The 1,138,266-nt window shown below is 43.7% G+C and overlaps 2 protein-coding genes, 1 non-coding gene and 1 pseudogene across 7 annotated transcripts; 3 read left to right on the plus strand and 1 right to left on the minus strand.

Annotated features, from left to right (window-relative positions):
• The first annotated feature begins 160,441 nt into the window (after nt 1-160,441).
• On the plus strand, nt 160,442-161,266 carry LOC126199712 (integumentary mucin C.1-like). Its single transcript, XM_049936639.1, has one exon. The coding sequence runs from the start codon at nt 160,442-160,444 to the stop codon at nt 161,264-161,266; it is 825 nt and encodes a 274-aa protein (XP_049792596.1).
• Nucleotides 161,267-463,938: 302,672 nt separating this feature from the next.
• Nucleotides 463,939-974,660, plus strand: LOC126198482 (transducin-like enhancer protein 4). Of its 5 annotated transcripts, none has more exons than XM_049934844.1 (18): nt 463,939-464,413; nt 575,138-575,235; nt 584,647-584,710; nt 592,130-592,174; nt 704,700-704,762; nt 728,749-728,823; nt 780,786-780,815; nt 795,951-796,149; nt 822,105-822,154; nt 953,206-953,304; nt 953,596-953,649; nt 953,886-953,977; nt 956,332-956,700; nt 957,879-958,128; nt 959,008-959,187; nt 961,759-962,043; nt 965,462-965,620; nt 971,173-974,660. In XM_049934844.1, the coding sequence occupies exons 1-18, from the start codon at nt 464,363-464,365 to the stop codon at nt 971,278-971,280; spliced, it is 2,271 nt and encodes a 756-aa protein (XP_049790801.1). In that variant the 5' UTR covers nt 463,939-464,362; the 3' UTR covers nt 971,281-974,660. The 5 variants fall into 5 exon arrangements, with proteins under 5 accessions (XP_049790801.1, XP_049790802.1, XP_049790803.1 ...); XM_049934845.1 differs by having other exon boundaries at nt 795,954-796,149; XM_049934846.1 differs by lacking the exon at nt 780,786-780,815.
• Nucleotides 485,152-485,269, plus strand: LOC126200071 (5S ribosomal RNA; annotated as a pseudogene).
• Trnat-agu (transfer RNA threonine (anticodon AGU)) lies at nt 744,822-744,894 on the minus strand. The gene has a single exon. It is a non-coding gene; the product is annotated as a tRNA-Thr (tRNA).
• Nucleotides 974,661-1,138,266: the final 163,606 nt, after the last annotated feature.

The raw sequence follows: 1,138,266 nt of genomic DNA on the forward strand, positions 1-1,138,266 counted from the left end.
GTGGGTGTAGCAGGCAATAGTCTTGATAGGGACGGGAATATGATGAAGGTGGTGATCTGGTAAAGATAGCTACTGAAACTGGTGGCACTAATGTGCATTTCGTCCAACTGTTTCAGCGTCATGATCGGCCTCATCTTAATGCGGCTGTTTGGTGCGTTAACATGGGGCTGGAGAGGGCGCTGATGCCAGAGGGCATAGGTCACATTTCAGTGGCACCAGATGGGTCTATCAGTAGATCGGATTTCACTAGGCATGGCCTGCACCTCAGTAGGTATGGGAATGGGAGGCTGGCTAAGCTTATGGGTGACAGTGTAGTGGGTGGTGATGGGATCACTCATGGAAAAATTCCTGTAATAGTTGGTGTTAGCGCTGCACCTTTTCTAGATTGAAGTCAGCTGATAGGTATACCTGCTTAAAGGAAGTCCCTCTAACTAAGGGGAGGAGATCAGACAGCGAGGTCATCGGTCTCATCGGATTAGGGAAGGACGGGGAAGGAAGTCGGCCGTGCCCTTTCAGAGGAACCACCCCGGCCTTTGCCTGGAACGATTTAGGGAAATCACGGAAAACCTAAATCAGGATGGCCGGACGCGGGATCTAACTAAGGGATCACCTTCAGAGGATGTTATGTTTCCAAGCAGAGAAGGAATTAGCACAGTCCATTAAAATATAATAGGTATTAAAGTTAGTGAACTGCTTATAGATGTTGACTCTGAAATTATTGGTATGTCAGAGCACCACTTAAATAATTTGACAATTCAGAGGCTTTCTTTAGCAGGATACAGGTTAGCTGCCTGTTCTTCAAGGAGTTCCTTGCGGGGTGGGGGAGTGGCTTTGTGCATAAAAAACAGTATTCCATTTGAGTCCATAGACGCATCACGGCACTGCACTAACAGATATTTGAATGCTGTGCAGGGGCCGTTGAATTTAGCGAAACTAAACTTCTAATGGTTGTTGTTTATGGGTCCCCCAACTCTGACTTCAGAGCATTTCTGCTCAAGCTAAAGAGGGTTCTTGAGTCACTTTGTAGCAAGCACCAGAAATTAGTTATATGTGGTATGGCACTGTTGGCTGGGAGGCCCCATTCGGGGGAGTTCGCCGCCGTATTGCAAGTCCTTTTTAGGTGAAGCCACATCGGCGACTTACTAGTCAATGGTGATGAAAATGATGATGAAGGACTCACAGCACCCAGTCCCCTGCCGGGCCCTCTGTGTGGTAGACGGTAATGCTACTGCTATGCTACAGAGGCGGACAGTTATATATAGGTGGTGACTTCAATATAAATTTTGCGAATGATGGTGCAAGAAAAAGGATGTTGGTAGATCTCCTAAATTCATATTATCTGATGCAGAATGTGGTTTTTCCAACTAGGGTGCAGGGAAACAGTAGCACAGCCATAGACAATATTTTTCATTCTTCAGTACTAGATGGGCATTCTGTTAGTAAAAGGGTGAATGGCCTTTAAGACCACGATGCACAAATTTTAACACTAAAAGGCTTTTGTACTCAAACAAACGTCACATAAATAACAAATTATGTAGGAAAGTTAATGCAACAGCAGTAGAGAGTTTGCGAGATGCCGGGGCTAGCAGTGTATTTAACACTAAATTCTTCGAGAATCTTCATATATAAATGATGCTCTAAGCCCCCCCCCCCCCCTATTCTAACTCCGACTTTTGCTGTTGCACATGGATTAAAAAGATACGCGCACCGACTGTAATTGACCCTGCAAGTGGAGTAGAAAAGAGTTTGGCACCTGCAATAATTTAGTTTGATAGACATTAATTAAATAAAGGAAAGTTTCAGTAACGTAGTGAGAAATGAAACGGTCGCTCTGCCGATTAACAGAAAGAAAGTTCTGTCCAAAATAACAATATGATTTACTATGATTAAACTCAAAATAATAAACAAAACACATGAAACATTTAAAATACATCAAATTGGCTCAAATTGGATATTCAAATAAATGCTGTGAAGGTGAAGTTGTCCCTAAACTGGATTGTGACATTTATGACGTAGTGCTATGTGGAGCCAATTCCTTGCAACTCAAATCTTAAGAGAAAACACACAGCCAACCCAACATTAATTGCTGCTACCCAAGACAGAACAAACTTAGAAAAAGACGAACAGGCACGCTCTGCTGAGCTCTGATTATCACCTAGGAAAATCCCTATCTGCCGGTGCTGCGGACATACATTACCAAACTGTCTTCTTAACTGCCAGAACACGATCTGGCGTACCGGAGGCGATGGCTGGTTGCTTCGACGTCCCATCGTGGTGATGATAATGTCGCGAGTATAGCCCGAAACAAATTATCCTGGTTTGGTTGTTCCAGACTAAAGACTTCCTAGCAATACAAATGCGCCTCTGAGGGAGGCGAAGAAGGCTCGCCACACAATCACTGACGGTACAGTGATTGATTGTAACAAGCGAAGTCACACTGTAACTCCGATACAGTCAACTTTAGCCAAAACTGCTCAAGACAGACAACATAGGCCGCTTGTATGCAGAACGCTCAATTGCCAACTGTACTTGGAAAGTTACGTTGAAGTCGAAACTTCAGCAACTTCGTCAAACAGTTACAATTAAATAAAACTATATAAGACAGCCAACGGAAGGCAGGCTGTCCAGACCAGCGAGAGCTCAGTCTTGAAACCTACCCCGACCGAAAGGCGAGAGCCGACTACCCCACAAGAGCACCCGTACAAACCGAACACAGAACATTCCCGCCCCCGCGACAGTGGCCGTGGTTAACCGTTTCAATCAGCAACTCGAAAACCGGCGGAAAATTTCACTCTATTGCCAATGGAGATTCTTGGCGCCAATTTCTGCGCTGATTTTGCTACGTCACGGAGCTATGCCCTGAGCAAGCCAATCACAGCTACGATTTTGCAGAAAGCGCGGGAATTTGCCCGCCACAACTGCCTGGGTACACAAGTCATTCCCACGCCTCGCTGGTAGCCCGCCAGAAAGTGTTTTCGCTAAGTTTCTGCGAAGTAATGGAACCTGTAACGCCGGAAATGCATATCCTCCTATTTCCATCTATTGTACTATAAATTTGTTTTCCTTATTACTGTTACCTGAATATATAACATTTCTGTGTCTTCGTATATTGTAACTGTTTTACTATATATATATATATATATATATATATATATATATATATATATATATAAAACTGCTATCGAACGATTACATCGATAGGTCGTGTGAAGAATCAAAGTGTGTAGGATCTTTGGTAGTGTTAACTCTGCCGCGTGGGGCGCGGGCAGGGCAGTTGGAGTCTGGCTGGAGTAGCGAGTGGAGCAGGTGTGTGGTGTGACGCTCCCGCGAGTTGCCGCGCTTTCGGGGGTTAGCAGCATGTAATTGCGATCGACTTGCGATGATAGTTTCTGACATGGTGTCGCGGACGGGAAGCATTAGCTGGCGCACATCAAGAGCCCGTTTCGTCTGGTGACCGTGTTGAGAAGAACGCGCGCCAACATCCAGCTTCTGCAACAGCGACGGCCGACAATGAGTGACTGTCGCCACCTCCTCGATCGACGGCTTCAAACCTTCAATCAACTAACAAGGAAGACCAAAAGCACGTAAAGTTTCAGAACTGTATGGCAGACCTCAGCTTTTCACATTGTTCCATTTGCCTCGCAAAATTACAGCAACTTAGCATGAACCTTTGTTGCTCATTGTCCCAATTGCATTACCAAGCAGGGTCCCTTCCTTTTCCGAAATGAAACCGAGTGTCGTTGAAATTCAGACGCCAGCATTAAAGTACTATCATTGCATTTCATTACTTTAGTTTCCAAGTGCAGTTAAAGCATAGCTGGCTACAATAGTTAGATTACACAAGCACAAATTAAGAGTGCGAGTTTTGTTAGCATATTTTAGCTTACCTGTGACTGCAGCTCAGCTTGGTACGTACTAAATTTTATTATTGTTAATTATTCAGAATCATTTAATTCAAGTTCAAAGTTAAATCTCTTGTTTCTAAATTGCGTAGAGTCAAGTTGCTTTTGAAATGATTGTTGAGGTAGTCCAAGGCTAACCGTATGCTGCTGGATTTCGATGTGCTTCAGAAAGAAAGCTCACTATTAACTTCAGTCACTAAATTAATTTTCGATTTTCCGGATTTATTAATTCTTTTGCTAAATTAAGTCAGAGTGTAGCGAAATTTATTACTTCTGACAAACTTTCAGTTTTCACACTACACGTGTCAACCTTCAGTTGCCACGCTTCTAGTGCTAATTATATGTGTAATAACCTTTCTTTTTCAGTTACTATAGTAATTGTCCTTAGGACTGGCGACCGTGATTTCCCCCAAATCTCAAATATCTAATTACCGCTAGTTAATTGTTGACGTAACGGCCGCACATTTACTTTCTTTATTAACTTTACCCCTTTTCAAAATTAATTTCCACCAGTTTCATTTGCATTTTTCCTTTCATTTAGATATAACCCTTTCCTCCCTCTTTACCGACAGATTAACTTCGGTGACGATTGCTTTTCCAAAATTCCCATTAGGTACACGCGGTTTAATTTTTCACTGTCATTAAGGTCGATAAGTGAGGACGAGGGGGTTACACGTGGCGACCGTGACAGGACAATCTTCAAATTTGAGGTTGTTCTGGACACAAATTTTGCATTGTGCAAATCTCATAACAAAGTACTGGTTACGAAATGGTCGATACATCAGCGAGAATATTAGTCTGAGGAATCCTAATTAGATTTGAGATTTGTTATTTATATTGAAAATTATTAAAATGAGTGAAGGCAACAATTACCAAAATTTGGTAGACTTGGGTACGGAACAATCGGTCGAACAGTGGGAAACACGCACCGCGGTACCCATTGTTCAGGGGCAGGCGGCTAGCATGAAAGACGCGACCGCCGAGACGCAACAAAGAGCAGAAATGGAATTCCAAACATTAGAAAATGTTTCGGAATCGGAAGTGAAAATCAAATCGGAATCCCTTGATGACGAATACGGGGAGACAATTAAAGAGAAAGCCGCTACGGAAGTAAAACCGGTAGTTTCCGGGAATTTAACTGATTTATTGAATGTTTTGATTAACGAAATCAAGGCTCAGTCTAGCAAGATAGAAACTCAATCGGCAGAAATTAAAGCTCAGTCTGAAAAAATTGACAGGAAGCTAGACAATCAGAACAAAGCTATTAATGTTGTTAACAACAATGTTGGAGTTGTTAACACAAAAGTTGATAAAATCAAAGAAGATATTGTTGTGATTAATACCGAAATCGGTAATCTTAAACAGGAAATGATAGGCGTTCAGGCGGAAATTGCGAGCATAAATACTCGTTTTAATTCCGAAATTAGCAGAATCGAGAAAAGTGTAGGAGACGCAGTTGCTCCGATCATCGAGAATAAGGTGACGGAACAAATTCAATTAGTGAGAAAAGACGATCAACAGGAGGTGGAAACTTTAAAGGTTGTAGTATCCGAAGTAGATACCAAAGTGAGGAAGCAGGCTAATAGCTGCGAAGAGAAAAAGAGGGAAGTGGAAACGCTTGCGACAACCACTTGCCAAGTGATTACGAGAGTGTCGGAATTAGAAAAGAAACTTGAAGAAAAACAGAGCTATGTGCCAATCTGTGCACATAGTTCGGAATTGTTGACGAAAGAGGAGCGGTTCGACCCCTTGAAAAAAGGCGGTATACACGCGACGGATTTCATTAAAAACTGTGAAAGAGTTTTACCCAGATCATGGACTAATGAGAGAAAAATTAATGCGGTTATTGATGTGTTGGCTGGTGATGCCAAGCGTTGGGGCTTAAACCTCAACATTACGAACCTGACCTTTGACGAGTTTAAAAATTTGTTTCTGGCTGAATACTGGTCAGAGCAAAAACAGCAAAGTGTCTGGCGCGAATTTGTCGTATCGAGGCCTTTCGATGCGAATTCGCGCGGCTCGATGAAGGAGTTTTGTAAGGGCTGGATCCGCAAGTTGGAATATTTGCGTGATCGCCGCACGGAATCCGAAATAGTCTGGGAACTCTACAAGAAGCTTCCAGATGATACAAAACGCTACGTAGGAAGCAATTACAGGACAATCAATGATTTCCTGGAAAGAGTTGAGGACGAGGACAATTGGCGCAATAATGGCGATACTGGTGGAGGCCGTGGTAACAACAACGGGTACCACAGCAACCACAACAATCATAACTATGGGAATAATGCATACCGCAATCTTGGCAGCAATAACAATAGTGGTTCGGGCCGTAATGACAATTGATACACTGCAAATAATAACAGGAATGACGGAAACCAGTATCATACTAGCGTGATACGGGCTTCGCAGAATAGTAATAACGCCAGAGTGTGTGATCAGCCGCCTCAGCAGCATCCGGGGAGCGTATCTGCTGGGACGAGACAGGGAAACCATTAGCCGCGCCGGTGAGGGGCCGACCGGGCGTGGAGAAATTTTGGCGGCCCAATAACAGTAGAAAACCCAGGTGTCGTCGTTATGAAAATTCCGTGTGGAATAATCAACGGCGGGAGAGTGTGCCAGTGTTAGGAGAAAGGAGTGCGCCCACAGGTAGTAAATCAGCTGTATACACGGCAGTAGGAAGTACATTCACTGTCAGTGAGAACAATTTAAGTAGTGTTCCGGAAATCGATTACAAAGTGGTAGCTGTAATACCCACAGCGGAACTGGAGATTGAGTTTAAGAATGATTCGCAAGTGTTGAGAGAAGATCAGATGTCGGATAAAACGTCCGTCATCGAGCGAGGGGATGCAGAGAGGGATGAGGTCTGGTTAAGGCAGTTCGGTCGCTTATACGACGAACTAAGAGATTATAGGGGTCTGTATGGGAGAAGCGTTTATGGGGAGCGCGGGCAGGATTTGCCGCGTTTCGTCCCACAGGAAGATAGTATTTGTGAAGTGATAGGAAGTTCTGGCCCTAACCGGCAGACTTTACTAGAAATAGTTGATGTTAATGGGGAGCACGAGCAAGATTCGTCGTGTTTCGTCCCGCAGGAGTTGGCTGTTGAAGTAGTAACGGGAAGTTCTGGCCCTAACCGGCAGACTTTACCGAGAGTTACAGTGGTAGAAGTAGCCGACCCATCCGACGCAAAACTCCAGTTTAAACATTGCGAAAGTATTGAGGAGAAAGATTACGAAAATTTTAGTGATAGCCGGACACGATTGGTAGAAAAGCATGTGGATTACAGCGTGTATGAGGTTAGAGCTGACATTATACGGTCAGACGATAGCAGTGTGGGTTGCGCAGATCTAGCGGAAGTAATTGCAGAGACTACTGGGCACATTCCTCCAGGTAGATTGGCGGATGATATCAATCTGGCCAAAGTGGAATCAACGAAGGTGACAATTAGTGAAATGATAGCAGGGCAACACTCACTAGTTGACGAGTTAGAGGAAAAGGTTTCGGTATTGGAGGCGAACCTACAGACTAAGCCTCAGGACAAACGTGTTGAAATTAAGACTGTATGTGAACAGAGGCTGAAAAAGCCGCCAGATAAACCGGATTTAGGATCAAAGCCGGATGGTTTTTTCTGGAATGACCTGGATATAGACGAGGATTTACTGTGGGAAAATAAAGAAACAGTCGAGGACAAGTGTAGACAGATAGTAGTGTCTGCTAATATGCACGACCTACAACTAAACGTGTTGATTGACACCGGTGCAGAATTGAGTGCTGTATCTGGGAAAATATTTGAGTTACTGAAAGACAGACCTGGTATCGTAGTTATGCCAGTAACAGGAGTGAAAATTATCGGTGCTACTGGGAAGGCCAGTAAACCGGTCACAAAACAGATTTTTGTCAACTTCGAGATATGTGGGGCACGATTTGAGCAAGAGTTTGTCGTCGTGCCAGACTTAACTACGGAAGTAATTATCGGGTTAGATTGGCAATTAAAGTACCGTGCAGTGATTAATTGCGAAAGCAAAACTTTGACATGTACGTCACAAGATAAAACAATAGTAGTTAGCTTTGACGAGGCAGGAGACGGTGTGCATAGGCAATACCAGCCTATACACATTGTTAACTGGCCGAATGATATTGATGTAGGTATGAATTTGAACTACTGTAATGTGAGGAATCTCGGCATTGACAATAGTGTAGAAACTGCATTGGAAAGTATTGTAGACGGTGTGTCAAACGTAACACACGAACAAAGACGAGGCCTGTATGAAGTGATAATGAGGAATAAGAGTGTGTTTTCAGACAAACCGGGACTTGTGGAAGGGTATAAATGCAAGTTGCATGTAATTCCGCACGAACCATTCTTCGTGAGACCGTATGCTATACCGCTGCCCAAAAAGGAAGCAGTGCAACGGGAGATAGATAAGATGATCGAATGGGGAGTGATTGAAAGAAGTACGAGTCCATACAATAACGGTTTGGTCATTGTAGCAAAACGGGATGGTAGTGTGCGTATTGTGATTGACGCACGCACGTTGAATAGGGTCGTTCAACGTGAAACAGACAGACCAGAGAGTATGGAGGAGATTTTGCAACGTTTTCATGACGTTAAGTTCATGACTAGCCTCGATCTGACGGCTAGTTACTGGCAAATAGAACTCGAAGAAGAATCTAGGCCATACACTGCCTTCTTGTTTGCGGGCAGGTGTTATCAGTATAGAGTACTGCCGTTTGGACTTAATATATCTGTGTCCGTATTCATCAGGGCCCTAGATAAAGTGCTAGGATCGGCTTTGAGTTCAAGGTTAACTGTATATGTTGACGACCTATTGTTGGCCAATGCCACTTGGCATGACCATTGTGACCTGTTAGATGAAGTTTTTAGAGCATTGCGCCGTGGCGGAATGACTCTAAAGCTAAAGAAATGCGAATTTGTAAAGCAGGAACTGAAATTTTTAGGGTATGTAATTACCACTGCTGGTATTACGACGGACCCAGAGAAACTAGAGGCAATAAGGAATTGTCCTCCACCCAAGTCTAGGAAACAGTTAAAAAGTTTTCTAGGGCTCACAGGATTTTACCGTAAATTCGTAAAAGGACAAGTGTTTAATGATGAAAATTTGAATAACCTCTTACGCAAAAATGTTCCGTTTGTGTGGACTGACGGGTGTCAGGCCGCTTTCGAGAAATTAAAAGACGAGTTGTTAAGATCTAACATACTATTTCATCCTGATTTATCGCTACCCTTCCATCTGGGAACGGATTCGTCGAATTACGGGGTGGGGGTAGAACTGTTCCAAGAAGTTGGTAAAGGAGAGGATAAGGAACACCGGACGATAGCGTTCGCGAGTCGAACTTTATCAAAAAGTGAGCGAAACTACACGATTTCTGAGAAAGAGTGTCTCGCTATCGTGTGGGGATTCAAGAAGTTCAAGGGTTACCTATGGGACCATAAGGTGATTATTCATACGGACCATAAGGCGCTCACTTATCTGAAGGATTGTAAACTCCTTCACGAAAGACTGACTAGGTGGTCGCTGTATTTACAGCAATTTAACTATGACATCTGTTACGTAAAAGGGACCGACGATTGCGTTGCGGATGCGCTGTCGCGGTTGCCCGAGTCTAATCAAGATGTATTGAAAGAGGAGTCAGATGGAGTGGTCAAATTATACTATTTTAAAGAAGTTGAGGGACGCAAATTAATAGTGAACATCTGTAAGAATCTACGTCGTCATCAGAACGAGGATGGTTGTTTAAATATGGTGAAAACCCGATATGACGAAAGGAGTCCAGAAGGAGAGAAATTAAGGAAGTATTACAAGATATACGATCATATCTTGTACATACGTAAGGGTGAAGATAGTAATATTTGGCGGGTATGCTGGCCCACCAAATTCGTCACGGAAATAATAGACTACTACCATTTGGCGTATGGTCACTGTGGACCGAAGAAATGTACGGAAAAGCTGTATGAAGTAGTGCACTTTAACATGTTAAAACGCGTTACTGACAGAGTGAAAACTTGCGATTTATGTCAGAAGGTGAAGGTTACCAACTGTACGAGTCGTGGTCCTATGCAAAGTATAAGGCCTAACGACACCTTTGAAATACTGTGCGTGGACTTGTACGGACCTTTGCCCAAGTCATCAGGAAACTTTGCCTACATTTTAGTAGTGCTAGAAGCTTTTTCCAAGTTCATCAAGCTATACCCGATTAGGAAAGCTACAGCCAATGCGGTCTATAGCAAGCTTGTGAACGATTATTTTGTTCATATTGGTAAGTCCAAGGCGATTCTATCAGACAATGGGGCACAATTTACTTCTAAGTTGTGGAATGAAGGCATGGAAAGTAATGGGGTCGAGGTGATCCATATTTCAGCTTATTGTCCGGCTGGGAATCCCGCTGAGAGGTATATGCGCGAGCTAGGCCGACTTTGCCGTACCTATTGCCATCACAACCATAGGGCATGGGGCAAATATGTAGCAGTATTTGAGAGAATTATGAACACCTTGAGACATGAATCTACGGGATTTTCTCCAGAGGAAATCCTGTTGGATGACAGAAGTAAAAGTTTAGTGGAAGAGATAATCAAATTCCCTCCACGGATTGACATTAGTATTGGTGTGAAAAAAAGATCGTTTGCGAGAAGTAATGAAGCTAAAAGCTGATGCTCGCATACGTCGTCATGACGCTAAAGCGCGTTTTGCTAAGTTTGCAATCGGAGACTTAGTTCTTGTAAAAGCTCACGAGAAATCGAGCGAGATAATGAAATCTCTAAATTTAAGTTTGTGTATAATGGACCATATAAAGTCATTGGTATACCTCACACAAATGCTTATTGCTTAGAGTATCCAAGCTCTGGAAAACGATTAGGTATACGGAATATTGTAGACTTGAAATTGTACCAGCCTAGGATTGATTAATACCACAGAATGGGTAATTTGTACAGTATGTAATATAGAGTGTAAGATTTAAGGATGTGCCATGTTGCGATGCTTTTGCCTGACCTAGAGGTCATTAAAGAACTTGTAATTAACAAGTAATTAATTTTTGATTAGACGTTTTAACCAATTGAAAAATCCAAGCTGCTAGTTTAAGTTTTCAGCTGAGTCACAGTAGATTAAGGAATGTAAATATGCTTTTGTAACTAGCTGTCAGATTTCATAAATGTGTGTTTTACTAGTCATTGCCGATGTACTTAGACGCTGTTTTAAGTTTCAGGCTAGTACATGCGTGTGATGATGGACAGTGTTGAGTTATCCACTGTGATAGTATTAAGGGACTCCTTGAGATTACTCGGGAGTGAGTTTTCCTAAAGAATTCAGTGAAACGGACGTTCTGGAAATGCCGCTACACAGGCGAGTGAGATCAAGCGTGCCGCACAGGCGGGCGCAACAATACTGGCAAGGTGGAGCCGCTGTCGGCTCTTGGGTCGCTGTCGGCTCTTGTGCCGCTGTCGGCATTCTTTGTACTTGCGAGTACGGTAGGCGGAGTTGTTTTTCTTCCCGGACAGCTGATGTGAAAGAATTCTGCTGTCAATATTTATGTTTTTGTCGATCTACTGTATATTATTTTCTTGTTTAGCGTTAAGTGGACTCTCATGACGAGATAATAATTATGAAAAGGTTATATAAAATGTGTATTCTATGTAATTAATAATTAATTTGCGTATTTTGATCTACCTGTTTTATGACCATGTACTCTAATTAATTTTGTAAATAGTATTCCATTTCTTATAGTGTTACGAATTTTAATGATTTTGGAATAGCTAAACCATTTTCGATGCTTTCTATGAATTTTAATATGTTGTCAACCTGTTTTATTTTGTGCAAGATGACAGAGTGGAATAAGATTAGGACTGTCTCCACTCAATTTTTATGGTCTAAAAAATTGATTTATGCTTAATTAGACGAATGCTAAATTTTGTTGATGTTTTGAGCATATGCATTTCCGCTGTTTCTTTTTTGGGACATTTTCTGAGTCTGTTTAGGTTACACGAACATCCTCAGACAATGTGGGGCACGTGTAACGCAGGAAATGCATATCCTCCTATTTCCATCTATTGTACTATAAATTTGTTTTCCTTATTTCTGTTACCTGAATATATAACATTTCTGTGTCTTCGTATATTGTAACTGTTTTACTATATATATATATATATATATATATATATATATATATATATTATATATATATATATATATATATATATATATATATATATATATATATATGCATTTATGTCGATGTATAATTGGTTTGTTTCGTAAATATTATTTGTATTTTACGCTGGGTCTTGCCTAGGGAAAACTGCTATCGAACGATTACATCGATAGGTCGTGTGAAGAATCAAAGTGTGTAGGATCTTTGGTAGTGTTAACTCTGCCGCGTGGAGCGCGGGCAGGGCAGTTGGAGTCTGGCTGGAGTAGCGAGTGGAGCAGGTGTGTGGTGTGACGCTCCCGCGAGTTGCCGCGCTTTCGGGGGTTAGCAGCATGTAATTGCGATCGACTTGCGATGATAGTTTCTGACATGGTGTCGCGGACGGGAAGCATTAGCTGGCGCACATCAAGAGCCCGTTTCGTCTGGTGACCGTGTTGAGAAGAACGCGCGCCAACATCCAGCTTCTGCAACAGCGACGGCCGACAATGAGTGACTGTCGCCACCTCCTCGATCGACGGCTTCAAACCTTCAATCAACTAACAAGGAAGACCAAAAGCACGTAAAGTTTCAGAACTGTATGGCAGACCTCAGCTTTTCACATTGTTCCATTTGCCTCGCAAAATTACAGCAACTTAGCATGAACCTTTGTTGCTCATTGTCCCAATTGCATTACCAAGCAGGGTCCCTTCCTTTTCCGAAATGAAACCGAGTGTCGTTGAAATTCAGACGCCAGCATTAAAGTACTATCATTGCATTTCATTACTTTAGTTTCCAAGTGCAGTTAAAGCATAGCTGGCTACAATAGTTAGATTACACAAGCACAAATTAAGAGTGCGAGTTTTGTTAGCATATTTTAGCTTACCTGTGACTGCAGCTCAGCTTGGTACGTACTAAATTTTATTATTGTTAATTATTCAGAATCATTTAATTCAAGTTCAAAGTTAAATCTCTTGTTTCTAAATTGCGTAGAGTCAAGTTGCTTTTGAAATGATTGTTGAGGTAGTCCAAGGCTAACCGTATGCTGCTGGATTTCGATGTGCTTCAGAAAGAAAGCTCACTATTAACTTCAGTCACTAAATTAATTTTCGATTTTCCGGATTTATTAATTCTTTTGCTAAATTAAGTCAGAGTGTAGCGAAATTTATTACTTCTGACAAACTTTCAGTTTTCACACATCACGTGTCAACCTTCAGTTGCCACGCTTCTAGTGCTAATTATATGTGTAATAACCTTTCTTTTTCAGTTATTATAGTAATTGTCCTTAGGACTGGCGACCGTGATTTCCCCCAAATCTCAAATATCTAATTACCGCTAGTTAATTGTTGACGTAACGGCCGCACATTTACTTTCTTTATTAACTTTACCCCTTTTCAAAATTAATTTCCACCAGTTTCATTTGCATTTTTCCTTTCATTTAGATGTAACCCTTTCCTCCCTCTTTACCGACAGATTAACTTCGGTGACGATTGCTTTTCCAAAATTCCCATTAGGTACACACGGTTTAATTTTTCACTGTCATTAAGGTCGATAAGTGAGGACGAGGAGGTTACAAACCTCTAGCCCAGCCGCTACTTCAGGCCCCTCCGGGCGTGTCTTTTGACAATGTCGGCGTCTGGAAAGCATTCACTCAACTCCCTCACACCCGTCGGCTTACCCTTTCAAGATCAGCAGAGCCCGCCTGTCACCGGACCACCTGGGTGACGAGAGACGCTGCGTGGGAAGTCCGCGTGTGAAGGAATAGCAACTTTTCACCGCATGCAATTAGAGAGGAAAATCGTAAGACAGAAATATGAGAGGGGGCTCATGCCACCTCTCAAGTTTTTTAAACCTTGTCAAGGAACAAGAGTGGCAGGATGTTTACAGTTCCGATAACATAGATGACAAATATAATGCTTTCCTTAACACATTTCTCATGCTCTTTGACAGTTGCTTTCCATTAGAATGTTCTAAATGGGGTACTAGCAGTAATAGGCAGCCTGGGTGACTGACTTGTGGGACAAGGATATCATGTAGAACAAAGCGAGAATTATATCAAAATGTTAGAAGTAGTCACAATCAAGATACAGTAGCCCATTACAAACAGTATTGTAAAGTGCTTAAAAATGTTGTTAGGATGGCAAAGAGTATGTGGGTATGCAAATAGAATAGTTAATTTACAGGATAAAATTAAAAACATATGATCAGCTATGAAGGAAGTGTCTTGGCAGCAGCACAAGGTTGACGATATAAAGTCAGTTCGTAGCAAAAATATTTCTGTTACTGATAAATCAGTTATATGTACAGTATTTAAAAATCATTTTCCAAGTATTTCTGGTAACTTAAATGAAACTCAAGTTTCTACAGGGAATCGTATAACTTTCTTGGCAAATGCCTTTCCGAAACTGATGTCTGAAATACGCCTCTGCGATACAGACAAGGGGAGATTGAGTCAATAATTAAATCACTAAAAACTAAGGACTCTCATGGATATGATGGAGTGCCTAGTATAATATTAAAGTACTGTGCTCCAAATGTTAGCCATGTATTTGGCAATATTTGTAATTTTTCCTTTAGGACTGGTCAGTTTCCTGAACGATTAAAGAACTCATTAGTAAAGCCGCTTTATAAAAAGGGAGAATGGGATAATATAGACCATGTTAGACCTATTTCTATACCATCAGTGTTTGCTAAAGTTATTAAGAAGGCTGTGTATGTAAGGATAATTATTTTGTATTACACGATTTGCTATAAAATGTGCAGATCGGCTTTAGAAGTCGTTTAACAAATGAAAATGCTATATTCTCTTTTCTATGTGAGGTAATGGATGGGTTAAACAAAAGGTTTCGAACGCTAGACATTTTTTTATTTAACTAAGGCTTTTGATTGTGTTGATCACAAAATATTGCTCCAGAAGTTGGTCCATTACGGAATACAGCGAGTTGGTTCACCTCTTACTTTAGCAACAGATGACAAAAGGACATTATTCTCAATGTTGAGACTGGCTGTAATGTGGGGTCTGAGTGGGGTAGTCAAGTGGCGGGGTGGGGGGGGGTGCCCCAGGGGTCAGTGTTGGGGCCACTTCTATTTATATAAATGATATGCCGTCTAATATTATGGGTAACTCTAAAATACTTCTGTTTGCTGATGACACTAGCTTGGTAGTAACAGATGTTGTGTGCAACACTGGCTCGAGTTCAAATAGTGTAGTTCATGACCTAAGTTCATGGATTGTAGAAAATAAAGGTAAATGACAGTAAGACTCAGATTTTACAGTTTCTAACACACAATTCAACAAAACCTGAGGTTTTAATTTCACAGAAAGGGTGTATGATTAGGGAAAGTGAGCATTTCAAATTTCTGGGTGTCCAGATAGATGGTAAACTGCCGTGTAAAGCCCACATTCAGGATCTTGTTCAAAGACTAAATGCTGTCATTTTTACTATTCGAACGGTATCTGAAGTAAGTGATCGTTCGACACGAAAATTAGTCTACTTTGCTTATTTTCATTCGCTAATGTCGTATGGTATTATATTTTGGGGTAGCTCTTTCCATTCTAAAAGGATATTTTTGGCTCAGTAGTGTAAGTTCACGAACCTCTTGTTATCCCTGTTCACGAGTCTGGGTCGAATTCAAAAATCTTACCGCTTTCAAATCTAAACTGAAGAGTTTCCTCATGGGCCACTCCTCTTATTCTATAGACGAGTTCCTTTTGAAAAATTAAGCTGATTCTTGTTGTATTGTTGACTGCATTTACTTAACTTATGGACTGACTTTTTTCGGGTTCATAAACATTTTATTTTTGTCTGTTATTACTTTTATGTTGCAATTTCATGCACAGACACGACCTATGACCTTGGAGATTTGTTCCTCAGTTTGATTCTACGGAACTTGGCGCGTAAATAATATAAAATAAAAATACACTGAATCAACCAATTTTCCTTGATCCATACTTTTAAGGTCGTGCGACAGCAGTGCGAGGTGAGTTTCGAATGACAGTGAGAACGCACTTTTCCGCGACGTCATTGCTGTACAAAGCATTCTCGCTTTTCCTGCTTCCGACGATCGCCACCATTAACTTCGTAGGAAGAGGAATTCCGCATTATGCAAGACACCTTTTTAAGTTTGTTTTACCCATACATATTTCAGGACTTTTAGTGCTATCTTCAGTGGGTTATTTTTTATTTCCTCACTATAAAATTGTTGTTATGTATTAATATTTAGCGAAACTTTTGGTACATAATATTCACAATTGTGAGGGAATAATGCTTGCAAAATAGTATAATCATTTGTTCATAGTACACAGTTGAGATATGTATTAACGACCAGATGCACTGTGTGTTGTTTATATCATTATGTCTAAAATTCTAGTTATAGCTTAATTGGCAAAAGAGTGGATGTATGCACTAGTTTACGTACCTTACATTATGCTATTGGACATTTGTCTTGGTAGCTTGCCTGCTACTCAATCCACAACTTCTCTTAACATGTCTGGGTAAAACAAAACTAAAAAGGCGTCTTGCATAAGGCGGAATTCCTCGTCCTATTTTCATAGCAAGCACGGACATACGAAGAAGAACTGCAACACCACAAGATGATTACCATTATCTTCGTCCAGAACAACTAACTGTCGCTGATGCTGAGGTGGTGGTCCTTTTTAACACACTTTATTGGTCGGCATACGTCATCATTACGTCACGCTGCTTCATATCGTGTAAAAGTCTGCTCTGGAACGTGAAAACTTAATCTGTTTGGCGGGTTTTTCGACGCTGGGAATATGTCGAGGCCAAGGGGTCTGTGCGAAACTTTCGTACTTATATAGTTTAGTCTTTGGGATAAGGATAGATGTGGAAATGAACAGAAAACATCTTTAAAAATGAACCGAACGACGTGAAATAATAATCGTGAATTTATGATATAACCTTGTATAAACATTTACATGTTTCCAAAAATGTATATTGCATTCGAAATGCTTCTCGGCTTATAGGACGGGCAGAGATCAGGGACTGTCAGCAGGGCCACAAACTTATAACTTTAACTCGACAATATTTTCAGTTACAGTAAGCATGTTAGGCTGCAGAAGCAATGGGTAAATCACAATTCAAGGCGACAACGACAAATACGTTTGTCTTTTCGGAAGGTACGTTGGTTTACAAAAGTCAACTTGTACGACAGGCAGAGATAATGAACTACGTCAATGCTGTGTACAAATTATCCAGTTAATAAGTACTTTAAAACAAATAAAATGGTATTTATAATAATACGATATGAAAAGGGAGTGTGTCATTCGTTTTTAATAAGATAGCGTCGTAAAATATAGGTATGAAGCTGGACATCCATAATTCCCTTTTGCCTATGGTAACTGAAAGTCTCTTTTATGTTAAAATTTTCCACAAATAGTAAGTTTTAGCGGAAAATCGGTATGCAATGTCAGAAGCCGGTTAAAAAACATGTCTGACACGTCATTCATCCCTATACAATTAGTGAGAGCTGAGAAAAAGGGACGCTGACTTGAAAAATTATATACAATGATATAGCCGCGTGGTCTGGGGCACCTTGTCACGGTTCGCGCGACTGACCAGTCGGAGGTTCGAGTCCGCCCTTGGCCATGGGTGTGTGTGTTGTCCTTAGCGGAAGTTAGTTTAAATTAGATTAAGTAGTGTGTAAGCCTATGGATCGATGACCTCAGCAGTTTGGTACCATAGGAACTTACCACAAATTTCCTGTAATGATATACACGGAACTGTTTATGATCCTGTGACAGGGCTGGCGCCACCAGCGCCGATCTTGAAACAATGACGCGGTGATGTACACTGGCCAATTGCGAGCAGTCTATGGGATAAAAAAGCCACCACTGCAGCAACAGAAGCAACAGTCAGTCGATTCCGGCATAGACGACGGAGGTAATCGCCTAAAATTTGAGGTTCCAACCAGAATTTGCGGTACGAAAACTTAGCATGTTCGAATGACAGTGGTTTTGAAAACCTTGCAGGTTCTTACGCCGGAAAAAATTCTGTTCTGGCTCGTGTAGGCACCAGGAGAATAAATTAGGATCAGTGATTTTTCATTCGTTTCGAACGCGAATGAGATACCATAGTAAAGCCGCCGTTACAAGGACCGTGCATTCGAACGTCGACGTTGAGTGTGCCTGGTTTCCGATGTCATAACGTGAAGAAAGCACGCTGGGGAATATTTCTGAACGTGCAGACCAATATCAAGTATGATAGACGTTCTGAACGGCCCTTTGAACGTAGATCAATGAAATGGAACAACGCCACCTGAGTCGCACGCATGCCATATCTTTTCAGTACAGATTAAGGAGGCGCCATATTGGCTTTCGGTTGAATCTCATAACTGGTGGTTTTTATATCATAACACGCGCCCTACGAATACCTGCCGTTTCAGAGCACCAGCAAATCGAGGATCTTACAACAACCTGGACGACTGGACCGATTTTGTACGATTTATTTCAATAAAATGACGGGAAACGTTGTATTGGTCGTTAAAGAATTTTCTAACTGTAACTTACGTGTTATGAAAGTATGCCGTTTCAAGACAAAGGCACATTGATCTGTCATTAAAAACTCATTGTTCTTGGTACGATTTGTTCCAATTAAACAGCACTTGATAACAGATTTGCGACTGAAACCCTCAGAATTAGACAACATACAAAATAATGTAGTGTATTATAGAAGCTCAGCGTAGTGCAGTGTACAGAGACGTAGAGTTACGGAGCGGTATCTGATGTGTAGGTGGTTTGCGTCCCATTATATCCAAGTTTTTCAGTCATCTTGACGTTCTGTAATATATTCTGAGACTCTCTTAGTAATTTAATAGAAGTATACTCCATGTTATGTAAATATAAATGTGAGCTTTCTGACCAGAGTGTCTGCTCGATTGGTTTTATCTACATGAGAGTTGGTACTACTTGCAATAAAAAAATTTGTACGTTGTTGTTTCTGGTCTTTTACTTCACATGTTCGAAAGAGTCTCATATTGAACAGAAACAACGATCAAGTAAGGATCCCGTTACTAAAAGATGAAACAATTTTTGTCTTATGGAGAAGGCTATTGTAAATTTGAGGCACTGAGAACTTAAAGTACACAGTCATCAGTTTTGAGATTTTAGCATGTGTATATACTCCTGACATTTGTTGATCTTATAGTGAACCAGCTTTAACTAGACTTCTACTCCCACATTGTCTTGGGAACTTTTACGAAGAGCTGTCTCACCGATTTCTCAGATGTTCATTTCCATATGGGCCCTAAGTCCAAAGCATAATTTTGTTGCTTGGCGCTGGTTCTTTGTGCTCTAGGGTTGCCAACACAATGTGTACGTGTTGTACATAGTGAGAGGCACCCACATGCCTTGCTCATACTGTGGCATCAAGCAGTCAGGCCTGCAAGATGAGTGGTCTGCCAAGCGAGTGGATTCATTCTTAATTTATCGAGTAACATGAACTCTCGTATCTTACTATTTAGTTACAAATTATCCTCCTGTATGAATAATACGCAACGGAAACACGCATCTGACTATCAGTAATTTACAGAACTCTGGCTGTACACTACGCACTGGCAATACCACATTTACTTTTTGTCTTTTATTTAACGGCTTTCGTCAACACGTGGCCACCGCACTGAATATGAATGGCGCACACATTATAAATTCGGGACATCATGACAACATACAATTCGAAGGAAAAGTCCACCAATCTTTTTCTTTTCACTATCTTATTTATTCCGATAAATTCTCTAACCTAAACACACAAATTATATAACCTACAACAATATCACATGAGAAATTCCGCCCAGTGGGCATGGCTTTACATTAGTGAATCTCTCTATTATGGTCTCGTAATTATTTAACGCTACAGTGCACTTTCTGGATAGGATGGTGGATCTTTTATTATATCTCACACTTCGACTCTCACAATCATCATCACGAAACTTTCCTCCAGACCGAGCGGTACCGAAGGAACATGCATAACCCGCTAATCTTTTGAAACTACCTTGCTACTCTCCCATGCAAACCACACATACCCAAATTACATGACATACACCACACAACAATATGAAATACTACACAGAGAATGGTTACAACATTATCACTTTCAGCTTTCCCACTTCAATTAATATTTATCCCAGTTTCACACGACACTGCCCCACTTTGTAATTCTACTTTCCTACTGTGAACTCTGGAGATATATGCACGTCTTCCTGTGCAATGCAAGCCAAGTGGCGTTGCTGGATAGACGGCCGACTCACCTTGATTCTCTCTCAGAGTTTAAATCTAGCGTCACACGGAATCATATCACGCAATTTAACATTAAGAACATAATAATCACACACGCGAGTCCTCAACTGATACCATGGACGAGTACTTCTCTTTATCCTTTGTCTCATACACAGATTGAGACTCACACAGTACTCACCACGTGGAAGTACTCGTCTCTAATTTCAAGTCCTGCACACGCCATTTCTTAAATATTTCAGCTTATGGTACACACGATATTTCTTAACTATTTCAACTTATTGTACACACGATAGTAATTCAGCTTAACTTAAGCACACGGAAGTATTTCAACTTATTGCTACACGTGGTTTCATTGTGACCGTTGGTCACTTCTGAAGATTACTACAATCTCATTAATATTACTTGCCTGACATTTAATTCTCCCCACAAAAGTTCCTGAGATAGAGAAATTATTATTTCAAACTACTTTTAAATATTCCACATGCATACCATGTCTCCACTCCTTCGTCATTACGGAGCACAACTAAAACAGGTCTTAACAGCACAAGATCCAGTGGCAGAGTGCTGAAACATGGCCGTTCTCCAGGTCATCTCGCACCTCTGTCGAGGTGGGGGAAGCACCTTGCTATCGTATTGGTCAGCCACATTTCAGGCGCTCAAAGCTCTGGTAAATTTCATCTCTTTGGTCCCACCAAAGGTGGCCAGAGGATCGACTCAAAGATGATCATATATTCACATTCACTATCTGCGGTTAGCAGACGACCATACATTCATTCATTCCACAGATCTCACCAGACTGGATGTAGGGATTTACTTTGTGGGAGTGTACATGTGATCAATTAAATAAATAAATTGTCATTCTTTCCCACACTGGTATCCGGCTTCGCTGTATTAATTGAAATTGAGTTATTTTACAAAAAAAAATGTGTTGTTCTGACAAAAATAATGAAGTATGTTGTACCTATTTTCAATGTCGGGCGGTACTGTACCCTTTCACCACCGGCTACCCATGCAGAAAAAAATGGCACGGTACTATCCTTGCAATGCGAGGGTAGTTCCGAACATTTTTTTAAGAAAGCTGTATTAGAACAAACTTAGCAAGTCATCAAAATAACCAGGAGGAGACCTTAGCCCCTGGTGACCTCAAATTGACGACCAAATGTTGTTACTTTACCAAATTATTGACACAGTTGTTGCATTATTGTACTCTCCACAATGCGGAGTAACGTACACATACAAATTTACAACAATCCACATGACAAATAAAACATTACATCATACAAATAAAAAATAATGGTGAGATAAAAAATTGCTTAGTTACCGGGATCTCCGTTACTTTTATGAGTAATCCAAACTTCACTAATTCTATGACAAATAAAAGAAAATACTAATTGTACTCATGAAATTTCAAATAGCTCACCGTCCAAACACAGAACAAGTAATCTGACATTCATAAATTGCGTTGTAATAATCTTTACACGGCAATGTCTAAATACAAAACAAAATCAACAAAAGAAAAAAAATTGGGTACACTAGTCACACGTAGAAGTCAGGCTCCATATCAATACACGCAATAAATAGTTAGCAATAAGTGCTTGAATCCACCAGTAGCTCTCGTATCTTACTCTACTGCTCATTTCTCTGTTGTCACACATTTAGACGACAAGAACTTGCATTTCGACTAGCCTTCGTGACACTTTAATTTGAAATATCACCACTGCGATAATGAAAATAAGTGACTTCAGTCAACACACCAACAAGATCATTACTGTCCACGACATTAAAATGCATCAGTTAATTCCGATATTTGTTGTGCAATGCAAACTCTTGTCCCCCGTGACAATCTTACTGATCAATGCTACAAGGGCCGCTACGTTAGTATTACGCCACTGGCTAATAATTAAAGCATCATTGTACCAAATATTCTAATAAACATGCTACGTGAACTTGATAACCCAGAACAAACAAAAAAAAACACTAACTATTCTAAACACAAATGTTAATAAAATACAATTACACTTGCTGTCCCTTCAGGAATGAAACACATAAAAAAAAACATTTACACAATTACAAATACATTATTCCCTATCTTGCGAGTCACACGGAATCATTTCATTCTGTGATTTTCTTGGGGTCAAAAAGTTGCTGATAGTTTTCCTAGAAACACTGTCTCGGTGTCAAAGCTCTCCCATGGTTACCCGGACGAGAGTCTTTAAGTCACTTAAATCGGCATTTTGAACACGCACTGAACAGTAAACTGTATCTCACATTAAACACAAATGTCATAGTCACTCTCAGCGCCACAATCCACACGAATCTGGTCGTCCAGAAATGGCCCTACAAGTACTATTACCCACGGTTCTGTCCTTTCAGTTCAAGGTGTAATTAAAAGTCGTAAGTTCCAACAAACAGCACTTATCCCCACACCAATTAAAGAAATGTCTCCTACTACAGACGCAAATGTCAATGTCCCACTCTAGTTTCTTGCGTTCATACAATAATTAGTCACCAAACAACAACTGTTCTCTTCAAGAATACCAAGCGTCACACATGCAATACACAAAGCACATTTAACAAGTCACTGCCAAAAGCTTATGGATCCCACCGTTCAGTGGTCAAGACAAAACAAAACGATTGTCCTGTCTGCTAAAGACAAAATCTTCTCCACCACTCACAATGTGGAAACACCAGTCCTTCACTTTCCACCTTATGGAGACGTAACGAGCAGTCATCTTGTTTCGCAGCTCCACAGTCCAGTACTAGTTAATAGTTGCTGGTAACAAATGCCCGCCGGACTCTACCACGCATCGTCCATTCTGCCGTGGCTCCGCTGCGCGCGCCGTTGAGCAGAAGAAACCACCCGCTCTTGCCTCCGCGGGATACTTTCCCCAGTCGTAAGGGTGGCGGAACTTATGAATGGCCAGTGGTACGTGCGTGTCGCCCCAGGCCGTTGACCTGCTGTAGCGGGCGCGTGGAGTGTACCCCGACCGGCAGTGGAGTGGGGAGTGCCGCAGCTCTGTCGCCCGTCGCCATGGCGACGTCAGCTCGGCCCACTAGCGGTATGGGTGTTACGGCACCCAATCAGCCAGACCCTTCCGTGCATCTCGCAACATTACAGACAAAAGGATAGTCTTACAGTATTTAAATACTCATTGATTACATGCATGATCTATTAGATACATTGGTAATAAAAGAATCTTAGTTCTAAAAAACATAAAATTATACACCCTAGTTTTCTACACATACAACATCAACATTTATCCCTTTTCTATATACAGCCCACACTTGTGCTATTCATTGTACCTGTCGTCCCTCATACAAAACATGAAAGTGTAAAAAAAAAACAAAAGGAATAATAAGCAATTATACTGCTCATAATTACAATGTCAAATAGTAGGCTACTCTAATATCCTATCACAGTGAAAATATTAGAAACTGTTTATTCTAAAACTACAATATACAGTGAACCTTTGTGCTTGTGACAGACTGAAATTAATACCCCTTGAAAGTGTTCTAACAAAAAAAATAAGAAATAATCTACACAGCTCACAATTACCTACCACATGTTATTAAATAGTAAACTACTTTAACATCCTAACACAATAAACATTTTAGAAACTGGTGACTCTAAATCTACAACATACAATGCACCTTTGTGCTTGTGACAGACTGAAATTAGTATCTCTTTACACATTTTACATTTTATTATATATAACAACCTTTCTAGGACATGTATGAACCATTCACATGATGTCAGATCCTGACCTGCCATCGAGGTTCATCCAAATCAAACAATAACACAATAGTGTTTTAGTTATGGATCGGTAGCATCCCTTTACAGGAGTGTGCGCATTGATCACACTAAATTCTACGACTCTCACTCACCAGACATCACATTTTCCTTCTCATTCAGTCCATTAATACGCTAACAGAATAGGTCTAGAAGTCAGCTAACCTTAAAACCACCACACTCACGACAACATACCATACCTTTGCTCCCTTATACTCATAACACCACCACACTCACGACAACATACCATACCATTCCTCCCTTATACTCAACCACATAACACATGAAGCTGTTTCGGAGATAGCTTTCCAGTCTCCGAATTCGTCCTTTCACTCTGGCACCTCTCTCCATCGTCTTACCTCTGCATTCACTTTATGCTAAATATCAACTTAGAATTGCGACATTTCATCTAAGAACAAAAAATACACAAATTATTCATCCTAAAAAATAACTGTACACTTTCTTGGTACCGTTTTGATTAGTTATACTGGTACCAGGCTTCAACAACAACAAAAAATATTATTTTCGCCAAATTGCATATTTTATGGTAAGAATTCGATTTTACATTTATATTACATCCTACGTCAGTATTCCACAACGTTCACCAACTGGATCTCATACTCCCTTTATGTCCTTTCACATTGTGCAGTTGTCCTCATCTCCTCATTCGTATTTCGGCTCTCCGTCCGTCCATTACTCCATCATTTCCTGGTCTTCCTTCGCCATTGGCATCAATCTCTATTGCAGCATACACAGGCCTCTCTGTAACATACATCTAAGACATCTCCACATTATTAATTCTACTCACCTTTATTTACCACTGTTTCATCACGTCGAATCTCTCTTTATTAATCACACTGCTTCACGTCGCTTCTTTCCTTAAATATCACCTTTATCCGCTACTATTTATCACGTCGCTTCTCTATCTGCCATCTTTACCCACTCATTAATCGGCACGTCGTTTCTGCTTGATCCTTATTCATATGACAAAAAATACGTATATACACCACTCTGTCGACTCCTGTTCAGGATTCATTCGACCAGTCTATTCCGTCATACTTCCTGACATCCCGCCTGAAAATTCTTATGTTCGATTAGACCCTGCACAACGTTACACACCACAAATAAATACACTGACTATCTACCATAAATTGCCTACTTTCGATCTATCCGTAACTTTCCCATAATTTGATGTTAGAAATGTGATGAAGCCCACACGATTGTTTTCCCTTGATCGTCTCAATCAGTACAGCATTTTCATGGACAATCCGCCTCACTCTGAATGGTCCACTATACACAGTAAAGAATTTGCTAGTTAGGAATCTAAGCTTACATGAAAATTAAGTGTGTGCGGAGAATATACAAGCTGGGAGAAATGGGCAGCCCAAGTGTTAGAAACTTTGGTGCTAGTGGCCTCTTTCCCTAACACCAGATTCCGAACAACCATACACAGCACCTCATTATAACTGTCACCACGACAATGACATACTATATATCAGATAGCGTCTGATTTAAATACTTCGATCACATTACTGATGTTACCTGTAACAGCAGTATAAACGTACCCTATTCCATACAGATCACAATGTAACGTTTTAGCTTTTTTTTTGGTATGCTGCAACCGTTACTGCTAGCCAATAGATAATGAAAACGGGTTACAAGCCGTGAGCTGTCTGGGGAGAAGTTAATCTTGCATTACTAAGCAACTGTTTCACGACTGGGTTTCTTGTCTAGGTTTACCACATTACCAATCAGACTAAACATTAATTATAATATTTTAATAGTCATACAACAACCGGTAATATATATTTATAAAAGGGAGAATTTAAATAAAAAGAAAGAATTCAGTTTATATTTGCAAATTTATTTTAAAGATTGTTCATTGAAATTTCAGCATATTATACGTGAGTTATAACTGAGCTGGTGCCTTATTTACGATTGTGAAAATGTGAGATTGGAATCTTACTGAACAGATAAAATATGGAGTCAAGATTGGGAGACTGGATACAACACTGCATTCATAAAACAACACACAAAGAACATTGAAACACATGCAAGAGAAAGTTTTTACGTTCGTAGCACAATCCTGTCCGTCATGTAATTACCACACACTGGTATACTAAATTCATATTAACTCTTTGTGAAATCTTCGCGAAAAGAATAGCTGAGGGCTACTTTGATGATTACACCACATGCTTCACGTGGTCAACTTGGTTTACACAAAGCGTATAACTCCACAGTAATTTTGATAATAAAATAAATTAGCTCGAAAAGCAATTGACAAAAGAAAAACCTTTAACTGGTTACTAACGTCTTACTATTAACCTGATGGGTCACACAGTTACATAAGCACGTGGTACTGGTCTCACAAAGTACACGCCCCGTGGGTTGAACATAAAGAAAAGTTGCTATATTCAAAATATTATCAAGACCAGACGTTATAATCACACAAGCATTTGCATTTAAGATTGATCTTACTTCGAGTTACTGATCAACACGTGGTTCCACTTTACTCACAAAGTAGTAACAAAGCAACTCCCGGAAAATAATATGAACCTCACACGAGAATTACACTACGCTGCAATTTAAGATAACCTTAGATATCTTAGAGCTAAACCCGAAATAAAAGTGATTAAATCCTCAGTTAGGCTGAACTTAACAAATCCATTGTCCTACGGACTCAGCAGACACGCGCTTAGCCGGAGATCTTACCATTTCAGACGCTCGCTACCGCCAGACTGCCACTGCCTACCGCCAGACTGCTACTCTCCAACTACCAGACTGCAACTGCTACTGCCACACTGCAACTCCCCAACTGCCTAGCGTGCTCCCCACAGAGTGGCTCACCAAGACAAACGGAAGGGGCCAGAGGGGCAGCTTCCTATACCAACATGACAAGGGACGGACCGGACCATACTAAAAATAGAAACCTCTCTGCTTTTAGGAACCGTAGCTACCTGTTCCGACGTTGGTCCTACTGTTCTCTAGCAGACAGCCTTGTCTGCTACCCTCAAGCATGCAACTACAAACACATTTGATCATTCATCCTCTCACACAGAAGGGAAGGGGGATGACAGTATCTTATCATATACAGTATATAACAGAAAGCGGATGTAGGTTCCGTATGAGACTGTGTGACATGAATTACATATAAGAATTACATATAAACTGTGCTTTAAAGTGTAGTAGTGTGACAGATCGTTCTTGTTTACGCGTAAAAGTAACACGTTCCACTACTCAGTCTCCTCCCAGATAGTCAGAAACGCCACAGTAAATTTAGAAGAGGAATTTATTCCATAAAAGACAACAAATTTGAGAAATTAAACATGAAAGGAATCCAACAGAGACCTTTCATAACCCCAACGCTCCGGGAAAAGACTGTGCAGGGAATTTTCTGGCCATGCTAGGACATTCCCAAGCAGGCTTGTCACACCCTACTTAAACCAAAAGTGTAAAGAAAAGGCAAAAGGTCACCAGCTACTTGCTAAAACACAATAATTTCAAACATCTTTACAATCTACCAATTTCAAAGAGAAAAAAAAACACACAATCTGTGACACCTATTTAAAAGATCGTGTAGACCTAAATCGGTCAGCAAGTAAAAACAATGGTTCCTGTGTCATTAATATGAAAACAATTTCTGGTTGTTACCCTTATGGAGTTCACCAGTATTTGCTCATTGCAAGAGCCAACTGATCACAGGCAAATTTATGACTGTTTATTAACAAGCAAAATTTATGAAAATAGCAAAGGTGCCACAGCAATTAAAAAAAGAACATGAAATAAAATCAGTATTATAAAGCAGAACATTACAATGCACAATCCGCAAAAGCAAAAAAAAAATATAAGAGAAAGAACATGTTCTACAAAGTGGTTATCGCAAAAAAATTCTATATCTTATAAAACTAATAATTTGTAGAATTAAAATAACTATGTGGCACTAATTTAATCACTCTACTATATTTCAATTAGCTAGCAAACAATGATCACTGTGTCGTTATACTGAAACTATATATGTGATTGTTACCCTTAAGGGGTTCCTCACTATAAATATGCCCCATGCAAAGGCTAATCGATCACAGTCCAATGAGAATGAAAAGCTATCTGACTGATAAAGGAAGCAGTGTCACAGCAATGAATTTACTAAACAAAATAACACAAATCTAATACATCACACAAGAACAAACATTGATCAAGAAAACAGTACAATAGTCAACATCTAAAAAAAAAAAACACCAATGAATAAAACACCTGCAAAATACAAGAGTCAAAGTTTAAAAAAATATAGAACACCTGCAAAATACAAGAGTCAGAGTTTAATAAACACCAATAAATCGTGTCCCTGCAAAACACACGAGTCAAAGTTTCTGTGACAGAAACACACGTATATGCATTGAACTAAGAACCGTATAATCACTGTTCACTGATACACTCACTAGTTCCACTGTTCCGTGGCACAATATAAGGGGAGGGGAAGGGGGTTCGTCGCCGCAGCTGTCAGTAGGGATTTTTGTCCATCTGTTGCGTGCAATCCCGCCGTCTCTGCCCTCTCATGAAGTTTCTTTTGGTGGTCTGTGTCACGTACATCTCGATTTTGTTCCATGTTTGTATTGTCAAATTCGTGCGGTATCCTCGATTGATACGCCAGGTTGATATTCTTGGGCAAGGATGACACTTAATGGCTCTTCTTTGAGTCACCCTTAGCGACCAGAGAACATCGAACCATGATTTACTGTCGCTTGACAGTAGGCATCCGTCAGGAAATGTCGATAGGCGTCGTTGACGTCTGCAAGTTTCTTTGGACAGTACCTGTCAAAAGGCTCCACGCCCTTTGTGTTGTTACACCGCGGCCGTCTCTTCACGGTCGCGTGCGTGAGGTGCGTTGCCAGGAGATGGCTTTCCGCGCGGTGGACCGCTCGCCCATCTCAGGTCATCGCCTCGAGGAAAGGGTCGCCCGGGGCGGCCGCCCATTAGCAGCAGGTACAAGGGAAAGTGTTTGCGGCGACCCTTCTTTTGTGGTTGACCGCGCTTCCGAAGGGGCCTGGCTGACAGCGTCTCCTGCTGGGAACCCCGCCAGTTTACAAATAGTCCGGCTGCTCCCGCTGTCTCTTAAGAGTTTTGCCGGTTCGCTTTCACGTTCTCAACTGCATTCACAGAAATTTTTTTATCATCCTTATGTGATTACACAATGTCATACATAATACCACTTAGTATTGTCTTTCACAAATTTTAAGAACAGAGTGAGACTTAATAAATTTTTTTAATAAAAATAATTAGATGAATCGACAATATAAAATAAAATTTAAATGACTTGACAATGTAAAAATAAAAGTGAAATGACTTGACAGTGTAAAATAAAAATTTAAATGGACTGACAATATCATATTTAAATCCACATCACTAATGTGGTTCACTTACGTTTTAATACATCAAGTGCTACTTATTAATTCACTAAAATGAATAGGGTTATGCCTTGCGCAAGTATAGGTCAGGACAGCATAGGGTTCGCATGTTATTTACACACACACACATGCACACCTGTTGTCTATTCTACAAACTAACTACCCATACACATGCATTACTCATAATTCTACTTCTATCCACTACTAATTAATCCCACAAGCCACTTCAATGCTACTTCAACAAAGTGTTTACACCATTACAGCAATGTTCTAATTCGCCCTCTTCTTGACGCTCGCGGCATACGTCTTGTCACATGATAAATGGAGAAACTTTCCTTAAACATACACAGTAAAAAGAACAATGGTTATTTACACGCAAAAACATTTATATCAGTTCACACACCTGAAAAGAGACTCGCAATTATACATTTATCATACTCATAGATTCACACATAGAACAGTAAGAAAATTTCATCTAAAAATTACATTATCACAAGAATTAATCACACAGATGGCTCTGAGAAGGTTAAATTATTTGCATTCTACAGGTTATACTACTTTTCTTACCCATTTTTCTTCGATTTCGTTCCTTCTTTACGTTACCTTTCGCTTCCAAATCAGTTATTTCGCCTGTGGTGGTTATTCTGGATTCATTTCTCATGAATGGCAAAATTGTGGTCACCTCTGTTCTGTAAAACAGTATCATCTTAACATATTGAACTTACAACAGACACAAAAGATCCGAATCCTCCTGTAGTTTAAATGACAAATGTTTTGCTTCATCCTTATTACCTTAAACCAAGCTTTCCTTCGTTCCCATAATCAAAATTATTTAATCATCCTCTACCTTCAAGAGGGAAACTTCCTCAGTACAAATCATATAGGCTGCAGTGCATCCCGCACCAGCGAAAACAGTAGGCTGTAATGCTCACAGCATCAGCAAAACACATAAACGTCGCTTTTCTAGGACAAGTATTAACGCAGAATAATTTTTTTTTTAGGCTTTGGCTCAACATCAGTGAAGACTACAAAAAAGGATCCATATTTCCGTTCCATTCTCCATTTGCTGGAAAACTGCTCGTATTTGACTACCACAATAATATTTCAGGGCCACGTAAATTACACAAACCACAATTCTTCTTTCACCTTGAAGGGAATCAATCTACTTACGCAATCCACAGACAGCACTTTATGTACTCAGCTATAAAGAACAAAAAAGACATATATCATCAATATTAACATATCATCGCATATTGGGAAGCCAATGGTTAAACAATCGTATTATCGCATCCTGTTTTCAAGATTCCAAACTTACTCATTCCTTTCTCAGAGTTCTCCTATCTTAAAATATTCATACAGCACGCATACTCTAGTAAGAGATCCTCATTTATACCGACAGATATAGAATAGTAATAGATAGATAGTAGCACTGAAAGCAGAAAATCGGAAACAAGGCTACAAACAGCTGGGGACCTGGGTTTGCCAGACCCATAATATCCACAGATCGGATATTCCCCTGAGTTTTTGCACTAATTCAGCAACGATCTTGCTTCTCTCAGGAGCGACTCCATTCAATTTACACACAAAATATATAAACAGCATTTCACTCGTTCACAAAGAAACCTTTTATCTTCTTATTTGGAACCAACCTAAATCCTAATTGCACAAGGAAAGAAAAAAAAACTAAAACATCACTTCAATCCATCACATAGAAATATCTTTATCACTATTTTTACCAACGTATTATTCAAAATGCATACATCACAAATTTAAACTAATCAATTGTTTCTCTTCACCGTCCTCTCTATTCCTCACTGTCCTTTCTACTCATTTGCCATGTCGCTCTCATTTGTTCCGATTGGCGCCTTCTGGGCTGATCATTTGTCATTGCCGGTTTCGTTCATTCCCATTTACTGGATTATGTCTAGGGTTGGCCGGCCGAATTTCAACATCATGTGGGGCTCCGCCTACAATCCTACTCCCACCGTGTTCATCGTAGTAACGATGCTGGTTGCCGTACCTGTTGCGTTCACGATCTTGTCCCCATCCTCTATCATTTCTGTTGTTCCACCTGTGTTCGCGACTGTTACCCCAGTTTCTATACGGCCTGTCCCGATTATTGTTCCGTTCGCGTCGCGACGACCAGTCACGCCGTTGATTAGTACGACGGCCACGACTGCGATCGCGCTGCTGTGCCCCGTAATAACTTTGTGCCTGATTAGGCGGGCATTCTGCTCTATTGTATTCCAACTCTTGGAGAAGTGTTTTAAACGTTTCCACGTCCTCTTTGCATCGTCCCGCAAGAATGACGTGCCGCAAGTGCATCGGCAATTTGGTGATGCATATCCTAATTAGTTCCGCAGGCCCGTATGGGTCGTATACAAATTGATTTTCCTGCAGCATGTGATCGAATAGGCGTGCAGGGCTGCCGAAACCAGGCTGGTTCAGCTCGTGAATCGCTAAACTGTTGTCCGCTATTGTGTTGCTAATGACCGTGGGACAATGCGTTTCCGCCTCCTGGACCCTTGAGAGTACCTGCTGGTGATCTCTTTGGCATTCTTCTCTCAGCGGTTGGAAATTCCTAAGTAGCCGTTCTTCGCTTTCTTTAGATTCGGCCTCGCGACTCAGCTTGCTCTGTTCTACGGCTTGCAGACGGTCATCGATTTGTTCAAATGTACGGCCTAATTCTTGGATCGATTTTTCTGATTTCTGCATCATTTGTTCGCCTGGCTCTCGGATCGATTTTTCAAATGTATGCGTCATTTGTTCGCCTAGCTCGCGGATCGATTTTTCAAATGTATGCGTCATTTGTTCACCTAGCTCGCGGATCGATTTTTCAAATGATTCTTCTTGTTCTCAGAAAGATTTTTCTAATTTTTGCGTCATTTGTTCGCCTAGCTCGCGAATCGATTTTTCAAATTTCTGTGCGTTTTCTTTACTTTGTTGCATAAAGGCTTTCATGAATTCTGCCAAATCAATTTGGTTAGTTGGGGGCAAACTAATTTCTGGCTCTGATGTGAGCCCGTTCGTGCTGTTTTGCATTTCGTCTGAAGTATTTTCCATTGTATTTTCGGAACCGCCCGACGCATTAACATTCGAAATCAAATTATCCCCTTGGTCCATGTTGCTTAAGTTGTCGGACCGCTTACTTTTAGTATCGTTACGTGTCAGCATTAGTGCAATTTACACCCAGTACGCAACACACTAATCACAATAAATGTATCCCCCAAAAATTTCGACAGTTACACGAAAGGTACCCAACCTAGTACTCACTTTTCACACGCAAAACAAATTTTTATCTTTGATCGAAACAGTGGAATTTACAAGCGAGAGAAAAAAAACACATATATAGAACAAACAAATATAGAAAACAAAACAAACAACACAACGCCGCTCAACAACGCCGTGAATCTTTAGAAAGTCTCCTCAGAAACAACGCAGAAGTTGTTTGAGCGCTGTAGGGAAAAAAAATTAAGATTATACAACGCTTGCAATCTAACGTATCAGAGATTCCAGAGTCTAGCGGAATCACAGAACAGGGTCGCCATGTGTAACGTTTTAGCTTTAATTTTGGTATGCTGGAAGCGTTACTGCTAGCCAATAGATAATGAAAACGGGTTACAAGCCGTGAGCTGTCTGGGGAGAAGTTAATCTTGCATTACTAAGCAACTGTTTCACGACTGGGTTTCTTGTCTAGGTTTACCACATTACCAATCAGACTAAACATTAATTATAATATTTTAATAGTCATACAACAACCGGTAATATATATTTATAAAAGGGAGAATTTAAATAAAAAGAAAGAATTCAGTTTATATTTGCAAATTTATTTTAAACATTGTTCATTGAAATTTCAGCATATTATACGTGAGTTATAACTGAGCTGGTGCCTTATTTACGATTGTGAAAATGTGAGATTGGAATCTTACTGAACAGATAAAATATGGAGTCAAGACTGGGAGACTGGATACAACACTTCATTCATAAAACAACACACAAAGAACATTGAAACACATGCAAGAGAAAGTTTTTACGTTCGTAGCACAATCCTGTCCGTCATGTAATTACCACACACTGGTATACTAAATTCATATTAACTCTTTGTGAAATCTTCGCGAAAAGAATAGCTGAGGGCTACTTTGATGATTACACCACATGCTTCACGTGGTCAACTTGGTTTACACAAAGCGTATAACTCCACAGTAATTTTGATAATAAAATAAATTAGCTCGAAAAGCAATTGACAAAAGAAAAACCTTTAACTGGTTACTAACGTCTTACTATTAACCTGATGGGTCACACAGTTATATAAGCACGTGGTACTGGTCTCACAAAGTACACGCCACGTGGGTTGAACATAAAGAAAAGTTGCTGTATTCAAAATATTATCAAGACCAGACGTTATAATCACACAAGCATTTGCATTTAAGATTGATCTTACTTCGAGTTACTGATCAACACGTGGTTCCACTTTACTCACAAAGTAGTAACAAAGCAACTCCCGGAAAATAATATGAACCTCACACGAGAATTACACTACGCTGCAATTTAAGATAACCTTAGATATCTTAGAGCTAAACCCGAAATAAAAGTGATTAAATCCTCAGTTAGGCTGAACTTAAGAAATCCATTGTCCTACGGACTCAGCAGACACGCGCTTAGCCGGAGATCTTACCATTTCAGACGCTCGCTACCGCCAGACTGCCACTGCCTACCGCCAGACTGCTACTCTCCAACTACCAGACTGCAACTGCTACTGCCACACTGCAACTCCCCAACTGCCTAGCGTGCTCCCCACAGAATGGCTCACAAAGACAAACGGAAGGGGCCAGAGGGGCAGCTTCCTATACCAACATGACAAGGGACGGACCGGACCATACTAAAAATAGAAACCTCTCTGCTTTTAGGAACTGTAGCTACCTGTTCCGACGTTGGTCCTACTGTTCTCTAGCAGACAGCCTTGTCTGCTACCCTCAAGCATGCAACTACAAACACATTTGATCATTCATCCTCTCACACAGAAGGGAAGGGGGATGACAGTATCTTATCATATACAGTATATAACAGAAAGCGGATGTAGGTTCCGTATGAGACTGTGTGACATGAATTACATATAAGAATTACATATAAACTGTGCTTTAAAGTGTAGTAGTGTGACAGATCGTTCTTGTTTACGCGTAAAAGTAACACGTTCCACTACTCAGTCTCCTCCCAGATAGTCAGAAACGCCACAGTAAATTTAGAAGAGGAATTTATTCCATAAAAGACAACAAATTTGAGAAATTAAACATGAAAGGAATCCAACAGAGACCTTTCAACAATGTTTACTTTTTTTTTTTTACATTACGTGTTAAGTACCTGCAATAGTCAAATCACACTAATTAAACTGGACTCATTGGCATTATTACATAACATTTTAGCAACTGGTTTCTTTGAGGAAACAGTCCTTTTACTTTACTGTTCGAAATAAAAATTTGCAAATTTTGCTCTGAGAGACCAGCCTAACAGATTCCATTACTGGTGTTTTATTCTCTGATCAGAAATATGGTATTTGCAATCCTACTTATTAGTAGAGTTTGTCTGCTACATAGACAATTTTCAGTGCCAGCTGCATGTGGATTTAAGGCAAGATGCTAAGGTCTGATATGTTGGATTAGTTTCTCCTATCCTTCAATCCATTATGACAAGAATCAAATGCCAGGATTCCATGCTCTCCTGTCATTCTGATAGTTTCTGCCGTTCCTATCCTCGACACTAACTGACCTATGAGTGGCGTTTCCGTTCACAATATTGCTTTCATTACCCAGTTCCTGTAAGAAGTGCTGAAATGCAGAATCGTCTAAGCCTCTGCCTGCTATCGCTATATCTCTGCACAATTTCACTGTAAACTTCGTTATACAGATCCTAATGCACTCCCCAGGTTCGTATGTCACATCCAAATACCTGTTTCGTCTGAACATTTCCTGATAGCACGACACTGAATCCCTTATACCACATTCGTTACAATTTGGCATCATCAATATGCTTTGCTTAAGCTGGTCCTGCTTACTTTTCGACCAGAATTCATTTAAATAGCTACTACAGTCTTTAAGGTCTTCCTGCATTTCCGCTCTAGCCTCGTCCCTCAAATGGTTATACACAAACTTCGTTTTGAGGAGCAGTCCCCACGATGAAGGTAATGAATCTTGAAATTGAGACAGCCTTGGACTATACCTAGTTGGGTTTGCCACCTGTTTTATCCGACACAACCGTTCTTCTGACTCTGTGAATTCGTCTTCCTCTTTCTGCCTATTTTCGTTTTTTGAATTTATCTCACTCTCCCTCTGCAGTCTACCTGGTGGTGTTTCACCTTCGCTTCTGCACGCTAATTGCAACTGTGCTAGTTCTTCCCTATGTTTCCCATTTGTTTCTAATTGTGCCTCTTTAAACTGTAATGGTGGTTGTATCTCCTCCTGGTCGGCATAAACCTCTCGCTGCGTACTGTCAGAACCTGTCTGGCCTCTTGTACTGATCTTTTCTGCATCTGCACTAATCGTATTCATTCTGACCACTACCTCTTTGATTCGCTCATCCGGCAACACGTCCCTACGCTCAGTAGTATCACTCTCTATTGCAAATACTTGTACCTCCAAATTATTAGCTTTTTCTTTCACGGCGTCACATACTTCCTTCAATGCACCCAGATTCTTCTCCCCCTCATCTAACCGATTATTAACTGCGGGCAGACACTCATCGATAACTGTGTGTAGCTTTCTCATTGCCTCTTTATTTCCCTTATCCATTGCCTCCAATCTTTCCTTATTTGCTTCCAATCTTTCCTTAGTCTCCCTATCTCTCTCCTTATTATCTCTATCCATCGCTTCTAATCTTTCGTTAGTTGCTTCAAATCTTTCCTTATTCTCCCTATCTCTCTCCTTATTATCTCTATCCATCCTCTGTAAAAACTGTAGTATCACATTGTCATTTGCTACTTTCGACGCACTCACCTCGTTTGCCTGAGAAACCGTAGCCTCGCTAAGGGTAGCTGCAGTTTCACTGCATACCTGACCTAGTCCCGGCTCTCCTGCGTCGTCGGGAAAAGCCCGCGTTTGTGGACAAAGCCCGCCGCATAAAGGATCACCCAGCAGCGGTCCACTGAACAATTCACCCCCTTCCGGGTGTTTGTCTTTCTCGCTCATTAACTCATGGTCAACAGCTACTTCCTGCTGCACTGCTACATTCACCCCAGAATCACTATTCTCCATGGTGACTACACTTTTCGACTGCGACCTAGTTACTATGGACATTACGCAAAAAAAATTATGCAACTATCTTCCAGCCTCAGACAATATAGCAATAATTACATAAAAAAAATAAAAGAGCCTCACCAATCCAGAAAGAAATTGCAAAGAGAAAAAATTTTACTTCTTAGCGCTATCACAATATATTCCATCAAAAATAAAAAAAAAGTCTTAACAGCAAACCCTAACAGCAAAATATCCTGCAAAAATATCCCGGCAAAAAAATATATCATGGCCAAATTATCCTGGCAACAAAATATCCTGGCAAAAAATATCCTGACAACAAAATATCCTGGCAAAATATCCTGGCAGAAAACAATCCTGGCAGGGTCGAAATTATGAGAGGCACCCACATGCCTTGCTCATACTGTGGCATCAAGCAGTCAGGCCTGCAAGATGAGTGGTCTGCCAAGAGAGTGGATTCATTCTTAATTTATCGAGTAACATGAACTCTCGTATCTTACTATTTAGTTACAAATTATCCTCCTGTATGAATAATACGCAACGGAAACACACATCTGACTATCAGTAATTTACAGAACTCTGGCTGTACACTACGCACTAGCAATACCACATTTACTTTTTGTCTTTTATTTAACGGCTTTTGTCAACACGTGGCCACCGCACTGAATATGAATAGCGCACACATTATAAATTCGGGACATTATCACAACATACAATTCGAAGGAAAAGTCCACCAATCTTTTTCTTTTCACTATCTTATTTATTCCGATAAATTCTCTAACCTAAACACACAAATTCTATAACCTACAACAATATCACATGAGAAATTCCGCCCAGTGGGCATGGCTTTACATTAGTGAATCTCTCTATTATGGTCTCATAATTATTTAACGCTACAGTGCACTTTCTGGATAGGATGGTGGACCTTTTATTATACCTCACACTACGACTCTCACAATCATCATCACGAAACTTTCCTCCAGACTGAGCGGTACCGAAGGAACATGCATAACCCGCTAATCTTTTGAAACTACCTTGCTACTCTCCCATGCAAACCACACATACCCAAATTACATGACATACACCACACAACAATATGAAATACTACACAGAGAATGGTTACAACATTATCACTTTCAGCTTTCCCACTTCAATTAATATTTATCCCTGTTTCACACGACACTGCCCCACTTTGTAATTCTACTTTCCTACTGTGAACTCTGGAGATATATGCACGTCTTCCTGTGCAATGCAAGCCAAGTGGCGTTGCTGGATAGACGGCCGACTCACCTTGATTCTCTCTCAGAGTTTAAATCTAGCATCACACGGAATCATATCACGCAATTTAACATTAAGAACATAATCATCACACACGCGAGTCCTCAACTGATACCATGGACGAGTACTTCTCTTTATCCTTTGTCTCATACACAGATTGAGACTCACACAGTACTCACCACGTGGAAGTACTCGTCTCTAATTTCAAGTCCTGCACACGCCATTTCTTAAATATTTCAGCTTATGGTACACACGATATTTCTTAAATATTTCAACTTATTGTACACACGATAGTAATTCAGCTTAACTTAAGCACACGGAAGTATTTCAACTTATTGCTACATGTGGTTTCATTGTGACCGTTGGTCACTTCTGAAGATTACTACAATCTCATTAATATTACTTGCCTGACATTTAATTCTCCCCACAAAAGTTCCTGAGATAGAGAAATTATTATTTCAAACTACTCTTAAATATTCCACATGCATACCATGTCTCCACTCTTTCGTCATTACAGAGCACAACTAAAACAGGTCTTAACAGCACAAGATCCAGTGGCAGAGTGCTGAAACATGGCCGTTCTCCAGGTCCTCTCCCATCTCTGTCGAGGTGGGGGAAGCACCTTGCTATCGTATTGGTCAGCCACATTTCAGGCGCTCAAAGCTCTGGTAAATTTCATCTCTTTGGTCCCACCAAAGGTGGCCAAAGGATCGACTCAAAGATGATCATATATTCACATTCACTATCTGCGGTTAGCAGACGACCATACATTCATTCATTCCACAGATCTCACCAGACTGGATGTAGGGATTTACTTTGTGGGAGTGCACATGTGATCAATTAAATAAATTGTCATTCTTTCCCACACTGGTATCCGGCTTTGCTGTATTAATTGAAATTGAGTTATTTTACAAAAAAAATGTGTTGTTCTGACAAAAATAATGAAGTATGTTGTACCTATTTTCAATTTCGGGCGGTACTGTACCCTTTCAATAGTAGTAGTATTTCGTAATCAGAAGCCTATCTGCAATTTTATCTGAATTTCAAGTCACAGAATGGGCTTCATAACAATGAAGATAACGAGGATCGTGAAGTGTTGGATTAGGTCATAACTGTGTGTGTGGTGCATTTGTCTTCTATTCTGTATGTTCTGATTCTAGTTTGACGTTAATCATAAACTGTACGACTGTCAAAGTACACTACTCTCACTAGGTTATTTATGGAAATTTTGTGGATTAAGTTTAGTAATAAATATAATCCTAAATATTGATTAATATTTCGTAACATAAAGCGGGTCCATTATTTTTTCATAGGAGGTATAGGATATTCAGATCTGGTTAAAGCACTGTTTAGACCTATTGAAACGTCCCATTTTGAAAAATTATATACGTGACTGGGCTTAAACTGACACACAATATTTTTAGCGCAACGCAATCTGACTTTCGAAAATCCCTACAAAAGAATGGCCCTGACTATAACATTAACCTATACCTTTCACAAATCACTTACCTCACAAAAATCTTCGTTACTCGAACTACTGCAATACAGCGTGCGCCACTACTGCCAGCTAAATAAAAGATTCAAATTACGGAAGGAACTAACTACTGATAGGCATAGTTAGCAAATGAAAGATTTTGATAGAGAACAAACAATGTATTTACCTTAATAGTCATCAAAAGTCATAATATATATAGGCGTTCATAACATCCATTCTTACAAATATCAAAACTCCGCCATTTCTCTCCCCACATCCACCACTGCTGGCGGCTCACCTCTAACTGCGCAACCCTTCGCGCTTTTCACATCCATCTGCCCAACACTACAATGGCAGACAACAATGCAAACTAGCCACAGACTGAACACAGCACAGCCAGTGATTTTCATACAGAGCGCTACGGAATGTTGCCAATAAGAAAACATAAACAGCCTACTTACATAGCCCCCACGCTCCCCACAAAAAATTTTACAAATTGTTTTGGGCAGTGGCCAATAATGATTTGATAAAATTTTTCATAATTACAATAACAAAGATATCAAATGCACACACTTATTGACACAATGTTGGTCAACAGCCAAAATTTTCTCACAGTCCATAAAGACAGTCCTGATCGTCCATCACAGTAAAATAGCAGTGTTTTTCTCAAAGTCTCAGCAGTAAAAGAAAATCACACAGGAGTAGCGGATTTCCAAGCAGTCTTGAAGAAGTAGTGTTGTCCTTCCAACGGAAAGACAGTGCTGACTCTTGACATGCAGACAGGTATTGGTCCACAACAGAGCAAACCCACAGCAGAGTCAGTCGAAATTTTGAAGAGAATTGATAGGTAGGTCATCACAGAGCAGACCCACTGCAGTCCTTGTAGAGATTGTGGTATTGGTGGGCCACCAGAGGTGCAGACCCACTGTAGTCCTTGTAGAGATGGCCAGCAGCCATCTGTTGTGACTGTGCAGGTGCACAATCACCATTGAAGAGTCTTGCGGATAATATAGCAAGTCCATAACCACCACTTGTGCACTCACAAAGTTTTTGGAATTGTCCTTAGAACCAGCAATGCTGTTATCCAGTCCCTTGCTGAATTATTAACACAGGTGCAAACACTAACAGTCCCTACTTCTCACATATTGTCCATATACTATGACCAACAGAAACGTGTGCAGTGAAATGGAACTTACAAGTTAATAATAAGATGAACTGGTGTCAATTACAATTTTATAACATAAGAATACAATTACAAAGGTACAAAATACATCATTATAGAACATAACAATACAGATAACATTTGTAGTACAGGCTTTACAAAAGAATCGAAAGAACATATACATCAGTGTTACAGGAATTACGACATGAGTACATACATAAAAGATCAGAATAACTTTCGAAACATCAACTTCACACATGAGCATTAAAACAAAACAGAACAAATAATGTTTAAACATCTTTACAAAGTAAATAAGATAGTATTAGAAAAATTCTACAACATAACAACATCAGCTAAACACATAACGACAGGAAAAACTCAAATATACAAGGGAACACAAACACATAGTGGGATAACACAAGGAAAGGACAGGGTTTCTTTTACTGCATTGTTTTAAAAACAAAACTTTCTTTACTTCTCGGAGATCTCCCTTCGTTCTTCATTATTTTCAAAAAGTCCTATCTATACCTGCTTTCTGTAATTTTTTCGTATGACTTCTCAATGCGTTTCTTCCAATACATCGCAACTCATTCTTTTATATAGTCTACCCCCTCTTAAGCTAACTTAAATCTACTGAGCTCAGATGCTAAACTAAGGGACGATGCAATGCAGCAGCACAAAACAATTAACACAAACAGCATTGACAAAAAAATTGGAAATTGACAAATCAAGCAGCAGCAAATGCAATAACTTATATCTAAACATGACAAAGCTCAAGCAGAAAAATTATTACAGTAAAAATGGCCATGTTTAATACCTATGTCACATCTTAACACTAGAGTGATGCATCACGAGAACTTACACTAGCAGATAAGTTACCAAATCGTAAAAAAATTATTTATGCAATTCCTGTGAAGTGAAATATCTATTTATGTGCCCTCGTTTTCTTGGAAGCAGATCATAAATTTCTTATTGACTGGATCTGTAGGCATAAAATAACTATATTAGTACATCTATTAAATTTTATTTTAACCAATGCTGCAGTGCAGCTAGAAACTAGATATTAAACAAAATGAATAAATACATACATAAAGCAAGCCAATGGCATTTCCCTCAACCAGCAAGACAATGGCTGTGAAATGTTTCTCATCGTTTCATTATGCATTTTAGTAAATATCATAAATTAAGAGCTCCACAATGTAATCATATGTTTTCAAGTTTGGGAGTGTCGTATTTGCGATGCTTTCTACAAAGAAATGTCAATAGCGACGATAATGGCCTCTTTTTTTTCTCTACCTGTGCCTCTGAAAGGCACACACTAATAGCTTTTTTCCAGGCGACTGTCCCGCAGCTGGGTGCTTACAGTGACGTACCGAAATATTTACGACTTCAGTTTCCACTACAGTGACAGTTGGATACAAATAAAATTTCACAGGTCGAAATATTTGCGTTACAAATCTGTAGAAACAAAAAATCTTGTAAATATAACAGTGTCCAAAAAATTTTCGTCGGCATTGTGGTACATTCACGCATTTACACACATTTCATAACTCTTAAAGTACGATTCTTGGTTTCCAACATCCTTTTTCACAAGTCAGAGTCCCTAACCACTATTCATTACTCCTTACCTTATTACACATATAAATATTCGTCGACACTTCTTCAATATTTAATCATAACAGATACGTAGCATAATCAAATTCCTCATATAGCATCAGCTTATTGACCATAAACATACCTCAGCAGCATAATACACACCGTCGTTGTAAAAATAACATCATAACACCTCAGTCAAATCGCAAAAACGTCGTAGCTTTCTGCAATAACTTCAAAACCTAAAAAAATTCTCTGCTCATTTAAATAGTGTCATACACCTCAAATGTACTTTAAATATCATGACCCATACCAAACACATCATTCAAAGCTCTGATAGTATCACAATGATTCTGAAAAAATATGAAGAGTTCACAAAGTACATACAAAATACAATTTCATAAATGTGAAGTTACCCAGCTGTGTAATTGCGTAAACATGTGTCACTGATGTAGTAAAAAAAATGTTTATCTCTCAGTTAAATGATCAGATAGCTGTGTAATTTGTGTGTTAGAGAAATATGGTACCGATGAGTAAAGTTGTATAAGCAAATACCATATTAGCTAGGGCTCCTTGTGCTTGCCAAACACATGATACACAAAGTAAGTGTGTACCCCCCCTGAGGATTAATGTAATTCTACCCTCAGGTGTTACAGATTACAGCAATGGAATGAAATGTATCACGGAAAACCCTTGTATCATTGTACTTCAAATATCTTAAAAAAATAAATGTTTTAAGTGCGAAATTAATCACTCAAATACGTGTACTGTAGCGCTAAACTGAGCGTCATGTTGTAAGATAACCTCTGTGGAAGTCTCGTAGTTATCGTCCTCTGAAAGCTAAGTTCTGCAGAAGTCAAAGTACTTACTTCATGATAAACAAAAGTGAAATGCTTTGCGTATAGATATCGTAGTTATTACGCTTATTGTTGTGATGACGAAAGTACTGTACTGTAACGTATTGTTGTGCTACGGAAAAGGCTGTCTCATTGTAGCTATACCACAAAAGTTACTACTAAAACATGTTTTACTTTCCAGAATAAAACAGAAAACTGTGCAGATATAAAACAGAAACACTGCAAAAGCAACATAGTAAATTGTCACTCATTAGTAGCGTCGTGATAAAATCGTGTAGCTGTCACATAAACTAACCACTATGCCATCTGGTATCTCACAGAAAGTACTTTAAATCCAGAATGTATTTTCAAGTAAACCAAAATGTTGCATTAAAATCTCATTAGCAGTACCAGTATGTGTCCTAAGTATGTAAGCCTGATAGTCGTTACGTAATCGTGCAACTAACAAACAAGAATGTACAAATACAACTCTGTGTCATCTGCTCACTATAACAATGCATTCGTAATTTCTGTTTAAAAATGTTCCCTAGGTTCTAGGCTGGATAGTTAACTTCAAAACGTTGTTGCATGTTAACAGTTTCTTAAGTCTGACAAAGCATACTAGAAATGTGAAGTGAAAAGTTTTATGGCAAAGACTTAGTTAAAAAGCAGATTATCTTTCAATAAACGGTTCTACATGTGAAATGTGGTGTAAACCTTTACTCTACCTAGTACGTAGAGTTTCAAATTCAACGCAATTACCATGTGGTATACGTCGGATTCTGTAAGGTCCATTGTAAACTAGAAAGAATTTGTGACTCAAGTGTTTCTTCTTATGTGACAATGAATGAGCTTTAATGAGAACTTTCTGACCAATATATAATTTCTTTGCATTTGCTTTACCGTGTAGTTTTCTCCTTTTGTCTGCTGCAGATTTTATATTTATAACAGCCAAATCAATTATGTCTTTGTGTCGAAGTTTACGTGTATTCGGGAAAGGTACAAGCTCTCTGATTCTGTTCGGTGGTTCTTCCTTCTGCAGTACAAGAGTAGGTGGTAAACCAGTGGAGTCATGTGGCATTTCATTCAGCACATTTTGAAATAAGTGTAAATATGTGTCCCAATGCTGATGCTTTCTGTGACAATAAAGTCTGCAAAGCTTATTGATGTCTTTCATGATCCGTTCAGACGGGTTACAATGTGGTGAGTACAATGAAATAAAAACAGGTTTGATTTTATGATTCTGAAGCGTGCGTGACCAAACAGCAGATCTGAATTGCAGTCCGTTATCTGAAATGACTTTACTAACGTGTCCAACTTCACGTAAGAAATGTTTAACAAAGGCTTTGGATACAGACCGTCCAGTGGCTTTACGTAACGGAGTGAAAGAAACAAATTTTGAAGTAAGTTCAACAGTGACTAGAACGTACGTAAATCCATTAGATGTTCTGACAAGGGGTCCCAAGAGATCAACAGCAGCAAATTCTTTTAATTTAGAAGGAATAATAGGAAACAACGGAGCACGATGTGAGATAGTAGATGGTTTCGCCTTTTGACAAAGTTTACAAATAGAGAAGACTCTTCGAATTCTCTTTTCCATATTGTTAAAATAACAAGTCGTTCGAAGAATATGATAACATTTTCGTGGACCAAAATGTGCGTAGCTGAAATGAATGTACCAAATGAGCTTATTAACAAATTCGTCTGGAATGCAAAGTACCCATAGCTTGTCATCAACAGTGCAGCGTTTGAAGAGTATGTTGTTTCTAACCAGGTAATAATGCCGAATCTGTATGTGTGTCTTTTCATGCCATTTGCTCTTGATGTCTTTCCAAATCGGATCTTTATCTTGTTCATGAGCAATGTCCTTTAAAGATGTGGTGATGAAGTTTTCAAAGGAGACTTTCTGAATGTAAAGAATACTGAAATTTTTCTCGTCGTTGCCCTCTGTGTTACTTTTCTCAAGCCCAGCCGTTGCGCGTGACAGTGCGTCCGCAACAATGTTCTCCTTGCCGGGAATGTAGACTATTGTGAAGCGGAATTCTTGCAGAAACAATGCCCAACGTTTTAACCTGTCATGATTTAATTTTGAAGACATAAGAAATTGTAATGCACGATAATCACTGTATACTTTTACGTGCTTACCAGAAAGAAAGAAACGGAATTTGTTAAATGCCCAAACGATAGCTAAAGCTTCTAATTCAGTAACGGAATAATTTTTTTCAGATTTTGTTGGTACTCGGCTAGCAAAAGCAATGGTTTTCTGAACAGTAGTGTCATTTTCTAGGGTTTCTTGATATAAATGGGCACCAAGACCGACTTTAGAAGAATCCGTGCTAAGGCAGAAATCTTGTGACAGATCTGGATGAGCTAGTATTGGCGCGTTAAGTAGCGATTCTTTCAAAGAATTGAATTCCAACTGTGCTTGTTCGTCCCAGTTCCAAATAGTATTTTTTCCAGTGAGAGAACAAAGCTTTGGTGTAACTAGAATTTGCATATTCAGAAAACGACGGTAAAAATTTACAAGACCTAGAAAACTGCGGACTTGTTTTTTTGTGGATGGAACTGGAATGGCTCTGATTGCTTCTAACTTTTCAGGATCCGGCTGAATGCTTTCAGAAGAAATAATATGTCACAAAAACTTCACCTTTGTCCTACCAAATTCAGACTTTTCCAAGTTAACTGTAATTCCAGATTCTGCAAAAATACGTAACACGCTGTTGAGGATGCGATTATGTTGTTCCCATGAGGCTTCTGCTATCAGAATATCGTCCACATATAAGGTGATGTGACGTTTTAAGAACTCAGGTAATATGGAATTTAGCCCGCGAATGAATGCTGCCGAAGAAATGTTCAAACCAAAAGGAAGTTTCCGAAACTGATAACAAACGCCGAAACAAAGGAAAGCTGTGTATTTTCTACATTCTGGATGAAGTTCGATCTGATAAAAGCTGGATCTGAGATCAACAGAAGACAACACTTTTGCGCCATTAAAATTTTCAAGAAGTTCTTCCATCGTTTGCGGCCTGTCTGTTTCAGGAATGATGATAGTATTGATTTATCTCGAATCTAAGACAAGTCTGATCGGTCCATTTTTCTTCTCAACAACATGTAATGGATTGTTGTATGAGCTTACTGCAGGCTCAATAATGCCCTCATTAAGCATAGATTGTATTTCTGTTCCAACACGGTCTCTATAATGTGCTGGTATTACGTATGGTCTAACACAAAATTTAGTATGCTCACGAACACGAAATTGGTATTGAAATCCCTTGATTGTTCCTGTTTTGTGAGTAAAAACTGTGGAATGTGCTTGTAAAATCTCAAAAAGATCTTGCCTATCAGTGTCATTACAATTCTCAATTGTTCGAATTTTATTCTGAATTAACTCATTAGTATCAAATATGTCGTCGATATCATCACTGTCAGTACTTGCAGAGTGATTGTTAGTGTCTAGTTCCATAGAAAATTCCGAACTGTTGTCTAACAGAAGGTAAAGCCGATTAATTTCCTCGTCATGGTTTCAGCGCCAATCTTCAAATTTCAAAACTATTGACTTACCTTCTTTCTCTAAACTTATTTCAGCATTGTGAAAGTTTAAGATTGCTTTGTATTCATTCAAAAAGTCTACTCCCAATATAATTTCCGTCGACAATAATGGAACAATGAGAAAGTTCATAGAGAAGCTGTGGCTTTCACAAAAGAATTCCAAGTTGGTTTGTTGGCGTACATCTACACTTTTTCCAAAGATTGCACCTTGTAATTTAATCTTACGTAACGGAAGTGTGGGGCAATCGTTCGATTTGTTACATTTGCTAAAGGCTGTTTCACTAATTACTGAAATGGGACTGCCAGAGTCAAGTACTGCCGTAAGTTTTACGTCAATATACTGTAATGTGAATCACAGGATATGCAATGTTGTTATGTTTTACGTCGTGTTCCTGGAGTAAGATGTCCCTAATGTCTTCCATTTTTACGTAATTACTAGCTACGGCAGCTGCGTCGTCAGTTTCATAAGTACGTTTTGTGGCTACTAGCGGTATGAGTCATTGCCTATTGTCTCTTTGTTGGCGCGCGTCGTTATTGGGATTTGGAAACCTAACTTCTACAAATTCACCTTGTCGAGAGGGCCCTGCTCTGTTTGAATCCCGCCAGTTCTGATGCAATTCAGGTCTGTCGTTACGATCATATCGTGTGTCGTCATGTCGGTAGATTCCATAGTTACTTTCTTGTCGGTCACGTGGTGGAGAACTTCTCCCTGAATCGTAACTGCGCGCTGGTCCGTTGCATCTAAAGTTAATCTGTCTCCCTTGATAATTTTTATTTTGGTTCCCATATTGTCTGTTTGTCTGATTGTCTCTGTGATAGTCATTACCGCGGAGAGGTGATCTTTCCCTGTAGTTATTACTACTCTGCCAACGGTTGTCATATGGGTGGTGTCTGTTTTGGTCATGATTTGTGTTGTGAGAATAGCCTTGTCGTGTCCAGTTATTACTTCTTTCATCGCGGAATTGCGACGGATGTGACCTGTAATTGTTGTGTTCCTGTTTTCGCGTTTTGTCATACGGGTGGTGTCCGTTTTGGTCACGATTTGTGTTGTGAGAATAGCCTTGTCGTGTCCAGTTATTACTTCTTTCATCGCGGAATTGCGACGGATGTGACCTGTAATTGTTGTGTTCCTGTTTTCGCGTTTTGTCATATTGGTGGTGTCTGTTTTGGTCACGATTTGTGTTGTGAGAATAGCCTTGTCGTGTCCAGTTATTACTTCTTTCATCGCGGAATTGCGACGGATGTGACCTGTAATTGTTGTGTTCCTGTTTTCGCGTTTTGTCATACGGGTGGTGTCTGTTTTGGTCACGATTTGTGTTGTGAGAATAGCCTTGTCGTGTCCAGTTATTACTTCTTTCATCGCGGAATTGCGACGGATGTGACCTGTAATTGTTGTGTTCCTGTTTTCGCGTTTTGTCATACGGGTGGTGTCTGTTTTGGTCACGATTTGTGTTGTGAGAATAGCCTTGTCGTGTCCAGTTATTACTTCTTTCATCGCGGAATTGCGACGGATGTGACCTGTAATTGTAGTGTTCCTGTTTTGTCAGTGTCAATTTCTAATTCTTGTAAGAGTCCCTGAAATGCTTCAATGTCGTCTTTCCAACGTCTTGCCAAAATAATATGTCGTAAATGTTCAGGCAGTTTGATTAAGCAAATGCGGATGAGTTCTGAGGGGCTGTATGGGTTTGATAGGTACTGATTCTTGTGCAACATGTCTTCAAAATATTTCATAAGACTGGAAAATTCAGATTGTTCGAAATGTTTCATCATTATGATGCTATGTTTTACTCGGTCTTGTGTGGCTTGAGACCATTATGCTGAGAGGAAGGCATGGTAAAATTCTCCTTCACTGTGACAATCGTGAATGACCGATCGCATTCTTACAGCTGGTTCATTCTCTAAGTAGCCACACATAAATTCTAATCTGTGTTCTAATGACCAGTTGGGAGGAAAACAATGAGAGAATTGATGAAGCCACGCTTGTGGATGAATGTCGTTGCCGGAATTCTTAAATGTTTTGAATTTACGTGTAGTAATGAACAGCTTATAGTCAAAATCATCATGTCGGCGAGTCGCATGTCGGTCATTATTACGTCGTTTCGGCGGTTCCATCTCAAAATTCGGTGTGCCTTGCCAATTTCTTTCACAATTTCCGAAGTGTCCTGTGTTATTATTTTGTGGTTGTTCCGTATTTCTAAGTCCCTCTTCCCGTATTGGAGCGCGAGTGGCCTCTGAAATACGTAATTCTTACCTTCGTAGATAAGTTAGTGAACTGATCCGAAAGTTCGGCTACTTTCTCCGATAGTGAACACATTTCCTCAGTGTGTTTTTCTGAACCAAGTTTCAGAGTGTCCATTTGTGTTGAAATCGAATCTACTGTGTCCTTTAAGTTTTCTTGAGTTTTTGCAAGTTGCGTAACCGAATCGGTAGATGCAAGTGAGTCAATTTTAGCCCACAAGGTCTCATGATTTTCATGAACAATGGTTTGCAGTTCTTTTATGGCTGCTTCGTGATTCTGTAAAGCATTTTCATGCCGCGAGAAAATAGGTTGAAAATGCTCACAAATTTGTGTTTTTACGTCGTTACAGACTTTTTTACATTTCGATTCGATTTTATGTAACTCAGTAGTTAAATCTTCACGTGTTTGTTCAAGCGTGGTGGGAAGATTTTGTTCCATTGCGTCTAACTGTTGCTGTGTTTGTCTCTGGTGTTGTTCCATTGTGTCTAACTTTTGAAGCTTTTGCTGTGTTTGTCTCTGGTGTTGTTCCATTGTGTCTAACTTTTGAAGCTTTTGCTGTGTTTGTCTCTGATTTTGTTCCATTTGTTGCATTAGATGTAATAACAATGCATTAGTGTCTGGAATCTGTTCCTCTACGCTTTTCGGCAGTGCATTTGCACCGGCAACATTCACATTTTGACAAGCAGAAAATGTGTCTTGACTTATTTGAGAAAATGGTGAGGACGCAAAACCTGAATCTACAGTATTTGCAAAATTGTGTCCTCTCATTTCGGATTCCTCAACGAGCTATTGCCGACCGATCGATCGATAATGCTTCCCTGTTCACTAATTGTTTCACTGCCTACGCCATTGTTTGCCGCCCACTCCATTTCCCTATGCACAATTACCAAATTACTATGTTGAACATTAGTTAATTCATTACTCGGTGGCGCCAACACACTGCTTTCGTCTCACTGTCATTTCTCAGTTTACTTTGGAGCCTAGTATTACGTTTTTCACACGCCATTATTGTCACAATATTTCACACGACAACACAGAAAAACACAATTTGAAGAGCAAAAATAAGAGAACACATTAACATAGCACTGAAAATGATATCTAGTTAATTGCAAGCGCAGCTGCAAAATACTTGGTGCAAATCTACATGCATGCCACACCTGTTTTACTGTACAACAATGAAAGACTGCAACTACAAAGGAGGTTCTCTCTACAATTACGCGCTAGCAATAAACAAAATCTACACTAATTACACAAACTACAAGAAAAAATCAGAAGATTCCAGTGAGGTATCCTCGGCTAAGGGTCGACATATGAAACGTCCCCTTTTGAAAAATTATATACGTGACTGGGCTTAAACTGACACACAATATTTTTAGCGCAACGCAATCTGACTTTCAAAAATCCCTACAAAAGAATGGCCCTGACTATAACATTAACCTATACCTTTCACAAATCACTTACCTCACAAAAATCTTCATTACTCGAACTACTGTAATACAGCGAGCGCCACTACTGCCAGCTAAATAAAAGATTCAAACTACGGAAGGCACTAACTACTGATAAGCATAGTTAGGAAATGAAAGATTTTGATAGAGAACAAACAATGTATTTACCTTAATAGTCATCAAAAGTCATAATATATATAGAAGTTCATAACATCCATTCTTACAAATATCAAAACTCCGCCATTTCTCTCCCCACATCCACCACTGCTGGCGGCTCACCTCCAACTGCGCAACGCTATGTGCTGTTCATATCCGGCTGCCCAACACTACAATGGCAGACAACAATGCAAACTAGCCACAGACTGCACACAGCACAGCCAGTGATTTTCATACAGAGCGCTACGTAACGTTGCCAATAAGAAAATATAAACAGCCTACTCACACTATGACACTGATGGTTTGTCTATAAATTTGGTTTTGACAAATATATATTCTTCTTAACAATTTGTATCTGTGCTTTGGGCCCTTATGGTTTTCAGTGCTTCATTTGTATCACAAGATCTGTAAGCTGATGTCCTTTCTGACTTGACACTGAAGTCTCCTTTTTGCCTTGTAACATGTTCACAGCAGCTGAAGTCTTTATGTATGTTACAAACTGAACAACATGCCTAGCGTATGAACAAGTATGGATATGTCCTCTTAGGCCAGTATTACACTAACAAATTTCTTTGTCCAATAGCTTTGTCAAAGAAATTTGATGGTGTAATAGGGAACTTTGTCAGATGTCGTCAAATATTTGATCAAATCTAGGGCCTCGATGTAGATTTGATCAAAGAAGTTCAAATGGTTCAAATGGCTCTGAGCACTATGGGACTTAACATCCATGGTCATCAGTCCCCTAGAACTTAGAACTACTTAAACCTAACTAACCTAAGGACAGCACACAACAGCCAGTCATCACGAGGCAGAGAAAATCCCTGACCCCGCCGGGAATCGAACCCAGGAGCCCGGGCGCGGGAAGCGAGAACGAGCTGCGGACTATCAAAGAAGTCGCTTGTCTCCTGTTCACTGCAATGTGACACGTTACCACGTGGACCGCTAGCATCAGAGCAGCGTTCTGACATCTGTAGTGTTTTTATAAACATTGCCGGTAAATACAATTGATGTGAACCGACAACTACAAAATTAATGGAAATGTTTGAAGCTGATGAGGCGCTTTACAAACTGAGGCACCCTGAATATAAAAAATAGATTAAGTAGATTGGAGACCTGACTTAACCTAACCTAACCTAACTCTCTCCTGTAGCAAGAAATCGGAGCGTTACAGTGAGCCTGCTTTCTGTAGATATTGCAGTTCTTGAGTGAGTATTGTGATTTGTGATAGTAGGATACACTTCACTGAGCACATACAGAAATGTATGCTCATCCATTCTTAAGTAATTGATGTGCGACTTGACGTCATCCACTATAAGCTCACGTAACAAGTTTTGTTGAATGCTGTCATCGTGTCGTCGTAAAACCCACGGCTTCAACCAGATACGTTTCCTTCCCTCCCCCCCCCCCCCCCTTCTCTTCCGCATGTGCACACAGTGCAATTGTGGTACGTGCAACTGCTGCTGTTAATAACAAGTTGTTGTTGTCAGCCATCTTGAACTTTGACGAAAAATATGATGACAGTGTAATACTCCCTTTTAGCGCCACGTCAAAGATCTTTGTCAAATACATTTGACGAATATTTGATTACATCTTTGACAAAGAAATTTGATAGTGTAATAACAGCCTTACTACAGTAAACGTAGTAATTTCAAGCCTGTCCATTCCACAAACAGACATTGCGATTTCCGAACCAGAACTGCCGCTAAGGGTATACAACGTTGAGGCACAAGTCCTGCCTGAGCTTTCAGTAGCAAGGTGAAGACCAAGTCAACGCGTCGCATGTTGAATGCCACACCCCATGTGACGATGGCTTCAGTGACGGCGGTTACTTGAAATACTTGCCGCGCGCACTGCGCAGCTGCCCCGCCGTGCATACTGGTGCAGCGGCCAGGGAGCGGCGCGGCGCGGCGCGGCGGTATGCAGGGGCAGGTAGACAGGCGGGCCGGCCGCTACCTGCGCCTGACAATGGCGCGACCGCAGAGAGGCTGTCCGGGGAATCCCTGTCCCCAGTCGCCAGGGAGCGCCGCCACGGTGTCGCGACTCCAGATCGTCCACGCCTCCTCCGGCTGCGCGTCCTCTGCTGAAGGCAGGAGGACAACAAAAGGACGAAGGCCAGTGGGCCATTGAGAGGACTCGACGAGGGAGCGAAACGGCGGGTCACGTGTGGTAACCCGACGCCAGCAGCCAGCGACAATGCGGGCCGGCAGCGGGATGACGCGTCATGGTAATAAGGCAGGAGGCGAGCAGGGGGGACAGACGTAAACAAAGGACTTCTTCTGTCACTTATCTTCATCTATACCTGTACTCCACTGTGTGTGTGTGGGGCGAAAGGCTCTCTGGTTCCTCCATAGGCCCTTCCCACCCCACCCCGCCCACACACACACACACACACATACATGCCGTTTTCTCCTGTCCTTTCCGCAAGTAGAGCTTGGGAAGGACGACTGTCATTAACACGCCTTATGAGCTGCTTATGGTGATTACTTGAGTCTGTCAGTTGTATTGAAGGCGGTCTCTTCTAATTACAGCAGTTTATTCGCCCATATCGCACAGAAGTACACAGTGGTTACTAGTTTCAACGAAATTATATCGCCTTCTTCAGATCATTTCTATTGAAAAAATTGTTACAGGGCCAATTCATTTCATCGCCTGTTCACATTAATTGGACACAACTTATAGAGGTCACATTCCATAGTACCGTCTCTCGTCATTCAGTAACAGAATAACTGTGAGAACAGTGCATAGTAGTTCCAAATAAAAAACGTAAGACGTGTATAAAATGTTTTCGTGTAGTGTCCTTGTTGACTTTCCTACCATATTTTCAACATGAAAGTATTTTATACACGTCTTACGTTTTTTATTTGTAAGTACTGTTCGCACAGCTATTCTCTTATTGTACGACGCGAAACGGCACTACTGGATGTCGACTTTATAAGGTGTGTCCAGTTAATGGGAACAGTTGACCAAATGGACTGACTGACCCTGTAAAAGAATTTTCTGTATATATGATCGGAAGACGGCGACGTAATTTCGATGAAATTAGTAATCACGGTGTATTTTTGTGCGATCTGGGAAATAAACTTCTGTAATAAAAATAACAGTCATGTTTATGAGCTCTTGTTTGTCCTCGTCATCATTTCGCGAGACATGTGAACCGTGACGAAGTCAGATATTGTAAGTCTCAAATTTCGCATTTCACATCTTCGGCTCTAAACAGTGGCACGGGACTGTCGATGAGAGACAGAGATATGGTATCTAAAACATGGTGCGTGCTCTCCTTGTAGCCGTCGGCACACGGACCGTGCTCGCGAATGTCAACGTCGAGCTAGCAGAGGTCAGCCTGCTGCTATGATAACCGTGCCTCGACGTGGCAGCGTCCAGCGGCAGTTGTCGGTTGTGTCTGGCTCACGAAACACACAGTTTCTTTGCGAAAAGGACGGGCGTAAAATTACTGCGTTAGCTCTATTAAAACGCGCATTTCCGCCCTTGTCCACATACTAGTCACGTTGTTCTGTCTGTAGTATACAAAAATAAAATCTTCAGTGTCCATGAACGTATTATAAGGGAGAAGCGAAGGTACCATCCCCAGTCAGTAAGGACATCGGCTTATAAAAGTTCCATTACAAATAGTGTGATGCAAATTTACAATAGATCTCCACGTAAGATAAAATTATTTCATCATTCTCACTGTTTACTAATACCCTTTGCTCACTCTTATTTGACCACAACTGCTATTCAGTTGCAGATTCTTTGCAACGCGCGAAATACAGTACTTGGAACAAGAAGTGGAAAAAAGGATTACTGCAAGTAGAGCGAGCTGTCTTTTTAGATAAAGCCAATCAAACAAACATACTCCTAAGAAAGATAGCGCCTACATTTACACAACACTGAAAAAAATGGTTCAAATGGCTCTGAGCACTATGGGACTTAACATCTGAGGTCATCAGTCCCCTAGAACTTAGAACTACTTAAACCTAACTAACCTAAGGACAGCACACAACACCCATGCCCGAGGCAGTATTCGAACCTGCGACCGTAGCGGTCGCGAGGTTCCAGACTGTAGCGCCTAGAACCGCTTGACCACATAACACTGAATATTAGAAAGTATGCTTCTATTTAGAAAGTAACAGAACCTATTAGAAACGCGAAGTTTACTAAAAAAACTATTCTGAGATCCAGTGAGGCGCAAACCAGCAACACATCAATTGACACCTTACAATTCTATAGCGCTGTTCATTATGCTATACCGACCATGAGTAATGGACTCAAATGAGTCGTTGGACGTCCCCTGCAGAAATATCGAGCCGTGCTGCCTCTGCAAGCGTGCGTAATTGCGAAAGTGTTGCCAGTGCAGGATTTTATGCACGAACTGACCCCTCGATGGTGTCACGTAAATGTTCAATGGAATTCGTGTAGGGCGATCTGGGTGGCCAGACCATTCACTGCATTCTTCAGAATGTTCTTCAAACTGACCGTGAAAATTGTGGGCCTATGGCATGGCACACTGTCATCCAAAAAAATTCCGTCGTTATTTGTGAACATGACATTAGTGGACCAAAGCCGCCACGAGTACATTATGTTAGTGCAGGATGCCCACATCAAGGCCAGGTATGCACTCAGGGACAAACCTATTGTTCTCCTTTGATTGACAGGTACCTAACTTACTGTTCTCCTTTGATTAACAGGTCATTAACTTATTGTTCTTCTTTGATTGACAGATCCTCAGTCTATAGTTCTACTGAAAAAATCCTTCCTTTTGACTGACAGGCCCCCACTCCCCCTCTCCCCCGACCCTCAGGAAACCTCACTCTCGATGCTACAGGTGCACTTTCAGGTCTGAGTTTTTGGAACAGCCCTCTCACTCTTATCAATTTGATTCACTACTTAATTAAATTGATCAAATAATTAACCTCTCCCCCTCTGGTAAACCCCCTCCCCTCTCACCCTTCCTCGTAGAAATTGGTGGGAAAAAGACTCAGTTGATCGGTCATTTGGAAGGAATTCCATTGTAGTGTATGGAATATTGTTTAAACAATTTGGAAAACGTATAGAATATTGTTATTTATGGCAGTGTATAGAATATACTTTCTTTATTTAGTTAAGGATTTTGTCCGGAAATCGATTTCTATGTATGGAATGTTGTTTAAACCATCTAGATAATGTGTGGAATATTTTTTATTTAAACAATTTAGGGGATTCAAGGCAGTGTATGGAATATAGTCTATTTACTTATTTAAAGAATTTTTCAGGACATGGATCACCACCACCGCCACACAATCGACGCCCCCCTCTCCCTGGCCCCTCTACCACGAAACTGGCAGCTCCACGGTGTAGATATATAAAAAAAACGGTTTGTGGGACCTGGATTTCACTTGCTCATCATACTCTGCTGTTTGGAAAGGTGTAGGTCTTGTGGGAAGTAATTACATCGTTCGCATTTCTTTTTTATTCTGATTGCAGAAGGAATACCGTCAGGAGACACACATCACACATAATTACACGCAGTTAAAAAGTTTTCAGTCACGAAGCATTCACTACCCGCCGTACCCTGTCCACGGGGCCACACATGACACTACTGCACACACTCCCAGGAATCAGGAGGCGTCAGCGGCCACTGAGAAGTGATGATGCGGCCGTCAGCTGCAGAACCACGTGAAAGTGTCTGTTTGGAACCTACAAGGATGAGGTGGTGGTATCCCCTTGATACATCAAACCTGACAAATACTGTCGAAATATGTGTACAACTCGGCACAGTTGCTGGTGACATGATGCCAAGCTATCTGGCTACTCTGGCCGAGCGATTCTAGGTGCTTCAGTCTGGAACTGCGCTGCTGCTACGGTCGCAGGTTCGAATCCTGATCGGGTTTGGATGCGTGTGATATCCTCGGGATAGTCAGGATTAAGTAGTTCTAAGTCTAGGGGACTGATGACCTCAGAGGTTAAGTCCCATAGTGCTCAGAGCACTTTGAACCATTTTTTGGATGCTGAGCTGCGGGTCCAGTGCTATAGAAATCTGTTCCAATTCTTCCCAGAATAGCTCAGGATGCGTTTTTTCTAGCGATCCTAATGGGACATGTGAGCTGCATCTGGCCATTCATGCGAGTTTACCTGCCCAGCATGGCTGATACATAGCCTCAAAATGTTAGCACAGTGACTCACCATCGTAGGTGCATCTAAAAGGTCCTCAGTCTTGTACTGGTGTCACAGGTCATACTATCGAAATCTGTTCCCATGCCTCCCAGAATACCACAGGGTGCATTGCTCCTATCAGTCCTAACAGAACATGAGAGATGCCTCCCACCACACATGTATTTGTTGTGACTGACATCTCCCTGCAAGTCCATTGTCATGCACAAACCGTATGCTTAGTGGCTCAACCGCACAGGCACATCTAAAAGGTTCTCAATGCTATACTGTCATGACATGGCTATGTAAATAAGAGCCATGTCGACCTCTCGAAAACTGTAAAATGTCACGGACATAGTTAACAGTCGCTTTTGTAGGAGCATTCGTGATGCCTCAGGTTTTCCGCAAGGAAATTCTTGTCCTAACAGAACCTGTCTACGAAAATAGCCCAGAATAACGCCTAATGTATTCCTCCTAATTCATTCCACCTGATGGCCCCAACGTGGCACCCCGTCCATCATGTGTCACCCTTCCTGGAAATCGTTAAGTCCTGCTTTCAACAAACATCTCCAAAATTCAAATGTTCTCACCGATAGATAAAGGCTCCTACGCCCCGGCACAAAGGATGTCTTGAGAATGAATGGAGCATTATGATCGGCTCTATGAATTTACCCACCAAATTAATGGTTTGCACTGTTGTTGCCTATTGTAGTGTTGGGCTGTTGGATGTTAACAGCGCATAGCGTTGCGCAGTTGGAGGTGAGCCGCCAGCAGTGGTGGATGTGGGGAGAGAGATGGCGGAATTTTGAGAGCGGATGATCTGGACGTGTGTCCATCAGAGACAGTACATTTGTAAGACTAGATGTCATGAACTGCTGTATATATTATGACTTTTGAACACTATTGAGGTAAATACATTGTTTGTTCTCTATTAAAATCTTTCATTTGCTAACTATGCCTATCGGTAGTTAGTGCCTTCAGTAGTTTGAATCTTTTATTTAGCGGGCAGTAGTGGCGCTCGCTGTATTGCAGTAGTTCGAGTAACGAAGATTTTTGTGAGCTAAGTGATTTGTGAAAGGTATAGGTTAATGTTAGTCAGGGCCATTCTTTTGTAGGGATTAGTGAAAGTCAGACTGCGTTACGCTAAAAATATTGTGTGTCAGTTTAGCGATGATCAGAATAAGTAAAGAGACAAATGTCTGAGTACGTTCAGTTTTGCTCAGCTCTTTGAAAATCAAATAACGTAAGGGGTTTACCAGCACAGCAATTCACTAATTTTTCTAAGGGGACGTTTCATATGTCGACCCTTAGACGAGGATACCTCACTGGAATCTGCTGATTTTTTCTTGTAGTTTGTGTAATTACTGTAGCTATTGTTTATTGCTAGCGCGTAATTATAGAGAGAATTTCCTTTGTAGTTGTAGTTTTTCATTGTTGTACAGTAAAACAGTTGTGGTATGCATGTAGATATGCACCAAGTATTTCGCAGCTGCACTAGCAATTAACGAGATATTATTTTCAGTGCTATGTAAACGTGTTTTTTTTATTTTCCTTTTCAAGTTGTGCTTTTCTGTGTTATCGTGTGAAACACTGCAACAATAATGGCGTGTGAAAAACGTAATACTAGGCTCCAAAGTAAACTGAGAAATGACAGTGAAGACGAAATCAGTGTGTTAGCGCCACCGAGTAATGAATGAACTAATGTTCAAAGTAGTAATTCGGCAATTGTACATAGGGAAATGGAGCGGGCGGCAAATAATGGTGTAGACGGTGAAACAAGTAGTGAACAGGGAAGCATTATCGATCGATCGGTCGGAAACAGCTCGCCTCAGGAATCCGAAATGACAGAACACAATATTGCAAATACTGTAGACTCAGGTTTTGGGTCCTCACCGTTTTCTCAAATGAGTCAAGACACATTTTCTGCTTGTCAAAATGTGAATGTTGCCGGTGAAAATGCACTGCCAAAAAGCATAGAGAAACAGATTCCAGAGACTAATACATTATTATTGCAATTAATGCAACAAATGGAACAAAATCAGAGACAAACACAGCAAAAGCTTCAAAAGTTAGACACAATGGAACAAAATCAGAGACAAACACAGCAAAAGTTAGACACAATGGAACAAAATCAGAGACAAACACAGCAACAGCTTCAAAAGTTAGACTCAATGGAACAAACGCTTGAACAAATACGTGAAGGTTTAACTGCTGAGTTACTTAAAATCGAATGGAAATGTAAAAAAGTCTGTAATGACGTAAAAACACAAATTTGTGAGCATTTTCAACCTATTTTTTCGTGGCATGAAAATGCATTACAGAATCACGAAGCAGCCATAAAAGAACTGCAAACTATTGTTCATGAAAATCATGAGACCTTGCAAGCTAAAATTGACTCAGTTGCATCTACCTATTCAGTTACGCAACTTGCAAAAACTCAGGAAAACTTAAAGGACACAGTAGATACTCTGAAAATTGGTTCAGAAAGACACATGGAGGAAATTAGTTCATTATAAGAGAAAGTAGTTGAACTTTCGGATCAGCTAAATAATTTATCTACGAAGGTAGATGATAATCTGAATGACACAAAACCGGTAGCCTTTAATGACACAGAAGAGTGCGAACAAATTAGAAAATTCAAACAAAATCAGAATCAAATTAATACGCAACACCAAAGAGCAATCTGGGAAGTACAAGATCAGCTGACACAGGTAACACAACAATTACGTATTTCAGAGGACACTCGCGCTCCAATACGGGAAGAGGGACTTAGAAATACGGAACAGCCACATAATAATAACACGGGGTACTTCGGAAATTATGAAAGAAATTGGCAAGGTACACCGAATTTTGAGATGGAACCGCCGAAACGAAGTAACAATGACCGATATGCGACTCGCCGACATGATGATTTTGACTTAAACTGTTTATTACTACACGTAAATTCAAAACATTTAAGAATTCTGGCAACGACATTCATCCACAAGCGTGGCTTCATCAATTCTCTCATTGTTTTCCTCCCAACTGGTCATTAGAACACAGATTAGAATTTATGTGTGGCTATTTAGAGAATGGAACAGCTGTAAGAATGCGATCTGTCATTCACGATTGTCACAGTGAAGGAGAATTTTATCATACCTTCCTCTCAGCATATTGGTCTCAAGCTACACAAGACCGAGTAAAACATAGCATCATAATGATGAAACATTTCGAACAATCTGAATTTTCCAGTCTTGTGAAATATTTTGAAGACATGTTGCACAAGAATCAGTACCTATAAAACCCATACAGCCCCTCAGAACTCATCCGCATTTGATTAGTCAAATTACCTAAACATTCACGACATATTATTGTGGCATGACGTTGCAAAGACGACATTGAAGCTTTTCAGAGACTCTTACAAGAATTAGAAATTGACACTGACAACCGCGGAATGCGAAAACAGGAACACAACAATTACAGGTCACATCCGTCGCAATTCCGCGATGAAAGAAATAATAAATGGACACGACAAGTCTATTCTCACAACTCAAATCGTGACCAAAACAGACACCACCCGTATGACAACTGCTGGCAGAGTAGTAATAATTACAGGGAAAGATAACCTCTCCGCGGTAGTGACTATCACAGAGACAATCAGACAAACAGACAATATGGGAACCAAAATAATTGTTATCAAGGGAGACAGAATAACTTTAGACGCAACGGTCCAGCGCGCAGTTACGCTTCATGGAGGAATTCTCCACTACGTGACCGACAAGAAAGAAACTATGGAATCTACCGACATGACGACAGACGATATGATCGTAACGACAGGCCTGAATTGCATCAGAACTGGCGGGATTGAAACAGGGCAGGGCCCTCTCGACAACGTGAATTTGTAGAAGTTAGGTTTCCAAATCCCAATAACGACGCACGCCAACAAAGACACAATAGGCAATGACTCATACCGCTGGCAGCCACAAAACGTATTTATGAAACTGACAACGCAGCTGCCGTAGCTAGTAATTACATAAAAATGGAAGACATTAGGGACATCTTACTCCAGGGACACGGCGTAAAACATAACAACATTGCATATTCTGTGATTCACATTACAGTATATTGACGTAAAATTTACGGCAGTACTTGACTCTGGCAGTCCCATTTCAGTAATTAGTGAAACAGCCTTTAGCAAATGTAACAAATCGAACGATTGCTCCACACTTCCGTCAGGTAAGATTTAATTACAAGGTGCAATCTTTGGAAAAAGTGTAGATGTACGCCAACAAACCAACTTAGAATTCTTTTGTGAAAGCCACAGCTTCTCTATGAACTTTCTTATTGTTCCATTATTGTCGACGGAAATTATATTGGGAGTAGACTTTTTGAATGAATACAAAGCAATCTTAAACTTTCACAATGCTGAAATAAGTTTAGGAAAGAAGGTAAGTCAATAGCTTTGAAATTTGAAGATTGGCTCTCAAACCCTGACGAGGAAATTAATCGGCTTTACCTTCTGTTAGACAACAGTTCGGAATTTTCTACGGAACTAGACACTAACAATCACCCTGCAAGTACTGACAGGGATGATATCGACGGCGTATTTGATACTAATGAGTTAATTCAGATTAAAATTCAAACAATTAAGAATTGTAATTACACTGATAGGCAAGACATTTTTGAGATTTTACAAGCACATTCCACAGTTTTTACTCACAAAACAGGAACAATCAAGGGATTTCAATACCAATTTCGTGTTCGTGAGGATACTAAATTTTGTGTTAGACCATACGTAATACCAGCTCATTATAGGGACCGTGTTAGAACAGAAATACAATCTATGCTTGACGAGGGCATTATTGAGCCTGCAGTAAGCTCATACAACAATCCATTACATGTCGTTGAGAAGAAAAATGGATCGATCAGACTTGTCTTAGTTCCGAGAAAAGTCAATACTATCATCATTCCTGAAACAGACACGCTGCAAACTTTAGAAGAACTTCTTCAAAATTTTAATGGTGTAAAAGTGTTGTCTTCTATTGATCTCAGATCCAGCTTTTATCAGATCGAATTTCATCCAGAATGTAGAAAATACACAGCTTTCCTTTGTTTCGGCGTTTGTTATCAGTTTCGGAAACTTCCTTTTGGTTTGAACATTTCTTCGGCAGCATTCATTCGCGGGCTAAATTCTACATTACCTGAGTTCTTAAAACGTCACATCACCTTATATGTGGACGAATTTCTGATAGCAGAAGCCTCATGGGAACAACATAATCACATCCTCAACAGCGTGTTACGTATTTTTGCAGAATCTGGAATTACAGTTAACTTGGAAAAGTCTGAATTCGGTAGGACAAAGGTGAAGTTTTTGGGACATATTATTTCTTCTGAAGGCAATTAGCCGGATCCTGAAAAGTTAGAAGCAATCAGAGCCATTCCAGTTCCATCCACAAAAAAACAAGTCCGCAGTTTTCTAGGTCTCGTAAATTTTTACCGTCGTTTTCTGAATATGCAAATTCTAGCTACACCAAAACTTTGTCCTCTCACTGGAAAAAATACTATTTGGAACTGGGACGAACAAGCACAGTTGGAATTCAATTCTTTGAAAGAATCGCTACTTAACGCGCCAATACTAGCTCATCCAGATCTGTCACAAGATTTCTGCCTTAGCACAAATTCTTCTAAAGTCGGTCTTGGTGCCCATTTATTTCAACAAGCCACAGAAAATGACACTACTGTTCAGAAAATCATTGCTTTTGCTAGCCGAGTGCTAACAAAATCCGAAAAAAATTATTCCGTTACTGAATTAGAAGCTTTAGCTATCGTTTGGGCATTTAACGAATTCCGTTTCTTTCTTTCTGGTAAGCACGTAAAAGTATACAGTGATCATCGTGCATTACAATTTCTTATGTCTTCAAAATTAAATCATGACAGGTTATAACGTTGGGCATTGTTTCTGCAAGAAATCCACTTCACTATAGTCTATATTCCCGGCAAGGAGAACATTGTTGCGGACGCACTGTCACGCGCACCGGCTGGGCTTGAGAAAAGTAACACAGAAGGCAACCTCGAGAGAAATTTCAGTATTCCTTACATTCAGAAAGTCGCCTTTGAAAACTTCATCACCTCATCTTTAAAGGACATTGCTCATGAACAAGATAAAGATCCGATTTGGAAAGACATCAAGAGCAAATGGCATGAAAAGACACACACACAGATTCGGCATTATTACCTGGTTAGAAACAACATACTCTTCAAACGCTGCACTGTTGATGACAAGCTATGGGTACTTTGCATTCCAGACGAATTTGTTAATAAGCTCATTTGGTACATTCATTTCAGCTACGCACATTTTGGTCCACGAAAATGTTATCATATTCTTCGAACGACTTGTTATTTTAACAATATGGGAAAGAGAATTCGAAGAGTCTTCTCTATTTGTAAACTTTGTCAAAAGTCGAAACCATCTACTGTCTCACATCGTGCTCCGTTGTTTCTTATCATTCCTTCTAAATTAAAAGAATTTGCTGCTGTTGATCTCTTGGGACCCCTTGTCAGAACATCTAATGGATTTACGTACGTTCTAGTCGCTGTTGAACTTCTTCAAAACTTGTTTCTTTCACCCCGTTACGTAAAACCACTGGACGGTCTGTATCCAACGCATTTGTTAAAAATTTCTTACGTGAAGTTGGCCACGTTGCTAAAGTCATTTCAGCTAACGGACCGCTATTCAGACCTGCTGTTTGGTCACGCATGCTTCGGAATCATAAAATCAAACCTGTTTTTATTTCATTGTACTCACCACATTGTAACGCCTCTGAACGGATTATGAAAGAAATCAATAAGCTTTGCAGACTTTATTGTCGCAGAAAGCATCAGCATTGGGACACATATTTACACTTATTTCAAAATGTGCTGAATGAAATGCCTCATGACTCCACTGCTTTACCACCTACTCTTGTACTGCAGAATGAAGAACCACCAAACAGAATCAGAGAGCTTGTACCTTTCCCGAATACACGTAAACTTCGACACAAAGACATAATTGATTTGGCTATTAAAAATATAAAATCTGCACCAGATAAAAGGAGAAAACTACACGGTAAATCAAATGCAAAGAAATTACATATTGGTCAGAAAGTTCTCATTAAAGCTCATTCATTGTCACATAAGAAGAAACACTTGAGTCACAAATTCTTTCTAGTTTACAATGGACTTTACAGAATCCGACGTATACCACATGATAATTGCGTTGAATTTGAAACTCTGCGTACTAGGAACAGTAAAGGTTTACACAACATTTCACATGGAAAACCGTTTATTGAAAGATAATCTGCTTTTTAACTTAGTCTTTACCATAAAATTTTTCACTTCACACTACTAGTACAATTTGTCACACTGAGAAACTGTTAACATGTAACAATGTTTTGAAGTTAACCATCCAGTCTAGAACCTAGAGAACATATTTAGACAATATTTACGAATGCATTGTTATTGTGAAGAGACGACACAGGGTTATTGTGTGTGTACATTCTTGCTTGTTAGTTGCACGATTACGTAACGACTATAAGGCTTACATACTTAGAACATACTCTGGTACTGCTAATGAGATTTTAATGCAACATGTTGGTTTACTTGAAAATACATTCTGGATTTAAAGTTCTTTCTGTGAGATACCATATGGCACAGTGGTTAGTTTATGTGACAGCTACACGATTTTATCACGATACTATTAATGAGTGACAATTTACATTGTTGCTTTTGCACTGTATCTGTTTTATATCTGCACAGTTTTTCTGTATTATTCTGGACAGTAAAACATGTTTTAGTAGTAACTTTTGTGGTATAGCTACAATGAGACAGCCTTTTTTGTAGCACAACAATACTTTACAGTATAGCGCTTTCTTGAACACAGAGATGTACATAATAACTACGATCTCTATACGCATAGCAATTCACTTTGTTTATTACGAGGTAAGTACATTGACTTCCACATAACTTTGCTTATGGACGACGATAATTACGACACTTGGCACATTTTTTACCCTCAAGTAATGACAGAGATTATCTTACAACAAGACGCACAGTTTAGCGCGGCAGTACACGTATTTGAGTGATCAATCTTGTACTTAAAACATTTATTTTTAAAGATTTTTGAATTACAAAGAAAGTTTTCTGTGATACATTTCATTCCATTGCTGTAATCTGTAACACCTGAGGGTATAATTACATTAATCCTCAGGGGGTACACGCCTGCTTTGTGTACCATGTGTCTGGCAAGCACAAGGAGCCCTAGCTAATATGGTATTTGCTTATACAACTTTACACATCGGTACCATATTCCTCTAAAACAGAATTAAACAGCTATCTGATTATTTGACAGAGAAACAAACATCTTTTTACTACATCAGTGACACATGTTTACACAATTACAGAGTTGGATAACTTCACACTTATGAAACTGTATTTTGTCTGTACTTTGTGAACTGTTCATATATTTTTCAGAACCATCGTGATACTATGAGAGCTTTGAATGATGAATTTGGTAAGGGAGCATGATTTTTAAATTACATTGGAGGTAGATGACACTATTGAAATGTGCAGAGAATTTTTTTCGGTTTTGACATTATTGCAGAAAGCTACGACGTTTTTGAGATTTTACTGAGGTTTTATGATGTTATTTTTACGACGACGATGTGTATTATGCTGTTGAGGTATGTTTATGATCAATAAGCTAATGCTATATGAGGAATTTGATTATGCTACATATTTATTATGATGAAATATTGAAGAATTGTCGACGAATATGTATATGTGTAATAAAGTAAGCAATAATGAGTAGTGGTTAGGGACTCTGACTTGTGAAAAAGTATGTTGGAAACCAAGAATCGTACTTTAAAAGTTATGAAATGTGTGTAAATGCGTGAATGTATCACAATGCCGAAGAAAATTTTTTGGACACTGTTATATTTATAGAATTTTGTTTCTATAGATCTGAAACGCAAATATTTCGACCTGTGAAATTTTATTTGTATCAAACTGTCACTGTAGTGGAAACTAATGTCGTAAATATTTCGGTAAGGAAGGTAGGTCACTGTAAGCACCCAGCTGCGCGACAGTCGCCTGGAAAAAAGCCAGTAGTGTGTGCCTTTCAGAGGCACAGGTGGAGAAAAAAGGAGAGGCCATTAACCTCGCTATTGACATTCCTTTATAGAAAGCATCGCAAATACGACACACTCATTACTTGGAAAGATATTTACATCTGCCCACCTGATTATGACAAGCGTCTTTCTACGGGAGTTGAGAGAATTTCTACTAACTTATGAAATGCCACATGACTATTGAATGATATTTTTAGGCTTTACTTTGTACATAGTTGCTTATTTCATTTGATATCTGGTTTCAAGCTGTCTTGCAACATTGGTTTCATAAAATAAAATTAAATGCATTTGCTAATGTGAACACTTTCTGTCAACATATCTATTAAATAATAATTTTATGATCCACATTCTTCGAAAAAGGAGCACTTGGAAAGGAAAGAACAATAAGAAGGGATTAATAACAGTTACTGCATACATAATTTTCTTTACAACTACTTGGTAATTTTTTTGGTAGAATAACTTCTTGTGGTGCACCACGTTAATGACATAGACATTAAAATGTGAATAGACATTTTCCTTATCTGCATTGTTGTCTTTAGTGTACTATTTTTTCTGCATGTGGGTTTGTCATGATTAGATATAAGTTACTGCATTTGCTGCTGCTGTTAGCCAGGTTTGTGCTACTGAATTTCACTTTGTATTACTCTGTTAAGCCAGTTTTACTACCAATTTATTTTTCTTTTTGCTGCACATTGCCTTATATTAGTTGTAATATTGCATTTGATTTGCTAATTTATATATATTGCTGCTTGCTTTGCCAATTTGCATTTTTTGTCATTGCTGTTTATGTTAATTGTTTTGTATTGCTGCATTTCCTCATCCCTTAGTTTAGTATCTTAGCTCAGTAGATTTAAGTTAGCTTAAGAGAGGGGATACTATATGAGAAACTAACTATGAAGAACAGGGAAAGAATGCATTGAGAAGTTATATGAAAAAGATTTGGGCAAAAGTGAGTATTGTGCACTGAGAAATAATTATTTTGAAAGAAATATGAATAGAATACAGAAAGCAGGTATAGATAGGACTTTTGGGAATAATGATGGATGAAGGGAGATCTTCAAGAAGTAAAGAAAGTTTTGTTTGCAAAATACTGCAGTAAAACAAACCCTGTCGTTTCCTTTTGTATTATTCCGCTATGTGTCTGTGTACCTTGTGTATTTATGTTCTTCCTGTCTTTATATGTTTATCTGATAAGACTCATGTTGTAGAATTTTTATAATACTCAGCTACATTAACTATGATGAGGAATACTGTTATCCTCAAATATAATTTGCATTAATAATATGTTATTTACTTTGTAAAGATGTTAGACATTATTAATTCTGTTCTGTTTTAAAGCTCATATGTGAAATTAATGTTTCAAAAACTATTCTCATTATTTTATATATTTACTTCTGTCATAATTCCTGTAACACTGATGTATATGTCTATTTCTATTCTTTTGTAAAGCCTGTATTACTACAAATGTTATCTGTATTATTATGTTTTTAATGATGTTTTCTGTATCTTTGTAATTGTATTCTCATGTTATAAAATTGTAATGGAAGCCAGTTCAGCAAATTAAGTAACTTGTAAGCATTCATTTCACTGCACACATTTCTGTTGGTCATAGTATATGCACAATATGTGAGAAGTTGGGACTGTTAGTGTTTGCATGTGTGTTAATAATTTAGCAAGGGACTGGTTAAGAGCATTGCTGGTTCTAAGGACAATTCCAAAAACTTTGTGAGTGCACAAGTGGTGGTTTATGGACTTGCTATATTGTCCGCAAGACTCTTTGATGGTGATTGTGCACCTGCACAGTCGCCACAGATGGCTGCTGGCCGTCTCGACAAGGACTACAGTGGTTCTCCATCTTTGATGGCCCACCAATGCCATTATTTCTACAACAACTGCAGTGGGTCTGCACCTTTGATGACCCACCAATACCATTATTTCTACAACAACTGCAGTGGGTCTGCACCTTTGATGACCCACCAATACCATTATTTCTACGACGACTGCAGTGGGTCTGCACCTTTGATGGCCCACCAATACCGTAATCTATGGACTGTGAGAAAATCTTTGCTTTTGACCAACAATGTATCAATAACTGTGGGCATTTCAATTCTTTGTCATTGTAATTATGAAAATTTTTTTCAAATCTGTATTGGCCACTGCCCAAAACAATTTGTAAAATTTTTTGTGGGGAGCATGGGGGCTATGTAAGTAGGCTGTTTAGGTTTTTTTATTGGTAACGCCACGTAGTGCTCTATATGAAAATTACTGGCTGTGCTGGGTGCAGTCTGTGGCTGGTTTGCATTGTTGTTGCCTATTGTAGTCTTGGGCTGTTGGATGTGAACGGCACGTAGCGTTGCGCAGTTAGAGGTGAGCCACCAGCAGTGGTGGATGTGGGGAGAGAGATGGCTGAATTTTGAGAGTGGATAATCTGGACGTGTGTCCATCAGAGACAGTACATTTGTAAGACTGGATGTCAGGAACTGCTATATATATTATGACTTTTGAACACTATTAAGGTAAATACATTGTTTGTTCTCAATCAAAATCTTTCATTTGCTAACTATGCCTATCAGTAGTTAGTGCCTTCAGTAGTTTGAATCTTTTATTTAGCTGGCAGTAGTGGCACTCGCTGTATTGCAGTAGTTCGAGTAACGAAGATTTTTGTGAGGTAAGTGATTTGTGAAAGGTATAGGTTAATATTAGTCAGGGCCATTCTTTTGTAGGGATTATTGAAAGTCAGATTGCGTTGCGCTGAAAATATTGTGTGTCAGTTTAAGCACAGTTATGTATAATTTTTCTAAGGGGACGTTTCAAAGAATTTCTGCGGCAAACTATTTTGTACAGATCGCCATATTGCACTGACAGTTAAACCATGCAAAAGTGACCTACAGATCATCAAATACGGAAAGACTCAAACTCAATTACACTCCTCTGCCACTGAGGATGGAAGCTTAAATATTAGAGCATGAAACTGATCTCCAACAGATGCTTCTTTTGCATCATACATATACCTATCGACCACTAGACACTCGTACATATACCGCAAAGACAGACAGCACCATATATACTCCTCACAGCACTAGATATTTCCTGCGAGGTTGACCAGTTGCAAGTCACCTGCTCCCAATGCATGACCAGAGTGCCCTCAGCGGACCGAAGTCACTCTCAGAACTGTTGTACAAGGACGTGCTTGTAGCTCCTGAGCCCAAAGATGTTACAGTTTCTGGCCATGACCTGACAGCTTTCTTGCATTCTACACCAATCTCCGGACTCTGGGATTACTAGAACATATGTAATTACACATTATTTGCCAGAATATCATACCACTTACGTGATACTTCTCGATATCAAGCACACAGCAATTTCACTTTCATAGAAGTAGTATCAGCTGCAAAGTATAATTCTGAAGATATGGACTGGAAATTATTTCTCTAGAAACCCAAAATTTTAGCGAGGTGTAGCATGCTATAAACCACTGAGTAACTAGAAACTTATCCCGCCTCTGAAGACATTTACGTGAGAACTCGAAAAAATATGGAGAAAACTGATATTTCCACTCGCGAATACTGATGTCAGTGATGTAACAGATTCCAAATCATTTTTATAATTTACAACGTCAACTAAGGTATTTCTCATGTCTAGAGAACCAGGAAACGTGACTTACACCTGTCTTTCACCTGCTAGATGCTCACACCAAAATCGATATTCTCCCAACTAAATAAAGGCGCGTACTGTACAGGAGCAGTCAATCAGACAATTTACATGGGAGGGAATAACAGTCTAGTGCAAACACACGTGCATTTTGACTCTTCTCAAATTTCCATGCGATCACGAAAGTTGTCCAACGCATACTAGGTATTAGTTTGCTGATTTGCCGTCTAGAGGACGAGATCGTTAAATCAGCTAGACTCCTGCATTCCAACAGGCCTGTCCATTTGGAAAGCTCCTACCGTTAGTTGGAAACGTGAATCATTCCCACCACATGCCAGAGGCGCCACACACCAAGAACGCATAGACATAATCATCCTAGAAAACCAGCCACATATATGTTTTATCACTGTACTTACTATTAAATATTACGATCCTGGTCTCGATTGGACGACATTCGACAATGAGCGAAGTATCGGAAATTCACCCTGCTTATGGCTGTGGCACTGGAAATAGAAATATCTCTACCTTTCTTCTGACTTGACATTCTGTTCCCTTTGCTGTCAGAGTATTCCATGTCAAATCCATACCCTCCTTACGGCTGCACACAATCATTTCTTTTGCACATGTCGGAACACACACACATATAAAATGGTTCAAATGGCTCTGAGCACTATGGGACTTAACTTCTGAGGTCATCAGTCCTCTAGAACTTAAAACTACTTAAACCTAACTAACCTAAGGACATCACACACATCCATGCCCGAGGCAGGATTCGAACCTGCGACCGTAACAGTCACACGGTTCCAGACTGAAGCACCTAGCACCGCTCGGTCACACTGGCCGGCCACACACATATAGTTCATAAGCCTGATGCTCAAGGTGAACCTGTCACACATCTCTTACTACTAAGTATAATACTTGGCCAATAACTGATTGCTGGTGATACGAAATAATACTGACCGAAAATCCGTGATGGGTGGACATGTCTAATAATATTTTCTTGCAAGTGGTACCACTGTGTTTTAGAAAGAATAGCGTAATTGTCTTACAAACCGCCAGATAAAAACCACGATCGCAACAACCATACTACTATCACAACTGGTCTTGCTTCTACAGGTGCACACAAGTATCCATGTTAAAAGCTATACCAGCTTTATAAATCGAAGTATGGCATTACCTCCGAATGATGTGGTGTCTGCAGACAAACACCACAACACTGAATATAGACAGTGATCTCCGGAGTGTATTGTATCAGACCAACAGTGCAGTTACATGTAGCCGACAGTGCAAACTCATGATAAAATCTTCGAATTTAGGAAGTGACTGGGCTAAGGAATGTGGTATGAAACTGGTATTTGCACCACCCCTACGCCGGCCCTAGATATTTCTCCAGTATTTGTAACACATTCGGTCTCGTTGCCACCTCAGAGGTTCGGTGATGTATCGACTGGTTTATAGGTGATGGTTGATTGAGAAGGATCACAAACAGTAGACGGTGTGCTGATTGAGGTCGTAAGAGATGTACACTAGCTTTTCACATCTGAGTGCTCTGCTTTCCGGTAGAAATGATGCCCATTATTTGGAATCAAGTCTTTCAATTCAACCACATACCTGCATCGTATCTATGGAGACATCCTCTACTGATTACAGCCACTAGTTTATGTTATTTCTGGCACTCTCCTATCCCGCAATGGGTCACTTTTTTCGATCCTATCTGCTACAGTAAAATTCAGATAGCTCCTATACCTGTTGCAACTGCTACCATTTCTGCACGTTTGCTCGTGTAATCATTCCAGTTTAAGTCAGAACTGAGCGGAAGTCAGAGAGAGCTATATCCACCACCTTCTGCAAACTGTGTAGAAACAGAGTGCCATGAGCTAGTGCGACAGGTTCATGTTTTGACCATTTGGGGGAAATTGGAACAAGTTGTCATAGATCCGCCAACAGTGTACGTTGTGTAAGGTCAGTGCCAAACAAAATCTGCTCCTGCAACACAAAAAATGAAATGATCGTATGGCATTTTTTGTTGGGCTATCCCCTTCAGGGTTCGGCTACCGTATTGCAAGTGTTTTTAGTTGATGCCACTTCAGCAACTTGAGTGTCAATGATGATGAAAATGATGATGGACACACAACCACCAGTTACCTGCCACATATCGAACCTGGATCCCCTTGCGTGATAGGCAGTACTAGTACTCCTGCACTACAGACTCAGTCTCCGGCAACATGAGATAGTTTAAAAGAATGTACGGGAACTGGGAGAAGGATGAGGATTTTGCTACAGCATTGTCGTGTGTCCCCAAACCAAAGCATATCTGTGTCACTCAGAGCCCATTCACGTCCATCACCCCAACATGCTACCATCATTATTCTGTACCATAGGACAAAGCAAAATTATGAACTATAAAACCTGAACTAACTTCATGTGATAGAGAAATCCATAAGACTTTGACTGCATCTCTCTCCTCCCATACATCGAAAACAAATACTGTCTGTGTGCAGGCATCGAGCATATGTGATGATCCTATTAAACATGCAGGTATTGATCCATTGCAGAGACCAGTGTAATGTTCCATCGCCTGTACTGCAGGAGGGTGACCGTATCCGACTATGCTGTAAGCCGCAAGAGACGCTCCCTGTGACCCTGTGTCGTTCTTTGAAACATTCGTTTTTCTGCTGACTTCGAGATCTGTGTCAGATTCTAAACTGACATTAACACGTTCTGACCCATTGCTTCTCACAGAAAACTAGACATTGCATGGTGTAAATCATGTTGTTGCTGCTGCTACCATAACACACTAAACACATGGTAAGATTTTAAATAAAAGATAGTTAAAACATAAGGAAACTGAAACAGTTTGACAGAATTGTGAAGCGTTTTGACGACCTCTACATTTAAACTCATTTCCCACAGTGATGGAGTAGCTGATAGCTCTATGTTCCACTTCGACTGATTCCTCATATTGTAGGCAAGTATGCCATCACTGTTTCAGCGCTAGCTTTTCCCAGGAGATGTTGCCCTACACCAAAACTCTTTCTCCAACTAAACAAGCGAAGTCAGTCAGTCATTATTTGGTAACCAACAGCGTGCCAGTTGATAGATGGGAAGGAAAAAGAAACCGTCGGTGTACTCTAATAATAAGCATCACAATTGATAGTGCAAACAATTTTAGCAATTTTACAGTAATTTCAACACTGACAAATGATGTGAGTGCATGTTTCCCAATTTCAGTACCATCACTAAACCGCCCCTTCTCTACTTTGCGAGTATCACTGTGAATGTAGATAAATGACTCTGTAGTACATACATTCACTGTTAATTCTCGAACATACACATCATGGAAATATACCCAACAGCACTTTACATATTTCTAGCACCTTGAGCACAGTGCTTCATTAACGATCCACCTATATGCAGATGGAAGTCACAGAAAGTTCTCGAGTCTTAGGATAAAATAAGAGACTGAAAGACCCCCTCGCACTGTCCTTGACCAACCCAGCCTGGGTCACCTTTACTGATTTAATCTGCGGCCCACCAGAAGTAGACTGCTACAGTCCACATCTCATGTATGAATGGAGGTTGATGAGTTCTCACCCATCCAATTGCACGAGATTTCTCCAGATGCACCCATGTCGAGGAGGTTAGCACTCCTTATCGGTGTATAGTAAAGATTTGAAAACGTTGTGATATAATAGCAAACGGTTAAGAAGAACAAGAAGCAGGTGATTTTTATGCATGATTGAGCTCCAGACAGATGGATTTCGAAGTATTTTATGTAAATCAGGTACGCTATCGATTTTAAAGCATTGTTGTAGTTTCTGTAATCAGGATCAGGAGGAAATTAGTAAGAAAGAACATAAACACACACTCTCCTAAGGCTACACAGTTCTGCAAATAAAACAGGGTATAATGTTCAATCGCTTGTGTTTCTGACCTATCGGTTGTGAGAATTGCAGCGCTGTTAATATTACAATGTAAGAGATACATCTCCAGCGAATTACGTACATTCTTCTTGTAGGTTTCTCTATGATGAACTATTGCAAGAAACTGTAAAACGACAAACCTACTTCATTAAAACATCGGTTCTGTGTGATACGTGCACAATATAGCTTTCCAGAGATATATAGCGTCCACTGTTCACATCTGATCATGGTTCAGAAATTATACTATGCCCACATCAGTCCTACATAAAATGATCGTTAGTAATGGAGAATACCTCTTACAAGGAAACAGATAAGTGTTTAGCATATGCTCTGCATATGTGGTATATGTGGGGTGGAGGCGACTCTATGAAATCGGGTACAGTGCTGTACTATGCCTCCTGACTAGAAAAGCAGCACATTTGCGCTAGGTGTTGGCAGCTGTACTACATTTACAAGCAATTTTAGAACACAGAACGAGAGGTTATGTCATGATCACATGGGTAGAACTGACATAAAATCGATAGAATTGCAAAAAATGGTGGCAGAAACATATAAATTGAGGAAATATAAACCAAAATGCGGGGAAATTGAGGAAGTGCTTGCATGTCTTCTGGTTTGTGTGGAACAATTTGTACATGAGAACAAGTATGCAACAGCAAGAGATCCGAGAAATTGTAGACATGGAAGTGGAGGGAACCAGGGAAACAGTCACATTTTTTCCCATCGAGGCAGTAACAGTAGCAGTGATACACACAAGTTGACTACCGTACTTGACACTTTTCAATAAAACAGAGAACCACCTGCCTCTCAATTTACATGCGTCTATGTTATAGGATAACAGAGAGAGGATGGGGTGATTAATTGAGATGGAGCTGTAATGAGGAACGATTTAATGACACACTGATGATGCATTCTAGAGAGGGAGATGTTGTTGCAGGTAATTTGACCATTTTTCCGCTGGTCTGTCAGGACACTTCAGCCGCGTGACATAGCCTGTGTTCGACTCTTATACAACCATGTGTTCTGTATGTGGTTGGTTGGTTGGTTTGGGGAAGGAGACCAGACTGCGTGGTCATCGGTCTCATCGGATTAGGGAAGGATGGGGAAGGAAGTCGGCCGTGCCCTTTCAGAGGAACCATCCCGGCATTTGCCTGGACTGATTTAGGGAAATCACGGAAAACCTAAATCAGGATGGCCGGACGCGGGATTGAACCGTCGTCCTCCCGAATGCGAGTCCAGTGTCTAACCACTGCGCCACCTCGCTCGGTTGTTCTGTATGTGATTTAGAGCACTATCTACTTGCGGTCTTTAATGGCAAACCTCTCAATCATCAAGGGACTTCAATCTCATGTGTGATAAAACGTCACCATCTTGTTTAGGCACACTCCTCTAAATGAACAAATAACTGTGTGATGTACTCCACCCCCTGTCGCATCTATTGGGTAAAATCGAGATTTCAGCTTCATAACTAAGTTGATACCAAGTTAGCAGCAGGTGTTTGTGAGACACTACTGCAATCACCATCTATAAATCTGCTTGACAGATGTGCTGTTTACAGAATTAGTGGTGGCATGACTTGTAATTTCACATGTCGGTCAGTTATCTGTTTCCTTATAAGAGGTATTCTATGTTACTAATGATCATTTTATATAGGACTGATGTGGGCATAGTGTAATTTCTGAACCATAATCTGATGTGAACAGTGAATGCTATATATCTCTGGAAAGCTACATTGTGCATGTATCACACCGAACTAATGTTTTAATGAAGGAGTTTTTTCGTTCTACAGTTTGTTGCCGTAGTTTATTGCAGAGAAACCTGCAAGAAGAATGTATGTCATGCACTGGAAATACATTTCTTACATTGTAATATTAACAGCACTGCATTTCACACGACTGCTAGGTCGGAAACTCAAGCAATCTAACATTATAGCCTGTTTTAAGTGTAGAACTGTGTAGCCTTAGGAGAGTTTGTGTTTATGGTCTCTCTTACCAATAACCTCCTGGTATTTATCCCAAACACTAGAACAATACTTTAAAATCGATAGCGTACTTGATTTACATACTAAGATGCTTCGAACTCCATCCATCTGGAGCTCCATAATGCATAAAAATCACGTGTTTCTTGTTCTTCTTGACTGTTTGCTATTATATCACAACACTTTCAAATCTTTTACTATACACCAATAAGGAATGCTAACCTCCTCGACATGGGCGTATCTGGTGGAATCTTGTGCACTTGGATGGGCGAGGACTTGGCAAGCTGCATTTATTCACGAGATGCAGAATGTAGCGGTCTACTTCTGGTCGGCGGCAGATTAAATCGGTAACGGTGCTGCGGGGCGGGTTGGTCAGACAGTGTGAGGGGATCTTTCAGTCTCTAATTTTACCCTACGACAGCAAGAGTGCTCTGTGACTCCCATCCACATAGAGGTTGATTGTAAATTAAGCAATATGCTCAGGATTCTAGAAATATGTAGAGCACTGTTGGGTACAATTTCATTATGTATATTTTCCACAATTAACAATGAATTAATGTACTGCACAGTCATCTATCTAATTCATAATGATACTCGCAAAGTAGAGAAGGGGCGGTTTAGCGATGTTACTGAAAGTGGGAAACATCCACTCATCATTGGTCGGTGTTGAAATTACAGCAAAATTGCTAAAATTGTCCCACTATCAAGTGTGATGCTTATTATTACAGTACATCGGCGGTGTCTTTCTATCCAGTCTGTCAGCTGGATGCTGCTGGTTACCACGTAATGATTGGCTCACATCGTTTGTTTGAGTTGGAGAAAGATTTCTGGTGGTGGGGCAACACCTCCTGGGAATGGCTAGCACCGAAACAGTGATCATATACATGCCGCAATATGAGGAATCAGTCGAAACACAATGCAGAGCCAGCAGCTGTTACGTCACTGTGAGAGATGAGTTTAAATGTAGAGGTCGTCAATCACATTTGGACTGCAGTTTGGAAACGCTCCAGAACGCAGCCAAACTCTTCCAGTTTCCTTATGTTGTAGCTATCTTTTATTTAAATTCTTCCAGTGTGTGTGGTGTGATATGGTTGCAGCAGTAACATCATGTTTCACACAATGCAACGTCTAGTTTCCTGTGAGAAGCAATGGATCGGAACATGTTGGTGTCAGTTTACAACCTCACACAGATCTCGAAGTCGTGACATGAAAAAAAAATGTTACAGGAGAGAAAACAATGTTTCAAACAACGACACAGGGTCACAGGAAGCGTCTCTTGCGACTTACAGTATAGTTTGTGGGATACGACCATCCTTCTACAGAACAGGCAAAGCTACTTAACAGTGGATCAATACCTGTATATTTAGTAGGGTCGTCACATCTGCTTGATTCCTGAATGCAGACAGTATTTGTTTTCGATATATGCGAGGAGAGAGATGCAAGAAAAATCTTATAGAGTTCTCTGTCAGATGAAGTTAGTGGAGCTTTTATAGTTCGTAACTTTTTTTTCTCTGTTGGATTATGCAGAATAATGATGATAGCATGTTGGGGTGATAGACGTGAATGGGCCCAGAGCAATGCGGATCTATTTCAGATTGCAGTATGTAATTTGGGGTTGCAATGCAATGGAGCAGTAAAATTTTCATCCTTCTCCTAGTCGCAGTAGCCATCCAATGATCAAAACACAGTCCTGTCACACTAACTCATTACACTCTGTTTTTACACAGGTTGCAGAAGGTGGTGGATATAGCTCTCTCCGAATTCTGCTCAGTTCTGACTTAAATTGGAATGATCACTTGCGCAAAGCTGCAGAAATGGTAGCAGTTGCAAGAGGTATAGGGGCTATCTGAAATTTTACTGTAGCAGATAAGTTCAGAAAAGGGGAGTGCCAGAAGTATGATTCACTAGTTGCTGTAATCATTACAGGATACAACACAGATATGTGGTTGAATGGAAAGACTTGATTCCGAACCATAGACATAATTTCTACCAGAAAGTGGAGCACTAGAGATCTGAAAAGATAATGTACATTACTTACAACCTCTATCAGAACAACATCTACTGTTTGTGATCCTTCTCAATCAACCATCGCCTATAACCCAGTCGATACTTAATCAATCTTCTGAAGTTGCATGAAAACGTTACAAAAACTGGAGAAAAATCTAGCGCCGGCGAGAGGAGGTTCCAAATACCAGTTTCGTACCATGTTCCTTAGCCAAATCACTTTCTAAAATCAGTGATTTTATCACGAGGTTGCACCATCAGTTACGTGTAACCATTTTGTGGTCTGATAAGATACACTCTGGAAGTCACCATACATAGTCAATGTCGTGATATTTGTCTGGAAAAACCACTTCATTTTGAGGTAATCCCATACCTCGATTTATAAAGTTCATATAGCTTTTGACGTGGATACTTGTGTGCACCTATAGAAGCAAGACCAATTGTGATAGTAATATGGTCGTTGCGATCGTGGTTTTTTAACATCTGGTGGTTTGTAAGACGATTACGCCTTTCTTTCTAAGACACAGTCGTACCACATGCAAGAAACACTAATGAGTCATGTCCTCCCATCGTTGATTTTCAGTCAGTATTATTTCGTCTCGCCAGCAGTCTGTTATTGGACCAGTATTAGACTTAGTAGTAGGGGTGTGTGATAGGTTACCCTTGAGCATCAGGCTTATAAAGTATATGTGTGTATGTTCCGACATGTGCAAAGGCAATGATTGTAGAGTCGTAAGGAAGGTATCGATTTGATGTGGAATAATGTGATAGCAAAGGGGAGAGTATGTCAAGTCATAAGAATGGTACAGATATTTTTATTTCCAGAGCCATATTCATCAACAGGGTGAATTTCCGATACTTCGCTCAGTGTCGAATGTCGTCTAATCGAGACCGCGATCGTAATATTTAATAGTAAGTATAGTGATAAAATATATATGTGACCTGTTTCCTAGAATGATTCTGACTGGGGGTGCCAGCCACACAGCGCCTGTGGCATGTGGTGGGAACAATTCATGTTTACAGCTAACGGTAGGAGCTGTCCAAATGGACAGACCTGTTGGGATGCAGGAATCTAGCTGATTTAACCGTTTCGCCCTCTAGACGGCCGAACAGCGAACTAATACCTAGTATGTGTTGGACAACTTTCGTGATCTCATGGAAATTCGAGAAGATTCAATGTGGATGTGTATTTGCACTGGACCATTATTCCCTCATATGTAAATTGTCCGATTGACTGCTTCTGCACATTTCGCGCTTTTACTTAGTTGAGAATATACCGATGTGGTGTGCACATGAAGCAGGTGAAAGACAGGTGGAAGACGCATTCGCTGGTTCTCTAGACAAATGAAACACCTTAGTTGACTTTGTAAGTTCTAGGCATGATTTGGAACCTGTTACATCACCGACATCGGTATTTGCGAGTGGAAATATCACTTTCCTCTATTTTTTCTGAGTTTTCACATAAATGTCTTTGCAGACAGTATAAGTTTCTAGTTACTCAGTGGTTTACTGCATGCTCCACCTCATTTAAGTTTTAGATTTATAGAGAAATACTTTCCAGTCTATATCTTTGGAATTATGTTGCATGAGCGATATTGCTATGCAAGCAATATTGCAATGTGCTTGATATCAAGAAGTATCGTGTAAATGGTGTAATTTTCTGGCAAACCATGTGAAAATACATGTGTTCTTGTAATCCCAGAGTCTGGAGATTGGTATAGAAAAAAGGCAAGCAGGCTGGTATGGGACCAGAGATGGTGACGCCTTTGTGCCAAGGGAAACTGACCCAACCTTTGTACAACAGTCTTTATGGTATATGTACGAGTGTCTGGCAGTTGATAGCTATCCGCATGTTACAAAAGGTACGATTTTGTATCACACAGGATACGAATTATATATTTATTACATCGACACAGTAGGTGGTGATATATTGTTGCACTGAAGATCGGTTGCACGCTCTAATATTCAAGCTTCCGTCCTCAGTGGCAGAGCAGTGTAACTGAGTTAGAGTCTTTCCATATTTGACGATCTGTATGTCACTTTTGCATGGTTTAATTGTCAGTGCAATATGGCGATCTGTACGAAGTAGTTTTGCTGCAGAAGTTCTCGTCTACAGAAAGAAAAAGGTGGACAGTGCTTCCACATTGGCAGGCGGGTAAATTTATAGAGCTGATCATAATGCTCCATTCATTCACAAGACATCCTTTGTGCTGGGATGCAGGAACCTCAACACATCAGTGAGAACATTTGCATTTTGGAGATGTTTGTTGAAAGAAGGAGACCACAATTTCCAGGAATGGTAGGTAACACATGATGGATGGGGTGCCACATTAGGACCATCAAGAGGATTGCATTTGACATTATTCTGGGCTATTTTCGTAAACAGTTTCTGTTAGAACAAGAATTTCCATGTGGGCAATATGAGACATGATCATGAAAGCTCCTACAAAACCGACTGTTAACTATTTCTGTGACACTTTAGAGTTTCGAAGAGGTCGACTTAGTCATGTGATGTCAGTACACTGAGAACCTTTTAGATGCACCTGCACAGGTGAGCCACTATGCAGACATCTCTCACTTGACACTGGAATTGCATGCAAACGTCAGTTACAGTAAACACATGTGTGTCGAAGGCATCTCACTTGTCCCATTAGGATCGCTAGGAACAATGCACCCTGTGCTGTTCTGGGAAGCATTGGAACAGATTTCTATACCACGACCTGTGACATCAGTACAGCATTGAGAATCTTTTAGATGCACCTACAATAGTGAGTCACTACACTAACATTTCATGGCAATGCATCAGTCACACTGGGCAGGTAAACACGCATGCACGGCTAGACACAGCTCACATGTCCCTTTAGGATTGCTAGGCACAATGCAACCTGAGCTCTTCTGGGAAGAATGGGAACAGATTCCCGTAGTGCTGGACCCGCAGCCTAGCATCATCACACCAGCAACGATGCCTAGGTAAACATCTATTTTGACAAGTATTTCTCAGATGTCATGTATCAAAGGGATGCCGCCGCTGCATCTTTGTGGGGCCTGAACTGACACCTTCATATGGTTCGGCAGCTGATGGCTGCGTCGTCACTTCGCGGGGGCCGCCGATGCTTCCTGACTCCTGGGAGCATGTGCGGTAGCATCCTGTGTGGTCCAGTGGATAGGGCAAGGTGGGTGGTTCGTGCTTTGCGAATGAAAGATTCTTAACTGTGTGTAATTACATGTGATGAGTGTTTCTGGACGGTATTCCTTCTGAAATGAGAATAAAAAGAGAAATACGATCAATGTAATTACTTCTCATAGGACCCGCATCTTTCCAAACAGCAGAGAATGAAGAGCAAGTGAAATCCAAGCCCTGAAAACCGATTTTTTTTACATAAAAGCAATATACCCCTGAATTTCCCTTCGTGAGGTCCTTCCTCTCCACTGCAGGGTCGCCAGTTTCCAGGTAGAGCAGGGGAAGGGGAGAAGGGAAGCGGTGAGGCTGGTGAGGATGGGATGACAGTGGTGGTGATCTATTTCCTGAAAAACACTTTTAATAAATGAATAAACTATATTCTATACACTGCCTTGACTCCCCTACATTGTTTAAATAAACAAAATTCCTCACATTGTCTAGATTTTTATACAATATTCCATACGCAGCAGTCGATTTCCAGACAAATTCCTTAACTAAATAAATAAAATATTTCCATACACTGCCATAGATAACTGAACTATATTCTATACATTGTCTAAATTGTTTGAACAATATTCCATGAACTACAATCGAATTCCATCCAATTTCTGGTAGGAAGGGTGGGAGAGGAGGGGGGTTACCAGAGGGGGAGAGGTTAATTAATTGATCAATTTAATTAAGTAGTGAATCAAACTGATAAGAGTGAGAGGGACTATACCAATAACTCAGACCTGAAAGTGTACCTCTAGCATCGAGGGTTGAGGTTTCCTGAGGGGCGGAGGGAAGGTGGAGTTGGTGGGAGAACAATAAGTTACAGACCTGTCAATCCAAAGGAGTGATCCTTTTAGCAATTCTATAGGTTAAGGACCTGTCAATCAAAGAAGAACAATAGGTTAATGACCTGTCAATCAAAGGAAAACAATAGGTTAAGTACCTGTAAATCAAAGGGGAAGAATAGGTTTTCCCCTGAGTGCATACCTGGCGCTGATGTAGGCAACCCTCACTAACAAGTTGGGCTCGTTTCAGCTTTGGTCCAGTACTCAAGACGTCCGCGAATGGCACTAAATGGTCTCCAAATAGCCAAACATAACCATTTCCAGTCAGTAGTCGGTTCAGTTGGACAAGAGGGTCCATTCCATTCCAAGTAAACACAGGCCACACCATTATGGAGCCACCACCAGCTTGCACGGTGCCTTGTTGACAATTTGGATCCACGGCTTCGTGAGGTCTGCGCCACAGTCGAACCCTACTATCAGCCCCCCTCGGAGTCCTCTATCGGGCACGTGTGTGTTTGTTGTCCTTAGCGTAAGTTAGTTTATGGTAGATTAAGCCTAGGGACCGATGACGTCAGCAGTTTGGTCCCTTAGGAAGTTACCACAGACTTCCAAATTTTCCTACCATCAGCTCTTACTAACTGAAATTGGGACTCACCTGACTAGGCCACGGTTTTCCAGTCGTCTAGGGTCCAACCCACATGGTCACGATCCCAGGAGGGGGGGGGGGCTGATGGCGATGTCGTGCTGCTGGCAGAGGCACTCACGTCGGTCGTCTGCTGCCACAGAGCACTAACGCCAAAGGTTGTCGCACTGTCCTAGCAGATACGTTTGCCGCACCTCCCACGTTGACTTCTTCGATTATTTCACACAGGGTTGCTCGTCTGTTAACACTGGCAACTCTACGGAAACGCCGCCGCTTTCCACCGTGAAATGATGACTTTCGGCCACTGTGTCGTCCTCAGTGAGAGGTGGTGCCCGAAATGTGATATTCTCGGCACACTCTTGACACTGTGGATCTCGGAATACTGAACTGCCCAACGATTTCCGTCGTGGAATGCTCCATGCATCTAACTCCAAATACTATTCCCTGCTCAGAGCCTGGTAATTCCCGTCGCGCAGCCATGATCACGTCGGAAACCATTTCACATGAATCTCCTGACTACAGATGACAGCTCCGCCAATGTACTGCTGTTTTATACCCTTTGTAGGTGATGCTACTGTCGTCTGTGTATGTGAATCCTGCTATCCCATGACCTTCGTCCCCTCAGTGTACTTCGCCGCACCAGTATCGGCGCCTAACTGCACGTCCCGACGCTAACACTGCTGACAACGAAAATCTTGCAGCGCAAAGCCTAAACAGTATTGCCCATACGGTAAATAGCTTTCCGTCTACACTCGCTCAAGGAGCGTAACTTTAATTATAACCACCGCATATATCGAAATCCTACAGACTAGCACCGGGAAAGAAATTATTTCTGCGAGACGATAATTACAATTTCGTTACGAATACCATTGTCCACGACCGCACAAATCATAGCAATAAACGCCTTTTGTCGCACAGCTCCGGCACGACGACAATCTGCTGTGACGTAAAAGGGGACTCGTCTGGTTGGTCAGACTGAGGAGCCAGGTAAGGTACTGAAGCTGAGCGCCCTGTCAGGCCCTTTGTGACGCTGGCCGCCACTCCCGAGACGTCGCGTGACGTATAACGTATGCGTTCGCCCGCTCACGCCCGACGTCGCGCGTCGCCTCAATAGCAACGCGGCGCGACGCATTGTTTCCGGGCGGCCGTGCCGTGAAGTCATACAGGGACGTGCGCATTCCGTCTGCCGACTGACAGCAGCCATTAAAATTCTCCGCTGGAGAGGCGGCTCTGCTGCCTCCTCGGTCTCACACTTCTCAGCGTGGAGCGGGACAATGCGAGGTGTCACGCGTCCACTAGTACTCAGCTTCAATCGCTCACTAGACTCCGTGAAACCTGGCAACAGGGTCGCGAGCACTCCTTCAGTTGTGCACGGTTTAAGCAGCCTTTGCACAAGCGCAACTCGCGTAACGTTATTGTCTTACGGGCCAAATACTTACGGATTTAATAAACAACCCGCACAGACCACTATGTGCACAGCTAGCGCTTGCCACTCAACTAGAAGATTACGTCACCGCCACCAGTTGGCAGCACACTATGGCACGCTTTTATTCCCGTTCACTCGGCATAAATCAAGCTACACTACTGGCCATTAAAATTGCTACACCATGAATAGGACGTGCTACAGACGCGAAATTTAACCGACAGGAAGAAGATGCTGTGATATGCAAATGATTAGCATTTCAGAACATTCACACAAGGTTGGCGCCGGTGACGACACCTACAACGTGCTGACATGAGCAAAGTTTCCAACTGATTTCTCATACACAAACAGCTGTTGACCGGCGTTGCCTGGTGAAACGTTGTTGTGATGCCTCGTGTAAGGAGGAGAAATGCGTTCCATCACGTTTCCCACTTCGATAAAGGTCGGATTGTAGCCTACCGCGATTGCGGTTTATCGTATCGCGACATTGCTGCTCGCGTTGGTCGAGATCCAATAACTCTTAGCAGAATATAAAATCGGAGGATTCAGGGGGGGGGGGGGGTACTACGGAACGCCGTGCTGGATCCCAACGGCCTCGTATCACCAGCAGTCGAGATGACAGGCATCTTATCCGCATGGCTGTAACGGATCGTTCTGCCACGTCTCGATCCCTGAGTCAACATATGGGGACGTTTACAAGACAACAACCATCTGCACGAACAGTTCGACGACGTTTGCAGCAGCATGGACTATCAGCTCGAAGACCATGGCTGCGGTTACCCTTGACGCTGCATCACAGACAGGAGCGCCTGCGTGGTATACTCATCGACGAACCTGGGTGAAGGAATGGCAAAACGTCATATTTTCGGATGAATCCAGGTTCTGTTTACAGCATCATGATGGTCGCATCCGTGTTTCACGACATCGCAGTAAACGCATACTGGAAGCGTGTATTCGTCATCGCCATACTGGCGTATCACCCGGTGTGATGGTATGGGGTGCCATTGGTTACACGTCTCGGTCACCACTTGTTCGCACTGACGGCACTTTGAACAGTGGACGTTACATTTCCGATGTATTACGACCCGTGGCTCTACCCTTCATTCGATCCCTGCGAAACCGTACATTTCAGCAGGATAATGCACGACCGCATGCTGCAGGTCCTGTACGGGCCTTTCTGGATACAGAAAATGTTCGACTGCTGCCCTGGCCAGCAGATTCTCCAGATCTCTCAGAAATTGAAAACGTCTAGTCAATGGTGGGGCTCGTCACAATACGCCAGTCACTACTCTTGATGAAATGTGGTATCGTGTTGAAGCTGCCTGGGCAGCTGTACCTGTACACGCCATCCAAGCTCTGACTCAATGTCCAGGCGTATTACGGCCGTTATTACGGCCAGAGGTGGTTGTTCTGGGTACTGATTTCTCAGGTCCTATGCACCCACATTGCGTGAAAATGTTATCACATGGCAGTTCTAGTATGATATATTTGTCCAATGAATACCCGTTTATCATCTGCATTTATTCTTGGTGTAGCAATTTTAATGGCCAGTAGTGTAGATGATAGCACACTCCTCAGATTTACTAATTCACTCACTACATACTGAAGTGAAATTAGATCAGACGTCAGTATATGTTAAAGTTGTACTGACGGTTAACTTATTTCGTAGGTTTCTGAATGAGTTATAGTATATTAAGTTACGAATTTTATCATACAGTAATATATCTAATCTGAGAATCATAAAAACCTAAAGCACATCACCGTCGGGTGTGAGATTGTAGCATTTATTCATGCTTCTGAAATATGTTGAGCTTATCATGAGTCAAGTTTATCTGTGCTATAGGCCCACATTGCATATATAAAAATTCACGAAAAGCTGTATCACTGGTTTCTCTGAGATTCACTTAAATGTGGCATCGACGGCGGTGTGCTTTAGTACTCTAGTCAACTGGGCATGTTGGTAGACATTACTACATGAGTTTAATTATTTCCACAAACGGCACTTTGTGCATGGAACTGGTGGTTTACTCTGCAGGAATCGGCTTTCTGTGCATGAACTATTCTGAATCTATTTTAAAATGCTAACAGAAAAGTAAAGCTATGAGAATGGGTCGTGAGGTGCTTCGGTAGCTCAGTCGGTAGTGCATTTTCCGTGAAAGGCAAAGGTCCCGAGCTCGAGTCCCGACACAGCTTTAATCTATCAGGAAGCTACGTATCAGCGCACCCTCCACTGCAGAACGAAAATCTCATTCTGGGAACAGAAAAGTAAATTACCAGGAAAATTTAGCCGTGAAGGAACTAGGCCTCTGAGAACAGATCCTTTGATTGAGTGAGTGACGGAATGAAATAAGCGTGACTACAGGAAGTCTTCAGTTCGCACAAGTTTTTTTGTGGGTGCAGAGTAACAATATCTGATTTTCAGCCTGGAACTAAATTCGTGAACTAATAAATCTGTTACGGATCTTGTACATTTGTCCGAAAAAATGGAAAAGCACGAAAACCCACTCACACAATAATGCGAAATGGAGAGTTGCGAAAGCTTACACATTACTTCGTTATTGCCCTAAATTGTACTTAATTATGTGCAAAACAACAAAATTGCACAAAATAGTTCTTCTTTTGTTAGATAAGTTATGCATCTTATTATTGTTATTATTATTATTGTTGTTATTGTTATTGGCAATAGCTGTAGTTGTATAAAATTTATGGTAAGCATAACTGTCATACAGCAGACGATAATAATTTCACACCCAGATTTATCTGAATCTAAAAATTTGTGAATACCCGGAATGTATACTCACGAGCCGCCACTGGACATGTAAGTCCTAAATCTCACCCCTAAACTGCTGATGAAGTTCATGGGAGTGGGAATGGAACATTGAGCAGTTTCATGTGTTGCCGTGTACAGGTACGGTCTACCGCGAAAATCTTATATTAAAATGTAGTTGGAACAGTACTGCACAAATGCTGCATAGGTCACTTAGTAAAATGTCGTCGGCTGATGAATGAATGACTTCAGTACTATGCGTTTCGGGATAACTCATCTTCAGATACCTCTGAAACACAGTGTGTACATCATCATGTAATCAAAGCAACGACTTGGCGCTTCACAAAAATATCAATAATTCACAAGTAAAAGTCACGTACCAGATGCGTCAGGTTGTACAGATAAACTGAAGTTATATATTACATACATAACTGTCAGAGGCAGGCTGATGGTTCCACAGTTGATAACTGTATCGCGAAACAAAATTCTATCACGCGGCCGTGGATATATTTATCGTAAGTGGCGTTATACAGAATCAGGTGACGAAGTGTTAGTTTGTCATATGCACAGAACCAAGAGGAAATAAGGAAAAGAAGACTTACCTTATGGGTATCTAAAGGAAATTTGGGAGGGGGGAGGGAGATAGCAAATGGGTGGAAAGCACACTAACAAATACGTCATCTTTTTTGTACGATGATGAGACCAAGCATCTATGGTCAGCAGTCTCTTATTTCCGAAATGTTTCATAGTGTGCGTATGAGGTCTGAGGCAAGCCTTGGGCACCAGCCCGGCATTCACCTGGTAGGATGTTGCCTAAAAACTACATCCAGGCTGGCTGGCTGGCTCAGCAGCTCTCGTCGTTAAACACAGGCGAATTTGATCCGCGCCAGGCTCTCCTCCCTGTCCCGCAAGCTACACTACGTGATCAAAAGTATCCGGACACTCCCCAAAACAAACTTTTTCCATATTAGGTGCATTGTGCTGCCTTCTACTGTCAGGTACTACATATCAGCGACCTCAGTAGTCGCTAGACATCGTCAGAGAGCACAATGGGCGCTCTGCGGAACTCACCGACTTCAGGCGTGCTCAAGTGATTGCGTGTCGCTTGTGTCATACGTCTGTTCGCGAGATTTACTCACTCTTAAACATCCTTAGGGCCTCTGTTTCTGATGTGATAGTGAAGTGGAAACGTGAAGGGACACGTACAGCAGAAAAGCGTACAGGCCGACCTCGTCTGTTGACTGACAGAGACCGCCGACAGTTGAAGAGGGTCGTAATGTGTAATAGGCAGATATCTATCCAGACCATCACACAGGAATTCCAAACTGCATCAGGAACCACAGAAAGTATTACGACAGTTATGCGGGAGGTGAGAAAACTTGGATTTCATGGTCGAGCTGCTGCTACCAAGCCACACATCACACCGGTTAATGCCAAACGACGCCTCCCTTGGTGTAAGGAGCGTAAACATTGGACGATTGAACAGTGGAAAAACGTTGTGTGTAGCGACTAATCACGGTAGAGAACGTGGCGATCCTATAGCAGGGTGTGGTCATGGCGAATGCCCGGTAAACGTCATCTGCCAGCGTGTGTAGTGCCAACAGTAAAATTCGGAGGCGATAGCGTTATGGTGTGGTCGTGTTTTTCATGGAGGGGGCTTGCACCCCTTGTTTTGCGTGGCACTATCACAGCACAGCCCTACATTGATGTTTTAAGCACCTTCTTGCTTCCCACTGTTGAAGAGCAATTCGGGGATGGCGATTGCATCTTTCAACACGATCGAGCCTGTGGCGGAGTGGTTACACGATAGTTAACATCCTTGTAATGGACTGGCCTGCACAGATTCCTGACCATAATCCTATATAACTCCTTTGGGATGTTTTGGAACGCCGACTACGTGTCAGGCTTCACCGACCGACATCGATACCTCTCCTCAGTGCAGCACTCAGCGAAGAATGGGCTGCCATTCCCCAAGAAACCTTCCAGCACCTGTTGATCGTATGCCTGCGAGAGTGGGAGAGTGGAAGCTGTCACCAAGGCTAAGGGTGGACCAACGGCATATTGAATTCCAGCATTACCGATGGAGGACGCCACGAACTTCTAAGTCATTTTCAACCAGGTTTAAGGATATTTTTGATCACATAGTGTACATCTTAGCTCGCTCGGCTATCTGGCCGGTGTTCGTTATATGTGTATTGCTGGTATACAGTAAAGAGCATCATGCGTCCTAAAGGCTATAATAAAATAATGTAAAATAGACTGTAGTACTGTATGGAAATTATGTGTCGGAGCATTAAATAATATCTCGAACGAATTATGGTTTTACAAATACAAGAGCTGAGCTTAGCTTACCTTTATTTGAAAAAATGGGTGGAACGCAATTCCTTTTCCGTCTCTCTCTCTCTCTCTCTCTCTCTCTTTTAACAAGGAATGATACAGTTACTAAGTTTGTTGAAATAAAATTCAAGACCATTCGTATGAATAAATTTTGCAAAACAGCGGAAGCCATCGGAAACAAGTAACCGAGTGTGAAAGGTGAGTATTGGTCGCGCTACGTGCCGACTCTGGTATCCCCGTGACTCGGCACCCAGATGATGTTGCCAGAACCAGCAAACAGACCAGAGTTCTCTTCCTACTGGCCGTGTGTTTGCTGGGCACACACTGTGAAGATGGGTCCAACACAGCTTTGCCACAGTGTAGTGGTGTCACATCAAAGGCTTAGTACGTCAGAGTTTCGTATGAGAAAGCCCAAAGACGAACGGACCGTCAAACCAAAATGTACACCGATGAGGCAAAACATTATGGCGTCTGATCACCGCGACTCTGAATGCCGCCAGGTGGCGTGCAGGCGCGGAACGTGCCTAGGGAGATATTCGTATGTAAGAGAAGCACAGACGATAGGTGCCGCAAACGGCGAAATCCACTGACACGAGACACTTTGACACACGACAGGTTGTAATGGCGCGGCGCCTGGGAGCCAGCACCTGGGAAACAATGTAGCCGCTCGGCTTGTAACTCCGAAAATGCAGATAAAATACGAGATTCTGCACCATACAAAATTTTCCGCCGTGTAATATCTGTTCATAACTTGTGATACACTGCTATTGCTGAATCTGTAAGCTTTATTACCGAAAGTATATTTACTACGTAATGTATGTAACAGTGTAGTTATTTGCGTATGTATATAATTGATTGTAATTGTGAAAGGGTACAGTACCGCCCGACATTGAAAATAGGTACAACATACTTCATTATTTTTGTCAGAACAACACATTTTTTTTGTAAAATAACTCAATTTCAATTAATACAGCGAAGCCGGATACCAGTGTGGGAAAGAATGACAATTTATTTATTTAATTGATCACATGTGCACTCCCACAAAGTAAATCCCTACATCCAGTTTGGTGAGATCTGTGAAATGAATGAATGTATGGTCGTCTGCTAACCGCAGATAGTGAATGGGAATATATGATCATCTTTGAGACGATCCTTTGGCCACCTTTGGTGGGACCAAAGAGATGAAATTTATCTGAGCTTTGAGCGCCTGAAATGTGGCTGACCAATACGGTAGTAAGGTGCTCCCCCACTTCAGCAGAGGTGCGAGAGGACCTGAAGAACGGCCATGTTTCAGCACTCTGCCGCTGGATCTTGTGTTGCTAAGACCTGTCTTAGGTGTGCTCCGTAAAGACAAAAGAGTGGAGACATGGTATGCATGTGGAATATTTAAGAGTAGTTTGAAACAATAATTTCTCTATTTCAGGAACTTTTGTGGGGAGAATTAAATGTCAGGCAGGTAATATTAATGGGATCGTAGTAATCTTCGGAAGTGACCAACGGTCACAATGAAACCACGTGTAGCAATAAGTTGAAATACTTCCGTGTGCTTAAGTTAAGCTGAATTACTAGCGTGTGTACAATAAGTTGAAATATTTAAGAAATAGCGTGTGTACCATAAGTTGAAATATTTAACAAATGGCGTGTGCAGGACTTGAAATTAGAGACGAGTACTTCCACGTGGTGAGTACTGTGTGAGTCTCAATCTGTGTATGAGTCAAAGGATAAAGAGAAGTACTCGTCCATGGTATCAGTTGAGGACTCGCGTGTGTGATGAATGTGTTCTTAATATTACTTTGCGTGATATGATTCCGTGTGACGCTAGATTCAAACTCTGAGAGAGGAGCAAGGTGAGTCGGCCGTCTATCCAGCAATGCCACTTGGCTTGCATTGCACAAGAAGACGTGCATATATCTCCAGAGTTCATAGTAGGAAAGTAGAATTACAAAGTGGAGCAGTGTCATGTGAAACTGGGATAAATACTAATTGAAGTGGGAAAGCTGAAAGTGACAGTGCTGTGACTATTTGTTGTATTGTATTCCATGTTGTAGTGTGGTGTATGTCATGTGATTTGGGTATGTGTGGTTTGCATGGGAGAGTAGCAAGGTAGTTTCAAAAGATTAGTGGGTTATGCTTGTTCCTTCTGTACCGCTCGATCTGGACGAACGTTTCGTGATGATGATTGTGAGAGTTGTGTGAGAAATAATAAAAGATCCACCATCCTATCCAGAAAGTGCACTGTAGCGTTCAATAATTACGGGACCATAATATAGAAATTCACCAATGTAAAGCCATGCCCACTGGGCTGAATTTCTCATGTGTTATTGACAAACTGCCTATTGGCTTCTGTCTCGGGTTCTTCGGCCGACGTTCATGTAATGATTTTTCTGACGTTTCGCCAGCACGAGTGGCTGGCATTGTCAAAGCTTCACCCTCCATTGCCGGTGGTGAACTGGAGCCGAGCTCGCGGGCGCAGACTATATGTACCTGGCGCGCCAACGTCCGAGGGCTTCTCCGCGGTCATTTCCGGTGCGGTTCTCCTCTTGCTACCTGCGACGGTCGTTCGCTGCAGTACGGGAAGCCAGGATCCGTTGACCTTAAGGCTTTCCTCTTTCTTGTTCAAACTATTCGCGTGTTTTTGTATTTCTACAGCTTCTCTGAACAAGCGCGTGTGATAGTGGTTCTCTACAGCCAGTACTTCCGTGTCGGCGAATTTTATTACGTGGTCGGTCTCATTCAGTGCGTGTTCTGCCACGGCCGATTTCTCCACCTGCCCCAACCTGCAATGTCGCTTATGCTCCTTGATCCTGGTGTTAATGGATCGTCCAGTCATCCCGACATAAACTTTTCCGCATGTGCATGGTATGCGGTATATTCCCGACATTGAAAGTGGGTCTCTTTTCTCCTTCGCCGATCTAAGACACTCTTTGATCTTCCTTGTCGGTTTGAAGATCGTCTTTACGCCATGTTTGCGCAATATACGGCCGATTCTGTCCGTCACTCTGGGAATGTATGGCAGAAAGGCCGTACCCGACATTTCTTTTTCTGGTTCCTTACTTCGCCGAGTGTTTGGCTCAGTTACACTTCTAATATAATTTGTGGAGTACCCATTGCTCCTCAGGACTGTTTCCAGGTGTTGCATTTCTCGTTTGAGGTGTTGCGGCTCACATATTCGTCCTGCTCTCGTTACGAGCGTACTAATCATGCCCCTTTTCTGGCTCGGGTGGTGGTTTGACAGTTTGTGCAGGTATCGGTCCGTGTGAGTCGGTTTTCGATACACGCTGTGTCCCAGGTTTTCGCCGTCCCTTGTGACCAGCACATCTAGTGGCAGAACACGCACTGAATGAGACCGACCACGTAATAAAATTCGCCGACACGGAAGTTCTGGCTGTAGAGAACCACTATCACACGTGCTTGTTCAGAGAAGCTGTAGAAATACAAAAACACGCGAACAGTTTGAACAAGAAAGAGGAAAGCCTTAAGGTCAACGGATCCTGGCTTCCCGTACTGCAGCGAACGACCGTCGCAGGTAGCAAGAGGAGAACCGCACCGGAAATGACCGCGGAGAAGCCCTCGGACGTTGGCGCGCCAGGTACATATAGTCTGCGCCCGCGAGCTCGGCTCCAGTTCACCACCGGCAATGGAGGGTGAAGCTTTGACAATGCCAGCCACTCGTGCTGGCGAAACGTCAGAAAAATCATTACATGAACGTCGGCCGAAGAACCCGAGACAGAAGCCAATAGGCAGTTTGTCAACAAGTGGCCACGAAAGCCTCAACAATCATGTGTTATTGTTGTAGGTTATAGAATTTGTGTGTTTAGGTTACAGAATTTATCGGAATAAACAAGATAGTGAAAAGGAAAAGATTGGTGGCCTTTTCCTTCGAATTGTATGTTGTCAAGATATCCAGAAATTATAATGTGTGCGCCACTCATATTCAGTGCGATGGCCACGTGTTGATAAAGCCGTTAAATAAAAAAAAGACAAAAAGAAAATGTGAAGTCAGAGATCTGTAAATTAGTGATAGTCAGATGCGTGTTTCCTTTGCGTATTATTCATACAGGAGGATAATTTGTAACTTGGCAGACCACTCATCTTGCAGGCCTGACTGCTTGATGCCATAGTATGAGCAAGGCATGTGGGTGCCTCTCATAATTTCGACCCTGCCAGGATTTTTTTTTGCCAGGATATTTTGCTGTTAGGGTTTGCTGTTAAGATTTTTTTTGATGGAATATATTGTGATAGCGCTAAGAAGTAAATTTTTTTTGTTTGCAGTTTCTTTCTGGATTGGTGAGGGTCTTTTATTTTTTTTTATGTAATTAATTGCTGTATCGTCCAAGACTGGAAGATCGTTGCATAATTTTTTTTGCATAATGTCCATAGTAACTAGGTGGCAGTCGAAAAGTGTAGTCACCATGGAGAATAGTGATTCTGGGGAGAACGTAGCAGTGCAGCAGGAAGTAGCTGTCGACCATGGGTTAATGAGCGAGAACGGCAAACACTCTGAAGGGGTTGAATTGTTCAGCGGACCGCGGCTAGGTGATCCTTTATGCGGCGGGCTTTGTCCACAAACGGGGGCTTTTCCCGACGACGCGGGCGAGCTGGGACTAGGTCAGGTATGCAGTGAAAGTGAAGCTACCCTTGGCGAAGCTACAGTTTCTCAGGCGAACGAGGTGAGCGCAACGAAAGTAGCAAATGACAATGTGCTACTGCAGTTTTTACAGAGGATGGATAGGGATAATAAGGAAAGAGGTAGGGAGTATAAGGAAAGATTGGAAGCGATTCAGAAAGATAATAAGGAAAGATGGGAAGCGTATAAGGAAAGATTGGAGGCGATGGATAAGATAAAAAGGAAAGATTGGAAGCGGTGGATAAAGATAATAAGGAAAGATTGGAGGCAGTGGATAAGGGAAATAAAGAGGCAATGAGGAAGCTGCGTCTGTCCGCAGTTAATAATTGGTTAGATGAGGTGGAGAAGAATCTGGGTGCGTTGAAGCAAGTACGGGATGCTGTGAAAGAAAAAGCCAATAATTTGGAGGTACGAATAATTGCAATAGAGAGTGATATTACAGAACGTAGGGACGTGTTGCCGGATGAGCGAATCAAAGAGATAGTGGAGGACTTACTTGCAGATAAACAAGGGGCATTAGACAGCGTGGAAGCTCAAGTCACCCGGCAGGAAGTGGCGCTAAATAAACACATGGATGAAGTTGCAGAGGTAGTGGTCAGAATGAATACGATTAGCGCAGATGTAGAAAAGATCAGTATAAGAGGCGAGACAGGCTCTGACAGTACGCAGCGAGAGGTTTATGCCAACCAGGGAGAGATACAATCACTATTTCAACTTAAAGAGGCGCAGTTAGAAATAAGTAGGAAACGTAGGGAAGAACTAGCACAGTTGCAATTAGCGTGCAGTAGCGAAGGTGACACACCACCAGGTAGATTGCAGAGGGAGAGTGAGATAAATTAAAAAAACGAAAATGGGCAGAAAACGGAAGACGAACTCAGAGAGTTAGAAGAACGGTTGTGTCGGATAAAACAGGTGGCAAACCCAACTGGGTATAGTCCAAGGCTGTCTCAATTTCAAGATTCATTACCTTCATCGTGGGGACCGCTCCTCAAAATGAAGTTTGTGTGTAACCATTTGAGGGACGAGGCTAGAGCGAAAATGCAGAAAGTTACTAAAGACTGTAGTAGCTACAAGAAAATTTGGTGAAGGTGGTATAATAGATCCAGTGGTGTGCTATCAGGAAATGCTGAGACAAAATAGGTACTTGGATGTGCCATACGAACCTGGGGAGTTCATTAGGATCTGTATAACGAAGTTGCCAGTGAGATTGCCCAGAGATATAGTGATAGCAGGCAGAGGCTTAGACGATTCCGCATCATTTCAGCACTTGTTACAGGAACTGGGTAATGAGAGCAACATCGTGAACGGAGACACGACTCATAGGTCAGACGGTGTCGAGGATAGGAATGGCAGAAACTATCAGAATGACAGGAGAGCATGGAATCCTGGCATTCATTCTTGTCATAATGGATTGAAGGATAGGAGAAACTAATCCAACATATCAGCCCTTAGCATCTTGCCTTAAAACACATGCCGCTGGCACTGAAAATTGTCTATGTAACAGAAATACTCTACTGATATGTAGGAATGCCAATACCATACTTCTGATAAGAGAATAAAACACCAGTAATGGCATCTGTTAGGCTGGTCTCTCACAGCAAAATTCGCAAATTTTTATTTCGAACACTATTTAAAAGGACTGTTTCCTCAAAACAAACCAGTTGCAAAAAAAAAAAATGTTATGTAATAATGCCAATGAGTCCAGTTTAATTAGTGTGATTTGACTATTGTAGGTACATAACACGTAATGTAAAAAGTAAACATTGTGATCTGTATGGAATAGGGTACGTTTATACTGCTGTTACAGGTGACATCAGTAATGTGGTCGAAGTTTTTAAATCAGATGCCATCTGATCTATAGTATGTCACTGTCCTGGTGACAGTTATAATGAGGTGCTGTGTATGGTTGTCCGGAATCTGGTGTTAGGGAAAGAGGCCACTAGCACCTAAGTTTCTAACACTTGGGCTGCCCATTTCTCCCAGCTTGTATTCTCTGCACACATTTAATTTTCATGTAAGCTTAAATTCCTAACTAGCAAATTCTTTACTGTGTATAGTGGACCATTCAGAGTGAGGCGTATTGTCCATGAAAATGCTGTACTGATTGAGACAATCAAGGGAAAACAATCGTGTGGGCTTCATCACATTTGTAACATCAAATTATGGAAAAGTTAAGGATAGATCGAAAGTAGGCAATTTATGGTAGATAGTCAGTGTATTTATTTGTGGTGTGTAACGTTGTGCGGGGGCAAATCGAACATAAGAATTTTCAGGTGGGATGTCAGGAAGTATGATGGAATAGACTGGTCGAATGAGTCATGAACAGGAGTCGACAGAGTGGTGTATGTACGTATTTTTTGTCATATGAATAAGGATCAAGCAGAAACGACGTGATGATTAATGAGTGGATAAAGATGGTAGATAGAGAAGCGATGTGATAAATAGTAGTGGATAAAGGTGATATTTAAGGAAAGAAGCGACGTGAAGCAGTGTTATTAATAAAGAGAGATTCGACGTGATGAAACAGTGGTAAATAAAGGTGAGTAGAACTAATAATGTGGAGATGTCTTAGAGGTATGTTACAGAGAGGCCTGTGTATGCTGCAATCGAGATTGATGCGAATGGCGAAGGAAGACCAGGAAATGATGGAGTAATCGACGGACGGAGAGCCGAAATACGAATGAGGAGATGAGGACAACTGCACAACGTGAAGAGACATAAAGGGAGTATGAGATCCAGATGGTGAACGTTGTGGAATACTGACGTAAGATGTAATATAATTGAAAATCTAATTCTTACCATAACATTTGCTATATGAAAAAAAATAATATTTGTTGTTGTTGTTGTTGTTGAAGCCTGGTACCAGTATAACTAATCAAAACGGTACCAAGAATGTGTACCGTTATTTTGCAGGATGAATAATTTGTGTATTTTTTGTTCTTAGATGAAATGTCGCAATTCTAAGTTGATATTTAGCAGGATGAATAATCGGTAAAGTGAATGGAGAGGTAAGCCGATGGAGAGAGGTGCCAGAGTGAAAGGACGAATTCGGAGACTGGAAAGCTATCTCCGAAACAGCTTCATGTGTTATGTGGTTGAGTAAAAGGGAGCAAAGGTATGGTATGTTGTCGTAAGTGTGGTGGTGTTAAGGTTAGCTGACTTCTAGACCTATTCTGTTAGTGTATTAATGGGTTGAATGAGAAGGAAAATGTGATGTCTGGTGAGTGAGAGTCGTAGAGTAGTGTGATCAATGCGCACACTCCTGTAAAGGGGATGCTACCGATCCATAACTAAAACATTATTGTGTTTTATTGTTTGATTGGGATGAACCTCGATGGCGGGTCAGGATCGGACATGTGGATGGTACATACGTGTCCTAGAAATGTTGTTATATATAATAAAATGTAAAATATATAAAGAGATACTAATTTCAGTCTGTCACAAGCACAAAGGTTCACTGTATATTGTAGTTTTAGAATAAACAGTTTCTAATATTTTCACTGTGATAGGATGTTAGAGTAATCTACTATTTGATATTGTAATTATGAGCTGTAAAGATTGTTTCTTATTCCTTTTTTTTTTACACGTTCATGTTTTGTATGAGGGACGACAGGTACAATCAATAACACAAGTGTGGCTGTATATAGAAAAGGAATAAATGTTGATGTTGTATGTGTAGAAAACTAGGGTGTATGATTTTATGTTTTTTAGAACAAAGATTCTTTTATTACCAATGTATCTAATAGATCATACATGTAATCAATGAGTATTTAAATACTGTAAGAATATCCTTTTGTCAGTAATGTTGCAAGATGCACGGACGGGTCTGACTGATTGGGTGTCGTAGCGCTGAGGTGCTCATGCAGAACGCGCCCATACCTGCATAAGAAGGCAGGAGGCCGAGTGACGTCGCCATGGGAGAGGCGACAGAACCGCGGCACTCCCCACTCCACTGCCGGTTGGGGTACACTCCACGCGTCCACTACAGCAGGTCAACGGCCTGGGGCGACACGCACGTACCACTGGCCATTCGTAAGTTCCGCCACCCTTACGACTGGGGAAAGTATCCCGCGGAGGCAACAGCGGGTGGTTTCTTCTGCTCAACGGCTCGCGCGGCGGCGCCACGGCAGAATGAACGACGCGGGGCAGAGTCCGGCGGGCATTTGTTACCAACAACTATTAACTAGTACTGGACTGTGGAGCCGTGAAGCAAGATGACTGCTCGTATGTCTCCATAAGGTGGAAAGTGAAGGACTGGTGTTTCCACGTTTTGAGTGGTGGAAAAGATTTTGTCTTTAGCAGACGGGACGATTGTTTTGTTTTGTCTTGACCTCTGAACGGTGGGATCCATAAACTTTTGGCAGTGACTTGTTAAGTGTGCTTTGTGAATTGCATGTGGGACGCTTGGTATACTTAAAGAGGACAGTTGTCGTTTGGTGACTAATTATTGTATGAACGCAAGAAACTAAAGTGGGACATTGACATTTGCATTTGTAGTAGGAGACATTTCTTTAATTGGTGCGGGAATAAGTGCTGTTTGTTGGAACTTACGACTTTTAATTACACCATGAACTGAAAGGACAGAACCGTGGGTAATAGTAGTTGTAGGGCCATTTTTGGACGACCAGATTCGTGTGGATGATACTCTGAGAGTGACTATGACATTTGTGTTCAATGTGAGATACAGTTTACTGTTCAGTGCATGTTCAAAATGCCGATTTGAGTGACTTAAAGACTTTCGTCTGGGTAACCATGGGAGAGCTTTGACACCGAGACAGTGTTTCTGGGGAACCTGTCAGCAACTTTTTTGACCCAAAGAAAATCACAGAATGAAATGATTCCGTGTGACTCACAAGATAGGGAAAATGTATTTGTACTTGTAATTGTGTAATTTTTTTATATATGTTTCATTCCTGAAGGGACAGCCAGTGTAATTGTATTTCATTAACATTTGTGTTTAGAATAGTTAGTGTTTTTTTTTTGTTTGTTCTGGGCTACCAGTTCACATAGCATGTTTATTAGAAAATTTGGTACAATGCTGCTTTAATTATTAGCCAGTGGCGTAATACTAACATAGTGGCTCTTGTTGCATAGGTCAGTAAGGTTGTCACAGGGGACAAGAGTTTGCATTGCACAACAAATATCGGAATTAATTGATGCATTTTGAAGTCGTGGACAGTAATGATCTTGTTGGTGTGTTGACTGAAGCCACTTATTTTCATTATCACAGTGGTGATATTTCACATTAAAGTGTAACGAAGGCTAGTCGAAATGCAAGTTCTTGTCGTCCAAATGTGTAACAACAGAGAAGTGAGCAGTAGAGTAAGATACGAGAGCTACTGGTGGATTCAAGCACTTATTGCTAAACTATTTACTGCATGTATTGATCAAAGTTGATGGACTGACTGGCTCAGCAGCAGGTATTTGTACTGGTGGACAAGGATAAGGTTAAACTCACAGTCGAGTAGTGGTGGCAATTGCTTAAGTGATGATAGTTAACGAGGTATGACATCATGTCTTAGGTTGACTATATTACGTAACCAGTATGTAACTTGTGGTATATTTAATTGTTTTTCTTCTCAGTTTTATTTCTCTGTGGGTTTGATGTATATTTTGGAGTACTGATATGGAGCCTGACTTCTACGTGTAACTAGTGTACGCAATTTTTTTCTTTTGTTGATTTTGTTTGTAGTTAGACATTGCCGTGTATAGATTATTAGAACGCAATTTATGAATGTCAGATTACTTGTTTTGTGCTTGGAGGGTGAGCTGTTTAAAATTTCATGACTACAATTAGTATTTTTTTTATTTGTCATAGAATTAGTGAAGTTTGGATTACTCATAAAAATATCGAAGATCCCAGTAACTTAGCAAATTTTTATCTCAACATTACTTTTTATTTGTATGATGTAATGTTTTATTTGTCATATGGATTGTTGTAAATTTGTATGTGTACGTTACTCCGGATTGTGGAGAGTACAATAATGGAACAATTGTGTCAATAATTTGCTAAAGTAACAGCATTTGGTCGTCTATTTGAGGTCACCAGGGGCTAAGGTCTCCTCCTGGTTATTTTGATGACTTGCTACGTTTGTTCTAATACAGTTTTCTTAAAAAAATGTTCCGAACTACCCTCGCATTGCAAGGATAGTACCGTGCCATTTTTTTCTGCATGGGTAGCCGGTGGTGAAAGGGTACAGTACCGCCCGACATTGAAAATAGGTACAACATACTTCATTATTTTTGTCAGAACAACACATTTTTTTTTGTAAAATAACTCAGTTTCAATTAATACAGCGAAGCCGGATACCAGTGTGGGAAAGAATGACAATTTATTTATTTAATTGATCACATGTGCACTTCCACAAAGTAAATCCCTACATCCAGTTTGGTGAGATCTGTGAAATGAATGAATGTATGGTCGTCTGCTAACCGCAGATAGTGAATGGGAATATATGATCATCTTTGAGACGATCCTTTGGCCACCTTTGGTGGGACCAAAGAGATGAAATTTACCTGAGCTTTGAGCGCCTGAAATGTGGTTGACCAATACGGCAGCAAGGTGCTCCCCCACTTCAGCAGAGGTGCGAGAGGACCTGAAGAATGGCCATGTTTCAGCACTCTGCCGCTGGATTTTGTGTTGTTAAGACCTGTCTTAGGTGTGCTCCGTAAAGACAAAAGAGTGGAGACATGGTATGCATGTGGAATATTTAAGAGTAGTTTGAAACAATAATTTCTCTATTTCAGGAACTTTTGTGGGGAGAATTAAATGTCAGGCAGGTAATATTAATGGGATCGTAGTAATCTTCGGAAGTGACCAACGGTCACAATGAAACCACGTGTAGCAATAAGTTGAAATACTTCCGTGTGCTTAAGTTAAGCTGAATTACTAGCGTGTGTACAATAAGTTGAAATATTTAAGAAATAGCGTGTGTACCATAAGTTGAAATATTTAACAAATGGCGTGTGCAGGACTTGAAATTAGAGACGAGTACTTCCACGTGGTGAGTACTGTGTGAGTCTCAATCTGTGTATGAGACAAAGGATAAAGAGAAGTACTCGTCCATGGTATCAGTTGAGGACTCGCGTGTGTGATGATTATGTTCTTAATGTTAAATTGCGTGATATGATTCCGTGTGACGCTAGATTTAAACTCTGAGAGAGAATCAAGGCGAGTGGGCCGTCTATCCAGCAACGCCACTTGGCTTGCATTGCACAGGAAGACGTGCATATACCTCCAGAGTTCATAGTAGGAAAGTAGAATTACAAAGTGGAGCAGTGTCGTGTGAAACTGGGATAAATACTAATTGAAGTGGGAAAGCTAAAAGTGATAGTGTTGTGACTATTCATTGTATTGTATTCCATGTTGTAGTGTGGTGTATGTAATGTGATTTGGGTATGTGTGGTTTGCATGGGAGAGTAGCAAGGTAGTTTCAAAAGATTAGCGGGTTATGCATGTTCCTTCGGTACCGCTCGGTCTGGAGGAACGTTTCGTGATGATGATTGTGAGAGTCGAAGTGTGAGAAATAATAAAAGATCCACCATCATATCCAGAAAGTGCACTGTAGCGTTAAATAATTACGAGACCATAATATAGAGATTCACCAATGTAAAGCCATGCCCACTGGGCTGAATTTCTCATGTGTTATTGTTGTAGGTTCTAGAATTTCTGTGTTTAGGTTATAGAATTTATCGGAATAAACAAGATAGTGAAAAGAAAAAAAGATTGGTGGCCTTTTCCTTCGAATTGTATGTTGTCAAGATATCCAGAAATTATAATGTGTGCGCCACTCATATTCAGTGCGATGGCCACGTGTTGATAAAGCCGTTAAATAAAAAAAAGACAAAAAGAAAATGTGGTATTGCCAGTGCGTAGTGAACAGTCAGAGATCTGTAAATTAGTGATAGTCAGATGCGTGTTTCCTTTGCATATTATTCATACAGGAGGATAATTTGTAACTTAATTGTGAGTACGAGAGTTCATGTTACTCGATAAATAAGAATGAATCCACTCGCTTGGCAGACCACTCATCTTGCAGGGCTAACTGCTAGATGCCACAGTATGAGCAAGGCATGTGGGTGCCTCTCAATTGTAACGTAAATATTGTAAATTGCTGGTAATCGCCCAGCGAATTTTGTTTAAATGTATCGATAGCAACCACGAAATTGCAGTAGCTGTGCCATTGTTTACCTTTGCATATGGAGAGTCTCTGTCGCGCTGCGAGCAGAGGGAAGACAGCAGCTTGAGTCTTGAAAGAGTGCGGGAGTGTTTGTGGGGCGCTCCCGCAGACGAGGTGCGCGGTGAAGGTCACGCCGATGTAGGCGCACCTATTTTATTAACCGTCGAGTATCAACAGTACGGTCGGAGTGGACAGGCGGACGACCTGCAGCTCCAACTGTCGCCAGACCCACAATTCTCCGTGGCTCTGGAGACGACTCGGGGTTTTCATCCACCAGCAGCAGCAACAGCGGCAGATCAGTATTGTCGTCGGCTACATTCGTCGTTGCCCGCACAGCTACAACATCGTAAGACTGTAAACTGACAGAGTATAACTAACATTGTACAGGCTTTACCCAGTGGCATTTCTTTAAAAAAAAACTTTAATTACTAACTTTCTTGAATAATAACCTGCAATAGTTAAATACTTCTAGGGCCCCTGCGTCGTCATTGTCCTCAGACATTACTGCCAAGCAGGTTCCCTTTCTCCATGCAGTCACCGAGTGTCGTAAAAAAAAATAGTTAACTACTTACTGCCGTTGTAAGATGGCAAGAACTGTGCCCCTTAGATGAAGTCATTAAAGATCACCTAACTCACGTTGGGCGAACAGTAAGGCTGAACAAAAATGACTGACAAGGCACAATGCATCTTTTAGAGCGTATAGTATGGACGTATTGGAATAATTAATGTCGGGTGATGGTTTTAAAGTAATTCACATGACATGAAAACTTTGTGGAAACGAGTCGATTTACTGGAAGCTAGTTTACCCCAGGGAAGCATTTAGAGTTGACCGTGGCCGGCCGGGGGAGTGGCTAAGGCAAACGACAATAGGCAGCTTAGGGTGGCTCAAGCTCTGAGAAAGCAGTAACGGTGTGCGGCCTCCAGCCGCCTTAAGATTGACTGTGAGTGGGTGCTTGACCCCGACTCCATGCTGGTGTACCAGGAAACAGACGGAGAACTTGTACGCCTGTTGATAAATATCCATCATCCCGTTTTCTGTGAAACATGCGAGAAAGCCGCGCAAAGCTACGGTGGAGCGGTCAACAGAGGTCAAAATATGCGTGTTCGTGACTATAGCAACTTCACGCTGAATTTATGGTCCGCAGAGCCTGAAGTAAATCAGGTGAAGAGCGACAGCATGAAATACGCCGGCCTCCGATGGGAATGTAGGACCGAGGAATATGAAGTACTCTCCTGGGAGTCAGAACTCCAGAAAAATTGGTGTTTGTGCAGACGCTAACCTTGATGGTTGGCCTGGGGGGAGCTAAATAGAAGAAGTTGAGAGGAAGGGAAACTTTGTGGGAATTTGTTCACTTCCCAGAGCAGGCATTGGTCGGTGCTGGGAAGCGACGCATAATTAACACGACTTGCGCTGCAATTGGCGTAAGTGATTTTGCTGGAGGGGAAACCGAGGTGAAGAGCGGACTGTGAGAAGTCTCCGTAGAGGTCTTCCATTCCCACCTTGCCTAGAGTGTGGACGTGGCGTTCTTTACTCAGCTTGCCTGAGAAAGAGTGAGCATCTCTGCAGTTTAGAACTTAACAAACGGAACGATTGAACTTGGAGATAGGAAGTTTTGGTTCAGCTATGTACTGAGCAAGATAGCTAGGAGTGAATAGACGAGCGCAGCCTTGCAGCACCACGAGGTCGGCCGACGTCCGCACAACGACACCATCCGGCCATCCTGATTTAGGTTTTCCGTGATTTCCCTAAATCGTTTCAGGCAAATGCCGGGATGGTTCCTTTGAAAGGGCACGGCCGATTTCCTTCCATATCCTTCCGTAACCCGAGCTTGCGCTCCGTCTCTAATGACCTCGTTGTCGACGGGACGTTAAACACTAATCACCACCACCACAACGACACCGCTCCGCCACGCTGTATTCGGTGATATTGCGCCCGCTCCAGCCACTGATTAATTTGCTGGATCACGTCGGCAAAGTTTCCACGAGGGTTTCATGGGCCGTGTATCGTAGAGTTCTTCTAGCACTTCGCATTACGCCTGGGTCAGTCGATAGGAATTACTTTTGATTTATCGCGCTTTACTCCATGCAAACGCAGTTTATTACCACTGCCTGATAGGAGAGTCATGTAATGTGATGATTGAAGGTAGTGAGTAAAAATAAATCTGTGCTAATCGACTGCATCTGTTTTCAATCAAGTAGTTGAAATCCCAAGTCACTTACTTAATTAATTTTATGTTCAACATTTGCATCTGTGTTCAATAGCTGAATATAACATCAATGTGCACCCCTTTTTAATTAAAACGGATCAATTCTGACCCAATTAATGTCAACACTGCCACTGCAGTTCAATCAGGAGTCACAGGGCCTTATTACTTTCTTTGCGTTATCCCACATTGCGGCAGTTTTGCACTCTCTGTTGATCTGTTAGTCAATTACCTGAGGTGAACACACACCAAAACCAGATAAGTGACGGGTGGGGTGTTACACCGTTTTTGTTAGTTTGCTAATGACCAGTTTCAGTCTAAATTTTGCTGCCTCAGTGGCTGTTCATCTTGTATTGCATAAAATAGTCTTAACTAATTTGCAATTTTGAGTATTAACTTCACTCACTTAAAGTAACGTAAAATTTCAGTGGCTGAAGTAATAACTAAAGATATAGAGTGCACAATTTCATTTATTCTGTATTTTGCTTAGCTAGTCATTTCTGCTGGCTTGGCATGTGTTTTATTGTTCTTATGTTAAAAGTAAATCAGCTGCTCATTTGCTTACAGTACATTCTGTTCAATCTTTCAATAATTAAATTGCTTGCCTTGCGCTGAGGTTACTCAAAGTCTTTTGTTTTACGTAAGGAAGTTCCACTAACAGTCATTCATTTAATCACAAACTTCTTTTAACTTTGCTTTCAAAATTTAGTATTTAAGAATAAGTAGCTGCAATCTCAGCCCTTTTTGATTCATTTATTTTCTCGTGAACTATTGTGTTGTGAAAAAGTGTGACAACCTTCTGTTGCTACGCCAATGATTATATGCTTAATTATCTTTGCCATCACCTTTCTTAGGATTTTGGATATTCATTTTTCTACTGTGCTGGCGACCGTTTAATACCGTTTAATATTTCTTTTTTTTGTGCTCAGTATTTGTTGTATTAAATCCTGCGTGGTATCCTTCACCCCCCTGTGTGGTTCGTCAGCAATTGCACGGAATTCCACCCATTCCAAAATTGTTATCAGTATTTAGATGAGGTTTAGAATACATTCTAGCCGACGGCCTTGCCGCAGTGGTAACACCGGTTCCCGTCAGATCACCGAAGTTAAGCGCTGTCGGGCTGCGCTAGCACATGGATGGGTGACCGTCCGGTCTGCCGAGCGCTGTTGCCAAGCGGGGTGCACTCAGCCCTTGTGAGGCAAACTGAGGAGCTACTTGATTGAGAAGTAGCGGCTCCGGTCTCGTAAACTGACATACGGCTGGGAGAGCGGTGTTCTGACCACATGCCCCTCCATATCCGCATCAGGTAATGCCTGTGGGCTGAGGATGACATGGCGGTCGGTCGGTACCGTTCGGCTTTCATGGCGTGTTCGGGAGGAGTTTTGGTTAGTTTTTTAGAATACATTCTTCCTTCGTAATGGTCTGTTTTACACTTTCCACCCACTATCATTGTCGTCAAGTACATTGCCCTTGGATACACCCTCTATATACTCCTTCCACATTTCTACTTTCCCTTCTTTGCTAAGAACTGGGTTTCCATCTGAGCTCTTGATATTCATACAAGTGGTTCTCTTTTCTCCAAAGGTCTATTTAATTTTCCTGTAGGCAGTATCTATCTTACCCCTAGTGAGATAAGCCTCTACATCCTTACATCTGCCCTCTAGCCAACCCTGCTTAGCCATTTTGCACTTCCTGTCGATCTCATTTTTGAGACGTTTGTATTCCTTTTTGCCTGCTTCATTTACTGCATTTTTATAATTTCTCCTTTCGTCAATCAAATTCAATATTTCTTCTGTTACCCAAGCATTTCTACTAGCCCTCGTCTTTTACCTACTTGATCCTCTGCTGCCTTCACTATTTCATCCCTCAAAGCTACCCATTCTTCTTCTACTGTATTTCTTTCCCCCATTCCTGTCAATTGTTCCCTTATGCTCTCCCTGAAACTCTGTACAACCTCTGGTTTAGTCAGTTTATCCAGGTCCCATCTCCTTAAATTCCCACCTTTTTGCAGTTTCTTCAGTTTTAATCTACAGTTAATAACTAATAGATTGTGGTCAGAGTCCACATCTGCCCCTGGAAATGTCTTACAATTTAAAACCTGGTTCCAAAATCTCTGTCTTACCATTATATAATCTATCTGAAACCTGTCAGTATCTCCAGGCTTCTTCCGTGTATACAACCTTCTTTTATGATTCTTGAACCAAGTGTTAGCTATGATTAAGTTGTGCTCTGTGCAAAATTCTACCAGGCGGCTTCCTCTTTCATTTCTTACCCACAATCCATATTCACCTACTACGTTTCCTTCTCTCCCTTTTCCTACCACCGAATTCCAGTCACCCATGACTATTAAATTTTCGTCTCCCTTCACTATCTGAATAATTTCTTTTATTTCCTCATACATTTCTTCAATTTCTTCGTCATCTGCAGACCTATTTGGCATAACTTGTACTACTGTAGTAGGCGTGGGCTTCGTGTCTATCTTGGCCACAATAATGCGTTCACTATGCTGTTTGTAGTAGCTTACCCGCATTCCTATTTTTTTTATTCATTATTAAACCTACTCCTGCATTACCCCTATTTGACTTTGTATTTATAAACATGTATTTGCCTGACCAAAAGTCTTGTTCCTCCTGCCACCGAACTTCACTAATTCCCACTATATCTAAATTTAACCTATCCATTTCCCTTTTTAAATTTTCTAACCTACCTGCCCGATTAAGGGATCTGACATTCCACGCTCCGATCCGTAGAATGCCAGTTTTCTTTCTCCTGATAGCGACGTCCTCTTGAGTAGTCCCTACCCGGAGATCCGAATGGGGGACTATTTTACCTCCGGAATATTTTACCCAAGAGGACGCCATCAACATTATCCATACAGTAAAGCTGCATGCCCTCAGGAAAAATTACGGCTGTAGTTTCCCTTGCTTTCAACCGTTCGCAGTACCAGCACAGCAAGGCCGTTTTGGTTAGTGTTACAAGGCCAGATCAGTCAGTCATCCAGACTGTTGCCCCTGCAACTACTGAAAAGGCTGCTGCCCCTCTTCAGGAACCACACGTTTGTCTGGCCTCTCAACAGATACCCCTCCGTTGTGGTTGCACCTACGGTACGGCTATCTGTATCGCTGAGGCACGCAAGCCTCCCCACCAACGGCGAAGTCCATGGTTCATGGGGGGCAACTTAAATTATGTAAATCAATTGTGGGCCTTCAGCCGTTTAAAAAACTTGGAAATGTTTACCTACAGCTGTAAATACTGTGTTCTACTTACAGTATATCACTACTTGAAGTGCGACTCGACAACGAACACTGCTACTTATCATGTAGTTAACAGAAACTTTCACCCTCGAATCATCCTATTTGGGTAATTCGTGGGAAGCGTGGATAATGAGGCACGATATTCATTTTCTTTAGAAATGTTTGAGATTCCCAGTTTGTTATTTTATGTTATACGGGAGTTCACTTAATACATTTACACCAAAATACATTACTCCAGTCTCGAACCGCGCGACAGCTACGGTCGCAGGTTCGAATCCTGCCTCGGGCATGGATGTGTGTGATGTCCTTAGGTTAGTTATGTTTAAGTAGTTCTGAGTTCTAGGGGACTGATGACCTCAGAAGTTGTGTCCCATAGTGCTCAGAGCCATTTGAACCATAAGAAGTGAAAATACGGAAACAAGCCAAATTTTTGTCTTAGGTCAACACATTGATAGATGTTCCTAAGGGCAAAAAATACTGAAATTAGCTTGTTATTAGTTTATCATCGTGTTGACTCCAGTCCAGTTTATTACCCAACTATACGCAGAGAAATTTTGCACAGAGTGTTTCATTTAGGGTATGACCACATTGTCTAATTCTGGTCCTAGTATGTCATATTTAGTTCACTGAAATTCTGTGACATGAGTCTGTCTGAGAATCAGATTTGAACTGTTCGCTGTGTATCTGTTGCTGACCAGATGTGCTATCATCTAAACTATGTCCGATAAGATTAAATTCGGACTCTCGACTAGAAAGCTTGTGTCACTAGCAAACATTTTACTGCTTCAAACACCATTTAAAGTGTGATTATTTCTGTATGTTAAGAACAGAAGTGGACCTAGTAGCATTCACTTTAGGCCCTCGTACATTAAGTTCCTCTATTCCGACTTTAGTCTTATGCCTATGCCTGGAACGATACGCTTGCAAGATGGATGTCTTTAATGTCATAACACTTGAGTTTGCCAAGCAAATTTTGTGATCTACAGAATGAGAAGCTTTCACAAGGAGAATATTTTGTTGTTGTTATGATTTTCAGTCCGAAATCTGTTTTGATACAGCTCTCCATGCTACTGTATCGTGCAGACATCTTCATCGCTGAGCAACGACAACAACCTACGTCCGTTTGAACGAGCTTACTGTTTTCTTTCCTAGTTTGCCCTCTACAATTTACTCCCCCCACTCTTCCTTCCATTACGAAATTGACCATTCCTTGGTGCCTTTGGATGTATCTCATCAACCGATCCTTTCTTTCAGTCAAGTTTTATCACAAATTAGTTTTTCCCTCAGTTCGATTCAGCACCTGTTCATTAGCTACGTGATCTATCCATCTAGTCTTCAACGTTCTTTTGTAGCACCACATTTAAAAGGCGTCTGTTCTCTTCTTGTCTGAATTGGTTATTGTCCACGTTTCACTTTCTTACAAGGTTAGACTGCAGATGAATACCTTCATAAAAGTTTTTTCAATATTGGAACTTACGTTAGATGTTTGCAAATTCCTCTTTTCCAGACATTCGCCACTCCCCGTTTTTCATACTTTCTGCTTCGGCCAACATCAGTTCTTTTGCTGCCCGACCAGCAAAACTGCTCTACTATCCTACTATCCTAATCTATTTCCTTCAGAATCACCTGATTTAATTCGTTACATCCCGTTACACTTGTTTTACTTTTGTTGATGTACACCTTATAACCTGTTTTCAATCCACTGCGTTGAAGTGCTCTTATAATCCTTCTACCGTAATCAACAGTATTACAGTGTCATCAACAAACTTCAAAGTTTTCACATCTTTTCCCTGAACTTCAATTTTCCTCCCAAATGTCTCCTGGGGTTCCCTCATGTACCTCTAGGTACCATCGGGAAAGGGCTAAAACCCTGTAGCAATCCGTTCTCAGTCACTATCCACGTTTCGTCTCCTTCGACTCTTGGGCCTGCAGTCTAGTGTCTGTACAAGTTGCAAATACCCTTCCAGTCCCTGTATTGTACCGTTGTTACCTTGCAAAGAATGTACACCACTCAACACTGTCAAAAGCTTTCTCTAGATCTACAAATACCATAAACGTGAGATTGCCTTTCTTTAACATATGTCCTTAGGTAAATCGGAGAGCCAGTACCCGCTCGCGTGTTCCTAGATTTATCTGGAACCCAAGATCGGCTTGAACCACTTTATTTCAAACCTCCATAAATAATTCGTGTCACTATTTTGCGAACAAGACTTGTTAAGGTGATGATTCGATAGTACTCGTATTCAGACATGTGAGTTGTTATCTTCTCTGGAATTGTAAGTATTACTGTCTTCTCGAGGTTTTACCAACAAGATAATTTTCTAGTTTAGCTGTGCCAGGACTTCATTTCTGAGTTTCCGCATTTCTCATAAGCGTATGGTTTTGATTGGGCACAGAAGAATCACAAATACTCTATAAAACAATTAAAAATTGCGGAAGCAATTTGTTGAGAGTTGAAGCACAAGAGATGTAAGCCTACGTCGAAAACACAACTGAAAGCTCTGGGGTTCGAAGTAAGACGTTAATAATACGAGCACGTATGATTTGTGTTCGAGGAACGAGGAAGGCGATTTCATAGGTCGGGTACATTCGGCGAACTTCACGTCCTAGGGCCTAGGCATATGCGCTGGCGCCCACTGATCACATCGCTATAATAATATACGTTCCAGTGTCGAGACGCGAACATGTGTGTGAGGTGAGCTCGCCTCGTTTGTTTTTGACAGATGCAGCTCTGGTTAATGAACGTGTGGCTAGTCGTGCTTTTCCAGTTGCTCTTTTCGAATCGCACCGCAGCCTCGCAGATATCGTAAGCAGGGAGCGGAGTCGCCGCGGACGGCCTCCGAGCCGCGTAAAAGATGGCGCTGCGGCCGGACGGAGCCCCTTATTCGTGCAGCCGTCATAAATCCCGGCCGCCTCGAGCAACGGCGCGCCGCTCTGGCCGTAAGTAATTCCGTCCGTTACTGCGCGCTCGCCGGCACACACTCAACACATCCACGTCCCGGTAATTGAGGCCCGAGCCACAGCGCGAAGAGTTACAGCAGTGCTTGCTTCCCTGGGAGGTGCGGCCCCGACCACACGGTTGTAACAGGTTGGCTGCCGTTGTCAGAAACTCGTCGGCATTGCTCTTACTGCATCCACTTGCTGTGTCTCTTCATAAACATGCAAATACTTCGTTACTGAAAATTAATCTTATTGCTTATTAATTACATCGTATTTTGTGTTTTACTGGAGGAAAATACACTGGTAAACCAAAACATTATGACTGCTGGCCACCTCAACGTTAGGTGCTCTGCGGGCAGCTGACGCGGCAACAAGAGTGTGTAAGCGAAACAGACGCGGACAGGGGATGACACTAGCGGAGATACGGGCTGAAAATGGGGTAGTTCAGTCAGATAACTGATGGTTGGTTCAAATGGCTCTGAGCACTATGCGACTTAACTTCTGAGGTCATCAGTCGCCTAGAACTTACAACTAATTAAACCTAACTAACCTAAGGAGATCACACACATCCACTCCCGAAGCAGGATTCGAACCTGCGACCGTAGCGGTCGCTCGGCTCCAGACTGCAGCGCCTAGAACCGCACGGCCACTCCGGCCGGCTGAGATAAGTGACTTGGACAGATTATTATCGCACAGAGCCTGTATCTCGAAAACGGCGAAGCTGGTTCACGTGCACTGTCAAGCACATCTACGGAAAGAGGTGGGCATAACCACTTAAGGCTAGCTAATATACACCAACAAGCGACAAACGTCGGCAAGCCCGTGCATATCAGCAACGTTGACTGTATATACCAGCAGCTATTAAAGCCGACCGACAGGCTACAACAGGGAACCCGACGAGCTCGCCCACTGACGCACGAGCAAACAGCCAACATCACCCTACACTGCGCATCCGATGTCTGACCTTTCGGACACAAAACAGTGGTGAACCTGTTACAGGTATGCCGACGCTGACCGAGAGATCGACTCCGGCAGCCAGCAGCAGCCGCCGAGTAACAGCACCGCACAACGTCAAAGGTATCGACATGCATGATGCGCACTACTAACAAAGTCTAACCTTGCATGACCTGTCGCAGGTAGCAAGACATCCGCTACTGCTCTTACTACCCGACCTAACTTTCTCAGAGGTTTATTTTTTCCCTTGGCTCTTGCCTTGGCACTTTTTTTCCTCTGCCCTTCAAGCCGCCACCCTTCGTTCGACTTTCGACCCAATCTATCTCCAGGTAAGCGCGTATTAATAGCTAACCTTAACCAGACGTACGCAAACATCGCAGTACCCACATCATGCGACACCTCAATTTAGTGAACACTAATCCTTATGGCAGTAGACATGCCGGTGGGGGCGTGGAGGGGCTCCACCTCTTTGGGAAAGGTCCACCACGGTTTAACAGCCGTGTCAGAAAAGCGCTACGTAAACAAAGAGCACTTCATCTCAGATTCAAGACAAGTAAAAAACCTAGCTGACAAACAAAAGCTGAACGAAGCGAAAATGAGCGCAAGGAGAGCAATGAGAGAAGCGTTCAATGAGTTTGAAAGTAAGACGTTGTCAACCGATCTGACGAAAAATTCTAAGAGATTTTGGTCGTATGTAAAATGAGTAAGTGGGTCAAAGTCACCCATTCATTGTCTCAGCGACCACGCCGGTACTGAAACGGAAGATAACAGAGAGGAGGCCGAAATAGTGAATTCGGTCTTCCGAAGTTGTTTCACCGCGGAAGATCGTAACACTGTCTCTCCTTTCAATCGTTGTGCGAACGTCGAAATCGCAGATATTGAGATAACCGACCGCGGAATTAAAAAGTAGCTACACTCGCTTAGTAGTGGAAAGGCGTCAGTACCAGATGAGATAACTATAAGATTCTATAAAGATTATGCGAAAGAACTTGCTCCCCTTCTGGCAGTAATTTATCGTAGATCGCTTGAGCAACGATAAGTACCTAACGACGCAAAAAGTGCAGGTCATTCCAGTTTTTAAGAAAGGCCGTAAGACAGATCCACACAATTATAGATCTATATCGTTGACGTCAATCTGTTGTACAATTATGGAACGTGTTTTATGCTCAATAATTACGACATTTTTGGAAAATGAACATCTCATCTATAGAAATCAACATGGATTCCGCAAACACAGATCCTGCGAAACTCAGCTCTCTCTGTTCCTCCATGAGATCCACAGCGCAGTGGACAACGGCGGTCAGGTTGATGCCGTGTTCCTTTAATTTCAGTGAGGCATCTGACACTGTCGCGCACTGCCGTTTAATGAAAAATTACGAGCTTACGGAGTTTCGGAGCAGATCTGCGATTGGATTCAAGACTTTCTTGCAGGCAGAACTAAACACGCCGTTCTTACCAGAACAAAATCGACAGATGTAAAGGTAATATCTGGAGTACCACAGGGAAGTGTGACAGGACCGTTGCTGTTCACAATGTGTATAAATGATCTAGCAGAAAGCGTCGGATGCTCTTTAAGGCTATTCGCAGATGATGCAGTTGTCCATAGCAAAGCAGCAACTCCAGAAGATAGTAAGACTTTGCAGAATGACCTGCAGAGAATTGATGAATGGTTCAGACTCTGGCAAGTGACCCTGATCGTAAATAAATGTAACACACTGCTCATACACAGGAAAAGAAATCCACTACTGTACAGCTACACTGTTGATGACAAACAGCTGGAGACAGCGTCTGCCATATAATATTTAGGCATAACCGTCCAGAGCGACCTTTAGTGGAATGACCATATAAAACAGATAGAGGGAAAAGCACATACCAGACTCAAATTCATCGGAAGAATCTTAAATAAATGTAACTCATTGACGAAAGAAGTGGCTTATAAGGCGCTTGTTCGACCGATTCTTGAGTATTGTTCATCTACCTGGGATCCCTATCAGGTAGAACTGATAGAGGAGATAGAGACGATCCAACGAAGAGCGGCGCGTTTCGTTACGGGATCGTTTAGCTGTCGAGACAGCGTTACGGAGATGCTAAACAAACTCCACCGGCAGACGTTACAAGAGGGGTGTTGGCTATCACGGAGAGACGCACTATTGAAGTTTCGGGACAGCACTTTGTAGGAGGAGTCGGACAACACATTACTTCCCCCCACATACATCTCGCGTATTGATCACGGGGAGAAAATTCGAGAAATTAGAGCCAATACAGAGGCTTATCGACAATCATTCTTCCCACGCACTATTCGCGAGTGGAACAGGGTTGTAGGGATCAGATAGTGGTACCGAGGGTACTCTCCGCCACGCACCATTAGGTGACTTGCGGAGTATGATGTAGATGTAGAAGATTAATTACTCTTCCTGACTGTGAGTTTTAAAAAAACTCTCTAACGTCTCCTAACAATTGTTCTGCAATGGTCGTGCGCGCAACACACACCTCACCACGTCTTGCCGCTGCAGCTGCGTGACCAGCAACACGCAAAAATATTTCAAAAGCAATAGTGCGATCCATGCAGAATGCAATGCATGGACTAATTCCAACAACTACTGCCATATTTTTATACATAGAAATTGAATGATCAGGACGGGTTTGGTCAACTAGCCTTAAATGATGTAAAGAAAAATGAAAGAAGTCGGTAAAGAATATAGTGTATTATATTTGCAATTTATTATTTAAACACTGACAAACTTTACACAGACTTTAATTATTCCACGATGTCTATACTCAATAAAAACGTTTCTGGCCACAACAAAGATATGAATATTACTCTCAATAAAAAGCTTGTTTCCGTGGACATTCGCCGCAGAAAGCACATAAATATGTGTTTTGTAAATAAAACCGCATTTTCTTGCTGCAAATTAATTTGTTTTTCACAGACGCGCGTCTTCTTTTTATTGCTGCAAGGCATTTTCAGTGAGATCTATAACGGTAATTTTTTTATTTTTTAGATTATCAAACAGTTCACGTCGCGTTTTTTTATGTAAATAAGTGATTACTGCCGGCCGCTGTGACAGAGCGGTTCTAGGCGCTTCAGTCCGGAACCGCGCTGCTGCTACGGTCGCAGGTTCGAATCCTGCCTCGGGTATGGATGTGTGTGATGTCCTTAGGTTAGTTAGGTTTAAGTAGTTCTAAGTTCTAGGGGACTGATGACCACAGAAGTTAAGTCCCATAGTGCTCAGAGCCATTTGAACCATTTAAGTAATTACTTACAGTTTGCTGTGATCCGCGTTTCCTCTCATCTGGTCTGGAGGTCGCACTACCCCCTTAATTTCTGTCAAAGTTCGGAATACAAAATTGCACTTATGTTTCGGAAACAGACCTCCGGACCAGATAAGAGAAACCCACAATAAGAGGAAACGCAGATCACAGCAAACTGTAAGTAATAACCTATTTACGTAAAAAAAAACGCGACGTGCACTGTTTGATAACCTAAAAATAACAAAACTGTATTGTTATAGATCCCACTGAAGATGCCTTAGAGCAAGCAAAAAGCGAAACGCATCTGGGAAAAATAAATTAATTTGCAGCAAGAACTTTTTTTTCTTTTTTTTAAAAAAACAAGTATTATTCTCAAATCTGACCAAATCCCTCCAGTGCGCAAGCAACGAACAACTACGTGCAGCAAAAGGGCAAATTATCAAAAATTCTCAATTAATACCAAGGTCTCATCCAGCGCTACTAGCACGATCAGTGTCATGTCGCGCGACTTCTGTCTACGGCACGCTTCGTCCGACCACTTCCGACTCCTCACAACAACTGTTCGCTCGCTAGTAAACGCAATACTAATATCTCAGACTCAGTCTGTGTATGCACACAGCAGAGTCATAGACGTCCATCTTTCACCGTGTCTGCCGTGGGTGTCACAATACGGCTTTTCCTCGGGTAGGTACTTTCGCTTGTCTAATCATCTATTGAGTGTTGCTTCATTCACTTGCAACGTTCATTTGAGAAGGAGCCGTAAAATGAGTACTGGTGGCGTTGTTGAACCGCTTGAGTGCCTGTTGAAATCGACGCTAACCCCAGCTGCAACCGGCTACTCACGTGGCACGTCCTCGACGCTTTGGGATAGCGACGGCAGTCATTTATGCGTCAGCGTGTGTGTTTGTGGCCTTCCCGCGCACAGAGGTCAGCGGCGGTCGCGGCCACACAGGGGCGCTAGTATTCGGGCGACACGGTCCGCGGAAGTGCGTCGTGAGGGTCGGGCACCTCCTTGTACGGAGGGGGCGAGTAATGTTTCCGGTTTTACGTCCCGCGTTTATCGCCGCTGGCGTATCTGGCCGACCATCTCGGCCGCGGCCCGACCCGACCAGCGCTGCGAGACCACCGCCGAAGGCCGCCCCTTTTATTGTTTCCGAGGCGGACGAGTCTTTTAAGGCTGGCCGGGCACTTTCTGGTCCTATCATTCCGCCCCTTATCTGCGCTTCGCGCTCGTATCCGGCCGACCGTGACCGCACGCGTTAAGCAGCGCTGATTAATTCCTGCAGAGGGGAGCCCCCACAGCACAGTGGGCACCTGCTGTCAGCCGCTACCACACCACCTGCTGGCAGCCCGTTCAACACACTCTCACACTGACAGGCGGGGTGTACAAATGTAAAAAAAAAAAAGCTCCATTCAGAACGTATGATTAGTATTAGACGGAGTGTACGTATGTAAAAAAAGTTCCATTTCGATACTTATGAATATTATTGGTAGGAACACAAAACAATTTAACATAACAGCTATGTGGATGGACAGTAGTTCTTCAATAAAAAACTTGAATAAGGCGTTCGCCATACTGAGAAGACTAGTAAAATACAGAGCCAGACGAGCAGTTTACGTAAATCTCGTGAGTTTGTTTGTTTGTGTGTCTGTGTGCGCGTGTGCGTGCGTGCGCGTGCGCGTGTGTGCGCGTGCGGACGCGTGCGTGTCTGCGTATGTCTGCGTGTACGTGTATGTGTGTGTGTGTTCTGAAAACAATCCATTCCATTTTTACGTACACTATGTGATCAAAAGTATCTGACACCTGGCTGAAAATGACTTACAAGTTCGTGACGCCGTCCATCGGCAATGCTGGAATTCAATATAGAGTTGGCCCACCCTTCGCCTTGATGTCAGCTTCCACTCTCGCAGGCATACGTTCAATCAGGTGCTGGAAGGTTTCTTGGGGAATGGCAGCCCATTCTTCGCGGAATTCTGCACTGAGATATAGTCGTCGGTCGGTGAAGGCTCGCACGAAGTCGGCGTTCCCAAACATCCCAGAGGTGTTCTATAGGATTCACGTCAGGACTCTGTGCAGGCCAGTGCATTACAGGGATCTTATTGCCTTGTAACCACTCCGCCACAGGCCGTGCCTTGTGAACAGGCGCTCGATCGTGTTGAAAAATGCAGTCGTCAACCCCAAATTGCCTGTGCTGATGAAAGGCTCCTGTAGCCACCTTTAATTAGTCCGGTAGCCCATTTTCACTAGCATTTCTCTTTCTTTTCCTTGTTTCTCTTTTCTCATAACTCTCGTGGTGTGATTGAATGAATGTGGTTGTGTGTCACGTTGGTAGACGGTGGCGTAGTCTGCTGCAGAATGTCTGCGATAGTCGTACAGATCCAGCAGCAGTTGTACAGAATAGCCAACTCTCGTAGTGGTCAAGTAGGCAAAGAGGTTTGCGCTACTTGTGAGAAATCCACCTGCGTTAGGTTGGTGGCGGAAATGGCATCTTTGGGTTTTCCGGGCCACGCGGAGCGTGGAGGAGGCTGGAGATGAAAAAGGGAGGCAGTCTGCCGCCGGTACGGGAAGCATGGCGCGCTGTTACTTGGCGAGGGGAGAGCTGTTAGCTTTTGGTCTCGCTTTTCAACTCTGAAAGATTGCTTTGCCTTTTCGCAGCAAGGAAGGCAAAACTGTGGCAGATTTTTCTTTTAGTAAATTTCTATAGCAGATTTGGATCCGCCGGAAGAGCGCCACACAAAGGTGTCGATAAGAAGTGAGCACTCGCTTCTGTATGAATGTCTGTTTGCCTTCAGCTGTGCCTGTATAAGCTTTTATTTTCCTAAATATCAATAGCTTTGCCTTCTCGTAAATTTTCCTTGCTTTATGCGTCTTTCGTCCGTGGGGAGCCGACCACGTGGTTGAACATTAGAGTTTGTTGGGCTACCGTCATCACTAACTGTCCGATCTCATGTTTGTTTTAAAGAACGTTAACTGTTCATGATTGTGTGATGTGATATTGTTGCACCTTGGCCACGATACCTAGAAATTGCGTCCCCACAAACCACGTGGTCATGCGGGTGTACTGCGAAATGTGTACCGTTTCACGAGTTATTGCGATCAGTTATCAGGCAACAGCAGTTATATAAATGATCACACCAATGATTTTAGGTGTAGATTATAACGGTGAATGTATCGGTGCTTTTCTTTAATGTTTTAGGATTTAATGTTATCAGGAATTGTGTACATGCCTCACATCCATGTCTTAGGAATAAATGATTTATCTACAATTTTTTCTTGTGTTCCGAGGTTACGTTTTTGCACCTAAGCAACTCACCTCGTAGCTTTCCCGTTAGCACATCCAACGCGTTTCCTTATGCACAGGTCCAGTGATTAGTTTCCCCTTTTATTTTAAAACAAATGCTTTAGATCAAGTCTTATTTTCAGGTGTGTTGCTGGGAGCTGATCTTCTGCACAGTGTTCATGCATGTTCTATTTTATTTTAAATGTTTGATTCTCGTGAACAGTCCATGGGCAATACTATTAATTACATCGTATCCCTTATGAGACCTTTGATTAGTTGTGTGGTTAGAGTCGCTGGCGACCCTAATCTTCTCACGTTAATTTCACAGGCAGTAAGTATTTCCATTCCTAACCTTAACGTAATAACCCGTAGTAACAGGTTAGTTACACTGTGATAGTGCCACGCAAAACAACAACAGGTGTAAGCCTCCTCCAACAAAAACACGACCACACCATAACACCACTGCCTCCGAAATTTACTGTTGGCACTACACATGCTGGCAGACGACGTTCACTGGGCATTCCCCATACCCACTCCATGCCATCGGATTGCCACGTTGTGTACCGTGATTTCTCACTCCACACAATGTTTTTCCACTGTTCGACCCTCCAATGTTTACGCTCCTTGCACCAAGTGTGGCGTCGTTTGGCATTTACCAGCATGATGTGTGGCTTATGAAAGTATTGGTCCAAGGGAGGCTCCATGCCCAAGTACCGTTATCCAACATGGCGGCGACGACTTCATTCAAGATGGCGGCGACTACGTCATCCAAGATGTTGGATTTTAGCAGGAAGTTTAAATTTTGGTGGGAAGATAGGTCACTTGGGCTACCTCCACTAACCTAAGTCATCCGACTGCCACCTCTTCCTAGGAACCTGGTGCCAACTTTGAATTTTGGCAGTAAAGATAGGTCAATTCGTGTACCTCTACTAACCTAAGAAAATCGTGGGAAGATAGGTCACTTGGGCTACCCCCACTAACCCAAGTCACCCGACCGCCACCTCCTCCTAGTAGGGATTCGGAGGTAAAGGACTCGACCGTTGCTGGACATAAGTCTTTATTTAAGCAATTTGATGCAATACAGCCATCCATTGTGATCGCCATGAGGTCCAAACTGACCTAGTACACAGTACTGCAGCCAGTGCTCTCATCCGTGACATAATCCAAGATGGTGGGGGAAAATGGCGACAGACAGTGTCGCCACCAATACACATTGAGTCCCACTCACCTTGTACACAGTACCGCCTCCAGAGGGTGCTGTCATCTGTAGCATGCTACAACCCAAGATGGCGGCTAGGGTGGGGGAAATGGCGGGAAAAAGACTCTGTCTGTGCTGGTCGTGAGTCTTTATTTTGCAGGCAGTCTCTCCACCACGAGATCTCGAGTCCAACTGACCTAGTACACAGTACTGCCACTAGAGGATGCTTTAATCCCTCCTGTGACGTAATCCAAGATGGTGGTCTGGATGGGGAAAATGGCACGAAAATGACGCAGCCTGCACTGGGCTGCTAGGGGAGTAAGGAAGGAGTGTACTCTATTTATTTTGGAACATTTTATTTAGGGATGGAGTATATTTATCACACTGTCACAAAACATTCGCCCTGATGTGCTTGGGGTCACAATACACAGTCTGCAGACCTGTAAACTACTTCTAAATAACGCTCTCCAGATACACAAACAACTCATAATTTATCGAAATAATTTCAGCCCCGACATGCAAACACCTCCTGAATAATGCAGTACACTGATGTGCAGACACGAAATCGTAAACTCTCCAAATAATGCGTAGCACAGCCTACAGACCTGCTTGCAAAATAATGCAACAGACCCACAATCAACTCCTGCAAGTACCCTCCGCCACCCACTGTCCACTGGACTGCACAGGAGGCTAGCAGCAGTCCCAGCAAAGTGACGCAGACATCAGCTGTCAAACAACACGCAGGTGTCCTCGGGCATGAGGCAGCAACATCCCTTTCATACTAGGTACCAGAGAAATTCCTGTTACATTACATGATCACTTAGGCGCCACTGATGAATCTACTGGCTGGGAGCGAAGACCTACTTACAGAATGCAAACACTACAAGGTGGGCAGTGTGCACGTGAGTTCACCGCTACCCTCCCTCTACCTGCACTCCGACGAAGAGCTTATTGCTGAGAGATGGTGAAGAAATCCGTTCCACAATAGCACAAGCTGCTTTGTCCCTAGTGATTCTAATGGACCATGCGTGATGTGAGACTGACACATCACCGCGCATAGCTACATACCATCGCAAGTGCATCTAGCAATGTTCTCAATGTTATACCGAAGGCACATGGCTATCTAAGATAATAACCAAGTCGAACTCTAGTAAATTGCATAGTGTTCCACAAATACTTAACGTGTGCTCTTGTAGGAGTTTTCGTGATGTTTCAGCTTGTATGCACGGAAAATTTTGCCCTAACTGAACCTGTTTACGAAAATAGTGCAGAATAACATCGAATGCACTCTTTCCAGCAGTCCTAACGTGATACCCTCCGCATCACGTGTTACCATTCCTGCTTTCAACACACACAAACGTTCCCACCACTATGTGGAGACTCCTATATCCCAGCTCAAAGGATGTCTTGCGTATGAATCGAGCATTATGATTGGCTCTCTGCAATTTACCCGCCGAATTACTGATGCTGCCGGTATCGAAACACCATCCACCTTTTCTTTCTTTCTGCAGATGATACTTTCAGCGGCAAAATTATTTTGCGCAGATCGCTAAATTGCATTGACAGTTAAACCCGCAAAGTTGTCTACAGATCATCAAATACATATGAGACTCACAAGAACACTGGAAGCCAGGAACATATTTACCAGTGTTGTTGTTGTTGTGGTCTTCAGCCCTGAGACTGGTTTGATGCAGCTCTCCATGCTACTCTATCCTGTGCAAGCTTCTTCATCTCCCAGTACCTACTGCAACCTACATCCTTCTGAATCTGCTTAGTGTATTCATCTCTTGGTCTCCCCCTACGATTTTTACCCTCCACGCTGCCCTCCAATACTAAATTGGTGATCCCTTGATGCCTCAGAACATGTCCTACCAACCGATCCCTTCTTCTGGTCAAGTTGTGCCACAAACTTCTCTTCTCCCCAATCCTATTCAATACTTCCTCATTAGTTATGTGATCCACCCATCTAATCTTCAGCATTCTTCTGTAGCACCACATTTCGAAAGCTTCTATTCTCTTCTTGTCCAAACTATTTATCGTCCATGTTTCACTTCCATACATGGCTACACTCCATACAAATACTTTCAGAAATGACTTCCTGACACTTAAATCTATACTCGATGTTAACAAATTTCTCTTCTTCAGAAACGCTTTCCTTGCCATTGCCAGTCTACATTTTATATCCTCTCTACTTCGACCATCATCAGTTATTTTGCTCCCCAAATAGCAAAACTCCTTTGCTACTTTAAGTGTCTCATTTCCTAATCTAATACCCTCAACATCACCCGACTTAATTCGACTACATTCCATTATCCTCGTTTTGTTTTTGTTGATATTCATCTTATATCCTCCTTTCAAGACACCATCCATTCCGTTCAACTGCTCTTCCAAGTCCTTTGCTGTCTCTGACAGAATTACAATGTCATCGGCGAACCTCAACGTTTTTATTTCTTCTCCATGGATTTTAATACCTACTCCGAATTTTTCTTTTGTTTCCTTTACTGCTTGCTAAATATACAGATTGAATAACATCGGGGAGAGGCTACAACCCTGTCTTACTCCCTTCCCAACCACTGCTTCCCTTTCATGTCCCTCGACTCTTATAACTGCCATCTGGTTTCTGTACAAATTGTAAATAGCCTTTCGCTCCTTGTATTTTACCCCTGCCACCTTTAGAATTTGAAAGAGAGTATTCCAGTCAACATTGTCAAAAGCTTTCTCTAAGTCTACAAATGCTAGAAACGTAGGTTTGCCTTTCCTTAATCTTTCTTCTAAGATAAGTCGTAAGGTCAGTATTGCCTCACGTGTTCCAGTATTTCTACGGAATCCAAACTGATCTTCCCCGAGGTCGGCTTCTACTAGTTTTTCCATTCGTCTATAAAGAATTCGCGTTAGTATTTTGCAGCTGTGGCTTATTAAATTGATTGTTCGGTAATTTTCATATCTGTCAACACCTGCTTTCTTTGGGATTGGAATTATTATATTCTTCTTAAAGTCTGTGGGTATTTCGCCTGTCTCATACATCTTGCTCACCAGATGGTAGAGTTTTGTCATGACTGGCTCTCCCAAGGCCATCAGTAGTTCTAATGGAATGTTGTCTACTCCCGGGGCCTTGTTTCGACTCAGGTCTTTCAGTGCTCTGTCAAACTCTTCACGCAGTATCGTATCTCCCATTTCATCTTCATCTACATCCTCTTCCATTTCCATAATATTGTCCTCAAGTGCATCGCCCTTGTATAGACCCTCTATATACTCCTTCCACCTTTCTGCTTTCCCTTCTTTGCTTAGAACTGGGTTTCCATCTTGATGTTCATACAAGTGGTTCTCTTATCTCCAAAGGTCTCTTTAATTTTCCTGTGGGCAGTATCTATCTTACCCCTACTGAGATAAGCCTCTTTATCCTTACATTTGTCCTCTAGCCATCCCTGCTTAGCCATTTTGCACTTCCTGTCGATCTCATTTTTGAGACGTTTGTATTCCTTTTTGCCTGCTTCATTTACTGCATTTTTATATTTTCTCCTTTCATCAATTAAATTCAATATTTCTTCTGTTACCCAAGGATATCTACTAGCCCTCGTCTTTTTACCTACTTGATCCTCTGCTGCCTTCACTACTTCATCCCTCAAAGCTACCCATTCTTCTTCTACTGTATTTCTTTCCCCCATTCCTGTCAATTGTTCCCTTATGCTCTCCCTGAAACTCTGTGTTACCAGTGTAACTACAATTAAATATTTCGATTACTGCTTCAGTCTGAACCAGATCGATGTACAGGTAATGTCTCCTCGTGACGGCTGTGCTTGTGGAACGAATCTGAGTATCTATAGCGCACATAATTTTCCACGTAAAAAATCTCTCTCATACCCTCGCGGTTATTGATCTGCTGAATCTATACATCCCTCACGATAGGACATACAGTCATCTTCTCTTGTCATGCCTCAACATAAACCACAGTAACTTTACAACGCAATATATACACATTTTACACAACACAAGCCACAGTAATACTAACCTGCATGAGCATGACAATTTATTTATCCACAGAAACTAGTTTTGAGTGTTCAGAGCTAGGAGATCGTGCAGGCTATGCTGGATGCAGCCGGCAGCAGCGAGTGTGAGTATGTGGGGAGGGGGGGGGGGAGCGGTCTACATCAGCGCATTTAATAGCCACCATCTACAGCGACCTCAACAGCTGCTGGTCATACCGCCTATTCCTCTGGCGAGTGCAGCCCCAAGAACAGCCTCTTCCTGCCATAAGATGTAGCTGAGGGCCTTAACATGCTGTTGGCAGTTCTTCTTCTGGAAAGTTGTCACTGACAAATAGTCAAGTATTTCACTACTGTTGCGGGGGTTGTCATTTAATAGAAATATGTTTGGTTTTTTGCAGATCTGAAACAGTATATCATTGTCAGCCAACACACAACACCGTGGTGAGATCTTTTGGGGTCTGTTTTTGTGGTGGTTGTGTTATTACAGTGTTCAAAAAATGGTTCAAATGGCTCTGAGCACTATGGGACTTAACTTCTGAGGTCATCAGTCCCCTAGAACTTAGAACTACTTAAACCTACCTAACCTAAGGACATCACACACATCCATGCCCGAGGCAGGATTCGAACCTGCGACCGTAGCGGTCGCGCGCCTCCAGACTGTAGCGCCTAGAACCGCTCGGCCACTCCGGCCGGCACAGTATTACAGTGTTCTTTCTGAATTTCCAGTGTGTGTGTTGAATTATAATATGTTGTTTACGAGTGGTGGTTTTATCATGACAATTTCGATATACAATTAGAGCAGGGAAGCATTTTGTGTCAGTTGTGGTAGCCTGTATTGACCCTCCTACACTTCAGTGATAGTTTGCTGCCTTTTTCCTTCTTATCATGTATGTAAGTGTGTGTGTGTGTGTGTGTGTGTGTGTGTGTGTGTGTGTGTGTGTGTGTGTGTGTGTGTGTGTGTACAAGTTCCTCAGCAGCTATACACTTGTAGATTAGTAGGAAACTACTTTTCCTACACTTCAGTGATAGGTTACTGTTCTATCCCTTTCTAGCACATATGTATGTGTGAGTACAAGTCCCTTAGCAACAATTTCACTTGTAGATTGGTTCAAAACTGGCAGGATTCGAAACTGCGACCGTAGCGGTCACGCGGTTCCAAACTGAAGCGCCTAGAACCGCACGGCCACGCCGGCCGTCTGTAGATTGGTAGGAGGCAGTTCTACCAGCAGTGGTTGTAGGACAGTTCTCCCCCAACTTCGGTTGTTGTTGTGGACTAGGAGCACCGCAAAGTGAACATACACACACAAGCGATCGGGAAAGCGAAGAAAACCCGTTTCAACCGTCCTCAGTCGAGCCCCATACATTAGGGTGAGCATCTCTGGTTCATTCAGTGTGGGGTAATGAAATAGGACTGTGGATTGACCGACCACTTAAAACAAACACAGATAGTATTCTCTAAGAGTTGTGAAATGCATCCTCACACCATCATATTGCATCACCATTATTAATGACAAGTATTCCCCCTATGCTCATCCATTGTCATCTCCTTCCATTCCTGCTGTAAGAGGGTATGGATGCAGCCCTTACACGTAATGCACTTATTAAACTCCTCTCTGCCTAACACCAGTACCTCATCAGTTGAACATATTTCCCACCAAAAATAAATAAATAAGTATATACTTTATATCCTTCCTCTCCAGCCTCTCAGCATAGACTGAGTCTTTTTACTGCCAATTTTAAGCAGTTGTGTTTATATGAATTTCAGACAGCTACGCTGTAGGGTACTGAACAGTTCAGTTTCTCTGCCAAACTTTATAAAATTCTTCCAGCAGGATTATATGCAAATACATAAATGAACACAATTCCCAAGACAGTATCTTACATCCTTCCTCTCCAGCAGCTCAAGTGGTGATGGGGAGGGGGAAGTGGGGGAGATAAAGGAATAGAGGTGATAACATCAACAATGTGATGCTGGCACATCTACCCCAATGGAAAGGTGGTTGGGAGAGGCGCTATCTTGAATAAATTTGGCAACAACACGGACTACCCCAGCTTTGGCTTTATTCCACCACATCTGTTGCTTGGTTCTTCCCCGTTCCTCCTCGAAACCCTGCCTTCATGTGACTTTCCTGGCTGCATCTCGATACTGTGAAACTGGTGATTCTCCTTAAGCTCTCTGTAGTCAACTGCATGTTTCCAGGAACTGGATTCTTTCCACATGCACTGTAACTGCAGTTTTGTAAAGTGGCCTGAATATTTTCGCAATGGTGTTTCGGTGACATATTGCATCTTTTATCCGTGTTGCAAATATCTTACTCATAATTCAACGTTCTTTTACTTCTTCTTGCTGTTGCAATGTTTTGTGTTGCAGAGAGTCTCTGTTGCGTTGAGCGTTTCCAGTTTAGTCCCTGCAATGTAATATTGTATTTCACGGTACCAGAAAATAATTTTCTGTTATAAATTTTTTTAAAAACTGAAATGAGGGGTCTATCTTTTGATGATTGGATTCTATGAGCTTCTTCCATTATACAGACATACACAAATTTTACGGTCTTCACATTTTTTTGATAGATAATGTAGCACGTACATTATTTTATTCGTCGGTCTGTTCGAATAAGTGGTCAAGACTAAAGACTGAATTTAGCTCAGCACCCGCTTTGTAAAATTGTAAAATTATGGTCTTAAATTGCGCTAGCCTCTCTGGAAGCTTTTCCTTCGTTTCAGTGTTCCATCTCAGGTCATTCATGCATAATTTCTTTAGCTTTACTGATTTTTATGTGGGAACGGGGTCCTGTGATCCATGTTCTGGCATAAGTGTATAGCGACAATAATGGTGTATTTGTAGTCAACAGCATGCTTTCAGCCGTGTACTGTGATCCCAATGCCTCAATCTGTCCATAACAGTAGGCTTTTTCTCGCATTTCACACACATTTTGTTAATGAGAGGCAAATTCAGACAGATTACATCCAGTGAGTAAATTTCTGAGGTCTGATTACGAGAGGAACTCAAACACGTGCACGTTTCAGCGTGTAATTGAAATAAAAAAGAGGAAAGGAAAAAAGAACACCACGAGCGAAGGTCAGCGTTTGTCGTTACGTCAACGACGAGAGCATCAGAGGTAAAACACAAGTTGTGAATGACCAAGGATGTGGATGGATATCGGACATGTCTTTTCCAAAGGAAACAAGCTTAAATTGAAGCTTCCTGGCAAATTAAAACTGTGTGCCGGACCGAGACTCGAGCTCGGCCCCGACACACAGTTTTAATTTGCCAGGAAATTTCATATTAGCGCACACTTCGCTGCAGAGTGAAAGTCTCATTCTGGAAACATCCCCCAGGCTGTGGCCAAGCCATGTCTCCGCAATATCCTTTCTTCCAGGAGTGCTAGTTCTGCAAGGTATGCAGAAGAGCTTCTGTGAAGTTTGGAAGGTAGGAGACGAGGTACTGGCAGAATTGAAGCTGTGAGGACGGGTCGTGAGTCGTGCTTGGGCAGCTCAGATGGTAGAGCACGTGCCCGCGAAAGGCAAAGGTCCCGAGTTCGAGTCTCGGTCGGACACACAGTTTTAATTTGCCAGGAAGTTTCATATCAGCTCACACTCCGCTGAAGAGTGAAAATCTCATTCTGGAAGCTTAAATTGTCTTAAACGTTTTGGGGAAGCTACGGGGAAACTAGATCTGACTAGATGGGCGGACGGCCATTTGAAACCTGCTCGTTTCCAGTGCTGGTCCAGTTCGCTACCAACAGCGCCACATTTCTCGAAGGCAAAGGTCGAGGAAGACAAATGCATGCTACGCGGTGGAAAAATAAACAGTAATGTTGAAACAAAGAGGAAACTTACTAGTCTATGCTGGAAAAGAAGTCTGAATAAACAACCTGCTTTTGTTGAAACCCAGCCGGCTGTTGTTTCTGGTGCGAAACTATCGCCTTCTCCACTAAGCGGGATGGAAAAACGGCGCATGCCGTTAGATGTGTACTGCCGCAATTGCGGAACAGTTTCACTCGTTGGCGTGGATGGAATGCCTGATTATGGTTGATGAAACTATCGTCAGATATTGCATCAGAAAAAAATTCGTGACCGTTAGCAGTCACGCCAACTGCTAGCCGATAGTAGGTAGCTGTCCCAGCTTTCACTAAAAAAAAATCCTGAGTTCTGCTGCTTCCACCTCACTGTCAAGCTGCTTCCCAAAAATTTAATGAACTTACTTCGCGTTGAATTCGAAATTTCCTTCCCGAAAACTCTGAAATTTTTCTTTTTGCGACGAAATGCATTGTAATACACCGAGGTGACAAAAGTCATGCGACAACACCTAATATGGCGCATCGTCATCCATAAAAATTCCATCATTATTTGGTAACATGAAGTCCACGAATGCTCTACAACTAGCCGAACAAAGTCATTTCCCGTCAATGATCTATTCAGCTGGACGAGAAGGCCGTCTCCATTGCTTGTAAATCCTGCCCACACCATTATAGAGCCACAATCACCTTGGTCAGCGCCTCGTTGACAGCTCGGGTCTATAGCCTCGTGGGATCTGCACCCTACCATCATCTCTTACCAACTGAAACCGGGACTGACCTGAACATGACGTGGTTTTCCAGTCGTCTGAGGTCGAACCGACACGGTTACTAGCGGTATCGTGCTGTCAGCAAAGACACTCGTGTCGGTCGTCTGCTGCCATAGCTGATTAACGCCAAATTTCGCCGCTCTCTCCTAACGGGTGTGTTTGTCGTACGTTGTACATTGATTTACGCGGTAACTTCACGCAGCGTTGCTTGTCCGTTAAGAGCGACAACTCTACGCGACATCAACTGCTCTCCGTCGGTAAGTGAGTGCCTGAAATTTGATATTCGCGGGACATCTTGACACGGTGAATCTTGGAATACTGAATTCCCTAACGATTTCCGAAATAGAATGTCCCATGTGTCGAGCTCCAACTGTCACTCCGCATTCAGAGTCAGTTAATTTCCATCGTGCGGTCATAATCACCTCGGAAACCTCTTCACATGAATCACCAGAGTACAAACGGTAGCTCCGCCAGTACACACTGACCTTTTATACCTTTACGCGATACTATGCCCATCTTTTATCACCTACGTCAGAGACAGAACCATTAGGCTTCCCACACAATTTGTCTCACTGTAATGAATTAATATCTTCTTTCGATTTTCGATTATATTGTTTTCCTTCAAGAAAAAGCGAAGTACAATAAGACTTCTGCTTGTTGCCGTCAATGCGAACAAGAGGTGACCGAGACGTGTAACCAATGCCACCCCATACCATCACGCCGGGTGATACGCCAGTATGGCGATGACGAATACACGCTTCCAATGTGCGTTCACCGCAATGTCACCAAACACAGGTGCGACCATCGTGATGCTGTAAACAGAACCTGGGTTCATCCGAAAATATGACGTTTTGCCATTCGTGCACCCAGGTTCGTCGTTGAGTACACCATCGCAGGCGCTCCTGTCTGTGATACAGCGTCAAGGGTAACCGCAGCCATGGTCTTCCAGCTGATAGTCCATGCTGTTGCAAACGTCGTCGAACTGTTCGTGCAGATGGTTGTTGTCTTGCAAACGTCCCCATCTCTTGACTCAGGGATCGAGACGTGGCTGCACGATCCGTTACAGCCGTGCGGATAAGATGCCTCTCATCTCGACTGCTAGTGATACGAGGCCGTTGGGATCCAGCACGGAGTTCCGTATTACCCTTCTGAACCCACCGATTCCATATTCTGCTAACAGTCATTGGATCTCGACGAACGCGAGCAGTAATGTCGCGATACGATAAACCGCAATCGCGATAGGCTACAATCCGACCTTTATCAAAGTCGGAAACGTGATGGAATGCATTTCTCCTCCTTACACGAGGCATCACAACAACGTTTCACCAGGCAACGCCGGTCAACTGCTGTTTGTGTATGAGAAATCGTTTGGAAACTTTCCCCACGTCAGCACGTTGTAGGTGTGGCCACCGGCGCCAACCTTGTGTGAATGCTCTGAAAAGCTAATCATTTGCAGTAGCACGTCATCTTCGTGGTGTAGCAATTTTAATGGCCAGTAGTGTACGTTTTTGTACTCTGGTAATGTCATCGATCCTTTTTACTAATATTGTAAAAAGCTTGTGTTAACATTTCAATCCGTTAAATTCGATAGAAGTGTATGGTTCGGTGACGCCATTAGCGCGCTTTCGTCTATGCGTTTTCATTTCCACAAGTCGAGCCTGCAATAGAACGTTCTTTACGAAGTCCGATTATCACTACTATTATCATTCTAAGCATTTCCTTGGCTCTGAGCACTATGGGACTCAACATCTTAGGTCATAAGTCCCCTAGAACTTAGAACTACTTAAACCTAACTAACCTAAGGACATCACACACACCCATGCCCGAGGCAGGATTCGAACCTGCGACCGTAGCAGCCCCGCGGTTCCGGACAGCAGCGCCAGAACCGCACGGCCACCGCGGCCGGCTAAGCATTTCCTTACACTGAAGTTAGAGATTAACATGGTCTTGCGTCATGAAACTTTTCCGCCCTCCAACAGTGTCTTCTAGGTCTGCTGGGACATTTACATGAGGGTAGCAGGTACTTAATCAATTGAAGGGCATACACGGAGCAAGTAGACTTGATTCTAGTTGTTAATTCTAAAAGAAGGCTTTCCATGGCTTCAGTATTCTCTAGCTGTCGCCAGTGTGGTGCGGTCTTGCTTTACCCATACTTTCAAACACCCTTAAAAAAGTCCACACTGGTCGAAACAAAGCCAGTATTACAAGCTGCACCTTTAGCCAAGTCCAGACTTAACTTCCACTGCGGAATTATTTACCTTCCCACTACTTTAATATTGCTCAGAGTATTCCAGAGTGTATGCAGTTTTCTTTTGTTCTGATTCTGGTGTATTGTGGAATTGTGCACCACGTGGTCCGTTACAAAACAAATGTAATTTTGTTGTTTGCTACAGCCTACTGAGTCATTTATTAATAATCCGGAGTTACACTAATGCCATTTCGATTTACTTTCGTCCCACAGTCGTTTATGAAATTTGCACGATTTTCCAACTGTACACACATGACCTCATGTTTTTAGGTCAGAAAGTATTTTATCTGAGAATAACTTATAACATGCATTCTGTTTTCAGCTGAATTATTAGTCAAAAGAGATCTGCCATCAGCAGAAATAGATAAGTCAGTGTAAGACTTGGAGACTCTGCACTTCTCCAGGTTTTGTTTCAAGTGACTGTTATATTGATGCTGTTTCGTGGATAGGAGGTAGGCGTCCAGAGTGAGGTTCACAGCCTCATTACACGTTACCTGCCATGAAGTTACAAGTTGTAATCGTACTCTCGGATAGGTTCAAATATTCTTTCAAACTTCCACTTTTCTTCTTCACTGATCAAGGGAAGCACTTCCTACTTGCGAACATTTCAGTTAAACAGTGTTCAGATAGCGTTAGCACTTATTCGCGGGGCAAAATTTTGTCAGGGTAATTTACTGAAGTCACATATCTTACGTATACAGCTTAGTTCAAGGAGAAAAGTGTAGGACGCGTTCAGTATATTCCAAAGAACAACATATTCGAAGTAATATTCTGTATCTGGAGCTGTCTTTCCCTTTATTGTGTCGTGCGCTTCGCCACGTAAGTTTTTGAGTTGTCGTTATTTTGTAGTTTCTCTGCCGTTTATGCAAACTGATGCACATTTATCTTTCTACTTTATAGATTCTATAATTCCACTCGCTTAACTCGTTTTTCCTCGCAGACTTTCATGTTCAGCTCCGCGCCGTTATAAAACTAATGTGTCTCGTGTTCGAACAGCGAAAGCTGTTAATTTCATTAACGTCGCTGGCTCGAGGTTCGTGTATAATGCATGTGCTAATGAAATGTTACGAGCGAGGGAACGTGGTAACTTTTTTGCAGACGCGGCGCCCTAATTACTAAAGTGAATATTTCCAGTACCGGTACTTGAAGACATGGTCATTTTATTGTTCGTCTGCTGTCGCCCGTAAAGCGCGCGGCTCTCAGACGTTCTAATGGAGGACAGAGATGGAGTTCATCTAGAATAGCTCGCCGTCATAGTCTACAGTACCGCCACTCATTTGATATACGACTCGCTCTTTGAGAACTCAAGAGACCAAGCAGACACAGGGCAGTGTTTCCTTGCAACTGTGACTACAAATAAAGTAGTTTCTCAGAGAATTGTTTTGGTTCTCTCTCATGAACGTATAATCCATTAATATCTCGTGATGCATCCCCCTACCCAGTTTGGTCCCTATGATAGAGGCCATTTACTTTGCTAATTGCCGCACTATAGCTTCTCTTCAAACGGGATCTGTTTCGCCTCGTGACACTACAAGAACCTCGACTTACTACAGGCCGCAGCTCGTCTTCTAGTGGCTAGCGTTGCTGCCTCTGGGTCACGGGGTCCCGCGTTCGATTCCCCGCCGGGTTGGGAATTTTCTCTGCCCGGGGACTGGATGTTTGTGTTGTGCTCATCATTTCATCAATATCATTCGTGACAGTGACTAAACTGGATTGAGTTGAGAGCCCCACGAACCAAATATCGCCGACTTACTACAGTAAGAAACAGACACACTTCCACACAAACCGTCAAACTGATTCTTGAATATATGTCCGTAGAAATTTGTCCAAGTATGCAGATAACTGAAAACCTGTCTGTTTTCATATAAATGATTATCTGAGTTTGAAAACGTGTCGTGTCTTTAGAACGAAATTTGAGAAGAAACACATCAAACTTTCTGTATCTCAAATATAGTTATCTGCATAGTATTTTTAAGGTATATTACTTTGGAACCCAAACATATTTCAATAATAAATGCAAAGCACATATTTTGTTTTGTTAATAATTATGGATGGGACCACGTGATTCAGTGATCTCCATTCACATCCTCGTATCATTAAATCCAGGGTATCCATTGAGTTGTAAAGCTGAAAAGCGGCAAGCCATTTAGAATGTGCCCTTCACGGGAAGAATGGCTACAAGGAGGGGCATACTGGGATAGACCTACATCCTACACCCTCTGTGCAGTCGCTGGGACCAGAAAAAGGTTCTCAGGAGGACGCGGCCGTTGCGTTCATTCCTTTTTGTGGCCCGTTATCCGCCAAGACAGGACGAATTCTTCGGAAACACCAAGTGAAGACAGTCTTGCGCCTACCCGTCAAAACACAGCCTCTACTCGGTAGCGCGGAAGATGACCTTGGACTACGGAAATCTGTGGCCTGTCATATACTCTGCCAATGTGGTAACACTTACATAGGTCAGACGGTGCGTACTGTCGAAGATCGTTGCCGAGAACACCAAAAATGCAGCATCCTTACAAGTCGGCAGTCGCACAGCACTGACTGACGGAATTGCACGCAGTGGACTGTAACCACCCCGTGGTTCTGACATAGACGTCCAAATCCCAGGACTGTGTCATTAAGGAATCAATTGAGATTCGAGTAAGGAAAATTGCTGATAAAGCGTGATAGCGGGTACGTACTTAACAATGCATGGGACCCCACTACTAGAACGGCCGAGAAGAGGAATGAGATACTACACGAAGAACTGACTTTGGGGCAGGCAGAGGAAGAGCAGTGTCCGCGCAGCTGGCAGCGAACCGAGGGTGGAATACTGGGTGAGCGGCAGCAGTGGGGTAGGTGTGCTGGGCGCGGACGTTGGATGGGGGGGGGGGGGGGGAGGAGAGGAGAGCGCGAAGCCGGCTCCCCATCAGCGCACCTGGTGACGGCGTCGCGGTCGCCTGCCGTAGTACTGTGCCCGTCGGACACCGGCATCCGGCAGTACACCTGTGAACTATTTCGACACGTCCTATTTCATTTAGTAGGACAAGTCCGCCTCCGTAGCGTAGCGGTAGCGTTATCACCTACCACGCAGGGGGCACGGGTTCGATTCCCGGCAGGGGGCTGGGTATTGTGTGTCCACCATTTTCATCATCGACTCGCAAGTCGGCGAAGTGGCGTCAACTAAAAAGGACTTGCAATACGGCAGCCGAACTCCCCGGAATGGGACCTCTCAGCCAACAATGAAATACGATCATTTCCGATTTTTTTTTTTTTTTTTTTGTTTTGTTTTGTATAAGAATTACACTCTGTTGACACCCAAACTTCCAGAGATGTCAGACACTCAGTTCAGTACCAAATGTTGTATGTTGATAGAGTATCAACGAAAACACCGATTCAGTTGATGCTATGTGCTGCCGTCCAGTAGAACGGGTGTAAACGTTAATTAAAAGTAACACCAGAACTAAGGAGCACAGGAGAAGCATTACTGTGAATAATGTATAACTTCCGTGGGGGAGTTGGTAGCGCGTTAGATCGTCGTACCAAAGGTCCTGGGTTCGTTTTTTTTTGTTTTTTTTTTTCTTTTTTTTTTACTGTATCATACGTGAAAGTGTTATATGGGACTATTAACACTTCCGCACATGTGATGCAATTGTTTCTTTACCCTACTGTTCTGACTGTTTATGTTTATTCTGTGAAACTACAAATGCACTAGCTGCTTCATGACGAGTGCTGTCTGTTCTGCCACCCATGTCCGACTAAACACCATACCTATTTATCCAAATGTACTCTACAGTGTTTGCTACTTTCAACTAACGAAGCGAAGTCAGGCCGCCAAAAGAACATTGCTACAAACTCTGAAAAATCCTTTTACATATCAGCAAAATGTTCTCAAATATAACTGTTTCACGAGCAAACAGTTAAAAAAATTGTAATCACCGGGGTTTGAACGCCGGACCTTGGTACAACTCACATTCTATCAACTCACCCAGGAGAGATCTGCAAAACTGCCCCTCGCAGATACACCTTTCATGGGTGAAACGCCCGCTAAACCCGCTGGGCAGAACAGCTGATTAGCATTGTGGAAAGGGCCAAATAAGGTGTCCGTCAGTTTCACTTCAAAATTGTAATTTATTGTAATTTAATAACACATTTAAACCAAAACGGCACATAGCCGAACCTTTACAACTACGAGTTTCAAAATCCAAATCTTTCACGTCTGAAGGCCTCCAAACAAGAAATCTTAAAAATCAACAAGATAAACTTCAAGTGACTGACGACACACAGTTAAAATTGCAAATAAAATAATTATCACAGCTAGGCTGAAAGCCTCAAGACAAAAGTGGATAGAACAAACATAAACAAGGGGCAATACAAACGTATAAAGGCCACAATTAAATTTCAAAATTTTAAAATATATTAGCATAATCTTTTAAGGCAGAAGGCCGCAACGTTTTCGCTTAAGGGGAAATTTTAAGAATAAGGCTTTAAGCGGCTGAGGCCCACAGCTAATCTTCCAGAAATTCAAAAATACCTTAAACCTTTAAGTTTTAAGTGGCCAAAAGCACACTACGAGGTGCATTCAAGTTCTAAGGCCTCCGATTTTTTTTCTAATTAACTACTCACCCGAAATCCATGAAACTGGCGTCACTTCTCGACGTAATCGCCCTGCAGACGTACACATTTTTCACAACGCTGACGCCATGATTCCATGGCAGCGGCGAAGGCTTCTTTAGGAGTCTGTTTTGACCACTGGAAAATCACTGAGGCAATAGCAGCACGGCTGGTGAATGTGCGGCCACGGAGAGTGTCTTTCATTATTGGAAAAAGCCAAAAGTCACTAGGAACCAGGTCAGGTGAGTAGGGAGCATGAGGAATCGCTTCAAAGTTGTTATCACGAAGAAACTGTTGAGTAACGTTAGCTCGATGTGCGGGTGCGTTGTCTCGGTGAAACAGCACACGCGCAGCCCTTCCCGGTCGTTTTTGTTGCAGTGCAGGAAGGAATTTGTTCTTCAAAACATTTTCGTAGGATGCACCTGTTACCGTAGTGCCCTTTGGGACGCGATGGGTAAGGATTACGCCCTCGCTGTCCCAGAACATGGACACCATCATTTTTTCAGCACTGGCGGTTACCCGAAATTTTTTTGGTGGCGGTGAATCTGTGTGCTTCCATTGAGCTGACTGGCGCTTTGTTTCTGGATTGAAAAATGGCATCCACGTCTCATCCATTGTCACAACCGACGAAAAGAAAGTCCAATTCGTGCTGTCGTTGCGCGTCAACATTGCTTGGCAACATGCCACACGGGCAGCCATGTGGTCGTCCGTCAGCATTCGTGGCACCCACCTGGATGGCACTTTTCGCATTTTCAGGTCGTCATGCAGGATTATGTGCACAGAACCCACAGAAATGCCAACTCTGGAGGCGATCTGTTCAACAGCCATTCGGCGATCCCCCAAAACAATTCTCTCCACTTTCTCGATCGTGTCGTCAGACCGGCTTGTGCGAGCCCGAGGTTGTTTCGGTTTGTTGTCACACGATGTTCTGCCTTCATTAAACTGTTGCACCCACGAACGCACTTTCGACACATCCATAACTCCATCACCACATGTCTCCTTCAACTGTCGATGAATTTCAATTGGTTTCACACCACGCAAATTCAGAAAAGGAATGATTGCACGCTGTTCAAGTAAGGAAAACGTCGCCATTTTAAGTATTTAAAACAGTTCTCATTCTCGCCGCTGGCGGTAAAATTCCATCTGCCGTACGGTGCTGCCATCTCTGGGACGTATTGACAATGAACGCGGCCTCATTTTAAAACAATGCGCATGTTTCTATCTCTTTCCAGTCTGGAGAAAAAAAATCGGAGGCCTTAGAACTTGAATGCACCTCGTAAATGAAAAAGCAACGCAACGACAATAACTAAATTTAAGAACAACGTTTTAAGCAGCTGAAGGCCCACAATTGATTTTCGAAAATTTCAAAATACCTTAAACCTTTAAGTTTTAAGTGGCTGACAGCGCACTAAATGAAAGGATAGCACAACAACAGTAACTTTCAGCAAAATATCCACTTGCCAGAATTCAATCTTACTTATACGGGCCTAAGGCCCTTGATTTATATAAAACACAATAATTTTTTTGAAAGCATTCGTTATAATAGATAACCAACAGACCATTAAACACCCATGAAAAGGACAGTATAGAAAACGGTACTCAGATGTCTCCAGGCAGAGGGGGGGGGGGGGGGTAGAGCCAACTACAATTGGTCTGTCGGTAACCCAACCGAGAGACAGTCACGGCCGACCCCACAAACGACTTGCTAACCACCAGTCGGTACATGAAAATTCAAAGTCCAAACTGTTACGGACATGATTAACCACAATGAAATATGTATTAAGCTGTCAAACGTACACACCGTGTTGGACAGGTGAGGAAAGGACACTGCCTGAAATCACGTTAGTGGCCAGGACAAGTAACCGGAACACTAACGGCCACAAGGCAGAAAATTCCGCTGGTACCCTTGAATTTCAAATAAGGTAATGTAGTTAACTCCACCAAAAAAGAACACTGGCCAGGGCAGGTAACCAGAATACTAACGACCACAAGGCCGAAAATTCCGCTGGTGCATTTGAATTGTAGTAAACCAATATAGTTAATTCCACCGCACGGCAGCTCGATTTCACCACTGCAACCACACGGTGTTGCTCACAGGAAAAGCTCCCCAACAGCGAACCACCGAAACGAACGACACAACATGAACGGACGTGGCTTGAGTACTTGAAGACACCACTCAATTTGGACGTCCTGGGTCGCTGAACCACGAAGCTCGTAAAGATCGGACAGCTCCACACACGCTCCTACACTGAGCAGGGGCTGCCAGCAGCCCCAGCCGACTGCGCCGCACGGAGATTCCCCTGGTCCGCACCAACCGACCGACTGCCCGCACACGCCTAGCCGGAAACTATATGGAAAAGACCAAAGATGATACACGGTGCAAATATCGATACACATAGCTGCTGCCACACGTGGAAGGAGGAAGAACCGTGGCATAACCGCAACAACGGCGGGAAACCAAACGCAGACAGACATTCGAGTTAAAGGAAACGCATAGGTCGGAGTGAGCACGGCTTAATGTGCTCCGTAGTTCTGGTATTACTTTTAATTACCGTTTATGCATGTTCTACTGTACGACAGCACACAGTACGAACTAAATCGGTGTTTTGATTGGTACTGGTTCAAATGGCTCTGAGCACTATTGGACTTAACTTCTGAGATCATCAGTCCCCTAGTACTTAGAACTACTTAAACCTAACTAACCTAAGGACAGCACACACATCCATGCCCGAGGCAGGATTCGAACCTGCGACCGTAGCGGTCGCGCGGTTCCAGACTGAAGCGCGTAGAATCGCTCGGCCACCTCGGGCGGCTTTCATTGGAACTCTGTCTACGTACAGCGTTTGGTACCGATCTGAGATCAGAGATGTAGAGGTTTCGGTGTAAGAGGCTAATGAGGATTACAGTAATGATCTATAAAAGCGAATTTGGCTGCAGTGGCTGTACTTAATGTTCTTTGACTAACGTCATATCTTGATTAAACATAGTGCAGGTCTTGCTTTTTTCGGTTTCTAAGAGTGCTTGGGAACAGGCTGCACGCTGTTTCTGGAGCAGGCAGTGCAGCGTCGGACGTAACGGAAAAGCGTGCCCGAGCAGCCAGCAGGGACTCAGGGCAGGCAGCAGCAGGTGACCAGTGGTGTTGTTCATTAACGACTGTCTTCAGCCTAGTGGCCGAGTAGTGCCGAGCGGAGGAAGTTTTATCAGTGGGAGACCGGCGCTCTGCCGTGCTCTGAAGGCTGCCTTCAGAAGATAACAACTTGATGCTTTCCTAAAGAGACACGGCATGCCGCAAAACAAGAACCTAGCCTTGACTGCGGTTTTTTATTCTCGGATCACCTCTGATGTGAGGCTAGCTAGTGGGTGTCAAAACGCGCAACCGATAAAAATGCTTGTAACATCAGGAAGATGGATCAAACGGAGAAGTTTTTTGGAAAAAGAGGATGGAAAAGTCATTGGGATTTAAACGCAGTGCATTTTCCTTGGCAGGATTATTTTTGTGGAAGAAGAAATCACATAATTGGTGGGCTGAGTTTTCTCACACACAGGCTGTCCGTCAGGTCTTGTTTCGCAGGAAGGAAAGAGCAGGCTGTACAATTCAGCCAGGAAACTGAGAGTTTGTGTGGGGATGGAGAAGAGTGTACACCCTGGAGTTGGGCAGGGTGAGGGCGCGATACGGATCTCTGTGAGCTACTGTCTCCACTTGAGCAGGCGATCGGGGGTGCAGAGTTTGTATCAGCGGAAGAGACAGCCGCAGCGACATCACTCTGAACCCCTCGTGCTCATCATTTGTGGTGAGCATTATTTGCAGCACCGGTGTCTCAGGACAGCGCTTGGTCAGAGTTTAGTCAGAAGCGTTTCATGTTTGCGTTTCAATTTACTAAATTAATGTGTTCAATTGAGACTTGTTTTTAGTAACACTCTATATTAATCTCATTTTAAATATTATGTCACTATTTTAATATTATGTCACTATCACACCAAACAAACTCCATCACAATACTGATAAGAAAACCCCATAACGATCACAATTATGAAAGGGCAGCAGTCGAAATGGACCTGACGTCTTTCAACTTTCCTGAGCACATACTGAAGTGAACTCTCGTTCATTCACAAGTAATTTTCATATGACTTCACGTCCTCAACTTGCAACCCCATTGCCAAATTTTGTTGAATGCTTTTATTACGCCGCCATGAAACGCAAGGCTTCACGTAAGTATGGTTTCGTGTTTTCTGATCCTGTTTCCTACATGCTATTGTAGTACAGCAGCTCACAGCCAACTAACAAGTCGTCATAGGCCATTGTGAAGGAACTATGATGAAATATTTGACAACAGTGTAAGACCACTTTTGTGGCACATCAAAGATCTTCGTGAAAGAAATATGATGCATGTTTGATCAAATTTTTTTGTCAAAGAAATATATAGTTTAATACTGGCCCAAAGTGCCAGTCTTCTCCTCGCAGTCGGCGTTAAATCTCCAGTTTAATGGAGTCACAGACAATGTTTGCAGGAAATTCGAGAGAACTCTGGAATGAACAAAAAGATTTGTACAAACTTTACTAGTGGAGACAAGTGCCCCTCTCGCCTGTCACTGCAGACACCTGTGGATACCATAAGGGGCAGTCAAATGAATACGAGACAGACAGAGAAAAGTGAGGAAACTGTTCATTAATTCAAACGTAATTTTCATAACTCTTAATAAATTTATCTCACTCTGAGTCAAGGTGGTCAATGCCATCATGGACAATTGTTTACTGTTGCCAACAGAACCATGATTTACCTAGGGGGTCACTTCGTCTGGAGAAAATCTATGACCATGAATACCTTCCTTCAGGGTTCTCAAAATAAGGAAATCGCATGGGGAGAAATCAGGATTGTCTACATTATTATACTTCTCGTGGACGAGGGTAAACTGTGTTCTTTTGCACTATAGTAATTTATAAATGTTAAATTCTACATTAATATAATCTAATGTTAAATTCTACATTAGAAGTAACTCATAACATTGTTATCATAATATGCAAAACGTCTGGTTAGGCTTAAAAGAGCACCTGACAACACTAATCTTGTCACATTAAATAAATCTGTTATATATGTAAAGCCGAGTGTATGTTTGTATGTCTGCAGTCTCCTCCCAAAACCCAGGATTGATTTCAACCAAATTTGACACAAAAATATCAGGCCTCATAAGTATCAGTACTGTAGGGATTATAAACTCTTAGCTCCAAAAGGAGTGGATATATGAACAAAAACGTATTTTTCCCAGCCCCTGGCGTACTGGCTACCCTGCATCAAAGGTGTTTTGTGTGGAACAGTATCAGCCTGCCAAATCAACCTGCTTTGCAGGGCAGCCTATATGCTAGGGGCAAGAAATGGTTTTTCTGAGCCCTGGTATGTAAGCTGCTCTGCATGACAGGTGTCTTATGGGAGTAGTATCAGCCTACGTTATTGTACTGTATTGTATTGTACTGTATTACACATGCTGATGAGCATGGCTGTGGCAGAGATGGATAGAGGAGGGAATGGACATAGTTAAGGAGGAGGAGGAAATGGACAAAGAGATGAGAGGAGGGGGTGATACATGAGGTAGTGGAATATGTAGAGGAGTAGTGAGGAAGTGGAAAAGAAAGAGAGAAGGTGGAGATAGAAAAAGAGAGGGGAGGAGGAATGTTCAGAAGGAGGGAAAAGGAAGATATGTCAGAGAGAAGCGACTGAGGAAATGGACAAAGAGGCAGGAAGGAGGATATGAAGGCACAGAGACAGTTTGGAAGAAGAGACAGATTGAGATGGACAGAGGAATAAATAGGTGGACACATAGAGGAGGAGGACCAGCTCTGTTCACTATATATGTATGGAATGCGTATGTGGCTGAAGCCACAGGGAAAACCTGGAAAACAAATAAATCAACCTCACCATCCGAAAACTATGACAACATAAAAATATGCAAGATGTATCAGAATTGACAGCGAAATAAGTTCATTATACCTGTGATGTTCGATTCTCTGATCATATATCACCATCACATGCACAGTTATCCTGGCAATGTTCAGATAAGCACAAAGATTTCAGTACTCTGTCGTCTCCACCACCTGAACAGCATACACTGCTCTCATATCTACAAACCCTAATCCTCATGTCTGAACATGGCAGAAACACCTGTTCAATCAGAACAAAATCCCTTCTGTCCCACTGCATTCTTCAACCACTTTCTCAAAGTCTTTCTCAATAGCAGGAACCCTCGATTAACATCCGATATTGTTTTAGGGAACTGAATAACATCTCCAATTTCAGAAGACAGCTAATGACATACCTAATGAAGCAATAATAATGACTAGCATTGCTCTCTGTTACCCCTGTACATCCTTCTTTCAACTAGATCTTCCTCATTTCCCAGATTTTTGAGCTGGTACACTCCCCTTAAATTTCCCTTTCCCAGTACTCTCTGCATCAGAAAACATCTACTTTGTACACATATAAATTCTTTTTATGTCTGCAACTATCATTATTATTATTTCTTTCCTTTCTCAGACGTTATGTCTGGTTAAAATTGGAAAGTGATGCCGACCTTGATCAAGCGTAACTTCCTTTTAACTGTACGCTATATGTTACATTGCATTTAGGAACTTTCGGGTAATGGAACATGTATCAATAATTACAGATTTCTGTAGTTGTATATATACTTTGGATGTAGCTGTATTGCGTTGATGTACTGGTGGATATTGTGTGGTATGACTCCCATAGTTGATAGTATAATTGGTATACTGTCAACTTTATCCTGATGCTACATGTCCTTGACTTCCTCAGCCAGTTTGATGTATTTTTCAATTTTTTCTCCTGTTTTCTTCTGTATGTTTGTTGTGTTGGCTATGGATATTTCGATTAGTTGTGTTAATTTCTTCTTTTTATTGGTGAGCATGATGTCAGGTTTGTTATGTGGTATTGTTTTATCTGTTATAATGGTTCTGTTCCAGTATAATTTGAATTCATCATTCTCCAGTACATTTTGTGGTGCATACTTGTATGTGGGAACGTGTTGTTTTATTAGTTTATGTTGTATGGCAAGTTGTTGATGTATTATTTTTGCTACATTGTCATGTCTTCTGGGGTATTCTGTATTTGCTTGTATTGTACATCCGCTTGTGATGTGATCTACTGTTTCTATTTGTTGTTTGCAAAGTCTGCATTTATCTGTTGTGGTATTGGGATCTTTAATAATATGCTTGCTGTAATACCTGGTGTTTATTGTTTGATCCTGTATTGCGATCATGAATCCTTCCGTCTCACTGTATATATTGCCTTTTCTTAGCCATATGTTTGATGCATCTTGATCGATGTGTGGCTGTGTTAGATGATACGGGTGCTTGCCATGCAGTGTTTTCTTTTTCCAATTTACTTTCTTCGTATCTGTTGATGTTATGTGATCCAAAGGGTTGTAGAAGTGGTTATGAAATTGCAGTGGTGTAGCAGATGTATTTATATGAGTGATTGCTTTGTGCATTTTGCTAGTTTCTGCTCGTTCTATAAAGAATTTTCTTAAATTGTCTACCTGTCCATAATGTAGGTTTTTTATGTCGATAAATCCCCTTCATCCTTACTTTCTGCTTAATGTGAATCTTTCTGTTGTTGAATATATGTGATGTATTCTATATTTGTGGCATTGTGATCGTGTAAGTGTATTGAGTGCTTCTAGGTCTGTGTTACTCCATTTCACTACTCCAAATGAGTAGGTCAATATTGGTATAGCATAAGTATTTATAACTTTTGTCTTGTTTCTTGCTGTCAATTCTGTTTTCAGTATTTTTGTTAGTCTTTGACTATATTTTTCTTTTAGTTCTTCTTTAATATTTTTATTATCTATTCCTATTTTTTGTCTGTATCCTAGATATTTATAGGCGTTTTTTCCATCGCTTCTATGCAGTCGCTGTGGTTATCCAATATGTAATCTTCTTGTTTAGTGTGTTTTCCCTCGACTATGCTATTTTTCTTACATTTGTCTGTTCCAAAAGCCATATTTATATCATTGCTGAATACTTCTGTTATCTTTTACTAAAGATAACAGAAGTATTCAGCAATGATATAAATATGGCTTTTGGAACAGACAAATGTAAGAAAAATAGCATAGTCGAGGGAAAACACACTAAACAAGAAGATTACATATTGGATAACCACAGCGACTGCGACTGAGTAGAATTAATTGCTAGGGTGACTTCATGTTGCAAAATTATCACTTCAGGCATTTGTGGTATCATCTTCTATATGTCTGTTTCTGCTTGTATCCACCGTGCATGCCTGTTATGTTGTACTGGGTTTGACCATATGTTGCTCCAGAAGTGTTCCATGTCTGTTATTTTTGGTGGATTGTCTATTTTAATGTGTGTGTTATCTACTGTCTGGTAAAATTTCTTTTGGTTTGTGTTGAATGTTTGGTTTTGTTTCCTTCTATTTTCACTTTTTTTGTATCTTCTAAGTCGTTTGGCCAATGCTTGTAATTTCTGCTTCTTTTCATCTAATCGCTCTATCGCTTCTTGTAGTGGGATTTTACCTAACCTTTTTCGTTTTTTGTCTGATATTTCATTTCTTATAAATTGTGTTAGCTGTCCGATGTCTTTCCTCAGTTTTTCTATTCTGATCTGTAGCCTGTGTTGCCATGCTGGTTTTGTGGGTTTCTTCTGTGTGTTGGTTGGTTGTGATCTCTGCCTAGTGTGTATATTTAGTGTAGTGAGTGCTCCTATATAAACCAGTGGTTGTAACTCTTCCATAGTTGTATTTTCATTTATTTTGTTGTGTATGATTGTGTTGATAGTTGTTATTGTTGTTTCGACTTGTGGGTTATTTGGGAGTCTATGCAAGAATGGTCTAACGTCTGTATTTGTGTCTATGTATTCTATAGATGTCAGCTGAAATTTTTCTTCTATATCTAACATGTTTGTCACCTCGTGTTCTATTTGTGCTTGTTCTGGTGGCTGTCTTAAGATTTCGTTTTCCTCTTATTGTTTAATTGATGCGTTTTGTTCTTTGTTTGTTTGCTCTGGGATGTTTGAGTCCATTACTGTATTTTCTTCTTCTTCTTCTGATTGCACATTATTTTGTTCTAGTATTTGTTGTACTTGTTGTTTGATGTTTTCTAATTCTGACTGGGGTATCCTGTTATTTTTTTATTATTACATGGATCTGATAAGCTAGTCGTTGTTCTGTTAAAAATTTTAATTCTGGGTATCTGGTAATAAATGTTGTGTATACTTGTGATCTGTATCCAGTTGTGTTGGTTCCTAAGTTTGTTGCTTGGTAATAACGGAACATGAGGTGTCGGTTAACTTCATCTGACCATCTCATCCTCTGTCTTTGTTTTCCTCCTAGAGTGGTTGCGGGAAGCAAATACTGCAAAACACCTCTATTTGGATTTAAATCATTTTCCGTGTGGCTAGCAGTGTCGTTACCATTGAGGACGGGCATAGGGTTCAAGCGTCGTCCCCGACCATGACAGCACTTGTCCAAGGCTTCATTAGTTCTGTCCTGAACCAATTAATCACACTAAAAGGGGGTTAGCCCTATTAATGGTTTGTTCTTTTCGTCGGCTTTTACGACTGGCAGAACATAGCGGAGGCCTATTCTTTTCCTGGGCCTTATTATTATTATTATTATTATTATCATTATTAGTGTCAGCTTCAGAAGTAGTAGAAGTACTGCCAGTATTAACTTAAATAGTTTGTAGTCAATATTATTTACTCAAATTGTCTCTATAGACACTCAAATAATTTTAATATCGTTTGTCATATTAAAATTGTTATTTCTTAGGTAATATGATGTTATAAATGTCAGGTGTAAGAGAGCGCCTAATGACCCTATAAGGTCAGGTTAAACCAATAAATAAAATAAGATTGATACAGTTGAAAGAATCTGGTAATGAAAGTAAAACCGCTCCAATTCATAAGCGTCACACATTTGTGATTCTACCTCTAATATTTGACTACAAATGGCCACTGACTTCAGGATAAAATATTGTCCTAGTTTATACAGATGTATCTGAAAAGCAAACTTTTCAGATAAGTCCCCATCTAATTGCTCTCAAATTTCACTGAGAACGCAGGGTCAGAGAGTGTGGTAGATGCGTGTTGGGGTAGTGGTACATTTTGCTACTGATACAAGACAACATATAACACATCAACATGCTCGAAGATCACCTATCCTCAGTCTTCTGTAGTTTTCTGTCTAGTGTTATCTCCAAAGTGAAGTTTACAGTACTTCATTTAATATGGCTGAAGAAGTCAAACAATGAACTACACTGTCTTGTCAATATTTACAAGATAATATGTGGGTGTTTCAAAAAATCCATTTGAACTCAGTGAAGACTCTTAACCACACATTCCCAATTATCTTGTAAAAGAGCTCGTTTCCAGTCCCATGTTTACTGGATTCAATTTGCTTCTACTGTTGTTTACTTTCGTCCATGTCAGTAACTGCTGTTAATTACGATACTCTCTGTAACAGTGCTGAAAGTAGTACTGTGAGTGAGTGAATGAATGTAACTGAGGAAGCACGGACGCCACAATTACTTCCTACATAGAAGACGACCTGGAGCAGTGGCTACGTGGCAAATGAAGTGGCAGCTATGGCAGAACAGGCAAAATGAATGGCAACCGACTGGTGCGTTATGAAGGTCTCACAGCAAGAGCAGGCTATGGGAGTTGATGTGGTGAATCCTTTCTATTCTACTGGTTGTCTCCACTGAGACTGCGGACTATGACACTAGTTCACCTGTGACCCCGTCTCAGGGTTGATGTGTAGTGGGTTAGCAATTGTTTGGGGACGGTATGGGATTCCTTGAACTCCAGTTCTAGAGATTTCGCGTGCTGCCCCAACAGTTGTAGAGTCACACAGAAATAAGAAACGGTAGCAAGAGTCATGGATGTATACTTTGCTAGGTGGCACTTTACGTTCAAATTGTCACGCATTCTATTTTATGGTGTAATATCCCCACCACAGTAGAAAGAGTGATCGATCCTTTAACGCTGCATGACAACTACAGACAATATTCACTACTGCCACCAACTGCACAGTTAATTATTTCTTCTTCGCCCTTCCTATTTATTACGGTGTGATTCACCTGTTATTGTGTGCAGTATTGGGAGCTTTCTTTAGCTGACTCGTGACTGTTAAGTTAACTTAGAAGGACCAGAGTGTCAAACTTATTCAGCTCTGAAAGCTGACCCCAACAGGTATAAAAAGAGAAGTTGCAGTGTCCCATCTCCACATGAGAGACGTGTAGGAGGGCAGCCTGCATTCCATAAAAAGTGCCATGTACGAGGTGTTAGAAGGAATCCATTTTTGGCGAGATAAGATCTGGAAGGCAGGTGAAGAACACGGAGACTGGGACTATGGCGCTGGCAGTCGATCATCGTGTGCCATGCAGGAATGTTCATTATACGAGTAAGGCAGACCGTTTTGTGTCCAAAAAACTAAACTGAAGAGCTAAAGAAACTGGTACACCTGCCTAATATCGTGTGGGTCCCCGCAAGCATGCAGAAGCGCCGCAGCATGACGTGGCATGAACTCTGCTAACGTCTCAAGTAGTGTTGGAGGGAACTGATACCCTGAACTCTGCAAATCCTACGAGGCGGTGGAGATCTCAACAGCACGTTGAAAGGCATCCCACATATGAGGAGTCTGGTGGCCAGCGGAAGTGTTCCAGCTCAGAAGAGAGTTCCAGGAGCAACTCTCTGGACGAGTAGGTTGTCTCAAGTCCGTCGGAATGCACAATGGACATGAATGGATGCAGGTGATTACACAGGGTGCTTACGTACGTGTCACCTGTGTCAGCCGTATCTAGACTTATCAGGGGTCCTTTATCACTACAACTGCACACGCCCCACACCATTACAGAGCCTCCAGCAGACTGAAGAGTCCACTGCTGACATGCAGAGTCCATCGATTCACGAAGTTGTCTCCATACCCGTACACGTGCGTCCGCTCGACACAATTTGAAACGAGACCCTTCCGACCAGGCAACATGTTTCCGGTCGTCAACAATCCAATGTCGGTGTTGACGGACCCAGGGGAGGCGTACAGCTTTGTGTGGTGCAGTGATCAAGGGTGCACGAGTGGGCCTTCGGCTTCGAAAGCCCATACCGATGATGCTTCGTTGAATGGTTCGCACGCTGACACTTGTTGATGGCCCAACACTGAAATCTGCAGCAATTTGCGGAGTGGTTGCACTTTGAACGATTCTCTTCATCGTCGTTGGTCCCGTTGCTGCAGAAACTTTTTCTATCCGCAGCAATGTCGGAGATTTGATGTTTTTCCGGCTTCCTGACATTCACGGTACACTCGTGACATGGCCGTACTGGAAAATCCGCACTTCACCGCCACCTCGGTGATGCTGTGTCCCATCGCTCGTGCGCCGCCTATAACACCACGTCCAAACTCACTTAAATCTTGATAACCTGCCACTGTAGCAGCAGTGACCAGTCCATCAACTGCGCCAGACACTTGTCTAATATAGGCGCTGCCGACTGCAGAGCCGTATTCTGCCTGTTTACATCTCTCTGTATTTGAATACGCATGCCTATACCAGTTTCTTTGTCCCTTCAGTGTATATCAGCATATAGTCAATGTGGACAGGGATCTGAGTAAAAACCCTAGAAAAGTACTATGAACACAATATATTTGCCAAAGAGTATGAAGGGTGCAACTAGCTGGCTGCGAATGTTTGGACTCTGCAATTAAACCCTGGTACAATTTACTAATTTTGCACCCACTTCGGCTTGCTGATTGCATCAATGGCTCATGCTTACCACTCTTAAACGGTGTCGGTGGAAGATGGCTGCAGTGACTTATGGAAGTTCTGAGTCCAGCTTCATCTCTGTACTCTTCTCTAAGCTAGAGATATCCCTCTGCAATGGACTGTAGCAAGTATTCCCTTCGACGTCTCTATTGCAAATGTGTTCTCATCGATCTATCTAAAGCATGTGTTTCCTCACCTTACTCTCTAAAACTTAGCTGCTGCTGCCATCGTAGGAGTCTCACTAGCCAACTGTAGCGGATCTCGTGAGCTCCGACCAATAATAATTGTATAACCAAGATTGCAGTTTGTACTGCCACAGATTTTTTCATAGTTAACCACTAATGGTGTGACACATTAAGGGAGGCAGAAAATCTCTCTCACTATATCACAGTTTCCCAACTCTGGCCAACCAATACCCTTTCACATAGACACGTCCGGGAAAACGTGCTGTTTATTGAAATACACTAAAGCGCCAAAGAAACTGGTATTGGCATGCATATTCAAATACAGAGATATGTAAACAGGCAGAATACGGCGCTACGGTCGGCTACGCCTATATGAGGCAACAAGTGTCTGGCACAGTTGTTAGATCAGTTACTGCTGCTACAATGGCAGGTTATCACGATTTAAGTGAGTTTGAACGTGGTGCTGTAGTCGGCAAACAAGCGATGGGACACATCTCCGATGTAGCGAGGGTATTTTCCCGTACGACCGTTTCACGAGTGTACTGTGGACGCGAGGAATCCGGTACAACATCATATCTCCGACATCGATGCGGCTGGAAAACGTTCCTGCAACAGCGGGACCAACGACGACTGAAAATAATCGTTCAACGTGGCAAAAGTGCAACCCTTCCGCATATTGGAGCAGATTTGGGTGCTGGGCCATCAACAAGTGTCAGCGTGAGGACCATTCAACGTAGTTTCATGTTATGCTTTCACGTGCCCACCCACCTTTGCCAAGGCTATTGTTCATCATAACAACCTTTTGATCATTTATTAAATTTTTACACCCTTGATTCAGTGGATAAATCATTTGTTTGATATGGTAATAAAGTAAATTGTTGTAATGATCACTAGTTTCCTTTTTTATTTAAATAAGCCCCTTCATTAACATATCCATGTGAGGTGTGGTGCCCATATTCTGAAGATTAATTGGACGAGCCCGAGTAACTTTCATTCAACAAGGTATATGTTGTACAACATTATTTCTCTTAAATTTGCATGATCTTATGGGGAGCTCCCCTCTCTGTAGTCACTCGAGATCTCAGTTACTGGTATGCTAAGCAGCTCAATGAACACCGCAGAAGTTGCACGCCAAGGGTTTCGAGAAGAATATATCTTCCTTAACCCTTATGTTTCCCAGTAGATAAGAGTAGAAACTGGCAGTTACCCATCTGCGATGGTTCTTTAGATGATTAACAAATGTACACCGCACAACAGAATGGAAGGATCACTTTTTCAGACCCTGTAACTACCTCCCATAGAGACACATACGTATGAAACTTGGCTCACAGGTGCCTAGAACGTTCCGCTGTAATGTTAGTAAAGCAGGGTGCGCTGCGAGATTACGGTTCATCGACACTTCAAACAGCAAGGGGTCGACACATCCAACAAAAGACCACAGCTCAGAAGTTCACGTGAGCTGCAAAGTGGGGTTACTAGTGCCACGTTGGCACCAAATGGGACCACACTTTTACCCAGCCCCTCTTATGCACATTTCACCATTTCTTTTGACGCTTCTGCGATGCAGCTCAGAATTGCAGCATCCAGCGTTTAAATAAAGTGGTTTTCATACGATTGGCCGAGGAAAATGTTTTACACACACCGGCGCTCAGAATCGACAAAATGCCGCAAAGAGGCGGCGTGAAGGGCGTCAATGAAAACGAAAGTTGGATGGCTGTCTGAAAGATGATGTTTATACAAATTTCACGCCAGTCACAAAAAAGTGGCGCTAGTAGCGTCGCCATGTGGATGCAAATCAGGTTTGCTTTGAGACTGGAAGTGGTGAGTTCATGTGGGTCAAGAACGCCTTTAAGACGATAAAGATGTCATTATTCACACCTCCCTGTGTTTGAACGAGGTCGTCTAAAGGGCTAGGAGAAACTGGATACTCCTTCTGCGATATTTCAGAAAGACTTGGAAGGAATGTAGCCCCTTTACATGAATACTGCCGGCAGTGGTCTCGAGAACGTAGGACGGCCATGTGGCAATACCGAGGGGGGAGACCGTCAGGGTTGACGTATGCCTTCGGCGCTTCATGCTGCATCTACAGCAGCAGTCTGAGCAGCGGCTGGACCGCAGTCGCACAGAGACCTGCAGCAGTTGGCAACACAGCGGAACAGAGACCTGCAGCGGCTGGCACCACAGTGGCACAGAGACTTCCAGCAGCTGCACCACAGTGGCACAGAGACCTGCAGCGGCTGGCACCACAGTGGCACAGAGACCTGCAATGGCTCGCACCGCAGTGGCACAGAGACCTGCAGCGGCTGGCACCAAAGTGGCACAGAGACCTGCAGCAGCTGGCACCACAGTGGCACAGAGACCTGCAATGGCTGGCACCACAGTGGCACAGAGACCTGATGCGGCTGGTACCACAGTGGCACAGAAACCTGCAACGGCTGGCACCACAGTGGCACAGAGACCTGCAGCGGCTGGCTTCACAGTGGCACAGAGACCTGCAACGGCCGGCACCACAGTGGTACAGAGACCTGCAGCGGCTGGCACCACAGTGACACAGAGTCCTGCTGTGGCTGGCACTACAGTGGCACAGAGACCAGCAGCGGCTGGCATCACAGTGGCACAGAGACCTGCAACGGCCGGCACCACGGTGGCACAGAGACCTCCAGCGGCTGGCACCACAGTGGCACAGAGACCTGCAGCAGCTGGCACCACAGTGGCACAGAGACCTGCAACGGCTGGAACCACAGTGGCACAGAGACGTGCAGCGGCTGGCACCACACTGGCACAGAGACCTCCAGCAGCTGGCACCACAGTGGCAAAGAGACATGCAGCGGCTGGCACCAAAGTGGCCAGGAGACCTGCAGTGGCTGGCACCACAGTGGCACAGAGACCAGCAGCGGCTGGCACCACAGTGGCACAGTGACCTGCAGTGGCTGGCACCACAGTGGCACAGAGACCTCCAGCAGCTGGCACCACAGTAGCACAGAGACATGCAGCGGCTGGCACCACAGTGGCACAGAGACCTGCAGTGGCTGGCACCACAGTGGCACAAGGACCTCCAGCAGCTGGCACCACAGTGGCACAGAGACATGCAGCGGCTAGCACCACAGTGGCACAGAGACATGCGGCGGCTGGCACCACAGTGACTCAGAGACCTGAGGCGGCTGGCACCACAGTGGCACAGAGACCTGCAGTGGCTGGCACCACAGTGGCACTGAGACCTCCAGCAGGTGGCACCACAGTAGCACAGAGACATGCAGCGGCTGGCACCACAGTGGCACAGCGACTTACATCAGCTGGCAACCACAGTGGCACAGAGACCTGCAACGGCTGACACCACAGTGGCACAGAGACCTGCAGCGGCTGGCACCACATTGGCACAGAGACCTCCAGCAGCTGGCACCACAGTGGCAAAGAGACATGCAGCGGCTGGCACCAAAGTGGCAAGGAGACCTGCTGCGGCTGGCACCACAGTCGCACAGAGACATGCAGCGGCTAGCACCACAGTGGCACAGAGACATGCAGCGGCTGGCACCACAGTGACACAGAGACCTGAGGCGGCTGGCACCACAGTGGCACAGAGACCTGCGGCGGCTGGCACCACACTGGCATGGACACCTCTAGCAGCTGGCACCACAGTGGCACAGAGACCTGCAACGGCTGGCACCACAGTGGCACAGAGACCAGCAGTGGCTTCACCACAGTGGCACAGAGACCTGCACCTGCTAGCACCACAGTGGCACAGAGACCTCCAGCAGCTGGCACCACAGTGGCACAGAGACATGCAGCAGCTGGCACCACAGTAGCACAGAGACCTCCAGCAGCTGGCACCACAGTGGCACAGAGACCTGCAACGGCTGGGACAACAGTGGCACAGAGACCTGCACTGGTGGGCACCACAGTGGCACAGAGACCTGCAGCTGCTGCCACCACAGTGGCACAAAGACATGCAGCGGCTGGCAACACAGTGGCACATAGACCTGCAGAGGCTGGCACCACAGTGGCAAAGAGACCTGCAGCGGCTGGTACCGCTGTGGAACAGAGATCTGCAGCAGCTGGCACCACAGTGTCACAGAGACCTGCAGCGGGTGGCACCATGGTGGAACAGAGACCTCCAGCGGCTGGACCACTGTGGCACAGAGACCTGCAGCAGCTGGCACCACAGTGGCACAGAGACCTGGAGAGGCTGGCACCACAGTGGCACAGTGACCATCAGTGGCTTACACCACAGTGGCACAGAGACCTGCAGCTGCTGCCACCACAGTGGCACAGAGACCTGCAGCGGCTGGCACCAAAGAGGCACAGACCTGCAGCGTTCAGCACCACAGTGGCACAGAGACCTGCAGCGGCTGGCACCACAGTGGCACAAAGATCTGCAGTGGCTGGCACCACAGTGGCACAGAGACCTGCAGTGGCTTGCACCACAGTGGCACAGAGAGCTGCAGCAGCTGGACCACAGTGGAACAGAGACCTGCACCGGCTGGCACCACAGTGGCACAGAGACCTGCAGCGGCCGGCAGCACAGTGGCACAGAGACCTGCAGCGGCCGGCACCACTGTGGCACAGAGACGTGCAGCGGCTGGCACCACAGTGGCACAGACACCAGCAGCGGCTGGCACCACAGTGGCACAGAGACCTCCAACACCTGGCACTACAGTGGCACAGAGACCTGCAGTGGCTGGCACCACAGTGTCACAGAGACCTGCAGCGGCTGGCACCACAGTGGCACAGACACCTGCAGAGGCTGGCACCACAGTGGCACAGAGACCTGCAGCGGCTGGCACCACAGTGGCACAGAGACCTCCAGCAACTGGCACCACAGTGGCACAGAGCCCTGCTACGGCTGGCACCACAGTGGCACAGAGTCCTGCAGCGGCTGACACCACAGTGGCACAGAGACGGGCAGCAGCTGGCACCACAGTGGCACAGAGACCTGCAGCGGCTGGCACCAAAGTGGCACAGAGACCTGCAATGGCTGGCACCACAGTGGCACAGAGACCTGCAGGGGCTGGTACCACAGTGGCACAGAGACCTGCAGCAACTGGCACCACAGTGGTACAGAGACCTCCAGCATCTGGCACCACAGTGGCAAAGAGACCTGCAGCGGCTGGCACCACAGTGGCACACAGACTTGCAGCGGCTGGCACCACAGTGGCACTGAGACCTGCAGTGGCTGACACCACAGTGGCACAGAGACCTCCAGCAGCAGGCACCACAGTGGCACAGAGACATGCAATGGCTGGCACCACAGTGCCACAGAGACCTCCTGGGGCTGGCACCATGGTGGCACAGTGACCTGCAGCTGCTGGCAACACAGTGGCACATAGACCTGCAGAGGCTGGCACCACAGTGGCAAAGAGACCTGCAGCGGCTGGTACCGCTGTGGAACAGAGATCTGCAGTGGCTGGCACCACAGTGTCACAGAGATCTGCAGCGGGTGGCACCATGGTGGAACAGAGGCCTCCAGCGGCTGGGCCACTGTGGCACAGAGACCTGCAGTGGTGGGCACCACAGTGGCACAGAGACCTGCGGCGGGTGCCACCAAAGTGGCACAGAGATCTTTAGTGGCTGGCACAACTGTGGCAAAGAGAATTGCAGTAGCTTGCACCACAGTGGCACAGAGAGCTGCAGGAGCTGGACCACAGTGGAACAGAGACCTGCACCGGCTGGCACCACAGTGGCACAGAGACCTGCAGCGGCCGGCACCACAGTGCCACAGAGACCTGCAGCAGCCAGCACCACGGTGGAACAGGGACCTGCAGTGGCTTGCACCACATTGGCACAGAGAGCTGCAGCAGCTGGACCACAGTGGAACAGGGACTGGCAGCGGCTGGCACCACTGTGGCACAGAGACCTGCAGCGGCTGGCACCACAGTGGCACAGAAACATGCAGCGGCTGGCACCAAGGTGGCACAGCGATCTGCAGCAGCTGGCACCACAGTGGCACAGAGACCTGCAGCGGCTGGCACTGCAGTGGCACAGATGCCTGCTGCTGCTGGCACCACAGTGGCACAGTGTCCTGCAGCGGCTGGCACCACATTGGCACAAAGACCTGCACCGGCTGGCACCACAGTGGCACAGAGACCTGCAACGGCTGGCACCATGGTGGCACAGAGACCTGCAGCGGTTGGTACCACAGTGGCACAGAGACCTGCAGTGGCTGGCACCACAGTGGCACAGAGACCTGCAGTGGCTTGCACCACAGTGGTACACAGACCTGCAGCAGCTGGACCACAGTGTAACAGAGACCTGCACCAGCCGGCGCCACGGTGGCACAGAGACTTGCAGCGGCTGGCACCAGTATGGCACAGAGACCTGCAGGGGAAGGCACCATGGTGGCACAGAGAACTATAGCGCTTGGCACCACAGTGGCAAAGAGACCTGCAGCAGCTGGCACCACAGTGGCATGGAGACCTGCAGCGACTGGCACCACAGTAGCACAGAGACCTGCAGCAGCTGGCACCACAGTGGCACAGAGACTTGCAGCGGCTCGCACCAGTATGGCACAGAGACCTGCAGGGGAAGGCACCATGGTGGCACAGAGAACTATAGCGCTTGGCACCACAGTGGCAATGAGACTTGCAGCAGCTGGCACCACAGTGGCATGGAGACCTGCAGCGGCTGGCACCACAGTGGCACAGAGACCTGCAGGGGCTGTCTTCATGGTGGCACAGAGACCTGCAGTGGCTTGCACCACAGTGGCACAGAGACTTGCTGCAGCTGGCACCACAGTGGCACAGAGACTTCCAGCAGCTGGCACCACAGTGGCACAGAGACCTGTAACGTCTGGCACCACAGTGGCACAGAGACCTGCAGCGGCTGTCAACACAGTGGCATAGAGACCTTCACCAGCTGGCACCACAGTGGCACAGAGACCTGCTGCGGCTGGCACCACAGTGGCACATAGACCTCAAGCAGCTGGCACCACAGTGACACAGAGACCTGCAACAGCTGGCACCACAGTGGCACAGAGACCTGCAATGGCTGGCAACACAGTGGCACAGAGACATGCAGCGGCTGGCACCACAGTGGCACAGAGACCTGCAGTGGCTGGCACCATGGTGGCATGGACACCTCTAGCTGCTGGCACCACAGTGGCACAGAGACCTGCAACGGCTGGCACCACAGTGGCACAGAGACCAGCAGTGGCTGACACCACAGTGGCACAGAGACATCCAACAGCTGGCACTACAGTGGCACAGAGACCTGCAGTGGCTGGCACCACAGTGGCACAGAGACCTGCAGTGGCTGGCACCACAGTGGCACAGAGACCTGCAGAGGCTGGCACCACAGTGGCACAGAGACATGCAGCGGCTGGCACCACAGTGGCACAGAGACCTCCAGCAGCTGGCACCACAGTGGCACAGCGACCTGCAATTGCTGGCACCACAGTGGCACAGAGACCTGCAGCGGCTGGCACCACAGTGGCACAGATACATCCAGCAGCTGCCACTACAGTGGCACAGACGCATGCAGTGGCTGGCAACACAGTGGCACAGAGACCTGCAGCGGCTAGCACCACAATGGCAAAGAAACCTGCAGCGGCTGGCACCACAGTGGAACAGAGACATCCAGCAACTGGCACCACAGTGGCACAGAGCCCTGCAACGGCTGGCACCACAGTAGCACAGAGTCCTGCAGCAGCTGACACCGCAGTGGCACAGAGACCTGCAGCAGCTGGCGCCGCAGTGGCACAGGGACCTGCAGCGGCTGGCACCACAGTGGCACAGAGACCTGCAATGGCTGGCACCACAGTGGGACAGAGACCTGCAGCGGCTGGCACCAAAGTGGCACAGACCTGCAGCGGCTGGCACCACAGTGGCACAGAGACCTGCAGCAGCTGGCACCACAGTGGAATAGAGACCTGCAGCAGCTGGCACCACAGTGTAACAGAGACCTGCTGCAGCTGGCACCACAGTGTCACAGAGACCTGGAGCAGCTGGCGCCACAGTGGCACGGAGACCTGCAGCGGCTGGCACCACAGTGGCACAGAGACATACAGCGGCTGGCACCAAGGTGGCACAGCGATCTGCTGCAGCTGGCACCACAGTGGCACAGAGACCTGCAGCGGCTGGCACCACAGTAGCTCAGACACCTGCAGCTGCTGGCACCACAGTGGCACAGAGACTTGCAGCGGCTGGCACCACATTGGCACAAAGACCTGCACTGGCTGGCACCACAGTGGGACAGAGACCTGCAATGGCTGGAACCATGGTGGCACAGGGACCTGCAGCGGCTGCTACCACAGTGGCACAGAGACCTGCAGTGGCTGGCACCACGGTGGCACAGAGACCTGCAGTGGCTCGCACCACAGTAGCACAGAGACCTTCAGCGGCTGGCACCACAGTGGCACTGAGACCTGCAGGGGCTGTCTTCATGGTGGCACAGAGACCTGCAGTGGCTTGCACCACAGTGGCACAGAGACCTGCAGTGGCTGCCACCACAGTGGCACACAGACTTGCAGCAGCTGGCACCACAGTGGCACAGAGCCCTGCAGTGGCTTGCACCACAGTGGCACATAAACTTGCAGCAGCTGTCACCACAGTGGCACAGAGACCTGCAATGGCTTGCACCACAGTGGCACAGAGACCTGCAGCAGCTGGCACCACAGTGGCATAGAGACTTGCAGGGGCTGGTACCACAGTGTCACAGAGACCTGCAGCAACTGGCACCACAATGGCACAGACACCTGCAGTGGTTGGCACCACAGTGGCACAAATACCTGGAGCAGCTGGCACCACAGTGGCACAGAGACCTGCAGCAGCTGGCACCACAGTGGCACCGGGACATGCAGCGGCTGGCACCAAGCTGGCACAGGGATCTGCAGTGGCTGGCACCACAGCGGCACAGAGACCTGCAGCGGCTGGCACCGCTGTGGCACAGACGCCTTCAGTGGCTGGCACCACATTGGCACAGAGACCTGCAGCGGCTGGCACCGCTGTGGCACAGACGCCTTCAGTGGCTGGCACCACATTGGCACAGAGACCTGCAGCGGCTGGCACCACAGTGGCACAGATTCCTGCTGCAGCTGGCACCATGGTGGCACAGAGACCTGCAGTGACTGGCACCACAGTGGCACAGAGACCTGCAGTGGCTGGCACCACAGGGGCAAAGAGACCTGCATCGGCAGGTACCGCTGTGGAACAGAGATCTGCAGTGGCTGGCACCACAGTGTCACAGAGACCTGCAGCGGGTGGCACCATGGTGGAACAGAGACCTCCAGCGGCTGGACCACTGTGGCACAGAGACCTGCAGCGGCTGGCACCACAGTGGCACAGAGAACTGCAGCGGCTGGCACCACAGTGGCACCGGGACATGCAGCGGCTGGCACCAAGCTGGCACAGGGATCTGCAGTGGCTGGCACCACAGCGGCACAGAGACCTGCAGCGGCTGGCACCGCTGTGGCACAGACGCCTTCAGTGGCTGGCACCACATTGGCACAGAGACCTGCAGCGGCTGGCACCACAGTGGCACAGATTCCTGCTGCAGCTGGCACCATGGTGGCACAGAGACCTGCAGCGGCTGGCACCACAGTGGCACAGAGAATTGCAATGGCTTGCACCACAGTGGCACAGAGACCTGCAGCAAATGGCACCACAGTGGCGTAGAGACCTGCAGCGGCTGATACCACAGTGTCACAGTGATCTGCAGCAGCTGGCACCACAGTGGCACAGAGACCTGCAGTGGCTGGCACCACAGTGGCACAGATACCTGGATCAGCTGGCACCACTGTGGCACAGAGACCTGCAGCAGCTGGCACCACGGTGCCACAGAAACCTGCAGCGACTGGCACCACAGTGGCACAGAGACATGCAGCAGCTGGCACCAAGGTGGCACAGGGATCGGCAGCGGCTGGCACCACAGTGGCACAGAGACCTGCAGCGGCTGGCACCGCAGTGGCACAGATGCCTGCAGTGGCTGGCACCACCTTGGCACAGAGACCTGCTGCGGCTGGCACCACAGTGGCACAGAGACCTGCAATGGCTGGCACCACAGTGGGACAGAGACCTGCAGCGGCTGGCACCAAAGTGGCACAGACCTGCAGCGGCTGGCACCACAGTGGCACAGAGACCTGCAGCAGCTGGCACCACAGTGGAATAGAGACCTGCAGCAGCTGGCACCACAGTGTAACAGAGACCTGCTGCAGCTGGCACCACAGTGTCACAGAGACCTGGGCAGCTGGCGCCACAGTGGCACGGAGACCTGCAGCGGCTGGCACCACAGTGGCACAGAGACATACAGCGGCTGGCACCAAGGTGGCACAGCGATCTGCTGCAGCTGGCACCACAGTGGCACAGAGACCTGCAGCGGCTGGCACCACAGTGGCTCAGACACCTGCAGCTGCTGGCACCACAGTGGCACAGAGACTTGCAGCGGCTGGCACCACATTGGCACAAAGACCTGCACTGGCTGGCACCACAGTGGGACAGAGACCTGCAATGGCTGGAACCATGGTGGCACAGGGACCTGCAGCGGCTGCTACCACAGTGGCACAGAGACCTGCAGTGGCTGGCACCACGGTGGCACAGAGACCTGCAGTGGCTCGCACCACAGTAGCACAGAGACCTTCAGCGGCTGGCACCACAGTGGCACTGAGACCTGCAGGGGCTGTCTTCATGGTGGCACAGAGACCTGCAGTGGCTTGCACCACAGTGGCACAGAGACCTGCAGTGGCTGCCACCACAGTGGCACACAGACTTGCAGCAGCTGGCACCACAGTGGCACAGAGCCCTGCAGTGGCTTGCACCACAGTGGCACATAAACTTGCAGCAGCTGTCACCACAGTGGCACAGAGACCTGCAATGGCTTGCACCACAGTGGCACAGAGACCTGCAGCAGCTGGCACCACAGTGGCATAGAGACTTGCAGGGGCTGGTACCACAGTGTCACAGAGACCTGCAGCAACTGGCACCACAATGGCACAGACACCTGCAGTGGTTGGCACCACAGTGGCACAAATACCTGGAGCAGCTGGCACCACAGTGGCACAGAGACCTGCAGCAGCTGGCACCACAGTGGCACCGGGACATGCAGCGGCTGGCACCAAGCTGGCACAGGGATCTGCAGTGGCTGGCACCACAGCGGCACAGAGACCTGCAGCGGCTGGCACCGCTGTGGCACAGACGCCTTCAGTGGCTGGCACCACATTGGCACAGAGACCTGCAGCGGCTGGCACCACAGTGGCACAGATTCCTGCTGCAGCTGGCACCATGGTGGCACAGAGACCTGCAGTGACTGGCACCACAGTGGCACAGAGACCTGCAGTGGCTGGCACCACAGGGGCAAAGAGACCTGCATCGGCAGGTACCGCTGTGGAACAGAGATCTGCAGTGGCTGGCACCACAGTGTCACAGAGACCTGCAGCGGGTGGCACCATGGTGGAACAGAGACCTCCAGCGGCTGGACCACTGTGGCACAGAGACCTGCAGCGGCTGGCACCACAGTGGCACAGAGAACTGCAGCGGCTGGCAACACGGTGGCACAGAGACCTGCAGCGGCTGGCACCACAGTGGCACAGAGAATTGCAATGGCTTGCACCACAGTGGCACAGAGACCTGCAGCAAATGGCACCACAGTGGCGTAGAGACCTGCAGCGGCTGATACCACAGTGTCACAGTGATCTGCAGCAGCTGGCACCACAGTGGCACAGAGACCTGCAGTGGCTGGCACCACAGTGGCACAGATACCTGGATCAGCTGGCACCACTGTGGCACAGAGACCTGCAGCGGCTGGCACCACAGTGGCACAGAGAACTGCAGCGGCTGGCAACACGGTGGCACAGAGACCTGCAGCGGCTGGCACCACAGTGGCACAGAGACATGCAGCAGCTGGCACCAAGGTGGCACAGGGATCGGCAGCGGCTGGCACCACAGTGGCACAGAGACCTGCAGCGGCTGGCACCGCAGTGGCACAGATGCCTGCAGTGGCTGGCACCACCTTGGCACAGAGACCTGCTGCGGCTGGCACCACAGTGGCACAGAGACCTGCAATGGCTAGCACCACAGTGGCACAGAGACCTGCAGTGTCTTGCACCACAGTGGCACAGAGACCTGCAGCGGCTGGCACCACAGTGGCACAGAGAGCTGCAGCAGCAGGCGCCAAGACTGCACAGAGACCTGCAGAGGCAGGCACCACAGTGGCACAGAGACCTGCTATGGCTTGCACCACAGTGGCACAGAGACTTGCAGCAGCTGGACCACAGTGGAACAGATGCCTGCACCGGCTGTCACTACGGTGGCACAGAGACCACCAGTGGCTTGGACCACAGTGGCACAGAGGCCTGCAGCAGCTGGCACCACAGTGGCATAGAGACCTGCAGCCGCTGGCACCACAGTTGCACAGAGACCTGCAGGAGCTGTCTTCATGGTGGCACAGAGACCTGCAGTGGCTTGCACAACAGTGGCACAGAGGCCCGCAGCAGATGGCACCACAGTGGCACAGAGACTTGCAGCAGCTGGCACCACAGTGGCACAGAGACCTTCAGGGGCTGTCTCCGCTGTGGCACAGAGACCTGCTGTGGCTTGCACCACAGTGGCACAGAGACCTGCAGCAGCTGGACCACAGTGGGACAGATGCCTGCACCCGATGTCACCACGGTGGCACAGAGACCTGCAGTGGCTTGCACAACAGTGGCATTGAGACCTGCAGCAGCTGGAACCACAGTAGCACAGAGGCCTGCTGCAGCTGGCACCACAGTGGCACAGAGACCTGAAGGTTCTGGTACCATGGTGGCACAGAGACCTGCAGCGGCTGGCACCACAGTGGCACAGAGACCTGCAGCTGCTTGCACCACAGTGGCAGAGACCTGCAGCGGCTGGCACCACAGTGGCACATTGACACGCAGCGGCTGGCACCAAGGTGGCACAGGGGTCTGCAGCAGCTGGCACCACAGTGGCACAGAGACCTGCAGCGGCTGGCACCGCAGTGGCACAGATGCCTGCAGTGGCTGCCAGCACATTGGCACAGAGACCTGCAGCGGCTGGCACCACAGTGGCACAGGGACCTGCAGCGGCTGGCACCACAGTGGCACAGAGAGCTGCCGCGGCAGGCACCACGGTGGCACGGAGACCTGCTGCGGCTAGCACCACAGTGGCACAGAGACCTGCAATGGCTTGCACCACATTGGCACAGAGAGCTGTAGCAGCTGGACCACAGTGGAACAGGGACTGGCAGCATCTGGCACCACTGTGGCACAGAGACCTGCAGTGGCCGGCACCACGGTGGCACAGGGACCTGCTGTGACTGGCACCACAGTGGCACAGAGACCTGCAGTGGCTGGCACAACAGTGGCACAGAGACCTGCAGTGGCTGGCACCACAGTGGCACAGAGACCTGCAGCGGCTGGTACAACAGTGGCACAGAGACCTCCAGCAGCTGTCGTCACAGTGGCACGGAGACCAGCAGCGGCTGGCACCACAGTGGCACAGAGACTTCCAGCGGCTGGCACCACAGTGGCACAGAGTCATGCAGCAGCTGGCACCACAGTGGCATAGAGACTTGCAGCGGCGGGCACCACAGTGTCACAGAGACCGGCAGCAGCTGGCACCATAGTGGCACAGACACCTGCAGTGGCTGGCACCACAGTGACACAGAGACCTGCAGCAGTTGGCACCGCAGTGGCACAGACGCCTGCAGCGGCTGGCACCACAGTGGAATAGAGACCTGCAGCAGCTGGCACCACAGTGTAACAGTGACCTGCAGCAGCTGGCACCACAGTGTCACAGAGACATGGAGCAGCTGGCACCACAGTGTCACAGAGACCAGAAACGCGCCTGGCACCACAATGGCACAGAAACATGCAGCGGCTGGCACCAAGGTGGCACAGCGATCTGCAGCAGCTGGCACCACAGTGGCACAGAGACCTGCAGCGGCTGGCACTGCAGTGGCACAGACGCCTGCTGCTGCTGGCACCACAGTGGCACAGTGTCCTGCAGCGGCTGGCACCACATTGGCACAAAGACCTGCACCGGCTGGCACCACAGTGGCACAGAGACCTGCAGTGGCTTGCACCACAGTGGTACAGAGACCTGCACCAGCTGGCACCATGGTGGCACAGAGACCTGCAGCGACTGGCACCACAGTAGCACAGAGACCTACAGCAGCTGGCAGCACAGTGGCACAGAGACTTGCAGCGGCTGGCACCAGTATGGCACAGAGACCTGCAGGGGGTGGCACCACAGTGGCACTGAGCTGCAGCAGCTGGCACCACGGTGGCACAGAGACCTGCAGCAGCTGGCAACACAGTGGCACAGAGACCTGCAGCGGCTGGCACCACATTGGCACAGAGACCTGCAATGCCTTGCACCACAGTGGCACAGAGACCTGCAGCAGCTGGACCACAGTGGAACAGATGCCTGCACCGGCTGTCACCACGGTGGCACAGAGACCTGCAGTGGCTTGCACCACAGTGGCACTGAGACCTGCAGCGGCTGGCACCACAGTGGCACAGAGACCTGCAGTGGCTGGCACCACAGTGGCACAGAGACCTGCACTGGCTTGCACCACAGTGGTACAGAGACCTGCAGCAGCTGGAGCACAGTGTAACAGAGACCTGCACCAGCTGGCACCACGCTGGCACAGAGACCTGCAGCAGCTGGAACCACAGTAGCACAGAGACCTGCAGCAGCTGGCACCACAGTGGCACAGAGACTTGCAGCGGGTGGCACCACTGTGGCACAGAGACCTGCAGGGGCTGGCACCATGGTGGCACAGAGACCTGCAGCGGCTGGCACCACAGTGGCACAGAGACCTGCAGCGGCTGGCACCACAGTGGCACCGACCTGCAGCGGCTGGCACCACGGTGGTACAGAGACCTGCAGTGGCTGGCACCACAGTGGCACAGAGTCCTGCAGCGGCTGGCACCACAGTGGTACAGAGACCTGCAATGGCTTGCACTACAGTGGCACAGTGACCTGCAGCAGCTGGACCACAGTGGAACAGATGCCTGCACCGGCTGTCACCTTGGTGGCACAGAGACCTGCAGTGGCTTGCACCACAGTGGCACAGAGACCTGCAGCAGCTGGCACCAGAGTGGCACAGAGACTTGCAGCAGCTGGCACCACTGTGGCACAGAGACCTGCAGGGGCTGTCTCCACGGTGGCACAGAGACCTGCAGCGGCTGGCACCACAGTGGCACAGAGACCTGCTGCGGCTGGTACCACAGTGGCACAGAGACCTGCGCCAGCTGGCACCACAGTGGCACAGAGACCTGCAGCGGCTGGCACGACAGTGGCGCAGAAACCTGTTGCCAAGCAGTTTCTTCTAGCACAGCAGCGAGTGCGATGCCCTGCAGCGTGCATTCCACTGTCCCCAAACCACCGCTATTTTCGACTTTGGTGGTGATAAGTGAGAGTTTGTGGTGGTCTGTTGTGTTTTTCCTGATGTAAGCTTTGTCTGCCTCTGGGTCAGTGATGGTCTTGTACTGGCTAGAAAGTGTTCGGTGTATGACACCAGGTTGCAAGCTTGCGCCAAGTATAACACTATGCTCACAAACTAGCGTTACCCTCTGGGAGGAATTAGATGCTTGACCGTGTTTTTACTTAATGGATAGTGTGTGTCGGACAGCAATTTTGTACCACTGGCAATTAAGAGAAGGTTGACTATCCTTGACCCGAAAAAAGCATGTTCTTTGAGAATTTTTTACTCGGGATGTGTTATAGACATCAAATCAAATTTCGTCAAAATGTTTATTGACATTTCCTCGACAAACTGGAATTTTTTCGACCGGAAAATTCGAAGAGCAAAGGCGGAAGTGCTATCGGAACGAAACAAAATTTCGATGTAGACCTCCACGCGCGGTACGTCACAGGTCAGCCGGCTGGTCCGAAATCAAAATTGAGTTGACGTTCGGGAATTATATAATCTTCTTTAGGAGTTGTACCTCGCTTAAGGAAACAAAATGGCGTCCATTTGAAAAAAAATATGGGTTTTTTCATCGATTTTTCGACTTCGTTCGCCAAGTAAAAATATTTGTAGTTGATGGATCGGAATAAAAGCTATATAACTCCTAGACAATTTAGTTAGCTTCGTCGGAAACCAAGAATCATGCCAATCGGTTGAGTAGATTTGAAGTTACCATACCGAGCGATAAAAGAAAATCATTTAGAGAAAAACGTGTTTGAAGTTCTGACTACATACTATGCAACGTACGTTCAATCTTCTGTTCCGGATCCATAAACTAGTCCTTCCTCTTCCTCATAGAGGGCCTTCTGCTCTATCCGGGCCATCCTGCGCTGTTCCAGAGCCGCTCGTACGGCCGGTGACAAGCGATTTTCGGTCGCTCGAATCCGGTGGTCGTCCGAATGCTTGGCAAACTGCGTCGAATAGAGTCCCAGGGTAATGTCCATCGTTGTCATGGTCTTCAGAATTGTTGAATACCCTTCGCTGAAGCTGCTCACTGCCAGGAAAGTCGCAATCTCCGCAGCCTTCGCACCAGAATGCAAATGCTTGGGGGCTAACTTCCAAACACACGCGTTCAACCTTTCATTTGAATTTTGTGTGCTTCCTCGCAAGCACCGGTACAATAACTCGTCCTCCGAACGAAAAAAACTGGTGCGTGAAAAAGGCCGACTTCAGGCAGGTGCATCTTTTTGTTCAGCCGCGAATAACAAATATTTATGTCCCGTATTCGGAAAAACCGTTTCAGGGGTGGATTCTAAACACTTTTATGGATCCAAAAATGCAATATTAAAAAATCTGTTTTTTGAACCAAAAGATAGCAAACCTTCCCTTAGTAGAAAACTTAACAGGCTTTAATTTGGGGTTAATGAAAGTAGAAAAGTGCCTACAAATGAAATAACAAACGGTCGCCAGCCTAATTAGGCATAATAATTTGAAACATTATGTTCAAGGAAATTGAACATGAGTAGCTAAAGTAACTTTCACTAACACTCCCTTTGAATAGTGCATTCGATGCACACGAATAGAGGACGATCCAAGTTGTGGGTAGCAATAGTTACTATTAATGCACCAGCTAGTAATCACAGAAAGCAAGATATTGCCTCAGTCCTCATAGTGATAGTTGTAATCACAATCATTACGTAACACAATATTAAGATGAAACTGCATTGGACACTGAACTAAATTTGGGCATGGAAAGAGTTCTGACTTAACTGGCCTAGAAATAAAATTAAATAATACCACATGTATACTTTTTATATATATTAACACTCACACAAATATACTGGTCCATGCTATAACACATATCTGTGTTCCTGAAGTTGGCGGAATAGTTGTGGCAAGCAATGTGGCGGCTGACTGGTCCCACGCTCTTGAAGTTAAATGCTCTTTACCAGTTCTTCTAGGCGACGCATTTCTTCTCGTTTTAGAGGAATTCCGTAATACCGAGAGCACCATGCGACAACCGAATCCACATCCGAGGCAAGTTTTCAATATAGATTAGCTTCCAAATGTCTCACTTGGCACCCTCGATGTTAACCGTACAATGGTTAGCCACTGACTGCGTAGCGTGCTCACCCAGTAGCCGCAAAGACAGACCGCCAAAACCACTTTCGACTGTGCGCCAGGCCACTTCCGTAGCGGAGGGGGTTCCCTACATCTTTTATACTAAACAATACAAATTCCTTAAGCATGAACCAGCATTCAAAGTACAGTTTCTCTTTTTTTACAATAGTTATATTAAAAACTTCAACTTTCCCTCTCAAAATTCAATGACCTACATTAGTAAAGAACAACCACTTCATAGTTACAGACACACAGTGGCATAGTATAACCTACTTACAATCGATATTGGTGGAGGGCCTGCTGCCACCTGTCTGCGTGCTAGACGCTCTGGACCTACACCTGGAGTTGCGGCCGGGGGTGCGATTTCGTATGACAGCAGGAGCGCCCCCGTGGCTACCCCACGCACACTGACTGCAAACCTCTACATGAGTCTGTTGACTCGACCTGTTGTGCTGTCATTCACGAACAGTATTCCAAAGAGTGTGCTCCAAAGGATAACGCTCCCCCATACACCGCTGTTGTAAGCCGGCGTGCTCTGCAGAGAGTCGACACATTGACTTGGCCTGCTCGATGACAGTCGAGCACGCATGGGACAGAATCGGACGACAAGTGCAGCGTCATCCACAAACAGCATCGACTGTCCCTGCATTTATTGACCAAGTGCAACAGGCATGGAACGCCATACCACAAACTAACATACGGCACCTGTACAACGCTTGCATGCTTACATTCGTTATTGTTGCGGTTACACCGGTTTTTAATGTACCACCATTTCACATTTGCAACGGCTTGTTTCGCTTTTACATTAACCTGTGACCTTGCAATGTTAATCATGTAAATATGTTGTAAGGAGGCTATGATTTCTCACCTTAGAAGCACTCATCCACATACTTTGCCGTCATCTACAACCACATTAGGTATCATTTGATAGGTTGTACATCGTATATATGAATATTTAAAGGAGACTGACATTGTCACATACACCCTGTAAATAATTGTTAACGCTTAGTACATGAAAGGTGATGGAGTGGCTTTATTATAAAAATGGTGTAATGATTGACTGCCTGTACTAGTAGAGGTTGGAACGCCAGTGGAGATGAAACGGCAGGCAGAACTCAAGCTCTGGCTGGAAGGTCCACACAGGTGTTGGTCCTGCTTAAACACAGGAAATAGCAAGATAGACGTCGCAGCACCTAAGCGCTGGAGCACAATACAGTCGCGACCGGCCGGTTTGTAGCCGAACCGGAAGGATTCCACTTCGGAAACTACGAAAACCTTGGACGCACGTGAGAAGAACGAAGAAGCAGCATCTCGGAAACCACGCAGGCTGGGTTATTTCCAAGGATTTTCACTCCGAGGCGTACCATTGTACGAGTATAGGTTTCTCCTCGCAAACTTTCCGCGCTGGACGACAAAAGACTAAAATATGGTTGGTCGGCGTTCGGAAGAATCTGTAGAGAGGGAGAATATTCCGTGGTTTCGGGAAGATGATTCGTTTTCGGAATTACGATGGTGGGGAGCTGAGCCTTGCTGGGAAGCCAGCGCTGGAGAGACGAGGTCTTCCGTTGTCAGCGCCCGTGTGGATGGTCGTTAGATATCAGCTTTTGTTGGTACAGACGGACTTGGTGTCTTTGCTCTCAGGAGAGTTTATAGTTAGAACAGTTAGGCACTGCACTGTTACGAACCTATACGATTCTGGAATTCACCTCCAGGTTGGAAGTCGTCGTTGAGTACGCAGCGTTCAGTGATTGAGAGCACTTCCGCTGCCTATACTTACCTTGAGACGTTATCTGAACTCCGTCCTTGTGGCTGGGAGTTCGCGTTTCTCGTCTGTAGAACACAGAGAGGATAAGACAGTATTAGAGTGTATTAGAGGACCGCCTTCTGCCGTCCGAGTGTTTGAAGGAGTTTTTATTTTTGTGGCTGGAGTTCTTCCATCGACGCACACGTGTACGAGAACCAGCACGCCGGCGCACCAGAGGCAGTACATACGGTGGTGTCGCAAACTGCTTCGGCTTATTAGGGCTATAAAGCGAAACAGCTGTGATCACGTTAGTTTATTTCCACCACTGTAGATCATCTTTGAAAGTAGTGTCTCTAGTGTTTGGTACGTAGATGATGTCACTCATTTCGCGTTATTGATATTACATCGCGCAGTCATAATAAGGGGCAGAGTTGGGCACATGATTAGTAGTTTTACTTACGAAATGTAAACTTTGTAATATAAGGTTTCTTTATCTACGATAAATATATAAGCAGGAACAACATTTATCAATTAGTAGGATTAGTTGCCTTCATCTTTCATTTATGCTTAGATTGTAATTTATAGAATTAAGATATCCTAAGATCTGCTTCAGGGGGGTAGTCAGACAGGGCCAAATCTTCATTTCAGCGTTTATTATTTTCCGTTGCGCACATTCATTTTATACCTGCCTGGAGTAGCATCATGGAATGTTACCTAGACAAATGTATTCCCAAAATTTCATTACTCTGCATTAATTATCCTTTGCTGTTGCGATATTTCCCGTCAGTATATTTGTTTAGTGGTATTGTGATTGTGGCCCGCAAAAAGAAATGTGTGGGAAGAAAGAGAAGCACAAAATGTATTTAAGAGAGTGTTGCGTCAGTGTTTGGTATGGTGTGAATATTGTAAGTACTCGTTAGATGTCTTAAATACCCTTATACGAGAAGATGAAGAAAAAATTAAATTAAGGCGAAAGTGCTGGTCACTCATCGCGGTTTGCTCGATTTGTCCAGAGTACCACACACTTGTCAGTATGCGCACGATAATATCTTCCCAGACACAAACACGTATTCGGCTGAAAAGTCGAAGGTTTTGAAAACAATGACCACATGGAAGTTTGAGGATATTTTACTAAGTTTAACTCAGTGGTTTGCATTTTCCTTTCAGACTCGATGCTAGCATGGTTAATATTTTTACATTGAGCCCCGTTGCTGCTTATCGTGTCCATATTTGTTCATCCTCCCCTCTTACTGCTGCGCGCTGATACAATAAACGTTTTTCCCTACGTACACTTGGCGCGCACGCACACATACACACACACACACACACACACACAAGGGCTACGTTTTGAATGAAATCAGTGAATGTATCGACAAAAAATACTTTGATGTTTTGACTTGCACATAAATATTGAGATCCATGGTGAGATGGCGACTTTAGCCGTGCTTCGTTTGTGAAGTCTACGCTTGTGACCCATTTGTTTAAACTTGCTTGCTACGGTATTTTTCTTCCGATCCTTACCACCCTTTGTTACTCTTTCCGCACGTATAGCGTTACATTTGAACACTCAAATTAAATAACGTTGGCCGCTTTCTCGTTCCGTGGCTTTAAACTGAAGTTTACATTTAGCCCAGTGTCTCCTCTACATTGTTCTTTCCGCAGGTGAGAGGCTGCTTTCGCGCATACGTCTCATCTACTGAGTGAACGGGTCATCTGCATAACTTTGGAATATAGAGACAGCTGTGTACACTGTGTTGTAGTACTTATTTTCTCGTTCCATAGCTGCCGATATTTACGCACCGCTTTCGACAGCTGCGAAGAGTACTTAACAGACTGGCTTTCATTGGAAAGCTGAATCTGAGAGCTGCTGAAGTCTGAGAAATGTCACGAACTTCTAATTGCTTTTCGTTACGGACGTACACATGCTCATCAGCAGGTGTATTTTGCAGTCATCGTCGTAGACGGATGAAATTCAGATCCACCCAGCCATGAATTATGCGCCAAACAACTGTGGAACAAATTACTGAGTATGCTGTGTCTGATCCAAAAACGCAGTGCACTCAGGCTGAAGTTAAAACTTCTGTTGTTATCACTGCCGTAGCTTCCCTGTTGTCGGACCCCAACTGCCTTCATCCCGTCAAACGGCGGACCAGTGTCCCTGTAACGTGGTCAACACTTACCAACTTCTGATACAGCAACCTATTGTTGGTGCTTTTTTTACCGAAAAAAAGAAGTTCAAATGTGTGTGAAATCTTATGGGACTTAACTGCTAAGGTCATCAGTCCCTAAGCTTACACACTACTTAACCTAAATTATCCTAAGGACAAACACACACATCCATGCCCGAGGGAGGACTCGAACCTCCGCCGGGACCAGCCGCACAGCTCGTGACTGCAGCGCCTTAGACAGAGCGTGAACCATTAATTTAAACTGTATCTTAATAATCATTCTTGAGCTTTAAAGAAACTGATTCACCCTGTTATTTGATCCTAATCATATACCTATATAGGGTTCATTCCTGGTGTTTGATTAATCCGAGTATCCTGTTTGACACACTCACGAAGTCCCAAGTTAATATAAAGAGGCACCATTTAAATTGTTTTTGTGTAAATAATGAGACAGTTTTGTTAACTTTTGCAAAATGTTAGAGTAAAACATTGCTTACGTAAAATTCAGTCAGGTGAAGCAAAGTTACTATAATCCGTTAAATGACTATACAGAGTTAGTTCCAAGAATAATAGCTGCAGAAAGTAAATTCCAGTAAGAAAGCGGTTTTCTTTAAGTGAAATTTTCAGTATAAAAAGTGTGTGCTACAGTATCTAAACATTTTAGTATTTAAGTTTGTTGATTAAGGAAAGTGGTTTTCTAAAGGTCCCCCGTGGCCAAATTTTTTTAGCTTCCTTGATGCTATCTTCTGGGCATTTTCTCTTTTAAAAACGAAATGTATAAGGGCGTAGACCAACATTGTTCAAGTGGGGTACTATTTATTTGAAAAAGCAACTTAAACAGTAGCAAGAAAATAGGCAAAATTCATAGTTCTGATTTTCCAGTATTTCACTGTTTCACTGCCTGGATACGCTAGTGATCGTTAGTACATATTTTAAACCACTAAATGAACTTGGAACTGAGTTGTCCTAGCTACAATATAATCCTGTTCGTATTGCGTTTCTTTCTAACCGCTGGGTAAGATCTCAGGAAAAGAAGTGAATAGTCTGACTTACTTATCCAATAGACACAACACCCGGTCAAATCCTGTAAAAAGGGTAACTGTATTGATTAGCTTTTCCCACTAACAGAGCTATCCTCCCATAGTGTACTAAACTATATTTCAGTAAGAGGGTTATACGTGGCGACATAGAGACAGGGTTTCTGTTATTTAGGTAAAAGCTTACGAAATTACAATAGTAGTGGTAGGGTTATACGGTATATAAGACAAACAAGCAGAAATTTCAGAACGAGGTACACAGAGCAAATGAGAGCTCTAAAGAGTGACAGCACACATTCAACTTTCGCAAAACACCTAACGAATAAGAACCCTAATCCCACTAATATCGAGAGCGATCTACAACCCTAAAAAATAGCAACAGTCTATATCGACAACAAACAACAGAATCAAATTACTACATGGAAAAGGCTATAGTGGAAGGGAAAGATGTAATAAAAGGAAACACAACACTTTGCAACAACACACACTTCACCGCTCTGAGGGAACTGACACAGGACAAAGAACAGAAAACACAGACACGTGAAAGAACCCTCGCTCGTCACACACAGGGACACAAGAACACAAGTCGTCAGAACTCCCGCTAGAATTTTCATAGCCTTCTCGCAACATGCGATACATTTCTCGCGACACGCGGTAGCAGCAAGATGGTGTAATGTTTTGGATCACGAACGAGTGCAAAATCTATGGTTTTCTGTGTCAAAAAGTAACTGAAAGTCGTCCAATGAACGTGAGTACTACGTAACAACCTAGTACAAACCAAAACTCTAATCATAACACTACCGCGATCCCAACTGTATAACGCTGACATACATAAGTTCACGTTTTTGTATTTGTTTACTAACAGCCTCTTACACAATTCCAGATGACACGATGTATGCCGAGAAAAACAGTAACGGAAAAACACAGAAAATATGATGTAAACAGCGACAGAAATGTTAAGACCATGCTATGAAAGAATTGACAGAAAACAACATTTAAAAAACAAAAAGTACACATGTAATAATTTTTTCAACTGTGCCATTTCTGCATGTTTCAGATTTACAGAATCCACTGACGATGTCGATACTTGTCGCTGAAACTAGTTTGGGGAATAAATAAATAAGAGAAGTGTTTTGCATCAAGACGGACCCACAATTGCCGTGTGGTTGTTTTTGTATGCAAACACGGACCAATGGAAGAGTTGCAGGACCAAATTACTGCTTGTAACCCACACATTTCTGCAGTCGGTGCCAAGCGACGCGTGTCGGGACATGAAAGGGAGCGAGCGGGTAAGTACTGTAGGAGGGAAGGATTCCTGGCAGAATTGTAGAAAAGGGCGGGTGGTGTGTGAAAGAGGTCTCCTGGATTTCTGGTGTAGACCAAATGCCTGGCATGGCGTTAATACCAAGTTTGTTTGCGTGGCCATCCTCCGCAGCAAGCGCAGAATGGTACACAATGACACAGAAACACAAAGTCACACATAAAATCACCAGTATTTTCAAAAGACAGGGAATAAACAGAGCATACAAAAGAGACAGTTCTATGCAAAAATGCACCCCAAAACTGACAAAAAAACGGAAACCAGAAAGCAGATGTATAACAAATAACGACTGTGATGGCAGATACACAGAACAAAGAGGCAGAACATTTGATATCAGGTACAAAGAACAGTTGAGCGTCTGAAAGTATGAGACAAACCATTCCTTATTTGCAAAACACTTAAGAGAACATAATTACGAACCAACCACTAGAGAATAAGACATGAAAATATTTAGAATCTACAATAAAAACAGGTCCTTACCCTGCAAGAAAATTACCACATACAGAAAACCAAAGCAGGGAAGAAAACCCTGTTGAATGAGGAAGTACACATGCCAATCAATTCATTGTTCATACTTGCAGATAACATAACAGAATAATACTCCAAAAGAGGATAATAATAATAATAATAATAATAATACCATCCAACATCTCTTCACTCACTTGTCCATGAACCACTCCACAGAAAATTTAAACCAAAACTCAGATCAGCTGATCAACAAAGCTTTCAACCACTCTCTGACAGCTATTACATTCGTATTCAACACTCTATAACTCAAACAAATTACCAGCACCCCCCACCCCGCATGCACACACACACACACACACACACACACACACACACAGATATATAAACATCACGCACAGACGTTAGTTTTCAACATATGCTTCTTTAGGCTGGCAACATGTAGGTACACAAACCAAACTGAAGGGCATGCATAGTGAACTCATAACATTTATGTCTTTAAAAGCAGTTTTCGAGTAAATATCTATGCGACCTCCTGATCAGATGAGAGGAAACGCAGATACCAACAAACTGTAAGTAAATGCTTATTTACACAAAAAGGTTCAAATGGCTCTAAGCACTATGGGACTAGCCGGCCGCGGTGGCCGAGTGATTCTAGGCGCTTCAGTCCGAAACCGCGCGACTGCTACGGTCGCAGGTTCGAATCCTGCCTCGGGCATGGATGTGTGTGATGTCCTTACGTTAGTTAGGTTTAAGTAGTTCTAAGTTCTAGGGGACTGATGACCTCAGATGTTACGTCCCATAGCACTCAGAGCCATTTGAACCATTTTTGAACTATGGGACATAGCATCTGAGGTCATCAGTCCCCTGGACTTAGAACTACTTAAAACTAACTAACGTAAGGACATCACACGCATCCATATCCGAGGCAGGACTCGAACCTGCGTCCGTAGCAGCCGCGTGGTTGACTCGGCCACACCGAACAAACATTTCATGAACAAATGTAAATATTTTGTAGCAAATGTTTTCTCTAAATGTTAACATGTAATAACAATGATACAGAAAGAAAATAAAGTAACCCACTGAAGATAGCACAAACATACTGAAATATCTCTAGACAAAACAAAACTCCAAAGGTCTGTTGTGTAAGGCAGAATTCCTCATCCAAGAGTTTAATATACGTGGCATACTTCCGCATTTAGTGTTTTCTTAAGAACAATAGGGGGACAACACAGTGACCAGAAAATCACCCCCGTGCTGTAACACAACCTCCTCGCTACCTCGCTGTCCACACTACACATGGTTACAGGTACCTTTCTCCAGACACTCTGCGAGTTGCCGGGGCTAGCAGTGTATTTAACACTAAATTCTTCTAGAATCTACATATGTAAATGATGCTCTAAGCCCCCCCTATTCTAACTCCGACTTTTGCTGTTGCACATGGATTACAAAGAAACGCGAACTGACTGTGATCGACCCTGCAAGTGGAGTAGAAAAGAGTTTGGCACCTGCAATAATTTAGTTTGATAGACATTAATTAAAAAAAAGGAAAGTTACAGTAACGTAGGGAGAAATGAAAGGGTTGCTCTACCGATTAACAGAATGAAAGTTCTGTCCAAAATAACAATATGATTTATTAAGACTAAACACAAAATAATAAACAAAAACACATGAAACATTTACAATACATCAGATTGGCTCAAATTGGATACTCAAACAAACGCTGTGAATGTGAAGTTGTCCCTAAACTAGATTGTGAGGATTATGACGAAGTGGTATGTGGAGCCAATTCCTTGCAACTCAAATCTTAAGAGAAAACACACAGCCAACCCAACATTAATTGCTGCTACCCAAGACAGAACAAAGTTAGAAAAAGACGAACAGGCGCGCTCTGCTGAGCTCTGATTATCACCTAGGAAAATCCCTGTCTGCCGGTGCTGCGGACATACATTACCAATCTGTCTTCTTAACTGCAAGAACACGATCTGGCGTACCGGAGGCGATGGCTGGTTGCTTCGACGTCCTCGACCGAAAGGCGAGAGTCGACTGCACTAGAGCACCCATACAGGCCGAACACACAACACTCCCGCCCCCACGACAGTGGCCGTGGTCAAATGTTCCAATCAGCGACTCGAAAACCGGCGGAAAATTCCACTCCATTGCCGGAGTGTGCTGGAGCATCTGCAGTACTCTGTTGAGATTGCAGCAAGACCCACGCATATGATAACGGCAGTACGTTAGGAAGACATAGTGATAGGCTCTCCTCATGTCGATTAAATGTCTCTGAGGTCTACTTAGTTGGGATGCATCACTAGTTCAGATCTCTTTCCCTGGACAGTACTTTACGTTTCCCAATATTGCAGTTCGACGAGGGATGATGGTACGTGGAGTGACTCCACAAGTGTGTGAGGTCATCCATACAGGATCGAACTAGGAGCGACGATTGCTACAACTGCTCTCTAATAGAGAGGAGAAGTTAGAAATGAGACCATTCATTTGTTAGTGTGGCACGATACTGTTTTCTGTATGCAGATCGGCCAATGCTAGTGAGTTGTAAAACCCCAAACAGGTGAGTGTATAGCGTCCCTTTCTGTCTTGAGGCACATGAGGCGCAGGTTCTGACACGATATGTGATCTTCTTCGTGTACTCAAGACAACGTGGTCTGCCGCAGGGAATCCCTCCAAATGGCTGCCGCGTCTGGAGGGCTAGCAGGCTGTCGCGTGTGGGTCACGTGTCAGTGTCAATGGCCAGCCTCACTTTCGCTTGTGGCCCGTCGAGGATCCCGCCTAATCCCTCAGGTATACGGCCCGGTGACTGACAGCTTGTAGGACCGGATGCTCTCGCACCCTTCACGTCAGGTGGTGCGCTGACGCTCCCCTTCTTGCAGGTTGCCGATGACCTCTTGTTTTTGCTCCGCCTGACCTCTGCATTGCCACGATTCCCGTCATCTGAACAGTTCTGACAAAAATCTTATGCCTAACTTTTTCCCATGACCTTCTATGTTATAATAAATTTACATAACGATACATTGATGGTCTGTCATTTCAGACACTCTTATTTTAATTTTATAGTTATCAATCTATGGCTATCACTATAACCAAATCTTGGTGATCTAAGCTAGACATGGAAATAATCTATCTTGATATTTGTGTAGAGACAGATCTCACTACTGCACATGGTGTGTGACGCTATACTGGATGAACAGCTAAATGTGCGGGCCCGCACTTATATTACTATTACTTATATAGAGCAACAGCAGACATGCTCAAGAGTTAACTACCAACTGCCAACGATCTACATTCTATGTCTTTTGAATAAATTAGGTGATTATGCAGGTGGAAGTTTTACTGAGTTATAAAGAACATGCAACTATTCTACATTCGCTCGCCCGTCGTCCCTCCACTTGGGGTCTGTGGTTTGGTGACCTGAAAAATAGCATCCCAACAGGCGCGCGCCAAACACTTATGGTAGAAAACCCCCACAATAGTAAGGATCTAGCTATTGTTAAATCCTAAAGTTTAACTTATACTAGTATATAGTACTCTCCTTTTTTTCTATTTTTATTGATTTATTGATTTATTTATTTATTTGTTTACCTTCTACAATAGTCTTACATAATTCCTGTTACGTTGAGATGTCTCGCTGCTCGCCGCTGTTGACGACAGTGATGTGCGCGCCGTACGACATGACCTCCGAGTTTTCATTACGTCTCACTGAAACTCCGGAGACTGGGTTAGCCATGGCTATTCAAGACAATAAATTTATAGTTGAACTTAATTTTGTATGTGATGCAGTTTTAGCAATGAAAGAGCACCTTTCCAGAGGCAATGTAATATGACCAAGCCAGGACTGGTTCCTGCTGAGGATTCCGTCGCCCACCACACACCAGCTACACAGTATGTCACCAATCTCCAAGTATAATTCCTTGGTTATTCATCTGTGACAGTCACAAGCAGCACGCTAAATCCCCAACCTGCACATTGGCATGGTAGGCTTTACGACCGCATTTCTACCGTCCAGGGCACCATTGGAGTCAAACGCTCACAGGTTCACCCCGACTTGCAAGACAACGATGCTGGCGCATCTCTGTAAAAAATATACTGCCCATATTCATCCTCTAAATCACGCAATATACCACAATCTTGCAGTGCACTGACGCGTGCCTGCAAGCATTGTTATGAACGTCTCACGAACTGGTTGTGGCCGCTATAGAGCGTATCACGACTTCTCAGAACGCTTCTAGGAGCACGTTCTTGTATGCGCCCGTTTGTGCGACATCTCCTCACTCATCATTATCCCTCAACATGGACACCAGACAGGAAAGGACAGAAACATTGCTCATGGAATGGTAGTGTCTCCTACTCCATCGACACTGGAAGTCGCGAACATATACAAAAAAAAAAAAAAGAAGACTAGCAGCAGTAAATTCTTTTACAAGCCAACGCAGCGTGTTAATACTTTAACAATCTTAATCTATTAAAGCAACGATTATTGTTCCCCGAAGAACGGTTCATATATTTGCATATTCTACTATGCACATTATTTAAACTACTATTATTCCATGAACTTCTTTGTGTGAGAGATGTGGTGGAGTCCTATGGACTAGCGCCAATCCCTTGTCAGACTCCCCCTCCTCTGACGTGCCTTAGGATTTGCAGGTCTAATTTCAATCTCCTGGTTCTCCTGTGGTCCTTGATTTCGCTCTCTCCAGTTACGGTCGCTTTGCCGTTCGTTATTCCTCCTGTCCCAGATTCCTTGTCTAGCATGATCCCGTTCCCTGACGTTCTGGTTTCCGTGTCTCTGGTTTTCAAAACCGTGAAGAGCGTAACCTTGATTTCCGTAACCCTGGTTTCCTAACTGACCAGTGCGATTATGCGATCTGTTGTCTTCCCTTGCTGGCCCGTAGTATTTGTTATTTTGCGCCTTCTTCCTGTCCTTTGCGTCTTGTTTATCAAAGACTACTTCGAGCTCGCGCAATAGACTCTTGAATGCTTCTATGTCAGATCCACACTTCCCGACAAGTGTCTGTTGATACCTAACTGGCAATTTGGAAAAATTAAATTTAATGATTTCTCCGTTGCTATACGGACTATCTAAAAACTGATTCTTCTTGAGTAAATCATCAAAAAATTTGGTTGCGCTCCTATGCCCAGACACTTCCAGTTCAGGACAAAATATTATTTCCTCTTTAATCCTGTCTTGCGTTTCCTTTGACTAGTAGGTCCGCAGGAATGCACCAACAAATTCCTGATAAGTCCGACACGTCGCTGCCACACCCCGCATCTTTTCCGCGGCTTGGCCTTCGGTGTGTCCACACATGAATTCTAATTTTGCCTGGGTTGGCCATGACGACGGTAATGAATTTGTAAACTGCATCACCCAGCTCTTGGGATGCATCGACCCTCCATTATCTCTGAACTTTTGGAATTTTAGTATCGACAGGAAGAGATTGTGATCAAAATCCTGTCCGATCCTCGCACTGGTGTTGTCACTCGTTTCCGATACTTGCACGTCTGCTGAGTGTCCTGCTCTATCTTGCTGATAACTATGATGTGCTACCTCTGTATCACACTGGGAGTTGCATTCAGCATTCACTCTTCTAAGTGGGCTGCAATTATTGGAGCTATCACTCGCTGTTTCTGCGTGTGCCTTGTTAGTTCCGCACGCTGTCACTGGGCTAGAGCACGGCGGGCTTTTCCTCGGAGACACAATTCTGTGTACTCCATCATTGGTATCCGAAAGCGCAGTGCTCGTGTACCCGTTTCGCTCTAGATTTGCTATTCGACTCTCTACTTCTTTCATTCGTTTCGTGATGTTCGTAACCGCGACATTACCTTGAGTATTTAAGAACGCTAGGGATTTTGAGTGGGCTTGTGTCGCACGTCGCAAGCGACCTGCGAGTTGAGAAGTTACTTTTGCGATTTTCATTGCCCCTGTTGCTACCGTTTTGGCTAGGCCTGCTACTTTTTGTGCTACCAATGACATTTGTTTTGCTTCTCCACATTCTTTCTTTATTGTTAGTAATTCCCCAGGAATTTTCCCTATATGCGAAATTATTGCCTGAGTGTCCTTCTTACGCTGTTCGTCCGCTTCTTCCTTCTCCTTCTTACGTTGTTCGTCAGCTTCTTCTTTCATTGCCGGCCGAAGTGGCCGTGTGGTTAAAGGCGCTGCAGTCTGGAACCGCAAGACCGCTACGGTCGCAGGTTCGAATCCTGCCTCGGGCATGGATGTTTGTGATGTCCTTAGGTTAGTTAGGTTTAACTAGTTCTAAGTTCTAGGGGACTAATGACCTCAGCAGTTGAGTCCCATAGTGCTCAGAGCCATTTCTTCTTTCATTGATCGTAGGAAGCTTAGTATTGGGTTAATGTCATCATTTTGATCCTCGTAACACATGTGTGATGTAACTCTGGACACCTGGGCGCTAGAGCTCTGACGTGACCGAGCTGGCCTCTGTCTGCACTCGTTCGTTTGACTATAAACTTCTGCTACCGTCTCGACCTGTGTGCCTGTCTCTGTTCCATCCTCCACTTCACTATCATAATCACGGTCGCGACGTTGCTCTAAGATCGCGTCCAAATCACCTTCCTCATCAATGACCCTGTCGTCCTGTGCTGCTAAAAATGTGCCCATCTCACCTCCGAACCTATCCTCGTCAGTAACCTGCCTCTTATCCATTATGCTATCCTCTTTTGTTTTAGTTTCGCTCGATAATAGTCGTGCCTTACTTCTCGTGATCATTCATGAAAAAATAAATTTATCTAAAATTCACAATAAAAATCATCTACTGCCAACTTTTTGCACATAGACATAAAATTTCAACAACGCCGTTCCAACGCTGTAACTACAAGCACGATTTGTTGTGGTACAGAAACTGCACACAAACCCGACAAAGTGTGATGAAGTACGGACACCACATCAAAGAAACACAAAAAAAACAATGAACACACAAAAAATATATACACTGAAAACAAAAACTGTAATCATGCGCCGCTAATAAAAACTAATCGCGGAACTACAAGAAAAAGAACTTGGGTACTAATCATAAAAATAGTAGAGAAAAAAAAAATTGAATGTTTCTACTAAGACTACTGTTTGTTAATCAGTGATTCACAGGAAAGATCCGAGGCTAAGGGTCGCCATTTTATGCGAGGTGCCGGGGCCAGCAGTGTATTTAACACTAAATTCTTCTAGAATCTACATATGTAAATGATGCTCTAAGCCCCCCCTATTCTAACTCCGACTTTTGCTGTTGCACATGGATTAAAAAAAATACGCGAACTGACTCTAATCAACCCTGCCAGTGGAGTAGAAAAGAGTTTGGCACCTGCAATAATTTAATTTGATAAATAAGTTAAATAAACGAAGGTTTCATTAACGTAGTGAGAAATGATACGGTTGCTCTTCCGATTAACAGAATGAAAGTTCTGTCCAAAATAACAATATGATTTATTAAGACTAAACACAAAATAATAAACAAAAACACATGAAACATTTACAATACATCAAATTGGCTCAAATTGGATACTCAAACAAACGCTGTGAAGGTGAAGTTGTCCCTAAACTAGATTGTGGGGATTATGACGAAGTGGTATGTGGAGCCAATTCCTTGCCACTCAAATCTTAAGAGAGACACACAGCTAACACAACATTAATTGCTGCTACATTAGTGAGAACTCAGACGATGAACACCCAAGATAGAACAAAGTTGGGAAAGACGAACAGGCGCGCTCTGCTGAGCTTTGATTATCGCCTAGCAAAAATGCCTGCTTTGCCAGTGCTGCAGATGTACATTACCCAGCTGTCTTCTTAGCTGCAAGGGCACGATCTGGCGTACTGGAAGCGATGGTTGGTTGTGAAACGTCCCCTTTTAATAATTTTACAGGACTGTGCTTATACTGACACACAATATTTTGTTAGCGCAACGCAATCTGACTTTCAAAATTCCCTACAAAAGAATGGCCCTGACTAACATTAAACTATACCTTTCACAAATCACTTACCTCACAAAAATCTTCGCTGCTCAAGCTACTGCAATACAGCGAGCGCCACTACTGCCAGCTAAATAAAAGATTCAAACTATGGAAGGCACTAACTACTGATAGGGATAGTTAGCAAATGAAAGATATTAATAGAGAACAAACAATGTATTTACCTTGATATCATCACACCGCACAGCCAGTGATTTTCTATACAGAGGTGGCGTTACCAATAAAAAAACCTAAACAGCCTACTTACAGTTGCTTCGACATCCCGTCGTGGTGATGATAATGTCGCGAGTATAACCCGAAACAAATTATCCTGACCTGGTTGTTCCAGACTGAAGACTTCCTAGCAGTACAAATGCGCCTCTGAGGGAGACGAAGAAGGCTCGCCACACAATCACTGACGGTACAGTGATTGATTTTAACAAGCGAAGTCACCCAGTAACTCCGATACAGTCAACATTAGCCAAAACTGCTCAAGACAGACAACATAGGCCTCTTGTACACAGAACGCTCAATTGCCAACTGTACTCGGAAAGTTACGTTGAAGTCGAAACTTCAGCAACTTCGTCAAACAGTTACAATAAAATAAAAGTATATTAGACAGCCAACGGAAGCCAGGCTGACCCGAGCAGCGAGAGCTCAGTCTTGTAACCTACTTCGACCGAAAGGCGAGAGCCGACCCCCTACAGGAGCACCCGTACAAACCGAACACAGAACATTCCCGCCCCCACGACAGTGGCCGTGGTTAAACGTTTCAATCAGCAACTCGAAAACCCGCGGAAAATTCCACTCTATTGCCGGAGCACTACCATTCCACCAATGGAGATTCTTGGCGCCAATTTCTGCGCCGATTTTGCTACGTCACGGAGCTATGCCCTGAGCAAGCCAATCACAGTTACTATACGGCAGAAAACGCGGGAATTTGCGCGCCAAGGCTGCTTGGGAACACAAGTCATTCCCACGCCTCGCTGGTAGCCCGCCAGAAAGTGTTTTCGCTAAGTTTCTGCGAAGTAACGGAACCTCTAGCCCAGCCGCTACTTCAGGCCCCTCCGGACGTGTCTTTTGACAATGTCGGCGTCTTGAAGGCATTCACTCGACTCCCTCACACTCGTCGGCTTACCCTTTCAAGATAAGCAGAGCCCGCCTGTCATCGGACCACCTGGGTGACGAGAGACGCTGCATGGGAAGTCCTCATGTGAAGGAAAAGCAACTTTTCACCGCATGCAATTAGAGAGGAAAATCGTAAGACAGAAATATGAGAGGGGGGTCATGCCACCCCTCATAGCCCCTACGCCATTTTAGATTGTAATTGGTGAGCGGTTGGCTCACTTAGGAGCAAGGTAGTGAGTCAATCGCCCAAGAACAATCTCGCAAACTGACTCCACATGACGCACTCTATAAAGAAAATCACTGCAACTGAAAAATGCAGCTCATAGAGGGAGGATTATTTATGATGTAGCGTACTTCACCTTCTTAATATGGAACTCTAACACTCACATCACACATCCATACCCAGGGAGCCCCTTCCAAACACCGATTCACACAGACATTCACTCTCTAAACATGGCCCGGGCATGTGAGCCAAATATGGAGCAGTTTATTCTTTGCAATCAGAGTTGGAGTGCTCCGCAATTAAATGCCCAAGATGTTACAACAATCTGAATCATTAAACTAACCTGAACTCACTCACACATGATACCATTTAAGTTAACAATCTCTTTGTGAGCTTTCAGAATGTAATTACAACCTCCGATTCATTCTGTCTCCCTGCAGCAAGAATAACCTTTACAAAATGTTCCCTGAACTGATGGTCCATTCACAATGACAGTGGTGGTATCTGCTTCAGTATATGGGGATTTCAGGCACACTGTTTGCATACACACAACAATAAAAACAAAATACAAACAAAAAACATGGTGTGGAGAACAATACAATAATTTGTAATTTGTGCGCCGTACCGTAGGTGCAACCACAACGGAGGGGTATCTGTTGAGAAACCAGACAAACGTGTGGTTCCTGAAGAGGGGCAGCAGCCTTTTCAGTAGTTGCAAGGGCAACAGTCTGGATGATTGACTGATCTGGCCTTGTAACAATAACCAAAACGGCCTTGCTGTGCTGGTACTGCGAACGGCCGAAAGCAAGGGGAAACTACGGCCGTAATTTTTCCCGAGGACATGCAGCTTTACCGTATGATTAAATGATGATGGCGTCCTCTTGGGTAAAATATTCCGGAGGTAAAATAGTCCCCCATTCGGATCTCCGGGCGGGGACTACTCAAGAGGATGTCGTTATCAGGAGAATGAAAACTGGCGTTCTACGGGTCGGAGTGTGGATTGTCAGATCCCTTAATCGGGCAGGTAGGTTAGAAAATTTAGAAAGGGAAATGGATAGGTTAAAGTTAGATATAGTGGGAATTAGTGAAGTTCAGTGGCAGGAGGAACAAGACTTTTGGTCAGGTGAATACAGGGTTATAAATACAAAATCAAATAGGGGTAATGCAGGAGTAGGTTTAATAATGAATAAAAAAATAGGAGTGTGGGTTAGCTACTACAAACAGCATAGTGAACGCATTATTGTGGCCAAGATAGACACAAAGCCCATGCCTACTACAGTAGTACAAGTTTATATGCCAACTAGGTCTGCAGATGATGAAGAAATAGATGAAATGTATGGCGAGATAAAAGAAATTATTCAGGTAGTGAAGGGAGACGAAAATTTAAAAGTCATGGGTGACTGGAATTCGTCAGTAGGAAAAGGGAGTGAAGGAAACATAGTAGGTGAATATGGATTGTGGGTAAGAAATGAAAGAGGAAGCCGCCTTATAGAATTTTGCACAGAGCACAACTTAATCATAGCTAACACTTGGTTTAAGAATCATGAAAGAAGGTTGTATACATGGAAGAACCCTGGAGATACTAAAAGGTATCAGATAGATTATATAATGGTAAGACAGAGATTTAGGAACCAGGTTTTAAATTGTAAGACATTTCCAGGGGCAGATGTGGACTCTGACCACAATCTATTGGTTATGACCTGTAGACTAAAACTGAAGAAACTGCAAAAAGGTGGGAATTTAAGGAGATGGGACCTGGATAAACTGAAAGAACCAGAGGCTGTACAGAGTTTCAGGGAGAGCATAAGGGAACAATTGACAGGAATGGGGGAAAGAAATACAGTAGAAGAAGAATGGGTAGCTTTGAGGGATGAAGTAGTGAAGGCAGCAGAGGATCAAGTAGGTAAAAAGACGAGGTCTAGTAGAAATCCTTGGGTAACAGAAGAAATATTGAATTTAATTGATGAAAGGAGAAAATATAAAAATGCAGTAAATGAAGCAGGCAAAAAGGAATACAAACGTCTCAAAAATGAGATCGACAGGAAGTGCAAAATGGCTAAGCAGGGATGGCTAGAGGACAAATGTAAGGATGTAGAGGCTTATCTCACTAGTGGTAAGATAGATACTGCCTACAGGAAAATTAAAGAGACCTTTGGAGATAAGAGAACGACTTGTATGAATATTAAGAGCTCAGATGGGAACCTAGTTCTAAGCAAGGAATAGAAAGCAGAAAGGTGGAAGGAGTATATAGAGGGTCTATATAAGGGCGATGTACTTGAGGACAATATTATGGAAATGGAAGAGGATGTAGATGAAGATGAAATGGGAGATACGACACTGCGTGAAGAGTTTGACAGAGCACTGAAAGACCTGAGTCGGAACAAGGCCCCCGGAGTAGACAACATTCCATTGGAACTACTGACTGCCTTGGGAGAGCCAGTCCTGACAAAACTCTACCATCTGGTGAGCAAGATGTATGAAACAGGCGAAATACCCTCAGACTTCAAGAAGAATATAATAATTCCAATCCCAAAGAAAGCAGGTGTTGACAGATGTGAAAATTACCGAACCATCAGTTTAATAAGTCACAGCTGCAAAATACTAACACGAATTATTTACAGACGAATGGAAAAACTAATAGAAGCCAACCTCGGGGAAGATCAGTTTGGATTCCGTAGAAACACTGGAACACGTGAGGCAATACTGACCTTACGACTTATCTTAGAAGAAAGATTAAGAAAAGGCAAACCTACGTTTCTAGCATTTGTAGACTTAGAGAAAGCTTTTGACAATGTTGACTGGAATACTCTCTTTCAAATTCTAAAGGTGGCAGGGGTAAAATGCAGGGAGCGAAAGGCTATTTACAATTTGTACAGAAACCAGATGGCAGTTATATGAGTCGAGGGACATGAAAGGGAAGCAGTGGTTGGGAAGGGAGTAAGACAGGGTTGTAGCATCTCCCCGATGTTATTCTATCTGTATATTGAGCAAGCAGTAAAGGAAACAAAAGAAAAATTCGGAGTAGGTATTAAAATCCATGGAGAAGAAATAAAAAGTTTGAGGTTCGCCGATGACATTGTAATTCTGTCAGAGACAGCAAAGGACTTGGAAGAGCAGTTGAATGCAATGGACAGTGTCTTGAAAGGAGGATATAAGATGAACATCAACAAAAGCAAAACGAGGATAATGGAATGTAGTCGAATTAAGTCGGGTGATGCTGAGGGAATTAGATTAGGAAATGAGACACTTAAAGGAGTAAAGGAGTTTTGCTATTTGGGGAGCAAAATTACTGATGATGGTCGAAGTAGAGAGGATATAAAATGTAGACTGGCAATGGCAAGGAAAGCGTTTCTGAAGAAGAGAAATTTGTTAACATCGAGTATAGATTTAAGTGTCAGGAAGTCATTTCTGAAAGTATTTGTATGGAGTGTAGCCATGTATGGAAGTGAAACAAGGACGGTAAATAGTTTGGACAAGAAGAGAATAGAAGCTTTCGAAATGTGGTGCTACAGAAGAATGCTGAAGATTAGATGGGTAGATCACATAATTAATGAGGAAGTACTGAATAGGATTGGGGAGAAGAGAAGTTTGTGGCACAACTTGACCAGAAGACGGGATCGGTTGGTAGGACATGTTCTGAGGCATCAAGGGATCACCAATTTAGTATTGGAGGGCAGCGTGGAGGGTAAAAATCGTAGAGGGAGACCAAGAGATGAATACACTAAGCAGATTCAAAAGGTTGTAGGTTGCATTAGGTACTGGGAGATGAAGAAGCTTGCACAGGATAGAGTAGCATGGAGAGCTGCATCAAACCAGTCTCAGGACTGAAGACCACAACAACAACAACAACTCTATCACTTACATAAGAATTACAGTGTTAAACACAAACACATACAAGGTGTAACATACATTACAAAAACAACATTAGAGAAAGAAATTTAAGAAAAAAAACAAGGTTCATGGAGTGTCAAGTTGTGCTTCCACATTGCACAATGTTCACGACTGTGCTGAGAATGAGGCACTAAATCACATTGCTGGAACTATTCGAAGCACTTCACAAATTCGTTAAATTCTCTGAGGGGGTTGGTATGTTGAGTCATATGCATTGATGCACGTGGTTCCATGTCTTGAGCATCGGATGGGCTTTTGGGATGGGACCACAGTACTGACATCACATAGGGCCAAACGTCGGGTGTTGTTGCTACGTTGTTGCAACAGCAATAGAGTGTGCTGGAGCATCTGCAGTACTCGGTTGAGATTGCAGCAAGACCCACGCATATGATAACGGCAGTACGTTAGCAAGACATAGTGATAGGCTCTCCTCATGTCGATTAAATGTCTCTGAGGTCTACTTAGTTGGGATGCATCACTAGTTCAGATCTCTTTCCCTGGACAGTACTTTACGTTTCCCAATATTGCAGTTCGACGAGGGATGATGGTACGTGGAGTGACTCCACAAGTGTGTGAGGTCATCCATACAGGATCGAACTAGGAGCGACGATTGCTACAACTGCTCTCTAATAGAGAGGAGATGTTAGAAATGAGACAATTCATTTGTTAGTGTGGCACGATACTGTTTTCTGTATGCAGATCAGCCAATGCTAGTGAGTTGTAAAACCCCAAACAGGTGAGTGTATAGCGTCCCTTTCTGTCCTGAGGCACATGAGGCGCAGGTTCTGACACGATATGTGATCTTCTTCGTGTACTCACGACAACGTGGTCTGCCGCAGGGAATTCCTCCAAATGGCTGCCGCGTCTGGAGGGCTAGCAGGCTGTCGCGTGTGGGTCGCGTGTCAGTGTCAATGGCCAGCCTCACTTTCGCTTGTGGCCCGTCGAGGATCCCGCCTAATCCCTCAGGTATACGGCCCGGTGACTGACAGCTTGTAGGACCGGATGCTCTCGCACCCTTCACGTCAGGTGGTGCGCTGACGCTCCCCTTCTTGCAGGTTGCCGATGACCTCTTGTTTTTGCTCCGCCTGACCTCTGCATTGCCACGATTCCCGTCATCTGAACAGTTCTGACAAAAATCTTATGCCTAACTTTTTCCCATGACCTTCTATGTTATAATAAATTTACATAACGATACATTGATGGTCTGTCATTTCAGACACTCTTATTTTAATTTTATAGTTATCAATCTATGGCTATCACTATAACCAAATCTTGGTGATCTAAGCTAGACATGGAAATAATCTATCTTGATATTTGTGTAGAGACAGATCTCACTACTGCACATGGTGTGTGACGCTATACTGGATGAACAGCTAAATGTGCGGGCCCGCACTTATATTACTATTACTTATATAGAGCAACAGCAGACATGCTCAAGAGTTAACTACCAACTGCCAACGATCTACATTCTATGTCTTTTGAATAAATTAGGTGATTATGCAGGTGGAAGTTTTACTGAGTTATAAAGAACATGCAACTATTCTACATTCGCTCGCCCGTCGTCCCTCCACTTGGGGTCTGTGGTTTGGTGACCTGAAAAATAGCATCCCAACAGGCGCGCGCCAAACACTTATGGTAGAAAACCCCCACAATAGTAAGGATCTAGCTATTGTTAAATCCTAAAGTTTAACTTATACTAGTATATAGTACTCTCCTTTTTTTCTATTTTTATTGATTTATTTATTTATTTATTTATTTGTTTACCTTCTACAATAGTCTTACATAATTCCTGTTACGTTGAGATGTCTCGCTGCTCGCCGCTATTGACGACAGTGATGTGCGCGCCGTACGACATGACCTCCGAGTTTTCATTACGCCTCACTGAAACTCCGGAGACTGGGTTAGCCATGGCTATTCAAGACAATAAATTTATAGTTGAACTTAATTTTGTATGTGATGCAGTTTTAGCAATGAAAGAGCACCTTTCCAGAGGCAATGTAATATGACCAAGCCAGGACTGGTTCCTGCTGAGGATTCCGTCGCCCACCACACACCAGCTACACAGTATGTCACCAATCTCCAAGTATAATTCCTTGGTTATTCATCTGTGACAGTCACAAGCAGCACGCTAAATCCCCAACCTGCACATTGGCATGGTAGGCTTTACGACCGCATTTCTACCGTCCAGGGTACCATTGGAGTCAAACGCTCACAGGTTCACCCCGACTTGCAAGACAACGATGCTGGCGCATCTCTGTAAAAACTATACTGCCCATATTCATCCTCTAAATCACGCAATATACCACAATCTTGCAGTGCACTGACGCGTGCCTGCAAGCATTGTTATGAACGTCTCACGAACTGGTTGTGGCCGCTATAGAGCGTATCACGACTTCTCAGAACGCTTCTAGGAGCACGTTCTTGTATGCGCCCGTTTGTGCGACATCTCCTCACTCATCATTATCCCTCAACATGGACACCAGACAGGAAAGGACAGAAACATTGCTCATGGAATGGTAGTGTCTCCTACTCCATCGACACTGGAAGTCGCGAACATATACAAAAAAAAAAAGAAGACTAGGAGCAGTAAATTCTTTTACAAGCCAACGCAGCGTGTTAATACTTTAACAATCTTAATCTATTAAAGCAACGATTATTGTTCCCCGAAGAACGGTTCATATATTTGCATATTCTACTATGCACATTATTTAAACTACTATTATTCCATGAACTTCTTTGTGTGAGAGATGTGGTGGAGTCCTATGTTGTTGTTGTTGTGGTCTTCAGTCCTGAGACTGGTTTGATGCAGCTCTCCATGCTACTCTATCCTGTGCAAGCTTCTTCATCTCCCAGTACCTACTGCAACCTACATCCTTCTGAATCTGCTTAGTGTATGCATCTCTTGGTCTCCCCCTACGATTTTTACCCTCCACGCTGCCCTCCAATACTAAATTGGTGATCCCTTGATGCCTCAGAACATGTCCTACCAACCGATCCCTTCTTCTGGTCAAGTTGTGCCACAAACTCCTCTTCTCCCCAATCCTATTCAGTACCTCCTCATTAGTTATGTGATCTACCCACCTAATCTTCAGCATTCTTCTGTAGCACCACATTTCGAAAGCTTCTATTCTCTTCTTGTCCAAACTATTTATCGTCCATGTTTCACTTCCATACATGGCTACACTCCATACAAATACTTTCAGAAAAGACTTCCTGACACTTAAATCTATACTCGATGTTAACAAATTTCTCTTCTTCAGAAACGCTTTCCTTGCCATTGCCAGTCTACATTTTATATCCTCTCTACTTCGACCATCATCAGTTATTTTGCTCCCCAAATAGCAAAACTCCTTTACTACTTTAAGTGTCTCATTTCCTAATCTAATACCCTCAACATCACCCGACTTAATTCGACTACATTCCATTATCCTCGTTTTGCTTTTGTTGATGTTCATCTTATATCCTCCCTTCAAGACACCATCCATTCCATTCAACTGCTCTTCCAAGTCCTTTGCTGTCTCTGACAGAATTACAATGTCATCGGCGAACCTCAAAGTTTTTATTTCTTCTCCATGGATTTTAATACCTACTCCGAATTTTTCTTTTGTTTCCTTTACTGCTTGCTCAATATACAGATTGAATAACATCGGGGAGAGGCTACAACCCTGTCTTACTCCCTTCCCAACCACTGCTTCCCTTTCATGTCCCTCGACTCTTATAACTGCCATCTGGTTTCTGTACAAATTGTAAATAGCCTTTCGCTCCCTGTATTTTACCCCTGCCACCTTTAGAATTTGAAAGAGAGTATTCCAGTCAACATTGTCAAAAGCTTTCTCTAAGTCTACAAATGCTAGAAACGTAGGTTTGCCTTTCCTTAATCTTTCTTCTAAGATAGTCCTATGGACTAGCGCCAATCCCTTGTCAGACTCCCCCTCCTCTGACGTGCCTTAGGATTTGCAGGTCTAATTTCAATCTCCTGGTTCTCCTGTGGTCCTTGATTTCGCTCTCTCCAGTTACGGTCGCTTTGCCGTTCGTTATTCCTCCTGTCCCAGATTCCTTGTCTAGCATGATCCCGTTCCCTGACGTTCTGGTTTCCGTGTCTCTGGTTTTCAAAACCGTGAAGAGCGTAACCTTGATTTCCGTAACCCTGGTTTCCTAACTGACCAGTGCGATTATGCGATCTGTTGTCTTCCCTTGCTGGCCCGTAGTATTTGTTATTTTGCGCCTTCTTCCTGTCCTTTGCGTCTTGTTTATCAAAGACTACTTCGAGCTCGCGCAATAGACTCTTGAATGCTTCTATGTCAGATCCACACTTCCCGACAAGTGTCTGTTGATACCTAACTGGCAATTTGGAAAAATTAAATTTAATGATTTCTCCGTTGCTATACGGACTATCTAAAAACTGATTCTTCTTGAGTAAATCATCAAAAAATTTGGTTGCGCTCCTATGCCCAGACACTTCCAGTTCAGGACAAAATATTATTTCCTCTTTAATCCTGTCTTGCGTTTCCTTTGACCAGTAGGTCCGCAGGAATGCACCAACAAATTCCTGATAAGTCCGACACGTCGCTGCCACACCCCGCATCTTTTCCGCGGCTTGGCCTTCGGTGTGTCCACACATGAATTCTAATTTTGCCTGGGTTGGCCATGACGACGGTAATGAATTTGTAAACTGCATCACCCAGCTCTTGGGATGCATCGACCCTCCATTATCTCTGAACTTTTGGAATTTTAGTATCGACAGGAAGAGATTGTGATCAAAATCCTGTCCGATCCTCGCACTGGTGTTGTCACTCGTTTCCGATACTTGCACGTCTGCTGAGTGTCCTGCTCTATCTTGCTGATAACTATGATGTGCTACCTCTGTATCACACTGGGAGTTGCATTCAGCATTCATTCTTCTAAGTGGGCTGCAATTATTGGAGCTATCACTCGCTGTTTCTGCGTGTGCCTTGTTAGTTCCGCACGCTGTCACTGGGCTAGAGCACGGCGGGCTTTTCCTCGGAGACACAATTCTGTGTACTCCATCATTGGTATCCGAAAGCGCAGTGCTCGTGTACCCGTTTCGCTCTAGATTTGCTATTCGACTCTCTACTTCTTTCATTCGTTTCGTGATGTTCGTAACCGCGACATTACCTTGAGTATTTAAGAACGCTAGGGATTTTGAGTGGGCTTGTGTCGCACGTCGCAAGCGACCTGCGAGTTGAGAAGTTACTTTTGCGATTTTCATTGCCCCTGTTGCTACCGTTTTGGCTAGGCCTGCTACTTTTTGTGCTACCAATGACATTTGTTTTGCTTCTCCACATTCTTTCTTTATTGTTAGTAATTCCCCAGGAATTTTCCCTATATGCGAAATTATTGCCTGAGTGTCCTTCTTACGCTGTTCGTCCGCTTCTTCCTTCTTCTTACGCTGTTCGTCAGCTTCTTCTTTCATTGATCGTAGGAAGCTTAGTATTGGGTTAATGTCATCATTTTGATCCTCGTAACACATGCGTGATGTAACTCTGGACACCTGGGCGCTAGAGCTCTGACGTGACCGAGCTGGCCTCTGTCTGCACTCGTTCGTTTGACTATAAACTTCTGCTACCGTCTCGACCTGTGTGCCTGTCTCTGTTCCATCCTCCACTTCACTATCATAATCACGGTCGCGACGTTGCTCTAAGATCGCGTCCAAATCACCTTCCTCATCAATGACCCTGTCGTCCTGTGCTGCTAAAAATGTGCCCATCTCACCTCCGAACCTATCCTCGTCAGTAACCTGCCTCTTATCCATTATGCTATCCTCTTTTGTTTTAGTTTCGCTCGATAATAGTCGTGCCTTACTTCTCGTGATCATTCATGAAAAAATAAATTTATCTAAAATTCACAATAAAAATCATCTACTGCCAACTTTTTGCACATAGACATAAAATTTCAACAACGCCGTTCCAACGCTGTAACTACAAGCACGATTTGTTGTGGTACAGAAACTGCACACAAACCCGACAAAGTGTGATGAAGTACGGACACCACATCAAAGAAACACAAAAAAAACAATGAACACACAAAAAATATATACACTGAAAACAAAAACTGTAATCATGCGCCGCTAATAAAAACTAATCGCGGAACTACAAGAAAAAGAACTTGGGTACTAATCATAAAAATAGTAGAGAAAAAAAAAATTGAATGTTTCTACTAAGACTACTGTTTGTTAATCAGTGATTCACAGGAAAGATCCGAGGCTAAGGGTCGCCATTTTATGCGAGGTGCCGGGGCCAGCAGTGTATTTAACACTAAATTCTTCTAGAATCTACATATGTAAATGATGCTCTAAGCCCCCCCTATTCTAACTCCGACTTTTGCTGTTGCACATGGATTAAAAAAAATACGCGAACTGACTCTAATCAACCCTGCCAGTGGAGTAGAAAAGAGTTTGGCACCTGCAATAATTTAATTTGATAAATAAGTTAAATAAACGAAGGTTTCATTAACGTAGTGAGAAATGATACGGTTGCTCTTCCGATTAACAGAATGAAAGTTCTGTCCAAAATAACAATATGATTTATTAAGACTAAACACAAAATAATAAACAAAAACACATGAAACATTTACAATACATCAAATTGGCTCAAATTGGATACTCAAACAAACGCTGTGAAGGTGAAGTTGTCCCTAAACTAGATTGTGGGGATTATGACGAAGTGGTATGTGGAGCCAATTCCTTGCCACTCAAATCTTAAGAGAGACACACAGCTAACACAACATTAATTGCTGCTACATTAGTGAGAACTCAGACGATGAACACCCAAGATAGAACAAAGTTGGGAAAGACGAACAGGCGCGCTCTGCTGAGCTTTGATTATCGCCTAGCAAAAATGCCTGCTTTGCCAGTGCTGCAGATGTACATTACCCAGCTGTCTTCTTAGCTGCAAGGGCACGATCTGGCGTACTGGAAGCGATGGTTGGTTGTGAAACGTCCCCTTTTAATAATTTTACAGGACTGTGCTTATACTGACACACAATATTTTGTTAGCGCAACGCAATCTGACTTTCAAAATTCCCTACAAAAGAATGGCCCTGACTAACATTAAACTATACCTTTCACAAATCACTTACCTCACAAAAATCTTCGCTGCTCAAGCTACTGCAATACAGCGAGCGCCACTACTGCCAGCTAAATAAAAGATTCAAACTATGGAAGGCACTAACTACTGATAGGGATAGTTAGCAAATGAAAGATATTAATAGAGAACAAACAATGTATTTACGTTGATATCATCATATATATAGCAGTTCATGACAAATTACAAAACTCCGCCATCTCTCTCCCCACATCCACCACTGCTGGCGGCTCACCTCCAACTACGCAACGCTACGCGCTGTTCACAGCCAGCTGCCTAGCACTACAATGGCGAGTATTACAACAATGCAAAGCAGCCACAGACTGCACACCGCACAGCCAGTGATTTTCTATACAGAGGTGGCGTTACCAATAAAAAAACCTAAACAGCCTACTTACATAGCCCCCATGCTCCCCACAAAAATTTTTACAAATTGGTTTGGGCAGTGGCCAATACAGATTTGAAAAAATTTTTCATAATTACAATAACAAAGAAATCAAATGCACACACTTATTGATACAATGTTGGTCAAAAGCTAAAATTTTCTCACAGTCCATAAAGACAGTCCTAATCGTTCATCACAGTAAAATATCAGTCTTTTTCTCAAAGTCTGAGCAGTAAAAGAAAATGCACACGGAAGTAGTGGAGTTCCATGCAGTATTGAAGAAGTATTGTTGTCCTTCCAACGAAAAGACAGTGCTGACTCTACATGCAGACAGGTAATGGGCCACAACAGAGTAAACCCACAGCGGAGTCAGTCGAAATTTTGAAGAGTATTGGTGGGTAGGTCATCACAGAGCAGACCCACTGTAGTCCTGGTAGAGATTACGGTATTGGTGGGCCACCAGAGGCGCAGACCCACTGCAGTCCTTGAAGAAATAATGGTACTGGTGAGTCAGCAAAGACGCAGACCCACTGTAGTCCTTGTAGAGATTACGGTACTGGTGGGCCACCAGAGGTGCAGACCCACTGCAGTCCTTGTAGAGATGGCCAGCAGCCATCTGTTGTGACTGTGCAGGTGCACAATCACCATTGACGAGTCTTGCGGATAATATAGCAAGTCCATAACCACCACTTGTGCACTCACAAAGTTTTTGGAATTGTCCTTAGAACCAGCAATGCTGTTATCCAGTCCCTTGCTGAATTATTAACACACGTGCAAACACTATCAGTCCCTACTTCTCACATATTGTCCATATACTATGACCAACAAAAACGTGTGCAGTGAAATGTAACTTACAAGTTGCTTAATTTGATGAACTGGTGTCAATTACAATTTTATAACATAAGAACACAATAACAAAGGTACAAAACACATCAGTAAAGAACATAACAATACAGATAACATTTGTGGTAATAGGGGCTTTACAAAAGAATAGAAATAGACATATACGTCAGTGTTACAGGAATTATGACATGAGTACATACATAAAAGATCAGAATAACTTTCGAAACATCAACTTCACACATGAGCATTAAAATAAAACAAAATAAATAATGTCTAAGCATATTTACAAGGTAAATAACATATTATTAATGCCAATTATATTTGAGGATAACAGTATTCCTCATCATAGTGAATGTAGCTTAGTATTAGAAGAAGAAAAAATTCTATGAAACTACACAGAGACAGGAAGAAAACAAATACACAAGGGTACACAAACACATAGTGGGATAACACAAAAGGAAAGGACAGGGTTTGTTTTACTGCAGTATTTTGCATGGAGATCTCCCTTCGTTCATCATTATTCCCAAAAGTCCTATCTAAGCCTGTTTTCTGTATTCTGTTCACATCCTCTGTCAAAAATAGTTTTTCTCCACTGTACAGCATCCTTTTTTTTTTTTGCCAAACCATTTTCTGATAGCTTCTCAATGCATTTCTTATAAATTCATCATAGTTAGTTTCTTATATAGTCTACCCCCTCTTAAGCTAACTTAAATCTACTGAGCTCAGATATATATACCAAGGGACAAGGCAATGCAGCATCACATAAAACAATTAATATAAACAGCAATGAAAAAAAACGCAGATTTGCGAAGCAAGCAGCATTAAGAAATTAGCAAAGCAATTGTAATATTACAACTAATCTAAGGCAATGTGCAGCAAACAATAAAAATAAATCATTAGTAAAACTGGCTTAACAGAATAATACAAAGTCAAATTCAATAACACTATGCCTGGCAAACAGCAGCAACTTATACCTAAACATGACATAGCTCAAGCAGAAAAAATATTACACTAAAAATGGCCATGTCTAATACCTATGTCACATCTTAACACTAGAGTGATGCATCACGAGAACTTACACTAGCAGATAATACAAAATTGTTAAGGCTTTCGTGGCCACTTGTTGACAAACTGCCTATTGGCTTCTGTCTCGGGTTCTTCGGCCGACGTTCATCTAATGATTTTTCTGACGTTTCGCCAGCACGAGTGGCTGGCATTGTCAAAGCTTCACCCTCCATTGCCGGTGGTGAACTGGAGGCGAGCTCGCGGCCGCAGACTATATGTACCTGGCGCGCCAACGTCCGAGGGCTTCTCCGCGGTCATTTCCGGTGCGGTTCTCCTCTTGCTACCTGCGACGGTCGTTCGCTGCAGTACGGGAAGCCAGGATCCGTTTACCTTAAGGCTTTCCTCTTTCTTGTTGAAACTGTTCGCGTGTTTTTGGATTTCTACAGCTTCTCTGAACAAGCGCGTGTGATAGTGCTTCTCTACAGCCAGAACTTCCGTGTCGGCGAATTTTATTACGTGGTCGGTCTCATTCAGTGCGTGCTCTGCCACGGCCGATTTCTCCACCTGCCCCAACCTGCAATGTCGCTTATGCTCTTTGATCCTGGTGTTAAGAAAAGAGGCATGATTAGTACGCTCGTAACGAGAGCAGGACGAATATGTGAGCCTCAACACCTCAAACGAGAGATGCAACACCTGGAAACTGTTCTGAGGAGCAATGGGTACTCGACAAATTACATTAGAAGTGTAACAGAGCTAAACACTCGGCGAAGTAAGGAACCAGAGAAAGAAATGTCGGGTACGGCCTTTCTGCCATACATTCCCAGAGTGACGGACAGAATCGGCCGTATATTGCGCAAACACGGCGTAAAGACGATTTTCAAACCGACAAGGAAGATCAAACAGTGTCTTAGATCGGCGAAGGAGAAAAGAGACCCACTTGCAATGTCGGGAATATACCGTATACCTTGCACATGCGGAAAAGTTTATGTCGGAATGACTGGACGATCCATTAACACCAGGATCAAAGAGCATAAGCGACATTGCAGGTTGGGGCAGGTGGAGAAATCGGCCGTGGCAGAGCACGCACTGAATGAGACCGACCACGTAATAAAATTCGCCGACACGGAAGTTCTGGCTGTAGAGAAGCACTATCACACGCGCTTGTTCAGAGAAGCTGTAGAAATCCAAAAACACGCGAACAGTTTCAACAAGAAAGAGGAAAGCCTTAAGGTAAACGGATCCTGGCTTCCCGTACTGCAGCGAACGACCGTCGCAGGTAGCAAGAGGAGAACCGCACCGGAAATGACCGCGGAGAAGCCCTCGGACGTTGGCGCGCCAGGTACATATAGTCTGCGGCCGCGAGCTCGCCTCCAGTTCACCACCGGCAATGGAGGGTGAAGCTTTGACAATGCCAGCCACTCGTGCTGGCGAAACGTCAGAAAAATCATTAGATGAACGTCGGCCGAAGAACCCGAGACAGAAGCCAATAGGCAGTTTGTCAACAAGTGGCCACGAAAGCCTTAACAATTTTGTATTACGCCTCTACGGGGAGGAGATTTGCAGATTGTACCGACGCCTTGACCAACGACGGAAGAAGAAAGCGCGACTGATGTCCTCTCTCGCCTTTCTGTCACGGTGCCGAGATGAATGTGCTACACCGAAGTTCTTGAGATGCAAGCGCCTATTCACCACCGCCCAAGCACATCGTATCTACGACAGAATGGAACGAGCTTTTCTTCGTGAGCGAATACATACAACACGGAGAGACTTGGCAAGAACGGATCAGGAACTTCTGGACATTTTCTATCAACTAAGTAGCAGAATGCATCGAGACGACTGGGACAAGATCGACAGCATCACTCACAGGAGCATGCAGAACGAACTCGAGCGCTGCACCGAGCGGCAAAAGAAAAAGTTTGAAAGATGCCGGAAGCAGACCGACAAGGCGATTCCCGACATGTCACACACAGTGGTCAACCTCACTGAACGACAATTGACCGAAGAGGAAGTGTCAGTCCTTCAAAAAGGAGGGAATTTCGCTATCATCCCGAGAACTATACCTATGGAGGACATCATTGCTAACACCGAAGCAGCCATTCGGACCCTTCCTTGTGAAAGGGCAGAGGAAATACGCACTGAAACAGCCAGGCTACTGCGCCGAGCAAAACCACCAGCTTGCAACCTGAAGAAAGAAGAGGTACAAGCCATTAAGAATCTCAACGCCAACAAGAGTATATTGGTACTGCCTGCCGATAAGGGGAATGCGACCGTCGTAATGAAGACCGAAGATTATGAGCAAAAGATCCGAGACCTATTAGATCCGACGACGTACCGAAAACTAAGCGCAGATCCGACGCAGCGTATCACTCGGAATACGAATCGATTAATCAAGGCGTCTTCTCTGCCGGCGGACATACAGAGAAACCTGCGCAACACAGAAGCCCTACCACCTCGGCTGTATGGATTACCCAAGATCCATAAGAACAACGTTCCACTGAGACCGATCGTTAGCGCTCCTGGCTCACCAACGTATAAACTGGCGAAACACTTGGCCTCTCTGCTCCAGCCACACGTGGGAAAGACCGACACATACATTAAGGACTCAGGACATTTCATTGAGAAGCTGAAGAAATTGAAACTTGCGCCAAACGACATCCTGGTCAGTTTTGATGTTGTTTCGTTATTTACGAAAGTGCCACTCAGCGACGCTCTGGAGCACATCGGTTCCATGTTCCCGCAAGACATCAAAAAGCTCTTCCATGCATGTCTCACCACGAGATATTTCACGTGGAATGGCGATTTCTACGAACAGCTGGAAGGCGTCGCCATGGGTAGTCCTCTCAGTCCAGTGGTGGCCAACTTCTTCATGGAACAATTCGAAGCACAGGCACTGGACTCGGCGACTTGCAAACCTAAGGTGTGGTACAGGTACGTCGATGATACTTTCGTGGTGTGGAGCCATGGTGAAGAACAGCTCGGTGAATTCCTGAGACACTTGAACAGCCTCCATGCCAACATAACATTTACCATGGAGGTAGAAAAGGACAGGAAACTGCCATTTCTAGATGTGCTGGTCACAAGGGACGGCGAAAACTTGGGACACAGCGTGTATCGAAAACCGACACACACGGACCGATACCTGCACAAACTGTCAAACCACCACCCGAGCCAGAAAAGAGGCATGATTAGTACGCTCGTAACGAGAGCAGGACGAATATGTGAGCCTCAACACCTCAAACGAGAGATGCAACACCTGGAAACTGTTCTGAGGAGCAATGGGTACTCGACAAATTACATTAGAAGTGTAACAGAGCTAAACACTCGGCGAAGTAAGGAACCAGAGAAAGAAATGTCGGGTACGGCCTTTCTGCCATACATTCCCAGAGTGACGGACAGAATCGGCCGTATATTGCGCAAACACGGCGTAAAGACGATTTTCAAACCGACAAGGAAGATCAAACAGTGTCTTAGATCGGCGAAGGAGAAAAGAGACCCACTTGCAATGTCGGGAATATACCGTATACCTTGCACATGCGGAAAAGTTTATGTCGGAATGACTGGACGATCCATTAACACCAGGATCAAAGAGCATAAGCGACATTGCAGGTTGGGGCAGGTGGAGAAATCGGCCGTGGCAGAGCACGCACTGAATGAGACCGACCACGTAATAAAATTCGCCGACACGGAAGTTCTGGCTGTAGAGAAGCACTATCACACGCGCTTGTTCAGAGAAGCTGTAGAAATCCAAAAACACGCGAACAGTTTCAACAAGAAAGAGGAAAGCCTTAAGGTAAACGGATCCTGGCTTCCCGTACTGCAGCGAACGACCGTCGCAGGTAGCAAGAGGAGAACCGCACCGGAAATGACCGCGGAGAAGCCCTCGGACGTTGGCGCGCCAGGTACATATAGTCTGCGGCCGCGAGCTCGCCTCCAGTTCACCACCGGCAATGGAGGGTGAAGCTTTGACAATGCCAGCCACTCGTGCTGGCGAAACGTCAGAAAAATCATTAGATGAACGTCGGCCGAAGAACCCGAGACAGAAGCCAATAGGCAGTTTGTCAACTAGCAGATAAGTTACCAAATCGTAAAGAAATTGTTTATGCAATTCCTGTGAAGGCTAATGTCTTTTTATGCTCCCTCATTTTTTGGAAATATATCACAAAACTATTATTTACTGGATCTGGAGACAGAAAATATTTATATTAGTACATCTATAAAATTTTATTTTAACCAGTGCTGCAGTGCAGCTAGAAACTAGATATTAAACAAAATGAGTAAATAAATACATAAAGCAAGCCATATGGCATTTCTCTCAATTCTCGTAGATAGACACTTGTCCTAATCAGGTGTGCAGATGTAAGAATGATTCCAAGCTATTATTAGCGTGTCGTATTTACGATGCTTTCTACAAACGAATGTCAATAGCGAGGATAATGGCCTCCCCCTTTTTTTTTTTTTAGAGAACAAACAATGTATTTACCTTGATATCATCATATATATAGCAGTTCATGACAAATTACAAAACTCCGCCATCTCTCTCCCCACATCCACCACTGCTGGCGGCTCACCTCCAACTGCGCAACGCTACGCGCTGTTCACAGCCAGCTGCCTAGCACTACAATGGCGAGTATTACAACAATGCAAAGCAGCCACAGACTGCACACCGCACAGCCAGTGATTTTCTATACAGAGGTGGCGTTACCAATAAAAAAACCTAAACAGCCTACTTACAGTTGCTTCGACATCCCGTCGTGGTGATGATAATGTCGCGAGTATAGCCCGAAACAAATTATCCTGACCTGGTTGTTCCAGACTGAAGACTTCCTAGCAGTACAAATGCGCCTCTGAGGGAGACGAAGAAGGCTCGCCACACAATCACTGACGGTACAGTGATTGATTTTAACAAGCGAAGTCACCCAGTAACTCCGATACAGTCAACATTAGCCAAAACTGCTCAAGACAGACAACATAGGCCTCTTGTACACAGAACGCTCAATTGCCAACTGTACTCGGAAAGTTACGTTGAAGTCGAAACTTCAGCAACTTCGTCAAACAGTTACAATAAAATAAAAGTATATTAGACAGCCAACGGAAGCCAGGCTGACCCGAGCAGCGAGAGCTCAGTCTTGTAACCTACTTCGACCGAAAGGCGAGAGCCGACCCCCTACAGGAGCACCCGTACAAACCGAACACAGAACATTCCCGCCCCCACGACAGTGGCCGTGGTTAAACGTTTCAATCAGCAACTCGAAAACCCGCGGAAAATTCCACTCTATTGCCGGAGCACTACCATTCCACCAATGGAGATTCTTGGCGCCAATTTCTGCGCCGATTTTGCTACGTCACGGAGCTATGCCCTGAGCAAGCCAATCACAGTTACTATACGGCAGAAAACGCGGGAATTTGCGCGCCAAGGCTGCTTGGGAACACAAGTCATTCCCACGCCTCGCTGGTAGCCCGCCAGAAAGTGTTTTCGCTAAGTTTCTGCGAAGTAACGGAACCTCTAGCCCAGCCGCTACTTCAGGCCCCTCCGGACGTGTCTTTTGACAATGTCGGCGTCTTGAAGGCATTCACTCGACTCCCTCACACTCGTCGGCTTACCCTTTCAAGATAAGCAGAGCCCGCCTGTCACCGGACCACCTGGGTGACGAGAGACGCTGCATGGGAAGTCCGCATGTGAAGGAACAGCAACTTTTCACCGCATGCAATTAGAGAGGAAAATCGTAAGATAGAAATATGAGAGGGGGCTCATGCCACCCCTCAACTCACAAAACGCAAACACTTCCATCGGATAGCCACATGCTACAGTGTCATTCATCTCTCCAGATCACTCGATTCCAGCCATTGACTGTACAGTGGTGTCGCTCTTCATCTACATAAATACGTGGTGGAGGGTACATTGTACTATTACTAATCATTCCTTTTCCTGTTCCGCTCGCAAACAGAGCGAGGGAAAAACGGCAATCTAGATGCCTCTGTGCGGGCCCTAATTGTTCTATCTTACCTTTGTGGTCCTTACGCGAATGTACGTTGGCGGCAGGAGAATGGTTCTGTAGTGAATTTAAAATGCCGGTTCTCTAAATTTTTAAAAAGTAGCTTTCCTCGAAAAGGAGAGCCATTTGAACTATTTTTTGAAATATTTGTTGTCAAATATTATACATGGTTTGTTTACAATTCAGAGATGGGCTGATGCATTCTATGTTGTTTATTACATACGTCTAAAGTTCTGCGGAAGAGTGGATGCATGCATTAACTTACGTACCTTATATGAAACTATTGGATATCTGTGTTGGTAGCTGTGAGTATGCTACACAATCTACGACTTGTCATCTGCAAACAGCAAAACATAATTTTTGTTTTTGTTTATAAGGCATAATAAAGAGAAACAAAAATTACGTTATGCATAATAATGCTGATTGCAGGTGACAGATGGTAGATTATGTAGCAGACTGACAGCTACCAACATAAACGTCCAATAGCTTCATGTAAGGTACGTAAGCTAATGCAAACATCCACTCTTTTTCCATATAAGCTATAAAACCAGAACTTTAGACATATTGCAATAAACAACATACAATGCATCAGCCCAACTGTGAATTGTAAGCAAACATATATAATATTTGACAACAAACACTTCATTCACAAATGTGAATATTTTGCAGCATTTGTTTTCTTTAAATGTTGATATGTAATAACAATTTTACATAAAGGAAATAAAGTAACCCACTGAAGATAGTACAAAAGTACTGAAATATGTTTGGGTAAAACAAAACTCCAAAGGTCTCTTGTATAAGGCGGAATACCTCATTCACTTTTCTTAGTAAACAAGGAAACGAGAAGAGCTGCAAGACCAGAAGATGATTATATTAATCTAGTTGTGTACTGTGTGTGCCAGGGGAACAGTTCGGAAATGATGACTGTTTGTATCAGCATGACAATATACCCTGTCATACAGCAGCGTCTATGAGATAATGGCTCGTGGACACATTCATGAAATAAACTAGTTTGCCCAGAGTCCGACCTGAACGCAAAGAAAGACCTTTCGGGCTGAGCTGCAACGGCGAATTCGCTGCAAGTCCCAGCGTCCAACGTCACCACCACGTCTGTTGTCGGCCCCTGAGGAAGAACGTCCTGCCATTCCTCTACAGACATTCAACCACCTCAGCGAGTGTCATAGAAGCGAAGTGTGGGCACACCCCACATTAACGCCGAGCAATTTTTATCAGGCAGTGTGCAAAACTGAGCATTTGCACTACAAGGCGCCAGACATGAAGCCACTGAATAAGGCGCGTTTTTGGCCTGTTGTCGCTTAAGATGTCCTCTCATGGGACGTGGAAACGCACACGGACAGGAGCGGTGACGTCACAGCGTGGAATTCCACGCTCCACCACACTACGAAGCGTGAAATGAAGAATGCGGCGTGTCAGATTTTCGCCTCGCGCAGAGGAACGTGGCCAGGGACGTGCGTCGCAAGCGAAACGGAGGCACTATATTGTGTCGAGCTAAGATACGTATCTGGTGGTTTTTCTTTGTCATATACTCATACGTGGTATGAGCATAAGCTGTTTCAAAGCATCAGCAAATTGAGGATTTCTCCGAAACGCGTCATTCCAGCTACGATGCCAGATAAATTCTTCCTGTTTTTGATGTTTTTAGTGTTATGAGTTGGTCGTGCGGTAGCGTTCTCGCTTCCCACGCCCGGGTTCCCGGGTTCGATTCCCGGCGGGGTCAGGGATTTTCTCTGCCCCGTGATGGCTGGGTGTTGTGTGCTGTCCTTAGGTTAGTTAGGTTTAAGTAGTTCTAAGTTCTAGGGGACTTATGACCACAGCAGTTGAGTCCCATAGTGCTCAGAGCCATTTGAACCATTTGTTATGAGTTGTGTGCTAAGATGATCTATCCAATAATGGCATTCGTAGAAATAGACTTTAGAGGTCTGGCTGCCATGGTCAGGTGATCGTGTCGTTAGCTTTGAAGAGAAACGTCAACAGGTTCGCGTCCACCTCCCTCACATTTTTTTCACCCTTCGTTTTCTAAAAGATACTATGTCTATCTTATTAATTTAATAGAAGTATTAGCTGTAGTAGTTGATGTTCTTTATTATAAATAATCTATTTGCTGCAAAGGCGAACGGCTAGGAAGCTTCCAAGTTGGCCCGAGATCTTAACCCCCTACTGCACGACTTTTTTTCAGGAAACCTATTTCAGTGGCAAAAATATCTTGGGGTAGGGTCTGACGTATAAAATACTGTTTAAGAGGTTGAACATAGGAATTTTGATTTATTTAGGTTTATTGCCGTATGGCAATAAACTGAAAATATTGATTAATTATTAATCATTCATCAGAGACATAGAAACATAATCTGTAATTAAGCCTCATTTTACATACCTTAAAAATCTAAGTAGACGTGATTTAAGAGGCAGAAATAACTCACTCTTTCAGCTGGTTTCGCGCATGGTTACGCACACTCGACCTTCAGCAAACATGATCGATTTTGAACTGTTTCTGCCAACATAATTATTCTAAACACAGTCTAACGCAGTCCATCCAGACTGTTTATGTTGCCAAACGCCAGCATGACGCTCATATGGGTCGTTTCTTTAACATTACACGTACATTTAGGGTTTGTTGCGAAATGGCAGTGCCATGCAATAGAGGGTTAACGTAAATGCAATTGTATGTCAGAAGATAAACACAATTTACAGAATGGAAGTTTTTGCTGTTATGGAACTTCATGTAAAATATACAGGATGTTTCAGAAGTAATGGTCAATAATTCACACATGGAAAATACAGGCCAAAAGTAGGTAAAAAGCTCGAATAAACGTGCGTCCGGGAGTAAACAGTTGCCGAAATCTCGGCGAGGAGCAGTTTGGCTTTAGACGGAATACGGGCACCAGAGATGCAATAGGGCTCCTACGAATCTTGGGAGAAAGGTTTATTGAAAAAGGAAGAGACATACTATATATGTGCTTCATCGATTTAGAAAAGGCAATTGACAATGTTGTTTGGGACAAGCTGGCGATTATTATGAGGGAAAAGAGAGTGGACTGGAAAACCAGAAGACTTATAAACTCATTATACCTTAATCAAAAAGTTTCAGTTAAAGTGAGAGGAGAAAGTACAAACTGGATCAGACTAGAGAAAGGAGTAGGACAAGGATGCTGTTTATCACCTACTCTTTTCAACCTGTACTTGGAAAATATGATTGACCAATGCTCATTAGATGACAAAGGCGTAGAAATTGGAGGAAGAAGAGTAGGGTGCTTGAGATTTGCTGATGACATGGTCCTTCTAGCCACAGGGGAAAAAGAATTACAGGATTTGGTGGACATCATTGCAACTAACGGGAAAAAATATGGAATGAAAATTAACACAAATAAAACAAAGGTATTGGCAATAGGAGGAAATAAGGAAATAAAAATTGTGCTGAATGGAGAAACACTAGAACAGGTGCAAAATTTTAAGTATCTTGGAAGCAGGATAGACACCGACTGGAAGTGCACCACTGAAATTAAAACAAGGATAGCAATGGCAAAAGAGGCGTTTTATAAGAAAAGGAGAATCTTCTGCAGCGATCTGGACAGAGAACTCAGAAAGAGACTCATAAAATGTCTTGTATGGAGTGTTCTTCTATATGGCGCTGAAACATGGACTATGAGGCTTTTGAGATCTGGACATGGCGGAAGATGGAAAGAATAAGTTGGATGGACAGAGTAAAAAATGAAGAGGTACTGAGAAGAGTGGGAGAGAAAAGACAGTTACTAGATGTAATAAAGAGAAGAAAAAGAAATTGGATTGGGCATATATTAAGAAAGAATGACGGACTGATAAAAACAGTTTTAGAAGGTTATGTAGAAGGAAAAAGGAAGCGAGGAAGGAAGAGATTCCAGATACTGGATGACATGATGGACGGTACAACATACAGCAGCCTTAAGAAGGAAGCAATGGATCGCAGAAAATGGAGAGGCAAAGGACCTGCTAATATATCAGATAACTGATGATGTGAACGCGTCTGGATATCGCGGTATTTATGTTGATATCTCAAGGATTGGAATCGTATATCTGTTTCTTTACGCATGCGCAACAACTTCCCTTTCCCCCTCCGTGCGCTGTACCGTACTAGGCTCACATCAGTTACGAACGTGAAGGCACCATGAACAGAGCTTACACCACTGAAGAGTACGCTGACACGCACTTCATGTATGGCAAACCCAACGGCAGCGCCCTTGAGGCTGCTCGTTTGTATGAAGAAGCTTTTCCTCTCCGTAGGCAGACCGACAGGCGTACATTTAACCGGTTACATCAGCGCCTTAGAGAAACCGGGAGTTTCGCACACCATGTACGAGAAGGTCGACCCAGTTCCATAACACTCGATGTTGTGGAAAAGGTGTTTAGCAATGTACACGCACTTTCGAGTACTTCGACAAGAAGGATTGCTACCCAAGAGCGTGTCCTGAGTCATAGCAGTGCGTGACGGAATTTACATCGGCAAGTACTCCATCCATATCATCTCCAGCGAGTGCAAGCCATCAAAGATGCAGACTTTCCTCCTAGGAAGAATTTGTGCCAGTGGGTGCAACAACAGAGTAGCCTGAATCCCCTGTTTGTGAGCAGTATTCTGTTCACGAATGAAGTTGGATTTACCCATGACGGTGTTTTTTACTACCGTAACTGTCACGTCTGGGCCGATGTCAATCCTAATTTAACACAAGTATCAGGACATCAGCAGCGTTATTCATTGAACGTGTAGGCAGGACTGCTCGGCACCGCATAATTGGACCATAGTTCCTATCACAGAGACTAACCGGGTAGCAGCACATGCGTTTTCTGCGCACTGTACTTCCAGATGTACATGATGGTGTCCCAATGAACCAGCGCCTGAACGTGTGGTTCATGCATCTCTTCATCTACATCTACATGGGTACTCTGCAAATCACATTTAAGAGCCTAGCAGAGGGCTCATCAAACCATATTCACAATTCTCTATTATTCCAATCTCGTACAGCGCGCGAAAACAACGTTTAAGGTGGCTATAATTTCGCACCTTTGCCGTGATTTACAATCGGAATTACGTATCAAAAAGTTCAAATGGCTCTGAGCACTATGCGACTTAACTTCTGAGGTTCATCAGTCGCCTAGAACTTAGAACTAATTAAACCTAACTTACCTAAGAACATCACACACATCCATGCCCGAGGCAGGATTCGAACCTGCTACCGTAGCGGTCGCTCGGTTCCAGACTGTAGCGCCTAGAGCCGCACAGCCACTCCGGTCGGCAAATTAGGTATCATTTGACAGGTTGTACATCGTATATATAAATATTTAAAGAAGACTGACATTGTAACGTACACCTTGTAAATAGTTGTTAACAATTATTGCATGAAAGGTCTTTATTAGCAAACGGCGTAGTGAATGATTGCTTATACTAGCAGACGTTGGAACGCCAGAGGAAAAGAAACGGCAGGCGTAGCTCAGACCCTGGGTGGAAAAGGCCGCGCAAGTGCGCCGGTCCAGCTTAACACAGTTTGGATGACAGAAAATGGCCGGTTTGAGATCCTGGCTGCGTAACACAGGAAGTAGCCCAAGGCGGGCGGTCGGTTCAGCTGAGCGCTGAAGTACAATACAGCGGTGGCCGGCCGGTTTTGTAGCGAAAATTAACGGGAGCAGGTATTCCCGCGCTGGACGACACAAGACCAAAATGTGATTGGTCGGCGTTCGGAAGAATCTGTACAGATGGAGAATATTTCGTGGTTTCGAGAATTGGTTCGCCTTCTGCAGTTACGGGGGAGGGGAGCCGAGCTTTGCTGGGAAGCCAGCGGTGGAGAGAAAGATGTCTTCCGGTTAGGCACTGTACTGCTGCGAACTTATACGATTCCGGATTTCGCCTCCGGGCAGGGAGTCGTCGTTATGTATGCAGCGTTCAGTGATTGAGAGCACTTCTTCTGTCTAGACTCACGTTGAGACATCTGAATTCCGTCCTTGTGGCTGGGAGTTCGCGTTTCTTGTCTGTAGAACACAGAGAGGAGAAGACAGTATTAGGTTATACTACTCAGAGGAGCGCCTTCAGTGTTTGAATTGTGGCTGGAGTTCTTCTGTCGTCGCAGACGCGTACGAGAACCGTTACTCCGGCGCACGGGATGCAGTACATGCGGTGATATTGCTAATCGCTTCGGCTTATTAGAGCTATAAAGCTAAACAGCTGCTACCACGTAACTTTCTTTCCACTGAGGTTGCACACCACTGTACATCATCTTTGAAAGTAGGGTCTCTTAGTGTTCGGTACCTAGATGGTGCCAGTCATCTCGCGTTATTTCATTAGATCGCGTATTCATAAAAAGGACAGATTTGGGTAGTTGATCGGTAATATTAGTTAGGAAATTCATTTGTATCTCTTTATGTCCATTGGACAGTGACATATAAACGTTGGTGATATATAAAGGGGGTTTTAATCTATAATAAATGTATCAACTGAAACAACATTTATCATTTTGTAGTTACTAGTTCCCTTAATCATTCGTTTTATGTTGTAATTTATATGTTAAAGAGTAAGGAGGAGGAGATAATATCAGCATTAAGAGATCCTAAGATCTGCTTCAGGCGGTAGTCAGGCAGGGCAAAATCTTCATTTTCGCGTGCAGTGTTTTCCATTGCGCACATTCGTTTTACACCCGCCTGGAGTAGCATCTTGGAAACGAGCACCTATATCTCTCCATGCGAGCTCTGATCTCCCTTATTTTGTCATGGTGATCGTTTCTCCCTATGTAGGTCGGCGTCAAAAAAATATTTTCGCATTCGGAGGAGAAAGTTGGTGAGTGGAATTTCGTGAGAAGGTTCCGCCGCAACGAGAAACGCCTTTGTTTTAATGATGTCATGACAGTGCTCCACCACATTTTCATTTACGAGTGCACCCGCTTCTAACTCGGACATATGGTCAAGATTGGATAGGTAGAGGAGGGCCTATGCCATGGCCTCCAAGGTCGCCGGATTTAAAGCCCGTGGATTTCTGTGTGTGGGGTCATGTCAAAAGCTTGGTCCACGCTACTGAGGTCAATTTTCGTGAGAAATTATGCTTGCAGGTTGAAGCAGTTTTCCAGCATTTCCAGAATTCCCCAGGACTGCTTGAGAGAATTCGTAACTCATTTCAGAGATGAGTTCAATGATACATTCAGACGCATGGACAACATTTCGAACACTTACTTTAGGGTTTGGAGATTCCATGTGTTCCTAGACGCTGATAAACCTCAACAGAAAATGTATTGTATCTCGACAACGGTTGATTTGTGCAGCCATATTTATTGGAGCTTTTTAGCTACTTTTGGCCCATACTTCTCATGTGTGAATTATTGACAATCACTTCTGAAACACCCTGTATATACCTTTCTCTTGGTCTACATCTTGTCGGTAAATATCTTTTTCAATGATGGTGTGCAATTTTGGTATGAAATATCCTTTCCCACCTTGAAGGGTATGTGATGAAGCCCGTTACTTCAGAGTGATGGTAATCAATGCAACATCGAGAATATAAATATTATGTGTGCACAAACTAACATTAGACAGTACGCTTTTTTTTCTTTATTGTTATTTTAACACCTTATACAAAGGTAGGCCGGCAGCGGCAAATATTACGCCGCTCTTCGGCCACAGATAATACAAATAGAAACAAGGAAGAAATAGAAAAACAAAGCACAATGATCGATAAAAAACAGTAGACACATGAGTAAAAAACACGGAGTCGTGCACAGGCGTAGTATAATAAAAAACGTTCAGCATTTGTACACGAACACTGATGACTGAAATGACACATGTGAATGATGCAGCGTGGGCGATGAAACACTGAACCACTAACACGACGGCACACACAAAGAACCGATGGCGATGATCTACGGCGCGCGAATGTTCACAGGACGTGTGCGAGTCCGTACGTGTGCGAGTCCGGGGACCTGCCAAAGGTGAAAAAGGTGGGCGAGAAGGGAGGAGGGAGGGAGGGCGCCCGAGGGAAAAGACATGGGGTGTGGAAGGGGAAGATCAAAGCTGGTACGAGGGGTAAATGGAGGGGGTGAGGGAATCATCAGGGAGGGGCAGTTGGCGGAAGCCACCTGGGGCGAGGGTAAGGAGAGTGGAGAGATGGGGAGCAGGTGGGAAGTGGGAATACAGGCGCAGCAGAGGACAGGGGTGGGAGAGGATGGGAGGGACAAGTGGTTGAGGGGGATCACGTTTATGGGAGGTGTAGAGGATCCCTATCCATTCGAGAAAACGGAGGAGTTGTGGGAACAGAATGAGGTCATACAGGATCCGTGTGGGGGAGAGGAGGCAGATGCGATAGGTGAGGTGGAGAGCATGGAATTCTAGGATTTGAAGGGATTTGTAAAATGTAGGAGGGGCGGAGATCCAGGCGGGATGGGCGTAGCACAGGATAGGGTGGATGAGGGATTTATACGCTTTATCTTGAAATGTCCCCTTAGAAAAATTATACAAAACTGTGCTTAAACTGACACACAATATATTTTGGCGCAACACAGTCTGACTTTCAAAAATCCCTACAAAAGAATGGCCCTGACTAACATTAACCTATACGTTTCACAAATTACTTACATCACAAAAATCTTCGTTACTCGAACTACTGCAATACAGCGAGCGCCACTACTGCCAGCTAAATAAAAGATTCAAACTACTGAAGGCACTAACTACTCATAGGCATAGTTAGCAAATGAAAGATTTTGATAGAGAACAAACAATGTATTTACCTCAATAGTGTTCAAAAGTCATAATATATATAGCAGTTCATGACATCCATTCTTATAAATGTACTGTTTCTGATGGACACACGTCCAGATCATCCGCTCTCAAAAATCCGCCATCTCACTTCCCCACATCCACCACTGCTGGCGGCTCACCTCCAACTGCGCAACGCTACACGCTGTCAACATCCAGCTGCCCAACACTACAATAGCGAACAACAATGCAAACCAGCCACAGACTGCGCACAGCACAGACAGTGATTTTCATACAGAGCGCTACGTGGCGTTACCAATAAGAAAACCTAAACAGCCTACTTACATAGTCCCGATGCTCCCCACAAAAAATTTTACAAATTGTTTTGGGCACTGGCCAATACATATTTGTTAAAATTTTTTCAGAATCACAATAACAAAGAAATCAAATGCACACACTTATTGATACAATGTTGGTCAAAAGATAAAATTTTCTCACAGTCCATAAAGACAGTCCTGATCGTCCATCACAGTAAAATAGCAGTGTTTTTCTCAAAGTCTCAGCAGTAAAAGAAAATCACACAGGAGTAGCGGATTTCCAAGCAGTCTTGAAGAAGTAGTGGTGTCCTTCCAATGGAAAGACAGTGGTGACTCTCGACATGCAGACAGGTAATGGGCCATAACAGAGCAAACCCACTGCAGCGTCAGTCGAAGTTTTGAAGAATATTGGTAGGTAGGTCATCACAGAGCAGACCCACTGTAGTCCTGGTAGAGAGTATGGTATTGGTGGGCCACCAGAGGTGCAGACCCACTGCAGTCCTTGTAGAAATAATGGTATTGGTGGGCCATTAAAGATGCAGACCCACTGTAGTACTTGTAGAGACGGCCAGCAGCCATCTATTGCAACTGTGCAGGTGCACAATCACCATCGAAGAGTCTTGCGGACAACATAGCAAGTCCATAACCCACCACTTGTGCACTCACAAAGTTTTTGGAATTGTCCTTAGAACCAGCAATGCTGTTAATCAGTCACTTGCTGAATTATTAACACACATGGAAGCACTATCAGTCCTTTTTTTTCGCATATTATGCATGTACTATGACCAACAGAAATGTATGCATTGAAATGAATGCTTACAAGTTGCTTAATTTGCTGAACTGGTGTCAATGACAATATTATAACATGAGAATACAATAACAAAGGTACAAAATATATCATTAAAGAACTTAACAATACAGATAACATTTGTGGTAATACTGGCTTTACAAAAGAATCAAACTAACATATACATCAGTGTTACAGGAATTATGACATAAGTAAATACATAAAAGATCAGAATAACTTTTGAAACATCAACTTTACACATGAGTATTAAAACAAAACAGAATAAATAATGTCTAAGCATATTTACAAGGTAAATAACATATTATCAGAAAAATTCTACAACATAAATCTTATTAGCTAGACACATACAGACAGGAAAAACAGAAATTCACTTAGTGTAATAACACAAAGGTACAGTACAGGGTTTGTTTTCATTGTGACATTTGGTACTGCAGTCCAACCCAAAACTTCGTTCTGTAGATCTTTCCTCTTATTTCGACATTTGTTTCCACCAAAAAAATCCTACCCAAGCATGCTTTCTGTATTCTGTACACATCCTCTTTCAAAAATAGTTTTTCTCCACTGTACACTACTTTTTTGGCTAAACCATTTTCTTATAGCTTCTCAATGCATTTCTTCCAGTTCATCATAGCTAGTTTCTTATATAGTCTACCCCCTCTTAAGCTAACTTAAATCCACTGAGCTCAGATATATATACCAAGGGATGAGGCAATGCAGCAGCACATAACAAATTAACACAAACAGCAAGGACAAAAAAATGCAAATTGGCAAAGCAAGCAGCAGTAAACCTAAATTAGCAGAGAAATTGCAATATTACAACTAATATGGGCCAATGTGCAGCAACAAGAAAAATAAATCAGTAGTAAATTTGGGTTTAACAGAATAATACAAACTGAAATTTAGTAGCACTATGCCTGGCAAACAGCAGCAGCAAATGCAATAACTTATACCGAAACATGACATAGCTCAAGCAGAAAAGATATTACAGTAAAAATGGCCATGTTTAATACCTATCTCACATCTTAACACTAGAGTGATGCATCACTTACTCTACCAAAAAAATTACCAAGTAATTGAAAAGAAAATTATGTATGCAGTTACTGTTATTAATCCCTTCTTATTGTTCTTTCCATTCCAAGTGCTCCTTTTTCGAAGAATGTGGATCATAAAATTATTATTTAATAGATCTGTAGGCAGAAAGTGTTCACATTAGCAAATGCATTTAATTTTATTTTATAAAACCAATGTTGCAAAACAGCTGGAAACCAGATATCAAATGAAATAAGCAACTATGTACAAAGTAAAGCATAAAAATATCATTGAAGAGTCATGTGGCATTTCATAAGTAGAAATTCTCTCAACTATCGTAGAAAGAGGCTTGTCATAATCAGGTGTGCAGATGTAAGAATATTTCCCATCAGTTTATAAGCATTTCAGTAAGTAGCACAAAGTACGCGCTCCACAATATAATCATATGTTTCCAAGTAATGAGCGTGTCGTATATGCGATGCTTTCTACAAAGGAATGTCAATAGTGAGGTTAATGGTCTCTCTTTTTTTCACCTAATGGCTTTTTCTCCAAGCAGGTCACTTAACATTCTTGCCGAAATATTTACGACAGCAGTGTCAGTGTCATATAAAAAAAATTCACAGGTCGAGAATTTGCGTTACGAATGTGTAGAAACAAAATCCTATAAATATAACAGTGTCCAAAAAATTTTCGCCTGCACTGTGATGCATTCACGCATTTACACACATTTCATAACTCTTAAAGTACGATTCTCACCTAATTGATCATAAACATACCTCAACAGCATAATACACATCGTCATTGTAATAATAATATCATAACACCTCAGTCAAATCTCAAAAACGTCGTAGCTTTCTGCAATAATTTCAAAACCTTAAAAAAATTCTCTGCTCATTTAAATAGTGTCATCTACCTCAAATGTACTTAAAAAATCGTGATCCCATACCAAATATGTCATTCAAAGCCCTCATAGTATCACAATGGTTCTGAAAAAATATGAACAGTTCACAAAGTACAGACAAAATACAATTTCATAAGTGTGAAGTTATCCATCTGTGTAATTGCGTAAACATGTGTCACTGATGTAGTAAAAAAATGTTTGTTGCTCTGTTAAATAATCAGATAGCTGTGTAATTTATGTGTTAGAGAAGTATGGTACCGATGTGTAAAGTTGTATAAACAAAAACCATATTAGCTAGGGCTCCTTGTGCTTGCCAAACACATGGTACACAAAGTAGGCGTGTACCCCCCTGAGGATTAATGTAATTATACCCTCAGGTGTTGCGAGGTGCCGGGGCTAGCAGTGTATTTAACACTAAATTCTTCGACAATCTTCATATATAAATGATGCTCTAAGCCCCCCCTATTCTAACTCCGACTTTTGCTGTTGCACATGGATTACAAAGAAACGCGAACTGACTGTGATCGACCCTGCAAGTGGAGTAGAAAAGAGTTTGGCACCTGCAATAATTTAGTTTGATAGACATTAATTAAAAAAAAGGAAAGTTACAGTAACGTAGGGAGAAATGAAAGGGTTGCTCTACCGATTAACAGAATGAAAGTTCTGTCCAAAATAACAATATGATTTATTATGACTAAACTCAAAATAATAAACAAAACACATGAAACATTTACAATACATCAAATTGGCTTAAATTGGATACTCAAATAAATGCTGTGAAGGTGAAGTTGTCCCTAAACTAGATTGTGACATTTATGACGAAGTGGTATGTGGAGCCAATTCCTTGCAACTCAAATCTTAAGAGAAAACACACAGCCAACCCAACATTGATTGCTGCTACCCAAGACAGAACAAAGTTAGAAAAAGATGAACAGGCACGCTCTGCTGAGCTCTGACTATCACCTAGGGAAATCCCTATCTGCCGGTGCTGCGGACGTACTTTACCAAACTGTCTTCTTAACTGCCAGAACACGATCTGGCGTACCGGACTCGATGGCTGGTTGCTTCGACGTCCTGTCGTGGTGATGATAATGTCGCGAGTATATCCCGAAACAAATTGTCCTGGTCTGGTTGTTCCCGACTAAAGATTTTCTATCAATACAAATGCGCCTCTGAGGGAGACGAAGATGGCTCGACACACAATCACTGACGGTACAGTGATTGATTTTAACAAGCGAAGTCACACTGTAACTCCGATACAGTCAACTTTAGCCAAAACTGCTCAAGACAGACAATATAGGCCGCTTGTACGCAGAACGGTCAATTGCCAACTGTACTCGGAAAGTTACGTTGCAGTCGAAACTTCAGCAACTTCGTTAAACAGTTACAATCAAATAAAAGTATATTAGACAGCCAATGGAAGGCCGGCTGACCAGAGCAGCGAGAGCTCAGTCTTGAAACCTACTTCGACGGAAAGGCGAGAGCCGACTACCCACAAGAGCACCCGTACAAACCGAACACAGAACATTCCCGCCCCCACGACAGTGGCCGTGCTTAACCGTTCCAATCAGCAACTCGAAAACACGCGGAAAATTCCACTCCATTGCCGGAGCACTACCATTCCACCAATGGAGATTCTTGGAGCCAATTTCTGCGCCGCTTTTGCTACGTCACGGAGCTATGCCGTGAGCAAGCCAATCACAGTTACGATTTTGCAGAAAGCGCGGGAATTTGCCCGCCACAGCTGCCTGGGTACACAAGTCATTCCCACGCCTCGCTGGTAGCCCGCCAGAAAGTGTTTTCGCTAAGTTTCTGCGAAGTAACGGAACCTCTAACCCAGCCGCTACTTCAGTCCGCTGCGAGCGTGTCTCCGCAGCTATTCTACAATGTCGGCGTCTGGAAAGCATTCACTCGACTCCCTGACACCCGTCAGCTTACCCTTTCAAGATCAGCAGAGCCCGCCTGTCACCGGACCACCCGGGTGACGACAGACGCTGCGTGGGAAGTCCGCGTGTGAAGGAATAGCATCTTTTCACCGCATGCAATTAGAGAGGAAAGTCGCAAGATAGAAATATGAAAGGGGGCTCATTGTACTTCAAATATCTTTAAAAATAAATATTTTAAGTACAAAATTAATCAGTCAAATACGTCTACTGTAGCGCTAAACTGTGCGTCTTGTTGTAAGATAATCTCTGTGGAAGTGTCGTAGTTATCGTCCTCCGAAAGCTAAGTTCTGCAGAAGTCAATGTACTTACCTCATGATAAACAAAAGTGAAATGCCTTGCGTATCGATATCTTAGTTATTACGCTCATTGCCGTGATGAAGAAAGTACTGAGCTGTAACGTATTGTTGTGCTACGAAAAAGGCTGTCTCATTGTAGCTATACCACAAAAGTTACTACTAAAACATGTTTTACTTTCCAGAAGAATTCAGAAAAACTGTGCAGACATAAAACAGAAACACCGCAAAAGCAACATTGTAAATGGTCACTCATTAGTAGCGTCGTGATAAAATCGTGTAGCTGTCACATAAACTAACCACTGTGTCATCTGGTATCTCACAGAAAGTACTTTAAATCCAGAATGTATTTTCAAGTAAACCAAAATGTTGCATTAAAATCTCATTAGCAGTGCCAGTATATGTTCTAAGAATGTAAGCCTGATAGTCGTTACGTAATCGTGCAAACAACAAGCAAGAATATACAAATAACAACACTGTGTCGTCTGTTCACTATAACAATGCATTCGTAATTTCTGTTTAAAAATGTTCCCTAGGTTCTAGGCTGGATAGTTAACTTCAAAACGTTGTTGCATTTAACAGTTTCTCAGTGTGACAAATTGTACTAGTAGCGTGAAGTGAAAAGTTTTATGCCAAAGACTAAGTTAAAAAACAGATTATCTTTCAATAAACGGTTTTACATGAGAAATGTGGTGTAAACCTTTAATCTTCCTAGTACGCAGAGTTTCAACTTCAACGCAATTATCATGTGGTATACGTCGGATTCTGTAAGGTCCATTGTAAATCAGAAAGAATTTGTGCCTCAAGTGTGTCTTCTTATGTGACAATGAATGAGCTTTAATGAGAACTTTCTGACCAATATATAATTTCTTTGCATTTGCTTTACCGTGTAGTTTTGTCCTTTTGTCTGCTGCAGATTTTATATTTTTAATAGCCAAATCAATTATGTCTTTGTGTCGAAGTTTACGTGTATTCGGGAAAGGTAAAAGCTCTCTGATTCTGTTTGGTGGTTCTACATTCTTCAGTACAAGAGTAGGTGGTAAAGCCGTGGAGTCATGAGGCATTTCATTCGGCACGTTTTGAAATAAGTGTAAATATCTGTCCCAATGCTGATGCTTTCTGTGACAATAAAGTCTGCAAAGCTTATTGATTTCTTTCATAATCCGTTCAGACGCATTACAATGTGGTGAGTACAATGAAATAAAAACAGGTTTGATTTTATGATTCCGAAGTATGCGTCACCAAACAGAAGACCTGAACTGCGGTGCGTTATCTGAAATGACCTTAGCAACGTGGCCAACTTCACATAAGAAATTTTTAACAAAGGTGTTAGATACAGACCGTCCAGTGGCTTTACGTAACGGAGTGAAAGAAACAAATTTTGAAGTAAGTTCAACAGCGACTAGAACGTACGAAAATCCATTCGATGATCTGACAAGGGGTCCCAAGAGATCAACAGCAGCAAATTCTTTTAATTTTGAAGGAATTATAGGAAACAACGGAGCACGATGTGAGACAGTAGATGGTTTAGCCTTTTGACAAAGTTTACAAATAAACAAGACTCTTCGAATTCTCTTTTCCATATTGTTAAAATAACAACTCGTTCGAAGAATATGATAACATTTTCGTGGACCAAAATGTGCGTAGCTGAAATGAATGTACCAAATGAGCTTATTAACGAAATCGTTCTGGAATGCAAAGTACTCATAGCTTGTCGTCGACAGTGCAGCGTTTGAAGAGTATGTTGTTTCTAACCAGATAATAATGCCAAATCACAGTGTGTGTCTTTTCATGCCATTTACTTTCGATGTCTTTCCAAATCGGATCTTTATCTTGTTCATGAGCAATGTCCTTTAAAGATGTGGTGATGAAGTTTTCAGTGGCGACTTTCTGAATGTAAAGAATACTGAAATTTTTCTCGAGGTTGCCTTCTGTGTTACTTTTCTCAAGCCCAGCCGGTGCGCGTGACAGTGCGTCCGCAACAATGTTCTTCTTGCCGGGAATGTAGACTATTGTGAAGTGGAATTCTTGCAGAAACAATGCCCAACGTTTTAACCTGTCATGATTTAATTTTGAAGACATAAGAAATTGTAATGCACGATGATCACTGTATACTTTTACGTGCTTGCCAGAAAGAAAGAAATAGAATTTGTTAAATGCCCAAACAATAGCTAAAGCTTCTAATTCAATAACGGAATAATTTTTTTCAGATTTTGTTAGCACTCGGCTAGCAAAAGCAATGGTTTTCTGAACGGTAGTGTCATTGTCTATGGCTTCTTGAAATAAATGGGCACCAAGACCGACTTTAGAAGATTCCGTGCTAAGGCAGAAATCTTGTGACAGATCTGAATGAGCTAGTATTGGCGCGTTAAGTAACGCTGAAAGGTCTCTGTTGGATTCCTTTCATGTTAATTTCTTAAATATGTTGTCATTTACGGCATAAATTCCTCTTCTAAATTTACTGTGGTGTTTCTGACTATCCGGGAGGAGACTGAGCAGTGAAACGTGTTAATTTTACACATAAACAAGAACGATCTGTCACACTACTACACTTCAAAACGCAGTTTATATGTAATTCATGTCACACAGTCTCATACGGAACCTACATCCGCTTTCTTTTATATACTGTATATGATAAGATACTGTCATCCCCCTTCCCTTCTGTGTGAGAGGATGCATGAGCAAATGTATTTCTAGTTGCATGCTGGATGGTAGCAGACAAGCCTGTCTGCTAGAGAACAGTAGACCAACGTCGGAATAGGTAGCTACGCTTTCTAAAAGCAAAGAGGTTTCTATCCTTAGTATGGTTCTGTCCGTCCCTTTTCATGTTGGTATAGGAAGCTGTCTCTCTGGTCACTTCCGTTTGTATTTGTGAGGCACCCCTCAGGTAGGAGCCCAGGTCAGTCTGTCCGCGGCGAGCGTCTGAAGTGGTAAGATCTCCGGCTAAGCGCGTGTCTGCTAAGTCCGCAGGACAATGGATTTCTTAAGTTCAGCCTAACTGAAAATTTAATCACCTTTATTTCAGGTTTAGCTCTAAAATATCTAATGTTATCTTAAATTGCAACACAGTGTAATTCGCATGTGAAGTTCAGAATATCTTCCGGTAGTTGCTTTGTCACAACTTTGTGAGTAAAGTGGAACCACATGTTGATCAGTAACTCTAACTAAGATCATCAATCTTAAATGCGAATGCTCGTGTGATTATAACGTCTCGTCTTGACAATATTTTTCAATATAGCAACTTTTCTTTATGTTCAAACCATGTGGGGCGTACTTTGTGAGACCAGTACCATGTGCTTATACAACTGTTTGACCCATCAGGTTAATAGTAAGACGATAGTAACCAGTTCGAGGTTTTTCTTTTGTAAATTGCTTTTCGATCTAATTTATTTTAATTATCAAAATTATTGTGGAGTTACACTCTTTGTGTAAACCAAGTTGACCACGTGAAGCATGTGGTGTAATCATCAAAGTAGCCCTCAGCTATTCTTTTCGGGAAGATTTCACAGAGAGTTAGTATGAATTTAGTATACCAGTGTGTGGTAATTACATGACGGACAGCATTGTGCTACGAATGTAATTTCTTTGGGTGGAAATTGAATCGGTTTGTTGTGGTTAATTTCCTCTTGCATATGTTTCAACGATCTTTGTGTGACATTTTATGAATACAGTGTTGTATGCAGTCTCCCAATATTGGCTCCATATTTGATGTGTTGCGTAAGATTACAAACTCACATTTTTACAATCCTAAATAAGGCACCAGGTTAGTTATGAATCAAGTTTAATATGCTGAAATTTCAATGATCAATGGTAAAATAAATTTCCAAATATAAACTGATTTATTTCTTTTTAAATAAATTCTCTTTTTTATATGTATATTTCTGGTTATCGTATGACTAGTAAAAGATTATTATTAATGTTAGTCTGGTTGGGAATTTGGTAAGCTAGAATGGATACCTGGTGAAACAGTTGCGCAGTAATGCAAGGTTAACTTCCCCAGACAGCTCACAGCTTTTAACCCGCTTTTATTGAATATCAGAACCGCTTTCAGAAGAAAATAAAGCAACAATATTACACATGGCGACCCTGTTCTGTGATTCCGCTAGACTCTGGAATCTCTGAAACGTTTGATTGCGAGCGTTGTATATTCTTAATTTTTTTTTCCCTGCAGCACTCAAACAACTTGTGCGTTGTTTCTGAGCAGACTTTCAAAAGATTCACTGCGTTGTTGAGCGACGTTGTGGTGTTTGTCTTTTTTTGTTTTCTATATTTGTGTGTTTTATATGTATGTGTTTTTATTTTCTCGCTTGTAAATTGCACTGACTTCGATCAAAGATATAAATTTGTTTTGCGTGTGAAAAAGTACGCACTAGGTTGGGTAACATTCGTGTGACTGTCGTAATTTTTGGGGGATACATGTATTTTGATTAGTGTGTCGCGTACCGGGTATAAATTGAACTAATGCAGACACGTAACCAAGCTAAAAGTATGCGGTCCAACAACTTAAGCAACATGGACCAAGGGGATAATTTGCTTTCGAATATTAACCTGACGGACGGTTCCGAAAATGCATTGGGGAATACTTCAGAGGAAATGCAAAACAGGACGAACGGGCTCACATCAGAGCCAGAAATTAATTTGCCTCCAACTAACCAAATTGATTTGGCAGAACTCATGAAAGCCTTATTGCAACAAAATAAAACGCAGAGAAATCTGAAAAATCGATCCGAGAGCTAGGCGATCAAATGACGCAAAAATCTGAAAAATCGATCCGAGAGCTAGGCGATCAAATGTCGCAAAAATCTGAAAAATCGATACGAGAACTAGGCGAACAAATGACGCAGAAATCTGAAAAATCGATCCGAGAGCTAGGCGAACAAATGACGCAGAAATCTGAAAAATAGATCCGAGAGCTAGGCAAACAAATGACGCAGAAATCTGAAAAAAAGATCCGCGGGCTAGGCAAACAAATGACGAAGAAATCTGAAAAATCGATCCGCGAGCTAGGCAAAAAATTACGCAAAAATCTGAAAAATCGATCCGCGAGCTAGGTGAACAAATAGACGAAAAACTAATCCAGCAGACAAATAAAGTGACAAGTCGATGCAGAGAGTGTCCGATGATATCTCACAAAGAATAAACAATCTGGCAAGTGAAATAAAAAGTGATATTATGAAAGAATTAGGCCGTACATTTGAACAAATCGATGATCGTCTGCAAACCTTAGAACAGGGCAAGCAGTCGCGATGCGGAATCGAAAGAGAGCGAAGAACTGCTACTTAGGAATTTCCAAGCGCTGAGAGAAGAATGCCAAAGGGAACGCCAGCAGGTACTCTCGAGGGTCCATGAGGCGGAAACGCATTGTCCCACATCCGTTAGCAACACAGTAGCGGACAACAGTCAAGCAATTCACGCACTCGAACAGCAAGTAGAACAATTGAAGCAGACTGGGGCGGAGGACAACAGACAAATACATGATAAGATTGCGGCATTAGCGGACATCGTAGGCACGATGAAGGTGACGGAGAGCGATAACAATACTACACAGGTAGCGGTCGCAGAGACCGAAGAAGTGCGTTCGCTTCTTAGATTTCAGAAGGGACAGTCCGAAGTGAACAGGCGGCACAAAGCTGTAACAGGCGAATTACAAGAACGCGTGGCGCATCTGGAAAGCCGCATTGGGTGTGATTCCGAACTCGCCAATAGCACTAAAAATATCCGTACGAACAGTGCAGAGAGGGACTCCGGCCACGAGGGAGATTTTGACGACAGGGAAGTATGTATTTTGAGGGGCAGACATGAGAAAAATAGAAACATTCAAGGGCCTCGCCGGAAGGAAATATGGGGATTTGATTTCAAACATTTCCTTATGGTGAGAAAGTTTGAGATATTTCGAAATTCGCAAAAAGGAATACATCCACGAGCATGGCACGAGCAATTTGAGTTTTGTCTTCCCCCCGACTGGGCAAGTTCACATAAGATAGAATATATGTGTGGCTATTTGGAAGGCGAACCGGCGATTCGCAAGAGGTCGGCAGCGCGTCACTGCAACTCCACTCGGGGAGTTTCGACAAGCCTTTCTCTCCGCCTATTGGTCGGAAGCGGCACAAGATAGGGTCAAGCATGGCATAATTATGCTGCCAAATTTGAACCAGTCTGGTTTCGGCAGCCCAGCACGCCTATTCGACCACATGCTGCAGTCAAATCAATTTCTATACGACCCATACGGGCCTGCGGACCTAATGAGGATATGCATCACCAAATTGCCGATGCACTTGCGCCACGTCATTCTTGCGGGACGATGCAAAGAGGACGTGGAAACGTTTAAGACACTTCTCCAAGAGTTGGAATATAATACAGCAGAATGCCCGCCTAATCAGGCACAAAGTTATTACGGGGCACAGCAGCGCGATCGCAGTCGTGGCCGTCGTACTAACCAACGGCGTGACTGGTCGCCGCGACGCGAACGGAACAATAATCGGGACCGGCCGTATAGAAACTGGGGCAACAGTCGCGAACACAGGTGGAACAACGGAAATGATCGAGGACGTTTACAAGATCGTGAACGCTACGGGTACGGCAACCAGAATCGATACTACGATGAACACGGTGGGAATAGGATCGTAGGTGGAACACCACATGATGTTGAAATTCGGCCGGCGAACCCTAGACGTAATCCAGCAAATGGAAATGAACAAAAGCGGCAATGACAAATGATCAGCGCAGAAGGCGCCCAATCGGAACAAATGAGCGACATGGCAAATGAGTACATAGGGTACATAGAAAGAACAGTGAGGAGTAGAGAGGACGGGGAAGAGAAACAATTGATTATTTTACATTTGTGATAAATGCATTTTGAATAATATGTTGGTAACAATAATGATGAAGATGATTCTATGCGATTGATTGAAGTGATGTTTTTAGTTTTTTTTTTTTCTTTCCTTGTGCAATTAGGATTTAGGATGGTTCAAATGTGAAGATAAAAGGTTTCTTTGTGAACGAGTGAAATGCTGTTTATGGTTTTTTTGTGTAAATTGAAAAGAGTCGCTCCTGAGAGAAGCAAGATCTGTGTTGAATTAATGCAAAACCCAGGGGAATATCCGATCTGTGGGTATTATGGGTCTGGCAAACCCAGGTCCCCAGCTGTTAGTAGCCTTGTTTCCGATTTTCTGCTTTCAGTGCTACTATCTATCTATAACTATTCTATATCTGTCAGTATAAATGAGGATCTCTTACTATAGTATGCGTGCTGTATGAATATTTTAAGATAGGAGAACTCTGAGAAAGGAATGAGTAAGTTTAGAATCTTGAAAACAGGATGCGATAATACGATTGTTTAAACATTGGCTTCCCAATATGCGATGATATGTTAATATTGATGATATATGTCTTTTTTGTTCTTTACAGCTGAGTACGTAAAGTGCTGTCTGTGGATTTCATCAGTTTATTGATTCCCTTCAAGGTGAATGAAGAATTGTGGTTTGTGTAATTTACGTTGCCATGAAATATTATTGTGGTAGTCAAACACGAGCAGTTTTTCAGCAAATGGAGAATGGAACGGAAATATGGATCCTTTTTGTAGTCTTGACTGATGTTGAGCCAGAGCCTGAAAAATTATTCTGCTTTAACACTTGTCCTAGAAAAGTGACGTTTATGTGTTTTGCTGATGCTGTGAGCATTACAGCTTACTGTTTTCGCTGGTGCGGGATGCACTGGAGCCTATATGAGTTGAACTGAAGAAATGTCCCTCTTGAAGGTAGAGGAAGATTAAATAATTTTGATTATGGGACCGAAGGAAAGCTTGGTTTAATGTAATAAGGATGAAGCAAAACATTTGTCATTTAAACTACAGGAGGATTCGGATATTTTGTGTCTGTTGTAAGTTCAATATGTTAACATGAAACAGTTTTACAGAATAGAGGAGACCACAATTTTGCCATTCATGAGAAATGAATCCAGAATAACTACCACAGGCGAAATAACTGATTTGGAAGCGAAAGGTAACTTAAAGAAGGAACGAAATGGGTAAGAAAATGTAGTATACCCTGTATAAGGAAAATATTTTTATCCTGCTCAGAGTCATCTATGTGATTAATTCTTGTGATAACGTAATTTTAGATGAAATTTTCTTAATGTTTTATGTGTGAATATATGAGTATGCCAAATGTATAATTGCGAATCTCTTATCAGGTGTGTCAACTGGTATAAATGTTTAGGCGTGTAATTAACCATTGTTCTTTTTACTATGTATGTTTAAGGAAAGGTTCTCCATATTTATCATGTGACAAGACATATGCCGCAAGCGTCAAGAAGAGGACGATTTAGAACAATGTTGTAGTGGTACAAACACTGTGTTGACGTAGCACTGAAGTAGCTTGTTGGATTAACTAGTAGTGGGTTGAAGTAGAATTTTGAGTAATACATGTTTATGGGTAGTTAGTTTGTAGTATAGACAACAGGTGTGCATGTGTGTGTGTGTGTGTGTGTGTAAATCACCTGTGAACCCTATGCTGTCCTGACCTATTCTTGCACAAGGCATAATCCTATTCATTTTAGTGAATTAATAAGTAGCATTTGATTTATTAAAACACAAGTGCACCACATTAGTGACGTGGATTTAGATATTATATTGTCAGTTCATTTAATTTTTATTTTTATACTGTCAAGTCATTTCACTTTTATTTTTTATATTGTCAAGTCATTTAACTTTTATTTTTATATTGTCGATTCATCTAACATTTTTTATTTTAAAAAAAATTAAGTCTCACTTTTGTTCTTAAAAATTGTGAAAGAAAATACTAAGTGGTATTATGTATGACATTTTGTAATCACATAACTGTGATGAACAATTTCTGTGAATGCAGTTGAGAACGTGAAAGCGAACCGGCTAAACTCTTACAAGAAGCGGGAGCAGCCGAACTAGTTGTAAACTGGCGGGTTCCCCAGCAGGACACACTGTCAACCGGCCCACCTCAGGAGCACGGTCGACAACAAAAGAAGGGGACGGGACAAGCACTTTCCCTTGCACCCGGAGCAAATGGCCGCCCGCACCAATGCGACCCTTCGTGGAGGCGATGATCTGAGATGGCCGAGCGGTCCCCCGCGCCGAAATCCATCAGCTGGCAATGCACCACACGCACGTGATGGTGACGAGACGGCCGCGGTCAAACGACAGAAGACAGGGGATAAAGGGGCATGGAGACTTTTGACACGTACTGTCCAGAGAAACTTGCAGGCGTCAACGACGACTATCAACATTTACTGACGGATGCCCACTGTCAAGCGACACTAAATCATGGTTCGATGTTCTCTGGTCGCTAAGGCTGGCACAAAGAAGAGCCATTAAGTGTCATCCTTGCCCAGAAATATCAAACCGGCGAGCCAATTGAGGATAACTCAAGAATGTAACAACAAAAGGGGCATGGAGCCTTTTGACACGTACTGTCCAGAGAAATTGGCAGACGTCAATGACGCCTATCGACATTTACTGACGGATGCCCACTGTCAAGCGACACTAAATCATGGTTCGATGTTCTCTGGTCGCTAAGGCTGGCACAAAGAAGAGCCATTAAGTTTCATCCTTGCCCAGAAATATCAAACCGGTGAGCCAATTGAGGATACCTCAAGAACGTAACAACACAAGGGGCATGGAGCCTTTTGACACGTACTGTCCAGAGAAATTGGCAGACGTAAATGACGCCTATCGACATTTACTGACGGATGCCCACTGTCAAGCGACACTAAATCATGGTTCGATGTTCTCTGGTCGCTAAGGCTGGCACAAAGAAGAGCCATTAAGTTTCATCCTTGCCCAGAAATATCAAACCGGCGAGCCAATTGAGGATAACTCAAGAATGTAGCAACACAAGTGGCATGGAGCCTTTTGACACGTACTGTCCAGAGAAATTGGCAGACGTCAATGACGCCTATCGACATTTTCTGACGGATGCCGACTGTCAAGCGACACTAAATCATGGTTCGATGTTCTCTGGTCGCTAAGGCTGGCACAAAGAAGAGCCATTAAGTTTCATCCTTGCCCAGAAATATCAAACCGGCGAGCCAATTGAGGATAACTCAAGAATGTAACAACAAAAGGGGCATGGAGCCTTTTGACACGTACTGTCCAGAGAAATTGGCAGACGTCAATGACGCCTATCGACATTTACTGACGGATGCCCACTGTCAAGCGACACTAAATCATGGTTCGATGTTCTCTGGTCGCTAAGGCTGGCACAAAGAAGAGCCATTAAGTTTCATCCTTGCCCAGAAATATCAAACCGGCGAGCCAATTGAGGATAACTCAAGAATGTAACAACACAAGTGGCATGGAGCCTTTTGACACGTACTGTCCAGAGAAATTGGCAGACGTCAATGACGCCTATCGACATTTACTGACAGATGCCAACTGTCAAGCGACACTAAATCATGGTTCGATGTTCTCTGGTCGCTAAGGCTGGCACTAAGAAGAGACATTAAGTTTCATCCTTGCCCAGAAATATCAAACCGGTGAGCCAATTGAGGATAACTCAAGAATGTAACAACAAAAGGGGCCTGGAGCCTTTTGACACGTACTGTCCAGAGAAATTGACAGACGTCAATGACGCCTATCGACATTTACTGACGGATGCCCACTGTCAAGCGACACTAAATCATGGTTCGATGTTCTCTGGTCGCTAAGGCTGGCACAAAGAAGAGCCATTAAGTTTCATCCTTGCCCAGAAATATCAAACCGGTGAGCCAATTGAGGATAACTCAAGAATGTAACAACAAAAGGGGCATGGAGCCTTTTGACACGTACTGTCCAGAGAAATTGACAGACGTCAATGACGCCTATCGACATTTACTGACGGATGCCCACTGTCAAGCGACACTAAATCATGGTTCGATGTTCTCTGGTCGCTAAGGCTGGCACAAAGAAGAGCCATTAAGTTTCATCCTTGCCCAGAAATATCAAACCGGCGAGCCAATTGAGGATAACTCAAGAATGTAACAACAAAAGGGGCATGGAGCCTTTAGACACGTACTGTCCAGAGAAATTGGCAGACGTCAATGACGCCTATCGACATTTACTGACGGATGCCCACTGTCAAGCGACACTAAATCAAGGTTCGATGTTCTCTGGTCGCTAAGGCTGGCACAAAGAAGAGCCATTAAGTGTCATCCTTGCCCAGAAATATCAAACCGGCGAGCCAATCGAGGATAACTCAAGAATGTAACAACACAAGGGGCATGGAGCCTTTTGACACGTACTGTCCAGAGAAATTGGCAGACGTCAATGACGCCTATCGACATTTACTGACGAATGCCCACTGTCAAGCGACACTAAATCATGGTTCGATGTTCTCTGGTCGCTAAGGGTGGCACAAAGAAGAGCCATTAAGTTTCATCCTTGCCCAGAAATATCAAAACGGCGAGCCAATTGAGGATAACTCAAGAATGTAGCAACACAAGTGGCATGGAGCCTTTTGACACGTACTGTCCAGAGAAATTGGCAGATGTCAATGACGCCTATCGACATTTACTGACGGATGCCCACTGTCAAGCGACACTAAATCATGGTTCGATGTTCTCTGGTCGCTAAGGCTGGCACAAAGAAGAGCCATTAAGTGTCATCCTTGCCCAGAAATATCAAACCGGCGAGCCAATTGAGGATAACTCAAGAATGTAGCAACACAAGTGGCAGGGAGCCTTTTGACACGTACTGTCCAGAGAAGTTGGCAGACGTCAATGACGCCTATTGACATTTACTGACGGATGCCCACTGTCAAGCGACACTAAATCATGGTTCGATGTTCTCTGGTCGCTAAGGCTGGCACAAAGAAGAGCCATTAAGTGTCATCCTTGCCCAGAAATATCAAACCGGTGAGCCAGTTGAGGATAACTCAAGAACGTAACTACACAAGGGGCATGGAGCCTTTTGACACGTACTGTCCAGAGAAATTGGCAGACGTCAATGACGCCTATCGACATTCACTGACGGATGCCCACTGTCAAGCGACACTAAATCATGGTTCGATGTTCTCTGGTCGCTAAGGGTGGCAGAAAGAAGAGCCATTAAGTGTCATCCTTGCCCAGAAATGTCAAACCGGTGAGCCAATTGAGGATAACTCAAGAATGTAGCAACACAAGTGGCATGGAGCCTTTTGACACGTACTGTCCAAAGAAATTGGCAGATGTCAATGACGCCTATCGACACTTACTGACGGACGCCCACTGTCAAGCGACACTAAATCATGGTTCGTTGTTCTCTGGTCGCTAAGGGTGGCACAAAGAAGAGCCATTAAGTTTCATCCTTGCCCAGAAATATCAAACCGGCGAGCCAATTGAGGATAACTCAAGAACGTAACTACACAAGGGGCATGGAGCCTTTTGACACGTACTGTCCAGAGAAATTGGCAGACGTCAATGACGCCTATCGACATTTACTGACGGATGCCCACTGTCAAACGACACTAAATCATGGTTCGATGTTCTCTGGTCGCTAAGGCTGGCACAAAGAAGAGCCATTAAGTTTCATCCTTGCCCAGAAATATCAAACCGGCGAGCCAATTGAGGATAACTCAAGAATGTAGCAACACAAGTGGCATGGAGCCTTTTGACACGTACTGTCCAGAGAAATTGGCAGACGTCAATGACGCCTATCGACATTTTCTGACGGATGCCGACTGTCAAGCGACACTAAATCATGGTTCGATGTTCTCTGGTCGCTAAGGGTGGCACAAAGAAGAGCCATTAAGTTTCATCCTTGCCCAGAAATATCAAACCGGCGAGCCAATTGAGGATAACTCAAGAACGTAACAACAAAAGGGGCATGGAGCCTTTTGACACGTACTGTCCAGAGAAATTGGCAGATGTCAATGACGCCTATCGACATTTACTGACGAATGCCCACTGTCAAGCGACGCTAAATCATGGTTCGATGTTCTCTGGTCGCTAAGGCTGGCACAAAGAAGAGCCATTAAGTGTCATCCTTGCCCAGAAATATCAAACCGGTGAGCCAATTGAGGATAACTCAAGAATGTAACAACAAAAGGGGCATGGAGCCTTTTGACACGTACTGTCCAGAGATATTGTCAGACGTCAATGACGCCTATCGACATTTACTGACGGATGCCTACTGTCAAGGGACACTAAATCATGGTTTGATGTTCTCCGGTCGCTAAGGCTGGCACAAAGAAGAGCCATTAAGTTTCATCCTTGCCCAGAAATATCAAACCGGCGAGACAATCGAGGATAACTCAAGAATGTAACAACACAAGGGGCATGGAGCCTTTTGACACGTACTGTCCAGAGAAATTGGCAGACGTCAATGACGCCTATCGACATTTACTGACAGATGCCAACTGTCAAGCGACACTAAATCATGGTTCGATGTTCTCTGGTCGCTAAGGCTGGCACCAAGAAGAGCCATTAAGTTTCATCCTTGCCCAGAAATAACAAACCGGTGAGCCAATTGAGGATAACTCAAGAATGTAACAACAAAAGGGGCATGGAGCCTTTTGACACGTACTGTCCAGAGTAATTGGCAGACGTCAATGACGCCTATCGACATTTACTGACGGATGCCCACTGTCAAGCGACACTAAATCATGGTTCGATGTTCTCTGGTCGCTAAGGCTGGCACAAAGAAGAGCCATTTAGTTTCATCCTTGCCCAGAAATATCAAACCGGTGAGCCAATTGAGGATAACTCAAGAATGTAACAACAAAAGGGGCATGGAGCCTTTTGACACGTACTGTCCAGAGAAATTGGCAGACGTCAATGACGCCTATCGACATTTACTGACGGATGCCCACTGTCAAGCGACACTAAATCATGGTTCGATGTTCTCTGGTCGCTAAGGCTGGCACAAAGAAGAGCCATTAAGTTTCATCCTTGCCCAGAAATATCAAACCGGCAAGCCAATTGAGGATAACTCAAGAATGTAACAACAAAAGGGGCATGGAGCCTTTAGACACGTACTGTCCAGAGAAATTGGCAGACGTCAATGACGCCTATCGACATTTACTGACGGATGCCCACTGTCAAGCGACACTAAATCATGGTTCGATGTTCTCTGGTCGCTAAGGCTGGCACAAAGAAGAGCCATTAAGTTTCATCCTTGCCCAGAAATATCAAACCGGCGAGCCAATTGAGGATAACTCAAGAATGTAACAACAAAAGGAGCATGGAGCCTTTAGACACGTACTGTCCAGAGAAATTGGCAGACGTCAATGACGCCTATCGACATTTACTGACGGATGCCCACTGTCAAGCGACACTAAATCATGGTTCGATGTTCTCTGGTCGCTAAGGCTGGCACAAAGAAGAGCCATTAAGTTTCATCCTTGCCCAGAAATATCAAACCGGCGAGCCAATTGAGGATAACTCAAGAATGTAACAACACAAGGGGCATGGAGCCTTTTGACACGTACTGTCCAGAGAAATTGGCAGACGTCAATGACGCCTATCGACATTTACTGACGGATGCCCACTGTCAAGCGACACTATATCATGGTTCGATGATCTCTGGTCGCTAAGGCTGGCACAAAGAAGAGCCATTAAGTTTCATCCTTGCCCAGAAATATCAAACCGGCGAGCCAATTGAGGATAACTCAAGAATGTAACAACACAAGGGGCATGGAGCCTTTTGACACGTACTGTCCAGAGAAATTGGCAGACGTCAATGACGCCTATAGACATTTACTGACGGATGCCCACTGTCAAGCGACACTAAATCATGGTTCGATGTTCTCTGGTCGCTAAGGCTGGCACAAAGAAGAGCCATTAAGTTTCATCCTTGCCCAGAAATATCAAACCGGCGAGCCAATTGAGGATAACTCAAGAATGTAACAACAAAAGGGGCATGGAGCCTTTAGACACGTACTGTCCAGAGAAATTGGCAGACGTCAATGACGCCTATCGACATTTTCTGACGGATGCCGACTGTCAAGCGACACTAAATCATGGTTCGATGTTCTCTGGTCGCTAAGGGTGGCACAAAGAAGAGCCATTAAGTTTCATCCTTGCCCAGAAATATGAAACCGGCGAGCCAATTGAGGATAACTCAAGAACGTAACAACAAAAGGGGCATGGAGCCTTTTGACACGTACTGTCCAGAGAAATTGGCAGATGTCAATGACGCCTATCGACATTTACTGACGAATGCCCACTGTCAAGCGACACTAAATCATGGTTCGATGTTCTCTGGTCGCTAAGGCTGGCACAAAGAAGAGCCATTAAGTGTCATCCTTGCCCAGAAATATCAAACCGGTGAGCCAATTGAGGATAACTCAAGAATGTAACAACAAAAGGGGCATGGAGCCTTTTGACACGTACTGTCCAGAGATATTGTCAGACGTCAATGACGCCTATCGACATTTACTGACGGATGCCTACTGTCAAGGGACACTAAATCATGGTTTGATGTTCTCTGGTCGCTAAGGCTGGCACAAAGAAGAGCCATTAAGTTTCATCCTTGCCCAGAAATATCAAACCGGCGAGCCAATCGAGGATAACTCAAGAATGTAACAACACAAGGGGCATGGAGCCTTTTGACACGTACTGTCCAGAGAAATTGGCAGACGTCAATGACGCCTATCGACATTTACTGACAGATGCCAACTGTCAAGCGACACTAAATCATGGTTCGATGTTCTCTGGTCGCTAAGGCTGGCACAAAGAAGAGCCATTAAGTTTCATCCTTGCCCAGAAATAACAAACCGGTGAGCCAATTGAGGATAACTCAAGAATGTAACAACAAAAGGGGCATGGAGCCTTTAGACACGTACTGTCCAGAGAAATTGGCAGACGTCAATGACGCCTATCGACATTTACTGACGGATGCCCACTGTCAAGCGACACTAAATCATGGTTCGATGTTCTCTGGTCGCTAAGGGTGGCACATAGAAGAGCCATTAAGTGTCATCCTTGCCCAGAAATATCAAGCCGGCGAGCCAATCGAGGATAACTCAAGAATGTAACAACACAAGGGACATGGAGCCTTTTAACACGTACTGTCCAGAGAAATTGGCAGACGTCAATGACGCCTATCGACATTTACTGACGGATGCCCACTGTCAAGCGACACTAAATCATGGTTCGATGTTCTCTGGTCGCTAAGGCTGGCACAAAGAAGAGCCATTAAGTGTCATCCTTGCCCAGAAATATCAAACCGGTGAGCCAGTTGAGGATAACTCAAGAACGTAACTACACCAGGGGCATGGAGCCTTTTGACACGTACTGTCCAGAGAAATTGGCAGACGTCAATGACGCCTATCGACATTCACTGACGGATGCCCACTGTCAAGCGACACTAAATCATGGTTCGATGTTCTCTGGTCGCTAAGGGTGGCGCAAAGAAGAGCCATTAAGTGTCATCCTTGCCCAGAAATGTCAAACCGGTGAGCCAATTGAGGATAACTCAAGAATGTAGCAACACAAGGGGCATGGAGCCTTTTGACACGTACTGTCCAAAGAAATTGGCAGATGTCAATGACGCCTATCGACACTTACTGACGGACGCCCACTGTCAAGCGACACTAAATCATGGTTCGATGTTCTCTGGTCGCTAAGGGTGGCACAAAGAAGAGCCATTAAGTGTCATCCTTGCCCAGAAATATGAAACCGGCGAGCCAATTGAGGATAACTCAAGAATGTAACAACAAAAGGGGCATGGAGCCTTTTGACACGTACTGTCCAGAGAAATTGGCAGATGTCAATGACGCCTATCGACATTTACTGACGAATGCCCACTGTCAAGCGACACTAAATCATGGTTCGATGTTCTCTGGTCGCTAAGGCTGGCACAAAGAAGAGCCATTAAGTGTCATCTTTGCCCAGAAATATCAAACCGGCGAGCCAATTGAGGATAACTCAAGAATGTAACAACAAAAGGGGCATGGAGCCTTTTGACACGTACTGTCCAGAGATATTGGCAGACGTCAATGACGCCTATCGACATTTACTGACGGATGCCTACTGTCAAGGGACACTAAATAATGGTTTGATGTTCTCTTGTCGCTAAGGCTGGCACAAAGAAGAGCCATTAAGTGTCATCTTTGCCCAGAAATATCAAACCGGCGAGCCAATTGAGGATAACTCAAGAATGTAACAACAAAAGGGGCATGGAGCCTTTTGACACGTACTGTCCAGAGAAATTGGCAGATGTCAATGACGCCTATCGACATTTACTGACGAATGCCCACTGTCAAGCGACACTAAATCATGGTTCGATGTTCTCTGGTCGCTAAGGCTGGCACAAAGAAGAGCCATTAAGTGTCATCTTTGCCCAGAAATATCAAACCGGCGAGCCAATTGAGGATAACTCAAGAATGTAACAACAAAAGGGGCATGGAGCCTTTTGACACGTACTGTCCAGAGATATTGGCAGACGTCAATGACGCCTATCGACATTTACTGACGGATGCCCACTGCCAAGCGACACTATATCATGGTTCGATGTTCTCTGGTCGCTAAGGCTGGCACAAAGAAGAGCCATTAAGTTTCATCCTTGCCCAGAAATAACAAACCGGTGAGCCAATTGAGGATAACTCAAGAATGTAACAACAAAAGGGGCATGGAGCCTTTTGACACGTACTGTCCAGAGTAATTGGCAGACGTCAATGACGCCTATCGACATTTACTGACGGATGCCCACTGTCAAGCGACACTAAATCATGGTTCGATGTTCTCTGGTCGCTAAGGCTGGCACAAAGAAGAGCCATTAAGTGTCATCCTTGCCCAGAAATATCAAACCGGTGAGCCAGTTGAGGATAACTCAAGAACGTAACTACACCAGGGGCATGGAGCCTTTTGACACGTACTGTCCAGAGAAATTGGCAGACGTCAATGACGCCTATCGACATTCACTGACGGATGCCCACTGTCAAGCGACACTAAATCATGGTTCGATGTTCTCTGGTCGCTAAGGGTGGCGCAAAGAAGAGCCATTAAGTGTCATCCTTGCCCAGAAATGTCAAACCGGTGAGCCAATTGAGGATAACTCAAGAATGTAGCAACACAAGGGGCATGGAGCCTTTTGACACGTACTGTCCAAAGAAATTGGCAGATGTCAATGACGCCTATCGACACTTACTGACGGACGCCCACTGTCAAGCGACACTAAATCATGGTTCGATGTTCTCTGGTCGCTAAGGGTGGCACAAAGAAGAGCCATTAAGTGTCATCCTTGCCCAGAAATATGAAACCGGCGAGCCAATTGAGGATAACTCAAGAATGTAACAACAAAAGGGGCATGGAGCCTTTTGACACGTACTGTCCAGAGAAATTGGCAGATGTCAATGACGCCTATCGACATTTACTGACGAATGCCCACTGTCAAGCGACACTAAATCATGGTTCGATGTTCTCTGGTCGCTAAGGCTGGCACAAAGAAGAGCCATTAAGTGTCATCTTTGCCCAGAAATATCAAACCGGCGAGCCAATTGAGGATAACTCAAGAATGTAACAACAAAAGGGGCATGGAGCCTTTTGACACGTACTGTCCAGAGATATTGGCAGACGTCAATGACGCCTATCGACATTTACTGACGGATGCCTACTGTCAAGGGACACTAAATAATGGTTTGATGTTCTCTTGTCGCTAAGGCTGGCACAAAGAAGAGCCATTAAGTGTCATCTTTGCCCAGAAATATCAAACCGGCGAGCCAATTGAGGATAACTCAAGAATGTAACAACAAAAGGGGCATGGAGCCTTTTGACACGTACTGTCCAGAGAAATTGGCAGATGTCAATGACGCCTATCGACATTTACTGACGAATGCCCACTGTCAAGCGACACTAAATCATGGTTCGATGTTCTCTGGTCGCTAAGGCTGGCACAAAGAAGAGCCATTAAGTGTCATCTTTGCCCAGAAATATCAAACCGGCGAGCCAATTGAGGATAACTCAAGAATGTAACAACAAAAGGGGCATGGAGCCTTTTGACACGTACTGTCCAGAGATATTGGCAGACGTCAATGACGCCTATCGACATTTACTGACGGATGCCCACTGCCAAGCGACACTATATCATGGTTCGATGTTCTCTGGTCGCTAAGGCTGGCACAAAGAAGAGCCATTAAGTTTCATCCTTGCCCAGAAATAACAAACCGGTGAGCCAATTGAGGATAACTCAAGAATGTAACAACAAAAGGGGCATGGAGCCTTTTGACACGTACTGTCCAGAGTAATTGGCAGACGTCAATGACGCCTATCGACATTTACTGACGGATGCCCACTGTCAAGCGACACTAAATCATGGTTCGATGTTCTCCGGTCGCTAAGGCTGGCACAAAGAAGAGCCATTTAGTTTCATCCTTGCCCAGAAATATCAAACCGGTGAGCCAATTGAGGATAACTCAAGTATGTAACAACAAAAGGGGCATGGAGCCTTTTGACACGTACTGTCCAGAGAAATTGACAGACGTCAATGACGCCTATCGACATTTACTGACGGATGCCCACTCTCAAGCGACACTAAATCATGGTTCGATGTTCTCTGGTCACTAAGGCTGGCACAAAGAAGAGCCATTAAGTTTCATCCTTGCCCAGAAATATCAAACCGGCGAGCCAATTGAGGATAACTCAAGAATGTAACAACAAAAGGGGCATGGAGCCTTTAGACACGTACTGTCCAGAGAAATTGGCGGACGTCAATGACGCCTATCGACATTTACTGACGGATGCCCACTGTCAAGCGACACTAAATCATGGTTCGATGTTCTCTGGTCGCTAAGGCTGGCACAAAGAAGAGCCATTAAGTTTCATCCTTGCCCAGAAATATCAAACCGGCGAGCCAATTGAGGATAACTCAAGAATGTAACAACAAAAGGAGCATGGAGCCTTTAGACACGTACTGTCCAGAGAAATTGGCAGACGTCAATGACGCCTATCGACATTTACTGACGGATGCCCACTGTCAAGCGACACTAAATCATGGTTCGATGTTCTCTGGTCGCTAAGGGTGGCACAAAGAAGAGCCATTAAGTTTCATCCTTGCCCAGAAATATGAAACCGGCGAGCCAATTGAGGATAACTCAAGAATGTAACAACACAAGGGGCATGGAGCCTTTTGACACGTACTGTCCAGAGAAATTGGCAGACGTCAATGACGCCTATCGACATTTACTGACGGATGCCCACTGTCAAGCGACACTAAATCATGGTTCGTTGTTCTCTGGTCGCTAAGGGTGGCACAAAGAAGAGCCATTAAGTTTCATCCTTGCCCAGAAATATCAAACCGGCGAGCCAATTGAGGATAACTCAAGAACGTAACTACACAAGGGGCATGGAGCCTTTTGACACGTACTGTCCAGAGAAATTGGCAGACGTCAATGACGCCTATCGACATTTACTGACGGATGCCCACTGTCAAACGACACTAAATCATGGTTCGATGTTCTCTGGTCGCTAAGGCTGGCACAAAGAAGAGCCATTAAGTTTCATCCTTGAACAGAAATATCAAACCGGCGAGCCAATTGAGGATAACTCAAGAATGTTGCAACACAAGTGGCATGGAGCCTTTTGACACGTACTGTCCAGAGAAATTGGCAGACGTCAATGACGCCTATCGACATTTTCTGACGGATGCCCACTGTCAAGCGACACTAAATCATGGTTCGATGTTCTCTGGTCGCTAAGGGTGGCACAAAGAAGAGCCATTAAGTGTCATCCTTGCCCAGAAATATCAAACCGGCGAGCCAATTGAGGATAACTCATGAATGTAACAACACAAGGGGCATGGAGCCTTTTGACACGTACTGTCCAGAGAAATTGGCAGACGTCAATGACGCCTATCGACATTTACTGACGGATGCCCACTGTCAAGCGACACTAAATCATGGTTCGATGTTCTCTGGTCGCTAAGGGTGGCACAAAGAAGAGCCATTAAGTTTCATCCTTGCCCAGAAATATGAAACCGGCGAGCCAATTGAGGATAACTCAAGAATGTAACAACAAAAGGGGCATGGAGCCTTTTGACACGTACTGTCCAGAGAAATTGGCAGACGTCAATGACGCCTATCGACATTTACTGACGGATGCCCACTGTCAAGCGACACTAAATCATGGTTCGATGTTCTCTGGTCGCTAAGGCTGGCACAAAGAAGAGCCATTAAGTTTCATCCTTGCCCAGAAATATCAAACCGGCGAGCCAATTGAGGATAACTCAAGTATGTAACAACAAAAGGGGCATGGAGCCTTTAGACACGTACTGTCCAGAGAAATTGGCAGACGTCAATGACGCCTATCGACATTCACTGACGGATGCCCACTGTCAAGCGACACCAAATCATGGTTCGATGTTCTCTGGTCGCTAAGTGTGGCACAAAGAAGAGCCATTAAGTTTCATCCTTGCCCAGAAATATGAAACCGGCGAGCCAATTGAGGATAACTCAACAACGTAACTACACCAGCGGCATGGAGCCTTTTGACACGTACTGTCCAGAGAAATTGGCAGACGTCAATGACGCCTATCGACATTCACTGACGGATGCCCACTGTCAAGCGACACTAAATCATGGTTCGATGTTCTCTGGTCGCTAAGGGTGGCACAAAGAAGAGCCATTAAGTGTCATCCTTGCCCAGAAATGTCGAACCGGCGAGCCAATCGAGGATAACTCAAGAATGTAGCAACACAAGTGGCATGGAGCCTTTTGACACGTACTGTCCAAAGAAATTGGCAGATGTCAATGACGCCTATCGACACTTACTGACGGACGCCCACTGTCAAACGACACTAAATCATGGTTCGATGTTCTCTGGTCGCTAAGGCTGGCACAAAGAAGAGCCATTAAGTTTCATCCTTGCCCAGAAATATCAAACCGGCGAGCCAATTGAGGATAACTCAAGAATGTAACAACACAAGGGGCATGGAGCCTTTTGACACGTACTGTCCAGAGAAATTGGCAGACGTCAATGACGCCTATCGACATTTACTGACGGATGCCCACTGTCAAGCGACACTAAATCATGGTTCGATGTTCTCTGGTCGCTAAGGCTGGCACAAAGAAGAGCCATTAAGTGTCATCCTTGCCCAGAAATATCAAACCGGCGAGCCAATCGAGGATAACTCAAGAATGTAACAACACAAGGGGCATGGAGCCTTTTGACACGTACTGTCCAGAGAAATTGGCAGACGTCAATGACGCCTATCGACATTTACTGACGGATGCCCACTGTCAAGCGACACTAAATCATGGTTCGATGTTCTCTGGTCGCTAAGGCTGGCACAAAGAAGAGCCATTAAGTGTCATCCTTGCCCAGAAATATCAAACCAGTGAGCCAGTTGAGGATAACTCAAGAACGTAACTACACCAGGGGCATGGAGCCTTTTGACACGTACTGTCCAGAGAAATTGGCAGACGTCAATGACGCCTATCGACATTCACTGACGGATGCCCACTGTCAAGCGACACTAAATCATGGTTCGATGTTCTCTGGTCGCTAAGGGTGGCACAAAGAAGAGCCATTAAGTGTCATCCTTGCCCAGAAATGTCAAACCGGTGAGCCAATTGAGGATAACTCAAGAAGGTAGCAACACAAGTGGCATGGAGCCTTTTGACACGTACTGTCCAAAGAAATTGGCAGATGTCAATGACGCCTATCGACACTTACTGACGGACGCCCACTGTCAAGCGACACTAAATCATGGTTCGTTGTTCTCTGGTCGCTAAGGGTGGCACAAAGAAGAGCCATTAAGTTTCATCCTTGCCCAGAAATATCAAACCGGCGAGCCAATTGAGGATAACTCAAGAACGTAACTACACAAGGGGCATGGAGCCTTTTGACACGTACTGTCCAGAGAAATTGGCAGACGTCAATGACGCCTATCGACATTTACTGACGGATGCCCACTGTCAAACGACACTAAATCATGGTTCGATGTTCTCTGGTCGCTAAGGCTGGCACAAAGAAGAGCCATTAAGTTTCATCCTTGAACAGAAAAATCAAACCGGCGAGCCAATTGAGGATAACTCAAGAATGTTGCAACACAAGTGGCATGGAGCCTTTTGACACGTACTGTCCAGAGAAATTGGCAGACGTCAATGACGCCTATCGACATTTTCTGACGGATGCCCACTGTCAAGCGACACTAAATCATGGTTCGATGTTCTCTGGTCGCTAAGGGTGGCACAAAGAAGAGCCATTAAGTTTCATCCTTGCTCAGAAATATCAAACCGGCGAGCCAATTGAGGATAACTCAAGAATGTAACAACAAAAGGGGCATGGAGCCTTTTGACACGTACTGTCCAGAGAAATTGGCAGACGTCAATGACGCCTATCGACATTTACTGACGGATGCCCACTGTCAAGCGACACTAAATCGTGGTTCGATGTTCTCTGGTCGCTAAGGCTGGCACAAAGAAGAGCCATTAAGTGTCATCCTTGCCCAGAAATATCAAACCGGCGAGCCAATTGAGGATAAATCAAGAATGTAACAACAAAAGGGGCATGGAGCCTTTTGACACGTACTGTCCAGAGATATTGGCAGACGTCAATGACGCCTATCGACATTTACTGACGGATGCCTACTGTCAAGGGACACTAAATCATGGTTCGATGTTCTCTGGTCGCTAAGGCTGGCACAAAGAAGAGCCATTAAGTTTCATCCTTGCCCAGAAATATCAAACCGGCGAGCCAATCGAGGATAACTCAAGAATGTAACAACAAAAGTGGCATGGAGCCTTTTGACACGTACTGTCCAGAGAAATTGGCAGACGTCAATGACGCCTATCGACATTTACTGACAGATGCCAACAGTCAAGCGACACTAAATCATGGTTCGATGTTCTCTAGTCGCTAAGGGTGGCACAAAGAAGAGCCATTAAGTTTCATCCTTGCCCAGAAATAACAAACCGGTGAGCCAATTGAGGATAACTCAAGAATGTAACAACAAAAGGGGCATGGAGCCTTTTGACACGTACTGTCCAGAGAAATTGGCAGACGTCAATGACGCCTATCGACATTTACTGACGGATGCCCACTGTCAAGCGACACTAAATCATGGTTCGATGTTCTCTGGTCGCTAAGGCTGGCACAAAGAGGAGCCATTTAGTTTCATCCTTGCCCAGAAATATCAAACCGGTGAGCCAATTGAGGATAACTCAAGAATGTTACAACAAAAGGGGCATGGAGCCTTTTGACACGTACTGTCCAGAGAAATTGACAGACGTTAATGACGCCTATCGACATTTACTGACGGACGCCCACTGTCAAGCGACACTAAATCATGGTTCGATGTTCTCTGGTCGCTAAGGCTGGCACAAAGAAGAGCCATTAAGTTTCATCCTTGCCCAGAAATATCAAACCGGCGAGCCAATTGAGGATAACTCAAGAATGTAACAACAAAAGGGGCATGGAGCCTTTTGACACGTACTGTCCAGAGAAATTGGCAGACGTCAATGACGCCTATCGACATTTACTGACGGATGCCCACTGTCAAGCGACACTAAATCATGGTTCGATGTTTTCTAGTCGCTAAGGCTGGCACAAAGAAGAGCCATTAAGTTTCATCCTTGCCCAGAAATATCAAACCGGCGAGCCAATTGAGGATAACTCAAGTATGTAATAACAAAAGGGGCATGGAGCCTTTAGACACGTACTGTCCAGAGAAATTGGCAGACGTCAATGACGCCTATCGACATTTGCTGACGGATGCCCACTGTCAAGCGACACTAAATCATGGTTCGATGTTCTCTGGTCGCTAAGGGTGGCACAAAGAAGAGCCATTAAGTGTCATCCTTGCCCAGAAATATCAAACCGGCGAGCCAATCGAGGATAACTCAAGAATGTAACAACACAAGGGGCATGGAGCCTTTTGACACGTACTGTCCAGAGAAATTGGCAGACGTCAATGACGCCTATCGACATTTACTGACGGATGCCCACTGTCAAGCGACACTAAATCATGGTTCGATGTTCTCTGGTCGCTAAGGCTGGCACAAAGAAGAGCCATTAAGTGTCATCCTTGCCCAGAAATATCAAACCGGTGAGCCAGTTGAGGATAACTCAAGAACGTAACTACACCAGGGGCATGGAGCCTTTGACACGTACTGTCCAGAGAAATTGGCAGACGTCAATGACGCCTATCGACATTCACTGACGGATGCCCACCGTCAAGCGACACTAAATCATGGTTCGATGTTCTCTGGTCGCTAAGGGTGGCACAAAGAAGAGCCATTAAGTGTCATCCTTGCCCAGAAATGTCAAACCGGTGAGCCAATTGAGGATAACTCAAGAATGTAGCAACACAAGTGGCATGGAGCCTTTTGACACGTACTGTCCAAAGAAATTGGCAGATGTCAATGACGCCTATCGACACTTACTGACGGACGCCCACTGTCAAGCGACACTAAATCATGGTTCGTTGTTCTCTGGTCGCTAAGGCTGGCACAAAGAAGAGCCATTAAGTTTCATCCTTGCCCAGAAATATCAAACCGGCGGGCCAATCGAGGATAACTCAAGAATGTAACAACACTAGGGGCATGGAGCCTTTTGACACGTACTGTCCAGAGAAATTGGCAGACGTCAATGACGCCTATCGACATTTACTGACAGATGCCAACTGTCAAGCGACACTAAATCATGGTTCGATGTTCTCTGGTCGCTAAGGCTGGCACAAAGAAGAGCCATTAAGTTTCATCCTTGCCCAGAAATAACAAACCGGTGAGCCAATTGAGGATAACTCAAGAATGTAACAACAAAAGGGGCATGGAGCCTTTTGACACGTACTGTCCAGAGTAATTGGCAGACGTCAATGACGCCTATCGACATTTACTGACGGATGCCCACTGTGAAGCGACACTAAATCATGGTTCGATGTTCTCTGGTCGCTAAGGCTGGCACAAAGAAGAGCCATTTAGTTTCATCCTTGCCCAGAAATATCAAACCGGTGAGCCAATTGAGGATAACTCAAGAATGTAACAACAAAAGGGGCATGGAGCCTTTTGACACGTACTGTCCAGAGAAATTGACAGACGTCAATGACGCCTATCGACATTTACTGACGGATGCCCACTGTCAAGCGACACTAAATCATGGTTCGATGTTCTCTGGTCGCTAAGGCTGGCACAAAGAAGAGCCATTAAGTTTCATCCTTGCCCAGAAATATCAAACCGGCGAGCCAATTGAGGATAACTCAAGAATGTAACAACACAAGGGGCATGGAGCCTTTTGACACGTACTGTCCAGAGAAATTGGCAGACGTCAATGACGCCTATCGACATTTACTGACGGATGCCCACTGTGAAGCGACACTAAATCATGGTTCGATGTTCTCTGGTCGCTAAGGCTGGCACAAAGAAGAGCCATTAAGTTTCATCCTTGCCCAGAAATATCAAACCGGCGAGCCAATTGAGGATAACTCAAGAATGTAACAACACAAGGGGCATGGAGCCTTTTGACACGTACTGTCCAGAGAAATTGGCAGACGTCAATGACGCCTATCGACATTTACTGACGGATGCCCACTGTCAAGCGACACTAAATCATGGTTCGATGTTCTCTGGTCGCTAAGGCTGGCACAAAGAAGAGCCATTAAGTTTCATCCTTGCCCAGAAATATCAAACCGGCGAACCAATTGAGGATAACTCAAGAATGTAACAACAAAAGGGGCACGGAGCCTTTAGACACGTACTGTCCAGAGAAATTGGCAGACGTCAATGACGCCTATCGACATTTACTGACGGATGCCCACTGTCAAGCGACACTAAATCATGGTTCGATGTTCTCTGGTCGCTAAGGGTGGCACAAAGAAGAGCCATTAAGTGTCATCCTTGCCCAGAAATATCAAACCGGCGAGCCAATCGAGGATAACTCAAGAATGTAACAACACAAGGGGCATGGAGCCTTTTGACACGTACTGTCCAGAGAAATTGGCAGACGTCAATGACGCCTATCGACATTTACTGACGGATGCCCACTGTCAAGCGACACTAAATCATGGTTCGATGTTCTCTGGTCGCTAAGGCTAGCACAAAGAAGAGCCATTAAGTGTCATCCTTGCCCAGAAATATCAAACCGGTGAGCCAGTTGAGGATAACTCAAGAACGTAACTACACCAGGGGCATGGAGCCTTTTGACACGTACTGTCCAGAGAAATTGGCAGACGTCAATGACGCCTATCGACATTCACTGACGGATGCCCACTGTCAAGCGACACTAAATCATGGTTCGATGTTCTCTGGTCGCTAAGGGTGGCGCAAAGAAGAGCCATTAAGTGTCATCCTTGCCCAGAAATGTCAAATCGGTGAGCCAATTGAGGATAACTCAAGAATGTAGCAACACAAGTGGCATGGAGCCTTTTGACACGTACTGTCCAAAGAAATTGGCAGATGTCAATGACGCCTATCGACACTTACTGACGGACGCCCACTGTCAAGCGACACTAAATCATGGTTCGTTGTTCTCCGGTCGCTAAGGGTGGCACAAAGAAGAGCCATTAAGTTTCATCCTTGCCCAGAAATATCAAACCGGCGAGCCAATTGAGGATAACTCAAGAACGTAACTATACAAGGGGCATGGAGCCTTTTGACACGTACTGTCCAGGGAAATTGGCAGACGTCAATGACGCCTATCGACATTTACTGACGGATGCCCACTGTCAAACGACACTAAATCATGGTTCGATGTTCTCTGGTCGCTAAGGCTGGCACAAAGAAGAGCCGTTAAGTTTCATCCTTGCCCAGAAATATCAAACCGGCGAGCCAATTGAGGATAACTCAAGAATGTAGCAACACAAGTGGCATGGAGCCTTTTGACACGTACTGTCCAGAGAAATTGGCAGACGTCAATGACGCCTATCGACATTTTCTGACGGATGCCCACTGTCAAGCGACACTAAATCATGGTTCGATGTTCTCTGGTCGCTAAGGGTGGCACAAAGAAGAGCCATTAAGTTTCATCCTTGCCCAGAAATATGAAACCGGCGAGCCAATTGAGGATAACTCAAGAATGTAACAACAAAAGGGGCATGGAGCCTTTTGACACGTACTGTCCAGAGAAATTGGCAGACGTCAATGACGCCTATCGACATTTACTGACGGATGCCCACTGTCAAGCGACACAAAATCATGGTTCGATGTTCTCTGGTCGCTAAGGCTGGCACAAAGAAGAGCCATTAAGTGTCATCCTTGCCCAAAAATATCAAACCGGTGAGCCAGTTGAGGATAACTCAAGAACGTAACTACACCAGGGGCATGGAGCCTTTTGACACGTACTGTCCAGAGAAATTGGCAGACGTCAATGACGCCTATCGACATTCACTGACGGATGCCCACTGTCAAGCGACACTAAATCATGGTTCGATGTTCTCTGGTCGCTAAGGGTGGCACAAAGAAGAGCCATTAAGTGTCATCCTTGCCCAGAAATGTCAAACCGGTGAGCCAATTGAGGATAACTCAAGAATGTAGCAACAGAAGTGGCATGGAGCCTTTTGACACGTACTGTCCAAAGAAATTGGCAGATGTCAATGACGCCTATCGACACTTACTGACGGACGCCCACTGTCAAGCGACACTAAATCATGGTTCGTTGTTCTCTGGTCGCTAAGGCTGGCACAAAGAAGAGCCATTAAGTTTCATCCTTGCCCAGAAATATCAAACCGGCGAGCCAATCGAGGATAACTCAAGAATGTAACAACACAAGGGGCATGGAGCCTTTTGACACGTACTGTCCAGAGAAATTGGCAGACGTCAATGACGCCTATCGACATTTACTGACAGATGCCAACTGTCAAGCGACACTAAATCATGGTTCGATGTTCTCTGGTCGCTAAGGCTGGCACAAAGAAGAGCCATTAAGTTTCATCCTTGCCCAGAAATAACAAACCGGTGAGCCAATTGAGGATAACTCAAGAATGTAACAACAAAAGGGGCATGGAGCCTTTTGACACGTACTGTCCAGAGTAATTGGCAGACGTCAATGACGCCTATCGACATTTACTGACGGATGCCCACTGTCAAGTGACACTAAATCATGGTTCGATGTTCTCTGGTCGCTAAGGCTGGCACAAAGAAGAGCCATTTAGTTTCATCCTTGCCCAGAAATATCAAACCGGTGAGCCAATTGAGGATAACTCAAGAATGTAACAACAAAAGGGGCATGGAGCCTTTAGACAAGTACTGTCCAGAGAAATTGACAGACGTCAATGACGCCTATCGACATTTACTGACGGATGCCCACTGTCAAGCGACACTAAATCATGGTTCGATGTTCTCTGGTCGCTAAGGCTGGCACAAAGAAGAGCCATTAAGTTTCATCCTTGCCCAGAAATATCAAACCGGCGAGCCAATTGAGGATAACTCAAGAATGTAACAACAAAAGGGGCATGCAGCCTTTAGACACGTACTGTCCAGAGAAATTGGCAGACGTCAATGACGCCTATCGACATTTGCTGACGGATGCCCACTGTCAAGCGACACTAAATCATGGTTCGATGTTCTCTGGTCGCTAAGGCTGGCACAAAGAAGAGCCATTAAGTTTCATCCTTGCCCAGAAATATCAAACCGGCGAGACAATTGAGGATAACTTAAGAATGTAACAACAAAAGGAGCATGGAGCCTTTAGACACGTACTGTCCAGAGAAATTGGCAGACGTCAATGACGCCTATCGACATTCACTGACGGATGCCCACTGTCAAGCGACACTAAATCATGGTTCGATGTTCTCTGGTCGCTAAGGCTGGCACAAAGAAGAGCCATTAAGTTTCATCCTTGCCCAGAAATATCAAACCGGCGAGCCAATTGAGGATAACTCAAGAATGTAACAACAAAAGGGGCATGGAGCCTTTAGACACGTACTGTCCAGAGAAATTGGCAGACGTCAATGACGCCTATCGACATTCACTGACGGATGCCCACTGTCAAGCGACACTAAATCATGGTTCGATGTTCTCTGGTCGCTAAGGGTGGCACAAAGAAGAGCCATTAAGTGTCATCCTTGCCCAGAAATATCAAACCGGCGAGCCAATCGAGGATAACTCAAGAATGTAACAACACAAGGGGCATGGAGCCTTTTGACACGTACTGTCCAGAGAAATTGGCAGACGTCAATGACGCCTATCGACATTTACTGACGGATGCCCACTGTCAAGCGACACTAAATCATGGTTCGATGTTCTCTGGTCGCTAAGGCTGGCACAAAGAAGAGCCATTAAGTGTCATCCTTGCCCAGAAATATCAAACCGGTGAGCCAGTTGAGGATAACTCAAGAACGTAACTACACCAGGGGCATGGAGCCTTTTGACACGTACTGTCCAGAGAAATTGGCAGACGTCAATGACGCCTATCGACATTCACTGACGGATGCCCACTGTCAAGCGACACTAAATCATGGTTCGATGTTCTCTGGTCGCTAAGGGTGGCACAAAGAAGAGCCATTAAGTGTCATCCTTGCCCAGAAATGTCAAACCGGTGAGCCAATTGAGGATAACTCAAGAATGTAGCAACACAAGTGGCATGGAGCCTTTTGACACGTACTGTCCAAAGAAATTGGCAGATGTCAATGACGCCTATCGACACTTACTGACGGACGCCCACTGTCAAGCGACACTAAATCATGGTTCGTTGTTCTCTGGTCGCTAAGGGTGGCACAAAGAAGAGCCATTAAGTTTCATCCTTGCCCAGAAATATCAAACCGGCGAGCCAATTGAGGATAACTCAAGAACGTAACTACACAAGGGGCATGGAGCCTTTTGACACGTACTGTCCAGAGAAACTGGCAGACGTCAATGACGCCTATCGACATTTACTGACGGATGCCCACTGTCAAACGACACTAAATCATGGTTCGATGTTCTCTGGTCGCTAAGGCTGGCACAAAGAAGAGCCATTAAGTTTCATCCTTGCCCAGAAATATCAAACCGGCGAGCCAATTGAGGATAACTCAAGAATGTAACAACACAAGGGGCATGGAGCCTTTTGACACGTACTGTCCAGAGAAATTGGCAGACGTCAATGACGCCTACCGACATTTACTGACGGATGCCCACTGTCAAGCGACACTAAATCATGGTTCGATGTTCTCTGGTCGCTAAGGCTGGCACAAAGAAGAGCCATTAAGTTTCATCCTTGCCCAGAAATATCAAACCGGCGAGCCAATTGAGGATAACTCAAGAATGTAACAACAAAAGGGGCATGCAGCCTTTAGACACGTACTGTCCAGAGAAATTGGCAGACGTCAATGACGCCTATCGACATTTACTGACGGATGCCCACTGTCAAGCGACACTAAATCATGGTTCGATGTTCTCTGGTCGCTAAGGGTGGCACAAAGAAGAGCCATTAAGTGTCATCCTTGCCCAGAAATATCAAACCGGCGAGCCAATCGAGGATAACTCAAGAATGTAACAACACAAGGGGCATGGAGCCTTTTGACACGTACTGTCCAGAGAAATTGGCAGACGTCAATGACGCCTATCGACATTTACTGACGGATGCCCACTGTCAAGCGACACTAAATCATGGTTCGATGTTCTCTGGTCGCTAAGGCTGGCACGAAGAAGAGCCATTAAGTGTTATCCTTGCCCAGAAATATCAAACCGGTGAGCCAGTTGAGGATAACTCAAGAACGTAACTACACCAGGGGCATGGAGCCTTTTGACACGTACTGCCCAGAGAAATTGGCAGACGTCAATGACGCCTATCGACATTCACTGACGGATACCCACTGTCAAGCGACACTAAATCATGGTTCGATGTTCTCTGGTCGCTAAGGGTGGCACAAAGAAGAGCCATTAAGTGTCATCCTTGCCCAGAAATGTCAAACCGGTGAGCCAATTGAGGATAACTCAAGAATGTAGCAACACAAGTGGCATGGAGCCTTTTGACACGTACTGTCCAAAGAAATTGGCAGATGTCAATGACGCCTATCGACACTTACTGACGGACGCCCACTGTCAAGCGACACTAAATCAAGGTTCGTTGTTCTCTGGTCGCTAAGGGTGGCACAAAGAAGAGCCATTAAGTTTCATCCTTGCCCAGAAATATCAAACCGGCGAGCCAATTGAGGATAACTCAAGAACGTAACTATACAAGGGGCATGGAGCCTTTTGACACGTACTGTCCAGAGAAATTGGCAGACGTCAATGACGCCAATCGACATTTACTGACGGATGCCCACTGTCAAACGACACTAAATCATGGTTCGATGTTCTCTGGTCGCTAAGGCTGGCACAAAGAAGAGCCATTAAGTTTCATCCTTGCCCAGAAATATCAAACCGGTGAGCCAATTGAGGATAACTCAAGAATGTAACAACAAAAGGGGCATGGAGCCTTTTGACACGTACTGTCCAGAGAAATTGGCAGACGTCACTGACGCCTATCGACATTTACTGACGGATGCCCACTGTCAAGCGACACTAAATCATGGTTCGATGTTCTCTGGTCGCTAAGGCTGGCACAAAGAAGAGCCATTAAGTGTCATCCTTGCCCAGAAATGTCAAACCGGTGAGCCAATTGAGGATAACTCAAGAATGTAACAACAAAAGGGGCATGGAGCCTTTTGACACGTACTGTCCAGAGATATTGGCAGACGTCAATGACACCTATCGACATTTACTGTCGGATGCCTACTGTCAAGGGACACTAAATCATGGTTCGATGTTCTCTGGTCGCTAAGGCTGGCACAAAGAAGAGCCATTAAGTTTCATCCTTACCCAGAAATATCAAACCGGCGAGCCAATCGAGGATAACTCAAGAATGTAACAACACAAGTGGCATGGAGCCTTTTGACACGTACTGTCCAGAGAAATTGGCAGACGTCAATGACGCCTATCGACATTTACTGACAGATGCCAACTGTCAAGCGACACTAAATCATGGTTCGATGTTCTCTGGTCGCTAAGGCTGGCACAAAGAAGAGCCATTAAGTTTCATCCTTGCCCAGAAATATCAAACCGGCGAGCCAATTGAGGATAACTCAAGAATGTAACAACAAAAGGGGCATGGAGCCTTTTGACACGTACTGTCCAGAGATATTGGCAGACGTCAATGACGCCTATCGACATTTACTGACAGATGCCTACTGTCAAGGGACACTAAATCATGGTTCGATGTTCTCTGGTCGCTAAGGCTGGCACAAAGAAGAGCCATTAAGTTTCATCCTTACCCAGAAATATCAAACCGGCGAGCCAATCGAGGATAACTCAAGAATGTAACAACACAAGTGGCATGGAGCCTTTTGACACGTACTGTCCAGAGAAATTGGCAGACGTCAATGACGCCTATCGACATTTACTGACAGATGCCAACTGTCAAGCGACACTAAATCATGGTTCGATGTTCTCTGGTCGCTAAGGCTGGCACAAAGAAGAGCCATTAAGTTTCATCCTTGCCCAGAAATAACAAACCGGTGAGCCAATTGAGGATAACTCAAGAATGTAACAACAAAAGGGGCATGGAGCCTTTTGACACGTACTGTCCAGAGAAATTGGCAGACGTCAATGACGCCTATCGACATTTACTGACGGATGCCCACTGTCAAGCGACACTAAATCATGGTTCGATGTTCTCTGGTCGCTAAGGCTGGCACAAAGAAGAGCCATTTAGTTTCATCCTTGCCCAGAAATATCAAACCGGCGAGCCAATTGAGGATAACTCAAGAATGTTACAACAAAAGGGGCATGGAGCCTTTTGACACGTACTGTCCAGAGAAATTGACAGACGTCAATGACGCCTATCGACATTTACTGACGGATGCCCACTGTCAAGCGACACTAAATCATGGTTCGATGTTCTCTGGTCGCTAAGGGTGGCACAAAGAAGAGCCATTAAGTTTCATCCTTGCCCAGAAATATCAAACCGGCGAGCCAATTGAGGATAACTCAAGAATGTAACAACAAAAGGGGCATGGAGCCTTTTGACACGTACTGTCCAGAGAAATTGGCAGACGTCAATGACGCCTATCGACATTTACTGACGGATGCCCACTGTCAAGCGACACTAAATCATGGTTCGATGTTCTCTGGTCGCTAAGGCTGGCACAAAGAAGAGCCATTAAGTTTCATCCTTGCCCAGAAATATCAAACCGGCGAGCCAATTGAGGATAACTCAAGTATGTAACAACAAAAGGGGCATGGAGCCTTTAGACACGTACTGTCCAGAGAAATTGGCAGACGTCAATGACGCCTATCGACATTCACTGACGGATGCCCACTGTCAAGCGACACTAAATCATGGTTCGATGTTCTCTGGTCGCTAAGGCTGGCACAAAGAAGAGCCATTAAGTGTCATCCTTGCCCAGAAATATCAAACCGGCGAGCCAATCGAGGATAACTCAAGAATGTAACAACACAAGGGGCATGGAGCCTTTTGACACGTACTGTCCAGAGAAATTGGCAGACGTCAATGACGCCTATCGACATTTACTGACGGATGCCCACTGTCAAGCGACACTAAATCATGGTTCGATGTTCTCTGGTCGCTAAGGCTGGCACAAAGAAGAGCCATTAAGTGTCATCCTTGCCCAGAAATATCAAACCGGTGAGCCAGTTGAGGATAACTCAAGAACGTAACTACACCAGGGGCATGGAGCCTTTTGACACGTACTGTCCAGAGAAATTGGCAGACGTCAATGACGCCTATCGACATTCACTGACGGATGCCCACTGTCAAGCGACACTAAATCATGGTTCGATGTTCTCTGGTCGCTAAGGGTGGCACAAAGAAGAGCCATTAAGTGTCATCCTTGCCCAGAAATGTCAAACCGGTGAGCCAATTGAGGATAACTCAAGAATGTAGCAACACAAGTGGCATGGAGCCTTTTGACACGTACTGTCCAAAGAAATTGGCAGATGTCAATGACGCCTATCGACACTTACTGACGGACGCCCACTGTCAAGCGACACTAAATCATGGTTCGTTGTTCTCTGGTCGCTAAGGCTGGCACAAAGAAGAGCCATTAAGTTTCATCCTTGCCCAGAAATATCAAACCGGCGAGCCAATTGAGGATAACTCAAGAACGTAACTACACAAGGGGCATGGAGCCTTTTGACACATACTGTCCAGAGAAATTGGCAGACGTCAATGACGCCTATCGACATTTACTGACGGATGCCCACTGTCAAGCGACACTAAATCATGGTTCGATGTTCTCTGGTCGCTAAGGCTGGCACAAAGAAGAGCCATTAAGTTTCATCCTTGCCCAGAAATATCAAACCGGCGAGCCAATTGAGGATAACTCAAGAATATAGCAACACAAGTGGCATGGAGCCTTTTGACACGTACTGTCCAGAGAAATTGGCAGACGTCAATGACGCCTATCGACATTTTCTGACGGATGCCCACTGTCAAGCGACACTAAATCATGGTTCGATGTTCTCTGGTCGCTAAGGGTGGCACAAAGAAGAGCCATTAAGTTTCATCCTTGCCCAGAAATATCAAACCGGCGAGCCAATTGAGGATAACTCAAGAATGTAACAACAAAAGGGGCATGGAGCCTTTTGACACGTACTGTCCAGAGAAATTGGCAGATGTCAATGACGCCTATCGACATTCACTGACGGATGCCCACTGTCAAGCGACACTAAATCATGGTTCGATGTTCTCTGGTCGCTAAGGCTGGCACAAAGAAGAGCCATTAAGTGTCATCCTTGCCCAGAAATATCAAACCGGCGAGCCAATTGAGGATAACTCAAGAATGTAACAACAAAAGGGGCATGGAGCCTTTTGACACGTACTGTCCAGAGATATTGGCAGACGTCAATGACGCCTATCGACATTTACTGACGGATGCCCACTGTCAAACGACACTAAATCATGGTTCGATGTTCTCTGGTCGCTAAGGCTGGCACAAAGAAGAGCCATTAAGTTTCATCCTTGCCCAGAAATATCAAACCGGCGAGCCAATTGAGGATAAATCAAGAATGTTGCAACACAAGTGGCATGGAGCCTTTTGACACGTACTGTCCAGAGAAATTGGCAGACGTCAATGACGCCTATCGACATTTTCTGACGGATGCCGACTGTCAAGCGACACTAAATCATGGTTCGATGTTCTCTGGTCGCTAAGGGTGGCACAAAGAAGAGCCATTAAGTTTCATCCTTGCCCAGAAATATGAAACCGGCGAGCCAATTGAGGATAACTCAAGAATGTAACAACAAAAGGGGCATGGAGCCTTTTGACACGTACTGTCCAGAGAAATTGGCAGACGTCACTGACGCCTATCGACATTTACTGACGGATGCCCACTGTCAAGCGACACTAAATCATGGTTCGATGTTCTCTGGTCGCTAAGGCTGGCAAGAAGAAGAGCCATTAAGTGTCATCCTTGCCCAGAAATATCAAACCGGCAAGCCAATTGAGGATAACTCAAGAATGTAACAACAAAAGGGGCATGGAGCCTTTTGACACGTACTGTCCAGAGATATTGGCAGACGTCAATGACGCCTATCGACATTTACTGACGGATGCCTACTGTCAAGGGACACTAAATCATGGTTCGATGTTCTCTGGTCGCTAAGGCTGGCACAAAGAAGAGCCATTAAGTTTCATCCTTGCCCAGAAATATCAAACCGGTGAGCCAATTTTGGATAACTCAAGAATGTAACAACAAAAGGGGCATGGAGCCTTTAGACACGTACTGTCCAGAGAAATTGGCAGACGTCAATGACGCCTATCGACATTTACTGACGGATGCCCACTGTCAAGCGACACTAAATCATGGTTCGATGTTCTCTGGTCGCTAATGCTGGCACAAAGAAGAGCCATTAAGTTTCATCCTTGCCCAGAAATATCAAACCGGCGTGCCAATCGAGGATAACTCAAGAATGTAACTACACAAGGGGCATGGAGCCTTTTGACACGTACTGTCCAGAGAAATTGGCAGACGTCAATGACGCCTATCGACATTTACTGACGGATGCCCACTGTCAAGCGACACTAAATCATGGTTCGATGTTCTCTGGTCGCTAAGGGTGGCACAAAGAAGAGCCATTAAGTTTCATCCTTGCCCAGAAATATCAAACCGGCGAGCCAATTGAGGATAACTCAAGAATGTAGCAACACAAGTGGCATGGAGCCTTTTGACACGTACTGTCCAGAGAAATTGGCAGATGTCAATGACGCCTCTCGACATTTACTAACGGACGCCCACTGTCAAGCGACACTAAATCATGGTTCGATGTTCTCGGTCGCTAAGGGTGGCACAAAGAAGAGCCATTAAGTGTCATCCTTGCCCAGAAATATCAAACCGGCGAGCCAATTGAGGATAACTCAAGAATGTAACAACACAAGTGGCATGGAGCCTTTTGACACGTACTGTCCAGAGAAATTGGCAGACGTCAATGACGCCTATCGACATTTACTGACGGATGCCCACTGTCAAGCGACACTAAATCATAGTTCGATGTTCTCTGGTCGCTAAGGGTAGCACAAAGAAGAGCCATTAAGTTTCATCCTTGCCCAGAAATATCAAACCGGCGAGCCAATTGAGGATAACTCAAGAATGTAGCAACACAAGTGGCATGGAGCCTTTTGACACGTACTGTCCAGAGAAATTGGCAGATGTCAATGACGCCTATCGACATTTACTGACGGATGCCCACTGTCAAGCGACACTAAATCATGGTTCGATGTTCTCTGGTCGCTAAGGCTGGCACAAAGAAGAGCCATTAAGTGTCATCCTTGCCCAGAAATATCAAACCGGCGAGCCAATTGAGGATAACTCAAGAATGTAACAACAAAAGGGGCATGGAGCCTTTTGACACGAACTGTCCAGAGAAATTGGCAGACGTCAATGACGCCTACCGACATTTACTGACGGATGCCAACTGTCAAGCGACACTAAATCATGGTTCGATGTTCTCTGGTCGCTAAGGCTGGCACAAAGAAGAGCCATTAAGTGTCATCCTTGCCCAGAAATATCAAACCGGCGAGCCAATTGAGGATAACTCAAGAATGTAGCAACACAAGTGGCATGGAGCCTTTTGACACGTACTGTCCAGAGAAATTGGCAGACGTCAATGACGCCTATCGACATTTACTGACGGATGCCCACTGTCAAGCGACACTAAATCATGGTTCGATGTTCTCTGGTCGCTAAGGCTGGCACAAAGAAGAGCCATTAAGTTTCATCCTTGCCCAGAAATATTAAACCGGCGAGCCAATTGAGGATAACTCAAGAATGTAGCAACACAAGTGGCATGGAGCCTTTTGACACGTACTGTCCAGAGAAATTGGCAGATGTCAATGACGCCTATCGACATTTACTGACGGATGCCCACTGTCAAGCGACACTAAATCATGGTTCGATGTTCTCTGGTCGCTAAGGCTGGCACAAAGAAGAGCCATTAAGTGTCATCCCTGCCCAGAAATATCAAACCGGCGAGCCAATTGAGGATAACTCAAGAATGTAACAACAAAAGGGGCATGGAGCCTTTTGACACGTACTGTCCAGAGAAATTGGCAGACGTCAATCACGCCTACCGACATTTACTGACGGATGCCCACTGTCAAGCGACACTAAATCATGGTTCGATGTTCTCTGGTCGCTAACGCTGGCACAAAGAAGATCCATTAAGTGTCATCCTTGCCCATTAATATCAAACCGGCGAGCCAATTGAGGATAACTCAAGAATGTAGCAACACAAGTGGCATGGAGCCTTTTGACACGTACTGTCCAGAGAAATTGGCAGACGTCAATGACGCCTATCGACATTTACTGACGGATGCCCACTGTCAAGCGACACTAAATCATGGTTCGTTGTTCTCTGGTCGCTAAGGCTGGCACAAAGAAGAGCCATTAAGTGTCATCCTTGCCCAGAAATATCAAACCGGCAAGCCAATTGAGGACAACTCAAGAATGTAACAACACAAGTGGCATGGAGCCTTTTGACACGTACTGTCCAGAGAAATTGGCAGACGTCAATGACGCCTATCGACATTTACTGACGGATGCCCACTGTCAAACGACACTAAATCATGGTTCGATGTTCTCTGGTCGCTAAGGCTGGCACAAAGAAGAGCCATTAAGTTTCATCCTTGCCCAGAAATATCAAACCGGCGAGCCAATTGAGGATAACTCAAGAATGTAGCAACACAAGTGGCATGGAGCCTTTTGACACGTACTGTCCAGAGAAATTGGCAGACGTCAATGACGCCTATCGACATTTACTGACGGATGCCCACTGTCAAGCGACACTAAATCATGGTTCGATGTTCTCTGGTCGCTAAGGCTGGCACAAAGAAGAGCCATTAAGTGTCATCCTTGCCCAGAAATATCAAACCGGCGAGCCAATCGAGGATAACTCAAGAATGTAACAACACAAGGGGCATGGAGCCTTTTGACACGTACTGTCCAGAGAAATTGGCAGACGTCAATGACGCCTATCGACATTTACTGACGGATGCCCACTGTCAAGCGACACTAAATCATGGTTCGATGTTCTCTGGTCGCTAAGGCTGGCACAAAGAAGAGCCATTAAGTGTCATCCTTGCCCAGAAATATCAAACCGGTGAGCCAGTTGAGGATAACTCAAGAACGTAACTACACCAGGGGCATGGAGCCTTTTGACACGTACTGTCCAGAGAAATTGGCAGACGTCAATGACGCCTATCGACATTCACTGACGGATGCCCACTGTCAAGCGACACTAAATCATGGTTCGATGTTCTCTGGTCGCTAAGGGTGGCACAAAGAAGAGCCATTAAGTGTCATCCTTGCCCAGAAATGTCAAACCGGTGAGCCAATTGAGGATAACTCAAGAATGTAGCAACACAAGTGGCATGGAGCCTTTTGACACGTACTGTCCAAAGAAATTGGCAGATGTCAATGACGCCTATCGACACTTACTGACGGACGCCCACTGTCAAGCGACACTAAATCATGGTTCGTTGTTCTCTGGTCGCTAAGGCTGGCACAAAGAAGAGCCATTAAGTTTCATCCTTGCCCAGAAATATCAAACCGGCGAGCCAATTGAGGATAACTCAAGAACGTAACTACACAAGGGGCATGGAGCCTTTTGACACATACTGTCCAGAGAAATTGGCAGACGTCAATGACGCCTATCGACATTTACTGACGGATGCCCACTGTCAAGCGACACTAAATCATGGTTCGATGTTCTCTGGTCGCTAAGGCTGGCACAAAGAAGAGCCATTAAGTTTCATCCTTGCCCAGAAATATCAAACCGGCGAGCCAATTGAGGATAACTCAAGAATATAGCAACACAAGTGGCATGGAGCCTTTTGACACGTACTGTCCAGAGAAATTGGCAGACGTCAATGACGCCTATCGACATTTTCTGACGGATGCCCACTGTCAAGCGACACTAAATCATGGTTCGATGTTCTCTGGTCGCTAAGGGTGGCACAAAGAAGAGCCATTAAGTTTCATCCTTGCCCAGAAATATCAAACCGGCGAGCCAATTGAGGATAACTCAAGAATGTAACAACAAAAGGGGCATGGAGCCTTTTGACACGTACTGTCCAGAGAAATTGGCAGATGTCAATGACGCCTATCGACATTCACTGACGGATGCCCACTGTCAAGCGACACTAAATCATGGTTCGATGTTCTCTGGTCGCTAAGGCTGGCACAAAGAAGAGCCATTAAGTGTCATCCTTGCCCAGAAATATCAAACCGGCGAGCCAATTGAGGATAACTCAAGAATGTAACAACAAAAGGGGCATGGAGCCTTTTGACACGTACTGTCCAGAGATATTGGCAGACGTCAATGACGCCTATCGACATTTACTGACGGATGCCCACTGTCAAACGACACTAAATCATGGTTCGATGTTCTCTGGTCGCTAAGGCTGGCACAAAGAAGAGCCATTAAGTTTCATCCTTGCCCAGAAATATCAAACCGGCGAGCCAATTGAGGATAAATCAAGAATGTTGCAACACAAGTGGCATGGAGCCTTTTGACACGTACTGTCCAGAGAAATTGGCAGACGTCAATGACGCCTATCGACATTTTCTGACGGATGCCGACTGTCAAGCGACACTAAATCATGGTTCGATGTTCTCTGGTCGCTAAGGGTGGCACAAAGAAGAGCCATTAAGTTTCATCCTTGCCCAGAAATATGAAACCGGCGAGCCAATTGAGGATAACTCAAGAATGTAACAACAAAAGGGGCATGGAGCCTTTTGACACGTACTGTCCAGAGAAATTGGCAGACGTCACTGACGCCTATCGACATTTACTGACGGATGCCCACTGTCAAGCGACACTAAATCATGGTTCGATGTTCTCTGGTCGCTAAGGCTGGCAAGAAGAAGAGCCATTAAGTGTCATCCTTGCCCAGAAATATCAAACCGGCAAGCCAATTGAGGATAACTCAAGAATGTAACAACAAAAGGGGCATGGAGCCTTTTGACACGTACTGTCCAGAGATATTGGCAGACGTCAATGACGCCTATCGACATTTACTGACGGATGCCTACTGTCAAGGGACACTAAATCATGGTTCGATGTTCTCTGGTCGCTAAGGCTGGCACAAAGAAGAGCCATTAAGTTTCATCCTTGCCCAGAAATATCAAACCGGTGAGCCAATTTTGGATAACTCAAGAATGTAACAACAAAAGGGGCATGGAGCCTTTAGACACGTACTGTCCAGAGAAATTGGCAGACGTCAATGACGCCTATCGACATTTACTGACGGATGCCCACTGTCAAGCGACACTAAATCATGGTTCGATGTTCTCTGGTCGCTAATGCTGGCACAAAGAAGAGCCATTAAGTTTCATCCTTGCCCAGAAATATCAAACCGGCGTGCCAATCGAGGATAACTCAAGAATGTAACTACACAAGGGGCATGGAGCCTTTTGACACGTACTGTCCAGAGAAATTGGCAGACGTCAATGACGCCTATCGACATTTACTGACGGATGCCCACTGTCAAGCGACACTAAATCATGGTTCGATGTTCTCTGGTCGCTAAGGGTGGCACAAAGAAGAGCCATTAAGTTTCATCCTTGCCCAGAAATATCAAACCGGCGAGCCAATTGAGGATAACTCAAGAATGTAGCAACACAAGTGGCATGGAGCCTTTTGACACGTACTGTCCAGAGAAATTGGCAGATGTCAATGACGCCTCTCGACATTTACTAACGGACGCCCACTGTCAAGCGACACTAAATCATGGTTCGATGTTCTCGGTCGCTAAGGGTGGCACAAAGAAGAGCCATTAAGTGTCATCCTTGCCCAGAAATATCAAACCGGCGAGCCAATTGAGGATAACTCAAGAATGTAACAACACAAGTGGCATGGAGCCTTTTGACACGTACTGTCCAGAGAAATTGGCAGACGTCAATGACGCCTATCGACATTTACTGACGGATGCCCACTGTCAAGCGACACTAAATCATAGTTCGATGTTCTCTGGTCGCTAAGGGTAGCACAAAGAAGAGCCATTAAGTTTCATCCTTGCCCAGAAATATCAAACCGGCGAGCCAATTGAGGATAACTCAAGAATGTAGCAACACAAGTGGCATGGAGCCTTTTGACACGTACTGTCCAGAGAAATTGGCAGATGTCAATGACGCCTATCGACATTTACTGACGGATGCCCACTGTCAAGCGACACTAAATCATGGTTCGATGTTCTCTGGTCGCTAAGGCTGGCACAAAGAAGAGCCATTAAGTGTCATCCTTGCCCAGAAATATCAAACCGGCGAGCCAATTGAGGATAACTCAAGAATGTAACAACAAAAGGGGCATGGAGCCTTTTGACACGAACTGTCCAGAGAAATTGGCAGACGTCAATGACGCCTACCGACATTTACTGACGGATGCCAACTGTCAAGCGACACTAAATCATGGTTCGATGTTCTCTGGTCGCTAAGGCTGGCACAAAGAAGAGCCATTAAGTGTCATCCTTGCCCAGAAATATCAAACCGGCGAGCCAATTGAGGATAACTCAAGAATGTAACAACACAAGTGGCATGGAGCCTTTTGACACGTACTGTCCAGAGAAATTGGCAGACGTCAATGACGCCTATCGACATTCACTGACGGATGCCCACTGTCAAACGACACTAAATCATGGTTCGATGTTCTCTGGTCGCTAAGGCTGGCACAAAGAAGAGCCATTAAGTGTCATCCTTGCCCAGAAATATCAAACCGGCGAGCCAATTGAGGATAACTCAAGAACGTAACTACACAAGGGGCATGGAGCCTTTTGACACGTACTGTCCAGAGAAATTGGCAGACGTCAATGACGCCTATCGACATTCACTGACGGATGCCCACTGTCAAGCGACACTAAATCATGGTTCGATGTTCTCTGGTCGCTAAGGGTGGCACAAAGAAGAGCCATTAAGTTTCATCCTTGCCCAGAAATATCAAACCGGCGAGCCAATTGAGGATATCTCAAGAATGTAACAACAAAAGGGGCATGGAGCCTTTTGACACGAACTGTCCAGAGAAATTGGCAGACGTCAATGACGCCTATCGACATTTACTGACGGATGCCCACTGTCAAGCGACACTAAATCAGGGTTCGATGTTCTCTGGTCGCTAAGGGTGGCACAAAGAAGAGCCATTAAGTGTCTCCCTTGCCCAGAAATATCAAACCGGCGAGCCAATTGAGGATAACTTAAGAATGTAACAACAAAAGGGGCATGGAGCCTTTAGACACGTACTGTCCAGAGAAATTGGCAGACGTCAATGACGCCTATCGACATTTGCTGACGGATGCCCACTGTCAAGCGACACTAAATCATGGTTCGATGTTCTCTGGTCGCTAAGGGTGGCACAAAGAAGAGCCATTAAGTGTCATCCTTGCCCACAAATATCAAACCGGCGAGCCAATCGAGGAAAACTCAAGAATGTAACAACACAAGGGGCATGGAGCCTTTTGACACGTACTGTCCAGAGAAATTGGCAGACGTCAATGACGCCTATCGACATTTACTGACGGATGCCCACTGTCAAGCGACACTAAATCATGGTTCGATGTTCTCTGGTCGCTAAGGCTGGCACAAAGAAGAGCCATTAAGTGTCATCCTTGCCCAGAAATATCAAACCGGTGAGCCAGTTGAGGATAACTCAAGAACGTAACTACACCAGGGGCATGGAGCCTTTTGACACGTACTGTCCAGAGAAATTGGCAGACGTCAATGACGCCTATCGACATTCACTGACGGATGCCCACTGTCAAGCGACACTAAATCATGGTTCGATGTTCTCTGGTCGCTAAGGGTGGCACAAAGAAGAGCCATTAAGTGTCATCCTTGCCCAGAAATATCAAACCGGCGAGCCAATTGAGGATAACTCAAGAACGTAACTACACAAGGGGCATGGAGCCTTTTGACACGTACTGTCCAGAGAAATTGGCAGACGTCAATGACGCCTATCGACATTCACTGACGGATGCCCACTGTCAAGCGACACTAAATCATGGTTCGATGTTCTCTGGTCGCTAAGGGTGGCACAAAGAAGAGCCATTAAGTTTCATCCTTGCCCAGAAATATCAAACCGGCGAGCCAATTGAGGATATCTCAAGAATGTAACAACAAAAGGGGCATGGAGCCTTTTGACACGAACTGTCCAGAGAAATTGGCAGACGTCAATGACGCCTATCGACATTTACTGACGGATGCCCACTGTCAAGCGACACTAAATCAGGGTTCGATGTTCTCTGGTCGCTAAGGGTGGCACAAAGAAGAGCCATTAAGTGTCTCCCTTGCCCAGAAATATCAAACCGGCGAGCCAATTGAGGATAACTTAAGAATGTAACAACAAAAGGGGCATGGAGCCTTTAGACACGTACTGTCCAGAGAAATTGGCAGACGTCAATGACGCCTATCGACATTTGCTGACGGATGCCCACTGTCAAGCGACACTAAATCATGGTTCGATGTTCTCTGGTCGCTAATGCTGGCACAAAGAAGACCCATTAAGTGTCATCCTTGCCCACAAATATCAAACCGGCGAGCCAATCGAGGAAAACTCAAGAATGTAACAACACAAGGGGCATGGAGCCTTTTGACACGTACTGTCCAGAGAAATTGGCAGACGTCAATGACGCCTATCGACATTTACTGACGGATGCCCACTGTCAAGCGACACTAAATCATGGTTCGATGTTCTCTGGTCGCTAAGGCTGGCACAAAGAAGAGCCATTAAGTGTCATCCTTGCCCAGAAATATCAAACCGGTGAGCCAGTTGAGGATAACTCAAGAACGTAACTACACCAGGGGCATGGAGCCTTTTGACACGTACTGTCCAGAGAAATTGGCAGACGTCAATGACGCCTATCGACATTCACTGACGGATGCCCACTGTCAAGCGACACTAAATCATGGTTCGATGTTCTCTGGTCGCTAAGGGTGGCACAAAGAAGAGCCATTAAGTGTCATCCTTGCCCAGAAATGTCAAACCGGTGAGCCAATTGAGGATAACTCAAGAATGTAGCAACACAAGTGGCATGGAGCCTTTTGACACGTACTGTCCAAAGAAATTGGCAGATGTCAATGACGCCTATCGACACTTACTGACGGACGCCCACTGTCAAGCGACACTAAATCATGGTTCGTTGTTCTCTGGTCGCTAAGGCTGGCACAAAGAAGAGCCATTAAGTTTCATCCTTGCCCAGAAATATCAAACCGGCGAGCCAATTGAGGATAACTCAAGAATGTAGCAACACAAGTGGCATGGAGCCTTTTGACACGTACTGTCCAGAGAAATTGGCAGACGTCAATGACGCCTATCGACATTTTCTGACGGATGCCGACTGTCAAGCGACACTAAATCATGGTTCGATGTTCTCTGGTCGCTAAGGGTGGCACAAAGAAGAGCCATTAAGTTTCATCCTTGCCCAGAAATATCAAACCGGCGAGCCAATTGAGGATAACTCAAGAATGTAACAACAAAAGGGGCATGGAGCCTTTTGACACGTACTGCCCAGAGAAATTGGCAGATGTCAATGACGCCTATCGACATTTACTGACGGATGCCCACTGTCAAGCGACACTAAATCATGGTTCGATGTTCTCTGGTCGCTAAGGCTGGCACAAAGAAGAGCCATTAAGTGTCATCCTTGCCCAGAAATATCAAACTGGCGAGCCAATTGAGGATAACTCAAGAATGTAACAACAAAAGGGGCATGGAGCCTTTTGACACGTACTGTCCAGAGAAATTGGCAGACGTCAATGACGCCTATCGACATTTACTGACGGATGCCCACTGTCAAACGACACTAAATCATGGTTCGATGTTCTCTGGTCGCTAAGGCTGGCACAAAGAAGAGCCATTAAGTTTCATCCTTGCCCAGAAATATCAAACCGGCGAGCCAATTGAGGATAACTCAAGAATGTTGCAACACAAGTGGCATGGAGCCTTTTGACACGTACTGTCCAGAGAAATTGGCAGACGTCAATGACGCCTATCGACATTTACTGACGGATGCCCACTGTCAAACGACACTAAATCATGGTTCGATGTTCTCTGGTCGCTAAGGCTGGCACAAAGAAGAGCCATTAAGTTTCATCCTTGCCCAGAAATATAAAACCGGTGAGCCAATTGAGGATAACTCAAGAACGTAACTACACAAGGGGTATAGAGCCTTTTGACACGTACTATCCAGAGAAATTGGCAGACGTCAATGACGCCTATCGACATTTACTGACGGATGCCCACTGCCAAGCGACACTAAATCATGGTTCGATGTTCTCTGGTCGCTAAGGCTGGCACAAAGAAGAGCCATTAAGTGTCATCCGTGCCCAGAAATATCAAACCGGCGAGCCAATTGAGGATAACTCAAGAATGTAACAACACAAGGGGCATGCAGCCTTTTGACACGTACTGTCCAGAGAAATTAGCAGACGTCAATGACGCCTATCGACATTTACTGACGGATGCCCACTGTCAAGCGACACTGAATCATGGTTCGAAGTTCTCTGGTCGCTAAGGCTGGCACACAGAAGAACCATTAAGTTTCATCCTTGCCCAGAAATATCAAACCGGCGAGCCAATTGAGGATAACTCAAGAATGTAACAACACAAGGGGCATGGAGCCTTTTGACACGTACTGTCCAGAGAAATTGGCAGACGTCAATGACGCCTATCGACATTTACTGACGGATGCCCACTGTCAAGCGACACTAAATCATAGTTCGATGTTCTCTGGTCGCTAAGGCTGGCACAAAGAAGAGCCATTAAGTGTCATTCTTGCCCAGAAATATCAAACCGGCGAGCCAATTGAGGATAACTCAAGAATGTAACAACACAAGTGGCATGGAGCCTTTTGACACGTACTGTCCAGAGAAATTGGCAGACGTAAATGACGCCTATCGACATTCACTGACGGATGCCCACTGTCAAACGACACTAAATCATGGTTCGATGTTCTCTGGTCGCTAAGGCTGGCAAGAAGAAGAGCCATTAAGTGTCATCCTTGCCCAGAAATATCAAACCGGCGAGCCAATTGAGGATAACTCAAGAACGTAACTACACAAGGGGCATGGAGCCTTTTGACACGTACTGTCCAGAGAAATTGGCAGACGTCAATGACGCCTATCGACATTCACTGACGGATGCCCACTGTCAAGCGACACTAAATCATGGTTCGATGTTCTCTGGTCGCTAAGGGTGGCACAAAGAAGAGCCATTAAGTTTCATCCTTGCCCAGAAATATCAAACCGGCGAGCCAATTGAGGATATCAAAAGAATGTAACAACAAAAGGGGCATGGAGCCTTTTGACACGAACTGTCCAGAGAAATTGGCAGACGTCAATGACATCTATCGACATTTACTGACGGATGCCCACTGTCAAGCGACACTAAATCAGGGTTCGATGTTCTCTGGTCGCTAAGGGTGGCACAAAGAAGAGCCATTAAGTGTCATCCTTGCCCAGAAATATCAAACCGGCGAGCCAACTGAGGATAACTTAAGAATGTAGCAACAAAAGGGGCATGGTGCCTTTTGACACGTACTGTCCAGAGAAATTGGCAGACGTCAATGACGCCTATCGACATTTACTGACGGATGCCCACTGTCAAGCGACACTAAATCAGGGTTCGATGTTCTCTGGTCGCTAAGGCTGGCACAAAGAAGAGCCATTAAGTTTCATCCTTGCCCAGAAGTATCAAACCGGCGAGCCAATTGAGGATAACTCAAGAATGTAACAACACAAGGGGCATGGAGCCTTTTGACACGTACTGTCCAGAGAAATTGGTAGATGTCAATGACGCCTATCGACATTTACTGACGGACGCCCACTGTCAAGCGACACTAAATCATGGTTCGATGTTCTCTGGTCGCTAAGGATGGCACAAAGAAGAGCTATTAAGTGTCATCCTTGCCCAGAAATATCAAACCGGCGAGCCAATTGAGGATAACTCAAGAATGTAACAACAAAAGGGGCATGGAGCCTTTAGACACGTACTCTCCAGAGAAATTGGCAGACGTCAATGACGCCTATCGACATTTGCTGACGGATGCCCACCGTCAAGCGACACTAAATCATGGTTCGATGTTCTCTGGTCGCTAAGGCTGGCATAAAGAAGAGCCATTAAGTTTCATCCTTGCCCAGAAATATAAAACCGGTGAGCCAATTGAGGATAACTCAAGAACGTAACTACACAAGGGGTATAGAGCCTTTTGACACGTACTATCCAGAGAAATTGGCAGACGTCAATGACGCCTATCGACATTTACTGACGGATGCCCACTGTCAAGCGACACTAAATCATGGTTCGATGTTCTCTGGTCGCTAAGGCTGGCACAAAGAAGAGCCATTAAGTGTCATCAGTGCCCAGAAATATCAAACCGGCGAGCCAAATGAGGATAACTCAAGAATGTAACAACACAAGGGGCATGCAGCCTTTTGACACGTACTGTCCAGAGAAATTAGCAGACGTCAATGACGCCTATCGACATTTACTGACGGATGCCCACTGTCAAGCGACACTGAATCATGGTTCGAAGTTCTCTGGTCCCTAAGGCTGGCACACAGAAGAACCATTAAGTTTCATCCTTGCCCAGAAATATGAAACCGGCGAGCCAATTGAGGATAACTCAAGAATGTAACAACACAAGGGGCATGGAGCCTTTTGACACGTACTGTCCAGAGAAATTGGCAGACGTCAATGACGCCTATCGACATTTACTGACGGATGCCCACTGTCAAGCGACACTAAATCTTGGTTCGATGTTCTCTGGTCGCTAAGGCTGGCACAAAGAAGAGCCATTAAGTGTCATTCTTGCCCAGAAATATCAAACCGGCGAGCCAATTGAGGATAACTCAAGAATGTAACAACACAAGTGGCATGGAGCCTTTTGACACGTACTGTCCAGAGAAATTGGCAGACGTCAATGACGCCTATCGACATTCACTGACGGATGCCCACTGTCAAACGACACTAAATCATGGTTCGATGTTCTCTGGTCGCTAAGGCTGGCACAAAGAAGAGCCATTAAGTGTCATCCTTGCCCAGAAATATCAAACCGGCGAGCCAATTGAGGATAACTCAAGAACGTAACTACACAAGGGGCATGGAGCCTTTTGACACGTACTGTCCAGAGAAATTGGCAGACGTCAATGACGCCTATCGACATTCACTGACGGATGCCCACTGTCAAGCGACACTAAATCATGGTTCGATGTTCTCTGGTCGCTAAGGGTGGCACAAAGAAGAGCCATTAAGTGTCATCCTTGCCCAGAAATATCAAACCGGCGAGCCAATTGAGGATAACTTAAGAATGTAACAACAAAAGGGGCATGGTGCCTTTTGACACGTACTGTCCAGAGAAATTGGCAGACGTCAATGACGCCTATCGACATTTACTGACGGATGCCCACTGTCAAGCGACACTAAATCAGGGTTCGATGTTCTCTGGTCGCTAAGGATGGCACAAAGAAGAGCCATTAAGTTTCATCCTTGCCCAGAAGTATCAAACCGGCGAGCCAATTGAGGATAACTCAAGAATGTAACAACACAAGGGGCATGGAGCCTTTTGACACGTACTGTCCAGAGAAATTGGTAGATGTCAATGACGCCTATCGACATTTACTGACGGACGCCCACTGTCAAGCGACACTAAATCATGGTTCGATGTTCTCTGGTCGCTAATGATGGCACAAAGAAGAGCTATTAAGTGTCATCCTTGCCCAGAAATATCAAACCGGCGAGCCAATTGAGGATAACTCAAGAATGTAACAACAAAAGGGGCATGGAGCCTTTGGACACGTACTGTCCAGAGAAATTAGCAGACGTCAATGACGCGTATCGACAATTACTGACGGATGCCCACCGTCAAGCGACACTAAATCATGGTTCGATGTTCTCTGGTCGCTAAGGCTGGCACAAAGAAGAGACATTAAGTTTCATGCTTGCCCAGAAATATAAAACCGGTGAGCCAATTGAGGATAACTCAAGAACGTAACTACACAAGGGGTATAGAGCCTTTTGACACGTACTATCCAGAGAAATTGGCAGACGTCAATGACGCCTATCGACATTTACTGACGGATGCCCACTGCCAAGCGACACTAAATCATGGTTCGATGTTCTCTGGTCGCTAAGGCTGGCACAAAGAAGAGCCATTAAGTGTCATTCTTGCCCAGAAATATCAAACCGGCGAGCCAATTGAGGATAACTCAAGAATGTAACAACACAAGTGGCATGGAGCCTTTTGACACGTACTGTCCAGAGAAATTGGCAGACGTCAATGACGCCTATCGACATTCACTGACGGATGCCCACTGTCAAACGACACTAAATCATGGTTCGATGTTCTCTGGTCGCTAAGGCTGGCACAAAGAAGAGCCATTAAGTGTCATCCTTGCCCAGAAATATCAAACCGGCGAGCCAATTGAGGATAACTCAAGAATGTAGCAACACAAGTGGCATGGAGCCTTTTGACACGTACTGTCCAGAGAAATTGGCAGACGTCAATGACGCCTATCGACATTTTCTGACGGATGCCGACTGTCAAGCGACACTAAATCATGGTTCGATGTTCTCTGGTCGCTAAGGGTGGCACAAAGAAGAGCCATTAAGTTTCATCCTTGCCCAGAAATATCAAACCGGCGAGCCAATTGAGGATAACTCAAGAATGTAACAACAAAAGGGGCATGGAGCCTTTTGACACGTACTGCCCAGAGAAATTGGCAGATGTCAATGACGCCTATCGACATTTACTGACGGATGCCCACTGTCAAGCGACACTAAATCATGGTTCGATGTTCTCTGGTCGCTAAGGCTGGCACAAAGAAGAGCCATTAAGTGTCATCCTTGCCAGAAATATCAAACTGGCGAGCCAATTGAGGATAACTCAAGAATGTAACAACAAAAGGGGCATGGAGCCTTTTGACACGAACTGTCCAGAGAAATTGGCAGACGTCAATGACGCCTATCGACATTTACTGACGGATGCCCACTGTCAAACGACACTAAATCATGGTTCGATGTTCTCTGGTCGCTAAGGCTGGCACAAAGAAGAGCCATTAAGTTTCATCCTTGCCCAGAAATATCAAACCGGCGAGCCAATTGAGGATAACTCAAGAATGTTGCAACACAAGTGGCATGGAGCCTTTTGACACGTACTGTCCAGAGAAATTGGCAGACGTCAATGACGCCTATCGACATTTACTGACGGATGCCCACTGTCAAACGACACTAAATCATGGTTCGATGTTCTCTGGTCGCTAAGGCTGGCACAAAGAAGAGCCATTAAGTTTCATCCTTGCCCAGAAATATAAAACCGGTGAGCCAATTGAGGATAACTCAAGAACGTAACTACACAAGGGGTATAGAGCCTTTTGACACGTACTATCCAGAGAAATTGGCAGACGTCAATGACGCCTATCGACATTTACTGACGGATGCCCACTGCCAAGCGACACTAAATCATGGTTCGATGTTCTCTGGTCGCTAAGGCTGGCACAAAGAAGAGCCATTAAGTGTCATCCGTGCCCAGAAATATCAAACCGGCGAGCCAATTGAGGATAACTCAAGAATGTAACAACACAAGGGGCATGCAGCCTTTTGACACGTACTGTCCAGAGAAATTAGCAGACGTCAATGACGCCTATCGACATTTACTGACGGATGCCCACTGTCAAGCGACACTGAATCATGGTTCGAAGTTCTCTGGTCGCTAAGGCTGGCACACAGAAGAACCATTAAGTTTCATCCTTGCCCAGAAATATCAAACCGGCGAGCCAATTGAGGATAACTCAAGAATGTAACAACACAAGGGGCATGGAGCCTTTTGACACGTACTGTCCAGAGAAATTGGCAGACGTCAATGACGCCTATCGACATTTACTGACGGATGCCCACTGTCAAGCGACACTAAATCTTGGTTCGATGTTCTCTGGTCGCTAAGGCTGGCACAAAGAAGAGCCATTAAGTGTCATTCTTGCCCAGAAATATCAAACCGGCGAGCCAATTGAGGATAACTCAAGAATGTAACAACACAAGTGGCATGGAGCCTTTTGACACGTACTGTCCAGAGAAATTGGCAGACGTAAATGACGCCTATCGACATTCACTGACGGATGCCCACTGTCAAACGACACTAAATCATGGTTCGATGTTCTCTGGTCGCTAAGGCTGGCACAAAGAAGAGCCATTAAGTGTCATCCTTGCCCAGAAATATCAAACCGGCGAGCCAATTGAGGATAACTCAAGAACGTAACTACACAAGGGGCATGGAGCCTTTTGACACGTACTGTCCAGAGAAATTGGCAGACGTCAATGACGCCTATCGACATTCACTGACGGATGCCCACTGTCAAGCGACACTAAATCATGGTTCGATGTTCTCTGGTCGCTAAGGGTGGCACAAAGAAGAGCCATTAAGTTTCATCCTTACCCAGAAATATCAAACCGGCGAGCCAATTGAGGATATCAAAAGAATGTAACAACAAAAGGGGCATGGAGCCTTTTGACACGAACTGTCCAGAGAAATTGGCAGACGTCAATGACGCCTATCGACATTTACTGACGGATGCCCACTGTCAAGCGACACTAAATCAGGGTTCGATGTTCTCTGGTCGCTAAGGGTGGCACAAAGAAGAGCCATTAAGTGTCATCCTTGCCCAGAAATATCAAACCGGCGAGCCAATTGAGGATAACTTAAGAATGTAGCAACAAAAGGGGCATGGTGCCTTTTGACACGTACTGTCCAGAGAAATTGGCAGACGTCAATGACGCCTATCGACATTTACTGACGGATGCCCACTGTCAAGCGACACTAAATCAGGGTTCGATGTTCTCTGGTCGCTAAGGCTGGCACAAAGAAGAGCCATTAAGTTTCATCCTTGCCCAGAAGTATCAAACCGGCGAGCCAATTGAGGATAACTCAAGAATGTAACAACACAAGGGGCATGGAGCCTTTTGACACGTACTGTCCAGAGAAATTGGTAGATGTCAATGACGCCTATCGACATTTACTGACGGACGCCCACTGTCAAGCGACACTAAATCATGGTTCGATGTTCTCTGGTCGCTAAGGATGGCACAAAGAAGAGCTATTAAGTGTCATCCTTGCCCAGAAATATCAAACCGGCGAGCCAATTGAGGATAACTCAAGAACGTAACAACAAAAGGGGCATGGAGCCTTTAGACACGTACTGTCCAGAGAAATTGGCAGACGTCAATGACGCCTATCGACATTTCCTGACGGATGCCCACCGTCAAGCGACACTAAATCATGGTTCGATGTTCTCTGGTCGCTAAGGCTGGCACAAAGAAGAGCCATTAAGTGTCATTCTTGCCCAGAAATATCAAACCGGCGAGCCAATTGAGGATAACTCAAGAATGTAACAACACAAGTGGCATGGAGCCTTTTGACACGTACTGTCCAGAGAAATTGGCAGACGTAAATGACGCCTATCGACATTTACTGACGGATGCCCACTGTCAAACGACACTAAATCATGGTTCGATGTTCTCTGGTCGCTAAGCCTGGCACAAAGAAGAGCCATTAAGTGTCATCCTTGCCCAGAAATATCAAACCGGCGAGCCAATTGAGGATAAGTCAAGAACGTAACTACACAAGGGGCATGGAGCCTTTTGACACGTACTGTCCAGAGAAATTGGCAGACGTCAATGACGCCTATCGACATTCACTGACGGATGCCCACTGTCAAGCGACACTAAATCATGGTTCGATGTTCTCTGGTCGCTAAGGCTGGCACAAAGAAGAGCCATTAAGTTTCATCCTTGCCCAGAAATATCAAACCGGCGAGCCAATTGAGGATAACTCAAGAACGTAACAACAAAAGGGGCATGGAGCCTTTAGACACGTACTGTCCAGAGAAATTGGCAGACGTCAATGACGCCTATCGACATTTGCTGACGGATGCCCACCGTCAAGCGACACTAAATCATGGTTCGATGTTCTCTGGTCGCTAAGGCTGGCACAAAGAAGAGCCATTAAGTGTCATTCTTGCCCAGAAATATCAAACCGGCGAGCCAATTGAGGATAACTCAAGAATGTAACAACACAAGTGGCATGGAGCCTTTTGACACGTACTGTCCAGAGAAATTGGCAGACGTCAATGACGCCTATCGACATTCACTGACGGATGCCCACTGTCAAACGACACTAAATCATGGTTCGATGTTCTCTGGTCGCTAAGCCTGGCACAAAGAAGAGCCATTAAGTGTCATCATTGCCCAGAAATATCAAACCGGCGAGCCAATTGAGGATAAGTCAAGAACGTAACTACACAAGGGGCATGGAGCCTTTTGACACGTACTGTCCAGAGAAATTGGCAGACGTCAATGACGCCTATCGACATTCACTGACGGATGCCCACTGTCAAGCGACACTAAATCATGGTTCGATGTTCTCTGGTCGCTAAGGGTGGCACAAAGAAGAGCCATTAAGTGTCATCCTTGCCCAGAAATATCAAACCGGCGAGCCAATTGAGGATAACTTAAGAATGTAACAACAAAAGGGGCATGGTGCCTTTTGACACGTACTGTCCAGAGAAATTGGCAGACGTCAATGACGCCTATCGACATTTACTGACGGATGCCCACTGTCAAGCGACACTAAATCAGGGTTCGATGTTCTCTGGTCGCTAAGGATGGCACAAAGAAGAGCCATTAAGTTTCATCCTTGCCCAGAAGTATCAAACCGGCGAGCCAATTGAGGATAACTCAAGAATGTAACAACACAAGGGGCATGGAGCCTTTTGACACGTACTGTCCAGAGAAATTGGTAGATGTCAATGACGCCTATCGACATTTACTGACGGACGCCCACTGTCAAGCGACACTAAATCATGGTTCGATGTTCTCTGGTCGCTAATGATGGCACAAAGAAGAGCTATTAAGTGTCATCCTTGCCCAGAAATATCAAACCGGCGAGCCAATTGAGGATAACTCAAGAATGTAACAACAAAAGGGGCATGGAGCCTTTGGACACGTACTGTCCAGAGAAATTAGCAGACGTCAATGACGCGTATCGACAATTACTGACGGATGCCCACCGTCAAGCGACACTGAATCATGGTTCGATGTTCTCTGGTCGCTAAGGCTGGCACAAAGAAGAGACATTAAGTTTCATCCTTGCCCAGAAATATAAAACCGGTGAGCCAATTGAGGATAACTCAAGAACGTAACTACACAAGGGGTATAGAGCCTTTTGACACGTACTATCCAGAGAAATTGGCAGACGTCAATGACGCCTATCGACATTTACTGACGGATGCCCACTGCCAAGCGACACTAAATCATGGTTCGATGTTCTCTGGTCGCTAAGGCTGGCACAAAGAAGAGCCATTAAGTGTCATCCGTGCCCAGAAATATCAAACCGGCGAGCCAATTGAGGATAACTCAAGAATGTAACAACACAAGGGGCATGCAGCCTTTTGACACGTACTGTCCAGAGAAATTAGCAGACGTCAATGACGCCTATCGACATTTACTGACGGATGCCCACTGTCAAGCGACACTAAATCATGGTTCGATGTTCTCTGGTCGCTAAGGCTGGCACAAAGAAGAGCCATTAAGTGTCATCCCTGCCCAGAAATATCAAACCGGCGAGCCAATTGAGGATAACTCAAGAATGTAACAACAAAAGGGGCATGGAGCCTTTTGACACGTACTGTCCAGAGAAATTGGCAGACGTAAATCACGCCTACCGACATTTACTGACGGATGCCCACTGTCAAGCGACACTAAATCATGGTTCGATGTTCTCTGGTCGCTAACGCTGGCACAAAGAAGAGCCATTAAGTGTCATCCTTGCCCATTAATATCAAACCGGCGAGCCAATTGAGGATAACTCAAGAATGTAGCAACACAAGTGGTATGGAGCCTTTTGACACGTACTGTCCAGAGAAATTGGCAGACGTCAATGACGCCTATCGACATTTACTGACGGATGCCCACTGTCAAGCGACACTAAATCATGGTTCGACTTTCTCTGGTCGCTAAGGCTGGCACAAAGAAGAGCCATTAAGTGTCATCCTTGCCCAGAAATATCAAACCGGCAAGCCAATTGAGGATAACTCAAGAATGTAACAACACAAGTGGCATGGAGCCTTCTGACACGTACTGTCCAGAGAAATTGGCAGACGTCAATGACGCCTATCGACATTTACTGACGGATGCCCACTGTCAAACGACACTAAATCATGGTTCGATGTTCTCTGGTCGCTAAGGCTGGCACAAAGAAGAGCCATTAAGTTTCATCCTTGCCCAGAAATATCAAACCGGCGAGCCAATTGAGGATAACTCAAGAACGTAACTACACAAGGGGTATAGAGCCTTTTGACACGTACTGTCCAGAGAAATTGGCAGACGTCAATGACGCCTATCGACATTTACTGACGGATGCCCACTGTGAAGCGACACTAAATCATGGTTCGAAGTTCTCTGGTCGCTAAGGCTGGCACACAGAAGAACCATTAAGTTTCATCCTTGCCCAGAAATATCAAACCGGCGAGCCAATTGAGGATAACTCAAGAATGTAACAACACAAGGGGCATGGAGCCTTTTGACACGTACTGTCCAGAGAAATTGGCAGACGTCAATGACGCCTATCGACATTTATTGACGGATGCCCGCTGTCAAGCGACACTAAATCTAGGTTCGATGTTCTCTGGTCGCTAAGGCTGGCACAAAGAAGAGCCATTAAGTGTCATTCTTGCCCAGAAATATCAAACCGGCGAGCCAATTGAGGATAACTCAAGAATGTAACAACACAAGTGGCATGGAGCCTTTTGACACGTACTGTCCAGAGAAATTGGCAGACGTAAATGACGCCTATCGACATTCACTGACGGATGCCCACTGTCAAACGACACTAAATCATGGTTCGATGTTCTCTGGTCGCTAAGGCTGGCACAAAGAAGAGCCATTAAGTGTCATCCTTGCCCAGAAATATCAAACCTGCGAGCCAATTGAGGATAACTCAAGAACGTAACAACACAAGGGGCATGGAGCCTTTTGACACGTACTGTCCAGAGAAATTGGCAGACGTCAATGACGCCTATCGACATTCACTGACGGATGCCCACTGTCAAGCGACACTAAATCATGGTTCGATGTTCTCTGGTCGCTAAGGGTGGCACAAAGAAGAGCCATTAAGTGTCATTCTTGCCCAGAAATATCAAACCGGCGAGCCAATTGAGGATATCTCAAGAATGTAACAACAAAAGGGGCATGGGGCCTTTTGACACGAACTGTCCAGAGAAATTGGCAGACGTCAATGACGCCTATCGACATTTACTGACGGATGCCCACTGTCAAACGACACTAAATCATGGTTCGATGTTCTCTGGTCGCTAAGGGTGGCACAAAGAAGAGCCATTAAGTTTCATCCTTGCCCAGAAATATAAAACCGGTGAGCCAATTGAGGATAACTCAAGAACGTAACTACACAAGGGGTATAGAGCCTTTTGACACGTACTATCCAGAGAAATTGGCAGACGTCAATGACGCCTATCGACATTTACTGACGGATGCCCACTGCCAAGCGACACTAAATCATGGTTCGATGTTCTCTGGTCGCTAAGGCTGGCACAAAGAAGAGCCATTAAGTGTCATCCGTGCCCAGAAATATCAAACCGGCGAGCCAATTGAGGATAACTCAAGAATGTAACAACACAAGGGGCATGCAGCCTTTTGACACGTACTGTCCAGAGAAATTAGCAGACGTCAATGACGCCTATCGACATTTACTGACGGATGCCCACTGTCAAGCGACACTGAATCATGGTTCGAAGTTCTCTGGTCGCTAAGGGTGGCACAAAGTAGAGCCATTAAGTTTCATCCTTGCCCAGAAATATCAAACCGGCGAGCCAATTGAGGATAACTCAAGAATGTAACAACACAAGGGGCATGGAGCCTTTTGACACGTACTGTCCAGAGAAATTGGCAGACGTCAATGACGCCTATCGACATTTACTGACGGATGCCCACTGTCAAGCGACACTAAATCTTGGTTCGATGTTCTCTGGTCGCTAAGGCTGGCACAAAGAAGAGCCATTAAGTGTCATTCTTGCCCAGAAATATCAAACCGGCGAGCCAATTGAGGATAACTCAAGAATGTAACAACACAAGTGGCATGGAGCCTTTTGACACGTACTGTCCAGAGAAATTGGCAGACGTAAATGACGCCTATCGACATTCACTGACGGATGCCCACTGTCAAACGACACTAAATCATGGTTCGATGTTCTCTGGTCTCTAAGGCTGGCACAAAGAAGAGCCATTAAGTGTCATCCTTGCCCAGAAATATCAAACCGGCGAGCCAATTGAGGATAACTCAAGAAAGTAACTACACAAGGGGCATGGAGCCTTTTGACACGTACTGTCCAGAGAAATTGGCAGACGTCAATGACGCCTATCGACATTCACTGACGGATGCCCACTGTCAAGCGACACTAAATCAGGGTTCGATGTTCTCTGGTCGCTAAGGGTGGCACAAAGAAGAGCCATTAAGTTTCATCCTTGCCCAGAAATATCAAACCGGCGAGCCAATTGAGGATATCTCAAGAATGTAACAACAAAAGGGGCATGGAGCCTTTTGACACGAACTGTCCAGAGAAATTGGCAGACGTCAATGACGCCTATCGTCATTTACTGACGGATGCCCACTGTCAAACGACACTAAATCATGGTTCGATGTTCTCTGGTCGCTAAGGGTGGCACAAAGAAGAGCCATTAAGTGTCATCCTTGCCCAGAAATATCAAACCGGCGAGCCAATTGAGGATAACTTAAGAATGTAACAACAAAAGGGGCATGGTGCCTTTTGACACGTACTGTCCAGAGAAATTGGCAGACGTCAATGACGCCTATCGACATTTACTGACGGATGCCCACTGTCAAGCGACACTAAATCAGGGTTCGATGTTCTCTGGTTGCTAAGGATGGCACAAAGAAGAGCCATTAAGTTTCATCCTTGCCCAGAAGTATCAATCCGGCGAGCCAATTGAGGATAACTCAAGAATGTAACAACACGAGGGGCATGGAGCCTTTTGACACGTACTGTCCAGAGAAATTGGTAGATGTCAATGACGCCTATCGACATTTACTGACGGACGCCCACTGTCAAGCGACACTAAATCATGGTTCGATGTTCTCTGGTCGCTAAGGATGGCACAAAGAAGAGCTATTAAGTGTCATCCTTGCCCAGAAATATCAAACCGGCGAGCCAATTGAGGATAACTCAAGAATGTAACAACACAAGGGGCATGGAGCCTTTGGACACGTACTGTCCAGAGAAATTAGCAGACGTCAATGACGCGTATCGACAATTACTGACGGATGCCCACCGTCAAGCGACACTAAATCATGGTTCGATGTTCTCTGGTCGCTAAGGCTGGCACAAAGAAGAGCCATTAAGTTTCATCCTTGCCCAGAAATATAAAACCGGTGAGCCAATTGAGGATAACTCAAGAACGTAACTACACAAGGGGTATGGAGCCTTTTGACACGTACTATCCAGAGAAATTGGCAGACGTCAATGACGCCTATCGACATTTACTGACGGATGCCCACTGCCAAGCGACACTAAATCATGGTTCGATGTTCTCTGGTCGCTAAGGCTGGCACAAAGAAGAGCCATTAAGTGTCATCCGTGCCCAGAAATATCAAACCGCCGAGCCAATTGAGGATAACTCAAGAATGTAACAACACAAGGGGCATGCAGCCTTTTGACACGTACTGTCCAGAGAAATTAGCAGACGTCAATGACGCCTATCGACATTTACTGACGGATGCCCACTGTCAAGCGACACTGAATCATGGTTCGAAGTTCTCTGCTCGCTAAGGGTGGCACAAAGAAGAGCCATTAAGTGTCATCCTTGCCCAGAAATATCAAACCGGCGAGCCAATTAAGGATAACTCAAGAATGTAACAACACAAGGGGCATGGAGCCTTTTGACACATACTGTCCAGAGGAATTGGCAGACGTCAATGACGCCTATCGACATTTACTGACGGATGCCCACTATCAAGCGACACTAAATCATGGTTCGATGTTCTCTGGTCGCTAAGGTTGGCACAAAGAAGAGCCATTAAGTGTCATCCTTGCCCAGGATTATCAACCTAGCGTGTCAAACGAGGATACTGCACGAATTTGACAACATAAACATGGAACCAAATTGAGATGTACGTGACACGGGCCACCAAGAGAAACTTCATGAGAGGGCAGAGATGGCGGGATTGCACGCAACGGATGGACAAAAATACCTACTGACAGTTGCGGCAGCGAACCCCCCCCCCCTCGTATGTTGTGCCTCGGAACAGTGGAACTACTGAGTGTGCCAGTGAACAGTGATTATACGGTTCTTAGTCCAATGCAAATGGGTGTGTTCTTTCAGAGAAACTTTGACTCGTGTGTTTTGCAGGGGTTCGATTTATTGGTGTTTATTAGACTGACTCTTGTATTTTGCAGGTGTTCTATTTATTGTTTTTTTTATTTAGACTTTGACTCTTGTATTTTGCAGGTGTTTTATTTATTGGTGTTTATTTTTAGACATTGACTACTGTACTTTCAGAGCTGTTTTATTTCTCAATGTTTGTTTTTGTGTGTTGTAGTAGATTTGTGATATTTTGTTTCGTAAATTCATTCCTGTGGCATTGCTTCGTTTGTCAGTCAGATAGCTATTCATGCTCATTGGACTGTGTTCGATTAGCCCTTGCATGGGGCATATTTATAATGAGGAACCCCTTAAGGGTAACAATCACATAATTAATTGTATTTTCAGTATAATGAGACAGTGACCATTGTTTGCTAACTAACTGAAATATAGTAGAGTCATTGAATTAGTGCCACAAAGTCATTTTAATTCTACAAATTATTAATTTTATAAGATATAGAATTTTTTGTGATAACCACTTTGTAAAACATATTTTTTCTCTTATTATCATTTTCTTTGGCTTTTGCGGATTGTACATTGTAATGTTCTGCTTTATAATACTAATGTTATTTTCATGTTTTTTTAATTGCTGTGGCAACTTTGCTATTTTCATAAATTTTACTTGTTAATTAACAGTCATAAATTTTCCTGTGATCAGTTGGCTCTTGCAATGAGCAAATACTGGTGAACTCCATAAGGGTAACAACCAGAAATTGTTTTCATATTAATGACACATCGACCATTGTTTTTACTTGCTGACCGAATTAGGTCTACACTATCTTTTAAATACGTGTCACAGATTGTTTTTTTTTTCTCTTTGAAATTGGTAGATTCTAAAGATGTGTTGAAATTATTGTGTTTTAGCAAGTAGCTGGTGACCTTTTGCCTTTTCTTTACATTTTTGGTGTAAGTTGGGTGTGAGAAGCCTGCTTGGGAATGTCCTAGCATGGCCAGAAAATTCCCTGCACAGTCTTTTCCCGGAGCGTTAGGGTTATGAAAGGTCTCTGTTGGATTCCTTTCATGTTAATTTCTTAAATATTTGTCATTTACGGCATAAATTCCTCTTCTAAATTTACTGTGGTGTTGCTGACTATCTGGGAGGAGACTGAGTAGTGAAACATGTTACTTTTACACATAAACAAGAACGATCTGTCACACTACTACACTTTAAAACACAGTTTATATGTAATTCATGTCACACAGTCTCATACGGAACCTACATCCGCCTTCTTTTATATACTGTATATGATAAGATACTATCATCCCCCTTCCCTTCTGTGTGAAAGGATGAATGAGCAAATGTATTTCGAGTTGCATGCTGGATGGTAGCAGACAAGCCTGTCTGCTAGAGAACAGTAGGACCAACGTCGGAATAGGTAGCTACGCTTTCTAAAAGCAAAGAGGTTTCTATCCTTAGTATGGTTCTGTCCGTCCCTTGTCATGTTGGTATAGGAAGCTGTCTCTCTGGTCACTTCCGTTTGTATTTGTGAGGCACCCCTCAGGTAGGAGCCCAGGTCAGTCTGTCCGTGGCGAGCGTCTGAAGTGGTAAGATCTCCGGCTAAGCGCGTGTCTGCTAAGTCCGCAGGACAATGGATTTCTTAAGTTCAGCCTAACTGAAAATTTAATCGCCTTTATTTCAGGTTTAGCTCTAAAATATCTAATGTTATCTTAAATTCTATCCTTAGTATGGTCCTGTCCGTCCCTTGTCGTGTAGGTATAGGAAGCTGTCTCTCTGGTCACTTCCGTTTGTATTTGTGAGGCACCCCTCAGGTAGGAGCCCAGCTCAGTGTGTCCGCGGCGAGCGTCTGAAGTGGTAAGATCTCCGGCTAAGCGCGTGTCTGCTAAGTCCGCAGGACAATGGATTTCTTAAGTTCAACCTAACTGAAAATTTAATCACCTTTATTTCAGGTTTAGCTCTAAAATATCTAATGTTATCTTAAATTGAACCACAGTGTAATTCGCGTGTGAAGTTCAGAATATCTTCCGGTAGTTGCTTTGTCATAACTTTGTGAGTAAAGTGGAACCACGTGTTGATCAGTAACTCTAACTAAGATCAATCTTAAATGCGAATGCTTGTGTGATTATAACGTCTCGTCTTGACAATATTTTTCAATATAGCAACTTTTCTTTATGTTCAACCCACGTGGGGTGTACTTTGTGAGACCAGTACCACGTGCTTATACAACTGTTTGACCCATCAGGTTAATAGTAAGACGATAGTAACCAGTTCGAGATTTTTCTTTTGTAAATTGCTTTTCGATGTAATTTATTTTAATTATCAAAATTATTGTGGAGCTATACGCTTTGTGTAAACCAAGTTGACCACGTGAAGCATGTGGTGTAATCATCAAAGTAGCCCTCAGCTATTCTTTTAGGGAAGATTTCACAGAGAGTTAGTATGAATTTAGTATACCAGTGTGTGGTAATTTCAAGACGGACAGGATTGTGCTACGAACGTAATTTCTTTGGGTGAAAATTGAATCGGTTGGTTGTGGTTAATTTCCTCTTGCATATGTTTCAACGTACTTCGTGTGTTATTTTATGAATACAGTGTTGTATGCAGTCTCCCAATCTTGGCTCCATATTTGATGTGTTCCGTAAGATTACAATCTCACATTTTTACAATCCTAAATAAGGCACCAGTTTAGTTATGAATCGAGTTTAATATGCTGAAATTTCAGTGATCAATGGTAAAATAAATTTCCAAATATAAACTGATTTATTTCTTTTTATTTAAATTCTCATTTTTTATATGTATATCACCGGTTATCGTATGACTATTAAAAATTATAATTAATGTTAGTCTGGTTGGCAATTTGGTAAGCTAGACTGGATACCTGGTGAAACAGTTGCTCAGTAATGCAAGGTTAACTTCCCCAGACAGCTCAAAGCTTTGAAACCGCTTTTATTGAATATCAGCACCGCTTTCAGAACAAAATAAAGTAACAACATTACAACACTTCTTTCAAAGAATTGACTTCCAACTGTGCTTGTTCGTCCCAGTTCCAAATAGTATTTTTTCCAGTGAGAGAACAAAGTTTTGGTGTAACAAGAATTTGCATATTCAGAAAACGACGGTAAAAATTTACGAGACCTAGAAAACTGCGGACGTGTTTTTTTGTGGAATGAACTGGAATGTCTGTAATTGCTTCTAACGTTTCAGGATACGGCTGAATGCCTTCGGAAGAAATAATATGTCCCCAAAAACTTCACCTTTGTCCTACCGAATTCAGACTTTTCTAAGTTAACTGTAATTCCAGATCCTGCAAAAATATGTAACACGCTGTTGAGGATGCGATTGTGTTGTTCCCATGAGGCTTCTGCTATCAGAATATCGTCCACATATAAGGTGATGTGACATTTGAAGAACTCAGGTAATATGGAATTTAGCCCGCGAATGAATGCTGCCGAAGAAATGTTCAAACCAAACGGAAGTTTCCGAAACTGATAGCAAACGCCGAAACAAAGGAAAGCTGTGTATTTTCTACATTCTGGATGAAGTTCTATCTGATAAAAGCTGGATCTGAGATCAATAGAAGACAACACTTTTACACCATTAAAATTTTGAAGAAGTTCTTCTAACTTTTGTGGCCTGCCTGTTTCAGGAATGATGATAGTATTGATTTGTCTCGAATCTAAGACAAACCAGATCGATCCATTTTTCTTCTCAACAACATGTAATGGATTGTTGTATGAGCTTACTGCAGGCTCAATAATGCCCTCGTCAAGCATAGATTGTATTTCTGTTCTAACACGGTCCCTACAATGCGCCGGAATTACGTTTGGTCTAACACAAAATTTAGTGTGCTCACGAACACGAAATTGGTATTGAAATCCCTTGATTGTTCCTGTTTTGTGAGTAAAAACTGTGGAATGTGCTTGTAAAATCTCAAAAAGGTCTTGCCTATCAGTGTCATTACAATTCTCAATTGTTTGAATTTTATTCTGAATTAACTCATTACTATCAAATGCACCGTCGATATCATCCCTGTCAGTACTTGCAGAGTGATTGTTAGTGTCAAGTTCCATCGAAAATTCCGAACTGTCGTCTAACAAGAGGTAAAGCCGATTAATTTCTTCGTCATGGTTTGAGAGCCAATCTTCAAATTTCAAAGCTATTGACTTACCTTCTTTCTCTAAACTTATTTCAGCATCGTGAAAGTTTAAGATTGCTTTGTATTCATTAAAAAAGTCTACTCCCAATATAATTTCCGTCGACAATAATGGAACAATAAGAAAGTTCACAGAGAAGCTGTGGCTTTCACAAAAGAATTCTAAGTTGGTTTGTTGGCGTACATCTACACTTTTTCCAACGATTGCACCTTGTAATTTAATCTTACGTAACGGAAGTGTGGGGCAATCGTTCGATTTGTTGCATTTGCTAAAGGCTGTTTCACTAATTACTGAAATGGGACTGCCAGAGTCAAGTACTGCAGTAAATTTTACGTCATTTACTGTAATGTGAATCACAGGATATGCAATGTTGTTATGTTTTACGTCGTGTTCCTGGAGTAAGATGTCCCTAATGTCTTCCATTTTTATGTAATTACTAGCTACGGCAGCTGCGTCGTCAGTTTCATAAGTACGTTTTGTGGCTGCCAGCGGTATGAGTCATTGCCTATTGTGTCTTTGTTGGCACGCGTTGTTATTGGGATTTGGAGGCCTAACTTCTACAAATTCACCTTGTCGAGAGGGCTCTGCTCTGTTTGAATCCCGCCAGTTCTGATGCAATTCAGGTCTGTCGTTACGATCATATCGTGTGTCGTCATGTCGGTAGATTCCATAGTTTCTTTCTTGTCGGTCACGTGATGGAGAATTTCTAACGGAATCGTAACTGCGCGCTGGACCGTTGCGTCTGAAGTTATTCTGTCTCCTTTGATAATAATTATTTTGGTTCCCATATTGTCTGTTTCTCTGATTGTCTCTGTGATAGTCATTACTGCGGAGAGGTGGTCTTTCCCTGTAATTATTACTACTCTGCCAACGGTTGTCATATCGGTGGTGTCTGTTTTGGTCACGATTTACGTTGTAAGAATAGCCTTGTCGTGTCCAGTTATTATTTCCTTCATCGCGGAATTGCGACGGATGTGACCTGTAATTGTTGTGTTCCTGTTTTCGCATTCCGTGGTTGTCAGTGTCAATTTCTAATTCTTGTAAGAGTCCCTGAAAAGCTTCAATGTCGTCTTTGCAACGTCATGCCACAATAATATGTCGTGAATGTTTAGGTAATTTGACTAATCAAATGCGGATGAGTTCTGAGGGGCTGTATGGGTTTTATAGGTACTGATTCTTGTGCAACATGTCTTCAAAATATTTCACAAGACTGGAAAATTTAGATTGTTCGAAATGTTTCATCATTATGATGCTATGTTTTACTCGGTCTTGAGACCAACATGCTGAGAGGAAGGCATGGTAAAATTCTCCTTTACTGTGGCAATCGTGAATGACCGATCGCATTCTTACAGCTGGTTCATTCTCTAAATAGCCACACATAAATTCTAATCTGTGCTCTAATGACCAGTTGGGAGGAAAACAATGAGAGAATTGATGGAGCCACGCTTGTGGATGAATGTCGTTGCCAGAATTCTTAAATGTTTTGAAGTTACGTGTAGTAATAAACAGCTTATAGTCAAAATCATCGTGTCGGCGAGTCGCATGTCGGTCATTGTTACGTCGTGTCGGCGGTTCCATCTCAAAATTCGGTGCACCTTGCCAATTTCTTTCATAATTTCCGAAATGCCCTGTGTTATTATTTTGTGGCTTTTCCGTATTTCTAAGTCCCTCTTCCCGTGTTGGAGCGCGAGTGTCCTCTGAAATACGTAATTCTTGTATCACCTGTGTCAGCTGATCTTGTACTTCCCGGATTTCTCTTTTGTGTTGCGTATTAATTTGATTCTGATTTTGTTTGAATTTCTTAATTTGTTCATACTCTTATGTGTCAGTGATGGCTACAGGTCTTGTGTCATTCAGATCATCATCTACCTTTGCAGATAAGTTAGTGAACTGATCCGAAAGTTGGGCTACTTTCTCCGATAGTGTACTTATTTCCTCAGTGTGTTTTTCTGAACCAAGTGTCAGAGTGTCCATTTGTGTTGAAATCGTATTTACTGTGTCCTTTAAGTTTTCCTGAGTTTTTGCAAGTAGCGTAACCGAATCGGTAGATGCAACTGAGTCAATTTTAGCCCACAAGGTCTCATGATTTTCATGAACAATGGTTTGCAGTTCTTTTATGGCTGCTTTGTGATTTTGTAATGCATTTTCATGCCGCGAAAAAATAGGTTGAAAATGTTCACAAATTTGTGTTTTTACGTCATTACAGACTATTTGACTTTTCGATTCAATGTTATGTAACTCAGTAGTTTGATCTTCACGTGTTTGTTCAAGTGTGGTGTCTAGCTTTTGAAGCTTTAGCTGTGTTTGTCTCTCATTTTGTTCCATTGTGTCTAACTGTTGCTTTGTTTTTCTCTGGTGTTGTTCCATTGTGTCTAACTTTTGAAGATTTTGTTCCATTGTGTCTAACTTTTGAAACTTTTGTCCCATTTGTTGCATTAATTGTAATAACAATGCACTGGTGTCTGAAACATGTTCCTCAGTGCTATTCGGCAATGCATTTGAACCAGCAATATTCGCATTTTGAAAAGCAGGAAATGTGTCTTGACTTATTTGAGAAAACGGCGAGGACGCAAAACCTGAATCTACAGTATTTGCAGGATTGTGTCCTGTCATTTCGGATTCCTGAGGCAAGCTGTTGCCGACCCATCGATCGATAATGCTTCCCTGTTCACTAATTGTTTCACTGCCTACACCATTATTTGCAGCCCGCTCCATTTCCCTATGCACAATTACCAAATTACTACTTTGAACATTAGTTAATGCATTACACGGTGGCGCTAACACACTGCTTTCTTCTTCACTGTCATTTCTCAGTTTCCTTTGGAGCCTAATATTACGTTTTTCACACGACATTATTGTCACAATATTTCACACGACAACACAGAAAAGCACAATTTGAAGAGCAAAATAAGAAAACACATTAACATAGCATTGAAAATAATATCTCGTTAATTGCAAGCGCAGCTGCGAAATACTTGCTGCAAATCTACATGCATGCCACAACTGTTTTACTGTACAAGAATGAAAAACTACAACTACAAAGGAAATTCTCTCTACAATTACACGCTAGCAATAAACAATAGCTACACTAATTACACATACAACAAGAAAAAATCAGAAGATTCCAGTGAGGTATCCTCGGCTAAGGGTCGACATATGAAACGTCCCCTTAGAAAAATTATACAAGACTGTGCTTAAACTGACACACAATATTTTTTGGCGCAATGCAATCTGACTTTCAAAAATCCCTACAAAAGAATGGCCCTGACTAACATTAACCTATACGTTTCACAAATTACTTACATCACAAAAATCTTCGTTACTCGAACTACTGCAATACAACGAGCGCCACTACTGCCAGCTAAATAAAAGATTCAAACTACGGAAGGCACTAACTACTGATAGGCATAGTTAGCAAATGAAAGATTTTGATAGAGAACAAACAATGTATTTACCTTAATAATGTTCAAATGTCATAATATATATTGCAGTTCATGATATCCAGACTTTCAAATTTACTGAATCTGTCCAGATCATGCGCTATCAAAACTCCGCCATCTCTCTCCCCACATCCACCACTGCTGGCGGCTGACCTCCAACTGCGCAACGCTACGCGCTGTTAACATCCAGCTGCCGCTGCCCAACACTACAATGGCAGACAACAATGCAAACCAGCCACAGACTGCACACAGCACAGCCAGTGATTTTCATACAGAGCGCTACGTGGCGTTGCCAATATGAAAACCTAGACAGCCTATTTACAAGCTACATTCAATTTAAAACGGAAAATGAGATGAATATTCATCCGAGTTGACGAATAGCTTCTACTAGTATTTATGTCAGATTCGCTTTTCAAGTCACCGACGAGTCCAGAATCTTCTTCACGATTTTCTCTGCTTTTCTTCGACAGCCGCGAGCGGAGTTAACTTTGCTGTTTTACGTGTGTCCATTTTCGTAAAGACACTGTGCCATTTACGCGCCAGTTGTCGCAGACTGCCGCTGGAGAGCGCTGAGGTTGCAAATCACGATGAGGAGCACGTTCCGTGAGATGCAGCAGGTCGTTATAGAGCGTGCAGCAGCCACGTCTGACAGCACGTGTGGCGTGCTTCGGGATGAGAGACACATCCCGAGAGAGGTCGTGTCCGTGGTGCCGTGACTGTGCGTCAGGGCCTAGCCACAAGGGTACAGCACGTGGCAGGGCCGGTGGCCCGTACATCGAGGCCCTGATGTCCATCTGCGGCAAACTCTTTGTTGTGGGGGACTTCGGTGCCAAACATATCGACTGGAACTCCTGGGGGAGAGGGGCAACAAAAGTGGACGCCGACTGCTGCGAGCCGTTAGGAGGCACAATGGTACTGTACTGAGACCATACAGCCCCACAGTACACCCTATGGACGGCGGATGTGCAGATGTTCTACACATCGCACGCCTAAGGGGAGTGGGAAACCGCACTACAACAACCATCCAAGCTGCGCTGTCGTCTGACCACTTCCCGGTACCTTTCGATCTAGGTGAACGGACGACAAACCGCAGACTACCATTACGGAAAGTAGATTGGGAATAGGGGAAAACATGTAATGGTCACTCGATATTGGCCTTGACGTCGAAATCGTGGGCATAACGAGGCGATCAGGAGCTTCACCAAGATGGCTCTGCAGGCTGTGGACGCTGCGTCCCCCAGAGGTCCTCAAAGGGCAAGGGACAACTTGCGAGCTCCCCCCCCCCCCCCCCTCCGAAATAAGCGAAGCGACTGCGCTCGAAAATAGGGAATGGAAACTGATGTGAGACTTCCCGCCACCAAAGGCTGTTTAAACTGGCTCGGGTGAGACCGTAAAGTAGCCACGGAACAACACCGCAGCAAGGAATGAGCAGGGAAAATAGCCTCCCTCCGAATAGACGATGATACTGCCTGGAGTACGACGGAGTACTTCCTGAGCGATTGTCAGCACATCCCCCCTCTACAGGTCGTCGATGAGGCTGTCTGCGAATCTGTGCCTTGGCACGGATAACTGCGCTACTGTTCACAATCCCATCGACGAGGAACACTTACATTGGGTCCCTCCCTTGATGCCCATTACGAAGGCCAAATAGAAACGTTAACAGGAGAAGAAGTCGAAGAGCAGATCAGTCTCCTAAATCCAAAGAAGGCCAGTGGAAACAACAAATTTGAGAACATAATCTTAAAACACCTACCCCCAGATGCCCTCCGTCCCATCTGAAATATTTTTAACAAGATTCTACAGACAGGCAACCTACCTGCTGCATGGAAGCACGAAGTGGTGTTTGCCATACCGAAACAGGGAAAAGACCACAGGTTTCCCCAAAATTGTATACCAATCAGTCTCCTCTCAGCCACCTCCAAGGTCTTCGAGAGGCTGTACATAAAGAGATTACTGTAGCACGTAGAAACAGAAGGCCTAATTCCGCATGAGCAGTTCGGTTTCCGGTGCGGGCACAGCACACAGCATCGGGTCCTGCGCCTTGTGGAGGACGCGATGTGTGCCACGAAGAATGGTGAGTAGTCAGGACCGGCCCTTTTCGATGTCTCCGTGGCCTCCTCTGCAAATTATTCGTATTGGGGGTATCGACGCTGCACGTCAGGCATGTCGCGTCATACCTCTGGAATAGTACCTTCCACGTCCGCGCCGGCGACGGGACATCAACAACCAGACAGATACTAGCGGGTGTGCCGCAGGGGTCCGTCCTTGGCCACCTGCTGTACTCCCTCTACGCCTCCGACGCGCCCAAAGTGGATAGCGTTGCGTTACCCTGTACACGAGGCATCTCAGTGCCAGCGTCATGCGCCCACGTTTACAGCTGGTATGTCGTGCGATAGGAGCCTGGGCCACCAAAAGCCAGCCCCTAACCATAACGAGGAAAGGAGTCCCTGACGATCCCCAGCCGGTGTGAGTCGTGGGAGTCCCCACACCACGGTCGCGCACGGCAGAACACATGGGCGTCACCTTATATATGAATCTCACCTGGAGACCAGACGTAAAGGAAACCTGGAGCAAAGCGCAAGGCAGACTGAAGACCCTTTACCCAGTATTAAACACTGAGACTAACCTACTCCCACACTGCGACGTCACACTGTATGTGGCGCTGATTCGAGCTGTGATGCAGTACGCATCCGTAGTGTGGGGAAAGGCAGCTGACTGCCACTTACGACGCCTGCAGGGCCTCCGAGGCAGAGCGCGAAGGATGGAAACGTATCTCCCACGTGATTTACCAAAGTGAGAGCTGCATGAGATCACCCTTCCTAAAATAAAAGACGGAATCCGACAGACTGCGCGAAGTTTCTATGAAAAGACGCAGCAGTCTCAGAAAAGGGTAGTTGCAAACTTAGGAAACCAGCCACACAGGAGAGCCACCACCTGGTAGCCGGATCTGCTTCGTCTATAGGGCATAGCAAGATAGGATCAAACTCTACAATGATTTACCAAAGTGAGAGCTGCATGAGATCACCCTTCCTAAAATAAAAGACGGAATCCGACAGACTGCGCGAAGTTTCTATGAAAAGACGCAGCAGTCTCAGAAAAGGGTAGTTGCAAACTTAGGAAACCAGCCACACAGGAGAGCCACCACCTGGTAGCCGGATCTGCTTCGTCTATAGGGCATAGCAAGATAGGATCAAACTCTACAATGGCGAAACCGCACGTTAAATGCACGAGAGACTGAAAACGTTAAGCAAAACCAGACACACGAGCGAGAAAGGTGGGAATGATGCAAAAGCTTTTAGCTCGCACAACCGAGAGGCAGTGAGGTATGGACTCGCATTCGGAAGGACGACGGTTCAATCCCGCGTCCGGCCATCCTGATTTAGGTTTTCCGTGATTTCCCTAAATCACTCCAGGCAAATGCCGGGATGGTTCCTCTGAAAGGGCACGGCCGACTTCCTTCCCCATCCTTCCCTAGTCCGATGAGACCGATGACCACGCTGTCTGGTCTCCTTCCCCAAAACCAACCAACCAACCAGTGAGGTACTACAGAGTAGGGTCAGCGGAGAGCGATGAGAAACGCGTGTACGTGTCGCCGCGCCGTGGCTGCACGTCAGGGCCAGCCACAAGCGCACAGTGCGTGGCAGAAGCGCCGGCCTGCGACCGCGGCGGGGGGAGGAGGATGGCAGCCCTGCTCTGTTGTTTTGTGTTCTGGTGCCCGGCCGGCTCTTATCTCATTAGGCGTCGCCTGGCCGCACACTTTCCCGCGGCGCAGCGCAGCGCGTTAATTACGCGCCCCTATCGGCGGCCATCTCGCGCCTCCCAAACTAATCACCGTTTATTCCGGGCCGTAATTGCGGAGCCGCCGTGTCACGCCTCGGCTCGGCCGCCGCCATCGCGGTGCAGGCCGACTGCTGCCCGGCCCACCCACGGCTCGCCCACTCACGCCTCCCTGCGGCGCACGCCTGGGGAACACCGGCTGTCGCGACGAGGACCTCGCCCCGTGGCTCTGTCACCTGCCGCACTGCTCGCCGACACTTAAATGACCACTCTGCAGACGGCTGCTGTGGCCGAGCGGTTCTAGGTGCTTCAGTCCGGAACCGCGCTGCTGCTACGGTCTCAGGTTCGAATGCTGCCTCGGGCACGGATGTGTGAAGTCCTCAGGTTAGTTAGGTTTAAGTAGTTCTAAGTCTAAGGGACTGTTGACCTCAGATGTTAAGTCCCATAGTGCTCTGAGCCATTTCAACCACTCTGCAATTGACACTTCAATGTCCGCCAGGGGTTTTATCTAACCACATGATCCTTAACGTCAGGTAAGGTAACCTAAAATTACGTATATATGCAGACTGAAGCGACCGATTAAAACTTGTACCGAAGCCGGGATTCGAGCGCAAGCCTCCTGCTCACTAGGCAAATGCGATGCGCTGACCACTACGACACGCTGGCACAGTGCTTTCGCATGGACTACCCTGGTACTCCTCCGTTCACATTCCCACTCACGCCTCAGCGCACTCGGGATTCCCTCTAAACTCGAAAAGCATTGCAGAGGCTCTCGAACTGTACTGTAACAGCGTCTCAGCAACGAACGAAACGGGAGAGCCTGCCTGAAACCCAGGCACAGAGCCTTCAATAAAATGAAACTACGTGGTTCCAGATCACACACTGCATATTGTACCACCATACAGCGAGACCTTCAGAGGTGGTGGTGGTCCAGATTGTTGTACACACTGGTACCTCTAATACCCAGTAGCACGTCCTCTTGGTTTCATGGACGCCTGTATTCGCCGTGGCATACTATCCACAAGTTCATCAAGGCATTGTTGGTACAGACTGCCCCACTCCTCAACGCTGATTCCCCATAGATCCCTTAGAGTGGTCGTCCGTAAACAGCCCTTTTCAATCCATCCCAGGCTTGTTCAATAGGGTTCATGTCTGGAGAACATGCTGGCCACTCTAGTCAAGCGATGTCGATATCCTGAAGGAAGTTATTCACAAGATGTGCAAGATGGGGGCGTAAATTGTCGTCCATGAAGACGAGTGCCTCGACAATATGCAGCCGATATGTTTGCACTATCGGTCGGAGGATGGCATTCAGGTATCGTACAGACGCTACGGCGCCTTCCATGACCACCAGCGGCGTACGTCGGCCCCACATAATGCCATCCCAAAACATCTGTGAACCTCCACCTTGCTGCACTCGCTGGTCAGTGTGTCTAAGGCGTTCAGCCTGACCGGGTTGCCTCCAAACACATCTCCAACGATTGTCTCCTTGAAGGCATATGCGACGAACAACATCGCCTTCGTTCGCTCCGAGATCCCTGTACGCTTCCTTTGTTGAGAGCCGTTCCTGGCACAAAGTAACAATGCGAACGTGATCGAAGCTCAGTATTGACCGTCTATACATGGTTGAACTACAGACAACACGAGCCGTGTACCTCCTTCCTGGTGGAATTCCTGGAACTGATCGGCTGTCGGACCCCTCCATCTAACAGGCGCTGCTCGTGCACGGTTGTTTACATCTTTGGGCGGGTTTAGTGACATCTTTGAACAGTCAAAGGGACTGTGTCTGTGATACAGTGTCAACGTCTATCTTCAGGAGTTTTGGGAACCGGGGTGATGCAAAACTTTTTTGATGTGTGTAATTAGCGAAGGAGTTTGATCATTTTCATGTCGCCCTTTGCTTGCAATCCAAAGTTAAGTACTGTCAATTTACTTTATGGTAATAAAAGCCATTTATGTGATTTGCTTGAATTGTTGTATAGCTATCCGAGAAAGCAGAGTCCTTTAGCCACCCTACAAGAGACTGAGGGGGCAGGACCCCACAATTTGAAGCAGTAAATGAAACTTTGTAGCAAGGTCGAGATTCGAACCGGGTCTCCTGCTCAGAAGGCAGGTGCACTCACCGCTACGTCACTCTGGCGCAGTGGCTTTGCATGTCTGCACGGGCTACCCCGGCGCGCTTCCCTCCTCAGCCCACGTTCCCGTTCATGCCTCAGCGCGTTTGGTGTTCCCCCTAAACGCTAACAGCATTGCAGAGACTCTCCAACTCTATTGGAACAGCACCTGAGCAAGCACCGAAAGAAAAGGGGGACGCTGCCTGAAAACCACTCGTCACTTCACTGTGCATATATACAGTACATCATAGATGTTTGTGACTAGAAAAGGTATCTGGAACCATATGAACTACAACGGTCGCAACATCAAAAAATAATTAATGCAGGGTAATGAAATTTCGGGAATACATATGTCTAGGTAACATATTCAAGTAATTAACATTGCAAGATCGCTGGTTACTGTATAGTCTGTCGGAAAACTGAAGAGCGAGCGAGCGAGTCCCCACTCTGCCTACCCTGCTACGTCACAGGGCGCTTCTACAGCGTAGTACCGCCCCTGGCGTGGCGCGCGCTTCAAACCTGTGGCGGCGCAGGGTACAGACACGTGTCGGCTGCCTTTATTTCTAGACAAATGTATTAAGACCATAAGGTAAACAAAAAACGATAGCTTCCTCCGAAACACAACATTATAGATTAAATAATACTAACGTAAGAACGGAAGTCAGGATTCTACTACAAACATAGAACAAAATGCCTGTTCATGTGAATCTATGTTCCCATATTGCTATTCGTAAAACGAACCCCATATAATGCAATCAGTCTGTAGAATTTAAGGCTTGTTCTTATTTTGTGTTTCTATTAAAAGGTACAGGTTTTCTTTGAAGGACTGCATTGAAACTTAACAGTTCTTCCAACACGAAGAGGAAGAGTGTTTAAAAAGTAAGCAGAATTTTATAATTTTGTGTGTTGTATTAGTCCCATTTGCACTACTTTTTTGTCACTGTCTTCGTAAACACGCCTCAAAAGTATGTGTACAATGTTATGCATATTGGGTATTTACTCTGTTGTCCGCTGTCAGAAAAGTTAAATGTGTTTCGGTAGCATACAAATAAATTAGAGAATCTGTATTAAATTTTGTTATAAGAATGGTATAAAGTGTATGAAATTTTTAGAAATGGTAAATATTGCTTTTGGTGAGCCTGTTATGAGTAAACCAAGGGCAGACAAGTGGTATAAGCATTTCAAAGCAGGCCTTAAAGGACAGCAGTTTTACAAGCATGGATGAGATTAAAAATGCACAGTTAAGAGACCTATAAACTATCCCGAAGAAACAGTTCCTAAAGTGTTCCGGGAATTGGAAAAAGCACTGGCATAATTGTATATTATGTAATGGGGAATATTTTGAAGAGGATAACATTGCTGTAGATTAACAAATAAAGTTCTTACCAAAAAATAAAAATTAATATGTGAACGCACCTCGTATGTCAAGCTTTTTGCTTAGAAGTCCAGAATCTGTGTACATGTTTCGAAGGAAATTTTAGCAGTATTTACAATAGCTATTGCGCACATGTTTTAAGCAATATGTCTTCGAATCAGGTGAATAGTGACCGAGATAGAGATTTAGTGTTCCTTAAGCATCAAAGGTTTTGCTTGATTTTGAAACTGTCTATAACTATGAGTTTCCTCTCAAAATTATTAGTTTTCCTTCGTGGCGATTCCAGTAAACCGTGCGGCTTTTTTTCCGTTCCTCACTTATGCGTCCTATTGGGTGAGGCAGACGTTTCCATAAATTGCAGGCCTCTGATTGGGACTGGTAATATTAGGCAACAGTTCCTTTTGGGTCGCCCCTTTAATACACGCTGTAATAACATTAGAGACGATCGAACGCTCGTTACCTCGCAAATACCTCCACATCAACGTATTCTGTACATTTTCTTGCAATGCTAGAGGATTATCCATCACTTCCGGATATCTAAGTATATCAGTAAGTATACAAAGTTAACTCAGTGACACTGGCAACTAGGATCCCACGAACAGAAACGACGTATATCACTGCACGCCGATCTACACCGCTAGACAGATTACGGGCAACAGATTTAGGGTGCCCCTGTAGGCCGGTGGCAGCCTTCTTCAGGGAAAGGCCACTTCCCTCACCAAAAGCACTGCTCGCTCTTGAGTTTACAAACAGACTATAATCGCGAGATAACGCATTGCAAATGTGAAATGCTGGTACATTAACAACCGGCGTATAACCGGCAGAATGTTTATTGCAAGCATGCAGACGTGGCTCTGAGCACTTTGGGACTTAACTTCTGAGGTCATCAGTCCCCTAGAACTTAGAACTACTTAAACCTAACTAACCTAAAGACATCACACACATCCACGCCCGAGGCAGGATTCGAACCTGCGACCGTAGCGGTCGCGCGGTTCCAGAGTGTAGCGCCTAGAACCGCTGGGGCACGCAGAAGTGTATGCAGTGTGTTGTACTCGTTCGGACGTCGCTTTGTGGGATGCAGTTCCATGCCTGTTGCACTCGGTCGGTCACAATGCTGTTTGAGGATGACGCTGCAGTTGTCGTCCGATGATGTCCCGCTTGTGTTCGACTGAAGACAGATCTGGCGATCGTGCAAGATGAGGCAATATGTCGATAATCTGTAGAGCATTTGGTTTAGAACAGCAGTATGTAGGCGAACGTCACCGTTTTGGGAAACATCCCCAGCAATGCTGTTCACGAATGGCAGCACAGAAGGTCGAATCACCAGACTGAAACACAGCTTTGCAGTCAGGGTGCGTGGAACAGCCGAGACAGTATCCCTGCTGTCATACGAAACCGCATCCCAGACCACAACGCAAGGCGGGAGTCCAGTGTGTCTAGCACGCAGATAGGTCGGTTGCAGAACCTCTTTCCAACCAGCACTGCCATCACTCACAGCGAGGCAGAAAACACAACAGACCTCCGTCCTGCTCTTCCATGAGCTCTCGCTTGATGCCACTGAAGTCGGAAGTGGTGGTGGTTTGGGGTCAATGAGGGAGTACGGCTCTGAGCTGTGCTCGAAGAAATCAACTGGTAACGGTTCACCGTGTCAGCACAGTGTCAACAGCTGCTGCAGATGCAGTACGATACGCCAGAGATATACGACGGCCTTCCGCCTCAGAAGTTCCACGTGGCCGTCCTGAGTCCGGTCTTCGTGGACCGTACATTCTCGTGACGATCGTTGGCAGCCATCATGTACAGTGGTTACGTGCCTGCCAAGTCTTTCTGCAATACCGCGGAAATAACATCCAGTTTGTCGAGGCTCTATTACACGACCTCATTCAGACACAGTGCGGTGTTGATAATGCCGTGTTTGTGGTAATAAAGGTATTCCTGAATAACATCAACTTACGACGTCCTCTCAAAGGAAACTAACAATTACGACCGTAACAGCGTGTATTTTAAGCAAATCTGATCTGTATGCTCATAGTGTCGCTACTACAGCCACTCTTATGCGACTGGCATGAAATTAGAACAGACATCATCTTTCAGGTGTAGAAACATGCCTACCAAACTTCGTTTATGTTGCATGACTCCTAGGTCTTTCAATTTTTTTCCTATTAGTGTAGTTCCATTTGACTTTACCTAAATATGATACAAAATCAAAAAAGTCATCTGCGTTTTTAAAAACAGGATTAACTGTTAGTAAAAATTGTAAATATTAGCGAGTGTAAACTGGTTTGAAATGACAGTGTATTTAATTTCTTTCAGTTGCAAATATAGACTAGAAAAATAAAAACAGTGTGTCATCATTTGGACTGAAATTATTAAATACCATACAACTCGTCCAAAATATGATGTACATGTGATATTCTTATGTAAACTGATAGCTGAAGTTTTGGGTCTTAAAATGTGTTATCGACCACACATAATAGAACGTGTGTACAATTGGAATTTTTCTGTGGGGGATATTTCTAGCATATTTATGACATGAAATGTATGTCTGTCAAAAGTGCAGAAATTTCCTGATTAATTTCTCCCGAATTAGGAGGAACTGTTTACAGTTATACTTAATACAATGACATTAACCCAGAAGACACACAAAACAGAATCACTATGCGATATTTTTTGATAAACATCAACAGGACTGCACAAAGCAGATTCCTCAATTGATATTTCCCACTCCAGCAGCAGAATCAGGAATTGGCAATTTCCCTATCATATCCCTCTTACTACTAAGAGAAATGTCTTTTTCATTTAGTTGAAAAACTACTTTGTTTATGTGCGCAGACTTTAGAGCTATAATTTCTAGATAACTACCCACCAGTTTTTGTAAGGTACAGACGTACCTGTAGCCATAGAACTAGCTGTTTCCTCCTCAAAATTTAGCCAAGATGTTATCTCCACCACCAGCATGTGCTGGATTTGCCATAGCAATAGCACCTAGTGTGGGTCCTCCAAAGAGATCGCCATGATCAATGCTTTCGTCACACTTCAAACAGATGTCGGAATCAGCATAAGTCTTCTCAGTTTCCTTTCTTTTTTGTGTTCTTGCCACTGCTCTGGTCACTGGCATATCTTTCTGGCTCTCTCGCGTCTGGCGTACTCCTTTTTTGTTTGGAGGCTTTCCGTTTACTGTTGGAGGTTTGATCACCACCGCTTGTGTTGCTGACGTATAGGAATGTCGGCAACCCGCGGTACGCAGCTGTGTGGCCGATGGCTGGGACGCAGGTGACAGTGTATCACCTTTGGGAATTTTGGAGTGGAGCATACCATATTTGAAGGGCTTATTTCAATAGTGGTACAAGTCCATTTTTGTTCATTTTTGGATACAGAGTCCTAAATGTTCAATGAGCGCTGAAAAATCTACAGTTGAGATACTAGAAATATTCAAACATATTGCTTCTTGCTAGAGATGAACCTTTCTTTTTGTTTGATTGGATAATTAATATCAGAAGCATTATAGGCAGAAAAGTGGAGGTAATGGACTTGTACTACTATTGAAATAAGCCCTTCATTTAAGGATTATACTGATTGTTTAACAATTATCTCCACATAATATGGGTGACAATAACGAATAATTCAGCAGATAGAGCAAAGTTTTCTGTGTATGTAACACAAATTTGGTGGGTATGAAGTCAATATTTACGTAAGTGTGCAGATTTTGTAGAGCTGCTTGCAAATTTATTTTCTTATGAATAGACTGGGTGTACAATTTTATGGCAAGTTTTGCCTGTGTCAGTTTTAGGACACCCATAAAGGGACAACTCAGGCGACCTGGGTGGTCGAGGGACCAGAACCACATCATCTTCCGTCTATGCCCAGTCCAGTGATGCGAAATTTCGTTGTTTAGGTCTCCATAGACATGCAACTTGATTATGAGCCGCTTGTGATGAGTGTTGGCAAAAGTCTTCTGGAAATCTAGAGATATGGCATGTCTGAGATCCTCTGTCGTTACTTCTGTTTCAGAAGGATGATATTTTCCCCGTCCACGTTCGCTATACGTTTTACTTGAGCTCAAAGTTGAAATAGCCAGGACTATCACTAATGAATCCTAACGCAGTACAACAGGGTACCAGCAGTTTGACTTTGAAAGTAAAATCTTCCAGCCGATATGGCCGCATCACATTCTCCTCCAGCTTCTCTAAACTTGATATTTCGACCTCACAGCTGACATCTTCCTCAAGAATCCTCTTGTCTCTCTTACTGGCGGGAAATATTCCAACTAATGAATGTATCAGGGATAAAAAAAAAAGGGAGGAGCAAAAGCTTCAATTTTTGTTTCTGCTGAATCCACATTGCCGTTATAAGAGTTGTTGGACATGAAAAAGTGGCAGCAGTTGGAACAGGGAGTAAGGTAGTGTTATAGCCCCATCACTCAAGCTATTCAGTCATGTGACACTGAAAGATTTAAAGTAAGCAATGAGACACTAAAAGATGATATTTTCTAGTTGGGCAAAAAAATAACTGACAATGCTCAAAGCAGAGGATATGTAAAATGAAAACTACGAAAAGCAAACTAATCATTGCTGAAAAAGAAAAGCTTGCTAACAGCGAATATGAAGTATTTTCTGACGGGATTCGTCTGGAGTGTAACCTTGTGCAGAAGTGAAACATGGGCCATCGGTTGTTTGGACACGAAGAGTTGTAGTACATAAATACACTGTCTGACACAAAAGGTGAAGCACACTGATAACATGGTCGCATTTCAATGTAACTTCGTGCAAATAGATATCAATCGTGTATATGTAAACGATTAGAGTTGGAAATCTCTGTAACAGTTAGAACGGCCACCACAGCGCATTAATGTTGTTCATCTTTGTTGTCTTTATTAGACGTGGCAGGATCTATAAAGGGCACGAAGAGGGTAAGATGTTGAACGCGATGTGAGGGGCATGGAGATGAGCATAATCGTGTGATACAGCATTATCGGCACACGACAAAGTTTGAAGTGGGTCCCACTGTGGGTCTCCATTTCGCCAGCTGGTCGAGTTGTGCAATGTCCAGAATTTGGGAATATTGGAAAGTGACAGTGGCCCGATACTGGACTGCACGGGAACATGAGAGCAGGCATACTCCTCGTCAAGGCTCCGGCCGGCTACGTCTGACAACCGTAACGGAGGATCGCCATATTGTGCAATAAGGATATTGTAGACCCTTGACAGCTACACCTGCCATTCGAGAACAGGTAATGCTGCCCCTGCAACATCTGTATCATTCTGCAGAGTCGGTCAGAGAGTAGCAACAGTCAGACTAGGGAACTACCGTCCGATGTGTAGGATGCCATTAACACCATCTCACAAACAGCTGCTTTTGGAGTCGTACCATGATCGTGAGGTATGGGCTGCTAGTGAATGTAATCGCATTGTGTTCAGGGATGAATCATAGTTCTGCACCATCCCAGACGACCATCGTCGGCAAGTGTGGTAACGAGCTGGGGAGAGGTCCTCTTCTTCTGGTGATCTGGAGAGGCACAGCGATGTTAGTCTTGGTGTAACGGTGTCGAGAGCCAATGCGTATGACTTCAGATCGTGGCTGGTACTCTGGTGACACGCCTGTATGGCACCGACGTTCTGCGTCCTCGTGCGTTACCTCTCATGGCGTTTATCAACAGGGCAATGCTCGTCAACAAACGGCAAGTGTCTGTATGAAGTGTCTGCCTCAGGTTGAGCATTCCCGTGCCCAGCAGAATCCTTTGATTTGTCATCAGTAGCACGTGGGTGGCACCAACCAGGACGTCAAGCCTGTCCCACTGGTAGAATCCAGAGCATCGAGGACAAGTTCCAGCAGCTTGCTTCAGGTGAGCTACAACGTCTTCCTGACACCCATCGCAAACGAATCAGAGCAACATGGCGTGCAACGTCGTAGTGATAAGTGGGCTTACACTGCCAAGTTCTATGTAAGTTTGTTTCAGTTTTGTAAACACTGAACTGTCACACCCTCAAACCGGGAGGTTCCATTTCGTTTCTTCTGCCCCTTCCGACTGCATCACTTTTTATGTTAAGCAGTGTATATCTGTCCTCTCGGGCGCTAATCGCGTGGAGCCGTTGAGAGCCTGCATGCCGTTAAGTATGCTTTCAGGAACTCATCGATTCCGTATTCGCATGTCAGTCTTGGGATCCCGAACACCGCCGAGCACCAATATCGCGGAACGTCAATCACAGTCTTGACAGACTATGAACCAGCTTCAGTCGAATTCCAGATATTTCTCTTCCCTACACGAAGCGCAACATGGAATTCTCACTAACATTCAAATCGGATCTCCGAGTGAGAAATTCGCCGCATTTATCTTTCCTTGTATACAGAATGTACTAAGTGGTTATAGTTAAACTTCAGTTACTCACAGAGGTCCAGTGTGGGCTGTAATTATCATATGGCACCGAAACTAATGCGTCAATGCAGACCCGTTTACACTGCAAAAATTAGTTCCAATTTTGGCCACCAGGTGCAAATCTGGCGCTGTAAATGCAAGAAAGACGTGTACAAATGTTTCCGCATGTAAGGGATTAGCAACAGGATGTGGGCAGAAAAAGTGAACCAAGCGAGAAGAGTACAGTGTTGATTTTACTATTAACCGCTGCTTACACATTTTTTTCAATATGAGCACCGGCGTCGTTGAAAAGATGCTGTACAGCCCCAGATTTGCACCTAGTGGCCAAAATTGGAACTAACTTTTTTCCGGCTTAAATCGGTTCCACATTAGCCTATCTACCACGTTTCGCTGCCGTACGATAATTATACCCCACGTTGGACCTTAGTAAGCTGCTGCACTTTAATTACGAGTATAACCAGCCGGTAGGCTGCGTTATTCCTATCTATTTCTTGTGCTTGCGCTGAATTGTTAATCAGTTGCATATATACGCTTGTAGTATATTTCGTGCCACTTCGACGTTTGTTGCATGACGTCGCAATTTTAACGGCCAGTGGTGTATTCGCGTTCGGTTGCACAACCTGCCGTAAGGAAACTTCTGGTCACACAGCGTAAAAAAAGAAAAGTGAGCCATACTCCGTCTAATCATAATTCTATGCAGAAAGACAGCTTGATATGACACCTTGATTTTGACGTTCACGAGAGGGCGAACAATTGCTTTTCCTAATTACTAGTTTCTCTAGCAGCGTATAAGTGCTGCATCCCATGTTAACAAAATATGAATGGAAACTTGGGCAGTCGGCCAAGAGCTCTTGTCGTCCACGTGTCGGTCTGAGCGGCTCTTGTAAGGAAAATGTCGACGGAAACAGAAACAATACTTTTGTCCCGAACAGATTAGCCCTAATGTTGTCCGCTGCGATAGGACGCCTAACAGCCGTGAACCGCTGCGGTGAAGAAAGGCAGGCTTTCTACCAGCTTGATAAGTGAGGCCGCTCCACAGAACGTTCTACGCTTATTACTGTCGGCTACCCTCTGGTTACACTGATGACTGGTTATTTATCGCTCTCTTAGATGTTGCGTCAGTGCAGCTGTTAATGGCTAGTGTTATGAAAGACGTTTTAAGCAACGTGCAAGGTTTCCGTCGTCGAGCAGTGGCCAGCGTATCAGGCTAGCAACGAATTCTAGATGGAATAATGGTATGTGAATTAACAATTTACCTTCTTTACCAGAGTTTATTTTTTAAGCACTGTGATAACGGATACTCAACATGGTTGACAAAGGTAAAAACGGCATTACACTAGGAACATTTCTGTATACTATACTAACTAAAGAGCTCTAATGAAGAGCGTCGAATTTGTTAAACCGTTTTTCAACTACATTAAATACGTTACCAGTAAAATTTACGTTGAATAGCACTTCGTTCTGTTCAAACACGTCAATATTGGATATTTCAGTATTATCCACAATGATGATACCATGGTGGATTCCCCCAACCCTCGGCCTTTGCAAAACATAATTTCCGATAGTCACACCATTCTTTATCATAGAAATCTGTTTGTATGTATGAGTGTCGTGCTCAAGGGGTACTCTTCCTTTAATGATCCACTGCTGTTCAATTATAGCAGTGCTGAAAAATGACTTCAAACAGCACCTATCATAAAACAGCTAGGAATAACCACACGGAGCGACCTGAAGTGCTATGACCACATGAAATAAGCAGAGATTCATTGGAACAATCTTAGAGAAATGTAATTCATCCACGAAAGCATTGGCTTACAAAACACTTGCTTGACCGGTTCTTGAGTACTGCTTCTCAGTGTTGGATCCTTACCAGGTCGGATTAATAGAAGGTCTTGTGACCTTCATTTCTTACATATTCCGTCCTCACAATCGTACTCTGCACATCAAGACGCTTCATTCGAACCCAAACTCGATAAGGCAGAGTCAATTTTGTACGGATTCATGTAAGCGATATGCAAATCTAATAAGTAAATCGCAAGTGCGCACTGAGGTTGAAAAAAGTCGAGGCTGGCGTACAGAACATGACGGCCACAGGAATTTTCGTTCTAAAAAGGAAACCAGCCCGCTGGGTAGACGATCCCTTCAGAGGGCTGGGTCAACAACATACCTACTTTGGCCAAAGCGACCGCCCAGAGAGAAGACAGCTTTTGCCAGAGCGAAGAGATAATGACCCCCTTGTTCGACTTAAAAGCAAATTCCACTACATTGTGTGGGAGCGCCCAGAAGACGCATTTTTTCGTGGACCGACTGCGTAGTTACGGAGTTCTCACAGGAGGACAGTATACGCCTAACAGAGATGCTACAGATTTCCGCACTGGTCGACTTAAACGAAACGTCATTCTCCCATTTAAAAGTGCAACGCTTATTGGCGGAATATTTCTACATCTACATTTACATCTACATTTCTACTCCGCAAGCCACCCAACGGTGTGTGGCGGAGGGCACTTTACGTGCCACTGTCGTTACCTCCCTTTCCTGTTCCAGTCGCGTATGGTTCGCGGGAAGAACGACTGTCTGAAAGCCTCCGTGCGCGCTCTAATCTCTCTAATTTTACATTCGTGATCTCCTCGGGAGGTATAAGTAGGGGGAAGCAATATATTCGATACCTCATCCAGAAACGCACCCTCTCGAAACCTGGCGAGCAAGCTACACCGCGATGCAGAGCGCCTCTCTTGCAGAGTCTGCCACTTGAGTCTATTAAACATCTCCGTAACGCTATCACGGTTACCAAATAACCCTGTGACGAAACGCGCCGCTCTTCTTTGGATCTTCTCCATCTCCTCCGTCAACCCGATCTGGTACGGATCCCACACTGATGAGCAATACTCAAGTATAGGTCGAACGAGTGTTTTGTAAGCCACCTCCTTTGTTGATGGACTACATTTTCTAAGCACTCTCCCAATGAATCTCAACCTGGTACCTGCCTTACCAACAATTAATTTTATATGATCATTCCACTTCAAATCGTTCCGCACGCATACTCCCAGATATTTTACAGAAGTAACTGCTACCAGTGTTTGTTCCGCTATCATATAATCATACAATAAAGGATCCTTCTTTCTGTGTAATCGCAATACATTTGTCTATGTTAAGGGACAGTTGCCACTCCCTGCACCAAGTGCCTATCCGCTGCAGATCTTCCTGCATTTCGCTACAATTTTCTAACGCTGCAACTTCTCTGTATACTACAGCATCATCCGCGAAAAGCCGCATGGAACTTCCGACACTATCTACTAGGTCATTTATATATATTGTGAAAAGCAATGGTCCCATAACACTCCCCTGTGGCACGCCAGAGGTTACTTTAACGTCTGTAGACGTCTCTCCATTGATAACAACATGCTGTGTTCTGTTTGCTAAAAACTCTTCAATCCAGCCACACAGCTGGTCTGATATTCCGTAGGCTCTTACTTTGTTTATCAGGCGACAGTGCGGAACTGTATCGAACACCTTCCGGAAGTCAAGAAAAATAGCATCTACCTGGTAGCCAGTATCTAATATTTTCTGGGTCTGACGCAAAGAGCCAGAGGAGTGAGGGAAGGCAGCGAATGACATACCCTTGCAACTTTTCCAGAAAAAGGGGCCGTTCCGTTGTCGCTCTTGAAGTGGGAACACGTAACGAGAGCGAGTACGCTGGTACGAGTACGCAAAGAGCGAGGAACAAAGTCTCTCCTCAGTACTTCACTGGGAGAGCAACTCTGTCGTTAGCGAATCGGAGTGACACTCTATATTGAGTCGCTCGCGATTAAGCGTTGTTCACTATGTTGGCTGCCACACTTACTGTGCGGTGTCAACACGGACAGAATACCAGTTAAACGCCTGCGAGCGAGTACCGAGTGTCATCGCGGTGGACTGGTTATTTGACCGGTGTACCACGTCAATAGCCAGACTAGGGGCGGATAGGAGTGCTTGACTTCATCAAGGCATAGGGAGAGTTTGATTGGCGAAGGTCAATCCAGATAGAAAGAGATAGTTGTGTTATTTGTCAGCAGCGAGCGACGCAGGCAGCAGTCGTCACAGCTCACGGTATTGTGCGCTTCAGTGTATGCAAGCCCCATCTGTCCTCCCTAACAGTACACTCCACTACATTTCTCACACGACAGCCTTGACCGTACCTAGAAAAGTTATTCAAGTTGTGTAGGGGCGGCGCTCAGCCATTCTTCTCAGTAAATAACATTCTTAAAGAAAAGGGAGAAAAGAACCTTTCCATACTTTGTAAAATAATAACATTCCTATCCATAAGCGGCAATCTACTGTTCCAAAAGGAACCCAGAAATTCATTTTTTTTTGTATAAGAAAAAGTTTCATTTAATTTCTCAGAATTTTTTGCAATAAATAATATTTTTCGTTCGTTTAATGTTTTTCTTACACTAACTAGCAATACTCCTGCACCCAGGTTATGTAAGAATATATAGAATATTTTTGTGTCTTTTCCTTACAGCGGACGACTCCAGAAGATATTTGTTGCTGAAAGTTTTTCAAGCAGTTCTTGTTGGTACATTAGGAGCGTCTGTCTGACTTCTGTAGTAGTGTGAGGTGAAAATTGTTTCTTGCAGGAGCCAAACGGTACTTGTTGGATCAATCCATTGCGGAAATTGACAAAATAAAACCCACACACTCACAGAGATGCTCAACAAAGTGCAGCGGCAGATGCTGCAAGATTGCCGTCGTGCATGCGGACAGGTTTACTGTTGAAATTTCGAGAAGGTACTGAATGTTACTGCCTCACACATACTCAAAGGCAAGGCCTTTTGGCTTGTCACTCTTTAATTTTCATTGCATATATGAAGTTAATGTATTGATAGTGTGCCACTTAATGTTATAAAACGACTCTGATTGGACACTTAGTCCCTCGACAACTTGTTGCTCTGCTTACCTAGGTGACGGTTCTTTCCTTTACTTCTCTGTATTTTTCCCGGTCTGTTTCACAGCCACTTTGTGCAGAGGAATCACGTTAGAGAGGGGTGTTTTCACTGGGGCGCACCGCCAGGCGAATTGTTACACAAAGTGGGTCAGGTAGGCAGCGCGGGTCTGATTTAGGATGGCGCAGAGGCAGGACACCGAGAGTCACGACAGCATCTTTATACTGACTGGGTCGAGGAAAACTGTGTCACGAAATTTTAACCCTGGGCGCGCTCGGTGGTAGCGCGTCAGCCCTTCACTCTGGGGGCGAATCCGCCGGGGTCCCGACACATCCATTGTAGTTTCATGATGAGACGTACCGGGAACAAACCCGTCAACAGCTGTTAGTTTGCGTACAGAAAGTCTTTTGCAAATTGTGTCGGCCCTGAAAAGAGCCTTTTTTGCAGCTAGGACATGTCTACTTAAAGCAGGTGCTCGAGCTGGCGGCCCTCTGACGCGACACAAGCTTCGTAACGTCGAACGGTGTTTTCACGAACTCTTTCAAGGATTCCTGGCATTGCCCTGATGTGATTGGCGGCATGTTGAATGCGATCTGTTAATCCCTCTTCGTTTCTAGGCGGTTTGCGTCCGGGTGGATGAACTAGAACCTTGAAGAATCCCCACGGGAAAAAGTCCGGTGGCTTGAGATCGGGTGATAACGAGGATCATGTCCTATGAGCACCTCTGCCAATTACCCGGCCGTCGAAGAGTTCATTTAAATATCCGCAGAGGGCACGACTGTTATGTACGGGCGCCCCATCATGCTGCAACTACATGCGTAGCCGTATGTCCAGAGGAACATCAGCCAGCAGGCCGGGTAGAGTTTCTCGTAAAAAGTGAAGGTAATTTGCCCCGGTAAGTCGAGGAGGTAGACAGACCCAGCCAATCACGTGGTTACCCACAATGCCTGCCCAAATGTTGAGCGAAAATCGTTCGTGCTGTCCGTGAAAGTACGTGACGTGAGGATTTCCCCTTGTCCAGTAATGAACGTTTCGAGTGTCGTAAAGGCTATCCAGATGGAATGTCCACTCGTCGGTAAACAACACAATGACGGGGATGTCGGGATCTCGCGCAACACGTCGCAGAAACCACTGGCAGAATCCTAGCCTTTGTTCATAGTCCGCCACAGGATTTAGTTCTTGGACAGGGTGGAAACTGAATGGATGCTGGCCGTCATCCCTCAAAACCTCCAAGACTAACCGATGGGTGACCCCCATGTCGTGTCAGACCGCTCGAGTAGTTGTCGTAGGCGCTTCCTCGAAGCGCTCGAGAACAGTCTCTTCAAATGCAGCATCCGGTCGTGTTCGAGGTCTTCCGGCATCACCATGATAACCCGCTGACGAGCCTGTTTCGCCAAGTCCCCAGTGAACTGCTGTAAACGCTGGTAATTTTGGTTCCTACTGGCATCCGCTAACCAGGGTTAAAATTTCCTGACACAGTTTTTCTCCACCCTGTCCATCACTGTCACACCCCTTGGCATCTTGAAATACATTTCACTAAATGACGAAAAAATTAGAAAAATTAGACCCAAGACGGTACCCCATCAACATCAGTCTTCCCCCCCACTATTGCAGAATGGAACAGGGAAGAGTGGGTGGGAAAGAAAGGGGGGGAGAGATGGGGGGGCGCCACGCAGCGTTAAGGTATCTTGCGGGGTATACATGCACATGTACGCCTTACGTTAGGTCGCGGTATCGTTTTGGACCACAGATGACACCATTGTGGGACACCCTTTCTATTATCCATACACCACGTACTTTGAAAAAAAATTCTTTGGTGTGAGTCTCGAACAAAAGAAGGGAGGAAGATGAGGGTATAGCAATTTTTCGACGTCGAGGTCATTGAAGACGTAGTGAAAGCTCTCACAAAAGACAAACAGAGAAGGAAAACGGCCATATCGTTTTCGAAGGAACCATATGCCCCTTCGCATTTGTCAATTTGGGGAAACCAGAGGAAACCTCCTAATGGCTGGCGCGACCCAGTACTGTCGCCAGTGCGTCATCTCGCTTCTCTGTCTGGCTGTTTCGCGTGGAAAATGAGTGGCTGTTAAAAGATCTCATCACTCTTTCTCCCACGTTCGTTACGGGGTGCTTCTCCGGCTACCGTATTTTTCTACGCTGGAAAACATTCTTCAAAAGCTCCGTAATGCCACTACGTCGCCGGCCGGAGTGGCCGAGCGGTTGTAGGCGCTACAGTCTGGAACCGCGCCACCGCTACGATCGCAGGTTCGAATCCTGCCTCGGGCATGGGTGTTGTGTGATGTCCTTAGGTTAGTTAGGTTTAAGTAGAGCTAAGTTCTAGGTGACTGACCACCTCAGAAGTTAAGTCCCATAGTGCTCAGAGCCATTTGAACCATTACGTCTTTCACTGGTCTATTTTTCCCTTGCCTTTTACTTCTACTTACCTATCATATGCAGCGTCTTCCATCACCTGTTCAGCTTACTGCGATCTTCGTCCACTCTCAGAATATTCACCCTTTACAGCGCTTCACAGACACAATGTAACCGTTTCTGGATACCTTAGTACAAATTCTGTTAACCTGTCACTTTTTCCAAAAAGACATTTTCCACTGCGTTCTTTCAGTTTCTTTCTAGTACTTCTTCGTTCTGTGCTTCTGTTATCCATTTAACTTTTGAGATCGTAGTGTAGCGTCAAATTTTTTTTTTTTTTGGTTGCATTAGCACAGAACTTAGCGTTCCAGACGTACGCTTTTCAGAACTACTCCCGTAATTTTGTGTAGATTATCGATATTAGTTACCCTAGTTTCGCTAAATGGTGTTTATTTTCTTGATAAGAAATAATCTTTTGAACCAAATTTTATTTCTGTATATGAATCAAAATCTGTTCCGTCTAACTTTCAGGCATCACCGGTGACGCGGCGAAATGCACTTCAGTGACGTACAAAAGTGTTAACAGAAAAATCCCGAACACACAAAAGAAGGTAGGAAACATAAAAAAACTAACATTGCATGAACCAATTAAGTGAAACCTGTTTTGAACTAGCAAATATTAAATGGCAACGATGTTAACAATATAATTCTGAAGAGTAACCCTCTCTGAAATGAGGCAGCTTCTCGATTTTTCGTTTGTTTCACTTATTTTGTACTGCCTTGCTCCCCTACACTCTTTTCCTCACTATTTATCGTTAGATATTAACGATTTTTCTTTGTACTCTTTTTTTAACGTTAACATAAGCACTAACATTTGTTCGCCCAGTGCTTATTTTTATGTTCTAAAATTTTCTTTCATTTCCTGCATTTTTTTCCTTTGATATAAAGGCAAAACAACTGACGGTAAGTTATAACTCTACCTTACACAAGAACTTGTTTTTCTTGATTTTCCGCTTTACAGTTTCATGCCTCTGACGCCACGATGCAAGCGTCACTTGGCGACTTATCACTCACATGTCTTTACTGTAACCCTGCCGTCGAGTTGACTGTAATTAGCTCATTTGTAGGGCATTGTAGTATTTCTGTCGCTGTTGATAATGATAATGAGAAGGGATAGTATAAGGTACTATCGGCGGAAAGCCAACTCATATCGAAGAGCACCATGGTTGAGAGGATGGGAGGCACCGAGCTTGTTAATCCCCATGCAATGGACGGATCAATATAAGCATTGTCACAAGAACTCACTAAACGAAACACTGATTCCTGCCTCAAGCCAGTATTTTTTCCTCAAAGATAGACCGGATCCTCGTGAAACGGTGTCAAAATTACCTTCCGCCTTACTCTTAAGACTGCGATCAGCGACATTCTGTGGAGGGGACTTGTAGCTTCGACAGGTGTGTACCAGATTTAATATGGGGCGTGTGGCAATTAAAATACCGGCCAGACAACATAAGCTATTCGTGAGCGATGAACAAACACTAGTGGTATGCCGGCACGAACGATATCTTTGCTGCGGGACATTCCTATTTATGAAACAATACGAGGCAGCGGACAAGCAGTCCGCAAGTTACCCAGTGAAATGATGGACGAAATATGTAGTGAAACGAGCCGTGTTCTCATGAAAACAAATCTGTTACCCCTAACACAACTACAGCTGAGTGCAAAGGCATGCGTGCACTGTGCAGCGTTGAAATCGCTGTGGTTTGTATCATTATCTTTGTGTCAGAAACGTATATAAAACACAGTTTATACAATTCTCGACAGATCAACACAGTTTATATAATCTTTGAACAAAGTTTCGCCACTTCCAGTGCATTTTACGTTGCCTGGAGAAGGTCACCTTCCATGCTGGTGGCATCACTGTGGTTCTTCCTACTGAAAAGGCCACCACAGCCGTCATTTTGGAATATGCAGACTAAAAAACTAAGATCTGAGCGCTACTGGACGAATCAATCTATTTGTAGCTCCTACGAGATCCAGCATTGACAGTTATAAAAAAGACATCTGAGCTTATTGCTGGAATATAGCATGGTCAAGACCTTCCCCTTCAGGTACGTAGACTTCTTATTGTTCATGCTCTACCAGAAACCCACAAGGATGGGACACCCTTCCACCTCAACATATCTACCAGTGGTTAGTAGCGGAATAAAGTGGGTTCTGGGAGAATTTATATCAAATTAATTATGTAAATTAATTAATTGATCAATTAATCCCTCCTCCCTCATGACATCGTGGGATTCCCCAGCTGGGATGTGCCCCTTCCCTACCACCTCTCTACCACCCCTCTGGGAAATCGGCTGCACAGGGTAGCCGTGCGGTCAGAGGCGTCTTGTCACAGTTCGCGCGGCTCCCCCCGTCAGACGTTCGAGTCCTCCCTCGGGCATGGATGTGTGTTGTCCTTAGCATAAGCTAGTTTAAGTTACATTAAGTAGTGTGTAAGCTTAGGGACCGATGACTTCAGCAGTTTGGTCCCATAGGACTTTACCACAAATTACCAATTTCCTTCCCTGCCTTGCCCTTCCCCTCTCCCTCCCCCCACCCAGAGAAAAATGCCAGGAAATTTACATTTTGGCTGGAAAATAAGGCAACTGGGCTTCAATAACCTAACTCCCCATTCCTATGACATCACCCCCACCCCACCAACACGCCACTCACGGAAACGGCGGGAAACTGTCAGTCTCTGACCAGCTGCAGGAGAGAGAGGTTAGATTAGTGTACTTCATTTATTTTTGTGGAAAGCTGAAGTAAGGATTCGTCGTAAATATGTATTTAATCGTAAAGATCAGTACTAATTACACCTCTATAAGCATTATGGGAGCGCCTAAAATCGCAACACATGTCAAAGTTAAAGATGTCACATAGAGCTGGTGTTATCCTGCTGGAAAAAGATTCACACTACAACTCGAAACCAGTAGCAGGCGGACACAAACTCTACATAGAGTGTGCCCTTCACCTACAACTGTACGTAAATAAATATCTCTGTAATGCTACATAGGACATTCACTTTACCTACAAGTCCATAAAAAATATCGCTCCTTCTGCTACAAGTCGAAATACATGTCAAGACACTCAAAAAATATCTCTAAATACCTTAAGTAAATCAACTAAAGACACTTCCACATATCACAAGTATACATCTAATACACAAAATAATTCGAAACAATAAGATTCCACTAATTCAAATTTAAAATTTTGTAATAATTCCGACATTAAATCATTTTTGTTGATCTTTAGTTGAATATCAAAATATAGACGAAACAGTTAGCATACAGATTATTATATTCAACACCAAACATGTTTAAATTTTCAATAGCTAACGCCATTTACATATACAAAGCTTTTTATTAATATTCTAAGAAATTACTTTACTTTTATTTACCTATTTACTGTAAGAATCATAATATCCTAACCATTTAACACACAAATTATTACCTTTCTTATTTAAAAGCTTTTCAACAAGATAAACATCTGGAAAATTCGTTTTCATTAATTCTCATAAAAATTTTCTTTTACTTGTTCACCATTTAAATCTTTCAATTTCTAGGTGATTGGGTTAGAATGAATAACATCTTCAATTTCAAAAATTTCTGTCAACCAGTTGGCAGTATATCCTTCTCCAAAAATTCCTGCAAATTTGCTTATTCTCACTTTATCACCAATTTTATAATTAGGATTAGTATCTAACAAATTCGTTATATAAACAGTTTTCAATAAGATTCCTTCATTTTCGTTTAACATATCTTTCAGCTTCATTTTTATTGTTGAATGATTTCTTATTATATTCATCAACTAATTTCGAAACTAAGTAGGCCCATTTATAATTTCCTTATGGAGCAAATTTGTTCCACATGTTTTCTTTCAATTTTCCATTAAACTTTTCAATTACTGAGGCTTTTGAATTACTAAAAGGTGAATAATGATTAATGTTAAATTTTTAATTAACTCTTGAAATTCTTTATTACAAAATTCTTTGGCATTATCTGTTTGTAATTTTTTTTGTATTTCTATCTCTAAATATTTTTTCAAAAGCATCAACAACTTTCTTACAAGTTTTATCTTTAACTGGAATAGCCCAATCAAATTCTGAAAAAACATCTATAACAGTTGGTAAATATTTATGTCCTTTATATATTTCTGAAATCCCTTTGAATTTTCCAGAATCCATTTTGACTATATCAGCTTGGTCTAAATCATCTATTCCAAAAGAAATTACATTTTTTCTTTCAATTTTTTTTTCTCATTGGTTTATGTAATTCATTAATAATTTGTTCATAAATACTTAATCGATTACCCCCAAAAACTTTTTTAATGAATATACTATTTTCCTTATAGATATTGCACAAAGACCTTCAGAACCTATGTATTCCATTTTTAGTTGTTCAGCTATGAGAATTACATGGTTCAGTCAACTTTTTGCACTTCAAACAGTAAATGTGATTATCATTCTTAATTTATATCGAACAACAATTAATTTAATTATAACACCAAATATAATTAACTTTACTTTAATTGGAACAGTGTGTACAGAATCCTTGAATCTTACAGTTACAAAATTTGATTTGTGCATTATTTTGGTTGTTTGTATATCAGGAGCAATTTTGTAAAGTTTGTCAAAAACACTCATTGAAAGATAAAAATCATTAATTATTAAATCTCTGTTTATGTTTTTACCAACAACAGCAACTTTTTTAAGGAAAAAAATATTCATTGAAATTTTGCATTTTTTGCTCTCCTCCAGTCATAAAGGTAAATTCAATCATTTACTTATCATATACTTTACATTTATGATGAGTGTCAATGTGAGCAGAAGTATCTAAATGTACTATTTCACATACTATATTTTTTAGTTCATTAAGTAATTCATCAGTCAAAGAAATGTAACGAAAATATTTCATTTTAAGTAGTTTACTAATGCTTCTATGATTTAGATAAAGGATTGTTAAATATTTCAATCATTTCTTTGAATTTTTTTTCCTACATCAGGTGCCAGCTTTCTTTTTGATTGCTAAGTTGCGTTTTCTTTGTTCTCCTAATTCTTTATCAGCTATTTTCTTATTTACAACCACATTAGCGATTGCTGCAGAACCACCAGCCACTCAATCAATAGCAGTTAAATACAGTAAAGCTGCCAACACTCACTCTAAAAATCCACCTTCATGTTTTGTTCCTTTCTTTTTCATAAGATGCTGAACAGTCTATGTAAATTTCATGTAGTTTTTTTATCTCTACCTTCCTTAGAGCATCAGTTACAATAGGTCCAATACTTTGTAATTGTTCATTACTGAGTTTAACTTTAATTGATTTTGGTTTAATTATACCACTAGGTAGCAAAGTGTAATCATCTGAAAAGTTATTCATTTGCATAGATTAAATAGAAATAAAGAATTTTTATAATCCCCACATATTAGCATCTATGTCTAAGCCCATACCTAATTTACATTTCCATACACTATTCTTCTAACTGCAGCTGCAACCCTTTCTTCTCGAAATGAAGTATCCATTATCTGCTTCCGACTTTTTCCAAATCTTTATTGTCTCTATTAGCAATATGATGTTTCTTACAAGCTTTGTCTAATAAATTAATTCCTTTATCACCTCTAACTAATCTTTCATCTTATTTGATCCTCGAACAGGAAAACAGTTCTCTGGAAGAAGCCTTTCAAATGGTTCATTATTAATTAAAGTATTAACTAATGATTTCGCATATTTTTCATTTTTCCAAAACGTGTATAGTAGATTATTAAAAAATCTGATTAAATACAGAATTCCTTTTGGATCATTAACAATAAAATCACTAAATTTATTAGGCATTATTACTGCTTTTTCATTATGATACATTTTATTTCCAGCTAATTCTTCTCTATGGATTACTGCTAATCTATCAATTTATTGACGAACATCATTCGTCCAAATATATTCAACTGTTCTGAATACTTTTTTACTAATCCTTCATCAACTTTTTCAAGTGAATCATTAAGATTTCTATCTGATAAACTAGGAAAATATTCTTCAAGAATTATTTTTATCAAATAATTACAATTATTTCATTTACCTGAGTTTATTTTAATTGCATTATTTTCATTACATACAGCATTTGAGTTGAATGAAATTCTACCCCAATTTTGTAATTCAAGGTAATGAAATTCTGTACCTAAATCATGCATAGTTATTTGTATTTTAGTTGATTCATTAATGCATCTGCAACTTCATTGTCTTTTTCAACACTTTTTAATTTATTGCCACTGAATCCCACTCGTAATTCACCAATATATTTAAAAGTAACAACAGGTATTAACACAAAAGCATTATCTTCACTGTGATTGATAAAACCTAACATTCTTTCACCTATATTCACTTTTTTAACATTTTTGTCTTTTAATTTTGTTCTTTCTTTTTCATAATTCTTTTATGACTGTCATATTGTTTAATTGTTGGAATATCATTAAATTCTACTACATAATGTCGATTACAAAGAACCATTTGGTTTTCACTTCTCTGTTTACTCCAATTCCTTTCAAATTATTATCACCTAATCCTTTGATTCCTTGGTTAACTTGTTCAAATGCATCAATAACTTGTTGATCTGCCTTTTTCAATTTTTCAAGGGAATCATTGTTTCCTCCATTTTTAAACTCCTCTTTTAATTGTTCCTTTACTGTTCTATTTCATCTGGCTTTTTTATAAACCTCCAGATCGTATTTTATTAAGCATAAAAAAATCATTTTATTTTTTATGTCTCACATTTATGTTCAACATTTACATTCAATGTTTAAAAAATTCTTAATCTTCTCTCTACATTTATCATCATTAATGATTCTTTTTATATCTATCCTAATTAAATCAAATTCAGCTTCATTCCAATGTTTACTACTTATTTCTTTAAATTCACTGAACTGTAAATCACCACCAACAAATTCATGTTAAATATGATTTAAATTTGTTTGGAAGGTAGGGGACAATATATTGGCGGAAGTAAAGCTGTGAGGATGGGGTGTGAGTCAGGCTTGGGTAGCTCAGATGGTAGAGCACTTGCCTGTGAAAGGCAAAGCTCCCAAGTTCGAGTCTCGGTCTGGCACACAGTTTTAATCTACCAGTAAGTTTCATATCAGTGCACACTCCGCTGCAGAGTGAAAATTTCATTTTGTATCATCTCATTTGAAAATATTTTAAAAAATTAGATTGTCTCTAACTAATTGTTTTGGTATTTTTGACTTAAATAAAACAATTTATTCCTTCATGTCTACCTCTAGTAAAATATTCTCTAATTATATCTGGATTTTCAAGAATGAAGTCATCAAAAACTACAACTGAATTATCTCCATGTTCATCTAACAGAATAATTTCATCATTATTTTCAATAAAAGTAGCAATTTTTTATTAATTTTATTTTCAATTTTTCACATCATTTTAAACATTTTTGATGTTTTGCTTGATCTAAACTTTTTGAATAAACATACAAATGATTAATTTTTTCCATTTTAACCATCCTGGAGCAAGAATATAATCATCAAACATCAATGTTGGTTTTCCACATCCACTTACACACTGAACAGAATTTGATAAAGTTTACCATGTTTATTATTTATTTCTTTTCTGGTATTCTTATTTTTGGATCTGTCATTTATTTTCGTAATTTTTATTAATACAAATGAGTTGATTATTCCAATTTACTGGTAATTCATCTGTTCTGAAAAAAGATCAACTGTACCTATTTGAAACATCTTTAGTAATGTTTCACTAGTTGCTTTCATTTAACTTTTTTAACTTCGAATATTACATAAAAATAATAAATTATACACTAATGAAGAAATGATAGAAGTTTCTGATGATCAATATAGTTTGAAAACTTTAAAAAAATTATTCAAGAACGAAATATAACCATTAAAGAAGATACAAATTTTATATGCAGTTATTACTGAGTATGGTGTTAAATTATTTATGGACAAAGAAGATAGGCTTGGGCAAGTTTTAGGATTTAATAATCATATTATTGAAGCTAACAAAAAGACTGTTCCTAAAGAAGCACCTAAAATTATTACATTTTAATTAATAAATATAAATTCTAATCTAGCTGATGAATAATTTGTAATCCATAATGATTATTTTCATATAGAAATTAAAATTATTTCTTCATTTAAATCAAGTACAGTATTCCTAGGACCAATAATTTAGGAACCAAACCATCCTATAAATATTCCAATTTTTGGTACTATTCAGAATTAAGAAATAGCTATAACTGATGAAAAAGATAATTTGAAGGACTTTAATGTTGCTTATGTAATAATCGTTTTATAAATGAATTAATAAATCATGAAAAATATCGAGAGTTATCACCCCTGTTATGAGAAACGAAAAAATAATTTAAAGCTTCCTAACAAGGAAACAGAAATTAATATTAATATTGGTGATGTTTGGATTCATCTTAATTGTTCGCAACTTTATATGACCTTTGATGTTATTCACAGAGATGGAACAGATTTTTCTGCATATGATGGTAAATCGAATATTAAATAATTGATAATTACCTTTTAAAATTGTTCAATGTTATTTTATTTCTTCATAAACCCTTATTCAAATAACTTCATCTCTCTCAAAAGCTTACAATGCTTTTAAAGATTTTAAAAGAATAACCCAATTACATAACAATGTAAATGTAAGTCCATTCAGTTTTATTCAAAATTGTCATCAAGTGACGTGCTGCAGTGGTTAGCACACTGAACTTGCACTGGGTTGGATGAGGGTTCAATACTGTGTCCAGCAATCCTGATTTAGGTTTTCTGTGATTTCCCTAAATCGCTTCAAGAAAATGCTGGGATGGTTCCTTTGAAATGTCATGGTCAACTACCCTCCTCATCCTTCCCTAACCCAATGGGACCAATTGGCTCACAGTTTGATCTCCTCCCCCAACTCAACCATCCAACCAAAATTATCCTATCTATGTAATAAATTTCCAGATGAATGAATGTTGTAACTACTCAAAAACCAAAAGTGAAATTATGGGCATTCTTTAATGAAAATATATCTGATGTTACAATTGCATATGTTATTATGTATGGTAAAACGAATTTGATTTATGATTCACAATATAGAATGCTTACTGAACAATTTTAATTATATGAATGAATAAAATATTAGAGAAAATTAATGAAGTTTTAATTTCATTTTTTCATTTCCTTTTAAAATATTTTCAGAAAAATAAACAAGATAAAAACTGAAAAATCTAGATTTGCAAAAATTATAACCTTTAAAGAAAGGATTGAATCGTTCCTCTCTTTAAACCTTTTAATTTTTGAAAAGTTAAATTTTCTCTGTATAAATAAAACCAAAACAAAATCAACATTAATGGTAGAATTGAAAATCTATTTACTGAACTTAACAATCATAGTAAAGATTATGCAGGAGCATTGACTAAATTGTCAGAGCTGAAAAAAATTTTTACATCATTTCAAAAGCTGAAATTTTACCAATATGGTGAAAAAGTTTTATTGCTCTTAGATGATTACTTTTTCCAGTTCATTATACTCAAATCTTTACAAATGATGATAAATTAGAGAAAATTGTTGGTTTATGTTTTATTTATTAAGGTAAAAAAAGAAGTAAAGATCGTCAGATTCATGTTATTGAATTTGAATAAATTTTAGATTTTTCATTTCTTTTTAAATTTTTTAGTTTAATTTTTTTGTGTTGAATTTCAATTAAATAATTTATTTTTTAATTAAATGAAAATTTCGTTTTTTGGGTATAGATAAATTTTTGGAGAGGGGATATGGCACAAGTGAAATTTTGGGTTTATATCCTGGAACTTTTAATCCAATATGCTCTTTGATCCAGAATTCTCATTTATATACTACGGTACTCTTGCAAGTAGGAAAAAATTCTGCAGCGCTCAAACATATTTTGTTTGTGTCTGTAGTATAGAAGGTTTTTCTCTGAAAAATTGGCATATATTTCTTTATTGTTGTAGGTGAGATAGGTTTGTGCCTCCATGCCAGTTCTGATGAGATGCCTGAATGGGTCAGGGAGATGGCTGCGGAAGAGACACAAAGGTGCCGTGATGTGTTCCTTTTAGATGAGGATGAAATTCCTGAAGGAATGGTGGAGATACCCAATGATGTGGATGAAATGATTATGCCATAGACCCAGACCGGATGAGGTCATTTTTTTACACTCACTCACTCTGCTTATATCCATGTGATCATTTGTATTCTTCTCTGGATCGTTGTCCTTAATGTTTTCGTTATTCACTCTTGTACAGTGGCGCTGTGTCCAAAATTGCAGTACACCATGATGCGGGTGCTTGGGGGGGGATCAAACCAAAGGCCACAAAGCATGGCCTGACAGGGCATGCCTCAGCTTGTAGTGTCCCTTTAGTAGTGGCACGGGCAGCTGCGGTTACTGCCACTCAGTCAGTTTCTTCCATCTTCTCGGCATCCTTTTGGCATCTGTGGATCGAGCATCAGGAAGATCAGCCGGTTCCCGCCGCTCAAGCTAGCGTGCCAGAACTATTGCAACAGCAGCATTAAAAGCTGTCACCACAGCCAGGCTGCGCCTATTGGCCTAATGCACCATCACCGCCTCCTCCTCCTCCTCCTCCTCCACCACCATCTCATCCTCGCCAGAAACAGCATCAACAAAATTTATGTGTGCCTCAGTGCATTAACCCTTTGTCCTCTTCCCCCCAGTGCCATCAGCAACGAGATGGACCTCATCTCCTAGCAGTCGTAATAGTAATATTGATGATCCTATGGACAGCAGCAGTTCTCTGTCCCATCCTTTTAGTGAATGACATCAGATCAGTGGCATCATGTCACTATTAGAACACTCGGTGGCTGCTAAAGCCTTAAAGGCAGTCTAAAGATACTGAAACCCTGCGAGGTTTCTGGATGTGTGCCTTCCTGTGTTGGGATAACAACTCCTCAAAGTACTTAGTCATCCACAGTATTCCGCCATTAAATGAAGTGCTCTTCTTTGCTTTGAATTAATAGCATCACCCCAAACAGCAAGCTGATGTTGAGGAAAAGTCACCAATACATTTGGGGAGATAATAGCATGATATCACAGGGCACATAAATTGTCGAGTGGTTTGGTGCATCCACCGTGAGTGCTATAATGGACTGGTTTCCTGAGGTGGAAGTCAGCCGAATACTACCCTTGGATATCCATACACATGTCTATAATCCGGTGTAATGGTATAGCTATATCGAGCTTCCTAAAGATATAGCTGATAATACAACATGCATTAACGTCAAAAACGAAAAGGATCAGGCTTGTTTTGCATGGTCAATCCTGGCTTGCAAGAGAAATTATAATGCATATCCTGAGTGCCCAGACTGATATGGTAAAAAACGTATACATTCATGGGTATTATAACTTTTACGGTATCGAGTTCCCAGGCGAGAACCAGGACACCTAAATTTTAGGCTCAGATTACCAGTATATCAGTTCATGTTTGTGACCTGGAGAAACGCAAGTCGGATGAGCAGAGCAAGAAGGATAATCATATAGTCGTTCGCCCCCTCCATTTCCCAGAATTTGCTGGTGAGAATAAACTGCATGTAAAAATGCTGCTATCCTCCGATGAGAAAAATAAGGAGAAAGGCAATTACCTTTATGTTTGTCTCGAAGACGTGTCCTGCCTTCTCGCCTCCCAGATGAGTAAACATAAGGGTAAACAGCATATTTGCTTAAGTTTTCTCAATGCGTTTTCGAGAAGCGACCATTTAGCAATGAATCTAGTAGGCTGCGATTCCAAGTACCCAGTACGTGTTATAATGCCTACTCATGATAAGAAATTCATACGCTTTATAAAAGTCCTCACCACTAGGAGTGATGCCTGTTTGTGGTGTACACTACCCTGAATGCCTCGCCACTCCTCTGACCTGCTGTTAGGTGACCTCACAGCCTCACGTACCACCTTCACAGAAAAATGTGTACCATATGCAGCTGCATACCAAATTGAATCATTCTATGATTCTACAAATGTTACATCACAGATAATCCTGGGGTCTGACTGCTCACTAAGCTGAAAAAACCTTCATGGGAAGCTGACAAGCTTTACCGCACCAATATTTCCATGATCTAAGAAGAATGAAGATTTGTACAAAAAGGCGGTTGACTGTATTATTTGAGAGTTGGCGCTATACCGGAAGTTGGAAACTCCTGGTAGAGACCACTGTCATCTTGCGGGAAGTTTCGTGGTGAAATTCACAACATGTGCAATTTGAAGTACTAGCTACCAAGGCACATACCCGTTTTCTTTCATAATTTAAGCGGTTATGACAGTCACTTTCTTGCTGAGCACTGGCTAATTTCTGTAAGAAGGATCATCAATTAGTGTCCTGCCTGAGGCCGTCGAGAAACACACTTCATTCTCCAAATGGATGATGCAGAAAATTATGCTACACTTTCTTGGCTGGCTACGTTTTATGCTGGCACTACTCCAGAAACTCGTTGAAACTCTACCTCAGGAGGATATGCACATCACCCAGGCTGCATTTCTTGATGAGGAAATGTTTCAACCTGTAACTAGGAAGGGGGATTTCCCAAACGGGGATCTGGATGGTATGCCAAAAGTAGACAAAACAAGACTACCCGACATATTGCGTTCTACAGTAATCTAACGGGCGATGCCATAATGAATGCAGCATATCAGCATGCCATGAATGTCTCGCAGGAATTCAATATTCCCACTTAACATCTACATCTACATCCATACTCCGCAGTCCACCTGACGGTGTGTGGCGGAGGGTACCTTGAGTACCTCTATCGGTTCTCCCTTCTATTCCAGTCTCGTACTGTTCGTGGAAAGAAGGATTGTCGGTATGCCTCTGTGTGGGCTCTAATCTCTCTGATTTTATCCTCATGGTCTCTTCGCGAGATATACATGGGAGGGAGCAATATACTCCTTGACTCCTCGGTGAAGGTATGTTCTCGAAACTTCAACAAAAGCCTGTACCGAGCTACTGAGCATCTCTCTTGAAGAGTCTTCCGTTGGAGTTTATCTATCATCTTAACGTTTTCGCAATTACTAAATGATCCTTTTACGAAGCGCGCTGCTCTCCATTGGATCTTCTCTATCTCTTCTATCAACCCCATCTGGAACAGATCCCACACTGTTGAGCAGTATTCAAGCAGTGGGCGAACAAGTGTACTGTAACCTACTTCCTTTGTTTTCGGAGTGCATTTCCTTAGGATTCTTCGAATGAATCTCAGTCTGCCACCAGCTTTACCAGCGATTAATTTTATATGGTCATTCCATTTTAAATCACTCCTAATGCCTACTCCCAGATAATTTATGGAATTAACCGCTTCCAGTTGCTGACCTGCTATTTGTAGCTAAATGATATGGGAACTTTCTTTCTATGTATTCGCAGCACATTACACTTGTCTACATTGAGATTCAATTGCCATTCCCTGCACCATGCGTCAATTCCTAGCAGATCCTCCTGCATTTTCCATCGTTACAACCTCTTGTTATACTACAGCATCATCCGAAAAAAGCCCCAGTGATCTTCCGCTGTTATCCACAAGGTCATTTATATATATTGTGAATAGCGATGGTCCTACGACACTCCCCTGCGGCACACCTGAAATCACTCTTACTTCGGAAGACTTCTCTCCATTGAGAATGACTTGCTGCATTCTGTTATCTAGGAACTCTTCAATCCAATCACAGAATTGGTCTGATAGTCCACATGCCCTTACTTTGTTCATTAAACGACTGTGGGGAACTGTATCAAATGCTTTGCGGAAGTCAAGAAACACGGCATCTACCTGGGAACCCGTGTCTATGGCCCTCTGAGTCTCGTGGACGAATAGCGCAAGCTGGGTTTCACACAATCGTCTTTTTCGAAACCCATGCTGATTCCTACAGAGTAGATTTCTAGTCTCCAGAAAAGTCATTATACTCGAACATAATACGTGTTCCAAAATTCTACAACCGATCGACGTTAGAGATATAGGTCTATAGTTCTGCACATCTGTTCGACGTCCGTTCTCGAAAACTGGGATGACCTGTGCCCTTTTCCAATCTTTTGGAACGCTACGCTTTTCTAGAGACTTACGATACACCGCTGCAAGATGGGGGCAAGTTCTTTCACGTAGTCTGTGTAAAATCAAACTGGCATCCCATCAGGTCCAGCGGCCTTTCCTCTTTTGAGCGACTTTGTTTTTCTATCCCACTGTCATCTATTTCGATATCTACCATTTTTTTCATCTGTGCGACAATCCAGAGAAGGAACTACAGGGCAGTCTTCCTCTGTGAAACAGCCTTGGAAAAAGACATTTAGTGTTTCGTATTTAGTATTTACTATTTAGGAGAGTATGCACAGCTTTACATGGACACAGACATTCGCTTGCTTCCGGATGTTCTCGAGAAATTCCCGATTCTATGCACCCGATTCTATGCACCATGCGTCAATTCCTAGCAGATCCTCCTGCATTTTCCATTGTTACATGCAGCTTTCCTGTATGATTAAATGATGATGGCGTCCTCTTGGGTAAAATATTCCGGAGGTAAAATAGTCCCCCATTCGGATCTCCGGGCGGGGACTACTCAAGAGGATGTCGTTATCAGGAGAAAGAAAACTGACATTCTACGGATCGGAGCGTGGAATGTCAGATCCCTTAATCGGGCAGGTAGGTTAGAAAATTTAAAAAGGGAAATGGATAGGTTAAAGTTAGATATAGTGGGAATTAGTGAAGTTCGGTGGCAGGAGGAAGAAGACTTTTGGTCAGGTGATTACAGAGTTATAAATACAAAATCAAATAGGGGTAATGCAGGAGTAGGTTTAATAATGAATAAAAAAATAGGAGTGCGGGTTAGCTACTACAAACAGCATAGTGAACGCATTATTGTGGCCAAGATAGACACAAAGCCCATGCCTACTACAGTAGTACAAGTTTATATGCCAACTAGCTCTGCAGATGATGAAGAAATTGATGAAATGTATGACGAGATAAAAGAAATTATTCAGGTAGTGAAGGGAGACGAAAATTTAAAAGTCATGGGTGACTGGAATTCGTCAGTAGAAAAAGGGAGGGAAGGAAACATAGTAGGTAAATATGGATTGGGGGGGAAGAAATGAAAGAGGAAGCCGCCTTATAGAATTTTGCACAGAGCATAACTTAATCATAGCTAACACTTGGTTCAAGAATCATAAAAGAAGGTTGTATACCTGGAAGAATCCTGGAGATACTAAAAGGTATCACATAGATTATATAATGGTAAGACAGAGATTTAGGAACCAGGTTTTAAATTGTAAGACATTTCCAGGGGCAGATGTGGATTCTGACCACAATCTATTGGTTATGAACTGCAGATTGAAACTGAAGAAACTGCAAAAAGGTGGGAATTTAAGGAGATGGAACCTGGATAAACTGAAAGAACCAGAGGTTGTAGAGAGTTTCAGGGATAGCATAAGGGAACAATTGACAGGAATGGGGGAAAGAAATACAGTAGAAGAAGAATGGGTAGCTCTGAGGGATGCAGTAGTGAAGGCAGCAGAGGATCAAGTAGGTAAAAAGACGAGGGCTAATAGAAATCCTTGGGTAACAGAACAAATATTGAATTTAATTGATGAAAGGAGAAAATATAAAAATGCAGTAAATGAAGCAGGAAAAAAGGAATACAAACGTCTCAAAAATGAGATCGACAGCAAGTGCAAAAGGGCTAGGCAGGGATGGCTAGAGGACAAAAGTAAGGATGTAGAGGCTTGTCTCACTAGGGTTAAGATAGATACTGCCAACAGGAAAATTAAAGAGATCTTTGGAGAGAAGAGAACCACTTGTATGAATATCAAGAGCTCAGATGGCAACCCAGTTCTAAGCAAAGAAGGGAAGGCAGAAAGGTGGAATGAGTATATAGAGGGTTTATACAAGGGCGATGTACTTGAGGACAATATTATGGAAATGGAAGAGGATGTAGATGAAGATGAAATAGGAGATAAGATACTGCGTGAAGAGTTTGACAGAGCACTGAAAGACCTGAGTCGAAACAAGGCCCCGGGAGTAGACAACATTCCATTAGAACTACTGATGGCCTTGGGAGAGCCAGTCATGACAAAACTCTACCATCTGGTGAGCAAGATGTATGAGACAGGCGAAATACCCACAGACTTCAAGAAGAATATAATAATTCCAATCCCAAAGAAAGCAGGTGTTGACAGATGTGAAAATTATCGAGCTATCAGTTTAATAAGTCACAGCTGCAAAATACTAACGCGAATTCTTTACAGACGAATGGAAAAACTGGTAGAAGCGGACCTCGGGGAAGATCAGTTTGGATTCCGTAGAAATGTTGGAACACGTGAGGCAATACTAACCTTACAACTTATCTTAGAAGAAAGATTAAGAAAAGGCAAACCTACGTTTCTAGCATTTCTAGACTTAGAGAAAGCTTTTGACAACGCTAACTGGAATACTCTCTTTCAAATTCTGAAGGTGGCAGGGGTAAAATACAGGGAGCGAAAGGCTATTTACAATTTGTACAGAAACCAGATGGCAGTTATAAGAGTCGAGGGGCATGAAAGGGAAGCAGTGGTTGGGAAAGGAGTGAGACAGGGTTGTAGCCTCTCCCCGATGTTATTCAATCTGTATATTGAGCAAGCAGTAAAGGAAACAAAAGAAAATTTCGGAGTAGGTATTAAAATTCATGGAGAAGAAGTAAAAACTTTGAGGTTCGCCGATGACATTGTAATTCTGTCAGAGACAGCAAAGGACTTGGAAGAGCAGTTGAACGGAATGGACAGTGTCTTGAAAGGAGGATATAAGATGAACATCAACAAAAGCAAAACGAGGATACTGGAATGTAGTCAAATTAAATCGGGTGATGCTGAGGGGATTAGATTAGGAAATGAGACACTTAAAGTAGTAAAGGAGTTTTGCTATTTTTAGGGAGCAAAATAACTGATGATGGTCGAAGTGGAGAGGATATAAAATGTAGACTGGCAATGGCAAGAAAATCGTTTCTGAAAAAGAGAAATTTGTTAACATCGAGTATAGATTTAAGTGTCAGGAAGTCGTTTCTGAAAGTATTTGTATAGAGTGTAGCCATGTATGGAAGTGAAACATGGACGATAACCAGTTTTTACAAGAAGAGAATAGAAGCTTTCGAAATGTGGTGCTACAGAAGAATGCTGAAGATAAGGTGGGTAGATCACGTAACTAATGAGGAGGTATTGAATAGGATTGGGGAGAAGAGAAGTTTGTGGCACAACTTGACTAGAAGAAGGGATCGGTTGGTAGGACATGTTTTGAGGCATCAAGGGATCACAAATTTAGCATTGGAGGGCAGTGTGGAGGGTAAAAATCGTAGAGGGAGACCAAGAGATGAATACACTAAGCAGATTCAGAAGGATGTAGGTTGCAGTAGGTACTTGGAGATGAAGAAACTTGCACAGGATAGAGTAGCATGGAGAGCTGCATCAAACCAGTCTCAGGACTGAAGACAACAACAACAACAACAACAACAACAACATGCACAACCACATATTCTCTGGATCCCACCTTTAATTACATCGCACCTGGGTTGTCTTGTCATGCTATGATCAAGAAAACGAGGCGCTGCATCGAATTATTGAAGAATCCTAGCATACTTCTTTTCTTTGAGTGAGGGATCCGTGGGGGTCTTTGCTAGTGTGTCCATGGGCACGCCAAGCCAAATATCCCACATACTGGTGACACATTCAACCCATTCATGATTCAAATTTCATCAAGCACTTTGATTTGAATAACATACACGGGCACACCATGCGACAATCACTGCCGATTGATGGGTTTCAGTGGGTGCCCCAAGACAAATGCAAGAAATTAGATGGAAAAATCAAGGTTATGGTGGCTAATTTTCATGTGGGTTATGTGGTTGAGGCAGGTCTCACTGACCCTATTAGTTTGCATGATGCGCATGCTGATTTGCCACTATGTCCAGAGCAACTAGTTCCGCAAGGAGAATCCACCCCAAAACTGATGACAAAGCTGGGGATTAAGCAGGGATATATTATGCATTATCGTAATTTCGAGCAGTGTCTCAGTTTGGGGATGAAGCTGGTTAGAATCCCGTGGACCTTCAAGCAGTCCCCCTGGTTGAAGGAGTATATTGATTTGAATACAAGACAGAGAGCTTCTGCGACATGTGATTTTGAGATAGATCTATATAAATTAACGAATAATTCAATTTTCGAGAAAACAATGGCGTATTTGAGGGAACCTAGAGAAATCTTGATTAGAACGGCACGAGATGGGCATTGGCAGTAATAATATGCATTGCCGACCAAATTTAAAGCAGGTCACCATAATGAATGAAAACTTTGTTGTATGGAGATGGCGAATGTTGCAGTAGTGTTCACAAAACACATTTATGTAGGGATGTGCATACTAGATCCATCCAAAGTCCACATGTACCAGTTCCACTATGAATTGTGAAAATTCATTTCGCAGATCCAAAGTTACTATATATAGAACGGATAGCTTCATCTACTGGGTGAAGATCTGTGATAAGAAATAATGAGGTTCCATGGCAATGAATTTGACATGTCCTCATACACAGCCAATAATCCGTACAGTATAGTATAATCCTGGCCTTCTGAAAGACAAGACGAATGGGTTGCTGATTGTGGAGTTTGTAGGTCTGCAAGCAAAAATGTATGTGTATCGCACATTGGATGGTGCGGGCTAAGGGTGTGTGTTGTGTTGCACTGAGAGCCCTCTCAATCAAAGACTATTTTCGGGGCCTCTACAGTGGTGTTCGTGCTTCTCTGCTAAAATTGCTCACACAGGACAGCAAACTAGTATTTGATAGAGAGACACTAGTTGTAGACTGTACTGCATTCTAAAATTGGTCTCTTGCCTCAAGACGATAAAAGAGCCATTTGTGATAACACGATTGAAACTTGCTTGTACTCACACTATTCACTTGTTGTGAGAGAAGGGGTGGGGGAGAGAATGTGTCTGAGTGTGAATATGACCGAATAGTATGGCCCTTTTATCATAGGGTAAGTTACTGTGTATGTATGTGTGTGTGTGTGTGTGTGTGTGTGTATGTGTGGCTGTGTGTTTGTTTGTTTGTTTGTGTGTCGTGTAAATAATTATTTATGTACACTTTGTGTGCTTGGATAGTTTGTGTACTGTGTACACATTTGTGTCTATTATATGCACCCTATGTGTGCCAAAATATTTGTATAAATATGTAGAAACACCAACGAAAAAAAATTATACGGTTGCACTCCAGATGACAAATATAAATAATGTATCTAGCACATCATATGCTATGTACATTTGCAAACAGAATAGTTTTTGAGTTTCACCTGATGTTAACCATCCAAATCAGCTTAGTTTTTAATTATACATAGTTCATTGTCCATCAGAGATGTTACTGTATAACAACCATGTAACCAGTGCTACTGAGACTGTGTAATTTAGTTGTACTAAAAAGTATCTCCACATTAGTTTTTAAGTGTACATAGTTCACAGTCCATCAGAACTGTTGTTCATCCACGTAACTGGTGGTATTGAGACTGTATTTTGCTGTAGTAAAAGTATCTCCAGTATGTTACTTTTTAGTGTAGATTTATGTATATCTCAAAACTGTAACTATTTCAACCAGTGAATGTCGTTTTTACTTATTACTGTTAAAAGAAAAGTATTATGTGGAAAAGAATCAAATTTTAATCTTAAGCACGTAATTGAAATCTCAAGAACCAAAATGTATCTCAAGAACAGAACAAATTAAAAAAATTCATAACCAATTGTCTTCATTGTTGTTTTTTACAGAAACCCTACCCCCACTGCACGTTTTATATATATATATATATATATATATATATATATATATATATATATATATATATATATATATGATCATATGGCATTGCTGGCCAGGAGGCACCATCTGGGGAAGTTCAGCCGCCGAGTGCGAGTCTTATATCAGTCGACACCACATTGGGCAACTCGCGTTCCTGTGATGAGGATGAAATGATGATGAGGGCAACACAACACCAAGTCCTCCATGAGTGGAGAAAATCCCCAACCCCATTTCATAATGATGCAGAATGTGACACTTTAACATGAGTTTTCTTGACACAAAATAATTTTTTTTACAGTTACTACTTTACACCTAAAAATGGAGAATAACAAAATATTTGTAATGGATGCACGGGATTTTGCATAGCATGCTGTATGTGATTGACTGTGGGAGCAGGTGGCCCGTGAACGTGACTGCTTCCAAAGAGACATGGGACACGTCTCTAAAGTTATGTCTCCTGTGCTTGAAGAATAGGCGAAGTTGCATACTACGTAACTATTGAAGTGTGTGAGCAAGATGAAATCGGTAAAAAAAGAATGCAGAATATAAGTTTGAAAAAAATATTTATTTCTAATCCAACTTGAAAGTAATTTTATATTTTCATAAGCAGTTACAGTAACGCTATTTTCACACATCTTATTCTTTCTGAGTCTATGGAGAGCAGCCCACCCGTAGAATTCCACCACTTGAATAGTAGCAAACTTGAAGATTCAATCCATCCATGTGATCTTCTTCTTCCTCTTGATGTTGATGATGGTACTGAAACGTCCGCTTAGAAAAATTATACATGACTGTGCTTAAACTGACACACTATATATTTAACGCAACGCAATCTGACTTTTAATAATCCCTACAAAAGGATGGCCCTGACTAACAATAACCTATACCTTTCATGAATCACTTACCTCACAAAAATCTTTGTTACTCGAACTACTGTAATACAGCGAGAGCCAATACTGCCACCTAAATAAAAGATTCAAACTACTGAAGGCACTAACTACTGATAAGCACAGTTAGCAAATGAAATATTTTAATAGAGAACAAACAATGTATTTACCTTAATAGTTTTCAAAAGTCATAATGTATATAGGAGTTCATAACATCCATTCTTACAAATATCAAAACTCCGCCATTTCTCTCCCCACATCCACCACTGCTGGCGGCTCACCTCCAACTGCGCAACGCTACGCGCTGTTCACATCCAGCTGCCCAACACTACAATGGCAGACAACAATGCAAACTAGCCACAGACTGCACACAGCACAGCCAGTGATTTTCATACAGAGCGCTACGTAACGTTGCCAATAAGAAAACATAAACAGCCTACTTACACTATGACACTGATGGTTTGTCTATAAATTTGGTTTTGACAAATATATATTCTTCTTAAGAATTTGTATCTGTGCTTTGGGCCCTTATGGTTTTCAGTGCTTCATTTGTATCACAAGATCTGTAAGCTGATGTCCTTTCTGACTTGACACTGAAGTCTCCTTTTTGCCTTGTAACATGTTCACAGCAGCTGAAGTCTTTATGTATGTTACAAACTGAACAACATGCCTAGCGTATGAACAAGTATGGATATGTCCTCTTAGGCCAGTATTACACTAACAAATTTCTTTGTCCAATATCTTTGTCAAAGAAATTTGATGGTGTAATAGGGAACTTTGTCAGATGTCGTCAAATATTTGATCAAATCTAGGGACTCGATGTAGATTTCATCAAAGAAGTTCAAATGGTTCAAATGGCTCTGAGCACTATGGGACATAACATCCATGGTCATCAGTCCCCTAGAACTTAGAACTACTTAAACCTAACTAACCTAAGGACAGCACACAACACCCAGTCATCACGAGGCAGAGAAAATCCCTGACCCCGCCGGGAATCGAACCCGGTGTTGACAGCTACGGCGCGGAGAGGCGTGTGGCTGTCTGGTCTGCTACGGGCTGCTGCGGCCGCTGCATGGCTGAGGTAGCCGGATGCGCGTTGTATATCAGCTCGCCCGTGTGACATCTTCTTGCAGTGCTCCAGCAAACATGCAACAAGTTCACAAACAGTGTACTATCCTCATGGGCATTTTTCTGCTGTGGGAAAAAACGCACACAGTTATTGGCAGTTATTATTCAGTAGGCCTTCACTAGTCTGGTTTACACAATGTTTCGTTGTCACAGTAACACGTTTTATGGGCACACAATATTTTTTCACCATGTCATGACTTGTCATTAGTGACACGCAAGTTTTCAGCTTAGGACAAAATGTATCTCTGTAGTCAATGCGCTTTTCTGGCGTCCCTTGACACACAAAGAGTTATAGTTTGACACTAACTTGGTCCGCCGTCTGTTATCGGCACACTGTTCGTGTCGTGCTAGTTCCTTGTACACTTGCACACACGGCGATGATACAGTTTCTTATTGCTTGTTCAAAACAACCTCGTGACGTATTGCTGCAGGTTTAACAGTCACTGTCTGTCTCTGCCACACAATACTACACTTTTGTTTAAGTTTTTTTCAGTTACAATGTCCGTTGTGCAATTTTTTGTAACAGCACATTCGTAACTTCTTTGTTCGCTCTTTACCAAGTTGTGCGATAATTGCGTACATGGTAACAAATATTAAAATTTCGTATTAGTTTGCCCAAAAATCATCTATATTTATGTTCGAGTAGATTTTATTTGTGCATTCCAGCCGGATTCAGGCATATTGTTCAATAACTCCTTTTAAATCATGTCTCACTTTACTTGCAAGGTCCTACATAACTACATTGTAGTCTCTGTAGGCTAAAATTGACTTGGACTCTATCAGGATAGCTCTTTTTTACTGATTGGATCTGCACATGCTTCAATTGAAGCTTCTTTGTGCGTGACCTTGCGCTACTTAAATTTGCAATACGTTTGCCTCCCATGGTGCCCTCGGGTCACTACTGGGTGCATTATTCTCTTTGATAACACTGGTTTGATAATAAAGTTCTCAGGGTCTCATATTATTGATATTATTCTGGGTTCGAATCTGTCAATCTGACAGCTACACTCACACACACACACACAGATATATATAAAAGATTGTACCAAGAAATATTTCAAGCTTGACACACATATAGAATATTATGCAGTACACAAACTAATCACTACTAAAATGTTCCTCCTGACTGATCCCTGTCACAATTTAACACTATAAATAATTGCACTAATCAGGTTATCTGTGCAGACATTTAGAGCATGTTTAAGCTAACACTAATTAAAAGAAGACATAACACAAATATTCATAAACTAAAGAGAAAGTCAACCATATTTTTATAACTAAATACTTCTACACTAGTACATTACCTCTACAGATAACACATCATTAATGTTCATTCATTTTCAAAAGAATGGTGTCCCTTTTTTTACACATAACACATAGGACTATTAGTCATTTACTGTAGGAATATTTTCACATCCTTACGCGGATACAGTCCCCGTACTCTCGGTGATTGGGGATCTGCTAAGAGATAGCTACTATTTCCTTCTTGGACTTAGGAATGGAGTATGAGGCTCGACAGTAGGTTTTGTGAGGCTTCACCACGATATTGTATTGATACCCCTTAACAAATCCTGGTCGTTCTGAAAATACATCTGCATAGTTAGATAATAACTGTACCAAATCCTGCTGTTGCATTGAGTTCAAATTTTGAGACTGTGATACTTTGTTCACAAGTGCGTCCACATTTGCTTTTAATTGATCACTTTGTACGTCTGGATAATAGAGATTTTGTCCTAGAGAATTTGGTAATTGTGCATAGGGAAATGGAGCGGGTGGCAAACAATGGTGTAGACAGTGAAACAATTAGTGAACAGGGAAGCATTATCGATCGATGGGTCGGCAACAGCTTGCCTCAGGAATCCGAAATGACAGGACACAATCTTGCAAATACTGTAGATTCAGGTTTTGCGTCCTCACCGTTTTCTCAAATAAGTCAAGACACATTTTCTGCTTTTCAAACTGCGAATATTGCCGGTTCAAATGCATTGCCGAATAGCACTGAGGAACATGTTTCAGACACCAGTGCATTGTTATTACAATTAATGCAACAAATGGGGCAAAAGCTTCAAAAGTTAGACATAATGGAAAAAAATCTTCAAAAGTTAGACACAATGGAACAAAATCAGAGACAAACACAGCAAAAGCTTCAAAAGTTAGACACCACACTTGAACAAACACGTGAAGATTTCACTACTGAGTTACATAACATTGAATCGAAATGTCAAAAAGTCTGTAATGACGTAAAAACACAGATTTGTGAGCATTTTCACCCTATTTTTTCGCGGCATGAAAATGCATTACAGAATCACGAAGCAGCCATAAAAGAGCTGCAAACTATTGTTCATCAAAATCATGAGACCTTGCAAGCTAAAATTGTCTCAGTTGCATCTACCGATTCGGTTATGCAACTTGCAAAAACTCAAGAAAACTTAAAGGACACAGTAGATACTCTGAAAATTGGTTCAGAAAGACACATGGAGGAAATTAGTTCATCATCAGAGAAAGTAGTTGAACTTTCGGATCAGGTAAATAATTTATCTACGAAGGTAGATGATAATCTGAATGACACAAAACCGGTAGTCTTTAATGACACAGAAGAGTGCGAACAAATTAGAAAATTCAAACAAAATCAAAATCAAATCAATACACAGTACAAAAGAGAAATCCGGGAGGTACAAGATCAGCTGACACAGGTAATACAAGAATTACGTATTTCAGAGGACACTCGAGCTCCAATACGGGAAGAGGGACATAGAAATACGGAACAGCCACAAAATAATAACACAGGGCACTTCGGAAATTATGAAAGAAATTGGCAGGGTACACCGAATTTTGAGATGGAACCGCCGAAACGACGTAACAGTGACCGACATGCGACTCGCCGACATGATTTTGACTATAAGCTGTTCATTACTACACATAAATTTAAAACATTTAAGAATTCTGGCAACGACATTCATCCACAAGCGTGGCTTCATCAATTCTCTCATTGTTTTCCACCCAGCTGGTCATTAGAACACAGATAGAATTTATGTGTGGCTACTTAGAGAATGAACCAGCTGTAAGAATGCGATCGGTCATTCACGATTGCCACAGTGAAGGAGAATTTTACCATGCCTTCCTCTCAGCATATTGGTCTCAAGCCACACAAGACCGAGTAAAACATGGCATCATAATGATGATGAAACACTTTGAACAATCTGAATTTTCCAGTCTTGTCAAATATTTTGAAGACATGTTGCATAAGAATCAGTACCTGTCAAACCCATACAGCCCTTCAGAACTCATCCGCATTTGCTTAATGAAATTGCCTGAACATTTAAGAAATATTATTTTGGCAGGACGTTGCAAAGACGACATTGAAGCTTTTCAGGGACTCTTACAAGAATTAGAAATTGACACTGACAATCGCGGAACGCGAGAACAGTAACACAACAATTACAGGTCACATCCGTCGCAATTCGGCGATGAAAGAAATAATAACTGGACACGACAAGTCTATTCTCACAACACAAATCGTGACCAAAACAGACACCACCCGTATGACAACCATTGGCAGAGTGGTAATAATTACAGGGAAAGATCACCTCTCCGCAGTAATGACTATAACAGAGTCAATCAGAGGAACAGACAATATGGGAACCAAAATAAATATTATCAGGGGAGACAGCATAACTTTAGACGCAACGGTCCAGCGCGCAGTTACGATTCAGGGAGAAATTCTCCACCACGTGACCGACAAGAAAGAAACTATGGAATCTACCGACATGACGACAGACGATATGATCGTAACGACAGACCTGAATTGCATCAGAACTGGCGGGATTCAAACAGAGCAGGGCCCTCTCGACAAGGTGAATTTGTAGAAGATAGGTCTCCAAATCCCAATAACGACGCGCGCCAACAATGAAACAGACAATGACTCGTACCGCAGGCAGCCACGTGCGCCCGCTGGCTCAGAGAAAAATAACATAGTCGCTAACCTTGAGAAAGATTCCAGTATTCTTTACCGACGTATACGACATGATAATTCCGTTGAAGCTCGAGCTTTGCATAGTAGGAAGAGTAAAGGCTTGCACCACATTTCATATGTAAAACCGTTTATTGAAAGATAATCTGCTTTTTAACTTTGTCTTTGCCATAAAACTTTTCACTTTGCATTTCTAGTATGCTTTGTCAGACTTAGAATCTGTTAACATGCAACAATGTTTGAGGTTAAATATCCAGCCAAGAACCAAGAGAAATTATTTCAACAGAAATTACGAATGCATTGCTATAGTGAGCAGACGACACAATGTTGTTATTTGTACATTCTTGTTTGTTAGTTGCACGATTACGTAACGACTATCAGGCTTACATACTTAGGACATATACTGGTTCTGCTAATGAGATTTTAATGCAACATTTTGGTTTACTTGAAGATACATTCTGGATTTAAAGTACTTTCTGTGAGATACCAGATGACACAGTGGTTAGTTTATGTGACAGCTACACGATTTTATCACGACGCTACTAATGAGTGACAATTTACAATGTTGCTTTTGCGGTGTATCTGTTTTATATCTGCACAGTTTTTCTGAATTCTTCTGGAAAGTAAAACATGTTTTAGTAGTACCTTTTGTGGTATAGCTACAATGAGACTACCTTTTCCGTAGCACAACAATACGTTACAGCACAGTAGTTTCTTCATCACGGCAATAAGCGTAATAACTAAGATATCTGTACGCAAAGCATTTCACTTTTGTTTATCACGAGGTAAGTACATTGGCTTCTGCAGAACTTAGCTTATGGAGGACAATAACTACGACACTTCCACAGAGATTATCTTACAACAAGACGCACATTTAGCGCTACAGGACACGTATTTGAGTGATTAATTTTGCACTTAAATCATTTATTTTTAAAGATATTTGAAGTACAATGATACAAAGGTTTCCCGTGATACATTTCATTCCACTGCTGTAATCTGTAACACATGAGGGTATAATTACATTAATCCTCAGGGGGGTACACGCTTACTTTGTGTACCACGTGTGCGGCAAGCACAAGGAGCCCTAGCTAATACGGTATTTGCTAAAAATGGCTCTGAGCACTATGGGACTTAACATCTTAGGTCATCAGTCCCCTAGAACTTAGAACTAGTTAAACCTAACTAACCTAAGGACATCACACAGATCCATGCCCGAGGCAGGATTCGAACCTGCGACCGCAGCAGTTGCGCGGTTCCCGACTGCGCACCTAGAATCGCGAGACCACCGCGGCCGGCTGGTATTTGCTTATACAACTTTACACCATATTTCTCCAACACAGAATTACACAGCTACCTGATTATTTAACAGAGAAACAAACATTTTTTTTTACTACGTCAGTGACAGATGTTTACGCAATTACGCAGTTGGATAACTTCACACTTATGAAACTGTATTTTGTATGTACTCTGTGAACTCTTCATATTTTTTCGGACCCATTATGATATTATGAGAGCTTTGAATGATATATTTGGTATGGGATCACGATTTTTAAAGTAAGTTTGAGGCAGATGACACTTTTGACATGAGCAGAGAATTTTTTTTAGGTTTTGAAATTATTGGAGGAAGCTACGACGATTTTGAGAGTTGACTGAGGTGTTATGGTGTTATTATTACGATGACTATGTGTATTATGCTGTTGCGGTATGTTTATGATCAATAAGCTGATGCTATATGAGGAATTTGATTATGCTACGTATTTGTTATGATGAAATATTGAAGAAGTGTCGACGAATATGTATATGTGTAATAAGGTAAGGAATAATGAGTAGTGGTTAGGGACTCTGGTTTGTGAAAAAGGTTGTTGGAAACCAAGAATCGTACTTTAAGAGTTATGAAATGTATGTAAATGCGTGAATGTATTACAATGCCGATGAAAATTTTTTGGACACTGTTATATCAATAGGATTTTGTTTCTACAGATTTGTAACGCAAATTCTTGACCTGTGAAATTTTTATATGAGACTGCCACTGTAGCGGAAACTGCTGTCGTAAATATTTCAGTAAGAACGGTAAGTGACCTTGACGTAATGCGTTTTGGGCGCCCAGCTGAGAGGTAGTCGTCTGACAAAAGAAAGCAATTAGGTGGAGAGAAAAAAAAGGCCATTATCCTCGCTATTGACATTTCTTTGTAGAAAGCATCGCAAATACGACACGCTCATTACTTGGAAAGATACTTACATCTGCACATCTGATTATGACAAGCATCTTTCTATGAGAGTTGAGAGAATTTCTACTAACTTATGAAAAGTCACATGACTATTGAATGATATTTTTATGCTTTGGTTTGCGTAATTGCTTATTTCATTTGATATCTGGTTTCCAGCTGTGTTGCAGCATTGATTTTATAAAATAAAATCAAATGCATTTGCTAATGTGAACACTTTCTGTCAAGAGATCTATTAAATAATTATTTTATGATCCACATTCTTCGAAAAAGGAGCTCTTGGAATGGAAAGAACAATAAGAAGGGACTAATAACAGTAACTGCATATATAATTTTCTTTTCAAGTACTTGGTAATTTCTTTTGTAGAAATAGTTGTGGTGCACCACTTTAATTACATAGACATTAAGATGTGATTATACATTTACCTTATCTGCATTGTTATCTTTAGTGTAATATTTTTTCTGCTTGAGCTATGTCATGTTTAGACATAAGTTATTGCATTTGCTGCTGCTGTTTGCCAGGCATAGTGCTACTAAATTTCCTTTGTATTACTCTGTTAAGCTAGTTTTACTACTGATTTATTTTTCTTGTTGCTGCACATTGGCTCATATTAGTTGTAATGTTGTATTGCTTGGTAATTTAGATTTACTGTAGCTTGCCTTGACAATTTCCATTTTTTTTCATTGCTGTTTGTATTAATTGTTTTATGCTGCTGCATTGCCTCGTGCCTTAGTTTAGCATCTGAGCTCAGTAGATTTAAGTTAGCTTAAGAGGGGGTAGCCTATAAGAGAATGAGTTGCGATGAATTTGAAGAAATGCACTGAGAGGCTATACGAGAAAAGTACAGAAAGCAGGTATAGATGGGACATTTTGGAAATAATGAAGAATGAAGGGAGATCTCCGAGAAGTAAAGAAAGTTTTGTTTGCAAAATACTGCAGCAAAACAAACCCTGTCCTTTCCTTGTGTTATCCCACTATGTGTTTGTGTACCCTTGTGTATTTATGTTCTTCCTGTCTTTATATGTTTATCTGATAAGACTTATGTTGTAGAATTTTTCTAATACTTAGCTACATGAACTATAATGAGGAATACTGTTATGCTCAAATATAATTTGCATTAATAATATGTTATTTACTTTGTAAAGATGTTAGACATTATTAATTCTGTTCTGTTTTAATGCTCATGTGTGAAGTTGATGTTTCGATAATTATTCTGATCTTTTATGTATTTACTTATGTCATAATTCCTGTAACACTGATGTATATGTTTATTTCTATTTTTATGTTTATTTCTGTTTTACTACAAATGTTATCTGTACTATTATGTTCTTTAATGATGTATTTTGTACCTTTGTAATTGTATTCTTATGTTATAAAATTGTAATTGACACCAGTTCATCATATTATTAACTTGTAAGTTCCATTTCACTGCACACGTTTCTGTTGGTCATAGTATATGGACAATATGTGAGAAGTAGGGACTGTTAGTGTTTGCACGTGTGTTAATAATTCAGCAAGGGATTGGATAACAGCATTGCTGGTTCTAAGGACAATTCCAAAAACTTTGTGAGTGCATAAGTGGTGGTTTATGGACTTGCTATATTGTCCGCAAGACTCTTCGATGGTGATTGTGCACCTGCACAGTCGCAGCAGATGGCTGCTGGCCATCTCTACAAGGACTAAAGTGGGTCTGCATCTTTGATGACCCACCAATACCATTATTTCTACAAGGACTACAGTGGGTCTACACCTTTGATGACTCACCAGTACCATTATTTCTACAAGGACTGCAGTGGGTCTGCACCTCTGGTGGCCCACCAACACCATTACCTCTACCAGGACTACAGTGGGTCTGCTCTGTGATGACCTACCTACCAGTATTCTTCAAAACTTCGAATGACTCTGCTGTGGGTTTGCTCTGTTGCGGCCCATTACCTGTCTGCATGTCAGGAGTCATCACTGTCTTTCCATTGGAAGGACAACACTACTTCTTCAAGACTGAATGGAAATCCTCTACTTCCATGTGCATTTTCTTTTACTGCTGAGACTTTGGGAAAAACACTGCTATTTTACTGTGATGAACGATCAGGACTGTCTTTATGGACTGTGAGAAAATTTTAGCTTTTGACCAACATTGTATCAATAAGTGTGTGCATTTGATTTCTTTGTTATTGTAATTATGAAAAATTTTTTTCAAATCATTATTGGCCACTGCCCAAAACAATTTGTAAAATTTTCTGTGGGGAGCATGGGGGCTATGTAAGTAGGCTGTTTAGGTTTTCTTATTGGTAACGCCACGTAGCGCTCTGTATGGAAATCACTGGCTGGGCTGTGTGCAGTCTGTGGCTGCTTTGCATTGTTGTAATACTCGCCACTGTAGCGTTGGGCAGCTGGATGTAAACAGCGCGTAGCGCTGGGCAGTTGGAGGAGAGCCGCCAGCAGTGGTGGATGTGGGGAAAGAAATGGCGGAGTTTTGAAATTTGTAAGACTGGATGTCATGAACTGCTATATATATTATGACTTTTGATGATATTAAGGTAAATACATTGTTTGTTCTCTATTAAAATCTTTCATTTGCTAAGTATCCCTATCAGTAGTTAGTGCTTTCCGTAGTTTAAATCTTTTATTTAGCTGGCAGTAGTGGCGCTCGCTGTATTGCAGTAGTTCGAGTAACCAAGACTTTTGTGAGGTAAGTGATTTGTGAAAGGTATAGGTTAATGTTAGTCAGGGCCATTTTTTTGTAGGGATTTTTGAAAGTCAGATTGCGTTGCGTTACAAATATTGTGTGTCAGTTTAAGCACAGTCATGTATAATTATTCAAAGGGGATGTTTCACATGCTTCTTCATAAACGTCAGGAGGAACATGATGGATAGATGCCCGAAGAAGTAAGTATTAAAGTCTTGATAGCGATGAAAACTGTAGTACACACGTCTTCTGTCGTGAAGTGGCGTTGTAATTCTTCTGGTGGCTGCAAGTCTCCAAATGAGTCGAAATAGTAGACGTTATTTTTATTTTTCTTAACATACGCTATCCAGTGGGTTCCTAGTCCCCGAACAACATTTAATTCAATATTCCACACTCTCCAGATTTCCATATGGTCTTCCGTAATGCCGGCCGCTGTGGCCGAGCGGTTCTAGGCGCTTCAGTCCAGAACCGCGCTGCTGCTACGGTCGCAGGCTCGGATCCTGCCTCGGACGTGCGTGATGTCCTTAGGTTAGTTAGGTTTAAGTAGTTCTAAGTCTAGGGTACTGATGACCTCAGATGTTAAGTCGCATAGTGCTTAGAGCCATTTGATTTTTTCTTCGGTAATGTATCCCAATTTAACACACCACGGAATCTTGGAATGTTCAAGTTTTTCTTAACTAACGTGAGCAGATTTGAATTTATAAGCGCTCTATCCGGTAGCACACGTAACGTAATTTTTTTTTATTGATGAAGAGATCTGGTCCTGTCTTGTATGGTTTCAGGTATATTCCTTTTCCGGCGGCTGCTGCTTCCATCATGCGGTTGTCTTCTTGCTTCCTCTTGGTACTCCTGGAAGTTTTGTGCGTTCCTGTCTGTTCTGGTAATAGTAGCTGCAGCATCACCAGCCAGTGAAGCCATTGCTGAGAGACTTGCGAGGGCTGGAGTGAGGAAGGGGATAAGTCCGCCTGATATCTTGCATATCGGTAGAACCCTGTGTACTTTAACCAATATTATATGCTTTAGGGCACTTTTAGCCACATATATCGCTGTCAGAATACAGTTTTTAACACCCCTTCTTCCTCTTCATCGTTGTCCTCTTCTTTTTCTTCTTCTTCTTCTTCTTCTTCTTCTACTACTACTACTACTTCTTCAGTGCACTATGTGCAGCGTTTATAATTTGCTTGAAATTCACACCCAAACCCAACTTAATTTTACCACGCATGGTTCTATCAACTGCATATGCTGCAATGTGCTACACTGTACCAGTATCCCTTCTCGCACACATTGCCTCCGCTGTATCAGCTGAAATTAAATCTGCAGCGTGACGTCCTGAGAGATCAGTACGTTTTTTGTATGCAATGTCATGTTCTAAACAGGTTTTGTCAAGCAGGTTAATCCCATTATCATCTCCAGCCAAACGTTTTTGAAACTTTGTACCAGGTTCTCAGTAATTATAACCCGAAATGTGCAGTTCGACAGGAAGTTTGTCGAGAATACCACCACCTGTCTCTTATCGTGCATGTTATGCTACAGTACTGCTTTTGCTCTGTGCACCCCATTATATAGCAAATCGTTAGCGTGGATCGAGATGCTTTGTGTTGTAGGAAAACCAAGCCATTTAACTAGTGCTCCATTCCATCTACGTATTGTGACATGCTATGTGAGAAACACGTGTGGTTCTGAGCTCTTCTGCATTTTTTCACTGTTTCGGAGGTATTACTTGTCAAATGCTGTCTTGTGTTTTGAGATACATACCAAATCATCCAAATTAAATGTCTGTTTACGCGCATCGAGCGTTTTAACACGATGGTACACCACATCCGTGAGTCCATTATCATGAACATCAATCGGTCTCATTTTTATTGTGCCACGTTCGTTTCGATTATATTTGTGCAATTATTCCTGGGAGGATATCTGTCCGTTTGTATGAACCACAAGGACTAAAACACATCCGTTTTCGATCTTTTATTATTCTCTTCAGACGTTCTACAATACTTTCCTTCAGGTGAGTGCATGTCAGACAGTTCACTCGAAAGGAAAGGTGTGTATAGACCGCGGATGTATCTGATGGAAAATTTCAGTCTCTCAAACGTAAAGTTAAGGAGCCAGAGACGTACGGCCAGACCCTTCTGAGACTGATCAACGAATTAGATTGTAAGTAGGCTGGTTAGGTTTTTATGTTGGTAACGTAACGTAGCGCTCTGTATGAAAATCGCTGGCTGTGCTGTGTGCAGTCTGTGGCTGGTTTGCATTGTTGTAATATTCGCTATTGTAGTGTTGGACTGTTGGCTGTGAACAGCGCGTAGCGTTGCGCAGTTGGAGGTGAGCCGCCAGCAGTGCTGGATGTGGGGAAGTGAGATGGCGGATTTCTTGAGAGCGGATGATCTGGACGTGTGTCCATCGGAAACAGTACATTTGTAAGAATGGATGTCATGAACTGATATATATATATATATATATATATATATATATATATATATATATATATATATATATATATTATCACTTTTGAACAATATTAAGGTAAATACATTGTTTGTTCTCTATTAAAATCTTTCATTTGCTAACTGTGCCTATCAGTAGTTAGTGACTTCAGTAGTTTGAATCTTTTATTTAGCTGGCAGTAGTGGCCCTCGCTGTATTGCAGTAGTTCGAGTAGCGAAGATTTTTATGAGGTAAGTGATTTGTGAAAGGTACAGGTTAATGTTAGTCAGGGCCATTCTTTTGTAGGGATTTTTCAAAGTCAGATTGCGTTGCGCTAAAAAAATATTGTGTCAGTTTAAGCACAGTCATGTATAATTTTTCTAAGGGGCTAGTTTCAAGATGCCAGGGTTAAGGGACTACACAAGTACACCTGGATCATTCTGAGAAAGAAAGCAGATGACTTAGCTTGAAAGGTTGAATAGTCATGTATTTGATGCCGCTGCACCACGGTCTTGAAATACCTATTATAAATGTCTCCACCGTGAACGGTTTGCAGGTTGTCCTGGCAACGATTCTCCCTGTCTGCAACAAATGCTCAAACACCTCCGAAAACATTTCTCCCTATTTTTGTTTAACAGGTGATGCCCAGGCAAATTTGGGGTGTGTATCAATAACCATTAAAATATATTTGAACCAATTATTCTCATGTGAATATTACCCCATATCCACACGATCAGCCTGCCGTAAATCATCGAAACCTCTAATCATTACATACCCACGAGGGTATGTTTGGCATTCAGTCCTCAAACTACCGTCTCCATACTCATTCGATTATACCAACGATGCCGCTGCCAATGCATGTCCTGAAATGAAGGTTACTGCAGGCCCCACCAAGTTGTCGGTTATTGCTGCTGGTCTGGACGTGTCGCAGGTCAGCGCTGGACGAAGAAGGAGAAGCAATAAGCATACACACAGATAAAGGAAACGAGTTGGACAAAGGAAAAAAACTCCAGTGAAGCTATATATATATATATATATATATATATATATATATATATATATATATATATATATATATATATATATATATATACTTACTTTTACAGTTCTTCCTATTCTGCTGCTGGAGTGTGCTGCACAATCTCGTCTGCTGCTCGTGATGCTTCATGATTCTTCTTCTTATTCTTCTTCTTCTCTATCCAGAGTCCCTGACTGCGACTGAGACTGGCCAGCTGCCACGCCTGCTCTATATACACGACATAGTGATCATATGAGCGAGTGTGGTGTTCCTGTACTTCTATTGTCCCCCGCCAGTTTTCAAGTGAGGGCGGAGGGGGGGGGGGGGACATAACCTGTTTCAAGAGATCTCTGGTGGTAGTTTTGTGAACTACTTCAATAGGTCTGGGATTGATGCTGAAGAAAACACAGTTGTCTCTTAGACGTATTAAAGGGGTATTTCAAAAAAGATAGACAGTTCCAGCACAAGCAGTAACCTCTATGAGTTGCAAAATGCATCTTCTCCTTATCCCGCTGCATTACAATTATTTGCTGAAAACTATTCTGATGCTCATCCATCACCTTTCCCTTCCAGTCTTCGTTTAGGGAGCTATGGACGCTGTCATCAACTGTGTCCTTGCATGTAGTACACTTCATCCCTGCTCGTCAGCAGCGTCTCCTCAAGTGTTCACATTATGTACACATGGATGCCTGCTCTGGGGTGGATGAGCTTCTTGCCTCTAGCGCTTTGAAAGACTGACTGCACCTTTCTCGAATGCCCTACACTTTCTGCTCATACAATAAGCATTCTCTGGAAGCTCGGCACAGATTGAAGCTGCCCCACAAGTGGTACAGAGGAGGCGATGTGGGTGATGGGATGGGAATGGGGGAGGGGAAAGGGACGCCCTCGGGTGGCTGAGGTGTGAACTAAGCCCATGAAATTTGAATTTCCCCTCATTTTTTTGAATTTCCTGCCAAAGTGGGGTGGAAGGAGTTATGTTATCAGAGGTTGCCCAATTGCCCTCTTTTCCCACCAAAATTTGAATTTCCCACTATTTTTTCTGGGTGTGAGGAGAGGCAGGGATTTCCCAGAGGGGAAGAGGACACGTTTCTGCCGGGGAAAACCCATGACATCGGGTAAGATGGGAATTAATTGATCAATTACTTTTTTCATATAATTAATTTGATATAAATTTGATATAGAGTGTCTTAGAAGCCACTTTATTTGTCTACTAAGGTTCACCAACATACAAGTTGGCAAAGTACTTGGCCAGTCTCCTCACTCTGCGTCTGGGTCACTGTATCTATCATACTAAGTACTCAGTCGCATGTGTCAGCGCAGTTAACCGTGTTCAACTTAGTGAGTGTGGCATTATGGTATAAAGCGACAAAGCCATCCCTGGGACAATGTGGATTGTTGCCAGATCTTTGCTGCACCTTGTCACATTCTGCAGTGTTGCCAGATTTCCCTGAAACCCTTTCCCTTTTCCCGTCCCTGTTTGCTCTAGGCAATTTTATGACTTACAAATAAAGGAAATATCAAAGGGGCGTTGTCCCATTGGCCAGTAAAACCTAGACAGATTGTGTGATTGCCAAATTTATTCTGTAATTTATTGCCACTATTTATTGCGCTCTTACCATCTTTCACTTTTACAGACATTATTTATTACCTAATTGTAGTGATATGTGGCCCACAAAATGATGGGAAAGCTGTATTTGACGCTGCAGTGACTTTACCCTATCCATTTATACAGGCATGCTAACCATCAGACAGACTCGTGGGTTGTGTTCTGTTTGTTGTAGTGGAAGGTTCAACATCAAAAAGAAGAAAAGGGACATGTAAGTTTCAACCGATTCTTCATTGTTCCCAAAATAGTATATGTCACTTTCAGCAATTCCCCTCCATAATTTAGCATCTCAAACATATTTCACTTTTGTATCCTCGAGTTTTGATTTCCACAGATGTGTCTTGGTTGATCCTGTCAGGTTACGTGAAGTCACAGAACGTGCACCATTATACATCAGAAAATTCGCAACAGTAGTTTGAAGAGTCGCTGCATAGTCTCTAGATTGGTGTTTGGTGTACAGTGACTGACGTCTGCATCGTTACACGATTCTTTCACCAGACTGTTAATGCTAACCGGTATCCACACGTGGATCAGCTCACGGAAGATGAACGACTGTATGGATACTTTCAGCAAGACGCACCTTCTCACGAGTGCACGAAGAGTTCTGTGAGGAGAGGACAATCAGCAGAGGCAGTGCAACCTTCTGGTCACCTCGTTCGTCTCAGTTCTCTCTCCCTCTGATTCTTAGTTGTGGGGCAGATTGAACAGTGAGGGGTACTCAAATAATCCTCACAGAGTGGGAGAGCTTCGTTACTGTTGCTGTCCCTCAGGTAGAGCTGCTGTGCGGGTGTCACAGTTTGATAAACCGAGCGCAGTGCTGAATCGACGTGACCTAAGACCATTTCCAACGTCTTATGTTATGTTCATTAATAAGGGTTAGTCTTGCGTGAGTCGTATTGTAAATATTTTCCAGTACGGTTTCATTTTACGCACCCTGTAGTGCGTTCGTAGCCGAATGCACAGTCATTGCCACATTTGTAATGAGATGCTGAGTACAGACTTATTATATGCCTTCTATGCTTTATAATGACGTAAGAACGAACGGTCCATTTCCTCTCCTTTTTGCTAACGATGACCGTGTAGAAATCAAACTAGTTGCTCATCGGGCTATCCACCTTGCTTTTATTATGTGTATCCGACTTTGATTCCATAAGGTACCGTTGTGCATAGCGACCGTACACTATAAGGGAGAAGAAGCACACAGCACTCAGTCGCAATCCCATTAGTTTTCATTACTCTTGCATATCTAGAGTTCGGCTATAAATAGCCACCTACTGTGCATCTGACCTACAATCCAACAAACTCGCGGCTACACGTCACCATACAACAATCTTACTGGTGAACAGGCAGGAGGAGGGAACCTTACCCCTCCCCCCCCCCCCCCCTGTCGAAACGTCACAATGTTTCAGCAGAATAAGACGACGCGTGTCTTGTGAGCAAAACACGCGCGTTTCAGCAACTGCACACAGTGTCCGAATTAACAGTTTACTTATCCGGGACCTATCTACACCGTGACCACACAAGTGGCGAATGGACCGATATTACCCCGGCAAAGGTGTGATGACTGCATAATGTATTACGACGGTTGCATGTAAAGAAGTCAGAGGGCACCGATGACCTCGCTGTTTGGTCCTTTCCCCCACACCAACCAACAAAAGAACTCACATCACGCACTACGACGCATCCTTGCCGATCAGTGTTGTATGGGCATTAGGACGTGGTCTGATGCATGTTTATGCGGCTAACGTTTGTCTTGTGATGGTAGACACATGCTCAGAGGCTACAAAGACTCAGGCAGTAGTTTCAGACTCAAACAAACTCAGCAAATCCGAATTGCTTATATGTATCCTCGCGATGGTCGGATCGTGACGTCAGATCACTTCGCGGGACTCAGCAATCGTTCCAACCTGTGTCATGGAGCTTACAGCGCGAGAGAGTTGGCAGTGTTTGTTTAATTTAACATTAAGGCCCACAAATCGGCTAATTTCAATCCTCTTTTTTTCTGTTGAAGTTGTTTTATCTATATCTACATCTACAGATTACTCTGCAGTTCACAATTAAGTGCCTGGCAGAGGTTTCATCGATCCACCCTTCAGCTACTTCTCTAGCGTTCCACTCTCGAACAGCGCGCGTGAAAAACGAACACTTAAATCTTTCACTGCAAGCACTGATTTCTCTTATTTCGTTATGACGTTCATTCCTTCATGTGTAGTTGGGCACCAATAAATGTTTTCACACTCTAAAGAAAAAGTCGGTGATTGAAATTTCAAGAGAAGGACTTGCCGGAGCGAAAAACGCCTTGTTTGAATCACTGCCACCTCAGTTCGTGTGTCTCCCTTCTTTCGCAGTGATACAAAACGAACTGGTCTTTCTTGAACTTTTCCGGTGTCCTCCGTCAATCCTGTCTGTTGCGGATACCACATCACACAGTAATACTGCACAAGAGTGCGGAAAAGCGTAGTGCAAGCAATCTCTTCAGTAGACCTGTTGCACTTTCTGCCAATAAATGACAGTGTTTGGTTTGCTTTCCTCACAAAACCGTTCCAATTTAAGTCATTCGTAATTGTAATCCCTAAGTATTTATAAGAGTTTACCGTCTTTAGATTTGTGTGATTTACCGTCTAACTGAAATTTAGCAGCTTCTTTTTAGTGCTCAAGTGGATGACTTCACATTTATCACGATTTAGAAAAAATTGCCATTTTTTGCTCCATACAGATATCTTGCCTAAATCATTTTTCAACTCGTTTTGATCATCTGATGATTGTACATGATGGTAAATGACAGAATCGTCTGCAAACAATCTAAGAGGATTGCTCAAACGGTCTCCTAAATCGTTAATGTTGACCAGGATCAGCAGAGGGCCTATAACAGTTCCTTAGGAAACGCCAGGTATTACGTCTATTTTAGTTTATAGCTTTCCATCAGTTACTACGAACTGTGATCTTTCTGACAGGAAATCACGAATCCAGTAACAGAAGAGAGACGGTATTCCATAGGCACGCAATTTAATTAGAAGCCGCTTGTGAGGAACGCCGTCAAAAGCCTTATGGAAATCTAAAAATATGTAATCAATTTGACGTTCCATGCCGATACCATTCATTACTTCGTGAGAATAAAGAGATAGTTGCGTTTCACAATAACGATATTTTCTGAATCCATTTTAGCTATTTGTCAATAAATCTCTTTCTTATAGGTGATTCATGATGTTTGACCGCAGCGTCTGTTTCAAAATCCTACTACAAATGGACTTCAGTGATACAGGTCCTGTCTTGGGTACTGGTATGACTTGCGCAACTTTCCAGTCCTCGGTCAAGGATCTGTTTCCGTGCTAAAGAAAGCAAACAGCGCCATCTCTTTCCTAGTATAAGCTCACTAATAGACGTCGGAGACAGTGTACGATCTTGCATGCATACGTAAAACAATTTGGTGTAGTGAGACTGAGTTTGAAACTATTGTCAGCGTATATATTTCCTCTGTAGATGTTTGCATTACTGAGACACGAATTGTTAGGCAGGGAAACGTACTTTAGACAACGGTCTAATGCTCATGTAAGTAGGCTTGCCATATGACCGGCTTATTCCCGGATTTGTCGTGGTTTTGAGGGCCTTCGAGGGTGTTCTGCGGTGGCGGGGGGGATTTATACAACTGTCCGGGATAAACCCGGAACTTTTTTACGTGTGGAGAAATTCAATTGATCCGAAATAAATAGATTGTAATAAATCTTAGTTAAAATACAATAAATGGGCACTGGTGCGTAGGTAGTTTCGTTCACTTCTCATTAAAAAAAACAGCGACAAGCACGCTTAGAAGCTTTCTTGTACAGATATTTTCCACGCTTCTGTATTGAGAACACTGGAAGCCGCCGACAATCGACGATCGCATGCACCGCGTCACCGCTCCGCCCGCCACCGAGTTGTGCGCAGGCTGGCCAACCGTGAAAGTGTCACGTTTCACTCCACTCGACCGAGCTGGAAGATAATACATGTAACGTTTCAAGTCTCATTTGTGTTCTACTCATCGAATTGTAGTGCAAGTGACTTGAGTCCATATTCATTGCTACAAATTAGTAGTACATTTGAACCGTGAACGTCTCAATAATACACTTTCACAAGTCCTTGTTACTGTAGTGCGTAGTTTATACGATAGCTGGTGACTGGCAGCGCAAGGTGGCGTCGTGATGGCGGGACGACAATCGAGGAAACATTCCCACTCCGTGCTCCCTATCCGCGCGGGCTCTGTGGCCTTCGGTCTGGCACAAATTTTCATTTGTTCTGAAATATTCTACAGCTGATGCACAGCCGTAATGGCAGTTTGCGATTTCATTCTAAATTAAATGCGGCTGTCGATCGTCAACGCAGCGTCTGCGACACTGGACTGCAGCTATCGTTGGCTGGCTCTACGTCTCCAGGAAAGTAATCTGATCGGACCCAAATCTCCGAGGTTTTCGAAGCCTTCCTGTGGTGTCGGCAATTTAAAGGACGGCGCGTGACCAAACTCAGCAGGGACTCGAAAACCGACCTCGAAAGCCTTCGCTGAATGTTGACGCAATTACATTAACGAGAGATGTTTTCGCAATGGTGTGTACTGTTCTGAGTCTAGATCACAATGAGCACACGCTTCCTGCAGCATATCTGACACGCACATTCTCTTCAGCAGCGTCCTATGATATACCACGAGACATCAGTGTGTGTGTGTATGTGTGTGTGCACGTGCAGTATTGTTAATAACAGTGGTAAGCAATGGAGAGGGTGTATGGACTTGGTGTGTTCCCTGTCTCTTCTGACCTGCTCGTGCCGTTCCTTGCACGCCAGAGAGGCTCGTGCTGCCGGCTGCCGCCCCCTGCCCAGTGCGTCATCCGCCTCTCTGCCGCCTCCCCTTCCTCCCCTGCTGACCTGCTGGCTTGACTGCCGCCCCTGCAGCTCGTTCCGCTGGCGGGCAGCGACCATGACAAACGTTTCGAAAGACGCGCGCGGAATCGAAACAGTGCTGCTGTGTTGTGCCGTGCTGCGGCTAATGCCGCGCCGGTCGCTTCCTGCAGATAAGGCGCCCTGCCCCGCGCCATGCGGGCATTGCGACACGGCACGGCGCGGCACCAGCCGGCCGGCGCACGTATAACTCCGGAGAGCCGCTTACCTCTGTTCCCACAGTTTTCTCCAGTCTTCTTTCACCACTCTACCTGCAAAAAGAGAGATTCTACGTCCACGCTGAGCAACAGAATTGAAGGATCGCTTATTTTAAACCCGTAATTGTCTCCGAATCGTCATCATCATTTTCTTGCGCCTTTGTACCACTTCAGCTAAGGGCGGCCCTGTCGCTATGGATTTGGCAATGTTAGTGTCGGAAGTAGCGTGCCCCAGCTGTCTGCGTCTAGTGTAAGCGATGAAATAGTGCAAACGCTTTCAGATGTCCGCGAGTCGTGTAACTTAGGCGGAACGTGGGGACCTGCCCGGTATTCACCTAGTGGGATGAGGAAAACCGCCTAAAAACCACATCCAGGCTGGCCGGCACACCGGCCCTCGTCGTTAATCCGGCGGGCGGATTCGATCCGGGGCCGGCGCGCCTACCCGAGTCCAGGAAGCAGCTCTCGGGCAACATGGCGGGACGCGTAATTGTCTCCCAATGGAAAGCTCAATTTTGAATTTTGGCTCAAACGTGCCTAAAAATCTTTCCATATAATGCTGCAAAGGCGTGGGGCACTGCGACGTCACCGTCGGGCTCGGCGACTCTCCAAACAGCTGGAATGTCGATACGCGCGAAAAAGGGCCACAGTTCGAAAGTTCATCCGAAGTGTAAGATGGGCTAATAATGTCTCATTGTCGCCAAATTCTGCACAATTCTTCCCACCGCCACTGTGGATGTCTCACAGGATGGGAAGGTCGTCACAACCTCTTCTCAACCATATTTCAGCCCTTCTTTTGACGCCTCTGCAATGGAGGTCAGTGCGGCGGAACTCAGCGTTTTCTTATGAGTGGCCAAGGAAACGATTTCAACGTGAAGGCAAAACCTTCAGAGGCGGTGGTCCAGATTGCTGTACACATCGGTAGCTCTAATACCCAGTAGCACGTCCTCTTGCATTGATGCATGCCTGTATTTGTCGTAGCATACCATCCACAAGTTCCGTTCAGAATCGACACGAAAATGCCTCAGAGGGTAGCATGAAGGGGCGCCAGTGAAACAACCCCTTGCCTTGGGGCATTGACTCCGGCACGTTTCGTGTTCAAAAACGACAGTTTTCAGTACGATGAGCAACGGGACCTACCTTAGACTCCGGATGAACTTCTGAGCTGTGGTCTGTTTTTCGTGTGTGTCGACACCTTGACGTCTGAAGCATTGCCACGCCTGAGAATGACGTCGCAGGACGCCATGCTTTTGCAACATCTACATCTACATCTACATCCATACTCCGCAAGCCAGCTGACGTTTTGTGGCGGAGGGTATCTTAAATACCTCTATCGGTTCTCCCTTCTATTCCAGTCTCGTATTGTTCGTGGAAAGAAAGATTGTCGGTATGCCTCTGTGTGGGCTCTAATCTCTCTGATTTTATCCTCATGGTGTCTTCGCGAGATATACGTAGCAGAAAGGTTTATTTATTTATTTATTTTGGCTTACGGTGAAGGTTGTAGGCACCGTTGAGCCAAATATCAAACATCGGCAGTCGCAGGAAAATTGCTCGTACTGAGATCAGTCTAACGCCCTACCCATCACCAATGTAGGGAAAGACACCTCCAACCCCAGGGTGAACAAAGCCCTGTTCCCGGAGACTAGGCCTGGTGTCCACACCAGCACACAGGAAGGGCACACAGGCGCGACCAGGAAATGATGCATTACTGTGTCAGCATCAGCCACGCGAGGCTGCGGATCTTAACACGGCAGCATTCCTAAGTTTTCAGTTTGTTCAAAGGTTTTATGTCCCTCACTGTATCTGCGATAACAGCAAGAAGAAAACAAGTTTTCGTTGTATTCACTTCGCTGTCACACAAGGATAAAACTTCCCATCCGCGATGGCTGGGCCGCTGCGTTACGGTACTTTGCCCTCAAATGAGCACACCTGCGGGAACTCGCACGAGCGGGTAAAACGATAATGGACCGTAAGCTCTCAAACGCGGAGTTTTATCTGCGTTGTCTACGAGCAGTAAAAGTTCCCGCTGCCGTCGTTTGCTGCATGTTGAAGCCTGCCTGCCATCTCCACGCCCTGTCCTGCTCGTCTGACCGAGTAGCACTCACGTATGTCCTTTGTGTCGGTCTGCAAATTTGCACATATTTTCCGCAGTCACGCTTCCCGTAAAATATCCACATCGTGCTACTACGACTCCTTCATATTCCACTATAAACAGAGCGCGGCAAAGCAAGTGTTACGTTCTGTATCTCAGAGGGAGAACTAATCTTTCTTAATGGGGAGGCATCGTCAAGAGCAAAGCCAGTGTGCGAGGACTGCTGCTGTTTACTATACAGCCTACACAAATCACCTGGTGGATAACTATTGTATTTCTATGAGGCTTTGCGCGCAGGCAGGTGATGCAGTTAGAAACGTTTCTTGTCGGTTCCATGGCGTCAGCCGCCAAGTGTTTGGTTCTGGAGGACAAGCGCTATTCTATTACTAAATTCCTTTCCTCAGGTATGTTAATACTTTAATTTATTTACAGTCCAGTTCGAAGCAGACTATGGACTCTTCTTTGCAAATTTCCTGAAGATAACATTGCAAAAAGTGTATCGTGATATGGGACTATAAATTTATTTGTTCTCCCCTTTCCTTTGTGTTCTCTTTTCTTTCCATTTAATGTAATTTCGTGATTTACTGTGCTGTCTGAAGTCGTTATTTACTTTTCAATGTTCCATGGTCCATGCATTAGGGATAGGCGGCTTGTGTATTGAATGACACTGTCTAAGACTGGATATGTAGAACAGCTGGAAGAAACTTTTATTCCTTCATTTTAAGGTACATTTCATTTGATTTTACTTTAGAAAAAGATGTAACCTCTACAGGTGAACACTTACTTCGACTGTCAGCGAGGATCTCTCTTGCCAAGTTATGCTAATTTGTTTCAATATTTCCGCCGGGTGTTATCGTTATAGAAGATGATTATTTTTCAGTGACGAAGTGCTTCGAGAGCGATTACTATTTTTCTACAGCATCCAGTGAATGTTTAGTTTTCTGTCTGTCAACCAAGTAAGGCTGCAGGCTTTAAACTGTACTGCCGCAGTGTCCATTCTTCTATTTGGTGTTCATTATGGTTTTGTCCTTCGTTCTTTATTTCGTTTTGAGAAGAGCAACACTACGTCAAGATATTCGTTCTCAAATTTGACTCAGAAAGACACACACTTTCTGTTTTACTATACACAGGGTGATAATAATTGAACTATATGAAAAAAACGTACGTTAGTTACAAATAACGGAGTGCACACACTTTACTCAGCATGTAAACGTCACTACAGATATTCGGATTTAGGTTATGACATGTTCGATATGCCTGCCAGCATTGGCGGTCATGTGGCGCAGACGAATAACGAAATTCTGCATGACCCTCTGAGGTTTCGGAACACCGATGCTGTCGATCACATCCTGAATGGCTGTTTTCAGCTCAGCAGCTGTTTTGGGGTTATTGCCGTACACCTTGCCTTTAATATAGCCCCACAAGAAGGAGTCGCATGTGTTCAGATCCGGCCAATCGACGCCCATGCCAGTGGCCAATCGACGCCCATGCCTGGATAGCCCAAACTGCTCCTCGAGGACATCAAACACTCTCCTGCTTCTGTGGAGACGAGCTCCGTCTTGCATGAATCACATCTTGCCGAAATCGGGGTCATATTGGATAATGGGGATGAAATTATCTTCCAAAACGTGCACGTACCGTTCGGTAGTCACCGTGTCATCAAGGAACGTCACACCGATTATTCCGCGACTGGACATGGCATACCACACAGTCACCCGTTGAGGGTGAAGAGACCCCTCGATCGCAAGATGCGGATTCCCAGTCCCCCGAATGCGCCAATTTTGCTTACTGACGAACCCATCCAAATGAATGTGGGATTCGTCGCTAAACGAAACCATACACCCACGTACTAATTCGCATCGTGCCCCGCGTCCAACCGTGCAGTTTGAGTGTCCTGACGCAAGCCGTTTGGAAGTTATGACGATTTTATTTCATGTAGTAAAATAGTATCAAGGAGGGTTAGTTCCCACAAGGATCTTCCGTCTCGGTACATGGACTATGAGGAACATATACAATTTCATTACATACCGTTTATTTCTCGATTTCGTTTTTATTGTTGTAAAGTCGAGAAGGTTATGAATCACGTTCGTCGGCACGTGACATCTCAGTTTTAATTTAACTAAATCAGTGAAGCTCGCCGAATCTTTGGAGAGCGCAAGCAAGGGCCCTCAACAACAACCAAAAAAAATCCACGCACGTTGTTAGTACTGCTGTCGATGTGAAACGCCTTCGCACGTACGTTAGCTGAAAAAAAAAAAAAAAAAAGACGAAGCACCCAGAAGAAATGGTCGCATTTCAGTGTAACTTCGTACACATACACACACCATCGGCTGGAATGTAAATGATAACACTTGCAATTCTCTGCGACAGGCTAAACAGCCACCAGAGTGAATTTGTGTCGTTCGTGTTTACTGCATTTACGAGACTTGGTAGGGTGTATTAATGGCGTGAACAGCGTCAGATGTTGAGTGATGACCGCGAAGGACACGGAGATGCCTCCTCCTCGTGTGAGACAGCGCTCTCAGCGCCTTGCCGAGTACGGAAGGGGTCTCACAGTGGGTGTCCATTCGGCCGACTGGTGGAATCGTGCAGGATCCAGACTGGTGGGGCATTCGGAGTGGCGCTGGCCCGATGCTGGACTGCATGCGGACGTGGTAGCAGGCACACACTCACTGTCAAGGTTCTGGTCGGCCTCATCTGGCGACCAGGAGGGACGACCGCGGTACTGTGCACCGAGCACGTTGTACCGCTCCACGTCGGCCGTCCGAGGACAAGTAACGCACTTCCAGCAACGTTGTGTGTCATTCCGCCCCGTTGGTCGGAGACTGGCGGTAGGCAGACAAGGGAATTACCGCCCCATTCACAAGCTGCCGCTAACACCACAACACAGACGGCCGCTTTTTGAATGGCGCCGTGACTGGCGAGCGCGGACTTCCGATAAATGGCGTCGCATTGTGTTCCGCCCTTGTGGTCATTCTAGTCTGCTTCCTGGTGGAATCGAGCACGCAGAGTTGTGGACTTCGCTGAGTCGGCAAGTATAATACAAAAAACTAATGTGCCTTATTCGATAATTTGCTTCTGGAGCCTTTTTTTTCCTTTTTCTGAAACGCATTCGGTTAAACTTTCTCAAACTTTATTGAGTTAAATGACTAACAATTTATGTCGATTAAGTTAGTGAGTATTAAGCCTACTGTGTAAGAAAGAGAGAGAATCTATGTTCTTCATTGCTTCCTGGGCCTAAAGCCTCCTCTGTTGATGATGATGATGCTGTGTTCTGCCCATTAGGCAGATCCATTACTGCAACTTCAGCATTCTCCAGTTCTCTCCGTTATTTGCCATCCTTTTCGTAGGAGTATATGCTGCATTTATCTTAATGTCGTCAATTAACTGGTATCTTTTTTCTCATCATCACCATTATTTCTGCTGTATCCTTCCGTTTTTTATATGTACCAATACATACATCTAAAATTTGAGATGTTTTGACTAACAAATGTTATTTCTTCGTCACACAGGTAGAATACGTGGTCTGGAATTTATGTCTATATGTTAGTCTTCCTAAAGAACAATTACAGAATCCGTTGAATGGACAGTCTAGTGAGTACAGAATATGGACTGAAAGTGATTCGAAGAAAGACAGAAGTATTGAAAAGTAACAGAAATGCAAAGCGCGAGAATCTTAACATCAGAATTGGAATCACGAAATAGACGAAGCAAAGGAAGTCTGCTGCCCAGGAAGCAAAATAACCCATGATGGACGGTGCAAGGAGGACATAAAAAGCGGAATAGCACTGGCAAAAAGGGCATACCAGGCCAAAAGAAATCTACTAGTATCAAATATAGGCCTTATTTTGAAATAAAATTTCTGAAAATTTACGTTTGGGGAACGGTGTCGTATGGTAGTGAAACATAGACTGCGGGAAATTCTGAACAGAAGAGAATAGAAACGTTTGAAATATGGTGCGACACAAGAATGTTGAAAATTAGGTGGCTGATAAGGTAAGGAATGACGCGGTTCTCAGCAAATACGGCGAGGGAAGGAATATTCGGAAAGCACCGTCAAGAAGAAGGGAAAGGAGGATAGGTCATCTGTTGACACGTGGCGGAATAACTTCCATGGTACTGGGGGGAGCTTTAGAGGGTAACGACTGTAGAGGAAGACAGAGATTGTAATAAATCCAACAAATAATTGAGGATATAGTTTGCAAGAGCTACTCTGAGGTGAAAAGGTTGGTACAGGAGAGGAATCAATGGCGTGTGGCATCAAACAAGTGAGAGGACTGATGACTCAAAAAATGCTGGCTTTCTTTTTATGCTCTGATAAAAATCATTCTCATACAATACTCTAGACCTTTTTTCTGATTTTGTCGCGGTCTCGTGGCTCCACGATGGACTCATGTTCGCTTTCCATCCATTATTATGCTTTTAATGCCCACAGTCATTCGTACGTTTTGTTCTTGTAATTCAACCTGATGTTATTCACAAGAACTTAAAACAAGCACAAAACAGGCAAACCAGAATTGCACGAGCAATAACAGAAATGGAGACACCAGTAAGAATCAGTCCCAAATCAGTGTTTCAGTACCGCGTACAGAGGTTGGGCGAACATATAGAAACACCGCGGGAAACATTAATGCAGATGTTCAAATAACTTACGGGTTTGTCGAACACCGCCGATATTTCGACAGGAGCACAGCCTACCATTCTCAAGGCACAAATGCAAGGAAGAAGAAATGTGCTAGCAAATTTAATACCTCGGTTCACGAAGCAAGGAAGATACCACACACAGATCAAGTGTCAATACAACCAAAAATAACCAACATCAGAAATCTCGATAGTTACTATTAATCAAGAGGTGAGGTAGCACTAATTCTGTCCCTCTGTTTTTTGATAAGAGACAGAGCCGGATTCCAAGCAGCATTTAAACAAAATCGACCATCTCTGCTTACAAGGTTGCTTCATAGTCTGATTTCAACAGCTTCCTTAATAACACTATACCAATAGCTGAATGTGCAAGCCAGAATCTCCGTGTTGTTGTATTCCATAGGATGACCGGTGTCAAGGCAATGCTCTGCAATAGCGGATTTGCTTGGCTGTTGTAAGCGTGTGTGACGTTTATGTTCAATACACCAGTCTTCCACAGTCCCGATTGTCTGACCAATATATGACATGCCACAACTGCAAGGAATACGATATACCCCAGACTTACACAAACCAAGATCATCTTTTACGGACGCGTAAGGCTGGGGTCTACCGTATTCCTTGCAGTTGTGGCATGTCATATATTGGTCAGACAATCAGGACTGTGGAAGACCGGTGTATTGAACATAAACGTCACACACGCTTACAACAGCCAAGCAAATCCGCTATTGCAGAACATTGCCTTGACACCTGTCATCCTATGGAATAAAACAACACGGAGATTCTGGCTTCCACGTCCAGCTATTGGGATAGTGTTATTAAGGAAGCTGTTGAAATCAGACTATCAAGCAACCTTATTAACAGAGATGGTGGATTTTGTTTAAATGCTGCTTCGAATCCGTCTCTGTCTCTCATCAAAAGTCCGTATCTCGTGGTCGTGCGGTAGCGTTCTCGCTTCCCACGCCCGGAGTCCCGAGTTCGATTCCCGGCGGGGTCAGGGATTTTCTCTGCCTCGTGATGACTGGGTGTTGTGTGCTGTCCTTAGGTTAGTTAGGTTTAAGTAGTTCTTAGTTCTAGGGGACTGATGACCATAGATGTTAAGTCCCATAGTGCTCAGAGCCATTTGAACCATTTTTCTCTCATCAAAAAACAGAGGGACGGAATTGGTGCTACCTCACCTCTTGATTAATAGTTGTTGTTGTGGTCTTCAGTCCTGAGACTGGTTTGATGCAGCTCTCCATGCTACTCTATCCTGTGCAAGCTTCTTCATCTCCCAGTACCTACTGCAACCTACATCCTTCTGAATCTGCTTAGTGTATTGATCTCTTGGTCTCCCTCTACGATTTTTACCCTCCACGCTGCCCTCCAATGCTAAATTTGTGATCCCTTGATGCCTCAAAACATGTCCTACCAACCGATCCCTTCTTCTAGTCAAGTTGTGCCACAAACTTCTCTTCTCCCCAATCCTATTCAGTACCTCCTCATTAGTTACATGATCTACCCACCTTATCTTCAGCATTCTTCTGTAGCACCACATTTCGAAAGCTTCTATTCTCTTCTTGTCCAAACTAGTTATCGTCCATGTCTCACTTCCATACATGGCTACACTCCATACAAATACTTTCAGAAACGACTTCCTGACACTTAAATCTATACTCGATGTTAACAAATTTCTCTTCTTCAGAAACGCTTTCCTTGCCATTGCCAGTCTACATTTTATATCCTCTCTACTTCGACCATCATCGGTTATTTTACTCCCTAAATAGCAAAACTCCTTTACTACTTTAAGTGTCTCATTTCCTAATCTAATTCCCTCAGCATCACCTGACTTAATTCGACCACATTCCATTATCCTTGTTTTGCTTTTGTTGATGTTCATCTTATATCCTCCTTTCAAGACACTGTCCATTCCGTTCAACTGCTCTTCCAAGTCCTTTGCTGTCTCTGACAGAATTACAATGTCATCGGCGAACCTTAAAGTTTTTACTTCTTCTCCATGAATTTTAATACCTACTCCAAATTTTTCTTTTGTTTCCTTTACTGCTTGCTCAATATACAGATTGAATAACATCGGGGAGAGGCTACAACCCTGTCTCACTCCTTTCCCAACCACTGCTTCCCTTTCATGCCCCTCGACTCTTATAACTGCCATCTGGTTTCTGTACAAATTGTAAATAGCCTTTCGCTCCCTGTATTTTACCCCTGTCACCTTCAGAATTTGAAAGAGATTATTCCAATTAACGTTGTCAAAAGCTTTCTCTAAGTCTACAAATGCTAGAAACGTAGGTTTGCCTTTTCTTAATCTTTATTCCAAGATAAGTCGTAAGGTCAGTATTGCCTCACGTGTTCCAACATTTCTACGGAATCCAAACTGATCTTCCCCGAGGTCGGCTTCTACCAGTTTTTCCATTCGTCTGTAAAGAATTCGCGTTAGTATTTTGCAGCAGTGACTTATTAAACTGATAGTTCGGTAATTTTCACATCTGTCAACACCTGCTTTCTTTGGGATTGGAATTATTATATTCTTCTTGAAGTCTGAGGGTATTTCGCCTGTCTCATACATCGCGCTCACCAGATGGTAGAGTTTTGATATGACTGGCTCTCCCGAGGCCATCAGTAGTTCTAATGGAATGTTGTCTACTCCCGGGGCCTTGTTTCGACTCAGGTCTTTCAGTGCTCTGTCAAACTCTTCACGCAGTATCTTATCTCCCATTTCGTCTTCATCTACATCCTCTTCCATTTCCATAATATTGTCCTCAAGTACATCGCCCTTGTATAAACCCTCTATATACTCCTTCCACCTTTCTGCCTTCCCTTCTTTGCTTAGAACTGGGTTGCCATCTGAGCTCTTGATATTCATACAAGTGGTTCTCTTCTCTCCAAAGGTCTCTTTAATTTTCCTGTAGGCAGTATCTATCTTACCCCTAGTGAGACAAGCCTCTACATCCTTACATTTGTCCTCTAGCCATCCCTGCTTAGCCCTTTTGCACTTCCTGTCGATTTCATTTTTGAGACGTTTGTATTCCTTTTTGCCTGCTTCATTTACTGCATTTTTATATTTTCTCCTTTCATCAATTAAATTCAATATTTCTCCTGTTACCCAAGGATTTCTATTAGCCCTCGTCTTTTTACCTACTTGATCCTCTGCTGCCTTCACCACTTCATCCCTCAGAGCTACCCATTCTTCTTCTACTGTGTTTCTTTCCCCCATTCCTGTCAATTGTTCCCTTATGCTCTCCCTGAAACTCTCTACAACCTCTGGTTCTTTCAGTTTATCCAGGTCCCATCTCCTTAAATTCCCACCTTTTTGCAGTTTCTTCAGTTTCAATCTGCAGTTCATAACCAATAGATTGTGGTCAGAATCCACATCTGCCCCAGGAAATGTCTTACAATTTAAAACCTGGTTCCTAAATCTCTGTCTTACCATTATATAATCTATCTGAAACCTGTCAGTATCTCCAGGCTTCTTCCATGTATACAGCCTCCTTTCATGATTCTTGAACCAAGTGTTAGCTATGATTAAGTTATGCTCTGTGCAAAATTCTACAAGGCGGCTTCCTCTTTCATTCCTTCCCCCCAATCCATATTCACCTACTATGTTTCCTTCTCTTCCTTTTCCTACTGACGAATTCCAGTCACCCATGACTATTAAATTTTCATCTCCCTTCACTACCTGAATAATTTCTTTTATCTCGTCATACATTTCATCTATTTCTTCATCATCTGCAGAGCTAGTTGGCATATAAACTTGTACTACTGTAGTAGGCATGGGCTTTGTGTCTATCTTGGCCACAATAATGCGTTCACTATGCTGTTTGTAGTAGCTAACCCGCACTCCTATTTTTTTATTCATTATTAAACCTACTCCTGCATTACCCCTATTTGATTTTGTATTTATAACCCTGTAATCACCTGACCAAAAGTCTTGTTCCTCCTGCCACCGAACTTCACTAATTCCCACTATATCTAACTTTAACCTATCCATTTCCCTTTTCAAATTTTCTAACCTACCTGCCCGATTAAGTGATCTGACATTCCACGCTCCGATCCGTAGAACGCCAGTTTTCTTTCTCCTGATAACGACGTCCTCTTGAGTAGTCCCCGCCCGGAGATCCGAATGGGGGACTATTTTACCTCCGGAATATTTTACCCAAGAGGACGCCATCATCATTTAATCATACAGTAGAGCTGCATGTCCTCGGGAAAAATTACGGCTGTAGTTTCCCCTTGCTTTCAGCCGTTTGATTAATAGTAACTATCGATATTTCTGACGTTGGTTATCTTTGGTTGTGTGTTGACTTTGCGGTTACTTGTTCTGTGTGTGGTATCTTCCTCGCTTCTCTTCTGTGAATCGAGGTATTAAATTTGCTAGCACATTTGCTAGTAGTGATGAAGAGTAGGCTGAAGTTCAAGATATTAGTCAGGAAGAATCAGTACGCAAAGAAGTGGGATACGGAAGTACTAAGGAATGACGAGATACGTTTGAAGTTCTCTAACGCTATACACACAGCAATAAGGAATAGCGCAGTAGGCAGTACAGTTCAAGAGGAATGGACATCTCTAAAAATGGCCATCACAGAAGTTGGGAAGGAAAACATAGGTACAAAGAAGGTAGCTGCGAAGAAACCATGGGTAACAGAAGAAATACTTCAGTTGATTGATGAAAGGAGGAAGTACAAACATGTTCCGGGAAAATCAGGAATACAGAAATACAAGTCGCCGAGGAATGAAATAAATAGGAAGTGCAGGGAAGCTAAGACGAAATGGCTGCAGGAAAAATGTGTAGACATCGAAAAAGATACGATTGTCGGAAGGACAGACTCAGCATACAGGAAAGTCAAAACAACCTTTGGTGACATTAAAAGCAACGGTGGTAACATTAAGAGTGCAACGGGAATTCCACTGTTAAATGCAGAGGAGAGAGCAGATAGGTGGAAAGAATACATTGAAAGCCTCTATGAGGGTGAAGATTTGTCTGATGTGATAGAAGAAGAAACAGGAGTTGATTTCGAAGAGATAGGGGATCCAGTATTAGAATCGGAATTTAAAAGATCTTTGGAGGACTTACGGTCAAATAAGGCAGGAGGGATGGATAACATTCCATCAGAATTTCTAAAATCATTGGGGGAAGTGGCAACAAAACTACTATTTACGTTGGTGTGTAGAATATATGAGTCTGGCGACATACCATCTGACTTACGGGAAAAGCATCATCCACATAATTCCGAAGACGGCAAGAGCTGACAAGTGCGAGAATTATCACACTATCAGCTTAACAGCTCATGCATCGAAGCTGCTTACAAGAATAATATACAGAAGAATGGAAAAGAAAATTGAGAATGCGCTAGGTGACGATCAGTTTGGCTTTAGGAAAAGTAAAGGGACGAGAGAGGCAATTCTGACGTTACGGCTAATAATGGAAGCAAGGCTAAAGAAAAATCAAAACACGTTCATAGGATTCGTCGACCTGGAAAAAGCGTTCGACAATATAAAATGGTGCAAGCTGTTCGAGATTCTGAAAAAAGTAGGGGTAAGCTATAGGGAGAGACGGGTCATATACAATATGTACAACAACGAAGAGGGCATAATAAGAGTGGACGATCAAGAACGAAGTGCTCGTATTAAGAAGGGTGTAAGACAAGGCTGTAGCCTTTCGCCCCTACTCTTCAATCTGTACATCGAGGAAGCAGTGATGGAAATAAAAGAAAGGTTCAGGAGTGGAAATAAAATACAAGGTGAAAGGATATCAATGATACGATTCGCTGATGACATTGCTATCCTGAGTGAAAGTGAAGAAGAATTAAATGATCTGCTGAACGGAGTGAACAGTCTAATGAGTACACAGTATGGTTTGAGAGTAAATCGGAGAAAGACGAAGGTAATGAGAAGTAGTAGAAATGAGAACAGCGAGAAACTTAACATCGGGATTGATCGTCACGAAGTCAATGAAGTTAAGGAATTCTGCTACCTAGGCAGTAAAATAACCAATGACGGACGGAGCAAGGAGGACGTCAAAAGCAGACTCGCTATGGCAAAAAAGGCATTTCTGGCCAAGAGAAGTCTACTAATATCAAATACCGGCCTTAATTTGAGGAAGAAATTTCTGAGGATGTACGTCTGGAGTACAGCATTGTATGGTAGTGAAACATGGACTGTGGGAAAACCGGAACAGAAGAGAATCGAAGCATTTGAGATGTGGTGCTACAGACGAATGTTGAAAATTAGGTGGACTGATAAGGTAAGGAATGAGGAGGTTCTACGCAGAATCGGAGAGGAAAGGAATATGTGGAAAACACTGATAAGGAGAAGGGACAGGATGATAGGACATCTGCTAAGACATGAGGGAATGACTTCCATGTTACTAGAGGGAGCGGTAGAGGGCAAAAATTGTAGAGGAAGAGAGAGATTGGAATACGTCAAGCAAATAATTGAGGACGTAGGTTGCAAGTGCTACTGAGATGAAGAGGTTAGCACAGGAAAGGAATTCGTGGCGGGCCGCATCAAACCAGTCAGTAGACAGATGACCAAAAAAAAAAAAAAAAAGCACATTTCTTCTTCCTTGCATTTGTGCCTTGAGAATGGCAGGGTGTGCTCCTGTCGAAATATCGGCGGTGTTCGACGACGTCACCCGGCAGCAAACCCGTAAGTTATTTGAACATTCGATTCGCCGGGAAAAGTTACGGTCTCACATTAATGCAGATGTTATACAAGTCTCCAAGCTGCGTTATTGCATTTGACCATGAGCAGCACGTGGATAATTACAGATCCTGTGAACAACACATTTCCTCAACATGTTCCAAGTGTCAGCCGTGGTCAAGACAGTATTCTGTGTAGTTGTTAGTGCATTACGTCGCAGCTAAGTGAATTCGAACGTGGGCAAATTGATGATGTTCATGTGGTGGATCCTTCTGTAACCAAAGTAGCCGAAGTGTTTGGTGATTCAAATGGCACCGTATCGAAGATTTATACCACATACAGGGAAAGCGAAAAAATATAGTCTACTAAGTCAGAACGCGGACGAAAGGGTGCGATGAGTGATCGTGACGGATGGTCGTTGAAGAGGACTGTGACGAAGAATAAGAGGACTGCAGCTGTAACAGTCACTGCAGACCTGAACGTCGCACTCGCGAACCCTGTCAGTAGTGGGACAAACTATGTACGGCCCCACGCCCCACTGTTGCCGAATTTGTTCAAGACGGCGGATCCAAGATGGCGGAGATAGATATGGCAATGCAGCAGTGACATTGTGGTGGGAAGTTCAAATTTTGTCGGCAAAATAGGTCAGTTGTGCTACCTCCACTAATCTAACCCCCTCCCTTCCCCCCTCCACCCCTCACCCCCCCTCCCTTCCCCCCAGAAAATGACGGGAAGTTCAAATTCCAGTAGGACAATGCAACACACCCTCCCACAGAAAATGGCGGGAAGTTCAAATTTTGGCAGAGAAAAGGTCATTTGGACTACCTCCACTAACCTAAATCATCTGACTGCCATCTCTTCCTTGGAATTGGCGGAAAAGGACTCAGTCTGTCGTCCCATGTCGGTTAGGGGAAAAATGGTGGCAAAAGGACTCGGTCTGTGTCCAGCTGTTGGAGAGAGGAAGGAGTGTACTTTATTTTGGAACAATTTATTTAGCGATGGATTTCACGCAGTTAATTTATTACACAGATACAAGACACTCGTTCTGACGTGCTTGGGGTCACAATACACAGTCTAAAGACCTACAACCTACTCGTAAATTATCTAAATAATACAGTACACATATGTACAGACACGCAAACAACTCGTAAATTACCGAAATAATGCAGTGCACTGATGTACAGACACGAAAACAACTCGTAAATTATCAAAATAACGCACGTAAAAGGCTCTGCAGACACGCTCACTAATTCCAAACTGTCCAAATGATGCAGTACATAGCCTACAGACCTGCAAACTACTCGTAAATCACAGAAATAATGCATATATAATGCTCTTATAAGACGCTCACAACGCGTAAACAGCCGAAAATGATGTAGTGTATAAACACTCAGTGCACATAAAAAACGCTTCCAAACTATCGTCAAACACAACATATCAGAGGCTCCAACACGCCGCCACTGCGAGTCTTCGGTGGACAGACGAGGGCAGGGCTGCGAGCTGATGCTATTAGGCCACTATCGCCTACAGCCAGCAGGTGAAAGTCGGGTCTATTTTTGGGTATACAGTTAGAGTTCTTCGAGGGTTATACTGACATCAAATGTCTTTGTAAATAGAAGCCAAGTCACCCTCTGAACGCACTTGTGTTTACTGCTGCTGGCGTGATGCCTCTCTACCTCCTGTCCAGCAAAGACCTAATTGCCGAGCGACCCACCCTTGCAGATGCAGCTAAAAGGTTCTCAATGCTGTACTGCTGTCACAGGACGCGCTATAGAAATCTGTTGCAATGCTTTCCAGAATAGCACACGGTGCATTGTTGCTAGGGGTCCTAACGGGACATGTGCGACACCTCTGGGTGCACACACGTTTACCGTGACTGACGTCTACCTGCAAGCACAGCATCAAGCGAAAGATGTTTGCACAGTGACTCACAATCGCAGGTGCGTCTAAAAGATTCTCAGTGTTATACTGATGTCACATGGCTATGTAATTAAGACCCAATTCTACCTCTCAGAAGTTGTAAATTGCTGCAGAAATAGTTAATATTCGCTTTTGCAGGAGTTTTCGTGAAGTCTGAGCTTGTCTGAATGGAAATTCTTGTCCTAACAGAACCCGTTTACGAAAATAGCCAAGAATAATCCCGAATGCATTCCTCCTGATGGTCCTAACGTGGCACCGCATCCATTACGTGTTACCCTTCCTGGAAATCGTTGAGTCCTGCTTTCAACAAACATTTCTGAAACGCAAATGTTCTCACCGCTATGCAGAGGCTCCTACGTCCTGGTACAAATGATGTTTTGTGAATGAACAGAGCGTTATGATTGGCTCTTACTGAATTTAACTGCCAAATTACTGATTCCGCCGGCGTGAAAGCACTGTCCGCCTTTTTCTTTCTGCAGACGAGACTTTCAGAGACAAAACTATTTTCTACAGATCGCCATATTTCAATGACACTTAAACCCTGCAAAAGTGACCTACATAACGTCAAATACAGAAAGACTCTTGCTCAATTGCACTGCTCTATCACTGAGGATGGAAGCTTGAATATTAGAGCACGAAACCGATCTTCAACCCTCCAATGTACCATCGCGTACTGTGTCGATGTAGTAAACATACAATTCGTATCCTGCGCCATAAAAAATCGTCCCTTTTGCATCATGCATATAGCTATCGACTGCCAGACACTCGTACATATACCGCAAAGACTGTTGTCCAAAGACTAGGTCGGTTCTCCTCGACACAAAGGCATCACCATTTCTGGTCCCGACCTGCTTCCTTGCTTGTTTTCTACACCAATCTCTAGACACTGAGATTACAAAAACACATGAATTTTCACATGGTTTGCCAGAATATTATACCATTTACAAGATACTTCTCAATATCAAGCACATAGCAATATCACTTGAATAGCAGTATCACTCACGCAACACAATTCTGAAGATATAGACTAGAAATTATTTCTCTAGTAACCCGAAACTTTAGCAAGGTGGAGCAATGTGTCAACCACTGGATAACTAAAAACTTATCCCATCTGTCAAGGCCTTTTTTTGAAAACGCGAAAAAAATAGAGAACTGATATTTCCACTCGTGAATACCGATTTCGGTGATGAAACAGATTCCAAATCATCCCTATAACTTACAAAGTCAACTAAGGTGTTTCTCATGTCTAGAGAACCACCAAACATGTCTTCCACCCGTCTTCCACGTGCTACATGCACACACACAATCGATGTTCTCTCAACTAAATAAGGTGCGAAATGTGCAGAAGCATTCAATCGGACAATTTACATGAGAGGGAATAATGGTCCAGAGCAAGCACACGTCCATATTGAAACTACTCAAATTTCCATGCGATCACAAAAGCTGTCCAACACACACTAAGTATTAGTTCACTATTCGGCCATCTAGAAGCTACATTCCTGCACCCCAGCATGTCTCTCCATTCGGGCAGCTCCTACAACCCCAGTCAGAATCATCCTAAGAAAATGGTCACATACATATTTTATCATTGTACTTGCAATTAAAAATTACGATCACGGTCTCAATTGGACGACATTCGACTGTGGGCAAAGTATCAGAAATATACCCTACTGACAGCTGTGGCTCTGGAAATAGAAATATCTGTACCATTCTTATGACTTGACATACTCTTCCCTTTCCTGTCACAGTATTCCATGTCAAATCTGTACCTTCCTTACGCCAGGACATAGTTCCTTTGCACATGTTGGAACACACACACATTCTTTATAATCCTGATGCTCAAGGCGAACCTATCACCCATCCCCTACTTGGCCAATAACTGACTGCCCGCGATACGAAATAATACTGACCGAAAATCAGCAATGGGAGGACATGTCTCATAAGTTTTTCTAGCGAGTGGTACCACTGTGTCTTAGAAAGAGAGGCGTAATCGTCTTACAAAAGACCATATGTAAAAAAAAAAAAACATGATCGCTGTGACACTGTACATAGACGGTGATAGCTGGAGTGTACATTATCAGACCAACAGTGCGGTTACACGTAGCCAATGATGCAACTTCTTGATAAAATCACTGAATTTAGAAAGTGATTCAGCTAAGGAACGCGGTATGAATCCGGTGTTTGCAGCTCGCTCATGCCGCCTTTAGATATTTCTCGAATATTTATAACACATTCTATTTCGATGTCATGTCAGATATTCTGCAATATATCTACTGGATTGTAAGCAAAGACTGATTGTTCAAATGGCTCTGAGCACTATGGGACTTAACATCTTAGGTCATCAGTCCCCTAGAACTTAGAACTACTTAAACCTAACTAACCTAAGGGCATCACACACATCCGTGCCCGAGGCAGGATTCGAACCTGCGACCGTAGAATATAGCTTTCCACAAATGTATAGCGTCCACTGTTCACATCGATCACGGTTCAGAAATTACACTATACGTGGATCAGACCTATATAAAATGATCGTTAGTAACGGAGAATACCTCTTACAAGGAAACAGATAAACGTCGTGCAGCAGCGTCCGACACGTGAAATTACAAGTCATGCCGCCACTAACTCTGTAAACAGCACATCTGTCAATCAGATGTATACAAGGGGATTGCACGGTCTCACAAAAACTTATCGCTAACTTAGTTATGAAACTGAAGTATCGATTTTACACCCAAGATTCGGCAGGGGAATGGAGTACATCTCGAAAATCTTCGTACGTTTACAGGAATGTGTCACGTTTCATCACACATGAGATGGAAATCCTCTGATGACGGAGAGGTTTACTGTTAACGATCGCAACTAGACACTGCTCTAAGACCCACACAGAACACGCGGTTGTATACGAGTCGAACGCAGGTTATGTCACACAACTGATGCATCCTGACAGAACATGAGGAAAAAATGGTCAAATGACCTGCAGCAACTTCTCCCTCTCTCTCTCTAGAATGCATCGTCAGCCTACCATTAAATCGTATGTCGTTACAAGTCCATCTCAACCGACCACTCCATCCACTTTATGTCATCCTTTAACGCAGATACAAGTAAGTTTAGAAGGTGTGTGAATTCCTAAGGGACCAAACTGCTAACGTAATCGGTCCCTAGACTTACATACTACTTAAACTAACTTATGCTATGAACAACACACACATCCATGCCCGAAGGAGGACTCCAATCTCTGGCGGGAGGGGCTACGCAATCCATGACATGGCGCCTCAAACCACACGGCCACTCCACGCAGCGTAAGTTTAGAGGCAGATAGTTCTCTGTCTTCCTGGAAAGCGTCAAATACAGTCGTCAACTCGCGTTTATCGCTGTTACCTCAATAGACATACAGTAGAATGCTGCCTCGACGGAAAAAAGGTGACTGTTTCCCTGGTTCCCTTCGCTTCCAAGTCGACGTTTTCTCGGATTCCTCTTCCTGTCGCATACTTGTTCCCATGTACAAATTGTTTTGCGCCAACCAGAAGACACGCACGTACTTCCTCAATTTCCCCGAATTTAGGTGTATATTCCCTCAATTTATACGTATATTCCGCAGTTCTACCGATTTTTTTATGTCAGTTCTACTCATGCGGTCATGACATAACTTCTCGTTCCGTGTTTTAAAATTGCTTGTAAATGTAGTACAGCTACCAACACCTAGCGCAAATGCACTGATCGGGAGGCAGAGTATAACACGGTACTCGATTGCATCCAGTCGCCTCCACCGCACAAACTCCACACTTGCAGAGCGTCTGCCCTGTTTTCTGTATGTCTACGAATCCGCGACACACGCGCATACAAAGCTGTTCGGCCATTCGACAACATTCTTCTGAACTTCCCGCGTGCAGTCATTGTGCTAGATGGTAGCGCTTTGAAACTCGTGAGTGATTCCTTCTGTTGATTTCGTGAGATTTTTTTCAGCCATCCTCCATAGTGCTCTACAGTCCCCCTCTGGCAGCACATGATATCGGCCTAGTCTCGGTTTAGACGCGATTGTTGCTTCGCATTTCCACTCCACAGTGAGGTCACCAACTGTCGGCTCGAGCAGCTTTAGAAAGGTCGAAAATAATGTCCCTCGTGGATCGTCTACTCCGGTGACATCAAATGGCTAATCTACTTTGGAAGTCAGTGAGCCCTTCTGATCGATCCACCCTGGTGTCACTGCTTGTCTATTGACGGCGCAGCACTGCCCGTCTCCTCTCATATCGGTGTGTCCGCTTCTCATAACATCTAGCGGTCAGTTCAGCATCACATAGAGGTGTCCGTGCACCTTGCGTCCGGTAATGTACAGTCGTCAAGTGGAAGGTCAAGAAAGAGGAGGTCGAGAAAGGAAAGTTCGTGGTAAGAAGGGTTTAAGGCATGCTGAAAAAGCAATGAAGGAAGTGAAAAATAATTTGAAAAGAGGCGTGAAAGTGCAAAAGGAACAGATATCGGTTTCAAGTTTAGCGACTTTCTTCTGTCCGCTTGTGAGGAACACTTGGAAGCATTGGAGAGCACACACAGCAGAGAATAAGACCCAAAGGTAAACAGAGAAAAGACAAAGGTGGTGAAGAGTGGTAGTAAGGGGAATCATCGAAATTAGGATGGACAGAATAGAGAAAGAATAAAATGGATAAAGCAAGCAAGATATCAGAAGTAGATTGCCACATGTGACGATCTCTGCTAGAATCAGACATCGACGTGGAAATACGGAAAAAGTTCCTAATGTTATGTGTCAGAAGCTTAGAGCTGTATGGATGTGGAACTTTGACCAAAGGAAATCCTAAGAAGAAACTGGAGATAACTGAATTGTGATGCTATCGGAGAAACTTAAAAATCAAGTACTTGGATAAAGTGCGCGATGTAGGTGCTGAAAAGAATAGGTGAGGAAAGAAGTGTATGGAATCTCCCCACTAGAAGCAGGGAACACGCGCTACGGCATCCACGAGGAGTTGTCTTGGCGCTGGACGGACGTGTAGACGGGAAAAATGTAGTGGAGTGTGAAACACAAATTATGTGGGATGTTGGCTGTAGAAGTTGCGCACAGGTGAAAAGGTTAACACAAAATAGGAAAATATGGAGGGCAGCAACAAATCTGTGGCAAGACGATGGCTTCAACCAAAGAAGGAGAGTGTTTCACAGACACTTCAGAATCGTGCTTCTGGGACTGAATCAACTCACTAGAGGTAGTACGACAAATTTTAGTTACCTGCGTGGTGCCTATATCTCAAATTAGGTGCAGTTTTTTAATCTATAAAACACAGTCTTTCACTAGGAGCTAGATAATGTTTCATCTTGTAATCGAATAGAGAGTTCTGAACAGGGCACGGTTTTTCGACAGCAACAGTACGCACATAAATCTGACCTCCCGGAACAGGAGAAAGCATTACCCGTCACAACCCACAATCGCGGTTGTTACTACAACGTTCAATCAGTTCTCTGAATTTCCCACGCGATTTCTAGTTCCCGCCACTGACAATCACGGATGCCATCGATTAATGTTGTAGTGACGTCACGGAGCACGCGTCTAAAAGTACCCTCTACAATAGCAAGTCTACGGCTGTAATGGCGATGACCTTCATGCTGATGACACGCATACATCCGATGCAAGCAACAACGTCCTCCAACGATGATTTTGCAATAGTTTGTAGAGATGATTTTTAAGCAACACGCGATACTCTAGTTCCTGGTTCAAGGATGCACCTGAGGACTGGATTCATCCTCCGTGAGGTGTAAGTTGGAAACTGCTGTAAGGTGGCTGTTTTATGATGACGTGATTGGATGTGTTAATGAACCATGGACCTTGCCGTTGGTGGGGAGGCTTGCGTGCCTCAGCGATACAGATAGCCGTACCCTAGGTACAACCACAACGGTGGTGTATCTGTTGAGAGGCCAGACAAACGTGTGGTTCCTGAAGAGGGGTAGCAGCCTTTTCAGTAGTTGCAGGGGCAACAGTCTGGATGATTGACTGATCTGGCCTTGTAACGCTAACCAAAACGGCTTTGCTGTGCTGGTACTGCGAACGGCTGAAAGCAAGGGGAAACTACAGCTGTAATTTTTCCCGAGGGCATGCAGCTTTACTGTATGGTTAAATGGTGATGGCGTCCTCTTGGGTAAAATATTCCGGAGGTAAAATAGTCCCCCATTCGGATCTCCGGGCGGGGACTACTCAGGAGGACGTCGTTATCAGGAAAAAGAAAACTGGCGTTCTACGGATCGGAGCGTGGAATGTCAGATCCCTTGATCGGGCAGGTAGGTTAGAAACTTTAAAAAGGGAAATGGATAGGTTAAAGTTAGATATAGTGGGAATTAGTGAAGTTCGGTGGCAGGAGGAACAAGACTTCTGGTCAGGTGAATACAGGGTTATAAATACAAAATCAAACAGGGGTAATGCAGGAGTTGGTTTAATAATGAATAAAAAAAATAGGAATGCGGGTTAGCTACTACAAACAGCATAGTGAACGCATTATTGTGGCCAAGATAGATATGAAGCCCACGCCTACCACAGTAGTACAAGTTTATATGCCAACTAGCTCCGCAGATGAAGAGATTGATGAGATGTATGATAAGCTGAAAGAAATTATTCAGATAGTGAAGGGAGACGAAAATTTAATAGTAATGTGTGACTAGAATTCGATAGTAGGAAAAAAAAGGAAGAGAAGGAAACGTATGAGGTGAATATGAAATGGGGGTAAGAAATGAAAGAGGAAGCCGCCTGGTAGAATTTTGCACAGAGCGTAACTTAATCGTAGCTAACACTTGGTTCAAGAATGATGAAACAAGGTTGTATACATGGAAGAAGCCTGCAGATACTGACTGGTTTTAGATAGATTATATAATGGTAAGACAGAGATTTAGGAACAAGGTTTCGAATTGTAAGAAATTTCCAGGGGCAGATGTGGACTCTGACCACAATCTATTGGTTATTAACTGTAGATTAAAACTGAAAAAACTGCAAAAAGGTGGGAATTTAAGGAGGTGGGACCTGGATAAACTGACAGAACCAGAGGTTGTAGAGAGTTTCAGGGAGAGCATTATGGAACGATTGACAAGAATGGGGGAAATAAATACAGTAGAAGAAGACTGGGTAGCTTTGAGAGGTGAAATAGTGAAGGCAGAAAAGGATCAAGTGGGTAAAAAGACGAGGGCTAGAAGAAATCCTTGGGTAACAGAAGAAATATTGAATTTAACTGATGAAAGGAGAAAATACAAAAATGCAGTAAATGAAGCAGGCAAAAAGGAATACAAACGCCTCAAAAATGAGATCGACAGGAAGTGCAAAATGGCTAAGTAGGGATGGCTAAAGGACAAATGTAAGGAGGTAGAGGCGTGTATCACTAGGGGTAAGGTAGATACTGCCTACAGGAAAATTAATGCAGAGGATAGACTAGCATGGAGAGCTGCATCAAACCAGTCTCAGGACTGAAGACCACAACAACAACAACAACAACAATATTTGTAATAGAAAACAATATATTTGAAGAATTGTGGTCAGAGAAACAGTTGTTAGGCAACAGTACCTGTGTCTGTGATGGCAGCACTGTGGAGTCGTAGAAAATGAAATGATGGTGTGACATTATTGGCCGGGAGGCCTCGTCCGGGTAAGATCGGCCGCCGTGTTGCAAGTCTTATTCAGTGTCACGCCACATTGGGCGACTTGCGATTCGATGAAGATGAGATGATGATGAAGGCAACACAACACCCAGACGACGGGCGTAGAAAGTCCCCAACCCAGCCGGGAATAGAACGCGGGCCCGCTGCATGGTAGGCTAGCACGTTACCACTCAGATAAGAAGGCGGACAGAGTCGTAGAATTAGTCAGTAGTGTATAGCTGCGATTTGCAGCAGGCGAGTTTCGTTGGTCTACAGTGTAATACATGGACGCATCTTTGGAACTATGTGAGTTGCTGATTTATTACGAGGAGGAATGATGACTTAGAACAATGGTTGGAGAGCATATGGAGCTGAAAAAGGCTTTGAAATGAAAAACACGGTATTATTTGAAGAAGCAAAAAGTTTATTTTTGTAGACATGTATTGTTGGTTCACTTCTCCCACGTCACAGTCGAGTTTTTGGTTATTATTCTATTGACTGATCTTCTGAGTTTATTTACTGTACCACAGAAGTTATTAGATTAAATCAATTTTCTTATTAGAGTCTATAATTGCTTTTTTTAAAATAAGTTCCTTCCTCACTGAAAGTTCATTGTGTTTCATTGGCATTCTGGATCACGATTATGAACCCAGTTTTCCTGAAACAACTGTAGTTAGCTTTTAGCAGTATTTTTTTAACTGCTGCGGTGCCTTCTATGACGCTGTTTCTGCCAGTGCTTCATTTTGCAGGTGAGATTCATAATACGTGGTTGTTCCGTTTTCTTTGCGGAATATAGATTCTGTCAGTTTCTTTATTTTACCAGAGTCATACGTCAGTGCAGGAATTCTCGTGTGTTCCATGTTACATTCTTATACAGACCGACATTACAGTATGTTTTCTTAATATAGCTATCTTTTTTTTGTTTTTTTTTAACAGTTCGCATTGACCAAGTCCACCTAGCATGAAATTATTGGTTTGATTTGCTTATGAATGAGCTTTCACACATACAGGATTCTTTTCAATTTCATGTAAGTGATGTGGCTTTGAGCTTAGTAGCACATTTAGGTTGTCAGTTGACAGTCCAGGTTTGCATTTACGATAAAATGTACACAACTAAAGGCTACTCACTTACACTGTCTTTTCTCGATCAAAAATTAGGTGATAGAAAATGTTCAGATGTGTGTGAAATCTTACGGGACTTAACTGCTAAGGTCATCAGTCCCCAAGCTTACACACTACTTAACCTAAATTATCCTAAGGACAAACACACACCCCCAATCCCGAGGGAGGACTCGAACCTCCACCGGGATTACCCACACAGTCCATGACTGCAGCGCCTAAGACCGCTCGGCCAATCCCGCGCGGCTAGGTGATAGAAAAATGAAACGAAGCGGAAAGTCACTGTGGCAGAAGGCGGAAATCCTGCAGCATAGACAGATAGAAAAACAAAGTGAATTGCATGGGATTTCATGATGCATCAGAGTTCAGGGGAAGACAGTTCACCAGCACTTCCCTTTGGAACGTCATTAATCAGCAGACGAATATCACTCCACAGGTTGTTAAAATTAAAGATTATTGCTATCGTACCGCGCTCGGTCCTATTCTCAGTATGCGGGACCTGTTTTCATATCTGCATGAATCGTGTCAGAGGTTCTATATCGCGACTTTGCTATCACTCTTGTCCAACAGAATTAACACACACGGTTTTCTCTCATACTAAGCTCCAATGTCTCTTGTCGTATCGCTTATAAATCTCTAGATAAAGCTCTCGGGTGAGCTCACTTAAGCGGAATTACATAAACGCGCAATTATCCGACTCGCTGCCACGACGGGTTTCAGAAAGACCTCGCGATAAATAAGACGGATCACCGCTGGGGAAACTCGACAGTCTTGACTAGATGAAATCGGTTCTCCTATCGCCGGTGGAGAAGTACAAGAACAAACCTCCAATTAGCGGAGGTCATCGGGACACGAACATACACTTAGCAACCGTATCACAACGGTGGCGAAGTTTCTCGTATTAGTCCGAAGGAACAATTTCTCTGTGTTGAAATAACTGGTGCTGGTTTCTTGCATACGAGTGGACATACTGTCAACGAGAAGACTTGCGACAGAGTCCAGAAATGCTGTGCTTTCAAAGGCCAAGTCATTTCTGTTTAAGCGGTGTATTGTTTGCCGATAAAGCATTACGTATTACACTGGAGGGCGAATGAAACTGGTAAACATGCCTAACACCGTGCATGTCCCCCAAGAGCACGCAGAAACGCCGCAACACGATGTGGCATGGACTCAGCTAATGCGATGTGGCATGGACTCAGCTAATGCCTGGAGTACTGCTGGAGGGAACTGACACCATGAATCCAGCAGGGCTGTCCATAAATCCGTAAGAGTGCGAGGGGGTGGAGATCTCTTCTGAACAGCACGTTGCAACGCATCCCAGATACGCTCCATAATGTTCATGTCTGGGGAATTTGGTGGTCAGCGGAAGTGTTTAAACTCAGAAGAGTGTTTCTGGAGCCAATCTGTAGCAATTCCTGGACGTGGGGGTTGTCACATTGTCCTGCTGGAATTGCCCAAGTCCGTTGGAATGTACAATGGACACGAGTGGATGCGTGTGATCAGACAGGATACTTACGTACGTGTCACATGTCAGGGTCTGATCTAGACGTATCAGGGGTTTCATATCACCCCAACTGCACCCGCCCCACACCATTACAGAGCCCCCACCAGCTTGAACAGCCCCTGCTGACACAGGGTCCAAGGATTCACGAGGTTATCTCAATTCCTGTACACGTTTATAGTTGGCTGGCTCTTCTGACAACGAACATGGTGGCAACACGAAATGTCGATCAGCAACAAGCATCCACTACACGTCATTCAAGTGAAATCATTATCACGGTATTTACAGTGTCAACAATGTTGCAATACTTTTATTCGAGGGTGTGCTGAAAAGTAATGCCTCCGAATTTCTTATGAGAAAACTCTTGAAACTTCTTTTTAAAAAATACTTTATTAACATTCTACATCTCTATTCTTCATGGGTTTGTTTACAAATTACTTTCTGCAACCAGTCTCGAATTACTTTTATTTATGTTTTACATGACATGTTTTTGGAAATGATTCCCATTTTCAAGTGTGTATTTCTTTGTATTACGTCATTTTTTTGTAAATGTTTTCGATGTGTGGGGTTCTGCTTTGTTTTGTTGACTTTACTACATTGTATAAAAATGCGCAATTTTTATTTAGTTTTTGATTTTTATATTTGTAGTTAGTGATAAAATTTGGAAGAACTTGTTCTTACAGTTTTCTCATGGTCCATTTGTGCACAGTCCCACACGTGTTGAACATCACTCACAACTTTCAGTGTACAGTACATACAGAAGACAATTTACATAAACAAATAGTTAGAAAGGTGTTTTGAGATGTAGCTGACAGAGATATATTAGAACTCCTCCACAGATACTCTTCTGTACAGAAGGTATTTATCTCAACAATATGGTTTTGCTTACATCTATGTTACAATGGTGTTTATTTCTATGTGTTACTACTTTTATTTCACTGTATTGGTGAAGCATCTAAAGAAATTCATCAATTCACTTTCAAGTTTTTCGTTTAGCGTTTTGGCTTCGTATTTTCTGTAATAATACAGAAAATATGAAGGTCGCAGTACATGTCGAAATCAAGAGGAAGTGGCAAATGGATCTACGGAAGAAAAGCACTGTGTGCCCAAAGTGAAAAACAAGTTTCTCTTTACTGAAGGAAAGGCCTGTTGCCAATTATTGTTACCACGAAAAGTATTACGCCGCACTATCTACAACTCACCTCAAAGTACGGCTGTGCCATTTAGCTGTGTAGTTCTGAGTAAGACTTGCCAGTGGCGTAGATTCAGTTGAAGTGAACAATACAGTACTTTTGTCAAACTGTGATTAGCTTGACTGTTACTGATTTACCAACATCATCCACAGTAGGAATCTTTCCTATTCACTATTTCAACAGTGTCTCTTAGTTGAAAGGAATATTATTTGCTCTGAAAGAAAAGTGCCCTTTCCATTTAAAATTTAAAGTTAACTGACACAGGACGAGAAACAAAATTAATAACTACCTGAAATACATTTTCTATTGAAGCAAATTTAACGGAATTTTATAACAATCAGAGATTTCAGTGCAATTAAGAAAGTAGTTTCAAATTACTGGCAAACTGTAATCAGTCTTGTTATTTAACGAAAGCTGTTATTTTCTGTTGCAGTATGTGTACTACGTAATTTTAGTAATCGTGATTTCGTCGTTGTTTTACAGTTTTTGATGCTATTTGTCCAAAATGGTGAGAATAACTGAAACAAAAACTGCTAGCCAACATAGTAAGATTATTTATTAATGGTAGATATTGTTTCACAAAACCGACAACAGAAGTTATCGTGACTAACATCATGGAAATATATTTCTTTTTAGACAGGTTTTTTGTTATCTGAAAAGCCATTTTATTTTTCCTGGGCATTGCTCAGTTAGCTTCTTTGTCCAAAGCATTTTGTTTTATTATTTCACCTAAGTATCTAAATTTTGTAGCTTCTTATATTGTTCTATAATCAGCTTCCATAAATTTCGTTGCCTCCTTCGCATATGTTTCTTCAAAAGATATACAGAAGCTGTCTCTTGTAGGAGATTTATGTGCATTGTTGCAACTTCTGTAGATTCCGCTCAGATGGAAAGATCTTGACCAAAAGTCAAACAATCAATATGCAGTGTGTCCCCTTTTCTCGAAATTATGACTTTTTTTTTAAATTCTTTCTTCTTCTGTCCTTTTCCTCCACTCCCTCAGTGGCGGATTTACACATAGGCCCCTTAGGCACGGGTCTACGGGCGGCACCGTAAGAGGGGCGGTATTTTTTGCTCTGTACTCATTTTAATCTTTTATGTTTTAAAATAACTGCACTTACAAACGACAAAAAAATTCAGTATTGTTAAGCAACTTGCTAGTTTAAATAAGCCTTAAGAACGAAATCAGGCAATACGAGCTTGGAAATATACGTAGTTTACTTGGTGACTGAGTGGAAATTTAACATTGGGATTCCGTCTGGTATCAGCTTCATGATTGTTCAAAATATTTTGAAGTAAGCTGTCAGGACGGAAATCTACAATACAATGTTTAAAACGTTATTATTCCGAGAATGTTGTCACCTTCTACTTAATCCTACCAAATTTTCCCTGTGAAGATACCGGGACCCCTGAAAAGTTGTGATCAACTAATCACCAGTTTCTTTAATACTGTAACACATGTGGACCTCAGTATGTGAAACCCGACTCTACTTAAATTTCTTGTAGAAAGCACGGGGAGGTATCAAGTCAAACCTCCATTACTATGACACCCGTTTAACAAAACATGATGATACTGGGAATGTTTTACATTTTTAAACACATGTTTATACGAGAAGAACATAAGCAGAATATCTAATAATGTGTGAAATACACTCCAGAACAGTTTAAAAATGTTATTTACTTATTTACTTAGTTACCTTTTTGGCTAAAAAAGAAGAAGAAACCATCTTTCGTTTGTCTCATTTATTGTGCTGCAGCCTGCTCGATATCAAAGTTCCCACTCCGTGCAATCGAATAGTCTGTGACACTGCAAATTTTATATTAAACTTCTTAACTGAGCTTTTTTTTTCTTCGAGGAAAGGTTATTTTTATTTTATGTTGACACAAAAGGTGCATTTGGGTGTAGACATAACAGCAGTGTTCACCCAAATGACAACACACCACATCAACTGCCAACAAGACTACGCAAACTATGTAGTCTGTCTTCCCTGCCCACAGAAACAGCTAAAATGTTTTATAAGTGGGATAAGAGTCGATCCAGCAAACCACACTGCAGGAAATTGCAAAAATTACTGTCTTTTCAAATTAGAAAGACAGTGTCAAGAATATTCAGACATTTTTATGTCCAAGCTAAAATTTCGGCGACGCGAGAAACAGAAGCCAAAAAAAGGGACTATCCCGTTTTCTTTAAGAGACGAATTCCACCCGGAAGGTGTGCTTCTATTGTGCGCTAACAACAGAGAAACAGGCGACAATGAAATTGAATTATTCTACATTGTCGTCCTTTCATAGCACAGTTACGTCGAGTAATCCTAGTTGGTCAGTTCATCGCTCCGTGCGCCGTATTTAACGCTCTAACGGTAATGTGAAGTTTCCTGACATAAACGGTAAGGTGGGGTTGGATCAGACCCCACCCTCCAAATATCGATTTTTCGGGGTAAAATAAAAAATGAATAATGGGAAAAATTTTTATTATCAATTAAACATATAATATTTGTTACAACAACAAGTTTTCTACTTTTATAGTCAATAAGTAAGAATATAAAGTACTTTGGAAAAAAATAGGAACTTGATTACAAAAAAATACCTTAATAGAAATATTCTCTATAAAATTATTGAAAACATAGTAAAAATCAATAGACTCAGTCATCAACAAGGAACTTGAGTGCTTTAGACATTCTAAGGATAGGAACTAAATGAGAAACATCTCTTACTAATTGTAGAAAATAATTATAGTGTCAGCAGTTTCGAAATGTAAAGTTCTCAATGATTAATGTCTTTGTACACATAATGTAATAGGAACAAATAATAAATGTGTAACGTTATACTGGAAACGATCACATACGCCCTGAAAATACATATTTGGCACAATTTATCACATCTCACTTTCTTTACAGCCAGGGCATATAATAACTTTACGCTCCCCACATATAGAACGATTACACTTTCTACAAAAAGCATTCCCCTTTCTATCTTTTGATCTGTCACAAAAATCACATCTTCTTTTCTTTAGTGGCTGTGCTTGGGTAGGCTTGTCTAATTCGATTGGTTCTTTTTCTAAAAGGTTTCCAATAGACGAACGGAGCTCACGGGGAAGATGTGTGTTATTCAACCTCTTTTCCATAAGAGGTTTTGTCAAAGAGAGCGCAAGATTTTTGAGAAATGATACTCTCGCGTCATTTGAAAAGCTGTCCATTTTGCTATTACTATGATAAAACTATTTATAGCAGCGATGTCTAAAATAGCATAAAAGTACCGCAGGGGCCATCTTCTCGATTTTCTTTTTGTGGTCCTGCTGTGACAAAGCATATCTAATACATCGAAACCTCCTTTAGTTAGATTGTAGAACTCCACAATTTCAGGCTTATTTGATTTTTCATTACGTCTCCAGAGAAGTGCATAGACGATATCAGTAAAAAAATTTTATTTTTCTTTGGGGTAAATGACACCAAAGTTTTGTCGTCCTGATGCATAAATGTTGAAGAGCCGACTGGAGCATTGATGGTGGTATTTGCGGTTTGTTCCTCCTCAATGTACCTACAAATGTGAGTTTCTTTTGGAGGAGGGCGTCAGTCACCTCCAGTGAAGAGAACCAATTGTCCGCTGTAATGTTTCTATTAGAACCCCTGATAGATTCCGTCAGGCGCAAAACATACTGGGCAGGTAAAGGCAAATCTCCAGGTCTCCTCTTTATTCTGTTGTCCTTGACAGTGTATGGAATGCCACGCAAAAAATAGAATGTCCTCGCGTCGCTTAGTGACATTATTTTCAACCCATATTTGTCGGGTTTGGATGGGATATGCGTTTTGAATGGACAGGCACCCCGAAAACTCAGTAGAGTCTCAGCTACTGTGTCATATTCAGATGGACTATAATTTTTTTCACTGTTAGATTCAAACACGTCCCACTCTTCTCTGAAAGCCGCAAATTTTTCGATTTTTCTGGCCTCTCTGGTGGCTTTGTCATCGAAGCGAAGGTTTTCTAGAAGAAATGCGAACCTTTTCTTGCACATAGTGCAACGGAATACCGGAGGTCCATAGGTTGCTGAGAACATCTCATCTACACTGGGCATAGAATTTTTTAGGACACCACTCACGAAGAGACGGCCCATCAACCCTTTTATTTGAACGCTCTCTGTTGGTGAATGAAACCACTGGACCGTATTGTACTTTTGACTAGATTTCTCGATTTCAAGATTTGTGTACAACACAATTTTTTCTATAATTTTCGAATCTATAAATAATAAAAAGATTTCCAATTCACTAGTGACCCCCCTTGTTTCCCCACGTGGACCAGGGAGATGAGTAATAATATTTGACTCTGGTGTCCTAGAAAATTTTGAATGGATGGGTTTATTGGTCCATATTGTCTCTAAGTCTTTACTTAGCTCAAAATTTCTCTCATCAACTCGACTGCTCCTGCCACACAATGAAATACATCGTCCTCGTCATCAGTATTAGATGATACATCATCCTCGGTTTCTGAACAGTTTTCTGCATCGATATTGTCGCCATCCTCTGACTCAGACTCCTGTCGGAGAAGCTCGTTGTATATCTCCTCAGGAGTTCTAAGGAGATGATGCGCCATTTTAGTAAGATACTAGAAGAGAAAACAAAACTTAGATGTAATATAAACATCCATGGTGGAATATGGAATGCGAAAAGGCAATTCAAGTTCGTACAGAAGCCTTTGCGAAGTACAGTTCAAATAAAAATGAGAAAACTCTTCAAAACTTTTTAGAAACACGGAAACTTTCAAATAAACTTATTAGACAAGAGAAGAGAAAGTATGTAACTCAGCAACTGGAATCAATAGAAGCAGATTTTAAAAATTATAACACGCATGGATTCTACAAAACTTTTGCAAACCAAATTAAAGGGTATATCCCTCAAAATGTCTGTTTTAAGAAATCAGATGGGAATCTGGCACTAAGCGACGAAGAAAACTGTGAAGAATTAGCCAAATATTTTGAAACGCTACTAAACTGTCCAGAACCAACAGAAGCTCTTCCAATATCCAGCACTAAAGCCCCGCAACAGCAAGACTCTGTACCGCCAACTGAAGAAGAAATTATCAAACACATAAACAAACTCAAAAATAACAAAGCATCAGGAGAAGATGGAATTGTAGCCGAATTTCTCAAAAGTCTAGGGTCTAACTCAAGAAATGAGCTAGTTAAAATTATTCAAAACATATGGGTTACTGAAGAAATACCAGAAGATTGGAAATGTGCCCTAATACATCCGTTACATAAAAAAGGGGATAAATCGGATGTGAACAACTATAGAGGAATCTCCTTACTTGCCGTCACATACAAGATATTATCAGCTTGTCTTCTTGAAAGAACACAAAAACTGCTAGAACCCAAAATCTCAGATTTCCAAGCTGGTTTCAGACCAAACAGATCATGTCCAGAACAAATTTTAAACTTGAAATTGATTACAAGGATGAGACAAATGCGAAGGAAGCCTACAGTATATGTCTTTGTCGACTTTAATAAGGCATATGATTCAATTCACAGACCCACACTATTTAAAATTCTTGAAGAACAAGGACTGGATAAGAAGACACGGAACATCATAGAGCAGACATTAACAAATACAAAATGCAAAGTGAAATTCATGGGAAAACTTTCAAAATCATTTGAGATAAAAACTGGGGTTAGACAAGGTGATGGATTATCACCTCTGTTATTTAACTTAGTTCTGTATAGAGTCATGGCAGAATGGGAAAAAGAACTCAAAAAAGAAAAGTACTGGAAACCAATATCACTGGGAACCAAAAAAGATGACCTAGAAATCCCCTACTTAGCCTACGCAGACGATCTTGCAATAATGGCAGATTCTAGTGAAATGGCAGTCAAACAGATAGAAGCCTTAAAAGAGTGTGCAGGAAAAGTTGGCCTACAAATATCTTTTGAGAAAACGGTGTTTACAACAACAAATCTAGAAATTTCTAAGTTACAAACCAAATATGGACAAAAAAGAGGGTACCATACTTTAAATATTTAGGAGAGATAATTTCTGAAAAATACTCACAACAAGAAAGAATATTGAAAGCTCGTAGGGGTCTAGGGCTGGTCCAAAACATTTACAATAAAAAATGTATATCTATAAATACAAAAATTAAACATTATAATTAAACCAATAATGCTATATGCCAGCGAAACCTTGACACTTAAAAGGAAAACAGATATGGAAAACCTGAAGAAAGAGGAAAGGAAAATCATTAGGAAAATTCTGGGACCAAGATGGACCAAAGAGGGGTATAGATTACAGAAAAATTCTAAAATTGAAGAATATTCTAACATAGAGATAGACATGAGGAAGAGGCGTCTAAAATTCTATGGCCACATAATGAGACTTCCCGATCACAGACTTACAAAAAAAAAATAGTAAGATACGTAGCATCCCTTGTTAATGGAGGAGAATGGATCAAAAATGTAAAGAAAGATCTGGAATTAGCCAACATTACTACTGAAGACATGAACAAAAGAAACAATTTCAAACTTAAAGTTGACAAATGGGAGGTCAAACCAGAGACAAAAGCGCCGAGAACTGGAACAAAATGGAGCGAAGAAAGAAAAGCTGAATTCTCGCAAAGAATGAAGACCTGGTGGGCAAACAAGAAGAATAAGAAGCCCCAGAAGTGAACCATCTTTACTTAGCGTCTTCCATGTTGGGAGCTTTACGACTAATAATAATAATAATAAACATCAATATGGGGTTGAATCCTCCCCACAAAAGAAACTAATAAGTGTGACGTAAACAGTAAGGTGGGGTCGGATCCAACCCGAGCGCGGGTAATGCATGTTTCGGATAGAGAGGGTAGCTGCAGGCCACTCACCAGACTGGCGTGGCCTCCTCCGCTGGTAGAGTAGCTGGAACCACAGCGCCCTCAGAAAAGGGAGTGGCGAGTTATAAACAAAACAGAGTCGCTGGGGTCGGATCCAACCCCAACCTTACCGTTAGAGGATTAAAGTAAAAAGCTTTGTGCTCATGTGATGTTTAGTACGATTGGAACTGGATACAGTCTTTCTTTCTTTCCTTTACAGTTCTTTTCCTTTTGTTTTGACTGTTGGTTGACAATTTTGTAAGTGACTTAACATTAAAAACAGTGAAAAAAGCAAATGTGCAAAATTAAGTGGGGCGGCATTTCGGAAATTATCGAAGGAAACGCGAGAACGAGAAGCCAATGTTATAAAAACTCTTGGCAGAATAGATAAATTTATCGCAAAAAAATTCGCTCGTTTGACTTCGTGTTCCAGTAGTACAGGTGATATTTCTGTGATGTAAATACAGACAAAACAAAAGTAAAAATGAAGAAAAGCAAATTGTTTCTAATTTATTCACAAAAAACAAAGTGTCGAGTCAGACATTACAAAAAGAAATATCTTCGTTAGTGATGATCCTGCAGAATGGTGTGTCAATTAATCAACAGTGAACATTCTCTTACAACGTCGCATTAATCAAAATTGTAACGATGACTTTTCTAATTCGAGAACATCAATAGGCAATAAAACCAGATATTTGAACAAAAATCTATTTTACCGTAAACTTTGAAGTGGTGTGTCAACTCTGCGTGATTTTCTAGTATACTCCTGTAGCACCGGTGCTGTTTTTCGTGCACTATGTAAATTGTTTGGAGGTAAGACCGTCATTGCTACTAATGGTATTGCAGATTGGTTAAATATTTCTAATATTTTATCTCATCATGAGAATTCACTTGAACATAATGTAAGGTTGTTACTTTATTTTGCTATGAAAGCGGTACTGATAGCCAATAAAAGCGGGTTAAAAGCTGTGAGCTGTCTGGGGAAGTTAACCGTACATTACTGCGCAACTGTTTCACCAGGTATCTAATCTAGGTTTACCAAATTCCCAAACAGTCTAACATTAATTATAATCTTTTAATAGTCATACAACAACCGGTAATCTATAAATATAAAAAAAGAATTTAAATAAAAAGAAAGAAATCAGTTTATATTTGGAAATTTATTTTAAGATTGATCATTGAAATTTCAGCATATTAAACTCGATTCATAACTAAGCTGTTGCCTTATTTAGGATTGTGAAAATGTGAGATTGTAATCTTACGGAACACATCAAATATGGAGCCAAGATTGGGAGACTGCATACAACACTGCATTCATAAAATAACACACGAAGAACGTTGAAACATATGCAAGAGGAAATTAACCACAACCAACCGATTCAATTTTCACCCAAAGAAATTACGTTCGTAGCACAATCCTGTCCGTCATGTAATTACCACACACTGGTGTACTAAATTCATACTAACTCTCTGTGAAATCTTCCCAAAAAGTATAGCTGAGTGCTACTTTGATGATTACACCACATGCTTCACGTGGTCAACTTGGTTTACACAAATGGTATAACTCCACAATAATTTTGATAATTAAAATAAATTAGATCGAAAAGCAATTTACAGAAGAAAAACCTCGAACTGGTTACTAACGTCTTACTATTAACCTGATGGGTCAAACACTTATATAAGCACGTGGTACTGGTCTCGCAAAGTACACCCCACGTGGGTTGAACATAAAGAAAAGTTGCTATATTGAAAAATATTGTCAAGACGAGACGTTATAATCACACAAGCATTCGCATTTAAGATTGATCTTAGTAAGAGTTACTGATCAACACGTGGTTCCACTTTACTCACAAAGTAGTGACAAAGCAACTACCGGAAAATAATCTGAACTTCACACGAGAATTACACTGCGCTGCAATTTAAGATAACATTAGATATTTTAGTGCTAAACCTGAAGTAAAGGTGGTTAAATTTTCAGTTAGGCTGAACTTAAGAAATCCATTGTCCTGCGGACTTAGCAGACATGGGCTTAGCCGGAGATCTTACCACTTCAGACGCTCGCCCCGGACAGACTGACTTGCGCTCCTACCGAGCGTGCTTCCTGAGGGTGGCTCACAAATACAAACGGAAGTGGCCAGAGGGGCAGCTTCCTATACCAACATGACAACGGACGGACAGGGCCATACTAAGGATAGAAACCGCTTTGCTTTTAGAAAGCGTAGCTACCTGTTCCGACGTTGGTCCTACTGTTCTCTAGCAGACAGCCTTGTCTGCTACCCTCAAGCATGCAACTAGAAATACATTTGCTCATTCATCCTCTCACACAGAAGGGAAGGGGGAGGACAGTATCTTATCATATACAGTATATAAAAGAAAGCGGATGTAGGTTCCGTATGAGACTGTGTGACATGAATTACATATAAACTGTGTTTTAAAGTGTAGTAGTGTGACAGATCGTTCTCGTTTATGTGTAAAAGTAACACGTTCCACTACTCAGTCTCCTCCCAGATAGTCAGAAACGCCACAGTAAATTTAGAAGAGGAATTTATGCCGTAAATGACAACAGATTTAAGAAATTAAACATGAAAGGAAACCAACAGAGACCTTTCATAACCCCAACGCTCCGGGAAAAGGCTGTGCAGGGAATTTTCTGGCCATGCTAGGACATTCCCAAGCAGGCTTCTCACACCCTACTTAAACCAAAAGTGCAAAGAAAAGGCAAAAGGTCACCAGCTACTTGCTAAAACACAATAATTTCAACAAATCTTTAAAATCTACTAATTTCAAACAGAAAAAAAAGAACACAATCTGTGACACCTATTTAAAAGATAGAGTAGACCTATTTCGGTCAGCAAGTAAAAACAATGGTTCCTGCGTCATTAATATGAAAACAATTTCTGGTTGTTACCCTTATGGAGTTCACCAGTATTTGCTCATTGTAAGAGCCAACTGATCAGAGGAAAATTTATGACTGTTTATTAACAAGCAAAATTTATGAAAATAGCAAAGGTATCACAGCAATTAAAAAAGAACATGAAATAACATCAGTATTATAAAGCAGAACATTACAATGCACAATCCGCAAAAGCGAAAAAATGATAAGAGAAAAAAACATGTTTTACAAAGTGGTTATAGCAAAAAAATTCTATATCTTATAAAACTAATAATTTTTAGAATTAAAATAACTATGTGGCACTAATTTAATCACTCTACTATATTTCAATTAGTTAGTAAACAATGAGCACTGTGTCATTATACTGAAACTACTATAATTATGTGATTGTTACCCGTAAGGGGTTCCTCACAATAAATATGCCCCATGCAAAGGCTAATCGATCACAGTCCAATGAGAATGAATAGCAATCTGACTGATAAACGAAGCAATGCCACTTGAATGAATTTACGAAACAAAGTATCACAAATCTAATACATCACACAAGAACAAACATTGATCAATAAAACAGTACAATAGTCAACATCTAAAAAAAAACACCAATAAATAAAACACCTGCAAAATACAAGAGTCTAAAAAAAACAATAAATAAAACACCTGCAAAATACAAGAGTCAAAGTCTAAAAAAAACAATAAATAGAACACCTGCAAAATACAAGAGTCAGTCTCATAAACACCAATAATTTGAACCCCTGCAAAACACACGAGTCAAAGTTTCTGTGACAGAAACACACGTATATGCATTGAACTAAGAACCGTATAATCACTGTTCACTGACACACTCAGTAGTTCCACTGTTCCGAGGCACAATATAAGGGGAAGGGGGGGGGGTTCGTCTCCGCAGCTGTCAGTAGGGATTTTTGTCCATCTGTTGCGTGCAATCCCGCCGTCTCTGCCCTCTCATGAAGTTTCTCTTGGTGGCCCATGTCACGTACATCTCGATTTGGTTCCATGTTTGTGTTGTCAAATTCGTGCGGCATCCTCGATTGACACGCCAGGTTGATATTCCTGGGCAAGGATGACACTTAATGGCTCTTCTTTGTGCCACCCTTAGCGACCAGAGAACATCGAACCATGATTTACTGTCGCTTGACAGTGGGCATCCGTCAGGAAATGTTGATAGGCGTCGTTGAAGTCTGCCAATTTCTCTGGACAGTACGTGTCAAAAGGCTCCACACCCCTTTATCCCCTGTCTTTGGTCGTTTCACCGCGCCCGTCTCGCCACGGTCGCGTGCGTGTGGTGCGTTGCCAGCAGACGGGTTTCTGCGGGGTGGACCGCTCGCCCATCTCAGGTCATCGCCTCCAGGGAGGGTCGCACGGGGCGGCCGCCCATTAGCTCCAGGTGCAAAGGAAAGTGTTTGTCGCGTGCCCTTCTTTTGTTGTCGACCGCGCTCCTGAAGTGGCCCGGTTGACAGTGTGTCCTGCTGGGAAACCCGCCAGTTTACAACTAGTCCGGCTGCTCCCGCTGTCTCGTAAGAGTTTAGCCGGTTCGCTTTCACGTTCTCAACTGCATTCACAGAAATTTTTCATCATAGTTATGTGATTACGCAATGTCATACATAATACCACTTAGTATTGTCTTTCACAATTTTTAAGAACAAAAGTGAGACTTAATTTTTTTTAAATAAAAAAATTAGATGAATCGACAATATAAAAATAAAAGTTAAATGACTTGACAATATAAAAAAATAAAAGTGAAATGACTTGACAGTATAAAAATAAAAATTAAATCAACTGACAACATAATATTTAAATCCACATCACTAATGTGGTTCACTTATGTTTTAATAAATCAAATGCTACTTATTAATTCACAAAAATGAATAGGATTTTGCCTTGTGCAAGTATAGGGCAGGACAGCATAGGGTTCACATGTGATTTACACACACACACAAATGCACACCTGTTGTCTATACTACAAACTAACTACCCATAAACATGCATTACTCAAAATCTTACTTCAATCCACTACTAGTTAATCCAACAAGCTACTTCAATGCTACTTCAACAAAGTGTTTACACCACTACATCATTGTTCTAATTCGTCCTCTTCCTGACGCTCGCCGCATATGTCTTGTCACATGATAAACATGGAGAAACGTTCCATAAACATACACAGTAAAAAGAACAATGGTTATTTGCAAATCAAAACATTTATACCAGTTCACACACCTGATAAGAGACTCGCAATTATACATTTATCATACTTATATATTCACACATAAAACAGTAAGAAAATTTCATCTAAAATTACGTTATCACAAGAGTTAATCACGCAGATGACTCTGAGAAGGTTAATTTCTTTTTTATCCTACAGGTTATATTACATTTTCTTACCCATTTTGCTCCAATTTCGTTCCATTTTAAGTTACCTTTCGCTTCCAAATCAGTTATTTCGCCTGTGGTGGTCATTCTGGATTCATTTCTCATGAATGGCAAAATTGTGGTCACCTCTATTCTGTAAAACAGTATCATCTTAACATATTGAACTTACAACAGACACAAAAGATCCGAATCCTCCTGTAGTTTAAATGACAAACGTTTTGCTTCATCCTTATTATATTAAACCAAGCTTTCCTTCGGTCGCATATTCAAAATTATTTAATCTTCCTCTACCTTCAAGAGGGAAATTTCCTCAATACAAATCATATAGTCTGCAGTGCATCCCGCACCAGCGAAAACAATAAGCTGTAATGCTCACAGCATCAGCAAAACACATAAACGTCGCTTTTCTAGGACAAGTATTAACGCAGAATAATTTTTCAGGCTCTGGCTCAACATCAGTCAAGACTACAGAAAGGATCCATATTTCTGTTCCATTCTCCATTTGCTGAAAAACTGCTCGTATTTGACTACCACAATAATATTTCAGGGCCACGTAAATTATACAAACCACAATTCTTCTTTCACCCTGAAGGGACTCAATATACCTACGAAATCCACTGACAGCACTTTACGTACTCAGCTATAAAGAACAAAAAAGACATATATCATCAATATTAACATATCATCGCATATTGGGAAGCCAATGGTTAAACAATCGTATTATCGCATCCTGTTTTCAAGATTCCAAACTTACTCATTCCTTTCTCAGAGTTCTTCTATCTTAAAATATTTATACAACACGCATACTATAGTAAGAGATCCTAATTTATACTGACAGATATAGAATAGTAATAGATAGATAGTAGCACAGAAAGCAGAAAATCGGAAACAAGGCTACTAACAGCTGGGGACCTGGGTTTGCCAGACCCATAATACCCACAGATCGGATATTCCCCTGAGTTTTGCATTAATTCAACACAGATCTTGCTTCTCTCAGGAGCGACTCTTTTCAATTTACACAAAAAAAACATAAACAGCATTTCACTTGTTCACAAAGACACCTTTTCTCTTCACATTTGAACCAAACTAAATCCTAATTGCACAAGGAAAGAAAAAAAATTAAAAACATCATTTCAATCAATCACATAGAAACATCTTTATCACTATTTTTAGAAACATATTATTCAAAATGCATACGTCACAAATTTAAACTAATCAATTCTTTCTCCTCACCGTCCTCTCTACTTCTCACTGTCCTCTCTACTCATTTGCCATGTCGCTCATTTGTTCCGATTGGGCGCCTTCTGTGCTGATCATTTGTCATTGCCGATTTTGTTCATTTCCATTTGCTGGATTATGTCTAGGGTTAGCCGGCCGAATTTCAACATCATGAGGTGCTCCGCCTATAGTCCTATTCCCACCGTGTTCACCGTAGTATCGATTCTGGTAGCCGTAGCTGTTGCGTTCACGATCCTGTCCACGTCCTCGATCATTTCCGTTGTCCCACCTTTGTTCGCGACTGTTACCCCAGTTTCTGTACCGCCGGTCCCGATTATTGTTCTGTTCGCGTCGCGACGACCAGTCACGCCGTTGATTAGTACTACGGCCACGACTGCGATCGCGCTGCTGTGCCCCGTAATAACTTTGTGCCTGATTAGGCGGGCATTCTGCTGTATTATATTCCAACTCTTGGAGAAGTGTCTTAAACGTTTCCACGTCCTCTTTGCATCGTCCTGCAAGAATGACGTGGCGCAAGTGCATCGGCAATTTGGTGATGCATATCCTAATTAGTTCCGCAGGCCCGTATGGGTCGTATAGAAATTGATTTGCCTGCAGCATGTGGTCGAATAGGCGTGCTGGGCTGCCGAAACCAGACTGGTTCAAATTTGGCAGCATAATTATGCCATGCTTGACCCTATCTTGTGCCGCTTCCGACCAATAGGCGGAGAGAAAGGCTTGTCGAAACTCCCCGAGTGGAGTTGCAGTGACGCACTGCCGACCTCATGCGAATCGCCGGTTCGCCTTCCAAATAGCCACACATATATTCTATCTTATGTGAACTTGCCCAGTCGGGGGGAAGACAAAACTCAAATTGCTTGTGCCATGCTCGTGGATGTATTCCTTTTTGCGAATTTCGAAATATCTCAAACTTTCTCACCATAAGGAAATGTTTGAAATCAAATCCCCGCATTTCCTCCTGGCGAGCCCCTTGAATGTTTCTATTTTTCTCATGTCTGCCCCTCAAATTACGTTCTTCCCTGTCGTCAAAATCTCCCTCGTAGCCGGAGTCCCTCTCTGCACTGTTCGTACGGCTATTTTTAGTGCTATTGGCGAGGTCGGAATCATACACCATGCGGTTTTCCAGATGCGCCACGCGTTCTTGTAATTCGCCTGTTACAGGTTTGTGCTGCCTGTTCACTTCGAACTGTCCCTTCTGAAATCTAAGAAGCGAACGCACTTCTTCGGTCTCTGCGGCCGCTACTGGTGTAGTATTGTTCTCGCTTTCCGCCACCTTCATCGTGCCTACAATGTCCGCTAATGCCGCAATCTTATCATGTATTTGTCTCTTTTCCTCCGCCCCAGTCTGCTTCAATTGTTCTACTTGCTGTTCCAGCGCGTGAATCGCTAGACTGTTGTCCGCTATTGTGTTGCTAACAGACGTGGGACAATGCGTTTCCGCCTCTTGGACCCTCGAGAGTACCTGCTGGTGTTCTCTTTGGCATTCTTCTCTCAGCGCTTGGAAATTCCTAAGTAGCTGTTCTTCGCTCTCTTTTGATTCCGCATCGCGACTCCGCTTGCTCTGTTCTAAGGCTTGCAGACGATCATCGATTTGTTCAAATGTACAGCCTAATTCTTTCATAATATCACTTTTTATTTCCTTGCCAGATTGTTTATTCTTTGTGAGATATCATCGGACACTCTCTGCATCGACTTGTCAACTTTATTTGTGTGCTGGATTAGTTTTTTGTCTATTTGTTCGCCTAGCTCTCGGATCGATTTTTCTGATTTCTGCGTCATTTGTTCGCCTAGCTCGCGGATCGATTTTTCGGATGATTCTTTTTGTTCTCGGAACGATTTTTCTGATTTCTGCGTCATTTGTTCGCCTAGCTCGCGGATCGATTTTTCGGATGATTCTTTTTGTTCTCGGAACGATTTTTCTGATTTCTGCGTCATTTGTTCGCCTACCTCTCCGATCGATTTTTCAGATTTCTCTGCGTTTTCTTTATTTTGTTGCAATAAGGCTTTCATGAGTTCTGCCAAATCAATTTGGTTAGTTGGAGGCAAACTAATTTCTGGATCTGATTTGAGCCCGTTCGTCCTGTTTTGCATTTCCTCTGAAGTATTCCCCATTGCATTTTCGGAACCGTCCGTCGTGTTAATATTCGAAATCAAATTATCCCTATGGTCCATGTTGCTTAAGTTGTCGGACCGCTTACTTTTAGCTTGGTTACGTGACTGCATTAGTGCAATTTATACCCGGTACGCGACACACTAATCAAAATAAATGTGTCCCCCAAAAATTACGACAGTCACACGAAAGATACCCAACCTAGTACGCACTTTTTCACACGCAAAACAAATTTTTAACTTTGATCGAAACAGTGGAATTTACAAGCGAGAAAAAGAAAACACACACACACATATAAAACACACAAATATAGAAAACAAAACAAGACAAACAACACAACGCCGCTCAACAACGCCGTGAATCTTTTGAAAGTCTGCTCAGAAACAACGCAGAACTTGTTTGAGCGCTGTAGGGAAAAAAAATTAAGATTATACAACGCTCGCAATCCAACGTTTCAGAGATTCCAGAGTCTAGCGAAATCACAGAACAGGGTCGCCATGTGTAAGGTTGTTACTTTATTTTGCTATGAAAGCGGTACTGATAGCCAATAAAAGCGGGTTAAAAGCTGTGAGCTGTCTGGGGAAGTTAACCGTGCATTACTGCGCAACTGTTTCACCAGGTATCTAGTCTAGGTTTACCAAATTCCCAAACAGACTAACATTAATTATAATCTTTTAATAGTCATACAACAACCGGTAATCTATATATAAAAAAAGGGAATTTAAATAAAAAGAAAGAAATCAGTTTATATTTGGAAATTTATTTTAAGATTGATCATTGAAATTTCAGCATATTAAACTCGATTCATAACTAAGCTGTTGCCTTATTTAGGATTGTGAAAATGTGAGATTGTAATCTTACGGAACACATCAAATATGGAGCCAAGATTGGGAGACTGCATACAACACTGCATTCATAAAATAACACACGAAGAACGTTGAAACATATGCAAGAGGAAATTAACCACAACCAACCGATTCAATTTTCACCCAAAGAAATTACGTTTGTAGCACAATCCTGTCCGTCATGTAATTACCAGACAGTGGTATACTAAATTCATACTAACTCTCTGTGAAATCTTCCCAAAAAGAATAGCTGAGGGCTACTTTGATGATTACACCACATGCTTCACGTGGTCAACTTGGTTTACACAAATGGTATAACTCCACAATAATTTTGATAATTAAAATAAATTAGATCGAAAAGCAATTTACAGAAGAAAAACCTCGAACTGGTTACTAACGTCTTACTATTAACCTGATGGGTCAAACACTTATATAAGCACGTGGTACTGGTCTCGCAAAGTACACCCCACGTGGGTTGAACATAAAGAAAAGTTGCTATATTGAAAAATATTGTCAAGACGAGACGTTATAATCACACAAGCATTCGCATTTAAGATTGATCTTAGTAAGAGTTACTGATCAACACGTGGTTCCACTTTACTCACAAAGTAGTGACAAAGCAACTACTGGAAAATAATCTGAACTTCACACGAGAATTACACTGCGCTGCAATTTAAGATAACATTAGATATTTTAGAGCTAAACCTGAAATAAAGGTGGTTAAATTTTCAGTTAGGCTGAACTTAAGAAATCCATTGTCCTGCGGACTTAGCAGACACGCGCTTAGCCGGAGATCTTACCACTTCAGACGCTCGCCCCGGACAGAGTGACTTGCGCTCCTACCGAGCGTGCTTCCTGAGGGTGGCTCACAAATACAAAGGAAGTGGCCAGAGGGGCAGCTTCCTATACCAACATGACAACGGACGGACAGGGCCATACTAAGGATAGAAACCTCTTTGCTTTTAGAAAGCGTAGCTACCTGTTCCGACGTTGGTCCTACTGTTCTCTAGCAGACAGCCTTGTCTGCTACCCTCAAGCATGCAACTAGAAATACATTTGCTCATTCATCCTTTCACACAGAAGGGAAGGGGGAGGACAGTATCTTATCATATACAGTATATAAAAGAAAGCGGATGTAGGTTCCATATGAGACTGTGTGACACGAATTACATATAAACTGTGTTTTAAAGTGTAGTAGTGTGACAGATCGTTCTTGTTTATGTGTAAAAGTAACGCGTTCCACTACTCAGTCTCCTCCCAGATAGTCAGAAACGCCACAGTAAATTTAGAAGAGGAATTTATGCCGTAAATGACAACAGATTTAAGAAATTAAACATGAAAGGAAACCAACAGAGACCTTTCAATAAAAATTCAGCGTTATCATTCTTAACAAGAAAAGAGTCACTTTGAGCAATAGATAAGCATTTCGAGTCATATGTTGAGACAGAAAAAAATGTACTGGCGCTGTGTGTTGAAAAGGGTGTTTGTAGTAGTTCAAATGTGTGCGAATTCCTAAGGGACCAAAGTGCTGAGGCCATCGCTCCCTAGACTTACACACTACTTAAACTAACTTATGCTAAGAACAACACACACACCCATGCCCGAGGGAGGACTCGAACCTCCGGCGGGAGGGGTTTGCAGCAGAGAAGAAGCTAACAAGTCGTGGACTTCCCCTATGTGGACACGTTGAAAGATTCCATTCGTTGCATAATGGTCAGTTTATGATGTCTCTTGAACTTATATGGCCAAGTTCGATTCTTTTCTTGCAGAGCAAATTGAACGATATGGAAATCCATGGCAGGGACATACAAATTATCTTTCTTCAACAATCTATGATGAAATAATAGATCTTCTTTCTGAACGAATAAAAGGAATTATCATAAGTGAAATAAAGTAGGTCACATATTTCTCTATAATAGCAGATTCTATTGCGGACATTTCACATACTGATCAATTATCTTTCATATTAAGATATGCGAACGAGAATGGTGAACCTGTTGAAGGTTTCCTTCTGTTTTTACCAAACCCGGGACACAAGTCCGACAACTTACCTGAGGCCGTACTACAAGTCCTGTCGACAAATTCCATTTATATTACTGACAGCAGAGGCCAGTCATAAGACAACGCAAGTAATATGTCAGGAACCTACACTGGTTTGCAGGCACGCATTAAAGAACGAAATCCGAAAGCGCATTATGTGCCTTGTGCAGCACATTCTTTGAATGTAGTTGGCACTAGTTCTGCGAGCTGTTGTCGGGAAGCATGTTCATTTTTCAATGTAGTGTAAAACCTTTATAATTTTTGTTTCTGCTTCTACACAGCGCTTCTTTCTTTCATGAAACCAGGAAGCCAAACGGTAAAAAGTTTATTGTTTGTCAGCAAGAGAGGAAGCGTATATAAGTCTATATGAAAACTGGGAGGGTGCTATCAATGCCCTCACACACATTGCCAATAACACATTTGAAAAACCACTTGTGCGAAATGAGCTTTATTGAATCAACTCAGCAGACTAGAAACAGTATTCGTGATGACATTTTCGAAGGACATACTCCAGAGTGTATATGTGAAATGGCATAGTGTAAATATTGATACTAAAATAGTGCATGAATTATATGAATCACCTGTAGGATTTATTGCATCTATTCGTGACACGTTCGACTATTATGAAAATAAACCCCATGGAGATTCTGGCTGATATAGACTGCGAACGCACCTATAAGAGATCATGAGTGCGCAAACTTCATGGTGATGAAGAAGCGGAGTTTGAAGAAGTTTTTCTGACTGGAAGGGAAAAATTTAGAGGCGAAACATTTCTCCCTGTACTCACCAACTCGTACGTGGATTTAGTGAGGAGGAAGGAAAGCTATAGAACAGTGCTGGACTCTTTCAAAGTTTTCAGTAACCTTAAGAACAGTTCATCTGACGATATTGCTGAACGTGCAGCAAAACTCCAAGCGTCATATGACACCGATTTAGAGTCTTCCTTCCCTAATGAATGTGTACATTTCGCGGAACTTTTGAAACCTTCTGAGATTAGTGATATACCTGTCAAAACGAGCAAATTTTTACAAAAAGGGAGGTTAAATTTCGTGTTTCCGAATGTTGACATTGATCTTAGAATATTTCTATGTACGCACGTAACAACCTGTTCAGCAGAACACTCGTTTTCGGCTCTTAAAAGACGGAAGTCGTGCCTACGTTCTAAGTTGTCTGAGGAGAGATTGAACGCCTTGTCCATTCTTCACATCGAAGAAGGTTATAATGTGATTTTTATTATAACTTAGAGCACATTCATTGGATTTACAAACTACGTATTACCTTACAATCGCCGATGGCAGAACGCGGAACTAAACCATATTTAAGTACAGACATGACCGAAGGCGCCCAACAATACTAAACAATACCCGAATGACCCAGGCCGCTCTGCGCTGTACAGTCAAGTCATACTGATTGATACTGTAGTATGTTACAACCGATGCGTATTCTTGGCGTCTGCTGAAATGTATAGTTGTCGCGGAAATATACGTTATCGGAGATGAAATCTGTCGACAAATACGTAAAAGCTTTGCTAATACCGTTAGAAAGAGCTATGGTGAGAGCAGCTGCTGCAGTACAAAACTGTTCAGCCCTTACATGGCTTAAAGGTCTTGTGTACACCTATTATGCAGCATCTAACTACACAGACCCTAATGCTTTACACGTTAACTAGTAGATTATAAAACAAATTTGATTTTTCCACACTAGTCTGTAAAATTATGTAATAGCAAATCTAGTTCTGAGTTTGTTCATCTATATTTAGTTATTAGTTCGTGCGCCCAAATCTCTATTTCATTTTCATTTCTTACGCTTTCCTATAGATTCATGTATTAATACCGAGCGTGTTTTTTTATATGCTACACATTCAAGTTATTAGATCGTACAACAACAGGTTAATATTAATTTTGAACGCATCTCTGTGAAAGAACGTATTAATTTCCAATGTATGACACGTTCGCTTCAATTTTTAGATCGTAACGCAACGTTTTTATTTTCATTTTCAACGGTTTTGTGCAAAAGACCATATTAAAAGTGAATCTATAACTAAAATCCGTTGTCTCCTTTCACGCTCTGCTAAATTTTTAGGCCATAAAAGAAAAGTTATTAGCCTTGTGTTCGTTTCTGTTGCCTTTACACAGAAGACTGTGTTAACACAATGTAGTTTTAAGTTTGTTTTATCCGCTGCCGCACGCCAAGTACAGTTCAGGAACCATATTACTTTTTGATTGAGCGCGACTAGACCGCTGACGCGTCCTTCAGAACAACGAATAGCAAGAGTACGGAAACAGCTCACAGCGCTCCCACCCAAAGCGGCGATTTCTGAAGTGATCGGGTAATAGTTATTACTTAAAACATAGATTTATTGGGGGGCGCCAAATTTTTAAATCCGCCACTGCACTTCCTCATTATCTTTCTAGTCCGTAACTGAACAGTAGTGGCGAAAATCCATCTCCTTGTCTTTCACCAGTTTTGATTTCAAAATCCTTCACCTATAAGTAGAATTTTCACTTCGTATTTGTTAACGTGTCTTTTGCGATTGCAACTAATTCGTTGTCATCTCCAAACACTTTTAAGATGTTGAATAATGTTTCCCTGTCAATCGAATCATGTACTTTTTTGAAGTCTACAAATGTTATTTAAATGTTTTTGGTTCACATTCTTCTATAGCTGATTATAATTTTCAGATTTAAACTTTGTTCCCTACAGTACAGTCCTTTTCTAAACACGCCTTGGTACTCTGATAAGTGGTGATTCGATTATCTTTTAATCTTGTTTTGTAATGCTTTGAAAGAATTTTGCAAGTCACTGGTACGAAGGAATTCCTCAGTAGTTTTTGGGGTGTTTCATCTCCTTTTTTAGTCGATTAGATAACGCAGTGCTGTTTTCCTACCTTCTGGTATGGCTTCTGTTTCCCAGACTTCTTGAAAGACTCTATGTAGCGTCTTGAATATCCCAGCAACTGCACTTTTCTAATGTATCTTTCCCCGGGGGCCTTCACGTGTGTTCACACCTAGCTTTTGTAGTTGAAATGGGCAGACTGTGTTTCATGCCCGTGGCACGGTATCGGCATTTCACCTGTTCATCTGCGAGGTTAGCGTCCTGGCTTCGTCTGACTTCCAGTGATTTAATATTGCTTAAAATATTCTAGCGTATATAGAGTTTCTTTTGGTCTGATTTTCGTATATAGTGGAGTTGTATTCCATGTAGTTCACCATGAGAAGAACGTAAATCATCTGTTATTGCTTTTTAACTGAGCACTAATAATCACGAATTTCACTAAAACTATTACGATTTACTTTCCTTCCGAATGATTCATAAAATCTTTACTATATTCGGTCTGCACCCGTTTTTTTGTGTTGATTCTTATGTCTGTACTTGATTGGAAAACGGCTCTGAGCCCTATGGGAACATCTATGGTCATCAGTCCCCTAGAACTTAGAACTACTTAAACCTAACTAACCTAAGGACATCACACAACACCCAGTCATCACGAGGCAGAGAAAATCCCTGACCCCGCCGGGAATCGAACCCGGGAACCCGGGCGTGGGAAGCGAGAACGCTACCGCACGACCACGAGCTGCGGACACCTGATTGGAGCACGAACTTTATTGTGATTTCTGACTTGACTAGAATTAAAAATTTTGTATTTGTGGGAATCCACAGCCTCCAGACGCTTAATAAACGTAAACATGATCCGCGGTATGCTGATATGCAATGTTTATTTAATCATGTGATTAGCTAATTTAGACTAAGCGTCATGGTCAAGCATCTGTAAAACCAACATGGAAAAGCATTACATTGTCTGCATACATCGCCATGTAGAAATAACACTTCACACAACTCACATTTAAGACCAAACATAACTGTACAAATTTATTACTTACATTTGTAACATCTGTACTTCACGTCATTTTCAAATCACGGAATATGGCTACTTTTTTACTTGTAATTAACAGTGATTTGAAAATGACATGAAATACAGATGTTACAAAATGTAAGTAAGACATTTGTAGAGTAATGCTCTATCTTAATGCGAAGTGTTAAAAGTTTTATTTATACATGGTGATATATGCAGACAATGTACTGCTTTTCCTTGTTGGTTTTACAGGTGTCTGAAAAAGAAGCTTAGTCGAAATGAGCTAACCACACGACCAAATTAACATTGCATTACAGCCTACTACGCACCATGTTTACGTTTTTCAGTATTATTAGTCAAAACAAAATCAAAAACGTGGTTCATGGTGTGGGTTCCTGTAGTCATGTCATAGTTCATGAACCACGGGCAACGTATGAGTGGCCAAGTAAGTGGTCCCGACAGTCGGGATTCCAGTTACTTTGGAATAAGGCTGGGCATCTCGGACATATTCTGAGGCGTGGTCACCTTTGTGTTCATACGGCAAAGACTACCAAATCCACCGGTTGTAAGTAGGCTGTTTAGGTTTTTATATTGGTGACGCGATGTAGCGCTCTATATGAAAAGCACTGGCTGTGCTGTGTGCAGTCTGTGGCTGGGTGGCATTGTTGTAATATTCGCCATTGTAGTGTTGGGCTGTTGGCTGTTAACAGCGCATAGCGTTGCGCAGTTGGAGGTGAGCCGCCAGCAGTGGTGGATGTGGGGAGAGATATGGCGGAGTTTTGAAATTTGTAAGACTGGATATCATGAACTGCTATATATATTATGACTATTAAGGTAAATACATTATTTGTTCTCTATTAATATCTTTCATTTGCTAACTATGCCTATCAGTAGTTAGTGCCTTCCGTAGATTGATCTTTTATTTAGCTGGCAGTTGTGGCGCTCGCTGTATTGCAGTAGTTCGAGTAGCGAAGATTTTTGTGAGGTAAGTTATTTGTGAAAGGCATAGGTCAATGTCAGTCAGGGCCATTCTTTTGTAGGGATTATTGAAAGTCAGATTGCGTTGCACTAAAAAATATTGTGTGTCAGTTTAAGCACAGTCATATATAATTGTTCAAAGGGGATGTTTCATATCTCGACCCTTAGCCGAGGATACCTCACTGGAATCTTCTGATTTTTTCTTGTAGTTTGTGCAATTACTGCAGCCTTTGTTTATTGCTTGCACGTAATTATAGAGAGAATTTCCTTTGTAGTTGTAGTTTTTCATTCTTGTACAGTAAAACAGTTGTGGCATGCATGTAGATTTGCAGCAAGTATTTCGCAGCTGCGCTTGCAATTAACGAGATATTATTTTCAATCCTATTTTAATGAGTTTTCTTATTTTGCTCTTCAAATTGTGCTTTTCTGTGTTGTCGTGTGAAATATAGTGACAATAATGACCTGTGAAAAACGTAATACTAGGCTCCAAAGTAAACTGAGAAATGACAGTGAAGACGAAAGCAGTCTGTTAGCGCCACCATGTAATGAATTAACTAATGTTCAAAGTAGTAATTTGGTAATTGTGCATAGAGGAATGGAGCGGGCTGCAAATAATGGTGTAGGTAGTGAAACAATTAGTGAACAGGGAAGCATCATTGATCGATCGGTCGGCAACAGCTTGCCTCAGGAATCCGAAATGACAGGACACAATCTTGCAAATACTGTAGATTCAGGTTTTGCGTCCTCGCCGTTTTCTCAAATAAGTCAAGACACATTTTCTGCTTTTCAAAATGTGAATCTTGCCGGTTCAAATGCATTGCCGAATAGCACTGAGGAACATGTTTCAGACACCAGCGCATTGTTATTACAATTAATGCAACAAATGGGACAAAAGCTTCAAAAGTTAGACACAATGGGACAAAATCTTCAAAAGTTAGACACAATGTAACAACACCAGAGACAAACACAGCAACAGTTAGACACAATGGAACAAAATCAGAGAGCTTGTACCTTTTCCGAATACACATAAACTTCGACACAGAGACATAATTGATTTGGCTATTAAAAATATAAAATCTGCAGCAGACAAAAGGAGAAAACTACACGGTAAAGCAAATGCAAAGAGATTATATATTGGTCAGAAAGTTCTCATTAAAGCTCATTCATTGTCACATAAGAAGAACCACTTGAGTCACAAATTCTTTCTGGTTTACAATGGACCTTACAGAATCCGACGTATACCACATGATAATTGCGTTAAAGTTGAAATTCTGCGTACTAGGAAGAGTAAAGGTTTACACCACATTTCACATGTAAAACCGTTTATTGAAAGATAATCTTTTTAACTTTGTCTTTGCCATATAACTTTTCACATTACATTACTAGTGTGGTTTGTCAGACTTAGAATCTGTTAACATGCAACAATGTTTGAAGTTAAATATCCAGTCAAGAACCAAGAGAACTTATTTAAACAGAAATTACGAATGCATTGTTATTGTGAACAGACGACAGTGTTATTGTGTGTGTACATTCTTGCTTGTTAGTTGCACTTTTACGTAACGACTATCAGGCTCACGTACTTAGAACATTTACCAGTACTGCTAATGAGATTTTAATGCAACAATTTGGTTTACTTGAAAATACATTCTGGATTTAAAGTACTTTCTGTGAGATACCAGATGAGACAGTGGTTAGTTTATGTGACAGCTACACGATTTTATCACGACGCTACTAATGAGTGACAATTTACAATGTTGCTTTTGCGGTGTATCTGTTTTATATCTTCACAGTTTTTCTGAATTCTTCTGGAAAGTAAAACATGTTTTGGTAGTAACTTCTGTGGTATAGCTACAAGGAGACAGCCTTTTCCGTAGCACAACAATACGTTACAGCACAGTACTTTCTTCATCACGGCAATAAGCGTAATAACTTAGATATCTATACGCAAAGCATTTCATTTTTGTTTATCATGAGGTAAGTACATTGACTTCTGCAGAACTTAGCTTTCGGAGGACGATAACTACGACAATTCCACAGAGATTATCTTACAACAAGACGCACAGTTTAGCGCTACAGTACACGTATTTGAGTGATTAATTTTGTACTTAAAACATTTATTTTTAAAGATATTTGAAGTACAATGATACAAAGTTTTTCCGTGATACATTTCATTCCATTGCAATAATCTGCAACACCTGAGGGTATAATTACATTAATCCTCAGGGGGGTACACGCCTACTTTGTGTACCATGTGTTTGGCAAGCACAAGGAGCCCTATCTAATATGATATTTGCTTATACAACTTTCCACTTCGGTACCATATTTCTCTAACACATTAATTACACAGATATCTGATCATTTAACTGAGAGACAAACATTTTTTTACTACATCAGTGACACATGTTTACGCAATTACACAGTTGGATAATTTCATACTTATGAAATTGTATTTTGTCTGTACTTTGTGAACTGTTCATATTTTTTCGGAATGATTGTCATGCTATGGGAGCTTTGAATGATGTATTTGGTATGGGATCATGATTTTTAAAGTACATTTGAGGTAGATGACACTGTAAGTAGGCTGTTTAGGTTTTTTTATTGGTAACGCCACCTCTGTATGAAATCACTGGCTGTGCTGTGTGCAGCCTGTGGCTGCTTTGCATTGTTGTAATACTCGCCATTGTAGTGTTAGGCAGCTGGCTGTGAACAGCGCGTAGCGTTGCGCAGTTGGAGGTGAGCCGCCAGCAGTGGTGGATGTGGGGAGAGAGATGGTGGAGTTTTGAAATTTGTCATGAACTGCTATATATATATATATATATATATATATATATATATATATGATGACTATTAAGGTAAATTCAACGTTTGTTCTCTATTAATATCTTTCATTTGCTAACTATCCCTATCAGTAGTTAGTGCCTTCCATAGTTTGAATCTTTTATTTAGCTGGCAGTAGTGGCGCTTGCTGTATTGAAGTAGTGGGAGTAACCAAGATTTTTGTGAGGTAAGTGATTTGTGAAAAGTACAGGTTAATGTTAGTCAGGGCCATTCTCTTGTAGAGATTATTTAAAGTCAGATTGCGTTGCGCTAAAAAAAAAAATATTGTGTGTCAGTTTAAGCACAGTAGTGTACTATTATACAAAGGGGACGTTTCATATGTCGACCCTTAGCCGAGGATACCTCACTGGAATCTTCTGATTTTTTCTTGTAGTTTGTGTAATTAGTGTAGATTTTGTTTATTGCTAGCGCGTAATTGTAGTTAAAATCTCCTGTGTAGTTGCAGTCTTTCATTGTTGTACAGTAAAACAGTTGTGGCATGCATGTAGATTTGCACCAAGTATTTCGCAGCTGCAATTAACTAGATATTATTTTCAGTGTCATGTTAATGTGTTTTCTTATTTTTGCTCTTCAAATTGTGTTTTTCTGTGTTGTCGTGTGAAATATTGTGACAATAATGGCGTGTGAAATCGTAACACTAGGCTCCAATGTAAACTGAGAAATGACAGCGAAGACGAAAGCAGTGTGTTAGCGCCACTGTGTAATGAATTAACTAATGTTCAACATAGTAACTTGGTAAATGTGCATAGGGAAATGGAGCGGGCGGCAAACAATGGCGTAGGCAGTGAAACAATTGGTGAACAGGGAAGTATTATCGATCGATCGGTCGGCAATAGCTCGCCTCAGGAATCCGAAATGACACGACACGATCTCGCAAATACTGTAGATTCAGGTTTTGGATCCTCACCGTTTTCTCAAATAAGTCAAGACACATTTTCTGCTTGTCAAAATGTGAATGTTTCCGGTGCAAATTCACTGCCGAAAAGCACTGAGGAACATGTTCCAGACACCAGTGCATTGTTATTACAATTAATACAACAAATGGGACAAACACAACAAAAGCTTCAAAAGTTAGACACAATGGAACAAAATCAGAGACAAACACAGCAACAGTTAGACACAATGGAACAAAATCAGAGACAAACAGAGCAAATGCTTCAAAAGTTAGACACAATGGAACAAAATCTTCAAAAGTTAGACTCCACGGTTGAACAAACACGTGAAGATTTAACTACTGAGTTACATAACATCGAATCGAAATGTCAAAAAGTCTGTAATGACGTAAAAACACAAATTTGTGAGCATTTCCAACCTATTTTTTCGCGGCATGAAAATGCACTACAGAATCACGAAGCAGCCATAAAAGAACTGCAAACTACTGTTCACGAAAATCATGAGACCTTGCAAGCTAAATTTTACTCAGTTGCATCTACCGATTCGGTTACGCAACTTGCAAAAACTCAGGAAAACTTAAAGGACACAGTAGATACTCTGAAACTTGGATCAGAAAAACACACTGAGGAAATGTGTTCACTATCGGAGAAAGTAGCCGAACTTTCGGATCAGTTCACTAACTTATCTACGAAGGTAGATGATAATCTGAATGACAGAAAACCGGTAGTCTTTAATGACACAGAAGAGAGCGAACAAATTAGGAAACTGAAACAAAATCTGAATCAAATTAATACGCAACACCAAAGAGAAATCCGCGAAGTACAAGATCAGCTGACACAGGTAATACAAGAATTACGTATTTCAGAGGACACTCGCGCCCCAACACGGGAAGAGGGACATAGAAATACGGAACAACCACAAAATAATAACACAAGACACTTCGGAAATTATGAAAGAAATTGGCAAGGCACACCGAATTTTGAGATGGAACCGCCGACACGACGTAACAATGACCGCTATGCGACTCGCCGACATGATGATTTTGACTATAAGCTGTTCATTACTACACGTAAATTTAAATCATTTAAGAATTCTGCCAACGACATTTATCCACAAGCATGGCTCCATCAATTCTCTCATTGTTTTCTTCCCAACTGGTCGTTAGAACACAGATTAGAATTTATGTGTGGCTACTTAGAGAATGAACCAGCTGTAAGAATGCGATCGGTCATTCACGATTGCCACAGTGAAGGAGAATTTTACCATGCCTTCCTCTCAGGATATTGGTCTCAAGCCACACAAGACCGAGTAAAACATGGCATCATAATGATGAAACATTTCGAACAATCTGAATTCTCCAGTCTTGTGAAATATTTTGAAGACATGTTGCACAAAAATCAGTACCTGTCAAACCCATACAGCCCTTCAGAACTCATCCGCATTTGCTTAATCAAATTACCTGAACATTTACGACATATTATTTTGGCAGGACGTTGCAAAGACGACATTGAAGCTTTTCAGGGACTGTTACAAGAATTGGAAATTGACACTGACAATCGCGGAACGCGAGAACAGGAACACAACAATTACAGGTCACATCTGTCACAATTCCGCGATGACAGAAATAATACACGACAAGGCTATTCTTATAACGTAAATCGTGACCAAAACAGACACCACCCATATGACAACCACTGGCAGAGTAATAATAGTTACAGAGAAAGACCGCATTTTCATAGTAATGACTATCACAGAGACAGCCAGAGACACAGACGATATGGAAACCAAAACAATTATTATCAAGGGAGGCAGAATAACTTCAGACGCAACAGTTCGGCGCACAGTTACGATTCAGGGAGAAATTCTCCACCACGTGACGGACATGGAAGAAACTATGTAAACTACCGACATGACGACAGACGATATGATCGTAACGACAGACCTGAATTGCATCAGAACTGGCGGGATTTAAACAGGGCAGGGCCTTCTCGTCAAAGTGAATTTGTAGAAGTTAGGTCTCCTAATCCCAATAACGGCGCGCGCCAACAAAGAGACAGACAATGACTCGCACAAGCAGATAGCCGCGTGCGCCCGCTGGCTCCGAGAAAAATAACATAGACGCTAACCTTGAGAAAAATTCCAGTATTCTTTACCGATGTATATAACATGATAATTGCATTCAAATCAAACTGTGCGTACTATGAAGAGTAAAGGTTTACACCACATTTCACATGTAAAACCGTTTATTGAATGATAATCTGATATTTAACTTTGTCTTTGCCATAAAACTTTTCACTTCACATTTCTAGTATGCTTTGTCAGACTTAAGAAACTGTTAACATGCAAGAATGTTTGAAGTTAAATATCCAGTCTAGAACCTAGGGAACATTTTTAAACAGAAATTACGATTGCATTGTTATAGTGAACAGACGACACAGTGTTGTTATTTGTACATTCTTGCTTGTTAGTTGCATGATTACGTAACGACTATAAGGCTCACATACTTAGAACATTTACCAGTACTGCTAATGAGATTTTAATGCAACATTTTGGTTTATTTGAAAAGACATTCTGGATTTAAAGCACTTTCCGTGAGATACCAGATGACACAGTGGTTAGTTTATGTGACACCTACACGATTTTATCACGACGCTACTAATGAGTGACAATTTACAATGTTGCTTTTGCAGTGTTTCTGTTTTATATCTGCACAGTTTTCTGTTTTATTCTGGAAAGTAAAACATGTTGTAGTAGTAACTTTTGTGGTATAGCAATAATGAGACAGCCTTTTCCGTGGCACAACAATACGTCACAGCACAGTACTTTCTTCATCACAACAATAAGCGTAATAACTAAGATATCTATACGCAAAGCATTTCACTTTTGTTTATCATGAGGTAAGTACATTGACTTCTGCAGAACTTAGCTTTCAGAGGACGATAACTACGAGACTTCCACAGAGATTATCTTACAACATGACGCACAGTTTAGCGCTACAGGACACGTATTTGAGTGATTAATTTTGTACTTAAAACATTTTTTTTTAAAGATTTTTGAATTGCAAAGAAAGTTTTCCGTGATACATTTCATTCCATTGCTGTAATCTGTAACACCTGAGGGTATAATTACATTAATCCTCAGGGGGGTACACGCCTACTTTGTGTACCATGTGTTTGGCAAGCACAAGGAGCCCTAGTTAATATGGTATTTGCTTATACAACTTTACACATCGGTACCATATTTCTCTAACACACAAATTACACAGCTATCTGATCATGTAACTGAGAGATAAACATTTTTTTTTACTACATCAGTGACAGATGTTTACGTAATTACACAGTTGAATAACTTTACACTTATGAAATTGCATTTTGTCAGTACTTTGTGAACTGTTCATATTTTTTCGGAGCCATTGTGGTATTATGAGAGCTTTGAATGATGTATTTGGTATGAGATCATGATTTTTAAGGTACGTTTGAGGTACATGACACTATTGAAATGAGCAGAGAATATGTTTTAGGGTTTTGAAATTATTGCAGAAAGCTACGACGTTTTTGAGATTTGACTGAGGTGTTATGATGTTATTTTTACGACGACGATGTGTATTATGCTGTTGAGGTATGTTTATGATCAATAAGCTGATGCTATATAAGGAATGTGATTACGTGTTTATATGTATATGAATAATGAATAGAAGTTAGGGACTATGGTTTGTGAAAAAGGATGTTGGAAACCGAGAAATCGTACATTAAGGTTATGAAATGTGTGTAAATGCGTGAATGTATCACAATGCTGGCGAAAATTTTTTGGACACTGTTATATTCATACGATTTTGTTTCTACAGATTTGCAACGCTAATTCTTGACCTGTGAAATATTTTTATATAAGACTGCCACTGTAGCGGAAACTGCTGTCGTAAATATTTCCGTAAGAAAGTTAAGTGACCACCTGCACGTAATATGTCGTGGGCACCCAGATGGGCGACAGCCGCCCGAGAAAAAAAGCCATTAGCGTGTGCCTTTCAGCGGCACAGGTAGAAAAAAAAAAAAAAGGAGGCCATTATCCTCGCTATTGATGTTCCTTTGTAGAGAGCATCGCAAAAACGGCACGGTCGAACTTGAAAACATATGTTGACACTGTGGAGCTCTTAATTTATGATATTTACAGAAATGCCTAATGAAATGACGAGAAATATTTTTACATCTGCACACCTGAATATGACAAGCGTCTTTCTACGAGAGTTGAGAGATTTTCTGTACTACCTTATGAAATGCCCTATGGCTAATGAATGATGTTTCATGCCTTCCTTTGTACATATTTACTCATTTTGTTTAATATCTAGTTTCTAGCTGCACTGCAGCATTGGTTAAAATAAAATTTAATATATGTACTAATATAGTTATTTTATGCCTACAGATCGAGTCAATAAGAAATTTATGATCTACTTCCAAGAAAACGAGGGCACATAAATAGACATTTCCCTTCACAGGAATTGCATAAATAATTTCTTTACGATTTGGTAACTTATCTGCTAGTGTAAGTTCTCGTGATGCATCACTCTAGTGTTAAGATGTGACATAGGTATTAGACATGGCCATTTTTAGTGTAATACTTTTTCTGCTTGAACTTTGTCATGTTTAGGTATAAGTTATGCTGTTTGCCAGGCATAGTGCTACTGAATTTTAATTTGTGTTACTCTGCTAAGCCACATTTATTTTTCTTGTTTGCTGCACATTGCCTTATATTAGTCGTAATATTGCAATTGCTTCGCTAATTTCTAAAATGCTACTTCCTTTGCAAATCTGCACTTTTTTGTCATTGCTGTTTGCGTTAATTGTTTTATGTGCTGCTGCATTGCCTCGTCCCTTAGTTTAGCATCTGAGCTCAGTGGATTTAAGTTAGCTTAAGAGGGGGTAGACTATATAAGAAACTAGTTGTGATGAATGGAAAGAAATGCATTGAAGGTATATGAAAACGTTTTGGGCCAAAATGAGTATTGTACAATGATCCGTAATTATTTTGAAAGAAATATGAACAGAGTAGAGAAAGCAGGTATTGATAGGACTTTTTGGAAATAATGAGGAACGAAGGGAGATCTCCGAGAAGTATAGAAAGTTTTGTTTGCAAAATACTGCAGTAGAAGAAACCCTGTCCTTTCCTTGTGTTATCCCACTATGTGTTTGTGTACCCATGTGTATTTGTTTTCTTCCTGTCTCTGTGTACTGTTTCATAGAATTTTTTTCTCTTCTAATACTAAGCTACATTCACTATGATGAGGAATACTGTTATCGTCAAATATAATTTGCATTAATGATATGTTATTTTCTTTGTAAAGATGTTTAGACATTATTTATTCTGTTTTGTTTTAATGCTCATGTGTGAAGTTGATGTTTCAAAATTTATTCTGATCTTTTATGTATGTACTCATGTCATAATTCCTGTAACACTGACGTATATGTTATTTTGATTCTTTTGTAAAGCCTGTACTACAAATGTTATCTGTATTGTTATGTTCTTTAATGATGTATTTTGTACCTTTGTAATTGTATTCTTATGTTATAAAATTGTAATTGACACCAGGTCATCAAATTAAGTAACTTGTAAGTTCCATTTCACTGCACACGTTTCTGTTGGTCATAGTATATGGACAATATGTGAGAAGTAGGGACTGTTAGTGTTTGCACGTGTGTTAATAATTCAGCAAGGGACTGGATAACAGCATTGCTGGTTCTAAGGACAATTTCAAAAACTCTGTGAGTGCACAAGTGGTGGTTATGGACTTGCTATATTATCCGCAAGACTCTTCAATGGTGATTGTGCACCTGCACAGTCACAACAGATGGCTGCTGGCTATCTCTACAAGGACTACAGTGGGTCTGCATCTTTGATGACCCACCAGTACCATTATCTCTACAAGGACTACAGTGAGTCTGCATCTTTGAAGATCCATCAATACCATTATTTCTACAAGGACTGCAGTGGGTCTGCACCTCTGGTGGCCCACCAATACCGTAATCTCTACCAGGACTACAGTGGGTCTGCTCTGTGATGACCTACCCACCAATACTCTTCAAAACTTCGACTGACTCCGCTGTGGGTTTGCTCTGTTGTGGCCCATTACCTGTCAGCATGTCACGAGTCAGCACTGTCTTTCCATTGGAAGGACAACGCTACTTCTTCAAGACTGCATGGAAATCCACTACTTCCGTGTGCATTTTCTTTTACTGCTCAGACTTTGAGAAAAACACTGCCATGTGATGAATGATCAGGACTTTTATGGACTGTGAGAAAATTTTAGCTTTTGACCAACATTGTATCAATAAGTGTGTGCATTTGATTTCTTTGTTATTGTAATTACGATTATGAAAAATTTTTTACAAATATGTATTGGCCACTGCCCCAAACAATTTGTAAAATTTTTTGTGGGCAGCATGGGGGCTATGTAAGTAGGCTGTTTAGGTTTTTTTTATTGGTAACGCCACCTCTGTATGAAAATCACTGGCTGTGCTGTGTGCAGCCTGTGGCTGCTTTGCATTGTTGTAATACTCGCCATTGTAGTGTTAGGCAGCACGTAGCGTTGCGCAGCTGGAGGTGAGCCGCCAGCAGTGGTGGATGTGGGGAGAGAGATGGCGGAGTTTTGAAATTTGTCATGAACTGCTATATATATATATATATATATATATATATATATATATATATATATATATATATATATATATATCAGTTCATGACAAATATATATATATATATGATGACTATTAAGGTAAATACAACGTTTGTTCTCTATTAATATCTTTCATTTGCTAACTATCCCTATCAGTAGTTAGTGCCTTCCATAGTTTGAATCTTTTATTTAGCTGGCAGTAGTGGCGCTTGCTGTATTGCAGTAGTGGGAGTAACCAAGATTTTTGTGAGGTAAGTGATTTGTGAAAAGTACAGGTTAATGTTAGTCAGGGCCATTCTCTTGTAGAGATTATTTAAAGTCAGATTGCGTTGCGCTAAAAAAAAAAAATATTGTGGGTCAGTTTAAGGACAGTCCTGTACAATTGTTCAAAAGGGACGTTTCAACACTACTGGAATGAGCAGATAGTTTTTTTTAATGTTTTTAAATTATTGCAGAAACTTCGACGTTTTTGAGATTTGACTGAGGTGCTATGATGTTATTTTTACGACGACGATGTGTATTATGCTGCTGAGGTATGTTTATGAACAATAAGGTGATGCTATATGAGGAATTTATGATGAAATATTGAAGAAGTGTTGACGAATATGTATATGTGTAATAAGGTAAGGAATAATGAGTAGTGGTTACAGACTGGTTTGTGAAAAAGGTTGTTGGAAACCAAGAATTGTACTTTAAGAGTTATGAAATGTATGTAAATGTGTGAATGTACTACAATGCCGACGAAAATTTTTTGGACACTGTTATATTAATAGGATTTTGTTTCTACACATCTGTAACGAAAATTCTTGACCTGTGAAACTTTTTATATGAGACTGTCACTGTAGTGCAAACTGGTGTCGTAAATATTTCGGTAAGAATGTTAAGTGACCACCTTCACGTAATGCGTCGTGGGCACCCAGCTGCGCGACAGTTGCCTGGAAAAAAGCCATTAGTGTGTGCCTTTCAGAGGCACAGGTGGAGAAGAAAAGAAAAGAAAGGGGGCCATTATCCTCGCTGTTGACATTCCTTTGTAGAAAGCATCGCAAATACGACACGCTCAAACTTGAAAACATATGATTATACTGTGGAGATCTTAATTTATGATATTTACTAAAATGCCTAATGAAATGATGAGAAACATTTTACATCTATTGTCTTTCTAGTTGAAAGAATTTTTTTGCCTTTGGAGACGCCATTTGCCTAGTGAATGACGTTTCATATGTTGCTTTATATATATATTTGCTCATTTTGTTTAATATCAAGTTTCTAGCTGCAGCAGCATTGGTTAAAATAAAACTTAATAGATGTACTAACATCACTATTTTCTGTCTACAGACCCAGTAAAGAATAATTTTATGATGTACTTTCGTAGAAAAGAGAGCACAAATAGACATTTCCCTTCACAGGAATTGCAAAAATAATTTTTTAACAGTAAGTCAAGGTGATGCATCATTCTAGTGTTAAGATGTGACATAGGTATTAGACATGGCCATCTTTACTGTAATATTTTTTTATGATTGAGCTTTGTCATAATTAGATATAAGTTATTGCATTTGCTGCTGCTGCTTGCTTTGCCAATTTCCATTTTTTTGTCATTGCTGTTTGTGTTAATTGTTTTGTTCTGCCGCATTGCCTCGTCCCTTAGTATATATATCTGAGCTCAGTAGATTTAAGTTAGCTTAAAATGGGGTAGGCTATATAAGAGAACGAGTTGTGATGAATTGGAAGAAATGCATTGAGAAGCTATAAGAATATGGTTTGGCCAAAAAAAAATTTTTTGAAAGAGGATATGAACAAAAAAGGAGGGTTTAGAGACAAGTTTAGGTAGGATTTTCTTGGAAATAAATGATGTAAAATAATGGAAAATAAATAATGAGGTAAGTAATATGTGAACATATAAATACAGAAACCATGCTTGGATAGGATGTTTTGGTGAAAACAAATGTTGAAATAAGATGAAAGATCTATGGAATGAAGTTTTGGGTTGGACTGCAGTAACAAATGTTACACTGAAAACGAACCCTGCCCTTTCCATTGTGTTATCCCCCTATGTGTTTGTTTACTCTTGTATATTCGTGTTTTTCCTGTCTTTATGTGTTTAGCTAATAAGAGTTATATTGTAGAATTTTTCTAATAATATGTTATTTACTTTGTAAAGATGTTTAGACGTTATTTATTCTGTATTGTTTTAGTGTTCATGTGTGAAGTTGATGTTTCAAAAGTTATTCTGATCTTTTATGTATGTACTTATGTCATAACTCTTTTAACACTGGTGTACATGTTTATTTCTGTTCTTTTGTAAAGCCTGCATTACCGCAAATGTTATCTGTATTGTTATGTTTTTTAATTATGTATTTTGCACCTTTGTTATTGCATTCTTATGTAATTGACAGCAGTTCATCAAATTAAGTAACTTGTAAGTTACATTTCACTGCACACATTTCTGTTGGTCATAGTATATGGGCAATATGTGAGAAGTAGGGACTGTTTGTTTTGCACGTGTGTTGCTAATTCAGGAAGGGACTGGATAACAGCATTGCTGGTTCTATGGACATTCCAAAAAGGTTTGTGAGTACACAAGTGATGGTTTATGGACTTGCTATATTGTCTGCAAGACTCTTCGATGGTGACTGTGCACCTGCACAGTCGCAACAGATGGCTGCTGGCCGTCTCTACAAGGACAACAGTGGGTCTGCATCTTTGATGACCCACCAATACCATTATTTCTACAAGGACTGCAGTGGGTCTGCACCTCTGGTGGCCCACCTATACCATAATCTCTACCAGGACTGCAGTGGGTCTGCTGTGTGATGACCTACCTTCAAATATTCTTCAAAACTTTGACTGACTCAGCTGTGGGTTTGCTCTGTTGTGGCCCATTACCTGTCTGCATGTCGAGAGTCAGCACTGTCTCTCCATTAGAAGGACAACACTACTTGCTCAAGACTGCATGGAAATCCACTACTTCCATGTTCATTTTCTTTTACTGCTCAGACTTTGAGAAGAACACTGCTATTTTACTGTAATAAACGATCAGGACTGTCTTTATGGACTGTGAGAAAATTTTAGCTTTTGACCAACATTGTATCAATAAGTGTGTGCATTTGATTTCTCTGTTATTGTAATTGTGCAAAAATTTTAACAAATATGTATTGGCCAGTGCCCAAAACAATTTGTAAAATTTTTTTGGGGGACCATGGGGGCTACGTAAGTAGGCTGTTTAGGTTTTTATATTGGTAACGCCATGTAGCGCTCTATATGAAAAGCACTGGCTGTGCTGTGTGCAGTCTGTGGCTGGGTGGCATTGTTGTAATATTCGCCATTGTAGTGTTGGGCTGTTGGCTGTTAACAGCGCATAGCGTTGCGCCGTTGGAGGTGAGCCGCCAGCAGTGGTGGATGTGGGGAGAGATATGGCGGAGTTTTGAAATTTGTAAGACTGGATATCATGAACTGCTATATATATTATGACTATTAAGGTAAATACATTGTTTGTTCTCTATTAAAATCTTTCATTTGCTAACTATGCCTATCAGTAGTTAGTGCCTTCTGTAGTTTGAATCTTTTATTTATCTGGCAGTTGTGGCGCTCGCTGTATTGCAGTAGTTCGAGTAACGAAGATTTTTGTGAGGTAAGTGATTTGTGAAAGGTATAGGTTAATGTTAGATTACTGAAAGTCAGATTGCGTTGCGCTAAAAAATATTGTGTGTCAGTTTAAGCACAGTCATGTATAATTGTTAAAAAGGGACATTTCACGGTTAGTCCCTCAACCGTTAGGGGTAAAACCCAATGGGACTCAGGGCAAGTAAGGCTAGCAACGTGCTTCCCTGGTACTTTAAATATGATGCTGGCCACAATTAGAGCAAAATGCCTCGGACCTTTGGAGGTGAAGGAGTACCACCTTTAACTGACAAACCAGGGACTCCTAAGATACGACTTGGCAAACAAATGGTAATGAGATGGGGAGCTATTAATATCAATGGGGCTACTCTGGGAAAAAGGTAGAGCTGGCAGAGGTTGCAAGTAAGATGGGGCTGAACGTTTTAGCTGTTAGTGACATTCGGGTAAGGGGTGAGAAAGAAGAGGAAGTGGGAGAATACAAGGTCTACCGGTCAGGAGTCAAAGCAGGAATAGCACAATGGGGTGTAGGGATTTACATCAGGAAAGAAATGGAACCCAGCGTAGTTGCAATAAGGTATATAAACGAACGACTGATGTGGATAGATTTGACAGTGTCTAGCAAGAAAATTAGGATTGTGTCAGTATATTCGCATTGTGAAGGGACAGATCAAGATAAGATGGATAGTTTTTATGAGGCACTCAGTGATGTAGTTGTTAGAGTAAAGGACAAGGACAGTGTTCTGCTCATGGGTGATTTTAATGCCAGGATTGGAAATCGAACAGAAGACTATGAAAAGGTTATGGGTAAATTTGGAGAGGATATGGAGGCCAACAGGAACAGGAAACAACTCTTGGATTTCTGTGCCAGTATGGGCTTAGTAATCACAAACTCCTTTTTTAAACATAAGAACATTCACCGGTATACTTGGGAAGGCAGGGGAACCACATCTGTCATTGACTATATAATAATAGATCAGGAATTCAGGAAGGCTGTGAGGAACACACGTGTATTCAGGGAATTCTTTGATGACACTGATCATTATTTAATCTGCAGTGAAATTGGGATTGTGAGGCCGAAAGTGCAGGAGGTCAGGTCCATATGTAGGAGGATAAGAGTGGAGAAACTTCAGGATAAGGAAATCAGGCACAAGTACATAACAGCGATCTCAGAAAGGTACCAGTTAGTTGAATGTAGCCAATTACTGTCATTAGAAAAGGAATGGACAAGGTACAGGGACACAGTACTAGAAGTGGCTAAAGAATGTCTTGGAACAGTAGTGTGTAAAGGTAGGATGAAGCAAACAGCTTGGTGGAATGACACAGTCAAGGCAGCCTGTAAAAGGAAAAAGAAGGCGTATCAAAAATGGCTACATACTAGAACTCAGGTAGACAGAGAAAGTTATGTTGAAGAAGGAAACAAAGCCAAACAGATAATTGCAGCATCCAAGAAGAAATATTGGGAAGACTTTGGAAACAGGTTGGACACTATGGGACAAGCTGCTGGAAAAGCATTCTGGAGTGTAATTAGCAGTCTTCGAAAGGGAGGTAAGAAGGAAGTGACAAGTATTTTGGACAGGTCAGGAAAACTGCTAGTGAATCCTGTGGATGCCTTGGGCAGATGGAGGGAATATTTTGAAGAGTTGCTCAATGTAGGTGAAAATACGATCAGTAATGTTTCAGATTTCGAGGTAGAATGGGATAGGAATGATGATGGAAATAGCATCACATTTGAGGAAGTGGAGAAAATGGTCAATAGATTGCAGTGCAATAAAGCAGCTGGGGTGGACGAAATTAAGTCGGAACTCATCAAATACAGTGGAATGTCAGGTCTTAAATGGCTACACAGGATAACTGAAATGGCCTGGGAGTCGGGACAGGTTCCATCAGACTGGACAAAACCAGTAATCACACCAATCTTTAAACATGGAAACAGAAAAGATTGTAACAACTACAGAGGTATCTCTTTAATCAGCGTTGTGGGCAAAATCTTCTCAGGTATTGTTGAAAGGAAAGTGCGAGTATTAGTTGAGGACCAATTGGATGAAAATCAGTGTGGGTGTAGGCCTCTTAGAGGTTGTCAGGACCAGATCTTTAGCTTACGGCAAATAATGGAGAAGTGTTATGGGAGGAACAGGGAATTGTATCTATGCTTTATAGATCTAGAAAAGGCATATGACCGGGTTCCTAGGAGGAAGTTATTGTCTGTTCTACGAGATTATGGAATAGGAGGCAAACTTTTGCAAGCAATTAAAGGTCTTTACATGGATAGTCAGGCAGCAGTTAGAGTTGACGGTAAATTGAGTTCATGGTTCAGAGTAGTTTCAGGGGTAAGACAAGGCTGCAACCTGTCTCCACTGTTGTTCATATTATTTATGGATCATATGTCGAAAACAATAGACTGGCGGGGTGAGATTAAGATATGTGAACACAAAATAAGCAGTCTCGCATATGCGGATGCCTTTGTTGTGATGGCAGATTCGATTGAAAGTTTGCAAAGTAATATTTCGGAGCTAGATCATAAATGTAAGGACTATGGTATGAAGATTAGCATCTCCAAAACGAAAGTAATGTCAGTGGGAAAGAAATATAAACGGATTGAGTGCCAAATAGGAGGAACAAAGTTAGAACAGGTGGACGGTTTCAAGTACTTCGGATGCATATTCTCACAGGATGGCAACATAGTGAAAGAACTGGAAGCGAGGTGTAGCAAAGCTAATGCAGTGATCGCTCAGCTACGATCTACTCTCTTCTGCAAGAAGGAAGTCAGTACCAAGACTAAGTTATCTGTGCACCGTTCAATCTTTCGGCCAACTTTGTTGTATGGGAGCGAAAGCTGGGTGGATTCAGGTTACCTTATCAACAAGGTTGAGGTTACGGATATGAAAGTAGCTAGGATGATTGCAGGTACTAGTAGACTGGAACAATGGCAGGAGGGTGTCCACAATGAGGAAGTGACAAGTATGGAGAGACGTCTACAGACGTTAAGGTAACCTCTGGCGTGCCACAGGGGAGTGTTATGGGACCATTGCTTTTCACAATATATATAAATGACCTAGTATATAGTGTCGGAAGTTCCATGCGGCTTTTCGCGGATGATGCTGTAGTATACAGAGAAGTTGCAGCATTAGAAAATTGTAGCGAAATGCAGGAAGATCTGCAGCGGATAGGCACTTGGTGCAGGGAGTGGCAACTGTCCCTTAACATAGACAAATGTAATGTATTGCGAATACATAGAAAGAAGGATCCTTTATTGTATGATTATATGATAGCGGAACAAACACTGGTAGCAGTTACTTCTGTAAAATATCTGGGAGTATGCGTGCGGAACGATTTGAAGTGGAATGATCATACAAAATTAATTGTTGGTAAGGCGGGTGCCAGGTTGAGATTCATTGGGAGAGTGCTTAGAAAATGTAGTCCAGCAACAAAGGAGGTGGCTTACAAAACACTCGTTCGACCTATACTTGAGTATTGCTCATCAGTGTGGGATCCGTACCAGATCGGGTTGACGGAGGAGATAGAGAAGATCCAAAGAAGAGCGGCGCGTTTCGTCACAGGGTTATTTGGTAACCGTGATAGCGTTACGGAGATGTTTAATAAACTCAAGTGGCAGACTCTGCAAGAGAGGCGCTCTGCATCGCGGTGTAGCTTGCTCGCCAGGTTTCGAGAGGGTGCGTTTCTGGATGAGGTATCGAGTATATTGCTTCCCCCTACTTATACCTCCCGAGGAGATCACGAATGTAAAATTAGAGAGATTAGAGCGCGCACGGAGGCTTTCAGACAGTCGTTCTTCCCGCGAACCATACGCTACTGGAACAGGAAAGGGAGGTAATGACAGTGGCACGTAAAGTGCCCTCCGCCACACACCGTTGGGTGGCTTGCGGAGTATGAATGTAGAATGTAGAATGTAGAAATCAAAGAAAAACTGGGAATGACCTCTATAGATGTAGCAGTCAGGGCGAACAGGCTTAGATGGTGGGGTCATGTTACACGCTTGGGAGAAGCAAGGTTACCCAAGAGACTCGTGGGTTCAGCAGTAGAGGGTAGGAGGAGTCGGGGCAGACCAAGGAGAAGGTACCTGGATTCAGTTACGAATGATTTTGAAGTAACAGGTTTAACATCAGAAGAGGCACCAGTGTTAGCACTGAATAGGGGATCATGGAGGAATTTTATAAGGGGGCTATGCTCCTGACTGAACGCTGAAAGGCATAATCAGTCTTAAATGATGACGATGATGATGATGATGACAAAGTCAAACCACCACCAGCAGAGGTATTTTGAGCTCTTCGCATGCCTTTACCGATCTCATGGTAAGTGTTGGGGAGATTCGAGAAAGCGTGCTGTTCACATGTAATGTTCGACGAGACAAAGTTCATGTTCTTATGCGGACAGACGTTAGGTTTTCAGGATGAGGTTGAAATCCTCACTGCACGTCATCTGCCTATAACGGAGACACGTATAAAGTCACAAAAGTCTTCAAAGACATTGAGAAGTAATCGTGATACTGAATTTGTTCAAATGTTCATTCATACTCCTGTTTCTTCCGCTGCGCAATGAAAGGATCTCCTTCTCTTGAATATGTTTACAGAACAGTGATGCGATAGCATTAACAATTACTGTATTTCCTGAGTCAAATTTTTTTTATTAAAAAAGGACAAATTTACAGGGCTGCTTGTTGAACTCACATATTCTCGTGCATTCAATCAGCTGGGAAACGTCGTCGTTAAATATCATAAACGTCTATGAGCCCGCAGATAGAACCGTATTCACGATGATAAACATATAACGTAATTATTTTATGTTGGTGCTTGATGGTACCTGAAGGGATGAATTTAGTTAACAACCAGTGAAGTAAAATGTTTCAAACAAAAAACCTTCTTTACGCAGGAATGAGACTTCTTTCAATGAAATCAGTTATCTGAAGAGTTATCACGATAATATTCACCATAGTAGTCATAGTAACTAGTTTTGGCAAACAGAGGCAGCGAAATAAACATAGAACTTAATAATAGAATCTGTATACTGTTTCTTAATTGCATTTGAAAACTGTGCTTGTTGAACATGTGGGAGTTGCACATTGTGATGTCATGTGCAAAAGGAGTCAACAACATTCACAGATACGCTCTCCTGACGTATTGGTGTGGCAGTGAAGTTAATTTAAAAAAAAAGGTGCATTGTCGTGATGGAAAAGGACTTTGTTGCTGTCCAATCGCCGGCGTTTTTCTTGCAGCTCGGTTTTCAAACGGTCCAATAACAATGATAATATGCACCTGTAATAGTTTTACCCTTTTTCAGATAGTCGATGAGGATTATCCCTTGCGAATCCCAAAAGACAGTCGCCATAAGCTTTCCGGCCGAAGCTTTTGTGGTGCAGATTCTCCTTGGTAACCCATTGTTTAGATTTTTGTTTGGTCTCAGGAGTATAATAATGTATCCATGTTTCATCTACAGTGACGAAACGATACTCAAAGTCCTGCGGATTCTTTCTGAACAGCTGCAAACAATCCATGTAACACTTCACACGATTCCGTTTTTGGTCAAACGTGAGCAATCGCGGAACCAATCTTGCGGGTAGATTTCTCATGTCCAAATGCTTATGCAAAATATTATGTACCCATTCATTCGAGATGCCCGCAGCACTAGCAATCTCACGCACCTTAACTCTTCTGTCATCCATCACCATATCATGGATTTTATCAATGATTTCTGCAGTCGTAGCCTCCACAGGGCGTCCAGAAAGTTCAGTATCACTTGTGCCCATATGGCCACTCCGAAAATTTTGAAACCACTTATAAACTGTTCCAATCGAAGGTGCAGAGTCACCGTAATGTTTACCAAGCTTCACTTTAGTCTCCCGAGGCGTTTTGCTTTCATAAAGTAATGTTTAATCACAACACGAAATTCTTTTTCGTCAATGTTTTGACAATCATTCGACTTCCTTGATTCACACGAATGCCAAACACAAAGAAATAGACCAATATGGCTGAAACTTGGTGTGCGTTCTTTCCAAAGGTGCTGCTAACTAAACACGAACACGATACGTGCCGGTGCTGCCGTTTCTCGGACTTTGCACGGACTTTTCAAACGCCCTCGTAATCTGAATGTTTATGTACATTTAAATTGGGCTTACGAAACTACTCCAGCCCGCCGACAGCAGGTAGTTACGAGTGCGGAGTCCTACGAGCGCGTACCGCCGCGCCCACGCTCTCGACCGCCTTAGTCAGCGCGTCTAATTAAGTGTTCCGTTTGCCGCCTGCAACGCTAGCGGCTCTTCACAGCTGGCAACTCATGGCCCGCGAGGCTGTATCCGTCTTCATACACTCCGCGTTCTCTCGTTCGTCCAAGAGCTCTAGTTTCAGGAGATGTATAGTGGAGGACTTCGCTCCTGTTCTAGATCCGCAGTTCACCTTTGTCTTTCTTCTACTGCGTATTCTGTACACGGATATTTTGTGTTCTCAATGCTTTGCGTGCCCGCCTTTACCCTCCATGACACAGATACGTAAATACAGTAGAGAATTCCTCTTCCCTCAGGCAGTATAACTTGGAATTGTAATTCCTTTTGTGAAACTACAGTTTAGATCGAGCACAAACACTGAGGTGACAAAAACCATGGGAAACCTCCTAATACCGTGTCGGACCTCCTTTTGCCCGGCGGAGTGCAGAAAGTCGTTGGAAGTCCCCTGGAGAAATAACGAGTCACGCACCTTGTATGGTGCGTATACCATTTTCAGTTATCGATGTGCATGTCAAAGAGAGAGCAAGTTGCGTCACTGTTAAACAATCTTTGTCTTGGTGTGGCACAGTCTTTGCCTCTGCGAAGTCCGATACGCTCTTACTTGAAGTATGATAGATGATGGACTTATTCAGTAGTGCCCTGTTGATTTGTGATGAAGAAAGATTTGCTGTAAAGGAGAGCAAGTACATGTTTATGTACTCATTTATATAGGAGCAAATTCATCATCATTTAGTGTGATTTGTGTTCAATTATTTGAGCAAATAAATATCTGTTGTTTTCAGATTTGATGCAGAGCCTATAGGTGATTTAGAGCCTATAGTTATCCTACACTCCCACGAGCCTCTAAATATACATGAAAACAGATCACCTGCATTTTAAATTGTCTCATTGTGACGACGTTCCGTTGCAAAACATTCTGATCATTCACTTCATACGCAGCTATTGTGATCAGCTGTTTAACTGACACACACTGAGCATTGCAGTCGCTCGTTTAGTATGCTTTTGATGATGTCGTAAGTAAAATCGGATAACTATCACTTTTGCGCCAAAAAAGAAACATACAACAGTTACATTCCAAACACTTTGTTGCCACTAAAATCCCTCGATGCTTTCTGCAGATGTGTATCAACAGAGATCGGACCACTTACATTTTGCTTTTTCTGAATTGAGTTTCTCTTCAAACTCTTTTCTATTTTGGTTCAAGAATATAATTTTTCTGATGTCTCTGTGGTGACACACAAGTTCCGCAGTATCACAGAGAACTTTGCCACCTACACAGTTTGTGGTACTGTAGCTAATTAATCCGGCATGTTTATTACAACTGGACACCAAAATGCAACCTACACATTATTATGGTGGGCCAAGTAATTTTTATTGAATGCTGCAATACGCTTCGAAGTGAAACAGGTACATGACACTCTTTTCAACGTAGTCACCAAGTCTCTGTAAAGAATGGTTGGCACGTTCTACCAGCTGTTCAATTTCTAGGCTATATAAATCCACTCCTTGATCAAGGAGCCATTCGAGAACCGCTTCAACATATGATCCATAAATAATATGAACAACAGTGGAAACAGGTTGCAGCCTTGTCTTACCCCTGAAACTACTCTGAACCATGAACTCAATTTACCGTCAACTCTAACTGCTGCCTGACTATCCATGTAAAGACCTTTAATTGCTTGCAAAAGTTTGCCTCCTATTCCATAATCTCGTAGAACAGACAATAACTTCCTCCTAGGAACCCGGTCATATGCCTTTTCTAGATCTATAAAGCATAGATACAATTCCCTGTTCCTCCCATAACACTTCTCCATTATTTGCCGTAAGCTAAAGATCTGGTCCTGACAACCTCTAAGAGGCCTACACCCACACTGATTTTCATCCAATTGGTCCTCAACTAATACTCGCACTTTCCTTTCAACAATACCTGAGAAGATTTTGCCCACAACGCTGATTAAAGAGATACCTCTGTAGTTGTTACAATCTTTTCTGTTTCCATGTTTAAAGATTGGTGTGATTACTGGTTTTGTCCAGTCTGATGGAACCTGTCCCGACTCCCAGGCCATTTCAGTTATCCTGTGTAGCCATTTAAGACCTGACATTCCACTGTATTTGATGAGTTCCGACTTAATTTCGTCCACCCCAGCTGCTTTATTGCACTGCAATCTATTGACCATTTTCTCCACTTCCTCAAATGTGATGCTATTTCCATCATCGTTCCTATCCCATTCTACCTCGAAATCTGAAACATTACTGATCGTATTTTCACCTACATTGAGCAACTCTTCAAAATATTCCCTCCATCTGCCCAAGGCATCCACAGGATTCACCAGCAGTTTTCCTGACCTGTCCAAAATACTTGTCACTTCCTTCTTACCTCCCTTTCGAAGACTGCTAATTACACTCCAGAATGGTTTTCCAGCAGCTTGTCCCATAGTCTCCAACCTGTTTCCAAAGTCTTCCCAATATTTCTTCTTGGATGCTGCAATTATCTGTTTGGCTTTGTTTCCTTCTTCAACATAACTTTCTCTGTCTACCTGAGTTCTAGTATGTAGCCATTTTTGATACGCCTTCTTTTTCCTTTTACAGGCTGCCTTGACTGTGTCATTCCACCAAGCTGTTTGCTTCATCCTACCTTTACACACTACTGTTCCAAGACATTCTTTAGCCACTTCTAGTACTGTGTCCCTGTACCTTGTCCATTCCTTTTCTAATGACAGTAATTGGCTACATTCAACTAACTGGTACCTTTCTGAGATCGCTGTTATGTACTTGTGCCTGATTTCCTTATCCTGAAGTTTCTCCACTCTTATCCTCCTACATATGGACCTGACCTCCTGCACTTTCGGCCTCACAATCCCAATTTCACTGCAGATTAAATAATGATCAGTGTCATCAAAGAATTCCCTGAATACACGTGTGTCCCTCACAGCCTTCCTGAATTCCTGATCTATTATTATATAGTCAATGACAGATGTGGTTCCCCTGCCTTCCCAAGTATACCGGTGAATGTTCTTATGTTTAAAAAAGGAGTTTGTGATTACTAAGCCCATACTGGCACAGAAATCCAAGAGTTGTTTCCTGTTCCTGTTGGCCTCCATATCCTCCCCAAATTTACCCATAACCTTTTCATAGTCTTCTGTTCGATTTCCAATCCTGGCATTAAAATCACCCATGAGCAGAACACTGTCCTTGTCCTTTACTCTAACAACTACATCACTGAGTGCCTCATAAAAACTATCCATCTTATCTTGATCTGTCCCTTCACAATGCGAATATACTGACACAATCCTAATTTTCTTGCTAGACACCGTCAAATCTATCCACATCAGTCGTTCGTTTATATACCTTATTGCAACTACGCTGGGTTCCATTTCTTTCCTGATGTAAATCCCTACACCCCATTGTGCTATTCCTGCTTTGACTCCTGACCGGTAGACCTTGTATTCTCCCTCTTCCTCTTCGGTTTATTGGGAGAATTTTAGGAAAGAGTTGTCCGCCTGTAAAGCAGACAGCATATAGCAAGCAGTCTGGTGTGACCTATTCTTGAATACTGCTCGAGTGTTTCGGATCCGTAACATGTCGGATTGAAAGATGACATCGAAGCAATTCCGAGACGGGCTGCTAGATTTGTTACCGGTAGGTTTGACCAGCACGTAAGTGATACGGAGATGCTTCGGAAACTGGAATGTAAATCCCTGGAGGCCAGGCGACATTCTTTTCGAGGAACACTGTTGAGAAAATTGAGAGACCCGGCATTTGAGCTGACTGCCGAACGTCTCTACTGCCGCGAATGTACATTGCGCGTAAGCAGCATGTGGTATCAACGTTCGATACCACACTTGTTAGGGGTTTCAGATATCGACCGCGGTTCGTAATAGTCTAAAGTTGTTACATTAATTTGTTCTGATTGGGGTGCTGATATTCAAGACCATAAAAGTGGGTTAAAAGCTGTGAGCTATCTGAGGAAGTTAACCTTGCATTACTGCGCAACTGTTTCACCAGGTATCCAGTCTAGCTTACCAAATTCCCAACCAGACTAACATTAATTATAATCTTTTAGTACTCATCTTACGATAACCGGTGATATATATATAAAAAGACAATTTAAATAAAAAGAAATATATCAGTTTATATTTGGACATTTATTTTAACATTGATCATTGTTCCGTTAAAATTTCAGCATATGAAACTTGATTCATAACTAAACTGGTGCCTTATTTAGGTTTGTGAAAATGTCAGTTTGTAATCTTACGGCACACATCAAATAGGGAGCGAAGATTGGGAGACTACATACAACACTGCATTCATAAAATAACACACGAAGAACGTTGAAACATACCCAAGAGGAAATTAACCACAACCAACCGATTCAATTTTCACCCAAAGAAGTTACGTTCGTAGCGAAATCCTGTCCGTCATGTAATTACCACACACTGGTATACTAAATTCATACTAACTCTCTGTGAGATCTTCCCGAAAAGAATAGCTGAGGGCTACCTTGATGCTTTCACCACATGTTTCACGTGGTCAACTTGGTTTACACAAAGACTGTAACTCCACAATAATTTTGATAATTACAATAAATTACATCAAAACGCAATTTTCAAAAAAAAAACCTCGAACTGGTTACTATCGTCTTACTATTATCCTGATGGGCCAAACAATTGTATAAGCACGTGGTACTGGTCTCACAAAGTACACCCCACGTGGGTTGAACATGAAGAAAAGTTGCTATATTGAAACATATCGTCAAGGCGAGACGTTATAATCTCACGCACATTCGCATTTAATATTAATGATCTTAGAGTTAGTGATCAACACGTGGTTCCACTTTACTCACAAAGTAGTGACAAAGCAACTACTGGAAGATATTCTGAACTGTACACTCGAATCACACTGCGTTGCAATTTAAGATAACAGTAGATATTTTAGAGCTAGGTGATTAAATTTTCAGTTAGGCTGAACGTAAGAAATCCATTGTCCTACGGACTTAGCAAACACGCGCTTAGCCGCAGATCTTACCACGTCAGACGCTCGCCGCGGTCAGACTGACCTGGGCTCCTACCAAGGGTGCTTCCGTATACAAAACGGAAGTGACCAGAGAGACAGCTTCCTATACCAACATGACAAGGGACGGACAGGACCATACCAAGGATAGAAACCTCTTTGCTTTTAGAAAGCGTAGCTACCTGTTCCGACGTTGGTCCTACTGTTCTCTAGCAGACAGGCTTGTCTGCAACCATCAAGCATGCAACTAGAAATACATTTGCTCATTCGTCCTCTCACACAGAAGGGAAGGGGGATGACAGTATCTTATCATATACAGTATATAAAAGAAAGCGGATGTAGGTTCCGCATGAGACTGTGTGACATCAATTACATATAAACTGTGTTTTAAAGTGTAGTAGTGTGACAGATCGTTCTTGTTTATGTGTAAAAGTAATACGTTCCACTGCTCAGTCTCCTCCCAGATAGTCAGAAACACCACAGTAAATTTAGAAGAGGAATTTATGCCGTAAATGACAACAGATTTCAGAAATTAACATGAAAGGAATCCAACAGAGACCTTTCAATAGATATCGCTGAACCCTTGGGTCGCGAGTAGCGCCGCTCCGCGGCTTGTGACAAGTGTCTAGCGAGCTCTCGTCCACTCTTGTTCGGGACATCAACTAGGAATATAGCATAGCCTTCAGCTGATAGGAAGCAACCTCTAACAAGGCGCCTGGTCAAGTATGGCATAAGTAATGCCTCTCTAGATATGTTTGTAATTATATATATGTAGCATATGAAGAAGCCTTTAACACAAGTACAATATCTATTATCTTTTACCAACGACTACTAATTATTTCAGTCGTTACAGATACAGACCATGCAGCCAGCTCCACACCGACTTCACAGCCACACCTGTCATCAGAACAACTGACGACGGGAATCGTAACAGACCACGAAGATAGGATACGAGAAATTAGTGCTCATACGGTGGCATATAGAGAGTCGTTTTTCCCTTGCTCTATGTGCGAGTGGACCACGCCGTAAGGTGGCTTGCGGTGTGTCTAAGTAGATGTAGATGTAGGTCGTTGGAAAATCTTGCGTCCCCGCTCCCCTCAGATGTTTCGCCATCTTCCCGAAAACATGGAAATCGCGTGGTCATTATCCATGCCGGCGCGAACTTTGTCAGATTGTTGGCACCATTTCAGCATAGCTTGGTGCGACATTATGTTTGTTCCGCAGCGCCTTAATTTCAAAGTGTATGAGTGTGCAATTTAGACGCATCGCCCACAACAATCGTATTGCCCCACGTACTAGACGTCACCCGTCTCGCAGTCTACATCTACATCTACATTTATACTCCGCAAGCCACCCAACATGCCACTGTCATTACCTCCCTTTCATGTTGCAGTCGCGTGTGGATCGCGGGAAGAACGACTGTCTGAAAGCCTCCGTGCGCGCTCGAATCTCTCTAATTTTACATTCGTGATCTCCTCGGGAGGTATAAGTAGGGGGAAGCAATATATTCGATACCTCAACCAGAAACGCACCCTCTGGAAACCTGGCGAGCAAGCTACACCGCGATGCAGAACGCCTCTCTTGCAGAGTATGCCACTTGAGTTTGCTAAACATCTCCGTAACGCTATCACGCTTAAGAAATAACCCTGTGATGAAACGCGCCGCTCTTCTTTGGATCTTCTCTATCTCCTCCGTCAACCCGACCAGGTACGAATTCCACACTCATGAGCAATACTCAAGCATAGGTCGAACGAGTGTCCTGTAAGCCACCTCCTTTGTTGATGGACTACATTTTCTAAGGGCTCTCCCAATGAATCTCAACCTGGCACCCGCCTTACCAACCAATAATTTTATGTGATCATTCCACTTCAAATCGTTCCGTACGCATACTCCCAGATATTTTACAGAAGTAACTGCTACCAGTGTTTGTTCCGCTTTGACGCACCTGTTGTCCGTACCGCAGCAGCACCGTGCTCGCAGGAAACCTGCAACGTATATTCTGTCCTGACAATGCAACACTCTTTTTACGCAATGGTTTCGCATGAGACAACATGTATAAGTTATTTTTCGACGTTGCTCTGTTTAATAATATTTTTGGTACGTCGCAGAGATCTAGCGAGCGCTGACGCGTGTACTCGAACTTGGCACGGCAGAAGCTCCTCACGTCCGGCCATACAGTAGCCAGGTACTCGCCTGCCGTCCCCAGCAGCTAGAAGCCAAGAGCTATAAGCACGTCTCCCGCGGCGATTACGATCTGATAATCAAGTAAATGAGTGAATATTAGATATCGTATATCTGTTTAAAAATATTTTCAGTGTCTTTGGTCACTATTGAATGAAGTTCATGTTCATGGTCTACATTAGTACAACGTTGGTGGGAATTACCCAACTCAAAGTATTTTACTAGAATTAACTAATATTCGTTGAATGATGCTTACGTACTACCTTATACGCCAAACAAGGACATTATTTCAATTGTACGTATTACGGCGTTTTAATCAGATGGTTAGATGCATATGAAAAAGTTATTTAATTTCCAGTAGCGCTAAAAGTTTAAGTGTAGACTTGGTTTTATAAAACTTGGACGGCGTGTAAAAAAATGGTTCCAATGGCTCTGAGCGCTATGGGATTTAACATCTGAGGTCATCAGTCCCCTAGAACTTAGAACTACTCAAACCTAACTAACCTAAGGACATCACACATATCCATGCCCGAGGCAGGATTCGAACCTACGACCGTAGGAGTCGCGCGGTTCCGGATCGAAGCCCCTAGAACCAACCGCTCGTCACCGCGGCCGGCTACGGCGTGTATTTACGAAAGAATGTTTTAATGTTTCAAGATCGGAAAGATCTGCATATTGATGAAAAGTACACAGGTTGATTACCTAGGAAATAACCCTCGGTAGACTAATGCTGGAAAATATTAATTTTAAGTGTAACTGCTACTTACGCTAGTTATCATTCAGCGGTTTTGTTGACTGTCTGTTTAAATAATATCACTGGCAGTCTTGGCGACGGAGTAAATCAGTAACCAGATACAGGGCGACAATATTGAACTACGTGACATAAAATCGGCACAACTTCTGAACCGTTTGTGTTAGGACGTTCGAACACCGGGGTTGGCCGGGGGGCGTTTTGAGAATTAGTATGCGCTGTGTGGTTTGGTTTTGAGACGAAACCCACTTTCATTTGGACGGGTTCGTCAATAAGCAAAACTGGCGCATTTGGGGGGTTGAGAAGCCGCATTTTGCGATCGAGAAGTCTCTTTACCCTCAACGGGTGACTGTATGGTGTACAATCTCCAGTCACGGAATAATCGGTGCGATATTCCTTGATGGCACGGTGACTATCGAACGGTACGTGAAGGTTTCGAAAGATGATTTCCTCCCCATTATTCAAAGTGACCCTGATATGGTTCATGCAAGACGGCGCTCGACCCCCATCGGAGTAGGAGAGTGTTTGGTGTCCTGGAGGATCACTTGGGGACTGCATCCTGACTCTGGTACCCAGAGGCCACAGCCATCGCCATCCATTGCCCGCCATATTCCCCACACTCCTTTTTGTGGGCTGTGTTAAAGACAAATCATTGCCGAGCTGGAAATAGCCATTCAGGAGCTCATCAACAGCATCGATGTTCGGACACTTCGGCGGGTCATGTAGAATTTCGCTATTCGTCTGCGCCACATCATCGCCAATGATGGCAGGCATATCGAGCATGTCGTAACCTAAATCCGAATATCTGCAGTGACGTTTATATGTTGAATAAAGTGTGTGCACGGCGTAGTTTGTAACTAATTTACGTTTTTTTCAATAGTTCAACAATTGTAACCCTGTTCGAGAACAGTTTCTACAAGTGACCACAGAAAAGAATATTTCTTACTTTAGAATTTCTTCCTCGAATGAAGCGCACCTGCAGATCTTCGTGAAATTAATGACATACTGGCAAACTGTATGTGAACATCATGAACTATATTCTTTACGAACGTCCAATGTTCAAAAGGGACCCACTTCACCACATACGCCACATTTCTTTCACAAATCACAGATTTCGCCTGAGTCGCGTCCGTCTGGCCGACGGGCGCCAACAAGGCAGCAGCGGTGTAGGTCGTGGGACATGTGATCAACACGTCGCCAATCCACCGAGCCAACAGTGCCAGCAGGTGAATCCTGACGACGCCGGATTATTGAAGCAGCGCCTTGTTTGGCAGCACGAGCCTTAATGGCCCATTTCCCAGACCTCCCTACCTCAGAAAAAACGGCATCAACCACCGAAGGCATCGACGCTAACCATTGGGCTACATAGCCGGCCCATGTGACACAGCTCGAACTTTCAGAGCTCCATTCTCGATATTACGCTCCGATTTTCAACAGTCATCGTCGCCGTCCATTTGTCACTCGCTGCTGTGAACAGAGTCCTCCTTAGACCTCAGTTACACACGTCGACGCTGTTCTCGCACGTTTCTTTGTGCCAGCCACCAGCCTTCCACCAAGCCGTCGTTTTTTCCCTTCTCTCATTTCTTGGAATGCAAAAAGGACATTCTTGGCCTATCTATCGTTTGTTCCCCTGGCTACACATCCCGCCTACACCCATCTTAGATTCACTGTAACCATGCCGCTGAAAAAAGTTATATGGGACATTTCACGTTCTTAACAATCCTTCATCGAAACAGGCGATCATTAAAAAATAAAGTACAACTATTTGAAGTTGAGCTTCACTCTCTGAACTACACATTAGCTGGTGTCACTTTCACGTGTAGAGACGTGGAAATCCAACATGTAATACTATCATCAAATGAAAGGACAGGCTATTATTATAGGACAACTTCAAAGGAAGGAAGATCATGCATTTATATCCCAAAAGAAATATAATTCAAGTGAAGACATGACCTTAATACAATAAGTGAAGACAAACACTTTGAAACATCAACTGTTGAATTAACAAGTCTCGATAACACCAAGAAATTAATCATTTTGTAAGGGTATCGATCTCCCAGTGGCTGCGTGGCCACTTTTATCAATAAATTTTCCAAAATAACTAGCAGACAAAAGCTGTAATTAATTGTATAGAGAAACCAACGTAAATATGAAATTCTTTAATTACTCGGCATTTAAACCAAACTTCGAAAAGACATTGCCGAAAGTACCTACATTAGTATCTATGTCTCACAAAAGCAAATGGATGACAGCAGGCATTAAGAAGCCCTCCCAAACCGTCAAATACCTCAGTTCCATGAAAAAGAGTCATAATGAATTAGAGTCTTAAATTTTTATCATAAATACAAAAATATTTATAGGAAGGTGATGACTGCTGCAAAAAAATCCTTCAGTGAAAAAATAGTATACAATGCTGAGGATGAAAGCAAAGCAGTCTGGGATGTCATAAAAAGAACATGTGGAGAGACAAACAAAGTCAGAATATCAAACTGATAAGGGAGAGAGATAAAATAAGAAATGATCCACACCACATAGCACACAATATAAATGAGCATTTTTCAAGTATTGCAGAGAAAGTAAAGCAAAAATTTCCAAAACAAATATAACATCACTAAATAATTCTGCACTAAGTACAGTGACGTTACTATTACCACACAGCATGAAGTCATTAAAAGTTTACAAAAACTAAAAAACAAAAAGTCAGTAGAACATAAGATTCAACTAAATAAGCTAGAAGCATTAGGAATAAGAGGGGTAGCTAATGGCTGGTTCCAATCGTTCCTGGCAGATAGGGTACAAAGAGTTGAGATAATACATAACTCAAATAAGTCTAAATTTTAGTAAAACAGTTATCAGAACCAAAATACCATTGATATAAGAGTTCCTCAGAATAGAATTTTAGGGCCATTACTGTTCCCTAATATATATCAACGACTTTTCAGTAGTGTTAGACAAAGTGAAAAAATTCTCTTTGCTGATGGCGGCAATATTATAGTAACTGAGAAAACAAGAGAACCCCTGTAGAGGAAGCAAATGAAACTCTCTACAAGTTTACAATCAGTCGTTAAGCAATAAAACGACACTAAAAACACAAAAAAGGAATGCTAAGAATTTCAGATTGAAGAGAGAAAATGACTCGTTACATTTAATGTTAATGACACTTCTATAGACTGTGTAACGGACGCAAAATTTATAGAAATTAAGGTGGATTCACAGTTTAAGTGTTGTGAACACACAAACGTACTTGCAAACAGAATGTCATCAGCGTGTTATGCCCTTGGAGACCTGTCATCGGCGTCTAACGGCCAGTGTCTTTCAGTTACATCCATTTATATGTACAGTCAGTTCTTAGCTGTGGCAAAAAATATATGAACAAAGTTTTCAAATTGCAGAAAAGGGCCATAAGAACAATAAACAAGAATAGTAGTCGAGCCCACTGTAAAGATCCGTTCAAAACACTAGGGATTTTAACTGCGCCGTGTGAATACATTTAGCAAACAGATGAACACATCAAAAATAACATTGTTAATTACTCCATAAACAGCTCTGTCCATGACCATGGAACAGGATCTAGACTAAACATACATTTACTAAGAAATAATAAACATAAAAGCCAAAAGAGCGTTTTGTACCAAGGAATGAAACTGTACAATAAATTGCCAAAGATGATTAAAAAAATTTTAAAACAAACATCTTTTAAGAAGGTATTCAAAAAGTAGCCGTTAAGTAATAAATTCTCTACATTGAAGGACTACTTGAGCAACACAGAGTAAGGCTTCAGTAAAAAAAGTATCACAAATAAATGATAATAACGATAATAAAACATATAACATTCCGTACAACATTTAAACACTACGTTGTTTTTTCATATTGTCTTCCTTTTTCGGAAAAACTTACTCCAAAAACTATTCAATGTCTAATACTACCACTTTATCCTCTTTCAGGACTCTGCATGTCACTCGTAATAGAAGGATGCTGAGTCAGTTTTTCGGGCCAGCAAATGGGGAGTTGTGGTCCACAAAAGACGCCTGACATCCGCTGATAGTGAGTGTAGTGTTATGAAACAATGTGTTCTTAGTTCGTGTGGTATGTGCAGTGACTAGGAATGATAAATTTTGAATGAACAGTGTAGCACTAGTCTCGTTCGTTATTAAATAACTTAGTTTTAAAGCAGTATTGTACACAAGGGGTAAACCGAATGACCTAGCACTGTTTATGAAACAGACTGGCCTTGTATTCGGGGAGGTAGAGGCTCCACTCTTCATCTAAAAACCCAGATTTAGGTTTTCTGTGAATTCCCTAATTACTTCAGGCAGATGCCGGAATGGTTCGTACTGTGAGGCCATGGTCGACTGCCTGTACCATCCTTGTCACACTAGATCTGTAAGTCTGTAAATGTCTGTATATGTGAATTACTTAGCTTATGTTGTTCTTAAATTGTAATACCAAGACCCATCCAGTAGCCTTGTAAAAGAGCGGGCGCTAAAGACTACACTGTTGAGCGCCCATAACACCATATCCATCCATCCATTGTAAAAGAGATCCACGGATGAATACAACTACTTCTTCTTCTTCTTCTTCTTCTCCTCTACTACTACTAATACTACTACTAGTATGCCCACCCCAGCACGTCCCCTAATGTATTTCTTTCCGAACCTTCTGTTTAACTGTACCGTATTACAAAATACTTTTTTTTTTAGAATACCAACTATAGGACCACGTGCTGAAAAGCCCAGGAAAAATGAAACCCAGTGATATGACATGTGTAGATCAACAGTAAGAGAGGAAGTAAGTAAGTTATACACAACTGCAACCAGTCACTAAAAGTGACTGGTTGCAGTTGTGTATAACTTATTTACATTCAATATACAGTCACGGTTCTAAAATATCCGTAATGGACAAGCATAATAAGAGAGGAAGTATTTTGAGGAAAACGGCACGTTTGCCGATGTCAGCGGAGATCGGTAAACAGGTATTATGTGACCGTGAAGAGCGGTTTAAAGCCACCAAGGAAGTGCTTACTCGCGAGCTACAACTGATCATTCAAAGAGTTACTTCAGTTGTTGTGGGTGCTAAACCATACAGAGGATGTGTTCCTTCCTGCTGCAGTGTTTCTCTTTCCTTATTCAAGCTGTCTCGCTGCGAGTAGGAGGTCGTGCTATACCTATAAGGCGGTAAGGCCATTCGACCGGATTTCAAGCAATCCACCTGTTTGGCATGTTTTAAATTATACCGAACATAGCAAGCATACTCTGCTATTAAATAGCATAGTGCCATTGCAGAAATTCGTATAGTTTCAGGTTGACAAACCCATTCTGTTCCGGTCAGTTTCCGTGGGTGATTACTCCTGGTGGAAAATTTTGAATCGCAGTTCGTACAGTGCTTCTTGAAAGTAAGAGATCCATCGAGTGCCACGTACCCTGGGAAACGTGAGGGACTGACGGCTAATCCTTTCACAGCAAAAACGTCCACATCTGAGTCTTTTCTAGGGCCACAGTTAACGATTACCTTTGTTATCTTAGAAAGCATAACAGCAACGAAAGAAAACCTGCTGCGAGAACTATGCAGTTAGCATCAGCGCGGAAGAGACAGGAAGTTTCTGGTTCACGGAGCGATAAGCTTCCTCAATGCACTGTTTGAAGTCATGTTCTGTTAGATTGTAGAATGTATCCCTACATTGCCCATGCAAAGCAGGTCGGAATGCGCAAACAAAGTTCGGTCTAGTACAGATACTGATGTGGTATAAACATGGTGAACTAGTCCAAGGAGTAGGGGAGACCGGCGTACGTTTATGCATGGCGCGCGTTCACGCAGAAAGCTTTTCTCGGGAACCATTCTTGCTGCTGCGCTACCGACAATAGGAGATTAGTAGTGCGACCTACTGAGGGCTTCAGAGCACCAATTGGATGAAACATCTTAGTGCAAAGAACATACATGGTGAGCACAAAGTCTTGCCTGATTATAAAAATTTATAACAGAATAACCGTTTGACATTTGATGACGTTACATAGACATAGGGTAGCGTTACTAGTTGTTTTTTTAAGACCACTTACAATGGTAAACCTCAACGTGTGCTCCCTTGATAGCTCGGAGAAAGTCGAAGCGGTATTCCAGTTCCCGCCAGGTGTTTCGTAACATGTGTTCTGTCACAGTACCCACAGCAGCTTGTATCCTAGCCTTCAGTTCGTCGACGTCAGCAACTGATGTGACGAAGGCTCTGTCCTTGATGTAGCCCCAGAGAAAAAAAAGTCCAGGGGCGTAATGTATGGAGAGAGGGGTGGCCAGGGTGTTGGACCGTTCCTTCCAATCCCCTTGACTTTTTTTCTGGGGCTATATCAAGGACAGAGTCTTCGTCACACCAGTTTCTGACATCGACGAACTGAAGGCTAGGATACAGGATGCTGTGGGTACTGTGACAGAACACATGTTACGAAACACCTGGCGGGAACTGGAATACCGCCTCGACATTCTCCGAGCTATCAAGGGAGCACACATTGAGGTTTACTACCGTAAGTGGTCTTAAGAAAACCAGTAACGCTAACCTATGTGACAGCATCAAATGTAAATTATTAGGTCAAAAGGCTGTTCTGTAATAAATTGTTATAATCGGGGCAAGACTTTGTACTCACCCTGTATTTGTGTTTCTGTGCGAGGTGAGTAAATTTTTTCCCTCAGTTGTCGAAGCTCCCATGGATCGTGCCTTGAGAATTGAAAATAGATTAATATAGGTTCGTTTACAGGAGATATTTCTACTATCCAAGATATATTAGTATAATTTGAAAGCCTGAAAACTTCGAAACTAATTGAAACATGACGATGGGACACGTTTACGCAGTTGTGCTGGGGTACGTTACGCACTATTTTGCATTGCCATCCTGATACTCCAGTCAAGGAAACCTTAAGACACAGTCTAAAAAAATGAAGGCACAGGAAAGTAAAAGGCAGAAATTGCCAAGAAAGCTGTTTGAACCTAATGAATCTCAAGCAGGTAGAATTAATTCTGTGAGAGCAGGGGCTGATAATGGCAAGAACTTGCTAAAATAAGAGCAATGAAAAATGTGGATAGCCCTATTCATGTCATAATTAGTTTACTGCCCAAATCCGGGTTTTCATATGGTAACCCTCCATACCTTCCTATCTTCTGCCGATGTCTTCAAGCCTGCGTAATTTTCACTTCCTTTATTTCGTCTGTCATCTTGTGTCTCCTCAACCCGCTCAGTATCCTCTCACAAAATAGTGCGTCCAAAACGTCTGTTTGCAAGAAATCACGTCTCGATGTATGTCCCACTCAGTTCTTCTTCCTTTCTCCTATAACCTGCAGAATTCTGACGTACAGAAAGAAAATTGTATTCATTGCTTGAAACGATATAGCCAGTGTGGTGTCACCGCTAGACACCACACTTGCTAGGTGGTAACTTAAATCGGCCGCGGTCCTGTAGTACATGTCGGACCCGCGTGTCGCCACTGTGTAATCGCAAACGTAGCGCCACCACAGGGCAGGTCACAAGACACGGACTTGACCTCGCCCCAGTTGTACGGACGACATAGCTTGCGACAAGACGTATCACGTCTTCCTCTCATTTGCCGAGAGACAGATTAAATAGCCTTCAGCTAGTCCATCGCTACTACCTAGCAAGGCGCCATGTGTATCATTGCTAATTGCTTACTACTATGCACGAGATGTATTTCAACAAGAAGAACATCATTAAAAGTTAAGTAGATGACAATCTCTCTTCTTTTCTTTATAGTTTTTCATCCAGTCTCCTGTTTCAGAATTTACGCCCGTCTGCGTTAGTTTCGCGTGCACCTAGCCACTCATTGTGTCGAGACCTTAGGGAATCGACACAACAATATTTTGGCGACGAGGAGTGGTGCCGCGCCCACGTTGCAGTCTTTGTGTTATACTTGCTCTAATTTGCTTGTGTCATGGCTTCGCCGCATTCTCCAGATGTACTGTCCGAATTTTTTCGCTTGCAGAATCAGCAGACGCAGGCGTTATTGGAAGCCCTTGGACAGCTCGTCCAGGGTCAACGTGCGCTGCAAACCGATGCGGCGGCAGCCGCTTCTTCGCTACCGCAGCCACACAACGCTGTCGCACCGCCATTTAGGCCCTTTGAGGCCACAACCGAAAGCTGGACTGAGTGGGCCGATCAGTTCCGGTTCCACCTCACAGCTTATGGAATTCAAGGTAAAGAGCGGCAGCCGTTTTTGCTTTCTTGTGTCGGTGTGTCTACCTACCGTGTGATAGTGAAATTGTTTCCCCGACGCGACGTCGCAACTCTGTCCTACGAGGAAATTTTGTCGGCTTTAGATGCCTATTTCAAAGAAACAGTAAATGTAGTTGCCAAACGGTATACGTTTTTTCGTACAAAACGTACGGCCGGTCAGACTAACAGGGAGTGGGTAGCAACTTTGCAAGGCCTTACTAGAGACTGCGCGTTTGCCTGTGAATGTGGCCTCCCATATTCAGATACTATGGTGCGTGATGCAATTGCACAGAACGTTTCTGATGTTCGCATAAGGGAACAGATTTTGAAACTCGTTAATCCCTCCCTGCAACAAGTGATAGACATTTTGGACAGGCAAGACACACTTGACTTTGCTCAGGAATCATTTGAAACTTCGCCAGCAGTGTGTCACATTAATCGGCCCGCCCGGCCCGCTGCACGGGACGCTAAGCGGCCCTCGCGCCCGACTTCGCTGCGGCCGCCTAGCTTGCAACAACGTGCGCCGCGTCAGCAAGCAAATGCAGTGAAATCTTGCCCGCGGTGTGCTACTAGACATTCGCGTGAAAATTGCCCGTCACGCCAAGCTATTTGCTTTTACTGTCGAAAGAAAGGACATGTACAAAGTGTTTGCCAGAAAAAGCTTAGATCAGACAATCACACAAATTCCAGGCCCTTTGCTTCGCGCCGGAATCGAACCCAGGAAAATCAGGCTCGTGGACCTTCGCCCATGGACATTCATGTCGTTCATTCCCACCCGTCCAGTGACAATTTAGCTAACAGTGACTGTGTTCGTCCCGCCCACAGTGTGCGTCGACGTCGCCGGACATCCCGTAAAGTTGCAAGTGCTTCTGGACCTGTATCAGTTCAAATTGCACGAGACAGTCGCTCTTGTCGTCGACGAGCCAATAACCTTTTTGTGGACTTAGACTTTGCAGGAAAAGTGATCCCATTCCAGCTCGATACCGGAGCTGCAGTTTCATTGCTCAATCACGACACGTACAAACAACTGGGCGCCCCGCCATTGCGTGCCGCAAATGTTAAGTTAACTAGTTACTCAGGACAGCGTATACCTGTGTTAGGACAGTGCAGCCTTCTTGCCACATACGAGGGACAGACAAAACTTGTGTCATTTTATGTTCTTCGTTCCTCTAGTGCAGTGAACTTGTTTGGTTTAGATTTGTTTCAATTGTTTAATATGTCTATTGTAAATCAGGTCCTATCCGTGAATCAGACTGTGCCTTCCGCCAGTGTTTCTAGTCTTTGTGAAGAATTTGCAGACATTTTTGCACCGGGCCTTGGTTGCGCTAAGAACTATGAAGCGCATTTGGAACTGAAAGACAACGCGCAACCAAAATTTTTCAGAGCGCGCAATGTTCCCCACGCATTGCGTGATGAGGTCGCAACAACATTAGCCGAATTAGAATCTCAAGGTGTAATTGAACGTGTGCAGGCTTCTCTCTGGGCCTCACCCTTAGTCATTTTGCCAAAACCTTCCGGAAAACTGAGACTTTGTGTGGACTTCAAGGCAACTGTGAATCCCCAACTTGTGACTGCTACTTTTCCTTTGCCCCGCCCGGAAGATCTTTTTGACAAACTGTGCCCGGGAAAATATTTTTCAAAATTGGACCTAGCAGATGCGTACTTGCAGATACCTGTGGACGAAGAATCCCAGCGCGTCTTAGTGGTCAACACGCATCTTGGCTTGTATCGCTTCAAAAGACTGCCATTCGGGTGTGCATCCGCCCCTGCTTTATTTCAGCAATATTTACAAACTATTTGTGCGTCGGTCCCTACGGCTGCGAACTATCTGGACGATATTGTGATCTCAGGAAAGACAGAAGCCGAACATTTGCAGAATCTCCGAACATTATTTCAGGTATTGCGTCAGAATGGTCTTCGCTTGAGGAAGGACAAATGTGTGTTTTTTGCTCGTGACTTACCGTACCTGGGGCATGTCATAAATGCCCAAGGACTACATCCGAGTCCAGAGCACCTTCGTGCCATTCAGGACTTGCCGTCACCGCAGAACTTAAAACAGCTACAGAGTGTGCTGGGTAAGGTAAATTATTATCACCGATTTGTGCGCAATGCTTCTTCCATTTCAGCTCCGCTTCATCGCTTGCGCCGTAAAGGTGTTCCGTTCGTCTGGACGACGGAATGCGAACGCGCCTTTCGCCAGTTGAAATCGGCGTTACTTTCAAATACTTGCCTTACGCCATTCGATCCCCGAAAACCCCTTTTGTTGATGGTAGATGCATCGGATGTCGGGATCGGTGCTGTGCTTGCGCACAAGGATGGTTCGCATGATCGCCCTATTGCCTTTGCGTCAAAATTGCTCTCATCTGCGCAACGAAATTATTCACAAATAGAGAAGGAAGCTTTAGCTCTCGTGTTTGGTGTTTCACAGTTCCATGATTTCTTGTATGGTCGTCACTTTACCATCATCACGGACCACAAGCCTTTGACATCGCTTTTTCATCCGAACAAGCCTGTACCTCCACGTACAGCGCAGAAATTCATTCGCTGGTCTCTTTTTCTCTCGCAGTACCGCTACGATATCTTGTATCGGTCCACTGCTAAGCACGGCAACGCTGATGCGTTGTCCCGTTTGCCTGTTGCTGCGGATAAAGCATTCGATTCTTCCGAACTTGCTTGCATGTTCATTGATTCGGAAGCCGATGACGTGGTCGCATCGTTTCCGATTGATTTTCGTCGTGTAGCTACAGCCACAGCTGCTGACCCTGTCCTTGCTCCCGTTTTGCGTTTTGTTGCTACGCAATGGCCCTTGTCAAAGTCACGGATCGAGGATCCTTTGGTTCGCCGTTTTTTTGCTCACAAGGAGAGACTTTTTGTACGACGTGGTGTTTTGTTGTTGCGTTCCGATAATGATCAATCACGAGTCGTGGTCCCACGTTCGTTACAGTCCTCTGTCTTAAAGCTTCTTCACCAAGGACATTGGGGTATAGTGCGTACGAAACAGCTTGCTCGTCAGCACTGTATTTGGTTCGGAATCGATGCTGCGATTACGAATCTGTGCTCCTCTTGCGTGGCGTGTGCCGAACAACAATCCGCACCGCCGCGGAAATTCTTTGCATGGCCGAAAGCCACTTCCCCTTGGCAACGATTGCACATCGATTTTGCTGGGCCATTCTGGAATGCTCGATGGTTGGTTGTGGTCGATGCTTTCAGTAATTTTCCTTTTGTTGTCCGGATGTCTTCCACGACGTCTTCTGCCACCATCCAAGCCTTATCCGCTATCTTTTGCATTGCAGGTCTCCCGCAGACTATTGTTTCCGACAATGGCCCACAATTCATGTCCGCAGAATTTCAGTCGTTCTGCAAGGCCAATGGTATACAACATCTGACGTCCGCGCCGTTTTCGCCTCAGTCAAACGGTGCCGCTGAACGATTGGTCCGGACTTTCAAGTCGCAGATGTTGCAGTTGAAAGAGTCGCATTCTCGGGAGGACGCTTTGTTGCTCTTTTTGTCCTCATATCGCTCTCAGCCTCGCGATGGTCGCTCGCCGGCTGATTTGCTCCATGGTCGTCCTCATCGAACTCTGATGTCTTTGTTGCATCCGCCACATCAGGTTCCTGTGCAGCGGCAGACTCCTGCTTTTGCTCCTGGCGACGTTGTCTATTATCGCAACTATCGCGGTTCACGGCGTTGGCTCGCAGGGCGCATTCTTCGCTGCCTCGGCCGCGCGATGTATTTGGTTTTGGGGGCCTCTGGTGAGGTGCGTCGGCATCTCAATCAGCTGCGCCTCTGTCGTCGCCTGGGTTCTGCCGCTCCCCGTCTGCTTTCAGCGACGGAGCCGTCAGGTCAGCGCCCTGGGGACCCATCTACTGGCTCGCCTCATCCCCAGGTGTTACCGACGATGCCTTCCATTTTGCCTCATGGCGTCGCGCCGCCGCAGCCGCCGCCGGCGCCGCCCGCAGCGGCCGCTTCGCTGCAGCCGCCTCGCGCCTCCCTGGGACACGCGCCGCCGCTTGCTTCCCGTGACCAGCCGTCCTCCGCCATGGACCTCCTGCCCGCTCCGGACCAGATGTCGTCTTCGCCCGTCGGGTGCTCCGACCACATGGAGGTCGACCCCGCGGCTCCTCTTATATCATTCCGTGCGCAAACACCTCATGTTGACGTGCACCCTGGACTAGGTTTGCAGGCGTTTCCTAGCTCCCCTCGGACCGAATGGCCGGGTGCGGGTGGCACAGCCTCGCCTGTTGTTAGGCTCCCCACCTCATCGCATACGTCAACATGGGGTCCTCCCCACGGCGGGCGGAAGCCTTATCTCACGACCGTTCGCCGATTTGCGGGGGAGGAATGTGGTGTCACCGCTAGACACCACACTTGCTAGGTGGTAACTTAAATCGGCCGCGGTCCTGTAGTACATGTCGGACCCGCGTGTCGCCACTGTGTAATCGCAAACGTAGCGCCACCACAGGGCAGGTCACAAGACACGGACTTGACCTCGCCCCAGTTGTACGGACGACATAGCTTGCGACAAGACGTATCACGTCTTCCTCTCATTTGCCGAGAGACAGATTAAATAGCCTTCAGCTAGTCCATCGCTACTACCTAGCAAGGCGCCATGTGTATCATTGCTAATTGCTTACTACTATGCACGAGATGTATTTCAACAAGAAGAACATCATTAAAAGTTAAGTAGATGACAATCTCTCTTCTTTTCTTTATAGTTTTTCATCCAGTCTCCTGTTTCAGAATTTACGCCCGTCTGCGTTAGTTTCGCGTGCACCTAGCCACTCATTGTGTCGAGACCTTAGGGAATCGACACAACAGCCAGTCCAAGAGAAACCAAGAATGGGCCCAATGTCTTAGACGCAAAAGGTGGGCTCACGACGACTGTGCCTCAGGAAACACATTTTTTGCCTGCATATATTGCAATTCGGACAGTGATCGTCACAAGTCCTCAGTCGACATTTTGTGTAGGCAATATAAAGATAACAGGTGGAAGTTAAGGAAAAACTTTGCTTACAATCAGATTATTGTGTTTTACCACGTTAAATGGTATAAGTAGAACTTTAATTTTGTTTGCTGCCAACAAAACATATTTTGGAAAGTTTACAAGTGTCTTTTGTTTACACCTTGTTGTGTTGTGACATGCGTGAACGTGCATCCATAGCTGTGCAAACTCGACCCATACCCGGGGCAAGTTTGCGCATTCGACTTGAGCCTATACAAAATTATTTTGCACTCTTAACTGTGTTGTTAAGTTAGAAGTATATATACTAAGTTATAATTTATTAACCATGTTATAAGAGTGTACAGTTTTAAACACGATTAATCTAACCAAAAATTTTTAAGAATCCTGGAAAGAAACCCGCTAAATATGCCCCTCTCTCCTACATTGCTGATGCTTGACGAATGCCGTCACAGTAACAATTAGGCACCCATCGCTTATACAGTGAGATGTCCGCAGGTCGCTTAGAAATCACACTGAGTTTTTTATTCGCAGAAGTAGGTACACATTTGGCCAGCTCACTCAAATAGACATTCCGCCAACAGAACATCCAACTGAACATAGGCAATTAATGTACAACATGTTGCATCTGCCTGTAATACTTTCAATATTTCTAGCTTTGCAAATAAAATTGATATAAATTTAATATAAATTACTCTGTACACACTTGGCTTAAAGGCATCAGCTAAATGATAGGAAAGAAGTGTTGGTTCTACATAAAAAATTACAATTTGTTGTTGTAACTAAATAAAGTATATTGGAGGTGTGAATTAAAAACTCCTTCAGTCACAACGTTTCGTGTTTTATTAAGTACACGATACATTTCAGACCCTCTGGGTCCATCATCAGGTGTAACTTTATTTTTTTCTCTTGAATGAGGTGAAATGCATATTCCTGTCACGAAAAGGTTTGATATTAGGTTACGGATTTCGTAAGTGAAACTCCTTCAGTCACAACGTTTCGTGTTTTATTAAGTACACGATACATTTCAGACCCTCTGGGTCCATCATCAGGTGTAACTTTATTTTTTTCTCTTGAATGAGGTGAAATGCATATTCCTGTCACGAAAAGGTTTGATATTAGGTTACGGATTTCGTAAGTGAAACGCGGAAAATATGTGCGAAATGGTGGAAAAGATGAACAGTGCACACTTACCACATAATCCAAGAAAACGTTTCAGCACCAGTAAGCATTCTTTTCTCCATCGCTTTCGTACACATCACTTCATTCAAGGGGCACATTTGCATACACATATTTGTAAACACTTCGCAGATGTTTTTGTACATGGTGTGGCCAAAGATGAATTTATTCGTAGCGCTAAAGATACAATTATTAAACAATTGACATAGGCAGGAATTAACTTTAGAATAGGTATTTAAAATTACTGAAATAACTGTGACTGAAGGCGTTTTTAATTCATACCTTCAGTGTATTAAATACAGTCACGTTTAACGCTGCGAAATGTGGATAGAATTTTTAAAAAATTAAATAAAATATGTTCATAGCTCAGGTGTAATAGTAACAATTTCTTACGCTTACTTACAGAGAAAGACGCCAGTTTACGTGATGTTTAGTAGGAAGACATGTAACCACGCACAAGTTCACGGCTTGTGCGTTACTACTAACGTCTTCATTCTCTTGTGTGCTGCGTTTCCTTTCCATGTAAATCCTTATAATACAGGCTAAGGCAAAAAATAAAATAAAATTAAAAAAAAACGGCGCACCATGAAGGAATTATCCAAATGGGACGGAAATCGGTACATGCGATGTACATGTACAGACAACTGATTACAATCTCAGAAATGTTTGATAATTCATTCAAGAGAAAGAGCTTCACAAATTGAGCGAGTTAGTAACGCGTTGGTCCGCCTAAGGCAGTTATTCAGCTCGGCACTGATTGATAAAGTTGTTGGATGTCATCCTGAGGCACATCGGACCAAATTCTATCCAATTGGAGCTTGAGATCGTCAAACTCCCGAGCTGGTGGGAGGGCCTTGCCCATGACGCTCCGAACATTCTCGACTGGGTAGACGTCCGGCGACGTTGCTGGCCAAGACGGGGTATGGCAAGCACGAAGGCATGCGGTGGGATCTCTTCCCGTGTGTGGACGGCCGTTATCTTGCTGAAATGCAAGCCCAGGATGGCTCGGCATGCAGACCAACCAAACGGGGAGTAGAACATCGTCGACGAACAGCTGTGCTGTAAGGGTGCTGCGGGTGTCAACCGAAGGCATCCTGCTGTGCAAAGGAATGCCACCCACAGTATCACTCCCGGGTGTCGGATCATATGGAATCTGGCAGTGAGGCTGGTGTCCCACCGCTGTCCAGGGCGCCTCCAGACACGTTTTCACTGGTCGTCGGGGCGTGGAATCTCATCGACTGGAGTAGAACAGTTTTCAGTGGTGAGTGCCGCTTCGAACTGAGCTGCGGTGACCAGTGAAGAGTTTCTATTGCTTGTCGCCGTACTTGCCAAACACTTCCTTGGCCAACAAAGTCGCCGAATCTCTCTCCAACAGAGAACATTTTGAGCATTATGGGCAGATCCCTCCAACCATCTCGGACGATTTAACGCGCCGGTTGGACAAAATCTGACACGATATCCCTCGGGAGGACAACCAGCAACTCTATCAACAAATGCCAAGCTGAATAACTGCTTGCATAAGGCCCGAGGAACACCGACGCGTTATTAGCTTGCTCACTTTGTGAAGCTCTTTGTCTTGAATAAGTCATCCAGTTTTTCTGAAACAGTAGTAATTTGTTTGTCTCTACATGTACGTCACATCTACCGACTTCCGTCCCATCCGGATACTTCCTTCGTGGTGTGTCTTTTTTGTCTTACAGTGTACTTCCAATGAATGTAATAGTGTAAGCTTATCTATGAAATGATCATTCAGATGCGCAGAACAGACTTTTTGTGACCAACAAAAACTGGCACCAAAGTCACGTGAATGAACGTAAGTCACTCCTTTGACTTATTTCGGCATCCGTACCAATAACCGTTACCGTTGCTGTTAATAGTTAAAAACGCGTTAAAGTAGTGCAACTAGTATTAAAGTTTCGACACCTTACCAAACATCACGTGACATTTACAATTTGATGTTTTCGACAGTCGCAGTGCTCACTTTATATATATTCAGACTCTGTGGAGTTGTTACGAGCAGAGATGTGATTGTTGCTGCAATCTTTGCTCGCTTACATGATACGTAGATATTTTAGAGACAGAAAGAAAAGTTTTTGTAAAGGGGCAGTGTAATCGCTTCATTGACTACGTTACGCGTCTTGCAGGGGAGCTGCAGAATAATGTGTTTGCGCATGCTCTAAAAGTGCGAGAGTGACCACAATAACACTTTGATGTACGGGAAATCATTTTGCAAGTTTGAGCGTGAACGGTCGACGGTAATGGTTGTTTCCAGCCAGATTGCATCCAGCGAAAGCAAACGTAGTGGTATTCCAGCTGCCAAACCGATTATAATAACAACGAAGAATGTCTAAGTAGGCTGTTTAGGTTTTTACGTTGGTAACGCCACATAGCGCTCGGTATGAAAATCACTGACTGTGCTGTGTGCAGTCTGTGGCTGGTTGGCATTGTTGGAATATTCGCTATTATAGTGTTGGGCAGTTGGATGGGAACTGCGCGTAGTGTTGCGCAGTTGGAGGTGAGCCGCCAGCAGTGGTGGATGTGGGGAGAGAAATGGCGGAGTTTTGAGAGCGGATGATCAGGACGTGTGTCTGTCAGAAAAAGGAAATTTGTAAAGATGGATGTCATGAGATGATGGATATATATATGATGACTTTTGAACATTATTCAGGTAAATACATTGTTTGTTCTCTATCAAAATCTTTCATTTGCTAACTATGCCTATCAGTAGTTAGTGCCTTCAATAGTTAGAATCTTTTATTAGCTGGCAGTATTGGCACTCGCTGTATTGCAGTAGTTCGAGTAACGAAGATTTTTGTGAAGTAAGTGATTCATGAAAGGCATTCTTTTGTAGGGATTATTGAAAGTCGGATTGCGTTGCGCTAAAAATATTGTGTGTCAGTTCAGTGATGATCAGAACAAGTAAAGAGAGAAATGTCCGAGTACGTTCAGTTTTGATCAGTTGTTTGAAAATTAAATAACGTAGAAGTTTCCCAGCACAGTCATTTATAATTTTTCAAAGGGGATGTTTCAAATGTAATGGCTGTACTTGATTACTTATGGGCATATTACGCCATTATCGCCACTAGCTAGGAGCAGACAACATTGGAAGAACATTTATATTTCCTACTTTTGAATTTACTTCTGTCCCAAAGACTTTATCATGTCATTATTTCGTCGTAAATAACTTGTACCCGCGACTGAACTGAATGATACTGCACTCATCGTCGGCCCCAATATCCCACATTGGATGATCTTGAAATCCCTTTCCAGTCATCGTAAATAATGTTACCTATTTGAAAATATAGTAACTCAAAAATGTTCTTTACTTTGTAGCTACAATGTTATGTTTTCCTGTTTGAACTTTCGCTTTAAACGTGAATGAAGAGCTGTTACAAATTTTGGTGCTAGTAAGAGCTACGCACGATTTCTGTTCGATGCAATTTTTGCTCTTGTTTATTATGAGATTCCTTTCGTCTTTTGGGGGATCTACTCGTACTCCAATAATTTAATAAGTGATATTTACGTATCTCTATAGGTACCTAATAAAATACGTGCAACCATGATCCACCAAAAAAACGTTCGGATTTACGAAAACATCAGAAACATTTTCGCGACATAAATTTATATAAAGTTATTTGAATTCTTCATTGCAAATACTAAAAAATATGTGTTATAGGTTATCTGTATTGAGCTGACTGCAATGTAATTAACAAGAATTACACCAGACACGGTTCGCTTTTATTTATAAAGTATCTTCTGTGGCATTCTGTAAATTTGCTACATACGTTTGTACATTTATTTTTTGACTCTTTTAAGTTAAAAACAGCGTTTTCTTTATGAAGGTAGTCTGTAAGCTACTTACGGTGTTTCTTTACATAGTCTCCACCTTCCCCTCTTGCTAGCAGTGGCTGATGTTGACAGGCTTGATTTCACATCTGCAGTTTTTTGCATTTTGCGTTATTTCCTGTGCCTCACTATTTATAATTGACTTTCTTAACTGTTTTTCATTATCACTGCTGCAATGTTTACGCCTATTCGTATGTTTTCATTCATGTTGAGAGTGTTGCCAAACTGTAAAACGACTGTGTGTGTGTGTGTGTGTGTGTGTGAGAGAGAGAGAGAGAGAGAGAGAGAGAGAGAGAGTTAATGAAAATGTCTTAAATGTAGATAGGGCCGTGAAAGGTGTGTCCAGGGACTGCCTGGACAGTGATTATGGGATATATCTGGGAGAAAATGGTAGTCGTAAATGGAACCTGTGATTGTATTTGTACTTTTAATGTTATATTAAGTGGTCAATCAGTTTGAAGAGTGTGTGGTAAGCCAAGTTGATCTGATCATTTATGACTTGTTTCTTTTCTGTTGCGGTTTTTTGGATGTGGTAGTTTTATGGGAAGGTTAGGAGGTGTCTTTTGTTGTTGTTTATCCTTATGATTTCCATGTCTGTATCTCTGGTTGTAATTTTATGTTGGTGTTGGTGTAAGTGTTCTGCAAAAGTTGAATGATTTGTCCTATACTTCCATGCTCTTAATTTTCTTTGTATCTGGTGTCAAATGTCCTGCTGGTTTGACCTATGTACGAACCATCACATGTATTGCATTTCAGTTGGTATATTCCTGATTTCTGATACAGACCAGTATTAACTATTGTGTTTGGGAAATATTTCTGAATTGAGTTGTTGGTTTGGTGTGCTATTTTTATGCCTTGTTTTTTGAAAATATTGGATATTCTGTGTGTGTATTTGTGGTAGTATGTCATTGTATAACATATTGTACTGTCTGTTTAATTCACGCTTTGTGCTGTTTCTATTTCTGGATTTTGTGTATTTCTTTGTGTGTGATTTTGTCCTTGTTTTGTTGACAGTTGGGTGTTCGTTCTTTTCTGTTTCTTGATTTTATTGTTCAGCTTTGTTACTAAGTTCTCTTTGTATCCATTGTTTGTGGCTATTTGTATTATAATATTTATTTCATTTTTGTAATTGTCTGTATCTAATGGTACTGTGTTTAGTCTGTGAAGCATGTATCTAAGTGCTGCCTGCTTTTGAGAATTGGCGTGTTGTGATGTCTCGTGATTAATTGTGTCTGTTGTTGTCTGTTTACGGTATATGGCGAATGTGTGTTGATTGTTTTGAATCTTTATGGTGATGTCCAAGAAATTTAACTGTGTATTTTGCTGTTTCTCTATTGTAAAATGTATCTTATCATGAACAGATTTTATATCTGTGTGTAACTGGTCAATTTTATTGTTTGGTTCAGCTATCAGGCACAAGATATCAAATGGTTCAAATGGCTCTGAGCACTATGGGACTTAATATCTGTGGTCATCAGTCCCCTAGAGCTTAGAACTACTTAAACCTAACTAACCTATGGACATCACACACACCCATGACCGAGGCAGGATTCTAACCTGCGACCGTAGCGATCATGCGGTTCCAGACAGAAGCGCCTAGAACCGCACAGCCACACCAGCCGGCCGCACAAGATATCATCCATATATCTAATACCGTATAGGATGTTGTACCTATTTGGCACTATTTTGTTAAATATAATCTGTTCTACATGGTTCATGAATATTTGTTATGGCTCCAGACACTGGAGTTCCCATTGGTAATCCTTCCCTTTGCAAATAGAAGTCATTATTGAACTGAAACTAATTCTGTTCTGTTTTTAACCCTAGAAGCCTGACTGTTTCTTTGATGTATTGATGTGGAAATGTACTGTGTGTCTCAAGATTTTGTTCTATAATGTTTATTGTTTCAGTTATTGGTATATTGGAATACATATTCTCTACATCAAATGAAAGGAGGGCGGCTGTATCTGGAACTAGTGTGTCTTTTATGTACTGAATTAATTGTGTGGCATTTGTTATATCCTGTCTTCTTGTGATTTGTATTTTTCCGATAAAATTTTTGACATTTATCTAGTAAATGGGTAAGTGGGAGCATTTCTATAATTCACAATAGTTCTGACAGGGAAATCTTTCTTGTGTAGCTTTGTATGGCGTCGGAGGGAAGGTGCACTGGGGTTTAAAAGTAAAAAATAAAAACCTGTAATAAAATTAAAATCAGATCCAACAAACAGATTCCACACAAAGCTGAGAAACAGTCTAAAAGACATTGAACATAGAATAGAAAACAATGAAAAAGGGAAACTGATACAGATAAAACCCAGAAAACCTTCCCTCCGATGCCATCCAAAGCTACACAAGAAAGATCTCCCTGTCAGAGCTATTGTGAATATAGAAATGCTCCCACTTACCCACTTGCAAGATACATGTCGAAAATCGTATCAGAAAACTACAAATTACAAGAAGATAGGACTATAACAAACACCACACAATTAATTCAGTAGATAAAAGAAATACATGTTCCAGACACAGCCACCCTCCTGTCATTTGATGTAGAGTATATGTATTCCAATATACCAATAACTGAAACAATAAACATTATAAAACAAAACCTTAAGACACACAGTACACTTCCACATGAATACATCAACGAAACAGTGAGGCTTCTAGGGCTAAAAAAAGAACAGAATTAGTTTCCTTTCAATAATGAGTTCTATTTGCAATGTGAAGGGTGACCAATGGGAACTCCAGTGTATGGAACCATAACAAATATTCATGAACCAACTAGAACAGATTATATTTAACAAAATAGTGCCAAATAGGTACAACATCCTATACTGTATTAGATATATGGATGATATCTTGTGCCTGATAGCTGAACCAAACAATAAAATTGACCAGTTACACACAGATATAAAATCTGTTCATGATAAGATACATTTTACAATAGAGAAACAGCAAAATACACAGTTAAATTTCTTGGACATCACCATAAAGATTCAAAACAATCAACACACATTCGCCATATACCGTAAACAGACAACAACAGACACAATTAATCACGAGACATCACAACACGCCAATTCTCAAAAGCAGGCAGCACTTAGATACATGCTTCACAGACTAAACACAGTACCATTGGATACAGACAATTACAAAAATGAAATAAATACTATAATACAAATAGCCACAAACAATGGATACAAAGAGAACTTAGTAACAAAGCTGAACAATAAAATCAAGAAACAGAAAAGAACAAACACCCAACTGTCACCAATACAAGGACAAAATCACACACAAAGAAATACACAAAATCCAGAAATAGAAACAGCACAAAGCGTGAATTAAACAGACAGTACAATATGTTATACAATGACATACTACCACAAATACACACACAGAATATCCAATATTTTCAAAAAACAAGGCATAAAAATAGCACACCAAACCAACAACTCAATTCAGAAATATTTCCCAAACACAATAGTTAATACTGGTCTGTATCAGAAATCAGGAATATACCAACTGAAATGCAATACATGTGATGGTTCGTACATAGGTCAAACCAGCAGGACATTTGACACCAGATACAAAGAAAATTAAGAGCATGGAAGTATAGGACAAATCATTCAACTTTTGCAGAACACTTACACCAACACCAACATAAAATTACAACCAGAGATACAGACATGGAAATCATCAGGATAAACAACAACAAAAGACACCTCCTAACCTTCCCATAAAACTACCACATCCAAAAAACCGCAACAGAAAAGAAACAAGTCATAAATGATCAGATCAACTTGGCTTACCACACACTCTTCAAACTGATTGACCACTTAATATAACATTAAAAGTACAAATACAATCACAGGTTCCATTTACGACTACCATTTTCTCCCAGATATATCCCATAATCACTGTCCAGGCAGTCCCTGGACACACCTTTCACGGCCCTATCTACATTTAAGACATTTTCATTAACTCTCTCTCTCTCTCTCTCTCTCTCTCTCTCTCTCTCTCACACACACACACACACACAGTCATTTTACAGTTTGGCAACACTCTCAACTTGAATGAAAACAAACGAATAGGCGTAAACATTGCAGCAGTGATAATGAAAAACAGTTAAGAAAGTCAATTATAAATAGTGAGGCACAGGAAATAACACAAAATGCAAAAAACTGCAGATGTGAAATCAAGCCTGTCAACATCAGCCACTGCTAGCAAGAAGGGAAGGTGGAGACTATGTAAAGAAACACCGTAAGTAGCTTACAGACTACCTTCATAAAGAAAACGCTGTTTTTAACCTAAAAGAAACAAAAAAAAGGTACAAACGTATGTAGCAAATTTACAGAATGCCACAGAAGATGCTTTATAAATAAAAGCGAAACGCGGTGGTGTAATTCTTTTTAATTACATTGCAGTGAGCTCAAGACAGATAACTTATAATAACAGATGTTAACAGCTGCTGCGTGAGATGGCCACACAAAAATTGACGTATTATAAAAAATATGTGTTTATTTCACCTTACGCGCTTCGTTTTATGCTATTGTCAGTGAACTAGCTTGAAACATGTTGACAATTTTGGTTTGCTTGTAAATCTAGAAATAGTTTCGTTACAGAAGGTATATGAGTGTGATCTGTACTTACAGCATTTTTGTCTCATTTCGACTTCTATCGCGAAGAACTGGTCAAGTGACAATTCCAGATTGAAACGGAAATTAGACAAAAATGCTGTAAATAAAAAATAACACCCCTATATCACCCCCAATGAACTGTTTTAGATGTACAAGCAGATCATAATTGCAATTATTCTCCATTTCAGGACACTGACCTTGATAAAATGAATAACAAGGAACCTGTGTGGGAACATAAATGCGCATTTATCAGTAGCTGCAAAGATGCAATTAAAATCAATATACAGATTGATTCCCAGATTAGGTTACAGACTTTCAGCGTTGTTGGAGAATGATAAACTTGTCAGTTTAAGGTAAAGGACCCTCTTCTCGTTACGACTGATTGGAAAGTTGTAAACGAAAATCGTTCTGATACCTCTGACAGTGGAATACATGGACCGGTGAAAGCTTTTAACCCGCTTTTATTATCTTGAATACCAGCACCGCTTACACCTCAAAACAACGTTACACAGGTACTGTTGTTACTAAGGTTGTAGGGCAGACGACCTTCAGAGGTGGTAGTATGGGTCAAGACAAGGAAAAAATGAGCAGTACACTTGGGGCTTAAAATGCCTAACGAGCTATGAGTACTAGTTCATCTTCGATACCGTGTAACACTAGTCTTCTGCTCAAACTCTTTGGTTTCAATATTTTTGGGGGAGGTAGTGTAGGCCAAAACAAGAAAAAATGACTAGTAAATATTGGCTGTAAAATGCATACCTTATGAGCTATGGGCACTGGGTTGTGTTTTACAGTAGCGAAGATGAAGAAGTGAAATTTGCTCTTACGATATGCACCTTAGGGCCCAAGTTAAGATGCATTTTGTTTCTTGTTTTAGTCCATACTACCACCTCTGAAAGTTGTCTACCGTACAGCCTTAGTAACAACAGTAACGGTGAATGTATTCTACTATCAGAAGTACAGGGCGATCCATATAAACCAGAACTACTTGAGAGGGTCATAATTTCCCTCCGAAAGCTCGTTGTTTTAATGATCTTAGCAGCCCTGGGAGAATCAGAAGTATTGCCCGTTGCTGGCAAGTTAATTGAAGTTTCTGTGCATGAGGTCCTCTGTCCGGTACAACACCGCGCTTGCTCGGTTCGTGTTAGTTCGTTGGTAGCCTCGTCGGTAGCTGTTTGTGAAGTGCGCGAGTGTGTCGATCGGATCGCGTGACAATAACGAGAATATTAGTAATTCGTTCGCGGTCTTTTGCTGGCAGAAACATGCAGTACACAATTCGAGAGCAGGTTTTTATTGTGAAAACATTCAAAGGCAGCTCCATTGATGTACAACACAACGATATTCCAGAGAGAATTCAATGCATACGACGTTCCAACAAAGGCAACAATTTTACCAATTGCAAGGAAGCTGCAGACAACGAGCACTAAACAGTGAGAGTGGTAAACATAGACCATCACCGAGTGCAGAGGTTATTGATAGTGTTCGAAGATGCTTGGAGAATTCTCCAAGGAAATCGTTGCATCGAACGAGCCAGAAGACAGGCATTTCTTATGGCACATGTCTGAGAGGTGCGAAGTAATCGGGACTGCGACCGTACAATATGTACGTGATGCAAATATTGCAAGAAACAGATCATGAGCAAATCATGCTTTTCTGTCGATGGTTTCAGGGTTTTCTTATTCACCAGTTATTCTCTCCGCAGCTTGGTTTACAGTTGAGGCATGATTCCATCTGTCATATTACATCAACGCACAAAACAGCAGATACTGGACTGGTGTTAATCCCCGTATCACCCACGAAACGGCACAGCAAGATGAAAAGTTTGCGGTGAGGTGCGCGGTGCCAGATTTCAAGGTTGTTGCATATCCCTTCATATGGCTGTAGTCACTACAGTTCATACGGTCGTCTTCAGTACATTTGCGGGACAGCTGAATGACGTCAAACTTACAGAAGGCTATTTCCAATATGCTGGAGCAACGTGTCACATGTCTAACGTTTCCATTCAACTTGTAACCAGTTTCTTTCGTGACCGATAACTCTCAAAAAAATTGTGGCTCTTCCGATCAGCTCAATTAGCCCCAGCCCCTGCCCCGTTTTTTTTTTTTTTTTTTTGTTTGTTTGTTTTTCCTTGTGCGGGCTATCTTAAAACCCTGGTGTACAAGAATAGACCACGGATAACTGCAGAACTTGGTGAGGCCATTACACACGAAATAAGCAAGACTGGCGAGGATGCACTTCACATAACGTAGTGGAATATGGTGAAGCGAGTACAGCTGTGCACCGATGCCGGTGGAGGGCACTTTCAACATTTGCTATGAGGACTTTGTATCGTACGTAATCTCCCAATTGTGTATTATCATCTCCCAAAATTGCAAATTTGTACCGTTATTCAGGTTTATATGGATCGCACTGTATCAGAATGATTTTCACTTGTTAACTTTTGACTCGGACGTTTACAGAGCAAAATCTATTACCTCATATTCATACAATTATTTTCCATCATCATCTTTGAAAATCTGTAACCCCTTGTACAATAAATGTAAGCTTGGTCAGTCGGTGTGTGTCAGTATAACTACTCAGTCCTTCCCTGCAGCTCCGTGGGAGTAACATAGTGAAAATGTTTTTTTTTTTTTTTTCTGAAGTGTTGGGGCGATGTAGAATGTTCCAGGATATTATAGAATCTTCCAAAACGTGCAAGAATGTTATAGAATTTTCGAGAAAAAGAATATAAGAAGTTTTGGAATGTTCCATTATCTTGTTTCGAAGCGGATAAGTTCCATTTCAGAAGGGTGTAAAGTTATGGAGATGGTATCGGTAGATTCAATAAAACTTTCTAGTTCACCTTTACAAACTGTTCACACAATATTTCGACAGATAAAATCTGTAGGCAAGTAAGCTGGTCTTGATCCTTGCAAATGATGTGTGTGCGATACGCTTAACAACGGGTGTAAAAACTAGGCATGAAGAAAATAAGAGAAGCTCCAACAGGAGGCAAGAAAATGTGTAGAAATAGCGGAAAATGACCGAAAGAAACTGAATGAAAAAAAAAGTATATGTAAAACTAAGGCAAGTAAAACACAGGAGCCTAATAAGAGGAGTATGATGAACTAAAATTCATTTCTTAAGATACAATACCTCGTTCATAAATATATCTGACTGCAAGGTATTATCGAAAGAAATAGAAAAGGTGGTCACCCGAGGAAAAAATAATAAAAAGAACAATGCAAGTAAACGAAAATAGTAGCACGGGACATAGCAGACTGGGTGGTTTGACAATGCACGGCCTTTAGAAAATCAGTTAATATATTTACGCAACAAAAAAGTCGTTTTCCAGAACACAACTTTTGAATGTGTGTTTAAACTCAGCCCGTTTTATTTATAAATTTAAATAGAGTGGTTTCAGGTCACGAGTAGTTTCGGCGTTATCTGTTTCTGTGAAAGGTATTGTTGCTGCATTATAATTTGTTACCTCTCTGAATCTGCGACTATTGCACTATCTTCCAGCATGATAAACACAGAAAACGGTATGTAAGTAAACTCTCCAATTGTGTTAAAGATCTCCTTTTTTTTATAGTATTGCCAGTCTCATTTAAGGGTACTCAATGGTTTTACTGGAGTAAAATGCTGTACCTATCAATCCTACCTTCTCGTGTACTCATTCGCTTTGGTTTCTTTCCGTTTGTCTCCGTCAGACCTTATGAGATCCATACGGTAGCGTTCTTCAAGTTCTGCTACTTCCTCTCGCCTTTCATCCATTATAACTTTCTTTGTTTTTTTCTCGTCTCATCGATTCACGCTAAATCTTTTCCTTCCTCCGTTTGTTTTTATTCTAAAACTGTTGTTAATTGTTGTTTCTTCATCTGTTCAGTAGTTGAAATTTTTCTTGACGTTTTACATCCAGCACATCGCTAATTTATTTTGCTAAAAGTTTTAAACGCTATGTTTGACTGCCCATATTATACGATTCACTAAGGATATTCGTTTTCTCTTTTCTACTGATTCTCTTATACTTTATATGTTCTGATAGATGTCGATATAGCTTATAAATTCCTGAGAGTCTGTGTTTTTTAGTGTCTCCATTAAATTTCTTATAATTTTTCTTTGTAATGATCATACCTTAGCGAACTCATTATTCTATATATTCACTTGCGTACAGGAATACTGGGTTCACCACTGCAGTGCAACGATTTATTTCCAGGTTATTAGGTGAGCATCTTATGGTGTCAACATTCCTTCTGATATCATAGGTTTTCTATATTGTGCATATCTATTTCTCTACGGAAGATTTTTCTTGATTATTTTCTTGGTTTATTTTTCACGTGTACAAACAAGGCGGTCGAACACACGCAGTCGATATAAGCGTTATATTTACCGTATTTGCCTGAATAATTTTAAGCAGGAAAATTGAGAAAAACTGGATGGAGAAAAATTTCTGGTACATTACCGTTTACAAAAACTCTTGAAACATAGTCACTCTTGCCGGCCGGGGTGTCCGTGCGGTTCTACGCGCTACGGTCTGGAACCGCGAGACCGCTACGGTCGCAGGTTCGAATCCTGCCTCGGGCATGGATGTGTGTGATGTCCTTAGGTTAGTTAGGTTTAAGTAGTTCTAAGTTCTAGGGGACTGATGACCTCAGAAGTTAAGTCCCATAGTGCTCAGAGCCATTTGAACCATAGTCACTCTTAATCACATTTTTTATGTTGTAGATAAACCACACATAAATACTAGGTTTGTAATATAATCATCGCCGATGTCATTGTTAATTTCATTACCGGCATTTGTTTCATCACTCTTTTCGTCACTCCGCTTCCAAAGTACAATGCCCTTGCTACTAACTAGGGCACGGGACGTGTACTTTGATAATGGAATCTGACGATACCGTGTTCTGACATAAAGCTGATTAATGGCTTTTTAATCTTACCAGACGGAATGAGTGCATTATTCTCTTGTACAAGGAGCTGTTCTTAATGTTGACGAGTTTCTTGGTAATATCTTCTGGATGTCTGTGTGGAAGCGAAGTACTGTATTTGTATAAAGATGCGTCACCGACCGATACTCGCGCTGAATTTGGATTCGTCCACATCACACGTTTTTCCCAGTATTTTAAAGTCGCACAGGCGCAGGTAAACCGTACCTTAATTTTTCATGGTCAGGTTTTGGGATAAATGTGCTGCTTATATTCGAGAAAGGTTAAGCTTTGCCGCAAGGTCTTCACTTCATTTGAAAAATTATTCGAAAAATCGTAAGTTAAATAGGAACTTACAATTTTTCCAATAATTTTTCATTCGATCTGAATGCTGTTGTTTCCGAATTTCTAAACACTTCATTTGTTTTCATTGGAGATCAGATTCCAAAACCTTCTTTTGAAATCTGTCTCTATTCACAATTTCATATTCTTCAATCTTCAACTCTTTCGGATCACTTCAGAGTTCTTGGAGCCTTTTTGCAGCAGGAAAATTTTCTGCGACTGACATGTTCAAAAATTCTTTTGCATACTCTGTTTTCATTCATCTGAGCTAGATGACCATAAAACCCCTATCTACATTTTCCCGTCATTACATTTAAATGTTCAGTATTCTTGCACATATCTTTATTGCTTAAATTCGAGCATTCTCCGTTGTTTTTTATCGCCCCCAATATTTTTCTCAGTATTTTCCCCTCTATCTTTTCCCTGTTTTGTATTTTTCCTATACTAATCAGACGCAGGCATTTGGCTGTGTATAAACACTGAGGTTATATTACTGCAACAAGGTGATGTAACTTCCCTCGAAAGGAGACAGATCTCTTATTGTACACATCTTTAGTCAACTGTAAGATCATTTCCATCTTTCTTGCTCTAAGTTGACTAGCCTCGCCATCATGGCCGTTCTTCTGTATTGCCTTACCAATATGTTTAAAATTATTTTCGCTTAGTTTTTTTGGTAATCTTTGTTCATGAATTTTGGAGCATATCATATATTTAACATAAATTCTGGCCTTGTGTAAGATATATGAGGCCTGCTTTTCTGCAGTTCTTTTCAAAATGTTGATTTTCCTTGTTGCCATTACTGTGTCTCGGGACAGTATTGCAAGTTCTTTGGCAAAAGTTTAGCATTGAATTATTAGATCATTTTCTTTTACAGCCCATAGCATTGGTCATCTACTCCGTTCTCTCTCAGTTTTTGTTCCCATCCTTGCATCACCTTTTCAAAGATAGAATTGAAAAAGAAAGTGATAGTTCATTCCCTTGTTTAACACCTGATGTTCGTGCATCAAAATCTTCAGATACCTCACCTGCAATTTGAATTTATTTTCTGTTTTCGGCCTTCTTCTAGTTACGGTGTATTTCTTCTCTTATCATACACACCAAACTCTTCCAATATTTTAAACAGATATGTTCTTTCAACAGCGCCGTGTGCATTTTTGCAATCCACAAACACAGTGATTTAGAGCATGCGTCTTGTTATTCTGCCTTGGATTATGAGCTTAAGACTCAGGGTCTGGTTCGGTTATGACCTTGCCTTCCAAAATGCATCGTGAAATTCTCCGATGGGTTCTAAGGTGGATACTTTGAGAGCTATCAGGAATGATGCAGTAGAAGACGTGGTTTCACATTAGCGAAAATGAACAAATGCTTATACCTCTTAAGTTTTACACTATAGACGTATACTGGGCATTATTTTTCGCTGTTTTTGTCCATACTATGATCTCTCACAATACGGACAGCAAAGAGCTTGACGAAGAAGAGGTTTGTTTCAAAGTATCGAAGACAGAAGTGGTCGTAACTATTGAGGCGCGCATCTTAGAGCCCATGTTTACTAGACTTTTTTTTTCTTTTTTTTTGCTTTGAATGATGGTTCCTGTCATATCTATGAATACTGACCATTCCTCCTGGGACACCCTATATAAGCTTAACGTTATTAACTGAAGCTACAAGTTTACTGTAATCACTCACAATTTAATCTGAGGAGATGGTGCTCGACTGCTTCAATATATTTGAAAAATGTCATACTGGCGCTTTAAGCTGCTGGCAAAATTCTTAATTTACACAACCAGTTTCAGTCGCTTTTGACCATCATGAGGTTCATAGAAGTATTCACAAGAATCATGTTAGTGGAAATATAAAATCGTTATCGTCATATAAAGAAACCAAGTATTATTCACTGTTGTCATATGGTAATGTAAAATTAGATTACGACTAATATATCGTAACATAAAATTATATTGCGATATCTTAACATAAAATTATAATGCGATGTGCTAACAGTGAATAATTCATGATTTTATCATCTGACGATAATGATTTTATGTTATGCTAAACATGATGCTGTGAATACTCTTGAGAGGTGGTATGAGCCCCCTCTCATATTTCTGTCTTACGATATTCGTCTCTAATTGTATGCGGTGAAAAGTTGCTATTCCTTCACACGCGGACTTCCCATGCAGTGTCTCTCGTCACCTGGGTGGTCCGGTGAGAGGCGTGGAAAACACTTTCTGGCGGGCTACCAGCGAGGCGTGGGAATGACTGGTGTACCCAGGCAGTTGTGGCGGGAAAATTCCCGCGCTATCTGCAAAATAGTAACTGTGATTGGCTTGCTCAGGGCATAGCTCCGTGACGTAGCAAAATCAGCCCAGAAATTGGCGCCAAGAATCTCCATTGGTGGAATGGTAGTGCTCCGGCAATGGAGTGGAATTTTCCGCCGGTTTTCGAGTTGCTGATTGGAACGTTTAACCACGGCCACTGTCGTGGGGGCGGGAATGTTGTGTGTTCGGCCTGTACGGGTGCTCTAGTGCAGTCGGCTCTCGCCTTTCGGTCGAGGACGTCGAAGCAACCAGCCGTCGCCTCCGGTACGCCAAATCGTGTTCTTGCAGTTAAGAAGACAGATTGGTAATGTATGTCCGCAGCACCGGCAGACAGGGATTTTCCTAGGTGATAATCAGAGCTCAGCAGAGCGCGCCTGTTTGTCTTTTTCTAACTTTGTTCTGTCTTGGGTAGCAGCAATTAATGTTGGGTTGGCTATGTGTTTTCTCTTAAGATTTGAGTTGCAAGGAATTGGCTCCACATACCACTTCGTCATAATCCTCACAATCTAGTTTAGGGACAACTTCACATTCACAGCGTTTGTTTGAGTATCCAATTTGAGCCAATTTGATGTATTGTAAATGTTTCATGTGTTTTTGTTTATTATTTTGTGTTTAGTCTTAATAAATCATATTGTTATTTTGGACAGAACTTTCATTCTGTCAATCGGTAGAGCAACCCTATCATTCCTCACTATGTTAATGAAACCTTCGTTTATTTAACTTATTTATCAAATTAAATTATTGCAGGTGCCAAACTCTCTTCTACTTCACCAGCAGGGTTCATTAGAGTCAGTTCGCGTATTTTTTTTTAATCCTTGTGCAACAGCAAAAGTCGGAGTTAGAATAGGGGGGGCTTAGAGCATCATTTACATATGTAGATTCCAGAAGAATTTAGTGTTAAATACACTGCTAGCCCCGGCACCTCGCATAAAATGGCGACCCTTAGCCTCGGATCTTTCCTGTGAATCGCTGATAAGCAAGTATTATTAGTAGTAGGGACATTCAGAATTTCTTTTGCTTAATTTTTTTTAAGGGTTAATACCCAAGTTTTTTTCTGGTAGTTCCGCGTTTAGTTTTACGAAGCGCCGCATGATTACAGTTTTTGTTTTCAGTGTATATATTCTTTTGTTCATTGTTTTTGTGTTCCTTTGATGGTGTGTCTGTATCACATCACACTTTGTCGGGTATGTGTGCGGTTTCTGTACCACAACAAATCGTGCGTATAATTACAGCGTTGGAGAGGCGTTGTTGAAATTTTATGTCTATGTGTAAAAAATATATGGAGTAGGTTAATTTTATTGTGCATTTTAGATAAATTTGTTTTTCATGAATGATAACGAGAAGTAAGGCACGACAATTATCGAGCGAAGCTAAAACAGAAGAGGATAGCATAATGGATAAGGGGCAGTTTACTGACGGGAATAGGTTCAGAGATGAGATGGGCACATTTTTAGCAGGACAGGACGCCAGGGTCATTGATGAGGAAGGTGATTTGGACGCGATCTCAGAGCAGCGTGGCGGCCGGGATTATGATAGTGAAGTAGAGGATGAAACAGAGACAGGCACACAGGTCGAGACGGTAGCAGAAGTTTATAATCAAACGAACGAGAGCAGACAGGGGCTAGCTCGGCCACGTCAGAGCTCTAGCGCCCAGGTGTCAAGAGTTACATCTCCCACGTTTGAAGAGGATCAAAAAGATGACGTAAACCCAATACTGAGCTTCCTACGATCAATGAAAGAAGAAGCTGACGAACAGCGTAAGAGGGAGAAGGAAGAAGTGGAGAAACAACGTAAGAAGGAGAAGGAAGAAGCTGACGAACAGCGTAAGAGGGAGAAGGAAGAAGAGGAGAAACAACGTAAGAAGGAGAAGGAAGAAGCTGACGAACAGCGTAAGAAGGACACTGAGGCAATAATTTCGCATATAGGGGAAATTCGTGGGGAATTACTAACAATAAAGAAAGAATGTGGAGAAGCAAAACAAACGTCAATGGTAGCACAAAAAGTAGCAGGCCTAGCCAAAACGGCAGCAACAGGGGCAATGAAAATCGCAAAAGTAACTTCTCAACTCGCAGGTCGCTTGCGACGTGCGACACAAGCCCACTCAAAATCCCTAGCGTTCTTAAAAACCCAAGGTAATATTGCGGTTACGAACATCACGAAACGAATGAAAGAAGTAGAGAGTCGGATAGCAAAACTAGAGCGAAACGGGCACACGAGCACTGCGCGTTCGGATACCAATGATGGAGTACACAGAATTGTGTCTCCGAGGAAAAGCCCGCCGTGCTCTAGCCCAGTGACAGAGTGAATACTGAGTGCCACTGCCACTGTGATACAGAGGTAGCACATCACAGTTATCAGCAAGATAGATCAGGACACTCAGCAGTCGTGCAAGTATCGGAAACGAGTGACAACACCAGTGCGAGGATCGGACAGGATTTTGATCACAATCTCTTCCTGTCGATACTAAAATTCCAAAAGTTCAGAGATAATGGAGGGTCGATGCATCCCAAGAGCTGGGTGATGCAGTTTACAAATTCATTACCGTCATCATGGCCAACCCTGGCAAAATTAGAATTCATGTGTGGACACATCGAAGGCCAAGCCGCGGAAAAGATGCGGGGTGTGGCAGCGACGTGTCAGACTTATCAGGAATTTGTTGATGCGTTCCTGGGGATCTACTGGTCAAAGGAAACGCAAGACAGGATTAAAGAGGAAATAATATTTTGTCCTGAACTGGAAGTGTCCGGGCAAAGGAGCGCAACCAATTTTTTTGATGATTTACTCAAGAAGAATCAATTTTTAGATAGTCCATATAGCAAGGGAGAAATCATCAAATTTTGTTTTTCCAAATTGCCTGTTAGGTATCAACAGACACTTGTCGGCAAGTGTGGATCTGACATAGAAGCATTCAAGAGTCTATTGCGCGAACTCGAAGTAGTCTTCAATAAACAAGACGCAAAGGACAGGAAGAAGGCGCAAAATAACAAATACCACGGGCCAGCAAGGGCAGACGACAACAGATCGCATAATCGCGCTCGCCAGTTAGGAAACCAGGGTTACGGAAATCAAGGTTACGCAATTCAAGATTATGGAAACCAGAGACATGGAAACCAGAACGTCAGGGAACAGGGTCAATCTAGACAAGGAATCTGGGACAGGAGGAATAACGAACGGCAAAGCGACCGTAGCTGGAGAGAGCGAAATCAAGGACCACAGGAGAACCAGGAGATTGAAATTAGACCTGCAAATACTAATGCACGTCAGAGGAGGGGGAGTCTGACAAGGGATTGGCGCTAGTCCATAGGACTCCACCACTTCTCTCACACAAAGAAGTTCGTGGAATAATAGTAGTTTAAGTGGTGTACATAGTAGAATAGGCAAATATATGAACCTTTCTTCGGGGAACAATAATCGTTACATTAATAGACTAAGATTGCTAAAGTATTAACACGCTGCGTTGTCTTGCATAAGAATTTACTGCTGCTATCCTCTTTTTTTTTTTTTTTCACGACTTCCAATGTCGGTGGAGTAGGAGACACTATCTTTCCATGATGCAATGTTTTAGTCCTTTCCTGTCTGGTGTCCATGTTGAGGGATAAAGATGAGTGACGAGATGTCGCACAAACGGGCGCATACAAGAACGTGCTCTTAGAAGCGTTCTGAGAAGTCGTGATACGCTCCATAGCGGCCACAACCAGTTCGTGAGACGTTCATACCAATGCTTGCAGGCACGCGGCAGTGCACTGCAAGATTGTGGTATATTGCGTGATTTCGAGGATGAACATGGGCAGTATAGTTTTTACAGTGATGCGCCAGCATCGTTGTTTTGCAAATTGGGGTGAACCTGTGAGCGTTTGACTCCAGTGGTGCCCTAGGGCCTAGACGGTAGAAATGCGGGCATAAAGCCTACCATGCCAATGTGCTGGTTGGGGATTTAGCGTGCTGCTTGTGACTGTCACAACCAAGGAATTATACTTGGAAATTCGTGTCATACTGTGTAGCTGATGTGTGGTGGGCGACGGAATCCTCAACAGGAACCAGTCCTGGCTTGGTCATATTACATTGCCTCTGGAAAGGTGTGCTTTGATCGCGAATACTGCATAACATAGAAAAAGAAGTTGCAACTATAAATTTATTGTCGTGTATAGCCATGGCTAACCCAGTCTCTGGAGTTTCAGTGAGGCGTAGTGAGAACTCGGAGGCCATGTCGTACGGCGCGCACATCACTGTCGTCAATAGCGGCGAGGAACAGGAATTATGTAAGAGTATTGTATAAGGTAAACAAAAAATAATAATAAATAAATAAATAAATAAATAAAAAGGGTACGATATACAAGGATAAGTTAAACTGTAGGATTTAACAATAACTAGATTAATATTGTGGGGGTTTTCTACCACAAGTGTTTGGCGCGCGCCTGTTGGGATGTTATTTTTCAGGTCATCAAATCACAGACCCGAGATGGAGGGACGACCGGCGAGCGAACATAGAATAGTTGCATGTTCTTTATAGCTCAGTAAAACTTCAGCCTGCATAATAACATAATTTATTCAGAAGACATAGAATGTAGATCGTTGGCATATGGTAGTTAATTCTTGAGCATGTCTACTGTCGATCTATATAGGTAATAGTAATATTGGTGCGGGCCCGCACATTTAGCTGTTCATCCAGTGTAGCGTCACGCACCATGTACAGTAGTGAGACCGGTCTCTACACAAATATCAAGATAAATTATTTCCATGTCTAAATTTGATACACCAAGATAGCCATAGATGAATAACTATAAAAGTAAAATAAGAGTGTCTGAAATGACAGACCATCAATGTGTCATTATGTAAATTTATTATAACATAGAAGGTCATGGGAGAAAGTTAGGCATAAGATTTTTGTCAGAACTGTGCAGATGACGGGTATCGTGGCAATGCGGAGGCCAACCAGCGCAAAAACAAGAGGTCTTCGGCTACCTGCAAGAAGGCGAGCGTCCGGTCCTGCAAGCTGACAGTCACCGGGCCGTATACCTGCGGGATTAGGCGGGATCCTTGCCGGGCCACAGGCGAAAGTGAGGCTGGCCGTTGACACTGACACGTGACCCACACGCGACAACCTGCTAGCTCTCCGGACGCGGCAGCCGTTTGGAGGGATTCCCTGCGGCAGACCACGTTGTCGTGAGTACACGAAGAAGATCACATATCGTGTCAGAACATGCGCGTCATGTGCCTCAGGACAGAAAGGGACGCTATATACTCACCTGTTTGGGTTTTTACAACTCACTAGCATTGGCCGATCTGCATACACAAAGCAGTATCGTGCCACACTAACAAATGAATTGTCTCATTTCTAACTTCTCCTCTCTATTAGAGAGCAGTTTTAGCAATCGTCGCTCCTAGTTCGATCCTGTATGGATGACCTCACACACTTGTGGAGTCACTCCACGTGCCATCATCCCTCGTCGAACTGCAATATTGGGAAACGTAAAGTACTGTCCAGCGAGAGAAGAGACCTAGACTAGTGATGTATCCCAACAAGTAGACCTCAGAGACAATTAATCGACGTGAGGAGAGCCTATCACTGTGTCTTCCTACCGTACTGCCGTGATCATATGCGTGGGTCTTGGTGCAATCTCAACAGAGTACTGCAGATGCTCCAGCACACCCTATTGCCGTGGCAACAACGTAGCAACAACACCCGACGTTTAGCCCTATGTGATGTCAGTACTGTGGAATTTGTGAAGTGCTTCGAATATTTCTAACAATGTGATTTAGTACCTCATTCTCAGCACAGTCGTGAATTTTGTGCAATGTGCACGCACAACTTGATGCCCCATTAAACTTGTTTTTTTTCTTAAATTTCTTTCTCTTGTGTCGTTTTTGTAATGTATGTTATACCTTGTATGTGTTTGTGTTTTACACTGCAAATCTTATTACAAATTACTGTATTGTTCTCCACACCATGTTTTTTTGTATTTTGTATTTATTTTTGTGTGTATGCAAACAGTGTGCCTGAAGTCCACATACACTGAAGCAGATACCACCACTGTCATTGTGAATGGACCATCAGTTCAGGGAACATTTTGTAAAGGTTATTCTTGCTGCAGGGAGACAGAATGAATCGGAGGTTGTAATTAGATTCTGAAAGCTCACAAAGAGATTGTTAACTTAAATAGTATCATGTGTGAGTGAGTTCAGGTTAGTTTAATGATACAAATTGTTGTAACATCTTGGGCATTTAATTGCGGAGCACTCCAACTCTGATTGTAAAGAATAAACTGCTCCATATTTGGCTCAGATGCCCGGGCCATATTTAGAGCGTGAATGTCTGCGTGAATCGGTGTTTGGAAGGGGCTCCCTGGGTATGGATGTGTGATGTGAGTGTTAGAGTTCCATATTAAGAAGGTGAAGTTGGCTACATCATAAATAATCCTCCCTCTATGAGCTGCATTTTTCAGTTGCAGTGATTTTCTTTATAGAGTGCGGCATGTGGAGTCAGTTTGCGAGATTGTTCTTGGGCGATTGACTCACTACCTTGCTCCTAAGTGAGCCAACCGCTCACCAATTACTATCTAAAATGGCGTAGGGGCTATGAGAGGTGGCATGAGCACCCTCTCATATTTCTGTCTTACGATATTCGTCTCTAATTGTATGTGGTGAAAAGTTGCTATTCCTTCACACGCGGACTTCCCATGCAGTGTCTCTCGTCACCTGGGTGGTCCGGTGAGAGGCGTGGAAAACACTTTCTGGCGGGCTACCAGCGAGGCGTGGGAATGACTGGTGTACCCAGGCAGTTGTGGCGGGAAAATTCCCGCGCTATCTGCAAAATAGTAACTGTGATTGGCTTGCTCAGGGCATAGCTCCGTGACGTAGCAAAATCAGCCCAGAAATTGGCGCCAAGAATCTCCATTGGTGGAATGGTAGTGCTCCGGCAATGGAGTGGAATTTTCCGCCGGTTTTCGAGTTGCTGATTGGAACGTTTAACCACGGCCACTGTCGTGGGGGCGGGAATGTTGTGTGTTCGGCCTGTACGGGTGCTCTAGTGCAGTCGGCTCTCGCCTTTCGGTCGAGGACGTCGAAGCAACCAGCCATCGCCTCCGGTACGCCAAATCGTGTTCTTGCAGTTAAGAAGACAGATTGGTAATGTATGTCCGCAGCACCGGCAGACAGGGATTTTCCTAGGTGATAATCAGAGCTCAGCAGAGCGCGCCTGTTCGTCTTTTTCTAACTTCGTTCTGTCTTGGGTAGCAGCAATTAATGTTGGGTTGGCTATGTGTTTTCTCTTAAGATTTGAGTTGCAAGGAATTGGCTCCACATACCACTTCGTCATAATCCTCACAATCTAGTTTAGGGACAACTTCACATTCACAGCGTTTGTTTGAGTATCCAATTTGAGCCAATTTGATGTATTGTAAATGTTTCATGTGTTTTTGTTTATTATTTTGTGTTTAGTCTTAATAAATCATATTGTTATTTTGGACAGAACTTTCATTCTGTCAATCGGTAGAGCAACCCTATCATTCCTCACTATGTTAATGAAACCTTCGTTTATTTAACTTATTTATCAAATTAAATTATTGCAGGTGCCAAACTCTCTTCTACTCCACTGGCAGGGTTCATTAGAGTCAGTTCGTGTATTTTTTTTTTTTTATCCTTGTGCAACAGCAAAAGTCGGAGTTAGAATAGGGGGGGCTTAGAGCATCATTTACATATGTAGATTCTAGAAGAATTTAGTGTTAAATACACTGCTAGCCCCGGCACCTCGCACTCTTATGAACGACTGAAACTGGTTGTGTTAAAAAAGAATTTTACCAGCAGCTCAAGGCGATAATACGATATTTTTCACGATTTATTTTGTTTCCATTAGGCGTTTCAGATGTTTAAACGTTTATCATCAGGTAGCGTCAGTTAATAATACGGGTCATGTGTTGTTTCCGTCTGCACTACATTCTGTATCACAGACTCATTTGCGTGTTGTGTTTAGAGCACTTACACTTACGCGATGTAAATAAAGACAAGAAACGGAGACATTGGAGACAGACGCAACGCGTACACGCATATGATATGATATGCAGGGTTTAAACCTCTGATAACAGCAAGTGGGTGCAAAGAAATTGTGATAGCTAACACTAAACTTGTAGATTCAACTGATATTAATTGGGTAGTGTAGCCAACGATCTTAAAAGGGAAATTCCCCACTGTAGCCCCTCATATTTAGTTGTGAGATGGCCCAATGGATAGGCCATCAGAAACTGAACACAGGTCAAGCATGGAAACAGGAAGAACGTGTGCTGAAGAATGAAAACAGAAGGAAACTAGGAACAATGAACAGTCCAATCTGGAGATGTGCAGCACTGGACAGACTTGCATAGCGAGGGCGTCGTGGTGATGTAGTTGCAGTGTTGGTCTGCGACGGGGGAGACTCGTGCTGAAATCTCATTTTTTTTAAGGAAAATTATGAATTTTCTGCCCGGTCGTTGACGTGTCTTTTCGCGTTTTGTAGTTTTGGCAATTGTCATACTATACACTGGTTATAGACTATGTCATGTGGAGAGAATATATTACAGTCGCAAGTAAATGTGGTATAGTGACAGCAGGCGCGATGCCGCATCGACCTTACACAGAAATGAAAATAACAAATAAACGGTAATTCAAAAGTCAAAACTTTCAAAATGGGAGGCAAACTGTCATAACATTTGGCACATGTGTAGAACAAATAGGAGTTATACTGGGAGATTCACGAAGATATGCAAATATTTTAATATGTTATTCTACAAGCAAAACTAAAGAAAAAAGTTCATGTAAACATAGGTTCGCAAATGTTTAGTTAAGGAGTTACGGCTAATAAAAGATTTTACCTGAAATTTAGCAACTTCGCTAATATGAAGTCATCGCAAAACTGTACGAGGTTAAAACAAAACACTACGCTATTTCCATTTGTTTTGTTGCTATTGATCTGGTGAATCTAATAAAAAATGCCCCAGAAGTGTATCTGCAGTAGTTTTCCAAAACATCCAGAGAATCAAAGAAGTAACTTTGTAAAATTTTTAATTTATTAACTGCTTTGCCCAATTTGTTGTTTTAAATTCCAGACAATTGCACCATGCTTTCAACACAAGTTGTAGAGAATTTAAATCTGGAAAAATGATGGTAATAACGTTAAGTGAAACTATATGAATGTGTCATATAATCTGCTACGTGCTATAGTATTGTGCTATGGGATTAATAAAAGCAGATTATCTGACACATTCATACTGTTGCAGTTAACGTTAATACCATCATTTTTCCAGATTTAAATTCTCTACAACTTGTGTCGAAACCGTTGTGCAATTGTCTGGAATTTAAAAAACAAATTGTGCCAAGTAGTTAATAAATTAAAAATTGTACGATATTACGTGTTTGCTTTTCTGGACTTTCTGGGAAACTACTGCAGAAACACGTCTGGGACATGTTTTATTCGATTCACCAGATCAATAACAACAAAATAAATGGAAATAGTGCATTACTTTAACCTCGTACAGTTTTGCGATGGCTTCATATTAGCGAAGTTGTTAAATTTCAGGCGAAATCTTTTATTAGCCGTAACTAAACATTTGCGGACCTATGTTTACATGAACTTTTTTCTTTAGTTTTGCTTGTAGAATAACATATTAAAATATTTGCATATCTTCGTGAATCACACTGTATAACTCTGGAGCTCCGTTTCTTACACCTCGCTGTTACAAACGGACGTTACAGCACGACACAGACACAAATCTGAATACAGCGAAGAGACACGTCCATAACCGGACGAAAAGTGGATAATTTTGTGAAATAAATAAACACGAGTTCTGCGTACGATTGAGATCTGACACCGGATCTCTCTCTTCGCAGTCCACATCGTAACCACATAACCATAACGCCTTCGCTACTCAACAGTGCTCAGTAATGCATATCTTAACACTGGATAGTTCACTGTTCAAATCGGTACGCCTTCTTCCTACTTTCATGCTTGATCTATGTTCAGTTTTTTTGAGGTGCTATAAACTGGGCCATCTTACGACTAAATCTGAGGGGTGTACGATGGGGAGTTTCCCTCGGTAGAAATCCGCTGCCTCCGTGCTGCATCTCGAAACGGCGGGACCGTGTTGTTCCGACGGCGTGGTGCGCGCACAGGTCTACCGGTTCGGCGGCAGTCCGTTCAGTGGGCCGGCAACAGATTGCGCGCCTCGGACACGACGGCATTCCGAGAAGCAGCTCACAGCCGCGCGCTCTCACACCGTATGGTAATTGCGTTGCGAGCTGTAATATAATTTATGGGCGTGGGGTCGGGCCAGAGGCGGCGGTGGAGGGGTGTGCGGTGGCTGCGGCGAGCCAGACCGCAACGGCGGCGGCGGGGTGCGAACCGCGGACCGCGGCGCCGCGCCTGCCTGCTTGTCGCGCTACCGCACGGCAGGCCGTGCCGGCTCGCGGCGCTGCTTGTACCTCGCCTGTAGCCGACCGGGCCTCTTGTGTGTTGGCTGGCAGCAACTCTTTCTTTTTTTTTACCTCTCTCCCAGCGGGCCAGGGGCTCTCGCTCAGCTTCTCTCTCTCTCTCTCTCTCTCTCTCTCTCCCTGCCTCCTTTTTTTCCTGGTCCAGAGTGCGTGTGTTCCTCCGTCTCACTCCAGCGCACCGCAGCGCCCGGCCGCACAAAGCAACACACTACTACCACCACTACTACAGCACGGAGCCGCCGCCGCCAGGGTCCCCGGGCCCGGCTGCCCGCGCCCGAGCTCCACGTGGAGTCGACGGCCGGCTGTCGGCGCGCCGCCACGCCGCTCCATTGGCCGTCTTGCAAAAAGTCCCCGCCTCCGGCGCGCGCGCGCCATTGGCCAAGAGCCGCGCTGCGCGGCGCGCCATTGGCTGAGAGGCTCGCCAAGTCCGCCGCAGCTGGCGCGCTGGCTCCGTGTGCGCGCCGACTCCACGTGGAGTCGCCGCCGCCGCCGCCGCCGCCGTCCCTGCGCTGTGGCCCCGCAGCAGCAGCAGCAGCAGCACGCCTGCGAGGGGGATACGGGCAATCAGCTCCGCGGGGGCGGCGGAGGGAAGGGTGGCGCGGTGGCGGCGGCGGCGGCTCGAAGCGAGCGGAGGGTGGCGGTCTGGGGGCGGCGGCGGCGGCGGCGGCGGCGGCCACGCTGCTGAAGGGGTAGCGGGCCGTGCGCGAGGGGGAGGAAACACTGTCTGTGTCCCTCCCGCCCGCGCGCCCCCTGCCCTGCCATATTCGGAAAAGGAAAATCAGTGGAGAGTATTTGCCAGGGGGTTGCTAGCTACAGGAGGGTGGCGGCTCGGCGCGGCGCGGCGAGCGGGCTCGAAAAGAGGGCGGAGGAGAGCGAGTGAGAGAGAGAGGGACGCGAGGATATATACGAACCCCTGGCAGTGCCGAGCCCTTTTGTGTTGTTCTCGAGAGTTTTCTGCAGCGCCTCGTAGGGTGGCTGCCATTTTGTGTGTGCAGTTTTTATATATATACACGCTAGCGCGCGCGCTCATGTGTGTGTGTGTGTGTGTGTGTGTGTGTGTGTGTGTGTGTGTGCGCGTGCGGGGGGGGGATTTTTTCCCCTCTTTTTGCCTTCTTTAAGCCACGCCGCCAGAGCGGCAGCAGCAGCCGTCGGTGGTGTGTGAGCGCCAGGGATCTCGGGCTGGTGGCGGCGCCGCTGTATAGCGAACGAGTCCCTCGGCGCTACGGCGTGGCACGGGGTGTGTGTGTCGGTGCGGCGAGGGAGAGGGTGTCGCGGCTAGGCTAGGCGGCCGCGCGCGCCGCTGCTGGCGGCAACGGTGTTAGCGGCCGGGTTGTTGGCAGCGCCGGCAGAGGGCAGGGCAGGGGGAGGGGGAGCGGCGGCGCGGTGGTGGGGGGGCCGCCGCGCCAGGCGCAGCTCGCCGCTCAGTCGGGCAGCGACTGCCGCGCAGTGAGTGTCGAGTGTCGCGACTGTTCGTGTCTGGCTAGCGCGTGTGGTGACCGGAGTGTGCGCGAAGTGTGATCCGCTGCAGTGCGTCCCTCGCCGCGTCTTGGTGTGTTCGTGTTCTGCGTCTCACCCACCAGCATTTCTCCTCTTTTTTTTTTATTTCTTCTTCCTCCTTCTACTCACTTCTATCGTGCTCGATTGCCCAACTGGCATAACTTCCACTGCGAGTGTCGCCTGGTCGGCTGCAAGCTGTTCGCCTACTTTTTGGAGGGAGCGGAGAAGATTTGCCGCAGTGTGAGCGCGCCCGCACCAGTGACGAGCAGCGCCGAGGCGTCGTCGTGACGGCGACGCGGGCCTTTGTTCCCGGCAGGAAGCTGAGTGCGACATGACGCTGCGGGGAAGCCTGCCACAGTGCTGACGATGTTCCCCAGCGGAGCCATGACTGCTGCCGCCGCGGCGGCAAGACACCCGGTACGTGAAAGATAACGACGGACCTGAAGAGGAAACGTAGAGCCGGAACCCCGCGGCACTCGCAACTGCCGCCCGTTTGTTTCGTTGCCCTTTGTGCGCTGGCCGCGGCACCGGATGAGCATACGCCCTGTGAGAACTCCGTGTTCCTCGTCGGCTTCCCTTCTTCCTATCTTTTGTCACGCAAAAACGCGGACGCGCTGGACGAAGTAAAAACATCAAAGTACCATCTGTCGGTGGACGTTGGAATTCCACTGGAGATGATGAAGAGAAAGTGAGGCGTTTCAGAGCTTATACCTTATAGACTCCCCGTGAAACGTCCGTGCCCTACACCGTGGGCATATATTGTAAACGTAGTTTGTCGATGAGCAGTGATGTTCAGTTCGAAAAAGTATGTACAAGGGCGAAGGTGTGCGCTTCATTCGAACGGAGATCGACATCCATTTTTACAGGACTCTTTAACAACGAAGGTAGCTCGACGGTGTAACAAATGTGCTGCTGTAACCGCGATGTTCAGACATTATCCATTCAGTCAGCCTCCGACACATGATATGCCAGAGTTTAGGAGTCTACATCCAATCGCATTCATCAGACATCATAACCGAGACACGCATACAATATTTACACTGATTTATTATTCTAGCTATTAAAGATTACCGATAGCAATCTCTCTGACACTACTATTTGCGTTTTAATTCATTCTGATAAATTATTGTAGTAGCTGAGGAGGAACTACTTACACTAATAAAATATTTACACAGTTGCAGATATCACGGCAGGAATAGGAGGGGAAGAAGTGGCGCTCGTATTTCGAAGTATGACATTCGTCAGCGACCGACCTAAACATTGCAACGACAAATTTATATTTCTGCTCTCTGTACTGCCGCCGACTTGTCTCGTAAGTAACGCATGATTTGGAACAAGCCGTGCAGAGTGGGCGCTGAAATTGGTAATCGTAACTCGCACTGAAATTTACCCGGAGGCTAGAGGGGGCGGAGAACATTAAAATGTAATATGCAGTTCGCCTAATTGAATCCTCCACGAGCCGTCGTCGCGTGACCGAGAATTTGTGCTGTACGTCCCTAAAGATTTCAGTAGTGGCCAATTTTCCAGTGCCGATGTGTCGCCAGAGTGGTATTTGCGCGACACAGGTTCGCTACAGTGTCGGTCGTAATTTCGGTGCACGGTATAGTTTCTGAGGATTTACCGTTATCAATAAGCGAATATGCCACCACAGGCTTCAGAACGTTCCATCCACTTCACTGATCCCATAAGTCGTGCAAGTTCGTGACGCATTTCGTTTTCTTTCTTTTTCCGGCCCTCGGCAGAGGTTTCGTCAACTGGCAATTTTGAAGATTTGCGCCCGCCCGTTAGATAGCCCTCTTCAGTTCGGGTTGCGTCACAGATTCGATTCGGACCGTAGCAACTGTACAAAGGCTGCCCCGGAATGCATAGCTCTCGCCTCTGCTACCTTCCCATTGCAACTGGGCCATAAACATGTTTTTCTCCTTTTCCGTGGGAGTGCAGGCGCTTCCCCGGGGCCTTCCTTTTGTGTGTGTGTGTGTGTGTGTGTGTGTGTGTGTGGCGCGGGGGTCTTTCAGGCGTGGATCCGTTACTAACCAATTAGTGTCGCTTGTGGGAGGGGCGGCCGCGGGGTTGCCACATGTACCGCTGCCACCAGCCTGTTGTGTCTGCCTCCCCAGCCGCCACCATCCCCTCCCCCGCCGTCGTACCCTCTCTGATGGCTCCCAATCGCGCGTGCTAATTATGTATTTATGCAGCTATGCCGCGTGTATCGATTGTACTTCCCGGTGCGTCTGTTATTCTTTGCCCCCCTCTCGTCGACCGCTACTGTGTGTTGCCGGCAGCAGGAACTGGTATGGGACTGACAAAAGAAGAGGAAAATAGATAGGCGGTTTTGGCATTTCATTATCTTTATTAACCGTGTTGCATACAGTGTGAGAACAATAGTATAACAGCATACTGATTTTGTGCGACGCGTTTCGAGGTTTTATACCTCGTCGTCAGATACTTGTTTCTCATTCGTTTCGACGGCGTGTGTTTCATTAAGTAACACCAGTGCATACTTCAAGTCCTTCTAGACTCCTGAACATACAACTTTCTGACATACGAGGGGGAAAAAAATATTACTTTCTTACGCAGTCGTCGTAATTGCCGAAAAAACTCGGAGCCAACTAGGTTTTCTCCTAGCAGAGAAAGAGCAGATTGCTGTACTATTTGCCTTCGCGACGACTTTTATAAATCATGCAGGACCTAGTTTATGCTTGACTGTACTGTACGCAAAGTATGGTCCATTAGCTCCTGCTTTAGTAGTGAAAAGCGGTACTTGAAGGCCTAAGACTACTCATCCGAGAGTTAAGGCAGTTTAAATTTCTTGTTTTTACAGACGGCTCGAAAGCAGCTGGAATGGCCCCTAACCGTAATCTCACCGTCGCCAACTTATCTTCCAGTAGACCGTCTGAAACACACGGCCGCGCGTTGTCATGCAGAAAGCCGCAGTCAGTTTGCGTTGCTTCTTTTTTACAGGGTCCTGCTAGATCTGCTATCCTATGCCTTATTTAACCCTGGATTACTAAACCCTCGTATGAGTTACGATTGCAATTGGTTCCATTTCTCGTTTCCCGCCGATCTCGCGTGGACAGTACAGGATGTGGACGGCTACATTTGGTACTTACTTTGTTCGTCACGCACCATTGGATACCTATTAATTATAATCAACTAGTCGATTAATCATAAATTAAGAGTTCCTTTGAATAAAATATGGAGAAGTAAAATTTACGAAGGGTTTAGTTAACGGTGTAACATTCTCTCTATCTCCCCCCCCCCCTCCCCCCAATTTTCTAGTTCAAAAATGTTCAAATATGTGTGAAATCTTATGGGACTTACCTGCTAAGGTCATCAGTCCCTAAGCCTACGCGCTAGTTAACGTAAATTAATCCTAAGGACAAACACGCACCCATGCCCGAGGGAGGACTCGAACCTCCGCAGGGACCAGCCGCACAGTCCATGACTGCAGTGCCTGAGACCGCTCGGCTAATGCCGCGCGGCTTCTAGTGTTACGAGCATATAATTCTTCGAATTGTGAATCATAAGTTCGCTTGCATGTCGCATCAGTTTTTCTGTGTGAGAGAAATGGACTAGTCTCTTGTAACAAAGCTTTGGTGTGTGGTGATTCCACGGCACCTTTCTGGGGCCAATTCAAACTCTGAGCTAAGTGAAGCTGCGTGTTACGGAGCGTTATTTTATTTAGGGAACAATGTTATCTTCTCCCCTTGTCGCTGACGATTGTAATGCCTGTTTGGCTTCAGGATAACCATTAGGTTTGTGGATACGTCACACATATAAATTAGAATGTCAGCTTATGGGTACCGGTGATTGCCAATAGGATTGGTGTTGCATATCCCCAGTTACAGATAAATAAAATAGCGATGTACATACGAGTGCCCCAAACTGATAAGGGAAAAAAACACACCTTGGTAACAACCTGAATCTCGACTATCGCTTTAATATATGCTATATCCACAAAAGAACTACTACTTCCGGTTTTACTTCAAAAGATACTGCTCAGGATTCTCGTCGTTCATTGAAATAGACGTTTTCGCACAGTGATTTCAGAATAACGACATGAAAACTAACACATTTTTGACGTGGAAGGGGTAGTTCTTGGGACCCCGGTGGGCAGATTGCGTATTTCGAACTGGATTTTCAGGCAGTGGCATTATAATTACGGGGAAGAACTATGGATTGGTCTTTCGCAGGTAAGCAGTCCCGTGAAAAGCAGCCTTCTCCGTGTGCCCCCGCGCAGGCAGTAATGTCACGAATCGGTTGTACGTGCGTCGTGACTGTAGACGCTGGCGTAATACGGCGAGGTAACTTCTCGGCACGGAATGCCCATCTTCTTGTCCATTCCGTATGAGGCTGTCGCGGGGACTGACGGCTCTCAGGTTCGAGTCAACAAAGGCAGAGGTATCCGCCACTCGGACCAAGTCTGCGCAGAGCGCGGCACAAATTTCCCGGTCGCCATTCCATTATTCGTACGTGCGTGAGGGGCCAGAATGCCGACGCTGTGGTTCTTGTTGACTCGCCCGTTGTGCTCGCTTAGCCGCATCCCTTCGCGGTACGCTGCCTCGTCGTTCATTGCGCAGCAGGTGCACACGGATATTTCAGACGTGACGCCGTGGCTTCACTTCAGGCACGGCTACGAAGAAGGTCGGACTGAACGGGTCACCAGGCGAGCCCACCAGTCTCCTATCACACAGGTGATTGTCCGCTCGTGCTGTCTTCCCCGCATTTGGATTGGGTTCATCCTCAACAGTGAAGAATGGCATTCCATTGATGGCCGTAGAACGGCCTTCTTCGAGCATTACGGTCAGCAGCTCCCTTGTCCATTTTACTGACAAGCGTTTTTTTACTGGCACTTACTTTCTACATGTCCGCCGCTCGTGGTCTCGCGGTAGCGTTCTCGCTTCCCGAGCACGGGGTCCCGGGTTCGATTCCCGGCGGGGTCAGGGATTTTTCCTGCCTCGAGATGACTGGGTGTTGTTGTGTCGTCTTCATCATCATCATTCATCCCCATTACGGTCGGAGGAAGGCAATGGCAAACCACCTCCAGTAGGACCTTGCCTAGTAAGGCGGCGCTGGTCTCCCGCGTCGCTCCCCTACGCTCTGTAAAGAAGTATGGGACTCATCATCACCATCACTTTCTACATGGCCGTCGCCAGAAATTTTCTTGTCTTACATGTAGTAAAGAGCTTCTTCCTTAGTCCATCTTTTGTCTTCCAATCGTCTGGCTCAAATATGTCGCGCGTCTCCATTGTATTACTCAAATGTTTAATCAGAGCGAAAACAAGACTCCCTGTAAATTACACAATGGGCTTTTTGTCCGAATTTTCACAGCCGAACAAGGAGTGGGACAAGTGGGCATCGAAGCGACCAGTCTGAGGTCTAGTTTTGCAGAGAAAGAAGTATTTAATTGCTTGAAAGTTATCATTGTAACGAAGAGAAACGTAGTTAGTGATTTCAGGGAAAAGTAAAATATTTCACGAACAGCTGTAGATACGTAAATGATGTGTCAAGTAGTACATCCCCCCCCCCCCCATATTTTGCGGACAAAATGTTACGCTTGTGTGATATTTGACTGTCACAGTGGTTTCCTCCGAATGAAGTAGAGTTATTTCAGAACGGGAGACGCTAGGAAAGCAAATGAGCCGTCAATTACATCTGAACGAAACTTGAAAATAAAAGAAAATCGGTCAAATGTTTTGTGAAAGGATTTATCTGAAAGTAGGAAATAATATAGATTAGAGAAAAGAATTGACGGCCATTTTAATGATGCTCGAAATCGTGTACAGCAAATGAGATTCTTCAAATATTTCCCTAATGTATTTTATTTCTTACATTTAGACAAATAAATCCACATAGAATTTGACTGTTTTTTTTATTTATTTATTTATTTTTATTATTATTATTGCAGTCAAAACTTACTTCCATTTCAGTTTCTTCTGTGAGCCATTTAATTACTTTGGTATTTCGTCTGATACACCAAATCATGCATATCTCTACCGCGCCAGAATACGAGGGTAATGACTTCATCGAAACGGCGCGTCATTAACACGAACTCATTTGGTTAGAAAACGGAAAGCTTTATTTTCGTTTTTAAATGATTTCCACATTGGAAGCCCGCGCCCCATTGCGACAGTCGTTTATTTAAGTGAAACACTGTCTTCATGATATTTATCATTTCAAGAATTTACTTCCTGCTCAACGTGTTTACGTACAAACGGTTATGAACTGAATAGCTAGCGGTTAACGAACGTGTTTTAGTAATTTTGATTCAGCGTTGATGACAATTCGAAATGTTATTCCAATCGAGGGCTCAAATCTCTGCCATTGTCAAGCATTGATTCTTCTGCAATTCCAAGACGAGGAAGCTGGCACCTGGTGATAATTGACTTCTAGCGCGCCGTGGAGCATTAAGAATGTCAGGGAATAACTGCTAAGTGCTGGTGAGTTTGTCGTCAGAAAATGCACCCCTAATGCCATTAGAAGAATCATAAACTATATTATCCTTTGTGTCAGACCACATGCTCTTCTGCTTCACAAATTATTTTGTCGCAGTTGAGAAAATACTTGACTTGCCGTTATATTTTACTCGACCGTGAGGCAGACGTGGTTGTGGGCTTTATTTCGCAAACACGTACGAAACTTTTGCTGTGCTGAATCACGCGTTGTCCTCATTGGTGCCGTTTCTGTCAGATTGTAGGGGATATGTAGTTAATTAGGAAAGCAGTGAGATAATAGCCTACGAATGGCAGAATTAATTGGTTTTGTTTTTTTATTTGAGCTGAATTCTTCATTTGTGTGGCCAAGCCATATTGAAAACTATATGATTATCATAAAAATCAGTAAAGATAGACACCTCCTCCTCTCCCAAGAAAATTACCACGTACAAAAAGCATTAACACAAAATAAACAGTTGCTCAGTGACGAGATAAATATTGGAAATCATACTGTATATAGAATAATTGATGAAATTACATGAAAAAGAAAAGAGCTTTCCCATCCTTCACCGCTTCCCACTCTTTCACCCCCCCCCCCCACCCCCCACCCCCCCACTTGTTGCTCCTCAACTTCTCCTGTGACTTACACTCCATCACACTGCCATATACTTATGTCCACTCATCATAGTTTCCCGTCTCCCTTCAAGAAATAGAAAAAAACCTCCACATCGCTATTCCTTCTCTACTCTTACACAGTCCATAAATACACAGAAACATAATTGAATATAATTACACACATACAACAATATAATTTTGTTTTAATGTAGTGGGTCAAAGACAAAGTAGTGGAAAGGTTATGTTGGCAACACTACAAAACACAAACAACAACACGTACTTGAAGTACAAAAAGAAACAGAATACAGTGGCGTGTTTAAAAGTGTGTTCCGAGAAATGCATAGGGCTGCAGAACATCTGAAAATTAGAAGAGAATTATCAGTGTCTAAAACAGAAAAACAGCGATGTGCTAGCAGACCTTATTTCTAGATGTAAGCGAGAAATCAGCCGAAAAATCACCGTAACTACAAGTCAATCTATTCTTAACGAACTCTTTTGCGATCTAAAAAACAAATCAAAACGTAAATAATTTAATTACAGACCACTGATGATGCTTTACCTCAATAAAGCGAAACGCGTCTGGTGAAAAAAATCACGCAATTTCGTAGTTGCAACGACAGACCAAAAATACCCCCAAGAAATATTTGAGCTGAGCTGTCTTGACGGTTATCAATATCACTTGGAATTTCCATACACCAACTGCTCAGTTACTTTTCTTAATAGTTTAGCTCGGCTAAGTACTTGTGATTTCTTATTTAACTGATACATTCGTAGACTATTCGCGTGCCCTTAGCAACGCGTGGATGTGTGTGTGTTTAGTGGGAACATCGTTACCTCGTTTACTTTCTGCGGATCCTTAAGCCTAGCATTAGTGCCAGAATCTGTGTATAATGTGAAAATATATCTGGCTAACTCTGGTCTGTTGTAAGAGATTCATCCGACATCTAAACACATGCACGGTAGAAGTGCTGGATGGTAACGAACGTCATAAGCAGTAAATTGTCTGGGAGTGTGGAAGGTTGCCATTGTTATTGTTCACGGTGTCATACAGAATTAGATATAATAAAACGACAAGTTCCGTTTATTTTATTTCCAGGAAGTATGAAGCCCTCTGTGACAATTTTTCATATTTTATTGAGTCGTACCATGTACCTCGGACCCTGTGGGTGTCATTAGTTCCAAATTGTTCCAATGAATTATTTACTATGGCATTTGAGTGAGGTAATGCGAAATGCGAAGGTAATGTTCATGTTGGGAGAAAGTTAGATTTCGAAATTCGCTAATCACGTGGCGGAAAGTGTGATAGAAACCTGAAAAACGTACAGAAAAACCAAGGAAGAATATTATTAGCGTTTTAGTGACAGCAGACATTGATTTATCCAGTCTACAATCGGACTCACATTTGTTTGTACATTTCAGAAACGATTCATAGATGCAGTTTAATAGAAGATGATGTAAGTTGTTCTAACAATGTGTCGTGTTACCATTTGCTTCACTGTCTAGTAATACCAAATTGCCTTCTGACTTGTTAATAATGCTTTTCGTGTCCATCGTATGCTGGGCAATGACTGATTTTTCAAAGTGATGAGGTCCAAAGGCATTCGTATGTACCTGGAACCATGTCTTTCCATTTTCCATACATAATATGCACGACAACTTGGAGCATCATACTTTATACAGTCCAGTGTTGTTGAATCTGTTTATATTTAGTTCAGTAGTAAGTGTTCCGACCTATTGTTAGTGGAAAATCTAATTGTTATATTGTTTTTCAATAAGTTACCAATTTATTTGTGAAATGTGGCCTAGGTATTTTAATTCCTGCTACGGCAGTATTTTTCAATAAGCGCTTCAACCATATATGGTGTATCCTCTTCATGATTTTAGGAATTATTTTGTCCTCTCTCCATTGCCGTGGGCAGGTAATAGATTTTACTAATGAACTGAATCGTTGATTACACTTTGATTTAATTACATGATACGTAGTGTCATAATTGTTAATTATCTGTATTCTGTTTGAAGTTGACGATAAATTAGTAGAATGATGTGGTTTCGAAACGCGTGTCACACTGGCGTTCTGCTTTTATATGTGGTACTCGTTTATAATGTGCGTGTGCTCTAGCGGTGGGTTTGTGTAAGCGTGGACATTTTAAAGAAGCTTTGGCGGTATTTCCTGAAGTTCATGATTTATTCACAACTTTGATCTGGAATGCAGTCAGCTCCTTTCCGAAAATCTACGTAATTGTAAAGAAACACAAAATCCTTCGAATTGGTCTATAATTCAAATGAGTTAGTAACCTTGCCAGTGAGGTGCTTAAATTTAGATTCACGTCGCGACATTTACTTGTCCTTCCAGACGTTTGCAAGCTTGCTATGACTGCCATCCTGCGTGTCTCATCCACTCTTTTCCTTATGAAGCTCAATTGTCCAGGAGAGCCCATAATGTATCTATCGCGCCCGGCCATCCTGGTTTAGGTTTTCCGTGATTTCCCTAAATCGCTTCAGGCAAATGCCGGAATGGTTTCCTCGAAAGAGCACGGCTGACTTCCTTCCCCATCCTTCCGTGATCGGATCGGACCGATGACCTCGCTCAGATCAACCATCCAATCAACCGAGGTATCTATAGAAAAGCCAGTGTCTCAATGACATTCCCTACACTGCTCTGTTAATGTGGGCCCGAATCTGACTCCAGGCCTGACCCATGACCTGTTGAAGAGGATCTGACTTGTCTCTGATGTTTAGATCCATACAGATGTGACTCGCGGTTGCACTACTCGCAGTTCTGAGCTTCTTATTGTGGGCAATACCACACGGTTTGACGGAATTCAGAATTTTTTTTGAAGATGTTGGTCTCTGCTTCACTTTTCCTTGCGCTCGTATTGCACTGTAAACGAACTCTGTCAGAGATCTTTTATGAAAGCTTTTATAAGTTATTTGTAAAATATGTTTGGCGGTGTAATTCTGGCCTTACGTACATGCCGTGACATAACGTGTTGTCTCAGTTCGCGATAGCAGCGTGTCGAACACCTGCCGTTTCGCAACACCTCGTAGTTTTCTTATTCGTTTGACACTCGTACCCGCAACTTTCGAAGTAACCACATAATTTATAGACGCTTTGTCTGCAAAGTAGGGCTATTAAGACCTTAAAAGTATTTTATTCGTTTTGGCTTCTGAGGCTACTGTAACGCGATAGGATTTGCGTCACAGAAGCTCTCATTAAAATTATTAGAAGTAACGCTGATATCTACTTACTGAAGACGACATTATTCGCATTTTCCTTGAGCTACGTGCTTGCTAGTATTAATTGTATAACTCGGTGCGCTAGTTTGTTGGGGAGGATGGTGTGAAGAAAGCAGAACCAGTGCGTCATGTCAGGCAAAGCAGAAGTGAGGCAGATCCGGACAAGGAATAAAGCGCCAGGAAGAGCGTTGACCACAGAACGCCGGCTGGCCGCGGGAAGGATCTGGCGAATTATTCCTGGTCTCGAAACATCCTGCGGAAGTGCGGGCAAGTTTGTGGAGAGCGCGACATCAGCTCATTTCTCTACACGTCTGGCCCAGAAACAGACAGCTGCCGCGCATGGGAATGGAATCTCGAGCTACCCACTCTTGCCAATCCGACCCCTGCATTCCTGGACATAATCGCAAAAAAAAAGATGGGGCACAGCAATCAGTCCTCCTTTTCTTTCAGGTTTTATTATGCAAATCTTGATTTCGGCTAGTACTTAGCCATTATGAATGTACTATTTCATAGTATCAATGTGTTGTTCGGGCTGCTGTCACAGTTCCCCACCACTGGAGAACCGAATTTCGGAGTTGCTCCACCCTCTTTCTGAGGCGATTGGAGAATATTTGAGACCACACGGAGTTCCCCTCATATTGTTGATGGACGTAAAGTCATTGCCTACAAGGGGAACATGGGAGGTGTGGGGTGTGATATCTAGTAGCAGTACGTAAGCACGGCGTCTGACGAAAAAACAGCTGGGTGTGTTTAGTTACATTTGGGTGTGTTTAGTTGCAGCTCACTTGCAACTGTAAGTCAGCCAAATATTATTCCCAGTTACAAGGAAAATCGCATTCAACATTTCTCCATTCTCTCTCGAGCCACTGAGCGATAACTTTATTGACCCTGTTCAAGCGTTTTGCGTTAAGAGAAAATGACGCCTCCTAATTTCTTTTCTTGCTTCATTCTCTAAGCATCAAACATATTTTGTAATGTATCAAAAATGCTGATCACGTAAATTTACTACTTTCGCAAATTCCAGTATTGTTTTAACCGTTCGTGTATTAAGGTCCCCAACCATTTTCGGTAACACTATCTTGTGACTAAACCTGCCGTCACATTCGTTCGACGTATTGCACCTCACCCTTTGAGTTCTATCGAAACACCAAGGCGGTGGAACTGGGAACGAGACTAAAATAGGACTCATTCATTTGGTGATCTGTCTTGCGGCAGGTTCAGACATAATGGCCTTCGTTGCTTCTCTATCCTGTGCTTTCCTCTCCACTCTTTGGTACGCTCCTTGCGGTCTGGTGAAGCCATCCAGCGTAAGGTACTTTGTTCTACCTTTCTCTGACTGGATAGTGCTAAATCAGTTTATTTATTTATTGGTTTTCGATTGCACAGCCAACCATAATTTATACACATAGGTTACAACTGTTAGTTTTGACTATTTTTGTGCAGCGCTTAAATCCGTTTCTAGCAAGAAAGGTATCATTTTTATAAAATTGCTGTGTACACATTACTCTTATCTTTGTTGTTGTGGTCTTCAGTCCTGAGACTGGTTTGATGCAGCTCTCCATGCTACTCTATCCTGTGCAATCTTTTTCATCTCCCAGTACCTACTGCAGCCTACATCCTTCTGAATCTGCTTAGTGTATTCATCTCTTGGTCTCCCTCTACGATTTTTACCATCCACGCTGCCTTATCTTTGTACACAATTAAAATTAAGTTCAGTTACAACAGAAGGTGTATTATTTTCAACCTACTGATTTGCTGCATAATTTTAACCGACTGGGTTCTTGTGTCGCTGTCAAAATGATCTAAAATCAGTTAACTGAAGCAAGGAGAGCCACCACCCGCCAGGCAGGATAAAGCATTCGTGGAATTTGGCTTGCAGGATTCCGTATTGTAAGAATGCTTGTCAGTGTCGTCGTCGTCTTACATATGGGGATTAGGCATGTGCCCGTTCCCTGTGTTTGCAAACCAGGGTTGTATTCTGTACTCCATCTGTCACTCTGTTCACATTTTGTTTCCTCGTCTCTGTGTACAGTTATTTCCTCGTTAACGCCTTGAGTAAATTTCACTTATTTTGACCGTTTTCATTTCTTATTGAATCTCTTCTTGTTCATCACCCTCAATAATCTCATCTCTGCAGCTGGTATTTTGCTGGCATTTTCCTGTTTATTTATCCAACTCTTGCCGTACAACAAGAATGGCACCACCGTCGTTTTATAAATAGACTATTATTATTTTTTTGTCGGGTTTTATAGGTCAGTGTTCTGTTTATTGCTCCACATATTGCTCCAAAGTCAGCAGCTTGTCATTTGCATTGCAAAGACGAAGAAAGTAAAGGCAGGAACCTTGTCAACGTAAAGGTCACTAAAGCAGCGTATCTCAGAGATGGGTGGCAAATGATTGATCTCGTGTACTCAAACACTTTTTTTTCCCAAGTGAGCTAAAGTACTTACGGAGAACCAAAATCAGGCCACGAGTTACAGGAATTTTAGCCCCTCCCCTCCCGAATACAAATTTGCTAAATTCCCTCCTTTCTCAAGCAGCCTCGGACGCTCCATATTGCCAAATGTTTGTAAACATTGTGTATAGTTATTGCATCATACTCCGATGGTATTTCAAGACGAAGGGCGATCAATACGTGAAATGGTGCGATTGTGTCACACTTACTTCTACTTGTTTTAGAGATTTTCAGCACATCCATAAGTACTGATTTTCATGCAGGCCGCTGAGCGTCACTAAACCGCAAACACACACACACACACACCTTGACGGGCGAAAAATTCGTACATTAGTCTTAGATTTCTGGCAGTTTTTCACAAGACCAGACGTGCAACAGTCACAGAACGCGGACCTCTGCAACTAACTGTGTTTTGGAGCACCTGTGTTGCGTGAACTTTCGGCCTACGAGGGCTTGCTGAAAAGCGGTGACACCAACTTCTTTATTCTATTCTGAGTATCGACGGAGGTGTTACATATCATGCATGTTACTCGGTCGATTTTCCCGCTTCGCTGGCGCATGTTGCTACCCTTTGTTGATAGACACATCCGAATTGTAGCGTGTAGTATGGCGGTGTGTAACGTAATTATGTCTTTGCTTGTGAAACAGCGTTTCTAACAGCAGAAAACGTGTCCCATAGGAGAACGAAAGCTGTGTACTGTGCTGATTGTATCGTCACGGTTCGTGCTCACAGTGGAGGAAGCGGTAGTGCTAACGTCAATGTGTGTGACAGAGCTTTTATCTATTTCCAAAACTTAAAGGACACATTCGAAGACTGCAGTTTGATAGTGATGTAGCGGTATAAGTGGTGCTGAGGTTGTGACTCCGCCGGCAAACATTCTACAGTGACGGTATCAATAAACTGGCCTCTTGTTGCGAGGTATCTGTTCGTCGCCAAGGTGAATACGTTGAGAAATAAATAGGTGGGCATGAAGAATAAAGATGTAGAAGGTTAACAACTTCCTATTTATTTCAAAAGCTGTAAGAATTTTACAAAAAAGAAAAAAATATTCGGAGACATTACTTCTCAGTAAGCTTATGTTCACCATCTAACATATGGATGAACTACTGTAGAAAATTCTCTATCTATGTACTCGAAAAGGACACTTCAGAAAGAAATTGAAGCAGAACGCAGTTGTTCCAACTTGGCCGCATCTCTGGACAAACACGATTTATTAGTCGGCTCGGCTGGCCCCGGGCACGTGTCCGGCGGCTTGTGCTGCGCGCCCCATCAGACACGCCCGCCTATCTCGGTTGGGTGACCTGCGCACAAATAAAACAACACGCTACGGGCAGCTCCGAAATGGAAAGAGGGAGACGAAAAAAAAGGAAGCCACTCTTCGGAAGAGATAGCAGCGACGCTCGGTCGCACCATAAATTAAGCCTCGTATTGCGAGCGGCGCGGCATGGCCACTCAATTACCCGAGGGGGAGGGGGGGGGGGGAAGCTCTCGCCCCCTCCTAATAAAATCCCGGGCGGAGGAGGAGTCGGCTGACGCAAGAGCCGGCGCCCGCTAATCGAGAATTAAATTTTACGGTGCGACGGGACGGTCGCACACTCGCTACCTAATGATGCTCCCATCCTGCTAATGTCGAGACCCACCGGGCGACACCTGGTGTTTCGCGTGAGCCGCGTCTCACTTGTCACCTCGTGTGATGTCCGTGAATACGTCCACCCTCACCGCTGCGAGTTCCTCTCCGCCGGCCGGAGTGGCCGAGCGGTTCTAGGCGCTACAGTCTGGAGCCGAGCGACCGCTACGGTCGCAGGTTCGAATCCTGCCTCGGGCATGGATGTGTGTGATGTGCTTATGTTAGTTAGGTTTAATTAGTTCCAAGTTCTAGGCGACTGATGACCTCAGCAGTTAAGTCGCATAGTGCTCACAGCCATTTAGTTCCTCTCCTGGCGACAGAAAGACCACGCGTGGCGACTTCACTTGGAAGAGCGGTTGAGCCAGTGTCTCGAAGAGAGGCTATAAGATGAACATCGACAAAAACAAAACGAAGCCGATGAACTGTAGTCGAATTAAATCAGGCGATGCTTGAGTATTCAGCGCGATGAAAAAATGTTTTCGCCGGAACTGAAACGGGGACCTTCTGCGTGTTAGGCACACGTGATAAACATCACATCACGGAAACTGCACCTCAGATTTAACTTGTAGGAAGAACGCCATTTTGGCGTAAAAATCAGTTTGCGAAAACGCACAGTGCAAGTGGTTAGCGTTCGTTCGCAACAATCGACAACACCTTTGACTGGTTGAATGCCATCACAAGTAAGAGCTGAGCTCGGGTAGCCACCGAAGACGTTCGCCGTTATCCTCAGTAGCATGATGTGCACTTCCTTTCCGTACGAGACACCGTCCATTCGCGCAGTTTCTAGTGGCAGCGATCCTGGGCCAAGCAGAAAGCGGTGGATGACTCTTCCTACTTTGGAAGCAAAAAACATGACATTTGATGAAATAGGAAGAATTTAAAATGCACACTGGCAGTAGGAAGAAAAAAATGTGTACAAAAACAGCTAAAAGCAGCAGATGAGTTTTGCTACTTAGGCAGCAACAAAACTGACCATGGACGAAATGAAAGAGTTTAAAATGCAGACTGGCAATACGAAGGAAAAGAATAGCAAAAAACAGCTAAAACAGTAGATTAGTTTTGCCAAAAGCAATAGGCTAGATGAGTTTTGCTATTTAAGAAGCAAAAGACTGACGATGGATGAAATAGGAAGAATTTAAAATGCACACTGGTAGTAGGAAGAAAAAAAACTTAAAAAAAAACGTTAAAAGCAGTAGATGAGCTTCGCTATGTTGGCAGCAAAAAAACTGACCGTGGACGAAATAGTGAGAAGTTAAAATGCTGGCTGGCAGTAGGAAGAAAACAATTTGTAAGGAACTGAAATATGACAGCAAAAAAATTGACGATGGATGAAATAGGAAGAATGTAAACTACAGATTGACAGTAGCAAGAAAAAAAATTTGTATAAAATAGAAATATGTTAGCATCGAATATTACATTAAGTGTTAGTCCGTCTTTTCTGAAGTTATTTGACCGCGGTGTGGCGTTGTTCAGAAGTGAGACGTGGATGATAAACAGAATAGCCAAGAGGAGAGTAGAAACTTCAGAAATGTTGTGCTACAGGTGAAATCTGATGATTGGATGGATGGACCGGATTACTAATGAGGAGATGCGTAATGGAATGAAGGGAAAATATACATTTATTCACAATATGACGGAAAGAAGCGACTGGTTTACTGGACACGTCCTGAGACATCAACGAATTGTAAATTTGCTATTGGAGGTCGGTGTGGGATGATAAAAATTGCAGAGGGAAACCAAGGCTCGACTACAGTTAGCAAGATCATATATATTAGGTTGGTACAGAAGTTTGTAGCGTTATTCTTTTGCATGTTTGTATTCTGGTTGCTATGGGTTTATTAATCGATTGTCATTTTTTATTTGTAGTCCATTGTTGCTATTTGGCTTTAAAAGTCGTCATTTTGTCATTTCGAGATTGTGAGTGGAACTGTGGATGATAGAGAATGGAGTGCCAAGTGAAGAAATGGGAATATTTCCCACATATGTTTGTGTTTGAGTTCAGAGGAGCCAGAAACATTTGCGCCGTGCATGGGATAATGCCATTGGACCGAGCACGGCAAAAAGTTGTTTCTCTATTTAAAAAGGATCGTTTTTTCTGGCGTTGTTGAAGATGGTCTAAACGCGTTAATCCCCAATTATCCACGCCAGTGTACTCGAGAAGTGACACTTTTTCAAGCAATGGGGAAGGTTCAATAGCCGTGTGTATGGGTACTGCATACTCTAAGTGAAAATCACAAAATTCAGTCGGTGGCTGTGTACTCTACAGAGGCCATTAAAGTGTGCTAGCGTTCGTATTACTGTATCGTTAAAAGAGAGTTGCGTCATTTCCAATTTCTCATCGCCATATATGTGACAAGAAAACACGAAATATTATACTAGCCAGGGTCCTCATTCCTTTCTCTCTGAATAAGGAAACGAAAGAAGAATAAAGCCTACGTTACCAATTACCATCATATTGCCTGCAGCCACATGTGGCTGTGCAGTGTAGTGGCCAGTAAATAAAACCATCACTTACCAACTTAGCAGATAGTCCAAAATAGAGTTCCTAGAAACATCACCATGGACTGTGGTCGAAGATATTCATGAAATTATTGTGTGTGCTGCCCTCTTATTTGTACATTTCTCTTACAATCTAATGTTATTGTGTAATGCTGAGTTCCAGATCATTTCTTCTGACGGAAGGCTTTGAGAATCTTGGTACTTTAATGGAACACCTTGTTTATTCTGAAGGTTCGTAGACTTTTTAAATTTTGAAAACTTGTTTGATTCAGTGATTACTTCAGTTTTAAATCGTAGCTACGCAGAAATCACAATAAAATTAGAAAAGTAATTAGTATCGTCAAAATATCGAAACATAACGCGCCATGTTATTAACAGAATTTCGCGGAGCTGTTATTCACTCCCAGCGGAACATCTGTGTTCCGTGGAACGGAGTTTAGGAAACGCTGGTCTAATGAATACTCGTTTTCGTGACACTCCGCCCACTACATATTTAGTCCGTAGACTGTGTTGGGCGGCGCTGCTACCGTCTGAAATGTCACGGCTGCTACTGCCGTCTGTCTGACTAGAATTGTCTGTGGAGTCGTTTGTCGCTCGTGGCCGTTGCCGTGTCGCTGGGAGCACTCTTTATGCAACACCCTGGATATTTTGTCTATACACTCCTTCAGGTCCACGACGTCTGGTCTGCAACGGTTCTGTTGTCGTGTGTCTGTATAAGTTGTCTTTCCTGCGACAAACGGTTATGAGGTGAACCAGAACTCGTTTATATAGATAAGCAACAACAGAGAGCCTGTAAGACTACCTTGAGGAACGCCAGAAATCACGTCTGTTGTACTCGATATTTCGTCAGTTAGTGCGAACTGTGACCTCTCTGACATGAAACCACGAATCCAGTCGCATAACTGAGACGATATTCCATAAGTACCCAATTTGACTACAAGCCACTCGTGTGGTACAGAGAGCCTTCTGGAAATCTAGAAATACGGAATCAATTTGAGAGCTCAATAGCACTGCCGGCCGGAGTGGCCGTGCGGTTCTAGGCGCTACAGTCTGGAACCGCGCGACCGCTACGGTCGCAGGTTCGAATCCTGCCTCGGGCATGGATGTGTGTGATGTCCTTAGGTTAGTTAGGTTTAAGTAGTTCTAAGTTCTAGGTGACTGATGACCTTAGCAGTTAAGTCCCATAGTGCTCAGAGCCATTTGAAGCATTTGAATGAATAGCACTCAACATCTCGTGTGTGTGTGTAAAGAGCTAGTTGTGTTTCACAAGATCGATGTTTTCTAAATCTGTGAGGTAATAGACAGTTCTTTTCTACGTAATTCATAGTATTCGAACACGACGTATGTTCCAAAATCCTGCTGCATATGGACGTCAGTGATAGCGGCCAGTAATTTACTGGATTACTCCTACTACGTTTCTTGAATATTGGTGTGATCTGTGCAACTTTTCAGTGTTTGGGTACGGATCTTTCGACGAGCGAGTGGTTGTATATGATCTTTAAGTATGGAGCTGAAGTACCATGCGGGCTTTTTCACAGTTACTCCGCTCCCTTCGCGTCGAGTTCTCTGTCCGGGTTTTGAGCTGTCTTGACGTCTGTATTTTGCTCGCTGAGAGGTCTCTGTCACTGTGCGTGGCCCGACACAGGACGGCGGCAGTAAGAGGCGGGAGTCGGCCACCCCCTGCTCGAAGTGGACAGTGGGGATGCGTGGGTGCGTCGAGGGGGCGGTAACTAGCGAGAGGCGAAGCCGCGAGAGCACTCGGCGAGTGCCGGGTAATTGAGAGGCGCGCCGCCGGACAAGTCGGCGGCGCTATTGATTGTGACCCCCGCCGCCGCCCCCGCCGCCGCCGCCGGCCGCGTTATTTCCCCAGAGGATCCCAAAAACTCGGCGCCGCACGCCAGCCCTTTTTCCTTCTCCCGTGAGGCGCGCGCTGCGCCGCGACCCTCGTCTGTAGCCGCTGGGGCCCGGCGGGTGAGACAAATCGGGTTTTCGGGGATTCCCCCTTCCCTCGCCGGAGGAATAACTAGAGGTCGCCGCCGTTGGAATGCCGTGGCGTGTTTGACTGGTTGGGGGGGGGGGGGGGGTCCTGCGGGAACACGCGTCCCTTCCCTGACGAGGTTGTTCCTGTTTGCCAATCGTGTGCGGCCCATGTGCGGTCTGCTCCAGTCCGGATATCCGCTCCCAGTTGGCACGGTAGACTGCGGCCACGACAGCCGTACGCTGTGCAGTGTGTGTGATTAAGATTGACGACTACTTTCACGCGTGCTGTTCGGGCAGAAGGGCGAGGTGATGCAGTGGTCAGAGACTGGCAGTTGGGTCATCTAGATTGACGTTTCCCATCATTTTCCAACTGCTAAGGCGAATGCTGGGATGATTTCCTTGAAAGGGCGCAGCTGGTTTCCTGCCCCCCCCCCCCCCCCCCCACACACACACACAAAGCTCGTGCGCGATCTCTAATGTCTTCGTCGTCGATGGGCCGTTAGACCCGATTCTTTCTTTCTAGAGCTCCGCAACTTAATCGGTGAAACCGGAACACTTATAGCATGACCTTTTGTCCGTCTCACTATCCGCGTGTCCGTCTTTTTCTCAGGGATGAGTAGGCGTATCAAGTTCACATTCATGTTACACAGTAAGACCCACGGTCTCTTGGCTGTCTTAAACTTGAAACTATTATGTCATTGCAATCGAAAGATATGGACACTCACCAAAACTTACAAGGTACTTCCCGTTAATCTACATTCATGCAAGTTGGCAAGGTTTCACAACACGAGTAAAAACAAACATCCTAAAATTGTTAATTTGTAGTTATATCATACAAAAAATTATTTCTGCCTGTCTGTTAAGATCCCTTTTTCTCGAAACAGGTGCGGATATCATATCGAAATTTCTGTCGAACACAAACGTCTGCAGTCCCGTGGAACTGTAAAACATTCAAGCCTCTAAGTGAATGTAACATGAAGGCACGGTCATTTATTCCTTTTTTGTTTTAAGATATAAGTTCTTTTGGATTTAATTATGACATCGTTATCCTGTCAGACACGATAAAAGAACGTAGGGCAGTTACTGTTTTTTTAATATATGTTCGAAAACGGAGACCAGTAAAAGTAAAACAAGGATAGTGCAGTGAGACATAGGAAATTAATGGATGCTGAGGAAATCAGATTTGAAAATTAGAACACGTAGACGAGAAAGTAAGTAGTCTGACCATACCATGTAATACCCTCCAAGGGGTGTCAGAAAGTTGCAGTTGACGCGACTTTACTAATTTCCACGTAGAAACCACAGATATTTGCCTTCAGCACGGTGCGCGTACTTTACCCAATGGGTCACGTAAGCGACTCTTTGTTCCCAGCCAGCTTAGGTGACGTCACCTTTTGGCGCGCTGACGACCCAGCACGGAATGGCGTGCCCCTGCTGGGCCAGTTTACTTTGGTCTGTTAGCTTTTAGAGGCTCGGCGATAACGAAGCCTCAGTTTTAACCGCACTCGCTAAACATTTCAGCGAAAGCAATTTTGCTCGGAACCTGACCCGTCGGCCCGGATAGGTTTATTACGCACCTTTTTCAAGTTTTTCCCTCGTCGTGACAAAGTCCACTGTGTGTTTGTTAAGAAGTAACTAAAAATGACGAAATGCTAGTACTATTGTGGAATGAACATTATGAGTCACAATGTCGACGACTAGGTCCCTAGAGAATGACTAAATTTTCCCATTGGGGAAGGAAATCAGCTGAGCACGTTTTGAAGGACTTCCTCTTCCATTCACCGTGCGATTTAGGGAAACCATGTAAAACCGAAATTCGGAACTTGTAGCTGTGTTTGAACACCGATCCCATCAAATGCTGTTCGTAAGTCTTTACCAATGCCATCCTCGCTCATTGCGTCAGTCACGCTCATTTTTGTCTTTATACGCTGTGCAAAAGTGATGAGTTTAACCGAAGGTGAAAGGGGGGGGGGGGCAGAACTTAAGGAGGCTCGCTCCTACGTGGAGAATTCGACATCAGTTTGTGTACTGATACGAGTTGCTAACAAGCAGAAGTTTAAAAGTGCAGAATTAAGTAATTCTCCTCGAATTGCGCTAGTTACACACTGAAGTCATTGGGTAGCGATGCGCAGATATACAGATGGCGGTAGGTATAAAAAGGCAGTGCATGGGCGGAGCTGTCTTTTGTCCTCAGGTGAGTCACGTGAAAAGGTTTCCGACGTCATAATGGAAATTAACAGACTTTGAACGCGGAGTGGTAGTTGGAGCCAGACGCATGGGACATTCCACTTCGGACATCGAACAGAGTGCAACGGCCTTGCCGCAGTGGCTACACCGGTTCCCGTGAGATCACCGAAGTTAAGCGCTGTCGGGCGTGGTCGGCACTTGGATGGGTGACCATCCGGGCCGCCATACGCTGTTGCCATTTTTCGGGGTGCACTCAGCCTCGTGATGCCAGTTGAGGAGCTACTCGACCGAATAGTAGCGGCTTCGGTCATAAATACCATCATAACGACCGGGAGAGCGGTGTGCTGACCCCACGCCCCTCCTATCCACATTCTCCACTGAGGATGACACGGCGGTGGGATGGTCCCGGTAGGCCAGTCGAGGCCTGACGACGGAGTGATTTTTTACGTCGAACAGAGTGGCCCACGGCCTACACTTAATGAAAGTTATGAACCTCTTCTTTCACGTCGTCGTCGGAGCTGAATCGCTTTCCGGCCAAATGTTCTTTTAACCTAGGGAACAGGTGATAGTCATTGGGCGCCAAGTCAGGACTACAGGGTGGATGGGTGATTTTATGTTTCACTGAAACTGTTGCAGGAGAGCAACGGTTTGCCGAGCGATGTGTGGGCGAGCGTTGTCATGGAGAATGTGTACGCCCTTGCTCAACATTCCTCTTCTCCGGTTCTCAATTGCCCGTTTGAGTTTTTTCAGAGTCTCACAGTACCTGTCAGCGTTAATCGCGGTCCCAGCGATTCAGCTCCGAAGACGAGGTGAAAGAAGAGGTTCATAACTTTCTAAACAGCATGGCGACGAGCTGGTATGACAAGGGCATACAAAAACTGCAACAGCGCTTACAAAAGTGCATCGACAGAAATGGTCATTATGTCGAAAAATAGCTAAATGTTCAAGCTGTAAACTGATGTAAAGTGCTGTAGAAATAAACAGGTCTATCTTCTTATAAAAAAAATAGGAGACCTTACTTTTGGGATTACCTTCATAGAATGATAGTTCCATAGCAATAGAGGCAGCAGTTCGTACAGTCACAAAGATACTGTGGAAACGTCCGAGGTAGGCTGTATGCTCCCTCGGTGGCGTAAGTAGCTCAGTTTCGTGAGAGCACTGTTAACCTGCACGGTTGCTGTGGACTGAAGATGATGCTAGTGTAGTGTGCCGTAGGACCCCAGCTTCCCAACAGAGGTTTCGTTCCCAGGGCAGCGGAGATGAAATCGTGCCTTTGGCGTCGTAGCGTGGTAATTGCCGACCGGAGCTTTACGAGGCTATAATTTCTCATTCGCGGGTGGCGAGCAGCGCCCGAGAGCGAAAAAAAGTTGCCAGCCAGAAGGAAAGCGGTAATCGCGTGATTTTTACTTGTAATAAAAGCGCCGCCGCTGAATTAAATAGCACACCTTTAATTACTTGTTGATAGCTATCGGAGAAATGCGGCGCGGTCACCTGTTTATTTTCGCTTTGATTAATCACGGTTTTTGCGTGTGACTGGCGTGTGTAAGAAGAAACGCATTAATCAGGTTTTCAATTTGCGCGCGCCCGTCGCGGCGTCCTTTTCGGCCGTCGTTTAATTAGTCAGCCAGGTAGCTCTTTGGCTGCCTTTTTTCCTCTCCCTGTGGATCGTTCTCCTTTTATTTTTACGCATCTGTCACCTCCCCATTTCTGCGATGCAGTTAATGTTCTGTACTCCAGGATGTGTTCCGTAAATCACTTCGGTCGCGCTCGGAATGCCTTATTTGTGGAATGTGGAAGTCAATTATTTTTTACGTCCCCCGCGATTGGTTAAGAGGTCTTGAAACTGGTTTCCCGTGAGGCGCTGCAAGGCTACCAACGTATCTATCTAAATAATATTCTTTGTGTCTGTATGTATGTGCGCGCGTGTGTGTGTGTGTGTGTGTGTGTGTGTGTGTGTGTGTGTGTGTGTGTGTTGGGGGAGGGGGGGCATTCTCACTCTCATCAGGAAATATTTACAGTTTTTTTGACACTTTTACTTTTTCCCAGCAGCTCTAGTTATGTTTTCTTGCTTTATTACGACGTGATGAGTATCGTCGGAAATAATATATACTAACAAGAAATCTTATTTACATGGAAATGAGATTCGTCTGCTTGCGATGAAATTGCAGTTGCACAGGGCTAGCAATTGATGTGTATGTCGAATGAAGAAAGAGTATTTGTTGATGATGACCGCTGTCGCCGTGTAGATGTTAACAGTGGGCGTACTATGTGAATCATTTTGCAGTTCGTTTTGAACTTCTGATGACTTCATTCGACAGTAAGCAATAGTATCATCTGCAAACAATCTAAAAGGGCTGCTCAGATTGCCTCCGAAATCGTTTGTATAGATCAGGTACAGCAAAGGGCCCGTGTTTTATCAATTAAAATGTGGCCTGTGGTAAAGCGCGAGACTGCAGATTCGAAAGTACTGGGTTCGATCCCTGGTCGGTCGTAGGACCTTTGTTTGTCAACACTTCTGTCGTCTGTGTCAATGTTTGTGTGAAAAAATGCTGAGTTGCTCTGTCATTCGTTGAGCACGTTTAACTGTAGGTCCCTCAATGACTGGCTGCATAAGATAACAGTATACCACCGCAGCAGAACCATGCCTAGCAAAGGACCGTGACGTTGAGATCGACCTTCTTAGTGATGGCAGCTTTACTTACTTCTCACTATAAACTAGTGAGCCACTGTTTATAATGTTATTTGGCTGAAGAGCATCTCCCAGCCATCCGTGTGTAATGGGGTGGGGATGAAATCATAGAGAAAGAAAAAAAAATGGTGAAGTGTGAGTAGAACCCACGCACTGAGGCTTACGTACAAATTTAATTACGTATGCGTATAGGTTATCCATCATGGAAATCGAGGATCTCGACGATTTTTGCCTGTTATCGATATCGATACTGGCAATATATCGGTCCTTCGAATTCCAATATCTCTACAGTGGTTCCTGAGACACGTCTGAACAGCAGGGGACAGGAGACGTCATTTGTATATACATGACGCCACACAGCGGGAACCACGCCGACAACCGTAGGGACGGATTTATTCTACAGAAATAAGTGAAAAATGTTTACTAACATGGGTTCTGAAATGCATACCTTAAGAGGAATGAGCACTTGTTCATCTTCGATACTACGAAACAGATCTCATTTACTGTAGGGTCTTTGCTTTCCATTTCTGGGAGGAGGTAATATTGACCAAAACAAGAAAAAAAAGAAGAGATTGAACATTTCTTCATCTTTGCTAGTGTGAAACCATCTCTTCTATTGAAATTACCTCTTAAGATATTCGTTTTAAAGTCATGTTTGCTACATTTTTTCCTTCTTTTGGTCCATACTACCTCCTGCCAAAGTATCAAAAGCAAAGAGCTTCCAGTAGAGGAGATGTATTTCATAGTATCGAAGGTAAACAAATGCTCATATCTCTTCAAACATGATTACTTCTTACATTTTATGTTTGCATTCAATAACATTTTTCTGTTATTGTTTTGACAGAAGGTGAACACAATGTAGCTTCTAATGGCAAAAACTTTTTCTTACTTGTTATAACTAAAATTCAACAATTTTGGACTTCTTCTCTTTTTTTTACTTTTTCTGTGAAACCCTCCTTCTTGCCAAAGTTCATGGCTCTAGGTCAAAAGGAAGTGCCCTATAGGTTTTGGTGATTGCGTTTGCAAGTGTTAAAATATGAGGCATAAATGGTCGTATCTTTTAATTGCATTCGCTTCGGACATTAAACTTTTTACACCACTATGTGACCATAGACCTCAGTATGTGACGTAGATTTCAACTTGCTATGTGAACCCGTTCCAGAGTAAAAAGAGTTTTTAACAGACGGACAGACAGACATTGGAATAACAACTGACAACAAAAATATTATGTATCGTACAATAGAATTAGAAATTAACAATTTTAGAAATGTTTCCTTTACTTGTACTGCAGAACCTTGCTTCCTGACAAATTTCATGATACTAGGTCAACGGGGAGAACCCTAAAGGTTTTGGCGAGTAAGTTTGCGATTATCAAAATATGCGACGTAAGTGACCGTGTCTTTTGATTTCATTGACTTAAATCTTAAGTGCTTTAATCACCAAGGGACCAAGCGACATTAGTATGTCGCACAAAATTTAACTTTATAGGGCAACTTGTTCCTGAGTGAAATGGGTTTTAACTGATGTACAGGCAAGCAGACAGATAAAAAATGACAAAGAAATACTTTTTCTTGTGACGTAAATTACAATTTAACATTTTTCTGAATTTCTCTTTACATCCACTTTGAACCCTTGCGTCTGCCAATTTACACGATTCTTGGTCAACGGGAAGTACCATATAGGTTTTGATAGTTGAGTTCGCGAGTGTCAAAATATGTTGACATAAATCGTCGTGTCTTCCGACTGTACTGACTTCGAACAAGGGTAGTCATCTTTTTATAACTACCGCCCACTTCTGTATCTTGAAAATAATAAAATTTTCTAAGAACCCACCGGTTCCACAATAATAGTGATTTTGAACGTAGGGAAGGGTTTAAAACGTGAAATACGCAACGCGCTCTGTTCAGCGATAACGACCATGTTGACTATCACTAATTTAGAAACTTGATTTTCTTATACCGTCAAGGCAACCTTAGTACGTGATATCGATTTTAACTTCATACGGAAACTTGCTCATGAGAAAAATTGTTCGTAACAGTGGGGTAGACAGGCAGGCGGACATCAAAGCGATTGTTTGAGAGTTCCGTTTCTGCCGATTGAGGTACGGAAGTTCAGTAACTACCGACTCAATTCCGAGGGTCACTCCAAAAGAAGTGCGCACTATTTTTGTAAAAATACAGTTTTCATTCTGCATGTGTGAAAGTTTTACAGTGTGTAGATACATCCCACCCGCTTGTTTTCAAACTTAGTTCAACCTGTTGCCGTGAGTGGCGCCGTCACAGCATGTCTTCGACGTTCGTCACAAGCAACGTGCTGTCATAGAATTTGGGAAACTGAAAGAGTCTCTTCGTGGAACACAGTTTGAAGATGACTCCATTGTACACGCTGCCAAACAGTGGCTCCAAAAGGTCGGTCCAGAATGTTACCGTGCGGGTATACAGGCGCTGGTTCCAAATGGCGTAAGGCAGTTGAAAGGGATAGAAATTATGTGGAGAAATGAAAATATTGTTCCTAAAGGATGTATCTACACACTGTAGAATGAAAGATGGATTTTAAAAAAATAGTGTACATTTCTTTTGGAGAGACCCTTGTAGGATCGTCGGCGGGGCGGCTTTGGATGTTGATTGGTGTGTCGCCGCCCTTTGAAGCAGTGCCTGGCGGGTAACACCTCGCGCACTTTAGAGCACGGCCCGCATGCAGCGCGCGCGGCGCTGTGATGCAAATCACCGGACAGGTTGCGCGCGAGCAGAATTGGCGCTGCAGTATAAGCGTTCCGTCGGCGCGAGGCCGTTCCTCCCGTTACAGCGGCTTCAAAAAACCGCCGTCGCGAATCGGCTCTCCGCAGGCGGCGAGCAAGAAGCCATCCAGCCCGCGTAATGGCGGCAATTTCACGCGATTCGCGCCTCGCGCCTGCCAGCGTGTGTGTTTGAGATGCGGCTGATTAGCCGGCCGACAGCCCCCGCTACGCTGGCGTCATCTCGCCACGACCGTACACCTCGGCAACGGAAGCCGCTTTACTTTCGCAACGAGACAGTCGCCGGCGTCTCAGATTTCTGGCGTCAGTTGCTAGGATACGAGTGCAGCTGGCTAACAATTTACGTGGGATACTTGTTTAGCGCCACATTTCAAAAGCAATGTTGACTGCACGACTGGCACCGCGACATAAGGGAGAGGTTTACAATGAATTATGTATCGCAGCCACGTTATGATACATTTCCTAACTGTACACGGATATCATCCCACGCATTTAAACCGTGTGCGTCTCAAGACACCTGCACGTGCGGGAAAGGAGGTTCCCCAGAACAGACGGTCTTCTTCTGCGGCCAGTACGCAAACAGTAGACATACACTTCACATAGACTACTCAAAAACATACGTACATATACAGGGTGGTCGGAAATTCCCGTTACAGACTTAAAGGACTTGTTGAGGGGACTGAGTACATCGTGTTTTGGAAAGGAACTCGTGTCCGGAAAAGTCATCCAACGAGACTACAGAGCGTCAAAGTTATAGGCGCGGGCGTCTGTACATGTACGTATACATGGGATCATTCCGTCATGACGTTACAGACTTTCTAGGATGATAGAGAACGATGAATGCATTAATTCAAGTAAGGATCCCTGTACCGGAAACGAACGAGAAGAAAGTTATAAACGAAAACCGTTCTGATTCCTCTGACAGTGTTGCGAAGAGTTGCGAAGAGTGAAGGGTTGGTAACTTTCAGTGGTGGTAGTGTGGACAGAAACGAGAAAAAATGCCCAATAAACGTGGGCTCTAAAGTGCGTACCTTAACAGCTATGAACACTTGCTCAGTAGAGTATATGTGTTTCACTTAGCGAAGATGAACGAATGCTCATACCTCCTGAAGTACGCACTTTAGAGCCCACGTTTACTGGACATTTTTTCTCGTTTCTGTCCACACTACCACCACTGAAAGTTACCAGCCCTACACTCTTCGCAACACAAGAACAGGTACATGCATTCAACTGTCAGAGGTATCAGAACGGTTTTCGTTTATAACTTTCGACTGTTTCGTTTCCGGTAGAGAAATCCTTACTTCAAATTAATACGTTTATCGTTCTCCATCATCCTAGAAAGTCTGTAAGATCATCACGGAATCACCCCGTGTACACGTACATTTACAGACGCCAGCGCCTATAACTTTGACGCTCTGTAGTCTCGTTGGATGACTTTTCCGGACACGGGTTCCTATTCAAAACACGATGTACTCACTTCCCTCTAAAAGTCTTTTAAGTCTGTAACGAGAATTTCCGACCACCAGTATACACAGAAATAAGAGACGGAGAACAATGGGCAGAGAGCTAAATGCATTAACAAACAGTATTACATGAAGAGTATCTGCGGGCACGACATATGCAACGAAACAACAATCTGCAGAGGGTGGACAGCGATACCCGCAGTGACACTGGAGAGGAGCAGGAAGACGAGATGTAGAAGCAAACAAGACACCTAGCATTATCAGTGACACGTAACGTGGCAAAATGCTCTGACAAATTGTACCTGTCAGTCAAGGATAGCGAATACTAGAGTAAATGTAACGATGTAGCCAGAAAGGCACCTAATGTCGTACACAGATGATTAGCTATGTTAATGCATAGGATTAGCATCACCATTTCTCTACTAATAAATAAACTATACTGTTGTGATTCGCGGTGAACAGCTCGAAGAAACCACTCCTAGGTATTCACCACCAGTTAACAATAGATGATCCGGCTGCTGTGGCTGAGCGGTTCTAGGCGCTTCAGTCTGGAACCGTGCGACCGTTACGGTCGCTGATTCGAATCCTGCCTCGGGCAAGGATGTGTGTGATGTCCTTAGGTTAGTTAGGTTTAAGTAGTTCTAAGTTGCAGAAGACTGATGACCTCAGATGGTAAGTCCCATTGTGCTCAGAGCCATTTGAACAATAGATGATCGCACTAACAAATTCTATCTATCCTAGAATCTTTTGACAGTCTTGTTAAAACAACGAACTTTTATTTATATTTTAACCTTACTTTATCGTTATTTTTTAAAAATAGTATTATAGTTCATCAAATGTTGCAGATAAAAACGAAAAAACTACCAAAAATATGACAGATGAAAATTGTAAGACGTACGACCCGTTTTCAAACATCAGGTAACAGGTCTTTAAATCTGCCATAAATAGATAAATTTCAAAAACTTCTAGTACGAATTCTTCACCGTCCACGTTTGAGTTCTGTACAAGACCCCACTCGAGACCTTCAGTCGTGAACAAACTCAATTCTAGTGTATCGAGTGTGACTGTACTAATAATTAAATCTATTGCTCTTCACTCTCCCTCATACTAAAAACTACAGGGATTGGACAACAATATGGAAATATCATAAACCCGACACACCACCATGGCAAAACACCTTCCAGTCGTGTCGCTGTGGATAAACACAGGTCCTACACTTTATATAGTTTTCAACATATTTTTGTACTATTCTCTCTGCAAAATAATGGCAATTTCAGGTTACGATGATGTAGATGGGCAACGATAATGAACCTTTCCTGCAAACACCAAAAACCTTCCAGCCGTCTCGCAGTGAGTAAACGCGGGTCTTATATGGGTTTATGAGAATGGTGTAACATTCTCCCTGCAAAATAATGGCAGTTTCATGTAACGATTATATACGTGGACAGCTATAACGAATCTTTCTTTCTAAAGTAAGGCAACAAAGGCTCAACAATATTGAGATCTAGCGGCTGCGGTGGCCAGGGAAGACGTGCTCGGGAAACAAGTCCTGGACGATGGGGTCTGTGTGGACAGGGGACGTGTCGTCTTGGAACGCAACGTCGTCGTCAGGGGATGGACCTGATCGACGAATACATGGCAGTCATGTGACCTCCCAAAATAGCCACGGTGCGCACGGAATACTACGATATGGCTGCCCAAATCTTTGTCGATCCCCCACCATTCTTCACTCTGGGGACGTAAACTGGGCCAGAAGTTGGAAACTGTGGACCAAGACTCAGCTGATCAAATGACATTCTTCCATTGTTCCACAGTCCAAGTTTCATGGCTTCGACCCCAAGTTTTTGTGTTACCGATGAGTGGTTTCGGAATTACAGGTGGCCCCGGAGTTCGGTTGTTTTGGAGCTCCATTTCGTGTTGTTTCGGCGCTGACAGAACTCGCGAGTGACTTTGACGGCTGTTGTCCTCTTTATATTTCGTCACAATCCTCACCGGCGACTGTCTGTCGGATCACTTAGCACACACTGTCGTCAGCATCGTGTTTTGGCAGATGAAGTTCTCGGCTCTCGAAACAGCAAACACTTCGGCTCCTATCGTACGAGCATAAACAGTTTTCTCACGTGGGAGCTCACTCAGCCCGGACTGCTTAGACAATGCTCTGGCCACGACAAACGTATTGAGGTCGTCCGTGGTCCGATACGACAGCGCAACTGCGACCTCGGCTAACGCCTGCCTTTACGTTCGAGCGTTCAATTGTCGCGGCCTTGCCATATTTTTGTCCGTCTACTACAACTGGGCCACCCAATTCCGTCGGTACCACGACAGTGGCGAGGTAAGGTCTGCAGTTGTGCACTGTATTGCAGTAGTCGGCGACGACACACAGAGGCGGGCAGGACTCGTGCAGAACCGCCACTGTGCGGGGGCGGGCTGCGGCTGGCCGCGCCGCTGCGGCCGCCCCCGCCCCCGCCACGCTGACACGCGTACACTCGCTGCAGCGCGCGTTGTACAGTCACTGCCGCCGCGGCTCCCTCGTACTCGGATCGCTAACCTCCCGCTCCTTCTTTACTGCACGATGGTGAGAAGCTGTGTGCTGCTGGCTGTCGCTCGCTCCACTCACGAGTGGACTGAGACATACGTGGCCGGCCGGGTAGCGGACACACACAGACTGTGTTACATTCCGCGTACCGGTTGATCTGTCCGAGCTCGTCGTGGGGCCTACGCGACGTTTCTATCTACAACTGGAACATGTCCACCCGAGCCGGGGGATGGCCGCGGGCCGCATCCGGTACATTTAAACCGTATGGGGCTAACTAACGATGAAGTATGCGTTTGCGGAGAAACTGGGACACCAGAACTTGTCACAGTACTGTGCGACACGCTAGCACAAGTGAGATCTGTACAGAACGACAATGACGTCGCCAGGATAATAAGTAACCCCGATGACTGGAACACAATAAATAGCGTAGCCGATATTGTATCGAACACTCTGCACGAAGAATAAGCCTACAACCGCCAAAACCCATATGGAAGGAGGCGTATACGAGCACAACAACACCACAAACCACACGGGAGGACACAAACACGACCACAGATTCCGAAACCGAGAAAGGAACACTATGTGAACATGACTCAGAAGGGATCAACATGTAAGGGACCAAAACCTACAATATATGACACTGCATGCCACAACACAGTCACAAACAACACAACAATGATAAAACAAATAAACACCGGCACCACAACTAAGACTGTTGTAATACGGTAATGTCGCTTGGGAGGAGAAGGCTCGAAGAACTTTTATTCCGAGACTACTCCTCCACAATGGCATCCTGCATAGTGTTCAAAGTATACTGCACACAAGCTGTAATATGTTGCTCGTCTTATTGTGTGCACACAGAAGTATATTCTCTTCTCTATTGAAAGCTATAATCGATGAATTTCATACATCACAAATGTATTAAGTTATTTAAGGAATAATGCGTTCAAATAGCAATGAACTATATTCTATTTCAACTAACAAGTTACAAACGTAAGTGTATTTCTCATGTGAAGCTAAAATTCATGCATTTCATGTATGAAGTGCTCAATCAGCATCTAATCTGTATAATCTGCGTAAACATACATTAGCGCAAACCATTTCAAATGAGAATAGCTCGAGGTTGTACCGAGACCTTCTCATCTGAAATAGATAGTAATAGGCCATTACTAACCAACATGCTACTTAGACTGTATTACGCATTCAAATACAGCATATCACTTCCCTCTATATATTACAAATTATTCTTAACCACGCTCATTGTGTTACATTTTCTTTTTTTATTTTTACTTTTTTTATTTTTCTTTGACATTTGCATTGTATAAATTATATTTTCACCAACTAGGTAGTAACAAATTGTGTGGAACCATTTTAACAATTGTTAAGCATTCAATTCTCTGTAACCTCAAACAAATCTTTATGTAATATGTTCATTATATTATTTTTAAAAAAAGCATTAACAACTGTACACCAATAAGATTGTAACAATGAGAAGTCTTTGCTATTAGATTCAGAAGCATCCGACCCACCTTACATTTCAAGGCGGTGGGTTATTCTATACTGTTAATGAAATAAATAAATAATCTGCCTGTAACCCTCCCCGTTACTTCGTACACTTCAAAGACGCTGCTTTCGTCGATTAACAAATCTCCAGAAAGGGGCCAGAAACACACCGGCGCGCAAGTAGAATGAAATATGACTTGCACTTGGCGGCCCAACTTCCCCGATTGGGGGCGTCCTGTACGCTCATTGCCGAGCCTCTCCGGTACCGCAGCAGCACCCCAACTTTATAAGGGACGGGCAGATCCTGCGTGTACCTCAGGCGTAGATGATCTGTTCGAGACAATTTCCTGGAGACACAAGAGTCTCAACTACGATAATGATAGAATATAAAGTCGAGGCTCATATGCCTCGAGGAAGTTGTAATACCATCAGATCAATAGATCATCTACACCTCAGGTAAAGGCATGATTTCCACATCATGTACAAAGCTGGGATGCTATTGCTATTGCTACAGTGATGTAATAGTCAACCCATCTGCCAAGTAAGCACAGACCCAGGTACAAGCCCCACAAATTTTAATTCATTTCGTTAGATTCAATCATTATCCGCCCATGTCACGAGGAAATTGTAATTCCATTGGACTAAAAATCTATTTGCTATATATGTTCCGTTTTGTTGGCGTACAACGCTATAAATGGTCTGGAACCAAACATATTTAGCCTACGAAGTTTGGTGTGCTTGTAGATTTCAAAAAACTTGTTTTGTACACTATGGAAGTGTGACTTTTGACTTACGAGACCAGACGGCAGTCAGATTTATCTCCAAAGGAGTTCGATGCAACTTTCAAAAACCCTCGAAATAGTTGATTTTGAGGTTTTCCTAGCGTCTTTATTTCGTTAACGCTCAGTTAATTTTCCAAACAAAGGTGCATGGACTACAACCAATGCTGTGAAATGTAAAATATATTAAGATGGAAAAATTTGTGTTTTTGTTTAAACGATCTTTATTAACAGTCTTTTATAAAAGACCGATAGTTAAGAATTTAAATTTGCATGAAAACTGTGATTTTGGATGCGTTATGTAATTAGAAATTAGAAGACATGCATTTCTGATGACAAACATGAATTAGATATTTATTAATTTGCATACATTTGATAGATTTTATTTTCTTTTTTTCTTCTCTATGTATCTTATGCTTGCGGAAAATGTCCATGGAACATCAACACATGTTTAAAAATTTCCATGAGCCGGGAATGGAACCCACAGACTACAGATCCCCGGGACTCATCCAAAAATACTTTTCTGATTATGTCAAATAAAAAAATGCTGGGAAACCTTAAACTCTAGTTTATCGAGAATTTTTGAGAGTTCCATCGAACGACTTTGGGTAAATGATTACTTTCTGAACTTCACGTACCAGAAACATAAAAAGTTACAAAAATATGGCTGCCTTGTGGCCTCCCTATTTATGCTTTTTTGTCCGTTTGCTACTCACATGCGGAAATGTGCGCATGCATTTTCTATCAGGTTTTCTTGCCTTTGATACTGGTCGTTTTGTCCTATTTTTACTTTCCCTTGCACACTATACATCCAGGATTGCACCACTATTCCATATAAATGTCTATTTTTTGTGATCCAGACCTATGTCCTTGTGTTCTTTGTGTAACGCTCCCAATTTATCGACTAGCTGTGGTGCTGACATTAACTAAAACCATTGCCTTGTTGATTTTTTCATAGTATTACTTTTTATTAATGTCGATACGTATTTATTTACTTACGTCAGTGGATCGAGTGGGAGGTACTGTACGTTGATGGTGAAATAAATACACGTCTTTATTAGTTGCATACCATACTATATTCCTCCCCAAGAGCCCATCAGTGCCTAACGGTACCGACCGGCCGCCATGTCATCCGCAGCCCACAGGCGTCACTGGACGCGGATTGGAGCCGTGTGTGGCCAGCACACCGCTCTCTCGGCCGTATTTCAGTTTCCGAGACCGGAGCCGCTACTTGTCAATCAATTAACTCCTCAGTTTCCGTCACAAGGGCTGAGTGCACACCGCTTGCCGACTGCGCTTAACTTCGGTGACCGCACGGGAACCGGTGTTACCACTGCGACAAGGCCGGGCTTGTTAGTTGCATAGCCGGATTAAATTACCTGAATTAATGAGAAACACTCGGAAAACAATATTAATTCTGAAAATGAGCTTTACGCTGTGGGTGAATCGTTTTCCATCACATTCCGCAATTGGTGGCCATGAAAATCTGCGGGAAAGCCCCCGTTTAGTACGGTAGACAGAAGAGGTGGAAATGTTGTGGGACTGATGCACTTTCCATTTATCACCGAAAGAAGAGTATTAAGCATCTTTTTGTGTAGCATCATTTGTTCAAAACAGTGTTTCGTTGTCCTAAATCGGTGTGTTACAGTAGGGGCATTATAGGTTCTCGGAATCCTCTGCGCTGCGTAAATTGTCTCGAGTAACTTGTTAAATACAGGCCGAGTCAGAAAGGACTTAACAACTGTGGAATGACATAGAAATTTGTCGAGGTAACGTACAGAATCGGTAGATGTGTCATTTTGTAGCAGCAGCCTCGAGTTTTACGTAAAACTGTCAAGTGTTATTTTGGTCCGATGTGACTACCATTTCTGATGTGGCAAACGTCCCGCCGGTAATAACTTTCTTCCCACACTCGTTGCAGCAAATAGGGCGTAACTCGTGCATCGGTTAGCGTAGATTCCGACTTTTCAGATCGGTTGAATCCTTTGGTAGGGTAGGAACATACTCAAGGTCTTAAATGAAAAAAAAGAAAGAAATCCAGCGGTGTCAAGTCTGGGGAGCGAGGTGGCCGTACGATTGGCCCTCCACGCCACTCCACCGACCTGGGAAGCGTTTGTCGAGGAAGTGGTGTGGTGCGCCGCCTTGCTGGCAGAAAGCCATTCCATCTCGGTCTTCTTCATCGATCTGAGGAATTAAAAACTCTTGAATCGTATCCAGATACACAATACCAGTGAAAGTAACTGTTGTAACTGTGCAGTATACTGGCGCTCCTGGTGGTAAAATGGGGTACTGATGCACTACGTTTATCAAACTTGAGGGTGTTCGCTACAATATGACACATCTACCGAGTCTGCAAGTTACCTCAATAAATTTCTGTGTCATTCCAAATCTGTAAAGTCCTTTTTGACTCGCCTTGTACAAGAAATTTAGTATGGATTACTCATTTGGGTTTGCAAAATCTCTTGCAGTTGGACTATTTTGTGTCTCTTTCCTGGGCGATAAAGGCAGAGAAGGGAAGTCTGGCAGGATTTTGTTGTGGATCTACTGGCGAGTGTCCCACAGGCATCTGCAGCGGAGCAGACACTGTCAGATGGCACGTGTTTTGTTTTGTTTTGTCTGGATGGAGGTCGGACGGTGGGACACGACGTCGTCCGCTGAGAGACGGCTGCTTAGCGCCCCTGAGCGGTCCGTGCGGAAGCAGCCCGTGGCCGCACCGCAGCCGCCCCTCAGCACGCTGGCCACTTCTCGTGTCGCGAACTGCCCGACACTTCACTGACCCGCGGCTGCTCACAGCAAGAATTACGCTACTGCCCGTTAAAATTGCTACACCAAGAAGAAATGCAGATGATACACGGGTATTCAATGGACAAATATATTATACTAGAACTGACAGGAGATTACATTTTCAGGCAATTTGGGTGCACAGATCCTGAGAAATCAGTACCCAGAACAACCACCTCTGGCCGTAAAATGGCCTTGATATGCCTGACCATTGAGTCAAACAGAGCTTGGATGCCGTGTACAGGTACAGCTGCCCATGCAGCTGCAACACGATACCACAGTTCATCAAGAGTAGTGACTGGCGTATTGTGACGAGCCAGTTGCTCGGCCACCATTGACCAGACGTTTTCAGTTGGTGAGAGATCTGCAGAATGTGCCGGACAGGGCAGCAGTCGAACATTTTGTGTATCCAGAAAGGCCCGCACAGGACCTGAAACATGCGGTCGTGCATTATCCTGCTGCAATGTAAGGTTTCGCAGGGATCGAATGAAGTTTAGAGCCACGGTTCGTAGCACATCTGAAATGTAACGTCCACTGTTCAAAGTGCCGTCAATGCGAACAAGAGGCGGCCGAGACGTGTAACCAATGGCACCCCATACCATCACGTGGGGTGATACGCCAGTATGGCGATGACGAATACACGCTTCCAGTGTGCGTTCAGCGCGATGTCGCCAAACACGGATGCGACCATCATGATGCTGTAAACAGAACCTGGATTCATCCAAAAAAAAAATGACGTTTTGTCATTCGTACACCATCGCAGGCGCTCCTGTCTGTGATGCAGCGTCAAGGGTAATCGCAGCCATAGTCTCCGAGCTGATAGTCCGTGCCGCTGCAAACGTCGTCGAACTGTTCGTGCAGATGGTTGTCGTCTTGCAAACGTCCCCATCTGTTGACTCATGGATCGAGACGTGGCTGCACGAACCGTTACAGCCATGCGGATAAGATGCCTGTCATCTCGACTGCTAGTGATACGAGGCCGTTGGGATCCAGCACGCCGTTCCGTATTACCCTCCTGAACCCACCGATTCCATATTCTGCTAACAGTCATTGGATCTCGACCAACGCGAGCAGCAATGTCGCGATACGATAAACCGCAATCGCGATAGGCTACAATCCGAGCTTTACCAAATTGGGAAACGTGATGCTACGCATTTCTCCTCCTTACACGAGGCATCACAACAATGTTTCACCAGGCAACGCCGGTCAACTGCTGTTTGTCTATCAGAAATCGGTTGGAAACTTTTCTCATGTCAGCACGTTGTAGGTGTCGCCACCGGCGCCAACCTTGTGTGAATGCTCTGAAAAGCTAATCATTTGCATATCACAGCATCTTCTTCCTGTCGGTTAAATTTCGCGTCTGTAGCAGGTCATGTTCGTGGTGTAGCAATTTTAATGGCCAGTAGTGAATAAAAGAATTTCGACACTTAACCGACAAAGCGGAAGCTACTGATTGTCAGGTTATTAGCTACAAAGTTGACACGGTGTTGTGCCGATATCAGTCAGCATTGGAGGTACGAGTCCACAGGCTAACCGTACTGCGGTCGGCTTATCTTCTTCCATCCAGAATTGTGCTTGCACTCTGTCCAGTTTTCAACGCTGCTGGACTATCAGCTCGAGGAGTATTAGTTCACGCACGTACAACATGTTGGGATCATTAAAGATTAGCATTTGCAACCTTTTGGCGTCTAAACGTTATTAGAAATTACCTCTCTTTTAAGGTGCGGGAGAAGTGGCGCAATCGTTTAAAACTTTAGACGTGCTTTAAGTCTTTGTGAAGCCATCCAGTACAGTTTTTCTTTTCCCTATAATTAAGGCGAATATTCGAACAGTTCCTTTGAAAAGGTCGCTTGCGATTTCGTTTCCTCTTGTTGTCCTACCCGAGACAGTGCTCTGGCCGCTAATTATCTGGTCGTCGACGGGACGTTAAACCGTACTCGTTTAAATAACGGAAATTAGCTCTGTCTTTAAATATCGGAGAAAAAGCTTAAGAGAAACTAATAAAGTGGTGTAGCGATCTAGCTTGGCAGGTTACAAATGCGGATTGGATAATTCTTGTTACGTGTTACTAATAATTAGTCAGAAGTGATTGCATGTCGCGGTTTTTTCCCTCCATTTGGCTGCTGTAGTGCTATGCTCTTGGCATGACACACATTGGCGACATTATGCGAGCAGATCGTTATCTTGGAACAAATTTTCCGGGGTTTCTCCTTTCATGCAAATAACACGCCATTAAGAGAGGGAGACTAAGGTTTTTGCCAAGGTTTCTCCTACATCGTTTACACCGATTTAAAGTTGCAAGGAAACACTGGTAACCTGTTTTACGAGTAAGGTGATAGGAACGTTGCGAAAGCGTCCTTGTATATTAATACTGTAATTAGTTGCTGTGACGAAAGCGAGAATACTGGCTTTTCGCAACATTCAGAGCATGCATGCGAACACACGGCACGTCAGAAATTGACATGTTAGTGTTGGTTTCTTATTCCCCTGCCCTTCCTCCCCGTTTTCCGCTCTCGTGTGCTTCTTTACCAGATTACTTTTGTCCTGCACAGTTGCAGGGACTTCCTTTTGAGGCGCTTGGTTGATGTTGGGGAGGGAACCAAACAGCACTTGGTTGATGTGGGGGAGGGAACCAAACAGCACTTGGTTGATGTGGGGAAGGGAACCAAACAGCACTTGGTTGATGTGGGGGGGGAGGGAACCAAACAGCACTTGGTTGATGTGGGGGAGGGAACCAAACAGCACTTGGTTGATGTGGGGGAGGGAACCAGACAGCAATGTCGTCGGTCCCATCGGATTAGGGAAGGATGGAAAAAGAGGTCAGTCGTGCTGAAATGGTTCAAATGGCTCTGAGCACTATGGGAACTAACATCTGAGGTCATTAGTCCCCTAGAACTTAGAACTACTTAAACTTAACTAACCTAAGGACATCACACACACCCATGCCCGAGGCAAGATTCGAACCCGTGGCCGTAGCGGTCGCGCGGTCCCAGACTGAAGCGCCTAGAACCGCTCGGCCACACCGGCCTGCATAGTTGTCACCAGTTATCAGTGTACGTACGTTTACTGCAAATGCTATGGGCGAGTAGTATCCAGGAGGAGAGACTTGTGGCGGGGTAAAGCAGTGAGGGAGGAGGGGGCAGCAGGACAGACACTCTTGCCCTCGCTGCCTCGCCGCCTCGTAAATCGCGCCGTGGGCGGCGCCGGGTCCCGTGGGCGGCTGCAGACGGCGCTGCTTTCCTCTCCTCTCCTCCTCCCACGCCGCTGCAAAAACCACCCGCCTGGCCGCTGCCGCCCACGCCCCGTCTCGACGTTCCGGGGTGCGGCCCTCCACTACACAGGCCGACCTCTTAAAGCAGCTTGTAGCGAATGCTCGCAACGTTCCTTTAGCACGATGTCTGCCGACTCCGTAACTCCCCGCCCGACCCAAATTTCGGCGTGGTGATAATCCTTTTTTGTTTTGTCATTCTTCACGTATAACACCATCATCTGTAACTAAAAGAGCCCGTATAATGACTTCCTTCTACATTGTTGCATATTGTCTTCATGATGTGACTTTACGATTGTCACAACACAATCACACGTACTGTCGGCTTCTTGGCTTATCGCAGAGGGGGCGAGTTCCCCAACCTAGAGGAAGAACGTGGTCTGTCTGCTATGTAAACTAGTCAGTACGTCGTTGTCCTAACACTAACTAATGCAACTGATTTGTAATCTAAAGCAGGCAATGTTTAAAAGAACAAAGCTACTTGAACTTTGAATTTATCCGTTATGGATACAACGCCGCGGTTGTTACAACAACTATTAAAAGGTAGACTCAACCTCGTTTCACAGTGCAAAAACACCAAAATAGACGCATTTGGAAGGAGCGAGCCTTCATCGCCAGATTATTAAACGAGGATCTATAAAACCGAGAAAGTTAAAAATCGTTCTTGATATCTGAAGGCGGGGAGACGGATCTTCGACAAAAAGCGTTCCTCGCATCACCCTCCACGTTTTTGGGAATAGCAACTGGCGTTACCACCCACTAATCCTTGCGTCCGTCACTTTGTATCCACTGTTGGAGAGTGAATAGGCGATGCGCCATTCCACGTGACTGCTTCAGACATTGGGTTGTCGAGTTTCTAACTAGTGGATGACATTTTGTCGAAATTGGCGTGATGTGTGTCTTAACTGTCAGCGGGGCACCAGCGTGTCGATTCTCGCCTGGGGCTCACGATTATTGTCATCTCAGTTGATAGCTTTGCGCTCGATGCTGGCGCTAAGCGTATTCTGTGAGTGGGTGGGGGCGGGTACGGGGGGGGGGGGGGGGTAGGAGGGAAAGGTCATGTGAAATACTTGTACAGAAAGCCATCTTAGTATTGATGACCGCGTAGTCTGCGTGATGTGGAGCTAAATTTGGTACATGTGGGATTCCTATACAGATGGGAGTGGAGAGGAAATAATATAAGAATATGTGGAAGGGCCAAGAAAGGGCATATATGTGGTTGGAGGCCGCAGGAAATGGTATCCTGGAGCCATCATATGGAATGTTAGAGGTTTTATAAGTCGTAGTTGATAGGATGCACATGTAACAGTGCCGATTTCATTGTCTGGAAGGGGATGCCATTTGAAATTACCGTGGAAAGGATACGGAATGTATAAAAAAAGTTAAAATCTGATGACAGGCGTGCGGCAGCAGACAATGCGTCTCATGGATGGGGGATTGAGACGGTTTTCGGATTTTATTTCACGGGAAACATAGGACTGGCGGAGGTGCTGCAAGAGTTTCAGGAGAAGTGGATACTTTATTAGTCCCGGGAGGGTAACCGTGTATGGAAACTGAAGGTGAGAATATGGCGCTCCAGAATGTGAAACTTAGAGGAGGGATGGAGATCCGTGCAACATGTGGATGGCCGAGAAATGGGCGGGATAGCGTGTTTACCTGACCCAGGTCCCAAGCTGTGACCGTCGTCTATCCTGCTAATTGACAACTCGGGGGTGAGAGACGAGCCTACCAGATATATGTCGGACGAGGAGGAGGGTGGGCTAAGTGTCCAACATCCCGTCGACAACGGGGTCATTACAGATGGAGTGCAAGCTCGGATTAGGCAAGGATACGGAAGGAAGTCGGCCGTGTCCTTTCAAAGGAACCATCCCGGCATTTGCCCGAAGCGATTCAGGGAAATCACGGAAAACCTAAATCTGGATGGCTGGACCATCGTCCTCCCGAATGCGCCACCTCGCTCGGTGTGTCGAGCAAAGCAAGTAGTGTGAAGTCACAAGTTGTCTGTGGAGCCATCGTTTCTCGTAGGGCCCCGACTGAAGCTGATACTCGGGAGGACGGGACGATTAGGAAACGCCGGCTGTGGATAGGAGTTGAAGGAGCGGTGAGAGGACGGACGATCGGGGAATGCCAGCACTCGAGTGGAAAATCTATACTCGTAGACTGCCGTTAGCTGCAAGCTGTGGCGGGCCTGCGACGAAGACGTGCCGGTGGGCGGCGCGGTGGGGGAGGGTCAGCGACCGGCTATCTGGAGGCGGCAGGAAGCGGCGCCGCTGAGTCGCCGGCGGCCTCGGCTACCAGAGCGGTGCAGGGCAGAGCCGGGGCCGGCTGTTTGGACAGCTGTCACCGGCCGCCGGCGGCGCGCACTCGTAAATTACGCCGTAATCGCGCCCGCCGCCTTCTCTCCGCCAGCTGGCTCGACCTGCTCATTTTTCTGGCTTCACTTTCTATCAGCTCGACGATACTGGCGGACTCCTGTAAATATCTTCGCTCGGGACTTTTGCGAAGGAGGTAGCGAGACGTCACTTTTACGGTGGCTGAGCGGAGCTCTGAAGGGCGTCTGACCGCCACTACAAAGTCCTCTGTTCGACCTGTGATAGCGACCGAGCGAGACGACGCGGCAACTGTGAGACACTGCACCGGTACCGCGGAAGTGCGAGAATACCCTCGTGCGAATCCTGGGACTGTCGGTTCGACTTGACCACTGCCGATTCTCTTCCTCGTCCTGGTCCAACTGAAAAAAGTGTACCGCCTCCGTCGAGGACGACTCCTTAAGAACGAGCTCTCTAGAGCTACCAGAGACTTCCTTTGATCAGGAAGTCGTGTCGACAGCCGAGGAGCTCGAGGAGTAGCAGCTGCTGCTTGCTGGATGATTCACTTCCTGGACAAGGCACGAACTAGCGTTCTGGAACCAGCCGACTAACGTGTTATAGTGCGGTGGGAGCAGCGTGGAGGGTAAAAATCGTAGAGGCAGATGAATACACTAAACATATTCAGAAGCATGTAGGTTGCAGTAGGCACTGGGTGATGAACTAGCTTGCACAGGATAGAGTAGCATCGAGAGCTGCATCAAACCACTCTCTGGACTGAAGACCACAACAACAACAACAACAACAAGAACACGATGGGAGCACTCAGTTTAAGCTTATATTTGAATCGAGGACGTGCAAAATTACTGTATTTCCATGTAGGGAAAAGGACCACAATTCACGAGAAAAAGGCAAAATAGCACACTGGACTCGCATTCGGGAGGACGACGGTTCACACGCCCGTCCGGCCATCCTGAGTTACGTCTTCAGTGATTTCTCTAAATCGCTTCAGGGAAATGCTGGGATGGTTCCTCTGAAACGGCACGGCCGACTTCCTTCCCCATCCTTCCCTAATCCAATGGAACCGATGACCTCGCCGTTTGGCCATCTCGCCCGAATCAAACCGACAAGCAAAAACTTGAAAAAACAATAAAAAGGGTATGTTCGTCGTGGATATAAGATCCCATGTTCTCACGAAGTGGGCCTCATAAGTTCATTATTTATTTCGGAGTAATATTCTGTCAATATATTGCAAGAAAGTGCGAGGGCAAGAACGGCACCATATTATTGAGCAGTATTTATGCTCGGGAGTGACAGAACAGTCTCTTTGCCTTCGTAACGAGCATGTTTAATTCCTATGTATTGCGATAGTGTTGCTTTCCTTGCAAACCAGAAGTAAGTCTGTAAAGCTTCCAGTAAACATTTCACTAGACCAGGGATTCATTCGCTGCAACTTATATAGGTAAACAACAACAAATAATTACAAATTCAACAAGTGAACTGTGTAATTTATCGTATAAATGTACTTTTTCTACGCATTTCTCTCTTGTAACAACCGTTCCAAACGACATAAAACAATTATTTACCGATTACTGATTGAAAGCTTACATGATCTTGTCTGTCGTCTGACAACTGTTAGGAGAAAAAAAAAGTATGATTACTGGACAGCTGACTTTATGTTATTTGCCTATTCTGAAAACTGCTGCAAGTAAAATAAACAATTCTGCTTACTGTCATGATACCGTGACCTTCAGTTTCCTCTGCTATTGTCGACAATGAGGAATCTGGCCTTTTCTAAACGGTCAGGAATTTCATTTCTCGAAGTACCGCGTGGTCCTTTAATATACATACTCCAGCACACTCTCTGAGCTTTTGTCATTTATTTTTTCATTTCCTTCCGGAAATTCGCTCGGAGCGAACTGAATTTCTCTCGGGCTCCGTTGGAAATGCTGTTTATTGCCCTGTACTACCATTACACGGTCCAATATATTCAGCGAGCGTCAATATATTGCGCAAACCGTCGATTATGTGTCTCAGACGGTCAATATTATTGCCCAGTACTCATTATTCCGCATTAAATATTGAGCCTGTCAGGGCCCCTTGAGTCGTTGGGTAATGAAATAGGCCCCGTTGAAAAAGTGTCTTCCTATTGCCATCACTCACTAACAACGCGTAAGAGAACTACAAGTTTGCCCTGTCCCTATTGAAATTACGATACAAATTAAGCCTCTGAAATACTGATGTGCTTCCGTTCTCTCATTGTATTTTCAGTTGATTACTGACGTAGACAACGACGCCGTCGATAAAATTAGTTGACTGTCAGTGGGCTCTTTCACTTCGCCAGCACCAGTACAGAACGCGCGTGGCAACTTCGCCAACAGACGAGCGTCCTGTGAGAAAATAATTGCAGGACTCTCTTTTTGTCGTCAAGCTCGTTTACGCGGTGGTATTTTCCGGTCGACTTGTCCGCAAATAATTTACTGGGTCGGTAATAACGGCAGTACATCATTAGTTGGCCGTCATTGTAGTTCGTGGGCGTCGGGTTTAGCGAACGCAGCCAATTTCGCGCCGCCGATACCATTACTTCTGTACACACCCTCTCTTCTGCTGTCTTTCTCTTCTTCATATAGTCTCTCACACTTTCGCTTAGCATGTACGTCTGTGGCAGACAGCTTTGCTAACGCACTTTCTTATGTCCTTGTCAAGCCGAGCTCTTTCAGAAGGAATGAACGCATCCTGTCCTTTTTTTCCCAACCTGTACGTGTTGTTTCCCCCCGCCTGTTTCCCTTTTAGTCTGAATGTTTAGATACCTGGAAGCACGAGTCCGGACGGAATTCTGCAGCATTCCACCGATGACGGCGTAAATTGCGGTTCGCTTGTTTTCGGCAGTGAGTGCGCGCACAACACAAACACTGGCATTTCTCGTGTTTATATTAACCCGCGTATTTTTTTGTTTATTTTTTGTCATTTTAGTTTGCACTGTTTGTGTTTCAATAAAGTACAGATGCGGCGAAATTGACCCCGTGAGAGCCGCTATTTACACAGACTTATCGCATTGTAAAGCAAATAAACGTATCAGAACAAAAATATTTCGTGTATTTACGCTTTGCTCACAAGACAGTCCCTGTTCACTGTACCGTTAGTTCTCTCTGTGTGTATAAATTGTCAGGCTGGTGAATTATTTGTACCAATCGGATATTGCGGTGGAAGTATATGACAATACTTTTCTGATCGCGGGTCCTATTCTCTCATTGAAAAAAATGTTTTGTCGATAAATTACATTTACGCGTACCTGTACATTCTCTGAAAAACGCGTAGTTCAGCTGTGCACATTAACAAGCTTACCCGTATTCAGTACTGAGCAGTTGTATGTTTCGTCTCTTTACAGTTGCCGTAACTGAACAGTTCACCTCCCCATATCTTGAGCTGCGGAATTAAGTGTAGGATGCGAACATATATTTACTTTCGACTATTTTCATCTTGTACGTATATACACATTCAGTGCTGCTGTGCGCAGTGTAGTTAATTAACTTTTGTCTTCAGGAGCGGTACGTCGGTGTCTCTAGCATATTTATTGATTTCTCACTTAATACTGGTTCTAATTGAAAATACAATTTACTGTAAACCAGTCACAGTTATGATATTACACTTTCCGCTACATGTTTCATGTTTCGGAGGATTATACCCCGTCATCAAGTGGACTTATGTTAATTATTACAGAGTGGATATATTGTATGTACGAAGGGTGATCTGTGACACTACCATTTTGGGTCACAGGCTACTTTTCGAGTCGTGTTCAAATCACCTACTATACACTGCCATGCAAAGCGTCCGAGGAGAAGTGGTCAGTGTTCAGGAAATGTCGAAGGCGCTACGGTCGCAGGTTGGAATCCTGCGTCGGGCATGGATGTGTGTGATGTCCTTAGGTTAGTTAGGTTTAAGTAGTTCTAAGTTCTAGGGGACTGATGACCTTAGAAGTTAAGTCCCATAGTGCTCAGAGCCATTTTTGAAATGTCGAAGGAAAAATGTATAGTAAACATGGGCTCTAAAATACTTACCTTAAGAGCTGTGAGCACTTCTTCAGCTTCGATTTTGTGAAACAATTCTCTGCAAACTCTTTGAGAGGTGGTAAGAAACAAATGCCCACACACCATAAGCGGCCCCTACGCGACCAGTAATACTGACAATGTTTCGCAGATGCGTAATGCTATTGATCGTCTAGCAGTGAGATCGAGAGGTTGCTCAATAATACTGAGAACATAAAAAAAAAAACTGGAAATGTATTGCGGTGCATGGAAATGTTGAGCTGTCTGTGCGCAGTATTGGCAGTAACCTAGACAGGCTGTTGCGTGTTACACAGAGCAAGGAGATTAGGTCTGTTGTTTTTTCGTGGAAAACGTATTAAAAATGACGATGGAGTATTATGATGGGTGCATCGAAATGTGTAAATCGTTGCCGGCATTGTGGGGTACTAGGACAGATGAGCCCAGAAACAGAAGTGACAAGTATAATAACGAATCGTGTGATGTTGCTCAGAAAATATAGGGAAGGTGTTTAAAGACATTATTAATGCAAAGTTGTGAATAAAAGCATTTATAGATATTTGTCTCTGCTGTGTACATTACTTACCCGAACACAAATCTTTAGTGCGCGTATTGCTGCATGACACGTTGCCACATAACTGTGTCTGAAATACTGTACTGCACTTTTAAATTTCAAGTCTTCGAAACAACTGCCAGTAGCAAGGTATCTTAGCACAATAGGTAAGCATTGACTTGGCAACTGCGTCTCTCATCGTATTATTTTGTTTTTGGATGATGGGAACATGGGCGTCCACAGAAATTAAATCGTTGGTAAAGGTGTGGGGGGGGGGAGGGAGGAGGAGGAGGGGAGGTGGCTGAGGGCTGTGCTTGGAGGCGCCAGTCTAAGTGGAGAACCACTTCCAGAAATGTTTTAAGTGTCGGATGGTCGACACGTAAAACGGTGTGATAATTTCTTCCAGTCTCCATTCTCTGAATTGTTTTCTTCTTTTGGTCCATACTACCACCTTTCAAAACACTGAAAGCAAAGAATTTACAGTAGATGAGATTTGTGTCTCAGTATCATTGAAGAAGTGCTCGTAGGTCTTGAAGGTACACATTTTAGAGCTCACGTTTATCAGACTTTTCGCTTCGAATGATCGTTCCTGGCACACCACGGAATATTGACCACTCCTCCTCGAGCACCTTGTGTGTCTAATGTAAATACGATTAGAAGGTAGGCTGCCACCACGCAAAGGCGTACAATGCATTATTGCCGTATTAACTAACTCCACTTGATGATGGAGGCACGAACCTCCGAAACATTACAAAGTATAAAATAATAAGAGTACATGGTTACAGAAGTTTGTATCATCAAGTGATGTTCATAAAGGCCACGGCCAAGCCTTAATTAAAATGATTCGCATTTAAAGTGAATGCTGGTTGTTGAAATTTCGGATTAAGGCTTTCGTGGGATAGTTGACGTATATCTTCGACGGTGCTCTAGTAGACTAGGGTGACGTTTCAGATTGCTAGATCGAATTCTGCGCTATAAATAAATGTCGAGTGGAAAATTGTATTGCGTGCATAGATGTCCTCGAAATACTCGCGCACGAGAGAGCTGCGCTGGCGGGAGCACGTGTGCAGCAGGAAATACGCCGGTTCCGCCCCTGCGCGCTCGCAGCAGTTACACGCCCGGTGGCGGGTGCGTGGGCGGGCGGGCGCCGGTGTGGGTGCGTGGCGTCACTTCCTGCGCCGCCGCGTGCCGGACGTGGCCCGCGGCTTCCGCCGGCCGGCTCACCCAGGTCTGGGGCGGACCGCGCGGCCAAGCGTGAACGAAAGGGCGTCACTTCACGGCGGTCATCATAGCCGGGCGGCTGTTGTTAAAGAGCCAGTGCCGGCAATGGCGTTAATTCCGAACAGATTTACGCTGAAAAAAAAAATTAGTTCCAATTTTGGCCACCAGGTACAAATCTGGCGCTGTGAATGCAAGAAAGACGTAAATCGGATCCACGTGAACACATTAGTTCCGCTGCGGCACAATAATCAGAGCCCACACTGCACCTCCTCGAGTAGCGGCACTTTCATTAAACCACCGGGCAGCTCGCGGCGTACTGTAGAGGATACCAGGCCGCGTCGTGCACCTCTTCCTGCCTGCTGATCCCGCGCGTATCCCGTGGTGCCTTTTCTATTACCCTCTCTGTCCCCCGCATTGCTTAGCCGCCCCTATTCTTCCACCCTTACCTCTCATAATTAACATCGGCAGGCATCGCAGGTTGCCTCCCACAGCGCCAAATGAAGCTGATCCACGTGATAACAAAGCGGGTTGGAGCAGACATCGAGAGAGGGCCAAACTGTCTCTGCTGTAGGTACATATTCGAAAAAGAAAAGAAGCAACGAGGGATAGTGCTAATACTTTCCTATTTATGTTCACGTTTTGTTGCGTAAGTTAAATCGAACGAGGTAGATATGACATAAACATATCAAAAAGCTATGTGCCACTTTTCCAGCAAACTATTATTTACACGGCTGCCATTACATTTGTGCATCACACAATTGACAAAACGGAAAAAATTTTATCTCATTAATTCGTATGTAAAATCATAACATTATAAAGATTTCACGCAGATCCTTTTTCTGAACTCTTCCGACAATCGTTCACAGCCGCCATATCCGACCACGTGACCACGTGCGGTTTACGAAGGTAGTGCCTCTAAACAAAATAGGCTGACGTTAACCGTTGACTAAATCGTTGACAAAGTTTACCTTATACGGGCGACATCGAAAGATTTCACGCAGATCCTTTTTCTGAACTCTTCCGACAATCGTTCACAGCCGCCATATCCGACCACGTGACCACGTGCGGTTTACGAAGGTAGTGCCTCTAAACAAAATAGGCTGACGTTAACCGTTGACTAAATCGTTGACAAAGTTTACCTTATACGGGCGACATCGTGGTGTGCAATGTAAATTCACCTGTATTGAGTGTAAACATGTATTTTCTAAATAAAAGTTGTGGCTCTTGAACAAACAGTAATAAATATTGCAGTCGTATATAAAAGATGCCACGTAGAGGTGTGTATTTACGAACATGCAAAAAAAGGGACTACCTGATGTTGCGCTTGCTTCTACTGTATTTCTGTCTGTTATCTGCTTCTTGGCACGTTGTTACCAAAATATCTCCATTTTAGCTCTTTTAAAAGATAACACCGCACGGCTTCATAATATACAGTAGACTGTATATTATATAATATACAGCCAGACTTCCGTGAAGTATCACCATCGTCATAGATTCATTTATTTTCTTAGTGTCACATATTGACATTTTTGTGGCTGGCTGACATTTTCAGTGCAGCTGAGATTTTGTTCCAGTAAGTTATTTGTTTTATTTCTCTTTTGCATCCCTTTAGATTTCTAGAGTGTGTCTAAACTGCTTTGTAACAACGACTATCCCTGTTTATCAGATATTCGCCGCTTCACCGTTTCAACAAGTGAATTACTGATAAACAGCGACTGTGCTTGTTACAGAGTACAGTTTACATATCCTGTAAAGGCATGAAAAAGAGGAATCAACAAAATGCCGTACTGGAACAAAATGTCAGCTGCAATGCAAATGTCAGACAACCACACGAGCATCAATATGTTACACTAAGAAAGTAAACGAATCCACTGGCGATGGTGAAATTTCACCAAAACATGATTGAATGTTGAGAAGAGTTTGTGTTTCCTCGAGGCACAACCGTATATACATTGTTGCCTTTAGAATACATCTTCTTCACCTCTGCAGCAATGAATTCCTGCCAGCCTACGAGTTCAGTGTGATATAGGAGGAGCAGAAACAGAATTAGGAATGGCTCCCGCTACTGTGCACGATTGGTAAAGTAAATTGCAAACTCTTTATCAAACTTAATTCATATGATTCTTGTCAACGATTTTGAATACATAGAAGACCCTCGTATTGTACCATATATCGAAAACCCCAATGAGTCGGAAGAATCACAAATAAGAAAAAGTATAGTGTTACTCCTAACTTGACTTCGCAGAAATGTCTGGAACCGTTATTAAGTCTTCTGGATTAAACATTTGCAGACCGTTATATTTCTCTTTGTAGAGGAAGCTAGACAAAATATATTGTTCTGCAGTCGTTTCCGCTACTGCAAACGACATATGGCGAATGCGACCACGTTTCTTGTCTTCTACAACCACACTGGGTGTGGGAACACACAAAGCGAGGGTTACCAAGGAGAAGGAAATTAAGCCACCTACACGAAGAAAGTTTTCTCCAAAGAACTATCATTTCATTACAAACTAGATTTTAAAATACTAACTCGGCATATTTAAATAACACTTCGTTTTTTAAAAAGTCTTTTTTCTTGCAACAATGTTAGTATTCGATTTGCCAGAAGCGTTTATCCGTATGTATGAAAGACATCTTCAGATGGTTTATTTATTTGTTGCCTTTCCCAATGTGCAACATTCGTATCGATACTTTCCCTCAGTCCTTATTATGTGTCTGCTGTATGAATTGAACGTCTCACTGCCTTACGGTAATAGGATAAGAACTTCAGACGAATAACACGATAAACTGTGGTGAATTTTTCTAGACGAAATGCTTACATGGCATCTGACAGCAGTTCGCGTCATTCTGTGCTGTGCGTTATGCTACCAAGATGAGAACAGTGGTCTCCTGCATCAATTAACCGTCTTAATTGTACAGAGGTTTTCACGGTCAAGTTACGGAGCACGCGGTATGTATGTTGAATGACCATTTTATTTGTTGTCATCGTAAGATACGATTCTAATGATAGGTATAGATTTCCAAATAATCATCTTCAGATCTAATATAAATAAGTAAAAACAGGAAATGCACCTCCCATTCATACACAATATTGAATATAAAAACGTAGTCACAGCAGGTAGCAAAATTTCAATCATTGCATGTTCGTGCTATGCAGTTACAACTGTAATGCATCCCACTATACTTATTTTAAACAACCAACCGTCCACTAGCACGAGCGAAGACCGAGACAGCTACATAATGGAATTCACTGCGCAACGAAGCTATGCATTATGGTAGAAGAATGGAACAGTAAAAAGCTAACTACAGGTGATGAAAGTACAATTAAAATATGAGAAGAGTAGGTGAACAGTGGATAGGATCCAAGGTGCTGTAAATGAATAAGCTGAGATGTTTGTTTGATACACAAAACCAAAGGCACGAATCTGTAGCAAACAAGTAACATAAAAACACAAGGTGGCAAACAAGACGGAAAACTCGGTCAGTGGACGTTACTGCATTGTGCAGGTGACTGGTCGATTGTCGTCGCCAGAGGACGCCGCTCCCAACTTCCTGGTCTCGGTTTTAGTTGCTGTTGTGTAGCGATCGAGTGCAGAAGGGCGACGGTACTGACTCACTCCAATCCAATATGCGCACCGCTGCTCTGAAAAGGCACGCTTCAGCAGCTGAAGACAAAGTGTCGCATCATAGAAGCGGCTTCTCAGAAAATATAAAAACGGTAATGTTAGCCAAACAACAATTTTTTAAGAAAAAGTTGATCTGGGAAACGCATTTTGTTGAAAAACAAGTTCATTTCTGTATGTACGTTATATTTCCATTTTTTTTAAGAATGTTTCCATCATTGTGCCTTCCAGAAGCCGGTTTTCAATATGATAGCATGAATGCTCTCTGGTTAGTGTTTGACATCAATACCTTGTGTGACACAATACTGATCGCAATCATTATAGTTGACTTTGTACACACCTGAGTTAATTTGTTACGTTTGGATCGGGCTTATGGGATGTAATAAAAGCTATTGCTTGTTTGAAAACGTGTCCTCACATTTAACATTAGTCATCATCAGTGTTCTGCCTAAAGGCAGGTTTTCACACGGTAGTTCTCCAGGCTGTCCGGTCTTCTGCCATCCTCTTCAGGTCTGCATAATTTCCTCTTCCCTTTATGTCGTCTAACATCTTGTATCTCCTTCTTCCTCTCAGTCTTCTCCCACAAACCAATCCTTCCAAAGCATCTACTAGCAAGCACTCCCTTCTCAATGAATGTCCCAACCAGTTCTTTTTTCTTTCTCTTACAACCTTCAGCAGACATCTTCTCTCACCAACCCTTTCCAATACTCTTTCATTACTCACTCTTTCCATCCAGCTTATTCTCTCCATTCTCCTCCACATCCACATCTCAAATGCTTCTAACCTTTTTTCATCCTCTCGTCTCAGCGTCAATTTTTCTGCCCCATATAGTGCCACACTCCAGACAAAACATTTGCCAAGCCTTTTCCTTAGTGCTTTATGTAATTTGCCACATAAGTCTCCTCTTTCTATCGAATGCCTCCTTTGCTATGGCAATTCGAGTTTTCACCTCCTGCTGACATCTCAAGTCTTCAGTAATTGTGCTAATGGTAGATTGTCCTATTTTAATATTGGACAGTCTGCGTCTTGTACTGATGAGCATACTCTTTGTTTTTGCTGTGTTTATTTGGATCCCAAATTCCACACAAGCTTCATTCAGATCTCTGAGCATGTTATTCACTGTCCGCTCACTTTCTGCCACTAATACCATGTCATCAGCAAATCTTTAACACTCTATTCTCTTTCCACCAGTACATATTCCTCTTTTCGCATCTAAGCTTTTCGCAATAATCTCTTCAAGGTATACGTCAAACAGTGGGGAAAGGCGACCTTGTCTAACACCTCGGCCAATACTGCTTCCTTCTGACATTGCATTTCCAATCCTTATCCTTACTTTCTGGTTTAAATATAGATTCTGTTATCAGTCGTCTCTGTTTCCAATCTACTCCTTTCCTCTCCAAGATATCGATCAGCTTGTTAGTAGCACTTCTAATTTTTGAAAAATTGTAGTTGGATATTTTCAGTAGACCCGTTGCTCACTTTAATACTGACACTGTCGGTGTTGGTGGTTATTACTCTTTCTCTATGGTGATTTTATTGAATTTATTACATTAATATTCTTTCTCAATATGTTATTGCCTTGTTGTACTGCCAACTTTTGACAGCTATGTTAAATTCATTCAACCTAGCTACTCAGTGTAAACTTTTGTGTACGCTGTTATTTCTTTAATGCGGCTTGTGCTAGCTCGGGAACTGCTGTTTTACTGGAGCTCCGTATCTAAACAGTGCCTAATGACGATCAGTTAACTTCATTTCTTTGATATTAAGAAATCTTGTTTGGGTGCAAGAATAAACGTTCACTAAACGAAACCTTTCACGGATAGCAGTTGCTCTCTATCGGCCGTCCAGTGAATCCTGTACTGCTACCGAACTTGTTTATTAAGATATGATTAATGGGTCATTCACAAGTTTTCAGTGGTTTTCTCTACAATATGATTTTTCTTAGAACAGTTGGATTCTTTCTACATCAATACTTCGCAGGCAGCTACACAGGTCATTACGGAACCAATACCTCAACATCGATTTCGTCTTATTTCAATTGTGTATCGAGTGAAGGAAGAAAGATTAGCTGTGTACGTCCGCTAATCTTTTATTCTCATCTGTTCGCGAGGTATACGTTGGAAGGAACATAATAATCACACAGCCTTCTTAGAATACAGATTCTCTAAAATAATGTGCGTTAGCGAGAAATACGTCGTCTGTCTTCCAGAGATTCCCATTTATCACAGCATTTGTTACTATGTCCTTGTTGCTCCTCTCTGTTCTTTTGATTTGTTGCTGTGCCTGCCTCGAAAGGACTCCAGATACTCGTAACAGATTTGTTCACCCGAGCCTCTTGTATTGTACAGATTCCTGCGGGATTTTAAGACAGAAAAAGACTGCCGTATGGCACACAGACGAGGGTAGTTACCCGCTCCATCCGTCACAATGGGCAGCAGACAGCACATCCCAAAACGGAGATCATCGAAAAAATCTGCGAAAATACGAACTGCGGGGAATATTTTTAGACCGTGCGTTTGCATGGCCAATCGGACTTCCCTGTACGCATTCATTTGCAGCTCTGTGTAACACGGAATTATAAATTTTAGCTAATAGTTACTGAGTGACGGCGCTGTAGTAAAAAACTGTACTCGTTCACGGGAGCAGATAGGTTTGAGTCCCACGGATTCTCTAAATAGACTCGCTCGAATATCGTGGCGATTCGCTTAACAAGGCTACCTCATAGTTCCCAAATTTCCCCCCGTGAGTGGTTTTTAATCGTCGCAATACCCGGGGGGGGGGGGGGGGGGCGGCGGCTTGATGCCCACTTTGCGCAAATATTCTACTCATATACTTCATATTTTAAAATTTTGAAAATTATTTTTTAGTGACTTCGTGTACTTGATTCTGTAATTGAATTCTTCAGTGAAACGAAGCTCATCAATCTCTTAGTAGTAAATGTGACTTCTCGTAACAAATGCCATATTCATGTTTTCAAGTTCACGACTCACTTTACACATCTGTAGAAAACATCGTGGTAATTAACGAAATCTGTATTTTTAATTTTTTTTGGTCATGAAGTACCGCTCCCTTGTGTACACGTTACGAAAAGTGTGTTGGTACTGCGCCGGTCAGAGTGGCCGTGCGGTACTAGGCGCTACAGTCTGGAGCCGAGCGACCGCTACAGTCGCAGGTTTGAATCCTGCCTCGGGCATGGATGTGTGTGATGTCCTTAGGTTAGGTTAGGTTTAATTAGTTCTAAGTTCTAGGCGACTGATGACCTCAGATGTTACGTCCCACAGTGCTCGGAGCCATTTTTTGTTGGTACTGCCAGGAGATATTTTCAGGTTCCGGACCCTGCTTATGCATCAGAACCTGTTTAAAAAAGGACGCTGTTAGTAAGAGTTAACATCAAAGGGAATTCGTTCAACTTCTTTGTAATGCGCAAAAAGTAACCCCACCCCTATAGTCAACTCGTCAACGGGACGTAAGGTTATATCTTTCCTTGTACCTTACGGTTTAAAATTAAATTCGTTCTGTTGTGAATGAATGAATGAATGAAAAAATTCTTTTCTTGTGCTGAAAGCAAACTGCGAAATTCGCGGTGGTCTCAAGTTGAACATTGGGCGCAAAATGAACATTCCGGACGCGCACTTGTTCGGCGATTGGTTGTCTACACAAAAAAGGTGGACAGCGCGTAACGGGAGGATAGTGTGACCCTGGACATAGCCACTGGGAACGAGTCGCGAGCTGTTCACTTATCGGCACTAATAACTGTCCGGTTCTGTGTCCAGAATGACGCAGGGCTCTTTACCGTCCTTGTAGATAACACATGTTCGGAAATTCCACTAAAAGGATAAAGATTTGCATGGCTAAACCATTTCAGAGCGCGGCACTGTCATTTCGAAGGGGGAAAAACATTACCAGGTGATAAGGACAAAAGCAGTACCAACTTCGGCACACAAGTCATTCGCGGAGCACTTTGCAGTTTTACCGTCCAACACGTGGGTGGTAAAGTGTTACTTTATGACTCAGTGCGTCAATTCGACCCTATCGCCGCTTTTACCTCTGCAGGAAATAGCGTAGTTGCAACGCCGAATTGCTGTTGACAACGCGCAGCGCCTGAAAGCAATTCATTACTGTGGTGAGCCGTGATCAGTATTTAAGTTCTCCGCACTTGAGTTTGATTTTCCTGTATTTGTTAATGGGTATATGGAATGTTTATAAATTCCTGAACAGTGATACGCAAAAGCGCTGATCAAGTATGTGGTTTGTTGATAGTGAAGAAGGCGACTGGGAAAAGCTGGAATATGCGGTGAATTGGCATACGAAATCGGGAAATATAGCTGCGCGCGGCTACCCCGCGGTATCTGCGATCTCTCCCATATCACAGGCTTTGTTAATTTTTGTTTATTGTGACAATTGGGCATTACCCACTCAACTAGCCTCCAGTACATCATATTATAAAATTTAAAAGATGCATCCAATCGCATTCGTGATATATATAGCAAAGGCTCTCCTAGGATATTTACATTGATTTATACACAACCGTTAAATCATGATGGGTCAGCTGCGAAGTGTGTGTGTGTGTGTGTGTGTGTGTGTGTGTGTGTGTGTGTGTGTGTAGAATTCGAAGCAAGTCGTTGTCCAGTCATCACCAAGCACTGCAGTAGTTCAGCTGTCGCGTGGTATCAGAGGGCAGCCGAAAACGATGTGGTCGGTGTCCTGCGCGCCGCACTCGTAGGGGCGAATCAGTCAGTTGTAGGCGATGGAAGTGCAGCCGAAACCGTAACTGGTTAAAACGGAGGCGGGACATGGTAATCAGAAACTTCGTGGTACACACGATGGAAGTGCCAGGGTCGTGCAGGGATATGTGGTAACTGCGTAATAGCTTCCTCTTTGTTGGTACGATAGGTGCCGCTTGTTTTCCACAAGGCTGTGACCTGCTGCCGCTCGTCTCGCAGTGTCTCTCTGTGAGGGATGTGTTCGTACGCCTTTGCCCTGTGCTAAACGGCACTCGTAGCGAGAACGTCAATTTCATTGCCCCCGATACCGTGGTGCCCCCTTCACCCACAGTACGGTGATTTTCTTGCTACGGTGATATAGTGTCGCGATACGGTTTATGATCTGGAGCACCAAGTAGTAATTCTGACCGAGATTCCTACACAATAGTGATTGTATTTATAACTAAGCTATTGGCATATATGAAGGGCTTATTTCCATAGTGGTACAAGTCCATTACCTCCATTTTTAGGTCTATAATGCTTCTGAAATTAATGAGCCAAACAGAAAGAAAGGTTCATCTGTAGCAAGAAGCCATATGCTTGACTATTTCTGGTATCTCAACTGCAGATTTTTCAGATCTCATTTAACTTTAGTACTCTGTATCTCAATATGAACAAAGATGGACTTGTACCACAACTGAGCTCCTCTGTAAGTGCCTAGGCTTCTGGAAGGAGCTGGAGTTGGGCACTTTGGTATGTGTGTGTGTGTGTGTGTGTGTGTGTGTGTGTGTGTGTGTGTGTGCTCTTCCGTCCGCAGCTCGTGGTGTAGTGACTAGCGGTGCTACCTCTGGATCACGGGGTCCCGGGTTAGATTCCCGGCCGGGTTGGGGATTTTTCTCTGCCTGGGGGCTGTGTATATTTGTGTTGTCTTAATCATTTCATAATCATCCTCATCATTCGTGACGTCGGTTAGATTGGACTGTTAAAAAAATTGGACTGTGAAATATTGGGACTTTGTACCGGTGCTGATGACCGCGCAGTTGAGCGCCCCACAAACGAGCCGTCATCATCATCATCATCATCTCTTCCAAAGCCATCAGCAGTATGTGATTGAGCTGCGTAGAGACGGTGCGCATGTTCCCAATAGCTTCAACAGTTGCGGGCTCATATCGAGTTCCACGTGTGGACGTACGACAGGTCTTTGATTCCTTCAGTTCTCGCACAGCAGAACACGCAGTGTGCTCGAGACAGTACAAAAGCAGTGGACAGGCAGAGTGGTACGTTATGTAACAGTGCTTGCGATGCCTGTGAGAGAATCCAGCGCCGGTGTAAGTGTGCCAGTTAGCCGGCGCACCCCTGCCCGTGGCCGACACACACCTGTCCCAGACCGCAGGCGGCCAAGGCGACCGCCCGAAGGCCGCGCGCCCTTGTTCTCGGTGAATACCCGCCCGGCACAAAGGCGCGCAGCCAACCCCGCGGCGACAAAACGGCTCGCCACCACCTGCCCACTTCACTCCACCCACACAGGCTGGGCCCGCCACCCTGGGGCAACACGAGAAAAAGACCACCGCCGCCTCTCTACACAATTCGTTGAACAGTAATAGGCTCTGCAGCAGTGGTACAAGAGGACAAATTGGGGAAAACTGTAACGCGAGATTGCTCACTGTCGCCGCCAAGTCCTGTGTGGTGCACCTCTGTCGGCGTCGTACCGTTCATCCGGAGCCACAACTTTACCTTAAGGACGATCCACTCACGGTAGTGGAGACATATCGATTCTTAGCACTGGTTTTCGACGCCCGATTGACGTGGCTTCCTCCGTCAGCTGAAGCGCAAGTGCTAGCAGCACCTCAGTGCCTTCCGCTGGGGTGCAGCTCGCTCTACGCTGCTGCAGCTCTACAGAGCCCTCGGCGTTGCGTTTCCTCGACCCAGTGCACCGATGTGGCGTTCGACTGGCAGCAGCAGCTTTTAGGACGAGTCCTGGTGGAGGCCGGAGTCCATCCATTGAAGGTTAGGCGTGCACAACGTTCTCCTGAGCATCCTAATTCCGTCTCCTTTTCCCATCCACGGCGGTTCTTCTCTCTAATCGGAGGCCCAGGTCAGGCCTTAAGATTGCAGTTCGCGTCCGATCTTTTCTAAAGTGGAGTCGTTGCCTTTACCACCTATACTCGAGGTCGATTCACGTACACCTCCACGGTGTACACCTAGGCCGAAGCTTCGCCTGGACCTTTCACACGGTTCTAAGGACCCAGTCAACCGCGCGGCCCTCCGCTCTCACTTCCTCTCGATTCTTGACATGCACCGGGACCGTGAAGTGGTTTTCACTGACGGCGCGATGGCTGACGGTCACGTTGGCTTCGCGTGTGATCGTGGAGGACATACTGAACTGGCAGCCATTTCTCGTGCTCTTGAGCGCATCCGCTAATGCCCTAGCGAGTCGTTTCCCCTCTGTACTGACTCCTTGAGCAACCTGCAAGCTATCGACCAGTGATATCGCCGCCATCACTTGGTAGCGACAATCCAGGAGTCCATGTATGCCCTGGAACGGTCCAGTCGTTCCGTGGTGGTCGTGTGGACGTAATCCCAGGAAATGAACTTGCCGACAGGCTGGCCAAACAGGCTTCACGGAAACCTCTTCTGGAGATCCGCATCCCTGTAACTGACCTGGGATCATTATTACTCCGCAAGGTTGTTCAGCTTTGGGAGACGCAGTGGCATAGTCTCAGTACGTATAACAAACTGCGTCTCCCAGGGACTCTTTGGATCTCGGCCGGCTCCGCATTGGCCGTACGTGGCTAACACGTGGCTACCTCCTGCGTCGAGAGGACCCACCTCGGTGTCACTGTGACTCACATATGATGTGTCGTCCACATCTTGCTGGTCTGCCCACTTTTAGCCGCTCTGCGGCAGACCTCAACCTTCCCAGCACCGTGCCTCAACAACAGATTCAGTTTTATGTTTTATTCGTGAGGAGGGGGGGGGGGGTGTTATCGTAACATCTAAGGGTGGGCATTTACCCTCCTCTCTGAGGTCGCCACCCTCCCTCCATTTTTGTCGCACTTTTTTTGCATTTGTTTTTCTTGGTGGGCGTCTTTTCCCTACATGTGTTCATCTCGCCTTGTCTTTTTGAGGTGGACGTTTTAATGTGTTGCAGCGTGGCTGGCTCATCCTCTTTTATTATTGTGATCAGCCAGCCCAGACCATCTGCTCTATGGCTTTAATACCTTCTACTTTTCCTTTTGGTGTACGTTTTCCCCATTTTTTGCTCATTCCATTCGTTTTCTTTTTGGGTGTGGTGTTGGGTGTTTTCGTACTTTGAGTGAGCATTGTTTGCGCCCGGAAAAAGGGACGGATGACACTGTAGTTTGGTCCCTTTATACCCCAACCAACCAACCAACCTGACGCAACCACAGAAGAGGCTGTGAGACAAGAAAACGATTGTCTCCACGTGGCAGACGTTTTTCACGGACTGAATATCAGAATGACAGCTTCCTGGTGACGTAACATTAGTCGCCCAAACTGAAGTTATCTTGCCGGGTGCTCAGTGAAACTGAACGTGCAGTACTAGCTGGTGCTTAAGCTTAAGTCTATATCGTGGCCATCATCAGTAACGGCGGTGTTCCTATATATTCGTAGGTTGGCCACGCGTGTTTCGCTTAGCCACTGGGACAGTAGTTTCACGAACCAGTGAGAGACGAGAAAAGAGGGAATGTTTCTAGCACTAAAGTTGAGTTCTCCTTTGCTATTGGTTCGCGGTTTTTTGTTGACTTCCAGTGAAAGTCATGTTGATTGAGCTGGAGCATAGCCCGAGGTCTAGAATAAGTTGGAAGGTAATAATTCTTATTACGAAACACGTCGTCTGCCCCCTATTCTCTCATTGGCTACATAAATCAGCAGCGGACATTCCCTCTTTCCTTGTTGAGCTGACAATATTGCAGTACGAAACACTTAATGGTGCTGGCTCCAATCTAGATTTTTACCAAAATAAAATCAAAGTAACGCGTGCACACAAAGTGGACATACTTGCTTTCAGTGTTGAAAACTTGGGAAAATATTTGAACAGGTGGATTAATTTAAGCATCGAGGAAGTAGCCTAGATACAGCTGGAAGATGGAAGAATAATATAGGCTTATCAAGGACTGCACAAAGCAAGCAGACTTCATATAGAAAGAAAAGCTGGACTAGGCTGTCGATTAACCGGGGAAGAAAAACGAATGCTCGATATATTGTATAAAATTTACGATGCAGTAGTATCTTGATCGAAAAGTCTATGATTTTCTGAACACCCAATATAACCCTTGGTACAGATTAATGGCTGCAAGTTCGTATGGGTTGTTGCTTGTATGGGTAAGCATCGGATTAGGAACCGACTGTTCAGGGTATTACACAAAATATTTTCTAGTGCTTTGTTGTTTTCATCGTTGGTAATCCCTTGTCTAACTGACTTTGTCATGTGGAAATGTAATGTTTGAATTCCTCGTAAACTAGAGGCTGAAAAAACATGTACTTAGGAAGCGCCCAGTCATCTGTTTTTTCGCTGAGCTTTAGAGCATGTAACAGGAGTCACACGTGTGTTTCTCAGGTACATGCTCTACTGATTATTTACTGGGAGACACTGCTGTTATGCTCAGAGCTGTGTGACTTTCAAACAGGGAGAATGTCATTACTTTATCTTTGGCGCTTTGCCTCATCCTGTCTCTTGACTGAGCTTCGTAGTAGTATCGTTTGTCAACATTTTTACAGGAAACAGATTCAGGTAAAATTTCTGTGGTCGTTAACATTGAGATGCGACAAGTTTCTCCGTAATATTTAGGGTTGATTTCTTTGTGAGGCCATATTGTCCGTAGCTGCTTTACAATTCCTGAGGGTATTTTCAAAAATGGTTCAAATGGCTCTGAGCACTATGGGACTTAAATTCTAAGGTCATCAGTCCCCTAGAACTTAGAACTACTTAAACCTAACTAACCTAAGGACATCACACACATCCATGCCCGAGGCAGGATTCGAACCTGCGACCGTAGCGGTCGCACGGTTCCAGACTGTAGCGCCTAGAACCGCTCGACCACTCCGGCCAGCTGAGGGTATTTTCATTCCGTCGTTAAAACTACGAGGAAGTACGTGTATTTCTCGCCACACGCGTTTCGCTGTATTGAGCTAATGCATCATCAGTGGTCAATAATGAAAAAATATTTAAAATTTGTTTTTAAGATCGAAAAACAGTTCGTTGGTTTTTACTTACGGTGATTTCTGCTTAGTTCCTCGCCTACATCAGGAAATGCCTTCCGCTAGCGGTGTCTTTCTTCGGTAGACACTAATACTTGTAATCTAACTTTTCGCTCATATGCAGAACTATGCAATTCTTAGTTTTACACAGCACATTGCTGGTGAGAAAAAAGCATTGTAGTTGTAACGATGGAATGAAAATATCCTCAGGAATTTAGGGCTGATGTTCTAACGGAGCAAGTCCATACAGTAAATCGTTTTTGAGAATTACGCGCAATTAAAGAAATTGTTTTCGATAGTTCCTTTCAATTTTGCGGAACAAATTTGGATTTACATTGAAAACGGTGGAAACTAGAGTGTTTTCGGGCCAGAAGAGTGAAAAATGTTTCCAGTATTTCGTATTAGTTATGGCATTCGTCTCGAAGGAATAGGCAGCACACAACTAATGCGCTAGTTTCACGAGCATATTTATTGTGCTCTCTTCTCCTTGTGAACCAAGCAGATGCAGTGTCTGGTTTCTCAATAGCTGCCTTGGAATGGCGTCCAGCTGCTCAGTTCGGTGACAGGCGACCAGTTTTTCTACGTCATGAACCGCATTCCAGACAGTCGTAAATGGCTGTGTATCGAGCGGCCGGTTTCATCACAGAATGGCTCGTCGGCTTCGTTTGAATGTGGCGTAAAGTAGTTTAGATAACATCCTGATAGCATTTCACCGTTTCGAATAGCCCTGTAAAGTTAATGCGCCCAGAATATCTCAGGGCCGGCCGGAGAAGCCGTGCGGTTCTGGCGCTACAGTCTGGAGCCGAGCGACCGCTCCGGTCGCAGGTTCGAATCCTGCCTCGGGCATGGATGTGTGTCATGTCCTTAGGTTAGTTAGGTTTAAGTAGTTCTGAGTTCTAGGCGACTGATGACCTCAGAAAAGTCGCATAGTGCTGAGAGCCATTTGAACCAATATCTCAGGTGTTGCCGCAACCGAGGGAACTGACGTTGGTTCTGTGATGAGAAACAGGAGTAACAATAGGAAAGTTCGTTGTAGGATAGCTAAAAATGCATTGCAGAATGTGTACTTAAGATAGAGGAACGATGGCGTGGCGATGAAAATCGCTTGCGTAATTGTCACGGAAAGTCAGACATGTGATTACCGGCTATTTACTTGACTGGAATATTTCCATTTGTGACTGACGAAACAAAGATGTCGTTAATCAAAATATGCACGGGTATTTAAATCGGCCGCCGCCGCCACCGCCACCGAACCCAGTTCCCTCTGAGCAGCCATAGCGTACGGATCTCCGTGCCGGCACGTTCACAGGAGCTCAGTCCGTCAGTTCACCTGATGATGGCGACATGTATGATCGCCGAAATATTCTGCCCGTTGGACACTATAGACCGGCAGCACACCCGTGGATATTTTGATTATCAAATACGCCGGGAGAAACTCAAGAATCACAAAGATGTCGTTAATGTCACATTACATCCCTGACTACTTCCCCCACTCCATCGTGTGCCTGGTGGTTAGATTTAACATGCGACAGATCAGGAGGTAACGTTATATTCATAGATACACAGTCCGAAAAAATGATAAAAACTGGATCTTTTCGATGTAACTTTCAGCTCTTAAGCCTTGCTATTCACTGTTTAAATATTTTTAAACTGACAACCATCCAATCTTGGCGATGTAGCACATACCATTTCATCTCTCCTCTTACTCGCTGTTCCTAGGTGGGGTGAACCTACACACACACACACACACACACACACACACACACACACACACTGGACATTGGCTCTGAACCATGACGTCATACATGGACAAACTTGGATCAAACAGAACACTAAATATTTCTTTTGTTTCTGTTTTATTTATTGAAATGTAGCTTATCTTGTCCACGCCGTATCGCTTTGCGTATCGTCGAGCAATAACAAAAAAGTTCCGCACGACGGCGGCACCCCGAAAAAAATTGCTTCGTTCGTGCGCGCTGTTTTTGGATGAGGGCTCACCTACCGAACGAGACGTACTGAGAAGAACCGGAATTGTGGGATGCGAAATTCATGGTGTTGGCAAATTCCCGTTAAAAACTACAAAGGTCTAGGACCTACACAGAGAGCGAGTACATAATATTTTGAATTATAACCTGTGTCTGGCAACGTGCCCTTTCCCTTCTAAGTCGGTTTCATTTCAGACGTGTAACGCGTCTACGTGTGCCGAGGGAAAGAGAAAAATCTAGAGTTGCTTGTCCTGGTATGCAGTAAGGTAGACAGAATGATCTGTACTTCGACGTGACGTGAAAAACAGATCGACCATCAACAAACTGAACTGGACATCATTCCGAGGAAAAATTTACAAGGCAGTTCCTATAAACGAGGCGGTGCAGTTGCTAAATCCACAAGGGGAAAAGGCCTCAATCATTACGCTCGCAAAACTGGTGCATGAGTTGTGTTCCTTCTATAATAACTAAAGGAAGAATTAATAGGAAGTAGACTTTTTCCCGCTTTTGTATGGTCATATATTGTCATTTTTTAGTTCGTGGCAGTAAAATTTCAAACAACGGTGCCAGCCCGGAAACTTACTCTAACACTGTTTTAGACTTTATCACATAAAATTTGAAAAAACTTCTTTTAACTGAGCGTAATTCTGTAGCTCAGCGTCGTACGCTCAGTTTAATTTACGAAACTTCTGCAGAGCAGAGGTCCTTCTTTGTTTTGAAATAATGTAAACGCGTTAAGTTTAAATGTTAATACAAACAAATGTGCGTATATGATGAACAGATGTTTCGTTATGTTTCCTTTCGAAATGTTACCTAACAATTGTACTGCGTTACGCCTAGTTAAATTCCTCAAGCAGAAGTGGATGAGCTAAACATGTAAATTGAAGCCGTCGTAGTTCCTATTGAAAATATTGTCTACTCACTGCCTCTAAAAGTCCAGAAGTCTGTAACGGGAATTTTCGAACATTCTGTATAATGAATAATACAAAAAAAAAAAACAAATGCAGATCCCAATCCTGTTCGCTATCAGTATTTTATCACTATTTTGCTTCTTCACAGCAATTTATCTTCGCCTCCTAAGCTGTACTGGTAATAAAGGAACAATCATTGAGGCGGTTTACTTGGATAATTGCATCTTGCAAGAACGGGACAGACGACGACTGAAGAGAATCGTTCAATATGACAGAAGTAGGACCCTTCCGCAAGTTGCTGCATAATTCAATGCTTGGCCATCAACGAGTGTCAGCGTGCGAACCATTCGACGAAACATCATCGCTATGGGCTTTCAGAGCCGAGGGCGCAGTCGTGTACCCGTGATGACTGCACAGGACAAAGCTTTGTCTCGCCTGGGACCGACGTTGGACTGTCGATGACTGGAAACTTGTTGCCTGGTCGGAGCGGATGGACGTGTACGGGTGTGGACGAAACCTAGTGAATCCGTGGACCGTGTATGTCAGCAGAGGTGTGTTCAAGCCAGTGGAGGAGGCTGTGTAATGGCGTGGAGGCGGGCGCAGTTGCAGTGGCGGGGGACCTTTGATACGCCTAGATATGACTGACACGTGACACGGACGAAAGCATCCATTCGTGTCCATTGTGCATTCCGAAGGACTCGGGCAATTCCAGCAGGTGAATGCGACACCTTGCACGTCCAGAATTGCTACAGTGTCACCAGGGACATTCTTCTGAGTTTAAACACTTCGGCTGCCCACCAAACACTCCGGATATGAAGAGTGTTGAGCATACCTGGGATGCCTTGCAACGTGCTGTTCAGAAGAGTTCTCCACTCTCTCGTACTGCGACGGATTTATTGACAGCCGTGCAGGACTCGAGGTGTCAGTTTCCTCCAACACTACACCAGACAATAGTAGAGTCCACGCCACGTCGTGTTGCGGCACTTCTGCGTGCTCGCGGGGGCCTTACACGATGCTAGGCAGATGTACCAGTGCCTTTGGCTCTTCAGTGTATCGTGGAAGTCGTTCCCTGATGTCTTAGGACATGTCCTGTCTTGCTATCCATACTTCTTGTTTGCTTTCCAAATTTTTCTCTCCTCCTGATTTTCTATGTTTACTTAATTTGCGGTGTCCTTGTACAGCAACACGTGTCTGTGGCGCGAGTTGAGCGAGCGAGTACGGATAACTTGAAAAGGGGGGGGGGGGGGTATTGGGGTCGAGCCGGACACGGCTGGCTGGAAATGCAGCGCCTGTGTGACGCACCGCGGCTGCTGCTCCCTTTTGAGTGGAGTGTTTTTTTTGCAGGCAGCGGCGGCGCTGTGTAGTAACAGGCGTGACAGGTGCCTTCCGCAGGACGGGGGGCGCTGAATGCCCGCTTGTTAGCGGGCCCTACCCGGCCGCCGCCGCTGCTCACTCCCAGGGGAATGCGACGGCCCGCGAGGGGAGATTACGGCCCCTGCAAGACAAACAGGAAGCCGTTAGCGACACTCGCAAACATCCGCGCAGCCCCGACTGCTCGCGCCGCTGCCTGCTCGCTCTGCCCTCCTCACGCAGCAACACGCTGCCTCCCGCTATAAAGAAAGGCCGACGAAATACTGCTGCTGCCTTTTTACGGGAAGTAGCTCACAGCACGTGACATCCGAAGTCGCAGTTTATAAAATTATCAAGTTGGTTCGGCACGATATCGGCGAAGATTTTGACGCTACTAAACACGTGATAAGGTCCTATATACTTGCACGAAGCAGTAGTGATCCACGCTAGAAAACAGTCCCACCAACGTGAGAAATTTGTACCATTTCACTTGTGTTGGTAATTGCTAGTGCTCAGTGCGTAAGTGGTCTTTGTGCGATTTGTGGGTTTATGCGATATCCCCCCCCCGCCCCCTCCTCCCGACATCGCTAAAGAGTTAAGTTCGGTGCGCCAGTAGTACTTGCCCCAGCATTGAGATAACGCTCCTACCTCACCTTCAGAGTACCCATTCGGTGGAGAAATGCGCTAAATCAGTATGCTCTGCGCCACGTCGCTGACAAAATGGGAAATTAATGGACCTTGTCCTCCCTAGCGACACTCGGCTTATTGCTAGGGCATTCACAAAGAGCGCTCACAATTATTTATAATGTTAATTAGTGTAGCAGCACTGGACACACACAAATAAGACAAAACCCATACCCTTCATATATTCCCAAAACACACACAAAACCACACACACACACACACACACACACACACACACACAAAATCCATCTCCTGCTACCTTGCACACCCAAACATCGCTTCCCCCTTCCACAGCAACACCGCCAAAGATGCTCTCGTGACTCGGTAGTGGTGGGTATCATCGATGGAGGGTGCTTGATTTGCATCGCTCATTTCTTATTGGTTGCGTTCCTCCAGAGTTAGTAATCTTGACTGCGCCGCTGGTGTCAAAGGAAGCGATGTGCCGTATTTACGACGTGCCACTTTCCCATTCCTACCTCATACGACAGTACCCAGCACAGTTGTCCAGCGGGCAGCGTGGTCCAGCTACGTGGCGATTGCGTCACCTGTACCTAATCTTGTAGATTTCTGGCTGTTGGTTATTTAAGGCTTCGCTGTGATGCACGGCCATCGACATCGTGTACGCGTTACATGAGCTTGTGACCGAAACCGAGGACAGCCAATCTGTTCGCACCATCTCGTGATTGATTTTTGGAGGAGAGGAAGCAGAGCGGCTCTCTAGATGTGAAAGGATGCGTCGCATCACACTGAGCACCTCTCACAGCAGACGTCCATTTTAGTGGAGTCGTACAAACATACCGTCATTTGACCATCGGATAGACTAACGTATCGACGACATAGTAATAAGCATAACTAGCGTCGACAAACAATTGAAAGATTTGAAAGCAAATAGTTAACTAGGTCCGGATGGAATCCCAGTTCGGTTTCACTCAGAGCACCTTACGGCGTAAGCCCCATACCTAGCGTGGATTTATCGTGAATCTCTCGCTCACCACAAAGTCCCAAGCGACTGGAAAAAGGCGGAGATGAACTTCCAGAGTATCGATGTAGATGTAATAAATTACTTTGCAGTCATAAGACTTGAGCAAACTACATTTAATTCCTTAACAAATGCTTCACAGAGCACGCCAGTTTGGAACATTAAAACTATATGTTGGACTGCATCCATATTTTTGCACCTTCACCAGTGGGTTGTTACTCGACTCCGCATTTGTTCATGTAGGGTCAAAAGCAAAGGGGCACAAGTCTCATTTCCCACAAAAATAAGTGTGTGTGTAGAAGGTGGTAAGACACGTAAAATTGTTATGGCAAAGGGATATACGTCAAGTCCCGCTCAGGAGAAAACTAGTTACAATATGTGACGAAACAATTACGATCAAGTACGTTATCTAAATAACCTTTTTATGATAAGTGACAGAAGGGAAGCTGACCCAGGTGGTGTGAAATATTTTCAATAATGTGATAATCTGTTGAACAGTAATTTCATTTTCTTACACTGTTTTAAGCCAGAAGACACGTTCATGAAGCATTACATAAATGTTTCATTATGGCTCTAAATAGCAATTCTGTGATAATCGACAACAACCTATAGCGTAAAAAAAATCATTATAGAGAAAATATAGTCACGTTCCCCTTAATGCAGAAAGTTCTGGAAGCGAAGGAATACGTGTGCATGCAGACTTCTACGAATTACGATATAAAACTACTCATTTATATCAACCTGTAAGTCCAAAATGTGAACAGAAAATGTTACAAATATTTTTATGTCAAATATTCACAAAAAACTGACACTATTTTGAAATCTCAAGAGAATTCTGAAACTTTGTGGACGTTAACTTGACTTTTCTCGAAACAACGAGGAGTGTACTTACACCCCCATACGGGGGTCTCAATCGGTGCAGGCGTATTTTTACTACCATTCCTCGCTTGCAGTGTTTGGGCGGTCGAAATTAGTGATAAAAATTTCGACTGCTTGCTTCCTTTCATAGTTTATACTCTTGGAAATCGGTACAGTGATTTCTTTTCATAATTCTGTGTGTTGGTTATATCGTGCTGATGGGCTGTTACGCCGTGCGCAATACTATGGGCGCTCAGCGACTCTTAACAGGCGCTGTAGCCTGATGAAGAATTGAGGCATGCAATGGCCCTTTGCTAAGGTGTTTCCCTAATGTTCCTTTGTTCTTTGTGTCGTTCCCAATGCCCTAGTTATTAACCACACGTTAAGTGACTGTCGGCGCCAGTACAGTATAGCTCAAAAGGGAGTATAAGTCTACTTTTCTGCGGGCATTGCTGTTCGCATGAATGGATTTTTAAACTGCACTCTCAGATACCGGTAGTACTTAAATTTCACAAAAATTAAGGAGACAACCAGTCGTGCCGCGTGCTGTCAAGTGAATTTCGTAAACCCAGCAAACACAAATGCGGATGTCAGGATTGCGATTACACTAGGACTTTGGTGTACGTTGCAGGAATGGCCCAGTTTTATGGAAAAGACGAAGATAAACTTTCATTAGCAAGCAACACTCGGGTCACTATGGGGTGCTGGAAAAAAAAAAAAAAAAAAAAAGGAATGAGAATGTGAGGTGGAGGGTGTGTGTCCTCTTCCGCCGTTGTGACTATAGCTGCTCAACAGCAACAAGTTGCGGCAGTTGGTGGTGGACGTTCCGAGTGAGCATCAATCAGCGTTTTGCTAGTCTCGACTGTATCGGTTAAAAAGAGGGAAGAGCGCGATCGCAACACGCCGCCAGGGATGGCCGTTTTATCTTTACGACCGGCGGTGTGGTTCGAGCCAGCGACCAGTTGTTGCGCGCTTGTGTAACGCCGCTTTCGTTATCTCGCCGTGTCCCAGAAGTGTTCAGTTTTACTGCGTCGTTTGGCCCCTCGCGGCCGCGTGCACACCTCTGTACGGGCAGTGTGTCGACGCTACCTGCTCGCACCCAGCGCGGCCGACTACCTGCAGTATGCCCTCGAGTCGCCGGCACTTGACTACTACACGGAGCTCGGCGCTTCCGCCCGAGCCGTCTCCGGCGTTACGGCAGCGCGAGCTGTTGGGAGCACATAACGTGTACTCGGAAAAAGTTTGCTGCACGACTGCACAAAATTGTGACTGCTATCGACGTTAGGTATTCCTTCGGCTTAGTGGAAAGCAGTTAAGATTCGCAGTTTACGCACGAGGAGTGGTTTTCAAAAACCCGCCGGACACACACGATTCAGTTAACTGTTGAGTGCGGTTTCTGAAGGTTTCTCAGAAAGTCAGGGATGACTGTTTCCCAGGTGACAACGGAGCTGAGTTTATGCTTAGACTTTGATGCTTTCACCGTCAAGACGTGGCGTGGAGAACAAGTTTTTTTGCTAATGCCACGTTTATCGTCATGTTATACACTGATGCTAGTTTTCTTCAGCCACTCTGCAAGTTCAGTAGTGACGAATTTATTGTATTATCGAACTTTAGATTTATACCAACAACATTTAATAATACAAGAAGTGCAGTAGAGTGTGGCGTTTGAGATTCTACATGGATACTCTGCAAGTAACATGCGAGTGGCTGGCAAAACGTTTGGTTACATTGGTTACAAGTAGGATTAGATATTTTTTGCTTTAATCGTGATATCTCGACGGTTTGTCGGATATTGCCGCTGTTAGCTGTGGTCATACACGGCGTATTAGTTGCTTTTATTTACACCAAATTTTTTCTGTTTCGGACAACTGTTACAGTACAGTTACCCTGTACGAAGATTGTGAGACAGTGCCTTCCATGTGACACTAAACAAAAGAAAGCAGTGATACGCCCATTACAGTGATGTGCCGCTGTTATTACAGTGTCAGATATATCGTTTATCTTATTTCATCCGTCTGGCGAATGGGTTTTGAGAGGAGGTGCATTTTCTTTCAAACCACTATAGCCTTTCATACACATTGTGTAAGAATTTTACTAAATAATACTCACTTCATTGACTTGGAATCACGGTTCACATTTTATACTCACGAAGCAAAGTACTACGTTTTTATGAAAGCACTAATATGCCCACTGCATTAGTGTTAATTATTATCTCGGGGTACATCTGTGTATTAGTTATTAGTAATAGCCGAACGAGACATTGGCAAATGGCTTTCACTTGGATGGGTGAGTGTGTTTCATCAACACTTTGATCAGAAAGTTGAAATATCTTATTCGTTATAGCTTTATAATAAAATCTGTTTGGTATCTTTCCAACTGTGTTTCTACTTCGAGAACGTATATTCCGAAATCACAGCTGTCATTGTGAGGGCCTCAGTTTATGTAACGACCGCTACTGTGACGACAGGATACCAGAAACCCCCCAGGGGGGTCCACAACTCTTTTGTGGATACGTGCGCAGCGAACACGGGACCCCGAGCTGATGTGACCTTCCTTCCTTTCCGGGCTTCATACCTTCCCTTTCCGCATCCTTCCCCATCCCCCATCTTCGCCCCCCCCCCTTCACCTCTGGCTCTTTCCTTCCCTTTCTCCCCCTCTGGGAGTATGGTTTGTGCCTACGTCCGGAGACGGACGCTCGAAACTGTAACAAATTCTTTGCTTTCTCCGCTTGCAAGTCTTAGTCCTTCCTCTGTCCTCTTTTCCTTACCTCTTCTCTTTGCCCTTTTCTCCGCTGCGGCGTTTGAGACCCCTCTTCTTTCCTTTCCCTTTCTCTTTTTTCCTCCCTGTGCGTGTCTGAAGGCCGACCCACGCATTTCCATGCGTAATCGGTGACGGGGTAACGTGTAATTCCCCGCCCCGAGGAGACAGGTAGGACACGTACGTACCCCCTGGTAACGGCCAGGCCCAGGGAGGGGTGATTACCCGAGCTGATACCTTCCGAAAGTGCCGATTGGTCCCTCCGTCCGTTTGTCGGGAGGTGTGACCTGAGGTGTGAACAATCACCTAAGGCGGGAGTGCCCTCAGAGAGGGCCCCCACAAGGTAGGAGCGCGCCATCGGAGACGCCGGTAATCGTGGGGGATTCTTCCGCAATGGTTTCCTCACCTTCCACTATGTCTGCTTACAAACGTAAGTTCACTGAGTCTGAGCCACAGACAGTTCTTCCATCGTTGCCACAGTTCCTTGTTGTTTCTCGGTCTGACGAAGGTCACGACTTCTCCACGGTCAACCCTTTCATTATTCAGAAAGGTGTCGACGCAATTGCAGGTCCTGTAAAGTCTTGTTCCCGATTACGGAATGGCACCTTGTTGTTAGAAACAGTCAGTGCCCTCCAAGCACAAAAATTGCTGCGTACTTCACTGCTCCACATCTTCCCTGTCCGGGTTGAAGCGCACTGCACTTTAAATTCCTCGCGTGGAGTCGTTTATACACGCTCCCTCGATGGATTGTCTGACGAAGAAATTCAGCACTACCTGTCTGACCAGGGCGTAACGGCTGTTCATAGAGTTATGAAAAGGGTTGACACGAACATCATTCCAACCCGCACTGTCTTCTTGACATTTGACAAAGTTCAACTCCCATCGAAAATCAAAGCAGGCTAGGAGATAATTTCCATTCGCCCTTACGTCCCAAACCCTACGCATTGCTATCGGTGTCAGCGGTTCAATCACACCAGCCAGTCCTGTTCCAATCCGGCCAAATGTGTTACGTGTGGCAAGGATGCCCATGAGGGTGCTTGTCCACCTCCATCCCCTCGATGCATCAACTGTATGGGTGACCACGCTGCTTCCTCTCGAGATTGCCCCATTTTTAAAGACGAAAAGCTCATCCAGGAAATCAGAGTGAAGGAAAAGATGTCTACCTTTGCTGCTGGAAAATTATTCGCCAGTCGACAGCCCACCGTGCCTCAGACAGGAAAATACAGCACTGTCCTTGCCTCTCCTCGGCCAACAAAGGAGGCGTTGCCACGCAGACTTGCGACCTCACCTTTAGTACTACGGTCGTCAGATCGGCCAGCGCAAAGATCGCCCGTTCAACCTCCCCGCTTTCGCCTGCCCACTATGACTCACCCTTCATCGGGTTCTGCTAAATCTCGAGCCCAAAAGTCAGACACCAAGACTTCGAAAAAAGAGCATACTCGTGAAGATTTTTTACGTACCCCAACTTCACAACCATCGGTTCCTCCTCCATCTAAACCCCATATTTCCAAGAAGGGTAATAAGAAACCTAGTTCATCTCCTTCTCCGCTAAGGCGTGTCCCACCTACAGCACCACCTGGCGGAAATCGCCCTCGGCCGTCTTCTGTGTCGCCGAGGCGCACTGCTGGCGGCCGATCGCTGGTGGCAGGAGCTGCTCCTGAACAACCTATGGATCAGGATCTTCTGCCTTCGGTTGAGTGCCGTTCCATGCTGTCGGTCGCAAGCTCTGAGCAGCTTGAGTTGACGGCAACCTTGGTCACATTCCGCCATTTTCTGTTCACTCTATGTCCATTATCCACTGGAATATCCACGGCATTCGAGCCAGTCGGGATGAATTGTCGATCCTCTTACGATCCTACTCGGCGGTCATCTTCTGTCTTCAGGAAACAAAGCTGCGTCCCCATGACCGCTTTGTTCTCCCCAATTTTCAGTCCGTCCGATTTGATCTCCCATCTGTTGAAGGCACTCCAGCCCATGATTCTTCTCCATTATCGCCGTCCGTCTTTCCCTTTCTGGATATACCTTTTCTCTGTGTACTGTGTACATTCCATCCTCCACACCAATGGCACGAGCTGATCTCCTTCATCTTCTTGGTCAGCTTCCACCCCCCTATTTGCTGGTTGGGGACTTCAATGCCCACCACCCGCTTTGGGGATCTCCACATCCTTGCCCACGTGGCTCACTATTGCTAGACGTCTTCCACCAAGCGGATCTAGTTTGCCTCAACACTGGGATCCCTACATTTTTGTCTGCCTCCACGACAAATTTCTCTCGTTTGGACCTTTCGGTCGGTACTGTTCCGCTAGCTCGGCGCTTCGAATGGTTCGCCCTTGATGATACACACTCGAGTGACCACTTTCCATGTGTCCTTAGACTGCAGCCTCAACTGCCATATATGCGTCCGCGACGCTGGAAGTTTGCCCAAGCCGATTGGACACTTTTTTCGTCTCTAGCGTCGACGATGAGGTCACACATCTTACCGACGTTATTCTTACAGCTGCGGAACGTTCAACACCACGCACCTCCGAATTGCCCCGGCGCCCCCCAGTTCCTTGGTGGAACGAGGCATGCCGTGACGCAATACGTGAGCGGCGACGTGCTCTTCGCGTTTTCCGCCACCATCCTACTTTGGCCAACTGTATCCGCTATAAGCAGTTCCGTGCGCGATGCCGTCGCGTCATCCACGATAGCAAGAAGGCAAGCTGGAAATTCTTTACTAGCTCATTTAACAACTTCACTCCCTCCTCGGAAATTTGGAGTCGAATTCGACGGTTATCTGGCGCGCCTAGTTTCTCCCTGGTCTCTGGGCTCACTGTCGCGCGTCATACGTTAGTGGACCCCGTCGCACTTTCTAACTCCTTGGGTAAACACTTTGCTGAGATTTCGAGCTCTTCAAATTACCCGCCAGCGTTTCTCCCGAAGAAACGTGCAGCGGAAGTGCAACCTCTTGCTTTCTTCTCTCAAAATCGCGAAAGCTATAATACTGTTTTCTCCATGCGGGAACTCCAACATGCACTCTATTCTTCTCGCTCCTCCGCCCCAGGATCGGATGGTATCCACATGTAAATGTTGCTGCATTTATCAACCCATAGTCTGCGTTACCTCCTTCGCATTTATAATCGAATTTGGACCGACAGTACTATTCCCAGACGATGGCGGGAAGCTATCGTCGTTCCTGTTCCGAAACCTGGAAAGGACAAACATCTCCCCTCTAGCTATCACCCCATTTCTCTCACGAGTAGTGTATGTAAGGTTTTGGAGCGTATGGTGAATTGCCGTTTAGCTTGGTGGCTGGAGTCCCGCTATCTTTTGACACCTGCCCAATGCGGTTTCCGAAAGCATCGTTCTGCAGTTGACCATCTTGTTTCTCTCTCCACTTATATCATGAACAATTTTCTCCGGAAACGCCAAACAGTAGCAATATCTTTTGATCTGGGGAGAGCATACGATACCTGTTGGAGGACAGGCATCCTCCACTGTTCTCTTGGGGCTTTCGAGGTCGGCTGCCCCTTTTTCTTCGCGAATTTATGGCAGAGCGCACATTTAGGGTGCGGGTGAACACTACTTTCTCCCGTACTTTCTCCCAAGAAAACGGGGTACCCCAGGGCCCCGTGCTAAGTGTTGTACTGTTTGGCATTGCCATAAATCCAATTATGATGGATTGTCTTCTTCCTGATGTCTCGGGCTCTCTCTTTGTGGACGATTTTGCGATCTACTACAGCTCTCAACAGACCAGCCTTCTTGAACGACGTCTTCAAGGATGTCTCGATCGCCTCCACTCTTGGAGCATCGAAACCGGCTTCCGTTTTTCTCCCAGTAAGATCGTTTGTGTTAACTTTTGGCGACGTAAGGAGTTTCTTCCACCCTCCTTACATCTAGGACCTGTCAACCTTCCGTTTTCGGACGTCGCTAAATTCTTGTGTCTTATGTTTGACAGGAAACTGTGCTGGTCCTCCCACGTTTCCTATCTTTCGGCTCGCTGTCTGCGATCCCTTAACACCCTCCGTGTCCTGAATGGTACCTCCTGGGGAGCGGACCGAGTGGTCCTTCTCCGCCTCTATCGCGCCTTAGTGCGCTCGAAATTGGACTATGGAAGCATAGTCTACTCCTCTGCTCGGCCGTCTATTCTTCGTCGTCTCGACTCTATCCACCACCGTGGATTACGTTTAGTGTCTGGAGCTTTTTACACCAGCCCTGTGGAAAGCCTTTATGCTGAGACTGCTAAACCTCCGCTGTCCAATCGGCGAGCAGTCCTTCTGAGTCGTTATGCTAGCCGTCTGTCTTCCATGCCTGCTAATCCAGCCCATGACTTTTTTCGACGCCTCCTTTGATGTAGTGTATGCAGGCCGCCCCTCCTCCCTACTACCACCGGGAGTCCGCTTCCGTCAACTGCTCCATTCTCTTTCCTTCCGCTTTCCTAAAACCTTCTTGACAACTTGGGGTACAGCATCGTCTTGGCTCCGTCCCCGGATCTGCCTGCTCCGTGACCTTTGTCGATTTCCCAAGGATGGTACCCATTGACTTGTTTATCGTCGGGCATTTGCTGCTCTGTGCACAAATGACGGACGCCACATTTATTTACACCGACGGCTCGAAAACATCGTTAGGTGTAGGGAGTGCCTATATTGTTGGCGACACCCCAAATCAATTTCGGCTTCCCGACCAGTGTTCGGTTTATACTGCGGAGCTTTACGCTGTTCTCCAGGCTGTCCACTACATCCGCCGCCAACAGCGGATACAGTATGTTATCAGTTCAGATTCTCTCAGCTCTCTCCTCAGTCTCCAAGCTCTTTACCCTGTCCACCCTCTGGTCCACCGGATTCAGGACTGTCTGCGCTTGCTCCACCTGGGGGGCGTCTCGGTGGTGTTCCTCTGGCTCCCGGGACACGTTGGTATCTGTGAAAATGAGGCGGCCGATATAGCGGCCAAGGCTGCAGTCTCTCTTCTTCGGCCAGCTATTCAATCGATTCCCTTCACCGATCTACGGAGCGTTTTATGTCGTCGAGTTGTTCTTTTATGGCACGCACATTGGTCGACCCTTCCCCATAATAAATTGCGGGACGTGAAAGCTCTTCCTTGTGCTTGGACCTCTTCCTCCCGAACGCGTCGTCGGGAGGAGGTAATTTTAACTAGACTTCGGATAGGGCACTGTCTTTTTAGCCATCGACATTTTAAGCGGCGAGTCTCCCCCACTCTGTCCCCACTGCTCACAGCTGTGGACGGTAAGACACCTTTTAATTGAGTTCCCCTATTTTACTCCGTTACGCGTCCGTCTACAGCTGTCGCCTGAAATATCGTCCATTTTAGCAGATGACACGCGCTCGGCCGATCGCGTTCTCGAGTTTATTAGTGCCAGTGAAATGACGTGAGTCATTTGAAGCTTTTTTTGGGGACAACCAACCCCTTTCTGTAGTGGATTTTTAAGCCTTCCTTCTGCTTTTAGTTTCTCCAATTTTTTGAGTTTCGTTCCCATTTCTGATGGTTTCCATTTTCGGTTTTTACTGTTTCCTAAGTCACGGACCGGGCGCTAATGACCATAGCAGTTTTGCGCCCTAAAACCAAAACAAAAAAAAGATACCAGAAGGCGTACCTGTAGGACTGTGGCAACTCACTTAGAATTTCGTAAATATTATTATTAAAAAGTCAACAGAACTGTCAAATATACTATATTTTTCAAGCGAAATTATGTAATTCTAATAAACACCCTAGCAAAGATTCAGGAGAAGCTACTGTGTAAGCGCCTGCAAACACACAGAGCTCTCAGGGGTATGAGCCAAAACCACTTCGGCTTCAGATCCGGCAGATCAATAGATGATGCCATCAATCAGGCCCTGCACATAGTTAACACCACAAAACAGAAATACGCCATGGCAATAATGATTGACATTGCCGGAGCATTTGATAATCTTTGGTGGCCAGCACTGTTTCAGAGGCTAAGACATCTGGAGGTACCGCAATCACTGTACAACAGTTTTCTGGACTACTGTAAAGACCGAGTAGTCGAATGGCAGATGGACAGCCGAAAAGTAATTAAAAGAATTACCAAAGGCTGTCCTCAAGGGTCGATCTGCGGCCCCATCTTCTGGGACATAACAATCGAACCCCTCCTACAACTTCTGGATGGGGATGACAGGTCAGACGGAATTGTCGCCTACGCAGATGACCTATTAGTTGTAGTCACTGCAAACAACAGAGCCCAGTTAGAAGAGAAAGCCAGTGGATTACTACAAACAATTACTCAATGGTGTCACAACAACAAACTCAGGATAGCCGAAAACAAAACAACATACACTTTACTGAAAGGATCACTCCAAAGGAATCCTTCGGTTAAAATTGGGGACACAAACATCAAACGAGCACGCATTACGCGCTATCTTGGGGTACACATAGATGAAAAATTGAATTTCCACGAACACATAAGGCTAACAACAGACAAAGCAGAAAAAATACTCCACAAACTGGTGAGGCTAAATTCAAAACAGTACAGACTACCTCTACCAGTCATACGTACATACCACTGTGCGCTCTTCGAATCAGTACTCAGCTTTGCAGCTAGCACGTGGGCACATAGACTGAACGTGGTCACCAACAAAGCATCCGTGAGACGAGGGCAGAGAAGTGTCCTACTTAGGCTATCTGGAGCCTTCGGTACCACCTCAGCGGATGCACTGTGTGTGGTGCTCGGAATATGCCCCATAGATATCACGATCAAATACAGAGCTGCAAGGTACTGGTTAAAGGTGGGGAGACTAGATAAGGTACACACAATAACCGGTGTGCCCATAGAGACGATACGTCACCTTAAAAGTTGGCGTTTGGATACATGGCAAGGTGAGTGGGATGTAAGTGATAAGGGACGTAGACTGCACGACTTCCTCCCTGACATAAGGGAGCGGTTGAGAATGAGACATATCGATCCCAGCCGCGGTATGGTACATTTCTTAACCGGGCACGGACCTTATCCCACGCACTTAAACCACGTGAGTCAGAGGCAGACACCTACATGCACATGCGGGGAAGAAGGTTCCCCAGAACACACTGTCTTTTTCTGCGGGCAATACGCGAACAATAGACATACACTACACTTAGATTACACAGATACAGACATAGATATATACACAGCAATAAGAGACGAAGAACAATGGGCACAATTAAACGCACTGACAAACAGTATTTCAAAAACAACACATGAAGAGTATATGCGGACACGACATCACAGACATGCCTATGTGCAGCGTAACAACAATCTCCAGAGGGTGGACAGCGATACCTACAGTGACAGCGAAAATAGTGACAATGAGGAGGAACAAGAGGAGGAAGCTGAGATGTGATACTAAATAAGCAAATTGATGGCAATCTAGCCAAGAAAACACCAAATGCTGTACATGGATGCACACCTAATGTAGTTAATACATAGGATTAGTAACAAATAGGATAAGAAACATTATTTCTCTACTAATAAGCATTTGTGTGTGTGTGTGTGTGTGTGTGTGTGTGTGTGTGTGTGTGTGTGTGTGTGACTGGCGGTCAACGGCTCGATGAAACCATTCCGAGGTATTCACCGTCAGTCACACTCGGTGATGGTACTAACAAATCTCTCATCTATCCTATCTTCTTTTTATATTCTTCTTAAAAACAACAAAATTTTATTTATATTTCAACCTCAAATTATTGTTATTTTGAATCATTCTTTGTAAATGTTGTAGATAAAACAAAAGGAAAGAAAACTGTAAAAAGATGAAAAACGAAAATTGTAAGATGTACGACCTGTTTTAAACATCAGGTAACAGGTCTATAATTTGGCGATAAATAAATAAAAAAATAAAAATAAAATTCTAAGGATGAAAGAAATTTGGCAAGTTCGCAGATACGATACAACTGAAATCGCGATGACAATGTGGCTTAGAAATGTACATATGCGAAGTAAAAACGCTGCTGAAAAAGACAGCAGACGGAGTGAGTGCGTTTCATTAACAGTTTGATCAGAAAGTTGGAATATATTTTTCGTATAACTTTATTTTTCATGTGCTTCACTACTTCGGTATCGCCAAGAATAGTCTCTGCGGCTTCTAGGAAATGTGCAGATACTGGAGTGCTGCGGTTGCCTCCACAAATTCGCAAAGTTGCTCAGTGGCTTTCGTCTTGCCGCAGGTGCCTTCGTTTCTCCCAGTGAAGGGCTGGCTGAGGCAATAGTTTTGTGCGCGCAGTGCCCTCGTAATTGGTAGACATAGTGGGCGCGCCAAGTTGCCAGCACACACACTGAGCCGAGCAAAGAGAAAAAAAAAAAAAAATGTATTCGTCATTCGTTTCCTGGGAAAGGGGAGGGGGGGGGGTAGAGTCGCGGCGGCGATGGAGTGGTTACCGCGATGAGATTCATAGCATATATATATATATATATATATATATATATATATATATATATATGTGTGTGTGTGTCGCTGCCGCCGTCGCTTTGTATGCTAATTGGCAGGCAGCCGCTTCCTGCCGGCAGTGCGCCCGCTCGCCTTTCCGCCGGACTCGCGCCGACCCCGGGTCACGTGGAGCGCTGCGCTCGCGGATCGCCGGGCTCGCTCCGCGGCGAATGGGCCGAGCGGGAACGGCGAAACGGCGGCGGCGCTGGGCCAGGACCTCGCCGCGTCAGCCGGCCACCCGTACGACGCTCTGCTGGGAATTCGCACGAATGCGTGTCGCACGGTCCACCCCGCGCAGCCGGATAACGCCTACACACCTCGCGAATAGGTCGTGCCTCGAGACGATGCGCGTGCCTGAAAACAGAAGGGTCGCGGGATCGCCATCTCGGCCGGGCCGCAGAAAATTTCAATTTGGCATATTAACCTTCCCTCTAGCTCTGAACTGTGTTACGATACGTCGTTCTTCTTACACGTTAAACGATCAGTCCCTTTTTCCCCCGTAGGACTGTTGCGCTAGATTAAGTCGACAGAGTGGCGTCGAGTTGAGACACAGTAGGACTGCAGAAATGTAAGCTAAATGTCTGCGTGATCGGAAACATCGGCGAATCTAGTCTCAAATACAATGAACGTGGTACTGGTGATATTCGATTTACGAGCATAAGGCCGGGGTCCGAGGTGTGAGTGTAGGCCTGTGTAGAACGCCACTTGCCCTCCAGCGTTGGGCATTTCCCCTGAGCGCCCCCCGCCACTGCCGCCTGCGCATCTAGCGGCCACGGCATGTCGCGCGCACTCTGCTACTGTGTCTGGTGGCCGTGGGAAACTCGCGTCCCGCGCTGGGCAGCTCGTCATACGTAACGTGGCGGCCCTGCCCTACAAGTCGAGACGAGCGCCGAGCGCCAGTGGGACAGCGTCTGCAGCTCGATCCCCGCCCGCTTTGGATTTATGACGGCGGCCGGGGGCTGCTGCAGCGCATTACGAGTCGCGGCGGGCGGCGGGCGGCGTTTCTTGCAGACCGAGTGTGTGCCGGCGCACGCCCAGGAATGCGCGACCTGCCGCAGCCGCGGCGCTCGCACGTACACTGCAGCCGTGCCGGCACGTCGAGACACCTCTGCACGCACCCGAAGAGGTCCACGAGCTTTGAAGCGTCATCTCACGCAGAAACACTCTAAAACTGTTTTCGTATGTACCGAGCCACCAGAAGCTCCTAGGCACCTGTTACCTGAAGATGTCCCGTGAACGTAACAGGCAGCGACAATGAAAGCTTTCCTTCACAGCACGTGAGGTGGTGTTCCCGTGTACGCTCTGAACAACGTCGCGTTTCCTACGCTTTCAGCCAATCCTGGAACCTGCGCTTCTGTCATGTTTCTGTTATGATATTAATAACTCTTTACTGTCTCAGAAATAATACGAATGCACCTCGCGTTACTGTCATTTTTGGGAGTCGTCAACCAGTGGCTGTAAACAGCAAGACACATTGAAACGTCCCCTGTGAATGAAAAGAATGACAGTGCCGGAGCCGGCCATTGTGGCCGAGCGGTTCTAGGCGCTTCGGTCCGGAACCGCGCTCCTGCTACGGTCGCAGGTTCGAATCCTGCCTCGGGCGCACGGATGTGTGTGATGTCCTTAGATTAATTAGCTTTAAGTTCTACTGGACTGATGACCTCAGATGTTAACTCCTATAGTGCTCAGAGCCATTTGAACAGTGCTGGAAAAACTCTTAACGTTGATTTTCAAACAGCTGAGCAAAACTGAACGTACTCAGACATTCCTCTCCTTACCTATTCTGATCATCACTAAACTGACACACAATATTTTTAGCGCTACGCAATCTGACTTTTAATAATCCCTACAAAAGAATGGCCCTGACTAACAATAACCTTTACCTTTCACGAATCACCTCACAAAAATCTTCGTTACTCGAACTACTGCAATACAGCGAGCGCCAATACTGCCAGCTAAATAAAAGATTCCAACTACTGATAGGCATAGTTAGCAAATAAACATTTTGATAGACAACAAATATGTATTTACCTAAGGGAAATTAATCCAATTAAACAAATTTCCTTCTTCTGACTGACACACGTCCAGATCGTCCGCTCATAGTAACCTCTCAAAACTCTGGCATCTCCCCCCCCCCTCCCCCCCACGTCCACCACTGCTGGCGGCTCACATCCAACAGCCCAACACTACACTAGCGAATATCCGAACAATGAGTCCAACCAGCCAAAGACTGCACACGGCACAGTCACCAATTTTCGTACAGAGCATTACGTGGCGTTACCAACATAAAAACCTAAACAGGCTACTTACAACATCAAGATGCTTGCTCCTCAAGCCACCGTACACTGCATGGCGGAGGGTGCAACGTACCAATACAAGTCATTTCCTTTCCTCTTTCGCTCTCAAATAGAACGAGGGAAAAAGACTGTCTATATACCCCAATACGAGCTCTAATTTCTCTCGCCTTATCTTCATGATTCTTAAGCGAAACTAGCTGCAGTAGAATCCACCTGTAGTCGGGGCCTCAAAAGACGGTTGTCTAAATTACCGCAATAAGGCTTCGCGAAAAGAGCTTCGTCTCCCCTCCAGGGAATCCCATTTGTTCGTGAAGCATTTCCGTAACGCTTGGCTGTTAATGGAAATTACTGGTGACAAATCTAGCAGCGCGCGTTTGATTTGTTTCGATGTCTTCGCTTAATCCGCCCTGGTGTGGATCACGAACACTTGAGCAGACTCAACAATGGGTCGCACTGCCGTTCTATACGCCATCTCCTTCATTACACGTCCCAAAATTATCTTAATAGAACGAAGTCGAGCATTCACCGTCCCTTCTACCAATCTGACTCGCTCATTCCATTTCATATCGCATAGCAAAGGTACGCCTCAGTAGGTTATCCATGTGACTGTGTCAAGGTCATTAGTAATACTGTATTAGAACGTTACAGGATTGTTTTTCCTATTAGTCCGCATTAACTTAAATTTTTGTATATTTAATCAAGCGGCCATTAATTAGACAGAAATAAATTCTATCAGTCATCTTCTGTATCAGCAAACAGCCGTAATTTGCTGTTCACCTAGACTCACTACATCTCAAAATATTGTTTTAAAACTGTCGTACTTGCCTACACATAAACCACTCCATTACATCAGCACCGAAAAATATTCACTTGGTAGTCAACTCGCATTGACTTGGTCACTTTTATGTCGCGAATATAGCGAAATCGGACATGGCGCCGATCTGATTTTCAGGTCGTCTGAATTCGCAAAGATATGGAGGCTCTACAAAGGATAAGAGGTCAGACAATAGAGAAACAATGCTGCGTGCACACCATACACCCTGGAAGCATTCAGTTATTTTATTATTTTCACAATCAAGCTGGAATCTGTGTGGGAGAAACATCAAAACACACTTCCAAAGACCCAATCTGACATGAGAGCTACCAGTCTCGCATAGCTTATCCTTCCAGACTGATTTGCAACTGGCGTTCTGTTGATGCTACGAGTAATGTTGTGGCAGCACTGGTTTCCTGCAAAGTATTTGATTCTATAAATACGCGAAAATCTGTGGGGTGGACCCGCCCTTCGGCACTGGTCGCGCCCGGACGTGTTAGTTACCGGCCGCGATAACGCCGGAGAGAAGGCGCAGGCGAGCGGGCGGCGTTTCGTGGCTTTACGACGCGGCTGCTTCGGATCTGCATTATTTTTAGGCCGAGACATAAACTCGCCGCCGTGGGCCGCTCGGCTCGGCTTACGGGCAGGAAGTCGCCTGTCGCAGCAAGTAGCGCCTCGGTGCGAGTGCGCACACACACTCGGCGTTCGTGACCCTTATGCAAGTAAAATTCTTAACATATCGGGGATTATTAGGGCTACGTGGATGTAAATTAATTAATAAATATAAATTCTGTCCGTGTTGCGTGGCATTGGTTGAGTTCCGTAGCGCCAAGTTTGTAAAATAATTCAGAGTTCGTCACGTTTATTTTTAGGTATGTATTAGCACGATGTGTTTCAGCAGCATGCTGCCATCGTCAGTTGCGTAATTTGTACGTCAATTGAAGAGTGGACCTGGGGATACGATCTAAATACCAAATCTTTTATCAGGAGACTAAAAAAAAATCACACTCTATACACGACAGATGTGTATCCAAAAAGTTGAGGCAGGTATTCGGATATCACAGAATTGCGCCCATCACCGCAACAAAAGGCAAATTACAAAATAAGTATTGTGTTGAGAACGTTGTGAGTGCCATATCAGTAAACTGTTTGGTTTACTTACACAAACAGCGCCGTTACAGGTTTTTGACAAGTGCGTCTTCAGACGACTGTTCACGTTTATATTAAATTTGTTGATTACATTAGTTGTTGGCTGCTTTTTCCAACACTAGTGTGATCTAAAAGTGTAATATTGTCGCAGAAGAAGCCGAGTAGCAGCGTGGTGTAGTGGTTATGATACTAAACTATTGCGTGGGGGTTCGTGAGTTCAAAAACTCACCTGGACTGTACAATTTTAATTTCTATATTAGGTTCGAGTACATTCTAGAAGTATCCACAAATGTCAAGAATCGTACTGGAATGTTCTGTAGCTGTATATATACTGTGTGTGTGTGTGTGTCCTGGCCGGAGGCAGTTCTCTCCGCGCTCTTGTATGTGCAAGTGCTGAATAAACCTCCGTTAAGTGAAGTTAGTGTTGGTCATTCATATAATTGCCCCTTCTACGTGACAATATGACCGTGGTCAGGCGTCTTTAGATAAACCTGTCGGTTCGAAGCCCGTAACGGCACTATTTGTGTAAATAAATAGCACTGTTACGAGAGTGGCTGTTTGCTGTTTCCCGTTTTGCAAGAATGAGCGTCAATTTTGTACGGAGCTATGATCTCAAAAATATCAGTTTCCGAGAAAATAGCGGAAAGAGGGTTTTCTTCAAAGTGGTATTGGTAGGAGACACTGTTTAATTTGCGAAAATACAAGTACAGAAATACAGCGTTACTTTTTTAGTAGTAGAACTGAAAACTCAATGCACTTTTCATGTATTTTAAATTTTGTAACTGCAGAGGGAAGCACAATTTTGCACAAAACTCGTGAGTTATATATTAACGATTATTTCGAAGACTGGTTCAAATGGGTCTGAACACTTTGGGACTTAACATCTGAGGTCATCAGTCCCCTAGACTTAGACCTACTTAAACGTAACTAACCTAAGGACATCACACACGTCCGTGCCCGAGGCAGCATTCGAACCTGCGACCGTAGCGGTCACGCGGTTCCAGACTGTAGCGCCTAGAACCGCTCGGCCACCCCGGCCGGCTTCAAAGACTGTCTCCACAGGTTGGCACCAGATTGAGATGTAGGGACATACAAACAAGAGTAAGGAGAACACAATAGCTCTGAAAACGTGTATTGCGAAGAAATAGTACTTGGAACGTTTTCCATATCCACTCGCGGAACTGTTGCACATTCCTGTCAAGCGCGAAACAGTTTTTCTTTATTGGTTGTGTCAGTGAGGTTGTGCGTCGAAATGTTGATGCTGAAGGCGAAAGAGTGTTATTTTACAAATAATTCTTAGCTTTGCACGTTAAGTTTGTGTTGACTTGCCTCTGACGTTGGTACTCTAAATTTAGGTTAAAATCAACAGACGAGGTCGCATTAATATTTATTTACATACGATCTCCCAAGTAGCGATGAAGTTCGGGATTTTCTCGTACGATCATTTCACGAGTGTACCGTGAATATCAGGAATCCGGTAAAACATCAAATCTCCGACATCGCTGCAGCTAGAAAAACATCATGCCGGTTTCGGGTTACGTTAAAGCCATCTTCAGTATTTTTGACCCCATAGCGCTGCTGTTGGCAGCTCCTCGGTTTCCTCGCGATACCACGACCGTACACTGTCCAACAGGGTACGATCGTGCTATCATACCAGCACCAGCCAAAGCGGGCCAAAAATTCTGAAGAAGGCTTTAACATAAGTGGAAACAGATAAATACGCAAATATTATTGCGATCTAGATCGTCGATTCTGACGTAAGTAGAGCATCAGATCGCAGCACTCTATAGTCAGTGTTGTCAAAATTTACGAGTGCCCTGAATATCAGAGGCGTGTGTGAACTGTCGAAATTTGGCGTCAGTTGCCGAGCAGGGCAAGCAGTTCCCATTATTGAGGCGTGTCCGCATAATAGACAGCGTGTGTCGGAGCACGGGGCGTGCTTGGACAGTAGAGCGACCACGCGACGCGTACCGTGATCGATGGAGACTCGGCCGCCACTGGGTCAACGAGGCGGGGGCGGGAAGAAGGCCAGAGGAGCTGTCAGCCGCAGAGCAGAGGAAGCGGGGGAGACGAGGACGGGCGCCGGCGCCGGCAATATACTCGCCGCCTTCTCTTTTCCTCACGTCGCCGCCCCCGCCGAGTTAACGCCGACAAATAAAAGCCGCGTATAAAGTGCGCCGGGGGCGCGGGTCGGCCATTACAAGGATTTATACGGCGGGCGTGTCGCAGCCCGCGGCTATCCCGTAATTGCGGCCGCCGCAGCTCGCGACCCGCCGGCGCCCACTTCCCGAGGTTGAGCTCGCGCTCGCAGGCCGAAACTTCGCAGCTGCTCGCCACGGGGACTGCCTCAACGTCGCGCTACTAGGCGGGGCTAAACACCAGTGTCGTCTTCTCTGCTCCTTCCTTACTTAATTAAAATAATCTTCCGTCTACATACAAGACGGCGGTCTGTGCGCAAGCGGTACGTCGCGTAACGTCAGCTGCAATTAATCTTGACAGATTCTGCGTGTGCGTGACACCGCTGTGGTCACATGACACCCCCCTCCATTTCCGCTTCATTCGCGAGTGGTGCGTGGGAAAATCTCGAAAGACTTCGTAAGAGCCCTTGCGACAGTAATCCTCTCCATGACAGGAAGCGCCTCTCTTGTAGCGCCTGCTAGTGAAGCTTAAGCATCTCTGTAGCACTATCGTGCTCACTTAATTACGAGACGAACGTGACGTTCTTCCCTGGAGACCCTCCATCACTTCCATTAATCCAACCTGATAGGTGATCCAGACAGATCAGCATTTCTCAAGAAACGGTGGAATAACAGCAACCACGGGAACTCTTAAAATAAATGTTAAAGGCTTTACTTCTGCTACTCCGTTTAAACCTGAGTCCATTGCTGCTGGCAAATACGAAATGTATTGGATGTCTCCATAAACAGCTGGGACCTTTCCATAAACAGCTCAGTACGAGCTTTTGATCGTGGGAGTGCGTGACTGAGACTGCAGCGTACGTTATGTACGTCTCCAGTATATACACTGAAGAGCCAAAGAAACTGGTACACCTGCCTAATACCGTGCAGGGGCCCCGCGAGCACGCAGAAGTGCATGGACTAGACTAATGTCTGAAGTAGTGATGATGGAGGGAACCGACACCGTGAATCTTGCAGGGCTGTCCATGAATTCGTAAGATTACTAGGGGGCGGAGATCTCTTCTGACCAGCAAGTTGCTAGGCATCCCAGATATGCTCAATAATTTTTGTGTGTGGACAGTTTGGTGGCTAGCGGAAGTGTTTAGACTCAGAGTTTTCTTGGAGCCACTCTGTAGCAATTCTGGACGTCTGGGGTGTCCCATTGACTTGCTGCAGTTGCGCAAGTCCGTCGGAATGCACAGTGGACATGAAAGGATTCAGGTGATCAGACAGGATGCTTGCATACGTGTCACCTGTCAGTCGCATCTAGACGTATCAGGGGTCCCATATCACTCCAACTGCACACGCCCCACACCATTTCAAGAGCCTCCGCCAGCTTGAACAGTCCCCTGCTGACATGCAGGATCCACAGATTCGTGAGGTTGTCCCCATACTCGTACACGCCCACAATTTGAAATGAGACTAGTCCGACCGGGCAACATGTTTCCAGTCATCAACAGTCCAATGTTGGTGTCGACGGGCCCTGGCGAAGCGTAAAGCTTTGTCTCTTGCAGTCATCAAGGGTACACGACTGAGCCTTCGGCTCCGAAAGCCCATATCGATGATGTTCCGTTGAATGGTTCGCACGCTGACTCTTGTTGATGGCCAAGCATTGAAATCTGCAGCAACTTGCGGAAGGGTTGCAGTTCTGTCACACTGAACGATTCTCTTCAGTCGTCGTTGGTCCCGTTCTTGCAGGACGTTTTTCTAGCCGCAGCGATGTCGAAGATTTGATGTTTTACCGGATTCCTGATATTCACGGTACACTCGTGAAATGATCGTACGAGAAAATCCCGAACTTGATCGCTACTTGGGAGATCGTATGTTCCATCGCTCGTGTGCCGACTGTAACACCACGTTCAAGCTCACTTAAATCTTGATAAACTGCCATTATAGCAGAAGCAATCGGTCTAACAACTGCGCCATACACTTACAGTGCGTTCGGTGCTCTAAAACCTGCGTGATTACTCCATACGCTTGAGGAGAACTCAATATATAGTAGAAAGGCAACTTCTTTCCGATCGTCTCTCTACATGCACAGCGTTGTCTAAGAATCTTCCGAACAAATCTCTCATTCATTCGCATTCACCATTAGTGAATCCATGTACCATTTTAATCGTTTCCTAATATTAGCCCTAAATATTTTAAAGACGACCTGAGGGACACGAGAGAAATTCACTAATGTGTAAAAAATAAATTGGTTGTGATAAGGTTCTTCCTTTTTCTTCCAGGAATAGTCTTAAATTTATCCGCATTTACTGATTTCTCCCATTCATTACACGAAGTGGAAGTCTTGTCTTTCTACTTACTAACATCAAACAACACTTTCCACAGATGGTGGTGGGTGTGTGTGTGTTCTGTCGGTTTTCCCTACGAGGCTGGAGACACTATTTTTACGCTCATTGTTAAGGAAGCTCATACTTGCCGAGAACCAGTTGCCGACAAGACGCTGGTACGACAAACACAGCAGTGATGCAGAGTTTGATGTTATTATTGACTAGGCAGGACAAGACATCAAGCGAATCCGATGACGCACTGCTAGGACCGTGGGAAACCAGCACAGCCCGCAGGGAAGTGTGACAGAGGTACTCCATCTGTCACCAGTGTATATTTCAGGTAGGGATTACAGGAATACGAGGGGAAACATTAGGGGCGTACAGAGGAGCACAGATAGTAAGGTTTCTTCTCGTGCAATACGCGAACGAAATAGGCCAGAAGACTGATAAAATTGGCACGATGTACCCTCTGGCACGCGCTGTGCAGTGGCTTGCAGAGTACATAAGTAGAGGTAGAAGGAAAAGGAGGTCAGGGTTTGACGTCACGTCGACGACGACGTCATTAGAGACGAAAGTTAAGCTCGGACGTAGCAACGATAAGGAAGGCGATGGGCAGTGTTGTTACCGAGGGACCTATCCCGTCGTTCGTCTCAGTCGATTTGGGGAAACCACGGAAAATCTAAATGGGCTGGAGGCCTACAGGAATTTGACACCTCGCTCCCACTCGTAAGAATGCGCGACCACTATTTTCTAACCAATGTGCGATCTCACTCGCTCGTTGCGATAGGATTCGAACGAGATCGGACTGAACGGCTGCTTGCGCGTATTCAGGACGCGAAAAGCCTGTAAGAACTCCTGTGCTGACTACCAGCCTCCAGGTAGTGAGTGACGGGTCGAGGCGAACCGACTCTTCCGGTGGCAGGCACGGTGGGTGGTCCGGCGATTCCCACGCAGCGTCTGGCGCGAATCGCAGATGACCGCTTCTCGGCAGACCGGCGCCAGCCAAACCCGGCTTGCCTCGTGCGACGGCGGCAGCTTAGATATACGGGGAGGCCGCCTAAACCTTCACCGCCACTGTCTTCAACAAAGTCGACGGATATAAACGTAAATATGGAAACTGGCCGTACCCTAAGGGAGTGTTACTGGGAAATTATACATGATGTAAAGGCTATAACTGCAGATATTTCTGTTGCTCGAGGACGGTGTGCTGAAAAACGTACATTAGCATTTACATTTGCAGACTAATAATTATAGCTATTACGAGTCGAATGCTTCTAGCTTGGTTAGTACTCATTGTGTGTGTGTGTGTGTGTGTGTGTGTGTGTGTGTGTAAACACCAAACGTTCTGTCAAATCGCACATTTGTCACGAGAATCGAAAAACCGTCTCTACTTTTTGTATGTTTTCATTCAAGTGCCATTAATACGGAGCAATACGTTTCATTCGTGACAGTAAAAGTACAGAAATACGACAGTAACGACTTAACTAGTAGAACTGTAGTCAACAAAAACTATTCTCCATAACTTTTAAGAGGATAGCAAAATTCAGTTTCTAGAAGAAATCTTTAAGTACTGACTTTGGTACGGAGTTCACTTGACGGCCTCTGGACTCACTGCCCTCCCCTCCCCTGCCCTCCTGTCCTGTCCAGTCCAGTCCACTGATCACACGGAATACAACTTGTTGTATAAAGGTACTTGGCTGGTCGAGACGTACATCTGTTGCAGAGTCTTCACGCTTCCTGGCGCGGAACCCGAGTGCAGGAAGGATCCGGAGGATGACGTTAGGTGCATCCAGTTACATTATTTCCCAACAGCTAGCAGGCTATGCTGGACAGACTGACCTGTCCAGTTGGCAAGATGCCACTGAGCCACACTCGCACTGGCAACGTGAGTTACGGACTCGGCGACTTCTGTTTCTTACACAATTCCATTTGCGGCAGCAGATGTTGCGAAGTTTGCTGTGAACCTCCCTGTGTTGGTGAGGAAGAAATAGCTTGTCATAACATCTTGCATTCACACGCTGTTTTGTCTGTTCAGCATTTTTTACAATTATTTAAATCCAAATTATCGCCTCCGTGGACAAAGATGTTTTATTGGCGCAAACACAGCTTTACAAGCGCACTGCCTGTCACAAAAACTGTGCACGGATTAAATGGAGGAGACTGACGCATAACACGTTAACTCGAGAGGGAAGCACTATTTGGCACAGGGACCGTGCGCCATCTAGTACTGAACGTTTAAAACTTTTTCTCCGTAATTTGGTATGTGGAACACGTGCAGGAACATGCGACAGAATACCAAGAACATAACACTGAAAACGCGTTTTATGGGAAGAAAGGGATTTCAAATGTTTGGAACTCGCTGTATGTTGGAGGATGGTGAGGAAACGAAATGGCTTACAAAACACTTGGATGACCGATTCTTGAGTATAACTCACGAGCCTGGATCCGTACCAAGTTCGATTAATAAAAGATCCACCGAAAAGCGGCGCGTTTCGTCACGAGATCGTTTAGTTGGCGCGAAAACGCTGCGGAGATGCTAGCCAGATTACAGCAATAGACACTACAAAAGAAGAATTCTGCTTCACGGAGAGATTTGCCATTCAAATTTCCAGTTCGGACGTTCCGAGAGCAGTCGGGCAAAATATTACTTTGTCCCACATAAATGTCGCTAAACGACCACGACGAGAGAAATCAGGAATTGAGTATCATACACAGGTTCATCGAAAATCGTTCTCACGTGCCATTGATGAATGGGACAGGTGGAGAAATTGTAGTGGCTCTAAAAGTACGCTCCTCCACACACAAGATGGCCTACGAATTACAGATGTGGATGTAGGTTTTGTACCATCGACTCACCTAAGGACTTGCAAATTGGTATATTGGACCAAAACTTAGTAACTCTGCGAGTGACAGGTGGCTGATTCTGGTCATTCGGATAGCGGCTATGTTTCCTTCTCATTACAATTCAGATCGAGCACAATAACAAGAAATTGTTCTCAGCAGCACGGCAGGATCCTATATTACGCCCGAATCAGGATGTTCAAATTGCGCTGGAGAAAACTTTGGTATGAAGAGTGGAAAATATAGCCTTTAACGGGAGGCAGACGCACGGAAACAATTCAGAAATTACTTGCGTTACCCTGTATGATGATGATGTGTCGGGAGTTCTGTGCACCTGTTCCTCGGCTAGAATTAAACCTTAGCTATTTCGGAACGAACTTGTACTAAATTTGTGGGACAAGCACCCATCTTATTGCGAATGTGGAAGAGTAGACGTTATTAAACGTGTTTTCTTTCTAGGTTCTCGCGGAAGAAAATCTACAGTGGATAATCTTTCGAGGTGGATATCAAGGATCTTTGGCATGGGGTGGCCGTCGCTCTCTTTGTATAATTGCAGAGCTGACGTGCATTTAGTCGAAGACTTAGTGTAAATTTAACAGCGTACGAGCCAGCTTTATGTGAGACCATCTCCAAATTACGGCTAAATAGGAAAGCCAATTGTTTTTCTTTGGCGGTAAGGGAGGGATGAGGCGCTCTGTCTCGTGGGGACAGGTAAGGATCTGCTCGAATTAGCAGTAATAGGGTGCAGCTACGAAGTGACTGCGTTCGTGGTGACAAGAGCATTGTGTTAATGACATGTCTCACGATGCGAGATGCTCACTTCTAAATGAAGCCATTGACAGACGCACGAGGCAGAGCTCAGTTCACTTCCTTACATCGACCAACCCCTTTCGTCGAGCCTCTTCCGTCTTACGACAGATTGTCGCCCCCCCCCCCCCTGTCCTCGCATCCAGGAGAATGGGGATGCAAATCCCCCCGCTCGAACCGTCCAGTGGTAGGTTGTTTTGTACGGATTCCCTAAGTCGCCGAAGCGGTAAAAAGGATACGACCCCTTTCCTAATCCAATCGGAGCTCGTCCTCGGTCACGAATAACTTCACCGTCGACCACAAATGCAGCGACTTACTGATCCGTGAGAACAGCGCCTGTTAGGAGGGGGGAACAGAAGGCAGGTGTGGCGGAGCGCGCGTCGGCAGCGACCTTGCTGGCCGGAAGAAGACACGGGGGCTCTGCTTAGAGGGGAGGTCTCTGGGAACGGATATTTACTGAGCGACCAGCCGCAATAGCCGTAATTATATTGGCCCTATTAGTCCGACGGTGGACTTGTAATTATCTTTAATGCTCCGTTAGCGGCCGGGCGGGCGTTTTGTCAGCGGACGAGGCCGTGTTGTGGCCCCCGCGTCGTAAAACCTGCCACATCAAAGGCGGCAGATGCGCTTTTTTCTTTTCCTTTTCTCCAGAGGATATAGGTTTGTGAGTAATTGCCCCGTTGCGGGCGTGTAATTACATCCTCCACGGGCGCCGTGTGTGTGTGCGTGTGTAGCAGAATGCCGAGCGTTAGCGCCGGTAACCGTAACACCCGTACCTGTCGCAGATTCTCGCCTTCTTCTCCGCTCGGTCCTTGTGGAGGTCCTGTCTCTCAAAGAGGAGACGCCGTCACTGACGAGCTCTGCTAAATTGCAAGGTCTCGCGTTTAGCGGCGCTAGTGGAAACATATTCTGAGTACCAGACTTCAGAACGGAAAGCAGCAGCCGAGGTATGTCGCTACACGATACACCGTAGGCAGCGTGTAGACCGTACGTCACTCCACTCGGTTAGCTGGAGGGAGTGACTTTGAAATGCTGATTTAAATCGAGAGGAATTTAGTGCGATCCTACCAGCGGGGGAAATTTGCGAGGGAAGTTGTTGAAGGAAAAGAGGTACAGCTACTTAAAAGGTCGTTTAAAATACTTGCACACTGCTGGATATGAGGAATGCAAGAAAATAGAACGTGAAAGAATGGCAGGTCACCAACCTCTTCTTCAGGTGCGCTGTTAGACACAGATACCTTCAACTCAATTCTGGATGAGAAATAAAAAGGAGAGATTCCTAATCCTAAATCATAAGAAATTAACGTGTGTAAGATGATTTCCTTAAAGAAAACTTGTTTTTGTTCTAGTCGTCAGTGCTAATACTGGTTGAATGCACATCTCCACTCTAATGTATCCAGTGCACGTGCCTTCATTCCTACATAGCTACTCCTACCTATAACCACTGGAAGCTGTTTACTGTGTTAAACCCTTGCTTGCCTCTCCCTCTAAAATAAACTCACTCTCTTCTACTCCACCTCCTCTTCCTCCTTTCCCTCAGGCTGTGTGCTACCAATTTATTCATTCTTTCAATCAGATAGTGACATATGTGTTATTCCCATATTCGATTCACTATATCTTCGTTTATTGGTATCCATATGGAATTTAGTCGAATCAAATCAGGTGATGCTGAGGGAATTCGGTTAGGAAACGAGACACTTAAAGTAGATGAGTTTTGCTATTTGGGGAGAAAAGTAACTGATGATGGTCGAAGTAGGGAGGATATAAAATGTAGACTAGCTATCAGAAGGAAGGCGGTTCTGAAGAACAGAAATGTTACATCGAGTAAAGATTTAAGTGTCAAGAAGTCTTTCTTGAAAGTATTTGTATGGATGTAAACATGGACGATAAACAGTTTAGGCACGAAGAGAATAGATGCTTTCGAAATGTGGTGTTACAGAAGAATGCTGAAGATTATATGGATAGATCACGTAACTAATGAGGAGGAGGTACTGAACAGAATTGGGGAGAAGAGGAAAATGTGGCAAAACTTGACTAGAAGAAGGGATCGATTGGTAGGACTCGTTCTGAGATATCAAAGGATCACCAATTTAGTATCGGAGGGAAGTGTGTAGGGTAAAAATCGTAGAGGGAGACCATGAGATGAATATACTAAGCAGATTCTGAAGGATGTAGGTTTCAGTAGTTATTCGGAGGTGAAGAGGCTTACACAGAATAGAGTAGCATGGAAAGCGGCATCAAACCAGTATCTGGACTGAAGACGACGACGACGACGACGACAACAACAACAACATTGGTATCCCTCAGATCTTCAGCATACTTCTGTAGCACCACATTCCAAACGCTTCTTTTCTCATATTGTCCATACTCCAAGTCCACGTATCACTTCCGCGTGAGGCTTCCTCAGGCACATACTTTCGGAAAATACTTTCATCTGATGTTACCTAATTTCCCCTTTTCAGCAAAGCTCTTTCATTCTACTGCCAGACTGCATTTGACGTAGACCATCGTTAAGTTTGCTGCCCAAATAGCATCACAGGTCCACTACCTTGGGGCTCTCATTTACTAATCTAATTCCTTCAGCATCACCAAACTTAATTTTACTACACTTCATTACCGTTGTTTTACTTTCGTTAATGATCATGTTACGACTCTTTTCAACACACTACGCATTTCTTCAACTGATCTTTTCAATCCTTTCCTTTATCTGACGTACAGTTTCATTACCGAACCTTAACTTTATTCTCTCTGAACTTCAGTTCCCTTTCTAAATTTCTTGTTGGGTTCCTCGATAGCTTGCTCAGTGTCAAGGATGAGTATCATAGGGGATAGCCAATGTGTGTCACTCCCTTCTCGATTAGAGCGTCCCTCTCGTACGGCAAGACTGATTCTGTTAATAGGAAATGTCGATTCCTTAAACTGGGGAGGGGCCTGTGTTGCAGCGTCCCCTACGGCCGCTTATCGCCCTCCGTGCCCGAGTGGGCAAACACCCGCGCCCCTGCCGGCCCCGAGCCACAGATGGAGAACCCCGTTATCTGCCGGCCCGGCCCTTTATCTGTGTCTAAACACGCGTCTCCCGGGCGCTGTTTGCGCGCCGCCGGTAAATATGTACACACTGGTCTTCCCTCCAGAAATCAGGGCCCACCGCTACCGGCGACACCAGACTCCAGCGCCTGTCCAAATTCCGCTCGTCAGCTTTTCCAAGGACGCAAATATTCGTCCACTGTTCTACTACGGCGTAGCTGCTTCATTCAATGTATCTCGAGTGCAAGTGTCTACAGCGTCGCACGTTGAGTACTCTGGGCCGAGTAAGGGGAGGTTGCGAAACGACAGAGCATTTCAAAACCCGCCAGACGATGTCTTAATTAGATGGTGGTTCCACACTTTGTAAATATCGCCACCACCACCAGATCGACCATCTGAAATCAAAGAATCTTTTTGTAATCGTACTATATGTGTGTTATACAGGGTGTTAAAGTGTCTAATATTTTGACAGGTTGTTGTACCCACTAAACGAAGAAATAGAAAGTTCATGAAACAAGGGCTCTAAAATACATACCTTCAGAGCAAAGAAGGAAAGGAGCATATTACCTACAAAAGGAAGATGAACTTGAAGGCAATAATGTAGAAATGAGAGGGACGTAGGTGTAGATTAAATGGGAGATGCGATACTGCGAGAATAATCTGACAGAGCACCCCCCCCCCCCCCCAATCTATTTTTTGAGGTCAAGTTGCGGCAGTAAGTCTTTTTTCTGTATTCGGTTGAGTCTGCTTCGTTATTTGGCCTATCTACTTACCTAACCTTCATCATTCTTCTAGCAGCACATCTCAAACGCTACTGTTCCCTTGTTAGCCGCTCGGTCTTAGGCGCCTTGCCACGGTTCGCGCGGCTCCCCCGCCGTCAGAGGTTAGAGTTCTCCCTCGGGCATGTGTGTGTGTGTGTGTGTGTGTGTGTGTGTGTGTGTGTGTGTGTGTGTGTGTGTTGTCCGTAGCGTAAGTTAGATTAAGTAGTATGTAAGCGTATTACCGAGGACCTCAGCAGTTTGGTCCCATAGGAACCACACATTTCCAGTTTTTTCCCGTGTTGTCTGAAGTGTTGCTACACCTTCACTTCCGTACAAGACTACACTCCACGCGTCAACTTTCAGTGAGAGATTACTAATAAACAAATACCTCTTCCCCAGAATGCTTTTCTTGCTATAGACATCTGCATTTTATATCATCTCCAATTTGGCCATCATTAGTTATTTTGCTGCCCGAATAGCAATACTCACCTGCTTTTAGTATTTCATTTCCTAACCTTATTCCCTCAGGATCGCTTGATTTAATTCGATGGCATTTCATTACCTCGGTTTTACTTCTATTTGTTAATCTTGGGGCCCTCTTTTGAAGACACAATCCGTTCCGTTCAACTGATATTCCCGGTCCTCTGCGGCCTCCGACAGAATTGGAAAGTCATCGGCGAATTTTGATGATAGTGAAACTTCCTGGCAGATTAAAACTGTGTGCCGGACCCGAGACTCGAACTCGGGACCTTTGCCTTTCGCGGGCAAGTGCTTTACCGAGCGCACACTCCGCTGCAGAGTAAAAATCTCATTCTGGAAACATCCCCTAGGCTGTGGCTAAGCCGTGTCTCCGCAATATCCTTTCTTTCAGGAGTGCTAGTTCTGCAAGGTTCGCAGAAGAGCTTCTGTAAAGTTTGGAAGGTAGGAGACGAGGTACTGGCAGAAGTAAGGCCGTGAGGACGGAGCGTGAGTCGTGCTTGGGTAGCTCAGTTGGTAGAGCACTTGCCCGCGAAAGGCAAAGGTCCCGAGTTCGAGTCTCTGTCCGGCACACAGTTTTAATCTGCCAGGATGTTTCATATCAGCGCACACTCCGGTAAAGAGTGAAAATTTCATTTTGATGATAGTTTTTATTTCTTGTCACTGAACAATGATTTTCTTTCCAAACTGACTCGTCGGTTTCCTTTACCGCTTGCTCCGTTTACCTACATATTGACTGACGTGAGAGACAGGCTGTTTGCTGGAAAACGCAGCAATTATGAATCAGGGCGGTGGAGCTATAAATCGAACCCCGTTCCTCCCGCGTACGTATCCCGCGCCTCGTCTGCCGTACTGCTCCAGCCCTGACGGCCGGCCGGTGAGCCGCCAAGTGACCGAGGTCCGTATTTTTCCGGAATTGCGTTTCGGGCGCTCCCCGCCGGCGCTTAGCCCGCTAGTAATCCACTTTGCGCCGCGCGGGGGCGGACAGAGGCACTGCGGACCAAAACTCGGCAGACGAGCGCGGCCGCGCAAGGATATTAAAACAATTGGATTTATCCCCGGCCAGCTGCGTCGTCTGTGCCGTGAGAATCAATACCGCGCGCAGGATGGGATGGGATGGGATGGCATGGGATGGTGAAGGGAGGAGGGGAAACCCGCCCGAGCTGGCCCAATTTGAATATGGTAATTTGATTAACACCAGCCAGCCCGCGGAATAATTTAAATAAAAATTGTTCAAATTATTCATAAATATCCGCGTCGTTAGCTTCGTACCGCGGAGCGGTCGGACAACGAAATTGTGAAAAAAAAGGAGAGGTGTATAATACGCGGGGGAGGAAAAAACCGCGCGTGTTGTGCAATGAATGTAACAAACATTAATGTGCCGGCCGAGTGAGCGTCCGGAGCAGCCATTGTAGCCGGCGCGCATCGCTGCCCCCTGCCGCCGCGCGCAGGCCACGAAAAGATTTTTTCCATAAAAAAAGATCTACCTCCCATATTCTGCGGTTTTTCGGTATTCAATGAGGAGGCCTATTTATTCTTTTTTTTTTTCGTGGAATAAAATGAACGAGCAAATGCTTTAGTGCCGGCACTGCCATGTAACTTGCTGCCATGACGACGTTATCTGCCTCCCAGCTTCACTGCGGAGAAAATTTGCATCCTGTGCGGGGGAGGTGGCGTCCACTGGTCGGCACGTTGTACGAACCACCTTCACACGAAACGTGCTTGTCGACAGCTCTCCGTGCCTTATACCGTCGATTAATTTGCAGTGATGGCACCGAGCAGATTGCGGAGTAAATCCGTGGGCGGCGGGAACAGGAGAGGAAGAGAACAGACACGGAGCGCGATTGGAAAAGAAGGCACACACTAACTCATCCGAGCGCTTGAAGAATCTGTAAACATCCTTAGTATTGCACTACTGTCTGAAACTTAACCGTATTTTTGGAAATACAACAAAGGAAAGAGCGTTCGCGAGCTCGGGCACTCTGGTCAAGGCTTCCCAACGAATCATATTTGTGCTGTCTGTATAGGCAGCAAGCAGGTTCCGCTTTGCGTAGGGACGTGACTCGACGACGAAAATAGCTGCATTACAACCGCAGTGTATCACACACAGGAAGTGGAAGGAAAGTTTGTGGCGTCATTCGAGATGTCTCATTATCAGTCGTTATGACAAATTTCTTAACATCGAGTATAGATTTAAATGTCAGGAAATCGTTTCTGAAAGTATTTGTATGGAGTGTAGCCATGTATGGAAGTGAAACATGGATGATAAATAGTTTGGACAAGAAGAGAATAGAAGCTTTTGAAATGTGGTGCTACAGAAGAATGCTGAAGATTAGATGGGTAGATCTCATAACTAATGTGGAGATATTGAATAGGATTGGGGAGAAGAGGAGTTTGTGGCACAACTTGACAAGAAGAAGGGATCGGTTGGTAGAACACGTTATGAGGCATGGAGGGATCACCAATTTAGTATTGGAGGGCAGCGTGGAGGATAAAAATCGTAGAGGGAGACCAAGAAATGAATACACTAAGCAGATTCAGAAGGATTTAGGTTGTAGTTGTTACTGGGAGATGAAGCTTGCACAGGATAGAGTAGCATGGAGAGCTGCATCAAACCAGTCTCAGGACTGAAGACCACAACAACAACAACAATGAGAAGTTTGTAATCGCAATATACTTGACATCGATTTGTTAATCTTAGAACATATTCTGAGCTCAATAATGATGATTTTCCGATAGGGTGACCTCCTACACGCCATCCAGTGCTGATTCCGAAAACAACTCGCACTTTCCTCGCATGACGTACTGGGAGGTTGGGATCAAGGAAATCAGGTAGATAAAGTGTTTCTTGATTTCCTGAAAACATTTGACTCGGTACCAAATCTGCGGTTATTGTCAAAAGTACGGTCATATGGGCAATTAAGAGAGATTTGCGATGGATTAAGGACTTTTTGATAAGGAGGGCGCCGCATGTTATTTTGGATGGAGAGTCTTCGACAGATGTAGAAAAACCTCGGGTGTGCCCGAGTGAAGTATGTTGGGTCCCTTGGTCTTTATGTTGTATATTAATGAGGTTACGGACAATATTAATGACAATCTCACACTTTTTGCTGATGACGCAGTTATCAGTAGTGGAGTACTGTCCGAAAGAAGACATGTAAATATTGAGTCACATCTTGATAAGATTTCAAAGTGGTGCGAAGACTGGCAACTTGCTTCAACTGTTCAAAAGTGTGAATTTATGCACTTCACAAAAGGAAAAAAAAGTAGTATCCTATGACTATTATACTAATGAATCACAGTTGGAATTGGCCAACTCCTACAAATATGTACGTGTACAGTTTGCAGATATATGAAATGGAATGATACATATGCTCTGTCGTGGGTAAAGCAGCTGGTGGACTTCGGTTTGTTGGTAGAATACTGGGAAACTGCAATCACTCTACAAGGGAGATTGCTTACAAATCACTTATGCGACCCATTCTAGAATACTGGTCAAGTGTATTTGACCCATACCAAATAAGACCAGAGGACATGGAACGTATGCAAAGAAGAGCAGCACAAATGCTCACAGGTTTGTTTGACCCGTGGCAGAGTGTCACAGAGATGCTGAAGAGGCAGACTCGTGAAGATAGAATCCCGAGAAAGCCCGCTTGGAACGTTTCAAGAACCGGGTTTTGAACGATTATTTCAGGAATGCAGCACACAAAAAAATGGTTCAAATGGCTCTGAGCACTATGGGACTTAACTTCTGAGGTGATCAGTCGCCTAGAACTTAGAACTACTTAAACCTAACTAACCTAAGGACATCACACACATCCATGCCCGAGGCAGGATTCGAACCTGCGACCGTAGCGGTCGCGCTGTTCGAGACTGTAGCGCCTAGAACCGCTCGGCCACTCCAGACGGCGAATGTAGCACACACACACACACACACACACACACACACACACACACACCCCGATGCTTTAGCTCACAGCGGTATTGCAGAGAGGCATTTAAACAAACCCTAATAACTTGTACCCTCTGCCATTCACTTCACAGTTGTTAGCAGAGTATAGCTGGAGATGTAGAAATGTAATGCGATAATGGTGGCTTTGGGACTCTTGGTATGAAGACTACAATTCGACCCTTTGAGACGGGCCAGATACGGACCACGCCACTGGTGAGCGTTAGGTGTGTTTCTAAGTGAGATTTCAGAGGTCGGAAGACGGTTCTGACATCGCAGGAAATGGTCGTGCATCAGGACAAGGCCGACCTCAGTAATCACTCCACATAGAAACATAATATGGCGGAAATACGTCATACTCGCAGTCAATTTGCAGCAGAGATTACAGAATTTCCAGCAGAGATTACTGTCGCCCTGAGAGTTGCTGATGTGCGATGCGAGAAACTGTGTACGATAGACGGAGAACAGTTGCCCTGTGTGCAGACTCGGTGCGTGTCCGTTTCCTGGATCTCCAGCATTAGACCGCGAAAAAACACTAGAAAACACGTTGCTCGCACATATATTTGTGTTCAGTTTCCATTTTCTTATGTAATGATATAATAGTCAGGCTACATATCACTTCGGATCTTCGCCGTCTAGTCGCGAGTTCTGTTCTTGTCTCGGTCACGGGTGTGCCAGCGTAGGTGGACAATCGGGTAGATGACTTACAGCGGTCGCTGAATGCGCCTTTACAGTAAACACAGCCAGCAGAGTCTGCTGGTTCCGCACGCGGATAACCTTTTGTATCTCGACTTGCAGCACTGCTGTTTGCTGTTCAGAAGCGGGCCAATCGCGCTCGGCTCAGAGTGGCAAGCCGGGGTTATCACGGCGGGCTGGCCTGATTGATGGACACTCGACTTTCCGCCGCAGATAAACAACTTGGAAAGGTCTCCTTGCGAAATTACATCTGTACTAATTGAATGACCAGGTCGACATATTAAAAAGCTCTCTTTCGGCCGAGAGATAACGTTATCGGGTAATCTTGTAAGAGGCGAGAAAAGCTTAACAAGACGGCAGATACACTGTCAAGTGTATTAAATGCGCTGCGCGAGTTGATGGCTTTCCAGTGTTTCTTGTATGCGTCATTAGACAAGCAGCGGCAAAGACAACACGTTCCTGGCACATACTGGGTGATGCAATGTTGTTACAAGTTTAGAAGTCATGTTTCTCCTGTTAGTCCTCGTCTCACGCGTATGTACTCCACTTAACCATTTGCTACAGATTGGCCAGCCGATGTTCTGGCAGACATTCAGTTGTTCCACAAGTCTCCTCGGTTAGTGAATGTCGACCACGTGTCGTAGAAGACAGCAGCGGTTCTGTATGGGGTCTTCCTTTAATGTCGACAACTAACAATAGTCTCACGTTGGTAACAATTACTACAAATTAATCTTCCGCCATATAGTTGGTGAAAAGCTGTAGTCCGCTATGTGAAAGGACGTCGAACTATTTTAAAACAAGAGGCTTTCTACGTGTTTCATTGTGCAACTGCTTAGACTAATACGAGGGTCGTCCACAAAGTAAGTTCCGTTTCTATTTCTATCCGCGGCAGCGCTACGATCGCAGTTCCGAGCTTGCACAGCAGTTACTCTGACTCGAGGAGAAGACATGTACGCCATTTTCAGATCGCTGCTGGCGACGTGTGCTTTGTAGTGCCTCTTTATAATGTCAGCCGTAATTGAAAATGCCACCGCCCGGCGCAATTTCTTAATGGTCTCGCAGTAACCATGTGCGTTGATTGTTTGGCCTCGTGGCTCGGGCATGGATGTATGTGATGTCCTTAGGTTAGTTAGGTTTAAGTAGTTCTAAGTCCTAGGGGACTGATGACCACAGATGTTAAGTCCCATAGTGCTCAGAGCCATTAGAACCACTCAAACATGTAATACGATATCGTCTTTCTCCTTTGGCAACTTTCTGGTTAGATACTGTTAAATATAATTCTTCTCATTTACAAATTCTGCCGCAAAAGTTGCCAATTCCTATAAAACCTGGAATTTTAGGTGATTCGAAAAAGCAAAGGTACCTTAAAGGTATGACGACTGACTTCGAGACGAGTCGACAGATTTTATCCAATGAAGGAGTTAACGAAGGAAAGAAAGAAAGCGTTGCTTTTCCTTGAAATCTTCATTTCTTGCCCGTAGGTTGGAGGGAGCTATTATGAAGCTTTTCTCGACCACGCTGATTAGTTTTGAGATGCTTTAGTTTTGTGCAGGACCCTAAGGTCGATGTAGTTTGCCAGCTTCTTTTGCTGGTTTTCAAGGTAGATACTTCAGTCCTTGCATTTGCCTGTGTGTGTGTGTGTGTGTGTGTGTGTGTGTGTGTGTGTGTGTGTGGCCGGACCACCTTCAAAACCCCACATGGGATTCGACAGTTGGTCTTGTCTTCTTTGATGCGTGATTATATAGTTCTTTCTTCCTCGTACACACAAATTACGTTCTGTTCTGAAGTTCTCGTCGCTCATGTAGATCATATTCTGTATTGTCCTATGTTGGGAAATAGTCAATGTCGTATATCGTCCATTGGTGTTGTTCAGCAGAGCATTTTTAAAAACATTTGAGCTGCGCTAACCGCCCTGTCAGTGTCGCGATGTTGCACCGCACCCAGCACACCAACCACAGAGCGATGGGAAAAGCAGAGGAGAGTCCATTTCTCGACGTCTCACTCGAGGTGTTACCAGGAAATGCTCAAGCAGGTCGACGTGTTACAAGGTCGGGGCGATATGTACACGCAGTCTACCGACTGCCTCGTCACATCGGGTATGTTTGCTTCTTCGAACCTTCGTTAGCATACGATAACGAGCCAGTAACCGACACAGCATAGAGAGAGGGAGATAAGCGCGGTGTCGTGTCGAGCATGCAGTCCAAAGATAGCTTTGTGCAGAGAGCTCACACCAAGGGCACCAGCCACACGTCCTTCGGTTTGCTACACTGCAGACACTATCGGTCGGTCCGCAAAGCTCTTGATGTCGTAATAGAGCTGATACTGGCAACTGCTGCGATTGTTCTTCGATGTAGAGAAAACACACTTTTTAATAAAATAAAAGTGTTCACCCTGTTCTCTCGGTACGGAGAGTGCATCAAAAGGAAAAGATATTGGAACAGTAGGTTTTCCTCTAAACTACCATTTTCTGTCCTGCAATCAGAGTTGCTCCGTCTTTAAATCTCCCGTTCGTTGAAGAAACTTTCCAAGTGCATTGGACCTTTCCGGGGAATCGTATCTCGACAGAGCAATGTTGATTACAGAGATGATAGATTTACACATCTTTTATAAGTAATGTGGAATATTCTGAGTATTAAGAGTTTATGTAACGACCTTATATGCAGCATAATATACTTTGACTCCCTGTTGTATGTTTACAGATCAAAACAAAAACTTAACAGTTCTTGGCGCACGAGACATAACTGTCACTATCTTATACATTTATCTCCTGTAATTGCTGTTGTGTGCTTTCTAAATTCTTTTACAAATATCGATTATTTCATTAGATTTCCTGAGGCACACGTGCGGAATACCACTAAAAATTTGACAAAACTGATTCAGTATTATTCTGAGATTCCGACAAGTACTCCGATATCAAATATGATATTTACGCCGTAAATGCGTAATGAAAGAAGTCAACCATCTCCACGGATAAATAAAATTAAATAAACTTCTGCTTGTGCGCGTTGTATGATATGATATACGCATTAAGCAGGGCCTCGAAATGGCCTTCATTGGTTAATATCTTGTATAGATAAACGAAAGGAATGGGTGATACTGGATCTCAAAGACAGACGTGTTGGCAGCCCGTAATATGATGACTGCGCCAGACCAGTGTATTCATTTTTTAATAATAGCCGTGAGAAGTAAATTGCTCTACGAATGTATTTTATCTGACAGTGTTTTCGGAGCGGCTAATCGCCCTGCTTGGAGATCAGATAAGACAATGTTGTGAGGCAACAAAGCAGACACAACGTGTTGCAATTGAACAGCCGCGAACATACTTAAAAGTGTAGCAGTATTTCCGTCGCCCAGGTAATTTGTGGCATGGTGCTCGAAACACTTACCAAAGATTCCAAAATACCTTGGATAGGTATTCTTCTAATGTGGTGAATGTTGTAATACACTACTGGCCATTAAAATTGCTACATCACGAAGATGACGTGCTACAGACGCGAAATTTAACCGACAGGAAGAAGATGCTGTGATACGCAAATGATTAGCTTTTCAGAGCATTCACCCAAGGTTGGCGCCGGCGGCGACACCTACAACGTGTTGACATGAGAAAAGTTTGCAACCGATTTCTCATACACAAACAGCAGTTGACCGGCGTTGCCTGGTGAAACGTTGTTGTGATGCCTCGTGTAAGGAGGAGAAATGCGTACCATCACGTTTCCGACTTTGATAAAGGTCGGATTGTAGGCTATCGCGATTGCGGTTTATCGTATCGCGACATTGCTGCTCGCGTTGGTCGAGATCCAATGACTGTTAGCAGAATATGGAATCTGTGGGTTCAGGAGGGTAATACGGAACGCCGTGCTGGATGCCAACGGCCTCGTATCACTAGCAGTCGAGATGACGGGCATCTTATCCGCGTGGCTGTAACGGAACGTGGAGCCACGTCTCCATCCCTGAGTCAACAGATGGGGACGTTTCCAAGACAACAACCATCTGCACGAACAGTTCGACGATGTTTGCAGCAGCATGGACTGTCAGCTCGGAGACCATGGCTGCGGTTACCCTTTACACTACATCACAGACAGGAGTGCCTGCGATGGTGTACTCAACGACGACATCGCGGTGAACGCACATTGGAAGCGTGTATTCGTCATCGCCATACTGGCGCATCACCCACCGTGATGGTATGGGGTTTCATTGGTTACACATGTCGGTCAGGTCTTGTTCGCACTGACGGCGCTTTGAACAGGGAACGTTACATTTCAGATTTCTTACGACCCGTGGCTCTACCCTTCATTCGATCCCTGCGAAGCCGTACATGTGAGCAGGATAATGCACGACCGCATGCTGCAGGTCCTGTACGTGCCTTTCTGGATACAGAAAATGTTCGACTGCTGCCCTGGCCAGCACATATTCCAGATCTCTCAGAAATTGAATACGTCTAGTCAATGGTGGGGCTCGTCACAATACGCCAGTCACTACTCTTGATGAACTGTGGTATCGTGCTGAAGCTGCATGGGCAGCTGTACCTGTACACGCCATCCAAGCTCTGTTTGACTCAATGCCCAGACGTATCGAGGCTTTTATTACGGCCAGAGGTGGTTGTTCTGGGTACTGATTTCTCAGGATCTATGCACCCAAATTGCGTGAAAATGTAATCACATGTCAGTTCTAGTATAATATATTTGTCCAATGAATACCCGTTTATCACCTTGTAACCTCCCCCTCACTTATCGACCTTAATGACAGTGAAAAATTAAACCGCGTGTATCTAATGGAAATTTGGGAAAAGCAATCTTCACCGAAGTTAATCTGTCGGTAAAGAGGGAGGAAAGGGTTACATGTAAATGAAAGGAAAAATGCAAATGAAACTGGTGGAAATTCATTTTGAAAAGGGGTAAAGTTAATAAAGAAAGTAAATGTGCGGCCGTTACGTTAACAATTAACTAGCGGTAATTAGATATTTGAGATTCGGGGAAAATTACGGTCGCCAGTCGTATGGACAATTACTATAGTAACTGAAAGAGAAAGGTTATCGCACATATAATTAGCACTAAAAGCGTGGCAACTGAAGGTTGACACGTGTTGTGTGAAAACTGAATGTTTGTCAGAAGTAATAAATTTCGCTACACTCTGACTTAATTTAACAAAAGAATTAATAAACCCGGAAAATTGAAAGTTAATTTAGTGACTGAAATTAATAGTGAACTTTGTTTCTGAAGCACTAGGAAATTCAGTAAAATAAGGTTAGTCTTGGGCTACCTCAACAATCATTTCAAAAGCTACTTGAATCTACGCAATTTAGAAATAAGAGATTTAACTTTGAACTTGAATTAAATGATTCTGAACAATTAAAAATAGTAAAATTTAGTACGTACCAAGCTGAGCTGCAGTCACAGGTAAGCTAAAATATGGTAACAAAACTCGCACTCTTAATTTGTGCTTGTGTAATCTAAATATTGTAGCCAGCTATGAATACTTTAACTGAACTTTGAAATTAAGGCAGTGAAATTGAATTATATTATTTTAATGCTGGCGTTTGAATTTCAACGACACTCGGGTTCATTCCGGAAAAGGAGGGGACCCTGCTTGGTAATGCAATTGGGACAATGAGCAACAAAGGTTCATGCTAAGTTGCTGTAATTTTGTGATGCAAAAGTTAGAAAAGCTGAGGTCTGGCATACAGTTCTAAAACTTTACGTGCTTTTAGTGTTCATTGTTGGTTGATTGAAGGTTTGAAGTCGCCGATCTAGGAGGTGGCAACAGTCACTCATTGTCGGCCGTCGCTGTTGCAGAAGCTGGATGTTGGCGCGCCTCCTTCTCGACACGGTCACCAGGCGAAACGGGCTCTTGATGTGCGCCAGCTAATGCTTCCCGTCCGCGACACCGTTTCAGAAACTATGATAGCAAGTCGAGCGCAATTACATGCTGCCAAACCCTGAAAGCGCGGCAACTCGCGGGAGCGTCACACAACACACCTGCTCCACTGCACTACTCCAGCCAGACTCTCCTCTGCTCTGCCGGCGCTCCACGCGACAGAGTTAACACTACCAAAGATCCTAAACGCTTTAGTTCTCCACACGACCTATTGATGTATTCGTTCGATAGCATAGTTTTCCCTAGGCAAGACCCAGCGTAAAAATACAAATAATATTTACAAAACAACAAATTATACATAGTTACAATATATAAAGACACAGAAATGTCATATCTTGAGGTTACAAAACAAGGAAAAAAATTATAGTACAATAGATGGAAATAGGAGGATATGCATTTCCGGCGGTACAACCTGCATTTCTTGTTGGTGTAGCAATTTTAACGCCAGTAGTGTATTCCTTTATTTCAATTGCCTATTTCAGATTATGTGACCATTTTTACGGTACCTTAAAGATCAGCTATTGTGATGGTACGGATGACAGAGAGAGAGAGAGAGAGAGAGAGAGAGAGAGAGAGAGATTGGAAGAAGAGTAAGGCTTAATCTCACTTGTTTTGTGACGTTTTAGTCATTTTCATCGCATTCGTGCATAGAAATTTTTGTAAGGGCGCTGATAAGCTCGCCGTCCGCACGCGCGCACGCACGCGCGCGCGCGCACGCACGCACACGCGCACGCACGCACGGTTCCAGGAGCAGCCTTCCACAAATGCCAAGTCCCCGGCAGAGGCACGTGTTGGTGTGGACAGGCAGGTGCTCGGCTACTGTGGGAGCTGCGGTTGTGCGCGGGGCGTCGGGCGCGCCGCAGAAGCCGCAGCCGCGGCCTGGGCGCAAAACTGCCGCCGCCGCCGCCGCCGCCGCCGCTGTGCAGGCGCCTACCTGCACATTATCCCAGCGTAGGTGCGGCGGCCGGCGCACACACACACACACACACACACACACACACACACACACACACACCCTGTGCGCCTCGCCAGAGAAACGCCTGGCGTGGTAAAGCGAGCACTGGCGGAACTTCATTCTTCTGAAACCGGCGCGCCCTGCCAGTTCATGAGCAGTACCAGCAGGAATACTGATTAACTCTCACGATCCCGCACAACAGTCTTGGACGGTTTATTTTTTACTTTCCCTCTGTTGAGTAGGTTTCGTTCTGTCACGAAGTGAGCGTAAAAAAGACAGGTTGGAAAGAGTAGTGCCATCCCTGTATTTGGAAGATTTTTTTAGTCTGTGTCCAAATTTTGGCGTAGCAGTACGTGTCAGACGTTCTCATCGTAACGATTCCTCGTAGTCTTCAAATAAACAGTGAGGTGACAACTCACGGCGTACCTCCTGATCTCGTTGTCGCTTTTGCCCGACGTGGTGCCGTGGGCTCAACAAGTCGTTGGGAGTCCTCTGCAGAAATACTCTATAGGCAGGTGTTGCCGATGCAGGATTTCGTGCACAAAATGACCTCTCGATCAAATCACCAAAATGTCCCGTAGGGCTCATGTCGGACTACCTGGGCGGCCAGATCATTCGCTCGAATTCTCCAGAATGTTCCATAAACCGATCTCGAACAACTGTGCCCCGGTGACGTGGCGCACTGCCACCCATAAAAATTCCATCGTTGTTTCGGAACGTGACATCTCTGAGTGGCTCCAAATGGTCTCCAAACTTGCAGCCATTGATCGGTTCAGTCGGACCAGAGCACCACGTCCGTGTCAAGTAAACGCAGCCCACACCGTTACGGAGCCGCCACCAGCTCGCACAGTCCCTTCTTGATAAATCTGATCCGTGGTTTCCTGGGGTCTGCACCACGCTCGAACCCTACTAAATCGGGACTCATCTGACCAGGTCACAGTTTTCCAGTCGCCTAGGATTAAAATGATACGGCCACGAGCCCAGCAGAAGCGCTGCAGGCGATGTCGTGCTGTTACCAAAGGCACTGCTGCCGTAGCCCATGTTGTTGTTGTGGTCTTCAGTCCTGAGACTGGTCTGATGATGCAGCTAACTTCATCTCCCAGTACCTACTGCAACCTACATCCTTCTGAATCTGCTTGGTGTATTCATCTCTTGGTCTCCATCTACGTCTTTTACCATCCACGCTGCCCTCCAGTGCTAAATTGGTGATCCCTTGATGCCTCAGGACATGTCCTACCAACCGATCCCTTCTTCTAGTCAAGTTGTGCCACAAACTTCTCCTCTCCCCAATCCTATTCAATACCTCCTCATTAGTTATATGATCTACCCATCTAATCTTCAGCATTCTTCTGTAGCACCACAGCTTCTATTCTCTTCCTTTCCAAACTATTTATCGTCCATGTTTCACTTCCATACATGGCTACACTCCATACAAATACGTTCTGAAATGACTTCCTGACATTTAAATCTATACTCGATGTTAACAAATTTCTCTTCTTCAGAAACGCTTTCCTTGCCATTGCCAGTCTACATTTTATATCCTCTCTACTTCGACCATCATCAGTTATTTTGCTCCCCAAATAGCAAAACTCCTTTACTACTTTAAGTGTCTCATTTCCTAATCTAATCCCCTCAGCATCACCCGACTTCATTAGACTACATTCCATTATCCTTGTTTTGCTTTTGTTGATGTTCATCTTATATCCTCCTTTCAAGACGCTATCCATTCCGTTCAACTGCGCTTCCAAGTCCTTTGCTGTCTCTGACAGAATTACAATGCCATCGGCGAACCTCAAGCTTTTTATTTCTTCTCCATGGATTTTAATACCTACTCCGAATTTTTCTTTTGTTTCCTTCACTGCTTGCTCAATATACAGATTGGATAACAGCAGGGAGAGGCTACAACCCTGTCTTACTCCCTTCCCAACCACTGCTTCCCTTTCATGGCCCTCAACTCTTATAACTGCTATTTGGTTTCTGTATAAATTGTAAATAGCCTTTCGTTTCTTGTATTTTATCCCTGCCACCTTCAGAATCTGAAAGAGAGTATTCCAGTCAACATTGTCAAAAGCTTCCTTTAACTTTACAAATGCTAGAAACGTAGGTTTGCCTTCCGTTAATCTAGCTTCCAAGACACCACATTTCGCCGCACTGTCTTGACAGATACGTACGTTATACGTCACACTGTCTGCTGTTAAATGACGCAGTTTGTTAGCACTGACAGCTCTACGCAAACGCCGCTGCTCTCGGTCATTGAGTGAAAGACCATCGGCCATTGTGTTGTCTATGGTGAGAGGTAATGTCTGAAATCTGGTATACTCGGCACACTCTTCGTACTGTCGATCTCGGACTAGTAAATTCCCCAACGATATCCGTACGGAATGTCCCATGTGTCTAGCTCAACTACCATTCCGCGTTCAAGGTGTGACAAGTCTTCCCATAGTGCGGCCGTGATCACGTCGCACACGTTTTGACACGGGCCATCTGAGTACAAATGAGAGCTGCGCCTTTGCACTGCCCTTTCATACCTTGTGTATGCGGTACTACCGCCATTTGTATATGTGCATAGCGCTATCCCATTACGCTTGTTACCTCAGTGTACATAGCCCTGACGGCACGTCACAACATGCCTCTATACGACTCACATACTTCACCACTGAGTCCTGGAAGAGAAAACTATCCACCGACAGTACCACGAACGCATGGAACTGAGAATACTGCAGTAAGAACCGCAGTTACGGTACGGTATACCACGTACAGTTACTGAACTTCCGTGCGGGACCTTTTCGTAATGTTAAGTGTTATTACGACAGATTATAAACGAAGCCTCAGACGCTGCAGTCTAGAACGCGGAAGAAACTGGAGACAACAGTAATGCCAACTATACTCAGTGGCCACATCAGAAAGGTTTTGATGTGTTAAGTACTCAATAACGAACGACAAGCGGCCAAGTGTGCTGTATCAAGTTCAACAAACTGGTCTGACGGCATCGTAAACTAATCTAGAGTAACAGTTATGCAGGATATGTTATTGCCACAGAAAGGCATGATCGCTTGTGGTACGGAATAGTCTGATTTGCGCATACGAATGCGAGGTAGCATACCGGATGTTAGGTGTGTGGAAAACTCCCGTCTGATAGGACTAGAGCCGTCTGTCTATGGATCGGTGACTAGGCAGGTGATTTTGTTTGTCCTGATAATGCCCTCTTAGGTAAACACCGTTCATCATCTGGTTACACGGCAGTCTTCAAACATTCGTTCAATGCTCCGTTCATGTACGTCATTGCTCTTCTGTCCCACACCTTGAGCAGTTCCTGTGGAAAAGTTGGGTCAGTCTTAGGCCAGAACGGCTGTATCGCCTTCTGTAGTGATCCACACCGGCAATGTACTTAACTCTCTCGCCGAAGAAATCACCTCGCGGAAATGTAAGTTCTTACCAAGGAACCCGATACTGTTCTTACACAATAAGATGGTACGAGTTAGCAAATCTATACGGACCGCTTTCAGTTACACGAAAACAAACAGAACTAACAGTTCGCTATTATCAAAGAAGTCGCTGCCGTCTGTATGTAGATCTATTATCAAACAATTCGTATCACTTTTTCTTTCGACCGAGCGAACGCTATGAACAAAGGAACGGTGTTGGAACGTAACCAGATGTAGGGTCCAGAAAGTAAGCTCCTTCCATTGTAGTGGCTTTCGGTCCCCAGTCTTTCTTCCAGATTCCCCTCGTGTCATCCAAACGAGAATCACTTCGTTTGTTATTGCAAAGTCGACTTAGTCTTCCCAAGTTTGCCTCTGTTCAAATAGATTCGTCATACTTGCAGCTCTGTGTTGTTCTGACACGAATAACTGAAATCCCATAACAATAACTGATCCATTTTAGTATTTTACTAATTGACCTGTCGCCACGGCGGAGTCACCACTGTACCAATAACCATTTGTGGATAAAACTGGCTTCGATCGGTTTTACTGTCTCGATGGAATTAAAAATATTGTAGACAATGAGTACGTTGTAATACATACCGTTTAAGAGAATTCAGTTGCAGTATTTACGTGAGGAGGTGTAGCAATTATTTATGACGGTACTTGATGATAACTTAAAATAAACGGAAATATAAAAATGTGTTACAAATTTGGTTTAATCATAAACCATATGTCGCTGAAGACTGATAGGTGGCTGAATTTAATGCTGACAACGAGATAATGTTTGATGACGATGGACCTGTGACCCTGAAAAGCGTGAAGCTAGGTCGTGGAAGTAAAATACGAACAGGACGAATATAATCAAATACATTTTAGCGTCGATATTAATGCTACGAAAGGTGCCGTGTCGATCACTGCACTACCTCAGATTACTGTGTTCAGATATGAGGCAATATTAGTTATTTCGGTGTCATTTCAAATAATTGATCGAAACTAACGACTTCTATGATCAGGATGACTAAGTCAAAACATGTTTGCTCGTTTCTGAAATACCGCAGATGAAAGAGTGATGTATTTGCAACAGTCGACAACGACTCTGACTTCAGCCACACTCCACTATTTTTTTTTCCCCCACTTGATTGTCCTCGCTACAAAAATCGAAGGGAGGTTGAGGAAGAAACTGAGGACGGCTTTCTTTTGTTGCAGGGGCCGCCTCAACCGGCGCAGCCCTTCAAGTTCACTGTCGCAGAGTCATGCGACAGGATAAAGGAAGAATTCAACTTCCTGCAAGCCCAGTACCACAAGTGAGTATAGCAGCTCCCGTTAACACGTACAGTCCAGCTGTACTTTCTCACGCTTATACTTCTCGCAGGAATTAGATTCGCGTATCTGAACAGTTGTAGCCATAAAGAAAAGACTCTTAATGCGGTTAATATCTTGACGCAATATTAGTTATTATCTGTAGCATATTAAGAATAAAGAGGAAGTTGTTTCTAATGTTTCTTAATTAAAACTTTCCAAAGAACTACGGAAATGTAATATTTTGTAGCCTGTAAAAGGCACTCTTACTGTTCAATGAAAAGCAATAATTTCCACTATTTGTCAAGAGTAGAAGTCTCTTCTATTAAGACTTGTAAAATCTCAAAGAAATACTTTCCCTTAAGTATTTGATTGAGTGAACGTGGTATGTTTCACGCTATTTTTACAGACTTCTGTTCTATTTGCGACTATTGTGCTCTGCAACGAAAACTGTGCTTAAATGTTTATAACATTTTCTCATTCATGAACCTAACTGATTGCATTTTGCTTTTGACAGTGTATGCCCGTTGGTGTATGAACATTGTTGTCATTTTTTCTGTTTCAGCTAAGTGAAACCAAATTACTAATTTTGTTCTGTTTGTTGATCACAATTGAATTACTATGTATTTGCACTTGATGCTAAACAGTCATACGACGACAGGTAGACTCTGTTGCTGTATACCGTGACCAAGCGAAGTGTGCGTTTTGCGGGTGGCGCTGTTTCGTGTCCGGGAGGTAACTAGACGAAACCACTCAGTTAGTGAAGACAAATGTTTAAAAGTGGAGAGACGGCATCGGCTTGGCGTATTCCGCACCCATCATTCCAGAGTCACACACTTCACTTGGTCGAACTTAAGGTTATCTTTACAGAAACATCTCTTTCACAGTCTGCAGACGTCGTGTCATCTTCACTACCTATCCCACATTCTTAGTTTCGGGTCGTATTAAATGTAGTAATTGCGTCACGAGTAGTAACTGAGACTGAAATAAGAGTGTGCCTATTTGTTTGAGTGAAGTACTCTTATCGTAACTTTTTATTACCATAACGCGTGAACTATTTTAAATACAAAATGAAATTTTCTCTCTGCAGTGGAGTGTCCGCTAATATCCTGGCCGGTAAAAACTGTGTGCCGGACCGATACATTTGCCTTTCGCGGGCTAGTGCTCTACCAACTTTTTTTTGGGTTTAGTCGTTGCGGACGTCACGTAGCAGCCGTTCAAGTTCGTTGTTGGTCCTTTCACTCAGTTTTTTATTGCAGAGGCCAACCAGCTCTCTGACCGAACACGCTGAGCTACCGTGCCGGCTTATCCAACCGAGCTACCAAAGCACGACTCACGACCCGTCATCAAAGCTCTACTTCCCCCACTCTATTTAAAATACACTTTGATATGTTTCTGTTTATCATAGAAAGAAGTGAGAAGGTGACACGACGTAAGTATGTCTTGCTTCGTTTTGTGGCAATATTTTTATCATCAGACCCTACATGCAATACGGCTGTGACAAGAAACGGAACACAATGTGCAGATAATCCGTGGTTAAACGTGAGTTTATTCACTGATAAACATAAAAGTTGTTTCCGTAAAATATGGATCTCGAGCACATAACGAAGCAGGCAGGCAGGACACTGGTGTGGAAGATGTGGCGGTCGCATTAATGAATGACTGACTTCTTTTTTACAGCTTTCAGGAATGTCATTAGCTGCGCGCTCGCACTCCAGTGAGCAGTGTCCGTCAGGCTAGGGTTAGGCCTACCGATTGTTAGTTGCTCTGGTGGAGAAACGCTGGGGAAGACACGAGACTGCTGAAATCTGGACATTGAGTGTTGTCGTGTGGGGCAAGGAGAATGGAAGTTTCCTTGCAGTAAGACATAATCTGCTGTGAAAGCCAAAGAACTGTTGTCAGCGTTATCACATATTTTGGCTCGTAACAGAGGTCTGTGGCACGTGCGCGACGTGTCTTCAATAAACGTAAACATGGTCTATAGTAGGCTGTAATGCGATGTTCGTTTAATCGTGCGATTAGCCAATTTCGACTAAGGGTCATGGTCAAGCACATTTGCAGCGTGTGTATTTGATGTGTCTTTCAAATCACTCCAATTATAATTAAAAAGTAGCCATATTTTCTGGAACCGCGGGACCGCTACGGTCGCAGGTTCGAATCCTGCCTCGGGCATGGATGTGTGTGATGTCCTTAGGTTAGTTAGGTTTAAGTAGTTCTAAGTTCTAGGGGACTGATGACCTCAGATCTTGAGTCCCATAGTGCTGAGAGCCATAGCCATATTCAGTCATTTTACGAAAGTATCCACACTACAGTGATACCTTTTAAGATAGTATTCTGACTTTGCTGAGCATACAAGTACTTCGTAAAGTGTCGGAATATGGCTAATTTTTACTTATAATTAGTGATTTGAAAAAAGACGTCAAATACAGATGTTAAAAATTTGGTTGACAATGACGCTTAGTCGAAATTAGCTAGTCGGACAATTAAATGAACGTCACATTACAGCGTACAACCGACCGAGTTGACGTTTATTAAGCATCTGGAGGCCGTGGTCCCCACAGGTAGTAAATTTGAAGGACTCGCGCTGAGATGGCGCAGTCGCCTTCGCGGCCGCTACTGCTGTCAGGAGCCGAAGCAGTGTTTCCGCAGTCCAAATCGTAACACTTCCGCCGTCCGACGGTTATTTTCTTTTGAACGTTGTTGCAATTTCGACCCTTTAGCCATTTTCGAGTGATTAATCGTCTTGTGGTAATCAGACGCATTGCGTGTCGTAATACACTTCGAGAGGATCATAAGCAACATGTTACCACAGAGCGATATCGCCGACGCCACTTTAAATGATAAACCAGTCCAACATTAGCCTCATATTCGAGGCCCGGCATAGCTGTTGACAAATTTCGTCGCAGACACCATATTTTTCACAAAGCGATCGTAATATGGTCAATGTTGAGTTGGGCTGGTGGTGTTTCGGAGGTAACGCTGGTTCGACGTGTAAAAGGCGTCGGCTGGTGTTAGCCGTGCGGCCAGATGTTGCCTGTGATGATCTCGACAAGCGCTACAGCACGCAGTGTAATTAATTACAATTGCATTATAACGATTTACTCGAAACGTGGCTGTAGAACCGGAATTGGAAATAGTGCCCAAAAGGAAATGTTTTCGTGTAGCCACCTGTACGCGGTAGGCCTCTGATAATGCCGTGAACGTGTCAGCTGCCTCGGCACGGGCTGCTGCCCGCTGCTCACCGGAGTGCGAGGGCCCCCCACCTGGAGGGCTCGCCTTCAAAGCCCCCCACGGCTCGCTGCCCCCCTGCCGCCTCTGTGGCGCTCCCTGCCTCCCTCTCCTTCTGCCGCCTCTGAGCCGCCAGACAAGACGAAACTCGTCTAGCGTGACCCCCCCCCCCCACACACACACATATGTTCCTCTGTCGCACCCTTCTTACAAGGCAACCCCCCCCCCCATCGCACCCCCCTCAGATGTAATGGTAAGATGGACCGAGGGATAGCCCGTCAAAAACTGAACACAGATCAAGCATGAAAACAGGAAGGAAAAAGCGAAACAGGAAAAAAAGCAAAATAGAACCAGTGAACGGTCCGAGAACAGAAGTGTAATAAAGAGCAGCGTGAAACAGCAACGGCGTCGTGAATAGGTGGTCACGGTGTCGGACTGCCAAGCAGTCGAATCGGTGTTCAAAACTCACTCGTACAATTCATTTTTTTTCCACACCATTATGTACTGTCTGTCTGGTCACTGAAATGTTTCTCTTTCTGTAGTCTTTGCAGTTGTCATACTATACATAGGTTATAGAATATGAATCACGTGGTAGGAACACGTTACCGTCGCAAGTAAATGTGACGAATAGTCAGAGCAGGCGAGGTACCACACAGACGCCTAGCAGAGATGAAAACAACAAAGAGGTGTGAACTACGTTACAACAAAGGAGTTCAACAGTCAAGACTTCCAAAGCACAAAGCAACTTCTTAAAAACATGTGTTTTGACAGAGCACAGAGAAACTGTGCGATTGAGGAACGATTGCGTTCATTTGTTGCAGTTTACGTGACAAACTATTATCTCTGCGTCATTTCCTTGGGAGAGATCATTCACATTCACACGAACACACGTATCGGTCAAGGAGGCATCTCTCTCTCACCTGCCGGTCGTACATAATAGGTGCGTCGGTTAGAGATTACTATCATATGACACGCGTACTGTCACTAATGTCGTGTTTTACGGTAGATGATTCGGTTGATGACTTGTCACCTTGTCACCAAACTTTGTGGTTCCCATTCCCTTTCGGCTGCTAATTTAGTACTAGTGTAGAATCAACTGTCTTTATAGGTACATACCTTACACCTCGCTGTTTTATTCTTAGTTTGTTCACTGTTTGAATTTTGCTTGTTTTTCGCAGTCCAGTACAACTTCTTCCCACTTTTCATGTGTTACATGTGTCCAGTTTTTGACAGGCTGTCCATTGGACCCTCTTACCACTAACTCTGAGGGGGGTTTCGCTTGTTGGAAAGGAAACGTCGTCACACAGTTAACATTTCCAGTAATTGCGATGTTGTCACTACGGTCTACTGCCGCATTTGCCTGTACAGTGGTAAATGATTTGTACATCTTCAGATCTGTCAAAACAAATAAGACGAGCCATGTTTGCTCGTAAATAACTAATGTGAAACATAGGACAAATAACATAGTGTATACGATACCCACTTTACACTGACTTGGCAAATGTCATGGCGTACCCCACGCCACCTGCGCCAGCTGAACTTCTTTAGGAGACCTTTTGAGAAGAGTTCCTGCAAATGATTTGTGTGGCATGCCACGTCGACGTGAGCTGACGCCGTTCGAACGTGCTGTGGTCGTCGGTGCCGCACGGATCGGAATTTTGATTTCGGAAGATGTTCAGGAATTAGGCCCGCGGTGTATGATGAATGGTTGAAGGGGAATGTCACAGTCCACAACAGGCGAAGTACCCGCCGTCCAGCCGCCCTCGAAGACCGCGACCGGCGACGTCTGAGTTGGATCGTCAGTAGTGACAGAAGGGCAACAGTGCAACAAATCACGGTTCAGTTCAACAGAGGACGTGGGCAATCCTTTGGAATGTGAATAGCCGGCGCTGCGCACGGGTGTCACTGTTAACCCAGTTATCGAACACAGCGGCTTGCGCGCGTCACCAGTCAATATGGATGGACAGTGGAACAATGGCGTAACGTCATTTGGTCGGACGTATCATGCTTTCAACTGCACCGTGCTGGTCGGAAGCACAGTGTGTGGCGCAGACCACACGAATCTATGGATCCCGCCTGCCAGTAAGGTGTGGTCCGAGACGGTGGTGCGTCTGTTACGGTCTGAGTTTAATTTTCGTGGACCCCTAGTTGTTCTGGAAGGGACTTTGAATGGTCCGCGGTATTGTGAGCGTTTCGGGGACCATCTCCACCCATCTTTGTGCTTCCAACACGCTGACGGTCCTGCGGCGTTTCAAGATGCTAACGCGCCGCCCGGGAATGGGTCCAGGAGCATGCGGCGGAGGTCCACTCGGGAACTCAGACATGAACCTCATCGAGCGTATCTGGGATGTCGTGGAAGGCGGGCCCCGTGCCGTGGGCCCTACACCGACGATCGGATCAGAATTGGCTGCCGCTCTGCAAACGATTTGGTGTCGGCTGCTTCCAGAGGAGTACCAGGGACTTGGAGACTCGCTTCCGTGGCGTCTCACCGCATTCCGTAGAAACCGGAGCGGCCCTACGCGATATTACTTGCCTATTCCGTGACATTTGCGAAGTCAGTGCAGTTAGACTCTAATTTAAAAAATTACAATAATAATTCAGTTGTCGTGAATTTATCTCAGACTGACATCTTGACAAGCTTCCATAACATTTTAGTATTATGTAAATAAACATCCGAAATAAAATTCATCGCGCCTATTGTTTAGATACCTGTTCCACCAAGATAAATATCTTCGTAGTGCATTATATAAGAGTAAAAGCGCGTAACTTTTTCAACGTACATAGCTTTTGCTTAGTTAAAGATAAATGGTATTTTTAACCTAGGCGAATAGTGAGCAAGGACTTCATAGATAGTACTGTAGTACTTCTCTGCACCAGAGTAGCACATCTGCACGAGATACATTCCGTGAAATAACACTCTTGTGAGTCTGACAAGAATTACTTAACAAAAATACGTAGAATGTCTTTCGAAAGGTGCCTTGCACAGAAAATTACTCCACAGTGATCGGGAACTAGAGCCGCCTGGGCAAGCAATATGTGATGTTTACGCTACTCTTGATGTACAGTGTAATCTTCCGGGTGACACGTCATTCAAACAGCAACACGATGTATTTTTATTCCGTAACTTGTTAGACCTAAGAAAGCAAATAAGTCGCTGATTTTTATTTCGTGCAGATGTGTTATTCTGGGCCAATAAAAAGCCATAGGTCCACTTACAAAAGTGTGTGCTTGTACCTTACTGATTAACCAAGTTACAAACACGAGTTGCTCTTCATTCATAAGCTGTTGGTGATTACTTGTCTCAGTGAAGAGACATAACAAATTTCTCTAACGTGTCAAGAAGTTATTTGAGATGAAAGTTAGGCATCTCATCTAGGATATACATGCTTAATCGATGTGATGAGTTTAGTTCGAGAGCAGTTAGACACGTGTCATTTATGAACCGCCTCTGCGATCTACTCAGTGTTACTGGCTTCCAGATGCTTGATACTGAAAGCCTTTCAACTAGGTTGACAACGACATATCATTCGCAGGACAGTCCGTTTTCAGCAATGTACAGGCTTAACAAACTTTGCTTCTGAAACACAGAAATAACAATTTTTTTTTGTATTCTTTGGTTGAAAAACTGGTTTGACGCCTTACTCCATTTCTTTTTCTATACCATCATCATAACTCCCACACGAATTGTACACAGTCATCGGTGATATTTTTTCCCCACGTCCCTGCTGTTATCCACGTTCGATACTGACTTTCACCTTCGGAACGTACGACGCAGATCGCGTTCTGGAAGCCTGATCCCATCTCTGATTAGTTATGTGCGGCTGCCCTCCCTAATCTCTCTGAGAAACTGCCGTCAGAATAGACGTAACACGCCACTTTCACGATTTTCAACTATACAAGGCAAATTGGCGGCACATTCAGAGGAGCACTGTAACATCCCTTTCCTCGTTCCTTGACTATTTCCGTCCCCGATGCGCAGCGAGCCGGCGTTCGCTGTGTGGGCGGTGGGTGCTCCTGGAGAACTGAAAGACTACGACTGGGCATTAGCAGAAACTTCCGCCAATTTCACCCACATACGGCGGCAGACCGGTGTCCTCCAACCGGATTCTGTGTGGATTCGGTGCGGCTCAGTTTGGAATATTGAAACGGAAAAAGTAGAAAAAATTGCGGAATTCAACGAGTGTACGGTCGCATGGAAGTCGCATTGGAAGTTAACAGTAACCTTCCACGTTTCTTTTGCAGCGCAGAATGGCGTTCGGGCACGAACAAGTACATATCAGATGCTCGTGTGCTCTGGGAATCGTCAGGTGCTTTTCCTCTAGCGTTTCGGGAGATATATTCAATTTCATTGTTATAATGTGTATGTAGTGTAAATCCAAACAAATACTTCATCGGGCATTTCACATGTATTTCATTCGCTACAGGCAAACAGCTTTGGTTGTCGTAAACAAACAAAATTTTGTTTCAAATCTAATTTTGTGTGCATATACTGGATGAAGTGGCGATAAACAGTTTTGCTGTGAAATTCAGTTCAAGATGTATTTATTGATAGTGACAGCAAAACAGGAACAACAGTCAATATGTCCAGCAGCCACTGAGAAGGGAACCTCCCCATCGCACCCCCCTCAGATTTAGTTATAAAGTGACGCAGTGGATAGGCCTTGAAAAACTGAACACAGATCAATCGAGAAAACAGGAAGAAGTTGTGTGGAACTATGAAAAAATGAACAAAATATACAAACTGAGTCGTCCATGTGCAACATATGCAACATCAAAGACAATGTGAGTTGAGGAGCGCCGTGGTCCCGTGGTTAGAGTGAGCAAATGCGGAACGAAAGGTCCTTGGTTCGAGTCCTCCCTCGAGTGAAAATTTTACTTTCTTTATTTTCGCGAAGTTACGATCTGTCCATTCATTGACGTCTCTGTTCACTGTAATAAGTTTAGTGTCTGTGCTTTGCGACCGCACCGCAAAACCGTGCGATTAGTAGACTAAAGGACGTGCCTCTCCAATAGGAACCGAAAACATTTGAACGCAAGGTCATAGGTCAACCGATTCCTCCACAGGAAAACACGTCTGATATATTGTACACGACACTGGTGACGGCATGTGCGCCACATGACAGGAATATGGTGTCGACCCACCTAACTTGCACACTTGGCGAATGGGTAAAAAGATTCTTCTACCTTGCCCGATTTAGGTTTTCTTGTGGATGTGATAATCACTCCCAAAAAAGTGATGAAAACATAAGAGTTTGTCACATAAACTGCAACAAATGAATACAACAGTTTTACAGTCGCACAGTTTTCCCTGTGCTCTGTCAAAACATATGTTTTTTACGTTTTCAAATGTTTCCGTGTGTAGACCGTCAAATCCTGCATATGTCCAAGCAAATCTAAACATGTCCTGGAATTTTGGAGACCGAAGTTGATTATGTGTGAGTGCCTGAACTTTAATAATTGTCTGAAAATAAAAAATTAAACTTTTCACTCGAGAGAAGATTTGAACCAAAGACCTCTCGTTCCGCAGCTGCTCACGCTAACCACGGGACCACGGCGCTCGTAAGCTGACCCTCTCCTAGATGTTGCCTACCTTGCGCATGGACTACTCAGTTTGTGTATTTTGCTTATTTTTTTTATAGTTCCACACAACTTCTTCCTGTTTTCTCGATTGATCTGTGTTCAGTTTTTCAAGGCCTATCCCTGTGCCAACTTATAACTAAATCTGAGGGGGGTGCGATGGGGAGGTTCCCTTGTGAGAAAGACCTGTGCTGTCATCTTCGTCTACATTCGTGCGGTATTCTTGTCCAGTCTCTACTGCACGTACAGATTGTTCTTCGTGTTTCGCAGCCTCCGTAAAAACATATTATTGGACTCAGCATCGCACAGGATTTGTCCTCTATCGGCCTATTGAACGTACAGGCAAAATTTCGCTTGTAACATAGTTGAATGTGCAATGGCAACGGAGAGGATATTCGCGTTAACGGCACACGCCACGAGCAGTCTTTGTCCGCCATGACGCTCCAGACGAAAGGCACGCGACGATACAAGGGAGGTTGGAAGCTGGCCGCTCTGCCGCTCTGCCGCCGTATGTGACGCCTATTTTGCTCTGCCGATTTCTCCACAGCGACGACGGGCCAGCAGCGCAGAGACTGGATGTAATGTTAAACGTTGTGTTTCATGACCTGCAGCCTTAAGCTGGAGTGCGAGAAGCTGGCGAGCGAGAAGATCGAGATCCAGCGCCACTACGTCATGGTGAGTCCGCTGCTTCTGTGTGTGTGTGTTGTGGCGCGGCGGCGGCGGCGGCGGCAGCGGGCGTGGCGGCCGTCTTCCTGGGGCGCCTGCCAGCAGCAAGTACACGCACATCAGTCATCTAATTCCTCTCTTCTGCCAACCTCTTCATCTTAAGAGTAGCACTTACAACAACCTACGTCCTCAGTTATTTCCTGGATGTACTCAAATCTCTGTCTTCTTTCACAGCTCCCTGTAGTACCAGGGAAGTCATTCCCTGACGTCTTAACAGATGTCCTATCGTCCTGACCCTTCTCCACATGCACCTTTCCTCTCCCATTCTGCGCGGAACCTCCTCAATCCTTACCTTATCAGTCCACCTAATTTTCAACATTCGACTATAGCACCACATTTCAAACGCTCCGATTATCTTCTGTTGCGGTTTTCCCACAATCCGTGTCTCGCTACCATATAATTCTGTGGTCCAAACGTACGTTCTCAGAAATTACTTCCTCAAATTCAGGCCTATGTTTGATACTAATAGACTTCTCTTGGCCAGGAATACCCTTTTTGACAGTGCTAGTCCTCCTTGCCCCGTCAGTCATTGGTTATTTTGCTCTTATGTAGTAGAATTCCTTAACTTCATCTACTTAGTTCTCACCAACCCTGATATTACGTTTCTCGCTGTTCTCATTTCCGTTATTTGTCATTACTTTCGTCTATCTTATATTTACTCTCAATCCTTATTCTGTACTCATTAGACTGTTCATTCCACTCATCAGATCATGTAATTCTTCTCTTTCGCTCAGGATAGCCATGTCATCAGTGAATCGTATCATTTTTATCCTTTCACACTGAATTTTAATCTCACTCCTGAACCTTTCTTTTATTGCCATCGTTCTCTCTTCGATGTGCAGATTGAACAGTAGGGAGCGAAAGGCACATCCCTGTCTTACACCCTTTTTAATCCGAGCACTTCGTTCTTGGTCGTCCACTCTTATTAGTCTCTAATGGCTGTTGTACTTACTGTATATAACCCTTCTCTCCCTAAAGCTTACCGCTATTTTTTTCAGAATTTTGAACATCTTGGACCATTTTACACTGTCATGTTACGGGATCCATTTCGGCCAAAGACGGAGGTGAACGTGTAGTTATCAGAAGCTTAAACGTTGCAAGTAATGTCCCTTACGCAGTTTGTGGCGCCGTTATAGAATCCTGCGTCATATATTCTTCAGACCCATCTGTCTTGGGGCTGATAATCACTACCAGCACGCTGACACGACATTCCTGCCTCTTCCCATCGTCCCTCCTACTGTTTCCTGTTGTCCATCTTCCACCAATCGTAATCTTAATATCCAGTTTTGCTTTAGGCATCCTTGCCTGTTCCAATTTCAGGTACCCTGCAGCTGATGTGGAAATCTGTTTCTTTTACCTTAAGGTCTACTTTCGTATGTTAATGATGGTGTTCGTTCATATGGCATTCTTTGAATGTATTCGTGCCATTTCATTCTTTGCTCCTCTGTTTACAGATGTGTGCTTTTGACGCTCAGTTGATCCCTGTTTCCACTATTCATTGACCTATGAGTTTGTAACCAGCCTAGTGATCTTAGGACTACCATCTCTGCTGTTTCAGTTCTCCGTTGACTGGGGATTGCTATCAGATTATAAAATTGTAGTAATGTCTCTTCACCAACTTTCCGAGGAATGTGGGATTTATATACTAATTACCAACTGATTAAATTTTTGCAATTTTTGTTCTTGGTCATTTGATGTAATACGAAATCTCACATACCACATATTTAAGTGAATTCATTTGTCCAAGTGGTCTACCGTAAATTGTTACTTTTGCTCTGAAATACTGCTTACCGTGAAGTGCCACTATCTTAGTTTTCTTATATATTGTCATATTATAATCATTTACTACTTCGTATAATGACCATACTGCCCTCTCTAATTTATCTCCAGAGTCTGCTAATATTATTTGATCATCTGCAAATAGGAGTGTATTTATAAGTTCATTGTTAAGCTTATAACGGTGCACTACTTCATTCTGCCGTGCCTCTACGCCGTCGTCTGTGTGTATTAATGTGGGTGATCAAGGACACACTTGGCTGACTCCTTGAGAGATGGTTTCGCGTAAACGGACTTGGATGTTTTGCTTCCATTTTGTTGTCTATATTCGTACTTTCAATTGTTTGTTATGAAGCATATTTAATAATAATTCCGCAAGGGAGCTAGTCTTCCCTTGGGGTGCATTAACACAGCCTTTAGTTCTTCCTTTGATAGATCAACAAGCTCGTCAGTCACAGCATTTTTCACATTTTCCTAATCACCTGTCCATAAACTTTGGATATGGAAGTAACTAGTGACTTACTTTCTAAAATAGGCTTAACTTGAGCCATCTTTGTTTCATCTTTATTATTTCAGCATCTCATGGGCCTTAGTTTGTTGTCGGTGTAGATCATGCTCCATTTCAGAAAATTTTTCCCAGCTTCCTTGTTCTATTTTTCTTGTCTCTTCCGTCTGCGTAGCCAGCTTTTTGCTTTACACAAAGTCCAGAACATTGCCTTCTTGGTGTAAACCCTCATATTTTACCGTGCGGCCGACCACGTATCGGCCCAGGACTAAACAAGGATTACCTTAATTTTAAAATGGTAGACCAGCTACAAGTCGCATAAAACTTGTTGTTGTATGCGACTTGTAGCTCGTGTACCATTTCAATTTCTAACGGTCGCTGTTCCCCCTCGCTAAAGAGTACCTTACCCCGCGTGCCGTGTCAGCAGCGAAAGCTGTATGCAGAAGGAGAAATACAGTTGGTGGCCCACTTGCTGCGTTTCGTGTTTGCGGCCGGCAGCATAAATATTGACGAGACAACATGGCGCGTGGGCTGCCCCAGCCTATGGACCATAGCAGCCTCCGCCGCCGCCGCCGCGGTTTTCAGAGCCCTGTTTTCTTGTCGCCGAGCTGTTGACGTGCGTGTACCGCAGCTGCATGCCTCGCTTGTTTGTCTTTTCTCCTGTGTACCCACCCGCTCTAACACACAAAGAAAACACCAGCATGGCCAGTTTCCTTTTTTTTGTTTCTCATGCCTGCCCTGGTGGCTGCGTTGCTTTACTTTCAGTGTGAAATTGGAGTGTGACAAATTAGCCGCGGAGAAAACAGAAATGCAAAGGCATTACGTGATGGTGAGTGGAGGACGTAAACTAACCACGCCGGAGGGGTATGTGATGCATGCCGGGAACCGCCTGGTGTTGGGGGCTTGGCGCCTGCTTTTAACACTTCGTGCTGCTCCTCGGGGCTGTTTTGAGTAGACCTTGCTCTTCCAAGGCGGCAGCTCTTGCCGCTTCTTCTCGGGGACTCGGGTCTTGGGTTACAGATCCGTAGATAGTCATCTCCAGTGCTGTACAAGTCCTGTCTCTCTCTCTCTCTCTCTCTCTCTCTCTCTCTCTCTCTCTCTCTCTCCACACTGTTCTTTCATTACGCTTTCGTTTTGCAAATACTACTGACTCGCGTCTGTCGGTCGTGTAACCCTGCAAAGTGCTGGTAGCGGATGGGCCACCTCGCTCACAATCGAGACCACTAACTGGACATGTCGGAAACGCGTGACGAGTATAAAGGACCGTTTGGCACGGATGTGGAATAGTAAAACTGATCCCTTTTTTTCGTTTTATCGTTCATGCGTAAAAACGTAAAGGCTCCGACGACTCCAGTGCTGAACGCCACACGAATCACTGGAAGAGGTGGAAGAAATAAGTGATAAAAAACGTAGAAACGTCCTGTAGATCAAGCTGGCACATATGTGGCATAACAGCAAACCAGTGCTTAACAGTATTGGTTAAAAACTGTCTTGGTTGCAATTTTATTTTTTTTTTATTTTTCAGCGACGCGTTTCGTCTTATTGAGGCATCTTCAGGTTATCGTTTCTAGATGGATGCGAGAGGCACCGAGATCTGCATAACGCGTTCCCGTTCACAGGAGCGAGTAAAAAATGTAATAGGCATGGAGGCTTAGAATGGTCTAAGAAATTTTCTGACGTGTTAACCACGCACGCGACGTAACCATCGAATTGGGTCCCAGTGGTTCGCTCAGTCTTACAACACGCATTACAGAACTTCCCCGAATTCTCGGATATGCTGTTCTGTTAACTCGTATCAATTCAGTGTCCATAAGTTTTAGAACCCCTTCGACGCACTGAAGAACATCAAAATGTGGCTTGAAATACGACTCACTTGCTTGTTGTTTTAGTAGTTCACCATGGCGACTCTCATATTTGGAAAAATGTATTCCCGCCTTTAGCTGCTGTTAAAATTCCTTCTTTAGACAACCAATTCCAGTCTAAACCTCGAATTGTACACGGTGTATCGTAAATTACGTCGTGAATCTATAACAGTATGTAATTCGTGGCTTCTTCACCTGCCAATAATTTTATATTTCACCTAACACGATGCTGTGAATACTTCTGTGAACCTGATGACGGTTAGACGACCGAAACTGGTCGTGTGAAGGATTCTACCAGCAGCTCAGTGGGTTAATCGTATGTTTAGAAATCCATTAGCAGACACTGCGGTTTAGATTAAGGACAGACGATTCGGATGGCGGGATCAATCGGACGTGATACACACAGTCGGGTCTCCTCCTTCCTTGGGTTGCCCCACTTCACGAGTAACAGCTCGTAGACTGCTGGGACTCGTGACTAGATTTGACCCCTGAGTCTCCTTTCCTGGAATAAAGAAATAAACAAAAGCGGCGAGCTGTCAGCTTCTGCTCTGTGTGCAGCAGACCGTGAAGCAGCACTCGACACGTCCATGTTGGGTAACGGAGTGAGGAGTCCGGGCGCGGTGTAGGGAGGAGGAGCGCCTCAAAGTGGGGGACGAAGGCGATGCCACCGCAGCCCAACCCTCTAATTACACCACCGCCGACCTCGAGAAATTAATCGGGAAACTAACTACCTGGTAATTACTCGTCAAACGCTATTAAGCCTTTATTAAAATTACCCGATCATTTTTTTCGTGCCACCCGGCGGTACGAGGCCCTCCGCCTGCTTCGTCCAGGTCGCTCCCATTTACTCCACACCAGCAGCAGAATTCGTGGTTTTTATGTTCACTGTTTCACCCTAATCTTGTTTCTTCTACTCGGGCACCGCAAATTTCAGCTCACCATTCCTCGCTGAATCGCTATCTAATCTTTGTTTCCTGCTCTCACACGAGGCAGCACTTGGCCTACTGAGAAATTCCTTGTACAGCAGCTTTTTTCCTTTTCTTATTCCTTCAGCTTGTTAACTGTGTGTGTGTTTGTATCGCCCCGGCAGTGCATCTGTCTCCCTCTGTTGTTTATTTTATTCCTCGACGGCTGTGAGCAGCACTGCAAACAAAAAGGATACGTCTTGGCTTGGGAGCCAAAAGAAACGCGCGTTAATATTCCGGCCGTCCTTCGCGCCATGCAAAAGCTCACAAACAGCCCTGCTGTTTTCCCGCGCCCGGTTCAATTTGTAGCGTGTCTCCCGCCGGTCGGAGGCTAATTGTCGTGCTTTACGGCCGCCGTGTTGGGCGAGAGTCGGCTGCTTTGCATGGCGCTACAGCTAGCGCAGTTACGCTCAAATCCGCTTGCGCTGCCTCGTAGCTCCGCATGAGAAGTAGAATAGCTGCAACCGCTTCTATAGCTGTGCCTGTCGCTTTCGACACTCTTTCTGTATGCTCCGCCTGGCGGCTTTGGTTTGCGGTTTCGGATATGGGCATACATTTTCGCATGGTTTCTGGAGGGTCTGGTTTTATTTAAATTAGTTTTTGTTAATGCGTATCTGCTTAGATAGTTGGCTGTTGTCTGACATCACATGTGGGCTGTAGAACTGTTTCTTCTTAAGAGATAGACTAGTCTCTTGGTACCATCCTGATGAAACGAAAGGCAATCGATATTGAAGAAGTGCACGTTGTTCGTGACGGTGGGAAAAAGCCTGTTAAGCCAAAGCATTATAAACCATCACAACTCACTGTGCCACGATATAATTCAACGTGTCGTACGCGTACTTAAATTTTCTACTTCGTAATACGTAAGCATACGACTGACTTTGTCGTGTTTACATTACTTGTTAAATTGTCTCTCCCGCTGCAAGAGATGAGATCTACGTGTTCCCTCATCTTGTTAATCGATTCTTCCTCGAACGGTTTCCGTCTTGTTACTGCGATGGGTGCCATCTTTATCGCTGGTTTTCTCGTCATTTTGAGCGAATCCCTTTACTTTGGCGATCGGTTGCAACCTGGTGTCGTTCTTAGTCACACTAGTAATTTCCGACACTTGTCTTGTTTCTGTACATTTTATGCTCGGTGTAAAAGTTTTAGGAAATGTACATTTGGAAAACAACCGAATCGCATTAAACCACTTAATCAGACAAGCGTCTCGCTCGGCACAAAGTAATTTCATCTAAAACACAGGAACACAGTACTTTATTCTGACCTTGGCGCACCAATTTCTCGACTGGTGTTCGGAGCCAGACGTACGCTGTTCCGGATGACTTAAAGATGTTCCTAGAATCGCGCGTTCGTTGTACAGACAATTGTCTGACCCTTGTAGCAATATAGATTTGCTGTAAGTCACTGCTGACTCGGAACGAAATGCTGAACTAGTTCGTGCGCAATTTTCTCGAATTCCAAAAACGAAGAAAGAATATCTCGTTCCAGATAGATATTTTACTGAGACGGCTACTGTGTCACTCGCATTTTTCGTCTAACAGAAGCGACAGTCCGTAAATTGAGGTGGCTCTTCCGTAATTTGCTTCAGCCATTTCGAGCGAATGCCGAGGTAACATTCCGTCAGTCGCGCGTCATCGTGCTCAACACCTGCCGTGTGATCGGGGCGTGTAGAACCCAAGTAGTGGACAAAGTCAGCCCACATTGCTCGCTTCACTCGATGAAAGCGCAATATAGACGTACAATGTGGATGCCTCGTCACAACAGAGACACCTCGATGAGACGCAGGACGAGGCAGCGTTTGCATACCAGAAAGCGGACGGCTTCGTTGCCGCCCCCCGCACCCCGCTGGGTCGTGTCTTAGGCGTCCACCAGAGAGCCGCCCGCGTGGATAACTCGTGTTGGCGGCAGCGCGCAGGCGGTCCACTTCTTGTAACAGGCCGTTCTACAGCACACATGATTGATGACAGACTCTCGGTCTCCATGTTTTGTGTGCGAGTGTGAGCGAACACAGTAGTTGTAACTTGCCGGCCGGACTCCACACAACCATCTTCTCTTTTTTCACACACACACACACACACACACACACACACACACACACACATTCAGTGCGAGAGAACCGGTTCTGCCGGGACGGCATGCCGTGTTCGGGTGCCGTTAAACAACACGCATAATATTATAGGGTCCGGCCGGCTGTTGGCTGTGTTATCTTGATGGGCACCTAGCCGACCACTAATAAACGCTTTGTTGTTCGTTTCAGTACTACGAGATGTCGTACGGGCTGAACGTCGAGATGCACAAGCAGGTGAGTCATTATTGCTGCCTCTGCCTTTTCCTTTTCCGCGTCGCCTCGAGTGTTCGATAAATATTTATCTGTATGCTAATGCGGTCGCTTCGTGACAGGCAGCATTGTGTGATGTTTGCTCCTCCGCAGCGATGGGAACTGGCCGGCGAGAGGGAGCGGGGGGGGGGGGGGGGCGTTGCAGCCGGAGGCATATTTCATGCAAAAAAAAAAAAAAGGAAGAGGGAAAAGCGGCCGTGGTGTAAATAATTCATACTAACTGTTCCCAAGTCGCGGGTGCTGGAGGGGGTGCGCGCACGATCGCCGGGTAACACGTAGACACCAGTCGCTGCAAAAAGACGAGGACAGCGAGCCAGGGGTGCACTCCCACAGTCTCCCTGTCTCTTCTGCCTTTCATGTTGCTGGCTTCACTCGAAAGAGCAGCTACACGGAAAGCAACTCGAACAGCGCTTTATTTTTTGCAGCCTTTATCAGACGATGAGTGAGTGCAGTGGTATAGTAAATTCATTTTCGACGTAATCGTTCTATTTCCTTCGTGCCCTTTAACAATCGTCTAACTTCTGAACAAGTCTCGTGGTCAATCCATACTTCCGAACGGAAAGTTTAAGGAAGCTTCACTCCTTGGCGTCAAATAAACGATTGCATTTAGTCACAATCCCCCCTCTCTCCACCCCTCCCCCCTCCTCTCTCTCTCTCTCTCTCTCTCTCTCTCTCTCTCTCTATATATATATATATATATATATATATATATATATATATATATATATATATATACCTGTTACACATTTCTAGCAATTACTATGTAAAAAAAATATACATTATTGTAATAGCATACTGTCTCGTCACAGTGGCATTTACGGTACACTGCCGAGGCAGCGTGGATAACATTATAATAGAAGGTTGATTTTTGCACTTAGTGACCATATGTGTCACAGACGGACGGCCACCAAGTTACCAACAGCAGACGTACGAAATGATACCGTTCGTCGATAGTCCCAAGTTAAGGAATGCTAAAACTGAAGGTCTATCTGGTGTTTTCAACACATGAAAGATTCGTAATATACAGGAAGTTGTTCTTTTATTTATATGCTATCGTTGATTGGTAAAATGTGGATCCCCTCCCCCACTCTTTTAGTATCAATTTCATATCTTCGAATATTTCGTACTACAATCTCATCTGCGTTCTATTTCTGGAAACGAGTCGAGTGTGGAAAAGTTCGTCACTCTTTCTGTGTTATCATGACTCATGTCCCAACTATTTGCTAGTATAATTTAACAGTTTAGTTTCTCGGCACATTCCTTTGCGAGGGATGCCCAGCCACATTTATTAAAAAAAATAACATCCATGTTTGAATGTTTATTTACTTTCATTCAAGTTGGACAAACACTGGAGTGAGCGGTTGGGAGACTGTTTTGTTTTTATTTGTTTATTGGCTTCCGGCTCGAGCCCATGCAGCCGTCAGTAGTGGAAAGGCGATACGACAGTGTGTTTCATTAGACGTCCGCTTCAGTGATGACGATACGAATGTAAGAACACAACACTCGGTCCCCGAGAAGAGAAAATCTCTGACCCGGCCGGGAATCGAACCCGGCCCCTTCGGTTAGCAAGATTCGGACGTGGGACATCTGGAGAAGACCAGTGGCTACACTCGGGACTTGGAGAGACTAGAAACGAAACATTGGTTCCAAATTATCTAATCAACTCCTTTCTAGACAAAATATGTTGATGAAAATCGTAGGGCTTAAGCGGGAAAAAGAAACTGACGACTGTTGTAATATGTGTGTGTGGGGGGGGGGGGAGAGGGGGGAGGGGGTTGGAGAGAGGGAGAGAGAGGGGGGGGGAAGTTTCGGGGGAAGGGGGGGGGCGAAGGCAGGGTGCACTTGTGCCACTACTATTCTGCCGCTATCACGCCGGCGAGATGTTCTCCTTAACAGATGTGGGTGTTGTCTGCAGCTTTGCCCATCCATCCAATGTGTCCTTTGTTTGGTCACTCCCTTGACCGGGAATACAGAGTAAGCGTAACCTTCCGGAGCTCGCTTTCGTATACTGCTTCGGAAGCTTAACCTTACTTCAGCTGTCATGTTCTCGATGGCTAAGGGCCCTTCACCGCCTTGCCTTCCTGCAGAGGTCCGCGTTAATCTTGGGCTTGATTCGCTTCAAAAATGGTTCAAATGGCTCTGAGCACTATGGGACTTAACAGCTATGGTCATCAGTCCCCTAGAACGTAGAACTACTTAAACCTAACGAACGTAAGGACAGCACACAACACCCAGTCATCACGAGGCAGAGAAAGGTTCGCTTCCCAAGGACACTACTGTAAATTCGAGCTATCGCTATAAGTTTCTCCAACTTCGCACGCAACACGGAGGCAGCGCCTTCGTCTACAATGGTGGCTCTGAGACAGACTATGGTGTCGTATGCTGCCTTCTGATTGGCAACAAACATTTTAGCTATCGGCTTCTAGCCCGCCCTCTTATTTTACATTTTACTGCCGAACGTTTCGCCCTCTGTCGGGCTACCCAGTGCATCCGACGAAAGAGGCTTCTCAGTTGCGAATTATGTACCGATTGACCCTCCAGAGCCTCTGTGTGCTATACACATACCACCCCCTTAGTAAAACGAATGCACTCGCTCTCTGATGATGGAGCCGTTATGTGGGTCTCTGTGCGCGAATGAAGCTGCCGATGTTGTTGCTATGGCAGCAGACTACTTAGACCTTTCAGCTGTTCTGCCCCTTCAGATGATCTCTGTGTTGCCTCGTGTCCCTCTGACATTAACACTGGTCTTCTGAGTATGGGAACAAACTCCGGGAATAGTGATTAAAGCACAAGAAATGGATTAAAATTTGCGATGCGGTCTTCTTGCTTGCTGGAGAGAAATGCTAACTATTATACCACCACGGCACTGTGGTTAACATTGCTGCACGAACTACCCAAGTTGAGTGTCCTCTCCAACACAAACTTCAATTCATATCTTCTGTTTATTTTCCCTTACATTGTCGCTACTGCCAGGGCTCTCTGGCACTGGAATAGCACCGCAGCGTTCGACGTAACGGGCAAGTCCTGTACCATAGCTGATCTTGTAGATCGTGCAGCAATGTTAACCATAGTGCTGTAGTGGTGTAATGGTTAGCATTTCTGTCCAGCAAGCTAAAAGACCCGGGTTCGAGTCTGGACCGTAGCACAAATTTTAATCCATTTCTTGTGATTCAATCATTATCGCAGAAAAGGAAGAGACTTAAATATAAGATCTATAAACTGTGGGAAATTAAACAGCTCCCGACGGCTTTGGACGACTTGCTCTCGCCCCTGTCGTCGCGAGGAGACACTGTCTGCTACGCTGCGTGTTGGGCGCTGTCGTTTCAGTCGCCGTCATTTAAGTGGAGACCTCGCACTACTGTGCTTATTACAACCGACCATCGACAGTGCGCTGTTTTCTGACCCAATGTCCATTTTGTAACCGATTACATTTTAATGTGTGTTTGCGATATCAGTTATGTGATATTTTAGCAGTTACAGCGCGAGCTGTAGATCGCTGTTTATTCATTATTTGTCGTAAAGTGGTGAAGAAAATTTAATTTTCAACCGTTTGAGCATCCCGTTCAAAGGGGAAGTGATGGTTTTTAGCTGTGCCTTCACTCCAGTCGATTAGGGTCTATTACTGACTTCATCCGGTATTGGATCATTTAAGGTTTTGACACGGCCGCTTTTGACCGCAGCGTTTTCAGTCCTAAAGCAACAGCGGCAACCACCGACACCACCATTCTACCGCGATTTGTACAGACCATTATTTCCCCGCATTGTATCATAGTTACTGCTCGGTCGCAGGCACGATCCGTAGCTGACGCCAGGGAGTGAGGTGAGCAGCGGACTCGGGAACGTTTTCTCTCTGGAGGTATCTGACGGCTAGGTGAGACCTCGGCGGGCGGGCTGTGTTTGAGCAATGCGGATAGTGGGAGTGAATTTGGGGGGAGTGCGCAGCCGATGGAAAACCTTTCGCAGCGTTCCGTAATGTAAACCGCTGTTTGCCCAACACTTGAGCGGCAGATTTGCAGCGCGCCAGGTCGTTGTTCCTTCCTCGCTCGCACAGATATTGAGGAGCAGATTCGGTCGGACGGCGGCGTCGGTGGTGTGGAAATGATCCGGCCGTGGCTGCTGCGAAAAGTGGGCGTGGCGCGCGGCGTTGGGCGGGTGCTGCCAGTGGAGGTGGGGGAGGGGTAGGAGCGGGAGTCGTGGTGAGAACTAGCAAGGTGTTCTGCAGTAAACTAGGCAGGTGGGAAATAACACAAAGCGGTGGTCTGTTTCAGTGACGTAGACGGGCGGAAGAATGTGTGACGTACTCGTTGCCGATACGAGTACCAGAGACAGGGCTAATACAGTTACAGTTCGGAGCACCTGCTAAATCGATTTTTAAGGTAGTTTCACAAATATCACCTCAAATTCATCGAGTCTACAAGCAAAAAAGAACTCATTTCTGTCCATATGAGAGACTGTTGTAAGGTGTACAGGGTGCGGCGCCTAAATCCAGACGAATTTCAGTGTGAATCGTAGTTCGCCGAAGGTCGCGAACGGCGTTTTTGAAAGCCATAGGCATCTACTAAACAGTCAGAACCATAAAATGGCCGAGATGTTGCGGGAAAAGTGCGGAGTACAACCGAAAAGCTGCGATTGTCGAAAGTCTTGCCGCTGGGCGTTCGCCCAATGAGATAGCTCGATTCTTCGTACACGCGAGATCGACTGTCTACGAAACTGTGGCCAAGTCTGACGCTTCGGAGAAGTGTGGGCGAGGATCCGCTAACCCGGCGAGGGAACCTCATTCGAGGAAACGCGTGTCACCAACTGCGGCAGTCATAGAAAAGGCTGAGGCACTGATTTCGGAGGACGCGTGGCGATCTGTGAAGAAACGGGCGTCGGTATTGAATGTCTGCGAGCGAACAATGCGTCGGATGGCATAGAAGGACTTCATACGAGCCATTTAGTTCAAAGATGACTCTCTTATAACGTTGACACGTTCTGGTCGAAGGAGCTCTCGCCGCCAAAGGGCCCGGATTTGAATTCCTTCGACTACGTTTCGATCGTAGTCGAAAGAGTTACCAATAAGAACAGCCGCCCTAATGTCGCATCTCTAAGCATCGCTGTCGAAGCGCCATTCGCGAATAGGGACAGCGCTGTTTTAGTGTGTCCGTGCGACCGCTTTAGGACAAGATTGGAGGCGGTCATTGCTGCGGGGGATTACATCGAGTAACTTTACTCTTGAAAGATACCACTACTCTTACGTAAAAACAATTTCATTTGGATTTTGTTTCAACAAATTTGCTTTCGAAAAGAAGTTTCATTGTCTGGATTTAAGCGCCGCATCCTGTAGATTCGTTTGTGGGATACGGGATACGCAGAACTTAAGAAGACTGTATCGAAATGCAGGAAAACGTGCGGAGGATCGAAGATTGGTGCAGCGGCTGGTAGTTGATGCCAAACCGCTGTAAATGTAATACACTCCTGGAAATGTAAAAAAGAACACATTGACACCGGTGTGTCAGACCCACCATACTTGCTCCGGACACTGCGAGAGGGCTGTACAAGCAATGATCACACGCACGGCACAGCGGACACACCAGGAACCGCGGTGTTGGCCGTCGAATGGCGCTAGCTGCGCAGCATTTGTGCACCGCCGCCGTCAGTGTCAGCCAGTTTGCCGTGGCATACGGAGCTCCATCGCAGTCTTTAACACTGGTAGCATGCCGCGACAGCGTGGACGTGAACCGTATGTGCAGCTGACGGACTTTGAGCGAGGGCGTATAGTGGGCATGCGGGAGGCCGGGTGGACGTACAGCCGAATTGCTCAACACGTGGGGCGTGAGGTCTCCACAGTACATCGATGTTGTCGCCAGTGGTTGGCGGAAGGTGCACGTGCCCGTCGACCTGGGACCGGACCGCAGCGACGCACGGATGCACGCCAAGACCGTAGGATCCTACGCAGTGCCGTAGGGGACCGCACCGCCACTTCCCAGCAAATTAGGGACACTGTTGCTCCTGGGGTATCGGCGAGGACCATTCGCAACCGTCTCCATGAAGCTGGGCTACGGTCCCGCACACCGTTAGGCCGTCTTCCACTCACGCCCCAACATCGTGCAGCCCGCCTCCAGTGGTGTCGCGACAGGCGTGAATGGAGGGACGAATGGAGACGTGTCGTCTTCAGCGATGAGAGTCGCTTCTGCCTTGGTGCCAATGATGGTCGTATGCGTGTTTGGCGCCGTGCAGGTGAGCGCCACAATCAGGACTGCATACGACCGAGGCACACAGGGCCAACACCCGGCATCATGGTGTGGGGAGCGATCTCCTACACTGGCCGTACACCACTGGTGATCGTCGAGGGGACACTGAATAGTGCACGGTACATCCAAACCGTCATCGAACCCATTGTTCTACCATTCCTAGACCGGCAAGGGAACTTGCTGTTCCAACAGGACAATGCACGTCCGCATGTATCCCGTGCCACCCAACGTGCTCTAGAAGGTGTAAGTCAACTACCCTGGCCAGCAAGATCTCCGGATCTGTCCCCCATTGAGCATGTTTGGGACTGGATGAAGCGTCGTCTCACGCGGTCTGCACGTCCAGCACGAACGCTGGTCCAACTGAGGCGTCAGGTGGAAATGGCATGGCAAGCCGTTCCACAGGACTACATCCAGCATCTCTACGATCGTCTCCATGGGAGAATAGCAACCTGCATTGCTGCGAAAGGTGGATATACACTGTACTAGTGCCGACATTGTGCATGCTCTGTTGCCTGTGTCTATGTGCCTGTGGTTCTGTCAGTGTGATCATATGATGGATGTATCTGACCCCAGGAATGTGTCAATAAAATTTTCCCTTCCTGGGACAATGAATTCACGGTGTTCTTATTTCAATTTCCAGGAGTGTATATTGTCTTCAAATAGGCAAAGAGACTCAAGACTAATCGTCTTTCGAATGTTGTTGTGCTTCCTATTTATTTGCTTACTAGGGGAAAAAGTGGACAGGAATTTAGTCCTCTACAATAGTGTTCTATAGTTCTCGTGTACCCAGCGATGTTTCAGCTCTTTGTGTCTTCTTCAGTGGACTTTTATTTTCTTTCTGAAAAACTGTTACATGGTAACCTCTTGTGTAGGTTATATGAATTTAGGCTGAGAATTACTTACAATAGCACATAGTTTACGTAGTGTATATGTTACGATTTTATTGTTTAAAGGTATGTAAACTAATGTAAACTCGTACCTAATGATCGCTCTTTTTGTAGATCTAAATACTTCAGAGCAAAAATTGATACAAGCTACAAAAGAGTTTATCGTGTACCAATAATTTATCAGAAAAAACAAAGCCTTTCGAAGATAGCACATCAAATCTTAAAACATGACTGGAGAAAACGAAACTATAAATCGGTGTCTAGCATAAGACGGTATTCCTGTGCATGGAGAGGTGGCGCACAGTTGGGCTCAGATTACACGAGTGTGAGGCGCCGCCTTTTCACGGCCGCTCGCCGCCACTCGGCCTTCTCCCCGACTCTCGCGGCGCCGCCTGCTTACGGTCGGATAGTTCAGGAATGCGCACGCGCGCGCCTCCGCGCGATTATGCGTCGGCCGTGCGTGGCGCTCCGAGCCGCATACGCGATGTGTGTGTGTGTGTGTGTGTGTGTGTGTGTGTGTGTGTGTGTGTGTCGGCTTTCTGCGAACAGTCGGGCGCCGAATCTGCTTTGTCCTCCGGCTACCGCGGTCCGTAAATCGCAGAGTGCAGAATTGCGCACCGCCTGGCAGCGTGAACAGCGCGCTGCCCGCAGAACGGACCGGGCAGTGGTGTACGCTCCGAAACGCACCCCATCCCTCGGGCCCATCGATTATTAGCCTACTGTTGGTGTGCTCGTTGCCTTAATTAGCATCTTTCACTGCTCACACACACACACACACACACACACACACACACACACACACACACATACGAACTAAATCTACCGCCGTCTGTGTTTCCCCCATTTTCCTCTCAGGTGATTCTCCGGCCTATGTTGTTTGCCCGCGACTAATTGAGAAATATTTTCGTTGTATGGAGAGTACTGACTGTAGGAAACAGAATTTCTGCCAACTTAATTACTAAAAATTCAACTTAAATCACGTGTGTTGTGAAGCCGTCGTACCACTTTCTCACGATTGAGTACTGAGACTGTTACCAGTTGTCGAATGGGTCACACACTTATCTTACATCAAAATAGATAAACTCCAGTGGAAAACACTGCAGGAGAAACGCCCAGTAGCTCGGTACGGGCTTTTGTTGAAGTTTCGAGAACCTTCACCGAGGAGTCAAGCAGTATATTGCTCCCTCCTACGTATATCTCGCGAAGACACCCTGAGGATAAAATCAGAGAGATTGGAGCCCACACAGAGGCATACCGACGGTCTTTCTTTCCGCGAACAATACGAGACTGGAATAGCAGGGAGACTGGAATAACAGGGAGAACCGATAGAGGTACTCAAGGTAGCCTCCGCCACACACCGTCAGGTGGTTTGCGGAGTATGGATGTAGATGCAGATACAGAATTGGCACATACTTAATATTCATTTTCTCAATTTTGCACTGACTACCATCCCTCTGAAGTAAAGTACATCATCTTAAAGATTTCAAGCCCGAGATTCGTTTCGTGATGTCTTTGGAATGGAAGAGGAGAGTTTTTCGAAGCCGCTCACCGTCTATGAAAAGATACGAACATGAGGCAGTCCATAAGCTAATAATTTGATGATGATAGGGAACTACGTCATCTCATTATAATGTGCTGTAACAGGATAGACACGCATAAGTACGTCGCAATAGTACGCATATTGGCAGCCATGATTACAACATATCTTGAACTTTCTTATACCATTAGACACCGCCACAACTAGAAAGCGAGCAGTTAACACGGATTGTCAGACATAAAACTCGTCCTCGAACATCTCGTGTCGTCGAGTGACAGTCTCATAAAGGTCAGTTACAATCCACAGGCAGCTGCCTTCACCTGCCAAGATAGTACAATCCTGTAGCGTATATATATCACAGCTCCCCCCAACGATGCAGCCGTCTACCGTAAAGTCTTTGCAACTTAGTTCCATTATTGGTTTTTAGTATTTTCGAAAACTCGACGTAGAACGTGCAAAGACTTTGCAGAAGACAAGGGCATCGTTGGGAGGCTGTGATATACACGTTACAGGATGTTGGTAGATGAAGGCAGCTGCCTTTAGATTGGAACTTTGCTTTGTGAGACTATTACTCGTCAACATGAGATGTTGAAGCAACAGTTTTATGTTTGATCATTCATGTTTATTGTTGGCTTTTCACTTGTGACGCTGCCTAATGATACAGAAAATTGACGGTATATCGTACTGTATGATTATACAGACGGTTGTTTTGAGTTGTCACCGCGTCATGACGATATTACACTCGGTTTTAATGGACTGGAAATAGGTTTTTAGAAGGAATAATTTCGGTGCTGCGCCATTTCACTCCCCCGCAACAGACATAGTCACTTTCTTCTGTTCTGACCCGTTTATAGAAGTAATTACCGAGCGCGGTGGCGCAGTGGTTAGCACGCTACACTCGCATTCAGTAAGCAATCCCGATTTAGATTTTCCGTGGTTTCCCTAAATCGTTGCAGGCAAATGCCACGATGGTTCCTTTGCCAAGGCACGGCCGACTTCCTTCCCCATCCTTCCCTAATGCAATGAGACCGATCACCTTGCTGTTTGGTCTCTTCCCCCAAATCAGTCCAATTCAATAAAAGTAATTCATTGAGTTAATAATTTGTTATTGGTTACACCACTTCTGTATTTACGTCAGACGCGTTTCGCTTTTTATTGCCAAATGCGCAATCAGTGTCCTGAAATTAAATTATACGTACAAATATCTGACTGTGGCTATTTCGCATAATGTATTGCACGTATTCGTAAGGTTCTGAGGGTGGTATCAGCCTCGTAACTGAGGAGAAATTTTGGACTTGTACTGAAGATTTTATTGAAAATTTTGCATTAGCGCTAGCAATTTCTACTTTCCTCTATTGCAAGAACTGGTCAGCATTTATACCATACATCACACTGTTTACCCTGATGTGTATTTTTTTGCAGCACGTCTGCCATCTGTTTATCACAGACAGTGGCTCACACTGTAACACACGACGCATGAAAGTTGTCAGCGTGAAAAGTGAAATATTGTCGCATATGCTACTGTCTAGCAATTCATCATAATTGAGCAGATGGAACAATCTCGCTAGTATATTCACACAGGAAAAAAAGATGCTTAATGCAAGTGAAGGATTCCATAGGTGAAACAACCACGACCAACCAAACTTTTTAACTAGCAAACACATAAGTACAGATGACAGAAAATCCTTTGCGAAATCATTTATATGGAGTACACGGGTCTATAGAAGTGAATATTGGACTCCTGTAAATTGGAAAGGAATCGACCCGAAGCTGCTGAAATCTGGATGTGGTGGAAAATGGCGAGAATGGGATGGGCGGAAAGAAAAACCAACTCGAAAACAGTAAATGAAGAGAGATTATTGAAGTAAATAGGAAAGAGTAAAATTACTTAAGTTTGACATGTAGTAAGACAGACACCTCACCTTCACCGTTAATATTATAGAAGGGAAAATGCTACGAGAAAAAGGAAGAGGACGGCGTAAGATGAAGTATTGGACGACACTGCGAAGGGGATATGTTGTGAAAATTATATGGAAGAAACAGCCAACGGCAGGAGAGAGTATATATATATATATATATATATATATATATATATATATATATATATATATATGTGTGTGTGTGTGTGTGTGTGTGTGTGTGTGTGTGTCAGCGTGAAAAGTATATATATATGTGTATGTGTGTGTGTGTGTGTGTGTGTCAGCGTGAAAAGTAAGTATATATATATATATGTGTATGTGTGTGTGTGTGTGTGTGTGTGCGCGCGCGCACCATAGTACATTCAGATCTTGTGCTGCGTCTACGATGACATAATTGTCGTCGAACACTAAGCATGCTTTTCTTATTCCTGTTTCAAGATCACTGTCTCCTACAGGGGATGCATTTACTACGTTTCGCCTTTCACAGCTCCGTTTCAGTTTTGCTTGGCCAATCCATTATGCTGTAAAAAATGACAGGGGAAGAAATTGTAGTCGCTATAGCTGAATAATTCAGAGACTAAATGACTCGTCTGTAAAAAAAAAAAAGAAAAAAAAATACTGTCGGTGTGCCGTATCTGCGATGAATGAAAGCCGCTTCCCCCTGTTGAACACAAAACATACGAGACCGCTTTTGTCTGGTCAATGTCTCACAGCTTACCTAGGCCTGTCCCGGCGTCCACGTTCGTGCTGTCGATCAGAACAGTGCATCAGCGCTCGCAAATACTGAACGAGAGACGTTCGTGGTGTTCGGGAAACGTTCAGCAGAAACTGTGGGGACGTGTGTGTGTGTGTGTGTGTGTGTCCGCGCGCGCACGCGGAGGGGACAAAACATCTTCCCGTCAAAATAGACGCAGACGGCACGATTTATTTCGAGGCTCGAGTGGGAGTGGGTGATCCAGCCATTCAGAGACAGCAGGTGGAGGAAATGGGTAGGGCCCGAATAGGTGGCGGCATTGGAAATCAGGAATGGTGCAGAGCGGCGATACGGCTCTGAAAACAATGAGCATTAGGGCGCGGGCGTCATTGTGCACCCGGCTGCTCCCCCTCCCAAGTCTGGCCCGGAGAGCACAATGTGCGGATTAAGAGTAGCCCCGGGGTAAACAGGCGCCGACACCACGCCTTCCGGCCGCCCCGCCGCCAGGGGAATCCCCGCGCATTGTCTGCGCAGCTGAAAGCCCGCAGAATTCCGCCAGCCCGCCGGGGATTTCGCGGCTGCGTCTTTTGCCGCGCGGCTGCCGTGAAAGGGCGGAAAAATGAGTCGCTCTTGCAGCCCAGCGTCCTGCTACTGGACCGGGAGTGGAGCTGTGCGAGTCAGCGCACCGGACGAGGGGACGAAAGTTTGTGCGCACAGAAGCCTGTAAAATGCGGTCCAGTTAAATCTTACACTAAATCGCTGTTTGCCGCACGACGTGACGCGCATACTTAACATCTGAACTTCGGCGTTTTCAGTACAGACTCTGGTGGATAAACGTACATAACATGTGGTACATATACGTCAATACTGTGCAATTCAAAGTACCTGGAAGAGAGTTCATAGAAGCACTTTCACACTATTTCTGTACCGTTCCATTCTTAAACAGCGAGCGGGAAAAACGAACGCTTAAATCTTTCCGTAGGAGCTCTAATTTATCTTACTTAATTTCGATGACCGTGTCTTCCAATGTAGGTGGGCGCCAGAATATTTTCGCATTCGCAGCAGAAAGTTGGTGGTAGAAACCTCATGAAAACATCACGCCGTAACGGAAAACGCCTTAGTTTAACGGTTGCCGCCCAAACTTTATTCACCATTTGACGATAACTCGCCTTTTTTTGAATTTCTTCGATGTCCTCGTCCAATCCTATCTGGTCAGGATCCCATAACGCACAGCAGTAGTCTAGTCGAGGACGGACAAACGTAGTGCAAGCAATCTCTTTAGTAGACTTGCTGCATCTTGTGTTAGCCAGCCTTATCTGCATTATCTATGTTGTTACTCCACTTCAAGTTACTGGTAATGATTATCCCTAGGTACCGGAATTTAGTACTCATGCGGATGACCTCAAACCTTTCATTAGGTAGGGTCAAATGCCACTTTTCCAAGTATACGGGTATCTTATTTAAATAATTCTGTCTTTCGTTTTGATATTGTGATCTTTTTTCTAGATGCTAAATGGCAGCATCATTGCAAATAATTTTAGTGCTGCTGATATTGGAGTGCCTATAACAGTGCCCTGGGGAACGCCACATAAAACTTTTTCACTAGATCACTGAAGTGTGCTTCCTCTTACGAGGCAAAGCGGTTAATAAAACAATGCGGGGGATGTATTTGGTAGGCCTGAACCCCTCGGGATTAATTCACTTCACTGGCGTACTGACAGAGTGCTCCGCTTGGAAGCATGTGCAGTGACCAACAGATATATGTAGCCGCATTGTATAATGAATGCTAAATCTCTTCAACACGGAACCCCACTGTTTCAGGTGACAAGATTACTGGTGAACATTCAGGGCTCGTCAAATCGTTTAAATCTTTAGAGGAGCTTAAGTAATTTTTCGATAAGGAAATAGAAAACGAGATGTTTGTTCGGCCAATTATAGAGAATTGCGGCGGTGTTCTGAGTGCTTCTCAAATGCGTATGACAGAAAACAGTAGAAAATATAGAAGGCGTAGCCGCCGTTTTATGTCTCACTTCTGCGATAATTTTGCTTAGGCCTCACTTTCACATTTGGGCTTATTCAGTCGATCCGAGATTATATATCTCTGATAATTACTTCAAGCCTAAACTTTATCAGTGCAATGTAGCTATGCGGAACTCGTTCCAAGATGATGTAAATTTACAGTAAATGAAGCCATAGGTAGTTGCTGCTAACCATACGTGTGAATTATTTACTTCTCTTCATCACTGAATTACATAAGAAAGGAAAAGATTTAGTGTCTAAAAGGCCGATTAACTTAAAATTCGTGTGCCAGTGTCTGGATCTCACCTGGAAAGCTAGAATTTCATAGTCACTCTTCAGAGTAGTTGTTATTTCGATATGAACCTGCGCTACACGTGTCAGATACAACAGTTCAGAATATTCAGATTTAAGCGTACAACTATCAGATATCTCGTCCAATCGCAGTTGCCGTCAAGTAACACGGGCGTACTGAATACGTTTTCTGGTGGTGCATGGCAAGCGCTATTTTAGACTGTCAACTGTGTAGGTAGTCTATATCGTGTGTGTTTCTGCATAAGAGTACAAGAGGACATCTTGAAAGGCAATAAAATAATGGCAGCGATTCACACATCGCAAACATCAGTCGTACGCATGTCATAATACGCGAAAACTGTTTTCACAATTTTAATTATTTCCCGAAGCGCGTCGTGTAGAACAAATGAAAATCGTGACCTTTAGGAGCATATGAAGATTTGTTACACCAAACTGCTGTATAGTGGCTAGAGTGTATATATGTAGTTTTATAAAATCGAACTTAAATCCATTTACAAGATCTACATCAGTAAGCGCGAAACGTGAAATAGAAACAGCCGGCTCCGGTGGCAGACATTGTGTACCGTCGTCTCGTGGAACGTGGCTCGTGATGGTGACCTGCTGCGTCAGCACTGCCCAGCACCAGTCTGCGGCGTCAGTCACGCTGTTTCTGTACGTGCGTAAAACAGCTGTGTTAACTCTGTTAGGCGACTGTCGACGAACAGTGGAGGTAATCGCAAAGACGATTCCTGACTCGTACGTCGCCTGAGCAGCGAAGAATGCTGTACAACGATCTAACAAACATACTAGTATCAGTTAATCGTTAACTGAATTTAATCTCCGTACCATTTTCGGTTTTGAATTAGTTAAACTGTAGTCTCAGGTGTCAGATGACAATTGAATCTCAATGTAGACAAGTGTCATGTGCTGCGAATACATGGAAAGAAAGATCCCTTATCATTTAGCTACAATATAGCAGGTCAGCAACTGGAAGCATTTAATTCCATAAATTATCTAGGAGTAGGCATTAGGAGTGATTTAAAATGTAATGGCCATATAAAATTAATCGTCGGTAAAGCAGATGTCAGACTGAGATTCATTGGAAGAATCCTAAGGAAATGCAGTAGGTTACAGTACACGTGTTCGACCACTGCTTGAATACTGCTCACCGGTGTGGGATCAGTATCAGATAGGGTTGATAGAAGAGAGAGAGAAGATCCAACGGAGAGCAGCGCGCTTCGTTAGAGGATCACGTAGTAATTGCGAAAGAGTTACATAGATGATAAACTCCAGTGGAAGACTCTGCAAGAGAGGCGCTCAGTAGCTCGGTACGGGCTTTTGTTGAAGTTCCGAGAACATACCTTCACCGAGGAGTCAACCAGTATATTGCTCCCTCCTACGTATATCTCGCGAAGACACCCTGAGGATAAAATCAGAGAGATTGGAGCCCACACAGAGGCATACCGACGGTCTTTCTTTCCGCGAACAATACGAGACTGGAATAGCAGGGAGACTGGAATAACAGGGAGAACCGATAGAGGTACTCAAGGTAGCCTCCGCCACACACCGTCAGGTGGTTTGCGGAGTATGGATGTAGATGCAGATACAGAATTGGCACATACTTAATATTCATTTTCTCAATTTTGCACTGACTACCATCCCTCTGAAGTAAAGTACATCATCTTAAAGATTTCAAGCCCGAGATTCGTTTCGTGATGTCTTTGGAATGGAAGAGGAGAGTTTTTCGAAGCCAGTCACCGTCTATGAAAAGATACGAACATGAGGCAGTCCATAAACTAAGACAGGTATATATATATATATATATATATATATATATATATATATATATATATATATATATACAGGGTGTTTCAAAAATGACCGGTATATTTGAAACGGCAATAAAAACTAAACGAGCAGCGATAGAAATACACCGTTTGTTGCAATATGCTTGGGACAACAGTACATTTTCAGGCGGACAAACTTTCGAAATTACAGTAGTTACAATTTTCAACAACAGATGGCGCTGCAAGTGATCTGAAAGATATAGAAGACAACGCAGTCTGTGGGTGCGCCATTCTGTACGTCGCTTTTCTGCTGTAAGCGTGTGCTGTTCACAACGTGCAAGTGTGCTGTAGACAACATGGTTTATTCCTTAGAACAGAGGATTTTTCTGGTGTTGGAATTCCACCGCCTAGAACACAGTGTTGTTGCAACAAGACGAAGTTTTCAACGGAGGTTTAATGTAACCAAAGGACCGAAAAGCGATACAATAAAGGATCTGTTTGAACAATTTCAACGGACTGGGAACGTGACGGATGAACGTGCTGGAAAGGTAGGGCGACCGCGTACGGCAACCACAGAGGGCAACGCGCAGCTAGTGCAGCAGGTGATCCAACAGCGGCCTCGGGTTTCCGTTCGCCGTGTTGCAGCTGCGGTCCAAATGACGCCAACGTCCACGTATCGTCTCATGCGCCAGAGTTTACACCTCTATCCATACAAAATTCAAACGCGGCAACCCCTCAGCACCGCTACCATTGCTGCACGAGAGACATTCGCTAACGATATAGTGCACAGGATTGATGACGGCAATATGCATGTGGGCAGCATTTGGTTTACTGACGAAGCTTATTTTTACCTGGACGGCTTCGTCAATAAACAGAACTGGCGCATATGGGGAACCGAAAAGCCCCATGTTGCAGTCCCATCGTCCCTGCATCCTCAAAAGGTACTGGTCTGGGCCGCCATTTCTTCCAAAGGAATCATTGGCCCATTTTTCAGATCCGAAACGATTACTGCATCACGCTGTCCGGACATTCTTCGTGAATTTGTGGCGGTACAAACTGCCTTAGACGACACTGCGAACACCTCGTGGTTTATGCAAGATGGTGCCCGGCCACATCGCACGGCCGACGTCTTTAATTTCCTGAATGAATATTTCGATGATCGTGTGATTGCTTTGGGCTATCCGAAACATACAGGAGGCGGCGTGGATTGGCCTCCCTATTCGCCAGACATGAACCCCTGTGACTTCTTTCTGTGGGGACACTTGAAAGACCAGGTGTACCGCCAGAATCCAAAAACAATTGAACAGCTGAAGCAGTACATCTCATCTGCATGTGAAGCCATTCCGCCAGACACGTTGTCAAAGGTTTCGGGTAATTTCATTCAGAGACTACGCCATATTATTGCTACGCATGGTGGATATGTGGAAAATATCGTACTATAGAGTTTCCCAGACCGCAGCGCCATCTGTTGTTGAAAATTGTAACTACTGTAATTTCGAAAGTTTGTCTGCCTGAAAATGTACTGTTGTCCCAAGCATATTGCAACAAACGGTGTATTTCTATCGCTGCTCGTTTAGTTTTTATTGCCGTTTCAAATATACCGGTCATTTTTGAAACACCCTGTATATACGAAGTTTGATAATTGCAAGACCTTTCTGATGTAGACTGGCAGATGTGGAAACATTGCAGTCGTTGGCTTTAGTAACAAGAATTGCTGCAAATAGATTACCTATGCTACAGGTAATCGTTCGATTAAATTAGTAAAATAGATCCACAATCTGTCAAAAACAAAAGGCGAAAAAAAAAGTAGACACGAACGTGCTGTCTTTCTCTCCACAGTTAACGGCGCTATCAGCTTAACTACAGCTTGGACGTGGCAGTCAGGCCGCCTCCGTTTATGCCATATGCTGGCTCAAGACTGTATCAACAAATGTTATTTGATATTTAAGTGTGACAAATTGCATCAAAATGACTCGTCATTGTGCTGTAGCCCTTCCATGGTACACAAGCTGTAGTACTAAAAACCTCCAAATATAGGAAGCCTTGATCCACCTGTATGCAATTTCCTGTCATTATAAAAAAATCGTAGCTGAAAAGACGCGTTTTCGAGAGGTCTTCAATTTGTTGATGCTTCGAAACAGCGTTCGACGCGTAGAATGACGGAACGTTCTCTGAGAAGAAAAACCCACCAAATATGTAGTTTAACTCAATACAGTGGGACATGAAAACGATGTCGCATTTTATTGGCCACGTTCCTCTACGCGAGGCAAAAATCTGTCATGCCAGATTCTTCATATCACCCTCTGCAGTTTAGTGAAACGTGGAATTCCACGTCACCAGCTCCACCCACGTCCACGTGCGAATTGACGGCCCGCGAGAGGTTTATTTTTCTAGAAGAGTAAACCAGTGTATTGCTTTTTCCTACGTATATCTCGAGAAAAGACTAGAGATATTCGTACTCATTCAAAGGCTGGCCAACACTCGTTCCCCCGTGAACAATTCGCGATTGGACGAGCAAAAGGGGATGAGTAGCGTCCGCCAGTTACAGCAAGATGGCTTGCGAAGTGCGGATGTTTGAGTTCAGAATTCCAGCGACTCTCGAGGTGGACCAGCTGTGCGGCAGGGCAGCGACTGCACGTTTGCGGACGCCGTCGTGGAGCTGGGATGGAACGGCTAGCTAGCAGCTTGCTGCGCCGCGAGCAGGGGGGAACCCGCCAAGCAGGAAATCCGCAGGCAGCGGGTGCTTTGTCTGCGCCCTGCGCGAGCGGCGCCAGGCCGGGCGAATCCAGCGCTGTCAACAAGCACATCCTCCGTAACACTTTCCACCGCGTGTTGTGCCGACAGTAGTTCGCCGAGCCGGTGTGCACGAGCCGTTAGCCGTACCGTGTCACTGGAATGTCTCTCGGACGCCACTCCGTCCAGTTGGTACTCACTTATCCCTTCTGAAAGCTGCTCTACGTCACGACAGGAGGGCGAGACAGGAAGCGTGAAAACAATGCGGAGGTCTGATACAGCTTGCAGCGGTGCTTCTGTGTTTGTCGGCGACCTCGTAACGCGCGGTTAGGCTGGCGATAGCGCTACTGTGTTACGTTGTGCCGTCGTCACGCACGATAACGAGACTATAGTGACGTTCTGCCTGGAGAATGAGGGTGCGCGTACCCGTCGCCGCTTGTTTCCGCTGCGATACGCGCAGGCATCGACCGGAGTGGAATGTAATTACGCCGCGATGAAAGCGGCCGTTGTCGCGGCGGAAGAGCGGGCGATTGGCGATGTAAAAACCTGGTCGAAGGGACGGGCGTATCCTGAGCCCTTTTATGTGGGGGTAGCTGTCGGCTGGTGGCCGTCGCCCGGGCAGCAGCTGCCGCCTGCTACACATTTACTGAGCAAACATCAGTCTGTTTCCAGCTCGGAAACACAGCGAGGCGTCCTAAACGATCAGTTACACACTTCCATATCGTGCTCGACACGGCGCAGCGATTACTACCTCCTGTTTCCGAAATCAGTAGCACCATAAAGATTAACGTAAGATGGTTATGTGGTGGTAATTGAAGAGGTGTGACAGATCGGGACTCGAACCCAGATTTCATTATCGATACTCTACCTCGGGGCCGTGTTCGACTCTCGGTCCAGCACGGTATTAATCTACCAGGAAGTGTCACAATACCGCACACTCCGCCGCAGAGTGAAAATTTCGCTCTGAAAGCATTTCACACTTGGATAACATAGATAACGCAGTACCATTACCTTCATTGTAACGTAGAAGTAACGTACGAGTAACGTAGAAATAAATATCCTCGGAGTAGTGAAGCAACGCAAATCACTTAATAAAAGCAAGTCTTCTGGTCCAGACTGTATACCATTTAAGTTCTTTTCGGAGTATGCTGATGCATTAGCTCCATGCTTAACAATCATAGGCAACCGTTCGCTCGACGAAAGATCCGTACCCAAACACTTGAAAGTTGCACAGGTCACACCAATATTAAAGACAGGTAGTAGGAGTAATCCACTATTGACAAGGGATTTCAGATCGATTCCGTATTTCTGGCGTTCCCCAAGGTAGTTATACGCCTTTTGCAGTTCATTACCTATATTAACGATCCGGGAGACACTCTCAGCCGCCGTCTTAGGTTGTTTGCAGATGACACTGTCGTTTATCGACCAATAAAGTCATCAGAAGACCAAAAGAAACTGCAAAAAGATATAGAAAAAATATCTGAATGGTGCGAAGAGTGGCAGTTGATCCTAAATAACGAAAAGTGTGAGGTCATCCACATGAGTGCTAAAAGGACATCGTTAAACTTCGGTTACACGATAAATCAGTCTAATCTAAAAGCCGTAAATTCAACTAAATACGTAGGTATTACAATTACGAACAACTTAAAGTGGAAAGAACACACAGAAAATGTTATGGGGAAGGCTAACCAAAGCCTGCGTTTTATTGGCAGGCCACTTGGAAAACGTGAGAAACCTACTAAAGAGACTGCCTACACTGCGCTTGTCCGTCTTCTTTTAGAATAATGCTGCGCGGTGTGGGATCCTTACCAGATAGGACTGACGGAGCACATCGAAAAAGTTCAAAGAAAGGCAGCACGTTTTGTATTATTGCGGAATATGGGAGTGTGTGTCACAGAAATGACACAGGATTTGGGCTGGAAATCATTAAAAGAATGGAGTTTTTCGTTGCGACGGAATCTTCTCACGAAATTCCAATCACCAACTTTCTCCTCCGAATGCGAAAATATTTGGTTGACACCGGCCTACATAGGGAGGAACGATCACCACGATAAGATAACTGAAATCAGAGCTCGTACTGAAAGATACAGGTTCTCATTCTTTCCTCGCGATATACGAGATTGGAGTAATAGAGAATTGCGAAGGTGGTTCGATGAACCCTCTGCCAGGCACTTAAATGTTATTTGCAGAGTATCCATGTAGATGTATTTTGTCCGTATGGCTTCAATAGTACATAAACTGCACTCACTGAAAACAGTAAGAAAACAGGACCACGTATCTCCGAGAAACGCTGCACATAGAGAGCACAGTTCAATGGTATTTAGTTCTAAAACTGTTTTGTCTGTTGGGAGGGGCTGTTCGATGTACTTACAACTACTGTGTATAGCACTAAAGTTATCAACATACAAAATTAAGAAAAATGAAAATAACTATTGACGAGGAGAGAATGTCGCAGTAAGTAGGTGTTCCACGCAGAAAAGCGGAAGTTTCAGGCTCTCCTGTGTGGCCCTGTTGTTGCCCCGCGCCACACAGCGCAGATGTAAAAGTCTGCTCGGTCTGGCTCAGTGAGTCACCCTACTGACGAACGCGAGAGCTCTTTAAACAAGAAACTTAGACAAGTCCTTCCCCTTCCCTTCCCTTTCCTCACATCGCAAGAGTAAACATTTGTCCGGGACGAATTCGCTGACAACGGTATGACACACACGCAACGTTTCTGTTTCCTGCTCATTTGCGGCGAAGTGGAACTTACTCGAGTAGTCGTCAGTAAACAAACAGTCGCCGCAAATCTGGCCCAGACGACTGATAGAAAATTCTGTGGCACGCTGCTTGCAGTTGAGAAACAAAGCAAGTACGATGATTTTCAGAAGCGAAAGACAAAACTGATTCCTTGTTGCGGAGAAAGAGATTGATAAGCAGTAGTGCTAGGGAACAAACTGTCCTCACGCTACGTGTTCACTACACGCTAGAGGTAGCGGAAGTCTCGAGATAGTTTTCTGTCAGATTTCTACATTCGCGTCTACATCTATACTCCAGAAGCCACCTAACTGGGTTATTTATATATCTCGTAAACGTTAGTGGTCTTGTCAGCCTCACGGGGGGTACGCCCGAAGCAAGTTTTCACGTTGCAGAGTTTTGTACGTTACGGATGATGTGCTGTGTTGTTTCCTAGGAACTCTCGAATATGGCCGTAAAGCTGGTATAGTGTTCCATACCGTCACATTCAGTTCACTACCCGAAAGTGCAGAACAGTATAGGGCGCTTCGCGCAAGTCGTGGAACAATAGGTTTCGACTCGGGCACCCGTGTCTGTCGCCTGCTGCTTCTCGTGGGAGATCTGTGAGCGAGCTGGCTTTCATAGTGTCATGTTCGCTGTATTCGTGTGAATTCTTGTACAGGTGGCTATTTGTAATAGGTGAGCGTGCAGTGTTACAAAATAAAAGCGGTTGGCATCACGGATATAGGCGTATAGTGTTTGTAGAAAACAGCAGTAAGCTTTCAAGAAATACCCCGAGACCCCTCCCCCCGGCCTATCCTGCCCACTGTTTACTAAAGCTCCATAGACTGACTGTCTACGAATCCGTAGAAAGTGGTGTAAGCGACTTGCAGTATAAGAGGTTGTTCCTTACCATTCGTGACTGCGAAAGTGAATCAGTGGGTACGATTCCTCCTGCCTGTTCTGTCTAGGTCTCTCGCTGATGTCTCTCGAAGTAGTTCTCGAAGCGTACTGGATTTCTTCGGAGATGCGTACAGGTTACCTGTATGACTCTAAATGGAAGTTTGGATAGTTAATTTGCTTTCGAAAAAAATTCGGAGTGGCATTACAGTGCATTTATTAACAGACACGGCGGACTAGATAACATTCGAGCAATTTGATATAATTAATTTAAAAAAGTTATTGAAAACTGAGAACATGGTTTCCTGATAATGTGACTCGGATTGTGTTCTAACCCCGACTGGCGAAATAGGTGAGCAACAAAAATCTTCAGCAATCTCGGAACTGTTCGTACATTGTTGACAAAATAATATGTTTTGTGGTACAAATGATTCAACAGTTCATGAAATTACGGTAACAAAGATTCTATGGCACTCGGGGTACCCTTAGCCAAAAGTGGAACCTTAAAAATTTGATGTGGTTTAGAAAAGTTGTTCGAAGCTCGTGGTCTGGCCGTGGCGTTCTCACTTCCCGAGCACGGGGTCCCGGGATCGATTCCAGGCGGGGTCAGGGATTTTCACCTGCCCCGATATGATCGGGTATTGTTGTGTCGTCATCGTCATCATTCATCCCCATTAAGGTCGGAGGAAGGCAACGGCAAACCATCCGCATTAGGACCTTGCCTAGTACGGCTGTGCAGGTCTCCCGCATTGTTCTCCTAGGGCCTAGGCTCTGTCAATAAGGATGGGACCTCATTTCCATTCCATAGAAAAGTTGCTAGTTCAGCGGCTACATGCTGGTGCGTCCAGTCGTTCAGAACCATCCAGTCAGCCCCCTCTCACGGCTTGCTCACGGCTTCTAGAGTTTCAAATCACGTGGCATTGCCAGTCTTGCTGCCAGAGTTCCGATCGTGGGAACTGCGTCGCTACTCTACACAGTAGCGATCTGTCTTGCTGCTGACCCGTGTCAATTGCAGCGCCCCAATACAGTGCTAAATACAAATGTTGCTAAAATGAAATGGAAGCTCAAAGCTGTGCACTTTCGCCAGTAATTAGGCACAGCCACATTCCTTCATCGGCCTATATTGGATTATTGGTGTTTTCCAAGTTAATGCTACCTAGCTCAAACGATACAGCCAAAGAATGTAATGTAAAACAGAAGCAGAATTTATGGCACACTACATGCGCCAGTGAAAGAAAGCTGCTAAAGATAGCTGTTTTTACGTATTCCTGTTCGTCTGTATGATAGCTTCACCAGGCACTACAGTCTCACGGCACAAAACACTGGGGTGTTCAGGGAGTGCAACACCTGCGCCGCTTCTCCCCTTATCAGTTTTCATTCGAGAACTGCGTCCCCACACCCCTACCCCGTCTCCAACCCTCGCACCTCGTGAAATCCCAGGCGCGCCATCTGCCGGTAGAGCCGGTTGCCGTCACAACTGGCGCGCGGTAATTATTTCGGCGCCCTAAGCACGACTATTATTAGCCCCTCTGCCTTACCTCTAGCCTAACCCCCCCCCTCCTCCTCCTACTCCCTGCACCGCCTCTCCAAGGCGGCGCTCTCTCTCTCTCTCTCTCTCTCTCTCTCTCTCTCTCTCTCTCTCTCTCTACCGTTCCGTTCCGGCGACGGCTCATTAAGACGCGCGAGAGGGAAACTGCATGATAATCACAGAGGTAATTAGCGGTAACTCTCGCCCCGGCAATTAAAACCTCAATTAAGAGCAGCGCCAGTGGGTGACCTGCGAAGGGCGGCGGCGGCGCCGACGACAACTTGTTAGCGATTCATGGGGTGGGTTTTTACGCCCGCGGCCACCGTGTCTTCGAGGCCCACCCTCGCAATAGCCCCGTCTCCAGGGACCTACCCTCCACCACTCCGCAGAAGACAGCCGCTTTGCTAAGCTGCTTCCCAAACGTTCTTGGCTTTCGAATCGTTCTTTTTTTCCTCTTGGAGATCCGGCGTGCGTATTGTTTGTGCTCCCGTATCATAACCTTTCACACAGTCACCTAGTGAATAAACGAGCTTACGAACTGGCGTCAGACCAGCGTTTGGTTCTCCGTAACCGAAACTCACTGCGTTATTTAGAACGGGGAGACGTATTCAGATGTGAATATAGATTCAGGCCTACACTAAGGAGACTATTACGGATGGAGAAACGCACAAATGAAATGGTAGTTAAGTCAGAAGCTCCGTCGTGCAGTTCACGGACTATGAAAGTCGCAATGCCAGATTGAACGCGCATTCTCGCTTCATTTAGTGGATGGATGGACCGGAGGATGGCAGTCTAACAAGAAACCCGACAGCATCTTGTAATATTTCTGGCTCTAAGGCCATCATGTTCAGCTACGAGAAGCTCTTTAGAGCAGTTGAGAAGACAGTAATGTGGTGTGTGGTTCCGGTGACAGGTAGTTTACTCGGTACGCGTATCGTGCGAAAAAACAACTAAATTGTGGACCTTCTACACCACTGGCTTCTGTGTTCGGATGTAGCGCGAAAATAATGAACTTCTGCTGTTGATACAGTGACTCACAAAAGCATTCGACCACCAGTGTTTTTATTTTTAATTCATTATATAAAGGAATCACATGTTACAGGAGTAGTCTCTGCACACAATGGTATAGGACTATGTAATAAATAACAGAACAGCATTTTCTTATTTGCAAACTTAACTCAAACAACATAAACAATAATACATAAAGAAAGAGGCCCAGTATCACAGCCACAAAAGTTTCCGGGCGGCAAGTATAACAATCACAACCTTGTACATTTTAATACCTTGTATGCAGTCCTTCTTGCTTAATCGCTTATTCCAAGCGTTTAGGCATGCTGTGAACGAGCTTTCGCGTATAATCAGGACTTTTGCCGCCATTCTTGCAGTATTCGTCCCTTTAATGCTTCTTTTGCTGTTACTGGCGTTTGTCGTACTTTTCGCTTCAATTCAATCCAAAGATTTTCTATTGCGTTCAAGTCTGGACTCTGAGGAGGAGTATCCAAAACCATAGGGCAATTGTACAGCGTCCATACTCTCACAATATCCGCTTTATGCTTCGGATCGTTGTCTTGATACAATTTGAAAGTCCTGGAAAGCCCGAAACTTGTATCACTTTGCGGTAAGTTCTCGTTTACGATTTCAGATACTTACGCTTGTCCATTGTACCTTCAATGAATGCTAATTCGTCTACCCGAGATGACGTGGAACCCCAAATCGTTACACCTCCACCACAGTGTTTAACTGTGGGTTGCAGATTCTTAGACTGAAATTCCTCACGTGGTTTTCTCCAAATCATAGGTCTTCCATTTGAGAACATCTGCACCTGACATCCCTTGACAAAAATTACTTCGTCCCACCAACCGACACTTTTATTTACGTGCTGCTTCGCGAAGTCCAGTCGTTTCTTTGTATTCCTCTCATCTATCGTAGACTTCTTCCTGCTTACTCGACCATTATACCCCTCTCGTCTGATAATTCGTCGGACCCTTTCAGGGTGCACGCCCTTCCCATATTCCTGCTGCACAACCTTGGATTTGTTTTAATTTTTCTTAATTCTCCGGTTTCCTCTCTTATACTCTTTGGTCGCCCTGTTTTTGGTTTATCTTCAGTTCCATCTTCTCTGTTGAATCTTCGCATAATGTCCCCTACAGTACTCTTACTCATTTGCAGCAGTGCGTCAATCTGTCCTTTAGCGTGACGGAAGATAAGTTGTCTCTTTTCAAATGAGGTATTGTTTACTTTCCGCCCTATCGTACTGTGCACGACGTGTGTCAGCTACTAGGGAACGCAGCCCAGAGTGAGCCTGCTCGGTCTAAAAGTAGCTCCACCGCCGCCTATACGACATGAGCCCGAATAATAACGTGACTGCGTGCTGTGGTGTCTTACAATGCAAATATAAATTGCATTTAGTTAATTATATTATACAGCGATTTGCTTGTGGTAAATTGTCAGACAATATTCACACTACAGAGTGGACCGGCAATTGCTTCTCGTGGGCATCAATGTTCGAAGAGAACTTCACATTTCAAGAACAATGAGGGTGGTCGAATACTTTTGTGAGGCACTGTGTTACGAAAACTAAACTGTGAATTTACTTGAAACTCAACTAAAAGCCTCTCAGAAAAGCAAGCTATCATTCCAATATTTCAAAAGTGTTAATTGCCAACAGAATAATAAACACTTGGTAAACGTAAAGGCAGACAAAGCACTTAGGAGATCTTCGAGTGGCGCGTAACTAGGTTGGTGGGCGAAGTGGTTCGGCTCTAGGGCGGAGGTTGATTGGCAGTTTCTAAGGACAGACGTGTTGTCTGCCGCGGTCGGTATCGGTTAAGAACTTAAATAGCAATCTCTGGTCTTCTGGGTATGCAGTCGAGCGCTATTTTTATAGTAATTACGCAAATACGCAGTTCATCATTTTGTTCATTCTCTGCGAAAGTGTGAAGAACGGAAATGGTGACAGTAATTGTGCAGTTTCTCGTATTCCGCTAATTCAAAGCGAGTGGCTTCGCGTTTAAACAAACCGATTCAAAATTTAATTATTTGTACATGCACATGCACTGTACTGAGTGTGGTGGAAGCAAGCAGGTGCCTCGCGTGTACACATGAGATCAGCGACACGTCATCTGCGGTAACACAGAGAAGGCACGAAGGAGATTCGTAGTGAGCTTGTACAGGGAGTAAAGTGCTTTGCTAACACGAAGTACAGTCATAGCTGTCGACATGACACAGATCCAGTCATAAACTAACGATACTTTACAACATACACACACGCATTTGTGTCACGTAGTTGCAGCGTTTCTACTCCATTCAAAAATAAACCGTGCGATAGATGGTCAAACTAGCCCTCAGAACAATGAAGTCTTCAGCTTCGTCAAAATGACGAGACTGAGTGTGTTCCTTCAGTTTATGAATCGGCCGGAAATTCGAAAGGGCTATATCAAATGAACGGAGTGCGACGGTCGGCCAATCGAAAACGCAGGGCCTTCGATTTGGTAGCCATAATTTGGGGCGTATGCAAAGGTACGTCGTCTTGAAGCGACAATCGCTTCGTCAAATTTAAACGGCGTTTCCCCTTAATGCTTTGTTCACTTGGTTGGTGAGACTATTCTGTTATAAGTTAAAGAAGGTCTCTTCGTGATTGATTTACATTTGTAAAATTTTTAACATCCCCCCTCCCCCCCCCCCCCCTCTCTCTCTCTCTCTCTCTCTCTCTCTCTCTCTCTCTCTCTCTCTCTCTCTCTGAGTGTGTGTGTTTTCTGTTTTAATTTATATACTTCGGGAGATAAATGAAATTTGTGATCATCTGTTCGGATTACTGTCTGTTATATGCTTAACCAATGTAAAGAGTGAGTGGTTAGTGATTCACGTGGTCATTTACGACGAGCTTCTTTTCAGCCTTGGTTTTGTATATATGGTAATTTTCTTGTATGGGTAGGAGGTGTCTTTCATTATTTATTGTAGTTATTTTCATTTTTTCTCTCTTGTAGTAAGTTTGCGATTATTTTCTCTTAAATGTTCTGCAAAAGTTGAGTGCCTTGTCCCATATTTCCACGCTCTGATGTCTAAAAGCCAAAAAACAGTCGAGCTTTCAATCATAAAATCCGTTCATCCCAGACTTCCTCAGGAGAAGCAAATATTTAAAGTAGTTAAAAAATTAACTCCACAACTGTGCATACTTTGTGTCTGTGGCATCTCGCTCCCTCCCTAAAAATTAAAAATGATAGCCAGGAAACACGTTGTGTTTGCACAGTTATATAACACGTTATTAAGCCTCGATATGGTATCAAATTCATTTTCCATTTCCACTTTGAAGGGGCCAAAGCCAGGAGGTTTTTTTCAGCCTCCCTATTCTGGTAAGATACGACGATCCACTCGGCAGCGGATAGCCCGAGTTTTTGTGTCGGGCTGCTGGGCTGTTACGGCGGTGGCGCAGGCTGCGTCGTCATCTCTGCTTGCCCTTCTGCCCCCGCTAAATGAAAACTGATATAGAGAGAGGGCAGTGGCAGGCCAGGAGGCGCCGGGCTCCACCCCCGACCACGCCCACGCCCACGCTCTTTATTTATTTGGACGGCAAGTGGTATCTGTGGAGCCAGCGAGGAAGCGATAAATAAATATACCGACGAAAAAAGGCGCCAGCCGACCCGGCCGACCTCTTCGTCAGACACAAAAGCGTCGGGAGGGTGAGGTGGCGGCTACTGGGGTGCGCGCCGTGCTAGGGTGGGAGGGTGGCAGCCGAGCTTAGCCGGCTGCCGAGGGCCCGGCGCGACGGGGGGCAGCCAAATTAATGGACGGGGTCGGCGGCCGTTTCTCCTTTTTATTTATTTTCAGGGAGCGGCCCTGCGGTGAAAAATACCGGCGTAAAATGCGCGCAGGGGCTGGCGGGAAAGCTGAGCGCCCGGGAAGGAAGGAGGGGACGCGAACAAGCAGGAGGTGTTTGCGGAAGCTCCGTGTGCCGGCGGCGGCGGCGGCGGGCAGTTCGGTTGTCCCGTGGAGGGTGGCTGCAGCAGCAGCAGCAGAAGCAGGAGGGGGAAAAAGCCGAGGCAGCCCAGCCGAGGCGACGCGGGCACAACTTTTTTTCCCCAGCAGCTGGGGGAACCAGCCCCGAGTGAACGCGGGGTTAGGCGCTTTCTGTGTCGGATCAATTACTAATACGCGGAGGTGGCCGTTGTGCGGTCTCCCTAAATAATGGAAAAAAGTTTCGTGAATAATTTCGCAGGGGTCGCCGCAGCGTTGTGTGCTAATGGCTCTGCGGGTGAAAAGCTGCTGCCTGGCCAGCTCCAAAGGCGGCACGTGTGTGTGTGTGTGTGTGTGTGTGTGTGTGTGTGTGTGTGTGTGTGTGTGTGTGTGTCAGTCAATGTCAATCCATATCAAAAAAATTTTCCAGTCCTTTGTACTTGCAGCTTCAACATCCGATATAAGTTTAAATGTTAGGGTGTATTTCTGTGACTGTAACCTTGTACGCAAGTGACACGTTGACGATCAGTATTCTAGACCACTGAAGACCAACAACGTCAGCTGAGAAATTTTCCCATCCTACAGAGTGAGCATTTAGATTCTTTAGTAGTATTCTCGTGCAGACATCATTGTACATCACTCTGCTGACTTGCGAATATTGCTTTATGGTGATGTAGGATTTGCCTTGTAATCTGTTGTATTCCTCCTCGAATTACAAATACACTAAAAACGTCCGCGTTCTTATCCAGCATGATTACGGATTGGAGCTCCAGCAGCGTGTATGCATAACTCGGGACAAACCGTGTGAGACGAGAGGGAGCATGTTTAAAAAAAACTGTAATGTCGACGCTGGTTTTGTCTCAATACAATGGCTACCATAATACATGTAAGTCCAACTTAGTTGTAGTGTTGAAATGGTTACGTTACGTCAGAAATATAATTAACGGAATATATAATTCCGATGACTTCGAACAAGCAGAATGTTCCATGTGGAATTAATCCTTGCTGAGCTTTACTGCTGAATAGCCGAGACTCATCTCTTACGAAAACTAACAACTCGGACGTTCATGGCACGTACCTTAAAACGGGTCGTGAACATTTGTCAACGGATTATTATTCATTCTCTCTGTATTCGTTACTGTTACAGACTGTCTAATATAGGAATATTTTGCGAAGCGTGTAGAACACTGTTTCGGGCCCACCGCAGTGGAGGCAGCAATGCAATGGGAAAAGGGTGTATTGAAATATACATACTTTCCTTTACTACGTGCCGTTTGCTCTCGGGCTGCTTTTAGAGATCGGTTCTACGCAGCAAAATCTCGACCCCCATTCCGAATATTTGACGGATGATTACCATATATAGCATTTGCCTTATAGCCTCGGTCGGATTAGAACTAATTTTAATTTGCATAAATTGTCAGGCAAAAATTTGAAAGCCTCTTTGGCCACACGTAATGCAAGTTATATGACGACTCTGTCGTATGAAGAGCTAGTCTTTTCGAGATGAATACCTTCTCCTCCTGCTCGAGTATCCGCAGTGTCAATCATAATGGAATATACTTCTGTTTATTCTCCCGTGACAAGTTACCAGTAACCTACTTCCAGTTCGATAGAAATGCTCAGGCCGCGGTAAGACCGTGGACTTGCATTAGGGAGTGATTCTTTCCATCCATCGTCCTTTCAGCTACAGTTTCAAACAACTACTGCATGTTCTTTGACATGTTTTCGTCGGTGACTCGTTGCAGGACGTCTTCACTCCTTACTCGATGAATGCTGCTATTTTATTTCCGAGATTGCAAAGTTCCTCTACCTCTTCAGGAGCTTAATAACCAGCCACGAAGCACGTCGGAATGCTGCGCACACCATTGTCGTGGTGTTTTACAAGTATATTACAGCGCCTTTTATTAAGCATGGGACTGACTACTGCTACGTCATCTGCAGACCGTATCGTGCTGATTGTTTGTGAGTGACAAACACCTTGAAACTCGAGGCCGCCGTTTAGCTCACTCAGTGGCACTTTTATGTACAGATGCAACGTCAGTGGCCACAATTGACAATGGACCGTTGACCTTGTTGTTTGGTCTCTGCCGCCAAATTAACCAACCAACTGCAATTGACGGTCTTCTCTTAAACCTTCCCTGACTTTGGCGTAGAAAAAAAATCACACCTAGTGTTTCTCCACTCGTCACTGTAACACCTCTACAGTAGTGAAAATCAGTGTAAAGGCGAGGTTCCTACGAAGGGTACAGTACAATGTCTGTTGTATACCTTTTATAATTTATGAAAGTAGAGGATACGTATAAGTCATAAATAATCATGATGCAAGTACATAGTTTCTTCGATAACATGAGTAACAAAATAGGCGTTTGCATTTCCTGGGACAAAACTAGTGTAAAGGACTGAACTGTCCAGTTGTGTTGTTATATTGTTAGTGCTCTGTCCAACCTCTCTTCTTCCTAATTACCTCAAAAATTCTCTTCGGCAATGATGTTGTAGTTATTGCACTGGAACTGTCTCGCACTCCTCTCGTATCGTACTTCACAGCTTACGTACGGCTTCAAATTACCTTTATTGCGATAAGCACCCGTTGTAAATATTCGCCTAAGGTTTTCCATGGGGTTCATATAAGGACTTCGCGCAGCCCACGCAAGACATCCAACGTTATCTGCAAAACCATGTACGGTTGTAGCAGAAACGTGCACAGATGTATTATCTAGTTGAAACATTAGACTTTCGTACCCTATGTCCTCATACATTCCAATCAATTGTCTCTTGTAGCTCAGTGTAATGTTAGTGCTATGTAGTCTACAACCAAGCAATGCGTGACTCACCTTTAGCGCAGAAGACTGCCCAAATCGTAAGACTTCTACCACCAAATTTCTACTCGTTCTTACCCGCTGCTCTGTCATCGTACGATGCCAATAATACTGAAATCCATCTGGTCATAATTTGCACTTTTTCTCGTAACGAAAAATCGCTTTATCCCGTTCTGAAGTCCAGGAGACACACTTTTCAGCAAACTCCAACCCAGTCTATTTATTTTTGAGTGTTGGAGCAAGTCTCTGAAGTACTTTCTTGAATGTAAGATCTTTGATTTCTGACAAAATTTGTCTTACACGTCTGGCAGCTACTGATAGCTGCAAATCGGCAACAAGTTGTGGCCCTCGCTTTGCGTAAAAGGAACCGTTCCGATGCCTCATATAATTTACTACTGGGCGCATATTTCGTGTTCTGTTCATATCGTGCGCCCAATCCAACGAAGTTATTGATAACTGTACTCGAACGGTTCAACCTACTTGCCGACTGGCGATTAGAAAGCCCCAATTTTTGCTTTTTCATCTCGTGTCAACTGTTTTCGCTTGGCATTGTCACTGATCACGTCCGTTTCCTGTCTGCAGTAAAGGCTCATACGCACACACTAACATCGCACAGAGCCGACTACCTTTATATTGAATCAATGTTGTCTTGTTATATACTGTACTACTGATGCCAAATCCTATACCATTTGACTGCATTTGTCAGTATACTGGATCTCATACCACTGCATATAAGCTGCGCACAGCTACTCCAGCCGACATTGTTAATTTTCCCACAAATATCCATACCTTTACACTGATTTCTACCACTGTAGTGTCCACAGAATGCTACGGAACGACGGTGGCGGCCGTTAGCCAGTATCGGGGTCGCAGAATTGTGCGCGGACTCGACACAGCGTCGCTCCGTTCTTTTTTTTTTTTTTTTTTTTTTTTTTTTTTTTTGCTTCGCTTCTGGCGTCCTGTCGCGCCTTTATGCAAATAACCACTTTGAGCTTGGTCGATTATTAAGCGCCGGGGAGGCCTATCAGTTACTGGGATTACATTATCGAGGAGCGTACAGAGCGCGCGGCGTTAATTTTGTACAGCGCCACGCCATAAAGCGGCAACTCCCCCCCCCCCCCCCCCCCACGGCATATTTCTGGCTGCCGAAGCAGCTATTGATCGCGGCCGCACGGTACGGCTAACGGAAACAACAAAAAAAAAGACGTCTGTAGGCATTAAAGGGAATATCAAGTAGGACTGCTCGCCGCACCGCACGACAAAGGACGCACCAAAGCCCGGCGGCCGCCGAAATTAAATATCCGCGCCGTACTCGTCAGGTTGGAATTCGCAGTGTTGCCGGGGGTAACGAATCGTCGCATTTGCAGTCATTTTTATCCGGCTGCGTGTCTTATACTTTTTTCTAATAATCGTCTGTGCCCTTTTTCGTCCCGTCACACCGCTGGAGTTTACATACCGGCCAGTGTTCTCCGCTAACCGACATTCTTCCTGCTTCCTGACTGGTGAGTAGCATTCGGTTTTAAAAGGGTCGAACCCATCCACGCGCACACCTTCGTTGTGACCATCTCAAAAGATCTATTGTCACGCCCGTGTTTGTTAGTCACTAATCGAGGACTTCACGGGTTGGACGAAGAGCGAACGAAGGGTAGCGGTTTCGAGGGCATAGGGGGAAAAATGTGACAAGACAACCGCCAAGGGAAGAAAAAACCACTGCGGTAGTCTGGTCGGGTAGTAAGAGCAGTAGAGGTTTTCTTGCCTTCTGCGACAGGTCACGCAAGGGTAGAGTCGTTGTTGTGGGCATCGTGCAGTTCGGTATTCTACATGTTCTGCGCTCTAGAATGTCTTGCACCAATTCTGATCATAGGCGAAGTGAAAGAAGAGGAAAAATATAGAAAACGTATTAAGGAAGTGAATAGCTTTCTGTGTTGCTAAGAGAACCCGTAGCTGCATACCGATAACAGTACTTCCCCATACTGAAATCTTTAGAAAAATACTATTTAGAATCCAAAGTACGGATACTAGCCATAGGGGAGCTTGAAATTAGTCTACTTCGCTTATTTTCATCCGCGTATGTCATGTGGTATTATATTTTGGGGTAACTGTATCCATTCTCGAAGGATATTTTTGTCTCAGAAACGGGCAGTTTGGGCAATAAGTGGTGTCAATTCGTGAACCTCTTGTCTATCCCTGTTCAGTAGTCTTTGTATTCTGACATTGGTTTCTGATTTTTGCCTTCAGTCCCGAGACTGGTTTGATGCAGCTCTCCATGCTACTCTATCCTGTGCAAGCTTCATCATCTCCCAGTACCTACTGCAACCTTCATCCTTCTGAATCTGCTTAGTGTATTCATCTCTTGGTCTCCCTCTACGATTTTTACCCTCCACGCTGCCCTCCAATACTAAATTTATGATCCCTTGATGCCTCAGAACATGTCCTACCGACCGTTTCTTGATTATAATATCAGCTTATTCCGAAGAATTAACAGCTTTCACTCAGTTAATACTCGGCAGCATCCAGTCTGCACTTCCTTAACTCTTGTACAGAAAGGTGTGCGGTATAGTGCTGCATCCATTTTCAATAACCTACCAAAGAATTCAAAAATCGTATAGCTGTAATCCACGCGTTTTCAAGTCTAAACTGAGAGTTTCCTCATGGGTCACTTCTTTTATTCTGTCGAGGAGTTCCTTGAAAAATTAAGCTGATTCCATTGTTATAATGTAAATTGCGTTCACTTAAACTTACGGTAAGACTTTTTTTGGATTCATAAACATTTTTTTTATCTGTTCTTACTTTTATGTTGTAATTTCAGGTACTGACACATTCCATGTCCTTAGAGATTTGGTCCTCAGTTTGGTCCTACGGAAGTAGAGATATAAGCCGCGCGGTCTAAGGCAGTTTGTCACAGTCCGCGCGGCTACACCGGGAGGTTGTGTGTGTGTGTGTGTGTGTGTGTGTGTGTGTGTGTGTGTGTGTGTTTTGCCCTTAGCGTAAGTTATTTCAAGTTGGATTAAGTAGTGTATAAACTTAGGGACCGATGACCTCAGAGGTTTGGTCCCATTAAATAAATGAAAAAAATGTAAGGCGCCAGGCGTACCTCTTTCTAGTGATGGAGGGCAGCAGGTGAGCGCTGCTACTCCACATCGAAAATTTATGGGACCTAATCGAGAGGCCAGTTGCCGCACAAAATTCTACACCGGCAACACTTCAGGAATTACGGACGGCTGTAGATGTAGGACGGCTCAAGTGTTTCTGCAGGGGACGTCCGACGAGTCGAGTTGCTGGACTACGCCAAACACGATATTCGGTGTAGTGTACAGGTAGCTGCAGCACACTGGCACGTAACTGGCCGCCACCCGGGACAACAGTGAAAACGCAAGATAACAAAGTGATGTTAAATCTGTAGTTTACTGGAGCTGCAGATAAGTGGCCGCTAGAAATTTAATGACCAAAGAGCCCGCACGGGACGCCTACGATGGCATAGATATTTCCCGCAGTGGAATGCTTAGTTTCTGCTTAATCCTTCGACCCCCGTGTTTGGATACCCGTTCGGCGAGAGTTGCCCTCGTCCTCGGTGACATCGGAGGGAATTACGCGATGACGTCAGCCCGACGCCCCCCCCCCCCCCCCCCTCCGCCTCCCCCTTACCCCTCGGCGCAGAACACGGACGCTGCAGGGAAGTTGAGTCGTCGTCGTCGTCGTCGCGGCCGCCGCTACACGTGTCTGCGCCCCCGGGGAGGCGCTCGCCCGCACTCGCTCGCCCAACTTCGCCCCCGCCACGTCCTTAATTGTCGCCCCGGGCAGGGCGCGCCGCGAGGTGGAGCGAGGCGCGTTTAATGAATGCGGCTGCCGGCTAATGGCTGTCGCCGCTTGTTAGCGGACGCTCGCTTGTTTAGACGTCCCGCCACGCCTAGTTAAATATTCATCAAAATTTGGAAACACAGCCCGCGTTATTAGGTGGTCCACTTGCCGCCCGACCGTTCTGTTCTGTTCTGTTTGTAGCCCCAGTTTAATCTACATGCTAAACCGCGTTCCCGCGGCTAACATCGGAGGACAGCGAGTGTGTGTGGACGCGCTACTGGCCGTGTACAGACCAGCTGTGGTTTGAGTCGATAATAATTGACACGAGAGGAAATGCACTGACTGATCTGATCTGCTTTGTGCGTACGGCCGAAATAAGTGTGCGTCTGTAGCACGGGTGTAAGTTCGTGCCGCAGACGAATTCCTAACGCCATTCCTGACAGAGCAAAGACCGAAACTACTACTCGTCTAGTTGTTAGAAATGGAAAAGTAACGCAGAACGAAAACTTAACATGTGTGATTCTCCACAGTCCGTCGTTTTTAACCGGCTATTCTTAATGCATATAGAAGGATTCTGTGGCGCATATTCTCTTCCTTAAAGGCACGACAAAGTAAATAGCGGAACTGATGAGAAACTGCAGTACTGTTCACAAACCTCTGTAAACGTACTTTGTTCGTAAAAGTGAACATAAAAGTCTGCGTCTCATCACTGGCTACCTGACCTTTTCAAATAACCTCAAATACACTGCACAACACAATTAAGAGATGACTATTTCGAAATCAGATAATTGCCTCCCAGTGCGATTCATAAGTTCGAAATTTGGCTCTAAGGTATCTGTAGCCTTCCTCTGTAAGCGTGGCACCCTGCGACGTCAACTCGCGTTGGACGCCGCTTCAAACAGCAAGGTGTCGACACGTGCGAATGAAAGACCACAGCTGAGAAATGCACGTGAGCCGTAAACTGGGTTAATGATGACCCATTGGCACCAAATTACGCCACTGTGGACTTGTCACGCGGTGAGACAGTCGTCACAGCCCCTCTCAGCCACATTTCACCCCTCCTTCCCAGTGGAGGGCAGGACCGCGACCCCAGCATTGAATTCGCGGGGCTTTCTTGGAAAACATTCTAGGTACACCGCTGCTCAGAATAGACACGAAAAGGCCGCAGGGTTGCCAAAAAGGGCGTCAATAAAACCAGCCTTTTCCTCGGGGCGTTGATCAGCACACATTTCGCGGTGCAGTGAGCAGCCTTTGGAGTGCTGGCACCCTCCGACGTTTTAACCTATCTCTTAGTACATTGTGGAACTTCATCCCCATTCAGACTCATCGCATCCCTTTGCAGTGGAGCGCTGCCGCAGTTTTGCTCTGGTGTGAACGTTAGAACCACCAGCGACTGTTCAAAATAATTCAACGAAATCAGCTCCGCTGTTTTCCACCCTCCTGTGGCCTGATAACGCGACAGTGTAACGTTAAAATGTGCGTGAATGAAACTGTATCTGAGACCTGTCGGTTCGGCGACACCCTGGCACCTTTGTTGAGCACGTTACCACGACTTCAGTTGAGCTTCGCGGCTGCTATGTCGCCTAAAGGTAGGCAAACTCCATTCGTGGGGTGTGGAAGAGGTTGCCTTATCCTCAGGCGCTAGAGTAGCCGTCGGGCAGGTACTTTTCTAACGTGCTCAAAAATGGTGCGTGGGTGGCACCGAGGGGTGTCGCCTTTTCCGTTCTACTCCCGCACATGATAGTGTTGTACTTCACCATTACCACGTCACAGGAGAACGGAAATCAGGAGAGCCCAGAAAACATCAGTAGCCTTCGCTGCTTCGGATCACGTTCAGATTTCGTAGAATGCTTTCGAACGATCTGTACTGGTTCGAACCTGGACACGAGGGCAAAAATTGCGGTCGCTCTCCATTCCAAATTGCGGGATTTCGAAAAAATGATCCTTTAATTCTATTGCACAATGTAGATTCGACTTTCTTGATGTGTTTTCGGGTTTCACCTCATGCCTGCTTGCATTCTTGTCCGCTCCGTGAGTTCTCGTCAGCTGCTTTAGATGCAGGTACTTGGAATATTCTGAAGTGAACTACTTCAGGATTCGGGTAAACAGTTCATGTGTTCTTGACACTAACATCGCTAAAGGGTTCGAAGGTAGTCTTCTTTCAGGCAGTCAGCTTAAATGCTCCTTATCTCTGGCGATGTCTCCCGCAAGAGAAGATAGAACTGAACGATAAACAAATAATTATGCCAAAGACCCAAAAATACATCCACAGGCTGCCTGCCAGTGCCTCGTACAATGGCTCTGAGCACTATGCGACTCAACTTCTGAGGTCATCAGTCGCCTAGAACTTAGAACTAATTAAACCTAACTAACCTAAGGACATCACACACATCCATGCCCGAGGCAGGATTCGAACCTGCGACCGTATGGTCACGCGGTTCCAGACTGAAGCGCCTTTAACCGCACGGCCACACCAGCCGGCTGCCTCGTACAGTGAGACTAAACTAGAGACAGATAATTAGGCCCGAGATTCAACAAACATGTCGAAAAGCAAAACAACCGACAAAGCATTTGTGTGACGGACACTTTAGTTACTGTACTACATACGTTATAGTCTCGGTATCTCCCCGCCTACCTTTAGCGTCGGAAATCGCTATGATAACGCGAAATTTGTAGTAGAGGCCAAACCAGGTTCGCTTTGTTTTTGCAGAGGTGGGCTACTATGCTAGGGTAGTTTGTCAGTTTACGATTGTGAACCATGCTAAATTCTCCCCTAGAATATTTACAGAAATAACGGAAACCTTAAATCTAAATGGCCGGGTGGACTTCGGAACCCTGTTTCTTCTAAATACAGGAATCCAAGAATCAGTCTGTCAGGAATATTTTGTCATTTGTTTCTCGACGTAAGTGCAATGTGCAATTAAGGTGATGTGGAGACAGTGTCACGTGTTTCAATAACGCGCCGTGGCACAACATTCAACTATCTCCACGAAGTAACGGCGAGACGAACCTCGAGGAGTGCTAGCATGGATTTCGTGAAACCCTGACAGTCATCTCGGAGTATCTACACCTTGAGCGAGATTTTTTTTTGGTGCCTTTACTAGTGTTATAATAAATCCCAATAGAGACTGTTAACATTGTTTTTCAAAGAATTGAGTGGTTCTCTGAAAATGGACGCTCCGTTCATTGAGAAAACACTTGTATAATTCTGTAAAAAAAATAATCGTCCGAGCGATTGATGTAGCACACGAGGAGTCAGTAGAAAAGAGTAGAATGCTCCAAATTTTTGGGTGTACATATTCCTAAAACTTAATCTGGAACATCTAAGATAGGAAACAGACGAATGAACCTCCTTACACATTTTGCATATTCCCTCTCAATGTCTTAAGGAATAACTTACTGTGGTAACTCATATAAACAAAGTATTCATTGGACAAAAGCCAGCATAATATTCACCCGCGGCCGTCATGGAGTTGTCTCATCAAGGAGTTGGCCATGTTACCGACTCATCACAATACATACATTCGATAATGAAATTCGTCATACATAATAAGTCGCAGTTTGAGAAGAACGTTGATGTTCATGACATCACTAGGAAAAAAAGCACCTTTGTTAATGAAGTTGTCAGTGGCTCAGATAGTTCAGTCTTCAGCAATACACATTTTTGACTATTCTTCTACGGACGAATTTTTATTTAAAAACTGATAGCCTGTCAAAAAAGAAAAAAACTGGTATTTTAGTTGTGTGAGTAGGACTAAATATGTTCGGTAACGTTAACACTAATGATGATGTACACACATCGTGTAAACCAGGGCTTAACAACTGGCCGGTTTTGAGCGCGAGTACTCGCGTCTGCTCAGGCACGTGCTCGCGAGCAGCTGCAAGGTCGCGGAGTAGTAGGGAGGGGAGGGAGGGCAAATGCGCGCCCACGTTTGAATAGGGCCGCAGCGTGCCTATTGAATTCGCGCCGACTGTGTAACGTTTAAAGTACTACGATCAGCTCTTAACAGTCACTTCGCTGGTTAAGAATCATGTGAAGTCGCCGTTGTGTAACCCCAACCATGCTTTCGCAGTTCAACCCCCATTGGGAGGAATTGTATCTGTTTACTGAAAAAGATGGTGTTGCAAAATGTTTAGTATGTCACAAAACGCTGAATTCTTTTACGACATTTAATTTGCAGCGACATTATATGTCGTACCACGCGAAAGACTACGGACGTGGAAAATGTGATTGACCAGATCGTGCACAGGAAGTTATGAAACTTAAAAGGAAGCTATCCGAAGAAGATCTGGACGACGAAGAAAAATCAACTGATGCAGCTCTCAGAGTGGGTTACAAAATTGCTTTGCTTTTAGCAAAATCCCTGCGCCCCTTAACTGATGGCGATTTAATAAAAGAATGTTTGGTAGTTGCAGCGGAACATTTGTGTCCATGTCAAGTTGAACAGTTTCGGATTGTGCCATTATCTAACATGACCATTATGCGTCGCATACAGGAGATGGCAGACGACGTCCAGAGCCAGCTTGCAAATATCTGTAAAGATTTTATGGCGTATTCTCTAGCTCTGGACGAAAGTGTTGATATCACTGGAACAGCGCAGCTTGCCATATTTATTAGAGGTGTTAATAGAGATCTTCAGGTGAGGGAGGAGCTCCTCGATGTAGTAGCCATGAAGAACACTACAACCGGAGGTGATATTTTAAGTAGTGTTGTAGAAAGTGTTGAAAATATAGGATTGTCGTGGAATTCTTTAGTTTCAGTGTCTACAGATGGTAGAGGCATACACTAAGCTAATAAAATTATGTGGCACGTGTACATTCTCCTTTATTTGTTTCATTTGTCGCAGTAATAATTCGTGAGTGATATCCCCGCAGGTGGCCGCGGATTCACATTGACTGGCGGCAGCTGTTGTGTGCCCCACGTGACTCTCCCCACTCTCCGCTCTGGTCCGGTAGTGGGGGGTAGCGTGCTCGCGCTGCTCCGTGCTCGCGCCTTGCTGCTCACAGCTTGCTCCACGAGCACGTATGTTGTGAAGCCCTGGTGTAAACTGACTCATTCCATATCATTTTGATGAAAAAGTCGTTCAGACTATCTGTGGAGCTTGTAACTGACTGTTCTATAGTATGTAGTGTGGTATCGTATAGTCTAAAATTATAAATAACAGAATTTGTTACGAAGCTTACGTAGCAATGGGATATAGTACAGTAGCATTTCCCTTCAGTATTCCGGATGAACGTATTCCTACGCGCGAGATGGCCAAATGTAGTGCGCGGATTTTTTATAATTTTTTGGGTAATTTATGTATAATTTTTCCGTATGATAGTGCTGAGTTAACGATATATTAAAACATTTAAATTTTATGTATAATTTTTTTTATTCACGTATACCAATTCGTCTGCAACAGTTGGTCTGTTCTTGTATGTAGGTAACACAGTAAACGAAAGTACTTGATATAATAATAATAATAATAATAATAATAATAATAATAATAATACGAGGGTCAGTCAAAAAGTAATGCCTCCTATTTTTTTCTACGTTTAATTGTCAGGAAATTTAAATGCAATTACATAGGTTGAAAACCACAACATTGAGGATCATTTTGTCATTTTTCAATGTAATCTCCGCCCATCTCTACAGTTTTGGTCCATCTTTGAACAAGGGCATGTATCCCAGCACGGTAAAAATCACAGCTCTGCTTCCTAAGCCATTGACGCACGGATGTTTTGACGGCCTCCTCATCTTCAAAATGAATCCCACGATGAGCTTCTTTTAGTGGCCCGAACAGATGGAAGTCTGATGGTGCCAGGTCAGGGCTGTATGGGGGATGAGGCAAAACTTCCCATCCAATTTTGACAATCTCGTCAGAGGTGTGACGACTGGTGTGTGGTCTTGCATTGTCATGCAAAAGAAGAACATCTGCGATTGATTTTGTTGGGCGAACTCGCTGAAGACGTGCTTTAAGTTTTTTGAGGGTTGTGACGTATTGAACAGAATTTATTGTGAATCCCTGCTCCAAAAAATCAACCAGAATCACACCCTCTGTATCCCAGAAAACTGTTGCCATAACTTTCCCTGCCGATCGCACAGTTTTGAATTTTTTCTTCCTCGGCGAGCTTGTGTGACGCCACTCCATTGACTGCCCCTTTGATTCGGGTTCAAAAAAATGCACCCATGTTTCGTCCCCGGTCACAATTTTTTTCAGAAACTCATCTCCCTCCAAACGGAAGCGCTGCAAGTGTTGGGAGGCTATTGTTTTCCTTGCCTCTTTATTCTGATCGGTTAACATTCTTGGAACCCACCGTGCACAAACTTTTGAGTACCCCAATTGTTTAATAATCGTGATCACACTGCCTTTACTAAGAGAAATAATGCGACACACTTCATCTGCAGTCACCCGATGGTCACCACGAATGATGTCATCAACTTGCTGAATGTTGTGTGGAGTCACTGCACTCACCGGCCTGCCGCTCCGCTTTTCGTCAGTCAACGGTGTTTGCCCTTCAGCTTCCTTACAACGACGAACCCATCGTCTAACAGTGCTGACATCCACTGTCACAACACCATACACCTTCTTCAGTCTTTCATGAATGCGTATGGGCGTTTCACCTTCTGCATTCAAGAATTCAATCACACAACGCTGTCTCAAACGAACATCGATGTCGGCCATCTTACAAACTTCTGCTGTGCTGCCACCTGTTGACACAGAAAGTTACTACTGCAGTGTATTGCAGAAGAAGGTTTGAGGAATGGCGCCAAATTCAAATTTTTCACTTAACTTAATTTCTTTAAGTAGAAAAAAAATGGGAGGCATTACTTTTTGACCGACCCTCGTAATAATAATAATAATAATAAGCATCTTTAGGAAATCGGGTTTACACTCGCTGTCAGTAATAAAGGATGCGGAATACGAGAAATAAACCGAGTATATATTTTCTTTTGCAGTCCCAGATATTTGGAAATGATCAAGAAAGTTGTGTTTTAATACAATTTTCCCCGGGCGCAAAATTATTGTACGAGAGCGGAAAATATTAATGCGTCGCCTGTACGAATATTAAAACATAAATTGAAATTCTAAATGCACGCTAGTACCGCTAGTTGGACTGCCATTTACTCGGGGCTGTAAAAACTCGTGATGTTTGCTTTTAATGCATTTGAAATTTTTCAGCACTCATACAACATTACGCATTTTTCATGCAGATTGAGTGTTGAAGCAACGGGGAATACTTTTAATTTAAAATTAAACCTCGCCGAATCAAAATTTAAATCGTTTCCGCTTTAATTTCCTGCAATCGGCCGTCATTATTCGGCGGAAAGTAGACCGAGCTGCTCTGCACAAAAAAATAAAAAAGGCACAGAGGGTGGGTGGGGGGGGGGTGCGGAAACGTGTTTTAGAATAGCTCTCGCGCCCAATCAGCGCGCGTGCTTGCGAATACGATTGGGCGCTTGTCACCTTGTAATCTGATCATTACCATGCGCGCTGCCCAGTTTGCTCTTGCAGTTTTTTTATTCGGCACAGTGTTTGCGAAACAGCGCGGACAGATGGGGGCGAGGAAGGTAGCTGACAGAAGCGTTGCAAACGAGTTCGAATAGTCTCTCTTTGGTAGGCAGTACGCGACACATTCTAAAGTGCGGTACGGGAGGAAGTGATCCTGTTTGTACGCATTTTACGGCAGCAGAATGCAGCAATGATGACATGGAAATCAGGAATGTAGAGGAATTACCAGGTAATGGAAAATAAGTGATCTGTGACATCGCCTCCAACACCAGAATTGTATAGTGTGTACCAAAAAGAATCATCCGATTTAAAAAAAAGTCACAACTACACTCGTGCTCATAAATTAAGGATAATGCTGATACATTGCGAAACAACGCTCTGGTGGGCGGTTTACGGGTTTAAATCACCTCGGGGTCTGACCGTGCGGTGCATTTGACCTGCGGTCGTCGCACGGTGGCGCTGGCAGCAGTCCACACATGCAGAGGTGTGTTGGTGCATGTCAGAGTACGGTGCAGCGAGTAAGTGTGCAGGCATTTTCAGACGTGCTAATGGTGACTGTGTGTTGAAAATGGCTCAAAGAACACATATTGATGACGTTATGAGGGGTAGAGTACTAGGGCGACTGGAGGCTGGTCAAACACAGCAGGTTGTAGCACGGGCCCTCCGTGTGCCACAAAGTGTGATGTCAAGATTATGGCAACGATTCCAGCAGACAGGAAACGTGTCCAGGCGCTGCAGTACAGGACGTCCACAGTGGACAACACCACAAGAAGACCGATATCTCACCATCGGTGCCCGTAGTACTGCAGGTAACCTTGCTCGGGACCTTACCGCAGCCACTGCAACAGTTCTCTCCAGACACACAGTTTACAGACGACTGAACAGACACGGTTTATTCGCCCGGAGACCTGCAAGGTGCATTCCACTGACCCCTGGTGACAGGAGAGCCCGTAAAGCCTGTTGTCAAGAACACAGTACGTGGTCATTGGAACAGTGGTCCCACGTTATGTTTACGGACGAGTCCAGGTGTGAACCAGGAACCAGACATCAACCCCTTAATCTGCTTGAAAGGGATCTGTATGGCGATTGTGGTCTGATGGTGTGAGGCTGGATTATTATTGGTGCACGTAGACCCCTGCGTGTCTGACAGAGGAACTGTAACAGGTCAGATGTATCGGGACGTGGGGTGCAGTGGGTCCCACCTTCCTCCTGATGGATGATAACGCACGGCCCCACCGAGCTGCCTTCGTGGAGGACTACCTTCAGACAGAGGATATCAGGAGAATGGAGTGGCCTGCCTGTTCTCCAGACCTAAGCCCCATCGAGCTCGTCTCGGATGCTCTCGGTCGAAGTATTGCTGTACGTCTTCAAACCCCTTCAGGAGCTCCGACAGGCACTGGTGCAAGAATGGGAGGCTATAACGCAGCAGCTGCTCGACCACCTGATCCAGAGTATGCCAACCCGTTGTGCGGCCTGTGTACGTGTGCACGGTGATCGTATCCCATATTGATGTCGGGGTACATGCGCAGGAAACAGTGGCGTTTTGTGGCACATGTGTTTCGGGACGGTTTTCTCGACTTAAAACCAATACCGTGGACGTAGAGATCTGTGTCGTGTGTGTTCCCTAAGTGCCTAAGCTATTAGCGCCAGTGTGGCACCACATTCTGCAATTATCCTTAATTTATGAGCACGAGTGTATGATGTTACTTGAGATGTGCGTGAACAACGTAATGCTGGAAAGAACAAACTCTCGAGTTTTACATAGTTCCCGCTAGCAGCAGTGTGCGCCCAATTCAGTTTTAGTAAAAATGGTGTCGGGACAACAGAAAGCGGTTTGTGTTCTGCATTTTGCGTGACTGTCCTGCAGTACAGAGCATTAGATGATGGCATGAACTATTCCGGGAAACAATTTGTTTGCGTGGAGGCAAATTCCCGCCCGTCCACGAGTACCCGACACAGGCGTCGAACGCATCCGCCGTAGTTTCACAAGGAATCCGCAGAAATCCGTTCGCTTTGCAGCTCAACGTGCCCCAATGTCCGTCTGGCGTATATTGCGTCGACGTTTCCTCATGAAACCGTACGAAATTATGCTTCTGCAACCTATTTGTGAAAGTGACAAACGACAGCTGTGGAGTTCCGTAAATTTCATTCTTGGCAAGATGGAGGGCCACAGTCCTCTTCCACGCTTAGTGTTCAGTGACGAGGCAACATTCCATTTAAATGGAAAGGTGAACAGTCCCCATTTGAGAATACGGGGTACAGAACAACCACATGAAGTTGTATAACATGAGAGGGACTCTCCAAAATTTAATGAGTTTTTTGCAGTTTCATGGGAAAAGGTGTATGGTCCATCTTTCTTTACCGAGAACACTGTTACAGGAAGCACATACCTCGATATGCTTGAGTACTTTCATTTCCAACAGTTGGAGACTGATTCGAACGACTTGATTTACCAGCAGGATGGGCACCGCCACACTGGCATCTGGGAGTGTGGCAATTTTTAAATCAAAGGGTTACTGAACGATGGATCGGTCGCAAAGGACCAAATTATTCAGGCTTACATTACTGGCCTCCAAGGTCTCCGGACCTGTCTGTATGTGATTATTTGCTGTACGGTTTTATAAAAGAGTCTATTTATGTCCCTCCGTTACCAAAAACAGTGAATGAACTGAGACATCGCATAACAGCAGCTGTGGAAACTGTAACTGAATGCTCCTTGCAATGATGGAACAGTTTGAATACCGCATTGACATATGCCGTGCATCTCGAGGGGCGCATATTAAACACTGAACGTTTGCCGTTCATCAAAAATCAAAATTCATTGCATATTTTTGTTAGTTTGAGAAATACAGACGTGCCAAATCGGATGATCCATTTTGATACACCCTGTATAAAATGCACCGCCTGCGACCCAATACGCCTAGCCCACTCGAGAAAACGTCGTTCGCCCACGTGGGAGACCGCCAGCAAAGTGGAACAGTTACGGTAGCCCCGAAGCGTGACAGATCAGCGACGGCACGAAATGAAACATCTCCAACACTGTACGGGCGAGCTACGGAGATTTCCAAGCCACAAGTGGAGACTGAAGACAAACGGCACTTCCCCCGTACCCGACAACTGAAACGTAGCCCGCCATATACTGACTACACATGAGTCAGTGTGCTCGTTCCACTACGTTCTTTTAAGTAGTGTTACTCATAAATATTTGTATCGCACACTCTAGTCGTGACAAAATTAGTCAAAGAGCGTCATGGCTCCGCGTGTCTTGAGGGGTATAACTTCGCATTACTTTCCATTAACAGGTAACTGCCAGCAGTTACTCTAGGCAAATATTTTCTCGAGATCCGACTAGGTATTACTGTTGTTCTTGCAGTCTAGAATTCCGTAATTTGCGTTAAAGTCTCCGAGGGCCGGTAATACTATTCGCTAAGACAATTTATGACGTCCCCTACCACACGCGAGATAGGAATTCAGCGTGTAAATGACTCTCCGTTCAGAATAGCGTTCTGGGTACCGCCTGTCAGGAAATTATAAAATTCATAAATGTTAACAATCGTTTCCTTAGTAAATCTCTCGCCACTCGTCTTGGCCTAGTGTGCCCCACCTTATAAATTATCAGGATGGTGCGTTGACACTAGGTCGAAACGCTGCGTGATGTTGAACTTTTTAAAGGACGATTCACACTGGACATCAAAGATCGAAACGACAAAACATTTCGCGATGTTGTTCGGTACTTCGAAAGAAAACAAAACACGCAAAGACGCCATGCATTCTAAATATTGTTTTCGTATTTGTATGTGTTTATTTTATAGACGAAACATTTGTTGTTTCGATGTGTTTGAACGACATTTTTCGTATTCTCACCCCTATGTAACATATACCATATGACTTTTTTCAAGAACATCCGTTGTTAACAGCCAAAGCTAAATTTATAACCTCTTGTAACGCAGCTAGGTCCTTAAGTCTGGCAGTATATAACATCAAATTGAGTGGTTACCATAGTGGACGACTGTTCAGATCCGCGACCACCCGATCGACGTTTTTTAAGATTTCCCTAAATCGCTCCAGGCTAATGTCGGGATGGTTTCTTTGAAAGGTCACAGCCGATTTTCTTCACCATCCTTCGTTCGTTCGTTCCTTCCTTCATCATAACGTCCGTTTTTCAGTTCTGTACTGTAGAAAGTGGAAGGATGTTGTGTAGACGGACATCTAGTGTTTGTATATATGGTGTCTGCCATTTGGGATATGCCCGAAAGAACAAACGCCATATGGTTTTGATGTCCCAGCCATACATACAGGGTGTCCCAACAAAAACAGACAAGTCTTAGGTACATCTGCCTTACAAGACAAAGTTAACGAGTAAACAAGGGCCCTAAAATGCATGTGAGCCTTTGTTCATTTTCGCTTTCGTGGAACACACGTTCTGTTTGTGACCTTGTTTATTCATGACGAAATTGAAATTCCGCAGTCGAGCATGAAAATAGATTGAGTGACAAGTGCAAATGTGTGCTGGACCGGGAGTCCAACCCTGATTTCCCTCCTTACGTGAGTGATCACCTTATTTACTTGGGCTATCCGAACACGCTTCACGTCGAACGTAATTCCCAGCTTGCTGCTCACTAATATGTACCGTTGCCCGCCCATTACCCTCGCTGCCCGCAGGTTCGTGCCGATTACTGCGAAACGTCGGACGGAGAGTGCATCTGCGCTGAATGATCTTTAACGTCGGACACGTACGAAAGAACATACGAAACACACACAAATATATGCTCCTTCAAGGCTATTTAAGATCATTGAGTACAGCTGCACTCTTCGTACGACCTATTGTGGGAATCAAAGTGAAGCTGCGAGCATTGAGGGTAACGGAAATGGGACGCTACGTATGTAGTGTGCAACAAGTTGGGAATTTGGGTATTTGGGTTTGAGTTGAAGTGCGCTCAGGTACCCGAAGTTGTTACGACGGTCTCTCGCGTAAAGTGAAAAGTCCAGGTTAGAGTCCAGGTACAGAGCAACTTACCACTTGTCGCCGTCGACTTTCTTTCAGTGTCGGATTGCAGCTAATGTTGAAATTTCAATTTCGTCACATACATCACTTTGACGACGACGTGCTGTTTCGTTAGTGTGGTATCCAATATGGATCGAAGTTCATTCACACGGTGAAGAGGGAAGACTGTCATTGTAGGGGAATGAGAAGTTTCCAGCCGGGCGGGCGGTGTGCGGTGTGCCCCGCCCCGTGCGCTATCGGTTTACAGGGCCCGTCCTTGTCTGACGGCGTCGCCACCGCACCAGTAGTAACTCGATAACCCGCGCCGCGGCGCCAGCGTGCAGCCGCGTGTGTGCGTGTGTGTGTGTGTGTGCCGGCTGAATGGGCCGGTTAAGGGGCGGGGCGAGAGGGGACGCCCCGACAGGGTCGCCAACACGCTGGCACTAATTTCCCGCGCCGTTGTAGGCCGGCAGCTGGCTGCCGGTCGAGAGGGTGTTGGGCCCGCATGTCCGCGCCACACACCACTTCACGGCATAATTGCTGGCCTGCCTGCCTGGCCAAAGTGGCCGGACCCACGTGCTGTCGTCACGCACACACACACACACACACACACACACACACACACACACACACACACACGGCGGCAGGCGCAGGGGGGAAAATTCCCGCGGCCGGGCCGAAGCTAACCTGTCGCGGCTGTGCGCTGCTCCGGCAGAGCCCGGCTAACGGTTTGGCGTGGCGTCCGCCGCTGTGAACCGTGAAACCGGCCGTTACGGCAGCCAGCTGCCTGGAATGCCCTGTCCCCCCCCCCCCCCACCACTCCGAACCATTCCTTTCCAGAGTGGCTCGCGGTGTGCAGTTGTCACGGATGCTGATGGCGGTGTTACGCCCGCTCCGACGACTTCAGTTTTGCGCGCAATGTTTCGACGACTTCAAACGGATGTGGGTTGTGGAACTTACCTGAAGATGATCGTACCCAAAAACGTCTGCCTAAAGCAGAAGCACGGATGCAAAAACAGTCACGGAAACGTGTAAGTAAAAGGTGAGAAAATGTAGCGCAGTCAGTCGCTAATGATTTATTACAGACTTAGACAGCAACCACAGTGTGACTGTCATCAGTGCCAAAAACATGTAAGATTATACAGGGTGTCCGCAAAAGGACTTTACAACTTGGAAATTTCATATTGAAAGAAGATGTAGGGCTGGGTTTAGTGTTATTTTGTAGGGAAACATTTAACCATAAACTAAATATATTGATTGTGGCTTCCGTTGGTTATCCTGCACACATCCCATCGACAGTCAATTTCTTCACCAACTTACTGTAGCATTGCAGGTGTAACTTGCTCAGGGGCGGCGTAAATTCTTGATCTAACATCAGGTAGAGAAGCTGGGACAGGAGGTACAAACGCGGTATCTTTGATGAATTCCCATAAAAGAAAAATCGAGTGGTGTCAGGTCTGGGGGATGTGGGAGCCATGCAATTGGCGCATCACGGCCAATCCATTGACCTTGACATTCCCATGTCTTACCGAGCGCCCTGTTTTGTAAAAACGTTTATGCCACTCATAAATTGTAGGCCTACTAGGCGTACCTGATAAGCAAATTACGCTGAACTGTTGTCGCCGGCTTCGATTCTTCAAACCAAACTACACAGCTAGCTAGCTAGCTCGGGTCCAGTGAAGGCAGCCATCTTTAACGCAACTGCCGCCAGCTCTCCTTGCGCTGCGATTCGACACTAGCGAATGCGCGGGGCAATACTTGAGCTATTTCCCTACAAATTCACACTACAATCACCTCTGTAGGTACTATGAATTAATTTATACGAATTTTCAAAGTTGTAAAATCCTATTTTAAACACCCTGTATTACAGTAGGAACTCTACCTCTCCTGCTACATAAGTTCCTAAAGTTTCTGGTGTTTATTTTAATTGGAGCTGGCGTTAAAATGTAACCAATTTTGTTTCAATAAATACTTTTCAGTAACGTTTCATTCCATATGGAATCCAACTTTATGTAAATAATAGTAACCCGACTTTCAAATCCTGCCTTTTCCTTATAACCCTTACACATTTATCGAAAAATTATGTTAGCATACATTTAGTTCCACATGTATTAAAATCCATACCATGTACGACAGGCTGCAGTAGATTTTTCGAAGATAAAAACCGGCCTCTCTGCTGTTTACAGGAGGAGCGGGTCAACCAGATTCAGGTATTCACTGTATGTGGTTTCCCTGAGTCTCTTAAGGAAACTGCTGGGATGGATCCTTTGAAAAAGGATACAGCCAACGTCGATACAGCCAACGTCCCTCCCTATCTCGAGATTGTGCTCATCCTTAGCCGGCCGCTGGTGGCCGAGCGGTTCTGGCGCTACAGTCTGGAACCGCGCGACCGCTACGGTCGCAGGTTCGAATCCTGCCTCGGGCATGGATGTGTGTGTTGTCCTTAGGTTAGTTAAGTTTAAGTAGTTCTAAGTTCTAGGGGACTTATGACCTCAGCAGTTGAGTCCCATAGTGCTCAGAGCCATTTGAACCATTTTTTGCTCATCCTTATTGGCCACCTCGTCGGTTTGAAATTAAAGCTTCAATCTGTTTTCCTTCTTCAAAAATGAAAAAGAAAGAAAACGTGTATGGCAGATATTTCTTCTCTTTAGACGCTGCAACGAGCTTGAAAAGGAAAGGGTAGATAGTGAAGTTACGCTATAGCGATGTAAAATGCCGTCAGTTCTCGGTCGCAGAATAAGTTGTGTAACGAGATGCAAGTTAAGAGCAGTTTCTTTAAAGAATAAAAAGGCTTTTCTCAGCCCAGGGTGAGAAAACACCACCACGATCGTTTCGATTTGTTCGCGCGCCATCATCAGATGATAATAGGAGCAGGTTAGATGACACCAGGAGTAAACTGGTAGCCTGCAGTCGCAAGTGTTCTGCTTCGGATACCATCGAGATGACTTACTAAAATCCAGTACTACTTGCGTGACCCGAGGTCGACCGATATACTCGTATTTAACAAAATTTCGCTACAGTACGCTCTCTGTTTTTTCCCTTAGATATGAAGCGTAATCTGTTGGGTACAAACGACTTCACAGTTACTATGACACTGACTCACACCTCTCTCTCTCTCTCTCTCTCTCTCTCTCTCTCTCTCTCTCACACACACACACACACACACACACACACACACACACACACACACACACACGTCTGCGAGAAAAGATTACGTAAAAACATTCCGCATGTTTCTTACTACATGAGGTCAGCAGAAGTTGTATCCGCCTAAAAGAATAGACGACGGAAAACGATCTTTTGCGTGTCTTGAAGTGCTTTTGTTTCTACTGGCTGGACACACAGCATTCGGAGTATTACGACCAACGGCGCTTCAGCAGTAGCCAGCGCCGGTTGTTTGTTTTTGTGCCGTGGCGCACCAGGACATCAGAATACTGCGCCATATTTGTAAACACAGGTGAGTACTGACGGCAATTTGCTACTCCCAGCCAAACACTTGTGCAAATAAGTACAGTGCTGTCCAAGCCATAGCGACTCCTTCCTTATCCTCCTTTTCCCCTACCCCGCATCCTCTACCAACTACGTACTTCCATTTGCACATACACAACCTGAAAATATTTAATTCAGCTGTATTATCTCAGGACTATAGGTAAAAAAACTTTAAATATACAACAGTCACAAAACGACATATTTACGTGTGCAGTATGAATGTATTCTCGACATCATCTAATTTGTCAGGTGTTGCAGTATAGAAGCAGGACGAATAATGAGTGTTCGAAGTCAGTGATTGCGCTTCTGGCATTTGATCAAGTATTCGTAAGTTTTTGTGCATCTGAAGGTGTTTCCGATATCTGGGCTATACAGGGTGTTTCAGAAGTGATGGCCAGTATTCAGGGACATGACAGGTATGATCATTCAAAACAAAAAAGTAAACATGGGCTCTAAAACGCTTACGTTAAGAGATACGAACTGTTCTTGATCTTCGATACTGTGAAACAAGTTTTTTGTACTGCAAGCTCTTTGCTTTCCATATATTCTCCAAAATTCATACTTAAAAACTTACGAGCAGTTGTTCATTAGAAGAGTTGTTTCAGAGTAGCGAAGTGTCCACAGCTCTTAAGGCATACATTTTACAGCACACGTTTACTGGACAAATTTTTGTTGTTTTTGGTCCATACTATCACTTTCCAAATAGGAAAAGCAAAGAAGTCGGAGTAGGAGAGATGAAACTCTATCGAAGATGAAGAATGGTTCATACCTCTTAAGGTAAGCGTTTTAGAGCCCATGTTTACTTGACTTTTTCGTTTCGAATGGTCATTCCTGTGAAATCCCCTAATGACGATCACTTCTGAAACAAGCTGTACAGCAGTACTTCGTCACTGGAACGCCTTATACGCAGCTATCGCGGCACCGCAGGAGAAGTCGGGATGCGCGTTCCGAGTGGGAGAGCGCGGGCGTGGAAGCTGCCAGCCCGTGGCGCGGGTGAAAACCACAGCGGTGCAGCCGCCAGCCGGCGCGTCGCCGTCACGCCGTAATCACCGCCTCACCGCCGCTTTCTGACGTAAGGACGTCACCTCGCGCAATTCTTCGCTACAAAGTACTTACTCTCTCTCTCTAACAAGACTCGCCACCTTCTTGCCGTAGACGATTACAGCGGCAACTTCCGTTGCCTCTGGTTAGTACCGTTTCAGGCAAGGGCGTAAATTCTAAACGTCTTACTCGTATTTGTGTGCGTCTCATGAGCGCGTGTTACGAGGGTCACTCCAAAAGAAATGCACAGTATTTTTTATAAATCCATCTTTTATTCTACATGTTTGAAAGTTTTACAGTGTGTAATACAATATTTTCATTTCTCCACATAATTTCCATCCCTCTCAACTGCCTTACGCCATCTTCGAACCAGCGCCTGTATACCCGCACGGTAAAATTCTGGACCAACCTGTTGGATCCACAGTTTGGCAGCGTGTACAATGGAGCCATCATCTTCAAACCGTGTTCCACGAACAGACTCTTTCAGTTTCCCAAATTCTATGACAGCACGTTTCTTCTGACGAACGTCAAGTGTAGCAGCCATCTTGAAGACATGCTGTGACGGCGCCACTCAGGGGAGCAGGTTAAACTAAGTTTGAAAACAAGTGGGAAGGATGTATCTACACACTGTAAAACTTCCACACATGCAGAATGAAAACTGTATTTTTACAAAAATAGTGTGCATTTCTTTGGAGTGACCCTCGTAGAATGTCCACTGGAAACGTCAAACTCAAAGTTGCCGAGATGCATGTCCTCTAAGTACATCGTGTGCCGAAAGAAACAGGACTCAGAATCCTAAGACAAACTAAAATATTGGCTTTATTGTGAAATCGCTAAATATATGTTAAAAAAGTTTCCTCCAGGTGCTTGCAAGTAGATGTGACCTGTAATTGAGAACTTACTGCATAAAATATTTGCGGCTGACTGAGTCGACAGATGTAAGCTTTATTGGGTTCATATTTACAACAAAAAATTTTGTTTCAATCTTGTGTATGTTAAAGTGAATTAAAATATCGCGTCTTCAGAAAATGTTGTTTCTGAAAATTTCGTTTTTTTTCCCGATAATTTGCGTTGAATTTATAGCAAAAATTACTTGTAACGATTACTTTCAATAAATAAGTATTGCAGTTATAATGTTGGCACAAATGTTCAGTGTTTGTCATATGGCATTAATTACAATAATTGAATGTTGAAATTAATTTATTTGGGTTATTACGAGAAGGCCCTTCTGTGGTTTTATTCTTTTATCTAGTTTACACTCACCAAGTGCCACTCTGTAACAAGGTAATGCAAAGTGAAACGTTAAATTTAGAACTGGAGTATTTGGGGAGAGGCCTGTATTAAAACTAACGCTAACCATGCTCTATCCATAAAATTTCATGCCGACCCTTCGCTGAAATGGGACAAAGGCACAAGATAGAGAGGACACAGTCCGATATTGCTCTCCAGCCTTAGTGGGCAACAGCGACATCATCAAGGTAATATATCGGCAACAACATGCCAAATCAGCAATGTTGGCCAGCCATACTGAAAAATTGCCGTGTATTGGAAGCTTGTTGTTTCTGTCTTTAGTCCGAAGACTGGTGTCATCCAGTTCTCCACGCTACTGTATCCTGTGCAATTCACTTCATGTCCGAATAACAACTCCAACCTACATCGTTCTGAATCTGCTTACTGTATTGGTCTCTTGGTCACCGTCTACGATTTTTATCCCCCAAACTTCCCTGAAATACTAAATTGGTTATCCCTTCATGTCTCAGAATGGGTCCTATCAACCGATCCCTTCTTTTGGTCAAGTTGCGCCACTATATATATATATATATATATATATATATATATATATATATATATATATATTCCAGTTCAGTACCTCCCTCATTGGTTACGTGACCTAGACATCTAATTTTCAGCATTCTTCTGTAGCACATTATTTCAAAAGCTTCTATTCTCGTTTGGTCTAAACTGTTTACCGTCAATGTTTCACTTGCATAGATGGCTACACTTCAAATATCTTCAGAAAAGACTTAACGCGTAAGTTTGTGTTCGATGTTAATAAGTTTCTCTTCATCAGAAACGCTGTTCTTGCCATTGCCAGTCGACATTTTATATTCCTTTGGCCATATCAGTTATTTTCCTGCCCAAATAGGAAAACTCATTAATCATGCTGCCACCCCGACTCTCATAACTGCTGTTTGGTATCTACAGGTTGTAAATAGTCTTTCGCTCCCTGTATTTTCCCCCTGCTACCTTCAGAATTTCAAAGAGAGTACACCAGTCAACATTGTCAAAAGCATCTTTCTAAGTCTACCTTTCTTCTAATAGAAGTCTTTAGGTCAGTACTGCTTCGCGTGTTCCTACATTTCTCCGGAATCCAAACTGATGTTCCCCGAGATCGGCTTCTGCTAGTTTTTCCATTCTTCTGTAAAGAATTCGTGTTAGTATTTTGCAACAATGACTCATTAAACTGATACTTAGGTACTATTGACACCTGTAGGCAACTGTTTATTTGGATTTGGAATTAATATATTCTTCTCGAAGTGTGGGGGTATTTCGCCTGCGTCATACATCTCATCAGGTGGAACAGTTTAGTCAGGGCTGGCTCTCCCAAGACTACCACTAGTTCTAATGGAATGTCGTGTAGTCCTCGGCCCTTATTTCGACTTTGGTCTTTCTGTGCTCCTAAAATTCTCCTGGCAATATCATATCTCCTGTCTCATCTTCATCTATGTCGTCTTTAAAGTTCGTCTTCCATGTTTTGATCCTCTGTATACTGCTTCCACCTTCCCCTTTTGACATTAGGGCACAGTCGGCGGCATCGCTATTTCCAGATATTGCCGTAAGGTGTGGGCCTTGGGGGGTGCGGGGTGTCGGTTAGTAGCTGGCAGGTAGCGGCGGCTCCTGTGGCCGCACTTCATTGGCCGGCCATTAGCGGCGGCGCACTTAATGGGGCCAGCAGCAGCCGGCGCTAGCCAGCCTCCAGCCTCGCGCCTCACGCCCGTAATTGAGTTGCCCACTCCGCCCGGATTCCTATTAAATTTCTCTCCTCTCCTCTCCTCCACTCCGCCGCGGCACTCTGGCGCGCTGCTCTTTATTGGCTCAATCACGGAACTACTGCTCAGGGTGGCTCCACGTTTCTGCGCGTGTACGCGTTAAGAATAGCCACCCACAAGTCCGGAATAATTCCGAGGTAGCTGCGCAAGTGTGGCGCATTCGTGCACCGCTTATCGTGGTCGACACTCACTTCGGCGTGGAGGAAGTCTAATGGTAGTAATGGAATTCGTAATGTCCCGAGAGAATTGAAAACTGCGGAATGCACCCCCACCCTCCCCCTCCCACTCATTATACAGAGTGTCTGAAGACTCTGGGTTTCAAGTTTCGACCCGCTCTGTTGGCCTGATATATTAGACGATGCCCTTTGGCTACACTAAGGATCCTTCTAAGAAATACCAAATTAAGATAACCTGAAGATGCCTAAATAAGGCGAAACGCGTAGTTGAAAAATAAAAAAATGAAATTGCAACCGAGACTGTTTTTAACCAATACTTATATAGGTTAATGAAATTTCTCGAATACATTTGTGCAAATAATATATTTAAGTCATTAACATTACAAGTTAGTTGGTTGGTTGGTTGTTTTGGGGAAGGAGACCAGACAGCGAGGTCATCGGTCTCATTGGATTAGGGAAAGACGGGGAAGGAAGTCGGCCGTGCCCTTTGAAAGGAACCATCCCGGCATTTGCCTGGAGCGATTTAGGGAAATCACGGAAAACCTAAATCAGGATGGCCGGACGCGGGATTGAACCGTCGTCCTTCCGAATGCGAGTCCAGTGTCTAACCACTGCGCCACCTCGCTCGGTACATTACAAGATCATAGGTTAATGTAAGCACCAGATAAAACATTGCAAATCTGAAGTGCTGGTACATTAATAACCGGTGTAACTTGTACAAGTGCCGGTTGTCAGTTTGTGGGATGGAGTTCAGTGTCTGTTTCACACGCTCGATCGATACAGGCACGGTTAATGCTGGAATTGTCCGGTGAAGTCCCGTATCTTCTCGACTGGAGACATAGCTGGTGATCGGATCGGATCACCAGACTGAGGTACAGATTAAGGAAGGGAACATTGGATAGCAATGAGAGAGCCGTTGCTGCCCTGCCACACACAGTCGCACCCCACACCACAACTCCGTCCAGTGTGTCTAGCATGCAGATAGGTTGACAGCTTTCGTCGGAAAACACGACAGGCGTCCACCCTGGCCTCCAGTCAGCTCTCGCTTTACACGACTAACGTCGCGGGGAGATGGGCGGTAGTTTAGTGTCATTGGAATGCACTCTACAGGACTTCTGGCTTGAGACTGTTCTTTAGTAACAGAGTTTTAACTGTGCTGCAGTGTGATGGTCTTACGTCTCTTTAGTGCTACGTGGCCGCCCGGAGCCAGGTATTCTGGCGACCGTACGTTCTGGGGACCACGGGTATCGGCAATCGTGCACAATGGCTGCGCTCCTGCCAACTCATTTTGCAGTATCGCAGGAAGAACATCCAGCTTCTCGTAGCGATACCGCAGAAGCTCGTTCAAACTCAGTGACTTGCTGATAATGCCGTCTTTGTCGCACCACGTCCAATCTCAAAGGTAACTAACGCTCTCGACCGTAAGAGCGTGTATTTAAAGCAAACCTAATCCGCATTTTGATAGTGGCGCTACTAGCGCCATGCTTATGTCACTGGACGTCGCCCTTCCGATGTTGAAAAACGTCCACCAACTTTCGTTTACGCCTCACATCTCCTTCTTGGTGTTGCCTTTTTCCGTCAGTGTAATTGTAGCTGTTGGTATCGACACCGAACATAACACAGAATCTGCTACTAGAACATCGCTCGATCTTTCTACGGGATGTGCTGACAACAGCCTATACATCCGCTACACGACAGCGCCGTTAACGTGAGACAGGCAAACGGAACATTTCCAGTTAACACAAGAGACGTCACAGAGTTTTGTGCTGCGATCGAAACCCGTATGTTACGTTCTGCGTTGGCGCTGTGGACGTTTCTCAGAGAGAGAGAAATTAATTTAATTATATTCTCTCTCTCTCTCTCTCCTTTCTTTCTGCCTCTCCTCTCCCCCTTCTGTCAGTCTCCTCCTGCCCACTCTCTATCCATCCCCCCCACCGTCCACAGTATTTCTTTCCAGATCGTAACTTTTGTGTGTACCAGATGTGATTGGAATCGATCCAGGTGTAGGATGAGCTTTTTACCCGCGGCTTTGCCCGATACGCACATGTCAGATATATTTCACATATATTTAAGATATTTCAGACGTGTTTGTACACACATGTCACCTTTATGTCTAGTCAATTTCGCCCTGCAGTTCCATTTTCACGTATATCTGCGCTCACGACGTCATATTTCTTTAACTTTGTGTGATACAAGGATACATTTTTGTTGGTACATCAGCGACATATGTGGTTACTGTTGAGAATATCGTTAGTAGAGAAAATGTAATAAATTATAACGTCGAGCTTCGTGCAGCAGTTTCAAAGCACGAACAGAGAAGACTCTCTCATCACTTCGTGGGGGTTGTCAGCGTGAAAACATTTCGCAAAGGTTTGAAGTTACGTGCAAGATTTGTTCAAAGTCACTGTGAGTGCTCTTATTCCCGAAAACTGGGTCAATAACATACGGGTATTCGCGCGTTACTGGCTACTCTGCTTTTTCATTCTCACCTCTTTTATGGGTAGGCGGTTCTTATCTCCGGAGTGATTCTTTTCATTCAGTATGTGATATATCAAGCTCGGTTGAAACGGTCCAGTGGTTCTAGAGGAGATGCGCAACACAGGATACATACTGTATGTACATACATTTTTGTAATCTGGATGGATTTGTGTCCAAAGTATGGCTGTATGGCGTGGCGTGATGTGATCAGAAACCGCGCCTCCGCTCCCGCTGTACCTGCGGATGCACCAGTGAACGTACCTCTAGACGCATAAAGTTGCCGCGCGTGAAGCGTCCGGGCTGAAAAGTATGAGTGAGCCTGGGGGAAACCAGAGTGTATTACCGGGAGGGCGCGCCGCGTGCGTGCGTGTGCGTGTGCGTGCGTGGGCGCTTTTTAATTAACGCTATTGACTGTGCCCCGGGCGACACGTGCCGGTATTTGCTAATACAGATTTGTGCGCCCTCGCGCTCTTCAAGCCATCTGGCTAATTATATTACGGCGCCGCACCGCACCGAGCCGAGCCTAGCAGGCAAGTCGTATTATCGCCGCTCACAGTTGCAAGGCCAGCGGAGGTTGTGTGTGTGTCCGCTGAACAATGGGAAGCTTGCAGCTGCCGCAGCTCGGGGTTCAGGAGCGGAGCGGCAGAGCACAAGCGAACCGTGCGTGTGGTTTGTAGCGTGACGGCGGCAGCAGCAGTGTGACGTCATCGGCTTTGTATTCCTTCTTCTTCTTCTTCTTCTCCTCCCTCCCTCCCTCCCTCCCTCCCTCCCTCCCTCCCCCCCTCCTGCTCTTCTCCTCTCTGACTATAGCAGCAGCTTCCACAAAAAATACTAGAAGATGCAGTGATATCGCATGTTGAGAGACAAGAATACTTTGATTCCAAACCTTCGGTTGTTATGAAAAATGCACAAAATCGTCTAAAGAAGAGGCAAATCGTTTCCAACCTTCCCTAACTGGAGCGTTATTGAGCCATTTTGTACAGTTAACATAAAGACTCATCATAAAGTAAACTGTCTACAGGACCTTAAAACTGCGTCCTCCACTCTGCTGAGAACTGCAAGAGGCAGTTCTGATGAAAAATCTGCACAATACCTTCCTCGGGTTCACGGAGAACATAACTTACTGCTGACTGGTTGTTTAAATCGTTGTGATTTCATTAGTAACAAGTAAAATGAGCGAGACAATAAGTAGTAGTACACCGAAGAGCTGAAGAAATTGGTGCACCTGCGTAATATCGTGTAGGGCCCCACGAGCACGCAGAAGTGCCGCAGCACGACGTGGCAGGGACTCGACTTGTGTCTGAAGGAGTGCTGGAGGGAATTCACACCATCAGTCCTGCAGGGCTGTCATAAGTCTGTAATAGTACGGGGGGGGAGATCTCTTCTGAACAGTGACGTTGCAAGGCATACCAGATATGCTCAAAACTGTTCGTGTCTGGGGAATCTGGTGTCCAGCAGAAGCGTTTAAACTCAGTGTTCCTGTAGCTCATCTGTGGGGTGTCGCATTGTCCTCCTGGAATTGCCCAAATCTGTCGGAATGAACATGAATGCTTGCATACGTGTAACCTGTCAGGTTCGTATCTAAACGTTTCAGGGGTCGCATATCACTCCAACTGCAGACGCCCCACACCATTTCAGAGCCACCATCATGAACAGTCCCCTTCTGACATGCGGGGTCCGTGAGTTAATGAGGTTGTTTCCACAGCCGTACAAGTCCATCCGGTCGATGCAATGTGAAACGAGACTCGTCCGTCCAGGCAACATGTTTCCAGTCATCAACAGTCCAATGTCGGTGTTAACAGGCCCAGGAGAGGCGTAAGACTTCGTGTCGTGCAGTCAACAACAGTACACGAAAGGGCCTTCTGCTCCGAAAGCGTATATAGATGATGTTTCGTTGAATGCTTCGCTCGCTGACACTTGTTGATGGCCCAGTATTAAAAACTGCAGCAGTTTCCAGAAGGGTTGCACTTCTGTCACGTTGAACGATTCTCGTCAGACGTCGTCGGTCCCGTTCTTGCGGTATCTCTTTCCTGCTGCAGCGATGTATGTCTTACTGCGTTTCTGGTATTCACGGTACACTCGTGGTCGTACGGGAAAATTCCCACTTCATCGCTACCTCGGAGATGGTGTGTATAACACCACGTTCGAACTCAAATCTTGTTAACATGCCATTGTAGCAGCAGTAACCGATCTAACAATTGTACCAGACACTTGTTATCTTATATAGGCGTTGCCGACCGCAGCGCCGTAGTCTGCTTGTTTACATTACTCTGCATTTGAACACGCATGCCTATACCAGTTTCTTTGGGGCTTCAGTATAATAATAATAACAATAATAATAGATACAAAAAAGTGAAAATAGAAGGAAACAAAACCAAACATTCAACACAAACCAAAATAAATTTTACCAGACAATAGATATCCCACACATTAAAATAGACAATCCACCAAACATAACAGGCATGCACGATGGATACAAGCAGAAACAGACGCATACAAGATGATACCACAAATGCCTGAAGTGATGATTTTGCAACATGAAGTCACCCAAGCAATTAATTCTACTCACAATTGGAAAGCCCCTGGAAAAGATAAAACAGCAAATTTCTGGCTAAAGAAGTTCACCTCAACACATTCACATTTAACTAAATTATTTAACAGTTACATTGCAGACCGATACACATTCCCTGATACACTTACACATGGAATAACTTATCTGAAACCTAAAGATCAAGCAGACACAGCAAACCCAGCTAAATATCGCCCCATAACATGCCTACCAACAATATACAAAATATTAACTTCAATCATTACACAGAAATTAATGACACATACAACACAGAACAAAATTATAAATGAAGAACAAAAAGGCTGTTGCAAAGGAGCACGAGGATGTAAAGAGCAACTGATAATAGATGCAGAGGTGACATATCAAACTAAAACTAAACAAAGGTCGCTACACCACGCATACATTGATTACCAAAAAGCTTTTGATAGTGTACCCCATTCATGGTTACTACAAATATTGGAAATATACAAAGTAGATCCTAAATTGATACAGTTCCTAAACATAGTCATGAAAAATTGGAAAACCACACTTAATATCCAAACAAATTCAAATAATATCACATCACAGCCAATACAGATTAAGCGTGGAATATACCAAGGAGACTCTTTAAGTCCTTTCTGGTTCTGCCTTGCTCTGAACCCACTATCCAACATGCTAAATAATACTAATTATGGATACAATATTACTGGAACATACCCACACAAAATCACACATTTGCTATATATGGATGATCTAAAACTACTGGCAGCAACAAATCAACAACTCAACCAATTACTAAAGATAACAGAAGTATTCATCAATGATATAAATATGGCTTTTGGAACAGACAAATGTAAGAAAGATAGCATAGTCAAGGGAAAACACACTAAACAAGATGGTTACATATTGGAGAACCACAGCGACTGCATAGAAGCGATGGAAAAAACAAATGCCTATAAATATCTAGGATACAGACAAAAAATAGGAATAGATAATACAAATATTAAAGAAGAACTAAAAGAAAAATATAGTCATAGACTAACAAAAATACTGAAAACAGAATTGACAGCAAGAAACAAAACAAAAGCTATAAATACTTACGCTATACCAATATTGACCTACTCAGTTTGGGTAGTGAAATGGAGTAACACAGACCTAGAAGCACTCAATACACTTACACGATCACAATGCCACAAATATAGAATACATCACATACATTCAGCAACAGAAAGATTCACATTAAGCAGAAAGGAAGGAGGAAGGGGATTTATCGACATAAAAAACCTACATTATGGACAGGTAGATATTTTAAGGAAATTCTTTCTAGAACGAGCAGAAACTAGCAAAATACACAAAGCAATCACTCATATAAATACATCGGCTACACCACTGCAATTTCATAACCACTTCTACAACCCTTTAGATCACAAAAGAAAACACTACATGGCAAGCACCCGTATCATCTAACACAGCCACACATCGATCAAGACGCATCAAACACATGGCTAAGAAAAGGCAATATATACAATGAGACGGAAGGATTCATGATCGCAATACAGGATCAAACAATAAACACCAGGTATTACAGCAAGCATATTATTAAAGATCCCAATACCACAACAGATAAATGCAGACTTTGCAAACAACAAATAGAAACAGTAGATCACATCACAAGCAGATGTACAATACTAGAAAATACAGAATACCCCAGAAGACATGACAATGTAGCAAAAATAATACATCAACAACTTGCCATACAACATAAAGTAATAATACAACACGTTCCCACATACAAGTATGCACCACAAAATGTACTGGAGAATGATGAATACAAATTATACTGGAACAGAACCATTATAACAGATAAAACAACACATAACAAACCTGACATCATACTCACCAGTAAAAAGAAGAAATTAACACAACTAATCGAATTACCCATACCCAATACAACAAATATTCACAAGAAAACAGGAGAAAAAATTGAAAAATACATCCAACTGGCTGAGGAAGTCAAGGACATGTGGCATCAGGATAAAGTTGACATTATACCAATTATACTATCGACTACAGGAGTTAATACCACACAATATCCACCAGTACATCAACGCAATACAGCTACATCCAAACGTATATATACAACTACAGAAATCTGTAATTATTGATACATGTTCAATTACCCGAAAGTTCCTAAATGCAATGTAACATACAGCGTACAGTTAAAAGGAAGTCACGATTGATCAGGGTCCGCGTCACTTTCCATTTTTAAGTAGACATAACGTCTGAGACATGAAAGAAATAATAATAATAATAATAATAATAATAATAATATATAGTGTTACCCTTTCGTAGTCAATGGCTGACCGACCACAACAACTTAAGTATTAGATACAATTGATACTGTCAATAGAAACTAAACTTCCTGTAAAAATTCTAGGATCGGCCGTTAAAAAAGCTATGTGACAAAATTCTCTGGCTCTTTCTTTCCTTAGAATGCTTGGAAAAAAGTGAAGCACACGAAAAGTAGAGGAGGAAACGAATTAAATGAATTGAGAGGAGATGTGATGTTACTTCAGTGATGACAAAATCGAGTCAAATTTAGAAATAACTTAGCAGTATGGGCCCACTTATCAGTATGACGTGCCCAATACCACCTCGATGCATGCATTGATTCGGTTCTCGGTATCCCAGGTACTAGCAATGGGACGGGATTGACGTCCTAGCTGGTCCCACGAATTCCCCTATCGGGGACTGTCGTGACGCTCTTCCTAGCCAAAGGAGTACCTCAACAGTACGGAGACACTTGCCCTGTGTGAATGAGAATTCACACGACGTACTGTTCCTGCCAGTTTCCTCAGTGACGACCAGCCGTAACCCAAAGTCAAACCCAATGGCTCCTTACTCCCTACACCATGACCCTAAAAGTAACAACATAGTACCTCACCAAAACAGATCGCAGCTGTACTCGCAGCAATGGTCGTCCGATGTCACGACTCTGAAACGCAGCCGTTTATTTTATGGCATTGACGACAGCCTGTGCGTGGGAAGGTAATTCCCAACCCCCGTCAGTTCCGGCTAATGGTTTGGGGGGAAGCAGAATGTTGCAGGGAATACAGGTCCTGTTTTTCGTGTTGCCAGGCGCACATTTCAAGCGTTTACCACGTGCTTCTTGCACAATACGGCTATCCAGCCTTGGGGGGTCGTACGTGCTGGACCGGTACCTTGACGGCGACGACGACGACGACGACATGTCCGAAGCTCGGCCACAGCCGAGTGCCCCACATATCTCTGCACTGCGCCATTCGACCAGCAAATACAGACTCCAGATGAGGCCGCTTTGACTGTCAGCTGCCGATAACGGTCTCAGACGAGCACGCAGCATCTTACTTTGCCGTTTTACACCCCACCACGCATGGTAACAACACTAAACATGGACCACAGCAGTGCACACAGGTGACCGTTCTGTCATAGACGCTTGCAACTCTAGTCTCTTACGTAGCCGCCGATGGTGGGTGTGTAGGAAGTTACCTCGACATCCGACCACGTCTTCTGGGCGTATGTCTAGAATTCTCCTGCTTGATTAAAGGCGTATGATGGACAGTGACTCGAAGTGAGTTACTGGCGGAAGTAAAGCTGGGAGGTCGTGAGGCATGCTTCGGTACACAACTTTCTCGCAAAAGGCTTAGCTCTCCAGGTCGAGTCTCCATCAAGCACACCGTTTTAATCTGCCAGGAAGTTTATCACCATACACTCCACTGCAGAGTGAAGAATTCATTCTGTATAGAGGGTTGAGTAACACTTGGGCGGTTTATTGTTCTCCTGATTTTTATTTGTATGAACTAGTTTTCGGCTTATTAGACCATCTTCAGATAACTACTGGCTATTGTTTACAAGGAGCTCGTGTTCTTACGAACCAAACATTCTGGACTAAGATACGACGCACTTACATACGCTCTGTAGTTGTGGTATTGTCTTTGGAATTGTCACACACACACACACACACACACACACACACACACACACACACACACACACACAGAAGTGCTACATATAGCCTACTAGAACCACTTGAAATTAACGAACACTTAGCCCTAAATCCCCAGCTGGTCCTAAATGACCAATTGCGACTGAGCACATCACCACCCTTAAACTTTATACAATAAAATAAACCTGCCATAACCGCAAAGTGTCCTAATAGTAAACAAATTCACATCCCAATATAATGTAATATCCCTTCTGTGTTTACATTCCTAACTGTAACAATGTAATATTTGGTATATATTAATGCACAATTTTCTAGTAACAAAATGTAACCGCCAAAGAAAACATCGCTGTTGTACAACCAGCAATTAATGTCCAGTACAACTGTTCACAACAAATACCAAAAATTTTTAATAATGTGTATTCTAAATAATTCTAATTCATGTCATACATGATAATGACAAACCATAGAATGTGATTTTTTTATGTTAAAGAACAGTTTTACAGATCAAAAAGTCAAAAGACCCGTTTGACAATTCGAAAGACAGTATCACAACTAAAGATCGTATGTAAGTGCGTTGTATCTTAGTCCAGAATGTTTTGTCCGTGGTTCTAGGCGCTACGGTTCTAGGCGCTACAGTCCGGAACCGAGCGATCGCTACGGTCGCAGGTTCGAATCCTGCCTCGGGCATGGATGTGTGTGATGTCCTTATGTTAGTTAGGTTTAAGTTCTAGGGGACTGATGACCTCAGAAGTTAAGTCGCATAGTGCTCAGAGCCATTTGAACCATTTGTTTTGTTCGTAAGAACACAAGCTCCTCGTAAACAATAGCCAGTAGTTATCTGAAGATGGTCTAATAAGCCGAAAAAGTTCCTACAAATAAATATGGGTAGAACAAAAACCGCCTAAGTGCTATTGAACCCTCAATATGGAATTGTTCTATCAAGAAGCGACGGAAGAATCCATAAATAAAATTCATTTTGTTGTATGCCTAGTTTTTTCGTAATTGCTCGTATTGATGCTTGCTGTTTACTTCTCATATGTAACATGGTAGTGAGATGGGCAGACTTTCGGACTCTCATATCACTAGCAGGTCATATCACTAGCAGGTAACGCAGTCATATATAGAAACCTGTGAAGCTGTTACGTACGTAAAAGAAACGCATTTCCACCTAAATCCCTGTCGACATAGATTGGAGGCAAATACGGCGAAAAAATATTGGTAAATCGAGGCAGTTAAGATTCTGCAAAACGGTTGTTTTTGCAGCAGAAGTAAGCGTTTCAGCCCAATTGCGATTTCCCCTTTTTACTCCCTAAGTACATACTGTGTTGTCCAAACTAGAAGGCAGGCTGCCGACTACCGTGCCTGTACTGCCTCGTAGCTGCAGGCGTCTCCTACCTAGCGCCGTTTGCGTCGTGACGTCACGTTTCGCTTCGGGTGGTAAGCGGGCTTCAGCGGACAAAACAAATGGCCGGGAGCGGAGCGTGTGTTATCTGCTGCTGGTGGCTGCACAATGGAAGCGACATCTGGCGGAGTTCAGATCAAGTGGGGTGGTGGTCTGCGGGGGGCAATCTCGAAGGCTGCAGCAGCGGGGCCTCGCCCCGGGGGCGACAGCGGCAGCGGCAGTGGATTTTGCTGCCGGGGGGTGAAGTAGAGCCGAGCCGCCGGTTGACACAGTTAGCAGGGAGGCAGAAATTACCTCCTATGTTAAACAGAGCGGCAGAGGCAGCCAGCTCCCCCTAATAATTCATCAGTGTAATCGGATTACCGCGCCGGCGCCGCGCTGCGCACTAAGATGAGGATCAGCAGCTCTCTCCCCCCCTGCTGTCAGGGGGGGAAGCGGAGTTGCTTTATAACCAATTTACAGCGGCTGCCGGCTGGGCCGGATCGTGTCACGTGACCTGCAGCGTCCGTGCATTATTAAGCGCGGCCGCGCCGCCGCGTGGACCGACCGATACCGCCGCCAATTCGCAAGGGGTGGGTGGAGGAGGCGGGTTAGGGGTGGAGGCGTACGAAAAGCTGCGAAACAAAGGGGCGGCCGGGTCGCAGGTACCCCGGCCCTGGCGCTGTTCCACCCCCGACAGCCGCGGGATTTTCACGGCGCGCTGCTGACCGTGTTGTGTGGCGTTTGTGCCGAACACTGCAACTGCGACTGCCACGTGTTCCCGTCCAGCCCACGCCGGGGCATAAATCAGCTCGAATGCTACTTATCGATACCCCCGCAGCGTAAACAGTTGAGCGCTGGAGAACCGCCGCGTCGCCTGTCTGCCTCGTTGGCATCTGTTCTGCCGGCTTACAAAGCGCCAACTGCACCAATAGTCATAAAGTTGTCAACTGCTGCACAATATGTCCGCACCGACTTGCAGCTGGACAGGGACGCGGTAGCCATCTGTGGTTAGTGTCTCAGCAATAATAATAGTAAATCGTAGTAAATATTTTATTGAAACCACCCTCTGCTGCTTCTGCTCATCTTTCAATAACAATCTTTTGTTAGGAAAAACACGTTGCGACATGATCAACAGGTACCCAGTACACTGTTTTACATTTATCATCATCATCATCATCATCATCATAATCGGCAACGGCGTTGATAGAACGAAGAAAACTTCGCCACCGAACCTCAGAGGAATGTAAGACAGCCACTCCGTATCCCTAAGGGAAATGCAAAGAAAGGCCTGTAACAGGCTAAAGCGCACCAGAACGGAAGGTTTCGGCTCATAAAACCGGACAGAACTGTGAAAAGTGAAACGTGTCTTGTAAAGTGTAGAAAAGAGCTAGGCATCGAGGACAGATTCTCCACCACCGCAACATCCAGTGGCGTACACACAGTAACCCACGAATATGGTACCGAAACAAAACAGCACGTACTTGTCTGTGCAACGAGACCACAATCAGGACTTGACAGAGACTGGCAACAAACTGACAGTAAACTAGTTGGTGATTTCGGTAGCCTTTTGCGTGCCTCCGAGGTCTATTAGCTGCGCGGGTAACACTGTTGTCACGGCGGACGATCTACCCGGCACGTGGCAGGCCTACAAGTCGGGGGTGTACAGTGAGTGTGGGCAGCAGGCGGAAAACTGTCAAGTTGTTATGACGCGCAAACTGAGCCAGCTACCTGACGCCTAAAATAGCACAATCATTGCCATTCGGGCCAAACGTGGAAACATTTACGAAACGGTTGAAATATACCGCGCGTGGCAAAATTGTGCTAACGAAAACCGGTGCCGGGGCAACTGAGCTGATTCACGGGCCGTAGATGACAGGGGTGAACGACGGCTGGCAGATGTGTACGGGCGAGTAGACTTGCAGCTGTCTGGATCAACGAAGGGACTGCCAGCAGTGTCTCATCAACGATCATTCGGTGGACGTCGCTGTCCGTGGGCATCAGTAGCAGGCGCCTGGTTGACGCACCCGAGGCTGGAATTTCCACACCAGTACCGTAACCGGACGTCCACTCCGTGGCGAGACGTCACCTTTCCAGACGAATCGCGTTTCATGCTCCATCGGACAGAAGGCCGTTGGCGCGTGAGACTCAAAGCGTCTGAAAGAAAACTCCATCCGACAATCGTCGGAAACATCCTGGTCGGAGGACATTCCGTGGGCAGGATGGATCAACTCGAGTATGCATTTATCATTGAGGACCGTATGCCCCCGTATGCGTTTCGTTTTTCCTCGGCACGATGACATCTACCAGCAGGACAATGCACCGTGTCGTAGAGCTCGCAGTTCGAAGAGCACCAGAATGAATTAACGTACTGCCCCAACTCCTCGGACTTACGGACTGATGACGCTGTAGTTGGGTCTACCCCTCTCCTAACCGACCAACCTCGGATTTAAACCCAATCCAGAATCTGACAGACCACGTCAATCCGGCATTTCGTTGCGAGCATCCTCAGCCCAGAAACCTTGCGCAGCTGGCCACCGCGCTAGTCTCCACGGCTCCATTGTCGACATCTTTCATAACATCATCGAATCTGAGCCTGCACGTCTTGCAGATGATGGTTATTCAGGCTTTTGACCGCTGGTCACATTAATGTGACTCGACACCGTGTATGTCTCTGTTTCACAAGAGCGATTGTACGTATTTACGTACCCGTTGTGCTAACGGTGGGAGACAGTGAAAACACATCACAATGTTCCAGACAATTCACAGACGAGTTCCGAAAACCTGATTGTCGCTAGTCTGTCCAGGATGCAAACTATGAAAGACCCCCAGTGCAGTCAGATGCTCTGAGAATTATTTCACAACTTAAAAGATTAAAAAAATGGCACTGAGCACTATGGGACTTTAATGCTGAGGTCATCAGTCCCCTAGAACTTAGAACTACTTAAATCTAACTAACCTAAGGACATCACACACATCCGTGCCCGAGGCAGGATTCCAACCTGAGACCGTAGCGGTCGCGCGGTTCCAGACTGAAGCGCCTAGAACCGTTCGGCCACTGCGGCCGGCTAAAGATTAAACAAATCACCCACACTAGTCAGATTTAGTAGCTGCACACCCAAGTTCGATTTTCGTTGAAGTAGTGATCGGTATGCTTGCAGTATTCCCGTTAGCACCACGGTTGTTAGTTACTTGTTCCTCAGATCATTTGAACGACTTCGTTATCGAAATGGTATGAAACGAGTCAGTTTAGAGGGTATGTATACAGCATTACTGTTAACATTAATAAAAACATAATTTTATTCCTAGTCATGCAGCTGCACATAAAAACAATTTTTTTCAACAGACTACCAATTTTGAGATAGAAATTCGTCAATGGAATAGGAGGAGTTGTCCAGGAGAAATGATGTAAATTGCCCACTTGATATAAAACTTGCTTCGCTACCTGTCAGATATTTTATGTTATTGGGCAAATGATCAAAACTTTTTATTTCTGCATACTGAACTCCTCTACGAGCCTTAAGAATGGGTAATAAAGGTCTTTTTCCCTGTGGTGTTGTGGGTATATATCACTGCCCTTCTCAAATTGTGATGGGTCATTTACGATGAATTTTATTGCCACCATTGTTTTGTGTTCGGTATTACAAGTTATGTAGTTTTTAACTACTGCAGAGTCTACACAAAAAAGGAAGCACCGGCAGAATGCACGAGCGTCAGTGTGGCTGGGGTTTGCTAACTATACCTCTCGCTGTTTAATGGCTGCCAATCTGGGTTATTAAAACAGATGCACGCGAAAATTGCGTTAATTACCCTTGCACATTCCGCCATTTTGGCAGAAGCCCGCGGGAACATTGCACCCGATTCCGCAGGGCACTGCTTTTTTCCGCATTTTCAAATATTTTGCTGTTTTCTACCCGCGCTCAGGGATGCATCACTGCTGTTGTACGAAGCACAACATGATGTTCAGTTCATACTCTCAATGAGATGAGCATGTTGTTCTAGCTTACGCTGTTGAGTGTGGTTACCGTCGATATTACAACAATACTGATATCCTACACGAAACCGTTCTGCAACATGACGTTTATTAAGCTTCCTCAGACGGCAAAAATATCTTCCGCAAACTCTTGTGTCGAGCAAACAAAGCGTGATGTATCATACGTTACCGCCTCGAACTCTGGTGTATTCAGTGTTTGTCGGATGAGGCGTCTAGTTTCTCGAGGAAGTTGCGACTACGTTACAAGGAGCCTGAAGGTAGCGGCGTTTAATTTCGCTAACGCGCTCGCTTTTGTAGTTCGAAACCACCACAAGCTGCACTACCGAGCAGCAAGGTAGCACATTAGACTCACATTCTGTAAGAATCTCCATGTCCTGACAAAAAGTTTAATTTTTCTCAGAGCTTTCCGTAAAACGATAAAGAATAGCGCCGGGATTATTGTAGACGTCGCATCCGATTTCCTTCGCCATTCTTGCCTATCTGTGATAACGTTCCGTGTGTAATCAGCTTGTGCTCCATAATCCCGGGTAGTACAATTTCGCGGTAGTCATTCTCTCTCTCTCTCTCTCTCTCTCTCTCTCTCTCTCTCTCTCTCTATTGTATGTAAAAAGTATGTGTGTGTTTTCCCTATAACCCCAAACTCAGTCCGAAGAGACCTTGGAAGGTCCACTTGCACCGACCGACCGCCATGTTGTCCTGAACCCATAGGCGTCACTGAATGCGGACACGGAGCGGCATGTGATCAGCACGCCACTCTCTTGGCCCGTTGTCAGTTTGCATGGTCGGAGCCGCTACTTCTCAGCCAGGGGGCTCCTCAGTTGACCTCACAAGGGCTGAGTGCACCTCGCTTGCCAACAGCGCTCAGCAAACTCAGACGGTCGCCTAAGTTCTAGGCAAGCCGTACAGCGCTTAACTTCTGTGACCTGACGGGAACCGGTGTTACCACTGTGGCAAGACCATTGGCTCTTCTTCGATTTTTCATACATTACTCTCCCGAATTAATTTACTGATTATTGTCTTTCCTTTGTGCCGTTGCCCTGCATGGTTGTAGAATCGGCACGGTTATCAATCTATTTGGCACTTTAATTTAAGGGGTGACCGCATGCCAGAGTTATGTGAAAGTGGGCAAAAGTTTTGTAAAAGTCTGCGAAACTCGTAACTGAGGAGGGACTCGGATACCAGCCCGGTATTCAGCTGGTGGAATGTGGGAAACCGCCTAAAAACCACATCCAGGGTGACGGGTACACCGACCCTCGTCGTTAACCCGCCAGGCAGATTCGATGCTGGGCCGACGCACCTTCCCGTCCCGGAAGCGGAACTTCAGCACGCGGCTATCCGGGCGGGAAATTCACTGATTACTCTGATGTATTTTTATCTTTAGTATTTCACTCTTTGAATGAGGCGGTGACAATTCCCACCCGATTTGAACAGACCTGTCGTGTATATGAGAAAATTTGATGATTGCAGTACTAGGTGATTTTCGACAGTGTAAGAGAATGAACGTAAAATTTTGTAAACATTGGGCAGAAATATAATGCATCAGATCTGCGTATGTGGAGTGCGGTGGGCGAAGCATAAACCTTCCCCCTGTCGGGCTGCCGAGAGAGAAGCAGAAGGACTCCACATCAGAGTTGTGAGTACTATGTCACAGTTGGTCGTGAACAATACCCACTCTTGTTGAGACACCACTCTCGACCCCGGAAGAGACTGCCGCTCGAGCGAAAACAGGAACGAGTCACCATTGCCCTCTACCGGGGCAAAACTAAACCTGTCGTTCAGAGAATACAATGTTTGTGGTTCTTTTTAGTCCTCCATAGTTAGCTTTAAAACCATTTCGCTAAACCAAACTAGGGAAACGGTGCATCATTCCTGTTTTGTCTCTGCCTGTACATCTTAGGTAATCTGCCAACAAAAAACTTACGACACAGAAATCAGCTAGTGTGCGATAACCTGTTAGCCACTGCTCTGAAAGAAGGGCCTGACGACAAAAATGAAATAATTATCCGTGTTAACACCGTAAGCCGAATATCAGAGCACGTGACCTGTGATTAAAATGAAATTTCAGCAAAAATAAACTACACCGACCGACCACGGAGTATAAAATCAATCAGTAGGCAAAGGACCACGCCCACACGCACACCTCTCGGGCTATCTAATTCGTTTTTGAATGTAATTATTTTGCTGTTTGAGTTTAATTAATGACTACTTTGTTCCCCCAGCTAAAATGAAATAATTCTCATGAATAATGCAGCGGCTAATTACGGCGTGCAAGTGGACGCCACGGGGAAGCTTGTAAACAGGTTGTTTTTACGCGTGTTGTAGACTACGGTACACGCCCCGGCCCGCTCCACACAGCGGCCTGTTAAATAGCTGTAATAGGCGAGAAATTGCCCCGGCAAGCGTGCCGCGTTCTGCGACGAGTGCCATCTCTCACCGCAGTTTCAGCACGATTTACAAACGCCGTATTTGCTTCGTAATGCGCTATACCTGTTCGTCGCCAAGTTTCCAAAGTAGTTCCGCAAGTTACGTGGAAGTTATCACTCTCATCCCACAAGGCGGTACGTAAAGCGACTTCCGTCTGTGAGGAAAAAATCTCTCTCTTACCTCACGCAACCAACACTCCCTACCTAAAAAAAAAACTTAATTCATTATTTCACCTGTGGTGTCGTTCAGACGAAGACAGCCGGATTCGTTTAATATAGTGTAGTGCGTAAACGCTGCTCTCCATTTGGGATCTCTCTCCTCCAACCAACTACAGACAATCGCAGGACTTGAGCAGATGGGTGGTGTTTAAAATCCAGCCCAAGAAAAAGAAACTGGTCCACAATGATGCGCTTTGGATTTAGAACTCTCATGCGAGATCCTGGGGTTCCACCCGCAGGTGCATACCACCAGCAATAACAATACATTTTTTTCAATGTATGTCATTAATAAAAGTCAGGCGTCTTTTTTTATAAAATTAAGTTTATTTCAGGACCGAAGGTCGTACGCGATGGTTCAGTGTTTCCTGTCGTGTGGTCCGTAATGATCTGGTCAATCTTTCACCCCTGAGGGAGGTTACAGTCTTAATAGATACATGGAAATAACATGTAGAAACTTCTGCACAACCTTTCGAAGGACAGGCACAAATAGAAATATCAACCCTGAAGATAAAACTTTTCGTCCCAAAAAGTTTTGTGACAAGTTTGATGGTCTCTACGCTAGTGTACATCGACGTACATACTCCACAAGCGACCGTACTGTGCCTAGCGAAGACAACCACGTACCACTAAATCATTTCCTGACCTGTTCCAATCGCAAATAGAGCACGAGAAAAAAGATGGTGTAATAAGCCTGCATACGAGCGCTACTTTCTCTCGTTATTTCTTTGGCCCTCACGCGAAATGTACGTTGGCGACAGTAGAATCGATTTGCAGTTGGCATCAAATGCCAGTTCTCTTAACTTAACGCAATAGTGCCTCGAGAAAAGAGTGTCGTCTTCTCTCCAGGGATTCTCATTTGAGTTAACGAGGCACTTTCGTAATATGTGCGTGCTGGTCGAACCTATCGGTAATAAATGTAGCAGCGCTGCTGCGACGGTCGCAGGTTCGAATCCTGCCTCTGGCATGGATGTGTGTGATGTCCTTAGGTTAGTTAGGTTTAAGTCTAGGGGACTGATGACATCAGATGTTAGGTCCCATAGTGCTTAGAGCCATTTCAACCATTTTTGAACAAATGTAGCAATACGCTTCCGAATTGCTTCGATGTCTTCCTTCAATCCGACCTGGTCGGGATCCCCGATACTTGAGCAGTATGCAAGAATGGGTCGTACTTACGCAGTCACCATTATAGATGAGCGAAATTTTCCCAAAATTCTCCGCTGAAAACTAATTCAAACATTAGCGTTCACGACTGACATGCTGACTCAATGTCATATCGCTTTGCAACGACACGCCAAGACATTTAATCGATTTAACTCTTTCAAGCAGCGCATTACTGACGCAGTATACGAACGTTAAGATTGTTTATCCTACTCATCCGCATTAACCCTCATTTTTGTACATTTAGAGCAAGCTGCCACTCATCACACCAACTAGAAATTATGCCCGAGTCATCTCGTATACACCTGCAGTCACTCAGCGGCGGCACATTCTCATACGCCACAACAAAGAGCCGTAAGTTGCTGTTCATCCTCTGCGGCAGTTCATTTGTGTGTATGGAGAATAAGACGCTTCCCTGGGGCACTCCTGACCTTGCCTCTGTCGAGGACAACGTGCTGCCTACCGTTACTTAGCAAGTCCTCGAGCCACTCACGTATCTGGGAAACTAGAGTCTTTCCCACGCAAGGCGCTTCATCTCTGTACCTGCTGCACCCTAACTCTATCTGAGCCTATTTAGTGTAGCACATATCCCTCCATTAATCCCCTCCTCACATTTTCCTCCAAGAATACCCTACTCCACATTTCCCTCCACTACTCGCCGCCCCCCTTTTACACTTTGCTCCATTACTCCCCCCTCCCCCTCACATTTCCCGCCATTACGAAATTAATTGTTCCTCGATGGTGCCGCAAAGTGTGTCATGTCAGTCGGCCCTTCTTTTAGTCAAGTTGTGCCGTAATTTTCGCTCTTCAGTCGTATTCAGCACCACCTCTTTAGTTGTTCCATCTCCCTCCGCCCCTACCCACCCGGTTAACCGCGTGAATTAAGGCGACCGCTTCCGCCCAGCGGATTAACGGCGAAGAGTCGGTGTGCAGGTCAGGCTGGATGTGATTTTTAGGCAGTTTTCCACACCCTGCTAGCAACGGCCTTGCCGCAGTGGCTACACCGGTTCCCGTGAGATCACCGAAGTTAAGCGCTGTCGGACGTGGCCGGCACTTGGATGGGTGACCATCCAGCCGCCATGCGCTGTTGCCAGTTTTCGGGATGCACTCAGCCTCGTGATGCCAATCGAGGAGCTACTCGACCGAATAGTAGCGGCTTCGGTCAAGAATACCATCATAACAACCGGGAGAGCGGTGTGCTGACCACACGCCCCTCCTATCCGCATCCTCAACTGACGATGACACGGCGGTCCGATGGTCCCGAGACGGAGTGCTTCTCCACACCCTGCTGGTTACCATATTCCGCCTGGGAGACACGCTACGCAAACATTTAAACACTTTCTCACACCATCGCAGAGAATTTACTCTATACGCAGACAGAACGGGTACAGTGCTTGTGACCTAGCAGGGAGGGGGGGGGGGGGGGCGGGGTGAGTAGGAGACTGATGACCTTAGCTGTTTGGTCTCCTGAAACACCCAATCGGAAACTTACGCATTCTCTTCCTGTGTGAACCGGTTGCAAGTTTCATTTCCGCTTAAGACTATATTCCAGACGAATGGTTTGAGACAACCTGAAATGCATATAGGTCCAGCGAAAACCGATTTTACAAACTGACATTTTGACACGTAATCGGCTGAAACAATGGGCAATATGGTGGATTGTGCTGTGGCATTCAGTGAGATGTACTGACAGTGTGTACAGGTAGGTATCTAACTCCTCACATGCGCTTATCTCTTCACCTCAGAGTAGCATTCTATGTCTTCACTTACTTGCTAGATGTATTCCAGTCTCTGTCTTCAGTTTGTACCCTCTAGTACCGTGGAAGTTATTTCCTGTTGCCTTAACAGCCTGTCCCTCGTCAGTGTTTCCCATATATCCCTTTCTTCGCCGATATTGCGAAGAACTCCCTCTTTCCTAACCTCATCACTCCACCTAATTTTCAATTTCCTTCAGTAGCACGACAACTCAAACACTTGGATTCTTCTCTGTTTGTCCGCGTCTCACTACCGTACAATTCTGTGCGCCAGACGTTTATCCACAGAAATTTCTTCCTCGTTTGGTAAAAGTAAATTTCTCTTGACGAGGAATGCCCTTTGTGCCTGATTCCCGAGTTCGCTAAAAGTCGCGACGTCAGCCAGCAGCCAGATGTCGAGGCTGGATCGTGTTTGTGCAGGGAGCGCGCTGGGGCTGCCGGGGTGTGAAGCGAGATGGATCGCCGCGCCGCGCCGGGGTAATTGAATGTGACGTCGGCGGCGGCGGCGGCCGCGGCCGCTTTTTATTGTGCCCTCCGTCGTTCCTTTTTGTGTCGCACGCTGGTCCTCATTCATTACCGCTTGTAATGGAGCGCCCCCCGCCGTCGGCTCGCAGGGGGCACCCGCCACTGTTGCCAACTTGCTCTGCCGTCGGGAGGGCGGAGTGTCGGGGTGAGAGGGAAAAAAGAGACGCTCTTCCGGTAATGGCAAGAAGTTCTCCGGCACGCTTCCGGCCACCTTCCAGGCGCCTCCCCTAATTCCTGGTGCCGACTTGCGGCAAGTTTATTTTATGCTCGAGCTGTTTTTCGTCAAGTTTATTTCTTGTGTCACGTAAAACGTAGCTTAAATTTATGCATACGTGGACTGTTAATTATCTTTTAGTAGTAACGAACACATTCAACAAACACATCTTAGATACGCGGATCTCAAAGTGCTGACGTTTGGCAGTCACAGAAGAGTATGTGTTGGTAAATAAAGGCTGTCACCGTGGAAGCTCCGTACTAGTAAAATATTTTTACAGTTAAATTGTCTTCGGCAATCAGACTGTTCAGTTAGTAGTAAAGTTCACATCCGTTGGTCGTATTGGCTTCTGACGACGATCCCATGCCCTAGAGATTACGATTGCGGTAAAGTCGTTAGTATTATCATGACTGGGAGTAATAACAGGTCAAAAGTTTGACGAAATTTAAATTTCTTGAATTTGTCACATGTAGCCATTACGATTTATAGCTATTACACGCAAAGTTCTCTAGTGACAGTTCACATCTCTAATGGTGTCATTCTCCTTAAATCACTCGTGGTATCATTTCGGCTTTCCCCTACTGACTGCATTGTATACAGGATGATCCCGTGACGTTAGAAACTTTCACGGGTCAATGTGACGTAAGAGTCCTTGTCCAGAAACGACGGAGTCGAAGGCCAAGACTTAAAATCGCCTTGATACCTGTGACAGTGGAATACGTGTGCGGGTACTGTTATGCATCTATCAGAGATAGTAATATGGATCAAAGCAAAAGAAAACTTCAATAAATATGGGCTCTGAAATGCATAACTTAAGAAGTAGGGCACATTTTCAGTAGAAGCGCTTTGTTTCACTGGAGCCGAGATGAACAAGTGCTCATAATGAAGGCATTTTAGATCCAATATCTAACGGATATTTTTTGTTGCTTTCGACCATACCAACACCTCTGACAGTTTCCTACCCTACAATCTTAGCAACAACAAACAGTACTGGTACGTGTATTCCACTGTCACAGGTGTCACAATGATTTTCGTTTCTTTCCGGTCCACGGTGCCTTAACACGAATTGAAACATTTACCCTCCTCCGTTATTACTGAAAGTTCGCAACATCATAAAGGAATCGTCCTGTGTAATTGCTTCAGTCTCACTAATGCGAGCAAGCGCCTGTCGGTTCATTCTGCGCCCGCAGACTCTGCAACTCCGCTCTGCTGACTCAAACAGCGCCCTTCGCTCCACACATTTGCTTCAGCTCTCTATTCTATTGCATTTTCTGCTTCAAACACTTGAGTCGCAACTAAATAAGTTAGTTGTTCAGGTGGCCTCGTGCTATTGTGTGCCGCACAGATCAGTGTAGTAACGTAGAAACACGATGTACCGATCGTTGCTCGTTAACGATAGCCAGTGAAGTGGATTATCCCTTCGTCGTACCTTCGGACTGATTTATTCATCCAGTCATAGGGGGACCAACAAGTTCACGTGGACTTTGAACAACCGTGCAGCTCTGCACTTTCCACTTTCCACTTTAACAAACTTTGTCACAGACTGTATGCGTCTCGTCCCATTTTCTAGGTGTTTGCTTTCTTCCGTCACTGGTTCTCTTTGCACTGCAGGAAAAGAAGAGTCCACAATAACGAAGAAAAGTGGAAAGAGTATTTTATAATACGCACCTCTCTCAAAGCTGGCATAGCTCCGTTGCTCTTCGCTGTCGTTCATAGAGCACGCACACTGTGTTATTATGTCCAGAGGGCAAGAACGTTCAGCCCTAAACAATGAGGAACAGTGACAATTCCAAACAAATTTTCCATTAATGAAGACAAACACATTCCTTGCAGAGTAGATGGGCCCTGTACGTGGGACGGCGCAGCAATGACAGTAAATCGACTGTTAACGCAAAACTGTGTCCCGTTCACTGGCAGTGCAGTATAGTAATCAGGCAGACAGTGTCTGCGTAGGGTACGTAGTCATTCCTGCCTCCACTGCACTTGTTGGCAGACTCGAGTACCTCCGTGATACAAGAGTAGCGGCCGAACACATACTGAGCACAGAGCTCTGACGCCACGTTGATTCCGGTCGGCACCGCTGGCTGCTAGCGTTACGATGCGAGGTATCGATGCGACATATCGATGACAACACACGTAGCCAACGTGTTGCAATCCAGTGCAACCTTTCAATGCCTCCATTTACATCCTCGCCGATTTCTGTCGTACGGGTTTTCGGCTGTGTGGTGTAAGGCATCGTCCCCTAAAGTTTCTCTCTGAGGAGACAAACGTCAGGCATAGAAACATGCCTCAAGTCACGCAGTCTAACGCCGGCAAAACAGAAATCACCGAGGATTCTAGAGTCCGCACAGGATACGGAAGCCGATGCGTAGTGACCAGTTTTCGTCCAAACCGCTGGGTGAGTGCATTCGTGGGTTGGGAAGGGACGCTCGACAGTGTATGCCGCCTTTCTGGCGGTCGGTCATGACAGAACCGAAGTGCATGTCCTGTAGTCTTTCTGAAACGAGTTTAAAGAAACTACTCGATCAAAAAGGTTCATTTTTGCCTTACATACAGCTTTATATGTTAGCTTCATGATGTGCCCATCATTTGGTTAATAGTCACAGTTACTGTGATATTTGCATGTAAGAAAGACACTGCGAGAATTCGAAAAAGTTTGCAACGAAAAATAGGGGTCGCAGTGATGTTGCGTTTAGTGCGTATTACATAATATGTTGCTGCGTGTGAAATTAAGCTTTCGTCAGACTTCGGCGAAGGTCCCTGTCTGTCATTAATCTCGAGAAAACTAATCTGATGGAGCACGCCAGCGATTAAACCTGAGTGAAATATCCACAACATTCCTCACACATCATAAACTGTTAGAGATATCGAAATGAGATTTTGCCGATACGGTTATTATGCAACACGTCATTATGTGTCGTGTTATTCCGCTAACTACAGACTTTTTCGATGAAAGTAATTTTTAAGGCCCATCGATTGCTAGTTGAAACATTAAATGCTATGGGTTTTGGAACAACGTAAGTAAAGACATTATATGCTTATTTTTGTAGCGAGGATGTGCTTTTTCATAAGATGCTGGCTTTATTTTCCCTCAGTTCCTCACCAGATAAATGTAAAAAAAGACACTGTTTCAGAATACTCTCAAAATTCTGTCTGCACCTGTTTGTGAGGTGATACTGTGTATGCTCCGTTGTCTTTTGCCGAAAGAAGCAAATTTTAACGTGGCAGCAACAGAAATGTATAGCTTATAGTCGTGACGCTCTTCCGAAAGCTACAAGTGGTTAACAGGCCTTTATTGCGTTTTCAACTGAATTCTTATTAGGCCCTAACCAAAGCAGAGATGACAGATCTGGGCGCTCCACTCAGTATTCACAAAAAATGTGAGCGCAGGCTTCAGCTTAGCACTTCCCTACAGTGGCTGCTCACAATCTCCGCAGATGCCGCTATCTCGACGCGTTATTCTGTGTGCACGCTACAGTTGGTCGGTAAGATGACTGGACAGTAAGCAACAGGACGACACGAACCCAGGACACAATAAAAATGAAGATGAGGGTCACTACTTGAAGTCATTTCGTCTCGTCTAGTTTATCGTCCTGTAGTGCAGGTCCAAGTTTGTTTCGCCCTCTGGGCCAGGTGCGGCGGCCGAGGTGCGAACGCGGCAGCTCAGCCCGCGGCGTGACGCGCCCGGCCGGCGCGTGACCGGAGCGCTATTAGTGGCGATCGACACCCGGCGCGGCCACGCCCACACCCACGCACAGGCGGCCGCTCTCCCAAATGAAACGCCGGCCGCCGCTTTGCACCACACTTCTCCACGCCCTGCTCTGTGCCGAAAGTCGTCTTCAAAGTGTGCACACACTCAATCCTTATTCATCCATTTATTCCTTCACTCACTATAGTATACTTTGAAAAATTCTTCTATGGAATAGTTGTCATGTATATACGATGTCAGCATCGAATTCTCTTTGCGGCATCGACACGCGTTTCTCACTTGCCTAAACGTCGCTACAGGTCGCTGGTGTCCTGAGAACTCGTCACCCAAACTCTCTGAGGAAGGATCATCGAGTTAATGGTCTACCTTATTCTTCGTTTCAGTGGAAAAGTGAGGAAAGGCCTTCGTGATTGAATACCTGCTCACTTTAAGGTGCGTCTACACTTTCGCACCTTGCGGCTGGCCGCCGTGCGACTGTAGTTTGCCCCGGGCGGAAGTAGAGGCGCCCAGTGTGAGCACAGGCCGGAACGTGAACGACTAGTCGCAGGCCGCACAGGTGCAAACGCGCCTTACACTGTGTCACAGTCTTACTCACTCCTCCTCCGCTAACACCTATTTCCTTTGACATTCCAAGTGCTTCCCTATGAGCCCTAACTTCTCGCATCTTTTCGTGGTTCTTACGGACAATTTGTGTTGGCGGCAGTAGAATCTTTCTGCAGTCGGCATCAAACGGCGGTTCTCAATAGTGTTCCCCTAGTGACTCCCATTTGAGTTCCCAAAGAAATCTGGCAGCTCGGCTGTGAAATGTTTCGATGTCTTCGTTTAATCCCATCTGTTACGGATCCAGAATAGGTCGCACCAGCTTCCTATATGGGGGTCTCCTCTACAGATGAAGCACACCTCCCTAAGATTTTCCCAATAAACCGAAGTTGACCTGTAGCCTTCCCTAGCACAAGTCTCATATGCCAGTTCCATATCGCTTCGCTACGTTACGCCCAAATATTTAAACGACGTAACTGCGTCAAGCATCACACAACCAATGCCGTATATGAACACTACGGGTTTGCTTTCCCAACTCATCCGTAATAACTTAAGTTTTTCTACATTTATAGCTAGCTGCCGTTCATCTCACCGAGTAGAAGTTTTTTCAAAGTTATCTTGTATCCTCGTACGGTCAACTAATTCCTATCCGCCAAATTATATATGTAGTGAGAATTATTGAACTACGTGAAAAAAAAAACGAAAATTAGTAACGGACTATGGGCGTGCACGCAGTTTATTCAACATGTAAACGTCGCTATAGATATTCGGATTCAGGTGTTGACATGTTAGATATGCCTGCCATCATTGGCGATGATGTGGCGCAGACGAAAAGCGAAACTCTGTGTGACCCGCTGAAGTGTCGGAACATGAATGGTGTCGATGACCTCCTGAATGACTGCTTTCAGCTCAGCAATGCTTTTGAGGTTACTGCAGTACACTTGTCTTTAATATAGCCTAGCAAAAAGCAGTCATATGTGCTCTGATCCGGAGAATATGGCGGCCAATCGAGGCCGGTGGCCTCTGGGGATCCCAGATCCAGAATACGGTCCGCAAAGCCTCCACACTCCCCCACCCACACTCCCCCACCCACACTCCCCCACCCACACTCCCCCACCCACACTCCCCCATTCTCCCTCAGCGACTTTAACCTTTGAAAATTATTAGTAATATGAGAAATTGAGAGTTATTCCGTGGTTCACGAGTCCACGTAGGTCGCTCTGTGAGTTGCTGCGTAAGTCAGTTGGAAGATCGAAGGGTACGTGTCTTCCGACAGTACAACGCCACCGACCTCCCGTACCTTGTAAATAAGAACGTGAGTCTGCAGAGTGTCGTGATAAACTTCTTAGCGGCGGCAGCTCTGGGCAAATCGGACGGCCGCACGCATCACGGGGACGCGCGCGGGGCACAGGCGGTGTTTGCTTTGCCGGCTGGCAGCCCTTCAGGCCGCTCGGTGTAAATATAACCTGCGACGCGGGAGAGCGGCACCGGCTACAGCGGGCTATCTCTCGCCGGCTTTTTGCCGCCTCGGCCAAGACAAACAGCGCCTTGCCGCGCCGTGTCACTAATACAATTTGGCCCCCGGACCGTCGTAAATAGCCGGCCCGCGCTAAACAAACCGCGCCTCTCGCAGCACGCGCGCCAACCAAAAAATTACGCCGCGGAAGCCATCTGCGGCGTGTGCAAGATCAGCTGCGGCCGCCGAAGTAAACAGAGACCGAGCGCTGGCGCAGGGTTCCCGACCGGGTGGCGGAAAATACCGAGACAGGTACTAGTCCGCATACTGGCACTCGGGAATCCAAACACAAGAGGCCAGTGAAGCTCGGATAAATTGTTCGCGGATCTCTTGCCGCCTCAGCTGCGTACGTAACGTCAACCTCTCGACGCCTTCACCTGACGTCAGTGCCGGGGGTAATCTCTACGATGAGTGCGGTTATTATGGAATACCATTTACTTTCGTAGTTATAACTCCATATTGAACTCATTCGTATATTTCAGGCACACTTTATCTTAAATTTCAACTTTTTCTTTCGCTTATGCCTTTTCCCGCAGTTTTCGCAGGGTCGGCACGGTTAATTTAAAGGGGTGTCCGGATGCCGCCACCCCACACCCCTCGGGACGGAGTCAGTGTACCCCAGCTGTCTGTGTGTGGTCGAAACCGTGAAGTGTTACAAATGTCGGTGAGGCGTGTAACTGAGGCGGGATGTGGGGACCAGCCCGGTATTCACCTAGAGGCATGTGGAAAACCGCCTAAAAACCACATACAGGCTGGCCGGCACACCGGCCCACGTAATTATAGCCGCACGACGGGAATTAAGACTTTGAACGCCGAACCGCAGCTAGACTCACGGTTTATTCTTCTGGCAAGATTTTTACAATTACATGTGGCACATAATTTCTCCCACCCCCACCCCCTTTCGTGTGCCAGTTTCTTCATCTCAGTGTAGCACCCACGTGTGTGTCTCCATTCGTCAATTATTTCTTGTATATATTCCATTCTCATGTCATCCGTACAATTTTATCCTCTTCGGCTCCCTCCAGTACTCTTGAAATACACTCATTTCTGAACACAGTGTCATTTTACACAGGATCTTTTAAATTGTATTTGTTGAACACAGCTGTGGCCGAGCGGTTCTAGGCGCTTCAGTCTGGAACCGCGCAACCGCTACGGTCACAGGTTCGAATCCTGCCTCGGGTATGGATGTGTGTGATGTCCTTCGGTTAGTTAGGTTTAAGTAGTTCGAAGTTGTAGAGGCTGATGACCTCAGATGTCAAATCCCATAGTGGTCAGAGCCATTTGAACCATTTGTTAAACACAGTTGCTACAGGATAGTACAATGAGGGGACAGAAGTCAAAGAGTAGCGGGCGATGTGGACGTATACAGATCGCGGTAGTATTGCGTATCGAGAGGGACGGAGTTTGCGCAGAGTCGGCAGTGTTAACAGACAACCAGCACTGCGTGAAATAACGGCAGAAATAAATGTGAGACGTGGACGAACGTATCCGTTTGCACGGTGCGGCGAAATGTGGCGTTTCTAGCGTAAAACAGACGACCGACACTACTGCACGACATCGCCTGTGGCGCATCTCTCAGGCTCGTGACCATATCGGTTGCAAAACTATGACCTGCACAGATGAGCCCTGATCTCAGTTGGTAAGAGCCGATGATGGTAGGGTCGGTGTGGCGCAGACTCCACGAAGTCGTAGACCCAAGTTGTCAACAAGACACTGTGCAGGCTGTCGGTGTGCAATGAACCGGCTCCTCTGGTCCAGCTCAACCGATCATTGACTGGCCGACCATTTGCAGCCATTGACGGACTTACAAGTTCGCAACAACGACGGAATTATTATGGATGACAATGCGTCATGTTAACGAGCCACAGCTGTTCGCTGTTGGTTTGATGAATATTCTGGACAATTCGAGCGGATGATTCGCCCGCCTAGATCGCCCGAAACGAATACCGCCGAACGTATGTGGGACATAATCGTGAGGTCTGTTCGTGCACAAAATGCTGCACCGATAACTCTATTAATAGTTACGGATGGCCGTAGAGTCAGCATGGCATAGTGTTTCTACAGGGGACTTGACGATGTGTCGGTTGCACGCCGCGTCGAGTTCGTGTACTATTCCGGGCAAAAGGAGGTCCGGCACGGTGTTGGGGTGACTTCTGACACTTCGGTGTACGTTAGCGTTATCACTTGGAGCACCTGGTCAGATGCGTACGAATTTCGTAATTTCTACTCAGGCAGGGTGAAGTGAGTCTCAGGTGCTCAGTGTTTAGACGGCAGCGGCAGGCGGGCCCCTGTGGCTGCAAACTTGGCTCCGTCCCCCTGCCGCAGGCGCCTGCGGCCAGCGGCCAGCCAGCCGCTTAATCTCGTGGCCCCTTCTGCGCTGACGTGTTTATGCTGGCGCCCAGGCATCTCTCTCTCTCTCTCTCTCTCTCTCTCTCTCTCTCTCTCTCTCTCTCTGCGTCGTATGCCTATCCACCGATAATACCCCACGGTGCGGTGCTTATTTGGCCGTGAATCAGTTACGAAGGCCGCCTAACGGTCCCTGGTAATGTTTTCTAGACATGCTCCTTAAAATTGCATTAGTCATTGCTGCGGTACACGTTTGGGAATAGAACTTGCGCAAACGAGGCAAAAATGAGACATCTCTGTGCGTACTGAGGTACTGGAGAGGCGAGAGGTCGCTTTTGTTTCTGACACCGGTCTCTTCACTGCTTTTGTACGGTCCTCCACAACTTCCTCCCCTGACATCAGAAAAAGTCCCATACCACCTACAGCCAATAGCCTCGTTTACTTGGTGGATCTGTTCCAATCGCTGCTTTCCTATACAGTTTTTACCGTCTCCAGCTCCCTATTGTACCATGAAAGTTATTCGCATGTCCTATCCTGCCCTGTACTCTGTTTTCCACATTTTCTTTCCTCGACGATCCTGCGGAACACCACCTCATTTCTCAACTTAACAGTTCACGCAATTTTCAACATTCTTCTGTAGCACCACAACTCAAACGCTTCCATTAACTCCCTCTCCGGTTGCAGCATCGTGCACGGTTCACTGGTGTACAATTCTGTAGTCAGCTGTACATGGTGAAAGTTCCCTCTCAGGTTCTACGTTCGATACCAGGGTACTTCTCTTAGCTAGGTATGCCCTCGTTTCCTTCTGGCCTCGCATCGTTCGTCACGCCTTAATCTGCCTGCAGTATAGCAGAATTCGTTTCGACCTCTACGTGGACCCTAATTTTGTTCAGTTCGTCGCTGATTTCGTATCTGCTACTCTTCATTACCTCAGTCTTCATTAGACTGTTCACGCGATCCGACAGTTACTGTAATTCTTACTGGGAGCTTATCTGATACCTTCCTTCTGTAGACCGAATACGTTCACGGACTTCGAGGAGGGAGTCAAATTTCTTCCGCGCAGTCGTAAGCTGGGCTTATAGCCTCAACCAGCACAGTAATTCGATTCCTATGCAGGGCAAGGCACTCGTTTTTCACGCATATGCAGTCCTATCGCTTCGTCTGCATCTATACGGATACTCTGCAAATCACATTCAAGTGCATTGGCGAGGGCGCCCAGGAACTACTGTATCAGACGTACCGTTAACTCGGTCAGAAATGCAACAAAGATCTCGCGGTTCGGTGACGAATTCCGTCTCGCCCAATGCAAGTGCCAACAACTGAAATAAAGCAACCTACAGAAGATGGTACAAAGCTGTTAAATATATCTGGATAACGTGTTAAAAAGAACATTCGTATTTCAGGAGACTGCAGCAGAATGATGGCGACATCGGGCCACGATATGTTTCTGCTGACAAGCATTCAGCCACCTTCAGCTACAGCACGTAGCTGACTTTGTAGCAAAAACTGGCGTAGTGATATTAACTCAGCGACGTTCATCAGCAATGTCCAGTATAAAAATGTCCAGCAAATGGCTCACCGGTTGTGAAGAGAAGCATATCGTGGCCGGATGTCACCATCCGGCTGCAATCTCGAAACAACAAAGAACACACATTACGGCGGGAAATGAGAATTATTTTATGGCCGAGATGGAATTATTTGTCGTGTATTTTGACGGAATCGTGGAAACATCAGAGGACACAGATCCCGTTATTGGATATCAACTCGAAAATTACGTAATTTGAGTGCGACGATTGTCAGTAAGTTCAGAACTAGTGTGTCTCCTTCGAGGTAGCTGGTGTGCAGCTTTTGTCTTCCTGCTAAGTCTAAATGGGGGTGACGTACCCGCGTCGACAGTGCAGTACAACGCAATGTTTCCAGCTGAGATCACACTAGGGCACTGAGTCGGCAGCAGCCGCGGTACCGTGTCCCCCCTGTTCTTTCCGACACACACACACACACACACACACGTAAGTGTGCGTTAATCAGATCAAACAGTAGCATAAAGCTTGCTGACGCGTCACTGCGTGGCAGAGAATCGACCTCTGTCTCCTATGCGTGGCTACCCGACACTGTTGTCAGCAAGCTACTGTGCGTCTCTCTCTCTCTCTCTCTCTCTCTCTCTGGTTGTTCCTGTCACGCAAACGCAGACGTCGCCGTGCCCCGGCTGGCTGTCTGCGACGCGGAACAGGCTTCACGGTCGGACGCACCGACGCACACGCGTGCAGGCGCGCGTGACGCCGCTTAAAGCAGCGTGAAAAGTGGCGGCAGCGGCAGTAATGAGCCCGCCTGCAGATAAGGAGTCACGGCGCCGGCCCCTGTGTGTGTGTGTGTGTGTGTGTGTGTGTGTGTGTGTGTGTGTGTGTAGCCGCCGCCGCCACAAGCCCGCCTGACCAGCCCGACATTAAACTGCTCTCTCTCTCTCTCTCTCCTTCTCTCTCCCTCGCTCTCTGTCGTTTGTTGTCTTTGCCTTTTTGTCCCTCCTCCTCCTCCTCCTCCTCCTCCTCTGCCTCTCGTCCTGTGTGCTGCCTCGGCGGCGCTGAGCTTCGGGTCGCCTCTTGTCTGGTCTTGACAGCGCGTTGTAAACTATCGCCGAGGCTGCTGCTGTTGCCGCCGAGGGGGCAGAAAAGGACGACGAAAAAAAAAAGAGTAGGGAGGGACGAGGAAAAAAGGAAGTGGATTGTGACCACGGCGCGGCGTTGCACGGCAGACGGGGAGGGTGGGGTGGAACACAACAAGGCTCTGCTGATGGAAATAAAACGAAGGCAGACGCCCGCAGCCCCCGGTCCCTCTTCTTCCTTCTCCGCCAGCCGCCACCTAGCGAGTCCTTTTCTCCTTATTGCGGCCAGCCGCGCCGCCGCCCCGGGTTAATTGAAGATAAGTCCGGCTTGCGTGTGTGTGTGTGTGTGTGTGTGTGTGTGTGTGTGTGTGTGTGTGTGTGCGTGTGTGTGTATATAGCGCATGAATGGGCGGCGCCGGCGCCGGCGCAGGCGTCTGCGGCTGAAGAATGGGGCCGACCGCCGCGGCCGATTAATTGCGGGCGGTCGGTCGGTCGGTCGCCTCGCGGATGCCGGCCCACGCCACAAGGTGGAACCGTCCGGCTTTTGTCTCTACCGGCTGCTCTGGCTGGCTCTACGTCACGTCGCCGGCCGCACGGATCGCCTACTGCTGAGGGAATTAAGCTGCTGACATCTCCGTCTGTTTCTCGGCTCTCGTACGTAATCCTGAGCAATTACCTACGCCAAAACCAGCAGTATCCTGTAAATGGGGAGCTATCGAGAACGGTGTTCCACAGGGTGAAGTCTTGGGACCTTCATTGTTCTTAATATATTTTAATTACTTGCCACTCTACATTCGTGAAGATGCAAAGCTGGTCCTTTCTGCTGATGACGCAACTATAGTAACCACGAAACTTCCTGGCAGACCGAGACTCGAACTCGGGACCTTTGCGTTTCGCGGGCGAGCGCTCTACCATCTGAGCTACCCGAGCACGACTCACGCCCCGTCCTCACAGCTTTACTTCCGCCAGTACCTCGTCTCCTACCTTCCAAACTTTACAGCTCCTCTCCTGCGAACCACACCCAACAAACAAGAATTTGCCGAGGAAATTGTAAATAATGCCTCTCAGAAAATGAAGTGGTTCTCTGCAAATAGACTCTCAATAAATTTTGAGAAAACACGGTATATACAGTTTTGTACAGTAAAATATAACGCCGCCATTGGTAAATATAGATTTTGAATAGAAATCTGTTACTAGGCAGAATATTCAAAATTTCTGGATGTGTGCATTGATGAGAGATTGAACTGGGAGAAACTCATTGGTGATCTGCTGAAACGTTTAGGTTCAACTACTTAACGCTATTAGGGTTTTTGCAAATTTTGATGATAAACATATCAGTAAAATAACCTACTTTCCCTATTTTAATTCACTGCTTTCATATGGCATATTTCGGGGTAATACCTCATTAAGAGAGAAAGTATTCATTGCAAAAAGCTTGTAATCACAATAATAGCTGGAGCCCACCCAAGATCACATTGGAGACATTTAATTAACGAACTAAGCATGTTCACAGTATCTTCTCAACACACACAATCACTTACGAAATTTGTTATTAATAACCAATCCCAGTTCAAAAATAACACAGAAGTGCATAGCTACAATACAAGAAGAAAGAATCATCTTAACTATTCTAGATTAAATTATCTGCCACAGAAAGGAGTGAATTACGCGGCCACAAAAATCTATGGTCATTTACCAAATAGCATTAAAAGAGTGACAGGCAGCCAACCAGAATTTAAAAGCAAATTAAAGGAATTTCTGTGCGTATCTACTCATACGCAGCAGACGAAATATTAGATATGAAGCAGTAATTGTTTAATAATAATAATAATTATTATTATTATAGAAATAATATCGTGTAAAGAAACCTTACGTTAAACAGGCAATTTGGACATCATTACGAAATGTATTAATTATCTATAGAACAAGTATTATAATGTAACACGAATATGGCCTTGGTTGTGGTGTCGTGGGCAGCTTGAAGAAACCATCGATCACACCTAGTGCACCACGTTTTGGTCCAAAGAAACATCAGTGATCACCGGTACAGTTATTGACACTGCCTATAAGCCTACGTTCTGGAGATAATTTTTCTGTTCGCTCTGTGCAAATACGCATCGCTTGCCTGTGTACACCTCCTGATACCTCTCAATTTTTCTTCTTTTACCACTGAACTGTTTGTGCATTTCTCAACATTTCAATGACCAACAGTACAATTTTTTACGCCATTTGCTTAGTCGTCAAGATACAGTTTGAAAAATACTGTCGTCCATTGCAAACGAAAAAGGCTGATTTTCTTAGTATCTCTCTGGTCGGCCGCAACTTCAATTAGACACACACACACACACACAGCTGCCCCTAGCAATGTCTTTCATGCAACCCGTACTTTGTCTGTATCGGGAACGGTATCCAGCCAGCAATGTAATCGACGTCACTTCCCTCCCAGAGCTTTCGGTAACTGAATAGTACTGTAAAAAATACAAGTGAAGACTAGCCTCGAGTTCCACGGTATTTTTGGACCGAGATACACCTTACTTTTGCCATACTTTTCCAAGTGTCTCCAATCTCACTTCGTGTTATTAGCGGTGTAGCCACGCAGGTTTTGGCCGTCTCTGTAAGTTTATTCCGTTCATAGTACTATAAACGGGATAAACTTAGAGACATCCAAAACCTGTGTGACTACACCGCTAATTACACAAAGAAACATCGGAACACTTGGATAACTATGACAGAAGTAAGGTTTATCTTGGTCTAAAAATACCGCGTAACTCATCGCCAGCCTTCGCTTGCAAAACGTATTTCGTTTTTGCCGGAAAAGTATTTTCTCCCTTCAGGTTTGAGGAATGCATTTCAAAATTCTCATTCCATGCTCAATAAGCGGCTTTTGTACGGGGCAGTCAAATACAAACGCGACAGATGGAAAAAAGTAAACTATTATTTCAAAAGTAACCGCCGTAATTGTTAACACATTTATCCCACTGTGAGGCAAGGCTGTCTGTGCCATCACTGAAGAATGTCAACGGTTGCCGACGAAGCCGTGATTGTACCGTGTCACGTGTCACGAGTCACGAATGTCTTCCTTCAGGACTGCTAAAATGAAGAAATCGCATGGGAAAATACCGGGACTTCATGCGGGTGTGCCGAGAAGTTGGTTCGCTGTAAAGCCCTTGCACGTCTTCCACACAGTCCCGACCTCTCCCCGTGAGGTTTCCATATTTTTTGGAGCCTTGAGAGACGTTCGTGGTCGTAGATTTAATTCGGACGGAGGACTGAACTCCTGGGTACAGTCATTGTTCTCTACGCAGCCGCAATCATTTTTCCTTGAAGGCACGGATCGTCTTGTCTCGCAGTGGAATAAATGTATTAACAGTTAAAGCGATTACTTTAGAAACAATAAACACATGACGTAATTTTTCCTTCTGCCACTTTTTGGCTGCCCCTTGTATAAATTGCAAAATGTTTGTTAACTAGAGATGGCTTGTTGATGTAGAAGATACTTCGTCCTTAGGTATGGAAAATCTGACAGGGAGAGAGAACGAAAGTGCAGAAATTAATAAGGCCGAATTTAAAAAAAAACAATATAAGCATGAACATAGAGGAATCGTAACGCCGAATGTAAGCTACCAAAAGCTCGGAAAACAAAAATAATGCTTTAATCAATTGAATCACTGTACCTTCAAACTTTCGTTTATACTGGTCTATCGAATGGAAGTCTAATGTTTATCGTTGAGTGAATGAAGTGTTACAATTAAACACAATTTTTAGGGTAGTAGTAACAGATTTTCGTGGTAGTAAATTACACAAGATTTCTGGAAGATCGCGACTAAGATCTATACGGATCGCGAGTGAAAGAAAATGTTAGGCAAACTGATGTGCAAGATGAAGCTGTAGACAGGGCTTTTTTCAGACTGCGGGGATAACTCTAAAAGTTCATTATATCTTTTCTGTGCCGTTCGCCAGTAACCAAGGCATTAATTGCAAAATATGAAACATGCGCAATTGTTATTTATGAATGTTATATCAAACGAACGTCCGCGAATGTGTATAAAAAAGAAGCAATCGACAGTAATATTGCGTCGGTGCTCGTTTTTTTCCCCAGTGAGCTTTTTGTTCGTCGCTCGCGAGACCAAATGAGATTCATAAAAACTGAGCTCATATAAAATTAATCTCTTATACGTCAGTGGAATGCTTTGTACTCACGAGCTAAAAACTCAGTTCCATTAGTAACAGAACTTGTGTGATTAAAATTAAATCTCCTACTCATCGAAGTACGTATTTTTCAAGAAAACAAAACTGTTGCATTATTAATACCCCGAGCGAATTTTGTGAATAGTCCTGTTTTCAGTTTCCATCTCTGGTAGGAATTTAACGGAATTTCGATGTATAACTTTTTTCGTTTATCTCCGCTTTCAGATATGCGGCTCTAATCGATAATTATCTGGCTGTTTCTTCTATTTATTTGAACGTGCTCGCTTGTGCAAATGAAATGTTTTAGTGATTTCTGGGTGTTCTCGTCATTTTTCTTTTGCACGTCTAATCCTTTATCTTCAAAGCAGAACCCGTAGTAATATCTGCATTAATCTCTTTTTCTGTGCTGTCTCCATTGGCCTCATTTTCAGTTGTAGTGGTGTATTTTGTCTTCAAAGTACTTCGTTTACTTAATACGATCGTCTTCAATACTTGCTGTATATATGAATTCTAAATTAGTGACTGGTACGCCAGTTTTCCGGGACCGAGATAAGTGTAGGAACATTTTTTTAATATTTATGGGTGTTTCAACTACATTCAGTCCTCTCGCTCTAGAATACCGATATTATATTTTCGCAGTGCGTTTCACCAATCCAACTGAAAATTTCCGAAGAATATGCCAGGCCGCACTTGTGTTCAGGCTATTTGTCCTATAGGAAAATGAATCTGACCTTTTTTGTGTAGAAAGTTCAGTGTAGTTAAATTTTGATCTGGGGTGCGTTTTTTCGGTAGCGACTGCGGTTTTAGAGTTACTCAAAAAAAAAAAACAGAGACCTTCAGTTCATACCACACCGATCCCCGCCCCTTCCCAGAACGATCAAGATTTTTGGTGTGTTGTTCATGGCACTCTCTCCGCCCACTGTTCAAAAATTTGCAAATACACGAATTCTTTTCCGTATTAGACCTTTTTTGGTCTTCATTGAGTTGGCTATTACGCCACCGGCAATTGACAGTTAAATCCTAATGTTTGGCCCTCTGACTACGAAACTTTGTTTTCAAGAGTTAACTTTAGATCGAATTGTAGACGTATTTAGTTTTTACACAATGTTTACGAAAGTCGTTTTTCTTTCATTAGCCTCACCTGCACATTTAACATAGTAACCTTGATGAAACAGCAGAATTAGCCGCTGTCGAATGTGGGGAAACAATTAGTGTTGTCGCAAATTTTTGTACAGCGATAGGAAGAAGTCATGAGTGACATACTGAAAATGCTGGCCGGTGGGGAATGGAGTGCGTTTAAGTAGATGTCACTTTTTGTAAGTCCTTCTCGAAAAACTGTGACTTCCACTGAAAACGTATTCCACTACAAAATTGAACTACTTTAAATTTCCTACGACAGGGTTCCCTTTTTTTTGTCTGGTACTAAAAGTTTGTGCGTAAAGAGCGAGAGAATATGAAAACCTCCCCCAACTCGCACGCACTGTATCGTACCTGTTTTCTGGCCAATTAGAAGGGCTCCGCGGCTCCATAGACCACACGTGTCCTGTACAACATTGTTCGGCTTGACTACCTCTACTCCACTGTGGTACGTTGTAAACAATTATTGTTTATACAGTGTGTGAGGGAGAATCGGGGTGAGGGAGGGGGAGGAAGGTTTTTTTTTCCAGTCTACTGACTGGTTTGATGCTGCCCGCCACGAATTCCTTTCCTGTGCTAACCTCTTCATCTCAGAGTAGCACTTGCAACCCACGTCCTCAATTATTTGCTTGACGTATTCCAATCTCTGTCTTCCTCTACAGTTTTTGCCCTCTACAGCTCCCTCTAGTACCATGGAAGTCATTTACTCATGTCTTAGCAGATGTCCTATCATCCTGTCCCTTCTCCTTATAAGTGTTTTCCACATATTCCTTTCCTCTCCGATTCTGCGTAGAACCTCCTCATTCCTTACCTTATCAGTCCACCTAATTTTCAACATTCTTCTGTAGCACCACATCTCAAATGCTTCGATTCTCTTCTGTTCCGGTTTTCCCACAGTCCATGTTTCACTACCATACAATGCTGTACTACAGACTTACATCCTCAGAAATTTCTTCCTCAAATTAAGGCCGGTATTTGATATTAGTAGACTTCTCTTGGCCAGAAATGCCTTTTTTGCCATAGCGAGTCTGCTTTTGGTGTCCTCCTTGCGCCGTCCGTCATTGGATATTTTACTGCCTAGGTAGCAGAATTCCTTAACTTCATTGACTTCGTGACCATCAATCCTGATGTTAAGTTTCTCGCTGTTCTCATTTCTACTACTTCTCATTACCTTCGTCTTTCTCCGATTTACTCTCAAACCATACTGTGTACTCGTTAGACTGTTCACTCCGTTCAGCAGATCATTTAATTCTTCTTCACTTTCACTCAGGATAGCAATGTCATCAGCGAATCGTATCATTGATATCCTTTCACCTTGTATTTTATTTCCACTCCTGAACCTTTCTTTTATTTCCAGCATTGCTTCCTCGATGTACAGATTGAAGAGTAGGGGCGATAGGCTACAGCCTTGTCTTACACCCTTCTTAATACGAGCACTTCGTTCTTGATCGTCCACTCTTATTATTCCCTCTTGGTTGTTGTACGTATTGTATATGACCCGTCTCTCCCTATAGCTTACCCCTACTTTTTTCAGAATCTCGAACACCTTGCGCCATTTTATATTGTCGAACGCTTTTTCCAGGTCGACAAATCCTATGAAAGTGTCTTGATTTTTCTTTAGCCTTGCTTCCATTATTAGCCGTAACGTCAGAATTGCCTCTCTCGTCCCTTTACTTTTCCTAAAGCCAGACCGACACCTAGCGCATTCTCAATTTTCTTTTCCATTCTTCTGTATATTATTCTTGTAAGCAGCTTCGATGCATGAGCTGTTAAGCTGATAGTGCGATAATTCTCGCACTTGTCAGCTCTTGCCGTCGACTCATATATTCTACACACCAACGCGAATAACCGTTTTGTTGCCACTTCCCCCAATGATTTTAGAAATTCTGATGGAATGTTATCTATCCCTTTTGCCTTGTTTGACCGTAAGTCCTCCAAAGCTCTTTTAAATTCCGATTCTAATACTGGATCCCCTGTCTCTTCTAAATCGACTCCTGTTTCTTCTTCTATCACATCAGACAAATCTTCACCCTCATAGAGGCTTTCAATGTATTCTTTCCACCTATCTGCTCTCTCCTCTGCATTTAACAGTGGAATTCCCGTTGCACTTTTAATGTTACCACCGTTGCTTTTAATGTCACCAAAGGTTGTTTTGACTTTCCTGTATGCTGAGTCTCTCCTTTTGACAATCATATCTTTTTCGATGTCTTCACATTTTTCCTGCAGCCATTTCGCCTTAGCTTCCCTGCACTTCCTATTTATTTCATTCCTCAGCGACTTGTATTTCTGTATTCCTGATTTTCCCGGAACATGTTTGTACTTCCTCCTTTCATCAATCAACTGAAGTATTTCTTCTGTTACCCATGGTTTCTTCGCAGCTACCTTCTTTGTACCTATGTTTTCCTTCCCAACTTCTGTGATGGCCCTTTTTAAAGATGTCCATTCCTCTTCAACTGTACTGCCTACTGCGCTATTCCTTATTGCTGTATGTATAGCGTTAGAGAACTTCAAACGTATCTCGTCATTCCTTAGTACTTCCGTATCCCACTTCTTTGCGTATTGATTCTTCCTGACTAATGTCTTGAACTTCAGCGTACTCTTCATCACTAATATATTGTGATCTGAGTCTATATCTGCACCTGGGTACGCCTTACAATCCAGTATCTGATTTCGGAATCTCTGTCTGACCATGATGTAATCTAATTGAAATCTTCCCGTATCTCCCGGCCTTTTCCAAGTATACCTCCTCCTCTTGTGATTCTTGAACACGGTATTCGCTATTACTAGCTGAAACTTGTTACAGAACTCAATTAGTCTTTCTCCTCTTTCATTCCTTGTCCCAAGCCCATATTCTCCTGTAACCTTTTCTTCTACTCCTTCCCCTACAACTGCATTCCAGTCGCCCATGACTATTAGATTTTCGTCCCCCTTTACATACTGCATTACCCTTTCAATATCCTCATACACTTTCTCTATCTGCTCATCTTCAGCTTGCGACGTCGGCATGTATACCTGAACTATCGTTGTCGGTGTTGGTCTGCTGTCGATTCTGATTAGAACAACCCGGTCACTGAAATTTTCACAGTAACATACCGTTTGCCCTAACTTGCTATTCATAACGAATCCTACACCTGTTACACCATTTTCTGCTGCTGTTGATATTACCCGATACTCATCTGACCAGAAATCCTTGTCTTCCTTCCACTTCACTTCACTGACCCCTACTATATCTAGATTGAGCCTTTGCATTTACCTTTTCAGATTTTCTAGTTTCCCTACCACGTTCAAGCTTCTGACATTCCACGCCCCGACTCGTAGAACGTTATCCTTTCGTTGATTATTCAATCTTTTTCTCATGGTAACCTCCCCCTTGGCAGTCCCCTCCCGGAGATCCGAATGGGGGACTATTCCGGAATCTTTTGCCAATGGAGAGATCATCATGACACTTCTTCAATTACAGGCCACATGTCCTGTGGATACACGTTACGTGTCTTTAATGCAGTGGTTTCCATTGCCTTCTGCATCCTCATGTCGTTGATCATTGCTGATTCTTCCGCCTTTAGGGGCAATTTCCCACCCCTAGGACAAGAGAGTGCCCTGAACCTCTATCCGCTCCTCCGCCCTCTTTGACAAGGCCGTTGGCAGAATGAGGCCGACTTCTTATGCCGGAAGTCTTCGGCCGCCAATGCATTAGTATATCGTTATGGAAGACATTGCCAAAACATCGGTTTTATCCGCCTAGCCACAGTACTTTACAGTTTGACGAGGTTATACGCAGCTCTGCTGACTGGCTGCAGGAACCTGAGAGCTCTACGCTCGTAAATTATACTTACGCTCAAACCTCCAAATGCCACACACTCAGATCGGTACAAAACGTTGTAGAGCGACGGAGTGTCAACCAAAACTCCGATGTAGCTCGTACTACGCACTTCTCCTCCAGCAGAACGGCCGTAATCGTTAATTAAAAGTGACGCCAGAACTACGGGACACACGAAAAGTATAACAGTGAGTACTAAGTATACGTAGCTCCCGCACAGAGTTGGTAGAGCGTTAGATCGTCGTACCAAGAATCCTGGGTTCAAAGCCCAGGGATGCCAATTTTTTACGTGTTACGCGTGAAAATTTTATATGGGGATTATTAATACTTTTACAACGTGTTGCAAGTGTTTCTTTACTGTACTCTTCCAGTTTGTTTACCAGGAAAACGTGTTGTATAACAGTTTCACGCGCAAACAGTTAAAAACAAAAACGGGGTTTGAATGAACGCGGGACAGTTGGCACGACGACCACACACTCTACCAACTCACCCACAGGAGATCTTCAAAACTGTTATTCACAGATACAGTCTTCGGGGGCTTCGTATTTCTGACGTTTCTTTTTACCTACCGTTTACGCGTTTTCTACTGGATGACAGCACGTTTTACTAACTAAATCGGTGTTTTGTTTGATACTCTATCGACATACAACGTTTGGTAGCGATCTGAGTGTTTGACAAGTGGAGGTTTGGGTGTTAGTGTGAAGTGACTACATTGTATGTTGTACGTTTTACGCTGAAGCGCCACAGAAACTGGTATAGGCATGCGTGTTCAAATGCAGAGTAATGTAAACGGGCAAAATACGGCGCTGCGGTCGGCAACGCCTATATAAGTGTCTGGCGCAGTTGTTACATCGTTTACTGCTGCTACAATGGCATATTAACAAGATTTGAGTTCGAATGTGGTGTTACAGTCGGCACACTACCGATGGGACACAGCATCTCCGAGGTAGCGATGAAGTGGGGATTTTCCCCTACGACCACGAGTGTACCGTGAATACCAGAAATGCAGTAAGACATCAAATCTCCGATATCGCCGCAAGAACGGGACCGACGACGACTGAAGAGAATCGTTCAACGTGACGTAAGTGCAATCCTTCCGCAAATTGTGGAAGACCTACTAGTGTTCTCTTGACGACTGCATAACACAAAGGTTTTACACCTCTCCTGGGCCCGTCAGCACCGACGTTGGACTGTTGACGACTGCGAACTTGTTGCCTGGTCGGACGAGTCTCGTTTCAAATTGTATCGAGCACATGGACGTGTACGGGTACGGAGACAACCTCATGAACTCGTGGACCCTGCATGTCAGCCGGGCACTTTCCGAGCTGGTGGAGGCTCTGTAATGGTGTGTCACTGTGGCAAGTGACACGTACGTAAGCATCCTGTCTCATAGCCTGCAGTCATTCGTGTCCGTTGTACATTCCTACGGCTCGGGCAATTGCAGCAGGACAATGCGACACCCCATACGTCCAGAAATGGGGAGTGACTCCAGGAGCACTGCTCTGTGTATAAACACTTCGGCTGGCCTCCAAGCTCAGCAGGCACGGACGTTACTGAGCACGTCTGGGATGCCTTGCAACGCGCTGTTCAGAAGAGATCTCCAGCCCCGGTGCTCTTACAGATTTATGGACAGCCCTGCAGCATTCGTGGTGGCAATTCCTCCAGCACCACTTCAGAGAAGTTGAGTCCGTGGCACGTCGTGTTGCGGCACTTCTGCTTGCTCGCGGAGGCGCTGCACGATATGAGGCAGGTGTACCAGTGTTTCTGGCTCTTCAGTGTATTATAAAGCGGCGACATTAGTATGTTTGGTGATTAGGGAACACTTGTTTCAGTTTTAGTTTGTAAGTAATTGTGATCCCATTCCGGTGGTTCCCTCATGCAGGACATTGAAATGGGTCCTCGCATCCTTCTTGCCTAGCTCAATCTGAATTGTTGCTCTGATGGAGGCGTTGACTTGAGAAACATTCGTGACGTGAAAACATAGTGAGAAAGGATAAGACTCGAATATACAACGCCATGTTGTACACGAGTCGGCCTACCGACTGGCTATCCTCTAAGAGACCTGAGAGTTGGCCGGAAGGGGCCGTAGCGTTGTTCAGTAGGCTCGGGCCGGCCTATCCTTCCGTACACGCGGTCTGATTAGTGTAATTAAACGAATGAAAGGCGTCGGGGAATTCCCGTTACAACGGCCTCGGCGAGGTTTTCAGCCGGCGCGCGCTGCCACACTGCCTCTTTGGCGCGGCGTGTGAAATGGAAAGCTTTGCGATCCTTTGGCCCCTCAGTGAAAAATGAAGCCCCACGCAGGTGCGTCGGTAACTGGGGCCCGTGCTCGTGAGCGCGCGTTGCCTGTGGAAGCACGCGCCGCGCCGTGCCGGAAATTGCGCCTCACGTGAACCCCCGGCCCACACCTGGGTGCGCACGCGCGTCTCTCTCTCTCTCTCTCTCTCTCTCTCTCTCTCTCTCTCTCTGTGTGTGTGTGTGTGTGTGTGTGTGTGTGTGTGTGTGTGTGCCGCGAGTCTAAGCCGGGGCGGCTCGCCCGCAATGTAGCTTTTCTCCGGCCTCGCATAGCGCGCTCCTCTCTGGTGCTTATTGCGCCACGGACGAAAAGAAAAGAAAAAGGGGTGGAGGGGGAAAAAGGCTCCCGGAGAGGCGCAGTGGTCCTTGGAAACCGCGCGCCGACGGTTCGTGCGGTGCCGGCGGACTGATAATCACGCCGCCGGCGAGTGTGTGAGTAAAAGAGGAGAGGCCGAGAACGAAAAGGCACTCGTGTCGCTGATGAGTTCCCACGCGCCCGCCGAGCACCGCAGGGCGCTGTGCGAAATGCGGGCGCCTCGCCACGCCACATCGCGGCCTCTTCCCTTTCACGACACGCAGAGTGGAGGCGCAGCTGTATGAAAAGGGACCGTGGGTGGTTGCGGAAGGGAGGGGGACAAGAAAAGAAAAGGAAAGAAAGAAAAAAAGAAATCCGGCGCTCATTTCGACTGACAAGCCCGCAGCTCGTCTTGCGAGGCATTTCTGCCCCCCCCCCCCCCCCTGCTCTTCTCGCTACTGCACTGCCGCCATGTTCCATTTCCTCCTGCGGGAGACGATCTCAAATCTCATTGGAGGCGTCGGCGTCGCTATCTTGGGCTGACGCGCCGTTAAATGAGGAATGTTTTTGTGCGCGCGCGTGCGTCGCTGATTCCGATTCGCGAGAGGAAAAGCGTCGCCGCGTCGGACGCGCTCATTCCTCACTTCGTTAATTATAGGGGGCGTGCTGGTGGCGTCTGTCTGCTTGTCGGTTAATATAAGCGTGAATTAAAACGTACTGCAGACGCTGCCGCGCTGTACAGCTCGCGCAATATTTTCCTTTCCTTCCATTGAAAGCGATTCGGTGCCTCTCCAGAAGAGGCGGAACTGGAGAGCAGTATGTACGTGCGTAGTGCGCAGCTGTATTTCACTACGAATCGACCTCCTGCAGAAAGAGGAGGAAAAGCTCCCTGTCAGCGGTCTGGCAAGTGTGGAATACAAATCGTGCCGGCAGACTGAACGCCAGCTCCCTGAACTCGGGCTCTGAGACTGCTCACTTACGTGTACAGCATTTGTTGGTTATTTCTCGCGCTGAACTCTCATTTTATTAGTCTGAAAGGCGGCACGGCTGCGAAGAAAGCAGAGCAGGTCTGATGTTCAGATGAGAGAGAGAAGGCACGATGCGAAGTGGGTATCCGTAAGTGTGTCAGCACACCGTAAGAAGTAAGACTGCTGGGGCCACGTCAGTGCATTAGGCGATAGCGAGGTCACTACACATCAGCAAAGGAAATTGTTCGACGGCCCTGAATTATGCAAGCACATTTTCACATGGATAACCCTAGACGCAGACACTTTAGGGGTACACAGACTCCCTCGGGGAGGGGTGTTAAAAGGTTGGTGACAGAAAGGACATCCGGCCACCCTCTAACATCGACAATGCCAAATCCGATAATAAACATGCCGATCCCGTGTAGGTACGGGATAGAGACAAAAGAGAAGCTAGTGGAAGACTGCACGCGCTAATAAAATCGCATACACCAGTATAATAAAGTATCCTTGCAGTCAGTGGTGAATACTAATTGGAGAAAACGAAAATCAGTTGACGTCATCTTACAAGAAATTTCTGAAATTTGACATCCTCCGCAAACGCTCTGTTCGTACTGATTAACATCTATCTGATTAATACAGTTATGAAATTAAATCATCCTTAGGACCTTTACTTGTACACGTCGCAAGCAACTGTATGGTATCTCTTTCTGTCCTGGTTCATTGGTGTATTGAGCGTGGGAGAGAGACTGTAGGCCTCTTTTCGCACTTCAGGCCCTGTTATTATTAGAACCCGTACGCGGGTTACACTATGCAATTTGGCCCTGTCTTTTTCAAAAAACCGTTATTTAAATTTAGTGAAGGGTCTTTCGCGAGAGAAACGTTGCATTTCTTCCCACAGTTCCCGATTAAGTTCATCGAAGCTGAAAGTTTCTGGCAGATCCAAACTGTGTCTCGGACTTGCACTCGAACGTGGATCCTGGAACCAGAAAGTTTCATATCAGCGCACACCCTGCTGTACACTGAAGATTAGCGTGAAAATTCGCCGGCCATCTGTGTTAAGTTTTAGTTAGGATCCTACGAATTCCTTCGATATCTGCAGACACGCCTGCTGCAAACGCTGGAGCGACATACGATGATTGGTCACACAGCTCCTTGTTTGCTGTTTACCAACAGCTGCGCCATACGATCCTCCTAAATCTGGTCGAGAATCCCACCACTGGGGGCGCGTGCCGCGACTGCGAATCAGCTGACGAAATCGCCAGGCACGCATAAGCTTCTAATGTCACCGTTTCCGTACTCACGCCACTCTTTCTCGTACCGTCACGCAAATTGTGATCGCCCTTTGTCCATACCAGTACAAGACCCGCAAACATCCTCTGGCCTTCACTGTGTTGCTTACGAACAAGTGCCACAAAGTGTTCAATGCTGGGCATCATAATGACATTATTTGACAACCGTTACCAGCCTAGTTTTCGGAAAAGCTTGATAGAACTTGGGACGAAAAGCAGGCAGAGCTCCGCGTTCAGGTCCAGACAGCCCAGCCGCGACGGCCCGATCGGCCGCCGTGTCGTCCTCTGCCAGTGAGGTCATGCGAACTCAGTGTGGAAGGGAGTGGGGGCAGCACGCCGCACTCGCGGTCGTTGTTGCGGGATTCAGATTCCCTCGTGGTTTCCCTGAATGTAAGTTTCCTTTTAAATTTGGCTATAAGTCTATCTGTCGGTGTACTAACAATTCTGGTCTTGTGTTACTAGCTTCACCGAGGCGTTAAAAATTTTTTTCACCGATTTACCGAGTATGGCGCTCGCATGACGACTTAGACGTCTTTTTTAGGCGTTTAGAAATTGTAGCTTAAATATCTTACAGTAAAGATCTTAGCTTGTATTTGAAATTAGTATTCTGGTATGCTTGTTACCGCATGAGCGGTTAACCGAGCCATAAAAAACTGGAAAGAGGGAAAAAGTATGTAAAATGATGTTGTGCCTAGACTGCGCAGTTCCGTTAACTGTCCCCTTTCCTAGTCTTCCTAATATCTTCTAAACTTCGGTGTCTCAGGTGAAAAAAGTTCATTGCTGTATTGCTTTTACTGAAGATGTGTTTCAACAACACTGCAACTTCGTGTGACTTATCAATAAGTACCAATTGTCATCAGCTATATTTGTACGGCGACACAGTTCTGTAATGTACAAATCGCTTACTATCTGATTTCTGTTTTTTTTATGATATGATAATGAATTTACTCTCGAAATTAGTCCTCAAGTAATAAAAGAAATAATATTGCAACTGTGATGGCCCTCTTCAGCTCGTTGCATAATAAAAAAGTTTCCGAAATCGGTGATGGCGAATGCCGGCATCTTTCCTTAGGAAAGAAAACGCACCCTTTTTTCTCATCCGAGCTCTCCACGTGGATGGGTTGAACCTAATCTATATCTGACGGCGGATTTGACACGTGATATAAAAATGTGGCATGTGACGTCATGTATGTATTGATGTGTGTGTATGTGTGTACTTTATTTTTACTGTGTTTTATTAGTTATTTAACCGGAACACACATTGAAAGACGCCTCCTAATTGTAAAAGAAAATTACCAAGGCTGAAAAGAAGCTTCTACTAAATGACCAAGTAAATATGACTAGCCACTCACTCTTTACACTGGTTTGTCGTGTAATAGACAGTAATACCAAACACGATCACAAATTCAATTTCTCTCGCAAAGTAAATAAATGAAAATACACCCCCCCCCCAAACACACACACACACACACACACACACACACACACACACACACACACACACAGACAGAGAGAGAGACAGAGAGAGAGAGAGACAGAGAGAGGGGGGGGGGAGGGGGCGGACGATGACAATATTTATTTGGTTTTTGTGTTATTTTTTTAATGTGTAACCTGTGGTGGCTGATCGGTAGTGTAGTGTGAGACGTGACCGTTCGGTTGTGAGTTGGCGAAGCCAAGGAAGTTCATGCCTCGAGAACAGAAATAAATCATTTTACGGCACGAATTTTACCACATTGTATTTCGCGAGTGGTTTGTCCCCCCTCTTTCGTTGACGTCACGAGACGAAGGAGACCGGGGGGGAGGGGGCAGCAGTTTCAGGTTTCCACATCTTGTCGAACGCGAGGTTATTAAAGATGAAGAGGAGAAATACTGATCTTCCTCCAGTGCTTCGTTTCGTTGCACAGTGCAGACCCTACGAGCAGCGGCAGTAAGAGGAGAGAGATGCGGGCGTCTGTTTGCGGTCAGTGTTTCGCGTTTCGGCCGCGTGGCGGCGTGGCGGCGCTCGTTTGCTCTGCAGCGCTGCCGGCCGCTGTTCGCCTGCCGCCTCCGAGAGGAGAGCGCCGAACAAACAGGAAGGCGGCCTGTGCGCTGACGCCGTCCGACGTCACGCAGTTCCAGTCGACGTGATGGCCAGAAGATTCTAAATCAGAGTACTCGTTCACGGTGTATTACCTTGCATGAGCCGTACAATTTCCTATAGCGTGCACATCTGGATAGGATGGAACACCAGACCTCCGCGCCTACGATTGTTCAGCTTGCATGTGAAGGTCATGCCTGCACTTTGTAGCGCGTGCAGCTACCACTGACATCAGTTATACACGCTTTACTGCCAGGTAGAGAATACTCCGGCATTCACTAGCTCCGGGTAATAGTCTTAGGTGTCGTTTATAAAGCGGTACTTCTGCCAAAGCTGAATACTATACACTCTCTTACTGATGTTACTCACTGGACAAGGGAAACGGTTACTTCAGTTCTGCGCCGTGAGTTTTTACTCGTTGCTGTCACGCTGTACCGCCGCAAAGGAGACCAGTCATTCTCTGCCTCTTGTCAATCCTCTCTTAAGTATCTACATGCTCTGTGTGTGTGTGTGTGTGTGTGTGTGTGTGTGTGTGTGTGTGTGTCCGCCTCCGTAGCGTAGCGGTGGCGTTACCGTCTACCACGCAAGGGGGCCCGGGTTCGATTCCCGGCAGGGGACTGGGTGTTGTGTGTCAATTACCATTATTGACAAGCAAGTTGCCGAAGTGGCGTCAGCTAAAAAGACTTGCAATACGGCGGCCGAACCCCGAAGGGGATATTCCATCCAATAAATGCCATACGATCATTCACATGCTGTGTGATGCCGAAATTCTCAACAAAATCACAGCAGCGAATGGACCATATTTAGACGAGCGGACAAATGCTGGAGCAAAAAAAAGGCTGATGTTCTCCTGTTTTAAAAGACTCTGGGTGAAAACAGGGGTACCGAGCTGCCACATCCTACCGTCCTCAGCACTGAAATTTTCCCAAAACATCTGGAATGTGAACATACTAGAGTTCTTTTTAAAACGCAACTCAAAAGTTTCGCTCCCACAAGGTCCCCTGACTGTAACTCACACCCACTCGCCCATCCACTTCCACTCGCTCATTCTCAATCATTCACTCAACCCAACTCATTGTCATTGCCTCTGCGTGTCTCCGTCTGTCACTACCTCCTGTGTCACAGCCACATCTGACCTACTGGTCTCTCCTCTCACTCTCATTGTCTCCCTCTTGCTATCTCATTCCTTCCTTCCCACTGCCCCCCCTCTCTCTCTCTCTTTCTCTCTTCCTCCCACCCTTCCTCCCTCCCTCCACCCCTCTCCCTGCCACCCTTGTTGTCATTGTCATATACTTTCTCAGTATCACTGGCTCTCACCCCAATTCCTGTCTCCCCCGCACTGTCTCCTTCACTGTTTTCCTAGCACTGTTCTGTCACTGTCAACGATATTCCACTGCTGCCTCACTATCATTGCCTCCGTCGCTGTTACGGTACCACAATCAGTGTATTATATTTTTTTTCTTACTTTTCCATCTCTTTCCCACTCCCACTGCCACTGTCGCCTTCGCTCTCAGCATATAAAAGCGCGAGTATGTTCGCATGTGCTAAGGAAGGTAGAACGAGGCAGTCTTTTAAAACAGGAGTATATTACAGAATATTTATTTTTTGTTTGTAATCCTGAGTTGCTGTAGTAACAGCAGTAGTAGTAGTAACGTGCGTGTTACTGTATTCAAGCCGCCTTCTCCCTCTGTGATTTCTACTCCCCTCACTTCCATTAGTATATTAACTATTCTTTGATACCTGCCAATCTGTTTCTTTTATGTACAAGTTGTGCCTTCTGTTTGCTTCCTTCTTTATTCGATGCAGTTCTTCTACGTTAGTTGCTAGGTCTAGCCGTCTAATCTTTAGCATTCTCGTATACCATCAAATTTCAGAAACTTCTATTCCCTTATTCCTCGTACACATTGTCGTCAAGGTTTCACTTTGATACATGCAGCATTGACATACACCTCTTGCTTATTTATTATAAATCAGCTATTCGGAATCAGTGCCTCACGCAATCCACAATTAGCTTAACTTTTCGAGGAACTTCGCGGCGGAATAGGAGTGGTGAGCCACGAGCAAACTCTTTAAATTTCGATTTGAAGCCGTAAATTACTGTTAAGATTTTCGAAGTCTTTCGGTGTCTCATTGAAAATGGATGCAGCACAACACTGCACACGCTGCTGCACCAGTGCTGTAACAGAATGAAACAGGTACAGCCGCACTTACGTCATTTTGTACGGCTACCAGTTTCGGAGCGTCAGTGCACCATCTTCAGCCCTTAGCTTACGATAAAGGGGGAATCGCCATCCGTGTACAAGATGCATTGATGGCAGCATACTGGTTTACGCAAACTACCTGTAATTGTGATGTTTCTCCGAGCAGAGTCAAGGGAGAGGGATCCAAATGCGAATCGGATTTCTGCCTAGTGTTAACTGACTAATGAACAGGGGTCGATTACAAGTTTCGCGAACTTGACCACTTATTGCCCGAACCGCCCTTTTCTTCGCCAAAAATACCCTTTGAGAATGGAAAGAGTCACTCCAAAATATAAAACCGTACGTTGTAAGCGAATGAAAATAAGGAAAGGAGACTACTTTTCGAGTCGAACAGTAATTTAGTTCAGATACTGTTCTAATATTAAATATGACAGCATTAAGTGAAATGGCTCTGAGCACTATGGGACTCAACTGCTGTGGTCATCAGTCCCCTAGAACTTAGAACTACTTAAACCTAACTAACCTAAGGACAGCACACAACACCCAGCCATCACGAGGCAGAGAAAATCCCTGACCCCGCCGGGAATCGAACCCGGGAACCCGGGCGTGGGAAGCGAGAACGCTACCGCACGACCACGAGATGCGGGCACACAGCATTAAGTCTCGGAACAAGATCCTTAACGTGGGCTTTCCAGATGGTTTAGTGTCTGAACAGTCGGAAATTTGAACTCATTAATTATAAGTCCATTATTTGTAATTAGAACGTCAGGTTTTGGTGAATTGTGTTAGAAACTGTAAAAACTGAGTCTCTGATTTAGCCTTCGTTTATTTTCTATAAGACACGAATTTGTATTTAGAACTTGGAAGGTTACACTACAAAGCGAGTGTCGACCGCTCAATTTACAGGCGGTAAACTTCGTGTCCTAAACCAAAGTGGATTCTAAGCGAGCCGGTTTGGAATTCGCGTCTGCACCGTCGAAATCCGTGCTCGTTTCCTCGAGGGAATGCCACGTTTGTTCCCTTCCCCTGGTTGCCGTGTAATTTAGCGCGCGCTCGATCGTTGGGACCGGTGGTGTTGACTGAAGGTTAATGGGGAATAGGTTGGAGGATGGCGAGTCTGTACAAAAGTGCGGCGGCGCGACCGTGTGTGGAGGCGAAGACCGCGGCAGTAAGCAGTAGGGGCGGGGCTGCAGCGACCCCACCCTGTCCTGTCCCCTTCTGCTCGCCTCGCCTCGCTAATCAGACGCGCCGCTTCTTGCCTGCGAGCCGCGTCTGTCTGCCTGCCTGCCTGTCTCTGTGCGTGTGTGTGCCGAGTGGCGAAGCGCCCTTTGACGCGACGGCAAACACGGACGCCGCTGCGGCCGACATATCGCCGCAAATATTTACCTGCTGGCCAAGTCTGGCGGGGCTCCAATATTTGTCGCCGCGACCCGGCTGCCGGCCCCTCGCACGCACCGACACGCGCGCTGCGTGCCGCGTGCGTGCGCCGGAAGTCGCCGGCCACTAGCTGCTACCGTCGCCCCGGCGACGCCCGCCGCGGCTTTTAAATATGCAGAGCGCGAGGCGAGGGCGTGTCCGCCCACACCCTGTGTGTGTGTGTGTGTGTGTGTGTGTGTGTGTGTGTGTGTGTGTGTCGGCGAGTCTGCAGTAAAATAAATATTTTAAAAAAACTACGGAAATTTAACAGCGCTACATGTCATACCCAGCGTTATCTTAATGTGCTGAATGTATACGTTAGCCTTCTCTCTATCGGCGGATGCTGCCATCTTAGCAAACTTAGCAGGGGACAGCCTGCCGGATGACATAGTACTCCACTCCAGGACTTCACAAACTTTTCCTTTGACGGAACGCTTTGAGAAGCCTGGTGCTTTGATGGAACACCTTGCTCGTTCTGAAGGTTAATAAAATTTGAAAAAGGAGAAAAACATTATTTCGTTCTGTGATTACTTCAGTTTTACAGAAATTACGATAAAATTAAAAACTATTAGTATCCTCAAAATATCGAAAAGAAAAATGCTGTGTTACTAATAGCTTTTGGTGGAACACGTACTCAGTTCCCCTGGAACACGAGCGTCACGCGGAACGCAGTTTGGGAAACCCTGCGCTAGGCGCCTGCTGCCGAGACTCACACATCACATTTCAATCGATGTACCGGAGGAAGCAATATTTGTTTGGTACTTTGCCCGCATCTCGTGGTCGTGCGGTAGCGTTCTCGCTTCCCACGCCCGGGTTCCCGGGTTCGATTCCCGGCGGGGTCAGGGATTTTCTCTGCCTCGTGATGGCTGGGTGTTGTGTGACGTCCTTAGGTTAGTTAGGTTTAAGTAGTTCTAAGTTCTAGGGGACTGATGACCATAGATGTTAAGTCCCATAGTGCTCAGAGCCATTTTGTTTGGTACTTTAGACTGTGGCATTTCGTGACAACGCTTGTCGCAGCCAAATAAATTCCTTGTTCAGAGTGTAACACCCCCACCCTTGTTTTTTTAGTAACGTGTTAACAGATAAAGTCGCAGAACACAATAAAACATAACTCGGTGGCTAATACAAATTCCTCATACTCCTTTAAACAGCCTACGCTAGTGTCTAACACGATGCTTATAGCTTTTGTACTTTTTGCATCGTGTCAGTTGTCATCCTGCCATAATATACCATTCGTATGTATCTGCAAAGTGCCTGTACCATCTAGTCTTCTGTTTCCAACGCAGGTTACCGCACTGGACTCGCATTCGTGAGGACAACGGTTCAAACCCACGCCCGGCCATCCGGATTTAGGTTTCGGTGACTTCCCTAAATCGCTTCAGGCAAATGCTGGGATGGTTTCTTGAAAAAGGCACGGCCGACTTCCTTCCCCTCCACCCAAATCAGCCAATTCCTAATTACTTTCTTACTGTGTTCTTATTCACCCGAAGAAGCAGTATTCTAAGCTTGGTAGTATTTGTAGTGACATTTAAATCGCGGACTGACAGGAGACGCAACAATGAATGTAGCAAACGACTGCAAATTTTTCAACGATCTGGTATTAAGCTGTTTGCACAGTTTTGAGACTCACTGTAATAAGAGCTCGTACTCAGCCCGTAAGAAATAAAAAAAATGGTTCAAATGGCTCTGAGCACGATGGGACTCAACTGCTGAGGTCATTAGTCACCTAGAACTTAGAACTAATTAAACCTAACTAACCTAAGGACATCACAAACATCCATGCCCGAGGCAGGATTCGAACCTGCGACCGTAGCGGTCTTGCGGTTCCAGACTGCAGCGCCTTTAACCGCACGGCCACTTCAGCCGGCCCGTAAGAAATACTACGAAGCCAAGTGGATCTGAAAAGAAGGAAAAAATGCGAATTATACATTCTCCGTGTTGTCTACCAACTTACAGCGACTGGAGAATCTGCAACCAGTTACTCAAACGCTACATGGAAACGTGCATCTTTCATGTTCCTCTCATAATTTGTCGCCCTCTACTTACATCAGCTTCTTAGATGGGTATTAGCTTCTCCAAATTTGAAACTATAAAATCAGACCCAGCAGTACAAGTCGCTCTGTCATGTTACCTGCAACGTACAAGCGAGGTACTGAACACTTTGATCTCAGTAACAGCGTGAGTGGGTATTGACAGGCAACCGTGCAACTTCCTACGCCACACACTGTAATCAGAAACGTACTTTATTACATCGACCCAGACCAGGCGTATTTAATGAGGTTAGGTAAGTAGACTGCTTCCAAGTTCATAATTAGAGAGTCAGCGAAGAGAACACGGATCCAAAACTCCTGGAAGTCCCCGATTATAGCCGCGAGAATTGTTAGATTTGAGTGTCCCCTGCGTAATTAATGTAATTGGCGCACGAGTCATGTCTGTCACCCTCGCTGTATCTTGCCTAGACACCAACTCCGGACCTACCGAAAATCCAAAATTAGTTATTGTAAGCGCTAAACTTCTCTTCTGTCACATTATTCAGTTTTTACAGTGAGCAAGAAGGAAAGGAAAGCATGATATATTTGGGGAAGTAATTAAACTGAAAAAAGGGAAAGTTCTACAATGGACTACAAAAGTTTATGGAATAGTGCCTCGAAAGAACATAACTAAAAGTAACACAAGGGTGATTAAGAGTTATACAAGTGAATCAGATGACAGTGAGACAGTTATATAAGAAAATATGCACCGAATCCAGTAGAAGAGTTTTGCTCTTTGTGGAACAAAATAATTGACGATGGTACAGATCAAGACAATAGAAAACGCTCACTGGCAGTAGTGTGACAGGATTTTAGAAAGAGAGAAATGTTTAAAAATGTATGTCTTACGAAGTCTTCTGGAATAATTTGTCGGGAGTGTAGCTTTATATTGCGCAGAAACCTCAACGATAAATAGTGCAGAGTAGAAGAAAATAGCTTTTGAAGTAGGGGAAATAAGGTGGGTAGTTCAGATAAACAAAGAAAAGGCTCTGAATCGAACTGGGCAAGAAGGAATTTTACGCCAAGACCCGACTTAAAGAAGGGACAGGTTGATAGGACAGGTACTGAAGCAGCGAGCAATCGCCAGTTTGGGAAGGGGCGGTAGGGTTTGAAGACAACGAGTTGGTTCAAGTGGATGGTAGGTTGCAGTTTTTATGCAGAGCTGAAGAGACTAGGACAGGATAGACTAATTGGGAGAACTGAGTTGGACTAGTCTTCCCACTGAAGATGTTAGCAAGTGGTATCTGTGATCGTTTCTGATATTCTTATCCTCGGCAACTAGCGACACTCCGGTATCACCTTATCGCGTGTGAAGGCAAGCCACTATAAATCTGGAATGTCTCCGCTTTTCCCCCTTTGCAAAGCGAAGTGGGTATGAAGACGTACGTACGCACTGCCGTGGCGGGCGGGTTCCGCTCGGCGACCAGTCTGTGTGTCCCGCTCGCTGTCACGTGTCCGCTCCCAGGAGCCAGATGCCAGAGGAGGCGGCGGCGGCGGCGGGCGCCGTGTGAAGCGGGATGGCGTTTTAAATATGCAGCCGGCACGGCGCGGTGTTACGCTTTGTAGGTGGCCGTTCAAACTTTAATCCGGCCTCTAAATGCGCTGAATATATAAATTAGCCCTGCGCGGCGTCGCTTCGCGGTCGATACCCGAGGTCGCGGCCGGCACGCAACCCCGGGCCCCGTCTGTTTTTGTTCCTCGCCTCTCTGTGAATAACAAGTAGACAGACCTGGCTTCCCAGCCGTCCTCCGCGGCCGTGTTCGGGCGGAGGCGGGAATATTTTACTCGCTACCCTCCCTCCGTTGCCGACTTCGGTGCCGAGCGGACTACATGCTGCCACCAGTCGATTGCGCGCCGCACTGGTCTCCAGGTTTCGGTAATGAACACACTATTTCAGCCGACATGTAGCTAAGTGCCACTCTGTGGCTTTAGCTGTCCTGCTGCTAACAGATTCAAGTTAGGGCAGAGCCACTTGGTAGCCACACATGATTAAATCTCTCTCTCTCTCTCTCTCTCTCTCTCTCTCTCTCTCTCTCTCTCACACACACACACACACACACACACACACACACACACACACACACACACACATTCAGACTGACATGGGCTACATATTTCTTAAACAACAAATGTACAGGTCTTGTGTGAAAACAGACTCGGGTAAAGAAAATCCTGTGCTGTACTCTTTTGTGGAAGTGTGCGGTTTTGTTTCCTTTCTCAGAGTCAGACAAAGCCTTTCCTCCATGCTTATTGGTTCTCATTATATGCATTTTAAAAAAAAAAAGTATACAGAACAATACGTAATTTTGTTTTCTTCCTCGCAGTTGGATAGAAAAGTTTTGTATATGGCTCATCGGCTTATGATTAGAACAGTACTGCAGAATACGAATTTTCAGTAACAATAACGAGGCTCAAGATCGGAGGAGAAGAGAGACGGGGGCAGGAGTAGTGGGTGGAGGGGAGGAGGAAAAGAGAGAGAGAGAGAGAGAGAGAGAGAGAGAGAGAGAGAGGGGGGGGGGGGGGCGGAGGAGGGTGTGCACAGAGAGGAGGGGAAAGAAATAAGGATGTATATCCAATTTCCATACAAATTTAAAAATAGCGAAGTATTGCCGGGTTTCATACTACCAACTACAATGAGAAAATTTTCGGCACTCTTAAGCCTGAAAGCTATGTTTCAAAGAATCTTTTTCTTCTGTCTTGAAGTCCTTGTGTGGGGGAAGGCGTAGCGGCTCCTGTCTCCCTCCTCCAGGTTCAGCACTGATTCAGGGTAAAGTTATGGATCGTGCATGAGACAGTATACTGTGGTTGAGAGAGTGCTTTTAAGCGTTAGAGTGCAATTTTTAGCCGGTGAAAGTCCCCCATCCGAATCGTCTTACGAGAGAACAGTCCGCACCTAATGTCGGAACATCGCTCTGTGACACATGTGTATAACAAGAAATAACAGATTACTTGGGTGGGGTCATCACTTTGCTGATAAGGGGGAAAAAATCGTTTGGCCTGCAAGAAAAGCTAGTTCTGCCTTCTTTACTAAAAGCTGATAGTAAAAAGAAAAGAAACCTGCTGGGAGATGGAAACAGTGCCATGCCGGTAGTTAAACCCGGAACCTTCGCCTTTCCGCACGCAATTGCTCTACGTAAGAAAGACTCGAGCCAGTCTTCAGACCTTTACTTCTGTCAGTACCTCATCATCAACTTCACAGAAGTTGCTGGACTAGCACTCCTGGAGGAAAGGATATTACAAACAAACATCTGTGACATCTTCGGGATTGTTTTCAGAATGAGTGTTTTTTAGGAGTAAGGAACTTCACTTCAGTGTGAAAACTTTGAGTAACAAGATTTTCAAAATGGTGAACGGCGTCGAAGGTCTTTTCGTAATTTATGTGCGCGGTGACTTTGCGTTTCGGGGTAATTATTTCATATTATAAATTACAAGATGTACTACGAACTCATGCCTCCTAAACTTTTTGATCACAGATTTAAATACGTACGTCTACTCTGTCAGTAGCAATCACGATATACCGATGACTGCGTTGTAACGTTATGAAGATTGGTTTAATACATATTTAGTCTGCATTAAAAATAATCGTCCCACTACAATACAAAGATGGGCTGATATGACTTCGCTGTAAACTGTTTATGTTCTGTGGTATGATTTACTTCGTTTTCAGCTTACAAGGCTATCATTACTCTTTATACCGTAGAACATTGATGGCCAACCTGGTCGTTACCGACCAGTAGCGCTTGTTCCAGCTGTCATGTTGGACGGCAGGCGGTAAGGATTATACAAACATTTTCATCAGGTTTTCATAAAATTTTGACACAAAGTGTTTGGTAAGTACGTACGGTGTTGTTGTATGCTTTAACTTGCTGTAACTCTCCTTTATATATTTTGTTAAGTAAAGGTACGTGCCTACTTTATAGGTCGTCTTTACTGTGGAACCGGAGGACGGTTAGAAAATTTTACTACTTCGAACGGAGATACAAAAGTGAACGATAGGTAAAAAAGGTTGATTACCCCTGCAATAGAACGTCCACAATGTAGTACTTTTCATTTTTTATTTGAGAAAAAATTCGTGTAAACAATGCCTAGTGTTCGGTGCGTGTTATAGTACGGCTAATAAATGCTTGGTAGGGGAGAATACTTTCTTTGAAAAAGAAAGATCCATCCTGGTACTATTATACGGTAAAAGAAAACGTTAATGCTGAGAGACAGCGCTGCGCCTCGTTTCTTGGTAGTGCCTGCATCCAATTTTGAAGTGTGGGGTTGGGTTCAACCTTGCGTTGCGCGCCTACATTTGGACTGGAAGCGCTTCTCCACCACGACTTCTTTTGCTTTTTGTTCCAGACGGAGATTTCCAAGAGACTGAACGCCATCATCGCGCAAATCCTGCCCTTCCTGTCACAAGAGGTGAGTACTACGCACGCCGCGCCGAGTGAAATATCCCGCGTCCAGAGCAACTGCAGTTAAATTTGCTCCCACCCCGACACACTGATTGATTTTGTTTCGCTATACATTAGCTGCACTCGCAGTGCCTCTGCGTGACACAATTAAAATTACTCTCAAATTAATAGGTTTAAATCGTAGATTGTATACAGCTCTGCCGGGATTATGATTTACAATACATTTTCACTTTAAACTAATTATTCTTTTTGTTGCAAATTAGAAAATCAGTTTTGTTTGTATAATGTTACACAAAATGGCCTTTATCGCTTGTAACTGATTTACATTTCGCTGCAGATTTATTGCTAATTACCGACATTATATTATGCAGCACTTTTAAAAAAAGTGATACTAACTCACGTCACGTGGAAAAATGCTTTGCACTTTTTTATCGTTCTGCGTTTATTAACGCTATTAAAGCACATTGGCTTTGAAATTATAATGGGAAAAAAGCAAAAAGCTGTAACTATTTTTTTTACAAGGAATGTTTGAGACGTGCTGTGTCTGTTATTTACACGGAAACTTGATTTGTGTTTAAGGAAGTTAAACGAGACATTACTACCAAATAAAAGTCCGTGTGAGCAAGTTCGGGAGTTCAGACTGCTTCACTGTGCACATTAGTATTCTTCTTTCCTCAGTAACGCACTTAGAATTACGGTGCCGTATCGGAGGTGAGAGTTTTGTTTCCTAAAATATCTCCGTAATTACCAAATACAGATTTTGTCATAACCTGTCCTCAGCTGCGGCACAATCAATTCAGACAATAACACCTAAATGAAAGAAAAAACATTTCATTCCACCTATAAAGGAAAACACAAGTAGAACCCAAGGAAAGAATAGCCGCTTCACTGCTTCCCATACACCAGAGATGCGAACACAAGCCCCGCATCTGGACGGCCATTAACATTATTATTCTCGTACTTGCTTAAATCACTGTCGTCGAATAAAGATGATGAGTCTTTCACTAAGTCCTGTTAATTCTTTCTCCTGGATATTATTCTTTAATGATTCGCTGCCGAGGGCGTTGAAACCACTGATAACATTTTTTAAAGTTTTGCATTCTTGTTCCCATTACCTTTCCTTTTTTCACTACCGGGATATTTGTGTAACTCATCAACCTTCATTTGACTGTCAACAAGCTTTGTATGTCTGACATTTTTATTTATACGCTACTTTTCTTTTCTCTGATACTAATCATCTGTATTACCGTTCCAAGAAGTAAGGATTGCTGTCGACAAGGGATCTCAGATCGATTCCATATTCCTAGATATCCAGAAGGCTTTTGATACCGTTGCTCACAAGCGACTATTAATCAAATTGCGTGCACATGGAGTATCGTCTCAGTTGTGTGACTCGATTAGTGATTTCCTCTGAGAGAGGTCACAGTTCAAAAAAATTGTTCAAATGGCTCTGAGCACTATGCGACTTAACATCTGAGGTCATCAGTCCCCTAGAACTTAGAACTACTTAAACCTAACTAACCTAAGGACATCACACACATCCATGCCCGAGGCAGGATTCGAACCTGCGACCCTAGCGGTCGCGCGGTTCGGTCACAGTTCGTAGTGATAGACGGTAAATCATCGAGTAGAACAGAAGTGATATCTGGCGTTCCGCAAGATAGTGTCTTAGGCCCTCTGCTGTTCCTGATTTATATAAATGATCTAGGTGATAATCTGAGCAACCCCCTTAGACTGTTTGCAGATGGTGCTGTAATTTACCGTCTAGTAAAATCATCAGACGACCAATTCCAATTACAAAGTGATCTAGAGAGAATTTATGTATGGTGCGAAAGTGGCAATTGGCAGTAAACAAAGAAAAGTGCGAGGTCATCCACTAAAGAAATCCGATAAATTTTGGGAATACGATAAATCGCACAAATCTAACGGCTGTCAATTCGACTAAATACCTAGGAATTACAATTACGAGCAACTTAAATTGGAAAGACCACATAGATAATATTGTGGGGAAGGCGAAACAGCCGGCACATAGATAATATTGTGGGGAAGGCGAAACAGCCGGCCGATGTGGCCGTGCGGTTCTAGGCGCTTCAGTCTGGAACCGCGTGACCGTTACGGTCGCAGGTTCGAATCCTGCCTCGGGCATGGATGTGTGTGATGTCCTTAGGTTAGTTAGGTTTAATTAGTTCTAAGTTCTAGGCGACTGATGACCTCAGAAGTTAAGTCGCATAGTGGTCAGAGCCATTTGAACCATTTGAAGGCGAAACAAATACAGTGCTTTGTTGTCAGAACACTTAGAAGATGCGACAAAGCCACTAAAGAGACAACCTATATTACACTTGTCCGTCCTCTGCTGGAATACTGCTGCGCGGTGTGGGATCTCTACCAGCTAGGGTTGGCCGGAGGACATCGAAAAAGTGCAAAGAAGGCAGCCCGTGTCGTGTTGTCGCGCAATAGGGGCGAGAATGTCACTCATATGATGCGCGAGTTGGGGTGGCAGTCACTGAAACAAAGGCGGTTTTCTTTGCGGCGAGATCTATTTTCGAAATTTCAATCGCCAACTTTCTCTTCCGAATGCGAAAATATTTTGTTGACGCCCACCTACGTAGGGAGAAATGAACATCATAATAAAATTAGAAAAATCAGAGCTCGAACGGAAAGATTTAGGTGTTCCTTTTTCCCACGCCCCATTCGAGAGTGGAATGGTAGAGTAGTAGTATGAAAATGGTTCGGTGAACCCTCTGCCAGGCACTTAAGTGTGATTTGCAGAGTAACCATGTAGATGTAGAACGTAGGTGCAAGGCGTGTATTTTGTATTAGAGCAGTGTATAGTATGTACCAGTATTCTGCTTGACCTGTGGCCAAATATTCAGTGTTACTCTCGTTCATGACTCGATCACACACCCACGGACTTGTTTTCATAATATTAAAACGTTTATTCTTCTTTCCCGTAAGGAATCTTCCAGACACTAAGACGTATGTGAGTATTTATGAACTGTGCGTTCGCGGGGGTGGGGTGGGAGGAGGTGCGGTTGCACTTGTAGTGCATTTTACAGGTTAACGATTAACAACAGCTGCGCAGAGTTGATCCGGGAAGTTGAAAGTTGCCACGACGTGAGAACGCTGTACGTGCCCAGAGAACGGTGGCATAACATACTTGTAAGTCGCGTCGAGTCGTGCCTTAAAAAAGCGTTCGCTCTCGGTCTTTCCTGTCGAGGTAGTGCGTCGTGGAAACAGCGTCTTCGTTTTCTGCTTGATATATAGTAGAAACTACGTATACTCTCGCTGAGGAAGGAATTCCAGCATCCAGTAACTATTTATGACATCGAATGTGTTACGCTTCACCAGTTCAGATTATTACATGAGACTAGCAGCAGGTCTGATACTTGTTTTTAACACTCGTATTTTATTTCTTCCCCCTCATAAGCGTGGCAACCGAACTATTAACACAGTTGCATCTGTCATAAACCTGAGATTACAGAAAAATTTACTGTCGGATACGAACCTTCAAGATATCTTTTATTTTTGAAACCACATACGCATTTCATTTAAAGAGGCTATGACAGCTATTAATACGTAATAGCCATTACGATGTCATTGGCCAAAGCATTCTTTGGACAGAGGCTTTTCCTTTCTGGAATGGTTTCTGCTTGTATAGGTTGTGTAGAGCCTCCTCCGATGTTATCTTTTCTCCCACAAGTTTACCGTTCAGCATTTCCTCCCACTGTAGTTTTCTTCGGTTCGCATCATGATTCACCTGGTTCCTCCATCTTGTTCGTGGTCTTCCAGTTGGTCCTAGAAGAGCTTCTTATCTCGTTCTTTTTAAGTGATCAAACTATTTCAAGCCTTTTCTCTCCGTAGTTTCTTTTAGGGAATTGATCTAAAGGGTATTTCGTATTGCTCGATTCTTTACCCTGTCCTTTCTCGTTCTACCCAGGATACCTCGTAGGAAACGCGTCTCTGATCGCTGGTAATCTGCGCAATTCTGTCTTTGTCCTTGGTCAACATTGTGATCCGTAAGTCAAAATGTGTAATAATATGACTTTCAAATCGTTATCTTTGCTTACTTCGATATTTTGCAATTCCTGATTACGTCCGTTAGAAAGACGCAACCCCTTAGTCCACGTCGTGGGAGACGGGCAATGGCACGAAGTAGGGATGTCCTGTAGCTGTGAAGTACTTCGGGAAAAGAGAGAGAGAGAGAGAGAGAGAGAGGGGGGAGGGGGAAATCCCTTTGCTTTTAAGCGTGCAATACTTTAACATTCATTGTGAAATCATTAACGCTTTTATTACTGTGTAGACGTCTACTAATATACGAATAGCATCTTTTTATTTATTTAAAGTGGTCATGATACGTGTCAGTCTATTTCTTAACAAATACGTATCGTGAACGCAAATGTTGCTACTAGTCGATTTAAATGTTGATGTAACGCGAGGGGTGGGAGGGATATTCACGTACCCTATTTTTACTTTGTATGAAAACTTTTGAAAGTCCTGGGTAAAGATCTTTGCTAAGTCAGTTTTTTATTTAGTCAAGTTGGTTGATGACTTTATTTGCGTAGTCCTGCATTCTCACTCGTTTGCCTTTACTGGCTACGTGTAGCAGTCACACCCTCTGGGTACAATTGTGTACACTGACTTTTACTGCTGCGTCTTAGCTGCAAGAGAAGTACTTTTTCCCCTATGGAAACCTGAGGTAGACACCTTTTCAATATCCGCAAGAAGTGCTGCCAACTTTTGGGCATCACTGCGAAAATATCAGCAAGTCAGAGCGGCAGTGCGCAGCATCCCGTAACCACCAGAATACACGGATGTGATTGGCTCGCTGTATTCTGCTGTATAATTGAATATTGTTATTTTGCACCGTCATTATTGAATTATCATTTTACTGTATATTATAATACATAATATTTCGTAATTAGTCCATAAAATGAAGCCAAGTGTACGATGTATGTTTCGGAAACTGGTACATGTTTTTTTTATAAAAATCATTAAAAAACTAGTAAGAGCATTACCACATAAGTAAAAAGTTTTGCTTTCTCCAGAAGAGATTAAAGTCGGACAGGTTAAAGACAGCTGCGGTAGCGCGGCCCGCTATCCGCAGAGGCCGTGCCGTGCTTCGTGTGCTGGCGTCAGTCGCCTGTTTACCCGCCGGACCCGGCTGAGAAGCACTTTGTCGCAGACGGTGGAGAACAGCACAAAAAGCGTGTGTCCGGCCGCTGTTTACCTGTCCTGGCTTTTGTGCCGGAGCTGCCGTGTCGCATTAGGCGGCGCCGAGCACGCGCCGGCAGAGGCCCCACCCGCTCTGTCGGGGTCGCCAGAAGAACCCGACCACTTGCCTCTGTGTACGCTTCCCGGCGACGTGCGCCTGTGGCGGTTGCTGTCTCCCTCCCACGCCCACACACCAGCCGGTTGCCTACTCTACTAACCACCGACGCTGGTGTATAAGCGCTACACCTGCCCACTTTTTCTGCTTCTGAATATCTCTTAAAAAAAATTAAAATATTCGGAAAACCATTGCTCTCACTTCTTGCCGTAATACTTCTCGTGTTTGTTTTTTGCTATCTTTAATGAACTCTAAAGTAGCTAACAACCCTCACCATACTCAAAATAACAAGCAAGAATAAAAGTGTATTTGCTGCACGTTTCACTCGTAGCAATTTAAGTTGTTCTCTTAGGTTCCTGCCTAATCACACCCTCTGAAATCGCTACGTATTAGCAAAAATGACCAGATAATTGCGGCAAGCTAGAATAAAAACGTCATTTCTGGTCGTTTCACTCGCAGTAACTTCATCTTTCGTTTCTAAATCACGCTAAAGTTATACAATGGAAGCCGGACGGAGTGTCCGAGCGGTTCTAGGCCCTTCAGTCTGGAACCGCGCGACCGCTACGGTTGCAGGTTCGAATCCTGCCTCGGGCATGGATGTGTGTGTCGTCCTTAGGTTAGTTAGGTTTAAGTAATTCAAAGTTCTAGGGGACTGATGACCTCAGATGTTATATGCCATAGTGCTCAGAGCCATTAGAACCATTAGAATGGAAGAAACTCATTTGTTAGAGGCAGCACTTTCTTATATGTAAATAACATCGACTGTTGCAGACCGTACTTCTAGCACATTAATAAGACTTTCAGAACCTGTTACAAATGCGAAGACGAAGAAAAAAAAATTACTTTCTTCAACGCCACAATTCATTCTAACCACACCACCACACCGAGCACATACAACTCAAGATCTTTCATCCATCTTGGGATCTCCTGTACACTTTTACCCACATTTAATTATAACAAATCGTAAGAAGAGAGAAGTATTTATGATAAATCTTCAATGCACTGTTGTCTTGAAACGGCGTACTGCCACAACACACAAGTTATAAAATGAAAACAATGAAATACGACGAAATCGAGTATGGCGTCTCCAAAGTTGTTCGGCAGTAGCATCGAGTAGCAAGTCATTTTGACGTCAGTTCCGTGCTAGATTCGAGCAGCACTAGCTTCCGCCTACAGACAGAGCAGTAGAATGACGCGGTACAGGGCGCCTTGCCCACGTCACTAGCCTACTCCATTACAGTAATCGGCGGTGCTGCGAAATGGCCAATGCGTAGCTACTAGCAGACATCTCTCCTGTTTAATTCGCTCAGCTTCCTCACGTTTCTGTCAGCTTTCGTGGCATCACGTGAACTTCTACTCGCCGCCAAAATATGTGTGTCCTCGGCCCTCTAGACAAAGGGCCGGATCGCTCCGAAGACTATGAAACATATATCAGAGGACCTCGATCAATTTGCAGCACCACTGCACAAATAAAAACCAGTCTCACTTTCACCCGAAAAATGGGGAGAGACTCGTCACTATTGCAAAATTTGTTGTGACTTGGCAAAACAGCCAAGCCACTATGAGAGGAAGCCGAAAGGCATGCGTTTAAGCTCACGCAGGTTGGCTTGAGGTCTGGAACAGTTAAAGGAGTTGAGTCTAGTAAAAAATGTACGTAGCTTCTGGAATACTTAACTTTAATCCATAATTGGTGAACATCGGTCTGACGGTACATGCATCACAAGATAAATAGCAAATGATAATGGCGCCTTGCTAGGTCGTAGCAAATGACGTAGCTGAAGGCTATGCTAACTATCGTCTCGGCAAATGAGAGCGTAATTTGTCAGTGAACCATCGCTAGCAAAGTCGGCTGTACAACTGGGGCGAGTGCTAGGAAGACTCTCTAGACCTGCCGTGTGGCGGCGCTCGGTCTGCAATCACTGACAGTGGCGAAACGCGGGTCCGACGTATACTAACGGACCGCGGCCGATTTAAAGGCTACCACCTAGCAAGTGTGGTGTCTGGCGGTGACACCACAAAAACAATGTCCTGCAGTCAAAATTCAGTGATCCGACTACTGGACTGGTAAATGCTCCACCAACAGCCAATATACTACCGCACCTGCATCATAGAAACTTCATTCGGTGATCTCCACAACCATAAAACGTGTATTCAGCTCGAAGTCAGTAGGTAACAATTTGCACAAAACTATGGTACATTACGTTTCCACGGAACCAAATTTAATTTGTAGGCTTGAATTAAACTTCACTTTTACTAAAATAAAAGCACCTCCAGATACGTAATGGTTACACGCACTCTTACCAGGCCTCTTCTTACCGAGAGAGTACACCAGAGTTAAAAGGCAGTACTCCGGGAACTAGCAGATAATCCTGTGAAAATAGCTCCAATTTAATTACCGGCTCCGATACCAAACAAGTGGCTCACTTGTGCGCCATCTGTCTCGTATTGTTGCAAGCACTTGTAATCTACTTCAGAAGTAGTCTGGAGTATCTCTTGTTTGGTTGAGTAGGTTTAGTATTATTCAATGTTTTCGTTTGTTCCTCTTATTGGTTTCAGTAGCTATTTTATGGACTAGATCGGAAAAATGGACTTCCTAACTGTGCAGAATGCGCCACTAGCGTATCACAGTCGATGAACGCGCGCGCGTAATAGGAAATCATTCGACAAGCCAATTCGGAAGCAAAAACTGGAATTATGACATTGGGAAATGGCTCGGCGGGTTTAAAGTTGTGAAATTGTTTGCTAACGGGGTCAGGGAAAGAATGGATTGTTGCTCATTTTAAGTAAGATCTTTCGCTTGAAAGCGTGTGTCCCTCAAATTACGCCTCCGTCTTGCTCTTGTAGAATTTGTCGGTTGCCTCCACCATCGGCGTTGACAACTCGCCACAAAGGGAATAAAAGTTCAGTAAATAAATCGCTACGATCACATTTAATGCTCTCATTGGCTACAACATTCACAGCGGAACGGTCATTGGCTGTCAGAGAATACGTGACATAGATGGTCAGAATAAACCTAAACTCGACAGCCATCGTTCGTAACTCGAATTATAGCGGCATATACACCGTGTTAAATCGGTGGAGGATAGTATAAAATTTCCAATATCGTTTAGGTTCCGGTGCTACAAGTTAGCCAGTGCTGGCGTACAAGTTCGCAACAACTGGAGCACTATGTAGTTAGCGATCGGAGACTATGCTGCTCTTAATTAGACTACGACTTCATCCACCTGAGCCCAAGTTCGTCACAGTATGGACGGGACGTCGAAGTGGTCGAATTGGAGCATCCGCTCCATTTATTTCATTTCCAATACTAATACAGGAGGGCAGCAGGAGCTGCTATAGGTAATCCGACATTGCAATAGGAATAGGTACTATCAGTTTCTTCCAACCCGCATAGTTTCACAGTATTAGATTAACTTCTATTGAGGACGTACGCCTGGTCATCCGTTGTCACTTTTCTGCCCGTCATTTTCCTGCCTGTAATTCTCCGTGATGGGGTGTTGTACTCATTCACGGTACATTTGTCGAAAGCGCCCCGTGGATGATGCAGTTTCACAAATACTGGCACTGCTGTTGCGAAAGCCGATAATTCTGAAATTCCAGTGAACAGTTACATCCGCTCGCTACACCAGCGGAGGATACGTGCCCACACGATCTATCGTGTACTCGCCATGTATGTGACGAGCGACGTGATACAGCGGATACACGCCCGTCCACTGCCGTTTCTTACGGCGTGGCAGTTCGGCTGTGTACGAATGGTTGCCTCACAACCAGGAGCCGAGAGCCATTGTACACGGATCAATGACGGAGGGCATTTCTGTCGTCGTAGCACCCTCGGGCTGAGTCATCCCGGGGCACTCACGGTAACACACATCATCGCCGAAAGCTGCTGAAACCACAATCCCTCTTCTCTTGTCATATAAGCCAAAAATCGATGCACGATGAAAGGGCCTTGAAATAATTCATTGGCGACAAGTGAAAAAAGTACACCATACATACAATGGTAACTTCCACGCCTTGACGGCATTTCTTGACTTAACCAGTCGGACTGCACTCTAGGTCCAACCTCTTGCGGGAATAGTGCTAAGTGGAACGAGCAAAGACGAAAAGGGGGGAGGTCGTTACGGAAGTCGTGAGAGACAAGTTGAGAATTTGGATAGGGTGGAGAGCGTGTTCGGCTAGCCGAAGTTGTTAAGGCGACCGTTCCGGCACGAATTTTTACTTGCCGCTGAATTATTTCAACGCCGTCATGTGACAGACATCGATATTTCTTTATCACGTGTGTATGCGGTCACACAATGGTGAATGTGTGCCTATTCTTTCTGACATTCCGTAGGAACAGACACCACAAATATGATAGTAATCCAATCAATTTGAGCTCTTACACTGTCAGTCACTGGTCAACGAGTTCTATAAAAAAGGTCAAGTGGAGGAGGATGTAAGGCAAGGGCTAAACAAACTTTTTTCGTCTCGAAGGAGCAAATCGAGTTTGTTCCGGCTATGATAAACGGATTAGCTTTGTTGACGAGAGGCATATGTTACGTGACGAGTTGTATCACTTTCAGATTCCAGCGCGGTCACGACTCGCCACACTATTACGTTTTCAAAACGCAGTAGCAATAGTAGTCTCGTGTGGACACCATCTTTGCAAACAAAATACGGAGTCACCTTCTCTGCATAGGGGTTCTAAATGCAAAGTGAAACTGGAAAAAGCCGGTATGATGCTAGTCCGTTGCGGATGTGGAAGATTGATATGTTTGATTTTTAAGAACGAACAGTTGATATTAAATTTCTACCGTTCCTAGAAGTACACACACGTGAATACTGTGCAGTTTACGCTTAAGTTACTGGCAGAGGCTCAAAATGGCTCTGAGCACTATGGGACTTAACATCTGTAGTCATCAGTCCCCTAGAACTTAGAACTACTTAAACCTAACTAACCTAAGGACATCACACACATCCATGCCCGAGGCAGGATTCGAACCTGCGACCGTAGCAGTCGCGCGGTTCCGGACTGAGCGCCTGGAACCGCTAGACCACCGCGGCCAGCTTACTGGCAGAGGGTTCATCGAAACACTTTTCACACTCGCCTACTGTTCCACCCTCTTAACAGCGCGCGGGAAAAGCGAACACTTGAATCTTTTCGTGCAAGCTCTGGTTTCTCGTATTTCATTACGATGGTCATTTCTCCCCGTGTCGGTGGGTGTCAAGAAAATATTTTCGCATTCGGCGAAAAAGTTGAAGATTGAAATTTCGTGAAAAGACCTTGCCGCAACGAAAAACGCATTTGTCCTAATGATTGCCACCCCGACACGTGTATCGTATTCGTGACGCTCGCTCCACTATGTCGCCAATCGAAGACTAGAGTGTATGTTGCGTATCTCAACACATTCACTTATGAAGTGATTGATATCAGGGGAACTTCACGACAGTCTCGATGAAATTATTGCGAAGCTGCTAAACGTTCGTTTATGGTTCAACGAAATGAGTTAATTACGTTCTCTGTGTTAATTTTTTCTCCAGCTAAAGCAAGTAATATATTTACATAATGCATATTTGGTAAAAAAAACTGTTCGTAGATGTTGGCAACTTTTTTGCAGAAATTTCACACAAAACGAAAGAAATTATTTGCAAATTTATGCTAAAGTACCACGTTAGTGTTGTTGGACACTGGGAAGGATAAAATTACTGATTTTATAATTTCTTCCTCCACTGTACCTGCTAAATGGTTTTAATCGTGGTTGCTGGACAAATGTACCTTTCTTTTGTTCCTGTTTCTCTCAACTCCATTGTCTCAACGGACTACATGGAAAGCACATTAATTACGATGTCCGCACTCGCGGTACACGTATTTCGGGCCACAGGCGTGACGAATTATTGCACACAAACCCTCAGTCCTGTACGTGGCGTCGGATCGACCACACTGATCGCTCTTTCTTTCTCCTTCGCGTAGCCCGTCGGCGGGCATTGTGTGTTTAATGACAGGGGACTGCGCTGGTGCTGTCGTTGGTTGTTATCCTCATTTCGAGGCTTACTTTGAGTCGCGCAAGTGCCTCGGTGACTCCGCGGCGTCGCGAGGGACCCGGCCCATCTTGCGGCGGGTTTTCGTCACACCAGCGGCGCTCTCGGTTGTCTGCCTTTGTGCCGGCCCTTTGTCGCACTATTGCCATTGTTTTTTGGTTCGCAGTTAGCGGTGTGCCCGTTCATTACGGCCGCCCTCCCCCCTGAGACCATTAACTGTTGATTACAGCTTTTGCCATCGGCGTATTGTTCATTCACTTTGCGTCTCGGGCAGAACGGGACTGAGCATACCGCGGTGCAGCCTATTTACGTAATTCTCTCTTCCCGCGGAAGAGGAGGAAGATTTTTAATGGTGCGACTTTTTTGTCGCCGCGTCTCGCCGACAAACGGCCCCGCATTCAGCCGCCTGGTGCTGTCACTTTGCCTCCGCCATTCGCGTCCCACGCCTCGCCGACTTCCAGAAATTCCCGCCGCATTAGTGTCGGAGAGCGTCTTCCGCATTCGAGGTATTCACAGGCGGACCGCCGCCACCTGCTTCCAGGACCCGACCCCATCACAGATTTCTTCAGCTCTTCTATTTTAAAATTTCTTCAGCTCTTCTATTTTAAAATCTAATAACGTTCAACATGCCAGGTAGTTCCATAGTCCATCGTAGCTCAGACAGATTCGATTATGGCATCGCCACCGACACTTTAATTCACTCGGGCGCATGACACGTAGACATGCCCCGTGAGGCGCTGTGTCGAGAAATGAGTGCGCTACGTAAGCGCGAAGCGGGTTCCAATTCCCGGAAGAGCTCGTGCTATGGTCGCAGGGACTTCACTCAGTGGAAGAGGGGTCAAAATAAGCGAACACCTGTCTCGACTTAGACGTAGATACTAGACCGTTTGTGATAAAACGATGGTCGAAGTTTCAGATGTACCGGGTGATCAAAAAGTCAGTATAAATTTGAAAACTTAATAAACCACGGAATAATGTAGATGGAGAGGTAAAAATTGACACACATGCTTGGAATGACATGGGGTTTTATTACAACCAAAAAAAAGCAAAGTATTGCTAGATGCGTGGAAGATCTCTTGCGCGCGGCGTTTGATGATGATCGTGTGCTCAGCCGCCACTTTCGTCACGACCTCAGCCCGTGCGACTATTGGCTTTGGGGTTACCTGAAGTCGCAAGTGTATCGTGATCGACCGACATCTCTAGGGATGCTGAAAGACAACATCCGACGCCAATGCCTCACCATAACTCCGGACATGCTTTACAGTGCTGTTCACAACATTATTCTTCGACTACAGCTATTGTTGAGGAACGATGGTGGACATATTGAGCATTTCCTGTAAAGAACATCATCTTTGCTTTGTCTTACTTTCGTATGCTAATTATTGCTATTCTGATCAGATGAAGCGCCATCTGTCGGACATTTTTTGAACTTTGTATTTATTTGGTTCTAATAAAACCCCATGTCATCCCAAGCATGTGTCAATTTGTACCTCTCTATCTACATTATTCCGTGATTTATTCAGTTTTCCCCTGTATTTCAGAGGTACTTCATGTGCCTTCCACCACGTAATATCCTCAGACGAAATGGTGGCACAGTAGTTAGCGTCGCGGCTTCTGGATTTTGCGCCCCGTGTTCGTTTGTTGTTGTTGGGGTCTTCAGTCCTGAGACTGGTTTCATGCAGCTCTCCATACTACTGTATCCTTTGCAAGCTGCTTCATCTCCCAGTTCGTATTGCAGCCTACATCCATACAGTAAAGCTGAATGCCCTCGGGAAAAATTACGGCTGTAGTTTCCGCTTGCTTTCAGCCGTTTGCAGTACCAGCACAGCAAGGCCGTTTTGGTTTGTGTTACAAGGCCAGATCACTCATCCAGACTGTTGCCCCTGCAACTACTGAAAAGGCTGCTGCCCCTCTTCAGGAACCACACGTTTGTCTGACCTCTCAACAGATACCCCTCCGTTGTGGTTGCACCTACGGTACGGCCATCTGTATCGCTGAGGCACGCAAGCCTCCCCACCAATGGCAAGGTCTATGGTTCATGGGGGGGGGGGGGGGGGCGTGTTCGATAACAGATTATTATTTTTATTATTATTATTATTATTATTCTCGATGTTTTCACGACATAAAATACACTTTTCCTACTACTCTACCTGAAGTAACTCCTCACTCCTCTTTGAACTGAACCGTCGTGCAGTGCTGAGACACTGGGCTCGCATTTGGGAGATCGGCGGTTAAAATCACCGTCCGGCCACAAGTTCTAGTTTTTCTGCGATTCCCCCAAACTGTTTAAGGCGACAGCTCGGATGGCTCCCTTGAAAGGGCGCGACAGATTTTCTTCTTTCATCCTTCTGCAATCAGAGCTCATGCTCGGTTTCTGATGACCTCGTCATCGACGCGACGTTAAATCCTAAAATTCATTCGTTTCTTCCTTCCTCTTCGAATTAATATTGCGTTTGGGATCTGTCTCCATACAAATGCGTTTATTACTGGAGGAATAATTCTTGCATATTGCGCCGTATTAATGTATCAGAGGGGCACGATATTTAGTCATCAAATCGAGACGCCATTGTCATGTGCTCTGACGTCAAAGACAACACAATAAGCCTTCAGTACAACTGGTCGCCGAGGAGGAAAAAGATCCCATCGCAGTAGATCACACCACCTGATGTTGGCGTCTCGATTTGACGTCGATACATCTTGCCACTGACGGCCGTCACACCTGTAGATTTTTTCCTGGACTGCCGCCAGAAAAGACTTCGGTTTGAAGTTTCCACCGATGTTCGTACTACTTCGCACCTTTATACCACAATAAACAAACGAAAACCCGCTATTACTGCTAATTCATAGAGCCAGTTGTACATTTGACCTAAAATTTTCGATTTTGGAACAGTCTGTTCTACCACGTGGACTGTAGCTGTAACAATTAAGCTAAATATTCCCCCCATGAACCATGGACCTTGCCGCTGGTGGGGAGGCTTGCGTGCCTCAGCAATACAGATGGCCGTACCGTAGGTGAAACCACAACGGAGGGGTATCTGTTGAGAGGCCAGACAAACGTGTGGTTCCTGAAGAGGGCCAGCAGCCTTTTCAGTAGTTGCAGGGGCAACAGTCTGGATGATTAACTGATCTGGCCTTGTAACATTAACCAAAACGGCCTTGCTGTGCTGGTACTGCGAACGGCTGAAAGCAAGTGGAAACTACAGCCGTAATTTTTCCCGAGGGCATTCAGCTTTACTGTATGGCTAATGATGATGGCGTCCGCTTGGGTAAAATATTCCGGAGGTAAAATAGTCCCCCCATTAGGATCTCCGGGCGGGGACTACTCAAGAGGACGTCGTTATCAGGAGAAAGAAAACTGGCGTTCTACGGATCGGAGCGTGGAATGTCAGATCCCTTAATCGGGCAGGTAGGTTATAAACTTTAAAAAGGGAAATGGATAGGTTAAAGTTAGATATAGTGGGAATTAGTGAAGTTCGGTGGCAGGAGGAACAAGACTTTTGGTCAGGCAAATACATGGTTATAAATACAAAGTCAAATAGGGGTAATGCAGGAGTAGGTTTAATAATGAATAGAAAAATAGGAGTGCGGGTTAGCTACTACAGACAGCATAGTGAACGCATTATTGTGGCCAAGATAGACACAAAGCCCATGCCTACTACAGTAGTACAAGTTTATATGCCAACTAGCTCTGCAGATGAAGAAATAGGTGAAATGTATGACGAGATAAAAGAAATTATTCAGGTATTGAAGGGAGACGAAAATTTAATAGTCATGGGCGACTGGAATTCTTCAGTAGGAAAAGGGAGTGAAGGAAACATAGTAGGTGAATATGGATTGGGGGGAAGAAATGAAAGAGGAAGCCGCCTTGTAGAATTTTGCACAGAGCATGACTTAATCATAGCTAACACTTGGTTCAAGAATCATAAAAGAAGGTTGTATACCTGGAAGAATCCTGGAGATACTAAAAGGTATCAGATAGATTATATAATGGTAAGACAGAGATTTAGGAACCAGGTCTTAAATTGTACGTCATTTCCAGGGGCAGATGTGGATTCTGACCACAATCTATTGGTTATGAACTGCAGATTGAAACTGAAGAAACTGCAAAAAGGTGGGAATTTAAGGAGATGGGACCTGGATAAACTGAAAGAACCAGAGGTTGTAGAGAGTTTCAGGGAGAGCATAAAGGAACAATTGACAGGAATGGGGGAAAGAAATACAGTAGAAGAAGAATGGGTAGCTCTGAGGGATGAAGTAGTGGAGGCAGCAGACGATCAAGTAGGTAAAAAGACGAGGGCTAATAGAAATCCTTGGGTAACAGAAGAAATATTGAATTTAATTGATGAAAGGAGAAAATATAAAAATGCAGTAAATGAAGCGGGCAAAAAGGAATACAAACGTCTCAAAAATGAGATCGACAGGAAGTGCAAAATGGCTAAGCAGGGATGGCTAGAGGACAAATGTAACGATGTAGAGGCTTGTCTCACTAGGGGTAAGATAGATACTGCCTGCAGGAAAATTAAAGAGACCTTTGGAGAGAAGAAAACCACTTGTATGAATATCAAGAACTCAGATGGATACCCTGTTCTAAGCAAAGAAGGGAAGGCAGAAAGGTGGAAGGAGTATATAGAGGGTTTATACAAGGGCGATGTGCTTGAGGACAATATTATGGAAATGGAAGAGGATGTAGATGAAGACGAAATGGGAGATAAGATACTGCGTGAAGAGTTTCACACAGCACTGAAAGACCTGAGTCGAAACAAGGCCCCGGGAGTAGACAACATTCCATTAGAACTACTGATGGCCTTGGGAGAGCCAGTCATGACTCAAGATGTATGAGACAGGCGAAATACCCTCAGACTTCAAGAAGAATATAATAATTCCAATCCCAAAGAAAGCAGGTGTTGACAGATGTGAAAATTATCGAACTATCAGTTTAATAAGTCACAGCTGCAAAATACTAACGCGAATTCTTTACAGACGAATGGAAAAACTGGTAGAAGCGGACCTTGGGGAAGATCAGTTTGGATTCCGTAGAAATGTTGGAACACGTGAGGCAATACTAACCTTACGACTTATCTTAGAAGAAAGATTAAGAAAAGGCAAACCTATGTTTCTAGCATTTGTAGACTTAGAGAAAGCTTCTGACAGTGTTAACTGGAATACTCTCTTTCAAATTCTGAAGGTGGCAGGGGTAAAATACAGGGAGCGAAAGGCTATTTACAATTTGTACAGGAACCAGATGGCAGTTATAAGAGTCGAGGGGCATGAAAGGGAAGCGCTGGTTGGGAAGGGAGTGAGACAGGGTTGTAGCCTCTCCCCGATGTTATTCAATCTGTATATTGAGCAAGCAGTGGGGGAAACAAAAGAAAAATTGGGAATAGGTATTAAAATCCATGGAGAAGAAATAAAAACTTTGAAGGTCGCTGATGACATTGTAATTCTGTCAGAGACAGCAAAGGACTTGGAAGAGCAGTTGAACGGAATGGACAGTGTCTTGAAAGGAGGATATAAGATGAACATCAACAAAAGCAAAACGAGGATAATGGTATGTAGTCAAATTAAATCGGGTGATGCTGACGGAATTAGATTAGGAAATGAGACACTTAAAGTAGTAAAGGAATTTTGCTATTTAGGGAGTAAAGTAACTGACGATGGTGGAAGTAGAGAGGATATAAAATGTAGACTGGCAATGGCAAGGAAATCGTTTCTGAAGAAGAGAAATTTGTTAACGTCGAGTATAGATATAAGTGTCAGGAAGTCATTTCTGAAAGTATTTGTATGGAGTGTAGTCATGTATGGAAGTGAAAAATGGACGATAACTAGTTTGGACAAGAAGAGAATAGAAGCTTTCGAAATGTGGTGCTACAGAAGAATGCTGAAGATAAGGTGGGTAGATCACGTAACTAATGAGGAGGTATTGAATAGGATTGGGGAGAAGAGAAGTTTGTGGCACAACTTGACTAGAAGAAGGGATCGGTTGGTAGGACATGTTTTGAGGCATCAAGGAATCACAAGTTTAGCATTGGAGGGCAGTGTGGAGGGTAAAAATCGTAGAGGGAGAGCAAGAGATGAATGCACTAAGCAGATTCAGAAGGATGTAGGTTGCAATAGGTACTGGGAGATGAAGAAGCTTGCACAGGATAGAGCAGCATGGAGAGCTCCATCAAACCAGTCTCAGGACTGAAGACCACAACAACAACATTCCTTGGCACAGAAACCTGCGCGATTGGGAGCTGTATAAAGTAAAATAATTGTCTAAGTTAGCGCCGAATACTACTGCAGTCTTCGGAGATGCCAAAGGCCTACTGTGCTTCTCCGGATGTATTGCGTTAAAGTTATCAGGCTGTCAGTGTCCGATTAATTTGTTCATGTAGGATACCTTTATTAGAACTAAAGATGACAACCAGATGTGTTATTTGGTAAAGCAACCGTATGGGGTTTCCTTCCCAATTAACTAAACTTGTAGTCTGCAAAAAGTAATAAATTCTGTACCAGCTGGCTTCGTATAGTGAAAAAATGTATTAATTCCTACAAAGAAAAGTACAATGTACATAAGTAGGATGACAATGTTAATACTTTGTAGGCTTTCCTCTTCTATGTAACACTTCTGTTAACCTCTTTGACATGAAGTCACCAAGTGTTTTGGTCGCCTCTGAGGTAATATTTTGCCGTTTTTCTTGTATACATTGTTTCAGGGCCGTCTCACTTCGTATTTCATGTTTTCTGGCCATTCTTTCAAGCACACTCCAAAGATGTTCAATTGGTTTAGGGTCTGCGCTCTGTACTGGAAACATGAGACCAGACGAACAGTTTTCGCTATATGTGTAGGGCCATTGTCTTGTTGAAAATAGCAGTATGTGCGTAAACCCAAGCTATCGACACTTTCTTGCAGGTAATCCGGTAGGATATTTAAATACTCAAATTATTATGTTACCTTCAACAGAAACAAGTTGCCCAACACCAGATGTAGCCATTCATCCGCATACCATAATTCCTCCACCACTGTGCGTTACTGCGTGTTGCATGTGCTTGCGATTCAGCTCACTATATGGTTATCTCCACATCTAAATTCTGCCATAATTTAGAAATTTATTAAATTTACTTTCATCTGTGGACGGTGTCGTGTCCCAGAAACTTGTGTTATTGCTTTTATGCTCTCTAGCAATTTAAAGTCTCAATTTCATGCTCTTCTTGCTGATATATGGTCTTCTTCTAGCTACCCTAGCTACATGATGTGCATTTCTTAATAAGGAACATCCGATGGCGTGATTTTTCTCCCTGAACTGTTCGTTAAAATGCGCAGGCAATGCACAGTTTTCAAATTTACAATTTTATTTCACCATCCTTATTAATATATTTCGTTCCCATTGCGTTATCTTCTGTGGTCGACCTCTTCTTTTGCTAATAATGAGAGTATTTCTTTCTCTAAATCGCAATATTGCGGACTGCGCAGTTGCCCGGTTCTTCCAATAATTTCAGTTATTAGCTATTTCTGAAAATGATTTTCGGTATTCATTTTAGGAGATAACTATTTCTTTTTCCTCTACCGTTATTTTCTTCGATTTGCGGCCCATTTAGTTGTTCCTTCCACGGCATTCACCGCATATCAGGACTAATATTCATGAGGCGCAGCTCTGCACTGAATGCGGTTCATTAGTAGTTTCTACGCTTGCAGTTCTGGCCGTGTGCGTATACTTTTTTCCGCACTGTGTGAAGCAGGCTGGTACAGAATTTTTATTTACTTTCTGCAGAACGTTAATTTAGTTGACCTCTGTATATAAAAGGCAGTGTGCCGACTGACTGATTCACTCACCGACCATCGCCCAGTCCAAACCACGAAGGACAGAAACTTGAAATGGTGATCTCATACTGTAGGCGTCGTTTCAGAAGAGATATTTTGAAATTCCATCCCGAAGGGGGTGAAATAGGGGATGAAAGATTTTATGAATATGTTTAATTATCAAAGCACTTTTAAAAGTAAATCTATGAAAATTTGAATTAGGCTTCTAGATTGGAAATAAAAAATAGATATTTCACTGTTTTTGGGAATGAAACCTCGGTGGTAGTGAAAAAGGGGGTCAAATGTTCATGCAAATATTTGATTATGCAAGCATGTTTGAAGTTAAATTATGAAAATTTGTATTTGGTTCTCTGTTAGAAATTAAAAAAAGAAAAATGCGATTAACTGTGTCTGGAAACTCAACTTCTAAGTGGTTTTCAAAGGTATGTCAACGGCAATTTGAATTAGGCTTCTCTGTTACAAATAAAATTACGTATTTCACTGTTGTTGGAAATGCAACCCCTATGGGTGCGAAATAGGGAATGAGAAATTTTGAGGAAATGTTTCATTAAATTAAAAAAATTTAAAGCTGAACCTGTGAAAACTGATATTTTACTTCACGGTTAGACAGAAGGAAATTTGTGTTAGGCGATGGAAGCTTCACCACAAGAACGCAAAAGGCATGATCTACAAAAACTTTGGGCTCCAGGTACCAGAATCACTTTTTGGTCTGAAGTAAACTTGAGGAATATCGTGTTTCGGTGAAATTTAGTGTGAAAATGTTAGAAGGTGTTGTAATTTGTAAATAATGTAAAAATTCGATTACGGAAAAACAAGAAAAAGTATGTGCAGACTAAAGTCCAAGAGTACGTGAGCGAAGCAGTTGGCGCTAAGCTAGTCCTTTGACACGAATAGATTAGGAAGGAACCCCGATACTGTTGGTTTACCAAATAACAGCTCTGGTTATCTTACCTCCTAATAAATATATTCTATAGGGACCGAAGTGTGTGAATACTTTCATCCGTCACTGTAGCGAGAGCAGGCAGAGATGCAGCGCAACAGTGGACTACGAAGCGGCCCTTTCAGTGTAGCAGACGTGTGTCGAGATGAAGCCGCGAACGTTCGGCCCCTATTTGCGAGAAGAAGCGGTGCAGCGGCGACAACCAGAGCGCAAACAGCTGGGCAGGTGGCCCCTCTCTGCCGCGGTACGCTGCCCGCTCGCACGCGGGAACTTGTCGGCATTAATCTCAATTACGGCGCCTCTCCGCCTGCCGACGGCTCCATTAAACGAGTCGGCGGGCCGCCATTCGTAATCTGTGCTGCTCGCGGCCGGCGCTGGTCGTGAGCACCGCGTCACCCTCCCAGTTGCCTGCGCCAGGCTGATTTGCGGCACAGTGGGCAGTGCGAACGACGCGTCGTCGTAACCCCGCTTGCAGCACCATTCCACTGTGGCGACTGACGTCAGCTTCTGTAATCGAAATGTGCCATACGGCTTTGAAGAGAAATGCAAACCACAGTTCAGTAAGATAGACGAGGGCAGAGCTCCACTTTCCCCAAACTGTTTTTGTTTCTGGTATTAGCTGTACGTCCTCGTGCGTTCTTGTGGCTCAAAAAATGGTTCAAATGCCTGTGAGCACTATTCGACTTCACTTCTGAAGTCATCAGTCCCCAAGAACTTAGAACTAATTAAACCTAACTAACCTAAGGACACCACACACATCCGTGCCCGAGGCAGGATTCGAACCTGCGACCGTAGCGGTCGCGCGGTTCCAGACTGAAGCGCCTAGAACCGCTCGGCCACACAGGCCAGCAAGGAAGTGGTAAACAGCACCATCTGCGTATCAACTGAATCGATAGGACCTACCTACCGGCGCCCCAAATACTATTGTCGAAGTATATTTTAAAATAAACACAAAGTAATCCTTTGCTCCCGTTACGCCAACTGTCCGAAGGTGTGGAAATGGGTTGCGCTTGCCGACGATTTTGATCTCACCGAAGCGTGGCAAATACAGAAACGCCCCGGGCTTTACACGAAAAAATATGAACGAATGTCAACAAGATAGGAGTATACGACGGCAGATGTGTTGTTCCGTACTACCGATGGAAAAAGCCAACTTCGCTAGAATGTCAACATGGTGACAGCAGACGATTCACCGCGTTACTCTACAAGGCCATTTACGCTTTTTAGCTATCTGACTTCTTTATTGTGAACCAGGATGAAATCCATTGTATAAAAAATGATAGCTTGTTAATAATGGCTCTGAGCACTATGGGACTCAACATCTTAGGTCATAAGTCCCCTAGAACTTAGAACTACTTAAACCTAACTAACCTAAGGACATCACACACACCCATGCCCGAGGCGGGATTTGAACCCGCGACCGTAGCAGTCCCGCGGCTCCGGACTGCAGCGCCAGAACCGCTAGACCACCGGGGCCGGCTGATAGCTTGTTATTCTTGCGATTTATGCTCTTCTGTTGTTCTCAACTTCTATGCCTTTTTAAGCTGTTATTAGTATCTTAAGTACTTGGTCATAGTAATTTGCTGTGTTGCTAAATAAATACGAAGATAATGCACTGCTTCATTGTTACTTACGGACTGATTATCTGCCGACATTCTTAGTGAATACTTACAGTACGCGTTTACCATAATGTTTTGTCGATGACAAAATTTTTCCACGTTGCAACACGATTTCATCATGAATTAATGCGCTAACATAACACGTGTCTACATATCTATAACAAACAGATTTTTCGTATGCACAAAACAAGACAACACGCTTCCACGAATAAGTCTCGCCAGTTGCGTTGTTACTGGCTTAAGCCATACATCTCCGAAGGACGTACTTTGCCCACAAGACAAGACTCTTCCAGGAGAGCTAGTTCTGCGAGGTTCGCAGGAGAGCTTCTGTAAAGTTTGGAAGGTAGGACACGAGGTACTGGCTGAGTTAAAGCTGTGAGGACGGGTAGCTCACTGGGTAGAGCACTTGCCCGCGAAAGGCAAAGGTCCCGAGTTCGAGTCTCGGTCCGACACACAGTTTATAATGTCGGTCGTGAGCGGCAGTGCATGCGTCAGTACGAATCTACGAAGGCTTCCGATGATGCCTAGGTCCATTCGAACAGACGCACCGAGCCAAGTAGTGCAATGACACAAATGATGCAGGCAGCCTGTCCGTCGACGAGTTCAAAGTGCGCTGGTCCAGCCAGTCGTGTCACGGCAGCGAGCACGGTCCGATCGGTTGACGAACACACCGCACGGACACATCGGTGTTGATAAAGTGTCAGCTGTTTCAAGGGGACTTAGCACGTGGCCTCTCAGTGTTACGTAAGTTTACGATGGCACATCTACCAAGAACTCCATTCTCCGTGAACAAACCGTTGCGATAAGGGTACATGCTACATTTTGTACAACGCCGGAGCTTCACAACCATCACACTACAGGACATAAACTGACGGAAAAACAACCGCAGCACTCAGGAGTAGTTGCACAACTGTGACGAAAGTTGGCAGGCGTTTTTTACATCTGAAAGATGACGATTCATATTTGGCGCCAGTCGCATAAGAGTGGCGTTAGTAGCGCTTCTATGAGGGTTTGCTTTAAATACACGCTGTAACGGTCGCGTGCCATAGTTACGTTTGAGACTGGACGTGGTCAGGACTGCTTTTAAGGTGACAAAGACACCATTAACACCACCTCACAGAGTGGGAACGAGGTCGTGTAAATGGGCTGCGAGAAGCTGGATGTTTCTTCTGCGGTGTTGCGGGAAGACTTGGCAGAAATGGATCCGCTGAACATAGTTTCTGGCGGCGATGGCCGCAGGCATGTACGGTGGCAACAATACCGGGCTCTGGAGGGCCACTTCGCACCAGCGAGACACAGGACCATCGTGTTCGGCTGCACTGCTCCGTCGAATCGTGCTGCAAAGCAGCAGTTTGCCTCGGCTACTTCGAGGACAGCTCCGTGCCGTGCATTCCACTGACTCCAGACCACCGCCATTTGCGACTTAAGTGCTGTCAAGCCAGAGCTCATTGGACGGCAGTATGGAGGTCTGCTGGTTTCTTATATGAAACGTGGTTCGGCCTCGGTGCCAGTGAGTGCCGTGTGTTCGTTAGGGGGAGGTCAGTTGAAAGCCTGCAGCCATCTTGTCTCACACACTTGATCTACAGCTGGAGGTACGGCCTGGGGTGCGATTTCATATGACAGCGGGAGCACTCTCGAGGTAATCCCACGCAACCTCAGTCTGTTGTTATGACTGGTTGTGCTGCCATTCGTGAACAGCATTCCAGAGGGTGTTTTCCGACAGGATAACGCTCGTCCACATACCGCTGTTGTAACCCATCGTGCTGCTCGGTGTGTCGGTATGTCAGCGTCACCCACAACCAGCGTTAGCCGTCCCTGTATTGGCCGACCGAGAGTAACAGGCACGGAACTGTGACCCACTTGTACAACACAGTGCATGCACGTTTGTGAGCTTACATTCAACATTCTGGTGTATAAGCATTTCACATTTGCAGTGGTTTCCCTCGCTCTTAAATTAATCTGTGATCTTGCAGTGTTAATCACTTAAATAGGTTACCTGACACATGTACTCCCCAAATTTCAGTAATCTGTATTAATTTTTGGTGTTGCGATTTTTTTATCCGTCTATATTAATAGAAATAATTTGCCTTATTTTGATCATCGGAATCAAGCATCCCCCACCTTTCCTCCTCCTGCGCCTCACGTCTGTTACACACTGCAGTTATTTTGTCTAGAATTTTACGGGACAAAACAGCGGCAGTTTTTTCTCGACCTAATTTGAGATTACTTTTTACACTGAGGAGACTAGAGTTAGAGATAGTGATATTTTGTGGTCTTGTGTTGCAGCATCAACAACAGGTGGCGACGGCGGTGGAGCGGGCTAAGCAGGTCACGATGACGGAACTGAACGCCGTAGTAGGGGTGAGTCCGTCTTTCACACTAGGATAACCTCCACCATCCCCCCCTCCCCCCCTCTCTCTCTCTCTCTCTCTCTCTCTCTCTCTCTCTCTCTCTCTCTCTCTCTCTCTCGCTCTCGTTTTATGTGTGTGTGTGTACGCACGCACTTCAGGCGTCACTTCTCTTGAACCTGTTTCCGTTAGTTTCTTCTATCACTTCTCTTCGCAAACAAAAAAAAAAAAAAAAAAAAAAAAAAGAAAAGAAAATTAACAATAAATCCCTTTGAAAAACTGATTGTTGTTGAAATGTTTAGATGTATTTGATTTTAATTTCACTGCTGTTACTTCCCAAATAATTGTAATAATTAACATTTATACCTCATATAAGACGCACTTGAGCAGTGTACTTTTCGTATTTTATTCCAGTTTCTTCCATATTCAGTCATAAATGGACTAGTTAACATTAGCGAAACCTATGGTGTAGTGTTGTATACTGTGTACTATTGTGAGTCAAGGTATTTTGGTCTTCATTTATTATTATAGGTTCGTGGATTGTGAGGCGTGTGTAGTGGTAAATGAATCTACACGAATAAGCAGTTTCAAGAATGAGGCTTGTTCCACATTTAGAATACATCCGTGGCATGGTTTTGAATTTCATGTTCAATCAGTACGTAGCATATAATCCGAGAAGATCATCAGTAGGAGAAAACATTGTGAAGGTATCGCGACTTCTGATGGATCGGTTTCATACCGCGTGGTAGCCGTACGACTGTTGTTTGCATGGCAAGTAGACTTGTAGAACTATCATACGTAAGAGTAGATTACACTAGTTTTCCTAGTAGCCTCGGTCATTTAAGATCGTAACCGCGTTACCTGTACGTTTGGTGTGTTGCCTACCTGTCGGGTGTTACTTCATTTCGGTCGCTTTGTACGCGCACGCGATCAATGTCTTGATAGATTCCCCTAGAAACTGGAAGCGGTGAACCTTCTAGAAACCGACTGAGGATGTGCAGGGTATTTCGCACTTTTGTGGAGAGGACTTACTAGATAAAGTTTTACATAGGAATCCATGCCCGGAAATAGTCATCCAACGACGCTGCACAGCGTCGAAGTTAAAGGCGCTGGCGCCTGTAAATGTATGCATATATACAGGGTGATTACGTGGTGATAATACAAACTATCTAAGACGATGGAGAAGGGTAGAGGTATCAATTTGAGTTAATGGTCCCTTTACTGGAAACAGTCGAGTTGAATGTTACCCCTGACTATATAATACAGGTACTGGTACTGTTCTTGCTAAAACTGTAGGGTAGGTGGTAGTATGGACCAAAACAAGGGAAAAAGTCCAGTAAACACGGGCACTAAACTGCTACGAGCATTTGTCCATCTTTGCTTCTGTGAAACACATCTCCTCTATTAAACAAATGCTCGTAGCGCTTAAGGTATGCCATCTTAGAGTCCATGTTTATTGGACATTCTTCCCTTGCTTTGGTCCATTGTACCACTTCTGAAGGTTGCCTACCCTACGACCTTACCAGTACATGTATTCCACTGTGAGAGTTACCGGAACGGTTTTCGCTTACAACATCCGACTCATTCAGATTTATTCCTCTCAATCATCCTTGAAAGTACCGGTATATATCATCATCACGGAATCATCCTGTGTATACATACAGGAGTCTGTAACTTCGACGCTCTGTGACGTAGTTGGAAGACGTTTCCGGACACGAATTCCTACGTAAAACCTGATCTACTAAGTCCCCTCTGGAAGTGTGCCATGTGAGTTGTGAAACACCTTGTATAAAGGGCCGCGTAACCTATGGAACATTACTGTTGCAAATACTAATCCTCCTGTCTGTCACTTTAAAATAAACAGTATTTATAGCAAAATTTAAATTATCAATGTTTAGTACAGGTTTCATTTTAAAACTGATTTGTAACGTGAAACATAGGAATGTTGTAGTAAAAATATAAAATAATACAGATTTATTATATTCTGTTAGGAAACGCAATTTCCTAAAGTAAAATTATATAAAAAAAAGCAAAACAAAACTTACCAAACACAGCTTAGATACTTCGTCGCGCTTATATAAAACATGTTTGTGTTATTCATAAATAACTTGACACTTATTGATAATAACGGCAAACTTTCGCCTTTGATCCTGATGAAGGACGTTCCACTGCGTACAAAGTAACAGTAATTACGTACATGTTTTAGGTTTCTACGTGTAAACCGTGCTACTTGCAGCAAAACTAGGTGCTTTCGTTGCATTAAAACGCAGAAGCTACGCTATCAACTAATTTTTATTACTCACAAAATGCAATTTATACTGCAAATATATGAAATGCGCAAAGGACTAACACTGAACGATGTGAGGTTCTGATTACGTGTAAAACAAAGAACAAAGAGAAGGCGTTTGCGGTTTTTTTTTTTTTTTTTTTCCTGCAAATGTTAGCAGTAGTACAGGTAATCCTGCCATTTACTTCGTCATTTATGTATAGGTATAAACTACCAAACCGTAGTTTTGGTAGAGCGTAATTTTAGTGGCAAGTGAATTACTTTCAGTTTAATGTTTATCCCCTGCTGTATACAAACAGACGTTTTGAGTAATTCCACTCACTCAGTGCGATTCTTCCCTACATAACTACTCAGGCTTCATCACTCTCAGTTACATACTCGGGCATTGCTTGTTCTGCGACTTCGGTTTCCCGATGAAGTACTTTCCAGGATCAACTTTTTTTTTTTTCCCCCTCATGGACGAAGTCCAGTAGGCAGTTGTGGTACTATTTCTGAATTGATCAGTCGCCGCACTATCGTTACTTACAAGGGGAAGCCAGGACGTTGGGATCACTTTGTACACCTTTACTGGGCCATTAAAACAACATAACGTGCAAATAGTAAGTTGCAGTACTCTGACAATTCCGAGAAGTTTTACGCGTTTATTACGTAACAGATATGTATGTGCGTAGGGTGGTTAGTGGTTCCCGCTCACCCTTAATTTTTAATCCACTTTTTCATCACTTGTCATATTATTCAATTTATGAAATTTGGGACGTAACATAATAAAAAACACGTGTATTTGCATGAAGTTGTAGTGAATTTCGTATTATTTGACTGCTTACTATTTTTGATTAAATTTAATCGTGAGAACAATGCGTAGAGTTTTCATGAAAATGTGTGCGTGTCGTGATGTACGAACTCCCTTACGCATGCAATCTGGTCAGGTACTCCGAACTTCTTTGCACCCCGTCGCCCCGACCTGCACTCACTCAGGTAGGCCCCATTTGACAGTTAACCCGCATAGCGTAAGATGTAGCTAATGAGGCAAGAACGAGTAGTGCAGGTACAAGTTTTTTGAGTATCACACTTGTGCTACAAAAGTAAAGGTTTGAGCGGGAGTCGAACCGCCGCCTCTTCTAGGTTCGTCTTACGAAAGCTCCAATGTAACCACTTGACCACCACGAACTCTACCATCCCGCACCTACGCATAGATACATCAGTTACGTAATAGACGCATAAAACTCATCTTGCGATTTTCTCGGAATTGCCACAGTAGTGCACCTTGCTACTTTAACATTATTGTTTCAATAGCCTACTAAAGGTGTGCAAAGTATGAAGTAAACGTCGTGGGCCCCCCTTGTTCGTAAGATTTCACTTTCTATCAGTACACGTCCCTGTGAATAGATGCCGTATAAAAGCGGGCCTTTTGAGTATCTCCTAACTTCGACGTGACCGTAAACCTCGTACTCAAAATCACGTGGTCTAGCGACGCGTTCATGTTTTTATTCTATCAGCTCGACAGAACCGATAACCCGGCTTGCCCCCTCGATGTTTGTCTTTCGAAAAAACAGCGATCACATGCGGCCGAGTAGCGTCGTAATTCGACAGTAGGCACGGTGGCAGATGTTTGTGCGAGAGGAGCCAGCCCGGCGTACTGTTGCGCAAGTGTGAGCTCTATCGGGCTGTCAGCGGTAGCCAGTAATGAGGGGGTCCCAGCGACCCGCGTCATCACACTCCGGCACGGCTGATAAGGCCGGCTCTGCCGCTCTCGAGACGCACGCTGTTTACCGGGCCTTAGGGGAGAAAAAAGAAGAACGCTTTGCAAGTGTTTGTCGTATCTGACAACTGGAGTAGCTTTCGTATTCCGGTGTCGCAAGTTGTTGCACTCGAGTCTGATAAGGGGCCGCGACAAGTGGGTTTAGAATGTATCGACGGTTTTTCCTGTATCGCCACTCACCTGCCACTTCATTAAGAACACTTAGACTGTATATCTGTAGAGCACATCCTGCAAATAATGTACGGCACAGCGATGCAAAAAAAATTACGGAGCACTCGAGCTGCGGGCTGCGTGTATAACAACGGGCCTGAGGAATTACTCTACTTCACTTGGCATCGACGCTAATTTTAAATTTCCACACGGAAGGTTCGTACCACAAACGAGATACACTTTTATTGGTTATCAGTTTACCACAGATAAGTAAGCAGGTAATTTTAAGATGATTTCTTTTACACGAAGTAAATTCCCATTAAGAGTCCGCGATGAAATGCAAACTTCGGGTAATAATACTGTCTGTATCGGATATTTATTTATTTACGAAGAGTGTTATGTTCTGTCTACGTCAGTCATCATCACATCCGATTTTAGAACAAAGTTCAGTGTCATTTGCGGCCCACTTCATCGTATCTTTCTCGCAACTTGTTGAAATTGAGAGTGGACTTTGTTTCACAAGTTCTAAGTTTAGATATGATGATGGGCAGTAAACATTAAGCTTTTTAGATAGGATTATTCACAAAATAACTGATTTTTTTTTCATCGGTTACAGTTGTGGAAAGCTGGCGCCTTCACCGGAAATCTAGAAACAGAAGCGACAACCGCTTGAGCCTCGCTGAAACTGTTAAGTGCGACACAGATGTATGTAGGAATGTTACTCTGGTGCGCAAGAAGAATATGATCAACGGTTCGTGCGAAGATTGGCATCTGATTTTCAAAATCAATAAATGTAATGTAGTGCTCTAAATAGACGAAAATACCAAACATCGTTTCACTACGTAATTGGGGAGCGGTCACTGGACTCAGACACAGTCGTAATTTATCTTCTGGAACGTCGAATCTAGTCGTGACAGATATACCACGCAGGATATATTGGAAGATATTTAATTCACCCACAAAGTAAAAAAACACCGGGCGTCATCCTCGGCCCTTAGGCGTCACTCGATGTGGATACGTAGGGGCAGGCGGTCAGCACACCGCTCTTACTTCGCAGTGAAGTGGCTCTTCAATTGGTCTCACAGGGCTGACTGCCAACAGCACTCGGCAGACCGCGACGGTGGTCCATCCAAGTGCCAGCCAAGCCCCACAGCGCTTAACTTCGGAAACTGGTACCCCTGCGGCAAGTCCGTTGGCTCACCCACGAGGTTTCGTTCGATCAGTCATTCGGTACTGTTAATGTTCTTCCAACATAGATATGAGAGAGAGAGAGAGAGAGAGAGAGGAGGGGGGGGGGCTGATCGGTACATGCGAAGTGAATCGCGATGAGCCTACCCTCCAGATTTAGGAGGTCCACATTCCACAGCGAATCTGACGTGATGTTGACGACTTCGTATCTAGAGAAATTCTGGTTTATACAGCTCGATACCGATAACTGTTCTCCCAGTTAGTGGAAAAGAAGAGAAGAAAATAACACTGATATACTCCTCCGCACGTCATAGGTATAATTGTAGCTGTATCGATAGCTCTCCTCCTCTTAATCAGGCATCCGATAGCAAGTATGAGGCTACTTACTGCTCAGTGAGAGTGAAAGCACCTTACGAATCTCTTTACGCTCTGCATTTCATCGATTTGGTAGCAGTGACAGCGTCGTCGCATCCCTTGGGAGAATCTGCGAGGTTGGTGGCAGTCGCGTGACTTCGCTAGCAGGGAGCAGAGCGCGCCATGAAGTGGGGGGATCACCAGCACAACCTGCGCGAGCAATTTGGCGCCTCGAGCCTTTTCTGCCGTTACGAGCAATAAATTTAGCGCCGGGCGTGACCTGCGAGTCATTAAAGCGGGTTTACTTAATGGCCATTTTTAATGAGTAAATTAATGAGTAGCCGAGATGGCGGAGACGCCGGTCCCGGACAAAACACGGCGGAGAGCAATTAGGGCCGCCGGCCGCGAGTTCCCGCGACAGCTGTCCGTCTGCGGACAATGGCCGCTCCGCTCTCTTTTGTATCTGCCCTCCACCCGACGCCGGCTTTTTAATTTACGTCCGTCGGAAGGGTTCGCTTCTCCGGCATCTTACGCCGCATTTTCGCGCCGCCGTTATCCCATTAACGCAAAATGAAACAACACTCCGCGGGGCGAGCAGTTCCCCGCAGCGAAATATCGACCCAGGTGACTGGCCTTCCCTGGCTTCGTAAAGAGGTTCTCTGTAGAGAGTTGCCGAGCAAAAAAAAAAAACAACGTGCTTTACGAGTGCGCTGTTGAGCAATTAGGGCGATAGAGTTTTATTTCTTATTTTTACAAAAGTCGCGTTAAGTTTGTCCGTTCTGTAGTCCGTGGCATAAAGTGAAAAGTTGTAAGCTCCGCTTTGCAGCGCTGGCGGACAATTCTGTTGGGAGCGCCCGCCGTGGCTGTGGTGTGGCGGACTGTGCGCTCGTCGCCGCGGCCCCCAGCTTCCCACACTTCGGGTCGATGCCAGTCTTCCCTCCAAGGAAATTTCACTGGCAGTCCAGACAGTGGCTCTAAGCTCCGGAGAAGGACTAGTGAAAAGTATTTATCGGAAATATTGCCTTCCGATTGTGAAGGTATGACATCAGGCGTAAAATTGATGATGATGATATGGGCTATCGTCAGTAAGCAGAATTGGCGAATTTGAGGGACTGAGAATCCGCATTTCGTAATCGAGAAGTCGCATCACCCTCAACGTACGACTGTGTGGTGTGCAATGTCCAGTCACGGAATAATCGGTGCGATATTCCTCGATGGCACGGTGATTACCGAACTGTGCGTGAAGGCTTCGGAAGATGATTTCATCCCCATTATCCAAAGTGACCGTCATTTCGGTAAGATGTCGTTCGTGCAAGACGGACCTCGACCCCATCGAAGCAGGAGTGTGTTTGATGCCCTGGAGGAGCACTTCGGGGATCGGATTCTGTTTCTGGGATACCCAGAGACCACTGGCATAGGCCTCGATTGGCCGCCACATTCTCCGGATCTGTACACATGAGACTCCTTTTTGTGGTGCTATAATAAAGGCAAGGCGTAGAGCAATAACCCCAAAACCATTGCTGAGCTGAACACAGACATTCAGGGGGCCTTCGACAGCATCGGTGTCCCGACACTTGAGCGGGCCACGCAGAATTTCGCTATTCGTCTGCGCCACATCGTCGCCAATCATGGCAGGCGTATCGAATATGTCATAACCTAAATCCAAATACCTGTAGTGACGTTGACATGTCGAATAAAGTGTATGCACGCCGTAGTTTGTAACTAATTTACGATTTTTTTTTCATATAGTTCACCCTGCAAAAAAGCCCTTAACATTAGTGCACACAGCTCTTGGCAGATGGCGCCTGCAAGCTGTGAGGTATGATAATGCTCAGTCGCTAAATTTTGTCACAACAACAGGCCGTGACTTAACGCTCTGTTACACCCTTGTTTTCCTTTTAGGACTCAAATGGTTCAAATAGCTCTGAGCACTATGGGATTCAACATCTGAGGTCATCAGTCCCCTAGAACTTAGAACTGCGTAAACCTAACTAACCTAAGGACATCACACACATCTGTGCCCGAGGCAGGATTCGAACCTGCGACCTTAGCGGTCACGCGGTTCCGGACTGAAGTGCCTAGAACCGCACGGCCATCGCGGCCGGCTTTCCTTTTAGGAAATCGTCATCTGAGCGACTGCTGAAATTTTGTAGACGGTGTTGCTCACGACTTAAGTTACAAGTGCGACTCGGTTCGATGGGTGCGCTGCTTATACTTCCTAGGTGAGAGTCGTACAATCGCCAAAAGCGTGGACGGTGTAGATAGCCTGCACACGTTCAATATGTATTGACAATACTAGTTTGTGAAACCATCAGTATATTGGCGCGTCGTCACACCATCGGTAATATTGACAAAAACTGTCAGCCAGATGCCGAATGTACAGAAGAAAGCGTGTGCTGCAGTTATATTGGCTATATCTTGCAAGCAACACAAAACAACCAAAAAATAGGAAATGGGCCCGAGACTGGCTGAAAAAAGGAGCCACTGATCACCTGTTAATTTACTGACTGAAATTAGAATCACGGAACCAAAATATTTTATGTGTTATTTTCCGATGAGTTGCGCATCTTATGACAAGTTATTAGTGTTGATGCGAGAGGAAAATAAAAAAGCAAATTATGTTAATAAGAGAGGCAGTCGCATTCGACTAGAGATTAGGAGTAACTTAGACACATCTGAAGACACAGGTCATTCTAATGCTCGAAGTTTAGGTCTGTAATATCAGCAAGTACAGTTAGAAAAATTCTATGGAAACTTATTCAGCAATTATATCTTTCTGGCAAGAACCTGTTCGGGAAATTAAACGTCAAGCTTTTTTGCGCAATTTGATAATTTGGTCAAACTGATACGCGTTTTCCAGACTTCTTACTAGTTACTGCAGGGCATATTTTTCGAAACGCGAGCTTTTTTTTTCCATCATTGGTTTGTAACGCAATAATGTATATACTATGTTTTCAGATTAACGAAGTAAGCAATGTTATAGAGAATCTTCCGTTAACTATCCTAAAGTGACACGTACAGTGATTACCCTGGCATACACCTATTAACATTCTTTTAAAAATTTAATATAAGGTACGATATACACAACGGCGAATGGAAAAACTGAACAGCGCATAGTAACGCCACGGGCCTGGTTCCTGTAGCTCTGGCAACATCTGAATCGAGAATGTGTATGTGGTGTGTTCTTTCACCATGGTGGATCGTGACAGCCGTCAAGAATGAAACTGTAATGAATTACAATTATCAGCTGTGTACGGGACGTTGATAGAATCAACGGGAAGAGTTGAAAATGTGCGCCCGACCGGGATTCGAACCCGGGATCTCCTGCTTACTAGGCAGGTGCTCTAACCCTTTTTTTATCTCATTTTGTTCTATATTGTTCGTGGTATTTGTTAGGGGCGGACGTCTTGTAATGGTTCTTTATTTGCGAAACCATCACCACCCGCCAACCCTACTTTTCGATACCGTAGATTAATGAATATTTTTCTACGTAATGTCTCATGTTTCTCACTCTATTCAAATTTTGTTTCATACGTCGATATTTTGAGATGTTGAAATCGATATAATATCTAGTGTGAATATCTTTGTACTTATTGTTATCTTTGATGCTGGTTTTGGCGCGGAGCGTACAGAGTAGTAAAGTTTTTGTGTCGGATATGAAGAGTGTTGACTTTGTGTTGGAAATGAAAAAAGGAATCTGAGTTGTGGACAATGAAAAATGTTGAGAGTTTTATTAAGAGCAGTAACGGCTGCGGAATTGTATGATTAAGTAATGTTTTGAACATGCGAAAGTATAAAAAGTTTAATAAATGCGAATTTTTGTGAGTGTCGAGAATTATTTTCGAGTGACCATTGTTTAAAAAAGTATGAAGCACATTGCAATGAAAAACATAAATCATCAAATTAATCCTGAAAGATTTTCTCCGTAAGTTCTTCGAGTCGGCGTAATTAACATCCGACTGGATTTCGCACCGACAGCGATAGTCACGCTACCTAGACAACAATTCTAATTACGAGCCAAAGCCAGAGAGAGATCGTCGTTGGATTGCAAATACAATATAAGTGATATTATTGTTAATTTTCTTCAGTGACTGTAATCAATTGATGCAGCAATACCTGCCACATTAAAGACCTTTTAGTCGCGCAATAAGAAGATGATACTTTGAGTGCGCGACGTGATAGTTTTTGAACTAATTAACTGTTAGTGGAGGTACTGTTATAGTTGATCCGTTCACTCAGTTTTCTTTATTAGAGAGAGGAGCCAACCCTCTGACGGAACACGCTGAGGTACCGTGCCGGCTGACCCCTAATCCACCGGAGACGAGGCAACTAGCGCCGCAGCGCGGATTTATCCCGAGCGCGTCCCTCAGCAGCCGCTGTCTCCTCGGTGACAGACGTGTTAGAGCTACCAGGCTCGAGTCCCGTTTGTGGACACATTTTTTTAACTCTCCCCGTCGATTCTATCAACGTCCCGTACACAGCTGATGTTTCTAATTCGTTAAATGGAGAATATCGCCAAACAGTCAATACGTTCAGTATTTCTAAGATCGACAATAGGTGAATCGGCGCCCTCAGAGGGTCAGTGTGTTGGCAGTTGGCAGTGTGGCGGCCCCATCAGGTGACTGCGAGCCGCCCACTGCCGCGCGCGCAGGCGTCGGCCCTGCTCATCTTTTATGCAGGCCGCTTCCTCGCGTTCCGCCGCGTGCGCCCCGCCACCTCGCCTCCCCCGCCGCCCCGGCGCCGGGGTCCCGCTTCTGCCTGCCCCCGGCGGCCGGCCGCTGCGCCGCGGTGTGAACGCCCCCGCTGGCTGACGGCACACTCGCCGTTACAGCGCTCGCCGGCTCCCGTCTCACTTGCCGCCCCGTCGCCTCGAATTCTCCCTCGCCAGAGGCAGGCGTGTGCGCCGCACCCAAAAGTGGCGAAGGCTGCGTCGGCGCTCCACCTGCGTCGCTGAGGATACCGAGCCGACATCACGCACACTGTGACATCTCAGGCCGTCTCCCTCCCTTTCAGTTACGCACTAGTATTGTGGACCGTACTGATACTTTTCGGTGTACAACCACCAGAAACCTGCTAGAATACTGCGTTGCTCTGCGGCTATTTGCAGTAAGTCGTTATCTATGTAGCGCACTGTGTAATTACTAAACTGGCTTGTACCAAATTTGCGTAATTTTGAGGGGGGGGGGGGGGTAGGACGTCAAACGCGCCTACTTGGAGCAGAAGAGGCATCGAAGGACATTTTAATTTCCACTGTCTGTACTTTTACAAATAAATTCGTAAAACTTTGTCAGCATCACCACGAAGGATCCAGGATTCACACTCATTCCAGTGGAACTCCGAAAACGTGACAATTTTTTTTCTTACATGTGAAATTTCATCATTTTTTCGCTTAATAATGGCTGCATTTGTTGCTATGAGTACACTTTTCTTCATAAGCTAGAGAGATTCTTCGATGAATTTTGCACAGCGTACATACCATACTCAAAGGTGTATGAAACTCTAGAATTTATTTAATTTATGAAAAAACGAATCAGCTGCTATATTTTAAAGTTCATATTTAGAAAAAACACAAATTTTATACTTAATTACCTCAATTTTTACCACAGTTTTTAATAGATTTGGAAAACTCTAGTGTCTCGTACACCTTTAAGTATCGTTTGTATGCTGTGCAAAATTCGTCGAAGAATCTCTCTTACTTATGAAGAAAAGTTTACCTATAGCAACAAATGCTGCCATTAGTAAGTCAAAAAATTATGAAATTTCATATGTAAAAAAAATTACCAAGTTATGTTTTCGAACTTCCACTGCCATGATTGTGAATTCTGAATCCTTCGTGCTCATGCGGACAAAGGTTCTTGAATTCATTTGTAAAAGACGTAGGTGGTTCTAGTATTCCTAGATTTCTCTCTTAGTGTGCTCTAGAAGCTTCCTAAGTAGATTTTCACGTGGTGCTTTCCGTCTGTCTTCAAGCGTCTACCGTTTTACTTTTTTCAACGTCTTCCTGATACTCCCTTCGGTCCAACAAACCAATCACCTTCCGTGATGCCCCTCTCTTTATAACTTCTTTTGTATCCCGCCTGGAAGGCGGCGCTGGGTCTGCTCCTGTAAACTGAAGGGTGGGCCGAATGTAGGAAGTGAGTCGGAGCAGGAAAAGGTGAAATGCTTGGTATTCCAATTAGGTTATAACTATTTTACTTTACTTCGCGTGCAGATGAGCACGTATGTGCGAAGCCGTTAATCCATCAAATCTAACAGCTACTAGTAGTCGGACGAACTATCATTGAAGTTACTGAAGTAGAAACAGTATTGCTAGGTCGTCTCCTCGGAATCAAATGGGCTGAATCTGGAGCGGAGCTCGTAGATGTGTGTCGTAGTGCCAACCTACCAACTTGCACCTACGCCGTGGCATCGTAGCTATCGGTACCACAACTTCAATATCCTTTGTTAGCCCTATTTGGTGCAGGTCACAAACACTTGAGCAGTATTCTGGAACCGGTCGCACTAGTGTCTCGAATAAACTCTCAATTGTAGAATGACTGCGTTTCCCTAGTATTCTGCCGAGGAACTTAAGTCTGCTATCTGCTTTACTGACGACTGAACCCGTGTGATCGTTACATTGCATATCTCTACAAGTCGTCGTACCCATGCATTTTTATGAGTTTACCAATTTACTCCATCTGATATCACTTGTATTATACTCATACTTACGCTCACAGCGCCATCTGATTTCCACCTTCAAGCTAGACGAGTTTCGTTCTTTGTAGTTTCATGCTTATTTCGTCAGATATTTGGCCCGGTCACTATCAGTGGACCACCCTGTATAACTCCCGTTTCTTTTTTTCCTGCTCCCCCTCGACTAGTGTCTGCCCTGTAGCAGTTCCCTGTTTCTGCTGCCGCTCTGCCGCCCTTCCTCTTGAACCGCCGTTCGCCGCTTTGCCCGGCCCGGCTGATGTAGCCTGCGCCGATATGAACCGCCCCGCGGCTGTTGCGCTTTCTTGGCCGGCCGGTCGTGGGCGGCGGCGGCGGCGGCGTGTTTGCCGGCTCGCCAGCTATTAGTGTAGTGGCGGCGGTCTCAGCCCGGCCAGAGTCAATATTTGAGTTGAGCTGGCGTGCATTAAAACGCTCGCTGCTTGCTTGTCTTCCGTCTGTTTGCTGTTCAAACAGCGCGGCCGCCGCCGGCGGTGTGGGGGTGGGAGGGGCGGGGGGGAGCTGCGCCGCTCCGCCCTCGCTCCAGACGTGTGCGCCGCAATCGCGCTGAAGACGAAACACGTGACCGAAACGCTACGCCGCGGCCCGGCTCTCTCCCGCTTGCCCTAATTATGTGCTCCCTCCCATTTCTTTCGTAGTGCCTCAGAAAGGCAGTGAATCGTGTACAAGTTAAAAATTGTAACTGCAATAAAACGGTCGAGAACAACTTCCCTTACCAGTAATAAATGGAGACGAAATAACCCGGAACCACCGCCTCTTTTGCCATCTAGGTAGTAAATAACCCCATAACGATACCGAGGGTGGCCTCGAATTTGGGAGGACGATTAAACTTTTCCGCCGGTCTTCTGAATCGCCCAAGGCAGATGCCTTGCGCTTTGGTTCTGTGAAGAGGCGTGCCGACTTCTTCCCTCGTACGATATTGCAGCGCCTGTGTCGTTCTGATTACGATACGAAGTTCCTTCGGACATGCATGTATCTCCAAAGGAACTTCCCATCGTAATCAGCACAACAAACGCACTGCCCTTCGTATTTATCTGGCGATACCGGGCAAGCGACTATAAAGTACAACGTCTGACCTGCACGGGAATACACATAATGGATGTACGAGTACAGGTCGTAGACGCACGGTTGCCGACATACGGAAGTTTGGGCCTGGCTGTGAGACGTGCACGTATAGCCAAACGGTGAGGCGACCGCTCGCGAAAGCGGGATATCCGGGTTCGAGTCCCCGTGCGGGACAAATTTTCATTGTCATTACATTCTGCGGCTAAAAGTAGTCCTTATTTGCAATTGCGAATTCGTTTGATGTCTTCCCTCTACTTTCCGAATCAGAGGTTGTAGCCGACGAGACATTAAACTTCAATGTTATTTTTTTTCCTTTTACCCGTATACTCCACTCCTTCGTCATTAGAGATCTCTAATCCCTTCCTGCTAGCCGGCCGGTGTGGCCGAGCGGTTCTAGGCGCTTCAGTCTGGAACCGCGTGACCGCTACGGTCGCAGGTTCGAATCCTGCCTCGGGCATGGATGTGTGTGATGATGTCCTTAGGTTAGTTAGGTGTAAGTAGTTCTAAGTTCTAGGGGACTGATGACCTCAGCTGTTAACTCCCATAGTGCTCAGAGCCATTTGAACCATTTTTGAACCTGCCTGTTAGTTCTGAGTTCCTTCGGAATGCACTGTGTTACAGTGTTTTTTATACTTCATTTCATTGTCTAGCCATTGATACGGATGGGGGTTGACAGACAGAAATGCAACATGCCGTCCTTCAACTGGAATCAAAATATTTACAAGGCATTTGAAGATTTTTAAATGGTTTCACATGGGTACTAGCACCGGTAACGGAGTATTTGGGAAAGAAGAGATTGAGCGGTGGTTGGTGTCAGATACGAAAACGCCAGGAGAATTGGCGTTTCAGGGTGGAATCTTGTCGGGCGAGTGGAGTACGAACATGGGATCTAGGATCGGTGGAACTAAGACGGAGGTCAGGGAAACATTGTGAAGAAGAAAAAGTTGAAAGGGAAGAGGGGCGGACGATAGGGAGCGCGTTAAATTCGGTGCGGAGTGATGCTACATTGCAGGTGGGTGTACTAAACTTCCGCTACTTGAGTCGGTGTGGACTTCGTAGGAGCAATGTTCAGACCTTGCGCTGCAGGATTTGCGTTATTGGTAAAGTTAGTGTCGTGACTTGCCGTTAGACGCCAGTACGCCGACATAGGTTTGAAATACAAGCACGAATGTGCATTACAGTTCGACACATTCTCGGTGGGTCCGAACAAGGTGATCGGGGCTTACTCGTGAAGCTGTTTTATCAAAACAGGGACCACACCGCTGCTGCTCTTCCCGAGTATCGAAGCATTAAAGGATTACGGAAAGGTCTTCTTTCAGCACCGGTGTTGGAGAACTTGGAGTTAGCTGGCGATTTGAGAATTGTTCCTCGGAGAGGCCGACGGCCAGTTGCAGCACAAATTGTTCGAGAAGTTACGTTGCCACGGCTGAGAATGCTGGGCGCAGAGTGGCTGGAAGCAGTGCGCGGGCTGTGTCACGACTACGGAACATACTACGGTCCACCGTTCGAAAAGTGCTGCGAACAGTTGTGGATGCCGACGGTCGTCTCCTTGACTAACGTTTGTAACCTGGGACGTGAACATGGTACCCGATTAACAAATGGTACCCGCTCGTGTCCAATTAAAACGTTTTTCTTCCAGTGGGTTATTGGGTGTTTTCTTCTTCTCCGGCATGTTCTTATAAGTGTTTCCACAAAGTTTCATTGTCGCACGATCACTGGCTTTTTATGGGTGCTCAGATAGAGAAAATTATAACCACCCTGTTACTATTGATTGAAATTAATTGCTGAATACTATAATTACATTCCTATGTGTTTAGGCCCCATAACAAAGTATTTATTTGCATTTCATGTGTGTATGGCGTGAGCTGAATTATTTACGGTCGAACGAAAGCCGATTGCATTTATACCTAGCTGCAGTTACTCGATGTCTTCGGTGTTGCTGTAAGTAGTGACATAATGGCAGCTGGGCTTGAAGTTTCGTGTGGTGCCATTGTTGCCAGTACGGTAGGTGCACACGCAAGCCGGCTGGTACGAGAGAGTGGTGGTGCGGGCTGTCTGCGGCTGCGGAAACCGCGCCTCGAGGCTGTGGGGAGGCCAGATGACGGGCACGGCAAACAGCTCGGCGCGTCCCAGGGCAGAGCGTGCAGGGACGGCCGCCGCGCTCCGACCACAGCCCCTATACCCACTGTCACTTTTAAGTAAAGTTCGTGTCATTTCAGCGTGTAAACAGTCACACTTGTACAAGTGCCTAGACCCACTGCGGCATCAACTAATAACATTTTAGATGAATGCTTGGTGTCTGTTCTTTCGGACACGTTCGAAAGAGCAAGCAGCACGCGAGAGCCGCAGCTGTGATACATTATATGTAAATTGAAGAGCTAGGGGAAAGGAAAGGAAAGGAAAGGAAAGGAAAGGAAAGGAAAGGAAAGGAAAGGCAAGGGATTACCGGTGTCAGTTGCATCGGGACATTACGCGAAATCAGCGGCGACGAATGAAAATGTGTTCGGACCGGGATTCGAACCCGGGACCTCCTGCTTACTAGGCAGGTGAGTTACCCACTGCGCCATCCGGACTGTCTCGGCGTGCCTCGCGGGCGGCCCACACTGCCAGCGACCACCGCCTATCCGCACTCCATTTCCTCCATGCTCGTCACTCTCGAGATTCCCACAGGACGTCGGACGTATTTGTGCATCCGCACGTCCGAAAGGACAGACACCACGCATTGATGTAACTGATTCGCCTACAGGTGCAGTGGACCCACCTTCTTCAGTGCGGATGCCCAAGATGGCCGACCTGCGGGAATCTCAGTAGCAAGCATGTAGGATATGGACTGCGGATATGTGGCGCTAGGTGGGAATGTGGGTCGGCTGTGAGGGGCACCGAGAGAGTCCGCGCAATTGCGATTAATACTGTGTCCGGGTGGCGCAGTTGTTGACGCACCTGCCTGCTAAGCGGCAGATCCCGGGTTCGAATCTCGGTCCGGTATACATTTTCACTCGTCGCGTAAAGTCCCGATGCAGCTGACATCGGCAATCCCTTCCCTACCCCTACCCCCCCCCCCTTTTTCCCTCCAACTTCAGTTTACATAAAGAAATTTTCCTCGATTTTCCAGCCGCGTCAAGTACCGAACATCAACGAGATTTCGTACGCCTGCTCGTTGGCCATTTTGACAGTCCTAACTGCCTCAAAGAAAGCAGGTGTTGACAGATGTGAAAATTACCGAACTATCCGTTTGATAAGCCACGGCTGCAAAATACTAACACGAATTCTTTACAGAAGAATGGAAAAACTGGTAGAAGCCGACCTCGGCGAAGATCAGTTTGGGTTCCGTAGAAATGTTGGAACACGTGAGGCAATACTGCCCCCACGATTTATCTTCGAAGATAGGTTGTTGTTGTTGTTGTTGTTGTTGTTGTTGTGGTCTTCAGTCCTGAGACTCAGGCAAACCTACATTTCTAGCATTTGTAGACTTAGAGAAAGCTTTTGACAATATTGACTGGAATACTCTCTTTCAAATTCTGAAGGTGACAGGGGTCAAATACAGGAGGCGAAAAGCTATTTACAATTTGTACAGAAACCAGATGGGAGTTATAAGAGTCAAGGGACATGAAAGGCAAGCAGTGGTTGGGAAAGGAGTGAGACTGTGTTGTAACCTATCCCCGATGTTATTGAATCTGTATATTGAGCAAGCAGTGAAGCAAACAAAAGAAAAATTCGGAGTAGGAATTAAAATCAATGGAGAAGAAATAAAAACTTTGAGGTTCGCCCAAGACATTGTAATTCTGCAAGAGGCAGTAAAGGACCTAGAAGAGCAGTTGAATGGAATGGACATTGTTTTGAAAGGAGGATATAAGATGAGCATCAACAAAAGCAAAACGAGGGTAATGGAATGCAGTCGAATTAAATCAGGTGATATTGAGGGAATTAGATTAGGAAATGAGACCTTTAAAGTAGCAAATAAGTTTTGCTATTTGGGGAGCAAAATAACTGATGATGGTCGGAGTAGAGAGGACATAAAATGTAGACTGGCAATGGCAAGGAAAGCGTTCCTGAAGAGAAATTTGTTAACATCGAGTATAGATTTAAGTGTCAGGAAGTTGTTTCAGAAAGTATTTGTATGGAGTGTAGCCATGTATGGAAGTGAAACGTGGACGATAAAAAGTTTAGACAAGAAGAGAATGAAAGCTTTCGAAATGTGGTGCTACAGAAGAATGCTGAAGATTACATCGGTAGATCACGTAACTAATGAGGAGGTATTGAATAGAATTGGGGAGAAGAGAAATTTGTGGCACAACTTGACTAGAAGAAGGGATCGGTTGGTAGGACATGTTATGAGGCATCAAGGGATCACAAATTTAGCATTGGAGGGCAGTGTGGAGGGTAAAAATCGTAGAGGGAGACCAAGAGATGAATACACAAAGCAGATTCAGAAGGATGTAGGTTGCAGTATGTACTGGGAGATGAAGAAACTTGCACAGGATAGAGTAGCATGGAGAGCTGCATCAAACCAGTCTCTGGACTGAAGACCACGACATCGACTGTCGTGTGACTGCTGCTCCCGCCCTCATACAGCCGTGCTAAACATGGAAGCTGCACTGACACCACCACTGGACAAAGACCGAGGAGTACTCCTTAAAGCTTGAGGATATTTAAGCACTTATCTGTTGTTAATTCCGTAGAGGGTTAATGGGGTATGGAGGCATATTGGTGCAGTGGGTGCATGAAAACCGGACGGTCGTGGAATTGAATCCTGATTGGCCAAACAATTTTCAGTCGGCTTTCACCTCACAGTGAGGTGAAGATTAGCCAGGGAAGACACCTGCTTCCGATTACACGTCACACCATAGATCCGTTTCCCAAGGAGAATCAACCACGATAGGTCGTCAGAAGTGTCGTCCTTTTTAAAGATATGTCTCAGGGCGTTAATCGACACGAAGTGGTGTCCGGTAGAATTAATGGATCAGGTGTAGAAGATTATCGGGTGAGCGTCACAGCGACTCTCTTCAAACTCAGTTGGCAGGCAGTACAACGCAAGCGCAGTGGATCACGGGAAAATTCATTGTTCTTACCGCGAAATCTAATGCAATATTACTTTCTTCCAAACGCCTGTCGACAACTTACCGTGACGAAAAAATCGAGAAAATTTGAGTTGGGTTAGTGGACAGGTGTCATACAAAAAGTGCACGAATTCTTTCTAACACTGTTGGCTTATATCGCCTTTGGGACTGATCGATTAAAGTGAGGGATGGCAAGCTTCACCGACGCTTTGAATATACGTTCAATTTTAAGTCTCCATAATGGATGGGCCAGTCAGTTCAAAGGTGGTAGGAAGCAAAAGCCTCCAATAAATCATACCAAATAAAGCACTGTGCTGTTGAAACCAACACCTGGGTTCGTGGGAACTTACGCTATAGTTCCATAGTCAGACATCTCCTAGAAAAGCATGCTATCACAAAATTCCGATAAAAAAATTTACTCTACTTTTCCGAAATCGTATTATAAATAGTCGTAGCGTTCCAACCTGCTGTCCTATCCTCTGTCAGCAAATCTACTGCAGCTATAGAAAAGTTAGCTAAATCAATACTAAGTCAGCCAGATTTATCTCGGGACACAAAATCCACAAACGTTAAACACGTACTTACAGGCCCAACGAAAAGTGTGAAAGATACGAAAAACTGTGGTCTTGACATTTTTTGTATTTCTTTTCCAACATGAGCTTTCTCTGACTGGAAACTACTTCGCTGATCAAAACTGCACGCTGGACCGAGACTCGAACTCGGGACCCTCGCCATTCGCAAGCAAGTGCTCCACTGACTGAGCTACCCGAGCGACGAATCACGACCCGTTGTCACAGCTGTATTTCCGGCGATACCTCGTCTCGTACCTTCCAAACTTCATAAGAACTCTCTTGCGGAACTAGGAAAGCAGTTTCATGTCCGCGCATACTCCTGTGCAGAATGATAATTTCATTCTGTCCGCGACTTCGACGGTGAGACTGCTGTAAGTAGAGATTCAAGCATTCGCCTGTATGTTCAGCCGATTCCGAGCTTACCCTCGACGTACACCTGCTCGATAACATGGAGGCGTTTCGGTCTACGTAAGATGCAGTAACTTGCTTATTCACGAATGCCGCCGCAACTTGATGATACTTCCGGCAGGGAGAGGTACTGGCGGAAGTGAAGATGTTTGGTCGGGCCGTGGGTAGTGTCAGGAGAGGTCAGCTGGTAATGTTGTGGCCCGCTGAAAGGCAAGGGTCCAGGTTTGTCCAGTCCGGTACACAGTGTGAATAACTGTTTTTGTCGCGAATGATTCAGATGATACATGTATCCAGGGTGTTCGGAAATTACCATTGTTAAGTTCCAGGACTTGTGGAGGGGAGTGCATAGATAATATTTTGAACTGGTGTACTCAACCACACAGACACGTGAATGTCGCTGGAAGCAGGGGTGAGGGGGTAGGATGGACGTCAAATGACATCGGCCGATCCGACAGTGACTACGCTGTTGCATACCTACCCAGCAGTCACGTTTTCAGACGGCTGTATCACGGAAATTGTACTGCGAACATTGGTTCCTATTCAAAATATTACGTACTCACTTCCCTCTACAAGTCTTGGAAGTTTATGACGGAAATTTCCAAATATCCTGTAAATGGATCTTCGTTCCAAACGAGGGTAAACGTGAGGCAAACCGCTCAGAGCGTCTTGCAGTTTCGGAGCTAGCGACAACACGTGACGCGCGGGTGCGCTGTTTGCACGGCTACGGCCTAGCTGGGGGATACACGGCGTGTCGCCTCTAGCAGGGTAGCGCGAGGATAGGAAATCGGCCGCTGTTTGTGTTTGTCGGCCAGGAAAATAGAAGCTAGCTGGCGGGCTAGCGAGGCGAGGTGCGGTGCCGTGCGGGCACGGGGGCGGCTGCGCAGCTCGTGTTTACGTGTTTGCGCTGGAGCCACGCCGCACTGTTAAGTATACGGGCTGCTAATTGCCGGCAAAGTGCTAACCCACCCCCACCCCCAGCCAAGTTTGGCCCGCGGAAGCCGAGCCGTGTCAACGGCCGCTGCCTGCGCCGCGTTCCGCCGTGCGGTTTGCTGCCGCCTGCGCCTCCTTTACAGCTACACACACACACACACACACACACACACACACACACACACACACACACACGGTGCTATTATTTCACCGCGGATACCGGGTGATAAGCACGGCGTTCGCCGGCTGTATTTCTAACTAGCTCGTGTATGCTGCCACACGATATTTCGTATTTGGCATGTGGGAATATATAAATCAAGCATTTTTGCCACAGTTACTCGTTTATTGTACCTCTACGCGTTTCGATGACTGTCATCTTCATGTGAACGATTTCGTAGTTGCACTCTTGGTGTAGTCTCGCAGCAGCAGGTCGGCAGGAAAAACAGGTTGTTTTGTCTGTCGTGGTAAAGCAGAACAAATAGCCGCTGGATCCTTCGTTGTACATTTATATTATAGTTGGTGTGTAATAATTTATTGCGTAAATGCATACAGTTGAAAGTACACGATACTTAAACAAAAACTCACTGTAAACATTGGCTCTGAAACGTAAAATGTTGTGAGCACTTTATCACCTTGGATACTGTGAAAGGAATTTCCTCCACTGCAAGCTTTCTGCTTTCTATATTTTGGGAGGAGGAGGCGGTGGTGGTGGTGGTGGTGGCGACCAAAACAGGAAAACCAGCAAACATACCTTAAGACGTATAAGCACTTGATCAGTAGAAGTGGTGTGTTTTACAGTATTGAACGTGAAAAAGTCCTCATAGTTCTTAAGGTACGCACTTTAGAGCCATTGCTTACTGGACATTTTTCCTTGTTTTGGTCGACACTACCTCTTCCCAAAATACCGAAAACGAAAAGCTGGCACTAGAAAATATTTTTTTCACGGTGTCGAAGATGAAGACGTGTTCATAGCTGTTAAGGTGTTCGAGTTAGAACCTTCGTTTACTGAGACTTTTTTACTTCCTGATTATTTACTTGTATCGTGTACTTCCAACTATACACGTTTGTCATGCATTATGGTATACGCTGTATAAAGTATTCTTTATGTATTATATTAAAAAGTGTTTTCGGTTACTTCACCTCAGAAGATGAAACATAATGTATGTTTCATTTGGCTTGTTTCCAGAGAAGACGTCTTGTTCTGCACTAATGCCAAGAGTGTACCGCCGTAACTATTCACCTGAAAATAACGTGAACCACTGAAACGCTTGGCGGGATAGTAAGAGAGTGACTGACACAGAAGTCTGTTAATTGTTTTTAAATATCAGTCGCAGTCCAGATGACGTCTCCTTTACGGACGAAATAATTGTCGGGACGTCATAGGTTACGTAGAATCTGTACGTAACGAGCCTTTGCGTACATAGTTGCAATAATATCCATAGAGCTGCTTCAAAAGAATCAGCCTAAGAATCTGCAATGTTTTTTAGTTAATTTGCTGTACGCCGGAAACGAGGAACAAGCGTTGTAGTTCGAGAACAGTAATTCTGTGATAAGAAATGGGTTCACGCACATATGCGTCGTCCTATTACGAATGCTGTAGTACCGTGGGCTAATGGAAAGTTATAGTTGCCAGAGAATTGATAATTGCGCCGTAGAGATTAAGCGGCAAAGTTCATCGAATACAGACGACAGATAAATTTCAGTGACGAGAGACATAGCGCCAGTAAGGACATCGGTAGACTTCGATGCTGCAATGGGGGCGCTTTCCTTCCATTGCAGTTGCGGATTGGCACTCGCTCTCGAGCATAGAGCAAGTCATAACTAATCGTATATAGTATACCTCCAGACGGTGGTGTTTCATCTGTTGGCAGTACTGAGCGATCCATATCACCGTTACTAGATCCCCTGTGTTTGCAATTCAGACGCTATGTCAGGCGTGCCCAGTAATTAATATAAGCCTGCCTGCCTGCTTCACTTGTCGAGTGGGTTTTGCAATGATGCTGCGCGTCACATAGTCCCGCTCAGTTTCTAATGTAAAATCTTCGCTGAACAGGTTGCAATTGGAAGATATGACTATTATTGTAGCATCATATCTTTCGTACAGCAGTAACAAGGAAAACAGAAACATTGACGTACAAGAAGGTTATTGGGCCATTTAGCGAAGCACAGTGTCAGAGAGAAGCGGTAGAAGCTACTGGTGCGTTTTGCAGACTCCACAGATACCGGCAGTTATTTCGCATAACCTGCTACCAAGCACAAAAGCATCTTTTTCGCGAAAAATGATTACCCTCCTCTCGTCATTCTGGAAGCCGCCCATCCATTTACAGAAACGTGTCTCGCAGACTGAGAATATTCTGGCCCACGACGTTCTAGTATCTCGCGAAGAAAACGCACACTCCCACGCTCTACCTGTTGGTCACGGAATGCCACAAGAAGCGAGCGTGTGACTCCGTAAAGGAAACCCGCCTCGTATTTCGAGTGGCAACGAATGCTCTGCTGTGGAGTGAGCATCAGAACTGCACAGTCCGCGAAATAAAATCTTTCTAGTAAAGGAACGTCCCATTGAAACTGAAGTTCATCTTAAGTTTATACCTTTGTTCGTGATGTCCGTCCGACAGTTGAAGAGAGTGGGAGGCAAAATAAGGCGCGGATATTTTTTCCCCACGGTCAATGCTGTCAGTCAGCGTTGGATGTTAAGTAAATTTGCTGACATTACACGATGATAATGGGCCATAATTCTAGTACGCTGTCCAACTGCTGCCGTGCCGACTTTTAGGGGTAAAGCAGTGGTTCGCATATTTTCTCATCCTGACTAGATCGCTGTCAGAGTGCTAAAGACAACCGGATAAAAGAATTAGTCGCGAGCAGGCGGCAACACGATGCTGCGCTTCCAGGAAACGCGACCGAGCCGGTCGTGGCACGCGGGAGTCTGTAGTTTTGACGGCTACTTGTCTGATGGCTCTTCGTAGAAACCGAGGTGCTACTGTACCTTGCTGTGCGCGATGCACTGGCAGAATACCGCCACGACAGCTTCAGGCGCCAGTCAGCGAGTAGTGAGCATGACGAGGTAAAGCCGCGCTGATAGGTCCCGAGAATTGTCATTTAAGACGTGGCAGCGCCGTGTAGAGTACGTGCTGCGCCGTCACAGACGCTCAGTCAACTGCAATCGTGGCTGCAGCGGAAAGCTGTTCGGACTCTGGCACACAAGACGAAGCGAAACGTTTTCATTCGTACTCACCCTTATAAATAAGACACTCGAGGGAGACGAATTAAAAACTGTGTGAAACAGTATTGGTTGTGATCAGTTTTAGCGAGTGAGAAACATCATCAAATCCAAAGAGTAGCGAATCATATACAGTGCTTCTGAAAAACCGAAAGAGTGGCGTTTCTACCGACCTGAATAAGAAGTTGTTCAGGCAAACATCAGGACAAGTTACTGCTGTCTTATTAATACTTTTTTCGTTATACATTTGCATTTTGTGTGAGTGTCCCAGCACGACTACGCCCGACGAATGTCTCACTAATTTGTTTACACGAACCCGCCTTTATGGTACCGTGTAATTTATTTCCAGAAGTTCAGTTGAACACCTGCTTAAGACATAAAACGTGTTCCAAGTATTTCTTACTCAGAGATGTGCCATTTTCTGCTGTGTGCTGTTTACTAGCGAAGGACGCGACATATTAAGACCTGATATCATCGAAAGGCAGGCCTAAGTGGGACTAATCTCAAGAACATCGGTTCTCCTTAACGGCAGATAACAACGTTTCTCACAGTCGCTTCGTACTTGGAATATTTCGCAAAACTTTTTCAAGATAATACCTACACCTGTACACGAACTTGGAACAAAATAACAGCTTCTGTCTCTGCACAGTTTTCAGTCTCTACGTTTCCGACTATTTCGTCATCCGTAAGCTGATATCTCATTTGCAGTGCCAGTGGTTATGTATTGTCGCCGATAGGGAGTGAGATCACAGCAGTAAGGTATTTTGGTAGCGGCAGCTATCGGTATCTGGGTTTCACGTGGTCTCGAGTGATGGTTCATGGAAACAAGGTTACTTTCTGACGGTATTTGTATCGTCCATAAATCGTCAGCGGAGGAGGACTCCTCGACAGCGTAATCTGACAGCTTTGCTGTTAATGTGTTCCCTGCGTCACGTCAAACACATACGCGTCATGACTTCGCACACTTCCTTATGAAACGATACATGATTTCACGGTAAGGTATAAGCATTATTTGCGCCATTTAGTGCACTTTTTTTCTTTGTTCTTTCCATCTTTAAGATTGCACAAGTCGCTACTAGGTGTACAGTCCCTTTAGTCTTCGTATGTGTCACCGGAAGTCTACCACAAATTCTACTGGAAGCTGAAAAGATTCGATATTAGATTGTCAGTCATTCTTTAATGCTTTCAAGCGCTAGTTTAGTAAAATCTGTGAGGAAAGGAGTCTCTATGAGACGCCAAGTTTCAACACCCTCTATGTTCACCTTCGTGAATATGTAACTACTGTCGCCTGATGCTTCATTATTCTGTCTCGACTGGAGGGGGAGGAGGAAGACAAAGACAAGCAGAAACGGGACGAAGATGCTGAAGAGGAGGAGTGAAAGAGGACACCGAGAGAGGGCCGATGGAAATTGTAAATGCCCACGTTCATTCGTACAAAAAGAAAAAAAGGACTACCAGTCGCCAATAGTTCGACGATACTTACATGAGAAGCTAATGGAGCGCTTATCGGTGTCTGGCAGATTTGTCTTCAGACGGCTGTTCACTTCCGTTTGTTTAAATTATGCTGCGCACAAGATGTCGGCTGTTTCTGGTTGTAGCAAACGTTTCTTGAAGTGTTGATGCCGATCAGCGAAAATCGGTATCAATGAAAGGACTGTTTTAATTAAATCGGACCTGGTCATTAACTGAAACAACATAAAAAACCTTCCGAGGTGACAATGTGTCTGTTTTGTGCTGGTTGCATCGCAATTACTGAGTTATTTTTGTGGCCCTTTCGACTTGGTATTCCTCGGAGTAATACAGACACAGTGGAGAGTGCCACAGTCAGTATTTCGGCCACGTGGAATGTTGTATGTACGTATGGCCACTCAGAGAGACGAGCCAGTGCGGAAGAATTTACCATTGGGTGTTGGGCTGTTGTTACAAGAATAGTTGACATGGCTTTTTTGAACAGCTGGATCATATACCACATGGTGTATGGAGCAAGATCTTTCGACTTTTTGGCGTTCTGACGTTGGGTTACTGTCCAGTATATCAAAATGGCTACCAGTAGCAGAGTGGGAAGTCCCTTACCGACAGCAGGAAAAGCATTCCATGAAGTGAGATGTGATTGAAAGCACCACTTCATGTCAACACGTCATTCTCAAACAAGTTGTCAGTTTTTTGGTTGCAAAAGCAGACTACTGACATTTTGTAAGGAATGTAACATTACCCTTTGTCGCAAGTGCTTTGAACCTTACCCCACGAAATAATACGGAACAATGTAAAAGCATAAATAGGCGCTCAGAACTGAAAATCATTGGTGTTTGCAGTGCTAGGTGTATGTAAAGTAAATTTTAAAAGAAATAAAGCTTTTTCTTCTAAAACTGAAAGACATTTAATACAGAAATATAAAAATTTAGTTTAGTATATGTAATTTACCTTTACAAATAATAAAGCTGTAATAATTTACTTACGAAAACGAATATTCAACAAAATACAAAAATGTAAATGTTTCTATGAACATCAGATACTGTATCATCCCAGAGATCTATAAATAGATCAGGCACTTCTGTTCGTGTGCCGGCCGCGGTGGTCTAGCGGTTCTAGGCGGTCAGTCCGGAACCGCGCGACTGCTACGGTCGCAGGTTCGAATCCTGCCTCGGGCATGGATGTGTGTGATGTCCTTAGGTTAGTTAGGTTTAAGTAGTTCTACGTTCTAGGGGACTGATGACCACAGATGTTAAGTCCCATAGTGCTCAGAGCCATTTGAACCATTTTTTTCTGTTCGTGTGAGTACTTCAAAAAATAAAGGATTTATTTATATTATTTGACATCACTGTATTACATAAACATAGAAATCATTTCCTCAAAAAAGTAGTTCCGTGGTAATAAGATAAAGCGCCAACTCACGACGGTCCTGACCCTTGCACAGTCCTGGCTACTCTTCAGTCCCTGATGACCTTCTCGGCGACGTGACCAACAACTGCAGATGCATATGATACTCTAAACTTAGAAAATACACAAGAAATAAAGAATTTATTACGCTGAAATTCTTTCATCACTATTCGTGTTAACCAGATCATCCTTCAATGGGACACCTGTTTCCTTCTACTCTTTAGCTGATTTTTTTTTTTTATTTTCCTCCCTTCGTGCGTGGCCTGTACCATACTATTAAGCATGTGGAAAATAATTAATGATTTGGGAGTGTGGCCAATTGTTGCTCAGATGTCGATTATTCGTTTACTGTGTTTCGAAACCTTTATGTTGTCGTCGTAGCACTACGCTGGTACAGTTCGTTGATTAGTATGACGACAGATTGCATCCCAAATTTACCTTCCCCATAATGAAAAAATGTACCAGTGAAAAGTTCACCAAAACATTTTTAAAGATAAACGTATTGGCACTTCAAAATAAAACCGTTGAAAATATAAACGAAAAATAGTGGAAGGTCAACAAAAATATGAGAATCGATGGTGACTTGGAAAGATTTTCCTCTGTTGCTAAGCGAGTGGTGACACTGTCAGAGAGTTACAAACATCTGGAGAGCAGTGTGGGAGGTGCGTTTGGTGGGAGGGGTTTTTGATGGGTTAGACAAGGCTTTTGCGCCGGTCCAGCGCTTTGAGGTAAATGTTGGAAAGATTTCTGTACGAACAGGGGAGGAAGAGAGAGAGAGAGAGAGAGAGAGAGAGAGAGAGAGAGAGATTGATTTCAGTTTTCTCGTAACGTATAGAAGGAAAGCCCTGACGTTTTATTTTAATGGCGCATTCTGCTGTCGTTGGTGTCGGGGCTCCTCTGATGGTTAGCGAGTGGCCGTCTCTCGTGAGGGGCGCTGCGCGGTGTTTCTTGTTAGTCTCTTCTGCATACTACTTCGTTCATAGACGGTATACTTCTTCTCAAATGACTGCTTTTGTTCTGCTCGACTTCGCAGCACTTCACGTGAGAACCTATTCACTTCACGTGAGAACCTATTCTTCGGTATCCCTACTACATTTTCGCCCATTTCTTCTGCATCTTAAATTTACACCACTTTACAAACCATGAAAATCTCTTCTGTAATAGATTTTTTGGTCTACAACGTCGGAAAAAAATTATCTTACGTTCTCTTGTGGAACAGCCGGTTTAAATATGTCTTGAAATTTGAGGTGTATTTATTAGGCCTTTGTCCATCCAGTCTTCTCAATATTACATGCAGTTTATTGTTTCTGATTAAATTCTCTGTGTCAGATTGGTCTGTAAACTGCGAAATATGACTACTCAAATATACAGAGGATTGTAGGGGAACAGTCAATATTCAAAGCAATGGCAGAAATGATCATTCGAAGCAAAAAAAAATGTGAGTAAACATGGGCTGTAAAATGCGGACCTTGTGCACTTTCTACGGTTCGGTACTGTGAACTCTTCTAGTGAAAAAAAGTGCTAGTAGCTCTTACGGTGTGAGTTTTAGAGTCTATGTTTGCTAGACATTTTTTGCTTTGAATGATCGTTTCTGCCATACCCTTGAATACTCGACAGCACCTCCTGGGACTTCCTCTCCAACAATTTCATTTTCTGTTGGTGTTTCACATCCTGAGAGTCTTCCCAATTACACAAGTTGACTTACTGTCAACACACTCTCTGTTGGCTTTCTGTCTCGCGGTCTTCGGCCGACGATTATTTGCCGATTTTTCTGACGTTTCGCCAACACAGGCGGCGGCGTCGAAGCTTCACACCTCCGTTACTTGTGGCGGACGTCAGAAAAATCACCATACGAACATTAGCAGCAGAACCCAAGACAGAAACCAACAGGCAATTTGTCAAGTGGCCACGAAGGGCTTGGCAATTTTGACTTAGTGTTTGTTTCAGAAATTTTCATATTACACTTTGTCATAATATTTTGTCGATTGTACGTAACTTGCTGCAAGGCTTCTTCACTTTCAGAGAACGTTATCAGTTCGTCTGCGAATAACTGTTTGCAGCATTGTATACGTCACTTTTTATACGAGAGGGGACGGTTGTTTTTTGACTTCTAAATTACTCACATAAGTTATTAGAACAAGCTCAGGTCCCTTAGGCCGGCATTATACTATCATATTTCTGTGTCAAAGCTGATATGTCAAATATTTATGTCAAAGAAACCTGACAGTGTAATAGGGAACTTTGCCAAATCTCGCATTTAGTCAAAGAAATATGATGGACTCCAGAGTCTCACCGTAGATTTGACCATAAATATCTTTCGTCTTCTGTTCACTGCAGTGTGAAATGTAACCGCTTGCAGCGCTGACGTCGCTACAGCTATTTGACGTCTCTGTAGTGTGTTTGTAAACACGGCTTCAAAGTTGGGACCTGTGATGGTTGGGACTCTCATTTAATAACCTTGCTTCGACTGGGCGGCGGGGGGTCTGAGCAAGGGGCACAATGCATTTTATTAATCGACTGCTAATCCCAGGTTGGAATATGCTCCAGGCGACTTCACATCCACAACGACAGCTAGAGACATACACGTCTACGTCGGGAAACATCCAGGCAGCTTTTTAGCGAGCTGGAATAGAGGAGGTGGTCACCCTCTAAAGTAGAAAAAAATCTTAGCTATCGATTTTATTTTATCTATTTTTGAACTCTCGATGCCACGTGTTAAAAAGCGCTTCATCTATTTCTTACTTATTAATTTTGTAATTCTTGGAAAACTCTTCATTAAATTGTTCAAAAAAAAAAGAAATAGTGTACTAAACATTTATTTACCTTCAGATATTTCCCCTTCAGTGCAGCCGGCCGTTGTGGCCGAGCGGTCCGAGGCGCTTCAGTCCAGAACCGCGCTGCTGCTACGGTCGCAGGTTCGAATCCTGCCTCGGTCATGGATATGTGTGATGTCCTTAGGTTAGTTAGGTTGAAGAAGTTCTAGGGGAGTGCTTTATAAAACGCTTCACACGTTTCCGGAATTATTTTGGTTAATGTACCGTGCCGCATTCTAGTGCCACTAGAGTGGTGTCACAGTGAACGTGTCTTCTGCACATTTAGCATTTCTCAAGTGAGTATTCTGTTTACTGAGCAAATACTGAGATGCACTCTCATCCATTCGTAAGTAGTTTATGTAAGACTTGACATCTTCCACTTGCAGCTCTCGTAGCAAATTTTGCTGAATGCTTTTATTCTCTCGAAATAATACCCGTGCCTTCAATTATATTTCCATTTTGTTCGCCGCATTCCTTCCAAATGTACACACAATGCAATTGTGGTACAAGCTACTGCGGCGTATAACAAGTAGTTCTTGTCCGCCATATTGAAATTTGACGAAAAATATGACGACAGTGTAATACACCCTTTTGGCGCCACGTCAAAAATCTTTGTCAAAGAAATTTGACGAATATTTGGCCACATTTCTTTGTCAAAGAAATTGATAGTATAACAGCGGCCGTAGGAGCTATCTTCCTGACACTTGAAGACGAGCAGGGTTTGAAGAACGGAAGAGAGTTTTGAGTATTGTTAGAGGCAGATTCCTCTCACTTCGTGCATTCCCTTGGCCCTGTGCGCCGTTGTGCTGGTCAGAGGGCTTTCACTGCTGCGCCTACCTCGGCACCGACCCCCGGCAGAGGCGGCGGGTCACACCGCGGCGTTGCGCTGCGCAGGTTGCGGCCGCTGCGTGTGTAATGCCTGTCAGCCAGACCACTTGATTGCTAATCGACGCTTCCAGTGGCACTGAATTACGGCATTAATTGAATGTTAATTAAAGTGATGTAGAGGCATATTTCAGCCCCGGTCGCGGTGGCAACTTCACGACGGCCGTGTCGACCCGTTTGTTGCTAAACCTCGACCACTGCCGACTGTATAATCAGGGGCTGTGCGCGCCGCAACCACATCCCAGTCTTACGTCTGATTTTTCCAAAGTCCGCGCCTTCAGTATCTTCAGTAGCTCTCTCCGCACTAGCAACATCGTCGTTTTGTGCACGAAAGGGCTCTTCTAGTGTTTCTCATTGTCAGATGTGCCGAAAAGTGAACTAATTTCTGTATTCAGCTCGAGTAATGATGATCGTGGATGCCAGTTGCCAAAAGTTTCGCTGTGTCACATTGTAGGGGAATGTGCTACGAATGTCTGTCCGCCCATATGCAATGTGGTTTTGCTGAAGTTTCCTAAATCGTTTAAGGTGAATGCTGGAGTGATTCCTTTCAGGTGCACTCGGTGCATTTGCTCCCCCGTCATTATCGATTCCTAAACCGTGCTCATTCTCTACCATCCCCGCCGTCGGCAGGCAGTTTGACACCAGTTTTTCCCCTGCTGGCCAAAAGTCTCTTACCTTGCGTCACTTTTTCTCGTATTCTTCATTCCATTCGTACACCGTCAATATTTAGTGAGAGAGTGGAGAACTGCTCAGACAAATATAATGGACACTTTCGGATTCGCCGCTTGTGGTATGAATATACTTCGCCTCTTGTGGAGAGCAAAATCTGATGGCATTTGATGTTAATTAAAGGAGCCACCAGGAAAATTATTAAGTGTTATAAATTGTGGTTCAGAGCGAAACTCGAACTCTGAACCCGTTTGTACCTCGTACAGTTAGAGCTACACCCGCATAGGAGAGCATACTAAGTTCGGGTGCCTATCTTGTACACAGCATAATGTCAAGTCGTTCAGTACCTGCTGCAAAGTTAAGGACTCTTAAGAGTTCTAGCTTGTTCGTCTTTAGTTTCATTTCTATACGGCTCACAAAATTCTGAATTTTGTGAAGAGAGGTAAAGCTCGGGGTGGTAAGCTCTGCAGCGTAATACTACGATCTACTGTTCCGGAGTTCGAACCACAGTCACGTTTAGAGTATGTAACCCTTACGTCACCTTCGATATTTTTGCACATCCCAGAAAGGAAAATATGAACCGTGGATCTTGAAACTGTGGCTTCCGTAATAACTAAGTCGTTTCATAGTTGGACGAAATATAGGGATACCAGCTCCAGTGGGAATCGTGCTTCGTGAGGCACTGTAGCGGTCAAACTGGTATTAGGGTCGATGAGAGCTTAATTTCTGTATGCTGTGTGTTTCGATGAAAATATTGGATCTCTTTTGTTCTCTCTGTATTTTTACAGTCATGGTCTCAAAAAATTTTCTTAATTGTTTAGCAAGAGGAAACCATACTGTTAAATTCGTTACAAATAAATGAAATGAGTGTGAAGCCACTAATGTGATGAGTAGTTGCGTGGGTGTAGTTAAATGTGACGCCACATGAACATCACCAAAATATTATTTGGTTTCTAATATCCTAATATTTCATTATCAGTTTTGTATATTTTAGCTGAAAACACGATCCAATATCACTTAGTGTTCAGAGTGGACACTTAGTATTATCAATCCCTGACTAAGAACATCAGGCATAGCAGGCATGGCAAATTATGCATTTTCGATGGTGAGTATATTATTTCAGAACACGCACTGTTCAGCAATCCCTTTGCATTGGATCTCAGTAAACAATAACTAATGGTGCGTGTCTCAGAAAGAGTCTCACCTTTATAGCCTAACTAGTCTTTCCCCAGCAGCATCGCCCCACATGTGTAATCCATGGAACACACCACCTCCTCCTCCTCCTCCTCCCCACCCCTCTCTATGTACCCACATCTTCCTCCCTGTGCCTGTCCTCATTTTCTCACCTCTGTCTCCTCTTCCCCACTCCCTCTGTCTCTTCATCTCCTCCTCTGTCCACTCCCTCTTTGACCATATCTTCCTCTCCTATCCCTCTGACTGTAGTCCCCTCCCCCTCTGTCTTTCCGTCTACATCTTCCTCCTTTCTTCTCCACCAGCCCACTACTCTGCTATACCTTCCACCTGCCTCATTTATCTACCTCATCTCTTCCCTCTCTGTTCATTTCCTGCTCCCCTCACTGTGTTCACTCCCTTCTCTATCCATATCCACTTGTCTGCAGCTATGCTCATTGCCACATGTAGCTCTTGCAATACAGCAGGCTGTCAACATGTCTGTCATGAAGGGCAGGCTGCAAATCAGTAGCTTGAAAGTAATTTATTTGCCCCTGATGTACAGGCCGCCACGCAAAGCAGGCCGATAAAGCAGGCAATTACCGCTCCAACACAACGTGCCTGTCATGTAGGACTACCTATAGGTCAGGGCCCAGAGAACAGTTTCTTCCCCTCGAATGTAGGCTGCCCTGCAAAGTAGCTTGGTCTGGCAGGTCCATACTGTTCCTACACAATATGCCGTTTGTGCAGGGCAGCCTATACACCAAGTGGTGAAAAATCACGTTTTTGCTCTTATCTTCGCTCCTGTTGGAGTTACAAACCCCACAGTTGTGATACCCACGAGGTCTTCTGTTTGTGTGTCAAATTTGGTTGAAATCGATCCAGGGATTTGAGAGGAGATCCGGGACACATGCACATTCATTCTGCTTCTTAGAAACAACAAAGAAAAAAATTCCTGGGACACGGTGCTAAAAACTAGTTTGTAGTCGTTTTAAAATGCGTGCAGGAGACCCAACAAATGGGAAAAAGCGAAGGAAAAAGTTTTATTTGAGAAAAAGGAGCGTTGTAAGATAGGGAGAAAAGAGACGGCTCTCTTTTATAATATGATGCGATCGGGGGCGGCGAGACCGCAGGTGCGGCTGTGGCGGCGGCGGCGGCGGCGGCGGTGCCGCGTTTTGTGCGGTAGCGACTGTCCGGCTGGCGCGGCGCGGCGCGGCGGCGAGCAGCCAGCTAATGGATTAGTGAGTGTGATGTCAGTGGTACGCCAGAGAGGTGCGGTTGCCCCTCCCCCTCCCCCTCCTCGCCCCGCGCCAGCCGTGCCGAGCCACCGCAGCGCAGCGCCGCACCGCTCAGCGCGAACATCGCTCTCGCTCTGTTTACACACCTAATTAGCACAAACTCCGCCAGGCGGCAGCAGCGGCACCGACACCAGCGCCGCCAGTGGCGCTACTGCTAGCAGCGGAGGCAGCAGTGGTAACTGCAGCTAGCAGCTGCCGGAAGCCTTGTCCAAGGAAACTTTTTTTTTTTCTCACGCTGTCGCGTGTAGTCTCGGCCGCACCGCTGTAGCAGGCGCTGTCGGAAAACGCCGAACATGGAAAAATAGTAGCACGTTCCCAGAACAGCTTCCTGCCAGCGTATTGGCGTTGCTGGCTCAATTCCCTGTGTGTGTGTGTGTGTGTGTGTGTGTGTGTGTGTGTGTGTGTCACCCGCTCCCCCTCCCCCCACCCCATGCTGCAGCCGCCGTGTTGTCCGCCTGTTCTGTTGTTCCCGGGCGATAATAAAAATTTACACGGACTTGGTTAAACACGCGCAGTGTTTGCGTAATTGCTGCATGTTCCAGCCGAAATAATTACGAAGCCCTGCCGAGCGGGAACCCGTTCTCGGCGTGGAATAACACTGAGCAAAAAATTTGCACAGGGGCGTAGGAGGGAGGAGTCAGCTGAAAAACTGTGCATCTGATACTACAGGCCGGACCGTGAAATACTACGTGGCAACGTTAGCGCCAAACACATTTTTCGTTGTACGTGGATGTTCGCCGGTAAGCTTCGTGTGTATTTTGCATTGCGTTCATTAGTTGGTTTATGAGGCCATTATGCCACCGCAATTATTAGCTGTCCATGCGAACGTAATTGCTCCGAAGGATTGTTGAGGGCATAATGTTATAAAAATTCCAACATTTAATCTCCCACTAACATAAACTGTAATGAAGAAAGTATAGTGAATTAGATGCCCATTTCTTTCATGTTTAACAATGAAGTCTCGTTTTCTTTTTTATGCAAAAATGATTTTTCACCTCCGACGAGACATAAAATACTGAATACACTAACAACTTAGCATTCCTAGCAATCCAACGAAGCTCTTGAAGGATTTGATGTTGTCTTGGCTCCAACAAATTCGTGCGTGGTTCATTTGCAAATGCATGGTGTCAGGGAAGTCTCTAACAGTACTTTAAAATAAAAGTGAATCCTTCAAACTAGACGAAGTCGTTTTCGTTTACCCGTCTCTTCGTGGTTGGGTGCTGACTTCCAAAGCTAATCTGTGCTTGACTGTTGATTTGTGACTACACTTCAGCGGGCTGTAAGGTAATGAAAAAATCTTGACCGGTATGAATTCATTACTAGCTGGAAACTCTGTTTGTAAAACATTGCCCGTACTAAGTAGCCCTCTCGAGAGTGGGGTGATGTCCTTATTACACTCGTGAAAAAACAGCGTAGTTGTTGAAGGTAGTTAATTCGACACGAGGGTCGTTTCCAGTAGCAGGTATACGATGGATTTGGCCGCTGGCACGCCGCGGTAGTTAACGAGTTGTGTACGCTGCGCCACTACCGTATATTTAAAGTGAAAAGATTGATTTACGGTGTGCCGTTCTTTCTGCGCACAGTCTGTGTTGAGATGGACAGAGCACCCACTGGCACGAGATAGTCACCCCCACCCCCACCCCTACCCGTCCCATTTATAAATCGCATTGTGGCTATTCCGATGTTCCACGCAGCCAGCGTAGCAGAGACATTTTTCCTCCCCCCCACAGACGGTCGTTTGCTTGTTGATCACACATCACAACTCGTCGCCTGAAATCTCGCAAATCCTATTTGAATGTATTTCCGGAATTTTTATACGACATATTTTTTTGTGTTTTCGCCACGTATAATCGTATTACAGTATCCGTTATTTCGGTTGGGCTGGCGGGCGAGTCAGGCTGAACTGGTGGTGCATGGGGAAAAATGGGGGAGGGGAGATCGGAGATGAGGATGAGAAGAAAAAAAAAACTGTTGGGGCGCGTGTAGTGGCAGCACTGGCGCCGGGACTTCCCCGTCCTCATCCATATTCAGACGCCCCTCCGCTGGCTCCGGGAAGTCGCTCGCAATAATTTCAGAGCTTCGCGGCGGTAGCCATTTCCTCGCACTCCTTCAAATCTCCCTGCTTACGCATTCCTATCGGCTTCCACCGTAAGGCGTGTTATTTTATATTCGGGCCACAGACGTTTATAGGGCTCTGCGGGATGGTTATGGTGATGCTTGGAGGGGGGGGGGGAGAGAAAACTGCTATTTGATCCTTTTCGCTGCTTAAGGCGTGATTGGCCGGTAGCTGTGTTGGCAAGTAACTTGCCTTTAGACTGGGCGGGGCAGCGAACACATGTTGGGTGTACGCGGTGGCTTTTACAGGATACCAGAGAACATTTCAGCTCCCTCCGCAACGAAAAGAAATGGGGCTGTAGGGGTCCAGTCACAGGAAACGAACTCCGTGCGGCCAAAGGCGTCATGAACCGTATGTCTGCTTTTCAAGTTTTTCCAATTTCTTGCTGTCGTGAGTGCGTTTTCCATTCGGAGGTGACGTTCATCCTCGGATGTTGTCACACCATTTAATTCTGGGTCGTCGTGCTCCTGCCAAGGACTGCTCTTCAAGTAGTCTATTCTGCGACTTTCTTGTTTTCTCCAGAACCTCGGCGACGTTAACGTTGTTCTACAACTCCTGTGATTTAGTTCTTATTTCCCATTCTTTCATTTTCATAAACTACATGCCCAAAAACTTTTTAAAAATATTTTTCTTCCCAATATTAAAAGCTTTTCTTCATCTTTCTTCCTGTATGTTAAAGTTTCACGTCTGCCTAATATTACAGGTTAGACATTTGACCAATAAAGGTGAATTCTGAAGTTGGTGACAGCTGATCTTTCTCCCAAGACATTGATAAAACTGTAAAGAGTTCCATTATCTGCTGCTAGACAAGCATTTACTTTTGTATCCTTTGTGGTGTGTTTATGAAAAGACTCAGAGTGCTTCGAGCGGCCAAGTGAATCCAGCTTCAGTCAAAAGAAGCATCACCTCGGATTTTCTTACTTGTGACCAAATATTCTATCTTCTCTTCATTAACATATGGTACTGTTTCCTCAACCATTTCATAATAGTTTTACATCACACAGACAAGATATTTAATTGCTTATGCAATCGGTCGACTGAGACGTAATGTCCGTGTATGGTGGTCCTCTGAAAGAGGAAGATGTTACAATGACTGAGATGGTCATCAGTTGTTAGCCTATACGAGTTACCGCGTATTATGAAAGGTTTAAATGCCAGCTACAAGATGGAATTTAGTTGGACGTAGTTCGGTATTCGCTGTTGTTTTTGTTTGATGTGCGGTGCCTAATAATGCCTGAAATATTTAGAAACACATTCTCGCGCGCGCACCGTTGTTATAAAAATCGTCCGAGCTGAACGTGGTTCATGTTCAGGACGACAGATGTATCATTGGACAAACTGTCCGTAAGTGAGGCATCTTTTTTGAAAGCGGTGGACGTTGATGGAAGCTGTTTTCAATGCGCTGCAGCCACAGACGTACTACCCGACCACGAGATTACTGCACTTGGATTCTCATGGGCGTTCGCGAAGACGCTACAGTAAACCGAGGAAAGCGCATCGCATTGTAAATGTTTTCAAGACAGTTATGCATATACTATGAAGAGGTTCAGCATATTCTCGTAAAATATCAGGATAAAAGCTGCACTGACTGCCAGGTGCAGTAGTACTGTGGTTTACTAATACCTGCTGTAACAAAGAGAACGAACTAGTCTGCAGCGAAATACTGCAAAGCAATTGTTACTCATACTAAAATATTGGAGAAGTTGATCAAGGATGTTTGTTGAGAATTTGTTGTTTGGTTCCCCACTGTGCTGTACTCTAAAGTTAACGAGCGTGTATTTTATTTGAAATCTAGACGTGCTCGTTCAGTAGTCTTGCTGAGTGCCCCTCACTCACAAAAAAACTGAATTTTTTGACTTACGTATACCATTTGATGCCCAACTCCCCTATTACGACATGGCTGCAGATGCGGGGTAAACATGGAAGAAGCTGAGGTTTGTTGTTGCGGTTTTCAGTCTGAAGCCGGGTTTAATGCGGCTCACCACGCTACTCTAGCCTGTGGCGGCCTTTCCATCTCTCAGTAACTACTACAGCACACATGTGTTGTCTCAACCTATCCCTTCTTTTAGTCAATTTACGCCACAGATTTCTTTTCTCCTCAATTCTATTAACCGCTGCCTATCTTACGTTCAGCATTCTGTTGCAGCACCACATGTCAAAAGTTTCTATTCTCGTCTTGTTCGAACTATTTATCGTCCACGTTTCACTTTCATACAAGGTCGCCCTCCAGCACAGCTAACACACCGATTTTGTTATGCGGTCTTAAAAACACTTCTTCGGGCGCGCCTTTTTTTTACTACAGCCAGTTTTCATTTGGTACCTTTCTGTACTTCTTGCATAGTTAGTTATTTTGCTGCGCAAGCTACCATAACCCGTCTACCAATTCCAGTGCGTTATTTTCCCGTTTTCCGACATCATTGCCTAATTTAATTCGACTACACTGCATTACTTCTATTCCACTATTGTTCATCTTCAACGAACTATTCATTCTGTTCAACTGGTCTTCGCATTTCTTTGGTCTATGTAACAGAATACCACTACAAACCCCAAACGTTTTATTTCGTCTCCGCAAACTTAAATTCTTTCCAAATTTCTCCTTAGTTTCCTGTAATGCTAGCTCTGTATCCAGGTACAATAGCACAGAAGACGTAGAGTGTAAGCTCAACTGCTTTCTTAAGTATTGTACCCCTTTCGTGTCCTGTCAGAAAGGTAGTCTGGTTTCTGTAAAAGTTACAGATAACCTTTCGGTCCATTCGTTTCATCCCTGAGCGCTTCAGAATATCGGTATACTGATTAGCCACAATATTATGACTACCTACCTAATAGCCGGTATGTCCATTTTGGAAAAGATAACAGGGTCGTGGCATCTATACAACGAGGTGTTTGTAGGTCGCTGGAGGGAGTTGCGAACCACTCTATCACACTCCAGGGGTTGTGACGTGGGCATTATCTTGTTGAAAAATGCAATCACGAAACACGGTCGGAAACCGGTGTAAGATACTCCTCGGCCCTCGTGGTGCCTTGCACGAGCTCCACCAGAGCCCTCGATGCCCACACGAATGTTCCCCAGACCATAATGGAGCTGCTGCCAGCATGTGTCCGTCCCTCAGGTCGAGGGGCTGTTCCCTCGGAAAATGACAGAATAGCGCCCTCCCATCGGGACCGTGAAGTAGATACAGGGGTTCACGAGACCGTGCAACGCTCTGCCGTTGCGCCAACGTCCAATGCCGAGGCTGTCCTGACATGTAAGTCGTAGTTCCCGATGTCGTGGTGTTAGCATTGGCACACGCACGTATCGTCGCTGCGCAAACCGTCGTTAGCAGTATTCGGTGCACTGTGTGTTCAGACACACTTGTAGTGTGCCCAGCACTAAAGTCCGATGTGAGTTCGTCGCCCGCCGTGTTTTACCAGTCTGCCCGGCCTTCGACGTCTCACATCTGTGATGAGGGGTGGCCACCCACACCGCGATGTTTGGACGTGATTTCACTTTGGTTTCGCCACATGTTCAGGACAATCACCACAGCACTCCTCGAACACCCGACAAGTCGTGCAGTTTCCGAAATGTCGTGCCGAGCCTCTGGGGCATCACAGTCAGCCGTCGGCCAAACTCAGACAGATCGCGCGCGCCTTCCCCGTTCTACACACAAACAGCGCACCCAATTACACGACGTACACCGTGCGTGTGACTAGGTGTCATTCCTCACTAGGTGACGCTGCTGTAGCCTGGACAGGTTTATATCGATAGATTGGTGGTCATAATGTTCTGACAGATCGTTGTAAACGCCAATAGCTCACACGCCATCCCCTCCGAAGCGGCAGAAAGTGAGGAAGGAACGGCAGTTAGAGAGCCGCTTCCCCACTGGGGGACCTACTCGAAGCAGTACGAGGAGAGAGTGACAGTTGATCTAGCGGCGCACGGCCGTGGAGCGGCCCCATCTGGCTGCAGAGCGTAACGAGGGCTCGCCCGGTTCTCCCCAGCCGCGGAGTGAAGCAATAGGTCGCCCTCATCTGGCTTGGCGACCCCGCCAGGGGGGAATCTCTGCCGCCGGCGCTGTCTGCCCCTCCCCACGCACACACACCCCAGCCGGCTGTTAGATCGGCCGCTGATCCACATGCTTTGCGGCTCGGCGACCGCGGCTGCCCTCCCCTGCGCCACGGCCGCCTTTCTTATAAATAAAACTAATATCCGCGGCGATCCATATTCGTGGCGGTCTGCCGCAGCCGCTGTTGGTTTGTCTGCGGAGCCGGGGCGTGCGCCCACAAAAGACAGAGCGGGGCTAGTTACGTCTCTCCACGTGCCTGGCCCACTCGTCTGGACGCGAGTGGCAGCCCTCTCGCACTCGAGTCTTCCACAAAGGTCACTAGACCTGTCGGGATACCAGTACGATAGATGCCGTGGAGAAGAAATAAAAAGTTTGAGGTTCGCCGATGACATTGTAATTCTGTCAGAGACAGCAAAGGACCTGGAAGAGCAGCCGAACGGAATGGACAACAAAAGCAAAACGAGAATAATGGAATTTACTCGAATTAAATCGGGTGATGCTGAGGGAATTAGATTAGGAAATGAGACGCTTAAAGCAAGCAAATGAGTTTTGCTATTTGGGGAGCGAAATAACTTACGATGGTCGAAGTAGAGAGGATATAAAATGTAGACTGTCAATGGCAAGGAAAGCGTTTCTGAAGAAGAGAAATTTGTTAACCTCGAGTATAGATTTAAGTGTCAGGAAGTCGTTTCTGAAAGTATTTGTATGGAGTGTAGCCATGTATGGAAGTGAAACGTGGACGATAAATAGTTTAGAGAAGAAGAGAATAGAAGCTTTCGAAATGTGGTGCTACAGAAGAATGATGAAGATTAGATGGGTAGATCTCATAACTAATGAGGAGGTATTAAATAGAATTGGGGAGAAGAGGAGTTTGTGGCACAAGTTGACAAGAAGAAGGGATCGGTTGGTAGGACATGTTCTGAGGCATCAAGGGATCACCAATTCAGTATTGGAGGGCAGCGTGGAGGGTAAAAATCGTAGAGGGAGACCAAGAGATGAATACACTAAGCAGATCCAGAAGGATGTAGGCTGCAGTAGGTACTGGGAGATGAAGAAGCTTGCACAGGATAGAGTAGCATGGAGAGCTGCATCAAACCAGTCTCTGGACTGAAGAGCACAACAACAACAACACCGTACACACAATAATTGGTGTCCCGATACAGATGACACTCGCCTTAAAAGTTGAGGTTTGGATACATGGCAAGTGGAGTGGGATGTAACTGATAAAGTGAGCGGTTGAGAATGAAACATATTGATCCCAGCCATGGTATGATACATTTCTTAACTGGACACACACACACACACACACACACACACACTCTCTCTCTCTCTCTCTCTCTCTCTCTCTCTCTCTCTCTCTCTCTCTCTCTAAAACAATTGTCACCTACTCTTTAGTCTCAGTTGAACACTTTTAATTACATGTCGTATAGCGATCACTCTGGATCGTCTTCGCATGTCAAACAATATGAAAGTAAGTAGTTGCGTCAGTAATGGTTCTACTTTGTTTTATATCTGAACGTGATCCAGACTAATCAAAACATATCAGGTAATTAAAAATGTCCAACTTGCATTGAAAAATAAATTGGGAAATGTTTTAAGTATCAGTACAGTTATTGTTTCTGGCGGGGCGAATATGTCGGCTACAGTAAAACTGTTTACACCTTCCATAGTTGATACATAATTTGTTCTATTCGCCAGCAACAACAAGAATTAACGTAGTTCAATTTAATAATGCGCAAATCAGGAACTTGTCTGCGTCGCACAACAATGTGCAGAACTCCACGTTGCTGTTCTTTTGTGCAGGTTTTCCCCTAAGTTATTTACTCCCTTGCTCTCACCGGAAAAACAGCATTGTGGCACAGAGGAATACAAAGCACCTCATCTCTTAATTTAGCCGTCCCCTCGCTTTCGCCCATTCTACGAGTACACCCTCTTTGTCCGTGGCTCTCTACGCATTGCCTCTGGCAGATGTGGTTTGCCCATTCCGCGGATCCCCTCTTTTTCGCTCTGTGTGTGTGTGTGTGTGTGTGTGTGTGTGTGTGTGTGTGTACGCGCGCGCGCGCGTGCTCCCTGCAGTTTCTCATCTTTCCAAGCGCCGCACTTCTGCGATCAGTGACGACTTCTCCCCACTTCGTACTTGTGGCTCAAGGCAGTAACGTGATATTAAAATAACGCTCGCGCGAACGCACCTTCCCCACCCACCCACCCACCCACCCACGATCGGCGGGACGGCCGCACGCTGGCAGATGGGGATTCCCCGAGCCGGCTGCTGAGCAGCGACGCCGACGCCTCCCCGCGGCGGCCGCATTAATTATTGACGTCGCAGGCAGCGAGCGCCGCCGCAGACAATAGCGGCGTATGGTGATTACTGGCAAGTGGGGCTCATATCTGGCGCGCCACTCCATCTCCCCCCCCCCCCCACCTCCCCCGACCGCCTCTCTCGTCGTCTTTCTTTGCTTTGCGCGCCCTCCGGCGCCGGCGCCGCCGCCCCCGCCTCCCGCCCCCTCTGTGCTCCGCCCTCTCGTCCTCGCAGCGCCCTTGAGCGCTCTCCGCGCACCCGGAGCCCTTTTGAAAGCCCTTCTTCGCGCCGCCCGCGCTGGAGCTCTAGGGCCCGCGTGCGGCGTAGCGCGGTGGCGCCACGGTCGCTTCCGCTGCCCCGTGGAGCACCCTCCTGGCGCCAGCGACTAATGGACCCCCAAAGTCTGCAAAGAGCGCCGGCTGCGGCCCCCGCGTTGTGCTTACGGCTCATTGGCGCTTCGACCGTGCGCGCACACGCATTACCCTCAAGTCGCGCGCTCGCAAGAAACGAGCCAAACAACGGCTGCAAGAGGTGCCGACTTGTAATCGACGTCGGACCGAGAGGCTCTCACTAACAACAGTGGTGACACGTAAACGGTACAGGCGAATCATCTGCGTTGGGAAGAGGGTGCGAGTAGGAAGGAGAAGACCGCCAGTCGAAACTGTCCTTCACAAGCTGCGACATGGTCGCCAATCGAACAGTGATCCAAAAAGTGTAGAATAAATGTATTTCCGTCTATCATCACAAACTTGTAAGGTCCTTAAACTACTGGTTTCGGTCGGCAATGACCATCTTAAGAACTGCAGCAAAACATGGGAAAATACAAGTATAACGAGTGGACTGTCCACAGCTTAAAACAATGAAGTAGGCCACAATGAAAAGTAATATTGAAATACACGTGAAAATTATGCGCTTTAAATGTGTCGAGATACGCATGTTTTAAAAAACGTGTCCTTACGTAATGGAGACGTAGTGACATCGTCAAAAGGTAAACAGACAATCAGCTCAGCACCGTGACACACAAATGGAATATCGTATTTACTGAAGTCATTTTGTCAGCAGCAGACTGCCGTATGGTGACCACAAAATGTTTGTGTCGCAAGCTCGCCAGGTGTGGCTACTGTAGGCGACGTGGCAAGTCACGCTCGTGCTGGCGACGTTAGTGCCGGCGGTGCGAGTAGTCTGAACAAGCGCACTATCGTTTCGGAACGCAGCATCGCCGTAGGCGGACAAACAGGTACCATGGGATGGGCTGTGATCAGCCAAAACAGTTACGTATTCCACGACAGTAATGCGACCTTGCAGAGTACCAATGGGGGCTCATGGAATACCACGATATGACAGCCCCCCCCTCCCCCCCCCCCCCCCCCCCGCCACGTTTCGCTGCTTTGCTCTGATGTAAATTCGGCCAGAAGTTGGAAACCGTGTGCACCAAGACTAACCAGAACACATGACTTCCTTCCATTGATCCATAGTCCAGGTTTTTTATCTTTCGCACCAGGTTCTCTTGCATTATTGATAAGTGGTTTTGTAGTACCAACTCGCCTTGCAATTCCCCACGTCTCGAGCTCCCTCAGTGTACAGTTGCTGGCAACGTTCGCGAGTGCGACATTCAGCTCTGCACTGGTGTTTGAGGCTGTCGTTCTTATTTTTCTTCACAGTCTTCTTCAACGGCTGTCCTTCGCCATCATTCAACTCGCACTTTCGTCTGCTTTGCGACTTTGCGAATCATAATTTTACTCTTTCACTGTTTGCAGTACGCAGAACTGAGATACTGTATCTCTAGAAACACCAAACACTCTAGCTACACTTCTGGCCATTACAATTGCTACACCACGAAGATGACGTACTACAGACGCGAAATTTAACCTACAGGAAGAAGATCCTGTGATACGCAAATGATTAGCTTTTCAGAGCATTCACACAAGGTTGGCGCCGGTGGAGACACTTACAACGTGCTGACATGAAGAAAGTTTCCAACCGATTTCTCATACACAAACAGCAGTTGACCGGCGTTGCCTGGTGAAGTTGTGATGCCTCGTGTTAGGAGGAGAAGTGCCTACCATCACGTTTCCGATTTTGATAAAGGTCGGACTGTGGCCTACAGCAATTGCGGTTTATCGGCATTGCTGCTCGTGTTGGCCGAGATCCAATGACTGTTAGCAGAATATAGAATCGGTGGGTTCAGGAGAGTAATACGGAACGCCGTGCTGGATGCCAACGGCCTCGTATCACCAGCAGTCGAGATGACAGGCATCTTATCTGCATGGCTGTAACGGATCGTGCAGCCTCGTCTCGATCCCTGAGTCAACAGATGGGGACGCTTCCAAGACAACAACCATCTGCACGAACAGCTCGTCGACGTTTGCAGCAGCATGGACTATCAGCTCGGAGACCGTGGCTGGGGTTACTCTTGACGCTGCATCACAGACAGGAGCGCCTGCGATGGTGTACTCAACGACGAACCTGGGTGCACGAATGGCAAAACGTCATTTTTTCGGATGAATCCAGGTTCTGTTTACAGCATCATGATGGTCGGATCCCTGTTTGGTGACATCGCGGTGAACGCACTTTGGAATCGTGTATTCGTCATCGCCATACTGGCGTATCACCCCACGTGATGGTATGGGGTGCCATTGGTTACACGTCTCGGTCACCTCTTGTTCGCATTGACGGCACTTTGAACAGTGGACGTTAAAATTCAGATGTGTTACAACCCGTGGCTCTACCCTGCGAAACCCTACATTTCAGCAGGCTAATACACGACCGAATGTTGCAGGTCCTGTACGGGCCTTTCTGGATACAGAAAATGTTCGACTGCTACCCTGGCCAGCACATTCTCCAGATCTTTCACCAATTGAAAACGCCTGGTCAATGTTGGTCGAGCAACTGGCGTCAGAATACGCCAGTCACTCTTGATGAACTGCGATATCGTGTTGAAGCTGCATGGGCAGCTGTACCTGTACGCGCCATCCAAGCTCTGTTTGACTCAATGCCCAGGCGTACCGAGGCCGTTATTACGGCTAGAGGTGGTTGTTCTGGGTACTGATTTCTCAGGATCTATGCACCCAAATTGCGTGAAAATGTAATCACATGTCAGTTCTAGTATAATATATTTGTCCAATGAATACCCGTTTATCATGTGCATTTCTTCTTGGTGTAACACCAACAATTCGCCCACGTCAATTCACTTAGCTCCAACATAATGCACTCACAACTACGCAGAACACTATTCTGAGGACGAGAGACACTTGCAACGTATTGAGGGCATTGCACAGGTCCCGTTCGTGGGAAAATGCATTAGCGCAACTTGCAGGCTTGGCTAGCATCTGCATTTATGTTCAAGCATGCGTCTCTCTCGATGTTTCCATATTTTTGTCAAACCTCTGCAGCTCTATCATACTTAAGGGAATGGCCTAGCGCAACAGGCAGTCTGTTCTTTATCCTGACGGAGGAAGACAGTTTCGTCGCTAGCATTTGGTCGGCTAGGGGATGAAAATACGTCGATGTGTTTGGTTAATGACGCTGACATCGAGCTGAACTGGAACTGTCAGCCGTGTGAAACGCAATACTTACCCAGATAAGGGTAATCATTTCACGTCAGCTCACCTCTGGGCAACCTGCTAGTCGGGCGAGTGTTTATCGAGAGCCACAGTGGGAGAAGAGCGGAGGGCAACCGGAAGCTCTGAGTGTGTCGTCAGCGGCGCGCCCCCGTCTTATCTGAGCGGCGTCCTGTGACGGCGCCCCCACGTCCGCCCACCACGCCAGACGTACCTTGGCGTGGGCGTGGGCGTAGGCGTGGGCGGACCAGGACCCTCTGCTAAATCCGCCAGTACTCCCCAATCCGATAACGCACTACTACTATTGTTATTTTCTTCGTGTCTTCCCCGCTTCCGTCTCGCTTTTATGCCACGTGCCCGTCTGCTTGGGTCGACAGTCTGCCATGCACCGTGCATAATAAGGGAAAAAAAGTAGGTAGGACGTGAAAAAGATGGCGGCGGCGGCGGCGTGCGAGAGCAGAGAGCTGGAACGAGCTCGAGATGTGAGGAGCGGACTTGCCCGCTGGCGCCCGCGGCTCTGGCAGACGGAGAAACACGCGAAGAATCCGCGACGGCGGCGGCTGCTTAATTTACTATGGATGCCGCCTCGGCGGCGGGGCGCAACTGCCGAGCTGAATTTTCGATCGACGGGGAGGCGGCGGCGGCGGAAGAAGAACCAGATTGGAATGTTGATTAGGAAGAAGTGGGGCCGCCTCGGTGGGTGGGGCGCGGGTGCCGGGCTAAAACTTCCTTCAGAGGCCGCGCCTCTGAGTTTTTAATATAAGACTTCCTCCTCTCGGCAAGGAGAAAGACGGCGCGGGAAGGAGGGCAGAAAGAAGGGAAAAAACGGAGCGAAAGGCGAGGAGGGTAAAGACGTCTGTCGGCGGAAGGCGACTTAGGACCGAACGCCACTTCCGAGAGGCGCTGCAGCCGTCTGCGGAGGAATCGCTGCGGATTCATTTTCAGAAGATGAAATACGACGGCGGGGCGCTGCGCCACCCAGCTCGGCGACTTTGAGAATCGCGGAATTTAGACAGCGTATACGTCGCAGGCCGTTTAAACAGGAGGAATGTTTGTTTGTTTGTGTGTGTGTGGGGGGGGGGGGGGGAGGCTCCTTGTAACAGCGCAAGTTTGTTTGACAGGCCTACTCCGAATTTCTATTAGGGTATACTGGTAGGAGGGCTATTCGGAAAGCAAAGTCCGATTGAGCACCACAGTGAATATCCGTTGAACTTGGCACAGATGTGTTGGGCAAAGTCCCTGGTACACCCTTCGCTGGCGTCACGTCGCTCTATCCAATTATGAGCGCTCTGTGAGTCTGTAAAGATGCCTAGAACAATAGTCTCCCGCCAAGTGTGAAGGCCTAGTGAAAGATTTCGCCTGATGTTATGCAGCCCACATAACCGTCATGCGCTTCCTTCTTCACGGCCATTGCCGCGGGGGCAGTGGAGATGCTCCTGCAGCGTTTTCGATGGAAAGTGATGAATCACCACAATGCAGCCCATAATTGGCTCCCTCTGAGTTTCATCTCTGCTTATTTGAACTTTGGCACACCCAGAGCAGCGCGGACAATTAGCGGAAAGCACAGGCAGCTGCATTCTACGACGAGTGTTTCTTTCCGAATAGAAATCGTATTTCGTACAGAAAGCCTCAATAGTGAAAAACAGTTTCGCTTCTATTCCCTGTGTTTGTACATGAATGGTACGTTGTTCTTAAATCGTTGCTGCCATTCCAGGAATAGCTTGGATATATTCATCTTTGAAAAGGAACATATTCGTCATGTGCAATATTCTGTCGCCCGTCCAGTAAGAAGTAACTATCCAGAGAACACAATCTAGTGGGTCTGCTATAAACACAGACAAAAAAAAAGTAACCAAACTTCGTTAGGGTCTGGAATATACGCCAACGTATCCATACGAGAATTCCATTGGTATATTATACCATGTTCCCTGGATACGGGTCTGTGCTACTCCAGACGTGTTACGGCACGGTAGTGCGCATTCCTGAAATGTATCACAAACGACCCAAATTGTAGCCAAACTGCACGTACGCTGTATTGGGGGGGGGGGGGGGGGGGTGGCTCTTTATTATGTGCGAACATTACGGACTTAGAATTAAATACAAAATTCGGAGACGGACAATTTTTTTCATTCACTTGCTGAGTACGATGTCTAGAAGTCACTAGTCACTGTACGCAAATGAGTATATGTGTGACATACAAGGCGTTACCGGTAGTTGTTTTTTTTTCTTGTTTTCTTTCTTTTTTTCCTCGCTAAAATAAGGCAGCGTGCGTACGGAAAATCAACAAGTACAAAAGTAATCAATCATAGTATCTGATACAGATAGGCACGCCAAAACACAGATTGTTTACATAATTGCACGAAGCCTGTATGGAAGTAGCTGTGTGAACGACGTTAGGACCTGGGTACATGCTGAAGAATTGCACCTGTGTTTAATGTAAGGTAATTTCGACGGTTTCTTAAAATATTTAAGCTGAAACTCAGTAGATTTACACCTGCACAATAATCACACACCTGTTGTGGAAATTGGAAATTTGTGATAAGGGCTATCAAACCAAATCGCTGAGGTCATCGGTCCGTAGGCTTACGCACTACTTAATCTAACTTCAGCCAACTTACGCTACGGACAACACACACACACACACACACACACACACACACACACACACACACCACACACACACACACACACACACACACACACACACACACACACACATGCCCAAGAGAGGAAGGAGGAGGGGGAGCTGCGCGAACCATGACAAGGCGCCTCAGACCGCACGGCTACCCCGCCTGGCACACCTGTTATTCTTCGTGTTCGACGAACGTCCGGGTCGCCCACATACGCGCCTCGTATGTAAATAAATTTGTAGAATGTTGAAAGCTTCAAAAATACGAGATCTGGGGCGTAGCCGGTAATTCGGGAGTACCTTTCGGTGCGTTTACGTTGCCTCTGGTAACAGGCAGCGAACACGAGTGTCACGGCGCGCCTCATTGTCAGCAACTTTCCTCTCGGTAATTAATTTCAGCAAACTTATGCGTTGGTTGCTTTGCGCGTGCCGCTCTTGCACCGTGATTCGTTCCCTAGAAGTTTCACTACAATGTCTCTACATTGTTAATGACCACGCTCAGAGGGACAAGTTGCAACGCCAAAGCTATCCACACAGGCACACGAGGGCCGTACACACTGCGAAGCCGCGTAGACAGCTGTGGGTGTCGTAGGCGCGGCTGCTCCAGCTGAACCAGCACTTCATGTTCACCTAAGTGGCTTTCCGGCAAGTGTGAAACACAGCTGAGATTGTTGTTAAGAAATGCTTTAATTTGCGCTAACTTTAACATTCCAGGAACATCTTCAGGTGACGGGTGTATAGGACTTCACAGAGCGCATCGGTACTCACGGTTTTTTGCCAGTGCTCATGATAAAACCTACTGAAACTGTTTTCATATGTAACAAAGCACTCCGAGACGTCCCAGACGGCTGTCACCTGAAGGTGTTCCATGAACTTAACCGGTAAACGAAATTAAGGCATTAAGAGCTATGGCTGCACAATACAAGATTTGCATGAAATTTTTTTATCCGCCTTTAATCTAGTCAGAATGAAAAAATTCTCCTTATCCAAAGAACATACCTCTAGGTCACCGCACACATACATTTCTGTAGTCAACACTCCAGCTTAAATTATGATGATATTGATACTTATACACTACTGGCCATTAAAATTGCTACACCAAGAAGAAATGCACATGATAAACGGGTATTCATTGGACAAATATATTATACTAGAACTGACATGTGATTACATTTTAACGCAATTTGGGTGCATAGATCCTGAGAAATCAGTACCCAGAACAACCACCCCTGGCCGTAATAACGGACTTGATACGCCTGGCCGTTGAGTCAAACAGAGCTTGGATGGCGTGTACAGGTACAGCTGCCCATGCAGCTTCAACACGATACCACAGTTCATCAAGAGTAGTGACTGGCGTATTGTGACGAGCCAGTTGCTCGGCCAACATTGACCAGGCGTTTTCAATTGGTGAGAGATCTGGAGAATCTGCTCGCCAGGGCAGCAGTCGAACATTTTCTGTATCCAGAAAGGCCCGTACAGGACCTGCAACATTCGGTCGTGCATTAACCTGCTGAAATGTAGGGTTTCGCAGGGATCGAATGAAGGGTAGAGCCACGGGTCGTAACACATCTGAAATGTAACGTCCACTGTTCAAAGTGCCGTCAATGCGAACAAGAGTTGACCGAGACGTGTAACCAATGGCACTCCATACCATCACGTGAGGTGATACGCCAGTATGGCGATGACGAATACACGCTTCCGAAGTGCGTTCACCGCGATGTCGCCAAACACGGATGCGACCATCATGATGCTGTAAACAGAAACTGGATTCATCCGAAAAAATGACCTTTTGCCATTCGTGCACCCAGGTTCGTCGTTGAGTACACCATCGCAGGCGCTCCTGTCTGTGATGCAGCGTCAAGGGTAACCGCAGCCATGGTCTCCGAGCTGATAGTCCATGCTGCTGCAAACATCGTCGAACTGTTCGTGCAGATGGTTGTTGTCTTGGAAACGTCCCCATCTGTTGACTCAGGGATCGAGACGAGGCTGCACGATCCGTTACAGCCATGCAGATAAGATGCCTGTCATCTCGACTGCTGGTGATACGAGGCCGTTGGCATCCAGCACGGCGTTCCGTATTACCCTCCTGAACCCACCGATTCTATATTCTGCTAACAGTCAGTGGATCTCGGCCAACGCGAGCAGCAATGTCGCGATACGATAAACCGCATTCGCGATGGGCTGCAATCCGCCCTTTATCAAAGTCGGAAACGTGATGGTAGGCATTTCTCCTCCTTACACGAGGCATCACAACAACGTTTCACCAGGCAACGCCGGTCAACTGCTGTTTGTGTATGAGAAATCGGTTGCAAACTTTCTTCATGTTAGCACGTTGTAGGTGTCTCCGCCGCCGCCAACCTTGTGCGAATGCTCTGAAAAGCTAATCATTTGCATATCACAGCATCTTCTTCCTGTGGTTAAATTTCGCGCCTGTAGCCCGTTATGTTCGTGGTGTAGCAATTTTAATGGCCAGTAGTGCATTCAGCCTTAGCTAGGAAATAGGCAGCCTACATTGAGACAGCGTATGCAGCCTTCCGCTCTGATTACATGACCGAGCGAGGTGGCGGACTGGTTAACTCGTATTCGGGAGGACAACGGTTCAAGCAAGCGTCCGCGCATCCTGATTTAGATTTTCTATTATTAGCCTAAATCGCTTCAGGCAGATGCCGGAATGGTTGCATTGAGAGGGCACGGCCGACTTGCTTCCCCATCCTTCCCTAATCGAATGGAACCGATGACCTCGCTGTTTGGTCCCCTCCCCCAGATCAGGCATCCATCTTGATTACGTGATGATGAACAATGATGTCCTTCAGCTTGAATGTCGTTCAGCGGATGTAATCACTCAAAAAAAAGCATAATTTCCACCCGTTGTTTTATGAAGCAGCAGAAATATTCGTAAGAAACTATGGCCATAAAATTCCATTTGGGACTGTTCACATTAATGTTTGTTGATTGTGGATGGGAGATGGTGAGATCTTATTCTGTTCTGCAGTTGGCGATTGCCTTGCAAAATGAAAATATGTCCATTCCCCTTTATAGTAATACTAACAGTGATAGTTTTTGAATTTATAACATTGATTCCCAGTATAATTTCTACATATGTGGCACATTGTATTTGTGCAACTGTTAACTTTGAAATTAAAATTTCTATGTGCATTCGAAGTGTGTGAATTATTTTTCGTGGTCCTATATTTCCGCACTAAAGTAGGAAACCTGTAGTTAAACTTGCTTTGTCTAGCAGAAGCTCTAATCCAAGAACAGGAATTCCCGTATTATTCGCTCTGACACGGGGGGAAGATTGCACCGCCCCAGACGAAAAACCACATTCAGGCTGATTTGTGTACCTGCGGTGGCACGGACTTAACAGAGTTGCCAATCTGTTAACGTCTGCCGCAGAACCTGACAATCCACTCTTTTAATATACCGACTTATTTAGTAATTCCAGTAATTCCTTGCCAGTCATCGGCCGACTCACGCCATTCAGGGAGTTCGCTAGTGGTTGAGAACCACGTCGGTTGCTGCGCAGGGACTCCCTCCTGCGAGAGGTGACGTGACAAACCAGTGATCATAACCATTAAACAGGCAAGGAGATTTCCTGTACTCGAGAATTTGAAGGAAAAATAGTTATTTGCTTAGATTGATAAAACTGTCGAGACACGTAATTTCTAGCTGTAAGGTATTGGGGAATAACAGAAGACTCGTTAAATTTTTGAATTGTAATTGAAATGGGTGCTGACACCTTTTCGGGATCGAATTTCTCGTTTCTGTAGCAAGGTGTCAGTAGCAGACAGTTGCATGCGTGGTGCGGCACGCACATTTCGCGACCGAGCCAGTGTGTGCTTTGTGTGTGTGCTAGCTGTAGTGTGGCGTGTGGTGGGCGAGCATCCCCCTGATTTGTTCTCTTCTGTTTTTCAGCAACAGCGGCCAGACCTTCCCAGACTGCTGGTTCGTAGCCTTCTGTATTGTCTTTCATTACGCATGCGCATGAACTTCGGTGATGGGCGTACCTCAGTTAAATACGTTCATTATTGTGTCGTGCTTTCTTAATTTTATTCCTTGTTTCGCTCAGTTGTTTCTAATTAATTAATAACGCTATCGGCGTATTAGACGTCGAAATGCATGCGAAACAATTTAATCTTCTTATTCTGCTTTCTGAAGAATTACTGCTCTGCTGAATTTTACGTTATTGGTGTTCGTAACGCACAAGCTTATTCGTCATAGCTTGACAGCTTCTCTTAATTTTTTTTTTAATAAGCGTAACGTAAGAAGCGGCGTTATGTATTTTCTGCATTACTCATAATTTTTACAGTAGCGCTGTGTGTGGTCTTGTTTGTGCAGATGCTCTAATGTGTTGCCATTATAGCTTTCGGCTATCTGATTCAGACTTTTCAGTGCTGCTTTCGTTGTCTCGGCAGGAATTTAGTTACTATGGAGTTTTGTAGGTGGTGGTACGATTTTCTGAACATGAGAAAATATTTCCACAGAATCACGAATCACTTAAATTGCTACTGTAGCACTGGATTGGCCGAAAGCCGACACTTCTCCACCGTCGAGACATGCAGATTCCCCTAAAGCAGTTTCTCCGCCATCGCGAGGTAAGATTGAGAAACATAACAGGGGAAAAAAGTTCGTGCGAAGGCGAACATTCGTGCATTCGATAGCTTTAAGTATGGCTCCCCAGTATTCTCGTAAATTACGCTGAGGCTTTCTTTCTTGCTTGCTCTTTTTCCACTGTGCTATGAAAGACAATAAACCGAAGGAAAATCGGTCCACGGCTAGTTAGTATATACATTCTCCTCCTTTAAACGCGAACATTTTAGGTCAGACGCAACTGGGAATGTCATGATCATAAATTGCAGCACACAAATAGATGCAGCCTGTCACTTCCATTGATATTTCCAATAAGCGTTTCATAGAATTTAATTATTCAGAAATTAACAAGGCAAGCGAACAATACAGCCAGAGATAAATGTATGTCGTCGTAATTTATATGAATCCGCCCCATATTGAGAAACGCTTACTGGAAAGATAAGTAGACGTGGCTTGTTACAGTTATTTGTGTATTACAACCAACATCCTCCCTTCCATAGTTTTCGGTAAGTCAGATGACCGCGGATCCATAGCAAAAAGAGCCTACTACCATCGTACGCGATAGACAGCCCGAGAGTGCAGTGGAAAATTAAACTTTTCTGAAATGCTGGGACTAGACACAGCAGTAGTATTGCCTCTATTGTATGCGTCCTGGTATCGGGTAGCGAACATCGGTGCTCGTTTAGATTCTCAGCTTATCGCCAGTCAGCGATTCAGGACAAACCTTACCGGGCACCATTCAGGTTAAGCTTAGAATGGTAACGTAATATGTAGGCTGGATGAGAAGGGAGTGCGCCGTGTTTTGCGTGCTGATGAAACCCACATACATCAAGAAGTAATGCTTGTACTCAGATTGGTACAAATTTTATTTTAGTCTCATAGCGTTTTCAGTTGGAAAAAGCCGTTATGTCGTGTTGAAGGTACCAAACTAAGTTTCACCGATAATTCAAACCTAAGTTACAACGGCCAGATTGACACATCCGCCCTGCTAATCTGAATGCTAATGTCTTACCTTCGCCGTATTCAAAAATGTTCAAATGTGTGTGAAATCTTATGGGACTTAACAGCTGAGGTCATCAGTCCCTAAGCTTGCACACTACTTGACCTAAATTGTCCTAAGGACAAACACACACACACACACACACAGGGAGGACTCGAACCTCCGCCGGGACCAGCCGCACAGTCCACGACTGCAGCGCCTGAGACGCGTGTGGAACAGGGAAGGGGGGAGAAGTTAGTGCTAGTAGAAGTACCCTCGGCCACACGCCATCAGGTAGCATGCCGAGTATTGATATAGAAGTATGGAAAGTGAACGGAAATATTCGACTTAATGGAACGGTTGTGCTAGTGTTCAACGCATACAAGACGCTAGAGCGATAAGTTCTGAAGTATGTTAATAGTGTTTGGTGAGCTCCTCGTGTAGGCACAACGGCAGTATTCTAATGAATTCAGAGACCCACTGCTGGTGTCCTGACAGCCCTATATAGGCTGAACAAAACTGAAGTTGTGATGCTCGGGCAATTGGAATGGGGAATTTGTAGAACAATCGGGAAACTCAGTTGGATTAGTTTAGAGAATAAGTTCTGGGAGGAGACCCTTTAGACAGCGCCCCAGCGACAACCGTCTACTTAGCACAGAAATCGTGAAGAGGCGGTTAGCGCGAAGGGAAGCGATTTCCTTCGCCCAATAGGGTAGAAAACCACTGAGATTGGTACGGAGTACCAAAGAGAGAACCGAGCCGTACTCAGTGCAATTTTGAGGTGGAAGAGTAAAATAGTCTGTCCTATTGTCAACAACATGTAGCACAAGTGAATGGCAAGTGTGTTTCCAAACAAGATTCGCAGTGTTCACCGTCGACATGTGATACGTCACACAGATATTTTCAGTGGAATACGGATACAAAGGAGGGCAAGAAAACAAACGAAATGCATTTACTCTGGCAGGAGCCACCAGGGACCGTGTGTCCCTTCTACCTAAATATTCGGAACATATTCCTGAACACCCTCTGAAGTGTTGTCTGAGTTCCGGTTTATCCTCTATACGTAGTTGATGTACTGCCATGTGTTGTCCAAATCTCACGTACAGTAAAATTTAAAATAATCCAGGCTTTGGCAGAAACGAAAAGCAAAAGAAGAAAACCGTAATACCTAATCAGGAACTGCTCCGGGAGACGACCCTACAGTCAACTGCTGTCCGAGAGGAGTTGTTATTACTTGAACAAACAGTCACGTCTGTTTCGCGAGTGCGTGTTCTAGAGTTGGCGTTTGCTGGGGCTAACATTGCTGGTGCGACGAATATAGATGATGCTATGCACATAAATTTTACAGTGGAGAACTCTGGACTGGGCGTTCAAAAGTATCGGACTAGGCAGGCGCGGTATGGTGCTGTTGGGCAGCATTCAAAGCTAGAACTTGGACAGGACCCGCTGTTTTCGCCAAACTCTGTATTTAGCGGATGTGAGACAGACACGTTTTTTCTGTCTCGCTACTCCTACGCTGTGGCAAGTGACGTTGGAATGCTGCTAGGCAAGTCATCTGCCACCAAGCATGATGGCACTAAGTTCTGATAGTGACTGTAGTAACTTTCAGATATCGTGATAGTGTAAGATGGTACCAGGCAGCGACTTTTCTAAAACTGATAGCCTTTCATCCTACTACCGTAGTCAGCTGAGCTAATAACGCACAAAAAAATTAACTTTGGTGGTGGTGGTGGTGGTGGTGGTGGTGGTGTAGTTTTATGAACTTTGATATAAAGATTGCACGAGATTAGCGTTCGATGCTACCACCGGATGGTATGGCTAGGAAATCGAAGGCACAGCAGACTCGCAGTGCTGTGTAACTAAATAAATTAAAAATATGACGTAGCGAAGTGGTGGTCATATGTAAAGGTTTATCATGGGGAGTCACTTCGATGTAATTCGGAAGGTGAAAGTTCCAGTAAAGCGTAGATGGCTAGGTTCACATTGAGGCCGCCTCTTTAGTTTCATAGTTCCGCTTCGCCACGGTGTGGTGTTTGTTTTTGAGTCTTTCTAGGTAAATACTAATCTGGTCTCACAGTAGTGACCGGCGCACTCTGCTGCAAGCCAGCTCGTAGTACCTGAAGAAACCCTGGTCTGGCACCTGAGCGCGTTAGACTTCATCCAGATTGAAGTTTTGCGTCGTTTTTCTAAATGACTTAAGGGAGAAAGGACACAACTGATTTCCTTCCCCATCCAACTGTAACTAGCGCTCCATCTCTAATAACTTCACCGTCGACGGGACAAATTACAATTTCCGTGCTCGGTATTCTGATTCATTTCGTGTATCGGTCGTCCTGTAAATAATTTCGTACGAGCAAATAATTTTGCACGAGCTGTGCTTCGATACGTCCCTTTTCCTTTCTTAATATCGTCGGATCGGTTCCCTTGTCGAAGAAAGTACTTTTCATAAACTGATGGCGCTTACATTTATCTTTGTTACTCAAAACTGAAGCAGAGCATTGTCATGTTGGAATATCCGTCGGTTTCTTAAATAAAAGGTATTAATACAATAACTAATACTTTTAATTATTTATCTTCGTGACCTTTGTCTATAGTGCATCATAAAGTAGTTTTCACGTCTTGGGAACTATACTGTACAACGAAGATTTGGAAACGGCTGTGGCAAATTTTAAGTCTCCGACGGTGTTACCCATTACGAAAAATCTGCGAGCAGCTGTAACCCTCTGCAGAAAAGCTCTTCCACATAACTGCCTCAGTCTAGCTAATGTTGTCTTTAACGATGTCCGGCAATTTATCATCTTAAATATTTCGATGTTCGGTAATTGTGTTGCAGCTCGTTAATGACAGAAGTATGATTGTGACGGTAATTGTACTCCTTAGCCAAGTACCACGTTTCCCTTTCTATTTTCATAACTGTGGCACCTACTGCTGTAGTACCGAAAACAATAAGTGTTGGATCCGTTTTCGCACGGAACACGGCTGCAGCTAATATACTCGCCACGCACGATTTTCAGAACTGACGAAACTCCACATGCCACGCTTTCGCACGTACCTCCGCGCGGCTTTCGGCGTTAACACGGAGACGCTTGCACGTCGATAGGAATGTGACCCTTACCTTCACTGCACACACCTGCGTGGTCCCCCTGAGTCGCGCAATTAAAACGGCACGTGTGAGGCCCGTTGTTCTGCCCGGAACCCGCCCGACCAGACAGCGGGCATGAAGCTGTAACGTAACGTAACGTAACGTGATGTAACATAAGGCGGCCGCAGGCCAGCTGCACGTGGCGCACAATGCCGCATTCAATTACGACTATCGCTCGACTTGGCGACGACACGCAGCCTTTCTGCATAACCGGATTCCCCAGATAGCGCGATAAAGCTGCTACTGCGCCAGACGACTGTACCTGCCCGGCTGCGCGCTTCTTCGCCTCCGCCACGCTGCCTTCTCCACAGTACCCCGAATGGCTAAGGACAAAAATGAACCGGTCAGTGACTAGGGAAGCATCGTAAGCTGTAAAGTATTACCTGGACCTCTCCTAGCTGCCATGCAACCTGCCATGCAAGTGCGATATTTCAAGTTTTCTTAAAACAGGACAAATGGCACTGCAACATGTATGTGCAGGGATTGGATAAAAAAGGAGACCGCGAGAAATGCATGCTTCAACAGAAATGTAGCTGCCAGCCAAGCTGCGTGTTGCGCTGCTGTATTCGACCACGAACGGCAGCTGTTCAGTGTCCTCAATACGTTGCAAGTGTCCGTCGTGTTGAGAACAGCGTCCTGTGTAGTTGTGAGGGCATTCATCATGTCAGAGCTAAGTGAATTCCGACGTAGGCAAATTGTCGGTGCGCGAATGGTGGGTGCTTACGTAACCAAGGTAATAGAAATGTTTGGTGTTTACAGAGGCACCCGCAGTCGGGGGGGGGGGGGGGGGGGGGGGGGGCGATGGTTCAAATCCATGTCTGGCCATCTTGATTTATGTTTTCCGTGATTTCCCTAAATCGCTCCAGGCAAATGCCGGGACGGTTACTCTGTAAGGGTACGGCCGGTTCCGTTCCCTAATCCAATCTTTGCTCCTTCTGTAATGACTCGTTGTCGACGGGATGTTAAACATTAATCTCCTCCCTTCTCCTCTAGAGGCACCGTATCGAAGGTTTACACCGCATACAGGATAAGTGGAAAAACGTCACCTGCTAAAAAAAAAGGAAGGAAGATTGGATTTAACGTCCCATCGATATCGAGATCATTAGAGGCGGAGCACAAGCTCGGATTTCATAAAGAATGGGGAAGGAAATCGGCTGTGCCCTTTCAGAGTAACCGTCCCGGCATTTGCCTGGAGCGATTTAGGGTAATCACGGATCATCGGACGAAAGTGCACGCTTAGTCATCGTGACAGATGAGAACTGTGATGGAAAAACAAGAGGACAACATCTGCGAAAGCCACTGCAGAATTTAATGTCGCACTCGCCGAACCTGTCAGAGCTCCGTGAGTAGGGAAATCCGAGGCGAGCTATAATTTAAAAACTATTCGTGAGTGATGCAAGGGCCCGTGGCACGAAAACGTGATTCCGAAGCCATAAAATTATGGTGCAATGGAAAAAGAGATTTGATCGGATTAGTCTGTTGTACATTATTCCAACTTTTGACTGAGTTTACGTCTGAAGAGTGAAATATGGTTGGAGGTTCTGCGGTGATTTGCGCAACCATATCGTAGTATTCCATGCGCTCCGCCGGCCGGAGTGGCCGTGCGGTTCTAGGCGCTACAGTCTGGAACCGAGCGACCGCTACGGTCGCAGGTTCGAATCCTGCCTCGGGCATGGATGTGTGTGTGTGGTCCTTAGGTAAGTTAGGTTTAATTAGTTCTAAGTTCTAGGCGACTGATGACCTCAGAAGTTAAGTCGCATAGTGCTCAGAGCCATTTGAACCATTTTGAACCATGCGCTCCATGGTTACTCTGCAAGCTGACATTACTGCCAGGGATCATGTGAACATTTTGGTTGATCAGGTCCAACCAGTGGTAACATTTTTGTTTGCCAGTGGTCATGCTGAGTTCCAAAACCATAGCGGCCCAGTTCAAACAACTTCTGCGAACATGAGGAGGGGGAGGAGGAGGAATTGTTGCATCTCCCCTGACCACCACAGTCGACGAACTCAACATCATTGACCGTTTGTGATCCGCTTCGGAGAGAAGGGCGCGTGATCACTACTCACATCCATTATCGCTACTTCAAGTTGTACTATTTGGCAGGACGAATGGCATAAGATTCTCTTGAACCCTATAAAGTCCCTGTATTTATCCATTCAGAGGCGACTAGAAACTGTTTCGAACGCCAGCGGATTTCCTACACTGTATTAGGCGCGGTAATGTCTTCTGATTTTTCTGTCTCCGTGTTTTGCCCAAACCCTGTATGTCAGCAGATGGTCGCTGCTCGGTGCATAGTTCGGCATCCATTTATAGAAAACGACTGCTCTTGATGCGGTAAGTGGTTTCCCTGAACCGCTTGAGGCAAATGCTGGGACAGATCATTTGTAAATGCACTGCCTATTTCCTTCCCAGAACTTGTGCTCCACCGCTCGAATGTGAGGTCCCGTCGTCGACTAGGTCTTCTATCTTTCTTAGTTCAGACAAATCACCTATAGATCTCTACTTCACACCAGTTGGGAACGAAACGGAAGACTACTGGAGGGAAAAGTAAAGAGAAACTAGATATTTTTGCAACTACGTGGAGGCGTTTAGTACAAATATAAAACTCAGATTTTCTCGCGGACAGGTGGAGCGGGCAGCTTTCCTTCCCTCGTGTGCCCTGACAGAGCTGCATTAGTATGCTCGGCACGGCTGCTCGCTGGCCATAAGAGAATTGCTGCAAGTGACGCTCTCCTCCGGTGATAGCCTACTTTCGCTGAACATACAAACCGGATTCCTAAAGACAGACTTTGGCCGCCTCAAACACGTTCTACAAGTCGAACCGGTTCCGTCGTACAGAATCCCAAATTTGATAGGTTGAATCAGACAAAGAAGTGTTCCGTAGTTGTACTGCAGACCAGTGTAAGTAGCGCGAGCTCCAGGCATCCGGAATGAGTTTCATTACTGGGGCGCACCTCTCCAACAGAGACCTCGCTCTGAAGGGTGTGCTGTTACTGTCAGCTGGGTATATAACAGGCCAAAGTGGAACAGTAAATTCACCCTATTTTGGCGCTTTAATTGGTCAGCGCCCATACTGCTGCCATTGTGGGAATTCCGAAGACGAAGCGTCTGCAGCAGTGTCGAGAATAGGTGTAAAAAGTATGTGTAAAAGTAGTCAGTTGCGCAATGGCAAGTACTGTAAATGAGGTACAGATCTATACTCCGCCCAGATTTAACTGTCTTGATAGAACATAACGTCTGACGCTTTTACTCGTTTGCTGTGGCGCTTCTGTATTTGATACCCACTTCCGACGACATTCTGGGGAGTAGGTGGTCAGTAAATTTATCCCATCGATTGTCTGATCCCAACAGGAAATAAATGTCTCACAAAAAAAACTTTGCCGAAGGACACTTTTTTGTGCACCACATACCTCATCGGCGGGGGGGGGGGGGGGGGGTGATGAGAAGTGTAGCTAGCGGACATTAAACAAGGCCAAGTGCTGCAACGCCTCATCACTGACATACCGTGAAGCTCAACATTGCCTTAATCCTGCCAATGAATACGATAGTACAAAACGACTTTGTTGGCAAAGTGATTTTCCATTTTTCTTCGACGTTTGATGCGGAATATTTTACAATCCATACTGCGAAATATGGTTTGCCATCAATTACTTCAAAAATAAGATGCTTTGGGAATTCCTTATACAGCGCGTATGCACTTAGTCACTTCTACTGAATGAGCGTGTGCCAGCAAAATCTTACTTACGCTTCTTTATATCCGTTTACGGAAGCCAGAAGCTATCACATGAGTGCCAAATGTAACAAAGCGCGCGATGTTGTTAGCGAGAAGACTGAAGATTATTGGGATCCTCGTGAGGAGTTAGAGATTACATTACATTAAAATAAAACACACTTCGACGTAGCGTGTTACGCTTTTCGTGGACGGGTGAGGGCTGTGTCAGGTAGCCTTAAACACAGACAGTGAAACAGTAATTTCCTGCACGCTCTATAAACCCATTGTCCCGTTAGAGTAACAGAAAAACCAATTTGATTGGGCAAACGTAATTTCCATTGGATGGGCACTCGCACGTGCAACAAGCAAAAGCGAAGCAAGTTTTTCACTACGCGCACCAGTTTACAGTTATAACGAATAAAGTGCAAATATGCACGGCTATTAAGCATTCCGGGGGTTTTAGCGCTCTTTACAAATCAGCCCATTTGGCTGTCGGAAGCGAGCGGTGTGAAAATTGCATCAAAAGTTCAGAAATAAATGCATACTAGCTACAATAGAAATCACTGAAAATATGACGACAGCGCACTTCCTGTCTATAGCATATGAAATAACAGCACTCGACGCACATATCAAAGAAAATATTGTTCTGTATAATCTTTTTGAAGGATAATGAGAGTGAACATCCGTGGATTACAGAATGATTTGTGATTGCTTATCATAATAAACTCCTGCATTACATTTTGATCCGTCTTCCTACTTCCGCACAGTGACTCCATCTTCAGATACTATTTTGCTTACTAAGCTAATTTGCTGAGATACTGAGGAAGTCGAGAAGGTGGAAGAGTGTACTCACGCGTGTGAACATCGGCGCCGTAAGGCCGGTCAACTGACGTGGTGAAGTTGTGTCCACAGGTCTGTGTGCTCTCGTGGTGGCGTCGCGGGCTGGGGTCCCACTTCGGGTGTGTACTTCGGCTGTAATTACACCTCTAGTGTGTCGTCGCGTGTCGGTACAGCGAGGAAAAAAGGTACCACGTGTATAGATGTGCAATGAGATACGTGACGTTAACTAGCCTATCCACACGCAATAAGACGTCGCTACATAGACAGCAAAGGCTTGGTTAAATGGTCTCTGGCCAAAGAAAACATTTAAGCTGAATAAAAACTAAAAGTGCAGATATTACAGGACGAAGATGGAAGAGTTACGTATTCCTAGTTCAATGCTTGTCACATTTTCCTCGTGGTTCTGTTCCTTGATTGTTGAGTTTCATGGTCCCCATTTTTTTCGACATATAATATGTATCCTTGACTGGACTATACTTTCTCCTGAATTACGAAGTTATCAGTGATAAATACACGGATGGAGATTGTTACCCACACGTTCTGTAGAAATCAGAGTCCAGTTACGGAAGTTGAACGTCGAGGTAGGCAGTTCTTCAAATAGTAGTGAGATGGGCTTTTAGGCTACCCCCACTCCCCCCTCCCTCTCTTCCCTTCTTATTCGATCTGCACTCAGAAGAAGCTGTAAGGAAAAGCAAAAGCGAATTTGGAAAGGGAGAAGTAGTAAAATCTGCTATGTATTCCAATGACATTGTGCCCTGCCAAAGGGATGGGAAAATGCGATCGGTAAAAAGACATATCAATATTTTAGTTCTGAATAATCGATATTTTTCCGTACTTATTTCGTCTCGGTCTTAACAGGTGTTTCTTACTTTTTAGTATAACGGAGTAATAAACCAAAATGCCAATTAGCCATAGCAGCGTACTATAATTTTTCGTTTATAGCTGAAACTTTTTTGAAAAGGAGAAATTTTTATTCATAAAATTTGCATTAGTTTGAAGTATTGTACTATAATAGAAAATTTGAAAAGTGACCAGTACTATTTTAATAACCGTGCCGACAGAAAGAGCAGGAAACACATGACGTAACAGTAGACACGGCATTGCTGAGACAGTAACTTGGCTGTCGCCGTGTGACGTGGCTTAAGGTGCGTCCGTACGTGCAGTGTGCAACACCGGGACTTCATTCGCTTAGTCCGTAACCAGATTTGGAGAAATCCGAATGATTGGTTAGTAGTTCCAAACTGTTCCACAAAGAAGCCGTGTGTGTGTGTGTGTGTGTGGGGGGGGGGGGGCGGCATGTCGAGGGAGGTAGCAGGCACCCCACGAGAGGTGTTTCGGGAAGCAGTAACCACTTGTAACCTGGAACGTGAACGTGGTACGCAATTAACGAATGCCAAGTGAAAATTGAAATGTGTTTATTTCAGTGGTTTACTCGTTATTAGCTGTACCCGGCCACGCTTTGCTTTGGTGCAGTCTGATTAAATGGAAAGAGAAAAAATAGAAAGCACACGTTTCCAATATGTAGCCTATGGGAATTGGAGATATACCCTAACGTCCTCCTCTCCCCTGTCTCTGTCCATCTCCCCCTTTCTTCATCCATCTCGTCCTCTTTTCCCCTCTTTGTCCATCCTCTTCTCTCCCCCCTCTCTGCCTACCCCCCTCTCTGCCTACCCCCCTCTCTCTCCTTCCCTCCCTCCCTCCCTCCACCTCCCTCCCTCCACCTCCCTCCCTCCACCTCCCTCCCTCCACCTCCCTCCCTCCCTCCCTCCACCTTCCTCCCTCCCTCCACCTTCCTCCCTCCCTCCACCTTCCTCCCTCCCTCCACCTTCCTCCCTCCCTCCCTCCCTCCCCCCACCTTCCTCCCTCCCTCCCCCCACCTTCCTCCCTCCCTCCCTCCACCTCCCTCCCTCCCTCCCTCCCTCCCTCCCTCCACCTCCCTCCCTCCACCTCCCTCCCTCCCTCCCTCCCTCCACCTCCCTCCCTCCCTCCCTCCCTCCCTCCACCTCCCTCCCTCCCTCCCTCCCTCCACCTCCCTCCCTCCCTCCCTCCCTCCACCTCCCTCCCTCCCTCCCTCCACCTCCCTCCCTCCCTCCACCTCCCTCCCTCCCTCCACCTCCCTCCCTCCCTCCCTCCCTCCACCTCCCTCCCTCCCTCCCTCCCTCCACCTCCCTCCCTCCCTCCCTCCCTCCCTCCCTCCACCTCCCTCCCTCCCTCCCTCCACCTCCCTCCCTCCCTCCCTCCCTCCCTCCACCTCCCTCCCTCCACCTCCCTCCCTCCACCTCCCTCCCTCCCTCCACCTCCCTCCCTCCACCTCCCTCCCTCCCTCCACCTCCCTCCCTCCCTCCACCTCCCTCCCTCCCTCCCTCCCTCCACCTCCCTCCCTCCCTCCACCTCCCTCCCTCCATCCCTCCACCTCCCTCCCTCCCTCCACCTCCCTCCCTCCCTCCACCTCCCTCCCTCCCTCCACCTCCCTCCCTCCCTCCCTCCACCTCCCTCCCTCCCTCCCTCCACCTCCCTCCCTCTACCTCCCTCTAGCTCCCTCCCTCCCTCCCTCTCTCTACCTCCCTCTCTCCCTCCCTCACCTCTGCTTTTCCTGTATCCTTTCCCCTCCCGTCTATCTCGTGTGTGTGGGAGTGCGTTTGCGTGTGTGGGTGTATGTTCTCGTAACAATGTTCTCGCTTTATATATATCATAAGTATATTTATATATTACATGCGTTAAAAATGTGTATATACGAGGTGTGATGGGAAAGTTTTAAGAATGGGCCTGTAATTGTACAATAGTGGTACTTACATGCTACTGTGTTAAATCTCTTTCAAAACAGTCCCCTTCTGACTGAACACACCGATCCACTTGTGGAAACGTTCCTGGAAATGTTCTTCCTGCGTTAAGGACGCTCTCCGTATTTGCCTGGATGTCTTCAACCGAGTCAAATCGCTTCCATTTCGGTGACAATTTCAGTTTAAGGAATAGCAGGGGCTCAATCAGGGGAATATGGCGGTTGTGGTTCGCACAAACGCTCAAGGACACATTTGTAGTATTCCTCGTTAATTGTCTGTCCTCCAGGGGTAAATTGATGGTGCACAATACCGGTAGAATCGAAAAAAGTCACCAACATTGTCCTCACCTTAGACCGACTTTGTCGTGCTTTTTTCGGTCGTGGTGAACCTGGAGTCCTCCACTGCGAAGTCTGCACTTTGGTTTCAGGATCGTATCCATACACCCACGATTCTTCACCTGTAATTTCCCTATTTAAGAAATCGGGATCATTTTTAGTCCCATTGATCGGTTCTTGGCACAAATGGTTCAAATGGCTCTAAGCACTATGGGACTTAACAGCTGAGGTCTTCAGTCCCCTAGATTTAGAACTGCTTAAACCTAACTAACCTCACACACATCCATGCCCGAGGCAGGATTCGAACCTGCGACCGTAGCAGCCGCGTGGTTCTGGCACACTTGAAGTCGATATTGTCTTTGGTCACTTGAGAATACTTTTGGGACGAATTTTGCAGACACTGGACACATGTTCAGATCGTCAGTTAAAATTGACTGAACTGCATAGAAACTTAAATTAAATTCATCGGCCATCTCCCTAATTGTAAGTCTACGATCAGAGAGTACTAAGTCGCGAACTTTCAAAACATTTTCACTCGTTTTTGAAGTGGAGGGACAGCCGGACCTTGGTTAATCTTCAAATGATTCGCGGCCGTTTTTAAATCTGTTGAACCAGACAAAAACATCTGAGTGGCTCATAGAATTATATCCAAAAGCTGTTTTTAGTAGTTCGTCTCAGAAGCTGATTTCTCGGTTTTAAAACAAAATTTCACACAAACTCGTTGCTCCGTTTTTACGTCCATTTTTACGCAGACAGAATCCAGCAACAAGCTCTAACAGAACTGCACTCAACCAGCTGCCACAACGAACTGAATAAAGGAAACTCAGTTTCCTGTCACAGGGCGTTCACGGACAAGGCAATGACTCACTCCCCGCCGTCCGTGTACCTGCCCGCCAACCAGTAAGCAGTAGCGGATCCATTCTCAAAACTTTCCTATCGCACCTCGTAGTAGAATTCAACGTTGTGCCAAAATTTCAAAGCAATCGATTAATAATGTCAGAGATACACGATTTTGAACAATACAACATTTACTACACCACTGGCCATTAAAATTGCTACATCACGAAGATTTGCTACAGACGTGAAACTTAACCGACAGGTAGAAGATGCTGTGATATGCAAATGATTAGCTTTTCAGAGCATTCACACAAGGCTGGCGCCGGTGGCGACACCTACAACGTGCTGACATGAGGAAAGCTTCCAACCGATTTCTCATACACAAACAGCAGTTGACCGGCGTTGCCTGGTGAAACGTTGTTGTGATGCCTCGTGTAAGGACGAGAAATGCCTACCATCACGTTTCCGACTTTGATAAAAATCGGATTGTAGCCTATCGTCATTGCAGTTTATCGTATCGCGACATTGCTGTTTGCGTTGGTCGAGATCTAATGACTGTTAGCAGAATATGGAATCGGTGGGTTCAGGAGGGTAATACGGAACGCCGTGCTGGATCCCAACGGCCCCGTATCACCAGCAGTCGAGATGAAAGGCATCTTATCCGCATGGCTGTAACGGATCGTGCAGCCTCGTCTCGATCCCTAAGTCAACAGACGGGGACGTTTGCAAGACGACAACCATCTGCACGAACAGCTCGATGACGTTTGCAGCAGTATGGACTATCAGCTCGGAGACCGTGGCTGCGGTTACCCTTGACGCTGCATCACAGACAGGAGCGCCTGCGGTGGTGTACTCAACGACGAACCTGGGTGCACGAATGGCAATAGGTCATTTTTTCGGATGAATCCAGGTTCTGTTTACAGCATCATGATGGTCGGATCCGTGTTTGGCGACATCGCGGTGAACGCACTTTGGAATCGTGTATTCGTCATCGCCATACTGGCGTATCACCCCACGTGATGGTATGGGGTGCCATTGGTTACACGTCTCGGTCACCACTTGCTCGCATTGACGGCACTTTGAACAGTGGACGTTAAATTTCAGATGTGTTACGACCCGTGGCTCTACCCTGCGAAACCCTACATTTCAGCAGCATAATACACGACCGTATGTTGTAGGACCTGTACGGGCCTTTCTGGATACAGAATATGTAAGACTGCTGCCCTGGCGAGCACTTTCTCCAGGTCTCTCACCAACTGAAAACGTTTGGTCAATATTGGTCGAGCAACTGGCTCGTCACAATACGCCATTCACTGCTCTTGATGAACTGTGGTATCGTGTTGAAGCTGCACGGGCAGCTGTACCTGTACACGCCATCCAAGCTGTGTTTGACTCAATGGCCAGGCGTAACAAGGCCGTTATTACGGCCACAGGTGGTTGTTCTGGGTACTGATTTCTCAGGATCTATGCGTCCAAATTGCGTGAAAATGTAATCACATGTCAGTTCTAGTGTAATATATTTGTCGAATGAATACCCGTTTATCATGTGCATTTCTTCTCGGTGTAGCAATCTTAATGTCCAGTAGTGTTTTTCGTTTATGCAGATTTCTCTTCACGAAATGCTTAACAGTGTCGACTGGTAAGTGTCGTGATTGCTGCTGCCGACCTTGCGAGTGGTGCTCGCTCCGGCGCCACGTTCGGCAAAGCTTTCGCTGAGGCTCCAGAGGAATGCGGAAGCGTGCGTGGCGGGCAGGCACGAAAACGTTACCGTACGTGGCGCCGAGTGGGCACCAGTGACGTCAGAGGCAGCAGGACGAGTGTCAGAGCTAGGACGCTGCGTGAGAGGGCGCGCGCCGTGTTGCAGCAGCAGATGCACGCGCAGCAGCTGCCGCACGCCGCCCACGCGCCGCCGCTGCCCATGATGCCGCACCCCGGGCCGCCCAACGCCGCCGCCGCCTCGCTGCTCGGCCTCTCCGGGGCGCTGGCCGCGCCGCCCGGACACCCGCTGGCCATGCTGGGCGCCGCCAAGCCGGACCTGCACCGCGACGACAAGCCGGCGCCCGGTCAGTACCTGCCCGTGTCTGCTCTGCTCTGCTCTACTCTGCTCTGCCACCTGCCGTCGCGGCCCAGCCACTCCAGCCACTCTGCCAGTGCTCACCAGCTCCCTACTCTAGGGGGAACAACAGTATACCGTTCCTTGGCGGCTAAAAACAAATCCTGATCACGACTTGCGCACACACACTCTATCTTTCTCTCTCTCTCCCCCCCATTCTCTCTCCCCCCCATTCTCTCTCCCCCCCATTCTCCCTCCCCCCCATTCTCTCCCCCCCCCATTCTCCCTCCCCCCCATTCTCTCCCCCCCATTCTCTCCCCCCCATTCTCTCCCCCCCCATTCTCTCCCCCCCATTCTCTCCCCCCCCATTCTCTCCCCCCCATTCTCTCTCCCCCTCCATTCTCTCTCTCCCCCTCCATTCTCTCTCTCCCCCCCATTCTCTCTCTCCCCCCCATTCTCTCTCTCCCCCCCATTTTCTCTCTCCCCCCCATTTTCTCTCTCCCCCCCATTTTCTCTCTCCCCCCCATTTTCTCTCTCCCCCCCATTTTCTCTCTCCCCCCCATTCTCTCTCTCTCCCCCATTCTCTCTCTCCCCCCCATTCTCTCTCTCCCCCCCATTCTCTCTCTCCCCCCCATTCTCTCTCTCCCCCCATTCTCTCTCTCCCCCCCATTCTCTCTCTCCCCCCCATTCTCTCTCTCCCCCCCATTCTCTCTCTCCCCCCCATTCTCTCTCTCCCCCCCATTCTCTCTCTCCTCCCCATTCTCTCTCTCCTCCCCATTCTCTCTCCCCTCCCCATTCTCTCTCCCCTCCCCATTCTCTCTCTCACTTCCCCCTCTACCCCCTCTCTCCCCCTCTACCCCACCTCCCTCTCTCCCCCCTCTCTATCCCCCCTCTCTCTCCCCTCTCTCTCCCCTCTCTCCCCCCTCTCTCTCCCCCCTCTCTCTCCCCCCTCTCTCTCCCCCCTCTCTCTCCCCCCTCTCTCTCCCCTCTCCCCCCTCTCTCTCCCCCCTCTCTCTCCCCTCTACCCCCTCTCTCCCCCCTCTACCCCTCTCTACCCCTCTACCACCCCTCCCCCTCTCTCCCCCTCTACCACCCCTCCCCCTCTCCCCCCCTCTACACACCCTCTACCCCCCTGTCTCCCCCCTCTACTCCCCTCTCTCCCCCACTCTATCCCCCTCTCCCCCACTCTCTCTACCCCCCTCTACGCTCCCCTCTCTCAAATACGCTCCCCTCTCTCTCTCACCCCTCTACACTCCCCTCTACCCCTCTCTCTATCCCCATCTCTCTCCCTCTACCCCATCTCTCTCCCTCTACCCCATCTCTCTCCCTCTACCCCCCTCTACCCCCATCTCTCTCCCCCTCTATGCCCCCCTCTCTCTCCCCTCTATGCCCCCTCTCTCTCCCCTCTATGCCCCCCTCTCTCCCCTCTATGCCCCCCTCTCTCTCCCCTCTATGCCCCCCTCTCTCTCCCCTCTATGCCCCCCTCTCTCTCCCCTCTACGCCCCTCTCTCTCCTCCCTCCCCCCTCTACCCCCATCTCTGTCTGTACCCCACCTCTCTCTCTCTCACTCTCTACTAACCTCTTGTGTTGAAATCTTACCGTCTCTTCTATATCTCTTTTGTTACGCAACCTCCCCTTCTACAATAACCTATGAAACCTCCCCTTAGTATTTCTATCTCTTGCTTAATAATAACAAATGAAATCTCCCCTTTAAAATTAATTCTGTTTCTCAATAATAATAAGTGCAATCTTCGCATACAAATTTAATTGCTGCTTATTAAAAGTGATTTAATGATTAATTCGACGAAACATAGAATGAGTCGTGGCCTTCAGTCGTTACCTGCAATAACCCAAAACTGCTCCTTACCTTTTTTACTGTTACTGGATCGCCATCTGACTGCTGCATCGAACTGCGACATGAATATACTTACTCTGTTTTACTATACTCGATTAGCTGCTGGTGGGATGTCATAGTAAGTGGCTGTATTTATTACCAAAGCTGACGTTATTCTTTAATTAATTTGATTGAAGTTAGGTAATTCATAGTTAAACTTTTTCTTGACAACAATAAAATTTTGCAAAGTTTTATGTTGATGGTTTTTGGGATGGATTATAATCAGTAATGCAGTATTGCTGGCAAAACTTAATTATATTCTGAAAACGATTCTTCATATATTTACTGTTGGTAATAAAATGATTTTACAAACGTTCAAATGGGACTTACTTTTTACAATAATCTTACAACTAGCATTGCGCAAACATACCTTCAGCAGTCTTGAGTTTCTCGAAAAAAAAAAATCAGTAATATTAGTTCCTCTTATGATAATAGTTAGCTGATGTCTCTGTACATCCGTTTATAATCTCTTGTAAATCATAGCTGGTGGCTGGCAGGAACACCGCTCCTCTCAACCTTTCGCTTCAGACCTGCTACCGTCTCGCTTACTACTGACTCCCTACGAACGCTAAAGTGCGGTCTCTCCTGCCAACAATGCTTTCTGGTGCAGACAATCCCTGCTACCATTACGAAAACGTGTCAATGCGCAGTCTTTCCCGCTCTTCTCTTAAAATGTATCGATACGCGGTCTCTCCCGCCCTTTTTAAAATTATACCAATGTGCGGTCTGTCCCGCCAACAATACTTTGGTGCAGACATTCCCTGCTACCACAATTATTTCAAAAATAACAAATATTAATTCTTCCTACTTAATCCTATTAATAAAATATAAACATCTTTCATAAATTGTGGTTTGACAATAGACAATAGAAATATACACGTCTTAAAAAGTTTATAGCTGGAGTAAGGATTGGGATCTCAATATGTGGTGTACCCAATTTATCTTTCACCGAGCGAGATGGCGTAATGGCTAGCACACTGGACTCGCATTCGGAAGGCCGACTGTTCAAACCCTCGTCCGACCATCCTGACTCAGGTTTTCCGTGATTTCCCTAAATCGCTTCAGGCAAATACCGCGATCATTCGTTTGAAAGGGCATCCTTCCCTAATCCGATGGGGCGTATGACCTCGCTGTTTGGTTCCCTGTCCCAAACCAACCAACCAATTTATCTTTGTTTTACTTACTATACCTAAAAAGGGAATAGTCCCATCCCCCTGAGACTTAATGGTAAAATGGCCCAGTAGACACACCGTCCGAAACTGAACACAGCTCAAGGATGAAAACAGCAAGAAGGTGCACTGAACTGCGAAGAAAGAAGCAAAATAGGTACAGTGAGCGGTCCAAGCTCGGCACGTGCGACATCGAGCGAACTGCGTGAATACCGTTGTCCTGGTTGTGTTTTCGCGGTATTGGACTGCTAAGCGAGAGGTCAGTGTTCAAATCCCTCTCATGCCCCCTTTTTTACACAAAATTATCATCTTTCCGTTCGGTCATCGACGTGTCTGTTCTCCTACATTTGTCTTGGCAACTGTTAAACTATCCATTTGGGTACAGAATATGAGTCATGTGGTAAGAATGTATTACCGTCGCAAGTGAATTTGATGTATTGTGAGAGCAGGCGAGATGGCGCGTAGATCTCTTACAGAAATTAAAACAACAAATAAACGGGTGTGAACTATGTTACAAAAGAAGAATTCAAGAGTCATAACTTCCAAAACGGAACGCAAGAGTCATGGCATGTGGTACTTGCTTCGAACAGATAGGAGGTATGTGCGTCTTGAGGTCCCTCCCTTACACCTCGCTGTTACAAACGGACTTAACACCACGACACAGACACAAGTTTGAATACAGCTATCAGACACATCAATGACTGGACAGACAGTTCAATCTTGTGGGAAGAAAAAAAAAGCGACTCGATAAAGATCTGGACACGTATCTCCCCCTTCAGTCCAACACCGTGCCCACATAACCACGACACCGTGGCTATTCGAATCCGCTCGATGTTGCACATTTTGAGCTTGGATCGTTCATTGTTTAGATTTTGCCTCTTTTTTTTTACCGTTTAGTACACCTTCCTGTTTCCATGCTTGCAACGCGTTTCAAGCACCATCTGCTCTTCGTCTGGCGTTTATCAATAAATGTGCTACTTGCAGAAAAAATGTCTGTCCAAAGTAGCCCAGAGGGAACTGGACGGGGCGTGGGTGGGCAGAAATCGACGTCCACCGATGCCGTCCGCTGGCGTTCAGCTGTGCCTTGTTGTGGTGACCGATGTCACAGCCTGTGCGGGATGCAGACAGTTTTCCGCCAGTTTTTACCGTCTGACAATCGTGTGTTATACTTTTATATGTTGACGGTTCACTTAAGATTCTGACTTCCCAAAGCTTCATCTGCATCGTCGGCACACAGACGGAGCGGTTTTGCAACACTACACTATTGCACTCCTTAATGTAACTGGCGTACTTCCACTGCACAAACGTTTCTCCGTAGATTTAAACAGTGTACCTTAAATACAATATGGCGGCCTTGCAATAAATTTAACTTCTTGCAGTGTGAAACGAATGACTACGAAAATATCGGTATCGCGAATATCGATGGAAGTAAATGATTATCCATAGTCATCCACATACTGCAAGGGTGCCGTATTGTATTTAAGGTATACTGTATACATTTATGGACAGACGTTGTTACAGCGAAAGTACGTCAAAAACAGTGTTACATTGGAGTGCAACCGTGTCGTGTTAAAAAACAATTCCGTCAGTGTGCCAATGATGCAGATAAAGCTTCGGGACGTCACAATTGAAAGTGAACAACCGACACATGAAAAGTACATGACACGGTTATAACAGCATAAGGCAAAGTATCTGCATCCCGCACGACAAGGGGGCACAGCTCGACGCCAGCAGCAGACAACACTGGACGTCGATTTCTGGCCACCCGTGCCCCCCCCCCCCCCCTTCCGATCAACCTCTCCAACAGGAATAGCGAATAAACAGTCCTACGTTAGTTCAGACTGATATTTTGTCTTCAAGTAGCATATGTGTTAATAAACGCCTGAGAATAGCAAAACATGCTTGAAATGCATTCCAAGTGTATAACTGTAATCAAATAAAAGTGATTGATTGCAGAAAAAGTACAAATAAAAAAGGTAAACATTCGAGATCCAAAACCCACTACGGCATGGCCAGGAAGTTTCATATCAGCGCACACTCCGCTGCAGAGTGAAAATCCCATTCTGGAAACTTCTCCACTTTTCTTTATACACGTTTACGCGTCGTCCAAACTGTGCGCCGTATAGATCTATGCTCCATGTAGCAAAATAATGGCTCTGACCACTATGGGACTTAACATCTGAGGTCATCAGTCCTCTAAAACTTAGAACTACTTAAACCTAACCATCCTAAGGACATCACACACATCCATGCCCGAGGCAGGATTCGAATCTGCGACCGTAGCGGTCGCGATGTTCCAGACTGAAGCGCCTAGAACCGCTGGGCCACCACGGCGCCCACACGTAGCATTTGTCTAAAACTAAAAGGCTTCTAAATTATTGTTAAAACAGACTGTTGCTCCATCAGACTCTCATGTTAGATCGTCGACCACTTCCCATCAACTACTAATAAAAGGTCTCCACCTTCCCGTGTGTTCAGTACGTTACTGAACTGTTCTGGTCCGTAAGGGAGCACAGGTGAAATTTTAGAGGTAACAAAATGTTTCGTCTCGGACGCTCTAAAGTATTCCCGGTCGCTAGAGCCGGGAAGCAGCCCTCCTTAACAGAGGCGGGGATCACGTGGCCGCCATTGATCCCCTTTGAGCGTCGAATAACGGAGGCCTTCTTGCCGGCACTTGCTGAGTAGCGCGGCGCGCCGAGTGGCGGCCTAAGACGCGCTGGAGAGTCCTGCTGCTGCTGCTGCTGCTGCTGCTGCTGTCCTCTGATGTCACGGCCACTCCCTCCCCCGCGTGACCGGCCCACGTACGGCGCAAGCGGTCTCCGGAATTCGTGCGCCGCGCCCAGCACTTGTCTGGCACTTCGTAACGACCACAAGGGCTCGTCTGTTAGGAAGGTGGAAAAAGGAGGGAAGAAGTGTGTAAATGCACCACACGAGAATACTACACGAGAGAGCCTTTGCTCACACGCCTGTGCGCCTACTTCTGTATGCTGACGGTATTACGGCATCGCCAGAAGTGTCGGGCGAGCATCGAGTATGATATATCTGCCTTTGTGTATCGACGGTTTTCAGGATGCTACTGTAAATATTCTTCGAAAGAGGGACTTGGGAGGGGGGGCGGCGACATTTTCATAAAAAAAGTGTTTCCAGTTCGACGTCATGAAATTGACTACAGAAGAATCTACAAAACATAGTTGAAAAGCTGCTTCAGGCTACTACAACGCTTCTCGATGGTGACGCTTTGTTTTTAGTGCCGTGTTTCGAGAATATAAAATTCGCACGAAGCAGTTTTGCCTTCTCGGTATTTGTTGTGATACAGATCAGCCAGCTCTGTTGTTCCCGCGCCGCGCCGCGCAGTGCTTCTCAGACTGGAGCCTAGCTGAGGAGATCACATTTCCGTCCGACTGTAGAATTCGGTCCTCAGAGCTTCCACCATTACAACTGAACGTAACACGGTATGTTTCCACTGTGCTGTGACATGTATTGAAAGAACTACTACTTCACCCGCAGAACAAAAATGTGTGTGTGAAATCTTGTAAGACTTAACTGGTAAGGTCATCAGTCCCCAAGCTTACACCCTACTTAACCTAAAAAAGGGACAGACACACACACACACACACACACACACACACACACCCGTGCCCGAGGGAGGACTCGAACCTCCGCCGGGACCAGCCGCTCAGTCAATCACCAGCAGAACAGCGAGACACACTGCCACTGGAGATGCTCCAGTATACAGTCAGTGTCGTTGTAGTCGGTACTTGTCAGGGCTCCTATGACAAACGGTTGATCGTAGGACAATATAACTTTGTGGAAACATTTGCAAGGACAGGCGGAATAGGAATGACGCATAAACTATTGACCCCTAGAACTTAGAACTACATAAACCTAAATAACCTAAGGACATCACACACATCCATGCCACAGTCAGGATTCGAACCTGCGACTGTAGCGCTCGCGCAGTTCCAGACTGAAGCGCCTAGAACCGGTCGGCCACATCGGCCGGCTCAAGACAGGTAACACTTGTTCAAAATGGCTCTGAGCACTATGCGACTTAACTTCTGAGGTCATCAGTCGCCTAGAACTTAGAACTAATTAAACCTAACTAACCTAAGGACATCACACACATCCATGCCCGAGGCAGGATTCGAACCTGCGACCGCAGCGGCCGCTCGGTTCCAGACTGTAGCGCCCAGAATCGCACGGCTACTCCGGCCGGCCGGTAACACTTGTTAATTGCGTACCGTTTCTGAGTTCCAGGTTACAAACGTTTCTCAGTGTAACGACTATTTGCATCCACGGCAGCCTGGAACCGCACTGTAGATACCATTTCACAATTGCTAGCAACCCTTCCGAACTGTGGACCGTGGAATATTCGGCTGTCGTCATACAGTCGTGCAGTGCTTGAAGATCGCACATTCCGTTCAGCATTCCCAGGGTTGGCAATGGTAATTTCAACAACAATTTGTGACACAGTTGGCCGTCAACCTCTCCCAGCAGCAATTCCCGAGTCACCAGTGAATTCCAACTTCCAAATCATATCCTTGAACCCCGGTGAGGAAACAGGACCATTCCATATTCCTTTTACGGATCAATACTCGTGAATAACTGCAGCAGTGCTGCTGTTGGTTTATCAAAACAGCTTTACGAGTAAAGCCCTGCTCACCTCGCCTAGACCAGTGCTGACTGTCCCTAACTGTAGTGCACGCTGACCCTTGTGTTTGCGAGGCCCACGAGAGAGAGAGGCCGCGGCGCGTACGTCACGGAGCTAGCCCTGAACTCGCTCGCTCGTTCAGCTCAGCAGGCTGTTGCGTTTCTAAACCTGTTAACTCGCAGCTGGGCGTGTAAGTACTAACGAGAATTGCATCTTCCACTGGAATCTGCTATTATGAAGTCTTACTGATTAACAGTATACAGCAAAATTTAATTTAAGATCAATACTCGATATAAATGGTATAACGAAGACTTTTTAGCATTTAGTCTCTTCTGCTTAACAGTACTCATTAAATGCTGGAAGTGGTGCCTTATGCAACTGATAATCATTTTAGCACGATTTGATTTTATTGTACGTCAGTACAGCCGTAACAAATTACAAGTAAGCCCACGAACTTCCCATCATAATAGAACAGTAAGATTCCATAATAGCGGATTCCAGTAGAAGATTCAGGTTTCGTCTTTACGGACACGCCTAGTTACGAGTTAACAGGTGTAGAAACGTAGTTTGTCTGCTGATTTGAGCGAGGGCAGGATACCTTCGTGACGAACACGCCGCGGCCTGTCTTTCTCGTAGACCTCGTCGTGTTTCAACCGTACGTCGGCGTGCCAGTACCGGTGACATTATCACACAGTTTGAATATCATTCCTACCAAGTCGAGTGCCCATCTGGTAAATAGTCTTCCGTCTACACTGGCTCGGGCAGTGAAAGTTTAATGATAGCCACCCTGCACTGAAGCGGAACGCGTCTGGAAATAAATAAACTGGATTTATACGGTTGGGTATTTACGTAAAAGAATTATTCTTTTAGAACCCACAATAAAATTTGTTCAAACACTTACTCACCAAAATTACTGGGATTTCACAATGTGTCTACGACCGTGATGTGGGAACGTGGAAATTGCTTGCTGTGCCCTGATATCGTCGGGAGGTGGCTTTACGGACGTTTCGGATCGCCGTGTGCTTCAGAGGATTCAGATGAAAGGCAGCTGGTGAACTCTGTGGTGACTCGTGCCCTATTTATGCCCGAAGAACCGTGGCGGTTCGCCGGGATTGGAGCGCGAGGGTTGCAAGTTGGAGGCAGAGAGAGCGGAGCCGGTCTGAAATGCTGGCCCGGACCTCGAACCGCGCCTGTCAAAAGGCCGCCGACAATAAGGCCGGCCGGAGCCTTTGTGGGCTGCACAGAGTGATGAAGACCTACAAACGACGGAACTAGGAAGAGGAAGAGGCCTTCAGGTCGACTGTTTATCTACCATTTATTGGGAATATTTCTTCACAGATAGGCAGAATATTGAGAAAGTTATCAGGTGAGAGTCATCTTTCGCCCTCCTTCCAAAATTTCATCACTGGTGGGATCCGTTAAAGACGACCTGGGCCTGCGTAAACCAGGTGTTTACAAAATTCCGTGTGAATGCGGCAAATCATATATAGGGCAAACGACACAAACTGTGCAGGAACGCATAGTGGAACACCAACGGCATACTCGCCTTCTCCAACCCACCAAGTCCGCAATCGCCGAACATTGTATTTCCACAGACCATTCCATGAATTACGACGACACAAAAATTTTGGCTCATACATCAAACTTTTGGAGCTCGATTATCAATGAATCTGTGGAAACAAGATTGTCTGACAACGAGACTCTCATCAATCGAGATAGCGGTTATCAGCTGAACTCTGCTTGGAATCCTGTTATAGAGAAACTTCGTAGCCGACGTAGTTATCTGCATAAAGATGGAAATCGACCTGACACCGATACGCCAGGTTTTCACAGTGGAGGGCGCGAGGCGCAGCGCACGGAGCCGTTACGAACGCGCACGCTGAGCAGCGCATGCGCAATGTCACCTCAGTACGGCTTTAAATAGCGGAGCTCAGCCCGTACTCGCCAGTACTACTACAGTGGCATTCACCTGAAGATGGCCAGAAGACTCTGCGCCAAAATATCGTGGCAGGAAGTTATTGATATCCGGCAGTTGTCCCGTGTTTTTATAGAGTTCAGTTTTTTGTGCTGCGACGTAATAGATCATAGGAAATAACCGAGTTACACCCACTGATTCTGCTCAAGGTGTTTATAAAGATTTTCCCAGGCCGAGTTGCGAATTCCCATGTGCCATTTCCTTTTTCGCTAGCCCCAAATTGCTGGCATATGGTTGAAGAACTTTCATTGCCTCATCCTGCCTTCTAGTGATAGGGACATGTAGGTAAGACGAGAAAGAATAAAAAGCAGCATATGCGCTGATCGTATGATGTGCTAACAGAAACGGAGGAAGATCCGCAGGCAATGATGGAAAATACTGTAAGTTTGGTTAAGGAATTTGGAACAATGGCAAGACCAAAATAATGAGAATCGCAAAAAGCAATGACACGTTTAATATATCACTAGATGGAATGGTATTATGGAAGAGGTTTACCAAATGTTTTGTTTGGGGTGTATGTCGTGTGGTTCTGAAACGTGGGCACTCAGAAACAACAAAAGTATTTAGAAAGTTAGAAGACTGAAGAAAGTGACATGGATGGACAGACTGAGAAATGAGGTGCCGAACAAGGGAGGAGAGGAACTTCGTGAGGGTCGTACAGAAGAGGGAAACGCAGTCGACGGGACACTCGTCACGTTGGAATTGTCTACAACAGAGAATCGTGGAGGGAAAAGAAGGAAAAACAGGGACAGCAAGGCGGTGCTCTGTTACGCTAACATGCGTGTAGAGACGAAGTGGTTACAAAGAAAAGAAGGAAGATGCTCGGGACAGAGGTATGGAGGACAGATTTACTGAAAGTAGAGGCATTTGAATAATCTCTGTAATAGGCTTTGTTTCGCTGCAGATTAAAGTAGGGAACTATCGAAGAGATTACGTGGTGAATTACATACTTAAAAAGTTGACCAGCAGATGCTGTGGATGCTTACTCAGTACGTCGCCAGACGGATCGAGAGCTTGCAGTAGGAGATGACGTAGACGTCTAACCGGTAATAGCTGTAAAAGTTTTGACAGTGGCTGAAAACAAAATTAAAACAAAACTCTCAATTAACAAACGGTGATGCTCCTCCGGCATAAGGCTTATTTCATGATTTCGTTAGACTGAGATCTGCTGCATATACGGGCAGGACTACGTTTAAATGAGTGCTCGTTGGAAAAAGTCGCTTCTCGACTGTACCACCACCGACAAGACCCTTTTCCAGTGGCTAATGTAGTTCGGCGAGCTCGGGCGGTTAAGAAAGAAAAACCGAGGCGGGGGGAGAGACGTCGGCGGCGTTTGGAGACACTGGGCGCTCGCAGCCGCCGACAAAGAAATTTCATTAAGGTAGTTTATAGTGCGAGGCGGCGAGTAATTTGCAAGCGCTGCCTGACAAGATTGAGGGTGACCCGGGGGCCCGGGTCTGCTGGAAGAAATTCCGGGGCTCGATGGGGAGTTGTCATAGCAACGCGCCGGTACAGTCGCGCTCCCAACACGACTGACCTCCGATCCGTACGGCGCCGCCGCTCCAGGGAAAGGGCGCCCCTAGAAGCTCCGTATTTGTTCCACAGGGCACTGTTGTTCTGCCTTATTCGCATATAGCGCCCTGCATGCGGCCACATTACTTGTTGGCAATACTACTTTGCCAAAACATTCAGTACACTGAAGCGACGAAGAATATTGCCAGTTGACAACGCAATTTCACAACGTTAAGACGTTGAAAATATAAAATAAAGCGTGTACCGCAATTATATTAACTATAACTGGCAAGAAACAACAAAAAAAACAACCAAAAACAGTAAATGAGTCCGAGAATGGCTGGAAACTAGGGGCGACCTCTTTCTCGTGTTAATTAACTGACTGAAATCAGAACCGAGAGCCCGAAAGATTCCGCAATTTTCGGATGCGTTGTACCAAAAATTACTAAAGTTGAAACAACATAAAACACACGTTAATGAAAAAAGATTACGATTAGTTTTGAGATGTTTGGCGACAGGCAGGTCATTCGAAAGCTTTTAGTGCTGTAATAGTAACAGATACAACTAGGGAAATTGTTAAGGGAGTCTATGAAGAAACTGTGTCCTGCAGTGATATGTTAAGCTGATTAACGTAAAACGTTTTTTAACGTTTTCAGATAAATTTGTGAGACTAGAAATCATTTCACAGACCTCTTCATACTGCATATATGTGATGTACTTTTCAAAATGAAAGCCTTTTTCCTCACTGCTCTGTAATTTGTCGAATTAATAGTACGTTTAAAATTTTTCAAAAAGCCATAAATAAATTGACACCGCTGTTTAGTGTGAATGTTCAGTAAGTCTTCACAGCCCTCATTTTAATTTTTTTCCGTATATTCCTTTGAATATTGATTTAACGGGGATTATTGTTTTTGTAGTACTCGATAAATTTAGCCACCAGTTCTTTGTTCAATTTAGGACGCAGGGCACTGAAGCGCGAACTTGTAACGAGACACAAAGGCGAACTGAAAACAGAAACAATGCACAATAACGCTCTGTGACCGGTTCATGAAGCTCTGTCAACATTTGAACGTGGAATATAGTCAAACCGTCAATACACGACCCCACACGCACAGTACGTACTGAGAATATTCAGACTGTTTTAGGGGAATCCGTACTGCTCGTCAATATTTCATGTAATGACAACATGTCAGGCGGTGATGGTTTGACAAAGTTATCGAACGTGTGAGGGCCGTTGATGCAACAAGACAGAGATGTTCGTACACTTCCGTACGCTCTCTCTTACCTCTTATCCCTAACCAAACACGTGATGGAGACAGTAGAAGTTTTGCACAGTCCTAGAAATGCCACATATTACAAGAGAACAGTGATTTTCATTCAGCTTCCTCGATCCCCTCTGTTGCACCTACATACTCTGAGCTGCAGCGACTTGCTGCTAACATAGCAGCGTATCTGTCAGCTCCAGAGATGTCTTCAGAAGAGCACAAAATACTGCAACGGCACTCAAAAATAGATGGCACTAGCGTCTCGTATGCCACGTCCTCACGTCCTTCATACACGCACCGCACATTTCCAGAACCCTTCAAACTAGTACGAGATTTCCGTCTGCCACCCGTACTCGTGAATTCACATTTACGTTCACTTCCATATAGTTTTGTGAAATTACTCATAGGCATGTAATCGATGTCACACGATCCACGAACTTGACACCCTTTTTTCAGCATAGGATTATGCAGCCAGCCGGTTTTTAATAACTGTTTAGTACATTGACCTAGGTTTCGACACCTACTACTCAGAATTTAACTTTGATAAACCGTAAAATTACATTGCGAACAGGGAATAGTCAGAATTCGGAGCAGCTGTGCTCGAGTCAAAAATAAAATAGAACATTCGAGCCTTTGCCAAGTGTGCCTAACTAGCATCTTCATCATCAGTCTGACCATTCCCTTTTCGCAGTGTAATTTTACGGTTTATCAAAATTTCATTCTGATGAAGACACCCTTAGTAGGTGTCGAAACCTCGCTCAATCAACCAGTTATTTGCAACCTGTTGGCTGTATAACCCTATGTTGAAACTAATATACGGTTGCTGAGTAACAGCCGTGTTTAAAACTGTGAAACTTAACACTGTAACCTACCGTTCGGTGACTCCTGTGCGTCCCATTTAAAGAGTGCTGCTTGAACTAAAAATATGTTTCACCCGCCTCACGTTTGGGCGTCATTACAGGTCAAAGCACAGATACGCCCTTGTTTCGGCCAAGTTTTCTGCCTTTGAAATCAGAAACTAATATCAGCGGTATAATGGACGACTGTAACAATCGTAGTAAAGCATGCGGAGAGCCAATGAAAAGAAGAGGGGCAAGTATTTCGCTAATACATATTTCAGATAACAAGCCTGGGGGGAAATTGTGGAAAAAAGGTGAGAATCTGACTAATGTGTAGCATCAAAATTAAATCTTTGTGCTCGTATTGTTCAGAGTTCGCTGTAGAGAGGCGGCCAGTGGTTGCGTATTATGCATGGAGAAGGAGAAGAGTAGGTGGGAAACTGTAGTCAACAACTCCGACTGGACGAGATGGCGCCGGTAATGCCAGGGCCCGCTGCCCTTAAGCAAAGGCCAAGGGCTGTGTCTAAAAGAATGCCAGCCCCGTCACCTTTCACAGTTCCTGGGCAGTAACTGACCGGGACCGAGCACAGCCGATGGCGCGACGTAATTGCTGCCGCTTCTCGGTGTTCCGGTAGCGCCCCGTAAGCAACGAGAGCGTAATAGCAGCCGGCTTTTACTGTGCATTTCAAAACATTTCGCTCTGGAAATGGTGCAATTTGTGGAACTACATTGAGATGCTCATTCACTCCTCTAGTTCGGGCTGTCGCCAAGTCAGCTTTCGGGACCAACGCCGCAGTATTTTACTGGCCGTGGTTCAGCCGGCGCTGGCACGCACGCTTCTGACGTCCTCCGACAAACGTCACGGCTTAATCGAGCCGATTGCACGAGTTTTAACGCGCACTGCGGACCACGGTCCAGTTTGTGATTAACAAATCGTGCAAAAAAAAGTTGTTCCGCTACCAACGGTTCGACCTTGAAACATATTTTTGCCATTTTCCTTCTTTAAAATAGCATTGTACAAACGACTCAATTGACTACGTGATAAACGAAATTGGTAAAATGTCTGATAATGTCATTCTGGTACGGGATCTTGTGTATGTGCACAAACGTGTGGAACAGCGATTGTTCGACCTGTAACCAACAGGTACGCCCACCCCATAACACCATAACACGGTAGACCTCTGCGCGAGCTTTTTTAATTTTTCCATTTGTCAACGTATAGAGGGGAAGTGGCTGGTGAGCGCGCCAGCAGACGGGCGTGTTTTTTATTGGGTTGCGCCGAACGCGCGAGGCAGAAATGGATCGTCCGCCTGACGCACATTACGCCGGCGTCGACAGAGCTCCGCTGGTTAAAATGTCCGTTAGCTTTGTTCTCGCGCTTCTACCTACTGAGTAATTTATAAATCTGTTAAAATATGAAACTTCCTTTTGCGTTTGGAACAGAAATAACGACAACCGGCGTTGGAAAAAGGCAAGTGATGGGGGTAGAGAGGGCTGTAGCGGACGAGTCGGCTTCAGTTATAAAACATTATTTCTCTTTTATCCGGCGCCGTCGCAGTGAATTTTTCATGTGGCCGGCAGTGGATCGGGGTAAGTTAATTCTTATGAAGGGCCGGGCGCGGGTGGCATTACGTTATTAAATCCGTACCGGCAGCGCGACGAATGAAATGTCACGAGGGCGCCGCATCGTGTGCATCGGCCCGCCGGCAGAACGCCTGCGCCGACTGCGCGCCCTCGGCAGCTCTCCTTGCTTATTCGCGCCTCCCTCGCTGTCGGCGACGTTTGTTTTTTCCCCGGTGGCCTCTGATGTAACATCGCGTATCCCAGGCTGCTGACGACAGCAGCACCAGCGACGCCCAACTTTCCTCTTCAAAGCGACTTAAATACGGCCTGACGTTTCATATTTACACTCCCGAAGGCGGGTTTTAGCTCAAAATTGCTTCTGTCGAACTTCGCATAATCTGCGGAAGTGTGTGTGGAATTCGATTGTTCTTTGGCCGCTGTTTCTTGTCAGAAATACATTGAAGAACCGAAGAAACTCGTACACCTGCGTAATATCGTGTAGGGCTACCGCAAGCAGGCAGAAATGCCGCAATACGTCGTGACATGGACTCGACTAGTGTCTGAAACATTGCTGGAGGGAATTGACTCCGTGAATCCTGCAGAGCTGTCCGTATATCCGTAAGAGTACGAGGGGTGTAGATCTCTTCAGAACAGCACCTTGCAACGCATTCCAGATACGCTCAAGCGAGGTGTTTAAACTCGGGAGAGTGTTCCTGGAGCCATTCTGTAGTGTGGGGTGTAGCATTGTCCCGCTGTAATTGCCCAAGTCCGTCGTAATGCACAATGGACACGAATGAATACAGGTGATCAGACAGGATGGTTAGGTGCGTCTCACCTGTCAGAGTCGTATCTAGACGTATCAGGGGTCCCATATCACTCCATTTGCACACGCCCCGTACCATTGAAAGAGCCTTCACCACCTTGAACAGTCCCCTGCCAACATTCAGGGTCCGTGGATTCGTGGGGTGTCTCATTCCCGTACACATCCATCCGCTCGATACAGTTTGAAACTTGTCCGACCAGCCAACATGTTTCCAGCCATCAATGTCGGTGCTTGACGGGCCCAGTCGAGGCGTAAAGCTTTGTGTCGTGCGGACATCGAGGGTACACGAGTGGCCCTTCGGCTCCGATAGCGCATATCGATGATGTTTCGCTGAATGGTTCGCACGCTGACACTTGCCGGTGGCCCACCATTCAAATCCGCACCAGTTTGGTGAAGGGTCGCACTTCTGTCACGTTGAACGATTCTCTTCAGTCGTCGTTGGTGCCGTTCTTGCTAGACCTTTTTCCTCTCGCATCAATGTTGGAGAGTTAATGTTTTACCGGATTCCTGAATTTCACGGTGCAGACGTGAAATGCTCGTACGGAAAAATCCCCACTTCTTCGTTACTTCAGAGATGCTGGTCCCATCAGTCGTGAGCCGGCTATAACATCACGTTCAAACTCACTGAAATCTTGATAGCTTGCCATTGTAGCAGCAGTAACCGATCTAACAACTGCGCCAGACACTTGTTTTATATAGGGGTTGTCGACGGCAGCGCCGTATTCTGCCTGTTCACGTATATCTGTAGTTGAATACGCATGCCTGTACCAGATCTTTTGGCGCTTCAATTTATATTATCACGCTAGGTGAGAACCGTATAGTGTACACACGTTTCTACTGTCGTCGAAGACGAAGTAAATATTCCATAATTCGAATGAAGAACAGCTGCCAACATGAGTAACTTGGAACTAGATACCCTCGGAGTATTGAAGCAACTTGAAACACTTGACAAAAGCACTGGCCAGTATTCTCTGCGCCAGCACGGAGGGGCCGGCTCCACGCCAGCGATTCCTGCTGTCGTCAAGTAATGTAGATCTGATGAAGATCTCTTAAGAAGATCGGACAACTGAAATGGGACCACAACTGTGTTTACTAAATAAATATTATCAATTTAGTAGGGAAAACGACGTTTTTGAGCATCCATTTCTTTCCTGTCAACAACTAGGAAGCTCTGAAAGTTGTCTTACTGTGTTGCTTTATCCCAGTGGAGCTGACATCAGACAGTAATCGTGACTAACGCACTGACATCCCCACGCTGTGGTATTTGAAAGGGCACGGCCGACTTCCTTCCCCAATCCGACGAGACAGATGACCTCGCAGTTTGGTCTCCCCCCCCCCCCCCCCTCCCCCAAAATCAACCCAACCCAACACTGTGGTCTCGACTTCGATTATCGCGTGGAACGCTTATTACGAAGACTAGAAGACTACAACGGAGGTGAGACATTAGACCATTGTGCGTGGTACGTCTCGTTTACTGCGTAATACGTTCTGTTAGCCTTGCTTGTTTGTTTACTTGCGAGTGCGGCGTAGACGCTATGTAAAAGGCATCGCACACGGTTAGGATTAATACGGTTTTAACCGTGAACAAGGCGCCAGTTCACAGCAGACTAGTGAGCAGTTTGCAAGTCGTTTCGACGACTCCACTGGGGCTGTGCGTTATTCATACCTAGAGTTTATTATTACGCCGTGGCAGCACGGGGAAACTAGTTTTGTTGTCAGGCCCTGCCACTGCCTTCTGCAGCATTAGCCAAGAAGCAAGAGCAGCAGCTGTGTGTGCAGTAAAGTGCTTCGTTCATGAAGCAGTGCAGTAGTTGTTTGTGCGAAACAGATTAGCTGCTGCTGCACGGTTGACGGCGAACGCGCTTCGCGCGGTTACCAGTTCGTATTTGGGCGACCCTCGAGACATAACACGGGATTAAGCGCTCTACATACAACTCGTTTGGCGAGTCTGTACGGTCGGGAAGGGAGAGCGCTGGTACTTGTCGTCACGGACCGGTGGGGAAAGGGACAATTCAGGTTCGCTCAGGTTCCAAACTTTATGCCACTGGCTGAAACATCGTCCCATATATCGCGTCCTTATAAGACGTTACTCCTAATGGTTTACTTAGCATAATCGCTCTTATTAAACGCTGTAGGTAATCGCAAATTGGGCAGTAGATGTATCATATTTCCCACCACGCGTCATACTGACTCTTAACACTCGTGGCCCATAACTCAGTGATTTGCAGGATGCGGCGCTATACGAGGCACGTTCTGAAAGTAAGGGCCGTTCGCTTACATGTAAATCTACGCTGAAAACAGAGTTGCACGAATGCAGTACCATCTGTTGGTGGTTTACGACACTACAGAAGCCATCGTACTGATTGAGTAGTCGTTAGAAAGCAGACAACAGTGGCCTCTTATTTGGCGTCGAGATGTTCTTAAAAGCGGCCGTGCCAGTGTGGATGACGAAGGCAGGAGCGGCAGCCCCAGCATCCAGACAAAACTGGTGGTTGACGCCTTGCATTACGAATCGTCAAGGCAAAACTCGAGATTTGTGTGTTGCTGGGTACCGGAAATGCTATCTGACAAACACAAAGTCAAGGGGACGAACGATTTCGGACCGTTGTCGACAAGTAGGAGATCATTTCCTTTCCCATATTGCTGTGGGCGATGAAACGTCACTATCCTACTCAAAGAAGAATCAGAATAACAGTCAATACAGTGGTTCCATGCATATTCGACAGAACCGAATAAATTCGAGCACACTCCTTACGTGACTCGAAAATGGTTGGCTAACTTTTTCTGGAACGAAGTCGCCCTTCTTTCGTTCGATTTCATTGGGCGTGGTTCCACAGGTACAGTTGGTGCGGTCAGCGATACTTCGATCAAATTGAAACTAGCATCAGAAATCGGCGATGCCGCGTATTGTTGTCATAATAGCCCACACCACAACTTACGTCCACACACAGCTGTCCGTACTAAGGATAGGATCCAGTACATCCCACCATATAATCCCGACTCCACGTCCAGCGATTTATTACCTCTTATTGGAGGTGAAACAGTGGCTTGCTCGAACTACGGTTTGAAGATTAATTAAAGACGGCCATCGTCAATTGGTTCAATTCTCAGGCAGAGAACTTCTTCGCAAATGTCTTGAAGAAAGCATGTGAAGCGTTGTCAGAAGTGCATAGAAATGAACGTTGATGACGTATAAAAGTTTTGTAGAAAGGAAAACTGCGAATAAAAGCTTTTTTTCTGACAAATGTGTGTTCATTTGAGCGAACGGCCCTTTCTGAGTACACCATGTAAATAGTTTGTAGCACTGCCTCCGGTAGTGATTCGTGAGAACAGTTAAACTGCCGTGTGAAGTTCTTATTTGTAAGTTTTTTAGGTTAGGTTAGTGTTGTTTTAACGTCTCGTCGACAACGAGGTCATTAGAGACGGAGCGCAAGCTCGGGTTAGGGAAGGATGGGGGAGGAAATCGGCCGTGCCCTTTCAAAGGAACCATCCCGGCTATTTGTAAGTCGCTGATGTGCTCCCTGGCGGTTATTTGCCTTCTATGTTCGATTTTACGAAGACTACTCTACGGCATTGGCACCTTATCTAGTTTGCATTTATCGTGAATCTCTCGCCCAGTGCAAAGTCCCAAGCGACTGGGAAAAAGCCCAGGTGACTCCAGTATATAAGGAAAGAATAGACCCGCAGAATTACAAACCAATATCTCTTCTGTTTGCTGTAGAATCCTTGAACATGTACTCAGTTCGAATATAATTCACTTTCTTGAGACTGAGAAGCTTATGTCTGCGAATCAGTACGGTTTGGGAAAGCAATGCTTGTGCGAAACTCAGCTTGTTCTCTTCTCACATGATACACTCAGAACTATGGGTGAAGGGCAACAGGCAGAGTCTATGTTTCTAGATTCCCGGAAAGCATTTGACACGGGGGGCCCCTTTGCAAGCTTTGAACGAAGGTACGAGCATATGGAATAAGTTCACGGATATATGAATGGCTCCAAGACTTGGTGAAAAATAGAACCCAGAGACGTGGGTGTCGTCAGGAGCGCCCCAGGGAGATGTGATAGAACTGCTGTTGTTCTCCTGTATACACAATTGATTTGGCAGACAGGGTGGGCAGAATCTGCACCTCTTTGCTGATGAAGCAGTGGTGTACGGAAAGGTGTCGAAGTTGAGTGGCTGTAGGAAGATATACGACTTAGACATAATTTCCAGTTGCTGTGATGAATGGGAGCTAGTCCTAAATTTGGAGAAATATAAGTTAATGTGGATGAGTAGGAAGATCAGACCTGTAATGCTAGTGTCCTGCTTGACACAATACAGTCGTTTAAGTATCTGGGCGTAACGTTGCAAAGCGGTATTAGGTGGAAGGAGCATGTAAGAACTGTGGTGGGAAGGTGAATGGTTGACTTGGGAGAATTTTAGGAAAGAGTGGTTCACTTGTAAAGGAGACCACATATAGGACGCTGCTGCGACCTGTTATTTAGTACTACTCGAGTGTTTGGTATCCGTACTAGGTCGGATTGAAGGAAGACATCGAAGCAGTTCAGAGGTGGTTTGCTAGATTTGTTATCGGTAGGTTCGAACAACAAGTAAGTGTTACGTAGATACTTCGGGATCTCATACGGGAACTCCTGGAGGGAAGGCGACATTCTTTTCGAAAAATACTACTGAGAAAATTTAGAGAACCGGCGTCTGAAGTTGACTGCCGAACTATTGTACTGCTGCCAGCAGACATTGCGCGTAAGGGCCACGAAGATAAGGTACGAGGAATTAGGACTCATACGGAGACGTACAGGTTGTCGTTTTTCCCTCGCTCTTTCTGCAAGTGAAACAGGACAGCTAATAACAAGTAGTGGTACAGAGTATCCTCGCGGGGTACCGATGTAGACGTGCTTATCGTTCCAGATACCCGTGGTTGAAAACGGGGATAGCTCACATTCACCTTCTGCGCGTGAACGCAATGTGATCTACGTTTCGGCTGAATATGTTGCACGAACATAAACAGAAAAAGTACATTCCTTCATTAATTGAAAAATTTGTCACTGCATGAGAGAGAGAGTATTTGAGACATGGAAACTTACATCTAACCTATTCAGTGTTATCTAGCAGTGCGTTCTAACGGTGCTGTCCTAAGTCGGTTAGCAAGATACCATTACAAATGCGTGTTTTTTTTTTTTTTTAATCACTGCCTGTAAAATCCTAAAACGAAATACATTTGTGTTGTCTGTACGAGTTAGGTGTGCGCCTGCTCTACGCTGCTGAGTCACCCTAATGTTAGATTCGAAACTTATTTCCGTGTTCTCTGTCTGTGACGTGTCTTAAACTCAACCACAGATAAGATTGCAAGTGACATGCGATCATTGTGCGCCTCGCTCCTACCCTCTTCCGTTCTCGCCTTTTATAACCTCCAGTTACGAGTACCATATCTTTGTAGCTGAAGTTCTTCGCGCAGTCTTCCAGCCCGTTGTGGCAGCAGCCATAAAGGGCCGACCTCCGTTATTAATCTTATTTTCGCCGTAAATTAAATTAACTCGGCCGCTCTTTGAAAGCGTTTGAGCTTAATGCTTTTAGGTGGAAGTGGGGGAGAGGGAGAGACTGCCGGAGTCCATTTAATGGAAATTAAACATCCATTGATGAAAATTAAACGTCGGCTGAGGAATAATTTTTAAGTTCGTCGGAATGACGCGCACGTTGAGAAATCGTCGATAACTTCCCGTGTTGTTCCTCTCGATCTAGGCGTGACACGACTGTACAATACAGCGGAAAGTCCCCACAGTTGCTTCCTCACGTTTTCTGTCACGTGACAGTAGTTGTTTCCTGCACTGAACATGCGCTGTGCTTTATCTAGCTGTGAATGTTCCGTTATCTCCGCCTCCGCAGTGAAACTTTATTGAGACTTGCGAATTAGTATTATATTTTTTATCAGGATTAAGGGACAAGGCAACACCCATAGATTGTTCTTTCGTAGCACGCTAGTCAAAGGTTTTCAGTAGTTTACAGAATGCGTTAGCAATTTGCGAAAGGCCGTTGCCGCTGTTGCCGCTTCGTTACGCAGTGTTTACACGGAAGGAATATGTGTGTAAACATATACCGTGCAGTGCGGTGCGCAGTATACTGTCAGTATTACACTGCACTATTCCTTTCTCGGATAGGCCGAGAAAATGACTGGACCGTATGCCTATGTAAGTGCCCTTGTGTCTCTCGTGTTTTTGTCGTGATTCTGGGATATACGGTAAAGGCGGTAGAATTTTAGTACGGTCTACGTCGAACGCGTTTTGTATAAATTTATCCAAAAAGTTTCCGTAGGTTTCCTTCCTAAGAAACACACGTTGTTACCATTTAGTGTAACTTGCACAGCCCTACCGAAGATGGTGGGACAATGGTTAAGACGTCAGACTCGTATGGGAAGGAAAGAGTTGAAGTCTGTCTGTCCACGGATATACGTACGTATGTTTTGCTCGGTTTCCCTAAATCGCGTGATGATTTCAAAAAGACACGCGCTTTCCGCAGCCACATCCCTATCCACTTCTATTTTGTGCTCTGCCTCTAAAGATCTTGTTAACGTGTAATGATACTTTATAGCCGTCTGTTACCGTCCTAGCAGCACGACTCCGCATTCAGTGAAACGTTTGCTGTGGAGACTGCAAACACAATGGTAATGCTCTTCAGGATATGTCGCATTGCCCTTTTGCTGTATGCCTCTTTTCCTCTTGCAGCTAGAAAAAGCCATGATTGTAACATTACCTAGCAAAACAACAAAATGATAAGGGTATTAAGCAAACAGCAAAATTACCTCCTGCGTTTGTAGGCCTATTCATTCATTCATTCATTCATTCTTTCTTTCTTTCTTTCTTTAACGATGTGTGGCCCATAAATCCACCCGTCAACTATATCGCTGACATAGGGAGTGAGACAGGTTGCATATCAACAGGCGTTAGCAGTTATAAAAGGGCTCAGTAAAAAAGAACTATGACTAGTGGTAATTTACTCGCACTAATAATTAAGAAAATTACTTCTAGATTACTTCATAAATGTATACTGGCATAAAAGCAACTATTTTGGGAAAAAATAACCTCTTCTTCTATTATACTATTCAGCTGTTGTTTCTCTCTGCTGTTTCAAATAAAGCGTATATGTAACTCTGTTTAGCTCTGTATAATGCTGTTATCAAGGTCTGCAGAAATATTAGAGTTGACCGCAATTGAATGAATTGGTGTAATAACCAGATAAGTCGCGTTAGGACACTTTCGAGTAACAGCCAAAATATCATCCAGTAATTGAAAAACTTTATTAATCAATCTTTTCGTTTTCCAACCTCCAACACACAGTATCTTACTACATCACCAAAGAAAAGTTTATTATGTTATTTATAGAACTTGAAAAAACTGGACTTGTCTCGCCCTTGTTTTTTAATGTAAAGTCAAAAGAGAAGCAAGTAATTAAAGATACTGCAGGTTACTGAAGTTGATGAAGAGTATGAGATTTTTAAAAATGGATACCCTAATAAGTCATAGGTGGTGGAAGTTTAGTCAGTAGTTCATTGTGCCTCTCTTTCTGATGAACTGCATGTAGCATTTCCGTCACAGATCACCTTATTGTAAAATTCCATGTATACACATGCAGACTGAAGTGACGAGTGGAAATTTGTACAAAGGCTAGGATTCGAACGCGCATCCGCTGCTCACTAGGCAGGTGCTGTGACCGCTACACGACCGTGGCACAGTTTCTTTGCCCAAATGCGCTGATTACGGTTGCGCGCCTCCCTCCTAGTCACCTACGCCTGTGTTTCAGTTCAGTGCTGACTGTGCAATTCCAATGAAGGTGGAGAGCCTCTGCAATACTGTTCCAGTTTAGGGGGAATACCAAGTGCGCTGAGGAGTGAATGTAATTTGAATTGAGAAGGCAGGCGTGGTAGGGTAATCCGTGCAGTTGTACAAAGCCGCTACACTAGGCTGTCGTGGTGTTCAGCACATCTGCCTAGCGAGGAAGCGGCCCAGGTTCCAATCCCGGCCTTCGTACAAATTTTCATTCGTCGTTCGAGACTGCATCTATACACATCATAGATGTCTGAGACTTGAAAAGGTCTCTGGTACCACTTACTCTCATTTCATAAAACTCCGTGTCTGAGGTTGGCACATACATCTCGGCAAGCTCCGTGACATCGCTATAAACCAGAGTGCACGTCTTCCGTTTTTTTCACGTGCCAGACTCTGACCGCTGTTTGGAATTACAAAGCACAAGCGCCTGACGTGTTTGGTTCTTGTCCCAAAGGCACGACGTCGACAGGTCCATTCTCTATGCTGGCGTGGGTCGGTCCCGAACACAGATGTTGTTCTTACACCACACGACAGAGCGGTTTTCAAACCGTGCAATGATGATGAAATATCATTTTCGGCCGAAAGTGGCTATATCGGGTTATTGCACCAATGCCTCCAATTTACATTCCCAAGTACAAATATTCTGATTAATTGTAGTAGATGCTAATGATGTATTCCTTTACTCTGTTGATGAATATTTGAAGATTTTCAGTTTCCTCTTCGATTTCCACTGGTAGCGTATTTTATGTTGTAATATGTTTATTAATATTCGTCTTTAAAACGCCGAATGGATAACTAAATAATTAAATAAAACTCTTGCATAAAAGTTAAAACTACGAGGGCTATCCACAAAGTACATTACGTTTTGGAATTAAAAATAAATAAAGTAGTGGAATTTTTTTATATATACAGATGAAAGCCACACTTAAATTCTACTTTTCTACGTAGTTGCCATTTAAATTAAGGCACTTATCGTAGCGATGGACGGGCTTGGAAATTCCTTCGTCGTAAAATTCGGCCGCCTGCGCCTTCAACCACGTGGTGACTGTCTTTTGGGACAGAAAAGGTGTGATTTTTCAGGACTTCCTGGAGAGAGGCACTACAATAAATTCTCAAAGGTATTGCCAAACTCTGCACAACCTCAGAAGAGCAATACAAAACAAGCGCAGGGGAAAGTTGGGCTCAAAGATCCTGCTGATTCACGACAAGGCCCGGGCCCAAACGGCAAATGCCACTCGTGAAGTTCTCGAATCTTTTAAGTGGAGCCGGCCGCGGTGGCCGTGCGGTTCTAGGCGCTGCAGTCCGGAACCGCGGGACTGCTACGGTCGGAGGTTCGAATCCTGCCTCGGGCATGGATGTGTGTCATGTCCTTAGGTTGGTTAGGTTTCAGTAGTTCTAAGTTCTAGGGTACTGATGACCTCAGAAGTTAAGTCCCATAGTGCTCAGAGCCATGTGAACCATTTTTTCTTTTAAGTGGGAGTTGTTTCCTCATCCGCCGTACAGTCCCGACCTGGCACCGAGCGACTTCCACTTATTCCCAGCAATGAAGAAGTGGTTGGCTATGCAGCGTTTTGATGACGACGCACAGCTTCAAGAAGAGGTTGAAGCCGCAGGCGGCCGAATTTTACGACTTAATTTGGCTCTCTGAGCACTATGGGACTTAACATCTGTGGTCATTAGTCCCCTAGAACTTAGAACTACTTAAACCTAACTAACCTAAGGACATCACACACATCCATGCCCGAGGCAGGATTCGAACCTGTGACAGTAGCAGTCGCGCGGTTCCGGACCGAGCGCCTAGAACCGCTAGACCACCGCGGCCGGCCTTAATTTAAATGGTCTTAATTTAAATGGGAACTACGTAGAAAAGTAGTATTTAAGTGTGGCTTTCATCTGTATATAATTTAAAAAAATTCCAATACAGTATTTATTTTTAATTCCAAAACGTAATGTACTTTGTGGATAGCCCTCGTATATTGTAAGCCCTAGAAAGGGATGTACAGTCTGTCAAATTTTTACTGCTAGTATTCTGTTTTTAAATTGCACAGTTCATTGAAAAAACACTCTCGTTGTTACCTATAGATACAGTTAGGGAGTAAATGTATTGGCACGTAAGTAAAGACGCGAGATGTTCGGTTATCAACTTCATAGAACTTTATTTCACGATTCTCCAGAAAAATGCATTTCTTCACTTTGGCCGCGTTGCATCACCAGATTATTTTATGCCTTAGGGCACTGTAGGGGGGTGGGGGGAGAGGGGAAATATGCAGAGAATCGTAGCAGTCTAGTTCACTGGTCGACATAGAAGGGGGACTTCCAAGTGCAAAGCAGGCAGATCTGAGTTTTCTGGCTGGCTTGTCGACCACCTGTGGGGCTGGGCATCTCACACTGCTTCTACTTGTTTCTTCGCTCCACGAACACACCCCGTGCTGAGACGGCTGTGCCCTCTGTGTTGCAGGAGCAGTCCGCGCGCCGTCTGCCGGCCTCAACGCAGCGGAGGAACGCCACGTGAGTACCCGCGCAGTGGCCGCTTTACGGTAGCCAGTGTTGTCCTGTGTGTACACCTGTAACTGTGTTCTTACAAATAAACCAACTATCACAAGTGAAACAAGTGTCGGCTGAGTATTCTGAGAAGAGTGCGGCGAGGAACTTCCCCTCCGGAGGTTCGATTATCTACCTGCCCACTTTCATTATATCCTGAACCACACAAGGTAAATCCCTGGCCGGCCGGTGTGGGCGTGCGGTTCTAGGCGCTTCAGTCTGGAACCGAGCGACCGCTACGGTCGCAGGTTCGAATCCTGCCTCGGGCATGGATGTGTGTCAAGTCCTTAGGTTAGTTAGGTTTAAGTAGTTCTAAGTTCTAGGGGACTGATGACCTCAGATGTTGAGTCCCATAGTGCTCAGAGCCATTTGAACCATTTTGTAACAAGAGTGTTAGTGAAAACCGACTGTGATGACAAAAACAAACACATTGTTTGCAAGGAAACTTTTTTTAATTGGAAGCAGTCCCTTTCGAATGTGACCCTAGGAACCCAGAACGGATCAGACGTTCGGTTACAAGGAGAAGTCGCTGTTGTTTGCTACAAACAGTTGAAAAACCATTCAGACTTTGCACACGGAAGTGACGTTGCACCGAATCCACGACCCCTGAGGGCATGACAGCATGTTATTAACAGACATAGTTAGAAATCTAGCTGTGACCGACAACATTCTAGTTAGTAGTCGCATGTGTTCATTACGGATTAGCTTTTAATCCATTTCTTTTGACGTTTTGCGGGTGCTGGTTGTGGGTTAAGTATTGCGCCGGTTTACTTGGCAAGTGACAAGTGAGAAAGGAGGCTCGTCGTGATTATCGACTGCACGCTCTGGTCAACAATCGTTAGGTTAATCAGCGTGCGAAGACATCGGTCGGTGACTGATACAGCCGTACCTTTTTTTCGAAATTAGAACGAATTATCGTGATGCCACAGTTTATCTACGGGGCCAGACATTAGTATGAGCTGCTTTTCTCAATTAACTCCATTAAATTACATATCCAGTTATTGATTGCATCTGCTTTCGTAATTATGCAGCCAACTACGTTAAGCAGTAAGAAATACGACAGTGTAAATACGTTTCATTACCGTCTGGAAATACGAGGGCGCGCTGAAAAGAAATGCTTCGGAATTTTTTATTCTGTTTTCAATATCGGCTGAGGCAATACACGTCAGACACGTTACTCGGTCGACTTGCCGCTTTGCTGACGCGAATTGTACCCCTCTGCCGCTAGAGGGCTCCGTACTGTGTGTGTCGTATCTATGTCGGTGCGTGAAAAGCAGCGCGCTGTAACTGCTTTTCGAATTCTAAGACTTTGCTCACAAATCGAACACCCTCTCCTTGAGGATGGCAATGACAGATCACACACAAGCGCTGCGACATCCACAGCAGTCCAACACATTGGGGTCACTGACATCGATCAGTCGCGACTTGGTCCCCATCCATCTCCTTCCAAAACTTAGAGAACCTCGACGACTTCACGTTGATACTGATGAAGCGGTGCAAGCAGAGATGAGGTTGTGGCCCCGCCAACAGTGTCAAACATTCTGCAGTGAACGCACTAACTGGCCTCATGTGTCGGTCATCAGGGCCACTCTGTTGATAAATATGTCGACTTTAAAAATAAACAACTAGAATGTTTTACTTGAAAACACTTTCGAAAAAATTGGGAGGCGTTACTTTTCAGCACGCCGTCGTAGTTACCCATAGTGTCTTAGCAAACAGTGAAGATTCCGTTTATTACCAGCCTAAGGCGTTACGGGACGCCTGTGCGATAGCATTGCACTCGAGATAGTTGGTCCGAATCCTGCTGGCTTAAGGAATGTTCGCCACCTATATTTGACTGATAAGAAGAGCAGACTTGGCTCCAGAGACCTGAATTAAATTCGGAACCACTGCACCGTGTCTGGTGGAGCGCGTGATACTTTTGGCTTTCATCCGTCTGTTAACCGCCACCCCGGTGCTATTCCAGAGGAGTAGGCTGTGTATCTGCACCGGGGTTCACCCTCGCCTTTCTCCCGTCATAATACAACACAAGGCTGACACCGCACTATGCACACACGCAGTAGTCACCTACATTCAACGGATATAGCGTCAAGAAGGGGGCCATTGTGACCGTCGGAAGAAAACCCTATCAGATAAGACTCTTTACGTTGCATGTCCATATACCATAGTCAACAATGTTATTTGATTATGTAAATTGAAGGTGGAGGGGGAGAAAGGAAAGGGAAGGAATTGATGTCAGTCGGATGGTGATCTTCCGCGGAATCGGCGGCGATGAGCGGAAATGCGAGCCGGACCGGAACTCGAACCCGGGCTCTCCTGCTAAGTAGGCAGTTGCGCTATCGGCACGTAGTATTTATAAAACGCGCGCTCCGTGGCCGATCCACTCTCCCACCTAGTGCAGTCCCCATGCTCGCTTATTTTGGGTTCCGTCTGGTGGCCGAACGATATTTTGCATCCGCATTGAAGGTTATGGATTCATTGCCTATCGAGGTGAAAGAGTTACACGAATCCTTGATGTGTGGTCTTTCTGACACTGATGTAAGTGATTCGCCTTGATGGGCATTGAATCCGCAACCTCTAGTGACTGGGAATTCGGCTCGGGCTGGGAGCGTGCGGATATAGTCCGTTCATTGGTATAAACACTGTGTCCAGATAGTGCAGTGGTTACCGCAACCGCCGCGTAAGCAGGAGATCGCGGTTCGAGTCCCGGTCGGGCATACATTTGTACTCGTCGCCGCCGATTCCGCGTGAAGTCCCAATGCAAATGACATTATCAGTTCCTTCCGTTTCCTTTCCTTTCTTCCCCTTCGACCTTCAGTCTATATAACACGTATCACAGTTACGGATTTCGTGTGACGTCTGTTCTTCCGACGTCTCCGAAAGAACAGACATCACTCATTCATAAAATGTTGTTTCAATTTTTCTTTCTGTCCATATATTAGTATCTTCCTCACATAGTAAATCTCTCTCTCTCTCTCTCTCTCTCTCTCTCTCTCTCTCTCTCTCTCTCTCTCTCTCACACACACACACACACACACACACACACACACACACACAAGCGTTTACTGTAGAATGTCAATACAAACGGTGTGCATTTATGCACACATATCCTCGCATTTTCATGCTTTTACCTAGCGGTCTGTGCTGTATGAAAAAAATGGACGAGCTCGCGGCATTAGACCGTATGGCTAGGAGCAGTTATGTTAATCGACAATGAAAGTATCTGCGGCAGCTGTGGATCAGGACGCATGCGATATAATTACGCCTCTCGCGACTTGTGGGAAGAAGTGCATTCGCAGGGCAAGCGCCGCGTGCGCTGGGCGTCGATCCGGGCACCCCTGGCTGCGGGGTCGTCAGTAAGGGGGGGGTGGAGGGGGGGAGGTGCGCCGGCGCGTGTGTAATGTCCGTTGTAATCCCGGCGGACAGGGAAGGGTCGCCGGCTGCGGCGGGGCGGCGCCGCGCCTGGTTGGCCAACCACCTGTAGGAATTAATTGCCTCCAGTAATTAACTGCCGGCTGGAGCCTCCAGGCACCGCAAGAAACCGCACCCCCCTGCTCCGCTCCAGCCTCAGCCGCGGCCAATAAATTGCTTTTCCGGCGGCTGCCGCCACGAAGTTCGCGCCTCTTCCTGCCGCTGCGCTCTCTCTCTCTCTCTCTCTCTCTCTCTCTCTCTCTGAGGTCAGACGTCTCCACGATCAAGTATTTGTCCTGGTAATTGTGTCTCGGCGAGAACATTGCGCCGCAAGAACCGTGCACACGGTGCTCAGCTATCGTCGTTTCGTTCTGTTCTGCTTACAAAAACGAGGTTGTAAAGATGCCTCTATCGTATCTGGCTCCCTCCCAGCATTCCTGATTTGCGTACCCCGTTCTTTCCTGGTACGTGGTTATCACTAGAGACCAGATTTTTGTGCACTATCAAATGGTAAAACGTGCATGCATTTATGCAATTGCGTATCATAAATACCAACTATGAGGCATCAAAACGATACAAATATGGTAGTAAAAGTCAGTTCATAATTAGTTTCATTTTCTTCTAAAACTGTACACAACCACGAATGTCGCCAATGTCCTGGTTTAGATATGAGGCTTCTCCGTAGTGTGTCATGAAGTGTAGCCATGTGACAATGTTGTTGCTGATCCGTCCCTTAAATGGGGTCCTTAAGATCGGCGGCCCCTTTGGTGCTATTCGCAAGGAGTGGGTTGCGTGCCGACACCGGATATCATCCTGTCGCTTTCATCATCATCATCATCATCATCATCATCATCATCATCATCATCGAACGCAAACATTACACATTACCCCCCCTCCCTCGCCCCACACACACTCTACATACATGTAGTATTACAAACATGGTAATGGAGCATGGTGTAAATACAGAAATAAAAAAATAAAACCACTATGTCTGCAGATTTTTCCGTCTAGCGAAAATACCTTTTTGTACTTCGAAAATGATATTTCTACGTCGCAAGGGGATGACAGATGCATGCTAAAGTGAAGAAATATGTCAGTACTGTGAAGTTGAAAGTCTTTCACATTTTCTCCACAAAATATTTTTTTTGTCAATTTCGTAACTTTCACTTTCTTCATCTTACTTGCTACAACTCCCAGTTCTCCATAGGATGATTTCTAATATTTTTCAACAAACTCTTCAGTAATTGTCAGTTATTTCACCAGTTAACCTGTGGATTCCAACTTCGTTATTGCCGGAGGCAAATGCGCGAAATTTCTTTCGATGTAAAATCAGGCTTTTCTTTAAATCTGTGTTCTCGAGTAGCACTTTCATAAGCTGCATTAGTGGCTTACAAAGTGTCTACGATCCGAAACCAGCAAAAGCAATTAGCGGACATTCACGTAACTCTTTTTCGTATTAATTTCCGGGAATTTACAATCTGTTACCGGTTTAAGTTAATTAAAATAATCGAATTAAAAGCTGCAAGCATTTATTCTGGTACACCATCTGGTTAAAATAGGTTGTGGCGGCAAAGCTAAATCTGGGAGTATATTTCTAAGTTCCACAACACGGTTAGGCGCTTTCAGGAATACCTACAATAGCAAAAAAATTCAGCATACAGTGCGTAGTTTAGTTAATGTTGTCAGAGTTATCGAACTGTTAGATTTTCTGCATCTATTTACCTGATTGGCGGATGTCAGCGTATTCATATTGCCATATTTTAGGCTTACTATTGTACCAGCTACACGATGTAACTCATGGGCTACGCATGAAACGTGATAGCCGGCCGCGGTGGCCGAGCAGTTCTAGGCGCTACAGTCTGTAACGGCGCCACCACTACGGTCGCAGGTTCGAATTCTGCCTCGGGTATGAATGTGTGTAATGTCCTTAGGTTAGTTAGCTTTAAGTAGTTCTAAGTTCTAGGGGACTGATGACCTCAGGTGTTAAGTCCCATAGTGCTCAGAGCCATTTGAACCATTTGAAACGTGATACATGCTAGAGTAAAATATTTTACCCTAATTCCCGCCCTTCATCATATACGGGGCAGCGTGGCTTAAAAATATGAACCCTTTTTATTTAAATTTATTCGGATGAAACCTATTATTGAGTTCCAATGAGATCAATCGAGCCCATCTGGGGCTTTTGAGCTCACTGTGAAATGTATAAACTGTAACAAAATTCGCAAATTGGCGCACGTTGTACACTTTTGCCGTATTCATATGAAAAAATCAATAAAATTTACAATCGTGCAAGTCATTGAAATACACGCACAGAGGCAAGAAAAATATAAATGTCAAAATTCACGCATTTCATTGTAAATGGCAAAAAATGAAAACATGTATGCAACATGCATTTACATGGAAATCTAGGCCCTCTTTATTATAGTCTGTATATTTTAGTTTTCGCTGTCAATGATAATTTGGAGACACAGGAAGCTTTAGTTGTGGGATTTAAAAATCTTCCTTCTAGAATACGAAAAATACACTTTTTTGTATTGGTTTCTCCGAACGTATGTGGCCATAACATCTCCTGTCTCTCTTTGTTTATGAAAATAAATGGCACATCTGGAGTTTTTTCAGCACACTATTTCTGTCTTAACGACTTTTTTCTTGCACTAATACTACACGTCAACGTGTGTGATTTGATTTGTTGTGTGCTTTTGGAGTCTGTAAAGTTTCTCAGCCAACAGTGCAAAGTAGGAATAAAACGTTCACTTCGTATTTGTTTTTCCTCCCAGAGAAATAATCTTTACACAGCGTGTGAAAGAAGTAGCGACGTTCGTATTTAATATGTCTTCCACTGGTGTATTGCAGTTTTCTATTTCTTTTTTCGAGAAAAATTGTTTCCAAAAGCATACCAATGGACGCGATCATAAGAAAAGCCCATTGAGAGCAACTAGGCTTCTTCACTGATGCACTGGCAAACCCTTCGACAAAGTAATAATTCCATCGATACTGTGCTTGCAATAGGCTACCTCCCCCCCCCCCCCCTCTCTCTTCTCCCAAGCTGGTTTCTCTAGGCAGGTAATGTAAGAAAGGCTTTGACTCACAGCAAACTAGAGCCGGTACACACTAAAATTCAGACTACTAGGCTAGTTCGACCTGTGAGTACTTAAGTCGAAACAACTACTACAAGACGAAACACGTATTCTGGCGACGAGAGAAAGATATTCCGAGTAAGTGAGGGGGATTAAAGAGTCGTCGTCCCAGATGCAATGCGTGAGACCTGCTGTCAGGGGCAACAAGCGGCCGCGACTGGGGGGAGAGACTCCGCAGCTGCCCCCGGCGACCTTATCAATCAGCTGAGCTCCCTGGGGCTCACCCTCCGCCATCTGCAGGGGCGGCCACCAAAAAGACGAGCTGCTCCCTCTCTCCTGGCGCCCCCAAATTGCTTTAATATGCAGCCGAGGACCCGTTTTTATGCGCCCCTCTCTGCACATTAAACACGAACAGAGATATTATCGCTTTTTGTTATCGCGATCAAACCCGCGTTATAACACTGTATTACCGTTATAGCCGGGCACTCAGATTTCCATCAGCGCTAATTCCACACGCTCCCCGGCCGCTCTTTTTGAAGCGACTAACCTCTCCTCTTTCGTATTATGCGCCGCGCCGTGTAGTCCTTAATACTTGATGACATCGAAATTGCCGCCCTGGCGAAACCTTTTATTTTGGTCGAAGCCGAGTTCTTCCCGTCTCCTGTTTACTTTCCTTCCTTCATCCCCGCTCGTGCTTTCAGGTTCGTGGGGAAGCCGTGATCCATAATAAATGTTGCTCCTTCAGTTGAGATATTCTGCCCGTAGCATTTTTCCCAAGTTCGGGTATAAAAAAGATTCGGGACCCCACTTTCCATTATTTGATTGAGCGCGCTGGGTGTCGTCAGACAGATGAAATTCTAGATTTACGTCAGCCTTGCAAAGTTTGTTGATTAATGATTAAATCGACAGCCGTAGATCGATATGAAATAAGAAATATATTTTCCATCGCCCTTACGAATTTAGTGTAAAACTAGCAGTGTATAGCGTTTTATTAGAAATACACACTGCAAGAAAAGAGTTGAAGAGCCTCCTTCTTCGACGCTATTTCGCCATATAAAGTTATTATTTTACAAGATAAAGTACCAGTTTAAGGGTTAACCGTATTAGTGAAGTACCTTTGTATGTCTTCGGTAACCGGGTGGCTTATAAAAATTAGTACAAGGTGTCATTAAATTTATTACGGATCGGGAATCTCCGAAGACACACACGCAGTAATTCTGAATATCGTCACAATTTTGTGACTACTACTGTTTGCTGAATATAAAATTACTGACTGATGTCGGTACAAGTTGTCGTACTTGTTTGGTCGCTCTTTAATACGTAACTGGCATACGTGCGAAATTGCGGCAGGCCCAGTTAGACTCTAGCGAGTACATCCTATGTTTAATACTTTTCTATATGCTTCGCTAAGTCTAGGTGCTACGTTCAGTTTATTTTAAAAAGAAGTGCCCGTGGGTATCGACAGATATGGCACCAGGTGGGTGAGTGTTTGATCGAAACAAAAGTAATACTATTTTTTGCAAATTCTAATCTTGCTTTGGTTATCACCTCTAGTATTTGCAGTTTGGTAAGTAATGCGCTGTACGGCCGTCTCCTCGCCACGCTAACAGAAACGCAGACGACGAAGTGAACGTAACCATGATTTGACTAATTGTAATCAAATCCGTTAACTTATAAGGCGGATGGAAACTGAATTATGAAGAACTGTGGCATATGGAAGAGAGCCAAGCGGGTGCTGTTCAGTCTGCCGAAATCTCTACGCACCTCGTCAGTGGAACAAGAGTAATGGCCCGTCCCACTGCAGGCTAACCTAGAACTGTGTTCACCAAGTAATGCAACACATTTTTTTCTGAAAGCAGGTTCGTTTTATTCAGGATTCCAATACACCATATTATTCCCCACTCTTTAGGCTACAACACCCTATTTTTCAACATAATCTCAATTCAATGCGACGACCTTACGCGACTTTATTGGGAGGGCGTGTATGCGCGCATTGTACCATTCCCCTGGTCGACTTTAAAGACAGCATCTTGCTGCATCAATAATATTCCCACCACCCATGCACTGCTTTGTGCGCAGTGCTCCCTTCATTGGGTCAAACAGATGGAAGTCGAAAGGTGCGAGATCTGGGCAGGAAGAACACTACAGTGAAGTTTTGTGAGCTGCTCTCGAACTTGGAAGAGGCGTTGCAGTGTCGTGCAGAAAAAGTTCGTTTGCAGTTTTTGTGACAACGAAGGCGCTGAAACCTTGTTGCGATGAGGACAGACCCACCGTGCTTCTGTACACTGCCAGGTCTCAGTAGCGCCTATTAATCTACGATGGGTTGATTTTCCGCCAAAATAAACTCAATGAGAGCGCTCCGCTCGGAATACACCTCCGTTCCAGACGTTTTGAAGTCTGCATAAAGCGCTACCAGCTATCGGAACTTCGTGAAACTATAGGGACTGAGGCGGGAATATTTCACTATGTCCCTAAAGAAATTCTACTTTTTTCCATGCGCAATTGGCTGAGAAAAAGTGTCGCATTACTCATAGAATGCCCCCCGTACTACAACCGTTTGACATTCGAACAAACGTAGTTTGCAACTGTTTCAGGTTGTAATCTTACAGACCACCGATAGCTGTCTGAAATGTAAGCGTAAATTGCGAGCAAATACTGCGTGGAAACTGTAACTGTAATGAGTTATGGTAGATTTTTCGATGCAGGAATGAACTCACTGCTCTTGTTCCGTAGCGAAACTAACAATTCTCGCCGAAATGTTCACAATAATTGATTTTCACATGCGTGAAACTTTGATCCTAATTAATTCTGCGCAAGCCTTCTACTGTGGCCAACAGCCAGAGCTTCAAAGACGCTTAACTGTTGTGCGCCAGTGTGCCACGCCCCTAGAGAAGTGGTCCAACAGAAGGCACTGGATCGCATTCGGTTGTTCAAATCCCTGTTGAGATTTCCCGCGACTTCCCTAAATCAGTTAAGGTAAATTCCGGAATGGTAAAGGTTTCGTCATTCTTCCCCAGTCAAAGCATGTGGTCCGTCACTAATGACATTCTCGCAGGTGGGACGGTGAACTCCACACTGCCTTTTCCCACCGTTCCTTCCAATGCACCGCGGCCGGAATTGTCCTCACTTGTTCATTTCGGAAGCCGAAAGGGCTGCGCAGTTTTTTTTAAACCCCGGCGCGCAATTCGTCCTGGCATTTGCAGCTCTCTGTTTGGAAACAGCGTCGCAAAGTGAATTTTTACGAAAGCATTTTATCCTGGACTGCATAATGTATCAAGCAATCGAATTTCGAATCGTTTACGTGCCGTATTCACTGCTGCGCTTTTAAAGCAATAATTGAAGCCAGCAGGTGGCTCCCCATTTTCCACAGAACGTGTACTGACACAGTGTGAGCGGAGACACCTCGGTACACAGTAAGCGCACAACCGCACACCTGAGCAGCTGTCCTCGTGCAGCTACTGGAAGTGCAGAACACGTCCAAGTAATAACGCTGCACTCGGTTCTAAGCGTTTTAAAACAGATGCTCGATCAGCTCGCAAACTCTTCCCGTTATGAAGTCTTCTTTTGCCAATCGCAACACATTAACAAGCTAATGCGGTGTAGGGAAATCGCTGGCATTCAAAACAGCCTCCAGTCGTTTCGGAATGGATAAGTTCAATTACTCTGTGGTTTTCAAGAGAATCTTGTAGCAGTCTTCTTACAAAAGCGGCGGTTCAGGTAACGATGACAGTGAAAATCCATTACGCATCCTTCTCTCCAAAGTAGACCACGGGCTCAGGAACACGAAGTGTCTCAAAAAGGACTTTACAACTTCGAAAATACGCATAAATTAATTTGTACTATCAATAGAGTGATTGTAGTGTCAGTTTGTAGTGAAATACGTAAAGTTGTCTCTCGCGTAGTTCGCTAGTGCCGAATCGCACCGTAAGGAGCGCTAGCGGCAGTTGCTTTAAAGATGGCTACCTTCACTGGAGCCGAGCGTGCTAGCCGTGTAGTTTGGTTTGAAGAATCGAAGTCGGCGACAACAGTTCAGCGTAATTTGCGTACGAAGTACGCTAAAGATCCTCCTAGTAGGCCTAGAATTTACGAGTGCCGTAAATGTTTCGTAGAAACAGGGTGCTTGGTAAGACACGGGAAACCATCGGGGCGTCCAAGCACATGTGACAATTTCGGTGAGTGAGGGAGACAACGTTTTGTTAACAGCCCTACTATATCGACCCTGCGAGCATTTCGCGAACTGCAGATCGCACGTACGACTGTTTGGCGTGTGTTAAGAAACCGTTGTATTTGAACCGCACCGCCGTACTAGGCAAGGTCCTAGTGGAGGTGGTTTTCCGTTGCCTTCCTCCGACCGTAATAATGAATGATGATGATGACGACGACACAGCACCACCCAATCGTCTCGAGGCAGGTGAAAATCCCCGACCCCGCTGGGAATCGAATCCGGGACCCCGTGCTCGGGAAGCGAGAACGCTACCGCGAGACCACGAGCTGGATCTTCAGTTTAGGGTTTTTTTTTTTTTAAAAAAATCTTGTTTTTCCCTACAACATAACACTAAACCCAGCTCCACATCTTCTTTCAATAAATTTGTATGAACTTTTAAAGTTGTCAAGTCCATTTTGAAACACCCTGTATTGGGGAGACGCGACAATTCATCCTCGGAAAACCAGCCGCGGACGAGGCGAACTGTGTGAAGGGAGGAACACAGCATCGCTATCAGGGAAATGGACGTGATCAGCCGAAATGGTTGTGTAGTCCTTCACAGTAACGCGACCTTGCAGGTTGACGAAGTGCCCACGGAATACAACATTATGAATGACCAAATCATCATCGAACTCTCATAGTGTTTGTCGTGGGACGGTTAGAAGTTGGAAACAGTGCGAAACAAGACTCACCTGGCGAAATGGCATTCTTGCTTTGCTCCACGGTACGGCACCACCTTTAGTGTTTCTGTTTCGACCTCGGCTGACACGTGCAACGTATTGAAGACGCTGCACGGACGCCTTTCGTGGTCAGACACAGCAGCGCAACCTGCAAGCTGGGCTAGCATCCGCTATTATGTCGAACCATTCGTTTCTCGCGGCTTTTCCACGTTTTTCTCCAATCCCTGCAAGTAGCTGAAGTCTGCCTGAGAAGCTGGGGTCTTTACAAATATATCCGTGCTCAGGCATGCGGGTCCTGCATTCGGAGAAAAACTTTACTACTGCAACTGAAACCTCATTTTTACATCGATGTTCTAACTGGAAATGTTTGCAAAAATAGACATAATGTCTTATGGGATAACAGCAATCAGTGATTTTATAATGTTACTTAAAATCCGTCTTGATTGCAATTTTTTTTTATTCATATGACCGGTTTCGGTTCAATCAGAACCATCTTCAGATCTGTAAAAATAATGATACTAGTTTACTATTTCACGGAAGCAAATCTTTTTCATCCTATCTAATCAACATCAAATGTGCCAGAACGTACCTGATATTTCAGTTACGGGAGTAACCCGTCCAAATCCAGCAACTTTCATATGCTACGTCACATAAAATTGGTTGGCAGAGTGCACGTCATTTATATTAATTATAACACTGTTACCGACAGGTGGCATCTGGTACATTTGTTACATTCCATTTGCACATACTGTATTCAGTAGATCTTTTTTGTATTAAAAATACTTAATTAAAATATGTAGATGTCAAGGTTAAAATCTGTACTTGTCAAAATTAAAAAACCGTAAAATAATCATTTTTATACGATCTAAAAAGCATAGGGCGATTTATATATCTATGGTGCTGGTGTGAACTTGTTTTCCTCTACGGCCTGCTTCCGTGGTTCCCGCCATTTCGGTGTTGCGCCGCGGTCCGCCCAGTCGTCTGATGTCCATCGCCGCGGGCAAGAGGGCCGCGCAGGAGGGCCCCGTCAACGACGCCAGGCGCCGCACGCGTCTTCCAGCTCCAGCTTCTCCATCACGCACCATCTCTCATCCCTCGGCCTGGACCTCCACACGCAACAGTTGTCATCTTAGTAGGTCGTCATACATGCTAAAATAGGCGTTATGATTGAATTCGCTTTGCTCGTTGAGGATTAAATCCGGTTCTTTATTTTTGTGGGCGTATATTTCAATCTGTTCCAAAATGTTAAGAAACCCTCCTTTATGAGCTCTATGCAGTATGTCTAAATTGTGTTCAATGTTCGTGACTGAGTGCTTTGTCGCAGCCATATGCGCCCCAAAAGCTGTTTTGTGAAGCTCCGGCATAGAATATGTAATAGTAGGAATAAATTTCAGGATTCAGGTGTATATACGATCAAATGTAATGACTGCTGTAAACAATATATAGGGCAGACTTGTAGGAACTTTGAAACCAGATTGAGGCAGCACACCTACTCTCAAAACAAAACAGCTTTTGGGGCGCATATGGCTGCGACAACACCGAAATGGCGGGAACCACGGAAGCAGACCGTAGAGGAAAACAAGTTCACACCAGCACCATAGATATATAAATCGCCCTATGCTTTTTAGATCGTATAAAAATGATTATTTTACGGTTTTTTAATTTTGACATCTACATATTTTAATTAAGTATTTTTAATACAAAAAAGATCTACTGAATACAGTATGTGCAAATGGAATGTAACAAATGTACCAGACGCCACCTGTCGGTAACAGTGTTATAATTAATATAAATGACGTGCACTCTGCCAACCAATTTTATGTGACGTAGCATATGAAAGTTGCTGGATTTGGACGGGTTACTCCCGTAACTGGAATATCAGGTACGTTCTGGCACATTTGATGTTGATTAGATAGGATGAAAAAGATTTGCTTCCGTGAAATAGTAAATTAGTATCATTATTTTTACAGATCTGAAGATGGTTCTGAATGAACCGAAACCGGTCATATGAATAAAAAAAAAAAAAAGAAATTGCAATCAAGACGGATTTTAAGTAACATTATAACTGGAAATAGTCCTCGTGCTACCGTTGTACGTCAGGCTTTACCATTCTGCCACCTGTGTTACAAACACTCCACGCTAACGCCTCAGTGAATCGCATTTAGTGAAGTCAGTCTTTTCCATCCGGTACAACGCACCACGTTTTTAGCACTGTGTTTTTTTTATTAGTTCGCTAATGACCTCTTGCGCAGTGTATTACATTTTCAGCAGAGCCGTAGAGTCCTCCCGATGCTCGAATTTCGACGAATTTATATTTTTTTCCCGTGACGCCCTTTTATTTTTTTATCACCTGCTATTACCCTCTCGTGGAGGCGTCAGAGGCCAGAGAGCGCCGTTGTGGTTCGCGAGCGTCTGTCACAAACGAGACACCGGCGGCGCCGATACTCAGCGCGCGGCACTCATGGAACCGATCGACCGAACTGCAGAGCTGGGGGCCGGAAAAAAAAAAAAAAAGCACGCTGGAGCCGTCAGCCGGGCGCGCGCTGCTCGTGTGACAAATTAGTCAGCGATGCCGATGTAAAACAGAGTTTTGAAGTGCGATCGAAGCGGCGCGGATGGGGGGGAGGGGGCGACGGGCGAGGGCCGTGACGGCAATCCGCGGCCCTTGTCGCACCCCTAATTGGGTTTCTGCTCCCCCGCAGCAGCGCGCCGCTGCCTCGGCGGCCATTGTGCGCGTCCGCGAGGGCGGAAGACGGATCGACTCGAGGGTTGCGGATAATAATTCGGCTGCTTTGTGATGCTGATGCAGACGCAGCGCCGCCTGCCGCCTAGGGAGGCCAAAGTCCTCGCAGCTCTCGGGACAGCCCGAGGCCTTCCTATCTGGCATCCTTCCCCCGATGAAGGCTGCCGCGGAAACATCGAGCCGTTGTAGGTAATGCTTCTGCCGAAACAGCTCTCGGGACAGCCCGAGGCCTTCCTATCTGGCATCCTTCCCCCGATGAAGGCTGCCGCGGAAACATCGAGCCGTTGTAGGTAATGCTTCTGCCGAAACACAGGTGGCACCAGAGCTTAAACCTCCAGTTACATGTGAGAACGTGCAAGACGAAGATTATGACCTCAGGCAAGCAGGACAACACAGAAATGCATTAACACACAACACCGTACACAATATAGTGCGTAACGAAGACACACAACACAATCTGTAATGCACTACACACTGAGCACCCGAAGGGAGAACTAAACAACTGACATCATAATAAGCAGCAATGAGAGCAACTCCACAGGGTACACGAACAGGGACGATAGACCAAAAAAAAAAGCGAGAGTCAGCAAGCACATGGCACAAAACCCACATACGAAGATACGTAAATATAACGTAAAGTAAGATTAGAGACATAAATGGACTAGAAAATAAAGCTATTAGCGCCGTATAAAATAAGAACGCGTACAGTAGAATCAAACAGTGACCGGTGATTTACTGCAGAGTTTCTCTCTAAACTTGTGCTTACATAAGTAGAATTACAATAGGTTGAAAAAATCTGATTACAACAGCATTACAAGTAATTAAAATTAGAATAATTTACCGTGTCATCTGTATGTAAAAGATATTGTATAAGCACGACCAGTCGTACCATCTAGGTGGCAGATCTCTGTAAATGACAGCAAATAAAAAAAAATATTGACAGAAAGAAACGATATTACTTTATAGTAGGACACTAGGAGGTCAGTACGGAAAATGGTTCTGTAATGTTCGAATAGTGGTTTGCAGCTTCACAGTCACGGCGATTAAATACGCGTGACATTGCAAAGCGGCCCGGCATGCAACAAGCAGGTACGGTTGATTGTAGGGGAGACGAATGCTCGACTCTGGTTTATTGCAAGAATTCTAGGAAAGTGTAGCTCCTTTATAAAGAAGACGGTCCACAGGGCATTTGGGCGACCCATTCTTGAGTGCTGTTCCAGTGTTAGGATCGCCACCAGGGAGCGATTCAGAGGTGTGCTGCTAAATTTGTTACCATTAGTTTCGGTTAACACATGAGCTTTCGGAAATGCTCCATGAACCGAAGTAGGACTCTGACAGAAGAGGATGTCCTCTTCCACGAATCACTATTGAGTTCCACGAACCACTATTGAGGTAGTTTAGGGAACCGGCATCTGTTGCAGATTGCGCGAGGATCTTACTGTCACCAACATACATCTCTCGTAATGACCACGAGAGGAGAAATGAGGGTTCGGACGGAAGGATATAGACAGTCGTTTTGCATTAGAAGCATTTGTGAGTGGAATAGCAAGCGCAATGACTTAATGTGTTACAAGCTAACCTCCAACATATACCATATGGCGGCTTTTGGATTACGTATGGACATGTAGAATGCAAGAGTAGTGGTGAACATGTTGAATACATCACATAGTATAAGTATTTACGGCTAATACTAAGAAGCGGTATGAAATGAGAAGAACGTGTAAAATCAGTCTTGGGGAAGGCGAGTGAAGATTTAGATTTCGTTGGAAGGGTAAAAGGAAAATGAAGTGCGGCGCATATGTAAAGCAAATTGCACAGTAGACGCTAGTGCAACCAACTCAAGAGTATTTTTCCAGGGTTTGTAGTTATCCCTGAACATGCATTTAATATCCAGCTCCCCGTGCACAATGTCAGTTCGTCCACATATCTCTACGTTGAGATGGTTCTCGTTGTGCTTGTATCCTGGAGTAACTGGAGTGAGCCGGCCGCGGTGGTCTCGCGGTTCGAGGCGCTCAGTCCGGAACCGCGTGACTGCTACGGTCGCAGGTTCGAATCCTGCCTCGGGCATGGATGTGTGTGATGTCCTTAGGTTGGTTAGGTTTAAGTAGTTCTAAGTTCTAGGGGACTGATGACCACAGATGTTAAGTACCATAGTGCACAGAGCCATTTTTGAACTGGAGTGAGTATATGTGCCGATATGCACAGATACTTTAGCAAAGTACCGTGCCGAGAAGTGCTTCCACGACTGTACTCTCATCGTACAAATGCGAGGCAAATACGTGACATTCGTCTGTGCGCTGAGGCATACGTGAATGAGAGAAGTCGAAGTGGATATAGCAGTACAGCAGTTACAAGAGACAGAAAATATGTCATCCAGCTGCAGGGGACAACGTCTCAGACAGGAAAGACAACTGTCGATGTTCTCATCAACATGTTTTTGTATTTTTTTCCTTAAAGTGATTTTCACGTTTGAAAGTGCTTCGTTGAGTGGATGGAAAAAGTCGCAGAGTTTGAGGATTCTACGTCAAACGGCGGTGTCATTAGAGACCGAGCACGAGTTCGGATTGAGGATGAATGGGGAGGAAAGTCGACCATGTCGTTTCCGAACCACGGGAAACCTAGATCTGGGACGCCGGGCAGGGTTTAAAACCGCCGTCGTCCTGTGTGCGAGTATACGTTTAACTTCGCGCCAGCCAGTTTCCGAGTGTGAGAATGAAGGGCACACCGCGCTCAGTCGGGACAATACCAAGTAAAGCCCTTTCGGTCGAGAATTAATTTACTTTTGTAGTGGTATCTGTATTAGCTGATTTTTTTCTTCGTGATTCAAAAAATGGTTCAAATGGCTCTGAGCACTAAGCGACTTAACTGCTGAGGTCATCAGTCGCCTAGAACTTAGAACTAATTAAACCTAACTAACCTAAGGACATCACACACATCCATGCCCGAGGCAGGTTTCGAACCTGCGACCGTAGCGGTCGCTCGGCTCCAGACTGTAGCGCCTAGAACCGCTCCGCCACTCCTTCGTGATTCATCCTTCTTCTAGAAGGAAAGTAGATTGTTCGTTTCCAAACAATTCTCTCTCTCTCTCTCTCTCTCTCTCTCTCTCTCTCCTTTGTAATTTTTAACCGTAACCCCGGTTCTGGAATTTCCTGGCAAATTAAAACTCTGGCGGTGCGGGCAAAATACTCTTCGCGAATGAGTTGCCCGTGCACGGCAGTGAAAGCTGTGGGGGAGAGTCATAAGCTGTGCCTGGATAGCTCGGTTGATAACGAAATGTTCCGAATTCGAGTTTATGTTCCTTGCATAGTTGTAGCTAATAGTTTCAAAATAGCGCACTTTCCGCTGTTTGTTAGCTGGCCGAAGACACACAGGAATTGGTAGTTACTTACATGTGACTGACCACACGCACTGAACAAAGGAACGCCACACCAGCTGCCGTCCAAGTGTGATAATGGCGTCTACTCGATGCCCGATCAGTGACTGCTAACGTGCCAACCAACGTAGCTCCAAGTCCAGCGTCCTACACAATGGAAGCTGTGCGCCAGAAGTACTTGACACGAGTGGGTGATTAAATAATGACTCACGCGCGAAGAGAGTCGGCGAGACGTGTGCGAGGAAGAGCGAAGCAGCCAGAGAGACGCGGAGTCGTTAGGAGGGGAGCCGGCAGACAAAGGACGGGCGTTACGGCAAGTGGGCGAAACGGCGTAGCGCGGCAGTGCGCACCCCTGGGGCGAGGCTGCCCTCGCAATTTATCACACCCCTCGGAGCGGCCGCGCTCACTCCCTGGGCCCTTATCAGTTATTGTGCATAATAGCGCGGGGAGAACGGCCCTGAGGACCGCGGGGAGCCGCCGTGCAAGAGTGAGGGGGGGGGGGGGGAATATTAGGTTACGCGGGGGGCAGCGGCCGCCCGGGCCCCATCTGGCAGCTCCGGCAGCGGCCCATGTTTACGGTTGGTAACACTGCTGGCTCAGCCGAGCGGAAAAAAGACGAGGGCGAGGGAGCCAGGCGAGGGAGGCCGAGTACAGCAGTACAGTCGGCTCCCCGCACCGTCGAGCCACGCCGCGCCTCGCCGCCTTGTTTATGCAGTGCAGGACTTGTTACACACACACACACACACACACACACTTACGCGCGGCCACACTCCCCGTCACGTCGCCTAAAATACAGCCGTGCGCTCAGGCCTGTCTCGTAACAAATGGTTTGTTGGTTAGGGTAGGAACTCACCCGAGCATTTGCTTTTACGAAAACAGTCAGTACGGAATCAACATCTCGCTTTACAATCATAGTTCGGATTCCTTTCATTTTGACACTGCGTGACCGAGTGGACGATATGTAACATACTAAATTCTTCATTTCTCTGTCCGTACTGTCTGTAGGTGCTTTAAAATTATTGAAAGTATTTTAATTGCCGGCCGGTGTGGCCGTGCGGTTAAAGGCGCTTCAGTCTGGAACCGCGTGACCGCTGCGGTCGCAGGTTCGAGTCCTGCCTCGGGCATGGATGTGTGTGATGTCCTTAGGTTAGTTAGGTTTAATTAGTTCTAAGTTCTAGGCGACTGATGACCTCAGAAGTTAAGTCGCATAGTGCTCAGAGCCAGTATTTTAATTGCGTGTTTGCAGCAACAAGAAAACAAGACCCCCTTTCACCAAACTTTTCGATTTATTGGAACAAATAATCATCAGATTCCTGTAATGAAAGATATTTACAATCTCTCTCTCTCTCTCTCTCTCTCTCTCTCTCTCTCTCTCTCTCTCTCTCTCTCTCTCTCTCTCCCCCCCCCCCTCTTCCTCCCTCCCTCAATTTCACCTCTTGGTCCTCATCCGTTTCCTCTAACACACTCTGCATTTCTACTTCTACGTGATTACTCTGCTATTCACAATAAAGTGCCTGGCAGAGGGTTCAATGAACCACCTTCAAGATGTCTCTCTACCATTCCACTCTCGAGCGGCACGTGGGAAAAACGAGCACTTAAATTTTTCTGTTCGATCCCTGATTTCTCTTATTTTATCGTGATGATCATTTCTCCCTATGTAGGTGGTTCAAAAATGGCTCTGAGCACTATGGGACTTAACCTCTGAGGTCATCAGTCCCCTAGAACTTAGAACTACCTAACTAACCTAAGGACATCACACACATCCATGTCCTAGGCAGGATTCGAACCTGCGACCGTAGCGGTAGCACGGTTCCAGACTGCAGCGCCTAGAACCGCTCGGCCACACCGGCCGGCTATGTAGGTGGATGCCGACAGAATGTTTTCGCAATCGGAGGAGATAACTGAAAATTTCATGAGAAGATCCCGTCGCAACGAAAAACGCCTTTGTTTTAATGATTGCCTCTCCTATTCACGTATCATGTCTGTGACACTATCTCCCCTATTTCGCGACGATACAAAAGAAACTGCCCTTCTTTGTACTTTTTCAATGTCATCCGTCAGTCCCACCTGATGCGGATCCCACACCGCACAGCAATACTCCAGAATAGGGCGGACAAGCGTGGTGTAAGCAGTCTCTTTAGTAGACATGTTGCACCTTCTAAGTGTTCTGCCAATGAATCGCAGGCTTTGGTTTGCTCTACCCACAATATTATCTATGTGATCGTTCCTATTTAGGTTATTTGGAATTGTAATCCCTAAGTATTTAGTTGAATTTACAGCCTTCAGATTTGTGTGACTTTTTGCGTAATAGAAATTTAGCTGATTTCTTTTAGTACTCATGTGAATAACTTCACACTTTTCCTTATTCAGGGTCACTTTTCGCACCATACCGATATCTTATCTAAATCATTTTGCAAGTCGTTTTTATCATCTGATGACTTCACAAGACGGTAAATGACACTATCATCTACAAACAATCTAAGACGGCTACTCAGATTGTCTCCCATGTCGTTAATATAGATCAGGAACAATAGAGGTCCTAACACACTTCCTTGGGGAACGCCAGATATTACTTCCGTTTTACTCGATGACTTTCCGTCTATTACTACGAGCTGTGACCTTTCTGACAGGAAATCATGAATTCAGTCGCACAACTGAGGCGATACTCCGTAGGTACACAGTTTCGTTAGAAGACGCTTGTGAGGAACGGTGTCGACAGCCTTCTGGAAATCTAAAAATATGGAATCAATTTGACATCCTCTGTCGATAGCACTTTGCATTTCACTACTTTGCATTCAATGTCCGCTCATTTTCACCCACCCCGGTCACGCATCTACCAACTACCCACGGATTAGATAAACACCATTATTAAACGTTCATTTCTGTTACATATTAATTAAACACATATTAACACAGTTAAACTACGTAACACACACATGGCCACTCGCAGAGGAAGAGAATTATTTTAGATCAAAGGAAAACTAACAGTGAAGGGGGTAATATTACACAAGCGCCTGCGCCATGCTAAAACTCGCAAGACACTTCAAACGCTCCCCAACGATTCTCGGATTTCTCTCTCTAGCGCACACAACCTGTCTTTGTTGCAAGTGAGTGGAAAAGGTGGCGCCACTAGGGTTGCTCGTACCGTTTTGAAGCAGTCTGCTTATTGCTAGTATGTATAAGGCGCACAAAATAAGACTCTCAAAGCTGGAAAGCAGAGATGGGTGACGGGCAGAGGCGTACAAATTCCGCTTTTAACCTGCCCATGCTTGCCTGTTAGCCAGACAGGCAAGTTGCCGCTCGTTATGAGCGGAACGGGTAGCCTGCTTTACTTCCATCAAAGCCAAGATATGTCCAACTGAAGCACACTGAAGGAATCTTGCATGCCTGCCCGTCTTCCCACAATGCTACGTTCGTAGCTATTCGTTCTGTACGCTTTCATTGTAGTTTTATGATTAGGGTTTTACCTGGGTATCACAAAACGAGGCTCACTGAAATATATTTATCTTATGGGTCACTGTAGGACATACAGCGGTGGATTTTATTTGTCCTGTTTCTCCTTTTTGGCGTATTGCGAGATTTATTTCGATGTGAATGGTTTTCTCTGCAACTTCACCCTCTTTCGGCTAGCACAGGCTATGCTGAATTCGAACCATCATCAGGTGACCTGTCGTGTATTTTTTCTTTATTAAACAGGGTCATCTCCGAAAGTAGAGATCCTTTGCCCCTAAGGATCTGAAGATATCTATTATCCTGCAACCTTAGTGTGTTGCAGCTAAATGTGACCCAGTTATACCAGTTTTAATTACTTTGTCCGAGATGTTTAGTGCCGATTCGCTGAATTAATGCTAAGTGGCCAAAATAGTTCAATCTAAATGCTCCAACGCATTTTAGCAAAGACGAAGTTCGTTTTCCATTTCACGTTAATCTGAAAACGCATGTCTGAAGGAACCAGCTTTTCTTCCATTTTAAACTTTCTTCGCACTATGTTGCATATCACCAGATTATGATTTTTAATATCCACTGCGTAATGGTTTTTCCCTATTTCAGTCAACGTTTGCCCCGAGCTTAGAAAGTCCTAAATGACCTCAAGTCCTCGGTACACGTTTTCACATCCTTGTCAGACAGCGAGACTTTGACCTCTTTCACAATATTTATGGACTGAGGAAACTGATGGTCAAATTCACAAATATGTCGTAACGTACACGAAATTCCCGAACGACAGTTTACTATCTACACAATTTGCATTATTACCGATTTATCTGAAAGTGTCTGAATAAACACCCGACAACTTTTACCCTGCTGGACTTGCGCTCCGTTTGTGACTTGTATGTTATTCCCCATTTCTTATCTTTTTCTCAGTCTCCTTCAAGTCTGGCTCGGTCATTTTGCTGCTCCCAGCGTTACGATAAATGAGCCGCATTGAAACTACCTTAGCAAACATATACTCGGCTAGTGTCGTCGGGTCGATAGAGCAACCTTTTGTCGAGTGGAGCAGGCCGAACGGGTCTCGAGAATCTTGCCGAGCTCTCCTGCCTTCAGTACACACGTACTCTCGAGTCTCCGATGCGCCACCTCGAGCTGCTGTAACGGTTGCGGCGGAAATAGGGGCAGGCAGGCTGGAAGGAGGGTTTGTACACCTCTGGCGACGGCGCGAAACGAGAGCCGGCCGCCGCCTCGCCACTGGATACGGGCGGGTCGCCGTTCCCACAGCACACGGCCGGCCTTCTCGCGTCGTTTCGCAGCTCAGCGGCCGCGTCCGGTGCACGCCTCCACTTCGTCTCTTGTTTCCTTCACTACGTCAGCCGGAGGAACACCACATATTCTTAAAACATTAAGCAGCGGCCAATTCCTTCAGCTGTACTCGGTAAACCTAATCACTTCGTGACATCTTAAATAATGCCAGGTTAAATCCCAAAGATTGCACCTAGTGTCTGCCCTGCTAATGGACGTGGTGGTGGTGCTGGTGGTGGTAGCGTTTTTGTTGTTGTTTTTTTTTGTTGTTGTTGTTATCGTTATCATGGCCTTCAGTACGAAGACTATTTATATGCAGCGATACGTGGTGGTCTACCTGTCGAGGTCTCGTATACCGGCAGTGATGTGGTACTCCCCTTACGACGAATTTCTGTATTCTGCCAGATGGCATCGTCACACTGCTTTGTAGTTCCTTGTAGATGCTACGGGACGTCAGTAGAATGGTACAAATGCGTTTTTGTAACTTCAGTTGGCAGTAGGTTTTAGTGAGATGCTGGTGTTCGTGAAACCTCAACACACGACACTCTTCCCATAAGAATAAAAAGTCAACATAGCCATTTCACAGCATTTTTGAGAGTATTTTGCGTGATATGCTGTCGTATAATTCGTAGCGAATATTGTTATATATGGTTTGTTATGGGCCATAAGGCGACAAAAGTTCGATCATTGATTGATCACGTACTCGATGGGGACCAATAGATTCCGATGACGGAGATGAAGAGGATGCTGTTATTGTCAATGATCGCGACACATTAGCAGAGCGGGAAGGAGATCGAAACGATGAAGCTGAGGTCAGTGATATTTTTTATCTGGGGAAAGATGGAACGACTAAATGGAGAAAACAATTTCCATGCCCTAATGTTAGAAGAAAGTTGCCCAATATTATTACCCAACTCCCCAGGCGTCATTGGTGATGCCAGACAACGTGCTGTATCATTAAAGTGTTCTAATCTCTTTATATTTTTTGATATTACAGAACAAATTGATTTGTTTACAAATAAGCGCACAGTCATACAGAGGTATTCACAAGAAAACGTACTAAAATCTATAACGGATCACGAAATAATGGCAGTGTGGTTCTGCATTTCGCAGGAACCTACAAGGCACGTAGAATGATTCCGGCAGACCTTTGGGCATCTGATTGAACTGGAATAAAGATGTTTTTGAACTAGTATGTCCCTCCGAAGATTGCGCTGCTCTAGTTTTGATGAGCAAGATATTGGAACTGCCAAGAAGGAAGTAGTAAAATTGGCTCCAATTAGAGATGTTCTTTACCGGTTTGTGAGTAACTGTAAGAAACTTTTCCTTGTCAGTGAATATGTTACACTGGATGAAAAGTTTACCTCAGTATTTGTATCTGGTATGTGGCTAATAATTAATAGGTAATATCCCATTATATTATCGTCACTGTGTAAAGTTGGTGAATGGAATTTGAGAAGATTCTGTCGCAACGAAAAACGCCTTTCTTTTAATGATGTCCATCCCAAATCCTGTATCATTTCTGTGACATTCTCTCCCATATTTCGCGACAATACAAAACGTGCTGCCTTTCTTTGAACTTTTCCGATGTACTCCGTCAGTCCTATCTCGGAAGGATCCCACAACGCGCAGCAGTATTCTAAAAGAGGACGGACAAGCGTAGTGTAGGCAGTCTCCTTAGTAGGTCTGTTACATTTTCTAAGTGTTCTGCCAATAAAACGCAGTCTTTGGTTAGCCTTCCCCACAACATTTTCTGTGTGTTCCTTCCAATTTAAGTTGTTCGTAATTGTAATACATAGGTATTTAGTTGAATTTAAGGCTTTTAGATTAGACTGATTTATCGTGTAACCGAAGTTTGAGTTCCTTTTAGCACTCATGTGGATGATCTCACACTCTTCGTTATTTAAGGGCAACTGCCACTTTTCGCACCATTCCGATATTTCTTCTAAATAGTTTTGCAGTTTGTTTTGATCTTCTGATGACTTTATTAGTCGATAAACGACAGCGTCATCTGCAAACAACCGAAGACGGCTGCTCAGATTGTCTCCCAAATCGTTTATATGGATAAGGAACAGCAGAGGACCTATAACTCTACCTTAATTTCAACTACATTAATTTCAATTTTGAAATATTCAAGATATGTAAAAAAAAAAGACAGGGAATACTACACCCCACACGCAACTAACGTTGCAATTCCCCAGGCTACAGCAATGCCGGATGAATCTCTGAATAACTTCAAAATGGTTCAAATGGCTCTGAGCACTATGCGACTTAACTTCTGAGGTCATCAGTCCCCTAGAACTTAGAACTACTTAAACACTACTAACCTAAGGACATCACACACATCCATGCCCGAGGCAGGATTCGAACCTGCGACCGTAGCGCCTAGAACCGCACGGCCACTCCGGCTCTGAATAACTACTGCAGCTAACATCAGTCTGAATTTGCTTATTTCAGTCATCCTTGATCCTTCGGGAAGTGTCCTGGTGAGGTATCCTTTCTTTTAGTTAAGTTGTACCGTAAATTTATTTTCTCGCCGATTCGACTCGGTACTTCTTCATTAGCTATTTAATGTTCGACGTTCTCCAGTCGCGGCAGGTCTCAGAAGCTATTTTCCTCTCCTTTCCACTGTTTACACGACTTCTCGGAAACGCGGTGAATGTGCCTTTTAAACATTTAGTAACAAAAGCACGTTCTTGCCTACTGACAGACAAAAACGTATGCTGTGTGAACAGTACTGATGCTTCTCCGAAGTTGGTCTGTAAACCGCTCTCCCGGAGCACACTTATTTTCGGGGATGGACATGTCACAGTGTAGGTTAAATTCGCCGCAGCGTACCCAAAGAACAAACAAATGTAGGAAGATTAGGGTTAAATCACGTGGACGACGAAGTCCTAAGGGACTCGACGCAGCGTCGGCTTGAGGAAGGAAATCGAGCGCGTCCTTTCCGTAGGAAGCATCTGTCTAGGCACTTGCCTTTGAAATAGGGAGGCCACGGATGAGCATTATCTGGAAGTAGTAGAGAGAATCTGAACCCCACTGCTCCCTAATAAGAGTCCTTTGCCAGAATACGGTGCTCGAAAGCGTGGCCATTACCGCTCTTTATATAACACGGAATTTTCAGCAAAAAAGAAAAGATTTGAAAATAACAGTAAAAATAGATGTGTGTGATGTCCTTACATTAGTTAAGTTTAAGTAGTTATAAGTTCTGGGGGACTGATCACCTCAGAAGTTAAATGCCATAGTGCTCAGAGCCGTTTGAACCATTTTGACACCAAATTTGGTTGCACTGGTATATTCTGTTCTGGTTAAAAATGTTCAGCACATTGTTCCTTTTTTCAGTTATTTTGGGAAACTTCAAGAATTGAGGACAAAAACTAGGAAATTGAGGACATTTGTTGTCCTCAGTTTGTTTTAAAAGAATTGATGACAAAGCATAAAAATTTAGGACTGTTCCCAGAAAATGAGGACGTCAGTTTTGAATTCTTACCTAGGGCGAGAAAAACACGAACGGTTCTGACTGGGGTGGTTTCTTTCCGAGTAAACGGCCAATTTCCTTCTCCCAGAGCCCGAGCTTCTGCTGCGTCTCTAATGACCTTGTCGTCGATGGGACTCGAGCTAATGTTACCACCTCCTCGTGTTAAGCTACCGTGACGGAAAGGAGGTAGATGCGATGTAACTCGACTGCAGGTCCATTACAGCCTTAGGCTAGCTCGGATTGCCATTCCAAAGGGTGACGGATTTGTCCTGAAGTTACCTGCCAGCGTTCTCCTGTAGTGACAAGTGGGACGAGCAGATATGCTAAAGTGGTATGGCCGGGCAGGGGTTCGAAGACATATCCTCCCGAATATGAGTGCAGCACCTCGGCCACCTGCCTGAGGCGCACTGTAACGACGTGCCGAGGCGGCGTGGCTGTCGACATTTGGTCGCCCGCCGGAGACCCGCGAGTCGGAAGAGCTCCGCTGTCGTTTCCCGGGCGGGCCTGTGGCGGCGGCTGCCTCGTATTCTGCCGTGCAGGTCCGCAAATTGAGATTTACGGCCTGGCGGGGGCGTGACCGGCAGCTAGGTGCGTGTCCGTGGGCGCCGGTAATTGGGACAAAACACAATTAAAAAGAAATGGGCCGGGAGGAATGGAGCAGGCCGAGAGAGGACACGGGATGGAGAGCGCTGCGCCGGTGTCACAGCAGATAGCGATGGCTATCGCGGTAATTATAGGCGGCCGGCTTTTTTTCCGCTCCGCCGGGCGGTAATTTAAGGGCTATCGCTGCTTGGCCGCCATTGTTCTCTTTCCTATCTGGCGGAAACGGGCGATTGGCTGGTCGCGCGCCGCTATCAGATCTGCCGGCCCATTGTGCGGCGGGCACCGCCATCCGTCCGCACTTCGGCCGAGCACCGGCGATGACTCTTTTTTTTTTTTTTTAACCTCGCACGATTACCGATAAAATGGTGTCTAGTGTGGAGGGCAACAGGGCATTACAGTGCACGCAAAGCCAATGCTTCTTACTCCTTAGTTCACAGGTTGCGTACACAAATCTGGCCTTACAGCCAATGATCACAGCAGCTGTGTTCAGTTAAATTCTCGCTGTGGCGGTAAAACTCGATTCGGTCATCAGACAGAAGGGCGGCTTGACGCTTGTTATCATTCGTCAGAGTCTTTAGCTAGTTATCTGTCCTCTTTGTTTCAGCGTAACTGCTGCATCCTTCACATTCGTACCCGGAGCTTCCCCAGCGACTTTCCTTCCGTGATCCCTTAAGCTAGAGCACACTTCGTACGTGTCTCGAGAAGCGAACCCGCCAGTATAAAAGGGGGGCGAGGACTGTCACGTTGCCATTACAGAAGTAATGACAGGAGAACGGATCGGCCTGTAGAGGACAGTGGCTTCGAACTTGGACTAGGCATTGCGTATCGCCTGAGTAACACATCCATTGGGAACGTTTCGACCCTTCTATAACTGGACAACTCGACTACTGATGATGTGACTGTGAAGTGGAAACGCGAATGAATAACCACAGCTGAACCCAGACTATCCAGATCTCAGATAGTGACGGACCGGAACAATCGATCCTTGCGGAGTTTGATTGTAAAAAGACAGCGAAATCAGTTGTCAGTTCCAGAGTGCTATTACCGTTCCAGAAAACACGACGAGTGTGGTTCAAATGGTTCAAATGGCTCTGAGCACTATGGGACTTAACATCTGTGGTCATCAGTCCCCTAGAACTTAGAACTACTTAAACCTAACTAACCTAAGGACATCACACACATCCATGCCCGAGGCAGGATTCGAACCTGCGACCGTAGCAGTCGCGCGGTTCCGGACTGAGCGCCTATAACCGCTAGACCACCGCGGCCGGCACACGACGAGTGTGCTTAGGGAGTTAAGGCGCTAGAGTGGTCGAGAAGTTCCTCATAAGCCACGAATTTCTGAAATCGGTCCTAATCGACAGTTGAACTGCTGTGAAGGGCGACGGCCACGAACAGTGGGTGTCTGGAAACGAGTGGTTTGAAACACGGTATAGCGTGCAGCAATCAAACGGAAGGATTTGGGTATGGCCAATGCTCGGAGAACGTCACACACAATCACGTGTACCGCCGACAGTGAACTATGCAGAAAGGTGTGTTGCTCTGTGGGGCTGTGTTTCGCGGTTACGTTGTGCTCCCCTCATTGCGCTTAAGGAAATACGAAACGTGGAAAGATGTGAAAGGCATTTTACAGCGTTCTGTACTGCGTACAGCAGAACAACAGTTCAGAGACGAAGATTCATTGTATCACCACGACGACGCACCCTGTCATAATGCAGCATCCATCAGACACTACGGTTTGTGGACAATAATATCCCTGAAGTAGACTGGCGCGCGCAGAGACCTGCCTCGAACCCAGTAGAATATCTCTGGGGTGAATTAGAAAGTAGACTTCGTTCCAGAACGCGGCGTACAAACATCACTACCTCCTCGGGCTTCCGCTCTCGAGGAATATTGGTCTGCCACTGATCTACAGACATTGAGCCACCTCAGTGGAAGTTAAAGTCGTCATAAAGGCGAAAAAGGGTGGACACACGCCATCTTAAGTTCCGCTGATAAGTGACCGGATACATTTGATCACATTTGTATATCTGACTTTCAACAGTCAATTGTAGCATCACATATCAAAGGTTTCTCGCACTTCTCCATGTTGCGCACCCACTCGCAGAGCTGTGCCGCTAATGTAGCTTTTCGTCAGTCTTTTCGAGGTGTCGAGGTTTACGATATGTCAGTTTTCTTCGCGTGATTGGTTGACGGCGTGCTTCCGCATGTTCAGCAGAGTTACCGTTTCCAACTCCAGTACGCCCAACCGCACAACTTGCACCACCTGCAGAAGACGAATAGGTCGGTCGTCTAAATATTGTGCGTAAAATAAACAACCCGATTTAACACCAAGAATCACTTACTCAAAGCGTGCGTATAATCCTCGCAGCTATGTCTCCTTACTTATACTACTGTATCTGTTTTTACCTCGGAGATAGGAAGATTCTTTATCTTTTAGAGAGCCTCTGGTCCCAGCTTAAACATTTAGCCCTCTAGCACGTACACCCACGCCGTAATCGATTACTTTCCTGTCCTTTATGTGCGTATTATAGCCATCCGCACTTCCATTTCATCGAGCACCCTCACATGCGGCGATTACTGGTACGTCGTCAGCCCGCACTGCGTATGAGGTTGAGAAAGCGGATTGATTAGCATGAATGCTCCGCCTGAAACGAGCCGCACGCACGTGTCGCCGGCTTCGAACAACAGTCGCGCCGCCGTAGCGCAGTGCGGTCACGCCGCGAGGGCCGGGTATCCCCGGACGTGACGTCACCGCCGCCCTAGTAAATCGCGACCAATCCGGCGCCGGCCGTCGTATTTTATGCGTCGGCCCGTGTTTACCGTGGCGCAGTTTAAACAGCTCGCCGTGTGTATCTTTCTTCACGTCATATCACACGTCCCTCGCAGCGCGCCCGGGGGGAGGGTTATGCCAGACTAGCAGGGCCGCCATCCCCCAGGGACGTGAACAATTTCCGGCAGTTTTCCGTCCCCGGCCCTCGGCTGCTCCCTCGCTTTCTGTCTGCGCCCTTCGGCTCGCCTCCCCTGCAGGCAACTCTCCTCTGTCTTTCACCTCTGCTTGCCTCCTCTCTCTCTCTCTCTCTCTCTCTCTCTCTCTCTGCGCGCTCGCGCAACAAAACCGTGGTGCCGCGTGACATTGCTGCAGCGGGGCACGAATGCGAGAAAGCAGTGTGAAGAACTCCGGGCTGCAGATAAAAAAAGAGTAGGAAAGGAGGCAAGAAAAGGCGCCCCGTGTGCGGGGCAGGCCGACGTATGCCGGGGCGAGGTCACGGCGCCGGCTCCCCCAGGAACTTCATTTAGCTCGCTCTCCCGTCTGCGCAGTGTTCGTCGTCCCCCGCACGCGTCCCTTCATTCGTCTGGCCCTTCTTTATCGTCCCTCCCCTTTTTTTCCTATCCTCCCTCCTCTCCCGCACTATGCGGGCAGAGGGATTCCTGCCTGTCGGCACATTTAATTGGATCGTCAGAATCTATCAGGCATAAACTCGGCTGCCCTCTGTCGGCGGCTATGCGCAGAAGAGAGCCGCTAGGATGTGCGTAGGGACCAGCCAACGGAATTTTTGAAATCTGATCACGCGCGGAGCCGACGAATGTAGCCCGGACTAGCTCCGCATCATCTTAGCCGTATGCAGTAGCTCTCGTGTTCGATGACATTATTTCAACGAGCTCGTGGTGATATCCGGCAGGGCAAACAAACGATTCTTATGACTGTCAAATTTATTTCCTACATATTTTTGACGACCTGATCAAATATTATATGTGCTGCAACAACTTATTAAGTTACAACATTCACTTGGCGTAATTTAAGGATGACACTGGGGAATAAATAACATTTCGCAAGACCAGTACGTAGCATGGCACCTAGAGGCATTTGTAAGTTATTTTCTCGGACAAAAGTGCAGAGCGAGCGGTCAGCACGCGATCTTCCACGGCTGTTATTCGCCCGGAGCAATTTTTCAAGTGATATCAACCCTAAAATGAGGACTGTCACGTCATACGCAACGCTTCCCAAACTGTCCCCTTTGCCAGAATAAGCGACAAGTAGACAAAGTTTGAATACGAACTTACTCGCGTTTATCACTTAGATCACAATACTGATGGAAGCTGTTTTTAAGTCATCAGTCCTAAGCTTGGTTTTGAAACCGCGCTGTTTCAGCTGACATTGTCGTCGTGGGTGTCGTATTTCCATATCTTCAACTTGATACCCGATCTAGGCTCACAGTTCACCAGCACGATAGTTACAGTTTAACAAGGAATCTGTGAATATGTCACGAACGATTACAAACTCGAAGTATTGCCGGAGGTGTCAACTGAGTATAGAAATAACTATTGGGTATCAGTGGCAACTACGGGACTTGGACAATAATGTAGCCTATCACCCGCTATTTTATACGTGACATATATCGATGACAATTTAAAGAAATGGAAATAGCTAGTAGATCCAGGAATAGAATTATGAAACAAATAGTGCGCGCGCGTAATGTTTGCAGACAATCAAATATCAATTAATCTTCCAAGTAAATCAAAGTTACAGAAATCCATGTATCTTTTAAATAATATGTGTGAATCTTACAATTTTAAAGTCTCAGTTAATAGAATGAAAATTAAGACGTTGAGAGGAAAGGGCCGAGTTACATCAGATATTGTTGTAGAAAACGACATTTTAAATATCTTTACTGTGATAATGAGCAAAAAGTTAGCGTATTCCAAGCTGTAAAAAGCTTTTAAAAATAAAGTTAGGAAAGAAACGGAAAATAAAATTCGTAGAAATTCAGTCTCTGACTGCGAATTCGTTGACTTCAGCTGTATTAGGTATAGATTTACTATCCGAGAGAGAGACGTGAAAATTTGAGGCGGACCGGTACTCGAACCCTGTCCTGTTAAAAGTTTTTCACATGTCACCGTTGGGTGGTAAGTATATACGTGATATAGGCGATATCAACGAATTTACAGTCAGAAATCGAATCCAGAAGTGCCTCCGAATTTATGTGAAAACTCTTACAGCTTTTTCAAACACAACAAACGTTATTACCATTGTACGTAGCCTTCTGCCGCTAGAGGGCTCAGAATATTAACGTGTAATGGAGTAGTGTGTAACGTAACTACGTCGGTGGGTGGGGTAATCCTCAGAAAAATGAAAGCACGAATTCGAAGAGTTCGTCTACACATGGAACACCTTCTCCTTCAGTGTGAAGCGCCCAAACCACACGTGTGGTTCACTGTTATCGATCATTGTGTATTGAGCCGGAGACCTAGAAAAGCCGGACAGGCTTCGTCCCGCCGTAGCCCTCAGAGGTTCACAACCCCACAACAGACCACAGCAGTCCACCCATCCCATCGCCGCCCCACACCGAACACAGGGTTATTCTGCAGTTCGGCCCCCAGTGGACTCCCACGGGAACGTCTCATACCAGACGATGGTAACACCAATGTTTGCGTGGTAGAGTAATTGTGGTATACGCGTACGTGGAGACAGTGTAACTGAAGCAGAATAAGGGGAACCAGCCCGCATTCGCCGAGGCAGATGGAAAACCGTCTGAAAAACCATCCACAGGCTGGCCGGCACACCGGACCTGGACACTAAACCGCCGGCACGGCACGCCTTGCCGCTGGGGATGCGGGCCCTCATCGATCGTACTCCATACAGTCCCCAGTTGGTCCCATCCGTTTGTCATCTGTTTCCAAAACATTCGAGGACTACAGTTCGATGGTGACGAAGCGGTGCAAGCAGAGGTGAGGGCATGGCTCCGTCAACAAAGTCAGACATTATATAGTGACGGTATCAATAAGCAGGTCTCTCGTTGGGAGAAATGTGTTCGTCCCAGTGTTGAGAAATAAGTAAATAGATATGAAGAATGAAGATGCAGAATAACGTTTATGTTATTTACCAAGCCTCAAGGGTTTTCACGTAATAAATTAGGACGAATTACTTTTCAGCACGTCTTCTTATTTTGTACAGCTGTGGATCGCCAGCAGTGTGTGTTCCTTCAGACATGCGTGGTAGAAAAAAGAATTGAAATTATAAGAAGTTAAGGAATTACATTGCCTTATGGCAACGAAGCCTGGGCGTCAACTCAAAAGGAACAGAGTAAAATACAGTCGGCTGTAATGAGATTTTTAAGGAGCATTAAAGGAGGTACGACATTGGGTAGAACACAATGTGAAGATGTGACGAAATAACTGATTACATAACCAGAACGCGACGGCCGTTGTGGCCGAGTGATTCTAGGCGCTTCAGTCCGGAACTGTGTGACTGCTACGGTCGCAGGTTCGAATCCTGCTTCGGGCATGGATGTGTGTGATGTCCTTAGGTTAGTTAGGCTTAAGTAGTTCTAAGTTCTAGGGGACTGATGACCTCAGAAATTAAGTCCCATGGTGCTCAGAGCCATTTGAACCAATTATACATTTCGAGATTCACAGTAACAAGATCGTAGCGAGAACACCGAATTTCAAGCGTTACGGACAACACAGTGGCCGACTGCCTTCACTTTAACTACCGACACCAGTGGCGTTTGCTTAGAGTTGTCAGTGCTCACAGACAAGGAAATAACCGCAGAAATCAATGTGGGACGTACGACAGTGAGCCGAAAATTGGCGTGAATGGGGAGTGGCAGCAGGAGACCGATGCGAGTCCCTGTGCTAATAGCAGCGCCTCTCCTGGGCAAGTGACACTATCGGTTGGACCCTAGACGATTAGAAAATCGTAGCCTGGTCAAAAACAGAAAAAAGAAAATGGTTCGAATGGCTCTGAGCACTTTGGGACTTAACTTCTGAGGTCATCAGTCCCCTAGAACTTAGAACTACTTAAACCTAACTAACCTAAGGACATCACACACATCTGTGCCCGAGGCAGGATTCGAACCTGCGACCGCAGCAGTCGCTCGGTTCCAGACTGAAGCGCCTAGAACCTTTCCGCCACTCCGGCCGGGTAGCCGGATCAGTTGAGGCCTGATTGGAGTTGGTCAGAGCTGATTGAAGGTTTCAAGTGCGGTGCAGAGCACACGAAACCAAGTACCTAGGTTGTCAAAAGGGCACTGTGGAAGCTGTTGGTGGCCCGTGTGTTCACATGGAATGGATGGGTCCTCTGGTCAAACTGCAGCCATTCGTGGACTTCATGTTGACGAACAGCGATGGAATGGTTGGCAATGGTCCGTGTCACAATTGTTCGCGAATGGCTCGAAGAAGATTCTGGACGATTTGAGCGAATTATTTGCCAGCCATCGAACATTTATGGGACGTAATCGAGAGGTGAGTTGGTGCACAAAATCCTACACGTGCCTCCGTATTTTTGCAGGGGACCTCCAACGACTTTGTGAGTAGTCCATGCCACGTCGAGTTGTTGCATTACGCCGGGCACGAACACGATTGGAGGTATACCGTGACTATCCTCACCTCAGTGGAGATTGCATTTTTGCTGACTTTGAAGGCGACGGAAAATCGTTGTCCTGCGGTGGATGAAAGTTACGAAGCCGAGTTATGAAGCCGCAAAATTCACTCTGGTACATACTTACAAGTTTCAGCTTCGTGACATCGAAAGGAGAACCTCCTCTGTGGATCTACGTGTCAAGAACCGAAGTTCCAGTGTCTAAAGGTGTCACATTCAAAATATATATGTTGGCCACGATTTCGGTTCGTGAGAATAAATCCGGCTCCTTACGCCACGGAATATTTTTTTTTTTTCCTCTTGCTCGCCATTCCGGAATTTTACGCCGTCATTTGCATCTTTATTCTCAGCCATCCCACCCCCTCCGCCCGGCTTGGTTTTTACGAGCTGTGCGTCTTTAAATTCACGCGACCGGAATTAACGACGGCTGTGACTCTCTTTGGCCGGGCATACGTTCGTGTGTTGCGCGGTATCACTTAGTAATATTTACGGCCCGTGTGGGCGCCCAGGTTTTACTGCTCGCCGAGGCGCGGCGCCTCACGTTTTGCTCGCCTCTTTAACCCAGCTGCCGCTTTTTATTAACCTTTTGTACACGGTGCCGCTTACCGTTTCCCCAGTTCATTGTTTTACGCGAACTCGCGGGGTGGAGATGTTCTTTGTTGAATGGGGACAAATGACTGCAGTCGCTGATCGACCGCTGGTTCCTGGCAAGTCTTGTGGATCGCTCCAGTACTGTCGAAGTATCGCCGCCGTCGCTCGCACCAAGTGCTGTTTCCATTGACGTGTCAACTTGCGAACAATACTGAGTGCTGCACAGATGTTTAGCATTGGTGCCGATCTTGTGAACACGAATCAGCGTAGTTAAACAAGGAAATGCTTTGTTGCTGTAATAAAAAACGCGTTTAGTATCCGGTACGTTCATTTTATAGTGCAATTTGTTTTTTTAACGTAGTGGTTTCGGCTTTCGGGTGAGTCGGGTGGTGACGTGAGGAACCAGTACAGGCCTCCATACAAGCGGATGTACCCGATGACACAACGTGCGCAGTGCAATAAAATAAACGTTTGTGACGGAGGGGGAGGGGGATAGCAGAAAGTCTTCTTGTGTGTAGTTTTTGTTTATACCATATAATCAGAGTACTGAATCCAGTTGAGCCAAATAATGAATTATTGACTGGGATAAGTGGAAAAGATACAAAATGATTGATATATTTTCGAGGGTAACGGTTAGGTATTTCGCGGATACACGTAAATGGGGACGCCCCATGTGCGTAAAAAACTGCAATGTCGGTTTCTTTGCATTATCATCAAGTGATGGCATATACCACTGTTCAGTTGCAGAAGTAACTGTAATGCTATTGGTCCTGGACAAGTACACTGCTGCGTTGAAATGCGGATCGTTTTGTCTCAGAAGGTCCCAGTAAAAAATATCGCAGAAAATAGAGAGAAGTTACAAGCCACATTAAATCGATTTTTATGACTGTTACGTCAAGCACCCACAACAAATTGGGGGTAGCGAACAAAGACGAAAAGACAGAAGCGGCGGACTGTGGTGAGTGGTTTGCACTTACCTGTCCATCACGAAATTTGTGGCGTGGAATCTCAGAACGGTGTATTGCAAAAGACAGTCCGAAGCGAAATGAGGTTGACGAAGCGCAGCAGCCGTACTACACTTATCAACACTAGCAAATTTTATTTTCCATAACACACGTTACCAGGTGGGGGAGGGAGCAATTTGTGCCCACCATAAAAATAAAAATATGTTCGCTGTTGTTAACTTGTCTAACGTAATTCTTAAAGATAATCTGATGTGCTAGTAGTGTCCAGAACCTGAAAATATAACTCACTCTTAGCGATGTCAACAAACTTTCAATAACGTGCACTACCAACAGGTCCCTTTTTACCCCCAAAAAAGAAAAAATGCAAAATTCTCCAATTATTGTTGACTTTTACTCACAACATACTTTTTAAAGAGAGATTCATGTCCAGAATCCGAAAATACTGAATATGACTTTCACTGAGGAAAGTGACATGTACTACTAACACTTAAAATTTTGGGATAAGTTGAACTGTAAAATTTAAAAGGTTTAAGGAATCTGGTATAAGAAATAATTAAAAAAATAAATACTTCTTCAGAATTTTGAAATATATAGTAAACTACTAGATGGCAACGTTTTGAAAAGGTGGTCGCAACGTTCGAATCTCGAAGCACCACTCGGCTGTGCCCTTCTGACTTCAGAATGCGCTATGGGTATCGTCAAAACGGGAGTTGGGGAAAGGTGTTTATTTTTATTGCAAATGTTTGTTTTTAGACTTGGTGGGCGTTATTCCTTCCTAAAGTGGCATGTAAGGTTTGATTTTGGGCGTTTGTCAGAAGCTTGAGGGTTTTTCGCATAAATGTTGTATGATGAAGTGGTGCGAAGTTTGTGATTTTACGTAAAATTTTGAAGAATTTTCCCTGAATAAGAATGAATAAGAATGTCAATAGTTGGTTTAATAGGTCTCGAATATGTGAGTTCGGGACGTTTGTCAGCAGCCGAAACGATGCGGTAAGTTCTGTTTCGGAGACGTTGTAGGCGCTAGATGATGACTTCGCATTATTTTCGTAACAGGACACTGGTTTTATTCTGTAACTATTGAAATTTAATTGTAATTTTATATTTTTGCCTTTTATGGATTTTTATTTGTTGGTGACTCGAAGAAGAAAGAGGTTAACTGTCTTTCATCTGCCACGTGCGATCAAGGCATCCATAGAAATTGTATATTCCACATGTGCTAAAACACTGGATCGATTTCAACCAAACTCAGTTCACTTATCATTTACTGGTTGGAAAGAATCCCTGTTGGGATAGGAACTACCCACCTGTCAAAGGGCAGGGGGACGGGGGTAGTCCACAGCGAAAGTGTTGTTGTTGTGGTCTTCAGTCCTGAGACTGGTTTGATGCAGCTCTCCATGCTACTCTATCCTGTGCAAGCTTCTTCATCTCCCAGTACCTACTGCAACCTACATCCTTCTGAATCTGCTTAGCAAAAGTAGCCGTACTTAAGTCATCCAGTATCACACTTCCAACAAACTTTACACATAATTTTAAACCATTACGAATCTCTCTCACAGAGGAACCACACAAAATGGTGAAAGGAATAAAGTGTATCGCTTAGTACATTTTCGCTATTCATGCAGTAAAACTGCCTCACGAAGCACGATGTTTTGATTTGTTACTTCTTTACTACTAACTGCATTCGTGACGCATTTCTGAGACAGTATCCACATATGCCTCTGAATGTACTTACAAAAATATACGATTGTACGATGCATAGTCAACGAGGTACGAGGTCATAAACACTGAGATTTGTTAGAAAATGCCGCATCGTGCCTTACGTTTTAATTAATTAGTTCTTTAGTACTGGTACTATTCACAAAACGTTTCGCAGGCAGTACGCACATACACCACTGGATGAACCTGCACAATTACATCATTGTGCGGCGCGTGGTTGAGGAGATGCTCACGAACATTGATCTGCGTGAAAGTGAAACTGCAGGGCGAAATTCGCTAGAGATACAGGTGAAACATGTGTAACAAACACGCACGAAATTTGTTAAATATGTGTGAAATGTTTGAGACGTGAGTATGCGGGCAAAGCCACGGGTGAAAAGCTCATCCTAAACCGATGGGACGATTTCAATAAATGGAGAGAGAACGGAGGACGACTAGATGGACAGACAGCAAGGGGGAAGGAGGAGATAGGCACAGATAGGAGGAGGAACAGATGGACAGAAATGTTGAAGGTGGAAATGGGCAGGGAGGGGAGAGGACATGGACAGGGAGGGGAGGTCACGGGTAAAGACAGGGGGAGTAAGAGGCAGGCAGAGAGAGCGAGAGGAGGAGATGAACAGGGAAATGGGCAGAGAAAGGGAAGAGGATGAGATGGAGGGGTGAGGAAGAGATTGATACAGAAAGGAAAGGGGAGGAGGAGATAAACAGAAAAGGGGAAGCAGGAGGTGGACCAATAGAAGAAACAGAGAGGGAGGAGTGGGAGATGGACTAGGAGAAGATTGGAATAAATACGTACGATTTCAAGTAGTTCGCGTGCTCCAGATCGGCAATGTCAAATTCTATTCAACTAATTCACAGGCAGAGTTCGACGATAGGTAAAACATATGTCTCTAATTTGAATACAGTCGTATTCGGAAACCAACAAGAGATGCTGCTGAAGTGAAAATTTACTAAGTACCAGCTTCATTAAACCGATAATCACAAGACACCACGACGTAATGATACCTGATGATGTGGTAGGTTCATCGAACCTGATACTGAGTAAATATGTAAGTCATCAGCAGCTGTTTGTGGTTTTCAAATATTCTCTACCCGCTCAATCTGTATATTTGTCTTTAAACGCCGGAAATAGCACACGGAGAGAACGGCCGAGAGGTATTTAAATGAAGAGAAGTGTGCTGTTGCCGGCAGTGTCGGCAGGCAAATCCCCACAGGGCGCCTACTTCGCCCCCGGGGCCGCGGCAATTGGGCGAGCCGGCTTAAGCCCCGGCCCCGGCCTCGCAATATTAGCCGTAATGGCCGGGCGCCGCGCCGGGGATTATATAATTGTGTGTGCGGCTGCGGCGCTGCCCTGCTTGCGGCTTCATTACGCCTTGCGGCTGCCCTGCTCTGCCCTGGCGTGCTCTCTCTCCGGCCACGCCCGCCGCCGCACGATCAATACAAAACAGAAGCAAGGCGGGCGCGCCGCCGCAACTTGGCGGTTTGGCCGCAAGCCCGCCCCCGCCGCCCCCGCTGCCAGGGACGGCGGGGGTGGGGGCGCGCTGCCTGCCGCCAGCCGCGGCGGCCGCTGGCTCGTTATCGCCTCGCCGCGCGCGTCCCGTCCCATCTTCCCCGAGAGCCGCACGTGCGCCCTGTTGTGGTGGCTACACGTGTTTCCCAGCCTCTGTACTACTTCACGGCAGAATATGCTCGCCCGGTGTGACCCCAGATCTGTGCGTGCCAAAAAGGTCAACTTTATCCTTAAACGAAACAGCCGATTAATAACCGCTCGCTTGGAACTGACGTCTCTCCATAAACAATAGAGTGACCGGATTTTAACTCCAACTCCCGAACAGCCGGTCACGAACGGAATGAGAAGCTTCGGCATACCTTCGATGAAAGCTACCCTCGAATTTGGAGCTTCCTGTGGACTTCGAAGACTCGAGTCCCGCAAGAGATTGCTACGATCACCTACAGGAGAGGCCCAGTGAGTTGGTGACACGTAGACATGGAATGTGTTAACATTTCTGTGAACCCCAGGACAATTAAAGTAGTGGGCCTCGGAAGGTGTCCGGACATTTGCCACACCGGACATTTGCCACGGTTTTACCTGCTCCGAAGGGTCGGGTCCCTTGTCCCCCCCCTCCTCCTCCTCCTCCTCCTCCTCCTCCTCCTCCTCCTCCTCCTCACTCGGCCGCCCAGTTTGCTTTCGAAGTTCCGAACGTGACATCAATATGGAAGATATTACAACAAACAAGGGCAGGCCTCCTGCTCATTACAAAGGTTACAAACAGAGGGAATCTAAAGAAGGTGTTGTTACATGGATGTGTTTACCCTGAAAAGCGGATCACTGCACGGGAAAGCTGCTTTCGAGGAACGCAGAAGTGTTGAGCGTATTAGAACATCTCTGTGGGCCACCTGGCGATGCAGCTCTGAAAGTGAGAAAGCAAGTGGAAAGGGCGGAGAGGTAGTCTCGAGAAGAAACTACACAGTTATCGGAGATATACGCGGATGAAATGGGAAATCTACATAATACAGTTTGTGACTTTGTTACAGTGATGCCTAATTCAGAATCTATGGAGAGAACCGTGCGTCGTCGACGGAGTCAAGAGCGGGGGAACCAACAACAGCCTGAGAACTCTTATGAAATTGATCTTCATGAAGGTCTGTTAAAAATGGGTGATGGCAGTAGTTTTGTTCTGGAAGACGATCGATTAGAGGCGAGAATATGATTTTTAGTGGAAGCAAAGGAAAAGAAATTTTAAAAACATGTGCCCATTTTTTTATGGATGGAACATTTAAGAGATGCAGCAAGCAGTTTGTACAGACCTTCACCATACACGTAGACTTAGGAGGCCCTATTAAAGAAACAAACATTCTTCCTATTGTATTTGCAGTGCTCCCTAATAAGAAGAAAGACACATATGTTCGTCTGTTTCGTCTGATAAAACAGGCAGTGTCTGAGTGGTGTCCTAAACAAGTAAAGGTAGACTTTGAGGCAGCTGCGATATCGACCATTCGTCAAGTTTTTCCCACAACTGAAATATATGGATTCTATTTCCATATGAAGAAGAGTTTATGGAGAAGAATTAAAGTTCTCGGTCTAACTGAGGAGTACCGCTAGAACGAGGATTTAACGCTTCACGTCAGCGTGTGTGCAGCGCTGGCAGTTGTAAAACCGGAGGACGTAAGCAACGGATGGATTGAGATTCATGCAGAAGCTCTTGATAACGGAAGGTTCTCTCATTTTCTTGTCTACTTTGTGGATAACTGGCTATAGAATGAGGGTATCGCAGTAGAAATGTGGGACTGTTGCGGAAAAAGGCACCGAACGACGAATGCTGTTGAAGGGTGGCAAAACAAAATAAATAGTATTATTGGAAACCCTCACCCTAGAATCAACTATTTGGTGGAGTGCTTGAAAAAGGAAGCAGAGCTCACAAACTGCATGTACATGAAATTGGAAATGAATCTTGAAGTTCAGAGGAGGAAGAAGAAGTACTTGGAGCTGGACGACAGGATAGAGAGAATCGTGAAGAATTATGAAGAGACTGGCAACATTAGGCCTTGCTTGAAAGCCATTGCCCATATTCAGAAACTGGACTAAAATACGTTAAAAATGTATTAAAAGCTATGAAGACCACTGAGTCCTCGCAGATTACTAAGATAAAATTATTAAAACATTGAAGCAGCATTATCGGAGCTAATATTAAGTTGTACTTGTAAATAGAGTGTACATTAGTTCAGCGTGTTTAGGCTGATTTTACACACGCCAGAATGGTAGATGGTCATTTATCATTTTCACGGTCCAGAGCCTGTGCAAAGTGTGATGCGAATCAGCCTTTAATGTAAAAATTAAAAAGTGTTTCAAGCCTCACAAAAGTATCCCTATTGTTGTCACGTTAAGATAACTTTTTTCTACCTTCCAGTATTGTGGCCATACTATTAAATAATTGTGAGTTCTAAAATAATTTTCTGAAGCTTCAGAATCGCAACTATCACCTAAAATATCATGGTTTGTTAAACTGATAGTATACGCTTTTGTGAAAGAAAATGGGAACTTAACCTTTGAATTGCACCTAAAATTGACATCCCAAAACTGATCTGATCCTAAGGTTGACAATTTCGGCACCCCAAATATTTTTTATTTAAGTTTAGCTGCAAACATTTATAGTAGATGTAAATCTACTTAAGTACATTTAAATATAGTCCTTTAAAAATTAAAATTTCTTACTAAATTGTTGATTATCTTTAAACAGGTCAGAAAAGTAAGGAGCTTACTACTGAAAATTAATTGTTACTAAAGAACATCAGAATCAAATGTATTAGACCTACTTTTCTTATACATTACAGACTTTTTGAAAAGATATTTGATCATTTCCTCTGTCACTGACAGTGTAATTTCAGTTGCTTTGCAACACCAGGGATATCTACTCCTAAATTATGTTTCCAGCTGTTCTCATTTCGAATTCTTGAATATTTACTTCGTCTTCTTTGGTGAAGGAATTTCGGAAAATGCATTTACTAACTCCACTTTAGTGGCACTGTCTACAGTAACATTACCATCGCTGTCGCGCAGTAAAGGTACTACTGAGCCTTTCCGCTGGTTTACTTAACATGGGACCAGTATCTCTTTGGATTTTCCGCCACATTTCTAGAGCGAGTTTCGTTGTGGAAGCTATTAAATGCATCTCGCATTGAAATCCGCACCAAATTTCGAGCCTCAGTAAAACTTCACCAATCTTGGAGATTTTGCGTTCGTCTAAATTATACGTGCCTTTTGCGGTGCTCCTGCAACAGCTTTCTGTCGTGTTTTGTGTACCATGGGGGATCAGTTCCGTCTCTTATTAATTTATTTGGTATGAATATCTCGAGTGCTGTTGATATTATTTCTTTGAACTTAAGCCACATATGGTCTTAATTTACATAGTTTGGAAGGATTGGAGACTACCTCTTGGAAAGACGTCACCCGAATGTTTAGCTGCTTTTGTAAATAGATATATTTCGCGTTTAGTTTTGGTGAATTTTTTTGTTACGGAAGTGAGCCTCGCTACGACTGCGTGTTCACTAATTCCTGTATCCGTCGTGATGCTCAGGATTATTTGTGGCTAAGAGCTCAAGTGTGTTTTCGTAACCATTTACAAATGGTTCAAATGGCTCTGAGCACTATTGGACTTAACATCTGTGGTCATCAGTCCCCTAGAACTTAGAACTACTTAAACCTAACTAACCTAAGGACATCACACACATCCATGCCCGAGGCAGGATTCGAACCTGCGACCGTAGCAGTCGCGCGGTTCCGGACCGAAGCGCCTAGAACCGCGAGACCACCGCCGCCGGCGTAACCATTTACAATTTGAATGGCCTCGTCAACTAATTGTTAAAAATAATTTAAAAAAAAGCATTTAGAACAATTACGGAAGTTGTTTTCTATTTACAATAGGGTATGAAAATGTATTTTTGTCGGTCCGCAGCTCGTGGTCGTGCGGTAGCGTTCTCGCTTCACGTGCCCGGGTTACCGGGTTCGATTCCCGGCGGGGTCAGGGATTTTCTCTGCCTCGTGATGACTGGGTGTTGTGTGATGTCCTTAGGTTAGTTAGGTTTAAATAGTTCTAAGTTCTAGGGGACTGATGACCATAGATGTTAAGTCCCATAGTGCTCAGAGCCATTTTGTATTTTTGTCAACATGCGGAAGGTAGATTGAAGTAACTGTCAACTATAATTGTATGAGTAGGGTACCTATTTGTGATGAGACTCAAGTTTTCCTTTCTTTGAACTGTTCAGCAAGTGTTTCATGTGAGACAGTGGGTCAGTAAAAGGAGCCAGTTATTTATTTATTCCGGTTGTCGAATATAACCTCTGCCCATACTAAGTCACAGGAACTATCTGCTTCAAAATCGATTGTGAGCTTACATTATTTTTCCTTAAGTTGTCCTTCTTGTTTCTGCTGTAGTGCAGATAATTACAATTACGGCTTTTCCCTCCAGAACCTAAGATGCTTTCTCTGTGACCCAGTGAATACCAGAGCTAAACAATGTAGAACAACAATATACGTTACAAGCGTAGCATTCTGTATTACTTCATTTCCTTATTTCTAACATTTTAAAATTGTAAGTCGACTTTAGATGACATGTCAATCATAGATGTTCTTATCTCTATTTAGTGAACGTGTTTTCAGTTACGTTTTGAACATTGTCCCGCTACACTTCATTAACTAATGTTTTTAGAGAGTAAATTAATATGGAGTACGTCGTTCTTCTTTTCAAACATTCACAAACCCATTTATTCTTTCCCTATTGTCTTTTGGGTATGCAGTTGTACTTATTAAAGTTGGCACAAATGCAGTGATCAGAAAGAAATGATTAGCGTACATTCGCATTCTCGTTTCATCGTGAAAGGAAGCTACCGTATAGACAGAGGAATCTATATTTATACTTGGCAGAACTAATTACATACTGACAATCGTCGGTATTGCTTTCGTTTCCCAAAAGTTATAAATATTTCGATTTCGGAAAAGCTCTGTATTTGGCCAAGATGTCGAAGAAGAAGGTCCCTTACGTACTGGTTGTATCGAGTAAGATGTGGAGATGGCGGTGCGGGGAAGGGCGTCCATTACCTGAGGGTACTCAAGCTACCTGTCGAAGGGGCAAGTGTGGCAAATGTCCGGCATTCCCTCGGAACAGGGTGTTCCAGAAATAGAATATACCAGCCTCTCTGTTGCTACCTGCGACGCACCATTGTGAAAGGTCACTTCCGCGCACCAGAAGGCTGCGGTGCGTGGCTTTTTCCCAGAGTTCAGTACTGCTGTCATTCTCTGGCGGTAAGTGGTATGAATGTGGAATTCACCGAGGCCTCCGAGGGAAGCCTTTATTGATATACAACGGGCATCAATACCTATAGCATTAAAGAAGATGTAACTTATTGGCGTTCTGTAAAGAATAAATGCAAACGATCCACTAATAAAGTTTTAGGCAAGGATAGCTATTTTTGTATTCCAGGTGAAGCAGCAAACTATGTGCGGGAAGGTTTGTAAGTGCAGAAAGATTCGTAAGTGCAGAAAAGCGTGAAACGCAAACACACACTACAGTTTCATCCATTTACGATGAAGGTGGGCTACGACGTAATAATATCGTTACGATCACATAGGTCTAAATGTCTCTTGCGATTTGTAAAATATTCGCTGATGAAGACAAACGAGACTGTCTCAAAGGCCCCACGTCTTCTAGGCAATCATCGTGGCATTCCCCTGATGCATCTCTATCGGTGGATACCGATCACAAAATGTTACAGCAGAAACACAGCCAAATGACATGCGACTACATCCATTCAGTCTCCCTCCGTCTGAAGACACACTCTGCTATACTGCACAACTTCTTAGTGCGCCTGTACCTGTGAAAAGCTGCTTCTCCCAGGAAGAACCCCAAGCTCCGTAGAAGTGTCACTCCTCGGAAGTGTTCCAACCTTTGCCCAGCGGCGAAAACTTCAGATGGAAGGTCCAGTGAAGGCAAAGCTGATCAGTTGGGTCCTTGTAGATCAATATGACGGTCAACACAAGTAATAGCAATTAAAAACTGCAACAGGTAAACCGTACTGAGAGATATGTAGATTACAAATGGTTCAAATGGCTCTGAGCACTATGGGACTCAACTGCTGAGGTCATTAGTCCCCTAGAACTTAGAACTAGTTAAACCTAACTAACCTAAGGACATCACACACATCCATGCCCGAGGCAGGATTCGAACCTGCGACCGTAGCGGTCTCGCGGTTCCAGACTGCAGCGCCAGAACCGCGCGGCCACTTCGGCCGGCTGTAGATTACAGAATGGTTAGAAAACACGAGGCACCACAAAAAGAAATAGAGCATGAAAGGAAAGAAATGAATCAGCTGAAGGGCACGAATAAAGTGAGAGCTTTTTGTCAGAAGTTAAATAAGAGCCGAAAGGAACTCCAGCCTAGGACGAATTTATGTAGAAATACTGATGGCTCAGTTTTGAGTAACGATGAAGCAGTGTGTAGAAGATGGGCTCAACACTTTGTCGAATGAGGGTATAGCTGACTGTGAAGGAATCTTACCCTGTGTAAATGCAGAGCTCTCAGGAACAGGGCAACCAGCACCAACTGCTGAGGAATTTGGTTGCAATAATTACACGTCTGTTGTTTGAAACTGATAAACAATATTTTATTCAAAATTATCTCCATTGCTATTTATACATTTATCCCACCTCTCTGACAGGCTATGAATGCCACGCCAAAAAAAGTACTTATTTTGAAGCGAACCAGTCAGCGAGCCATTTTCGTACATTTTCATACGAGCTGAAGCGTTGTTCGGCGAGAGGGTGTCCCACTGCAGACTGGGGAGTAAGCCGCATGTAGTACTATTACCAACTGAGCGCCTCCACTAAGGCAGCTATCAAGTAAGTGAACAAGAAGAAGAAGAAGAAGGCCCCAGTAATGGATCTAATACAAGAACAACTCATTACAAATGCAGGAAAGGAATTAGCGAAACATTTACACAAGCTTGTAATTAAGATTTGGAAAGCCGAAAGTATCCTTGATAACTGGAAGATAGGTATCATATGACCAGCACATGCGAAAGGAGGTTTCATGGTGTGCTGTAACTACTGCGAAATTTGGCCTTCACCGATATCCTCTTGTAATAGGCTCAAATCCTCTGTTGAAATGCGGTCGTCAAGGGACACCATGATGACGCAGTAAGAATTACATGTATAAATTTCAGTTCGTAGTGTGAATTCTTATTGTGATAGACGGTAATGTCCATCTAACGATCGTCCGTCCCCGATAGCGGTTCTGCGTTGAGTGAACACAAATTCTTAACACCTATCAATATAAATACCAGAATCCCACATATGTTAAGATGTAATAAAAAGTTTGATATTGTTTGACAGAGAAAACCTAAAAAAACTTCACGAAAACGTGTGAATGTTGAAGAATAATTTGTCTGCTGAATTCAGAACCCTAAATCCATAATTACACAGATTACGTAACTCACACTAGGAGGATTGTGTAATGACGAGGGACCGTGGAAAAAATTAAATCACGAGTTCGTTTCCGATTATTGTGGAACAAGGCACGTATTGCTTGTTGAAGTGTGTGGCAGTTTCTCGTAACGCTTCAGTCTTCAACAGTATAGGCCCCTATAATCAGGTTTTTTTTCCCCTGGTCGTGTCTTCGTTTGCACCGAGTGTACTTCATCAAGAGCAGCAGCAGCAGCTGTAATACTGTAACCAGTGCTACTTTGATATGGCAAAAATATCAGCGTAACGATTGTTCATCGCGAACATGAAAAAAACATTGTTGTGTCCTTTGATTATGTGGAAATACGTGGTTTGTTTGCCAGAACCACTGTTGCAATGTTACTGCATAAGTGAGACGAAACCTGTTTAGGTCTGGATGACTGCTGAAATGGTAAAAGTAGTTCGCTTGAAAGACAGGCGGCTTGCGGGGTCAGTTCTTCAGCGATCCGACGGCATCTTTATAGAGAAGCGAGCTGCCGCCTCGCCTCTATTATCCCCCCTGTCTGCGCAATTTGACTCACTAGCAAACAAACGAAAAACCGGAGCGGTATTTGTGTAAGAGAAGCGGGCGGGAATAAGTGGGGCCGTGTTGTGGCAGGAGGCGGCGCCGCGCGCTGTCAGTAATGGGATTTGTTGACACGGCAGCCGGTAGCCGGCAGTTTGTGTTTCCTGGCGCCTTGTTTACCGCCGGCGACGGCGACGGCTGCGGCTCGTCACGCCGTCTCACTTCGTTACTCCCACCCCCACCCCCACGCCCTGGTCCTGGCCCTGCCCCGCGGCTGCGTATCGAGGAGGCAAACTCCGCCTTCCAAAGCTGCCAAGCTCTGGCTGTTCTAGGTCTGACCCGTGGTAGAGTAACATGCAGCCTCTTCAAAGTGCCAGGTGTAGAAGTGCGAATCCGGAATTTCCCTGTAGATGCTGGTAGCCGTCAGTGAGTGTAGGGCACGTAAGGCCGCGGCGTCTGCAGCGCCATCTGCTTGCTGTAACGGCCGACGACGAATGTCAACACACAGTAACACATCGGTATCTGTTTCAAACCTGTAAACACGTCCAGTTTTGCGGACAGCATTGGTTTCCTGTTATCATTTGAAGAAAACTGCTGCAGAATCCCATCGAATGCTCGTCGAAGCTTTCGGCGAACATTCTCTTGGGAAACCAGTGTTTTGAGTGGTTCAAAAAATTCAAAAGTGGTGATTTTGACGAGAGGAAGGACGAGCGCGGGAAACCACCGGAAAAGTTCGAAGACAACGAATTGCAGGTCTTGTTGCGTGAAGATGATACTCAAACTCGACAAGAACTCGCGGAACAATTGAATATGACGCAGAAAGCTAGTTCCCTTCGGTTGGAAAGCTATGGGAAGGGTGCAGAAAGCGGGGAAATGGGTTTCGCATGAACTGAATGAAAGACAGCAAGCAAATCGAGAGGAGACTTGGGAAATGCTTTTCGCCAGTCGTATCTCCATCGACTAGTGACAGGGGATGAGGATACATCTTGAGGATCCTAAGCGTCGTTAATCGTGGTGGGTGAATCCACTGCAAGACCAAATCGCTTTAGAAAGAAAACAGTACACTCTGGTGGGATCAGAAGGGAAGCTGCCGAAACCTGGTGAAACCGTTAACACTGATCGCTACCAACAGCAAATGATTCATTTAAATCGAGCATTACGTGAAAATCGACCGGAATATAGAGAAAGGCAACACAATGTCAACTGCTCCGTGATAACGCCCCATAACGCACAGCAAAACGGGTGAGGGAAACGAACGAGGCGTTCAGTTAGGTAATACTAGAACATGCGGCTTATTCTCCACACTTGGCTCCGTCCGATTATCATTTGTTCGCATCACTGGAACACGCTGTCGCTGAACAACGCTTCAATTCTTATGAAAATGTACGAAAATGGCTCGCTGAATGGTTCGCTTCAAAAGAAGAACTGTTTCTTTTGGCGTGGCATTCATATTCTGCCGGAGAGGTGGGACAAATGTATAATTAGCAGTGGAGATTATTTTGAATAAAATATTGTTTATCAGTTTCAAACAACAGACGTGTAATTATTGCAACCAAATTCCGGTTTCATACTTCTACACCTTGTACAAAGCGAGCTAGCAGTAGAACGGGGGGAATCCCAATTGGGAACATTTTGGAAGAGACTTCCAGTTCCGGCATTTGCTTCACGGTCAGGAAGAGCCCCCCAAAAACCTTGTTGCGAACTGGGCAAGGTGAATATTTATAATTTTTGGTACGATATGTCCGGAAACTTTGCATGCCCACTATATCAATATTGTACTCCTGCGTAGCACGCGATGCAAGTTAGATTTTTTGCTCCCGGCGTACATAGCTTCATATTGTCTTAGTGATCTCGATAATGTTATATTGTCATCGTGGAATTTTGATGATGAAGATTTCACTCTAATTCTGTAGAAGGTGAAAAACTTTAAAGTCTAGTAGATGTAAAGAATATTGTCTTCTTCTATAGCAGCTGAAATACTTTTACTCAGTGATGGTTCTTTCTATATCATGCTGCTACATCAGCCCACATCCTTGTAGGTGTTCTTGGCCTGTTAACAGTTTCATTTATTTCTTCGTTTTCTAGAGGATTCTCTTGGAGCTGAATTCGAAACTGCTTCGAGAATAATGTAGGGAAGAAAAGCATATTCGAATTTCGGAAAATTAGACGTCGGGTCGTGCTGCAAGGGTGATTTCGTAAGTCCATTCTTACATAGTCTGTTGACACCGAATCTGGTGATTTGTTCTTTTCTTCTGTGTAGCATGTTCTTGGTTGTGTTTCCTAAAGGCTATTTATTGGGAAGTCAATCGCAGATCTCCAGCTGTTCGAAGCATCCTCCGGGCAGCGTGTAGAATTGTTTTCATTTGGTTAGATGACCTAATCCATACTCGAGATCCGTATTCGAGAATGGATTGGACAAGTTGCCGCCTTCGCCTACGCTGGTAGCAGCTACTCGACTACAAGAACCATGTTCAGAAAATGGCTCTGAGCACTATGGGACTCAACTGCTGAGGTCATTAGTCCCCTAGAACTTAGAACTAGTTAAACCTAACTAACCTAAGGACATCACAAACATCCATGCCCGAGGCAGGATTCGAACCTGCGACCGTAGCGGTCTTGCGGTTCCAGACTGCAGCGCCTTTAACCGCACGGCCACTTCGGCCGGCCCATGTTCAGAGATGGAATTTCTTCGCCGTTCCATCGTAGAAACTATCCCTAGAGCAAGCAAGTTTTACGCATTTACGCCAGTTGAATGAGTTGCATGTCGGAACCGTGGTGACTTCGTTCTGCTTCCTCCCAAGAGAGTCAATCTTGTTTCCGGCTTGGTCCACCGGGAATCGTAAGACAGGTGTGCACGTGATTAGGCACTTGCTGATGACAATTTGATGATCGTATTTCTCATCGTTCCCCTGTACTCGCACTCCGAGAAATAATAATACGAGAAGGTATGCATAACTGTCTGTTACCGACAGAGTATTGATCGATAAACAGACATCTAAATTTCTTTATTTCATCTTAGTCTGTATGCTCGTTTTTCAGTACTAGTTGACCCAGTATTTTCCCGATTACTTCTGTATCCAGTTTGCTTAACATAGCCGCCAACATTCAGGAGTTATGCTTCTAATGCCATTTCCTTCCTGCCGCCACGTCCACCTCTTGGCTTAAGTGCGATCAGTATTGCTAGGAATCATGCTATTGACTCCGAAAATCGTGGATTCCCGGCTGATGAACTTGGTTTTCGATTATTTCCCTGAGGCGTCTTATCCATAACGGTTGCAGCGGTGTCTTACTCCCATGTTACATTTTCACAGACAGAGTGTAATACATGTACCAAGTGGACTGAAATTGATCCAGGCGCCCCATATTGATGTAATTTTTCCAGCCCACCCTTGTACAAAAGTGTCTACAAAGGAGTTCTTACCTAACCGATCGGTTTATTGGGGGTGTGCTGGGAAAACACAGCTTATCTTGTAATGGAGACCACATATAGAACACGAGTGCGACCCATTCTTGAGTACTGCTGGAGTGTTTGGGATCCCCACCAGGTCGGATTAAAGGAAGTCATCGAAGCAATTCAGAGGTGGGATGCTAGATTCGTTACCAGTGTTACAGAGATGCTTCGGGAAGTCAGATGGGAATCGGTGAAGGGAAGGCGACCGAGAAACACTTGAGAAAGTTCAGAGAACTGGCATTTGAAGCTGACTGCAGATGATCGTACTGCTGCCAATATTCATTTCGCGTAAAGACCACGAACGTAAGAGACGTCAAGGATTGCACGGAGGCATACAGACAGTCGGTTTTCCGTCGCTCTATTTGCTAGTGGAACTGAATGGGAAATGGCTAGTACTGGACAGAATACCTTTCGCCAAACACAGTACCGTGGCTTGCAGAGTATGTCTGCAGACGTAAACATTAATCGTCTCTTATTAGTATCCTTGAGTGCGCCAAGTTTTGGGTTAAATTGCTTCGGTCGTTGAAGATATGCAAGAACTCTCTCTCTCTCTCTCTCTCTCTCTCTCTCTCTCTCTCTCTCTCTCTCTCTGTGTGTGTGTGTGTGTGTGTGTGTGTGTGTGTGTGTGTGTGTGTAAAAATAGTATTCAAAGAGAAGAGTACTAAATGGTGCGTTGTCTACATACAAAACTGAGTGAAGGTCGAGACAGAGAGAAATGAATGGACTTTGACAATGTAATGTGACGAAATGTGATATGAAATACTCCACACATTTGAAAAATTTGCCTTTCCGTGTATAGCCAATCGTACTTCCTCGCTCTCTCTTCGGGCCGGGAGACAGACGGAATTGTGTATGCCGACAGCGGTGTACCGCTACAATTTCTAACGAGGTGCAGCCCTTTCGCGAGAAGTTTCCGTGAGGTTGCCAAAGCAACGCGCCAGCTACCCGGAAGCCGTCAGCGGAATCGCCGCCTCCTGTTTCTCCTTTCGTTGGCAGCGCCGGGAAATCCCCCCGCAGGGAGGTTTTGTTATCGGCGGACCGGAATGAAGTCGGAGCCGGTTGCGAGCCGAGCTCTCTTCACTAATGGAACGCGATCCCTCCCACACCTCCCACCCTCCCGCGCCGGCTAGGGCGTGGGCGCCACCCCTCTTTTCTGCCCGCATCTGCGAATTTTCATATTTTATGTTAAAATCCTGCGGAGCGGGAGTCGCGTTGCGCCGCCCGCCGCTCTCTGCTCGGCAGGCGAGCGCCCGTATCTCCGCGGCGAGGCAAATGCTCGCTCAAATATTAATATGGGAGGAGGAGGAGGAGGAGGAGGAGGAGGGATTAGGGCAGGGGATTCTCGCGGGCCGCGTCCCCGAGGGCGCAGACTTTTCTTCCCTCGCGCCTTCTCCCTCCCTTCCTCCAACCATCTCTCCCTCCCTTCGCCCACTGGCTCTCCGACAAAACTGCTTTGTGATGCATTCGTTCGCGGGGCGCTCGGGGGAGATCACATGCTGTCAGGGCAGCCGCGAAGACTTCCTTCTCCTTCTCAGAGTATCGCTGCGATTCGAAACTGCGACCTCGAGGAAAAGACGTCTCATTATCCGTGAGCCGCCTCGTCACCAATTTCATTACGTCTCTCTCCTCTCTGCGGTTTGGTCGCTTGTAGGTGAATTACAGGTTACCGAGACGGCACACAATACCCAGGGTAAACGTGTAGCTTAGAAAAGTAGCTGTACGTCTAAGGAACGAGAGATAGCTTCCCCTCTGTCTCTAGATCTCAGAGTTAAGATGAGAAGTAATTAATCAAATTATTAATACCGCCGTAGTATTAATTTGGCGAACAAACACAGGAAGGCAAAACATTTCTCTCCATCCTATGACGATAACATAATGACTGAAACTTACTGGCAGATGAAAACTGTCCGCAGGCTGGGACTCGAACCCAGTACGTTTTCTTTCGCGGTCATCACCGACTGATCTATACCAGCGCAACTGACAATCACTCCCAAACCCGTATTTCCGTCACCATTTTCCAAAATGAATCTGCAGCATCTGGTTCACCGGTTGTATAGTGCCATCTCACATAAAAAAGATCCTACACTTACATCCATGTACAAGGCTTGCAATGACGTTGGTGCCGCAGAAGACGTTTACCGTTTAGTAGTGATGGTACAGGCAACACGACCTGCAGGACCCAACTCCTTGAAAAGAAATATATGGCCCTACGATGAACGGTGCTGTCAACTCGCGCCATAGCTTTACCTCTGCAGAATGAGACTACCGGTTGATGTGCGAGTGGATCCCCACTCCCCGGTGTCCCTCAAGGTCCGTGGCTGGGTGGCCCAGCCTGATCCTGGCCTCTGCGCTTTATTCTTTTTCATTTCTACGTTTTAATGCCTTGTCTTGACATCTTTTAACGACTTACCGGTGCTGTCTTTTTTCTGGGCTTTATCTCTTTTTAATTGTGTTAGTTGCGCTTAACGCTTTCCAGGATTCGCCTATTGCCTCCTTCCTTTGACGACGACGACTACTGGTTTGCCACTTAACTGACGACCCTGCAGTTTGGTCCCTTTCACTCTAAACAAACAAACAAACAAACCAAGCAAGCAAGCAACCAACCAACCAACCAACCAACCGGATTTTCCGTTGCTATACTCTACAATTCTGTTTAGATGGAAACGCGCTTCGTCTGTACACAGAATGTTCTGTGGACATTCATTGTCCGTTTCCACGCGAGCAATAAATTGGGTAGCAATGCATGATGCTCCGTAGAATTTAATGCACCTTGCTCACAGGCACGTCCAAAGTTCGGCCAATTCCCCGTGCACTGCATCTTTGCGCTCCTGCAATGCCGCAGCCACATATTCGGACGTAGCATCAATGCAATCGCTCTGCCAGATTGCACTTCAAAAGAACCTCTTTTTTCGGATTTTGCCCTCACTTGGCCAGACATCGGACCAATCCGGAACTTCTGCAGAGATACTGTTGCACAGACGCCGTTATTGTATAACAGCTTTACCAGCAGCGCCAGTATTACTGGTGCGCTGCTTGACATAGCAAGTCTACGCGTTAGTTTGCTAAGTGACGTGAAATGGAATAAGCACGCAAGGCCAGTTATAAGGAAGACGAATGGACGACTTGAGTTTTTTGAGAGAATTCTAAAACTGTGTAGTGCACGTACAAAGAAGACCACATACGGGACAGTAGTTGAGTGTTTGGGATCCCGACAGGTCGGATTAAACGAAGACATCGAAGCAGTTCTGAGATTTGCTGCCAGTAGCGACTGTTGTGGAGATGAGCTCCGACTTGGGTTGGAATCTGTGGACGGAAGGTAACGTTACTTAGGCGAAACGCTTCTGAAATAGTTGTGAGAGCCGGCATTTGTGACAGGACCGCAGAACAATCCTACTGCCATCATTTCGTATAAGGACTGTGAAGAGAGGCGGCCGCTGTGGCGGAGCGGTTCTAGGCGCTTCAGTCTGGAACCGCGCGACCGCTACGGTCTCAGGTTCGAATCCTGCCTCGGGCACGGATGTGTGTGATGTCATTAGGTTAGTTAGGTTTAAGTAGTTCTAAGTTCTAGGGGACTGATGACCTCAGATGTTAAATCCCATAGTGCTCAGAGCCATTTGAGCCACTGTGAAGAGAAGAAAAAGGAGCCTCGGACGGAATTGCACAGACTTGTTTCACTCGATGCCCATGCGAGTGGAACAGGGGAGGGAATGACTAACAAGGTACCCTCCGCCGTGCACCGTTATACTGCTCATCACGAGCAGCCAGGCACCATATCAGTAGACATTAATACAGGCTTAGTCCATCCTTCGCCATTAGGACGACTTGAATTCTGTTGCAAATATTTCAGTGAGGTATGTGATTCTGGAGGAATGGCAGCCGAAAGCAGACAAGATAGTGACGATGTACGGTGGGGTCTGGAGATCACTCCCCAATCGCAGAAATCACCCCCATACCCCACCTGACTGTTGGCACTACGCAGATCGTAGGTAACGTTCCTTAGCATTCGCCATATCCAAAGCTTCGTTTCCTGGCATGCACTGTCTTTACACCACCTCAACCGTCGCTTAGCGTTCTGTAGAGAGAAGTGTGGCTTCTTAGGAGCTGCTCAACCGTGTTCCCCCTCCCTACATACAGTTACTCTGCCGGCAGCGCTTCGGATTCCTTCCGCCGATTTCGTGTGACCTCGTATAACCACCCTGGGCAAAGCTCTACGATCCCTGTCGGTCAGCATACGAGGTGACGCGTACCTGGCCTCGGTTTAGCTATAGTTGTTCGTTCGCGTTTCGAATTCACAGTCACGTCAACAGCTGTCGACGTGGCAAACTTTGGAAAGGTTAAATGTGTCTGTCGGATTTGTTACTTAGGTGACATCCAGTGTTGGACACGACTGAGCTGTCCCGAATGATCCACTGCGTTATTACAGCTTCTCTTCTGACAACACAGCACTTGTCGTTCCGTACCGGCTGCCACTGCCCTGCCAGTGTGTGGCTACGTGTCGGCCCCAGAGCGCCCCCCTAGGCGGGGCCCTGCCGTGCTCGAGGCCGCGGCCGCTCCTCGGCGGCTGAGAAGACATCGGCGGTAATTGTCAGCCGGCCTCGAGGGCGCGCTCCAAATGGAAGGGCCGTGTCGCGCATAATACCGGCCGCCCTGTCCCCGCTGCCCTCCCTGCGGCCGGCCCTGAAGACTTGCCGGCGCGTGCAGCTCACTGCAATACCCAAAGTACGCGAGTTCCTCCCAAAAGCCGGCCTGTTGCTTTCTTAATAGGACTCAGCTGGCTGTTTTTCCCGCACAATCCACCACCGATCTCTACTTTGCCAGTTGGCCTTTAACGAGCGACGCTTAAGAGTGCAGTACCCTTTATTTATCCACATCTACAGGGACTTTTAACAGTTTGGTCCACTTCTGAAGCGTCGGGCTGTGACACGGATGACCACAGTTCGATTCCATTTACCGCCGAAGATGACTCGAGCTCGCGAAGACAATAGGGGGAATTACGTAGACGGTAAGTAGCGGCTCCTGTTCGGAATGCCGCCATTAACAACTCGGAGTATGGCAACCGCTTCTTCCTCCAGTACTAACCTCCAAATGACACCAGTTTGGACTCAGCTACTCACACCAACTGCCATCTAGTGGCAGCTTCAAACTAGGCAGGTCAGACTGTCTAGTATAGTCTCTGGTCCCTGTCGGAAGAATTAGCAACCTACGTCCAGAAGTGGATCTCCCAGGTCCTTTGTGCGCGCAGGTAAGATAAGCAGAGGTAGCTGCGAGACCCCGTAGCGGACGGGCGCGGATGTCTTCCAGGAGCCGCAGTTGGCGCGCAGCTGTGCAAGTTGTAAAGTTTAATGTAATAAACACTTACACCAGACAGCTTGTCCCGTCCAGCTATTGTGAGTGGAAACAAGGGGAGGACAGTGAGTCCTCCCGCACTGTACATTCACAATCCGATGTGCCACCACGGGAGGAAAACACCTGAGGCAGACGGACGACACATCCACCGGTCGGTATTGTGTGGCTTCGAGCCCCTCACTCAGTTTAGTTTATGAAGACGAAATCCGACTGAATCTCTCTTATTCGAATAATGTTTTCTTACTAGCCATTATTGTCCAACTAGAACCAAATGGACGTTATCGACCCAGTAAACGTTATACGATCACACGTGCATGTAAGCGGTAGGTTTTAATCACTATAAGGGCTCAGTCATATGAAAATGAGACAGCTATAAAATGTAAGTAAACTGTTTGCAAAAATAATCGCCTTGTTTCTACATTTATCGCACGGAGAAGCAAGACCGTCAGTGCCTTCGTGGAAAAATGTTTGCGCTTGCCTACGGAATCGTGACTGGAACGAGGCGAACATATTTTCGTGCGAAGCAAATCGACGAACACGGACGTCTTTCTTCAGGGCTCCAAAAATATGGAAATCGCATTCGGGAGATGGAGACTGTATGGCAGATGGGTAAGGAGGGCCCAACGTACCCACGGACGTTCCCACTACGCAGCCCAAGTTTCGCTGGGAAGCCCTTACACATCCTCTCCCCATGCGACTTGCATATTGTAGGAGCCCCGAATAAGGACATTCGTGGCTGTCGATTTACTTCCGATGAAAAGGTGCACGCCTGGGTTCCGTAGTCCGTAGTTAGCATTTTTCCGTGCAAGGCATTGACCACCTTGGCAGACAGTGGGATAAATGTTTTAAGTTACGGCGATTACTTTTGAAATAATAAACAGTTCACTTATTATTTCCCCATCTGTCTTGTTTCCGTTAGGCTGTCTCTTATACGGTCTCACAGTTAGTATAAAGCTTAGCGCGTAATCATGTTGCTTATCAATTTGCATTCATAGATATCAGCGGGATCATTTTGTTGCGTGTAATGCAATATATGATGTGCCTAAAATTTCAGTTGCCTTGCTTCTTTCCAGAACATTTCATGAAATGACTTTATACGGAAATCTCGAATTTCTCCGAATATTTCTTCCAGTCAGGAGACGTAGTAAAATGTTTACCGTACGCACAGATACTTGGTCGGAAATGCTTTGAGCTAAGCACTCCGTCTTCAGGCCACGAGTGGCCTACCGGGACCATTCGACCGGCGTGTCATCCTCTGTGGAGGATGCGCATAGGAGGGTCACCACACCGCTCTCCCGGTATTCTAATAGTCTTGAGCGAAGCCGCTACTATTCGGTCGAGTAGCTCCTCAGTTGTCATCACGAGGCTGAGTGCACCCCGAAAAATGGCAACAGCGCATAGCGGCCTGGATGGTCACCCATGCGAGTGCCGACCACGCCCGACAGCGCTTAACTTCGGTGACCTCACGGGAACCGGTGTAGCCACTGCGGGAAGGCCGTTGCCCTTTGAGTTAAGGCCGACTACAATAACGTTCATTCTGCTGCGCCAGTCGTCAATTTCCACTGCTGAAATGAGAGATAGTGACTAGTAACGGAACAGGGTATCTATCCTCCGCCATGCACCATACAGTGGTCTGCGGAGTGTGTATGTAGTTGTAAAAGAGGTGACTCCTGCATGTGACTCTGTGCCACCCTGTCGGCGGACCAGAATCAGTGAAACGAAATACCACTTTGACCAGAGTAGCGCGTCATCGAAGAAAACCCGACTCCCGCCCACGCCTTCCGTAGTTCGCGCCCGCCGGCCCGCGTCTACAGTACGGGCCTCTTTCGCTGGCGCCCTGGTTTTGTTCCAGCGCGTCGCCTCTCCTCCCCAAACCTCCGCTCTTTTTTTCTCTTTTTTTTGTTACACCGGCGCTGCTGGCGACGGAAGCGCGATTTTAGCGATGCGTAAAAAATTCTCTTTTAAAATAATGCTCGCTGCCTCTAAAAGCTCCGGAAATCGAGTTGCAGTGTCCAGCGCTGTGTTCGTTATTTCTGGTTCAGTAAAACTCTCAGCTGCAAATTGGCAGGGCGTCTCTTTTCCATTTTTCCCCCCGTGTGCCGGGCCCAGTGTGTGTGTGTGTGTGTGTGTGTGTGTGTGTGTGTGTGTGTGTGTGTGTGTGCGTGTACGTGTGCGTGCTCACGGGCGCCGTGAATGCGTGCGGACGTGCGTGCGCCGGCAGCAGCGGCGCGCTGGACCGGTCCTTACATATCTGCCCGCCATCTGATGGCCGCGCAGCAGACGCACAATACGTTGCCGCTCCGGGGAACCCCCCCCCCACCCTCCGCAGCGGGGAATCACCGCCCCCTCCGCTCTGCTGCCACTGCCGCAGCCTTTTGTTGCTCCGAACAGCCCGGCAGAACTCAGTGGCGCGAAATGCGCAGCCGCTACATTCGCTCTGGCGGTAATAGCGTGGCGTGCCTTCCAGCCGCAGCATGCTTTCTGGTGGCACAGATGATACTTTCTTTGTGGGGGAAAAATATATGAAAAGGCCGGTACGAGGTGGTGCTGTGACTTTAATACCGTGCTGCGCCAATGTTTCCCTGATCGGCTACACGTAGCTGCATTATCGTCCTCGTAATGGTTCCAAAACACTGAGATAGCCCTACTCCCTGGTGTATTCTGCTAAACTGAACGATAACGGCGAATTTTTCCGGAACTGACAACGGCCGGTTAGCTGTGTGTTGGCACCACACCGCTCCGTACTGCATCCGGATGACGCGGCGGTCTGTCGGTATCAAAGCCGGTACGCGGAACAGGCGGACGTCCGATTGTGTGGGCCTATTATTCGGTTGCTCTCATTAGTTTTGTAGTAACTGAGCAGTAGTTAAACGTGAACTGGTTAACAAGAAGTTGGCTAGAAATTCGCCGTAGTCGTGGTGCGATGCCCCCGCAGTGAGCTTCTCTTACGGCCCACAGCATCTCGTGTTGTGTGGACGAAGCTCGTATTTTGTTTGTATCCAGACTAGTTCGCTTAGACTGTGCGGTCTGCACAGATTGTTTTTGTTTTTCTTAAATCGAAGTTTTATGTTCTTCGTAAACTGCAACACCGTTGCAGTTTGTGAATGTCGTAGAAGCACGGTCTTCTCCGAATGTACTTCCGACCAAGAGGCGATTCTGGTACCCGGTGTCCAAGGTATTTGTTAATCATGCTTTTTCTGTTCTTGTGGTGATACTAGCAAATAGTTCTTTGTATTAACCGAGAAGTGAAATACCAATAGATTTAGCTTCAATTCTTTTAAATATAACAAGATATTTCCCTGAAAATGTTCATCTCGTACTTAACCCCTTGGGGACGGAATTTGAAAACAATCGCTTCCTAAACGTCACCTATGGTAATAGATAAACACCCTCTTCAAATTTCGTGTTTCTGTTCTTATCGGGGTGGGTTAGGCGGAGATGAGTCAGTCACGGAGGACATGGCTTTTCATACAGACGGTCACTTACTCTCTCGCCTACGTTGCTCAGCTCATAGGTCTATCTGCCACTCGCGTTGTGGGCTTATAACTGACACGGTTAATGAGGCCAAGCAAGGCACAGTGGCTGGTCGTTCAGAACAAAGTGAAAATGCCTTTAAAAAAATCACTGTTCACTCCCAAGTGTGTTAGCTCCATTGCAACGAGCAGTCAACTTGGTATAATTGCCTCGAAGAGACAGTAACAGACTGTTCGCTTTCTTCCTTGGCATGCCTCGATATACACAGCCAGTCGGCAGCGTAATCACGAAGTCTGCACAGCAATCTTGCGCTGTTGCCACTCACGACCGCTACAGCCATAAACACAGTTGCACGTAACGTATATGACCGTAAAAGCTACAATAATTCCTACTGTGTGTTGCGCAATATGGTGTCACCCAGCATCGCAACAACTTCTCTACAGCCGACAGTCGCACGTATTGTGTAGAGTGGAAAAAATAGGGGAGAACTTGTTCGGTGGCGGAAATTATAGCTAGGCAGCTGCCTTGCGCAAACCTCTGGTCCGTACCTACATTTATGAGATAGCTGCACGTTAGAAACGTTACGCCTTGTGGTGCAAACGTGGCAGTGGAAGTTACGTTAGTTGATATCTACGGATGCAGCACAGAAGGGCCTCTGGCATGTGGAAAATAAGAATGTACGTTTTACATAAGTACAGTTCTATAAAATAACGAAGCGTCGTAAAATATTATTCCATAACACTGGTATTATTTATTAAGAGTTTCAATGAAGGTATTGTTGAATGGAGTAAAGCAGCAGCCCAACAGAACTCTCATTTTAATCCTCAAATTACCTGTAAGAAATGTTATATGCTCCGGCAGATAGTTGAAAACATGTATTTACCCTTGTATGCGATTCGGTTCTCTACTAAAAATCTAATTATTTCCACTACTTGACGAAGGACAAAAATGAATGTATGTACTTACAAGGGAACCTCCCCATCGCACCCCCCTCAGATTTAGTTATAAACTGGCACAGTGGATAGGCCTTGAAAAACTGAACACAGATCAATCGAGAAAACAGGAAGAAGTCGTGTGGAACTATGAAAAAAATTAGTAAAACATACAAACTGAGTAGTACATGCGCAAGATATGCGACAACAAGGACACCATGAACTCAGGAGCGCCGTGGTCCCGTGGTTAGCGTGAGTAACTGCGGAACGAGAGGTCCTGGGTTCAAGTCTTCCCTCGACCGAAAATTTACTTTCTTCATTTTCGCAAAGTTATGATCTGTCCGTTCGTTCATTGACGTCTCTGTTCACTGTAATAAGTTTAGTGTCTGTGTTTTGCGACCGCACCGCAAAACCGTGCGATTAGAAGACGAAAGGACGTGCCTCTCCAATGGGAACCGAAAACATTTGGTCGCAGGGTCATAGGTCAACCTATTCCTCCACAGGAAAACACGTCTGATATATTCTATACGACACTGGTGACGGCATGTGCGGCATGACAGGAATATGTTGTCGACCCACCTAACTTGTACACTTGGCGAATGGGTAAAAAGATTCTTCTACCTTGCCCGATTTAGGTTTTCTTGTGGATGTGATAATCACTCCCAAAAAAGTAATGAAAACATAAGAGTTTGTCACATAAATTGAAAATAAAAAATTAAACTTTTCACTCGAGGGAATACTTGAACCCAGGACCTCTCGTTCCGTAGCTACTCTCGCTAACCACGGGACCACGGCGCTCCTTGACTCCCATTGACCTTGATGTTGCCTATCTTCGCATGTACTACTCAGTTTGTATATTTTACTAATTTTTTTCATAGTTCCACACAACTTCTTCCTGTTTTCTCGATTGATCTGTGTTCAGTTTTTCAAGGCCTATCCACTGTGCCAACTTATAACTAAATCTGAGGGGGGTGCGATGGGGAGGTTCCCTTGTTAGAAGCAGTCGTCAGAACGCAAATTTAACCGAAAAGGCCTCTGCAGAATATTCTAGATGTAGCAGCAGGTACAGTTGTTGCAACACGGTTCCATATTCTGAAAATAATCTAGTTCACTTTCCTCCATAAAGTATGATGGAACTCATTACTGAACGGAAATGTGCAGAACAAGCAAATATTCTCATGTTTAATCTCTATAGGAGTAATCACGTCTGTTGAAATCAGGCGCTTCGTTCATTCTAGGCTGCAGCTTCTCGAATTAAGGTTGCGATAGATTTGTACTTCAAAAGGTTCTATGATCAGTACTGAATCGTATGAACTGAGTCTTGTTAAAATTAGGTAAAACGCCATTCGCTTTGAAACTATTGGATGTCTTCAAATATTTCGTCAGCACCCTTGTGCGTGTGGCGATTGGTCGTGCTATTTATCCCTATAGTTGCACCCAGTTTTATTCAATGTGTACAATGAGCAAGCAGTAAAGGAATCCAAAGGGAATTTTAGAAAGGCAATTAGAGCTCAGTGAGAACAAATAATAATTTGAGGTCACATGTGACACAGTAATTCTGTCAGGTGCTAAAGGACTTGGATCACTTTTTTTTTTATTTGGGCAGCAAGCTAACCAACCACGGCTGAAGTGGAAAATCCGTAGATGACGTCATTGCGAAGTGGAAACGCCAAGGAGCAGCAGCAGCTACACCAAGACCAGCAGACATGATACACTGACGGACAGGGACCGTCGAGCACTGCGGAGGATGGCTGTAAAAAATCACATGAAATCAGCGGAGCGAATCACTCGTCACTTCCAAAACTGCTACCAACAGGTCAGCCTGTACAGTGACTGTAGGTACACTCATGCTCATAAATTAAGGATAATGCTGATAGATGGTGGGCGGTTTGCGGGGGTATGACCATGCGGTGCATTTGACCTGGTCGTCGCATGGTGGCGCTGGCAGCAGGCCACATACGCAGAGGTGTGTTGGTGCATCTCAGAGTACGGCACAGCAAGTAATGTTACAGACGTTTTCAGAGGTGCTAATGGCTCAAATAACACATATTGATGATATGAGGGGTAGAATACTAGGAAGGCTGGAGGCTGGTCAAGCACAGCAGGTCGTAGCACGGGCCGTCCGTGTGCCATAAAGTGTGATCTCAAGATTATGGCAACGATTCCAGCAGACAAGAAAGTGTCCAGGCGCTACAGTATGGGAGGTCCACAGTGTACAACATCACAAGAAGACCGATATCTCACCATCAGTGCCCCCAGAGGCCGCGGAGTACTGTAGTTAGCCTTGCTCGGGACCTTACTGCAGCCATTGGATCAGTTGTCTCCAGACACACAGCCTACAGACGACTGAACAGACACGGTTTATTCGCCCGGAGACCTGCAAGGTGCATCCCACTGACCCCTGGTCACAGGAGAGCCCGTAAAGCCTGGTTTAAGAACACAGTAAATGGTCATTGGAACTGTGGTCTCAGGTTATGTTCACGGACGAGTCCAGGTATAGTCTGAACAGTGATTGTCACCGGGTTTTCATCTAGCGTGAACCAGGAACCAGATACCAAACCCTTAATGTCCTTGAAAGGGACCTGTACGTAGGTCGTGGTTTGATGGTGTGAGGCGGGATTAGGATTGGTGCCCGTACACCCCTGCATGTCTTTGACAGAGGAACTGTAACAGGTCAGGTGTATCGGAACGTCATTTTGCACCTCAGGAGTGCAGTGGGTCCCACCTTCTTCGTGGTGCATGATAACGCACAGCCCCACCGAGCTGCCATCGTGGAGGAGTCTCTCGAAACAGAAGATATCGGGCGAAATGAGTGGACTGCCTGTTCTCCAGACCTAAACGCCATTGAGCACGTCTGGGATGCTCTCGGTCGACGTATCGCTGGCTATACCCCCGCAGCTGCTCGACCACCTGGTCCATAGTATGCCAACCCGTTGTGCGGCCTGTGTACGTGTGCACGGTGATCATATCCCATATTGATGACAGGGTACATGCGCAAGAGACAGAAGCGTTTTGTAGCACATGTGTTTCGTGACGGTTTTCTCAACTTATCACCAATACTGTGGACTTGCAGATCTGTGTCGTGCGTGTTCCCTATGTGCCTATGCTATTAGCGCCAGTTTTGTGTAGTGCCACGTTGTGTGGCACCACATTCTGCAGTTATCCTTAATTTATGAGCTTGGTGTAGAATGGGTTAGATTGGTCGAGCAGCGCCTTGTAAGCCATACTTTGCTGCAATCGCTGCTAAGCGAGTGACATTCGAGGTAATGTAAAGAGCGACGACGCTGGTCAGTGGACGTCGGGAAACGAGTGATCTGGAGTGATGATTCACGCTGCACCCTGTGGGAACACGACGGAATTGGTTGGATTTGGCGAATACCTGAAGAACGTTACTTGTGGTACTGTGCAGTGCTGGCAGTGAAGTTTGGAGAAGGCGATCTTACTATGTGGAGGCGTTTTTCGGTTGCGGTGTGGTTTCCTTATTACTCTCAAGGAAATTCCGAATTCGGAAATCCACATCTCACTGCATTGTGTACTGTGTACAACAGAGGAACAGTTCGGAGACGATTGCTGTATCGTCGTTAGAATGCCTTCTGCCATAAATCGGCATGCGTGAGGCAACGGTTTGGGGACATCAACATTCCTGAAATGTACTGAACTCTCCTGCCTAGAGTCCCGACGTGAACCCTACGGAACGCTTTCATGACGCGTTAGAGTGTCGAGTTCGCTCCAGATATCGAGCGTCCAACCTCACTGTCGTCACTAGTTTCGGGTCTCGGGGAAGGATGGGCTGCCATTCCTCCACCGACAATCAGAAGGGTGGACAGACGCCACATTTAATGTTCGCAAATAGGTGTTGAGAGACTTGTGCTCAGACAGTGTGTGTGCACATCAGGGAAAGAGGACAGAAAATAAAACTCTGCGGTACATAGTGTCTGCTTTATTCAAATTCCGAGTTCATTTTGCTATCGATGGTGATGAAGAGTATTGAAATCTCGGCGCTTGTTCCAATTGACGGTTAAAAACTCTGTTTTTGGCGGAGTCTCGAATCAGTACCTCTGTGCGGCAGTGTTCTTGCAACTGAACCACCTCCGCAACATCTGTGAGTTACGGTCGATTGTATTTCTTGCCCCCTGTGCAGCCAGACAGATACGGGACACGGCGGCGGTGTCACGGAAGACAGGAGGCGCGTGTTGTACCTGTGGCGCGGCAGCCCCCAGGCGGCGGGCCCGCATGTCGCCTGTATGCGCTTCCCGTGTCCGCCGTAACGCATGGAAATTTATTGGTCTCAGGAGCGACGGCTGGACCGGGCCCGGCGAGCTGCGCGCCTGCCAAATGATTTGTAATGACGACGTTTCTAACTGGCGGCGACGGCGCTGTTTTGGCCGGCCGCGGGCAGCGATAAATTACAGTAATTGCCCGGTCAGCCTGCGGACGTCGGACGCGCATCGCCGACCGCGCTCTCTCTCTCTATCCCCCTCTCCCTCTCTCCCCTACTCTCATCCCTCTGCCTACTTAATTCGCACTCGCCCTCACACCGTGGCTTTAAATACACTGCGATACGTGACAATCCAGAGGCAAACCTGTTACTTATGTGGCTGGTTAACGCAATGTTCGTAACAAACTCGCGATCGGCTGGGACGTAGTTCAAACTGCTGTCTAAAAGCTAATTCACATTTGCCTTCAGTTCCTCAGTCAGTACTACATTTCGGACAATTTACGTCGTAACATAAAAAAAAAGAACGCAGTGATCCAAGAGTGCATCTTACTCGGACGTGTTACTCAGTCTCTACGTTGATCAAGCGATAAAGCAAAGGAGAAATTTGAAACGAGTTCAGGGAAAAAATAGGAGAGCGCGCTGAAAAGTAATGCCTCCGAATCTTTTGTGTGTAAACTCTTAAACCTTTTTAAATAAAACAAACATTATTAAAATTCTACATCTTCATTCTCCGTGTCTACGTACTTATTTCTCAACATAGGCACCCTGGCGACGAACACATTTCTTCCGACGAGAGACTAGTTTGTCGCTACCGCCGCTGTAAACTGCTATATTCAATGAGCCGCAACGTTACCTCTGGTTGCGCCGCTTCGTCACTATCAAAGCGAAGTCATCGAAGGTGTTCTTTTAAGTTTCGGAGAGAGGCGGAAATCGGATGGAGCCAAATTGGGACAGTACAGAAGATTATTGCAAATTTCGCAGCGCTCGGTGTGGTCTGGAGTGGTCACGCTGAAGGAGAGGGCGCTCCATTTGTGGACCAACTCGTCGTATTCAAAACTAGACTACAGCGTACTGTTCGTCTCGCACTGGCACAGTTACGTTACACACAGTCGTGAAGCACCCTGCAGTTCGGAGCCCTCTAGCGACAGACGGCTGCAAATACATATAAATGAACTATAAACATGTAAAATGTTAAAACGTTTGTTTTATTTAAAAATCTTGGAGTTTTCACATAAAAAAAGCGGCCTTACTTTTCAACGCGCCCTCGTAAATAGGCAGCAACGGAATTTTGGGAAAGATACTATAATGTCAACATCAACTAAAGTACATGTACTCGACTATCGTGCGATCCGCGAGTGAAACAGGGGGGGGGGGGGGGGGGGGCAGAATATGACTTTGGCGCGAACTGTGCCCTCCGCTTGGTGGCTAGCGGAGAGTATATATGTAGAAGTAGACTGTTCTGCAATTCAGACCTGTGTGTTTGACAGAAGGTTCGTGGGACCGCTTTCAGACTACTTCTCTGGCTTTATGGGCGCTCAACGGCGAGGCTGTCAGCGAGGGACTCTTTCTGTACCGTTGCATTCCTGAATAACACGTGCGGAAAAACGACCACCTAAATCCTTCCGCGCGGACTCTTTATTTCCCGTGTTTTATTAAGATGGACACTTCTCGCTGTGTACGTGGGTGTCAACAAGATATTTTAGCATTCTGAGGAGAAAGTTGGCGAGTGAGATTTCTTGAAAAGGTCCCTTCGCAACGTAAACTGCCTTTGCGTGGTGGAATTAATCAGGCGATGAAATCAGGAAATGATAGGAGGGCAGAATGTAAGATTTTCTCCTTGGGTAGCAAATTAAATTATGTCAGAAGTAAATATTATGTAAACATGAAAAGATCTCTACTGAAATATAGAAACTTGCTAATGTCGAAGTAAAAGATGGACGATAAATAGCGCAGACGAGAGGAGAGAGTACAGTATTTCGGAATGGAGGAGGACATAAAAATGCTGAAGACTAGATGGGTAGATCAAGTAATCGTTACAGCGACGGAGGTGTTACACTAAACTGGGAGAAATGAGTTATATGTGTCAACGTAAATAAAAGAAGGGATCTGTTGACAAGACGGGGACGAACAAAGACAGACTTTATAGTTAGCAAGTGCTCTTTCAATTATGGTTGCCGTACTTACACAGAGAACGCGACAACAATGACAAGATCAAAGACAATACTTTCCTCCCGTGTTCGTTGATCATCCCGTACGCGATGATCGAATTTGGAAGTGCAGAAGTATATGGCGGATGCCGTGCTCTGTGTAATATTGGGGACGGAGCTGTGTGACGAGCGTTCATTCGCTCTCCATCCTCTGGAGTACAAAGCTGGTCAGCAGGCTTCACTGTACTTGTGAACGAACCAGAGGATAAAACAATTCGTATTTCCAGGAAATCTAAGCAGTACCCTCCAAGTGGAGAGCACTGGACTCGGGCAGTGTACCTCACATAATCAAAATGCTTTGTAACAAATGAACGAAAATTTCTTGTTCCAAACGAATATATGACGACTAGTGTACTTTTTTCCTCTAGTCATCAGTAGAAGAATGCCTGATGTGCAGTAGTTTCATAAATTTCGACAAGAGATGTAGTGCAATGGTAATTAGCGCATCTCTCTTCCATAGCCAACATGAGTTGCAGAGAGAAAATCATCAGTACTTAAGTATTGTCTAGTACCTATTCACTTAGATAGTGGCCATGTGTACTAGTTTAAGTGGCACCGTAATCTGTCGATTTCGCAGATAAAAGTGGAATAGGAGGAATTCTGAACAGTCACTCACTTGCGGCATGCCACTCACTTTCGTGATGGACCAGAAGTGTTATTCATTTATTGGGAACATCGTTTCAGCCTTCGTTCCCGGGCGACAGCCCCAGAATAAAAAAAGATAAAATAGATGTCTTCCCTCGTTCATAAAAAGTAGCCGGGAGAAAATGGCTGTTTTCCCTTTTAACTACATGAAAAATCATTCTTTCTGAATGAGTTCCAAAATAGCCTAAGTCCTTCGTAAATATAGGGTAACGTTGGTGGTAAATTATTTTCCAAGTGTTCAAAAATGGTTCAAATGACTCTGAGCACTATGGGACTTAACATCTGTGGTCATCAGTCACTTAGAACTACTTAAACCTAACTAATCTAAGGACATCACACACATCCATGCCCGAGGCAGGATTCGAACCTGCGACCGTAGCAGTCGCGCGGTTCCGGACTGAGCGTCTAGAACCGCTAGACCACCGCGGCCGGCTTCCCAGTGTTCATCCTGGTTGGAGATTCTGCACAATATTTCAGTGAACCGCCTTTCTTATTTATATGTTTGCAGTATTTGAGCACAGCATGTTGTTATCAATGGAGAGACGTCTACAGACGTTAAAGTAACCTCTGGCGTGCCACAGGGGAGTGTTATGGGACCATTGCTTTTCACAATATATATAAATGACCTAGTAGATAGTGTCGGAAGTTCCGTGCGGCTTTTCGCGGATGATGCTGTAGTATACAGAGAAGTTGCAGCGTTAGAAAATTGTAGCGAAATGCAGGAAGATATGCAGCGGATAGGCACTTGGTGCAGGGAGTGGCAACTGTCCCTTAACATAGACAAATGTATTGCGATTACACAGAAAGAAGGATCCTTTATTGTATGATTATATGATAGCGGAACAAACACTGGTAGCAGTTACTTCTGTAAAATATCTGGGAGTATGCGTGCGGAACGATTTGAAGTGGAATGATCATATAAAATTAATTGTTGGTAAGGCGGGTACCAGGTTGAGATTCATTGGGAGAGTGCTTAGAAAATGGAGTCCATCAACAAAGGAGGTGGCTTACAAAACACTCGTTCGACCTATACTTGAGTATTGCTCATCAGTGTGGGATCCGTAGCAGATCGGGTTGACGGAGGAGATAGAGAAGATCCAAAGAAGAGCGGCGCGTTTCGTCACAGGGTTATTTGGTAACCGTGATAGCGTTACGGAGATGTTTAATACACTCAAGTGGCAGACTCTGCAAGAGAGGCGCTCTGCATCGCGGTGTAGCTTGCTCGCCAGGTTTCGAGAGGGTGCGTTTCTGGATGAGGTATCGAATATATTGCTTCCCCCTACTTATACCTCCCGAGGAGATCACGAATGTAAATTTAGAGAGATTAGAGCCCGCACGGAGGCTTTCAGACAGTCGTTCTTCCCGCGAACCATACGCGACTGGAACAGGAAAGGGAGGTAATGACAGTGGCACGTAAAGTGCCCTCCGCCACACACCGTTGGGTGGCTTGCGGAGTATAAATGTAGATGTAGATGTACTTGGTTGGTGTACATGCAGTACACTTTCACACGCCTTTGAGCAGCTTAGTTGTATAGAGGGTGATCAGAAACCACTCTGGAAGCATGTAATGGTGTTGCAGAGTAGGTTGTGCTGACAGTTAAAGGTTAGGGAAAACATTTCGATACGTTACACCGTTTCCCAGTAAGTTCAAACGGCCCGGAAGATGCAGTTAGTGTCAGTTGTTTTCTAGCGTAGATGATAGCGCACGACGCTCCTCAGCCTCTGGATGGGATTCGATCGTTGCTACCGTCCCATGTCCAGTTTTTGTATCGCTCTCTCGTTCGGTTATGGGATAGCAAAAGAAGAATCCGTTTGGTGACAACGTTTCTAGCAGATCGCCAGAATTTGCACGCCCAACGACCTAATTGACTAAGATAAGTGTTGATTATATCGTAAACGGCGCAACGTATCGAATTTTTTCCCAACAATTATTTCTCAGCACAACCTAACATCAACGCTCTTACAAGCTGTGCAGACTGTTTCTGGCCACCCCACATTTTGTAGACTGTCACTACTTTGAAAACGTTAAACAGCTAATGAGTAAATGTAACAGTTGAAGAGGTGGCTTCGGTATCTTCCGGCTGACAGTGTCCTCACACTGTGTGTGTGTGTGTGTGTGTGTGTGTGTGTGTGTGTGTGTGTGTGTGTGTGTGTCAGTCACGCTGGAAAATCTTCAGAAATAACTGTTAAATCTGCCCGGCTGCTTCTTTTCTTTCCCTAGTTGTGCAGAGCGACGCGAAGTAGGGTTTTTTAACGAACTTTCAAAGTGGCGGGTGCACCGCGTCCGCAGACAACGCGAATTGCCCCGCACCGTCTTATAAGTTGGCCCGACGACGCCAGCGCGGCAGACCGAAAACGCGACTGCCGAGAGGCGCCGCGTGAACTGGGAAGCAGAGGGCGCGCGGTGGCGCCGTTTCCACTCGTAATTGCCGTCCGATTGCTGTAGCTGCCACCGCCGGGTTTATTCGGCGACTTTCGGCGCCTCTCTGCCCCTTAATCCGAGCCGCGGGGAGGAAATTCGAATCGGAAATTTGTCTGCGGCCGTAATAAAAGTTGGACGCCAACGAGTGCTGCGGCCCCGCCAGCCCTCGCCTCTGTTATTACTTGGCCCGCAGTATGACTTGCCCTCGCGTCGATGTATCGGTTCAGCTGCTTCTCTCCCAGCCGCCCCCGCCTCCCCCCTGCAGCCCTAGGGCTGCGGAACGAAACACCGACACAAATGTTTGCGGTTACCAACTTTTCTCATTTGCGAAAAACCTGATTTCTTAACAGGCGCGCGAATTGTTGTAACGCGTTTATAGGGACAACAGAAACGTACTTCTGTTTCTGTCCGTTCTCTCTCTCTCTCTCTCTCTCTCTCTCTCTCTCTCTCTCTCTCTCACACACACACACACACACACACACACACACACACACATTCCGCCGTGTTACAGCGAAGGCGACAGAGAAAACAGTAATGTGTGTGGTGCTGTATGTCCCACCACATTATCTCTCTCACTCTCGTGCGTGTGTGTGTGTGTGTTAATGAAACCAATGCGTAAATCTGTTCTCCCCAGGCATACTCGATGTCCCAAGCCCTCAGGGGTCTTCATCATTTGAAAACTGCGCTCCTTCCAGCTTCATTTTCACGTGCGGAAACAGTGCAAAGTCCCAAGGAGCAAGGTCTGTACTGTAGGGAGGGTGCTCAACAAGTTTGTCCTGTACCCCGCGCCACTTAGCTGTCTTCTGTGTCCAAAACAACTCTCCAAAATTCCTCTCCATTTGAATAAGAAAGAAAAAGGCTATCATTTTCTTCTTTACTGATGGGGATTTTCTGACAGATACGAGTGTGTCGTCATCTTCGAAGACCCAAACTTCGTACTGAGTCACAGTCGGCACGTCAGGACAGCCACGTCTTGTCACCTGTCACGATGTTTCCCTCAGAAAACTTCAACATCTCACGGCACCGAGTCATAAGTCGTGTCATCTGTAACTGACGGTCGTGGCCATCCCGTCGTCTCACCTTCTTGCAGAGTGAAATTTACTCTCTGGAATTCTCTGTACCGCCTGAATATAGGTGTACGATGTGGACACACATCATCAAGTGCAAGAGTCTTTCCTTCAAAGCACTGATCTATGTTCAAACAACGCGCGAAGCTGTACCAAAAAACTGTCCGAATCTCACTTCGTGACCGCGATGCCATAGCAAGCACTTCTCAAACTAACCCTGCTAGTGAACTACTGCGCCCACAGGCTTGGCACAGCGGCTACAATTCATGTATGAAGTATTCTCAGAAAGCAGCGACAATGAACCTCCTGCGAATTATTGTTGCGTTGTATTGCAAAATTTTGCTAGTACCATTTTTATGTAAATCACTTCAGGCAGGGGTCAGAATGCTTCTATCAACATATTCACATTGTTTCCACCCCAACATTTTACCAGCTGGCCTAGTGCTTCAGCAGTAATGACACTGCTGTGCACGAGACACTAAACTATGACAGTCGAACAGTAGGTCAGTGAAGTAGATCATGTAGGCGATGGTAATCGACTAAGATGACGTCGTGACAAGACTGGTTTCGTATTTGGAAAAAGCCGTATTCAGAGCTGTGTAACAAAAACGATGTAGTTCGCAACTGAAATATATTTCTACTGCGATCTCGTTTCATTCAGACATGACCATCTTCAGACCACTAACGCTGCAATTAACAAAATGGGCCAAGTATGAAGTTGCGATCTCGGTTGTTTTTGTTATACTGCTTAAGGCTCAAATGACTTTGAGCACTATGGGACTTAACATCTGAGGTCTTCAGTCCCCTCCTAGAACTTAGAACCACTTTAACCTAACTAACCTAAGGACCTCACACACATCCGTGCCCGAGGCAGGATGTCGCCGAGGCGGTCGCGCGGTTCCAGACTGAAGCGCCTAGAACCGCTCGGCCACATCGGCCGGCTATACTGCTTAAGAAGATAGCTGTCGTTCCAATGTCAGGTAAAGAATTGTATTCCAAACTGTTTGCCGCCGTTTTCTGTATCAAGATTGCAGTGTTTTGCGTTTGAAATAGGCTACTCTCGAACAACGCCACAGTCGATTACTTCCCCGTTCGTGTCCAAATGAGCTCGAATCCCGTTTGTGGATACTTTCAGACTGAAGAACGCCAGTACAAGCGGACGACAGCAACGGCAGTTAACCTGTGTATGTAGAATTGCCGATACAGATAACAAGAAGGCGGAGATAGACAATTTAAACGCACTGCTGTGCGCAACAGATGTAGCCCTGCCAAATGAGCGGGCTATTCGGGGAGAGAGAGAGAGAGAGAGAGAGAGAGAGAGAGAGAGAGAGAGAGATAAAATAGAATTAACCCAACAGAATACGAGAGAGTCGATATATACAAAGATTGATAGCGGAACGATGGCAACGCTGGAGGCTGTGCAGTAAAGTATGCAAAATATGCGTCGAAGCTGGGACTGTTGGCATGTTTTGACGAACCGTAATGCGTTCTCGACCCGTCTTATATCCTATATCCTATATATCCTATTCCCTACCCTCTCCTCAGTTACCATTCCTTCTGTTCCTCTAATTACCTTAACACACCACTGCCTTGTGGTTGGTCTCGGGAGGGATGAAGGCTAAGGTAGAAAACCCTGAAAGAAAATCTGGAGTGGGGCCGCAAAGGCGGTTGGAAGGCGTACTACGTCCCCTTTCGGCAGCTCCTGCAACCGAAGTGATACCAGACGTATTGGCTTCCCTTTCCTGTGGATATTATCATTTAGGTCGAGAGGGAGACCGTGATAATTCGGCAACTCACATGTCTTCATATTTATCGCTCAGGCTTGTAGCATCCTGGAGAGGACACTTCAGCGGCGTCCGAGGACTTCGGCACAACACGGGAAGAGGCAGTTACCGGTTATAAGCTCTGTCTGATTGGCGTAAGACTCGAGTGCCAGAGGCCACTTCCGACGGTGGGAGAGACCATTGCATCTCATTGGACAGCTACCGCCCGCCTCAAGCTGGGCAGCCCCCAGCCAATAAGGTGCTGTCCCGCCACTATCCGCCTGCTTCACGGGGTGTGTGGAGCTTAGAAGTAATCTTCGACAAGCGGGTTGATACAGTACACCTACCAACAACAAAAATGAAATAATAAAGAAATCACTATTTCGTATTGCCACCTGGAATGTTAGGACAATGTGTCCAAGGTACGTTGACGATGCCCAAGAGGTTGATTTCATCCGTAAGACTGCCGTAATTGACAGAGAGCTCCATCGTTTGAATGTAGACATTGCGGGTCTGCAGGAGACGCGGCTTCCAGATGCGGGCTCTATCAGGGAGGATAATTACACATTCTTCTGGCAGGGGAAGTCTCGAGACGAGCCAAGACTTCATGGCGTAGGATTTGCTGTTAAAAACGCCCTCCTGGACTGTACTGTGCCACCATCCGGTGGAACAGAGCGAATTATTGATTTGAAAATATGCTCCTCAAGTGGCACTGTCAACATCCTAAATGTGTACGCTCCTACCTTATCATCCAGCATGGAAGAGAAGGATCTGTTTTATGACTTACTCAGTGACAGAATAGCCAAGGTACCTAGCACCGAGACACTATATATTCTAGGGGACTTTAATGCTAGAGTTGGATCAGATAACGACATATGGCCGAATTGCCTGGGACATCATGGGGTGGGAAAAATGAATGAAAATGGCCAGAGACTGCTTGAAGTTTGCTGCTTTTATGGACCCTGTATCACAAACACACATTTCCAGCTTAAGGATCAGCACAAGGTGTCTTGGAGACACCCGCGCTCTCATCACTGGCATCAACTTGACTTAGTCATAGCTAGGCGTACTGGTCTCAAAAATGTGCTACTGACACGAAGTTATCACAGTGCCGATTGCAACACAGACCACGCCCTAGTGGCGTGCACATTGAGGCTCACTCCTAAGAAATGTCACCACGCTAAACCGAGAGGTCATCTCCGTATCAACACAGATCGTGTTCATGACACACAAAGAAAGCAGGATTTTGCCAGTAATTTTGAAAGTGCTTTCGCAGGAAACGTGCAAGCAGAAAGGAATGTTGATAAGAAATGGGCAAAACTCTCGGGTGCAATCTACAACTCAGCAGTATTGGCCTATGGAATAAAAGGAAAAAGAAATAAGGTCTGGTACGAGCAAAATTTGGAAGAAATGGAACCAGTCACTGAGGCTAAACGGAAAGCCCTGCTTGCTTGCAAAAGAAACCCAAATGAAAGAACTCGAGATGACCTACGAAAAGCAAAGAACAGGGCACAGCAAACATCCAGGAGATGCGCAAATAACTACTGGCTGAATTTATGTGTAGGTATACAGAAAGCGGCCGACTCTGGGAATGCTAAGGCAATGTACGATGGTATTAAGAAAGCAATTGGACCAACTGTCAGAAAAACAGCTCCTCTGAAGTCCAAGACGGGTGAAGTCATTACTGATGAAGGCAAACAAATGGAACGCTGGGTTGAACACTACCTCGAGTTGTATGCAGTCGAGAATGAAGTTAGCAAGGATGCATGTGACGCCATCAAACAAATGCCAGTTATGGAAGAACTAGATGCAATGCCTACTATGGAAGAACTTAGTAGAGAAATAGATTCTCTTGCTAACGGAAAGGCCCCAGGTGAAGATGGGATCCCTGCAGAGGTTATTAAGTATAAGAAGTCTGTTATTCTCAAACATTTATATTCACTTATCACAACCAGCTGGGAAGAAGGTTATGTCCCGATGAGTATGCGGAATTCCATGATAGTTACTCTATATAAACAGAAGTGACTGTAACAATTACCGAGGCATTTCATTACTAAGTGTAGCCGGGAAAGCTTATGCAAGAGTCATCCTAATGCGATTACAGATCTTAGCTTCCAGAATCTACCCAGAATCTCAGTGTGGCTTCAGGCCCGGCCGATCAACCGTAGATATGATCTTCTCCTTAAGACAGCTACAAGAGAAATGTCGTGAGCAGCAGAGGCCACTTTATATTGCTTTCATTGACCTTGTTAAAGCGTTTGATTTAGTGAGCAGAAATGGGCTTTTCAAACTGTTGCAGAAGATTGGATGCCCACCTAAACTACTGCAGATAATTGTATCTTTCCATGAGAAAACACAAGCAACAATTTGCTTCAACGGTAAAACATCAGAAGCATTCCCTGTTAATAGCGGTGTGAAACAGGGATGTGTGTTAGCTCCTACATTGTTTGGGATTTTCTTTTTCCTTCTGCTCAGATTTACCTTTGAAGACTGTGAGGAGGGAGTGTATCTACATACGAGGTCTGATGGAAATCTTTTCAACATTGCTCGTCTCAAGGCCAAGACCAAAGTAAATACAGTCGTTATCCGTGAGTTGTTATATGCGGACGATGCAGCTCTAGTAGCGAACACAGAAGATGAGCTGCAGTATATAATCAACAAATTATCAAATGCCTGTGAAAAGTTTGGTCTACTCATCAGCCTTCAAAAGACTAAGATCATGGCGCAGAGCACTGCCAACCTTCCATCCATTAGCATCGATGGCAATCCTCTCCAGATAGTTGATGACTTTACCTACTTGGGATCCACAATGTGTAGCAACTTGTCCATGGACACTGAACTTACTAACAGAATCGCAAAGGCATCATCTGTCATGGCTAGATTGAAAAACAGAGTATGGAACAACGGACTGCTTACCACAAAAACTAAATTAAAAGTCTACAACGCTTGTGTTGTAAGCACCATTCTCTATAGCTGTGAGACATGGACAACTCTTTTCTAGGCACGAATCTCGACTCAACAGCTTCCATCTCCGCTGTCTCCGGAAGATCCTTCAGATCTCTTGGAGAGAGAGAGTACCCAACACCGAAGTCTTTCATCGTGCAAGCACAACCAGCATCTTTGCACTCCTGAGTCATCGACGTCTAAGATGGTTGGGACACATCAGACTCGTGGATCCTGAGCGGATACCGAAACAGCTGCTGTACGGCGAACTTCAGGAAGGTGTGAGGCCAGTGGGACGACCGCATCTTCGTTTCGAGGATGTCTGCAAGAGAGACCTGACCAGAATCAATCCAAGTCGCTGGGAAAGCATTGCAGATGACCGTGTCAAGTGGCGAGTAACTGTGCGCAACGGCGTCAAGCTCTCAGAGGACGAACGCACACAGGAACAAATCAGGAAGAGGACAAAGCGAAGAGACAGAGCGGCTTCTGTTCGAAGTCCCTCAAATTTCACATGTCCAAACTGCAGTAGGGACTGCCACTCTCGAGTGGGACTTTTTAGCCACAGCAGACGCTGCAGACTCTGAACCAAGCATGCTACACCATCATCCCTCAAGGATGGACGGATGGCATTATGAATGCGTTCTCCAAAAGGAGTGGTGCTTGGCCGACTCGGGGAGTGTTTACAGAACACGAAAGAGCAGCTATAGCACGAACTCGTGTATTGAAGGTACCTGCCACCTCTCCCTCCAAATTTCTCGACTCCTTTCTGTTGTCTGCGTACAGCGATGTAGGTATTTTTGCCGTGTTATCCATTCGTACTCATTACAGTCGGCTTTTAATGGCAACACTCTTACTCTTCGAATTACATTCTCTCTCCGTGTGACTGATGAGGTCTTCTCTGCAAATTATTTTTCCGCTACAGATCTGCACACGAGACATTGTTCGCGAAACATTATCTGCGCGCAATTAAGAAGGGCCGTTGGCTTTGTGTATTGTGAACGAGCGGAAATGAGATCAGTTGCCGCGAATTGGCCAAATGACGCACGCTACGTATCACGTGTGGGTGGCTCTTCTGCATCTCGGGCAGTGCTGCTTTGTGCAGCCGCAGCCTCCTCTGGCCTTCCAGGAGCCGCCACCGCAATTAAAACTAATTGCCGCGGCTAACGAGCCAGATTGTGCAAGCCAGTGTCCGAATCGAGTCTCGCTCCTAAGACACATTTCATTCTGTAGCCCTTTCTCTGTCCGCGGCTGGATTCTCTCTCTCTCTCTCTCTCTCTCTCTCTCTAGGTTATTATACAATAAAATTATTCAGTGGGTTTATGATGGTCCATACCTACGATTATTTTGCTTCAGCTATTTTTAAGAGTACAAGAAAGTAAGTACTGTACCTAGCACGAAATACTGAATACTAGTGCTCTGCGGTACTGTTTACACGTACAACGAGCGTACTACTCATTCGATGTTGCCTTTATCTTCCCTTTCACGCCTGAAAAGTTTTTACGGGGGTCGTTCAATAAGTAGTGCCCACCATTTAAAAAAAAAAATTAATATACATAGACAAACGTTGTTGCTTCACATTTGATGTTTCTGCGCGCCTAACCGTTCTGGCAGATGGCACAGCCGTAGTACAGCTTCAAAATAGCGTCTACATACGATTCACGTTACAAGCAGCGTGCTGTTATTGAATTCTTGTGTGCAGAAAAAGAAACCGTGGTGGACATCCACAAACGTTTGTGTGCAGTGTATGGCTATGCTGCAGTATAGTTGGGCGATGGGTACAGAAAGTACAGCATCAGGAAATGCAGAAACAGAGCTCCGTGATCAGCGACGCCCGGGACGCCCTGTCGCAGCCACTGCTCCAGACGTGCCGAATCGTGCGGACGCCGTTGTTCGTGCCGACCGGCGCATCACAACTCGACAATTTGCTCTACAGTTGTCAGTCAGCATCGGAAGTGCGTCTGCAACGATCGAGACTCTCGCATATTCAAACAGGTGCTCACGATGGGCTCCACGAATGCTCACAGCGGACCACAAGATTCAAAACAAGGCCACTTCATCTGAATTGTTGCAGCGTTTTGAGAGCGACAGAGAGGCCTTTCTGTCGGGTCGTTACGGGGGACGAGAGCTGGGTGCACCACTTTGCTACGGAAACAGAAAGGCAGTCCACGGAGTGGCATGGTCCTCATTCACCACAAAAGAAGAAATTCGAGGCAACCGCCTCCGCTGGAAAAGTCGTGGTGACAGTCTTCTGGGATTGTGATGGCGTCATTCTCGTGGATGTGATGCCAAGAGGGTCAGCCATCAGTTCAGAGGCGTACGTGAAGACTCTGAATAAACTCGAGAACCGTTTCCGATTTGTTCGATTGGACAAGAATAGAGCAGAAATCTTGCTCCAACATGATAATGCACGCCCGTACACGAGTCTGAGAACCAGACATCGCCAAATTGGGTTGGACATCGTGGTCTCGTCCACCCTACAGTCCCGACCTGGCACCCTCGGTCTTCCATCACTTTGAGCCGCATAAAGATTCTCTACGGGGAACACACTTGGGAGATGACGAGAGTATCAGTCGTAGAGTGAAAACATGGCTACGCCTACAGTACAAGAGCTTTTACCGGCAGGGAATACATGCTCTTCCACAACTTTGGCATACGGCCGTAGAACGTAGAAAACTAACACACGGATAAGACATGTTGATGTATATTTTCTCCAAATTCTGACGCTTTATAATAAATAATGTTCTGAGAAAAAATGTGGGTCATGACTTATTGAACAAACCTCGTATGTTTTAAAAAAGATTTCATTGCATTTCTACTTCATCGGATCACAAAAAATATAGTCCTAACCAGTTTCCACTTCTGAGGAAGTCCAAATGACGGGTAGGCGTGTAGTTGGTTTGAGTTTGTAATGTAATTTCTTAGTGTTTTATGAACTCTCAACCGGTTACACCTTTTGCTTGATCGGAGGTCGTAAACAATGCAAAGAATTTCTATCACAAGACGGTTACTGCGTTTTCCTCTTATGCATTATGCCAAATTCACGTAAGTTCGTAGCTTTCATCTAGTATTTTGACACAGATTTCGCGTCCCTACGCGTGAAGAAATGTTGATGTTATCGCTGCCGCTTGCACAATCTATCTAAGTTTCCAAATGATTTTGTAATAGGCGGGACTTCAGTTTTCGGGTAAGACTGTCCGGGGAAGGAAAATTGTGCCTTTAGTTCCTGATCGTTGCGCTCGTGGGTCTGTAGTAGTTCATTTCAGAACTGCGCCACTATCTCTGCTTGTTAGCTTTGCTCCGTGACACACACACACACACACACACACACACACACACAACACAACACAACACAACACAACACAACACAACGCACACGTGTGTGTGTTGTGTGTTGTGTTGCGTGTGTTTTGCAGGACTTTCGTTGTAGCGTTATGAAAGGGGAATATCGGGTCGGTAATTACGGTGGCTACAGAAAAAGAGGAAGAGACCTTCGTCAAATTTGAGAAGGAAGCTAAGTGTAGTGTTCACCACACACTCCCTCCGGGCCCCAACGCCACGGAAAAGTAATGAGACAGGCTATTTGCATATAAATAGCTTGATGTGAAGAATATTTTTCAGGACCTCTAGAGCTTTCAATTCACTCCACGCGATAATTGCTTGTGCTGATAAATGGTTGCCGACACACACACACACACACACACACACACACACACAGACGTACGTGATAGTTGCTTCGTGACGGCTCTAAATAAGGGGTTGCCGGCTGTGGTTTACGCTACTCTGCGGCGAGTGTGGTGCTTCGCCAGAGGATAGGAGAAGTCGCTTTATCCGGCATTCTGTTGTTCACTTACAGTACTCTTCGGAATCCGTAAAGAAGCTTGCTCACTGAGTGCAGGTGAAAAGTATGAAAACAAACTTCTGCCGCTACTGGTGCATTAGTGTGCACGACAGCCGTCGTACACTGTATTACACTTCATTCGCCATTCTTTAACAAGGGAAACTCCTCATTGCAAACCCCACCCCCTCAGATTTAGTGGTAAGAGGGCGCAGCGGACAGGCCGTCAAAAACTGAACACATATCAAGCATGGAAACAGCAGGAAAGTATACTGAACTGTGAAAAAAAGGCGAAATAGAAACAATGAACGGTCCAAGAACAAGAAGTGCAGTATAGAGCAAAGGGGAAGGAAAATGGCGTCGTGGTTACGGTGTTGGGCTACCAAGCGGGTGAGACGCGTCCAAACCTCCATCGTGCCAATAATATATGTTCGCTCGATTCAAATTTTGTGTCTGTGTCGTGGTGTAAAGTCAGCAACAACAAGTGACAGTTAATTTTGCATAACTACTCTATTAGCAACCGAAAGGAAGTGACTTTCGCATGGGAACCATAAACGTCTGATGACAAGGCGAGAAGTCAAAACACGTTTGGTGTGTCATACACGGTATTATTGACATTAGGTGTGTCATATGATACGAATATCTTACCGACGCACCTAATTTGTACGACTGGTAAGTGAGTGAGATAGGCCTCCTTGCCCCATATAGGGTGATCACTCCTGAGGAAATGATGAAAACATAATAGTTTGTCGCATAAGCTGTAACAAATGAAAGCAAGAGCTTCACAATCACACTTTCTCTGTGCTATGTCAAAAACATACGTTTTTAACGTTTTTGAAGTTGCGTTCCGATTTGGAAGTCTTGACTCTTGAATTCCTTTGTCGTAACACAGTTCACACCCGTTCATTAGTTGTTTTAATTCCTGTGAAACGTCTGTGTGGTATCTCGCCTGCTGTCACTATTCATCACATTTACTTGCGACAGTAACATACTCTTACCAACATGACTCATTTTCTGTAACCAATGTATAGTATGACAACTGCCAAGAATAGAGAAAGAGAACAAACATTTCAATGACCGGACAAACAAATCATAATGTTGTGGGGTTAAAAAAAGTAAAATGAATGGCGCGAGGGACAGTCCATCACCATGACCACTTACTCTGCTGTTTCACGCTGCTCTTTCTTACACTTCTCTTCTTGGACCATTCACTGTTTCTATTTTTTTTTTTTTTCTTCACTGTTCGGTACACGTTCTTCCTGTTTTCATGTTTGATCTGTGTTCAGTTTTTGACGGCTACCCACTGGACTATCTTACCGCTAAATCTGAGGGGGGGGGGGGCGGGGGAGTTTCCCTTGTAAGAATAACAGCGGAGAATCATGTTTGTCCTAACTACAAGTCAACAGTGGTTCTACCTTGATCATTTGGGTAGGAAATGAAACGCGGAATAAGAAAGGAGATAATTCCACGTTATTCCTTTCTATGGAGCTGTAATCTGTAAGATGCAAATAGCACAAAATTAAAATTAAATTTTTTATCCGAAATGAGATTTGGATACATATAAGAAAGTACTAGGTATAATATGATGACCTTCTGAATCACATGCGATATTTCTAGACTTTCAAACGGCCTTCATTTTATGTCTCATCAACTGATAGTGCTTACCGCGTTCGTATTTCGCCGCATGTTGTTCTTCAGTGAAAATCTTGTCGCTGGAAAGGCTCTCCACTTTGTCCCACTCTCTTCTAACGAGATGCTTTATTTTCTGGATAAAGCCTCCGGACGTTAATAGTTTATTTCGTTGTTTGGCTCGGTAAGCGGCTTTATCCACAGTGCGAGCTGTTTCATCACCAGTTATCTTGCATGTTTTTATCCGACAAACTGTGGTGCGATGTGCCTTTCTATTCAGACTTTGGGAAAGTGGGCGGAAAGGTGCAGACTGTTATCCACACCGCTTCCAGTCGCCAGCGACGTCGGTCTCACGACAGTAAATGTATAAGATTTTCTGCAAATGAGTACGTTGAGAAGTCAACGATCACTGTATATTTCTCGACAAATGTTTCCAGGCAAATACGTCACCTTCTTACTTACGCCACTAAGGCAACGTAGTTGGATGAATGAAAACTGGGCCCTGTGTACTTTGCGCTCAGTACTCGTCAGTAAGTTACGACCTACCAGCACCTCGAGAATCCTCGTCCACCGAAAACTTTCCCGTGAGTTACGGCGTATCTGCGCTCCGAAAGTCCTCGGCCAGCACAGTGGATGGCCCCTTGACATTGGAAATTTGTGGTAAACTGCTGAGGCCATCTGTCCCTAAGCTTACACACTACTTAATCTAACTTAAACTAACTTGCGCTAAGGACAAAACACACACACACACACATTCTTTGCTAGGGAAAACTAATGTATTAACTTTGATTTGTGATTGGGGTGCCTATTCGTTACATTTTGATTCCATTTTCTTTTTGAATAAAAATACCTGTCCGCGAGAGTCCTTCTGAATACACCAGAACGGCTAAAAGACTGATGAAGACCGTGAGAGGAGACTTACTGTCGATCGAGAACATCAGGCACTCGCTCTTTGGAAAACGATTTCGGAAAGCGATCGAGAGCATCGTACATTATCTCCCTCCTCGCAGCTTTTGCGTGGCTGTTGATTTTTGCACTTCCAGCTCTTCGTAGCTCTCTCCTGTACTTTTGAAGCAAAGAAGCTCTTCGTTTTTGTCCCCAATCATACTACTTAAAGGATTGTATACAAAGAAGGGTCAAAAAATAAATTCCATACGTACGAAGTCTCGGGCACAGCTGCAAATAAATATCCGGACAACGCTGGGTTTCTCAGCTAGTAAGGAGCAAAACTGTGCCTAAGAGCCCTCTGCTCTTCTAACTGCCGGGCAAGTTACGGAGACCATACCATACCCGACGATCTAGCGGTCCTTTCCTCGACCTTTTCCTGCTTGCGGTGTATAGGACACTAGCTTGCTTTCGACACGACCATTTGTACTTCTGCGTGTTTAAACTTTTGCTGGGACGTGTACGGACGGCAGGCGAGCAACTTGGCCTGCACACTGTTCTCGGGACAGACTTCTGAGTCGCCCGGTACCAGCACACAGTGGGTGTGAGCGCACCGCTGTCGGAATGAAAGGAGGACCAGGGAGGGATATTGTCACGCTTGCAGTAACATCCACGCGCAGCCAGTAATTACAGCGGCACATTACCGGCCCAGTGCCAACAACACAATCACGCAGAGCTTGCGGTCCCAAATTGCCCATTTCCTAACGGCGGCACTTATATTTAAACAATATTCGCCTGTGCGCGCGCGGCGCCCGGCACTGTAATCTTCCATGCGGCCACGGTGTAATTGTAACTTGTAGCCGGCGGGGCGACGCTGTGGGATGGGGTGGGAGGGAAGAGCGGGAACAGGAAAGGCATCGCATGGCAAGGCAAGGCAAGGAAAGAAGGAAGGGAAAGTAACAGCAGGGCGCAGCCAGCGCGGATGCTCGGCAGGCACGATGTGCGCGCCACGCCGCGGCGGTCTGGGGAGACAGAGAGAGCGCAATCTCGCTCGCAGATCACGAACAGATCTGCGCCCGGCGGCCGGAGAATGTCTTAATGCCTTCCTGCGAGGGTTTCACTCCATTGTCCGTGCGCTCACGCCGCAGATTATTTTGCGAAATGGGAGGAGGAACAGGGGCGGGGAAAATAACTCCGCTTTCCCGCGAAATTGAATTGCTTTCGTCGCGGGTGGGAAGAAATCGAGGTTAAGGCAAGCAGGTGTAACGGTGCGCGGAATACTTCCCGGCCCCCAGGTTCCGACGAACTGGCTGTGCTCTCTCAATTAGCATCCGAGCGGCTGCGGAGGCGTTTCTAAATTTTGCCCGCGGGACGTTTGATAACAGGTGGAACTTGTGCAGCTTGAAAGTGATTGTCAGCCAGTATAATGGATGGAGAAATAAAATAAGAACAGACGCGCTGTACTGACCTTGATGTTTGCTGGCGCCTGAAAGGTGATAGAATTGTACAGGTTTGTTGTAGCATTCAAGCTTTGCTGGTATAGATAACCACGTACAGGAATAAAATTTCCTGTTACAATATCTTGAACTTCTCAGTCAATTCAAACTTTGTTTCGCTGTATGAGAACCCACGAACCAATAAATGTATTAAAGTATCAGTTTCCGTTTGTTTTTGTTTCAAGGACAGAAGACTACCTATGTACCTCTAGACTTGTCACAAAATGACTTACTGAGGCGGTAATTGGTTGTATACAGACACATTTGTTTTTATTGTGAAACGTCCCCTTTCAACAATTATACAAGACTGTGCTTATCCTGACACACAATATTTTTAGCGCAACGCAATCTGACTTTCAAAAATCCCTACAAAAGAATGGCCCTGACTAACATTAACCTATACCTTTCACAAATCACTTACCTCACCAAAAATCTTCGTTGCTCGAACTACTGCAAAACAGCGAGCGCCACTACTGCCAGCTAAATAAAAGATTCAAACTACGGAAGGCACTAACTACTGATAGGCATAGTTAGGAAATGAAAGATTTTAGTAGAGAACAAACAATGTATTTACCTTAATAGTGTTGAAAGATCATAATATGCATAACAGATTATGACATCCAGTCTTACAAATTTCCAAACTCCGCCATCTCTCTCCACACATCCACCACTGCTGGCGGCTCACCTCCAACTGCGCAACGCTACGCGCTGTTAACATCCAGCTGCCGCTGCCCAACACTACAATGGCAGACAACAATGCAAACTAGCCACAGACTGCACACAGCACAGCCAGTGATTTTCATACAGAGCGCTACGTAACGTTGCCAACAAGAAAACATAAACAGCCTACTTACAATTGAAAGTATAAACAACACCCAGTCGTTGTTATTTGCATGTTCAGAATCTAGCCTTTGCTGTTAAAAATCTTGTTCACCTTAAGATGGTGGTGGGACACACTTTACTTTGGCTTTTACGCTGATATATTGGCGGTCTCCAGCTGTACTCAAACTTTGTGGCGTTTAGGTACCCTTTAGCAAGGTTTTTTATTTTATTTAATTTTTTAATATTTCGGGTGACAACTTGCATTAGCATTGGCACTTTATCTCCAGTATAAAGCATTTTAGTCGTCACTGATAAGAGACTACAGAATTTCGGCGTAAGAAGCACAGAAAAGCGTTCATGAGTTTTTTCAGAAGTGCGATAAATCGATATAGTCCATGAGACTCAGGAAGACGATCACATTTCTTATGCAGGGAACCACTTTTCCAAGAAATACTGACCGCGAGGAGGACACCATCCTAAGTCCCATCACCAACACAGTATAAAAGCATTTTGAGTGAACAATGTAGTCAGGTATCTTGCCTGCGTTTTATGCTCTTAGTCAGAAATCTTCAGTAACACAGTAGACTGGTTCACAGCTGAAGAGTGGAAATGGAAAAGTTTCTACATACCATTTCTTCACGCACTGCTGTATTGCGTGTCGCTAGACTCGATCCAGGTGCCAAACCGTGAAAGACAAAGTCTTCCAAACATGAGTTAGTACGTGACGCATTGTCTTGTGCAGTGCTTATCTCTGGAGGTCCAAAATTTAAAATATTAGAGAAGTGGTTATTGTTGGCTACAGTTCTATATATTCATGAGCAACATCATAAACTAAGTTCGCCAAGGGTCAACAGAGGATGATGTGAAAATCATAGTATATGCAGATGTAGTGGTAATTTGGGAAGAAAATGAGCAGAAGTTGGAATAACAACTGAACACCTGGCAGAGTGTACTTGAAGAAGCAGGCATGGAGATCACCTTAACAAAAACTGAAGTAACGAAGTAAGGAAAAACGAAAAAAATGAATGATATAATTTGCAATGGAAAAATTGTGAAAGAAGTATTTAGGAAGTAAATTAACCAAGGAAGGAGACATTACGGATGAAATTTCGAGGAAAACAGAAAAGTGTGACTTCTGGATCTTAAGGTGTGACTTAGACAAAGAAAGATCTGAGCAGAAAACAAAAACAGAGATGCACTTTGTACGTGTTGTCCTCGGTAAGTCGAGAAGGTACGGGATGAGGAATGAAACAATACAAAACACCGTGCAGATAAAGTTCGTTAAAAAGAAACCGTGGAGACTAACAGCTTTAAATGGTTTGGACACATTAAAAAAAATCCAACATTTCCGAGAAGAGCCTCAGTAAGGACAAAATCTGGACGAAGAGCAATTGAAGACCGCGAACAAGATGGAGAGACCAAGTGATGTGATCCAAAGAGGACTAAAAAGGGAGGAGATGCTAAATGATAGGCTGAGAAAGAAAAGAGATGCTTGGAATAGGCTCTGTGAACGACCAGCTTAGGCACGAATGTTCCGGGAAGAAGGAATAACCTAATGAATTATTTCTGTACTTGTACGTAGGTTTGAACTTAAATAGTGGCAACTATTTATTCACAACCGATACAAAAGAGTTACATGTATGCACCTGTTACTGTCCTTCAAAGTAGTCACCGGCGTTGTGTAGAACCCGTTGCCAGCGATGTGTAAGGCGTAGTATACCGTTAGCAGAGCCTGTTCTGTCGATGTTGGGAGTGGAGCGGTCTACTGCCTGTCGAATCTCTGGAACAGTTCTGAAGCGATTGCCACGAAGTGGTTCCTTAATATCCGGAATCAAACCAAAGTCACAATGACTTAAGTCTGGGGAGTATGGTGGATGGTACAGTACTTTTCAGTCCCATCGACCGAACAGAGCACTATTTAAGTTCCAACCCTCTTATTTTCACAAATAAAACGTAGTCTTAATGGGACTAGGAACGAAAACTTTCTGTTGTTTTGTCGAAAACTGACGTTTTTGAGACCGTGACGGTCTACAATGTTGATCCTTGAAAACAAGAAAACAGCAATCAAACAATGTTAATGATGCTATTTATTTATGCAAATAGCGCCGTCACCGGTTTCGAATTGATAGGTATATCTTCAGATGGCTGTTCGTTTATATTACAATAGTTGTTGTTTACATTAGTTTTTGGCTCTTTCTTCGACAACTGATGTAAGTATCAACAAATATAATACAAACGTGACCAGCCGTTTGAACACAAAGCTGGCGGTTCTAAATCTCTGCGCTGTTTCCATAATAGTGGCTGGTTGTTCATTTCTTCTTTGCAGGAATCAACCTGTGAAAACTTTCTTATTGGTGCTTAGAACCAGTAAGTTCCCTGGTCCAGTACTTACGTTATTAATACAGTATTTACCTTCTACTTGTGATGAGCAACATAGTTCTGTGATGTCTGAACAACTCAGGTTTTTAACGTACAAATGAGGCATGTACGAACAGTATTTTTTATTCCCCTGACAAATTTCAGCTGTATGGAACATTCCGTCAGTTCTTGGAGGAACATAGGCGTATTAATAACTTGAATACACAGTATTAATGTTCCACAATGATATTTATTCAGTAGTTCGTTATCAACCGGCTTTCGGCTTCTTGGGCCTGAATTTCCTGCAATCCGTGTTGCTCAATCAGGTCAGGCTGTAATTACTAGACCGATTGAGCATGAAAGCAGCTGGAGGCTGAAAAAGAAAGATGCCACGTTTGCTGAACATGTTCTGAATGAATGTCACTCATACGGTGTGAAATTTGATGTTCGCAATAAAGGAACTACAGGCAGAAAACTAACGTTGCGTGAAATTCTGACCATTAATACGACAATCAATGAACCGTGACCTAGCCCTTAATGACCAAACCATTACTTACCCTTAATAAAATAGCTGCATCTAGTTAGTTGCTGTTTCTCTGGCCATTAGATAACACGCTTGTTGTAACTGTTCCACACCCGTCTCACAGACTTCTTTCTCGCCCCCCCCCCCGCCCCTCCCTCCCCTCCTTTTGTTCGGCCTGTTCATCACATTCAGCACTTTGTCAATATTACGTTGTAGCCTCTGCCATTACTCACTTGTCCCTTTGGCTTATACATTCATATAGTTTTAATATTTGAATACACTGTAATATAATATTTTTTGGAGTCTCTCTAGGTTTTACATTATGCTTGTGTGTAGTAGTCATATAGTCATAAAATGTCATATCCTTGTACGCTACGAATTCTCGCTGAAGTTGTGTGGACTATCTGTTTGCTATTAAGTTATCTGACGATGGCCTAAGAAACCGAAAGCCAGTTCGTAATGAACAACCTCGCAAGAGACCAGTCATTCACAGCATATCGACGCGGCAGTTTAGGCGAATACAAGTGTTTCGGCACCGGAGACGACGTTTTGTAGCGTTACAGGCAATCGAGTTTTTATTTCTCCCGAATGGGGACGGAGACAGTGATCGCGGTAACCGCCCCGCGAGTTTGCTGTGCTCAGAGAACTGTGCGGCTTGTAACTTTTATAAAACTTCTCTCGCCGGGACGGAAAAGAGCCGACACATTTTCGGGGGTGCGCGGTCGCAACCGCGGGGAGGGCAAGAAGAATCCATTCCGGCCGACCCCCCGCAGCGGAGCCCGGGCAGCTATTGCCGCGAAACGAGCCAGGAGGCGACGACAACGTGTGGGGAGGGGAGGGGTCGATAAAAGCGCGAGCAAAGAGGGAATCGGCAACTGGCGCAGTCCAGCCAGCCAGGGATTGTCGCCGCCGTGTCCTCGTCAGCTCTAGTCGGCCTCTCCGTGCGGATATGCGGTCCTATAAAACCGAGCGAGCTCCCAGCCAAAGACGGTAGCTGTAAAATACCTTCTTTAGTGCGGCGTTCGCGGCGCGGCGGAGGTCTGCGAGCGGCCACGTCCATTAATGTTGAACAGCGCGCCGGGGCAGAAAAAGAGCGCAGAAAAGGCGAAAAAAAAAACACGGAGGGGGGAAGAAGGCAAGAGGATCAGAAGGGTTGAAGCAGCCGCGCGGCGCTTACCTTGCGGAATGGGGAACGCCGGGAGGACGCGGCAACGAGAAGAAAAAAAAGGGGGGGGGAGGAAGAAAAGAAAAACAAAACAAAAGAGCGTCTGCGCCTGGCTAGGCGGCTGCTGTGTCGTAGCGGTCGGTTGGCACCGAAACAAAAGAGCTGCGGCCGGCCGCACAGGCTGGCGCTGCCAACATGGCAGAGGCGTGGAGCGCGCGGCGCACCGCGGCAGCTGGGGCAACTGTTCCGTCTTGTTCTCTCGTGGCCAGGCCGGCTAATTGGCGCCAGCGGCTACACGTGTTGCGGCGCCCTGGCTCAACGAAACATTCCGGCGTGTCGGCTGCCCACCCACCCCAGCCCACTCCTCGTTACTTCCATTCACTTTTTTTCCCCCTAGCAGAGCCGTGTGTCCCTCTTTACTAAGGCTCGGAGGTAATTTGTTAACTACCTCTGTAATGAACAGTTAAAGTGCGCGTCATTTATGTTGGCGGCCGAGTTTAGGTTCGTTCTGCGCATCTGACGTCACAAAACACAGTCAGCCAATGAACAGAGAACGACGTTGCCAGATCTCGATTGCAGTGCATAACATGGACGAGTGTCTTCAGTTTTAGAAACGTTCAGTCATAAATAAAGTAATAGAACAAAATCAATGTCTTGATAGCAGACTTTCTTTTATAGAAAGTTTTGAAAAAGCATTCTTTATACCAATTGCTTCATATTCTATTAATTAATTAAACCAAACAAGCAATAAGACTCCTAATTCAGGCGATAGCAAGGAAAGGTGTTTGTATCAATCTCACAAACCGCTTTTTCGCAATAAAGAACAGCGGTAATTGTTTATTTCCTATTGTACTTCGACGAAGCGTGAGTAATTCATAGTCATACCAACAGTGTTTGTCAGTACTTTGCGTGACGTGTTATAGTCCTCATGGCGTTCTGTAGTCAGAGGAGCTGCGTTAGCATAACGGTTAAGGTGTTGGGCTTTGTGCGCTGCTTAATATTTTCATTATTTAAAAACAATATCTAAGCGCCTTACTTCACTAATTATATTCGTTTGAATGCAATTTTTTTTTAAATTTCTAGTGCTTTGTCTCTTCATTAACCCTCTCGCTGCTGCAGACACGTGCTCCCCGCATTCCGCGCTGTGCGCGATTTTGTCATCACTGCACTGCTCGCCTGTGCAGACACATGGTGTTCCCACTGCTTTGACACACTTATCATTCGATTTCACAAAAACTATTTGGCCCAAAAATTTGATTTTTACACGTCTTCTTGACTGATACCTTCCCCCCCATAAATGACTTAATTTTGTTTCGATGTTCAACGCAGTTATTATGCAGCATTACATGTAGTAATTTTATATGAAATTTAGGTATCTCGTCCACATTTCATTCTCAACATTGTGGCAACTAAAATCGACCATACGGAAAGTATACTCTATGGACTTATACCTCTGCAAACTCTTCAAAATTTCGTGCAATGGTTTACAATATTTAATGCTGCATAATAACTGCGTTGAACATCGAAACAAAATTAAGTCATTTATGGGGGGAAGGTATCAGTCAAGAAGACATGTAAAAATCTAATTTTTGGGCCAAATAGTTTTTGTGGAATCGAATGATAAGAGTGTCAAAGCAGTCGGAACACGACGTGTCTGCACAGGCGAGCAGTGGAGTGACAAAATCGCGCACAGCGCGGAATGCAGGGAGCACGTCTTTGTAGCAGCGAAATGGTTAATGCGGCCGTGGTGGCTTTACTTCATGAACTGCGCGGTCCCCCCTAAACGTAAGCTTGCGAACTATGCTATACTATGGCGCTGCTTCTATTGGCGCGTGCGTCGTGTGCAACTGGCAACGCAGCCATCTCCCGCGTCTGGGCGGGCATGCGCGAGCCGCCAAGATAAATGAATTGAACTATAGTGGGCGATAATACGCTCAGATACGGCCCGATTGACCACGAAGCTATTCATGTGCTTTTTCTTTTTTGCATTTATTTCGCTCGAAATTTTCTAAGAAATAAAGCTTCTGTCTAAGTGTGTGTGTGTGTGTGTGTGTGTGTGTGTGTGTGTGTGTGTGTTGGGGCTTATGGGCGCTCAACATCGAGGTCATCAGCGCCCTTTTGTCTAAGAAACCGGTTGCTTCAGCTTTCGCCTAAGCTACATTTCCGTCATTTTTATATCTAGCAGATTAGATATGCAGTATTACAATTTTTCTAATTTTCGTATTCGGTTCTTTAGGCACATAATCGACGAGGTTGAGCCGGAGGGAGGGACGAAGGATTAGGGCGCTGGCGGCAAGATTTTATTTATACGTATTGTATCGACGACAGCGGATACTCCATCTGTTGGAACATATCTCTGACGGTAATTAGGTTTGCAATTGGGACAAATTACTTCACGCCCGGCATAAAAAAAATCAGATAACTCCTTTGGAAAATCTGTAAATATTTATCTCTAGAGGTCGTACTCAACTTGCGGTTTAACCCAGTATACACGGAGAACGACAGATAAACATTCCAAGTCATAATAACAAAAGTTGGTGAAAGACTTTAGTGTGTGACAAAATGTGGAAACACCGAAAACAAAACACATTACCGTGCGTCATACCGTGTAGCAAACACGTTGGCATTGAGAACAGCTTCCAGCCGCCTCGGAATGGATAAATAAAAGCCGTATGCTTTCCAAAGGAATGTTGCAGCATACTTCCCGCAATGTAATGGCAAGTTCGGGTAACGATGGTGGAAGTGGGTAATACCGAGACCTGGTGACTGTGATGGCCACGAAGGGACCAGGCTGTTCATTCTGGTGCTCGCAAAACCAGTCCGGGAGCAGACGAACTGCTTGGGACACAGTATCACCACAGGGGAGCAAGCACTGAACCACGGGATGGACCCCATCAGCCATAAAGGTACTACAGTCATTGGTAGTAGTGTAACCGTAGGGACGGTGAATAGGCTATGGCTGCTTATATCGCCGCCATGTTTCACTCTTGCGACATAAACTCGGCCATAAGGTGGAAACAGTATGAAGCAGGGCTGATCGGTGCAATTGACATTCTTCCATTGCTGTGCAGTGCAGGTTTTTATGGCTTCGGCACCACGCGGTCCTCTGGGGGCATTTGCGTCGTTGGTGGGTGATTTGGGAATGCCAACCCACCCTGGAATTCCGTGCTTATGGAGCTCCATTCGGCTCCCAGGGATGACGAGCTGCACATCCAGTTCTTCACCGAGTTTTGCAGCTGTCGACCCGTCGTTAGAGTCCCGTCGAATGACAGTTCGCCACGGTCGCTCCACACACATGTGCATCCGCGATGTGACTTAGCGACTCGTGATGTTCCGCGTTCCCTCTTTGCTCTTTACATCTTAGATCCGATGTCTCTTGAAACACGAAACAGTTTAGCTTCTTTTGTTAAGAAAGCGCCCACCATACGAGCGGCGACATTTTGCACAAGTTCAAATGGACTGAGCTCCGAAATAACGCACTCAACCTTCACAGAACACAGTTCTCGGTTCAAATACCTCTGACATCTGAGGTCATCAGTCCCCTCGATTTCGAACTTCTTAAACCTAACGAACCTAAGGACAGCACAAACATCCGTGCCCGAGGCAGGATTCGAACCTGCGACCCTAGCAGCAGCGCGGTTCCGCACTGAAGCGCCTAGAACCGCTCGGCCACAGCGGCCGGCAACACAGTTCTGTTCGCGACTAAACACTTCCAAAGTGTTGGCATTGCAGGAGTACCGTTCGTGGTCTAGAACAACAGCGCAGTCTGCAGGCTTGGCTAGCATCTGAAGCACGCATTACTCGTCATGTTTCGGTATTCTCGTCCGACCCCTGTCTGTAGGCGGCGTAGCTTTTATCGTAACCTGTCACGTTACTGTGAAACGGCTCCTCCTACAATATGCAGCATCTGCTCGTCGACAGGCCTTCCGGTCGTAACAGAAAGGAGCGCCCTCTACAACCAGCTGGTAAGGTACAGAAGTGGCTCGGAACCTGGTGGAGCGTCTCAGAACACGGTGGCGGCTGCAGAGAAATCCGCGCAACTTGTAAGAGGCGGTTAGTCGCGGTAATCCTGCGCTACCGACACCCTCGGCCGTTCCGCTTTTAGCCCCCTGCCCCCCCCCCCCTTTTTTTAGCCCCTGCCTACCACCCCCCTTTTTTTTACGACGGCACCGCTTTCGCGACCTCAGCCTTTCCTAAACGGTTATGGCCTTGATTAAGGGAGTAATGCCCGCCCTTTATGGCCGAGCCCAGAGATTCGCGCCCGCCGCAGAGCCTGCCTTTTTATAGCGGTCCCGCAAAATTGAAAAGCGCGCCATTTTATATATATGTATATGGCGGTGTATAGGCCTAGACGTATCTATATATATACATCCTGATGCCCCGCCCCGCCTCTTTTAGAGAGCCGCCATAAAACGGCGCGGCCAGCTCGCGTCACTCGCCTCGGCTCCCCCTTTTCGGCTGGCGGCGTTCGCAGTGACCTACAGCCAGCAGTGGCGCTATTTACTGTTCCGCGGCGTGCCGGTGGCGGCGCAGGCGACCTTTATAAATTATCGCGTAATCGAATTTCGATACGCGCGCGATCCCGCGCTGTCAAAACGCCGGCGAGTATTTACTCTGATGCGAATTGTCCGCGGTTAGCCCGGCCGCGGCATAAACGAGGCACTGATTGCCCGCCAAACAGCTGATAAGGGCCCGCCGCGTTGCTGCGACTGTAAGCTGCGCCGTGAGTTGGGCTGCGGCGCGGCCTCTGCCGGCGGCTTTTACACCGTAGTTCGCACGTACGCAGAGTAGAGAATAAGAATTAAAATTGTTGGTCCGGGAAAATAGCGGTGATATATCGTAACGAGGCATCATCACACAACTTCACTCGGCGTGTTTACTGCGGACAAATATCGCCCAACTGCAGGGCCTGGGAGGGTGTGGGCGATCGGTCTCGCCGAGGGCGCATGTAGCGGAAAGGGGGGTGGGGGGGGGGGTGGGGGGACGGAGTGCAGAAGCTGCCCGCCGCAAAAAGAAAGAAAAAAAACTCCTTAAGAAATAACCAAGATGTGACATCTGGCGGAGAATGAAGGGGAAGCATTTATTAGGTAAGCGTTGGAACAGTACCGTTTGAGGATTTCATAAATGAAGACAAAACCCGTGGCTTTTACGGGAAAGCACCCTGTACGGACAAAAATTGTGACTAATAATGGAATAATATAACAGATCAAACACCTTCACTAATTTCGTTGCGATGTCACATATCTCTATAATGAAGACACAGAGAAGAAATTAGCGAATTTGAGGAATATATCTGCAACAATAAACAGAAGTCTCAAAAATGAAACGAGGAACGAAACAAAATTAAGACAATGTCTGTCACTTCCAGTGCCTTTTTACGGAAGTGAATTGTGGGTTATAAACAAACATCAATTAAATCGCATACAAAAATTTGGAAATTTGTGATAAGGTCTTATGGGATCAAACTGCATAGGTGATGGGTCGCTAAGCATACCCACTACTTAATGTAACTTACACTCAGGACGACACACAGAGGACTCCAATGTCCGACGGGGGGAGTCGCGCGGACCGTGGCAACACGCCCCAGACCGCGCTGCCAAATTGCATACAAGCAACAGAGATGAGATTACTGAGAGCAGTAAAGGAATGTTCGAGAACAGAAAGACTCTGGCATTCGGAAATTAGGAAGGAACTGAATAATATATTCAGTTTCATCAGTAAAATACAAGAAAATAGGCCAAATTGGAACTAACATTTCGAACGAATCAGTGAATGCAGTGTCCTCAATACTTCGCGAGTGTCAGTCGTGGAAATAACAGTGTTGTTTGCGGTTGTGAGTGCGTTATGCCGGTGCTAAGTGAATTCGAACGTAGGAAAATTCTTGGCGCTCGTATGGTGGGTGGTTCCGTAATGAAGTTAGGCAAAGTGCTCGGTACTTCCAGAGGCACTGTAGCGAAGAATTATACCGCGTGATAGGGTGCACGATCGCTATCCCCCCACCATTTTTCGAGCAAATAGTATAAGATTGCCTCGAAAACCATTCTTGTGCATTCCGAGCGTTTTGATTTCCTACACGGTGTTAGGCATGGTAATGTTTTTTTTTTTTTTGGTGTTTTCATATTTTTGTTCACCCTCTGTACATTCGCCGCAAACCACTGCACCGTGGTATGTCGCTACAGGCAAGCAAAGGGAAATGGTTTATCCCATTGATGGAATAGTATTGCGCTCGATACGGTGGTTTTTGACAACAGCGGAAATGTTGCAGCTGTCATGCCAGTCCAAATTCCAAATAGAGCGTTGTTTTCATTTACTTCCATCTACTCGGCATGTGTTGTAGCAGCTCTGTTCCTATTCAAATTTGGAAATGGATTGTGCGATTTTGTTGTAGCTTCTCTAAAGGCGTCTGCAGAGATTTCAGTGCGTACCGGGAATGCAGACACGTAGCTGCATACAAACTAAAATTAAGTACCTGACTTACTTTTCGAGGTAACACGTAAAACATTGCTAACAATTTCGCCACTACCAGTTGCAAGCCTGAGACCCATCTCGTAATAGACACTCTCTCATCAAAACCCGGAAGGAATTTAAAGCAGGTCGAGAAACCTTGGAAATAACTAAACTGACTCTTCTAAACAGACTCTTACACACACAGTACCGAAAGTTAAATTTCCTTGGACAACTTGTAGTCCCTTTCGACATGTATTAGGAGTCAAGGCAAGGTGACTGCTTGTCACCATTACTGTTTAACTGTGTGCTGGAAAAATTAGAATGGAAAATAGAGGAAGGAATACTAAAAGTTAATAACTACATAAAATGGGTAGATCGTAACAAGCAACAAATTTGGTCTCTGCAGACAACCTCGTAATAACAGGCAGAACCTCATAGAATGGAAAGAACACACTAGAACTTCTGTAGGGAATACCTGTGAAGGCACGTGTACTAACATCGTTTGGAAAGGAGAATACATGACCAATAAAAGTAACTCTCAAAGTTTTTTAAAAACAAAGCTTAACAACATTAAGAAAACACACAGCTTTAAATACCTGTGTGAAAATATAAACATAAAAAGTGGAAAAAGAAACAGAACTGACAAAATGAAAAAAGAGACTACTTGAAAACTCAGAAATCTGTACAATAAAAACGGTTTTAAGGCATTATAATACAGTTGTAAAACCGGAAGGCCTTTACGTGTTAGGAACACTATTTTTATCTGGATCCAAAGTGGCGTTAGAAGATTAGTAAAAGAAAGATAGAAGAATCTTACGGAAATTATTAGATCCAATCCAGAGAAAGATGGCAGTTGGGTTTTGAGAAACAAAGGAAATATATCTGCTCCTCCTGCTCTAAAATATCATACGAATATCTGGAAAAGGCGTGTTACCCATCAATGCGCATCTAGAGAGGAGGACGGAAGACAGATTAACAAAGAAGATCCACGTATTGTTCCAGAACAGGAAAATAAAGGAAATGGGTGGGGAGGCAAGACAAAAAAGGATCTACGGGAACACGGCGAGTGCCCTAACCCGATTTCCCAGAAACTTGGCGCAGTGGGAGAAGGCTCAGAATAAGAGGACACTTGTCTCGGCTTATTCGACCGTTTCTGAGAGAACGAACCTCCAAGCTTTCGACCTAGTAGGTGCTTTTTAGCGCGCGATAAGCTCGCCTCATCTGGTGGCACAGTGGCTAGCGTACCAGCCCCTCACTTTCGCGTCCGAGGCTCGAAACCCGATTATCGTTTTCATTTATTTTGTTTCATTCATTTATCTACCCACTTCCGCAGAAGGTTAATACACGAGGTGGGGGATATAAGAGCGGTATATTAATTGTAAATTACAACTGGGTTTCACAATAAATTTCGTAGATTTATTGTATAATACATGTGTATATAGCACAGGGTGTTCCAAAAAGAACATACGTATTCCGAATGCATATATTTATTAAACTTTAATACATACGAATATGAAACTTTACGCACATATTTACGAACATCTCAAGTTCCCGCCTGGAAGGCGGCGCGTGGGTCTGCTCCTGAAAACTGAAGGGTAGTCGAATGTAGGAAGTGAGTAGGAGCGGGAAAAGTGAAGTACTGCGGTACTGCGTATGAGTTATAACTCTTTTACTTAACTTTGCGTACAGATGAGCACATAGGTGCGAAGCCGTACAGGTATCGACGCTAAGAGCTACTAGTAGTCAGACAAACTATCACTGAAGTAACAAAGTCTGCAATGACTAGCCCCCTGTGAAGTAAAAGCTAAGTTGCTTGCTCAGATGCGCAGCATCTGGAGCGGCGCTGTCGTCGGTGTGGGTATCGTAGTGCCAACCTAGCAACTTGCACCTACGCCGTGGCATCGTAGCTATCGACACCACAAAAATAATAATCGGGTTTCGAACATGGGGCGCAAAAGTGGGAATCCGAGACGATAGCCACCGAGACACAGCTTCGGCTAGGCTGTTTACTCGCGAAAATGCACTTTACTGACGACGAAAACTTTGACCGTCGTTTTCTCAGAAGCGGCCGAATATCTACGGATAAACCGAGACACGTGTCTGCTTATTATGACCCCTCTCCCACTGAGCGAAGGTTCTGGGAAATGGAGCTATGGCACTCGTCGTATTCGTTTCGTTAGAAGAAATGCTCTCTGAACACACTATACTCGAGAAAGAGAAATTCAGACAAGCAGTCAATAAATTTCAGCGTGTTCAGGAAGGTAAAACTCTCTGAAAAATAACTCCGACTACTACTCGTCAATGGGATGGACTGTCGCGGCCGATGTTTCCGTACCCTTTTAGATGTATATCAATTTTGTGTTGACTTGTGCGACTTTTGTCTTCCGTCATTTCTCTGTCTCGCGTCAGTCTATCTCGGAGTAAATCCCCACCGACCCGAGTGTGTGTATAGCAGCAGACAGTGAACGATTCGCGTGAACAGGACGAGGTGAGGTAAGGGTAAGGCCGGCCTGTGGAAATATTTGGGCACCGCCGGTAAACAGGCGAGCTGAGCGGAGCTACGGGCGGCGCGTTTTATGTTCATTTCGCAACCTAAAATAATAACACATCCCTAACTCATTTCGCGTCTGTTTATTCACAAACACTGGTCTCGCCGCTCCCAGCTTCGATGGCTATTGACTTTTAATTTTAAAACATGCGACCGGTACACGCGCTTTGCTTTAATTTGAAAACACGCCGTCATTCAGTTTTCGAGTCTCGGCGCCGGGACGTGTCATTCTTATGAAAGCATGCTCGCGTCGAGTTCACAGCCCACTGGCAGAGGGGTACGGCGCGCGCTAAAACCCGCGCGCGCTTTTCGGCCGCATATTTTAAAATGGCGCGCTGCCTGGTCTGTTTTTTCGAGAATGTCCCCCCGTCGCCCGGCCCGGCCGCGTTATTGGCATCGCTTCTGCTGCCGGCAGCGGGCAGCGTCGATCAGAAAATTGTTTCGTAACGGCGGTGATTGGCGCGGCTTTGTCACAGCGACAACTCGCCCCCTGTCGCAGTGCGTTCGATGCGTGCGCAGCTCAGCTGCAGCTTGTTGTAGCTGACAGATCGCGTATTTCGTTATTAATGCTAATTTTGATTCGCTCTTTTGCCCACGCCTCGAAACGATCACTGAATAACGGCCTCAATCTTCTTTCTAAGAATTATTACACAAAATACAAACGAAAACGCAACGTAACCAATAACTAAATTTTAAGTTGCTTTCATTAACAAAATGTTGGCAAAAACGATACGACATATAAAGTTCAGTAAAATGCCTCTTTCGTAATTTGGTGCGGAAAACAAACTGAAATGAATATAAAATATCGTAGCGTTTTGGCACGAGAGTAGCTACATTTGCTAAAAAAAAAAAGTGGATAAAAACATACATATGACATTGTATAATGAATAATTCCAGGGTAGCGGCAATACTTTAATTAGTAATCTTTCTTCTTTGCTACACTCTTGTTTCGGCCATAGTGCCGTTCTAAAGTAGTTATGTAGAGGTTACATTTGGTGAGTGTATTTACTTGTCACGAAATTAATTACCCATTAGTCTAGCCAGCAGTATCTGAGACTAGAATATTCCCTCTCATATTATTGACGTTAGGTCCTGCTTGCCTGCCATGCACAAATATATTGAATGTTCACTATATAATAAATTCACGTACCATGTATTTGTACTTGGTTAATAAAAAGTAATTGTGATTCTACAGTCACACTACCCGGCAGGTAACCGTCGTTGTTCTAGGACAGACAGTGCTTTATAGAGTAGTTGAGCGCTATTTCGAAGTCAACACGTAGCCTCACTTAAGTTACACACCTGGTTGCATGAACAGAAGCGGCACTTGGTAAAACCACTTTCACCTTCAGACTGCTGTTAAGTCTTGCTGTGCATAGCCGCAAGGCTTCCTATGGTGTGTGTGTGTGTGTGTGTGTGTGTGTGTGTGTGTGTGTGTGTGTGTGTGTGTGTGCGTGCGTGCGTGCGCGGTCGGGTTCGGATGTGTGTGTGTGTGCGCGCGCGCGCGCGCGCACACATCCGAACCCGAACAGATGTATGGTAGACAGTGAAATCGACTCGCATTGAAGATTCCTAGGTTGTTTCGGCCTGTCGAACGGTAATAGAAAGGGATGACATTGCAACTTCTGTTAAGTCATACTTAATCGCAGCAGAACATCCCTATGGAGCTGTTAGAAAGGAATTTCACTTGAAATCCTAAAGACAGCGGCCGGCTTACGTTGTAGAGTACTTATGCGGCATGCTCAGTAACACTGCACAAAGGGCGCAGAATATGTTAATGCATGACATTCAAAAGTGGGAAAACTTGCGGAAACAGCGAAATTTTTGTTCACATTATCTTGACAAAGATTGCAGTGGATGTTTTCTTCCGATTCTGTACGAGCGAACGTTTTCCTCTTTTATTTCCTAAGAATTAAATTTTAACATCCTGGCAGATTACAACTGTGAGCCCGACCGAGACTCGAACTCGGGACCTTTGCCTTTCGCGGGCAAGTGCTCTACCAACTGAGCTACCGAAGCACGACTCACGCCCGGTACTCACAGCTTTACTTCTGCCAGTACCTCGTCTCCTACCTTCCAAACTTTACAGAAGCTCTCCTGCGAACCTTGCAGAACTAGCACTCCTGAAAGAAAGGATATTGCGGAGACATGGCTTAGCCACAGCCTGGGGGATGTTTCCAGAATGAGATTTTCACTCTGCAGCGGAGTGTGCGCTGATATGTAAAGCTGTGAGTACCGGGCGTGAGTCGTGCTTGGGTAGCTCAGTTGGTAGAGCACTTGCCCGCGAAAGGCAAAGGTCCCGAGTTCGAGTCTCGGTCGGGCTCACAGTTTTAATCTGCCAGGAAGTTTCATATCAGCGCACACTCCGCTGCAGAGTGAAAATCTCATTCTGGAATTAAATTTTAATTCAAAATGTTCTCCGGTTTACATTTCAACGGTTAAATTCTAGATGTGGAAAGCCCATAAGTTGTTTGAATATAAAACGCAGAAGTACCATTAAAAATTTTTTTTTTAGTTCATGATACATATAATTAGGCATTCCTCAGAAAACATAGATTACTTATTTGCTACCCATTCTCAAAGGTAGCAGGCCAATGAACTTTTTTTACAGAACTAATAACAGCTGTTACATAATACGATGTAAATAAAACCCTGTTCGATTTGAACGTTACTTCAGTATTCGAACAATTGGCAGCGCATTGTTTGTTTACTAGCGCGGTTGACTTTCCAGACGGTACAATGCCAGGCTAAACTATTACCAGTTTTGATATACGACAAGTTGTAATCTTTCATAACGCGGGTGGTAAATAATATAGACAAATCGCTGCCATGCTCAGCACGAGTTAGATAACTGCGGAAGATATCGCTAGACAATTCAAAGACGAGAACCGGATTGTCCCTACAGCTCAAAAGGGACAATCAAAGAACATTGATGCATAAGCTGTGAGTACCGGGCGTGAGTCGTGCTTCGGTAGCTCAGATGGTAGAGCACTTGCCCGCGAAAGGCAAAGGTCCCGAGTTCGAGTCTCGGTCGGGCACACAGTTTTAATCTGCCAGGAAGTTTCAACTTTGATGCACTTGACAAGACGAATCTATTACAAAGAAACGAGTGTCCTACACTCAGTGACCCAAATTAGCAAGTAAGGAGAATGGACAGGAGGTACGTCCACAAAAGATTCGCAGAGCGTTGAACGAAAGTGACACTGTGAAGAGTGGCCAGGAAGAAACCGTGTGTAAATAAACATGATGGAATGAAGAGAATGGACTTGGCCATAGACTCTGTTACGAAGGAAGGAACAGTGGAACGAGGTCGTTTTTACCAACGAAAGTAAATTTAACGTTTTTGGATCGGATAGACGAAGTTGGGAGTATAACAAAAGGGTGATAACGGTTTTTATAGACATAGAAAAGGCATATGACTCAGTTGACAGGGAAAGACTCTGGGAAGAACTGAAGAAGATAGATATAGAAGATGGATACATTAATGTAATAAAGACAATGTACAGAGGCCACAATTGTAGAATTAGAACACCATTGGGGAACTCTGAATACTTAGAAATAAGACAAGGACTTAAGCAAGGAAGTATTCTATCTCCTGCGCTTTTTAATGTGATGGAGGGAATGAATAGGGCAGTTAAAGATATAGTAAAAGAAAAAGACAAAAAGATGATTTTTGCAGATGATATGGTAATATGGGGTGATAAAGAGGTAGATGTACAGTTACAGCTTGATGCGTGGAAGGAAATAATGAAAAGGTATGGATTAAAAATAAATAAAGATAAGAGTGAAGTAATGGTATTTGGAAGAGAGAACGGAATCAATGGAAATATTACCTTGAATGGAGAACCCCTCAAAGTGGTAGAAAGTTTCACTTATTTAGGGAGTGAAATATCTAGGGATGGAAGAATAACTAACGAAATTAATAGGAGGTTACAGAAGGGAGGCAATTTCTACCAAACAATAAAACATCTGATTTGGAATAATGAAGTTTCAGAAAGAGCAAAACTCCTGATGTATAAGAATTATTACTTCCCTGTTGTCACCTATGGTGGAGAAACATGGACAATGAAAGAAAGGGACTGGAGCAGACTGCAAGCAGGGGAAATGAAATTTCTCAGAGCAGTTAAGGGAAAAACAAGAATGGACAGAGTAAGAAATGTAGAGATTAGAAAGGACCTCAAACAAGAAAGTATGAGAGAAGAAATTGAAAGAAAGAGATTAAGATGGTATGGGCATGTTAAGAGGATGCATAGGCAGAGACTCCCCAAAATTATGGAAGAACTAAAGATGGATAGGAAAAGACCTAGAGGGCGCCCAAGAACACGGTGGAAAATGGGAGTGAGAATATCTGTGGAAAGGAGAGGTGTGACCTGGCAGCAAGTGGAGGAAGAAAAGTGGTGGGAGGACCGAGCCAGATGGAGAGGACTCGTCAGCACCCAGACCCGGCAGTAGCTGGAGCGGGATCCGGATATAGGTAGATAGACGAAGATTGGTGTAGCGGAAGAATCAATAGTCGGAAGTCACGAATGTAAAGCACGGAGGCGGCAGTGTTCTTGTCTGGGGGCTGTGCCGCCTCATTTGCGCCGGGCGCATTAGTGTTCGTCGCTAGTATTTTGGACAAATATGTGTAGCTGAACATACTGAAAACAATTTACGCCAACGTTCTGAAAAAAATGGGGTATCAGAGACATTCAAGTTTTACCATGACAGTGACCGTAAACATTAGGCAGAAGTATTATTTGTACAGTTGCCCGAAAGCCTTACAGCCGCCACGTAAACCACCAGACGTCAACCCTACTGAGAAAGTTTGGGGAGAATTAGAGTGACGTATTAGAAATAAAGAAGTATGAAGCGTGTGTGTACAGACTATTAAAAATTATCATTAGCAGTATCCCGGAGCATTTGAAAGAGGTGATGTAATAGAATTACTACGCGACAATAGATTGAAATATGCATTTTTGACAAAAATTTGTCTTGAAATAATAGTTCTGTGAAAAGTGTCCGAATATTAAAATAACTTCAAAATATTTTTTTTAAATCACGTAATTAAAAAAAACTGTAAATTGATTTAATAAAGTTTATGCTGTTATTTACAGTACGTATAAGTTATTATGTGAACTTGCATATATTTTTGTTTTGTTAAGAATAAAATTATGATGCTACAAAGTATAAATTTCGTTGTGTCCGAATATTAACTCAACTCCATTGGAACAGGCCTCTGAAGGCCCAACGGTACCGACCTACCGCCGTGTCATCTCCAGCGCGCAGGCGTCCCCGGATGCGGATATGGAGGAGGGGGGAGGGGGCGGGGCACGTGGTCGGCACACCGCTCTCCCGGCCGGAGACGCTACTTCTGAACGAGGCAGCTCCTCAGTGGCAGCTCCTCAGTTGGCCCCACAAGGGGCTCAGCAGACCAGAAAGGCCACCCGTCCAAGTGCTGGCCAAGCCCGACAGTGCTTAATTTCAGTCATCTGACGGGAACCGGTGTTACCACTGCGGCACGGCCTGACACTGAAGCAGGAGCCTGATCTGTGCTGCCTTGTCGCCTCCGCACGTCGAGTCACATCGCGTGACGTATCGCTCCAGTAGAGAACACGAGTGTCGCCCCTGCAGCTCGTCGTGTCGGTGTGACCCCACAGGCTGCCGCCGCCTGCACAATGGCCGGACCAGCTCACCGGATCCCCGCCCTATTCACCGCCGCTGACTGCGCGAGGCGCTCCATTTTTACGGCCCGGCCGCCGAAAGAACCCGCCGCCATTTACCGCGGCCTTCTCACCCGTCATCCCTACCACCGTCCTTTTTGTTTGTTTTTATTTCCGTGCTGCATTTCCTCCACCTAAAGAACGCTTGCTATCGTCAATATTGTCGAGATCGATCCCATTGCAATACGACTGCGACCACCATTCAGACTTCTCTATCTGCCATTTTCTCTCTCGCTGAATGGTTAGACCGAACGCCAGTGAGACCAGTCGATAAAAGGAACATCAGAGACGTGCCGTGGACGTGGCTGCAAATATTCGCCTCGTATTCTATAAATGACGGGTTTGTTTACAAATAACTCTTCTGCTACCAGTCACAATTTTATTTTATTTATGTTTTACACGATGCATTTCGGGAAATGATTCTCATTTTCGAGTGCGTGTCTCTCTGTGTTCTATTCCAGTTTTTCGTAATTTTTTGATATGTCAAGTTCAGTATCGTCCTGTTGACTTTACTGCAATATAAAAAAACGCAGTTTTTTGTTGATTATCATTTTATGTACTTTGTGGCGAATTTTGACAGAACATCTTAATTTTCTTATGTTCTATTTTTTGCAGCGTGTTATACATGTTAAACATTACTCACAATTTTCTGTGTGCACAGTATACGTTGAGAATAAGAAACGTACATAAACAGTTACAGACATGTTTTTAGATGTAGTCAACAGAAATAATGTTACAGGTCTTGCACAGAGTATGAGCAGGTGCTTACGTGTGTATTACTGTTTCTATTTAAGTATACTGTCGAAGCATCGTACTTAAATAAAAACAGTAACACGCAGAAGTAAGCACCATTGTAAATAGACATAAGGGAATTACGATTCAGGTTGTTAAGATAAATGCCCTCTGTTCGAAAGTATATCATACTCTGTGGAAAACCTGTAATCGCATAAGATGTCACACACATTTTTTACTACATCTAAAAACAACTTTGTAACTGTTTATTTAAGTTTGTTATTCTCGATGTATGCTGTACGCAGCAAATTGTGTGTCACGTTTAACATGTGTGAGAGACTGCACATATGTATCATAAGCAAATTGTAAGTGCAAGTTCTACCAAATTTCGTCACTAATTACGTATAAAGATAATCAACTAAGAATTGCGCCTTCTTAAATGTATTGCAGTAAGGTCAACAGAACAATGCAGAACGTCGTACATAAAACACATTACGAAAAATGGAATATTACACGGAGAAAAACGCATTTGAAAATGGAAATTATTTCCCGAAACGCTTCGTGTAGAACATATATAAAAGAAAATTGTGACCGGCAACAGAAAAATTAGTTATGAACAAACCAATTGTTTTTACAGTTGCATACTTTCACAAACAATTTCTAATGGATCAAATAGGATAATGCGGTATTTCCCCAACTATTCAAACGTGATGCTATCTGTAGGGGAAGTTGGTATGTGCTTCGGTGAATGCGTGGTGTACGAGTCGCTACACAAAGGCAGAAGTTGCGGATTCGTTCATCAGTTTGTCCAGAGATTCCCGCCCCCTCCACGCCATACTTCACCAAACTCGCACATCTCCCACCACATAGTCCATACAGGCCTCTACGAACCATGCGCCCTTTCAGCGAGACAACGCACCGCCGCATCGGCAGAACACGGACTGCAGTTTCTTCGTGACAAGAAGTTGAGAGTAATGTCTGATGGTGCTCCCTCACCGGGCCGGGGTCCCAGCGACTTCTGATGTTTCCGACCACGAACGGCTCTCTCCGCGATCGTTCCTTCCGAGCCGCGCCGCTACTGCAGCGGTTTTCCAGTGGTCGAAGCAGACTTCTAGAAAGCGGTCGGAGCCGCTAAGTAATCGTGTCGTCGACGTTGTGTAAAATGTGTACGGCCACAGGGAGATTACGTGCACAAGTGACACAAGTTTCGCAGGTATCGTGTGACAAATTTGTGAGAAAAAAATATGGGGGATGTTGTAACTCGTATGCACATAGTACCTCTTTGAGCGCTCCGAACCGTGACCATTCTGCTATTAACCCTAGAATGTTAAATTACTACTAAATTAAAGTTTAATGCTCCACATTTTATTCGAAGCAACTCATAACGTATAGGTTATGCATCAGTTAATTACCGTTATTAGGTCTCCGATGGTATGTTGCATAGCAAAGGAAGTACAAAAGTCGTGTTCAAAATTCGACAGCAGGCGTAAATTTCACTAGGTTTCGGTAATCGGGGGTTAACTGGTTTCCTTCTTCCTAGAACTCTCTCCACGGCTGTGAATAGCCTACGTTCCTATGTTTTGCGGTTTTCTTTCAGTGACGTCACCATCCAAATACTGATAAAACACGGGTTGCGGTGACTGGAAATATAAATGTATTTCCATATTTGAACACAGGCAAATTGTTCGCGTACGCATATTCGGAAAGCGAGGACAAAACGGTATTTCTTCCGTAAAGAAATGGATTTGCAACTATATTATTTACGAAAGTTGCCTGGGGGAAAAAAAAGAAATGTGCAGAGACGAAGTAGTGTGAGTTACTTGTGCTAATGTAGAGAGACAGAGCAACCATTGACGCAGTGTCAAAGTGTAGGAGGGGCTGAGGCGTGTGTGTAGAGCAAAGTTTGGAGGAGGCGCTACGAAGCGGGCCTGTTTGCCGTGCTTAGCGGCCGCCACCGCTGCCGGGCCTGGCTTTGGCTGGCGGCCACCGCGCACCTCGGCCCACACCGCCCCCGCACGCCAGACACCGACAGACAGAGGCGCTGCCCTACGCAATACCGTTCAGTTCTTTCTCACGGCGATGCCCTCCCTACGCGTGCCCTGACAACTGGAGATCGTGTACGGGGACGAAAGCTGGGCTCTCTCCTTACACGACGCTAAAATATGACACCTTGAGATTGAATCAGTCATGTGCTCACCGTGAAAAGAAATTGGCGACTGAATTAGAGCTAATTCGAAGGTGCAAAGAAAATCAGTTATAAGAATATGCCCTCGACTGTTGATTGTCTAACACTCAGTCGTGTAAGCCGAAAATTGAGTGCATTACCACTACTAGTCAGCTTTCAGATGCGAAAAAGGCGAGGAAGTTGTAATATCGTGGTGAGATCTGGTTTTAAGAACTTCGGACACGGTCTTAGGTATAATTTTGCGCTTGAAGGGACCTGCACACGTTCAGTTTTTGCTGATAATTCTAGTTTGCCAAATCTTCAATATGTTGATCCGACCTCACACAATTGATAACATTGACAAAACTTGTGAGTCGTCAGCGCGATTTTACGAGGTTAAAATGTCGAAAATCCAAAATAAAGCGTTTGCTGCAGTTACATCACCTATAGCTTGCAAGCAACAGAAAACAAAAAGTCGAAATGGATCCGATAATGGTTGAGGAAAAAAAGGAGCGACTGATCACGTGTTAATTTACTGACTGAAGTCAGAAACGTGCACCCGAAAGATTTAATGGTTTACTGGCGAGCCCTGCCTCTTACGTCAGGTTGTTATCGTTGATACGGGATAAAACAGAGAAGCAAAATACGTTAGTGAAAGAAACAGTAGCAATTCGACAAGAGATTAGGAGTGACTTAGAGATTTCTGGTGACAAGCAGCTCATTCTAATGCTCAAAGTGTAGTTCTATGATATGAGCTAGCACAGTCAGTAAAATTCTGTGGAAACCTGCGAAACAGTTACATATGCCTGGCAAGGATCTGTTCAGAAAATTTACGTATAACCCTTTTTTTAGCTTTGTGATACGTTGGTGAAACTGACGTGTATTTCGCACACCTCTTTCTAGTCAAAGCAGAGATATGAACTGTTTTTCGATCTGGTAGCGTTTTTTTCCAAACTGCTGTACCACATTTTCAAATCAATGAAGTAAGCAGTGTCATAGGGAATCCTCCATTAACCATTCTAAAGTGGTATAACAGTGATTACCAATGCACTGGCCTATTAAAATTCTTTTGTGTTAAGACTCCTTAAAAATTCAATCTGATGTACAGTACACACAACAGCGTATTGGAAGATAAACAGTGACCACTAACTCCGGATGCCTGTTTCCGGAAGCTCTGTCAACATCGGCATGGAGAATATTGTCAAACCGTCAATACTTGACCCCACGCGTTCAGTGCGTATTGACAATACTGAGAATATTTTGAGGTCCATCAATACTGCTCGTCAATGTTTCTAGTATTGACAACACGTCAATACGCGCCCTCAGGCGGTCGTTATATTAACAGCTCGACAATATGATTGATCGTGTGGGAGCCCCTTAACGATTCATTTCCAACCGCAGAATTGCCGTCGACTTTCCGACGTTACGCGAATTAGCAGTTGAGGTGTTTATGCTTACCAATGAGTTCTTCCAAATATTTGATGCTGAAAGGGCGAGGAAAAAAAACACATCTTCATAGCCTCTGATGATATCTCCCACAGCAGGGAACGAAACGTGAGCCACAAATTGTGCGTAAGACAGTCTTATGAGTTATAAAAGACTGTAGTTTATGTAGGTAGCCTTTCGCGACCTCCTTTATTAAGCAAGGTGCGTTTACCTTGTACATTACTTCCGTACATCATCGTGATCTATGTACTGGTTGAACAACACGAGGGAATAGCCCGCAACACTCTTATCTCACTGCCGGCCAGTGTGGCCTTGCGGTTCTAGGCGCTTCAGTTTGGAACCGCGTGACCGCTAGGTCGCAGGTTCGAATCCTGCCTCGGGCATGGATGTGTGTGATGTCCTTAGGTTAGTTACGTTTAAGCAGTTCTAAGTTCTAGGGGACTGATGACCTCAGATGTTGAGTCCCATAGTGCTCAGAGCCATTCTCATTCTCTTATCTCACTCATTAATTATTGAATCGGTTTTATCCTTACGTTCTTATAACTTAAACCGCTTTTTCTGTATAAATTGTAGATAGTCTTTCGAAAATAAACTTAACATCAAAATTGCGGATAGTAGACAAGTGAGGTATTTCTACTATGGACGAAGAAAGGAGGATATCAGTAGCAGATTAACACAGGCGAAGAGATCATACCTCGCTAAAAGAAATCTACTTTTATCAAACATAGCCTTTATTTCGAGCGGTGACTTATTGAGAACGCACGTGTATGGAGCGCAACATTCTTTGGATATGTCTCTTGGACTGTGCAAAAAATCGGAGAAGAAAAGAGCCAAAGCGTTCGAGATACGGAGTTGCAGAAAGGTTCTGAAAACTACGGGGACCGATAGGAAACGAGCAGATTCTTTGTAGAATTGGCGAGGAAAGGGATATATTGAAAACACTGACAATACAGAGGGCCGAGACGATAGAACAAGCGTTAAGACACCAGGGAATAACGCCTATAGTGCTAGTGGGAGCTGTAGAAGGCAAAAACTGAAGCGGAAGACAGAAATTGAAATACATCCAACGCATACGGTGCAAGTGCTTTCACACGAGAGCTAGCGGTCCGCACCAGACAATCTGCCGAGCATCACAAATCATAACATTAACTTGGCTGACTACCGTGGATCTGTACGATCTTATTAAACATACACTGAAGTCAAATGATACGTGTATACCAAACACAGGCACACTGAGGCACTAGCTATCTATAAGTAACAGTTAAAGAGCGGCGAAATTCCAGCGCAGTTCCCAAGGCGATACAGTATTAGTTGCCAGAAAGAGTAGGATCACATCAGTCTCAAACCTAAGACCAGTAATATAACTCACAGCAGATTTCAACATTTTTTAAATCGTTGCGTCAGCGCACGTAACACAAGAGCTGGGGTTCCCAAACTTTTCCTTACGGTGGAACACTTTGGGAATCGCGGTACTTTGATGGAACACCTTGCTTATTTTGAAAGTGAATAAATTTTTTTTAAATAACTGGTTTTATTCCGTGTTCCAGACACACGATTACTTCACTCCTGAAACCGTTCTCCTGACTGCTTTAATGCGGCCTGCCACGACACTCGCGCACGCGCCAATCTCTTCGTCTCATAGCTCCGTTTACACCTGACCACCTCGATTACTTCCCGGATATATTGGAATATTTGACCCCCTACGTCTACCTCTAGCACGGTTTTCCGAACTCCGTTCCGTGGAACACTGGTACTCCGTGAAAAACTATTAATAACATGCCGTTTTTCCCGACATTTTGACGATACTAATTATTTTTTAATTTTTATTTTTGTGCTCTCAGCTATCGTGTGTCTGGAGGCTGGCTCGAACTCCACAGAGCCTTACTAGGGATGGCCTTTCTGCAATCTTTGATGAGACTTACGCAGACAGTTATAAGGGGGCCTACAAATTAGCAAAGATTTGCAGAGGTGAAAAGAAATGAAAAGTTGCAAAAACCGATAACTTGGCGGGGTATCGAACTCGAGACCTATTGAACCGTAGTTGGACACTTTACCCGTGTGCCGCCGAGCCGACACTCGTAACAAAAGAATAAATAAAAAAAATATCGAGTTATGATGTCGAAAGAGATGCAAGCAGCACGTGCAGGAAGCTGTATCGGTGACGGGCGAGCAGCAGTTGGCTGGGCTGCCGGAACTAGGTGGTAGGAGTGGGGGGGGGGGGGAATCCTGGCGCCAGATTAGGGCGGGTGGGGGGGAGAGTTGTGGCGACCGCAGTGTTGTGTGGGCCGCAGAAGCGCGGCCTGTCAGGGGCAGGCTGCGGTTTGGCGGCGGCGGCGGCATTACGTTTTAACGGCGACGGGCGCGCTCGTGTCGGCGGCCGGCCGCGCCTGCATTTTACATCGCGCCCGCCGCAAACAGCGCAGCGCCGCGCCGTCAGACATCGATAACCTGACACGTGGCCGCGGCGCTCGCCTCGCCCCCTTCCCGCCCCCTTCCTTCGCCCCTGCCCGGCCCACAGCTTCCGCCTGACCCAGAATTTCCGAGCTGACAGCACAACCTGACAGCCCCACCCTGACACCTCGCACCGTGTCGTCCCGGAGATCGCGAACTCCTGCTCAGAGTTAGAAGAAGGTGTCATTCGTGCTTCCCGTACAAAAATCTCGATTCTAACCATTACAGAGCATTTTAGATCCACATTTTTGTACCTTGCAGCGCTCCGTATCTTGTGAAGCGGAGAGTACGAACTATAGCGGAATCCTTCGTCAGATGCGATCAGGCGGAATGTCTTCGTAAATGCGAGTGTTCGGAAATTACCGTTAGAGACTTCTAGGACTGAGCGGAGTGCGTACAAAATATTTGCAATAGGAAACCGTGTCCGGAAACGTACAGTTTCGGTCCTACGACGGTTTCAGTTCAGATGTTACACTCGTCCACTGTTGCTTGACGAACTGAATTAGGCGTGACGCAGTACAATTTTTAGGTAATAATTCGAAAGCAAACGTAACGAAACATCTGTTCATCACTTAAGCACATTTGTTTGTATTAACACTTAAACTTTGTGTTTACACTATTTGAAAGCAAGTAAGAACCCAACATACTGTACGTACTGCTCAATGTGGCGACCACCAGCGTCGCTACAGAATGTTCTGGTACACACTGTCCATCCCACCTGGTGCCTCTTCAATTTCTAGTGCAGCGGCCAGAACTCTTGTCTTGCAAATTGAGCTTTGAATAGGACCCCGTTATGTGCGACATAATGCACGTCATCCTGTGTACCCTATTGCATACCGGGACAAGCAACTTTTCCCTTTCCCTCAGCATACGTGGACGCGTTACACATCTAAATTGAAACCGTCCGCGCATAGGTTCCTGTTCAAAATATTATATATTCACTCACTCCTGCAAGTCGCTGAAGTTTCTGACGCGAATTTCCGAATACCCTGTATATGACTGACTCGAAAAATATTTGGCGGATAGAACACAATACGTTACTTGACGGCGAAATTTTTACAGAAACGAAAGTAACATTTATTTATTTATTCTTTCGGCATGTACAAGGCAAATATTACAGTGTCATTACAATCCACCAGGAAATTACAACACTACACAATGCTACTTACAGTTTTGAGCCAATCTATGGCTAGGTCAGGCAGGTAATGCATGTCCTTCAGTTCACCACTATATCCTACCACGTCACACACCAGTAGGTGGTCCATTGTCTGGATTTCACCACATTCACACACGGGACTCTCCGCAAGTCCCCACTTATTCATTAGATGTTTGCATCTTCCCACGCTTGTTCTAAGGTGATTTAAGGCAACCCAGAGCTTCCGAGGGAGATCAAAACCATTTATCTTCTTGCTGGGGTCATCGATAAGCTTTTGGTTCTTGTGTGTCCCTTTGCGCCACAATTCCCCCCAGGCTAGCTTTGGGTCGAAGTCCTGTAATTCCCTGCCAATCTTCCAAAAGGGGGACCTAGATTTTAGCCTGTTGATGGGTGATAAGTCTTGGTGTATAGGGAGTTCTGGATTGTGTACGATCTTCCTATATATTCTTGAGGTCGCAATGGAGCGCCTTATATCAGGGGGTTCTATGTTCGCAAGGACTGGGAGCCAGTCACATGGGGTAGCCCTAAGTGTGCCTGAGATAATTCTCATCGTCTCTTTCAATTGGGTGTCTACTTTATTTACATGCGCACTTTTCGCCCAGACTGGTGAACAATATTCAGCCACGCTGTACACGACGGCTAATGCTGACGTCCTTAGTGTATTAGCTCCGCACCCCCATGATGTTCCGGCCAGTTTAGACATAATGGCATTTCGAAATTTTAATTTCTGTTTGGTGTCGTCCAGACGGGAGCTAAACAGTGTACGGTCTAATTTTACTCCCAGATATTTGGGCTTATCTTCATGTCTGATATGCCGGTCATTCAGGGACAGCTGTAGTTTCCTGCTTGAAGCTCTGTTATTAAGGTGCATTATGGTACTGGTCGTTTTATTGGGGTTGGGATGCAAATGCCACTTAAGGTAGTAGGTGTTCAGCGCTTCAAGGTCCGCATTCAATGTTTTTTCAAGATCTTCGAAATTTTTGCTTTGGTATGCGATGGCCAGATCATCCGCATACGCAAATTTACGCGACCTGGTGCTCGGCATATCAGATATGTATAAATTAAAAAGGGTCGGCGCCAGGGCTGACCCCTGCGGCAGGCCATTGTTTATGACCATGCTTTTGCTGCTCTTTCCATGGCTTCCTGCCTGTCAGCATATTTTTTAGTAATGTGTACGTCTGATTGCATTTGATAATTCGAGTAAGCTTGAGCAGTAGTCCTTCGGTCCAGACAGTGTCATAGGCTGATGTAAGATCTATTAATACCAGGCCCGTTTTCAGCTTGTTCTGATAGCCTTTCTCTATATATGTTGTAAGGGACAAAACTTGTTCACAGCAGTTCCTTCCCACACGCAACCCTGCTTGATAGTCCGGGAGGTTCGCCTCAATGTATGGTGCTAGTCTGGCCAGTAATATTCTCTCCAATAGTTCGTAAGAGGTACAAAGTAGTGAGATCGGTCTATAGTTCTTTGGATTATCTCCATCCTTCCCTGGTTTCAGTACCGCTATTACCTTAGCTTCTTTCCATAACTTCGGGAGTGCACCTGATTTAATGCATTCCGGGAAGAGCTTGGCCATCCATTTCCTCCCAATGGGTCCCAGCTCCCTCAGAAATTCTGGGAGGATTTCGTCGGGTCCGGCTGCTTTCCCTGTTTTCATTAGTGTTAGGGCCTGGGTAATCTCCTCGACGTCTACTGCTTCGACAATATCTAGATTAGTTGCATTATTGGCTAATTCCTCGGTTAGGTTCCTGGAGATCCTTTTCTTCTCCTCAGTCTTCAGGCGTATTTTGGAGGTCTGTTTCATGGCAGTCGCTATTTCGGATGGGCCCACACCCGCGGTCGATCTTCGTGGTGTTGTGGCACTGCCCAGTTTCCGTAGTAGACCCCAGCTCTTCCTGCTAGAATGGGTAAAGTCCAGATTCTCCATTGCCATCTTCCACCTGTTCCTACGTTCCTCGTTCATAGTGTTGATCAGTCGTTCTGCAGTCTCGTCCTCCCCACTCCTCTCGTACTGCTCTAACAATGACTCGGACTCCTCTGACCAGCAAGGAATGTATTCCCTCCGGGCCCCTCGGGGGATAGCCTTTAGGGCCCCTTTATATATCAGGTTTACAAACCTTTGGTAGTTCTATGGACTTGGTGGTATTCGATTTATTGTCTTGTCAATAAAAGATTTATATTTCCCCCAGTCTGCTTTTCTCAGATTCCACCGTGGAATCGGGGGGGGCTCTTTATGATTGGGATGGAAAGGCCGATCTCCACAATAATCGGGAGGTGTTGGCTCCGTGGGAAAGCTTCGAGGACTCTTCTTGTAGCTTGCATTGGTACTCCCGTTGCGCCGCGTGTGACAAAGGTCAGGTCAGGTGTCGTCTTTGTGCCCCACTTTTGAATTGAAGGACGCTCTGTCCTCGGGATCAAACAGGAGGTGTAGGTCCCGGTTGTCAGCCCAGTCACTTAGTCCAACGCCTTCCGGAGTGGATCTCTGATATCCCCATCTGGTGTGCTGGGAATTAAAGTCGCCGGCATAGATTGCTGGATGATTAGCCTGCGGTAAGATTCCTATAAGCCATTGCTGCGAAGGTGGTTTGTAGACATTGTAGATTGTCATCTCTCCCAGTTTAATGCCTATTGCGTGTGGAACCGATTCCACATTGTTCTCGAGGTTTCCTAGAAGCTCCTTTTTCACCAGGGTCGCCATACCACGTTTGTCGTGTCCTGAGTATCCCACATTGGTGAATCCTGGTATGCATAATCGTTCGATGTTTTCATCCGTCAGGTGTGTCTCCTGCAAGAGTACGACACTTACTCTTTCTCTAGTTACAATTTTTTCAAGGATTTCTCCTTTCGTCCTTGTGTAGCCTTCTATATTGAAGTGGCACACTCTCACCATCTTCGTGGAGTAATTCTGCTTCTGAATCGTTTGCCTTCTTGTGGGCCGAGAGGCATTTGAGCGTCCGGTCGCCGGAATTGTGTAGACTTTTTGCCGTTGCATTTTACTGCATCGTTGCCCGGGGAGCACCATCTTAGAGGTTGTCTACAAGTCGCTCCCCGAAAGTGACATTGGGTGTAACCCAGAGAAGGATACTAGTCACTCTATTTTCAGCGTACTTGAACCATTTATCAAACAGGATCAGCGGCACAAATAGGTTTTTGGATTTCAGCTCTCTTTAAATGTAGGTAAATGTAAGGTAATTCATATAAACGAGAAAGAACCGTGTAGTACGTGATTACAAGATTAATGGTGAACATCTCGGTCATGTCGTATCGTAAAAGGGCATTCAATAAATTAGAGAGACAAATTGATGTAGAAATAAAACAGTTTGTAGTAGTAGTTTTGTGTACTTTCATGACTTTTTACTTTCGTATCCACTGGGATGAGCTGAGAACAGCTGGCGGATAAAATTTCTTTTGTTTATAAGCTCAGTATTGCATTTCCACTTAGTTGAACAACGCTCTGTGACCGTTTTTTGCTTTCGGAAGCCTACAAAACCGAATGATTTACAATATGGCCAAAGTAGTAAGAGGGCGCATAAACTTTTTAACTGGATAGAACAGTTCAAAAACGGTGTAAACTTCAACTTCGACGATCAACGTCCTGGCCCACCAGCTGAAGTGTCAACTGCTTGTCTTGAAACCCAAAGTGACGACGACATTACTCCTGAAGACCGACGTGTTACATTGAACTGTAGCAGAGACAGTTGCAGGGAATGTTGACACAGGTCATAACGTTATCAGCAACGAGCTCAGGTATAGTAAAACAAGTGTAAGGTGGGTCCCTAAAGAATTTACGCTACGACACACGAAAACACACTCGGAAGTGTGTATAGACTAGAAAGGATGCAATGAAATCCTTATCTTAACAAGATTTGAACTTGCGATGAAACTTGGATCCACCAATTTGAACCAGAGTCTGAAAGACAAAGCTTGGATTGGAAGCACCTCAGCTCACTTGTCCGAAAGAAATTCGGAATGCAAGCAACACTACGAAAAGTCATGTTGACCCTCTTATGAGATGCTTGTAACCTCCCCCTCAGTTATCGACCTTAATGACAGTGAAAAATGAAACCACGTGTACCTAATGGGAATTTTGGAAAAGCAATCGTCACCGAAGTTAACCTGTCGGTAAAGAGGGAGGAAAGGGTTACATCTCAATGAAAGGAAAAATGCAAATGAAACTGGTGGAAATTAATTTTGAAAAGGGGTAAAGTTAATAAAGAAAGTAAATGTGCGGCCGTTACGTCAACAATTAACTAGCGGTAATTAGATATTTGAGATTTGGGGGAAATCACGGTCGCCTGTCCTAAGGACAATTACTATAGTAACTGAAAAAGAAAGGTTATTACACATATAATTAGCACTAGAAGCGTGGCAACTGAAGGTTGACACGTGTAGTGTGAAAACTGAAAGTTTGTCAGAAGTAATAAATTTCGCTACACTCTGACTTAATTTAGCAAAAGAATTAATAAATCCGGAAAATCGAAAGTTAATTTAGTGACTGAAGTTAATAGTGAGCTTTCTTTCGAAATCCAGCAGATTACGGTTAGCCTTGGACTACCTCAACAATCATTTCAAAAGCAACTTGACTCTACGCAATTTAGAAACAAGAGATTTAACTTTGAACTTGAATTAAATGATTCTGAATAATTAACAATAGTAAAATTTAGTACGTACCAAGCTGAGCTGCAGTCACAGGTAAGCTAAAATATGCTAACAAAACTCGCACTCTTAATTTGTGCTTGTGTAATCTAACTATTGTAGCCAGCTATGCTTTAACTGCACTTTGAAACTAAAGTAATGAAATGCAATGATAGTACTTTAATGCTGGCGTCTGAATTTCAACGACACTCGGTTTCATTTCGGAAAAGGAAGGGACCCTGCTTGGTAATGCAATTGGGACAATGAGCAACAAAGGTTCATGCTGAGTTGCTGTAATTTTGCGAGGCAAATGGAACAATGTGAAAAGCTGAGGTCTGCCATACAGTTCTGAAACTTTACGTGCTTTTGGTCTTCCTTGTTAGTTGATTGAAGGTTTGAAGCCGTCGATCGAGGAGGTGGCGACAGTCACTCATTGTCGGCCGTCGCTGTTGCAGAAGCTGGATGTTGGCGCGCGTTCTTCTCAACACGGTCACCAGACGAAACGGGCTCTTGATGTGCGCCAGCTAATGCTTCCCGTCCGCGACACCATGTCAGAAACTATCATCGCAAGTCGAGCGCAATTACATGCTGCCAAACCCCGAAAGCGCGGCAACTCGCGGGAGCGTCACACCACACACCTGCTCCACTCGCTACTCCAGCCAGACCCCAACTGCTCTGCCCGCGCTCCACGCGGCAGAGTTAACACTACCCAAGATCCTACACACTTTGATTCTTCACACGACCTATCGATGTAATCGTTCGATAGCAGTTTTCCCTAGGCAAGACCCAGCGTAAAAATACAAATAATATTTACGAAACAAACCAATTATACATCGACATAAATGCATATATATATATATATACTAATAGTAAAACAGTTACAATATACGAAGACACAGAAATGTTATATATTCAGGTAACAGAAATAAGGAAAACAAATTTATAGTACAATAGATGGAAATAGGAGGATATGCATTTCCGGCGTTACACGTGCCCCACATTGTCTGAGGATGTTCGTGTAACCTAAACAGACTCAGAAAATGTCCCAAAAAAGAAACAGCGGAAATGCATATGCTCAAAACATCAACAAAATTTAGCATTCGTCTAATTAACCGTAAACCAATTTTTAGACGATAATAATTGAGTGGAGACACTCCTAATCTTATTCCACTCTGTCATCTTGCACAAAATAAAACAGGTTGACAATATATTAAAATTCATAGAAAGCATAGAAAATGGTTTAGCTATTCTAAAAATCTAAATTCCTAGCAGTATCAAGAAATGGAATACTATTTACAAAATTAATCAGATTACATGGTCATAGAAATCAGGTATATCAAAATACGCAAATTAATAATTAATTACATAGAATACGTATTTTATATAAACTTTTCATAATTAATATTCTCGTCATGAGTGTGCACTTGACGCTAAACAAGAAAATAATATACAGCAGATCGACAAAAACATAAATGTTGACAACAGAATTCTTTCATATCAGCTGTCCGGGAAGAAACACAACTCCGCCTTCCGTACTCGCAAGTACAAAGAATGCCGACAGCGGCACAAGAGCCGACAGCGACCCAAGAGCCGACAGCGGCTCCACCTTGTCAGTATTGTTGCGCCCGCCTGTGCGGCACGCTTGATCTCACTCGCCTGTGTAACGGCATTTCCAGAACGTCCGTTTCACTGAATTCTTTAGGAAAACTCACTCCCGAGTAATCTCAAGGAGTCCCTTAATACTGTCACAGTGGATAACTCAACACTGTCCATCATCACACGCATGTACTAGCCTGAAACTTAAAACAGCGTCTAAGTACATCGGCAATGACTAGTAAAACACACATTCATGAAATCTGACAGCTAGTTACAAAAGCATATTTACATTCCTTAATCTACTGTGACTCAGCTGAAAACTTAAACTAGCAGCTTGGATTTTTCAATTGGTTAAAACGTCTAATCAAAAATTAATTACTTGTTAATTACAAGTTCTTTAATGACCTCTAGGTCAGGCAAAAGCATCGCAACATGTCACATCCTTAAATCTTACACTCTATATTACATACTGTACAAATTACCCATTCTGTGGTATTAATCAATCCTAGGTTGGTACAATTTCAAGTCTACAATATTCCGTATACCTAATCGTTTTCCAGAGCTTGGATACTCTAAGCAATAAGCATTTGTGTGAGGTATACCAATGACTTTATATGGTCCATTATACACAAACTTAAATTTAGAGATTTCATTGTCTATCTCGCTCGATTTCTCGTGAGCTTTTACAAGAACTAAGTCTCCGATTGCAAACTTAGCAAATCGCGCTTTAGCGTCATGACGACGTATGCCAGCATCAGCTTTTAGCTTCATTACTTCTCGCAAACGATCTTTTTTCACACCAATACTAATGTCAATCCGTGGAGGGAATTTGATTATCTCTTCCAATTGTTTGTCAATACTGAGATTCCTCACGTTACAGTAGTTCAAATTCATATCTACATCAATACCATTCGGCCAGTTAACAATGTGTATAGGCTGGTATTGCCTATGCACACCGTCTCCTGCCTCGTCAAAGCTAACTACTATTGTTTTATCTTGTGACGTACATGTCAAAGTTTTGCTTTCGCAATTAATCACTGCACGGTACTTTAATAGCCAATCTAACCCGATAATTACTTCCGTAGTTAAGTCTGGCACGACGACAAACTCTTGCTCAAATCGTGCCCCACATATCTCGAAGTTGACAAAAATCTGTTTTGTGACCGGTTTACTGGCCTTCCCAGTAGCACCGATAATTTTCACTCCTGTTACTGGCATAACTACGATACCAGGTCTGTCTTTCAGTAACTCAAATATTTTCCCAGATACAGCACTCAATTCTGCACCGGTGTCAATCAACACGTTTAGTTGTAGGTCGTGCATATTAGCAGACACTACTATCTGTCTACACTTGTCCTCGACTGTTTCTTTATTTTCCCACAATAAATCCTCGTCTATATCCAGGTCATTCCAGAAAAAAACATCTGGCTTTGATCCTAAATCCGGTTTATCTGGCGGCTTTTTCAGCCTCTGTTCACATACAGTCTTAATTTCAACACGTTTGTCCTGAGGCTTAGTCTGTAGCTTCGCCTCCAATACCGAAACCTTTTCCTCTAACTCGTCAACTAGTGAGTGTTGCCCTGCTATCATTTCACTAATTGTCACCTTCGTTGATTCCATTTTGGCCAGATTGATATCATCCGCCAATCTACCTGGAGGAATGTGCCCAGTAGTCTCTGCAATTACTTCCGCTAGATCTGCGCAACCCACACTGCTATCGTCTGACCGTATAATGTCAGCTCTAACCTCATACACGCTGTAATCCACATGCTTTTCTACCAATCGTGTCCGGCTATCACCAAAATTTTCGTAATCTTTCTCCTCAATACTTTCGCAATGTTTAAATTGGAGTTTTGCGTCAGATGGGTCGGCTACTTCTACCACTGTAACTTTCGGTAAAGTCTGCCGGTTAGGGCCAGAACTTTCCGTTACTACTTCAACAGCCAACTCCTGCGGGACGAAACACGACGAATCTTGCTCGTGCTCCCCATTAACATCAACTATTTCTAGTAAAGTCTGCCGGTTAGGGCCAGAACTTCCTATCACTTCACAAATACTATCTTCCTGTGGGACGAAACGCGGCAAATCCTGCCCGCGCTCCCCATAAACGCTTCTCCCATACAGACCCCTATAATCTCTTAGTTCGTCGTATAAGCGACCGAACTGCCTTAACCAGACCTCATCCCTCTCTGCATCCCCTCGCTCGATGACGGACGTTTTATCCGACATCTGATCTTCTCTCAACACTTGCGAATCATTCTTAAACTCAATCTCCAGTTCCGCTGTGGGTATTACAGCTACCACTTTATAATCGATTTCCGGAACACTACTTAAATTGTTCTCACTGACAGTGAATGTACTTCCTACTGCCGTGTATACAGCTGATTTACTACCTGTGGGCGCACTCCTTTCTCCTAACACTGGCACACTCTCCCGCCGTTGATTATTCCACACGGAATTTTCATAACGACGACACCTGGGTTTTCTACTGTTATTGGGCCGCCAAAATTTCTCCACGCCCGGTCGGCCCCTCACCGGCGCGGCTAATGGTTTCCCTGTCTCGTCCCAGCAGATACGCTCCCCGGATGCTGCTGAGGCGGCTGATCACACACTCTGGCGTTATTACTATTCTGCGAAGCCCGTATCACGCTAGTATGATACTGGTTTCCGTCATTCCTGTTATTATTTGCAGTGTATCGATTGTCATTACGGCCCGAACCACTATTGTTATTGCTGCCAAGATTGCGGTATGCATTATTCCCATAGTTATGATTGTTGTGGTTGCTGTGGTACCCGTTGTTGTTACCACGGCCTCTACCAGTATCGCGATTATTGCGCCAATTGTCCTCGTCCTCAACTCTTTCCAGGAAATGATTGATTGTCCTGTAATTGCTTCCTACGTAGCGTTTTGTATCATCTGGAAGCTTCTTGTAGAGTTCCCAGACTATTTCGGATTCCGTGCGGCGATCACGCAAATATTCCAACTTGCGGATCCAGCCCTCACAAAACTCCTTCATCGAGCCGCGCGAATTCGCTTCGAAAGGCCTCGATACGACAAATTCGCGCCAGACACTTTGCTGTTTTTGCTCTGACCAGTATTCAGCCAGAAACAAATTTTTAAACTCGTCAAAGGTCAGGTTCGTAATGTTGAGGTTTAAGCCCCAACGCTTGGCATCACCAGCCAACACATCAATAACCGCATTAATTTTTCTCTCATTAGTCCATGATCTGGGTAAAACTCTTTCACAGTTTTTAATGAAATCCGTCGCGTGTATACCGCCTTTTTTCAAGGGGTCGAACCGCTCCTCTTTCGTCAACAATTCCGAACTATGTGCACAGATTGGCACATAGCTCTGTTTTTCTTCAAGTTTCTTTTCTAATTCCGACACTCTCGTAATCACTTGGCAAGTGGTTGTCGCAAGCGTTTCCACTTCCCTCTTTTTCTCTTCGCAGGCATTAGCCTGCTTCCTCACTTTGGTATCTACTTCGGATACTAAAACCTTTAAAGTTTCCACCTTCTGTTGATCGTCTTTTCTCACTAATTGAATTTGTTCCGTCACCTTATTCTCGATGATCGGAGCAACTGCGTCTCCTACACTTTTCTCGATTCTGCTAATTTCGGAATAAAAACGAGTATTTATGCTCGCAATTTCCCCTGAACGCCTATCATTTCCTGTTTAAGATTACTGATTTCGGTATTAATCACAACAATATCTTCTTTGATTTTATCAACTTTTGTGTTAACAACTCCAACATTGTTGTTAACAACATTAATAGCTTTGTTGTGACTGTCTAGCTTTCGTTCAATTTTTTCAGACTGAGCTTCTTGCTTGGCCGATTGACTCTTGATTTCGTTAATCAAAACATTCAATAAATCAGCCAAATTCCCGGAAACTACCGGTTTTACTTCCGTAGCGGCTTCCTCTTTAATTGTCCCCCCGTATTCGCCATCAAGGGATTCACATTTGATTTTCACTTCCGACTCCGAAACATTTTCTAAAGTGTGGAATTCCATTTCTGCTCTTTGTTGCGTTTCGGCGGTCGCGTCTTTCATGCTAGCCGCCTGTCCCTGAACAATGGGTACCGCGGTGCGCGTTTCCCACTGTTCGACCGATTGTTCCTTATCCAAGCCTACCAAATTTTGGTAATTGTTGCCTTCACTCATTTTAATAATTTTCAATATAAATGCCAAATCTCAAATCTAATTAGGATTCCTCACACTAATATTCTCGCTGACGTATCGACCATTTCGTAACCAGTACTTTGTTACGAGATTTGCACAATGCAAAATTCGTGTCCAGAACAACCTCAAACCTGAAGATCGTCCTGTCACCAGGTCGCCACGTGTAACCTCCCCCTCAGTTATCGACCTTAATGACAGTGAAAAATGAAACCGCGTGTACCTAATGGGAATTTTGGAAAAGCAATCGTCACCGAAGTTAACCTGTCGGTAAAGAGGGAGGAAAGGGCTACATCTCAATGAAAGGAAAAATGCAAATGAAACTGGTGGAAATTAATTTTGAAAAGGGGTAAAGTTAATAAAGAAAGTAAATGTGCGGCCGTTACGTCAACAGTTAACTAGCGGTAATTAGATATTTGAGATTTGGGGGAAATCACGGTCGCCTGTCCTAAGGACAATTACTATAGTAACTGAAAAAGAAAGGTTATTACACATGTAATTAGCACTAGAAGCGTGGCAACTGAAGGTTGACACGTGTAGTGTGAAAACTGAAAGTTTGTCAGAAGTAATAAATTTCGCTACACTCTGACTTAATTTAGCAAAAGAATTAATAAATCCGGAAAATCGAAAGTTAATTTAGTGACTGAAGTTAATAGTGAGCTTTCTTTCGAAATCCAGCAGAATACGGTTAGCCTTGGACTACCTCAACAATCATTTCAAAAGCAACTTGACTCTACGCAATTTAGAAACAAGAGATTTAACTTTGAACTTGAATTAAATGATTCTGAATAATTAACAATAGTAAAATTTAGTACGTACCAAGCTGAGCTGCAGTCACAGGTAAGCTAAAATATGCTAACAAAACTCGCACTCTTAATTTGTGCTTGTGTAATCTAACTATTGTAGCCAGCTATGCTTTAACTGCACTTTGAAACTAAAGTAATGAAATGCAATGATAGTACTTTAATGCTGGCGTCTGAATTTCAACGACACTCGGTTTCATTTCGGAAAAGGAAGGGACCCTGCTTGGTAATGCAATTGGGACAATGAGCAACAAAGGTTCATGCTGAGTTGCTGTAATTTTGCGAGGCAAATGGAACAATGTGAAAAGCTGAGGTCTGCCATACAGTTCTGAAACTTTACGTGCTTTTGGTCTTCCTTGTTAGTTGATTGAAGGTTTGAAGCCGTCGATCGAGGAGGTGGCGACAGTCACTCATTGTCGGCCGTCGCTGTTGCAGAAGCTGGATGTTGGCGCGCGTTCTTCTCAACACGGTCACCAGACGAAACGGGCTCTTGATGTGCGCCAGCTAATGCTTCCCGTCCGCGACACCATGTCAGAAACTATCATCGCAAGTCGAGCGCAATTACATGCTGCCAAACCCCGAAAGCGCGGCAACTCGCGGGAGCGTCACACCACATACCTGCTCCACTCGCTACTCCAGCCAGACCCCAACTGCTCTGCCCGCGCTCCACGCGGCAGAGTTCACACTACCCAAGATCCTACACACTTTGATTCTTCACACGACCTATCGATGTAATCGTTCGATAGCAGTTTTCCCTAGGCAAGACCCAGCGTAAAAATACAAATAATATTTACGAAACAAACCAATTATACATCGACATAAATGCATATATATATATATATATATATATATATATATATATATATATACTAATAGTAAAACAGTTACAATATACGAAGACACAGAAATGTTATATATTCAGGTAACAGAAATAAGGAAAACAAATTTATAGTACAATAGATGGAAATAGGAGGATATGCATTTCCGGCGTTACATGCTCAGGGTCTCGTCTCTTGTAATTATTTGGAAGATCAACTTAAAGTAAACAGTGCCTATTATTCAGACATGCTGATGAATAAAATAAAGCCAGCAATAAGAGAAAAACGTCGAGGTCGTCAAAGAAACGGCGTGATACTGCCACACCACCCAACTAAAAAACGTGTTGGGAGTAATACCTCATCGTCCCTACAGTCCAGATTTGTTTCCCTTAGATTTTCATTTGTTGGCACCATTCAGGAAGGCATTACGGTGAAGTAGTAAATTTCTCATTGCGTAAAAATACAGGTTCTTTTTCTACATCATTTAGTCCGTTTAATTAGTGAATCGCCCTCGTATTTAGGGGTAAAAGACTTGGGTTTGTTGGAACGGTTCTAGATAAATAAACTGGAACTGCAAAGGAAGTCGCATACGTACGTTAGTGCCACCTTTTCTATAGTATTGTGAATTCAGTGACGCACTGCTAAAACCGTAACAGATCGGTATATAGGCCATAAGAAAGTGTAGGGTACCTCAATGAGAATGACCTAGTTGTCGCGAAAACGTGTTGGATCAATTTGGAGAACATGTATTCAAAGAAGACGGTGGTCATTACGCTGCTACCAACGAATATCTACCGTAGAGGTCAAGACAATAACATGAGATTTGAGGACACAGGGCTGAAGAACATATATCAGTGATTTTGACCGTTAAAGAAAAAGACGAAAGCATTGGTACGATGTACCCACCGCCATGCACCATATCGTGGATTGCTCATTACGTATGTAGATTTAGCTTCCATTAGCGCCTGTAGAGGAGGGAGAAATAGTATCGGTACCCCTTTATCATTCTGCGAGGAGATAATTTGGTGACTGTCCGTCGCAGATTTTCACTGCACGACTCCCGTGTTCGTAACAAAGTACTTCCAGAAGAACTTTCTTACTTTCGGCCAGTTTACGTTATAAAAAGGCTTTCGGTCGCCAAGCTATTTTTTTGTCAAAGAATCAATATTACACTGTGGGGGCGGCATCTCGACCCGCATATGGACCGATCTTATTACTGATTGGTAACAAACATGGATTAATAGGCTATGAGTTCCAGTGTACTAGCCATAATAAGGGCGCCATAAGATGGCTACTGGCCACGAGGTTCTGATCGTTAGAAGTCGGCACCATTCGTGATCGTTAGACGTCGGCGCCATTCGGAACACTTCGTGTCGACTGTTCTGTCACAGAATGCTGCCTACCCAGAGACCATCGAAGTTGTGACACAGTATCTGCTGTCTGAAGTGTTGTGTTGTTTTGTGTGAGCAGATGATTAGTTTATTAATAACAGTAATTGTACTTATATTTAAATACATCATACACTCTGCGACACATTCACAAATATTTGCTAAATGTTTTGAATTTCGCTTTTCTTCTAGTCGTTGCACTGTATTACAACAGCCTTAATTTAATTTCATATTCCTTGCTGCAGTTGTTGTCTCCGTAAGTATTTTTGTGTGTTACTGGTTGTGAGCAAGAAAACTGCATTCGGATCGCAGTTTGACGTCCACTGGAAGCGTATGGTAGACCACGATATGAAGAGCTGCTTGTATAATACGCATTTTCTTGGCTGATCCCGAAATTTCGGTTAATAAGTGCTCAGGAAAGCTTTAGATAATAAGTAAAATCTCGTCACCTAGGGTCATTCAGTCACAGGAACAAAACTGTACAGATATGAAAGAAAATAAGGGTAACAGATAAAAAGGAAAGAGAAAAAAGAACGTACGACCATTCGCAAATTACAGATATGTCGTTAACACTGAACAGCTAGGTTGCGTCATGTTGAGTTGTCTCACTGACGGTGCGACAGTGGAGGGCAGTCGCGCCTACATGTGTCCCCCCCCCCCCCCCCAACCGTGACCGTTTCACCTCCCTTCGCTGAGCCGCGCCCCCACCCCTGTAAACCTCTGTTTTTTGTCTCGCGTTTTAGCTGTTGTTCGCAGCCGTCCCACCGTCACAAAAACAGCGCGGGGGAAAAACCGTCAATTTGTGTTCAGCCTGTAATGCCATTAAATCCACTTTAAAGTTAATCCTTTACTATTTGACCCGCATAACCGCCAGCACAGAGTAGAGCGGGCTTCCTAAAAAACAAAACAAAAAAGTAAATTGAACTGCAAGCAGATTAAGTTTACATTCGGCGACAAATTGAATATTCAACGAGTTGCCATCTGTTTGGCGATCCAATGATTATCATTGTCATACTACTGTCGGGCATATTGCGTCACAGCAGGGGAATGGCGGCGAGCATTAAACACACACACACTGTAGGTGCACGGGGTGTTTTATATTTATCTACACGGGTCGCGTTTTTCTGCTTGTCGTAGCTTCACATTTTGCGGCGCACTTCGCTGTTTGAAGTTGACGTATGTTTTACGCTTTGCCGCCGTAAAATATGTAAAAACAACACGTGCGGACAGGCGGCATTCACGCGCGATTTCCGACCCGATACATTTAGCGAAACCGTTATTACGTCAAATTGTGTTCTCGATGCACCGTAAAGATTCTGACCAACGATTCATATCTCGTATACCTGCTACCTCGCCCATTACAAAACTCCCGCTGTACTCAATGACGTGTTTTTCCTGTGGTCGGCTGAAAATCAGGATAGGACATCGAAATAATGCCAAGTGCTATTGCTATCATATGTTGCTTCATAAGATAAAAATTGAAGAGTGGGAAGTAAACTAACATTTTTTTCTAACACGAGATGTCAGTTACTCATATTACGTATCGTACACTTTAACATTCTAAACCGAAGTTACCCAAACGTAGAAGACGGTTATTTGTGCTGGATACAAACTATACCGAGCGAGTTAACCTGCCATTGAGCACTGACCCTCCATCGACAACCACTGACTTCTTTTTAGTTCTAATACCATACGTTTTTTCCACCGTTTGCGATCTTCAGTACAAGTTTCTGGGGGGTTCAACAGGACCGTAAATCAGACCAGCACCTCATGAAAATTGATTTATTTTGCAGTAAACGAAAATATAAGCAGGAGCCTACATTCTCAAACTGATTATTTTTTTGGTACTGTAAACTTAAAGAGGACAAAAACTTGGCTGAGTGACAGGTTCCATAATTTTGGAAAGAGTACCTCTAACATTTTCTTCCACGAGGTCACTAGCTGCTTTTACCTTTATACCACCCTATAATTTCACAGAGACATACGTCATTGTCTTGAAACAGCTTTGTAATTTCAAAACGTGCATACCTAATAGTGAAGGAGACACGCCTCCGATATTCGGGAAATAGCGTACACTCACCAGACTACCAATGGGTCTCACGAACCTCCCTGATGCTGTTAGAACCATAAAATATTCTTATGGGTACTGTAACTTAGTCAGATGGTATTGAAGTTACATTCACTGTTTGTGTTGGCAGTTTAAAAGATAGCAGAACGGGGTTGGGTTGTTTGGGGGAAGAGACCAAACTGTGAGGTCATCGGTCTCATCGGATTAGGGAAGAACGGGAAGGAAGTCGGCCGTGCCCTTTCAAAGGAACCATCCCGGCATTTGCCTGGAGCGATTTATGGATCGAACCGTCGTCCTCCCGAATGCGAATCCACTGTGCTAACCAGTGCGCCACCTCGCTCGGTATAGCAGAACGAATACGTCGCACAATATATGGCATCAGCATGAAACTGCATTGGAGAACGGAAAAAAATGTGAAAAGTGGCCCGGGGACATGGAACAAATTTAACGGAAGGAGCAGCACTCTCGGAAGTGGGTCTTCCGTGGGCTCGAGCTGTCTCGCGCCGCTGTGTGCACGTGCGTAGGTCGAACACTCTCTGTGGCTTCTCTTCGTCACTGTGTCGCCCGCACCTCTCGCCCGCCAGTCCTAAACCCCGGCGGCGACCCTCGTTGCAACGCAAAACCTAATTACGGCCGCGAAGCGGGCGGGTTTGGCGAGGGCTGCGCGCCTGCCGGATCAGCAGTTACGCTTGCTCGGGAGGGGCGCGTTGTTGGCGCGCGCGCGCTGGGTGGTATTTTGATCGCTAAATGAACGCGCCCGTGCTGCCGCCTGGGGAGACAAACACGATTAGCGCCGCCTGTGCCGCCACCGCTGCTGCCATCTGTTGGCGACGAGCCATTCGGCGCGGAACGGTCGTCGCGCAATATAAATAAAACACGGCAGGGGAGCTGAGCCAGCGCGGGCCTTAGTAGTGCAGCCGGCCCATTTGACTTATATTTCATTTATCTTGCTCCCTTTCCCCAGCTCTGGCAGTCCACATCTCTGCGGCTGCTGGCGCGAGGGCTGCAAGTCACGCAGGCGACACTGCCAGACCCCACTTCCCTACCCCCCTAGTCTTTCCCACCCTTCATCCTTTAATCAATTTACAAGACCGCGAAACACTCGAGTGGAGGGGTGCGGTGTGCAGGGGTGGCATAGAGGGTACGGCGTCACCCAGCCAGGGGAGAAGGCGGAGGGTCATGCCACGAGCGAGCGCCAGTAGGGAAGACTGCCAGAGAGGGACGTGAAGAGGGGGACACGGCTATTGTTAAAAATAAACGAGGGTCCGGTACATAATGGCAGAGGCAGCCTGCGAGCCTCTCTCGTTAAACAGAAAGTGAATATTAAATTGAGTGCTGATTCCCCTTCGGCAGGGCAACGGCGGCGGTCGCGGCGCACAGCCCCCGTGCGGCCCCGGGCGGACATAAAATAGTCGTTCTCTATCTGTAACGCGGTCCAGCCATAACCCACCCAGCCATCACGCTCCTGCCCTGCTGGGGATATGAGATTCTTTCCCGCGCCACCCTTGCTTCCCCGGCTCGCCCCTGGAGCATGCGAATTTTGTGTAGGGTGTAGGGAGGAGGGTAGGACAGGGAGAGGGAGGTGAGACGAAGCACAGAACGGGCGAAAAGGGGAGGTTGTAAAGAAATAGGCGAGGGTGGGATTTGTGCGGCTTGATGGTCCGTTTGAGGGTTTTAGAGGGCGGGGCGTCGAGAGCTCTCTCTCTCTCTCTCTCTCTCTCTCTCTCTCTGATCTTCCGTTCCGCCATCTGCCTCACTGGTGAGCCTGTAAACCCAGCGGAGTCGGGCGCGCACAGAGGGTGGGTTTATCTAAGGCAGGCCGCGATGGTGTGTGTCAGCGGGAGGAGGCGAGGGCTTTGTAACTCAGCCACCCACGTGTGGGCTCTTCCCTTGCGAAGAGGGACTGGCGTCAAGCGAAAACAGGCTTAAGTAAAATATTCACGAGTATAAAACGTGTGGCTTGGCGTATACAGACTCCGTGATTTAAAAAAAAAAAAAAAAAAAAAAAGCGTCGTTGCGTGCAGTTGGACAACCCCTGCCGATTTTTGCTTCGACGGCAAACAGCTCTTTCATACTGACATAAGTTAACAACGAAAAGTCTGACTAATCGCTAATATTAACGTAACTTTGCACTTTTATCCGGCGTTCCTATTAGATTGCCGTTAAAGGTACACGAGGTACAGTGTTAGTAATGAGCGGTCGCCGGACTGGGTCTCTGTAACGGTTTATGCTCTGGATAATGCCCTTGTTTAATAAAAAAAAAAACGTGACTCGTCAAGAATAGGCGCTTCAACCGTTCAGACATCAAAAATGGTTCAAATGGCTCTGAGCACTATGGGACTTAACTGCTGAGGTCATCAGTCCCCAAGAACTTAGTACTACTTAAACCTAACTAACACACACATCCATGCCCGAGGCAGGATTCGGACCTGCGACCGTAGCGGTCGCGCGGTTCCAGACTGTACCGCCTAGAACCGCTCGGCCACTCCGGCCGGCGTTCAGATATCGCACGCGAAAATGAGAAAGAGAATTGTATCTATTTTAAAAGCCTCCGAGGCGCTCTCTCCTGAACGCCCGAAAAAAAGATTTACTTATTAAGGAAATAAATCAGTGGAATTCGTATGTATGTACGCTTCTTGTATAACTTAAGTCCCATTCATATAACATTCAAACGAAAAACGTGTGTTTGTTGCAACTAGATTAACTGCCGTGTAGTGAAAAACAGATACTAGCATACCGAGTGGATTCAAGACTTAAAAGACTCAACTCGTCGCTCTTAACGGAACAAAATCGACAGATACAAAGAAAGGGTGATAGGACCGTTACTGTTCACAATGCACATAAATGGTCAAGTAGAAAGCGGTGCAAGCCCTTTGAGACTATTCGCAGGTGATGCTGTCATGTATAAGAAAGTTAACAACGCCAGAAGACAGTACCGACTCGTAGAATGACGTACGGATCTGGCTCTGGTGGCAGTAAATAAATGCAACGTATTGCGCATACGGAAGAAATCCACTGCTGTAATTCCACGTTATTAATGACAAACTACTGGAAACAGTATCTGCGATGAAATATATAGGTGTTACCTCATGTGGGACGACTATGTAAACAAACAGCAGGAACAGTAGATGACCGGATAAGGTTCATACGAATAATCTTAGCCGGCCGGATTGGCCGAGCGGTTGTAGGCGCTACAGTCTGGAACCGCGCGACCGCTACGGTCGCAGGTTCGAATCCTGCCTCGGGCATGGATGTGTGTGACGTCCTTAGGTTGGTTAGGTTTAAGTAGTTCTGAGTTCTAGGGGACTGATGACCTTAGAATTTAAGTTCCATAGTGCTCAGAGCCATTTGAACCAATAATCTTACGAAAATGTGAATCGTCCCCCAAGGAAGTGTCTTACATGGTGCTTGTTCGACCGATTCTTTAGTACTGCTCATCAGTCTGGGGCTGTTACCGTGTAGGACAAACTCCAATGGCGATGCTAGAATAGAGACGATGTGCATCACGGAGAAATTTACTATTGAAATTTCGGGCGAGAACCTTCCGGGAGGAGTTTGACAACACAGCTACCTCCCACGTACATCTCGCGAAATGACCAGGACAATAATATTATAGAAATGAGAGCTAATGCGTAACGACAACGAAACTTTCCACGCTTCATTCACTTATGGGACAGCGAAGGGATGGATCAGTTAATCAGTTAATGGAATCAGGAGTACCATCCAGGTGGTATGCGGAGTATTTCTGCAGCGTCAAAACGTGTTAACAGTCAACATAGATTACACGAAAACATTCCACAGGAAAATCGGTACAATCTCAGTAACACCAAAATAGACAAATTTCTTCCACGAATGTCCAAAAATTCCGTTATGTAGAAGGTAGATCTAATTTATATAATTCGAAACTCAAATTGAATCATTATCATCAAGATGCTGTTCTTGCAGCTTACACTGCCAGCAGAATAAATAAACTATTTGTGACTTACGTAACACTGCCATCCCTAATTTGCCGATTCATGAGTGTGTACCCGTAGTGTTTTTCACTGTAGTCATAAATATGGCGTTGTGCTGCTTGTTACGAGGTAAATTGTCGCTGCGAATAATTATCAGTGAAGTTCATGATACGGAAATTACCTGATACTGAACAGTCGAGAATTTCAGAAGATGCACACAATAGAGAGAGAGAGAGAGAGAGAGAGAGAGAGAGAGAGAGAGAGAGATCAGTAGTGTAACGACAGACAGACTTGATTGCGTAACTTAGACGTTAGCACAAGCACGGAAATTCGCAGTATTTTGCTCGCCCACTAGCGATCGAAGATCTTATGCGTTTGAAACTGCTGAACATCGGTAACACGCTGACAAGCTCATAGGAAATCAGATAATGGGTTGTTAGAATGGAAATAATTGTCCAGCGAGTATGCTGTTTTTCTTCGTTTCGTTTTCGATTAAAAGGAAAAAAAATTAACATTTTGAAACAACAGTAACAATGTGTGTCAGAAGATGATACGCAAGCTAATTTAACTCTTGGTCTAAGTTTTTTGCAGTGTACTTATTATTCCTTTATTTTAATTAGATCTGCTGGTAAGGTGCCGGAAATAGAGGAAAGGTTGTCACTTAAGGTTAATATCGATCGAAAATAATTGCCGTTTTTCTTAAGGCAGAAATAGTTACTTCGAGTCGTTGCACGTTGTTGCGAAACGTCAGTCATATAAAATAATAAATTTCCTCTCCCTTTCAGGGCGTTTAGAGACATTACATATTTCCCAAACATTTCTACCATGTGTAGCCTACTTTGTCCCCATAGTTTCACAATGAGACATTTTTTTCTGTTACTTTTACGGTAATTAAATGAATGCCAAAATTCCGATATGATAAATGTACGATGAATAAACATCCAAGTTTGTATGCAAGTAGGGTTTGTTAGCAACTCAGAATTAATGAACGACAGTCATGGCAAAAGTTGTATAGCATATTAATTTTAATCCCAACTCTGAGAGAACTGCTCCCTTCCAGTTTAAACACAAGCAAGTATCCACTATGTGAAGACAGGTGGAAATTATTATGGGATTTTTGTTTTAATCTCCTGATTAAACTGCTGTTTTTCTAGAAGTTGATACTGAAATGAAAGTTACAAGCAATAGGAAGCTATTATTTTCTTGTTTGCTCGCTTCACTCGATAAAATCAGCAACTGTTGAGCTTACACTAGTTTCCTGTTGGCCTTTCCAGAGAAACTCAATCTCACCAGCAGAGCGGGAGAAATACCGGCCACGTAGCTCACCTGATCCTGAACACAAGAAAATGAAAAAGGAGGAGAAAGACTGCCACGTAAGTTACAGAAGTTGACATTCCGTCAGTACTATAATAAACGCAGTGCTTGACAAACTAAAATGGTCATCTTAAATTTTAAGTCTCTCTCCTGAAACTATAAATAACTTCAATCTGCGTTGAACTCTTCCACTAAGTCTTCTGGTGTTGTTTGTCTGTTACTTATACGTTGAGAGAATTTATGAAAATTTTTTAAATAGTTGTAGCGAAGGAAGTAAATATTGTTCAGTGTTACTACTAAAACTAAAAAGTGTCCTAGTTAAGGATCTGATACTTAACATTGTGTTTCAGGCAAGTGATGGGGAGAAGAGTGATCAGGACCTCGTAGTGGATGATGCGAGTGAGGTAAGGGACTTTGCTTACTTTGATGTAATTGTGTGCTTAAGCTCTACACATTATTGAAGCACTACCATAATATGCTAGTTCTTAATGCTGACAATGAGCTGCAGTTCCAAAAGGTATTAGATGTACACTATATTTTCTGTCTCCACCAACATCTGACTCTGAAATTGTTTTAATATTGCTCTTTATATACTAATGGGGGTAATGAAATGAAAGTCGATCATTCTTTTGTCGTGCAGGATCCTGTTTCACCACCAAATGGCACTGCATCCCCTCGAGAAAATGGACTTGACAAGCTTGCACCAAAGAAGGAACACATTGGACCACACAGGTAAACACATTGTAGATTTCTCACACAATGTACATGTACGAATGTTTGTTTACTTCTGTGTGAGAAAGAAAGAGTATGTACTTTCTTAAACTCCACCAAGAGATAAATTGCAGATTGGTACTTGGAGATATGTAGGCTTATTGTTAACATTATTTGATATCACATACAAATAGTGCAGTGCATATACTTATCGACTGCACAATATGTTAACAAACAGGTTGTGAGGCACACGGGTCTATACTTTTTGAGATAATTGTAACTTTGTGCCTGTGTAAGTGAAATTCAGTGCAAGAAACTTCAGTTAATAATTCTATTGACAAATTAAAAACATTTTTTTTTCTTGAAAGGCACCATTCAGAAGTATACAATATTCAAAATGAATAAATAATTTTTCTTTTTTATTTGTCTCTTTCTCTTAGCAGCTCACAGCATTCACTCTTCTACTTTATTTTCACAAACTTTAAATTATTTTTTATGCCTCACACTAAGTAGGCACGTGCCACCGAATTACTCTCTGTGCACGGCGGTCCAGCTTTTTACGTTTCCTACGTTAAGTAAGACGGCCGTCAGTGAATATCACAAGTGTTTTACCAGCCTTAATCCTATTTCGTGTGGCGTGCCTGAACTGTGAATTGTTTCATCCAATCAGTTACGAGCGGGACAGACGTTAAACTTGGAATGTGAACAATAGTGCAACATATTTTTACAGATACTACATGGGAAAAGTTAGCATAGCAGTGAATTCTGCTGACTTACAGGAGGTGGACAAAAATACGGAAATACAAAAAACAACACAACATATTACCGTGCCTAATACGACATAGGAAAACCGAAACAGCTTCGAGTCATCTTTGAATGGATAAATACAGGTCCTGTACGGTTTTCGAGGGATTCTTATACCGTTCCTCGAGCGAGATATTGCCGAGCTCAGCTGACAGTGATGGAGGTGGATAGCAATCGTGCACCCTTCTCTTCAAAGTAGACCACAAAGGCTCAGTAATAGATGTGACAGTCGTGGCCAGGGAGAATGCAAAAATTCATCCCAGTGCTCACAGAACCTGTCTCGGGACATAGCGTACACGCACCCGGCCAAATGACTTTCGCCCATTGCTCTATACTCCGGGTTTTTACGGTTTTGGCAACACGTATTCCTGTTACGAGCATTTCTATCACTGATGTGTGATTTTGGAATTGCAGCTTTCCTGTAATTGTCTGCTTACGGAGCTATGTTCGTGTTGTTTTGGTGCTGATAATTTTTGTGAGTGTGACATACAGTTCTGCAATGAGCAAATGTCCTCAGTTTTCCTCTACAATACTGTTTATTGACCATCTGTCACAATTACTCGGTGCACACTTTGGTCCGCCTTGTGACTTAGAGGATGACGATTTTCCACTTTCCCAGCACGCAGTACAAATCTTAGGTACGGTGCCAAACTCTTCGGCCCTCTCAGTTACGGGAGCACCCACAGTACGTGCACCGACAGTTTGCCCACGTTCGAACTTCCTCAGCTCCGACATAGTGCGCTCACAACACGGAGCACTGTTCTGACCAGGATTGACATATGCGACATACTGAGGTCGTCGAACAGGTGCTCTTCGTAGTCAGATACGACACCACAACCTGTGGACTCTATTAGTTTAAGCACGAATTTCTCGCACTGGCTCCATATTTTTGTCCGAGCCCTGTACGTTTAGTGACGAAGCGCACAATAGTCGACGAGTGCCCTCGATTAAATGTGGAAGTTTGTGGGCTTTCATTTGCTACCTCACACTCTTGTCGGAGAAGGAAACTGAGGAAAATGTGTCGGTATATTTTTGGCTCTCCAGTTAGGTTGACGATTCCTTCATAAAGTACAATATTTGATCAGTTTGACTGGATACGTTCTTTTGATATTATGACTTGTGGCCTTAGATGTCCTCTCCACACAGACTCTAAACTGAAAGGAATTATCAGTGTTGTGGTGCTATTTGTAACTGTCCTCTGATGCATATTTGTTTCCTGATGACTGTATTAATGTACTGTGAAACATACGTCTGTTTTTTTTTATGTAATTAGCACATTCGAATGCCTGGAAATATACCTATAAAATGCCGTCGATCAAATGTTTATTTGCCGGAGCCATTATAAAGGTATCGGGAAAGGTGTAAAAACACAAATCCTCCAATAAACCGGTTATCAAACCTTAACCGAATGCTACAAGTATCGTCAGAGAAATCGACGTGCAAACTGTGGGATGGTGAAGTAGTACAGATCGGTGCTGTTGTCGGTAAGAAAGTGATACGGGAGTGTGCGATTGTCCACAGTCTACTGTAATGTCGCACATATTTTAAGTTTAACCTTTAAAATGTTCCAGCCCGAGGAGTGGAACGTCGTCAAACGCGAGCACTCCCTCGACGAAGAAACTGGACGGCGAGAAACCGACGACTCCGATCTCGAAGTCCGTGACTCCGACTAGTGGCGGCAGTAGTGGGGGCGGTAGTGCCGCGGGGGCGGCCGGGGGTAGCGGGTTGAAACCGGTGGTGAAGCCGCCCTCGCTGTACCCGCACTACCTCGCCGGGGCCGGGCCCCACGAGCTGCAGTCGTACGGTGCCGCTCTGCACAACAACTTGCCGCCTGCACTCAACAGTTACCCGAGGCCACCTCTGGTCAGCTACGAGCCGCACCCGCAGATGAGAGCACCCCTCGGGCCTGCCGGCCTCGGAGGCATTCCGGGAGGAAAACCGTAAGTTGCCCGTCTGTACGGTGTACTAAATATTGTCGAGGGACTGGTGTGCCTCGGTGTTGCGAGAGTCGAGCTAAAAGCAAATGTAATTTTTTGGTCTTCTGCTTAGTCTCACAGCTTAGCAAAAAGTATTCTAGCTTTCACAGATCACATTATTCTTTAATAATCCCAGCAACACAGAAGGGAGAAATATAATTATTTACGGTAATGTCTAAGCCGACTTTTGTAGTATTCACTTGTAGTGCTGGCATCGCAGGTGAATTAATGGTGCGCAGTTATCACTCTGAACTCGCAGAACACTAAAATAATAGTCTTCTTTGGATCCAACTACATACGAATTGTTTTGGGGCTCGGTGAAGTTTGTTTACTCACGACCGAAAGGATTCACCCAGAATTGGGCCGTTGCTATGGAACGATAAAAAGAGCCGTCGTTTCTTTTACACTGACCGGCCACGTCGGCGTGCAGTTGCCGTAGACCTCTTCCCGGCAAGGAAATCTCCGTCGTGTGAAATATCGTTGTGAGCCTTCGTAGTGTTCCAGTGGTTGTTTGAGGTGGATTCATTTCGGGTACCACATTGTTCGTACTTAGTTGTCTTGCCCGTCACAATTAGCCCACTTTATCAGCCGTACCTTGGCCAGTTACTACAAAAATTCTGCCTGGAGTTATTTTGAGCCATGCACTGCCATGTGCACATTTGGAATGTTCTCCATATGATAACATTATTTGGGGTTGCTCAACTTTGTAGTACATTGTTGTCCTTTCCTCACAACTTCTATGTTTCTCATTCCATCTGAAGCAAGGTATGCCGGTATGAAGAGTTTGTGTACTTGAACGTATTGGAGAATGTATGGAAGTAACACGGAATCACACATATAAAAAAATTATTGTAGCAATGTACTGTACGGATTTGAACATTTCAAATCTTTATGTTTGTCATGAATACTAAGTGTGCAGTGCCTCACATTTCAGTGATTGAGTCCTGTGTCACAAATTGATTTCTTGTGTGTGTGTGTGTGTGTGTGTGTGTGTGTGTGTGTGTGTGTGTGAGAGAGAGAGAGAGAGAGAGAGAGAGAGAGAGAGAGAGAGAGAATTCCTGTGGGTCTGTTACTTGAGGTATAGCTTAAAAATATTTGTTATACATGCAATGTTACTCAGGCATAATATTTCTTTGGAACAGGGCTTACTCCTTCCACGTCAGCTCAGATGGCCAAATGCAGCCCGTGCCATTCCCTCCAGACGCACTCATCGGTCCAGGCATTCCGCGACACGCTCGCCAGATCAATACGCTGGCACACGGAGAGGTCGTGTGTGCAGTCACTATCAGCAACCCTACAAAGTATGTTTACACTGGTGGTAAAGGTTGTGTGAAAGTGTGGGACATCAGCCAGCCTGGCTCAAAGAGCCCTGTTTCGCAGCTGGACTGTTTGGTAAGTGTCGAGAAATGCTGTTCAGTGTTTGTTCTAGTTATCGATTAAATTCTGTCCTACCTTAAATTTAGTTAGCAAATACGGTTGAGATGTGACACGAAAGCTAGAGCTGTGCCGAGAAAACTTGCAACAATAGAATAATGCAAATTCAGTCATTTCTACCCTACAGAGGTTAAAGTCAGTAGCATAAAAAAGTAATGAGGACAGATACACACATACGGTACACAGAAAATACTGAGCAGTTGACAGTAGCACGAGAAAGCAGCAAAGATTTACAATAATCTCTCAGTCCATTCCTTAACAAACCTCAAAACGTAGATTAATTTAAGCCAGTGTTTTAGGTCGGGTCAGAGGATTGTAGACTATCTGTGTGTTCTTTTGAAATAATACTTTAGAGCAACAGTTGCCAACACACTGTTTTAGTTTGCCTTTTTTCCTCCGGTAAAACGTACAGGGAGAGGTACTGGTGGATTGTGAGTGTGAAGTCCAGGAGGCATTCCTAGGTAGTTTATTTGGTTAGAACAGTTACCACTAAAGACGAGGATTGAAACTTAACTCTTGTCTGTGATTTGCTCTTTCATCTCTTAAGGAGTTTCAATAGAGTTCCAACATTTGTCACACCTGTACTCACTTCCCAGGATTTTATCAGTGTGAAGGCTGTAAAGAAGGAATATGCCAATAACAGTGACTGTAAGTAGTGCTTTGTGGCAACTACCAAAAAAGAAGAAAAGTCTTTACTACTTAATAGCACGTTTGCTCTGTTTGAAGAATCTTCAACAGCTCACCCTCAACTCGAAGAAGAGACGAGGGCTATTTGTCACATTAGCGTGCCAGTTAAAGTGTTCCACCGGTGACGCCGATGTGTTTTGCTGCTTACAGCAACGCGACAACTACATTCGCTCTGTGAAGTTGCTGCCTGACGGCAGGACTCTGATCGTCGGTGGAGAGGCGAGCAATCTCAGCATCTGGGACCTGGCCTCCCCTACACCGCGGATAAAAGCCGAGCTGACTTCTAGTGCGCCAGCTTGCTACGCCCTCGCTATCAGCCCGGATTCGAAGGTAACCGATCCCCAGTGTGTGTCGTCGTTCGGTGGTATTAACTGTATTTGGTTAGTTCTGCAATGTGTCTCATTCCTTCTTTTAGCAGTTCGTTCTTCTAGTAGTTGCCGTACCGAGTATTGCTTTATGTGAAGTACGTTCCCGGTGTGGTCAAACCTAAAAGTTCGATGGCTGTCAAACGTAATTACCCACAGTACATGAATAGTTAGCTTCAAACATTTTTCTTTTATGTTTTTCTTAGCTTTGTTACTTGTGACTTCACCCATGTATTTATGTCACAGATACTGCACACGTTCCTCCGGCCACCTTCTCCCTCTCCCCCTATCGGCCCATTTTCACCCCCACCTCAGTGGGAGATGATTTTTACCCCCACAGTACTTCTTTCCAAACAATAACTAGTAGGTGTACTACTTGACTGTGATCGATCCAGTGGTTTAGGAGGAGATGTGGAAAACAGTTTTTTGTGTGTGTGTGTGTGTGTGTGTGTGTGTGTGTGTTGTGTGTGTGTGTGTGTGTGTGTGTGTGTGTTGGAGATGTCAGAAGAAGACTTTCTGGCCAAAAGGTTATGCATTTAATAGTCGTGGTTGTCATCATGGTGCTGGTTGTCCTCTGTTAATCAGTTTTACACATATATTTGATATGTCATCTTACTTCAGTTTAAGAGCAAGGAAAAAACATAGTTCACACATACAGTCACTTACATATGTGTATAGGTCTCGTTTGACAAGAATGGGGCACAGTCGGCTGTGGCATTATATTAGGAACCACCCAAGCATTTGCTTGAAGTCATTTAGGGAAGCCAAGTAAAATCTAAATCAGAATGGCCATAATGTACCTACCCCCTTGTAATTCATATCCTAGCACGCTACTCAGTCTGACAACAATTTTTAAGCCGTTTTCCATATTAAACCGACTTGGTTTTTGTAAAGTTGGTTTTGACTTTGTGATGAAAGATGTAAAAGCAGAGTAATAATGTGAAATTGTCACACGTACAAGACATAATTGACTCACTGACTGCAAATACATTTAAAATTATGTAGATATTTTGAGACAATAGAAGCTGTCGATGGTAGTGTAGTGTACAGACATATAGTGTGAGGGGAATAAAATCTTAATTCTTTTATTGTCCAATAGTGTGGTTTTAATCAGTTTTTTGTGATGAAAAGTTGAATGTCTGAACAACTCCAGTTTGTATTCACCTTCAGCACTATAATATTTGTATTCCAAATAGTGTTAACACAAAATGTCAAATTCTACCTCAGACCGACTGAATAACAAGCATTCCTTCTCCTATGTCTTCTCTTTGCTAGTAAGAGTAATGACTTCATCTAACGCTTATTTCAAACCGCTATAGTATTTAAATTTCACAGTTTGAGCTCCAGCGTGCCCTCATCCATCTACACGACATAACTTCTTCTCTCTGTACATGCAGTTCTTTTAATAGCGGTTTTTGATGGTTGTTAATTTTCTGAACTGAGATAGTGAGTTGTAACCACATGTGTTCAGTATATTTACGATTTTCCAGTACATACTATTACCAACATTGTTTCTCAGAATGTGTTGATGCTTATGTTACCAGTACTACTACTGAATATGTGTGTATATGTTGTTCGAACAACATTACCTGTTTCCAAACAGTAAAATATACAAAAATTACTTTTGAATTGGCGTAATTGATTCAGTGTCTTGAAATGATTGAATTAATACAGAACACTGCTTGACCAATATTGGACTAGGCCTATATGTTACTGTAACTACTTTCTTTGGTTAATTCAATATACTGTTACTTTTTACTTTTGGACTACTTCTCTAAATATGCTGACAGATTACAGTCTTAAGAGTATACATTTTCCCTCTTCCTTTCATCCAGTTTTCTTATAACCCAAGAATAACTCATTACTGCAGTATTCATGAGCAGTAAATCTAATTTTGTAATTAGTGAAAAGTGCACTTTTTACTTACTGTAGGCGAAACCCTTACTATCTTATTTGGGGTGATGAAGGGGGGAGGGGGGGGGGGAGAGAAGCATTAAATGTGGTAGAAGAAAGACAGAGAATGGCGAAATACTGAAGGACAAATTTTTTAGGCCACAGTGTAGCGGTACACAATATTGTAAGCAGGGAAATAAATTAGTCATTTACATTCTGTTAATTCCCATTGTCAACATATTGTTACTTTGTTAAGCACTTCATGTGATTTAACCTTCCTCTCTTCTTTCCTCATTTCTTCCTTTTCCTTTGGTGATTTATGAAGAAGAAAAAAATATATGTGATATGTGTGATAAATTGTTTATTGAAGGCAGTACTTTCATACTGTAATAAATTCACAAAGTGCCCAAGCTTCACAAGCACTTGGATGATGTCTTGGGTGGCAGTAATAAATTATGTACACAAACCTTCCTCGTGAATCAGTCAGTTTGTTAGTGGAAACCGTACCAAAATCCGTACAGTATTCCCTCAGATTAGATGTAACACACAGACCAAAAAAAGACATGTCAAGCGATCTCTAATCTGTATAAATATGGTACATGTAGCTGTATAATGTTATGTATTTTTAAAATTTTTTTTCCAGGTGTGCTTCAGCTGCTGCTCAGATGGCAACATTGCTGTATGGGACCTCCACAATCAGACTCTGGTACGACAGTTCCAGGGTCATACGGATGGTGCCTCTTGTATAGATATTTCAGCAGATGGCACTAAATTGTGGACTGGTGGACTCGACAATACAGTGCGGTCGTGGGACTTACGTGAAGGCAGACAGTTACAACAACATGATTTTACATCCCAAATATTCTCACTCGGTTACTGCCCTACAGGTGAATGGCTTGCTGTTGGAATGGAGAACTCCAATGTTGAGGTGAGCGCAGCAATGGGTTATTCCCATACCAGCTATTAACACAATACCTGAGCAAAATTCCAGTGTATGAGGAATTTTAAGCTAACAGTGGTAGCTGTGGAAGCATTCATCTGTGAGCTTAATCTCTGAATCTGGTTTTTGATTCTGAAGAGCTGTGTAATGTGGGGGAAGTGGGGTGGGGGGGAAGATCAGAGTAATAGTTAGTGTGTGTGTGTGTGTGTGTGTGTGTGTGTGTGTGTGTGTGTGTGTGTGTGTGTGTGTGTGTCACTAGTGGCTTTCAGCAAATGTGTGATTTATTTCGAGAATTGAATACACTCTACATTTAACTACTGGCAAGCTATAATTTACAAGTATACAGTGAGATTTGTACTTGTGTCCATAATCATTAATCACATTAAATATTGGGTCTCAATTAACAATATGTATGAAGTGATGCTAGTGCGGAATATGTGTGTTCTAAAGTACATGTTACATGAACACTTCTGCTCTGGATTGGGACATAATGTTGGTGTCTTGCCACGAACTATTATTAGAAGTTTGCTTCGGGTTAAATAAGTTTCTCTCCTGAGTTCTCATTTCAGTTGTTACCGAAATCCCTTGTTGTAAATGCCAGGTTAGTTTTTAACAGGGATGCTATCGCTATAGCTGTTTTCGTCCTTTCTTATCTTTTTGCAATCGGAACTTATATGTACTTGAGTGTCAGCATGAAGTTAAGCCTTTCTTTAAAAAAAAAAATTCCTTACTTTCTCTGGTCTACACATACAGTATAGATTTGCTGCACTCTGGTAATATTAAAGCAGTTTTTGCAAAGGTCAATAATGTCCTGAAGATTTTTGTAGCCATTGAAATGTAGGAAAATTACCTAATATACATGGTGCTGCAAAATAGTACCAAGAAAGTTTGAGTGGTTGTAGAGGTTGTCTTGAGGAACAAATTAAGGGTAGAAGCCTGTGTCCGGAAATGTCAGCCGGTGACACTACAGAATGTTAAAATTACTGGTGCTAGTCTGCTGTTAGGCTACCACTTAGGCAGCAATTTGACTTTGTACGCTGATGGACTATAGGTGGAACATCTTGCAGTGTTGCTTGTTAACTAGTAAATTCGGAGTAGGAAATAAAAACTTTGAGGTTCATCGATGACATTGTAATTCTGTCACAGACAGAAAAGGACCTGGAAGAGCAGTTGAATGGAATGGACAGTGTTTTGAAAAAAGGATATAAGATGAATATCAACAAAAGCAAAATGAGGATAATGGAATGTAGTCGAATTAAATTGGGTGATGCTACGGTAATTACATTAGGAAATGAGAGACTTAAAGTAGTAAATGAGTTTTGCTATTCGGGTAGCAAAATAACTGATCATGGTTGAAGTAGAGAGGATATAAAATGTAGACTGGGAATGGCAAGGAAAATGTTTCTGAAGAGGAGAGATTTGTTAACATCGAGTATATATTTAAGTGTCAGGAAGTCGTTTCTGAAAGTGTTTGTATGGAGTGTAGCCATGTATGGAAGTGAAACGTGGAAGATAAATAGTTTAGACAAGAAGATAATAGAAGCTTTTGAAATGTGTTGCTACAGAAGAAAGCTGAAGATTAGATGGGTAGACTACATAACTAATGAGGAGGTATTGAATAGAATTGGGGAGAAGAGAAAGCTGTGGCACAACTTGACTAGAAGAAGGTATCGCTTGGTAGGGCATGTTCTGAGGCATCAAGGGATCACCAGTTTAGTATTGGAGGGCAGTGTGGAGGGTAAAAATTGTAGAGGGAGACTGAGAGATGAATACACTAAGCAGATTCAGAAGGATGTAGGTTGCAGTAAGTACTGGGAGATGAAGAAGTTGCACAGGATAGAGTAGCATGGAGAGCTGCAACAAACCAGTCTCTGGACTGAAGACAACAACAACAACAACAACATCAAAAAGCTGCTGCATAGGGAGGCCTCGTCTCTTACGCATGTGATGCTGTTGCCTCGGTGGACGACGGTTTCAGACATGTGTTCCTATCCTCAATTTGTTCCTCAAGACCCCTCGAAGTTTGTCGTCATTTTGTAACGGCCTTTATATAGGAAAAGTCATTTTGGTACTTCACATTTGATGTATCTTCTGCATATGTGCAGAGTTTCAAACAGTTCCAATATCAATTGTACAATTTGTGCTATATGATAAAACTGGACCGATAAAAAATCAAATCAAATCAAATGGCAAGGCTGTAGTGAACCATCAAAAGGGCACCTGTGTGAGACACTTCATTACAAGCATTGTGTTGTAATGGAATTCTTGGTTTTGTAAAAAGAAATTGTGGTGAAAATCCATAAAGTTCGTGTGCAGTGTATGGTAATGATGCAGTTGATAAGATTACTGTTGGGTGATAGGTATAGAGAGTGAAAGCATCACGGGCTCCACAATCAGCCGCATTGGAGACGTCCTGTCAAAAAAAAAGCTTCTAATGGCGCTGAGCACTATGGGACTCAACATCTGAGGTCATCAGTCCCCTACAACTTACAACTACTGAAACCTAACCAACCTAAGGGCATCACAGACATCCGTGCCCGAGGCAGGATCCGTACCTGCGACCGTAGCGGTCGCGCGGTTCCAGACTGAAGCACCTAGAACCGCACGCCCACACCGGCCGGCACGTACTGTCACAGCCACTGCTACCAATATGGTGAGTTGCAGGGGCTCCATCATTTGTACAGACCAGTGCACCACAATTTTGAACATGACGAGAGAATTGTAATTCGCGCAATGAAAACATGGCTACGAGCACAGGACAATAACCTTACCTAAAGGAGACACGGGTTCTGGCATAAGGCCTTAGAACATAATGGAGACCAAGTAAAAAAATAATACATTCAATAGAAACATTGATTTATATTGCCACCAACTCTAGCTCTTAAGAATAAATATTATAGGATAAATTGTAGAGCATTGTTTGCTGAATGACCCTCAAATTAAAAGTGTAGCTTTTCAAGGTAGGTACTCAATACATTGTAAATTGCTGATAAGCAGACAGACAGCTGATGTAATTTTTCTCTCTTTGGGGAAGAAAGCATCTTGTACCCACACACAGATGACATCGCACTGACTCAAAATTATAGTAAAAACAATACTAATAAAAAATGAATTGTGAATCTTGTGTAATTGTAAAGTTTCCTGTCTTGTGAGGATTAGTGTCATTGTTAAATGTTCTGTAGTCTTCATCCCCCCCCCCCCCCCCCCCCCCTTCTTTTACATCCTACTTAAAACATGCAGAGAGAGAGAGAGAGAGAGAGAGAGAGAGAGAGAGATGGCACAACATTATACTCATTATAGTACATTGTAAGAAATTGAACAAATTACTTCGAAAAAAGCCCTTTTCGTACCTTTTGTGGGTCAGAATGCTTATTTTTAAATATTCGTTCATGTATTGTTTCAACAGGTGCTACATGCAGCTAAACCAGACAAATACCAACTTCATCTTCACGAATCATGTGTGCTTTCTCTGAGGTTCGCTGCATGTGGGAAATGGTTTGTGTCCACTGGCAAGGACAATCTCCTCAATGCATGGCGAACTCCATATGGAGCATCTATTTTCCAGGTAATTATCAGTATTATAAGGTTTCATATTCTTGGCTCCAGATGCCAATTTACATCACCTAAACTACAAATAGTACTTTCAATTGTTTTTAGTGTAGTATGAGATTGTGAAAGGAGTGACAGAACAAACTAGTGATACAACAAACAGAAAAATGTTTACTGTGAAACACCAAAGTGTGTTGTCTCACTGATTTATTTTCATCTATAGTAATTAATAACAATTTGTGTAGCAAAACAGTAAAAAACAGTCCTCCAAATTAGGGCAGTTGTCCATCAACAGCTACTTGTGACCTATGCTTCCACCTCTCCTTTTTCCATCTCTGTATTGCAGAAGAAAGATGGGCTATCACTGTTTAGTGCTAAAATATAATAAATTGCAAAGAATGAAAATGTAAGAACTGTAACTGAGTGCTGTGGAGATAACAGCAAAATTATAATTGTGGGAAAGATAACAGTAACACATTATTTGAGGAAAATAATTTTGTTTTGTTTAGCAAAGGAAAAATTTTTCTCAGTTTCGTGAAGCTTTTGGATATCTCTGCAGAAATACTTTCATGTATTAGTGTTCAATGTGCTAATGTGCCTAATGTGAAAGCGACCCTGATTGGATTTTAGATTTTAATAAGCAATGAAAACTGATAATTTGCCGGTATATATCATCGTGTCCGGAGCTCGTGGTCTCGCGGTAGCGTTCTTGCTTCTTGAACACGGGGTCCCGGATTCGATTCCCGGAGGTGTCAGGGATTTTCACCTGCCCCGAGATGACTGGGTGGTGTTGTGTCATCTTCATCATCATCATCCTTCATCCCCATTATAGTCAGAGGAAGGCAACAGCAAACCACTTCCACTAGGACCTTGCCTAGTACAGCGGTGCAGATTTCCCGCATCGTTCCCCTACGCTCTGTCGAGAAGCGTGAGACTTCATTTCATTCGTTCATTCATTCATTTGTATATCATCGTGACACTGCAGCGATATTGTTTCATTTATTGTGGCTGATTTAGACTGATTTACTGAGCATTGTTTATAAAATATTTGTCTTCGATACTTGAAATGTCAGTGAAGTTCACAGCAAATATGTAATGGAATGGCTCTCAGAAGGAATTCCACATACTGCAGTCGGGTATGTTAATCTTTTGACACTTCCATTAAGGAAAATTATGTAGGGACATCTAATTGACAGAGTTTTGGACACTAACAAAGCACTGTCAGGAGTAACTATGTCACAGGAGTGTCAAGTTTCATGTGTAGGTACACATCATAATGAAATCTAAACCTTTGTAGACACTATGATTTGTAAACTGGAATTACAGCTGGCAATAACAAGAGAATAGTGGACATAAAGATGGAGATAGAAAACTGTCAACCCAGAGTAAAGTTACAGAAATTCAGAACGGTGAAGCATTTTCACTGATTGATGTGAATTGTAGATAAGTGAACAGTAGATTACAAACAAAATAAGAGAGAATAAAATAACATTTTATTGGGTCCTTGATCAGCTTCAGACTGTACCATGTTGATTGCAGGTTTACTGTCTAACATTATATGAAGTGCTATGAAGCAGAAAAACATTTGTGATGAAAGACTTTTATATATTTTGGACTCCTGGGAAATAGAACACTTCTGTAGAGGAGACTGCATAAAACACATTTCTGCAACTTTTTCACAGGTATAGTTTAACTGTTTTGGAACCGTTTGAAATTGGCATGAAAGAAGATACTTAAGGAAACCATAGGTCTGGTGCAAGAGCAGCCAGCATTAGTATGGGAATATTACTGAAATGTCTGTGACCTTACGTGCAAATTTTTGGTTACAATATTCTGTTGTCTACACAAAAGGCTGATGAGCATCCAAATTTGTGGTAGATTCTATTGTCTCCAGTGCACACTTGTGTAAGGAGAAATCAGGACGCGTGTGTGTGTGTGTGTGTGTGTGTGTGTGTGTGTGTGTTTTTGTGTTTTGTGTTTGGGGGGGGAAGGGGGGGGCATTGATCTACATTTGTACACCAGAAGTCGTCATACTGTATGTGACAGGATAAATTATGTTCCAGTACTGTTCATACAGTAGAAAAAGAATGGGTAGCTCTGAGGGATGAAGTAGTGAAGGCAGCAGAGGATCAAGTAGGTAATAAGACCGAGGGCTAGTAGAAATCCTTGGGTAACAGAAGAAATATTAAATTTAATTGATGAAAGGAGAAAATATAAAAATGCAGTAAATGAAGCAGGCAAAAAAGAATACAAACGTCCCAAAAATGAGATCGACAGGAAGTGCAAAATGGCTAAGCAGGGATGGCTAGAGGACAAATGTAAGGATGTAGAGGCTTGTCTCATTAGGGGTAAGATAGATACTGCCTACAGGAAAATTAAAGAGACCTTTGGAGATAAGAGAACCACTTGCATGAATATCAAGAGCTCAGATCAACATTCCATTAGAACTACTGACGGCCTTGGGAGAGCCAGTCCTGACAAAACTCTACCATCTGGTGAGCAAGATGCATCAGACAGGCGAAATTCCCTCAGACTTCAAGAAGAATATAATAATTCCGATCCCAAAGAAAGCAGGTGTTGACAGATGTGAAAATTACCGAACTATCAGTTTAATAAGTCACAGCTGCAAAATACTAAAGCGAATTCTTCACAGACAAATGGAAAAACTGGTATAAGCCGACCTTGGGGACACGTGAGGCAATACTGACCTTACAACTTATCTTAGAAGCTAGATTAAGGAAAGGCAAACCTACATTTCTAGCATTTGTAGACTTAGAGAAAGCTTTTGACAATGTTGACTGGAATACTCTCTTTCAAATTCTAAAGGCGGCAGGGGTAAAATACAGGGAGCGAAAGGCTATTTACAATTTGTACAGAAACCAGATGGCAGTTGTAAGAGTCGAGGGGCATGAAAGGGAAGCAGTGGTTGGGAAAGGAGTGAGACAGGGTTGTAGCCTCTCCCCGATGTTATTCAATCTGTATATTGAGCAAGCAGTAAAGGAACCAAAAGAAAAATTCGGAATAGGTATTAAAATCCATGGAGAAGAAATAAAAACTTTGAAGGTCGCTGATGACATTGTAATTCTGTCAGAGACAGCAAAGGACTTGGAAGAGCAGTTGAACGCTGATGATGGTCGAAGTAGAGAGGATATAAAGTGTAGACTGGCAATGGCAAGGAATGTGTTTCTGAAGAAGAGAAATTTGTTAACATCGAGTATAGATTTAAGTGTCCGGAAGTCGTTTCTGAAAGTATTTGTTTGGAGTGTAGCCATGTATGGAAGTGAAACGTGGACGATAAATAGTTTGGACAAGAAGAGAATAGAAGCTTTTGAAATGTGGTGCTACAGAAGAATGCTGAAGATTAGATGGGTAGATCACATAACTAATGAGGAGGTATTGAATAGAATTGGGGAGAAGAGGAGTTCGTGGCACAACTTGATAAGAAGAAGGTACCGGTTGGTAGGACATGTTCTGAGGCATCAAGGGATCACCAGTTTAGTATTGGAGGGCAGTGTGGAGGGTAAAAATTGTAGAGGGAGACCAAGAGATGAATACACTAAGCAGATTCAGAAGGATGTAGGTTGCAGTAGGTACTGGGAGATGATGAAGCTTGCACAGGATAGAGTAGCATGCAGAGCTGCATCAAACCAGTCTCAGGACTGAAGAGCACAACAACAAAAAGAACTACTACTACTACTACTGCTACTACAACTGTTAATCCTCCTCCTGTACCACTGAATTATTATGGGTGACTGAAATGTATGTTCATACTGTATTCCTTCCCATCTCAATGGTGTTTTCATTGGTTAATTAGTGATTCTGCTCGAGGGAAAGCTCTTCTGTTCTGTCATTGCTTAATCTGTTGTTCAGTTTCCATCTTCAGTACACAAAATAAAGTTCTCAGTTTTTTTATGTAGATTCCTCAGACAAATATTAAGGACTGTATTTATAGAGGAAAGTAGATGTAGATAGGATTGTTGAAGTATTGATACTGTAAACTGAGACAACTTTGCCAAGCAAGACAGCCTTGCCACTTTATGAAGTAAGATTTTATTTGCCATCCTACCAAATTCCTTAATCATCCAGTAGAGGTGCAAGTGCTTTCATCGCACATGGCAAACTATGAAAACGGCAGATTTTGCATGCATTTTAGGTGTACAGAAGTGTCACATTGCCAAGTCATTCTGACCTAAGTAAAGACTATTTCTTTTGATCAGTGCAGTGTATAATTAAGTTTTTGAATCACTTTTAGAAATAAAATAGTGTGTTGTATTTAGTATAATAATATAACTTGGCAATGTTGACCAGGAAGTGTGGTAAAAATTGTAGAACTTTCCCAGTTTAGAATTTTGCGTTTTTGTTACTTCTTTCATACTTTTTTCCTTAACTGATCGTTTTTTGGTCTCTACACATGTCGTTAAAATGCCGAGGCTCGTTAAAATTTTTGCTGTGAAAATTTTTGCTGTGAAGAGGATCGTAACTCAGCCATTTGTGAACGTAATCAAATGAATGCCACAATGGCCCAGCATCTTACCCAAATAATGCTTGAAATGTTTGTTGTGATAAAATTCTTGATTAAAAAGTGTGTCAAGCAGCTTAATAAATGACTGTATAGGGAAACTTATTCACGTCTATGGAGACAAGGAGTTCAAGATGTCGTATCTTTATACAACAGACAGGGAAAGAGGTTTTATTTCCCATATGTGCCAGTTGAAGCCACCCTGAGTGTAAAAGGCATGGGGCACATAAAATTTTCTTTTCTGAAAATATTGAGCATTTCTTTTAACTTTGAAGATCTGAAATTTTGTTTATACCTTTCTGTATAAATTTCTTTGTAACTGTCTTTGCATTAAAGTGTTTACTGCTTTAAACATCTGTTTCTGCAATTTCTTGGTCATTTCTGCTCATTTTAACACCATCTCATTTTTTAACTTAAAAGTAATAACTTAGTTGTTATCTGGTCACGTGTTATGAAACTAGACATAAAGACTCATGTTTTAGGATGGCTTCAAAAATGTTTTTTGAATTATTAGGTAACAAAACAGGTAGGAGGAAAAAAATGTGGCCAAGTTGTCCCAGTTTACAGTGTTGTTTCTGTGTTTCTGTTTCTTTTTGTAATGATATGGAAAGACTTCCAGGCAACGAGAAGCTGTGCAACACAGGTTTTAATAAATGTTTGTTTAAAATGACGCCCCATTTTTCCAATTTACTCTTCATGAAATGGGAACCTGCTTTGGCTTATAAAGAATGTCATTCATCTGAACACTGTAATTACACAACGACAACAGGCTTTACAAGGCAAATAGTTACGTTGAGTAGACTATATTACGTATTAAAAAAAATAAAAATAAAAAATAAAGAAAAACAAAAAAACACAATAAAATAAAGTTGTTATGTTAACTTAAGTATGTTGTTAAATTAACCTAATTATGTCATGTATTGGAAAATTCGACTCGTTCCACATCATTACGAAATATCGTATTCATGATCCATGGAACTAGTATTAATCTAATCTAATCTAATCTAATCTAATCTAATCGACATTTGTTGTCTTCATTTGTTTTGCAGTCAAAGGAGTCATCATCCGTGCTGAGCTGCGATATTTCAGCTGATGACAAGTATATTGTGACCGGCTCAGGTGACAAGAAAGCAACTGTGTATGAAGTTATCTACTGACCAATTTATCCATTCTTCTGAAATACTGCAGATGTGATACTGTGAATGTGTTTCCGGCATGAAGAACTAAGTGTAATTTTGACAATACACGCCAATAAGAAAGTGCATGGATCCTGAGCATACTGCTGCACAGTTAAATATGACATATTGTGAGTATAAAAAAGGAGGAAGTGTTTGGAAACTCTGAAAGAACTCAGGTGCATTATGTTGAGGAACAAACTGTTGTTAGTGGACAACATGGAGTTAAAGATAAAACAATGGGCCTATTGTATAGAGAAAATATATGGCACCATTCATTTTCTAATTGTTGACTACACACATGTAATAAATTTTATTGATGTCGTACACCTTTAAAATAGTTTTATCTGAAGTTCTTGTGCTCTTAATGTAAATGTGTATGTAGTTTCTTATAAAATAGATTTTTAGTTTTGCTCACAAAAAGACTGCTGCATAATATTTATGATATTGGCATGTATGTGTGGGAAAGATTTTGAGCTTCATACACTTGTCACTGGATCTGAAGAAATATATTTTCCATAAATTTAGGATTATCACATGTTGGTAACTAAAGCTTAGAGTTGTAAACTCTGTTTCTTTTGATGTCTTATTACCATTACTCATTTTATGGTAACTTTCTTTAATACTTCAGGCGTCCCTAAGTTATTTTAATTGTTTTTGCTTATCTTGTTTCTACAGAATTAGTCAAGATTTGTAAAATGTGAGTCAAATTGCTTAGTTTTTGAGGTATTTTCTCATTATGTCATATTATGAAAGCCTTTGTCGTTGTTGAATAACCAATATTAAGTGGACCACATATGATCACTGTTTGAAATGATTATTGTGTTTGACAGTTGTGGAGAATATTGTCTGAAGCTCAAAGTTGTTCACTCAAATATCTTGAATGATACTACAATGGTAAAACCTTTGTCCGTAGTTTTGTTTGGCTGTATTGAAAGTTATATCAGCCTGGAGGAATCATCCTTTTTTGTTATTTGGTATCTTTGTAGGGTGCTGAACACCATAATGCAAAAGCTGATGTTTTTTGACCTAAAAATAATTTATTATTCACAAACACTGTTTTATTGTGAATGCTTTTGTTACTTACATCTTCGTACTTTGATAAATATTGTTGCCCTACTCAACTGTACAATGTGAGAATAATAGATTTCTGTCATTATTGACTTTTTTATTTTTTCATTCATAATTATAAATATGATGAAAATAAAATAAATTTGACATTTTTGTTTGTAAGCAGTGTTCCATGTGGTCTCTAAATTATAATGCATTGATATTTATATAGTTCTACCTAAGTGAGCAACTCACTCTATAATCACTTTGTTCAAATTTCTTTATTATGTTTCTATTGATTTAATCAATTGAACTGTACAGCTTTATTACCTTTCTATGTAGTAATTCAGTAACTAAATCACAAAGTGGTTATAGGTATGAGAAAAGCTTATGGGTGGTTCTCCTAGCTAGGTTTATACTTGCATATTATTGGGTACTGCTTGTATTTATCAGCAGGACCTGCCACCTAAATTTAATCTTCATCCTATGGTGAGACATAATAGTACATTTTTCCAATGTACCAAACAGTTTGTGATGGGACTACAGATGATCATTTTTCGTGCTTCAATGAACATTGTTAAAGTAAAGGTGTTGCTAGGTGTTATCATACAGCAAACATGAAAAGCACAAAACTTTTAATGTGAAGACAAAAACTGGCTTCTTCATTAACTAAATGTGCATGCATTTTGTGACTACCTTGTGCCAATAAGTCACAGTTTCAAGCACTGCTGATTACATGTACCAATTATATTGAGAAAAGTTAATGCATTGCTTAAATATTTGTTGGCAGAATGATTACAACTGTTGTTCGTCAGGTTGAGAATGTAATTTGCCACATTGGCTGTATTGTTTCAAATTATTTAAAGAACAGAACCTTATATTAAAAATTCAAACATGTTATACATTTTTCAAGTGTGACACCCATTTGAAAATGCAAACATAAAACACACACACACACACACACACACACACACACACACACACACACATACACACACATACACCAGTTTTGATCTAGACAACTACCAGTGTGGTAACCTGTATCACCTAAATGTTACATTTGATGGGGATAGGTGGAATTTTTATTTTTATGTCTTTTCTGTGGGACAGGCCTGTGGTGGTGTGTTTTCTATCACTAAATTACTCTCTTTATTGCTAACATCTTTGCTATGTTTCTGTTCTGGTTTTTAAAATTTGTATCATCTTCTTCACATCCATAAGGTGCATTTTTCAAGTCTTTTCAGTAGAGTAGAGGACATATTTGCAGTTAAAAGATGCAGCCAAACTTCTTTGATGTCTTGCCATTTTTTCTTCCTTGTTTGAGAAAAAGAAAGAAGTGGAGCAGCAGCTATGTATTCCTTGCAATACAGTAATTAGCAAATCTTTTCTCACAGAGGCACTAGATATAATGCTTTGTTCCAGTTTTAATTTTGCAAGTCAAGCTTTATGGAGCTGTAAAAGTCATATATTGCATTTTGTAGAAAGACATTTTAATAATGCTGTTTGCTAGTTTGTTTACAGAAGTAGTATTGTGACATATCATTGAGTGCCTAACTTCAGTGATGACATGGAATTTGTTTTAGATCAAGATTATGGTAATCTGATCACTGTTTCAAGCATTGGTATCTGTTCTTGTTAATTGATGAAACTAAGTTTTACTGTTGCCTTTTGTGAGAATGTTTTCTTGTGGATGCTTTTTATGGTCAGTTTGAAGTTAAAATTTTTCAAAACTCTAAAACCATATTTCTGACCCCATATCTTCATTGAAAGGAAAGTTATAAATCTCCATTGAAAATAATGTTATAATTTTCTTCTAGAACGTACTCAGGAGTTGATTGTGGTACATAAGCTAACTACGGACTAGAAATGATAGCAGAGAGAAAGAAGTTTGCTAATGTATGTAACATGCTCTCATTTAAAAAATGTGTGTGCTTTTTGGACACGGGATACGTCAGGTTGACGTGGCAAGTCGAGGCGTGGACCAGTTTCAACCCACTTCAAAGCATGACCGACACTATCACTCATCAGATATTTAATGTTACTCATTTAATATATTTGTATGATTTTTTTCCAATAAGCAGTGCTATACTGTGAATTATGGCTTCAAATATACAGCAAATACGTGCTGCTGTTGTACAGATTGTTTACCTGAAGGGGGGAAAATTTGATATTTTATTTTTATAGCCAGTGCACACTTGAAAATTTTTCAGATATATCTTATTAAGGCAGCTAATTAATGCTACAAGCTATTAGCAGAAGCTCAGATCATCTACCACTCTTGGGCACACCGTGGAAAAAAAAAAAGAATCACAGAGCAACATGGTACCTCACGAGAATTAAGCAAATATTCCCTTCAAACAGGACAAAAGAAAATATGTTTCAGTTGCCTCTTAAATTTACTGTGATATGTATTTAAGCTATACATACTGATAACACAGGAAAGATCTACCTGTGTTTCTATTACTGTAAGTAATTTATACATGTCAAGTAAAACAAGCAGCCACATTCTACCTCAGAATGAAACAAGTATTTTTAATTTTTGTTTTCCTTCTTCAGAAGTGTAAGTAATACACACAGAAAAAATATTTCTACAAAATGTATATTGTAAAATATGTGACGATTTATGTGCTGCTTAATGAGTGTTATTATTCAGAATTCTGTATTGAAGACCTCTTTAGAAATTTTTCATAAGTTGCTCCATCATGGAGGATTCAGGTATCCAATGAAGTTTTCTTTTAATGAACTCTGTAGCTGAACCTAATCCTTCCTAATAATTAAGAGTGGTTTCAAGAATCATTGTAATCTATTGGAAGTTCTTCTGTTCAGACAAAGCTGTTTGGTATAACTGTTATCTGCATGTGACGCAGAGATCAGTTTTAAAAGGGCAAGATATTTCTGTTGCTTTGTGTAACTATGAAAATTAAAATGTTTCTTTGTGCATAATAAAAAATGATATATCATTTAATGTTAAATTTTGTGTTTACTAAGGATTATGCAACTGAATTTTGATTTGTTTGTGAATAACAAATTTCATGCCTTCTACTGTATGATTACTGCCTACATTTCCTCATGTCCAGCCTGTCTTACAAATGTTTACAAATGTCTAGTGTCTGTCTGTCTCTCTCTCTCTCTCTCTCTCTCTCTCTCTCTCTCTCTCTCACACACACACACACACACACACACACACACACACACACAGTGGGAACAAAGAATATATCCATGGTAAATTATTTAGACTGCTGTTGAATCAAAAAGTATTTTGTTAGTTCTGTTACGAAAAGGTACATCATAGGTTCTAGAGAGAACACTTGTGGCACTGCAGACGTAATCCTATAATGAAATTTTCCTCTGCTGTAGTGTGTGTATTATGGTTGGTAGTACAGATAAGTTGGTTTATTGAAACTTGGACAGAATGCAAAATTTGCTCATATGTGTTGGGTCATGATAGATTCACGTACGTTCTGATACACTGTTTTAATTTGTCAGGGCTTTTCTGAATGGTTTGAGGAAAGGATAAAAAGTTCTTGGATTTGACAGTGGAGCTACTTTTTGGTAAAAACATTAACAATCTTATGTATTTCTGTTTCAGGAGAATGCAATTTTTCCAACCTTTGCCAAGGGAGTAGATTCCATCTGGAATGTCAGTGGACAGCTTGCAGTCAGGATGCTTGTGGAGTATTGGCAGGCAGCATTGTGTCGGGAGTTTGTTCCTGAGGCCGTGTGGTAGTTCTCTTGTGACCTTCTGTACCACGCGACATTAACTTCGTGCCGATTTTTGGTTGCTTGCCGCGCCCTTCACAAATGTGTCGACTTTGAGCTGTCCAGTGACATTTCAGTATAGCATAAACCGGTTGAGGAAAATCAGTTTACATACAATACACAGCACGACATGTATTACAGCTATTCTCATTACGTGACATTTATTGGCTGTGGTAACTCCAAATGAAATGATCTCCTTACAACATAATCCATCTCTCATGCTATATACAGATCAATCTGTCACCACAACATAAATACAAAAACTCTACATATAAGTACTATGCCCTCTCTGCCATATGCCACATCATCATTACATCGAGCATTGGAGCTGTCATCCGATTACGGTAAGTTCAGCCCACTCCACTGATATACAAACTTTGCACGTATGAAATTATCTGGGATAAAGTAGAGGGAGCAGATGGCTATCTTTAACTTGTACAGGAACAAGGTTGCAATTATAGCAGGTAGAACACATATGTACTGAATAGAGTTGGACAGACAAGGAATATGTGGCACAATTTGATCAAAAGAAGGAATTAGGTGATAGCACACGTTCTGAGATATCAATGGATTACCAATTTAGCATTGGAGGGAAGTGTGGGTAGTAAAAATTGTAGAGGGAGACCGAGAGATGAATACATTAAGCAGATTCAGAAAGATGTACGATACAGGAGATGAAGAGGCTCACACAAAATAGAGTAGCGTGGAGAGTAGCATCAAACCAGTCTTTGGACTGAAGGCTACAACAACAGAAGACATGAAAGGGAAACAATAATTGAGAAGGAAGTGACACATGGTTGCAACCTATCCCCATATTATTTAATCTTGTGATCGAGTAAGTAGTAAAGGAAACCGAGAAAAAATTTAAAAAGGGTATTAAAGCTCAGGGACGAAAAATAAAAACTTCCAGTTGTTGAAACAATTGGCAATAATATGCACAAAAGAGATTTTATTCTGTTACTGGTTTCAGGCACCTAGCAACCTTCTTAGGCTGTACAGAAAAATACCACAAATAAGTCTGAGACAGCAGACGTGTGTGCAAGTTGTGTTTGCACGAGTGTGTGTGTGTGTGTGTGTGTGTGTGTGTGTGTGTGTGTGTGTGTGTGTGTATTGCTGACAAAGGCCTTAATGGCCGAAAGCTACAATTGTGTGAATCTTTCTATTGTGCCTATCGAAACTCAGCATCTCTGCTATATGGTGAGTAGCAACTTTCCTTCCTGAAAATTGTTACATTCCATCCTGGATTTTCCATTGTTTGACAAATAGGAAAAAGTTAGATAAGAGTATTAAAATTCAGGAATGAATCTTTAAAAATTTAAAAGATAAATGGTACATACTTAAAATCATTGCACTGTTTGTGAGCATGAGATGTAGCAGAATATTGCTGTGATCCTAGAAACAACAGAAAAAATAGGTGATACAATAATGATTCCATTAATGCAAAAAGAACTTGTAAATGCTTACATGTGGTTCACAGTGCCTTTACGAAAATGATATAAGCAAACCAACCAAACAGGTGGTATAGACATGATATAAACAGCTTGATGTTGGTATCTGGCCTCGGGGGGGGGGGGGGGGGGGGGTAAAATAACAGAACAAAATCTTACACAGTCGTAGTTGCCACAAGGCATCAACAAAAAAATTATATAAGTGCTTGTAAGCAGCGTTATAAGTAACATAGAAAAACCTAAGGATAGATAAAATTTATATCAACTTACTTATATCAAATGACAGATGGAATTATGGAAGGGAAATTTGCAAACAAATTTCCGAAACGGCTGTAGTGATGACAGTTGCGTGCTAACATGGAACCTGTCGGCAAAAACAAGCTCATCGTGAGGCCGGAAGCTGTAACTGGGGTAAGTGGAGAGAATTCTCGATCAGTAGCTAATATCATCAGAAAGTAACTATAGAGGAAGGAATCGTGTGAATGGTTGTATGTTTCTATTATAGTGAAACAACTAGTATTATAATATGTGTGTGTCACAAGTACAATTTGTGAATTAATTGTAACTAGTGGCATTCATACTGATTCTAAGTTACCTTAAGTTTTAGAACACATCACTGAACTTTTGTAGAGAGGTGAGTAACATGCTAGCCGGAAGTATGGCCATACAAACAGCATGCGAAATGCACTGACAGGCAAGAACCAATAACTGGAGGAAATCCAGAAAAAATTCCTAGCTACTAGCCAAAATGAAGGGTCAAAAATAACATTAGTAGAAAGGAAAAGTGGGCATCATTGTATATTTCTATTACAGTCGAATAGCTATTTCAGAAATGTATACAAAAGTCCTTAATATGCATCACGAAGTAAATGTAACTAGCGACATATGTATTAGTTGTAGAAAATAAGTGCAATATGTTAGACTATCTGACACTGAATGAGTAAAAGTGCTGTTTAACTGTAATACAGGTATACAACAATGCCCAAGTTTTCTTTCTCATATAGTTATTTTTGACCATTCATTTTGGCTACTGAAAAGGAACTGTTTCCCCATTTTTTTCCATTTACTGCTTCTCACATCTTGGCGAATCTCACACGCTGTTCATGCGGCTGTATGTCCTCCTTGCACACTAATAAAATCCCTACACAAGTTCAGCAATCCATTGTAAAACTTAAGGTACCATATAATTAGTGTGAAGGCTGCTAGTTACAAATCTTTCACGAACTGTAATTGCGACATTAATATATTCAGTACTTGTTGTTTCACTGTAATAGAAGCATACAGTTGTGCCCATGTGTCCTTCCTCTGTAGTTACTTTCTGACCCTTAATACTATGTGCTGATTGAGGGTTTCCTCCATTTACCCAGTTACAGGTGCCAGCTCCATGAAGTGCTTGCTTTGCCAAAGAGTTCCATGCTAGCACACTACAGTCCTCACTACAGCTGTTTCAGAGATAAGTTTCCAAATTTCCCATCCATAGTGCCACCTGTCATTCATATTAACTTACTTTACTTATCATTAGGTTTTTCAATATTACTTATAATGCTGCTTATGTACACTTACATTTTTTTGTTGATGCCTTATGGCAACTACGACTGTGTAAGATATTTTGTTTGTTATTTTTATCATACTTTTACCTCCACCCTGAAATCAAACCTAAAGCTATGCATGTCATTGGGTGATCAACTCCAGTTCTGTTATGATGTGTGAACTACTTGTTTGGTTTCCTCATACCGTTTTTGTACAGGCACTATGAAACACATGTAAGCATTTACAAGTTCTCTTTGTTTTAATGGAATCATTATTGTATTTCATATTCTTTGTGTATTTTTTATGACCACAGCAATATTCTGCATACATTTCACACCCATAAATAAATACATTTCACACCCATAAATAATGTGATAATTACAAGTATGTACCGTTTTATCTTTAAATTTTTAAACTTTTCATTCCTAACTTTTAATATTCTTATGTAACTTTTTCTTATTTGTGGTATTTTTCTGAACAACCTTTTGAAGAAGGGCACTAGGTGCCTGAAACTGGCAAAAGAATAAAATTTGTTCTGTGGAAATGGTTGCTGAGTATCTCAACAAACAGAAATACAGAAGTGGAAGCTGGAGAAAATACTGAAAACTTAGATATCTGCCAATGACTTTGTAATTATATTGGACAGACAGTGGTTTGGAAGATCTGTTGATTAGAATGGACAATGTCTTGAAAAGCAGTTACAAGATGAACATCTGTCAAAGTAAGGTAAACAAGTGCAGTCAAATTTGATGAGTTGATGCTGAATGAGTTAAATTATAAAATTAGGTACTGAAAGTGGTAGGCATGTTCTTATATTTCAGCGGCAAAATAAGATGATAGCTGAGATAAATAGAAACTGATAGTAGCAAAAAAATTTTCTGAAAAAGAGAGATGTCAACACCTAATACATTACAAAGCTTAGTCTGAAACTATTTTTCTAGAATGTAGAATTTTATGGAAGTGGAATGTAGACATTACATAAAAGAAAATACAAGCTCTTGAAATGTGATGCTACTTGAGAATACTGAAGATTAGACGGATTGTTTAGGTAACTTATGAGTAAGCACTGTGTCATATTAGAAAGAAATTAAATTTATAGCACACCTTGACTACAAATCTTAAGACACAAATGAATAGCTAATTTGGTCCTGGCATGGGTTGGGGGTGTGGGGAGGAGTGTAAAAATTGTAGAAGCACCAAGTCTTGAGAAGTGAAAATAGGTGTCTATGGACATGGGATGCTTTAGTTCAAATAATGGAAAGTCAAAGTTGGACTATCAACAATATTATGAAAAGGATAGATTGCTACTTACTGTGAAGATGACACATTGAGTTGCAGAAGGCACAGTGAAAAGATTGTTCCACATTTTAGCTTTTGGCTGAAGTCTTATTCAGAGAATAAGACCAGAAGGTCAGAGATAGCTGTCATCCGTGGATTGAATAGTACTACAAATGGACTGTTTTAAAATGGCCCGAATATTCATTTTTGTCTCGTGCTGGTTCAAATGTAAACGTCAGCTCCATATTAGGATTTGTTTTGCACATTTATTATGCCAAACTAGTATTGGGCAGTCAGAATGTTAAAACCTACACAGTTACAAACATATTTGTGACAGTCATTTTGTTGTGCCTATTTGCAACTCAGCATCTCTGCTACATGGTGAGTAGCAATTTTCCTTTTCTTAATGTTGTTACATTTCATCCTGAATTTCCAGTTTTTGATTACATGATCAAAGTTCTATTTGAATACATACAACTATAAATGTTTTGGCCTAGCACAAAACATGCACTCAACTATTAAAACGGTCATAAACGTAAGCACATTGACAGAAAAGTAACACATAGCACAAATATGATGTATTGGACAACCTGACCAGCTGTATACCATCTGATTTCTGCAGTATCATTACAATATTTTTGGGTAACTGTGAACGTTCTAATACAATCATAACTTCCTCACCAAGAATGCAGTGAGTAATGCCTTTAAAAAAAAAACTGGGAAACAGTGTTGCTGTTAGACTAACATCATGCTTTTAGATAAGCACAAGGTCAACAGCAATGGAACCACCACTACTGGTTTCCTAGGATAGTCCACTATTGTACTAGGAATTGAAGACTAAGCAGACATGTGTACTGAATGCTAAAGAAATGAAAACTGCTGGCGAGTGACTGAAATGCGAACAACATAACAACTGGCTACAACCTTACCGGTACCTATATCTGAGCATACAAACTAAATATAACTGAACTACATTTTATAACAATATTGTTTGTCTTACTAACTTTTAAGTATCATTTCAGCATGTTACTACAATCACTTTTATGCAGTCTCTCAGGTTTCATTGGCATGATTGATTAATAACATGATTCCGGTTGTTTTGCAGAATAGTTTATTTTTCCATTTTATCCACAATATTTCAATTACCAACCCAGTCATTTTCAGGTGCTGCGGGTTTTGCAATGTGCACTGATTACCCGGACTCCAACCAGACTGTGAACTATTGTTGCTCTTGTACTGCTATTTATAGACAAGTTTGATTCCTGATACCCACTATGCCCTTTGATGGTTTTTTTGTTCTTCGGAGTTGGCAGTGATATTCCATTTAATGCAAATTCTCTCATCATTTTCCAACTCTGGTGAATTGGATGATCAATGACATTTTAATAAGTTGAGTGCTGGGCCCACAAATTATTTATACTGAAAATGTAATAAACGGGGATGGTTGTTTCAATTGCTGGAATTCTGCAAGAGAGATGGTTTAGTGACAGGTAGGTTATTGTTTGAAGTAAGAGAGCCACAAAGCAACACAGTACAGCAGGAGTCTAGTGCAGAAATGTTCGGCGGATTGCATGCACTAAGATTGGCAAACAAGGAGGACTGTAACAGAGATAAAAGCAGTACCATCCGAGGCATTGGTTAGTGACCACCGGCTTTTGGTGATAAGCACATGAATCATGAAAGAATGGAAGGAGACAGAGAACCAGGAAAGGAGAATTATAGTATGAAAACTGAAGGAACTGAAGGAAGTCAAGGAAGAATACTTGTAGATTGTAAGAGAAAGATTACTAAAGGATGAACCAGAAACAGAGAAGAGGGATGGTGACAGTTTAAAAGTGCTGTGGTAAAAGCTGCATTATCTGTATGCAGAAAGGGCAAGTATAGTTAAACGTCAATATAACAAATTTCATGGGACCATGAAAATTACTTTGTTGTACCAGGGTTATTGTTATAATGAGGTTTTCTTATCATGACTCAGAGCAAGGAGCCATGTTTTCGTGACTAAGAAGTACATTACTATCATACTTTTCTGATTAAAAATAACATTAAAAGACAAATAATGAAACACCTTTCGTTCACTTCATTTATTAATACTGTACCTGTAGAATATCTTAATTTTGTGTGCAGAAAAATTCACTTATTTTCCTTTGTTTCTTTTTTCTTAAAGTCTCTTGTGAATATTGTCTTTATTTCCATTAATGCAATCAATTGCTGTGCTGAAACGCTGGGTATTGAAAATGCTACTTGCTGAATGGTTTCCAACTGACCTATTAGCTCCACCAGAGGAGGGGGATTCACAGTTATCACATCACTGACATCGTCAAAATCTTCAACTGGCAAATTACTCTTTAACTCCTTGATGATAGATTCATCGGTATATGCTTCGAACACCAACGCCTCATCATCCACTGACAAGTATTCGACTACTGAAGTATCTATGGGACTGGTCGCCTTTCTTTCAATGTTTGCAATCATGTGTTGAACTAAATGTGAACGGTATTTTGTCTTAAAGTTCTTAATTATCACCATATCTAATGGCTGAAAAATCGATGTACAGTTTGGGCGGAAGTAGCAAAGTTCAATGTTCTTCAGCGCTGGCATGTTGTTATGCATACTACAACTATCCACCATCAATGCAATTTTCTTATTTTTCATTGTCATCTCTTTAACAAACGAAAACAGCCACTCACTAAAAAGAGTAGATGTCATCCATGCTTTTCAATTTGCCTTGTAACTGGCTGCAATAAAGGAAATCGCATTTACAATACGACTGTAGCAAAACGTTATAGATGAAGCTATACTGTATTGAAGGAAGTTAAAATAAAATGTATGTACCATCAGATGGGGTGATTTTGGACGGTTTTGTCATTATTTCGATTGTAACTTTCGTATATATTGTTTGATTAAATTGATTGTTATGGAGGTGGTAGGGTATATGTGTAATGAATAAAATATGCCAGAACTAGAGAGAGAGAGAGAGAGAGAGAGAGAGAGAGAGAGAGAGAGAGTGTGTGTGTGTGTGTGTGTGTGTGTGTGTAGGTATATTTATCTGAGGCATTTAAATAAAGTGTCCAAAGTCACCCCATGGATTGGGGTGATTTCGGACACATGTGTTTTTTAAATCTCTGTCTGAATTTACAGTATATAGAGGGTGAATTCGGACAGTTACTGCCTTTTTTGAAAATTCTTCATTCTTTTTATTTGATTTTGGTGACATTTTACACATTTTAAGGCAGCCCTTTGTTATGAATAAGTGATATGGAATGATATAATGAATTTTATATATTACAGATAAGTTTTTATTTTGCAAGAATTTAAATAAGCAGTCTCTTTGTTCACTTTTACCGGAGCTCATTTAATATTTTCGCTTAAGCAAACAGAAAGATCTTCTGACTGTCGGAGGAACAAATGCACCTATTCTTCTCCTGGAAAATTATTTCTTCTGTTTTCGGCCAGATTTATCAAGGTAGCCTTTAACTAAATATTTAATATCCAATTTAGTGAAGGGAAATCCCCAATGTGCAGCCCTCAAGATACCTTGCTTCAACACTTCTATTTCTTCTTTATTTAGCACTGGCTGTGCTCCCATTTTTTTTGGATGTGCTCCCTGCACTTTATTTTATAGGGTTGATTTACGTATACCATACAAATCACATGCTTTTCTGTACAAAAATTTACCACTCTGAATATCATAAACAGCTTTATCTAAAAGTTCTGGGTCATAATTACACCATACTGTAGCACCTCTCCTGCTCTTATACGTTCTTGGCATTGTCCAAAATCACCCCACACAGTACACAGTTTTTCAAAAACCGTCATTATTTTATAACCTTGCGCGAGAAACTTGACAAACTTGTACAGAAATTGTCTCAATGCTATTAGCTACAGAGCACGTTGACTGTTACGGTTACAATAACTTCCCGCTTGGCACAACAATAGAAAGTTTCCACTTTATGATAATGCATGGATTTTTAACACTGAGACTGTTCGTCAATTATTCACCTAGGGAAACAACTGACGCAAAATAAAAGTTGTGGAAAGTGATAAATGCAATCTTGTGTTTAAAATAACTGGCTCATGGATGTTAAAATAAGTAACTCTTTGTTTCTATGCAGTAGCAAGAAGCAAATGAGCCATAATGTCCAAATTCGCCCGGGTGTCCAAAATCACCCTGTTTGACGATACTCTCTTATCTGGTAATCTTCTTACATTTTTGAAGCACTGTGGGTTTGATGATCGTTCGATCAAAATTGGTGTCAATTCACGGGCCCCTTGCTGCCCTTACTTTACATAAATGACCTTCCTCACAGCCTACCAGACACAAAAACCCTTTTGTTTGCTGCTGACACCTCTGTACTCATATCTGCGCCCGAACCAATTCTCCAATCTAATATAGATAGGACCACAGATCAAATAAGTCGATGGTTTCAAAGTAACAGGCTGCTTCTTAATGCAAAAAAGACAATTGGAATAACCTTCCACACTGCCCAAAACAGAAATCCATTACTACCAACTATATCACTGGAAAAAAATAATTTTAAACTTGAAAATGAAATAAAATTTTTGGGGGTCACTATTACTGATACACTCATATGGAAAAGGCACATTGACGTTACCAGCCCAAAACTTAGTAAAGTATGCTTCATGATTAGATCAATAAGGAATGTCACTAACACAAGTACCCTAACCACAATGTACCATGCACTCTTTCACTCTGTACTTAACTACGGAATCATCTTTTGGGGCCAAAATTCTGAATCAATTAAGATATTCAAACTGCAAAAGAAGATAGTCAGAACAATTATGTTCAAAAAACAAAGAGACACTTGTAAACCATTATTTAAGAAACTAAATATTTTGCCCCTCCCATGCCAATACGTACTAGAATTATTATTCTTTACCAAAAAAAGTATCAACAAAATTAGCAAAAATATGGATTACCACAATTATGACACAAGATCAAAAACCTCTCTAAGAATACTTCCCCACTCAACAAAACTGTACAGTGCTGGTGTCAAGTGCATGGGAATAAAATTATATAACCATCTTCCAACATTTATACAAGAAATCCAAGAAATAAATAAATTCAAACAGACAGTGAAATCTCTTTTAATAAAAGACTGCTTTTATACCATCCAGGAATATTTGGAATCAAAATTGTCTTAGTGCATGGTAATGTATCAAAGCTGAATGTTGTTAAGTCAATTTTGTCACATCATGTAACAATTCTCTGTAAAGCTGTAACTTTAAGTAACATAATTTGTAGGTAATGTAAAATAATCGTTCTTCTGTGTTCTTGTTTACTGTTTTAGACTCCTGTAAACTGTATATTTGTATTGACTTATCCCATATCAGTTGTACAAGCCATTGTACTGATTTGATCTATGGGACAAATAAATAATAAATAAATGTGTCCCTGAGGCGTCGCTACAGAGAATAAGAGTTAGGCGTACTTTAGAGTGCTTCCCTCCTTTACACTTTACACTTCTAAAGGCCATCATCATCTCTGGCATCAGTTGGTAAAATAATCCTGTCTCATCTGTGTTGTACAAGATTTCAGGGCTGTATTTTTGTAACAGTTTACACATGGTGTTTTTCCTCCAAATTTCTGCTTCACCTAAAGGCGCTGATTTTTCTTCTCCTGAAATCAGTTTAAAAATGATCCCATGCCTGTCCTTAAATCTTTGCAATCATCCTTTACTTGCCTTAAAATTAGAATTGCCAAGCAAGTTAGCAAAATCTAAGACTTTTTGACATATTAACGGACTATTAATTGGTACATTCTGTGCACGCATCTCATTAAACCACCGCAGTGTAGCACTGTCCACATCGTCAGCAGTAGCCATCTTCATTCTTTTTCTTGAAGGGTTAAATTTGCCACCTGCAATACTTCCTTCAATTTCTTTTCATTAGGAATGTAGCTAACGTTGATTGTGCAAGACCATACTAACTCGCAACGTCTACTTGTTTTATTCCATTATTGAAGTCTTTGGAAATCTCCATTTTTGTCTCCAACCTTATTTGTTTCCCAGTTCCAGCCATTGTCCAAATCTTTCACAGATTGCCAAAATGATGGAGATAAGCTGCATATGAGCCCGACAAAACACTTCTCTCTACTACTGAATCTCAACAAAGGACAAACTAAATACTCGTTCAAACAAAGGAGCTCTCTGATGTTTGCCGCTCAGCACAGCTTGCCTGTGGGTGTACACTATTCTCTTTACTGCTAGAATAAATACAGTACTGTAGTACGTAGTGAAGCTTCTGGAAATAGTGTCAAAATAGGAAATAGTAAAGAAATTTTGTCTTTGTTATAAAAGGGTGTTGCTAAATTTACTTCATCGTTTTAATGAGAGTTAATTAATATAGTACATATCGAAAATCAACCAGGGCCATATAAAATTATTGCTGTACCAAGGTTTATTGGTGTACCGGTAATTGTTATATGGAGGTTTGACTGTAGCATGAAAATGGTGAAATGAAAGCATCAAGGAGGTAGTGTGAAGGAAGAATAAGGCCTTCAGACTGTGGATCCACGAAAGAACCAACTTAGCAAGATTGGGCACGCAGAAATTGGATTGGCACAGGAAAGAGTGAGGAAGAAAGGGACCATGTACGGATGAAGTAAGGGTCAAGATGGTGAAGGCAGCAGGGGAGGTTGGGAAACAGTGGCCGTATCATATGATGAGGGTGGTGTGGAATGAAAAAATGACTCCAGAAAGGGAATAGCAAGGATTGTAGAAACTACAGGGGTGTCACACTGATACCACACTGTGGCAAGATATATGAAAAGATCCTGGCGAGCAGAATCCAAACGAGGGTTGAGAACAAAATGAGAGAGGAACAGCATGGCTTCAGACCTGGGAGATCTACTGTTGACCTCTATTTGCATTGAGGCAGCTTCAGGAACACCTCTATGAATATGGGGAAGGCTTTGTAATGGCCTTTCTTTATAGAGAAAAGGCATTTGATAGTGTCTGTAGAAGAAAGGTCTGAGAAGCACCAGAAAAGAAGGGAGCTGAAAAAGAGACAACAGGCGGAGTGGAGGAGGTGTATTGTGGAAGCTTGTGTTGTGTGAAAATGGGGAATGAAAGAACAGGCTGGTTCCAGAAAACTAGTGGTGTGAAAAAGGGCAGTGCTTTGTCACCACTCCTCTTGATTGTGGTCTTGGATGAGATGATGACTAAAGTGGCAGAAAAAACTGGAGAAGATAATATGAAAGCAATGGCATTCACAGATGAATTGATAATCTGGGAAACAGGGAGGAGGAGATTCAGAACAGCTGGATGCTTGGGAAGAAACTGAGAGACAGTATGGAATGAAATTTAATGTAAAGAAATCAGAGATCCTGGTCACAGCTAGAAAGAAAGATGAACAAAATAGCAAAATAAGGATTTGAGGTGAAGAACTGAAGAAGATGGAAAGGAGGTAAGTACTTGGGAAGTGTGGTAGAGAAAAATGGAAGAAATGAGAAAGAAATCAGTGGATGTGGCAGACAGGCAGAAGCATTCCTGCAAAATGTTACGAGCTTCATTTGGAAAGATGTCCCAGAAAGAAGCAAAGAAATGATATATAGAAGTTACTACATCCAAATATTGACCTATACAGCTTAAACATTGGTAATGAAGAAAAGAGATGAGAGCAGATTACAAGCATGTGAGATGAAGTTCCTCAGAACTCAGATAGGAGTAACAAGGAGAGATAGGGTGAGGAATGAAAGGGCAAGGGAAATAGGGAAAGAAGAATGTTTGCAGAGCAGGACAGAAACATCAAGGCTAAGGTAGTATGAGCACTTAAAGAAAATGGAAAGAAGAGGATTCCCAAGAAGATATGTGAAATGGAGATGTTGAAAGGTGTGGAGGAGTTTACTGAGAAACAGTTGAGGACTTGACCAGAGAGAACACAAAAAGACAGTGAGGAAACAGGACTAGATAATGAGGGTTATGTTCCAAACAGACCTATTCTAGATGATGAAGTTGATGATGATGATGGAGGTGGTGGTGGTGGTGGTGGTTTCAATTTAAATAATGCTTAGGGTCTGGCAATCAGTTTATTAAAATTTCATTGGACATCACGTCCACCAGCATTGAAATATGCCAAGAGAATTTGCATTTTATGGCACATAAGTGAGAGCTCTGAAAAACGAAAGAGCATTAAAGGGCATAGTGAGAGGTGGGTACTGAATTCAGGTATAAATAGTGGTATGAGATCAACAACAGTTCAGTCTGGTTGGAGTCCAGGCTGTGAACACACATAACAGAAAAACACACAGTACCTGAAGAAGACGACTGTGTCAGTCACTGAAATATTGCACATAAAATAGAAACAACATGGCAGAACATCCAGAATCATACTATAGGGTTTATGCACATTACGGTCTCAAATTCCACACACCATAAAAAAACAACAACATTAGCTGGGCTGAACAACGTGATGGCCAGAATGTCTCTGATGAAAAGGGTACAGCCGAATCTCCATTATAGCTGGTAAATCGCAGGAGGCAGTTCAGTGTGTATAGACAACATCCACGCAAATGAAGATATGCAAACTGTGCACTTTACTATAAACTTAAGTATTTGTAAGAGGTAACACAAAGGACAGATCACTGAAATAGTCATCTACATGCTCAAAAGGCCATAAAACTGAAAGGACTATCTACAATTATTCTCGGCAAACCATTGGGAAATGTATGGCACGGGATAGCCACCAATGTACCAGATGTATGGGTTTCTTCCCGTTCCATTCATATACAGGAGAATGACTGCTTAACTGGCTGTGTGCCCACTGTAATTAGTCTAATGCTGTATCTGCCTGTTGTCCAGGAATGATACATACTAGACAGTAGTATATTTCCAGATTCCCTACCTACTGATTCTCGAAATTTGTAAGTTACCTTTTCCAGGACAGTTCACATTGCCGCCCGGGACGAGCCGAGTGGTCTGAGGCACTGCAGTCGTGGACTGTGCGGCCAGTCACAGCGGAGGTTAGAGTCCTCCCTCGGGGAGGGACTGATGACCTTATCAGTTAAGTCCCATAAGATCTTACACACATTTGAACAGTTCACATTTGGCTTCAGCTATCTGCCAGTTCAGCTTTTTAAGCATCTACAGAACACTCTGTCGTAAGTTCAATTAAGTTTTTGTTGTTGTTTGTGCTGATCTTCTTTGTATACACTCAATTTCCCTTGTTAGTCTGTATTTGCTGAGAGCAATATTCCAGGATGGGTCTCATGAATGATTTGTAAACAGTCTCCTTTGTGACTGGCAGTAGTTTCACAGTTTCCTGCCAGTGAACCAAAGTCTGAGACCTACTTTACTAATGATTATGGCATTGCGGTCACTCAGTTTTATTTCACACAAAGTGTTACTCACAGATATTTGTACGAGTTGCCCGATTCCATTTGCGAGCCATTGCTATTGTAGCGATAGTGTACTATGTTTTTCTGTTTTTGGGAGTGCACAATTTTCCATTTATAAACATTTAAATCAAGTTGTCAGTATTTGCACCATTTTGAAATATTATTAAAATATGACTGAAAACTTAACCTAACCTAATTTAATTTAATTTGTACAGCTCTTTTCACACGGTACTTCATTATAGATAGCTACTCGTGTTTCTTTCTGACTCTTTTTCTTCTTCTCCTTCTTTATTCAAAAACATTTCTGCCTATGCACGTTGTTGAAAGAGGTAACTAGATCATCCTTAAAAGGTGTGAGGTTAGTATTAACATTGTTTGCCAGGTCATAAATATACATCACGAACAGCAAGTGTCCCAACGCACTTCCTCGAGGGCACACCTCGTAGTGATACTGACCTGGTTTTCGTAATGTCTCCTCAGTAGCATCACTCTTCATCACTACTGAGCTGGAAGTCTAAATGTCTGTGGGATGGTGTTTGCTTAAAGATGTACATGGCACTGTAACTTAGATTGCACTAATACACACATTAAGTTCAGCTCTGAAGAATGGTATCCAGTTTGTTCAGTTATTAAGAAAGGTGATCAGTTTGTGAACTTTGAAAACTTATTAGTCCACAGAATCAAATCAGCACCTGCAATGACCTATTGTCAATCCAGTGGTGAAGTTAATAATTTAAATGTGGCACAAAACAAAGTTCACATTTATACAAAAATGTCACAGTTTGTACTTAGTACAGTCCAGTAATAATTTGTTGAAAAGGATCACACTTCAGTTATTGATTTACTTCAATCAATAATGAGTATCACCCTGTCCAACAATCACTGGTTTTGGTGACAATAACATTCTGCACTCTTGCTAAACACAGCATAGTTCAGTTAAAATGTTCCTTAATTCTGATTACTGAGCTCACTTTGAAACTAAACATTAATATTAAGGTGTCTCGTGCATTTATATTTGTGTATAGAATGTCTGTGACTGTGGTGTGAGCCAACTTGGAGAGTGCACACAAGATAGTTCTTCCTGGAAGGATTTTGGACTGTGAATTAGCAGTGTTGTGACAGAGATGGTCTTATACAGTCTGGTGTAGGAATAAACTGTTATTCTGAAAACTACATAATGGCTGGGTTGAATTTTACTGTTTTCGATGTGCTATAAGAACTAATGTGGTGTTATGGCTCATAGAAAACGTAGCTTGTTAGAACCTTAGGAACAAATGTGGGTAGTATCATTCTTATGTGATGTGGATCTCCTCGTTTACATGTACACTGAAGAGTGAAACAAACTAGTCCACCCGCTCAGTGCCCCCACAAGCACACAGAAGTGCCACAACATGACGTGACATGGACTCGACTAATGTCTGATGTGGGAGCAGTGGAGATCTCTTCTGAACAGCATGTTGCAAGGCATCCCAGATATGCTCAACAATGTTCATGTCTATGGAGTTTGGTGGCCAGTGGAAGCGTTTAAATTCAGAAGTGTGTTCCTGGAGCCACTGTCTAGCAATTCTGAACCTGTGGGATGTTGTATTATCCTGCTGAAATTGCCCAAGTCTGTCGGAATGCACAATGGACGTGAATGAATTCAGGTGATCAGATATGATGCTTGCATATGTATCACCTGTCACAGACATATCTAGATGTATCAGGGGTCCCATATCACTCCAACTGCACATACCTCACACCATTACAGAGCTTCCACCAGCTTGAATAGTCCCCTGCTAACATGCAGGGTCCTTGGATTCACGAGGTTGTATCCATATCCATACACATCCATCCACTTGATAAAATTTGAAATGAGACTCATCCAACCAGCAACATGTTTCCAGTCATCAACCGTCTAGTGTTGGTGTTGATGGGCCCAGGAGAGGCATAAAGCTTTGTGTCATGCAGTCATCAAGGGTTCTTAAGTGTACCTTCAGCTCCAAAAGCTCATATTGACAATGTTTCATTGAATGTTTCACATGCTGACACATGTTGATGCCCCAGCATTGAAATTTGCAACAATTTGCGGAAGGGTTGCACTTCTGTCATGTTGAACAATTTCTCTTGAGTCATTGTTGGTCCTGCTCTTGCAGGACCTTTTTCCAGCCGCAGTGATGTCAGAGATTTGATGTTTTACTGGATTCCTGATATTCACAGTAGGCTTGTAAAATGGTCAACAGGAAAATCCTCACTTCATTGCTACTCGGAGATGCTGTGTCCCATCTCTTGTTCGCCAACTAAAAGACCGTGTCCAAACTCACTTAAAACTTGATACCTTGCCATTGTAGCAGCAATAACCAATCTGACAACTGCGCCAGACACTTTTTGTCTTATACAGGCATTGCCGATCACAGAGCTGTTTTCTGCCTGTTTACATATCTCTGTATTTGAATACACACTGCTGTACCTGTTTCTTTGGTGTTTCAGTGTATAAGTACCGTGTGGAAAACCATAGTAAATTATGTGACATTGTTAGTGAGTCAAGTGACTACACTGTATGTCAAATTGTACAAAAAAATTAAAATAACGGAACTGTGTATCCAAAGTACAGAATCTAGCAATGAGTGTGGTGAAATCTGTCATGGAAAATCATCTGCTTATGCATTTGAATGCCGATTATAACTTCAATTAATTAGTTTCTGATAATTCAAAATACTTTACTGTTGGTGTAAATCACTTTTCTCAAATGTGCTGACTAGATCATAGGGTTTTGCATGTCACAAGCTGTAGTACTGATACCTGTTCAGTGTGAACATAGCAACCAAAGTAAGTAATAATGTGAACAATAAATTTAAGTGGAATAGAGTCCAAATAAGGTATTGAGATTTTCATGTAAGTCACATGCCTATAGATAAATGTATTGAGAATAACAGAAAAATTACCAAAAGTGACTAGTTATTTATGGGAGTAGGGAAAAAGAAGAAAAAAAAAAAGAAACAGATTAGAAGATCCACGTTGCTGTCAAACAGTCACAATTTTTTCCTGATACTCCTTATCACCTTACTTTTGTCAATAAGTGCTGGTGTGATGCTCACCAAATGCTTCTCAGAAGTCAATAAACACTACATCTCCTTGGCTGCATTGAACTCTGGCTTTCAGGATGTCATAAACTGAAGACCATAGGGCAAAACAGGGTAAGTCTATGTGACAAAATTAAATTTTAGAGGAGGGCAATTTTAAAAAATGAAAGACAATGACTATACACCAATATTCTGTTTGAAAAATCTTACTTCATTTATAATGGAAACTCCAGGTAGGGCAATATACACAATGTAGGAAAAGACAGATTGCTACTTACCATAAAGGTAACACACTAAGTTGCAGACAGGCACAATTAAAAAATACTTGTACATAAGCTTTTGGACACAGCCTTCATTGGAAAAAAAGAAACACAAACCATTCATTCACACAACTAAGCCCACCTCACACACACATGATCCTCAGTTTCGTAGCTCAGGCCAGAATGTAACTATCGTGGGGTGGGGTAGGGGTAAGGGGGAAGGGATAGCAGTGTGTGTGTGGGTGAGAGAAGAGAGGAGTGCTGTATGGCAGAGTGTTAATGAATAGAATGCCAACAGGCACTGCATCAGGTTGTGGAGCAGGGATGTGGGGAAGATGGAGCAAAAAGGAGAGGAGCAGGGAAAGATGGGTGGGTGCATTGAGACAGAGGGTGGCAACCAAAGAGTGTGGGAGATGGGTATGGGAAGGATGTGATATGACAGATGAGGTGGGAACCATTGGGTGGAGGGTGTGGGGACAGTATGTTATTCTAGGTCGAGGCCAAGATAAGTGTGGGAGTGAGGAATGTGTCGTAAGGATAACTTCCGTCTGCACAGTTCAGAAAAGCTCATGGTGGAGCCAGTGAAGTCATGGATGTTGTGAACAGCTGCATGTTGTGCCACAGGATGGTATACTTTGCTCTTGGCCACAGTTTGGTAGTGGCCTCATTCTGGTAGAAAGTTGGTTGGTAGTCATACCAGTGGGTTTGTTTATACACACATCAAAAACAGTTTTGCATTACCCTGGTTCCCAGAGCTCTTGAAGTTAGATGTTGACTGTAGATATTGTATCACAGACACAGTCCCTTTGACTGTTCAAAGATGTCACTAAACCCGCCCAAAGATGTAAACAACTATGCACGAGCAGCGCCTATTAGATGGAGGGGGCCCAACAGCCAATCAGTTCCAGTCATTCCACCAGGAAGGAGGTACACGTTTCGTGTTGTCTGTTGTTCGAACATGCCTAGAGGGTCAATACCACAGTTTGATCACATCAGTATTGTTACTTTGTACCAGGAAGGGCTCTCAACAAGTGAAGTGTCCAGGTGTCCCAGAGTGAACAGAAGCGACGTTGTTCGGACACGGAGGAGATACGGAGAGACGGGAACTGTAGATGACGTGCCTCGCTCAGGCTGCCCGAGGGCTACTAATGTGGTGGATGACTGCTACCTACGGGTTATGGCTCAAAGGAACCCTGACAGCAATGCCACCACGTTGAGTAATGCTTTTTGTGCAGGCACAGGATGTCGTGTTACGACTCAAACTGTGCGCAAAAGGCTGCACGATGCGCAACTTCACTCCCGACATCCGTGCTAAGGTCCATCTTTGCAACCACGACACCATGCAATGCAGTACAGATGGGCCCAACAACATACCGAATGGACCACATTGGCATCACGTTCTCTTCACCAAAGAGTGTCGCATATGCCTTCAACCAGACAATTGTCGGAGACGTGTTTGGGAGCTACCTGGACAGGCTGAACGCCTCAGACACACTGTCCAGCAAGTGCAGCAAGGTGGAGGTTCCCTGATGTTTTGGGGGTGGCATTATGTGGGGCTGATGTACACTACTGGCCATTAAAATTGCCACACTAAGAAGAAATGTAGATGATAAATGGGTATTCATTGGACAAATATATTATACTAGAACTGACATGTGATTACATTTTACGCAATTTGGGTGCATAGATTCTGAGAAAACAGTACCCAGAACAACCACCTCTGGCGTTGATAAGCCTGGGCATCGAGTCAAACAGAGCTCGGATGGCGTGTACAGGTACAGTTGTCCACGCAACTTCAACATGATACCACAGTTCGTCAAGAGTAGTGACGCGTATTGTGATGAGCCAGTTGCTCGGCCACCATTGATCAGATGTTTTCAATTGGTGAGAAATTAGGAGATTTTGCTGGCCAGGGTAGCAGTCGAACATTTTCTGTATCCAGAAAGGCCCATACAGGACCTGCAACATGCGGTCGTGCATTTCCTCCTTACACGAGGCATCACAACATTTTACCAGGCAACACCGGTCAACTGCTGTTTGTGTATGAGAAATCGGTTGGAAACTTTCCTCGTGTCAGCACGTTGTAGGTGTCGCCATCGGTACCAACCTGGTGTTAATGCTCTGAAAAGCTAATCATTTGCATATCACAGTATCGTCTTCCTTTTGGTTAAATTTCGCTTCAGTAGCACATCATCTTCATGGTGTAGCAATTTTAATGGACGGTAGTGTATGTCGCTGGTGGTCATGGAAAGCTCTGTAATGACTGTACAACACATGAATGCCATCCTCTGACCGATAGTGCAACCATATTGGCAGCATATTGATTAGGCATTCGTTTGTCTTCATGGACAACAATTCATGCCCCCATCATACACATCTTGTGAATGACTTCCTTCAGGACAATGACATTGCTCGACTAGAGTGACCAGCATGTTTTCCAGGTTTGAGCCTTATCGAACATGCCTAGGATAGACTGAATAGGGCTGTTTGTGGAAGACGTGACCCACCAACCACTCTGAGGAATCTACACCAAATCGCTGTTGAGGAGTGGGACAGTCTGGACCAACAGTGCCTTGATGAACTTGTGGATAGCATGCCATGATGAATACAGACATGCATCAGTGCAAGAGGATGGGTATTAGAGGTACCGGTGTGTACAGCAATCTGGACCACCATCTCTGAAGGTCTCATTGTACGGTGGTATAACGTGCATTGTCTGGTTTTCATGAGCAATAAAAATGGCAGAAATGATGTTTTTGTTAATATTTATTCCAATTTTCTGTACAGGTTCCAGAACCCTTGGAACTGAGGTGATGCAGAACTTGTTTTGATATGTGTAAATAACCTTTTTGCTACAAGTCCTGAGTTTCTTTTATTCATATTTTACACGACACATTTTGGGAAATGATTCCAATGTGCTCCCAGTAGTGCTACTTGGGTTGAGAACCATAGTTAAGGAAGACTTAAGATGTTCCACTGCCCAACCGGTGTATGGCAAAGTTTTAAAAATACTGGACTTCTTTTCCTGTTTATCAGTTTGAGAATATACAGTTTTTTTTTTGTGAACTTTACAAACGTTCATGTGTTGTCTCCAGCCTGTGAATCCTGTGTGACTTGGTATCAGGCCCTTATTTTACCTCAGAGATCTCTTTACATGTAGTTTGTTTTGGGTGAGAGCTGACAGGGTCAAACTACCACTTGCTCCTCAGTATGCTGGCTCATTTTGTGTAACTGACAGGAATGATAAAAGATTCATTAAGGTTACGTGACATGATCAGGCAGTGCAGGAGGTGATCTATATTTTCATACTGTAGTCTTCTCATTTACCAAGATCACAGTGTAAAGACAATTATTGGATTACTAGTTTTGGCAATATGTATTGCCATCCTCAGATCCATGAAACCAGGCAGTGGTAGCTACGTCATACAACGATTACACCACTCTCTTACTTTGTGATGAAGCAAGCTGGGATAATTTTTACTTCCCCTCTTGTTTTGCCATCTGCCTCCTTAGAATTCATTTTTTCATTTTAGAATTAATCACCATTAATATATGGGAGTAAAATGTGCATTTCTATAAAAGGGAAAGGCTGGCCCTCAGTTTTAAAGAATATAACACCAGATCTAATTTTGTGCTTAGTTTTATGCATGTAATTGATTTTCTAATTTTTTTTACTATTCCTAGTTAGTATCTTTTGTTACAGGGTGAAATCTGTAATTGTTTCATAACTTAAATTCTATTGTTAACTTATAAACAAATATAAATTCTGTACTAATTGTAAACATTGGAAAGACAAAACAATAGCATTCTTTGAGGATATATTTGGCTCTATTTGAAAACAAGTTAGCAAACGAGCTCTTAACTAATTCCAAAGTAATTAGCAGTTTTGTCAAAAGTATTGTCTGCATAATTATAGTTGTTAATTTCATCATTTAAACAAATAATTCGGCTTAACCCTTGTAGTAGAAGAAACTGTTAAAAAGACATAATTTTTCAATGTATTCAATTAATTTAATGAGTTAAATTTTAATTGTGATTTCTGTAACTTTCACTTCGAACAATGTGTAGTTTCAGTGCCTATTATTGAGAGGATATATAAGGGTCCAATTTTTGGCCATGAGACAGTCAGTTCACCGCTGAATTTCAGACAAGAAACCCGTAATGGTTAGATCAACAACAATGCATCAACTTAAATGTAAAATAAGTGTAACACAAATAGGCCATGTGTTAAAACAATGACATACATACCTTTTTATTCTTCAAGAACTGTGAAATGTGTGGTTAGGCTTTTACTGCTTATAGATGTTCAACAGTAAACTATTGTAGCAATATGTGGATGTTCACCTGCAAATTATTAATGAGGCTTATTGAAAGTTTAACAATAGTGCACTGGCCATATAACTGTGTATTATTGGGCGGTTGTGAACAGTGAAAGTAAAGAACCATGAAATGCAAATATGCACATGTCAGCTACTTCATCTACAGTAGTCACTAGTCAGTGTTTGACTTCCACCCCCTATTTTTTCAGCCAGTATCACAATGCACTACGTTGACACTGAGGATGAGACATGAGGAAATAAAGCAGGTGAACATCACAAAGTGTGTTTTCTCTTTATACTGTGCCATTTTTTGGTAATGTTTTTGATGAGTGAGGTTCGGTTTGTTTTCTTATGGTCCATTTATACAGAGTCTCACACATTAAACATCACACACAACTTTCAGTGCAAAGTGTACATCAAAGATAACTTACATTGCAATGTACGCTGTGCATTGAAAGTTGTGTGTGATGTTTAATGTGTGCGAGAGACTGTATGAATGGACCATAAAAAAACTTAAAATCAACAAAACAAAGCAGAACCTCACAAATTGAAAACATTATTTAAAAATGGTGTAGTTTAAAGAGAAAACAGTCTTGAAAATGGGAATTGTTTCCCAAAATGCTTTGTATAAAATATAAGTAAAAGAAAATCGTGACTCATAACAGAAAAGCTATTTATAAATGGACACATTGTCTTCACAGTTGGAGGTGTTCAAATAACCATTTTTAATGGACAATATAAGTCATATCCACATAAGAACTGTGCAATAATTGCAGCAGAGCTGGAAAATGAATGGCTGCTTTCACAGGTGGCCTGGCCACTGATGAGGTAGGATAAACCTGTAACAGTAATGGAATAGGATATGATCCTTGTGGCAGGGGTTTGGGATCTGTTTGAGGACTATATCTGGGGGATACTGCCTGTCTGTAAAGGCCTCGGTGAGATCCTCAGCATTCTAGGCAAAGGAGTTCTTGTCACTGTGCAGATATGCTGTTCCCGGGTGGCCAGGCTATACGGGACCGATTTTGTGGTGCAAAAGAGGTGACAGCTGTCAAAATGCAGGTACCGTTGCTGGTTGTTGGGTTGATGTGGAGCGAGGCGCAGAAGGAGCCGCCAGAAAGGAGGAGGTCAATGTCTATGAAGGTCTCACACTGGGCTGAGGAGGACCAATTGAAGCAGATGGGAGAGAAGGTGTTGCGGTTGTGAAGGAATGAGGACAATACGTCTTGGACTTGAGTCCAGATTGTGAAGATATCATTAATAAACCTGAACCAGGTTAGGGGTTTGGCATTTTAGGAGGCTAAGAAGGTCTCCTACAGATGGCCCATAAACTGTTTGGCATTGGATGGTGCCATGGCCTGGGCCACAGATTTGTTTGTATAACTCACCATCAAAGGAGAAATATTTGTGGGTTAGGATAAAGCTGGTAAGGTGTATGAGGATTGAGGTAGTGGGTTTAGAGTCTGAAGGATCTTCGGAGAGGTAGTGTTCAATAGCGGTAAGACCATGTGCATGAGGGAGGTTGGTGTATAGGGAGGTGGTGTCAGCAGTGATGAGTAGGGATCCAGGAGGCAAAGGAGTGGGGATTGGGGAGAGTTGGTGAAGGAAATGGTTGGTATCTTTGGGACTCTAGATTATCGGCAATTGGTTGGAGGTGCTGGTGAATGAGGGCCGAAATTCTTTCAGTGGGATCACAATAACCAACCACAATGGGGCAACCAGGATAGTTGGATTTGTGAATTATGGGGAGCATGCAGAAGGTAGGTTTGTGGGGTGTGTTAGGTGGTGAGGAGTTAAATGGATTCAGGGAAGAGGTTCTGCGAAGAGACTAAGACTTTAAGCATACATTGGAAGTTGCGTTGGTCTTCTGGGATGGGATCACTCTGGGAGAGTTTGTAGGTGGATTGGTCAGGTGGGTGCCTTCCGCCTTCCACCTGTGATTCGTAACAACAGTGGTGGAACCTTTGTCTGCAGGTAGGATGATCAGGTCAGGATTAGTTTTGAGATTGTGTATGGCTGTTCTTTCGCCTGTTGAAACGTTGGTGTTCTGAGGAAGGGACCTGCAGAAGGAAGATGAGTCTGAGTTGGAGGGGAGGAATTCCTGGAAGGTGGGAAGGGGGGAGGATCACATTTGGATGTTGGTATGAACTGGGAGAGAGAGCGGTCAATGTTGGGATTAGCTTGGCTTTGGTTGCCAGGACTGGGAGCAAAGAAGTATTTCCATTGCAGGGATCAGGGAAAGGAGAGAAGGTCTTGGACGATAATAGCATGGTTAAATTTGGGTGTGGTGCTAAATATGTGGCCTTTGGATAGAACTGAAACTTCTGTGGGGCTGAGGATTTTGGTGGAAAGGTTAACAACATGGTTACATGAATGTTTTGGCTCTACATTTGATGGAGTGTTTCAGGAGTTTCTGGGGGATTTAACAACTTGAAAAGCTCAGCTAGGCAGGGTTTAGGTGCTATTAGGGTTGGACAAGGAGGAAATCTGTAGGTAGGATAAGGGTTGGAAAATGTTGGTCCCAAGGTGGCAGTAGGGCACCAACCTGTTGGATAACTTATGGAAAGCAGACATATTGAAATATGTCTGCTTGTGTCTGTATGTGTGGATGGATATGTGTGTGTGCGAGTGTATACCTGTCCTTTTTTCCCCCTAAGGTAAGTCTTTCCGCTCCCGGGATTGGAATGACTCCTTACCCTCTCCCTTAAAACCCACATCCTTTCGTCTTTCCCTCTCCTTCCCTCTTTCCTGATGAGGCAACAGTTTGTTGCGAAAGCTTGAATTTTGTGTGTATATTTGTGTTTGTTTGTGTGTCTATTGACCTGCCAGCGCTTTTGTTTGGTAAGTCTCATCATCTTTCTTTTTAGATATATATATATATATATATTCCTTAATTTATATCTAAAAATTCCTCTATGGAGTAGAAGGAGTTGTCATTCAGAAATTCTTTTAATTTCTTCTTAAATACTTGTTGGTTATCTGTCAGACTTTTGAACTTTTGTTACTATTTGGTAAGTGACCAAAGACTTTAGTGCCAGTATAATTCACCCCTTTCTGTGCCAAAGTTAGATTTAATCTTGAATAGTGAAGATCATCCTTTCTCCTAGTATTGTAGTTATGCACACTGCTATTACTTTTGAATTGGGTTTGGTTGTTAATAACAAATTTCATAAGAGAGTATATATACTGAGAAGCTACTGTGAATATCCCTAGATCCTTAAATAAATGTCTGCAGGATGATCTTGGGTGGACTCCAGCTATTATTCTGATTACACGCTTTTGTGCAATAAATACTTTATTCCTCAGTGATGAATTACCCCAAAATATGATGCCATATGAAAGCAATGAGTGAAAATAGGCGTAGTAAGCTAATTTACTAAGATGTTTATCACCAAAATTTGCAATGACCCTTATTGCATAAGTAGCTGAACTCAAACGTTTCAGCAGATCATCAATGTGTTTCTTCCAATTTAATCTCTCATCAATGGACACACCTAAAAATTTGCAATATTCTACCTTAGCTATATGCTTCTGATTAAGGTCTATATTTATTAATGGCGTCATACCATTCACTGTACGGAACTGTATGTACTGTGTCTTATCAAAATTCAGTGAGAGTCCGTTTACAAGGAACCACTTAGTAATTTTCTGAAAGACAATATTGACAATTTCATCAGAGAAGCTTTTGGAATGTAAATTTTACATGGCCAGTGTTCAGCTGTCCTTCACTTTCAACAGCACAAGAAAAAGACTGATTAGCATTTTTTCTCTGTTGTCAGCAGTAGGGAAAGGGAGATAATTTTTTCTTGGTTTTACCACACTGTATTGAACAAGAGTTAATGGATCTCCATTTAAGAGTGTGAGAATCTGCCACTGTCTAATATCTTATAGTAATTATTACTTTTCCATCTCCTTCCCATTGTCAATGTCCCTTCTCTATCAGCATAAAAAAAGCATGAATATGTTTGCAAGCCAAAATTTTTCGAGGTGCTGAGAAAGGTAGAATGAGGCTATTGGTACCCTACTTTTCAGTCAGTCTTTTAAACAGGAGCATATTCACCTTTTTGTGCTCTGATAGGAGCATTTTGCCACTGGTTCCTGTGTGAAATTGAAATAATGCAAAACTAATTTTGCAACTCACAATGGATTTTACATATACAAAAATTTTGCATGTGCTTTGATACTACAACATGGGACTCTCACAAGCCTTGTGACAATAATGGAGACCCTTTACAGCATATTTCTCCATGCTACATCATTTTACAAACTATGTTTTTGTCTCACATCAGATTTTGTGTGTGTGTTTCAAGTAAGCAAATAAGGTAATTTTTAACCTCTGTATCTTGGAAATGGATAAAAAATCAAGAAACTTTTCAAGGTTGTTTGAGATTGTGATCTTAGGAATGTACTGTAAAAATTTCAGCCATTTGCTGTGCATAGGGGTCTTAGAAACTGTGGCCCAGTTTTGATACCCACAAACCATGTTTTTGTGGTGTTTCTTGATAACAGACAAGAATTTCTGAAACTGGTAAGATTTGTAGTGCTTCTAGATAAGTGGATAGAGAATACACTGTTAAAATGTAAGCTATTTGCTGTGGTTAGTTATGTAATGAGTACATATGCTGTGCTGTGGGGTGATCAGTATGATTGAAAATGAACTTGTTTCGTACACCATGATCAATGATCACAGTGTAGACACTTTTATTGTTTCAAGATGGCCACCCTCAACAGATATCTACTGTTGATGGCAAAGAAATGGTGAAAAACACTTTTTCTGGCTTTTCTCGGGAACCATCCGAGCCGGCCGGTGTGGCCGAGCGGTTCTAGGCGCTTCAGTCTGGAACCGCGTGACCGCTACGAACGCAGGTTTGAATCCTGCCTCGGGCGTGGATGTGTGTGATGTCCTTAGGTTAGTTAGGATTAGGTAGTTCTAAGTTCTATGGGACTGATGACCTCAGATGTTAAGTCCCATAGTGCTCAGAGCCATTTGAATCATCCAACTAAATGGTGCCTCTACAGGTCACATATAATGCAAAATGAACTAACCAATTTGCTCTTTTTGCCTAAGCTGGATGCAGAATGTAATATTGAAACTTTGAACCTTTACCTAGGATAGTTACAGTAATACAATCTTCCTGTTGAGTATACAATAGCTCAGGGGCTATCCACCACCTTTCTAACACCAAAAGTACTTGAGGTATGATCTTTTGAAAAATGCTCTTTTTATGCATGGCATTTTCAAATATATTGGTAGCACATGCTGTTGCATGCATACCGATATATGCAAGAATGAAGAGAGAACATTCAGATCGGAAGACAAAGAAAAAGGTTCTAAGATTAAAAAAGATGTAAGACAGGGATGCAGTCTTTTTCCCCTACTGTTAAATTTATGCATCAAAGAAGCAACGATGGAAATAAACCAATGATTCGAGAGTGGGATCAAAATTCAGGGTCAGTGGGTATCAATCACAAGATTTGTTTTCAGTGCATTCCACAGTTTATCACAACCAGGGATCAGAGCATCCACAAAGTTGGTGTCAGACAAAGTCGTGTGGCTGAGAGTACAGAAGGATTGTCATCAAAGAGTCAAAAGCATAAAGTCTCTCAACACTCGTCAACACCTGTAGAAGCGTTTCCTTCACCATATGGGAGGTTCACTCATCTTCATGTTGATATTGTAGGTCCCCTACCCCTATGAGGGCTTTTGTTTTGTGGTTACAATGGTCGACAGATTTACTAGATGGCTCAAAATGCTTCTTGTCTCTGACATCTCAGTTATTTCAGTTGCCCTTGGTATTGTTTTGTCTTTGTTTTTCCAGTTTAGTATCCTTCAGGTTATAACATCAGACAGAAGCAAGAAATTTGATTGCCAACTGTTTGAAGAACTTTCGCATTTGTTCAGTTGTAAAAATGTCAGGACTATAAGCTACCATACCTCCAGTAATAGGATGGCAGAGTGTATGCTCTGCATGCTCAAAGCTACATTATACTGCTATGTAGAGACATGGACACTTGTACTTCCAGTAGTGCTACTTGGGTTGAGAACCGTAGTTAAGGAAGACTTAGGATGTTCCACTGCCCAACTGGTGTATGGAAAAGTTATAAAAATACTGGACTTCTTTTCCACTTCATTTCCTCCCTGTTTATCGGTTTGGGAGTATACAGATTTTTTGTGAACCTTACAAATGTTTGTGTGTTGTCTCCAGCCTGTGAATCCTGTGTGGCTTGGTAACAGGCCCTACTTTTACCTAAGCGATCTCTTTACATGTAGTTTGTTTTGGGTGAGAGATGACAGGGCCACACCACCACTTGCTTCTCAGTATCCTGGCTCCTTTTGAGCAACTGACAGGAATGATAAAAGATTCATTATGGTTATGTGACATGATCAGTCAGTGCAGGAGGTGACCTATAATTTTGTAGTGTAGTCTTCTTATTTACCAAAACCACAATGTAAAGACAATTATTGGATTACTAGTTTTGGCAATATGTATTGCCATCCTCAGATCCATGAAACCTGGCAGTGGTAACTATGTCATACAACGATTGTGATGAAGCAAGATGGGATAATTGCTAATTCCCCTTTTGTTTTACCATCTGCCTCCATAAAATTATTTCATTATTGAATTAATTATCATTAACATACAGGAGCATAATCTACATTTCCATAAAAGAGAAAGGTTGGCCCTCAGTTTTAAAGAATATAACAGCAGATCTAATTTTGTGCTTAATTTTGTGTATGTAATTGATTTTCTAATTTATTTTGACTATTCCTAGTCAGCATCTTTTGTTACAGGGTGAAATCAGTAATTGTTTTGTAACTTAAATTCTACTGTTGACGTATAGACAAATATAAATTCTGTACTAATTATAAACATTTGGAGGAACAACTAATAGAATAGAATATTTTTTATTAGCCTTTCAGTATTTTTCATACAATTGGCTTCGTCAAGGTTTACAGAGCGTTTTAGTTTCAGTACGATATTCAAATAGTTACAGAAAGGGGAGAAAAAGAAGTAAAGACCTTTTCTTCAGTATTATGTAAAACAATGTTTTATGCAGTAATTAAATACACACATAAGAAAAGAATCACAGTGTGGCGACAGTCGACTGCCAGTAACTTCACTGGCGAAGCGCAGAGTAAGAGGTCTTTGGGGACTCGAGCTTCTTTGGGCAGTCTCGGCTGCGTCTTGATGAGTGATACACGTGTCTTGAAATTGTGCATTGTTTTTCTGGTGCTCATGTAATTATACAAACCGTAATAAAAGTGCCTTATCGTAATAAGTTGGGATTTTTGGTGCGGTGACCGTCACTATAACCATAATACCCACATTGGTGACCCCGAGTCGCGAAAATACGTTGCAGTCGCTCGCTGTGTATCACCGGTTTCGCGCCAATAGACAATGTCGCAGCCTCCAGTTTTTACGGCAGTGCACGACGCCGCGACCGCAGAATGGACATTCGACTGTGAAGCGCAACGCTTCACCCCGTGTGCCACTAATACACCGGGAATGTTCGTATCTCCCGTGTTTGCCTCGCCTGGCCGGACGACTCTAACCTCTGCCGGCATACCACACCGGGCGCTGTACACACCGTCGCAGACACCTTCTACGGCATTCTACGCTCGACAGAATGCCCCTTCAGCACAGGACCCCGGAAACCCCGAGTTTCTACCGCACAGCATGGACCACGCGGCTGGCCAGTTTCTGGGTCCACATGCACGGCTGCCGTTTAACGTGCCCCCCTTCGCGCCGGTCGAAGGGACACTCGCGCCAACCGCGCCGGACCATTTATACGCCTACCCGTCCTGCCGCCCCGCGCACATCTCGGGCGACGCACCTGCCGTGGTTCCGCCCCGTCACTCGGCGCTCAATCGCGATCTCGCGCCTCTGCTCGAGATTCCGGCTGCGCCGGCAGTTGACCCGCCCGCGCCTGCCGCGCCGTGCTTGTCGTGTGGCCGCACAGACTCCGTGCCTACATGGACCGGATACCACGTCTCGCCAACACAGCTAACGGACGTTCAACGCAACACATCGCCTGCCACTGAGGCACATTTTGCACCAGCGAACACCGTGCAGAATCCCCGTGCGTTTCGTGCCCCTCCTGCAGCCCCCGGCCGTTTTCCGAAGCTGCCGCCGTTACAACCGGACAACCCAGTGACGTGGTTTACCTTGGTGGACAACATGTTGGACATACACGGTATTGCGGACGACAGCACCCGTTTCGTGTGTTTAGTGAACCACCTGCACGACCACCCTGATCTCATCAGTGACTTATTGCTGAACCCTCCTAAGAGCAACAAATATGCCTCTGCTCGCGCATTACTTATCGAACGCCTCTCTCGTCCGCCGGCCGATACTATCCACAATATAATTTACGACGAGACTTTAGGCGACAGAACACCCTCACAGCTGTGGCGACGCTTGCGTGCACAGGTCGGTACCGAGATCCTGCCGAACTTAGCGCTCTGGGCATTGTGGTTGGTGAAGCTGCCACAAGAACTACAGTTACATTTGCTTCCACATACCGCAGCGTCACTCGAGGATAAACTACGGCTGGCGGATCAGGCATACGCCATTATTCGACACAGCACAGTGCCTAACACCGCCGAGGTTGGTAACCCTGTGTGTATACTTCCACCGTCGGGCGGTAGAGGTCGGGCGCGCGCGTATCGCGGACAGCACACGGAACAGCAGCCACCTAGCGGCCAAGACCGGGAACCGCCAGCGGGTCGGCAACAGCCGCTCCCCACCCCAACCGGGCTAGCACCTCCCCGCCCCACCTTCCCCCCGCGTGACGCTTCGGCGGGCGGGACGAGTACAGCCGATTCACGCATATGCTGGTTTCACACCACCTTCAGGGACGCCGCTCGCAACTGCCGTCCGCCCTGCGCGTTCCCAACGCCGCACGCGGGCCGCAGTAGGCGCCACGGCCCGCGGATACAGGCAGGGGCGCCCACAGACATTGCATTCTGTCAGATTCCCCACCCCACGAGGACGTCTGTACGCCTTCGATGTAGGTTCGCGCCGGTATTTTCTCGTCGATACCGGAGCAGACGTTAGTGTCATACCCCCCACATTTTCTGTAAAGGACACGACATCAACCAAACTGTCCCTTCAAGCAGAAAATAAGTCGACACTTCGTGTCCAGGGTTTGGCCAAGTTACCTATTGAACTCATACCTGGTAAACAGTTCACTTGGTCCTTCTACGTGGCTGATGTCGAAGATCCAGTATTAGGCATCGACTTCCTTTTCCACTTCGGACTGTCTCCAGATCTTCAGTCAGCCGCATTACTGCACCACGCCTCGTCCACGCACATTGCATGTTCAGTCGCCTCTTCGGCCCCCCCTCCCCCTCGGCTCCCCGACGACCTGGGAACAGCTCCCATCAAGTGCTCTTCATCGGCAGACAGCCTCACGATTTCCACCGCCCATCTCCAGCCTGAACGCCCTGCAGTCGACGACCTCCGTCCTCACAACATCGAACGGAACCGTGCCAGATCATCGGCTACGCAAGCCCTCATCGAGGCACGACGCCTCGGACAACGCCTGCCAACGCCGCCACCACCTGACACCGGAGATGCACCTCGTGGAACTCTGCTGACACTGAAGCAGACTGCTTCCCTGGCACATCAGGTTAGTGACTCTCGTGTGCTACCGATCCCCGTTGACGATGGGCCCCAAATGAGTTCGCCAGCCAAGCTGAACGCTATTACGAATCGCACGACACACAAAATTGTCACGACAGATGGGCCTCCAGTGCGCCATAAAGCGCGCCGGCTGCCACCACATAAACTACGCCTTGCTAAAGCCGCGGTGGAGGAACTTCTAAGGACAGGCATTGTTCGCCCATCGGACAGTAACTGGTCCTCCCCCATACATTTAGTTCCCAAAAAGGACGGCACTGTGCGCCTGTGCGGCGACTATCGTCGCCACAACGCGCGCACGGTATTAGACAATTACCCAATACCTCACATACAAGACTTTGCGCAAGTACTTAGCGGAGCATGCATCTTCAGTGTCTTGGACTGCCGCAAGGCATATTTACAGATACCAATGGAACAGAGTGACATCCCAAAGACAGCAGTAATCACACCTTTTGGTCTGTACGAATTTTGTTACATGCCTTATGGTCTCAAAAACGCGGCCCAAACTTGGCAGCGTTTTTTAGACTCACTTCTTTTTAACTGCACATACTGCTACGCATACCTCGATGACATACTAATTTTCTCCCCCTCTGACAGGGAACATGAACTCCACCTGGCCACGATACAGGACTTACTGACACGTAACGGAGTCGAGATCAATAATGATAAGTCACAACTCCGCTGCACCGCTGTCACTTTTCTGGGGTACACAGTCTCCTCGGATGGTATATGCCCCCCGCAGGAGCGGGTTGACTGCATTCGTGAGCTACCCTTCCCAGTGTCGTTTCGCGAATTACGCCGGTTTTTAGGAACTGTCAATTTCTACCGTCGTAACCTGCCGATGGCGGCAGCAATTCAAGCCCCTTTGACTGATGCATTGGCCGGAAAACAAACCTCAGGCAGTCGCCGAGTACCGTGGTCTGACAGCATGGTGAGAGCTTTTGAAAACCTTAAATCAGCTTTAGCACGTGGTGTCACTCTCGCCCATCCTTTGCCAGATGCCTGCATCTCGATTACAGCGGATGCAAGCGATTTCGCAATCGGTGCAGTCCTACAACAGCATGTCAATGACACGACTCAACCACTCCGTTTTTTTTCCAAAAAATTATCTACAGCTCAACGTAAATGGTCAGCATTCGACAGAGAATTGCTGGCAGTTTATGAAGCTGTAAAATATTTCTGCACAGACATTGAAGGAAGGAATATAACAATCTTCACGGACCACCACCCCCTCGCGGAGGCTATCCGTAACCCCGCTACTGACCTCCCTCCACGTAGGTTCCGGCAAATGGACTTAATTTGCCAATACACAACAGACATCCGTTACATTCGAGGGTCAGAAAATGTGGTGGCTGACTACCTATCACGTATCACTGCAATTTCATCCCCCATTAATTTCGATCAATTGGCCCACTTACAGGACAATGACACCGAATTGCACAACCTCCGACAGGACCCAGATACTTCCCTTCAGATCGTTTCGTGCAACCTACCGGGCTCGGCCAAGCCACTGTGGTGTGATACATCCACAGGCACCGCTCGGCCTATTGTCCCCCCTGCGCTGCGTCGCCAAGTGTTCAGTACCTTACATAACCTGGCACATCCTGGCGCTAAGGCTACTACGCGCCTGGTTACAGAACGCTTTGTGTGGCCAGGTGTGAAGAGGGATTGTCGTACTTGGGCTCGTGCTTGTTTACAGTGCCAGCGCAGCAAAGTTGGCAGGCACACACAACCCAGTCTCGGTAAATTCGACATCCCGAAAGGCCGCTTCCGTCATGTACATGTGGATCTCGTAGGACCATTACCCGTGTCGGACGGTTTCAGGTATATCCTGTCCGGCATTGATCGTGTTACACGTTGGGTGGAGGCAATCCCCCTGCAGGACATCACAGCAGATTCCGTAGCACGTGCATTTGTATCCTCCTGGATAGCTCGATTTGGCTGTCCTACATCCATCACCACCGACCAGGGAAGACAGTTTGAATCCCTGCTGTTTAACAAACTCTGCGTCCTCTGTGGGGTGGATAGATTCCGCACTACGGCTTACCATCCCCAGAGCAATGGACTGGTCGAGCGGTGGCACAGAACACTGAAAGCGGCACTCATGTGCCACGGTGGTGAGTGGTGCGATGCCCTTCCCTGGGTTATGCTAGGAATACGCACGGCTTACAAGACAGACCTCCAGGCTTCACTCGCAGAGCTCCTGTATGGCGAGACCCTAGTCCTCCCCGCAGAGTTCGTCAACGACGAAGCAATCGCCGACCTGTCCGACCTCCCCATGCTAGTTGAACGGGTCCGGACACACATAGCCGCGATCCGCACGCCTCCTCCACGGCCACATACCCGCCCTCGCGTGTTCAGGCATGCGGCTCTGGACTCTTGTGAGTTCGTTATGTTACGGGATGACACGGTCAAACCGGCATTACAACCACCCTACTCTGGCCCACATCGAGTAGTGTCTCGCAGGGACAATACTATGGACATTCTCATCAGTGGTCGCCGACAGACAGTTTCCCTCCAACGCGTGAAACCAGCCTGGACGATCGAAGAAGCTGTAACACACCCCCCCGAGTCGAGTGTTCTTCCATCAGATGGTGACGACCCCGATCCCACACAGATCACCCACCCTCCTGCGTCCCACCATGATCGTATGTGCACCGAGCCTACACCCGAGGGCAACTCAGCGGTTGTGTACGATGATATGCTACCCTCGTTCCAAACAGGCACTGCGTGTGACAATCCACAATCTCAGGCTCAACCTCATGTTGCGTGTGACATTACACCGTCCCAAGTGTTGGTACCCAATACCTCCACAGAGTGTTCCAATGTTTCTCCTGAACTACGTTACTTTTCGCCCCCACCCCCCCTAGTGCATCCTACATCCACTGTCGACGAAATTTCCATCGCCATCAACGCCTCCGAGTGCCAACGTGACGAGCTTTCCTTGCAGCTCCACGAGGGATCCATCTTCATTCTCCGCATAGGGGAAACTTCACGTGGGTCCATACCCACGTCACACATCACCATCCTGCACACAGTCCCTATCCCAAATGGGGTGGATACGGCTGCCATAACCGCAACGTTCAGCACCGATGGGATGCTCAAGATTCGCATCCCCCTCTCCGCCGGTACTGCAACAACATCTCCTGTGCCCGTCCAGTTCACGCGCGCAGGTCGACCAGTCCGCCCCCCTCACTGGATGGTGGACTATACGAGCGCTAGTCCACCCTGCACAGACAGTATGGACACATAGCACACGCTGCTATCAACCAGCCAGCATCCCACAACGTCACTACACAGGAAGACACCCATGTCCGTCCCCCAGTGCTCCGCACTCCTGGGGGGGGGGGGGGGCTCTGTGGCGACAGTCGACTGCCAGTAACTTCACTGGCGAAGCGCAGAGTAAGAGGTCTTTGGGGACTCGAGCTTCTTTGGGCAGTCTCGGCTGCGTCTTGATGAGTGATACACGTGTCTTGAAATTGTGCATTGTTTTTCTGGTGCTCATGTAATTATACAAACCGTAATAAAAGTGCCTTATCGTAATAAGTTGGGATTTTTGGTGCGGTGACCGTCACTATAACCATAATACCCACAACAGTAAATAACTAGCTTATATAATATCAAAACATTTTCTTCATAACTTAGGTAAAACATATATTTTGATGATTAGTTTCTAAGAAGTCTTCAGTTGTATAGAATTTGTTGTTTTTTAGCCAGGTTTGCAATGTATTCTTATATTTATTTAGTGGTACTGTGCGAGCTGAGCATGATAACTTATTGAAAAATTTTATGCTCAAGTACTTATAGTTATTATGGACTACAGCAAGTCTTGTGGAAGGCAAGTCCAGCAGGTGACTGTTTCTTGTTCTGTGTGCATGCACATCACATCTCATGTTCAATTTTTTCAGATTTTCTCTGCCATATATTAAACAGTTATATATGTACATGCTTGGCACTGTCATTACACCAAGAGATTTAAAATAATTTCTGCAGGACTCTCTGGGTGCTAACCCTTCCATGCACCTGATTGCTTTCTTCTGCCATCTGAAAATACATTCAGCCCATGTGGAGTTATCCCAAAGCAATATTCCATATTGCAGTTGGGAATGAAAAAGGCATAGTATGAGTGGAGTAGCAATTGCTTGCTCACACTACTTCTTAATTTACACAATAAGAAAAGTACTCGTGCTAATTTACTACATAGATAATTGGTGTGTCCTTCCCATGAGAGCTTTTGGTCTATGATTAGTCCAAGTCATTTCACTGTTTTGTTTTCATTTTCAGTTACTTTGAGATTAAATATTATTTCTTCTGTTTTGGTTGATTTATGAACAGCTGGTTAGCCTGACACCATCATTTCTCTATTTTTGTCCAGTACACTCTGTAAGTTCTCTCCTGTACTTATTAATGCCATATCGTCAGCATATAGAGTGTTCTTACACGGTATGTAATTCTAGAAGTCATTAACATAGACAATGAACAGAAAAGGTCCAAGAACAGAGCCTTGGGCTATTCCTCTTTCTATAGGGAGTATTTCTGACCTCTGCTTATTTGCATATACAAGTTGTAACCTATTGCTTCGATAAGATTTGAATAGACGGCGTGTGTCATCTTCAATGCCATAGTATTTTAACTTTTTGATGAGTATGTCATGTGACACCGAGTTAAATGCTTTACTTAGGTCAATAAGTGTTCCAGACATTGATACCCTTTTTTCATACCCTTCATAAACATTGCTCACCAAAGCTTCTACTGCTTTTACAGTTGATAGGTGTGACCTGAAGCAAAACTGTTGTTCATTTAAAATTTTGTTGGTTTCAAAATACCTGTATATCTGCTTATGCACACAATTTTCTACTAACTTGGATATGATTGGTACTATTGAAATAGGTCTGTAGTTATTTGGGAGGTTACTTTCACCTTTTTTATACACAGGCAATGTAACTGTGAGCTTAAGACAGTCAGGGAATATTCCTTCATCAAGTACTCTGTTTGGTAGTGAGAGAAGTGGCATTTCAGTTTCTTTTGCTATACATTTAATGATGAGATTACTGAGTCCATAATAATCTTCTGTTTTGGAATTACTTAATTTGTTTATTTACTTATGAATGTCATTTAATGTGTTTCGGGTCCGAGTGAACTTCTCACTTCTTGTCTGTTTTGCACAAGTGAGCAATGCTTCTGCATCAGAGGCAGAATTGATGGGTGGGGTGGTGACGCTATTTACAAAATATTCATTGAGAATATTACAGTCAATAGGGATACTCCTTTCTTTATTGGTATTATTATTTTCCCTTTTAATGACAGTCCAGGCAGCTTTAGATTTATTTTTAGAATTTAAAATATATTCATCATTTGCACAGCACTCAGCATTTTTTTTTCTAATCTGTAAAGGTTTCTCATTTTAGTGTAATTTTCCTTGTCCCTATCACTGTTATGAGATTTGTCTCTCATAATCATCAGTAGTATTCTGAGTTTGTTAAGTTGTGGGGTGTACCACTTGTTAGTATTTTGTTGCTTATGACTAATATTACTATGGTACCTTTTGGTTGCCAAGGGGCATGTCATTTCTACTATATGCTTGATCTCTGTCAGGAAAATGGAAAAACATTTATTAATCGTTTTCTTGTTATCCATTACATGAACCAATCCATTTCTTTTAACTAGTTTATCATTTTGTTTACATTGGATTCACCTAGAATTCTACATGTCACTTCTCTCTCTGTAGAACTGAAGCTGACTTTTCTATTTGAAGTCATATCCCTGCATGATCTGATATTCCTAATTCTATTACACCACATTGTATGGAGTCTCTTTGTATATTGCTAATTATGTTATCAAGGCATGCATTCAGTCTAGTGGGTTTTTCATTGAGACAGTAATAGTTTAATGACTTCATAGTGTTAATCATATGAATTACATTTTTTCTCTTTGCCCTTATATCTATGTTAATATCATCTACAATTACAATTCTATGCTGTTTATATTTTGACAACAGCAATATTAAAGTATTAATTTTTTCTATAAATACTATCTCATCAGAGCCTGGGATTCGATAGATTGAGACAATTACAGTTTCCTGTTCGTGCATTACCACACCAGCTACTTCTATTGTAGCTTCAAGGCATATTCTACTAAGGCCTATAACTGAGTAATGCAATTCAGGTTACTTTTGACATATATTGAGACCCCACCATGTGTAATACTTTTTCTGCAGTAGCTTGTAACTAACGAATATCCACGAGGAACACACAAGTCTATTTCAGTGTCTTTCATCCAGTGTTCATTGATGCATAGAATACTGCAGTTGATTTTATCAAGCCAGTATTGTAATTAACTGATTTTACACCTAAGAGATTGTACATTTATATGAAGGAGGAGGAAACTGTCACTGCTACATAATGGTATTCTACTTTCACAGAACCTTCTGTATTCATTTATTTTTGCTACATGATCTTGGGTTGCACAATTATCTGAATGAATTAGACTGCTGCAGTTTCCTTCGTCTGTAATGTCGTTTTCTCTCTAAAAAAAAAAAAAAAAAGGAGGTGTACAGTCATGCTCTGTGGGACTGTCTTTTAAGACAAGGCTGCTGCGTGCTCGTATTTCATTTACAACTTTGTTTATATCCTGACACAAAAATGTTTTCCCATGGTAACTTAGATGCTCACCAAGTTCAGTGTGCAAATTTCTTTCAAGTCTGCTAATATCCACTACATTGCATTTAGCATAAATGGAACATAGTTGTTTGATTTTAATATTTGTTTTACGAATCTCTTTTTTAACACATGAATTATAGATCAAGTCATGTCTATGAGGTATCGTCACAACAATAGTGTTTTCCATCTTACTTACATCTTATACACTTTTTGGCTTCATTATGTGCTACATCATTTGCACCAGTCACACAAACAACAAAGTCACTGTCCCTTGTTGTATTCTTGTGGTCTCAGATGTCTTCAACAATATTTTCTGTCCTCGCATCAGGTTTTAGGATGCCAGTTGTACGAAGATCCGTATTCACATCCTGTAGAATATTTGCAAGCTTTCTTCCGTGGCTGTCCGCTAGAAAAAGCACATTGTGTTTCTTTGTTCGCTGTTTCTGGCTGTTGGCGATGGTTTTGCAGCTTCTTACAATGTTTTTATCTTCACGTTGGGTGGCTTGTTCACTTTCAATGTTTATGGAGTTGCTGCTGCTTTCTGATAACACACTGAACTTGTTTGTGCACACGAGATTGGATTAGTAGTAGTAGTAGTAGTAGTAGTAGTTTATTCATCCAGAGACAATGTATATTGCATGGATTTCGTCAAAATTATACACACACACACACACACACACACACACACACACACACACACACACACATATATATATATATATATATATATATATATATATATATATATATATACGTATAGGGTGAACAATACTATACAAAATACAGATGTGCATAGTAGACTACATAACATCAGACCACATTGAAATAGCATGTACAACTTTGATTATTTACATTGATGTATGAGAAAGACTTTTTACATGGAATACACAGTTGATATTTATATATAACACATACAATTCTAGCACTTTTGTACATATTATTTATTTAGATCATAGCAACAGTCAGATAAAAATTACTATTGGCACAGAGTACATAAATATAATTGTTTCGTATGAAGCTATTCCAGGTATTCTTTTACACTATAATAGCAGTTGGTCATTAAAAATTTGAATACTGCTTCTTTAAATGAAGACAATTTTTTTATTTCTTTTATCTTTACCGGTAGTTTGTTATACAATCTGCTTCCTTGTATGTTTGTTTGTTTCTGCGGCAAAGCCTTGTTAACTCTTTTTGTCATTGCACTTTCTTGTGTTGAAAGTATGTACGAGGGCAGTTCAATAAGTAATGCAACACATTTTTTTTCTCGGCCAATTTTGGTTGAAACAACCGGAAATTTCTTGTGGAATATTTTCAAACATTCCCGCTTCGTCTCGTATAGTTTCATTGACTTCCGACAGGTGGCAGCGCTGTACGGAGCTGTTAAAATGGCGTCTGTAACGGATGTGCGTTGCAAACAACGGGCAGTGATCGAGTTTCTTTTGGCGGAAAACCAGAGCATCTCAGATATTCATAGGCGCTTGCAGAATGTCTACGGTGATCTGGCAGTGGACAAAAGCACGCTGAGTCGTTGGGCAAAGCGTGTGTCATCATCGCCGCAAGGTCAAGCAAGACTGTCTGATCTCCCGCGTGCGGGCCGGCCGTGAACAGCTGTGACTCCTGCAATGGCGGAGCGTGCGAACACACTCGTTCGAGATGATCGACGGATCACCATCAAACAACTCAGTGCTCAACTTGACATCTCTGTTGGTAGTGCTGTCACAATTGTTCACCAGTTGGGATATTCAAAGGTTTGTTCCCGCTGGGTCCCTCGTTGTCTAACCGAACACCATAAAGAGCAAAGGAGAACCATCTGTGCGGAATTGCTTGCTCGTCATGTGGCTGAGGTTGACAATTTCTTGTCAAAGATTGTTACAGGCGATGAAACATGGGTTCATCACTTCGGACCTGAAACAAAACGGCAATCAATGGAGTGGCGCCACACCCACTCCCCTACCACGAAAAAGTTTAAAGCCATACCCTCAGCCGGTAAAGTCATGGTTACAGTCTTCTGGGACGCTGAAGGGGTTATTCTGTTCGATGTCCTTCCCCATGGTCAAACGATCAACTCTGAAGTGTATTGTGCTACTCCTCAGAAATTGAAGAAACGACTTCAGCGTGTTCGTAGGCACAAAAATCTGAACGAACTTCTCCTTCTTCATGACAACGCAAGACCTCACACAAGTCTTCGCACCCGAGAGGAGCTCACAAAACTTCAGTGGACTGTTCTTCCTCATGCACCCTACAGCCCCGATATCGCACCGTCGGATTTCCATATGTTTGGCCCAATGAAGGACGCAATCCGTGGGAGGCACTACGCGGATGATGAAGAAGTTATTGATGCAGTACGACGTTGGCTCCGACATCGACCAGTGGAATGGTACCGTGCAGGCATGCAGGCCCTCATTTCAAGGTGGCGTAAGGCCGTAGCATTGAATGGAGATTACGTTGAAAAATAGTGTTGTGTAGCTAAAAGATTGGGGAATAACCTGGTGTATTTCAATGCTGAACAAAACAACCCCTGTTTCAGAAAAAAAATTTGTTGCATTACTTATTGAACTGCCCTCGTAGATCCGAGTTGGATTGGAAATTGTTAATATTTCTTTTTACATTAATTACGCTTTTCTGTATAGAGAGGCACGGTAGGGGTAGAATATTCAGCTGTTTAAATAATTGCTTTGAAGGAGTTAGCCTTGAACTGTTGGTAATTATTCTAACAGCTCGTTTTTGTAGAGTGAAGATGGTTTTGAGATTTTTCTTACTGTGACCCCAGAAGGTGAGGCCATAGGTAATAGCAAAATGTATATAAGCAAAGTAAACAGCTCTGCTACATTCCCTACTACATACAAAGCTAATAACACGTAAAGCAAAGTAAGCAGAGCTTAACTTATGCGAGAGATACAGGATATGGGATTTCCAGTCTAAATTTTCGTCTATATGGACACCTAAGAATTTTGTGGTAGCAACTCTCACAATTTCTTTATTTTGTATTCTGAGATCTAGATCAGAGTGTGACTTTGCTTTCCTGTAATGGATATAATTAGTTGTAGAGATATTTATGGTTAATTTGTTCACTTCAAACCAATTTTGCAAATATTCTATAACTCTGGTTGCAGATGTTGGCAATACCCGGTTTATGTCAGTTACTACAATGTTTGTGTCATCCGCAAACAGGGTTATATGAGTACCATTTACTGGAATCTTGATATCATTTATGTAAAGAAGAAATAGGAGAGGTCCTGGAACACTTACCTGCGGTACCCCAATTGGCACAGTGTGAATATCCGATCTGTAAACAATTCTTTGGTTTTTACTGTTTGTTGTTGCAATTTCTACTACCTGTTTCCTATTTGGAGATATGACTGAAACCACTTTTTAGCTACTCCTCGTATACCGACATATTCTAATTTGTCTAGCAGGATATCGTGTTGGACAGTATCAAATGCCTTTGAGAGGTCCAAATTTATTTCTATTGTACTGTTGTTCTTATCTAGCCCCGTTACAATATTTTCAATGAATTGGGTGATGGCTGACTCTGTACTCATTCCTTTGCGAAAGCCGTGTTGGTTTACAGACAATAGATTGAATTTCTCGAGGTAATTTGTAATTCTGTTTTTCATGACCGTCTCTATTACTTTTGAAAATACCGATAATAAAGCTATTGGTCTATAGTTTCCCACTTCATGTATATTGCCCTTTTTATACAATGGTTTTACTTTTGTAATTTTTAATCGTTGTGGAAAGACACCTTCTGAAAATGATATGCTTATGATGTGTGAGAGTGGGTCTGATATGACACTAGCACATCTCATCATGACTGAGCAAGGTATCTCGTCAATCCCTGAGGACATTTTATTCTTCATTGTTTTTATTATTCGATTAACTTCCAATTTGTTCGTGGGAGGTAGCAATAATGAATTAACACTTTGTTCTTCTGGGATTGATGTTCTACTAATCTTAGAACAATTTTTACTCAGATTGGTTGGACTATTTATGAAGTAGTCATTAATGTAATTTGCTAAAGTAAGATTTCTGACTAGCACACCTTGATCATCTTTTAAAAGAACGTCATCTGGATTTCTAACATTTTTGCTTGGGCCTATTTCTTTTTTTACTACATTCCATATAGCTTTCGATTTGTTTGCTGACCCAGCAATTACACTGTCATTGTGCATTGTCTTGGCTTTTTTGATCACCTTCCTGTAAATTTTCTTGTATGTCTTAACATAATCTGTGAAGTGTTCATCTTTGTTATCTTTTTTGAGTTGACTGATATGTTTTAGTGTTTGACTAGATACTCTAATAGCAGGTGTTATCCACTGGCTTGTGTTCCTAGGTATGACATTGATCTTCGTGAGCCTTTTTCGGAAACACATCTCAAATAGGGACATGAATGTACTAGAAAAAGTATTTCGTTGTGAGCAAGGCACTTTTTTAGTCACTTTGTTTGACATTACACGGAAATAGTTTTTGAATTGTTTACACACTTTAGGCCACTGTTTTCACTTTGAAGGGCATTTAAGTTAGGCCTATTTACGCAGTTTTGACCGTTACTTTCACTGGCATTTGAGTTCGGCCTATTTACGCAATTTTGACCATTACTTTCACTGGAATGCGTGTTTAAGTTGTTTATGCTCTTCTGGCGTTTACTGTTCGCAACCAATGTTTTTAACTCACGGTTTTCGTTCTCAAGTTAAGTGATATCTCGTCTCAGTATATCAGCAATTAGCTGAAGACTTTTTAATCGTTCATTTAACTTTTCGATTTCGCCTTTACCGTTATTACAAACACTATTTTTTACAACGTGGCTGTAGCTTTTTGTCTCGTTAATATTACTCACTTCTGCACTTGACGCGCTTTCCCTTAAATATTGTATAGTTTCCCAATCCGTTGTAGTTCCTATCTCCTTCGTCAGCTGAACATGTAAGACAGACTCGCATGCTTCACAACAAAACTTAATTCGCTCTTTCGAATTTCTCACGAAACGTATTTCACTGTTGCTTAGACCAACACAATCACTGTGAAACTGTTTTCTACACCATAATCCACAGATCACGAATATTTTCGTGTTTTTTATTAATTTATTGCACTTAAGACACGATTTACTCTTGTCACTAGCCGCCATCTTGCTGTATTCTTAAAGGATATTTTTGGCTCTATTCGAAAACATGTTAGCAAAACGAGCCCTTCATTAATTCTAAAGCAATTAACAGTTGTTGTAGCAGTATGTGGATGTTCGCCTGCAACCTATTAATTATGCGTATCGAAAGTTAAACAATAGTGCACTGGCCATATAACTATGTATTATTGGGGAGGGGGGGAGTTGTGAACGGTGAAAATTAAGTACTGTGAAATGCGTATGTGCACCTATCAGTTACATAATTTAATGTAGTCAATGTTGTATTTCCACAGCCCATTTTTCAGCCAGTGTAAAAATGCAGTAAGTCAACACTGAGGATGGTCATCAAAGAAATAAAGCAGGGAATGTCATCACAACCTGAGGTCTATACAGTATGCATAAAAGAGTCAAGGCATTACAGTAACATGCCAGGTGTTCTATCATAAAGTACATACAAATCTGAGTACCATATATGTGTCATGAAGAAGACAGATACATGCCACATCTTGGTGTTCTGTGGTATACAGCCTTGTCGGCTGTGCCAGAGTAACTTACCTCTGTCATATCCAACATGGCTTTACATGACTAAGAGCCAAAACGTAGCATGTATCCTTCTTCTTCATGCCATGTGTAAGGCACACAAATTTGTACATACTTAATGATAGAACACCTGACATCTAACCGTAATGTCTCAACCCTGTTATGCATATTGCATAGGCCCCTTGTGACAAAGTAGTGTAAGCAGTGTATGACGTAGCTACCACTACCTAATTTTATGGATCTGGAGATGGCAATACTTATTGCCAAACTAAAAATCCAGTAATTGTGTTTACATAGCGATCTTGGTAACTAATTGGTTTTCAAAAGAAGACTACAGTACAAAACATTCATCATTGATAGGAACAGACGACAGGATATGGTATAAGTGGATTGTCTTAAGACCACTTTTACTGACAATGACCAACCTATCCCACTACGTGCACCCAGTAAAGGATTTGTGTGTGGATATCATGGTCAGTTGAATTGTCTTAAGCCACTTATACTGGCAATGACCAACCTATCTCATTGTGTAGGCCCAGACGAGGATTGGTGTGTGGAATTCAGGGTCATTTATACACATAGTTAGCCTTGAAAACTGTGCAAACATGAGCTGGCAGAGTGGTGATGTGAAGGTTTCTGTGGGTTCATTGTGCACCTGGTTTTTCACAGTTTGAGTGAATGGTAAACTTCCTTGATAATGATCAATATAAAAGTAACACTTGGCAGGTGTGGTCAGGCTACAGCTCTCTGAAATGGGAGTAAGGTGGGGGGGGGGAGCTGATGTGATAGATGCATTAAGAATTGATAGTCAAAGACAGTTGTTAAGGCATAAACAATCTTTGACCTAAGAGTGTGTGGGTGACCTTTGTCTTTTATGATTTTTTATGATGATGTTCTTGCTCTCTTGCTGTTGTCCTACTGTGTTCGGGATCTCATGTTACTGTGTGATATTGAAAGACATAATAAACCACTTGTGTTAATGAGCTTGTGTGTTAAAAGTGGTGTGACTCTGGCATTCTCCAAACTATTATTCACTTAATATTGGATCTTGAAACTTTGTATATGCTTTCATGAAATAATTTGCATCTATCTATGAGAGTCTGCCAAATCAAGTTTTCCAATATTTCCAAAGTGCTCTTCTGTGAGCCATCCAATCCTGTGATAGTTGTGCTGTTTCTCTTTGTATGTGTTTGGTATCTCCTTCTTGACCTATCTGGTAAAGGTTTCACACATGTGAGCAAATATTTTAAAAACAGATGCACAAGTGTGTGTAAACAGTCTCCTTGTAGATTGACTGCATTTTTCCAGTATCCTGCCTATGAACTGAAGTCTGCCACTTGTCTTATCTACAACTGTACTTATATAATCACTTCATTTCATATCATTACCCAAGTGTTTGTATTAGTTGACTGATTCCAATTGTTATCTTTGATACTGTAGTCAGTTTGGAGTGCAAAATTTTATATTTTTGTGCATGTAATGCAAGTTGCGAATGTGAGAACAAAACAGTCTCGGTTGCAAAGCTATTTAATATCAATAATGCATTTTGCCCTTTGGGGCATCAACAGAGTGTGTAAAAGTAGCTGGATATGTAACCCACCCATCATAAAGCCGTAGAAAATGGAAAATAGACGTGAAAGTGACTGGATATGTAACACATCCCTCATAAAAACACGTAAAATGGGAAGTGGACCTCAAGCACAGCAGCAGACTCTGCCATAGTAGCACTGAATAGGACCACTCTCACAAAACAAATGCAGTGTGAGCCACATACAGCATATTAAGTCCATTTGGCATAAAATGGGTTATTAAATAACTTTGCAGCCAAGATTCTTTTTATTCTGAAATAATTCAAAACTGGTTGCTGTACCACCTTGTCACAATGGAATGCAAAAATTTTTACAAGTTACCAATCTTCACACCACTTTGAAACCTTAAGGTATGAGTGAATATTGCTGCAGTTTTTTTTTTCAGAAAATACTTAATTATCAATGACAGTATCACTCGCAAAAAGTTTGGGGTTGCAATTAATGTTATGTGCCAGGTCTTTAACACAATTATTGACAAAAAAGTGCAGCACCCAGTAGACATAGATGTCAGTGTAACTTTGTACACATACACACCAAGTAAATTAATCAAGTTTGCATTTAGTGTTGTTACTGGGCATGGTAGGGCACAGACAGTGTGAGATATTTAGGGGTCGCTGTGAAGGACACCAAGATGCTGCATACTCAGACAAAGCAGTGTTATCAGCATCTCACAAAGATTGAAAATGGCCTCATTGTAGTCTCCATTTACCAGATGGTCAAATCATGCAAAATCCAGGTTTGTGGGGTCTTTGGATGTGGCAGTGGCTTGATGATGGACTGCATGGATCCGTGAGGGAAGGCATACACATTTTCAAGATTCTGGTCGACCACATCTAACCTCCACGACACTGTAATACGCACAAAGCACAGCGTAGCCCCTCACATTTGTCCTACTGACTGAGAACGAGTAATGGACCTCTAACAACATTTCGTGTCACTCGACAGAGACTAGCAACAGCTGGACTAGAGAATTACTGTCCCGTGTGTAGGCTGCCATTAACAACACAACACAAACAGCTGGGTTTGGAGTAGTGCTGTGATCAGGAAGCATACTGCCCATGAAAGGCACTGCATTCCATTCAATCATCAACGAATCACAGTTCTGCACTACCCTGGATGACGATTGTTCGTGAGAAAGACAACAACCTAGGAAGAGAACCCATTCTTCCAAAGTTTTGGAGAGGCACAGTGGTGTTACTCCTGACATTATAGTGCGGGGAGTGATGGGGTGTGACTTCAGGCCACGGCTGGTATTGACTGAGTAAACTCTGATGGTGCAATGGTACATCATGGACACCTGGGACACCTGTGTCCTCACTCATGTAACAGTATTGTGGTGGCATTTTTCAGCAGGACAATGTTCATACACACATGGTTTGTATCTCTATAAGCTGTCCACATGATATTGAGGTACTCTTGTGGCCACCAAGATTCCCAGATCTGTCCCCAGTATAATATATGTGGGGACAGATAGGGCATCAGCTCCATACAAGTGCCATTATCCAGGATATCAAGGACCATTTACATCAGTTGTAGGCCAGCTTCCCTCAGGAGAGGATGAAAAGACTTTATGACACCATTCCCAATAAAATCAATGCAGCTTCCCGGCCAAAGGGGATGGATGCAACATCACACTAATAACAGAGCTCATACTGCCAAGTCCTTTAAAATGTGACTTGTTTTGTAATCACTGAATCTAGGAATCTTCCCTAAACATGCAGAATCCTAAACTCCTCACCTGGTTCAGATTCATTGATGACATCTCTATGATCTAGACCGAGAGTGAGGACACCCTATCCACATTCCTCCCGAACCTTAGCAACATCTCTCCTATTTGCTTCACCTGGTCCTACTCGAGCCAATAAGCCACCTTCCTACATGTTGACCTCCACCTCGAAGGTGGCTACATCAGTACCTCCATCCATATCAAACCTACTAACCACCGCAATACCTCCACTTCGACAGCTGCCACCCACTCAATACCAAGAAGTCCCTTCCACACAGCCTAGCTACCCATGGTCGTCGCACCTGCAGTGATAAGCAAATGACGAAACTGGAGGTTTTCTTGGGATTTTACTACATATTAAGACGTTTCACATTTTATTGTGTAATGTGGCTGCGAGACCTCGGTTCGTGCAAGATCTTAAGGTCCTCCGTCAACTGCAAGGCACCAAAACCGGCCAATAATTGAATTTTCGATAACTAACGCTTGACGTGTACTACTTCTCACTTACCGATTGCATCAACACAGAAGGTTCCGTTTTGTTGCTTATAGTGCCACCCCATTCCTCAGCAGGCGACATAAGTTTCCAGACTGTAAATGTAAACGTTTCCGAGAGAAAAGCGACCAATGTGACGATCTGGCATTACGTCATTAAGAAAGCAAATGACGAAAACGGGAGGTTTTCTAAGGTTTTTACTACATATTAACACGTTTTGCGTTTTCTCGTGTAATGTGGCTGCCAGACCTCGGTTGATGCAAAACCTTAAGGTCCTCCGTCAACTCCAAGGCATCAAAACCAGCCAGTAATTGAATATCGATAACTTAAACTTGTACTTGTACTACTTCTTACTTGCCGATTGCATCACCTTAGAAACCTCTATTTTGTTGCTTCTAGTGCCACCGCATTCCTCAGCATGCGAAATAATATTCCAGACGATAAATTTAAATGTTTCCGAGAGAAAAGCGACCAATGTGACGAACTGGCATTACGTCATTACGAAAGCAAATGACGATAATGGGAGGTTTTCTTAGCTTTTTACTACATATTAATACGTTTCGCATTTTCTCATGTAATGTGGCTGCCAGACCTCGGTTGATGCAAAATCTTAAGGCCCTCCGTCAACTGCCAGGCACCAAAACCGGCCAATAATTGAATTTTCGATACCTAAAACTTGTACTACTACTTACTTGCTGATTGCATAAACTAAGACGCTTCTGTTTTGTTGCTTGTCAGCACGTGACATAAGTTTAAAGACGATAAATGTAAATGTTTCCGAGAGAAAAGCAACCAATGTGACGATCTGGCATTACGTTATTACAAAAGCAAATGACGATAATGGGAGGTTTTCTAAGGTTTTTACTACATATTAACACGTTTTGCGTTTTCTCATGTAATGTGGCCGCCAGACCTCGTTTGATGCAAAATCTTAAGGTTCTCAGTCAACTGCAAGGCACAAAAACCTGCTAATAATTGAATTCTCGATCACTAAAACGTGACTAGTACTATTTCTTACATGCCGATTGCATCAACTTAGATGCTTCTATTTTGTTGCTAGTAGTGCCATAACTTTACAGACGATGAATGTAAACGTTTCCGAGAGAAAAGCGACCAATGTGACGATCTGGCATTACGTCATTACGAAAGCCAGTGACGAAAATGGAAGGTTAGCGTAGCTTTTTACTACATATTAATACGTTTCACTTTTTGTTGTGTAGTGTGGCTGAGAAGGCCTCAGTTCATGCAAAATGTTATGGTCCTCCGTCAACTGCAAGACATGAATACCGGCCAATAATTGAATTTTCGGTAGCTAACACTTGACTTGTACTACTTCTTTCTTGCCGATTGCATCAACTTAGATGCTTCTATTTTGTTGCTAGTAGTGCCATAACTTTGCAGACGATAAATGTAAACGTTTCTGAGAGAAAATCGAATAATGTGACAATCTGGCATTACGTCGTTACGAAAGCAAATGACGAAAACGGGAGGTTTTCTTAGCTTTTTACTACATATTATTACGTTCCGCATTTTCTCGTGCAATGTGGCTGAGAAGACCTCGGTTCATGCAAAATCTTAAGGTCCTCTGTCAACTGCAAGGCACCAAAACCGGCCAATAATTGAATTTTCGATAACTAACACTTGACTTGAGTAGTAGGGCCTCCTTCGCGGCACCCCACTCTCCATTGTTGCCAAATTTATTCAAGATGGCGGCGATGACGACATCCAAGATGGCGGCATGTTGACTTGGCAACATTGCATGACGTCATCCATGATGGCGGCTTTTGGCGGGAAAATAGGCCAATTGTCCTACTTCCAATAACCTAACCTCAAGAAAAAATGGCAGGAAATTTGAATTTTGGCGCGAAAATTCCCCAGTTGTGCTATGTCCACTAACCTAAGCCTCCAGAAAAAAAAATGGCTGGAAGATTGAATTCCAATAGGATAATGCATTCAAAGACCGTACTTGTCTTTTTATTATTATTGATTATCATTCATTAACATTCATTATTATTTATTATTATTTATTATCATTTATTATTATTTATTATCTTTTATTATTATTTATTATTATTTACCTGCCTCCACCAGAAAATTTCCTGCAAATTCAAATTCCAACACGATAATGGCTGCAAAACCTTACTTTTGTTTACTATTATTCATACGATCTTTCTCTGTCACTTATCCTTTTTCAAAAAGGTAACTCATAGCACAGCCTCCAGACATGTGAACCGCTCGTAAATAATGCAAAACATTTACCTCCAAATAGCCAAACAACTGGTAATTTTCGGATATAATTTCAGTGCATAGGCTGATGGAAGGAGGAACGAGTGTACTTTATTTACTTGCAACATATCTTTTTGGAACTTTTACTTCTCATAGGTTTCGAAATGTAACGTTCACATAAGGCAGTTTCTGAACTCCAGTAGTGCACTACACTTGGCAACACAACCACACCCATCAAGATATTCATTCCAATCCAGACCTGTAACTCCTCTACAGATAAATTTGTCCAGTTATTTGTCTACTTACTCACATTCTGACCAGATTGCCGTTATTGCGCAAAAACAGCTCAGACTGCGCTGTGCTGCTCGGGGAAGTAAGGAAGGGCTGCACTCTATTTATTTGGAGCCCCTTTTATTTAGTCGTGGAGTGTATTTGTCACAAAACACCCGCACTGATTCGACTGTGGTCATCTGACACAGGCCACAAATACGTAAACAACTCCTAATTTCACCACACAATAGCAAACAGCTCTTAAATAGTGCAGTACACAATATCAGCACACGAGCTCTGTACTCTTAAACTCTCCAAATAAAGCACCACACAGTGCACAGACATGCTCGCAAAATAGTCCAACAGACGCGCCCAAACACCACCAGCTGCCAAACCGACCAAAAAGTCTCTGCTCGGCCTCCCCCAAACATGACCTCAACACAGTCGCATTCGCACCTATCACCGGAGAAATTGATATCCCCTATGCGCCTTATATTACGCTCCAAGGTAGGGCGCGCGCGCGTGCGGTCGGCGGAGGAGAGCGTTCCAGAGCCTTCACTCAAGTTCAGCTTCCCGGCGCTCCCTCCTCACAGCCGACCTGAAAGGGCAATTCACGCGCCATAAACTCTGCAAAACCGTACTTCTATTTATTATATCATTTACTATTATTTATTATCATTTATTATTATTTATTCAAGATGGTCGATTTTTGCGGCAAGAAAGTCAAGTCCCTTACATCCATAACAAAAAATCTCTCACAAATTGAAATTCAAACACGATAATCTCTCACACCTACCAAAAAAAATAAAAAATAAAATAAAATAAAAAAGAGATCAATTGGGGCCATGTGCAGTAACCTAAGTCCACCTCATCCTACGAAGTTTGAATTTTTCGCCCTCACTTATTTTTTCACTCCTAAAATCGCGTCAAATAGTAATAAAGTGTACTTTTACTAACGTAATTCACGTCCTGTGAATTCGTGGGAAAAGAACTGAAGTCTTTATTTCCGTCTTGTTCTCCAATAGAGTCAGTGACCATTGTAGAGGTCGCTGTCCAACCGCCACGAGGCCCCCTGTCCAACTGAATTAGTTCATATGGTCGCCACCGACCCCGCGCGCCACCGGCAAGCCCGCGGTCGCCTCACGTGGCGGCCGTCGGATGCGATCCGCGCGCTGCCGGTCCAGCGGCCGCTCACGTCACAGCCTACTGCCGCCGGCTCGCTTCGCAGGCCCGCGATGTAAACATGTTTTCGTGGACAGTGGAGTCCGCCCCCACTGACCAGTTGGCGCCAAAGCTGTTCGCCGTACAGGTTGGAACCTGCCGATTTCATAACAGTCGGTCGGTTGACCCAGCACCCGGTTGACAAGGAATGCCCTGCCGCACGTTTGGCGCCAAAGTTTTCTCGAGAGTGGAATGCTCCATGACGTCACAACAAATGGTCCAGCATATGCGCTTGCCACGACGTCCCTCGTTAAGTTAATTGATCAACCCACTCTCATTATTCAATCCACATTCTGCACTTACCTAATCGAAGATCGTCGCGAAAACACACGCCCGTACACGTGAGCTTTCGCGCGCGCCGAGCTTAGTACCTCCGCAAGTGAATGTAACAAAGTTCCCGTGAGTACTTAATTAAATTGATCAGTTAATTAACCTCTCTGATGCGGAAAACTTCCGCGTCCACTTAGACCGGGAATCAATTTTCCACCAGTACCACGCCCACCTGGACTTGGAATGAAATAGTTAAAGTCCCTACAACCACCATGGCCCTTTACCGACCCATGTTCGTCGGCTAACATGAACTAATGTGTACTGCCGTTTACTAACGTGCACCAACCTACATTAACGTATATCACATTGTTTCTATACAAATAAGCTAAGTTTGAATTCCGATGGTCAGTTCGTGTTTCGCTACCAACACAAGAAAATTGTTGCAAACGAAGCCACTAACCTAAGTTACCTGTGATTATTCAAAATCGTCTGCTTTGCCTCTCTCACACACCACGAGCGCGAGACCGCCCCTTTTCACAGCCTGGACCTTTATACTCGCGTCGGACATACTCCTCTGTAAATATTCTGGCTAAACTATGACCCTAATACTGTTCTTCAATCCACACGGTCTAGGACATGGCCAGAGCACACCCACAGTACCTAAGCCGAGAACATCGCTCGCCCCACCTGTAGTTAACCGCTGAGAGACGGAGATATGCTGCAATCATATCCCGCGCGCTCTCGTAGCTATTTGCCTCAGCAATTCGATCTAACAAAACCACCAAGTAGAAAAAATAATAACCAAATCTCTCATATTCTATATCGTCCCACAAATACTTAACCTACATTTTATTAAGGCATCGAGTATATCTATCACTCTCAAACAAAAAAACACTCGCCCTGACCGACCTGGTGTCATGTTGCACAGTCGGAAGACACGCAAACAGCTCCTAATTTCAGTGCACAGTATCAAACTGCTCGTACATAATGCAGTACACATAACAGTAAACATCATCAGTACTCCTAATCTGCCCAAATAATGCATAGCAAAATAACTCAACAGACGTGAGCATTGAACCTGTCCCACACTAAGTCACACGTCCGACAGCTCTCAATTTACTCAAAGGTTCGAACCCTCAAACATGACTTGATGACAGCCACATTCACACCTAACACCTGACAAATTCGTATCACCTACACGCCGAACATGACTGTCCAAGCCAGGCCGCACACGTCGTCTGTCACCGTCCTAACTCAGTGCGGTCCAACACACATGTTAAGGCCGCATTCCATTGCTTGCCGGCCTATTTGCGACACATCTCCACCTTCACATCTGTTGTCAAAATAGCCGAGAGAGAGTTCACACACACACCGTCCGCACACATCCCAGTGCTGCCCTCCCCTCACAATCTAAAACAATCATCATACTATGTAAAAAAAAGTAAAAGCCCAGTCAACCTCTCCGAAATTGTATATTACCCCCCAGAAATAGTTAATGCTCGCTTTCGTGTTTTCTCAGCTTATTTGTAAATTCAAATTCTTACCCTAACAGAACTTGCTCACGAAAATAATACTGAATGCGCTCCTAACCTCCTACCCTTCCAGCTCTCAACATACGCAAATGTTCTTAACCCTCCTATATCCCAGAACAACCGATTAATCATTCTTATACCTTCTTATCGAATTTACAGCTCTAATTTCCTAAAGACTCGTTATCGAAGTACCATACTGCTTTTCTTTCTGAGGCTTTCTGTGCTTACTTTTACAGAGATCGCTAAATTAGCACCACAGCCCCATCAATCTACAAACACACACACACACACACACACACACACACACACACACACACACACACACGGTCATCCTCTATACTCATCCCATAACATAAGCAATATTAACTTTACAAGCCATTATATACAAACCCTACACAATGTAAGCCACAGTAATTTTTACAATACCGACTATATGTCCCCTATGCTCTCCATTCCTAAGGAAGCGCTGTGAACCTGCTCTTTCTTTCTACACCCGTGACACTCAGGCACTAATCAGCCCTTCTACATCAACGGATAGAAATCCCTCTCACAATTGTTCACAACTTCGGCGATCCCCCTAAACATAAATGCGTTACTTTCTCTTCTTCCTTGCCTTTTTCGCTTTTTTTATATACAAACATGTCCAGACTCATAGACTACAAGAACACACCAAAATTTTTCGAAGTACAGTATCCTGTAAACCACTGACTAACTAGAAACAAACAGACCAAAAAAACTACATTCGCACTCTCGAATACCGAACTCGTTGATGTCATTATACTTACAGTTAAATGTTATGATCCCGGTCTCAATTGATTGTCATTCGACAATGAGCTAAGTATCAGAAATACACTCTCTTGACCCCTGTCACTCTGGAAATATCTCTACCGTTCTTACCACTTCCTCTCTACTCATCACACAACATAAACAATATTAACTTTGCACTGCAATATATACAAACGCTACACAATGTAAACCACATTAACTTTACAATACAGTATATACACATTGACACAAAACAGTGCACTTATCCAGTGTATCTCCACAGCGTACGAAAAAAAAATTTCCTATTCCTACAGCGTCTATATACCCCATTGCTCTCCAATCCTAGGAAAGCAACATCAACCTGCTCTTTCTCTCTACACACCCGACACTCAGAGCTAATCTTCCCTCTTACATCAGCAGACCTAAGTCACCCTCAGAACTCTTTTCATTCACCTGGTACCAAAATTCATCTGTGGTGGTTACCATTGGGTCACAGCACTGCACTAGTTGCTTCACCGTATCCCACACATTTTCAGTTGGCTACAAGTCAGGTGACCTGGCAGGCCAGGGCAAAAGGCTTACATCCTGTGACACCAGAAAGACACGTGCTCGTGCAGCAACATGTGATCGTGCATTGTCTTGCTGACAAATGGCGTCTGGGGTGTTGTGCACAGAGGGTGTGGTTGCAGGTCGCAGCTGTCAGTCACGTAGTTCACACTGGTCACAATGTCCTCGACACACTTTCAAGAGTGAAATTAATTTTTACACACACACACTCCGAAATACCAAACCCAATTAGAGATTGAAACTTTTATACATAGCATCAACCATCTATCACACTCACACCAATATTCATATTTACCACCTCCAACTTGAATTAAATATTATTAACATGCCCACCCAATATTCTGCCAGCGCTCGATTTGGCGCTATTTTTCAGCTCTTAACTGCTGTCACTAACAGTTGATTATCACTATCTATAGACTACCCTCTCGCGTTGGCATGCAAACTCATCTTCTCTACTCATTATACAACTTTTATCAGCGACACGTCTGAGTAGCTATCCCCGATAATGAATACCTGACCAGCTTGTGTAAGGTCTGCTTTAATCATCATGACATGTCGTTGATCAATAAGCAAAGACGTGAATTCGCTCGTGCTCGATGTTCTAATGTCTCACACCTTTCATCCTGCATCACACTTCATCCATCTAACATACACATTCATTTGCGCCCACGTTTATAAACTCCTATATCCGAACACATACCATCATTCAACAACTATCAACTGCTTTTATCTAATAACTCATCCATTAGGTCTGGAGGTGTAGGGTCACCCCTTTCTTTCAGCAGGAGAGAGCTAAATCGAGCAATCCGCTTAACATTACCAATCGCGAAAAATATCTTCAAATACCTAAACACCCTTACTCAATTACACAGCGTTCTCGCTGAGTACATGAGCTTCAATATTACATTTCTTAATCCAATAACCACCAAAACAAGTACTAAATGCTCAAACTAATCCCATTGCACCTTACAAAGCCCGCGCCTGAGCGCCGTCGGCGGCATGTCAAAGCCACATATCTGCCCATCTAAACAGCCGTCCACTCAGCCTGCCGAAGTGGTCTCTCTCTATACCTGCTATACAGCTATTGTCTAACGACGTACACTGCACAAATGGATTCCTGAATAGCGCGGATCTCTTTCTCCAGCTCGACATGTAAACACTGTCTCCCCCAGTGAGCGAACCCGACGTCGTTAACGCGGGGCTGCCAATTTCGGGTGACAGATCTTACAAGGGAACTTCCCCATCGCACCCCCCTCAGATTTAGTTATAAGTTGGCACAGTGGACAGGCCTTGAAAAACTGAACACACATCAATCGAGAAAACAGGAAGAAGTTGTGTGGAACTATGAAAAAATAAGCAAAATATACAAACAGAGTAGTCCATGTGCAACATAAGCAACATCAAGGAGAGCGTAGGGTTGGTAGCGCCGTGGTCTCGTGGTTAGCGTGAGCAGCTTAGGAGTGAGAGGTCCTTGGTTCAAGTCTTCCCTCGCGTGAAAAATTTTCTTTCTTTATTTTCGCAAAGTTATGATCTGTCCGTTCGTTCATTGACGTCTCTGTTCACTGTAATAAGTTTAGTGTCTGTGTTTTACGACCGCACCGCAAAACCGTGCGATTAGTAGACGAAAGGACGTGCATCTCCAATGGGAACCGAAAACATTTGATCGCAAGGTCATAGGTCAACCGATACGTCCACAGAAAAACACGTCTGATATATTCTATACGACACTGGTGACGGCATGTGTGTCACATGACAGGAATTTGTTGTCGACCCACCCAACTTGTACACTTGGCGAATGGGTAAAAAGATTCTTCTACCTTGCCCGATTTAGGTTTTCTTGTGGATGTGAGAATCACTCCCAAAACACTGATGAAAACATAATAGTTTGTCACATAAACTGAAAATAAAAAATTAAACTTTTCACTCGAGGGAAGATTTGAACCAATAACCCCTCGTTCCGCAGCTACTCGCACTAACCACGGGACCACGCCGCTCCTGTGTTAGTGTTATCCTTGATGTTGCTTATCTTGCAAATGGACTACTCAGTTTATATATTTTGCTCAGTTTTTCATAGTTCCACACAACTTCTTCCTGTTTTCTCGATTGATCTGTGTTCAGTTTTTCAAGGCCTATCCACTGTGCCAACTTATAACTAAATCTGAGGGGGGTGCGATGGGGAGGTTCCCTTGTTAAATACGCTCATATCTAAAGGCCTATTCACTCCTGCCAAAACTCAATAATAAAAAATCATTCCCCCTTTCTAAGCATAGATCAATATGCATTTAGAACAAACATAATTCCGACCATAAATCAAACATATCTTTAAAAAGAAAAAAAATGACCTCAATTTACGTTATACAACAGTTATTTACATGTCCTAATGCTGCAGTCGTGTAATCCACTCGCTCATTCATTCAACACCCGCTTTCACAAAACTTGCTCTACTTATATGCCACCCACCCTCTTATAATAATTTAGTAGGATCATTTACGCCCCCCCCCCCCCCCACTTACAACCCAGCTCATTAGAACATAATAATTCCTTTTTCCGCAGATAGTCATATTGGTTGAACAATTAAACATAATAAATTACGCATACACCTAGTCAAATAACTAAAATACATTCACCCATATACACCCCCTCTCACTGAAGACAGTCCATTTAATATTATATACTTAAACACACACCAATGATAACAATATTGCCGCGTACACTCTGTCCTTCGAATAAAGATAGAATTCATTGTTCTATACGGTATAAAATAACCATTATACATCAGTATACCCTCAGTCAACCCAAGTCGCTCTCATAACAATTCAGCCGATTGGAGAGCGTTTTACCGCTGGCAGAAACGTGTCGGTCTCTCTGATCAGAGCCTTCACCCCTTTTCTACAGATATCTACATACTCACGTATTAGAAGGCCAAAAATATTTTTTTAAAAATATGATATTATAAAATTCGTCTCATAATCGTCGATACTAAGCACAGTCCTAGTACTTTAGCGTGCCATAGACCTATGACTAACTAGAAGTAAATATAAAAAATTTATATATTCAGTACTCAATAACAATATTGTCTTCTTTGTAAAACCTTCTAAATTTAATTTATAATTTTTCTTTTAATAAATCAAAAACAAATCTCTTGTTTTGTAAGACCTTCTAAATTTAATTTATAACTTTTCTTTCAATAAAATAACTATATCCCTTCTCTTCTATACAGAACCTAAAAACACAGAAAAAAATTTTTTTCACCCTTCAACCCAATCACCAAAGCTAACCATCACATATTAAATATTATATTTAACAATTTAAATTATACCGCTTTTAATTGAGCTACACTCACATCCACAACTAATTAATTATAACCTTTTATCACTTCCACACCGCTCGCCTGCACAGCGGTCAAACACACACACACACACACACACACACACACACACACACACACACACACACACACACACAAAATCATTGTACCAAAATCTGGCTCATATAACACCATGGATAGAAGTAAATTTTAACAAACCGATCGCACGTGAACGAGATTAGGCCATGAACTAATTAACTGTCATTGAAAAACGCACACAAACTTATCTAAACATTATTTTTACTGAATTTGCATGAACTGTGCACAAGCTTTTGACACACGATCTATTACTTTATCTTCTATTAACTATATATTAGTTTTCTAATAAAGAGATCAAATTCAGTCACATAGAAGCTCATCATCACACACACCTACACCACCCAAACTAGCACCCCCCCCCCCCCACATGCAGCACTCATAAACAAAAAACAAATATATAATACTTACTCAATTTTTATTATTTCGTAAATTATTTCTACATCATCATGGTTTTCGTCATTATTCGCCTGCTCCTCGTTGTCGGCGTATTCTTCCGGGAGGAGGTACCATCGGGGGGGGGGGGGGGGGGCTTGGACTGCTTCATCTATTCTAATTAATTAATTAATTAATTAATTAATAATATATAAAGTACAAAAAAAACAAACACACACACACACAGAGAGAGAGAGAAGCACATCTATTTCTATATACATTATGGACCGGCCACTGTCCTCAAAGATATATTATTTTCCATTTGATAACCACCTCACCATGTGGTGGGCCGCAGAACATCAAAGTAGCCTAAGTGTAGTAGGAGTTGGATAATGAACAGTGGCCATGTATAAATTATGTAATATTCCACTTCATCTGGGCGACTGGGGGGGGGGGGGGGGGAGTGGATCATTTAGTTTAACGCTCGTGTCCGGTATAGCTAGCGCAGTGTCTACTTCATACGTCTGCTTCATTAATAGCAGATCGGGTGGGGTGAAATTAGTCATTTCGTACTTTTAGCTAACTAGGAAGCGAATCCGCCACATACAGAATACACTTCATATAATGGGCAAGGCTAGTAGATAAAAATGATCAACTTTACATAGAGCCATTCTACAATTAGTAAATTAATTTTATGTGTTAAAATGATAATTATATAATAAATCTTTAATTACACTTGTAAGAGGTATGCGCTGCCTGCGATATGCAAGGTATAAGAGAATCGCTGACCAGAGAGCAGTGTTGTATGCAGTAGGAACTGTGTAGCAGTAAGTTGTTGCTAGCGAGTAGTCTGGTGTATCGTGTTGGCTGGGCCGGTCGTGGTGCAGCGATGGCGGAGCCTGAGCGTTATAGTATAAGTTAAAAGCAGCCTCGCGCATATCTAGTAATGTTATGTGAACTCCCATGTAAATCTTTTAAAAATGTCCTAATAATAATCTTTGTCATATAAAGTAATTTCTAACAAGCATTCATTTCAATTTAAAGAATTTACTAATTTCTCCAATCCATGATCATTCCGATTGTTGCAAAGAAAAATCAGATGCTTGCTTTCATGAATGACAAATGTATAGGCCAGCATTGCACAGAGCTGTGCCGGAAGAAGCTATTGTAAGAGCAGATAGTTGCCGACTTTATCGAGGTACGAATTTTTGCTTTTTATTCAGAATGATCTTACAGGGACATGACGCAGCACTGCTGCCGTCCAAAATTTACCAGGTTACTGAATTTATTTTTTATTACGAGGTTTAGGAATTTTTCTGTTTTGAGCTTACATTAAATGAGAAAAGGATTCTGTAGGGAGGTCATAAATGGGAACCAATTTTGTTATGAGGTTACACAAAAATTAGAATCACATTCATTATTCATATTAATATTTATTTATTTTAATTTTTTTTGTGGGGAGGTTACACTAAGCGACAACCGGCCAGGATCGTATTTCTTTGTGAATCTCTGAGAAGTAGTCATATATCTGCTCTTATTTACTTAAATGTAGTTTGCATCTGGCGCAACGCATTTACTAATTTGTCACTTTTTCTTTCACAGATCATCGGCAATTTATTGCTCTTTGTTGTAATTGTGTTTGTTCCATTTTTGCTTTGCCTTTGTTTCATTTTTGTACTTAATTTTGATTTGTGAAAAATGCCGCGAAAAACTGTTGACAGTACATCGCGATGTGCAATGAGTGAAATAGCCGACTCGAATAATTTGACCGATAATACTTGCAACACTCAGTGTCTTAATGATAGTCCTCCATTTACAATCAGTGCGTACCGATCACCAGTAATGATTTTAATTCTAATGATGAGCAAACAAATTCAATTATGTCCAGAGTAAATGTAACAATTGATGACGTGGCACGTTCCGATACAATGTACGCTGCTCAGTTTGACACACCCGGTTTGCAAAATTTGAATTGTGAACAAATAATTGTTTCTAACGAAGATGAACAATGTAGTCAAAATACGTCAGATTTATTTGATTCCGAGGTAGTGACCCACAGTGCACATCCGATTGGCAAACCTTTTCAAGAATCACAGAATGACCAAGTGGTTATACAAAACGTGACACATACAGATACATCATCACACAGCACAGAGAATACAGCAGCTAATTTTGGCATGGATCGAGTTATAGCATTAATGCTACAAATTAATGAAAATGTCAAACAACAAATTAATGAAAGTCTTAAACAGTCGAATGATAAGGAAGACAACAATTACAAACAACTTAATGAAAAACTAGACAACAATTCCAAACAGCTTAGTGAACAGATTACAGCCGTTGCCGCGCAATGTCATGATACTAAAGAACAATTAAGGCTTGTGCTAGGAACAGTAGTGAAGAAATTAGATCTGTGGCTCAAGAATTAAGTAATACACATGCAGCCACAGCTAAATTACTTAGAGATGAAATTAGTGCAGTCGCTAAACAATGCTCTGAAAACGCAATACAGTTACGCAACGAGTTTAAATTAATGTCAGCAGAACTTTCACGTACACTGGACGCGAAAGTAGATACGAAATTTGACCAACAGAACAGCCAAATTGACGAACGTTTTAATCACCACCTACAAAACAGTGAAACGCGTTACCGTAAATTTATACAGGAACAGAATAAAGTAAAGCCACAAGTCATGGAAACAATTTCTGTACAGAGACAGGAAGATAAGCGTAAATTGTTTACGAAAGCAAAAACATACGTAGACAACAATATTGCTACAGTATCAGACGAAATTAATACTATCAAACAGTTGAACACCGAAGTACATGATGAAATCTCTGATCTTAAAACAAAAACAGACACACACACAGTAGACTTTCAGACAGTGACCGACAGACTTGAACAATTAGAACTAATACAGGATCCCGATGCCATCAAAGCAGACGTTAAAAAATTGAACGAAACCACACGTAAAATACAAAAACAAATTAATGCTTGTGATAATAAAAACGATGATCAGGTAAAAGCACTGACTGAAGAATATGATGAATTGGCCAGTCGTATTGACGTTATCGAAAGTAATAATGACACCAAATCAGACGATACTTCACCAGTTTCGTTTAATCAAACACCTGAATTCCAAAATTTACGGCAGACGATCAGTGAGATAGATTCGTCCAATAATACATTACGTAGAAAATTGTCAACTTTACAGCAAGAAGTGACAGAGATGAAAAATGTTGCAGCCCCTAACACGGCACAGCATACGCCACATTCCGAACATTTCTCACACTCACATAGCCTGTATAATTTAGGTAATTTACAGAGAGTCAGGAACGACAACCACCAGAACTCTAATAACAGACAAAATTTTAATTATCAGTATCGTCAAAATTATCAGCAACAGGAACCACATTTTGGTAACAATAGAGGTTTTTCCCAACAACAGCAACAAAACCAACCGGTTAGCATACCTAACCGACAATGCAGTCTGCAAGGTCAACCAAGCTTTAATGTTTCGCCGCCTACACGTATAGCGTCGGCCACACCAAATAGTAACGCACAGCAACAAGGAAATCAGTGCGTACAGAAAACACACCATTTCAACTCATATCGCAATGCACCGTATAGAAATGACTATCATGACAGACGTAAAAGTAATGAGCACAATTTTCAGCGTACGTTTAATAACAGCCAGTCTTATCAGCAGCAAAATCATCCGCAACAACATGTTATCATGAATGAACCAGACAGTAGATATCATCCCGAACGTAATACGTCAGGAAGAAATAACAGAACAGTACAAATAGTGGAAACTCCACAGCATCCTCCCGAAAATAATAGCACGTCAGATAGAATTTGACTAGATACAGTACAGGTTGCATCTTCCAGCAACGCGAGCAATACTTTTGACACACAGAATCTTGTTCACGAAAATGTTATTACTTTTGACGACATTCGAGACACTCTTTTGCATTGCAGGAAAGACCAGTTATTCAAAAAACCATTTCACACCCTGTCATTGAAGTAAAGATTGGATCATCCAAATTTTCAGCAATAATCGATTCTGGATCCCCTATGTCAGTTATAAATGAGGAAACTTTCAACGAAGGTAACAAAGAGAATACCTATCCTACGTTACCATTAGGCAAAACTAAAGTAAAAGGAGCAGTATCTGGTAAAGGAGTAGATGTAAAATTGCAGACACATTTATCATTTTGTATTGCAGGTCATATATTTCACTCAAATTTTTGGATTGTTCCCTTATTGACAACAGACGTTATTTTTGGTACGAATTTTCTGGTAAAACACGACGCAATTATTTACTTTCAAAATTCCTATTTAATGTTAAAGGATGAAAATGTACAACTGGCTTTAGAATTTCAGCACTCTTTATCTGCAGAAGAACAAACAATTAATCGTACAGAGGTCATTTCCGCATCACGTAACATAAGACTGTCATTCCACATTGTTCACAGATACGTACGTACACAACTATAATACTCCAGACGAAGCCGACTATGACGTTATGCAAATGATTTCTGACAAAGTGAAACAGAGCAGTGCAAATACAGACGACGAACGCACGCAACTACGCAAAATTCTTTTACAGCAAGCTCCAGTTTTTGACAACGTGCCTGGTACTATGTCCGGTTTTATGTATGAATTTCAAGTTAAACAGCACGACACGTTTAAAGCCAAACATTATCCCATTCCGTATACGCACAGAGAACAAGTTAAGAAAGAATTGCAAGCTGTGCTTGACCAAGGAATTATTGAATCGGCAGTTAGTCCGTACATAAACCCACTCCATATTGTTAAGAAAAAGGATGGTTCACTTCGCCTCGTACCTGATTCGCGTCACATTAATGACATTATTATTAATGAAACAGATCGCCCTCAAACACTAGAAGAACTTCTACAGAAATTTCATGGTACTGCTATTTATTCCACACTAGATTTGAAATCGGGATTTTGGCAAATTCAGCTCCATCCGGACTGCAGAAAGTACACGGCTTTTCTCTGTTTTGGTGACTGTTATCAATTTTGTAAATTACCGTTCGGTTTAACTATTTCTTCAGCAGCATTTATTCGCGGTTTGAATACTATACTCCCGACAGAAGTTAAAGACAGAATCACAACGTATGTAGACGACGTTCTTATTGCAGAAGCTAACTGGTCTGAACACAATCTGATTCTTGAACGACTGTTACGAACTTTTCGTGCACAAGGACTCACAGTTAATCTCAGTAAATCGCACTTGGGCAAGACTTCTATAAAATTTCTTGGACATGTAATTTCAGCAGAAGGCATTGCGCCTGACCCGGAAGAACTTCAAGCTTTACGTGACATTACTGTACCTACGACGAAGAAACAACTACGCAGCTTTTTGGGTTTAATTAACTTTTTTCGTAAATTTATTCATTACTCTGCTTTAGACACCCCTAGATTATGTCAATTGACGGGTAAAAACACTATTTGGTCCTGGGATAGCCAAGCACATTCTGAATTTGTGAATCTGAGAGAAGCTTTGTTGAATGCACCACTTTTATCACATCCAGATCTTACTAGAAATTTTTCCATTGCCACCGACAGTTCTAACACCGCTTTAGGCGTACACATTTTTCAGGAAATTGAAGAAGATGGTTCTACAGTAATTAAAAACATCGCCTTTGCAAGTCGCATTCTGTCACCTGCTGAACGCAATTATTCTGTCACAGAACTTGAAACATTATGTGTTGTATGGGCATTTACGAGATATCGGCATTTTCTTTATGGAAGACATACGACCGTTTACACAGATCATAGAGCTATACAGTTTTTACTTTCCGCTAAATTTACACACGGCAGATTAAGCAGATGGAAACTTTATTTACAGGAATTTAATTTTACAGTTGTTCACATTCCCAGTACACAAAATATTGTAGCAGACGCACTATCCCGTTCTCTCAGCAACAATCAGCAAGACATCGCAACCAACTTCTGCAAAGCAAATTTCAGCGTCATGTATATTCAACAAGTTGCATTTGAAAATTTCATTTCGTCGTCAGTACGAGACATAGCGCAAGAGCAGAGTAAAGACAACGTGTGGAAAGAAATTAAACACCTTTGGCAACATAGGAATAATGTTACCATTAGAAACCATTACACTGTACGCAATAATATTCTGTTTCGCCGCTCTCACCCTGACAGCAACAACTGGTTACTATGTATTCCTGACGAGCTTGTTAACAAATTAATTTGGTATACTCATTTAAGTTACGCACATTACGGAGCTAGAAAATGTTTTCTTATACTGAGACAGAACTGTTATTTTACCAGCATGGAGAAACGTATTCGACGAGTTTTAGCGTCATGTAAAATCTGTCAGAAAGGTAATTCAGATACGACTTCACATATTCCTCCATTACATCCCATTGTACCTGTTAAATTGAGACACATGGCCGCTGTAGACATTTTTGGTCCGATTCCCAGAACTAATAGAGGTTTTTGCTACATCTTTGTCGCTGTTGAACTCACTTCGAAATTTGTTACCTTCACTCCGTTACGCAAAGCTACTGCTAAATCTGTTTCGAAAGCATTTATAGAACATTTTCTATTTCATGTAGGACATGTAATGAAAGTAATTTCCGACAATGGATCACAGTTTCGATCTGCTATATGGACACGTATGTTACGAGCTAGAAACATTTCTCCGATCTATATATCCAAGTATCATGCTTCTTCGAACCCTTGTGAACGACTAATGAAAGAAATTGGTAAACATACTCTCATTCCAGGATATAATTAATTCCATACCAAATGAATCTACTATGCTATCTCCGACTGTTATACTGAAAAATGTTGAACCACCTAACAAAATTAAACAATTAGTATCCTTTCCTACATCTCGTCGACTACGACACCATGAAATAATTGACATTGCGCTGAACAACATCAAACGTGCTGCAGAGCGCCGGAGAAGACAGCAAAAACAGGTTTGTACACGCCTTGACTTTCACATTGGACAGAAGATATTAGTACGCACACATTATTTATCCAATAGAGGAAAGAGTAGATGTAGTAAATCTGAGCTTCTATACGCAGGTCCATATCGAATTCGCAGTATTCCTCACCCCAATGTAGTACACGTCGAAACCTTGAGAACCAGAAAAAGTAAGGGCAATCACCATGTCTCCAATATTAAACCCTTTTTTGAATGAACATACTTTATGATTTATCACACTGTAATGCCATTTTCTGATTTTTATATGACCAATATGCAATTATATTTATGTGACTACATACTGATGATTATTATATTTTTTCTTGGCAAGTGCCCGGAAAGGTAAGGTTAGCAGGTCGCTTTTCTTGTCGTTACACATCAGACCGTGCACATTTTTTCAGATAAACTTACATATTTTATGACCAATTATGCAATTCTATCTAGTGACATATTAATTTTATCAAATTCTTTCTCCATTAAAGTCTTCAACTCTCGCCTCTATCAACTACACAACATACAAGCTGAACACAAAGAAAGTCATTTCTTGTCGTTATATATCAGACTGTGCACATTTTCCATTTTTTATGTATGTATGATTGTTTTCCTGTTTTGTTTGTATGCACTACAAAATCTTTAAGATATAACAAACACCAGTTGACTTTGACATTTTGCCATATGATATCTCAACATCGTGACTATTTTACATTTTTTTTGCTACTACATTATGATACTCTGTGTACATTTTTGCACCTGAACACTGTCTATGTTTTTGACATAATACGTTTTCTGTCATGCTATGCTGTATGCTTAATTATATCACTAGAAACTAGTTTTTATTTAATGGGTATATGATTTAAATGCAAGATATTAATCCTTATTCATCATTATCAGAAAGCAATAACGTGTAAAAGACATAAATTAAACAAACCACAGTGGATTAATATGAAATGGGAATTTCGCCTTCGGAATGAACGAAAGAAGATGCAATACCTCGTCACGAAGAGTAAATGGATCAGAATTAACAAACACTAACAAGAATATACTATACACATCGTATGATAGCAGTCTTAACTAATTATTTTTCTTTCAGAATACTAGGCGATTGATGCAGGCTGTCAGACAGAACTACACATCTTAGTTTTAGTGATGAAATATGCTAGAAATAAGAAACTTTATACTATGAATAGTTGCATGAAGTAAATGGTAATATGAATAATGAAGAATGAAGTGTCTTTTTTGCAGATGATAATGAATGGTGATGAATAGTTATATGAAGAATATGCTAATATGAATAATGAAGTTTTTCTTTGTAGGTGATGATAGTAATGAAATTATGGTAATATGAATAATGAAGTTTTTCTTTGCAGATGAGAAAAATGATGAAGTTTATATACACTCCTGGAAATGGAAAAAAGAACACATTGACACCGGTGTGTCAGACCCACCATACTTGCTCCGGACACTGCGAGAGGGCTGTACAAGCAATCATCACACGCACGGCACAGCGGACACACCAGGAACCGCGGTGTTGGCCGTCGAATGGCGCTAGCTGCGCAGCATTTGTGCACCGCCGCCGTCAGTGTCAGCCAGTTTGCCGTGCCATACGGAGCTCCATCGCAGTCTTTAACACTGGTAGCATGCCGCGACAGCGTGGACGTGAACCGTATGTGCAGTTGACGGACTTTGGGCGAGGGCGTATAGTGGGCATTCGGGAGGCCGGGTGGACGTACCGCCGAATTGCTCAACACGTGGGGCGTGAGGTCTCCACAGTACATCGATGTTGTCGCCAGTGGTCGGCGGAAGGTGCACGTGCCCGTCGACCTGGGACCGGACCGCAGCGACGCACGGATGCACGCCAAGACCGTAGGATCCTACGCGGTGCCGTAGGGGACCGCACCGCCACTTCCCAGCAAATTAGGGACACTGTTGCTCCTGGGGTATCGGCGAGGACCATTCGCAACCGTCTCCATGAAGCTGGGCTACGGTCCCGCACACCGTTAGGCCGTCTTCCGCTCACGCCCCAACATTGTGCAGCCCGCCTCCAGTGGTGTCGCGACAGGCGTGAATGGAGGGACGAATGGAGACGTGTCGTCTTCAGCGATGAGAGTCGCTTCTGCCTTGGTGCCAATGATGGTCGTATGCGTGTTTGGCGCCGTGCAGGTGAGCGCCACAATCAGGACTGCATACGACCGAGGCACACAGGGCCAACACCCGCCATCATGGTGTGGGGAGCGATCTCCTACACTGGCCGTACACCACTGGTGATCGTCGAGGGGACACTGAATAGTGCACGGTACATCCAAACCGTCATCAAACCCATCGTTCTACCATTCCTAGACCGGCAAGGGAACTTGCTGTTCCAACAGGACAATGCACGTCCGCATGTATCCCGTGCCACCCAACGTGCTCTAGAAGGTGTAAGTCAACTACCCTGGCCAGCAAGATCTCCGGATCTGTCCCCCATTGAGCATGTTTGGGACTGGATGAAGCGTCGTCTCACGCGGTCTGCACGTCCAGCACGAACGCTGGTCCAACTGAGGCGCCAGGTGGAAATGGCATGGCAAGCCGTTCCACAGGACTACATCCAGCATCTCTACGATCGTCTCCATGGGAGAATAGCAGCCTGCATTGCTGCGAAAGGTGGATATACACTGTACTAGTGCCGACATTGTGCATGCTCTGTTGCCTGTGTCTATGTGCCTGTGGTTCTGTCAGTGTGATCATGTGATGTATCTGACCCCAGGAATGTGTCAATAAAGTTTCCCCTTCCTGGGACAATGAATTCACGGTGTTCCTATTTCAATTTCCAGGAGTGTATTTACTGTTAGTTAAGAAATGCATGTAGTTATTTAAGTATGCAGTTCGTTTACACAGTATGTCTTATGTCACATGGTATAATGACTGAATGTTTTGGAAAGGACAGATAGAGTACATACATATTGAGTACACATTTCATTACCTGTTAATTCGAAGTTCACTACTTTTCAGCAGAATATGCGTTTCTTCTTTCAGCTTAATAGTCCATTTTGTATTTTTTCTAGGAGAAGCTATTCATGAAATTAATGTGCTATAAGCAGTTAGTCATTAAACCTGTTCTAGTACTTGCATTTTTTTTACCCATTTGTGTGTGTCATTCATGAATGTGATCACATATACACTACTTGTTTCATAGCCTTGCTACAGCTGACTCATGACGAATGACATTACTAATCCTTATTTGCAGCAATAAGTCAAAAGCAAATATTTTTATGCCCCAGCAATTAATTATCGATCCCAACGCAATGCATTGCTAGCACAAAAAAATGTATTACCAGTCCCAAATAATGCTACCAGTTTAAGAGAGTTCAGAGTAATACTGAATGATGTTTTCTAACCACAGACCTTGAGTAATAGTTACAGTGTGTTACGTTTTAAATATGTCCTATGTCACTTGAATGATGAGTTCTGAGTAATACTGAATGATATTTTGTAACAATGTATAAATGCTATGCCAATAATTAGCTCCTGTTTTGAATGATGACTTCTGATGGTTTGTAACTGGCCAATGAGTGCCAATATTCACTGTAATCAGATGATTTATGAATATTATTCTGTAATACTTCATACATAGTACAGAAATGTTTAGTAACTAGGCGATGAGTGCCACCAATTACTCAAATTGGTTGATAGACTAGTGTAATTCTCAATGATGACTAGCATAAGACTTAATGTCCTTCACCTTCTGACCTATTTACCAGAAATTACTGCAATATCCGTTTGTCCTGTCCATCCTTATGATCATGGAGCACCATATTTGGTTTTTGCACTAATTCTACGTTGATGAAAGAGTATGGTGTTGACACATCATGCTGTCCACCACCTTGAACAATGGAGATGTTATTATGGTTATACTATTTGGTGTACCTAATGTACTACCAAAATGATAACATACAATATTAATACAACATTTCAGTGTCTTGGCTACACTGATAAATACTTCAGGAAGAGAACTTCAGATTGTCTCACTTGGTGTTGTGCTTCTGTAGAAAGATATGGACTTTCAGTGTAGCTACGTGCAACCTACTGTGCTACAACCATGATGCAATCCTTCCCTTTCCTATCCTAGTTCTTGTAAAATGGTAAAAAAATATATACAGTGCGTGTGCACTTTATGTCATTTGTTAACATGTTTTATACTCATTGCATATACTAGTTATTGTAAAATGGTAGAAATATATACAGTGCGTGTGCACTTTGTCATTTGTTAATATGTTTTGTGCTCATTGCGTATACATTTTGTTATTTCTTGATATGTTCTGTACTCAGTGCATGTGCACTCTATTTCATGTTCTGCAGTTATATATATATATATATATATATATATATATATATATATGTGTGTGTGTGTGTGTGTGTGTGTGTGTGTGTGTGTGTGTGTGTGTATACTCTGTGACTGTCAACTTAGTTAATTAAGTAGATTTTAGAAAAAATTGTTGCTCATGGCAAGTCCAATTGACTCACCATCGCTGCCAAATTTTTGCCCCCCCCAGTGGAGGGTTATGTAAGAGGTATGCGCTGCCTGCGATATGCAAGGTATAAGAGAATCGCTGACCAGAGAGCAGTGTTGACTGAGTAGGAACTGTGTAGCAGTAAGTTGTTGCTAGCGAGTAGTCTGGTGTATCGTGTTGGCTGGGCCGGTCATGGTGCAGCGATGGCGGAGCCTGAGCGTTATAGTATAAGTTAAAAGCAGCCTCGCGCATATCTAGTAACGTTATGTGTGTAAGTAGGCTGTTTATGTTTCCTTATTGGCAACGTTACGTAGCGCTCTGTATGAAAATCACTGGCTGTGCTGTTTTATGTTTTCTTATTGGCAACGTTACGTAGCGCTCTGTATGAAAATCACTGGCTGTGCTGTGTGCAGTCTGTGGCTAGTTTGCATTGTTGTAATATTCGCCATTGTAGTGTTGGGCAGTTGGCTGTTAACAGCGCGTAGCGTTGCGCAGTTGGAGGTGAGCCGCCAGTAGTGGTGGATGTGGGGAGTGAGATGGCGGAGTTTGGAAATTTGTAAGAATGGATGTTATGAACTCCTATATATATTATGACTATTAAGGTAAATACATTGTTTGTTCTCTATCAAAATCTTTCATCTGCTAACTATGCCTATCAGTAGTTAGTGCCTTCCGTAGTTTGAATCTTTTATTTAGCTGGCAGTAGTGGCGCTCGCTGTATTGCAGTAGTTCGAGTAACGAAGATTTTTGTGAGGTAAGTGATTTGTGAAAGGTATAGGTTAATGTTATAGTCAGGGCCATTCTTTTGTAGGGATTTTTGAAAGTCAGATTGCGTTGCGCTAAAAATATTGTGTATCGGTTTAAGCACAGTCATGTATAATTGTTTAAAGGGGACGTTTCATATGTCGACCCTTAGCCGAGGATACCTCACTGGAATATTCTGATTTTTTTCTTGTAGTTTGTGTAATTAGTGTAGCTATTGTTTATTGATAGCGCGAAATTGTAAGGAGAATCTCCTTTGTAGTTGCAGTCTTTCATTGTTGTACAGTAAAACAGTTGTGGCATGCATGTAGATTTGCACCAAGTATTTCGCAGCTGCGCTTGCAATTAACTACATATTATTTTCAGAGCTATGTTAATGTGTTCTCTTATTTTTGCTCTTCAAATTGTGCTTTTCTGTGTTATCGTCTGAAATATTGTGACAATAATGGTGTGTGAAAAACGTAACACTAGGTTTCAAAGTAAACTGAGAAATAATAGTGACGACGAGCGTAGCTTACCAGCACCACTGTGTAATGAATTAACAGACATTCGAAGTAGTAATTTGGTAACTGTGCATAGGGAAATGGAGCGGGCGGCAAACAATGGTGTAGACAGTGAAACAGGTAGTGAACAAGGAAGCATTATCGATCGATCGGTCGGCAACAGCTCGCCTCAGGAATCCGAAATGACAGAACACAATATTGCAAATACTGTAGACTTAGGTTTTGGGTCCTCACCGTTTTCTCAAATGAGTCAAGACACATCTTCTGCTTGTCAAAATGTGAATGTTGCTGGTGAAAATGCACTGCCAAAAAGCATAGAGAAACAGATTCCAGACACTAATACATTATTATTGCAGTTAATGCAACAAATGGAACAAAATCAGAGACAAATGGGACAAAGGCTTCAAAAGTTAGACACAATGGAACAACACCAGAGACAAACACAGCAACAGTTAGACACAATGGAACAACACCAGAGTCAAACACAGCAACAGTTAGACACAATGGAACAAAATCTTCACAAGTTAGACACAGTGGAACAAAATCTTAAAAAGTTAGACACCACGCTTGAACAAACACGTTAAGATTTAACTACTGAGTTACATAACATCGAATCGAAATGTCAAAAAGTCTGTAATGACGTAAAAACACAAATTTGTGAGCATTTCCAACCTATTTTTTCCCGTCATGAAAATGCATTACAGAATCAGGGAGCAGCCATAAAAGAACTGCAAACTATTGTTCATGAAAATCACGACACCTTGCAAGCTAAAATTGACTCAGTTGCATCTACCGATTCGGTTACGCAACTTGCAAAAGCTCAAGAAAACTTAAAGGACACAGTAGATACGATTTCAACACAAATGGACACTCTGAAACTTGGTTCAGAAAAACACATTGAGGAAGTAAGTACACTATCGGAGAAAGTAGCCGAACTTTCGGATCAGTTCACTAACTTACCTGCAAAGGTAGATGATGATCTGAATGACACAAGACCTGTAGCCATCACTGACACAGAAGAGTATGAACAAATTAAGAAATTCAAACAAAATCAGAATCAAATTAATATGCAATACAAAAGAGAAATCCGGGAAGTACAAGATCAGTTGGCACAAGTAATACAAAAATTTCATATTTCAGAGGACACTCGCGCCCCAACACGGGAAGAGGAACTTAGAAATACGGAAAAGACACAAAATAATAACACAGGGCATTTCGGAAATTATGAAAGAAATTGGCAAGGTGCACCGAATTTTGAGATGGAACCGCCGACACGACGTAACAATGACCGATATGCTACTCGCCGACACGATGATTTTGACTATAAGCTGTTCATTACTACACGTAAATTCAAAACATTTAAGAATTCTAGCAGCGACATTCATCCACAAGCGTGGCTCCATCAATTCTCCCATTGTTTTCCTCCCAACTGGTCATTGGAGCACAGGTTAGAATTTATGTGTGGCTACTTGGAGAATGAACCAGCTGTAAGAATGCGATCGGTCATTCACGATTGTCACAGTGAAGGAGATTTTTATCATGCCTTCCTCTCAGCATATTGGTCTCAAGCTACACAAGACCGAGTAAAACATAGCATCATAATGATGAAACATTTCGAACAATCTGAATTTTCCATATTTTGAAGACATGTTGCACAAGAATCAGTACCTCTCAAAACCATACAGCCCCTCAGAACTCATCCGCATTTGCTTAATCAAACTGCCTGAACATTTACGACATATTATTTTAGCAGGACGTTGCAAAGAAGACATTGAAGCTTTTCAGGGACTGTTACAAGAACTGGAAATTGACACTGACAGTCGGGGAACGCGAAAACAGGAGCACAGCAATTACAGATCACATCCGTCATAATTCCGCGATGACAGAAATAATATACGACAAGGCTATTCTTTCAACGTAAATCGTGACCGAAACAGACACCACCCGTATGACAACCGTTGGCAGAGTAGTAATAATTACAGGGAAAGATCACCTCTCCGCGGTAATGACTATCACAGAGACAATCAGAGAAACAGGCAATATGGGAACCAAAATAATTATTATCAAGGGAGACAGAATAACTTCAGATGCAACGGTCCAGCGCGCAGTTACGATTCAGGGAGAAATTCTCCACCACGTGACCGACAAGAAAGAAACTATGGAATCTACCGACATGACGACAGACGATATGATCGTAACGACAGACCTGAATTGCATCAGAACTGGCGGGATTCAAACAGAGCAGAGCCCTCTCGACAAGGTGAATTTGTAGAAGTTAGGTCTCCAAATCCCAATAACGACGCGCGCCAACAAAGACACAATAGGCAACGACTCATACCGCTGGCAGCCACAAAATGTACTTATGAAACTGACGACGCAGCTGCTGCAGCTAGTAATTACGTAAAAATGGAAGACATTAGGGACATCTTACTCCAGGAACACGACGTAAAAAATAACAACATTGCATATCCTGTGATTCACATTACTGTAAATGACGTAAAATTTACGGCAGTACTTGATTCTGGCAGTCCCATTTCAGTAATTAGTGAAACAGCTTTTAGAAAATGCAACATATCGAACGATTGCCCCACACTTCCGTTACGTAAGATTAAATTACAAGGTGCAATCTTTGGAAAAAGTTTAGATGTACGCCAACAAAACAATTTAGAATTCTTTTGCCAAAGCCACAGCTTCTCTATGAACTTTCTTATTGTTCCATTATTGTCGACGGAAATTATATTGGGAGTAGACTTTTTGAATGAATACAAAGCAATCTTAAACTTTCACGATGCTGAAATAAGTTTAGAGAAGGAAGGTTGTAAGTAGGCTGTTTAGGTTTTTTTATTGGTAACGCCACCTCTGTATGAAAATCACTGGCTGTGCTGTGTGCAGCCTGTGGCTGCTTTGCATTGTTGTAATACTCAACCATTGTAGTGTTAGGCAGCTGGCTGTGAACAGCGCGTAGCGTTGCGCAGTTGGAGGTGAGCCGCCAGCAGTGGTGGATGTGGGGAGAGAGATGGCGGAGTTTTGAAATTTATCATGAACTGCTATATTTATATATGATGATATCAAGGTAAATACATTGTTTGTTCTCTATTAATATCTTTCATTTGCTAACTATCCCTATCAGTAGTTAGTGCCTTCCATAGTTTGAATCTTTTATTTAGCTGGCAGTAGTGGCGCTTGCTGTATTGCAGTAGTGGGAGAAACGAAGATTATTGTGAGGTAAGTGATTTAGTGATTTGTGAAAGGTGTAGTTTAATGTTAGTCAGGGCCATTCTTTTGTAGGGATTTTGTGAAAGTCAGATTGCGTTGCGCTAAAAAAATATTGTGTGTCAGGTTAAGCACAGTCGAGTAAAATTGTTCAAAAGGGGACGTTTCATATGTCGACCCTTAGCCTAGGATACCTCACTGGAATCTTCTGATTTTTTCTTGTAGTTTGTGTAATTAGTGTAGCTTTTGTTTATTGCTAGCGCGTAATTGTAGAGAGAATCTCCTTTGTAGTTGTAGTTTTTCATTGTTGTACAGTAAAACAGTTGTGGCATGCATGTAAATTTGCACCAAGTATTTCGCAGCTGCAATTAACTAGATATTATTTTCAGTGTTATGTTAATGTGTTCTCTTATTTTTGCTCTTCAAATTGTGTTTTTCTGTGTTGTTGTGTGAAATACTGTGACAATAATGGCGTGTGAAAAACGTAACACTAGGCTCCAAAGTAAATTGAGAAATGACAGTGAAAACGAAAGCAGTGTGTTAGCGCCACCGTGTAATGAATTAACTAATATTCAAAGTAGTAATTTGGTAACTGTGCATAGGGAAATGGAGCGGGCGGCAAACAATGGTGTAGACAGCGAAACAATTAGAGAACAGGGAAGCATTATCGATCGATCGGTCGGCGACAGCTCGCCTCAGGAATCCGAAATGACAGGAAACAATCTCGGAAATGCTGTGGATTCAGGATTTGGGTCCTCACCGTTTTCTCAAATAAGTCAAGACACATTTTCTGCTTGTGAAAATGTGAATGTTGCCGGTGCAACTTCACTGCCGAAAAGCACTGAGGAACGTGTTTCAGACACCAGTGCATTGTTATTACAATTAATGCAACAAATGGGACAAAAGCTTGAAAAATTAGACACAATGGAACAAAATCTTCAAAAGTTAGACTCATTGGAGCAAACTCTTGAACAAACACATGAGGATTTAACTAATGAGTCACATCACATTGAATCGAAATGTCAAAAAGTCTGTAACGACGTCAAAACACAAATTTGTGAGCATTTCCAACCTATTTTTTCGCGTCATGAAAATGCGTTACAGAATCATGAAGCAGCCATAAAAGAACTGCAAACTATTGTTCATGAAAATCACGACACCTTGCAAGCTAAAATTGACTCAGTTGCATCTACCGATTCGGTTACGCAACTTCCAAAAACTCAAGAAAACTTAAAGGACACAGTAGAAAGACACATGCAGGAAATTAGTACATTATCAGAGAAAGTAGTTGAACTTTCGGATCAGCTAAATAATTTATCTACGAAGGTAGATGATAATCTGAATGACACAAAACCGGTAGTCTTTAATGACACAGAAGAGTGCGAACATATTAGGAAATTCAAACAAAATCAAAATCAATTCAATACACAGTACAAAAGAGAAATCCGTGAAGTACAAGATCAGCTGACACAGGTAATACAAGAATTACGTATTTCAGAGGACACTCGCGCCCCAATACAGGAAGAGGGACATAGAAATACGGAAAAGCCGCAACATAATAACACAGGGTATTTCGGAAGTTATGAAAGAAATTGGCAATGTGCACCGAATTTTGAGATGGAACCGCCGACACGACCTAACAATGACCGATATGCTACTCGTCGACACAATGATTTTTACTATAAGCTGTTAAAAAAAAAAAAAAAAAAAAAAAAAGGAGGCAGAATAACTTCAGACGCAACAGTTCGGCGCGCAGTTACGATTCCGGGAGAAATTCTCCACCACATGACCGACAAACAAGAAACTATGTAAACTACCGACATAACGACAGACCTGAATTGCATCAGAACTGGCGGGATTTAAACAGGGCAGGGCGTTCTCGGCAAGGTGAATTTGTAGAAGTTAGGTCTCCTAATCCCAATAACGACGCGCGCCAACAAAGGGACAAACAATGACTTGTACTGCAGGCAGCCACCTGCGCTGGCTGGCTCAGCGAAAAATAAGATAGACGCTAGCCTTGAGAAAAATTCCAGTATTCTTTACCGACGTATACCTTTCGGATCAGTTCACTAACTTACCTGCAAAGGTAGATGATGATCTGAATGACACAAGACCTGTAGCCATCACTGACACAGAAGAGTATGAACAAATTAAGAAATTCAAACAAAATCAGAATCAAATTAATATGCAATACAAAAGAGAAATCCGGGAAGTACAAGATCAGTTGGCACAAGTAATACAAAAATTTCATATTTCAGAGGACACTCGCGCCCCAACACGGGAAGAGGAACTTAGAAATACGGAAAAGACACAAAATAATAACACAGGGCATTTCGGAAATTATGAAAGAAATTGGCAAGGTGCACCGAATTTTGAGATGGAACCGCCGACACGACGTAACAATGACCGATATGCTACTCGCCGACACGATGATTTTGACTATAAGCTGTTCATTACTACACGTAAATTCAAAACATTTAAGAATTCTAGCAGCGACATTCATCCACAAGCGTGGCTCCATCAATTCTCCCATTGTTTTCCTCCCAACTGGTCATTGGAGCACAGGTTAGAATTTATGTGTGGCTACTTGGAGAATGAACCAGCTGTAAGAATGCGATCGGTCATTCACGATTGTCACAGTGAAGGAGATTTTTATCATGCCTTCCTCTCAGCATATTGGTCTCAAGCTACACAAGACCGAGTAAAACATAGCATCATAATGATGAAACATTTCGAACAATCTGAATTTTCCATATTTTGAAGACATGTTGCACAAGAATCAGTACCTCTCAAAACCATACAGCCCCTCAGAACTCATCCGCATTTGCTTAATCAAACTGCCTGAACATTTACGACATATTATTTTAGCAGGACGTTGCAAAGAAGACATTGAAGCTTTTCAGGGACTGTTACAAGAACTGGAAATTGACACTGACAGTCGGGGAACGCGAAAACAGGAGCACAGCAATTACAGATCACATCCGTCATAATTCCACGATGACAGAAATAATATACGACAAGGCTATTCTTTCAACGTAAATCGTGACCGAAACAGACACCACCCGTATGACAACCGTTGGCAGAGTAGTAATAATTACAGGGAAAGATCACCTCTCCGCGGTAATGACTATCACAGAGACAATCAGAGAAACAGGCAATATGGGAACCAAAATAATTATTATCAAGGGAGACAGAATAACTTCAGATGCAACGGTCCAGCGCGCAGTTACGATTCAGGGAGAAATTCTCCACCACGTGACCGACAAGAAAGAAACTATGGAATCTACCGACATGACGACAGACGATATGATCGTAACGACAGACCTGAATTGCATCAGAACTGGCGGGATTCAAACAGAGCAGAGCCCTCTCGACAAGGTGAATTTGTAGAAGTTAGGTCTCCAAATCCCAATAACGACGCGCGCCAACAAAGACACAATAGGCAACGACTCATACCGCTGGCAGCCACAAAACGTACTTATGAAACTGACGACGCAGCTGCTGCAGCTAGTAATTACGTAAAAATGGAAGACATTAGGGACATCTTACTCCAGGAACACGACGTAAAAAATAACAACATTGCATATCCTGTGATTCACATTACTGTAAATGACGTAAAATTTACGGCAGTACTTGATTCTGGCAGTCCCATTTCAGTAATTAGTGAAACAGCTTTTAGAAAATGCAACATATCGAACGATTGCCCCACACTTCCGTTACGTAAGATTAAATTACAAGGTGCAATCTTTGGAAAAAGTTTAGATGTACGCCAACAAAACAATTTAGAATTCTTTTGCCAAAGCCACAGCTTCTCTATGAACTTTCTTATTGTTCCATTATTGTCGACGGAAATTATATTGGGAGTAGACTTTTTGAATGAATACAAAGCAATCTTAAACTTTCACGATGCTGAAATAAGTTTAGAGAAGGAAGGTTGTAAGTAGGCTGTTTAGGTTTTTTTATTGGTAACGCCACCTCTGTATGAAAATCACTGGCTGTGCTGTGTGCAGCCTGTGGCTGCTTTGCATTGTTGTAATACTCAACCATTGTAGTGTTAGGCAGCTGGCTGTGAACAGCGCGTAGCGTTGCGCAGTTGGAGGTGAGCCGCCAGCAGTGGTGGATGTGGGGAGAGAGATGGCGGAGTTTTGAAATTTATCATGAACTGCTATATTTATATATGATGATATCAAGGTAAATACATTGTTTGTTCTCTATTAATATCTTTCATTTGCTAACTATCCCTATCAGTAGTTAGTGCCTTCCATAGTTTGAATCTTTTATTTAGCTGGCAGTAGTGGCGCTTGCTGTATTGCAGTAGTGGGAGAAACGAAGATTATTGTGAGGTAAGTGATTTAGTGATTTGTGAAAGGTGTAGTTTAATGTTAGTCAGGGCCATTCTTTTGTAGGGATTTTGTGAAAGTCAGATTGCGTTGCGCTAAAAAAATATTGTGTGTCAGGTTAAGCACAGTCGAGTAAAATTGTTCAAAAGGGGACGTTTCATATGTCGACCCTTAGCCTAGGATACCTCACTGGAATCTTCTGATTTTTTCTTGTAGTTTGTGTAATTAGTGTAGCTTTTGTTTATTGCTAGCGCGTAATTGTAGAGAGAATCTCCTTTGTAGTTGTAGTTTTTCATTGTTGTACAGTAAAACAGTTGTGGCATGCATGTAAATTTGCACCAAGTATTTCGCAGCTGCAATTAACTAGATATTATTTTCAGTGTTATGTTAATGTGTTCTCTTATTTTTGCTCTTCAAATTGTGTTTTTCTGTGTTGTTGTGTGAAATACTGTGACAATAATGGCGTGTGAAAAACGTAACACTAGGCTCCAAAGTAAATTGAGAAATGACAGTGAAAACGAAAGCAGTGTGTTAGCGCCACCATGTAATGAATTAACTAATATTCAAAGTAGTAATTTGGTAACTGTGCATAGGGAAATGGAGCGGGCGGCAAACAATGGTGTAGACAGCGAAACAATTAGAGAACAGGGAAGCATTATCGATCGATCGGTCGGCGACAGCTCGCCTCAGGAATCCGAAATGACAGGAAACAATCTCGGAAATGCTGTGGATTCAGGATTTGGGTCCTCACCGTTTTCTCAAATAAGTCAAGACACATTTTCTGCTTGTGAAAATGTGAATGTTGCCGGTGCAACTTCACTGCCGAAAAGCACTGAGGAACGTGTTTCAGACACCAGTGCATTGTTATTACAATTAATGCAACAAATGGGACAAAAGCTTGAAAAATTAGACACAATGGAACAAAATCTTCAAAAGTTAGACTCATTGGAGCAAACTCTTGAACAAACACATGAGGATTTAACTAATGAGTCACATCACATTGAATCGAAATGTCAAAAAGTCTGTAACGACGTCAAAACACAAATTTTTGAGCATTTCCAACCTATTTTTTCGCGTCATGAAAATGCGTTACAGAATCATGAAGCAGCCATAAAAGAACTGCAAACTATTGTTCATGAAAATCACGACACCTTGCAAGCTAAAATTGACTCAGTTGCATCTACCGATTCGGTTACGCAACTTCCAAAAACTCAAGAAAACTTAAAGGACACAGTAGAAAGACACATGCAGGAAATTAGTACATTATCAGAGAAAGTAGTTGAACTTTCGGATCAGCTAAATAATTTATCTACGAAGGTAGATGATAATCTGAATGACACAAAACCGGTAGTCTTTAATGACACAGAAGAGTGCGAACATATTAGGAAATTCAAACAAAATCAAAATCAATTCAATACACAGTACAAAAGAGAAATCCGTGAAGTACAAGATCAGCTGACACAGGTAATACAAGAATTACGTATTTCAGAGGACACTCGCGCCCCAATACAGGAAGAGGGACATAGAAATACGGAAAAGCCGCAACATAATAACACAGGGTATTTCGGAAGTTATGAAAGAAATTGGCAATGTGCACCGAATTTTGAGATGGAACCGCCGACACGACCTAACAATGACCGATATGCTACTCGTCGACACAATGATTTTTACTATAAGCTGTTAAAAAAAAAAAAAAAAAAAAAAAAGGAGGCAGAATAACTTCAGACGCAACAGTTCGGCGCGCAGTTACGATTCCGGGAGAAATTCTCCACCACATGACCGACAAACAAGAAACTATGTAAACTACCGACATAACGACAGACCTGAATTGCATCAGAACTGGCGGGATTTAAACAGGGCAGGGCGTTCTCGGCAAGGTGAATTTGTAGAAGTTAGGTCTCCTAATCCCAATAACGACGCGCGCCAACAAAGGGACAAACAATGACTCGTACTGCAGGCAGCCACCTGCGCTGGCTGGCTCAGCGAAAAATAAGATAGACGCTAGCCTTGAGAAAAATTCCAGTATTCTTTACCGACGTATACCGCATGATAATTGCATTCAAGTTCAAACTCTGAGTACTATGAAGAGTAAAGAATTGCACCGCATTTCACATGTAAAACCGTTTATTGAAAGATAATCTGCTTTTTTTTAATGCAACATTTTGGTTTACTTGCAAATACATTATGGATTCAAGGTGCTTTCTGAGAGATACCAGGTGACACAGTGGTTAGTTTATTTGACAGCTACACGACTATATCACGACGCTACTAATGTGTGACACAATTCACCTTGTTGCTTTTGCGGTGTATCTGTTTTATATCTGCACAGTTTTTCTGAATTCTTCTGGAAAGTAAAACATGTTTTAGTAGTAACTTTTGTGGTATAGCAACAATGAGACAGCCTTTTTCGTGGCACAACAATATGTTACAGTACAACAATAAGCGTAATAACTACGATATCTATACGCAAAGCATTTCACTTTTGTTTATCATGAGGTAAGTACATTGACTTCTGCAGAACTTAGCTTTCGGAGGACGATAACTACGACACTTCGACAGAGATTATGTTGCGACAAGACACACAGTTTAGCGCTACAGTACACGCATTTGAGTGATTAATCTTATACTTAAAACACTTATTTTTAAAGATTTTTTTATTACAAAGAAAGTTTTCCATGATACATTTCATGCCATTGCTGTAATCTGTAACACCTGAGGGTATAATTACATTAATCCTCAGGCGGGTACACGCTTACTTTGTGTACCATGTGTTTGGCAAGCACAAGGAGCCCTAGCTAATATGGTATTTGCTTATACAACTTTACACATCGGTACCATATTTCTCTAACACATAAATTACACAGCTACCTGATCATTTAACAGAGAAAGAAACATTTTTTTTTACTACGTCAGTGACAGATGTTTACGTAATTACACAGTTGGATAACTTCACACTTACGAAATTGTATGTTGTTTGTACTTTGTGAACTGTTCATATTTTTTTGGAACCATTGTGATACTATGAGAGCTTTGAATGATATATTTGGTATGGGATCACGATTTTTAAAGTACGTTTGAGACAGATGACACTTTTGACATGAGCAGAGAATTTTTTTTTAGGTTTTGAAATTATTGGAGGAAGCTACGACGATTTTGAGAGTTGACTGAGGTGTTATGATATTATTACGATGACTATGTGTATTATGCTGTTGCGGTATGTTTATGATCAGTAAGCTGATGCTATATGAGTTATTTGATTATGCTACGTATTTATTATCAGGAAATATTGAAGAAGCGTCGACGAATTTGTATATGTGTAATAAGGTAAGGAGTAATGAATTAGGGACTCTGACTTGTAAAAAAGGATGTTGGAAACCAAGAATCGTACTTTAAGAGGTAGGAAATGTGTGTAAATGCGTGAATGTATCACAATGCCGGCGAAAATTTTTTGGACACTGTTATATTCATAAGATATTGTTTCTACACATTTGTAACCAAATTCTCAACCTGTGAATTTTTTTATATGAGACTGTCACTGTAGCGAAAACTGCTGTCGTCAATATTTCGGTATGAAAGGTAAGTGACTGTGACGTAATGCGTTGCGAGTGGCCAGGTGTGCCAGCCACCTGCAGAAACAGCCATTAGGTGGGAAAAAAAAGGGAAGCCATTAACCTCGCTATTGACATTCCTTGTAGAAAGCATCGCTAATACGACACACTCATTACTTGGAAAGATACTTACATCTGCACACCTGATTATGACAAGCGTCTTTCTCGAGAATTGAGAGAATTTTTACTACCTTATGAAATGCCCTATGGCTAATGAATGATGTTTCATGCCTTCCTTTGTACATATTTACTCATTTTGTTTAATATCTAGTTTCTAGCTGCACTGCAGCATTGGTTAAAATAAAATTTAATATATGTACTAATATAGTTATTTTATGCCTACAGATCGAGTCAATAAGAAATTTATGATCTACTTCCAAGAAAACGAGGGCACATAAATAGACATTTCCCTTCACAGGAATTGCATAAATAATTTCTTTACGATTTGGTAACTTATCTGCTAGTGTAAGTTCTCGTGATGCATCACTCTAGTGTTAAGATGTGACATAGGTATTAGACATGGCCATTTTTAGTGTAATACTTTTTCTGCTTGAACTTTGTCATGTTTAGGTATAAGTTATGCTGTTTGCCAGGCATAGTGCTACTGAATTTTAATTTGTGTTACTCTGCTAAGCCAGATTTATTTTTCTTGTTTGCTGCACATTGCCTTACATTAGTTGTAATTTTGCAATTGCTTCGCTAATTTCTAAAATGCTGCTTCCTTTGCAAATTTCTATTTTTTTGTCATTGCTGTTTGTGTTAATATGTTATGTGCCGCTGCATTGCCTCGTCCCTTAGTTTAGCATCTGAGCTCAGTAGATTTAAGTTAGCTTAAGAGGGGGTAGACTATATAAGAAACTAGTTGTGATGAATGGAAAGAAATGCATTGAAGGTATATGAAAACGTTTTGGGCCAAAATGAGTATTGTACAATGATCCGTAATTATTTTGAAAGAAATATGAACAGAGTAGAGAAAGCAGGTATTGATAGGACTTTTTGGATATAATGAGGAACGAAGGGAGATCTCCGAGAAGTAAAGAAAGTTTTGTTTGCAAAATACTGCAGTACCAAACGTTACACCGAAAACGAACCCTGTCCTTTATATTGTGTTATCCCCCTATGTGTTTGTGTACCCTTGTATATTTGTTTTCTTCCTGTCTCTGTGTAGTTTCATAGAATTTTTTTTCTAATACTATTCACTATGATGAGGAATACTGTTATCCTCAAATATAATTGGTATTAATAATATGTTATTTAACTTGTAAATATGCTTAGCTATTACTTATTCTGTCTTATTTTAATGCTCATGTGTGAAGTTGATGTTTCAAAATTTATTCTGATCTTTTATGTATCTACTTATCTCATAATTCCTGTAACACTGATGTATATGTTATTTCGATTCTTTTGTAAAGCCTGTTTTACTACAAATGTTATCTGTACTATTATGTTTTTCATGATGTTTTCTGTACCTTTGTAATTGTATTCTTATGTTATAAAATTGTAATGGACACCAGTTCATCAGATTAAGTAACTTGTAAGTTACATTTCACTGCACACGTTTCTGTTGGTTATAGTATATGGACAATATGTGAGAAGTAGGGACTGTTAGTGTTTGCACGTGTGTTAATAATTCAGCAAGGGACTGGATAACAGCATTGCTGGTTCTGAGGACAATTCCAAAATCTTTGTGAGTGCACAAGTGGTGGTTATGGACTTGCTATATTCTCCGCAAGACTCTTCGATGGTGATTGTGCACCTGCACAGTCGCAACAGATGGCTGCTGGCCGTCTCTACAAGGACTACAGTGGGTCTGCATCTTTGATAGCCCACCAATACCATTATCTCTACAAGGACTACAGTGGGTCTGCATCTTTGATGACCCACCAATACCATTATTTCTACAAGGACTACAGTGGGTCTACACCTTTGATGACTCACCAGTACCATTATTTCTACAAGGACTGCAGTGGGTCTGCACCTCTGATGGCCCACCAATACCGTAATCTCTACCAGGACTACAGTGGGTCTGCTCTGTGATGACCTACCACACGATATTCTTCAAAACTTCGAATGACTCTGCTGTGGGTTTGCTCTGTTGTGCCCATGACCTGTCTGCATGTCGAGAGTCAGCACTGTCTTTCCGTTGGAAGGACAACGATACTTCTTCAAGACTGCATGGAAATCCACTACTTCTGTGTGCATTTTCTTTTACTGCACAGACTTTGAGAAAAACACTGCAATGTGATGCATGATCAGGACTGTCTTTATGGACTGTGAGAAAATTTTAGCTTTTGACCAACATTGTATCAATAAGTGTGTGCATTTGATTTCTTTGTTATTGTAATTGTGAAAAAATTTTTTTACAAATATGTATTGGCCAGTGCCCAACAAAATTTGTAAAATTTTTTGTGGGTAGCATGGGGGCTATTTAAGTAGGCTGTTTAGGTTTTTTTATTGGTAACGCCACCTCTGTATGAAAATCACTGGCTGTGCTGTGTGCAGCCTGTGGCTGCTTTGCATTGTTGTAATACTCAACCATTGTAGTGTTAGGCAGCTGGCTGTGAACAGCGCGTAGCGTTGCGCAGTTGGAGGTGAGCCGCCAGCAGTGGTGGATGTGGGGAGAGAGATGGCGGAGTTTTGAAATTTGTCATGAACTGCTATATTTATATATGATGATATCAAGGTAAATACATTGTTTGTTCTCTATTAATATCTTTCATTTGCTAACTATCCCTATCAGTAGTTAGTGCCTTCCATAGTTTGAATCTTTTATTTAGCTGGCAGTAGTGGCGCTTGCTGTATTGCAGTAGTGGGAGAAACGAAGATTATTGTGAGGTAAGTGATTTAGTGATTTGTGAAAGGTGTAGTTTAATGTTAGTCAGGGCCATTCTTTTGTAGGGATTTTGTGAAAGTCAGATTGCGTTGCGCTAAAAAAATATTGTGTGTCAGGTTAAGCACAGTCGAGTAAAATTGTTCAAAAGGGGACGTTTCAAGGTAAGTCAATAGCTTTGAAATTTGAAGATTGTCTCTCAAACCATGACGAGGAAATTAATCGGCTTTACCTTCTGTTAGACAACAGTTCGGAATTTTCTACGGAACTAGACACTAGCAATCACTCTGCAAATACTGACAGGGCTGATATCGACGGCATATTTGAAATTAATGAGTTAATTCAGAATAAAATTCAAACAATTGAGAATTGTAATGACACTGATAGGCAGGATCTTTTTGAGATTTTACAAGCACATTCCACAGTTTTTACTCACAAAACAGGAACAATCAAGGGATTTCAATACCAATTTCGTGTTCGTGAGCATACTAAATTTTGTGTTAGACCATACGTAATTCCAGCACATTATAGGGACCGTGTTAGAACAGAAATACAATCTATGCTTGACGAGGGCATTATTGAGCCTGCAGTAAGCTCATACAACAATCCATTACATGTTGTTGAGAAGAAAAATGGATCGATCAGGCTTGTCTTAGATTCGAGACAAATCAATACTATCATTATTCCTGAAACAGACAGGCCGCAAACGTTGGAAGAACTTCTTCAAAATTTTAATGGTGTAAAAGTGTTGTCTTCCATTGATCTCAGATCCAGCTTTTATCAGATCGAACTTCATCCAGAATGTAGAAAATACACAGCTTTCCTTTGTTTCGGCGTTTGTTATCAGTTTCGGAAACTTCCTTTTGGTTTGAACATTTCTTCGGCAGCATTTATTCGCGGACTAAATTCCATATTACCTGAGTTCTTAAAACGTCACATCACCTTATATGTGGACGATATTCTAATAGCAGAAGCTTCATGGGAACAACATAATCGCATCCTCAACAGTTTGTTACGTATTTTTGCAGAATCTCGAATTACAGTTAACTTGGAAAAGTCTGAATTCGGTAGGTCAAAGGTGAGGTTTTTGGGACATATTATTTCTTCTGAAGGCATTCAGCCGGATCCTGAAAAGTTAGAAGGAATCAGAGCCATTCCAGTTCCATCCACAAAAAAACAGGTCCGCAGTTTTCTAGGTCTCGTAAATTTTTACCGTCGTTTTCTGAATATGCAAATTCTTGTTACACCAAAACTTTGTTCTCTCACTGGACAAAATACTATTTGGAACTGGGACGAACAAGCACAGTTGGAATTCAATTCTTTGAAAGAATCGCTACTTAACGCGCCAATACTAGCTCATCCAGATCTGTCACAAGATTTCTGCCTTAGCACGGATTCTTCTAAAGTCGGTCTTGGTGCCCATTTATTTCAAGAAGCCATACAAAATGACACTACCATTCAGAAAACCATTGCTTTTGCTAGCCGAGTGCTAACAAAATCTGAAAAAAATTATTCCGTTACTGAATTAGAAGCTTTAGCTATCGTTTGGGCATTTAACAAATTCCGTTTCTTTCTTTCTGGTAAGCACGTAAAAGTATACAGTGATCATCGTGCATTACAATTTCTTATGTCTTCAAAATTAAATCATGACAGGTTAAAACGTTGGGCATTGTTTCTGCAAGAATTCCACTTCACAATAGTCTACATTCCCGGCAAGGAGAACATTGTTGCGGACGCACTGTCACGCGCACCGGCTGGTCTTGAGAAAAGTAACACAGAAGGCAACCTCGAGAAAAATTTCAGTATTCTTTACATTCAGAAAGTCGCCTTTGAAAACTTCATCACCACATCGTTAAAGGATATTGCTCATGAACAAGATAAAGATCCGATTTGGAAAGACATCAAGAGCAAATGGCATGAAAAGACACACACACAGATTCGGCATTATTATCTGGTTAGAAACAACATTCTGTTCAAACGCTGCACTGTTGATGACAAGCTATGGGTACTTTGCATTCCTGACTATTGTGTTAATAAGCTCATTTGGTACATTCATTTCAGCTATGCACATTTTGGCCCACGAAAATGTTATCATATTCTTCGAACGACTTGGTATTTTAATTATATGGAAAAGAGAATTCGAAGAGTCTTGTCTATTTGTAAACTTTGTCAAAAGGCGAAACCATCTACTATCTCCCATCGTGCTCCGCTGTTTCCTATCATTCCTTCTAAATTAAAAGAATTTGCTGCTGTTGATCTCTTGGGACCGCTTGTCAGAACATCTAATGGATTTTCGTACGTTCTAGTCGCTGTTGAACTTACTTCAAAATTTGTTTCTTTCACACCGTTACGTAAAGCCACTGGACGGTCTGTATCCAACGCCTTTGTTAAAAATTTCTTACGTGAACTTGGACACGTTAGTAAAGTCATTTCAGATAACGGACCGCAATTCAGATCTGCTGTTTGGTCACGCATGCTTCAGAATCATAAAATCAAACCCGTTTTTATTTCATTGTACTCACCACATTGTAACCCCTCCGAACGGATTATGAAAGAAATCAATAAGCTTTGCAGACTTTATTGTCACAGAAAGCATCAGCATTGGGACAGATATTTACACGTATTTCAAAACGTGCTGAATGAAATGCCTCATGAATCCACTGCTATACCACCTACTCTTGTACTGAAGAATGAAGAACCACCGAACAGAATCAGAGAGCTTGTACCTTTCCCGAATACACGTAAACTTCGACACGAAGATACAATTGATTTGGCTATTAAAAATATAAAATCTGCAGCAGACAAAAGGGGAAAACTACACGGTAAAGCAAATGCAAAGAAATTATATATTGGTCAGAAAGTTCTCATTAAAGCTCATTCATTGTCACATAAGAAGAAGCACTTGAGTCACAAATTCTTTCTAGTTTACAATGTACCTTACAGAATCTGACGTATACCACATGATAATTGCGTTGAAGTTGAAACGCTGCGTACTAGGAAGAGTAAAGGTTTACACCACATTTCACATGTAAAACAGTTTATTGAAAGATAATCTGCTTTTTAACTTTGTCTTTGCCATATAACTTTTCACTTTACATTGCTAGTAGGCTTTGTCAGACTTAGAATCTGTTAATGTGCAACAATGTTTGAAGTTAAGTATCCAGTCAAGAACCAAGAGAACTTATTTCAACAGAAATTATGAATGCATTGTTATAGTGAACAGACGACACAATGTTGTTATTTGTACATTCTTGCTTGTTAGTTGCACGATTACATAACGACTATAAGGCTCACATACTTAGAACATTTACCAGTACTGCTAATGAGATTTTAATGCAACATTTTGGTTTACTTGAAATTTGGTGTATCATGAAGTAAGTACATTGGCTTCTGCAGAACTTAGCTTTCGGAGGACGATAACTACAACACTTCCACAGAGATTATCTTACAGCAAGACGCACATTTAGCGCTACAGGACACGTATTTGAGTGATTAATTTTGTACTTAAATCATTTATTTTTAAAGATATTTGAAGTACAATGATACAAAGGTTTTCCGTGATACATTTCATTCCATTGCTGTAATCTGTAACACCTGAGGGTATAATTACATTAATCCTCAGGGGGGTACACGCTTACTTTGTGTACCGTGTGTTTGGCAAGCACAATGAGCCCTAGCTAATATGGTATTTGCTTATACAACTTTACACATCGGTACCATATTTCTCCAACACAGAATTACACAGCTACCTGATTATTTAACAGAGAAACAAACATTTTTTTTACTACATCAGTGACACATGTTTACGCAATTACACAGTTGGGTAACTTCACATTTATGAAATTGTATTTTGTATGTACTTTGTGAACTCTTCATATTTTTTCAGAATCATTGTGATGCTATGAGAGCTTTGAATGATGTATTTGGTATGGGTCATGATATTTAAAGTACGTTTGAGGTAGATGACACTATTGAAATGAGCAGAGAATTTTTTTAGGTTTTTAAATTATTGCAGAAAGCTACGACGTTTTTGAGATTTGACTGAGGTGTTATGATGTTATTTTTACGACGACGATGTGTATTATGCTGCTGAGGTATGTTTATGATCAATAAGCTGATGCTATATGAGCAATTTGATTATGCTACCTATTTGTTATGATGAAATATTGAAGAAGTGTCGACGAATATGTATATGTATAATAAGGTAAGGAATAATGAGTAGTGGTTAGGGGCTCTGATTTGTGGAAAAGGATGTTGGAAACCAAGAATCGTACTTTAAGAGTTATGAAATGTGTGTAAATGCGTGAATGTATCACAATGCAGGCGAACATTTTTTGCACACTTATATTCATAGGATTTTGTTTCTACACATTTGTAACGTAAATTTTCGACCTGTGAAATTTTCATATGAGACTGTCACTGTAGCGGAAACTGGTGTCGTAAATATTTCGGTAAGAAAGTTAAGTGACCACCTGCATGTAATGCGTCGTGGGCACCCAGCTGGGCGACAGTCGCCTGGAAAAAAGTCATTAGCGTGTGCCTTTCAGAGGCACAGGTGGAGAAAAAAAAGGGAGGCCATTATCCTCGCTATTGACGTTCCTTTGTAGAAAGCATCGCAAAAACGACACGGTCGAACTTGAAAACATATGATTACACTGTGGAGCTCTTAATTTATGATATTTACTAAATTGCCTAATGAAATGATGAGGAACATTTTTACATCTATTGTCTTGCTAGTTGAGAGAAATGCCATATGGCTTGCTTTATGTATATATTTGCTCATTTCGTTTAATATCTAGTTTCTAGCTGCACTGCAGCATTGGTTAAAATAAAATTTTATAGATGTACTAATATAAATATTTTCTGTCTACAGATCGAGTAAATAATAATTTTTTCAAAAAAGTGAGGGAGCACAAAAAGACATTTACCTTCACAGGAACTGCATTCATAATTTTCTTTTCAAGTACTTGGTAATTTATTTTGTAGAATAAGTTGTGGTGCACCACTTTAATTACATAGACATTAAGATGTGAATAGACATTTCCCTTATCTGCATTGTTGTCTTTAGTGTACTATTTTTTCTGCTTCAGCTTTCTCATGTTTCGGTATAAGTTATAGCATTTGCTGCTGCTGTTTGCCAGGCATAGTGTTATTAAATTTCACTTTGTATTACGCTGTTAATCTAGTTTTACTACTGATTTATTTTTCTTGTTTGCTGCGCAATGCCTTATATTAGTTCTAATATTGCATTTGCTTTGCTAATTTATGCTGCTTGCTTTGCCATTTGTATTTTTTATCATTGCTGTTTGTGTTAATTGTTTTGTGCTGCTGCATTGCCTCATTCCTTAGTTTAGCATCTGAGCTCAGTAGATTTAAGTTAGCTTAAGATGGGGTAGGCTATATGAAAGAACGAGTTGTGATGAATTGGAAGAAATGCATTGAGAAGCTATAAGAAAATGGTTTGGCCAAAAAAGTATTTTGAAAGAGGATATGAGCAAAAAAGTAGGGTTTAGGGACAACAGGTTTACATGGGATTTTCTTGGAAATAAATGATGAGGTAAGATAATGGAAAATAAATAATGAGGTAAGAAAAATGTGAACATATAAATACAGAAAGCATGCTTGGATGGGATTTTTTTGGTGGAAACAAATGTTGAAATAAGACGAAAGATCTATGGAATGAAGTTTTAGGTTGGACTGCAGTACCAAACGTTACACTGAAAACAAACCCTGCCATTTCCTCTTGTGTTATTCTGCTATGTGTTTGTGTATTTTTGTATATTTGTGTTTTTTCTGTCTTTATGTGTTTAGCTGATATGAGTTACGTTGTAGAATTTTTCTAATACTATGTTATTTACTTTGTAAAGATGTTTAGACATTATTTATCTGTTCTGTTTTGTTGCTCATATGTGAAGTTGATGTTTCAAAAGTTATTCTGATCTTTATGTATTTACTTATGTCATAATTCCTATAACACTGATGTACATGTTAGTTCGATTCTTTTGTAAAGCCCATATTACTACAAATGTTATCTGTATTGGTATGTTCTTTAATGATATATTTTGTACCTTTGTCATTGTATTCTCATGTTATAATATTGTAATTGACATCAGTTCAGCAAATTAAGTAACTTGTAAGCATTCATTTCACTGCACACATTTCTGTTGGTCATAGTATATGGACAATATGTGAGAAGTAGGGACTGATAGTGTTTGCATGTGTGTTGATAATTCAGCAAGGGACTGGTTAACAGCATTGCTGATTCTAAGGATATTCCAAAAAGTTTTGTGAGTACACAAGTGGTGGTTTATGGACTTGCTATATTCTCTGCAAGACTCTTCGATGGTGGTTGTGCACATGCACAGTCGCAACAGATGGCTGCTGGCCGTCTCTACATGGACTACAGTGGGTCTGCATCTTTGATGGTCCACCAATACCATTATTTCTACAAGGACTGCACTGGGTCTGCACCTCTGGTGGCCCACCAATACCGTAATCTCTACCAGGACTACAGTTGGTCTGCTCTGTGATGACCTACCTACCAATATTCTTCAAAATGTCGAATGACTCTGCTATGGGTTTCCTCTGTTGTGGCCCATTACCTGTCTGCATGTCAAGAGTCAGCACTGTCTTCTGTTGGAAGAACAACACTACTTCAAGACTGCATGGAAATCCGCTACTTCAGTGTGCATTTTCTTTTACTGCTCAGACTTTGAGTAAAACACTGCAATTTTACTGTGATGAACGATCAGGACTGTCTTTATGGACTGTGAGAAAATTTTAGCTTTTGACCAACATTGTATCAATAAGTGTGTGCATTTGATTTCTTTGTTATTGTAATTATGGAAAATTTTATCAAATCATTATTGGCCACTGCCCAAAACAATTTGTAAAATTTTTTGTGGGGAGCATGGGGGCTATGTAAGTAGGCTGTTTATGTTTTCTTATTGGCAACGTTACATAGTGCTCTGTATGAAAATCACTGGCTGTGCTGTTTTATGTTTTCTTATTGGCAACGTTACGTAGCGCTCTGTATGAAAATCACTGGCTGTGCTGTGTGCAGTCTGTGGCTAGTTTGCATTGTTGTAATATTCGCCATTGTAGTGTTGGGCAGTTGGCTGTTAACAGCGCATAGCGTTGCGCAGTTGGAGGTGAGCCGCCAGTAGTGGTGGATGTGGGGAGAGAGATGGCGGAGTTTGGAAATTTGTAAGAATGGATGTTATGAACTCCTATATATATTATGACTATTAAGGTAAATACATTGTTTGTTCTCTATCAAAATCTTTCATCTGCTAACTATGCCTATCAGTAGTTAGTGCCTTCCATAGTTTGAATCTTCTATTTAGCTGGCAGTAGTGGCGCTCGCTGTATTGCAGTAGTTCGAGTAACGAAGATTTTTGTGAGGTAAGTGATTTGTGAAAGGTATAGGTTGATGTTATAGTCAGGGCCATTCTTTTGTAGGGATTTTTGAAAGTCAGATTGCGTTGCGCTAAAAATATTGTGTGTCAGTTTAAGCACAGTCATGTATAATTGTTGAAAGAGGACGTTTCATGTGAACTCCCATGTAAATCTTTTAAAAATGTCCTAATAATAATCTTTGTCATATAAAGTAATTTCTAACAAGCATTCATTTCAATTTAAAGAATTTACTAATTTCTCCAATCCATGATCATTCCGATTGTTGCAAAAGAACAATCAGTTGCTTCCTTTCATAAGTGATTAATGTATAGGCCAGCATTGCACAGAGCTGTGCTGGAAAGAGCTATTACACCCAGCCATTGTACAATTAGTAAATTAATTTTATTTGCTAAAAATGATTATTTTATATTAAATCTTTAATTCCAATGGTGATGAACTCTATGAAAATATGTGCGGGCTAAATGCTTTGATTAATCTCGTCTGTTATTCGCCTGTATATAGAGGGTAACGCTTTTCAATGAATGTATATTTAGGTTAAATTAACGTATACTACATCACACTCTCTCAATTCTATTCATGGATGATTATGGATCTAATATTAAATTAATTTAATCATTAACATATATAATGACCATATTATGAAAGATAAATGGACAATGATCGTACAATGTACACTAACTTATCACTGATATCCCCGTGTACATTAACTCATCAACTTCAATTAAGATTAAAATAATCTTATCTTCTTCAATTAAAATTAAAATAAAATATAAATTTATATTTAAAAGGAATATGTACTCACCACGATTTTCATTTTGATACACATCATCCCAAATGTTCATCTCCCCTGCAGAAAAATAAAAATAATTAAATTAGTGAAATTTTATTTATATATTGTTAATTTTAGATTAATATATTAACCGCATATGAGGTATAGTACTTACCGGCATTAAAGTCAACCATATCTGTGGTCGAGATTGTATCTCCAGCAGCTTTCACGTCTTTCTCCTCCTCCACCATTATAGTAATAGTTAGCGGGAGTAGGACCGCCCCCGTCACTGGAATAAAATATCACAATTAAAAAAATTAATTTATATAATTACCAAATAATTTATAAATTAGTCTTATGAGAATTATTGTGAAATGGATACTCACAGGTAAACTCGATGTCCATGGTCCAAACACTAGATCACTGACTGAGTCGTGAGGGACGTTGACAAGCCCTGAGGCGAGCTGTGGGTAGTGGTCTCGAGTCCATCCTATTGGAGGAGCTGTCTTTGAGCAACCCCCACTACAGCCATTAAGTGCGGAAATCGTAAATTTTCATCCTCCTTTGTCTATAAGTAGAACAAGTTCTGTGAAAGTGTGTGTTGAATGAATGAGTGAGTGGATGATGTGGCACATCTACGACTGTAGGTGGTAAATATGGATATGGCTTTGAATATTGGTGTGAGTGTGATATGTGCTTGATGGTCTGTATAAAAGTTTCAATCTTTAATTGGGTTTGGTATTTCGGGGTGTGTGTAAAAATTAATTTTACTCTTGAAAGTGCGAGTAAGATGAGGTGATGGGTGTTTAGATACAGGCTACGCTCGTAATTCGAAAAGAGGGGGGATGAGAATGATAAATTGATTGATGGATATGGTTTGTGGGGTGAAATATGAGCGTCAAGATAGGGTTGAGGACGTTTGCGTTTGTTGATGGTGGGAGGCGTAAATTAGATCTTATAGGACCATGTAATCCCAGATCACATAAGACAGATTGACCGTCCTTACGGCGGAACAGGCAACCGTAAAAATAGTTTTCCCGTCGGTCAACAGATGTCGCGACGCTACAATGCTAACTGACCTGTCCATGTCGCGGAATTGGCAACGCTGTATCTTCGGTGACGTGAATGACCCTGATTTGTGTTCGGCTAGAGCGCTGCGCGCGAAATGCATTCGTCACACAGCTGACTGTAGACCATGATCGGCTATGGTTTTTCCCGAGTTTTCAATCGAAGAATGTAGATTAGCTCCTGTAATTCCACAAACCAAGTTTATTTCTACTGTAGGGATACTTCTCACAATCATATGCGAAATGAAAAGTAATACACAATCTGCACTCGCGCAGACCTGTTACTATAAGCAGTGTTGTTTTCGAGTGAAAGCTGTGTGAGGATTATTAGCGCACAGATAAAAAAAATTAAAATAGGCAGCGTCTATAGTTTGCATGCTATGCTCGTTCTCTTCTATCCTCCTCCCTTCATTCCAGTATAAACGTTCGTTCACATTTATAAACGAATGGCAGTGAACATTGGCGAATTATCTATGAATACTTATTTGCAGCAGTGTAAACGAGGTTTTACACTCGTTCACTTCGTTCGCTCTAGTATATACCAGGATTTAGAGGGAGTGATGACCTAGCAGTTAGATGAACGTCTATTATTCACTTATTCCAATGTTGCGATCTCAGCTCTAGAGCCATTTTCAAGTACCAAGGGAAAGGTCTTGTAAGGTAATGCTTCTTAAATTGTTTACCGAATGTTACCACACTATGCTTTACATTTAGTTATCCATATCTTATGTTGGTTTCAGTTTTCACATTGCACACAAAAATGCCTCTACAGCCAAAATTACGATAGTGAAGTGAATAAACAGTTTAAAAAAAGTCCAAATCGCACCAAAGATTTCATTTAAAAATTATATGATATGATTCTTGTGCAGGAAGGGCTGCCACGTTATATCAGAATATAAGATCGACAAATTTTAGATAGGATCGAATGCTTAGGGATCTTTATTAATTCTTACTCGTAACTAATTTATAGATTTACCTGAATTTAAAATCCACTCGCGTAACCTTTCTTTATTTTGGACGGGAATCTGAACATTTTTAGTTCAGGATTTGTTCGTCTACTCCTTCCACAGTTGATATACTTGCAGGCCCTTGGCATTATGACTCGATCCACTACCACCGGTATGTCAGAAACAGCTGTACTTCACAGACGCCAAATAGTGGAAAGCTGCACGCGTTCGGCCGATGTTGCCACATATTTCACAGAATGGAGTGCCATCTAGTGGTTGATTCCACAAGTATGGGTGTGACGCTGTTGCCGCCTGGTGGCCGTTCCCTGACAAGGGTTGCCTGCTAGACCAAGCGATTGGGCAATCTGTTTCTTACATGATCTGGGGTGTAATGTCATATCAAGAGCAATGCGCAGTGTGTCATAGGAGGTAAAGACGTGCGCTGCTGCTATGATGTGTCTAGCGTATGGAGGCTGCGCTTTGGAATTATGATACGTTCGGCGGTGGCGGCTCGGGATCGCGGTCCTGGACGGACGTCTGCGTGTGCTTTGACAGCTGACGAGCGCGTTGACCGCACCAACTCACGCTTGCGGAAGCCCAGCAGGGGCTGTGCGAGGTCCGTTCGCATTCATAGGATTAGACGTAATCGGGGCATTTAACAAGACCCAAGCAGGTAATCGATACGTATTAACAATATTAGATCATTTTTCCCGATACCTGGTAATGGCAGCTATTAAAGATCAGAAGGCAAGCACTGTTGCGTAAGCCTTCGTAAATAACTGGTTGCTGAAGTATGGTGTGCCTGATACTATAATTACAGATCAGGGTAGTAACTTTATGTCGGAGCTGGTGAAGCAGTTATGCCGTTTATTGAAAGTTAAGAAATTGCTGACAAGCCCATTTCATCCTCAGTCGAATGGGCGAACAGAACGGGTTCATAGGACGTTAGTGAAGATGATTAGTCATTACGTAAATTCCGAACACACGGATTGGGACGTGTATTTAAACCTGTTGACAAGTGCATGTAACGCGAAAGTTTATACAGGAATGGGGCTCTCTCCGTATGAGGTAATTTATGGTCGGAAAATGCCATCACCATTTGTTGTGCTCAAACCTCAGGTAGGTTCACAAGATGAGTAAGTGAAGAATTTCGCCAAGAAATTGAGAGAGATTTGGCAAAGGGTACGGCGTGCTAATACAAAAGCTTTGGAGAAACAAGAGAGAATTGGGCAAAGAACAGGTAAACTGCCGCAATACAGAATTGGTCAATGGGTATTGTTGGCTAATCCTTATGTTCCGAAGGTTAAAACTAAGAAGTGTAATGCTGCTACATGAATTTGCTATGCTGAAATCGGGTGCTAATAGTAGAATAAAAGCGGGTTAAAAGCCGTGAGCTGTCTGGGGACCTGGGTTAACCGTGCGTTTACTGGGCAACTGTTTCAGCAGGTAATTAGTCTAGGTTTACCACATTACCAATCAGACTAACATTGATTATAATCTTTTACAGTCATACAACAACCGGTAATATATATATATATATATATATATATATATATATATATATATATATAAAAGGAGAATTTAAATAAAACGAAAGAAATCAGTTTATATTTGGAAATTTATTTTTAAGATTGATCATCGAAATTTCAGCATATTATACGTGAGTTATAACTGAGCTGGTGCCTTATTTACGATTGTGAAAATGTGAGATTGGAATCTTATGGAACACATAAAATATGGAGCCAAGATTGGGAGACTGGATACAACACTGCATTCATAAAACAACACACAAAGAACATTGAAACACATGCAAGAGAAAGTTAACCGCAACCAATAGATTCAAATTTTCAGTCAAAGAAATTACGTTCGTAGCACAATCCTGTCCGTCATGTAATTACCACACACTGGTATACTAAATTCATATTAACTCTTTGTGAAATCTTCCCAAGAAGAATAGCTGAGGGCTACTTTGATGATTCCACCACATGCTTCACGTGGTCAACTTGGTTTACAGAAAGCGTATAACTCCACAGTAATTTTGATAATAAAATAAATTCGATCGAAAAGCAATTGACAAAAGAAAAACCTTGAACTGGTTACTAACGTCTTACTATTAACCTGATGGGTCAAACAGTTATATAAGCACGTGGTACTGGTCTCGCAAAGTACACCCCACGTGGGTTGAACATAAAGAAAAGTTGCTATATTGAAAATATTGTTAAGACGAGACGTTATAATCATACAAGCATTCGCATTTAAGATTGATCTTAGTTAGAGTTACTGACCAACACGTGGTTCCACTTTACTCACAAAGTAATGACAAAGCAACTACCGCAAAATAATCTGAACTTGACACGAGAATTACACTACGCTGCAATTTAAGGTAACCTTAGATATTTTAGAGCTAACCCGAAATAAAGGTGATTAAATTTTCAGTTAGGCTGAAGTTAAGAAATCCATTGTCCTATGGACTTAGCAGACACGCGCTTAGCCGGAGATCTTACCACTACAGACGCTCGCCACCGCCAGATTGCAACTGCCTACTACTGGACTGCAACTCCTACTGCCAGACTGCAACTGGCTTCTACTGGACTGCAACTCCTACTGCCAGACTGCCACTGCCTACTGCTCAGCGTGCTTCCTGAGGGTCGCTCACAAAGACAAACGGAAGGGGCCAGAGGGGCAGCTTCCTATACCAACATGACAAGGGACGGACCGGACCATACTAAGAATAGAAACCTCTTTGCTTTTAGGAACCGTAGCTACCTGTTCCGACGTTGGTCCTACTGTTCTCTAGCAGACAGCCTTGTCTGCTACCCTCAAGCATGCAACTACAAACACATTTGATCATTCATCCTCTCACACAGAAGGGAAGGGGGATGACAGTATCTTATCATATACAGTATATCACAGAAAGCGGATGTAGGTTCCGTATGAGACTGTGTGACATGAATTACATATTAACTGTGTTTTCAAGTGTAGTAGTGTGACAGATCGTTCTTGTTTACGTGTAAAAGTAACACGTTCCACTACTCAGTCTCCTCCCAGATAGTCAGAAACGCCATAGTAAATTTAGAAGAGGAATTTATTCCATAAAAGACAACAAATTTGAGAAATTAAACATGAAAGGAATCCAACAGAGACCTTTCATAACCCCAACGCTCCGTGAAAAGACTGTGCAGGGAATTTTCTGGCCATGCTAGGACATTCCCAAGCAGGCTTCTCACACCCTACTTAAACCAAAAGTGTAAAGAAAAGGCAAAAGGTCACCAGCTACTTGCTAAAACACAATAATTTCAAACATCTTTACAATCTACCAATTCCAAAGAGAGAAAAAAAAACACCTATTTAAAAGATCGTGTAGACCTAATTCGGTCAGCAAGTAAAAACAATGGTTCCTGTGTCATTAATATGAAAACAGTTTCTGGTTGTTACCCTTATGGAGTTCACCAGTATTTGCTCATTGCAAGAGCCAACTGATCACAGGAAAATTTATGACTGTTTATTAACAAGCAAAATTTATGAAAATAGCAAAGGTGCCACAGCAATTAAAAAAGAACATGAAATAACATCAGTATTATAAAGCAGAACATTACAATGCACAATTCGCAAAAGCAAAAAAAAAATTGATAAGAAAAAAAACATGTTTTACAAAGTGGTTATCGCAAAAAAATTCTATATCTTACAGAACTAATAATTTGTCGAATTAAAATAACTATGTGGCACTAATTTAATCACTCTACTATATTTCAATTAGTTATCAAACAATGAGCACTGTGTCATTATACTGAAACTACAATAATTATGTGATTGTTACCCTTAAGGGGTTCCTCACAATAAATATGCCCCATGCAAAGGCTAATCGATCACAGTCCAATGAGAATGAATAGCAATCTGACTGATAAACGAAGCAATGCCACATGAATGAATTTACGAAACAAAATAACACAAATCTAATACATCACACAAGAACAAACATTGATCAATAAAACAGTACAATAGTCAACATCTAAAAAAAAAACCAATAAATAAAACACCTGCAAAATACAAGAGTCAAAGTCTAAAAAAAAACAATAAATAGAACACCTGCAAAATACAAGAGTCAGTCTAATGAAGACCAATAAATCGAATCCCTGCAAAACACACGAGTCAAAGTTTCTGTGACAGAAACACACGTACATGCATTGAACTAAGAACCGTATAATCACTGTTCACTGATACACTCACTAGTTCCACTGTTCCGAGGCACAATATAAGGGGAGGGGGAGGGGGGTTCGTCGCCGCAGCTGTCAGTAGGGATTTTTGTCCATCTGTTGCGTGCAATCCCGCCGTCTCTGCTCTCTCATGAAGTTTCTCTTGGTGGTCTGTGTCACGTACATCTCGATTTGGTTCCATGTTTGTGTTGTCAAATTCGTGGGGTATCCTCGATTGACATGCCAGGTTGATATTCCTGGTCAAGGATGACACTTCAATGGCTCTTCTTTTGTGCCACCCTTAGCGACCAGAGAACATCGAACCATGATTTACTGTCGCTTGACAGTAGGCATCCTTCAGGAAATGTCGATAGGCGTCGTTGCCGTCTGCAAGTTTCTCTGGACAGTACCTGTCAAAAGGCTCCACGCCCCTTGTTTTGTTTCACCGCGGCCGTCTCATCACGGTCGCGTGCGTGTGGTGCGTTGCCAGCAGATGGATTTCCGTGCGGTGGACTGCTCGCCCATCTCAGGTCAACGCCTTCACGAAGGGTTGCGCGGGGCAGCCGCCCATTAGCTCCAGGTACAAGGGAAAGTGTTTGCCGGAGCCCTTCTTTTGTTGTCGGCCGTGCTCCCAAAGTGTCCTGGTTGACAGCGTGTCCCGCTGGGAAACCCGCCAGTTTACAACTAGTCCGGCTGCTCCCCCTGTCTCGTAAGAGTTTTGCCGGTTCGCTTTCACGTTCTCAAATGCATTCACAGAAATTTTTCATCATCCTTATGTGATTACACAATGTCATACATAATACCACTTAGTATTGTCTTTCACAATTTTTTAGAACAAACGTGAGACTTAATTATTTTTTTTAAATAAAAAAATTAGATGAATCGACAATATAAAATAAAATTTAAATGACTTGACAATGTAAAAAAAATAAAAGTGAAATGACTTGACAATGTAAAAAAATTAAAATTAAATGAACTGACAATATAATATTTAAATCCACATCACTAATGTGGTTCACTTACGTTTTAATAAATCAAATGCTACTTATTAATTCACTAAAATGAATAGGATTATGCCTTGTGCAAGTATAGGTCAGGACAGCATAGGGTTCACATGTTATTTACACACACACATGCTCACCTGTTGTCTATTCTACAAACTAACTACCCATAAACATGCATTACTCATAATTCTACTTCTATCCACTCCTAGTTAAGCCCACAAGCTACTCCAATTCTATTTCAACATCGTGTATATACCACTACAGCAATGTTCTAATTCGCCCTCTTCTTGATGCTCGCGGCATACGTCTTGTCATATAATGAATATGGAGACTTTCCTTAAACATACACATTAAAAAGAACAATGGTTATTTGCACACCAAAACATTTATACCAGTACACACACCTGAAAAGAGACTCGCAATTATACATTTATCATACTCATATATTCACACATAAAACAGTAAGAAAATTTCATCTAAAATTACGTTATCACAAGAATTAATCACACAGATGGCTCTGAGAAGGTTAAAATGTCTGCACTATACAAGTTATACTACATTTTCTTACCCATTTTGCTGCGATTTCGTTCCTTCTTTAAGTTACCTTTCGCTTCCAAATCAGTTATTTCGCCTGTGGTGGTTATTCTGGATTCATTTCTCATGAATGGCAAAATTGTGGTCACCTCTATTCTGTAAAACAGTATCATCTTAACATATTGAACTTACAACAGACACAAAAGATTCGAATCCTCCTGTAGTTTAAATGACAAATGTTTTGCTTCATCCTTATTACCTTAAACCAAGCTTTCCTTCGTTCCCATAATCAAAATTATTTAATCATCCTCTACCTTCAAGAGGGAAATTTCCTCAGTACAAATCATATAGGCTGCAGTGCATCCCGCACCAGCGAAAACAGTAGGCTGTAATGCCCACAGCATCAGCAAAACACATAAACGTCGCTTTTCTGGGACAAGTATTAACGCAGAATAAGTTTTCCAGGCTTTGGCTCAACATCAATCAAGACTACAAAAAGGATCCATATTTCCGTTCCATTCTCCATTTGCTGAAAAACTGCTCGTATTTGACTACCACAATAATATTTCAGAGCCACGTAAATTACACAAACCACAATTCTTCTTTCACCTTGAAGGGAATCAATATACTTACGAAATCCACAGACAGCACTTTACGTACTCAGCTATAAAGAACAAAAAAAGGACATATATCATCAATATTAACATATCATCGCATATTGGGAAGCCAATGGTTAAACAATCGTATTATCGCATCCTGTTTTCAAGATTCCAGATTTACTCATTCCTTTCTCAGAGTTCTCCTATCTTAAAATATTCATACAGCACGCATACTATAGTAAGAGATCCTTATTTGTACTGACAGATATAGAATAGTAATAGAAAGATAGTAGCACTGAAAGCAGAAAATCGGAAACAAGGCTACTAATAGCTGGGGACCTGGGTTTGCCAGACCCATAATACCCACAGATCGGATATTCCCCTGAGTTTTCCTATCTTAAAATATTCATACAGCACGCATACTATAGTAAGAGATCCTCATTTACACTGACAGATATAGAATAGTAATAGATAGATAGTAGCACTGAAAGCAGAAAATCAGAAACACGGCTACTAACAGCTGGGGACCTGGGTTTGCCAGACCCATAATACCCACAGATCGGATATTCCCCTGAGTTTTGCATTAATTCAACACAGATCTTGCTTCTCTCAGGAGCGACTCTTTTCAATTTACACAAAAAAAAACATAAACAGCATTTCACTCGTTCACAAAGAAACCTTTTATCTTCACTTTTGAATCAAACTAAATCCTAATTGCACAAGGAAAGAAAAAAATTAAAACATCACTTCAATCAATCACATAGAAACATCTTTATCATTAATTTTTTTTTACCAACATAATATTCAAAATGCATACGTCACAAATTTAAACTAATCAATTCTTTCTCCTCACCGTCCTCTCTACTTCTCACTGTCCTTTCTACTCAATGTATGGTTTTACGTTTGACACATGGTGTAGCCCTTTTGATTTCTTCGATCGAAGAGTTTCCACTTCTATGGCGTTTTCATGGGGAATCTTCCTTATCCGAAACGGGCCGTTAAAGAGATTAAAAAATTTCTTGCAGACACCTGACCGTTTGTTAGACAGCTTGTGTGGTCTGATAACAACTTTTTGTCCTACATGAAACACTGTTTTTCTCACGTGTTTCTTATACGCCTTGACTCTGGCTTCTGCTGCACGCTTGATGTTGCGTAAAGCTAAGTCAACAATTGCGTTCCGGCGTAGTCTCGGCTCTAGTGGCCAAGGCACCACCTCTTTGATTTTGCTTGGGGGCTCCTTGTCTTTTAGCACAGTGATTGGCGGAAGCTTTGTTGACGTATTAGGCAACTCATTAATTATATTTTGAAATCCTTTTAGGTGTATGTCCCACGATCGGTGATCACGACTGCAGTATAACCTACATAATTTTCCTAATTCACGCATAATACGCTCACTGGGGTTCGAGCTGGGGTGAAAGAGAGATATATATAGGTTTAATCCTTCTTCTTCGAAGCATCCGCTGCCAGTATTGCGATCTAAATTGTGGTCCATTATCCGAGACAACCCTTTTCACGCTCCCAACTTCATGCAGAAACTGCTTTGCAAATGCAGTTGCCACTGCCCTTCCTGTGACTCGCTTCAACGGAGTCAGACACACAAACTTGGAGGTTAGCTCTACCGCTACGAAAACATATGCAAAACCTGCTTTAGATCGTATTAGTGGCCCAAATAGATCCACGGCCGCGAGGTCACAAAGTTTGCTTGGTATTATCGGGTGCAATGATGCAGCATAAGTCACTGTGGCCGCCTTTGCTCGCTGACAAGGTCCGCACACTCTAAGTACACCACGAATACGCCGTAGCATGTTATTAAAATAGCATGTCTCTTTCAGTTTTTCACAACATTTCTGTGCTCCGAAGTGACCATAACTCAAGTGTATGTACCATATAATTTTGTTTACGAGTTCCTCCGGAATCACCAACACCCATCTGGAGTCGTCCGGGGCTCGTTTTTTGAATAATATTCTGTTGCGCACTAAGTAGTACTGGCGTATTCCTACGTTCTCCTTGTCCTCCCACTTCTTCTTTATATCTTTCAATACTGCGTCCTTATCCTGTTCGTCCGCTATACTCCCTAAAGAGGTGGTAACAAAATTCTCGAACGCTACATTCTGTAAGTATAGGATGCTAAAATTATTTTCACCGAGTTCCCTTTCTTCTGTGTGAACCAAACCTATAGGAATGCGCGATAAAGCGTCAGCAATTACATTTTTCTGTCCAGGAATGTATTCTACAGTGAAGTTATATTCCTGTAGGTATAGTGCCCAGCGTCCTAGTCTCCCATGCGTGATTTTTGTGCTCATCAGAAATTGGAGTGCACGATGGTCAGTGTACACCTTGGTGGTCCTTCCAAATAAAAAATACCTAAATTTTGAGAATGCCCAAACTATCGCGAGTGCTTCGAGTTCCGTCACAGAATAATTTTTTTCACATCGAGAGAGCACCCTGCTCCCAAACGAGATTGTTTTCCAAGTTGTAATATCCTCATTTCTTTCCGTTTGAAACAGTACCGCACCTAATCCTGACAAGGAACTGTCCGTCATTAAACAGAATTCTTGTGTCAGGTCGGGATGCACGAGGATGGGAGCCTCTACCAATGCCTTTTTCAATTTATAAAATTCATCCTGTGCCTCTTGATCCCAGACCCACAAAGCGTTCTTCCCTGTTAGTCCACATAGACGGGGTGTACCAAGTACACTAAAATTTATAAATCGCTTATAAAAATTACACAGGCCTAAGAATGCTCGCAACTGTTTTTTATTTGTCGGCATTGCACACTCCGCTATCGCCGCAATTTTCTCCGGGTCAGGTTGTATTCCATTTGCTGAGACAATATGGCCTAAGAATTTTATGTTCTCTCGTCCGAACTGTGACTTATCTAAGTTGACTGTTACACCTGCCTTCTCAAAAACATCCAGTAGTCTGTTCAGAACGTCATTATGGTCCTCCCACGACTTTTCCGCAATTAATATGTCATCCACGTAAATTGTCACTCGCTGTTTCAAATCATCAGGTAAAATGCTATTTAATCCCCTTATAAAAGCAGCTGATGAGACGTTTAGTCCGAACGGGAGACGCCGGAATTGGAAACAATTTCCGTAACACAGGAACGCTGTATATAATCTGCAAGATGGGTGTAGCACGATTTGCCAAAAACTCGAACGGAGGTCGACAGATGATATACCTTTACCCCGTGGAAACGTTGTAAGAGTTCCTCAAGGCTCTCAGGCCTGTCCGTTTCCGACATAATAATTGTGTTTATCTGTCTCGAGTCTAGCACCAAACGAACTGAGTTGTCGCGTTTTGGTACGACAAGCAAAGGTGAGTTGTACGAGCTTACTGCCCGCTCAATTATTCCTTGTTCTAACATCTTGTTTATTTCCTTCTCCACCTGGGCTTTATACGCCACGGGAATAGGGTATGGTCTAACAGAAAACTTCTGATGATCACGTACTCTGAATTGGTACATAGAACCCTTAATAGCCCCGGGAGTCTCAGAAAATACCCGTTCATGATTCCTAAGTAGGCAATACAATTTCTCCTTTTCCCTGTCCGTGGTTCTGACACCCGCGATGCTCTTTCTCAGTGCATCAGCAAAAGCAACATCTTTCCCCTGCTCACCAGACATAGAGCACGACTCACTTACATAGTTCACGAGTAGCTCCAGTCTGGGTTGCGACTCGGTTTGAGCTTGAAATTTTAGGCAACTAATTTCTCATTCGGCACGTAATATGCATTCATCAAATACTAAGTTAATTTGCTGATCCCCAACTTGAACTGTCATTACTCCTCCACCCATGTCAATTACCGCATGGTGGGTATTCATGAAGTCATTGCCTAAAATCATTGCCACATTCAGCATTGGGAGCACATAGAAATTGTACTCAAACTCCCTTCCCTGGCAGGTAAAATTAAGCCGAGTCTGTCTTCGGATTTCTACGCTCTTACCGTAGATTGCGCCCTTCACCTTTATTCCCTCGCACTTGAAAAACGGGCCAAGTCCCAGTCCCTTCGCATTTTTGAAATGCTGCCTCGCTCACTATCGAGAAAGGGCTTCCAGTGTCAATGACACACTTAAAACATATTTCGTTTACTGCAACTGTCACGACTGGATTTATTCCCGAAATTTTAGCACTCGTAGTTTCTTGCAACAAATCCTCTCTAATATCTTCCCTCTCTATATACCGTATGCACTCCTTTGCCATGTCGTTCATTGGTTCCGATTGGGCGCCTTCTGCGCTGATCGTTTGTCATTGCCGATTTTGTTCATTTCCATTTGCTGGATTATGTCTAGGGTTAGCTGGCCGAATTTCAACATCATGAGGTGCTCCGCCTATAGTCCTATTCCCACCGTGTTCACCGTAGTATCGATTCTGGTTGCCGTAAGTGTTCCGTTCACGATTCTGTCCACGACCTCGATCATTTCTGTTGTTCCACCTGTGTTCGCGACTGTTACCCCAGTTTCTATACGGCCGGTCCCGATTATTGTTCCGTTCGCGTCGCGACGACCAGTCACGTCGTTGATTAGTAATACGGCCACGACTGCGGTCGCGCTGCTGTGCCCCGTAATAACTTTGTGCCTGATTAGGTGGGCATTCTGCTGTATTATATTCCAACTCTTGGAGAAGTGTTTTAAACGTTTCCACGTCCTCTTTGCATCGTCCCGCAAGAATGACGTGCCGCAAGTGCATCGGCAATTTGGTGATGCATATCCTAATTAGTTCCGCAGGCCCGTATGGGTCGTATAAAAATTGATTTGCCTGCAGCATGTGGTCGAATAGGCGTGCCGGGCTGCCGAAACCAGACTGGTTCAAATTTGGCAGCATAATTATGCCATGTTTGACCCTATCTTGTGCCGCTTCCGACCAATAGGCGGAGAGAAAGGCTTGTCGAAACTCCCGAGTGGAGTTGCAGTGACGCGCTGCCGACCTCATGCGACTCGCCGGTTCGCCTTCCAAATAGCCACACATATATTCTATGTTATGTGAACTTGCCCAGTCGGGAGGAAGACAGAACTCAAATTGCTCGAGCCATGCTCGTGGATGTATGCCTTTTTGCGAATTTCGGAATATCTCAAACTTTCTTACCGTAAGGAAATGTTTGAAATCAAATCCCCGCATTTCCTCCTGGCGAGGCCCTTGTATGTTTCTATTTGTCTTATGCCTGCCCCTCAAATTACATTCTTCCCTGTCGTCAAAATCTCCCTCGTGGCCGGAGTCCCTCTCTGCACTGTTCGTACGGCTATTTTTAGTGCTATTGGCGAGTTCGGAATCACACGCCATGCGGTTTTCCAGATGCGCCACGCATTCTTGTAATTCGCCTGTTACAGCTCTGTGTTGCCTGTTCACTTCGAATTGTCCCTTCTGAAATTTAAGAAGCGAACGCACTTCTTCGGTCTCTGCGGCCGCTACCGGTGTAGTATTGTTCTCGCTTTCCGTCAGCTTCATCGTGCCTACAATGTCCGCTAATGCCGCAATCTTATCATCTATTTGTCTCTTGTCCTCCGCCCCAGTCTGCTTCAATTGTTCAACCTGCTGTTCCAACGCGTGGATCGCTAAACTGTTGTCCGCTATTGTGTTGCTAACGGACGTGGGACAATGCGTTTCCGCCTCTTGGACCCTCGAGAGTACCTGCTGGTGTTCCCTTTGGCATTCTTCCCTCAGCTCTTGGAAATTCCTAAGTAGCCGTTCTTTGCTTTCTTTAGACTCGGCCTCGCCACTCCGCTTGCTCTGTTCTAGGGCTTGCAGACGATCATCGATTTGTTCAAATGTACGGCCTAATTCTTTCATAATATCACTTTTTATTTCACTTGCCAGATTGTTTATTCTTTGTGAGATATCATCGGACACTCTCTGCATTTATTTGTCTGCTGGATTAGTTTTTTGTCTATTTGTTCGCCTAGCTCTCGGATCGATTTTTCTGATTTATGCATCATTTGTTCGCCTACCTTGCGGATCGATTTTTCTGATTTATGCGTCATTTGTTCGCCTAGCTCGCGGATCGATTTTTCGGATGATTCTTTTTGTTCTCGGAACGATTTTTCTGATGCTTCTTTTTGTTCTCAGAACGATTTTTCTAATTTCTCTGTGTTTTCTTTATTTTGTTGCAATAAAGCTTTCATGAGTTCTGCCAAATCAATTTGGTTAGCTGGAGGCAAATTAATTTCTGGCTCTGATGTGAGCCCGTTCGTGCTGTTTTGCATTTCGTCTGAAGTATTCTCCATTGCATTTTCGGAACCGTCCGACGCGTTAATATTGGAAATCAAATTATCCCCTTGGTCCATGTTGCTTAAGTTGTCGGACCGCTTACTTTTAGCTTGGTTACGTGTCAGCATTAGTGCAATTTACACCCAGTACGCAACACACTAATCACAATAAATGTGTCCCCCAAAAATTACGACAGTCACACGAAAGATACTCAACCTAGTACGCACTTTTTCACACGCGAAACAAATTTTTCTCTTTGATCGAAACAGTGGAATTTACAAGCGAGAGAAAAAAAAAACACACACACACATATAAAACACACAAATATAGAAAACACACAAATATAGAAAACAAAACAAGACAAACAACGCAACGCCGATCAACAACGCCGTGAATCTTTTGAAAGTCTGCTCAGAACAACGCAGAAGTTGTTTGAGCGCTGTAGGGAAAAAAAAATTAAGATTATACAACGCTCGCAATCTAACGTATCAGAGATTCCAGAGTCTAGCGGAATCACAGAACAGGGTCGCCATGTGTAATGTTGCTACATGAATTTGCTATGCTGAAATCGGGTGCTAATAGTAGAATAAAAGCGGGTTAAAAGCCGTGAGCTGTCTGGGGACCTGGGTTAACCGTGCGTTTACTGGGTAACTGTTTCAGCAGGTAATTAGTCTAGGTTTACCACATTACCAATCAGACTAACATTGATTATAATCTTTTACAGTCATACAACAACCGGTAATATATATATATATATATATATATAAAAGGAGAATTTAAATAAAACGAAAGAAATCAGTTTATATTTGGAAATTTATTTTTAAGATTGATCATCGAAATTTCAGCATATTATACGTGAGTTATAACTGAGCTGGTGCCTTATTTACGATTGTGAAAATGTGAGATTGGAATCTTACGGAACACATAAAATATGGAGCCAAGATTGGGAGACTGGATACAACACTGCATTCATAAAACAACACACAAAGAACATTGAAACACATGCAAGAGAAAGTTAACCACAACCAACAGATTCAAATTTTCAGTCAAAGAAATTACGTTCGTAGCACAATCCTGTCCGTCATGTAATTACCACACACTGGTATACTAAATTCATATTAACTCTTTGTGAAATCTTCCCAAGAAGAATAGCTGAGGGCTACTTTGATGATTCCACCACATGCTTCACGTGGTCAACTTGGTTTACAGAAAGCGTATAACTCCACAGTAATTTTGATAATAAAATAAATTCGATCGAAAAGCAATTGACAAAAGAAAAACCTTGAACTGGTTACTAACGTCTTACTATTAACCTGATGGGTCAAACAGTTATATAAGCACGTGGTACTGGTCTCGCAAAGTACACCCCACGTGGGTTGAACATAAAGAAAAGTTGCTATATTGAAAATATTGTTAAGACGAGACGTTATAATCACACAAGCATTCGCATTTAAGATTGATCTTAGTTAGAGTTACTGACCAACACGTGGTTCCACTTTACTCACAAAGTAATGACAAAGCAACTACCGCAAAATAATGTGAACTTGACACGAGAATTACACTACGCTGCAATTTAAGGTAACCTTAGATATTTTGGAGCTAACCCGAAATAAAGGTGATTAAATTTTCAGTTAGGCTGAAGTTAAGAAATCCATTGTCCTATGGACTTAGCAGACACGCGCTTAGCCGGAGATCTTACCACTACAGACGCTCGCCACCGCCAGACTGCAACTGCCTACTACTGGACTGCAACTCCTACTGCCAGACTGCAACTGCCTACTACTGGACTGCAACTCCTACTGCCAGACTGCCACTGCCTACTGCTCAGCGTGCTTCCTGAGGGTCGCTCACAAAGACAAACGGAAGGGGCCAGAGGGGCAGCTTCCTATACCAACATGACAAGGGACGGACCGGACCATACTAAGAATAGAAACCTCTTTGCTTTTAGGAACCGTAGCTACCTGTTCCGACGTTGGTCCTACTGTTCTCTAGCAGACAGCCTTGTCTGCTACCCTCAAGCATGCAACTACAAACACATTTGATCATTCATCCTCTCACACAGAAGGGAAGGGGGATGACAGTATCTTATCATATACAGTATATCACAGAAAGCGGATGTAGGTTCCGTATGAGACTGTGTGACATGAATTACATATTAACTGTGTTTTCAAGTGTAGTAGTGTGACAGATCGTTCTTGTTTACGTGTAAAAGTAACACGTTCCACTACTCAGTCTCCTCCCAGATAGTCAGAAACGCCATAGTAAATTTAGAAGAGGAATTTATTCCATAAAAGACAACAAATTTGAGAAATTAAACATGAAAGGAATCCAACAGAGACCTTTCAGAAGTTTTTGACGAAATATTCTGGACCGTATCAGGTAAATGAAATAGTGTCTCCAGTGAACGTAAAGTTGCAGTTACCAACTAAGTCGTCAGTAGTTCATGTGAGAAGGATTAAGCCGTTTAAGGGCGCAGTGGATGCGTTACCGCAAATTCCTCCAGCAGTAACAAAGGGTGTGAGGGTACCGAAGCTAAAAGAACAGCAGAGGAACATTCCTTACGCACTTAGCTCTAGGGATAAGTAGATTAAGTGTCCTCGGGGAGGAACATGTCGTATTTATTGTTATTAGGTAATAGGGTATGTGTAGTTTTTACTGATCATTTGTGTGTTTTAGGCGTGGTAAGGAAGGGAGCGATTGACGTGACTTCCTTTTCCTTCAGGTACCGTGCCAGGATGTGGCCCGGGAAACTTTTCGTCAGTCTGGTACTGCTACACTGTTGCAGAGGAGAAGTGGTAGCAAGTGCAAACTCGGGAAGTGTTGTTAGTGTCAAGACGGAGGAGTACTCATGTGGTAATGTCTACGAAAGATTTGACAGACTGTTTCAGGGGAAGTGTTTTTATTTGTCCAGCAAAGGAGGTGGCAACCCACAATCATTCGTGTGAGATGCAGTTCTTCTTGGGGAATATGGGAACCTTAGAATGCGAAAAGAAGGTATTACTTCCGAGACCGGAATTTCAGAAAGTTGGGGAATATTGGATTTACTCTGTGTTCGAACTAGAGACCGAAGTTGCCACTTGTTACAGAAGTGATAGATTGACAGATATATCAAAGCTTGAATTGCAGGGCTGTGGGTTATTGATTAATGGCACTGGTTGTGAAATAGTGGGGAAGCATTTTCACCTACCAGCTACTTTCACGGGTACAACAATGATTAACGTGACACAGCCTATATTGTATTATCCAGAGGAACCACCAAACACATTGCCTCGCCAGAACCTAACGTTTATTAACTAGTCCTTTAATCCCACATTGCTACAATCTTTAGATAGCCTGATTATCTCAGAAAAAGAGCAGATCTCAGTTAATCAACTACTGCAGCACGTGCAGCAATATCGGGAGAAACGTAAGCAAAACACAATTATATTTGGTGTGTCAACGACTAGCATAATCTTAGTTCTAGTGTTTATTTGTGCAACTTACTTTTGTAAACGGAAAAAGATGTCTCGTTCTCAAATAACAACCGTACATCAAATACCTATGGGATGGATCGGGAATAGTGGAACGTAATATAAATAGATAACCAATGATAAGATTGGAATCAGTATTAAGTGTAAATAGATTATTAGCGGATAAGAAAAGTTTGACAGTGTTGAAGGAGTAGTTGTAAGATTCCTGTAGAGTATAAGGAAGTATGGCGTGCACAACCAGTAAGTCCAGAATTGTAAAATTCGTGACGAATTTTCTTAAAGGAGGGGGATGTGTAGTGTTGCGGAATAGTAAAGTATTGGAAACGTGGAATATTGTCGAAGTTTCGTTGCCTATGCCGAGAGCCAGAGGCAGTAAGTTAGCCAAGAGGTAAGAGCATTGCTCGTATATCGGAATGTGTCGTCATGCAAGGGCAATGGCCTGGTTACGCACAACAGACGAGAGAGAATTGCTTAGCACGCGGGTTTGTGTTAGACGGCGACTTTCGTAGAGTGCAAGACAGAGGTATAGCGTCAGCTGTACTGCGTTTCACAACTTCGCTTAAGTCTGCCGCAACAACACGTAACTCTGTCGCAAGAACACCTAAGGGGCGAGTACGACAGATGAATCAGCTGTATAAGTGGAACGAATGCGGTCATTACAAACGAGCATGACGTCAGGACGTCGCTCGTGCTTCCTTTGAATACGCCAGCTTGGATAGCAACAAGGCACTCGCACTCGCAGTCAGACTTGCTGTAGATGTGTACAGGGTCGCTGCGTAGCGCTCAGCTCGGTGATCGACACGTTAATCTTTATTAAGGAGATGTTGCAGTAAGGGCGGCCCATCCAGCAGCAGACGTGAGGGGACAGTACCAGCTCTGGTCCTCTCTGCTGCCGCTGTCAGTCGTCAACCCAGGATTAGCAGACACCGCGGCAGACTCGCTCGCCGCCAATGCTGACATCAGTGAGCTGTCGTCGAGATCGTGCGGGGCCTAGGCCCTGTGCATCCGCCGTCACAACCGGGTGAGCAGACGACGCAGGGGGATTGCAGCCCGTTCCGCCCGTCCACCGCGGACGAGCCATCAGCAGGAGCAGGGAAGAAGACGGGGTGGGATAGAGTACACTCCGCACTACGAGAACGCTTCTCGTGCCGACAGCGCCGTGGACTCCAACCCGGAGCCACCTGCTGTCCGCCGCCGAGCGGGCCGGCCAGCCGGACGCCGCCAGCCACGCGCGGCCGAAGTAAGGGCATTTCTTCGCTACGTCACAGCACGCGGCGCTGCGCTAGCAAGACTGTGCGCCACGGATCTGGTGTCATCGCTACGAGTCAGCGAGGACTCGGGGAAGGTCGTTGATATCACCGAGCCACATTGTACTCGGCAGGAATAAAGATGTTATGAATTAATAATGTTTCTTTGGCGTTTCTGACGCTTCTACAGCCATTTCCTAGCATCCTGACAACTGGAGAGGTCACCGCTCGGCCATCCAGTCCACCGTAGGCGACCGGGACCACCGGGGCGCCTACAGATGCTTGTAAACGGTACGGTCACAAGGCGAATGAGTGTTGTAGTAAGAATGGTAACGGGAATAAACAGGAAAAAGTGTTAAACGGGAACGAGAGTGTTTCGTCCGTCGGAAGACATTCCCGGTAAGCAGAAGTACGGTGAAAACTAGTACAGAGACGGATTGTTGCTTGATGGGTGTTGTAAGGAATAACAGAAGTGTTCGAACCGCCCACTACAGCACTGGCCTGCAGATCTTGTATCTGGAGTCGTCGACACCGCCTACAGATTTGGTGTCAGAAGTGCTCTCGCCCGCTGCCTACAGATTTGGTGTAGTGGTAAGTGCACGAGGTTATTTTTTGTTAATAACTGTGGATGCACGTTCTTTGTTGGGAGTGCATTTTGTGAGACCTGCGGGAACAGCAGATTTATCTGAGTTTAAAGGGAAACAGTTGGGAAACGTACTTGGTACCAGTCAGATGTACTGTGTGTAATTTAACGGGGCATGGGGAGCCATGCACGAAGTTTGTACCAGTAGAATGTTCAATTTGTAAACGGTTTGGTCACGCAGCGCACAATTGTAGAGAGTGTCGCTGGGCAATAACAAGACGGAAGAATTAATTTTGTTTAGTTGTGCATTGTGAGTCTTGCTTGTCTTCTTGTGTGTAGTGCTCAACTGTGACAAAGGAGTTGAGTAGCTAGTGTATTTATTGTTCTGAGGAGTAAATTCACTATAGAGTAAGTTGTTGGTAATTTGCACAAATAATGCCGGAAAAAAGATCCGTTAGTACTGAAGTGGGTATAGCTGCTCTGACGGAGCAAGTCTCAAAATTGTTAGAAGAGAATGCGCAGCATAAGTTACGTCATGTAGAATTAATGACGCAAATGGAGACCTTGCGTTCGGCGCACGAGTCGCAAACGGTTTCAAGTCAGTGTAAGTCAGTAGCAAGGTCCAACCTTGTAATAAATCCTTCCATAGCTAACCTGATCACGCCTTTCTCGGGTAAAACAACAGAGGATGTCACAGCGTTCATTAACGAAGTTTTGGCAACAGCTGCAATGAGCAATTGGTCGGACGTAACTACATTACGTACGGCAAATTTGCGACTTGCAGGGGAAGCAAAGACGTTCGTGATGTACCATGACACCCTTAGTAAGGCGAGCACGTCTGAAGAATTGGCAGATGGGTTACGGCAAAGATATCGTAAGCAGAATAGTGCAAGATTTTTTAGGGAGAAGTTAGCTAATTTGACACAGAAGGTCAATGAGACAGTGGAGTCCTTTTCAGATAGGATACGGAAAATTAATTCGCAGACATATGGATTATCGGGTAATCCTGATGCGGATCGTGTGTTACCACGAGAGGCAGAAAACAGAGCCCTCGATGTATTCCTTAGGGGAATTCCTGCAGAATTTTCTCGTAGGGTTAGGATGGAGAATCCTGGGGATTTAGCTGCAGCACTGTGTATTGCAACGCATCTGCAGGAGATAGACATTGCAACAAGGGTTCGCAATGATAAACGCATCTTTGCGTAGGAGAGGAATTGTTACCGTTGTGGGAGGAAAGGTCATATGAAGGCTCAATGCAGACAGCCGCAGTGCAATGCTTGTAAACGCTACGGTCACAAGGCGAATGAGTGTTGTAGTAAGAATGGTAACGGGAATAAACAGGAAAAAGTGTTAAACGGGAACGAGAGTGTTTCGTCCGTCGGAAGACATTCCCGGTAAGCAGAAGTACGGTGAAAACTAGTACAGAGACGGATTGTTGCTTGATGGGTGTTGTAAGGAATAACAGATGTAAGTTTTTGATTGATACAGGGGCACATGTATCTGTTGCTAGTCTAGACCCCGTGGGCAGGAGAAGACTAGGTACTCCTAAGTACAGTTTACGAGGAGTAGGAAATAATGAGTTGCAATCATTGGGTACAACACAGCTCGTTTTTAAGATTGGAACTGTAGAGTTCAGAGAGCAAATGGAAGTGTTGCCAACTGTGGGACAAGGGTATTCTGTGATTCTCGGACTGGACTTGCTCCATAAACACCATGCCAAAATTAATCTTTCACAGCGTACAGTTGAACTTAGTGGAAACTTGTTTTCAATGGGTACAACAGCTGTAAATGTTTCTACGTCGCGAGGTGCATCCGTTGCTAAGATGTCACCAATGGAACCGCGTACAAGGGCATTAAAGATGATTACGCATGTCAAAGTGCCTTCGGGTAGAGGGAAGTTAGTTTGGTTGTCAGTAGGTGCCGATGTACCACAGCAGAGACTACGGGTGGTGGAGCCACTGCAGGAGCGTTGCGCGCGTAACGGATGTAAATGGGGAACTGATGAGTCGGGTCTGTGTAGATAATTTTGGGGCAGATGAAGTGGATCCCCCAAAGGGTTTAGTGGTAGCGAGTTTGGAAATACTCGACGATGAGGATATAGCTGAATCCCAAGGTGATTATAACGTCAAGCAAACCGTCAAGGCATCTGTACTACGTGATAAGATTTGGCATTCGGAGAAGGGTGATCAGAAAGCTACGGAAGCTTTGCTATTAGAGTATTTAGATTTGTTTAATTCAGAAGGTCCATTACCAGCAACTCCTATTACACAGCACCGTATACCGACTGGCGATAGTCCGCCGGTCTATAGAAAACCATACAGGATAGCGAAACACCTACAACCACTAGTGGAAGAATTTATTAATCAACAGCTAAGGGACGGTATTATAGAGAACAGTGAAAGCCCGTGGTCTGCCAACATAGTGGTAGTTCCTAAGAAGTCACTGGACGGTACTAAAAAGAATAGGTTTTGTTGTGACTATCGTTTTTTGAACGCACGAACTGTAACAGATGCATATCCAATACCGAACATCACGGAAACATTGGACAACCTAGGTCGGTGTAAATATTTTTCGACACTAGATCTAAAGAGTGGGTACCATCAGATAGATGTAAGTCCCGAGGATAGACCGAAGACGGCCTTTACAACAAGCCTTGGTCGCCGCCTACAGAAGAACAATTCAGCTTTCACATGTGTCGGCTGTCACGAACGCTCGGAAGCTGAATTGGTTGGAGACTCTGGAATCCCCTTCCCCGCCGACCGCACGCGCGCGCGGCCTGCCTTGGAGCGTAATATAAGGCGCATAGGGGATATCAATTTCTCCGGTGATAGGTGCGAATGCGACTGTGTTGAGGTCATGTTTGGGGGAGGCCGAGCAGAGACTTTTTGGTCGGTTTGGCAGCTGGTGGTGTTTGGGCGCGTCTGTTGGACTATTTTGCGAGCATGTCTGTGAACTGTGTGGTGCTTTATTTGGAGAGTTTAAGAGTACAGAGCTCGTGTGCTGATATTGTGTACTGCACTATTTAAGAGCTGTTTGCTATTGTGTGGTGAAATTAGGAGTTGTTTACGTATTTGTGGCCTGTGTCAGATGACCACAGTCGAATCAGTGCGGGTGTTTTGTGACAAATACACTCCACGACTAAATAAAAGGGGCTCCAAATAAATAGAGTGCAGCCCTTCCTTACTTCCCCGAGCAGCACAGCGCAGTCTGAACTGTTTTTGCGCAATAACGGCAATCGTGTCAGAATGTGAGTAAGTAGACAAATAACTGGACAAATTTATCTGTAGAGGAGTTACAGGTCCGGATTGGAATGAATATCTTGATGGGTGTGGTTGTGTTGCCAAGTGTAGTGCACTACTGGAGTTCAGAAACTGCCTTATGTGAGCGTTACATATCGAAACCTATGAGAAGTAAAAGTTTCAAAAAGATATGTCGCAAGTAAATAAAGTACACTCGTTCCTCCTTCCATCAGCCTATGCACTGAAATTATTTCCGAAAATTACCAGTTGTTTGGCTATTTGGAGGTAAATGTTTTGCATTATTTACGAGCGGTTCGCATGTCTGTAGGCTGTGCTATGAGTTATTTTCAGCTGTTTACAATTAGCAAGCGTGTGTCTAGAACATTATAAATGAGTTATGTAGGAGTGTTTTGCAGGTCTGTATGATGTGGGATATGTCGTTGTGATACATATACTTCATCCCTAAATAAAGTAAATTCGTTCCTCCATCCATGGACCTAGTGCAGGGTGTCCGTTTACCAGAAACGTGTAGGAAGAGGTTGAGCGCTGGTTCCTAGGAGGAGGAGGTGGCGGTCTGGTCCTCGAAAAGTAGTTGAAATTAGGGAGTTGAACACGTTTGCATACGTATATGAAATTGTAAATTCAGTTATTTAATGTAGCGGGGTGGTGAGAGTGAATTAGCGAGCGTTCTCGCGACGAGCAAACGCGCTGTTATACGGTCATGGTGGATTCATCTGTCTGTCAAAATCTGGCGGCAAACGTATCCTTTGTCCGGCATGCGGTCAACAGGTTCCATCCTGTCCAGCGTTAAGCGCTTGCGGGCGTGGAAAGATGTTTATATAGTCGGACCCTGAGGCGCCGCTCGCCGCCTACGTGGCGCGCTGGCCATGGGGGTGTGCGGGCACTGCTGGTCGCTTGACGTCAGCCGGCCAGGGAGCTGCCGATGGAGCGGGCTCAGCCGGCCGCGCGTACGTCAGCTGCCCTCTGGAGTTTCGCTGTGTGAGCATGTATAAGTCAGTTGGGACACACCTGCATGACCGTAGTGTCTGAAATAAAGAGTCCTTTTACAGTTATTTACAGAAGGCTGTGTCCGTCGCGTGTATGGAGGGTGTGTGACGTAAGCGGGGCGGCGGCGCAGCGATTGTACAGTCATTACGCGTGCGCGAGAGCGAGTCAATTAGCAAGAGTTCTAGTGCGGTCCAAACGTGCTGTTATATAGTCATGGCGGATTCCACTGTCGAGCAAACTTTGTCGCCAAAAGTGTAGCACTGCTTTCTCGCTCGCACAGGGACATGCGGTGGACGGTGAGTGGTCGGCATTGACAGGTTTGAACGTGGCGCCAAAAGTGTGGCTGCGAACGGTCGACTGTTGTGTGATTCAGCTCCGAGGCAGACAATTTTGGCGGGAAACGTGCGGAGGCGACGAATACACGTGGTGAGCGGAGAAGGGGTCGCTGTGACATCAAACTCGACAAGTTCCAGCGTGTCCAGCGAAAACATGTTTACAACGTGCGAGCGATCGCTGGGCTCGCCCCCCCCCCACCCCCCACCCACCCACCCGCTAGTGGCCGGCCGCCTCACGTGACAGGTGTAGGCAGTGTCTCCGCGCTCTGGCCAGGGGGTGGCGAGGATTTGAACTAATTCAGTTTGTAACGCCGGAAATGCATATCCTTCTATTTCCATCTATTGTACTATAGATTTTTCCTTATTTTGTTACCTGAAGATATGACATTTCTGTGTCTTTATATATTGTAATTGTTTTACTATTTGTATATATATGCATTTATGTCGATGTATAATTGGTTTGCTTTGTGAATATTATTTGTATTTATACGCTGGGTCTGGCCTAGGGAAAACTATGCTATCGAACGAATACATCGATAGGTCGTGTGGAGAACCAAAGTGTTTAGGATCTTTGGTAGTGTTAACTCTGCCGCGTGGAGCGCGGGCTGAGCAGAGTAGGGTCTGGCTGGAGTAGTGCGGTTGAGCAGGTGTGTTGTGTGACGCTCCCGCGAGTTGCCCCGCTTTCGGGGTTTGGCAGAATGTAATTGCGCTCGACTGGCTATAATAGTTTCTAGCACGGTGTCGCGGACGGGAAGCATTAGCTGGCGCACATCAAGAGCCCGTTTCGCCAGGTGACCGTGTCGAGAAGAAGGCTCGCCAACATCCAGCTTCTGCAACAGCGACAGCCGACAATTAGTGACCGTCGCCACCTCCTCGATCGACAACTTCAAACCTTCAATCAACCAACAAGGAAGACTAAAAGCACGTAAAGTTTCAGAACTGTATGGCAGACCTCAGCTTTTAAAATTGTTGCATCACAAAATTACAGCAACTGAGCATGAACCCTTGTTGCTCATTGTCCCAATTGCATTGCCAAGCAGGGTCCCTTCCTTTTCCGAAATGAACCCGAGTGTCGTTGAAATTCAAACGCCAGCATTAAAGTAATATCATTCGATTTCACTGCTTTAATTTCAAAGTTCAGTTGAAGTATTCATAGTTGGCTGCAATATTTAGATTACACAAGCACAAATTAAGAGTGCGAGTTTTGTTACCATATTTTAGCTTACCTGTGACTACAGATCAGCTTGGTATGTACTAAATTTTACTATTGTTAATTGTTCAGAATCATTTAGTTCAAGTTCAAAGTTAAATCTCTTATTTCTAAATTGTGTGGATTCAAGTAGCTTTTGAAATGATTGTTGAGGTAGCCCAAGACTAATTGCATTTTACTGAATTTCGATGTGCTTCAGAAACAAAGCTCACTATTAATTTCAGTCACTAAATTAACTTTCAATTTTCCGGTTTTATTAATTCTTTTGCTAAATTAAGTCAGAGTGTAGCGAAATTTGTTACTTCTGACAAACTTTCAGTTTTCACACTACACGTGTCAACCTTCAGTTGCCATGCTTCTAGTGCTAATTATATGTGTAATTACCTTTCTTTTGAGTTACTATAGTAATTGTCCATAGGACTGGCGACCGTAATTTCCCCCAAATCTCAAATATCTAATTACCGCTAGTTAATTGTTAATGTAACGGCCGCACATTTACTTACTTTATTAACTTTACCCCTTTTCAAAATTAATTTCCACCAGTTTCATTTGCATTTTTCCTTTCATTTAGATGTAACCCTTTCCTCCCTCTTTACCGACAGATTAACTTCGGTGACGATTGCTTTTCCCAAATTTCCATTAGGTACACGCGGTTTAATTTTTCACTGTCGTTAAGGTCGATAAGTGAGGGGGAGGTTACACGTGGCGACCTGGTGACAGGAGAATCTTCAGATTTGAGGTTGTTCTGGACACGAATTTTGTATGGTGCAATGTCGTAACAAAGTATTGGTTACGAACAGGTAGTTACGTCAGCGAGATTAAGTAATGGGAGGTATCCTAATTAGATTTGACATTTGTTATTTATATTGAAAATTATTAAAATGAGTGAAGGCAACAATTACCAAAATTTGGTAGACTTGGATACGGAACAATCGGTCGAACAGTGGGAAACGCGCACCGTGGTACCCATTGTCCAGGGGCAGGCGGCTAGCATGAAAGACGCGACCGCCGAAACGCAACAAAGAGCAGAAATGGAATTCCAAACTTTAGAAAATGTTTCGGAATCGGAAGTGAAAATCAAATCTGAACCCCTTGATGACGAATACGGGGGGACAATTAAAGAGGAAGCCGCTACGGAAGTAAAACCGGTAGTTTCCGGGAATTTAACTGATTTATTGAATTTTTTGATTAATGAAATCAAGAGTCAATCGGCAGAAATTAAAGCTCAGGCTGCCAAGAAAGAAGCTCAGGCTGCCAAGCAAGAAGCTCAGTCTGCCAAGCAGGAAGCTCGGTATGAAAAAATCGAACAGAAGCTAGACAATCAGAACAAAGCTATTAACGTTGTTAACAACAATGTTGGAGTTGTTAACACAAAAGTTGATAAAATGAAAGAAGATATTGTTGTAATTAATACCGAAATCGGTAATCTTAAACAGGAAATGATAAGCGTTCAGGCGGAAATTGCGAGCATAAATACTCGTTTTAATTCCGAAATTAGCAGAATTGAGAAAAGTGTAGGAGAAGCAGTTGCTCCGATCATCGAGAATAAGGTGACGGAACAAATTCAATTAGTGAAAAAAGAGGATCAACAGAAGGTGGAAACTTTAAAGGCTTTAGTGTCCGAGGTTGATGCTAAAATGACGAAGCAGGCTAATACCTTCGAAGAGAAAAAAAGGGAAGTAGAAACGCTTGCGACAACCACTTGCCATGTAATGACGAGAGTTTCGGAATTAGAAAAGAAACTTGACGAGAAACAGAGTTATGTGCCAATCTGTGCACATAGTTCGGAATTGTTGACGAAAGAGGAGCGGTTCGACCCCTTGAAAAAAGGCGATATACACGCGACGGATTTCATTACAAATTGTGAAAGAGTTTTACCCAGATCATGGACTAATGAGAGAAAAATTAATGCGGTTATTGATGTGTTGGCTGGTGATGCCAAGCGTTGGGGCTTAAACCTCAACATTACGAACCTGACTTTTGACGAGTTTAAAAATTTGTTTCTGGCTGAATACTGGTCAGAGCAAAAACAACAAAGTGTCTGGCGCGAATTTGTCGTATCGAGGCCTTTCGATGCGAATTCGCGCGACTCGATGAAGGAGTTTTGTGAGGGCTGGATCCGCAAGTTGAAATATTTGCGTGATCGCCGCACGGAATCCGAAATAGTCTGGGAACTCTACAAGAAGCTTCCAGATGATACAAAACGCTACGTAGGAAGCAATTATAGGACAATCAATGATTTCCTGGAAAGAGTTGAGGACGTGGACAATTGGCGCAATAATCGCGATACTGGTAGAGGCCGTGGTAACAACAACGGGTACTACAGCAACCACAACAATGATAACCATGGGAATAATGCATACCGCAATCTTGGCAGCAATAACAATAGTGGTTCGGGCCATAATGACAATCGGTACAATGGAAATAATAACAGGAATGACGGAAACCAGTATCATACTAACGTGATACGGGCTTCGCAGAATAGTAATAACGCCAGAGGGTGTGATCAGCCGCCTCAGCAGCATCCGGGGAGCGTATCTGCTGGGACGAGACAGGGAAACCATTAGCCGCGCCGGCGAAGGGCCGACCGGGCGTGGAGAAATTTTGGCGGCCCAATAACAGGAGAAAACCCAGGTGTCGTCGTTATGAAAATTCCGTGTGGAATAATCAACGGCGGGAGAGTGTGCCAGTGTTAGGAGAAAGGAGTGCGCCCACGAGTAGTAGATCAGCTGTAGACACGGCAGTAGAAAATACATTCACTGTCAGTGAGAACAATGTAAATAGTGTTCCGGAAATCGATTATAAAGTGGCAGCTGTAACATCTACAGCGGAACTGGAGATTGAGTTTAAGAATGATTCGCAATTGTTGAGAGAAGATCGGATGTCGGATAACACGTCCGTCATCGAGCGAGGGGTTGCAGAGAGGGATGAGGTCTGGTTAAGGCAGTTCGGTCGCTTAAACGACGAACTAAGCGATTATAGAGGCATGTATGGGAGAAGTGTTTATGGGGAGCGCGTGCAGGATTTGCTGCGTCTCGTCCCGCAGGAAGGTAGTGTTTGTGAAGTGATAGAAAGTTCTGGCCCTAACCGGCAGACTTTACCAGAAATAGTTGATGTTAATGGGGAGCACGAGCAAGATTCGTCATGTTTCGTCCCGCAGGAGTTGGGGTTGAAGTAGTAACGGAAAGTTCTGGCCCTGACCGACAGACTTTACCGAAAGTTATAGTGTTAGAAGTGGCCGACCCATCCGACGCAAAACTCCAGTTTAAACATTGCGAAAGTATTGAGGAGAAAGATTACGAGAATTTTAGTGATAGCCGGACACGATTGGTAGAAAAGCACGTAGATTACAGCGTGTATGAGGTTAGAGCTGACGTTATGCGGTCAGACGGTAGCAGTGTGGGTTGCGCAGATCCAGAGGAAGTAATTTCAGATGCTACTGGGCACATTCCTCCAGGTAGATTGGCAGATGAGATCAATCTGACCAAAGAGGAATCAACGAAGGTGACAATTAGTGAATTGATAGCAAAGCAACACTCACTAGATGACGAGTTACAGGAAAAGGTCTCGGTATTGGAGGCGAAGCTACAGACTAAGCCTCAGGACAAACGTGTTGAAATTAAAACTGTATGTGAACAGAGGCTGAAAAGGCCGCCAGATAAGCCGGATTTAGGCTCAAAGCCGGATGTCTTTTTCTGGAATGACCTGGATATAGACGAGGATTTACTGTGGGAAAATAAAGAAACAGTCGAGGATAAGTGTAGACAGATAGTAGTGTCTGTTAATATGCACGACCTACAACTAAACACGTTGATTGACACCGGTGCAGAATTGAGTGCTGTATCTGGGAAAATATTTGGGTTACTGAAAGACAGACCTGGTATCGTAGTTATGCCAGTAACATGAGTGAAAATTATCGGTGCTACTGTGAAGGCCAGTAAACCGGTCACAAAACAGATTTTTGTCAACTTCGAGATTTGTGGGGCACGATTTGAACAAGAGTTTGTCGTCGTGCCAGACTTAACTACGGAAGTAATTATCGGGTTAGATTGGCTACTAAAATACCGTGCGGTGATTAATTACGAAAGCAAAACTTTGACATGTGCGTCACAAGATAAAACAATTGTAGTTAGTTTTGATGAGGCAGGAGACGGTGTGCATAGGCAATACCAGCCTATACACATTGTTAAGTGGCCGGATGCCATTGACTTAGGTATGAATTTGAACTACTGTAATGTGAGGAATCTCGGCATTGACAATAGTGTAGAAAGTGTATTGGAAAGTATTGTAGACGATGTGTCAAATGTAACACACGAACAAAGACGAGGCCTGTATGAAGTGAGTGTATAAGAGTGTGTTTTCAGACAAACCGGGACTTGTGGAAGGATATAAATGCAAGTTGCATGTAATTCCGCACGAACCATTCTTCATGAGACCGTATGCTATACCGCTGTCCAAAAAGGAAGCAGTGCAACGGGAGATAGATAAGATGATCGAATGGGGAGTGATTGAAAGAAGTACGAGTCCATACAATAACGGTTAGGTCACTGTAGCAAAACGGGATGGTAGTGTTGAGAGGCACCCACATGCCTTGCTCATACTGTGGCATCAAGCAGTCAGGCCTGCAAGATGAGTGGTCTGCCAAGCGAGTGGATTCATTCTTATTTATCGAGTAACATGAACTCTCGTACTCACAATTAAGTTACAAGTTATCCTCTTATATGATTAATACGCAACGGAAACACGCATCTGACTATCAGTAATTTACAGAACTCTGACTGTACACTACGCACTGGCAATACCACATTTTCTTTCTATTTTTATTTAACGGCTTTTGTCAACACGTGGCCACCGCACTGAATATGAATGGCGCACACATTATAAATTCGGGATATTATGACAACATACAATTCGAAGGAAAAGTCCACCAATCTTTTTCTTTTCACTATCTTATTTATTCCGATAAGTTCTCTAACCTAAACACACAAATTCTATAACCTACAACAATAACACATGAGAAATTCCGCCCAGTTGGCATGGCTTTACATTGGTGAATCTCTATATTATGGTCTCGTAATTATTTAACGCTACAGTGCACTTTCTGGATAGGATGGTGGATCTTTTATTATTTCTCACACTTCGACTCTCACAATCATCATCACGAAACTATCCTCCAGACCGAGCAGTACAGAAGAAACAAGCATAACCCACTAATCTTTTGAAACTACCTTGCTACTCTCCCATGCAAACCACACATACCCAAATTACATGACATACACCACACTACGACATGAAATACAAAACACTAAATAGTCACAAAATTATCACTTTCAGCTTTCCCACTTCAATTAGTATTTATCCCAGTTTCACACGACACTGCCCCACTTTGTAATTCTACTTTCCTACTATGAACTCTGGAGATATTTGCACGTCTTCCTGTGCAATGCAAGCCAAGTGGCGTTGCTGGATAGACGGCCGACTCACCTTGCTTCTCTCTCAGAGTTTGAATCTAGCGTCACACGGAATCATATCACACAAAGTAATATTAAGAACGTATTCATCACACACGCGAGTCCTCAACTGATACCATGGACGAGTACTTCTCTTTATCTTTTGTCTCATACACAGTTTGAGACTCACACAGTACTCACCACGTGGAAGTACTCGTCTCTAATTTCAAGTCCTGCACACGCCATTTCTTAAATATTTCAACTTATGGTACACACGCTATTTCTTAAATATTTCAACTTATTGTACACACGCTAGTAATTCAGCTTAACTTAAGCACACGGAAGTATTTCAACTTATTGCTACATGTGGTTTCCTTGTGACCGTTGGTCACTTCCGAAGATTACTACAATCCCATTAATATTACCTGCCTGACATTTAATTCTCCCCACAAAAGTTCCTGAAATAGAGAAATTATTATTTCAAACTACTCTTAAATATTCCACATGCATACCATGTCTCCACTCTTTTGTCATTACGGGGCACAACTAAAACAGGTCTTAACAGCACAAGATCCAGCGGCAGAATGCTGAAACATGGCCATTCTCTAGGTCATCTCGCACCTCTGTCGAGGTGGGGGAAGACCATGCTACCGTATTGGTCAGCCACATTTCAGGTGCTCAAAGCTCAGGTAAATTTCATCTCTTTGGTCCCACCAAAGGTGACCAAAGGATCGTCTCAAAGATGATCATATATTCACATTCACTATCTGCGGTTAGCAGACGACCATACATTCATTCATTTCACAGATCTCACCAAACTGGATGTAGGGATTTATTTTGTGGGAGTGCACATGTGATCAATTAAAAAAATAAATTGTCATTCTTTCCCACACTGGTATCCGGCTTCGCTGTATTAATTGAAATTGAGTTATTTTACCAAAAAAATGTGTTGTTCTGACAAAAATAATGAAGTCTGTTGTACCTATTTTCAATGTCGGGCGGTACTGTACCCTTTCACCACCGGCTACCCATGCAGGAAAAAATGGCATGGTACTATCCTTGCAATGTGAGGGTAGTTCCGAACATTTTTTTAAGAAAACTGTATTAGAACAAACGTAGCAAGTCATCAAAATAACCAGTAGGAGACCTTAGCCCCTGGTGACCTCAAATAGACGACCAAATGTTGTTACTGTACCAAATTATTGACACAGTTGTTGCATTATTGTACTCTCCATAATCCGGAGTAACATACACATACATATTTACAACAATCCAAATGACAAATAAAACATCACATCATAGAAATAAAAAAATAATGGTGAGATAAAAATTGGCTTAGTTACCGGGATCTCCGTTATTTTTAGGAGTAATCCAAACTTCAATAATTCTAAAACAAATAAAAAAAATACTAATTGTACTTGTGAAATTTTAAATAGCTCACCGTCCAAACACAGAACAAGTAATCTGACATTCATAAATTGCGTTGTAATAATCTTTACACGGCAATGTCTAAATACAAAACAAAATCAACAAAAAAAAGAAAAAAATTGCGTACACTAGTTACACGTAGAAGTCAGGCTCCATATCAATACACGCAATAAATAGTTAGCAATAAGTGCTTGAATCCACCAGTAGCTCTCGTATCTTACTCTACTGCTCATTTCTTTGTTGTCACACATTTAGACGACAAGAACTTGCATTTCGACTAGCCTTCATTACACTTTAATGTGAAATATCACCACTGTGATAATAAAATAAGTGGCTTCTGTCAACTCACCAACAAGATCATTACTGTCCACGACATCAAAATGCATCAGTTAATTCCGATATTTGTTGTGCAATGCAAACCCTTGTCCCCTGTGACAACCTTACTGATCAATGCTACATTAGTATTACGCCACTGGGTAATAATTAAAGCATCATTGTACCAAATATTCTAATAAACATGCTACGTGAACTTGATAACCCAGAACAAACAAACAAACAAAGACACTAACTATTCTAAACACAAATGTTAATGAAATACAATTACATTTGCTGTCCCTTCAGGAATGAAACATATAAAAAAATTTACACAATTACAAGTACAAATACATTATTCCCTATCTTGCGAGTCACACGGAATCATTTCATTCTGTGATTTTCTTGGGGTCTAAAAAGTTGCTGACAGGTTCCCTAGAAACACTGTCTCGGTGTCAAAGCTCTCCCATGGTTACCCGGTCGAAAGTCTTTTAAGTCACTCAAATCGGCATTTTGAACACGCACTGAACAGTAAACTGTATCTCGCATTAAACACAAATGTCATAGTCACTCTCAGCGTACCATTCACACGAATCTGGTCGTCCAGAAATGGCCCTACAACTACTATTACCCACGGTTCTGTCCTTTCAGTTCATGGTGTAATTAAAAGTCGTAAGTTCCAACAAACAGCACTTATTCCCGCACCAATTCAAGAAATGTCTCCTACTACAGATGCATATGTCAATGTCCCACTCTAGTTTCTTGCGTTCATACAATAATTAGTAACCAAACGACAACTGTCCTCTTCAAGAATACCAAGCGTCCCACATGCAATTCACAAAGCACACTTAACAAGTCACTGCCAAAAGTTTATGGATCCCACCGTTCAGTGGTCAAGACAAAACAAAACGATCGTCCTGTCTGCTAAAGACAAAATCTTTTCCACCACATCTACATCTACATCTACATCTATACTCCGCGAGCCACCTTACGGTGTGTGGCGGAGGGTACTTATTGTACCACTATCTGATCCCCCCTTCCCTGTTCCATTCACGAATTGTGCGTGGGAAGAACGACTGCTTGTAAGTCTCCGTATTTGCTCTAATTTCTCGGATCTTTTCGTTGTGATCATTACGCGAGATATATGTGGGCGGTAGTAATATGTTGCCCAGCTCTTCCCGGAATGTGCTCTCTCGTAATTTCGATAATAAACCTCTCCATATTGCGTAACGCCTTTCTTGAAGTGTCCGCCACTGGAGCTTGTTCAGCATCTCCGTAACGCTCTCGCGCTGACTAAATGTCCCCATGACGAATCGCGCTGCTTTTCGCTGGATCATGTCTATCTCTTCTATTAATCCAACCTGGTAAGGGTCCCATACTGATGAGCAATACTCAAGAATCGGACGAACAAGCGTTTTGTAAGCTACTTCTTTCGTCGATGAGTCACATTTTCTTAGAATTCTTCCTATGAATCTCAACCTGGCGCCCGCTTTTCCCACTATTTGTTTTATGTGATCATTCCACTTCAGATCGCTCCGGATAGTAACTCCTAAGTATTTTACGGTCGTTACCGCTTCCAATGATTTACCACCTATGGTATAATCGTACTGGAATGGATTTCTGCCCCTATGTATGCGCATTATATTACATTTATCTACGTTTAGGGAAAGCTGCCAGCTGTCGCACCATTCATTAATCCTCTGCAGGTCTTCCTGGAGTACGTACGAGTCTTCTGATGTTGCTACTTTCTTGTAGACAACCGTGTCATCTGCAAATAGCCTCACGGAGCTACCGATGTTGTCAACTAAGTCATTTATGTATATTGTAAACAATAAAGGTCCTATCACGCTTCCTTGCGGTACTCCCGAAATTACCTCTACATCTGCAGATTTTGAACCGTTAAGAATGACATGTTGTGTTCTTTCTTCTAGGAAATCCTGAATCCAATCACAAACCTGGTCCGATATTCCGTAAGCTCGTATTTTTTTCACTAAACGTAAGTGCGGAACCGTATCAAATGCCTTCCTGAAGTCCAGGAATACGACATCAATCTGCTCGCCAGTGTCTACGGCACTGTGAATTTCTTGGACAAATAGGGCGAGCTGAGTTTCACAAGATCTCTGTTTGCGGAATCCATGTTGGTTATGATGAAGGAGATTTGTATTATCTAAGAACGTCATAATACGAGAACATAAAACATGTTCCATTATTCTACAACAGATTGACGTAAGCGAAATAGGCCTATAATTATTCGCATCTGATTTATGACCCTTCTTGAAAATGGGAACGACCTGCGCTTTCTTCCAGTCGCTAGGTACTTTACGTTCTTCCAGAGATCTACGATAAATTGCTGATAGAAAGGGGGCAAGTTCTTTAGCATAATCACTGTAGAATCTTAAGGGTATCTCGTCTGGTCCGGATGCTTTTCCGCTACTAAGTGATAGCAGTTGTTTTTCAATTCCGATATCGTTTATTTCAATATTTTCCATTTTGGCGTCCGTGCGACGGCTGAAGTCAGGGACCGTGTTACGATTTTCCGCAGTGAAACAGTTTCGGAACACTGAATTCAGTATTTCTGCCTTTCTTCGGTCGTCCTCTGTTTCGGTGCCATCGTGGTCAACGAGTGACTGAATAGGGGATTTAGATCCGCTTACCGATTTTACATATGACCAAAACTTTTTAGGGTTCTTGTTTAGATTGTTTGCCAATGTTTTATGTTCGAATTCGTTGAATGCTTCTCTCATTGCTCTCTTTACGCTCTTTTTCGCTTCGTTCAGCTTTTCCTTATCAGCTATGATTCGACTACTCTTAAACCTATGATGAAGCTTTCTTTGTTTCCGTAGTACCTTTCGTACATGATTGTTATACCACGGTGGATCTTTCCCCTCGCTTTGGACCTTAGTCGGTACGAACTTATCTAAGGCGTACTGGACGATGTTTCTGAATTTTTTCCATTTTTGTTCCACATCCTCTTCCTCAGAAATGAACGTTTGATGGTGGTCACTCAGATATTCTGCGATTTGTGCCCTATCACTCTTGTTAAGCAAATATATTTTCCTTCCTTTCTTGGCATTTCTTATTACACTTGTAGTCATTGATGCAACCACTGACTTATGATCACTGATACCCTCTTCTACATTCACGGAGTCGAAAAGTTCCGGTCTATTTGTTGCTATGAGGTCTAAAACGTTAGCTTCACGAGTTGGTTCTCTAACTATCTGCTCGAAGTAATTCTCGGACAAGGCAGTCAGGATAATGTCACAAGAGTCTCTGTCCCTGGCTCCAGTTCTGATTGTGTGACTATCCCATTCTATACCTGGTAGATTGAAGTCTCCCCCTATTACAATAGTATGATCACGAAACTTCTTCACGACGTTCTGCAGGTTCTCTCTGAGGCGCTCAACTACTACGGTTGCTGATGCAGGTGGTCTATAGAAGCATCCGACTATCATATCTGACCCACCTTTGATACTTAACTTAACCCAGATTATTTCACATTCGCATTCGCTAATAACTTCACTGGATATTATTGAATTCTTTACTGCTATAAATACTCCTCCACCATTGGCGTTTATCCTATCCTTGCGGTATATATTCCATTCTGTGTCTAGGATTTCGTTACTGTTCACTTCCGGTTTTAACCAACTTTCCGTTCCTAATACTATATGCGCACTATTTCCTTCAATAAGCGATACTAATTCAGGAACCTTGCCATGGATACTCCTGCAGTTTACCAATATTACGTTAACTTTTCCTGTTTTTGGTCTCTGAGGACGGACGTTCTTTATCAACGATGATGATGTTCTCTCTGGTAAGCCGTCACTCACAACGTGGAAACACCAGTCCTTCACTTTCCGCCTTATGGAGACACACGGGCAGTCATCTTGTTTCACGGCTCCACAGTCCAATACTAGTTAATAGTAGCTGGTAAAAAATGCCCGCTGGACTCTGCCGTGCGTCGTTCATTCTGCCGTCGCTCCGCCGTTGAGCAGAAGAAACCACCTGCTGTTGCCTCCGCGGGATACTTTCCCCAGTCGTAAGGGTGGCGGAACTTATGAATGGCCAGTGGTACGTGCGTGTCGCCCCAGGCCGTTGACCTGCAGTAGCGGGCGCGTGGAGTGTACCCCGACCGGCAGTGGAGTGGGGAGTGCCGCGGCTCTGTCGCCCGTCGCCATGGCGACGTCAGCTCGGCCCCGCTAGCGGTATGGGCGCGATCTGCGTAGCATCTCAGCGCTACGACACCCAATCAGTCAGACCCTTCTGTGCATCTCGCAACATTACAGACAAAAGGATATTCTTACAGTATTTAAATACTCATTGATTACATGTATGATCTATTAGATACATTGGTAATAAAAGAATCTTTGTTCTAAAAAACATAAAATTATACATCCTAGTTTTCTACACATACCACATCAACATTTATCCCTTTTCTATATACAGCCCACACTTGTGCTATTGATTGTACCTGTCGTCCCTCATACAAAACATGAAAGTGTAAAAAAAAAAACAAAAGGAATAATAAGCAATCTATACAGCTCATAATTACAATATCAAATAGTAGGCTACTCTAACATCCTATCACAGTGAAAATATTAGAAACTGTTTATTCTAAAACTACAATATACAGTGAACCTTTGTGCTTGTGACAGACTGAAATTAATACCCCTTGAAAGTGTTCTAACAAAAAAATAAGAAATAATCTACACAGCTCACAATTACCTACCACATGTTATTAAATAGTAAACTACTTTAACATCCTAACACAATATACATTTTAGAAACTGGTGACTCTAAATCTACAACATACAATGCACCTTTGTGCTTGTGACAGACTGAAATTAGTATCTCTTTATATATTTTACATTTTATTATATATAACAACATTTCTAGGACATGTATGAACCATCCACATGATGTCAGATCCTGACCTGCCATCGAGGTTCCTCCAAATCAAACAATACACAATAATGTCTTAATTACAGATCGGTAGCATCCCCTTCACAGGAGTGTGCGTGTTGATCACACTACTCTACGACTCTCACTCACCAGACATCACATTTTCCTTCTCATTCAATCCTTTAATACACTAACAGAATAGGTCTAGAAGTCAGCTAACCTTAACACCACCACACTCACGACAACATACCATACCTTTGCTCCCTTATACTCAACCACATAACACATGAAGCTGCTTCAGAGATGGCTTTCCAGTCTCCGAATTCGTCCTTTCACTCTGGCACCTCTCTCCATCGGCTTACCTCCGCATTCACTTTACCGATTATTCATCCTGCTAAATATCAACTTAGAATTGCGACATTTCATCTAAGAACAAAAAATACACAAATTATTCATCCTGCAAAATAACTGTACACATTCTTGGTACCGTTTTGATTAGTTATACTGGTACCAGGCTTCAACAACAACAACAACAAAAATTATTTTTTTTCACATAGCAACTGTTATGGTAAGAATTAGATTTACACTTATATTACATCTTACGTCAGTATTCCACAACTTTCACCATCTGGATCTCATACTCCCTTTATGTCCTTTTACATTGTGCAGTTGTCCTCATCTCTTCATTCGTATTTCGGCTCTCTGTCCGTCCATTACTCCATCATTTCCTGGTCTTCCTTCGCCATTGGCATCAATCTCTGTTGCAGCATACACAGGCCTCTCTGTAACATACATCTAAGACATCTCCACATTATTAATTCTACTCACCTTTATCTACCACTGTTTCATCACGTCGAATCGCTCTTTATTAATCATACTGCTTCACGTCGCTTCTCTCCTTAAATATCACCTTTATTCACTACTATTTATCACGTCACTTCTCTATCTACCATCTTTATCCACTCATTAATCATCACGTCGTTTCTGCTTGATCCTTATTCATATGACAAAAAATACGTACATACACCACTCTGTCGACTCCTGTTCATGACTCATTCGACCAGTCTATTCCGTCATACTTCCTGACATCCCGCCTGAAAATTGTTATGTTCGATTTGACCCTGCACAACGTTACACACCACAAATAAATACACTGACTATCTACCATAAATTGCCTACTTTCGATCTATCCTTAACTTTTCCATAATTTGATGTTAGAAATGTGATGAAGCCCACGAGATTGTTTCCCCTTGATCGTCTCAATCAGTACAGCATTTTCATGGACAATCCGCCTCACTCTGAATGGTCCACTATACACAGTAAAGAATTTGCTAGTTAGAAATCTAAGCTTACATGAAAATTAAATGTGTGCAGAGACTATACAAGCTGGGAGAAATGGGCAGCCCAAGTGTTAGAAACTTAGGTGCTAGTGGCCTCTTTCCCTAACACCAGATTCCGAACAACCATACACAGCACCTCATTATAACTGTCACCACGACTATGACATCAGATGGCATCTAATTTAAAAACTTCGATCACAATGTTGACTTTTTACATTACGTGTTAAGTACCTGCAATAGTCAAACCGCACTAATTATACTGGACTCATTGGCATTATTACATAACATTTTAGCAACTGGTTTCTTTGAGGAAACAGTCCTTTTACTTTACTGTTCGAAATAAAAATCTGCAAATTTTGCTCTGAGAGACCAGCCTAACAGATGCCATTACTGGTGTTTTATTCTCTGATCAGAAGTATGGTATTTGCATTCCTACATATCAGTAGAATATGTCTGCTACATAGACAATTTTCAGTGCCAGCTGCATGTGTTTTAAGGCAAGATGCTAAGGGCTGATATGTTGGATTAGTTTCTCCCATCCTTCAATCCATTATGACAAGAATGAAATGCCAGGATTCCATGCTCTCCTGTCATTCTGATGGTTTCTGCCGTTCCTATCCTCGACTCCGTCTGACCTATGAGTCGTGTCTCCGTTCACAATGTTGCTCTCATTACCCAGTTCCTGTAACAAGTGCTGAAATGACGCGGAATCGTCTAAGCCTCTGCCTGCTATCACTATATCTCTGGCAACTTCGTTATACAGATCCTAATGAGCTCCCCAGTTTCGTATGGCACATCCAAATACCTATTTCGTCTCAGCATTTCCTGATAGCACGACACTGGATCTCTTATACCACCTTCGTTACAATTTGGCATCATCAGTATGCTTTGCTTAACCTGGTCCTGCTTACTTTTGGACCAGAATTCATTTAAAAACCTGTCACAAAATATCTTGTAGCTACTACAGTCTTTAATAACTTCCTGCATTATCGCTCTAGCCTCGTCCCTCAAATGGTTACACACAAACTTCATTTTGAGGAGGGGTCCCCACGATGAAGGTAATGAATCTTGAAATTGAGACAGCCTTGGACTATACCCAGTTGGGTTTGCCCCCTGCTTTATCTGACACAACCGTTCTTCTGACTCTCTGAATTCGTCTTCCTCTTTCCGCCTATCTTCCTTTTTTGAATTTATCTCATCCTCCGTCTGCAATCTACCTGGTGGTGTGTCACCTTCGCCACTGCACATTATTTGCAACTGTGCTAGTTCTTGCCTATGTTTCCTATTTATTTCTAATTGTGCCCCTTTAAACTGTAATGGTGATTGTATCTCCTCCTGGTCGGCATAAACCTCTCGCTGCGTACTGTCAGAACCTGTTTCGCCTCTCATACTGATCTTTTCTAGATCTGCGCTAATCGTATTCATTCTGACCACTACCTCCGCAACTGCATCCCTGTGTTTATTTAGCGCCACTTCCTGCCGGGTGACTTGAGCTTCCACGCTGTCTAATGCCCCTTGTTTATCTGCAAGTAAGTCCTCCACTACCTCTTTGATTCGCTCATCTGGCAACACGTCCCTACGTTCTGTGATATCCCTCTCTATTGCAATTATTCGTACCTCCAAATTATTGGTTTTTTCTTTCACGGCGTCACATACTTGCTTCAACGCACCCAGATTCTTCTCCCCCTCATCTAACCGATTATTAACTGCGGACAGACGCTCATCGATAACTGAGAGTAGCTTCCTCATTGCCTCTTTATTTCCCTTATCCATTGCCTCCAGTCTTTCCTTAGTTGCTTCAAATCTTTCCTTATTCTCCCTATCTCTCTCCTTATTATCTCTATCCATCCTCTGTAAAAACTGCAGTAGCACACTGTCATTTGCTACTTTCGGTGCGCTCACCTCGTTCGCCTGAGAAACCGTAGCTTCGCTAAGGGTGGCTGCACTTTCACTGCATACCTGACCTAGTCCCGGCTCGCCCGCGTCGTCGGGAAAAGCCCCCGATTGTGAACAAAGCCCGCCGCTCAAAGGATCACCTAGCAGCGGTCCACTGAACAATTCAGCCCCTTCCGAGTGTTTGCCGTTCCCGCTCATTAGCCCATGGTCGACACCTACTTCCTGCTGCACTGCTACGTTCACCCCAGAATCACTATTCTCCATGGTGACTACACTTTTCGACTGCGACCTAGTTACTACGGACATTACGCAAAAAAAATTATACAACGATCTTCCAGCCTTGGGCGATATAGCAATTAATTACATAAAAAAATAAAAGATCCTAACCAATCCAGAAAGAAATTGCAAACAGAAAAAATTTTTACTTCTTAGCGCTATCACAATATATTCCATCAAAAAATAAAAAAAAATCTTAACAGCAAACCCTAACAGCAAAATATCCTGGTAGGGTCGAAATTATGAGAGGCACCCACATGCCTTGCTCATACTGTGGCATCAAGCAGTCAGGCCTGCAAGATGAGTGGTCTGCCAAGCGAGTGGATTCATTCTTATTTATCGAGTAACATGAACTCTCGTACTCACAATTAAGTTACAAGTTATCCTCCTATATGATTAATACGCAACGGAAACACGCATCTGACTATCAGTAATTTACAGAACTCTGACTGTACACTACGCACTGGCAATACCACATTTTCTTTCTATTTTTATTTAACGGCTTTTGTCAACACGTGGCCACCGCACTGAATATGAATGGCGCACACATTATAAATTCGGGATATTATGACAACATACAATTCGAAGGAAAAGTCCACCAATCTTTTTCTTTTCACTATCTTATTTATTCCGATAAGTTCTCTAACCTAAACACACAAATTCTATAACCTACAACAATAACACATGAGAAATTCCGCCCAGTTGGCATGGCTTTACATTGGTGAATCTCTATATTATGGTCTCGTAATTATTTAACGCTACAGTGCACTTTCTGGATAGGATGGTGGATCTTTTATTATTTCCCACACTTCGACTCTCACAATCATCATCACGAAACTATCCTCCAGACCGAGCAGTACAGAAGGAACAAGCATAACCCACTAATCTTTTGAAACTACCTTGCTACTCTCCCATGCAAACCACACATACCCAAATTACATGACATACACCACACTACGACATGAAATACAAAACACTAAATAGTCACAAAATTATCACTTTCAGCTTTCCCACTTCAATTAGTATTTATCCCAGTTTCACACGACACTGCCCCACTTTGTAATTCTACTTTCCTACTATGAACTCTGGAGATATTTGCACGTCTTCCTGTGCAATGCAAGCCAAGTGGCGTTGCTGGATAGACGGCCGACTCACCTTGCTTCTCTCTCAGAGTTTGAATCTAGCGTCACACGGAATCATATCACACAAAGTAATATTAAGAACGTATTCATCACACACGCGAGTCCTCAACTGATACCATGGACGAGTACTTCTCTTTATCTTTTGTCTCATACACAGTTTGAGACTCACACAGTACTCACCACGTGGAAGTACTCGTCTCTAATTTCAAGTCCTGCACACGCCATTTCTTAAATATTTCAACTTATGGTACACACGCTATTTCTTAAATATTTCAACTTATTGTACACACGCTAGTAATTCAGCTTAACTTAAGCACACGGAAGTATTTCAACTTATTGCTACATGTGGTTTCCTTGTGACCGTTGGTCACTTCCGAAGATTACTACAATCCCATTAATATTACCTGCCTGACATTTAATTCTCCCCACAAAAGTTCCTGAAATAGAGAAATTATTATTTCAAACTACTCTTAAATATTCCACATGCATACCATGTCTCCACTCTTTTGTCATTACGGGGCACAACTAAAACAGGTCTTAACAGCACAAGATCCAGCGGCAGAATGCTGAAACATGGCCATTCTCTAGGTCATCTCGCACCTCTGTCGAGGTGGGGGAAGACCATGCTACCGTATTGGTCAGCCACATTTCAGGTGCTCAAAGCTCAGGTAAATTTCATCTCTTTGGTCCCACCAAAGGTGACCAAAGGATCGTCTCAAAGATGATCATATATTCACATTCACTATCTGCGGTTAGCAGACGACCATACATTCATTCATTTCACAGATCTCACCAAACTGGATGTAGGGATTTATTTTGTGGGAGTGCACATGTGATCAATTAAATAAATAAATTGTCATTCTTTCCCACACTGGTATCCGGCTTCGCTGTATTAATTGGAATTGAGTTATTTTAGAAAAAAAAAGTGTTGTTCTGACAAAAATAATGAAGTCTGTTGTACCTATTTTCAACGTCGGGCGGTACTGTACCCTTTCAGTGTGCGTATTGTGATTGACGCACGCACGTTGAATAGGGTCGTTCAACGCGAAACAGACAGACCAGAGAGTATGGAGGAGATTTTGCAACGTCTTCATGACGTTAAATTCATGACTAGCCTCGATCTGACGGCTAGTTACTGGCAAATAGAACTCGAAGAAGAATCTAGGCCATACACCGCCTTCTTGTTTGCGGGCTGGTGTTATCAGTGTAGAGTACTGCCGTTTGGACTTAATATATCCGTGTCCGTATTCATCAGGGCCCTAGATAAAGTGCTAGGACCAGCTTTGAGTTCAATATTAACTGTATATGTTGACGACCTATTGTTGGCCAATGCCACTTGGCATGACCATTGTGACCTGTTAGATGAAGTTTTTAGAGAATTGCGCCGTGGCGGAATGACTCTAAAGCTAAAGAAATGCGAATTTGTGAAGCAGGAACTGAAATTTTTAGGGCATGTAGTTACCACTGCTGGTATTACGAAGGACCCAGAGAAACTAGAGGCAATAAGGAATTGTCCTCCACCCAAGTCTAGGAAACAGTTAAAAAGTTTTCTAGGGCTCACAGGATTTTACCGTAAATTTGTAAAAGGACAAGTGTTTAATGATGAAAATTTGAATAACCTCTTACGCAAAAATGTTCCGTTTGTGTGGACTGACGGGTGTCAGGCCGCTTTCGAGAGATTAAAAGACGAGTTGTTAAGATCTAACATACTATTTCATCCTGATTTATCGCTACCCTTCCATCTGGGAACGGATTCGTCGAATTACGGGGTGGGGGTAGATCTGTTCCAAGAAGTTGGTAAAGGAGAGGATAAGGAACACCGGACGATAGCGTTCGCGAGTCGAACTTTATCAAAAAGTGAGCGAAACTACACGATTTCTGAATAAGAGTGTCTCGCTATCGTGTGGGGATTCAAGAAGTTCAAGGGTTACCTATGGGACCGTAAGGTGATTATTCATACGGACCATAAGGCGCTCACTTATCTGAAGGATTGTAAACTACTTCACGAAAGACTGACTAGGTGGTCGCTGCATTTACAGCAATTTAACTATGACATCTGTTACGTAAAAGGGACCGACAATTGCGTTGCGGATGCGCTATCGCGGTTGCCCGAGTCTAATCAAGATGTATTGAAAGATGAGGCAGATGGAGTGGTCAAATTATACTATTTTAAAGAAGTTGAGGGACATAAATTAATAGTGAACATCTGTAAGAATCTCCGTCGTCATCAGAACGAGGACGGTTGTTTAAATATGGTGAAAACCCGATATGATTAAAGGAGTCCAGAAGGAGAGAAATTAAGGAAGTATTACAAGATATACGATCATATCTTGTACATACGTAAGGGCGAAGATAGTAATATTTGGCGGGTATGCTGGCCCACCAAATACGTCACGGAAGTAATAGACTACTACCATTTGGCGTATGGTCACTGTGGACCAAAGAAATGTACGGAAAAACTGAGTGAAGTAGTACATTTTAACAACATGTTAAAACGCGTTACTGACAGAATGAAAACTTGCGATTTATGTCAAAAGGTGAAGGTTACCAACTGTACGAGTCGTGGTCCCATGCAAAGTATAAGGCCTAACGACACCTTTGAATTACTGTGCGTGGACTTGTACGGACCTTTGCCCAAGTCATCAGGAAACTTTGCCTACATTTTATTAGTGCTAGAAGCTTTTTCCAAGTTCATCAAACTATACCCGATTGGGAAAGCTACTGCCAAAGCGGTCTATAGCAAGCTTGTGAACGATTATTTTGTTCATATTGGTAAGCCCAAGGCGATTCTATCAGACAATGGAGCACAATTTACTTCTAAGTTGTGAATGAAGGCATGGAAAGTAATGGGGTCGAGGTGATCCATATTTCAGCTTATTGTCCGGCTGGGAATCCCGCTGTGAGGTATATGCGCGAGCTAGGCCGACTTTGCCGTACCTATTGCCATCACAACCATAGAGTATGGGGCAAATATGTAGCAGTATTTGAGAGAATTATGAACACCTTGAGACATGAATCTACGGGATTTTCTCCAGAGGAAATCCTGTTGGATGGCAGAAGTAAAAGTTTAGTGGAAGAGATAATCAAATTCCCTCCACGGATTGACATTAGTATTGGTGCGAAAAAAGATCGTTTGCGAGAAGTAATGAAGCTAAAAGCCGATGCTCGCATATGTCGTCATGACGCTAAAGCGCGTTTTGCTAAGTTTGCAATCGGAGACTTAGTACTTGTAAAAGCTCATGAGAAATCGAGCGAGATACACAATGAAATCTCTAAATTTAAGTTTGTTTACAATGGACCATATAAAGTCATTGGTATACCTCACACAAATGCTTATTGCTTAGAGTATCCAAGCTCTGGAAAACTATTAGGTATACAGAACATTGTAGACTTGAAATTGTACCAATCAAGGATTCATTAATACCACAGAATGGGTAATTTGTACAGTAAGTAAATATAGAGCGTAATATTTAACGATTTGCTAGATTGCCATGCTTTTTCCTGACCTAGAGGTCATTAAAGAAGTTGTAATTAATAAGTAATTAATGTTGATTAAATGATTTAAGAGTTACTGATTATTAATCAATTTAAAAATCCAAGCTGCTAGTTTAAGTTTTCAGCTGAGTCACAGTAGATTAAGGAATGGAAATATGATTTTGTCACTAGCTGTAAGATTTCATGAATATGTGTTTTACTAGTCATTGCCGATGTACTTAGACGATGTTTTAAGTTTCAGGCTTGTACATGTGTGATGATGGACAGTGTTGAGTTATCCACTGTGACAGTGTTAATGGACTCCTTGAGATTACTCGGGAGTGAGTTTTTCCGAAAGAATTCAGTGAAACGGACGTTCTGGAAGTGCCGTTACAAGTACGAGTGAGATCAAGCGTGCCGAACAGGCGGGCGCAACAATGCTGGCGAGGCGGAGCCGCTGTCGGCTCTAGTGCCGCTCTCGGCATTCTTTGTACTTGCGGGTACGGAAGGCGGAGTTGTTTTTCTTCCCGGACAGCTGATGTGAAAGAATTCTGCTGTCAGTATTTGTTTTTTTCGATCTGCTGAATATTATTGTCTGGTTTAGTGTTAAGTGCACTCTCTTGGCGAGAATATTAATTATGAAAAGGTTACATAAAAATGTGTATTCTATGTAATTAATTATTAATTTGTGTATTTTGATCTACCTGTTTTTATGACCATGTACTCTGATTAATTTTGTAAATAGTAATCCATTTCTTGAGTGTTACGAATTTTAATGATTTTAGAATAGCTAAACCCTTTTCTATGTTTTCTATGAATTTTAATATGTTGTCAACCTGTTTTATTTTGAGCAAGATGACAGAGTAGAATAAGATTAGGAGCGTCTCCACTCAATTATTATGGTCTAAAAATTGATTTATGGTTAAATAGACGAATGCTAAATTTTGTTGATATTTTGAGCATATGCGTTTCCGCTGTTTCTTTTTTGGGACATTTTCTGAGTCTGTTTAGGTTACACGAACATCCTCAGACAATGTGGGGCACGTGTAACGCCAGAAATGCATATCCTTCTATTTACATCTATTTAATTATAGATTTTTCCGTATTTTGTTACCTGAAGATATGACATTTCTGTGTCTTTATGTATTGTAATTGTTTTACTATTTGTATATATATATATATATATATATATATATATATATATATATATATATATATATATATATATATATATATATGCATTTATGTCGATGTATAATTGGTTTGTTTTGTAAATATTGTATGTATTTCACGCTGGGTCTTGCCTAGGGAAAACTATGCTATCGAACGAATACATCGATAGGTCGTGTGCAGAACCAAAGTGTTTAGGATCTTTGGTAGGGTTAACTCGGCCGCGCAGAGCACAAGCAGAGCGAGAGTCTGGCTGGAGTAGTGCGTCACGGTCGCCACGTGTAACCTCCCCCTCACTTATCGACCTTAATGACAGTGAAAAATTAAACCGCGTGTACCTAATGGAAATTTGGGAAAAGCAATCGTCACCAAAGTTAATCTGTCGGTAAAGAGGGAGGAAAGGGTTACATCTAAATGAAAGGAAAATGCAAATGAAACTGGTGGAAATTAATTTTGAAAAGGGGTAAAGTTAATAAAGTAAGTAAATGTGCGGCCGTTACATTAACAATTAACTAGCGGTAATTAGATATTTGAGATTTGGGGGAAATTACGGTCGCCAGTCCTATGGACAATTACTATAGTAACTCAAAAAGAAAGGTAATTACACATATAATTAGCACTAGAAGCGTGGCAACTGAAGGTTGACACGTGTTGTGTGAAAACTGAATGTTTGTCAGAAGTAATAAATTTCGCTACACTCTGACTTAATTTAGCAAAAGAATTAATAAAACCGGAAAATTGAAAGTTAATTTAGTGGCTGAAATTAATCGTGAGCTTTGTTTCTGAAGCACTACGAAATTCAGTAAAATGCGATTAGTCTTGGGCTACCTCAGCTATCATTTCAAAAGCTGAATGAGATTTTCACTCTGCAGCGGAGTGTGCGCTGATATGAAACTTCTTGGCAGATTAAAACTGTGTGCCCGACCGAGACTCGAACTCCGCTGCAGAGTGAAAATCTTATTCTGGAAACATCCCCCAGGCTGTGGCTAAGCCATGTCTCCGCAATATACTTTCTTTCAGGAGTGCTAGTTCTGCAAGGTTCGCAGGAGAGCTTCTGTAAAGTTTGGAAGGTAGGAGACGAGGTACTGGCGGAAGTAAAGTTGTGAGTACCGGGCGTGAGTCGTGCATCGGTGGCTCAGTTGGTAGAGCACTTGCCCGCGAAAGGCAAAGGTCCCGAGTTCGAGTCTCGGTCGGGCACACAGTTTTAATCTGCCAGGAAGTTTCATTTCGAAAGCTACTTGAATCTACGCAATTTAGAAATAAGAGATTTAACTTTGAACTTGAATTAAATGATTCTGAACAATTTACAATAGTAAAATTTAGTACGTACCAAGCTGAGCTGCAGTCACAGGTAAGCTAAAATACGGTAACAAAACTCGAACCCTTAATTTGTGCTTGTGTAATCTAAATATTGTAGCCAGCTATGAATACCTTAACTGAACTTTGAAATTGAAGCAGTGAAATCGAATGATATTACTTTAATGCTGGCGTTTGAATTTCAACGACACTTGGGTTCATTCCAGAAAAGGAAGGGACCCTGCTTGGCAATGCAATTGGGACAATGAGCAACAAAGGTTCATGCTCAGTTGCTGTAATTTTGTGATGCAACAATTTTAAAAGCTGAGGTCTGCCATTCAGTTCTGAAACTTTACGTGCTTTTAGTCTTCCTTGTTGGTTGATTGAAGGTTTGAAGTCGTCGATCGAGGAGGTGGCAACAGTCACTCATTGTCGGCCGTCGCTGTTGCAAAAGCTGGAGGCTGGCGCGCCTTCTTCTCGACACGGTCACCAGGCGAAACAGGCTCTTGATGTGTGCCAGCTAATGCTTCCCGTCCGCGACACCGTGCTAGAAACTATTATAGCCAGTCGAGCGCAATTACATTCTGCCAAACCCCGAAAGCGGGGCAACTCGCGGGAGCGTCACACAACACACCTGCTCAACCGCACTATACCAGCCACACCCTACTCTGCTCAGCCCGCGCTCCACTGTCATTAAGGTCGATAAGTGAGGGGGAGGTTACAAGTTAGAGCGCGGACGTCGTGGTGACTGCACTGCGATATCAAAGATGTGTGTGCTGACTGTGTTGGAGAACAAGTGATGACCGTATTGCTTGAAATAAAGTCTTCAGTCCCTTCCCCCCTGCAAAATCAAAGGTCGTGACTTACGTTACTATAAGTGCAGTTTATTATTTGACGCGATTATGATGGGCTACCAGTGAAAAAAGATGAGTGACCGAGAGAGCTCGTACATGTGATCAATTATGGTGTTGGGATTTGAACTTGTGATAGATTTTTGTTATGGATGTAAGGAAAATGGCTTTCTCACCGATAAAATCGGACATCTTGAATAAATAATAAATGATAATAATAAATAGTACAGTTTTCGAGAGAATGTCGTGTTGGAATTTGAATTTGGCACAATTTTCTAGTGGAGGTAGGCCTATAATAATAAATGATAATGAATGATAATAAATGACAATGAATGATAATTAATGACAATGAATGTTAATAAATAATAATGAATAATAATAAACAAAAGTAAGGTTTTGCAGCCATTATCGTGTTAGAATTTGAATTTGGATGAAATTTTCTAGTGGATGAGTGATAATAAATAATAAATAATAACAAATGATAATAAATAATAAATAATGATAATAAATGATAATGAATGATAATAAATAATAATGAATTTAATGAATGATAATCAATAATAATAAAAAAGCAAGTAAGGTCTTTGCATGCATTATCCTGTTGGAATTCAAACTTCCTGCCATTTATTCTTCTGGAGGCTTAGGTTAGTGGACGTAGCTCAATTGCGGTATTTTAACGCCAAAATTCAAAATTACCGCCATTTTTTTTGAGGTTAGGTTAGTGGACTTAGCACAATTGGCCTATTTTCCTTTCAAAACCGCCATCTTGGATGACGTCATGCGATGTTGCCAAGTCTACATGCTGCCATCTTGGATGACGTTATCGCCGCCATCTTGAATAAATTTGGCAACGATGGACAGTGGGGTGAAGCGAAGGTTGCCCTACTACTGACTTGTACTACATCTTTCTTGCCGATTGCATCAACTTAGAAGCTTCTATTTTGTTGATTGTAGTCCCACCACATACCTGAGAAAGCGCCATAAGTTCCCAGACACTAAATGTAAACGTTTCCGAGACAAAAGCGACCAATGTGACGATCTGGCATTACGTCATTATGAAGCAAATGACGAAAACGTCAGGTTTTCTTAGGTTTTTACTACATATTAACACGTTTCGCATTTTCTCGCGCAATGTGGCTGCCAGACCTCGGTTGATGCAAAATCTTAAGGTCCTCCATCAACTCCAAGGAACCAAAACTGTCCAATTATTGAATTTTCGATAACTAAAACTTGTACTTCTACTACCAATAATTTAATTTTCGTTAACTAAAACTTGTACCTGTACTACTTCTTACTTGCCGATTGCATCACCTTAGAAACCTCTATTACGTTGCTTGTAGTGCCACTGCAACCTCAGCATGCGGCATAGGTTTCAAGACGGTAAATGTAAACGTTTCCGAAAGAAAACCGACCAATGTGACGATCTGGCATTACGTCATTAAGAAAGCAAATGACGAAAACGGGAGGTTTTCTTAGGTTTTTACTACATATTAACACGTTTTGCGTTTTCTCGTGTAATGTGGCTGCCAGACCTCAGTTGATGCAAAATCTTAAGGTCCTCCGTCAACTCCAAGGCACCAAAACCAGCCAGTAATTGAATATCGATAACTTAAACTTGTACTTGTACTACTTCTTACTTGCCGATTGCATCACCTTAGAAACCACTATTTTGTTGCTTCTAGTGCCACCGCATTCCTCAGCATGCGAAATAATATTCCAGACGATACATTTAAATGTTTCCGAGAGAAAAGCGACCAATGTGACGAATTGGCATTAGGTCATTACGAAAGCAAATGACGATAACGGGAGGTTTTCTTAGGTTTTTACTACATATTAATACCTTTCGCATTTTGTCGCGTAATGTGGCTGCCAGAACTTGGTTCACGCGAAATCTTAAGGTCCTCGGCTAACTGCAAGGCACCAAAACCGACCAATAATTGAATTATCGATAGCAAACATGTGACTTGCACTACTTCTTTCTTGCCGATTTCGTCAACTTAGAAGCTTCTGTTTTGTTGCTTGTAGTGCCATCGCATACCTCAGCACGCGACGTAAGTTTGCACACGATTAATGTAAACGTTTCCGAGAGAAACGCGGCAAATGTGACGGTCTGGAATTACTTCATTACGAAAGCAAACGACGAAAACGGGAGGTTTTCTTAGCTTTATACTACATATTAATATGTTTCGCATTTTCTCATGCAATGCGTCTGCCAGACCTCGGTTCATGCAAAATCTTAGTACCCTCCGTCAACTGCAAGGAACCAAAACCGGCCAATAATTGAATTTTCGATAACTAAAACTTGACTTGTACTACTTCTTAAATACCGATTGCATAAACTTAGATGCTTCTATTTTGTTGCTAGTAGTACCACTGCATTCATCAGCACGTGTCATAAGTTTCCAGACAATAAATGTATCCCCTTTCCGAGAGAAAAGCGACCAATGTGACGATTTGGCATTACGTCATTACGAAAGCAAGTGACGAAAACGTCAGGTTTTCTTAGGTTTTTACTACATATTTACACGTTTAGCATTTTCTCCTGTATAGTGGTGCCAGACCTCGGTTGATGAAAATCTTATGGTCCTCCGTCAACTTCAAGGCACCAAAACCGGCCCATAATTAATTTTTCGATAACTAAAACTTGTCTTGTACTACTTCTTACTTGCTGATTGCATCAACTTAGAAACGTCTATTTTGTTGCTTCTAGGGCCACCGCATTCCTCGGCATGCGAAATAATATTCCAGACAATAAATGTGAACATTTCCAAGAGAAAAGCGACCAATGTCTTGATCTGGCATTCTGTCATTACGAAAGCAAATGACGAAAACGGTAGGTATTTTTAGGTTTTTACTACATATTAACACATTTCGCATTTTCTCATGTAATGTGGCTGCCAGACCAGGGTTCATGTAAAATCTTAAGGTTCTTGGTCAACTGTAAGGCACAAAAACCGGCCACTAATTGAGTTTTCGACATCTAAAACTAGACTCGTAGTAGTACTTACTTGCCTATTGCATCAACATAGAAGCTTCTATTTTGTTGCTTGTCAGCACACGAAATAAGTTTAAAGACGATAAATGTAAATGTTTCTGAGAGAAAAGCGACCAATGTGACGATCTGGCATTACGTCATTACGAGAGCAAGTGACGAAAACTGGAGGTTATCTTAGGTTTGTACTACATATTAACACATTTCGCAATTTCTCGTGTAATGTGGCTGCCAGACGTGGGTTCATGCAAAACTGAAAGGCCCCAAAACCGGCAATAATTGAGTTTCCGATACCTAAAACTTGACTTGTACTAATACTTACTTGTTCATTGTATCAACTTAGAAGCTTCTATTTTGTTGCTTGTAGTGCAACCGCATACCTGACCACGCGACATAAGTTTCCAGATAATAAATGTATCCCCTTTCCGAGAGAAAAGCGACCAATGTAACGATTTGGCATTACGGTATTACGAAAGCAAATGACAAAAACGTTAGATTTTCTTTGGTTTTTAATACATATTAACACGTTTCGCATTTTCTCCCGTATGGTGGCTTCCAGACCTCGGTTGATGAAAATCTTATGGACATCCGTCAACTCCAAGGCACCAAAACCGGCCCATAATTGAATTTTCGATAACTAAAACTTGTACTTGTACTACTTCTTACTTGCCGATTGCATCACCTTAGAAACCTCTATTTTGTTGCTTCTAGTGCCACCGCATTCCTCAGCATGCGAAATAATATTCCAGACGATAAATGTAAATGTTTCCGAGAGAAAAGCGACCAATGTCACGATCTGGCATTACGTCATTACGGAAGCAAATGACGAAAATGGGAGGTATTCTTAGGTTTTTACTACATATTAACACATTTCGCAATTTCTCGTGTAATGTGGCTGCCAGACCTGTGTTCATGCAAAATCTTAAGGTCCTTGGTTAACTGCAAGGCACCAAAACCGGCCAATAGTTGAATTTGCGATCGCAAAAACTTGATTTGTACTACTTCTTACATGCCGATTGCATCAACTTAGAATCTTCTATTTTGTTACTTTTAGTGCCACCGCATGCCTGAGCACGTGACATTAGTTTCCAGACAAGAAATGTAACCGTTTCCGAGAGAAAAGCTACCAATGTGACGATCTGGTATAACGTCAATACGATAGCAAATGACGAAAACGGGAGTTTTTCCTAGCTTTTTACTACATATTAATACCTTTCGCATTTTCTCGTGTAATGTGGCTGAGAAGACCTCGGTTCATGCAAAATCTTAAGGTCCTCCGTCAACTGCAAGACAACAAAATCGGCCAATAATTGAACTTTCCATAGTTAACACTTGACTTTTACTACTTCTTTCTTGCTGATTGCATCAACTTAGAAGCTTCTATTTTGTTGATTGTAGCGCCACCGCATACCTGAGCACCCGATATAAGTTTCCAGATAATAAATGTAACCGTTTCCTAGAGAAAAGCTACCAATGTGACGATCTGGAATTACAGCATTACATAAGCAAATAACGCAAACGGGATTTTTTCTTAGATTTTTACTACATATTAATACGTTTCACATTTTCTTGTGTAATGTGACTGCCAGACCTCAGTTCATGCAAAATCTTAAGGTCCTCGGTCTACTGCAAGGTACCAAAACCGGCCAATAATTGTAGTTTCGATAAGTAACACTTGACTTTTACTACATCTTACTTGCCTATTGCATCAACTTAGAAACTTATATTTTGTTGCTTCTAGCGCCACCGCATTCCTCAGCAGATTAGAATAGATTAGTTTAATACTTGTTCCATTGATCATGAATATGATAGTTCGTAATGATGTGGAATGTGTCAGGTTAATAAAAGATGTCTGTACAAGATATTACATTACACAAAATATTGCATGACATTAATGTTTACGTTGTTTTTTTTTCATCCTTAATTTATATCTAAAAATTCAGCCAATGAGTAGAGGGAGTTGTCATATAGAAATTACTTTAATTTATTTTTAAATGTTAGTTAGCTATGTGTCAGGCTTTTGATGCTGTTTGGTAGGTGACCAAAGACTTTTGTGGCAGCATAATTTACCCCTTTCTGTGCCAAAGTCAGATTTAACCGTGCATAGTGAAGATCATCCTTTCTCCTGGTGTTATAGCTATGCACACTGCTGTTACTTTTGAACTGGGTTGGATTATTAACAATAAATTTCATAAGTGAATATATATACTGTAAGGTTACTGTGAGGATTACTAGACCCTTAAATATATGTCTGCAGGATGACTGTGGATGGGTTCCAGCAATTATTCTGATTACACGTTTTTGAGCAATGAATACTTTTCTACTCAACGATGAATTACCCCAGAATATGATGCCATACGAAAGCAGTGAATGAAAGTAGGCATAGTAAGCTAATTTACTGACATTCTTATCACCAAAATTTGCAATAACCCTAATAGCATTCGTAGCTGAACTCAGACGTTTCAGCAGACCATCAGTGTGTTGCTTCCAGTTTAACCTCTCATCAATGAACACACCTAAAAATTTTGAAAATTCTGCCTTAGCTACAGACTTCTGTTCAAAGTCTATATTTATTACTGGAGTTGTGCCATTTACTGTACGGAACTGTATATAGTGTTTTATCAAAATTTAAAGAGTGTTTGTTTGCTGAGAACCACTTAATAATTTTGTGAAAAACATCATTTACAATTACATCACTTAGTTCTTGGTTTTTGGATGTTATTACTATACTTGTATCATCAGCAAAAAGAACTAACTTTGCATCTTCATCAATGTGGAATGGTAAGTCATTAATGTATATCAAGAACAGTACAGGACCTAAGACCAAACCCTGTGGCACCCCGTACTTGATAGCCCCCCCCCCCCCCCCCAGTTTGATGAATCAGCTGTTGTTTTAACATTACATGAACCACTTATTTCAACTTTCTGCATTCTTCCAGTTAAGTATGAATTAAACCATTTGTGCCCTGCCCCCCTCAAACCGTAATGATTTAGCTTATCTAAAGGAATTCCATGATTTACACAATCAAAGGCCTGTGAGAGATCACAAAAAATACCAATGGGTGATGTCCGGTTATTCAGAGCATTTAATATTCGATCAGTGAAAGCGTATATAGCATTTTCTGTTGAAAAGCCTTTCTGAAAACCAAACTGACATTTTGTTAGTAATTTATTTTTACAAATATGAGAGGCTACTCTTGAGTACATTACTTTCTCAAAAAATTTTGATAGAACTGTCAGAAGAGAGATTGGGCGGTAGTTGTTGACATCAAACGTATCCCCCTTTCTATGCAATGGTTTTACAATGGCATATTTCAGTCTATCGGGGAAAACACCCTGCTCCAAAGAGCTATTAAATACGTGGCTGAGAATCCTACTTATCTGTGGGGAACAAGCTTTAAGTACCTTGCTGGAAATGCCATCAATTCCGTAAGAGCTTTTACTTTTCAGTGAGTTTATTATTTTACTGATTTCAGAGGGAGTGGTTGGTGGAATTACAGTTGTTTCAAACTGCACAGGTATGGCCTCTTCTATTAGGAGCCTTGCCTCTTCTAGTGAAGATCTAGATCCTATTTTCTCCACAACCTTTAAAAAATGATTATTGAAAATATTTTCAATTTCTGATTGTTTGTTAGTACACTTGTCATTCAGTTTTATGGCACTTAAGTCTTCCTCTGCTCTTGGTTGCCCTGTTTCTCTTTCAATAATATTCCAAATTGCTTTAATTTTATTATCAGAGTTACTGATCTCAGACATGATACACATGCTTCTGGACTTTTTAATAACTTTTCTTAGTACCACACAATAGTTTTTATAATATTGAACAATTTCGGGGTCAGTCCTCCCTCTTGCTGTTACATACAGTTCTCTTTTACGGTTGCAAGATATTCTTATTCCTTTAGTTGGCCAAGGTTTTTTAAATGCTTTCTTGGAATTATGTTTAACTATTTTCTTGGGAAAACAATTTTCAAATACCCTTAAAATGTATCATGAAATAAGTTATATTTCAAGTTTGCATTGGGTTCCTTATACACTTCATCCCAGTCTAGCTGCTGTAGGCTTTCCCTAAAGTTTGCAATATTTATATTTTTAATTGAATGCACTGCTTTGAAAGTCTGATTTCGTATACTGCATGGAGCTATGTCATGTACTGTAACTAGCTGTGCACCATGATCTGAAAGACCATTCTCAACAGGATAAGCATTTATGTCCTTCAACTTATCTTGGTCTATAAAAAGTTATCTATCAATGTACTGCTGTTCTTTGTTATCCGAGTAGTAAAATCAATGACAGAGTTCAAATTGAAAGAACTGAGTAATACTACAAGGTCATTCTTCCTATTACACTCTTTCAGGGAATCAACATTGAAATCCCCACAAATGATAATTTGCTTCCCCCTGTCTTACAGATAGCAAAACAAAGCATCCACGTTTTCTAGAAATAGCTGGAAATTCCCTGAGGGGGACCTATACACTGTTACAATTATGAAAGTGCCCTCATTTAGTTGAAGTTCAGTGACACTTGCTTCCATATGTTGCTCTACACAAAACTTTTTAGTTTCTAAATTTTTCACACTGTGGAAGCTTTTGACATATATGGTAACTCCTCCTCTCATCATATTATCTCTACTTACATGTGCAGATAATTTGTACCCATTGATGCGAACCTTTTGCATATCAGTGACAATGTGATTCTCAGACAGGCATAGTACATCTATTACATTCTCAGTTTCTATATCTTCTAAACAAAGCAGAAGCTCATCAATTTTATTCTTCAATCCCCCCACTATTTTGATGAAGTATACTAACTTTATTTTTCACTTTACTTTTGTGAGTATCTTGAACTTTTTTAACATCTTTAGTACTTGCTGGCTGAGTTTCCCACTGGACACTGATCTTACACTAAAAAAGAGTTTCCACCATGAGATGTAGTTCCTCCCCCTTTAAATTTTTCTGCTATCAGCCCAGTCAGTTTACCCTTCCCTTTCCTGTTGAGGTGGAGGCCATGTCCAGTATAGTCCCACCTACAGAGTGAATCAACAGGAACCGCACCAATGTGTGACCTTGCACCACATCAAAGTAGCTGTTCCAACCCCAAATTAACTTCCTGACAGAAGAGCTCAAATGAGGTCGGTCGTGGCGCTCCAGAACCGACACAAACCCAACACCGGTATGACTCGATGTTGTCGCAATCTTTGCCAGTTCACACTCTATGCTGTACCCCAGATCTCTGTCAATACTGTTGCCTGGCCCACCCACAATAGCCACGGTATCTTCCTTAGTAAAGCCTCTACATAGTGAACCTAAATCCTCTGTAGCCTGCCCCAGTCCAGCACTAGGTTTGAAAAAACTTGTGACCTGGTATTCTGACCCTAATACATCCTGCAGAAGTTGGCCCACACCCCTTGTAACACCATGGCTCTAATGCTCTACTGATCTATTTTGTCTCTGTTTCATTTTATGTTTCATCATTGAGCTTCGGTAAATGTGTTTGTTTGAATCGATAATATAAAATTGTATACTCCTTTCTTTATACAAACTTTGATGTCATGATTTGATTGTATGCTGTGTAGCATATCTGTCATTTATATTCTTTGTCCCATTTGGAGGGAACAAAACTTACTGTATATGATTGTAATTTTGTGTGATTAAGTTTTTGTAGAGATGTCAGTATGTGTAAATGTTTTGTTTTATTTAATGTGTTTGTTTGCTGTTATGTAAACTGCTGATCCTCACTTAGGGCTCTTAGTTATTCTGTATGTAAAAGGTGTAGTGGTTCCCCTCGTGAACGGAACTATGTAGCGCGCGCAAAATGTGGTTGGCTTAGGTGGAAAAGGTGGAACTGATAGTCAGTCGGGGACGAGCCAGCAGTCGGGGACGAGCAGTCAGTCGAGGACGAGCCAGCGGTCAGAGATGAGCTACGAGTCCGTGCACTGCCGTGTAAAAGTTGCATAGTGCTGGTTTCGAGAGAGGCTTTTCTGTTATTTCCCAATGCCTCGGATGGATGGATAAATAGCTGGGCTATTCTGGAATTTGTATCTATCTTCGCTACCAAGAAATGACAGAGTCCAGCAATTCTGTCTGCAATTCCACCTACCAACATGCAGTTGCCACCACATTGCGCAATCATTGCAACGTTATATTGTAAGGATGTATAGTGAAGGATCAGCTTAATGGATGTGTTATTGTGCTGAAATATAAGGTAATGTTACCTGAATTTATGTACCTACCTTGACTTTTCTCCTCATCATAACACCTATCAGGGTCCTTTCCGTTTGAACTAAAGTGATTACCGAGTATCCTTACTGAAAGTACGTTAAAACTCAGTTTGCTAGTTAATGTCTATTGGACAAAGTAAAGTTAAAGTTAATGTGGCAATATAGTGCAGTTAAAGTTAATATTATTTGCTCAAAATAACTTTCCTATTAAAACTGCTATTTAAAGTGCTGTTGCTAACTTCAATATTAAAAGTTCTTAAGACTGAGGCTTATAAGGCAAATAATCACATTATTGTCTGTAATAAATCCTAAAAAGGTGAGTCAGTTTCTTGCAATTTGGTCATTATTGTGTTTCGCTGTAGTAAAAGTGAGAAAGCTGCAGTTGCGAAACTTTATATATTCATGTTTGCTATGTGTTTGTGTATCTTGTATATTAGAAGTGCAAGTTAATAGTAATATTATAAAGACCATTCGCTTTATGTAAGCCTGAAAGTAATAGGGTGTTTCGGTATCTCTTATAATTTAGCAGATAGTTTGCGCTGCTCCAGTTGTTAGCTTCAATCTTAAAATATATGTGTGTCAGAGTTCATTGCACTCGCGTGTGGCCAAGTCCAGGTTGTGTTTGTCCGTTATAGTTACTTATACCCACTTTCTAAAACGAGAATGTTAATCATTCTCTTGCCTAGTTAGGCTGGCGGCCGTTTTCTTTATCCGTTGAACAGTGCAGATAGGCAAAATTTTGTTTGGTACTGTTCAAATATTTACGTAATTCTGACTTTCATTTCCGATAAGCCACCTCCGTTAGGAACAACACAGTCAACATAACAAAATTCCTCCCAGAGGGTAACACTGTCCTGCAGCTTTGTACCATAATTATTATAACAAAATAATTCTGTTTACAAACTGCCTCCAGTTCGAGGTTATGGTGTAGCGGTAGCAGTTAGGAGTGTTATACGTGGCTTTTCCGTGACAGGACTATTTTGTTCTGTTGGGGATATACTACATAATAAACCAAACTTGGTACTTCATAGTATAAGCTACGTAAATACGCTGTTGTAGTGTTATACGTGGCGCCGCGTGAGAGGACGTTGTGCAATTTGCACCTACAAGCGGAAAAAAATTATAAGTAGTAAGCATTTTACAAACATTAAGCGAACATAAAACGTCCAGCGGCACGAACCTGTACATCATTTGACAGACAGGATAGTGAAAGTTCAGTTTAAATTGAAAATTAAAGGTATCAGTACTTAATAGCAACTAAAATGGACAGGAAATTAGAAATAAATAGTGGTGGGCAGGAAATCGCGTATCTGTTAGAAATCGCAGTGACTGAGAAGTCACAGATATCACAGTAGCAACTTTACAGAATCTAACTGCGATTTCAGTCACAGTTAGCAGTCGCAAGTAGTATTTCACATTCAAAGACGTGAGCCATCTATTGGTCGAATTTAGCACTGCTTTCTGCGATTTCCGTGACAAGTCGCAACTAAGAGTCGCAAGTAGCAACTAGAAAGCGCGGTCAACAGTGCCATCTGTGGGTCAAAGTTCGTACTACGCCCATCTCTGCGGTACGCTATGGAGTCTAACTGCGATTTCCGTGACAAGTCGCAACTAAGAGTCGCAAGTAGCAACTAAAAAGCGCAGTTAGCACTGCCATCTGTTGAGCAAAGTTCATACTACGCTATTCGCTACCGAGTCAAACTGAGGTTCCTGTGACAAATCGCAACTAAGAGTCGCAAGTAGCAACTAAAAAGCGCAGTTAACATACTTTTCCTAGTGTCATCTGTTGACCGACGTACGTACTTCGTTATGAGAGCCTTGTGCCTCACGAGATCGATGTGCTGTGTGTGCATATGAAGGGCTTATTTCAATAGTGGTACAAGTCCATTTTCGTTCATTTTGAGATATAGAGTCGTAAAGTTAAATGAGCCCTGAAAAATCTGCAGTTGAGATACCAGAAATATTCAAGCATATGGCTTCTTGCTAGAGATGAACCTTTATTTATGTTCGTTTGGATCACGAATTTCAGAAGCATTATAGACAGAAAAGTGGAGGTAATGGACTTGTACCACTATTGAAATAAGCCTTTCATATTATATGACGACATGCACATTCAGCATCAGTTATGGTTGGTCAAATACTGCTGTGACTCTAGATGTATTATATTAATAAGAAGCAACATTGCCGTTTTCTCCTGAAAATATCAAGTAACGTAACAAATGTGTTTGATTCTGCTTCCAATATGACAGTTTTGGTTAATACTCCACATGCCTACAGGACTTTGCAATGTTAACACAGCAGAACTCAGACATCTGTATAAGTGTAGAGAAATGAAAACAGTCATATGAATGCCTCACTTTTGTTCCGACACAGTTCAAGACTCGGGAGAAAAGTTTTACACCTGGTGTTCTACATGGCAACTTCACACACAAGAACTTTTTGCCGACACTACTACCACCTACATAAGTAAGCTTTTCCTGTGTTACTTTCAAGTAATGCACTTAAGATATTCCTGATTTAACTGGAAGATCTGTACTTCCCACTTTCATATCAACAGCCTCAAAATGCATATTGTAGACTTCGGGATATGTTACAGGTCAGTGTCACACCAAGATTGTGGAGAAAGGGGGCGGGGGGGGGGGGGGGGGGCGGCATGTCGCTCTCCAACAAGTGTTTACCAATAAGTAAGTGGCGGAAAATTATGGGTATAGGACGGCTTAAACATGTGGAAAATGAGATTTTTATTATTCACTCACTGTATTTGACATTTATTATTCCTTTAAAATCGCACAACAACTTCAATAAAACACAGCTTAATCATTCCCACACTTATTTCACAATTGTTTCACTTTTAAACTGCAAATCCTCTAAGAGCTGTCTTGAATCTTCACGAGTCTCTCCCAACAGCCTTGATGTGGATAGATACGTACAGCAACCAGTAATCAGAGTCAGAACTGTGTCTGCAAAAACACAAGGATTATTAAACAATTTTTGCTGTCATTAATTACTAGAAATATAATTGACAGAGTAGATTGCTAATATTTGCTATAATGAATATCACATTTGCAAGAACGATCTCACTGAAGTAATTAAGTCCATCGAAACGCTTAGAAACTAACCTCTCGTCTGACGAAAACGGTCTAAAGATGCAGTGGCAATTTCTTCAGATCTGTTGACAATGATATTTTGAGTTATCACTTTACTGAGTGACTGAAATGTAGTTCAGGTACCTGTGAACATAACAATATGTTAGAATTCATTTTCTAAATACGAACTATTACGGTACTGTACGGCTACTTACATATTAATTACACTCTTAATATTTTCACAGTTGTTTCTTTAATACAAAATTAAAGCCAACGGAAGAAAAAACGTAAAACATACTTGCCAATGACAGGTTTGTTGCGATGCAATTTTCCGTGTTGACAGATGTAACTTTTTCATACAGTAGTAAGTCGCAGAAATCGCAGGAGTCACAGAAATCGCAGAAGTAGCAGAAGTCACAGAAATCGCAGAAGTAGCAGAAATCGCAGAAGTAGCAGAAATCGCAGAAGTCACAGAAGTAGCAGAAATCGCGGAAGTAGCAGAAATCGCAGAAATAGCAGTGGCGGAGGGATACACGACCTATGTTCCTTAACTGCGACTCTTAACTGCGACAAATCGCAGTTAAGAATAACAGATACTGAAAAGTAGCATTCACAAAAATCACTGATATCGGAAAATCGCAGTTTAGCCCATCACTAGAAATAAATCTAGACACGCGAGACCAGAAAGCAATCGAGAGCAATTCAGGCATCACGCCAATAGATGGCACCACGCGCGACGTGCGAGTACAGGCGGACGTAAACAAACCGATCCAAGCTATGAACATTGCACACGCTAAACAAGGTGAAACAGACGATGTTGCTAAAGACAGTGGCTATGTTAATGAATCGGGGGATATGTTAGAATCACCGGAAACAGCAAGGGCTGTAGAATTTGAACACGAAAATGTTGTAGAAACCGAAAGTGAAAAGACACCAGATGTGATTGATTTGTTTAGGATGTTGTCTGAACAAATTACAACACAAATTGCAGCAGTGGGGCAACAGTTTGCAGCGCACTATGAAAATATATCTACACTATTGGCAGCACAAAGTAAACAAATCGAAATGCAATGCAATAGCATTATCGAAAATATTGATATGTCATTCAATGATGATCTTTCAAGGTCAGAATCGTGTGAAAAGGTATTATTAAATAATGAAAGTGAGCCAGAAAATACGAGTGAAAAGGAGGATATTTGTACTGTTAATGATGTGTATGAGGTCAATGACGTAGATGTGGGGGAGGTTATGATGAAATATGCCACGCAAAAGACGTGTGCACAGCTAATAATAGGTGAAAGTGGTGTAAAGGAGGACGTTAGTAAACATGACATTATAAACAGTGCAGGTGAAATTATTGTTGATGGAAAGGTGTTTTGTGGCTGGAATGCAGAAGGGTCTGGTAGGGATTTCACACGATTATCTGAAACTGATAGTAAAGGAATCATTGAAACAAAGGTTATCAATGTATGTGACGAGTATACTATGTACGAAACTAAGTCTGAAATTGTCCCAAGTGCTACTACTGAAGTGCCTGCGTGTCCAAACGATGTGCATTGTTTAGAAAATGAGTCGAAAAACGAAGTGGCTGAAACATCTAGTGATAATCTGCTCCACTGTTTAAAAGTTGCCTTACTGCTCGAATCTGATGACGAAACTGAAATCAGTGATAGTTCAGATGATGAAAGTTACGCAAATACAGACGAAAATGAATATACTAGCTTTCCCTATTGTTCAAAAGTAGCGTACTTAAGTGAATCTGGTGCTGAGGAAGAGAGTAGTGATGACTCTAGTGAAGATGAATTTTCAGGTGTAAACGAAAGTGAATATACTTTTACTGACAGAGGGTATGAGAAATTTAGTGACATTTTTCCAAAGCAAGATACAGAAAGTGAAAATGGGCCAAAACCGAAGGAATTATTCAGTAATGTAACACAGGTGCATAATTTACAGGAATCTCCAGATGATACTATACTGGGGCAAGCCCTAACAAATGTTTTGAATGAGTGTAAATTACAAGAACTAAAAGAACCACCTGATAAAATGATAGCAGAACAGGAGATGTTGTACCTTGCTAAAGATTTTGAAATTCAAAAACCTAAAAAGCCACCTGATGAAACAAAACGTTGGCAAGATTTGAATAGCTTAGTGAAAGATGTAGAAAATAGGAGGCCTAAAAAGCCACCAGATTTAAGTCACTGTTTACGAACCATAAAAGACTGCCTTGTTAATAAAGAGACTGGGGGCAGGATGTATGTATATACTCTGTTAATATAATGCATGACTTTATTATTATTGTATCTGAGTGTTACCTGAAAGTTAATTATTGTTTTGTTGACCTTGAGACCTGTGGCAGTTTGGTGCTTATTTACTGTAGTGCACTGTTTGTCTTTGCTTAGGAGCTGTTTATTTTCAATTGAATACTTATTGTTGCCAGCCTAATTATGAGGATAGGGGCATGTAGTGTAGCAAACCTGAGAACTTTGTGAATAATGATGCTTATGGTTACTTTATGAAAGTGCAAGGAACTCCACAAGATAGTAATTTATTTCTAATATACTTAAAAATCAGAAAAGGCTTATGGTTGCAGTATGTGGTTTACTTAAGGAGACATGTCCTCAGATGAGGGTTGTTATACCCTCAGGGGGCAATGCACTCTTTGCATTGTCAGGTGCCTGACGAGCACCAGGGACCCGAGTCGTTGCCAGCACTACTTCCGTTTCTTTTCGTGTTAGCAACCTTCCCCTTCTTCATTCGGAACTTTGACTATCTTCTTTCTTTCTTCCCTTTTTTTTTATATTGAATCGTGTTATACAAGATGTGAATTCAACTTTAAAATAACTAACTCCCCGTGTTCAAGCCTCGATTGTAACCAATTGCTCCAAACTTAAAATTTAACATTAATTGAAAGTTATTTTAAAGTATGGTTCCCAAACCACATATACATTTATTCAATTTTTTTTAGTGAATTTGAATGATGATAAAAATTTTAATAATGCTGAATTTTTCCTTGTGCAATATCACTAAAGATAAATGTTTTGAGAAGAGTAATGGATAAATAATATGGGTACACTAGAAAATGACAAAGAATAATGAAAGTATAGTGGGTACAGAAAAAGGAAATAGGAACATGCAGTTAAAATAAATGAATAAATGTTTCTATGCAGAAAAATACCAGTGTGAATAAAGGTAATGTTTAAAGTGAATAATCTAATATGATTAATGTCTAAAGATGGTTGTACAGAAATGGGTAAGAACGGTGATGAAAAATGCTGTGTGTTTAAGACTGAGGGGATAAACCTGACTAGTGTACATGATATAGATTAGAGAGGTATGTGTCTAATGCCACCAAAAGTGGGCAGAACTCACAGTAGGATGTAAAATTATTGTGCTGAGCTTCACATATCTAATGACCTAAATGTGTAGTTCAACTTGTTACTGACTTTAAAAGAAATATTACTGAGTAAGAAAGTGGGGAGAAAAACCACAAATCAGGGACTCTCAAATAACCCCTGATCATTGTCCTTATACCAAACATGTCATTTAAAATTTACTTGATTAATGTATATGTTACCTTATGTTGTCATTTGAAAAGAAATGGTTTTGTTGCCAGTGTCTAATTACTATTTCAAAGTTACAGGTTATATGTTTTGTACCATTAAAGCAAATTTTTCCAAAGATGTAACATAAAGAGGAAAAAACTTGGAGATGATGACCATAAACTGCTCAAAAATATATTGTTGGGCAGCAAAACAAGACAAAACAATAAAAATGCTGTGGTCCTGAAGTTGAGGGCTACCAAATATGCTGTGTTGAGCAGTAGCCAAAGGACTTGCCATTGTGGGGCAAGGAGCTGATAAGTGGTCACGAACTGCCAAACCTAGAGGATGGGGCAGTGTGTCAAGTTAAAAATGTGTTTTTTTTTAGTGTTCTTAATGTAAATTGTGTTTTTGTGTCTAAATGTTTGCATATAAAGACTGCAAAACCAATAATAGGCAGTTGAGTAACTTGGACTGCTTATGCTGAGGCAAGCAGTGAACTTAGTTAGGTTTATTGGTCAATGTGTTATGAACTGACTGTTCTTTCTAAAGTCAGTGAAAAGTTGTTATAAAATATATATCAATTCTTATTCACATGGATGTAGATGTTTGTTTTGGACTGTCTGTTTTAAAAATACAGCAGTGATGATTAAAGATAGGGTCTGAATATGTTAGTGTGTTTATGTGCAACAAACATAATGGACTGCTATTAATGAACAGCAGCTTTAAAGTTGATTATGTTGAAAAAAAATAAAGAGAAAAAATTTTGAAAAGTTGCTTTGGTCTTTGATAATTCAAGAATCTGTTGAAGAAAAAAAAAAGTTCTCATAGTTGTTTTGTGTAAGTATTGGTACATATATGGATGCAGACTGAAATTTTCAATATTTCATGAATTGCTGAACCTTGTGAAAAGTCCTATGATTATTAACATGCTTGTGTGTCTGAATATTTACATTCCTTAAAAATATTGAAAGACAAATTTCTGTTTTGTTAAGTTAAAATGTTCTGTGCTATTATATTTGTGTTTACTTTTTTTATTTTGTTTGAAGGCTATACTTTTCTCCTAATATGCAGATTTATTTTGTGTATTGTTTGTCTATTATTTGAACTGTATGTGTGTGAAATGATGAAAATGAGTTTCCTTAAACAAGTGTGGGGTGAAAATTACTGTAAATGCTTTACTTTGAAAATGTTTTTGAAAGAAGTGTATGAATCTCCTTAGTGTATATACTGTATACTTGTAATATGTGTATTTTTTTTGTCCCAACTGAAGTTGGATGGTATAAATTTTTTTGTAGCCAACACCACATAAGGTGTTATAGATGTTTCCTTGAAGTATCCCTTACAGGAAACTTCAACGAAACATGGGGCATGTGTAACACCATGGCTCTAATGCTCTACTGATCTATTTTGTCTCTGTTTCATTTTATGTTTCATCATTGAGCTTCGGTAAATGTGTTTGTTTGAATCGATAATATAAAATTGTATACTCCTTTCTTTATACAAACTTTGATGTCATGATTTGATTGTATGCTGTGTAGCATATCTGTCATTTATATTCTTTGTCCCATTTGGAGGGAACAAAACTTACTGTATATGATTGTAATTTTGTGTGATTAATTTTTTGTAGAGATGTCAATATGTGTAAATGTTTTGTTTTATTTAATGTGTTTGTTTGCTGTTATGTAAACTGCTGATCCTCACTTAGGGCTCTTAGTTATTCTGTATGTAAAAGGTGTAGTGGTTCCCCTCGTGAACGGAACTATGTAGCGCGCGCAAAATGTGGTTGGCTTAGGTGGAAAAGGTGGAACTGATAGTCAGTCGGGGACGAGCCAGCAGTCGGGGACGAGCAGTCAGTCGAGGACGAGCCAGCGGTCAGAGATGAGCTACGAGTCCGTGCACTGCCGTGTAAAAGTTGCATAGTGCTGGTTTCGAGAGAGGCTTTTCTGTTATTTCCCAATGCCTCGGATGGATGGATAAATAGCTGGGCTATTCTGGAATTTGTATCTATCTTCGCCACCAAGAAATGACAGAGTCCAGCAATTCTGTCTGCAATTCCACCTACCAACATGCAGTTGCCACCACATTGCGCAATCATTGCAACGTTATATTGTAAGGATGTATAGTGAAGGATCAGCTTAATGGATGTGTTATTGTGCTGAAATATAAGGTAATGTTACCTGAATTTATGTACCTACCTTGACTTTTCTCCTCATCATAACACCTATCAGGGTCCTTTCCGTTTGAACTAAAGTGATTACCGAGTATCCTTACTGAAAGTACGTTAAAACTCAGTTTGCTAGTTAATGTCTATTGGACAAAGTAAAGTTAAAGTTAATGTGGCAATATAGTGCAGTTAAAGTTAATATTATTTGCTCAAAATAACTTTCCTATTAAAACTGCTATTTAAAGTGCTGTTGCTAACTTCAATATTAAAAGTTCTTAAGACTGAGGCTTATAAGGCAAATAATCACATTATTGTCTGTAATAAATCCTAAAAAGGTGAGTCAGTTTCTTGCAATTTGGTCATTATTGTGTTTCGCTGTAGTAAAAGTGAGAAAGCTGCAGTTGCGAAACTTTATATATTCATGTTTGCTATGTGTTTGTGTATCTTGTATATTAGAAGTGCAAGTTAATAGTAATATTATAAAGACCATTCGCTTTATGTAAGCCTGAAAGTAATAGGGTGTTTCGGTATCTCTTATAATTTAGCAGATAGTTTGCGCTGCTCCAGTTGTTAGCTTCAATCTTAAAATATATGTGTGTCAGAGTTCATTGCACTCGCGTGTGGCCAAGTCCAGGTTGTGTTTGTCCGTTATAGTTACTTATACCCACTTTCTAAAACGAGAATGTTAATCATTCTCTTGCCTAGTTAGGCTGGCGGCCGTTTTCTTTATCCGTTGAACAGTGCAGATAGGCAAAATTTTGTTTGGTACTGTTCAAATATTTACGTAATTCTGACTTTCATTTCCGATAAGCCACCTCCGTTAGGAACAACACGGTCAACATAACAAAATTCCTCCCATAGGGTAACACTGTCCTGCTGCTTTGTACCATAATTATTATAACAAAATAATTCTGTTTACAAACTGCCTCCAGTTCGAGGTTATGGTGTAGCGGTAGCAGTTAGGAGTGTTATACCCTAGTATGCGAACTACCTAGCAACAAGACTTTCCTTCTCTTTGCAGGCTTCCCTACATTCTTATTCAATTTGCTGCTGAAAGCTTGTTGAGCCCTGTCTACATCTAATTCTGTGAGAGGCTCATCAGTTTCTGACTGAGGCAACAGGTCAAACCTATTTTGTACATTAATAACAAAGCTGTCAGAAGAATTTCTTGGCCTTTTCCTTATGCCTGTTGCCACTTCCCACCCCTGTTTACCCTTCTCCCCCCTTAACCTGCCCTGTTTTCTCCTAGCCTCATCTAACTCAGCCTGAAGGGGAAAAATTTTCCCCTCCTGTTCCACAATCTTTCTATCTCTACTGCATAGCCTACAGAACCACTGATGAGTCTCGTTCATTTTCCCAATTCCCACGCCACTACAATAGCCCCAATGAAAAAAGTTACTACATCCATCACACCCAACTCCGGAGCTAACGATTCTACTGCACGCCAGGCACTTTACACTAATAGTACAAACCGATTTTAGTGACAGAAAGACAATTAAGTTACCGGAAAACAATGAAAATACGTGTACAAAAAATTAGGCCTTCTCGCGACTATGTAACCAGTGGTTCAGAAGTTTTTTACTGGAATTTACTTAAGAGATGACGATACTCTACAGATATAAAGGGGCAGCAAACGTATTTAGGACACTAAACAATCAGTAAAGGCAGTTGAAATTGCAGTATGAAGTTTAACCTGAAAGCTCAAAAGTTCGGCCTGGCCGCGATGTGTAAACAAAACGAACTTTACGTGATTACTGCGAATATACGCGAGTAATACAAAAACCTTTAATGGTACGCTTGAAGAGCGCTATAATTATCGGAATAAAATAGTTTAAAGTGTTAAAAACAGTTTATTACTACTTAAATTACTTATCTTGTACGAGAGCTGTGACTCAGACGTACGTATAGCAGGCGCAGGGCTACCAGCACGCGACATAACTTCCAGACAATAAATGTAAACGTTTCCGAGAGAAAATCGACCAATGTGAGGATCTGGCATTCCGTCATTACGAAAGAGAAAGACGCAAACGGGAGGTATTCTTAGGTTTTTACTTCATATTAACACATTTCGCATTTTCTCGTGTAATGTGGCTGCCAGACCTTCGTTGAAGCAAAATCTTAAGGTTCTCGGTCAACTGAAAGGCACCAAAACCGGCTAATAATTGAATTTTCGATACCTAAAACTTCACTTTACTACTTCTCACTTGCTGATTGTATCAACTTAGAAGCTTCCGTTTTGTTGCTTGTCAGCATGTGACATAAGTTTCCAGACGATAAATGTAAATGTTTCCGAGAGAGAAGCGACCAATGTGACGATCTGGCATTGCGTCATTACGAAAGTAAATGAGCATAACGGGTGGTTTTCTTAGGTATTTATTACATATTAACACGTTTCGCATTTTTTCGTCCAATGTG

This window comes from Schistocerca nitens, chromosome 8, assembly GCF_023898315.1.
Source record: "Schistocerca nitens isolate TAMUIC-IGC-003100 chromosome 8, iqSchNite1.1, whole genome shotgun sequence".
NCBI classification, from domain to species: domain Eukaryota; kingdom Metazoa; phylum Arthropoda; class Insecta; order Orthoptera; family Acrididae; genus Schistocerca; species Schistocerca nitens.

Bases quoted from the DNA above. Each gene is read 5' to 3' on its own strand.
- LOC126199712 (XM_049936639.1), top strand. From the start codon at position 160,442: ATGGCACAGAAACATGCAGCGGCTGGCACCAAGGTGGCACAGCGATCT.
- LOC126198482 (XM_049934844.1), top strand. From the start codon at position 464,363: ATGTTCCCCAGCGGAGCCATGACTGCTGCCGCCGCGGCGGCAAGACAC. The intron at 958,129-959,007 runs GTAAGTGTCGAG...TGCTGCTTACAG, and splicing joins TTTCGCAGCTGGACTGTTTG to CAACGCGACAACTACATTCG. The intron at 959,188-961,758 runs GTAACCGATCCC...TTTTTTTTCCAG, and splicing joins CTATCAGCCCGGATTCGAAG to GTGTGCTTCAGCTGCTGCTC.